General features: G+C 44.0%; 38 protein-coding genes, 2 long non-coding RNA genes, 1 other non-coding gene and 1 pseudogene across 70 annotated transcripts in view; 25 read left to right on the plus strand and 17 right to left on the minus strand.

The window, feature by feature from the left end:
- The window catches only part of arhgap23a (Rho GTPase activating protein 23a), a 59653-nt gene extending 52447 nt beyond the window's left edge, over nt 1-7206 (plus strand). For all 11 annotated transcript variants that reach the window (XM_070981928.1, XM_070981924.1, XM_070981926.1 and 8 more), the window contains 5 exons: nt 1-83; nt 182-223; nt 800-893; nt 3326-3357; nt 3479-7206. The exon at nt 1-83 is cut by the window's left edge and continues 43 nt beyond it. In XM_070981928.1, coding sequence (XP_070838029.1) covers nt 1-83; nt 182-223; nt 800-893; nt 3326-3357; nt 3479-4921 — 1694 coding nt within the window. In that variant the 3' untranslated portion in view covers nt 4922-7206. The remainder of the gene's footprint in view (nt 84-181; nt 224-799; nt 894-3325; nt 3358-3478) is intronic.
- Nucleotides 7207-7764: 558 nt separating this feature from the next.
- Nucleotides 7765-9650, minus strand: hexim1 (HEXIM P-TEFb complex subunit 1). Its single transcript, XM_070981937.1, has one exon. The coding sequence runs from the start codon at nt 9321-9323 to the stop codon at nt 8223-8225; it is 1101 nt and encodes a 366-aa protein (XP_070838038.1). The 5' UTR covers nt 9324-9650; the 3' UTR covers nt 7765-8222.
- A 3399-nt stretch (nt 9651-13049) lies between these two features.
- Nucleotides 13050-32062, plus strand: plcd3a (phospholipase C, delta 3a). Its single transcript, XM_070981757.1, has 15 exons — nt 13050-13437; nt 20541-20705; nt 24459-24687; nt 26159-26288; nt 26744-26969; nt 27595-27796; nt 27897-28041; nt 28235-28387; nt 28478-28630; nt 28728-28878; nt 29026-29142; nt 29395-29573; nt 30078-30213; nt 30523-30672; nt 30758-32062. Exons 1-15 carry the CDS (start codon nt 13365-13367, stop codon nt 30898-30900), a joined length of 2352 nt encoding a protein of 783 aa, XP_070837858.1. The 5' UTR covers nt 13050-13364; the 3' UTR covers nt 30901-32062.
- Nucleotides 32063-33486: 1424 nt separating this feature from the next.
- On the plus strand, nt 33487-41417 carry LOC139343676 (glycylpeptide N-tetradecanoyltransferase 1-like). The gene is made up of 12 exons (XM_070981431.1): nt 33487-33619; nt 35668-35773; nt 36096-36240; nt 36361-36479; nt 37007-37098; nt 37210-37326; nt 37825-37995; nt 38077-38185; nt 38268-38438; nt 38520-38684; nt 38779-38916; nt 39800-41417. The coding sequence occupies exons 1-12, from the start codon at nt 33516-33518 to the stop codon at nt 39818-39820; spliced, it is 1458 nt and encodes a 485-aa protein (XP_070837532.1). The 5' UTR covers nt 33487-33515; the 3' UTR covers nt 39821-41417.
- Nucleotides 41418-41870: 453 nt separating this feature from the next.
- On the plus strand, nt 41871-46490 carry LOC139343732 (all-trans-retinol 13,14-reductase-like). The gene is made up of 9 exons (XM_070981513.1): nt 41871-42056; nt 42397-42579; nt 42781-43022; nt 43565-43706; nt 44072-44210; nt 44364-44473; nt 45445-45614; nt 46068-46227; nt 46316-46490. The coding sequence occupies exons 1-9, from the start codon at nt 41900-41902 to the stop codon at nt 46456-46458; spliced, it is 1446 nt and encodes a 481-aa protein (XP_070837614.1). The 5' UTR covers nt 41871-41899; the 3' UTR covers nt 46459-46490.
- A 283-nt stretch (nt 46491-46773) lies between these two features.
- On the plus strand, nt 46774-54149 carry LOC139343496 (all-trans-retinol 13,14-reductase-like). Its single transcript, XM_070981192.1, has 11 exons — nt 46774-49499; nt 50429-50611; nt 50813-51054; nt 51527-51728; nt 51817-52014; nt 52097-52216; nt 52538-52676; nt 52814-52923; nt 53003-53172; nt 53368-53527; nt 53616-54149. Exons 1-11 carry the CDS (start codon nt 49343-49345, stop codon nt 53762-53764), a joined length of 1830 nt encoding a protein of 609 aa, XP_070837293.1. The 5' UTR covers nt 46774-49342; the 3' UTR covers nt 53765-54149.
- trnas-uga (transfer RNA serine (anticodon UGA)) lies at nt 47792-47873 on the minus strand. The gene has a single exon. It is a non-coding gene; the product is annotated as a tRNA-Ser (tRNA).
- A 437-nt stretch (nt 54150-54586) lies between the features above and the next one.
- cdk21 (cyclin-dependent kinase 21) lies at nt 54587-57992 on the plus strand. The gene is made up of 7 exons (XM_070981193.1): nt 54587-55137; nt 55410-55542; nt 55672-55839; nt 56005-56114; nt 56201-56251; nt 56427-56559; nt 57494-57992. Exons 1-7 carry the CDS (start codon nt 54908-54910, stop codon nt 57569-57571), a joined length of 903 nt encoding a protein of 300 aa, XP_070837294.1. The 5' UTR covers nt 54587-54907; the 3' UTR covers nt 57572-57992.
- A 4050-nt stretch (nt 57993-62042) lies between these two features.
- svilc (supervillin c) lies at nt 62043-78771 on the plus strand. Its single transcript, XM_070981932.1, has 29 exons — nt 62043-62468; nt 64050-64226; nt 64724-64758; nt 65582-65643; nt 66943-67088; nt 67464-67698; nt 67794-68380; nt 68470-68593; nt 69268-69306; nt 70441-70515; nt 70591-70687; nt 70868-71045; nt 71729-71895; nt 71984-72085; nt 72160-72296; nt 72596-72743; nt 72928-73073; nt 73196-73371; nt 74485-74629; nt 74716-75034; nt 75407-75558; nt 75680-75779; nt 75869-76073; nt 76155-76288; nt 76367-76522; nt 76721-76864; nt 76948-77060; nt 78041-78196; nt 78386-78771. The coding sequence occupies exons 1-29, from the start codon at nt 62188-62190 to the stop codon at nt 78473-78475; spliced, it is 4626 nt and encodes a 1541-aa protein (XP_070838033.1). The 5' UTR covers nt 62043-62187; the 3' UTR covers nt 78476-78771.
- tmem98 (transmembrane protein 98) lies at nt 78601-85031 on the minus strand. 5 transcript variants are annotated; one of them, XM_070981942.1, is made up of 7 exons: nt 84910-85031; nt 82544-82782; nt 81741-81872; nt 81619-81652; nt 81426-81541; nt 81271-81330; nt 78601-80849 (listed from the first exon to the last, which is right to left on the minus strand). In XM_070981942.1, exons 2-7 carry the CDS (start codon nt 82672-82674, stop codon nt 80648-80650), a joined length of 675 nt encoding a protein of 224 aa, XP_070838043.1. In that variant the 5' UTR covers nt 82675-82782; nt 84910-85031; the 3' UTR covers nt 78601-80647. The 5 variants fall into 5 exon arrangements, with proteins under 5 accessions (XP_070838043.1, XP_070838039.1, XP_070838042.1 ...); XM_070981938.1 differs by having other exon boundaries at nt 81741-81926; XM_070981941.1 differs by having other exon boundaries at nt 81741-81926; nt 84846-84910.
- A 74587-nt stretch (nt 85032-159618) lies between these two features.
- On the minus strand, nt 159619-174662 carry kcnj19a (potassium inwardly rectifying channel subfamily J member 19a). The gene is made up of 3 exons (XM_070981936.1): nt 173894-174662; nt 164595-164811; nt 159619-160669 (listed from the first exon to the last, which is right to left on the minus strand). Exons 1-3 carry the CDS (start codon nt 174557-174559, stop codon nt 160005-160007), a joined length of 1548 nt encoding a protein of 515 aa, XP_070838037.1. The 5' UTR covers nt 174560-174662; the 3' UTR covers nt 159619-160004.
- asic2 (acid-sensing (proton-gated) ion channel 2) lies at nt 172044-655080 on the minus strand. Of its 3 annotated transcripts, none has more exons than XR_011603130.1 (11): nt 434011-436366; nt 358719-358869; nt 350414-350541; nt 344954-345104; nt 344615-344671; nt 338995-339148; nt 338729-338820; nt 337789-337868; nt 337059-337127; nt 334093-335303; nt 172044-172054 (listed from the first exon to the last, which is right to left on the minus strand). XR_011603130.1 is itself a non-coding variant. In XM_070981934.1 (11 exons), the coding sequence occupies exons 2-11, from the start codon at nt 653967-653969 to the stop codon at nt 335202-335204; spliced, it is 1560 nt and encodes a 519-aa protein (XP_070838035.1). In that variant the 5' UTR covers nt 653970-653998; nt 654781-655080; the 3' UTR covers nt 333212-335201. The 3 variants fall into 3 exon arrangements, 2 of the variants coding, with proteins under 2 accessions (XP_070838035.1, XP_070838034.1); XM_070981934.1 differs by lacking the exons at nt 172044-172054; nt 434011-436366 and adding exons at nt 653394-653998; nt 654781-655080 and having other exon boundaries at nt 333212-335303; XM_070981933.1 differs by lacking the exon at nt 172044-172054 and having other exon boundaries at nt 333213-335303.
- znf281a (zinc finger protein 281a) lies at nt 181319-191606 on the plus strand. The gene is made up of 7 exons (XM_070981712.1): nt 181319-181451; nt 183125-183578; nt 185749-185850; nt 186023-186149; nt 189176-189259; nt 189350-189468; nt 189556-191606. The coding sequence occupies exons 2-7, from the start codon at nt 183174-183176 to the stop codon at nt 191140-191142; spliced, it is 2424 nt and encodes an 807-aa protein (XP_070837813.1). The 5' UTR covers nt 181319-181451; nt 183125-183173; the 3' UTR covers nt 191143-191606.
- Nucleotides 213145-256434, plus strand: LOC139343766 (protein HEG-like). Its single transcript, XM_070981555.1, has 13 exons — nt 213145-213363; nt 213781-213846; nt 252299-252397; nt 252483-252592; nt 252682-252740; nt 252845-252984; nt 253074-253208; nt 253918-253960; nt 254146-254183; nt 254280-254367; nt 255014-255200; nt 255873-256072; nt 256155-256434. The coding sequence occupies exons 1-12, from the start codon at nt 213147-213149 to the stop codon at nt 255996-255998; spliced, it is 1308 nt and encodes a 435-aa protein (XP_070837656.1). The 5' UTR covers nt 213145-213146; the 3' UTR covers nt 255999-256072; nt 256155-256434.
- LOC139343092 (protein HEG-like) lies at nt 213876-224772 on the plus strand. Its single transcript, XM_070980494.1, has 12 exons — nt 213876-213880; nt 213941-213957; nt 214001-214093; nt 214179-214288; nt 214839-214897; nt 215002-215141; nt 215231-215365; nt 215885-215927; nt 216113-216150; nt 216247-216334; nt 216981-217167; nt 224668-224772. The coding sequence occupies exons 1-12, from the start codon at nt 213876-213878 to the stop codon at nt 224770-224772; spliced, it is 1020 nt and encodes a 339-aa protein (XP_070836595.1).
- On the plus strand, nt 232578-252222 carry LOC139343093 (mucin-2-like). Its single transcript, XM_070980495.1, has 9 exons — nt 232578-232759; nt 244058-244165; nt 245435-245542; nt 246890-246997; nt 248346-248894; nt 249801-250595; nt 251205-251214; nt 251364-251549; nt 252078-252222. The coding sequence occupies exons 1-9, from the start codon at nt 232708-232710 to the stop codon at nt 252220-252222; spliced, it is 2061 nt and encodes a 686-aa protein (XP_070836596.1). The 5' UTR covers nt 232578-232707.
- On the plus strand, nt 282176-285714 carry LOC139343733 (protein HEG-like). The gene is made up of 10 exons (XM_070981514.1): nt 282176-282263; nt 282419-282517; nt 282603-282712; nt 282802-282860; nt 282965-283104; nt 283195-283329; nt 284039-284081; nt 284267-284304; nt 284401-284488; nt 285178-285714. The coding sequence occupies exons 1-10, from the start codon at nt 282176-282178 to the stop codon at nt 285533-285535; spliced, it is 1158 nt and encodes a 385-aa protein (XP_070837615.1). The 3' UTR covers nt 285536-285714.
- LOC139343767 (uncharacterized) lies at nt 285985-286779 on the plus strand. Its single transcript, XR_011603110.1, has 3 exons — nt 285985-286087; nt 286179-286426; nt 286509-286779. It is a non-coding gene; the product is annotated as an uncharacterized lncRNA (long non-coding RNA).
- On the plus strand, nt 295032-320148 carry mpp3a (MAGUK p55 scaffold protein 3a). 3 transcript variants are annotated; one of them, XM_070980700.1, is made up of 20 exons: nt 295032-295200; nt 304480-304546; nt 304663-304781; nt 305490-305567; nt 305966-306046; nt 306234-306371; nt 306453-306534; nt 308625-308710; nt 309185-309259; nt 309378-309574; nt 310804-310868; nt 311783-311803; nt 312896-312937; nt 314291-314356; nt 315038-315193; nt 315355-315435; nt 315523-315616; nt 315702-315810; nt 316056-316184; nt 317993-320148. In XM_070980700.1, exons 2-20 carry the CDS (start codon nt 304510-304512, stop codon nt 318170-318172), a joined length of 1836 nt encoding a protein of 611 aa, XP_070836801.1. In that variant the 5' UTR covers nt 295032-295200; nt 304480-304509; the 3' UTR covers nt 318173-320148. The 3 variants fall into 3 exon arrangements, with proteins under 3 accessions (XP_070836801.1, XP_070836802.1, XP_070836803.1); XM_070980701.1 differs by lacking the exon at nt 314291-314356; XM_070980702.1 differs by lacking the exons at nt 312896-312937; nt 314291-314356.
- A 7840-nt stretch (nt 655081-662920) lies between the features above and the next one.
- On the minus strand, nt 662921-671284 carry hrob (homologous recombination factor with OB-fold). Its single transcript, XM_070981433.1, has 10 exons — nt 671068-671284; nt 670813-670863; nt 669615-670613; nt 669295-669378; nt 668301-668435; nt 666897-667005; nt 665551-665636; nt 665324-665446; nt 665037-665244; nt 662921-663281 (listed from the first exon to the last, which is right to left on the minus strand). The coding sequence occupies exons 1-10, from the start codon at nt 671077-671079 to the stop codon at nt 663226-663228; spliced, it is 1863 nt and encodes a 620-aa protein (XP_070837534.1). The 5' UTR covers nt 671080-671284; the 3' UTR covers nt 662921-663225.
- A 3422-nt stretch (nt 671285-674706) lies between these two features.
- asb16 (ankyrin repeat and SOCS box containing 16) lies at nt 674707-677039 on the plus strand. The gene is made up of 6 exons (XM_070981956.1): nt 674707-675043; nt 675122-675389; nt 675777-676185; nt 676307-676390; nt 676663-676773; nt 676854-677039. The coding sequence occupies exons 1-6, from the start codon at nt 674707-674709 to the stop codon at nt 677037-677039; spliced, it is 1395 nt and encodes a 464-aa protein (XP_070838057.1).
- Nucleotides 677040-677750: 711 nt separating this feature from the next.
- tmub2 (transmembrane and ubiquitin-like domain containing 2) lies at nt 677751-681134 on the plus strand. The gene is made up of 3 exons (XM_070980789.1): nt 677751-677853; nt 678758-679374; nt 679921-681134. Exons 2-3 carry the CDS (start codon nt 678773-678775, stop codon nt 680312-680314), a joined length of 996 nt encoding a protein of 331 aa, XP_070836890.1. The 5' UTR covers nt 677751-677853; nt 678758-678772; the 3' UTR covers nt 680315-681134.
- A 20-nt stretch (nt 681135-681154) lies between these two features.
- On the minus strand, nt 681155-688683 carry atxn7l3a (ataxin 7 like 3a). 2 transcript variants are annotated; one of them, XM_070980787.1, is made up of 14 exons: nt 688433-688683; nt 687534-687576; nt 687339-687438; nt 687108-687240; nt 686841-687012; nt 686656-686753; nt 686526-686548; nt 686372-686417; nt 685807-685844; nt 685628-685696; nt 685475-685518; nt 684822-684893; nt 683600-683736; nt 681173-683511 (listed from the first exon to the last, which is right to left on the minus strand). In XM_070980787.1, the coding sequence occupies exons 3-14, from the start codon at nt 687387-687389 to the stop codon at nt 683285-683287; spliced, it is 1110 nt and encodes a 369-aa protein (XP_070836888.1). In that variant the 5' UTR covers nt 687390-687438; nt 687534-687576; nt 688433-688683; the 3' UTR covers nt 681173-683284. The 2 variants fall into 2 exon arrangements, with proteins under 2 accessions (XP_070836889.1, XP_070836888.1); XM_070980788.1 differs by lacking the exon at nt 684822-684893 and having other exon boundaries at nt 681155-683511; nt 688433-688661.
- A 1862-nt stretch (nt 688684-690545) lies between these two features.
- ubtf (upstream binding transcription factor) lies at nt 690546-700848 on the minus strand. Of its 5 annotated transcripts, none has more exons than XM_070981988.1 (21): nt 700182-700848; nt 697708-697766; nt 697229-697401; nt 697057-697140; nt 696799-696954; nt 696641-696705; nt 696407-696533; nt 696201-696311; nt 695969-696102; nt 695738-695879; nt 695621-695662; nt 695383-695493; nt 694873-695028; nt 694612-694758; nt 694196-694306; nt 694012-694100; nt 693728-693917; nt 693596-693643; nt 693438-693491; nt 693233-693355; nt 690546-693141 (listed from the first exon to the last, which is right to left on the minus strand). In XM_070981988.1, exons 2-21 carry the CDS (start codon nt 697742-697744, stop codon nt 693016-693018), a joined length of 2226 nt encoding a protein of 741 aa, XP_070838089.1. In that variant the 5' UTR covers nt 697745-697766; nt 700182-700848; the 3' UTR covers nt 690546-693015. The 5 variants fall into 5 exon arrangements, with proteins under 5 accessions (XP_070838089.1, XP_070838087.1, XP_070838086.1 ...); XM_070981986.1 differs by having other exon boundaries at nt 690546-693144; XM_070981985.1 differs by having other exon boundaries at nt 690546-693147.
- Nucleotides 700849-701385: 537 nt separating this feature from the next.
- slc4a1a (solute carrier family 4 member 1a (Diego blood group)) lies at nt 701386-709715 on the minus strand. Its single transcript, XM_070981991.1, has 21 exons — nt 709605-709715; nt 708608-708679; nt 708325-708380; nt 707161-707273; nt 707027-707073; nt 706758-706923; nt 706538-706673; nt 706385-706454; nt 706230-706272; nt 705952-706136; nt 705654-705861; nt 705111-705314; nt 704871-705019; nt 704588-704782; nt 704224-704469; nt 704029-704118; nt 703698-703864; nt 703366-703607; nt 703100-703269; nt 702565-702738; nt 701386-702467 (listed from the first exon to the last, which is right to left on the minus strand). The coding sequence occupies exons 2-21, from the start codon at nt 708632-708634 to the stop codon at nt 702390-702392; spliced, it is 2766 nt and encodes a 921-aa protein (XP_070838092.1). The 5' UTR covers nt 708635-708679; nt 709605-709715; the 3' UTR covers nt 701386-702389.
- A 3162-nt stretch (nt 709716-712877) lies between these two features.
- LOC139344072 (migration and invasion enhancer 1-like) lies at nt 712878-714592 on the minus strand. The gene is made up of 4 exons (XM_070981997.1): nt 714485-714592; nt 714178-714275; nt 713920-713996; nt 712878-713822 (listed from the first exon to the last, which is right to left on the minus strand). Exons 1-4 carry the CDS (start codon nt 714511-714513, stop codon nt 713739-713741), a joined length of 288 nt encoding a protein of 95 aa, XP_070838098.1. The 5' UTR covers nt 714514-714592; the 3' UTR covers nt 712878-713738.
- A 1279-nt stretch (nt 714593-715871) lies between these two features.
- LOC139344073 (migration and invasion enhancer 1-like) lies at nt 715872-717824 on the minus strand (annotated as a pseudogene).
- Nucleotides 717825-718350: 526 nt separating this feature from the next.
- On the plus strand, nt 718351-722369 carry LOC139344059 (GTPase IMAP family member 8). The gene is made up of 5 exons (XM_070981978.1): nt 718351-718375; nt 718867-719541; nt 719635-720345; nt 720486-721142; nt 721660-722369. Exons 1-5 carry the CDS (start codon nt 718351-718353, stop codon nt 722367-722369), a joined length of 2778 nt encoding a protein of 925 aa, XP_070838079.1.
- A 14515-nt stretch (nt 722370-736884) lies between these two features.
- ngfra (nerve growth factor receptor a (TNFR superfamily, member 16)) lies at nt 736885-766166 on the plus strand. Its single transcript, XM_070981943.1, has 6 exons — nt 736885-737286; nt 740466-740628; nt 747679-748041; nt 755975-756215; nt 757823-758052; nt 762300-766166. The coding sequence occupies exons 1-6, from the start codon at nt 737248-737250 to the stop codon at nt 762350-762352; spliced, it is 1089 nt and encodes a 362-aa protein (XP_070838044.1). The 5' UTR covers nt 736885-737247; the 3' UTR covers nt 762353-766166.
- A 68432-nt stretch (nt 766167-834598) lies between these two features.
- LOC139344158 (neurexophilin-1) lies at nt 834599-853945 on the plus strand. Its single transcript, XM_070982116.1, has 2 exons — nt 834599-835142; nt 849643-853945. Exons 1-2 carry the CDS (start codon nt 835086-835088, stop codon nt 850414-850416), a joined length of 831 nt encoding a protein of 276 aa, XP_070838217.1. The 5' UTR covers nt 834599-835085; the 3' UTR covers nt 850417-853945.
- Nucleotides 853946-889778: 35833 nt separating this feature from the next.
- spop (speckle type BTB/POZ protein) lies at nt 889779-983584 on the minus strand. Of its 2 annotated transcripts, none has more exons than XM_070981151.1 (11): nt 983497-983584; nt 967617-967752; nt 946437-946706; nt 944621-944742; nt 941237-941388; nt 934757-934884; nt 919966-920143; nt 915370-915425; nt 912341-912463; nt 909029-909171; nt 889779-889843 (listed from the first exon to the last, which is right to left on the minus strand). In XM_070981151.1, coding segments are annotated over exons 3-11 (981 nt in total). In that variant the 5' UTR covers nt 946515-946706; nt 967617-967752; nt 983497-983584; the 3' UTR covers nt 889779-889842. The 2 variants fall into 2 exon arrangements, with proteins under 2 accessions (XP_070837252.1, XP_070837251.1); XM_070981150.1 differs by lacking the exon at nt 889779-889843 and adding an exon at nt 903264-906204.
- Nucleotides 983585-1008140: 24556 nt separating this feature from the next.
- ndufa4a (NDUFA4 mitochondrial complex associated a) lies at nt 1008141-1010184 on the minus strand. Its single transcript, XM_070981078.1, has 4 exons — nt 1010042-1010184; nt 1009154-1009242; nt 1008803-1008863; nt 1008141-1008414 (listed from the first exon to the last, which is right to left on the minus strand). Exons 1-4 carry the CDS (start codon nt 1010081-1010083, stop codon nt 1008358-1008360), a joined length of 249 nt encoding a protein of 82 aa, XP_070837179.1. The 5' UTR covers nt 1010084-1010184; the 3' UTR covers nt 1008141-1008357.
- Nucleotides 1010185-1011206: 1022 nt separating this feature from the next.
- On the minus strand, nt 1011207-1017929 carry slc35b1 (solute carrier family 35 member B1). Its single transcript, XM_070982024.1, has 9 exons — nt 1017355-1017929; nt 1016253-1016356; nt 1015930-1016060; nt 1015795-1015825; nt 1014512-1014672; nt 1014281-1014407; nt 1012552-1012658; nt 1012274-1012427; nt 1011207-1012109 (listed from the first exon to the last, which is right to left on the minus strand). Exons 1-9 carry the CDS (start codon nt 1017477-1017479, stop codon nt 1012057-1012059), a joined length of 993 nt encoding a protein of 330 aa, XP_070838125.1. The 5' UTR covers nt 1017480-1017929; the 3' UTR covers nt 1011207-1012056.
- A 1590-nt stretch (nt 1017930-1019519) lies between these two features.
- fam117aa (family with sequence similarity 117 member Aa) lies at nt 1019520-1026391 on the minus strand. Its single transcript, XM_070981751.1, has 8 exons — nt 1025964-1026391; nt 1024564-1024709; nt 1022011-1022106; nt 1021730-1021843; nt 1021314-1021430; nt 1020724-1020949; nt 1020429-1020603; nt 1019520-1019840 (listed from the first exon to the last, which is right to left on the minus strand). Exons 1-8 carry the CDS (start codon nt 1026085-1026087, stop codon nt 1019627-1019629), a joined length of 1212 nt encoding a protein of 403 aa, XP_070837852.1. The 5' UTR covers nt 1026088-1026391; the 3' UTR covers nt 1019520-1019626.
- A 940-nt stretch (nt 1026392-1027331) lies between these two features.
- On the minus strand, nt 1027332-1039437 carry rundc3aa (RUN domain containing 3Aa). Of its 2 annotated transcripts, none has more exons than XM_070980155.1 (11): nt 1039161-1039437; nt 1031081-1031196; nt 1030775-1030908; nt 1030573-1030658; nt 1030255-1030344; nt 1029662-1029742; nt 1029398-1029563; nt 1029137-1029294; nt 1028938-1029051; nt 1028652-1028758; nt 1027332-1028285 (listed from the first exon to the last, which is right to left on the minus strand). In XM_070980155.1, the coding sequence occupies exons 1-11, from the start codon at nt 1039265-1039267 to the stop codon at nt 1028143-1028145; spliced, it is 1302 nt and encodes a 433-aa protein (XP_070836256.1). In that variant the 5' UTR covers nt 1039268-1039437; the 3' UTR covers nt 1027332-1028142. The 2 variants fall into 2 exon arrangements, with proteins under 2 accessions (XP_070836256.1, XP_070836255.1); XM_070980154.1 differs by having other exon boundaries at nt 1031069-1031196; nt 1039161-1039406.
- On the plus strand, nt 1031601-1037518 carry LOC139342881 (uncharacterized). The gene is made up of 2 exons (XR_011603076.1): nt 1031601-1032486; nt 1036005-1037518. It is a non-coding gene; the product is annotated as an uncharacterized lncRNA (long non-coding RNA).
- Nucleotides 1033578-1036836, plus strand: zwi (zwilling). The gene is made up of 2 exons (XM_070980156.1): nt 1033578-1034152; nt 1035123-1036836. The coding sequence occupies exon 1, from the start codon at nt 1033709-1033711 to the stop codon at nt 1033955-1033957; it is 249 nt and encodes an 82-aa protein (XP_070836257.1). The 5' UTR covers nt 1033578-1033708; the 3' UTR covers nt 1033958-1034152; nt 1035123-1036836.
- A 960-nt stretch (nt 1039438-1040397) lies between the features above and the next one.
- Nucleotides 1040398-1043079, plus strand: rnf113a (ring finger protein 113A). The gene is made up of 10 exons (XM_070980223.1): nt 1040398-1040520; nt 1041027-1041106; nt 1041188-1041286; nt 1041492-1041599; nt 1041979-1042088; nt 1042202-1042308; nt 1042406-1042495; nt 1042576-1042669; nt 1042749-1042855; nt 1042940-1043079. Exons 1-10 carry the CDS (start codon nt 1040415-1040417, stop codon nt 1043005-1043007), a joined length of 969 nt encoding a protein of 322 aa, XP_070836324.1. The 5' UTR covers nt 1040398-1040414; the 3' UTR covers nt 1043008-1043079.
- Nucleotides 1043080-1043106: 27 nt separating this feature from the next.
- strada (STE20 related adaptor alpha) lies at nt 1043107-1052058 on the minus strand. 4 transcript variants are annotated; one of them, XM_070980222.1, is made up of 13 exons: nt 1051911-1052049; nt 1050702-1050767; nt 1050154-1050211; nt 1047602-1047630; nt 1046144-1046246; nt 1045923-1046044; nt 1045578-1045686; nt 1045339-1045462; nt 1045006-1045177; nt 1044765-1044869; nt 1044413-1044666; nt 1044281-1044323; nt 1043107-1044115 (listed from the first exon to the last, which is right to left on the minus strand). In XM_070980222.1, the coding sequence occupies exons 2-13, from the start codon at nt 1050711-1050713 to the stop codon at nt 1043960-1043962; spliced, it is 1287 nt and encodes a 428-aa protein (XP_070836323.1). In that variant the 5' UTR covers nt 1050714-1050767; nt 1051911-1052049; the 3' UTR covers nt 1043107-1043959. The 4 variants fall into 4 exon arrangements, with proteins under 4 accessions (XP_070836323.1, XP_070836321.1, XP_070836320.1 ...); XM_070980220.1 differs by lacking the exon at nt 1047602-1047630 and having other exon boundaries at nt 1051911-1052058; XM_070980219.1 differs by lacking the exons at nt 1047602-1047630; nt 1050154-1050211.
- Nucleotides 1052059-1052067: 9 nt separating this feature from the next.
- ddx42 (DEAD (Asp-Glu-Ala-Asp) box helicase 42) lies at nt 1052068-1059065 on the plus strand. 2 transcript variants are annotated; one of them, XM_070980217.1, is made up of 18 exons: nt 1052068-1052151; nt 1053032-1053250; nt 1053356-1053506; nt 1053605-1053666; nt 1054072-1054108; nt 1054504-1054656; nt 1054760-1054864; nt 1055050-1055169; nt 1055278-1055454; nt 1055582-1055710; nt 1055813-1055912; nt 1055995-1056042; nt 1056131-1056228; nt 1056409-1056685; nt 1056844-1057070; nt 1057163-1057273; nt 1057478-1057597; nt 1057764-1059065. In XM_070980217.1, exons 2-18 carry the CDS (start codon nt 1053039-1053041, stop codon nt 1058358-1058360), a joined length of 2724 nt encoding a protein of 907 aa, XP_070836318.1. In that variant the 5' UTR covers nt 1052068-1052151; nt 1053032-1053038; the 3' UTR covers nt 1058361-1059065. The 2 variants fall into 2 exon arrangements, with proteins under 2 accessions (XP_070836318.1, XP_070836319.1); XM_070980218.1 differs by lacking the exon at nt 1054072-1054108.
- Nucleotides 1059066-1060226: 1161 nt separating this feature from the next.
- limd2 (LIM domain containing 2) lies at nt 1060227-1072618 on the plus strand. Its single transcript, XM_070981709.1, has 4 exons — nt 1060227-1060407; nt 1069212-1069256; nt 1069488-1069624; nt 1069712-1072618. The coding sequence occupies exons 1-4, from the start codon at nt 1060405-1060407 to the stop codon at nt 1069869-1069871; spliced, it is 345 nt and encodes a 114-aa protein (XP_070837810.1). The 5' UTR covers nt 1060227-1060404; the 3' UTR covers nt 1069872-1072618.
- A 1165-nt stretch (nt 1072619-1073783) lies between these two features.
- On the plus strand, nt 1073784-1089329 carry map3k3 (mitogen-activated protein kinase kinase kinase 3). Its single transcript, XM_070981995.1, has 17 exons — nt 1073784-1075118; nt 1078512-1078591; nt 1079122-1079243; nt 1080993-1081033; nt 1081422-1081521; nt 1081839-1081952; nt 1082199-1082319; nt 1082965-1083098; nt 1083491-1083564; nt 1083731-1083798; nt 1084111-1084206; nt 1084292-1084453; nt 1084633-1084781; nt 1085745-1085876; nt 1086635-1086764; nt 1086895-1087072; nt 1088030-1089329. Exons 2-17 carry the CDS (start codon nt 1078588-1078590, stop codon nt 1088256-1088258), a joined length of 1854 nt encoding a protein of 617 aa, XP_070838096.1. The 5' UTR covers nt 1073784-1075118; nt 1078512-1078587; the 3' UTR covers nt 1088259-1089329.
- The last annotated feature ends 5102 nt before the right edge of the window (nt 1089330-1094431 follow it).

Consider the following 1094431-nt stretch of genomic DNA (forward strand, 5'->3'; position numbering starts at 1 on the left):
TGCGGACGTCCGAGGACAACATGAAAGACATGGTCACACACATGCCTGACCGCTACAAGATAGTAGAGACGCTCATCCAGCATGTGAGTGATGCCCCGCACGCGCACGCGCACACACACGCACACACACGCACACACACACACAGTAATTACTAATAATTCATGCTTGATGTTTCTTGTAGGGAATCTGGTTTTTCGCTGAAGAGATGGACAAGGATGAAAAGGTGTGTTTCCCATGTTGATGTTTTATCTCAGTGATGATTTATTTAGACCAAAGTAGAAAGAATAAATAAATACATTTGTGTGCTGTGAGGATATATATTAAGTAATCCTCTTTCAGCTAGCTAGCCAGCTAAAAGGTTAGTTAGCCCACACATGATGGCAGAGAAGCTCAAAGACTCTTTGTTGTCATAAATGATGAAGAAAACAGCAAATTTTGATTCATTCATTTCCCTTCGATCGACTAATCATTACAGCTCTGATTGGCTTGAGTCTGTCCCATAACTTCTTGGAGGGACTAAACCCAAGTTTAAAGAAAGGCCTAAAGTTAATCTACCAGCAGTTATCTCTGTCTGTCCTTTGATCGTACAAACGAGTGTTTTATAAACCCTGCGAGGCTGTTTGCAAGCTGACATGTGATCGTATGACTTACGGCTGTGATTGAGAGCACAGATAAAGTCGGCATGCAACAATAACTCCACTTCATCTCTGGAAATGTGAATTCATGAGAGATACATGAAGTTTTCTGGTTTTTAACACATCTGTTTGAACGTTGCCGCTCTTGTGTCTCATCCGTCCAGACGCCGGTGGACACGGAGGACGTGCAGCCCGCCCCCAACATCGACCACCTGCTGTCCAACATCGGCAGGACCGGCCTGCTCGGAGAGGCCTCAGGTGAGCAGGCTCAGCCAATCGCTGCTAGCTCCCACCAAGCCAACCAGTAGCATAAGGGTAGCTCTAACTGGCGACCTAAAAGTTAATGCTGCTTTCCGTTTAAAACTGGAAGTAGGAAATTCCCCTTTAGTGTGTCATCAGTAACGCGTGTGTTCCGGTGAACTGAGGGGGAGTAAAACCAGCTTTTACGCCCAGTGAAAGTATCTATAAGATTCATCAGATCTGTCGCTTGACTGAGATTCCTCCGTGGAAGCTTGTCCCAGTTTACAGCCAGGATTCCCTAATTTCCCACAGAACTGGAACGCAGCATAAGGAATGACTCTTGCAGTGTTTCTGTGTTTGATAGCCTGCCTGTTCTTCTCTCCTCTCCTCTCTGCTGACCTCTATTTTTCCCCCCTCCACGTTGCTCATCTTTCACTTTCTCTGTACGTTTCTGCATTTCCTTCTCTTAGCTGAGCCTGTGGAGCAGCCGCTGCGGTAGGATGGGAACTCCCCTGGCAATATGTGTGTGTGTGCGTGTGTGTGTGCAACCGAGTCAGTGCATCATACTGTGAAAGTGAAATAATGAGTGCGTGGGTGCAAGAGAGAGAGTGAGTGGTGGTGATGGTTTTGTGTCTCCGTGGTCTCCATTACCCTCCCGAAAGTTGGCGTGTCCCTCTCAGTGTCAGACGGGGTCTCTGTGAGGACGCCTCTTCAGTGTTGTCTGACTAATGAATTAATGGATGACTGCTGAAGCTGCTGCATCCGACACTGGAGTGTGAACTGTGCTCTGTCACTGAGAGGCTACTCCCTCACTCTGTGGCCTCTGTCCTGTCAGTGTAGTCCAATCAGAAGGCTCCTAACCCCACTCTTAGCTCCAGAGGGACTCTAGGTGGCGCCCTTTCTGCCCTGCCATTCCAAAGCATCAGTGACATTAGAGAGTTTCATTTTCATCTAGTTTATTTGTGCGCGGCTCTTTATCGGTTCAAACTTTCACCCGTCCTCCTCAGTTTTCGCTGGTGAACTAGCATTAAAGCTAGCTCACTCGAATGGAGAAGAAACCAGAAGTCCCTTTCAAATTAAAATGCCTCTGAGATTTTTGCCTTTTGGCTGCAGATTCTCTGACCTGGTTAGAAATCTGAGCCAGATTTCATATATTTATCCCTTATCTGTCACCAAGTCTCAAGACAGGTCACAGATTTGTCCTAAAATGTTCTGCTAGAAAAGAGGCAAAAGCAGGGATTTCTCACAGTGGAGAAGCTGAAATCAGACTTCTTAAGAAACAGTTTTTGGTGACTGGCTAATGAGATATCTGATTACATTGGTAGACCTGGAGATTTTGCTCTGAAAGCAGGTTTATGTTGAATGGACAGGCTCGGATTGTTATTCCAAATGTCTGATAACATTAATGAGAGAGCAGGATCCTTTTTGATTCAACAGAAACAGCCGCGATATTGCTCTCGCCAAAGCCACCAAACTCCATTCACAGAAACACTGATTTTAGCGTTGTTCAAGTAAAACTCACCAAAACCTTCTTGCCTCATCTTTCAGTGTTTCACTGACTCTGGTTTGGTCAAAATGAACTCTAAATTCACAGAGTTCAATGTGAAAATGTGAGAGAGGAGCGAGAGAGAGGCCGAACATCAGCCAGAATATTTTCACATCGAACTCTGGGATTATTTTCACTGGACATTATGACCGCAGAGATTTAAATGTCAGACTTAACGGATTTTCCTGCTAATAAAACGGTAATTACCAGGTAGCGGAAACCCTTTCTGGAGTTCTTGGAGTTTTGTCAGATCAGATTTGTCCAAAGATGGAGGGTGAAAGTTTGTCCGACCACAGAGCCGCCGCCGCCATCTGATTTACCGCTGCTGTCGGTGCATGAGAAAGACCTCCATCTAGAGCCCCTCCAGAGGCCGCCACCCCACCCGAGCCCCCGGGTTCCTCAGCAGATCTGGACTCAAACACTCAGACCAAAACAGATCCTGCATCGGTGTGTTTGTGCTTGTGAGGGATCGCGTCTCTCTTCATTCTCTCCGCTCAACATTATCTCCACGCCTCCCAACGCTTCTCTCACGGGTTGATGTCATCAGTGTTTTCGGTGATGTCATCGGTGTGTGCCGTGGTTTCCTAATGCACCAAACCCCGCTTCCCCGATCATTGTTCTCCAGCGTGTAAATCCGTGTGAGAGGACACAGAGGAAGACGAGTTCCTTCAAACTTACTAAATTTAATGAGAAGTTTAACTTTCCTGGCGCCAGCTGTGACGTTAAGCTTTAATGTGTGGCTCATCCATACGGAGCAGCACAGCAGCACTTTTCTGGGATTTATTGTGGATTTGTCCTTTAAAAGAGTGAATCAGCTGCCTCTGTGTCCTCCACCATACTGCTCTGGCCTTTTGTTAACTCCGATGGTTCTGACCTGCTGATGTCTTTATTCTCTTTTCCCCAGACTCAACCAACAGTGACTCAGCGAAATCAAAGGTAAGGGCTCCTCGTGCAGTGGTTGGTTGTTCATGCACACAGACCGCCAGCAGCAGCTCAACGCAGAAAGCAAAAAGTGGAATCTAAGACAGTTTCTCAGTAACTTTTTGTCCCGTTTCAGGGGTCGTGGGGGTCAAAGAAAGACCTCTCACCTAAGGACTTCCTGACTCTGTCCATCATGTCAGCTGTAACGGGTCGCAAACGCAGGAAGCGCCACAACGCCCGCCGCGTGGGCAGCAGCACCGACGACGACTCGGAGCATGAGCCGATCAAAGCCGGACATCTGGGAGCGGAAGAGGAGGAGGAGGAGGAGGAGGCAGAGTCCCTCGTAGGAGACACTGCTCCTCGAGCAGAGGGAGAGGAGGATGACGATGAAGAAGAGGAAGAGGATGATGAGGAAGTTGCAGAAAGCGGAGTGAAAGAGGAGGTAGAAGAGGAGGCGGTGGCGGTTGTTCCCAGCCGGCCGCGCTGCAAAGAGGAGGAGGAGGCAGGAGGAAGGCAGGCAGCCATGCTGTTGCAGGAGGAGGAGGTGCGAGCGGAGGTGAAGGGGCCGGTGTGGAGAGCCCCGGAGGATGCTCGCTCCATCGTTTCGGGCTACTCCACCCTCTCCACATTAGGGCGGAGCCTGGGGTCAGAGGGGAGGGGCGACGACGCCGACGACGAGCACAGCGAGCTGGTGAGCGAGACGGACAATGAGAGCGGCTTCGCCTCGCGCTCCCTCACGCAAGAGAGACCCGACAAACACCCGACGACGGCCGTGAGCGCGCAGCCGCCAGCAGCCCCCCGCAGCTTCCTCTACACACACTACAAGCCCCCCGCTCTCTCATCCACAAACGCGCTCGCCCCGCCCACAGCCCTCGCACACACGCCCGACTCTGCGGACAGGAACGAAGGAGGCGCACGCTCCACCACGCCCTCGTCCTCCTCCTTCTCCTCCTCCTCCACCACTCATAAACTGCATTCGCGGCCTTCCTTCAACTCCCACAAGCTGATCCAGTGCGACACGCTGGCCAGGAAGAAGCTGAAGTCGGAGAAGGCCAAGGCTCGCTCCCTGGACCTGCTGGAGCTGTCTGGGGCGGCGGCTCAGGGCAATGGGGCCGGTTCCGGCCCGGACGGCGCTCCCAGAGTCAGGAGGGAGACTTCCAGAACCAACCCCTCTTCAGGCAGCAGCCAGGAGAGCCTGCGCCTCACCCGGCCCAAGCCCGCCCTGCCGCCCAGCGAGGCCGCCTCCTTCACCCCGACCGGCCCGGGCGGCAGGTCCCTGGCAGAGCAGGTCCGCGCCCGCCTGCTGGGCTCGGCCGACGACCTGCGCAGCGTGGGACTGCGGAAACCGCTGTCGCCCGAGACGCGGAGGAAGAGACGGGCATGGCGCAGACACACCGTGGTGGCCTCCCCGACCGAGGCGTCCGACAAAAGACCCCCACTGACTGTCAATGAATTCCCCCTGTCCCCCAACGCTCAAAACCAGGTCAAAACACCAGGACTGCCTCTGGATGTGGACAGACTGGACCAAGGACCAGCTACACGTCAAGCACCCACCTCCAGATTCCACCAGTACCTGTGAGCCCTGCCAGCTGACCCCACCCTCCAGGGGGTCCAGGCTGACCCCCTGCAGGTCAGCCAGGTGCTGCACAGTGCACCAATGAACAGGTCTTTTAAGAGCAGCCCGCGCTTTTCTTTTCCATACGCTCCATTCGCATGGCAGGGGCCATTCCAGCGTTGCCAAAGCTTCTTTTTTCCCCTCTATGTGTGTTTTTATAGAAATAATACAGAAACAGGACCGAGACACAGACAGACCTCATCACGATCAACGTCACAGCCAAGAAGTAGTCACCGAGCATCCTTCCTGTCTTCTCCACCCGCCTGCCTGGCTCACAGAAATTAGATTTAAATCCCTTCAGGTGTCCAGAGGAGGACGCCGACCCCCCCTCTGGCTCCTGAGAGAATGGTGCTTCTTATCAAACTATTGGAAAATTTCTCTGAATCTGCTGCGAAACGTCAGCGGTCACTTTCAGTTTAAAGAGGGATCTCAGCTGATTTTCCATGTCAGTCTTCCTGCTCAGTGACTCCTCAGACCACAGACACTGTAATACTCCCATCTGTGCTCCAAACAGTACGCAGTCACCCACAAACACACAAAACGCCGTCGTCTCTCACTCTGCTTGTTAATAATGTTCATGTGTGTTTGCGCAACAATATTTGTGATCATGTCTGAGTGTGCAGGTTGTGTCGCTTGTGTGGAACAGTTTTGTAACATTTGTACAAAGCCTTGTTAAGTTAACCTTGTAAATATAAATATTATCATATTTGTTTTTACTTTTTTTAGTTCATTTTTTATGGTTTACAAACGTGCGTACAAAGTGCACAGTCATTTCTTTCAAGAAGTTACTTGAAATGTTTCCCTTAATATATTCATTTTTTTGTTTTATATTCAATATATATATATTATATATTTTGTATTAAAGTTAAAAAAAGGACTTTTATTGTGATTTCACCTCTTTGGTGTACCTGTTCAAAGGAGACAAGATGACTAAATCTGTTCTTTCCTCATAGATGGCCTTGTTCTGATTCTCAGCACTGTGCAGAAAACCTTTATCGCTCCACGTCCAGTCTTATACATACGTTTCTCTGGTGGCATCAGCGTGCACGCAAACTATCTGGCGACTACATGTAGCAAGGGAGGAAATGTGATCTGGTAATTATGACATGATATTGGGCAGTTTGCAGGCAGCTCAGCGCCACACTGTGATGGCTGACCTCATTTGTTTTCTTATTTGTCTGGGATTGTCGAACATCACAAGTGTGTTCCCAGGCGGAGGAGAGGCCTGACGGTGTTTTACAGACTGTTCAAATATGGTGCAGCACATAGAAACGGCTCCACCTCCACCTGTGTTGGTGCTGATGTATGTTTTCTAGCATGACGAGGAGTTTTCCGTGAGGTCAGGCTCGAATGAATCCTCCCTGGCTGGGGAAACGGTACATTAGAGGAAATGAACGCAGAATGCCCGCCAACGTGAATCTATTGTTTTCACCTCGCGTCTTGGCCGTGGAATCACGAAATAACACAAACAGGAGGTGCAACTTCCAAAGTCACGTTGTTTTCATCTGACCAAATAACCCAGTGAATAATAATAAGAGTAATAATAATAATAGTAAATGATAAGTTAGTCTTGTCTTACCTCAAGATTTTTTCTACAAGTGCCTGATTTGTGGAATGTGTTTTTGTTCTGCAGTGCCATGGTCAGCTCTCATCTTTCCGTTTCCCTCTGTTGTTTCTGGGTCTCCTCCCTCCTCTCCTGTGGTTGACGGTAAAACTAAGGCACTGACCCAAAGATGTGTACATTAAATACAGGCGGTCTACGTCGAGAGGCTGCAAAAAGAGCACACTTTCAAGCCAAGGACACGTCTATGCACTCTCTTTTCTTGCCTTTAACACAGGCATTAACAGCTGTTATGGGAGGCATAGTGTTCTCTCTGCCTGGTGATCCACAGCGGGTGAATATGGTACACCTGACGAGCCCTACCTGACAACGGCATCAGGTCACCGCAGACAACACTCAGTCTCCTCGTGATGAGCAGCCCGGGACTTCATCAGCAGTCGGTGTGTGTTGTCTGGAGCGTGATCCGCCTCATGTCTCATTATTGTATTTTAAATTTTTCCCTTTTTTTGTACATACTATCTTAATATGTAACATAATGTATTGTGTACATTTGGAATTGCTTTTGAGTATAACTAATATGAAAATGACTGGACTTCAAAAGGTTGTCCGCCTGAAAGTTTCCCCTCATGACTGTGTGCTTTAAAGCAAGGTTATATGGTGTAAATAAACAGAACTATGTTTAAAGAAACGCTCACATCTGCGTTTTTTTTTTTCTTGCAAGCCTCACTTGTTCAGGGAGGACGAAGCTCATGTTTTGCAACTTAAAATAGGAGCTGAATGATGCCCCCTGGAGGCTGCGGATGAGTAAGGTCTCTCCAGGCCAAACGGCACAGATCAGCTCTGCTTTTTAACTTCCAAGAATAGTTTGATATCTCTGCATTATGCCAGAAACATCCAGCACTGGAAATGTGATGAAACTCGTGATCATTCGGCATGAATACAGAGCTTTAGCAAACACCATCTGCACCATCAAATTCGTTTCAGCAGAGGGGAATAAACCCATTTTGCATCCCTTTTTACTAAATGTAACTCAGAGGGTTAACCTCCATAAAGAGCATCTCCACCACTCCCCACCCCCCCTTCGGCTCCGGCTACAGTCCGTGTATTCTCCCCATTCAGAGCCCCCTGATGTCTGTCTGGACCCTCACAAGGACCTGCTTTGTGGCCGTTTGTGCGCCACATACAGTAGTTTCCCCGCAGCCTTTGCGGGCCGCTTCCTGCGTTTTAAAGCACACTTTACAACACATGACGGCAGAATTTCAAAATTTTATTTCAACTCATGTTAACACACAACTGTTAAAATGTTCACTCTGGAATTGACTTCTGCATAACAATGTCTGCAAGCTGGCCCGATCAGCTGTGATTTGTTTTGGGTCTTTGAGGGGTAAATGGAGCTGTTTAAGTCAATGACACCTACGAAGTTGACCCGGGAAACAAACAAGATATCCTCGTGTTGTCAAATACATTTTTCTTTATAAAAAGAATCTTATTTTTGAAATATTTACATTTCCTCTTGAAAAAAATTAACAGGACACCCTTACAGTCCAAATAGAAAAGAAACGTCAAGTATTGCATTGCAATGCGAGGACCTCAGAGTCCAGATGACAAACTGCTTACAGAAAACTGATGACAATTAAGAAAAAATGCAGCAGTCCCATGTTTTTACCTTCCTCAAAGGAGTTTCTCCTACTCGAGCTGTGTCCTTTAATTGGTAGCGACCTGGCCCCTGTCCTTGCTCGGCTGGTTCTGCAGGAGGAGCTCCGTGTTTTGGGCCCTCAGTCTCTCCAGCTCCCTCTCCAGCTCTCCGAGCCGGACCAGGGAGCTCTCCACGGTCAGACCCCCCGGCTCCACGGCGCGCCTCAGCCGGTTGTTCTCCTCCTCCAGCCGGGACATGCACTTCTCCAGCTCCAGGTACTCCTGCACCAGCTCCTGCTTGGTCATATTCTGCAGGCTCTCGACGTGGTACATCTCGTAGGTCTCGGAAAAGTCTCTCTGGAGAAACTCCCCACCTGCGTTCCCGGGCCTCCCGATGCCGTCGCTGCCCCCTCCGCTGCCGTCGTCGTCGTCGTCGTCGTCGTTGTCGAAAAAGTCCTCCTCGCTGCCCGTGTCCTCCATGCGGCCACCGACCCCTGAGGGTCGCCTGACCCCGGTCTCGGTGTTGAGGTCGGGCTCCTCTCGGTCGTGCTCGTCCATCAGGAACTGGGTGGTGTTATAGGGGGCCACTGGGAGCCCTTTGGCGAACATCTCCTCTCTCACCCGGGAAGCCCTGGCCGTCTCCTTCTCCTCCAGAGCTTTCCTTTCCTCCCAGGAAAGTTTGTAATAAGGCTTCCAGTTGCGCTTCTTCCTGGTGGTCCTGCGCCTGTGTCTCTTCTTGCCCAGACGCGCATCTAAGCCCGTGTCGGAGTCGATGAGCGAACTCTCCTCTTGCACCTGGTTTAAAGTCCCCTCCAGCTGCCCGTCTTCGCCGTTTTTCCCCTGTGAGAGATGATTACCGTCTCCCACTGCATGACCATCGGGTTTCGGATGAGGCTGAGCTGCAACAGGGCACTTCGGGAGCTCGTTTCCGGCTGCTGAGGCAGGGCACACCCCCCTCTGTCCGCCTTTCATTTGCCATAACTTGTCTGTGTTGATATCCCCACAGTTCTCCTCCCGCTGCTGCTTCTGGTCTCTCTGTCGCCCCCTGTCGCCGTTCTCCGGTCCACCACGGTCGCTGGCCGAGAGATGCTCCATAGCGTCTCCGCTGATCCCACCTGATGGGCTGCCCGAAGTTTTCAGGTGATGGGTCTGCTCCGCTGGTTCTGTCATCCTGATGATCCGCTCCGATGGCTCCACTTCAGCGCATTTCAGATCATGTTCACGCTCTCAAAACTGAGTTTCAAAGTTCGCTAAAAGACGTTAAACTTAATTTGAACAAAAATATACTTATTCCAAAATGAACTGATATCTCTAAATAAGTTTTGGCGTTTGAAGACAAACTCTCGCAAACTCAAAGGAAACTTCCGAACTGTAAACACTTGTTACTCCTCCAAGGGTTTGTCAGAGCAACTGTCGCTAACTACCATTAACTGTTTCGATGCTGTCAAGGCTGTCGTTCACCCGGAGACGACGTTCCGCCGTCACATCAGTGTCCAGTGTGCTACTCAAGAAGAAGGAGCTCGTCTTTATATAGCAGCTCCGCCCCTAGCCGTGCGCATGCTGCCGCTTGTAAAGCCTGTTGGATTGTGGGACATGAGGTTTTAATTTCACTGAAGCGCTGGAAGAGACCGCCACACCAAACTACATAGTCCACAAATCTACCATAACTGACGAGTCTTTTAACCAATCAAATGGTAGAATATTGGGCGCGATGAAGCCCACACCTCTCTTTGTTGATTGGACAGGATGATAACTTTGCTGTTGCTAAGCTTAAAGTATTTTATGATTGGACAGTCCAATAGTCAATCAAATGTACGTAATCCACACCAAGAAAGCAGTCCGGGGCATTTTTATGGACGATACTATCCACAAATAAGGGGTTACGCTTAAAAGTTCCGAAATACAAGTTAATTTAAGTACGGTTGAATTACATTATATGTCAAGTAGAACACATTAACGTATTTTATACGTCAGACTATAGGGTTTAGTATTATCTGCTGACCATACAGTCTAATGCAGAATTAATAATACAATGAATACCTACCTGTATTTGAAGCAAAATGGAGAAAACCTCTTATGGAAACTAGTCCGTTTTGAATGTTCATGTGAGAAAATCAAGCAAAACAGCTCATTTTCAAAATCCAGTTATTTTCATGTTTATAAATATAAAAAGGCGTCGTTTTAGTGCAAGTTGGGTCATTACACGTTTCAGAGTGAATACTCTGTGAGTTGTGCGGAATGATACGTTGCGGGGCAGGGGCTCGGGGGAACTCTGGAACCAGCGTAAACAAACGACATTTATTGTCAAGTTGCCGCTACGAGCACAGCTCCGAGCCCCTCGTTGTTGAAGGGTGGGTCAGGCGATCGCACACTTGCTCAATAATCATGTTACCAGTGGACGGGGTGGTGTAGATCGGTTTTGAGTGTTTATGCGCAGCCCATGTTCTGATATGCAGTGTTAGTTTTACACTGTTGTGTCGTGTTAACAGCTAAGGATAAGCTAGCTAGCTAACGTTAGCCAAACGTTAGTTAGCAAATGAGCGCTACGTGGTAGTGTCGCTCCCAAACTAAACACTGCATCAGTCTATAAAGTGTGAATTCATACTCATTACAACAAAATAAATGTAAAAGTTAGCGCACGACATTTCATAAGAAAAGGGTTCGACGCACGACCAGTGTCTGAAAAACGCCATACTGTACATAAAGCCAGGCCAGCTAGTGCTAACGCTAACTGATAAACCATGAGCGGTCGATTAGATTCAATCAAAACGTTTCCTTATTATCAGACTTTTGTCGATACAGCTGAAGCGAACACGCAACAAAGAAAAATAACAATACCGCTTGCTACAGAAATTGCTAACGTTAGCCATCTGCTAACTAGGCCAATGTGTTAATACTGGCTCGGTGTAATTGCTGGAACGTTATGTTTCCCGTGAGACTTTCGCTCTAAATAATTCCGATAAATTTCAACATTTACTTTATGGCATTCCGTTGGAACGACATAGACCATGATCTGTAAAAGCACCCAAACGGGTTGAAAAGCAAGTCAGCGTTGGCATAAATCCGCGACATGCAACCCTCGATGAACTAGTTTAGTTTCAGGAAGTAGACAGGCCCTGATCTTGCAAGGCAGCACTGAAGCTTTCCTTTATTTCCCTGATGTTAGCAAGCTTTAGTTGGGTTTTACACGCTAAACTAACAATCTACTCACATATTGTCCACAACTTTTCTTGATGTCTGTTGTCAGTTTGTGTAAAACAGGCTAAACAGTTTAAATGTATTAGTATTTGCTTAAAAATGCATATGACAGCCTTGTTGCATATCTTAATATTGGTTTTGTGTTCCTCTGTTCCTCCTTCTTCACATTCAGAGAGCATTTTGAAAGAGTTTGAAAACTGTTTCCTGCAATGGGTCAATACACTGACTTCATCTTTGCCTGTGCATGTGTCACTATACCATGCAGGCACACGTATAGTTTTCATAAAGCATTTAGCCTCTATCAATGGGAGAATAGGGTTATTCAGTCTGTGACCTCTTATGGTGGCTGACAGGTCTCTGCTAACACTGCTTGTAAAGACTGGGAGTCCAGTGGCTGCAAACAACACAGGCCTACTGTTTCTACTAATAGAAGCAGACAGAGTTTCAGCTCTGGCATATACACTGAGCTGGGAATCCTGTGAGGAAGAGGTAATATGTTCCAGTTAATATGAAACCTAATGACCACTGAGATTGAGAAATCATACCAAAGGTTCCCATATTCACAAACCAAGGAGCGGTGCAGCTACAGAACCAAAGCTGCTCCTGCATAGATCACAGCTTGTGAGGATTAGTAGGCATGACTTAATCTCTCACCCCGTCTAACATGGTTGTTGCTGCAATTGAGAGAAGATGAAAGATAGAAATTGTTATATGGCCTACGCACGGCCTTGAAGTACAAATCCAGGCAATGGCTGATATCCATCTAAGCACAGGAGGGCTGTGTTTTTTTTTAGATTTTCACCAAGACAGCCAGTCCACATTGGTGTTTTGTTTTTGTTTTTTTTGCAAGAGAGAGGCAAACCCTGGATGCATCAGCTGCATTGACTGCCCGAATGAGTGAAAGAAACATATCACTTTAAGCGCCTTCCACCCACCCCGCCAAACCTGCTCGTTTATGTGAGCTGGGCTGTGGATCAAGGAAGATCACATTTTCTGCTCTTCCTGACAGCACCCGTTTGAGACGGCCCAGCTGCCCACCCCCCCTCTGCTCTGTTATAACTCCATTACAAAAGACTTAATGAAGTTTCCAGCCAGAGCTCTGCTGCTGTGGCTTTCCTCTCCATCCACTCACAGATGAACATACAAGTCCAGCTTTTCTCTCTGCACATCCGCATTTAGATTCATCACACACATCTGGCCACTGAGGAGGAATTTGTCTTCAACCAAGCTGATTGTTATTGTTGAGATGTTTGCAGGTTGTTTTGATGACCAGCAGGGGGCGCCGCACTCTAACGGATTGGTCTAAAGACCTGCATAGGGAATATTTTTATGCCTGTTGTCCCTGAGAGAATACTTTTTAATGATATTATAATCCCCCCCCCCCCCCCAGATTTCGCACCAGAACTTTCGAAGGACACGTGTTGTCCTCCTGAAGCTCACCTGGAAAATATGAAAGGATTTCAGTTGTTAGATCAGAGATGCTGTGGCACGCACGGGCAACCATCTGTGCACAGGTAAGTGCGCATAATTACAGTTCAAGTTTTTAATAGTGCATTTTCCCTTCAAAGAGTGTATTCAGAGTCTCATAAACACGCTCTGATCAGATCTAAACGTTTCAAAGATCAGGATGTGTTCAGAAACTTTAAAAGGTGTAAAAGCTTCGGGGACTCGACCACCCCTGGTTCATGTGGCTCCTCTGTTTTGGCTGGGACTGGAGGAAGAGGAGGAGGCGAGTGCGTAAAAGCGCGCGCCTTGTTTGGAGTCATATTACGCACAGGCATGGAGAGCAGCGCCGGGGAGGGACTTTTTAACATGTGGAAAAGGAATAACTGTTGCACTCGGCTGCCTCTCTCTCTCTCTCTCTCTGCTCGGGGGCCTTTCTGGGGCAGCACAACTCTGCGCTTGCGGGGAGACACCTGCGCCCCCAGACTTTCTACTACACACACTTAACGAGCAAGAGCATTAAGTCATAGGCTGCAGTCACTTTCGCAGGAGTTTCCAGAAGTTGTGGTAATGTTAGGAAGCGCCAAGTCACCGGCCAGCAGTCCCAGAGAGGAGAGGACGATGGACCCCAGCAGGAGGATCGGTAAGGACCTCCACACCAGCCAGAAAGTGAGCTGTCTGCTCCAGCCTGAGATGGAAACACCATAATGTCAGTGTGAGGGCTTAAATGTGTGCCTGTGTCGCTTTGTAGTGAAGATATCTCTGGTATTTCTGTCCCGACGCCAGGACATTCTTGAGACCTTATCTGCAATGATTTTAGTCATTCCTATCATGTTCAATTATTCTCAGAACATTTCAGCTGGGTGGCAGAGTGTTAGAGCATCTGCTGTGTTTTATCTTTCCATTTTATATGTTTTGTGTTTTTGACACCTTTGCTGTAATAGTTGCTGAAGTGCTGGTGTTGTGATACTCGCATCCCTTTTAAATAGCTGACAGATTTACTTACTCTCCCTGCTGAATACTGACGTAGTGAAGGAGCATTCAGCACTATATTTACAGTCCGGCTCTGTGCTCGTGACCTAGTTGTCCAATTTTACCCCAAGTTCAAAAATCAAGTCATTTTATTAGAGTAAGACAGCTGCCTAATAGTTTTTATTTAGATTGACAGAGTTACTAAGCAGATAATGACAGCTCACTGACATCAAATGCAGCTGAAACGGAGTGTGTGTGTGTGTGTGTGTGTGTGTGTGTGTGTGTGTGTGTGTGTGTGTGTGTGTGTGTGTGTGTGTGTGTGTGTGTGTGTGTGTGTGTGTGTGAGAGAGAGAGAGAGTGTGTGTGTGCGTGCGCAGCTGAAGTGATCATGTGTTTATGAAGAGCTGAACATGCTCTCAGGCCCACCGGTGTGATTCAGGCTCTTCACCGCGTCCATCCCAGCCTACTCTCTGTCCGTCCAACACTGATACATCACACATGTCCCCCCCGAGCTCGCCGTCACACCTCGCCCCAAAATAGACACCTGCTGTGCAGCGACAGAGCACCTGTCAGAGACCCCGGGCGTCTGGAAACAAGGACCACCACTGATGCTACGCCAGCCATTTGACCCATTTATGCTTGCAGCTGGAGATTTAGTGTAAATCCATTTGTTTTTTCATGTTCTTTGGCAGGTTTAAGGCAGGTTAACAGCATGGTATGAAGAGCTGAACACTGAAGCTGTTTATGAAATATACTGCACTGAGATTTGGGACATTTGTCTGTATTCATAAGTACACATTAAAATACAGTTTGCAGTATTTTCCAAAAATAAAAATAATAGCTGATTCCCTTTTCTGATCCTCTTTAACATGTCACCAGTGTTTATTTTGGCATTCAAATAACCAGAATCCAGCTCCAAATGTTTAATTCCCGACCACTGATTTCCTGATTTGTCATGTTTCCACAGCAGCATGCGTGCAGGCATCCAGGCCGTGGTTTTTTGACACAGCAGGCTGTGCTGAAACTCTGACACTATGCAAACACGTGTTTAAGCATTTCTGATGTCTGGATTATGAAACTGCGTCTCTGTGCCTGAAAATGTAACACACCACCATCAATGCTATATTTGAGTGTAACGCTAATACCCACTAATGAAGCCAGTGAGGTCACCCCCTCCACCCCGACCCCGACCCCTTCCCACCATGTGCCGTCATAAATCAGTCAGGTGGCCGTCAACCCGCCGCGTCTTAGCTGCTTTTTAATGGTTACTGACATCAGCTGGAAAACACCTCCCACTTCTTTAATTTACAGGCCGGAGCGAAGTGAGTTCAGAGGTTTTGAGTCATGCGGTGTCACAGGACTTCTTGTTGGTTCACTTTTCCCACAGATGAAGCTGCAAATGTGGCCTGCGAGCCTGAGATTAGTTGGTTTCAAGCAGTCGTGGATTTGATTTCAGAGACAGGTGTCTGCGGTGTTGTTAAGTCTGGAGCTGTGTGTGACAAACCGTTAGCCTGCATACGTCAGGATTTACACAGGCGACATCCATGACTCGACTTTATGGGTTTGGACTATGAGTTCACAGGTTGCGCCTATGGGCTCGGTGTATTTGCTGTGCAGGCTGTCAGCTTCAGCTGTCATGCACACATAAATCCAGTCCACACTGCAATAACAAGACAGCACAAATTCATATAAAACCACATCCAGCTGCATTTACATCTTCAGACAACAGTAGAAAGAGTCCAAAAATAGAGAAAAGCACTTTAACCCCATTGTTCTGATGGCTTTCAGGGGTAAATACGATGGATTTTCACCGGCTCTGTGTCAAAACACATCGAGCCTTCTCTTTCTCTGAACAGGCCAAACCTTTTCATTCAAAAACAAATGTTGATTTTGCAATTATTTTTATTACTATTAGTAGTAGTGATATCATTTGTACACATGCTGCAGTGGGTCTGTGGGATCTCAAGCAATGAGGAAGCAAAGCCAAATCAGATTTATACACCTTCATGGCTGCACTGATGAATAAATCATTGACAGAATCTGTACTGTCTAATTATAATTCTGTCTTCTTTCCAGCCTGCTGAGACAAATGTTAATTTAAACACGTGAAAATCAAACAAAGACTCCAATTTTTTGCTCATCTGTCCAGCAGAAAATGGGACTGGCTTTCCTCGATCTGAATATCTGAGGAGTCGGCAGCTGGAGGAGGAATCCAAAGATCTTTGGCCTCCAGATAAGCCGGATAGTTTATGATTCAGGGCTCATGTCTTTGTTTGATATATACACGTGTTCTTAAATTTCTTCAAGCAATAGTAAAGAAGCCGAAAGTGAAATTCTGTTATTAGAGATGTAATTACATGAGAAGTATTAAAGGTGTGCTGGCTGATTTGTCGGCACGCTGGTTCCTCTCTGTGTGGTCATCTCTTGCTTATTAATGAGTAAATGAATGATGTGCCACTCATTAGGAAAGACAAAGAGAGTGTGAGAGCTGAACGCTGTTTATTTTCAGCCGAATACAAAGAGGCTGCTTTGCTTTCATGTTTGACTGCGCGCTGTCCAAAAAGCATTGGCAGTAATTCTGCATTACAAAATAACGCTCTGCTTGCTTCTAATGTTTTTTCTTGGGAGTCTGCGCTCAGATCAGATCAGAGTCGCAGCTCTGTTTTTTGCTCAGGCTCTCTTCAGATCATCTTTTAACTTCATTAAAGACTGGACTGAATTGGAGATGCGGAGAGGACGGCCCTGCTTGCAGCCTGACCCGTCTCGTGGGAAAGACTGTGGGACAGAATTTAGAAAATTGAATTGACCCTCCACCCATATCATATCAGCAACACCCCGACTTGCCGATCTTCCTGTAAGTGTAGAATCCCGGCTAGCTGGCTTTCATGACAGTTGTTATGCTGAGAGAAACGTGAACCGTGTCCCAGGAGGAGCTGGTATGTGAGTGAAGAGGACTCAGTCTATCTCTGAGCAGCTGATATGGTTCCTGTCTTTCTGATCCTCATCAGTTTGGAGGCTGCCCCGCTGCTCCCAGCGTCGATCCACCCTCAGGGAAGATATCCCTTATGGGATTGATTTGAGTGTTTATTGTTCTGTCACTGCTGGTCCAGCAGAACGCTGTTTTTCTTCAGCTCTTAGCCAATTGTTCGCACATGGCGCTGCTATTCAACAGTTTTTAGGGATGGGTCGGCCCGCCCACCACTTTGGTGGCCATGAAATTTCCTCGAGCACCACCACGAGGTTCACATTTGTGCTTTTTAGGTCCCAACAAGTGTGTATACACGTTCAAGGGATCCCTTAGCTCTCCATGTAGCATCATCATGAGGGTCAAGCATGTAATCTGTCCAATACTTTAGTTTTTGACCAAATACCTGCAAAACGAAGTAGCAGACTGCAGCCCTCAGGGACAATAAAGATTAACATTGTTATTGTAGGAACAATAGCACGCTGAAGTTAGCAGGTATCTCAAAACACTGTGGTGCAAAGACATGGAGGCGGTGTGGCTAACGCTTCATTTAGCGCCACCGTCAGGTCAAATTTCTACTTACTTTGGTTTTTGACCAAATAAAACTGATCACATTCCCCTCAGCATCGCCTGCCTGTTGTGTTCAGCACTACTTAAATGTTAGCATGCTATTGAGCTAATCTAAGATGCTAAACATGATACAAATCATAGGTTGTCATTGTGTGTTAGCACAGTGACGTTAGCATTTAGCGCCAAGCACTGCTGTGCCCAGGTACAGCTCCACAGAGCAGCTGGCATGATTGCAAACTGGCCTTGTTCTAACTTTCTTTCCTCTCCAACATGGCCTCTTCTGTTGCTTCTCTACTTCTTCTTCTGTGCTTTCATTAGAATAACATCAGCACGGTTGCTAGCCAGTTACCATTGCAGGCCTTTGACCACTTGATGAAGTGGATGTCAACCAGATTTTCAGCAGGAGGTGACGAAAAGAAAACACGATTCAGCTGTGGAGCCTGAAGAGTCATGCCCGTCCCTCCGCTCACGCCCTTGTGAAAAGGCGTTCGGTGTATCAGAATGTGAAGGTGCGTTGTGAACTGTGGATTGGCAAACACTCGCAGACTTGTGCTCGCTTGTTCTGTTGCGGTGAGATATTAAAGCGATGCCGGTTGGACTGCAGGAATGTGTTTAAGGTTGGAGAGCCAGTAATAAAAGGTGAAGCAGTGGGCTGAGACAGAACACAGTTAAGGCTGTTTGGGCAGCTTAGCGTGGTCAGTGACCTGCATTTAATCAGCTCCATGTGCTCTGCTTGTGGGAATGCCTTGCATGTGGTAACAGCTTGGAAAAACAGGCCTGTTATGGATGGAGGGCTGGTGGGGGGATTTCTTTGTATTCGACCCTGATGGGGAAGAATCCTCAGCTCCAGTTTGTTTCTAGGCGGGGAGGGGGGCCCGGAGCAGCCTTTGGGGGCCCTCTGAGGAGCTTCAGCCATTTGGCTCTGACAGTATGAGGACTGTGATTTAAAGAAAAGAGAAAGAATGCCAACTGTGTCTGGACAAATCTTTAGGGCTGAGCAGAAGAGACCAAGCCATGAAGAATAATTTGACAAGAGCGAGAGTTTGTTTAGACGTCTCTTTTGAATAGCCGTGAAAGAGAAAAGAGCTCAGTGAGAGGTCCCATTCATCCCAGCAAAAGAAGCAATGAGGCGTAGCTGCATGTCCTTGAGCTGCTGCACTGTAAAGCTGGAGCTGCTTTATTTTGCCATAATAAGTTGCAAAGCAGTTTGCTGTAACCAGGTTCTTAACATTTTGTTTTGCTCCTGTTTTACAGAATGTTAATTTGCATTAAGCAGAACCTGCAAACCAGTTTTGAGCCTGAACGTCTGAAGATTTTCACACCAGTTGTTCGAAGAAACTGACCAATATTTATCAGTAAATTTGGCCCAAAGAACTTAAAATGTATTCAAATTAAGTGCAAAATAAGAAACAGCTACTTCAATTCATACACAATTTGAAGGACAAAACACCACAAAAGAAACAATTGTAGAAATATTCACAAATAATGAAGTTGATTCTGTGCAGTTTTATATTTGACGCATGCAAAAACATCCACTCACAGCACTGGATCTCCCCCCAGTCGTCTGTGAGTCTGTCATGTTTGAACTTTTGCACTGAGAGTCACTGTTTCAACACTGTCCGCACGTCCTTTCAACTTCAACCCCGCAGTCCAAAACCATCCTTATCTTCAGGCTGGAGCTGCAGCTGACAGATCCGTCCATTATTGATTATTTTGGCCGTTGTTTTTCGTTTGGATTAATCATTTAAATTTGTCAAAAGGGCAGCGGGACGTCTTCAGAGCGCTCCACTTCAACCCCATTTAATCCAAACCAGCTTATGTAAAAATATACTCGTAAATTAAAAAGAATTCTTTCTTGTTCCAGCCGTCGGCTTTGTGATTGATCGTGAAACTTATTTTTACAAGACTGCGCATGCACCAAATGCAACGTAGTAGTTTGCTTTGTGTTTCGCCAATAACACAACTGGACTTTAACTCACCGTGAGCCCTCAGCTTAAAGCTTCTATATTCACCATATTGATCCCTTTCTGCTGCCATCTTTTTTTCCTCCTCTGCCCCGATCCCTTCACAACAAACACTGATCTGCTCTGCGGCTCTGTATTTGTTTTAGCTTCTTGATTACATTTCCACAGCAGGCAGAATGAACCAGGCAAACACTGTGAAACTTTCCATACTGTAACTGCTCTCCTGCTGCCTGTTGGCCTGCTCCTGCCCCCAAGAGAGAAATAAATCTTCAAATTATCATGAGTGATTCATGTCTCAGCGTCTCATCGCTTTGTTTTGAACTTGAAGTATGGTGTTCATTTTTAGAGGAAAGTCTAGACTGGAAGAAAATGCTCAGGGAAACATTATTTTTTAAAACTTAAAGTGTCGTTTCAGGACAATCCTTGAACCTCCTGTATGGCCAGTAAGGTTTGTATATAAAACACAGACTGGTTTAGGGTATAAGCAGAAAAGTGTTGACTGAATTTGTGAGGGTGAGTTGAGAAATACAACAAGGTCAGCTCTGTTTTCAGTGAAAAACCCACTGCTAGCTCTTAGAAATGAAAAACAAAACCAATTTAGGTCAAGAGGCACTTAAACAAGGCGGATAATTCCTGTACTTTGTGGTACTTTTAACAAAATTATACTTTGTGTGCAATTTTTTTAGCCATACGCCCAGCATTGCTCCACGCTGGTGGTCTGAAGTGTTGGATAAAATGTTCATGGTGCCCAGAGGATGAATTTTACTGACTTTTCTACATCATAAAGTCAAGATTTTAATGTCTCCAGATCTTTGGTTAATGACAAAAATACCTGAAAAACTAGTACATTCCCATCAGCCTTACATTGTATTTAGCGCTAGTTAGCAAATGTTAACATGCTAGGTAAACATTTTACTTGCTCAACATCTACATTAGCATTGTCACTGTGAGCATGTTAGCATGCAAAAAATCAGCTACAATATAATGATAATAATAATAGTAATGGGAAATTCATTGTAGAAATCATCTTTTTATGGGATTATCGATATATAGTCGGGGAGAATGGGCGGGTGAACAGACAGGATGAACTTCTGCTGAACCTCGTTAGACTCATTACATTAAACCTGTGTGTTGTCACAATAAAACAGCATGAAACCAAATGAAACTCAACTCGCTGATGGCGCCGTGACTCAGCGTCAAGCCGAATCACCGTTTATTTTTGCATTAAAACTTGCCATTTTGTCTCCTGTGCGTTTGTGTGTGTGTGTGCTCCAGGGCTGGACAACGAGGACGTGCGCGCGATGATGCAGGGCTCCAACATGGTGAAGGTTCGCTCCTCGAGGTGGCAGAAGAGCCGAAACCTGCGGCTGCTGGAGGACGGCCTCACCGTGTGGTGCGAGTCCACCAAGAGCTCCCGCAAAGCCAAAGCCCGGCAGACATGTGGGTACTGCTGAGACTTGGCTTAATGATCAGGGAGAGCAGAGTGTGTGTGTGTGTGTGTGTGTGTGTGTGTGTGTGTGTGTGTGTGTGTGTGTGTGTGTGTGTGTGTGTGTGTGTGTGTGTGTGTGTGTGTGCGTGTGTGTGCGGGCTGGCTTGAGGACACTAATCATCAGGAGGGAGGGTTTAAGGTGGAAAAGAGGCAACGGACCAAGTGGAAAAGGGTTTGGGAGAAAAGGGAGCTCTGACAGGGAGATTGCTCGTGAACAGGAGTTGGTCTTCTCGGGTGAAAAGAGGGGAAACTTAAACAATATCAGATTAGGAAAGAGCTTCGCCCAGAGGGAAACTTCTCTGCAGGGGAGCCGTGCAGAAACAAACCAGCACCCTCCGCCAGCACGGACTGGGATGTGACTCATGCAGCCAGCTTATTGTTCAGGGTTGTTGAACTGTTTTATCTCGGCTCTATCTCATGCCCTCTCATCTACTTTGCCTTGTTAAAGTGTTTGTTTTATTTGGTGAGTGAGGAGACTAATTATGACATTTGCAACCTGGCTAAACAATAATCAGGTGGAATTTATGAACCAATTCTGCGAGACTTATAAAGAGGTGGGTATGGCGTGCTGGCTCGCTTTGCTTGTTGCATGACGTCCAGATCAGTTCACACAACGTGTGAAAGTGCACTCCTTATCTGATTGGACTAGATTAATTGTGGGGATTCAATAATTAATCTCAAAGGCGTAGGATGTGGAGCACAATGAAGTCAGAGGTTGTGCAACAGCGATAAAAAAGTTTTTTACAAGCAATGTTCTTCATTTGCATGAATTGATGAATATTGTTATGTTATTTATCCCAAATAGCAGAGGAGTTTGGGAACTTATGTCCACCAAGAAGATAGGCAGCCTGAGAGGCAAGATCCAGGGCAAAACAGCTACAGGAATATTCCAGACTGCACTGTGGCACAAGTGTGTCCAGGTTAAAATTAAAATGATCTTAATAGATGCGGGAAGTTGAGATTATTTTGTAATTTGGGTGGTCTGACCCTTGAAACATCGACCTGCTGGTGGATTGAGGAGCCTGTATGAAGGTGGATCTACGAGTGAAGATCCTTTGAAGATCCATGTTTATCAGAAGAAGCCTTTTTTTCCTGGCCAGGATTGGGAGTTAGCAGTGACCTTTGCTAGGAAAGAAAAAGGGGAAACAAAGCGAAACAAAAACAGAAGTGAGTTTAATGATTTGTAGCACAGCAGATAACAGGAAACAGAAGCAAAAACGACCTCAGCCTGGCAAGTCCAGTGTTAAATGCAAATTCGCTTGCAATGTTCAGGCTCGCAGTCGTACATTAAAAGGCTTTTCCCACTCCTGCACATTCAAGTCTCAGCCTGCTAGCTTCCTGATTAGCATACAATCTCCAGGAGGTGATTTAGAAGGTGAGAAACAAGATTAGATTTCCCAGATTAAATTTATAACCTCTTTAAATGCCACTTTGTAAAAGTAAATCATCGTTTTGATTGTCAGTGCTTTATCTGGTAACTTGATATTCTCTCTCCTTGAGTATTTAAGGCGTCATGCCTGAGGGAGATAAAAGTTACTCTCGGTAAGGAAGTAATAAGGAAGGAAAGGAGAACTTTATACCCATAATGCATCCATTGTTTTAAACTTCCAGCCATCTATTAATACTGGAGTGTTGTGTCCAGACATGCATGCTTTCTTGTCAGTATGTAGGACACATATCTCCCGATCGCAGCATCTCGGAGTCGATAACAGGAAGACGGAGATTTTACGTCAGTCTGTGGTGTTGATCATAAAAATATTACAAATTCAGAGAAGATGGCGGTTTTTAAAGGACAACATCAGCTCTTTTAACCTCAGCAGAGCAGTTTCAGCTGCCTCGTCTTTTCCATTTTTGTCCAGAAAAGTTATTTAAACAAAAGAGATTCGACCCTGTGGAGAAAGTCAAGGTGTGGGACATTTCTTTAATCTTGAGGTTTCTTTATACTTCGGTTTCTTGGAGCAAATTCTTCTCTCGGAGTGAAAATGTTCTGGGAGCTGCAGTGAAGGTGGAAAGGTGTCAGCTGACGTATATGAGCTCAATCTCTCTGGCCCTCCTTTATTTTCTTCCTCGTTGCTTGACCTTTCGCTCTCCCGCCTCTCCTCTGTGCTGATGTAGGAATGCAGTTTGATGCTAACCCATGCTAGCCTCGCGGAGCGGGTCAGCGGGTGGTGAAGGCCGTCTTGATTGTGCTGCAGCCGTGCCAGAAATAGACGCAGGGTGGTCGAGTTGCAGCGGATAACACTCCTCCCAATGATGACAACAAGTAGTGTGAAGGCAGATACTGATAATGCCACACTGGCAGGCTGCTGAGGACCATATCTGTCTGTGTGTGTGTGTGTGTGTGTGTGTGTGTGTGTGTGTGTGTGTGTGTGTGTGTGTGTGTGTGTGTGTGTGTGTGTGTGTGTGAATCCAGGGTGAAGGCTTGGCTTGGTTCTTCTTTTTCCGAACTCCAGACGCTTCTCCAGGTCCAGTGCGATCTGACGCCTGCAGCCCAGTGCTGTGTCTTCTGCTCAAGAGCACTTGGCATTGAGTACAATGCTTCACACCTCTGCTGGCCCTTTCTAAACCTCACACACACACACACACACACACACACACACACACACACACACACACACACACACATACATGTCACTTTTACCATGTCTCTGGGAGAACCACAAAGGAGGAATGTGGAGTAATTTTGAAGAGGTGGATGGCAGAGGCTTTATGGCCTTCACTGAAAGAATGAGGCTATTGTCAGGGCAGACACTGCTTATTACCCAACTGAGTGATCACCACGCTGCAGGCATCCTGGAGCAGAAATAGACGAGCTCCTGTGCTGAGCAAAGTTGTTGTGTACGGATTAGCTGGTAGCCAGTGTGTTTGTGTTTGGCTGTCTGTCCCGGTGTCGCCCGGACTCACCGGGGCTCTGCAGATGCAAGCTAAACAAATCACGTTAAGTTGTAAATCAGCCTTTTTGGCCTGTTTCTCCTCAGAGGAAATCACAGAGATAAAAACCCCTACTCAAGGGCAAATCTATGTTTGCTTTGTTCAACCAAAGAGGGACTTTTTCTTTGCAAAAGCATAAAAGATAACATCTGTCTGGTGACTGTGAGGACACTGAAACATGAGAAAAAAATTAAAAACTTCATTAAAATGAGTCTTAGCTATGTTGGTGATCCCCCAGCTTTTCATATTGTTAATATTCTTTGCATGAGCTAAGTGACTGATCATTGCAGCTTTGCCTTTCTTTGTGACTAAACGCATGCTAATTAGTGTTAGCATGCTAACAACTTAGATGCCAGACATCATACCTGTTTAACAACTACAGTTAGCATTATCACTGTGAGCATGTTAGCACGGCGATGTGCAGGCGTGGCTGTAGACTTTTTATTCTGGTTTTATTACATATCCCATAAACCAACCCTTCAAATTAGCCGCTGCAGTCAGATAGTGGCTGCTATAAAACACATTAAGAGGGCTTTGCTCTTTGACTGTCAGTGGAGAGAGAGCACAAACCCAAGGTCCAGCATTTTATACACATGCCACACATGTCTGTGTGCTACTAAGAGCCATAAAGTGCATCTTATGTTTTACAATCACGCTGCATTATCTCTCTGTTGGCGCACATGAATCCCTAAAAACACACGACTTTTGACCTTTAGCTGCTTCTCGACAACACAAGCACCCCACGGGTCTGAACTCTTCTTCTCCTCTCCCAGTCGCAGTGACAGAAGTGGAGTGCGTGCGTGAGGGCTGCCAGTCGGAGGCGCTGAGGCGTCTGTCCGGGTCGATGCGAGAGAAACAGTGCTTCACGGTGGTCTTCAGGGGAACCAGGAAGAGCCTGGACCTGGTGTGCCCCTGCGAGGATGAAGCCCAGCGCTGGGTGCGAGGGCTCCGCGCTCTGAAGGAGCACGTGGCCAGCATGACTCAGAAGGAAAAACTGGATCAATATCCTGCCTTATTTCCAGCATGCTTGAATAAATGCAGCGTGGCCGAGGCAGCGCTGCTACGGCGGCTTTCTCATGTGCCGTCCCACATTCTCAGCATAGCTAAGACGAGCAGGAATGACCAGTTAAAAAAGCCCTGCCCGAATACAGTCTGCTCATTTCAATCCCTCATAGTCAGAGGCTCATATGAGTGTAGCTCTCAGGTAGTCTATAACCTCAGCTCTCTGCTTCTTCTTCTGTTTATCACCCCCTCATCCTCTGTTGATACATTTTTAGTTTTGTGAACGTGTAAATCAGCAGGGTAATTATCTTGTTTGTGCTTTCCTGTCATCTATTTATCCTGTTGCTGTAGACTCTCAGTAGCCTGGGTGATCATTATCTTTAATGGCGTGGGCTTCCCGTGTTACAGGCAGGTGACAACGAACTAAAATAAGTCTCCTGTTGCTATCGACTCTTTTATGCAGTTACGCTACAAAGGGACTTAGAATAATTGTGTTCTGCTCGCATGGAAACAAGCGTCAGATCCAAAATAGAGAGCGTGTTAATGTGTCTATCATTTGATTTATTGATGAGAGGTTTTGAGAGGCAGCAGCTGAATTGATCTAACAGGTCGCAGTGTTAAACAGTGCTGGCTTCAGCAGAAGTTGCTGTCTCACACAAAACACTCAGTTGCCAGTTTATTAGGCACACATGCACAGCCCTGCATTAAATCCTGCTCTCATGAAGTCTTTATGTTCAGTTTCTGCTCAGACTGTTTTAGAAAGGTGTAGTTGCGTTAGAATGACAGCTATACATCATTTTGTCCATCCCATTCATATCAGTGAGGGTAGGCTAATACCAGAAACACCTCTCTGTATAACACAACCACTGACTACATCCTCCAGAATTATCATAAAGTTGAACCAACATCTCTCTAAACAGCATCAATAGGTGAATATAACCTTCATGAAGGTGGCATCGACTGCAGGGCCGCTGCATCAGACTGCATTAGCTTTAATAAACTGGCAGCTGAGTGTTTGTGCATAAACGCCTGCAAGTGGAGAGAATAAACTGTGGAAAGCATCTGACCATATCATCTGTGTTTTTTAGCTTCTTAGCGTAGCTCTAAGTGACAGCTGGAGGTCGAAGGGTCCTGAATGAGGACTTTCACATTGAAGCTGCACAATCAAAGGATCACTTCTCGTGTGATTACAGCAGCCAGTAACTCTTTGTGTTTACTTATGGGCGAGTGTGTTGTATTAACATTGTGAACAAAACCCTCTCAAGTGGTCAAGGAAGGAAAGAAAAAGACCTTGGGTGGGTCCAAAGAAAACAACACCCCCCTCCAGAGAAACACTAGGTGCTGAGTGGTTTGATAACAGAACGGAGCTCAGTAAAAACTCCACATCAGGAAGCATAGTCCAGCTAAAGTGTGAGATTTCAGTGTTTCTCTGCACATTATGAATGTATGTTTCATTCCTTAACTGCTAAACTTGGATCCGAGGCTACCTGAAGCGAGCGGATCAGAACCAGGACGGCAAGATGAGCTACGACGAGGTCAAACGGCTGCTCCAGATGATCAACATTGACCTGAGTGAGCATTACGCCCGCTCTTTATTCAAGGTCAGGCTCCTCTTATGTATATTATGTGCGTTTTGCAGCTCCTGGAAAACATCCTCAGTTTACTGTGAGGCCCAGAGTCTGTGGTCCATTACCAAGTCATTTGCAAGCCAACCACCAGCCCCCCACCCCCACCCCTCCACATTTTTATCCCCTCCCACAACAAATCAAGAGCCAGTTATTTCTTTATTGTGGGGGATTACACTGCCTGCTGTGTCACTCAGCTCTCTATTACAGCTGAATTGTTTTTTACGCTCCTTGCCGATGCTTCTTACAGCCCTGACCCTCCTCAGAGAACTATATTTTTAATGTACATTTGCACAGCTGGGTGGAATTATCACAGAGATGCTTTCCCCACGGGGAGTTCGAAGCACTCCCAAAGTAAAAGCATGCATGTTTGATACGTGTCTGTGTTTCTCAGCGTGTGTTTGATTGTTTGTGTTTTGTAAACATCCCAGAGGTGTGACCGATCCGGTGACGGTCGTCTGGATCACATAGAGATTGAGGAGTTCTGCAGGGAGCTGCTGCGACGGCCTGAGCTGGATGCCGTGTTCAGGCACTACTCCAGTAACGGCTGTGTGCTCGCCACCGCTGAGCTGCGAGACTTCCTGGGAGACCAAGGAGAAGACGCTTCATTGAATCATGCTCAGAAACTCATACTCACCTATGAGCTCAATGACTGGGGTGGGTCCCGAAAGCACTCATTAGAGGCTTTAGGATTTGCTTTTCTAAAGACTGTGGTGAAATTATGATGATTCACTTGTGTTTCCTGCAGTGAGAGTGGGTTTGTTTTAAGGAAGAACCGAGCAGTTAGCATGAGCAGTAATAGCCACCATAGCAGAGCTGACAATGACATGTTCAGATACGTTATGTTCATGAGAGTTTCAAGAGAAAGAAAAGGCCTAAAGGGGCTTGTTTCTTCCCTCTACCTACAGCAAATGAAAAAAAAAAACAACAACTATCTGAATTCATATGTAGGATATGACATAAAAAACTAAAACTATGCAACAAAAAGGTGTTTTTTTAAACATGCACTGTGAGACATCGATCGAGTGCAGTGATTTCAACACTGTTTGACTGCCAAGTGAAGAAACAGCTCAATGACAGCTTAAAATTGATGGTGTTACTAGAATTAATAAAAGAAGTCAAGATTGCTCTCCCCCAGACTGTCAAGCTCAGTCCCTGCCAGAGGAGGACACCCTGACCCTGGCTTGTCTCCCGTGTCTTTTGGTGTTAATATATGTTCTTTAAACCTTCACGGCTTTGCTGATGAACCAACTCGATGGAAACACTTTGGCGTCTTTTACAGCTCAGAAGAACCAGTTGATGACGCAGAATGGTTTTACCATGTACATGCTGTCCCTGGAGAACGATGTGTTTAACCCTGACCACGCCAGAGTCCACCAGGACATGAGCCGCCCTCTGTCCCACTACTTCATTTCCTCGTCGCACAACACTTACCTTACCAAGGACCAAGTTACCAGCGCCAGCAGCACTGAGCCGTACATCAGGTATTCAGACCCATCGAGCAGCTACTGAGAGTTTCTTAATCTGCTGTCACCCGCTGAGATTGTCCTGTGGTGGAAGATTAAGCATGTCTCTCCCTGACAGGGCTCTGAATCAGGGCTGCCGCTGTGTGGAGCTGGACTGCTGGGACGGAGATAAAGGTGAACCTGTCATCTACCACGGCCACACTCTCACCTCCAAAGTGCCTTTTAAGGTGGTCATTGAAACCATCGCCCAGTATGCCTTCAAGGTGATCCTCTTCACTGCTAACGAGTAAAAAATGTAAATGGTCAGTGAATAAATCCAGATGCACTTCCTGCACACGTGAGGCAGCCTTGTGGTATTTAAAATTCTACAGCACTGCAGTGTGTTGCAGCTACTATGTGATCTAATTGCATTTTAATGGCTTTGGCGTTCAAGTTTTCCTGTGTCCCTCCCTGCAGGCGTCCCCGTACCCTCTAATCCTGTCCTTGGAGAACCATTGTTCTGTGGAGCAGCAGGTTGTCATGGCCCGCCACCTCCGCACCATCCTGGGCAGCAAGCTTCTCACCAAGCCCCTCAGTTCCCAGCCACTGGAGGACCTGCCTTCTCCTGAGGTACAGCACACACAGCTGCGTCCTTTTTGCAAAGACTCTGCCTGTCTGCTCTTCTAATGAAGTAATTTGTTACAATTACCTTCGTCGCAGGAGCTGAAGGGGCGTATTCTGGTAAAAGGGAAGAAGCATATTCCTTATCTGGGCCAGCTTGGTAAGAATGGCAGCTATGCCAGCTTCTCCTCAAGCTCTGATGATGAATTAGCAAGCAGCACTAAGAACACGCCCAAGAAGGATCCCGCAAAGGTCAGCTCAGGAAGGGCTGTCATTAAACCTGATAATGCTGCCAAAGTGAACTTTGTATGTAATCGACCAATTCTTTTATGTCCCCTGTCCCTCCCAGGTCTGTTCTAAACTGAGCCCCGAACTGTCGGAGCTGGTGGTGTACTGCAGAAGCGTCGCCTTCCGTGGGTTTGAAAATGTACCTGAAAAACTTCCCAACGAAATGTCCTCCTTCTCTGAGAGCGAGGCCCTCAGGCTCATCAAAGACGCCGGTACAACAGCGGAAATGATTGCATCTTGTCACGACAGAGAGAAAGAAAAAGATTTTGTGACATTGCTTTGCTGCAGCTGATTCTACAGAAAATATAATCAGCCTCCTGTGTATCATGGCATGTGGTTTTCTATCTTTTCATTTGCAGGAAAGCTTTTTGTGAGACACAACAGCAGGCAGCTGAGCCGGATCTATCCCTCCGGCCAGCGCCTCCAATCATCCAACTATGATCCTCAGGAAATGTGGAACTGCGGCTGCCAGATGGGTTAGTGCTCCAGACTAGAAGCTAGGATGCTGTTCTGACAGCAGCAAATTAAGGCAATTCATTTGAAAACATTATGTGGTCAGTGAGTGCCAAGGAAATCTTACACTGACTCGCATTTCTGCAAATTGGTGCTGCACCACAACATATTGCACTTGCCGCTTTTACTGATTCATAGACTGTAATTCAGCGTTCGCTGAAACGTTTTCCGTTGGCACGTGTGTGTTACTGACTCTTTTCTCTGTGCTGCTGCAGTGGCTCTGAACTTCCAGACACCCGGGGAGCAGATGGACCTGAACCAGGGTCGCTTCCTCGCCAATGGCCGCTGTGGATACATCCTCAAACCGAGCTTCTTGTGCAGCCTCACGTCCAACTTTAACCCGGAGAACACGGGAGGAGGCCCCGGTCACGTCCCCACCCAGCTGACTATACGGGTGAGCGGTAACATATTGAGTAACAGTGTTACAGCAAATTCTGATTGGTTGACTCAAATCCATCTAAAATGACTCATAATTTGATGACATGTGAGAGCATGTCGTCTCCTGACACTGTTTTTAGACGTTCTTGATTATTTATATCGCTACTCCTCGTATGTGTTTATGCTTTATTTACCTTGTATCGTCTTTTTGCTTCTCCATAGTCTCATTTTATCATTGCTGTTTCTGTTTTTCTGCACATACATCTATTGCATGCCTGTCTTGCCCCCTCTGTTGCTCCTCTGAGATTTCTTCCGATTAAAGCTTTTTCTTTTTAAGTTTCCTGATGTAAAATGAGGTCGTAAAGACAGAGGCCGTCATATTCTGCACAGATTGTGAAGCCCTTTGAGGCACATGTGTGATTTGACTGTACAAATAAAACTGATGTGACTTGATCTGAATAGAATAGATTACCAGTCAGACTTTGATCTGAAAACTGACTGATTTCTTTTTGCTTTTCAGATAATAAGTGCACAGCAGCTGCCAAAAATCAACACAGAGAAGGCTAGCTCCATTGTGGACCCACAAGTGTGGGTGGAAATTCATGGGGTGGCTATTGATAATGCAAGAGACAAAACACAGCGCATTGACAACAATGGTAATTCTGAGACTTCATTATTTGCTGTAAAGCTTTGAAGATAAAGCTTCAACCTTGTTATTAACTGTACGACTATTTCAAACAGAGAGCTAATGCTGTATTTTTAACCCTGTTATTGCTGTAAAATGATGTTAAAGCTGTTTCGTCATTGTCTTATTTTGTAGTGATATAAATGCAGGCGGCTGCACTGAGCAGCACACATCTTTGACATGTTTTTGTTGGAGCCTTTCCTGCCCAACGCCATGATTAGTGTGTTTGAAAGGTGCAGGACTGGATGATGTATTTACAGCTCTTGGGCGCCCCCTACAGGCTTTAACCCACGATGGGACTGCACCCTGAGCTTCCAGCTGCAGGTCCCTGAGCTGGCCCTGGTGCGGTTTGTGGTGGAGGACCACGATCACACTGCCAAGAACGACTTTGTGGGGCAGTTCACCATACCCTTCACAAGCCTACGGACAGGTGCTCATAAAGACCCCCCTGCACATATCACAGAGCAGTCCCCACTGTGCATTTCGTTTGTAATGTCTGTAATGTGTCTTCTCAGGCTATCGACATGTCCATTTATTGAAGGCAGATGGTTCCAGCCTGTCCCCCGCCACACTCTTCATCCACGTCAAAGTGACCCGCAGAGGAGCCCCCATCAAAACCGTGTCCGAGCGTATGGCCGCCGCCAAACGCAAAGCATGACGTGCATCTGAACTAGACCGAAAGCTGCCTTTTCTGACAACAAAGGGCTTTGGAGAAGGAGCTCTGAGTGTGAGGACAGAGAGAGAGAGAGAGACTGCTGCTGCCAGCCAGTCTCCCAATCCAGACCTCAAGTGGTCCAATTTACAATGAGCCACTTCCCAACACAGGAAGAAAGATGTCGTTTATCAGAGATGAAGAAGCACGCTGGCTCTTAGCAAATGAATTGCCTCGGGCTGGATAATGAATCCATGATCCACTGTGGGAGTGTTTGCTCTTGTCAGTGCTGAGTGCTCTGGAAACAGGGCACTGAGGATTGTGGTTCCTGGAACACACTGATGGTAGATTGGTTACAAAATGAATCTTAACGTTGTTAATATGTAGATTATTCCTTAATCTGTTTTTACACTTCAGTATTTGGCTTACACTTAAAGAAAACTTACTTACTTTGTAAGGCTTTGTCATTAGTGGTATGAGTAGGAATCTAAGCAGTGATTAAAAAATGCTAATTATTATTTTATAAATGATTGCTTCAGCATTAATTGTGATGCAAAACAGATGTAATAATGTTTCACAGATCGTTGTGAAGGTTGAACAAAAGGAAACGTTCGTTCAGTTCGTCTTACCTGATCCTCCAGATACTTGGCACTTTTAATTTCTCTCTTGAGAAAGATTTTATTTTCTGAGGCAAATGACAATGCATTTCCACGATTTACCAACAAACTTGACATATAAACAGTGTTAACTAAGAGATAGATGTTTACTTATGTTCTTAAGCATTTCAATTGTATTTGCCTCCGCGTGCAGTCACTCAAATTGTTCTTGTCCTTACATTCAACTCTATAAAACTGTGGTTAAACATTAATTATAACAATCTAAAACAACCAGCAATTACTGTAGGCTGCAGCGACTTGTTTAATGCTCTTATAAGGATGTTCCCTGATAATAAAATGGTGCAGTAATGAAAGGTGCTACACATGGATTACTGTAATTACAGTATATATGATCAGGATGAGCTTTACGAGCATTTGGTGAGTGAAGAATGACTTTGCAGTTTTAAAGCTTTTAGTCTCTGTTGTTTGAATGGCACTTGGTATTAATGTATGCGTGCAAGAGAAAATGCTGTTTTCATAAAAGCACTAATAATACATCGCTGTGTGAGACCTTTTTGTGTTTGTTTTTGCATATGTGATCACGTGAAAGAGAGGCTTCGTATGTGTGTGTGTATTCAGGGGGGTGGGGGTTGCACAGGGATGCAATATGGAGGAATATGTCCACATTTGGTTTGCATTTAACACTTGTTTGCCTTCTGAACAGCTAAACCATTTGCAAGCAGCAGGAGCTCCAGAGAGGTGAGCTGCATGTGGGCCGAGGCCAAAATAATGCAGGAGGCTATTTGTAACAAAGCTGGCACCACTTTGTAATAAAATTAGAGCATGTTGCAGTACACCAAATGTTTTCAGCCAGCTTGCTTTCATCATAGATGAAATGCTCTTTATTTGAAAGTGAATCTGCTTTTGACGGACTTGGATTGAAGCTCGCACTGCTCCCAGCGTGTGTGATATCTTTAGTTTCTAAGTTGTAAATATTGGCTTTATTAAAGGTCAATGAATCATTTACAGATGCATTGGATAGCAGTGGCAAAATGTTAATTAGAGCTCATTTGTGTTGGCTGGTGTTAGTGATCAAACTGTTTTGCAGCAACCAAAAATTTGTTCTTATTTAAGGAGAAGTTCTTCTAGTCTGTATGTTTCTGTCTGTCCTCTGTGCCACAGACCTCCACTGTTACGCAAAAACTATTAAAAACACATCAATAAGCAGAGCTGTTGCACTGGGTGACATGTTCCTTCACTGCAGTGAACATGAGTACTGTGGTTTATTTTGAGTCTGTCCAAAATACACTGTCCTGCTGCTATACATGCTTATCAGTGCATCATATCCACAGATATGATGCACAAATAGTCCCCCCCAAAAGCACAATTTAATCGTTTGACAAACATTTTTCTAAAAACCACAAAGCCCAACTCTAATGAAATCACTGAGACTTAAAAAACGATATATACATACATGTGAACACATGTATGTATGTATGTATGTATGTATGTATGTATGTATGTATGTATGTATGTATGTATGTATGTATGTATGTATGTATGTGTGTGTGTGTGTGTGTGTGTGTATGTATGTATGTATAGGGCTTGCAGGGCTGAGTTCCATCCCATAATGCATTATACATATACGCTTCTAATTACAACTTACAACCACTATAAGTGGCACCACTCTGCTTTTATTATTTATGCATGCACATTTAGTTATTGATAGGAGAAATTATCCTGAGAAGGCTTCATTCAATCACATGGCTCTGATCGCGCCAGTGTGCGTATTAAATTAAAGTTAAATTAAAAACAGCCAAATCTCGAACTTTCTGTCAGGGCGTTAGGAATTTAAGAAGACTAAGGCTTCAAGGCCAAACCAGCAACAATCCATTACGAGCATGTGTTCATTATAAGTTGTTGGAGGCATCCAACAATGATTCCATCACCGCTCTCAGCCAATAGCATCGAGGGAGGTTTAAAGTCGTCGATGGCACGCGGTAGCTTCTCACTTCCTGGTTGAAGATGGCGGATGAGAATGAGACAGCACCGATGCCGGAGAAAGAAGATGTAGAGGACCACGGACACTGTAGCGACTGTGAAAATGAAGAGCACCAGTTTGATGATGGGTAAGAAAGCAGGCTTAGCAGCATAGCGGTGTAAAATCTGCCACGGTGCTGTGTACTTTAGCAAAGCGAGTTCAAGCTAAAGCCTCGGCGAGCGGTCGGGGTAGACAGCCATCGATGGAACTTGTCCCGCCCACTTGCTCTTACCCTATTGGTTAGAAACGGTATTTGCCTGCTCGTTCTTTGATATGATTGGCTTAGAGTGAGTTCTGTTCCTCATGTGGGCGGGCCTTAGGGCTGCTCTCCTTCGGCTCTGAGAGCAAGGCGTAGTATGGGGGTAGAAAAAGCAAAGTGCGCTTGAAAGCAAGTCATGTAACAAAACACCACATTTACTTTCACCTGTACAACTTACAGAAAGAGTCAAATCTTCTCATTAAGTTGACAGTGTGATATTTTATTCGCGCGTCGTTGGTGACTACCTGTAACTGATGCAATTCATGGCAAGCTCAGTTGACATTTAGCGAGATAGCTTGCATGCTAACATAGCTGTCAAACCCCTATTGTCTGTAAGAAGATCTCGATGCAGACAGTCGCCGGATCAAAAGTGAAACAAGCGAAACCTACATGTTGTTGCACATTCAGCATTATAATGATGTGTGCCTGGGCTTTTCATTACCTCATTAATCACAGAAATGTGACAGATCCTAAACCAGCCTAGCTCTGGCTAGCTCTGGCTTCAAAAAGACATTCTTGGAAATGCTGCCTTGCTTGGAAGTGGCCTCTGTTAATGTTTGCCAAGCGGTGGCACACATGAAAAGAGCCAAAGCGGGCTAATATTAAGGCGTGTCCTGCTCATGGCAAGTGCCTTTTACGTATTTGGGAGCAAGTGTGGAGAGAAAATGCTGCGTTAAGGCAGTGGTTCCCAGTCTTCAAAGAAATGAGTGTCTACTTGTGACCTCTCCTGGCAAGTTATGGCCTCAGTGTGGCGATGAGCTGTGAGCAGCTTGTTTTTAGATGCCTGACGTGGTGAAAGCATCCAGCATTTCACAAGGACAATCAAGCATGAACTTGAGGAAAGAACAATCATTATTCTATGTAAGAGAAATATGTTTTTACGCCCATCCCACCGCTGCTGTGAGGGGAAAGTGATGACTCTGAACTGAAGTCAAGCAAACGTGAGTTTCACTGTTGCACTTTTCCAACAACACATATACCTCCCGCACACCGGCCACACGGAAACAAAGAATAGTTCTGGCTGTTAGCTGGTCTCCTCTGCTGAAATAGAAGCCTGTGGAACAAACTATTCAATGTTTTGTTGTGCATTGTCCCAGTCAGCCTCTGACCTCTTGTACATACATATGTACACACGAGTAGATACCACACACTCTTCTTCCAGAGGTCATGTGATTCACCATCTGTGCTGGAGTTACAAATACAGGCCAGTGCTTGGCCTCTCTCCTCCCTCGGACACTAATGAGATTATCCTCTGTAAGTATGCGGTCTCTCTCAGGCCACAAAATGGGATAGCTGGGTGGGGGTGTGTGGTTCCTCGGGTTTTGAATGATAAGACAACGGGGGTTTATGACACGCAGGCTGTCAGAGGGGGGCTGCAGGACAACCTTTGTATTGTGATTTATACTATTGTTTTTCCACTATATCCTGTGTCACCTGATGCAGGTGATGGAGAGAAATGCAGTCCACGTGTTTCTAGTACCTTATATGTGTCCTGCCTGCTTCTTGTGACTCTATGTGGGGTTTTTTGGTCTTGCTAATAGTCCTCAAGCTACACCTGACAGTATGAAGATAAACAGCAGTGTTAGTCTGTCACTGAGACGTCTAGATGAACCCTCTCCAACTGTTTGTTTCATTACTTGCATGAAGTGATGTTGGAAGTAAATAGCAGTGAGAATAAGGTTGACTTAGGCTAACAAGATGGCTCTGTGTAAAGTCTTCAAAGACAGAAGTCTGCATAATGTGCCGTTAATCATCCTGGCTGTTGTGCCCTAAGCACATCCGTGGTAGAGATTCTAAACGAGACATTTTGACAGGATGTGGCTTTTCTCTGGGGTGGTAGGCTAATAGGGATCCCTTCTATTTCTGTCCTGTTTCAGTGACAGGGGTCTGGGTGACGATACCGGTGCCAAGAAGAAGAAAAAGAAGCAGAAAAAGAAGAAGAAATCTGGTGCCACAGAAGCAGCTCAGGACCCCCTTGCCAAGGCATGAATTCCTTCGTTTTCTGAAGTAACACGTAGATCACCTACAACAATAATAATAATAGTAGTCCACAGACCCAACTGTCCATCTTCACTCAGCTTAGTTTTCTGCTGTGTATTGTGCTCATGGCTGAATTGGCTGGAAATGTTGTTGTGGTCTGCGGCAGGTCGAGATTTGTACACTGGTACCTCCCCATCATTCAAAGTCTTATTTACCTTGGCCCTCATAACTCACACCAAAACGGTTTAGATAGAAAAATGTGATTTATTTGAGGGAATTGACTCTTTTTACGTGTTGAATTTAAGTCATTTTTCTTTCCAAACAGGTGAATTCATTGCCAGCTGACAAGCTACAGGAGATCCAAAAGGCCATTGAGCTGTTCTCTGTCGGCCAAGGCCCTGCCAAAACCATGGAGGAGGCAAGCCGGAGGAGTTACCAGTTCTGGGACACGCAGCCTGTGCCCAAGCTTGGTATGACATTTATCAGGCCTTTCGGTTCTCTTCCAACACTTAAAACGACCACAAACAAGTGATTTTCACGTATCGTGGGTTTCTGTTCTTCATGCCAGAAACGGTTTTGTTTTCCTTCAGGGGAGACCGTGACATCGCACGGCTCCATCGAACCCGACAAAGACCACATTCGTGAGGAGCCCTACAGCCTCCCACAGGGCTTCAGCTGGGACACCCTCGACTTGGGGAACCCTGCTGTGGTATAAATACACACACTCATAGCAGGAGTGCACATGAGAAATTCATCTGTCTCAGTGCTCTTTGCCTTATTTTGTTAAAAAGCGAACATGTCCGTCGTTCATGTCATCATCTCTTCACCTGTGTGATTGCTGGTGAATGATTGCAGTTAAGATCTTTATGTTCAAGTTGAAGTTGATTGAATCTTGGATGAGCAGGTCCAGAATGTGGATGATCTGATCCGTGTTGTCAGAAATGCTTGAAAAGTAGAATAATTTCCCAGAATTGCTGCAGAGCTGGTGGGATTGGCCGAGCATTGGCGTGTGTGTTTGGTGAACGTTTAGTGTGCACGTAAACACACAGACTGTAGAAAATGGACCGTATGCTGAAGGATGTTGATCTCTGTGGTAAATGTTGGCCTTTGGCAGCGTTGACAGACTTTGATGTTCTAGTTCAGTCTGTTTTCTGATCATCTTTTTCCCACATTACTCTTCCCGTGTTTGTAAAGGTTGTGAATAATGTCTTATCACGTCACTTTTTGTAAAACCAGCTCAAGGAGCTTTACACGCTTCTCAATGAGAATTATGTCGAAGATGACGACAACATGTTCCGGTTTGACTACTCCCCCGAGTTCCTGCTCTGGTAATTTTCATATTATTCACATTTCGAATAAAACGTTTTATGAAATGTTGGCAGTGGTGATGGAAATACAGTCACGTGTTGTGTTTAATAGCTGACCCTTGTCTTGCTCAGGGCCCTGCGGCCCCCTGGCTGGCTGCCTCAGTGGCATTGTGGAGTGAGAGTTAACTCCAACCAGAAACTGGTGGGCTTCATCAGTGCCATTCCTGCTGCCATCCGCATCTACGACATGTAAGCCAACACAACAGCTCAGCATGAAAATATTTCATTATCCTCCACGCTACATGCAGCGGCCACTTTATTAAGTACACCTGTACATTCTAATGCGTAAAGTCTGCTTTTATGATGCCCTTAATGTTCAGTTTTATGACACTGTCATAAAGGAGTTAGAGTATATTTCCACCATTGAGGTCATAGCAGTGTTGTGCTGCACTGCAGAGGTTTTTCTAATATTCTCCCCCTTCATGCGTGTAAATAAGCAGGACAAAAAATGAGAAACATCTCTCAGTATAATTTAGTCTAACTTTACCTTTAACTATGACCTCAGTAATAAACTTATAATAGAATTTACACATTTCTGACTGTACATCATAAATAAAAAAGTGCTACACGTTATAGGTTAGTGATTTTAATGTGAATAGTATTCAGTACTGTCCTTAATGCTTTCTTTACATTTATTGCAGAGTTTGTTGCACATTCGCGTCATAAACTGTTTCCTTTGATATTTAGAGAAAAGAAAATGGTTGAGATCAATTTCCTCTGCGTCCACAAGAAGCTTCGCTCCAAACGAGTCGCTCCGGTTCTGATCAGAGAAATCACCAGACGGGTCAACCTGCAGGGCATCTTTCAGGCCGTCTACACTGCTGGAGTGGTGCTGCCTAAACCTGTGGGCACGTGCAGGTGGGTCCACTTAATGCATGCACACACCCTTCTCCCTTCGTCTTCTGCTGTGTCAGGCACAAACCGGATTTCTTTGCACAGGTACTGGCATCGCTCTTTGAACCCACGCAAGCTCATCGAGGTGAAGTTCTCCCACCTGAGCAGGAACATGACTATGCAGCGTACCATGAAGTTGTACCGTCTGCCTGAGGTGAGTGCAAACACACAGACTGGACAAACTCTGGCGTCATGGCAGGGCCACACCTTTATTCTTCTCCTCTTGGCTCCTTCAGGCTCCTAAGACTTCAGGTCTGCGGCCGATGACCAAGAAGGACGTGCCGGTGGTGCATCGCCTCCTCCGCGAGTACCTGAGCCAGTTCCACCTGGTGCCTGCCATGAACCAGGAAGAGGTCGAACACTGGCTGCTGCCCCGGGAGAATATTATCGACACTTACCTGGTGGAGGTAAAAGAGAGTTTCTAGCAGAGACTTTTTTTAAACCATCCTTCACAGGCTTTATATAAATGTCTGCTGTTCTCTTGACAGAACGATGGCAAAGTGACTGATTTCCTGAGTTTCTACACGCTGCCCTCTACCATTATGAACCACCCTGTGCACCGTAGCCTAAAAGCAGCGTACTCCTTCTACAACGTGCACACCACCACCCCCCTGCTCGACCTGATGTCCGATGCCCTCATCCTGGCCAAATCGGTGCGTGTTCCTCTTCGAGCCACGTGTGCGCTCGCTGAAATCTTTGCCGTCAGGGAACTAATGAATTTCTCTTCCTTGTCATCCTTTTCTACAGAAAGGGTTTGATGTCTTCAATGCACTGGATCTAATGGAAAACAAGACTTTCTTGGAGAAGCTCAAGTTCGGCATCGGCGACGGGAATCTACAGTATTATCTGTACAATTGGAAGTGTCCCAGCATGGGGTCAGAAAAGGTATATTTTCTGGGACAACTGCTTTTTACAATGCTAATATCATAACCTCAGGATGTCTGCAGGCCGCCACTGAATTTAGTAATGTTAGGAAACATTAAACGCAACAGAGGGATTGTTTCAGAGTGGGCTGTGCTGCAGGAGACCTGTAGCAAACACGGGTACAACAGCTAGCTGCAGCAGCTAGCGTCTCATGATCCCATAAAGGGCAAGTGTCAGATTTTGGTTGGTTAACAGGTGACTTAGGTATTTTTCAACCTGGACCCTGTTTTCCATGTTTTTGAGTCCAGGCGACGACAACAGTTTTTGAAAGTGGTCCAATCAGATTGTCATTCTAACTGTCTGACAACATTACTGAAAGGATTCCTGCACAGACGGACCTTTTTGTTAAAGCGTAAGATCCTTTTTGTTCACCAGAAACAGCCGCTAATTAGCTCTCACTAAAGCCACCAGACTCCATTTACATACAGGAATTTTATCATCCTAAAACAAACTTCATTCAAACTTGACAGAAACAAAATAAAACTCACCAAACATTTTAGTTTCATTGTTTTTTGACCTGAGGAGCATCCCAGTGGGATCAGTACATTGTTCTAATATATATTGGGTTTTTTTGGCATGAAGTATGAGAGCCGGCGTTTCCTTTTTTCATCCGTTCGTCACTTTCAGACAAAAACATGAGAAAATCGAGTTACCTTTTAACCCTTCCGTCGATTTCCTGCCGCTTATCCAGGTCACATTAATTAAATTCATCACATCATCAGGAATTATTCTTATACACTGCTGGAAAAAAGTGACACTAAAAAGGTCTTAAAACCTCTTAAATTTAACATGTGGACCCTGCAGAAACCCGCCTCGCTAACGGCTCCACTTGTTTGTGCCTCAGGTTGGTTTGGTGCTGCAGTGACATCCCTTTACGCCATGAACAAGTGTCACCAACAGGCCAGGAGAGACCGCACCATCGCACTGACCACCTGACAGATGGACTGATGCCTTCCTGCTTCAGGAAAGGAAAACCCACCGCCCATTTTTACTTTTTGACCTTTTGAACTTTGACCTGCACTACCGCTGCCAGGCGGGGAGGCAGGGAGAGCCTTCCTGCTCTCCCTCCTCCCTCGATCACATGGACCTTAAGCCATTGTAGTTACCATCCCAAACAACTGTATTTCATCTGAGAGCTGTCTTGATTGTACCAAACACACATCCACACAAGAACAGTTTGCACAGATCACTGTATACCAAACACTCTCTGTTGGCATACCTATGAAACGTACAATACATGTAAATAATATCAGACATTACTGCGGATTGTTCCTTAACACACACACACACACACACACACACACACACACACACACACACACACACACACACACACAGACTAGAACCTTCTCTTTTATTTTATTCATAAATGTTGAAAGTGCTTTTTGCAGTTAAAAATAAATCTGTCATCCTTCAGTTTTAGAGATAAAAATGAAACTCAAAATAATCAAAAAAATATTTTAAAGAGGAAAAGGTTCAAAAAGGTGAGGTAATAAATACCAAAAGTGGACACCAGATAAGGGCTTCTGTTAAGATTTCTCTTGTCATGCTTGACCCTGTCTTGTTTTTTAGTTTTCTCCTCAAACCGTCTGTTCTGCAGTCATGACGGAGTCGTTTCAACACTGCTTCAAAAAGCTGTTTATGCCACAGCTGGCGTTTGTCCTCTGGAGTCCTTCTCGTCGGTAGTAACATCCATGACCCTCCTCCTCCTCCAGCTTCCTGCACGAACAGAAGAAGCCCCAAAACACAGACTGATAACAATGGACCAGCTCCTCTTAGGAGAGGGGGGTAAACATCAGATTTGTTGTGGACGAGGCTGGACTGCCTCACAGAGGCTGAAGGTGTTTACACAACACGCTCATCAGCAGCGTTCAGATCTGTAATGGCACCAGTTTCAATGTCCACCCTGCTCGAAAAGTCTACGAGCGCTTCGTTTGAAACCAGAACTGTACGTTTGAAGACTTTTTGAATTCGTTGTGCAGACTTTGCATCACACAGGAAGTCTTAAAAATCATCAGAAAATGCGAAACAGGCAAAAGTATACATGCACATTTGCTGTAAAAAGGCACCGTCATGGTTTGTTTTTGTCTCGTTTCAACGAGTATCTGATATGCTTTTATAAGCTTTATGTAGAAAGAGACAACACACACACAGTAGTATTAAGTTACATAATATAAAATGTGAGCATCGCAGGAGGAATTTCACCCCTGATCACGCAGGTGACGTCTGAGGAGTCAGGGTGGATGTTGGAGCTGGGCCCATGAGCAGCAGACTGGACTTCCAGGACTTAATGCAGGGTGGGTGGTGATGATGATGACGGGGGGGTATGCCCCCCCATTTAAAGTGTTTCTTATGTACAATGGTGGTTGTTTTTGCAAACAGATGTAAAAGAACAACAATGGGTCTCATGATGCAGGAAAAGACTGTGAAGATGCAGGTGATTTTTTTTTTTTTTTTTTTTTTGTGAGCAAGAAAATAAAATCTAGAAGTTGATGTGAAGTTATTGCATGTTTTTTGTCAAAGGGGGTTTTCATGTTTACGCAGATTGTCCAGAAATCAAATTAAACTGTCCTCTCAAACTAAAGCCAATGGTTTTTCATGCCAACTCAGGTGCCAACAGGTGCTTCGAGGGATTTAGACATCTCAGAACTTAAATATAAACTTGAATTTTAAATTCTAGAAAACGTGATATAAAATAAACCGACTAACTTGTATTAAAGTAGTTGAGACAGAATGTCGTTCGCAATACGAAACAGTTGGGGCGTGATTTATGGCTTTTCGCGAACTTGACGTTGATTGGTCGAAACTGCTTGAAGCGTACAAAGAAAAGCTCTAATTGGCCAGTGTTATCAACTGTCAGATATGTAGGCGGTACTTTAGCGACTCAAACACGGAAGTGGATGCAGTGAGCGGAGTGGTTGAGATCCACCTGGTCGACTGAAAGATGATCATTGTAGTGATAATTTGCGTCGCTTTAGGCATATTAATATTAAAATATGTCTTCAGCGGCTCCGGGCCCAACTTGTTTGAGACGGACACGCGTGAACCGTTGAAAGAGATGGTTCACGACCGGAAAGAGAGGAAGAAAGTGCTGAAGCAAGGTGAGTTAAATTACCAAGGTTGATGAATATGCTTAGTTTTTAGTTGCAAACCCTGAAGTAGAATCCATGGAAATAATAAAATGTTGAGCTGTCTCACTGTAAGTGAGAACCAAAATACTTTTATTGATGAAATTAATTAATTGATTCAATAACTCAGATGAATGCATAGTGAAAATAGTAGTTATTAGCAGCCCTGTGTCATTGCATGTCTTCATCCATATATGTCTTTAAAATAGATTAAATCTGATATCTGGGGTTGAAGAAGTTATAGCTGTAATTTACAAAACTGGAATTGAGTTTGAAATTCCTCAGGTTTATTCTGTTTGTGCCTCGTCTTTAGGTTTTCTGGCCAGTAAAGTTCCCGAAAACCTGGATGCCATCATCATCGGCAGTGGGGTCGGGGGACTTGGGCTTGCGGTGCTGCTGGCCAAAGTTGGAAAGAAAGTCCTGGTTCTGGAGCAGCACGGTCGGGCCGGAGGATGCAGCCACACGTTCACTGAGAAGAGCTTTGAGTTTGATGTTGGTGAGAAGATGGATATGTCACACCTGACATTCAGAAAGATTAGTCATCTGACGCTTTGTGTGAAGTATTTTTACACAGCACCAGAATTTGGACTTGTAAAAGCTGAGTGTGTCTCAGTTTGGGTGAGGGGGTCATTTTCAGGCTCTTTGTGGTTCAGCCTGATAAGAGTTTTGGTCACATATAACCTGCTTTGTCCCTCAGGAATCCACTACATCGGTGACCTGCTGGACCACAAGCCGTTCCGCTGCATGTTGGACAGCATGACGAATGGGCAGCTGCAGTGGGAGCCTCTGGAGAATCCCTATGACCAAGTAGTGCTGGGACCACCAGAAAACCGCCGCCAGTATCCCATCTACAGTGGCAGGACCCGCTTCCCCGAGGAGCTGAAGAAGTGCTTCCCCGGAGAGGAGAAGGCCATCGATGAGTACCTGAGGCTGGTCAAGGTGGGATCTTTTAATAATCAATGAGACTTTTCTCCCAGCGACCCGTGTCTTCATAAACTGTACTTCAGCACAGAGAGGCTTCATTATTCAGATTTCTATTGGTGTTGGCACAGATGTTGTTCAGGGACTCGAGGGTGGGTAAATCAAAGGTCGGAGATATTGGCCAACATTAGCTGAGACATTGCATCATTTCATTCAGTTATAACAGCGTTTTGCCTTGGCACACACATAAAGAAATGTCACGTTCTTTATGCGTGTGGAGTCGTTTTCCTGCATCTGTTCATTTCTTTCAGCTTTTAAAGTGCTCAGAGAAGTTTGCATGGATAAAACAAAAACAAGCAGAAACATCAAAAAGCCAACCTTTTTGAAATTCACTAAGAAAAGAGAGATAAAAGGTGATGGATTCATTAAAATTCACTTTTCTCTGTTCTTTATTTTCACATGTTTTGGTCTGTAGCGTCTATGTTACTGCCGTCCTCTGTCAGCTGACTTTAGCCATCATCAGTTCTTCTTGTGTGCGTTCCAGCTCCGTCTGAGAGGAGGTTCACTGTGGTTTTATGGCTTCAGGTGTGAGCGTCATGAAGGGCCAAGAGGAAGTACACATCCGTGCCCCGATGGTCATCTCTAATGCCGGCATCTTCAACACCTACCAGCTGCTGCCCAAAGAGCTCCAGACCATGCCAGGTCAGGAAGAAGTCATTTTCTGGTTAATTTTTCTTTACTTGTTCATTAATCAGTCAGTCTAGAAAATGTCCAGGTGATAACCCATCGGCCTAAAACCCAACATGACATGACATAAAAGAGAGAAATGCTGCAAATAATCACACTCGAGAGGCTGCGAATGGAGATTGTTTTTCTTTGACAGATGAGTTAAACAGTGATCACATTGTTACTGATTAATCCTCTGTTGACTGATCAGCTCAGCTCTACAGCAAATAGTGAAGTGTGAGCAACAACGCTGCAAGACAGTAATTTTTTTTTATTATTGAGGGCAAGGACTCAAAGACAAACCAAGTTTTCATGTTGCTGATCTGTTTGATGTGATGCAGCTATCCAGTGGCAGCTGAGTATGATGAAGAACGGCATTGGAGGCCTGAGTGTGTTTGTGGGTCTGAATGGAACCAAGGAGGAGCTCGGCCTGAAAGCCAACAACTACTGGATCTTTGCCGAGAACAATTTCGATGAACTGTACGTCGTCCCGTGTGTTCTGCCATCATAACTGAAACATGCATTGTGAAAAATATACTGCATACTGTAGGATCGAGTCCCGCTGTAAGTCTCCATTTAGAAATAATGCACCTCCTTCAGCTGTTTCTTCTCTGTGTGAATGTTCTGGGGCAGGCTGGAGAAATACTTGAATGCAAAGAGGGAAGAATCGGCTAAAAGTGTCCCTCTGCTGGTGGTCAGCTCTCCCTCAACTAAAGATCCAACGTCAGAGGAAAGATCGCCAGGTACAGGAACATGTGATGTGACACCAAGGTCATGTGTAACAGATGTGGCTTGGACACATACAGAGACCGACACAGGGACTAGTTTTCAGCTTTTAATTTTGTCTGCAGAAGACACAAAACACACAATTTACCCTCAGCAATGCAGAACAGCACCGTGTGAGCTAATTTGTCTATTAACAATATGCATGAATGCAATAAAATTGCATTTAAATATGTAAATAATACAACATACAATTGCTTATTAAATTACTTACAGAGTCATACCAAAGACTTCTGAAAAATATAATGTTTAACATGAATTATATTAACAAAACACCAGAAAACACTAAACACAATATATTCACGAAACAAGCAGTGACACCTGGTGGACAAAGCAAAAAAGCACACATGAAAGTGGAACTAACCAGAAGCAACAGAAAATACAACATAAATCAAACAAAAACATACCTGCAGAAGACACAAAACACACAATTTGCCCTCTGGTCCACTGTCTGCACCTCAGCTCCTAAACAATACATTTTTAACAGTGAATAAGGTGGAAAATCTCCTGTTCTACAAGAAGACACGATTTTGGCAGAACGCTGTATTGCAAGTCGCGCCTAGAGAGTTACATAAAAACACCGTCCAAACTCCTAATAAAACTGCTCAAAACAGCACAAAACGGCCGGATAACATCATATTAACAACAGTTAACACAATTGTAAACAACAAACTAATATCAGAGCGTTTTCACACACAACTTACCCTCAGCAATGCAGAACAGCACTGTGAGGGGCAGAGAGGAGGAGCTACGGAAACCCAAGAGGTACAGGAGCCACGAAGGGCAAAAAAAAAGGGCAGTTTCCACAGGAAAGTTAAAATAACCACAAATAAAAACAACTAATTGAGATAAAATTTATGTGCTTTTTTTAACTCCGTTACACATGCACAAGTTGTAACGACAGTCATAACGACGTGTTGTCCTGTTTTAGGAAAGTCCACCTTGAGTCTCATCAGTTTTGCCAACTACAAGTGGTTTGAGGAGTGGAAGGACGGCAAAGTGACAAACAGACCGGCTGAGTACAAAGAGCTGAAACAGGCATTCATTGACTCTACTCTGGAGGTGGTGATGGGTGTCTTCCCGAAGATAACCAGAGACAAGGTAACGTACCTGAATCTGTCCTACACACAGACTGTGTATGATGGAGCACTGAGAGGCTCAGGGAGGCTGAGTCGCACCTGAACGCCTCAGTTTTAACCATCCTGTAGCTGCTTTTGAATCATTAAGCCTGAAAATCCATGAAGATAAATCGCTGGCTGCTAACAACTGTTGCATCAAGTCATCAGTGAAAGACTCGCCTTCAGGCAGGTAGCCCTGTTGTATCAGTGTTTTCATCCTTTTCTGACATTATTTAGTGGTATTGGATTTATGCTGGTTGCTATTCTTTGCCAGGAAAGATTTTTAATGTCAGGTCGATTTTGGTTCAAGCTGCTGTTTTGTTGCCGAACCTCTGAACACAAATGTGTGTGGTGATACAGATGCAGTGATGCAGTCTGAATCCAGGCTCTCTCTCCTGGTTTACCAAACATGCATGTGCTCTTTGTGTGTGTGTAGGTTGAGTACATTGATGCTGGAACCCCCATCACAAACACACACTATATCAGAACCCCAAAGGGTGAATTCTATGGAGCGGATCACGGCATCGCCCGTTTCAGCCCTGAACTTGGCGCTACATTGAGACCTCAGACTCCACTGAAGAACCTCTATCTGACAGGTTCGTCCGTCCGTGCAGCACAGATGTCTTATAGTTCCTGACAGGACCTCGCTGTGTCTAAACTGCATTTTGTGTCTTTGCGCTGCAGGTCAGGACTTGTTCGTGTGTGGCTTCGCCGGCGCTCTCGCTGGAGCTCTCACCTGCGGCTCGGTCATCCTCAACCGCAACCTCCACCTGGACACCATCGCCTTGGCGAAGAAGTTAATGAATGACAAACTGAAAGGAGAGTAACTGCCTGCAACACTGAGCTGAGTGACGGTTGCATATTGTAGCTAAAGTCAGCTACGGAGTCACGCAGGGTTCTGTGCTTGGACCACTTCTGTTCACCTTTTATATGCCTCCTTTAGGGAACATTATCAGGAAGCGCTCAATTAATTTTCAGTGCTATGCCGATGATACCCAGCTATATTTATCAGTGAAACCAGAAGAAACCAATCAGTTAACTAGACTACAAGTATGTCTTCAGGACATAATGATCTGCAATTTTCTGATGCTCAACTCGGACAAAACTCAAGTTATAGTACTAGGCCCTAAACACCTTAGAAACTCAATTTCTGATGACATAGCAGTTATGGATGGCATTGCGCTGGCCTCTAGCACCACTGTAAAGAATCTGGGAGTTATCTTTGATCAGGACATGTCCTTTCACTCCCATATAAAACAAATTTCAAGGACTGCCTTTTTTCACCTCTGTAACACTGCAACAATCAGGCTCGTGCTGTCTCAAAACGATGCAGAAAAACTTGTCCGTGAATTCGTAACTTCCAGGTTGGATTATTGCAATCGGCGTTACTTCACTGACGCAGTCATACCGACGCTCTACAGTGAAACTAAAACAGAAGTTTTCGACACTTTGATGGAAGCGGGTAGGGTAGCTCTCACATGTGACATTTACAATATATACAATACATACACACTAATTTAAAAATGACGATTACACATGAAAACATAGGAAAAATGTGAGATGTGATCAGGTTATCAGTACAACTTGCTTGTGAGTCGATGTTATTGTGCACTGTTATACAGTCTGATGGCTGTGGGCAGGAATGACCTGCGGTGGTGCTCCTTCCTGCACTGTGGATGTAAGAGTCTTGTGCTGAAGGAGCTGCTCAGGGTCCTCACAGTGTGGTGCAGGGGGTGTCCATGATGGATGTCATCTTGGCTAACATCCTTCTGTCCACCACCTCCTTGATAGAGTCCAATGGGCAGCCCAGGACAGAGCTGGCTCTCTTAACCAGTTTGTTCAGTCTCTTCCTGTCTCTGTCCGTGCTGCCCTCTCCCCAGCACACTATGGCATAAAACACTGCAGAGGCCACCAAAGTATCATAGAAAGTCTGTAGTAGAGCCCTGCACACACCAAAGGACCTCAGTCTCCTCAGCAGGTGTAGGCGACGCTGGCCCTTCCTATGCAGGGCGTTAGTATTGTCTGTCCAGTCCAGTTTATTGTTGAGGTGAACACCCAGGTACTTAAATGAGTCCACCGTGGCAATGTCCGAGCCCTGGATGTGAGGGGAAGGTTTCCTTTGGAAATCAATAACCAGCTAAAGTAAAGTGATCGCCAGTCCGCTGCGAGCAGGGTTCGAACCTGCGCGGGGAGACCCCATTGGATTTCAAGTCCAACGCCTTAACCACTCGGCCATCGCAGCTCGCTAGCTATGCTGCTATAGGATTAGACTGTCGGGGAACCTCCAACGATGCACCAAGCTCCTCTGTTCTCCTCTCCCTCTCCATCTGCACGCTTTCATGTCCTACCACGGCGTGTTACTAACTTAGCTTCTTCCCCGGAGTCTCTGTGCTTTGTCGTCTCGCAGGTTCCCATGGACAGTGGCTGAATCTGGATCGTGGATTGCAGCTGCGTCTCCTACCATGGCCCTGCCTGACATCCACTGCAACTGCTACTACTGTTGTTACATCCACTGTCACTGTTACTGTGACTGCATTTCTGTCTGTCTGTCTGTCTGTCTGTCTGTCTGTCTGTCTGTCTGTCTGTCTGTCTGTCTGTCTGTCTGTCTCTATCCCAGCTGGTCGAGGCAGATGGCCGCCCACCCAGAGCCTGGTTCTGTCTGAGATTTCTGCCTGTTTAAAGGAAGTTTTTCATGAGGGAATTGTTGGGTCTCTCACAACTTCTGTTGTGATTTGGTGCTATGCAAATAAATTGAATTGAACTGAATTAATTAATCAGCGCTGTCAAACCTACAGGAGGCTATGGACTCTCACATCTCATTGAACAAATGAGTGATTATTAATACAACAGTGGGTCTAATTATACAGGAAAAGACTGAAGATGCAGGTGATTTTTTTTCTTTCATGTTCAAGGTCATGTTTACGCAGAAAGTCCAGAATATCAAATTAAACAGTCCTTCAAATCATGGCAGCTACTTGTTGCAGTAAAGCTCTGGCAAAAAAAAAAAAAAAGAACTCAGGGTCCATTTGCTGTCTTTAGTGGACATGAAGTTGTTTTTTTGTTTAGTTTGTCAAACTAAAGTCAATTGTTTTTCATGCCAACTCCAGCAAAAAGGTTTTCTCATGGCATGTGGCAGGTGATACCTTGTGCTTATGGTTCATTGTATTTATTCAAGAAGATTTGGGCTCTGCCTTTTTTTGTTGACAGTGTTACGACAGATTGTCAACTGACAAAGTGTTGAGAACACACATAACCTGAATGGTTCAATGATACTCAACAAACAGGTATTGCTGGCTGTCTTCGTATGAAGTACTGCTACTAAAAGTAATAATAAGAAACGAAATCTTATACAGCACTTTTCAAAAGAAATAAGAAGTTAATATTGAGGTTAAGATATCTAAGGATTTAAATATAGTTGAGCATTTTTAATTCTAGAAAACATGACATAAAATAAACCACAATTTGTATTAAATAGTTGAATGAATTTAACACGTGAGACAATGTTGTTCGCATTACGAAACAGTTGGGGCGTGATTTCCGTCCTTTCTCGAACTTGACGTTGATTGGTCGAAACTGCCCGACGCGTATAAAGAAAAGCTCTAATTGGCCAGTGTTATCAACTGTCAGATATGTAGGCGGTACTTTAGCGGCTCAAACACGGAAGTGGATGCAGTGAGCGGAGTGGTTGAGATCCACCTGGTTGACCAAAAGATGATCAGTGTAGTGATAATTTGCATCGCTTTAGGCATATTAATATTAAAATATGTCTTCAGCGGCTCCGGGCCCAACCCGTTTGAGACGGACACGCGTGAACCGTTGAAAGAGATGGTTCACGACCGGAAAGAGAGGAAGAAAGTGCTGAAGCAAGGTGAGTTATATGACCAAGGTTGATAAATATGCTTATTTTTTATTTGCAAACCCTGAAGTAGAATCCATGGAAATAATAATCTGTTGAGCTGTCTCACTTTAAGTGGATTCCTCCGTCGAAAACAGCCCGTAAAGTAATATCTGTTAGTAAACTCTGGGCAATGTTTGTGTGTAGCACAGAAAGGCTGAGTGAGAAATATGCCTACAGGGGAATTTACACTTTGTACAGTAAAGTTATGTCACGTTTATCTATGGAGTGAAATATTTCTGTTTAAACAGATTCAGTTGTCCTTCACTATTTGATGCATTAATTTTAACTTGTACATACAAATAAAGCGTCAATATTAAAGCAGAGTGTTCCGCGCTCCTGTTCAAAATAATGAAGCTTTACCTCTTCTTTCAGAAGCTGCTTTTCAAAATAAAGTTCTATCCTGCAAGCAGATATTAAAAACATAAACAAAAATCCAAACAAATCAAAAACCCTTGTATTGATGAAATAAATTGATCGATGGAGTCAAAAAAAATCCCCAAATGAATGCATAGTGAAAATAGTAGTTAGTGGCAGTCCTGTCTCATTGCATGTCTTCATCCATATATGTCTTAAAAATAGATTAAATCTGATATCTGGGGTTGAAGAAACTCAAGTTATAGCTGTTCTGTATCACGTTGATGTTTACAGTGGAGCTTGAACTCAGATAATCTAAGATTTTTTTCCAGCCAGTTACTCTTAAATTTAAAAAAATGACAAATTCCCATCAGAAATTCTCTCAGTCCACATTTTTGACTTATAATTTCAGTTTGACCAACAGTCCAAAACGAATTCAGTTCACAGAAACATAAAACAGAGAAAAGCTGTAAATTCTCACATTTACAAAACTGGAATTGAGTTTGAAATTCCTCAGGTTTATTCTGTTTGTGCCTCGTCTTTAGGTTTTCTGGCCAGTAAAGTTCCCGAAAACCTGGACGCCATCATCATCGGCAGTGGGGTCGGGGGACTTGGGCTTGCGGTGCTGCTGGCCAAAGTTGGAAAGAAAGTCCTGGTTCTGGAGCAGCACGATCGGGCCGGAGGATGCTGCCACACGTTCACTGAGAAGGGCTTTGAGTTTGATGTTGGTGAGAAGATGGATATGTCACACCTGACATTCAGAAAGATTAGTCATCTGATGCTTTGTGTGAAGTATTTTTACACAGCACCAGAAATCGGGCTTGTGAAAGCTGAGTGTGTCTCAGTTTGGGTGAGGGGGTCATTTTCAGGCTCTTTGTGGTTCAGCCTGATAAGAGTTTTGGTCACATATAACCTGCTTTGTCCCTCAGGAATCCACTACATCGGTGACCTGCTGGACCACAAGCCGTTCCGCTGCATGTTGGACAGCATGACGAACGGGCAGCTGCAGTGGGAGCCTCTGGAGAATCCCTATGACCAAGTAGTGCTGGGACCACCAGAAAACCGCCGCCAGTATCCCATCTACAGCGGCAGGACCCGCTTCCCCGAGGAGCTGAAGAAGTGCTTCCCCGGAGAGGAGAAGGCCATCGATGAGTACCTGAGGCTGGTCAAGGTGGGATCTTTTAATAATCAATGAGACTTTTCTCCCAGCGACCCGTGTCTTCATAAACTGTACTTCAGCATTATCCACATTTCTATCAGTGTTGTCACAGATGTTGTTCAGGGGCTCGAGGGTGGGTAAATCAAAGGTCGGAGATATTGGCCAACATAAGCTGAGACATTGCACCATTTTATCCATTTGCAACAGCGTTTTGCCTTGACACACAGATAAAGAAATGTCACGTTCTTTATGCGTGTGGAGTCGTTTTACTGCATCTGTTCATTTCTTTCAGCTCTTGTCTTTAAAGACAAATGTTTTGAAATTCAGTAAGAAAAGAGAGATAAAAGGAGATGGATTCATTAAAATTCTTTTTTCTCTGTTCTTTATTTTCACATGTTTTGGTCTGTAGCGTCTATGTTACCGCCGTCCTCTGTCAGCTGATTTTAGCCATCATCAGTTCTTCTTGTGTGCGTTCTCTCTTCAGAAAGTCGGCCGAAGCATTTGGCTCCTCGCTCTGCTGAAGCTCTGCCCCGTCCCCGTGGCCAAGTTCCTGGTCTACACCGGCCTGGCCCAACGTCTGTCTTTCTTCTTCAAGATGGCGTCCCGCAGCCTGACAGAGGTGGTCAACGAGCTGACGGAGAACAAGGACCTGAGGGCCGTCTTCACCTACATCTTCGGCACCTACGGTAGCACCAAGCCGCAGCTCTGCAGGTGCGATCGGTTCATTGCTTCTGGATTCCGCTCTTAGTTTCTGCTTCCTCCTCTCATCTGCAGGTAACATGCCAAAAGATGCCAGTTTTTCCATGCACAGCTTGCTGGTCACTCACTACCTGAACGGCGCCTGGTACCCAAAAGGCGGAGCCAGTGAAATTGCCTACCACATGATCCCCATCATTGAGAAAGCAGGTGGTGCTGTTCTCGTCCGCGCTCCAGTCAACCGCATCTTGTTCAACGACGCCAAGGAAGCTTGCGGTGGGTGTGGTTTCCTCCGTTCTTCTTTAGAAGGCGTGCAGCTCCGTCTGAGAGGAGGTTCACTGTGGTTTTATGGCTTCAGGTGTGAGCGTCATGAAGGGCCAAGAGGAAGTACACATCCGTGCCCCGATGGTCATCTCTAATGCCGGCATCTTCAACACCTACCAGAAGCTGCTGCCCAAAGAGCTCCAGACCATGCCAGGTCAGGAAGAAGTCCTTTTCTGGTTAATTTTTCTTCACTTGTTCATTAATCAGTCAGTCTAGAAAATGTCCAGGTGATAACCCATCGGCCTAAAACCCAACATGACATGACATAAAAGAGAGAAATGCTGCAAATAATCACACTCGAGAGGCTGCGAATGGAGATTGTTTTTCTTTGACAGATGAGTTAAACAGTGATCACATTGTTACTGATTGAAGTGTGAGCAACAACGCTGCAAGACAGTCATTTTTTTATTATTTAGGGAAAAGACTCAAAGATTAAGCAAGTTTTCATGTTGCTGATCTGTTTGATGTGACGCAGCTATCCAGCAGCAGCTGAGTATGATGAAGAACGGCGAAGGAGGCCTGAGTGTGTTTGTGGGTCTGAATGGAACCAAGGAGGAGCTGGGCCTGAAAGCCAACAACTACTGGATCTTTGCTGAGAACAATTTCGATGAACTGTACGTCGTCCCGTGTGTTCTGCCATCATAAAGAAATATACTGCGTAGTGTAGGAATCAAGTCCTGCTGTAAGTCTCCATTTAGAAATAATGCACCTCCTTCAGCTGTTTCTTCTCTGTGTGAATGTTCTGGGGCAGGGTGGAGAAGTACCTGAACGCAAAGAGGGAAGAATCGGCTAAAAGTGTCCCTCTGCTGTTCGTTGGCTCTCCGTCGGCTAAAGATCCAACGTGGGAGGAAAGATCGCCAGGTACAGAAACATGTGATGTGACGCCAAGGTCGTGCACGAGTCGTAACGACAGTCATAACGACGTGTTGTCCTGTTTTAGGAAAGTCCACCTTGAGTCTGGTCAGTTTTGCCAACTACAAGTGGTTTGAGGAGTGGAAGGACGGCAAAGTGACCAACAGAGCGGATGAGTACAAAGAGCTGAAACAGGCATTCATTGACTCTGTCCTGGAGGTGGTGATGGGTGTCTTCCCGAAGATAACCAGAGACAAGGTAACGTACCTGAATCTTTCCTCCGCACAGACTGTGTATGATGGAGCACTGAGAGGCTCAGGGAGGCCGAGTCGCACCTGCTGGTTGCAACTTAACCTCTGAACACAAATGTGTGCAGTGATACAGACGTCTGAATCCAGGCTCTCTCTCCTGGTTTACTAAACATGCCTGTGCTTTTTGTGTATGTGTGTGTAGGTTGAGTACATTGATGCTGGAACCCCCATCACAAACACGCACTATATCGGAGCCCCCAAAGGTGAAATCTACGGCGCGGATCACGGCATCGCCCGTTTCAGCCCTGAACTCAACGCTACAGTGAGACCTCAGACTCCACTGAAGAACCTCTATCTGACAGGTTCGTCCGTCCGTGCAGCACAGACGTCTCATAGTCCCCGACAGGACCTCGCTGTGTCTAAACTGCATTTCGTGTCTTTGCGCTGCAGGTCAGGACGTGTTCGTGTGTGGCTTCGCCGGCGCTCTCGCTGGAGCTCTCACCTGCGGCTCGGTCATCCTCAACCGCAACCTCCACCTGGACACCATCGCCTTGGCGAAGAAAACCAAGTTTATGAATGACAAACTGAAAGGAGAGTAACTGCCTGCAGCACTGAGCTGAGTGACGGTTATATACTGTTATTAATCAGCGCTGTCAAACCTACAAAAACCCTCATCAGGAGGCTACGGACTCTCACAACTCATCAAACAAATGAGTGATTATTCATACTGTAAGTCATAGCACTGAGCTACATCTGTACTTTAAAACTAACTACTACTACTACTACTAATACAAGCTGGATTACTTCAGTTTTGTGAGTAATACCAGCTGAAGGATGTTACAGGACTGAGCCATGAGGCTGCTGAGCTGTCAACCCGCACTTATCAAACACATATGACCTCCGCTGTTCCTGCTTTTATAAACCGTTCACCATGTCGAGATTCACGCCCGGCTTGTGTTCAGTTTTACATTAAAGGCTCCGAACAATGAACTGGTTGCAGTTTGGTCTTTCAGATTGTTCACATTTGTTTTGTGTTAGCTGATGTTTTTACCAAAATTGCACATGCAGCTCAAACATGTTGACAAAATGAGCAATAACAATACATATTGTTTATTCCTAATTAATCTCAATACTTAACACACTTTGCTGCTAATTACACAGTCCTAAGCTCTCAATGAGTAAACAGCCTCTTCATTGTTTACAAATCTAAATGTGTGGCACCACCCTCCTCCCAAACACACTTTAATGTGTGTTTGCTGATTCCCGCTGTTGAAAAGCAGAGCTGGGTCGATTTGCAGCACCTGCAGGTGAACCTCGTGCTCAGGTGACACTGACAGCAGCAGGGGCACGTGCACGCGCCGTGGTCCCAGAAACGGACCGTCTGCGCTCTCTGATTAGCTGCTCGACAAAAGGGGTGTGATTTTCCCATCGGTTTCTGACACCGCCCTACTGGACGCCCACACCGGCTCCGGCAGCTGCGGGCGGGGGGATGGAGGGCCAAGTTTGCTCCCCGGTTTGAGGTAAAGTAAAACCAGCAGCTTCTGCTCCAATCAGAGCGGAATTCAGCCCGTTAGCTGCGTCAAAACGCTGTTATTACAGCTGATAGCTCCCTGCTAGCTAACAGCCTGGTTGACCTAGCTTAACCTTTGGCTTTGAAAAACGCTAAAAACGACATTTTTAGCTGCTGTCACCCTAAAATAATTTTTTATCTGGAAAGGTGAGGTGAATTTATTTTGAGGACCATGGATGTCTGCGGCAAACCTTTGTGCTACGAGCTCCTGGCTAAGGTAGGAGAGGGCTCCTACGGTGCGGTGTATAAAGCCAGAGAGACGGGGGGGAAACAGCGCCTTCTGGCGGTGAAGAAGTTCAGCCTCCGCGGCCTCACGGCGGAGGCCGGGATCCCTGCCGCCATGGTCCGCGAGGTGGCGCTGCTGCGCAAAATGACGTATTTCGACCATCCCAACATAGTCAAGTGAGTCCGTCTGTGAATGTAACTAAGTACATTTACCCAAGAAAAGTACAAATTTGAGCTGCTTGTAATTCTTCTCCACTCATTTCAGATGGAAATATACAAGTTAGTATTAAAATTTTTAGTATTAAAAATTAAAAATGTGTACTAAAATACTCATGAGCAGTTAAAAAAAATACATTGAGAAACTGAGCCATCCTCTCAGGGCAATGGTATTTTTGTCTTGTCTCTATTTAAGTAATATTCTATAAAAGCAGCCTGATTTTAACGTGCAGGCTGTTGGATGCGTCTGCTGTGCTGATGGGCTCCAGCTTGGACCTCACTCTGGTGTTGGAATACATCGACCAGGACTTGTCCACCTACCTGTCCAAGGTTCCTGCTTCTGGACTGAGCCATGGCTCTATTAAGGTACGAACTCATCACCTGACTCATCACCAAGAGTCAGAGTAAAGAGCTGCAGCTTTCCTCTCTGTACAATCATCTGATCTGAAAAATGCAGACGTGGACCCAGTCCTTGCTGCCTCTCTGTCTCTGCAGGATGTGATGCAGCAGCTGCTGCGAGGTCTGGACTTCCTGCACTCAAACATGGTGCTGCACCGTGACCTGAAACCAGAAAACATCCTGGTCAGCAGCTGCGGAGAAGTCAAGATCGCAGACTTTGGACTGGCACGCATGTACACCTTCAATATCGCTCTCACTCCAGGTGTAAGTGAGGCAACACGACGAGCAAAGATCACCGACTGTTGTTCCTGCAGTAACTCTCTCCTTTCTCCCATCTGTAGCTCTGCACTCTGCCTGTTCTTTGGCCTGAGGTGGAAGCTGCTCTTTGGTTCTTTCTGCTTTATCTCTGTCCGCCCTCTCTCCGTTCAGGTGGTGACGCTGTGGTACCGAGCTCCTGAGGTGCTGCTGAACTCTGTCTACATGTCCTCAGTGGACATGTGGAGCGTCGGCTGCATCTTCGCCGAGCTCCTCCTCCTGAGGTAAGGAGAGATGAGTCTGTCTGGAGGCGATGTGTGGCTCTGGAGAGTTTCGTTTTCGAGGTAAAATGTCATTTGTTCTCCTGCAGGCCGCTGTTCCGGGGATACACAGAGGTGCAGCAGCTGCAGAAAATCTTTGAGTGAGTGTTATTTCCTCTGTTTAGTTCAGATGGCTGTAGAAGTAATGCAGTTTCATGGTATATGAAGATTTTCGCTCTTTCTTGCAAATAAAACCTCAAACCTGACGTTATTGTTAAAAATGGCGGCCGCCTGTCGCCGCTGCTCACTTCTTTGCTTCACCTGTGTGTTTGTCAGGGTGATGGGTTTGCCCAGCGAGGAGGACTGGCCCAAAGACAGCCCGATCCCATACTCAGCCAGCTGGGGACCGAAAGGCTCCTGTGACAAGCTGCTGCAGCACGTGGGCCCAGACGAGAACGACCTCCTGTCTGTGAGCGCACCTGTGATTCTGCTTTCACCACATGTCTTCACACCTGCAGTCTCTCACACACACAGAGGCTGACTGACGTCTGAACGAATGAATTTGACCAATTAGATACCGAGTACACGGCTGATAGGATTTGTACTTTCATTGATAAATCTCAAATCAAATTTCAAGAGCGTACAAGCATGCTAGCAGCTCTGAGGCTGCACAGCCACCAGTTTCTCTGAAAGATAATAAACCAGCGATTCCTAAAAAATCCAGAAGGTCGTTTCCATCATCCGGGTTCTTTGAAGGATCTCAGAACAACGGTAAGCATTGTTAAACGACCTTCTGGTTAATTATCTTTTAGAGGAGCCAAAAGCTGCGTCTGAACCTCATGTATAATGTTAAATGCTAGCATCGGTATGCTAACATGCTGATGTTTAGCAGGTATAATGTTTACCATGCACGCCATCTTAGTTAGTCTGTTAGCATGCTAACGTTTGCTAATCAGCGTGAAAAACAAAGGGCAGCTGAGGCTGATGGGATGGACAGATTCAAGTTTTGACCTGATGATGGCACCAAATGAAAATTAAAGGAGACGCGCCCATGTGTTTCATATCAATTCGTCCACCAGCTGTTGAGATATTTCACTAAAAACACAAGTGTCCAACTCCTGATGGCGCTAAAGGTGAAGGCAGCGCATCACCACCGTCGGCAACAATCATCCTTTGGGAACGTCTGTATGAACTTTCAGTGCAATCTGAGATATTTTAGTCTGCAGCAAAGTGTGGAACGAACAGCATCTCTCGGTGAAAAATAGCAAACATAGCTGCAACTTCACAAACCTGAAGATGTGTAGTAGTATGTGCGAGCTCATACAGTTGAACAAGCATCATAGCAGCAGCGCTGAGGTTGTAAACAGTCCTTTCTGAGGTGTGACATCTCTTTATACCTGCAGCAATGTTTGGCCTTCAGACCGAGCGTTCGCATCTCAGCTGCCAAAGCTCTGCTTCATCCTTTCTTCACGAAGCAGTGAGGAGGGGAGAAACTGCAGCCCCACCTGCCTCCTCCTCCTCCTCTCTGCTGTCAGCTCTGCGAACGAGTCCTGTGCCATCGAATCCACCACACACACCATGAGAGACTGCGTTTGAGGGACTCTGATGGCACAAAATCCTAAACAGTAACAGATATGTTGAGAAAATCTGTAAACCTCAGAGTAAAAGTCTCTTGTTCTTGGTAGTACACTGTGTATTCCCACTAAATGTAGTACTTCTTTGTTGTTGTTGTTGAGTGTTTCTGTCAAAGGAAGGGATTGTTGATTGACCATTATGAGCACCTTTAAGTTGTTGAGTTGGTTTCTGTTGTTTCACCGAAGCGTTTTTCGGTTCAGACCCTGGAGGAAATGTTTTGTTTTTGTTATTTTTGTGAAGGAATTTATGATGTCATCACTGGAGCGGATGACACCTGTATTTATGTTTGTACTGACAGATTATACCAGATATTTTTCTACATGTTACACTGTTCATTCAAGAAGCATTTCTATAAATAATTATCCCTCAAAGTCGTCTCTGCCTTTGAATGCAACGCGGTCGATAACATTCAGGTAGATCTGCTGACTCTGCTTTGTGACTGATGTTAATGTATTCTGCTGTGAACAGTTGACACATTAGCAGGCACAGGTTGATAAGCACGGCACAGGCATGTTTTCCTTTTGCAGCTGCACAGTGTGAACAGAAGGGGGCAGTGCTGAGACAGAACGAGCAGCACAGGGGACCAGAGAGCTCAAACCTCAGCTGCAAGTGCTTAACAAAACGAAGCAAAGAGGGAAAGAACGGTCAGTTTATCCAAAGCAAAGCATTTTCCACTCATCTCCTCTGGCTGTGCAGACCGTTGTGGTTGTACGAGGTTTGTTGGACATGAGACATGAAAATGTTGAAGCAGGAAAGGACGAAAGGAAACATTTTAAAAGTCCTTTTCAGATAAATTTGTTATTCCATTTTAATTTCAGTCATGAATTAATCTTGTAAAAACACAACATAATTATTAATTGGCATGTATTTGACTTTATTTACTTAGCTGGATGTTTTATTTTTGTCTTTGAGTTTTCACGCATCAACTTAACACAAATGAAATTATTTTAGGGTAAATCACACAAATCGCACAGCAGGTCATATTTGGCAGCCACATTTTAAATGCATATCCTCTAACACCCAGAGTCCGACCGGTGCTCCAGAGCTGGGACAATAAATAGTCATCAGTTATCTGGTGTCAATTACTTTGTGCCAATTTAAGTTTTTAGGACTAAGCACAACGTAGAATTGAATATGTAAAGATCTGACACGGGGCAACGAGTTTAGGTCTTGGTCTTGTACTTCTGTGGTGCAAATCAACAAATAAATTGGCGATAAATCAAATTACCAAAACGCGCGTGGCGTGAGGTGAAGCTGGTGCTTGTGCTGCTCTTGCTCGGCCGTCAGCAGCTCATGAGACGACAGCTCGTCCAGAGCCGCGTCTCTCGGCTGCTTCCAGGACAGTAGAAGGGGCGTCCCCCGGTTTGTCCGTCTATTTATACCCTCCCCCCTTAATACGGAGCGCGCTCCACAGCTGCGAGTGTGACTACATTTGGAGCGACAGCCCGCAGAGTGAAGGGCCAGTGGGGAGGGACCGCCGGTCTGAGGAAGGGCAGCGGCACCACACATGCCCACTTCGCACGGCGCGCAGTGCATGTAAGTACACATGTGACTGTAATCTACACTAATTGTCTTTAATAACTTATTTAAAGTTGACAATGTAACCATGCGCCAGCTCAGGAGTTCTGAATATTTGATCGCACCTTTACGGTGACGCATCTGGTGTTCGTTTTGTCTGACCTGCGGAAGTACAGGCTGCGCTTTGGACATGGAAGTTTAGCTATTGAGTTATTATCTGAGCCTTGTGTGTAAAAAGTACTATGTAGTATTGTACAAGAATGATTGAAATGCAGTGAGGGTTTGGCTGTTCAGTGTTTTCGGGTGCAAAAACATGTTTTACGCACGAATTACGCATGAATGAAACTACAAGAACCTCTGCTTTTAATATCTTGTGAAATTGTTTTACTCTTATTATTCGTCAACAGACTTAACTGTGTGTTTTAAAAACGTTTGAGTGTGTTATTGTTTGTGTCTGGACATTAAGAAAAGGATTGTGACTTTAAAAGCTCCTCGCATCTCCATCTTTGCCCAATCCGTTGGGTTGACATTTGTTGGACATATTAATCCAAAGTATAAGTGCAATGCAAAAAAGCGCCATCAGAGCAGCTGTTAATGTGCTACACCCCGCTGGGAGCTAACAAGTGGATTATGGTGGTTGCATGAGCAGAAAGCTGTTCTTGCTCTTTGCCCTGCAGCCGCATGCTTTTAATGTGGAGATCAGGCGAAGGCGTAACAGTGACCGCAGCTGCCGATGTCAATTTCACACATCCCTGTCTTACTCCTGGACAATGCACGGCCATGTAAACCCATCCATGCTGCGGTGGCTGCCACTTATACTCACATTCAGTGGAAGTATGAGGGAAAGAGAGCTTGCCCTTGAATTCTGGTGCTCCTTGGGGGGCTTTAGTGCAGGTAGTCCAGCCAGGACAGGTGTAATTGGTCGGAGGCTTATTCTGGGCCAACCTTTTAATCTGGTTTACTGTGCTGCTGCTGGACACTGAGGTCCTCTTCTTATGTAACATGTCTGCACTAGAAAACTAACTTTTACCCTGTGACAATATACCCAACACAGGCCTGTAATGGTGTGCTGAGAGTGAGTTTTGGAGAAATTCATCCGCTAAAATATGTAGAAGATTTGAACTTATATCCGTAGCTCAGCACTTAGTTTGATTCTCCAGACATTTTCCTTTGAATATTACACCGATGTTGAAGTTTCCCTGTCTGAGCAGGTGGAGAACGGGTCCTGTGTGCTCATCCACTGCTTTTTTTCAGAGCTTGTGTCAGCAAGTGTTGCTGGATTAGAAGGCCGTGATCCCTGTTGAGCCTCCACAGTATTCTCCTCTCCATTTGACAATCCTCCTGCTCGTCACATGACTTCTGCGCTTTAAACAAGTGTCAAATCTTACTCCTGTTTGTGCCGGTAAAAGCATAAAGCAGCGTGGTGTCACCGAGGCCCAGGATGTTTGTGACTTGCTCCCTCCGGGTCCGGACAGGGAGGTGAGTTCTCCTGTTCCGGTTGGCTGACCGTTCCTGTTCGAAGCACATGTCCACGTGCGTTGAGGTGCCGACACAGATACACAGAACACCGGTCCTTGAGCTTGTTGTCTCATGTCAGGGATCACTGAATGTTACAGCTGAGCTCATTAAAGCTCCCTGTGGTGTGGTCGTTCTGGCTCGTCACTCTCTTGCTGACAATGTCTGCAAGTGTGGCCTTCAGTTTATCCAATATGACTTTACATCTGTTTATTTGGGGTGTTTCTGAGAGATCACAGGCAGATCTGACCAGTAGTCGTGCAGACTTTGACATTCAGCCTCTATAATGTAATATAATGTGTTTAATCTCCTTAGTCTGTTCACTCCACATGTGTTTCCAGCAGTCTTAGGGGCGCAGCAAACACGATAAAATAAACTTAGAAGTTGCATCTTTGACTTTGTGAGCCCTCCTGCCATCAGCAGCATTCAGCCCTGCAGCAGATCTCTCTGGCGCACTAAGTCCACGGCTCACGTCTCTTTGTTCTGGCTCCATTGTGCCTCCTGCATCAGGAATGCTGACATCCACAGTTTTGGGAAGCGCACGGACACATATGCAAACACACATTTATGTTAGTACATATTTGTGAGCGCACATGGCCGCTCATTTGTGAACCGAGCTGATGGTTAGCTTTAAATGCAAATCGTGTCATATCGGTGCTGTTTCATATGTGCTTTACAGCCTCAGGCTTTGCCAGTGTTGTTTATTCACTTCCAGGTCGACAGGGACTTTTGTAGCTCATGTGTGAATGTTGCCTGGGAACATAATTCACATCACTAAGACTATTTAAACAAATTTGAAAGCATTGCTAGTCAGTTTTGGACACGTACCACACCAAGAGTCAACAGAGAAGAGTAAAACTGGCTTTGCAGCTTGTTAGATAACATTTGAACAAGAAAACAGTGACTCGTTCAGCTTAAGTTACATCCAGGGTTGCAGAAAAGACCAACCAGCTTGCGGACTCAGTGCCATGGAGGCCTGGACCCAGAGCGGAGCTGAGCTGCTGAGGTGTTGAGTTTCAGTGCAAGGGGAGATTCCTGCATGGCACTGCAGGCTGGTACAGGTCATCTTACATGGACTCAAACAAGACACTCAAATGAAGGATGCACTTTTAGAAAAACGGCCTTTCTAGGAAGACGTGCAGGCTGCTGAACAAGTGACGTTTAAGTGAGACGTGTTTTTTGTTTGCTTATTCCTCTTTCAGGAGCGATGTCTCACCCACCAAGGATCAGACTGCTCTGCATCCCCTGACTGGTGGACTCCCAGCAAAGAAAGTCTTTGGTTCCAATGGATTCTGAATTTTACTGGAGGAAAGTTTGGGTCCCGTGTTTTGCCTCAGCTGAAGAGTGGAGAAAGAACAACCCATCTGTTTTCTGGACCTAAATGCTTCGCAATTATTGGAGGAGAATCGACTGAATCCTTCTGAGGGACATGGACGCCATGGAAAACCCAGTCCTGGAGCCCAGATCAGAGCGGATCGCTCGTTATAAAGCTGAGCGGAGGCGAGAACTGGCCGAACGCTACGGCAACATGGAGGAGCTACCGACCAAGTGGGTGAGGAGGGACGGCAAAGAGGTGCACGACCCGGCGACCCAACCCCACAGAGGGGCATTGAACTCAGATGGCCTCTGCGAGAGAGCCAACGGAAGGACGGAAGGGGTTGCAAATGGATTAGAGGCCGACGCTGCTGCAGAGTCCAGCTGCTTGAGAAGGTGAGTCATGTCTGAAGGATGACTCGACTGAGTAATGCAAGAATCACAGTCTTCAACAAGGGCCCATTTTTCATTTTATTCTAAACTTTCCGATGGTGATTTGTGTCTCCTTTCAGCTGGAAACACATTTTTTGTGCACAGACATAAAATCTGTTTGAACTGCTTTTTAAACTGAGCTTTTGCAAAAAGAGGTGCAGCACGGCGCAGGCGTCTATTTTCTCGAGCCTCGATGTTGTGGGGAGTCGGTGTCTGTAGTCTATATGCAAGATGTATGTGGGACACTGAGACATGATAATTAGTATGTAAATTATGCAGTATATGCGTATGGGGAGATTGCTCTCTCCTGCAGAAGCATGAAACAGACTGATCCACTTCCTTTTGTTTAGTCACTGCTACCAAACAGCTTTCTGTTCTATTATTTATAGAGTCGCACCAGACCTGAGTCAAAAGAGCTTAACACTTTATATTAAGCGACACATGTTCGCCATCAGCTATTTATTTATTAGCATGCATATTGGCTCTTTATAGGTCATTGTAAAACACTAATGACCTCCTGATTACTGTTGCCATTGGTAAGTAAGGAAGTTGTTGTGCATGAGCTTAACAACCTAACCCTAACCCCCAGAATAAGTGCTTTATAATGACTAATAAGGAGCCCATGTGCTACTCATGTGCATGCTAATAAGCAGCTAGGTAATGGTGGGTATGTTTATCTTAATATCAAGTGTTACTAAGAGTTCAAACAGGTCTTGGTTTTATATTTGACTACAAGAAGCTGTGAAGAAAATGAGAGTTTTTTTGGCATTTAAAGCAGAAAATGTGACACTTTCCTGAAGTTTTCAATGTAAATCCCACCGTTGAGCAATCCAAGCAGGCCATTCTGCCAGTTTTTAGAACTGGTCTGCTTCTTGCAGCGACCTCTCAGACTTTTCTTGACTGCAGCAGTTGCTCTGTGGCCTTTGTTACTAATTAAAACTGAGAGGTCTAAATCAGTGGGTCTCAGCAGGGAGTTTTAAAGCCAGTCTGATTCTTCTTATGCATTTGGTACTCTCCCGGCCTGACCCTTTTCCCGTCATGTGGTCTGGGAGCTTTTTCTCGGAGCTGGCTTTGTGAAACAGACTGGCAATGTCTTTCCTCTCAGGAAGAAAAGGTGCATCGTTGCACCCTCTCGCAATCGGAGCTGCGCACTTTTTGGCAGCTCTTGATGGAAAGGTTCAACGTTGCACTTTTGTTTCTGCGAGCGTTCCTCCCCACGTTCCCCGCTCCTGCATCCTCACCTCCTTCCCCTCGCTCCCGCCCCCTCCAGGCAGGGTTCCCAGGACTCTGCCAGCATGCTTGGTGGGGAGGGGTGCCCCGTCAATCTTGGACCCGATGCCCCACAGCTCCACACTCGGGTGTCGGTGGGCCATTTGAGAAGTGCCCTTCTGCAGCAGACTGGGAGCAGAGCGCGTCCAGAGAAAGCGTACGGTCACCTGCATGTGTGTGATCCACACTGTGTACCTGTTTGACAATATTTATCTTTGCCTCAACATCTTCTTCCCTTTCCTCCTCCTCCTCCTCCTCTGTTTGTGTGGACAGTAGTTGCCCCGATGCCGGGCGGGCCACATCCTCTCTGGATCTGGCCGTGAAGCCGGGCTCTGAGGGGGGCCGGCGACGCGCCCGCCGCTACCTCCCCAGTGGCTCAGGTGCCGCCCGCAAGACCAGCGAACGCTTCAGGACGCAGCCGATCACAGCCAATGAGATGGAGGAGAGCAGCGGGTAGGGGCTGTGTGCTGTAGCTCTGCAGAGGATGCACCTGGTTTGGTTTTTCCTGCAGAAGAAGCTGCTTGCAGTGATGTTTTTGCAGTGTTTGCTTACTAGTTTTAAAGTAGCCTGTGACATTTGACAGCAGCATGCATAAACCTGCTTACATTTAGTCATTCTGAGCGTGTTCTTCAAGACGAGCCTTTCAAATATGCTCCTCACTAAACTGCAGAAGGCTGAGGTGTGGCAGCACCTTTACATAAAGGCCCAGGGGTGGGGTAGTTTGCATGTGTTCGCCTTCCTCCATGGCCTCCACAGCGCTGCTTCACCGAGCATGCAAACATCATACAGTATCTCGATTGTTTGAGCTGCACGCTGGAGCACAAAGACGCGTATTATAAGCTCAAAGGAGGATCTGAAAGAGGGAACACAGGAGCCGAAGATTCAGGTCCACCTCACCTGTTCATATTTCACCTGGTGACCTCACGCTTTGCCTCTTTTCACTCTTCTAGGCTGTTGGACGCAGAAGAAGAGGAGAACTGTAAAGGTAAATCTGCCCTCCCGCCTGGCAACACAGCGATACAAACACAACAAGAGTAAAGGCAGAATATCTTACATGAGATATTAGAAAATATAGATAATTCTCTCCACACGTTGCATCCAGCTAGCACAGTCAGGTTGTATTTTTAGGCTCACAATGCAGTGGAGCCCCCCCCCCGGTCACTCTTAACATCCCCATAAAAAGATTACAAGTTTACAGATCGACTTCACACCACAACTACGGGAACAAGCCGGCGTGAATCTAGTTTTTATTGCTGTTTGGACTAATTTCAGACGAGCTTTTCACAAAACTGCGTCGTACTTATGTGTAAGCAGCTTTTTACTTTTGACATAGTTTAAACTACTTCATATACAGATTAGTAGTCCACTAATGGTTCCACAATCTGGTTCCTGTAAAGGGTCACAAATTTTGGATATTTTTACTTCTTCTGTGACGTTTAGGGGAAATTGCTCACAGACATCTAAAACATGACTCTGGGAGCCCAAACACTGTTTTAATGTCATCTTTAGTAAGGTATTACTGTATTTTATGAGGTCACAGTGTGTTTTATTTACTATGTTTGATGAATCTGGTAGAGTATTTTCCAGCTGAAAGGAAATAGACATACTTTTTATACTCTAAAACTAGTCGTACTCAGAAGAAATGATGTTCCTCAGGCAGCTTTTGTCTGTTAGTCAGTGTTTGATCGCTAGCACCTGTCTGGACGCGTGAGTGTGTGTGTGCGTCACCTGCCTCGAGTGTGTGACGATCATTTTTATTTGCAAATCTTCATGTCATGATTTATGTGTGTTTTTTTTTGTCCGCACAGCTGATGTCAAAACAGACGACAGAGCCAAGATGAGCGTGGCGGCCAAGATGTCTTTGTTCAAAGTGAGTCTATGTTGGTCTCTGAAACCGGATCTTTATTGCTGTTCCTGACCTGTTATGAGCCGCCTGCTGCCAAAAATGATCCGAAGAATCAGTCTGATGTGATGTGAGACACTCAAGTGCTGTCACATCTGAGTCAGTTTATGCGCTCGTTCACAAAGTGGTGAACGTCGCTCCATCCTCGCTTGTGAATGGCTGAGCCTTTCCAGGAAGCCCCTTTCATACCCAGTCATGACACTATCACCTGTTACCAATGAGCCTCCAAACAGGTGTTTTTGGAGCATTTCACAGTCTTTTGTTGCTCCTGTTGAAACGTTTGAAATACGTTGCTGCATCAGATTCAGAATAAGCAGATTTACAAAACTCAAGGAAGCTGATGAGAGATACTGTAATCTGTAAAGTAAATAAAGCTGTCAGACAAATGTAGTGCAGTAAAGAGCACAGCAGTACTTCGACTTTATGCTTAAGTGCAGTACTTGAAGTACATCCCACCACTGTGAGCATCTGAATAATGAAGCGTGCCAATGTGACGTCCCATATGAGATTCAGATCTGCGTTATGGGCCGGTGATAAGCTGTGGAGAAACATATTGAACAGCTAAAGCGACATCGTCGTCCATCATCAGCTGCTCTGCTTACAGTCTGAGTCAGTGCTGAGCCCGCAGAACACAACCTGATCATGTCGAGGGATATGAATGGTCAAACAGGTGCTGCGTCTGGAGCCGCTCCTCAGTTTGATGCTACAGTCTGTGATTATTAACAGAGGGGCTAATTTTATACTGAGATAAACGCACATTCACCACAGTTTGTCTCTGTGCAGAAGGTGGTTGAGCAGCTACAGCCTGCCGTTCACCTTCTGTGTCACGGAGCGCCAGGTGAAAAGATGGCAGACACTGTATTGCTGTGAACAACCATAGCTGCGGCGTTATAATTAGCCTGCTGCTCTGTGGAGGCGGGCGGGGAGGTAACTGAAGCCGGCACGGCTCTGGTTACGCTGTGACCTGTTGGGCTGGCATTCTATCCCCATAGCCAAGTCGCTCCACCTTCCAGCTAGCTGCTTTATTCCCCAGCTACCCGAGCCGCCTCCCCTCCCGCCATCTGTCCATACAAATAGAACCGGAGCCATCAGGAGAGGGAGTTTTCGCTGCCATTTTCGTGGTCATCCTTATTACTTATTTAGCAGGTGGAGGCTGTTGATTGAAGCTGCTATTTGACCTGAAGGTTGGGGTCCACCTGTTGGAGAAAAAAAAAAAAAAAAAGGAGCCACTGACCCAAATGTAAACATGTTCCCTGCCTCCTGTAGGAGCTGGAGAAGTCGGCGGCCCCCGAGGCCTCGGGCTTCCTGAAGCCTCGCTCAGGCAGCGTCTGCCATGAGCGCAGGGTGCGCCGTGGCAACGACCATCGCTTTCTGACGCAGCCAATCACCTGCGAGGAAATCGTGGCAATCAGGTAGGGAAGCCAAGTGGACGGGTACCGGGAACACATAGAGAAGCATATTTCATTTGGCATTTGGTTGGACAATGAACAGTTTTATGTAAACTAATAAAAAGAAATTTCTGCTTAATAGAACAGTTTGATTAGAAAAGGTTTATTTCCTAAAGCAGCTCGGCTCTTTAGTTATTAGCGGATGTTGCAGGAGTAAATGATGCATGTGTTGGGGACTACTTTCAGAGGCGGATTAATACACATTTGGTGGATTTGGCGGATTAACGCACTTTCAGTTGGACAATAATTAATTAATTTCTAGTTTTGGTCTTATGTCACCAGCCTCTTCCTATAATTCTACATGTGTTTTATATCACGTGTACTCTTGTTTCCCTGCAGCGCCCCAAAACCAGCTCCACTAGTGGAGTCCCAGCCTGTGCAGGCTGAGACAGCCGAGGACGCCGTGGAGGACGAGAGCTGCAAGCTGAGCATGAGTGAGAAGCTGGCGCTCTTCAACAAGCTGTCCCTGCCGGGGAGGCAGGGGGCCGGCCCCGCTGACGGGCCTCCGGAGAGGCGAAGGCAGAAGGGGGCTCGGTACCGCACCCAGCCCATCACTGTGGAGGAGGTCAGCCTGGTGAGAAGAAGACACAGATTGTATTTGTGTCAGGTTTCATAAAATAAAGATGCTCTTCAGTCTGTGTCTCACCTTTGTCCCTGATCTCTGTTCAGCTCCAGAAAGGCCCCGTACAGCTTCCTGCCTTCTCTTTGTGTCCTCATCTGTCCGACAGACAGCAGGCCTCGTCTGTCAACCTAAAACCCAGTGAGGTGCGCCTCTCCCAGCCAAGACCGGACACGGGTCCCGAGCCCGGAGAGCCTGGTGGCCCCGCCCAGCAGGGCCTGCAGCGCCACGACTCTGAACCAGGCTTGAGAGGAATCCTGAAGAAGAGCAGCTCCGGAGGCTCGGCGTGGAGCGGGACGGAGGGCGGTCGGGCGGATGCGGCGCTCAGCCGTGAACAGAATGGCGGAGGTTGCGAAGAAGCGGAGATGCAAGGGAGGACAGAGGGCGCAGAGCGGCGGGGCTTTTCAGCGCCGCCGCGGAGAGAGAGACGTCAGGCCTCAGGCGGAGAGGGAAGCTCGCTGACTGCCACTCCCTGGAGGCAGAGACCTCGAACCCGCAGGGAAACCATCGCCTGCACGCCAATAAGAGCCTGGTCCGAGCAGGACGCTCCTCAGGAGGAGAAGCCCAGCCAGACCGAGCAGCAGGAGCAGCCGGTTTCCACTGAGGAGCACTGCTCAGATACGACAGAGAGAGCTCAGTGAGTATCTGATGGACTGATGCAGGCCTCAAAGGTAAAAAGTTTTTCTAATATGTCCTCTGGTCTGTTCTACGTGATCTGTCCCAAAGGCAACATAACGAGGAGGAGACTGCGAGGACGGATGATGAAACCACGGTGATGGGACACGTTCAGGTCACACTGGTTAACGACACCATCAGACTGCAGGACATGACCGACACCAGCAGGAGTGAGGTAAGAGACGTCTGTGGTGTCCTCAGTAGACCAGATCACAGCTGCTGCTCTGCTGAAGTTTCGTCTCTTCAGTCCTTTGAACGTGTCCTGGTTTCAGACCGTCAGCAGGGAGGGATGAAGTTTAAAGCTCAGCAGAGGGTTGACAGGGGAGCTGTAGGGTCAACACAGCAAGGAGCGTCCATCTTTGACCAGTCATACGGTCTGCAGTGGCCTTTGCTGTTAATTTTTGGGTCCCTGGGTCTTAAAGTAGCTTGAGTCAAATGAGAAATCAGCACAAAATCACAATTTTTTGCTGCTATTTGATCTAAATTCCTCTGGAAAAGCAGCTGTTGACTGCACGTGGAGGTTGTTGGGTTCGGTCTTCCTGCTGTCCTTAAATCCAGAATGAGGAGTGGGCGGTGGTCAGAGCTAATGGTCCTGTGAAAGCAGATATAGCCTCTCTTGGCAGCAGCGCTCTGGATTTGGAAGGTGCTAAATGTCTTGAGATCAGGCTGAAGTTACTGGAGAATATATCCAGACCTGTTGGTGTTAATGCACTGAGGCGAGTTCGACTGTCTCTGAACCGGATGAGGAATGTAAACAGAGCAATTATAAAGTATTTGTGTATTAATTTTAACCTTCTCCTGTTCTGTTAATGTCTGTTTTAACTTCATGCTTATATACTCGTGCTATAGGAGAAGACAGAAAACCTTCACGTGAACCCTCAGTGCTGGGTAAGTCCTCAGCTGATGCCTTGAAGTCCATAGATCCTTCTAAACCTCCACTATGATGACTAATTTTACAAAAGCTTTAGCCCTCGTCTCTCGTCTAATTCCTCCTCTCTCCCAGGAACCTGTCTTTGCCTCCGTCTATTCTAGCAGTACGCCCCAGTATATCATGTGTTTCAATCAGGTAACTGCATGGAGCACGAACCGCAGCTTTTTGGTTTGCAGTGTTTCCGTCCGCGCTGACGGTTGTGTCGCAGCTCCAGGCGGCTGCGACTTCTGCAGACGACGTGTGAAGTTTCACTGGCGCTAACGAGCTAGCTCTCACCTGAGGAGTGTTTTTTTGTGTGTGAAAATGATCCTTTTTCTGAAGTGATGCATCGCAGCTCTCACTTCCACAGTTCCGGTGTTGTTTCTGTTCACGTGTGTGTTCTTATTATCTGCGACTTGAGGTTTCTGAACTTAAATGAAATGACATTCGCTCACACCAAACCTTCCCAATTAGATTTTTAACAACCTGCAACAATGTTGGAGAAACTACAAACAGGAAGAGACACGTTTGAACATTTTTAGATCCTGTTTCTCATGAGGTTAAGTCGCTCAAATGCCAGAAGGATAAATGTGAGCCGCTCATATGACGACGACAACGACACAGTTATTGTCAGTTATTGTATTTATCATTAGCCATGCAAAGCAGCAGTGAGAAATAAGACTGAAAACAAAGTGTTAAAATGTTTTCAACCAATAAAATGAATCTAAATATAATGTAAAGTTTTCCCAGGCGTAAAAATAATGTACTTTTTGAACAGTACATTTTGTGCTATTGTTGTTGCCTTGAAATATACTTAAGTGTACTCAAGTCATCCTTGAGTCCTGCAGAATTAGTATATTCATTTTTAATGCATTTAATGACATCTAGGCAGAAGTTTTTAAAAGTATTTGTCAATCATACAGCAAAAGTGAACTTCTAATGTCTTTTATATATTATATTTCTAATACACTACATTGTACTGCTTTTTGACCCGAGTCCTTTTCTTCCATATCATGGCTTGTACTTGTTGTCTTGCTGCCTGATTTGTTAACCTTGTGAGTGCTCGTGTTTGCTCACCCACTCACCTCCTTCTGCTTCCACTTTCCCCTCAGACAAATCAGTCCTTTGAGGCCCAAGAGGTCTCCTCTCCGACCAAAAACCAGATTCAGCCTCAGTGGAGACACAAGGTGGTGCCTTTCTCTAAATCTTTTACTGTTTTGGTGCTTGCTTACATTAATGTGTCCGTTGATGCGGCTGTGCAGACGAAGGTGGTTGAGGATGAGCTCCAGACGGGCGAAGCCGAGGGAACGAACTCACAACAGGAGGACGAGCCAGAATCCGGACGAATGGCCAAGAGGGGTGAGCTGACCTCCTCTGGTTTACCCACCCTTTCTACTCTTACGTCCTCTGACTCAACAAGAAACAACAAGAAACACTCCACCGAAGCTCCAGCATGCACGTCTGAAGGTTAGAGCGTCACCAGCTCATTTAATAAAACCTTTTCTTGTTCGTGTCTCTCTAAACTGTTCGTTCTGGCAGGTCCACAGAGCTCCCCGCTCTCAGTGGAGACGCCTGTGGATGACTCAAACGCGCCTGACGGAGGTTTCTACAGAGATCAGTGTCCCTCCTCCGCCCGTGCACCGCCACCCTGCGGAGACGTCGCCGCCGCAGAGAGCGAGCAGGACCTGGGCGTCCTCTGCCAGACCAACACGCCCATGTGAGCCTGGTTTTAACACAGATTGTAAGATTATTGGGGTTTCCCATCACTACGTTAATAATAATTCACGTCTCTCTCAGACAAACCGTCCTACGACATATTGAAATATATATGTTGGCCATATTAGATATGCATTTAGGATATTATTCATTCATATAAATGAATTAAAGAGGGATTGATCAGCAGTTTGAAGTGATTACCTTCAGTGGAGGTCCTGCTTATTGTCTGTATGTGAATCAGATAGATGATTAATTGTGTAACAGTAAGTTTTTGCAGTCAGCCCTTTAAAATTCACCAAAATCTGTGTATGACAATTATCAGCTTCTGCTTTTTAAATCGATACAGATGTTGTTTCTGTGCTGATCCATTACCGTATGTTGTGTTAGTCCGTGGCGTGTGGGTGCTGGAACAGAAACCTTGTATGTTTGTATTCACAAGTCATCGTCTCAGAAATGATTGACAGCACAAGATTTCAGTTCTCAGGATGAGATTATGAATATAATAATATATGGACGTAGAATATGATTGTATAACAGTCACTGGAGACATTTTTCTGCACTGATTTCCTGATTATACTTTACATACTTCTACTTAAGTAACATTTTTTTATTTCTGACAGAGTATTTTTTACAGTGTACAGCACTGATGCCTGTGTGAAACCATGTTGTGTGTGCGTGCTGCAGGCTGACCTCGGCAGTAGCGGAGCACAGGCGGTCTGTGCGTCCGTCCCGCCGGACTCAAGGCTCCAGAAACCCCCTGAGGGCTCTGGCTGCCAGAGAGGACGTCAGGCAGGACTTCATGGGAGAGCGAGGCAGCGTCGCTTCAGAGGAGAGGGTCCAAGCAGAGAAGAGTGAGTGGGAACATTTCCTCCTTTTTCACTTCCTGTCTTTATGCTGTGTGTGTTATTGAGCTTCCTTATCGTGTGTTTTTCCCCACAGAGTCCAAGAACTCACATCTCACCACATCAGAAGCCCTCAGCTCTTGCTCAGATGCTGCCTCTCATCCTCCCTTCAGCAGCCTGATGCTCATCCACATCAAAGGTCAGAAAGGATTCGGTTTATCTCACCAGCGTCCCCTTCATGTTCAGGTTTTTAACGAGTGCCTGTGGTGACAGGTAGGCGGCATGTCCAGGTGCGCCTGGCGGAGCCCTCAGCGCGGTGGCTGAACAGCGGAGACTGCTTCCTGCTGGTCACTCCGGAGCACTGCATCCTGTGGAGTGGAGAGTTTGCCAACGAGCAAGAGAGAGCCAAGGTACCACGAGGACGCTGACACACTGTGATGTTTCTGTTTCCCCACTTAATATGTCACTTTACTTTGACAGCGCCTCCTTGTTTTTGGATCCTACATAAATTCTTTGAATGTACCATTTTTGGTAACAGCTGCTTTCAAAGCAAAGTAAAAGCAGTGGCGATATCGCTGAAATACCTGTTTGAGCCACAGAAATCTGATTAGCTGCAGAATTTGGTGCAGCAGGAATGTTTTTATCTGTGTGTTTTCAAGTATTCTGTTATTTCTCAGATATGTCTGAAACTGGTCATTTTCCTCTCCAGGCCTCTGAGCTGGCGTCATCCATCCAGAGTCAGGGGGATCTCGGCTGTCAGGCGTCCCACATCGTCCACCTGGAGGAGGGGCTGAACTGTGATGGCAGCCTGGCCGCAGACTTCTGGAGTCTTCTAGGAGGCCGGACACAATACAGAGGTTCAATGTCATATCCCTCGAAATAGATTGTTTTTATTATGTATTGTGTACAAAAACACAAAAGTAAAGGAGAGATTTTGTACATTTAGCTGATGTTTTCATCTGATGACAACAAGAAGCCAACAGAAAAATAAGATTAAAGTCTGTGTCGGCTGTGCAGCATGTTTCTGTGTCCTCCACACAGGAGCCAGTGCAGAAGAGGAAGATGAGCTGTATGAGGGAGGGGTGGTGGAGTCCAACTGTGTGTACAGGCTGGTGGAGAACAGGCTGGTGCCTCATGAACAGGCCTGGGCCTCCATCCCCAGCGTCTCCCTGCTGGGCTCCTCTGAGGTCTCTCTGGATTCTTGTGTTGCTTGTTGCTGATTTTGTGTTATCTTGAATTTGCTATGAGTCAGTTTTAGTAGCTGATTGTGTGTGTGTGTGTGTGTGTGTGTGTGTGTGTGTGTGTTCAGGCCCTGGTGTTCGATTTCGGCAGTGAGGTGTACCTGTGGCACGGACAGGATGTTTCCCTCAGCAGGAGGACTGTTGCTCTCCAGCTGACTCACCAAGTGTGGGCTGGAGCTTATGACTACAGCAACTGTCGAGTCAATCCGCTGGATCCCACACAGTGTAACCCGGGCACACCACTGTAAGTTCACACTGCAGGCAGTGAAGCTTTCAGTCCATACAAAAGCAACAGCATACCAATATTAGGACACTTTAAAGACACACTGAAGTGCAGCTGTAAGTGTTTACTGCACATACTGAGCTTTGCTTCGCACACAGTAACAGCGAGGGCTGTAATTCCACACCGCACACAGCATCAGGTTCACGGCGCGTGCAGCACAGGTCTGCAGGAGGTCTTCAGTGCACGCTGTAAAACCAAAGCAAATGCCTCGTAATTCCACGCTGCACACGGAGACGCCGCAGCATCTGGCACTGTGTCCACATGACATGCTGTAAAATCCCAGCACGCGCTCGCAAGTCCACTCTGCATGCTGACACGCTGCAGCTGGCGAAAGACGGCTGTTTGGAAATCAAACAAGTAGACAGAAGCCTCAGTTTACTGCAGCACGCTGTGAGAGCCGACTTTAAGGTCTACTCGATGACTACAATTCACTCCACAAACTAATGTACTACATTGCCAAAAGTATGGCTGAACAAACTGAATGGACATCATTCCAAAACAGCATTTATTAATCTGCACTCTTCTGCGAAGGCTCTCTATGAGATTGTGAAACCTGGCTGCAGGGATTTTACAATTTAGCCACAAAAGCTGTTGTGCAATAAGGTCTCAGTCTGTTTCAGTTCATGCCAAAGGTGCTGGATGGGAAAAAAAAACATTTCTTTATGGATCCGGCTTTGTGCACAGTGTTCCCCAACCTGTTGCCACACTGATGTCTAAAAATGTATGCTGTAGTATTAAGATTACTTTTCATTGGAGGGAAGGAATCTAGACCGGGCATTAAAAACCGAACCAAAGCAGACCAGAAATAAACAGAAATTGAAGGCATGTCCACATACTTTTGGCCACATGGTGTATACAGCCATAATTTTATACTAGAATTCACCCTAATGTTTATATACAGCGTACAAAAAATACACATATGAAGAGGCATGTTAATATAATAGTATGATTAGCATGTAAGCATCATTTAAGGGCATTCAATTAATGAGGTTTAAGCTTTTGCTGCATGTCATACTGAAAGGTTTTTCCCTGTAAAGCCTGATTCTGGAATTACGTGTCAAACTGTGTCCTCAGGAGGGGAGAGGGGCGTCCCAGCTGGGCGTTGTTCGGCTGTGTCGCTGAGCACAGCGAGACGGCTCTGTTCAGAGAGAAGTTCCTGGACTGGACTGGTAGGACTGAAGGCAGGGAGGAAGCTGCTCCGGTGAACGAGGAGACGCAGGTTCATCTCACAGTTTAACGTTTACAAGTCACGCAGCAGCACACAATACTCAGAACTAATTTTAGCTCTTTTTCATCTCTTCACAGCCTGTTCCAGTTCAGTCCTCCCAGTCTGCATCTCCACCATCAGACCTCCTGAGTGCCTGTGACGCCAAGGCTCTGGTGGCGGGTCAGTCGCTGGAAGAGGACGGCTTGGTCCACAATGTGCTGGCTGGGGTAGACGTGCAGAGGGGGCACGGAGTCATCACGCTGGAGGGAGGAGGTCAGATGGAGCTGAGGACAGTAGCTGTGGACACCTGGCACGTCCAGGAGTTTGATGACAGTGAGACTACCGTGAAGAGCACCGGACAGCTTTATGAAGGAGACTCCTACGTCCTCCGCTGGACGTACAGCATCAACACTGTTGGTCAGTGATGTTCATCATATAGAAGCCATAGGAGTAAATAGAATTTGATCATTTGAAAGATGTGGAACGCTCCAAAAACACCTGTTTGGAACATTAACAGGTTTATTGGTAACAATCATGATTTGGTATGAAAGGGGCATCCCGGAAAAGCTGTCGTTCACAAGCGAGGAGCGAGGTTCACCTCTGTGAACACATGATTGGATGAAGGAGATTAATACATGGACCTAGGAACACTTTTTAGAATCAGGGTTTCTAATACATGACCTTCACTTTTCTTATTTTTCTTGTATTTTTTGCATCAGCTACAAAAACGCCTTAAATTTACACGTCTTCATGCAGTCCAGTGATGCGCCACGTCTTTCCCTGCTGTAGATAAGATGAACAGAGTTGATGAGTGCAGCGGAGGCGCCGTGGAAAAGGAAAACACAGCGTTGTTCCTGTGGAGAGGCCGTCACTCCAGCGTCAGTGGACGCGACACCGCTGCTTTCCTCTCTATTGGGATGAACGACCATGAAGGGTCACAGGTATGACCTTCAGAGCAGATGCTCACATGCATGACTACAACCTAAAGAGCACCGTCAGAACAGAGCAGCATTGTTGTGGTTGTTGTTTGCAGCCTTTGTGTTTGTTGTGTTGTTTGTGAAGGTGGTGGTCCCTCAGGGGAAGGAGCCCCCCTGTTTCCTGCAGCTTTTCCAGGGAGGCCTGGTAATCCACAAGGGGAAGCGTGAGGAGGCCACTAATGCAGGTCATTTAAGAGGACATTTATGCGCTCCTGTGTCTGTCTTCCTTGTTTTGTGTGTGATTTTTGAGACATTTTCTTGTCTTTTTGAGCAGAGTGGCGTTTGTTCTGTGTGCGAGGAGAGCTCCCAGAGGAGGGCTCTTTATTAGAAGTGGACTGCTGCTGTGCAGGTCTGAGGTCCAGGGGCTCTGTCGTTCTCCTCAACAGCCAGCAGGGGGTGCTGTATCTCTGGACTGGCTGTAAAGCTCAGACCAGCACCAGAGAGGTCAGCAGGAGGGCAGTGGAGCGTCTCACTCAAATGTAAGTTGGATACACGGGGTGGGCTTTCAGAGGACAAGAGGGATGTTTTTAAAATCATTTTCTGGCTTGTGTGTCCATCAGGTGTCCACCGGAGCTGGGTCTCAGTCACACCAGCCCTGTGAAGGTCCAGGTTGTGGAGGAGGGTTCAGAGCCTGCAGACTTCTGGACAGCACTGGGACCAATGGACAGGAAGGCTTACGACTGCATGCTGCAAGGTGGGACGCAACACTTTTCTCCACATTTCTCTCAGCCCTTAAAATCAAAGTAAAAAAATCTTGTCTGTCTTCAATCAGACCCAGGAAAGTATAACTTCACACCTCGCCTCTTCCACCTGAGCGCCGCCTCCGGGAGTTTCCAGGCCAAAGAACTGCAGAGCCCAACGCGGCTGCTCGGGCTCTTGATGGCGATGCCGTTCGTCCAGGAGAGTCTGTACTCTGCACCACAGCCGGGTGAGAGCACCCTCAACACATCTCACACAACACACCAAAATCTATGACACTGGAGCTCATCTCCATTTTAATTACTCATTTGTTAAACTAGATTCAGATGCAGCTTAAAAGAAGATTTTTTTCAGATGCTGGAATTAAATATCGGTGTGATCTATTTCCACTTTATTGTCTCTTGTATCTGTCTCGTCTGTCCTCCAGCCTTGTTCCTGCTTGACAACCGTCTGGAGGTCTACCTTTGGCAGAGGGGTCAGCCCGAGCAGACCGAGAGCTCGGCTTCGGCCTGGAGCCGCTGGCACAACGAGAGGAGGTGCGCCATGCAGACGGCGCTGCAGTACTGCAAAGGTAGGAGGACGCTTCTTGACGGGAACGACTCGGAAATGAGGAGCGGCTGTGCTGAAAAACAATGTGATGATTTGCTTCCCCAGAGATGAACCCCAGACGCCCGCCGCAGGCCTACCTCATCTATGAGGGGTTAGAACCTCTCACCTTCACTAACGTGTTCCCCCGCTGGGAGAGGAGCCCGGGGCCCCACACACAGGTACAAGCACCATGCAGTTATATGATCATCTATGTTACCATGCAGAAACGAGGACACATGCTGTGTAGTGTTGTGGGGGTGACGTGCAGGAAGATTCACAGCTTCACAGAGATGGTTTTACTGACAATTGCAGTCCAGTCGGCCTTTGTTGCTTGTGATTGCTTTCGTGCTGGCAGCCAAAAGTATTTTTAAGATGTATTCATCCGGAGTCATGAGTTTGTCTGCATATATATATTTATCTGGATTTTGACTGGATATAATGTGACAAAAAAGCAATTTCTAGTCCGACCGTTTTCATGATTTCTTCAGCAATCTTTCGCCAATATGAAATAAATTAAAGAGCTAAAAATAGTCAATCATTTTCCCACCACACCACCGCCAGCATTCATCCTGTCCCAGACAACCCCTTTGAAAGAGTCACAAAGTATTATATTCCTCCAGCAGAACTCTCTCCAGGACTTTGAGTTGGGAGTCTGAGCTTGGCTTTCCCAAACTGACCGGCAGTAGTTTCTTGATCTTCCAAAACTTTAAAATTCATCTGTGGCACAAAAACCCAACAAATATTAAATTCATTGAGAGCCTGGAATCTTCTCCTCTTGATTCCAGCCCCCCCCCCGATATCCTGAAGTAGGTGCAAAACAGTCAGTCAGGCAGGTTCACTTGTGCTACTAAATTCAGCTGGAGCTGCATAGAAATCGTGCCTCCAAGGGGAACCAGGTTGATAACAGATTCCATTAATTAGAAGAGATTAATATTTCTTAATTATTTGGCATGAGCATCAGTTATTTAATTAATGAACGGCAACGGGGGGGATTTAATTGTGAAGTAATGAGGTACTTTGCCCCTGACTGCCTGTCCTGAAGCAAATCTACCACACACACACCTCATATTTCCTATTTTCTCATCCAATTATTAATCCACTCTGTTGCTGGCAGTCACAGCCACGTCTGTCTCTTGGGTGTGTTTGATGTGTGTGTCAGGGCGACGCGGGGCGGGTGAAGCTGACCTTGGTGCAGGACGCCCTGGCCCAGCTCATGAAGACCCAGTATCCTCTGGAGGAGTTGCTGCGGAGCCCCTTACCTGAAGGTGTGGACCCCCAGCACCTGGAGGTCTACCTGTCTGATCAAGACTTCCAGGTAACCTGCTGGAACAGCGTGCAGTAATGTGTTTCCACCAACAGGCTGCAGCGTTCACCATATTTTGCAGATAAAAACAGACACTTTATAATGTGGTGATAAATCCGGAGAGAAGTTTAACATTTATATTACTTGAATTGGTTTTTGCATTGTTTCCTCCATAAATAAATCACTACAATTGTGTTTCAGACTATTTTGGAAATGAAGAGAGATGAGTACGCCTCTCTGCCGAGCTGGAAGCAAATCGATCTGAAGAAAAGCAAAGGGCTGCTTTGCTAGACGGCGAAGACAGCTGGAGGCTGACTGACGCTCCTGCAGCAGGGAATTCCTCCTCTACTGAGAAGGGAGGAGGGCAGGGGGACATTTGCACTGCACTGCTGCACAAAGGACTGCTCACAACGTACTAAAAACAGGAAAGAAACTCACCTTTATTTATGTCAAATTAATATGAGTGTGTGACTTTTTATCAGACATGGATTTCTCCGTAGCTATTGTTCAGAGCAAAGACAAAACACATTTTCCTATGAAACTTCATTTTATCTGTACAAATCAGTGAAAGATAAAAAAAAAGAGAAGGTGTGTGGGAGTGAGGGAAGGACATCAGTAACAAACTGTGGGTTATGGATGAGAAAACGAAGGAGTGCTTACAAAAAAAGATCAATGCTAATAAACAATGTAAACAAGAAAAAAAATAAAAGGCTAACCACTTTCTAAATGTTTCCTCCTCGATCGATGCGTGAAAACATCTCTGCATGCTCAGAGCTACAGTTACAGCTGAAGTTTGATTTAACAGATCTAAAAAAACCTGCTGCTTTTCTTCCTGATTGTCACCAAAATCTTAAAACAAGTGTGTTTGACTCCACATACTGATGTGTTCACTGGTCTGCCAGCTAAAGGTTTGTGCCCTGTGTATTGAAGCCCATGTGTTCATTGAGGCTGTGGGTAAGGCCTTATTATTCGCTATTAGCTATGCATGGAAGAGCAGACAGGCAAGCTCCAATAACATCCCTCTGGCCCAAAACAGCACATCAATTCGGCTTCACCTCAATCAACACACTGTTCAAAACATCCTCACAACACGGCAACACATAAAGACAGACTGATCAGTGTGAAAGTGCAATATATCTGATGGAGCAGTAACAGCTAATGGTGATGAGCTTAAAATGTTTGGGTCAACCTTCATATTTCTGTGATATCCTTCATCCTGGCCACGTGGAGATACAAACAGCTTGAATGTGATAGCACAGTTTAGCTTTTTTAAACATTTTGTTCACAGAATTGTCTCGCGCTGACTTCGTCCAGGGGGCAAACAACATGTCTACAGCCATGCTAGCTGCTAAATGCTAACATCAGCATGCTAACATCACAACACAATGATGCTAACGTGCTGATGGACAGCAGGTATAATGTTTACCATCTTAGCTTTGTGTGTTAGCGTGCTAGCACATGCTAATCACACTGAAGACAGAGTACAGGCTGATTGTCGTTAGATAAGCCAAAGTATCGGACAAATTAAACTTTGCTGGTGAAAGTAAAAGTAATTATGATTCGTCCTGTGAGGCGTGTGAATGCTGGAGGAGAGTTGAGGGATCACCAAAGTCATTAGGATTCATCTTCTGGGAACCATGAATGTCCAGAGTTTTGTGCCAATCCATCCTGGAGATGCTGAGATGTTTCAGCGTGGACTGACAAAGACGTGCTGCTAGCATGGTATCCGCTTCTGCAGTGATGACAGCCTCGATTTATCAAGATGCAATGAACTGGAAAACCTTTTACTCTGCTGCTGATGTGGCTCAAACTACCACCGCTGGCCTCTGGAAGCTCACAGTGATTTCTAAGAGTATCTGAGGGATGTTCCAGAAGTCACGCTGACCCCACAGATTGTAAATAAGTCAGGTTTTTCTTCCATTGGTCCCCTGAATTGGAGCCCCTTTGGGTTCACTGGCTAACTGGGTGTTATTTTCCCCTGAATGGATTAGCTGACTAAGCCTCCATGTGACTGTGCGGTGCCGGTGAGATTGGATTTAGGCCCACCGCTGGGTGATGTCGCACTCAAGAAGAAATTTCCAAAGGCCTTTCACTTGCAGGCAGCTTACACCTTAAATACTCTAAAAAGATCTACTGCAGGGTAACGCTCAAAAAACCCCACCTGTGTCTAAATGTGTGACATAGCTGTTGCACTTTTTGGTGCAGATATCATAGAAAAGCGAAAATTAAAATCCTTTGTTCAGTGAAATGAGGGACGGAGCGCTGCATCCACCGCTCAGAAGTGTCAGGACTGGATGATGAGTTTGGGAAGTGTGCCTTTTCAATACCATCTGGCAGAATATGTGCCTGCTAAGCATCAACCGAGTGCAGAATTTAAAAAAAAAAAAAAAAAAAAAAAAAGGCAGCTCAAGGATAAAACGGACGTATTTTCATGTCCTGCTGCTGTTTGTGTGAGTATCTGCTCTAAATGGCCTGTTCTCTCTGTGCGTCGGCTCCAGGCATGCTTCGTTCCGGTTCTGAAGCCAGAGCCGCCTCGCGCAAAACCACCATGTGATCTTCGGCCGCGTGGAGCGACTGGTCGATCCAGTCCATACTGCCGGACATGTGACAGGCGTTGCGGGTGACGAGCACCAGGTGGCTGACGGAAAGCAGCAGAGCAGTGGCCCTAAGGAGGAAGAGGAGGACAAATTAGTTTTTTTAACCAGCTTTTCTTTATTTTGGCTGCTGCCGGATGAAAAGCGCTTATTTCTAAAATTAAGCAAAAACAGGCTTAGAGGGAGTTTGTTGGGCTCGACGGGCGATGAAATAACACAGCACATAAAGGATTGCATAGAATTTAATCTGATTTAAATGCTGACAAACACAAATTTTGAGTTATGTTTTCCTGGTGGCATCAATTTGCTGTGACACTTGAGCTTTTGTATCAGTGTCTCCATCACTCTCTACGCATCAGCTGTTATTACATTACAGAAAATGGAGGCGAGCTGTCGCTCCTCTCCACATCACATTAATAGCTCTTTGCATGAATCTATCAAACTCACTCAAAAAAAGGCCATTTAAAATGAGGGGACAACAAATGTGATCACCTGGCGTCCAGGAGGATGGGATCCAGAGGAGGGTACATGGATCTGACCACGTCGTCCACCCTGCAGGACGGACAGTGAGGACGTGAGGAGACAGGTTAGCCTGAGTCCATCATGTGTTAATGCTGAGTCGTGGTGAGTGGAGCTCTGTGCGTTACCTCGGGCTGATGCGTTTGGCCACGGTGATGATGTCGCTCAGGCTGGCTGGTGCTTTGACCTTTGCCCCTGAACCCATTGTCATGGCAACCAGCTTTTCGGTCAAAGTGTGGCAGATCTGCATGTGGAAGAAACACGTGTCAGTCGATCAGGGAATAAAAATATGGACTAAAAACAGACTTAAGGATCAGTTACCTTTAGGATAGAGATGCAGTGAGAGACGAGTCCACTGTGGGAGGAAAATTCACAGAATTAGATTCAATCAATGACACGAAGAACGTCTTAAACTCTCATGCGATGCCACCAGTGAGACGTACGAGGCGTCCTCTATCCAGTCCTCATTCTCCAAGATGGCCTCAATGTGAGGGTTGGTGATGACCACATCGTCCAGCTCCAGCTCCGACGGCTCACTCTGGGTCTCCATGGCTCCAATCAGATCCACTGTGGGTCTGCAAAACAAATCGGGGAAAGCAGAGGAAGCACGGCCGGATTGCCAAGCAGACCTCCAGGAGCCCGGAAAATCAGAGTTTGATTATATTGAAATTGGCTTTGGTGAAGTGATTCATTTGCACCAGCTTCAGTGGTTGTAGTGGAGGTGATGTGTTGTCTGCTGTACTGATCAATATTTACGCTAATTGATGACCTTTAATTTTGCTACCTGGAACTGACTAAACATGTAGTAACTAATCCAAGTGTAGGCATCAGTAGGATGAAAAGGCAGTGGAAAAACAGCAAACAGATGTTAACTGTTGAGTAAATTAAGTCCAGCTGAGGTTAAAAAGTACAGAAATGGAGAGACCCTGTGGTTCAGGGGTTAAGACACCAATCAGGACCTTTGTTGCAGCTCCTGCCCTCGTTACTTGGCGTCTCTTTGCTATTGCTAATCAATAAAGGCACAAAAAAATTATTTAAAAAGCACAAAAGTGCATAAATGGGTTGTAAAGCTAACCCTGTTCATGCAGCACATAGGCCGTGCAGAGACACCTGTAGCACAGGTAACAGGTGAACTAAGCCTCAAAGAAACCTGCATTAGACATTATGACACATTTTAAAAGCTTAAAGGTGTGAGACTGAAGCAGCATCAAAACAGATTTACAGACATTTGCACTGATTCACTGACTTGGAGTCGAAGTGGTGCAGCAAGTCGTGAGGGTGGCAGTAGCGGTGTCTGCACACCACCACCAGGGCAATGAAGGAGGCCAGGAAAATGGTGGCCAATACCCCAATGGCCACAATCACCACTGTCTCCATGGCGACTCCGGCTCCCACGGCAGCTGCGGGCAGCAACTCGTCTTCGAGAGGAAAGAGTCCAGTCAGGGTCGGCTGATTGTCCGAGCTCAATTATGGACGGGCGCTCATCTGTCCAGGGGAGAATGGCGCTTTCAGTCAGATTGGGTGAAATCAGTCTGGGCAAGAGCGACATTATCGCCACACTTGATTCATTCATTTCTGCAAGAAATTCCCATTTTTGCTGAAACACAGCGCACCTTCGGCCAATGGAGAACACAATCAGCAGTGTTTTGTCTGTTTCTAAATGTGGCACACCCACAGCACACACACAAAACTGATCTTTATCTGAGTACATAAGGAGCTGCAGTGCACTTTGTTTGCACTTCATACAGCACGATACAGAGAATACCTGCTATACAGAGACTTTTTGCCAAACTGGTTCAACCACAACCGGCGACAAACACTACATTAATTCTATCAAGTGGGCACAAAGTCGACAGCTTCAACAACTGGGTGAAGTTGTTGAAGCTGTTTGGATTCACTTTGATTAGCAGCTCCAGCGATTTAAACACACCGAAACCTCAGCAAAGAAATCTCTCAAGAGCTTCGACCGCTTACCTTCTGATGAAGTATTTTCGGATTATCCGCAGTTTAATTTAGGTAACATGTTCCCACATTTAGCGTCTCTCTGGAGTGTAAAGTATACCTGCCCTTCTGCCCGGTCTGGTCACTCATTAACCCGCCCTGCCCCACCTGATCGCTGGCGTGGATGTGTGTGAACTCTCTGGAGGAAAGCTGTCAGACAGCTCTTCAGGACACGATCATTGATTTGTAATTAGGCGTGACATTTGTAAAGCAGAGCCACATTTCTGTCTGTTACAAGCACAAGTGACCACAAAGCAGCTGAACTTTCAACATTACAACAGTGCAAACCTGCATTTTTGCCTGGATGATTATGTGAGATTCAGCCTTGGAATGCTGTAATTCCTTAATCAGATTAATCGGAGTTACACTCGCCGTATCATACAGAGCTTTCTCCTGTCTCTCTCCTGCCCCGAAGCTTTTCTGACTCCTTTTCTTCTCACAGACTCGTCTATCTGAAAAGCCTGAAAAGCCATTTACTGAAGTGAAACACATAGAAAGGATAAACAGGATATTTTAGGGCAAAGAAAAGGTGTTTTTCATCACTAAAAACGCTTCTCCCACATTCCTCAGTGCCATCTGTGATGATTAAGAGCAACAGTGCAGCTGACGTATTCCTCTCCATCAACATTGCTCTTTGGCATTCAAACACAACTTTAGGAAATACTGAAATTGCTTTTAGAGATGACCAATGTCTCCCCTAAAGATGATTTGACTGCAGACGGAGAACAAACTGGTAGTCTTTGTTGTGTACTTAAGTACAGCTTTGAGGTACTTGTATTGAGTGTGTTCATTTGACAGCTTACGTAACTTCTCATACCAAGACTTTACATGCGAAACATGTGATTTGTTTCAAAGAAAATACACGTGTATATATATGCATTTAGATACATAAAGGTGTAGTTTAAATAGAACATAAAAACATCTATGGTGACGCTGCAGCTCAGAGTTTACATGAGAAACTTTTTGCACGATCAATTGCTCTAGAAAAGACTTGTCAATAGCATCTAAAGCAGTGAAAATGGGGTTAATTTAGCTGATAATAGTAGTGGTACATAGTGGTATTAGTATTTTACTGAAGAAAATATGTGAATACTTCTTTAGCCACTGTGAATACTGTAGACAATAGCCTCTGAAAAAGGATAAACAACAACAAAACAAAAAACAAGTGAAAAAAGTCAAAATGACACTACAGCAATCCCTTCTGTTGATTTAATGAAGTATGGGCTTTACATTTCCACCATACCTGTCTCGTGTGTGGGAGACCCCACTAGACCCCCCATTAAAGGGAGGTTTGAGTCTCAATTTGAGGACCATGGAAAACATTACAAAGCCTTGTTCTGTCTGAACAAATGAGCCACGAGGCGAACAAAACAAGACACACAATGAAAATCTTCTATTTGACCACGAGCATCACTTTGCCTCATTTGATCCGGAGCAACACACACAGGCGCGCGCGCTCGCAGGAACGCACATAACAGTAAAGTTTAACATCACAGTCATGAAATATTTCAGTTTTCCTAAAGTCTGCGAGACATTTCTAAAGTTACCTTTAAACTCGCGACATTTTCCACTCGAATGAAGCGAACGAACAACTGATTTCCAGTTACTCACCTAAACATTTTGTGCTTTTAGTCCTTTAAGGAGTCAAAATACTTTTCTCTCCGCCACCAGGCGCGCGGAGACGGCACCAACATCTCCAAATCTGCGGCGTGAACGCGCACGGAAGCAGCCCTCGAGCTCCGTGAACGGCCGCGCTGAAGCTGTGACGGATGATCCGACTTCATCTTCCCTGTGGCGCGCTCTACCCTGGCGTGGGCAGTTTCGTTTCGGCCCACGCGCGTCTACTGGGTACTGTAAAGCGCGCGCTCGCTGTGTGGAAAAGCTACAGACTATCAGACACGGGTCAGCGCAGCTAACGCTAGGTGGCGCACGTTACCCGCTGAAATGCGGTCTTCTGGCCACATAGGAGAGGAGGTGAGGTCAAATCTGTCCGTGTTGAATGTTCCTGTCGTGTATTTCCACATTTTATCTGATATACGCTGATGCTAAATTAGCAGATTAGCGCTAATGCTAAATGTGCCATTTGCGAACCATAATGTTAAATGTAGCCACTCGTTTGAAATGTGCACAGTTAAACTATTTCAACATCTCTGTGTCAGGTTATGGCAGATATTTGGACTTGTTGAATCAAGAAAAGCACAGGTGTCACTAATAGCGTTAATTAATTAATGCGTCACCGCTGCGTTGCGTTCAAGTGTCCCACCAGCAAACATGTCGGGTTCTAACTGAAATGCAGCCGTAACTAGTGTAAATTACCGACCTGTGCTTCCTACTGTGACATGTCGAAAAAGTCAGTTTTCAGTGCTCCAGTTTGAGCCAATAAGTTATGTTCAGAGACACAACTTGTTGTCAAAACCACCGTAGAAACGTTATACATAGTTTTAGCCTTAAACCGCTAACTTTTTATAGCTAATTTCTGTGGATATGGAGTCTCAAAGTTCCTTCTTGACCTTTGGAAACAGCAGTTGAGAAGCTCAGGGTCTGTTTAACTGTTGTAAAAGCTGTACTGAATGGACCTTGAGGTAAGATGTGGCTATATTTCTTTACTTTCAGTACTTCTTCAATAATATGGATTGTTAATGCAAAAGCTAACAAAGAAGCACTTTACAGACACGAGGGATAAATATAAAAAAAAGTGAATGTGATTTGGTTGGCATGCAAGTGGTGATTCATTATATCCTGTCAGCCTGGTGTTAAAACCATGTTCCTTTAACTTTGCAGAGCTTTGAGCTCTCGGTCCACAGATGGATGAGCCCCTGAGAGCTACTTCACTTCACAACATGCAGGATAATTTACAGAATACGGCATTAAAGAGGTATGACTGGCTTTTTCACCCTGCACACACTGTGTCAACTCACTGAACATTAAAGCATGTCGGGGTGTAAATCTGCAACATCCTCTTTGTTGTAATCCACCTCTGTTGCACCACAGTTTGGTGCTTGTTCTCATACATTAATGCCCTACATCCACTATTCCCTGCGTGCTCCACTTTGCAGGAGCGTATCCATACCACCAGTGGAGATAATTACCCCCTCTTCAACTGAATCCAGAATCCAGCATAAAAGCAGTGTACCTTAGCACAGAGACGGCGAAAGCTGGTTAATTTTTGAGCAATCCTGTCAATCACAGCGATGCATCATTAGGTGTGTCTGTGCAGCGCTCTGGTACAGACGCATGTCTTTGAAGTTTTACTCTGCACAGGAGTGGAAGAGCAGACTGGGCTTAGTTTAAAAATATGTGCCTATTCAACAACATCAGTTTGGATTGAGAACAGAAATATAGATTTTCACTTAAACACCTTTTCATCTCAACATCACGAGCACTGTGATAAATTAGATCATAAATAACATTCATTCTTAGATAGTTATCTTTCCCCTTTTTGTAACTGCAGTGCTCCAACATCTATACCTTAAAAGAAACTTTATTGAGTCTCCTCTACTGGTCACCTTTGTACCTCTTACTCTTCATCATCGGCCCACAAGCTTTGCAGTGGTGCTGGCTAACAAGTAGGTGAGTGTTATCCAGAAGCACTATTGAGCAGCAGCAGAGCTAATCAGCTGGTAACAGCCGATTCTCCCTGAGAGCAAACCTGCCGAGCTGTAATTGAACTATTAACTGTCTCTGATGCCGCCGAAGTGGCTGTCAGGACTCCAGGATCTGCACAGGAGTGTCTTACACTGAGTTTGCAGAAAAAACAGTTATCCTTAGTGGACAGGTTGAACTGCCGGAGTATTCAATGATTTTCCTTCAAAATATCAGCTTGTTATTCTTTCTTTGCCGATGAAAATAATGCCGAAATCATGAAAGCTTAAGTTATAGTTGAGCAGAAGTGGACTGACACGCAGGAAGTGATGATTTTACACTTCTGGAAGCAGCAATTGTTTGTTTTGTTTTTTTGTTTGGGTTTTTTGGGGGGTTTTATTTTATAGTGCAGCTGGACAGACAGGAAAGGGGAAGAGAGTGGGGATGACAGAGGGCCGCTGGGAAAGAAACATCAAAACAATACATGTTAAGGACTGAAGCCCTCACTAAAACACTGTATGCACAGGATATAACCAACAGAGAGGCATATTACAGAAATAAATACAAATTCTTGGGGCTGTTGATTGATATTAGCACTTCCTGTTACCATAGATATTAATCAAGACAGAAAATGTAATAATACGAGCCGAAGGGTTTTGCAACATCCAAGAAAAGCCTTTATGTGGTTGTGCTATAGCTGCTTCTTCACGTCACAGACCAGTTAACTAATTGAGAAATTAATTGGCAGATTGATCAATAATAGACATAGTTGCGGTCATAGTTGTAAGCATGAAGCAAGAATCACCACATCCGGTCGTCCCACCAGTGATACGTTACAGTCTTAAACTTTTATTTGTGATGAGGAAGAAGCAGTTTCCTCGTCAGTTGGAAATAGGCTTTCTGAAAGTACCTCTTGAATCATTGATGTTTCCCCATCAAGCAGATGTATACTGCAGGTCTACAGATGCAGCCATCACTCTGCCATCAGCACGTTGGCGAGTTTGCCCACCGTCCATAATTAGAGCCAATGGATTGAATCGTAACAGAAATCTCCTCCACAACTTGTGATGGACAAACTGGTTCGCCAGCTGCTGAGTCCTGCAGTCGACAGGAGGTAGTAAATGATGCATGGTTTCCCTACAGCCTCTTTATTTCATTTCTCATTATCCCTTCTCACAGCTTGTGGGATTCATGACATAGGACACGGGCTGACTTAGTCTATGTGTCTCTGGTTTTGTTCTTATACACTAAACACGCCTGCTCATTACTTAAGTTTGATGATTTTGGAGGCTCATCTCTGGTGCTTTGGACTGTCTGCCTTTAACTGGTCAGTGTGGGAAGAAGTGGGTTTGTTTGCAGCGCATGTGGCCTGTCATGACATCTGTGGTCTTGTGCAGCTCTGCAGGCTCCAGGGTAAGGCCATTAAGTGTGTGAAAGACGGGGTCTTTCTTTGCTGAGGGTGGCCTTTGAGAAACGGTGGATCTGGAGCAGCACTCTGAAGATTTATCTATCGCTCTCGGTGTCTTAATCAGAAACAGTGGGAAACAGTCTTCGCTGTCAGTGCTTGACAACAGTCTTTGTGTTGGATGCCTGTTGGTGACAGAAAGGCAGGCATCTCACTTTTATTTCCCTCAGCCTCCCTGGCAGGTGTGGTCGTTTAAGCGGAAAATCAATCAACTTTGGCAATTTCTTGCTGTGTTGTTTCACATTATTTCCATGGCTAGGATTCTGATTAAATTCGATTCATGCCTTCATAAAAAGCTATATATTAAAGCAATGTTTTCTGGCTGCAGATGTAATCAAGTTTTTTTCTATCTTTTCATACCTTGATTTGACTCTCCCTCATATTTTCCTGCATTAGTTAAGGCTGTACTTCTGAAAAATGAGAACATGTTTGAAAATAAAGATGAATAAAGTGTTGCCATCTCCTCCAACAGTACACTGGAAAATATTACCGGCCAGTCTGCAGGGAGAAGTTGTTGTTGAAGCCCATATACCCCCTATTGTATTCTCTATGCCCGTCTTACATGTTTTGCGGGGGTGGAAATGCTTCCCAGATTAAAAAAAAAAAAAAAGATGTTTTGTTTTCTCTGTTTTATCAGCACTTTGAAGCTGGAGGCAAACCATGACAACACCATCTGTATCAGAAACACAGGAGAAGCACAGAGAGAGAGAAATGTTGTCATAAATGTTGGTAAAGAGGCTTTAGTCCAAAAGAAGGGAGCTAGTTATCATCACCACGACCTGAAGTGGTCAGACAGTGGTTTGATCGCAGCTTGTCGCAGAGATCGAATTACCTGCCGTGCATATGAAGCATCACCTGTTCGCTTTGTGTTTTACATGCACAGCTTTACACCTTTGGGTTTGTCATATGTGGTTTTTCTGCAGTTGCATTAAGACGAATGAGCACACGAGGCTGGAAACAAACACCAGCACGGCTGCCACAGATGGCCGCACTACTATCAATCAATATCTTAATAATATAAAATGATTCAAGTGTAGCGTGGGCTGAGAGGTGTAAGCAGTTAGTGGGATGCTCTTGCTTAAGTTGGTCAAATAGTTTTTATAAATCCAGCTCCATTGTTGTATTTGCAACTGGTTTATTCTTTTAAACTAAGAGCACTGTGACTGATTTTCAAGCTATTGTTGTCATCAGTTCAGTTGAATTTAATTGGAGATTCTGGGTCATACCCTCACCCATGAACTATGGCTCAAGTCAAGTCACATCTATTTATAAAGCCCAATATCCCAAATCACAAATATGCCTCAAGGGGCTTTACAGTCTGTTCAGCATCAACACAATCCTTTCAACGGGGGAAAAATGGAAGACATGTCAGGAAGAGCAACAGGATGTGGATTATTTGGTAATTAGCGTTTTTTTATTAGGAAAAATCAGTTGAAGTCTGACATATTTAAATCGCCCCCGTCATCATGTGTGGTGAAAATAACTCCCTCTAAGCACAATTTGATTTTTATCAGGCGAAATGTGCATTTCCTCATTTCCTTCCATGTAAAAAAAAAAAAAAAAATCTTCATTTTTTTCCATAGGCTAGCTTATGTGATTTCTTTCACTGTTGATAAAGTGTCTGATGAAGCGTGTAAGGAAACTGAATGCCATAGCCTGCCTAGCCACCACTGCATCAAACAGCACATGAGCGACATACATTAAATATGGCCAACCAAGCAAACCTTAGCAGGTACTATTCTTTGGATAGGCTGCCTATCAGTTGCTTTAAGCTCAGTATCTTCCAGGACACGTGGTCAGGCACCATCCGTCTTCCAGGATGGATACATATGCAGCAGATGCCGTCTGCACAGAATAGCCCAACATAAAATTACAATCAGGATGACAAAATAACAGATTGTAAACATGTCCAGCAGCAGAAAAATGAGCACAGCTTCTTTGCATTAAGAGCCATTGAAGGTGGTCTAGGCATCTGATCAGCGAGACTCCTTGACCTCCTTCTGTGGATTTATTCTAGGCCTGTCCAACTGGGAGGAGACCCTGGGACGGACCCAGAGCCGACCGGAGGGGTTATGCATTTATTATGTATGGGCAGGGAACATCTCAGGGTCATCCACAAAGAGCTGGAGCATGTGACTCAGCCGGCTGCCACTGTGACCTGGATCCAGATAGGCATCAGATACTTGACTGGGCTCTATAAATGCTCATATTAAATAAAATTTGGTATAATTCCCCTTAAAATTATGTGTTCTAATCCCAAAAGTGCCTTCCAAGTTCCCCAATATGCCACAGTGAGTCCAGCTATATTTGTTATAATCCCCATATTTGGCTGAGCACCCACATTTTGTCAGTTTTCATAATCCCCCAAATTTGTTAAGGAGCTACTCATGGACCAAACTCCCCAAAGGTTTTCCCAGCTGACATTCTGGGTTTTGCCACTCTAAGGAAATAAGGACTTTCAAATGGTTAAATTGTGTCAAAAATGGTAGCTTGGGAGGCCACAGGGGGAGTTGTGATCCTGTTGTTTCCACAAGGGATTTGCAGCTTTTGATAGAAAATGAATGAGAGGCAGCCGTTCTGCCTCACTCAACACATTTAGTCTGGGTGTACTCCGAGACTGTTTGCCACTAAAAGGATTGGGGAATAGAAACAAAGACGAAGAGGAAGACTGCTGTTTCAATCTGATGATCCATCCAATGACAGTCTTTGTGTGTCCTATTTCCTTGAGAAAACAATGCATTATAAAGCATCCCCTGGGTGCAGAGGGGAGGTTGAGACGCTGATGCCTGATATCTGATGGCCATGGTTGAAAGGGTTTCTCATACGGAGAACATGAATAGATTCAATAGTCTGTTCATTGTGAGCTTCCTGTATCTGCCAACAATACAGAACTGTTTTTTAAGATAATATCTTCAAGAACGTTTGAGCTCATTGTGTAAAGTATGACGAAGACTGAATCATCGGCATGCTTCGAAATGGATGCGGCTGCATAGATCATCTAATGAATACACTTTGACACCCTCTGTACATGCAGAATATTTCCACTCCTAAGTGCCACTTAGGATATCATTTGCTTTTAATGACCCTGTTTTATAAGACCTGCACTGCTCACAAGGTTCTCTGGCCTTTCAACTATTTTAAAAGCCAATTTTCCGTGAAGAGCGACTTCAAAATCTCTTGACTTTCAGAATGAGGCTCAGAAGTCCAAACGCAAAATGAGAGTTTTTCTGAATGTTCCCAGCTTTTACCCCAGGGATCTCCAATCCCTATGGCTCCAAAGGCTTACATGGCCTCCTGTTTTATAAGCAGCTGAGTTGGAATTGCGGGAAGCTCCCTGCAACTGAGAGCAATACAATGGGGCTGGTTGGGGTGGGCTCAGATAAAGGGTGGTGGACTCAGTGGAGTATAGGATGTAGAAATGTCCTTGAGAATCAAAGAATCCAGCAGGCTTTTAGCCAAACAGCTCTGCTTCTTTATTTTCGTCTTGTCCCGGTCTCTTCAGAGAGAAATCCCTTTCTTGGCAGGCAAACAGAGAAAAACAGCAAACATTTTTTTTGTGTCATCGCCTTTGCTGCAGATTACAGGATGGTGCAAACGAGTGTGTGCTAGTGTTTGTGTATCATGTGTACAGTTCATTTAGCAATACAATCCTCTGAGTTGATCTTTAAAACAAGATCCCACACATGGTCCCAATATGTAAAATTAAGCCTGTCATCTCCTATATAATCACTGTTTACTGACCTGAATGATAGAACTGCAGGTTTAATAAGGCTTTTGACACATAAACAAAGCTTATATCTAATTATCCTCCATTCTTGTCACATATGTGTGCTTAAATTTGAGTAAACCTTTTCTACATGTCTATCATGCTTTGGATATGGTTTAATTTTGATGAAAAGTTCAGTAATGCCACTTAAAAACAAACTACGCAGCTGCTGATGGGGAATGCTTGGGCCTCATTTCCTAAACAGATGTGTAGTGGATTTATATTTTATTCTTGCATTTGATCCCACATGATGCTATGAAGGTAATTTTTGGGATCATAAATGCATTGAAGCACCTGTGTAATTACAGTCCTCTGCTCTCCAGTGGAAGAATAAGCTTTACAGCTGCATCACCTGAATACCTGAACAAGCTGAAAGCACAACATTGACACACTATCACCTTACAGTTCCCTAATTACCAGCTAAATCTCTGTTTGATGCTGAGTAGGTAGCGTAGAGCAGGTTTTTGGAGATTTTTCTCCGTAAACAGCTTCCTGTCTGGACTGAAAATGATGCCATGAGAGCAGTGAGAGTGAACCACAACAGTAAAATTTTGAGTTGTACAGCTAACAGTGAGCTGAAACTTTAAAGCTGAAGGGAGGCTGCAGGTTGAGGTGTTGAAGTTCACGTTAGTGTTTCCATCTATTGTCATACAAAATTACCTGGTTTGAAGCGAGTAAACTAGGCTACATAAAGTGTAGTTTTGTCAGGAGTTAGCGCATAAGCTATGCTATGCATAGCTGTAATAAGTAGAGTAGAAGAAGGATGTTGAAAACGAAGATTATGAAGACAAAGGGTGTTATGGGAATATCTGGCAAGCCTGTGACAGCAGAAACAGCCTCGTCTTCTTCTTCATTGAGTTTTGCAGCAGAAACAGCTGATCAGTCATGTGAGTTATCTTTGCTATGTCAGAACTTATTTGGCAAAGGTGTTTCCATCTCCCATTTAGTGCACGTAACTTTTTAGAAAAAGGTAAAAACCACCTCGAGCAAGCACAAAACTTTTTTGTGAAATTGACATTTTACTGTTTCCATCAAGTTTTTTTAAATGTGATAATTCAAAATGCACAAAAAAAACACCTTGATGGAAACACAGCTGTTGTCACACTGTTTTCATATTGTCATTTGATACATTTTTATGATAAAAATGTACATTGTAGCCACTTTAAGGTAATTTCAGACCTGTTTAGTTGCAGCAAATCACAAAAAGCCAGCAAAACATCATCTTCACCCTTTAAATACACAGTTAACCATCCATGAGCTCCACCTCTGCTGACTTCAAATGAGTATGCATGCAGGCAGAAGTGAGGTTTTTATTTCAGCAAAAAAAAGGTCAGCAAATCATGATTCCTTGGTACATTTTACATGTTTCAACTCCTGACATGACAAATGAAAGAGGCATTTTCCTTTCCCTTCTAACTGTATTTCTCCATCCACTGATCATCGCTGATGATGCTGCTTCTATTTTGAATTCCTCCCAACATTTCTAACTTAATGTAATTGAATCAAATTTGACTGAAGGGATTACTCTGCTCTCGATTTCTTATCATGGAGCCGTAGAGCTGGGAAATTGCTTCCTCCTTAGATTCTTTGCCTAATCTTGAAGCAATTTCTTGCTTCCCAAAAGCCGAAGGGAGAGTGAGAAGATGTGAGAGGGCCGACCATTTTATCTTTGTCGCAGGTAAATTGATAGATCCAGTGCCGCTGTGAGGTTACTCCTACAGCAGGGTGGAGTGGATGGCACTCACACAAATGGCTGAAATAGACTGAATTAACACAGAGACTTAACCTGAACTTTTAAAAGATCTCCAGACTGGAGTTTTAATAGCACAGATATTTCTTGAGGGCAGAGTGGAGAGTGATAATAACCACGATGTTTCTGACTGAGTAGTAAAGCCTTGTGAAAGGTCATGGAAAATGTTTATGTAGATTCATTTTCTAATGAGTGTCGGTTTATGAAAATCACAACTATAATGAAGAAACAAATATCCATGCACCATCATCAGATGTAAAAAGGAACCGTCACATGACCTGAGATGTGAAAGTCACATGACTGCTGAAATGTCACTGAGCACTCCTATTAAGAGGAGTTAAGTAGGGCAGTGGGCTTCTTTAGCAGTGCTTATCAGAGGGTTGAACAGCTATGGAAACCCCCTACCCCCCCATATTAAAACAACAATGCTCTCTGTTGCAGCTAACTAGCTCTGTTCTGTCCTCACATGACATTTCACATTCAACTTCACATAACCCGAGGGCCGATATTTGTGGTAAGGTAAAGTAGCTCAAGTGCCTGCTGACGTTTTGGGAATTCATATGTGATACAAGACTAAAACAAGTCGTAGTATTTATGTTGATTTACCTCAAACTACACTTAATTTGTGCTTCATGAGTGGTTTTATCTGTGGAAATGTTTGAATAAGTCAAACTACGGTCTGCCATCTGTGGAGCGAGAAAAGAAAATGCTGATAATGTGTCGACGTGTGTTCTGGTGGCTCAGTTGGCACCGAGTACCCAAAGTGGCCTGGAGCCTTTGTCGCATGGCAACCCCCCCCCCCCCCCCGTTTCTTTCTACCGTCATTGGCCAAATGTGTGTGCGTGAGTGTGTTCCCGTGTGGTGTTACATTGTCATATGATAGTGCTGGTGGACAGTTCAGTCAGCTGTGTGTGTGTGATGAGGATTAATGCTCACAGTGACCTCAAGTGGTTTGTAAAATGATTCAAATCGATGATGGTCCATGACCACGGCGGTGATGCTCTGACTGACTGGTCATCAGACATCCTAATCAGCCGTGTGGGGTCAGTCAGTGCTGCGTAGAGGACATGCTGCCATGATAAACACTCCCTAATCTCTTTAATCAGATTCTATTACCGGACAGACCTGCCTTCATATTTTATGGCTCCGCTCTTTGTCGCCTGCTCAACGGCATCGCGAAGCTTTGGTAGAAGCAAAAGGCCGCTTGACAAGACGCCCGGGTGGAAGCAGTGTGTGTACCAAAACCTCGCTCCGCAGCGCTGATGAAATCCACTCTGTGGTCTATTGATCTGGCCTGCCGTTTGATTGATGCCGTCTTTAAAAATTCATTAGTTTGAGGCATGGGGGAGCTGCAGGGCGGCAGGAGCTCCTGTAGGGCACATTCGTCTATGTTTACAGAACCAGCAGCATTCAGTCAGCAGCCGGGAAGGAGGCCTGACGGGGGCCACCCAGGTCTCAATGAGTCACGCTGTCACTATGGAGCAGATACACAAAAACACGCAGTCCCACAAGGTGAAAGAAGAAGCTAATATTCTGCTCGTTTTTATGGACTTACCTATCTGTGTGGTTATTATTGATCGCCTGGTGTGAAGCGGCTCTTCCCCTTCTGTGGGCTTATAGCGGCTGCGTCTGTGCAGGCTATAACAAGGCCTCTTGCTCTGCACACATCCTTCATCTTAACAAATGTAACGTACATACACTTCATTTAGAGGCTGTGGTTGATCTGTTATCTCCCTGGGTGCTGTTCCATAAATCAGCTGCAGGGGGATTTTGCTGTTAACAATATATTGTGGTCAGAATGTCAGTGTTTGTATTTCACAGTTTTTATACATTAGAATAGGATCTTTTCAAAAAGGCGAAACAGCTTTTTATTTTTTATCTTTATCTTTGTTGTAGCAAAACATTCCTAGCTCTGGGATGTGACGAACCCTCTTCAGCCTGCATCTCTTCAAACATGTTTGAGGCCAGATGAAGTAACATTTGGAGACTGTGGTGTTTGCTGCCAGAGTAGTTTAACGCCCTGCTTTTTCCTCACTGAGTACTTAAGAGATTAGTTAATTGGAAACAGATGGAAGTGCCTTTTTAAACTGAAGGATTGCTCTTTTCATTTTTTGTTTACTGCTGTTACTTTGATTTATAAACCAAAATTAAGACATACCAAGCCAAAACTTTTAGTTTTTAAGTCATAATTATCAGATTATATTCAAAACTTTGACTCCTTTTGAATCAAAATATTGTTCAAGTGCGATATCTAAAGAATTGGTAGAACATAGCACTATAAATGAGGCACTGTGGTGCTACACAGATGGCCCGGCCTCCTAAACATAGCCTCCAGACGTAAGGGAACATGCTTGTTTGGACGCCAGCAAAAATCACATCATCATTTTTAGGTTTTTTTCAGTGAAAATGAAATGAAAAAAGTACCAGTCTACTAAAACTGTGACTCTTACAGTATGTCAAAATATTCACTAAATCATTCAGCCTTATTATAAAATAGTACTTCAACATGTAGTAACAGCTATGAGATAATTCAATATTTTGATATACCGTGAGTATTTTTATATTTGTAATTATGAACATTTCGTCATTTCTTTTTCATTCTTGGCACAAATGGGCTTCCATACTTGTCACCATTTCTACTCATATTCTACATGCTTTTTTAGGATTGATGTTTTTCCACTTTCCTCTCTACAAAACTCAAATTCTCATCTTAGAAGGTCTCTGACCAGCTACTACAGGGGATTCACCCAAATCAATGCATGCATGTGTAGCAGTGGTGACTCAGCAAATGAAGAGTTAATCACCTGAAGAACATCACATGCTGTGGGAAATACCACGACTTGAAAAGCAGGGTCATTAAAACATACCAATTAGGGCTCGTTGTTGATTATAGCTGTGTTCTCCAGTTAGTGCTGACTGGGAGCAGGTCCAGTCACTACTTAATGGTGAACATTGGGTCAGCAGGATACAGGGCTGTTGTAGTGATGACAAGTGAGGTGAGGAGGGTGAATGAGCCTAAACAGCTGTGAGGAAGAAGGGAATGAATGCCAACAGAGAGAATAAGCAGGAGTGAGAAGGAGAATGGGAAGGGAAAGGTTTTTGTCAGCCTAATCATCCTGCTGCTGTAATTGTACTTGCAGCGAGTATCACATTGAAGCCCTACACCCACTCAGCTACTGCTACAGACAAATGCCCACAACGCTCTCACTTCCACATGAAAGCAGAGACTGAACAGAAGGCGATCCCCGCAGTCTGCGCTCGCAGCTCCCCCGCAGTGGATTCTGGGTCAGGTTGTATTCACCAGCAGAGCAGAGGGAAAGCCTCGGCTGCCAGGACATCAAACACTACAGAGCTGCCGGCTTTTTGAAGCAGGGAAATGAGAATTTGCCTCTGCCGGAGCTTGCATCACCCGTGCTCCTCGCCCACTCCGACGATGGAGTGGGGGAAAAGTTCAGACACACCGGTCCACTCCGGCTTTGTCAGAACAGACCAGAGCCCACGCTTTGTTCTCCATTTGTGTGTGGATGCATGAGTGATAGAGTTGCACCTCGGAGGATGTGCAGTTCATTTCCTTTTACGTTGCACTGCTGACATACTATACTGCAGCACGTGTGCTTGTTTAAGTGATGAATATGGCCGCATGTGCGTACATTAGGTGTGAGAAGCAGCCCTGGGCTAACATCATCACAATCCTTATGACTCAGTTGAATAAAATAGCACCTCTGGCTTCAGCGTGTTACACAAGAGGCTTGTGTGAGAACACAGGACAGTAATGACTTCTCTCTTCTGCATATAGAAACATGTATATCGTGCTCCCAAAGGCAACGCAGGCAGCCTCAGGGGGAATGAATTTGTATGGAGTAAATGTATGAATACGGATTAGCTGTTTGTGAAGGGCCAGGATCCGTGGCCATGCTGTCTCAGTTGGAATAATGAGATCTGAGAACGACTCCAGTCTTAACTATAATCTAACTTTATACTGCTGTGGGCCCTGATTCATTTTCCTGTGACTGTAATTAGATATATGACTGGACATTCGCAGGCTTTACACAAACAGTAATAGTCGTAGCTCCTTCCTGTCATATCTTCTTCAAGCCCTTTGCTACTCTTTTGAGTACTGTCATGATGCGCTGTATGAAAACACATTTTCACAGGTGGAAGAACAACTCAAATCGTTGATTTAACATTGAACTTGATGTTTTACTCCACTTGTGTACTTACACAGTTAAAGTTGCAATTACCAAAACGAAGAAATTTCTTTTTCTGCAGTGAAAGCGCCTCATCCACTGTTCACCATAGGGGATGCAGCTGGTAGTTCAGTGGGGGGGCAGACATCTTAAATTGCTCCCAGTACATAACCAGCATTACGTTAGCTTCGCGTTTGTAAGACTACCATAGAGGTTTTGGGAGAAACCTCCACCCAGAGGCTCAATGCTTAAACGCATTTTTGTGCTTTGACAAGTAGAAAAAACCCCACAATACAGTATCTGCAGGGATGTTATGCAGAGACGTCACAGCTCAGTTCATACCACAGTTTAGGAGTCATGGCTCAGTCCGAGCTCGGCAGGAAAAAACCCAAAAACGCGAAGTATAAAAGTATAAAACTTGTGCATTAAGTGTCTCAGCTAGGTCCACCTTCGCTAAAATATTCAGAGCACCCAAACTTGTACTCATTGCACTGAATTAAGCAGTAAAATTACCATGTTCACTGTGTTTCCCACAACATTGACGCACCATCCTTGTCTTACCCACAATCCTGTCCTTGTCACTCAGCAGGTCATCCAGCAACGTTTCATTTGCGCTCCCCGTAGTGCAATCAATGAGCATCAATCTACATATATAGTGAAGTCAGAGTGCACAATCGTACCATGACGGTTCAGGATGCATACACAAACTGTTGTACAGCTGCAGAATCGTGCTTTTCTCCTGAGTACAATACCACAATGTAGAAATACTCTGCTCAAGGTTATACGTCTCTGAAACTGAACCTTCATTCTGTCTCTACGTAACCAGTGACGCAAAAGCATGTGAGCCATGTAAAAAGGATACTCAGACAAGGACAGAGGTTTAATTTCGCTCATTGATTCCCAGAGACGCTGAAGAAGGCTGGAGCGCAAGGACGAGAAGCCTCAGATCTTTTGTTGTAAAGAACAGAAAAAAATGACTTAAATGGCTGTCTGTGGTTGTCCAGCGTTTATATTCAGTCTTTATTCATGTACCTGTTTGTCTGTACTTCTACGGGATATTTAGTAGGATTGTTTTAGCAGTGTCTTTTCTGCAAATTTATCTTTTATTTCCTAAACAAATGCACTGAAGTCTCGCTTGGACTGTTGATTATTCTCTAAAAGCTGAGAACATAGACACTAACATTAATGATGCTTCTCCTCCAGATCCTCAGGTCATCCACGCTAACTCTTTGCTTAACTAGTAGGTGTTAATCAATATCTAAAGGAGGTAGAAACCTTTTGATAATAAAGGTAGAAAAGCTATTGAGGTCTTTTTCTTAAGTAACAGTAGCAGAACTACAGTATATTGCGAGTAAACGTCCTTCATTTGTGAGTAAATGTGTGTCAGGATTAGCAGCTACAGTAAAAATGGCTTCATTCAGAGTTATATTTATCATATATTCTTGCTTTTATTGATTCTGATACACTTGTATAAGCAGCATTTTCATATTTTCGTGATGGACTGGATGGGTGCCTGTTACAGTGATATGACGCCGTCCTTCGCCACAGTGTGTTCTATTTCTTCTAGGTGAAAAACGTGGGATACATTATTGATTTTCTCTTTTTTAAATTTGACAAATCTCAAAACTTAAACCAAGACAGCGTTTTGATTTTCCTCACCGCAGTGCCATGTCAACAAAACACTGCTTACATAACAAAAACAAAATGAAAGAAAACACTTCGCGCTTTGCAAAGTTTAGAATATCTGCATCTGTACGTGTGTCTGTGCGTGTTGTTTTGTTTTCGCATGGATGTGGTTAGACGTCCGCATATCAAACCCCCGAAGTACGGCTCAGACAGGGGTGGGTGGGCTGCAGGAGAGACCTACCCTGATGAATCAAATCTGTTCTGGAGACGTGAGCCTGATGGCTGAACTGAAGCATGACCAAGAGGGCAGGGAAGAAGAGTTGATAAGAGGAGAGAAGAGAGGCAGAAAATTGAGACTTAGACTCCCAGCTCTTCCTCGTCTTCCTCTTCTCTCTCTGTCTCTTTGTGTGCTTTTGCCTCTTTCCAGACAGGAAGCTACCTTTAAGGTGTACACATGGGTAGATTCATCTCTTTATGCCGAGTGGCAGCCGAGGTGAACAGATGGAGCATCACAGGAGGTTACATAACTGTTGCTCTATTGACAATCACCCAAATGTTATGAGTGGAGAAAGGAACTCTAGGAGTGTGTTTTTCGTCCTTTTCAGCACATAATCAGACAGTCAAATATAGACATGGTGTGAACTGTATGTGATTCAGAATATATGCATTAAACACCTCACCAAGTCATTCACAGCAGAGACACTTTCTGGTTCAATCTAACACCTGTCCAGTGATGCTTTCCGTCATTTCTGAAGATGCCACCAGGGCTCATGTGTCTGGGGATGTCGAGGTTCTCCGTTGCCTCTGTTGCTGCTGTGGATGTGGGAGTGGTTGGTGTTTAAAGCTATGGCTTAATTACCACACTGCAGGGCTCCCTGGGCCAGAACGCCTCAATTACCAGAATTACCCGCCTGTGGTGTCACATTAATTTTGAAGCAAACACTTGTCACCATAAAAGATCATTTTTAAAGAAATTATCTTTGTGAAAGATAAAGAGAGTGAGAGGGAGGGTGTGGATGCAAGAGGGGGCCACGTGCCCGAGGCTTTTGCAAACCCATGAGAGTTAAATGTGCCTGAACTTTCTAATGGTGCCGCCGTGCATCGAATTTCCAATCAGGCTGCTGACAAAGAGTCTGGGCTGTCAGTGCTAACAGGTGCGTCCTCTGTGCTTACTGCTTTATTTTCACTTTTATAAATTTTGTACTGGGATGATGCACGCTGATCCACATCTCTGTGGATGTGCCAGTGTTATTCATGTGGACACTTTTCAAATGTTGACACTTTGCCAGATGTTAAATTACCCATTGAAATAACAACACAGCAGATATAATGTAAAATCAGCATTAGGAAAGACGCACACAGCTCATCTAACAACAACAAGAGCTGTGTGCCAGCTGTTCATGTGTGCTATCAAAACCTTTCCTAAAACATTCAGTGACTCTTTGTCTTTGTCTTTGAGTTTGCTGTTACATTCTAAGCTTCTCATGTTTATGCATTAACCTTGGACCTTTGCATTGTTTTCATGCTAATATGGCTTCAGGGCAGAAGGTTGATGTGAGTTATGATTGTCTGGCAAGTTGACAGAAAACAGCTTAGACTGCTATGTGTACCTCATTATGCATGGTGGGCAGGCTGTGTTCAACTTTGGGTCATTTCGGTGAAAATGATGTCAGGTTGATATTCCAAACAGCCGGCACACAGCTCTTTTTTATTCAGGGGAAGGCTAACAGTGTTGTTGAATTGGAGCTAATTTTGGTTTCTGTGCACACAAATGAATTGTTTCTCATACGTATGCATTAACATTTAAAGCACTTGAGATATATATATATTAGTGCTGTCAAAAATAGTGCGTTTACGCGATAATGCAAATCAATTTTAACGGCGTCATTTTTTTAAATCGCGGGACTAATGCTCTTTGTGACCTACTGAACTTGTAGTAGTTGTGTCCACTGCTAGTAATGTAAGATAAACTACAGGATCCGATTGTAAACCTGAAACAAAACAATGGGCACGCCTCACGCACGTGTTTGGTCTTGCCTTCTTGCTAGCTAGAAAAGAGTAGGCTACCAGTTTGTGTGGATGTCAAGCGCGAAACGCCGAAATGGATGCAAACAAGATTCTGAATGGAAAATTTAGCTTCAAAAAGTTGCCAGATGGGTCGACTAAAGACCAAAGTTATCCGTGTGTGTTGTTGGTGTGAACTGAGTTGTCGCCGCAGCACATCCAGTCTGAAATGCCACTTGATGGCCAAACACACGGCGAATGCGAATTCTCCGCCGCCTCCTTGTCAAAACCAGGCAACAATGGATGGCTTTCTACAGAGGCACATGGATGCTATTATGTTCAAAGGAAACTTAAGAAAGGAAAGTTTAAGCCATCGTTTCACTGCACTACAGGCTGAGTCCTAGTTTACAATGATGTGCAACTTTATCTTGGATCACCCTGTTTTGATCCCTTAGAAAGGGCTGTTGAAGGGGCTTTTTTGTGATCAAGTATTAATTATTTTTTTTGTCATCTGTTTATTGACAGTGTTAAATTGTGAGATTTTGCTTCAAACTGCTCAAAGTGAGAATGTTACAGTAGTGTGAAATAAAACACTACTCGTTGCTGTTTTCAATTAAAAAACATTTGCGCAAAGCAAGCCTATCCACTTTTCCACGTTGATAACAGTATTAAAATTATCATTAATGGGACATTTAGAATAGATAAAAATGTGCGATTAATTTGCGATTAATCGCGAGTTAACTACGACATTCATGAGATTAATCGCGATTAAATATTTAATCGATTGACAGCACTAAAATATGTATGTTTATGTATATGTTTGCTCCATACTTGACTGACTGTTCGGTTAATAAGTTGTTTCAACTCTTCAAGCAGCACACAGTCGATTTGTGCAGCGCAAGCAAGTGTGAGAAAGACAAAGGACACAATCTGACAAACAGTCAAGCAATTGAGAACAGACAAGACAAGCCTGCAGTGACGAGGCGCGGTGACAAGTCTAGTAAACTTTCATGATTTTATACAAAAGAATTTGTGTGTTCCACGTCTGTGAAGCTCCTTCTGTGAATGCTGTGTAGCCAGAAATCAGGGTATGTAGCCATGGAGGCAGGAAAGATGTTCAGTGTAAGATGGAGTGTGTCGTATCCTTTATGGTGGCTGTGCAGTGCTGTTGTTTGTGCTGTGCGCTCAGCCGTGATAATTAAAAGACTCCCTCCCCTCGTCCCCCCAGAGTGCCCACTGTTTCCTACGCAAGTGAAAGAACAACTTCTCTGCATTGCCCAACATCCAGAGTCAGGCGTGGGGGAGATGAACAGTGCAAAATCCTGCTGCAAAGAAGTAAAATCCACGTTAATTAAAAAGTGAATTATCATTATTATTATAATACACCCATGTCTGCAGCAGGGGCGCTCCTCTGGTCACTGAGTTTGTGGTAATTTTAGCTCACAAATGCGATTATCTTCAAAATTTACTGTCATGAATTGGAAACTCATGACCGGAAAAGTATGACCTGAAGCAACCTCTCAACAAGCTTTCATTAAACTGCTCATATCGAAGTCTATTTATTTATTATTATGAAGCATTTCTAGCATAATTTAAATTTTAGGAGACTGTCCTTCCCTCGAATTCAGATAAAGTTACAGCTAACAGGCTTGTTTTGGACTTATCTTGGAGGAAAAGTGATAATTTGACTTCTCCACATCTTATTGGAAAAAAAAAAAGAAAAAAAGAAACAGGTTTGAAAGGTTGTTCCCAGTCAGATGCACCACATATTATCCATCTGTTGCAGTTGCATAAATACACGCTGAAGCTGGATATTTTTATGTCATGTTCGAAGTTTTGGGACACAGACAGATACTGTAACTCTCAACTCTAGCACCTCTGTTTGGTTCATTTAAACAGGTTAAACTGATAAATATCAACTAGACATTGACTAGTTTTAACTTTCTGTTATAGATTAGCTGAATTACAATAACAGAAGGTTCTTCCTCCTCATCTTTCACCTTCTCTTCATCAATGAAAAAGTCTAAAATGGCCGTGAACAGATTGAAGAGATGATATTTTAAGAACAAGCACGCTGTGTCCTAACGTTTTGAAAGAGAACACGGGGTTGCATGATGCGATCCAGGATGTTGTTTCTCTTGTGTATTCAGCTTGACTCTAACTGATGTCCTTGTCTATTTTCCACATCTGGGGCCTCGACTGGGGCTGACTCCAAATAAGAATTCATTTATTCATCCTTCCTGGAAACGCAGATGATATTGGACGAAACCTGGCCTTGTGGAAGCTGAATATTATTTACCACACAGGAATCACGACTGTTACTGTGAGCTCCCTCATACAATGCAATGAATTAGTGAGGTGACCATATGGCATGCATTCAGTAAATCTATTCCCTGTTATGGAAATGTGGTCAGTGCTCATTTAAGTGGAACCCGATAGTGTCTTTGGGGAAATAACAGTAGAACAGTAGAATTCATATTAATCTGAGCAGAAATGAACAAATATGAGATTGAGGTTGTTCCTAACTGACTTTAAGACAGTGAAGGTAACAGTAAGTGGCAGGAAGGCAGGCGAGGAAAAAATGTCAGGCTGCAGGATTCCCTTCGGGGGGGGGAGGCTAATCCGGACGTTTATCTCAACGCAGCTTAAACCCATCTGATGTCATTTGCATGAACACACTTTCTCATGTCACTTATCAGACCTCTGACAGCTCCGCACACATGTCGACTGCAGTTTACATCTGCTGCTCAAACACATGTACAAACACATGCCCTGTCATTACATCAAAAGTGCATCCAGCGTCGTCTGTTTTCCACTTATCTGCCTCTCAAAGTCTCACAGCTCGTGCACTTGTTCTTTTTCAGAATAAGCAGGATGAAAAACATTTGAGGCAAACAGCTGCATGTCTGATTTAGTGGTTATATTGTGGTTTGTACATTTATTTTAATGTCAAATAAAGTTGAGTTTAGTTTGAGTTTCAGCCGCATCTCATGGTCTTCCTCAGTGGAAAGAGCTCGCTAGCTGAATGTGTTTCCGTCCAAATAATTCACGAATTTTAGCTGAATTTCAAGACAATCGACAAAAGAAAATGCAAATGAACGATTGTTTCCTTATTTAAGAGTTGGTTCATTGAGATGAGCAGTAGGTGGCGCCAATTCTCCAGTCAGAAGACCTTTATGCCATCGCAGAGGAGGGTGCAAAACGATGGCATAATTAAAGGAGCGTAGGTGAGGAAAAAAATGCAGAAAACATGATGAAATTTTCTGTTGGTTTAATGTATTAATGTGAGGAAGGTTTCAGCAGCTCTGTGTGAAGCGACGGGTAGATGTTTTAATCTGAAACAGCCTCTTCTTCTTCTGTCGGAGAGGAAATGTCCAATCAGTTGTGAGTTAAATGTTCTCCGGAATTTAAAAAAAAAGGTGTTTCTATCTCCCATGAAGTGCTTTAACTCTTTTCTGAAATTTGCCTTTTCCATCAACCTTTTCTAATGCGATGCTTAAAAATGCACATTATTGGAAACCTGGTTAAAAACTTGTGACATCTGACGCTGAAGGCCATCATCTGTCTTCTTCCTCTTCCTTCCGCCTCACCTCCATCAACTGTCAATCGGTGAAATGGTGTGAAATCAATGACTGGACTGTTTATTGGTGTGCACCAATTAGTTCACATGTAGGCCTCATTCAAAGTATGGGTGAAAACTGACAATCTGCTGGCTGGTAGCAAAACCAGTTCACCCATTACAAGCCGTTTCTGGGTTTCATGTATTCTCTGCAGGTCTCAGGGGTGGCCGACATGGAGAGGCAAACACACACATTGATGTGTGTGAAGTGATTTTTTTTCATAATGATTTTTCTGGTTTAATCTTCCCAAAGCAATCAATATGCACCAGCGACCATCGCTTTTTTATATTATTGCAATTTGTCTTCACAACATGCATCCACACCTACTTAATAGAGAAACACATAATGTGGCTCTCATTCCCACAGTGATTTGAACTTTTCACGGTGACTCATGCTTGCCACAATAATGAGCCAGACGCCACATAAGCAGGAAGAGAAAAGTGTGCTGGCCTCTCAGCCGTTCTCTGGCTCGTCCACAGTCGGCTCAGCACGGGTATTTCAGCCCTCCAACTCAATGCTTTTGTCGGTGGGAGCTAACTGTTTGTGACACACACACCTCAAGATGCATACCAGCAGTCATATTAGATGCCAGGACATGAGAAAATTGTTTAAGCACATACCGCTGTGCTGTTCCTTTAATCTGCATCATTTCTGCCCTGCTCATGTTCTGTAAATTTCCGCGGGTCAGCAGCGGTGTCTCTCGGTAAGAGCGTGCATCAAAAACAGCTTGTTGATGTTGTAATGCACGGTTGAGCGGAGGCCCGCGGGAGAGCAGTGTTTCCTCTCTGAGTTTTGGATGAGAGCCTGTGTGACAGGGTCGTTGTGTCTTGATGTCCATAGGTGGCAGAGTTAGAGAGGTAATAAAACGTGGATCAGACCTACCTCCCCCCTTGGAGGGATGAGCGATCTGATTTTGCCGCGGCTTTTTCCTGGAAGATCCATCTCTCCACCGGAGCATCCAGGCGAGAGACCAGAGACTCAGGTGCACAGCAGCCAGTGAAGCAGAGAGCAGCTCTGCCCGTGTGTCACTTTGACAGGATTTCTCTCTTTCTGCCTGTGTTTTCGACTGCATGTGTGGCTGCTTGTGTGTCGTTTTGAGACGTTTTTCCTCAAACTGTATTGTTTACAGCAGAGCGAAGCTGCTTTAAACGCTGCAAACAACAGCACCTGCACCATTTCCTGTCAGCCAGAAGTGTGTTTTTGTTGCTGCGTGCGCTGTATGCTGCTCACACATGTTCATTTTGGCACTGCGTGGTTCACTTGTGAGTAAACTGTCCCTGTGTGTCAGATGGCTCTCAGGGGATTCCTGCTCTGACAGGGGGTTTCTCGTGCAAGCTGAGCCCAGAGACTCATGGGATATGGGGAGTGTTTTTGAAATCTCCCAAGGGTTCATCACATGAAGTTGACTGAGGACAGATCCTAATGGAGGGGGTCATGGATGGAATAAGAAACAAGCTTCCTAGTATACAGTATCTGTGAGTGTCTACAGTATAGCCTCTGTCTACACCTGGCCCTCACATGTGCCAGGGTGATCCAACCACAAGTGGAAAGCGCTACACTCTAATCACTGAAACCACTTGCCGAGGTGGTCCTGGGCACATCTGACCACTTACCTTGTAGTGTTAATGCGTCCTGATGCATCATGGCGAGGAAGTAACAGGAACGTTCCTCATCAATGCAGGACGCGGTGATTGTTCGTAGTTGGAGTACAAGTTTCTTTTTGTCTTGTCTTGCATTCGATTGCAAGTCAGAATTGCCCGTACATATGATTAAGTTCTTGGAACATTTTTGTTTTCTTAGCTAGCTGTCAGTCCGTGTGACACAAATCTGGCGACAGCTATCAGTCTATGCAGCCATGCAGATGGTTTTGGTCTGATTTCTGTCGTCCCCTCAATGCAGTGAAGGTAAATGAGGAACTGTTTCTTCAGCAAAAAGGATAGCTTGAGTGAGAGCTGTACTCGGGGAGGACTGCAGGTTTTTCAGAAGAGCGATGGGTTCCAATAACCAGATCCAAAATACTCAGTGCTGACGATTCGGTTATTAAACCTTTCATCTCTACTCACTCTTTTCTATCAGCACAGATCAATAGAAAACATATAGGTAGCAGGCGTCCCATTTCTTTGTCTCACTGCGGCTGGTTAAAATATCAAACATCACCAGCAGCAGATTCAATCAGCTGTAGCCAATTATGGTAACACTGTATGGCCACCCGTGGACTGCGTGTTTCTGTGGTTCCACAAGAACTGTGTTGTCTGTTCTCGAGCAGTTTAGCCTCCCAGTTAAAGTCTTTTATGTCAACATCAGTTTAATCGCTCTGTGTCAGGATCTTCAGTATTTGGTGTACGTCAGTGTTGATGGACAGAGGGCTAGAGCTCTTGATTTATGTGTGGTTAGAAGTTAGGGTTTAGGTCAGGGGTCAGGGTAGATGAATTTGACAAAATTCTATCAGACCTCATCCCTAATTTGGAGGAACCAGGACGTTGTTTTAGGGAAAGCATGAGGAGATGCAACCAGAAGCATCTGCGTGGCTTTTCCACTGGAGATACTTGAGAAAACATTGTTTGATCATTTCGGGGTGGACTGAACCTTTTAATGAGAACAGGAATTCATTTTAATGACGGAGTTGTGCTTTGTTGCCGGAGAGGAAAGACGGAGTGCTGAGAGCGAGGAATAGTTATTGACGGCTTCTTTTGTCATTATACACGAGTCCTGCGGGACATAAACAGCCACTAAAGAAGTATTGTGGAGTTTGGTGGATGAGTAAAAGTGTGTGTGCTCAGCTGTGCGCCCCCTGGCTGTGCGGGTGATTAAAGGTTATCATTACATTGCTGGCTCAATCTTTCCTTTGTGGCTCATAGTTACATTGACTGCTTAAAGCTTTGCTCCAAGTCAAATTCTCAGATCTGTGCGCCATTTAAATCCTGTGATGATCGCACAAACGCCGCTCAGCTCGTCCAAACCAAACCTGCAGTTTATGAGGAGAGATATTCACCACACTGCAGGACTAACTGGAGCTGGACGTGTGCATACTGTTGGACAGCTTTGTGAACTATAAATACTACACTGACTTGAATCTGGCGAGTGCTTGTGTTTGCCGCCATGACACCTCGGGCCAGGAAGGACAAGGGAGTTGCTCTCGGCGGGACGCTCCTGCAGTTAGTCAAAATGAGATTTGCAAACGTTCCACAGAAAATGCCCATCGCAATCAGAGTTCACTAACTGAGCTGGCAGCGCAGACAAGCATCAGCTTGCTATTTCAGTTTTTACAGCAGTTACCTGATTTGGTTCCAAGAGTCTGAGCCAAGTTTATACAACAGCAGATCTTCACAGGCAGACAATTCACTCACGTCTGTATAAACACACACGGCCCAGCATGAAGCTCCACTCGGTTTGACACCTCTGTACGTTTGTGTCTGTGTTGTCAGTTAGTTCAGAGTTTTACAAGCTCCAGATATATTTCTGTATTTCTCAGCCTCAATGTCTTTGGTTTTTGAGGCATCGAGGAAATGCATCACGGTTACATAACTCCGCTTTGCGTCTCCTCATCAGGAGGCAAATGCATTTCTTCCTTTTAGACCTTATCTGACAAACAGCGTTCATCACGGTGTGACATTTAAAAAACATTAGAACATCAAGCACCAGCCAGCAAACTTAACTGGTAAATAGTTCAAGCATTTCACCACAGTTCTGATAAAGTTGTACTTGAGTATTTCTATTTTGTGTTACTTAATTCTTCTGTTTCACTGAGTTTATGACGTAAGATGCTTTCCTATATGTTAAACTGTCTATAAACTGGTTAATATTTGAGTGTCAACATTTATTCTTGATCTTGATAACAGCAGTTTGACAGTAAATCTTCGCTCAAGGTCCTTTTTCCAACTTTTTCCAGAGCTTTCACCTACACTCATAGTCTTAGGGTTTGCTAAACTCAACCAAATCTCCATTAAAAAGATAATTAAAATGACATTTTTGAGTTGCATCAGTAATAAGCCATTCATACCATTCAGTAGTATTTTCACATTGTTGTATTTCTTCTTTTGCTTCACTAAATGATCTCAGTGCTTCCTCCTTCGCTGATTCCAATAAGCACTTTCAGTGTGAAGCTGCTGATTGTTTTGCTGGCTCACTCCAGACTTTCCAAATTAAAATTAAGCCTCGACACAATAGTGCAATAAACATGCTCGCCCTCTGTCTTATCTCTGAGCCTTGAATGGTAATTCCTTATCTTATCATTGATGGGTGACGATGAATACTGTTCATGGTATAACAGTTAAATGGTATTCATATTTCCTTTGTCATTATTAGCATGAGAATGGATCCTGAGTGCTCCATGTGGCTGCTGCCTCAACACAAAGCTGGGTCTCCTCAGAGATGAACTGTGGCTGTATTCTGAGAAGAGATGGAGGAGGCGAGCCTCTGTGGCAGATGCCGGGCTGCCTCGTACTGCCTCACATGGGACTTAGCACATTGAAGGCCCAGTGGGACTCGACAAACAAACAGAACCTTCTCGATAAACACACAGCACATCCCTCAGCTGCTTGATAGGCAGTGTTTTTGTTGCTGTTTTTTGTGTTTGGGATATTTTAAGATGGATCCCTGTCGTGCCCTCCCGGTGCCACCTGAGGCTGGCTGAGCACCGCCGAGCGCTTCCTGCTGGCTCTCCGGACGCAGCGAGCGGCTGGAGCCTGTGAACGCTGCCTGTTCCGGTCTTTTCCATCCTGCCGTCTCTTCGCTCGCTCCACGGTGAAGCTGCCCTGACCAGCTGGTGGAGCTGGGTAGCTGCAGGCTGCCTTGGACCCTGATCAAGTATTGATGTCTGGCTCTCCATGCTGGCTGACTCACCAAAGAAGAGCTCTATGAGACAGAGATAGAGAGGGGCTGCAGAGAGGATGACGGTTTCAAAGGAGGCTTGCATGAAACAGCTAATTGCACTGTGTGGAGCCAAGATGTGTTCTTACATGCATATTTAAAGAGAAACTTTATCTAACTTTCTAAACCACGTTCAAATCCCTGCTAGGCCCTTACTATTAATTTGCTTCACATTTGACATTCAGCGTATTTACTGTAAACAAGGGATCCATTCTGTGTGGAAGTGGAAGATTTAACTGTAGATGAGGAGCAGCGTGACTGTCTGCGTCTGTGTGCACACTGATGCGTCCGGCCTCATCGGTGGCAGGTGCTTTGGCAAAGAAGTGTGAAAAACTAATCATGGTTGCTGACCTTTCCCAGTCCCATCATGCTGTGCATGGATAATCTCCATGCAGGCTGTCAGTGTGGGTCAGAGGCAGCCAAAGGTCCACAACTCTCTCTGATGGGGTTGAGTCAATTTGCCTCCCTGAACTCAAGACAGTTTACCAGATCTGTGGTCCAATCAGTAAATGCTCATTGGTTTTTACAGCTGGCTGAACACATGAAGCCAATTCTGCTGCCTAATTATGTGTATTTTATGTGTTTAGATTTGAAGTAGATGGTGTGTCTCTCCTGTGTGAGGGGAAGCTGCAAATTCTCTGTGGTTTCACTAAATGAGAGCAGTTAAATGTCTGATGTTGTTTATTTTGTCAAAATATATTTAAACTTCCACTGTATTTTTCCCCAAATTATGTGTTTTCACTTTACTTTTTCTGCATTCTGTGTTTGACGGAGGCAACACTCCTTGTTTACAATGCTGGACCAGAAACGGACGTAACTAACTAGGTGGCCGTCGCACATATTCTTATTCATATTCTGCAATTTGTGGTTAATTTCGTTTTTATTATTAAATTCAGCGAGGAGGAGGGGGTGTCTGAAGGTGTTCACCTACTCCATGAGCACTTCTGGTGGAGTGTACTGGCCCTTTAAGAGTCTGCAGCCATGCTAGCAGCTCACTGAGCCCGCACTGAATGCTAACGCTAACATGCTGATCTTCAGTAGGCATAATCTTCATGTTCAACCTGATGATGGCGCTAGATAAAAAGTCAGACTCACCAAAATGATTAATAATTGTGCCAGGTGTCACGGCAATCCACCTGAGAGTTGTTGACACATTTCAGTTTGGAGCAAAGTGGTGGAACAGCTGACCGAATGACTGACCACCGTTATTGTCCATGCAGTCATGCAGCTAATGTGGCTAAAGATTGACTTTCTTTAACTAACAGATCGTTCACTGTTTGTTTATTTTACATCGAGCGCCACACACAAGCTTACACCTTTGGTTTGGTTTGTGTGATGTGCACTTGATCTCTTTTAATGTGAAATTCACATCTCACATATATCTTGGTTTGTTTTCATTTGCTCCAGCATCAAATGTATCTTATTCAGAAAAGCTGTGAACATTTTCTGCACTTATGGTAGACTTTTAATTTCATGCATATTTCCATCCTGTCTTGTGTCTCATCATGTCGTACTGCTGTTATTTTTTTACATGATGTGATTTAAATAGCATTTTATTTTTCTGCTTTTCACCCCATTCACTCAATTCTTATTTACACCATATATTTCATTTTCTGCTACCATTTGCTGCAGCAACAGCCCAGTTTCCTCAAGGGAATCATTAAATTTTCATTTAAGTGTGCCACATAAAAAAGTCTATTTCTCTGAGACATATGCAAAGTCTTTCACAGTCATCTGAACTAAATGAATAAATTATTTGGGTTTAATGTTTTGCTAGTCATACAAAGGACTCCCAAAGTGTTGGCAACTAATTAGAATAAACTAATTTCAATTATTCATTGTTTATTACTTCAACGCCGCTCTGTTAACAGTCAGTGAACATGGCAGATGATTGTTTTTCTTTAGATATATTGAGTTAGATTAACTGTCAGATTAAATTTACTCCATCTTGAATCGTGCTCGGTGTCGGCCGCCAGTTGTTTTTGTCTTTTGTTGTTTTGTGTTTTGTGTACCCTGTATGTCATCCAGTGCATGCTGGGATATCGTTTAGCCCTTTAACAGACCTCAGGCTTGATTGACGTGTTGAGTGCTGCAATGAATAGTAGTTCTCTGCTTTACTTACGAAAATGACAACTTGAAAGCAAAAGGCAGCCTTTGACAGAGCTGGTGAAGAAACTGTGACCTCAGCAGAGGCCAAAGACCAACAGACGAAACGGACGGAAAGACAGAACGAGTTGCATGCGATGTGCGAGGAATAAGCGATTTTATCATGTTCTCAGCAAAGAGACGATGTTGACAAATGAAGACGAGGCTTAAGAGCTTAACTGCAGCTCCATTGTCCTCAGCGCCATTCAGATTGTTGCATGAATTAAATCTTCTTGCTTTCATTAGCTGGGAGAAAATGGGAGAAAGTTTGTTTGTGGGTGTGTGTGTGTGGGTGGGTGTGTGTATGTGTGTGTGTACGCAGTGCTGAAGCTGAGTTTTGAATTCTCCAGGTGAAGGCAGGCAGGCACTAAAAGCCATGATTAGGCAGAGTTAATATATGCACAATCACTATTTAGCCTCAGCGCACCTTCACCTCCTGAGGTGCTGGTGACACACACACACACACACACACACACACACACACACAAAAAACAGAGGATTCCATTCTGAAACTGGAGTCAAGCTTTAAATAGCAGTCAAGATGTTTTCCCTTCAGTGCACTGGTTATACTGGTTATACGTTCTGTTTTTCTGTGTGACTCATGTTGAAGCTGTGAAAAGACTCCAGACGTTATCCCAACTGATGGCCTCCTTTGATCATATTTAAGTCAGAAATTATAAATTTTCTGCATATTTTGCAAATAGAAGACGTCTTTTTGTTTCACACGATAACCCTTCGAGTGGTTTTGGGGGAATTCCTGCTTTTATTGTGAAACATTTGACGGAAATGAGTTTTATTAGCATGAGTGACGTAGAGTTTCTGACTAAATCAGCTAGTGAAAATCAGAATCAGAATCAGAAAAAGCTTTATTGCCAAGTACGATTTTACACATACGAGGAATTTGCTTTGGTGAGGTTGGTGCATGACACATCTACTGGCAGAAAACAGTATTTCTGGTAAATTAGCAGCAGTTAGCAACAAACAAAGCACCCGAGAGAAAAATGGAGAGAAGTCTGCAGGAATCTGTTTCGGTTGGGCGAGTTAGAATTCCTCTTTCGTGTTTTCAATGCGTAATCAGTCACGTGAATTATGTCCGAAACGTCCAAACTTAATGGGCAAAAGTGTTTCCATTTCCCATTTAGTGCAAAAATCACATGACACGAGTGTAAAAACTTCTGTAAAACAAAACTTTAATAAGAACACCTCGATGGAGAGGTGGCTACTGTGACTGTCGTTAGTGACATTGTGACAGATGTGCAGTAAAAATACCTGTCGTCACACATATATTCAGCTGGCAGCCCCCATTACTTAATTCATATTCCTGCACGCCTGTGTGAGAGAGGTATCCATCTTCTCATTTGACTCTTGGCAAGAAAGCGAATAAGTTTCTCAAAATGTCAACAGGAGCGGATTAGAAACTTGTTTTCTGTCTTCAAACACATTTCACTGTAAGCACCACCTCACTCGATTTTAGCCTCTGCGACTTCATTAACGTCTTCAAAGATCTGATTGGTCTCTCGTTCTCGTGGATGGGAGTGCTTTCTCATCGACGTCTGCGGATGAAACCCCTTCAGTGATGTTTATGTTAATACGCCGAGCGCTGAGTTCCTGCATCTTACAGTCAGTATTCGGATCTCTTTCATGTGGCCCGGTGGCTTAAAATGAATGTGCTTCAATGGGCGTCACATGTGGAGATTTCTCCTCTGCTGAGGATTTCACATGCATGAAGCCTGGTTAATGCTCCGTGTGATGACAGCTGAGAAAAAGTCTGAGCTGAGCTAAGTAGGCTGATGTTTGACATGTCGTGTATTTAAAAAGGACACTTTCCGTTCCCTATACTTCAGGTGGTGAGTCACACTCTGCAAAGTAATCAGAAAAGTTCATTACATTACATCCAGGGTGGAAGATGCAGACGTACTACTTCATCAGGCTGATTCTGGGGAACTCTGAACAAGATTGAACCCTGATAAACTCCCTGCTGAGTGTATATTTTTCCACTACAACACAAATAGTCCTTTCAATAATTAAAGCAGCAGGGTGGAAAGAGAGAGAGAGAAATCAGTGAGAAAGCGTCTGCTGTGGATGAGTGTTAGTGCATGACAACAGAAGCATCACCTCTCCGCTCAGACCGGCTGACCACAGCAGTCAAGAGCTTATTAGCAACATTTATGGGTATTTATAGAGACACTTTACGTAATAGCGGCTTTATAATGTTGTGTCACACAGTTTCCAGGCAGCTCTTAAGTTTTCTGTGCATCTTCCTGTATGTTTAATTTTATACCTACTGGAAATCTCAACAGCAGAAAGATACCAAATGTGGCTAAATGATACACAATGCATGTAGAATATTTTCCATTTGATTTGATGGAAACAGCCATAAAAACATATAGACTTGGGTTTGAATATGTCAGTCAGTATAAATATATATATATGATGCTGTCATTTAGGGTGGAAGGTGATTTTAAAGCTTTTACCTACATTAAGAGTTTTTGGTCACCTGGGGCATCTGAAAACACAGCATTGACATTATCACTATACAAAGTTGATATGGCAAACTTGTTAACAGTTACCTCTTTCCCAACCTTTTACATTTATATATAACTAATTTACAAGAGCAAATAACATAATTAAGGTAATGAGGAAATGTGAATTAAAGTATCTGGGAAGTTGCAAAAATGTTACTAAATGTTCACTGATGACTTAATTTGTTGTAGCTCATCGTCCTAGAAATGGAGTTACATCAGGTTACTATGTCCACCCCAAATATTTGATTTTGCAGCGCAATATCCGCTTGTAGTGACTTTATTATACTTTTTATGACAGTTGTTTAAGAGCACGGTCTTGGTTTAATACATTTAAGCCGCGATTATTCCCTGACTTTAATTGAAGTGCTGGTGTTTGCTAAACCTAACCTAACCTTACTGTGGGCAGAACTATGTAATAACATCTCATAAATAGGAAGCCAGGCTTACCATTTACACATCCAGCAGATGTGGAGCATCATTATTTACTTGACATTGTGTTTATGGCCTAATCCAATTTTTACTCTCCTTTTTGTTCTGTTTTGGTCTCCACCATCTCCTGAGGGAAACATTTGGCTCTTCGGCTGCTAAATGCTGCACTGTGCTCTCCAGTCAGTAGCTGACTTTGTTTTTCTGCTCTCTGGTGCTGAGCTGGTTGTGAGTTTATCAAAGCTTTTCCACTGAAAATGGAGTAGAATAAGAATATTCATTAAAGCTGGTTAAGTGGAAACAAAAGGAGAAAATTGTCTGTGTTAAAGTATTGACTTCAAAGACGTCGCCTCTCTGGGGATTCCCTTCACTCAAATCCAAGAGCACATTATGTAAAGGGATATTACTCGCCTCCTTCTTTCCCCTACATTTCTTTGAATGTTTTCTTCTTTGCACGGCTGGCAGAAAGACTTGAAAGGACTAAAAGAAGAAGTTGAACTTTAGTTGCTGCCCACCCCGCCTGAACTTTGCTGCTCTGATAACACGAAGCTCTGCTTTCGCTTCACCGTGAGCGTCTCCGAATGGTTTCTGTTCCCCTCCATTATCAGATGACCCTGCAGGCTTTGTGTGTTTACGGCCACGTGTGTGTGTTACAATACACACATTTCACGTTCAGATTCGTCACAGGTGGGAACAGTCAGATCTGAGAGTGTGCGGATGAGCTGTAATGTGCCACACATACTGTAATATTTCTGAGCTTTTATCAGTTCGTGTGTTTGTTTTTTATTGACATTTGGAGCAAACAGCTGGATAGATCATTTAAAGGTCAGCTTTACATATTTAACTCTTTTTCCTTTACTTACACTTAAATGATCTTAGCCTGATAATCGCATTGAATTGCTATTTTGTTTCACGTTGTGTCCTCAAACCAATCAGTGAGAGTGACGTTTAGCTTTTCACATTGATCAAAGATGTACGATGTGTCAATCTCAGATTCATGCGTCTGCTTATTTGTAGCATTTCTGTCACCATTTTTCTGGTTTTGGCAAACGTCTGTTGATCCTAATGTTTTGTAGCCTGATTCTAAGCACCCAGAAACACCCAAACCACGGAGACTGGGTCTAAACCAAATGAGAATGATCTCTTTTACCATGTTAATGATATTTTCTATATTGTGCATGTTATAAAATGACGCACTTAATGTGCAGCTGGTTTCTTCTGCAAAACACAGGAAGCTGTGCATGCGGCTAAAGTTAAATCTAAGTTTCCATGATGGCAGACAGGCAGGAAACTGGAAAACACACAAAATGAGAAGCAGAGAAGGACATGGAAAGGCAGCCGTGTCTGGCAGTCATGCTGATGTCACTATAAATAGAATTTAAAAGCTTTTGATGGGTTTATGAAAGTGCCACAGGTATGTGTCGTCCTCCTTTCATCTGCATGAGGGGTTATACCTGCTCAGTGCTTCATCAAGCTGACACCAAAAATTAACTTTATTGAAATTGAAAGAGATGCTTTCTGAAACACACGTGTGTCCTGAATTGGTCTTCAGTAACGCCGTCCACAAAAAGAATCCCTTCGTCTTCCCAGACCATAAACTTACAGTGTATTTCACTGAGTCAGATCTTGCGTTCGTGCCATTCTGCCGTCAATCCAGCAGGCTCTGGTGTGACTCACAGGACCTCAGATGTCAGAGTGAAACCTTGTCAAACAGAAAGCAGAGACGGAGTAAAGGTTTTAATCACGCTGCCTGGAGTTACAACCATGTAAACTACACACACATACGCACACACTGCACAAACACACTTTACTGCAGCCTCAAAAGGTGTCACGATGACGGCGATGCCAAATCAGGCGGTGAATGAGCGACTGTGTGATTTATGAAAGTCAGCAGGGTCCGGCGGCGAGGTGGGTGAGCTCTCCTGCTAAATCCGGACCTCCGTTAACCTGCTCGCCTGCGACTTCATGTCTCCTTGTCAACGGCGTCCCAACGTGCTGTGCAACTCCAGGGCCGATGGGAAGCCCAGGAAGGGCTCTGGATGAGTGACAGAGGGCCATCCCCTGCACGTACCCAACATCCGGCTTGTCTTCCCCCACCTCCCTTTCTCCTTACCCCCCTGGAACCACGTCCAGCTGCTGAATCACAGATGAGAAGCCGCTGATGGGAGTTGACAGCCGGCCTGCCTGCCTGCCTGCCTGTGGATATGCTAAATGTACTGACTTTCACATACTAATGTTGAGGTCAGAGGTCGTATGAGAGCATGCAACACGTGACTGCCGGAGCGAGCAGGGAAGGAGTCTGTGCAAGTGTGAACGAATATGTTCTCTTCGTATACAACACATGCATAATCCATCCCAGTGTCCCCAGGAAAAGTGTTCATTTTGATTCTGCAGCACACAATTTGGGCAGTGGAGGCAAACTAAGTGAATTTACTCAAGTAAATGTACACTACTACCTTTATTATTACTTTGTAGATTAAGATTTTACCAACGTATAAAGAAAACATAAGATTTTATTCATTGTTTTTCAGCAGATTAAACTACCCAAAGCATAAAAACATAATGTTATCTCCACCTTGAGCAGCTTCACATTTAAAATGCTGCTCACACAATAACAGATCAGTGATAATAATCTGGTGTAATGAGGGGGATGTTTTTATGCATAATGATTACTTTTACTTTTCATACTTTAGTACATTTAGCAGATATTCGTACTGGAGTATTTTTAGATGTGGTTTTCTGGTGTAAAGGTAAATCACTGCTGCAGGTGTTTCTTAATCTATGAGTGATTCGTGACCTGATACCTGTATGTTTATTTGTTGTGCAGAATGCTCCCTTGCGTCTTCTTCTATTGTTTATATTGTGTGTGCGACTGGCCAGTGTTTTCCACATACTTTATTCCCCTCTGTGCACATTGCGTGCAAACCTCTGATTGACTTTCCTCTTGATTCCTCCTTGACGTGTCCGTGAAGTGAGTGATGTTGTTGTGCTGTCATTTTGAGTCAGATTCAGGCCCTCTGCAACCAAGAGTCATCATTACTCCCAAAACTGAATTGTGAATATGCGGATGAATGTTTTTCCTCTGGTTTTGGGAACACACTTAGAAACAGTGAGCAGCCTGCAGTGTTTGTTTTGGATGGAGAGCCTTAATGAAAGCTCCTTCAGTATGAGCACAAGTGTGGAGAGATGAGGTAGTTCTTCCAGAACACAGCAGAAAAACACAGTATTTTTACTGTGGAGGAGGACGTTGCATTGCAGCTTTACTACTAGTGGCATGATTTGTCCTTTTAACAGATAACCTTGGTTCAGAAATGCCAAAAACATGTGGGTTCATGAACATTTCTGCCTATATTGATAGTAGGCTAATGTAAATAATATTGTGTATTATTGTCCCGAGGACTGAAGATGGGAAAAAAAGTCTCTGGAGAGGCAGGAAGCTGGGAGGTGGATTGGTGTGAACATGGATGTACATTCTAGGTCTGAAAACTGAAGCCATTGCTGAAGTGACTTAAACCTGCATTATCTCCAGTGGCCAGCAGGGGGCGAATTGACTGATGCATAAAGTAGGATTGTATGAAAGCTTATGAGAAAATAACCTTACTCCTGACTTCCTTACAAGTTTATGATCTCAGTCACTAGTTCCACCCGCTCGCTCAAAGATGGTCACTCAAAAAAAGATGGCCATAGCCATAATGACAAACTTGCTTCAAACTGGTCATCCACAAACCAATGGGCGATATCGCAGCATGCAGTCACTTAATTAAATGTTAGCTGCTTTTGTTAATGATTTAACAACTTTAAATACTTTGTCTTTGAACATTAAAGATGAATTGTTTAATGTCAGAGTTCTGTCCAGCAGTGGGGCTGGCATAGTGCATGATGTCTCGCTCAAAGGCAGGGCGGTAAGATGTTTAACAGGCTAGAAGAAGAACTTGGACCTGGGTGTTTAAACTCTGAAGGAATGGAAGGCGTAGAGAGAGAAGCAGGATGTGTGGACAGGCGGAGGGAAAGGCTTCATGTGGAGAGGAAGATCTGATGCGTGATGTGGGCTGACATGTAGCTTTTATGTGACGCTGCTGCAGTGGCAGCGCCCACCGGTGAGCCTGACACCCTGCTGAACATCAGACGCCTGGTTTAAGGGAGAGAAACTGCCTGGGCCAGTAAATGAGGACGATGAGGGGATGTTAGTCTCATCTTCATCACACAGCTGCCTGTGTTATTAATTAATGTTATGTCATTTTTAAATTTGTAGGAAAGCCGTCAAGTACAGTAAATCTCGCTGACTGTTATCTGTCCATTTGTACCGTGTGATTCAGCAGAGTGCAGCCCAACAGCTGTCTCATGTCTGCAGAATTTCAAAGAATCAAATTACTTAAATTATTCCATATTTAATCTCATCTCTGTACCCTCTCTGGACGACATGCACATGAAACCAGACATATTTGACATCTTTTGGAGCTTTGGGATCTTCAGTAGAATCTCAAGTAAATGAACCAGAGTGTAAGAGGTTCAAATCAGCGGTGGGGTGAGTCAGTCTGGACAAACATTGTTGATATTACCATCTCTACTTCTTGATAATGCGATTATACGTCCCTCTGGTCCCACGCCTTCCCCTTTTCCTGTGCACGAGCATGAATGCCACCTGTTGTTGCTGATTGGCTGGAATCAGCACACAAAGAACATACAGGAGGAGGAGATACTTGCTAAATTTCAAGTTTTTTTCTCCACTCTGACTCACCCCACCTTTAAATGAAAATATGTTCTTGCATCTCTTATCTCATCACTGAAACTCATTCATTAGACCATCCTCAGTGTTTTATCTGCATTTCAGCTTATATGAGCTGAAAAAAGGCGAGTTTACAGGTGAAATGTTCTCTCTGCTCTTTCTTCCATTCAGCATGGACAGAGAGGAATTGAGCTTCCTGGGCAGATCCTTTGTATTGAATCTTTAGTCACAGTTCTTTTTTTTTTGGGACTGCTGTGAGTCAGTTTTGTTTTTGACATTTTCCTTTGAATTGCTGTGGTATCTGGTGACGGCACACAATGTGGAAAAGTCTGAATGAGTTCTTCGCAGCCCTTTTGATTGCTGGCGTTTGTTTTGTTGTGATGACGACAGCCTGGATGATAGCCGGTGTTGGTTGCAATCTAAATTGCATATAAACGCTGTTGAACTTTGAATGGCAGCAAAAATTGGCAGCAGCTCCCCTAAACGCTGCCGCTGTCGGCGCGGCGGAGACAGGAAATGTTAAATGTGGAATCTAAATGTCTCCCTGAAACCGCCACTCCGTCACAGGTTTCTTATTGGTTCCCGACTGTGAGGCAGTGTTGTCTGAGAGGAGCCCTGAAGGTCAGTGTTTCTGTTTCAGTTTGAGTGTGTTTGTGATCTATTTTCAGTCACTTCTGTCCTTTTTCCTGAGTGCACTGCCGATGTCTGTCTGTGCTTTTCCACTAAGAGGATCTCCCGCTGTGATCAATTTGCCAACAACGTTTTTTGAGTCGTTAAAAGGTCAGAGGTGGAAGAAGAAGTCTGAGAACAGAGACGCTTATCCTTTCACCTGCTTCCACAGCACTTATTGATAAGCGTGACTTTACCTGTACTGTTAACGACATTAATTATGGAGTATGGTCATTCAAGCCTTTGATGCCCTACTTTCTCCGCCCTGCACGTGTAAACACACGCTCCCATAAAAAGGCTCATTTGTGGCAGCCCATGTATGTGAACAGATGCTCACTTTCTCCAGCATGTCCACCGACTAGAAAAATCACCCGTCAGAGCAATTTATCTCGGCGCCTTTCAGCCCGACGGCTTGTTGTTGTCGTGTCATAATTAAAAACGACACCTGGCGCAGATTTTTACACACGCTGGTGATCTGGTGTTGGTTGCTCGTCAGCCACCTGTGCTAAATATGGAGACGCGTTAAGCGCTCCGCCTCGGCCTGGCTCAGCCACTAATTTGCATCGGCCTCCAGGTTGCTTTTAGTAGCCTCACAAGGGAGAATCCCATCGGCCTCAGTGACTCTGTTTTAACAAACCGCAGCAGCAACAACGGCAACCAGTCCTGTCTGTCACACAGTGCTAGAGGAAGTATTCAGGTCCTTTACTTAAGTAAAAGTACTACATTACTACATTATGAGTAAAGTCCTGGTAGAGCAGCGGCCTGGGTTCGATTGTGTCCTGTGGCCCTTTGCTGCATGTCCCCTCTCTGTCCCCTCTTTGCTATCTGTCTCTGAGCTCTTCTGTCATAAAATAAAAGCTCAAAAAGCCCCGAAAAACAAAATTATTCTATGGAGGACTTTAACTAATAATCGTTTTCATTATGGATCAATCTGTTGATTATCAATTGATTGTTTGGTTTGTAAAAGAGTCCAAACCTCAAAATGATTAAAAATACATTAAAATTTTAAAAATAATTAAAATAAACATCACCTCTGTGAAGCTGGAACCATGAACTGTTTTTACATGAACAATGACAAATGATAGTTTCTAGTTAATTTAATATTCCAGTTAATTTTCAGCCAATCGACGAATTGATTAATCAACTCATTGTTTCAGCTGTACTTGTATATATGATTGAGAAGTTTAATTTAAAGCATTTTGCATGTCTTTTGTGGATAAAATCTTAAAAATAATTGTAGTGGAGTAAAAAGTGCAATATTTCCCTCTGAAATGTAGTGGAGTAAAAGCATAAAGTGGCATGAAAGTAAAGTAGAAGTACCTCAAATGTGCACAGCTGAGTAAATGTACTTCGTCACAGTCCTCTGCTGCTGTCTCGTGTTCTGCTCTCATAGTAAATCATGTGTCAGGGAAGAGGTGGAGATCTTACCTCCACAGTCAGGGTGTAGGTGACCGGGTGGATCAAAGAGTGGCTGATTCTGTTGGAGAGCAGACTGATGGCCCGGCCTCAGGGTGGAGGTGTGCGTGCGTGGGGGGGGGGCTTCACAACCTCAAACCTACGTTTCACCGTGATGAGAGCGTCACGAACGACCTGTGAGACCGTGTGAGTGATGAGCTACATGGGCTAGTGTTTCTGTGTGGGATGTGTGGCTGCTGGGACTGACTGATAACACGGGGAGGTAGAAGCTCGTTATTTTGCCTTTTTATCACATCAAATCAGAAAAAAGTTTAATTTCGATATGAAAATTATATTTTATCCCATCCCATTTGCACAGTTGTTTTGGGACCTTAATTGAAGAATTATGCTAATTTAAGAATTAATATCTCAGTAATCTGTACACCTGCATCATCCTCACGCACATTTTTCTGGAAATCTTTCTGTTTTTATTCTTATTTATGTCTGTGCAGCACAAACATGCACGTTCAGCCTGCAAACCTCTGATCGGCTCTGCAGTCGGCTGAGCACCGTCAAGCAATGGTGGCTGCAGAGAAGATGGTGGATCAAAGAGGGCCTGATCATTAACTTAACCTCGGTTCTCTTCGCATTCAGGGCTGCAGCCAAGATTTAAAAATACTGAGGGCGACTCCACCTTCTTAAGAAATGTTTCACTAGCCAACAAAAAGTGGAAACTTTTCGTATGGTTTGCACACAGCTGAACTCTGGACTTTCATATGAGATCACACCACCTGGAAAGCTGAGTGTGATGACATCATCAAATTTTAGAGACGTTTGCTAAAGACTTTACGTGCTGGCCAACGTCCACATTAACTGTTGCTGTCCTTGCGTCACCTCCATCCGCTCTGTGTGTGCGTGTGTGTGTATGGGGGGGTGTTACTGAGGTCGTACTGTGAACAGTGCCTGTAGAATGAGGGGATGCGTGCATGCTGCATGGGTGTGGATGATCTTTTTGATGGCCTGGAGCTGGACTGTGATGCGAACAAAGAGAAGAGTTTACGTAAGCGGACAAATCATCACATGAATGAAATCATTCTCCTGCTCTGCCGTCAGTGAACAATCCTGAAAATTGTGTTCATTTTAATCTGCGGAGACGCTTGAATGAGCAGGCTTCATCACATCGGGACAATTTAGATGGGATGAGATAAGATGACAGACACAGAAATCGCAACCTGCTGACATCTGTGGAACTACAACACAAGCCCGTAAAGCGCTTTGTTGACTGCCGTCCTGTTTACAGTGTGCTCTGCAGCACAAATTAATTCATCTGAACTTCATTTTACGTTTGACACTTTTTCATTATCTTCCCTGAGATTAGGATTGAGGGGTCTGCATCTAACTGGGGAAGTTTTTATGAGTTCCAGAGTGACTCTCTTGGCTTGCACAGCTGCTTTAATAACACGTTATCAGCACGTGCTGATGTGGAAACCCATAAAGCACAATGTGACTGTGCGTCTCCCTGTCAGTGTTTCGAAGAATGATGGCGACATATCGACTCACCAGCCACGCCGCCGGCAGCTAGATGGACAGATAGCGTTACATATACGTCATTGAAGTAAAGTCAGAGTGCTGCTCGCTCAGTTTTGAAGCGTTTACAGTCTATAGGTGAATTTAATGGGACGAGGCTGATGTGCCCATTGCACTCATATCAGCACGTACCTGTTCCCACACATTGTTCTGCTTTTTGTCATTCTCCGCTGCTCTCGCTGGTTGCCTGGGAACAGTATCAGATGAACGCGGAGTCTTATCTTGTCACACTCCTAATTTCCTGTGGACCGACTCTCCCCTGTGGCTGCTGTTCCCGTGACGATGGAGATGAAGAAGAAGGGAGGGGGGGTTGACAGCACGGCTCCCGCTAAGACAACAGTGTATCCGCACAGGGTGGAGAGGCCTGTAATGACCGGGTAAACAAATGTGGAACATATGGAGCCCTCCATTGCTGGGGACACCACCTCCTCAACAAATACGTCTCGCATGGAGATTCAGCAGGACAAAGGATGTGTTTTGATGTTTTCATTCAGCAGAAACACATATGACTACTCACGCACAGTCCCGCTCGTCTCATCAGCACAGCTAACGCAGCGGGTGTTTTGTTGTTGTCAGGGATTTTACGATGGGCGAGTGAGGACCGTTTTCCTCCGTCTCACTGGAGCTGCGCGGTATGTGCAGCCCAGTATAAGATAGATAGCACGGGCAATTTTAAATCGAGCCAGAGATGGATGGATAGCAGAGGCTGTTTTCAGAGCAGGAGGAGGCCAGAATGAGTGAACAGTTTGACGATAAAAGCGGAGTAATGGTGTTCCTGCTGTGGTGTCTCCTAGATCAGCAGCTGTGTGTCCAGGGTTTAATCAAATCCATGTAGCTCAGTAGGATGTTCTCCCACTTTCCTGTGAAAATTGAGAAAAAATCCCAGAAAACAGCTTTTTTACTCCACTCCAATAGTTTTGAGTTTTTACGAATTTTGCACATAAAACATGAGTTCAGCTTCTAAGGAGTGTAAATTATGTAAAATTAACTAAATACACAACATCAATAGCTTAATGAATGTTTCTTAATACATACAGTAAGTTTTAATGAATATCTACCATGAATTCTTAAATAAATGTCCGTGCATGTAATGGCTGAGTCTCAAATAATAAATTATTAGCACTAACTCCATCAGTGCAGGAATGAGTCATACCCACCAATCCACTGTTTCTCTTATGTTCTGTTGTTTGGCTGTTGGCTTCCAGCAGCTCAAAGAAGCTTTTCTGTCTCTCTCCTTGTAGGTTTTTAATACCAAATATCTGCAGGGAAGTGTTAATTTTCACTGGCAGTGATTGAAAATGGCTGAGTGAGTGAATGAAAACTGTTGAAAAGGGAAAATGAGAACAGCAGAGCATGACGTGACATGACTTGTTGTACTGATGGAATCGGTGCCTTGGAAACGTACATTATTCTGACAGCAGGTGAACATGAAAGAGTTGAGTTTGCACTCCCAGCATGCATCACCAGCCAATTAAAATAGGAGCAGATCAGAAAGCGTTGTTAATCCTACTTCAATATAATTACATTTACTTTTTAATGCAAAGCAATTTAGAAATAGAGGCCTGTGTGTAATTTAAGCCTGTTTAAAATACAAGCCTCTGTCATGGAGTATTACTACATACATTGAATGGCATCTCTCAATACGCATATACATACGCATGCACACACATATATGCGCATGCATGCTCAAGCATTAGCCCTTAGCATGACCGTCCTTGTGATCTGAAGTCTATCTGTTAAATAGCTTTTATATGCAGAATATATTCCCCTGAAGTGGTCCTGAGTATCATATAAACACTCTACTCTTGTTTTTCTTGAGTGGTGCCTCTTTCTGATTGTTGAGGGCCTGAATAACCCCTCAAAACCTGATTGGCATATTTAGCTTGCAAACGAGCAGGAATCTTAAAAGCTGAGAGAGCGACGGTAATCTCTATCAGCTACATATTTTACCAACTGAACCGGAGCAGCAGTCCAGCATGTCTTTCTGTAATTGTTCTTCCAGCGATCAGATGTCAGGCCTGGAGATGTATGAGCCTGCTGTCTGTGTGCCGAGGCTCTCGCCTGATTAAGATCTGTTACAGCACACAACACAGCAATTCAATTAGTTAAGCCCCATTCCCATGTTACCCAGTGAACTGTACATGAAAGCAGGCCAGCCCATACGCTGCCGAGCGCCGTGTAACAGCGATTAAATATGAACAATCAATCCCTCTTTTTTTTTTTCTTTCCCCTCCTCCTCGTGTAAGATCACATCAAATGACTTGAAATTTAGGAAAACAAGGCAACATCCAGTATGCTAATATCCGTGTGTGTGTGTGTGTGTGTGTGTGTGTGTGTGTGTGTGTGTGTGGTTTTTATTTATGTGAGCACGTCTGTGCCTGCAGAAGCGTGTTAATAGCTCTCTCAGTCAAAATGTAAATAACTGCTGGGTAATGTCCTACCCTCTACGCCGGCTCACCACCTGAATGCTGATATAACAATTACTTACAATCAAGCTTTCATCAGTAAACCAGTTTACAAATTGACGGCAGAGCTTGCGTGGAATTAGCAAACGGCCTGTTTGACTTTGTGCTGACATTGTGCTCCTGCTTTCCGTGCACACTGGCACGGCTGGCAGTGTTTGTGTGTGTGTTTTTATATGTTGCCCGTTTTACAAACCCTGTTGGCTTTTCCCCTTATAGCTCCTGCTGGGATCTTCATCATCAACACATCCCTCAGTGCTGTGTGAGTGTGAGGAAAGATTGGCCCTGGGAGATGTTTTGGAAAACCTCACCTGATTATTATCTCGAGAAAGCTGATCTGTGGTCAAAATGGAACGGTGACTTCATCTTCTGATAGGCTGTAATGTAATTTCTATGGATTAGGATCTCACCACTCAATACTGTACTGCATGCAGCTCATTAGTCATCATTCTGACGTGCATCAGCTCACCAGGTAGTGCTTAAGGCATCCCCATATTTGAACGTCTGCTAGGATTGGGCAATATGACAGCATATCAACGGTTAGCCCTATCCCTCAGTGTCTCTGCTATATGTTTGCGGCAGGTTGCAGCAAATCAGGGATGGATTTCACGTGATTTCGCAATCTCACAAGTGACATACGCGGTGCACATTACAATACAAAACATGACAACACCTCATTAAATAGAAGTTAGCTAATAAGGTTTATTGAAAACAGGATTTCAGTGGGTGAAAGTGTTGCAAACACGGTACAAAATAGTCATCAGTCATCAGAAGAACTAACAATAATTAGCCTGCAAAAATAACAGTTAGGCCTACTGATCGACGTTAGCAGTTTTTCATCATCTTTGGGTGGAAGGCGAGACCTCAGTTGATTAACAGGAAGTGCAGCAGCTGCAATGCAATAAGTTTAACTGGCGAGTATCTCCGGTGTCTGTAACATGTCATCAGGCTGACATCAGTTCAGACTGCATCTTTTATTTTCCAGTAAACATTCTGGGTAATTAGAACAGGATTGAAAGCACAGGACATTTCCATCCAGGGCCTTAAGTGGAGCAGAGTGATTCCACAGACATCCTCTGCCTCTGGAAGCAGCGAGCCCTCGTCCTCCTCCTCCTGCAGCCGATGTGACAGGCCTTTTAATTGTCTCATTCAGATAACATGTCATCGCAGGCCTGAGACCACGCCGTGACATCTGCTAATCATCTGTCACACGCCTGTTCACACATCCGTCCATCCAGTGTGGGGATCTGATTGCCTCTTGGTGGCCTCTGTCTGGCCCCGATTCATTCTCACCTTCTGCCTGTATCCATGTCTCTCATTCACACCCGCTTTTCACACTCCGGTTCTGCTCCTATTTCAATTTCAGCCTCGACACTGAATTTCATCCCTGCTCCGTCTTCACCACGAGTGAGCGGGGCCTCTTTCTGCTTCCCCTCTCTGTCCACCTTCTGCTATGACAGCCTGATCATTCATTGTGCTTCTGTGTCGCTGTTGTGATCAACACAGTGTGACTCTACAGGCTCACAATCAAGCTCCTACGACGATAATTCCTCTTCATTACCTCCACCAAGGAGGTTATGTTTTCTGTTTGCTTGGTTTGTCTGTTTGTCAGCAGATTTATGGAAAAACTGCTGCCTTGATTTTCATGAAACTTGGTGGGAGGGTGTAGCATGGGCCACCGAAGAAACCATTAAATTCTGGAGCTGATTCACAGAATCAAAATCTGCTTTATTGGCAGGGTATTTGAGCACATACAGGGAATTGTAAACACTGCACTCAGTGCGCTTGCATAGAAAACGACAAAAAGAAAGAGTGAACAATACGTTAGGTAGTGCAAAAATATAAAAGAAGAAATAAAGAAAGAGGAATGATGAGGCAATAAACAATACATACATTGAAATTTACAATGTGCAGGGTATGTGAAATATTTCCAGTTTGGAAGTACACAATAAATACACAGCTGAGATGATTTCAGATGGGTGCAACCATAGTCTGACTTAACTCTAGTAGTTTTGGAAATGCATCTGGACATACTGCATGTGGTGGCTGCACTTGCAGATTTCAGACGACTGACCTTGGCAGAGGGCTGCGCTCTCTCCGAATGCCCTTCTAGTTGTAAACTTGATCTTATCTTTATCGCACCAGCCCTCGTTTCTGTTGGCTATGATACCATTGTACTCACTAAGGCAGTGTCTGAGGAGCAGAGGACCATCAGACGGGCAAGTCAGCAGTTCAACCAGGTTATCTGAAGTACTTAATTTACCTGAATGCGGGCGTGATAATCTGTCACTGAAGGTTTTGTTTGAAGCATCTGTAATTGACATTTTTAAAATTACGCTGAGTGTGAAAACAATGCGGCTGTGAGAGGGGTTACTGTAGTGCTGAACCCACAGAGAAGCTCCCCTCCCCCCTTTACTGCTGCTTCGCTCTCACTGCTCTCACGTAGCCTCGTCTTCAGCTGCTGTTGTCAGTGGAGAAGCTCTAAAACCCCACAGTGCACAGCCTGCCAGCACGAAATGGCAGAAGGACACAGTTAGGAAGGAGCTGGTGAATGTAGTGGAGCATTTAGCAGCTAAAGAGTCATATATTTCCCTCAGGAGTTGGTAGAGACCAAAAATGGAGCAAAAACAAAGTGAATACTGGACTCCAAATCAATGATAATGTTGCTTCAGAACAACTGCTTGTGTAAACAAGCAAGAAAGAAGAAATTAGTCACATAAACTATTGCTGAGGACCCAAGCATTCACTATTAATAAATGCTGAATAAACAAGCAAACAGCACTGTGCTCAGCAGCTGAACTTTAGGGCTTCTAAGTTACTGATATTGCAAACTAAGCCTAAAATGGTGTGCTGTAATATTCATTGATGAAGTTTAAAAAACTGAAAGGACACAGGTGTTGCATTCATACGTCTAACAGTGCTGCAGCTCTGCAGGTTGATGATATCGAGAAAGCTGCAAGCATCAATACTGGAGGCTGAGCAATCAGCGTGTTGTGAACAGGCGTTTTTAACGGGCGCTGCTGCAGACTAACAACCCAGACAGTGTGCAGTGAAAATAGCTTAAAGTGCAGATTTAATAGTGCAGATTTAAGGCACAGCTTTGCTTTGTTGTTTATCAGAAATCTGCTGTCAATGTTTAATATTTCTGTTTGTGTGAGTTCAGTTTTTTCTTCTTCCTGCATCAATATATTCATTTGTATCTGCGTGGAGTCTGTATGTTTGTGCGTGCACTGATGCGTGTCGATATGTACTGTAAAGGCTAGTGGATGGATACTGCGATAGTCGTGGGGGGGGGGGGGGTAGTAGCTGTAGTTGTCAGTGCATTGAGCCCAGCAGAGAGATAAAAGGAGAGTCTATGGGAGCTTTACTTAATAACACTGGTGAGACTTAGTGAAGTGGTTGGAAAACGCTGCACTCTCGGCTCATTGCCCCCAGAGTTGCGCTGCTCTTTCCTCGGGGGTGTCCACTCCTCTGCGGTGTATTGCCAAGCTCCATATGGCGCTGTAGCAAAGCAGAATGGATTTATTATTTATTTGCCTTGTCACATAGAAACCAAATGAGGTCGAACAGTTGGATTGCCAAAGACCCAAACGGGGTGGTATATGCTGTAGTAGCTGTAGCCCATAGCTCACGTTTCCCATGAATACAGAGGAGGTGAGTTGGCACTGAGGTGCAGTACCGACCGGTCATATTTCCTCAGGGTCAGGGACGCCGAGTGACTCCTTCCTCTATTCAGATCTCTAATCTTCATTGTGTCGTTTCCCCTCACCTCCATTTATCAGCGAGGCGTCTTCTGTTCTTCCCACCGACACGTCCAGTGATGAATTATGCTGCCCACAGTGGATCATTCTGCATGAATCACTGCTACTGTACTCTAACATGGCACTGAACCTGGGGGGAGTGCAGCCTTGCCAACTTTGCAGGGAGTTTTTGTAACTGTCAGAAACAGAGATCTTTCATCATGGTTTCTCTAATTTTATTTTCTGGGACGGCATGTTTAAATGATATCAATTTTCATAGGCAGACTCTCTCATAGCCTGACTCTCAGGATAATCTGATGATGTACTGGATTCCTGTTACAATGTATTCGTCAGGAAATGTATTATATCAGCATAAACAATGATATAAAATAGCATTTACATGCAGGGTTTTATCCATGGCCCACTCCTATCCAAGTGACATAGCATTTTTTGGGAAGTTCAGTGAAGAAACTAGAATTGATTGTCTGTTTTTGGCACATCCAGTTCATTAAAAAGTTAATTAATGATCCTGTAAATCCATAAAGAAGCTCAGCCATTTGGCCAAATGCAGTTATCTCCAACCTTTATTGGCTTATGGCCCCGTCAGTCAACCAAAGTTTTTTCCTCGTTTCATTTGAATAATCTCTAAAGCCCCGATAGCTAAAGTTATCCAATAATTCAGGCAAAGATGAGAAAAACGAATGTTTCTTTCTGCTTTTTTATCGTTATTTGCCTTGTTTGCTCTCTAATTTATCTTTGAATGCTGTCCTAATATTGCAACCAGAGATCTTAAACTCACGTTTTACATGATCACATCATGCACGCCTGAAAACCTTTGTCAAATTTTCAGTTTACATGCTTTTGTTTGCTGTCTTCCACTGACTAGCTTTGAATGCATACTTACTGAACCTGGTCACAGTATATTTGCGCACCTCTGTTGCTTGCTTTGTCCACATCTTCCCTCCCACTTCCCCTCTGCAGTGTGTTTTTGCAGAAACTGATTCACATTCAATGACAGTTTATGTTTTATTCATCATGTCCCTGATAAGTAACAACACCGCCCAGGCCCTCAGCTAATCACAATCCCGGCGGGGGGAGTTTTTCCATCATTAGCCGCACCTGTAGCTCTCCTCAGCCACAGATGCTAATGTGGCAGTGAGGAGGTTAGCTGCACAACAGCCCCGCCTGCATCTGTGACTCCAGGTTGAAGGATGAGACCTAATCACCGAATCACGTCTGTCACCTTCTCTTTGCTCTTGCGGGAAGCACGGAAGCATCAGGAGTCTCTAATTGCCAATCAGGGATAACTAGAGTGCCGCGGCGAGGGCTCGCTGTGTGTGAGGCTGGAAAGCACTACAAAGCAGACTGGAACCTGGTTCAGACGCACGCAGGAATCCAGGCGTCGCTGAGGAGAATCAAGTCTCCGAGAGGTGTTTTTGTTCTCTGTTTTGTGCTTTCTCTTTGAACACTGTCTGCCGAGACCCTGACAGGGGCAGTTAACTCTCCGCCCCATAACCACCAGACTACATTTGATGTCTTTTTGTACAGCTGCCTCTGAACTATCTTAAGTGTGATGCAACCCTTACAAACAGATTGTAGTGTTTTCTCCCTGCGTGTATGTCTGGGTGTTACATCACTACATTACAGTGAGGACTCCTGAAAACACACACTTTAAGTATGTATTAATATATGTATTTTTTCTTTTTTGACCATTGCTCCTCTTGGTTGGCTTGCACTGATCTGAGAGCTGCTCTTCCTGCTGTCTGTTTGCTGCTACCTGTTATCTCTGGTGTGGCACATTTTGGCTGCTCTGAGTGCTCATGTCTGTTTGTGATCACCAGCCTGCCCTCCTGACTGCTGGCTCCACGTCCACACTTGCTGGTGGCGCTGTTTTCTCTCTGCTGTCGAGCAGATGTCACTCGCTTGTTTCCTGTGAAGCACTTCGTAAAGTTTGAGATAGCCGCTGCTACGGTTTTTATAATTAGACGAAGCGCTATGTCGGACAAGCACCGCAGGACTTTGGATGATCAGCTGTTAACAACTTCACACTTCATGTGTATTTTGTAAAGCAAATTATTTGGAAACGATAGCTGCCGTGTTGGCTGAGTCCCCAGATCTCAGCATTTATGTTGGAAAGCAAAATTATGTCATTAACAGGAATTAAGTGAAACCTGCAATAACAAGACTCCTGTGGAATAAAGACCACATTTGTTTTAAAGAATTAGGCTGTTGTTACTCCAAACCTAAAATGTGTAAACTGTGTTGACAAGTTGATTGTTGATTTTATGCGAACCGTCTTTTGTCATGATGACATATTCTGGCAAAAAGTAGCTGACATCAGCAACGATTGCCCTAAATCCAACTTTGTACTGCATTAGTAACAAGGAGTATGACAATGTGACTGACCTCCCTGGTCAACTAAAGGACTAAATAGAGCAGAGACCTACCTATTTTTCCAAGTTGAAAACAGTTATTATTATTAGCATGGTTGTTAGCCGTCCACTGGCAATCCCATGATGCCTTGGGTTGAGTCTGTCGACCAATCTGAGGCAGACATTGGAATAACATATTTACTGAGGGCTGTTTGTTTATAGACAAACATTTTGCACAGAATATTTCACCAGACTTATTGTTGAAGGAAAGCAACAAACTAAGCTGGTAAAAACAAGCATCCTATCTGGATAACCCCCCCCCCAAAATACAGGAAATACAACAACCTGTCCTCACTTACTGACAGCTCAGGATTTACTCCAACAGTGTCTGTTTGTCAGAGAGCTGAGCACAAACTCCAAACGCTCTCCTAAACAGAAATTAATAAGCACTGTGTCCACAGAAAGCTGCATCAAGTTAGATCTTTTAACTGTTTGGTTTTTTTAACAATCAGCCAATCACAGACTGGAATAGAAACCGTGAGCGTGCTGCATGTATGCACAGTTTGCTGAAGGCCTTTCATTTCCACAAAAAGCAGAGTTCAGCATGATCCACACTGGAGTCACCTGGAAAAGGTATGAAAAGAAACCGTTATGGAAACAAAGGAGATTACAGAAAACAGTGATTTCATGCGAGCTGACTCCTCTCTGTTAATCACATTGTGTTCGCCTCCTGACGCTCCAGATGAAGCTAATATCAGTGAGGGATTAATATCCAGGTCTCCTATTAAACAAGAAATGGTGCTGCCAGTGGCGAGTGGGTGGATGGAGATCGTGGAACAGCTGCCATGTTGATGGTTAACTGTGTTTAGTCTTATTGGGCGCTGGGATTATGGGAATTATGGATATCCACGTACTGCCTGGAAAATCCAATTATGTGCTCATTATCTGTTTTATTAAGGTGCACAAAGAGCTTTTTCCTCTCCACCTTTTGCACACACACACAATATCCCACTCATGCAAATGTTTTATTAGTTTGACACTCGCTTTTAAAGGGAAATACTTTGGTTATTAACCCCAAAGTGTCGGAAATTTTAGATTTGGATGAGCGCTGATGATTTTTAGCCATGGTAGCAGAATCCATGGAGTCGGATGGTCCACCTCAAGTATTTGATACGCTACAAAAATGCCTTGGTACAGATGTTCACGGTCCCCAGAGGATGACTCTCATTGACTTTGACTTCCCATCATCAGATCAAAACTTGTCAGATACTTTGATTTGTAATTGAATACCTGCAAAAGTAATGACGTTCCCATCAGCCTCAGCTGTACTCTATGCGACATTGCAAGCGTTAGCACGGTCACATGCTAAACCAAACTGTCAATTGACTGACATTTAAACTGCTTATAAATGGCCACCATTAACAAACATGTAAGAAATGCTTCTTGTCTAAATCTTTGGGAAAAATAAAGACTCTGTTTGTCTTATTTGTACTGAACCATATATCATACAGTCTGTTGAACTTTGTGTTCACACTGTCCTCAAACAAACGAACTGTATCACTGCTGCATGCGTCTCAGCTTAATGCACCCTCCTGATAAAAGACCCTCTGGACAGTCATTACATGATCTTGACCACTAAAGATCAAAAACTTTTTTCCATCTTACAGTTGTTTTTCAGCCTCACAGAGAACTATTCTTAGTCTTGTTTGTTTTCACCAACTGGCTGATTTCCAGCTGAACTATCATTGCTGTAACTCTTGGCTTCATCATCCACTGTGGCTGCATCTGAGTTTTCTGTTCACATAGTTTCCCATAAGGGCCTCGTGATTAATCAGTTGTTGACCGTCAGTCCTCAAAGCGTCTCTCTCCTCCAATTTAGTCGATATTGAAGTGCTAAGACTAGGTAGTGTCCCTATCAGCAGCAACTTTTAAACGTAATTGAACATAACGGAGCTGTGGTGCTTTACACTTCAAAGCCCTGTGTAGATTGGATGTCACTCAGCTGACAGCCGGCGGCTGAGAACCACTTCAGCCCGACTGTGACAGCGCCGGCGACAGCCGAGCAGCGCCGTCTTTGGCAGGATTTCACACAAATCGCCCAAAAATAAGCAGTGAAAAGCAGATGATTTAATGCATGTCTGTTTTTTTTTATCTTTGAATGTGAATTACAAGCAGAAAGCGAGCAATGACGCCAGCGTGCTGAAAACATACAGCTGTGATATCAATACGTCAAGCCCGTATTATTTACAAGGACCAATAAATTAGGAAGGCTGGGTCACTTTTTCCGCTGTTAATTAAAGCCTATAGCATAATGCTATGGCACGGCTTGCAGTAATTGAGTTAATTACCGCTGCTAGCGTGACTGTTCACATGCCTCCCACACGCTCTCAGAGGGGTTGAGAGGTCGAGCACACCTACACCGCCGTCATGGAGCGCTCCCTGGAGAGGGCTGCTTTGACTCACTGAGGCTCGATGTATTGAATACCTTTTAGTTTAGGATGAAAGAGTCTTCGTGGGTGGGAATAAACCAGCCAGTCTCACAGCTATCACACAGGCCGCAGTGTAACATAATTAAGGCAAAAATGGGATTGATGCCGTCCATGCAAGGAATATTCTGCCTTTCAAAAGTTCTTATGATAGAGCAAAGAAGACAAACAGGATGAGGGAGTCAAACCCTACTTTTCTTTCTAATGCTTTTAGCTCTAAAGTTCCCATATTTTTGCCTTCACCCTCCCTGCCCCCCCCCCTTCCTCTCCTCACCCGGGACTCACAGAGCTCCAGGATTAGATTAGCTATCATTTATAGCAAGCCTGGGAGGCTGTGAAGAGCAGACTCCATCAGATGGAGAGATAATGGTGCTTTATGATAGATCCTGGCTAATGAAATGCCACTGTCTGTAATGAGATCAGTGAAAAGTGAGCTTTTGACCTCATGAAAAGGGCAGACAGCATGTTGAGAATATCTACTGAGGATGTTCTTGACGTCTTAGATTTCTGCCCTCCTGCTCAAGACGTGGTCAGTAAGACAGTAATAGTTTTTTGGGAGGAGCAGAGATGTGAGAAATGTGTCGCGGCTCTACAGTAATGCAGAGCCCGGCCGCACACTCGAGCTGGAGCACAACACGAATCACACATGCAAACAGCACAAACAGTGGAAATGCCAAAATGCTAATGCCAACATTTACCAGAGGCTGCGAGGTGGGGCTGTTCAAACAGTGGGAGGTGTGTAAGGTCAAGAAGGGGATTACTCATTCTCAATGTGCCTCAGAGGTCCACACATCTGCATCAGCAGAAACACACTATCATTCCCAACAGCTGTGTGAAGAGGGCGAAATACTGAGCCTGTAAGGACTCACAACACGGAAACTTTTACAACCCTGATTCCACAAAAGAACAAAACAAACATCCTTGAACGACTGAGCTTTTCCATGATGCCCCTTTCATACCCAATCACGATACTATCACCTGTTACCAATGAGCCTGTTTACCTGTGGAATGTTTTCCACACATCGTTCCCAGTCTTTTGTTGCTCCTGTCCCAACGTGTTTGAAAAGTGTTGCTGCATCACATTCAGAATAAACAGATATTTAATCAAGCTGATGAGGACAAACATTAAATATGTTGTCTTTGTGCTGCTTTCAGTTGAGCAAATGGGGTTGGATCGTAATTGGATTGCTGGGGTTGTAATATCAAATCCAACTCGCTAATTAAAATCAATTTTCCAACAATTATAAAGCTTGAACCCAAAGAAACTAGATTTAGTTTTGTTACACAGACAAACCTGATTATTCAACAAACTGCATACATGATCACAGTATCCAGCTTTTTGAGCTGTGTGCAGGTGTGTCTTTGACCTCTTAACATACTATTAGACTCACGATCGGCTGTTTGAAAGCACTGAAATCAACTGATTCTTTTCTCATATGTAGTCATGCCCCTGTAAATGTGTAGAATGTACATGCACGTGGCCTCAGTGGTTGACATGAACGCAGTTTGGTTTCTGGCTGCCTGGACTTTGCTGGATTTGGCTTCCACATCTGGCCATGAGAACTGGAAAATAAGAGTGACAGTGGGGTCCACTTACTGATGGCAAACCTTGTTTTCCGTTGCAGCGTGTTGGCCATTAGGTTGCTGAGCATCATTATCATTTTTGTTCCATCAGATAATAACATTGCAGATGGGTCATTCAGTGTTTTCAAACCAGGATAAGATGTTCAGAAAGGCAACGTCATTACTATCCAGTTACTGATGGTCCTGCAGCTCTTATTTTTTTGTTCCTCGTCTAAGTAACCCTGACAACAGGAGCCCTTTGAGGAACGGACCCTCAGTCCTGTTTAAGTGCAGTTTGGAGGTACAGAACGTCCCGGCAAACAATTTAACGAGGCCCTTTGGTAAAACAGCAGGTTCAACTTTGCTCTTCCAGTAAGTCTTATTGTGTAATTAGTCACTGATTTTTTTACTCCACCATCCGTTGTTGTCAGCTGAACATGCTGTTGCTATAGCAACCACGATGACGCAGTTGTGTTTTATCTGCAGGTGCTCTTTTGCCATTGAAGCTGCTTTGTGGTCGTAAACCGCTAACCATGCTAGCCATGGTACGAGCAGTCTGAGGCTAACATGTCACTAACACATCACTGTAAGTGACTGCTGATATTCCACGTTTCCATCACGTACTCTCCACAGTTTTAGTCATGGCAGATTTGACTGCAGCTCCTCTAATTACCTCGTCCTGTTGCTCCCTCTTCTTCTTCTGCAGTGTTTTAATGACACTTGATTGGAGTATTTGCACAAACTACGGTACATTTTGATGAACTTCACTGACAGATGAGCACCTACCTGTCCAACAGCGAGGACAGAAAATGTCAAAGATCTTGATAACTAAGCAAATGTTGTCTGTAGATCTACTCGTCCATTGTTGTTGACACTGCTGCAGCCACGTTCTCATTTTTCTTGCTCACTGGTTTTTGCTTGCTTGTGCTTTGTCACTTTGATCATTGTAGAGTGTTGTGTCTCTTGTGGAAGTGAAAAGGTCTCATGTGGACAAAAAAACTGCAGGAATTAGTGTAAAGTGTGCTGTTAAAAATTAGAAATATACAGTTCATTTTCCTATTTTATACAAGTTGACCCATATTTTTTGCTGTAATTATTTTCTCTGCACTATACACAAGCGTATATGCATTTGAAATGTTGCGGTGACCCCTGTCCTCCATTATTGGATCAGTGATCTTCATCTCCTATGAAGCAGCACCATCAACCCATGAATAAGAAACCAGCACAGCCCTCCTGTTACATAATGACTGTTTTCTTGATTACCTTCGCTTTTCTTCTCTTACCTCTTAATATATTCCTCCCCTTCACTCTCTTTTCTTCCTTCATACCTCACAGGTCATCAACCTCGTCCATCCAATCTCATTTCTGTCCACTTTGCCTCTTGCTCTCAGGAAGGCGAAGAGTTGTGTGACAGCAAAACGGCATCTGAGAGCCGCCGCCACCCCCCTCCCTCATCATCCCGGGGAGCTCGCGTTTGAGTCTCCAAAGAGGGGTCAGAGGTTGAGCAAAGTCATCTATAGCTTCAGGAGAATTCAGAGGGGGCTCATACGCCACTGACAAGTTTTCATTTACACCTTCCCTGCTCCCCTCACTCAACTTCATTTTTCATCTCTGCTGTCACTCCCGCGGGAGCAGAGCACACTTGCTTCCCCTTGAAAATATGTGTCTTGCGTCGCAGCTGGAGACCGTTAACAAAGAATAAATTGGTCCCATTCTCCTCTCATACATTCTGTTTATTAAAGCGCCAAACAGTTTTATTATATATACTTTGCCTGTGGCTATTTAATTATGCCATTTACAGCGGCTGCTTGGTTGCTGACTGATATTTTAGACTCCACCTGGCTGTCAATAAGCAATCTCATTCAATAGTAAAAGCAGTCTTCGGGTAAAGTCTGTAACCACATGCACTAAATTAATTTGAAACATCTTTCCAACTTTCACAGTCTGCCTGTCACTGACAAGAAGCTCACCCGCCGGCAGCACAGGGAAGACCTAACTGCCCTGAATCGTCTCTCCTCTCCTTTTAAATTACATTTCTATTATTGTCAAGAAGTCATTTCCGAGGCTAATCTCCTTTTGAAAAGGATAGAGAGGAGTCACAGAGAGCGATATACTTTTTTAGGGTTTTCTTTAATTGAGGAGTCATGGCGGGATTAAATTTTATTTGGTCCAAGGGAGCAGCCGGTCTTAGTGAGCCGACAAAGGAAATTGATTTTGTGCCCCACATCCTTTCCTGCAGCTCCTGGCTGGCGCTCAGATGGCACGGCACTGTGCCATGTTAGGACAAGATGGGATGCAAAATAGCTTCATGCATGTCTTTATCTCAGAGTGTGGAGGGTGGTTCCACCGGCTTGTCGTTTGGAGCCATGAAATAGGAAAGAAGAGCAAGTGGGAATTGTGGGTAGAGAGAGACATCTCACTTTTAATGGATTTGGGTGTAGGAGCAGTTTGTAGGCTAATCTAGCGTCTGCCAGAGGTCAGCACACATTAGGGAAACAAATACAAATGCGTTATCTGTCCCAAAAGTGCATTTAAACGGCTGAGAAAGCTTTGCAGAAAAATGACGGTTTAGGTTGACTTTGCCAGTAGGATATTATGACTTCTGCCGCTTTTATTGCTGCAACCTCTAGTGACTGTAGTAATTATGACGAGAGCGACGGAGGATGTCAGGTGACGCGGTGTAGAAAGCAAGAAAGTGTGTGGAGGAGGTCGGAAGGATGGATGGATGGATGGATGGATGGATGGATGGATGGATGGATGGATGGATGGATGGATGGATGGATGGATGGAACAAACACACCGCTCTCACCCAGGAGGCTGCTGTGAAGCTGGAAGTCAACATTGACCCATTTTAACGTATTTCATTTCCATCACATATGGAACAGTAATCTCCTTTTTTCAGCCCATGATCAGTTAAACTCTGCACACACAGCGAAGCACAAACATCCCAGTAACAAGAAGAAAAACATGTTTAGCAAGTGGCATTTAGAGATCTCTGTCAGGCTGAATACACTTAGCAAAAAGCTCCATAATCACCTCAGCTGCTCTGCAAGTTTTTCCATGTTTGGCTGGCCAGAGGGTTGGCTTTGAATTTCAACTATGTCGTTCCTCTGAGGAAACCCTTTTAGACCCGCTGAGCCTGAGGGAACGCTGGCCTGAGTGGACACCTCTGGGCAGCTTGGCATGCTCGTAATATCATGGCCAGCAGTCACCCGGGGCGTTGCTGACAGGCCAAAATGTGCTAAGCTGACCTTTTGCTTCTCATTAAAGTGCATTTCGTGTGGCCAGATGTGGCAAAGCAGCCTATAGTCTGTCTGTGGAGAGAGGCTGATGTCCTGAAGCCATTGTTCCTGTAGCGGCCCGTCGCATTAGCTCATCTGCCTCGCTGTCACCTCCTTCACATGATGTCCAGTACTTTACAAATGTGTGAAGTCCTGACACCCCGCTAAGTGCTGCATGGGCCGCTGTCCGGGAGGAACGTTAAGTGCCCCCACAACACCGATCCAATGTGTCCTTGAACACAGAGATGAACGGAAAACTGCACACTTCCAACACACACATTCATATACACGTGTTGGCACTTTAGCATCACCGAGGAGATGCTCCGCTTGTCTTTCCCTTTACTTTCCTTCATGTCACTGGAAGCTGTGAATTGGAAAAATGGACCATTTCTCCCTCGAGGCCCCAGAATCCTTCTCCCGGGGAATGACGTGCAAGTATGAGGTGAAAGCTGCACTTTGCAATCGATTTGGATGTCATCGCAAAAAAAGGAAAGAAAGAAATACAGAAAGAGAATGCAAGAAGATGTCCTTCTCATTAAGAATATATGGAAACGGGAAACAAGAGCCAGCGAAGCAGGAAAACACTCGTCAAACAGGCTTTGACACAAACTTATGCAGCAGTCTTTTCAATTCGCCGGGAACGTAGATCAAAAGTGGCCTCTTCATTATTGTTGTGCAATGAAGAAGCTCCTGCAAGGTCCATGAGAGCTAACGTTAATTGCTTTTTTCTATTAACCATGAAAGAACCTCCTGATTGAGTCAGCTCTTGTTGTTGTGAGACGAAGCTTGTGGTAGCCGTGAGTCACTCTGAATGAAAGTCTAGATATTTCTAAAGACTGTCTGTCTGAATGGTGATCATGTTTGGTCATGTATATCCTGAACAATAAAGATGCACCACCACTTGTTGCTGTGAAGATTAAAAATTGCCTTTAAACATGCAAAAAATAGTAGCTGTTTTAAGAAGTTAACAATATATATGACAAACAACATGTGTAACACGAGCCTGAGTTGACGGCTGCTGAGACAAAATTGGCATTAGTCTGTTTTTTACGAGCTGACCAGACTGGAAACCGCCATCTTTTCTTTGCAGACGGTGCTGGAGTGATTGGCTCTTGCAGCTGTGTGTGTGTGATTCAGTAAATCCACCTTATCGTCTTGGATGCAGGAGGGCGCTGTGGGCCTCTGGTCAGCGCTGTCTGATAGGGAAACCATCTCTTGCTTCTGGTCATGCTATTTGTTGGCTCTCGAAGGCGTCGGGAGAGATTGCTTCTAAGAGACTTCGCACATATTACAAAGCTGTCACTGTTGGGAGCGTCGACAGCTGATCGCTCTGTGGGAGTGTGACGCTCAGAGAAGCAGAGGCCGCTAAGATAGCAGTTGTCAGGGAGGTTAAGGGTGGACAGACTTTCCCAGCATATGCTTATATGGATGTTTGCCGCGTCTCCACCCGCCGTTAATGCCGTTCCTGGATGATTGGATTATAATTGCATGAATCTCAGACTGCATCTAAAGTTCAGCCATAGAATCACCAAATTGATGAGATTATCCATCATGTCTGGAGGTGGTCAGAGACACATCTGGCTAATTTAACAAACGCTGCATTTCGTCTCCAAATCACACATTTGCCCCCCCCACCCCCACCGCCGTGCGTTAATGGCCACTGTCATGTGGACTTTTGGACTTTAGATAATAAACGTCCTGTCAGAAAGTGACCTCGCTCAGAGGAGTGGGATGTCGTTAATCTCTGCTGCTTTGAAGGACACTTAAAAGGTCCAATTTAATCGTTTTTGGAAATATTTTATTTTAATTTATTGAATTACATCCATCAGTCAAGCACAGTCATTCATGCTCTTTGTGTTAACCCTCACAGTCCCAGGCCGGATGCTGCTTTTCTGTGCTTCTCGCATTTATGGCTTCAAATATGGCTGCGTTATAACCAGGGCTATTTGAAAATTCAGAACAATTAATAGATTACAGAACTACAGTGGCCCTGAGTGCTCAAAAAAGAAAACGCATGCAAACAGAGAAAACACAAGCAAATTAATCATACACCTTCATGCAAATACACAAAATCCAACCAAATACCACCATGCAGAAGAGTAACACAACTAATCAGTGACATCTGTAGTCAAACGTGTAACTACCTGATTTGATGAAAAAGGGACACAACAACCGAACTTTAAATGCTATAACGTGCTACATGCTCATAAAGACCAGTGCTACTGATGCATTCACTGACTGCACCAAGCAGTTTGGATAAAGCCTTGTTCACGCCGGCGTCACTGGACTGATGAAATTCTAACTGACTCTGGGACAGTTCAGTGTTCTCTATAATATCTAATGGAAATGTGGATCCTCTACACATCTCAGTGAGTCTTCTAGACATCACTATAAAAATGCCACCTTAATTTTCGTGAATTATGTTCCTACAGTGGTGTGCCAGAGTACCCTTTTTGAGACCTTTATTTAACCAAAATACGCCCGGTGGGACGCTTTTGTGCTTTACTTCTGCTTTAATGTCCCACAGAGGAGCCATTCTGCACCCACACTCTGCTCAGCTCAAATAAAGAAATGTCAGCTGCTGTTTTGACAGGTATTATCCGGTGTTTTGCTTTTATATGGCGTGGTATCGTTAGGGCTTGTGAAATGGAAATGTGGCTCTGTTTAATTAAGCAACGAGCGCAGTGTCTGACTCCTGCCTTCACTTCAGATACTTTAATCGGCAGCTGGAAAAGGTTTTTAGATGTTTTACAGCCCGTTTTACTCTAAAAATTAGCCTCTACTTTGATCCTGCGCGCAAAAGAGGAGCCACTTCAAATACATTTCTGTGGAGTGTGGAAGCCATGTTTTTCTGCACCGCATCTGCCTCTTATCTAAGCTTGAAGGAATGTTTGGGGGCTTTTGCTGCAACAACAATTGCTGCTGTTGTTTGGTCTGGACAGGACACTGCGAGTGCTTTCCAGCTTTTTATTCCTACTTGATGATTGTAAATCAATCAGTTCACCCATCACAGGTGCTTGCTCCGCTCTTCTGCTTTGGTGTGGCTGTGACATCTCTGGGCATCTTCGCTAAGAATCACGTTCTTTAGAAGTTTGAAAAGAAAATGGAGCTCAACAAAGACACAACAATTACCTCGGCACAGTGTTTATAGTCGCCCGTGTGCAGCAGAAACACACACACAGGCGCAATTGTTGTGTCAGTCAACTTGAAAATATCAGCGTGCAGTGTTATTTCTCCTTGTCGGCCTCAATCCTGTCCTACAGTCTCACCGTCATATCACTCAAGATCACTTCTCCTTCAGCGACAGTCGGCAGAGTTTAGGAGGGTGGTGGCCTCTCTGTTATTATTAGCGGTAAGGTCAGACTGTGTCAGTTTGTGGCGGCGAATGGCGGGCTGGGACAGTGTGTTCCAGGTTGTCTACAGGCTGCAGAGTGTGACGGGAAGAGCCGAGCAGACAGTAAGCAGAGGACGGGGCATCACTGACTCCTACACAGACACATCAAGGATAACTGGCTACATTAACTCTGTCCATTAGTGCCTGTCCCTCGCAGACAGGAAGTGACTGATCGAGGCAGATGTGTGGGATTTATTTATATCCTAGCTTATTTGGCTGCTTTGTTTGCTGTTTGCTTGTCAGGCATCCTTTCAAATAATGTCCAGGGGATCTATGACAGACAGGGATAAGCAGGGAGTGTGTGTGTGCGCATGTGATTAACATGCGAATGCCTTTCTGCAGCACAACTGAGAGTGAGCCGGGGATGTTTAGGAACAACAGCTACAGAGCGGTTTTCGCTGATTTCCTGCATAAATTTTCTACCAAGTGCAGAGCTGTGATTGCATTAGCAAAGAGAGCATGCAGATAAAGGGATGACGAGGAGAGATTTGGATCCACCACATTAGGAAAAACAAAAAATAATGAATGAAACAGCTTCTAACATAGCGAGGTGAAAATCACTCCACTATTAGCAGGACCGTGAGAAAACAAACATGACGCTGTCGGGTCAGTTAATTACGCCCAGCTCTTTATTCAGACTTTAGCTTTAGAGTAACTATCACAGTCAGACTTATTATGAGACTGGGAGGAAAAAGAAAATATGATACAAACAAAAAAGTAAGTAGTTTTTTTTCCATTTTTTTACTCAAAGTCCAGATTGTGAAAATCATGAATTAGATGCATAAAACTGCAGATTTACAGCTCAAACAGACAGAAATCCATCAGGTTTATGGAGCCCTGCGTGGACATGGTTCGGTTTTCTAAACCTCGATGCACATGCAGGGTCCTCACCTGTTTTCATATCAGTATTCAGCCTGCTTCACCAGTCTTAATCAAAGTAAGGTTTCTAAATGTGTCTAAAGAATGTAATCATCTGCGAACGAAGTGTTTACCGACAAAGTGTCCCTGAGCCCATGTAGTAACATCCTTTATCCAATCATGTGTTCACAAAAGGCGCCTGCTTCTTGTAAACTCAGCATGCGTCCTTATCTTTGTTGGTAATGTTGCCGTCGACCGTGTAAACACCAAAACACGTCCTTACTCTGCTTCTCAGAGGCTTCATTGTCCTGATTATGTGATCAGCACAGCTTTGCTGAACTCACTGATTCGTCAAGCTGAACCTCTGCTGGACTTCGATTTCATCTCCTTCAAACGATCGTTGTGCAGATAAACTGTGAAGTTAGAGTTTGCTCTGGTCAGTATTAGTTTTTCATACCGTGTTCTAACGAAAGTCCACATTTCAAAAGTGACAGCCTTAATGTCTTAGACTGCAAAACATGAAACAAACGGTGACATCTGCCAACAACATGAACAATGTGCTATCAGACTGCAGTTCTGACACTGCCAGAAAGAAGGCCTTGGAGAAACCTGTGAATAGAAACCGAAGCAAACAAAAAACTAGAAGAGACTTTCTGTAAAAGACATCCTGAAACTAAAGCAGATAAATCAGTAACATGCAGCCAAACTACAGACGTCAAAAATAAACTAAAGTCAAGCTGATTGCAGGAGGTTTCCACCTGATCGCTACTGTACGTTTTGGGCTGAAATGTCTTTTCACTATTCAGGACAGAGCCCTGGGGTTCCTCTGAGTGATGGGCAGCCCACAAGACACTGGCTGACTGTGTGTGTGTGTGTGTGTGTGTGTGTGTGTGTGTGTGTGTGTGTGAGATGCTTCCCAGTTGCTGTGCTCCAGTTCAGGAGCTGGAGATATGAAAGGACTGGAGCTTCTCTTGGGTCCACGCAGCACAGTGGAGCCGATAAACAGATCAGATCAGCTCTGACCTAAATACTGGCTCACATCCGTCCCTCCTCCGTTAAGGCAGGACCGTCTTCTCTGACGTGTTTAAGGAGGAGGACAGATTTGAGTTTTTGCCTTCAAATCTTGCAGCGACTCTTTCCAACTCCACCACGAGTGAAGCTTTAACTTTTCCTAAACTTTCTAACAGTTCTACCTTCAGGTGTTGTAGGTTTGATTAGAGGAGACACATGTTAAGATCTTGGTTTTCTCCTTCAACAAAACATCCAACTCTATGTCCTTGATTCCTCTTCAATATTCTACAAACACTGCCAAACACACAGACTTATAAATATATGATGTGTTGATTCAGTGGACATCATCTGCTTGACAAGCGCCTTCAGATGAGTTTTGTTCCAGCGAGGATGTACGATTCTGTACCACTGCATGATATGAAACATTTCACAATCTGCTGCTGTTTCTTCGCTGTATTTCCAGCCATTTATGAGAGAGAACCTGTGCAAATATGACAAGCGTTTGATAACATTACAGCTGTTTCCCTCCTCTCCGCCTGAGGTGTCTCTATCTCCGTCTCTCAGTCTCCCTCTGAAGCCTGTGTGTTGACCATCGAGATGCAATATTCTGACAACTTCCTGTGCAGTTTTGTGCTCAGACTTGAATCAGATGTGTGCTGAAAAGAGAAACTCTCCTTCCCTGCCTCCTTGGACACACAGAGCAGATTATACTCTGCGCTTACGAGTGCGTGACGTTTGAATATTTTTAACGTTAAATAAGGTCAGCTGTGCTTCTTGGAGATTGTGACCTATTTCGTGGAGCCCTCCAGGGCCCCGCTCCTCATACAGATCCAGATTAGAGAGCTGACGGTTTGGCACAAGTCTGTATTTTGTGGTTCTTCAAAGCTGCTTTAAAATTCATCTGTTGGAGCAACAAGTGCAGCTGAACCACACACATTAGTAGGAAACTGACCACATGTGAGCTGATGTGGTTTGTCTGTAGTTTACAGTTTTATATTCACCTAACTACAGCCAGTGTTGTCTAATTAAGCTATCAGAGGGCCATAACGGCAGCATTAAATGTCTAATTGTAGAATACTGTGTTTTGGATCTGATATGGTGTTTTATTTGATTTTGGACTTTGCTGATGGAAAGTGGTTTAGTTGAATCTCCTGTTTGGTTTCTAATGGCAGTGTGGTTTGGTGTAATAGTGTCCAGGTTTAGTATATTTTGGGGCTAATACAGCATTATGTGCAAGAAAAAGTGTTTGATAATAGAACAAAACATAAAATGATGTTTGTGAATCAGTTGCCCCAATGCATACTGGGAGGGCTCCTCACTCCTGCCTCATGTAACTGCAATCAAAGGATAATCACATGATGCTGATGACGATTTCAACGCTCTCCTCTCTCTATTTCAAAATAAGAGCACACTAGCTTCATCCAGGGTTAACAAATCAGTCCTCAAACTGCTTTCAAAGAGCTGAATGAGCCGGATGAGAATAAACAGGATTATTTTACAGAGCTCTTCTTTTGTCGTGCTTACAGCACATTTGACATGTTGGTTCTCTCTGCCCATGTTTTTAATCCAACACTCTTTTCAGCTCTGTTTTTGGTCTCCACCAGCTCCTGAGGGGAAGATCTGGCTCTTTTGCTGCTAAATGCTACACGATGTTCAGTAGCTAGTTGCTGCCTGTGTGTCTCTGCTGTTTGGTCCTGGGCAGGTAGTGAACAGTGGGTTTATCATCACTAAATAAACCCTGAAAAGCTGCCTGCTGTGGCTAAAAACAACTCTATGAGAGCAGTGAGTGTGAAGCGTAACAGTGAAGTCTCAGGATGTAAAACCAAAGAGCTGAAAGATGCTGATGCAGAGCTGGATGGTAACTTTTGTGGGTTCATCACTTCGAGTGACCCCTTCTCACATTACAAACAGTCTGTGCTGCAGATCCATTTTTATTATAAAAATAGATTTTAGCTGCTGCTGTGTGCACATCCAAAAGTGCAGCAGCAATCATCTGCAGGTCTACCTCGGCTTAGGGGTGTGAGTTTGTAACAACCTCCAACATCACCGATAGCTTTCTCCACCACCAAAGGCTCATATGGCCTGAATCCTAGGATGAAAACATGTGCCTCCTCTTCATCCTCCTCCACTTCCTCCATAAGTGGGGGTGATTGGAGGCGAGTGATCTTCAATCCTGCTGTTATCTGGTCACTGTGTTTGCTGTAGGTTGATACCAGATGCGGCAAACGTGTCTGTATGAATGCAGCAAACATCTGATGTAGACGGCTTTCATTAGGGTCCATTTTGCAGCCTCTTGTCCTGCCTCCCTTCGAACTGTAAAAATAAAATCACTGATTTAAGAAAAAAAGGGCATAACTTGGGCCACATAAGCCAATTACAAAAGAAAACTAGTACCAAATACAGTGCGCTGTAGTCATATGTGAGATGGAAATAATAAGCTGTGTGGGACCTCGGTTAGCAAAAAGCTGCTTTTAAATCTCTCCCCGCTCCACCGCCCACTCCCACACATTCATGCCTATACTTTAACTTTCTTCCTTCTTACCGCTGCCTCCTAATATGATCCAAATTGTGAGAGGTGCCTTGATGCCTCTACGCCCTCATTTGTATCTGTCAAACTTTAATGAATGCTTAGGCCATGAATGTTACATGACTGAGAGCGTTAGCACATGCATACTGAACTGTGTCCCAAGCACATGATTAATTATTTTTCATTTCATTGCAGAGCATCCTTTTGTTCTCTGGTGCATGACACTTTAATCTACATAAAGATGCACTGTGGTATGAACTAAACAACGCCTCCATGTTCTAAGAGAAAAGAAACAGATGATATAGCATGTCATCAGCCGGTAGTATATCAACTTAATTGGTATTCACACTTGTGTTCCGAGCAGCTTCCGCCTCCGAAGCGATAAACAAATAATGGTTGATACAGTTGGCACCAGGGGAAGGCGTCTGCACACAGTGTGCTGAGTGTGTTTGACAGGGCTAAATGCAGGAGACCTGTGGTTTTGCCTCTCTCCACACGGACCTGACAGGATCATCTGAAACCCGACTCTGCCTTTGCAGCGAGACGCCTTGTCAGCGACTCGAACGCTGCGTTGGGCTTCTGCTCCCCGAGGAAGTGTTCTGCCAAATTACATTCCTCGAAAAGAGACAATAAATGAATAGTTTGCTTACTTTAATCAGGCTCTGGCTTATACAGTGAAGAGAACAGCACCAGCGGAGGCAAAGCTTGTTATCTGAGGCAAAGTCGCTCTTTGTCAAATCAATCTGATTAAATCTGCCTTCACTCTGATTCGACGGATCTACCCGACGCCCTTTATTCACTAATGAATCTAAGATATTCACAGTGGTGCAATCGTGAGATAGAAAAGGCATAGTTTCCTGCCTAATGTCAAGACCTAGAGACCTTTGGAAATCTGCTCTCCAGTCAGCGCCGAGTATCCTCCAGCGTGCACTCACCAAAGCAGAGAGCGTGTTTGAAGAGTGTATCTGCCGCATCTGTTTTCCTCTGGGAGGAAACAGCGGCTGCTTGGTGTTCGGAAAGCATTATTACTATTTTGGGATTTTTGTGAAGTTGCTCTAAAAACTTTGCTGCGCTCAAGCTTAAATATCAGGTGTAGAGAGGTGAAGGCATGTGCAGCATACCTCCAAAACAAGCAATAACTGGGTTTCCAGCCAAAAAACAAAATGCAAAGGAGTGCTTGTTTCCTGCACTACACACACTGGTTCACTGGGATCAGCAGAAGTAGGTGCCAATTCTCCAGTCTGTTGCAGAAGAAGAGAGCACAAAAACATGACAACAATAGAAAAGATGATGGCCATGTGGCATTTCTATTTGCTCCTCCACTGGGCCAGAGGACAACCGAATAGAAACTGATGAAGCTGAAAGACTTTTACAAACGTTTGAGCCCTCGTCAACCTTTACCTTTATGGCCGGCGAGCCAAAATGTGTATAAATCTTTATTTCAGCTTCAGTCTACGTTTGCATGTCTTCCACAGCAGCGTCTCTGAAGCAGTAAGCGACAAACTGCACCAGCAGCAATTAACCTCTGCACATGTAAGCTGACAGCAGTCATATTCATTCACTATTAATTACTTATCAGGAATTAGAGTCTGTCAACTCATCACAGGCAAAGATTAACACTAATATACGTAAATCCATTCTGACTGCTCTCGAGCTTCCTGCAGAGAAGCGTATTAATCCTGATGGGACTCGCTTCCTCCACAATGTTTCCATTTACGCGATGAAAGTGGTCACTAAATGGTTTGATGAGCACAATAGTCAAACACAGCTTATGTCCTAATTGTCTTCATCACTAAACAAAAGCAAGGCAAGTTCATCTTCTCACCCTCAAAACAATTAAGAGGAATTACAGATAATCATAAACCAGCAAACCAAAAAACGAGATGAAGGCAGAGCAAAGTGTAATTCAGCTTCTGCTGCACTCAAAGCAAAGAAAGTCGCTAAAAGCCTGTTTGAAGTGGAGTTTTGGAAGAATGCAGTGATCAGGTTAACATAATCTCCTCTGACAGGCCTTGACAACCACAACAGAGCTCAATCACACTTTGTGTCGCATCGCTTTCGGTGCCGTTTCCGTTATTTTGACAGGAACATTCAGTTTTTGCATCAGAGGGAACAAGAAAGTCATGTTTCTCCACACAGTCTGCAGCTCAGTGATCCGAAACGAGGGTCAAACATAGCAAAACTCTGTGGAGATCAGCTCTCTCATTGTATATCAGGATGTTTGGGAGTGTGTGCGTCGTCAGACCGAATCGTCTGGAGAGGCATCCGTCTGTCCGTCTGTCTGTCAGACGGCGAATGTTTTCTCGTCTGTGTCAGACACCAAAAATAATCAAGACAACATTTCTGGGCTGAGAGAGGTCAAACGGCATCATCGTGATTCCCGCGTTTATATGTCCTTTTTCCTTCAAACAGGAAGAAAAATACGCTTTTTGGCATTGATGAGGGACTGACAGGAGGGAAAAGAGCTCTGGAAAGATTAAAGCGACTTGGCATTCACTCTGAGTCTTCTTCTCTCTCATTCGCCGCTTGTTTTGCTTTGGGTAGCATGAGGATTTAATCAGGAAGTGTTTGTCCACTAACACCATTTCTTTTCTCATTTATCTCAGACAATAAACCGTGAATGGCAAAGTGAACCTTTGCATCTTTAAACCTTGTTTGTCCCGCAGCATCTTTTTAATGTGGCCTCCTGAAAACTGTGCAGAGATGTCTTATTATGTGCCTCACGAATTAAACATAATGTGTGTGAAAAGAAGAGTTTGACCGATGTGATAACTTCCGTTCTCATCTGGTCACCCTGTCTTGATACTACAAAGCTACGGCCATTAGCCAGTTAGCTTAGCTTACCATAAACGGGGGAAACCGCTAACCTGGCTCTGTCCTCTAAAGCGCACTAATTAAAAAGTTCTCCTTTGTTTAATCCTTTCTCATCACCTTAACCTTCATAAACCCACAACATTTTGTTTTTACACTTCAATTTTAACAAATATGTTAAACAAACAAGATAAAACATGCTAATACGTGAGATATGGAGGTGCAGGATGGTGGATTTTGTTACCTTTGGACAGAACTAGGCTGGCAGCTGTTTCCCCCTGCTTCCAGTCTTTGTGCTAAGCTAAGCTAACTGGCTACTTGTGTTCAGTGAGCTGTATCAGTATTATAACAACTTATTCCTTTAATGGTTTATGCTAAAATTACTGCCAAGAGAAGAAAAAGGGATTTTTGGTGAAATTAAATTCTTAAATCTGCTTAAATCCTGCAAATGAGTCTGAGCTGAACAAAGGTCGGCCTGTGAGAACTGATAAAGCATCTATAGTAAAATCTAATTGCCGCCAGCCTTTTTTTGTACTGTTTCGTTTTATATAATCAAGCCTCATACATAATGCTGCTAATAATAGAGAAATCTAAGAGGGCAAATCCCCCCTGTGGGAATCTGTGCTGTGCTTACAGAGGAAATTGTTTCCCGCCCCCGAACTGTGTCAAACATGCTGCTGAGATGAAAGCCGAGTTAAGAGACAAAGATATAAAAGGTGCACATGAAGGCAGAACAATGCAAAGTACGATGTGCTGCATTTCCCGTCATCCTGCTCGAGTTTACGGCGACACAGATGGTGTTGGTGACAGGAAGTCACAAGGTTTGAGAGGGGGGATAATTAGAGAGTGTCTGACATCACACTGCGTGTCACCAAGATGGCTGACGTTTTACTGACATGTTGCTGACACATCTTGACGGTGGTGTCAAACTTACTGCGTTGTAATGTGCATATAAGAGGAAGCATTACAGCAGGAGCTGACAAAGAGAGTCAGAGAGCGACTCTGCTCGTCTGTCCCCTTTCCGTTTCCTGTCTGTGTCATGGTGGCGATTGGCAGGTTCCTGATCACTGGACTGAAGGCTGAGTCATGATGAGTCATGTCTGAAAGGAGGCCAGAGCTCCACAGAGCTCCTCCTCAGTCGAAGGTCCAAGACTGAAATCTGTGAGTTTGGCTCCAAGTCAGGACTTGAAGCCCATTTTAAACTGTATTATATTCAGTAATGAGCTATTTAATGGTCAAAAGCTTCAAATTTCCCTTGTATATCTTGTAAGCTTTGTGCTCAGATCTGCAGATAAATACAACAAAGCACAAAGAAGTAAGAAAAATCAATGCAGCATGCTCAGTGCATTCAGGGCCGGAGTGTATCTAATGATGGCTTAGCAGTGTTAATTCTCACTTAGCTTCTGACATTTTGGATGCAACGATGAATTTTCATTAACTACTTAGCAGTCATGAGTCTCAGCACAATAACCGCTAAAATACCTTTGCCAAAAACTCAAGCATTTTCAAGCACATTTTGACTTCTAATGAAATCTAATGTGTCTCACAGCTCAAAAAATACCATCTGCTTTGGCGTGAATGACTGAAATCAAGCATGCGTGAGCTGAAAGCACTAACCTGTGTGCGTATATTTTCAGGAGGAGAGGTTGGGTTCATCTGGGGCCTTTTGTTCTTCACATATTTGGACCTTGACACAGTTCCTCTGCTTTTTCCAAAAGGCTTCGAAGTCCCTAATTCCAAACACTGCAGCACATGGCACGCGTCCTGTGGAAGCCTCTTAGAGTCCAAAACACATTGTTTTGTTTGTTGACTCGCTGGCGTCTCACATATCTGTAGCTGGCAGGCGCGATGTGCATCATGGAGATGAGTGGACATTCCTCCAGTGGCAGCGATCACCAAACGCAAAAAAACAAATTATTCAGTCATCATCATCAAAGCTGAGTCTGGAGTAAAGACGAGCTGTAAATCAAGTCTAAAGATGATGTGAGTTGAGCCCAGAGGACAGTCAGAGTGACTGTATTCTGCCACCAGCAGTTGGTGTCAGCAGTTATTAGCAGCCACTCCTGGCTCAGCTCCATCACCGTGAGACTGACAGGACTTGGTGTTCATGAGGATGGGAGTGGGTTTGAGCTCTGTACCGTCTCAGCCTGTCAGTGAGGAGGGCAGAGTGTATTTGGCCTCTTTTGGGCAACTTCTAAATCAGAAAGAGAGTTCCAAACACTGTTTGACAATCTTGTGAGCATTTCATTTCGCTTCTTTGGCGCCATTTTCTGCGTCGTTGAGGAGGAACACAGTTGCTCTCCTGTAAGGGAAAGTCTCCTTGTTGCTTGTTGAGAGTTGCTAATTCTCTGAAGAATTATAGACTCGGTGTGATGAATCAGGTCTCTTTAATACATGCAGCATGGAGGGAAGACTCATGCAGAGTGTTCTCTGCAGATCTCCACAATGTCTTGGCTTTTATACTTTTCAACAAAAGGACAGATGGTTATCACACACACACACCTGGTAATCATAAACCTTCCTTCAAAGACAATGACCATTTGGGGGAGTTCACTCATCCTGTTTCTTTAGGGTTTATACTATACCATAAACTCCTCAGGTACAGTGAATTGTATCTTTACCTTCCCCCTCTATCCTGTGTCCCTCATTGGATGCCCTTTGATGTTCTTTCTCCTCTCAGTGACAGAGGGCCATAAAGAATTTACAATTCATAGACTGACTCCCAGGATTAGTAAGTCATCTAATTCCTACACTCCGCAGAACCTGCGGTCCTGATGCTGCAGAGTCGTTCAGGAGAGACCAGCAAGGTTTAATTAATGTGCCGGTGAGGAATGTCTGAAAATGTCTGGGGCTCCTCTAACAGGCGAGTTGGCAGGCTGACAGACAGGCAGATGTTCAAACAGAGTGCATTCTTCTTTTGTGAGCAGGGGTCTGCTGTGTTTGGCCGCCTTTTAAAGCGGACACGGTGTGATGGAGATTAGGAGCAAGCTGTGCAACCGGCGTTTAGTGGGCCGGTCAGGCAGGCATACGGAGGAAAGATTTTACATATCAAAGCCAAGAAGACAGAGGGAAGAGAGCGAACATCAGGCATGGCGATCTGGACTGCACTCCATACATCATGGCATCAGGGCGGGAGAGGAGAGAGAAGCGAGCCTCTTCATTGGATTTGGTGCAGCATTGAACACACACATGCATTTTCCTTTGCAGACTTCAGCGACTCTGTAGCGAAGTCGTGTTCTTCTCCATGAACTCCAGTTCCAGACTCACTGTCTGCCTGCATCTGTGCTCATGGCTGCTTTGCATCTGAGTAGCCTGCAGCTCACCCCGTGGTGTTACCTCCACAACGTGGCTAAAACTTGGTTTAAAATAGTGCAAATGAATATGACAAGGGACTCCATGCTCAGCAAATGCACCGCACTAACAAAACCAGTTCAAACAGGACGAAACTTCTGATTTAAGCACTTTCACAAAGTTCTGTGAACTCAACTTATTGCAGAGTTTTACGAAACGCACTTTTAGTTCAGGAACTAATGAGATGTTGAGATCTTGACACTGATTTGTTGTCACTTATGTAAACACAAAGTGATTTTTTTTTTTTTTTTTTTTTCAGCAAATCTACATTGTACCAGCGCAGTTTTTTACAGTTTAGAAAAGCATAATGTTTCAAGCCTAAACTGGCTAAAAGAGCCCTATATCATGAAAATGTGCACTTTTACACCTCTGTGCTGCAAGTTCAGCAAACTTTGAGCCTAATTTTACCTAATGTCACTCAATAGGCCAGTATTTGAGACCAGTGCTAGAAACATTCCCACAGTGGTGCTGACAGCACTGTGCTGTTTTAAACTCACCTCACGGCAGACCTCGCTGACACCATTTTCATCGGTTTTAGAGAGTCCTCCTCCTGTCCTGTCTCCTGTCTGAGGTGTTTTCTGCTATAACGACCCTGACACTGATGTCTCCACGGGTTAAAAATACCTGGAACATGAATACTTAATAACAAGACAAGGCGTGGAGAGGCTCATTAGGAGCCTGTCTCCCCACTCTGTCCTCCAACTCAAATCTGACATGCTAATATCAGCTCCAAAGTGACGGAGTTGAAAAGTTTTAAACGACAAAGATCATCAGTCACATCTGTCAGAAAGAAAAAAAAAAAAAGAGCAGAGTGCGTTCATTTCTCAGTCTTTCCCGTCTGATGCATCGATTTGGGGGTGTGTTGATGTATAGCCGATTCGTTTATAATTCACAGCGAGCCACTTCTTTGTCGCACCAACTGTGAATGAATGGCTAATTAGGCCGCTTGTGGTGTCTAAAAGGGAAATGCGCCTGACTGAACCACCTTATTGACACACACACGTGCGTCTGCAGGCTCACAGACACACGCAACAAACAGATGCAGCAGCCGTCAATCAAAGGCAAGCCACGTCTTTCTACGGCTGTCACAACGCCAACATGGGAACCTCATTGCCCTGCAGCGGTGAGGACTAAGCATATAGCTGTGGTGTTCATGCGTGTGTGTGTGAGTGTGTGAGTCCTGTCATTTGCCCATTCTGACTCTTTTACCAAATTCACATCCAGCTTTTAAAACATAAGCACGTGTGTGTGTTTTTGCGTGTGTGGGTCTCGGCCGCGCTGTGTGCAGATGACTTGGACCGCTGCTCTAAACTGCAGATATTAAACGTGTCAAGTGCTGTGATTTATTCCTCCTTATCCCCGAAGAGTGAGCCTGTGGGAATCAGGGGAAAAAAAGATGGCAAATAACATCAGCGCTCATCTTTCTGTGTTGCATTTTAATTTCAGCTTGTCTGCTTTACAGCAGGGACAACCACTGTTGACATGCCTTGAAAATAATGAATGGCTGACTGCATTGATTTTTCCATGCATACATTAACATAATACTCGACCGTGGGTTGTGTGTGTAGAACGTGTAAATATTGGTTCTTTTAAAGCCAGCGTCTCCGGCTGGATAGTGATGGAATGAGTGGTTCATCTTGGAGAAGAAGCGTAGCCCGACCAACCCCCGGGGACATCCCTCTCATTGCTTCCCCTAACGTAACCAGGCCAAAGATCGAAGGACCAATCAATACCCGCCTCACTGCCGCAACCTAACCCATGACCTGCGACGCAATCCAATGCTCAGAGGCTTGGATAATCACTGGGCTCTGCGGAGACAGCTGGTGTCACCAGGGATTGGAAGATGGAGATCCATCTGCAGCTCAGAGAGAAGTTTAGTGGAAACCAACCACAATGACCTCATGTGCCCTCACAAGGAATCAATAGCTATGAGCTCTATTCATCACACAAACGTGCTGTGTCACAGCAGGATGTGCGCTTTGTTTGAGTACTCGCCTCTGGTTGGACACGTCATGGTCAGCTGTGTCACAGATTGGCATGCAGCGGCGTTATGCGGTGTCTTTTCTGGAAGGTTTGGCCTTCCTGTGTGTGCAGATTCAGTTGTGCACCTGTCAGCTTCAGGGGCTGCGTTGTCTGTTGTGTTGCTGCTTGTATACGTGATGTTGGTCAGAAGGGGTGTGTCTGCACATTTAGTGACATTACATTTAGTCACATTCGCCACTTCCTTCCTCTCTGAAGTATCATCTGGTGTTTCCCTTGATCACCAAAAAAAAGACACCACTAACTTCTACAACTACAAACGAGTCCTTTTTAGATATTACATATTACACTTTTAAGCTCAATCAAAGGCTCATTTTTCTGTAAAAAATCCCTGCTGTACCTGACCTGGGATCTGGATTCCAGAGTAAACGTAAGAAGCTTGTTGATTAGTAAGAGTTCAAGCCACCGACATCAGAAAGTCACAATTAGGCATAAATGAAAAGCTCATGCAGCTCAGAGGTGGTGTTTTAGGCATGATCCCACAGTGAACACTTCCCTTCTCTCAAACCTGGAAACATGAGTTATGGCTTTCCTCTACGCTCCGTTTATCTATTTACTCCCTCTTTCCCTCCTTATCTGTTTATTTCTTTTTGGGTCCTTTCTGCTGTTTTACAGCTGCCTTCGCCCAGCTACATTGTGCCTGATAAGCACTTTTTCCTCCCCGGACGAACCGTTTGTCTCACGCTGCCTCTTCTGTGAAATTGTACTTGTCACACGCAGGCGTGCGTCTTGACGAAATACGGTCGCACAAACTCAAACGCACACACATTTTGCCATCAGAGGCTCGGAAAGACGGCGAACGCCACCCCCCCCCACCACCAACCCGCTTTGTTTCCCACTTTTCAATTCCTCACTTCACAGCCTCCTCGCTGAAGGCTGTGAAGTGAGGAAAGCAAGAGAACTTTTTCTGAGACATTATTTGAAATCCATCTTCAGACCCTGAAAAGTCTTTTACTTTTTAATCACACTCTTTCAAAGGACTTTTAATCACACTCTTCCTGCACTGTACTGTATTGTGCTGTGTGTGTGTGCGTGTGTGTGTGTGTGTGAGAGAGAGAGAGAGAGAGAGACAGTGATGTGGGCAGTGAGTGAAAGCCAAGAGAATAAAGAGAGACCCCATCATTACATGCAGACTTTCTGTCGTTCCATTAGAAAGAACAAAATGACCCTCATCACCCTGTCTTCCCTACAGAGACATAATTGGGTTTTCAGGGGAAAATTTCTTAGGACCTAAATTGCATTTGTTCTGTCTCCTCCCTGTGCTGCCCTGCTTGGCCCACCCCTGCAGCGAACAGTCCACGAAGGCTCCACAGGAAATAATTATTCCTGCTGTCACACACTAATGATCATGGCTACTTAACTGCATCCCCGCATGGAGAATAATAATAATTCTGCCGTGATGGGTGTCATCAACTTATATATGAGGCCAATTTCTTTGGATGTAAGCAGGACGAGGTTGTGAAATCATTAGGAAAGTTCAGAATAAGCCATCGGTCATTGGATTGTCTGATTTCTTTTTGTCCTCCGGTGCTACTTGACACATGTGTGGTTAATCACCTCAGTTAAATAATAGAAGGATTTATTCACACGACCAGGAAGGTAATTGTGAGCATGGCTGCATTAAGCTGCCCTGGCACCCTGAGCAAAAATGAGCTATGGGCCACTACTGATACATTAGGGTGCATTATTTATAACTGTAAATAGGATATTGATGCATGTTCCCAACTAAATATTGTGGAAATTAAATTCTTAAAAAAGATGTAAGTACTCTCGTTTCATTGAGATATATACTGAGCGACAGAAGTTATTTTCCAGTAATTCCACCCCCTCCAAAATTTGTGAAAGATCAACCCCAAACTGCAATGTGATGTCACGTTCAGCCACCAACACCTTGACATATGAATACAGCAATCAGCTGTGGACTGTTATGAGGATGAGGAGAGTAGAATTACTTCAACAGTAGAAATCCTACCTGCAGTACTTATAAGGTAGCAGTACAGTGGTGCTGGTACTTGAGTCTAGATTATGACTGACTGGACCTAGTCTGACCAGGTCTCCTTCAGTCTGGGTTAGTTGGTATTAACAATCAACAGATAAAATCACACATTTTGCTTCCCATCATTCTAAAAAAAGACCTTTTTAAACACACTCAATCTTTGCAACTGACATCAGCGACCAGTGATGTCACTTGTGTATCGCCTGAGACAGAAGAAGGATGGTGTAGTGGTGTAGAAGAAATTGATGAAAAACTGACTGAACTGGTGCCACAGAATAAAGTCTGCTACGACTTTACAGTGCAAATGTTCTTGCATATAAACAGTGGAAGCTGCTGGTTGCTCTCCACGCTTGATTTGGTACAAGTACTTACCACAATCGGTGTTCTTGTGGGATTCCCTGTCATTACTGTCTTCCTGTATTTACTCAGTCATAAAGTTTATACTCCTCTCTGGCTGTCAAAGAGTAAAAAAGCTGTGAAAGTTGGGGGAAATAATCTTCATGTGTGCTTTGTCCAGTCTTTGTGAGCTCCAGCTAGTCTTCAGATTTGTCCCAAACTTAAGCTGTTGTTAAGCTAGCAGGTCAAATGGCTCCGACGGACAGTCTTGGCTGTCACTGTGGAGACTCTGGGATAATGAAGCCATGATCACTTCCAATTTCAGAGCTTTCATCTACTTGTATTTTCACGTGTGAGACTGACTTTTTGCGGCGCTATCGAAAGAGGTATCGAGCATCATATTTTTATTGTAGTGAGACAACACAAGCAACCACTGCTGCAGCTTCAACATCAGCTGACAATGACTTCTGTGGGAAAGATGTATCACCTTTTTTGTTTGGTTGCCACCCCCTCCCACACAGAAATGGACTAACCTGAACAAGATTTCACTTTGCTGAATGAGCGAGGTGAAAACTTTGATGTTACCGTCAGCCACATGAAAAGCTGGGAGCTGCTACCACCTGGTTTTAGGGCACAATGGTTGGTTGACAGTGGAATAGAGTGAGAGGAATAGAGATTAGAGGAGAATGAGCTTCAGCTTTATTGATGAATGATAAAAACAATAATCAAACTAAGATGCGCTGAACAGTCGGTCGCTCTCATCAACTGTTTGTGCTTTGCCTGAAATCGTCGCATTCAGTTTCACTATTGACTGTCTCTGTGCTTCATCTGAGGTCGTCTGTCTTGTAATGAGCCTATTTCTATTCACTGTTGTGTTTGGTAAATCACACACAGCATAAGAACAGCGAACACCCATGTGTGCAGTGAGCAAGTGTACAAACACACACAGCAGGCTCTGTACACGGCTAAATTAGAGGTGTACAGAGCAGTTTAGCCTCTGTTAAACTGAGTGGGTGGTCGGAGCTGTACGTTCATAATGAGAGGGGGAAGGTCTATGCAACTGTGCAGTTGAAGCTGGGAAAAAACCCCCTGCCATTGATTTTCCTGTCTTTGTGCTGCTGCGGTGGTGAAATTAAGGCTTAGGTGATCTGAGCACTTAAGATATGCCGATCCAGTGGTGTTGACGAAGCTTTTCGTGAAATTACATCCATACAGTGTTGATATTTTTAAGCCCTGCTTCTCCTGCTCTAATCTCCGTTTGCTCTTTTTAACTGTTACGGGATTGTGCTCCAATTCCTCTGGCTGTTGATACACCTGGATGAAAGGATCAAACTTAGATGAAGCAAAGTTTGTGGTCGTCTGCTTGGACGTATAGAATAGAGAGAAGACCACTTAATCCACTGTTTGTCAGACGTGATGCCTCAGTGAGCCTGTGTGTGGAACGATGGATGGACTGTAATCAGCCTCCATTCTTCGATAAACGCCTTCATATTTCTCTCTCTGCAACAGCGCAACTCATTATCCTCTGTCTCTCTCTCTCTCTCTCTCTCTCTCTCTCTCTCTCTCTCTCTCATATGCACTTTATGCCCAGAGAAAGGATTGCCAAGAGGACAAAATTCATGCATTCGCAACAGCCTTTAAAAAACTGCATTGCATTGAACTCTTGGATTACTCACCTGGAAACACTGTTGCATTAGCAAACAGCTCATCGATGTCTTTTTGATGTGACAACAATAAAAACAAGGGAGAGAAAGATCAAACAGCATTTATTATCATCTTTATAGAATTTCTATTTAGATAAAACTAAGATTGACTATTCATTGCAGTGTTGCATACATTAAACAATGGATTTAGTGTATACATGCACAACTCTTGCAGGATGATTGAGTTCGCGTTAAGCATGAAGTTTGTGGTTTTTCTTGTTTTGTGTGTAACAAAGCCTGCGAATGCCTCTGCAATGAAACACAAAAATCACAGTAATTCCAGTAAAGGTTGTGTCTCAAGAGGAAAACAAATAAATTGTCAGCGAACCTGACAAAGTTAAGTACATCTCTGAATCCATGCGCGCCTCCTCCTGTCTGTCTCTGGTCGGTGGTCAGTGGGAGTCTGTTGTTGTGGGCTGGGACTGTCTGGGTCTCAGCGGTCAGCGTTCATCTTCCGCAGCTTCGCTGGCAAGTTGTCCTCTGGCCTCCCTCCTGCCGACAGCAGAGGGCTGTGCATGGGGACCGGAGCGGGGGACAGTGTAGGTGCTAGGCTGTGCTGGTACAGGTCTCCAGTAGACTGGGTCATGGGTTCGAAGCCCACCTTGAGGGACTTGAGCTGCAGCCGATTCTCCGCCTCAGGTCCCGCCGAGGAGCTGAGGCGTTGGAGCTTTAGGGGCAGGTCTCCCGTGCTGCAGGCCTTCTCCGAGTGCTGGGAGCTGAGCATAAGCACCTTCCTCTGCAGGTCCTCCTTCCCGGAAGAGCTCATCCTCTGCAGCTTGCTCGGCAGTCGACCCCCAGTCCCCCCCTGACGGCCCCTCTCCTCTGATGTGTTGATGCAATCCACAGAAAACACCCGGTCACGCCGGGCACCGTGGCTCTCAGTCAGTGCGGGGGTGGGAGTGGATAGAGGCGAGGGCAGCGAATTCTTCTCTTCGTGCTCCTTGACGCTGTACGGTGGTGTCGGTACCTCGAAGGTGCTGTGGAACTGAGAGTAGTCTACCCTGAAGAAGCCCTCCTCCAGGGACATCACAGGCAGGAAGCGATGACCCCATAAAACCTCGTCCTCGGTATATGATGTCCGTGCCTGGCATGTCATACCTGTAAGAGAGTGACAGCACAGTAATAATACATAAATAAATGAAGTTTAGCTCCAGTGAAACAATTATTGGCTGATAAAGGGGAATGTGAAAGGGCAGCAGTCTCTCCCATTATCTCTTTTTCCGCTCTGGTCTTTCTCATTGCTTTTGAAGTCACTGCTTCATGCCCTTCCTGTGCGATGTACCATCTAGTCCCATTAAGCCACAAACTGGAGATTTAAATAGTGCCAACGACGAATCCACAGGGAAGGTTCCTAAACATTAATGGCTCATGAAAGCAGCTAAACAGAAATTATTATCGACTATTATTACTATTTATGTCTTTCTATATTCTAAGCTTCACCTCTCATGTCCTGAAATGGAATAACAGTATGAGATGACATGAGAGAAGATAAAGGGCATCTTTATGGACCATTTCAGAGAACTTCAGAGCGTTTCGCGTGTTTTGTGCTCTTAATACAGATGAATGAGTGACGCTTGTTATCAGTGTGGCTTGTGGTGTTGATCGTGATAATTGCCAATTTAAAACTGATCAGCGTAATTAGCAGTCAGCCAGCACCCTTCCCACAGCAATACATCAATGGCAGGAGCCGTGGGTCCTGTCTTTATATTAATGTTGTTTATTGTGAATTGTACTGGCCTGAATCACTGCTCAACTATCATCTATTTGCAAACTAACGTTCGGCTCTTTGGCAGCTCTTTTATTAGTTTGCATATTTGCCCAGAATTCAAGGATGGCCTATCGAGAAGCAAAGATTTTCCAGTAACGCTGGTGCCTGTGTGTCTGCTGCATTCAGGATGCTCGCGAACATCACAGATAACACTTTTTCCCATTTGACCTCTGCTCTGGTAAAATAAATTTCTTGACATTTGAATGCTCGCTGGAGGTCCTTCGCGATCGATAAGCACTTAGCACATAGTTTTTTCTGATCCGCTGGCTCTGCTTCAATCCGAGCTTTTCTGTTAAACACTACAGTTAGCTGTGGAGTAGGAGTCTGATCCCGTCCCTCTGAGGGATGATATGAGCAGTGTTATGTCACAGCCTGGTGCTATTCCAGGCTCACTACTCATCTTGATCCACAGAAAACCTTCAGCAGTCCTATATCTACAGAAAGGTCATTTTTATTCTTAATTAGCCCAGAGGCTTGGCTTAAATCACAAAGGTTAGTCTGGGGTAATTTTCCAGCTGTATTCTGCTATCTTACCAGGAGAATGACTGTATTTCTGCTGACTGTAGATACATAACACAGCAGTAATACTTGTGCAGTGGGTTTAGAGCCTGACAGGCATGCCAGTTTTCTTTCATCATTCGGGCGTCATATGGGTATTCAACCAGCTGGTTAATGTTTACTGCATCTTACATAAAAATAAAAGCCCTCGGCAAAACTATGCAAACTCTTGGCAGACAGTGAGCGGGGCGTCCCTGAAGAAGACTTTATGTAAAATTCCTGGCAGTGGCCTTCACTGGCACTGTTCACAGAGTACATTATGATGCTTTCTTCTGAGGCTCTGTTTGAATCTGACCACTGTTACTTAGTCAGACACTGAACACACACACACATGCAGAGAGGTGTGTGTCATCTGCATATCAGTGAAACCTGCAGATGGAGCTGATATTCCAGAGCAAATAAAGTATAAAGGGACTTGCTGAAACCCTGTACGCAATGCTTTACAAAGGTTTGTACTGCTCCGTTCACACATTCTGCTGTTTCTTAGAGTCTTCGCTTGGTACCTAGAAACCAGGTTCTATTGATATTCAGTCTAATTGGGTCCAGGTAGGCATGTCTCATACCCAGGTGGGTCTGAGCAGACTCAGTTCTGATCATGTGGAGGTCTTAATCATGAGAAAAATGTAGTTTTTGAGACATTGTGTTGCTGATCTTTTGGCCTCAGTTGCTCGTTACTTGATGAATCATGCGGCTACCGGTGTTGTGTCTGTTTGTGCTGACTGTAATTTAGTTTGGTGGTAGCTATCCTCGGGTCGGACAAAGGATGACCTTTCCACTAAGGCCTGTTTTTGGAAAATTAGTTTACATACATCAGGTTCTAGTGTGTTTTGCATGGCTCCATTTTGGTGAGTACTTTCTGTTTTCCAGATGAAGAGCATTGATTCAAGACATCCTGAACTCAACAAAGAAATGTTTAACGTGGTTATGTTTCAGCTAGTTTTGTCGCAGTATTGAGTCAATGCGCATGAAACAATAAACAGTGTAACTGTGGAGCTTATGTTTTCTGTAGAGGCTAAATTCTCTATTCTCTTTATCTGTTCAGGCTCATAAATGTTTCAAACCTGACAGAAAAACCTTCAGCTTTGTGGAGTAATACACCTCCAACACAAATCTCTTTCTGCTTTTCGTCTGACGTGTAAAAGCAGAATCAGTGCTGCCTGTTATGACCTGTTTGCACAGAGCTAGTATTACCTGGAGACTTCTAGTAATTTGTCATAATGGTGGAGGTCAGCTGTGATCTTAATCCTGCATAAATCTGCCACGTCCAAACAAAGACTTCATGTGATAATATTAGTCCCATGTGATTCGGCGTCTGTGTGATTTGGGGTCATATTTCTGTTTGAACATATCAGCAGTCAGACGACTAAAGAAGTCTGAAATCATAATATGTTGAACAGCAGTCGGCCTGTGCTGTGAGGCTATATGGATGTTTAAAATGAGCCACAAAAGGTTCAAGTACCGCAACAGAGCTGATCTAAATGTGTATTTATGCTTAGAACAGATGCAGAAATTAGACAAAACAACTCTAAACTATTATATTAATGTGGCTGCAGAAGAAAAGACACTTTGATTCTGAAATGTTGTACAGCCTTGACATCATATCTGAGGGATAATGTTCGCATATTTGAGTTAAAAGAATTGCTTATCACATCTGAATGCGGTGCATGAACCCCAGACGTGGCAGTTCATTCCTAAACCCCATGAGGCCTCCTGGTAATAATTGTCTAGAGCGAACAGGGTTTAAGACGTAAACTAAAACTGACAAGTGTTTTGTCAATTCCGGTCGAAACATAATTGGAATGAGTTGGGGAGACAATCAACTAGCTTGAACAGCTGCATCAGCAGCGGCTGGATGTGAGAGGACGGCTCTAAATGTGTCCGGGTTAATGGGATGTGCATTGTGGCCCACTGAAGGTGACACTTGCAGGGCTTCCCTCCTCTTCTCCTCAGCTCGGAGTGCCCCAGCCCTGCGACAATAAAGTTGCGGTTTCACCCTGATTTAATGGTATTATCAGCAGAGCACAGATCGCGTTGCCTGCATGCCTCTACGCTTCCCTGCTGATCCCTCCCTCCTGCTCTAAGCCTATTCAGCTCTGTGGTTTCTTCTGCAGCGGTGGCAAACTGAGGGCTACGGGGGATGGATAGAAGCAGAGCGAAAAAGAAAAGAGACAGATAGATTTACTTGTATTGGACTTCAGGGAAGAATCACTCTGTTAAATATGCAGCAGAGAGAACAGTGTCGGCGCTGAGAGCGCTCCAGCATGGCTGCCGGTAGTTTACAGTGGAGGCTGTACAACAATGTCTCACAGGCTCAGAATTACCTCTGCTCTCAGCTGTCATCTGAAAAATGGAGTGGAACTTCGACTAAAGCCTCATCTCATTCATCAAAGTGACACGCACATCTATGACCACAGGCCTTTATTATGCATAGGGTGGGCATAAACCAATTCTGCAGTAATAAAATATCCCTCATAATTCAATCAGGGTGTCATTCTTATGTGTTGTTCTCAATTTTTTTTCAGCCCAAAACTGGGAAGGCGGGGAAATGAGATTTTCTCTATGACGAGTGTCTATCTGTTCTGTAGGTTGATAATGATGTGAATTTACATTTAGAGAGGAGTGAAGGAAAGGAGTGATGAGGATGGACTGGAGGCAGATACAAAAAAAAAAGGAAAGAAGTGAAGGTTTAAATCTCACCGGTGGTCTCCACGATGCCTTCAAGGATAACGACGATCTCAAACTGCTCATTCATGAGAGAGCGCTGGGACAGGTCGAAAAAGGGGCTCTTGGGATTGATTTCGTGGCATATGGTGAGAGGGGACACCAGGAAGAGCTGGTCTGCACCGGTCCCGAAACCAACATCCAGTTCACACTGATCCAGAGGCAGGAACTCACCCTCGGGTGTCTGACGAGACTGAAAGACGGACGCGAGAGAGGCAAGTGGACGAAGACAGAGGGAAGGAAGTGAAATAAAGACAGAGAAGAAGACGGAAGACACAGGAAAGAGAGGATTAGATGCATGTTATCACAAAGCAGAGGAAGAGAGATTCTTGATCTGGAACCATTTGTCTTCCTTTCATCTATAAATCTTCAATCCAGCAGTGAAAGAAGTACTTTGATCTTCTTCTTCTTCAGAAACAGTAGTAATAGCACTATTTAAATTCTAAATACGTTACATTATAAGCCCAAGTATTAGCAAAAAAACACAGCTAAAGTATCACAAATAAAAGGACTCTATATTCTTAAATAAACATTTTTAGATTATTAGTATTAATGTAGCGGGTCGAGGTGGAGCTACTTTTAATTACTTTATCTACAGTTAGTACAGTGAGTAAATCTGAGATGAGACCAATTTGTGGGATTTTAAGATGATTAATGGGAGAGGAAATGTATTTCGTACTTCGAAATGTACTTTGTTACTTTCCACCACCACTTGATTTCTCAAATCCCTATTGGTTCCCGGTTTGCAGTGGCCACAGACTTGGCACTTCACATTGATTTGTGGAAAAACGTATGAGACAGCCGCGTTCAGACAGGATTTACCCACAGAGTGTTAACTGGTGCGGAAGCATTTAATTGCCCAGATGATGCTGAAGCACCGCGCCGAGGTCCTGGATGTATTTTCTCCTTTCCTGTCTTATTCTCTCCAATCAATCTGTCCACCTTCCCGTTTGCTTTGCGTCTGTTTTTTATTCTTTTTCCTGCCAATGTCTTAACATCTTCCTCTCACAAAAGAAGCTTTTTTAAAAGCTTTTCTATATTAATTTTACATTATAAAAGCAAGCAAAAAACAGGCTTATGTGTTTCACGACATTTAATGGAAAGAAATTTTCAGATATTAAGCTTTGAAAATCGTCACCTTTTAGAATATACGGAGCAAGGTGGATTTCTTTTTGTGTTTTTAAAGCACATCTTTCTTTTCTACTTAAAATAGCATCACAACTTTCTTTTTAAGCCAGCAATTAACGTTAGAATAACAACAACAAAAATCAGTGTCAACTTGATTTTGTTACAAAGGACTTAATGGCAAAAAGCAAAAAGCCCATTTTTTACACTCTTTTCTTTCACTCTCTCTTTTTTTTTACATTGTTACACCTCCAGCCAATAATTGGGATGCGTCAGCCATCCAGCCATCCACCCCCACACACACACACACACACACACACACACACACACACACACACACACACACACACACACACACACACACACCATCCTCCACCACACACAGCTTCATAATGATCTCCCACACAGATACACACACAGTCCCACCCCCTTCTCTACAACCCTTTCTGCCATTTCTGGATCTTTTGTTCTCTTTCTAAATCCTAAAATAATCGACACATTATTCCCACAAAAGCAGTTTCCTCTTTCAGTCTTTATCTCTGAGTCAGTGTCATCTGGTGATAATAAAACAGAGAAGTGGATCATCTTTGACTCCAGCGCACCGTAACTTCAAAGGCTTCATTTCTTCCATCTGTTGCTACACCTTTCCAGACTCACGTGGAGCCGCAGGCTGCACATAGAACGGCTGCAATCACGCTCGATTTCCCATCGAAACTCTTTTTGTCATAATCTTTGAAACAGGAGGTCCTTCATTTCAGACAGATGAAGACAAAAAAGTCTAATCTGTAGCCAGCAAACTCAGATTTTAGCAACTGCAACTGTTGCTAGCAGCGGTAGCTAGCTAATTAAGCTAATGTTAGCCCTGCTTCCACCTGAACCATTTTGCAATGAGAATTTTTAAAACAGTTGTAGATATGCACTTGATGCTACATAGCGTGCTAAAACAGTGAAGCCACAGCTAGCTACATGTCTCAGGCTAACAGCTAGCGTCCTCATTTCGAAATAAGGGAACAAAATTGATCATGTATTACATTGTAGCGTTCATTAGTGTGAATATTCTAAGTATTATAAGGTAAAATGTAAGATGTAGCTGCTTAGCTTGGCTGCTTTTATTTTCAGATAATGTGTTTTCACTTTTAACGTTAAAAAAGGAGAGGCTTTCTAGGACTAGCTGAGGTGCTAGGTGAGGTGGCAAACATTATCTCGGGTTAGTGTTGGCTGGAGTTGCCGGAAACATCCCTCAGTCTAACGAGCTAAACAGATCTGCTAACATTAGCCTCTAATCACACACAGGACTGGCTTCTACACATTAGATGTGTCAGTCATGAAGGGGACAAACCTGTAAGGCCACAAGCTTGTTAACGATGTGCTCATCGGCCTTGTAATTAACTAGATTAGGTCATTGCTGTAGGTGGTAGGCTAGTTTTCTGGACATGCTAGCAATTGCAGGGTATGTTAGAGTGGACAAACTGTTTAATTGTGTGTTGAGGTTTTGAATCCTTGTGCTCTAATTTCATAAAATGACTTCGATGGGACACTTGTGGCATCGTGCAGGTGTTTCTAACTCGTTTCTGGCCTGTTTATCAAACAGCTTTGCAGAATCAAGGTTAAAAAGATGGGAATTTCTGTCAAGCTTCAAAAGGTGAGCAAACGATTGTCGTCCATCAAGTTGTAAACCAGTCGGATTTCAGTTGTTTTACTGCATCTCTGGTCATCTCTCATCCACCCATCTAAACCACCCCTGTGCTATAGCGTCTGGCTTCATCCTGACCTCCCAGTGACATTGCCTGATATTTTATCCCTGTGAGATGCAAACTGTGAATGAAGTGTGAGTAAACAGGCTTTGCATTGCCAGAAAACATTGTGTTCTATTTATATCTCCTGTGAATATCAATGCCATGCTCTTTTGGATTTATGTCGGAGAACGACTTTCATGTCGGGGGGGCACTGTTCACTTGTCGGATGCTTACGGGCAGCTGAACACTGTTTGGCATCGCTCCTCCATGTGGGTTATCTCATGCTAGCAATGTGAAATTCGACTTTTCGCTTTCTATTGTCACTTAAGATTAAAAAGACGGATGACTATATGCAAACACTGACAGCCAAAGCTCCTTAAACAGGCCCCGTTGGCGCTCTCCTACGCGTCTTCATGCACAAAGATTCTCAGATAGCTGAGCTTGTCTTTTGTCTTTTTCTGTAAATCCGACACTCCGACTAATAGATTTTTCTCCCCGAGCTCTGTCGTATCTAGAGAGGGACTATTTTTGAAAAAGAAAAAAAACAAAAAAAAAAACGGACACACATCTGTTCAAAATTCTTCCCATGACTACTCAACCTGTCAGCTGCTCATTATCATGAGAAAGGCAACGCGGTTTTGTTTTGCGCTCACAAAAGGAGCGTTTCAGTGGTGTGAATGATGCTTATGGATGAAGACAGGTGATAAATAAAATTGATTAGAGCTAGAGTGCCCTGATCTTCCTACTCAACTCCACTCAGCCGGGCCTCCATCAATCAGAAGCCTGAGAGGGGGTTTGAGGAGCTTGTAAGGCAATCAGGTCGACTGGCGAGCCAGCCGGTTCACACCGCCAGAAACCTGCCTGCTTAGAAAGCTTGGGCCATTTCACCCAATCCAGCAACGACTCAGTGAGATGAATTGGTTAAATCGAGTCAGGATTCAAATGAATTGGACAATCCAGTGTTGGACGGACTGCACAGTTTTCTCCTGGTCTCATAAGATGAGAATATGTGCATGTGCACATGTACATTTACTCAAGTATTGTGCTGAAGTACATATTTGGTTCCATTTGCTCCTAGTTTATACTTGTGCTCCAATACTTTCCGCTGTTTGAAAACTGGACAAGCATAAATTAGTGATTTGATTGCACCTCACCGAAGCTACCTGTGAGCCAGGTGAACAGGGATTCTTGCGCTGCTATGATTCACTCTTTTATGACATAATGAACAGAAATGCAGCTTAATGACAACACCTGTGCTGTGTTATTGGCTACACTGACATTTAAAATGAGCGATCGCTGCACGGCTCTGAGGCGACAGAAAGCTTTTCTCTGGATCGTACTGCTGCACAGTTCCTAGAATCCACAAAAAATAAGCATTAAACATTAACACAATAACTGTGAAGGAAAGCTGTGGGCAAACCCATGAAAACTGTTTTTTTCAAGTTTCTGTGTGCATTAATGGCACAGCTGCTCACACACATAATTGAGTCTTCTGCTGCATCTTCTCATCTGCTGGGAAAACATTGTGACCCACCCAAATCTTGGTCGACCAATTACTGTTTCACATTTCCGACTCACAGAAGTCACAACTCACTAAGCTGACAACAAAGACACCAGTTGGTCCATAAGAAGTCCAGGAGAGACAACCTTTTTTTTGGCTAAAATCACGGTGATTTTTGGACGACCCACAGTTCAGTGCTTTGTTATTTCGTCAGTAATTGGATGCAAACTCAAGCCTCTGGCATTCAAGTGAGACAAACTACAAACCCATCCACCAGTTCAGACGCCACACTTCAACTTCCCACCTTGCTACATGAAGGGCATAATATCACAAAAGTTGTCGGCTGCAGAATTGTAACACGAAGGTCATTTTTATGCATAATGGGCTGCGTTTGTAAAGCTCTGAAAGGATTAACTAGATGGTGAAAAACTGCAAGATTTGATGGTGGATCCAGTGAGGAGGCATGTGAAGTCATACTGATTAGGTGACTGTTGAGGCTTAGAGCACATCACAATTACAAATTTAATCCATCAAACCAGGAAAACAGGTATTAGATGTTTGAAAACGCTAAGCCTGAAATGTACTTTGTCTGTCTTCTGTTCTGGTTTTGTTTTCTTCCTTGTAAAGCGTTTAAATCCTCAACTCAGCGACTTTGGCGTCGTTTGGCAGAAATGGTGTCACAATGTTCTTGGCCAAAAATGTGTTTTGTTGTGACTGTACTGCCTCTGACTTCTTCTCAGGCGGGGAAAACACTGTAACAAGGCTCATACATTTTTATTGTCAGGAGCCTGAGGATGTAGTGTTTGCTCAAGAATAATAATGCTGTAGTTTAGTGCTTGTAAATTTATGGCTCAGACATTACAAATAATGCACACTCCGCCTCACACACATCTTCTTTTGAACGCCTCGGGAGGAGAGCTTGTGAGGAAACCCAAGATGAAAATTCTGCCTCTATACGTGTGTGTGCTTGTGCACTTTGGAGCAAACACAAAAACATCCTATACATCTGTGTAGACTTTGAATAATTCAGGAGAGGAGCGTGAGCAGTCCAGAGTCTTAAGGCTTTCTGGCTCTGGGGCTTGCTAATCAATGACTGCAGGGCTTCAAGCCTTTTTCCAGCCCTCCACAACCTGATAGTATAATTGCATCTCTATTCTTATTAGAAAGGGAATGGAAATCAATTCTACTTCTTGTGACTAGTGTATGTAGCCCCTCCTGCAATCCTCTCAGGAGGTATGCTGTCTGGAGGATTTTTCTCCCTTGTATGTCTCTGAAATAGAAGGCGCCACTCATACAATGAAAATATTACGAAAAAAAAATGTGTCTGTAATTCTTTTTATGTCTCCTCTCTCTTACTGCGAGCTTCTTTGCAGCTTTCACCACTTTCCATCACTTTCAATCAATCCCTTCACTCTCACCCTCCTCCTAAACTCCCAGTAACGCCACAGTCATATTTTCAGCCAGGATGTTCCACCACGATGCCCTCTGAGGCTGTCATGGATGCCCTGCAAAGCTGCATTTCAGCTGCTTATGGTGGGACTGTGGATGACAGCTTCCATTGGTCTGTCTCTCCCTTCTTTCTGCTGGCTGCTGTCATCCAGTAATCACCCACGACAGTTCAGCCGAGCTCTGGCACGCCGACTTACTGTCCAAACAAAACAGCACAAACAAGTGGCTCCAATTTAAACCATCTTTGTCAGATTGAACCTGTCGTCTTCGTGGATCATTGAGCCTGACATTTCAGGCCATCTTGGTCCGCTTGTTTGGTCCACACCAGGGTTCGATTGACAGCTTTCACACCAGCCCAAACGAACTGTGCTAACCAAGCACATGCACCGGGGTTCAGTTTAACTGAAGCAGGTTGGTGTGAAAGCACCTGAACCTTGGTCTTGTAGTCATTTTAGTCATTGAACAACAACAGGCTTTGGACAGTGCAGGACAAAGCCTTTGTTAAACAGGAAGTGGTTGCATACTATAATTATTACTTTATGGAAACACACATATGGACGCTTGTTCAGGACCCCTTAGCATCACTTTTTAAGGCAACTTTAGCATCATTTTTCAACATGCTGAGTAGTCCGTTAGCCCTCTATAGACAGCCTGTTGTGTCAAATGACATAGTAAAAAGAGCAAGAAAAGCCCACATATGGAGGAGGTTGGGGTGGTTGTATGGGCCAATCACAGGACTTTAAGTGGGTTGTGTCCTGTGTGAAAGCAAAAGTGAAGGTTGATTGCTTTTGTAAGTGAAGTAACGTAACATACATAACTTTTTCTAATACAAGTAGTTTTGTGGCCTAATTCTCAAAGTTTGCACATGCTTATTACTGTTCTCAAGCCTGACTTGTCAATCAGACATTGCATTTTTATTATTGCTAACTTGACCATGGAGCCATGCACATTGAAAGATGGCATTAAGGTGAGGAGGAACTTGAGAAAGGCTCAACTTCATGCAAATGTCCTTCGATGCAACGAGCTAGAGACGCTCAAGAAACAGAATCACGTTGGGTTTTCTACTCCCGCTCCACTACAGACAAGTACTTGCTGATTGTTGAATCAATGGCCTTCTACTTTGACTAAAACTGTGGTTGCTAAATGCTTAGCTGATAGGGAATGGAGTCAAGACCATCCTTTACTTATACATGCAAAGCTTCTGTACTCACACCTGCAGAGGTGAGTGCTCTGTGGGGTCCCATAAGAGGACCTGGACCATGTTCTCAGAAACTAGTGTTACTTTGTTACAATTTCATACAAATAAAAAACACCAAGGGTTTCAGAGAACCATCAAAAACATTTTCACATCGTGAGGTGCGATCAAAGATGTTTTGAAGTAGATATTGACTTCATATCGGAGAGCTGTTCATTTACTCTGTGTTCGTTGCAGCCTGATGAACAAGTCATCAGGAAAACCCTTTCACAAAGTCCCTCCCTCACACACAAACACACTCAGCGTCTATACAAGTTCCTCTGCCAGGGTTTTATATGACGAGGCATGACTTGAGGAGGGTTGCAGTTCAACAGCACCACCAACATTTCTACACAGGGACTGCACTGAAAGCACCCAGGCTGAAATATCACTGAGCTTTTTATTTCAGGGGTTTCAAAAAATGTACGTGCCATGTGATATCTGACAGTATGTTAAGCCTAAACAATGCCTTTGTTCCTGCACAGTGACTCCCTTATTTTTCTAATTTTTGTCTTCTGTGCTCTGGCAGAGCTGCTGCAAAAATCTCGATTCTTTGAAGCGAAAGAATAAGGTTAGACCACAAAGCCCTGAAGCAAAACTAAAAAACACACTACGGAGCACAGAGTGGATGCTGTATTTCTTGTATTTCGCAGAGAGAGGGATTGTAAAAATCATGTGAGGTTGGGAGAGAGGTCCTGGAATTTATACTGATTGCATTTCTTGCAGACCAGATGGAAAGGGAAAAGGAGAGTGGCTCTACAGGATAAAAAAAATACCTGAGCCTCGGCCCTTTCTTTTCTGCTGCGATCCCTTTTCCTTTCAAAGTAACACAGATCCTGATTAGTTTTCTTGTGGTCAGGGTGCTTTAGAAATCCCAATGAGCTTATTTAAAACAGATTGTTTTTTACTCTGAGTTGTGTTGCTAACCTGCAGGTGTAGACGTGTGATTGTGAGGCTGCTCACTGTCTCCACGCTTGTAACAGTGGACTGGCTCGCCCCCCCCCCCCCCCCCCCCCCCTCCCTGCCTGCATGCATCATTAAGCTGCCCAACGCTGTGCTGGATGTGGCTGTGCAGACGACAACACAGGCATAAACAAGCTCCAAGCACCTCGCTAATGCTGTTTGTCTTCTTTATGGCCCATTTTGTACATTGAACATGGATGTGGCTGAACGGAGCTCTATTATGATAATTAAAAGAGGGGCCAGTCAACTTTGCTGCTGTTTGAGGCAATTTTCTGCACTGTTGCTTGTTTTCGGGTTGTGAGCTTCATTATTCCCCCAAATCCTCTGACTTCTTCATTAGTGGATAGCCAACGTGGCAGAGTTGATTAGGAGGATTCAAAGCCACAACACTCGGACAGTGGAGTCTTTTTACTGAGCTGTCTTCAAACGTTGTGATGCTTTATAACACGTTTTATATCTCAAGCCAGAGAAATAAAATACGCCCTAAAGAAAGAAATAATGCACTTCTTTATGGAGGCCGTAAATAGCTTTTATGTCTGCGTGCTCCCCCTCAGGAGTGCTGTGTTACTGACCCCGGTGATCTGTGGAAGTGTGAGACTCGCTGCGCCTTCCTCAGGGGCCCATCTCTCTGTCAGCTCTGACACACACCTCTCTGTCCAGGTGTCACCAGCTGAAGAGGAGCTGACGCTGGACACGGCGTCGCCTGGCCGCAGCACAAAAAGACCATCAGCCTTTGTGCTCTTATCTCAGGGGTTTGAGATGCACCTGGCCGCCACTCAGCCTCACCATCCTGCAGCTGAAGGATTATGCTAATGCTATCGTAAGCCACTTTTGTTTAACAGAGCATATTGTGTAGTGGGACCTGCTTACATTTAAGCTCTGAATTAGGTTGATTTTAACCAATGATGTGCAACTCTTCCTTTCGCTTGCATGCTCAGGGGAGAGGAAAGTAAAGGGAATAAAGATGCTTCAGGTATCAGCTGTCAGTCAGGAGCGCAGTCGTTGGGCAAAAAAGAAACGGATGTTTTTTGTTTGTTTGTTTTTTTTTTTTTTACTTTTTAGGGTTCAACACTGCTGATAGATGATAGTACAATCTGATGCACCGGCCGGGAGCCTCACACTTCTCAATTATACCCTATGCTTACTTTCACATAACTTTGTTGTTTTGCTTTATTGGTCGTGCATAGTGCTTGACTTCAGCTCCTACACTTCTCGGTTTGTATCTGGGAGTAATTATCATCAGGGAGTCTCCGGCGCTTGAACTTACCTTTATGAGTTTGCACCTGATCTGCGCGGACACCATGTGGCTGTTCCGCAGGTTGCCCACGCGGAACATGAGGCACAGCTTGCCGTCTCGCTGAGAAATCACCGCGTCCTGACTGAACATGAGCGTCTCCGCGCGTTTCTTGGGTTGAGACATTTTTATGAACATGCAGCCGATGAGAAAGGCGTCGACTATGGAGCCCAGCAGCGACTGGAACAAGAAGAGGATGATGCCCTCCGGACACTTCTCGGTAATGTACCGGTAGCCGTAGCCGATCGTGGCCTCAGTCTCGATGAAAAACAGAAAAGCTGAGGGGAAGTTGTAAACATTGGCCACACAGGGGGTGTAGGACGCGTCGTGGCCGTGATTTAGGTCTCCTCTGATATAAGCGATGATCCACCACATAGATGCCATGACCAGCCAAGCGATCGTGTAAGTTAGGATGAAGATGAGCAGGTTCCATCGCCACTTTAGGTCGACCAAAGTGGTGAAGAGGTCAGAGAGGTACCTGCTGGTCTCCCCGCCGAGGTTTCCGTGCTGCACGTTGCAGCGACCGTTCTTGTCCACGAAGCGCTGGCGTTTCTTCTTGACCGGAGCAGAAAAAGTGGTAGCCCGATTTGTGTTAACCACCTGGTAGTCTTCACCAAATTTTCTACGAAGTGCCGCCATTTGAGCTCTCCAGGAGTAAAATATAAATTACTTGTTGTTTAATCCATGTTTTAGATTGTTTGAGCCTGAACACTGGTTACCTGCAGTGCGTAAAATGCGCCATGGCCACTTTAGCGCGCACAATAAATCCTTGGAGTAAAAAGAAAAAACAGAAAAGAAAAATCTGTGTGTGTCAGTGCCTTTAAAGCGCCGATATTATCCGTTTATTTAAAAATATCCACCACTCTTCCAGTGATTTCTACATGACACCAGGAGGTCGCTGACTGTGGCTGTGCGCTCTGCTCACCAGCGGAGCGAAATACGAGGATCCGTCTACCATTCACAGCTTCTGGTGGGCAGCAAAGGATGAAGATGGAAGTGTGAGCGTGTGTTAGGGAGAGAAGCGAGGAGAGGGAGGGAAGGGGGCAGGGAGGGAGGAGGGGGGAGTTACACAAGACTGCGTTTGTGTGAAGAGAGAGAGAGAGAGAGAGATGGACAGTTTGACTTCTGCGCAGTTAATGTGGTCACTTAAATCAGTGGGTGACTTCATTTATACTTTGATTAATTACATTAATAATTTATTCCTTAATTCACCAAAAGTGCTTCCATCGTCTTTACATTGTGGCTGATCCTCTGTAGCATTAACACCAAGAGTCCCACTGAGATCCAATACGGTGAGACTTGAGGGTCTTTGCGCTTCTGGTTATACTGTGCCATCTACTGGAAGCTCGACCTATGTGCATATTTGATCTAATTCTTGGTCTAACAGGGGCAACATGAGGGACATGGACTAATTGAATTGCAGATGGGCTCCAGTGATTTGTCGGGCTTCTGTTAACCTGCACCAAATTGCGAAGGCTTATTAAATTATAAGAATGTTGAGGGAATGAACAGTAACGTAAAAATTATACAGCACTCATTTGAGTTTTAAATGTTTTCCTGAAGTCGTTCCATTTGTATTTCGCTTACTTGCTTTAAATAAATACATTTTTACAACTCACTGTTCAAAAGCGTTGCCCATTTTAAGCCTGACATTAAATATGTGCTTCTCTTCTTTCCTGTGAAGGCTTCTTATTGATTTAGACCTTGGATGACGACTGCAGTGGTGGATTTCCTGGACTTGTATCCTCCCAAAGGACGGTCCTAAATGGGATGGTTCGTCCTTGCCTCCTTGTTTCCCTTGTTTTAATTAGATAGAACACAAAGGTCTGCATTACATGTAAGTACGTACTATTATTAGCTAATGCACAATTACAGCTCACAGTCACACAGGTAGTACAAGTACGCCCTTGTCTCAAGTGGATGTTGTTGATTTGTGTTGAGATTCAGGAGTATTTCTGACTTGAACGAGGTCAGCACTCCTAAAAAAGCAAGATCAAACATCAGTTAATTACATAATTGATTGATAAAGTGCTCTCAAGATGCTCTTTGAAGGTATTTTAAGCGCTTCATCAGTAAGTGATGTAATAACCTGATTTTGGGTCTTGGTTTTCAAGAGTACACTTTTTTTAGTTGCTTTAGTTTTGGGGGAAAGTTCAATAAAGCAACAGGTTTTCACAACTTTGGATGCAATTTTAATGATGATTTAATGAAAGAAATGACAGACTGGAGCTGATGATGAATCGATGACCTAAACAAAGCTACACCAGTTCAGATGTTAAATTAAGTTTTCCTCCAGTCTCTCCTCTCTCAACACATCAGAGGTCGAGATCTGTGAGTGAAGGGGCTTTTTCCCAAATCTAATTTCTTCATGTGTCATAAACTCAGACTTCCAATCAACTCTAAATCTGCTCTGAAGTTTTCCATCAGTATTCTCTCACACAGTGCTAACTTTGTTAAAATGGCATTAAACATGTCTGTGTGAGTAAATCAAACGACTCCAAAGAAGTCAAAACCTACAGTCAGTTGCCAATTTATTAGGCACACCTAGCTGAGACGAATGCAGCCTGATGCAGCAATCCTGCCATAAATCCTACCCACATCATGAAGGTTATAGTGTTCAGTTCAGAGAGGTGCTGACTCAACTTTATGATCACGATGGAGGCTGTGGTGTTAAGCTGTTGGATATACTCGTTGATACATTGTGGACAAAATAATAAAAACACTTTTCATGGCCTTATAGAGTTTAATTTTATGTTATATCGTGTTAAATCTGAGAAAAACTGAATTTTATCAAGACTACAATCATCTTTACAGACATTAACTTACAATCAGACAACAAGCAACTCAAATATTCTCAGTCACCTGAACAAGAGATATCTTCAGCTCATAAAACACTAAACTGAGCTAAATAAAGAGGATGACTACCATAGACGAAGCTTCAGGCACAGAGGATGAGAAAGCAGTGCAAATATCGATGGACCTTTGGTGGGTATTTCCCAAAGATCAGAATCTTCTCGTCATTTGATATTCTCGTGTGTTATTTATCTGCGTCGCCTTTCAGTTGTAGTGAAGCACAGACCTGACATTTCATTCCAGCTGCAGGTGATTAAACTGACATCAAACAACAAAATGCCACTTGCACTGGAACTATCAGACTGATCTAACATTTCTTTTGAAAGGCACAACGAAAGCTGTAAAACAAAATTTGCATGACAGATGCCCGAATGCAGCGAAAGGAAAGGTTTCCATGTTTCACAGGTGCAGCGTTTAGCGGCTGTTCATTACGAAAAAGCCACAAACAGCACGGAGCCCTGCACGACACCAAATTAACCGAACATACTTCTAAGGAAGACGTTTTCATTAAATAAGAGAAAAGACTGTGCAGCAGTGGTTTCATTATCCCGACTCCCACTGCTGTCTGCACGGTTGAAATGAGCTGCTGGGTGCAGCAGTCGACCTGCTCCTGAGCTATTCCATATTGATCAATTACATTATGGTGGCAAAGGTAATTGCCGCCTGGATTGTGTTCAGAGGCTTTTATTTGAGTGAATGAGGAGCTACATTTATGTGCTGCAGGTGGATGTGTAGGTGTGCAAATTGCAGGACTTCGACACCAGAAACTAGAGGTTCAAACCCAGACTCCTGCCTGTGGTAAGCTTTGGGCAACAAATCAAAGTGAGGGGATGGTCGTGGTTTGGTTAAATCCTAATTAACATGTATTGTCTCAAATCTCCGTGAAACTCTCTCTGACCTTAACCAAGTGCTGCCAGTGCCTGAACACAACCACACGGGTTAAACAGTGCTGGAGTCGCTGCAAACAGATGTTATTTTCCAAAAATAAAACATTTTACTGCAACTTTCCAGATATGTAAATGACCATTTCCTGATTTTCTTAATGGAATCTAATATTAATAGAATAAAACTCACATTTTTCAGTAAATATGAAGCTACAGCCAACAGATGATTAGCTTAGCTTAGCACAAAGACTGGAAACAGGGGGAAACAGGTAGCCTGGTTCTTCACTTCCATCATGAACTAACACTTTGTATCTTATTTAAAGCTATAGTGTAAAAACAATAAGTTGTGGTTTTAAAGGGGTTATGTGCCAAACTGTTTCTCAGTGAGATGCAATAACATCTGGGAGTGGAGTGGTTGGCAGATTTAATGCTTAGCTAAGCTAACCAGCAGCTGGCTGCTGCTTCGTATTTACCACATAGACATGAGAGTGGTACCAGTCCTGTCATCTAACTCTTCGTAAGAAAGGGAATAAACATGTTTTCCAAAATGTCAAACCATTTTCTTTTTTGTATACACATTAGCTGTGATAGCATTTCTCCTTTTCTACTAAGTGCTGCATTTAATGAAACATCTTATCCCGGTAAAGTGCAACCACATCTTTAAATTCTGTTATAAAGTCCAGTCTCTGTCGGGGGATGACTGCGACTACAAATACATTTACTTGTGTTTAAAGGAGGCTGTAATGTCATAACTTCCCCACCAACCCGGTCTGAGACTTCATCTATTGAGTGTAATATTGACTTTCTGAATTGGAGCGTATGCCACCAAATATCAGCGATCAATGCACCAAATAAAACCGTCTCAATGTTATTTTATCCCCCACAACGCAAGTCTCAGCACTGCACAGGTTTCTAATGACTGACAAGGGACTTCTGTGTCAATACAGGGGACTCATACGGCTGTGATCCTCCTAACAATTGAGGATTAGAGCGTAGACGGCCAGGATCGCCATCTGTTATGTGTAGGCATCAGGCTTTCCCAGAGAGAGAGGAATCCAAATCGCGGGCAGTCACCAAACCTTGGCTCTCCACCACTCACGGTTTTCATGGGTTACATTATTAGACGAGGAAAAGAGATTTGACATTCACATCCAAATGATTTGTGGTGTGTGTGAGTGTGTGAGTTTGGGATGCGTTCAGTGGAGGAGGGAGAGGGAACAAAGACGTGCTGCCCAAGCTGAATTATTGATGAGGAGTTAGATTTGATAACCATCTGTGTCATACGATACGCAAATTACCACAGATTCCAGGCATGAAAACATTGGCCTGTTTTTCGTGTTGGTATGAGGAGTCCTAATGTCTCTGACCTGAATGTCCCAAATGCTCAGCTGATAGCAGAGACCGATGGAAAGCCGAGCCACATCGTGACATCTTCTGACTTTAGCTGAGAGCGTGACATTGAAGTAACTCTGCACACGCAGGATGTCCTTTCTTTGTGTCTGTTGCTGTATGTAGGTGTTTGTGTTTGCACTCGAGCCTGAAAGGATTTTACTGCCACGGGTTTAACTGACTTGAAAGATGCTGAAAGCTGTTACTGTTGAGGTGACAGGTGATGATCACATGTTTGCCTCCATCAAAGCGTCTTCAGTGGATGTTTTTGTATTAACAATGGATCACATGTCTAACTGTATGTCACACAGGATCCACAGAGAGTCACCACCTGACTGCAGCTCCTGGCTCCATTTTAGCATCTTAGCAGCTATTTTTTGGTTTTGTTTTTAAAACCACAACTCCGCTGTTTAGGCTACTTGCCTAGCAACCAACTGGTGAACATAGAAAGGCATCAAGCAGCTAAAGGGTATTTACCTCAGAAGCCAGTGGAGACCAAAAACAGAGCCCAAAAGAGAGTGAATATTGGATTAACAGTCATCAGATGGCCATAAACACGACTCCATAGGGATGCTAATGTTGCCATGATCTGTAAACAGGTAGCGGTGTGCTAACAAGTTGCTAACATGAATTTCTTTATTTAGGCTACTTTTCTAAGCCATGCATGGCTGTATTTAGGATTTTAGAAACACAGAGGTTTGATCATTATACACAGTGACACACAGTATGTGAAGTGTTTTTAAACCTGGAATGAGCCTATAAAATACCACCATAACTCCGGCAAGACGGTAAAATAAAACCTCAGGGTCTGCAGACTCTGAAGTCTGCAAACAATCAAGATCACAATTTATTTCAAATATAAATACATAATTCATTTGTTGATCAAGTCAGCATTGGTCTTATCCCAGATCCTCCATAAAACTGCTGTATAAGCCAAAACATGACTTAATTAATATCCGTTTCTTGATTAAATTAAAATTGTAAAATGATGAACTTTTCTTTCCACCATATTCTGAAATTCTAATCACTGATTTTCATCTGGACTCGGTTCATCAGGCCATCATACATATTTAAGCACTCCAAGATGAGAGTGATTTCAAAGATTATCACTGTCAGCTGTGTGGGTTGTCATTTTGGATATATGAAAGGAGAGGGACATCAAAAATGCACCCGCTGACCTTTTTTTTTGCATTACTCTACTGTCTGCATTTCAATTATGCTCTGCTTTCCGAATTAATTGGTTCATTAGCAAAGGCGATTAGGAGAGTGGGCGCGAGGCCTGACTCTGATGTGCTTTTAGATGTATACGTAGCCATTCATCAGGCAGATCTGAGAGCTTCACATCGAAATACATCTGTTGTGATCATCTGAATGGCTGGTCTGAGACTCGCTCTGTTATTCTGGTGGTTTGAACAATCAACACGGCTGTTTGAATTTTAGCAATCTTTATCAACTGCTGCCATTCAAGGTAGGTTTTTTCTTCCTCTCATTAGTGACTGAAATAGCATCATCAGCATTATTAGTATTAGCATTGTTTCTTGAAAGTGAACGAACAATAAAAAGGCAGAAGCTGTTTTTCCTAGATAAACATTGCTAAAGCAAACACTAAAAAAGGCAGTGAGGAAAGAAAGCAGTCATTAGTTGCTCTTTGTGTGGCACCGCTATCGCTCTGAAACACTGTCTTCTGGATATGTGTTTTAAGCCGTGCACTCTGGTAGAAAACAGTCATTCGAGTAATGCCCTTCAGATAAAATGTTGTACTTTTGTGTTATTTTGTATTTCCACTTCACTACATTTTTAACTTTCCAGACACATTTTACATACTTTGTACTGCGGCACAGCCTTGACCAGCATTTTGCAAATCCTCTTTGCTTGAAACACAGGAATAGTTTACATATTATTTTTATTTTAAATGTTTCTATTTTATATATTTTTTAATGCTTCTTTTGCAGAACTTGCTTCTTATTTAAATTTTCTTACTGTGTTTATTGTTATGCACCATAACACCAAGGCTAATTCCACTTCCTTTCATATAGATATATATATATAATGAAGAAATCTCTTCTTTCCAGGATTAATGATGGGTTTTTTGTTTTTTCTTTAGAAATGCTATCAAAATTATAGGAATTTTATAAAAACACGATAAATAATACTATTACATAATAATCCATTATTAACAACAATAACAATTAGTAATTATAAACCATATATATGCATATTTTTTCATTAAATTATTGCGTCTCTTGTCGGGACGCGTCCGCCTGCTGGACCCAGAATGCCCTGCGCCGAGGCAAGATGGAAGAACCCAGCAGCTGCGGGAGAACAATGTTTTGGCTGTAGATATTGAAACGGACAGCTGAGGGTGAGCTACGGGAGCCAGAACAGCAGGTCATGGTCCTGTTACGGTAAGGGGGTTAATAAAATCCAACTTTGGAGCCGAGTGCGTCGCCGTAGTTGTGAAACTCCTCGCACGGGACAGACAACAAAGCGCAGCGCACTAACGCTACCTTACCGCTAGCTAGCTGCTAAGCTAGCTGGCTCGGCTAGCCGGACGAGCATCATTGTTCGCTGGAGTTGTGTGGGCCGTTTGTTATGGGTCATGCTTGTGCTGTCGCTCCATCACTCACAGTCCGTTGCAGGAAACGAAGCCAACAACTTGGAGAAAACTGTCGAGAATAAGCACAGATGATGTAAGATGATAAGAAGCCATGTTGGTTGTTTTATTTTCAGGCGCAAAGCAGCGTTCGTCCTTGGATCAGTTCCCCAGCTCGCAGATTTAGTGTCTTGTGTAACGTTAACGCGAGTGTGCGCTGATATCTGCCAATAAATTCTTTAATTTCGCTTTTTTTAAAAATATGTACAAAGTAACTTTGTTCACATGTCGAAAAGGCTCCGACTTACTTCGCGTTTTTAGCGAGTTTTCCCGCTGATATTTGCGGGGTTTCGCGTTCATCGGCGTCGATCTGCCGCTGTTATTGCATGGCCATATTAATTATTGCCTGATCCTGCATCACAAAGAAGGGCCCCGCAAGAGTGGTTAGCCAAATGGTGAGCTAGGTGGCTAATTGCTTAGCGAACAAGGTAGTTTTCACAAAGGTACGCAGACCACGGAGTCCGCTCAGCTCACCGTTTGTGTGCTTCAACACGTTTGAGAAAGCTGAAGTTAGCTGAAGTGGCCGAAGTCTGGTTTCTTTCTGTTTGTCTGAAAGTTGGGCTTTGTGTTAGCTTGAGGAGGTGATTGCTGCTAACGCACCATCAGAGCTGAGGGCATTTGGCAGATAGCACTCATTAGCTGGATGGGTCGCTCACGCGCTGACCAAAGCTTGTCACTGGGATCTTAAAGTAACTTCAATGGAAAAATGAGCGAAAAAAAATGTTAAATTAAGCTTCAAAGAGACACGTTCTCATTATGGGATCAACTCCAAAAAATGTGTTTAGTCACAGCTTTACATATTAACGCCCATTAGCTCCTTCAAATATCATCAGAGCTATCACAAAGCGTGCGGTTGATTTGTTTATGCAGCAGTCACATAATTACAGCAGCAGTGTTTCGCATGCAGCCCGTGTGCACTCTCATTGGCAGATAAGCTCATGCAAATAGGATGACTGGGTCAGACAGGCCCATCAAACAGATTAACACACAGCTTCAATCCTCTCATTCCTCATCTCATGTTGTGTCTAGCATTGCAGCCACAGTGACCCTTTTTGCCCTGTAATATACTGTACACACACACTCGAACACACACACACACTGTAATCAACCAGAGGGAATTTTGTACAGTGTATCTCCAGTGTTTAGCTTGTTTCCACATGTCATTGTGCCAGACTGTAGCCCTTTGTTGACCCACAAACCGTCAGTTTTAATCCGACTAAGCGCCCAGTTGTGAGATCAGAGGCCGTGACACTGATTCCTGAAGACCGAGCTTAACTGGCTCCATAATTGTTGTCTGCTGGCTATTATGTGTGCGACTATAACTAACAATCAATCTGAGATCCTCACGGATCGTTAGTTATAGTTCTTCCTTAAAGGGTTCGTTGTAACTGTGACTCCTGCTGTTTTTTTTTTTCCTCCTCACAGGATGACACTGATTGCCACCCCATAGTTTTCCTGCCCGCCGGCATCCACCATGAGCATCATTCAAGACAAACTAGGCAATGAGTTCCTGCGCTCCAACGGGAGCATGGACTCCAATTTCGGCACTGGCATGATCATGTTCAGCCACCTCCCTCCGGTGACCAGCTTCACCCGGCTGGCCGCCCACTCTGTGATGCAGGAGCTTCCACCGCAAGAAATGATCCTGAAGAAGGAGCGTGACTCCCCTGACTGCAGCATGGGCGCCCAGGGTGGCCGCATGGGGTGCGCGGGGGTGGGAGACTATGCTCACACCATGGGTATCAAGCAGGAGAAGCTGTCAGAGCACGATTATCGCCTGCCGGTTTATCCCGGAGGGCTGGGGAAGAGCACAGAGCTGCTGGAGGTGACAGTCAGCAACAACCAGAGCCTACTGGTGCACGACCTCAACATGGGCAACGTAAGTACAGCTGGTAGGAAATCATCAGGGGGGAGTTTCTGTGCTAGCAAGTGTGCATGCTTCCTTGTTTGGCTCCACAAAGTAAGAAATTTAAAACTATTTCCTGGCATTTAACAGACCAGACAGTCAATTAATCAAGAAAATCTTTTTGCTGCCGTACATCCAGTGAGCCTTCATCTTCTCTGAGCCATGGTCGGGTTCAAGTTACAATCATAATTTAATAAGATTATGTGTTTACAGGCTTTTCCTTTTGTGCATTATCAGAGCGTCCGATAAGCGGTGGCTGCCGGCCAAACAGCGCACTGCTCGTGTAGTGTATTAATAATATAAATATTCATTTTTGAGTCCAATAGAACATGATTTAATTGATTTACAAGCTGAGATTTGCTCTGTGTACATTTTATGACCACTGGCCTGCCCTCCAAAACAATGCAAGCATGACGACAGAGAAACATGCCCCTCTGTGTGTGTCGGTCCCGCCCCCTCATACCCTATACATGTGTGTGTGCGTGCGTGCACCAGAGCAGAGAGCCGTCTTCAGCGTTTGACATATACTAGCAAAATAATTGATGACAGAACACATGAAGGATTTCATTGATCGCACAGATGGGGACATCCCCAGCAACTTGACGATTGAGCAGCAAACATTAAAAAAATCAACTGAAACCTCTTGATTTTCCATATAGGCCACACAGGCGTTTATGGGCTTAATGAATGAATGAACAGACCTTTATTTATGCTGAGCTCGTGGCACCAGAAACATCTCTGAGACGCACACGTTCAAACAGGCAGTGCTGTCAGAGTGGCGGACTTGTGTCGCATGAGGAAAAAGCGCCGATGTCTCAGCCTCGCACTGTAATTTTACAGTTTAAAATGTCCCAGAACACTTATGCAAACAAATGTCCGATGCCCCAAATCATATGTTGCAAAAATAAAATATGTAATAGAACTTCCTGTAGAAATATATATGTGTTTGCCTGCGTCATCCATTCTATCCATCTGTGTGTGTTCATTGTTAAATCGTACCTGTTTGTGGCATTATAATGTGCCTGAGGCCTCCGTATTTGGGCTTTTATGGCCACAAGTTTTCAGGGGGTTAAGTCCTGCAATATTGTGTCTATGACTGTTAAATGGATGATTTTAGGTTAGTTTGTCCCCCCCAAAAACAGCTCTGTTGTGTTGTCGAACAGCTGATGTTTTAAAAGTGTGAGAGGGAGGAGCCGGAGAGGGGACGGATGCCTGGGAGGAGCGTCTGTGAGGCTGGTTATGGCGACATAAATCGACTGGCGGCTCGAGATGCAAACTATAAAAGAGCCCCCCCGGCCCGGCCCAGCCCTCCCTCTGTTTCTCTTTCTGGGTAGAAGGATGAGGTCATTCAGCTCAGTGTGAATGAAAACATCATGGCAAGGACACAGCTGTCTTGTTTGAGCTTGCACTTCATTTCAGACGCCTTTTGTCCTCATTTAAATAGAAATACACACAACCACACACTTCAAACAATAGCCGGGCCTCAGAGGTCACCGAGGCTGTGGATGCACGTTTGCTGAGAAACAGAATGAATGATTGTCTTCACTGTCATTTTTTTTCCATTGTCAACTCAAGGACAACTCCATGTTGAGGATTTTATTTCAACACAGTATGCAGTCTTTAGAGGAAGGTTTCACCCACAAGCACCTAAAAATTGGGCTGATTTGAGAGCAGCAGGTGCACCCAGTCGGCCTCCATATGGCGCAGAGGTGCAGCATTTTGACTGAGGAAGAAAAGGCAGAGCAGGCGGCGGAAAAGTGCGAGAGACACCCTGCAGATTGTTTGTGATGAAGTTTAGTCAAGAGTGATAATCTTGAATGTTCAGTTTAGCATGTGAAGTGTGTGCTTTGTCCGTTTCTTCGCTTAGAGGAGAAGATGAAAGGCTCTCACAGTGAATCACAGGCTGCTTATGCATGAATTTTAGGCTTTGTCATTTCACCCACTAGAACCACATCTTGGACAAAGAGTTTCCAACAGCCAATCACTAGACTTCGTCCAAGTGTTCTGTTTGTTTGCGTCCACGGTGAACATGGACTCGTTTGTGAGAGTGTCAGACTGAAGGCTCTTAACCCTCAATCAAGTAATTTCCTCGTCGTGGCTCGCTCTCACGGCCCGCTCCCTCTCTCTTTTGTCATGCTCACAGCTGCCGAGTCAGTTAGGAAAAGAGCCCAGTGGGAGAAAAGGTCGAAGGTCAAATGGTGACGGACAGGAGGGAAAACCGAGAAAGAAGAGAAACGAGGCAAAGGTTTGTCATACTAATTTTTATAGTAGTAAAAATATATCTAATAGTGTCTAATTCATTCAGTCTTCTGTGCATGAATTTTGCCCATTGTGAAGAAACTGAGCCGCTCCTTTAAGTACGTTCAGATGCTGCTGGCTGAGTCTGACCCGTGTGTTTCTCTGTCGTTGTTCTGCAGCAATCAATGATGCTGGATGCAGATGGAGGCAGCCTGTCGCCGGGCACCAAGCCTCACATCTGCGAGCACTGCACCGCTTCCTTCAGGAGCTCCTATCACCTGCGCAGACATGTCCTCATTCACACAGGTACAGAGGGTGCAAATGTCCACCGCCATGCTCGATTTTATGCTTCTCGATAAGGAGTTTTATGACTCAGAAAAACACGTTTACGACACCTTCATAGCTTCATTACTGCTGGTACAGTTTATCTAGCGCTGTATTCAGGTCTTTTTTTTTTTTCATATTGTTTAGGTTGTTTGGAATAATCCCTGGCCTTCAGCATCTCCACTGGCCTAATACTGGAGAATCAATAACACAGTAGCTTGTCCATGACAGATTCTGGTCCTTGAGGGCAGTTTTGTGCAGTGTGTTGGTCTTTCAAATAGTTTTTGACACACACGGGGTCTCAGATATAAAGAGGCCAGGTGTAGGGTCCTGCATGACGCCTGTACTGCTGTATTTCAGTGCACCATCGAGTGTACGGCCTCTTCATTTGAAAATCTCTCTTGTTTCGTTTGTTTAATGTCATCTTTCCCGTTCCTGTGTCCTGTACAATGATTAGCTGTTAAATGATAACTGGCTTCGTCACAGCTCTGCTAGAGTTCAGTCATTTTAGAAAATTGATTTTAAAAGTGGAAAATCAGCTAGGGGCCGTGCTCTATTGATCACTTTATTTCATTTTTTTTCTTCTCCCACGTTGATGAAACATCTGCCGTGGTGTTGCTTTCGTCAACAAAAATTATGACTGAATATCGTCATCAACGAATCTTTAGAACAAAACAGAAAAGAGACGAAACGCAACGTAAATGCCGGTCAGGTGCTGATAACTGTAATTGAACATATAATGCAATATTGTTGACGAATAAAAACGAGACTAAATGAGGTTTACAAAATAAAAACAAAAATATTTCTCTTCATTTTCGTTGACTAAAACAAGACAAAATGTTAAAACATTATTTAATTATAGTTATCGTCACATGACCAGCATTTACGTTGCGCCTCTTCTTGTTTTCGTCACGATATTTAGTCATAATTTTCATTGATGAAAGCAACGCTAATCTTCCGTACGGCACATTTTAATTTGTGCTCTCAACTTCTTGGCAAACATTAGTGTCACAAATACTATGTAAGAATACTTTTATTAGATTCAATCATGTGGTGAGACAAAGGTTAAATTCAGACTTCTGAGTCAAAGTTTTTCATGCATTAGTGTCTGAAAAATAATGATCTGCATCCACGTAGTCAGTGTAGAGTCAAAGACAGTATATCACACAGGCATGATCACAGTGACATAAGCAGCTGTGAAATACAGTGCAGTCCTTTGCAATAGCAATGCAACACATAGTGCTTTTAGTGAAGAGTGTGTTAAGTGTTTGACTGCGGTCTGAGGAGTCACCATGCAGACAAATCAACACTCAAATGATGCAGTGTTTCCCCCAAAAAAACCCTAAACAACGCGTGGGATGGTGTTTTGGCGCAGTTAGATTAAGTCAGGCGGCACAGCAAGCAGTCTGCAATTCTGCAATTATTATATTTGCATTCAAATTTTTGTTCACCCAGACTGTATTCAAGATCACAAGGAGAGGGTGACTTAGTAAGGTGCATTTATTGCATACAAATGGAACATGCTTGATTCACGTTGGCACTTCAACCACACAGTGTGCATTGTTCTGTGCTGCACTTGATTTTTCTCGGTTTAGAGAAGAACTTCACCAAGGCTTTGTGGTAGGGGTATTTCCTACACATAATTGAGATTCTATCAGTTATAAATAATTTAAGCACTTAACAAACATTAAACATAGAAGTTTTTTATTCATTTTATTATAACAGAGTTACATACATTTGATGATGCCTGGGGAAAAATGACCCCACCAAGTCAGTGGCGGCTCCTGACAAATTTCTCAGGGGGGGCAACTACTGCGATGATGGCTAACGTGACCTGTTCAATGAGTAAAATAATAATAAATGAAAGTCAGATAGCTAACTTAAGTGTTACATTGTATTGTTTAATTTGGTTTTCCTATTCAACCACTAGATGGCAACACCAGGCATGAATTGTACATACTGTACAGTATTTCTGTAAAGCTATATCAAGTTAAATGTCTCAAATACAATAAATTAGGTTCCGCAATAAAACACTTCCAACGTGGCCATCAACAGATACATTGTCATCTACTAGTTTCCCCATGAAATCACTGTTAGCACATTATACTATCATCAAAACTGTAATTAATCAAATCTTAACCTTTTTCTTGTACACATCCGACGGACGAAAAAATGGAGTTTCACGTAGAGAAACAATCGAGTTTTCCTTCACCACAGTCGCCATCCTTCCTTCACATTCTCCGCTAGATATAAGCTAAACAACAAATTGGAGTTGGAAACTACTACAACCAAGGGCCGTATTTATGGTTATTAAGCCATTCGGGATCCCAGCCAGATGTTCTGTGTTAAGCTGTATTTTTTTTTTTTTTTTTTGACTGGGTTACCAGTTGGACTGGGGCGCGGTCACCCGTCAGATCGCGGCCGGCAGTCGGAGCGGGGTCCCCCCTTTGGACAGGTGTCAGCAACAGTAATGGTCCTCGAGCAGCCCCCCTCTCCACTGCAATCTGCCCCCTTTTCTTCCATCTCACCTGCACCTGTCTTTTTTTTTTTTTTAAGTTGCCTCTGCTACTCTCCCTTCATCTATTTTCATTGGCAGAAAAACTTCTTTATGTTAAGTAGTCTGCTGCCACGATATTTTTTCTTTTCTTCGGCAGCACCATAGTTGGCTAGCTACAAACCTTAAACATCCCATAAAATATGCCCGTGCGGTACTCACATCGTTACGAGGCAGGTTGACTCATGTTGCGCTGCACAGAGGTGGCTTATTTTTGGCATATTGATTTTTTTGGGGGGGCCTGGCGGGGGGGGTCTCCTTGGCCTGGTGGTGCGTACAATGCCTGTACAATGGTAGGGAGAACACTGTGATGCATATCCACAAAATCGGTTTTATTATTGCACTGGGTTTCATTACACTGCACAGGTGCTTGTGTTATTTTACAGTAAGTGTACCTCATCACAGAGGTGACGACCGTCTGGAAACTGTAAAAATCTCTGCTGTTTCATTTTAGGTGAAAGACCCTTCAGATGCAATCAGTGCAACATGAGTTTCATCCAGAAGTACCTCCTCCAGCGACACGAGAAAATCCACAGTGGTGAGTGATGAAGACAAGCGATCACATCACCGAACCCAATTCGATGTTGATTCTAAAGTCAGCTGACCCTGACCTGTTTTTGTGTGTCAGGAGAGAAGCCATTCAGCTGTGACCAGTGCAACATGCGTTTCATTCAGAAGTACCACATGGAGAGGCACAAGAGGACGCACAGCGGAGAAAAGCCGTATAGATGTGAGACCTGCCAACAGGTGAGTGAGCTGCTCGGCGCCCTGCAGGCCTGAATGATGTCGAACTCTTCATGATTTGCTTTAAACACGTTTGTTTGTTCCCTTCAGTATTTTTCTAGGACAGACCGACTGCTTAAGCACAAGCGAACCTGTGGAGAAGCCATAAAGAAGGGGCTGGATCCCGGGATGATGGACTTGGGTTGTGTAGACATGGGACACGGCAGCTATGGAATCACTCAGGGAAATGCTGGGAGTACTGGGAGAAAGAGGGGGAAGTCCAAAAATTCTGGAGAGGGAGGGGAGCGCAAGAAGAAGAAGGCGGACGGAGGAGCGCACATTCATGGGGCTGTATCTGGAGGCTACAGCATCCACCAATACTCTGTGGAGAATCAGACGGTATCTTCCTCTACTGAGCCAGGACCCAGCATGCAGCAGGTCCACCACGGCCGAGCTCCAAAGATGGCGTTCAAGAAGGCCAATCGGAAGGGCCTGGACAAAGCGGGTCTGGGACAGGCCAAAGCAGACTCACTGGAGCAGAGCGGGGGCATGGACGACCTCGGCCTCATGCAGGGTAACGGGGCTAAAGGAGGGCACACCAGCAGCAACTACGACGACGCCATGCAGTTCCTCAAGAAAAGACGTTACCTTCACGCAGCAAACAATGCAACCTCGTCAGGGCCGGTGGCGGTCGGGGGAACCAGCGGCGAGTACGATGTCGGCATCGGTCACTTGTCTTCCCAGCAGTCCGTCATTCAGGGCGTCGTTTCGAGCGTGATGGACAGCGACGCGCCTCTGAGTCTTGACAAGTCGGGGATCCCAGACGAGGTGCTGCAGAGCATCCTCGACCACTATGCCCAGAAGCCCGACGGCTCGCACCACGACGTTCACTTTGACATCGGCGACCACCACGTGGGGCTGAACCCCGCCCCGGCCGACGGCCCCGACATCGGCCACAACCCCGACGTCCCCAGCCCGTCTGGAGACAAGACCGTCATGATGCACGAATACTCCCGCTTCCTGCTGCAGGCTTTGGAGCGCACCAGCCACAGTGCCAGCTTCCCTGTGGGCCCCGGGGCTCCCGTCTCAGGACCGTTCACCAGTTCCCACTCGGGAAACCCCCTCTATGCCGACAAGAACATCTACACTACGTCCCCACTGGAGTGTGGGTTCGGCCAGTCGGTGGCCTCGCCTTCGCTGCCCGCCTCCGTGCCAAAGTCTCACTTTGCGATGCTGACGGACTCGTCGCCGCAGCACAGCTTCCACCTGAGCAGCCTGGAGGCCTCCACACACCAGCAGCTCACCCCTTCTCAGGAGCTCACCGAGCAGATGGAGAAGCAGCACTCCTCCACCCCCCCTTCCTCCTATCAGATCAGCCCATCTGACCTGAACGGCCAGAAGGACCACCCGCCGGTCAAGAACGGCGCGGCGGTCTACCCTCTGGCCCCCTCGCAGGATCTGGCCTCTCTGGACTCCTCCAAGCCTTCCTACCACATAGAAAACTTTGCTCAGGCCTTTGGCTCCCAGTTCAAGTCAGACGGCCGCGGCTTGTCTTATGGCACTGACTCCGGCGGGGAGGTGGACCACAGGATACGGACTCCTGTGTCTGAATTCTCAGGGTATAGTAGTTTGTTATCTGATGTCAATGAGCCAGTTAGTACAGGTTCCAAAACTACAACAAGCCAAAGCTACAGATGAGAGCCTGAGAGGGAGAGAACACTCTGTCGTTAAAGTTGTTCTTATTTTCATTTTTTAGTGCTCCTATTTTATTATTATTATTATTATTATTATTGTTATTGTTATTTTTTTAAGTGTCATCTTTCTTTTAATTATACTGATGCTCTGTTTCTGTGCCCACTCCCCACAATAAGCCTGCAAGGCTTCCTGCAAATGCAAAGTATCTGTTGTTTGTTTTGTTTTTTTAAGTTAAATATGTATTTACTGTTTATTCTCGTCCTGTTAGTGACATTAGGTCTGGTCATTAATCATGAACTGAAAGTACTTTTTAAAGCGTAGAGTAGCGCCGGATGTATTTCTCTTCCGATGAGCTGAAGTGTTTTGAGCAATCAACTTTACAATTGTAAAATAATAATGAGAATAACCACGATGGCAGGGAATAGCCCAGATTTGAAATAGCAAAAAAAAAAAGAAAAGAAGAAAAACATCAAAAAATTCTTGTCTGTTACAAGGTTGAAAGTATTACTCAGGAAAAAGTGAAAGAGGAGAAGCCTACGAGGTGCAGTGAGCACTCTTTTCAGAAGTGTAAGTTTGCGACTTCACAGGGGATTTTCTTATGTTTTATTACTTGTTGAATGAGTGTGACATAACAGACTGCTGCCAGCTCACTCGAGCACTGAAAACACTTTCTACTCGGCTATATAGAGATTATGGTACTTTCGTGTCAATGTGAAACTCATGTTTTCTTCAATAAGGGCCATATATATATCTATATATATTTATAAGAATATATATTAATGTAAAATAACAGATTTAATCATTCTGGGGAACTGCCAGTTGAAGTAGAGGAAGAATGAGGGCTGGTTGGGGGGGTAAATGTTGTCCTTGGTATATTTTTGGAGAACAGATGTGATGTTAGGGCTTTTCTGTGGCCAATAGGGGGTGCTGTTGGACAGCGGTAGAATGGCCTTCCCCGTTTCCTGCCCTCCACTTCTTCCTCAGTTCCCCTCGTTTCTTTAAAAGAATCCAATCAGCACTTTGAGCCGTTTTCTTACATTGAGTAAAAAACCCCGACGGGCTTTGCGGCGGAGGCGTGCTGTAGTTTGGGCATATGCAGGTGGGGTTTCTGGGTTTGACATGGTCTGGCTGTATGATGGGGAGCATCTGCTGTTTGGGTTGAATGAGGGGTGGGTGGGTGGGTGGGGAGGAAGGGAAGGGGGGGCGGGTCGATATGTGAAAGTGGGATTTTTCATTAACGTTTTCTCTTTCTCCTTACTTCTAGGAAGGGTTTAGCGGGGTGGGGGGGGGGCTTTTAAAATCCAGTAACATTTAATCGGGATAATGTAAATGTAATTCAAACCCCTAGTTTTAGTTTGACTTGTTACCCAATTTAGCAGCTTTGCTTTCCTCTTGAATTTGATGACAAACGTGTTAGTGATGGAGTATTTCCTCAGCTGTTACCGAGGCGGCCGTGTGCGCCAAAAAAAAAAAAAAAAAGATGGCTGACCAAACATTTGTATGCATTTAGATCTTTCCACGTGTGCTGGCAGTACCGAGCATATATGTCCCGTTAGAGATTGGGTGCCTATTCCTGAGAAGCACGGGTGCGAGATATTGTCTAGTAAATGTTAAATGTACCTTCTTGCTGATTTTTAAATGTATTTATGCTGTACATCTTTTTTTGTAAAGACAACAATAATTGCGCTGTCTTCCGTAGCTACGACGGGCCTTGAGCACCGGGACTGATTTCACTCTGCTGAATGAGTCTTTGAACCCCTTTCACGCCCGACGGCCTGTTGTTTTAAGCAATCATGAAACCTGGCAGAGTGAATGCAATGCTGTAATATCTTAACATGTTGGAGCGGCTGAGGCGTGAACAAGAATTAGCCTCGCATATACCTCATATCACAATAAACCAGGGACAAAGGAGTGAAGGTTTGATGTATGTAGCAGAGATGCTGCTGTATGTATAAAAAGAAAAGATGTCATGTTTCTGTGCGACTATTTTTAAGCATCTGTGTACGTTTGTGTGACCCGTCGAGGCTGAAGGATTTCTGTCGATGCGTCACGCTAGCCGGTGTTCAGCTGCTTCACTTCGACCTCTCCTCCACATCTGATTTGCCATATTGTCTCAATATGCTTGTTTACAAAAAAATGTACAAAACACTAAATCTTACTTTGCTGAATTTTGACCCCCTGTATAAAATTTATTTTACTATAATTTTTTTTTTTTTATCACCGCCAAATTTTGTAGCTGATGATATCTTCCATTTTTATGTTCTTTCGGGTTCTTGTGACGCGGTTCGCAAGACTGTACTTGTCCAATGAATTTAAAACTGATTAGGGAGAAAACAATAAAAAATGCTGTTATCAAGAGCTGCTGCTGTCGTCCTTTATGAGCTGAGGGGTGTTAGACATGTCAAAGGTGTCGAGAGGATGCTGTCAAAGGATGCCTGTTATTTCCTGTTCTGCACAGAAGAGCTTTACTGACTCATTTCGTCCACTAGGTGGTGCTGGTGGCCCTTCTGCTTTGCCGTCACAGTAACTTCAAGAAGTTCAAACAGGACTTCCTTTTTCACAGCAGTTCGGCTTCATCACATTTCTCATTTGTTCACATGGACTTTTCTAATTCAGGCCTGCTGTACTCATAGTTGTGCCTCTAAAAGCAGCTTCTTTCTTTTAATGATGAGGATGTAATTAACCAGATGGTTTACGGTCACTCAAAATCTTATCTCTCCTCGTGAAGCTGTGATCTGCTGCACAAATACCAAGACTTCACCTTCAAACGAGTCATTCAGCTGTTAAAATCAGACTCTCTTCCTTCAAGATTAACTGTTTGAATGACGGTATTTATGTAAACTAAACTTATGTAAACAAACCGTTAAAATTGAGCGAAAGTACGTATGATTTATTTGTTTTTCCATGATCTCCTCTCAACCCAGACTGCAACAAACACTCCAAATTTCAAGTTTTTACTCGAAATACTGAAGGATGAAATGTCCCTTTATGGGATGAGAAAATTCTCCTTCTTCAGCTAAATAAATTCTTTAAAAAAAAAAAAATCTGCGTAGAGTAGCGCCGGGTGTATTTCTCTTCCGATGAGCTGAAGTGTTTTGAGCAATCAACTTTACAATTGTAAAATAATAATGAGAATAACCACGATGGCAGGGGATAGCCCAGATTTGAAATAGCAAAAAACAAACAAACAAACAAAAAAAACCTCTTGTCCGTTACAAGGTTGAAAGTATTACTCAGGAAAAAGTGAAAGAGGAGAAGCCTACGAGGTGCAGTGAGCGACTTCACGGGATTTTCTTATGTTTTTTTACTTGTTGAATGAGTGTGACATAACTAGTGTTGTTTTTGGCGGCCTGCTTTAATTTTAGTCTTAGCCTAGTCTTTGTGTCAAGCTGTCATTTTAGTTTTTATTAGTTTTAGTCACGTTCATACTCTTTTTAGTCTAGTCAAGTTTCAGTCGACTGAGCATTTTAGTCTTTTTTTAGTCAGAATTATCCGTGACTATTTTCGTCTAGTTTTAGTCGACGAAAACTGATGACATTTTAGTCTAGTCAAGTAACGCAATTCTATTTAACCCAGTCAATATAGTATCTAGTAGTATAGACGAAACCAAAATTTTCTGTTAGTCAGACCCATTTCACAATTCAAACAAGGCTGTCTTATTATTATATTGTTACCTTATAGACTCAAGACTGCATCCTTTCCAGACACGAAGACGCTCTGAACATTAACCTACCTGCCGCATCTTCTAAATAACGGCGCGAGAGGGGACTAATGAAGTGACGTCGCGTGCGACCTGATGCGGCCCCTGAAGTGAGACACGGGAAACAGAAACACTGCAAAAATAATAATAACAACGCGACTAAACGAGACGAAATAACGTGAGAACATTTCGTCTCGTTTCGTTTCAGTCAACGAAAATGAAGAGACATTTTAGCAAAGTTTTTCTTTTGTAAACCACATTTAGTCTCGTTTTTATTCGTCAACGATATTGCATATATTTATATTTAATTGTAGTTATCGTCAAATGACCAGCATCTATGTTGCGTCTCGTCTCGTTTTCGTCTCGTGATTAGGGCTCGTTAGTCATAATTTTCGTTGTCGAAAGAAACTACAGACTGCTGCCACAGGCCCGGTTCTACGAGGGTGCATAAGCATGCATTGCACCCTCAGTTTATGTGTCTGCATGCTCAGTTGAAAAGAGGAAAAAAAAACTTAGACAAGTGCGCCCGCGTTAGGGCACGTCACTCATCTGCGTCCAGCGCGCAGTTACCTGCATCAGTAAGACGCTGCTCTCTGCTGCACCGTTAACACACAGTAAACAATGGATATTCGAAAGTGGTTCAAGCACAACTACACCAGCAAGTCAGACAACGGTGGTCGTGAGATAGAGACTCGATCTGAACTTGAACTTCGTGAAGTTAGCTTAGCTGCTGCTGGGGAGCAAGCAGTAGCCTCGTCCGGCTGCTCACTCCTGCCCGACCCAAAGCAGGAGTTTGCTCATCAACAGTTTAAGTTTTCCAAAGAAAACAGTATCAGTGGTGGAGGTCTTGAAACCTCAGAAAGCAAAATCAAAAATACAGTCTTAGATGACCTGATGCCACAAAGGTTAAAACAGGAGAAAAGTTTGTGATTTGCATAAACTGAACTTTTAAGCACCAAACTTTATTGGAACAAATAACAAGGGTCAGCCAACAATCGCATGTTTTCTTCCTAAGATGGTCTCAGAGATTACATAACCACTGAAAATAGAACAGAAAGGTTTTTGGGAGCAGCCCATTTAGCCTGAAATGGTCGAACCCATTAAGAAGTCCACAATAACAACATGAAGACAAGAGATGACATTGTGGAGGTTTAGTATCTTTTATTATGTTACGTATTATGTTTTTCTGAATGAGTTTGTTCTCTTGTGTTCTCATTTTTGGACAATAAGAAAGACAGAAAGAAAAAAACTCTCCTCAGGAATGTTATTGGCACACTTTAAAAAACATTGAAAACCTACCTGTGTATCCTCAAAACAAATGAAAAGACCGCTGCCTCTCTCTGCCAGCCAAATTCTACCTTGTCTAATGATATTTGTTTGAATATCAAACATCTATCACATCATCAGGCTGGATTTAACTCCACAGAACCCAAATTCAGCTCAAAGTGACCTGTTCATGGTTCAGTGCTTGAGGATGTCGTCATACAAATCTACTGAAGTTGGATCGAGACATTGAGGCCACGAAAACTGGGTGATCCTGCCTCAGGTCATTACGATAAGGTAAAAGCAGTGTCACTCATGCAATAAGGTACAACAAGGTAATTAAAAGTGCACTCAGTCATCTGTAAGTATGTGTGTGAGTCTAAGTCAGTTTAAGTGCACACTGAATCAAAGTTCTGGTGAACATCAATCAGACTTTATTTGCTTAGAAGTTTTCACTGTTTCTATGTGGTTCACAGACTGATAACAAATCAGATAAGTCGTTATGACCAAGGTCATAAAGAACGCCATAAACCAATAAAAGAATCTGGATGCTGAGATTTTAAACTACACATGCAGATTTGAGTTTTGAACCATGAGGTTATTACGTCTTTATGACACGTCTTGAGATCTGGCATAGATATTCATGGGGCCCAGAAGATGAATCATTTAATGACTTTGATGATCCCTGAACATTTTATCTTTGGCATCCTGTAAAAACCTACTAGACAGATTGGCACAAAATAAACGCCAAATAGAAGCTGTTGGCAAGGGACAGACAGACTTTTGGTTTCTGAAAAGTCTGGTTTCCATTTAATGCCTTGGCCATCCATCATCTGGATATCCGTTGGTGACACTAGAAGCCCTGAAACGCTGGCTGTTATCCCCAGAGGCTAAACCCATAATAGACAATTAGCCTCTATCACCAAGAGATTGATATTTGTGGCTTAAATGCCACCATCCACTAAAAAAAAAAACCTGCAAAATGAACGATCCCCATTATCCTCAGCTGTACTTTGTGTTAATGCTAATTATCAAATGCTTACACACAAATTAAGATGAACATAATAAATCATATCTGCCAGTGCTAGGCTCTGGGGTAATTGTGAACATTTTAGCATGCTAACCTTAGCATTTAGCTGAGAACTGCTGTAGTTACAGCCCCAGGTACAGAGCCGCTAGCATTAGCATAGCTGTAAACTCTTAGTCTTATTTGATATTTCTAGCCTGTTTATAATATCCTCACACATTCTGAGTCTTATCCAAGCAACATCTCCAGCACTGAAAAATGAAGTCAATGCCGAAGTGCTAAAAACTGCAGTTCATCAAATACCCCCATAGACCCCCATATGAAAATGCCAGACTTTACAGTGGAAATAAATATGTTTGCAGCCAGTTTTGGTCCCTAAAACTAATTTCCCCGTTCATGACAACTGCACGGGGGTGAATCTTTAAATCACTTGTTTAGATTGTTACTATTATTAAGACAGATAGTCACTAGGTTTAAGCAACCAGACTCCATTCAGCCCACTTCAGCTCCACCCAAGCTCCACCTCTTTGTCCATGTTTGAATTGGCTGGAATTTGGTTGGTTTGTACAATATGTGGTCTCATCTGTCTTCTCAGACAACGTAAACTGGCTTTGTTGTGCTGTGATATGTGATATTAATGTCAGTATTGAGGTTGTTCCTTCACCAAAGCATGTAATTATTTCACTCTTTGTGGAAACATCAGCTAAAAACAGTGCAGCAGTTCCTCTTTCTGCGGATGACCAGACAGGTTTATGGTTCAGGTGCTGGTCCATGGGTGGAGGCTGAGCTGCGCAGTAATGATGAGTGACAGGAGATCCGGCCAATCAGAGGAGGGACTAACGCTTTTAATGCTGTCAGAGGCTGCAAGGCCAAGACTGAGCCACCTGTAGCAGCCGCAGAGGAGACGTCCTGGAGGATACAGCACCGTTATCTTCACCTTTATCCTGGCAGCACTCGGAGCTTCCTAACCGGCTGGTCCCTCGGAGTCCATCCGTTTTCTCACACCAAAGACTGGAAACATGAACCTCAGCTTTCTGTCCGCCGTGTTTCTGCTCGGCTCTGCATTCAATGGTGAGCCAAGTTTACGTCCACGCTCTTTAATAATCTGTCAGACTGTTTGGAAATGTGTATTTGTTCTAACATTTTCCTCCGAATTTGACTTGAGCGTCCTAAACACATTTTCACATCACTTTTCACGAGTTAAAGTTCACTTAGTTAAATGTGTGCTCTTAAAGATGAGGTGACCTGCAGTATCAGTATTAGTATTAGTAGCAAAAGGTACCAAAATATCCAAAGTACGATGTGTGATGCAGGAAAATGTGTACTTGTAACTACCACATGTACTTTTTGGTAGTTTCATCTGATCACCAATCAAAGGTCATTATATGTATTTAAAGTCTGGCTCAGTCAGAAAACGACATTTCTCATGTACATAAGGGATATTTTGTATTTTTGGCCTCTTTTCTGCCCTTTTTACCCTTATTTTAGTAAGTTTTAGGCTACATCTCGAACCTTATCCCTCATTATTATATCCTGTGCATTTCAGTAGGGCTTCTTGCAAATAATATACCCATAACATAGAAATTAATGTCCAAAATTATAATATATAAGTATTTTCAGTGGCAAAAATCTCATTCTTATACATGTATGTGCTCAATGCATGTAAGTGGATTGCAAACATAGAGGGCATCAGTAAAAAGGACATTAAATATCAAACCAAATAATATAAACAAGGAATAATGAAATATGAACAGACAATACTGATATTGCACATTGTTATGAGCATTGCACATTGATATGAATATGAACAATCAGTACTGACATTGCATATTGAATGATAGTACTCCTGACTGGAGTATTGATAGTGAATAGGTTCCTATATTGCACAGAGGAATTGATATATTGCACCTGAAGTTGAAATTCACCTGAGCAATTATGTTCACAGTATGAATGAGCACAGTTAATGAGTATTGGAGTGCAGTCATATTGAAAGTCTTGTGACAGTGTGGTCTGCTGGGAGCACTGCTGGGTGGAGAGCCTGACTGCTGCAGGAAGGAAGGACCTGCGATAGCGTTCCTTCACACACTTTGGGTGAAGCAGCCGGTCGCTGAAGGAGCTCTCCAGTGCTGTTAAAGTGTCCTGCAGGGGGTGGGAGTCATTCTCAGTCATGGATGACAGCTTAGCCATCATCCTCCTCTCTCCTACCACCTCCACTGAGTCGAGGAGGCACCCCAGGACAGAGCTGGCCTTCTTGATCAGTTTGTCAAGTCTCTTCCTGTCAGCTGTCGAGATGCTGCTCCCCCAGCAGACCACTCCATAAAAGATGGCTGATGCCACCACAGTGTCATAAAAGGTCTTCAGGAGTGCCCCCTGCACTCCAAATGACCTCACTCTCCTGAGCAGATATAGTCTGCTCTGGCCTTTCTTGTAAAGTGTGGCTGTGTTGTAAGTCCAGTCCAGTTTATTGTTCAGATGAACACCCAGGTACTTATAAGATGTCACCATCTCAATGTCCGTTCCCTGGATGTTCACCAGTGTCAGGGGGCAGAGTGTTTGTCTGCGGAAATCCACCACCAGTTCTTTGGTTTTTCCTGCGTTGATCTGGGGGCAGTTCCACTGGCACCAGTCCACGAAGTCCGGCATCAGTTCTCTGTACTCTCTGTCATCTCCATCTGTGATGAGGCCGACGACTGCAGAGTCGTCAGAGAACTTCTGCAGGTGACAGGTGGGTGTATTGTATGAGAAGTCTGCAGTGTAGAGGGTGAAGAGGAACGGAGCCAGGACCGTTCCCTGCGGGGCCCCCGTGCTGCAGACGACCGTGTCGGACACGCAGTCCCAGGTCCGCACGTACTGTGGACAGTTGGTGAGATAGTCCAGAATCCAGTGTGTGAGGTGATGGTTCACCCCGGTGTGCTTCAGCTTGTTCCTCAGAAGTGCAGGCTGAATGATATCAAAAGCACTGGAGAAATCAAAAAACATGTTTCTCACCGTACTCCCAGGTTTCTCCAGGTGAGAGAAAGCTCGGTGTTGGAGGAAGATGACGGCGTCGTCCACCCCAATGCTCGGGGTGTTTATGATCTGCTGTCCTGTGATTAGTGATGGAAAATCATGTGTAGGTAGATTACAGTTATATTTGAATAAAGTGATGATTGTGACATTTTTTGAGGGGTTATCAACAACATTATATCCAGTGCTTTAAGTGGAAAAAAATAAGTGCCAGTACTCCCCTTATTCAACTGTTGTCAGGTAAATTAGGCGGTGGGTAACAGAAGATCATTCAGTGATGTATTTAAATACTAGGACATGATACTGATTTTCAAAAAGAAATTTGTGTTTATTGAGTATACAACTTTGCAGATAAAGTCTGTTTGTTCACTTGGATATTGGCCCAAGGCAGGTCTTCAGGGGGGTGGCCCTCAAGTAGCATACAGGCTGATGCACAAGTGAACTGGCACCTACAATTTCCTGTGGACACACACGAGAGAAATACGTAGATAGAAGATGGAGACAGACAGTACATGGAGAAAATTGGAGAAGTAAGCTATGCAGTTGACAAGAAAATCAATTAGGCTAAATGACATACTGTTTGTTTCTATCATAACAAAACAGTAGACAATGACTGTTTAATATTTTAGACCTAAATATTTGATTGTAGTGTAACTTAGCTGAGCAAATTCACAAATTTAGGAGGACCAACAACATGACATTATTGATGAATAAGATCTCCATATACTTACACAAATGCAACCAAATCCTGGACAGGAGCTGGCTGCTCGTCACTTGCAAGATTAACACTAACGTCTGTCGTCCTGTGTCATCTTCACTGGGTCCATCACCAGTCCGGGCTCTCTTTTGGCCCTTTTGGAACCACGCCAACATTTGCGGGTTCAACTGGTTTCAACTCGCGCTAATGTTTGCATTCTTCTTCTTCTTCTGTGTAATGTTTGCATTCAACGTCCACGAGATTCTTCACGTCCTTTTTCTGGCACACTCGACTTGCGAGACCTCCTTACAAGTGAACGTCTCGCGAGGGGCAGGCGTGTGGCGCGTACCAGTGCACACTGGGTAATGTAGTATAGCCATAGGAGTATGAGTATCACAAAGCGCAAGAGAAAAATACAACAAGAGAGGGTATTATGGGCTCATGTGAAGTCCTGGTACACCGTAAAAAGTCCCGGTACGCTAGAGGCTAAAATTGAGAAGTACTGGTACTCTGTACCGGTGCGTACCGGCCCACTTAAAGCACTGATTATATCTATGGAAATACAACTTATCAGACTTTGTCAGGCACAAGAGGGAGACGGAGGCAAATCTGATGTTTCAAACTAGTAAAGTGTAGTTTCGAGGACAGGGAAAACACATTTTTTCTGAGGAATACAATTAAAGGAAACAACTTGTGCTACTTATTGAAGTTTCTGAAGAAAAATACACCTTTTCCTTCTCTTTACACATTCATGAATACTCTTAACCTCTGACTCACCGCTCCGTCAGTGTGACTCAAAGCTCTCTGGGGGTGGAGACTTTGGCTAAACAACAGCCGGCCCCCTGAAGCGCAGCACACTCCACACATAGGTGGACTCCCTCCACAGTGTGGTGAAGCTGCCTGGAGGAATTTTGATGAGCTTTTTTGATGTACAGACCTGCTAAGCTTAGCTGCAGTTAAATCCATTGGTCACCCTTTGCATTGTTTTGGACCGGTCTGAAGTGCATCTCTGTGATTTAAGGTTCCCATAGAGTCATGTGCTGGAGCCTCGCTGCAGGCCTGCGGGCTGTTTGTGTGATTCCCCTCCTGTCATGTGTCGACTTCTATAGAACAGACTCAGATGGAGCTCGAGGAAGACTGGGAGGTGATGGAGGCTCCAGTTTGGGGCGTGACTGAGTGTGTCTGAAGTAGCAGTAAAGAGGTCCAGATGAAAAGACCTCCTGAGGGTCATGATCCTCCTCCTCTGAGCCTGGCGCCACGTTTTCTTGTGCCCTCTATAAGAAATCTCTGCTATGGTTTCCTCTGCAAGGCCACATACAGTTAATCATTTACAATGTCATCGTCAGGAGTGAACACACGGTTATGGGAATGAACCCACCCATGTCGGGCCGCGTCTAACCACTTTTTTCATATTATAGTAGATAAATTGAGAAATTGCTTAATTGACGAAAGGTTAATAGAAGAAACAGCAATGTCCTCAATTAGCTTTTGTCTGACTAACAGTCATATATTCAATTTACTGCTACATATAAAACAATGAAAAGTTGTAAATCGGCACATTTGAGTGGCTGCAGCCAGAGCTCATTTGGTATTTTTGCTTAAATTAAAAGCATTTTCTGTCAATCAACTGATCGATTATTTGGCCAATAATCTTGCAGCTCTGGCCTCATGCACATTTTCAGCCTTTATTTGCAGCCATGCTATCAGTGGGCCTGAGATTTTGTGTGTGTGCATTGGGCGACACGTGTGCGTCAGGCCTCACATTTGTTTGTAATAGAAAGAGCCTCAATCCCAGCCGACATAAAGTTTATGTGAGATGTAGGAGAGCAAAGTCTTCGCAGGATGAGCTTGTTTTAGGTTTATTTTATCACTCATCTCTTAATGATAAACACTGTTTTTGTCTGCATTGAATGATAAAAGTACATGTCACTGACTTTTGGCTGACTCGATTGTGTGATTGGTTACTGATTATAAAGGGAAAAGTGTTTAATTGTTTCATTTGCAGTCAGTTGTTAGCAGAGTAAAACATGATTAAAATATGGAAGTGATTCAACAGGTATGAAAAATAAACTTGGGTTCAAAAGAGCAGCAGTTTCAGGGAGATTCCTCTGGAAAACATCAACTTCTTATGAACGAACTACAGTGAACTTGATCAAAAATAACTAAAAGAACAGAACTTCGTTTTGTCTATAAATACTAACAAATTACATGGTTATTTCCAAGAAACATCCTAGAAAATTATTAAGAATTTGTAGACTCATAAAAACCATGTTAGCAAAACACAATAATACTCTTTAAAACACAATAAAACGAATCAGAGAATCCCACAAAGCAGTGAGGAAAATAAAGGTTTAGAAACGCAGCAACCAGCTTTGATTATTGGTTATAAAACTATGTGAGCGTTAACTGCTTTTTACTTCTACTCTACAGGGAAAACACTGTACTTTTTACTGCATTTATTAAAAAGGTATGCTTAGCAGATTGCAGGTAGTTTTGCAGGGTTTTATACACAAAACTGTGGGGTTTTTTTTAGTCTGTAGGATTAGTTTATAAAATATGATGTATTTCTACACAATAGAGGATATAAAGTTGTAAAAATAGGGTCCAGCCTACATTCATATCAAGAAGATTAACATGATTACCTTTGTAAAGGAAGATTTTTAGCTAGGTGTGTCCAATGAAGTGGCGAGTGAAGGGCTGCACCTTGTTATTTCATGGATTTATTGATTGCATGTTATCTAGTGTCTTGTTTTGTGCGCCCAACAATCCAAAACCGAAAGATATTTACTTGATTATCATATAAGGCAAAGAAAAGCAACAAATGTTTTAGACACTGGAACTGCTTTTGTTTGAAAATGACTTTCTAACTACTAATCAATTAGCAAAAAGGTTGTCAGGTAATTTGCCGAGTAGTCATGTGATAGTTTCAGCTCTAGCTCAGTGTGCAGTGTATGTCCACAGTGAAAAACGTATAAGCATCAACACTAATATTTGGATATTGACATATCGCTGGAGACGTCAGTGTATCTCTGATTAGACTGTTGACACGAGGCTCTCAGCAGGATGACGGACTCTCAGTCCTGTGAGGTTGCCCCTGGTGACCCGGCGTCAGCTGTGTGGCTTTGATGTGGCAGCCCTCAGGCCTGGTTTTCACTCAGCAGTGAATGCTGAAGGAAACGGGCCTGTGTGTATCCGCTGGTGTGCTGTGGGTTTTTGTAACGCAGGGATGGGCACCTTTAAATAACAGGAGGTCATAAACCAGTCTGCAAGAAAGGTTCACTCCCATTGGCTGGCAAGGGGACCCAAAGTGTGACCAGTAATTAGCTGTGAGCTGCAGTCCAGCATGCCTCCAGCATTTTTGTCTTTAATCAGCTTGTTTCAGATGTCACACTGCATGATTTCTGAAACACACACACACACACACACACACACACACACACACACACACACACACACACACACCTTCATTTGTGCTAATAGGTTTTTACATTATTGAAACATGATTTATAACATACCTATTACCATGTGAAAAACAAAAAGGGAGAGGAAAAGAAAAACATAGAGAATAACAGAAATAAACAGAATAATAATGATAATAAAAATAAACAAGAAATAAATGAACAAAAACAAATACAGGACGTTACATGACAAGACTAAATGGATAAACCTTAACAAGACACAAGACAAGACTAGGCAGACAGGACAAATATGGACAAACGGGACATGATTGGACAGACGGAACAAATTTAAACAGAGAGGACAAAGTTGGACGGACAGGACGAGACTTAACAGGCAGGATAATGCAAACAGGTAGAGTTTAAAATATTGAAGCTGCATATTGTAAAAACATGGGGTTCGTTATCAGGTGTAGTAAGACACAATAATGATTGAGATCATCAATCAGAAGAGACATTTGAAAATAAAATAAAATTCAACCAGTACAAAGAAGGGACGTTGCATGGGCAAAAGTAAACACATTAATGGACACAAGTAAAGAAATACAACAAGGATGACTCTTAACATATCAATACACATTTTGGATTATGAATTCTGGTGTGTGGTACACATATTTAACAGGAGCAGGGACATAGAGGAATCATTTTTGGAGGTAGTGCAAAAAGGGGGACCAGGTTTTCTCAAAGGATGGGATTGTTTTTTATGGAGGCTGTTAATTTTTCCAGATTAGAATGGTCAGTCAGTAAATTAAGCCAGTGGGTTATGGATATTTTAGTTTGGTCTTTCCAGTTTAATAGTATGACCTTTTTTTGCAATGGTTAATGATATTAGTATGAATGTTCCAAGGGGGTTTGGAATGGTTAAAGTGGAGATATCACCAAGTAGTGCAGTAATGGGGCAGATAGGGATGCTGAGGCTGAGGATCTCCGACAGCCTGCTCATGACCTCCGACCAAAAGTTCTGGATGTGTGGGGCAGGTCCTGAGTGCATGAAAGTAGTTGTCAGTGGTGGTTGGACAGTGGGAGCATGTGTTAGTTTTGCTGAAGCCCATTCTGAAGAGTTTGTGAGTGGTGATATGTGCTCTGTGGAGGACTTGATACTGGATCAGTTGGAGTTTGGAGTTAACAGACATAGAGAAGGTGTTATTGCATATGGTTTGCCAGTTGATATCTGTAGGGATGTTGCTGATGTCTGTGGTCCATTTATCTGTGGGGATTGATGTTGTTTGGTCTATGGTGGTCAGTATTTTAGAAATCTGGGATAGGGTCTTTTTGGGTTTTAGAGAATGTAGTTCACAGTAAAGGGGAGGAGTAAGGTCATTACAGATTGTGGTGTTGATCTTTTTACGACAGTGAGCCGGTATGTCATATTTCTCTTGGATTTGGTCAAAGGTCATGAGCAGGCCGTCACTGAGAAGGTGTACCAGGCTGGCTGCTCCTCTCTCTTATCAGAGTCACAGAAGTATGAACTCACAAAAGCAGACGGCAGACTGATACAGTTCATAAGGTTTCATCCAGGCAAAGGTCGGTACATGGGCAGGCAATCCAATAAGGCAGAGGTATCCAAAACAGCAGGCAGAAGAATGGTCAATGAACAAAGAGAGGACCGAAACACACACTAGGAATACAGATATAAAGTACGCTGGAACTCTCACATGAAGGCAAAGAAGGTCTGGCACAGGAGGAAGGGAAGACACAGACTAAATAAACTAGGCGGGAGGTAGCACAGGTGAAGCACATCAGGGTGGAGCAGACAATCACAACGGTGGGAAAAAGAACAAAGGGAGAAAGCAAATGTAGAGACAACACAGGGGAAAACGAGACTATCAAAATAAAACAGGAAACAAAAGAAAACAGAGACATGACAGATTCTGACATCTCTTTCCAGATGGGGAAAATGAACGGTTTGTGATTGATTTGAAACATAGGGTTATGCCAGAGAGGTGTATGGATGCATGGTGAGAAGATGTAATTGAGAAATTGGTTGGATTTCCACCATGCAGAAAGAACTGTGTTGATTGCAGTGTTATTTTTGTAGCAACTATGAGTGCTGATGGATTTATCTACAAATGGGAGGGTATGAATTTCCAGGTCTTGAGTTAAACTGTTTTCTATATCTAATCGAGGTGGATTGCTATTGTTTGTCCAGTGTTTGATGTACTGTAGTTGGTGTGAGAGGAAATAATGAAAAAAAATGTGGAGCTCCAGGTTTTCCATATTGTTTGGGTTTTTGGATGGTGGATAGTTTTATTCGTGGCTTTTGATTTTTCCAGTAGTGACTGCGGTGTTGAGAGAGGAAAACCAGCCCGGGGTTGGGGTGACAGGGATCATAGTAAAAAGGTAATTGATTAGTGGGAGAATTTTCATTTTGACTGTGGAGATTTGGCCGATTATGGACATGGGTAATTTGTTCCATCTTTCTAGGCTGTCTTTTATTTCTTGCAACAAGGGGATATGATTGAGCTTGAATAATTCATTTAAATTTGATAATATATGGATTCCAAGGTATGTGATAGAGTTAGTGATTGTTATTTGTTTCAGAAGGCGATCCTCAGACTCAGCACCCCACTGTTGTGTGTTTATGGGCAGAATCTCAGATTTTGACCAGTTGATGGAGTAGCCAGCTACTTTACTATAACTATTGATCAGATTATAGACTGATGGAAGTGAGGATGAGGGGTTAGTGATATACAGTAGTGGAGATAATGGGCATCCTTGTCGAGTACCTCTGAGGAGTTGAAACGGTTTTGATATTAGTCCATTGGTTATGACAGATGCAATGGGTGAGTTGTAAAGTTTTAATCCAATTAATGAAATATCGTGGGAACCCAAAATGTTTAAGGGAGGCGAAGAGAAAGGACCAGTCTACCCTGTCAAACGCCTTCTCAGCATCAAGGGTTACTGCAATGAATGGTGGACTGTTTGAGGAGGCTGTGTTTTTATGGAGATTGATGAGGTTGAATAGTCTTCTTGTGTTTTCTGAGGAATGTCTCCCTTTAATGATGCCGGTTGGATCAATGTGTATAAGGGATGAGATTTCTGATTCAAGTCTGATAGATAATGCTTTACTGATAATTTTTGAGTCTGAGTTGATCTGTGATATGGGGCGGTAGTTGGTGCATTGAGTGGGGTCTTTATTTGGTTTGAGGATCAGTGTGATATAGGCAGTGTTCATATGATGAGGTATGGTAAAGTTTTGGTGGATTTCAGCAACTACTTTAAAGAACAGAGGTGAGAGGAGGGCCTCAGGCTCTTCCTGATTGTCGGGTCACAACCTGTCAGTTCGTCTCCTGCTCTCTGTGCCATCTTTAAAAATCAGCTCCAATCAGTCATAGTTCGCAAACCAACAAGCAGGCGTTCTTATTAGAGTTGGTGGGCAAAGCCGGACCTTCTTATCCGCATCCTCCTGAGTGTGTGCTCGCAGGCCGACCTTAGACCCACTTGACACCCTGCCTGACCCAGTCATCCCTTTTGTGTCTGCAGGGGATTATCCGGTTTTGGGTTAAATCCTCAGAGACAAGGCTCCCTGTTAGACGTGCAAGGCAGAGTGTGCTCTTTCTTCTCATTCTTCTCTATGACGATTTCCCTTTTGTCCATCACTTCCTTATATCCAAAAATGGACAGTGTTTTTATGATGGGGCCATAACCTTCTTCTGGTAACTTCATTTTAGTTCTATATGATTTGTAGATAAATACAGTACCAGACATACCTCAGCAGGTCGGGAACCTTTGTTCAGTTGGACATTTTCAAGGTCTCAGCTTCAACATCTTTACATAATCAGACAATAATCTTTGTACATGGCAGCCACATGTTAAAAACCCTCATTACAAGGTCAGCTCAGTTGTGTGGACTTTGTGTACTTGACATCAAAGCTAATCTCATATCAACATTTCTTATCACGGCAATCTAGATAGCTTTGGAAATGTCATCACACCCCTAGAAAACCCTTTCATATTTTGTTTTCCATTGTTTTCCAGGTGAGACTGTGTGAAGAATGATTGTGTAATATCGCCAAACAATAGCCATAGTAACTAATAAAATAATTTATGTATCAGTTGGTTTTTATGAGTCTGTAAACGCTGATCGAGTCGATAAGCTCAATTAACAGAAAAAAAAACAATGAAATGTGTTCATACAAAGCCATTTATTGTGCTAGTCCTGCCAGATCATGTTGCAATGTCCAGATAATGATAATAATAATGGTGAATAGGTAATGAAAGTGCAGGTACAGTGCACAAAGAGACATTATTGATCATTGATAAGTAACTTACTGTTTGGTAGATAGTTCACTAGCAAGCTAAAACATGAATCTACAGCCATGGCTTTTTGAGGCTGTACTAAGGCTTAGTGGTGCTTTGAGCTAAAGACTAACATCAGCATGCTAACATGACAAATGACAGTGCTATTTAGCGGGTATGTTTATTATTTTAGTGTGTTAGCGGGCTAATATTTGTTAATTAGCACTCAACAAAAGTACAACTGAGATTGTTGAGTTTACCATTAGTTCTGCAGGTATTTGGTCTTGAACAATACTCAACAAATTAAAATTCTGAACCGATGACAGTGCTCGATGTAAAATCAGTGGCTAGCTGCACAACTAATGTGTGTCCCTGTGGTGGGTCGATCTGGCAGATGACATCCCAGACAATAATGATTGTGTAATACCTCCAAACAATAGCCTTTATTTCACTCTGCATGCTCTACTTGTAATGGACTGCTGCAAAGACATCTAATGTTCAAACTGTAATAATGCTCTTATGTCAAGGTCCAGTGTAACACTTGTAGGTTAACAAATCAGGGTTGCAACTTCTGACAGTTGGGTGAGCAACACTGAAAACCTTTCATGCAGTTTGATAAAATTATCAATCTTATCGAGTTGAGAAGCTTGATTAACAGAACAACCAATAAAATGTGTTCACGCAAAGTCAATTACTGTGCTAGTTCTGCCAGATTGTGATCATGATAATGGTGAATAGTTCTGCAGGTATTTGGTCATAAACATTATACAACAAATAAAAATTCTGACCCGATGATGGTGCTCGATATAAAATCAGCTAGCTGCACATCTGATGTGTGTGGTGGGTCAATCTGGCAGACAACATCCCTCATTGCAGGTAAATAGTGATGTGCAGGCCTGCATGCAAGAAACAGACGTTGCACCATGTTGATCTTAAATATGTAGTTATGGCAACAGCAGCATACAGTGCGATAATGATGAAAAGTACTTTCTATTCAGTCAGTTACTTAAGAAGAATCTGATTATACAAATCATTTGATTCTCAGTAAATCCAACCTGAGACTCAGGGCCACCTTCCCTTTGTGAGAATGACTGTGCTCCGCGCTCTGCAGTTTGACCGCCTTGTGAATACACAGATGTTGCTGTCGGCCACTGCAAAACCATTCATGAGTCTCTCGGGATTTGGAGCTTTCAAAGTCATACAAAGTGTATGTACTCAGTTCAAAAAGGGGATAGCTTATAATGTTCGGGTATGTGAGTGGAGTTCATGCATCTGGCTCTGTAATCAAGTTTGGATCTATGTTGTTTATCACGCTTAGTTTGTCCAAATGCTGGTGCTTGACATGCCTTTGGTTCAGTCAGTTTCTCCCAGTCTGGTCCTTTTGCTCTGTCTCTTCACTTCTCAATCAGACTTGATTGATTAACTAACTTTTTAGCCAATCAAAGCACAGGATAAGCAGGTAACCCCCATAACAGGCATAGCCTCATGAGATGCCTCACATACCCACAAACAGTGGATGTCTCAAAGTAGCCTGTAACCCCATGAAATACATGCTGAGTGCCTTAATGCTTGCATGCTAACATTTGCAGCATCTTGGATAATTGGCTGATTGTGTGTTGACAAACCTCCACTGCCACTACTAATGTAGTGAAGCAACACACACAGACACGACTAACCTGCCGGGTGGAGTGTAAACTGAAACTGCCCAGATTCTATAAAGCAACAGGAGTCTGAAAAATGTGATTATGTTGATGATTTTAAAAGAATGTCAGGTATGCGGGAATGAGGTGCACAGAGAAATGTTTAACCTCCAACTCAGTTATACATGGAAACACACACAAGTCCTTGAAGTGGATATTCTGCTGAAATGTAGCACAGATAATGTAACAGGGCTAATCAAGACAGGGTTGACTGGATCTTAAAGAGGTTTTTAATTAATCTTGATCTCCAGTCACCTTATTACCTTTAACACTTAATGTGGGCGAGCCCATCACAAATTGAAATACGTGTGTTTTATAGCAATGATCTCATGCTACACTGCTCCACACAAGGATCTAGCTCTGCTTAACTTACCTTTACTTGTCGTGGCTACCGAGTGATAAAGACATTAGATCACACAGTGCCTTTACATCATACATTTAAACTCTCTTAACACTTTAATGAGATGTTGACAGGAAAAGAACAGTGATCAGCTGATTATTTTTCTGCTTTTCTTTTGCACACAGAATGTACAACAGAACGTGCAACTACGAAACTATCATCAGGCATTGGTACAAGTGGTTCCAACAATCAAGCGGGAACCACGACCACCAGCGAAACCACAAATATACCAACCACACAGACAAACACCGACACAACCACAAGTACAGCAACCACAAAAACACCAGCTGCACCGACAACCACCAAGGCAACCTCACATACACCAGCTGCACCAACAACCACCAGCACAACCACAAATGCACCAGCCGAACCAACAGCCACCGACACAACCACAAATACACCAGCCGAACCAACAGCCACCGACTCAACCACAAATACACCAACCAAACCAACAACCACCAAACTGACAACCACCGATGTAACCACAAATACACCAACCGAACCAACAACCATCGACGCAACCACAGATACACCAGCCGCACAGACAACCACCGACGCAACCCCAAATACACCAGCTGCGCCAACAACCACGGACGCAACCACAAATACACCAGCCGCACCGACAACCACCAAGGCAACCTCACATACACCAGCCGCACAGACAACCACCGATGCAACCACAAATGCACCAGCCGCACCGACAACCACCGACGCAACCACAGATACACCAGCTGCACCGACAACTGCTGGTGTAACCATGAATACACCGACTGCACCAACAACCACCGACCCAACCACAAATACACCAGCTGCAACGACAACCACAGACGCAACCACAGATACACCAGCTGCACCAACAACCATCGACGCAACCACAGATACACCAGCTGCATCGACAACCACCAAGTCAACCACAATTACACCAGCCGCACCGACAACCACCGACCCAACCACAAATACACCAGCTGCAACGACAACCACAGACGCAACCACAGATACACCAGCTGCACCAACAACCACCGGCGCAACCACAAATACACCAGCCGACCCGACATCCACCGGTGCAACCACAAATACACCAACCAAACTGACAACCACTGACACAACCACAAATACACCGACTGCACCAACAACCACCAGTGCAACCACAAATGCACCAGCCGCACCGACAACCACCGACGCAACCACAGATACACCAGCTGCACCGACAACTGCTGGTGTAACCATGAATACACCGACTGCACCAACAACCACCGACCCAACCACAAATACACCAGCTGCACCAACAACCATCGACGCAACCACAGATACACCAGCTGCATCGACAACCACCAAGTCAACCACAATTACACCAGCCGCACCGACAACCACCGACCCAACCACAAATACACCAGCTGCAACGACAACCACAGACGCAACCACAGATACACCAGCTGCACCAACAACCACCGGCGCAACCACAAATACACCAGCCGACCCGACATCCACCGGTGCAACCACAAATACACCAACCAAACTGACAACCACTGACACAACCACAAATACACCGACTGCACCAACAACCACCAGTGCAACCACAAATACACCAGCTGCACCGACAACCACTGACACAACCACAAATACACCAGCTGCGCCGACAACCACCAGTGACACAACTACAACTACATCGACCGCACAGACAACCACCAACGCAAGCACAAATACACCAACCTCACAGACAACCACAGATGCAACCACAAATACACCAACCTCACACACAACCACAGATGAAACCACAAATACACCAACCTCACACACAACCACCAATGAAACTGAAAGTACATCGACCGTTTACACCAGCAGCAGTCCAGCAAGTACAAGTCCACCTGTCCTGACTACATCTACACTAACAGCATCTACTAACACCTCGCCTGAGACTGTGTCCACCACCACAGCATCCTCCACCATCACTGCAGTTACAACACTCACAACTGAACCCACACCCTCCTCTCCTAGCTCCATCTCCACCTCCAGCTCTCTCCCTACAAACACCTCCCCAGGCAGTAGCACCGTAACCTCCACTTTAGATACCACCACCCCTAGTCCCTCAACAACCACCTCAGGAGGTAGGACTAATAGCATGATGTGTGTTGATGTTTGTTCTTCAAAAATAATATGCAACATGCAGGTGGGAGGGAATTCAGTGAGGACTCAAAGCTGCACTGGGTAATTTTACAAGTGTGCATGTTCTTCAGGTCTCTGAATGCAGATTTCTGACATCTTCACAAGTCTACAGTCATGCCCTCTGAGGCTGTACTGAGGCACAGTGCTGCTTTGAGTCCTTGCTACTGATATTTCCACTTACCTCACTAAATTCCAAGTCGAAATCAATCGAAATCTACTTCGAATGAATGTGCATGTCGCTTGATTGTGTTTATATCTTATGCTGCTGACAAGTGGCCAAAAAAATCACATTTCACTTTTTCACATTTATGCTGACGACCTACGTTTTTGTTTTTGGAAAAATGAACCTCTACAACTATGAAACCATCAACCACTCCTGCAACCACAGTCACCACCAGCAGCTCAACTGACTCTCCATCACCTCCACTCAGTACCACAACCGCCACACCTCCTCCAAGTACACCGACCACACATCCAACCACCGACACAACCGCAAGTACACCAACCGCACGCCCAACCACCGACACAACCAGAAGTACTCCGACCACTGGTCCCTCAACAACAACCTCACAAGGTAACAGCATTATGAGTGATGATGTTTGTCCTGACACAATAATATGCTATGACATGCAGGTGAGAGGGAATTCAGTGAGGACTGTAAGTTAAAGCTGCACTGGGTAATTTGACTAGTGTGCAGGTTGCACAGGCCAAAAAATAAATGATCAATAATCCCAATTATTACTTTATCTCTCTTTAAATATTCCAGACCATATGAAAACCTTGCTGGTCGTTAATATGCAGCAAATGTATAGATTTTCATTGGCATAATTACAGATTGATCATTTTGAGTCTTGCAACTTTAGCACGAAAATGTGCAGCATGCATATAATCATAGTGACACTGTTGGACACTGATGATGGCTGTGTTCTCTGTTTAGATGTCCTTTGATTGATTTTTATCTGTGTTTTGATGTTCCTTTGCCACGTTGCAGAAACCACCACTACCAACCCACCTGTTACAACAGCGCCACCCACCATCGTCACCATCCCGTTCATAGGTTCGTACCTTTCTCCAAAGTGTTGGAGTATGCGGTTGCCCATGAAATTGTCATTGTAGAAATTATTGGTTGGAATTAAATCCTCTCACACAAGGACCCACACTGCTAGAGGTAATTGTTTTGTGTCTTTCATTTTTCTTCCATCTGTCATCAGTGTGTCCAGCGTGCCCAGCTGACAGCGTTTGTCTTCAAGGCGTTTGCCAGTGTCGCTCTGGTACCTACCTGCAGGATGGCCACTGTGTACCCGGTAAGAACATAAGATGAAACTGTTACAACAGAGTGGTGTTGGTTAGACTTTTGCCTTATTTTCTCCTCTTATCTTCTTGACTCAGCTCAAGTGTTCCCAGGTGAGCTTCATCTCCCCAACCGGGAGTTTGAAGTGGAGATGAGTGACAGGACCTCAGGAATATTCCGGAAAACGGCACATGAAATCTCAGCAGCGGTGGGTTGTGAGCTCACAAAGCACATTGAAACGTTAAAATAAATGCTCCTCTCTAAGGCTACGTTCCCACCAAACGCGATGAAAGAAGATCGCGCCGCAAGATTACATACAAAGTCAATGCAAAGACGCGATGTGAAGCGTCATTTTGCCGGGCGATGCGATGGCCGCGATTGCGCGGCGCGATGGACGCGTTGGCCGAGAAAATCGCTCTTATCGCGTCGCCCCATCGCGCCATCGCTTCATCGCTCGAGTTGGAATTATTGAACTTTTGCGGCGGATTCGCGTGAAGACGCGCCGCGACAGCCTATCAGCGTTGAGATCGTCATCGACGTGCTGACGTACGGACGTAGCGACGAGAGAATGAAATGGCGGAAGAAATGTTGTTGTTGGGCGGGCTTGTCGCGCGACGCGATGACGTCGCAAGGGGTTTTTGTACCAGCATTAAAACTGGAGCGTCTGGCGCGACGCGATTTCATTTGAGGCGCGATTTGAGGCGTTTGGTGGGAACGTAGCCTAAGACATTAAACTCTATGATTATTCTGTGTCATAGCTCTATGAAGCTCTCAAAGATGTGCCTGGGTACCAGAGGTCTGAGGTTGTCCGACTTGAGTGAGTGTTTTCTCTTTCTCTGCTGCAGAAAAATATCCCACATGTCACAAAAGTTAGATTTTTCTTTCTTTGCAACTATTTGGTGCTTTTGTATAATTCTCTAGTGAAGGAAGTGTGAGAGCAACCGTAAACAACATCTTTGAAAACACCAATACCAGTGAAGATGCTGTTAGAGACTTAATTGAAACGGCTATAAACAAGTCCTCTGACACAGGTGGAGTGTTGACGAATGCTAATTTTACAAGTAAGTTCTGCTTTTGACTTTTAATTTTGTTTTTTTCTCTTATTCTCAAGTTTTTCTCATATTCCAGTTTTATATCCTCTCTGTCTTAGCTGAAAACCTGTGTGATGTGGAGCCATTACCTTGTGACTCCATCTCTACAAAATGTGCTCATGAAAATGGCTGGGCTCGTTGTTCCTGCAAAACTGGCTACATCAACAGCTTCTACTCAAACACCAGCTGCCTCGGTAAGTACGACTATTTAATAATCTTTAATCTTTAATAACCTCCTTTACCAAGAAGCAGAGCAGACCACACTCCAGGAGTCAATGTGGAGACGAGGTCAAGAGCTGTGGCCTTTTCTCCATGCCGACCCTTGGCGCCGACTTCATTTATCTCTGTAATTTATTTCTTTTTAACGGGGTTGTTTCCCTGGACACACGTGGAGGAATAACAACTTTCTCTCTGGAGAGTCGTGACCAAGGAGATCAGCTATGAGAAGAGCCGATAAATAATAACTTTCATACAAGTGCTGCATACAGTTCCTTTCCCAGGAAAACAACATAATGTGCACTTATGTGCTGGTTTGTAATGGTCATCATGGAGCCTCCGTATGAAGAGGCTCTCATTGTGCTCATGTTTTCATTACATGTGCAACCAGGCGAACCGTCCATCCACCGTGATGGAGTCTGAAACTGTAGCCTGTTCTTCTTATGTCAGTCTCTGTGAAAAACACTGTATGATTAAATGATTGTTTCCCTTTGCAGGGTGTCCAAGTGGACAGGAGCCAGATGGAGACAAGTGCAAGTCGTGAGTGCACACATTTTAATTTTGTTAACAGGCTCAGTTTTGTATGTGGGGTGTAGCGTGTGTGGTGCACATGATGTGAAGTTGGCTCCCCCGTGTGGATTCAGAGTTAAACTCCATTAACATGCGACAGGACAGTCCTGAAATCTTAATTCCATCATGTTTAACTGCTCTGTTTTGTCCTGCAGGTGTAAATTTGGATATGGTGGCTTCAACTGTAACGATTGTGAGTAACAGCAGTATTTCAAAGGCAAAAAACGATGCTGCAGCAGTGATGTGCTGACCCATAAAGGTCTAAATATGTCTCTGTGTGTGTTTACAGCGTCTCTGCTGGCAGTGGTGGTCGTCTCCTGTGTACTGGGAGGAATTCTTCTCATCCTGGTCCTGGCTGTGATCAGTTACCATGGCTGGTAAGGTCCTCACAACTTTACCAACATTAACACTGACTTGCTTTGAGTCATTCTGTATAAATCCAACTCATACAGCAGCTCTCTGGAAGAAATGCATGTTTGCATTTGAGCCACATTAGCCCGGTAAATATCACTCTGGCTGTTTGCAGGTCAGAAGATGTAAAATTTAGGTAAAATTTTCATTGAAAAGTGATTTTTGAAGTGTTGTTTCAGTATCTTAATGCCTATATTTCAATGTGTATTTGTAGCCTGAATGTCTAAAAAGCTCACTTTTCAATCAAATGAATACTTCAGAGCGTTAAAGGATGAGGCTGGCGGTATTCAGTATTGTTCTTATTGTCATCAATCTTTCCAGCATCTCTACTCTTTCTGTGGCAGTTCATAGTGAATAATAATAATGATGTGATGACGCTAGCTTAGCTGCATTGTTGTCCAAAAACACAGAAATATACACATGAAAACATTTTTCACTGGGTTTCATTTCAGTTTTGAATAGTTTTGGGAGATCAATGGAGCTCTATGATCCAGAGGAATGAGCTATATCAGACTTTGGGTACAAGCGCAGAACTTCTTTGTAAGATCAATTCATTGTTGGATTTGAAAAGGAAAATAGAAAAATGTTGTATTCGTGTTGTCTGTACATCAGGAGGAGATACTCCAAGAGAAAGCCAGACGACAGCAGTAGTCCATACTTCTTAGGTGAGTCCTGGCCCGCTGGCATCATCCCCATCCCCCGTGCCACCACTAACTCGAATTCAGCTCGTTCGATGGGGATGAGAAAAGCGGCCTACACCGATGTCCTGGGGGACAGAACACAACAAACCAACAGAGCAGTGAGTTACCACATGTTCTCCCGTCGTCTCTGTTGCCTAAATTACTTCCCACTAATCCTCAGACTCAGTCATGCGTATGTAACCATGCGCAGCTGCACTTTTCTGTAGCCGGCTGGTTCAAACTCGGACTCTGCGTTGTGTTGTGTTGAATGATGGACAGGATATTCGTTTACAGTTCATGTTGCCGTTTATTCTGAACAGGAACAGGATATGTACTGGTCAGTTGGCTCACAAGGCAGCTTACACGCAGCATGCTCGGTCACGTCTCTCATTAACTAGCAGTGTTTTCACAATACAAAATCACATATAAAATAGAATAACAATGAATTGTGTACCTGAACAGGAACAGGATATGTACTGGTCAGTTGGCTCACAAGGCAGCTTACACGCAGCATGCTACAAAAGGGATAGCGCGTGTTAGCACAAAGGCTAACCAGCTAACTCAGAAAGTGCATTATGCTGTTAACCGTACATTTCTGTACGCAACAGTGCCGCGACTCACTCATAACTCTTCACAATAACATCTCCATGAGTCAACGTGCACCTATGCTTATACAGGACAGTAAACAGACAGTAATACACATAATTTGTACGGAGTGCTGCGCTCCACAACTCACCTCGGTCACGTCTCTCATTAACTGGCAGTGTTTTCAAGTAGCAGAGAGCATTTGTCAACTGCCTGAGAGGGGGCGACATTGAGCCATCTAACCACCTGAATACAACATTATCCTCATACAGCCATTACAGCAAGTGGAAACAAACACTATATACAAACTCTGTTACACGTAGTGTCGACCGTCCACTAAATCAGTTTGTTCAATGTTGCCCCGCCATCTTGCATCCAGATCGCATCTGCTGATTAACCTTAAACCCACCCAGTAAGCGTGTATGTGACCATTCGCAGGTGAAAAATCTTGACACTTCAACCAGCAAATCAACAAATCCGTGCTCACCGTGCAGATGACCATCCAGTGTGATTTCAGATCACAGATTAAATGCCTTAATGACATGTTTTCAATCCAATGCCCACCAGTATGTTGAACTCAGTCATGCTAGCATGTAGCTCCCTCCCATGCTCCTGCTTTGCCTGACTCCCAGTGTGTTGCTTTAGGGGTTTCATCTGAAGCAGAAAGGATGGAAAAAGGTAAAGCATGGCTTTGCTTTTAGCTTTTGATTTTCCTCGATTCCCCTTCTGATTGTGTAGGCCGGCCACATGAGAATCGTGGTGACAGTGTTTTCGGGTGATGGGAAGCTGGATTGTTGTGGAAAGCCGTCTGCTTTCATCTTCATGTTAAATCTAGTGTGTGACAGTTGGAAGAAGCTCAGCCAATGCTAGTTTAGGAGTGACTATGATTAATTTTCAATACACATTGGTGACTGTGGTTACTTGTGTGTGTGTGCTTGCCTTTTGTGGGTGTTTATGTGTGAAGTCCCCACATCTGAGAGACACTAATACACTGCTTCCACTGACATTTCAGATGGGATCATATGATCTCAGCACGGAGGGAATGAGGACCTTCAAATGTAAAAATACATCCCGCTACTCCTACCTGGTTCAAGGCCACGAGAACCCGTACTACTTAGGAGATGAGAAGTCAAACTGAAAGCATCGGGCCGCCGGGGGATGGAATCCATGCAGGAAGGAGGGACATGGGATCAAAAAGAAGTTACCCATTTGAGGGTCCAGGTCTACAGGCACATTTCCTGAGCAGGACCAGGTTATTTCAACACGTTTGAACTTGCATGGATTAAATCACAAAGACAAACAGAAACCAAAGAGATTCATTCATACGAGCAAAAACATTTGACCAATTTGTTTAAAGTGAGGTTGTGTGCATCATGTCTGTTCTCTGCAAAGAACTAAATGGTGCTAATTATAACCAGTAGATGTCACCATTGCTCAGTATAATTATCCTCCTGTTTTTGTAAGTATGTTTGACTTTTTTGTGCTTTAAAGAAATCATTGTAGTCTTTAAAATGAAGCGTCTTACATTGCTAATTGCACTGAAGTGTGAAGTTTACCACCAGTTTTCCTCTCAAATCAAAATTGAATGTGGGTTTTCAGGGACAGCAAAATATTTTTCTTATGGGTGTGATTATTTAAAAAAATATATAAATAAATAAATCTTGAATGACCAAAGGGGCTGGATCCCTGGTTTGAGGTTTTTCAAAAGGGATTTGTATTGTAGCTGAGTACTCTTTGTGTGTTGAAGCTGCACTTGCAGAATGTGCCTCTTTAATGGTCTGTTTGACAAATATGAAACATGCAGAGCTGGTGATAAAGCCTGCCTCTGGATGTGCCAATTGCCTATTGAATGCATTTCTTTTGAAAGCTCTTACATATATATGTATCCTTAATCTCTGAGACAGTGCACTATTTTATAAGTGTGTAAAGGTTTTCTAAATAATGGATCTTTGGGCAGAGTGTGTACATGTGCATGTGAGTGCAATGGAAATAAATTAATTTACACACTGTTCTTGTTTCTCATCATTGGTGGGTCTATCAGTATAACTGCGCTACATAAGTACTTCAACAGCTTTATTGCCCCATGATTCAGACTTTTTTGCATGTGTGAGTCTTTTACATCCACTTTGTGTCACTAATCATCGTCTTTTTAGAGTAGGATATCTGAAGAGTTAAAGGTGACCACTGATGCTCCACAGACAGTTCTGCTGGACTAATATGGCTGCCAAACAGAGCTGCCAGAGAAAAAGCGCCCTGAAGCTGCAGTAAAAATAAGGATTCGAGAGAGCTCATCTACTCAACCGGTTAGTTTCAGGTTGTCTTTAACATGGGAGATATGGCCAGAACTTTGGTTTAAAACATTCAACAAATGCACTAACACTACCATTGTGTTGCACAGATAGCTCCTGAAGTTAGCATGCTAGCCCATCTGTTGCCCACTGCTAACTGAGCTCACGAGCTAATGGCAGCTAGTAGCTACAGCATTAGATAGCTACAGCAAAGGGTGCAGCTAGCAGCAGTTAGCGGTTACGCTGGTGAGACGCCGCCCCCTATTTGTTTGGATCAACCTTCGATAGGTCGCTGATTCTTACACATTGCACCTTTAGGAGCTCAAAAATAGACTTAAAGATGATTTTGAGTAGTTTTTTTGTAATGTCTGACAGACAGTTTGACCTGCCTGGCGTCTAATTTACCTCAAACATGACTAATGTCACCATGTGGGATAACAGACTGAACATGTTTTTGTCTGTGAATGACTTTGAAATAAAACAAAATGAAAGTATTAGTTCCTGTATAGCCTGTAGGACACTTGATGTGCCTTATGGTCATTTTTGTATTTTGTCACCTTTAGTGAATGAGCCCAGTTTGTGGCAAAGGGAACAATGTATATTAGTGGGGTCTTTGGGACCCCAAACAGGAAGGAGGTAAAGCCAGTGCTGAGGATTAAAGGTTTCCTGTGGAGTTTTTAACCTCTAGCTGAGCTGTGGAGCTGATTTCTTCGACTGGACAGGCACACAAGGACGAGGTTTCACAGTGCACAGCCCCACCAATGGTGTCACACTATTACACTGACCAACAGGTGGCGCTGACCTGCCGAGATACACCTGCAAATGCAGAGAAGAAGACTGCAGCCAGATGACATGGATGACCACAGTGGTGAATTTGAAGTACTTCAGTCTTAAATGAGCTTTTTAAATGTTTAATGAGGATTGAAATACATAACAGCAGATTAGTGAGAACTCAAGGACGCGCTGTTTGAGTGAGTAACACTGAATATAAACATAAATACAAGCATAACTCGAAGTCCACAAGGCCCCTTTTCATTTCAGTCAATCTGTCCTGTGACTCTTCTTGAATTCAGTGTGTCTGGAAATCATCGCAGAGTTCAACATTCATTTGCTGTATTGCTTTAGCAAACACCACCGCTCTCATTCAAACTGAATAATGGCACTGGTGCAGTTCATTATGCAGATCACAGCAGCAGCAGCAGAAGGATTTTGGGCCTACGTGAACGGCCACATGAATCACACTGTTAATGAGATTATTCTTAGAGGTGGGGTTGATGTTGCATTTTACACAGAAATACTGCACCTCCCTGCCTGCTCTGCAGCACTTTGTCACGCTGAGTGATGAAGTGTTTGAAGGCCTTGGAAGTTTTAAGTTGGTGTTTGTGTAAAACTTGCCGGTGCGCTGCTGTGGCATTAGACTCCAGGAGGCTGCTCCTTACAGGCTCTTAAAAGTTGGGATTTGGTTTGCTGGGAGGCTAAATCTGGCTTTGCCAGGCCTTAATCTTGGGCAGTGGGTCACTGGAGCACACTGTGACTGGCATACAGGGGTACAAATCAAATACACATGTGGTGTGTTCATTTGTGTTTGCATGTACAGAGTAAATGTGTGTGTTCACTGTGTTTCATCCTGATCTGTAGCTCAAATCAGTGGCTGGAATTTAATACTCGTCTGTCTGTGAGTGAAATAACACAAATTAAAGAGTCACAGAGAGAGAGGACATGGTGTTTGACTTAAGTACATTCAGAGAATCTGGCTCAAGCTGCAGCGTGTGAGCTTTTTCACTCCTCTGCATGAATTAAAGTGGTGAAGTGGTGAAGCTAAGGTGTTGTGATGAAGATCATCACATTTCTCTTTACTGTATTTGTCTGTGCAGGAATGCATTGCATTTTCCCCGTTACCTGGTGTGCTGCAGCACATCCCATCAGCCCACAGGCTCAGCTGACCGATTGATGGACCACTTAGCAGCCGTGAGCTACACACATCCCCATCATTTGACCTGCCGGAGCTGTGGGACTGGCCACGCAATCCAATAAGCATCGAACTGCTGAGACAAGCGAGCTGGAACACGGACTCGAGGAGCTCCCTCCTCCCTGAGAGGCTCGGGATCGGAGGAGGTGCAGATCACACACACTTATGGTGAGTGTTCAATCAGCTCCTCAATGAGCTGCTAATTCTGAGGTTTGTGTCTCTTTGTTGTTGCTTTGTGTCTGTGGTCATTTTGTGTCTCATGCTAGTTGTTCTGAGTATTTTTGTGGTCATTTTACACCTCATTGTGGTCGTTTTCGTGTCTTTTTGTTGTCATTTTCATCTCTTTGAGGTCATCTTTGGATGTCTTTATCATCATCATTGCATCTCCTGGTCGTTTTTGCATCTTTTGTGGTCATTTTGTGTCTCTTTGTAGTCGGTTTTGTATCTTGTGATCATTATTGCATTTCTGTGATAATTTTTGTGTCTCTTTGTAGTGATTTTTGCATCTTTTTGGTAATTTTGCATCTTTTTTTGGGTCGTTTTTGTGTAGTCATTTTGTATCTGTAGTAGTTTTGCATCTGTTTGTAGTGACTGACTTTCCAACGAGACGTATTAAATTCCTTCATATAGAGGTTCTGATGCTGACAAGCCAGCTGCTTATCACCTTCTTACTCTGGCGGGGGGTGACACCAAGGCTGGCCAATCAGATTCCGTAATGGGGGTCATGCCACCTATATGGCCCCATCCTTGCTTGGTGGGATTACCTGATTTAAACGAAGGAACAAACTAAATGTTCCCAGAAATCTGAACTCTTCAAGCTTGTTTGTGATCCCTCACTTCCCTCTATCAGAGTGGATCTGTAACCTGATTGGCTACAACCTGATTTGTTATCCTCCTATCTCCCGTCATTATCTCAGACTGTGGGGGGGGGGGAGCAGTCGGAGGCCTTGGAGGAGTCTGAGTGCCAGCAGATAATGCAGTGAAGGCCAGACAGACAATCATATCGATGCCTCTTGGAGGCTGAGAGAATGGTGAGAAAGTCGTGGCGCCAGGTGGACATTAGTCTAAGAGGACATTAAGCAAACAGCAACGATCACATGAAAGGGAGAACAGTAAATATGATTGCAGTTAATATCATGCAGAGAGGTGATACCTTCTCCTCTCTCTCTTAATCCTCCCTGCTTTCAGGTCGATCTGACCCATAAAAATCCACAAACATGGGGTGAACATGAGTGTTTCTACATGTCTGGTCACATCAGCAGCCTCAGTTATTTTTATTGTCCCTCTGTTCATTGTCATCCTCCACCCACTTTCCTACTTATCACATCCATTTATTTATTTATTCTATATGTATTTTTAAATATGATTTTGTTTTCCTTGTGTTTTTAAACACTTTGCCTCATGTGAAGGACTTTAAAATGCTTCTATGCTTGAATGATGCATTAATAAAGCAACTCGCCCTGCTGAGTGCCATCTGACACATCGCAGAATCTTCAGTTTTGGCTCAGGCTGTTAACCTGCATGCTGATATTTAATTTAGTTTTTTTTTATCAGTCCTGTAAACATTAATGTTGGACAGCGCCTGTATTTTTGGTGCACCAGCTGGCTTTTGTTCCTTCATGAGAAAATGAATTGTTTTTTAGCATAAAGTCAGCGTATTTCAGCCATTGCTGCTTTGTTTTGTTTGCAGGATGAATAAGAGACGAGAAGTCAGAAGGACGGTCATGAAACAAAGTTAATGAGGCAGACATATTTCGCTACGGGCCATGTCTGGCTCTGCTGTGCTTTTAATACAGTGTTTCTCAATTCCGGTCCTCGGGCCCCCCTGCCCTGCATGTTTTAGATGTTTCCTGCTCCAACACACCTGATTCAAATGAGTGTCTCGTTATCAGGCCACTGCAGAGCTTGAGGACGAGCCGATAGTTTGAATCAGGTGTGGTGGAGGAGGGAAACATCTAAAACATGCACAGAGAGTCTACCATGTGCTTTATTATCTGAAGTCAGTTCTGTCCATGCGGTCCCCCTGGAGGACACACACAGACCCAGTTTGTGACCAATTTGTGGGGTCAGGCGCCAGCTTGGACCTCCTGCTCCACCCCTCACCGTGGACTCTCCTGCTCCCCAGAGGAGGAGGTTAGCAGATGCCTCTGAATCAATTTGGCTGAAGACCCGTAACGACCTCTGTTGTAATTAATGGGGATGTTTGGATACTCGCTCCGTCCAGCTGGCATCCAGAGAGCACCGCTGTAACAAGTCAGGACTTTTTTCATAATAAGCTTATTTTACATGAACAATATATATTAATCAACATTTCAAATAATGTGAAAATGACACGAACAAAGGAAAATAATAAGAAAATATATGTGTTTGTCACAGTCTGCAGTATAAATGACCAGTGAAACCTCAGTAAAAATTCCATGTTTAAACAAAAATCAAGAAAAATGATTCAAGATAAAAAATATTTATACACATTTTCTTTAGCTACAGATGTTCAACCCTCTACATATAAGAAATAACTAAAACTGTCAGATTGCCCACAAAGCTGCTGCCGGATCAGTTTTGGACCCTGACTTTCTTCTTGCCCCTTTGCTTTGGCATCATATTGAAGAATAACACGTTGATTGCCTTTGAGTTCACATTAATTGAACGAAATCTCGTGTGTCTGCACGCTCAGGCCTGTGTGTGCACTTATCCTGAAATCCTTGGTCCACAAAGACAGACTGCAAACACCCACAGTTATCATGTGTTGCGTTCAACATGTCATGTGTTTCATTCAGAGGTACCACATGGAGAGGCACAAGAGGACGCACAGCGGAGAAAAGCCGTACAGATGTGAGACCTGCCAACAGGTTAGTGAGCTGCTCGGCGCCCTGCAGGCCTGAATGATGTCGAACTCTTCATGATTTGCTTTAAACACGTTTGTTTGTTCCCTTCAGTATTGTAACATGTTGGAGCGGTTGAGGCGTGAACAAGAATTAGCCTCGCATATACCTCATATCACAATAAACCAGGGACAAAGGAGTGAAGGTTTGATGTATGTAGCAGAGATGCTGCTGTATGTATAAAAAGAAAAGATGTCATGTTTCTGTGCGACTATTTTTCAGCATCTGTGTACGTTTGTGTGACCCGTCGAGGCTGAAGGGTTTCTGTCGATGCGTCACGCTAGCCGGTGTTCAGCTGCTTCACTTCGACCTCTCCTCCACATCTGATTTGCCATATTGTCTCAATATGCTCGTTTGCAAAAAAAATGTACAAAACACTAAATCTTACTTTGCTGAATTTTGACCCCCTGTATAAAATTTATTTTACTATAATTCTTTCCCTTTTTTATTTTTTTTAAGTCACCGCCAAATTTTGTAGCTGATGATATCTTCCATTTTTATGTTCTTTCGGGTTCTTGTGACGTGGTTCGCAAGACTGTACTTGTCCAATGAATTTAAAACTGATTAGGGAGAAAACAATAAAAAATGCTGTTATCAAGAGCTGCTGCTGTCGTCCTTTATGAGCTGAGGGGTGTTAGACATGTCAAAGGTGTCGAGAGGATGCTGTCAAAGGATGCCTGTTATTTCCTGTTCTGCACAGAAGAGCTTTACTGACTCATTTCGTCCACTAGGTGGTGCTGGTGGGCCTTTTGCTTTGCTGTCACAGTAACTTCAAGAAGTTCAAACAGGACTTCCTTTTTCACAGCAGTTCGGCTTCATCACATTTCTCATTTGTTCACATGGACTTTTCTAATTCAGGCCTGCTGTACTCATAGTTGTGCCTCTAAAAGCAGCTTCTCTCGTTTAACGATGAGGACTTAATGAACCAGATGGTTTACGGTCACTCCTGTAAAATCTTATCTCTCCTCATGAAGCTGTAATCTGCAGCATGAATACCAAGACTTCACCTTCAAAAGGGTCATTCAGCTTTTAAATGAGACTTGTTTCCTTGAAATTAACCGAGTGAATGACGGTACTTTTGTAAACTAAATGTATGTAAACAAGCTGTTGAAAATGAGGGAAAGCACGTATGATTCATTTGTTTTTCCATGATCTCCTCTCAACCCAGACTGCGACAAACTCTCCAAATTTCAAGTTTTTATTGAAATACTGAAGGATGAAATGTCCCTTTATGGGTTGAGAAAATTCTCCTTTCTCAGCTAAATAAACTCTTTAAAAAACCTGTGGGATCAGCTGGAAAATGCGTTGTCACAAAGCTGTAAACTGGGCTGTTTTGACTCTGGAGATACGTGCTTCTCACAGGACGGCCATGCTATAAACACATGATAATCTTACAGAATATGATGCATTGCTCTAGTGAACTTTAACTAGATTTTAATGATAATACTGACATTCTTAAGTAAAGTTTTGAATACAGAACTTTTTACTTGCACAATGCGGTACTGAATACTTCTTCACCACTGAGACGACGATATACCCAATTTATTCAATATTAAATGCAAGCATATGAATGAAAAACATAAGTAATAGCATAGAAATACAGCGTACCTATACATATAATGGTGTACTGTATTTAATAGTCATGTGATGCTTTTGAGTCAACTAATCAAAAAATAAAAGTTTGACTTTACACATTAAATTCATCAGTATTTCTATGGAAGTCCAGAGAAGCCTTTGAATAAACTTTGAACTTTAACTTTGCCACGCATGATTTCATTTTCAGTAACCATTAACGGAATAAAAAGACTTCCTTATATTAGAAAGAGAAGTGAACAGAATAAAACCTGCCTTTGACGTGACCTTCACTTGCTTGCGTGATCCAGCTTCCAGCACATCATCATGAGCTGCTACTGATGAGCAGAACCTGATGCTTCAGGCAACCTGTACAATGAAAAGCTTGTAGAATCAAGGTTTTAGCGAACAGTGTGAGGACATTTTGGCAGTGTTAGGGGTCAGACTTGGCTTTTAGGGTCACGGTCGCATTAGTTTTAGGTGATTTTGGCTGAACCCTTGTTAATTAGTGGTCTCTCTGGCCGTTGCCGTCTGCTCTCTCGTTGCTCCTGTCGAGGTCACAGGTGTGTTGACAGAGTGGATGTGACGTCCATGATGTTCTCATCTTCAGAGCTGAAAAGAGGCTACTGATTGTGTTGTGTACACAGGGAGATACTGAGCAGGAAATAATAACAATAAAGTTTTAATGATGCTGCAACATGAGCTGCTGGTAGGATGAGTCAAATAAAGAGGACAAATATCAACACAACCTCTGTTGTGATATTCAGTACATATGAATCACACTGACCACCTGACCTTCCTGCCATGAGCTTCACACTGAGGTTTTAAGTGAAACATCTCAACAGCTATTGGATGGACTGCCATGAAACCTGGTTCAGGTTCAGTCAACTCTTCACTTATCATGTAGCGCCACCATCAGGTCAAAATTTGAGCTTTTCTAGTCAGTTTGTGGCTAAATACCCACAAAACTGAAGACATTCCCATCAGCCTCAGCTGTACTTTGGGTTTACTGCTAATTAGCAAATGTTAGTATGTTAACGCACGCTATATGGTGAACATTACACTTCCTCAACATCAGCCTGTTAGCATTTTGCTAGTGCTTTAGTACAGCCTCACAGAGCTGTTAGCATGGCTATAAAGGCGCAGGCTTGTTTATTTGTATATCATTCATGTAATGGGATAAAAAAAACATGTTTGCCACATACAGAAACAGTTAAAAATGGACTTTAATCTTTAAACTTGCTCTTTGCTCCAAATAAGCATCATCTCCTCAACCATATTTGCCTCAAGGAACAGATGAGGATGGAGTGATCCATCAACAACAGAAAATAAAAGGTAATCTAAACAATGACCTTGTGCAATATTAAGAGCGGCAACCCTTCTCCCAGAATCCAGTCCTGAAATAAGACTCACTTGTGCCAACACTGTAAGGCCTCTGGAATTAATTCTGAAAACTCGTGGTATTGAAAAATGTCACAATGTCACCGACTATTTGCATGAGATAAGGGTGAGGTCAGCCAGGTGTGTGTGTTAATTCACATTTGTCTGTAAAGTCGTGTCCCAGTGCAGAGCTGTAAAAGCTGCGTCATGGCAACATGGAAAACACGAAAAGAATTTGCCTGCCTCATATGAATTTATTGACAAGCTGAAAGGCCGGGATAAGAAATTAACCAGTCATGTTAATTTTCTCAGATAAGGTCCAAACCTTATTTAAACAGACGCACAATGCGTTGTAATATTCACTTTCGTGTCAGTACTGTAGTTAATAAAAGTGTTTTGCTCCTCATATTCATGTCGATTGTGAATCAAAATATATCATGAAACATGAGATTTTTCACTAATCAAAAATCTAATTTATTGCGGTCTGTCCGGATGACGAAATTAGGAGTTTTATTATTGTGATAATAAGAAAGATTTTCATTCAAGCTCTCCAGACGGCTGCTTATATTATCATGTTTGAAGTGTGTGTCCCAAACACTACACACTGCCTCAATCGCTCGTACTGAAGCAGTGACACAAGAAAACAAACAAAACACTTCCTTGACAACGAGTCAGGATTTTATCTGGTGAGCTGGCTTCATTCGACAATGACCACAGGACCAAAATGTCTGATGCCACAGAGGTTTTATTCGAGCCTTTGATAACCATCATTTGATCTTGTTGTTTGTGTTTATTCAATACCTGCGTTGCCCACAGACAAATGTAAAAACAGTGTCACTCATGCAATAAAAAGGGGCATACTCCCAATTTCCAAAGAAATGAAACTTCATTGACAAACAGCCATAGACTGTTAAGCTCATGATGTGTTTTGGTTGAGAGGAAGTGTAGCACAGCAAGAATAAAACAAAAGTGTAAAGGTCGGTCACAACTGCCCTGTTTATAAACCTATTATGGCTGTGCCTAATTTCCTTGAGGCAATACTTGTTTCTGTGAGGAAGAAATAGTGAGTAACCAGGATCTCTGATCGCAGCTTTTTGTGTCATTAAACACTGGCACAGGGTTGGAGTGCTTGTGAAAGAGCTCTGGTAACGTGTTCTCTGGAGGAGGAGAATGATATTTAAGCTACTGATTAACTTAAATGTACAAATGTGTCAAATCAGCTTTCTTCTCCTCCAACCTCCCTTTTCTCTGACATACAATTGCAGGATTTAGAGTTTAAATTATTTACTCTGGTTCATCCCCTGAAGTGGGACTTGACCAGATAAGATAAGATATAACTTTATTGATCCGACGCTGGGGAAATTAAGATGTTACAGATAGCATTAAAAGGAGAAGGCAAATGAACAGCTTGTTAATACTGACGTTAACCACCACCTGATGGACATGACCTCAGGGTTAGGTTTAGGTTAAAACGCAGTGCTCTTGGGGGAGCGCGAGGGTTAGAGCGTTTCATCTGGTCTGAATCGGTTGATGAGTTTGTGAACTTGGTTTTCTACTTCATTCAGTTTCTTATGTTTTAGTTTTTTATGCCATGTGACAACATTCACTTCACTCATTGGTCAGATGTGTCTGGGGTGGGAGCAGTAATGTAAGCACAGGAAGAGGGTCTTGAAGGCCAAATACAATGATCTGCATTGCACTCGTCCAGTGCTAGCAACTGTTGAATTTGCTCATCCACATCTCACAATGCAAAGCACGCCTGGTGATGGGAGCTGTTTCCCTCAAACTTGCAGAATTCGCCCAGCAGCTGGAACGGATTGAGGCTGGATCACGTTCCCACCACAAATGAACTGCTCCAGAGTTTGTTAGGAACCAGACCCTCAGGATCTCGGTCTGGTTGTTTGGTTTGTACCCAGGTTTGATTGACAGCTATCACACCAGCCCCAAAGAACTGAAGTCACCAAATGACCAATGACCAAAACATGTTTTCATGTGTCACTGTTTTCACAGTTTCCACTGTTTCTAGATGACTATCAGGATTCGCATCAAGATCTGTGGATTATCTTAGATAACGACATTGTCGACGCCTTTGTTTCTAAGAATACAAATGCTACTTATTTAGTTATAATGTTCGAGTGGAGAGGCCTTCATAAGGATAGATTCCACTGAGTTTAAGTTTTCCACAGTATCAGTGGTGGAGGTCTTGAAACCTCAGAAAGTAAAATCAAAAACACAGTCTTTAGATGACCTGACGCCACAAAAGTTAAAACAGGAAAAAAAGTTTGTGATTTGGATAAACTGAACTTTTAAGCACCAAACTTTATTGGAACAAATGACGAGGGTCAGTCAACAATCGCATGTTTTCTTCCTAAAATGGTCTCAGAGGTTACATAACCACTGAAAATAGAACAGAAAGGCTTTCGGGAGCAGCCCATTTAGCCTGAAATGGTTGAATCCATTAAGAAGTCCACAATAACAACATGAAGACAAGAGATGACATTGTGGAGGTTTAGTATCTTTTATTATGTTACGTATTATGTTTTTCTGAATGAGTTTGTTCTCTTGTGTTCTCATTTTTGGACAATAAGAAAGACAGAAAGAAAAAACTCTCCTCAGGAATGTTAGTGGCACACTTTAAAAAACATTGAAAACCTACCTGTGTATCCTCAGAACAAATGAAAAGACCACTGCCTCTCTCTGCCAGCCAAATTCTACCTTGTCTAATGATATTTGTTTGAATATCAAACATCTATCACATCATCAGGCTGGATTTAACTCCACAGAACCCAAATTCAGCTCAAAGTCAGCGTGACCTGTTCATGGTTCAGTGCTTGAGGATGTCGTCATACAAATCTACTGAAGTTAGATCGAGACTCTGAGGCCACAAAAACTGGTTGATCCTGCCTAAGGTCATTACGATAAGGTAAAAGCAGTGTCACTCATGCAATAAGGTACAACAAGGTAATTAAAAGTGCACTCAATCATCTATAAATCAATATTACAGTAATTGTACTGTGGCATTCAGGGAATTCAGGGTAATACTGCGATGGTAAATATGAAATGTATCAAATTGTGTTTTATGTGAACTTAAGTTTTACTTCAAAAGGTAAAAGTAAGTCTACAGTTTAAGTTCACACTGAATCAAAAGAACACCATAAACCAATAAAAGAATCTGGATGCTGAGATTTTAAACTACAAGTGCAGATTTGAGTTTTATAATGAGTTTTAAATAACTGTAACTGAGTCATATTCTTTCCAGTACGACCACAAAGTACAGCATCACGATAGTCAGGTGATAAAAGCATTCATTCTTGGCAATAAGATGATAAAATGTAGCCCCTGTAATTATTTTTCTAGTGTGAGGTTAAAACTGAGATCTGAATCAAAGTACGTAGTTGGCTCTCAGGAACAATGATTGAACCTTCAGTTTTTTCTTAACTGAGCTGCTATCCAGAGCTGGATATCTAAAATATAGCTAAATAGAGCATCTGTTGGTCCTGAGTCGTCAGGAGACATGACAATGTAAAGATGTGTGTCGTCAGCGTAGCTAGAAATTTAGTCCATTGTCAGACTTATTGATATAATGAAAATGCTAACATCTGTCAGATATGAGTGGACACAGAGAAGATGAATCATTTCAGTTTAGTGCAGGTTTAGTTCATGCTGATGTGGCTCTCAGGATGAAGGTCGGTGTCTGGTCCAGGAACCATGAGGTTATTAGGTCTTTATGACACTCCTTGACAGCTAAAGGATGTGTCTGGCACAGATATTCATGATGCCCAGAGGATGCATCATATGAATGCAGAAGCTGTTGGCAAGGGACAGACAGACTTTTGGTTTCTGAAAAGTCTGGTTTCCATTTAATGCCTTGGCCATCCATCATCTGGATATCCGTTGCTGACTAGAAGCCCTGAAACACTGGCTGTTATCCCCAGAGACTAAATCAATAATAGACAATTAGCCTAGCATTACCAAGAGATTGATATTTGTGGCTTAAATGCCACCATCCACTCAAAAAAACCCTGCAAAATGAACGATCCCCATTATCCTCAGCTGTACTTTGTGTTTAATGCTAATTATCAAATGCTTACACACAAATTAAGATAAACATAAGAAATCATATCTGCCAGTGCTAGGCTCTGGGGTAATTGTGAACATGTTAGCATGCTAACCTTAGCATTTAGCTGAGAACTGCTGCAGTTACAGCCCCAGGTACAGAGCCGCTAGCATTAGCATAGCTGTAAACTCTTAGTCTTATTTGATATTTCTAGCCTGTTTATAATATCCTCACACATTCTGAGTCTTATCCAAGCAACATCTCCAGCACTGAAAAATGAAGTCAACGCCGAAGTGCTAAAAACTGCAGTTCATCAAATACCCCCATAGACCCCCATATGAAAATGCCAGACTTTACAGTGGAAATAAATATGTTTGCAGCCAATTTTGGTCCCTAAAACTAATTTCCCCATTCATGACAACTGCACGGGGGTGAATCTTTAAATCACTTGTTTTAGATTTTGGTTGGTTTGTACAATATGTGGTCTCATCTGTCTTTTCAGAGAACGTAAACTGGCTTTGTTGTGCTGTGATATGTGATATTAATGTCAGTATTGAGGTTGTTCCTTCACCAAAGCATGTAATTACTTCACTCTTTGTGGAAACATCAGCTAAAAACAGTGCAGCAGTTCCTCTTTCTGCGGATGACCGGGCAGGTTTATGGTTCAGGTGCTGGTCCACGGGTGGAGGCTGAGCTGCGCAGTAATGATGAGTGACAGGAGATCCGGCCAATCAGAGGAGGGACTAAAGCTTTTAATGCTGTCAGAGGCTGCAACGCCCAGACGGAGCCACCTGTAGCAGCCGCAGAGGAGACGTCCTGGAGGATACAGCACCGTTATCTTCACCTTTATCCTGGCAGCACTCGGAGCTTCCTAACCGGCTGGTCCCCCGGAGACCATCCGTTTTCTCACACCGAAGACTGGAAACATGAACCTCAGCTTTCTGTCCGCCGTGTTTCTGCTCGGCGCTGCCCTCAATGGTGAGCCAAGTTTACGTCCACGCTCTTTAATAATCTGTCAGACTGTTTGGAAATGTGTATTTGGTCTAACATTTTCCTCCGAATTTGACTTGAGCGTCCTAAACACATTTTCACATCACTTTTCACGAGTTAAAGTTCACTTAGTTAAATGTGTGCTCTTAAAGATGAGGTGACCTGCAGTATCAGTATTAGTATCAGTATTAGTATTAGTAGCAAAAGGTACCAAAATATCCAAAGTACGATGTGTGATGCAGGAAAATGTGTACTTGTAAATACCACATGTACTTTTTGGTAGTTTCATCTGATCACCAATCAAAGGTCATCATATATATTTAAAGTCCGGCTCAGTCAGAAAACGACATTTCTCATGTACATAAGGGATATTTTGTATTTCTGGCCTCTTTTCTGCCCTTTTTACCCTTATTTTAGTAAGTTTTAGGCTACATCTCGTACCTTATCCCTCATTATTATATCCTGTGCATTTCAGTAGGGCTTCTTGCAAATAATATACCCATAACATAGAAATTAATGTCCAAAATTATAATATATAAGTATTTTCAGTGGCAAAAATCTCATTCTAATACATGTATGTGCTCAATGCATGTTTATGATCTGCTGTCCTGTGATTAGTGATGGAAAATCATGTGTAGGCAGATTACAGTTATGTTTGAATAAAGTGATGATTGTGACATTTTTTTAGGGGTTATCATCAACATTATATCTATGGAAATACAACATATCAAGCAAATCTGATGTTTCAAACTAGTAAAGTGTAGTTTCGAGCTGAGGACATAGAAAATTTAATAATAATTGTCACATTTTAATACAATACAATTAAATGGAAACAACTTAGAGAAAAGAAAGAAAGAAAGAAAGAAAGAAAGAAAAATACACCTTTTCCTCCTCTTTTGCCTTTTTTTTCTACACGTTCATGAATAGTCTTAACCTCTGACTCACTGCTCCGTCAGTGTGACTCAAAGTTCTCTGGGGGTGGATGGATGCCTGCGAGGAGGCTTTGGCCAAACAACAGCCGGCCCCCTGAAGCGCAGCACACTCCACACACAGCGTTTACTCTGTGTGTGCATAGGTGGACTCCCTCCACAGCGTGGTGAAGCTGCCTGGAGGAATTTTGATGAGCTCTCCACTGTACAGACCTGCTAAGCTTAGCTGCAGTCAAATCCATTGGTCACCCTTTGCATTGTTTTGAACCGGTCTGAAGTGCATCTCTGTGATTTAAGGTTCCCATAGAGTCATGTGCTGGAGCCTCGCTGCAGGCCTGCGGGCTGTTTGTGTGATTCCCCTCCTGTCATGTGTCGACTTCTATAGAACAGACTCAGATGGAGCTCGAGGAAGACTGGGAGGTGATGGAGGCTCCAGTTTGGGGCGTGACTGAGTGTGTCTGAAGTAGCAGTAAAGAGGTCCAGATGAAAAGACCTCCTGAGGGTCATGATCCTCCTCCTCTGAGTCTGGCGCCACGTTTTCTTGTGCCCTCTATAAGAAATCTCTGCTACGGTTTCCTCTGCAAGGCCACATACAGTTAATCATTTACAATGTCATCGTCAGGAGTGAACACACGGTTATGGGAATGAACCCACCCATGTTGGGTTGTGTCTAACCACTTTTTTCATATTATAGTAGAAAAATTGATTAAATTGCTTAATTGACGAAATGTTAATAGAGGAAACAGCAATGTCCTCAATTAGCTTTTGTCTGACTAACAGTCATATATTCAATTTACTGCTACATATAAAACAATGAAAAGTTGCAAATCGGCACATTTGAGTGGCTGCAGCCAGAGCTCATTTGGTATTTTTGTGTAAATTAAAATCATTTTCTGTCAATCAACTGATCGATTATTCGGCCAATAATCTTGCAGCTCTGGCCTCATGCACATTTTCAGCCTTTATTTGCAGCCATGCTGTCAGTGGGAGAAGTACACAAAGTGCTCATGTTAGCCAGCTCAGTTCCTCCTCCTCTGTTTCCATAATCGATGTTCCTCATTGGACGCTCTTTCAGCTGCTGGTGTTGTTTTCCCGTCCCTTGGTCGCTGCGTCCCTGCTGTATCCTGTTGGATTAGACCTGCTCCGGGGCAGTAAATCTCACTCTGTAATTGGAAAGCATGTGCTGGCGGAGCTTTAATTGGATATGATATGTGCAGAGGCCCTGCGACTGAGCCCTGCTCCAGGGAGCCATCTGTTGCCTCAGAGTTACAGTATAAGAGCTCTGTTTGCTCAATGCAGACCACTCTTTTCTGCTATCCTCTTATTGAAGACGTCACTTAAGCTGGAGCCCGTATGAGAAAAGGAGCCACAGTATGACATAACCACCTCGAATAAATGTCGAAACTCAACATCCGATGGGCTTCTTGTTTGCTGTGCCGCTCAGTGTGTCCCTGTGTAATGGCGATGCTGGCCTGAGATTTTGTGTGTGTGCTTTGGGCAACACGTGTCCGTCAGGCCTCACGTTTGTTTGTAACAGGAAGAGCCTCAATCCCAGCCGAAATAAAGTTTATGTGAGATGTAGGAGAGCAAAGTCTTCGCAGGATGAGCTTGTTTTAGGTTTATTTTATCACTCATCTGTTAATGATACACACTGTTTTTGTCTGCATTGAGTGATAAAAGTACATGTCACTGACTTTTGGCTGACTCGATTGTGTGATTGGTCACTGATTATAAAGGAAAAAGTGTTTCATTGTTTCATTTGCGGTAAGTTGTTAGCAGAGTAAAACATGATTAAAATATGGAAGTGATTCAACAGGTATGAAAAATAAACTTGGGTTCAAAAGAGCAGCAGTTTCAGGGAGATTCCTCTGGAAAACATCAACTTCTTATGAACGAACTACAGCGAACTTGATCAAAAATAACTAAAAGAACAGAACTTCGTTTTGTCTATAAATACTAACAAATTACATGGTTATTTCCAAGAAACATCCTAGAAAATTGTTAAGAATTTGCAGACTCAGAAAAACCATGTTAGCAAAACACAATAATACTCTTTAAAACACAATAAAACGAATCAGAGAATCCCACAAAGCAATGAGGAAAATAAAGGTTTAGAAACGCAGCAACCAGCTTTAATTATTGGTTATAAAACTATGTGAGCGTTAACTGCTTTTTACTTCTACTCTACAGGGAAAACACTGTACTTTTTACTGCATTTATTAAAAAGGTATGGTTAGCAGATTGCAGGTAGTTTTGCAGGGTTTTATACACAAAACAGTCTGTAGGATTAGTTTATAAAATATGATGTATTTCTACACAATAGAGGATATAAAGTTGTAAAAATAGGGTCCAGCCTACATTCATATCAAGAAGATTAACATGATTACCTTTGTAAAGGAAGATTTTTAGCTAGGTGTGTCTAATGAAGTGGCGAGTGAAGGGCTGCACCTTGTTATTTTATGGATTTATTGATTGCATGTTATCTAGTGTCTTGTTTTGTGCGCCCAACAATCCAAAACCGAAAGATATTTACTTGATTATCATATAAGGCAAAGAAAAGCAACAAATGTTTTAGACACTGGAACTGCTTTTGTTTGAAAATGACTTTCTAACTACTAATCAATTAGCAAAAAGGTTGTCAGGTAATTTGCCGAGTAGTCATGTGATGGTTTCAGCTCTAGCTCAGTGTGCAGTGTATGTCCACAGTGAAAAACGTATAAGCATCAACACTAATATTTGGATATTGACATATCGCTGGAGGCGTCAGTGTATCTCTGATTAGACTGTTGACACGAGGCTCTCAGCAGGATGACGGACTCTCAGTCCTGTGAGGTTGCCCCTGGTGACCCGGCGTCAGCTGTGTGGCTTTGATGTGGCAGCCCTCAGGCCTGGTTTTCACTCAGCAGTGAATGCTGAAGGAAACGGGCCTGTGTGTATCCGCTGGTGTGCTGTGGGTTTTTGTAACGCAGGGATGGGCACCTTTAAATAACAGGAGGTCATAAACCAGTCTGCAAGAAAGGTTCACTCCCATTGGCTGGCAAAGGGACACACACACACACACACACACACACACACACACACACACACACACACGCATCACTGTCGGTCAGCTCTCCATATGACTCCTCAGCCTCCTAATGAGATGCTGCCTTTTGGCCTCAGGCTCTTCCTGATTGTTGGGTCACAACCTGTCAGTTCGTCTCCTGCTCTCTGTGTCGTCTTTAAAAATCAGCTCCATCCTTCTCGCTGTGCTGCTGGATGTGATAAAGAAGTATTTCAGGAACGTTCTTTCCCCCAACCCCAACAATAAACTGAAAATATTTCAGGAGACCTGTATGGGCTGCTCGGGATTTGTTCTGGTGTGTAATTAATACAGACAAAGAGTGGCAGTGTGGACAGGAAGTGGATGATGTGAGCTGCTGGAACTGGATCTGACAGTTCAAGAGCAGGTACTTCACAGGAGTGCTGTTGTGCCGCATGAATAAAAGTCTCCTGAAGTGCAGCACAAACATCAGTGCTTACGTTTGGCTCCGTCTCTCTTTGTTTCTGCTACTGTTAGTGATATGAAGTGAGATGCAGCTGGAGACAGACGCCTCCTCAGCAAAAGATACAGTTCCACACTGCACCTATTTGACTTCTGTGTTACTAGCAGTCGTTCTTATTAGAGTTGGTGGGCAAAGCCGGACCTTCTTATCCGCATCCTCCTGAGTGTGTGCTCGCAGGCCGACCTTAGACCCACTTGACACCCTGCCTGACCCAGTCATCCCTTTTGTCTGCAGGGGATTATCCGGTTTTGGGTTAAATCCTCAGAGACAAGGCTCCCTGTTAGACGTGCAAGGCAGAGTGTACTCTTAATTACTCCACTATTTCAACTATATTACACTGACTGACTGTCTGCAACTTTACCAACACAGGACACCTAGAAAACTCACAAAAACAAGCATCAGGCTGTTAACATGTAATTTAAGAAACGCTGTGCATGAGGTGAAGTGAGGGAAGTTTTTCAGTCTTCGATCAGAGTGACATCGGTTGTCATTGAAACTTGCTGACATTTCCATTTAAATAGAAATAGAGAAGCAGCACTGAGCTTTGAAGCAATCATCAGTATGAAAAGGACAGTGGAAGGAGAACAACTGTTTGTCCATGATGGGCTGTACTCATTCTTCTCTATGACAATTTCCCTTTTGTCCATCACTTCCTTATATCCAAAAATGCACAGTGTTTTTATGATGGGGCCATAACCTTCTTCTGGTAACTCTCCTTTAGTTTTATATGATTTGTAGACAAATGCAGTATCAGAAATACCTCAGCAGGTCGGGAACCTTTGTTCAGTTGGACATTTTCAAGGTCTCAGCTTCAACATCTTTACATAATCAGACAATAATCTTTGTACATGGCAGCCACATGTTAAAAACCCTCATTACAAGGTCAGCTCAGTCATGTGGACTTTGTGTACTTGACATCAAAGCTAATCTCATATCAACATTTCTTATCACGGCTTTGGAAATGTCATCATACCCCCAGAAAAACCTTTCATATTTTGTTTTCCATTGTTTTTCAGGTGAGACTGTGTGAAGAATGATTGTGTAATACCATAAAAGCCTTTATTTCACTGTGTGCTCTACTTGTAATGGACTTAGCTGGAGCAGCAGGTGGTGATTGATTAGGATGACAGTAGTTTACAGATTCATAGCTTTACAGGCGTAAAAAGACATCTAATGTTCAATCTGTAATAATGCTCTTATGTCAAGGCCCAGTGTAACACTCATAGGTTAACAAATCAGGGTTGCAACTTCTGACAGTCAGGTGGGTGAGATTCTGCTTTTTATTTTTGTTCTGTACATGAATGGCTGTGTATCGCTCATGTTGTAGGGACATAAATGTGTTCACACACAGTTATATTGTGGGGACTCATCATCCTACCTGCCTTATGGGGACAAAACACAAGTCCCTGTAATGTAAATCATTAAATTTTGGGATGAAGTCATGGGGGTCAAGGTTAGGTTTAGAGTAAGTCTCAAGGAAATGAATGTATGCAACAGTGGTGGAAACGTGTGTGTGTGTGTGTGTGTGTGTGTGTGTGTGTGTGTGTGTGTGTATTACTCATGTCGTAGGGACATAAATGTGTTCGCATAGTCACATTGTGGGGACTCGCTATCCTACCTGCCGTATGGGGACAAAACAGAAGTCCCTATCATGTAAATCATTAAATTTTAGGATGAAGACTGGAGGATAAGATTAGGGTTAGGTAAGGTAAAAACACAACATCCTATTGGATGTTACGATAGGCACGGGCTCAGGGGAAAGGGGAAGACACAGTCTTATTAAAAGGATGTTTGAAATAAAACCACTGGTGCTTAAAAGATGGTGCTCCCAAGAAAAAAAAGGAGACAATAAGTTTAAAAACCATGTATGATATCTCGGTTGATAAAATCATTAAAAGAATATCTGCAAGAAAAATTAAATAGAAAAAGAAAAGAAAAGGAAAGAAAACAATGAAAGTTAGGGTGGGACTGCTGTACTAGTTTTTGGGGGTCCAAAGCGCAGGTGGGGTCGCAAATATAAATTAAAACCATTTTTTCTTTAATAAACACCTACCTTAGTTTTTAAAAGATGATCTTCCCCTGGGGTTATAGAAAGAGTATGTTAAAATGACTGCTTGTTGTCAAGGACCAGTAAATAAATCAATAATTTAGTAATAGTTTATAAGTTGATTATATACTATAGGTTAAAATACTGGATTGATTAAAGTATAGGCGCAATGATAAAACACACATGTATTAAAAGTGATAAATATATATAGAGGAAAATTGTTAAAATCAAAAGCTGCACGCACACATAAATATATCGAATATAGAATATAAATAATAAATAAATAGATTAGTTAAAAAGTGTTTTGGAAAAAGGGGCGGGGTAAGTGCTAAAATAAGTGCTATAGATGATGTTTTAAAGCACAATAATAAAATTAAAGGCGCTCTGCAAAATTCAATCAATCCAGTATATGGATATAGCTCAAATGTGTTTTGTCCCGATCCTCTTCATTATTGGACAGAGAGGGAGGGGTAAGAACAGTTGTTCTTCCATTCCATTAAAAAAGAAGATGGAGGATGGATTCCCATTAAAATTTCTCATTGAGTCCTGTTGACTGGATTGTTTGCAGCCGGTGGATCCGTCTCCTCTCCACGCCCGTCTCTGTACCGTGGACCACCGTTGATTGCTCTCCAGGCCCACACTCTGGAGGTTGTGCGGGCCGTGGAGTTTAAAATGAGTGTATAAAACGTTTGTACTGTTCCCACTGTTCATCCTAAAAATATGTTGTTTTAATCTTAAAATTAGTTGGTTGCCGGTCTCTCCCACAGTTTGTTATGGTTAGCGTAAGTCTCCAGGAAATGAATGGAAATGTATGTAATGTTCGCAGCAGTAAAGGAAACGTGTGTGTATGCGTGTCTGCCATTAGAGGTTACTGAGAAAATGATAAGTAATAAACTAATTAATGTATCAGTTCGTTTTTATGATTCTGTAAATACTTTCCATGCAGTATGATAAGATTATCAAGACAATCGAGTTATAAGCTCAATTATAACTCGACATAACAACCAATAAAACGAGTTCACACACAGTCATTTACTGTGCCAGTCCTGCCAGATCATGCTGATTGTCCAGATAATAACAATGATGATAATGGTGAATAGTTCTGCAGGTATTTGGTCATAAACATTATACAACAAATTAAAATTCTGACCCGATGATGGTGCTCGATGTAAAATCAGTCAGTCATCTGATGTGCATCCCTGTGGTTGGTTGATCTGGCAGACAGCATCCGTCATTGCAAGTAAATAGTGATTTGCAGGCCTGCATGCAAGAAACAGATGTTGCACCATGTTGATGTTAAATATGTAGTTATGGCAACAGCGGCACACAGTACAATAATGATAACAAATACTTTCTATTCAGTCAGTTACTTACGAAGAATCTGATTATACAAATCATTTGACTCTCAGTAAATCCAACCTGAGACTCAGGGCCACCTTCCCTTTGTGAGAATGACTGTGCTCCGCGCTCTGCAGTTTGACCGCCTTGTAAATACACAGATGTTGCAGCCAGCCACTGCAAAACCATTCATGAGTCTCTCAGGATTTGGAGCTTTCAAAGTCATACAAAGTGTACTCAGTTCAAAAAGGGGATAGCTTATAATGTTCGGGTATGTGAGTGGAGTTCATGCATCTGGCTCTGTAATCAAGTTTGGATCTATGTTGTTTATCGTGCTTAGTTTGTCCAAACGCTGGTGCTTGACATACCTTTGGTTCAGTCAGTTTCTCCCAGTCTGGTCCGTTCGCTCTGTCTCTTCACTTCTCAATCAGACTTGATTGAGTAACTAACTTTTTAGCCAATCAAAGCACAGGATAAACAGGTAACCCCCACAACAAGCATAGCCTCATGAGATGCCTCGCATATCCACAAACAGTGGATGTCTCAGTCCTGAACAGGTATATTTTCAAAGTAGCCTGTAACCCCATGAAATACATGCTGAGTGCCTTAATGCTTACTGCTGTAGGTAGTGTGCTAGTTAGCCAAACATGCTAACATTCGCAGCCTCTTGGATAATTGGCTGATTTTGTGTTGATGAAAATTTTTAGGACCTCCACTGCCGCTAATGTAGTGAAGCAACACACACATCAGACTGATCTGCAGGGTGGAGTGTAAACTGAAACTGCCCAGTTTCTCTAAAGCAACAGGAGTCTGAAAAATGTGATTATTTTTGATACGAGCAGATAAAACTTTGGCCTTTGAGGTTTTAATAGAAAGTCAGGTATGCGGGAATGAGGTGCACAGAGAAATGTTTAACCTCCAACTCAGTTATACATGGAAACACACACAAGTCCTTGAAGTGGATATTCTGCTGAAATGTAACACAGATAATGTAACAGGGCTAATCAAGACAGGGTTGACTGGATCTGATGTAAGAGGTTTTTCATTAATCTCCAGTCATCCGTTAAGATTGCCTTTGAGACTTAATGTGGACGAGCCCGTCACAAATTGATGCGTGTGTTTTACAGCAATGATCTCACACTACACTGCTCCACACATGGATTTAGCTCTGCTAAACTTACCTTTACTTGTTGGCTTTATGACCATTAAAAACATCATGTGAGACTATAAACATCTTTCCCACCTTTTGTCACTTCCTCATTGAACATTGTTGATTGCTTAATGTCTTTGTCCACTCCCATGATACATGCTTTTTAAGGTGAGTGTGTGTGCATATCAGGTACATCGTATCCAGAGAAGCCTGCTGTCACAGGGTGTGTGCAGTCTGTGGTTTTTCAACCAACTCCAAGTGGGTCGTGGTTACCAAGTGACAAAGACATTAGGTCACACAGTGCCTTGTACACAGAAAATAATCAAATCACCCTCAGGATCTGATATTAGTCCTGGTTTTCTCACCACTTCCTGATGCTTTTGAGATGACTTACAGGGGAAAACTGTAAGGAGTATATGTGCTCTCTGGCTGCTGAAAAGGGGCTTTGAATGTAATGATTCAATGCATGCAGATGAGGAGCTGAGGTAAACAGGCTAAGCCATTATCGAAGCCTTCCTGCAGTTTGTACCACTCCTCAAGCTGCCCTCTGGCTTCCTCTGTCCCCCCATAAACTCAAAGCCAAAAGTGGGAGCAGGTTAAATGGAAACAGGCGTCACAACAGCACGCTGAGCGAACAGGAGGCAGTTCTTTCCTCTGAGACGCTCAAATGAAGTTAGCGGCTCTTGTGTTGGGCACATCTCTGTGTTGTGAACAGCCTTCATTTGTGGTCATTCTTATCTGCTGAAATGTGCTCACTGCTCCTCCAACTGCGTCTCCAACTTCACCCCCGTCCACCACAGAGCACATCCCAGCTTCAGTAACAACTACAACTACAGAATATGGCACAGCAGACTCTACAACTATGAAACCATCCACCACCCATGTAGAGACAATCACAGAGTCCAGAACAACTACAGGAGCAGTCAGCAACCCTGTTACGGTGGACACCACCAGCAGCCCAAATGGCTCCCCATCAGCTCCAACCAGTGGTGCAACCACCACACCTGCTCCAACTCTTTCTACAAGTACAACAATCATACACACCAACAGCAGCCCAGCAAGTACAAGTACAGTAACTCAAGAAACCTCTACAGCTGTAGTAACTACAACTACACTAACAACATCTACTAACACCTCACCTGAGACCACCACCACATTCTCATCCTCCACCACAATCACAACGCTAACAGCTGGACCCACACCCTCTTCACCTACCTCCATCTCCACCTCCAGCTCTCTCCCTACAAACACCTCCCCAGGCAGTTGCACCATAGCCTCCACTTTAGTTACCACCACCCCTAGTCCCTCAACAACCACCTCAGGAGGTACGACTGACGGCATGATGAGTGTTGATGTTTATTCTGAAATAGTATACAGCAACATGCAGGTGAGAGGGAATTCAGTGACTCAAAGTTAAAGCATTTTACAAGTTTGCACACGTGTCAGGTCACTAAAATCACTAAAGTCAGAAAATTTCAAATGCATACTTTAAACTCTCTTAACACCTTAATGAGATGTGGCCACGAAAGAAAAGGTGATGAGCTGATTATTTGTCTGCTTTTCTTTTGACTGCAGGAGTGACAACCACCACTAGTCCCTCAACAACCACCTCAGGAGGTAGGACTAACAGCATGATGTGTGTTGATGTTTGTTCTTCAAAAATAATATGCAACATACAGGTAGGAGGGAATTCAGTGATGACTCAAAGCTGCACTGGGTAATTTTACAAGTGTGTACGTTCTTCAGGTCTCTGAATGCAGATTTGTGACATTTTCACAAGTCTACAGTCATGCCCTCTGAGGCTGTACTGAGGCCCAGTGCTGCTTTGAGTCCTTGCTACTGATATTTCCACTTACCTCACTAAATTCCAAGTTGAAATCAATCGAAATCTACTTCGAATGAATGTGCATGTCACTTGATTGTATTTATATCTTATGCTGCTGACAAGTGGCCAAAAAAATCACATTTCACTTTTTCACATTTATGCTGACGACCTACGTTTTTGTTTTTGGAAAAATGAGACGCTGGCAATGAACACTGGTGTAGTCATGTGTTGCTGTCAGCACATGTATCTGGACATTTGTCTGGTCTTTATTACTCTCTCGCATGTCTTATCTGATAACACCACGGGGGAACACCAGAGTCAGAACATTTGAAATGCTTCTGTTTCTGGTCAATCGCATCTTGCATTTAAAATATTTGTACACCTTAATGAGATGTGCCCAGGAAAGAAAAGGTGATGAGCTGATTATTTGTCTGCTTTTCTTTTGACTGTAGGAGTGACAACAGCAGCCACCACACATAGTGTCACCAGTGATGGAGGAACGAGCACTGAGACACCAACCACTGCTCCAGTTTCTGACACGACTGTAACTTCAACCTCAGGTTCAAGCAGCAACAACACAACCAGCAGTTTTACACCGTCACCAGCATCCACCTCAGAGCAGTTCACAACCTCAGTATCAACTGCAACTACAGAATTTACAACTATGAAACCATCAACCACTCCTACAACCACAGTCACCACCAGCAGCTCAACTGACTCTCCATCACCTTCACCCAGTACCACAACTGCCACACCTCCTCCAAGTACACTGACCACACACCCAACCACCGACACAACTACAAGTACATTAACAACACAGACGACCACAGATGCAACCACAAATACACCAACCTCACACACAACCACCAATGAAACTGAAAGTACATCGACCGCTTACACCAGCAGCAGTCCAGCAAGTACAAGTCCACCTGTCCTGACTACATCTACACTAACAGCATCTACTAACACCTCGCCTGAGACTGTGTCCACCACCACAGTATCCTCCACCATCACTGCAGTTACAACACTCACAACTGAACCCACACCCTCCTCTCCTAGCTCCATCTCCACCTCCAGCTCTCTCCCTACAAACACCTCCCCAGGCAGTAGCACTGTAGCCTCCACTTTAGATACCACCCCCCCTAGTCCCTCAACAACCACCTCAGGAGGTATGACTAATAGCATGATGTGTGTTGATGTTTGTTCTAGAAAAATAATATGCAACATGCAGGTGGGAGGGAATTCAGTGAGGACTCAAAGCTGCACTGGGTAATTTTACAAGTGTGCACATTCGTCAGGTCTCTGAATGCAGATTTCTGACATCTTCACAAGTCTACAGTCATGCCCTCTGAGGCTGTACTGAGGCACAGTGCTGCTTTGAGTCCTTGCTACTGATATTTCCACTTACCTCACTAAATTCCAAGTTGAAATCAATCGAAATCTACTTCGAATGAATGTGCATGTCACTTGATTGTATTTATATCTTATGCTGCTGACAAGTGGCCAAAAAAATCACATTTCACTTTTTCACATTTATGCTGACGACCTACGTTTTTGTTTTTGGAAAAATGAGACGCTGGCAATGAACACTGGTGTAGTCATGTGTTGCTGTCAGCACATGTATCTGGACATTTGTCTGGTCTTTATTACTCTCTCGCATGTCTTATCTGATAACACCACGGGGGAACACCAGAGTCAGAACATTTGAAATGCTTCTGTTTCTGGTCAATCGCATCTTGCATTTAAAATATTTGTACACCTTAATGAGATGTGCCCAGGAAAGAAAAGGTGATGAGCTGATTATTTGTCTGCTTTTCTTTTGACTGTAGGAGTGACAACAGCAGCCACCACACATAGTGTCACCAGTGATGGAGGAACGAGCACTGAGACACCAACCACTGCTCCAGTTTCTGACACGACTGTAACTTCAACCTCAGGTTCAAGCAGCAACAACACAACCAGCAGTTTTACACCGTCACCAGCATCCACCTCAGAGCAGTTCACAACCTCAGTATCAACTGCAACTACAGAATTTACAACTATGAAACCATCAACCACTCCTACAACCACAGTCACCACCAGCAGCTCAACTGACTCTCCATCACCTTCACCCAGTACCACAACTGCCACACCTCCTCCAAGTACACCGACCACACACCCAACCACCGACACAACTACAAGTACATCGACCACACAGACAACCACCAATGCAACCAAAAATACACCAACCTCACAGACAACCACCAATGCAACCACAAATACACCAACCTCACACACAACCACAGATGCAACCACAAATACACCAACCTCACACACAACCACCAATGAAACTGAAAGTACATCGACCGCTTACACCAGCAGCAGTCCAGCAAGTACAAGTCCACCTGTCCTGACTACATCTACACTAACAGCATCTACTAACACCTCGCCTGAGACTGTGTCCACCACCACAGTATCCTCCACCATCACTGCAGTTACAACACTCACAACTGAACCCACACCCTCCTCTCCTAGCTCCATCTCCACCTCCAGCTCTCTCCCTACAAACACCTCCCCAGGCAGTAGCACTGTAGCCTCCACTTTAGATACCACCCCCCCTAGTCCCTCAACAACCACCTCAGGAGGTATGACTAATAGCATGATGTGTGTTGATGTTTGTTCTAGAAAAATAATATGCAACATGCAGGTGGGAGGGAATTCAGTGAGGACTCAAAGCTGCACTGGGTAATTTTACAAGTGTGCACATTCGTCAGGTCTCTGAATGCAGATTTCTGACATCTTCACAAGTCTACAGTCATGCCCTCTGAGGCTGTACTGAGGCACAGTGCTGCTTTGAGTCCTTGCTACTGATATTTCCACTTACCTCACTAAATTCCAAGTTGAAATCAATCGAAATCTACTTCGAATGAATGTGCATGTCACTTGATTGTATTTATATCTTATGCTGCTGACAAGTGGCCAAAAAAATCACATTTCACTTTTTCACATTTATGCTGACGACCTACGTTTTTGTTTTTGGAAAAATGAGACGCTGGCAATGAACACTGGTGTAGTCATGTGTTGCTGTCAGCACATGTATCTGGACATTTGTCTGGTCTTTATTACTCTCTCGCATGTCTTATCTGATAACACCACGGGGGAACACCAGAGTCAGAACATTTGAAATGCTTCTGTTTCTGGTCAATCGCATCTTGCATTTAAAATATTTGTACACCTTAATGAGATGTGCCCAGGAAAGAAAAGGTGATGAGCTGATTATTTGTCTGCTTTTCTTTTGACTGTAGGAGTGACAACAGCAGCCACCACACATAGTGTCACCAGTGATGGAGGAACGAGCACTGAGACACCAACCACTGCTCCAGTTTCTGACACGACTGTAACTTCAACCTCAGGTTCAAGCAGCAACAACACAACCAGCAGTTTTACACCGTCACCAGCATCCACCTCAGAGCAGTTCACAACCTCAGTATCAACTGCAACTACAGAATTTACAACTATGAAACCATCAACCACTCCTACAACCACAGTCACCACCAGCAGCTCAACTGACTCTCCATCACCTTCACCCAGTACCACAACTGCCACACCTCCTCCAAGTACACCGACCACACACCCAACCACCGACACAACTACAAGTACATCGACCACACAGACAACCACCAATGCAACCAAAAATACACCAACCTCACAGACAACCACCAATGCAACCACAAATACACCAACCTCACACACAACCACAGATGCAACCACAAATACACCAACCTCACACACAACCACCAATGAAACTGAAGGTACATCGACCGCTTATACCAGCAGCAGTCCAGCAAGTACAAGTCCACCTGTCCTGACTACATCTACACTAACAGCATCTACTAACACCTCGCCTGAGACTGTGTCCACCACCACAGCACCCTCCACCATCACTGCAGTTACAACACTCACAACTGAACCCACACCCTCCTCTCCTACCTCCATCTCCACCTCCAGCTCTCTCCCTACAAACACCTCCCCAGGCAGTAGCACTGTAGCCTCCACTTTAGATACCACCCCCCCTAGTCCCTCAACAACCACCTCAGGAGGTACGACAAACAGCATGATGTTTGTTGATGTTTGTTCTTCAAAAATAATATGCAACATGCAGGTGGGAGGGAATTCAGTGATGACTCAAAGCTGCACTGGGTAATTTTACAAGCGTGCACGTTCTTCAGGTCTCTGAATGCAGATTTCTGACATCTTCACAAGTCTACAGTCATGCCCTCTGAGGCTGTACTGAGCCACACTGCTGCTTTGAGTCCTTGCTACTGATATTTCCACTTACCTCACTAAATTCCAAGTTGAAATCAATCGAAATCTACTTCGAATGAATGTGCATGTTACTTGATTGTGTTTATATCTTATGCTGCTGACAAGTGGCCAAAAAAATCACATTTCACTTTTTCACATTTATGCCGATGACATATGTTTTTGTTTTTTGGAAAAATGAGACACTGGCAATGAACACTGGTGCAGTCATGTGTTGCTGTCAGCACATGTATCTGGACATTTGTCTGGTCTTTATTACTCTCTCGCATGTCTTATCTGATAACACCACAGGGGAACACCAGAGTCAGAACATTTGAAATGCTTCTGTTTCTGGTCAATCGCATCTTGCATTTAAAATATTTGTACACCTTAATGAGATGTGGCCAGGAAAGAAAAGGTGATGAGCTGATTATTTGTCTGCTTTTCTTTTGACTGTAGGAGTGACAACAGCAGCCACCACACATAGTGTCACCAGTGATGGAGGAATGAGCACTGAGACACCAACCACTGCTCCAGTTTCTGACACGACTGTAACTTCAACCTCAGGTTCAAGCAGCAACAACACAACCAGCAGTTTTACACCGTCACCAGCATCCACCTCAGAGCAGTTCACAACCTCAGTATCAACTGCAACTACAGAATTTACAACTATGAAACCATCAACCACTCCTACAACCACAGTCACCACCAGCAGCTCAACTGACTCTCCATCACCTTCACCCAGTACCACAACTGCCACACCTCCTCCAAGTACACCGACCACACACCCAACCACCGACACAACTACAAGTACATCGACCACACAGACAACCACCAATGCAACCAAAAATACACCAACCTCACAGACAACCACCAATGCAACCACAAATACACCAACCTCACACACAACCACAGATGCAACCACAAATACACCAACCTCACACACAACCACCAATGAAACTGAAGGTACATCGACCGCTTACACCAGCAGCAGTCCAGCAAGTACAAGTCCACCTGTCCTGACTACATCTACACTAACAGCATCTACTAACACCTCGCCTGAGACTGTGTCCACCACCACAGCACCCTCCACCATCACTGCAGTTACAACACTCACAACTGAACCCACACCCTCCTCTCCTACCTCCATCTCCACCTCCAGCTCTCTCCCTACAAACACCTCCCCAGGCAGTAGCACTGTAGCCTCCACTTTAGATACCACCCCCCCTAGTCCCTCAACAACCACCTCAGGAGGTACGACTAATAGCATGATGTGTGTTGATGTTTGTTCTTGAAAAATAATATGCAACATGCAGGTGAGAGGGAATTCAGTGATGACTCAAAGCTGTACTGGGTAATTTTACAAGTGTGCATGTTCTTCAGGTCTCTGAATGCAGATTTGTGACATCTTCACAAGTCTACAGTCATGCCCTCTGAGGCTGTACTGAGGCACAGTGCTGCTTTGAGTCCTTGCTACTGATATTTCCACTTACCTCACTAAATTCCAAGTTGAAATCAATCGAAATCTACTTCGAATGAATGTGCATGTCGCTTGATTGTGTTTTTATCTTATGCTGCTGACAAGTGGCCAAAAAAATCACATTTCACTTTTTCACATTTATGCTGATGACATATGTTTATGTTTTTGGAAAAATGAGACACTGGCAATGAACACTGGTGCAGTCATGTGTTGCTGTCAGCACATGTATCTGGACATTTGTCTCGTCTTTATTACTCTCTCGCATGTCTTATCTGATAACACCACAGGGGAACACCAGAGTCAGAACATTTGAAATGCTTCTGTTTCTGGTCAATCGCATCTTGTGTTTAAAATATTTTTACACCTTAATGAGATGTGGCCAGGAAAGGAAAGGTGATGAGCTGATTATTTGTCTGCTTTTCTTTTGACTGTAGGAGTGACAACAGCAGCCACCACACATAGTGTCACCAGTGATGGAGGAACGAGCACTGAGACACCAACCACTGGCCCAGTTTCTGACACGACTGTAACTTCAACCTCAAGTTCAAGCAGCAACAACACAACCAGCAGTTTTACACCCTCACCACCGTCCACCACAGAGCAGTTCACAACCTCAGTATCAGCTACAACTACAGAATCTCCAGCTATGAAACCATCAACCACTCCTACAACCACAGTCACCACCAGCAGCTCAACTGACTCTCCATCACCTTCACCCAGTACCACAACTGCCACACCTCCTCCAAGTACACCGACCACACACCCAACCACCGACACAACTACAAGTACATCGACCGCACAGACAATCACCAACGCAACCACAAATACATCAACCTCACACACAACCACAGATGCAACCACAAATACACCAACCTCACAGACGACCACAGATGCAACCACAAATACACCAACCTCACACACAACCACCCATGAAACTGAAGGTACATCGACCGCTTACACCAGCAGCAGTCCAGCAAGTACAAGTCCACCTGTCCTGACTACATCTACACTAACAGCATCTACTAACACCTCGCCTGAGACTGTGTCCACCACCACAGCACCCTCCACCATCACTGCAGTTACAACACTCACAACTGAACCCACACCCTCCTCTCCTACCTCCATCTCCACCTCCAGCTCTCTCCCAACAAACACCTCCCCAGGCAGTAGCACTGTAACCTCCACTTTAGATACCACCCCCCCTAGTCCCTCAACAACCACCTCAGGAGGTACGAATAATAGCATGATGTGTGTTGATGTTTGTTCTTCAAAAATAATATGCAACATGCAGGTGGGAGGGAATTCAGTGATGACTCAAAGCTGCACTGGGTAATTTTACAAGCGTGCACGTTCTTCAGGTCTCTGAATGCAGATTTCTGACATCTTCACAAGTCTACAGTCATGCCCTCTGAGGCTGTACTGAGGCACAGTGCTGCTTTGAGTCCTTGCTACTGATATTTCCACTTACCTCACTAAATTCCAAGTTGCATTCAATCGAAATCTACTTCGAATGAATGTGCATGTCGCTTGATTGTGTTTATATCTTATGCTGCTGACAAGTGGCCAAAAAAATCACATTTCACTTTTTCACATTTATGCTGATGACCTACGTTTTTGTTTTTGGAAAAATGAGACGCTGGCAATGAACACTGGTGTAGTCATGTGTTGCTGTCAGCACATGTATCTGGACATTTGTCTCGTCTTTATTACTCTCTCGCATGTCTTATCTGATAACACCACAGGGGAACACCAGAGTCAGAACATTTGAAATGCTTCTGTTTCTGGTCAATCGCATCTTGCGTTTAAAATATTTGTACACCTTAATGAGATGTGGCCAGGAAAGGAAAGGTGATGAGCTGATTATTTGTCTGCTTTTCTTTTGACTGTAGGAGAGACAACAGCAGCCACCACACATAGTGTCACCAGTGATGGAGGAACGAGCACTGAGACACCAACCACTGGTCCAGTTTCTGACACGACTGTAACTTCAACCTCAGGTCCAAACAGCAACAGCACAACCAGCAGTTTTACACCCTCACCACCGTCCACCACAGAGCAGTTCACAACCTCAGCATCAACTGCAACTGCAGAATCTACAACTATGAAACCATCAACCACTCCCAGTACACAGACCACACATCCAACCCCCGACACAACTACAAGTACACCGACCACACACCCAGGTGAGAGGGAATTCAGTGAGGACTCGAAGTTAAAGCTGTACTGCATAATTTGACCAGTTTGCAGGTTGCACAGGCCAAAAAATAAATGATCAATAATCACAATTATTACTTTATCTTCAGATTCACATTATTCTCACAGCCAGGTGAGATGCTTGTGAATGCAGTCCTTTCTGGTGGTTGATTTTGAAAAATAGATGCTAGAAATAAATGAAGAAAGTGTTTTTTTTAAATTGTACCAGTTATTAAAATATTACACAGTGATACATTTGGCAACAATAGGTCAATAAGTGGAAAACGCTGCAGACAATATGAAAGCCTTGCTGGTCGTTAATATGCAGCAAATGTATAGATTTTCATTGGCATAATTACAGATTGATCATGTTGACTCTTCCAACTTTAGCATGAAAATGTGCAGCATGCATATAATCATAGTGACACTGTTGGACACTGATGATGGCTGTGTTCTCTGTTTAAATGTCCTTTGATTGATTTTTATCTGTGTTTTGATGTTCTTTTGCCACGTTGCAGAAACCACCACTACCAACCCACCTGTTACAACAGCGCCACCCACAACCGTCACCATCCCGTTCATAGGTTCGTACCTTTCTCCAAAGTGTTGGAGTGTGCGGTTGCCCATGAAATTGTCATTGTAGAAATTATTGGTTGGAATTAAATCCTGCTCACACAAGGACCCACACTGCTAGTGGTACTTGTTTTGTGTCTTTCATTTTTCTTCCATCTGTCATCAGAGTGTCCTGCTGTCCCGTGCCCAGCTGACAGCGTTTGTCTTGAAGGCGTTTGCCAGTGTCGCTCTGGTACCTTCCTGCAGAATGGCCGCTGTGTACCCGGTAAGAACATAAGGTGAAACAGTTACAACAGAGTGGTGTTGGTCAGACTTTTGCCTTATTTTCTCCTCTCGTCTTCTTCACTCAGCTCAAGTGTTCCCAGGTGAGCTTCATCTCCCCAACTGGGAGTTTAAAGATGACATGAAGAACAGGTCCTCAAAAATATTCCAGGACACAGCAAAAAATATCTCAGCAGCGGTGGGTTGTGAGCTCACAAAGCACGTTGAAATGTTAAAATAAATGCTCCTCTCTAAGACATTAAACTCCATGATTATTCTGTGTCATAGCTCTATGAAGCTCTCAAAGATGTGCCTGGGTACCAGAGGTCTGAGGTTGTTCGCCTTGAGTGAGTATTTTATCTTTCTCTGCTGCAGAAAAATATCCCACATGTCACAAAAGTTAGATTTTTCTTTCTTTGTAACTATTTGGTGCTTTTGTATAATTCTCTAGAGAAGGAAGTGTGAGAGCAACCGTAAACAACATCTTTGAAAACACCAATACCAGTGAAGATGCTGTTAGAGACTTAATTGAAAAGGCTATAAACAAGTCCTCTGACACAGGTGGAGTGTTGTCTGGTGCTGATTTTACACGTAAGTTCTGCTTTTGGCTTTTAATTTTGTTTTTTTCTCATATTCTCAAGTTTTTCTCATATTCCAGTTTTATATCCTCTCTGTCTTAGCTGAAAACCTGTGTGATGTGGAGCCATTACCTTGTGACTCCATCTCTGCAAAATGTACTCATGAAAATGGCCGGGCTCGTTGTTCCTGTAAAACTGGCTACATCAACAGCTTCTACTCAAACACCAGCTGCCTCGGTAAGTACGACTGTTTAACAATCTTTACCTCCTTTACCAAGAAGCAGAGCAGACCACACTCCAGGAGTCAATGTTGTGTCTTTTACAGTCAAAAATGTGTAATCTTGGAAAAGTCCTGCTGCCATAACACTATAAACCACTAAAGTCTCATGTGTGGAGCAAAAGAGCTGATGACCCAAGTTTTCCCAGCTGATCTACAGTTGAGAGAGCTTTAACAAAACCTCCTTATCCTCAGTGAAAAACTTGGTGTGTGAGAACGAGGGGGAGAAGCAACAGGGAGCGAGACTCAGAGACGAGGTCAAGAGCTGTGGCCTATTCTCCATGCCGACCCTTGGCACCGACTTCATTTATCTCTGTAATTTATTTCTTTTTAACGGGGTTGTTTCCCTGGAAACACGTGGGGGAATCACAACTTTCTCTCTCTCTGGAGAGTCGTGACCAAGGAGATCAGCTATAAGAAGAGCTGATAAATAAGTGCTGCATACCGTTCCTTTGTAACATAATGTGCACTTATGTGCTGGTTTGTAATGGTCATCATGGAGCCTCCGTATGAAGAGGCTCTCATTGTGCTCATGTTTTCATTACATGTGCAACCAGACGAACCGTACGACTCCATCCACCGTGATGGAGTCTGAAATTGTAGCCTCTTATTCTTATTTCAGTCTTTGTGAAAAACACTGTATGATTAAATGATTGTTTCCCTTTGCAGGGTGTCCAAGTGGACAGGAGCCAGACGGAGACAAGTGCAAGTCGTGAGTGCACACATTTTAATTTTGTTAACAGGCTCAGTTTTGTATGTGGGGTGTAGCGTGTGTGGTGCGCATGATGTGAAGTTGGCTCCCCCGTGTGGATTCAGAGTTAAACTCCATGAACATGCGACAGGACAGCCCTGAAATCCTAATTCCATCATGTTTAACTGCTCTGTTTTGTCCTGCAGGTGTAAATTTGGATATGGTGGCTTCAACTGTAATGATTGTGAGTAACAGCAGTATTTCAAAGGCAAAAAACGATGCTGCAGCAGTGATGTGCTGACCCATGAAGGTCTAAATATGTCTCTGTGTGTGTTTACAGCGTCTCTGCTGGCAGTGGTGGTCGTCTCCTGTGTACTGGGAGGAATTCTTCTCATCCTGGTCCTGGCTGTGATCAGTTACCATGGCTGGTAAGGTCCTCACAACTTTACCAACATTAACACTGACTTGCTTTGAGTCATTCTGTATAAATCCAACTCATACAGCAGCTCTCTGGAAGAAATGCATGTTTGCATTTGAGCCACATTAGCCCGGTAAATATCACTCTGGCTGTTTGCAGGTCAGAAGATGTAAAATTTAGGTAAAATTTTCATTGAAAAGTGATTTTTGAAGTGTTGTTTCAGTATCTTAATGCCTATATTTCAATGTGTATTTGTAGCCTGAATGTCTAAAAAGCTCACTTTTCAATCAAATGAATACTTCAGAGCGTTAAAGGATGAGGCTGGCGGTATTCAGTATTTTTCTTATTGTCATCAATCTTTCCAGCATCTCTACTCTTTCTGTGGCAGTTCATAGTGAATAATAATAATGATGTGATGACGCTAGCTTAGCTGCATTGTTGTCCAAAAACACAGAAATATAGACGTGAAAACATTTTTCACTGGGTTTCATTTCAGTTTTGAATAGTTTTGGGAGATCAATGGAGCTCTATGATCCAGAGGAATGAGCTATATCAGACTTTGGGTACAAGCGCAGAACTTCTTTGTAAGATCAATTCATTGTTGGATTTGAAAAGGAAAATAGAAAAATGTTGTATTCGTGTTGTCTGTACATCAGGAGGAGATACTCCAAGAGAAAGCCAGACGACAGCAGCAGTCCATACTCCATAGGTGAGTCCTGGCCCGCTGGTGTCGTCCCCATCCCCCGTGCCACCACTAAATGGAATTCATCTCGTTCGATGGAGATGAGAGAAGCGGCCTACACCGATGTCCTGGGGGACAGAACGCAACAAACCAACAGCGCAGTGAGTTACCACATGTTCTCCCGTCGTCTCTGTCACTTAAATAACTTCCCACTAATCCTCAGACTCAGTCATGCGTCGTGTCGACCGTCCACTAAATCAGTTTGTTCAATGTTGCCCCGCCATCTTGCATCCAGATTGCATCTGCTGATTAACCTTAAACCCACCCAGTAAGCGTGTATGTGACCATTCGCAGGTGAAAAATCTTGACACTTCAACCAGCAAATCAACAAATCCGTGCTCACCGTGCAGATGACCATCTAGTGTGATTCAGATCACAGATTAATTGCCTTAATGACATGTTTTCAATCCAATGCCCACCAGTATGTTGAACCCAGTCATGCTAGCATGTAGCTCCCTCCCATGCTCCTGCTTTGCCTGACTCCCAGTGTGTTGCTTTAGGGGTTTCATCTGAAGCAGAAAGGATGGAAAAAGGTAAAGCATGGCTTTGCTTTTAGCTTTTGATTTTCCTCGATTCCCCTTCTGATTGTGTAGACCGGCCACATGAGAATCGTGGTGACAGTGTTTTCAGGTGATGGGAAGCTGGATTGTTGTGGAAAGCCGTCTGCTTTCATCTTCATGTTAAATCGAGTGTTTGACAGTTGGAAGAAGATCAGCCAATGCTAGTCCCCACATCTGAGAGACACTAATACACTGCTTCCACTGACATTTCAGACGGGATCATATGATCTCAGCACGGAGGGAATGAGGACCTTCAAAGGTAAAAATACATCCCGCTACTCCTACCTGGTTCAAGGCCACGAGAACCCGTACTACTTAGGAGATGAGAAGACAAACTGAAAGCATCGGGCCGCCGGGGGATGGAATCCATGCAGGAAGGAGGGACATGGGATCAAAAAGAAGTTACCCATTTGGTCTACAGGCACATTTCCTGAGCAGGACCAGGTTATTTCAACACGTTTGAACTTGCATGGATTAAATCACAAAGACAAACAGAAACCAAAGAGATTCATTCATACGAGCAAAAACATTTGAGCAATTTGTTTAAAGTGAGGTTGTGTGCATCATGTCTGTTCTTTGCGAAGAACTAAATGGTGCTAATTATAACCAGTAGATGTCACCATTGCTCAGTATAATTATCCTCCTGTTTTTGTAAGTATGTTTGACTTTTTTGTGCTTTAAAGAAATCATTGTAGTCTTTAAAATGAAGCGTCTTACATTGCTAATTGCACTGAGGTGTGAAGTTTACCACCAGTTTACCTCTCAAATCAAAGGTAAATTGAATGTGGGTTTTCAGGGACAGCGAAATATTTTTCTTACGGGCGTGATTATTTAAATAAATAAACAAACAAATAAACAAATAAATTAATTAATTAATAAATCTTGAATGACCAAAGGGGCTGGATCCCTGGTTTGAGGTTTTTCAAAAGGGATTTGTATTGTAGCTGAGTACTCTTTGTGTGTTGAAGCTGCACTTGCAGAATGTGCCTCTTTAATGGTCTGTTTGACAAATATGAAACATGCAGAGCTGGTGATAAAGCCTGCCTCTGGATGTGCCAATTGCCTATTGAATGCATTTCTTTTGAAAGCTCTTACATATATATGTATCCTTAATCTCTGAGACAGTGCACTATTTTATAAGTGTGTAAAGGTTTTCTAAATAATGGATCTTTGGGCAGAGTGTGTGCGTGTGCATGTGAGTGCAATGGAAATAAATTAATTTACACACTGTTCTTGTTTCTCATCATTGGTGGGTCTATCAGTATAACTGCGCTACATAAGTACTTCAACAGCTTTATCGCCCCATGATTCAGACTTTTTTGCATGTGTGAGTCTTTTACATCCACTTTGTGTCACTAATCATCGTCTTTTTAGAGTAGGATATCTGAAGAGTTAAAAGTGACCACTGATGCTCCACAGACAGTTCTGCTGGACTAATATGGCTGCCAAACAGAGCTGCCAGAGAAAAAGCGCCCTGAAGCTGCAGTAAAAATAAGGATTCAAGAGAGCTCATCTACTCAACCGGTTAGTTTCAGGTTGTCTTTAACATGGGAGATATGGCCAGAACTTTGGTTTAAAACATTCAACAAATGCACTAACACTACCATTGTGTTACAGAGATAGCTCCTGAAGTTAGCATGCTAGCCCATTTGTTGCCCACTGCTAACTGAGCTCACGAGCTAATGGCAGCTAGTAGCTACAGCATTAGATAGCTATAGATTCTTACACAAAATAGATGACTTTGAGTAGTTTTTTTCTTAGGGTCTGACAGATGGTTTGACCTACCTGGCATCTAATTTACCTCAAACATGATTAATGTCACCATGGGGGATAACAGACTGAATGTGTTTTTGTCTATGAATAATTTTGAAAAAAAGAAAAAGGAAAAAAGTATAGCCTGTCTAGCCTATAGGACACTTGATGTGCCCTTATGATCATTTTTAGATTTTGTCACCTTTCGTGAATGAGCCCAGTTTGTGGCAAAGGGAACAATGAATAATCTGTAACAGTGGGGTCTTTTGGACCCCAAACAGGAGCGTGGCGTTATTACGGCATGGTTTTCATTTCGGCGTCCACACAAGCAGGTTACAGTGTCCACACTGCCGCCATGAGCAGCGTGAGAGTCGCGCGAGTCCTGCGTGGCTGCTGCGGCGCATGAACTAGAGATTCCAAGGCTCGCCGCAGTCAAATCAGTATTGTGAATATTTCACAGCCATTACAATGTCTGTATCTGCACATGTGACACACATGACGAGATATTTCACAATATGAGAGGTACAGAAGTACTCCATCATCTCTATTCCTTTCCCTCTCTCCCACTCTCTCCTCCTGTAGCTCAGTCCCTGTTCCAGCGCATGTAAAGTAAAATTACATCATCATTTTTGTTGTCGATAATTATCAAACTCAAACTCCATGTAAACAGATGGAGCCGGCAGTTGCTGCGCTGCTGCAGACACGCAGACGAGACGCAGGATATGTGAACAAGAACATGCGCGAGAGACGCAGCAGCTCAGCAACGTCATGCACAAGCTCTAGGCGTGCTGTGTATGAACTGCCACTCGTGTTTAGCTTAGTCCGTAAAAATGCTCCACCTAGCTTGCACTCTGTTGACAAATGACTGATGACGTAGTGGACGGTTGATGACGATTTTACCCAAAATACACTTGGAGACAATATCGGCGATCCACTTGTAAATTTGTATGTAATGAAGTTAAATGTGAGAGTGAAAATAAAGCCAGTCATGCAGCACGTCAATTTATTCATATTTTACACCTAACTACATCACTAAAGTCAGTCTTGTAAAGATTTACCAACCATGACTCATCCTGACTGGTCAACATATATAAGCCCACACATATTTCAGCAAAGGCATTAATGTCAATGGAAAGATTTTATTTTCTCTGTTGGGAATAATAATTTAATTTATTGTCTGTGCTAATCTCCTCCTTGAACTGCAGCCTTAGCGTGGTGGAGGAGTTAGAGTATCCGAATAATTCTAGAGGCTATGTTGTCCGGGGCGTAATGCCTCTGATAGCGTTTTCCAAGGCAAACAGTTTCTAGATGACGGGTCAGACTAAGAATAGTTCAAAAAGCCCCTATGAAAGATATCAAATTAAGGAAGCGTACGTCGCCCAGATTGGCGTCACCGGGGCCCCGCCCTGGAACCAGGCCTGGGGTTGGGGCTCGCAGGCGAGCGCCTGGTGGCCGGGTCACTGTGGGGGAAAGAGCCTGAGCTAGTGCGGGAGGTTGAGCGGTACCGGCTAGAGATAGTCGGGCTCACCTCCACGCACAGTCTGGGCTCTGGAACCCAACTCCTTGAGAGAGGCTGGACTCTCTTCTACTCTGGAGTTGCCCGCGGTGAGAGGCAGCGAGCTGGTGTGGGCTTGCTTATAGCCCCCCAGCTCAGCCGCCATGTGTTGGAGTTCTCCCCGCTGAGCGAGAGGGTCGCTTCCCTGCGCCTTCGGGTTGGGGATAGGTCTCTCACTATTGTTTCGGCTTACGGGCCGAACAGTAGCGTAGAGTACCCGGCCTTCTTGGAGTCCCCGGGAGGGGTACTGGAAAGTGCTCCAACCGGGGACTCCATTGTTCTGCTGGGAGACTTCAATGCTCACATGGGCAGCGACAGTGACACCTGGAGGGGTGTGATTGGGAGGAACGGCCTCCCCGATCTGAACCCGAGTGGTGTTCTGTTATTGGATTTCTGTGCTAGTCACAGTTTGTCCATAACGAACACCATGTTCAAGCATAAGGGTGTCCATCAGTGCACGTGGCACCAGGACACCCTAGGCCGGAGGTCAATGATCGACTTTGTAGTCGTATCATCAGACCTTCGGCGGTATGTCTTGGACACTCGGGTAAAGAGAGGGGCTGAGCTGTCAACTGATCACCACCTGATGGCGAGTTGGATTTGCTGGCAGGGGAAGAAGCAGGACAGACTTGGCAGACCCAAACGTACCATGAGGGTCTGTTGGGAACATCTGGCGGAACCCGCTGTCAGGGAAGTTTTCAACTCCCACCTCCGGGAGAGCTTCAACCAGATCCCAAGGGAGGTTGGAGACATTGAGTCCGAATGGACCATGTTCTCCACTTCCATTGTCGATGCAGCCGTCTGTAGCTGTGGCCGTAAAGTCGGCGGTGCCTGTCATGGCGGCAACCCCCGAACCCGGTGGTGGACACCGGAAGTAAGGGATGCCGTCAAGCTGAAGAAGGAGTCTCATCGGGCCTGGTTGGCTCATAGGACTCCTGAGGCAGCTGATGGGTACCGGCAGGCCAAGCGTGCGGCAGCTCGGGCGGTTGTAGAAGCAAAAACTCGGGTCTGGGAGGAGTTCGGGGAGGCCATGGAGGAGGACTACCGGTCGGCCTCGAGGAAATTCTGGCAAACCGTTCGGTGCCTCAGGAGGGGGAAGCAGCTTTCTGTCAACACTGTTTACAGTGGAGGTGGGGAGCTGTTGACCTCGACTGGGGATATTGTCGGGCGGTGGAAGGAATACTTCGAGGATCTCCTCAATCCCTCTGTCATGTCTTCCGTAGCGGAAGCAGAGACTGGGGACTTGGAGGTCGATTCATTCATCACCGGGGCTGAAGTCACTGAGGCAGTTCGCAAGCTCCTCGGTGGCAAAGCGCCGGGGGTGGATGAGATCCGCCCTGAGTACCTCAAGTCTCTGGATGTTGTAGGACTGTCTTGGTTGACACGCCTCTGCAGCATTGCGTGGCAGATGGGGACAGTGCCTCTGGACTGGCAGACTGGGGTGGTGGTCCCTCTTTTTAAAAAGGGGGACCGGAGGGTGTGTTCCAACTATCGGGGGATCACACTCCTCAGCCTCCCTGTCTATTCCAGGGTACTGGAGAGGAGAATCCGGCCGATAGTCGAACCCCGGATTCAAGAGGAACAATGCGGTTTTCGTCCTGGCCGTGGAACACTGGACCAGCTCTATACCCTCCACAGGGTGCTTGAGGGTTCGTGGGAGTTTGCCCAACCAGTCCACATGTGCTTCATGGACTTGGAGAAGGCATTCGACCGTGTCCCTCGCGTCATTCTGTGGGAGGTGCTCCAGGAGTATGGGGTTGGAGGCTCTCTGTTGAGGGCTGTACAGTCCCTGTACAACCGGAGCAGGAGCTTGGTCCGCATTGCCGGCAGTAAGTCAGACCTGTTCCCGGTGCATGTTGGACTCCGGCAGGGCTGCCCTTTGTCACCGGTTCTGTTCATCATTTTTATGGACAGGATTTCTAGGCGCAGCCAGGGGCCGGAGGGGGTTCGGTTCGGGGGCCGGCAGATTTTGTCTCTGCTTTTCGCGGATGATGTTGTCTTGTTGGCTACCTCGAGCCAGGACCTTCAGCATGCGCGGGGGCGGTTCGCAGCCGAGTGTGAAGCAGCTGGGATGAGAGTCAGCACCTCCAAGTCCGAGGCCATGGTTCTCGACCGGAAAAAGGTGGCTTGCTCCCTTCAGGTTGGGGGAGAATTCCTGCCTCAAGTGGAGGAGTTTAAGTATCTTGGGATCCTGTTCTCGAGTGAGGGAAGGATGGAACGTGAGATTGACAGGCGGATCGGTGCAGCGGCTGCAGTAATGCGGTCGCTGTATCGGTCTGTCGTGGTAAAGAAGGAGCTGAGCCGAAAGGCGAAGCTCTCAATTTACCGGTCAATCTACGTTCCTACCCTCACCTATGGTCATGAACTTTGGGTCATGACCGAAAGAACGAGGTCCCGGATACAAACGGCTGAAATGAGTTTCCTCCGCAGGGTGGTGGGGCGCTCCCTTAGAGATAGGGTGAGGAGCTCTGTCACCCGAGAGGAGCTCAGAGTAGAGTCGCTGCTCCTCCGCATCGAGAGGAGTCAGCTGAGGTGGCTCAGGCATCTCTATCGGATGCCCCCTGGACGCCTCCCTAGGGAGGTGTTCCAGGCATGTCCCACCGGGAGGAGGCCCCGGGGAAGACCCAGGACACGCTGACTATGTCACTCGGCTGGCCTGGGAACGCCTCGGGATCCCCCCGGAAGTGCTGGAGGAAGTGTCCGGGGAGAGGGAAGTCTGGGCGTCCCTGCTCAGACTGCTCCCCCCGCAACCCGGCCCCGGATAAGCGGAAGACAATGGATGGATGGATGGATGGTCCGCGCTAATCTAGGTTGAGGGCGCGTCGCCCTCCTAGATTCCTTGGAATCTCTGATCCTGGCACTGGTCAATAGGTGGCGCTGACCTGCTGAGATACACCTGCAAATGCAGAGAAGAAGACTGCAAGCTTGACAACATGGATAACCACGGTGGTGAAATTGAAGTACTTCAGTCTTAGATGAGCTTTTTAAATGTTAAATGAGGATTGAAATACACAACAGCAGATTAGTGAGACCTCAAGGACGCGCTGTTTGAGTGAGTAACACTGAATATAAACATAACAAATACAAACATAACTCGAAGTCCACAAGGCCCCTTTTCATTTCAGTCAATCTGTCCTGTGACTCTTCTTGAATTCAGTATGTCTGGAAATCAACGCAGAGTTCAACATTTATTTGCTGTATTGCTTTAGCAAACACCACCGCTCTCATTCAAACTGAATAATGGCACTGGTGCAGTTCATTATGCAGATCACAGCAGCAGCAGAAGGATTTTGGGCCTATGTGAACGGCCACATGAATCCTTATGTTAATGAGATTATTCTTAGAGGTGGGGTTGATGTTGCATTTTACACAGAAATACTGCACCTCCCTGCCTGCTCTGCAGCACTTTGTCATGCTGAGTGATGAAGTGTTTGAAGGCCTTGGAAGTTTTAAGTTGGTGTTTGTGTAAAACTTGCCGGCAGTGCGCTGCTGTGGCATTAGACTCCAGGAGGCTGCTCCTTACAGGCTCTTTAAAGTTGGGATTTGGTTTGCTGGGAGGCTAAATCTGGCTTTGCCAGGCCTTAATCTTGGGCACTGGGTCACTGGAGCACACTGTGACTGGCATACAGGGGTACAAATCAGATACACATGTGGTGTGTTCATTTTTTGTTTGCATGTACAGAGTAAATGTGTGTGTTCACTGTGTTTCATCCTGATCTGTAGCTTAAATCAGTGGCTGGAATTTAACACTCGTCTGTCTGTGAATGAAATAACACAAATTAAAGAGTCACAGAGAGAGAGGACGTGGTGTTTGACTTAACCTTCACACAGCAAACAATGCAACCTCATCAGGGCTGGTGGCGGTCGGGGGAACCAGCGGCGAGTACGATGTCGGCATTGTTCACTTGTCTTCCCAGCAGTCCGTCATTCAGGGCGTCGTTTCCAGCATGATGGACCTCTGAGTCTCGACAAGTCGGGAATACTAGACAAGGTGCTGCAGAGCATCCTTCACCACTATGCCCAGAAGCCTGACGGCTTGCACCACGACGTTCACTTTGACATTGGCGACCACCACGTGGGGCTGAACCCCGCCCCGGCCGATGGCCCCGACATCGGCCACAACCCCTGACGTCCCCAGCCCGTCTGGAGACAAGACCGTCATGATGCACGACTCCTCCTGCTTCCTGCTGCAGGCTTTGGAGTGCACCAGCCACAGTGCCAGCTTCTCTGTGGGCCCCGGGGCTCCTGTCTCAGGACCGTTCACCAGTTCCCATTCGCGAAACCCCCTCTATGCCGACAAGAACATGTACACTCCCCACTGGAGTGTGGGTTCGGCCAGTCGGTGGCCTCACCTTCGCTACCCGCCTCCGTGCCAAAGTCAAAAAACCCTGAACAGACGAGACGCGTGGGATGATCTATTGGTGCAGTTGGATTAAGTCAGGTGACACAGCAAGCAGTCTGCAATTCTGCAATTATTATAATTGCATTCAAATTTTTTTTCACCCAGGCTGTATTAAAGATCACAAGGAGAGGGTGACTTAATAAGGTGCATTTATTGCATACAAATGGAACATGCTTGATTACACATTGGCACTTCAACCACACAATGTGCATTGTTCTGTGCTGCACTTGATTTTTCTCGGTTTAGAGAAGAACTTCACCAAGGCATTGCGGTAGGGGAATTTCCTACACATAATTGTGATTCTATCAGTTAGAAATAATTAAAGCATTTAACAAACATTAAACATAGAAGTTTTTTATTTGTTTTCATTATAACAGAGTTATATACATTTGACATTGCCTGGAGAAAAATGACCCCATAGTGGTTCTAGTGGAAAACCAGCTTATGTCTGTGTTATTTTCATCATTATTGCTTACCATAAAAAAAAGAAGCTCAATCAGAACAAAAATAAAGTCATTCCAGATCCCAGCCTAGTTGGTCACCCGTGGTGGTGGGGTCAATCAGAGCGCGGTCACGAGTTTTTTTTTTTTTTTTTTTCAGGGAAAACGATCATTTTTAAAAACTCTGATCAAAGTGGAGATTTCTGAAATGAGCGTTTTAGATTCCGAAACGTCACATCATGCGACTGAAAACTTAACGTCATCATGTGAGCAACCTATGTTTACACTCGTGCCCGTTGGTTTGGCATAGTTATGATGCGTTCGACGGCGTGTTTCTCCGGGTTCCTGTAAACGACAACATTTTTGAAAACGATGTAGTGTGCACGATGTTATTTTTGAAAACGGAGGGGCTGAAATATCCTTTTTCCAAAATACCCTGCTACGTGTAAACGTAGGGTAAGTTGTCTGTCGCCCGCGATATTTTTTCTTTTCTTCGGCGGAGCTGTAGTTGGCTAGCTACAAACCTTAAACATCCCATAAAATATGCCCGCGCTCTCAGCAGCAGTACTCGCATCATTACTAGGCAACGAAGCAGGTTGACTCACGTTGCGCTGCACAGAGGCGCTCCTAAATGTAAATGATTATTGATTATTGATTTATGAATAAATGGATAGGTGGCTTATTTTTGGCATACTGATTTTTTTTTTTGGCCTGGTGGCCCGCCAGGCCTGTACAATGGTAGGTGTTAGGCTGTTCAGCCACCAGATAGTCAGACCCAGAGATGCAGACCCGCAGACAGGATTTACGTAAATCAAAACGTCGTTTATTAAACAAACGGGAAACAAAAAACGCACTCAACAGGTGGATGAATAACAAACGAAAGACGCACTCAAAAGTGGAAAGTTATTCTTATTAAAATTTTTTAGTGCTCCTTTTTTATTATTATTATTATTATTATTATTATTATTATTATTATTATTATTATTGCTATTTTTTTTAAGTGTCATCTTTCTTTTAATTATACTGATGCTCTGTTTCTGTGCCTGCCTGCAAGGTTTCCTGCAAATGCAAAGTATTGGTTGTTTGTTTTGTTTTTTTAAGTTAAATATGTATTTACTGTTTATTCTCATCCTGTTAAGGTTTGATGTATGTAGCAGAGATGCTGCTGTATGTATAAAAAGAAAAGATGTCATATTTCTGTGCGACTATTTTTAAGCATCTGTGTACGTGACGTTTGTGTGACCCGTCGAGGCTGAAGGATTTCTGTCGATGCGTCATGCTAGCCAGTGTTCAGCTGCTTCACTTCGACCTCTCCTCCAAATCTGATTTGCCATATTGTCTCAATATGCTTGTTTACAAAAAAAATGTACAAAACACTAAATCTTACTTTGCTGAATTTTGACCCCCTGTATAAAATTTATTTTACTTTAATTCTTTCCCAATTTTTTTTTTTTTTTTAATCACCGCCAAATTTTGTAGCTGATGATATCTTCCATTTTTATCTTCTTTCGGGTTCTTGTGACAGGGTTTACAAGACTGTACTTTTCCAATGAATTTAAAACTGATTAGGGAGAAAACAATAAAAAATGCTGTTATCAAGAACTGCTGCTGTCGTCCTTTATGAGCTGAGGGGTGTTAGACATGTCAAAGGTGTCGAGAGGATGCTGTCAAAGGATGCCTGTTATTTCCTGTTCTGCACAGAAGAGCTTTACTGACTCATTTCCACCACTAGGTGGTGCTGGTGGCCCTTTTGCTTTGCCGTCACAGTAACTACAAGAAGTTCAAACAGGACAACAGTTCGGCTTCATCACATTTCTCATTTGTTCACATGGACTTTTCAAATTCAGGCCTGCTGTACTCATAGTTGTGCCTCTAAAAGCAGCTTCTCTCGTTTAACGATGAGGACTTAATGAACCAGATGGTTTACGGTCACTCCTGTAAAATCTTATCTCTCCTCATGAAGCTGTAATCTGCAGCACGAATACCAAGACTTCACCTTCAAATGAGTCATTCAGCTGTTAAAATCAGACTTATTTCCTTGAAATTAACTGTGTGAATGACGGTACTTTTGTAAACTAAATGTATGTAAACAAACCATTGAAAATGAGGGAAAGCACGTATGATTCATTTGTTTTTCCATGATCTCCTCTCAACCCAGACTGCGACAAACTCTCCAAATTTCAAGTATTTAGTCGAAATACTGAAGGGTGAAATGTGCCTTCATGGGATGAGAAAATTCTCCTTCCTCAGCTAAATAAACTCTTTAAAAAACCCGTGGGATCAGCTGGAAAATGTGTTGTCACAAAGCTGAAAACTGGGCTGTTTTGACTCTGGAGATACGTGCTTCTCACAGGACGACCATGCTATAAACACATGATAATCTTACAGAATATGATGCATTGCTGTGGATTAAAGTACCCAATAGTACATTAAAATGAGCTCAGCCTTAAATATACGGTGGCAAAATGCAATACTAATAGTGAAACACAGGGACATGATTTTAGCAGAATTTGTACTTTTAGTACTTTAACTAGATTTTACTGATAATACTTACATACTTAAGTAAAGTTTTGAATACAGAACTTGTAGTGAAGTATTTTCATGATGTGGCACTGAATACTTCTTCACCACTGTGACGACGATATACCCAATTTATTCGACATTAAATGCAAACACATGAATGAAAAAGAAGTAATAGCATAGAAATACAGTGTACCTATACATATAATGGTGTGCTGTATTTATAGAGTCATGTGATGTCCCAGTGCAGAGCGGTAAAAGCTGCGTCATGGCAACATTGAAAACACGAAAAAAATTAGTCTGCCTCATATGAATTTACTGACGAGCTGAAAGGCCGGGATGAGAAATTAACCAGTCATGTTAATTTTCTCAGATAAGGTCCAAACCTTATTTAAACAGACGCACAATGTGTCTGTTTGATCGCCGGTCAAGTTCTGTAATATTCACTTACAAAGTACTTCATGTCTTGTCATTACTGTAGTTAATAAAAGTGTTTTGCTGCTCATATTCATGTAGATTGTGAATCATAATATGTCTTGAAACATGAGATTTTTCACTAATCAAATATCTAATTTGTTGCTGTCTGTCCCAATGACGATATTAGGAATTTTATTGTTGTGATAATAAGAAAGATTTTCATTCAAGCTCTCCAAACGGCTGCTTATACTATCATTGCTCGTACTGTAGCAGCGACACAAGAAAACAAACAAAACACTTCCTTGACAACGAGTCAGGATTTTATCTGGTGAGCTGGCTTCATTCGACGATGACCACAGGACCAAAATGTCTGATGCCACAGAGGTTTTATTCGAGCCTTTGATAACCATCATTTGATCTTGTTCAATTCAATACCTGCGTTGCCCACAGACAAATGTAAAAACAGTGTCACTCGTGCAATAAAAAGGGGCATACTCCCAATTTCCAAAGAGACAAAACTTCATTGACAAACAGTCATAGACTGTTAAGCTCATGACGTGTTTTGATAGAGAGGAAATGTAGCACAACAAACAAAAGTGTAAAGGTCGGTCATAACTGCCCTGTTTATTAACCTATTATGGCTGTGCCTAATTTCCTTGAGGCAGTACTTGTTTCTGTGAGGAAGAAATAGTTAGTAACCAGGATCTCTGATCGCAGCTTTTTGTGTCATTAAACACTGGCACAGGGTTGGAGTGCTTGTGAAAGAGCTCTGGTAACGTGTTCTCTGGAGGAGGAGAATGATATTTAAGCTATTGATTAACTTAAACGTACAAATGTGTCAAATCAGCTTTCTTCTCCTCCAACCTCCCTTTTCTCTGACATACAATTGCAGGATTTAGAGTTTAAATTATTTACTCTGGTTCATCCCCTGAAGTGGGACTTGACCAGATAAGATAAGATATAACTTTATTGATTCAACGCTGGGGAAATTAAGATGTTACAGACAGCATTAAAAGGAGAAGGCAAATGAACAGCTTGTTAATACTGACGTTAACCACCACCTGATGGACTTGACCGCAGGGTTAGGTTTGGGTTAGAGCGTTTCATCTGCCCCTTCATCTGGTTTTAGTTCTGACTTTAGGGACAATTGAAAGGTCCCTGATCTGAATCAAAGGTTTGTAGTTGGCTCTCTGAGCTTCAGGAACAATGATTGAACCTTCAGTTTTTTCTTAACTCTGCTGCTTTCCAGAGCTGGACATCTAAAATACAGCTAAATGGAGCATCTGTTGGTCCATCAGGAGACATGACAACATAAAGTTGTGTGTCGTCAGCGTAGCTTGAAATTTAGTCCATTGGCAGACTTATTGATATTATGAAGATGCTAACATCTGTCAGATATGAGTGGACACACAGAAGATGAATTATTATTTCAGTTCAGTGCAGGTTTAGTTCATGCTGACATGGCTCTCAGGATGAAGGTCGGTGTCTGGTCCAGGAACCATGAGGTTATTAGGTCTTTATGACACTTCTTGACAGCTAAACAATGTGTCTGGCACAGATGTTCATGATGCCCAGAGGATGCATCATTTAATGACTTTGATGATCCCTGAACATTTCATCTTTCGCATCTCCTAAACACCTACTAGACAGATTGGCACAAAATAAATGTACACATTCATGACTCCAAACAGATAAATGTATATGAATGCAGAAGCTGTTGGCAAGGGACAGCGTTTTGGTTTCTGAAAAATCTGGTTTCCATTTAATGCCTTGGCCATCCATCATCTGGATAACCATTGGTGACACTAGAAGCCCTGAAACACTGGCTGTTATCCCCAGAGGCTAAACCCATAATAGACAATTAGCCTCTATCACCAAGAGGTTGATATTTGTGGCTTAAATGCCACCATCCACTCAAAAAAAACCCTGCAAAACAAACGATCCCCATTATCCTCAGCTGTACTTTGTGTTAATGCTAATTATCAAAAGCTTACACACAAATTAAGATGAACATAATAAATCATATCTGCCAGTGGTAATTGTGAACATTTAGCTGAGAACTGCTACATAGCCACTAGCATTAGCATAGCTGTAAACTCTTAGTCTTATTTGATATTTCTAGCCTGTTTATAATATCCTCACACATTCTGAGTCTTATCCAAGCAACATCTCCAGCACTGAAAAATGAAGTCAACACTGAAGTGCTAAAAACTGCAGTTCATCAAATGCCCCCATAGACCCCCATATGAAAATGCCAGACTTTACAGTGGAAATAAATATGTTTGCAGCCAGTTTTGGTCCCTAAAACTAATTTCCCCGTTCATGACAACTGCACGGGGGTGAATCTTTAAATCACTTGTTTAGATTGTTACTATTATTAAGACAGATAGTCACTAGGTTTAAGCAACCAGACTCCATTCAGCCCACTTCAGCTCCACCCAAGCCCCACCTCTTTGTCCATGTTTGAATTAGCTGGAGTTTAGTTAGTTTGTGCAGTTTGTGGTCTCATCTGTCTTTTCAGAGAACGTAAACTGGCTTTGTTGTGCTGTGATATGTGATATTAATGTCAGTATTGAGGTTGTTCCTTCACCAAAGCACGTAATTACTTCACTCTGTTGAAACATCAGCTAAAAACAGTGCAGCAGTTCCTCTTTCTGCGGATGACCACACAGGTTTATGGTTCAGGTGCTGGTCCACGGGTGGAGGCTGAGCTGCGCAGTAATGATGAGTGACAGGAGATCCGGCCAATCAGAGGAGGGACTAAAGCTTTTAATGCTGTCAGAGGCGGCAACGCCCAGACTGAGCCACCTGTAGCAGCCGCAGAGGAGACGTCCTGGAGGATACAGCACCGTTATCTTCACCTTTATCCTGGCAGCACTCGGAGCTTCCTAACCGGCTGGTCCCTCGGAGACCATCCGTTTTCTCACACCGAAGACTGGAAACATGAACCTCAGCTTTCTGTCCGCCGTGTTTCTGCTCGGCGCTGCCCTCAATGGTGAGCCAAGTTTACGTCCACGCTCTTTAATAATCTGTCAGACTGTTTGGAAATGTGTATTTGTTCTAACATTTTCCTCCGAATTTGACTTGAGCGTCCTAAACACATTTTCACATCACTTTTCACGAGTTAAAGTTCACTTAGTTAAATGTGTGCTCTTAAAGATGAGGTGACCTGCAGTATCAGTATCAGTATTAGTATTAGTATTAGTATTAGTATTAGAATTAGTTGCAAAAGGTACCAAAATATCCAAATATCCAAAATATCCAAGTACAATTTCTGATGCAGAAAAATGTGTACTTTTACTACTTTACTACTACTTACTTATATTTTGGGATATTTTGTATTTTTGGCCTCTTTTCTGCCATTTTTACCCTTATTTTAGTAAGTTTTAGGCTACGTCTCAAACCCTATCCCTCATTATTATATCCTGTGCATTTCAGTAGGGCTTCTTGCAAATAATATACCCATAACATAGAAATTAATATCTGAAATTATAATATATATGTATTTGTGTGTGTGTGTATATATATATATATATATATATATATATATATATATATATATTTGCTCAATGCATGTTTATGATCTGCTGTCCTGTGATTAGTGATGGAAAATCATGTGTAGGCAGATTACAGTTATGTTTGAATAAAGTGATGATTGTGACATTTTTTTGAGGAGTTATCAGCAACATTATATCTATGGAAATACAACATATCAGACTTTGTCAGGCACAAGAGGGAGACGGAGGCAAATCTGATGTTTCAAACTAGCTAAGTGTAGTTTTGAGCCGAGGACATAGAAAATTTAATAATAATTGTCACATTTTTTCTGAGGAATACAATTAAAGGGAACAACTTGTGCTACTTCTTGAAGTTTCTGAAGAAAAATACACCTTTTCCTTCTTTACTTTCCTTCTACTGTACAGACCTGCTAAGCTTAGCTGCAGTTAAATCCATTGGTCACCCTTTGCATTGTTTTGAACCGGTCTGAAGTGCATCTCTGTGATTTAAGGTTCCCATAGAGTCATGTGCTGGAGCCTCGCTGCAGGCCTGCGGGCTGTTTGTGTGATTCCCCTCCTGTCATGTGTCGACTTCTATAGAACAGACTCAGATGGAGCTCGAGGAAGACTGGGAGGTGATGGAGGCTCCAGTTTGGGGCGTGACTGAGTGTGTCTGAAGTAGCAGTAAAGAGGTCCAGATGAAAAGACCTCCTGAGGGTCATGATCCTCCTCCTCTGAGCCTGGCGCCACGTTTTCTTGTGCCCTCTATAAGAAATCTCTGCTACGGTTTCCTCTGCAAGGCCACATACAGTTAATCATTTACAATGTCATCGTCAGGAGTGAACACACGGTTATGGGAATGAACCCACCCATGTCGGGCCGCGTCTAACCACTTTTTTCATATTATAGTAGAAAAATTGATAAATTGCTTAATAGACAAAAGGTTAATAGAGGAAACAGCAATGTCCTCAATTAGCTTTTGTCTGACTAACAGTCATATATTCAATTTACTGCTACATATAAAACAATGAAAAGTTGTAAATCGGCACATTTGAGTGGCTGCAGCCAGAGCTCATTTGGTATTTTTGCTTAAATTAAAAGCATTTTCTGTCAATCAACTGATCGATTATTTGGCCAATAATCTTGCAGCTCTGGCCTCATGCACATTTTCAGCCTTTATTTGCAGCCATGCTATCAGTGGGCCTGAGATTTTGTGTGTGTGCATTGGGCGACACGTGTGCGTCAGGCCTCACGTTTGTTTGTAACAGGAAGAGCCTCAATCCCAGCCGACATAAAGTTTATGTGAGATGTAGGAGAGCAAAGTCTTCGCAGGACGAGCTTGTTTTAGGTTTATTTTATCACTCATCTGTTAATGATAAACACTGTTTTTGTCTGCATTGAGTGATAAAAGTACATGTCACTGACTTTTGGCTGACTCGATTGTGTGATTGGTTACTGATTATAAAGGAAGAAGTGTTTCATTGTTTCATTTGCGGTAAGTTGTTAGCAGAGTAAAACGTGATTAAAATATGGATTCAACAGGTATGAAAAATAAACTTGGGTTCAAAAGAGCAGCAGTTTCAGGGAGATTCCTCTGGAAAACATCAACTTCTTATGAACGAACTACAGCGAACTTGATCAAAAATAACTAAAAGAACAGAACTACATTTTGTCTATAAATACTAACAAATTACATAGTTATTTCCAGGAAACATCCTAGAAAATTATTAAGAATTTGCAGACTCATAAAAACCACGTTAGCAAAACACAATAAATCCCACAAAGCAATGAGGAAAATAAAGGTTTAGAAACGCAGCAACCAGCTTTGATTATTGGTTATAAAACTATGTGAGCGTTAACTGCTTTTTACTTCTACTCTACAGGGAAAACACTGTACTTTTTACTGCATTTATTAAAAAGGTATGCTTAGCAGATTGCAGGTAGTTTTGCAGGGTTTTATACACAAAACAGTCTGTAGGATTAGTTTATAAAATATGATGTATTTCTACACAATAGAGGATATAAAGTTGTAAAAATAGGGTCCAGCCTACATTCATATCAAGAAGATTAACATGATTACGTTTGTAAAGGAAGAATTTATTGGGATACCTTTGTATTAGACAGCTTAATTTTTAGCTAGGTGTGCCTAATAAAGTGGGGGGTGAAGGGCTGCACCTTGTTATTTTAAGGATTCATTGATTGCATGTTATCTAGTGTCTTGTTTTGCGCAACCAACAATCCAAAACCGAATATTTACTCGATTATCATATAAGACAATGAAAAACAACAAATGTTTTAGACACTGGAACTGCTTTTGTTTGAAAATGACTTTCTAACTACTAATCAATTAGCAAAAAGGTTGTCAGGTAATTTACCAAGTAGTCATGTGATGGTTTCAGCTCTAGCTCAGTGTGCAGTGTATGTCCACAGTGAAACACTTGCAGTATATTTTGACTAATATTGGAACACTGAAATATTTCCCAGCCCTTCACCTCCAGCGTTTGAGGTGACTCGGAGTTGCCCCTGTGAGGTCGCCCCTGGTGACCCAGCGTAATTAGCTGTGAGCTGCAGTCCAGCATGCCTCCAGCATTTTTGTCTTTAATCAGCTTGTTTCAGATGTCACACTGCACACGCGCGCGCGCACACACACACACACACACACACACACACACACACACACACACACACACATCACATCACTGTCGGTCAGCTCTCCACATATGACTCCTCAGCCTCCTAATGAGATGCTGCCTTTTGGCCTCAGGCTCTTCCTGATTGTTGGGTCACAACCTGTCAGTTCGTCTCCTGCTCTCTGTGCCGTCTTTAAAAATCAGCTCCGTCCTTCTCGCAGTGCTGCTGGATGTGATAAAGAAGTATTTCAGGAACGTTCTTTCCCCCAACCCCAACAATAAACTGAAAATATTTCAGGAGAGCTGTATGGGCTGCTCGGGATTTGTTCTGGTGTGTAATTAATACAGACAAAGAATTACTATTAAGAATTATTATTAAGTGCAGCACAAACATCAGTGCTTACGTTTGGCTCCGTCTCTCTTTGTTTCTGCTACTGTTAGTGATATGAAGTGAGATGCAGCTGGAGACAGACGCCTCCTCAGCAAAAGATACAGTCCCACACTGCACCTATTTGACTTCTGTGTTACTAGCAGTCGTTCTTATTCGAGTTGGTGGGCAAAGCCGGACCTTCTTATCCGCATCCTCCTGAGTGTGTGCTCGCAGGCCGACCTTAGACCCACTTGACACCCTGCCTGACCCAGTCATCCCTTTTGTCTGCAGGGGATTATCCGGTTTTGGGTTAAATCCTCAGAGACAAGGCTCCCTGTTAGACGTGCAAGGCAGAGTGTGCTCTTAATTACTCCACTATTTCAACTATATTACACTGACTGACTGTCTGCAACTTTACCAACACAGGACACCTAGAAAACTCACAAAAACAAGCATCAGACTGTTAACATGTAATTTAAGAAACGCTGTGCATGAGGTGAAGTGGGGGAAGTTTTTCAGTCTTCGATCAGAGTGACATCGGTTGTCATTGAAACTTGCTGTCATTTCCATTTAAATAGAAATAGAGAAGCAGCACTGAGCTTTGAAGCAATCATCAGTATGAAAAGGACAGTGGAAGGAGAACAACTGTTTGTCCATGATGGGCTGTACTCATTCTTCTCTATGACAATTTCCCTTTTGTCCATCACTTCCTTATATCCAAAAATGCACAGTGTTTTTATGATGGGGCCATAACCTTCTTCTGGTAACTCTCTTTTAGTTTTATATGATTTGTAGACAAATGCAGTATCAGAAATACCTCAGCAGGTCGGGAACCTTTGTTCAGTTGGACATTTTCAAGGTCTCAGCTTCAACATCTTTACATAATCAGACAATAATCTTTGTACATGGCAGCCACATGTTAAAAACCCTCATTACAAGGTCAGCTCAGTCATGTGGACTTTGTGTACTTGACATCAAAGCTAATCTCATATCAACATTTCGTATCACAACAATCTAGATAGCTTTGGAAATGTCATCAAAAAATGTCACCCAAAAAAACCTTTCATATTTTGTTTTCCATTGTTTTCCAGGTGACACTGTGTGAAGAATGATTGTGTAATACCATAAAAGCCTTTATTTCACTGTGTGCTCTACTTGTAATGGACTTAGCTGGAGCAGCAGGTGGTGATTGATTAGGATGACAGTAGTTTACAGATTCATAGCTTTACAGGCGTAAAAAGACATCTAATGTTCAATCTGTAATAATGCTCTTATGTCAAGGCCCAGTGTAACACTCATAGGTTAACAAATCAGGGTTGCAACTTCTGACAATCAGATGGGTGAGATTCTGCTTTTTATTTTTGTTCTGTACATGAATGGCTGTGTATCGCTCATGTTGTAGGGACATAAATGTGTTCACACACAGTTACATTGTGGGGACTCATCATCCTACCTGCCTTATGGGGACAAAACATAAGTCCATATAATGCATATCATTACATTTTAGGATGAAGACGAGGGGGTTAAGATTAGGGTTGGGTTTAAGGTACGTCTTCTGGAAATGAATGTAAATGTAATGTTCGCAACAGTAATGGAAACGTGTGTACATGTGTCTGCCGTTATTGAGATCGGTTATTGAGAAAACAGTAACTAATAAACTAATTTTTGTATCAGTTGGTTTTTATGAGTCTGTAAATGCTGAACACTTTTATTGCAGTTTGATTAGATCATCAAGCTTATTGAGGTGATAAGCTTGATTAACAGTAAAACCAATAAAATGTGTTCACGCAAAGTCATTTACTGTGCTAGTCCTGCCAGATCGTGTTGCAATGTCCAGATAATGATAATAATAATGGTGAATAGGTAATGAAAGTGCAGATGCAGTGCCACACGTCAGTTGACCTTTTAACGTCTCGGTGAAGCCATTCAGTGGCGCAAGGAGACATTAAGTAACTTACTGTTTGGTAGATAGTTCACTAGCAAGCTAAAACATGAATCTACAGCCATGGCTTTTTGAGGCTGTACTAAGGCTTAGTGGTGCTTTGAGCTAAAGACTAACATCAGCATGCTAACATGTAGCAAATGACAGTGCTATTTAGCGGGTATGTTTATCATCTTGGTGTGTTAGCAGGCTAATATTTGTTAATTAGCACTCAACAAAAGTACAGCTGAGATTGTTGAGTTTACCATTAGTTCTGCAGGTATTTGGTCTTGAACAATACTCAACAAATTAAAATTCTGACCCGATGACGGTGCTCGATGTAGGTTAACAAATCAGGGTTGCAACTTCTGACAGTTGGGTGAGCAACACTGAAAACCTTTCATGCAGTTTGATAAGATTATCAATCTTATCGAGTTGAGAAGCTTGATTAACAGAATAACCAATAAAATGAGTTCATACAAAGTAAATTACTGTGCTAGTCCTGCCAGATTGTGATCATGATAATGGTGAATAGTTCTGCAGGTATTTGGTCATAAACATTATACAACAAATCAAAATTCTGACCCGATGATGGTGCTCGATATAAAATCAGCTAGCTGCACATCTGATGTGTGTGGTGGGTCGATCTGGCAGACAACATCCCTCATTGCAGGTAAGTAGTGATGTGCAGGCCTGTATGCAAGAAACAGACGTTGCACCATGTTGATGTTAAATATGTAGTTATGGCAACAGCGGCACACAGTACAATAATGATAACAAATACTTTCTATTCAGTCAGTTACTTACGAAGAATCTGATTATACAAATCATTTGACTCTCAGTAAATCCAACCTGAGACTCAGGGCCACCTTCCCTTTGTGAGAATGACTGTGCTCCGCGCTCTGCAGTTTGACCGCCTTGTGAATACACAGATGTTGCAGCCAGCCACTGCAAAACCATTCATGAGTCTCTCGGGATTTGTAGCTTTCAAAGTCATACAAAGTGTACTCAGTTCAAAAAGGGGATAGCTTATAATGTTCGGGTATGTGAGTGGAGTTCATGCATCTGGCTCTGTAATCAAGTTTGGATCTATGTTGTTTATCACGCTTAGTTTGTCCAAATGCTGGTGCTTGACATACCTTTGGTTCAGTCAGTTTCTCCCAGTCTGGTCCGTTCGCTCTGTCTCTTCACTTCTCAATCAGACTTGATTGATTAACTAACTTTTTAGACAATCAAAGCACAGGATAAGCAGGTAACCCCCATAACAGGCATAGCCTCATGAGACGCCTCACATATCCACAAACAGTGGATGTCTCAAAGTAGCCTGTAACCCCATGAAATACATGTTGAGTGCCTTAATGCTATTGCTGTAGGTAGTGAGCTAGTTAGCCAACCATGCTAACATTTGCAGCCTCTTGGATATTTGGCTGATTGTGTGTTGATGAAAATTTTTAGGACCTCCACTGCCACTACTAATGTAGTGAAGCAACACACACACCAGACTGATCTGCAGGGTGGAGTGTAAACTGAAACTGCCCAGTTTCTATAAAGCAACAGGAGTCTGAAAAATGTGATTATTTTTGATACGAGCAGATAAAACTTTGGCCCTTGAGATTTTAAAAGAATGTCAGGTATGCAGGAATGAGGTGCACAGAGAAATGTTTAACCTCCAACTCAGTTATACATGGAAACACACACAAGTCCTTGAAGTGGATATTCTGCTGAAATGTAACACAGATAATGTAACAGTGCTGATCAAGACAGGGTTGACTAGATCTGATGTAAGAGGTTTTTCATAAATCTCCAGTCATCCGTTAAGATTGCCTTTGAGACTTAATGTGGACGAGCCCGTCACAAATTGATGCGTGTGTTTTACAGCAATGATCTCACACTATGCTGCTCCACACATGGATCTAGCTCTGACCATTAAAAACATCATGTGAGACTATAAACATCTTTCCCACCTTTTGTCACTTCCTCATTGAACATTGTTGATTGCTTAATGTCTTTGTCCACTCCCATGATACATGCTTTTTAAGGTGAGTGTGTGTGCATATCAGGTACATCGTATCCAGAGAAGCCTGCTGTCACAGGGTGTGTGCAGTCTGTGGTTTTTCAACCAACTCCAAGTGGGTCGTGGTTACCAAGTGACAAAGACATTAGGTCACACAGTGCCTTGTACACAGAAAATAATCAAATCACCCTCAGGATCTGATATTAGTCCTGGTTTTCTCACCACTTCCTGATGCTTTTGAGATGACTTACAGGGGAAAACTGTAAGGAGTATATGTGCTCTCTGGCTGCTGAAAAGGGGCTTTGAATGTAATGATTCAATGCATGCAGATGAGGAGCTGAGGTAAACAGGCTAAGCCATTATCGAAGCCTTCCTGCAGTTTGTACCACTCCTCAAGCTGCCCTCTGGCTTCCTCTGTCCCCCCATAAACTCAAAGCCAAAAGTGGGAGCAATGTGGGATAAATGGAAACAGGCGTCACAACAGCACGCTGAGCGAACAGGAGGCAGTTCTTTCCTCTGAGATGCTCAAATGAAGTTAGCGGCTCTTGTGTTGGGCACATCTCTGTGTTGTGAACAGCCTTCATTTGTGGTCATTCTGATCTGCTGAGATGTGCTCACTGCTCCTCCAACTGCGTCTCCAACTTCACCCCCGTCCACCACAGAGCACATCCCAGCTTCAGTAACAACAACAACTACAGAAAATGGCCCAGCAGACTCTACAACTATGAAACCATCCACCACCCATGTAGAGACAATCACAGAGTCCAGAACAACTACAGGAGCAGTCAGCAGCCCCGTTACTGCGGACACCACCAGCAGCCCAAATGGCTCCCCGTCAGCTCCAACCAGTGGTGCAACCACCACACCTGCTCCAACTCTTTCTACAAGTACAACAATCATATAAACCAACAGCAGCCCAACAAGTACAAGTACAGTAACTCAAGAAACCTCTACAGCTGTAGTAACTACAACTACACTAACAACATCTACTAACACCTCACCTGAGACCACCACCACACCCTCATCCTCCACCACAATCACAATGCTAACAACTGGACCCACACCCTCCTCTCCTACCTCCATCTCCACCTCCAGCTCTCTCCTGGCGGCAACCTCCCCAGGCAGTAGCACCGTAGCCCCCACTTTAGATACCACCACCCCTAGTCCCTCAACAACCACCTCAGGAGGTAGGACTGACAGCATGATGAGTGTTGATGTTTGCTCTGAAATAGCATACAGCAACATGCAGGTGAGAGGGAATTCAGTGACTCAAAGCATTTTACAAGTGTGCACACGTGTCAGGTCACTAAAATCACCAGCCAGAAAATTTCAAATGCGTCTGTTTCTGGTCATTTACATCATAAATTTAAACTCTCTTAACACCTTAATGAAATGTGGCCACGAAAGAAAAGGTGATGAGCTGATTATTTGTCTGCTTTTCTTTTGACTGTAGGAGTGACAACAGAAGCCACCACAGCCACCACCAGTGATGGAGGAACGAGCACTGAGACACCAACCACTGGTCCAGTTTCTGACACGACTGTAACTTCAACCTCAGGTTCAAGCAGCGACAGCACAACCAGCAGTTTTACACCCTCACCACCATCCACCACAGAGCAGTTCACAACCTCAGCATCAACTGCAACTACAGAATCTACAACTATGAAACCATCAACCACTCCTACAACCACAGTCACCACCAGCAGCTCAACTGACTCTCCATCACCTTCATCCAGTACCACAACTGCCACACCTCCTCCAAGTACACCGACCACAGACCCAACCACCGACACAACTACAAGTACATCGACCGCACAGACAACCACAGATGAAACTGAAAATACATCGACCGCTTACACCAGCAGCAGTCCAGCAAGTACAAGTCCACCTGTCGTGATTACATCTACACTAACAGCATCTACTAACACCTCGCCTGAGACTGTGTCCACCAGCACAGCATCCTCCACCATCACTGCAGTTACAACACTCACAACTGAACCCACACCCCCCTCTCCTACCTCCATCTCCACCTCCAGCTCTCTCCCTACAAACACCTCCCCAGGCAGTAGCACTGTAGCCTCCACTTTAGATACCACCAGCCCTAGTCCCTCAACAACCACCTCAGGAGGTACGAATAACAGCATGATGTGTGTTGATGTTTGTTCTTCAAAAATAATATGCAACATGCAGGTGGGAGGGAATTCAGTGAGGACTCAAAGCTGCACTGGGTAATTTTACAAGTGTGCATGTTCTTCAGGTCTCTGAATGCAGATTTTTGACATCTTCACAAGTCTACAGTCATGCCCTCTGAGGCTGTACTGAGGCACAGTGCTGCTTCGAGTCCTTGCTTCTGATATTTCCACTTACCTCTCTAAATTCCAAGTCGCATTCAATCGAAATCTACTTCGAATGAATGTGCATGTCGCTTAATTGTGTTTATATCTTATGCTGCTGACAAGTGGCCAAAAAAATCACATTTTACTTTTTCACATTTATGCTGATGACCTACGTTTTTGTTTTTGGAAAAATGAGACGCTGGCAATGAACACTGGTGCAGTCTTGTGTTGCTGTCAGCACATGTATCTGGACATTTGTCTCGTCTTTATTACTCTCTTGCATGTCTTATCTGATAACACCACGGGGGAACACCAGAGTCAGAACATTTGAAATGCTTCTGTTTCTGGTCAATCGCATCTTGCATTTAAAATATTTTTACACCTTAATGAGATGTGGCCAGGAAAGGAAAGGTGATGAGCTGATTATTTGTCTGCTTTTCTTTTGACTGTAGGAGTGACAACAGCAGCCACCACACATAGTGTCACCAGTGATGGAGGAACGAGCACTGAGACACCAACCACTGGTCCAGTTTCTGACACGACTGTAACTTCAACCTCAGGTTCAAGCAGCGACAGCACAACCAGCACTTTTACACCCTCACCAGCATCCACCACAGAACAGTTCACAACCTCAGTATCAACTGCAACTACAGAATCTACAACTATGAAACCATCAACCACTCCTACAACCACAGTCACCACCAGCAGCTCAACTGACTCTCCATCACCTTCACCCAGTACCACAACTGCCACACCTCCTCCAAGTACACCGACCACACACCCAACCACCGACACAACTACAAGTACATCGACCGCACAGACAACCACAGATGAAACTGAAAATACATCGACCGCTTACACCAGCAGCAGTCCAGCAAGTACAAGTCCACCTGTCCTGACTACATCTACACTAACAGCATCTACTAACACCTCGCCTGAGACTGTGTCCACCAGCACAGCGTCCTCCACCATCACTGCAGTTACAACACTCACAACTGAACCCACACCCCCCTCTCCTACCTCCATCTCCACCTCCAGCTCTCTCCCTACAAACACCTCCCCAGGCAGTAGCACTGTAGCCTCCACTTTAGATACCACCACCCCTAGTCCCTCAACAACCACCCCAGAAGGTAGGACTAACAGCATGATGTGTGTTGATGTTTGTTCTTCAAAAATAATATGCAACATGCAGGTGAGAGGGAATTCAGTGAGGACTCAAAGCTACACTGGGTAATTTTACAAGTGTGGACGTTCTTCAGGTCTCTGAATGCAGATTTGTGACATCTTCACAAGTCTACAGTCATGCCCTCTGAGGCTGTACTGAGCCACACTGCTGCTTTGAGTCCTTGCTACTGATATTCCCACTTACCTCACTAAATTCCAAGTTGAAATCAATCGAAATCTACTTCGAATGAATGTGCATGTCGCTTGATTGTGTTTATATCTTATGCTGCTGACAAGTGGCCAAAAAAATCACATTTCACTTTTTCACATTTATGCTGATGACCTACGTTTTTGTTTTTGGAAAACGCTGGCAATGAACACTGGTGCAGTCATGTGTTGCTGTCAGCACATGTATCTGGACATTTGTCTGGTCTTTATTGCTCTCTCGCATGTCTTATCTGATAACACCACAGGGGAACACCAGAGTCAGAACATTTGAAATGCTTATGTTTCTGGTCAATCGCATCTTGCGTTTAAAATATTTTTACACCTTAATGAGATGTGGCCAGGAAAGAAAAGGTGATGAGCTGATTATTTGTCTGCTTTTCTTTTGACTGTAGGAGTGACAACAGCAGCCACCACACATAGTGTCACCAGTGATGGAGGAACGAGCACTGAGACACCAACCACTGGTCCAGTTTCTGACACGACTGTAACTTCAACCTCAGGTTCAAGCAGCGACAGCACAACCAGCACTTTTACACCCTCACCACCGTCCACCACAGAGCAGTTCACAACCTCAGTATCAACTGCAACTACAGAATCTACAACTATGAAACCATCAACCACTCCTACAACCACAGTCACCACCAGCAGCTCAACTGACTCTCCATCACCTTCACCCAGTACCACAACTGCCACACCTCCTCCAAGTACACCGACCACACAACCAACCACCGACACAACTACAAGTACACCGACCACACACCCAGGTGAGAGGGAATTCAGTGAGGACTGTAAGTTAAAGCTGCACTGGGTTATTTGACCAGTTTGCAGGTTGCACAGGCCAAAAAATAAATGATCAATAATCCCAATTTTTACTTTATCTTCAGATTCACATTATTCTCACAGGCAGGTGAGATGCTTGTGAATGCAGTCCTTTCTGGTGGTTGATTTTGAAAAATAGATGCTAGAAATAAATGAAGAAAGTGTTTTTTTTAAATTGTACCAGTTATTAAAATACTACACAGTGATACATTTGACAACAATAGGTCAATAAGTGGAAAACGCTGCAGACAATATGAAAGCCTTGCTGGTCGTTAATATGCAGCAAATGTATAGATTTTCATTGGCATAATTACAGATTGATCATTTTGACTCTTGCAACTTTAGCACGAAAATGTGCAGCATGCATATAATCATAGTGACACTGTTGGACACTGATGATGGCTGTGTTCTCTGTTTAAATGTCCTTTGATTGATTTTTATCTGTGTTTTGATGTTCCTTTGCCACGTTGCAGAAACCACCACTACCAACCCACCTGTTACAACAGCGCCACCCACCATCGTCACCATCCCGTTCATAGGTTCGTACCTTTCTCCAAAGTGTTGGAGTGTGCGGTTGCCCATGAAATTGTCATTGTAGAAATTATTGGTTGGAATTAAATCCTGCTCACACAAAGACCCACACTGCTAGTGGTAATTGTTTTGTGTCTTTCATTTTTCTTCCATCTGTCATCAGAGTGTCCTGCTGTCCCGTGCCCAGCTGACAGCATTTGTCTTGAAGGCGTTTGCCAGTGTCGCTCTGGTACCTTCCTGCAGGATGGCCACTGTGTACCTGGTAAGAACATAAGATGAAACAGTTACAACAGGTTGGTGTTGGTCAGACTTTTGCCTTATTTTCTCCTCTCGTCTTCTTCACTCAGCTCAAGTGTTCCCAGGTGAGCTTCATTTCACCAACCGGGAGTTTAAAGTGGAGATGAGTGACAGGACCTCAGAAATATTTCGGAAAACGGCACATGAAATCTCAGCAGCGGTGGGTTGTGAGCTCACAAAGCACATTGAAACGTTAAAATAAATGCTCCTCTCTAAGACATTAAACTCCATGATTATTCTGTGTCATAGCTCTATGAAGCTCTCAAAGATGTGCCTGGGTACCAGAGGTCTGAGGTTGTCCGACTTGAGTGAGTGTTTTCTCTTTCTCTGCTGCAGAAAAATATCCCACATGTCACAAAAGTTAGATTTTTCTTTCTTTGTAACTATTTGGTGCTTTTGTATAATTCTCTAGAGAAGGAAGTGTGAGAGCAACCGTAAACAACATCTTTGAAAACACCAATACCAGTGAAGATGATGTTAAAGACTTAATTGAAACGGCTATAAACAAGTCCTCTGACACAGGTGGAGTGTTGTCTGGTGCTAGTTTTACACGTAAGTTCTGCTTTTGGCTTTTAATTTTGTCTTTTTTCTCATATTCTCAAGTTTTTCTCATATTCCAGTTTTATATCCTCTCTGTCTTAGCTGAAAACCTGTGTGATGTGGAGCCATTACCTTGTGACTCCATCTCTGCAAAATGTACTCATGAAAATGGCCGGGCTCGTTGTTCCTGCAAAACTGGCTACATCCCCACCATGTACTCAAACACCATCTGCCGCGGTAAGTACGACTGTTTAACAATCTTTACCTCCTTTACCAAGAAGCAGAGCAGACCACACTCCAGGTGTCAATGTTATGTCTTTTACAGTCAAAAATGTGTAATCTTGGAAAAGTCCTGCTGCCATAACACTATAAACCACTAAAGTCTCATGTATGGAGCAAAAGAGCTGATGACCCAAGTTTTCCCAGCTGATCTACAGTTGAGAGAGCTTTAACAAAACCTCCTTATCCTCAGTGAAAAACTTGGTGTGTGAGAACGAGGGGGAGAAGCAACAGGGAGCGAGACTCAGAGACGAGGTCAAGAGCTGTGGCCTTTTCTCCGTGCCGACCCTTGGCACCGACTTCATTTATCTCTGTAATTTATTTCTTTTTAACGGGGTTGTTTCCCTGGAAACACGTGGAGGAATCACAACTTTCTCTCTCTCTGGAGAGTCGTGACCAAGGAGATCAGCTATAAGAAGAGCTGATAAATAAGTGCTGCATACCGTTCCTTTGTAACATAATGTGCACTTATGTGCTGGTTTGTAATGGTCATCATGGAGCCTCCGTATGAAGAGGCTCTCATTGTGCTCATGTTTTCATGACATGTGCAACCAGGCGAACCGTAAGTCTCCATCCACCGTGATGGAGTCTGAAACTGTAGCCTCTTATTCTTATTTCAGTCTCTGTGAAAAACACTGTGTGTTTAAATGATTGTTTCCCTTTGCAGGGTGTCCAAGTGGACAGGAGCCAGATGGAGACAAGTGCAAGTCGTGAGTGCACACATTTTAATTTTGTTAACAGGCTCAGGTTTGTATGTGGGGTGTTGCGTGTGTGGTGCACATGATGTGAAGTTGGCTCCCCCGTGTGGATTCAGAGTTAAACTCCATTAACATGCGACAGGACAGCCCTGAAATCTTAATTCCATCATGTTTAACTGCTCTGTTTTGTCCTGCAGGTGTAAATTTGGATATGGTGGCTTCAACTGTAACGATTGTGAGTAACAGCAGTATTTCAAAGGCAAAAAACGATGCTGCAGCAGTGATGTGCTGACCCATGAAGGTCTAAATATGTTTCTGTGTGTGTTTACAGCGTCTCTGCTGGCAGTGGTGGTCGTCTCCTGTGTACTGGGAGGAATTCTTCTCATCCTGGTCCTGGCTGTGATCAGTTACCATGGCTGGTAAGGTCCTCACAACTTTACCAACATTAACACTGACTTGCTTTGAGTCATTCTGTATAAATCCAACTCATACAGCAGCTCTCTGGAAGAAATGCATGTTTGCATTTGAGCCACATTAGCCCGGTAAATATCACTCTGGCTGTTTGCAGGTCAGAAGATGTAAAATTTAAGTAAAATTTTCATTGAAAAGTGATTTTTGAAGTGTTGTTTCAGTATCTTAATGCCTATATTTCAATGTGTATTTGTAGCCTGAATGTCTAAAAAGCTCAATTTTCAACCAAATGAATTCTTCAGGGCGTTAAAGGATGAGGCTGGCGGTATTCAGTATTTTTCTTAATATTTGTCATCAAATTCCATGAAAAGGCCAAAACCGACAATGTGTGAATGTGTTTTTCAGTACTTTCCAGCATCTCTGTTCTTTCTGTGGCAGTTCATAGTGAATAATAATCTGATGATGCTAGCTTAGCTGCGTTGTCCAAAATCAAAGAAATATACACATGAAAACATTTTTCACTGGGTTTCATTTCAGTTTTGAATAGTTTTGGGAGATCAATGGAGCTCTATGATCCAGAGGAATGAGCTATATCAGACTTTGGGTACAAGCGCAGAACTTCTTTGTAAGATCAATTCATTGTTGGATTTGAAAAGGAAAATAGAAAAATGTTGTATCCCTGTTGTCTGTACATCAGGAGGAGATACTCCAAGAGAAAGCCAGACGACAGCAGCAGTCCATACTCCATAGGTGAGTCCTGGCCCGCTGGTGTCAACCCCATCTCCCGTGCCACCACTAAATGGAATTCAACTCGTTCGATGGAGATGAGAGAAGCGGCCTACACCGATGTCCTGGGGGACAGAACGCAACAAACCAACAGCGCAGTGAGTTACCACATGTTCTCCCGTCGTCTCTGTCGCCTAAATTACTTCCCACTAATCCTCAGACTCAGTCATGCGTCGTGTCGACCGTCCACTAAATCAGTTTGTTCAATGTTGCCCCGCCATCTTGCATCCAGATCGCATCTGCTGATTAACCTTAAACCCACCCAGTAAGCGTGTATGTGACCATTCGCAGGTGAAAAATCTTGACACTTCAACCAGCAAATCAACAAATCCGTGCTCACCGTGCAGATGACCATCTAGTGTGATTTCAGATCACAGATTAAATGCCTTAATGACATGTTTTCAATCCAATGCCCACCAGTATGTTGAACCCAGTCATGCTAGCATGTAGCCCCCCCCATGCTCCTGCTTTGCCTGACTCCCAGTGTGTTGCTTTAGGGGTTTCATCTGAAGCAGAAAGGATGGAAAAAGGTAAAGCATGGCTTTGCTTTTAGCTTTTGATTTTCCTCGATTCCCCTTCTGATTGTGTAGGCCGGCCACATGAGAATCGTGGTGACAGTGTTTTCGGGTGATGGGAAGCTGGATTGTTGTGGAAAGCCGTCTGCTTTCATCTTCATGTTAAATCGAGTGTTTGACAGTTGGAAGAAGATCAGCCAATGCTAGTTTAGGAGTGACTATGATTAATTTTCAGTACACATTGGTGACTGTGGTTACTTGTGTGTGTGTGTGTGTGTGTGTGTGTGTGTGTGTGTGTGTGTGTGTGTGTGTGTGTGTGTGTGTGTGTGTGTGTGTGTGTGTGTGTGTGTGTGTGTTTGTGTGTGTGCTTGCCTTTTGTGGGTGTTTATGTGTGAAGTCCCCACATCTGAGAGACACTAATACACTGCTTCCACTGACATTTCAGACGGGATCATATGATCTCAGCACGGAGGGAATGAGGACCTCCAAAGGTAAAAATACATCCCGCTACTCCTACCTGGTTCAAGGCCACGAGAACCCGTACTACTTAGGAGATGAGAAGTCAAACTGAAAGCATCGGGCCACCGGGGGATGGAAGCCATGCAGGAAGGAGGGACATGGGATCAAAAAGAAGTTACCCATTTGGTCTACAGGCACATTTCCTGAGCAGGACCAGGTTATTTCAACACGTTTGAACTTGCATGGATTAAATCACAAAGACAAACAGAAACCAAAGAGATTCATTCATACGAGCAAAAACATTTGAGCAATTTGTTTAAAGTGAGGTTGTGTGCATCATGTCTGTTCTTTGCGAAGAACTAAATGGTGCTAATTATAACCAGTAGATGTCACCATTGCTCAGTATAATTATCCTCCTGTTTTTGTAAGTATGTTTGACTTTTTTGTGCTTTAAAGAAATCATTGTAGTCTTTAAAATGAAGCGTCTTACATTGCTAATTGCACTGAAGTGTGAAGTTTACCACCAGTTTTCCTCTCAAATCAAAATTGAGTGTGGGTTTTCAGGGACAGCGAAATATTTTTCTTATGGGTGTGATTATTTAAAAAAATATATAAATTAATTAATCTTGAATGACCAAAGGGGCTGGATCCCTGGTTTGAGGTTTTTCAAAAGGGATTTGTATTGTAGCTGAGTACTCTTTGTGTGTTGAAGCTGCACTTGCAGAATGTGCCTCTTTAATGGTCTGTTTGACAAATATGAAACATGCAGAGCTGGTGATAAAGCCTGCCTCTGGATGTGCCAATTGCCTATTGAATGCATTTCTTTTGAAAGCTCTTACATATATATGTATCCTTAATCTCTGAGACAGTGCACTATTTTATAAGTGTGTAAAGGTTTTCTAAATAATGGATCTTTGGGCAGAGTGTGTGTGTGTGCATGTGAGTGCAATGGAAATAAATTAATTTACACACTGTTCTTGTTTCTCATCATTGGTGGGTCTATCAGTATAACTGCGCTACATAAGTACTTCAACAGCTTTATTGCCCCATGATTCAGACTTTTTTGCATGTGTGAGTCTTTTACATCCACTTTGTGTCACTAATCATCGTCTTTTTAGAGTAGGATATCTGAAGAGTTAAAGGTGACCACTGATGCTCCACAGACAGTTCTGCTGGACTAATATGGCTGCCAAACAGAGCTGCCAGAGAAAAAGCGCCCTGAAGCTGCAGTAAAAATAAGGATTCGAGAGAGCTCATCTACTCAACCGGTTAGTTTCAGGTTGTCTTTAACATGGGAGATATGGCCAGAACTTTGGTTTAAAACATTCAACAAATGCACTAACACTAGAGATAGCTCCTGAAGTTAGCATGCTAGCCCATTTGTTGCCCACTGCTAACTGAGCTCACGAGCTAATGGCAGCTAGTAGCTATAGCATTAGATAGCTACAGCAAAGGGTGCAGCTAGCAGCAGTTAGCGGCTACGCTGGTGAGACGCCGCCCCCTATTTGTTTGGATCAACCTTCGACAGGTCGCTGATTCTTCCACAAAATGAACTTAAAGATGATTTTGAGTTTTTTTGTAATGTCTGACAGACAGTTTGACCTGCCTGGCGTCTAATTTACCTCAAACATGACTAATATCACCATGTGGGATAACAGACTGAACATGTTTTTGTCTGTGAATGACTTTGAAATAAAAAAAAAAAATGAAAGTATTAGTTCCTGTATAGCCTGTAGGACACTTATGGTCATTTTTGTATTTTGTCACCTTTAGTGAATGAGCCCAGTTTGTGGCAAAGGGAACAATGTATATTAGTGGGGTCTTTGGGACCCCAAACAGGAAGGAAGTAAAGTCAGTGCTGAGGATTAAAGGTCTCCTGTGGAGTTTTTAACCTCTAGCTGAGCTATGGAGCTGATTTCTTCGACTGGACAGGCACACAAGGACGAGGTTTCACAGTGCACAGCCCCACCAATGGTGTCACACTATTACACTGACCAACAGGTGGCGCTGACCTGCCGAGATACACCTGCAAATGCAGAGAAGAAGACTGCAAGCCAGATGACATGGATGACCACAGTGGTGAATTTGAAGTACTTCAGTCTTAAATGAGCTTTTTAAATGTTTAATGAGGATTGAAATACATAACAGCAGATTAGTGAGACCTTAAGGACGTGCTGTTTGAGTGAGTAACACTGAATATAAACATAAATACAAGCATAACTCGAAGTCCACAAGGCCCCTTTTCATTTCAGTCAATCTGTCCTGTGACTCTTCTTGAATTCAGTGTGTCTGGAAATCATCGCAGAGTTCAACATTCATTTGCTGTATTGCTTTAGCAAACACCACGCTCTCATTCAAACTGAATAATGGCACTGGTGCAGTTCATTCTGCAGATCACAGCAGCAGCAGAAGGATTTTGGGCCTACATGAACGGCCACATGAATCACAGTGTTAATGAGATTATTCTTAGAGGTGGGGTTGATGTTGCATTTTACACAGAAATACTGCACCTCCCTGCCTGCTCTGCAGCACTTTGTCACGCTGAGTGATGAAGTGTTTGAAGGCCTTGGAAGTTTTAAGTTGGTGTTTGTGTAAAACTTGCCGGTGCGCTGCTGTGGCATTAGACTCCAGGAGGCTGCTCCTTACAGGCTCTTAAAAGTTGGGATTTGGTTTACTGGGAGGCTAAATCTGGCTTTGCCAGGCCTTAATCTTGGGCACTGGGTCACTGGAGCACACTGTGACTGGCATACAGGGGTACAAATCAAACACACATGTGGTGTGTTCATTTGTGTTTGCATGTACAGAGTAAATGTGTGTGTTCACTGTGTTTCATCCTGATCTGTAGCTCAAATCAGTGGCTGGAATTTAATACTCGTCTGTCTGTGAGTGAAATAACACAAATTAAAGAGTCACAGAGAGAGAGGACATGGTGTTTGACTTAAGTACATTCAGAGAATCTGGCTCAAGCTGCAGCGTGTGAGCTTTTTCACTCCTCTGCATGAATTAAAGTGGTGAAGCTGAGGCGTTGTGATGAAGATCATCACATTTCCGTTTATGGTATTTGAATAAATCACTTTGTGCCTTCAAAGATTTCTTGTTGTCTCAGTTTGGCTTGAAGCCTGCAGCTGCTGTGACGTTCTTCTGGCTTTTTCTTTCTTCTTCTGGATATTGATGCATTTGGTCAAAAGTATTGGGACAGATGGACTGACGCTCACTCATGTTCAATCAAACATTGTGACATGGAGCAGCTGAACATGTTGGATTAGGCCACTGGACCCATCTCATTTCATGTCGTAGGGTGATGGAGGTGTGTGCATTTTGGCTTTGGTGTACAAAATAGGAATATATTTTGAAAACCTTTTCTACCTTTATTGTTCCTCAGTGCGATACAGGCAAAATTTGTAAGCCTGACACTCTCTTAAAAGTTAGTGTGTAACATGAACCTGGTGGTAAAAACAAAGCAGCATTTCCAAAGTCCTTAGACATCAAATATATAAACAGAATTCCCCATTAACTTGAGCTACTCTGTCAACTTGATTTTTTCATTTGTAATGAACTCCCCTCTCTGTCAGCCAAGGCGGCGGTTCCAGTCTGTGCAGGAATGCATTGCATTTTCCCCGTTACCTGGTGTGCTGCAGCACATCCCATCAGCCCACAGGCTCAGCTGACTGATCGATGGACCACTTAGCAGCCGTGAGCTACACACATCCCCGTCATTTGACCTGCCGGAGCTGTGGGACTGGCCACGCAATCCAATAAGCATCGAACTGCTGAGACAAGCGAGCTGGACCACGGACTTGAGGAACTACCTCCTCCCTGAGAGGCTCGGGATCGGAGGAGGTGCAGATCACACACACTTATGGTGAGTGTTCAATCAGCTCCTCAATGACCTGCTAATTCCGGCTCTCATGGTAATACAGAAAGTGTCCACTGAAGACCACAACCCCAGACGGGAACCTCAAAATTCAAAATTAAAAGTAAAATACCTAAATTTTATACAACTTTTGGGCAGCAACACAGTGGGAAAAAGTCACAGTTGGTATATTTTGATGGTCTCTGGGGTCTCCTACCAGGAAAACCTCCAAAAGAATTCATCCAGGAGGCATCTGGAGCAGTTTTTCTTGTTGACATGCTGGGGATTTGGAGATACAGTATATTCTGAAATTACTCTTAAAGATGAATGAGCTGCTTATGATCAGTAAATCTGTCTAATCCTCCCTGGGAGCACCTGAGTTAACAACTACTCATGGCATGAAATTTAATGACGACAGTTTATTTGCAAGTTGATAAACGTAACAGAAATCCTGTTTGAGAATATTCCACCGGCGTGCTGCTTAGTTCTGGGACATCACGACCAAACAGCAGACAGACTGCAGCATATGAAGCAGTCTGAGGCGAAGCTCAGAGGCTTATTAACTGCAGCAGATGGAGACGATAGTTTGCAAACACTTAGGTTTACAATCAACCATCGCCAACAAAACAATCTAATAAATTCCTGCCAAAAGGCCCACAAAGGAAGCCGAAGCCACCTGCTCGGCCACTTTACTGCTGTGAATGAGTGGAAATACGCCTTCCTCCTCCTCCTCCTCAGCTTTCGCTCCCTCCCGTCTTCACACAGAAGGCTGTAATTCACTTCTGCTGATGCCGCTCTGCAGCAGCCACATAGCATTATGAAACATTTCCCAGCAGCCTTATAGAGCTTAAATAACACCTGCCAAGAAAAAAAACCTCCACAGTCCTCGTCAGCCTCAGAGCTGCTTGATAGAGTTCTACATAATGAAGGGGAAAGTCAGTGAAACTTTGCTTTCCAGTTTACATTTGCCAAAAAACTGTTTATTCAACTGTTTAGACGTAAAACCTTCATATATAAATAAAGGAAGTCAGTGACTGAACATTTGAAGAGGATTTTATTAGAGAGGAGGAGAATAAATGTGTTCGTGGTGACTTTAGCAATAGTTCAGTTGTTTGTTCATTGAACCAAATGAATGCCAAATACGAAACTTAAATTATCCTCATATGAAGTATCAGTGAATAGCTGCTATTTGTGATTGCAGACTTACAGCCTTTGGCAGAGTGTGAGGTTTGTGTCTCTTTGTTGTTGCTTTGTGTCTGTGGTCATTTTGTGTCTCATGCTAGTTGTATTTTTGTGGTCATTTTACACCTCATTGTGGTCGTTTTCGTGTCTTTTTGTTGTCATTTTCATCTCTTTGAGGTCATCTTTGGATGTCTTTATCATCATCATTGCATCTCCTGGTCGTTTTTGCATCTTTTGTGGTCATTTTGTGTCTCTTTGTAATCGGTTTTGTATCTTGTGACTATTATTGCATTTCTGTGATAATTTTTGTGTCTCTTTGTAGTCATTTTTGCATCTTTTTGGTAATTTTGCATTTTTTTTGGTCGTTTTTGTGTAGTCATTTTGTATCTGTAGTAGTTTTGAATCTGTTTGTAGTGACTGACTTTCCAACAAGACGTATTAAATTCCTTCATATAGAGGTTCTGATGCTGACAAGCCAGCTGCTTATCACCTTCTCACTCTGGCAGGGGGTGACACCAAGGTTGGCCAATCAGATTCCGTAATGGGGGTCATGCCACCTATATGGCCCCATCCTTGCTTGGTGGGATTACCTGATTTAAACGAAGGAACAAACTAAATGTTCCCAGAAATCTGAACTCTTCAAGCTTGTTTGTGATCCCTCACTTCCCTCTATCAGAGTGGATCTGTAACCTGATTGGCTACAACCTGATTTGTTATCCTCCTATCTCCCGTCATTATCTCAGACTGTGGGGGGGGGGAGCAGTCGGAGGCCTTGGAGGAGTCTGAGTGCCAGCAGATAATGCAGTGAAGGCCAGACAGACAATCATATCGATGCCTCTTGGAGGCTGAGAGAATGGTGAGAAAGTCGTGGCGCCAGGTGGACATTAGTCTAAGAGGACATTAAGCAAACAGCAACGATCACATGAAAGGGAGAACAGTAAATATGATTGCAGTTAATATCATGCAGAGAGGTGATACCTTCTCCTCTCTCTCTTAATCCTCCCTGCTTTCAGGTCGATCGGACCCATAAAAATCCACAAACATGGGGTGAACATGAGTGTTTCTACATGTCTGGTCACATCAGCAGCCTCAGTTATTTTTATTGTCCCTCTGTTCATTGTCATCCTCCACCCTTTGACTTTCCTACCTGTCACATCCATCTGCTTACTTGTGTCTCATTCTCCAATCACCTCCATCAGGATACACAACAGCCCCTTTTCTCTTCAGTGGAACCTGAATCTGAGTCTATGCTTGAATACACCTTTAACTCGCCCATTTCCTGTTAATCTCAGGATTCTTGGCTTCTTCTGTTTGGACCTAGAATCTTCAGTTTTGGCTCAGGCTGCTAATATTCATGACCGGCTCCTCCCTTCATACCGGACTCATATCTGGTCACTTCAGTGACTTTCCACGTTGTTCGTGTTGCTGTCTGTAATCTGCTAGAGTCAAGTCTCTTTAAACCAAAATGAACTAACCTGCATGCTGATATTTAATTTAGTTTTTTTTATCAGTCCTGTAAGCATTAATGTTGGACAGCGCCTGTATTTTTGGTGCACCAGCTGGCTTTTGTTCCTTCATGAGAAAATGAATTGTTTTTAGCATAAAGTCAGCGTATTTCAGCCATTGCTGCTTTGTTTTGTTTGCAGGATGAATAAGAGACGAGAAGTCAAAAGGACGGTCATGAAACAAAGTTAATGAGGCAGACATATTTCGCTACGGGCCATGTCTGGCTCTGCTGTGCTTTTAATAGGACGTAAATACATGGCTTCATCATTCTGTGATGCAGCAACGTTTTGTAGCACAACACATCTGCACTCAGGTCAAAACAATGGCTCACAGAGAGTCCATTATTATCCTTATATCTGAAGTCAGTTCTGTCCATGCGGTCCCCCTGGAGGACACGCACAGACCCAGTTTGTGACCAATTTGTGGGGTCAGGCGCCAGCTTGGACCTCCTGCTCCACCCCTCACCGTGGACTCTCCTGCTCCCCAGAGGAGGAGGTTAGCAGATGCCTCTGAATCAATTTGGCTGAAGACCCGTAACGACCTCTGTTGTAATTAATGGGGATGTTTGGATACTCGCTCCGTCCAGCTGGCATCCAGAGAGCACCGCTGTAACAAGTCAGGACTTTTTTCATAATAAGCTTATTTTACATGAGCAATATATATTAATGAACATTTCAAATAATGTGAAAATGACACAAAGAAAGGAAAATAATAAGAAAATCTATGTATTTATTGTCATAGTCTGCAGTATAAATGACCAGTGAAATCTCCAGCTGGTAATCATTAATATGAAAATCAAGAAAAATTATTCACGATTAAAAACATTTAATTTCTACACATTTTCTTTAGCTATAGACGTGTAACCGTTACATATGAGAAATAAATAAAACTGTCAGATTGCCCACAAAGCTGCTACCGGATCAGTTTTGGACCCTGACTTTCTTGTTGCCCCTTTGCTTTGGCATCATATTGAAGAATAACACGTGGATTGCCTTTGAGTTCGCCTCAATTGAGCAGAAATCTTGTGTGTCTGCACGCTCAGGCCTGTGTGTGCAGTTCACTTCTTTGTATCCTGAAGTCCTTGGCAGTCTGGACAAGGAGGGGGGAACCAGGCACAAAGACAGACTGGAAACACCCACAATTATCATGTGAATGCAGGGGTGAGGTGGAGGGTTTGGTGGGTGTGTGTTCAGGGGGGTAACCCCACCATTAAGATGCTGTGTGTCTGCTGCATGAGCTACATGCAGGCAGACAAAGAGCGAGCAGCCACTCCTGAGCTGGAGGTGGACTACCATAACCTCAGCTCAGTCCTGCCAGGCTCAGGGAGGGGGAGGGGGACTCTATCAGAGGCAGCCTATCGGATCCAATTAGCCAAAACAAGATGTGAGAGTGGATTCAGGCCAAAATGAATGAGAAAATAGAATATGCAGCTCTAAACAGGAGACCCAGTTTGTGGCCTTATTATCATTTGAGTTGCAGAGCTAACAATTTTTTTGAAAGAGAAATCCCTGCAGATCTTTGAAAGGACAGAAATGTTGATTTGCATGAACAAAATGTAATTTTTATCAGGTTTATATATTTATTTTTTCATATTAAAGCAGTATCAATAGATTTTTTTTGGCCACTTGGGGGCAGCAGAACAAGCTTTAAACAACACTGATCTTTTATCACCTTGCAAATTTGATTTAGCTAAGATGCTAGCACATAGTTGCATATTTACACATCATGTAAACATGGAAAATTATCAGCATGCATTTGCAAAAGAGTGCAAGAGAATTACTTTTCGTAACTGTTTTTGTCTCCACCAGCTCTGCAGAAGCAACATCTATCTCTTTAGCAGCTAAAGCAGCTAGCAGCAGGACTGTTGTATTAGACTGAATTAGTTTAAACCACAGGCATAAATTATGAATATATTTTCATTCATAGTATTACATTTATGTTTTTGTTTTGTCATACTAACCCGACATGGAGGTATGTTGTCGGATCTGGCTACTGTCTTTGTTGGAAAGTCTTATTGTGCAGTAGACAGACTATTCTTCTTCTTATTATTATTATTGTTATCATTATTATTATTATTATGTGCACAAACTGGGGCCGCAGCATCTCACAGGCAGGAAAATACAAACCTCCTACAGCACTCTTCATCCACTGATGCTGTGGCCAGAGGGAGCATCAGAGATGTAAAGGGAGGAGGCTGGTTAGGGGAGGGGCTGAGAGAGGCAGAGAGAGAGGAGAGGGGAAGAGGCGGACACTCAGCGGCAGCAGGTTTGTGAGAGCAGCTGCCAGAGGAGGAGGAGGAGGAGGAGGACGAAGGAAGGAGGAGGAGGAGGAGGAATCAGAGCGAGAGAAACAGTGTGGCTGCAGTCAGGAGGGACACAAACACTGAGAGGGAGAGGAGGAGATACAGAGAGAGGAGAAGGTGAGAAGGGAGATCCGCTCTTTTCTGTCCACGTTTGTGTGTTTTTAGAGCCTTTCTGCTTTCAGAGTGCGACGTGTTGTGTTCACAGCAGAGCATCCAGTGTCTGTTTTCCTTTTCTTCCTCCGCCTGCCAGCTGACGGCGTGCTGTATGTGGAGAGAGCAGAGCAGTGTAGCACTGCAGAGTGATGCAGAGAGATGGAGGAGAGAGAAAGAGGGAGGGAGGGAGGGATGGAGGGCCGGTATTATGCTCTACAGACACGAGGAAGCAAGAATAGGGAGGAAGAGGAGGGGAAATGGGGAGAAATAAACATCTGCCTGGGCTTTGCTGTGTAGCAGTGAGGGGTTGGGTGTTTGGGGATTGAGGAGGGGGTGTAGCGTTTGAGTGACAGTGTGCAGGAGTGTGTCAGCTGTCAACATCAGTAGTTTCCCTCCATGTTGGAGATGATATAAGTTTCTATCTGACCACACCCTCTGCTCGCCCATATGAGAAGAGATTATATGACGGCTGGTTTTGTGGTTGCGTCGGTGTGAGGGTGTGAGTCTGGGTGTGTGTGTGCGAGTGTGTGTGAAAGGCATGTTGGATGCTGGCCAAACATGCTTAGTGTTGCCTCCCATTACTGTCAGGGCAGTGGATTAGCTGTGTGTGAGCGTTCATTCTCGAGGCAGGCGAGGAGTCGAGCCAAGGCGTTCAATCATGTCCTGACCGAGATGCTGTCACTGTCAGGATGTCTGCATAGATATATACTGTCTGCCGGCGTGTGTGTTTATTTGCCTGTGTTGTGTCAGTATGCGAAGAACACGTGAAAAATGCCGTAGTGCAAAAGGCTGCAGTGCTAAACACTCATCCAGCCTTCTGCTCCTGGCATTGCTCAAATTCCTCACTTCCATCATTTGGTGACTGATACAGAAATAACATCCTCCACCATATTGCAGAAGGATGTAGCTCAGAATGAGGGTGAATGGTCCTGAAGGAGGGACAGGAGCAGGGTTGACTCCCGTCATCTGGCAGACTGAAACAGTCAACCCTCTGAAAGGCTTTCTGTTTAGAACAGCTTGACCGAGCATTTGTTGTTGTAGCGTCTCCATGCCAAGGCATTTTCACAGCGCTGTGGACAATACATTTTCATTAAGAGCCGTTATGTTTGAGAGGGTGTTCCTCGTGCTCCCTATACCCTCACAGGCATCACGGTAACCACTCCAGATGGAACATTTTGTGTGTAAACATCTTTAGACATACATGGAGAGATGAGACATATTCTAGCAGAACATAAACAAGAGAGACTGTCCCCGCAGAACGAACAGCAGCATCAGTCGTTATAGCAAGTGGCTCAAAAGAACATATGTTTATATGTGACAGAGCCCTATAGAGGCCAGGAGAAAAGAGGAAGTGAGGCAAAGGTATTATAGAGCGAAACATTGGAGTAACATGGGAAGCTGCTGTTGGATGGACGTTCTCTCACAGTTGTTCTCTAACCTTAACTTCATGTTATACATCTGAAGATTCTCATTCACCAGTTCATGGTACTTCTAAGCATCTCATCCAAAAGGCTTCTTCAGTTCTAGAACTGAAGTCCTCATTTCTAGAACTGAAGAAGCCTTTTGGATGAGAGGCGAAACGTCTTCTAGAACCACAAGCAAGCAAACTATGATCATCCCCAAAACTTAATCGAGTTGTTTTTGTGCCTAAACTCACCAAACCTTAACCATTGCGTTGCTGCATCATAAATGGATTCAACAGTGATTACATCAGATCAGAAAATGCTGTGTCGTTGAGTCATATTTTGTTGTTTAATTTTGAGGACGTGTTGAATCAGTGGGAAGCAGCTCTACAGCACGATGATCTACGTGTTCCTAATGGAAGCACAGCGTGGAAGGAATCAGTGTTGAGAATGATCTTGACTTCCACTTTAGTTTCCAGTTGACAGAACAAAGGTGTATCTAAAAAGAGATAAACACACTTAATGGTTGTCTGTGTTTGGTTTACGTTCAAAAGGTTCTCAGACCTGAATCACAAAGTTGGTTGATTGTCAGTGTCTTTGCAAAATTTGTGTTTTTTGGCCTGCCACCACTGTGGTTAAGGTCTGGTTAAGGTTGGTAAACTAAAACAGCTTTGTCAAGGTTAGAAGAGGATTACCTGTAACTTTGAGGAGGGTACATAAGTGAACTTGACCCTCTTTTTGGTTTATGCATCCCAACCTCTTCCCCAAAAGGTCATCAATACTTCTCTCTTGGTTCCTAAACACAAACATCTCAGTAAATTTGCTGTTTATCTGGTCAGGAAAGTCATTCTTTGCATGACTACAAGAGGTCGTTCGTCTAGAAACTGTTTATGCAAACACTTTAATTGTTTGAATAGTCTTTGTAGTGAGACCTTTTTTATGTCTGTGCTGACTGTATCACCCAAAAAAATAAAAGCAGTAGCAGAACCAGATGTTATTTTGCGCTATTAAGGACACAAAAGTGGATGTTTTTTAGGTTGTTTGGTCAAGCTTTTGTTCCTTAAAATGTATGCATAAACTGTTAATCCATTAATTGCAGTTGTCTATTTCAGTCATGTTCCTATTACAGAACATTTCTCGCTATATTCTGACATTGTGTTGAATATAAAATGAATCAATTCATAAAGAAATAACCTACAGATTAATCAGTGATGGAAAGCCTCATGCCCTCTGCAATGTCTTCAGAAGCTCTTAATGGCTAAGGTCTTAGAGGATGAGGGACTCTGGGAGACCCGATGAAACTCTTGGCACTGTGTTGACCGCCGCGAGGGCCAGCCGATGCCACGCTGATCCTGCTGACGTCACACCATCTCCAGGGCTCGTGACTGAAAGCAGGAGAATAAAGCGCTTCTGCAGGAGCTTGTGTGACAAAGAAAAAGATGAATCAGGGATAAAAAGCCTGAATAGAGCATGAGGGGGAAAGAAAAGGGAGAGTAGGAACAGAGAGACAGGATGTCTGAGTATGTTGGTCGTGTATTCGTGTGAGTTGAGTGCATATTTGAGTCCAAACTATACTTACCTATTTCTGAATGAGTGCATCAGGTGTGGATGAGCAACACAGAGAACTCCATTCAGTGTTATTTTGGTTTACATATCCCTTATTTAACACAGGATCATGATATTAATGCAGTGACAGAGGTCGTAACAGCTGATCCGTCTGCCTTTTAGCTAAATGTGTCTACATGAGCGTTATATGACGAAGGCTGTTATCTGGTCAGCTGACTAATGAGCTTTTTCTGTGACCTCACTGGGGCTCCATCATGTTTGTGTGATCTGCAGCTAAGCTCTTAACTAGATTTGAACTGAAAATGTCATTTTTACTGGGACGAGTTGCAAAAAGTGTGATGTCCGAGGCTATTTCTGGATCAGTGACGTTGGGCGATTTGATGCTTGTAGTAGTGTTTTTGCAGTGATGTGAGACAGATAGCAGGGTCATGGTGCTTTCTGGAGGCTACACGACCTGATTCCTGCTGGTTTTCTAAAAGCTACAGGTCGTGTGAGAGAAAGAGCGTATAAATATTACAAATTTTCACCGTACACCTCAGTGAACGTTTCTTTAAAGCAGACGGCGGAGGCTTTTCATTTACTGTTAACAAAAACATTGCTAATGAGGCTACAGTACTTGACTTAATAGTCATTATCTATCAATAGAGTCACATTAATACTTACCAACATTTAAAATCTAAAATCACACTTGGCAACCATGACCTCAGCACTGATACGTACTGTGTAAGAGACAAGTACAAATTTAGCATTGTTCTCCCATAACACACGTCATCGTTACACATCAAATGCTCATCTATGTAGAAGACATTTTGCCTCTTGGGGCAATAGCCAATGTTTGGGGGCTTTTTGGTGTGCCCAGTGGATATCCAGGTGATGTATAATAGATATCTGGGTCAACGTTTTCTCCTCTGTGTGCTGTCATTGTTTATAGTCTGATTAGAAATTTGACTTTCAAACTAGACAAGTCAACGTTTCAGGTAATCTCTACAGACAAATATCTGCATAGGAATGCAGATACATTTTAAATTAGAATTGCCAAACCTTGGCCTTTGACCTTTGGCCACCAAAATCTAATCAGTTCATCCTTGAGGTCAAGTGAATGTATGTGCAGAATTTGACGAAATTCCCTCAAGGCGTTCCTGAGATATCATGTTCATAAGAATTGGACAGACAGACAGACAGACAGACAGACAGACAGATGGACGACACAAAAACGTAAATTTGCATTGCCGACCAATTGCAAACCATCTTGACACTGCTGATCTTCATGGAAACAGATGACCAGAGAGTCCAAAATGAAGTAAAACGTCATTCCAGCTGTGTTGTACCAGCTAATTTTAGATAACCCTGCTCTGCCAGACTAAAACCTACGAAGCAGCTCATACAGGCGTGCACAAACAAACAACACTACCTCAGTCCGTCCCGCTCATCGTTTGATCCTACCCCCCCCAATGAGTGCCACTTAACGTCGCTCCCACAACGACTCTCTCTGATGACCTCACCACGTCAGTGTAAGAGCAGCTCAGCGGATGATGTCATTCTTCCAGTTGTTCAGCTGCTGCAGAGGGAGATGTAACGCAACACACACGTTTGATTGTTTAAAAGCTGCAATTTCTAAACGCATCCACATCCAGTTAATTATTCAAGAGAACACAATTTGGCTGCAGATTTTATCTAATCTAACATTAATGAACTTATTTTTCTCTCTTCAGTGGCTTTTGTTTTGTTCAGGCTGATTTTCACAGCATCGGTGGTGGAAATAGCAAAGGAGCTGATGATGTAAAGAATGAAGACAGTGATGAAGAGAGTCTTCATCAAAGGGAGGCATGTTACATGTTGGAAGCCTTTGAAGCAGACCACAGGGCCCTAGCTAAAAAAAAATTAGCATTTCTGGAAATACTATGTGTGTGAAGTCAAACCCAGATTCAGATTCTATGGTCCTCATAAGTCCAGTCAGACACCTCGTCCTCATAGTCAGGCATTCGTATGTCTCAACCCTTTAATTCCACTTTAATTCTGAATAGACAGATTTATTCCTAAAATTACGAGAAAGCTGCTTGGTCTCAGCTGTCTCCTGAAAAAGCAAAAGCTGGGTCACTGTTTCGTGTAAAATGTCCTCATAAACCACCTAAATCAGATGTTTGAATATCCAGTCAATGCATATTTGAGTTCTTGAATTATAGATTAGAGATAGAGAATCATTGTGTGTGTGTGTGTGTGTGTGTGTGTGTGTGTGTGTGTGTGTGTGTGTGTGTGTGTGTGTGTGTGTGTGTGTGTAATGTGATGCTGTGTACATTAAAGCATATTACTGGATTCATTCAGTTAAGCAAGACGCTACAACTTCTTTTAGCCTATATCTTTTAAAATGTTGGTAAATTGGCACCATTAGGTAAAACTCACATGAATTAAAATCAGCTACAGCTCACATACCCATCCATCCTTTCCAAGTCTCCTTCTCATCCAGCTTACATGCATGAACACCTTGGCTTGTTGAGCCAAGTGACCAAACACTCAGCGGGAAAAGTGCTCTGCTAATGTGAGTTTGCAGCCCAGATAGCTTATTAGCTTTGAGCTGCAGCACATTAAACAGCTTGTAAATGTACCTGCAGTGTCACTTTATAATTTCAATTGAAATGAATAAATCCACTCACACCATGTCTTTATTATAAATCTGCTCTTTGTACATTACAGAGGTGGACAGTAAGTCTTTATTTGCCCGTTCAATCAGTCACAAGATGAATGGGAGGAAACTTTTACCAGGTTTCTGTGCTGAAGGTTGTTGGTGGCATCAGTGAAATGAACCATCAGTGAAAAGTGAATATTGATGTACAGATTAAAGCTCGACGTCATTCCCAGAGACCCCGTATGGACAATGTTTTTCCCGTCCTCTCTGAGTTAAATTTAATGAGGTTATATGGAGAAAATCCCCGCTGACATGCTGGAGAATAAAGCGATTTTCTCTTGTGTGTTGATCCCACTGATTCTCCTGACAGAACAAAAAGAAGAAGAAGAAGAAGTGCTGCCTCCCTCCTTCATCCTCGCCTCATCCCTCTTTATGGCTCTGTAATAACCCCTCTGTTCATTATTCATGAGCTCATTGCCGTCTCTGTCTGTCTCAGCTAATCATCCGTATTATGTACCATCAAAGCACAAGGATACTTTTAGAAATGCTTTAGGAGGATGAGAAAATTGCAAGCTTGCAATACAGAAACATTAAACTTCAGGCTGACATGCTGTTCAGCGTTTCTCATAAACAAGCTTACAGAAAAAGTGCAGTCTGTATTATAGTCTGTATTAAATTCTCCTAACTGATGGCAGTAAAAACTCAAAACACAAATTTAAAAGCTGAAGCACGATTGGTCATTCCAGCATTACATATGTGCAAAGTGGCGTCAAAATACTGATGAGTTCAAGTCTGTTTTATTTCAATTAACAACAGCACAAATAAGGGTCAAACTGATGTTAATTTTCAGATTTAGCAGTTTGTTCATGTTGCATTCAGGGACCCTTCACTTGCTGCACTACGTATGGATGCTGAAGTTTTTATGGTAGCGAGACTAAGAATACAATTCTATATCACAGATAACTTAAATCCCATTTTATGTCATGATATGGTTCAGTGTTGGATGTACATTGAATGGACAATCCAGGATGTGTGAATGGATCATAAAAATGTGCATAATGAGAGTCCACAGGCATGCTGCAGGCTACACAGGGGTGTTTTTTTGAGCTAAATGCTAATGCAGCATGCTAACATGCTGGTGTTCACTAATGTTTATCATGTTTACCCACTTAGTTTGGTGTGTTAGCATGCTAATAATTGTTTATCAGTGCTAAAAAGATGTGTGCAGACACTGGACTTTAATGTGACATGAGATTTTAAGATGATGTACTGGTGTTATGAGCATCTTAATGCTGTAACTTTTTGCCTTAAAGCTGCCATGTTTGAAGAACTCCTGCCTTCCTGCCACTCATCTTGATGGACTGTTGATAATAATATCTTCTCCATCCTGCATTTCTAATCCCACACCTGCTATGCCTCACCTGTCCTCTAGAGGCCAATGCAGAGTTTGTTTCTCCTCTGTACCACCTGACCAAATCATCTCCCTGCACAGCTGCTGCACATTAGCTCCTCGGTTAAGTGGATGTTCTGTCAGTTGTTTCCAGTATTCATCTGCCCTCGCCGTCTGGTCTTGACGTTGCTGACTGTAAACCTGCCTGTTGACCAAGTAAAAACTGCTCTCACACATCTGTTTCTCTGGTTTGCATATTACTCTGTAGCTTGCGATATCAGTGGCTAGCATGCTATTCTTCAGCGTTACACTGGTGGGTTTTATCCTCTTCTATGTCTTCAGATAGTCTTAATTATTGTGTTTCTGAAAGGCTTGCTGGCTTCACTGTCTCTTTTTCTAGCAAACTGTTTGAAATATTAATGCAGGAACGTCTAAAATCAAAATTACAAAATGACTAAAACACCAACCACTCACTGAATTACTACAAAAGAGCATGTATAAATAATAGCTGCTATAAACTCTACAGTCTCTGCGTAAGGCAGTACTCCACAAAATGATGCATCATCATGGCAGGCCTCCATGAGGTGGTGGACGCTGTCACACTAACAGCCCTGTGCTGAATACATCCGTTATAATGCTTATGTTTATTTAACACATGCAGAGCCGTCAGGGGAAGCTCTTGGGCCTCTGCCTCTTTTCTAAACAGTCATATTTCACCAGAGTAAATACGGTTGATGATGTACGATTACATAAAGCAGCGTGGAGGTGTCACATCTTTAAAAAACGATCTTAAACGAGCCCTTTATCAAATCAAATAGAGAGTTTCAGAATAAAAGATAGCATTTATTGTCACTTATCTAAAAATGTTAATACTCTTTATTGGGCTGTTGCGGCTTTGTGACGTTTTCTGCTCTTGTCGTCGGACCAAAGTGATATGATGGAGTCTGTGGTTTATGTTATTGATTCGTGTTTCCAGTGGGAGGAAGTATGGAGAATATAGAGTGGAGTGACAGGGATATTGATCGGTAGGGGCTGCAATAGGCCGGCAGTCTGTGCAGAGCTTCAGCCGACTGTATGTTTGAGTCACTCAGGGATCTGCCATCATATGAATATAGATATGCAGAAAGCTACTGCAGATACTCTCTTAGCATGTTATTTAGCCCATTACTGAGGCTTAGAATGATCTTCTTCAATCATAATACAAGGACATTTAAATTCCTTTCAGTACAAATCAAGTGCTTTACATTATTACCATTAATATGTATTCTTAGCTGTGCTAGCAGCGTGGCTCTAGGATTAGTAATATCTCAACAACTATGGGATGGATTGCAATAAAACTTTGTAAAGATATTCATGTTTCTCAAAGAGTCCTAACGACTTTCATGATCCTGTGACTTTTTCCTTGGGCGCCATCATCAGGTCAAAAATTCTTCAGCTTTCTGTTGAGTTTTACGCTAATTAGCAGACGTTAGCATGTTAAACTAAAATGCCGGACATGGTAAACAATGTTAGCATTGCTAGCATGCTAGTTCACTTGACCTACTGGACTTGCACTGGAGATGTATGGGAACAGTGGACATAGTTTTTACACTTAAACACAACATGCTACATAGTTATTTCCGTTTATACATGAATTATTCCCGTCCAACAGAAAACGGACGTGAATGTTTTACATGAAGCTTCATGGGGTACAACACAACTCACGCTGTATGCTATACAGTCGCGTGTGAGATGGAAAACATCCTACAGATTAATAAGCTGTCAGTCAGAGTTGTGTGGCTCAGTGTTTTATTCATTTCTTACCGGTTTGTGCCAGGTTATCCCACTCTCTTCCTCTTATCTTACACACAAAGCTTGTAGGAGGGTGTGGTGAGAGTCGGTGTGATTAATAGTTCCAGCAGTGACTGTTTATCTAACTAGTACAGCTCTATAATACAAGTAGACCTACGTGTACACACCTATGCATTCGCAGATGAAGTAATCGCACTGCAAAATGGGAAATGCAGCCTGGACTTATGGAATGAAGCCTACATGGAGATGATTTATGGCCATAATTACAGCACATGGGTCTCCAGATGCCTTTATATCAGCTGTGCGTGCTCACACAAACACAAAAACACCATTACCCTCCTCTTTTTATGCTATTTGCGAGGAGTGCAAATCTTTTTTTATCCTCCCAGACAGAGAAATCTCTCAGAAAGCAACAGTCAGCATCTGTATGGAGATTATAATTAATCTCCTCCTCCTCCTCCTCCTCCCAGGTTCGCCCCCACCCCTCACCTCACCGACCCATGAAAGAAGCCATGCCGGTCCTCACAGCAGGAGCAGGTGAGACGAGTTGGCACAGACGCTTAACACATACTGTCCACACTGCTTGAAACGTGCTGTGCTCCATCTGTTCATGTTAACATACACGAGGGTCTTCTCACTCCCCTCCTCTGCAGGGCTACACGAAACGTTGGCCCTGCTGACCTCTCAGCTGCGTCCTGATGCCAATCACAAAGAGGACATGGTCTTCCTCAAAGATGTCTTCAGTGAGAGGAGCCTGGGATACCTCATGAAGGTGAGGTTGTTGCTCCATGAGTGACATCATTATTTAGACGTCGTTTTATATGCAGCCATGAGTCTTTTAATGTGTGTATGCAGCTTTAGAAAATGCACACGAAACTGTTAACTTAAGTCATGTTAGACATTAAAGGAGATGACGGAGAACGTGCAGGCCATTTTGGGTGAAGTGATTTGATTACCTTGACCAAGGAAATACATTTGTGTGCCCTTTATTTATTTCTTTTTTGTTCATTTGCTGTCTACGCTCATGGCAGTTATACGTAAAGACTGTGTATTAGCAGGGATGCACACTTTTTCTGTACATATACAATATGAGTTTTTAAGCAGAAGAATTTCAGATCTGCTATAAAGCTGCTCTATGGAGCATTTTTTAATGTGTGTGTTCCCACTTTGTCTCTTGTGCGAGGGTGCTCATGCACACATGCTGTATGTGCACGCTATCCATTGATCTATAGATCAGCAAGAAATGTAGCAATGCACCAACAAAGGCAGGGAAGAAGAGATGACGTAAAAACAGGCGTAAACAATGCAGGAGTCAAAGGATGAACTGGTTCTGAGGGAGTGAAATGCATTCATCGGTTAGACCTCAAGGATTCACAAGAAAACTCCAGAGGGCACCTTTAACCTTCAGCTTTTTCCAAACAGTGATGAAAGTGTGTGTAATGTAATATTATGCATTAAACTGCATGTGTTTGTGTTACAGATTCATGAGAAGTTGAGACAGTACGAGAGACAGAGTCCAACGCCCGTCCTCCACAGTGCCTCTTCTCTGGCAGAGGATGTAAGTTCATCACACACATACACACTCAAACACACACACATAATCCTCCCACGCACACACCCTAAATTACTTTTCCACTTGGGCACAGCAGTCAGTCACAATGAGTTAGCTCCCGCACAGAAGCAACGCAGGTATCAAAAGTGAATTTTAATGTTCTCAAAGTGCTGAATCATTCCGATGCCCATCTAATGAAACTCCATATCCTGCTGCTCTCTCACTCGCACCAGTCATCAGTGGGGCAACTGCTGACCTCAGCTGCTTGCTACTTAGCTTCCCCCTTGTGCCCGTCTGTGTATCTGTCTGCATTTATTCTACGGTGAACCGCAGCGTGCATTACCGACACACACGGGTTCATACCAGGTCAGGGCTCACGGTTCATGTGTGTGCTGTGGTCGCAGGTGGCGGAGGAGCTGCAGAGCGGACCGATGAGCACCGAGGAGAAGGAGCTGCTGCACCTGCTGACGTCACCGCATCTCAAGGTAGACACACAGGAGGAGATGCAGCACAGGTGTACGTTCATGCGGCCTGTGTTGCCTGTCAGATGTTTTATTTGCCCTGACATCAGACTGTAACTTCATCTGCGAGGCTTTTACAGATGCAGGCAGACGTCAGGCAGCTCAGCGTCAGCACTGTAATCAGCAGTGCGTCTGTTTTCTGTCCCATCAGGCCGTTCTCTCTGTGCACGACACCGTGGCTCAGAAGAACTTTGATCCCGTGCTGCCGCCGCTGCCGGACGACTTCGAGGACGAGCTGGAGGAAGAGTCGGTGAAGATTGTCAGGCTGGTGAAGAACAAGGAGCCTCTGGTGAGTTGTGATGGAGGAGAACAGGGAGCGAGACCTTTGCTCTTATTTGTTAATGATCATATTCTTCTGTCTGTGCTCCAGGGAGCCACCATCAGGCGGGATGACGCCACCGGGGCGGTGATCGTGGCTCGGATCATGAGAGGAGGTGCAGCTGACCGAAGTGGTAAATTATTATTCCTCTTTTTGACACTCTGGGCTCTCTGTACCTCAGCCTGAGGGCTGGAACACAGACACCACAAAATGAACTAACCTAAAAACTGTTTGATTGAACTGCTCACATTCAGGGCTGCAGACGTGTTTTTAGAAAATCCTGAGGCTGAGCTGACCCTTCGTGAACCTCCATCATCTCTCTCTTGCACAGGAAGTGTGGTGCTGGAGTGGAACACAGTGAAAAAAACCTCTAAATCATCTTGGATAAAATGCATTTCAAGACTTATCTTAAAGTGCCCGTGGATGCACTGTTCAAGTATGAGGAACTGATAAATTTCACAGATAAACAACCACATGGTGTTATTATTATCCCAGCTGAACTGAGCAGAGGAGATAAAAACAACATCAGCGTAATGGTGGAGAAAAGAAACCTCGTATGTCTTCACTTAAAGTCGAAGACAGCGTGCGTGCATGTTGTCATTAGAGTCTAAGATCAAAAAGCAGTATAATTAAGTGTATTAACAGTATAATTTAGGTACACTTTTACTTTTTGTGCTTAATTTAAAGAATGCTTGACTTAAACTTTTCTAAATAGATGCCATTAAGTTCTACTTAAACGTATTAAAAATAAATATACTAATACTGCAATACTTTAAGTGGTATTTCAAAGTACTTATAAAAAGTGTACTTTATTATAAGTGTTTTATAAATTGCACTTAAGTGTACTTTTAATAGTAATAAAGTGTTCTTATGAAAAGAATTCTTCTAGTAATGCGGTATTAGCATGCTCAATTAAAGTGTACTTTAATTTTACTTCATTTGAAGTAAATTAAAGAATATTTCCAACACACTGGAGATATAATACAATTGTACTGCAGGTGTGTTTTGAATGCTCATGAATTCTCACTTTCACTGGTGTACTTCAGTACTTTAGCAGCTATTTACACTTCAAGTGTACTCAAATATTACTCAAGTGGTACTCAAGCACTACTTGAGTACACTTAAGTACACTTGAAGGAGACAAACAGTGTACTTTCTGCAAAAAGTATAATTGAAGTATAATATTTGTTCCGCTGAAGTATCACATGCTCTCCGCATAATTCTACTGGAGTCAGTTTATTTAAGTCAGTTGATTCGATCAGTTTGTGCTGCTTATGCACGTGCAGCCTGTGATCAGGTGTCAAGAGTAGATGTTGATCTGTATTTGGGGCCAATAGCAGAATGTTAAAATACGAGGTTTTGGGGCATTTTTGCGATTAAGTTAAAGAAATGGGACAGACTCATGGATGACATGCAAAAAAAGTTCCCCCACATGGACGACAGCCAGGACGTTGCAGTAATGTAGCACAGCCCTCAGGACGCCGCAGGAGGCTCCTGAGCTTCACAGCAGTGAAACAGTTTTCACACCAAAAAGTATGTGTATACAGTACACACTAACAAATCAAAACCTGATACTCTGATGGCAGTGAGATCAAAGCCACAGCGAGAGCGAGATGCAGCACGAGGAGATAAATGATGGGATGATGTGCTTGATGCTGAAACCTAACGCTCCCACGAGTCCCCAGAGAACCAATCACACAGCACATAGACTCCGATCCTTTCATGGGCGTTACCATGGAAATATCTGCCACATGCAGGTGTGTCTATGCGTTCTTGGCATTGGAAACATGCATGCTGGGAGAGTAAACCGATCAGCGCTCACACCCATTAATCATTTATGTCTTCCCCCGTTTTCTTGCTGTGTCAAGTGATGGAAACCGCTGCCGTTGGCGAGGAGTCTGAAGCTGTGGAGAGATTTCAGGATGAGCCTCAGGTCTCTTTATATGTCTGCTGAACGCATGCGTATAGATGCACACGGCGTGTCTGCGATGTGTCGTCCTGTCCTGAGGGAATATTGATCTGACTTCTCTCAGCTTTTGATTTCATTGTTGTGGCTGCAGTTAAATAGATCAGAGCTGAGGAGCGGCGGCCCTTATCTGACAATGATACTGATGCTAAGATACGACTGATAAACCCCAAACACCCAGGAAGCTGAATGAAGCCTCTTTGTGCTGCCATTGATGCACTCAGTCTGCGTCCTCATGAGGTCTCTCCTCCTCGCAGGTCTGGTCCACGTCGGAGATGAACTCAGGGAGGTGAACGGAGTCTCTGTGATCCACAAGAGGCCTGATGAGATCAGTCAGCTGCTGGTGAGACTGTCAGCTTTAATTTCTGCTTTAATTTCAGTGTGTAAAGAAATGCTGGTACAGATCAGCAATACAGAAGTGCTCAAAAAGACGATTTAAGACTGGGTACAGGAATTTATTGACCAATTCATAATGAAATGTTTTTGCAATTTAGCCTATTAATTTGCGCTTTTAAGCAATTTTATGTCCAAAATACTTGTGCAATGAATGTAAATAAAGGTTAGCAGGATAGAAGCCCTTTCATATCCTGTTATGTATTTGTATGCAGTGTATTTTATGCCATCACCATTAACACTTAATGCTAATGTCTTACATCAGATCTATACTTTCTGTTATGAGGTGATATTTTCAGCTGTCCCTTAAAAGTGGGATCCACCTTAAATCCTCTTCAGGGTGCCTTTAAGTATATTTGTCTTTAATCCGAGGCTGCAGTCACAATCTTGTCTCCTCTGCGTCCTCTGTCTATTTGTGATCTAGTCCCAGTCCCAGGGCTCCATCACTCTAAAGATAATCCCTGCCATTAAAGAAGAGGACCGCCTGAAGGAGAGCAAGGTGAGACGAAGCCCGAGTGACTGAGCGAGCGAGCTGAAACTGAGAGGAAACACTCGTCTGGTTTTTTATCTGTGGCATTTAACATGTCGAAATATTGTGCTTTTTGTCTTGATTTCAGGTGTACATGAGAGCCTTGTTTGACTACATCCCATTGGAGGACAAGGCGACGCCCTGCCAAGAGGCGGGACTTCCCTTTAAGCGGGGCGACATCCTCCAGGTCGTGACCCAAGACGACCCCACGTGGTGGCAGGCCAAGCGCGTGGGAGACAGCAACCTGCGGGCCGGACTCGTCCCGTCCAAACAGTTCCAGGAGAGGTGAGGAGCACGCAGCAGGAGGCGAGGGTCACATGATGCGTCTGCAGGCTTTAAATGAACAACCTGTGTGGAAAGTCATCAGCAGCAGGCGTGTGCGGCTCGCCCACTCAGCGCTGACATTTATTTTATCCAGCCATTTGTAATCTGTCAAATCCGCATTCATGTGTTCCACTTTGAGGGGTCAACTATGATTAGATGGAGCATCAAAGCAGCGTGGAAAAAAATAAATCGAAACACAGCCTTGAATAGGCGCATGCTGATAGTGTTAGTGTCATAATCTGTCAGTAAGATGATCTCAGCGGGCTGCGAGATCTCTGCCAAACACTGCAGCGTCTGTTGGATTAATGACCACAGCTTAAACGCAGAGAAAGACACAGGTCAGAGGGCGTCCAAGCTCTGAAGAGCTTCAGTATGGTGTTTTTTTTTTTAAAATAAAAGTTTAAGATGAAAGAACACATTTCTGCTGATGCTGAGCTTCCGGTTGAAACAATGATGAATGAGAAAAATGTCTTTAAATGCAAGAAAATAGCATGAGCTCACATACTCTCTCTCTCTGTTTGAACGAACTTTTGATATTTCTTGTTAAAAATTAAAGCGATCACAAAGACGTGCAAAAGAAGGACAGAGAAAATAACAAAGAGACACAAGCCAACCACAAAGAGATAAAAAAAACTAGCACAAAAAGACATAAAATGACCAAACAGAGGAGGAAAACAACCACAAAGAAAACAACAGAGACACAAAATTACCTCAAAGGGACAAAAAATGACCAAAAAGTGAAGGTAAACAACGACAAAGAGACACAAAGTTGACACAGAGATACACAAAACTACCACAAAGAGACACAAAATGACCATGAAGATTCCCAAATGACCAGAAGGAGATGACACAGATGCACAAAAGTAGAATGAAGAGGCATATAGCAACCAAAAACGGATGTAAAACAACCACAAAGAGATGCAAAATGACTGAAATTGAAGGCAAAAGAACCACAGAGACATAAAATGACCACAGAGACATCCCGTCTCATGTAGCTTTGGGTGTCCTCCTCATGTGTAGCAGAGGCCTTTGACATGTTGGAGCTCAGCGGCTCGTTGTCTTGTGACCTGTTGATAAGTCTTGTTTGTTCCTCTCTCACCTCTCGGACACTTCCTGCTCACCTTTTGCTTGCTGTGTTTTTCTGACCCGATGATTCCTGCCTCCGTCTTTCTTTGGGCCCTGTCCTCCAGGCGACTGGCCTACAGGATGAAAATGGGCACGCTCCCGAATCCAAAATCCCCCAAAAAGCCTGTCTGTAAGTTTCTGCTCTCCAGATTCCACTGCATCTGTTTCATAATGACCGTTTACTACCTGCAGCTCGTCTCGCTCTCAGCTCTCAGCTCTCCTCTCTCCGCTGATGTCCTCACTCACTCTCATTATGGGACAATAATATCTCCGCTGGATAAATGCAGCAATGTTTTCATTGACATTTATTGACCTTTCTGGCTGGTAATTGGCATTCTCAGAGGCATTAGCATTCGTTGTCCGTCCTCTCCATGCTGCTTCGTAGACATGTTTTAAAGGGGATGAGAGGGAGACGGAGGGGCACAGGGATGGAGGGAGGGATCACAGATATGAATTAATCTCTTTCATGTTTGGTCCATCTGGCCAGCGAGCACTTCAGCTTAAGAAGATCCAGACAGCTTTACGAGCTGCGCCCACTGAGAAACAAAGCCTCAGCAATACATTACAATCTCACTTTCTCACTTGATACTATGGAGGAGGTGTGTAAACAGACAGGTGAGTGGGTAATGTGAGCCGTTGCTCTTCGTGGCGAGTAAGCTTCACGCGATCCGATTAGGCCCGAGCCACGGGGAGACAACATGGGCTTAGCAATATGGCAGCTAGCCCTGCTACGCCACGCAGCGGCGAGCCTGCGGGGACTCTTCTGTCTCAGCCTCCCTCCACGCTCCTCCAGCTCTCTGATTAATTCCCCTAAATCCCAGCAGGGGCTTTTTAAATGTGGACCCCCCCCCCCCCCCCGCCCTCATCTCATCTGTGATGTCACTGATGACGAACCAAAAAAAATTCAAATTCTACAAATCCTTCTTTCATAAATTTGCAAATCTCTGTCTTTTATCTGCCATATTCAGCAGAATGATTTGTCCTTTATGTCTCTAACGCTGATGTCTTTACGCTCTGTCTTTCCTTGTTGCCTTCGATTATCAGATGACCAAGGATGTGATAAAGGTGGGATTCATCTCCAACACACACACACACACACACACACACACACACACACACACACACACACACACACACACACACACACTCACACATACACACACACACACACACACACACACAAACAAAACACATGCCTGAAAATGTTCATGGAGGCCTCAAAGCCTCAGTGTATGTGTGTGTGTGTGTGTGTGTGTGTGTGCGTGTGTGTGCGTGTGTGTGTGTGTGTGTGTGTGTGTGTGTGTGTGTGTGTGTGTGTGTGTGTTTTAGTGGGGTGTGCATTTGGGATTTCTACTGCTTCCAGCTTAATTCCTCCCCTCCTGCTGTTAGTGCACCAGACCAGAATAGAGATTCTTTGCCTCGTGTGTGTGTGTGTGTGTATGTGTGTGTGTGTGTGTGTGTTGTACCAGGTGATGTGCAGGCAGAACAGCATCCCCGGAGACTTTAGCTCGACCAGGCAGAGGTTGTTAAAGATAACAATAGCTCCTCTTTTCTTTTGCGTCATCCTCAGTCCCTCTTATGTTTTGCTGCAGTTTCAGCTGCTGTTTTAATGTTGTTTTTTCTTGTTTCTGTGCTCTCAGAGCTTTTTTCTCCCCCCCACCCCTCATTTGTGCATTTTCTAAAACCAGCGCACATAGTCACACATTGGATCTGAAGAGAGGGCAGAATTTAGACAGGCTGAGCAAGAATCAACGTGTTTCTTTGGCTGTGGATTTGTAGGTTTGTGTGTGTGACGCACTTTGTACCTCAGCTGTGCTTCTTTGGGGAGTTCAGGCTTGTTTACACATGTGCGGGGGTCACGAGACTCTGCTCACAGCTGGCTCCTCTCCAGGTGAGGGAGAGCCAGCTTCCTCTTCTCTTCTCTCATCTTTCGTCTCATAATGTCACCTCTCTCCATCAAGCCTTCGTTAGTGGCCTTCATTACCTCTTGGCTGCCCCTCCTCTCTCGCCTCCTGCTGTCTGCCTGCCTGTCGTCTGCCCTCTCCAGCGCCCATGGCCCGTCCCCCTCTTTAACTCCTCCATCTCCCCTACTCCTTAACTCTTCCAGGTCTCTTACCCTGTGCTTACCCCCTCTTTTCCCTGCTTGCCTCCCTACAGAGGACTGTGACTGTGAGGGCTATTTCAATGGACAGTACATAGGTGAGAGCGTGCACACCTTTCTCCTTCTCCCTATCTGCTCTTTGCCTGCCGCAGCCTGGCTGTTCGCTGGTTCCCCGGGTGCTTTTGGGGTGGGGGTCAAATTGACTGCTCGTAGGTTTGACCTGTCTGGGGCCGGGGGTTGAGAGATAAGAGGATGGGGATGATAGGGTTAAAGACAGGTGGACGATGGACGAGGGTTCCCGATTTATTTGGGCAAAGGGAAGACGTGTGCAGATTTGTATCAAACGTGAATGTAAAGTAAAAAAACGTGTTGGAAGTATTGTCTTCTGCAGGTGCTGCTAACAGATCTGCCTCTTTAGAGACTCTGTTGCATAATTAGAGTTAATAAGTAGTTCAAAGTGTCAGATGTCAGAAAAGAAACAAACATGGACTTGTTTTACTTATGAAACAGAGCTGCTGATTCTGACCCTATAATTTATTTTATCCTCACATCGTTAACGTTGTGAAACAGTCACAGTTTGCTTAGATTAATGCACCAAAACTGCTCGGTTAGGTTTAGGAAAGAAAAGGTTGATAAGTTCATCACTGTTACGAAAGTCCATCCACCCCATCTCCTCCAAATGTGGACTTTCTTGCTCTTTACACTACGTCACCTCACTTCTTCTTTTGCTCCCATCATATCTACTACAGCCACTAGAGGTCGCTGCCTAACAATAAACGTGAATATGAGTCTTAATATATTTGTACCTATATTTCTCTAAAGAGGATGCTTCTTTCCAGGAAACTTTCCTGTAAATTATTACAAATTACAAACAAACCCGTAAAATAAAATAACACCATATATTACCACAGTAAGGGCGACTGTTGCACTTGTGAGCTTGAACGAATTCAAATTGGGGCGGAGGGAATACGTGATTCCCCTTTATCCTCAACCCCTCTCAAGCCTTCCAGTGACCCTTCCCTCCCTCACCCCTCTTCAGCCCAACCTGACCCCCATTTACTCCCACATCCTGTGAGCTGCTGGAATGACAAAAGGAGTGATCTAAACACAGCTTATCAGCACCTTGTTAAAACACTATCTGTGCTTCCTGTCATGCATTCTGCTTTGAGCTCTCCATCCCTCCGTCAGCCCCCTCCACCTTGCAGTGTTTGGATCCTCCTAAACTTCCCTCCCTTCCTCCCGCCCACCCTGCATTTAACGAACTGCCCCTGCTGCCGCGCTGTGGCCAGTGCACTGCTTCCCCCTTCCCCAAAACACTCTCCCTGCAACCCCCGTGAGGGCCCTGCTGCGTTGGACGCATTGCACACTCAACCACCAGGCACGTTTGCTGCTCGTTCACCCTGTGTGGAGGTGTGAGGCTGGGTTGTGTGATGCTCTAACGCCAGTTATAGTCTCTCCTAAGTGTAAAGCAGTGGCGCCCTCCTGTGGCCAGGTGTTTTCCTGGGAATTTTATTCAGGTACAGTGCCCGGCTCATTCCCTCAGGTACACACCACTGACGGGGTATACAGACAGTCCTGGCCATGGGAGACCCTGATTTGCAGTCACTCTGGTACTGACGAGGTGTTTCTCAGGGCCAGGCTGTCCTGTCTGTCCTGCCTCAGCACTGTAGCCTCGTTCAGAGCAGCATGCCTTGTTTGGACCTTAATGTTGGAAAATGATGTGTGTTTTGGGTCACTGAGATCTGTTTTGAACTGCTGAAAGAGTCTTCATCACCGCTAAGATTGAATCCAAAGAATGTTTTGCTTAAAACAGAGTCTGCTTCAGTCTCAGGCTTTCAGAGTTCCACCTGATGTGTTGACTGTCAGCTGCATGTAATCCAGTTTTCAGTTGAAGCATGATCGGCTCTAACTTCAGCTAATATCTCACAAGTATTTACACATCAGATAAGAGTGAGCTATTTTCATCCATGTGCACTATACAAAGGTTTTTAATGCATGATTATCTATGAGTTGGTCTTGAATTTATTGCTCTCTGCACTTTTCTAGAAACTGTCTTTAAATGCACAGAGGTTGTGTCTGCATCATGGAAGTTATGTACTCATGTTAAGTAGTGTTGCGTAAATAACTTCCGCAACAATCTGACCCAAGACCTGTGTTTTTTCTGCTCCCTCTTCCTCCCATCTCTGACCTCGCTGCAGCTGGCTTACGGAGGAGTTTCCGTCTGAGCCGCAAAGACAGGCAAGGATCCTCCGGAGAGGGCTCCGACCCTGGAGAACCCGACTTCCTGACTTACGAGGAGGTGACCCGCTACCAGCAGAAGCCTCATGAGAGACCCCGTCTGGTGGTCCTGATTGGTGAGACTGAGCTACTGAAAGGCTCAAATCTTCTCCTGTGGTGACAGTGACACCTAGTGGATCAAACTATGTGTTGCAACATGCCGATGACCCATTTCTTGCAGCTTCTTCAACAGGATGATGCATGTGAGGTTAACCATCTTCATTTTATTCTCACAAAGGCTCTCTTGGGGCACGGATCAATGAACTCAAACAGCGGGTGATTGCTGAAAACCCTCATCGCTTTGCAGTGGCTGTACCACGTGAGTCACATTTATACACACTGTGCTCATCGATGAACCTTCATTCCCCTTCATGAACAGGTAAATTCCTCCTTTGTGTTGCCACAGATACGACCAGGCCCAAGAAGCCTCATGAGAAGGAGGGTGTGGAGTACCACTTTGTCACCAAACAGCAGTTTGATGCAGATGCTTTAAACAACAAGTACGTTTACACTGATGCTGCATTGCTTTTGTGGAAACGTTCATGATTTGCTCCCTGCTGAAGGTAAAGTTTTGTTTTCTTAAAGGTTCATAGAGCACGGGGAGTACAAGGAGAACCAGTACGGCACGAGTATAGAGGCTATTCGCTCTGTACAGGCCAAGAATAAGATGTGTGTGGTGGACGTGCAGCCTGAGGTAGGGGTCATGTAACGACCACTGAGCATATGTGGTTTAATGTGCATCCAGATTTATCACAATACTCTGTTAACATGTCACGAGTTAGAGATCCTGCAGGCAGCAGCAGTTTGCATGAGGACGGCAGTCGCATCAGATCTGCTCACTGTGTGGAGCCTCTGATGCATCGCTGCTGACTCTCTCCTATCATGTCTGAGTTTTGACCTCTGTTTGCTCTGTTGTATGTAAACCCTCCACCGCTCCAGGCCCTGAAGAGGCTGCGGACAGCCGAGTTCAAGCCCTATGTAATATTTGTCAAACCTCGAGTTCCCGAGAGCAGACGTCGCCGCAGCGCTGCCACCTCACCAGGAGGGGGAGAGCATGGCCGCATCACAGTGAGTTCACAGTTTTATCTTGGTACTAATAAGACACTTTATTGGGTATCAATGGAAGGCATACTGTGTAAAAAAAAAAAAAAAGACACATTAAATATATTAGAAAATGTAAAAATGTAAGAATTATGTAAAAATATGCACACTGTACATCAATATAAATCAACAATAAATAATTAAAAAAAACATATATAAATGTAAACCATGTATACTATGCTACAATAAATAGCAACTGTCCACATGGAAATGCAACATTCTGCATCAAGTAACAGGAATACTATTACTCCTACTATTACTACAACTATACTATGCTAATACTATAATATCAATAATAATATATAGTAAATTGTAATAATATTAGTAGTAGAAGAATAATGTAGCGTAACATGCAGATGATGATAATTGTGTTCCAATTCAGTGGTTTTTAAGGCTTCTTTAAACTTGAAGTACATGCATTTTTTACAGCTCTAAATACTGGATAATACTTTATGTACCAGTATAAAACGGAAAGGTGAAATCCGGCAATCTGATTGGCTGTTAACTGTGATATAATGAGCGTATACCACAGCTACTATTCTAAAAAGCCTTATCACAGCATTACATGTTTACGTTACAGGGCTGATTGTCAGAGAAGCAACAATGTATCCATGACAACAAACTGTTACAGTAGGCAGCAAAAAGTTGCTGCGGTGTTTTGACAACGTTAACAAATAGACTAAATTAGTCGAATTCACATGTTTAAGGTTAACTTTCACCTCCAGATAGGGTTAACAATGGTACAGTTGATTGAGCAGTGACTTTCTCCTGAAAAAAAACAGGCGAGGAATAGACGACATGCAGAGCTAACTTACGGAGAGGTGGGACTATTTTTTTTTTCACAGCGGGGCTATTTTATTAGATAATATGCATTTATGTTTAATTAAAACAAAAACTACATGAAAATTATTGTGTATTCCTCTTTCATATTGCCATTATTGGTAACCGTTCGTAAAGGCAATACATCACGACAGGCCGTGATATATGCTCATTATACCACAGCTAAGGGGCGTTCTTCGGTCCGACGCGTAGCGTGATGTATTGCTTAAGTATATGACAGGAGAAATGGAAAAAGTAAACATTAGAAGCGACGCACAAACGTTACCGTTTTGGTTACTAACCCCTGGATATGTTGTTAAAAAGCATTTAATGTGTGTGTTAATGTCAAAGTGTTTAATGTCACAGCCGGTTAGCTCGTCACCGTTTGTCGGCCAGCTTCACCAAATTTAAAACGTACAAGCTTGAGACGGCAAGCTTGTTGATTTATTTATCAAACGTCTGTTGAAAAATTCCTGCGACGTGTGCAGGAGCATGCCAGAGGCAAGTCGCAAATTTATCTGCAATTTGTAAGCAACAGTTCATTTCAGTTTAATTTAGCACTTTATTAATTCAGCTTGGGGAAATTCAATTTTTACTCACTCTGGTGTTAGTTTATTCAACACACACACACACACACACACACACACACACACACACACACACACACACACACACACACACACACACACACGGCCTGCAGACATGCATTAGTGCAGAGCTGTCAGAGTGATGGGGCTGCTACACAGTCGACACTTCATGCGGTTCAGGTGTTTGGTGCCAATTTTTCAAGGAGAAACCAAAAGCTGTGACGCTAAACAGTCTGACCTGTGGAGGATTCAGCCTTCAGGTCCTCTGCAGGACTCTTGTTTATGGGATGCATCCTTCAGAGGTTTAAACCTGCCAGTATTTACGTTTCTCTGTCTGTATAAATCATTTCATTTTGCTCTCTGCAACAGGACGAAGACCTCCAGGAGATGCGTCAGTCTGCCATTCAGATTGATCAGCAGTATGGACACCTGGTGGACCGCGTCCTGATCAAGGAGGACTCGGCCAGTGCCTGTGCAGAACTGCGAGGTATCCTGGAGAGGCTGGAGCGAGAGTCTTTCTGGGTGCCTGTCAGCTGGGTGCGGACCTAAACTCAAACCCCTCCAGAAGAACTTTACAACCCACCCACCCCAAATCCTGCACCAGTCCTCTCCCAATGAGCTGATCCCCTTCCACCCCAGAAGGCCTGCTGGCCGGCCTGGGAATCTGCCGGACTCCCTCCATGTGACTGATGCAAGGCTGATCAGACAGCCGTAAACCGAGGCACCAAAGGGAGAGGATGATGTCAGAGGAATACCTCATCGCCTGGGGTGTTGCAGCAGATCGGCGGCTCTCGGCCGTTTAAATGCCCAAAAAATGGGAGTCTTACTGTCACTTCCTCGAGTCGTATTTATTCAGGTTTGGTTTTAATTTATTTATTGACTTCAAAGACGAGGGACAGATGAGGGTTTGTAGTTAAAGAAGAGTTTCTTTCCTCATGCTGAGGATGTGGTTTCAGGTTTGGGATCCCGCTCAGAGGATCGCTCAGTCAGTCAGCTTTATTGTGACTCTTGTTGGAGTACCTTTAGGAGCATGTTTTTTGTTTTTTAAGTTTTAAAGTTTTATTCAACTCAATGCCAATCGCAGAATGCTTCCTGTTAATTGTGACTGCTCATGCATCCTGTACAGTGTAAGAACCAATCGTAGAGCCAACAGGAGTGATTGTTACAAGTGAATGCCATTTTTGCTAAAACCATCATTTCCACACTGACACAAACAAAATTATATCCAAATGGAATGTGAGAATTTTATTTTCTACAACGCTGTTTGTTTTTAGGAAACGCATGACAACTGATTATTTAATCTCAGATGTACATATTGTAAATGTTACTCCTCGTGTGCCAACGAAAGATCTCGTAGCACTTCAATGCAACCTGTTTACCGTCGATCCCGGGAACCCACATCCGTTTGTGTGTAGAATAACGCCGTGCACGAAGTTTGTGTGGATGGATGTCACCATGTGTTTACATACACTGACCTGAGCTGCTTCTCTGACGTGCAGGAATGGGTTTTGTACAGTTTCCTCGCACATATCATAAGAGACGAGTCCTAGATGTCTGTTTTCTTTGATAATCAGGGTTTTGTTTTATTGATGTCTCGTCAGACTGGAGATACAATATCCAAAGATTTTACAGTGGAATTCAAACAGCTGGTGAATAAATCGATCAATAGGAAGTTAATTTTGCTACTATCATTTATTTATTAAGCAAAAGAGCCAATCGTTCCTTGGCTACAGCTTCTCAATGGTGATGGTAAAGAGACAGTGTTGGAGTTAGTTGGACAAAACAAGCAATTAGCAGACATGACCTTAAGAAGACTGTAACAGACATTTCTCACATTTTACAAAGAAAATAATTCATTTTTCAAACTTAGGCCTGACATTGAGATAATATACAGTATAAATTTGATATCATTCTGGCTTTCACATTGGAAAATATTCATTTCAGGTTAAAAGAGTAATTTCTTTTTAGAGACACTGACGTGTGCAGTGAAAGAGTTCTTGGTCATTGTAATTGCTCCGTGTCTCTCAAATGGCTGTGAAAAACATCCCTTTCAAACTGTCTTAATGAAAGTGATTAGGATCCGACAGCAGGGCTGCAGAGGTCCAGGTCAGCATATGGTCAGCATATTAGATTCACCTGAACTTGAGTCATTTTTCCACAGAACAGAAGGATTTTGTCCTCCGTCACACAGACTAAAATCAATTTAGGAATATGGAGAGGAGAAATTATCACAGCGACCAAGAGCTCCTTCAAATCAGCATGTAAGTATTAAATCAAGATAGACTGGAAAAGATGTGAAACTATCCTTTAATGACAACATTTAGGATAAACTGTCACTCCTACGCCGGCATTTTCTTGAGTGTGTGTTGAAAATTAAGCAGCTTCCAGATCCCTTGTTCTTTTTTTTTTTTAACAAACATGCAACGTTCTCTTGATCTCTTCATGTTCTGTATGAACCAAGGAACCCTGAATGTTGAGTTTGTACCGTGACATGTAAAAAGTGCCATAATAAAGCTAGCTGAATGAAACGCTTGGTATTTCATTAGCACGATGCTTTTAAAAACACTGCTCGGTCAGTGCTCGCTCGCCCTGTGAAAGCCTGCAGTTTGCAGTAACGTCGTGATGTCAAAATGTTTAATGTGTGTGTTTACCTCTGGGCTGTGGCGCAGTCCATTTAAGCACTCCACACATCACGGCTCTGTTCTATCAGCGATGTTGTCCAGGTGGTTCACTGGGGAGAGATTGTTGTCAGCGTGAGAGATAAGGCAAAAACAAATTGAAGCTCTGGAAGATTTAAATACACTTCAGAGGAACCGAAGAGCCTCAAGTTCAAACGATTTCATTACTTCGCTTCGGAGGTGGAAGAAACTAGTTATCAGTCGCCGCTTAAGACGTCATATAAAGTAATTCTAACAGAACAAATATATAACAAATAGTAATATTAGATACTAGTAATATGAATTACTACTGATGCATTAACTCGTAAAGCAGCATTTTAATATTGTGCAACTGGTTGAAATCGAGCTAATTTTAACTCTTTTATATACCATCAGGTCGATTTATTGAACAACATATATACTTTTTATAAATATAGCTGGAACAATAAGATGATTGCCTGAACATTCAGGGCTTATGTATGAGCTGATATTCAGGTTTTAGATTAATTAATTAATGATTCATTAAAAATTGTTAGTTGCAGGGCTAATTTCTAAGAACATATTATTGTTATTTTGCATAAAAAGTCTTAATCTGTAAAGCACCATAGATTTCAAATTAATGCAGAGAGGTAAAAGGACGATATGTAGTATAGTGTGGTATAGTACAAGTAGAATGAAAATGAAAACACTCAATAGAAAGTATTTGCCTGTATTATTACTGCTGCATTTACAACAATGACTGAGTGTCAATGAATTTGGGAGCAGATTTGTTTAAAATTTTTTAATATAAATCTAAATATTATATTAGACTTAATATTAGAAAATGGTAATAAACATTATCTGTGTCTATAGCTGGTGTCCATGATTAAAACTGCTCCCCGCGGAGTTTAAAAACTTATTTCATTTTTATGACTTTTCTGCAGTAAACACCTTTTTGGACTTTGCACTAATTCCTCATTACAGTCTCCAGTCTCTGTAATTGAAAAAGATAGGAAGCCCTTTATTCTGTCTTTGTCGTGCAGGTTTTGCAGTAAGTTTTGTGTGGGTTCATCATCGACTCTCTCTCATATGCAATTACCTCTGCGAGCATCCTGTGACTCCTGAGACTGATGCTGACAGAGGCAATTAAACTGGGTAACAATCATTGTAATTAGTGGAGCTGCTCCACGGAGAAAATGGAACCATGTCAGTGTGAAGGTGTGCTGAGGCTGCACATAGATCCACTGACGTTCATTATGAGCAAACAAAATATGCTGTGACTCACAAGCTCAGCGGTTAATATGGAGGCCACATACTCTGTATACCTGCCAAGTAGAAAGAACCATTTGCTTTGAATGAGAGCATCTGTCAGGGTGATTGCAGAGGCTGCCACAAACATTGATCCTGTTTAAAAATAATTATGCCGGTTTAAATGTATACAGAAAGATTTGTTCTGCTTCTCCAGTTTCATCACAATTTCCCAAGAATCAGCTAAAGACGCTTCAAGGTGGTGCTGGAGTCACGATAAACTACTGCATTAGTCATTTGTATGATTCATTTCAATTTCAAGCGTTTCTCCCGTCCGATATCAGTGACTTTCTATTTCATTTCAAAGGAAAAGTTGACATTTTGGGAAGCACAGCTATTTGCTTTCTTTCCAAGATAGTCAGAATATCAGGATGTGTTTTGCTTCTAGCTTAGCATGAAGCTTTAGACAGGAGGAAACAGCTTCCCTGAGTTTTAAGTGAGAAAGTACATCAACCAGAACCTCTAAACTTCTTAAGGTAGCTTCATGTCTTTAACCTTTATATAAGCAGGAATGTAACAAGGCTAAACATCTACAGCCATGCTAGATGCTCATGCTAGCAGCTCTGTGAGGCAGCACTGAAACAGAGTGCTCCTTTAACTTCAATGCTAACATCCTCACAATAACAATGTTAGCGTGCTGGTGTTAGCATTGAGGTCAAAGGAGCACTGTGTCATGTTTAAAAGTACATCTAGCAGCACGTTGAAATGTCTTAAGTTGCCTTCATGTCTTTAACCTGTTCATAAGCAGGAATGTAACCAGGCTAAACTTCTTCAGCCATGCTAGCAGCTTTTTGAGGCTGCACTGAAACACGGTGCTCCTTTGACCTCAGTGCTAGCATGCTGGTGTTAGCACTGAGGTCAAGGGAGCACTGTATCATCTATAAAAGTACATCTACCAGTACCTCTAAACTTCTTAAGTTAGCTTCATGTCTTTAACCTTTACATCAGCAGGAATTTAACAAGGCTAAACATCTACAGCCATGCTAGATGCTCATGCTAGCAGCTCTGTGAGGCTGCACTGAGACACAGTGCTCCTTTGAGCTCAATGCTAACATCAGCATGCTAACATCCTCACAATAACAATGCTAGCATGCTTGTGTTAGCAGGCATGTTTGCCATATTTATACCATCTCATTAGCATGTAAACGTAACACAAAGTATGAATGTATAAAGTAACTGCAGGAATTCACAGAGCCGTGCTGCTAGCATGATTAAAAACCAACAATTTGTGGTTTTCGTGTGCTGAAACTGATTAACAAAGGCCAGTTGCAGCTGCCTCAGGTCTTGCTGTCACAGTGAGTCTAATACCGTGGTGCTTGTGCAGAGTCCAAAACCTGTAGTCACTAACTATATCTGGCAAGCTGCACGATAGCCGGAGACACTGCACAGACAACCTGGCCAAATGGAAACACTCAATAGCTCCAACACATTTACTGTTAAACAAACAAGATGACACAGTGTAAATGAGACATCTTTAGAGATTTCAGTCTGCAGATTTTGACAGAGTCTTTGAGCTAAGACAGCCTACATGTGTCCACCACACATCATCAAATCTGTCAGAGAGAAGGAAAATCTCTCTTAATTTCCTCTCGTTTGAGCCTTTGTGTGATTTACATTCTAATGGCCTTTTCGCTCAATAAAATTAAAGTGGAAATGAATCTGCTTTAAGGTTCATAATCATTTCCTGTGTCAAATCTACATCCACAGTTGTATTTCTACTGAGGCTTTAGCTTAAAGAAGTTAATGCAGAGCAATTATGTGTCAGCTCAACAGGAAAGACTGCTTAACCTCCACTTTGGTTTATTCGTCGTTAGCAAAAAGAAAATCACTGAGAGCATCTATTAAATTACATGGAGCAGTTCAAATGGGCTTAAGATTTCCTCAAGGACAAAAGAAAACAATACCAGAGAGGACAAATCCAAAAACTAGTCGAGGCAGAGAGGAACCATGCAGAGAATTGTAATTAGGGGTATTTTTATTTTTACTTTATGATTCATGATATTTTCTAATAGCTTCAGATGGGGTTTCACTTCTCTCCATTTGCTCATAATGAGGCTTTTTAGAAGAGGTTTTTTTTAACATTGTAAGGCCAATTAACTGAGAGAAGAACATAATCAAATGGAGGTTTAAGACATCAGAAAACTTCATGCATAATGGAGTGAAGTAGTCGTGTGTTTTGAGGCACGGGTGGCAGAAAATAATTAAAAAAAGACAAACATGAACTCATTTGGGGCTTGAAGGCGGCTATAATGATGGTGATATATTGAGCTATGATTGAATCTGAATTCAATTACAGGTATATGGTTTGGCCATGAGCCAGACTTGATGTAATTCAGGTTTAGCCCCGGCTGAATGTAGTGGAACCTGGAGGACGGCTCTCGTCTGAGGGCTTTTTCTGGAGATGGATGAGATGACCTTCAGACTTAAGAGGGTGAACTTCACGCTCATTTTCCTGTTTGAATTACGGACTCACAAATCACTCGGAAGTGTGTTAACTAAAGCAAGGGATTAGAGGAAATAAATAACCTAAACAGAGAGTGAATTAGAAAAGGCTGACGTCTCTGAGGGACTGCAGGAAGGTCTGAGGCGATTCTATGAACGTCTGCACACAGGGTCATGTTGTTTGAGCTGTTTGTTGTATTTCAAAGCTAACTGAATTAAAAGAGTTTATACATTTCCTGAAACCTTATCTTACATGTTATGTTTTCCTTTGTGGGGATGTTTGATTTGTTGTTTGCAACCGGAGATAATTTGTCATAAATCAAGCCATTACCCATCTGCTTCTCCTGTGTGTGTGTGTGTGTGTGTGTGTGTGTGTGTGTGTGTGTGTGTGTTCTCTGATCGGATGACGACAGGTGTTGTCAATGAGACGATTAGTCAGCTGCAGCGTGAGTCACTTCGTCCAGGGACTCGCTGTCATTTGTAGGAACCACCGGAGCTGCTGCCAGACGCTGTCATTATATTAAAAGCTTCATAATCTATAGAACAAATGAGCAAATAAAGTAATAAAACGACACGTGCAACCAGCTGACCAGGTCTTTAAAGCCTTTCAGTACAAAAAGAGAAAAGACGTTATCATCAACTGGGCCAAATGTAACATACGAAAGGAAGGGGCTTCAACTTCCTGGAAGCCCTGAGATATTATATTAGCCAAAATATGGCCAAAAGTATGTGGACAGCTACATACTTTTTGTATGAGGATTTTTGTATAGTTTTGTCTAAGCAGTTATAATTAAGTAAAATCATTAAGTAATCAATCAATCACATTATTTTTCTTTTTGTACAGTGAAACTGTAACTGTTGTAACTGATTAAGATGTTGAAAATATTGAAGAGTTGTTCATTTTTGCATGTAAAAATGGCAAGATGGACAGTTTAACTAGTGTTACTTGTCGAGTGAGATGGATGAGAGGATTACTCTATATTTTTAAATGGTCTTTCATGCTTTCAGGTTGTAGAAAGCTTTTTTACATCAGATGTTTTGTATAAAGGGTTTGCAAAAACAGTAATGTTTTGCACATGGAGAACAAAATGCTGTACAATGGTTCAACCAGACCGACAACTGAGAGGGCAGAAAGATACAAAGATACCTCTGAGCAACATTTAAATAGTAAAGACTCAGCAGGAATGGAACGACAGTGAAATCTGAGCATCAAAATCTGTGCAGATTTGAACAGTAACAGTTTGATGTGCACAATACTACCTGTTACAAGCTGGGATTAACGGGACTAAAGCTATTCTTCAAACTTCAGGACGTAAAATAGAAGGTCGGGCTGAGGTTAGCTTTCTTGGGATTGGATCACAGAATATCAGAAGAACATACAACAGACTGACAAATCTCAGTTTAAACTGACTCAATCTAACCAGAGGGCCCAAAGATAAACAGGTTCCCAGAGCGTTTAGAGCCCTGCTGCGCCGTCGTGGTTCAATACTGAGATCATTTACTTTTGTCTAGACTGGAAAACAAGTCAAAATCAAAGGGTATTTAGGGAGGAAATGGCAACACTGTGGGGACTAAAAGGAAGTTTTAATCATTTAATTATTCTTCTTTTGGGGCCCAAACTACTGTAGTTCAAATGTAGGTCACATGTTTGGAGTCTGAATTATACTGTTTACTTTATCTGTGTATTATCTATCTATCTATCTATCTATCTATCTATCTATCTATCTATCTATCTATCTATCTATCTATCTATCTATCTATCTATCTATCTATCTATCTATCTATCTATCTATCTATCTATCTATCTATCTATCTATTTTTTATCAACATACTAGGTGTGTATCATTCACCCTTCCGGTAAAAGACCAACTCCTGTCTTCAACTCTCATCTACAGCTGTGCATGAACAAGCAAACCCCCCTCAGAACAGCTCCTAAATCTAAATCTAAAGAGGCGTGGACCAGGCCAAAGATGCTCAACAGTCACGTATGGAGGACATGTTTGGGTGTGTGCCATGTATTATAATAGAAAATCTTGTCCTGATTTTAAAGATTTACATGGCTTCTTCATGATGCCATCAGAGGATAGAAGAGATGTTGTATTATAGGTCATATCGAGTGAGCTGCTGTATCACCACAAGATGGCACAAGCAGAGCACGAGGCAGAGGAGAGCGGCCCAGTTATTTTTGGCAGGAGATGGTGTTGAAGATGTTTTCACCCTAAACTTGTTTTGTGATGATCGTGTTAACATCCTAATTCTAACTGCCTTCAGGCACCGAGAGCCATGTCACACTCAACTTTGTTTACTCACTTGTGCTGTGAGATATGAGATGAAATAAAAAGCTGGTAAATACATATTTCTCAGGGGTGATTCTGATAAAGGCCACATGTTATTGAATCAGAACTCAACATCTGGTCATGATACCACGCAGCAGCGGTCGGCTTCTCCGCTATCAGGCGATCTAATCTAATCTGTGCTGCCTCTTAGGTGCGATACAGCATGAGGCCTCACACTAATCTCCCCAGATGACTTTTTTCATAATGTAACTTGGAGCAAGTAGATTCCTCAGTGATGGATGAGCCCGAGAACAAATGATTGCAATTGTGGAGGCTCCTCCGCAAAGGTTTCCCCCATGTCCTCGGTTTCATTGCTTTGGCCCTGATCTCCTCCCGCAGGTAGTGTTATCTATCACTGTTTGGCACAACACATTTCACTGAGGAGCACACACACCGTAACACACACCCAGACATGAACACACATGCACTCGCGCTCATTTCCCAACCTGTTCCACCATAATGACTGTGATTGCTTTGGGATTTGCGGCCTCTTTTATTATTCATTTGTCAATTTCAATTTAAGTAAAAATTAGAATTTCGCTTGAGTTTTCCATTTGCACTGGCGAGATTAGATTCTCGGGAAAGTTGTCTAATAATGTGCAACTTCTACAACCTGTGGCATCACTGGATGCACGATGCGTGAGGATCTGTCTGTTCTTCTGTTGAGGTTTCCTTCAGTTAAGTTACATCTCAAAGGGTTTTCATCAATTATTATCGACGTAAAAACGTCACAGGCACATTTTTTCTTACAAACCCAGGGCCACAAAAGTTGGTACGCTGCGTAAGACATAAATAAAACAGAGTCTGATCATTTGCTATTCCATTTTTATGTATAATCAATAGATATATATACAGAACCTGAGTAAATGAGTGGAGAAACATAACATATGCAGATGCTTCCCCATAAGTGCACTACATGGTACAATTATACAGTTAACCTTCATGTACAAAGCATGTATAAATGCTAAGCAGGCCCAGCTTATTCAGATTTTCTATTAATATACAAGAGGGAATGATCTAAGTGACTTTGAAAGAGGGTTCATGGTTGGGGCAGCGATGGCAGGAGCTTCAGTCACAGAGACTGCTCAGCTGACTCATGTTTTAGTAGGAAAAGGGCCTAAAGTGACATCTGCATGTAGGTCTACGGGAAAAACATCAGTAAACAAGGTCGGAAATGACGTTAGACAGCTCATTTGATGGCCGCGATGCTTGTGTCTTGGTTCTACACGTAAGGACAAACATGAGCAGCAGGTCTTCAGGGTGTCAGAGCAGGACGCGATCAGTCAGAGGGGGATATTATGGTAGGTTTGCGGCGCATTAATCCTTCATTACAAGATGAGTGCACATTAGAGAGTTCAGTAGACACTGGTCTACAGAGATGTGGGAAAGAGGCGATGGTCAGATGAGTCATCCTTCATTATTTTCTCTACAAGTGGGCGAGTGCATGTGTGGCATACACCAAGAGAGCAGTGGATCTGAATGCTGCAGATCCAGTGGCTCTGTTATGCAGTGGGGGGGCATTAGCGATGCTAATCATATGCTACAGCCTTCACCGTCAAGGGATCTCAACACAATTGAACGCCTATGGGAGATTTAAGACCAACGCGTCTCCACCACCGTCACCAAAACACCAAATGAGGGAATATCTTTTGGATGTGTCCATGACTCCTGTACAGTTCTAGAAACCTGGAGAGTTTTTGTACCTTTTTGGAGTCGAGGTTGTTGTAACAGTTTAAGTTTTCAGATTCGTTTTTTTTAAGCCACAACTACTATTTGCTACTGGAGATGTCAGTCTGTCAGTTGTTCCACTTTTTGGTTCAGACTGAAATATCTCAACAGTTGTTCTATCTGTTGATATATTAACACTTCAAGTTTAAATGAAAGAATTATGAAATTTAGTACATTCATGGTCCCTGGAGAACTTTGGTGATACCTCAACGTTTCATCTAGCGCCACCATCAGGTCAAGATTTTGTCTGATACTTTTCTTCATCACCAACCATCTAATGACAGTTAGCAAATGTCAGCATGCTAACACTCAAAAGCAGATGAACATGCTAAACATTACTCCTGCTAAATATCAGATTGTTAGCATTGTTATTGTGACCATGTTAGCATGCTAACATTAGCGTTTAGCTCAAAGCAACACTGTGCCTGTGCAATTTGTTTCTGATGTGCACGAGTTGTCTGCAGCTACAGCAAAGAGACGTTTCCCCTCTCAACTTCTCAGAGGCTTTCAGTGAATTAACTGTCAACTAAAAATAGACATAAATTTGTGTAGTAGGTGTCCGTCTTCATTTCTTTCGTGGCAAAGTCGGCCATAATACCATGACACGTTCGTCGACTCAGCTTGATTTTAAATCCGTCTCTGGGGTTCACCACAAACGCCACAAGTTTCTTAATCTGACCGACCAGATTTTATAAAACACGTTTGGAGTTCAAGCTGAAATCTGAAGGTACGCTTCTATTGTGCACACGAACACGGCCCAACGCACACGTCGCTTTATGACTCCACTTTCAAAGTCTTCCTGTAAATCTCTTTAAGGGAATTTGTACGGGGCTTTAGCTCATCAGGCTGTGACGACTTGAGAGGCATGTGGGATGTTGCAGCCTTGTTTCAGTAATTATCACGGCACGCACAGACTCCCCGACATGTCTGCAAAACTGTCCTGAAGGATCTCGGGAACATTAACACTCGGCAGCCGGTCAGGTGGATGCATGTGTCGTTTCATTAGCCAAATGGATTATTAGCCAAGTTAACTATTTGGAATGCCACTGATTTCCCACGGGCTCGTTAGGAGCACAAGGAAAAAGCGCCCTGATGAGTCTGTGGCTTGTGATTAAACTAATAATCAACTTGCTTAAGCAATAAACGGAGTCAACAGGTAATTAAATGTGATTTAGCCCCAGGTAATAGCCACTGAGTGTGTACGTTGTATTTGCATTGGTGAGTATTTTTAGGGACCTGTTGTGAGAACAAACATAAGCGTAAACTATTTCATAATTCCAGTCAGCAAATAGACTCTTTCAGTGCCAACACAGATCATACTCAGTCAGGTAAAGTCAACAGCTCTCCACATTTGTTGTCTGTTTTGAGTTAGAAATTCAATTATTTCGTCAATTTAGCTTCCGTGTCACCAAATGTGCGCTGGCGTTAATGAGAGATCTCAAGGTTAGAGGCACAGTCCTCAATGACTGGACTGAAGGCTTCCAGGTATCAGGTTGGAGATTGTACAGAGGATGGAGAATTAAACGGAATACACACTGTTCCCGCTTTGTCAATGTTCAGCAGAACTGGTGAAAAAGAGAAAATGAATCCTTGGTTTCAATCCTCCATCGTGTCCTCGCACCTAAACCACAGATACGTTCTGTACTTTCGTCTCTCCAGTAGCCGTCTTACTGTCAGTTTAAGACCGTCTCTTTGTTCAAACTCTAATTATCTCTCATTTTCTCTTTAATCTGCTCACTCTGCACAAAGCTGCCTTTCTCTCTCTGACACGAACGAAGAGCACAAGCGTGTAAAGGCTGATTAACTGTGAACGCCAAGTAGATCAAATCAAACCGACTCCAAATTCAGCTTCATCCTGTGTTCTTCCGCTGGCGAGAACAGTCTGAATTCATGAAATACTTCAGATATTCTGATGCTAAACCAGGATCCTGAGCTGCCTTTAAATAGACGATCTTGATTTTTGAGGATCCAAATCCTGAATATGCAGCTGCACCATCCATCCTCGAGTTACGTTGAGCAGGTGCTCAAATAGGCCACACATACAAGAATTTGGCAAACTATCACATGCAAACTGTGCTGAATGTGGAAAAAAACTAGATTCTGTACATCTGTTTTTTGATCCAAGTATTTCCTGGAACAATTTTAGTGAAGACTGGATGAAACTGTGATGATAGAAAACATCTAAAATGGGCAAAACTCAAAACTGTTCAGGCAGAAATGAATGGAGTGAAGGTGTACTAAGACATTAATGTGCAGAGAAAGAGAAATTTAATGAGCATCTCCTTCACCCTCAGCCAAACTTTTCAAGTGCTTTCATTTAAATCAGTTAAATACTTTTTAAAAGAAATCTGCAAATAAATAAATAAATGTCCTGATCTGAAAAGAAAACCTCCTTAACAGAGGAAACAATGATCTGCTGAACATATGTGATAAAAAATTGTGCATTAGAGCTAAAATAACAAATCAGTCAAGAACAGAAAACTATTTTGACAATCATTTATGTCATTTATGTGAATCTTCTGTCATATTAAACCACTTATGTGTGGGTTTTGGACAAAAAAAGATTTCTGAATATGTCAACTTGAGAGAGTTTTTCTGATATTTTATTGACCAAACGATTGAATTAATGCTTGGAGAAAATAAATGGGATTATTTAAAATAAGAGTTAAAGCAGCTGCAGCCCTACTTTGCACTGGTTTTTATTTCATACATCAAAACGTACAGTACTGTAATGAAGTAAGATAAAATGCATGTTAACAGACTTACGGATCTCCTGGGCTGCCAGGCCGCCAGGTGAAGGTCTACATCCGTCGCTGCTGGGACACCTGGACGCTTCAGGTTGAGCTGCTTGAATGTTCTCGCTTCAGTGGACACAAGTCACAACAATGATGAAGCTCTTTTGATTAATTTTCTGTTTCTGTGAGAAGTGCAGGGGAGTAAAATGCAAAGAGATCCTTGGTTATGCCTCCCTCAGCATTTACTGTAGCTTCAGGGCTGAGTCTTTTTAATTTGTCACACACCGGCTCTTCATCTTCATCACACAGAGACTAAACGACTTGTGAAACAAGGACAAAGAAGGACGAAAGAGCAGATAAATCCATCTCTGCTTCTGAAGGCCGCATTGTACAAGATGTAGTTTTCTAGCTCTTCAAAAGAGCTACAAGACGCACCAGCTCTGCTTTTTCACAAAGCTTTAACGTCTGTGGCTGCAAACGCAATTGATCCTTTAAGGGAAAAAGTGGATTTCTAAAGTTGGCAAAGGGACACACAGTTAAAGAGCTTTATGGATCCATAACGCCTGCTCATGGAGAAGCAACCCTTACAAGCCATCAACAGTCCCTCTGTTAATGAAGCGAAAGGATACAAGCACTCTAAATGACTTCTGCAAAGCGACTAAAGCAGAGCTGCTTTTAACTCTCCCTCCAAAAAAAGTGAACAAAATAAACAGAAAATGGAAAGAGCATCCAGACAGACTCTTGTGGTACTGGCTGGACTTTGACGTGAGTTACGCACCCCAGCTCCCCTTTTGTCTTCGGCTGAGCACAACGTATCTCTCCTCTTGCTTTAGCACATGAAACTGATTCATGAAACACTTGAACGCACTGAAGTATTTATTCTTATTGTTTCTGCAATGCTCTTTTAAGTACTTGTGCTGCCTCTGCTGTGTGTGAGTCCCCAGTCTACCGAGGCAACTGGTGCGCTTACAACAAGCTGCTGATGCACTATGAGTGACCTGCAGGCAATTTCCGCTGCCTAAATATCTGCTAATTGAACTGAGACTGAACCGAGGCTGAAACCCAGCCTGCAGCAGCTCCTAGATAAGAGTCTCTGGCAATGTTTAGAATATTAATATAAAGAAACCTAAACCGGAGATCATTTTCTCCAATGGTTTTCTCAGACAAAGCAACTGCTGCTGCGCTCTGATGTTAAACTAAACCCCAAGTCCCCATGAGGAAAATCCCTCAGCCACACGGTATTGTTCATACATTGACTACAATCAAAAAGCCTTATTAGACTGAATTAATGTGTAGCCAGGAGAAAGGACAGACATAACACTCTCTGAGCTCCGGAGCTCACTGCTACTGCTGTTGGATTTTCTTAGCAGTAGCAATGCTTAATAAAACCCGACCGTCAGGCTAAATCAGGTTTCAAGCGGATTTTTCCGCTGCTGTGGCGTGACTCCTCCATTGTCCAACTGCTGTAATCATCTGAGGCTGAATGGGGGAACATTTCAGCCGCTATTAGGAGCATGCAGCACGGACGTCAAAGGGAAATTGCACCTTGCCAAGCTACTGTGCATTTGATCCAGCATGGCTTGCTGCTCTCTGGTTCTTTCTGCAGGAGCTGTCAGCGCCGGCTCCAGTCCCACTTCTAAAAGTTGAGGACGTCCCTGAGTAAGTTCACAGTTCACTGTCCAAGACTCCCGAGAAATGACACGTTAACTGAGGGCGACTGCGAGGCTGCACACTCCCCGGTTCCTCTGTTTACCACCGCATTTCATTAGATTAAATGTGGGCTTATTTATTTGTATCTCTCGCTGCACCGTAACTGCATGTTCAAACTTTGCTTATTTAGATCTTCCATTTTATTTGATTTCATTCTAATTCTATTTACCCACACTAGAGGCACGACTGCAGGAAGGCAAAGTCTGTCAGTCCAACTCGTTCAGGCGGAAATATCTCAACAAATATATTGGATGGACTGTGTGGATTTTGTACAGACATTCATGGTCCCCTGAGGATGAATCCTGCTGACTCTGGTCAGGTGATCTGACTTTTCCTCTAGCGCCACCAGCAGGCTGACATTCCCATCACCCTTAGCAGTATTAGCAACTGGTGCTAATTAGCAAACATTAGCATGCTGACACACTACACTGAGATTTTGAACATGATAAACTTTTTACCTGCTACACATCAGCATGTTAGCATTTTCATGTTAGCATGCTGATGTTAGCATTTAGCTCAAGTCCAGCCTCACAGAACTGCTTGCATGGACTTGTTGTGGTGCCTCATGTTTCTTTTATATCATGATTTATAATTTATGTAAAGCAGTTATAATGACCTTCTTGCTGTAAGACTAACTAATCTAACTAAACTTGCCAACTCGCTCAGCCTCGCCACAACAGGACGCCACCACTGCAAAACAACTTTTTAATTTAATTGTTTCACATTAAAAACACACACTGTATGCTGCATCACAAAATGAGAAAACGCTGTCCTGCGACAACAATTGAAGCCAAAGTAGAGAGAAGAAACAGCCAGTGTCGTTGCCACCGGGAGCGGCGAGGCGCGCTCGTCTTGCGCCCCCCGCAGGTCAGCTGAGGATTGTGTTCGTCTGAAGCCACGACATGAGTACACAGAGACAGCAGGTTGAGCCACAGATGGGAAATCATAATTCAAACAGTCTCACGAAGCACTTGAATTCATTCCGACCTGTAATGTACATTATCATGATGACAGAGACCATGCTGGGATGACCGTCACCTCGAATGCCCACATGGTCTCACGCAAGCTTTTGGTGTAAAGCCACATATATGTAACTGTTGCTTCTGAAGGTTCAGCTGAACCTGTATTGGAAAGGATGCCTGGTGCGCATAGCAGAGTGTGTCCTTCATTTTTAGCATGACATTCAATTACCCCGAAATGCTACTGCCTGTTACATAACATCCTCACCTCCCAGGAGCTGCAGATTGAGTAACGTTATGAATAAATGTGATAAATATGTGGACCTGGAGTCCATGCTGTACCAAAATTCTTTTAAATTAGATCTGCTCCAGGCATGTCTGCGTGGTACCCGTTTTTATGAGAAAAAAACACAGATATTTACACCACAACACAGCAGAACCTGAATCCTAAAAAAAATCTTGGCTGAACCTTCCTCATGGTGCTTCTGTAATTACTTTTATAATCATGAACATTTTTCAAAACTGTCCAGACTGGGGATAATTTTTTTTTTTTCTCGGGACAAAGGACAAAATGATGCCATCCTTAATAAAGTGGTAAAATGTCTGGAATATCACCCTCACGTTCTCTTAATGACATAATGGTTTGACAACACCTGCAGCGTATTCACTTGCTGCGGTGTTTTGTGCACGGCTTGCTGTCTGGCAGGCAAATAAATTCAGATGGTACCTCAGTTCGCTGGGCGCTGTAGTGAGGTGCAGCAGCCAGAAGCCAGTCATTTGTTCCCATAAATTAACAGTAAGAGTATGACATCCCTTTAAAGATGTCTGTGGAGAACAGCTTAGCGCCCCGGGAATCACGTAGCAAACATGCCTTTTAGTAAACTGATTAAACTGAAACTGACAGGTGAAAAAAATATGCAAAACGTGGGCCGCAAAATGTTTGGATTTCACTCTGTTGTCAGTAAACAAAGCAAAATGTTCAGGTGTTGTTTTCCCCCTCACTAATGCTCATACATCACAAACCTCTTCCCCTTCAAGACAGGTGACTAAGAAATGACAAATCGCTCAGCAGAGTAGGTTTTCTAAGGATTGGTCACATCTGAACTATGATTTTAAACAACCATATGTTCAATCTGTACATTCGAAGTTGGATATCTCCCCCGGGCTCCTGTCACAGGCCTGTCCTGCAGATAGAGAGACAAATGGCACACATGTACAGTAAAGCAACACTGCAGTCCAGCATCAGCAAAGAGAGCAAGATAGGTCGACGCATGCAGTTTGGGCAGTTCAAAACCAATTTTGTACAGTTTGTTTGGCAGTGACCGACGTACGAATGTGTTTGTTACATAGATATGCTGCACAGGGATGAGCCCCCTTCATGGGTAGCTGCCCCACCCAGTCTCTGATTTTCTATGTGCAGGTTTGTGGAGACACAGACCCCGCTGCAGGTCTGGCACAGTGGAGGCCACCCTCCCTCTACAGTACAGTGCAGGGTGACGGAGGGGGCCGATAAGTCCGGCCGACAGCTCCTTAATCCCCATTAGTGCCTCAGACAGGGCGGTGTGACAGAGCGCAGCCCTGTCCTTAGACCAGGCCCTGTTTTTGTCCTCGTCTCCTCCCCTCCCCTGTTACGGTCCTGCAGGGCGCCCTAACAGAGGATGTAGCGCCACCCGGAGAAGGCCGCCTCTGGACGTGTGTGGCTCTGAGGGGAAGGGGGGAGGGCCTCAGCAGGCAATCTCCTCCAGGGTGCCCAGCGTTGTCTGCAGGGGGACTGTCACAGTGTGGCTGATGGACTCCGAGTGGTTTGCCACCGGGTCACAGGAACTCTGTGGAAAAAGATTGACAGGGTCTTAGTGCTGGTTCAGACTGAAGACTGGCAACACAAACTTCAAATGGGCATCTTTGTAAAATAAGTGGAGCAGACTGCCGTGCTACCTCGGCTGAAGAGTTAGTTGTATGTGAACTAGCCAGCAACATGCTATCGCTAACCGCTCACAATACTGTGGTTGTTAACAGGACAATAAGTTTTATTCAAGTCTTGCATCTTTAACCATCAACTCTGATAAAATGATCCAGTAACTTCCTGTTTTAAGACTCTCTGCCTCTCTGAGCTCAGTGGTTTGCAGTTTGTCCACAACTTAAATGTTTAAAAATGTAAATATTCATTAAAGTTGAACTCAATATGAAACCTTGATGCAAACGAATCGTCTGATGTCAAAGATTTAGTTCAGGTGAATTAATCTTGGTCCTTTGGAAGGAAACAGCTCGTTAGTGTTCGTGTTCAGGCTGACAGCAGTCAAAATATGCATCAAAGAACGAGGTCCGTTTTCAGCAGGGTGCTGCCACCGAACTGCCAGCTGCTTTGTTCAAGCTTCACCATCAGTGGCTTATTTACTGCTGCTGGCCACGAGCTCACTGAAAACATTGCAGTAATATTCTGCTGTGCACACTGACCATTCAAACCTGACACATCTCACTGATTGCTCTGCAGATACTGTCATGGAAATGTTTGCAGCCGCCGCTCCCTCCTCCACCGTGACCTTCTCCTTTGACTGAATCTTTGGGTGCTGATGATTTAACGAAGATTTGATGTGCATTCGTGTGTTTGTTCAGGATTATTTGCTCCTAGCAGAGTCTTTGTTGCTGATTCTTTGAGTGCTCTCTCAAAGAGCAGAGCTTTTTCTTCTTAATTGGCACGCTGCTGTCGGTCTTCAGGTGCATTCACACGCACAGCTTGTTTGCTTTGGTCCGATTCAGGGGCTAACGAACCAAGAGGAGGAGAACTTGTTGAACAGGTAACTTGTTGATTAGACATTTTGGTGATTGACATCGTGCATCATCAGGACCCTCATTGGCAAATTTCGGTGACTGACAGAAGTTAGGGTGCAGCACACATTTTTGTTGACTGGTGTCACAAAGAAATAACTGATTAGAAGCATTATTAGTGTCATTTCACTGGAAATCGACCGCATGTTATGAATAATGAGTAACGGGCAGAGACGAGACGAAAAAGAGGCGTCGAGCACAGCAGTGATTCAGGGTTTATTACTGAGGAATCACTGTCACACATTTTTTAATGGACTTCATGAACTGACAGAAGTGGGATACAAGCACAGCAGTTTTCACAGCTTTTGACCTATTAAGGTTCACCAGCTGAAATTGTTACGGCTACCAAACGATTTGCATGAATATATACATAAATGCAGATCAATTATAGGAGTGCTTACTGGACAGATTTCACGATCAGTGGATGGATGTATTAGCAGTTCAGCTTTTGAAATTGTGCTAAAATCACATTGGTGCCATCACAGAATTCGGGTGGGTGGTCCATTTGGTTTCACACCACAAACAAACTGCTGCAGGGCTCTATGGGAGTGGGAGCGCGACTGCTATGTTCATGTTTGCTCGAACAAACAGATGTTTGGGAGGGAAACTCTGGAAACGCCCGCTCCAAGCAGGACGTGGGTGAATACACCTCAGGTTTGCTGGGGAGGTCTTGATATGCACTGACTCAACGCGCTCCACTTACACACTTCACTCTGAAGAAGACTGACAAGTGAAAGTTTAAAGGCCGCTCTTACCACATCCTCTCCATGGCTCTCCTCCTCATCCTCTCTGCTCAGTAAATCCAGCAGTCTGTCTTTCACCACCTGCCGATCAGGAAATAAAAGTCAGGGAGAGACTTCATTCCGTCTGTTTGAGGAGATCTCCATGAGCTCTTCTTGTAATTATTGTGTGCAGAGGAACATTTAACTTCAAAGTGGAAAGTAATTAAGTTGCAACAAACTACACCATCACAATTACTTCAGCATGAAACCTGTTAAAAGTTAGAACTGCTTATGTCAGCGACACGAGGGTTTCTTATCACCGTTACTGCATTATGGCCATTAACAAGAAAAAAGAAATCTCTTGAAAATGACTTTTTCTGTGTATTTCCAAAAGCCTAGGGGAGGCCAACACTATTATGTGCTTGTCAGAACTGCGTGCAGCTGAAGGCAGCGTGAGGAGCTCTAAAGATGGGCTCAGAGTACAGCAGAGGTAATGGAAAAGCATCACACATTCTCTCATCTCAGCCAGCTCTGAAGTAAATCCAGCTCTTATCTGCTTTGTGTATCAGTGACATAGTTCCTGTTGTCAGCTTCCATGGTCAGCGCTCTAACTCCTCACCGAAAAACCCCACACAAAAGCTATTTAAGTTTATCGCGCTGACAAAAACTGTGAAAGGCTGAGGAGGAGTGATGTGTGGGTGTAATTAGATGTTTCGGTTGGTATACAGGAGCAGAAGCGTGAAAACAGCGGCTTCAGACTGACCTCATAAGCATAGTCAAAGAGCTCCAGGATGGTGAGGATGCTGGCTCCAATGAACAGACCCATCTGACCGCCGATATCGCCTGCAGAGAGGACAGGAAGAACGGGAGGGAGATAAGCAAGGGTTCATGTCGTGCATGTCAGCGTGCAAGATCAATAAAGCACAGGTAAGTGGGTTAAACTGTCAGTTTATGACAATTTGAACTTGCTTGCTAGTGGTTAGCGGCTGCAGCACAGACACAATAAGACACTCTGATGTGTCCTGATGTCTGACAGCAGCTCGACAGAGTTCTGCAGAGGCTGGACCTCAGTCCCTAGAGGACCGTTTGTGTGTTTTAGAGGCCAACGTAGGTTCGGTTGGCTGCAATGTGCAACCGCACCACTAGATGCCACTAAATCCCTCACACCGGACCTTTAACCTCTGACTCAACTCAAGCCAAATTTGAGACCTGAACATGAACCGAGGTGATATTTCTGCATGGGCTACTACAACACCTCGGCTACTCTCTGTCTGTTTCTCTTTTCATTGGACATTTTGTGGAAAGTGAGAGATTTCCTCCTAAGATGGGTTTGAAAATAACGTCCCGGCAGATTCAAAAAGACCGCTTGTCTCAATTAATTTCTCAGTATTAAAACAAGTGACAGCAGCAACCCTCCTTATGTTCAGTTAAAGCTTGTGAAGAGGCTAATTGCTGCTCATTTCATTTATTGATCTGTCTCTGAGGAACTGGCAAAATTGTCAAAATCTATGCTCTTGCCACTAAAGTCACAACACAGCGCCAACGTTTCGTTGATGTCTCGTCACATACTGCAGTGTCATCATCAGTTTGTTGACCGCCTAATTATCTCATCTAAATCTGCTGCTGTGAGTCAGACTGGGCCGCCGCTGTGACTGTAGACCGGATCCAGGACCGGAAAATCAGATTAACAGAGTGAAACCTACCCAGCAAACCTGCCACCTCGTAGGCTTTCTTTTGCTCAATGGTCTCGTAGTTCAAAGCCTCAAAGAACACGTCCAGCACCAAGATGTTGTCTCTGTGAAAGGCAAAACAGGTCATTTGTCCACTCGTGAAACGTGCAGGCTGCTTGCTTTTAACTCACGTGTATATCTTTGTGAATTAGAGCAATAAGCACATCAGATCCACTCACAGTCTCTTGCATCACCTGCTGCTGGTCAGAACAGAGGAACAAGAAGCTCTGGCCACTTACGTGATGTACTTCTCTGACTTATTGAACTTCTTCTGCAGGTAGCGGGCCGAGGTCTTGCTGGGGATTTTGACCATGGACAGCTCTTTGTTGTAGCGGGTCATGTTGCACGGTGTCCTGCACATGCAGCTGCTGCTCTCCACAGCCGACAGTTTGGCTTCACGCAGGAGGGGTGATGGAGGGGGGAGGCGTAAAATCGGGGGTCAAATGGAAAAGACGCGGGAGGATGGGTGAGGACGATGAAGACAAGGGAAAGATGCTCGTTTAGACACAAAGTGAGGCTTTTCTTTACATTTCGTCCACGCTGAAGGCAGAAAATATCCCTGAATGCATTTCCAGATATATTTTCCTGTTGTTTTGTTTAAAGTTCCTGATGTGGTCATGAATATTCTGCCGATCGTTTGCAAGTTTGGCTGAGACCTTCACCCCTGCGAGAAGTCATACTGAACTGGCAAACTTAAATCTTCCCTTTTATTTGGAGAAACTTCTGTGCAGACTGAATAATGATGAAATTCAATACAAAGGGCAGGAGGGGAGTCATCTGCACAAATCAATCCCTTCATTATTCTCTTACCTTATGAGAAAATGACTCACTGCTGAGAGGGCACGCATTGCAGTATATGTATTTAAAAGTTTGATATGAGGAACGGTTAAATTAGATAAAATAAGGTGTAAAGTTAACACTGCAGGAAGTGACAGGCATTACACATCACTGAAACCTTCTACACACATTTTAGTCTCAAAAGAATTTATAAACTATTTTCATACATTGATAGAACTTTTTTTTCTTCAAGCTTTTCAAGCAAAAATACCAAATGTTGACTGCAGCTCAGCGTTTGATGTTGCTGCTTTTCTATCATTTGACTTCAAACATGCAAAAACAAACACTCTGAAGACATCAGAGTAGAATCTGGGAAAGTTCACGGCATTTTTATTCCATTTAGTGACATTTTAGAGACTAAATGTGCATTTGATGGAGCTGAAATAACAATTAAAACATGTTGTGATGATTGCTTCCCTAATAGAAATACTTATCAGGGCGTAAAATGATTAAACAGTTCAACCATTTTAAAAATATATATTTTCCCCATTGAGGCTAAAACGTCACTAATCAAAAGTAACATTAAGTTGCGCTTGGTGCAGATAGCTAATGACTTTAGTCGCCACGTCTTTGCCAGCTGTGCGCCTCTGCTTTCTGCCTGCTGACAAACATTAAAGCTCGCTGTGCTCAAACTAAAGCGCCGGCCTGAAGCTTCTGCAGCTTTGTGCTCAGAGCGCCGGCTTGTATATCTTCAGAGCGCCACGGGAAAACACATCTAGCTTCTCTTTCCTTAATCTGACTAAAAACTTGAATCTGCTCAAACCAGCTCCTTTGTTTTCTTTTGTTTTTTATGTTTTTGTTTAGCTTTATTGGACAGAACAGCTGCACAGAGGAACGAGAGGACGCAGCCTCGCTGCAGAACACGAGGCGAAGGCTCTACCAGCTGAGCTCCTTCCCCTTTGTTTGCTGCTTTGAGCCACTTACCTTGAAAAACAAGGTTAGAAGGAATTGTTAGACTGCAGTAAAACTGCATGCACAACTCTAAATGACCTCTCACAGGTGAGCCACAGACGAGGCCCAGTCACCCTCGCTGACCTTTGATCAGTGCACCTGTAAATACATTAAGGACCTCACTGGTCCCTGCTGCTATTGCTAACTGCCGTTTTTGTGTGTTTTTGTGAAGATTGTTTGTGTGCTGATTGGTGTGATGATTGTGTTACTGCCGCCTGCTCGACAAATGGCTCCTCTGAATAATAAAGACTACCTCGACCTTGAAAAACAGAGGTCACGAACGCTGCACCCTCACACACGGCGTTCAAACGACACAGACGACTGCGCACAGGGCCCCGTTCATTCTGCGTCTGCAGTCGAGAGGATGTTTACTCCATAAAAGCCTAACGAGAGCATAAGTCAACGTCATTATCAAAGTCACAGAGGAGAGAAAGCTCCGAACGTGAAGAGGCACCGAAGCAGCCGCCGTGAAGCAGCCTTTACCTCAGCAGAGACAAAGTCCTGATGCAGAAGTGCCAGCCTCGATTCACGGCTCCGCTTTGTCACTTTGACTGAGAGAAAGAAAAACAAGACAAAACAAAACAAACCTAAAATGCGCTGGATGATTTCGTGTTGAGCCCGCAGCCTCTGAGATAACACCAACTCTCTGGCGGTGACGGTAATGTTAAGCGACACGAGCTTGTCACATGCGGCTCCGTCAGAAGCCTCTCCGGCGACGAGGCGGCTCACGCTCTTCACAAATCACTTTCTTAAGCTGAGGACTGAATTTCTGAAGTTGCAAAGTTCAAACAGATCTCATTTATTCTCACCAGAGATTACCGAGTCCTTTCTCACTCCCAAAAAACTTCTCTCTCTGGACTTCTCTCAAATCTCCCCGGCACATCCACCTCTCACTCCCTGCACGGGAAGCAGAGGAGAAGCTGTCGGCTTATTTCTCACGGAGACGGCTCTCGGTGGCAGAACCCACCGATCACAGAGTGCGAGGCGGCTATCCCCCACGGAGCGCTAATAGCCGGCGAGGCCACACAGTCACGTAATTGCAAGGGGAAATTCAATATGGCTTCTCAGTGGTCTCTTATTTTTATTCAAATGAGACGTTATTGGATACACAGGAGCAAGGCCTGGCGCATTCAAATGATTGATTTCTTTCTCTAAGCCTCTCACCTTTGTCCACCGCCCTCACTCCTTTAAATGCAGAAGACCACATCTCCATAATACATTCCTCCCCGATAACTTAACGCAGACGTAGCTGTTAGTACCACCTGTTGAAAAGCCTTTCTGACAGGAAGTCAGCTGATAAAACCACTTGTTCAAAACAGCTCTGGCAGGTTGAATCTTCTGTTCAGCAGCTGAAACATTGCGTAAATATAAGACATATTAGTCTCCTCAAAGGCTTGATTAGCAGCTTATTCGCAGACAGCACATGCAGCCGCCTCTTATCAAAAAAAAAAAAAAAAAAAAAAAAATTCACTGCCGTCTCCAAAACTTGAGTGACACAGTTACAGAGAGAGAAAAACCCAATCAAACTTTGCTGTGTGAAATGGTGGGTGCAGCAAATTGGCACTGAGTTTAAAATGAGAATTCATTTGCATTCAATGATCCAAGTTGAGTGAATCCGTGTGTTTGCGCGTGTGTGTGTGTGTGTTGGGAATGTGAAAGCCTGACTGTTCCAGAAATGAAGCCAATTACAGGAAAGAGAGAGCTGCCTGGAGTAAGCAGCGGAGTCTTTTACGCTGCTGCTGCATCACACGGACTAACGTGTGGTTTCCAGTTCATGCAAATGACACGTTGGTGAGCTACGCTGGATGCTCTCACGGTGTGGGAGCCTGCAGCCTCCATGCTGATTGTCTGAAAGTTTTGTTGCCTTCAGCTATGTTTTTTTTTTTTTTTGCAGCGTTCTGACTCTAGGAATAATTTTCCTCGGGGTGGAAGCTGAGCAGAGAGTCTGGTGTGGGAGGAGAGCGAGTTTGATGTTGCTATAACTGACCAGCAGCTCAGGTTGAGAAGGTCACACATCACTGAGTCCGAATCAACGCACAACCCCGATTCCACAAAAGCTGCGAGGCCGCGTAAAATGGAAATAAAAACAGAATTCAGTCATTTGCAAACAAACTTTCTAACAGTTTTCCAAAGTGTCCGTGTTTTAATCTACTTTATCCAATCATGTGTTCACAAAGTGGGATGCCCCTTTCATACCCAATCATGATCCTCTCACCTGTTACCAATGAGCCTGTTTACCTGTGGAAGGTTCCAAACAGGTGTTTCTGGAGGGTTTCACATCTTTCCCAGTCTGTAGTTGCTCCTGTCCCAATGTGTTGAAACTCTTACCTCATGGGACAGTTTTGGTTTTATTTCATTTTTTAAGTTTTTAGATGTTTTGATTTTCTGATTTCTGCCTGATTACAACAGAGGTGACTGAATTTCTTAACACAGATTTTGTGTCCCTACCAGGACACCACGTGCATGAATCCACTTTCATAAAAAAGAGAGGACAGAGGACAGTCAGGTCCAGCCCAAAGACGCTCGAGCTGTTCGGGTTCAGGTTTCATTTGTTCATGTCATCACAGCAACACTAGCTGGATTTGTCGCTCATGATGGTGCCTGAATTAGATTCTCCGCTGTGTTTACAGTCCTGTGATTCACAGTGATGGCGGGATACTCACATACTTACAGCCCTGGAGTCACATCCAGGTAACTTCTCACATTACTTCACCTTGTCTCATTACTGAACATGAGACGACGGCTGAGCAGTCACTGTGTTTATGTTCAACGGTCCACAGTGATGGCAGTGAACGGAAGGTCTGCAGGGTAATGGCTTTGTTAGATGGGCGTTACTGAAGGAGAAGAAGACTCCTGGAAGTCTATCTTCAGCTTGTTTAATGTTTCCTTCTTGTAGTGTGTATTTACATTATTGAGGAGGAAAACACCCAAAACCAGAATTTTCTCCGGCAGTTATGATGATGTACCACGTGATCAGACCCTGCTTTACTGTCCTTGTTACTCTACTCTTGTCCTTTTTTTTTTTGCTCGAATGTCTTTGTGCAAAGTTCATCATCATTTTCAAATGCATGCTGGGATAGGCTCCAGCCTGCCGTCTGATCCTTAACACGATAATCAAATACAGGAAATGAGTGAGGAAAAAAAATCTTTACGATCCTGCTGCTTAGGAAGGCTCAAACCTTTAAACACTCGAAAGAATTCAGTTTAGATAAAATCACAAAATAACCTTCTCATCTGACTTTCATGAGTCTCCCTCTGGTGTGCGGCTTCAGCAAACGGTAAAATATTACAGAGACATTGGGGCGGATTCATAAAAAACAAAGAAAATCAGATCAATACCTTAAAACATCTGGATGAGCCAACAGTTAATAAAACTGACAAAGTTAATATAAAATCTTGAATTTGAAGGGCTGGATAAAGGCTGCCAAAAACCTCTAACTGGCTGTGTAGTTTAGCTCGATGCAGGAAATATGAGCCATTATCTATCTGACCATCCATCCATTAAATTGAACTCTAACACTGCAGTCCCTGTCTGCTCTGATGTTGGTTACAGACTTGATGAGCCCTTCGCACACAAGGGGAAAATATTGAGATGAATCCTGTCCTCTTGATAAATCAAAAAGTTCCGACCCGACACATTCACTCTCCACCATGAAGGGCTGTGGTCTAATTAGCAGACCAGTTGCCTGCAGAGTTATTTGAAAATGATATGCTGAGTTATTCCTTGACAGTGCAATTTCTTTTTTAAATGAGGTCCAATGATGGACAGAGAGGACATACAGTATGACGGTGGACAGCGCCCGTTCCTGAAGTACATTTTTTTCCTGTTTCAGTGCTTCGGCATTTGTGATGAAACACTGCAGCTGCTCTTCAGCTGACACTTAAAATTCTCTCTGGTGTCGCTCATCTTTAAAGCAGGTTTAACATTAAAGCTCTGTATCAACAGGGAAAACGCTAATCCTCATCCTAGCAAAGGAAAATTATGATATGTAAACCAGAAAATACAGTCTGTGCGTGCGTGTGTGTCATCTTGACTGCTGTTCATGGGGTTGTGTGCCTGTGCAGACTTACCAAGGGCGGGCTCGGCGCAGTCTTTGTACTGCTCAGGTGTGCAGTACGAAGCATCACCTGGGAACAGTTTGAACGACACACTTCAGAGGAGGAATTCAGACAATGGCAGACAGAGTCCACAAACAAACTACAAACAGTTGGGTGAATGTAGAAACAACGTGTGAGGCCTTTTGCAGACACATAATCCTGGGGTTTTATTAAATGCCAAGACCTAATCCAGTATCGACTTGTATCAATATGAGGCCTCTCATCACAGTTTAATCTCACATAAAATACTGAAACCTTGCTGAAAACTTCTGTTAACGACCTCATGTTAATGCTCCACCCAAACAAGCTTACCAGGCATGTGCACCATCCTGCAGTTGCAGTTCTCCACGATGTAGCGTGTTTCACAGTCAATCCTGCAGGCGGTTACGCTGTAGACCTGGAAAAAACCCGACTCCAGAGCCTTCCACTCGCACTCTCCCCACGGGGGAGGCAGGTAGGTCAGCTGCAGGTGAGATAGGAGGCGGGGGGTTAGTCTGGAGGGTTTCCTCTTGAACACACAGCAGGGTTTCTGCAGTGTTCGCTGAATTCAATTTAAGACTTCTTAACACCTTATTAATACTACATAGAATGCAGTTTAATCCTGTTTTCATGGTCACACCAGTCAAAGATAGATAGAAAACTAACATGGCCTTACAATAATTATCACGTCTTTTATAGCACGTCTAAGCTGTATTAATTGATATCAAACAGTGCGCTCTATGCACAATCCACTGTCGCACCAATCACACTTAATTAGACGTACTGTATGTCTCCCAACAGCCCACAACCACATACAGTAAAATAAAACAAACATAGAACTAATGTTACTGTGCGCAGCAAGCAAGGAGAAACTATTTTAAGGACTTTTTAATAACTCTGAGGAATGTTCAAGACATCCTTCACACACACATACAGAGAAAATCCATGTATTAAGCCTGAAATGTGGGCAGCAGCTTTCCAAAAATGTGTCCTTGAAACCCGGCCAGTACAGAGAAGCAGAAGAGCCGCACAACAAACCAGGTGGTGCGGAAAACAATTCAACAGATAGCCAGACTCTGTCGGAGAAATCCCACAACACCCGGCGATGGGAGCACAAAAACTCCAAATGTTCTCCTCCTGCTCCTGTGGCTCTGAGAACTGGGACAGCAGATGAGAAACGAGGGACACCGAGCCGAGCAGTGTGGAGGCCCATCTGCTCCACGGCACATGCAGCGCACTCCAGCCACGCTCTCGGTATCCATCACCCACCACCCTCTGTTCCCCGGTTCCCCTCATTGTCATCACAATGCATCCCGAGCGAGGCCGCTTCCTCTGCCAAGAGAGCAATTTTTTTTGGATGAGGCAAAACACAACATCCTGCCAGGTGAAATTTGGCCACAGTTTGCTTGTTAGTACTGACAGAATTTGAAACCCTGCTCCTCCTATCAGGTGATGTTGTCTCGCTGCTTCCAGGGAGTTTTATGCTTTAGGTCTACAGATGCAATCGCTTCACTAACACTTAGCACAATAAATTCAAACGCAATCCAAACAGCAATCTAGCATGCTGAATATTTCAACATCCAGAAGCCTCTGGCCATTTCTGGGCTACAGTGTCTTTTGTGATAATTAAACATGCCCTCCCTGATGCCACCAGCAAGCGCAAGCAATGAACACCGACATCCAGACGCTGTAAATTTTATCAAGGGACTTAAGAAAGGTGCTTCTCAGCAATCCTTAACCTTTAAAGTCACCTTCATACCTCAGCTAATCTTCACATCTGGCCTCATTAGAGTCAGCTGGGGCTGATTTGAGATCTGATTATTTCTCTGTAATCAGATAATCCAAGGTGCTCAATATCACTTTTCACTGCGTTGAGACCTGCTGACCTGATTACAGTCTATCTAATAAGAGCCAAGCCCTGTTCCCCACTCTGTGTTATTAATCAATGTTCCTCTGTTGTACCGGAGCAATGCTTTAATTAGGCTTTACAATTTGGTCAGCAAGGGACATTGTTAAAAAAGTTGGATATGAGAACAGGTCGGGTATAATGAGGTCATTGTATTAGCACTGGATGGGTGAGTGGAAAAGGAAACAGTGGAGTTTGAGCTGGACCCAACATCAACACATTTCTTAAAGGGCCCTCTGCTGCCAACAGCAGAGGAGCGAAAGCAAAATACAAAGACCCTCAGCTTGAATCAAGATGCAGCAAAGGAGTAATGGAGACTTTTTTTTTATTCCTTCGGAAGAACGACTTTCTCAACCAGGGGACCAAAATGCCCTTTCAGCTCAGTCAAAAACCAACAGAGGGACAATTTCTGTGTTTGGAGAGCTTAAATGTAAAATTGCCTGCTCACATGAGACGACTCATCCTGTGTACTTTGTGCCTTCAACTCACTTGATTGAGAGGCTTTCATCTAGGCCCATCATTATTATCCAAAATGAGTTCATTTAAACCCTTTGTCAAAGTCATTTTCACAGGCAGACTGGCTGGCATCCTTATAATCATCTTTTTTTTTTTTTATAACATGCTCCACCAACCCCATCATCCTAAATCTTCGCTCCAGACACTCTACCCAATCACCATTTTCGTGATGATTTTAGGACACGTTTGAAAGTGCCCTCCGGGTTTGTGCAGAACATGAAGCTTGAAGAGACAGGTGGGAACTTCTCGCAGCAGGAGGGTTTTTCCCAGAATTCTGGTACAAAGTGCAGTTCTGCATTAATTAGCTGGAGCTAAATTTGCTCAGTTTCCCACTGTGCCGGCTTGTGGTGAGGGGCAGTGTTTTCACAGCAGGCAGGCAGGCCTGTCTTTGCACTTCCAGCCACAGAAGTGGGCTGACAGATGAGGATAGAGAAACCACAGAGGCTCATTACCCAGGAGATCTAACCATCTCTGGATAGATCTCTTCACCTTCCTCTCTACCGCCGAGGTGACCCTCTGCATCGCAGCACCACACCGAGCTGTGATGTCACGCTGCAAGGTTCCGACTGAAGTAAGAGAGAAAAGTTTCTAAAAATCATTACTTTTTTATCATCCTCAAATTTCATTTACTCTCCTTCAGTGCAGAACGTGTTTACACGCACTGTAAACCTGGTTACTCCGACTCCCTCATCTAGAAACCACTGTGCTTGATTTTATCTATATCAGTGATGACAGACGAGCATGAGCTCTACAAACAGTCAATGTTTAGCTGAGGGAACTGACTTATTCAGTTTTAGTTGAACTTCAGATGGAATTTTAAGTATGATAATAAAATCTCTGCAAGTAATGATCCGTCCTTTACTTCTTGTGCCTTTTCTGAAGCATAGTCTGAAGTCGTCATTCACACACTTGCATAAAATTGATTAGAAACCCAATAATGTATTTACGAAGCCAACAAATCTCCAGTAGAGATTCAGCTCTCCCCTGACCTGATGATGGAAAACTGGTTCCTCCTTCACACGATGTGGCCGACTGGGAGGCTAAAATCACTACTTTTATATTACCAACAGATCACAATGGATCATGTGAGATTATTTTGACTTCTAGCTAATTATTTTGGTCTTACAGGCCACAACTTTATTGTTTTGGTTGACTTTCAAAGGTTTGCTGTTGGCTGCAGCTGATTTCAGTGACAAAGCTCTGAAAACCATCTGCCCAACACCAAACAGCAGCCACATAAAGTTAAAAACTAGCTGGTGAGCATAGCAGAGCATTCAGTGGCTGAAGAGGCAGATATTTTGCAGAATATTTCACTCACATTTCACACTCTGCATCTGCTGGATGAGTGAACTGGCAACTGTTTGCTGAAGAGATCCCAATATCAATTTTAAAAGTTGATGATATGTCAGAGTTGTTTTCACAGCTTGTTTCTCGGTGCCCCCAAGTGGCCCAAAAATCAGTTTTTGCAGGTTTAATTGCATACCAAAGACTCACTGACAGCCGGAGTCTGCCAAAAGAAAAGACAATTCATTGGTAGGTATGCCAGAGACACAGCACCATTTCAAAAATGAGAGGAGAATGAATTTATCTTGACAGAAATCTGTCTGCTCAACTCCCACTGTTGAGCCAGACAGTACATTTTTAAAAGCTTTATGCAGAAAAAAAGAAATAGAAATAGATAGAAAAACTGACAATAAGAGATATGAAACCCCCCTCAAGTCCTCTTGACACTCTTCCCACATCTTCGTTTAAACATGCTATTTATTCCATTGGTTCTTGTGTGCTTTCTATAATCAATAAGTCACTGACATCTGGTCATGCCCCAGTTTACTTCCATCAAGAGCAGAAAAAAAAAAGCCAAAAACCCAAAACAAATCTTGACCCTTCATTGCCCCTGAACTACAGGCCTTTTATAGCTAAGGTCAAAGAAAAAGTTGTTGCTAAGCAGCTAACAGTTGTCTGGATGAGCACAGCTGTATTCAACAGAATCAGCTTTTCTCAGTCACAAATTAGTTGTTGCTGCAGGCTGATGCCAGAGAAAGGTCTTTGGATTGGTAATCTTTGTACTTGTCAGACAGGACTTTCTTGATCAATGTTTATAATTATGCCTCATTAACTGAATCTCTGTTTTTGGTGTTCCCCAGGGTTCTTTCCTGGGCCCAATACTGTTTGCATTGTACAGGCTTCCTCTCCGGCAGATAATCAGTCAATTTAAAGGTATCTTCTACCGTTGCTATGCAGATGATTTCCAATCCCACATTTCGCCTCAAAATGTTTCTGAACTGTCTGCTCTACTGAATTGCCTCAACTTAAAAAGACTTGAAGGCAGAATTTTCAAGAGCTTAACATTGGCAAAGCTGAATTTCTTATTCTGCCCCAGCTGGCGTTGTCCTGAAGGACAAATTTAAGCCCATTGTGCCCAAAGCTGAGAATCTTTTTCTTCCCCTCTTCACTACCGCAATTCCCTTTTCACCTGTCTTAACAAGACATCCCTGAACTGCTTAAAAGTGGTCCACAATGCTGCTGCCACTCTTCTAAGTCCTACACAAGGTTTCATGTAACACAAATCCTGCACTCTTTGCAGTGGCTTCTCATCAAATTCATATTCATTGTTTAGAGCGTTGCACCTGCCTACGTTAAAGAGCTACTGCAGCTATAGAATTGAATTGAATTGAATTGAAATTCGTTGTGGCTTGTGTTTCTAGCTTGACGACTGCATTTAATGTCTGTTGCTCTGTCTCATTTTTTGCTTTCGTATTGTGTGCTCCTGAGAGGTGCTATATAAATAAACTATAAACTGTACAAACCTACGTACACTCTCAATAACCGTGGTAATTTCTAACTGACACAGCTAACAGGAGTCACAATAGAAGAGGTAAAAAACAACCTTGTGAAGTGGTAGCCCCTGGTGACACAGAAAGGGTTATTTATACATCAAATACCTTCGGCTGTATATCGTATGTGTGAGACCTGCAGCCTTTAACACTGGCCTTGTGTGATGGAACAAAGCTTCAGTATGATTGAGTGGGCCTGAGTTCCAGTGAAGCACCTTTCTTCCAGCAAGGTCAAAGCCACTGGAAGTTATCATTTGCTAGTCAACAATTACCAAGAGACCACAAAGGCCAGCTGAGGGTCCAGAGGGTGCTGGTACACACATGCGGCCACAGCCTCATTAACACACTCACACACATGCATGCACTCTATCGCATCATGTCTGTTCTGGCAAGTTATTCATCACCGAATTTTTTTCCTTTTTTATCTCTGAACGATACGCTCAGCATGCAGATTAGCTTAAATGGAAAACAGCACAAAGAAGACAAATGATAAAAAAAGCTATTAACTGTGTATAAGTGGAAGGAAGGGACACCTACCCTCTGCTCCTGTGTGGCTACAAAGGTCTGGAAGCCGGGGGCCACGCCGAAGCCCAGCTCGTGAACAAAAGGGGGCTCCGCCTGGCTGTGGATCTGCACCCGCACACCTGCCTCGAAGGCTGTATCCTCTGGAAGGGAAAGCAGATGGACGAACCCAGTTAGCGGACTTATTCAGTTGATAAGCAAACAGAAAGGTGAAAAAAAAAAAAAAAAAAAAGGAGAAAAAGCTCAAATGCCTTTGGCTTTTTGACTGATTCAGGGAATAGAAGAGCAAAAAAAAAAGCAGCAGCTAGCACTCAACAGATGCTGCTGCAGGCTTTTAAGATGGTCTTCATTATAATGTAGGCTCGGAGAGACGTGCTGTCCCATTTGTCTTAACATCAAACGCAGGTAGTGAAGGAGGAGCATAGACAGGAGGCATAAAAAAGAAGGACCCCCATCATGCCATTCAGAACACGCACACGCACACGCACACGCACACGCACACACACACACACACACACACACACACACACACACACGGGCATGTATGAGGAGAGCCATAACATTTATGAGGAAAGAGAGCAGTCTTTGTAGAAATCGATAAAGTTCTCTCTCCACGTCTTCACATTCAGTGGTGTGCTCCTGGACATTCAATCAAGGCTTTCCTGCTGCCGGCCGATCGGCCCGACACCTCGAGCTGCTCTGCGACCAAGACATCGAAGCCTTTCAGCGCGACCGGCGTCACAAACACACACGCAGAGCAGCAGCGTCGCCCCACGGTGACACACTCATCGATCAAGCATCTGCAGTGACTGATACTGCGACAGCTTGGATGCATTCACACTAAGGAACAGATGAAGGGATCAAACATGCTTTTTTTGGCTGCATGTGTACGTGACAGTATAGTAAGTGTGTGTAAAAGACTATGAAAGAAACGCGGGCTGTGCACACATCTGAATGTGTGTGTGTGTGTAAAAAATGATGTCCTGTATGTAATGGAGGTCTTGCACCGCAGGTTTTTATGTCCTTTATGTCTCATCCTAGACTGTCCAGCTCTGTGACTTGTCCTTTTCAGTGTGCTCGTTGGACCATTAAGAAGCTATTAGCTTTCTGTGTATTTAGCACAAACAAAGCTACATACAGGGAAAGGCAACTGCAGCACAACAATCTGAGCGAGAAACTAATTAAACAATTAATCTGCTGCTGTTACCGCCTCCACTCTTCTGGAACCTGGCTGCAGAGATTTGCTCCCCTTCAGCCAAAAGAGCATCAGTGATGCTGGGTGATAAGGTGTCCACATACTTTTGGCCATATAGTGTTATCTAGTCCTCTGAGCCCAAATCAGGCAACATTTCATTGAATGTTTTGAGTTTAAATTCAGGGCATAAACCAGCATAAATGAGCAGTTTGGCCCAGCTTTAGCAAAGCAGACTAAACCAGTTCGAATAGTGCAAACAAAGATAAAGCTGAAATTTAATCACACTCGCTCACACAATGAATTAAACCAGTCATTTCTTTACGGAGCTGGCTTTGAACACGGGGTCATCGTTATGTTGAACAAAACAAAGCCCTCCGCAAACTGCTGCCACAAATCTGAAAGCACATTATTGTCTAAAATATATTTATATGAGGCAGCATTAAATGTTTCCTTAATTAGAACCAAGGATCCAGAACAAACCATGAAAAACTGATCTCGGCCATCAAAGAGCATAAAAACCTCATTTGCCACTGGGTGACTGACTTCCACTGATCTGAATTCGTCATGTATTTTAGTTGTTAATGTTAATGTGGCATGTAAAAGAAAACACATCAGACCTAACTACAACCGGTCTTCATCATAGTTGTTGGACTAATGCTCCATTAGCAACCAGAGCACAGCTACATCTTAAATAATCAGCCACTGCCATCCAAAAAACAATCCAAAACACATAAAGCAGCCGTAGCGTTGCGCTGGGTGACATATTCCTTCATTACAATGAGCAGTAAACGGCGTAAACAAGGAACTGCGTCCCTTAGCCCACGCACTGACGTCTGCACGGCATGAAAATATCGACACTAACTACGTCAGCTGTTCATTGAGATAAAGGAATATGTCACCCAGTGCAACTGTATGGCTCTTTAGTGTGTTTGTAATCGTGCTTGCACAACAACTTTTACGTACATGCTGTCAGGCCGCCGTGGCATATACGGTAGAAGCTTATAGACGCTGTTGGTTTTGGTGTTGAAAACAATAAGAAGATCAAATAAATTGAACTTATTCCTTTAAAAACAGGCCTCTCTCTGTCGTTACATTTACAGTTTAACCAGTTAGTGACAGCAGTACGGTCACTGTTTCAGCTGCCGGCTCCCTGTTGTATCTGCTGTTTGTTCAGCTGTTGTGTGTGCCTGCTGCAACATAAACATCCACATGCTAATGAACTGGGTGGATATATACTGGACTGGATCCCTGCAGTGAATACTGGGTAATCACAGGGGTGCTGATCAGTACTGGAGATCTTCATGGATCCGCTTAACTACCAGTAACCAAGACTAACCGGGCCCCGAGTTGGCCCTTCGGTCTGTGCGTCGATATTTGAGTGGATCTGAAAAGGTGTGGTGTCTTTGGGTGACTTAGCATTCAGGAGGGGGCACGCTGGAATCAGACTATGTCATCCGAGGTGGCGTTCAACCCTGCTGGAGGGCAAACGTGTTAACAACTTGAAGGTGGCGGCCGTAGAGGGGGTCGAGGCATGATAACCACTGAAATATGTTCAGACAGTCGTTCCTGGAAGAGCTTGAGAAAGAAGTTTATTTCTCACCTGGACAATCGCAGTGTGAAGCCAAAGTCGGATTATCAGTTTTGGTTAGAAACAGAAATCTGCCGGGACTTTCAGATGCTGTTTGATCATCCAGAAAGTCCTTCAGTTGGAGCACGCTGACCCTCTAAGAGGTGCATTTGCTACTCGACCTGCTCGTTATTTCACGTTGTCTCACGCTGCTGCCGGTGTTAGTGTCGCCTGTCTGTCTGGAAGAGGCTCTGAGCGTCCTCAGATCTTTCACAGACTGAGCTTCATCCTTTGAAAATGAGTTTCTGCATGTCAGGAGGTTTTTTATGGGCCTCTCTTGGACGAGGTCCAAAATTCTGAACCCATGAAGCTCTTTGCGAGGACAAAAGAGACACTGGGTGTCAAAAAGAAATAAATGGGTGAAATTTGCACCAGCACTATGACTAACAATTCTATTCCAGATGACTCGATTAATCTTCTGGTCCACAAAATGTCTGAAAATGGCAAAAGTTAGCAGTCACACTTTCCTAAAGCCCAAGGTGACGTCTTCAAATGTCTTATTTCGTCTGACAGTAAGTCCAAAATCCAGAGATATTCAGCATTATCCCATCAGAAACACCTCAGCTGTCAAACGTTTGGTCCTTTTGCATGAAATCGGACTCCATCTTCTTATTAATAGTCTAATTGTTTCAGCTCTAAATCCCATCCAGATTTAGCACATTACATTCGCCTGTTATACTTGAGGCAGATGACCAAACAGATGCTGATGCAAACGTGTTCCGCCTGCAGATCAAACAGTGGCGACACAAACACAGAGAGCACTGAATAAACTGGTGGATAAATCCTCTGCAGTTGTAAAAAAGACAGTAATCCCTGACTGAGAGTGGAATTTGGATATTTGTATTTGCATCTGCATGTCTGAAGAAACAATGAGAAAGTGTGTTTGTGCGTGAGAGATCAGAGCAAACAGGCCTCGCTGTGCTTGTTTGTGCTCCAGTTGGTTCAGCTCTCCATATCAAAACATGATCAAGAGGATCACGGCTAACGATGTTGGCTGTGTATGACCACGGCTCCAGCAGAATCAAAGATAGCTCCGTAGGTTTGTACTTACTATGTATTTCATCACCGCTATCACACTCATTTGGCTTCAAATGATTCAAAGTAAGGGAGGCCCGGCTAAATTAAGATGCTATCTGCTGCTGCGGTCGGAGCTCAGGCCTCGCTGCTTTGTGTGACAGTGAATAAATTCAGGTGGTGTTCTGATTTCAGCTCCGTTCTCTTTCAGCATTTCAAGTGATTCTCGCTGTGGGAAAACACGAGAGGGAGAGACTGGATCGACTGCGTTAACTGAGGAAACTGTGCATGCGTGAGTGCTGCACATAAAGACGGACTGACACACGGGGTTTGGTTCGTTCTTGACCTTTGAAATCTTGCACGAAGTCTGTTTAGAGGCTGTTTTGGAGCTTTTGTCCACATCACATCATCTCCATCAGCCCATGAGTTTCCCAGTTGTCACAGAAATACAAATGTTCAAATTTCCATGTTATCTGAGCACGTTAAGGACTTCTCATGGTATTCATTCCCTCATTACTCTGCTTCTCCACACTTTCCGTTCTTTGACCAGTAGGATACACAGTTCCACTTAAAAGTTGTTCAGATATTGTCTTGATTAGGCCCATTTTTTATGCAGAAAGATACACAAATCTCAGCTGAAGCTACAACAGAAAAACTGTTGCCATGCTGTTATTATTCTAATAATAATAATAATAATAATAATAATAATAATAATAATAATAATATTTTTCACACATTTCTCCCATATTTTACCCTTCTCCCCATCCTGTCCTGTTTCCTGGAGATGTGCCATATTTTTAACCTTTTTAAAAAACAAAAACAAAATAACTTCCCCTCTAACACAAGGTGGCAGTATGCAGACCATTAGTTATAACAGAGTGACAAGAAGTCATTCCCTCAATGGCACCTGCAGGGAAAACCAGAAGAAGAAGAAGAAGAGAAAGCATGAACATGAGAGCGATGGAGCACCTGCCAACAAAAAGGAAGGAGGCTGACCTGAATTTGATGAAGAGCCACGTCGGTCAAAGTCATGCTTTTTGTAAAATATGTGAGTCAGACTTTAATGGATCACACAGAGGAAAAAGCGACAAATCTGCCAAGCATAAGCTCACTGAAGAGATGCAAAACATGCTCCAGCAATGTGCCCTGTAAGGTTTTCATTTATATAACGCAGAGATGTTCACAGCATTTCACCTTCATCCTGGCATCACCTCACTGTCGTCACTTAATGTGTTTAGGATTCACTCACATGGAAATTTCCCTTAGTTTCAAATCCCAGTGTTGACAGGCCTGCTGAAAACGAAAACGTCCTCGAAACAGCAGCAGATGAGAGACAGCTAGCGTCGCTCGTCACGCGGCAGTCGGAGTTCACCAACATCAGCACCAATTAAAAATGCATCACTTTAGGATGATGCTTAAATATTAAACAGTTGCTCCTCGCAGCCATTTGTCCTCGCCGATGTGGGAAAGTGTCTGCTGCGCTGAGAGAAGAACGGCTTTAAATCTCAAAAAAGCAAAAGCAATAGTTAGCCACACACACACACACACACACACACACACACACACACACACACACACACACACACACACACACACACCGGAGAGCATCACAGTGACCAAACACAGCGAAGGAAGGAACACAAGCAGAAAACATAAAAGGATCAAGGACTTTCGACTTTCGCATTTAGTCTAACCTGTTGTTGAACAAACAACCTTCTGCTCCTTTCAGGTGCTTCTCAGAGTGCTTTTTACCATCGCTTTGATTTAATACAGCAGACACAAAGAGACACACAGACGCACGGCCAGAGTTTAGCGCTGCACTCAAACGCTCGCCGGGCTCTACTCGCCTTTTTGCCACATAAAATGAGAGTTACGACCTGCCGTGATGGACGGTGCCTTGATGGAAGACAGAAGGAAACGTCCAACTCAGACTGGCGATGAGACGCAAGGCAAAGTGAGACATTAAAAAACTCCATGTAACACTGAGCGCACGCATTTCAGAGGGGTCAATAACTCAACAGCTCTTTGGACGTCTTTGGCTTTGTGCATCCGTCCATCAGCCATTGATTCTGTTAAAAATAGACATAGTGGGTGAGCACAATGGAGCTGGTTGCTGGGGAACTCCAACATGTCTGATTTCCAAGTTTAGCTTCTGTACTTGATTGAAAACGAAACCCTGTGAAGTGTATGACGAAAAAAAAAAGAAAAAAAAAGTTAGTGTGCATATAGGAAGAAGTTGAACGTCATCCCACGTCCACAGGCTGTGATGTGTTTGAAGGGCTTTTCTCCAGACGGCAAACATTTTGTAGCTGTGCTGCTGAAGGGAAGCATGTGGCGCCGCGGAGTGTGGAAACACACCACTTTGATCGAGGCGGCTTGACGAATTTGATGTCGGAGAGGCCTGTTCCCCGCTGATACTTTAGATGACTTCTCAAAACAGGTCAGTGTGTAGAAGGAGCTGAATCACCCCCCCACCCCCACCCAAAAAACATGAAAGCTTCCACTGTACACTGTGCAGAAAATAATTTGTACATAACAGGAACTGCTGGTCTGCATGCATTTGCTGTACCTTTAATGAAGGTCAGACTGTAAACGAGAAGCTTGTGTTTAGGGTTGAGGACCCGGGGTCACACTGTGCAGCCCGCCTCCCTCTCAGCTGGCCTCCACGTTACAAAAACTGACGGCACAAACACAACTCGCCAGATTTAGAGTCTTAAACGCCACGATTGATTTCCTTGTGCCTGTTGTGTTTATATTTATGGTCCACTTGAAAAAATATGTTCTGGACTTTGACAGTATGGATGGAAGTCGCACAGAGACACATCGAATCGATTCATTATTTCCACCGCTGAGCAATTTGCAGCGCAGAGAGGACAAAGCTGGGTATCCAGGCAACAGGCCATCTGTTTTCTCCCACCACTCCAACTTATATACGTCTCCATTTTTCATGCCATAAAACATGCTGGTGTTTCTTAGCGTTTGTCCATCACGATGAATTGCGGAGGAGGACCATGGCTGCCTGCAGCTCCCTGGACAGAGTGCCGCGCTAATAGAACCCCAGCCACCGACTGCCGGCCTGTGGATGATGGACAGTAAGAAAAGGCATGTGAGCGGAGACAATGTGGGGGTTGGACGGAAGAAGAGGTAATTGGTGGGAAGAGTCCCTGTGCAGTGTGCGCCCATCACGTCTGCACAGTGAAGGGACCTGGCTCAGCCGAGGAGACCCGGCGCTCCCCGCTGAGGCTGACTCAGCTAATCTGGGCTAATTAACCCACGCAGGGATAAACAAGGGCGCTGGAAACTGGAGCCTGCTCCACGTGCTCTCGGGGTGGTGGCTGGAGTACTGCCTGTACAAACAAAAGTAAAACCAAGAGGAGCTGAGGGACCTGCTGTCCATATGAAAACATTAGGAGGATTGATAGGAGACTTTTCATGATGGATCTTCTTTAAGTTGAGCCCAGAGTAAATAATGTCCATCTGTTGGGCTGCTCGTAGCTTGGCTAGCTGCTCTGGGAACTCCCGTCTACCCTTCCACCGGTTCAGACGTGAGCTGGCCATTGAATCAGCCTCGATGTGGAAGCACTCGGGCAGCAGGCCTCCCTCTGACACCGACACTGAGCCACTCACAAGGTCTCTAACTCGCACATCAGTCTGGAGGATAAGCCACAATACTTTATAATGAAGACCATCAAAGAGGCTCCAGGGCTCGTCTTGAAATATTGGATATGCATTATGATCACTGAGATGTCGACGTGCTCTAAGGAAAATGATCATCCCTGACAGTCAGAGCTCGAGCTTCAGCGACTGACAGTGACTTGAGTCCAAAAAAAAGTGGGGACGCTGCGTGAAACGTAAATAAAACAGCTTGACGTGCAGAATCTACAGCGTAAAAATCAGACTTTTAACAACTAGGTGGCAAAATCCTTCAGTAAGAAGGACCTGACCAGGAGGAGCAGCGATAAAAACGAACACTTTGAACAACAACTGTGAACCACAGCATAAGGTTCACCTCACGCACGTTTAATATTGAAGAAGATATCTGCAGCTGTTTGAGGGCCACTGCATAAAAGCTGATGAAGACCATTTCAGACATCTTCTGATCCTAAACTTTGCTGGAGCATTATTTGATTTAAAATTTAATCAGTTTCTGGGTGTGAAGCTGTCCCTGAAGTGATTTCATCAGGAGGACACTGAATCAGTTCTGTGTTAATTACGGCTAAATTAAATAAAGTGAATGAAAAAATACTCGTGGCCCAAAGGCTCAGCGCGAGAGACAATTGGGGAAATAAAATTTTAAATACTTTATTTGATTTCCAGCATGGTCTCAGATTCACTTTGAGGCTGTGATATTAAGGCATTTGTTCAGTTTGGATGGATTTCAACCTGAAACTTTTTTGGCTCCTTCTGGAGTAAAAGGTTTGGAAGAAGGTGGCGTGATTTGGGATGAGGCAGGACGGGTGAGGTGAGGAGGTGGTCGTGCCTACCCGTGTCCCCCCACACCGGCAGGTACTCGTCCTGCTGGATGTCCAGCATGATCTCCAGGCCGTTTCCCGTCCCTCCCTTCATGGTGGTGCGGAGCGTCTTCCCCTCCTCGGCGGCGTTGAACATGTAGCACTTCCCGTACCTGGTGAACACCTGAGGGGAGACACAGAGAGGGAAGGGCTGATTAGTGGGGACTCGTTAACCCTGACACACACACACACACACACACACACACACACACACACACACACACACACACACACACACACACACACACACACACACACACACGATGATGAGCTACAATGTTTTCTCATGTTATCAGAGTTTGATGGAACACTTTCAGAGAAAACAGCCAAACATGGTCCACCTGTTATTAAGCGTATGGCACCGTCACTCCATGCTAAAGCCACGAATCATTTCTGAGGTTACTATTCTGAAATGCATACGATTGGCACCGTACATGTTCTAGGACTGTTTTTGTGGGGGGGGGGGTGTCAGACATTTGAAATTGCTCGGTGTGTTTCCTCTCTCGATGCCGACATGGTCCAAAAACATCGTACTAGTGATGACAAAAAGCTTGCTAATGGTATAAGACCAAATAAAAAAGCTCATTTTCGTGGATTCCATTTTCAATCTTTTTGTTTATCATTGCAGATTTGAGTTTTTACTGCCGCAGCTCCCATCATGCTTTGGGTGATATAAACCAGTGTAATGTTGCTGTGCACTGTGGATGGATGGATTTCCTCTGATACTGAAGAAAATGTCTTAATGTGATTCAGAGGCAAGCTCTTAAAAATAAAGCCTTTTTATAAGATTTCTGAGCCGACACTCCTATCTTGTCTTATCTCATATCAGTGGACAGACCCACTTGCAGCAGTTGTCAGAGTGTGTGTGCTCTTGTTTGACTGATGGACTCCAAAAAGAAGTTGGTCGACTTTTGACCCGAGTTACATGAGTTGAGGTCAGCGGGTTGAAGTCATTCATGTGTGATCACACTGATGGTGGTGGCTTTGTCCTTTTTCTGCCGGAAAAATGGCTGATGTCTTTAATGATTTCCCACTGTACACACACACAGACACGCACACACACACGCACAGCCCTGATGGCCACAGGTGTTATTGTTACAGGTGTCTCTGTGAACACAAGGTCTGGCAATAAGCGCAGGCTGCCAGAAAGGCACTCTGTGTCATTCTCACACTATTTACCTTTCTTTCTGTTGGAGCGTTTGATTTGTGCACAGCTCCTATGAGCTAAAGCCAAGCAACAGGTAAAATCCCGTGTATTCACTGAAAAGCAGCGAGCATCCTGCCATCACCAGCCACATATTAAACAGGGCTTCAGCAAACATTATAGAAACTCTTCATTCTTTCTGTCCTATGTGTGTGTGTCTCTGTACAACCATCACTTCACCATGAGCCACCAAACGGCTTTGAGCCATTTATGAATAATAGATAGACATGAGAAGTGTGTGTGTGTGTGTGTGTGTGTGTGTGTGTGTGTGTGTGTGTGTGTGTGTAACACAAGCAAACATGTAAATGCGGCTGTAGTTGTGAGGTCTCCACTCATGAATAGTAATCACCATAACAACCACCCACTTTAGTCCTGCAACGACCGACTGAAAAAACCCCGAGCGGCGATGCCCTCTGGATCTTTATCAGCAAAATTAAAACAACAACATCGATATGATGCTCTCGTGTAACTTCCAGATTCCAATCTAGAAGTTCGATTCTTTGGTTTGTGCCGCAGTGTTGTGATTTCGTTTGTCCTTTACACCACTTATACCTGGTATTCACATAAAATCTGTATCGGCCTATTTCATCTGACAGAGGAAAAATGTGTCGATGCAAACGTAAAAATGCAAATGTGTGTGACCGCAACCAGGCTGAAAAGCCTCCGAACTCCTCCTCATCCTGCTATCTGAAGCTGCGTGACAAAAAGCTGCAGACGAGCTCTTCTTCTGCAAAATAAACATAAGCAGAGCCCACAGAGCAGCGATTCCCACAGTCAGGTTAGCCCGGTTAGCTGAGGAGCAGTCGATCATGTGGCCTTTGCCAAGCCTGCCAGTGTTGGTTAAAAAGTCAGCCAGCTCCACAGAGATTCAAGAGAATGAAAGTTAATATCAGCCGTATCACAAAGGCATGAGATCGTTTTTTCCTCCAGTTCCCAGAATGACTTTCAACAACCTTTAACAACCGTGCAGCATTCATGTGAGAGTTAATGTAATTCCCACTTTCTGACTTGGAAATGCGCTTTGAGTCAACATCAAGTCATTATTGTGACTTGAGTCAGTCAGTCAGATTTTTCTGGAAGCTTTGATGTATCCGGATAAACAATACAGCCGAGCATGAAATGGGAAACTAACGTGAATGTCAGCCAACATCTGTTACTCAACGCAATTAAATGCAAATTTAGTGTTGGAAACATGGATATATTTTCCATCAATACCTTCCATCCTACATGACTCTGACACAGCTGCAGACGTGCTGGACGCAGCTGTTTGTAGACAGAAACAAATGATGACTGTAGTAATCATAATCATGTGTTAATAAAGACGCACTCTCTGGGTTTTCCTGACTATTATAAGCCGCAGAAACACAGCAAGATGTTGTGGGCTCCACGTAAGCATCGAACTGAATGACTTCTAACAGATCTGATGCTTGCAGATGCCACCAGCAGAGCTCTTTGGAAAGTTTTGTCTGCAAGCTTTTTGGGTGTTGTTTATTCTTCATCAGCTGTAGCTTTTCAAACTTTTGTAGACAAGCATATGACCCGCCCGTCATATGCCTGCACCTTTAAACCGAGCGCCGACTCCAGTCAACAAAAATGGGATTTGTGTCTCTTACTCAAAAAATACCATCTCATTTTTTTTGTCTGCACTGCATTGTGGTCTATCAAGGCTACTGTCAGTGTTGATTATTATTTTTTATTATTTCTTCTTCCTTGAATGTTCAGGACTGGCTTCTGAGGTGAGAAATAAACACTTTGAGATTTTAGGGATTGAAACCAGACCTGATGTTTACCCCGAATATTTCATGTCGCTGAAAAAGCCAACAACATGTGAATGCACCGCCAATAGCTTCTCTCACTACCGGCTTGGATGGATTTTTCATTTCATGCTCCTCCTCCTTTATTGACACTGGCCCTCTCATGGATGGTTTACTGACATGACTGATCGACAAGCTGATGCCGTACCGCCACAGGGGTGGAGTGGATGGGAAGAATATGAAGTACCACATTACAGGTTCATTCACCTATGCTAAACAGAGGCGCTCCCGACAGATATGTATCCGCACAAAATAAATGACATGCTAGGAGTGTCGGAGCGTAGTGAAGAGGGCAGCAGATAAATATTCATGACACCATCACTCCTTGTTTGCAGGTAAAAGATGTGGCAGGTTTTTTTTTCTCGAGAGACAGCACAGAGGTCTCATAGGTGGTGGTCCAGAGCTCATTTGTCATGGCCTGGTGGTGCAACCACAACCTTTCTGCACAGGAGCCAGTTTGATTAGCAGGAGCAGAGCGGTGACGTGGACCTCACGCAGGGACCTTCGCTCCTTCAGAATAAACCCTAACACAGATTGAAGTGTCCCATTTAACCCTCGCTGAGTAATTGGTTGAAAACTGTAGCATTAAGTGTAATTACCCAACAGCCATTTGCTCTTCCATTATATATTTGTGCATATGACGAAAGCACAGATTGGACTCCATATTCTCGACAAAGCAATTGGCTCCCAAGTGCCTACTCTCAACATCTCTCTCGCCCCTGGCTTTCTTATAATATATTATATTCCCTATACTATAGGGAAGAATAGCTTTCAGGAGGCCGCTGCTCGCCCCTCTTTCACATCTTTTGTCAAGACTGATGAGGTTTGACAGACAGAACAAGGGCTGGGTCAACATCCCATTAGACCCCAGCCAAACACAAAGGCTCCTCCTCAGCCACTGGATGACAAAGACACTAGCAAAACCTTGACAGTGGGGTTCTGTTATTCTGAAAATCCTCACCGCTGACCCTGCCTCCGTCTCTCCTTCTCTCTCTGGCTTCCCGCCTGATCTGCCGCCTCAGGTAGAGCTGTCAGATGGGGGAAGTTAATGAGTTCTCAAACCTGTCCAGAAATGTAGAATAGCGCAGGAAACACTGCTGTGCCTGAAAAATGTATAGTGGCGGAGAAGACTTATCAATTCTCATTTAACAAGAAAATTGCACCAGTGAAAAGGCAAATAGGTAATATCTATCAAAAATAACTATCTCTGTCTGCGTTAGGAAGTTTGTCCCAGTTGTCAATGAGGGAGAAGACTGCAGCAAACAGGGCCATGATAACCTGTGCTCAGCTGGCAGATCAATGCCAGTGAGCCAATACTGCTGCTATTTCATTATTTGTTGCTCTGGTCTAATATAAGGTGTAATCTCTTGTTTTGTTAAAGCTGCGCTAATCGATATTTTCATGTAAACAACTGCTCAAATTCCTGCGTGTAATGCCAAAGGTCTCGCTTGTAGTGGCAATGAAGTGGTCAGTGAACTTCTATTATGAATCTTTATAGGATTGTGAGGCGGGAAAAGGTCAAATGCAGAAAAGGCAGTCTAAAACAGGCAGAGGAATCCAACAGGGAGCATGGAAGAACCATAAGCAGAAGAGGTCCAGGTAAACTCCCAAAGCGAAAATCCCAAATCACTGCAACTAAACACTGAGAAACAGCTGGAACGGAAGACAAACAAGACCAACCGGCAAGGAGTGAGAGAAAAACACTGACTTCAATAGACGGCTAATGAGGGAAAGGTGAAGCTAATGAACACTCACAAAGGTGGGAAAACACAGACAGGAAGTGAAACACAACAAGAGGAGAGTGATATCACAACTGAAACCTAAAGCCACGGCAGGAATCCCTCTCAGCTATGGAAACGCTACGCTGTCTCAGGTTTGACAGCCGACAGCTTTACTGTTTCGTTTTACAGTATGTTTCCTGCCAGGAAGTCAGACAACGTTAGCGACCAGCTAGTTAGCACAGTGAAGCATTTAGCAGCTAAAGAGCCAGATGTTTCCCTCAGAAGCTGGTGGAGAACAAAACAGAGTGAATAGAAGAGTGTATACTGGAATGAAGACATATGACTGCAGATAAATGCTAATGTTTCTCCAGGCCTGCTGCTTACAGGTTAGCTTAAATCTATAATGTCATCATCGATCAATGTTGTGTTTTCAGCTTGTTCTCCTGCCACCACATGGCCAAGAGAAAGACAGAGCAAATGAATGCTGCTTTAACTTTTCATGCTGCGTGACAACAAGAATAAGAGAGTTTCAGTTCTGATTAGGACTCCTTTGTGCTGCTCGTGTGCGTCTCGTTGTTAACTCTGAACGTCGTCTTGTATACGATGTCACACAAGTCAAACTCACTTGCTGCCAGTATCACATTCGCTTCCCCCTTTCCAAGCCAGAGGTCTGAGAGCCGACCTGCGAGTGAGAGCAGACGTAGCTGTGCTGCCAATTAAAATGCCTTTTGACCAGCAAAACACGTCTCATTAGTATTCGCAGCTGTGAGTGCGAATGTCTGGAAGCGCGGAGCTGCAAATATGGCATGACCTCGCTCGCTCGCTGTGTATCGCCTCCCTGTATATTCCTGTCATGATGAAAGGTCAGTTGTTAGCTGCAACCACCCACAAATCAGATTATTAAACATGCTCCGGGGTAATGCAAAGAACTGGAAATATATGTATGCACGAATGCAGAAAAGTGCCAGGGTTGGTAAGCGCCTGTATCTCCTCTAAGCCCTCCGTGCTGGACTCTGGGAGACCCCTGCCACTCTGAATTGCTTTCTTGCATAGAATCCTATTTTGTTATCAGTGTTTTCCAAATGGCTCGCTGACACGACGCCAAACGACCGGCAGCTTACTGCTCCTGAAAGGGGATGCTATCTTTTCTTTACTTTGTGCTCCCATTCCCACTCGTCCTTTATTTATCTCCTTCTGTCCATGTAGCGTTCAAGCCATCAAAATACCCTGAAGTGCGCCACCATATTAAATCCAACTTTTAACGCCACTGACACAGCCAGGCCATATCTGCCACACTGGCCCTGTTCAAACAACTTTTTCATTATTTGCGCTGATTCAGTGATGCAGACGGAGCATTTTCTGTTTAAATCGATAAACAGAAAGAATGAGTACATCGCGTTTGTAATATTACAGCCCGTTTGAGATTGGACGCGGCTTCTTGTTCGTCATGTGCTGCACGCTGACTTTGCTATTACTTTCTGTCAGCTGTGTTGTTCATGCTCCATTATAAAACGCATTCCTTCCCACAAAACTACAGGAAATGTTCCTGAGATCTGTTTTCTTCTTCTGCAGGATGAACATTCAACTGTCACCGCTCTGGTATTTTTCCATTACAGAATAAGCAGGTAATAAGACACTTCTCTGGCTCATCCCATTTGCTTTGCTGGCAAGCGGGACATAAAGCGAAAAGCACAGAGGAGTAAATTGAAATGTTAAATGTAACAGTCAGCCGGCGACTTTTATCACTTCTCATGAAGTGGCTCCAAGTTTCAAGGTTACGCTGCTTCCACATGAGCTGTCTGTCGTGATCTGCTGTTATTGTTTGACAAATCAATATCCATTATGTGTGAGTTTAGCAGGCGTTTTATGATAAAACCAAGCAGAAATGGAGCTGGAGGGCGAGGAGACCCCTTTTATCCTCAAAGCTCATTGAGAGGAAAGAGCGGAGTAGAGTTTATGAAAAAGGTCTTTGAGTTGCAAGGTGTGCACTTTCTCCGCTGCCGAGAAGTGGCTGTACTGCTACGGGGATAAATAATGCAGAGGGCTGCTGCGTTAGCGACAGGCCTGGCACCGAGTAGAAGAAAGAAGAGGTTTAAGCACACACACACGTACACAGCGGCCTCACTCATCATTATGGCTTTATGCACGGCACTCCACTACCTGCATGCCGATCCAGCTCCCCATACGACTTAAACACCCTCACATCCCGAACATACTTCATGTCACATTAAACAAATTCAGCTGTTTATGTGTTGGGAGCTTTATGGAACGTATTTAGCATTGCACCCAAATGTAAATTTACCATGCCAGTCCATAATATTTTATTTTACAAGACAGCACATGCAGCGATAGGACACAAAGGATTGCAGTCGCTGCTGCCAGCTCGGTATTTATGCTCTCTGAGAGGAGGAGAAAAGAGGGCGAAGAGAGAGCAGGAGAGATAAAAATGAGAGGAGGGTAATTCAGAGAGAGAGAAACTGATCGGGAATCAAAAGACAAACACTCCTCGAGAGTGAAGGGGTGAATTAAACCCCTGTGGCTGAACTCTGTCCAGGGTTAATGCCTTCTGCGTGGATTGTGCGTTGAAGTATGATTCAGCGTTTATGAGAGCGCGGTCGTGGAGACGGAGAGGCTTTCACCGCTGCTCTCTGAGGGGAAGCTGCTCTGTTCGCCTTTGTTTTCCACTACTACTCATTTCCTCTTTTGTCCTTTGAATATCATTTGTAGTAAGTGCAGCCTAAACTGAATATCCACAAAGTTTGCAGGTTGTATTTCATGTCAGACCCATTATGAGGATATAGGTAGAAGACAAGAGAGTGTGCAGCAGAAGCCGGGGGGGTCAGGACAGGATCGAAGCAGAGCGCTGCAGTGCAATACATCATCATGCACTGAGGCTCCTGCCTGGCCAATATGTAAAGGCCACACTATCAGCTTCAATGGTGCCTTAAAGGAACAAGTCAGCATTTTTGGAAATGCTTTTATTTGCCCTTTTCCCATGAAAGTGACACGAGAACTTTCATAAAAAAAAAAAAAAAAAAAAAAAAATCTCAGGTCTGTGCAGAGCTGGAGAGACGATGTGGTCCATCTATCTCAGGCTGGAGGTGTGAAAATATGTCCACCAGCAGCTACAAAAGTGCCTTTTAGTGTTGTATATCAGGGTGTGTATAGAAAATAACTGGAGGGTCAGCACTAAGGCCACACATGAGGACAGGTCATTAGTAGAGATGCACCAAACCACTAGAATTACTGCCTTGTGGTTGAATGAATCTGCCACCTGGTCAAGTCACCAGTTGAGGACACAGTGACCTTTGACCTTAAACCATCCAGTCCATCCATTCCTTGCCATTACTCTGTTGGCAGGCCGTTGTGACTTCATGAATGTTAGCGGACAGAAACACTGAATTTTAAATTTTAATTGAATATGGATTAGTCAGCTCATGGCTGATACTTGATCCCGGGATACTGAATCACTGATCCATAGTTATTATCCACCAGTAAGACACACCAGGGAGCTGCCAAGAGGACAGCAGTGGACATGGAGAGCTGCATCACAGTCAGTCATTCGATTTGTTGCTATGGACTCTATGTTGTACACCTTTTTCACAGTGGCACAATGGTACCAAACCTGGCAACCTCAAAAAGACTCCGGGACGCTGGAAACAGTTCAAACTCAAAATGCCTACTAATTCTGTTTAGATGAGCATAAAACACATGAGATGAAACTCACTAATTAGGCAACTATAGAGGCACTGGTAGGGGCATTTTTCCACAGTGATATTAACCTTCTCATGTCACTCTGGGTAAGAAAGCCCAGAAAGAAAAAACACATATTTCTCTGAATGCTGAACAATGTTTTAAAGCTAGAAGTCACCTCCAGCTTAAAAATCTTTCCTTTCACTAAAAAAGGTGTTAATCTTCTCTCTTTTCAGAATTCTACTACACACCAGCTCGAACACAGAGAAGGTGCATTAAAACGTATTTATCTCACGACTCTGCACTGTACTTCATTCCTTTCGCTACTGGTGTGTTTCCTGAAGGTCCTGAGGTTCAGATGGCGCCTCAGAAATAAATCAAATAAAAAAAAACCCTTTACTTTTGGTCGAGCATTTTGCACTCTTTGAATGATAACCGTACTGCTCTCCTTCCATTCAACCAGTCTTTCTTCTTGCAGGTGCAGACAACTTTTAATATTAAAATCGCATGTTCTCTCTCGCTCTACATCTCCTCCGGCATGCCAGTCATGTCGCTGCGCAAAGGTGTCCAGATATGGCAATGGACTACCAGCTGCCACCCCAAACTCATCAATCACATCACACACCCACTCATTATTTTTAATAAGTCATCTCTCGCTGATGGCCGGTGGGGCTCTAGCTCACCTGTCACAGTCTGGATGTCTCTGCCAGAGCTGATGCAAGGCTGAGTAATGGACAAAGGGTGGGGGACCTGTGGCAGCTCTTAATCACAGACAGGAGACCATGTGATTAGATGACATGTCTTTCTGACACTGGTACGTGGAGTGGATGTCGGCGGTGTGAGGCTGCTAAAATGTGCTTCGTGCACTGCCGAGCCAAGATTACAGCCATTGTCATCCATAGCAACCTTTCCAAAAGGCCTTCGTGAAGGACAGAGACCTTCTGACATTTCAGGACTGTCAAGAAGAATCATCTAAGACGAGTTTGTTGCTCAGAGTGAAGGACTGCTCATCTGGTTTGCGTGACTTTTCTCCACATCAGCTCAAATCTTCAACAAGCACCACTGATACGTACAACCGAGTAAGACAGTGGAGCTCCTTCAACCCTGATGTGATCAATACAGCAGCAAAGCCTCCTTATCCATTAATATTCAGTGATGCTTGCAGCGGAGTTTTCGGATGGAGAGGATTGAAAACAAAGCGCCCGTTAACGTGTTCGTTGTGGTAACAACAATGGCTCCGCTCACATGCGCTCTACCACCGGAGATACGATGATCTGTCCAAGTGGAGATCAGCTTTGTACATCCAGTGCCAATGTTCAGCACTGGTATGGGATGTCTACAGCGCCCCAGTGCGAAGTGAAATGGTGCAGAGGTTAGAGTGGTAGAAGTACAAGTCAGACTTTCATAGTGAGGTTTGGCCTAAAATCAGTGTGTTTTCTACCCACATGAGCAGAGAGGGTCTATAGATGGTGATGCTGGTCAGCCGGTTTACCAGATTGGGTGGCTTGCCATGAATTCATGCTGAAATGTAATCCCTGACTTTTTATCTATCACCATCTTTCTATTCACCAAATCTTAAATTTATCCAATACTTTGGTTTCTTGGTTTACTGCTAATTAGGTAACGCTAACATGCTTAAAATGATAAACTAAGATGATGCTAAAAAACTGCATGTTAACTTTGTCTTGATGAGCATGTCAGTATCCAGATGTGTGCGTATAGCTCAGACTCAAGTATGGCACTGTGTGTGTGTGTGTGTGTGTGTGGAAATCAGTACAGGAGAACGCTCCATACCCGAGTTTGTCCCCAAACCAATAAGTCTGCCCGTGACAAGCATCACCCTCGCAGAATGCCAAAGGCAGCAGTGTTTAAAGCCAAGCTCGAGTCATGTTTGGATTTATTTGTTCATTGCATTTCCCGTTGAAATTCAGGTGAGAACGTGTAACTTCCTCTGGAAACATTATTTTCGTCCTATCTTATCTTATTCTTGGTGGAACAGAGATACAGCAGACACACACACACACAAGCACAATTGAATGAAAGTGTGAAAGAGAGTCAAGCTTTTATAGAAGAATCCTCAGCAGCCTCTCTGTGAACACATAGCTCACAGTATCTTGACAAGATGCTGTTTTTTTTATCGGAGAATAAAAAATAAAATAACAGTGGGGCAAACGAGGATAAAAAAAGTCTTTGGTGGGGAGTTAACTCTTCCTGTGGACATACATTTTCCTCCTTGTGGAAGTGCCTCTAATGAATTTGTGATTTTGGCTCAGTTTCCCTGAAAATGAGGGAGAATAACCCTCAGATAATAAAGCAATGTAATGTACTGACCTGACAGCAGCTTACAGCCATGCTGGAGCAGCATTTCATGTCTGCTGTGCAGCAGAGCCACTGGTCCGTGAAATAACACAGACAGAAATGAAATAACCGCTGATCACTGAGGTCACTAATGATTTTAGAGCCACAAATTTTAAAGAGTACGTATGTATGACAGCGTTCAAGGCGGAGGAGGCAAAGGATGCTGTGTTTTTACACGTATCACCAAATTTATGTTTGTTTTTTGTTTATTGCCAGTCGAGAGAAGAATGCAGGGAGATAACAAATCTTAGCGGGAGAAATCAGTTTTCAACAACTTCATTTCTTTTCTTTTCTTTTTGTTTTAGTCTTACTGAGCAAACAGGAAGACGAAGGTAAAACTGCGTAGGAGTGGGAGGATTCCCAGAGGATCATGTTTAATGCCTGCTATTGTGCGAAACTATAATTACCACAACATTAGCAAAAATAATAATCAACTGCACGCCAACACCATTTATTTGTGAGTGAGCAACTGAGCAATTGGGCGTTTCTCACACAAAACCTTCATCAGCATGTGAATAAACATAAATACAAAGCCGCCTGGAGCCAAGAGGGATGCTGAGAAGAGTTTCCTGTTAGATCCAACACACACTGAGGTCTGTTTGATTTCATTAATAATATCCAGGATTCCACTCCGACTCTGGGACTGTAAAACAATGCCGGCAAGGTATTTTTCCATCATCAGAAAATTCTAAATAAAGCACCTGAGGTACCTTGCATGCCGCAGAGTTAATGACATCTTTGGGTTCATTTCGTGATGAATGCAAACAGCAGATTTTTGCCGTAACAGCACAGCCTGACTCCCAGCTACATGTCCCTGGAAATGAGCTCCACAAATATACAGCAGACCCACACATTTTATAAAACACCATGGAAACAGTAAGTACCTGCTCCGAACGCGCATGGCTTGACTGTGAATCTCTTATGTCCCACTTTGGAAGACAAACAGCTCGACTCAGACGACTTGTACAGTGCTTTAATTCACAGCCATGCCCAGGAACAACGTCTCAAAGAGCAGCGTGCTCCATTATGATGAAACTTGATGTTGTGCCTCAAGTGGAGCTGGAGAGGACTAAGTCAGAAAAGCTGTCCTTAGACATGCTCTGTGAGAAAAACACGACTTTTTGTTCAGTATTGATTGGCAGTGGAGAGGCAATGATGCAGGAATGGTTCGTTTCAATGCACCCAAGCTGACATGACCTGTTTTCTAAAAGTATTCCACTTATGATCTTTTCAATGAACCAAACAGGTCTGGTGTTGTGCTCATTGACAGCTCTGTAGCTGTCCTGAACAGCCACAGTAGACGGTGGAATGAAAAGCCGGCCCTCATAGAGAGAGGGCAGACATTGTTTAAATATGGGGGATAATGGTGCACATTTTCTCTTGCAGGACATTTACGGCGTCGCACTCGGTTGTACTCATGGAAGTCCAAAGAAATGAAAAAAGAGAGCTAAACAGAGAAGTTGCCTGCCGTCTCACCTCCACACAGGTGGCCATTTACAGCGGGAAACAGCTGAAACTGTCAACTGTCAGTCTTCCACACAAGGAGTCGGAGAAGAATCTGTCAGATTTTTTGGCCCAACAAGATAACAAAGGAAGATCTATTGACCAGATGCCAACGAGACAGCGTGGACAGACTTGTAACAAAGCGGCGCTGGAACTGGATTGGGCATTGAAGAGAACAAGACAGCACCCCAAGAGCAGCCCTTCGCTGGACACCTGAAGGAAGAAGAAAGAGAGGATGACCCAAGAACACCTGGCGTCGCACAGCGGAGGACGGAAAGAAATCTATGAGCCCGACATGGGAAGGTGTCCAGAAAACAGCCCAGAATCGACCAGAGTGAAGAACCCTACTCAACAGGAGGCAAAATGGGCAGTAAGTAAGTAAGTAAGCTTGCGATGAGATCACACCCACAGCAACGTCCGTCAACACGGTGACGTTCAGACCAATGAGGACTCAGCAGTCATTACTTCATTATTACATGAGTACTTGGTACTAGAGGGTCAAAACACACCATTCTTCACTACACACCTGCAGAGTTCCCTGACTGCATCTTGCACGTTGTGACATTAGACATGGTCTGATGCAGCTTCCCCACCAACGTAACATCGGAAAGGTGGTGAAGAGGAGAAGGTTTGTGAAGCTATTCAACTGTCTGACCAGCAATCGTGGTGGAGTATACTGGCCTCTTCAAGTTAAGTAAAGCCAAAGTAAAACCTCTGCAGAGCTCCAGCTCTACAGATTTTCATACTTAAAACACAGATTTTCAGTGTTTCATTTTAAGGCTTCTGTCTGCTGCTAAGCCTGGACAAGTTCTATTACATCTTAATAATCTAGTCCCCTTCAAAATTTTAAAGCCATGTCAAAAGTCCACGTAACTGAGAAATGCAACCATCTCATTTGAGCTGGATTTGGTCTCTTCCTTGTGTTTCCTGTCTGCTGTGTTTCATTCCTGTTTAAAGCATAACTGTTGTGCTGTCTCGGCCAGGTCTCCCTCCGAAAAGAGATTTCAATCTGAAGGGATTTCCTGGTAACATAAAGAATAAATTGAAAAAATATATATATCCTGCTTTCACTGTCACAGAGAACTCTTTGATATTCATACAGAAGATCAAAGGAGAAGGACACTCAGAAGCTCTGTGAGGTTGGAGCTCGTACTAATCCCTGCACTCATAAAAGTGGAGATCTGTGTGGAGCATAAAGCAGCCCATACTGTGTTGGGCAGGCGGGGCTGAACAGGAAGAGCATGTGATTTGCATAGTAGCGAAATGAAATAACAATATGGCAATGGGTCCCCTCTGCAGTAGTACAGATAATATTACATCAGCAGTGAGATGACAAGTGACACGGACAGCTAAATGTAATTGGGGAGCCATCTGCAGAAATGAATATAGCTGATCTTGCATTTCCAATATGTCAAAACCGTGCAATGTCTCCCTCTATTACAATCCAGCGTCTATTCCAAGTTCTCACAATGGAAGCTTTGGCTCTCTGCAAACTTCATGGATGGAGCGGAGAGAGAAAAAAATCAGATAATGTCTGCATTGTTGCATTCAGCTGCATGAAATTGGATAAAGTGATGGGAAATAGATGAACAGTAACACTGGGAATCACTGCGAACAGATATGCCAAATACATAAAAAGGCATTTCCCTTAGTTTGTCATTTTCATATGAGGGGACGGAGAGTGGGTGGAGGGACACACTGATGTGAAATCAGACTGAATCATTGCCAGCAGTCCCAATGTGCTGTGTGTGCAGGGATCCAGCCACATACAGACACAAGCAGGCTGGCAGTAAGAGGCTCAAATTCCCTAAAAAAATCATCCAATCAACAGATTATCAGTCATCTCCTGAAGCACTGTTGAAAATGCATTCCTTGTGTGTGTGTGTGTGTGTGTGTGTGTGTGTGTGTGTGTGTGTGTGGTAAGTGGATGGGCAGAGTGTGAGAAACGGTTTCAGAAGCATCTAATGAGTAGATTAAGATTGATGTCGTTCTGATTAAGAACTGGGAAAAAGCACTTAAAGATCCGTCTCACTGCTGAATCCTGATACTCTCTTCTATGACGACTACTACTACTACTACTACTACTACTACTACTACTACTACTACTACTACTACAGCTACTACTACTACAGCTACTACTACTACTACTACTACTACTACTACAACAGCTACTACTACTACTACTACAGCTACTACAGCTACTACTTTCCTTTCTACTCCATTATTCACCTTGATGTTGCCTTCTTGTTAGCCAGCGTACAGTTAGCATACTGGCATCCATCTTAAACCACTTTACCAGCACAATACGTTGTCCTTGAGGTGCGTCAATGCTCGATAAAGCAGCAGTTTCATCACATTTGCTGCCTGCGAGCACACCGAGGCTGCCTCCTCTGTCTGCACGTGTCCACCAGACTACATTCACAAAAGCTCCAATTTTACCGACGTTGCTGGTCTACCGCCGCCTCACTCGGTTAGCTTGTGCCATTGTGTGACTTTTTTGACCAAAGCGGAGCCTCAGAACAGGCAGAACCTTTTGGTGTTGCAGTGCAACCCCTGAAATCCCCGGAGCTCTGCACGCTGCTCCCGTTGGCCAGTGGTCTATTTGTCACGTCGTTGGAGTGTAAAAGGCTTCTGAACGAAAGAAGAACACGTTAAATGTTTTTTGATTCAACTTGCAACTGCTGCACTCCCCTCTACCTTGCTGGTTACACATGCTTCAGTGCACTTCGATACTGCAGAGCTGGTGCTTTCAGGAGCGCCTCCCGAAAGACTTTGTTATTTATGACTTATAGATTATGGAAGCCTGAACACGCCAAATGAGTTTTCTGCTGCAGTTCTGTCTTTTGCAGGTTTCCCTCAAGGAGATTCAGACATTAAACTAAAGGTTTGTTCTGAGGAATTACATCCAGGTCAAAAGTCCTGCTTGCATTCCCACCTGGTTCTTATATATGTGTCTGCGTTGTAAAGCACTTATTCTATTGAGCGTTGATCTGAAGGTCTGAAACCAGGCTGAGCTCCACTCACTGAGGGAGACATTCGAATAGATTATTGACCACTGCAACATGAAGCAGACACATCTGGGCCAAGCTGAAATCTACTGTCTCAGTCCACTCCAGTGTGATTTATTTGGCTCTGCTGCTCAAACAACAGTTAAAACCACACAGATTATGATGGCTATGTTCTTAAGCCTGCCTGGACCTTCACAGCTCCACCCTGGAACAGGGTTTGGTCTTTAGAGCCTTTGGTACGCCTGATCTGTCATGTAGTTACATCAGGGGTACATCAGTATATCCACACCTCTCCCATGACATTATCAGCTGTTGGACAAAAAATAGGACAAGCTCTCGCATTCCACGTTTTATGAAACAAAAAAAAAAGAAAAAAATCCTATTAGTCCCAGAAAATGTCAACAACAGGGCAAGCACTCCCCTGTCTTCCACCTCCCACACAGAGGAAATGGACAAATGTCAGGCCTTCAATCACCAGCTGCTGGCCTTTCCAAAGCTGAGGAGCCAGAAACACTCGTTTCACCTCCAGAGAGACGATGAAAGGGACTGAACGGAGACGATCACAGGGACAAACAGTGCGTCACCTTCACCGAATGAAGCCGTCACCACACAACATTACCTCACTCAAATCAAGGACAAACACTGCATTTGGATGAAATCTCTCTGATTACCTCCCGCCCTCACACACACATTGATTGCGCTCTTTTCTTCCTGCTGGCTGAACTTGAGTCAATGGCTGAGTCCAAGCCGCCGCCGCAGCAGAGAGTCATAAGGCTTCTCCCCAAAAGACACGCGAGCGCTCAGAGGTGGAGAGCGCGTCCATCTGTTTGTGTGCGCGTCCATCTGCTCCACAGATTCACCCTTTCCATCCGCATTACCATCCACGCCGCCTCCTCCGATGTCGATGGGCAGCTGGGTTTTATCCTATGCATGCTGTACATTGTCCTGAAGTGAAACTGTAAATAACCTGCTACAGGGAAGGAGTGTGAGATCTGATCGAGGGTTTTCAGTCTTATTAAATGTGGATGAGCTGATATTCCTGCTAGAAACTGTCACGACTGACTGAGTATTCATTGTTAAATGAGACTAGAATTACAGTTTGGGCTGCAACTAATGGCTGTTTTCATACCAAACGCATGGATATTATTTTCAAGACATCAATAAATGGCCAGAAAATAGTGAAAAAATGTTTAGAATAATTTCTTGAAATTGCTTTTTTTGCCCAGCCATCGGTTCTTGTGTTATTGACAGAAGCTCAAAGAGCTTCTGTCAATAACAGTCTGTCTGCACTGACTGGCATGAATACACAGTGCTAATAAACTCAAGATGCTTCTGTATTCTCACTCTGTACTACGCTATGTATTAATACAGCATGGTTATGTGGGGACTGATCATTTTCCATAAATACAGTATAATAGAACATAATATATATCAATATAAGGTATTATTATTATTTACTTCTTATTTATCTTTAAATTTTTCCTCCATCTGTACTTCCTGTCATTGTTTCTCCTCCCTGGGGATCCATAAAGCCTTATCTCATCTTATCTCATCTTAATTGTAAAGGTAAAAGAACGAATCTAGTGAAAGGGGTCAATCAATACCTCGGATGAGGGTCTATAAATAACACAAAACAACAAGAGTCGATGTATAAACCAAATGATGTTTGTTGAAACCGCAGCAGTCGTTCGGCTCTTCGTATCTCCAGCGGCAGCATTTTCAAACGTTACATCATGAGTGAATTTGGAGGCGCCGGCCTGCGTTTCAAATAACCCAGATATTTCTGACGTGCACCGCGAATCGGCCGCGGCTGCGTTTGTCATCGGCATGGGGTAACGCTCAACACACCCTCCCTCCGGTGAGAATTTATTATCAGTAGCAGGTGTGCCAGCGGGATTCCTCACACCAACATTCATTATGTCTGCAAAGCTCACGCAAAGCAAGAAAAATGGCCGCCCATAGGAAATAACCAAACGCGTCCCCACAGGGAAGAATGACAGTAAATAAATAAATAAGCTGACAGCTCGTGGCTGATATTGACATGTATATTGTCGCCTCATGCATGTGGACACGGCGACGCCTCAGCTTGATGAATAATGATCTTTATTGGAAGTGAGGTGATTAATGAGCTTCCCATTACTGACACACACACACACACACAGCATGCAGCGCCACTGTGGCGACAAAGACTCAGCCTCGCGTGTCCCTACGTGGACGCAACAAGTCCAGTCGATTTTGTCTCGCACAGAGCAGGACTTCTGTAATAAATACACTGAAATGAGGCGATAAGGCCGCTGGAAAAAACAGTCTCACAAACAGTCTCGTGAGTGAAACGAATTAGAATTGCTCGTTTCCCTCAAAGCGCCAGCACGAGCCGGCTATGCGGCGAGCTCCACAGATAATGTGAACTCATTATTCTCTCTTTTCTTGTATACGTGTGCTATCTATATTTTTTCAATTTGTTTCTCTCCGTCTGTCCCACGGTCTTATCGCTACTCGTTACAATAGCACTTATTTACAGAGCAAACCTGTGCTGTCACGCACACACACACGCACGCATGCACACACGCACACACACACACACGGTCATTTTATCTCTTGCATGTTGCCTCATACTAACACCAATTACCTGACTGTACGAGCGAGGACAGGAGGGCGGGTGTTGGAGGTGCTCACAGACACGGTGTCCCTCTTTTATTAAATGACCGTTGTTTACTGCACTGAACATCTATCACACATATTCTAACGAGCTCACGAACCGTAATGAGACATTTTTAAACTCAGAGCAAAAACCTGTGAATAGATCATCTGAACCTTTATGAAGAGAGACAGGAGGATACTAATGAGAGCAGAAGCTACGTAGGATATGAGCCTCTACCTCCTTTAGGTTTAAAGGTATAACAATATTAAAATTGAGCTTGTTTGCTTTCCGTAGGTGATGTGTGTGTTTTCCTCTCCGTTGGAGGAATAAATCAGCTTTAGGATCTGACAACACGATGGTGAAAATGGAAAACATCTGATGCTCCTCTGTAGCTCTGCCTCTCTGCTCCAGGCCAGAAACTCCAGGCTACATTAGGTGTTATTTGAAGCATTGCATTGTGGTTAATGTAGGCGTCAGGGAAGAAGAAAACATATCTCTGCAGAAATTTTGACCCTTTGATGCTCTTAACTGTCCATCATTTATTTTAAACATGCAGTGTGTGATAGAGCGGCGAGCTAGCTTCTCTGCTGACTTCCTCCTTTAATCTCTCATGTATCATCTGGATTTTCTTGTATTTTCCCAAAAATTCTGGCAACTAGAGCTGATAAAGTGACGCCATTGACAGGCAGCCAAATGAAATGCACCATCACCTTCCTTGAAGTTACTCTCGTCGTCTCGCTGTTTTTAGCCATTTTAAAGTGGAAATGTTGCACATTATGACTTGAGTAATGCAGCAGTGTGATGATAAATCGCTGGAGGAACACATGCAGTCATTTCATCTAAATAATCTAATGTTCAGCAGTCTGTGAATGACAGGTGTTCCTGGAAACAAATAATGAATATTACAGCGAGGATTAATAATGTAACTGTAAAAATGTCTATCTCCTTGAAAACACCTTGTATCCGCCACCGTCAGCCTCCTGGGTGGAGCTTCATTAATAAGGAAAAAGTCAGGTGGCTGCATTGGCCTCCCCCTGTGTCGTCACGCTCAGCTCTCCCTCTCATTCTGCTGTAATCACCCACAGAGAGAGAGCTTGATGAGGCATTTTAGGCCGAGCTAGAGAGCCGGCATGTCCCACGGCGAGGGAGGTACACTGAAAGCCTTTTCACAGCCTTTTCAGAGGCTCTCCTCCGGCCGCGTTTATGCATAAAGGAAAGCACTTCTCGCTGAATGTTCATCTTTATCTGATGCGGACCTGCAGGAAGTTGTGCCGCAGTCAGATACTGAAGTGAGAAGAACCACTGATCCACTTCGCACCTCCTTTGCTTGTAAGCCATTAGGGAGTGTCCTTCAGTTCATCCAGCCGCTGTCTCTCCACAGGGACCCACACTAACAGCCTGTTTTCAGCCTCTGAGACACGTAAAAGAAACCTCTTCGGCCACCTTGTACGTTTTATGGGAAATGGGTCTTACAGGCAGGTGCTAACCACCCCCCCCCATCCCCAAAATTGTGTGGCACAAAGCAGACTTTGAAGCCGTTCTGCAGCTCCCATCAGCATACACGTGTTGTTCTCAATCATAACCACTGATTTGCATAATTTTATGTCGCACATATGGAGGCGTTTCACATTTCTGCCCTGTCAAATCCCATGAGACAGATGCAGGTTTCAATACCTGACGTGCACATTTCTAATTCTTTCATTCATCCTTGAAAAGAAATTGAAAGTCAGTCTTTTCACACTTTTCCTGCAATAGACGATTTATTTACCTCAAGGGGCTTTAGGACCCCTGCAGCAACAACACCCTCTGGCCTTAAACCATTGATCCACACATGGAAAAAAAACCCAGGCAAACCCTCAACACAACATGGGAGACACCCCAGGAAGAGCAACAGAGGAGGGATCCCTCCCCCAGGACGGACAAACATGGAGTCTGAAAAGAACAGATTCACAACAGAAAATCACAGAATTAGAACTCTGATGATAAAATGGAGATAACTCATCGTTCGTATGCTGAATGTTTGAGCACTTATGCAATATAACAATAATAACCTCAGTGGTATAAAAGCTGATGATAATATTAAAGCGTGTGGGAGACATGTCTCTCGCATGTATTTGCTGTAATAATACTTGCAACAGGTGGTGAAACCAATAGGTGACAGCCTCGTTTCTGCACAGCAGGTAAATATTTTCCCTGGTGAACGTGACAGATCTGTGCGAGGCGCTTTAAAATCCACCCACAATTAACTCCGAGCTCGCCATTTCGTATTTCCTCAGACGAAGATGTGCTTTCGCCTCGGCACGGCCACCTTCCTCCTCAGAGCATGGGAAAAGCAAATCTGTCTCCCAGAGAGCAGCGAAGGTGCGCTGCTCCCAGAAAAAGATCGACTCGCCGAGGTTTGATCTCCGGCTTCTCATCTTTTTGTTATCTTTTAATATAAAGCATCACAGAGCAGACAGGCTGGTAAACATGAGCATGCTCAGTTAAAAAAAACTTAAAGGTGTGGAGACTTTCGCCCGAAGCTTGAAGCTGCTCTGAGGAGATATTTCATTTTATGACTTATTTAAGTAAAAGTAGTGATACTGCAGTGTAGAAATACTCTGCCACAAGTAAAAGTCCTGCATTCAATCAAGTAAGATCACAAAAGTATGAGCATCGAAATATACTTAAAGTATTGTGTTAATGATACGAAGGTGGAAAACAGCGTTGCAGTATTCAATTTATAATGTGTCCTTCTGAAATGCAGTGCAGTAGAAGTATAAAGTAATGGAATTACTCAAAATTATACTGAGTTACTTTCCATCAGGGTTCATCCGTGTCTGCAGAGACAGTCATGACTAAACTGCTGCTGTCGTTGTCTCCTTAGTGTCTTCCACTGAATGTGTTTCTGTGCACATTCGTATCCCAGTTCTACGTCTTATCCTGGTTTTGATCTCCAAAGCTGGTCATTCATTTCCCTGTTTGCATGATCAGAACAGTATCCACGTCTCTGTGATCCGTCATCACAGTCCCAGAACCAGCACAGGAGGCTTTTACAGGCCTCAGTATGCTGGTTTCTGTCGGGGCACTTAAGATGTTTTCACTGACAAAAAATGACCATGATCCTCCAAACAGGATCCTACTGCACAGTCCACCTTAACTGTCATTGGACAGTGTGTTTCTATAAGTTACAGTTAAATTTAACTCAATTTATCTTTGCCGAGCTCTACTGCGTGAACGTGAGCCTCTTCTTTCCAACAGTCTCCGGCTTCTCTGACTCTGTGGCTATTAAGTGACTCCTGATGTTATTACATTAGATTGATCCCCCTCATCTGCTTGTCGCAATTCCAGTTTGGACCGGAGTTTTAATAATCCTGCCGTAACATCCTGGACTCATGGTCCCGTTACGCACTCTTTGGTTTAATCAAGTCTCACTTTGGCTTCATCTGTCTCAGCCTTAATTACCAGCTGCAGCAGCGTGGCTGCTATTGTTTTCACCTTGTGAGTCTGTCTATTGTAGCAGGAACGAACACAGAAGTGGTTTTGAGGACTTTGCCGGGTGTGCCAGCTGCAGTCGTGAAACAGTGCAGGGGTGCACTTTAGATCGAAATCAAAGCCTGGAGTTGGGTTTTCTGATATTATGGCCATCTTTTGTCATTGCCAAGCTCTTCCTGTTCCGTTTCCAGCTGGTTTCTGTGGAGTTTTAACAGTTTCAAAAGGCCTTTCTGGTTGCTGGGAAATTGTCCTGTTAATGCCACACTTGTAGATTTATAAGTGCAGGAACAATCTTGCAGATTGTCAAGCTTGTGATCCTGCAGCAGGATTTCGACTATCCAGACAACTTTCACTGCAACGGCAGATAAGTACCTACACTGAGAAATAAATTGCTGTATTAAGTAGTATTAGTGGAAGATGATGGCAAGGTGGTTGACGGAGAGTTCTATATTTAAACTGCAATTTCAACAGCTCAACCACCAACCAGTAAACGCAAGCAGGGGGGCACTCGCTCAATCAATCCACCATTGATTTGTTCCGCTGGAAAGGAAGTACTCTGTGCTTTTAAGACGAGGAGAAAAACAGCTTCCATCAGAGCACAAACAGAAGAATGACTGAAACGAGGCCTTTTAGAGAACACAGAGTTCAGAATTGCCATGCGATGATGGTCACTAGCTCCGGACTGGATTTCGGCTGCTGGTCGGGGTAAACACAGGTGGACAGACAGTAGGAGCTGGCAGGAAATAGAGGGAGAAGGACAGCGTCACGGTAAATAATGAGCTCGGGGAGCTTTTCACATCCCCAATCCTTCCTGCGTTTAGAGAGGTCAGTCACCCGCTGGGCTGCAGGATAATTGGCTTTTAATTAACGTCTGATCAGACACACATGCAGCCACGCCGACGCACACACAAACACCGCTGCCACCGCTGAATGCTGGGGGATGGGTGATGACAGGTGATCACCAAACGTCCTTGGCCGTCAGCTATTATGCATCTGAAGGGGTTTTCACTCCAAAGTTTGGCTTCCAGCTGCACACACAGCAAGGCCTGATCTTTAATCTTCACAGAAAACACGCTACCTTGCACTTTTTCTTCTCCTAACGACCATGCAGTGTTCCAGGAGTTGGGGATCACTAATGTCTGACCTGTGCGCCTCATCGCTCAGTAACAGGCGTCACGTCTCCTTGGACTGTGAATGGAATGAAAATGAGGGTTTTGTGGGCAGAAGGGCAAAATCCACCATCTGTTCTTCATAATATAATGCTTTGAAAATTTGAAAAGAAAAGCATCAGAGTACTTTATAATGCAGTTTACAATGGGTCTTCATATTAAAAGAGAACTGACCTCTACAGTTATAATTCCTTCTTTGGGTTTTTCAAAGCCTCAGCCTGTAAAAGGCCAGACTCTTTGGAGGCTGTACGGCAGAGCTCACTGACTCACACTCCACAGCATTTTCACAATCCTTGAAACTTTTCTGTTGTCAGTTCGGAGAGGTCAGGCGCTCATATTCTCTTCTGAGAACGAGCCAAAGTGCATCTTTTACTGTCTGATTTTAGGTTTTTGTTTTTTTTGCTCGATGCCAAACGGGCAGCCTCAGTGTAATCTTTAAAAGCAGATATGGCCTCTCTCATCTGCAGTGGATGTTTACAGAATGATGGCCTAGACAAGTGGCTTTCAAGGCCCCTGTGGACGCTGCCATAACAGTCAACTCGCCGGCCCATAAATGTCAATGATTTGAATTGTTAGGCGAGGAGCGCCTGAGTTGAACCTGATTCAGTCGATCCGACAACAAAGAATAACAGCGCAATGAAGGACAATGAAGGTCCACCAACCTTTAACAAAAGTCCACCATGTTTGGCAAACTCCGCTGATTTGAACTCAACTCGTTGCTTTTCCCTGAACCTCCTGCTGATAACGTGTCGTGTTGAGCTTGAATCTGTTGGTTTAATTTGGAGGGCTTGTACGAGGAAGGAGGAAAAACAGAAGGCATCTGCGCCAAGCTGGGATCATTTTGGATTTAGTATGAGCAGAAGACTAAAACATGAACATTAAAAAGACATTTTTCTCACTTAAACCTGCTGCTTCCCTCCACCACTCACTCCTCCGCTCCGTTGCTCCTTCTTGTCACTCTGCCATCTCCACCTCACCCTTTCATCTCCCCATCCTCCCCTCTCATTTCTAACTGAGGTAGTCTGAACAGCGGGAGGTCTGCATAATGACGTTAGATGTGAGACTGGTTGCGGCTTTCTGATCGCACACATGCGTTTAGCGGTGGATCAACAGCACCTCCGAGCTCAATGACCTGTCACGCCCACCGAAGCCCGAGTGTGGCTTCAGTCGGACAAGGGGGAGGGGGGGAGGGAGGGAGAGAAATGGAGACGAGGTAACGAGAGTGAAATACAGCGCAGAGGCGAAGATAAACATCCTTTGAAATTAGGGACACAATCCGCCCTGCAGAAGACATAACGAGGCTCACACTAAAACCGGCCGCGTGTGAAAACACTCCCATCACAAAACAAGACGTTCAGGGAAATAAGAGGAGAGTTCGAGCTGCTGTCTGTGTCTCCGGCAGAACGAAATGAGGGCTCGACGGCGCACGCAGGAAGATGATATCATCCATTCTCTGTCTCTGCCAGGTATCTGCGTGGGCGTAGATGAATCGTCTGAGTCTGATGCGGTCTGATTGTACCCTCATATGAGGTGAATGTCAATAGGCATAGCGGTCTTGCAGCGTGAGCGGTGCACCTTGGGCAGCAGTGTCATTGACATTTAACTCTGACAGGGATAAAACCCCTCTCCGCGGCGATTGATGACACAGGCCAGCCGTGATGACTCAGCCCGCTCTACTTCGCCGTGCCGAGAAATCAGACAGGTCTCCTTCCGTGATTGGGCTCATTGTGCAGCGGTCACATCCAGTGACAGGACGGTGAGGAGGCGCAGCGGCAGATGTAAGACAACATACGGCTCCGGATTAATATCTGCTGCGCCACCGAGCTACTATGACCCTGAATTAATGAATGTGCGGAACACAGACTGCAGCTTCCCAGAACTGAGCGTCCACAAATATCCCGCTTGATTATCTTGTAATGTGAAAAACAACTGTCCCACAGGACGGATCCTCTCCTGCTGGACCACTCTGATAACATGACAGGTCAAGATCAGACACGTCACTTTTCACCGTGACTGAGGTCACCCGAAGCTTCGTCCCCTCTAGAGACATCTCTCATCTGCATCAGTCCGTCCACAGTTCCTGAGTTCAAAAGTGGGATGAGTTATTTTGGGCGTCGTCCTGTTCATGTTCTGCACAGACAAGGTTAGCTGACAGCTGGAGCATGAAACTCTCCCAGTTGAATAATCTGTTCAGCATGAAAAACATGAGCTGCTGTGTGAGAAGATGTCTGGCTTCCTGATAAGACAGACGGTGTCCATAAAAACGGAAGGACAGAGGTAAGAAATGTGGTCGACTGGTCTTCAGATTCTGTTGCATGCAGCATTCACTGCAAACGGATGCGTTCAGGAAGAAAACTGGCAATTATGAAGCAATATTTTGGCCCAGATTGCAATGACGAAGCTTTATGTGTTTGCTAAAGCTCTAATTTGTGCATCTGACAAGCTTCTCCTCCACAGAGACGGCTTGAAGCTCCCGAGCATCGCACTACAGAGCAAACTGGAAAACACACAACTTTAAAGTCGAAATGACTCAAACCGCTGGCCACAACATGAGCCTGTGAAATGGCTTCATTATCCAGGAGACGCTGGTGTTTTGAGGGACATGGAGGACGTGATGGACAAGCAGCTCCTCCTGTTGTTATTGGAGTGTTTCTGCACTGGGCTTTGTCTGTCAGGCTGCATGCTGTCCAACCCTCTGACTGTCACTATGATTAAAAGGTACACTATGCAGGATTGTTGGTCAGTAAACACAACACTGACACTCTGACCCCCCTCCATCAGATGCACACGCCACCTGCATGTGTATCCTGTTAATGACACTGTGTGCATATGAAGGAACAGCTATGCTAATATTTGGATTACTGGCCCTAAGTAGCCAGTGAGCTTAGCTGCCGTCCGTCTACCACACTAATGGGCATGTCATGAATCTTAATGTCATGGTAATAACATAACTCCAACGCCGCGTAATCTGCTGAGTTACAGACAGCGATCAACAAGCCAACAGCAACATTAGCTATCTGTTTATGGGTCCGAACAGGAGGATTTAGAGGAGCTTCAGACACATATTACCACGTCGGCCCTGACTTTACCTGAGCGCTGTTATTAGCTGGAGGCTGCACACACAGTGGCCAAGAGCTGCAGCCCAGAAAGGTCCCGGACACAGAAAAATAAGAAGAAAATAAGAAAATAGAGGCAGAGAGAAGAGCCACTGCAGATAAATCCAGCACCACACACTCCTGCTGGGTCATGAGGGAGAATTGAGGGGGAGATTTTGTATGAGTTCATTCCTTATTTTTTTAGGAAAAATCCTGCACAGTTTCCCTTTAAGCCTGATGACATTCTGTAGGTGAGATTTGGAGGAAAAACCTCATCTAAGTGCTTTAATTGCATATATTTTCCTTTAAGAGATTAGAAACAGTATGAAGCATGAATACTAGTGTCACTCTTACACAAACTTAGCCGACCTGCACAGGAACCCTGGAGCGACTGCAGACTCAGCAGAGAAACACACACCTTTTCTCAATCTCCACATTAATGTGCAAAAGCAATTTTCTGGTATCAAACCGTCTGCTGCTCCACGAGGTGAGCTGGGGATTGAGACGGGGGACGAGACGAAGTGACACGGGAATCTAAAAGTCCTTTTTTTTTCCCTAGAGGAGGTGAAGCATCTAGGTGTGAGGTCCTTTAAGGAGGAAGTGAAAATCCTCCAGGGTAGCTGTCAAGGTGTGCGACAAAGCCCGAGCAAACTCTGCTGAGCTATTGCAGACTGGAAATGTGCAATATTCAAAGTGCAACATGAAAAACACGGGCAAATGCAGGGTAAACACAGGTGTGAAGAAAGTCCCTCTGAATCGCCGCCAGCTATAAAATGGCAGCCTCATATCTTTCAGATCGCCGCCACGGCTCCCGGTGGAATGAATCCTTTGAATGGCCCATTAAATCATTAAAACAACCTCCCGTTCAGAGACCCCTGCTGCATAAGTTATTAACCACACGCTATCTCACGCATTACAAACCCTCTCTCACAGGAGCACTCGAAAGCCATAACAAAAGAAATCAGAAAAGATAAAAGCGCTGCAAAGTTAACAAACACGCTAAAAATTTTACATGAAATTCCAAATTCACGTTCAGTCATACTTGCAGCATTTCTTTGAATGGCTGATAATGAAGCTGTCTTTTGATTTCACAGGAACAGAAGTCAGACGGCGGGCAGCGGCGACAGACGACACATCTGCATTTGTTTTTATGTTACTGGAGGCGTGAACGCTGGTGTTACAGGACGCGTCAGCGCTCTTCCTGTGATGACTTTTTTCCAGGAAAAATGCTTTTTTAATATACTACAGGTCGCACAGAAGGCAGCATTTCTGTGTCTTTACAGGATCAACCTGAGGCCTGCGCTCCTGTGTGTGTTTTCTACACGCAGATGGACGGTCAAAGCCGAAGCTGCTGAATTTTGTGGTCTCGCTTTGTCCTCCAGCCTCACATCTGGTCATTTTATCCCCGAGCTCATTGCTTTTCTCTTTAGTTTGAGTGCTAACGCTTTACAGTGGCAGTGGGGACTGTACATACTTTTTCCTATCACTACAGAAGCCTCAATAAATGTGGTAATTCCTCATATAAAATCCAAACAGAACACAGATTTCTAGAAGTGAAGTGCCACAACACTGCATTGCTATTTTTAGCAGATCTTTGGTGGTTTTGTGCCGTTTGATCATTTGCAAGTCATAAGTTGTATATTTTGCAGAAGCTACCGGCTGATTCTTATTCTCCGAGCAGCTTTTCCGTGTTTGTCACATGCTCCTCCTCCGCCACCACTTCCCTCCTCACGCTTCCTGTCAGCACGGCTGTGAAAAACCATGCAGAGATAAAATATAAATAAAATATATCCCTTCCCTCCTCAAACGTCTCTGGGTGTGTGCGCCTATTCCTCCGGTGTCTGGGTGTCCGGGCCCATCCTGTACCTACAGCTCAGCCTGCCTTATTGCATAGTCAAGCAGTCACAAATTGTTCTTCAAATTATGGGTGACAGCAGACTGTTGGCTGGGGGCCACGCAGCGGCCTGAAGGGAGCCTGAGCTTTACATGCTTCGAACATTAGGATACACGAGGGCCAAGAATGCAGCGGCCATAAAGAGAGCTGAATCATTCAGTGGATTCAGATCGGGCTCTGGGATCACAAAGCTCGCACGGCGTCTCTAAAAGCCCCGACGAGACGTGAAAACAGGATCACGAAATGTCTGTTTCGTGAATTTTCCTGCGAAGTGAAGCGATCCACTTTAATTGAAAAAAAAAAGGCAATTAATGCGACGTGATTTTTCTCTTTCTCGTTTTGATAAAACTTGCTGTTTTTAGAAAGACTGACATGTTTTTTAAGTGTTTATGTCAATATCGTGGAGAGAGAACTCAGCATGTCAGCAGCTGTTGACTTCCAAATGCAGAGTGTGATCAAAACATCAAATTAGCCCTTTTATGTGATCTGCGGTGTTTATTATTCCACGTGCTTCCATGCTAAACCCGCAGGGTTCGACTGACAGCTTGAACTGCAGCTCTGAGGACACGGCGTCAGGCAGCTCAGGCCTTCCTGTAACGACAAAACTCTTAGCTTGATACCCCCGCTGCTCGGGGCGACTGTCAGCGCTGTCACCCGCCCCTCCGCTGTCCTCTTCGCTACCTGCTGCATCTCTTATCTCTTTGTTTTGAAGGATTTAAATAAGAAGGTTTGTTGCGTTTCGGAGCTCAGTCAGATTTTGGCGTTTGAGAAAGCAAAACAGTTTTGAATGAGAAAGAGCAGACGACGAGAAGCCGTGAAAGCCGAGAGCAGCTCAGTGTCGGCGTTAAATCAGCAGGCACACACACAGACATGTGCATGCTTCATCCCGGGGTTTGTGTATGAAGCGGTTTGGTCTGCTGGTCGAGAGGGTGCAACTTAGGAAAGCACAAGCCAACCAAGGGAAACACGTACAAGACTTCTACTTTTAAAACAAACATGGAAGCATTGCACGAGTGCATGTAGTCATTAACATCTCAACAGAAGACTGACGCTACAGAAGGTGCACAGCCAGCATCGCGCATCAGATGTTAGCTAAATCCTAGCCGATCATTCTCAAGAGGTCAGCCTACCCATCAGGTTTCAGCATCAACTGAAGATTTCTGTTGTGTTGTTTTGAGCTTTGCTTGCACAGTGAGAATCAGCTCATTGTTAGTCTGCACGGCCCACAGCTTTACTGTTTTGGGTCACTCCCACTGCTCTCATAAGGTCGTTTTTCTGAGAAAAACCTGAAAAGCAGACATTTAGTGGCCAGCTGGTGAACACAGTGGAGCGATTGGCAGCTAAAGGGCCACATATTTGCCCCAGGCAGTGGTAGAGACCAAAAACAGAGCTAAAAGAGGGTGACTGTTGGACTTACATTCACCAGGTGTCCAGAAACACTGCTCCAGATGAATAATAATGCTGGTTTACGGTTTAAGTTGCTGAAACCAGACATCTTTTATTCTACCAAGAAAAGTCTTTTACAATCTCGACATCAGCCCCTCCAGGGTCTTGTGAATTGAAACATGTTTTGCACCTTTTTCTGCCCAGAATGAACGTGTGCAGTGGCTTTTCCACTAGTGAGCTTGTTCAGCTGTAAGAAATTGCAACTGCTGAAAGAAGTCCAGTTCCAGTAAGAGCTGGAATCTCTCTGGACATTAGGAACGCTCTGCTGGAGCGCGTTTCTGTCAGCAGCCACTGGCCTGTGCATGTAGCTAGCCATGAAGTTGAGGTTTTTTTTCCCGGTTATTAAGCCTACATGGTAACCTTAATGCTTCTTACCACCATGTAAACCAAATGTTAGCTTTCAGCGATCAGATCAGGTGGAGAGACTTGACCTTGAAAGCTACCAGCATCAAGGACGAGAAGACAACGTCTAGTCAGAAACCAAAACATTTGTTTGTGGGGAGAGACGGAGGCTTGGGTTTTATTTGGCTGATTTGTCGTCTTTTAGTTTGACCGTTTCTTTGCAGTAAAAACTGGAGGAAGAGGGACAACAGCCTTCATCGGTGCCACCTGGCATTGAAGCCACATGTTTCTTGGACCAGGTGAAGCTTGGCACAGAAGAGTAAATTCTCAGCCGCAGCACTGACTGAACGTCTTAACACAGTCTGACCTTGCTTCCTGATACGTCGTGCAACAAGCTCACCTTCACCCACCTCCATGTTGATTCTGCTCTTCATCCTTCATTTTTATCTGCTCCTGCTCTCCTCGCTCCCGCCTTATCTTGCCTTTACTCCCCTCCCACATCTGCCTGTCCCTCCATCTCATCTCAATATTTGCTCCAACAACTGGAGAAAAGCTCGCAGCGTGAGCGACGGCGTGTTGATACAAGCTGGTGTCATTTAAATGAAAGGAGAAATGTGCATGACAAGCGGTTAATGATGTCTCAGCGGTGAGGGAGGAGGGCGTGAAGACTGAGGTGATGGAAAAGTGATGAGAAGTCACATCAATACCTGAGTGAATTCTGAATGAGAAACTCTGGCAGAGAGATGTAGGAAAGTATAGCTAAATATAGACGCAAGGATGAGAGGAATCCTGTAAAAATGAGTCAAATTAGGAGTATGTGAGAGAGAAGAAAGACAAAGGGAGATTAAAAGGGCGAGAGAGTCCCAGTGCATAAATAAATGCTTGACTTTCAGCATGAAACAGTGTTTCGACCATGCAATCCAGCCCTCATTACGAACATATTTGATTTTCTCTGAAGTGCAAAGTCATTGGCTGACCTGCTCCTTTACCACATAGAGCCACTTTAACCTCTGCGATCTGCATGAGGCTTAAACATTAAGGGTGATGCTGAGTCGACTGTCTGTGGTGTGAAGGCACGGTGAGGCTGCAGACACGGTGATGGGTCTATAACAGCTCTGTGCTGCCGCTGAACAGGCCCAATCCACCCATCCCGTCGAATCTGGCTAACAGCTGATGAAAATAAAGGAATGCAGATATGGAAGGACGGGAACAAAACTTTTTCCCACCGTTGTCTCTCTGACAGCCTCTTTGTGTTTCACTGAATAAGGCTCGCAGTCAGTAATTGAGACGAGCCAAAAATGCTCATTACTTCCACACTAACTGAAGGCAGACTGAAATGAAATGCACAACGTTTCGCTTCAGCGACAGTGTTTCTCCGACAAAACAGAGCTATTCTTTCAGGGGGAAGCATTTTATACTTTTGGGTATCATGTCAGGCTGGGAGTCAGTGGAAAGAAGGGATATAAAAACTATATATTTTGATAGCTTGGCTCGAGAAACACAAACACATCTTTCTACAAAAGTGTAATTTCATTTCACAAAAGAAGCCAAATGTTGTCTCGACACAAGCGTGAACAGAGTGAACTTCATTAGGCACGATGATGATTTAAACCAGGAGCTGTTAATGGATAAAAGCACAGAAGTTCAGCACCGAGCGAGTCTCATGAGGACAACTAGCTCCATGCACGCTGTTGGTTATGTATTTTAAGGCTGCGAGTATCATCACTGTTGAATAGCTGATTTATGAAATGTCAAAAAGCTCAAAGTGACGTCAACAAGAGGCTTATTTCGTCTGACCAACAGTCCCCAAAACATTCATATTACTGTCATAAATCACAGAGAATAGACAGATAATGTTTGAAAAATGACTAAAATGATTTACTGATGATTCACTAATCGACTAATCCACGCAGCTCTAATGTATCTGTACATACACTGATGAATGGAAATGTTTTATTAAACTGCATGTGGAGGGAAATCGGAACAAGCCCAGGTTTCTTTTTCAGCACTGTATCCAGTCTGTCAGCGCTCTGACATGAGCCTCACTAATGATAAAACCCTTAAATATTAAAGACTAAATTCATCACCTCTTTCCCTCCACTGGTGCCGGTTTCTCCTCGACCACAGGAGCCTTGGAAACAGCTCGAAAACATCATGCATGTGTCAACCTTCACCAGCTAACAACGATTTCTTCGTCCACACTTGGACGAAACCTGTGTCTTAGAGTCCATCCCAACCAGCTGCTTAAAGAAGTTTTTCCCTTAATTGGCACTTCTTTACTCGATGTGATCAACAGGCTATGTAGCACAGCCCTTTAGAGCAGCTGTGATTAAACCTCTGCTTAAAAAGCCTAATCTTGATCCAGTGGGTTTTAGCCAAATATAGACTTAAAGTTCCCTTTTCTCTCTAAAATCCTTGAGGAAGCAGCCGCCAATCAGCTGCGTGACTTTTTACATAACAATGGCAGCACAGAGACAGCGCTGGTCCAAGTTAGACGACCTTCAGGTGCTTCAGACAAAGGACTCGACCTGATCTGCGCATCACGATCTTGATCTTTAGTCATGTATCAGATGGTGGATCAGACGGTCAATAACATTAGGGGATTGATAAAACTCGATCAAATGAAAGCTCTTTTTTATCTGCTGATCAATCAATCACATGTACTAACGCTCTGTCGTCGGAGTGGACCAGACAGGACGAGATGCAGGGCGGGGACAGCAGGTTTTCACTGGTTTTGAGTGGCGTGTGTGACATTCACAGACTGTGGGTGCACCTTTAGCTTAGGTAAAAAAAAAGACACAATTTCTGTTTTTGCTTGCCAACTTGAGGGCAGACGAAGCACGGGGACAGAAAAGGACAAAAACTGCATCCATTTGCTGGACTTGTATTGTTGAATGTGATTTGAATCCGTGTGATTCATGACCGGTAGAGTCCCACAGGTGATTAACTAGAACGAGCCCTCGAAGGTCAGAGTGAGAAAGTGTCTGTTAAACCATTAGATGGATCATTAATCAGCGTACATTCAGGGTGTCACAGCAGTGTGCATTACAGCACAGGGCCTAACAGCTCAGCCACCGGGGTAAACATGGTATATGTCAAGGAATCCTTATGTCGCTTCCCTTTATTACTATAATGTGATCTGATGCAAACCGCTGCCTCATCAAACTGTATTTCACACTGATCTGTTAGCACGCATACCAACAGGTGGATAACTGATGAACTCTGATCAAAATATTCAAAAAGATGTAACAAATAAAACAGAAGAGGCACCACAATTCAATAAAGAGGTGAGTCCTATCTGTCCAGTGTTGTAATACAATACGTGCATCAAAGCAGATGCTGATAGGCGCAAAAGTTTTGGTGCAATACAGTAAAAGCCAGTGGTGAAACTGCTGCCCTGATGTTCTCCCTCCTCCCCCTCTCCCCTCACCCCTCTCACAGCCTGTTGAAAGGTCCTTTCTTTGCCTTGCTCATGGTGGGAACTGTTGGGTCCCAAGGACGGTCTAGACCTGCTCTATGTGAAAAGTGCCCTGAGATAGCCTCTGCTATGATTTGCTGCTATAGAAAATGAAATTGACTAAAAATATGTAAGCGCTGACCTCTCTGAACCTGCTGAAATACAGCCGGAGGCCACTTTGGAAACAAATGCGCACAGGAGGAAAGCACAAGTTCAGATTTTATTACTTGGCCAATTAAGTGCAGGAGGCCGACAGCTTAAAAACTAATCGCACATGTCAACATTTAGACTGCGGAGTCACTCAAACACCACACAGCTCTGCTGCTTCAGTATCACTGCACTGATTGGCTGCACTCACTGGATCACGTCTGTTTGGCCTCTTTTTTCTATGAAAACGAGGTTCTTCCCAAAAACTTAAACTACAGTAAAGTCGTTTTTGGACTAAAACTTAAACCAAGTCTGAGCCATAGTCATTAAACAGTCATAACTCATTTCTGCATGAATGACTTTTAATGGCTTTGGATGACATTCAGCTGCAGATGAGGCCGACACGCGGGTCGTCTGACAAAGGACATATTGGGTTTATCCTTTAGTTTGGAGGATTTATTGCTGAAAAACAATTAAATGTACTTTTTATTTCCATTATAATTCTGAAAAATACGACTGCCACATTGTGAAATGCCATTCTTTCACTGCAGACGTCGGCTTTTCTCCCTTCACCTGGGCATGTTGGCACTGTGAGCTGACACGTTTGGGGTTTGTTGTGCTGCTTGTCTGCTGTTACACTTACAAACACGTCTCTCAAGTGTCCTTCTTTTACCTTCCTCACATCTCCAATATAAAAGTGCAGCTGCATTCAAACAGTCAAACCTTTTTTAGCACTTATTCTCTCCCAGCCTTTCATCTTCCCTTTATCTGTCCAATTTAATTAGAAGTCTGTCGACTCTCGTGCTCCTTTCTGCCTCGCCTCTTTCATCTCTTGTCCAACGCAGATCAATTCTTCATGGCGCACATCCCCCCGGTCCCTGTTGATGCTGTCAGGCACAGAGGACCAGTGAGCCACCGCAAAGTTCACACGTCCCAAAACACCACGAGACCTTGGAAAAACTCAAGTGATCGATGAGTCGCCAGCTTTTTGTGTTCTATAAACTCTCTCATGTTTTCTTTTTTTCTTGCTTTTAACCTTTGACCCTGTTAAGACAGGCTGTGCTCAAAGTCACCATGTTGCCTTTGGCTTGTTGCCTCACTGGTGAATACGGAGCTGCTCTCTGCAGAGGAAGCATAAGGCTCTAATCCTCTGACATAGAGGTGGAGGATCAGTCAGAGGGCGAGGGACCGGATCAGGGGGACAACCGGTGAGGGTGACGGATGAAGACAGAGAAAGGAGCGACGAGCGGGAGATTAATGGACGGAGGAAAATTCAAATCATGAACGCACCATGTGCATAATGTGAATGTGGCTCGCACACTGTCCCCTCGCCCCCGGCCTGAGCTAATTGAATCCATTTGTTGGATTTGTATTGTTGAATGTGTTAAATTTGAATCCGTGTGATTCATGACCGGTAGAGTCCCACAGGTGATTAACCAGAACGAGCCCTCGCAGGTCAGAGTGAGAAAGTGTCTGTTAAACCATTAGATGGATAATTAATCAGGGTACATTCAGGGTATCACAGCAGCGTGCATCACAGCACAGGGTCTAACAGCTCAGCCACGGGGGGAACGCCGTATAATTGCATAATCCTTACGTCCTTCCCTGAATTACTGTAATGTGATTTGATGCAAACCGCTGCGTTTCATCATACCGCGTGTCAGAAATCAACTTGCGGATGGATGCTCGGAGTAGAGAGCTTTGTGCACGCAGAGCTCGCAATTAAATGCCTCGTTCCTGGGCGAGATTACATGATAAACAGCCCACTCTGTTCCGTCCAGCACCCACGGCGAGCGAAGCAAAGCGTGGCTATCTATCCATCGATTGTCTCTATCTGAGCCGGAGCCAGCCGCTGAGCCGGGCTCCAGCTGGAGGGGCCTCTGCTGAAGCTTCACAGCGGGAGCAGAGAGCGCAGGCAACAGCAGCAGCAAGCAAAGGAGTGAGTGACCCTGAGAGGCGTGGGGTGTGTGTGTGTGTGTGTGTGTGTGTGTGTGTGTGTGTGTGAGGGAGGGAGGAGAGCTGGCTGCTATTAGTCCTGCTGGATTAGCATCTGACACCCAGCACCTTCAGATCCTCAGTCAAAAAACCAAAACAAAAATGGAGGCCTCCAGCTGAAGCAGGAATGGCCGTGACACGTGGTCCAGCCGTCACCGCCATCAACACACAAACACACACACAAACACACACACACACATACAGGGGAATGGAAAGGGATGACAGGACAACCCGAGGGCCCAGAGAGCCATCCACTTCCACTGTGACAGCAGAGTGTGTGTGTGTGTGTGTGTGTGTGTGTGTGTGTGTGTGTGTGTGTGTGTGTGTGCACGTGTGTTGAGGTGTGTGCTTTTGTCAGCCGGAGAGGAGCTCAGCTGCCCAGAACACAGGATGAAAAACTAATGATGTCTCAGTCAGACTAAGCCTTAATCCCCGATGACATTTCTGAGTGGAATTGTTTCTGTAGTCCATCTTTAATGAAAGTGTTGAAGGGGAGGACCTTTTTTTTTCCTGCTGGGGTCCAATTACAACCACGAGGACGCAGCAAGCGAGGCGCCAGCAAAGGTCGGACCTCATCTGTGACATTCACAGGTTCGCCGTCACTGACCGAAGCGGCGAGGCTCAGCTCGGCCGAGGGTAAACGGAGAATGATCTGGAGCATTTACAGTAAATTAGAGCATGACCAAAGGGCTTGATCAATACCTCTGTGAGACTCTTTACAAACACATGAGTGTGATAGAAGCAGCAGTGCATCCATTATCAATGTCTTGTATGTGCGTATAGATATGCATTTTTATATCCTGTCTAGTCTTGGTCTAGTGGTGCATCCACAGAATACCTCCATATTATACTGCACATGCAGTGTTATTAAGGTATTTGGTAAAAAGTACTGCATTATGGCATTTGACTGAGTCAAATGCCATAATGCATAATACAGTCCTTTAAAGTAGCTGTGATAAAACCGCTACTGAAAAAGCCTACTCTTGATCCAGGGGTTTTAGCCAACTATAGACCGATATCCAACCTTCCCTTTCTCTCAAAAACTCTTGAGAAAGCAGTTGCCAATCAGCTGTGCGACTTTCTAAACAATAATAGTTTATTCGAGGATTTCCAGTCAGGATTTAGAGTGCATCATAGCACAGAGACAGCACTGGTTAAAGTTACAAATGACCTTCTAATTGCATCTGATAAAGGATTTGTCTCTGTACTAGTCTTACTGGATCTTAGTGCTGCATTTGACACCATTGACCATGGCATCCTATTGCAGACACTGGAACATTTCATTGGCATTAAGGGAACTGCGCTAAGCTGGTTTAAATCCTACTTGTCAGATCGCTCTCAGTTTGTACGCGTTAATGACGACTCCTCTGTGCTCACTAAAGTCAGCTATGGAGTTCCGCAGGGTTCTGTGCTTGGACCAATTCTATTCACCTTATATATGCTTCCTTTAGGTAAGATTATCAGGAAGCACTCAATAAATTTTCATTGCTATGCAGATGATACCCAGCTATATTTATCAATGAAACCGGAAGAAACCAGTCAGTTAACTAGACTACAAGCATGTCTTCATGACATAAAGACCTGGATGACCTGCAATTTTCTGATGCTAAACTCGGACAAAACTGAAGTTATAGTAGTAGGCCCTAAACATCTTAGAAAGTCACTTTCTGATGACATAGCAGTTATGGATGGCATTGCGCTGGCCTCCAGCACCACTGTAAAGAATCTGGGAGTTATCTTTGACCAAGACATGTCCTTTCACTCCCATGTAAAACAAATTTCAAGGACTGCCTTTTTTCACCTACGTAATATCGCAAAAATCAGGCATATTTTATCTCAAAATGATGCAGAAAAACTAGTCCATGCATTCGTAACTTCCAGGCTGGATTATTGCAATTCTTTACTATCAGGCTGCCCAAATTCGTTGCTGAATATTCTCCAGTTGCTCCAGAACGCTGCAGCACGTGTTCTGACAAAAACCAGGAAGCGAGATCATATTTCTCCAATACTCGCCACTTTGCACTGGCTCCCTGTAAAGTTTAGAATAGAGTTTAAAATTCTCCTCCTTACTTACAAAGCCATAAATGGCCAGGCACCTTCTTATCTTAAAGAGCTCATAGTACCTTATTGCCCTACTCGAACACTGCGTTCCCAGAATGCAGGTCTACTTACGGTTCCTAAAGTCTCAAAAAGCAGAACAGGAGTCAGAGCATTTAGCTATCAAGCTCCTCTCCTGTGGAACCATCTTCCAGTCTTTGTCCGGGAGGCAGACACTGTCTCTACATTTAAGAGTAGGCTTAAAACTTTCCTTTTTGATAAAGCTTATAGTTAGGGCTGGCTCAGGCTTGTCCTGGACCAGCCCCTAGTTATGCTGCTATAGGATTAGACTGTCGGGGGACATCCAAAGATACACCGAGCTCCTCCGTCCTTCTGTCCCTCTCCATCCGCACGCTCTCATGTCCTACCACGGCGTGTTACTAACTTAGCTCCTTCCCCGGAGTCTCTGTGCTTTGTCGTCTTGCAGGTTCCCATGGACAGTGGCTGAATCTGGATTGTGGATTTCAGCTGCATCTCCTGCCTTGGCCCTGCCTGACATCCACTGCAACTGCTACTGCTGTTATTACATCCACTGTCACTGTTACTGTGACTGCATGTCTGTCTCTCTGTCTCTGTCTCTCTGACTGCTTTTCTGTCTGTCTGTCTGTCTGTCTGTCTGTCTGTCTGTCTGTCTGTCTGTCTGTCTGTCTGTCTGTCTGTCTGTCTGTCTGTCTGTCTGTCTGTCTGTCTGTCTCACTCTCCCTCTCTTGCTCTTCCTCTCTCACCCAACCGGTCGAGGCAGATGGCCGCCCACCCAGAGTCTGGTTCTGCTCGAGGTTTCTGCCTGTTAAAAGGAAGTTTTTCCTCGCCACTGTCGCCAAGTGCTTGCTCATGGGGGAATTGTTGGTTTCTTTGTAGATAAAAGAGCTTGGTCTGTACCAGCTCTATATGGAAAGTGTCCCGAGACAACTTCTGTTGTGATTTGGCGCTATACAAATAAAATTGAATTGAATTGAATTGAATTGAAAAATTGAATTGAATTGACTGTAGATTGTTTATTCAGAGGTACAACTGAGAGAGCACCGCCTGAAATGTCAGTAAGGATCAGAGGAACAAGTACTTCAACTACTTCGCTTGAGCAAAAGTAGTAATACCACACAGTAAAAATAAAAAAATCTACTAAAGTTCAAAGTGTGAAATTATGAAGCTTCAAAGTGCCAAAAGATCATAATTTCTTCTCCTGTTGCACCTGTGAGGGCAGGTTGAGCCTCTATTCTATAAAAATGCATCATATTTAAGAGGCTGATCACGTTTTGTACATAAAATCAAAGTACTACAGCAGTTAAATAAATGCTGTGGAGTAAAAAGCAACACAGCTTTTTAAGATATCCTTGATAATTACTGCAATGTAGAGGAAGTGCAGCCGAGCCTGCATAATGTTTAACGTGATGTTTAATGCTTTTAAAATGTGAAGTGAGTCACCCTGACACACATAATCACCGGTTGCTGTTATCAGTCGCTCCAGTTTGTCAATTTCAGAGCTTCTGTCTGACCTCACTGCGAGTGCTTCTAAAAAAAGAAATCCACCATTTCAGAAATATAACATTTGATAAAATGACTGCTGGCAGAAAAGCAAAGTACTTTTTTGGGTCGCTAATGAATTATGAGTCTTCTGAAGACCTTTTCACACACAAAAAGCTCTGTTTTTCAGGACAGAACCATCTGTGTTTTTAAATATTGATTCCAGAAGCCAGATTTCCTCCTGCGTGCTTGTGAAGAAATTTGGACTGAAACTCTCACATTAAGAGCTTCAAACCCGCAGAATCGTCTTTGAACCTCTGAGACTAAAGATTGTAGCTTCTGGGCTACTTTATTTCTCCTTCCTCTTCTAACTTCGCTGCACTAAATGTGACTGCTGGACTCCTCTACTATATTATGAACATCCAGCCCCCTGATAAAGAGGTTTGCGTCACACAGCTTCAGCGTGTAGCACACCTACACACTAACACGGGAGCCCTTACCAGTAATGGCATCTATAAATATCTCTAACCCTTCGCTTGATTGCAAATTCAAGACAGAAACTAATGAAATGCACCTTCGTCAACAGAAGTCAAGAAGCAAAAACCTGCTGCAAAACCCAGAAAAGCTTTTATTGCTCAACACTGAGAGAGCATTCAGTGCAGACGGCAGCATCTCTCAAAGAGCTTTGACTTCCTCTTAATGCATAAATGAGAAAATATCTGGCAGAGCTAATTACTCATTTTATTGTGCATGAACTTGAGTCAGAATTTAATGGAAGAAATGACTTTGATTGTTATTAAAGTGGCATGAAGAGGGCAGAAAGGGGCCCCACTCACAACTCAATAATTTAACTCCTAACCTGCATACTTATGACTACTGCCCTCCCTGGACCAACATTAATTATTTGTGGTACTCTGTGACCGCTGGTATTACTGCCAGTGTCCTCTCAGTGGAAAAAAGAGCATTTTTCCCAACAGAAAACAAGCCAGCACACAGCCTGAAACAGTAGTAAAAATGCTGGCGGAGGCAGAAGAAGAAGAAAATCATGATCTCCGGTGTTTCGTTAACGACTGCTCATTTGGCCAAACTTGGCTTTGAGAAGGTTTTTGTCTTCTCACACTGTGAGCCGAACGAGACGCAGAGCTGAAGAGGGAGAAGAGGCGAGGCAAAGACACCGCGTCAGGTGAGGGGACAGGCGCACGCCGGCGTGCTCACAAAACAGGAAGTTAGTTTATCTTGGCCTGCCGATTTGGTCCACCAATCAGCACAGTCAGCAGCCGGAGCTGCAGCAGCTTAAGGAGGTAATTAATACACATTATAACCCTTCATGTAATCGCTGCATTTTGTGTCAAACTGTACTCCTGTGAGTCGTAACTCAGTTATCTTTGAATCCACATGTTTTTAGATTCAGTGCAACTTTCCAAGGACATAATTATCTCCAATGTGCATTGTGAGCTTTGTGAGTTTGTGTGTTAAAAACATTAATCATGTTTTTAACTTTTCTTCAATACCAAAGCTCTCCACTGACCACGGCTACACTGCAAACAGCAGCTGCTAACAGCTAATTCGGCATCTTTTGATCTCCATATTGTATTAGCAAAACATACATGCAAGCAGGCTTCTCATGTTTAGGATGGTCTGACGCTGACGGTGGATAATTTCATCTATAACTTATGAATGTTTATCCCATAAATTACTCGCCGAAAGCCCCGAACGACACTGCAAGTCAGCGTATGTTCTGGGAAAAGATTATTTGTGAGTGAGAGAAGCTGGAACTCCATCGCTAGTGGTTTTGGTATTCGAGCAAGGTCAGCAGAGCACTGAATGTTTTCCACTCAAACAATCTCTCCCAGTTAAAAGTTCATTCATCACATATCAATAATTTACGCCTATCAACTTCCTGCTTCTGCACTGGGGGCTCGAGAAATTAGATCAGGCTGCTTATGAGAAACAAGGTGTGGGAAAAGTAGGCTGAAGCAATCACCGCGTCACGTCTTCTGCTGCTCGCTTCATTTTCAGGTTGTAAACAATTAACTGGAAAATGTTTCTCAGCCAACAATAAGTGCAAATCTGTGTCGAGTCAAGAAGTTATTTTGGCCTTTTTTAGCAAATGCTGAAAGCAGCGCGATAAGGAATAAAATGCTATCGAACCCCAACAATCACGTGTCAGTGCTGCTAATACCCCGTATTAAAACCTGTTCAACCCAAGGCTGAAACTTTCACACAAATACTTAAAGTGTGTGTGAGACGGGGGAAAATTAGAGGCGTTCAGCCGAATAGTGATGTTGCCTAGATTATCGATCTGTGTTGATGCTGTATACATGAGGCAAAGAGATGCCGTCCTGATCTTCTTCTTCTGTTTTTTTTTTTGTGCAGGAGGTTGAAAGACTGCAGAGGAAAAATCATCAGAGGAAAACGAGAGCTTCATGATTCTCGCTGGCAGGCAAAGAGAAAAAGAATGAAGGTTTGAGCTTCTGCCTCATTCACAGAGCGCACAGGGAGGTCTGCACACAGGTTTCACATCGTCCTCTGCACTAAAAATCCTTTCCAGGTAAAATCACGCTGGACCTGCATGTGTGAGAAAATGCCTTCACTCCATAATTTCTAAACTCATTAGCGACTAAGAGGCTGAGGCGCATCAATGCAATCCAGCCTCCGATAGAACCAGCGGAACAGCAAACATGCAAAGTTCTCATCTGCTTGGTGAAACGAGGTCCTGGAAGATGAGGAGGAGAGGCGAGGAGAGCGAAGCAGCTTCATCCTGACACGACCTGCTGCACGCTGGAGTCTGCCACAGCAGCCTGCAGCGACTCAGCATTCAGCCGCTGTTTTCTCATCAACTTGTTTTCTTTCTCCTTTTGTGCTCCGGTTCATCCTTTTTATTTGGAAGCTGTCAATAGCTCAGCTCTCGTCCTGAATCACCCGTCAAAACGCAGCGATTGTTGACACACCGAGACGAGCTCAGAGACGCGTTGGCTGATGCCGACAGACGCACAGATGACACGATCAAAACAACGCAATCGTTACTGCTGGACCTTTTCATTTAACTGCACTCTCTGCTCCTGTTACCTCTCCGCTCTCTCAGCTGGTTAATTAGCTACACCTAAAACTAATTAGACTTTATTACTAATTATAATCTTCATGAATAAAGTTCAGGATTCATTGTAGAGAAGTGATAATTCCACGTCATTAGTATTTTGGAGGATGTAATCTGAGACGGGTTTCTGGTATTTAGCCTGTCCTCATTGATATAAATGCTGTGGACAAAATAATGGAAACATCTGTCAACATACCTTAATACAATTATAACCATGATGAAGGTGGGATTTATTGTAGGACTGTCGTATTAAACTGAAGACCAGAATCAGGGATGACTGGACCCGATCCAACAAGACCAATTAAGCTGAAACACTTCATTTATATGATTGACAGGAAATGAATCAGTAACTGTTGACAAGAATCAATTGTTTATGTGACGTCTAGCTTCTAAAATGTGAGAGTGAGTAAATTCTGTTCAATGGAGCATCTTTGCATGTTGGATCAGATAAAAAAAAGACATCTGAAGACCTTGGCGTCAAAGATCGATGGGTATGTTGCTCTATTTCCTGACACTGTATAGTAAAGCATATAGTACTGCACACACTGGAGACTCTATCCAGCCTGATTAGACTGAATATAATTTGAGCCCAGTCCCACGTCTGGCTACGATCAGGGGAACCAGAAGGACCCATTAGAGCTCCACAGTGCAGATTCTGGCCCTGAATTCGGCCTCTCGGGCACTTCTTTTTCTTCTGCTTATTGAATTTCACCTTACTTTAACCTTCTCACTGAAGCATTAGCATTTTGACTGGTGGAGTATGTTGGGGGATGGAGCGCGGCCCTGCTGTAATTTCTGCTTGAGAGGCTGAAGGCATGTGGAGACGTGGACTTTGAACCAGCGTCTGATGGCTACATCTCAGGCAGATTTGAACCAGCTGCCGCCGTCTTGTAAAATTAATTGTTTCAACCAGGAGCGAGGCCGTAGCACCCTTCTCTCGATCTCTGAACATTTCCCTCTTGCTGTTATTGAGAAGTCATTTGGGAAATGTGTGGGTTCACCGCTGCAGCTTTCAGCTTGACCTTCTCATGACATTACAGAAGTTCAATTCACAACAAGCTACGATGACAAGTTTCTTTGTTACACAGTTCATGCCGTAGCAGCTTTCCTCCCACTTCATTTCATTTCTTTGTTCGACTCAAACTCCGAGAGGTTGAGACTCTGCAAACAAACTCTGTTGACTAACAACAGTTTTCTCAAGTGTTCCTGAGCCCACGTAGTAATCTCCTTCATCCAGTGTTCACAAAGTGGTGAACCTCGCTCCACCATGACTCTACCACCTGTTACCAATGAGCCTGTTTACCTTTTGTCTTTTGTTGCTCCTGTCCCAACTTGTCTGAAGAATCAGCAGATATTTACAAAAATCAGTGAAGCCGATGAGCTCAAACATTAAATATATTGACTTTGGACTGTTTTCAATTGAGTTTATGTCAGAAAGGATTCGCAAATGATCACATTCTGTCTTATTTACAGTTTAAATAGCATCCCAACTTTTTGGGATCCGGGTTGTATTAACAAAATCAATAACTTGTAATGTCTTAGTTTTAGTCTTAGTTTTACATTTTGCCATTTCCTACATTACTGTTACTGCAAAGCTGCCTCAAATCAATACACTCATTACGGAGGAGCTCATGTCAACATTTAAATGAATTAGCAGCTGTGCTTGTGGTTTATTAAACATCCAAATTTCTCCATGCCAGTTTTGGAAACTACAACCAAAGACACAGCACGACGTCCCCCAACCTGGGTTTGACATTCCTGTGCTCGTACGCGAAGATGAAATGGGTGACAGACGCTGTGGTTTGAAGGTAACTGGCCATGGACTTTGGTAGTAGAAATGTGGAGGTGTGGAGGAGGAGTCGAGGAGAATCTCCTGACACGGAGGAGGCCGTGCGAAATCTGTAGAGCTTTGATTAGGAGGGACTGACTTTTCCTCTAAGTGGAGATTAAAAATGAGAGAAAATATGGGCATTGCAAGTGAAGGAGGAGACAGAAGTAAACTTTAAAGTTAAATCAGAGTCTCCACAGCTCAGACGGGGATAAGAGAGAGCGCTGGCTCCAGGAAATAAGTCCAGCAGCAGCAGCAGGAGATGGATTCAGACTGGAGCTGCAGCAGTGGGACACACACGGTCTAATATTTACTTTGTGTTCAGGTCCAGAGGAGCTGAGACAACCCAGCTCTTCTCCGCATGTCCACATGAGACACAACCAAACCGGCCGCTCGTTACAGTTATAAACTCACCCAACAAGTCCCACTAAGCACAGAGATGACATGAAGTTTAAACCAACAAACCTGTAAATGCACTGTTGTCTCATTATTCAGAGTAAAGTGGTGTGTGATGATCTTGGTGTGTTTTCGGTAAGATGATAAACGACATTACGCCGCAGCACCGTTGCATGTTCGGGTATTTTTGTCTTTGTAGGACGGGGACAAAAAGTGAGACTCGCTGAGCGTTAGCTTGTAACATTTTAATGAAACCAGTGAAGACGTGCGAGCTCTGACAGGAGTTCAGCGGCTTGTGGCTGATGTGAGAACCGTATCAATCTTTAATTCAATTACCTCATGCAGTTTTAACCACGACAGATCTTTCAGAGCGATCGCTCATTTCTGGTGCTCTCTGAGGCCGGCTGAGGGTAAAGGAAGCCTCAGAATCTTAGTTTTGTGCTTGCTGTTTGCTTGTGCACCATCAGTTTGATTCCCATTGTTTTTCATCATTTTGTGTGCGCGCACAAAAGACGATATAAAGAGCAACTGCTTCAAAAAACCAGAGGAGCCACAAGCAACGCGCTGCAAGAGTGAGGAGCGAGAATAAATGTTTGAAGCTGTTTCCATAATAAAACAGGATATAATTGTAATGCATTAAGGAGACGTGTATTTATGAGAGTATGAGTAGGAAAATCAAGGCTGTAGCTTTCATTTTAAGAAGACTTAAGCTCATAATCCAAACATGGCCCAGCGCACCCATTCGCCCAGAGACATGTTCGACTGTTCGCCGCTTTCATCGTATTTCTTCATTTAAGTTGAGTGATATTTTCTTTTAATCATATTTCCCTTCCACGGTGGTCCACACAAAAAAAGTCTCTACACCGGAAACTAAAAGGCTTCATCTTATTCTCACTGAACTTTCTTCAGTCACATTTAAAGATAACGATCACAAAACCTCTCCTTCAGTTTCTTTGTGTCCTCCTCCTGGTTGTTAAAACCCTTAAATTTGCAGAACTAAATAGACCAATCATGAACTCAAACGTCACTACAGACCTCCTCCACTCAAAAATCTACGTTTCTTCTTGCTCCTACAGTTGAATGTTTGAGCTTCCTGTGCAGAGTTTGACTGACGCTTCCATGTGCTCACGAAAATCTGCTTTTACAGAGGCGGGCCAACGAGCAGGATGTGTGACATCACCAATAGTTTGGAGGCCAATCCTGGTCCAGTATTCATCTTAGACACGTGTGATGTGGAAACTTGAAGCCTCCGACGCTCAAACACTGACGATGAACTTTTTAATGAGGGAGATGGAGTAGATGTAATTTTAAAGACTTTAATAGAAGAGAATTTTTTGTGGAAAAACCACGTGAGAAAGTTTTCTGGAGGGGATCTTTAATTATTTGGCAGAAGGACTGAGGCAGGACTCACTCATGATGCTGATGTCCTGTTTCTGAAAATGGACGTTTTACGGAATTACAAAAATTGTGGTTAGCCGCCACAGTGCACACGCGCTAACGCCGGGTGAAACACGCTGGTCCGTTAAAACTCCAGGCCCGTTTGATGCTTCACCTGGGTCTTCGATTTGCATAATCCCTGCCTGAAGAGTGAGGGCGATAAGCTTTTAGGTCGAAGTTGCGAGCTTGTGGCAGTCAGCAGTTTTGTCCCAGAGGCATACCGTTGGTGTTCTGTGGGCAAACATAAAAGCCCAGACAGGCCTGATAATGGCTTAACAGGCCTGCTGGGGGACAGCCTTTGCACGCACACTCGCTTAAACAAGAGAGGAAGAAAAACAGCGACGACAATCTGAGCCAAAGAGCATAAAAAGTCAAGATTACCCTGCCTAGTTTCAGAGTGCTGATTCGTCAGTCTGGGAGTATTCAGGCTTATCGGCATTCCCGTTCACTTGGAGTTCTGCCGACACAAACAACCGCCTCCAAGAGGACGTGAAACTTTTAAGGAGATGAGATTGTAAAGCCTCGAGTCTCACGCAGGCAGTCCCAACCGGGCCGGACTCTTAAGACAGTTTCTCCATCAAAAAATCTGCGTCTCCATTTCTCTTGCGCTGGTCCTCTGCCTGATAAAACATGGTGGACTGAAGTCTCTCCCCTTCTGGTCTCTGGATGACTTCAGGCAGCTTATCCTCCTCTGGCCTGTCCAGGAGCAGCAGCCCCTGACCTCTGCTGTCAACCGAGAGCTGTGCTGCCAACTGAGGAGGCGGGTAATAAAGTCGACAGAGTACAGAGACTCTCATGCATACTGGAACACGCCAGGAATGTCCAATGCACGCCAGGCGGACACATTCTCAGCCGAGACCAAGCAAAGCCAACGAGCAAACACACAGACTTTTTTTTATCATGTTGGCATGTTTGTCATCCATCAGCTTAAAGCTGTTTACTGTCAGCGTGAACAGTGAAACAAAACACAAACATAAATTAACCAATGAGCTTTATCCATTCTGACACTTCACTCCGTCTCATCATTTTCAAATATTCATATTTCTGCAACATCTGTGTTTATCCACAATGTGGCCAAAAGTGTGTGGACACCCCTGTAATTAATGGGCTCAGCTGTCTCGGTGGTCACACCCGTTGCTAACAGCGATAGAACAGCGAGCATGATCTCTAATGACAAACTCATAATGACACGACTTTCCATTCTGAAGAGCTCAGTGACACTGTCATAGGATGCCATCTTTCCACTGAGGCCATTTATCAAATTCCTGCCCTGGTTTTGCCCCTGTCAACTGTACGGCTTCTTGTTGTGATGTGGAAATAACTAGGAGCAACAACAGCTCAACCATGAAGGCATGGAATGGGATTGCCAAGTCCTGAAGCACAAAGTGTGTAAAAATAATTTGTCCTTAGTTGCAACGCTCGCTGGCAAGTTTCAAAGTGCCTCAAGAAGCAACATCAGCACAAAAACTGCTCCTCGGGAGCCTCATGACATCAGTTTAAATGACCAAGCAGCAGCCAGACAAGCCCAAGATCACCATGAGCGTTGCCAAGCGTCACCAGTGGACAGTGGAGCGGCAAAAACGTGTTTTTTGGACTTAGGAATCAAAATTCAGTATCTGGCTGTTCGAAGGACAAATATGGGTCTGGACAGGCGAGAGCTTCCTTTAATGGACGAGGAATAATGTTTGTAACGGTTTGGGCTGAAGCTCTTGGTCAAAATTAAGGAAAAACTTAATGGTACAGCAGAATTCTTCACATTTTGTGTCAGCATTTTGAGAAACGGCCTGTTTTGCTTCTTTCCTTCAGTAACGGCAATTTAAACACAGGTCAGCTGACGTTTCAACATGGCTAACCCCAGACTGGCCTTATGTTTTTAAGAGTATCTTTGCTAAAGCAACGCCTGTTCACTCCGGCTTGTTGTAGGTATTACTGTCCTATTCAAACCTGCGCAGAGTTTGATGCTGAGCTTCCACTTTCTTTAACTGTGTGATTTCATATTTCACCGTTGTTCAGGAGCATCCTCGTCTTCTTTTCCTCTTTCAATTGTCAGTCTGGTTGAACTACTGTAGACTGCAGCGTTTTGTTCTCCATGCACAAAGCATCTGCCCTTCACATAGAAAAACATCTTTGTACAGAGGAATTTCTACAACCTAAAAGCATGAAAGACCACAAACAGTGACCAGAAAAGCTGTGACACTGTGCAAAACATGGATAAAACAGAATATGAAAACCTGCTGATCCCTTTTGACACATCGTCAACTGAAAACAGCACAAAGACAATACAGCTCATCAGCTTCATTGAGTTTTGTAAATATCTGCTTATTCTTAATTTGAATTTCTGAACACGTTGGGAGCAACTTAAGACTGAGAAAGATGTGGAACGCTCCAAAAACACCTGTTTGGATCATTCCACAGGTAAACAGGCTCATTGGTAACAGGTGAGAGCTCATGGGCTCAGGAACACAGTTTGTTTGCAAATGACTGCGTTCTGTTTTAGTCCCAGCGTTTCTGGAATCGGGGTTATCATCCAAATCAAGATTTCAATCATATTTCCCAGCCCAACATGCAATATGAATGCACATTTCCTGCGTTTTTTGCTTTGCCATAATCCGGCGTACTGAGGCCCCAGAGAGTTTCCCTTCAGAAACAGCAGATGAAGGGGAGAAGAATGAGTTGCTCCTGACATGGAAAAAAAGAGATAAGGAGGTCCTCAGAGAAAATAGATGGTTCAAATTACACAGACAGGCAGGTCTATTAATATGGGGGAAGAGTATTTCTTTTGACGCCGTGTCCCCATCTAACATGCTCTATCTATCTGATGCAGCAAGTCGAATCCACGCGCAAACACACGTGCAGAATACAAAGACGTGTCTGGAGATCGGCGGCTGCCGTGTGTGGATACATGTCGGGGTGTACTGTAAACACACAGCACATCACCGTGTGAAGCCAGGAGGCCTTTGATGTTTCTGCTGCAGTGGTGCGCAATATGACCTCAATCCACATCCTTCATTGTAACTGAGGTGAATACTGGCGTGTTCATTATCCCCCCGCCTCCCCCTCTTCTATCCAAAACTACTCACACAGCCCGAGTGTAAAGATGCACACGGCGTGAATGTACGTGTCAGCGCCCGCACGCTCGTGAAACACGCGCACGTGCACACGCGCCGGGATATAAAAAAGTTGAGATGCACCCGGGAGTCTTCAAAGTAAGCCCACAGCTCAGCGTCTAGCCAGGAGTTATTTTTCCTGCCATTCTCTTCTCTTCACATCAAAAGCTTTCAATCGGATGACAAGCAGTGTCAAGGCAGTTCCAACTTGGTTGACTATCAGCTCTTTTAGTCAAAGGATCTCTTTTTCACTCATTGCCCCCTTTTTTCTTCTTTACTTATAGACTCCACTTTGAAAGCATGACAGCTGCAGAAAAGGAGAGAAAAAAAAACAAATCACTCATCCTCACAGATTCGTAGCTGCGGCGCCCACGATAAGGTGAACCGGACTATGATTTATTTCATATTTGCCAGCTGTCATCGCTGTCATTGACATGCTCATCCTTCTTTCCACATCACCTGGTTTAATACACAGAAAAGTCATTCAAACAGATGCACACTGCACAGGCTCAGGGTTTCTACTCCACCCGCTGACGGATTGACTGATCTTTTTTTTTTTACAAACATCTGCTTCGATCTGCTTGAATAATAAAAGGCTAAACAGAAAACATCGCGCTGCAGGGTATGAATGTATAAAATGTCAGGAAAACAGGGAGAAAATAAAGCGTGAGTGAGTGAAGGGGACGGTGGGAGGTGGGGGGGCGGAAGGCGAAGCAGTCAGTAAGGGAAGAGATGATAATGATGAGCCCTGAGACCGGCGACTATTTTAAGACTTCCTAAAAGTGAAACAACAGCTTCAGCGGACTGGAATATGATTGGTTTTACATGAGCACATCCAGTGTTCAATTCACCGGTCTGCTGAACACTGGACGACTCCTGCAGTGCCGGCATTCAGGCAATTCTAGATGACGGTTGGGCTGCGGATAATGATAGTTTTCCTGATTGATTAATGCGGTTATGATTAAAATGTTTTCTTAAGCCTATAAAATATCAGAAAATGATGAAAAAAACAGCCCGTCCTCACCAGAAAAACAGTTGTTTGCATCATCTGTGTAAGGGGTGGCTGTGGCTCAGGAGGCAGAGCGGTCGTCTGCCAATCATGAGGTCGGTGGTTCGACCCCTGGCCTCGGCAGTCCACATGGCGACGTATCCTTGGGCAAGATACTGAACCCCAAAACTGGCCCCAACACTGCGCCATTGGTGTGTGAACTCATATGTACGTTGCTTTGGATAAAAGCATCTGCAAATGACTAGTTGTGACTGTAAGTAGGTTATTATGGTCAATGGTAATCAACCTGTTCAGTCGGTCAGGTGTTTTTTCCTAACCAACAGTCCAAAACCCAAAGATATTTGGTTTCAAGCACATAAGATAAACACAGTAGAGCTACTGTAACTCCTCACATTAGAAATGCTGGCATCAACTTAAATTCAGGCTGACAGTACATGGCCAAAAGTGTGTGGACACCCAAACATGATATTTGCTGAGCTTGTCATTCCATTAGCATGTTGCTATGATATCTTTATGCACTGAGGTCATATTGAAACAGGTCTTCCTCAGACTGATGGAAAATTTGGAAGCACACAAATTTCTAAAATATCATTGTAAGCTGCAACTATGTGGTAAAAACCATTAAAAACAGCAGCAGAATCAAAGTGCTCGCAAGCATGAAGGTGTCCACATACCGTTGGCCACATAGTGCAGACAAATCAGTCAGATTTGGACAGATGGATACGTACAGTGTATGGATATGACAGCAGGCTCTGCAGTCTCATGAAGGCATGCTCTGCACATCGAAAATCTCTGGCCTTGTTTCTCCAGTGGACGTCACACTTTATATAATGTGTTCTGACAGGAGCATCACACCCTCTGGATTCACACAGTATACGCACAAAGAGCTCCCAATATATCTACGTATATATGCACACACACACACAGACACACACACACATACGTGCACGCCATCAGCAGCAGATCCAGCAATCAGAAAGCTGCAGCCCACCAGGGAAGTACGAGCTGAGTGACGACAGACCGAGAATGACAAACAGGCTATGAAACAGCATTATCAAATATAAAAGGAGAGGAGATCTGTTCCAGATCCTTCACTGCCACATTCAACAGAGGCTCTTGAATTTAAAGCAGCGAGCTGAGACGGAGGGTTTTGCAGCAATGCAGAATGTGTAAGTGGGGTTGTTTGGTCGAGACGCCTGGGTCCATGTTGGTTAAAGCTAGAAATAAACACAATGTGACTTTGCTGTTTGCTCACTCGCGTCTCTCGGAGCTCTCAGGGAAGTGTGCCACTGACATCGCATGCAGCAACTGTAACTCGCAGCGGGAGACGAGGGAGTTGAAGGCTGTGGTTTTCGATTGCCTGCTCTGCTGTCTGCTCTCTGTCATCTGAAAATGATATTTTAAAGTTGTGTTTTCAGGGAGGAAGTCTTCGTTACTTTAGCTGTCAGGGTCCAGGGCAGAGCGAAGACCCTGCCAGACCTGCTGAAACCTGACAAAGGGACACCACTCTGACGGAAATACTGAGCTAATCACAACAGAGCTACTTCTGAGAGACTGGAGGAGAGGTTATGTTTAGAAAGAATTCTCCACATCATTACACTTCATTATTATGGATTTCAGCTGCCAGCCTTGTGAGTCATGTTTGTCTTGTATTGTATTATACAAGAGAATGGTAATAGCTCTCATTGGAATAAATTGAAATTGAATAAACTGAAAATGCTTGGCACTTTCATATTTTATTATAACAATGAGAAAAATAGAACGAGGGAATCAGAGATATAATCATGTTAGAGCTGTTCATAGTTTTCCATTTTTCAACAGTAAATGAAATATATGATATAATAGTGGGAACAGTGTCGAGTCAGAGCTTGGGGCTCTGGGGGGGCGTTTCCTATGGCGTCAGCTGAGAAAGATCAGCTGACAACTATCATCATATACAAATGACGAGAAATGTCTGTATACTGTATAATCTACAAACACTGATATAAGTCCAAGCCTTAGCTATCGACCAATAGCTATTTAAACTCTCTGTCACCATTTGGGGGGATCCATTTGTTCAGACTTAGCTTGATAAGTGGAAGCTACTTAGCCTAGCTTGCTAACATTAGCAATTAGGTCAGCTATCATTTCTTCCGGGTCGCTGCTCCTGCGGCTGACCAGTCAGCTCACAGTGCAGTTGTTTTTGCATTTATAGTTCTGTTTTGCTTTTACTGTCTTATTTAATGCAAATAACTGCCTGTGTGTCTGTTTTTTAATTGCCCCTAGGGGACAAATAAAGTTTTATTGAATTGAATTGAATTGAATTACCACTGCTGTTACTAGACATTACTCTCTGCTCATGTTTTGAGCTCCACTGTGCTAGTACGTTATTGGCGGCGACCTCTGGTGGCCATAGTAATCATGACAGGAGCAATGAAGGAAGGCAGGTAATGTAGTTTGAAGAGCAAGAAAGTCCGCATATAGACAAGGTGGGGTGAACGGACGGGCCAAGCATCCACAGGACTTTCACCCAGAGGATCACTGACCACGTGTCCCGTGTGAACCGCATGTCATTGTTGACTAACTTACGTACCGTACTTACGTGATGTAGCAGTAACATTTTAACCCAAACCATGATCTATGCTTCATCACCAAGCGATTTTGCTGCCTAAACCCAAGCAAACTGCAATGTTTCACGACGTTAATCATGTGACGACGAAGATCTGGTGCGCCTATGGCTGGTACTGTCAAACTGTCAAAGGGAGTCACTGGCGATTGACTGTAAATTGATTGTAAACTCCATGTGGTGACTGTGTTGCCTTATACAAAGCAGGGGGTCTAGTCTTAGCTGTGCTAATGCTTCCAGGTGTGCTGATGGCCAATGATTAGATTGTGGAAAAACGTAGACGAGTGCTGGAATCACAGATGGGACGAAGCAGCACCCAACACTGCTGCGCTCCTCACTGGTTTACCGCCTTTGAATGCGGAGAGTGAATTCAACTTAGGAGCATAAAAGTCAACAGGTTAAACACAAGCCATACAGAGGAAAGTCCGCCTGATTTAAATGTCACATAAACAAAGCAGCTCTCTTCTTACTTTAACAGTCAGGTGTGAATGAAACTCCTATAAAACCTGCATGTGCAGCTTTTCTGGGCTGTTGCGTAAAACATCAATAAATCACCAACATGGCAGTATGAGTAATAAACTCATCAGCAACGGCTTCTTATTTACTGGGGAGTCTTATTTCCATCCCATAATTAAAGTTTTATGCTCTGTGTGTGTGGCTGTAGCAGTGAGCTGCACAGTCTCAGCTAACATTTACAGGCTAGCTGAGTGCAAAGGTCTTCTCATGGTTTTATACCCAAATGGACACGACAGCAGCAGCCATGAGGCGCTGTGAGTCCACATGGGTCCACGCCTGAATGTGCTGCACACTGATGTGAGGTTAGTGGTTCATCATCTGTGCTGCTTTTTCCTCCAAGATCTCAACCGCTTTTTCCAGTGTTGGTGTAGTGCAGGTCAGGTGAGTCAGATGTGCACGTGTGTGTGTGCTAGTGCCAAGAACAGCAGGACATGGTTTGCAGTGCACAGGTCAGTGGTGTGTTCAGGCCTTTCTGACTGGGCCACTGACAAGGCCAAGGGCGGCAGGATGGTATCAATTTACCATTTCTCCTTCACTACCACCTTAATTTTATTTCTCTTAAACTCATTGAGCTAAAAGGATTAAAAGATCAATAGTCCTTTCAATCACAACACAACAGAGTGGCACCATACAAATATAATATAAAGCTTCCATAATTTATTGTTTAACTACTCTAAAAGAAAGTGAATCTCCAAAAGAAGACCACAAAGGACAACAAGACAAATTTGAAAATACTTGTCAGACAGCTGGTTCAAACTAAGGTCTCGCTGGGCAGATAGCCAGTCGTGCTTTAGGATGATGGGGTAGCACTTTGGGGGGGCAATGAGATTCCAGGCTCCCTTTGTGGACACACCACTGGCAGTGGGCAAGCTGAGGGGGGAATTAATCTGAGTGACGGGGGTGTCGGTGAGCTGTGGTCTGTAGCCTGAGAAGCAGCCAGACGTTCCAGTCAGAAGCCTCTGGAGAGGAGGACTGTCTGCTCGGCTAGCTGACGCCGACACACACCGCGGCCCGTTTGGCTGCCACACCAGAGCTCGATCCCCTTGGTGAATGATACTGACAGCTGAGGCTTAGCTGCGACTGAAAACAACCGATAAGCCGTTTTTATAAGCTAATTGGCTTCTGTAGTTGTTGCTCGAGCTCAGAATCCTTGAACATGATAGAGTGTTGAGATATATAGATGTAAACAAGCATCCAAGCAGCTGAAATTAACTGTTGGCGTGTTAAGGTCTAGTGATGGAACTGAAAGCTGATTCGAGGGGGGCTGCAGGGGAAAATACAGTGGGGAGGTTTCTGGACTGGACTTTGCTGTGGGCTACGAACTACAACACGCTCAGGCAGTTTTCCTTTTCAACCAAAACTCTGCAGCAGTGGGCTCCAGAAGTACGGCGCCAAGAGTTTGGAAAGGCAGCCGACGACAGCTGCATTCACACGTCCGTCCCACGTTTCTCACATTTTCACACTCGTGCCTTTTCTTTGCTCGGCTTCATTGTATTTATCACTCTGTTGACTTTATCTTGCACTTTTGCAAACGCAGCACTTGTTTTATCGTCTCTTTTCCACAGATTTGTTAATTAGGACACGATAACCTTGAGTAACATTTGAGATGCTACCAGCAGCGCCATGCGTCTCCTAAATCAGGTCTTTTAAAAAGCAAGCAGAGAGCACAAGAGGACAAAGGGCCGAAAAACGTAATGTCATGGCTCAACGGTTCTGTCTTCCCACTGGGCTGGAACTGAGCACCAAGAGTCCTGCTGTGATGGGAACAAAGGTCAGTGCCTGGCAGGTCAGGACTGGGTGGCCGGTCAGGAAAGAAAGGGCCAAAGAGGGAGAAACTTTTTATGGCAGCACTTGACACAGCACCTGTAGCTGGAGCTGCAGCTTTATCACACACCAAACAGATCATCAAAAATGAAAAAGGCGTTGGGTTGAATGGCTTTATAATGCATACGAGTCAAAATTACCGCTGTGTGAAGGTCTTGGGGGTTTCCCAGATAATCCGGGAAAATCCAGAAATAATAAACAAGACTGACAGCCAGAGCAGAAATATCACGCCTGATTTGATGCAGCCGGGTAAAAATAACAGCAGCATGAAAGTGATAAAAACGCTGTGAAGTTTTTAAAATGAGCTTTGGATATATGAAAAGAAGTTTTTCAGCTGCAGAGATAAAGATGAAAACTTCCAAAGCCACTTAACTTTTCCGAGGCAGAGAAATAAATCATACGTTGCACCTTGTCCCCGAGGATCTGCACTAAAGGAAGGAGTCTATGTACCATTATTATGATATAATAACTCGAATTTATGACTGATGGTGTGATTAGCACCTCGGTTGCGTATGATGTGTGATAAACACCATTATGGAATTAAAGAACAAACCCACAGCACAGCTACATCTGCATGTAATTTATATAATTTAAATGATTGTGTTTCATATAATTGTGAACCCAGCAACTTTGATAATGGGCAGGTCTTGGTAGGTTTGCCTGTATCAAATTAAAGTTAATGAATATTTCCTCATTGAATGAATGTAGCTTGTTTCATCTAATCAATGTAATTTGTTAGGAAAGCTTCGCACGACCCAGGCAGTTCGATTATTGCGGCACATGAATGCAAGTCATGCCTGTTACTGAGGAACAAGGGCAGAAGCCGATCATTATGACAGTTATAGATCTGTAGGGTCTGTTTACGAGAACATCTGCAGGACGGCGTGCGTGCTGTGAGGATGTGTTGCGCTCCCTTGCGCTTTGGGCCAGCGTCCATGCTGATGTTTATTAGCTTGCAAAGCCGGACATGATACGCGCTGCAAATTACCACAGCCCCCCCCACCCCCCGTCGGACACAATGCTGCATGCATAACAACTGTTGAATGGGTGCTTCTTATTGACTCAACCTTGAAGCGGCCTCATGTGCTTCCTGTAAATAAAGACAGAAATGTGTCTGATATTCTGAGCATGTCCCACCGAGCGGTCCGAGCAGAAATCGGTCTGCATGTTTATTCGAGGACCCTCAGGAGTTCCTGCGTTCCCAAGTGAATTATGATACACGACGCATGGTAAGATTCTTCAAATGGACGACGGCGATAAAAAGGCGGGAAGAACCACGAGCACACAGACTCTCTGCTGTGTGGTTAAAGGTGGATTTAATCTCCGGTGAGATTCCTGCATCTTATTTAGAAGATTTTAAGCAAGATTTACAGTCCCTGCTGTGTTCGAGCCAATCCTAACACGGGCTTAATTAGAAGCGTGTTTGGGGGACGGCTGAACAGGAAGTCTGCTGCTAGGTGACTTGTCACCTCCCAGGACGACACACTGGGAAAGGATCGTGAAGCAGCAGCATAATGGCTGCCATTTCCCCGGGTGAATAAACGCAGCTATCTGGGCCATTCAGCTTCTTACTGCTTCCTTGTGGCTGAGAGGCAGCACAGGTCCACTGAACAGATGAGTTAAAGCTCTGCATCTGCAACAGCAGATATAACTTACAGCAGTAATCAACATGGAGAGGGGGGTTGTTTACCGTGATAAACGTCTCACCACATGCACACGGTCACCGTGACTTCCATGTGTCTTGTTAATGAGGGTGGTGAGACAAGAAGACGGGCCTCCGCTAAGAGTTAAGGAGATGGATTTCCAGCCTGTCTGCATTTATGGTTGTAGAAAAAATAACAATCTCCCAAAATGATCACCGAGCACGCACGTCACCACCAACGCTGCAGGTACAGATACAGAGATCGCTTCAAGCACGCTCAACATCTATTTCTGTCTCACGCTCTTTCCCAATTTAGCTCATTTCTGAATGGTTCAAAATGTGTCATCAAATCCAGCAATATGCACCGTCTCAGCCTCTTACAGTTATGCAACACGCCTGTTGCTAGAGGGAGTTATTGAAGACATTAGATCAAATGTTTAATTATGGATATCTGATGAGGGTGAATTTGTACACGCCCCCACCACTGCACCAACTAACTGGTGTGTGACAAAGTGCCACATACACATGTACAGTCTGTGCACACCCGTGGGAGCGCACACAGTCAGACCAAGGCGGTGCATTAATCATTTTATAATCACGGCCTCATTTTTAAAACTGATTAAATTCATAAACACTGATCGATGTGCTTTTGCATAAAAGCAGCCCTCTTGCTTACCCACAGTGACTCGTGATGCTGTGACATTTCAATGTGGGCACAGAGGCGACAGGCAGACCAGACGTCAGAGAGAAGGAGCTAAACGTTGGAGAAACAAACATTAACTTCATGCTCACAGATGAAACAAAGATCATGACACTAATGTGGGGGACTGAAGAAAAGAAGGGCTCGTTTGGAGGGTTTATAGTCACTATGGAGTGGCTGTGGTTCAGGAGGTGGAGCGGTCGTCCACTTTTTCTATGAACAGGAGACAGTTTGAAGGGTCCTGGCCCTCCTCCATCGTGCTGGACAGTTCAACTCTTGGAGACCAGAACAAAAATGCTGAACGTGCAGCGCTGAGCTCAGAACAGACGCCCAGCGCTTCGTCACCCTGCTGGCCTTGGTAGCAAAGTCCACGGCGCTGCCTGCCATTGCAAACAATACCAAAAAAACACTGGCCTCAGAAAAAAAAAGCTCTGATGGACAGAGTCCTTCACGCAGCTTTGGTTAAAGATTCCAAGTTTTAGACCTCTAGCAGCACCGTGGAGCTGCTTTTCTGCGAGCGCGTCTCTGCTTTGTTTATCTCCTGCACGAGAGAGAAACGACGCACATCAACGCCGTCAAATGATTCCACTGATCCACAGGTGGCGGTAACATGTCAGCAAACGCTGCAATGTGCCAACAAATGCAGGGAAGAAGAAGCCTGAAGCCTCTTCCTCAAAATGTTACTCAGTCTGACAGTCACCCAGCAGAAACCAGAGCAGGTTTATTCAAATAAATCTGTGAACTGCGATTAAGCGCACTCGCCTATTATGTATGTATTTATTCACATTTGAGTATAAAAATATATTTGTATGTGTAAATGTACACACTGATTCTTTTACTGTCTAAAGCTCCATTAGGATGCTATTAATATTACAGAGGGAGGTCGGTAATAACACATTCGACCCTATTCTCAGTAATTAGACTTATAATTCCTGATGGCATTTTACAGGTTTTGCATACAAAGATAAATTATGGTGTGACCTTCAGCAGCAGTGGGCTCATCATCGTATTTTATTTAATATTATTATAAATATAGTATTATTAAATTACACATTTAAACACGTCGAGGTCACTGCACATAAAACATCGTCCAGCCACACCGCAGCAGTGCAATTAATGAGCGGGGGGGGCGTGAGTCGACTAACACATCTGAGCAGCACTAACTCATTACATGACACACAGTGTATGCAGAGCTCTGTATTCTATGTGCAAAAGTTTCCATTTCCCATAGTCAGACTGAAACCAAGCTGAATTATTCACCACAGCGCTCTCCCAGCCACATCACAAAGCATTCCTAATAAATGGGCTAGGTCCTCATACACTCATGCACCGCTCAGCCAGTCTAAGTCTTTAGGAGGTGAGCACCTTGTCCACGACTGACATCTGCAAATTTATTAGCATGACTGAATGAATGAAAGAGTATTTAACCATTCAGTTCAAAATTCTCTTTCTCTAACGGCATCTAACAGATTGGAAAATGTTCGGGTGCTGTGCCCCTGAGTTTAAAACACAGAACGGAGCAGAAGCATTGAGCTTTCAGAAGTTCAACCGGCAAGAAAATCTGATCGGCCAAATTACGCAGTTCAAGGCGAGGGCAAGTGATGATGCCAGAGGAAACAGGCTAATCAGTGAACAATGAAACAAACAGCATAGTAGCAACCCTATGAGACCATCATACTTATCAAAAACCAGAATCCAAAATTGTCGAATAGATAAAATATGGAGAATAAAAACATGTATCCATAGAGGCGCAAACTTTGTCAAGTTTGCCTGAGGGTGGAATCCGAAAGAGTTGTTAGCTGAATGAGAAAGTAAAAATCCTTAATCCTCTGTGCAGAAGCCACTTCAGCACTCGAATGATCAAGATCACCTGGTTCAATCGTCATAGTGACTTTATCAGATGAATATTTGCTCTGCTTCTCCTTCACTTCGACCTGTTAGTCTGACGACTTGAGCTCCGTCAGATGGGATGAAACTTTTAACCTCGAGTTGGCAGGATTAACTTCTTATTCTGACCATTTACGCATATCAATGAGAGCAGGCTAACAGCTCAAAAGCACCATAAACTTCATCCAAAATGATCAAACAGTTGAATCAGCACCAACAACAAAACCTTCATGAAGGGAGGATTTATTACAGGACTGTGCTGCATTAGATTTAGCTAGGTGTACCTAATAAACTGGCAACTGAGTGTAGCCTGCCCCATGAAACAAGATCTAAACAAAAACAAGACATAACATGTTAATTAGTGAGCTTTGGAGGTGCTGCTTGGTGGATTTTGTCACCTTTCGACAGCTAAGTCCCACTTGTTCACAGTATTTGTTCTCGGCTAAGCAAATCGACCGCTGGCTGTCGCCTCATAATTAAGGCACAGACATGAGAGAGCGATCTGCCAGAAAGCAAAACTAAGCAGATTTTAGGCATATTTCCCAAAATGTGAAGCTATTCCTTTAAGGTTAGGGACACATTGTGGTTACGGTCAGTAAAAAGGCTTTAACTGCAGGTTTGCTTTGGGAGGTGAACTCCGACCTCCTGCATGAAAGCCGTGCTGCACGACCACCGACCTCGACATCGCTTCCCTCCTCGCTGCATGAGGGCAAGCTGCGACCTGTGCTGGCACTGAACACTGAGCGGGGCAGAATCATCCAGCATGGATGTAATGCTGATGGATAGCGCGCTGCTGAAGAGACGGGCGGCATTGTGCACAAATGGAAAAACACATCAATGCATCCGGCCGTCCACCCACACATCCCTCTGCACCTCCCCCGTCCCCACACCCACACAAGCTGGACCAGCTCAGCCACGAGGGGGGAGAGAGATTTGACAGTTTTCTCTCTGATCACTCTGATGTGGTCCTGAGAGGCTCAGTTGAGGATAGCAGCTTAGTGCACCGATACTGCCCAGTATTACAGCTCCACATGCCTGCTGGGAGGTCAAAGAGATGCCCTGCCCCACAGCTCCACAGCTCGGCAGGCGTGGAAGGAAGGCCGGGGGACACGGTGGTGTTTGGACACGACTGACAAAACTGCACCATCATACATTCACGGCTCAGGAGCACGCAGACCATTTGTGATGCTAACTCAAGCTGACAGACAGAGGCAAAGAGACAGAGGTGCCATATGAGAAAGAAAATCAGAACTCAGATATGAGGGCAAAGGTGTGAGGAGTCAGCCATAACAGGGCAGGAACACCAATAGAAAACACATGCTGCTACCTGCCTGGCTGCAGAAAATAAGTGCTTTCTGTTCCTGGAAGCTTTGAGAAGAATGTGATAGATAACAGATGACACCTTCAATTAGAGCATCTGCTTTGATCAGGTCGTTAAGGATGGGAGGGGAAGCAGCTAACAGTTGGTACAGCTTTCTGACATCCCCTTTAATTGTTCACTCATTTAAGGTATTTTTCATCGGCTTCATTAGCGACTGGATCGAAGTGTCGTTTATTCCCTGCTAATTGTCGGGCAGAAAATTATTTTTAATACAGCCCACATCACTGTTGGCACAATGAGACACAAATTAATCTGAATTCAACTTGTCAGCAGCTGATGGATGAACAAACACACACAACACGAATAGACGAGTGCATACTTTTGTGTTTAATTAGCGTTTTCTTGCCGCCCTTTGGAGGAGTTTCCCCTCTCAAATTTTAAAAGCAGATGTACTTCACAATAACGTCTCGCTGCCAGACTCATCAAACCAACAGCTGTCTTATCGGGGGTGAAAAGGAAGCAGAAAAAAGTAGCTAGTAATGTAATTTTTAATGAAATACTTTGTAAAAATACAGACGTTTCTGAAATATAAACGTCGCAATTCACGTATTTTCATAAAATATTCTGCTCATGGACACAAAAAGAGGAAAAGTGTGAGAGGACAAACTTTTCTCTGCTTTGAGGTGTGAAACAAATGACAGGATATATTAACTCCAACGCCATTATTAACACATCATATGCGAAGTCTTTCGTTAAATTATCTTCTGTTATGCAGTCAGACAGTATCAGCTCTCGCTGCATGAGTATAATCAGTGTAAAATGCAATCACGACCTCAACAAATGATGGAATGTCAAAGCCGCTTTGAGCTGTCGTCTGCGAAAGGAGCTGTGAAATCAAGCCAATGTGTGATCGCTCCGTTTTATTATCTGCAGTTCAGAATTTATGCAGATGTCCCTTTTAATCCTTTGACCAGGAACGTTTATTCCAAAGACGGAGAAAGAAAAATGTGTGGGAAGGAGTGATCCGGCATTCAGTGAACCTCCCCTGCACTGCTTACCGTGTCTATGAGAGGAGCCGATCACCACCATCACGTCACTGCTGGTAGATGGGAGGCGTGCAGCTGAATATTTCGGGAGAAAATGGCCGTTCTCAGGAGGACAGCAGTCATACACAAACAGCCTGAACCACCACGGGCAGGTGCATCACTCATCACGGCGCTGTGTGCTTCTGCTGGCAACATGATGGGGTCCAGCAAAGTGGAGCAGACAAAACGAACCCGGTGAGGTTTTCACGCTGCCCGCTGCCGATGGTACAGTGGCAGAGGGGGATTTCATTTTGCATGCTTGACTTTGAAAAGGAGGATCTTTCCTCCGGTCATCAATGATTACAGAGGGACTTTGATATGGCTCGGTTAAGCCGGCAGAAGCTTCGTCCTGTCCTGCGCCCTCCCTCCAGGACTCATCTCGCCGTAGTCCGCCTGACTTCCGCTCTGGGCCATTCTCTGCTCGCGTCTGCTCAAAGCCTTTAAGAAGCTGTCATCATCAGTGAGGACGGCCCCAGCATGTCCTTTTCCTGTCCTCCGTCCAAGCAAGTCCCCTCGGGGCCAGAAGCACCTGTCCTTCAGAGGAACAGCTAGACCTGCTGTCAAGACCGCCGTTCTAACTGCAAATCTCAAGGCCTCAGGGGAAATGAGGAGGGAACAAGGATGAAGGGTGAGTGAAGAAAGGGGGTCCTGGAGCTCAGGGTCCCTGTGCTGCAGGAACCGAGGCACACTAGTGATTACTAATCACTCCAGGGGGGTTTACATTGGCCTTTGACGATGGCCCACACGGGAATGGAGTAGCTTTTTCAGTTAAGTGACACTTTAGAAACAGCAGGTGAGCATTCATGACATTTTGTGATAAATATCAGCTCGAGGCATAAACCAGTCCAAATACAGCATGTTCAAAAGTACTTCACGCAGAGTACAGTGATCTGTACAGTACACACGACGCAGTGAGCAGCTGACAGGGACGTGTGGGTTACAGCCACCAGTTTCAAAGTGTGATTTCAAGCCTTAAATATTCTTTGTTGAACTGACGGAGAATCATCAGCTGAATGTGCAGCTCCACGCAGATTTACAGAGCTTTACAGCAGCTTTCAGCTCGCAGTTCAGCCGTCTGGCTCCAGCTTCTCTGTCGCGGTTCTCTCTCACCGCTGTCGTGGCAGCAGGCAGCTGTTTTCAGCCAAAAGGCACTGAAAACAGACTGTACGGTACCTGCTCAGCATCAAACTGCACAGTTAGTGCGACTAGCTGGTGAACACAGTGGAGCGTTTGTCAGCTAAAGAGCCACATGCTTCCCTTGTTCAGTGGCCTGAAACAGGACCACCGCTGAGGGATGATGTTGCTCCGTAACTGCTGGATGTGGAAACTGTTTGCTAACAAGTTCACCACTTCAACTTTAATAGGTCAATATTATCTATGTCAACGATGTGTCACCTGACTCTACTGTCCAGGTGTAGTAGCAGTCAATGTACGGTGGCTGGGGTGTGCCAATCCAGACAGCAGATGTGATAGAAATTGATTTTGTGTCGGTGGGTTTAAATAGGAAACAAAAGGCAGGGGCTGCTGTTTCGCTCGTGTAATCTACATTTAACGTAGTTAGGAGGTTTACTGAAGTCTCAAATGATTCAGAGACATAAAGCTTTTTACTCATGATGTATAAACCATATGCTTTAGTCACCTGACTGGTTCTCTGTCCAGTTGCTCAGCCTGCATGTATGTTTTATAGACTGTCTACAATCAAATCTTAGGCATTTACAGCGATATGGATGCACAGAGCAGCCCTGTTAATACCTGTTCATAATCTGGTTCTGTGTTAGCAGATAACTCGTGAGCCATGGTGTGCTCTACTTCTGCTGCTCCTCAAATACAGTATTAAATCTTCAAAGAAAAAAAATGTCTGAATGCCATCTGTTGAGGACGGTAATTTGCCACCCTGGCAGTGGATAGAGCTCATGTGAAGGGTACATTTCTTTGAGTGCTGCCAACATATGGAACGTGTAACGCAGGAGGGAACGATCACAGTCAGACAACACAGAGATGTTGTCATGAATGTCATCAACGCTCTGCTGCTCCCTGCAAATCAATCACACATTCTCGTGCATCTCTGGATTTAACATTACGTGAATGTACCTGTGCTTCTGTGTCACACTGGGTTCAGCATTCAGCATGAATGTATTCATAACTAACGGTGGGCCTGACTGTATGGTGTGTATGTGACTGGAAAAAAGAGTGAGAGCTCCACGAACACTTTCATCTGGCCAAGTCTGACACCAATCTCTGCCAGTCTAGCAAGCTTCCCCCGCCTTATTTCTGTGCATACACTACCTACTTTTACCTGCTTGGTTGTTTTTCTTGCACACTGTGCTCTTCTATATTTACACGGTGTGCATAAATCTTCCTCAGAGACGTGTGCAGACGGGAAGCTTGCACAATGCAGGTTTAATTCAGAGTCCGTGTTACTTTCATTGTTTATAATGAGAGGACGTGCTAATTTCTCTATCCTGAGAAGGAAAACCTCAAACTGTGGAACATGCTTTTTTCTTTGAAAGAGTAGATTGCCTCAATTTTCTGGTTGTTTCTTTGTAGTAGCATCCCACACATGTCCTGACCCACAAAAATAGTGCTTGGCGCAGCAGGGGCCGTGCTAATAGGAGCCCATCTTTCCTTTTGCCCATGAAAGACAGACCGTGGGGGTTTGAGTAATGAGCCGGTGCCACCTGTGCCCACGACATTGTGGACTATAATGCTGATGAGCTTCGTCACTCAACCTCGCCACATCTCCATCCATCTCGGAAATGGTCTTCGCTTGAACTTAGCATCTCCCATTTCAGCCGTTTGAATCAAAAGCTTTGCCCGGACGGCGTAAAGAAAGCAACATTTTGGTCCAGAGAGTCCAGGGTCTCATTTGCTGAGGAGGGGAGCGTGGGAGCACGTTCGCAGCACTGCAGTGCTCAAGCTTTTAGTCTGCGGTGGGGAACATGCACGTTTGAGGAAGGAACGGAAAAAGGCTTTCTAATTGCTGTACTTAGGGAGCAGCAATTAACTTTGAGAGACTGCTGTGACTGGAAATTTCAGCATTAAACACTAAATGCACCAAATTATTATTCATACAGACAGATGTAAATTTGCATGAATTAAGAGGTTTTCTTACGTGCGTGTACACACTCCGACACCTTAAGTACAAACCGAGCTGCTATCAATGGATGACTCACGTTTTTACAACCTGGGACTTGTTTTCTTACTTTTGGCCGTGATGGAATTACTCGATATTACTTCCAGTGTCGTCTTATGCAAATACTCAAAGTTGAATGAATTTCCTCCATGACAAGAAGGGATATTCATCAATAAAGCGGCAGTATTCTCCATTTCTTCTTACTGTCAACAAATCCCATGAAAGCACCAACACCAACAAGGAATTATTCATACTGCCTGTGTAGGCTATCCAAAGCCTGATTTAGCTTATTCCTCTGTAGTCAAAGGCCTCTATTGGTGTCACACACACACACACACACACACACACACACACACACACACACACACACACACACACACACACACACACACACACACACACACACACACACACACACACACACACACACACACACACACACACACACACACACACACACACTGTACTTTATTTTGAGTCAGTCCCACATACACCCTTCTGCTGCCAGAAATACTCACCAGAGCACCAAATGTGTGTTAATCTGCCACTGAAAACAGTCCAGAAGACACAGACTGTTTCTCCAGTTTGAGTTCCAGTTCAGTAGTTCAGTTTTAAGAAACGGCTGAGCCTTTTATAAAAATTAAAAAAACAAAGATTCACACCTTCAGTAGGAACAAAGACTTTCATGGATTTTGGTGAGAACAACAATATTTTCTTATCTCTGCTGCAACACGCACTTCAATAATCACCTCAGACGTTGGCTGCGTCAGCACTAATCTTGGCAGGACTGTGTTCATATGCACCTTTTAGTGCAGATGATATCATAAAATTGCAGTTTTGTCTGATTGGCTGAATGCTCCCATTCTAGCATTACACCGTCGGGAAGATAAGGCCAAAAATGACAAGTTGGATTTATGGTTAAAAAAAAAAAAAAACTGCAGCTGGCAACACCTGAAAACACAGAGATAAAGACACTTCACATTTTTTCAGTTGCTTTGTTTATACTAGAAAAAGGGCTTTCATTCTAATTTTGTTGTAGCTGAACACTCGGCATTGTTTTATCTCTGCTCTTTTGCATATCCATACACCAACTGCAGTATTAAAATCCCCAGACTGACGAAGCCCAATAGTTCTACCACATAACATCCAAATTCTATAACAACATCCCTCAGACAGACAGAACAAACACAGCAATAAGAAAATGTGGAATACCGATTTATATATACTGTTTATTCTAAGTTGAATACGGAGTGCAGTAATTAAGTCTGTTTGACATTTTGGGGAATATCCTATCCGCCACACTGTAGGTTTAAACAATGGAAATTATTCACGGTATATATTTCTACATACAGCAGCATGTGGATGAGAAGGTAAAGCTGATTTAAAGCGCTGTCATGTAGACTGGATGGATTGCCGTGAATTGCTTCTTGTGTTTCCATTATTCATAAAGGTATTCACGTCTGAAGGAGAGGCGCAAACAACGCAGAGACATTCAGCGCGTTACATTATTGACGGAGCCTCCAGATCTCACAGAGGTTTCTCTCTTTGATACTGCTCAGGTTAAATCTGGCAAGCTGCTGTGTTCCTTGCCTCTTGATGCCCACCTCCTTTTCCAGGTTGTTTACCTTTTTCCCTTTCGACTTACAAAACCACCTCCAACAACCCCCCCCCCCCCCAGAATAAGACAGACTCCTCAGTCTTGAAGTGAGGGATAAAATATTTAAGGTTTGCTGAAATCCTAAATCCTAAAGCGGGAAGGGAAACGCATTCTGATTCGTTTAAGTGGCTCTGAACTTACGGTGCTGTAACACACACTTACAGCTGTCCTCACTTCACAACACACACTGTGTGACACTGCATTTCTCAAGCAGCCGATGGATCCAAATGGCCGAGTGAAAATCAATCCTGAGCTACCGACATGTGGAAAAGCTATAAAATATGGATTAAATCAGGAGTCAATACAGTCCAGCTCAACACGACTGATGTACCGACAGGTCAGGAAGGGAAGCACCACGAGCACTTGAGTCAGAAGATTGACGGTGGACGAGGGAAATGTGTGCGAGTGATGCCAAAACAGTGGATCAGGTTTCATCAGAGATGCATAACCTTAAAACGGACTCTCGGGAGAATTCGCTGGTATCCCTCTGTTGATTCCTCCTTCAAAGTCTTGCGAGATTAAAGCGAGAACAAACATCCACTCGCCGTTTCAAGTCGGCTCACATTTGCCTCTGCTGTGGTCCTTCGCTTTAAACCCTCATTTCAACAGGTTTGGATCTACAGTAACAGTTTGAGGCTGGAGGCGCACATGCTCAAACGCACACCTGCAGCCTTGTGCCGCTCAGTCCTGATCAACCCGACTGAAGGAGAAGGGGATTAGGCGCTTGCTTAAAGGCACAATAGCAGCGGCATAATGGCTGCAATCTTGTTTCACTCACCTTGAGAGTCCTTCTTGATTTGGACTTGGAAAAGAAAACTAGTGCCGTGTAAAGGAAGTGCTATCTGTTTTCGACAGATAGCCCCAGAAAAAGTAGAAATTCTGCCAGCAAGCACATTTCCTGGTTGAAATAGTGGCGGCATTGCATGCAAGAATCTGATAAAAGCAAGAACAATAAGATGAAATGGCTGTTTCACTTTGCTGCACATAGCTGAGGTGGCTGACACCAGCGCCAGTTATGATCCAAAAGTCTTTGATCAAATCAGATGCATGGCAGTAATGCACACCAGGGAACCAAGCGTGATGAGCAGGGTGCAGCTACAGTAGGTGAGATTCAAACAGCATGGTTAATATCTGTAACACGGCTGAATCTGCGGTTTTCGCTCAAGGCCTGGGAACTTTTGCCTTCTGATGCCGAGCTGCAGTTTGACCTGAACATCCTCAGAGCTCAGCTAATCCCTAAGGACTTCAACCTACGCACCACCACACTATATAATGCCTGACACACTGAAGCCCTGGGAAGGTCAAAGCGTGCTACCGCAGGGGACGGCCATGCTATGACAATCTCAAATTCTGTGTAGAATCAGAAGTCTAGAAAGTGTGTGGGATGTAATGAATGAGAAAGATGTCCTTGGCCTGTCTCCAACATGTTCCAATGTAAGTCTTTTGTATGTGTCTTTCACTAATTGTGCAATTAACCGTTTATGCAAGGCGAAGATTGTGTGTAATTTACTGAAAAAAGCAAGAGAAGAAGTGTGAAGCTCAGAATGCCGCTGGGACTCCAGAGAGTGAGAGATCATGTGCTGCAGGAGTCAGCTTCGCCATTTTCTTCAGACTCCAATTGCATCTTGTGTCACTGTGTGTGTGTGTGTGTGTGTGTGTGTGTGTGTGTGTGTGTGTGTGTGTGTGTGTGTGTGTGTGTGTGTGTGTGTGTGTGTGTGTGTGTGTTTATGGCTGTGGGCTGATGGCTGCCCTGTCACATGATAAGGGACACCTATGAGGAGGGCCAGACAGAGCCAGTATCACACGCTGAGAAGCCCATATTAGTGTCAGCGCCGTGCCTGCTGGTGATTGATCCTCCAAACAAGTCCTGTGGACACGGCCAGCTCTGTTCCCCGTCCCTGTGCCTGGCTTCAAGCACTAACGGGTTGTTTATGTGAAGGTGCAGTGCAGCTTCGCACATGCAGGACCTTCAGGTACATTTTATCATCATTTCAACAAAAGCACAGGTTCATAAAGACGTCAGCTTTGCCCACTCATGCCCATATAAACAGAAAGGCTCAAATAAACAGGCGTGTGATAACTGCATTGTAAAAAAAAAAGAGAAAACAAGTGACTTTCTGCCTTAAAATCTTAGTTCTGCCAACATAAAATTCATAGAGTTAACCGAGGTTTGACTAATGGAAATAATTCAGCATTAAACAGCTGTTTAATGAAGTTGAAGCATGGTAGTTAGACGTGATTCACAGTTGAGTTTTTTGGCATGTGCAGCAGTTACAAGCCTGATCTTGCATGCACAGAGCAGCTTGATCACTGCACATTCTGCTGTACCGTCAGAAACTACCTTCACACCAGTCAGTACTGATCAATATGATGCGTGTGGCTTCAGTGAACGATAAAGAAAGAGTAAGGCGCAGCTGCTGAAGCGAAAATCTGATCATCATGTTTCCTTTACAGACATAAAAAGATTCAAAAAAAAAAAAAATGTAGAAAATGTTAACATACAGCCCACTCTACCATCCATCCCATGTGATGTGAACACTGCATTAGCCCAAACACAATGCATGCTGGGATGCATGCTAATAAGCTAACAATCCAAACTACTGAATGTGAATTCATGAGCTAAGGTGGATATTTAATCAACTCATTACTTTAAGTTACAGCTGAACTCGCGATAATATCTGAAGTGGTTCTGAATATGCTAATTAGACATTATAAATTCACCTGACTTGAAGCTGACAAACTCATCTATGGCAATTAAACAGAGTTAACAAGTTGATTTAATTAAAGTTGAAAGAGCGGGTGGTGAGTAAGCTGGAAGAATCATCTGCACAGTTTAACAGTTGCACTGGAGCAATGTAATGCAATCAAATACAACAGCAGAGCAATAAATCTTACCTTTGTAAAGCTCACAATGGCTGCGTTTTAGTTGACTATGTGTCAGAGAGGGGTTGATGCAACTCCAGGGAAATTCTTGTTTTCTTGTTGTAATATTTTCTGTATTGCATTATGCTAAAGGCTGTTACTTATATTATGTCCATTATCATTTACATACCTGCCCCCTCAGAGGCAGAGACGGTACTGAAGGTGGGTGTTCGTTGGCCAAAGGTCCTCGCAGTGAATATAGATTGGAATCGTGGGCGCTGTAGTATGCATATCTTTAGTACAGGATGTGTTTGTGTGCGTATGATGGAGATGAGCCGCGAGGGAAACACTGAATGGTGAGACAAAAGGTCAAACAAAGCATACACAGTCGTTTTTCACAAAATGCAATCACTGCTTCAGTCATCGCTTTGTCGAACACGACAACACACGTTTTTCCTTACACAGTGTGAGAGCTCACCTGCAGGAACCCTTGCATGCTCCTCATAAGGTGCAAGAGGAGGTTGGATGCAGCCTCAGCTGTATTATGGTATTCAGGGAAGAGAACAGCTTCCATTAGCTTTCTATTTCAAACACTAACCTTTAACAAGTCCTGTGGTTTATGCATCGACGTGACCTCATGAATACTAACCGTGTATAATCTTTTGATCTGCATTCAAGGCTTGCTTTACAGCGGGAGATTAAGGTGACTGTTCACTGTGGCCCATGGCTGGCTGTCAAACAATTATCGAATGCTGGCTGCATCCAGTGGCTGTGGCATATCAATGACCAGTGTGGTGGCCATTCATATTAAGACACAGCACTGTTATGGTTTTTAATGTAAGCTGCAAGTTGGAGCTCATGAAACCACTAAAGCCATTTGTTTTGAGGGGGGATGGGGTTGGATTGGGGGTGCAGAGCATGGTAAGTGCAGGGGCACCTGTGTTAATGAGATCGCTGCAGTCAGAGCTGCTTCCACCTGACTCCCACTCTTGTTTATTTCAATCCAGATCAATAGCTTACAGTCTTGCTTTACAGAATCCTACTAAAAAGGTCAATGACGAACGAGAGGAGAGGAGACCTGCATTAATACCTGAATGTGCTTAAAACTCAATCACCAGCCCCTCCAGGCTCAGCAGTGACTGACCAGGCTTTGAGGAGGGCTTCACGAGGCCCTCTGCCAATAAGCCTCTGTCACTCTCCACACTGTATTCGTATGGTTAATGTGGAAAGTAAGAGGCGGGGAGTCAACAGGTGCCTCCGATCCGTCCGTATTCCCAACGCGCAGACAATAAAACCGCAAATAATTAGAGCTGAAGAGTAAAAATAGAAGGTAGCTGAAAATAAATCAGTGCAACGTGTATGTCTGCTGACTGAACAATGCAAGTAACAATCTATGATGTACCTGCAGCTTCCTGTTTCAGCTCTGAGACATATTCCATAAACACGTCCTACAGAGTAAAGCCACTCTCACATTTTCTGTCAAAACACCACCAATTCTTAAGGAAGCAGATGTGACGGAGCAGCTAAACATTCATGCTACTCACTGCCGCTGTTAACCTTAAACAGTGCTGTGTGCGGAAAAGGGCGTGTAATTCATGGGGAAAAAAGCTGAAGCTAATGCTTAAAGGATTACAGGTAAACATGACAGAAGATTTCGTGATTGTGAATTCAACAGCAGAGAAAAAGGATTTGTTTCATAATCTGCGCACTTACCTGTGAGCAACTTTTCCTTTTCATTTATTAAACTCTCTCAGTTAAATGTCAAACTCTGCACAGATTAACACCATTAAACCTGCTGATTCTTTGGTAACTTGCAGGCAGCAGAAACAAGCTGTAAACATGATGTATTATCACCATTTAAGCTGATATGACAAATACACAGAGTTGTGTATTTACACATCCGGCCGACAGAGCAACATTGAAATTCCCTGGGACTCATTCTACTGGCTTCCTGATAAATCTAAGTCCAATATTCACTCTCCTTTTCACTCTCGGGGGAAATATCTGTCTCTTTAGCTCACCAGGTAGTGGATGGTGAGGCGAACAGTAAAGCTGCAGGCCATAAAACCAAAAAAAAAATGAGCTGAAAGATGCTAAATTATTTCAGAAACTCTCAGTCCTGCTGTGTGTTTAGCTCCGTTAGCTGTTAGCTCTGTTAGCTTTATCAACTTTGTTATCTGTTAGCTCCATTGGCTCTGTTAGCAGGACTATCAGCTATCAGCTAACTAGCCCTCCTCCTACCGGTTTCAACACGGATTTGGTGTTCACAAGGGAATAAACACGGTGATTGACCTGTCAAAAGTGAGTCTTTTCAGATTTTAATGCATCATATTTTTGCAGGTCTCTCGCTGAGAAGCCAGCTAGTGATAGTGAGTATGCAAACAACACAAGAAGACATGCTCGGCTGTCGTCAGTCGGCTCAGTTTGTCAAACATACATACATACAAATATGCTTTTTGTCCTGGAGGCATCTCGGAAGATCTCCGATCATCCCAAACACATTTTCATATTTGGGACGCCGTTCGTCTCGAGCCCTGAGCTTTAATAAAAGCCCAAGCATTAATAACACTGAATCTGACACGCAGCATTATCCCCATATAATTCACAATTCGAAAACACATACGAGCAAACCTGCCGAAGCCAAACACTTTAAGACTGGAGTGCAGCATTACTGTGGCTCTGCCGTTATGAGATTTCTCTGGAGAGAGAGTTGATAGATTACAGTGGCCGGGCACAAAGATCCACCTTTTTCATCCCCTTCCTGGAGCGTGATTAGGGGCTGCTTTCCACCTTTGAGCGCTGTTTAATTTGTCATCTAGCCCTGGATGGAGCTTGGGAAAGGTGGAGATGTGTATCTGCTCCACAGAGAGAGGCTTAGCTAGCTGAGGTTTGATAAGGTATCACTTACATTTTATTGGGGATGGTTGGATCGCTTTAGGCCAGTTCTGTTATATCCTGCTGTGAAGTTGCGACTAGCTGTGGGCTGGCTGAGAGTATTGGAGATGTGGGAACAACACAGACTGCCATAAACTACAACTCGGAGCTAATAGATTTATTGATCAGCCAGCCTTCTACTGGTTCCAATTTGCTGTGATACAGTAGATTCAGCATATGAAATCCTGCTAGTGCAAGAGCTTGGCCAGAATTATGGGACGCATTTGTATTCCCAACCAGATGCTTTCTCCCCATACCACCTCTCACTTCCAACCTCTGGCTGCACCTTTCTCCTCCTCCCCCCCAAACCACCCTCTACACGGCAGTTCAAAGCATCCTCTGTACTCTTAAGCCTGTAAAACCCAACCTCTGTATCACCGGCTTTCTCACTTATTCTCCGAGACATTCATGTATGCAGGTTTACGGATTTGTACACACACAAGACAAGGTCTCTTTATTTACCCACAAGTCTTGGCGTGTGTTCCTCCGTTTAATCTTGTTGTTGCATCCTTTTTGGTCCTGGAGTGACAGCGCTCTAAATGTAGTGATAATGAATAGGCCTCGGGGAGTCTTTGCTGACTTGCAGCAGCAGGCTAATGAGATTAGCAAAACCACATTGGGGCCGTTAACGGCATGAGGCCCCCTACAAGGTAGAACAAGATGAGGAAGCAGGCAGGACTGGGCATCGATGAGACTCTGATTTACAAAGTAAAGCTGACGATATCCAACACACTGCCCGCACAAAAACCAAAATATTCTGAATGTACCAGTACAGAAGCACACTTCAGGTTCAGCTATTATCACACATATTATTGCTGGATTGAGTAGTAACTATGAAGTGCTATAAGGTTTGCACCATAGCTTGATTTGATCCATTCTTACAAAATGTCCAGACATACTGAATGCCAGACAATCCTTCATCATGCTGCTGCTGCTGCACTCCAATTCACTCAAAGAGCTCTCGATGGGAGTAGTCACTGTGGTAGCGAACCCACAATCTCGAATGCATTACCTTGACATAAAACCTGACCTGTCAACACTGAGGCAACAAAGAAAGCACATTAACAGACCTATACAACCTCTCCAATGCTGCGCTGAACATCCAAATTCAATAAAGACGGAATATGTTTCTCAGCACTAAAATTAATATGGTTGCTTCAAAACATTGTTGATGGCCACAATGCTGAGGACAGAGTTCAGGCACTTCATTTGCATGGCAGTGGTCTGAGGCACCCTGCACTGTTTCTGACAGAGGGTAAAGAGTCTGAATAAAGTGGACAAAAAGAGCAGCACCACCCACCAGGGCTGAATGAACTGATGAAAACATCCAGTTTTTATCAACTCAAGCACAGCTGCTGACTGCTGCTTGTAGAAGACTAATAAAAAAACACGAGCGTGTGATTTTATATACTGCGTTTCAGTGAAAGGAACCCAGTGCTTCAGCGATGTGATCATGCTGCCTTCAAATGGTGACCATGAGTTCGTCTGGGGAGTCCACTGCCTGATCTGCTTGACCTTCCAGAGGTTATCTGCATTAGAAAACTCTTATTTGACAAAAGGCAGCAGCGAGTTCATCTCCACGCCGTTCAGTTTCTTGAAACGGTAAATGATTTTCTGTTTTGTGCAGTTCAATGCCATGAAGCAAACGAGAACGGGCAAACAGAGAATAGCGGAGGACAAAGGAGACAGCAGGCCCTGCTGTTTTCAATGCCACAACCTCTGAACTTGACTGTCTTTTCCATTACGAAGTCTGAATAAAATGCTTGTGATCATTAGAACGGACTTCCTTCACAGCCCCGTATGAAGACTCTTCCAGCCAGACATCATACAAGTCATCTTAACAGATTTAGACTAATTAAAGTTGGATTGATGGTGGCTGATATGACATCTGTAGTTTTTCGCAGGTGCATTTTAATAATGTTTTCATTAGTGTATAATCAGCTATAAGAGTCTTTGTGCTTTCACTACCTAAGGATGACGCCTTTATATCGACAGAGGGAGTGGGTCCTCTCCCACCTATTCCATGTGGGAGCCTAGAATGGACAAATCAAACAGCTTTGCGGCCACCGTAGTTTCTTCTACACACATGGGGTATTCAGCTGGTTGCAATCTGCAAACTCAACATTAGATGTCTCTAAATCCTACACTGGTCCTTAAGGGATCTTTAGACCGCTGGGGGCAGTAAACTGGACCCGAGCAGGGGTGCAACAGAAAAAGAAAAACTCACATCTAGTTAAAGCTAATCCGAACAGTTTATCGTGTCAGGTTGAAAGAAAGACGAACATAGACAGCCAGCGATGTTATCTGACAAGGAAATACTAAACTCATGATCCAATGTCGTATTAGCATCAGAGATATCGTTAGTTTTAGTCCACGCATTCTTTCTTGATAAAACCTGGCGCCTACAACACCCACAATGCAACTCGACAGTTTGATCAGCAATTTGGGTGTTTTATGCTTGTAGTGGCTAATGTAGCCTTGAGCCACTAGCATTACTAGCCTCCGACATCCCCAGATTTGATTTTCTTTTTTTTTTTTTTTCTTTTTTTTTTTTTTTAATTTTTCCGTTTGCGCTGCTCCCTCTGAGGCCACAAAGGCTTTAGCAACTTTGTGACAAATCCAGAAGCACTCTGAACACCTGTAAACACTTTGATGTGTAAAATCTGTGGAGTACATCACACGCTGTTATGTCTTCATACTATGGACTCCACCACTAACAATGACGACAACAACTAGCAAGGCAAAGGCAGTGAATGGCAATTATGTTGGCTATAAACAGTGTCAAAGCAGGGTTTGATGAACACTTTCATAATCATAACTTGAAAGTGCAACAAGAGAGGGCAGCAAACTCCACAGCAGCACAAACACAGACAAGCGACAAAGCAACCAGCATGCACAACCTTTCCAAACAGGTATTTATCTGCTGTCTCTCATTTCTCAGTCACTGACACGGAGGCCACAGACCAAAGCACGGAAAGAACACAAATGAAATAACACAAAAGAAAAAGTTTCATAGACAGTTTGAGCGTCTGCATTACCGCAGAGAAAACATCTGCCACGGTTCAGGCAAGCTGGGGGAGTGGAGGGAAGAGCGGGCACACAAATCCTCAAACCCACAACCACCCACACAGAAAAGAAGCCAGATATGAGAATGATGAGACCCAGAGGCAGTAAACGCCTCTGAGGGGGCTGAACAGTATTGGAAACGGAACTTTTTGATTTGTAGCTTCGCTTCATGTAACCTATTTGATCCATGTTATTATTAGACCATGGTTTTTACTCTGCAAAAGCTTCATACATCTGTTTCCTTTGTTGTATAAGCATCCATTTAACAAGAGCTGCGGTGCTGATTTAGTAATTGCCCTGTGCAGCAACGCATTTGCTAATCTTTTTGTGTGATGACTAAGGAAGCTTTAACAGTCAGCTATAACAAGAAGTTACGACAGCTTGTATACAGTGTTTTTACAGGCTAATAACTTAGCCATTAAAGCAGGTAAGTCACAGGAGAATCTCCTCTGGGAGATAATGAAATGGAGCAATATGTTGTGTCAGCATGATGCAATGCATTTGCAACTTTAAAACTGCAGCTAATGTTGAGATAACTGACAGTAAAGGCAGCATGCAAGGATGAGGAGATACCGGAGTGTTTTTCATGCAGAGTCAGCAGAAAGCTTCCAGAAAACACGACAGAAGAAGCTCGACTTACAGAGGAGAAGTTGTGAGCGCCGCATGGCTCTCCTCTGTACTTGCATGAGAGGAGCATGTCGTCCAGCTGGTGGCTCAGCCTATCCATAAACTCCAGGTTGGTTCCCTCAAAGTTTCTGGGTGGCAGAAAGAGCCTGAAGTCCGACAGCTTCCTGAACCAGGCCTGACGGTCCTCTTGAAGCAAGTCCAGAACCATGGGCCTCACTGTCCGGTTGGCCAGCAGCAGGCCCAACCAGTGGCCGGCGAAGTACAGGTCGCTCTTGGTGAGCTTGTAGAGGCGGATAGGGTTGTTGTTGCAGATAGTGACCGCGGGGAAGGCCAGTTCTTTGGCCCACTCGGTGTGGACCCGTGTGTATGTGGGGAAGGAAAGCCAGTGGAGGAGGCGGTTAGAGGACCAGGATAAAAGCAGCCCCAGGGAGGTGCAGAGGGCCAGTAACCAGAAGGCCCTGCGGCCCACAGAGCCACCAGGGACGCAAACGTGCCTGAGGCCGTGCAGGCGTGTCCTTGACAGCAGAGTGGAAGTGACCCGAGCCAGAGTTGTCTTTGTAGGACGTCGCTGACGACCTTTTCTGATCATGGCCGGGGACCCCCGCCGGAGACAGCGCCCCTCCAGGGCCATAGCTGCCCACAGCGCTCCTACAGCCGCGGGAAAGGCTTCATTTCCCAGCCAGGCCTCAGGGGCTGGGGCCCACATGTAGCTCCAGGATAAATCCACTACTGTAATCCACACCTAGATATGTGTTTGGCCTTATGAATACTAATGACCCACGAGCTCTTAACTGTAAATCTACTGTATGCACACGCAGAGGCACCCTCGAGGAAGTCTTTGTGTTTTGAAGTCGTCTTCTTCTGGTGGTGCAGGAGCTCTAATGTACTCAGCAGCAGCTACTTGTTGGTCATCTCTCCCAGTCTCTCTATCCGAGAGTGGTGCAATCATCCAACTCAGCAGGGGAAGAAAAAAAAATCAGCTAGGCAAATGTGCTCCAAGCAAGGTGGCTTCTACATGAGTGATTCCAGCATCCACCGCAGTTAGTGTGACAGTGAACAAGAGAGGATGAGACAGAGAGAGCAAACGCAAGAGGAAGAGGGAGGGCAAGAGAGAGGGAGAGAGGAGGATAGAATACAAAATACCAAGGGCTAAGCAGAGAGGACAAAAAACCAAATGAAAGAAGGGAAGGTAATTAAAATAATGAGAGGAACTGGTTGGTGTGGCGCAGTCTGTTAGAGTGGAGCTTGCCTTGTTCCAGCGCTGTGCTTTCTCTTCTTCTGAGTTACGGGTGTGTGGTTTTTTTTTGGCTTCACTGATTTGCAGAGGCGTTCGGCAGCCAGAGGCAGCAATCAGTTCCTTGTCACTATTAAGTACGAGCGTTAATTTAATTCAGAAAAGTCTCACACGCTCATTTGTTCTCTGTCCCACTTTGCGATCTCACTTTTAGTGCCTTGACTTCTTCGTGATGTCCCCGGTCTGCTCCTCGCCTCTCCCCCCACTTGGCTTTAACCAGTGTTATCAGGTCCTGCGGGTAACCGCGGGGTAGCTCCGTCCTGTAGCGGACCAGCTCTTCGGCACCGCGGCGAGAAACATGCTACAACACACTTTCACATGGAGAAGGAGGCACTCATGCGCACACACGGACATACACTCCCAGCAGTTTCCTGCGGGGAACCAGACCAGAGATAATTTGTTCTGTCACACTCTGATCTCAACATCTCTCCCTCTTTTCTCTGCCTCCTGTTATTCTCTCTTCTTCTTCTTCCTCCCAGGTTTTTCCTCCTCCACTCAAAGACAGCATCTCTAATTTCAATATTCCTCTCATGTCTCCGCTCCTTCTAAAAATACTCTCTCCAAATCACATCCATCAACTTGCCCTCTCGCTCCTCCTCCTCCTCATCGCTCTCGTGTCAGTCAAGCCCCGCGAGCTCGACCTCCTGTCAGTCTCCCTCTCTTCCTCCGCTTCTTTTTCTTCTTCTTTTCCACTTTGTGCATGCACTCCCTCACTTCTCTCCCACGTCAGGGAGGGCTTCTCTGTGCGCTTTCCTCCCTCCGTGTCCTTGTCGGCTTCATCCAGCTTGCTCCCTGTCCCCGCTGCGAATGACTTCTCTCCCCTCACTGATCTCTCTATGCTTCTGCCTCCTCCCTCCCTCGTGGTCTGTCGCGCTTTGCTCCCGGGCTTTGCTCCATTTTTCAGGCAGCTTGTCCTCCCGTTGCACCTCCTCTGCTCCTCCTGCGCCACAGCTCTGTCCACGCAGCCGGTGAGCCCGTCACTGATGAGAGCGCCTGTCTCTCTCTGTGCTAACTCGCACTGTCCTTCGCCCCCCTCTGTTTGTCTGCCGCTGCTGCCGAGCCACACGGCTACGGCGCAATTAGAGAGCGCCGTTTGCATGAATGTGAGGGTTTGTGCAGCAGATGAGAAGACGGCAGCTACAGAGCCCAGATTTTAATCACTGAAATGGAGGTTTTAAAGTAAATGAAAGGGTCTCAAACCCTCTCTTAATGCTGCTCTTTTTAAAAATGTGTTTTTACTGCATTTAAACTTTAGCACTTTCATACAACTTCAGTCTTATTCAACTTGATGAAAAGTCAAATTTGACTTGATGTGATTTTCTGAGTTTCGGGCAACAAAAAATCTTCGTCTTGTTTTTGTTTGTGAGGTATTAGCATTTTTTTCCCCTGCTGTTTTAAATTGCTTCTAATTGTCTTCTAAGTGTTTTGAAGCTTGTCGGCATCCTTGATGTGAACAGTTGCCATGGTTACAGGTGTTAATTCTCATCTATGGTAAGGTTCAGATTTATCTAAAAGCAAAAAGTCCAAAACTGCCTTTTGTTTGGGTCTAGTTTTATTTAAGATAAGGTACTCGACAAACATTTAGTTTTCAATGACTAACTAATACCATTTTTGCCATATATACCGTTTTCTAAGAACATTGAAAAATTATTTTTGAGAAATCACAGAGCAACCTAATTTTTAATTCTGGACTTTAGCCTGTTTGTGTCATTTTTGACTTAGCGAGGCCAGTATCAGCGACTGACTGAAACACTGATGCAGTTACATAGTTTGCCCACCAGGGAGCGCTGACAATGTGTTTTTTTTACAGTTACAATTTTTTTAAAACCGCATTGAAGGACTCACTATAAATCTTTCTTATCTTGTCTTTTTGTATCATCTCTTGAACATATGTCACTGGCACACAGGACGACCCTGACTGCTGTGATAGATGTTGTTGTTACAGCCAACATTCATTTTTAATTTACCTTTAATAAACATATTTGGAAAGATTACACACAGGAAAGCAGGCAACTAACTGGATAACTGCCACCAACACGTGAGCTACAGTTTCTCATCTTATATTTTCCATGAAACCTGGATCAGAGCAGTACTTCACTCTCATAGCATGTCCTCACTGACTCCATATAAACACATCAAAGACCCCACACGGGAGCGGCTCTTAAAAAAACCTGTGCAGGGATGATATCCATTCACCTTAATTCTCAATTAAACCCACTTTTTATCTAATTTTTCATGACTTCAGTGCCGAAGCTTTAGCTCGTATTGTGTCTGCCAATATCACATCACAGAGTCAAATTAAATAAGCTTCATCAAGACAAGTAAACAGAAAGCTCCTGAGCCAACTCGGCGTCCCTGCTCTTGGTCACTTGACGCTGTCATGCGTGGTTTCATAAAATTCAGGGTTTAACTCACTGGCATTAATCAGCGCTCTTCAGTCAATTACAGCAGAGATCCTTTTCTCTGCGTGTGATGAAGAAGGGTGTTTTTATTTCATCTTCATTCTGTAAATTTCTTAATTGAGCTTGCCTAAGCTGCTCTCTGCAGAGAGAGAAGATAGAAACCTTAACCCACAATGTAGCTCTGTTTTTAGATTTTGTCACAGCCATGTGCAGCAGCTCTGAGTCACCACAACAATCAGAGATGTTTTGCGGTTGTATGTCATCAGTCACCAAGGCTAACCAAATTACTATAATACAGTTTTCTAACAACACAGAACAAGACGAATACGTGCAGGCTTGACATTATTTTGACTTGAACCCGTGCTGCTTTTCATTGTTTGGCTGGATGTTCGGCAACACTGCCTGACAACTCCCCGTGATCCAATCTTTGAATACGCGATGAAAAGACATTTTTAACTTGGGAGCTCAGAGCCCACACACGAGCCTAAAGAAACCTTTCACACTGTCAAAAGACATTAGCGCAGCAACTCCAAACGCGCACACAATGAAAAATGGCGTTCCCAAACAGCAGAACCAGGACTACTAAAATGTCTAAAGAGTAAAGCAAATCCATGTATAATGCATAACCGGTCAAAATACAAAGAACGGGAATGCAGAAATGTCAAATGTATGCGCGAACACTTATTTCCTCCAACACCTACTGTATGCTACAGTGGCGCACGCACACGCTAACACACACAAACGCAGCCTACAGCTAGAGTGAGAGGCAGCCTTCCAGAGCCTGGATCCACGGGCTGAATAATTAGCTTGGAGCCATAAAGAGGGTTTCTCAGTCCAGCTATGCAGTCAGTGTAAAGAACAGCTCAAAGGCTCAACATATCCAATTTGCAATTCTAAAACATAAGGGAAATCACTGATTAATTAGGGATATGTGGTAGCCAACCCATGCGTCACATACAATTACACAGCACTCGGTTGGCTGCAAAGCCATGCCTTTCCTATAAAATGTTCTCGTACTGCTTTATCAACGACATCGTCTCAGATCAAAGGACACATAGTGGTGATCTGGTTGTTAGAGAGCAGCCTGTAAATACAAACACAATTAAACATTCATAAGTTCATGTTAATGAGGCCGGGAAGGTTTCGGAGAACGCCTGATGAAAATGGCTCGATGGCACGACAGTGGCTCTGCGACGCTGGACTCACAGGGGAGGCAGCAGTCGGAGATGATTCATGAGGAATCAAACTTCACGCTGCCCTCGTCTGTGAAAGCGCAGGTGAGGCCCTGACACTCGCAAGTAGATGGAAGACGAGCGGGGTGAATAAAACAGTGTCCGCCATCTTGCGGCAGGCAGCGATTCATCAAAACCCCGGTTTGATTTAAAGTGACAGTGATGGCAGGTGAAGCAATCAATGGCTGTTCTCTGCCTTATGAGTTTCCTATTCTGACTGCAGGAGCATTTGTCAGGTGGGGGGAAAAAGGCTTAAACTGGGGGGGGGGTGGGGGGTGGGGGGGGTGGCTTCACCTTCCGCCTTCTCCCTGTGCTTATTGGTTTTTTAATGAACACAAAAAGGATAAATCCCTGGGTAGCCACAGATTAAGTGAAAAGATTGATGGTCTCGTGGCTGCTGCTCATTTAATCGTCGTTACATCTTATAGTTGTTGTCAGGGTTCGTGGAATCATCTAGACATGGTTTCCTTTGTGATGAGGCAGTGGAGGTTTCGCGGGGGCCCGTCTGTCATTTTGAGTCACTGTGACTGTTGCACTGTGGTGATCAACGCTGGCTCTACTGCAATCATTAGCACCTGTCCTCTGGGTGGGTTTATGAAGGCAGATATACACCAATCAGCTGCAACATTAAAACCACTGACAGGTGAAGGGGATAACATGGATCATCTCGTTACTATGCGATGCTCCACTGGGAACCTGTTATTTCAACAGGTACCACGTACACCCCCTCATGGCCATGGCATTCCCTGATGGCAGTGGCAGCAGGATGATGGGCAACGGCACATCATAAAAACCATTCAGGGATGGCTGACGGTGAGGCTCAAGGTGCCGACCTGGCCACAAAAATCCCCACGTCTAACTCCAATCAAGCATCCACAGGATGCACCGGAACAAGTCCAATCCAAGGAGACCCCGCATCACAACCCACGACACCCAAACGAATTGCTATTAACGTCCTGGTGCCGACACCAGAGGAGACCCCAGAGTCCCTGAGTCCACGCCTCGATGGGTCAGAGCTGCTTTCTGGGCATGAGGGGGACAAAACAAAACATTAGTTTGTGGCTGATCAGCGCACAGTGCAGACTCAGCAGACGGAGATGCAGGGTGCTGCTACGTTTATCCCTGAAGAAAACACGTTGCCTCCGTCAGACATGGACCCCTTTTACGATAACACAACAGCACTTTAGCAAGTCCACCTCGTGCCTGAATAAGCACCCTGGTCACTTCGATTTAAAAGACCTTAAAAGTCAAGGTCTGATCGGATCATTTCCATATCACTTTAAAGCTGCACGAGTCTGAATTGGATGCTGTCAGACGGATGCCAAGGCTGCAGCAGCACAATGTCAGACATGCAGGGAGAGGAATCATGTAAAGAGCAGGATGGAGATAAAACAGACATCTTTTACTGGCCGCTAAGATAACTGAAACACGCTTCAGTCATTCTCGCTCGTGCAGATTCAGTTTGATACACTTAAACACCGTGAAAGAGCCAATTTTAAGGCTGTTACTACGAGCTTCACCTCGACATTACACACAGCCTGATCAATTCATAATATAACAATATTGTATTTCTGAGTCAATGCAGCTTTAAGTACAATATAAAGATGAAAAAAAGTGATTTTTTTCCCAAATAAAATCCATGTGTGTTGAGCTCCTCAGTAAAAGTTAGAAATACACATTTTTTAGAGAGAATAAGCACAAAATACAAAACAGCCTTTGCAACAAGTTCAGGAATCCATCCAGAGAAATAATTCTGCTTTTTGGAAAGACTAATTCATATTTAGCCTTTACTATCCTCTGATACAAAGCAAATTTAGACTTGTTTCCATGAGCTGTCAGTGTGCTGTTCACTGACTGTCAGGGAGTTCACATTTTTCTCACCTCTCTTATCTGTAGAGTACGCCACCTGCAGATTTAAACGGGGGAAAATGACAACCGCAGATCAGACATTACAGAAGCTGCTCTCTGTACTCGCCTGTGTACTTGTTTTGATTGTAAAGTTTTTAATACTGTGACTCACAGAGAGAACAGGGAGCAGCCGCTGAGCTCTTTCTACCTGTAGACGGCAGCGCTGTCGGTTCTACCGGGGCAGGAGGTGACACGACTCAAAGGAAATTACCAAAAAAAAAGTCTCTGCAGGTAAAACCGAACTTTTAACCGTGACGGAGACACTCAGCTGAGCTGTGATTCAGCCTCAGGCGGGAAGGGAACAATCCTAGACTGAGGGAAGATGAAACCACAGGGGGCACGTGGTGTGTGTCGGACAGAGCCCTTTCATTTCATTGCATTTTAATAACAGCAGTGAATGGAGGTTTGTCCAGTATGTACAACAGCTGAGCCGAGCAGCTCTCTGAACACAGCTCCACGTGCAGGTGTCAACGTTGGATTAATTCACGTTAAAATCCGTGAAGCTTTAACGGTGACTGTGGGGATTCGGGGTCGAGAGAGGGATTTAACTAAGAAGCTGAAGCAGATCCTACAAATTAAACACAAATTAAAACAGAAACAGATTTTTACTGTCGGCCTTTTTCCTAATTCATTAGTTTTCCTAAATAATAAAAAGCAGATCCACTTTGTTTTCAGTCAGTCAGTCAAGGTTAAAGTGAGCTGACTGCAGGCCTGCTGGCTGGAGGGCGCCTGCAGGCCACACAAAGCTGCAGCTGCTGATACTGCGACAGCACCGCAGGAAACGCTGCCCAATCGCCTATTGACAAGTTCTTAATTAATATGTGATTAACATCCATATCTGTGGTCAGAAGACACCCAAAACAGCAGTGCTCATCCACAGCTTGCCTGCTCACTTGCTCCCGCCCTGGTTGGCTATGGTCGAATCACACATCAGCTGCTGCACGTCAGGGCTGATGGTGTCTGCCTGCAACATTTAGCAGAAGGTTATCGAAGCGGAATATTTTGTTCTTTCTGAATCTTTTAAGGACAATGAATCCAAAATGCTACAAAAATACTAGTCTGAGTCTTATCCATGATTAAAAGAGTACTCCACAGACATTTCCCATAATTCATAGTTAGAATTTAATCTAATGAAGCCTTGAGCCTCAGACATGAGGAGCGGGCTGCAGAGGTCTGGTAAGATCACTTCTTTCTTTGACTTCCTCAACTGATGTCGAGTGTTTGGTTTGTCCTTCCTGGGCTGCTGTAGATACATGGCAGTGCATCAGGGCAGACTCTGTAGATATAAAGTTCAGTATGTCTATTATATTCCATTTCTTCCAATAGATCCCCATCACTGAATTAGCTGTAGAGATACCGCTAATAATATGGGGTTACACATGCTGCAGGGCCTGGTCAGATAAAGGTGCATCCCCATAGTTCTTCATCATATTCAATGGTTGATTAAGCACATGTTCATGCTGCTCCACTATTATTTATTTATTTTTTTTAATCAATCCGCCACCAGCGTTTTGATTTAAGGACATTGGGAGCAGCTGCTCTGGATCAGGCGTTACACCAGGAGCAGAAGGCTTTTACAGTTTGAGTAACAACTAATGACAACTGAAAGGTGAGGGTGCTTCAATGTGTGTGTGTGTGTGTGTGTGTGTGTGTGTGTGTGTGTGTGTGTGTGTGTGTGTGTGTGAGAGAGCGAACACCTGGTACTCGCAGGGCTGATTACAGGGTTAAAGTGTGTGCTTAAATAAGTGTGCCTTTGTTATGACAAAAATTGATAGGCTGTTTATCCAGCTGGATTCCCATCCCTATGATTATAACATTAGCTCTGGTTAAACTAACAATCTCCCCCAGCTGACACTACCTCAACACTGTCTGACAGTTTGGCAGCATCCCAGCTGCTCTCTGCACACACACTGCTGCCCTTTACGGCTCCCCTCGGCCAGGAAGCGCAGGAAGATGTACATCCTTTGAATTAATCCGAAGAATAAAGGAAAGGTTTTGGAAGTGTAACGTCAGCAGCTAATACGCAGTTTTACCGGATTAATTGCTGCAGTGCATTTGTGCAAAATCAATATGCGTTCTGCTTTGTCTCAGCTTCAAAAGAGACAAAAATGTTGATTTGAATGTGCTTCAATTATTCAACAAAAAGGCATCACTGTGAACGATTGGTCTTTGAAAACGTTTTGAAAGCTAAAGAAATGCAGTGTAACCGGATACTATCAGACTGCTGAAGGTTGCGTGTTGGAAAACTGATTATTCACCAGCATATTAGGCTCTTTTTTGATCTAATAGGATCTTTTGCAAGACAGATACTTGACTTTTTCCAGCAGCCACTTGCTTTTACTTTGCTTCCCTGCCATACTGTGCTCGGCTGTTAGTATACAGTGTACCCACACGGCTACAGCTCGGTTGCTGAAAATATATATTTTTTTTAGTTGTTGGGTTTGTTGGCAGGTTTGACAGCACATACTCAGTGTGTGCAGCCAAAAAAAAGAGAAACAATGAGCTGAAAGAGGCCAAATGTGGCAGAGACTGACAGAAAATTTATCTGGAACTATTTTCATTTTTATGACCTTTTAAATGCACAAATACAAAAATGTACCAATTTCAAGCCTCTCAATGATGATGCAGTCCTTTCCTTTGTGTTATATGACAGTAGAATGAAATGTAATTGGATTTGGGGTTTTTGGTTGGACAAAAGAAGTAATTTTAAGGCCATCACTTCAGAACTCGGAAAAATGCGAGAAACATTTTCCACCATTTTTAATAATCACCAATTTGCAGCAATTTATTTAAATGAACTTTCATGCGTAAGTGTTGTGTGGAGGTTGGCAGAGCTTCTCATTTCTTTACAGTATCTTTATGAAAGTCTCAAAGTTGCTGCTCTCATAAAACGAATCTGCATGCATGCAGTCAGTGGACGGAGCCACAGATGACGTCCCTTTCCAGACATTTTAAAACGTATAAATCTCGTCGTTTTCAGTCTGTGACTCCCCTGAAGGGATCCGATCATTTTAACTGTCAAATAAATCACATCTGTTTGCACTAAGTAAACTGACAACCAATGACACGACTGTGGATGAGAAAGCATAAAATAAGCTGCAAACTTTCTCTTCATTGCTTATTTCTTTGGGGTGCAACTTAGTGGATTCGCGAGCTTACGGCTGCAGCATGTCAGCTTTAACAAGCATCAGAACTCCAACCGCGTTCAAAGCTTCCTGTGAGTGTTAGACTGTGACTCAGTACTTACAGTATCAGCCCTGTACCAACTTTAACAGTTGGTAAGGGGCAGCATGTTGATCGTGTTGGCTCGGACGGCTGACTGCTCATGTGAGACGCCACTCCAGTGTCGACGCCGTGAAGATCTCAGCTTTTGCTGCATCCGGAGATTGTCAGGGAGGCCATTTTGTGCGGACGGAGGAAGAGGACGCTGCATGGATGTGGAGGATTCTGTCCAGACTGGCAGGAAATCAACAACTACATCACAACCAACTCATTTTTTTTAATTTGTACGTTTTCCTGAACATATGCCTGTTTTGTTGTTACATACAATCAGCACCCAGGTGCTAATGTGCCACTGCCTCTAATGATATGTACTCACAGGTCTTCCTGCAGTGGACTTGGCTGCTTTCTGTTATCATTTCTCTTATTAAGGCATTTGTCCTGGGGTTTCCAAGGTAACAGCAGCTCCAGCTGGACCGATACGCATGGGTGGGAATAATGAGAAACCTTAACCGTCCTATGATTTACACTTTACTTTACAGAGAATCAAAGTCAATTATATGTAAAATGGACCTGTCCCGAACTACTTTCTAAATAATAAGCGAAAGGATGGAGAAAATCTCGGCGAGGGAATACAAAGCCCAGACTGGCACAACAGTTGCAGCTAATGATGCTATTAGTGCTTCGGAGCAGCACAATCAATCAGAGAAGTGATTAGCATGAGCATGTACAGAGAGCTGGGCCATTAGTCTGATGTGCTGTGTATAACCTTCAAGAAGCGCCGCGTCGACGCCTGCGCGCTGAGACGCACTTCACCACAGTGGATTATGAGTGAATACACAGCAATGGCCCTGATAACAATGTGCAACACAGCATAATCGTGCTGTGTGGTCTGTGGCGTTCAGGGAAGTCTGTTTAGAAAGGAGCTAAACATCCACACTCAGTCAAAGAGCGGATAAAGTAAAGCACGCAGGTAAATCTGCTTTGGGTCAGGTGTGTTGTACATATTCATCTGACCTGGGCAGTAAAAGCAGTCGTCACTGTCTTCAGATGCACGATGGATTAAAGTGTTCCCTCTCTCTGCTGCAGAGCAAAGAAACTTCAGAGTTAAAAAAACAGCAACACAATGAGCCGACGCTAAGCCAGGCCAGACGAGGGTGCTGAGGTGAAGCAAGTGAGCCTCCGCTACAGCCAGGAAGCTGAAAATTCATCAGGCCTCCAAAATAACACATTTTCTAACAAGCTCTTTGACATTACCTGGATTTAATGTAAAGTCTCCGAAGGGAGCAGTGTCAGGCAGAGGCAGCAGAAGCGGCTGACATTTTGAAATCTGAGGGTAAATGTCAATGAAAAGACTTCATTTTCATCAAGCGCGGAATTCAATATATTTCAGAATATGCAAAGGGATCATAAAACATTGATTACTTCGTTCCTGATACAATTTTAATGAAGCAGGAATTATGAGACTCAAAGAGTTGAAATAAGCCAAAGTCATTTGGCCATTTGACGGATTTCATGTGAATTCTGACTTCATCCTTCAACCGTTCACATTTCTGGCTGCAGTCTACTTTTAGAGCCACAGGTGTATCCACTGAGACAAAACAGACAGACAGAGAGGAGGACAGAATACGAAACCGCCATTGTATTTCAGACCCACTTCAACACAAGCACACAAAAGAATGTGCCTGAATGCAAAAATGACTAGTGGCAAAAACCTTGGCTAAGCAAAAATCCTTGACTGAGGGGAAAAAAGCGTTCAAAGGGACAACTGAAGGATGCTCATTTGACAAGAAACGACCTGAGCTGCTTAGTTTCTTACTCATCGGTCATTCCCTCTATCATTTCGCAGCTCGGTCAATAAAGAGTGTCACTAGGTTCTCTAACATCTTACAGCTCCATTCCTCTTAAAGGTGGGGTGAGTCATTTTCTTCTTCTTCTGCTTCTTCTTCTTCTGCTTCTTCTTCTTCTTCACAATGCAACCTGTTGCTGATTGGCTGAAATAGTGTTATGCGCTTCCCATTAACAGAGCTGTGCACAAAAACCTGTGCACACACACATCAGACAGCAGAGCGCGAGGAGATATTCGCTGAATTTCACCTGCACATTGTTCAATATAAGACTTAGATTTTTACATTTATCACACCCTCATTTACATGAAAAAGCTGCGTAACGGGAAAAAGATTATTGTTCTGCAGATCCCAAAGATTTTCACTTCTTCATGACTGAAGGACAACAGCAATGCCACAGCCAAAGAAGAAGAATTATGTGCACTTACAAAATTACAATTTGGTGAGAAAAATGATTGTTATGGAAGTGCCAAAATTCGGTTTTGTCATTTCTGTAATCTCCCATGGATGATTCGCACAAGATTAAAATCAGTATCAACGTCTGCACTTGAGACAAACCGCTCAATTCTCAACGGTATCAGTCACATGTGATTGGGGATTTTAGCACACAGCAGTCACACTTAAAGTAGTTGTGAGGACCCTTCGCCACTCTTCAGCGCTGTGAATTTGCTGTATTAGGTCCAATTTTCAGTAAAGAAATAACATCCTCTTTGTCTTTTCTTTTCCATCACTTACTAACCAGGAGGAAATTGCCTCAGAAGAAGCTTTTTGAATCAATATGCACAGCACCACCACCACCATCGGCGGTGGCGGCGGCGCAGCTGGATTTGGAAATCCTTTCTGCACTCTGTCAACACCATCAGCCACACTGCCCTCAGCAAGCCTGCACGCATGAGTTCAAGGACTTTGATCTTGAACCGAAAATTAATTTTCAAATATGAATAAAATCAGAATGGTGTGATGGTAAAGCTAGACAGGCAGGCGAATCAACATTTTCCCTTCAAACCACACTAACACCCACAACAGAATTTCTCCTCAAACCTCGACCAGCCTCCATCTTTAAAGTAAAAAGATACGTCATCAGTATTTTCTGTGTTGGACTAGGACACAGTACTTATGCCCCGACAACATCTGCCCGCTGCAGAAGAACCTTGCAGCTTCCTAACGTCCAGCCTGGGCTGCAGAGATAGCACACATCATTAAATCTCCTCACACTTATGATGAGTGGGTCCTTCTGAAGGAGCAGCAGGGGGGAGAACGGGAGGAGAACTGTGGAAGCCGTTCAATGGGAGGCCTGGGTCCAGCTGTTACCCCCAGGAAATGCTGACCGTCTCCACTTTTAGCCGGGTACAGGAAGAAGATCGCCGTGGCACAGCACTCTGAGTGTTCCCATGAATTAAAGATGAGCTCAAGTTATTCTTCTGGCTTGAACTGACTGGAACAGATTTCCAATTAGCATTTTATTTGAAAGCTCATAACCATCACGCCCTTTCATTTGCAGCGTCATATGTCACACTGTATGGCCAGGTGTCAGGGTCACTCTGGACTGTCAATCGCCCCGGAGTGGGACGCTCCCCCCCGCCGGCTCTCCTGACTTAAAAACGAAATATGTGAAAGAGAGCTGAGAGAAGGTGTCGCCACTCTCCTGGTCACTAATGTGTTACCAATGCTGCTGTTTGAACAGTGGATGTCTTCAAAATCCACTGAATTGCACCGCTGTGGACTGGCCACCATCATTCTGGACAAACTGTCTTAATTCAATCCCGATGATCCAGACACATGCAGAGCGCCGTCATGACAGGTGTCGCTGCCACGCTCTAACAGAGTGAGCGCATCGCTACACCTTGGTTATTTACTTCCTCTGCTCCTCTCGACCCCGTCACAAAAGTGATGGAGTTACTGTATTTTAAAGAGGAAACGGAGGCCTACTCAAGAATGATTGAGATGCTGCACAAGGACGTAGTTCCCCCAGAGCATGAAGACAGATTCTCCTGCACTTGAAGAAAGAACAAGTTTAGGAGTCCACAGCCATGTTAGCAGCGCTGTGCTGAGGTTGTACTGAGGTACAACTGTGCTTTGAGCAAAATCCAAGCATCATCATTTTTAGCAGGTATACTGTTCACCTACACCAAGGGATGCCAAGGGATCATCAAAGTCATTGAAGTTCATCCTCAGGGGAGGAGGATGACATGAACGTCTGAAAAAGTTTCAAAGGCAAACCATCCAATGGTTACAGAGAAATTCAATTGAAAACCACAAATTTCAACTTATTTGTGGCATTACAGGAAAATTTAGGGGATCACCAAAACCTGAATATTTGCACAGAATTTCATGGCAATCCATCCAAAAGTCACTGACGTATTCCTGTCTTTACCAAAGCGGTGGACAGACTGACTGGCAGACTGACAGTTCATCCTGAGAGCAATTCTGCTAGCATGGCTAAAAACTGGATATCCAACTCATTCTAGGTAAGCAGAAGAGGTAACAGGGCACAAATCGATTTGGATGCTGACTTAAAAGTAGCTGGAGCTGGTCCAGCGGGGCAACTGCTCGGGGCAAGTCATGGGACGTTCCATCACCCTTTGCTTTTCTGCAAGTAGCCTATGACTGCAGCACATCACCTGGAGGCTACTTGGGCCCCAGCAGTAAGCTTAGCAGAGGGAAAGTAAGAAGTGCTAACCTAACCTAGAAACTGCCCTTTACACATCAAGACCTCTCTCAGGTCTCAGGGCCGCTCAGCTGAATGCCTTTCATCTTCATCCAACAGGGGAAAAATGGAAGAAAACCTGAAAGAAGTATGTGGCTGTGCTCCGTTTTTGTTATTCTCACAGCGAAGGCACCCTGCAAACCTGTGAGCTGGCAAGCTCTCGCAGCATATTTCACGCAGACTATGGCAGTCTTGTTGCTTGAGCAAGAAAAACAGCAACTCTAGGGTGACCAATTATGAATTCGGACTTACTATAAGTCACAATGTCAGTGTCACAAGAGGAGCAAGCGTTAAGCTTAATGAGATGATACACGGCCACCTTCTATGGGGGTGAACGGGCTCCTGAGCATGTACTGTATATGTAAAGAAACGTACATGTTGTTCCTCAGTGATTTCCTGTGTTTGCCGCGGCAGCCTTTTTCTCTTGCACGTGCAGCAGATGGAGTCTGAATTAAAGGTCAGATATGGTGGCACAGGGCAAAGCAGTAATGAGGTTTGCTGAGGGTTACCTGCATTACACGTACACCACTGCTTGGCATTTTTAAGGTGAAAGCAGAAACTGCGTATATGTGGTTGTGAGAGGAAAAATGTCACCTGTGTGTTGCTTACCTTCCACTTCTCGTGACCTTTTACCTAAACTATTTGTGATCTGCAGTATGTCATTACAGCACGGCTCGGGCAGAGCCGACTGATCCCAGATACCAGCGTGAAAGGAAAGTCGTATCGCAGCTGGAAACTGATTAGTGGAGATGTTTCATACAGCAATCAGAGGATGATCGTGGCATCAATACCTTTATTGAAATAAACTGGAGGCTGAAGGTACATTGGTGCATGTATTAACAACTAAAATGCCACGTAGAAGGTCAGCGCTGTGTAAAGCAGATTATTATGATCTTAAAGAAAAAAAAGTGTTTGTTCTGTGGAATTGGTTGATAGTAATGATTGCTCACAGAAACATTTGGTGATTTATATATAAATGTGTCTCCTAATATTCATTCTCCACCACCAGTGCTGTGAGGGAACATATTACAACAGAATCGCCTTCCACTAATACACAGCTATCAAGACTCCAGTAACATTATTGCAATTAGCATTTGACACACTGCCTATTAAGTATTTAGCAGCTACCAGTCACATCAGGCCTTTGATGGCATTGACCAGAGGTGACACAAGCTCATAAATGCTGTCAGTCAATACAGCTGGGGTCAGGAGACGTACCACCTCACTAATGGTTCACAGTCAAGCAGCTCAAAAATGACAGTTACCAACATAAACCACCATGTTCTGAAAACACACACACACACACACACACACACACACACACACACACACACACACACACACACACACACACACACACACACACACACACACACACACACACACACACACACACACACACACACACACACACACCCTCTGGTCTGCCTCCTTTGCAAAGATAGGTGCTTACGGTCGGAAAAATAGACTTGAAGCGTAAATACACACTTCAGGTCATGGTTACGCCCGTCAGACACAGCTGAGGTGCACTGAGAGCTTATCTGTTGTGTGAGGAGGAACTCAAAAATAGTGTAATCATTTTGACTCTGCAGAATTAGTAGTGTCGCTGCTAAAATTTCATACGATCATTAAATGCCATTACCCTCGGAGATTAGCTTCTCCACGTGCTGAGCGAACAGGCCTCGCAGTGAACGACGCGCTAACATGCTAACAGATGTGGTGGTTTTAGCTGGGTTGGACCTGAGAGCACTAAGTTAAAACAGGTCAGTGATGCTGTTTCGACCTCGTTGTTCTCCATGAAGTTTGCCCAACTGATGTGAGGCAGCACCTTTTAAAAAATAGCTTTTTGATTAAAACATTGCTCGTCAGTAAACGGTCAAATGGTAACTTGAGAGGCAGTTTGGCCTTGTGTGTTCTGATTAATTCGGCATGCAGTGAACACACCAGATCTAATTTAGATTTCATGAGGACTCCTGGTGTTCCTCATCACTGCTTTGGAAGAAGGAAATAATGGGAGTAACAGACGACCCAGTTTTATCAGTGACATGTTTTCTTTTTGAATAATTGCTGTGAGTGGATCTAATTTATGTGAAAAGTGGTTCATGTGGATTTCAAAAACTAACTGTACATGAAAGCATTTCTCAATCCCTAGATCAATAATAAATCACAAATACACATATTTATCAATTTTCATCCAAAACATGAAATAAAGCTTTACTGATCAAACGGTATTTGGATGTTGTTTCACTTACATAGAAAATGTTGAACCTGCATTTACAAACTGCTCGTCATTTGTGAACCTCACTGCAGTTATGTTTTCAGACTCAACGGCCCGACTTCATTCACAAATGCATTTTTTTTTATTTTAAAGAGAATTATCTTCAATTCGAGGGCGTGATTTAACACTTCCTGAGACCCATGAGATGCATGTTCCTGCGGTTTACTTCCTGTTCTCTATGGCAAATCTGCATCCACTGCAGTAGCTGCTAGTACAAACTGAACCATGATTAAAAAATATAAATAATGACTTTGTGAGCACAGAAAGAACTACAACTCCCATGAACATTTACAAGCATGACAGCACAGGTCATTGTAAATTTCACCAAAGCGTCCTGATGTTAAGAACCCAGAGGTCTGGGGGCTTATGGGAAATGCTGTTCCTTAAAGGCTGCAAAAATCTGGCCTTGCCAAGCGAGTCACATGACACAAGGTTTTTGTTGTTTTGTTGTTCCCTGTTTTTAGGCAACAAAAAAAGAGATCTTCAACAGCTATGAAAAATACTCCAAGGAGTGAGCAATGATGAAATAATGATCTCTGAGGAGGGATGTACCTCAGGGTATCATTTAAGTAACGACATCCTTCAACAGGTTTTAGGCTTTCCAGCTCTCTAGAACGATCTTTAACAGTCGGCATGCTCCAATCTGGAAACATGACTGAAGACATCTCATCAGCATCTAAACAACACAAATTAGGCACAGGGCTTTAAGAGGAAGCTGCTTCAGCTGCTGTTTGCTTCATGGCAGGATGCAAATGACAAACAGCTCTGCAGGTTAGCGCCGCTGATGATGTTGTCTTTGCAGCAGAGCACTGACGGACAGCGATGCACTTGATTTCACAGACATCTGCAGGATTTGCTGATTTGTATGCGTGCAGATAACATATATTGTACGTGGACTCTGTGTGTTGAAAGATGGAAAACTAATTTCCTCTTTCTCTAAGATATGAATTGAGAAATGCATCAAGAAATGAAATGATTAGCATTAGGCAAGCTGCTGTTCTTGTCGGCTAATGACGTCTATATTTAACTGTCTGAACATTAAAATCAGAGAATTCAGTCTTTGTGAGCCATACTGTTGTGATACATGTCCATTTCATCAGATAGGTGGATGTTTTAAAACCAAAAACATCACTTTATAATAAAAACCATGATAATGCCTCATTCAGACAGACATACAGATGATTCTTGGTGTCTCTTGGCTCCAGGATTGTTTTACTGAAAGAAAATAAAAATAAAAACTCATTTTCCTCAACTCCGATGATGGCTTTCTTTTTATCTACAGTATCTATTGATTTGTTTTCCTCCCTTCTTTCCATAGAATAACATCCCTCCCAGGAAAGCAGCATCCACAACCAAGAAACTGAGCAGAAACATAATACACGGCCCCAGAATTGACTGCTGTAATCATTTAATCCACACTTATTGTTTACAGTGGAGACGCTGCCAGGCTTGGCCACAGCTGATGCTGACTTATCAGGAAGAAACCTCATCAATAAATGACCTTGATGTCAGCTCCATATTAAAAATGTACTCAACGGACTATAAACTCTTCAGATAAGAGATGAGCCGAGGGAAAGGGGGGACTGAGGGAGGGCCGCTGCCACTGTTTGTCATGCAGCCGAGAATCCTTCGCGACACTCCTGGAAATGGCAAAACATAAAACAAAAATGACCAAAGAACTGGAAGCTCCACTTGGGCTCTTTCATCAGCGTCCAACAGACCACATGCTAAAAAAAAAAGCCCCCTGAAAGTCAGTCCGAGCGCACACGGTGGGATTTCTGAAGGATTATCTTCTGCATGTAACTTTAGCTTAATGTGTTTTTCAGCTGCTTTAATTACAGACCAAAAAATAATTGAGTCAAACACAGAACAGGATGAGGTGAAGTACGGCACGATGTAAATGAACACGGGCTGTAAGTTAATCAGGCTCACTCTTTGCCAGCTTGCTGAGGCCTCGCCGAGCTCAAGTGTGGGTGTGTTTGTCTGCACCCTCAGGGAGTCCTCACCAAACTCATCAGCACACAGAGCACAAAAACATCCCCCAAAATCTACAGCGCCGGTGATCAAAACAAGGCACGCAAACAAAATACCACTTTATTGCTTTTACAGCTCCATAAATTCTTTCTTATGGTCTTCTCCGCTCTCTGCTTTGGACCGCAGTGACCCTCACATCTGCTGCACTTCTCTCAGTTCACCCGGACCAAACAAAACCGAAGGACACAGAGTGCAAACCAAGCAAGCAAAGCACGCCGTAAGAGGAAAAGTCCAGGCAGTTTGTGCTGTTTACTGAAACCTCCATTTCCAGATAATACACCAATAAAACTGGTTCTTCTGCAGAATACACACGCACTAAATCACATTCGTCTAATGATTCAGAGCAACACAACTCTTTCTCTGTTAACACGGGTTGAGGCTACCTGTTTCCACCCACAATGATTTGCTGTTATCAGAAGGCATTCACAGTGAGAACATGCATTACATGGAGGCTCATAATTGCATTTCTCAGAACACAATACCATAAATCACAGCTTCTCAAAGACCAGACCTTGGTCCACATCTGGACTGAACGCTCAATCTGTATGCAGCCAATAACTCAACAGACTGTCAACTGGCAGCCCGCAGGTCCTCGTCCGTCCCACAGAATATTGATGAATTAGAAAATCAGCCCACCTAACGCTACCAGTGGAAGAAGCCCAGTCCGTCCTGAGTGTGACCATTGATTAGATTGACAAACCCTGGCAATGAGCCAAAAAGTCTGCAATTCAATGTTTATTCGTTCTACAGCAACAGATTATTCTCCAACTCCGCCCTCTCTCCTCCGTGGACCCTCCATCGAACGACTCAGCTCCCGGCTGGCTTCCTGGAGCCGACAGCAGCACACCTGTCCAGACTATGGGAGGTAACCCTGGAGCCTTCGCTGAGCCTGTCTGTTAGACATGAAAGCAGTTATCTGGGTTTATTCAGGTCAACTGTTGTTTGTTCCCTGAGGTTTTTGTTGAGATTAGGACTCATTCATCGGTTGTTGAACTGTGGGTTTTGCCTGCCTGCTTGGCAGATATCTGACAGCATTTTCCAGTTATCATTTAGGATTGTCCATGTTTTTATGAGTCTGTTCACACTGATAAAAAATAGATATATCTGTTTTGAATCTTCAAGCCCGGCACCCACAGTGTCTGCACAGAAAAATGCTGGCTCTTGGACACATATAGTTGAGGACTCTGCCATACTTACAATATGTGACGAAGTGTAATTTTGTGTTTTGAAATAAATTTTCTGTTGATCAACAAATTGCTGGTCACATTGAATAGACAGTGTAGCTGAACATCAAGAGTTCAGAATCCAGAACGTGTCTCATTTTCTCTACTAAAGCTACAAAGTCTATTTTGCTCCAAGATTAAAACACAGTTGATGATGACGGGTGTGCTTGAGTTTGCATTAGGTTCATTTATGAGGAGTCTGAGGAAGAGCTCGGTACTCAAAAGTTCCACAGCATTACAGGAGCCACTTCGTCCATTGTTTCAACTCTGCTTGATGTGTGTTTGATCCAGCACCCATCCTACTGGGCTTAAATATACCACCAAAGTAACTTAGAGCAATACTTTCTTTAGGGAGCACTAGATTCTTAAATATAATCGTACATTTGTGGGGTTTTTAAATTAAAACCATTACTTTGCAGATGCACAGAGATCAGGAGGAACAAAGTGAGCTCAGCAAGAAAACAAAAAGAATATTTCAAAAATGATAAATGTATGCTCTTTCAACTTCAAAAGACACCATTTTTTTCTTTTTAAATATCCACCAAACATGACGTGCTCTAATTTCATTTAGAAATTCCCTGAGAGATGATCGCTATCCTCAAAAACTTTCAGGCTGACTACATTCAGCTGGCACGCAGTCTGACATGCAGCTGCCAGAAATAACACAGATAATGTGTGTTAAAAAGGATCCCAGCACAACTTTTCCCAAGTCTGACAAATGGAAACGTTGAATAGAGTAACTGTGAATGGAGGGCTGGGGGGAAACAGAGCCCGCAAAGCCACAGTTTAAAACCTGCTGCATCATCTTTTAGTCGCACTCCATCCTCATATTTTTAATGATCTCTAAAGGCCACATCATTTTGATAACCTGACTCCGGTGACCTTCTCTAATGGTCACAATACATTAAGGAACAGCCAGACAAAACGCTTCCTCTGCTGTGAGCGCCACATGACTGCAGCCGTCTGCTTCCTGGGAGGATGGAGGTTATCTTCTCTTTGATCTTCTGAAAGCTGTTTTCTTTAATGGTGTCGTCATTGTCCGACCCGGACCTCCGCTTCCCTCGGAGGAAACACATCCCTCTTAGATCTCATGTTTTCCCTTTCAGATCTGATGTCACTTTTCATCTCGAGATGACACATGCGGAGATGTCTTCAGTGCACTTTTGGCAGAGGGGGCACCGGCTAATGTGGGCCCGCCAGTGGCTGCAAAGAGAGTCCTAATGAGTGGGCCTGTAAGTCACCGAGACACTCTGGTCCTCATTAACTCTGCTTTTGTTAGCCTCGGCTTCTCATTAGCGCCCTTCATTATCATAGAATAGGCTTGGAGGGAGACTCAGCATTTGACGCAGTGACCCCTGTAAGCATACAGCCCAGATCACTTTAGAGGAACAATGTGAATCTTATGGGATGTCATCGGACACGGGCTGAAATGTAGACTTCATAGCCTCTTTTGATTTTCATGTCTCTGGATGGGGATCTATTATCAATACCAAACAATGTCAGCTGGAGAGCCCAGTGAACTGCTGGCCAGACAACAAAAAGACTGCACGCTGGTTAATGCGGACGCTAACAGCAGAATACGATCCACCTGCTCCCCTCTTACTCGTCATGGTGTCTGTGTTTCAAAAGGTAATCTGAGCTCATTTCCTGGTTTCAAAAGGATGCATCCATTCTGAGGACATTGACACCTGCTGGATGAAAGCAACACGGCCGGTTGACTGACCGAAGCACATTTTCTGCTCATATTCAACTGTTACTGGACTTTTGAGGCCAATGTCAATATTGATATTAGAGATTTTCTTGTAAAGACACAAAGATGCCATAACTAAAAATTTAAAAAAAAAAAAAAAAAAAAAAAAACACCTGCTGAATGTATTTTTTTCCCATAAAATATTCGCAAAGCTGCAAAAATGCTTGTGCATTAGCGTTCAGGCTTCTTCTTCCCTGCCTTTGTTGGCACTCTGCTGTGTTTCTTGGCGCACTGCTGCCCCCTGTGGATCAGAGTAATACTGTGAAAAAGTGATGCATCTGCTGATCGGGTGATCTTAATCAATGAAACACACTGACAGGATCAATCAGGATCTAATGCTGAACAAATGATTTGTTCGATGCTTTTCACACTTTTGATAAGGATCCTTTAAATTTGGTGGTTAATTGGACAAACACCTTGTCAACAGTGATGTCTACTGTTTCCAAATGATCACATACTTTTTTTTTTTTGTTCCTTATCGGTGAATTTATCAGCTGATAACAGATCACCTGTGTTCAGCCAGGCTGACTCACTGGCCAGGCTTCAGTGTGGATAAAAGGGACGACAGAGGGAATAATCCCACTTTTTTTTTTTTCCTTTTGCTTTGTGCTTTTACAGAGTTTTGCAGGAAAAGTTGAGCGTTCCTGGAACACAATTTGAGAAACACATAAACAAACATGGTTGTGTTTCTATCACTGCATGTGTCCCTCAGGCGTAGCAAACATATTGAGTTCATTTCCGACCTCATAAAACATTTGCAAAGCCCATTGTTATGTTCTGAAACTTGATTCGCTTACATTGCTTGGGGTCCTCTGCTTCTCCTCTTTCATTGGTGCAATCGTACGCTTTACAGTGTATCAACAACAGCAAACGCTGATATGGATATTTAAATAAAAACTGATGTTAGATAGCTTTTCCACCATTATTTACTTCCTTTTTATTATCATACGGCTGTTCTCATCCCTTTCTTCTGATAGACTTTCCTTTTTCAGTTCATGAATTTTCCAAAATCTTATCTTAGATGTCCTGAACTAACAACAGAATTCACAACTAATCTGATTTACTGCAGTACAATACCAGGATCTGTCTGAATATTGTTTACTGCTGCGTCATTCTTTGTATATACTGTTTATTTTTCACTGCTTAACGTTTTCTTCAGTCTTCTGTTTGTTGTCCTTGATGAGCTGAAAGTCTTTCCATTTAAATGGCAGTTAGATTCCTTGTATGTGCACAAGATTCTGATCCTCATGTTTTTCATTTGAATCATGCATTTAATTAAGTTACTATGTTTTATTAAGTTCTTATTTTATCCTGGTTTTGGAGGACAGAGACGGACACCCTGTTCTAAAGGGCTTGTTGGATGAAATTGGTTGAAAATTTAAAACAAAGTCTTAAATTTAGCTGAACTTTGCAGCCTCTTGCTTGTATTTCATGCTCACCAATCAGACTAGTCCTTCCATCTACTGTGCCTGTGTACTTCTCTCACATGAAAGTGTAACGTAAATGATGGTCTTTGTCGATGTCATGTACTGCACAGGGACTCATTCAGAGCGTCCCTCACAGAGCTGAATGAAGCTTGTGTCCAGCGCGGCGTCATCTTTTCAGCTGAGCATTTCTGCTCCAGTTCAGCGCGATTCATCTCCTCTGGGAAAATGAAACAGGCTCCACTGATATTCATTCGTGTCCACGTTACTTTGCATATTAAAGCGACAGGTGTTGGATGTTCAACTCTAATTATAAGCAGTAATTATGGTCCTTTTATGGAAAAAGCCACGTGGCAGTTCACATATAGAGTGGTAGTGTCAAAGCTAATCATTGCTCTTCTTATGGCTCCCGACAGATCTTACTAATCTTTCTAGTCCTGGGAGGATTTGTGCGTCTGTGCTAAAGATTAGAGCTTTAATGGTAATAGAGAATCGGTAAAAGAGAGGAGCACAAAGGGGATTTTTCCATTTTGGGGCCAAGGTAATGACTTAATTAAAGTGAGAGTAGAAGTAAAGCTGTGAGGGAGGATGTGTCCAGAAGCACCAAAGCCCACCTGAATTGACTTCCACTTCTGACTTGGCAAAGTAGGATTTTCTGCAAGACCACAAGCTTAAAGTGGAAACTGACGTAAGGCGAAGAAATAGAGACGTCTTGTAAGTACCCTGCAAAACATATTTTACCACCAAACCTCCCCGGAGGGAAAGCAGGTCGTCAGAGGAAGGGACTCCATCAGGAGAAAAGTGACAATGGTGCACAATTAATGGGACAAAAGAAGAGAATACAGCACAGTCTTCCTGTACACACACAACACACACACACACACACACACACACACACACACACACACACACACACACACACACACACACACACACACACACACACACACACACACACACACACACACACTGCATGCACACCCCCGCTGAAAGAGCTTAGCCATACCTTTCTTGCATTTCAAGTCAATACTGTGAGATTAATAGTGGGAGAGAAATGGTTTAGTCATCACAGTGAGGTGGCCTCGTTTTCGGCGCAGAATGCCGATTTATTTTCACGCGCAGCGGTTCGGCGGCTTTGATCTCATCGTTACAGGCAGAAGACTCGAGACTCTGCATTTAATCATTTCTTTAATGAAAAAGGAGGAAATTTGATAGGATGTGTCAGCCACCCCCAAGGGGGAACTCAGCTGATTGAGGGAGTGTAATCCATGGCTACATTTACGTGTGAATAGAGAGCACGGCGGCGTGGGTGGCAGCTCGTGCTCTACCTTGTGGAAATTACAGCTTCACAAAGAGAAGGTGAAATTGCAATATCATCTACAGAAAGGAAAATCTGGCTGCTGCCATGGGTGTGTGATATTAAAAGAGCAGACATGTTTGTGCGTTTGTAAAGAGATGTTTGTCTCTTAAACATTATTTACACTTCTATACGGCCGACGTGGGACCGAAGACTCAGAGGGGCGAGATTAAAAAGGCTAATTATTTATTTAAAAGAAGTAATGTTAGCGAGGAGGGCTCAGCAATTAGACTAGAGATTTGTGGAGAAGAGTTCAAAGGGCGTTCACAGACTGACTGACAGAGGCTGAACTCAAACAGCTTCTGCAAAACATTTTTGTATAAACAAATTCTCAACCATTTTTATACGAATTAACTGCAGTCTTCTTCCTGCTCCAACATTTCATGCATTTTTAGCAATTTTCCAACAAAAAAACGGTACTTAGACCCTTTAATTAAAAGTGGAAAGGCTAATATTTAGTGTAACATATTAAATTACAAGTAGAAGTCCTGCACTGTATGTGCTCAAAGTCAAAATTCAAAAAGCATGATCATGTTTTTTAGGCAACATCTTAATCTGCAAAGAAATATAGCTGTCAAATAAATGAAAAGTACTATTGCTGCCTCTGAAATATACAGAGGTGGAGTAGAAGTACAAGACGGACTAACATGGAGGTCAAATACAACACTAATATACAAGTACAGTATATAAAAACTGCAAAAGTAAATATCCTTCAATGATTTCCACCACTGAGGCACTTAACATGAAAGCAGTGACTGCTGGGTATAAAGAGAAAACCTGCAAACTTGGTCATTCAGTGGTTATTTTCCCTGCTTTGGCTGTTTATTCACAAACTGTTACAGCTTTCAAATAAGCGACGGAAACATCGCTGAGCACAAGCAGCGTGGACGCTGCTGGAGGATTCACATGTTGCCGTCATGCTGCTTGCTTTGTGCAGCCAGTGTGGACTTAACTTAAGCGTCAGCACAAGACTGAACCATATGCTCCTGCAATCTGTTACTGGCCCACAGTAAACAGCACACCAAGTTCTGGAAAAGCTGCTGCCCAGCAAGAGTTTTCTAAAGCTATAATATTAAAATCTGACAGTTATACAAGGAGGCACTGCTGCTGCTCACAGTCTCTTACAAGCTTGAGCATTTAGAGGCTTTGCAGAAACCATTTTAAGATTCAAGCAAACAAAAGGTCTAAAAAAAATCAGTGAATTGCTGCAATGAAGAGACCTGAATAGAAAACTCTACCTGGGCCTTGAATGCGTGAGGCAATACCACCGTGCTGGTGTTTTAAAGCTAGCAGTCGAAACCGGGTCACTCCGAGGCGTTCTGCATTCATGTGCCAGTCAAAGAGAAAAAAGAAAGCATGAATGACAGAAGATGGGATCCACAGAGAGAGACATGAGAACAAGAAAATACAGGAATGCTTTTAAATCACAGCCTCAGCTCCGGTTTAATATTTACACTCTTTCCCTTCCCATCACACTAATTGATACGGCCCAACATATTCTCATCTTGTCTGGAACGTCAAGGTTTTCAGCTCCGCACAACAACAATTACAGTCCACAAACACACAACCTCCCTTTTGTCAGCGCTCGAGACGTATCTGCGAACATGAAAGAGCCTGTGCGTCGCTGTGGGGGCTTTCAGGAGCGGAACTTCACCTTCAGCGCTTCAGACGAGAAGATGTTTCATAACCATGGCGGTGAAAAATAAAGACATTTTCAAATCTGAAAATAAAAAAGAGGGAACAAATAAAAGAAAAGAGAGGATCCACATCGGAGGCTACGTGAGGAAGCCTGCCAAGTTTGAAATGTGCCGCATTTCTGAGGAGCTGCATGTCCGAGCAGATAAAACTGAAAACACCTCTCCTCAACCTGGACCATTGTTTGAGAAACACACTGGGAAAAACAGTAAGTGACACAATTCAACGGTTCAAATAGTTCATTGTGAACAGACAGACGATACAAATGCTTGAACAGCACTTGAGTGGCTGTTGTGTCTCTGACAGAAATGAATGAGGGGAGTCTCACAGTGGACGTCTGGAGACAAACTGCGAACTGAAAGCCAGCTGGCCGACAGCCACCGGGCCTCCTGCTGGGACGGGCGAACTGCTTACCAAGACTGTTGTCCAAATCAATCAATTCAAGGGAAAAAGGCAGACGTCCAGTTTGCAAAAATGGAGGCAGCATTCCAATCAGTTGAAAGCTGAATGATATTATCTTTCTCTGGCGATGTTGCTTCGGACTTTGGATGGTTTCACCTCTTCAGGCCTCTCACACGTCTGAGAGGTGACGAGCAAGCAGACACGCTTCATTTTTAAGTCGGAGCCTGATGATATTTTACATTTTTCTTGGCAGCAAACCCCACATAAAGACCAAACCCCCTCCCAAAAAAATCACCTGGTTCTGTTCTTACATTCTGTTCTTACAAGTATTGTCTGTGTAGTCGAAGCCTGCTTCATCTCATTCCTCTGTGCCGCAGAGCGCCGCATTAGAAACACATCAATGAGCCACTGATATGTTCCTCTGACGACATGAAAATGAGCAGTGTAGGTTCTTTTGTGTCAGACCCACATACACCGCCAAGCAGCTGTAAACGCTCGCTGGAGCATGTGCATTAATCCGCCACTGAAATCAGTCCCAGAAAAAGGCACTATTTAGTCCTGTTTGAGTAACATTTGCTATAAAACTAAAGCACCCAGCTGAAAATCTTTTTTTTAGATGAAACTCTACACCGTACACGTGACCTGAAAAAGTCTTCCGAAGGAACCACGGAGCTTTGGGCTGAGTTTCAAGTTTCTACAACCAAGTCCAGCTGCCCTTGATCCAACCGTCCTTGGATAGAGTCTGCATTGATACACAGTGGGAGTGTAAGGCCTGCAGTGAAATCAGGGAGAATCAGAGAGCAGGAAAGGGACGAAAATGCATTTTGTCTCGGAGGTCTGAATCTTCTCTACATCGTTAACCACACTAGTGAATTAATGAGGAAAGCAGCAGCTCATGGGGGGGGGGGGGGGGGGGCCTCCCACTGTGAACCTGTGAAGTGTGAGCATGTGCACGAGCACCCACGCCCACGCCATCCCTCGTCAGATCATGAGGAACTTTCCCCCATTAGAGGCTCTGGGAGCGCAGGAGCAGGCGACTGAAGCGAGGCGAGCATCACGTTCCGCTCGTGGCTGGAGGCCTGACCGTGCGGTGGGAGGCACACTGGGAGGCTGCGGTACGTTGCACCGGAAGACAAATAGCAGCGAGACGCTTGGGCGGCTCTGCATGTGTGTGGCCAGGCTCGTATAACCGCAACAGATGGCGAGGTCGGCACAGCTTACAGACTTTCTCCTGAAGCTTTAGTGTGACCTACTGCTCATCCCTGATCACTTAGAGGGAGCATATGAGCCCGAATGTAAAAAAAACAAAGCATAAACGGCATTTATAAAATCAATTTTAAATGTAATTTTTAAAAAGCAGGCCAGAGAGTGCTTTTTGAAAGACATGGAGGGACCAAAATAACCCCCAAATGGAGCCTATAATTCAGTACAGACCTTAATGTATTCAATTCAGACAAATGTACCTCATATTAATTCCATCAGCATTGCCTTTTTTTCAGCCCCTTCCCCTCCATTAAGTTGTTTTACTCTCCTTTGTGAATGATGCAAACTCCTTTTTCTTCCCGCAGGAGCTGCAGCTTTAGCAGCCTCCTCTGCTGGAAGTACAATCTTACGGGCCTGATGTGAGGCATTACTGGAAATAATTGCTTGTTGTCTGTGTGGTGGTTTGCATTTTTTGCTTTTATTACAGCCAAAAAAGTAAGCCTCTCATTTCATCAGGCATTGTCTTCACCTGAGAGACTTAGAGGCCTGGAGGGAAAGTCATGAAAATGCATAGCGGCGAGCAGGAAAGAGCTAAAGAGCTAATTACTGTAACAACTGTTGGGACTGCCAGTCAGAGTGGCACTTTTCTGCTCAGTTGGATCCATTTTCAAGTGCAGGGCTCGGGGGCGCCCACACTCGCTGCGCCCGGAGATGATAATGGAGCAACATATGCGTACATTTAAAATGTTTTTAGAGAAATCACTGCCATTACGCCTCGACAGCTGCGGTGATGATTTCCAAATCAGGCACAGCTTTGAGCAAAGTCGCAAATTACAACGCTAACTTGACAATGACAAGAAGGCATTATCACCTAACTTTGACGAAGAGATGAGCTTTTCTGTCCAGTCTGCTGTCGCCCGCTTTACACATGCATTAAGCTATTGAGCAGAATATACCAGTTTAGGGAATAACATGGCATAAAGTCAGCAGAGCACTGCTCAGTGTCTGCTTTCCGCTCTGTATAAGTGACCTGGCTTCATGTTTTAGTGATTCAACTCATGGCCACTTCAATGCATCCCCACTGACAGGTGCATCTTTCCCTACCTGAGCAAAGGGGTGTTCACAGACAGTAAGTGAAGTATTATGAATTTCAAATGTTTTCTTATACACAAAGAATAAAAAACAGGCAGGTGTCAGGAGCAGCTGCTGCAAATGAACGAAGAAACTTCATCTGAAGAGAAACTGTCACGGCACCGAAAGCAACAGTTTGGTTAATTTCTGATGGAGAGTCAGATGAGAAAACTGATTTCACTCGAATGTTTGTCTGTTAAATGTGAAGCTACACCCACAGCATGTTAGCTCAGCTTAGCATAAAGACCGGAACTGTAAATTAGGGTCTGACTTTCCAAACCGAGAGGATTTTTGTACAAACTGGTGAGTTTTGTAAAAGGGAATCTAAATAATAATTTGGCGCTGGAAGTTGTTGCTGAGAGCCTGCAGTTGTTCTTGGAGTGCCACAGTTGTGCATTTAATTAATGAAACATTTTATGAGGTGATCCAGCTGGCAGAGGAGTCCCTGCTCTCCTCCCCTGGAGTCCTTTGTTCCCACTCTGCAGAGAGATGACATTGTCTGCAGCTGATGGATGAGTCTCCTCTCTCTTCATTAAGAGGCTCGGCTCCTCCAGCACCTACTTGAATCACTGGGGTTACCTCGCTTCAGGATGTCTCTGCTAACAGCTCTGAGGTGAAAGCATGTTTTTTTCAATATTGTCTTTTGCAGGGTATGACCAGGATTAGCGTGGCTCCAGGCTTTGAGCTTGGCTCCCTAAAATTTACATTACTAAAGCTAATTAGGCCTGAGCATTGCTTTGATAATTTCAGTCTGCCGATGTACTGTGATGTACTCTCATTTGTTGAGTTGCTCTCTGACTTCAAACCCGATAAGATGCCTCTTTTAACGCACCCACATGTGCAGAACCATCCGGCAGAGGGCGCTACACATTCAGACCCCGAACTGTGTGATTCAATCAGTGGAAAGACAAAACACAAAACTACACAGTTAACATGTTCTCAGCCCAGATTTCAGAATCAGGCCCGAGTCGTACAACCTGGACCGCGACACACAGCTCAAGCACAAAACCTCACTGTGGTCACTCTCAGTACATATAGCTCAAAGAAGCCATCAAGAGGGAACTAAACATCTACATTTCCAGAATGACAAAATCCTAAAGTCGCTGAAGACGCCTAAAACTATTCTTGCTGATATAAATTTGTTGTCATCACCAACACACACAAGACTCCATTTTAGGTTGGCACAGTGTATGCAACAGCACATTGTCCATGACTTGCCAATCTAAAACCCAATTAATACAATGCCAGGTCCTCCACAGAGTGAAGGACTCACACGGGATTCTCAAAGATGGTTATTTTCATGGCTTCTGGCTCAGCACATCGCTTTAATCTCTCTGCTCATGAGCACGAGATCCTGGATCTCTGACCTTGGCATGCCCCCGCGTCCAATCATCTCACTCCCGCACTGCACATAACACGAGGCTTTAAGAAACTTATTTTAACAGTATTAACAGCGGGTCAATTGCAACAGAAGATACAGATGAAAATATATCATCCATCCATCGGGAGCTGAGCTCAACAACCCCGATCACCCGCCTAAACCTCAACATAAAACTTTAACACGTTATAAAACAGTTGTCTGTCTTCTACTGTACAAAGAGTGACAGCCGTGGCACAAAGTGTGCATAGATAACAGCTTGTAGACTAAGTATTAATATTCGACGTGCTTTAGAGGAGTGTTGTGTGGAAGGTGTTAACACAGGGGAGCTGGCCCTGCCAGATATGAGCTTATTGACTGTCACCGTGGTGGATCTGAAGGACAGATAACACTCGCTAAGCCCCGAGATGGCTGCTGCCACCGGGACGAAGGTGGGAGCCCTCTATCAATCTAACCAGCCCTGTCCAACAGTGTCAGCTCCGTGTCTGAGAGCTCTGACTCTCACGTCTTTCCGCTGGCACCGTGAGACCCTTCTGACAGCGAACAGCATCAGAAATTAACGTTTTGGCTCACCTGCCAAGGGCTGGTACACTGAAAAAAAAAGCAAACCTGTCAAGAAAGAATAATAAGAAATGTGCTTTTAAGACGTATAGTTCACCCGCTGGGTTTCCTGTGCCATTTTCTGTACGCGATCAAATACTTTCAACAAAGAAGAAAAAACCCAAATCAACTCATTCAAGCATGTAATGAATCATGAAGCTCTTTTTGAAAAGGAAATAACATTAAATTTGAACTAATGCTTGCTCCTCGCTGTCACAGAATAAAAGGAAAAATGTTTACCCTTCTTGCTGATTTCCGTGCTTTGCCTTCGCTGGCTTTGAGCGACACTATATACAATCAAATCATTCAAATGGGAGCTAATTCGACTCTCATCACCACCGCCCAGCGTTCGGCTGTGATTATGATCGACCTCGAGGGATCTTTCCACCTCCACAAGCACCGTGTGTCATTAAGGCTGCGTTTCCATTTGCATCACCTTTGCATGCCACAACTGAAGGAAAAGGCTTAAAAGATGAACTCTGTGTCTTTAATGTCCAATCAGATAAAACAATATCAGCCAAACAACGTGCCCACTTTGACAGACATGTATGATAATTTGTCATTTATGTTGTGGAGTGTAAAACAAACTCGAACAGACCTCAGCAGGCCAAAATGTGTCTGTCTTCTTCCACCTTGTCTGACATCATCTTGACATGCTTAACACTGAACAATCATCATTTTGCGGCTCAGGATGCAGAGCGGTCGTCCACTCAGCCGTCCAGCAGTGATGTGAATGGTTAACGCTCGTAATGAGCAGGTGGCCTGGCTACCTTTGCATGAACGTGTGTGTGAGTGGGTGAATGCAGTCCTGTGTTGCAAAAGCACTTTGAGTGGTTGTTGGACTAGAGAAGGGCCATATAAATACAGTCCATTTACCATCATTATGTATCAGTATGCTCTGTAATGAAGAGGAAGAGCAGTCACATTCGGCTATTTTCCCATTTGTTGTGAGTTTGTGGACCAATGGCTGAGGCCATTTTACATTAATTTTAAACTTACTTCTTTAAACATTTTGTTGAGGGTTTTGGATAAAAACTGTTGCCAGATAATAAAGAAGGGATTCTATTCATTTTATTTTGTCTTTTATTTATTCTCGTTTTGTCCAAATTTTGTTTTCGGTCTGTGTTGTGAGGTTAAACTGTCACGTCATCAGACTGTCAGGTATGTTATGTGTATCCCTGGTCTGTGTTAAAGAGTGTAAGCTGTGGCTGATTCAGGTTTGACATGTGGCCTGACAGGTGTGTGAAGATGAATCAGAACATATGTGGAAACCAGTGAAGTCAGAGATTCAGCTGCGCTGATACACGACCGCAGATCCGACTCAAACTCGGCGTGAAATTGTGGGAAAAATAAATTGATACGGCTGTCAGGTAACTCTCTCTATCTCTGTCTACAGTCCTGTGCCTCTAGCCTGTGTGTGTTACTCTGTGTGTGTGTGTGTGACCCATTACGTTCTGCACACACCTGCTTCGAGCCATCCACGACATTCCCACGCTGGAAAAAGGCTGGATGGCTGCGTACAACGCTGCCTGACATTTACATTCTTTAAAATGTGCATCCTAAAGTATGGCGGTGGCCTGCTGAGCTCACAGCTAATTTACCGACATGCACACAAATACTCCAGTAGGATATTCAGAATTAAGATGCAATGTGAAGATATTATCCAGGGTTGAGGAGCATTCTTTGGACATGCATGCGGTGCATTTGGAATATGTGTCCTAAATGGGGATTTTACTGAGTCCTACCACAGCGACCCACGGCCTCTTGTCTGATAATGGTCAGCTTTCAACACGGTCAACAAACCAACTAGTTTGCAAGGCTGGTGTAGAGATGCATGCACAAAAGAAAAGCCCACATTTCTGGTTGGAAGGAGTAAATCCAAATTACAGCTTAACTGAATCAAGTCATTGGTTAAGTTATTTATAATCTGAGAAAAAGAGATACACAACCCTGCAGTCAGCCATTACTCCCATTACGTGCAGGTAAACACCAGTCCCTCCCTCCAGTCATCCTTCGGCCTTACTGCTTTATTTACTCGTGTTAGACGACAATCACATCATGCCATTTGAACCTATAATCTGTGCTGTGCATTTTCAGCTCAGAGAAGGCTTGAATGTTGGGTAATTTAGCTTCTCTGTTACACACACACACACACACACACACACACACACACACACACACACACACACACACACACACACACACACACACACACACACACACACACACACACACACACACACACACACACACACACACACACACACACACACACACACACACACACACACACACACACACACACACACAGATAACATCTTGGTTTTTAATCACAGACCAAAGCGAGACATTAAACAGTCAGTGAAAGGCGATGGGTGATAAAACTACACATTCACTGCGCACCAAATGGTCGCAGTCAAACCCAATTAATTTCCGGAATGTGCTGTATAGTTTGCATTACTGCTCATTTAGTGGGTGGGGAGCAACCAAGACAAGTGAGGCACACAGGAGTAATATTGTCTTCCTAAGTCGCTGTATTAAATGGGGGTGGTCTGGTATCTGTGTCACAGAGAACTCCAGCTGACAGCACAGTGGCAACAGAAGACGACTATTGAGATAATGGTGCAATTAATAATCAGCTATCACGCCACTGCAATTAAAATACTGAGCTTCATCAACAGCAGTAAACAGTAAAGTTATCAACGCTGAATGAAAAATAATGTGCTGCCACACATAACAAGGTGGTGATATCATGGAAGGGAGATAGTGGCGCATTAGCCGAGAGAAAGCTTTCTGGATAACAACCTCGTTTTTAAAGACTCGCATCATAAAAAGAAAACACACATGAAGGAATGTCTATGACTTCCAATGCAATCAAACCATAAATAATGTATAAGAACACAACTGAAATAAATGAAAGAAGTGCATGAATACAGTGAATGATGGATGAGCCAGCGTAGGAGGTGTGTATGGACAGTGAGTAAACAGATCAGAAATGGAGGCAAGCATTCCATACATTTTCAACATTTTATGACCGACGGTTCCTCTGAGCAGAAAATGTCAGATCAACAACCTCAGAACAGGTTATAGAAAACAGGCAGAGCATGCAGCAGCACGGCAAAACATTCTGAGTGGAAACCTGGAAAAAAGAGAGCTGTCCAAGGTTCTGATGAAAGTATGAGACCAGAGAGCTGTCCAAGGTTCTGATTCAGAGGAAACAAGAACCTGAGAGCTGTCCAAGGTTCTGATTCAGAGGAAACTATCAGACAAGAGAACTGTCCAGTAAGGTGTAAAGGTAAGGTGCTACCTCACCTTACCTTTAAGACTATGCATAGAAAAACAGGGTTAACGTGCTCCGTTGTTAATTCAGACCTCCTTTCTATTGGAGTGCAATCCAAACATTCAGCGGCCCTTCCTGTTGTTGCATTTTCTTGTCTATTATAACAGACCAAAAGGAAAACTGAACCAGAGGCTCAAATTCTGTGGTATAAATATTTACCTTATGAAATAAAGCAGCCCATTATTTTCCACATGCAGTTACACACAGCCGCCTAAAACAAGAAAGCAGAGGCACAGAAATAAATAAATAAATCAACTGAGTGGCTGGTGGACAAAAAGGTTAATTTGTAATCCTGCACAGCACTCAGAGAGCTGGATTAATTTCCTCAGAGCACATTTAGTTGAAACTAGAATTACTGCCCCGTGGTTGTTTCCATCCTCGTCTGTCAAGACTCGTATTCCTTACTGCATGTGTGGAGACTTTAATGAAAGGCGCTGCTTTGCCTTAACACTTCATTGACATGTATGATTCCTGTGAGAAACACGCTGTCTTCACTTCAAGTCTATTTTTACAGAGGAGCACAGAGGACAGACGGAGAGCTTCATCATGACAATCACCTGAAGCTCAATATCAGCACAACCAATCAGCTTGTGGTGGACTGCAACGTTTCAAATATACATGTTGCTGCAAAGAAGCACAACCTGAAAATATAATGCCGCTTGCATGGAGGCATAACAATTAAATATCTGCAGAAAACTGATTGGACAAATGTTTCTGAGGAGAGGTGAGTGAGGAAATGACTACACAAATATGTTTTACACTCATTTCACACATGCTGCTCACAGCCTCTGTCATGCATGTAGTTGTAAATTTGTAAATATAAGCAAACTAGAACCGTTTCCTATTTTTCCCGTTCAGTTCAAAAATCGACCACACGTCCTGCAACGATTGTATAAAATAATTTCTGAGAGGGGTGGAAATGCTTTAGCCACCATTTTTAAGGATTGATTTTTTTCATTGTGCTGTTGATGACAGTGTCAGCCTCTAGACTGACAATTCCCTGATATCATGTAATTGGCAAGAGTGTTTTGATGCAGGGGATGTGCCAAAGGGCTGCTCCACAGCTGTTATGATGCCAAGAGCATTTATGAGAGGCTCTGAAGAGGTGTCAGAGATCGCATTTTCAAGCACAGACATCATGATGAAGTGGCCACATGATCACTGTATTAGTGGAGATTAACCCTTTTGTGCCCAGGCTGAAAACTGGGTTTTTATACTAACACCATTTATCAACCTCTCAAAGAAAAGTTATTTGATGAGGAAAGTTTCATTCAAGATTTATGATGGATAATAGATACGTGTAGAATTTTTACATTTGCATTTCATCAAAACTCTGAAGATGTCTAATGGGATCGCTGTGGTCTGTTGTGAATGGACACTGGCCTGGACTGAATTACTGTCCCAGTCTGCCCCTGCACCGGACCCCCCTTTACAAATGGAAAGGAGATAATGTCGTCCCAGGATTCCTTGCAACATTTAATGCGACATACCATTCAGCTGTTCACGACAACAAACAAACAACAAGTCACATAACACATCAACAGCCTGCAACAGCCATAACGTCCTCAAACAGTTGTGTTGTTGCTTTCAGCTGTCACATGCACAGGCTATTAATCAGATCACAATCAACATATCAACCAGAACACAGAAAAAGAAAAAGAAAATGTTTTTGGCAAGATGATGTTTAGAATTCAACAGGGTGGAAACTTAAGAACGATGTGCAGCGGTGGATTTGTAGGCCTGACAGGTTATGCTTACCCTGCAGAACCGTTCACACTCCAGCAGACCGTAAATTCCAATACCAGCATGCTGTATTTTAAAGCAGCCACAGCAATGGCACAGTCAACAAAAGGCAACTAACGCGTGAGAACCGCAAGGAGATGAAGAGGGAAAGACAGCGCCTGCATGCACAACCCACAGTTCATCATAGCTGATAATGCTGCAGCGCGGTGAGGGTACAGACACGTCGTAGAGGAGGTGAATGAAGCCTGAACGTGGATCCATCTGCCTCTTTGTCACTGTTAACACAGACTCAGTCTGCAGTGCAGTTCATACACTTCACTGATAAACCAGAGGAATGCAGAGTAACATCAGGCTTCAGGATCAAAGAAAGGTTTTATGTCACATCAACACCTCTGTCCAATGTCTCACTCTCCCTCCCTCTCTGCTGCGAGCCTGCAGCTCACCTTTTTATGGCTTATAATTGCCTGATTTTAGGGGGTGCTGCAGCCCCCGCAGCATCCCTGCTCCTCACACCCATAACTACATTCTTTTTCTAAATTCATACTCCAACCTTGGTAATGAAGTAATATTTTTCACCGGGTTGTCCACGTTTATACAGCCTGCATGAAACAAGAAAGCTGCACAGTCACTCACCTCACAGGTGTCTCTGCATGTGTTAGCGTGGGGTGTTTATATGAGCTGTTTTTCTGAGCGTGTCTTGTTTGCGTTTGGCGCATCAGCGTGCAGTTTGGTTCAGCAAAGGAGTGTCCGTTAAAATAGCAATGCTAACATTACACGTGAGGTTAGCCGAGTTGCACCACTGGTAAGCGGTGCGAGGCTTTGGTGCTCTAAGCGCTGACGGTAAATAAGTTGTAAATGCTGTTGACAGCTACTGTGTGCAGTGTTGTTCTCTGGTATCAGGAGAGTTAAACATGCTGATCTGAGCAGAACCTTATCACTCATCACTGTACATGTACAGGACATGTATTTGGTTACTTTGAGTTAATTTCTTTGTGTAAACGTTACACTGTAAAATGTGACGATTTGTTTGAACCGTGCTGTGAAAGGCTCACATTTTGTGTTTACTTGTTAGCTTTCACTGTGCTGGAAGAGATGCCAGAAGAATAAATAAACTGCACCTGTTAGAGACCCTGCTATTATTCTTGATGTCAAGGGCTGCGATACACAGGTGGGGTTAGGGCTTCGGGTTAGATGCACTTTTAGTAGTTTTACTTTGGAACATTGTGGTTTCACCCAAGTCGATAACATCTGCCATCTGATAATTATGTTGCAGAGTGTAAGTGCAGATTCTCCTCTCCGTCTTTTCCCAAGCCCTCATGAACTATCCTTCACATCTTTCCTTGACCTCCTCAAGGTCAAAGCAACGTGGTTTGGAAAGATAGGGTGAAATTTTTTGGACGATTTGTCTCCAGGGCTATCGGTATGTAATTTGACAGTGAGACAGGTTTGCATGCCAGGCTCAGTACACTGAGCGAGACATGGGCGTTCTGACTGGATAACAGTAAACTGGAGAATGGAGGGACTAAAAGGACTGTGTGACACTGACTGAGGAAGGTCTTTGTGCTATAGCGATGTCATTCTGACCACACTCCATGCATATTCACAAAAATGTGGAGGTTTACCGACACCCTCCAAATACTTCAAACTCCATTTTCTCCCCGAGTAGATGAGATTGAGCTGAATCTTTCCGCGGCGCTCCTCTGGTGCTACTTTCTTCTTTGAGTGAGTCGCCTGTGATCTGAGATTTGTCACTCAAAAGAAAGCAGGATTGCAGCTGTCATCCACACTTGTCAGGAACAACATGTTCCCATCCGCCTTCAGAGGAGTCAAGGTGCTGGGGAACTTTACATTCATTCGCTGCTGAGCTGAGCGCACACTGTATCAGCAGCTCTGCCCTTATAGCTGCTGACTGTGCATCAGACCAACTTTAACTTATTTTTCAACTCACTTGTCAAAACTAAACTCTCAGTTGAAGACTAGCACTTAAAGTCTTCTTCTATTGTTGTGGTTGTTTATGTGTCCTGTGGTGACTCAGAAGCCTCCAAACAGCTTCTCTTTGAAGCTGTATTAAGGGAGGTTTACAAGGAGCACAGAGCAGACACATTTGAAATCCTTCCTCACCTTTACGGCCTGAAATGCTCTGTTTGTCAACGCAGCGCCACAGCTACCCTACTTTCTGATCCCTGGGGGTCGGCTGCTTGCGTGTCTGCCAACATGCTTCAGTGATTACCTGTCTGCCAACCAGACTTACAGCCTGTCGACTGGATTTAATTACTTCTTCCTGTCGCCATTTTTCAATATCTGCCAGCAATCTGCTTCACTTCATAATGCTTTCATACATTCTAATTTACTTCTAATCAGCATAGGCTCTCTGAAAGCCACGCTCCTCGTGTGAGCAGGTTTGTGTAGCCGCATAAAATAGAAGAATATCTCATCTACTAATACACTAACAAGAAAGTCATTACAATGTGGCAGGCAGCAGGAAGAAACTGGCCGCACAGCTCCAGCCTCTATTGACTACACTCAGCCCACAAGGCCAAGACGGGGCAAGGCAGCAGCGGAGCCAGGCCAGGTTTCATTTCACACATCACTGACCAATTCACAGCGACACAAAACAAAAGATAACCACGCCAAGCGCGGCAGAGGTCGGTGAGCCTCTGCACTCTCGGCCCGTGGCCTTAAAATATAGAACTGCATGTGGAAGCAGCAACAGCGAACAGCAATACTGAGACAGCAGAGGGAGCAGAGCGAATGCAGCAGTGGATGTCTACATCTCTGATCGAGGCAAGCATGAAATGTTCACCTGAGTGAACAGAGGCAAACCATTTAGGCTATAAATGCTGAGGGATTGCCAAAAATATTTGATAACTCTGTGTTTAGCTGCGATGCCGGGCTGTGCTAGAGCAACTTTTTTGGACATTTAAGCTGCAGCTTTAAGCTCCGCTTCAGTTTAAAGAATGAGAAAAAAAAACAGGAGTGATGAGAAAAGGTGCTCTATGATCTATATCCTACCCAATCAATGTGAATCTAATGAAATACTTTATATATTAGATGGTGTACTGACTGGTACTTTTTACGTCATAACTTGTTATTTTAATATATTCTGGAGATCCAACTTCTTTATGAGCCTTTTACCAAAAATATCTAATGCATGCACATATGCAGCCGTGCAGGAACTCAAAGGAAATTGTTGCACGCGGCCATTCTACTAAAAAAATTATATGACATAAATTAAATATAATACATTTAATGACCTCATCAGCTTCATTGATTTTTGTTAATATGCACTTAATCTGAATTTGATGCAGCAACACGTTGGGACAGGAGCAACAAAAACACCTGTTTGGAACATGAAAGACATTGTGACATGAACAAAAGCTCCAGCACAGCTACAAAAAGACCTTCACCTGACACGGTTTGTCAACTGCTGGTTCCAAGGTCAGGAATGTGAACCTGGCTCAGCAGAGGCCAGATGAACAAAGTACTGCAGACTCAACACAGCAGCAAAATGACTGCAGCTGGATGTGTAGCTGCACTGACTGATGTGGAATAATCAGAGCCACTCAAACTCATCAGATCACACCTGACAGCTGCCTCAGAGATGGAGGACAGAATGAATGGGAAGAGCTGAGGTGTGTAAATCAAAGAGGCTGGTCTGAATGAGACGGAAATATGTCTATTACGTTCCTTTGATTGGCAAAAGTACCGAACCCACCTCCTTCTAGATGATTCAGATCTTTGAGATTTGTTTGTGATGAATCCCTTTGAACCTCACAAACACAGGCGCACAAATGAGCACGCACACACACCCGGCTGGATGTGAGCAGTGCAGGAACATGGGGGGGCAGGTCCATGCCTCCAGGACCCTAATGCTGTTCAACACAAAGCCGAACGGGTCGTATTAGCATGCTGCGCTCACTCAGCGGCACTCAGCTCAACTTTGATGGAGAAATGACACTTTGTTGTGCCATCCTTTGGGAACGGATAGGAGCCAAAGTCGTTAACACTGGCTCCCCTTTTCAAAGCTTTTGCTGGCAGACGCTCACCCCGTCTTCAGACGAGCATCGAGACACCACTGATGTATCTGACACCAGCTATCTAACCACGCTGAGATCCGGTCTAATCCTCAAAGCACTTCAAAGCTGAGGATGAGCGTGTGGTCCTCACTGCGCTCGGCTGTGCTCTCTGTCTATAAATCTCATTTGCACTGCTTCTGAAGCAACAAACCCTCAAGTTAAACATTTGTCTCATGTGACTCGGTTTCAAAAACCTGTTGTTATTTGGCTTTGATGTTTGATTAACTGGGAAAAGCTACAGATGTGTGTTGAGAGTTGAGATGGTTTCACTCACTATCCATCAGGACGCCCCTGTCATCAGTGCACCATTTGGAATCAGCCTGTGATGAGAGCTGGAAGGTGTTCGCTCATGTTGCCAGGCCACTGTCAATCAAATCCATCTTATATTTCCTTTGCTTCAACACACCTCCTGCTGTTTGCACTGCACAACATGTGTTGGCTGTCCAAAACACATGGCGTGTATCCAGATGAGCAGCTAAACACCTTTCCCTCATCAGGAAAATAATCTTAAAAAATTAGCAGCTAAATTGTGACAAAGAGGCGAATAAAAAGGAAACATGAAGTGCCTTAACCTTCATGATACACCACAAAACCATAGTGTGGCTGTTAACACAAACATGTCACCCACTTAGCCGATGCTCAGAGGTTGATTGAGTAGAAACATATGGGAGAGTGACAGCAGCTCGGCCACCCGTGCGAAGGAAAACCGACTTTATGCACAAGTCATTAGATTTGCAGTGCGGAGCTGGAGTCCAACACACATGTCCTTCTTTAACTGTTCAGTAAGTCTTCCTCTTTTCTCTAATGGAATATTTTGAACAGTTCATTGGTGCAAATCTCCTCTCTGTGGTGGTCTTTGTCTAGCTATCAAGCATTTAACTTCATCTAAATTACACAGTGCCTTCAGTTGCCTGGATCATGCACATAGTGTCAGTGTGATCAGCCATTCGTAGAACTATCAGGATAAAAATTCTTCGAATGAACACATTTTGACTCAAACCAGAAGAAACTGTGTCAACCTGGCAAGCTGCCAAAACTCTTCCACAGGAACGGGAGGTGGGGGAGGCGAATTGGGAGGAAAAAATGAGAATGCAGGATAAAAAGCCTGAGCTCTCTGCTCTGGTTGTGCCTGAGCGAATCAACAAAACAGCCCTAAATCATGAATAAATTACATAAAATACATTGGGAAATTTGTCTTGATTCACTTGAGTTCGATTCTGCATCTTCTTTGCAATTCATTCTCTTTCCATTGTATTGAGATTTGGCCGGGCTCTGGCTGCGCGGCGTGATTGATACCCGGCCCTGCAGCAGTGAATGAACCCATGTTAAGTAACAGCCACGTCTCAGCCGGGCATACATGTGTGCCGTGCAGCAGCTTTGACATCTGGCAAGAAAAAACTTCCAGCTAACGCAACGCAGTGCCATGGTTTGGGTATTCACGCCGGCTAACATGATGGCCACTGACCTGACAGAGGATGAAAGCCTTGGGGCTGGAGTCAAGTAAACACCCTCGCTTGCCCTCATTATGTAGAGTTGTCAGGGTAGACTTCAGCTCACTAATATAGTACTGCAGAGGAAGCAGGGAGCAAACTATTTGTCCTCAGATCTGACCCCTCGTTTCTCCACAGACAGTCTAATTAATTTAGAGTTAAGAATTAATTAAAATGTTCACCTGTCTGTGTAGGGAACTGTTACATACTGCACTGACAATGCCGAAATAAAAGCTCTCAGCAGAATGTCAAAGCCCAAAGTTGATCTTCTGAAAGATTTAAAGATACAAGATCTAATGTAGCTCTGACTGGAGGGCTAATTAAAATCTTAATACCTATGAGACGGAAAAGCCCCAGTTAAAATTAAAATAACATTAGCCTCTGGGTCATATGTATATCCTTTTCTAGTCTCACCCGTGGTATGAAAGTAATGAACATTATCCAACAAATGTTAAAAATAAAAACTGCATCAGTTTAGCTTCCAGGTAGAGTGATACAGCCTACATTTGGGAACAAAACAGACTGGTGGGAGGCTAAATGTTTCTTAAATCTTGACTGTAAATGATGTCAGAATATCAGGTGATCGACACCTGTTATCTCCATCTGCTGACAAAGGCAATGAGATGCGGCTGAAAAAGCTCCAGGGTAGACTTTGAATGAGCTCCTTCACCATATTCCTCAATAACTATTCATTACTGAAGAAATGGCCACTTGGGAACACTTTGTCCCATCATCACTGCTCTTACTGTCCTCTCTTGCTGTTGTCATGGTCACAGGTTGTCATTTTTGATTGGCTGCCAAGCATCAAGAGGGCGGGTCTTATCTAGTACGGGTCTGCCAGAGAACAGACAGGTCGTGGCTGTCCAAGGAGGGTGGAGGAGGGTGCATCCAAAGGACTCCTTCAGTTCTAACTGAGTAGTGGGGAGTCCCAGGTATTTAACCCCCCGTGGGGTCCTTATCAAGGTCTCTGATACCACCTGGGTCGTGGAGCTCTTGGCTGTTGTAGCAGCAGTCTTTAGAGTCGTTTTAGTCATCTGTGGCCAACTGAACCCTCTAACCCTGTTCAGTTTTCGTCTGTGTCTACATGAACTGAAACCAATGCTGAGATGGGGGGGCTTGACAACCTTGACAATCAAGGCATCCAGCATATGTTGCTGCCTGTTAATGGCTGGTGTGGCCATTAGGCTCAGAGGTAATCAAATCCCCCAGACCTACATGTAAACACAGGTCGATATAAACTGAGGGCTGCAAGTTAATATTATTTCCATCACAGCCTTCAAGCTGACATCTTCATGCTGCTTTTCTCCCTTGAAACAGTCCCACGGCCAAAGAACCGCCAACCTTCTGATAAGTGGACGACCTCCTGAGCCACAGCCGCAAACTGGCAAAACAAAGAAATTTAAAGGCGGCAAAGAGAGAACAGCACAGTCACTATCAAGATAACGCACTGGACAAACATTTGAGAGAGGAGTCATTGATTTGCATGATGATATTTATAGTAAAAAGTAAACATTTATTACTTTTGAGGACAGATCTGATCTCGTTTGCATCCAAGAAAGCAAGAAACTTCCCCCTCAAGTGTCTGCCCACATGCCAAGCCTTCTTCAAAGCGCCAAGCACGAAGGACATAAATTTTCTCCAAAGGCTCACTTTCGCTCATTGTGAAAGGACTGAAAGGTTACAGAAGCTTGACGCACACTGTGCTTACACATCGCACTAATTTCCAAATGTACTCAGCAGTGTTTTGCTGCCAGTCGCACGCTGGCAGGCCGCTGCGGCACAGCGGATCACCTGTCGATTCTATAAACAACCTAAATTTGTGATTGCATCACAATCCAGGCAAGAAATGTAACCAAGCAATTAGATGTGCTTTTATACATTCATGTTTTTAGGAGACGGAAATATCGCCGAGTCAGTGGAAGGGTTTTTTTTCCTTCCCCAGAGGAGTGAGTTATGATTAGAGCTGGCAAAAGTTTGCGGGATTTGTCTGCTCACAGCGTGTGAACATGCAGGCAGGGGCTATCTGTCTCGTCATAGCTCTTTTTTTGTGACCGTCAGACCTCCCCTCATCTAACATCATTTTATGAGCACAACCCTGCCTGCACAGATCTGCAGGGCAGCTTTCAGCAACACTTCCATTTAGTGGAAGTTCGATTTCATCTCCAGTGTACTGGAGTTTCAGTCATGGATGGTTTTTTCATTAGATCTATGGAGCTTTATGCTGATTGATAGAGCGTAAACCGTACAAACCACGGATCATCTCCCCGCGGCAGATTTATGGGGTGCTGCACTGGGACAGGGCAGATATACCATACAGTATATAACAGGTTGGCTTTATCTTGGGCAGTAAATTACTGGGGAGGTGGCAGTAAATATGTGGTGGGAGTTGATTTGTGACTATAAATGTGACTGCATGTGCGTCACAGCACAAAAACTGTTTTTGTCATAGTAATCAGTGGTATGATCTTGGCCTTTAACACAGCTCAGTGCCTGTGTGGCCTTTTTCTATGTGTATTAACTGGGCGGCTCAGTAGTTCAGTGGTTTGGGTCATGTGTTCAGCGGTTTGCTCTCTCTGTTGCTTCATGCTGACTTTCTTCTGTTTCAGTACCTTCACTGTTCACTTTGTGCAATTATGTTTATCAAACGGGACTTTCATCTTTGAATTAAGCCTCGCTGTGTCTTTTCGTGCTCCAGTGCACTTTTGTCTGATTTATTTGTTGTGTGGTTTCCATCCAAGCTATGCAGTAATTTTCTTTTGAGCCAGTGGGCCCTGTGGGCTTTTTGTAGGCATGGCAGCAGCCTTGTTTTTTTTGTTTGTTTGTTTGTTTTTTTTTCCTCTTCAGCTGTGTGTTCGTATGTTGGAGTGTAAAGCTGATCTTCACAAAGTGCACCATTAAATTTTAGGGTGGGTGACTTGATGTCATTGCTAATGCTGCAGTGAAGATTGACAGTTTTCCATCACGTTCAGGTGTTCAGTTCATGGGATCTTGAAGTTTAGGACAATGGTGAGACTAAAGTAAGGATAAAGGCTTTGCCTGGCTGTGTTTGATGGTTAAGGCAACAAGTCGTCTGAATGAAATGTCCATGACAGCTTGGTTAGGTATAGAGAAAGACCATGGTTTAACCTTAACTACTCTGTTAAGGTTAGGGGGACGTCCATCATCATGTTTGCATTAATGACTACCTGGTTAATGTCAGGGATGACCACAGTCTTGGTTTAAAGAAGCCAATGATGACTGTCAGTAGGAGATATTGTCAGAGACAGAGTTTGTGGCTCTATAACTAACACTACTTCATCAGTCTGTGAGAGGTAACGTAAGTGAGGAAAATAAGGTTCTCCATGTGCTCTGAGTCATTCCTGTTCCACACATGACAAGGGGCCTGTGGTCCCCACTTCTGCATAAGTGGGTCCTTTGTTCCAAAGATCCTGTGCCCCCAGGGTTTTGACCTGAAGACAACAGGAGGTCAGGGCTCCAGAGGGGAACCGTTGAGCTGCATTTTACAACCATTTTTGGAGAAAATGCACCGAACTTGAAGCACTTGAACAGTCAACTTGCAAATATAATTGCTGTTCATTTGTTTTTTTAAAATCATCGTCGTATATCATGTGAAACATCAAGAGCAGCGTTTCCGCTGGTAATGTTCTGCCATGGTGGGCTGCCACGGCAATATAAAAAAATCACATGAGAGAACAAAAACAAAACACGCCACAATTAATCATCTCAGCCGCGTCCTCGGTACAATTGTGTTTGCTGCTGCTGCGTTTGCTACTCTACCCATGAGACCCGACCCACCCCGAGAAGAGGAAGAGGGAGCGAGACAGCGCCTGAACCCGGCGAGCCACTCTGCAGTCATACACCTAACTGATAAAGCAGAGGATTGTAGAGCAGAAAGTTTCTGTATCATGTGTGTGCTCACTCCCTCCCTCCAGAAATACAGGGCATTTAAACTGTGACAAACCTCCATATTTTAGAGCAAGCTATAGTTCTCAGATCAAGAGCCAAAGCACACATCCTATTGTACAAATTACCCTCGAGTGTCACAGTACGCCGGCAGTAATCACAGCTTATGTGCTCTCTCCAGGGGTCCATCTGACCTTGATGTCACCCCAGTGGTTTTGCGTGTGATGCAGTCAGCGTTATAAGGAAATGGATAAAAAACAGAGACCATAGTTTCAACACTACTTTTAAACTTTCTCTAGCTGATGGTTTATATAATATCTGATCTTAGGAGGTGATGGAGAAGAAAGTCATGGAGAAGGACTTTCTATTAAAGCACAACTTTTTCCTTTAAAATAACACAGCACTTTTCTACCAATTGTCTATTTATGACCAAAACATTCATCAGAAGTGCTGCTCCAAAATTTGGAGCTGGTGCACCTAAAATTTTCAGTAGGGAGCACCGGTGCTACAACTGCAAAGTTATTCTGGATCCCTGTGTGTGTTCACAGAATACTGAACTGGGGATCACGGGACCCCGGGAACATAAACATTCCTGTCTGCTCATGCGTGCGTGTGTTTGCGTTAGCACGACAATTAGTTTACAATTACGGTAAACAGCTAAGTTTGGTGTAATGGCTTCATTCAAATCATCTCGCCAGCCAAATTAGAAATCTCGAAGTAGGCAGAGCAAAAACAATATACCCTGGTGGAACATAACAGCAAACAGCCTGAACAGCGTTGATTGGTGTTGTCTGCACACATGGTTGACAACGGATTGGACAGATGGCATATACAGTGCAAATGCCTGGGGCACTGGTTTCAAGTATGGGGTTAATAGCGCAGCAGGGACAAACACTGCAAAGTGAAAAACAGTTAGCAGCAGTAACAGTACATTTATTCATTATACTGGGTCACTGCCAGAGTTTTACTCGCATCGTTTGTTAACCTGTCGTTGGATTTTTCCTGTTTCCTTTCTGTACAGCTTTTTCCTTGTTGTTTTTCTTGTTCATCTAAGCTGTCTATCATTTTGGCCAGGACACGCTGCCCTCGTCTCAGGAGACTATCATGATAAAAGAAAGAGTAAATGCTAAAATGAAAATGAATGAAAAGGGCAGTTCAATAGATGTGAATGAATGTGGGGTTGAAAATGAGGAATTCCAGCTGATGATCAGTTGTTTTCGCTGCAGAAATTACTTGAACCTACACCATAAAGCCTGTTTTACAGCAGTGTTATTCCGTCTTTCACCCAATGCATGCTGGGAAAGGCTCCAGTCCTCCCCTGACCCAGAGCATAAATAAGCAGCTATAAAAAAATAAATGCACATTAGAGTCAACTTTTCCCGTAGAAACTCCTGCGACGCATTCATGTGTCTCTGTGACAGATTTCCTCGTTCCATATCAACCCACGGGTACTTAGTGTTCACAGGATTACAAGTTGTAAACACAAAATCAGCTTGGGAGTTATTTAAAGAGGCTTGTATCCCGACTTGAGATAAAAAAGAAGCAGTGGGATTTATCAGCGAGATTGTGCAGGTTGACATTCAGACTTCGGCTGTGGTGAGCTGAGCAGCTCCTCATGCAAGGCAGAGTTTCCCTCAGAGATTCTCCATGTAAAACACTTGCTGCAGTTCTTACAGGAAATGGCTTCGACATCAGCAGCAAATTTGGAAAGGACTTCATTTTAGACACTACTTACCCTGCCTGAACCAAAACTACAGGCAGCTAACCTCTTAGACCTCAACTCATGTTCAAATTACAGTGAAGCACTCAAAGGGAAATGGCACCAGTCCTTTTTATTCTTGTTCTCGTGGTAGAATGTATCAGGCTGTGGCTCTACAGACAATAAGATCAATTAATTGTTGGTTTGCTTGGTTTTTCCATGGGATTTGTTGCTAATGAGAAAAACACACACTGCTCACAATAACAGCAGTATAATTTTTTTTGATTAACAAAACTTGTTGACATGATAACATCATACCGTGGCTGAAAGCGAAGGTAACATTGCCACTGGCTCCACAGTGGAGGAGTTGGTTCCAAAAGCGGGAGCTGTTTCAGTAGCGTGAAAGCAGTTTGCTTACAAAAGTTCAGATGTCCAACAAACCACAGCAAGAAAGAAGTCCAAGAAGAAGACGGCAACAACAAAAGGGAGAAATACAACAAACGTGCTTCACCACCTCAAGCAGAAGCACCGACTGAGCGCGAGGAATCCTGTGAGGGTTGTGGGTTCTAAACCAAAAATATTCTTCAGTATTTCATATCATCAAAAATATCATTATCATAGAAATACCCTGAAATATCATGATTTTTCTTCAGGGCCATATCTCCCACCTCAAGTTCACAAGAATTGGATAGATTACAACAAAGCCAACGGCGTTTCAGTGTGCTGGTCTTCCTTTGCAACAGCTTTTAACGAGAACACTAAAAAGTCTTTTTCTGGAGGTCTACAGGTCCAGCCAGGACCATTCTGAGGATGAGGAGGTGAACTACAATTGATGACTTTGCGAAACATAAAAGCAGAAAGCGGTGACTTCGGCAAAACCCTGAGGACACACTGGGGTGATACCTTCAGATGGACCACGAGCACGCTTCACACAATTCACACGAGGCTTTCCAAATGACTCATACACACAAGTACACACACAGCACAACCTCAGGGCTTCATAAATTAGATTGATTAAATCCGAGTGTGGCAGTATGTGTGTTACACATTGACGTGTAGCGCAACCATGCCTCAGATGGACGGCTAATGGAAAGCCCCTTCATGACACAGTCATCACTTCTGGCCGGCGCCTCACAGGCTCTGGAGCACAAAGTGTTCTGGACGTTTTGAGGCGAAAGCAAACATGGGGAAAAATAAACTCTCCAAAATAGCACACTAACGCACAATGAGTAACAACATTTTCAAAGAGCCATCAAAGCCCATCAGCGTCAAGTCCATGCATGACTGGCCTCCCCCTACTGGTGTTGTGGAGCTTCCAGTCTAAAAGGCTAACAGTGACTGACAACACCCCCTGATTATTTCATCATTGAGTAAGGTGTGCTGAATATAGCACCGACTTCAAAAGCAGCAGCCTTTCAGCAAGTCAGGAGACAAGTTTTCCACTTGTAGCCGAATCTGCCAATGCGGTCTATTCTGCTTTGAGATAAAAACGCATCCAGTTTGTTTAGTCAGCGCACAAAAAAAAGGTCAAAACAAAACTTATTAATCACTTGTTTCACTGTTGCATAAACAAAATGAAATTACCATGCTCTAGCTGTCAAGCTGCGCTGGTGTCTGCAGAGCTGCACGTTGGTTTTAATGAATTAACGAGCCAAGAAAGAAGATTTTCCATTCCGACAGCTCAGAAGTGACTCATGTTTAATTGATGAGTGACTCAGTTGTTCAGAGTCTGATGTTGGGGACCGGTGGGTTTTACACTCGGGAGGTTTGATCTCATGGCGACTGCACAAGGACCCATGTCGGGATTATAACTAGTTTATTATTGCTTATTATTTTCCCTGATAATATCACTTTCTTGCATCAGAAAGAGAGCAGTGCTCCGAATCTTTCACTGTCCTCCTCCCTGTTGCCTAACCAGCTTTCAAACATGATCACGCCTACTTTTACACCATCTCCCCGGTTTAAAGTAGCACATGTAACTTCAGGATAAACACCAGCTGTCCACCTCAGTAAAGATGTCAAGAAAGACTGTTGGTGCGCTGTTTTCAAATCAATTTTGCCGCATTCTCACAAGCGTCCGCAACTGGGGACTGGAATGCACCACAAAAGCAATACAAGATGTAGCTGTGCTTTCATCAAGAGCCATTTTTGAGCAACAGAAAACAGAAGAGAAAATGTGAGTGAGGAAATAGACATTTGACATGTATTTGAAGTGCTCGGTGTTGTAGTTTTCTGAATATGCTTAACCTGTGCTTACTCCTCTCTCTAGACAACATGAAAGGCGATAGATGCAGCTCCAATCTGCATCCTCGGTTCATACATTCCCATTTACCTGAAAGGCACATAAACACGGGCATTGATGGGGGAGATTCTCTATGTTTTGCAGATACAGAAAACTGCAATTACCATATAGATTAGTGTAATGTCTTTGTTGTGTTTTTTGAAGCTTTGCAACAGCACCACTGGTAGATGTCACTGCACTCGGGGAGCTGATTTAAAGACTGAATTTCACTAAGAGACAACTACTTCGGTGTCAGATACGACAAAAACAGGTTAAGGAGACGTGCCGTGAGCCCGCGTGTATCCAGCTAACCAGGAGATGTTGTTAATGAAGTGCAGACGATGGAACATTGCTGGCAGTGAGCAACACTAATCAAAGCCCAGCGCTGAGCTTCTTTTGGGTCACAAACCTGCCACATGCCCTGTGAGAACACACCAGTTTCATTACTAACTGCAGTCTCCCAGGCATGCTTGGCAACTGCAATATCTTAATTATGAAGTTTCAAATTTCCCATTGAGGGAGCTTCATCTGTTTTCCCCGTCTACATTTCTCTGTGGCGAACCTGTGCTCACAGAGCCGCTAACTGGGCTTCGTGTCTGACAATGGGGAGACATTCTGCATGTGAAAAACATCATTCTAATGGCTATGCATTTTGATTTCATTTCACCAATGTAGCAAATGGGATTTGTTTTTCGCTGGATGCTGATCTGACTTATAGTAATTTACTCAGACAAGCAGCCAGCTGTTAAAAAAAAAGAAAGAAAAATCTTCAGGAAAAAATATCCTGGCCTCGGAAAACAAGCACTGCCTGCCAACGCGGCAACTTGCTGGGGGCTGTTTCACTTCTCCCAGTCCAGCCAAAACCATACTTAATTCATTTAAAATAAGACTGCTGTTACTGCTGCATAACTCCATCAAATATGCAATATAATTTGATATAGTGTTTAAGGACGACTTAGGTCATCAGACTGCAATCAACAACCAAGTATTTTTAGGGATCTACAGCAGAGTTTGAACACACAGAGAGGCTGATTTCACTGCAACAAGGAAGCCCAGAGGCTGTGCAGAGGTGTGATGATCCCTCCGATTAGTCGCTACTTTCACCGTCAACCCTGCACCACTGCAGGTAACAGAGCAGCTGAGGCTAACACATCACTCCAACAGTCTATACTGTGCAGGTTACATAATACAACAGGGTGTCAGGGATGACCGGGTGCTGGGCTTCCACCATGCATTCATGTTCTCTGCTATTTTAATGTCTTTAGCTGCTGCAGATGGTTGCTCTAAGTTGCACTAATTCCTCTAAGTATGTAACGCTTGTTTGACTTTGATTACACATTCTGCAGCCAGTGCGCAAATTGAAATACACATAAAGGAGTCTAATGTGATTACAGCAACAATGACAGTGTTAATTCATACTCGCTTAAGACTCTCGTGGTTTGAACCAACATCTGTAATTAGCGGCTACTTTTAGGCTAAATAATGATTTTCTTTAATCAAGTGGCGATACAGTTCATTAAATCTGTAAAACCGTGTGAAGGCAGACGGACATCTGCAGCGTCTAATTTGAAAGATGCGTTGTTAAGTTGAAACGCGTCATGTGATCATGCAATGTGATTACCCAGATTACATCGTGCGCAGACAGCAGCAGGCTGCAGCAAGTCCACATCTTTCTGCTTTTGTGCACTAAGTGCCCATAATTGGTGGGCTGTGATTTGGTATTTTTCAGTGTGTCCCATACAAAGCAAATCCACTCATTTCACATCTTCATTCAAAGATAAAAGCTGATCAGGCTGCAACAAGCAAACTCCATGATTTGTCTGCTTTTTTTTCCTCCCCAAACTTGCCCAGAAACAATCTTATTTTTCATTTCAATGGGGAGAAGGCCATAGTGCAGCCAACAACATCATGTTTTCATGATGTTGTTGGCTGCACTATGGCTTGTGTATGTATAACTTATGTTTCAGTCCTGTATTCTGGTATGTTACTACATACCAAGACAAGACACCTTCTGAAAAATGACTGCTATTTCTGGATTTGCTAAAGGAAGAAAAACAGTATTTGTGACCTTCTCCAGCGTTGTAAACTACAGATGTATAAGGTTTCCACAGATTTTTGTCCTCACTGAGTTGTAGCCTCATGATAATTACATATCAATACATTCGTATTGATCATCACTGTAAAAAAACCTCTGACTTCTCCAGAGCAATCCATCATTTCTGCTGTAGGTCGATATAAATGTGCTTGCAGTCCAAACAGGCAGGTGGTGCAGAGGAAGAACTGTTGCCCTCCTCCACACCAGCCTGGGCTCGATACCTTTAACTCTCACTTTCACCTCTCAACCTCTCTAAGTGTTAGTTTCTGAACTTCTCTTTATCTGCTGATCGTTTGTCCTGAGTAGGTTTTTGTTATTTCAAACCTGAAGGGATGGTTATTAAAAAAACGCAGTGTTTGTGTGGATTACAGACCAATTAGTCAAGCTGTCTCCATGCAGAACCCACCCTGAGCTGGTTAAAGAGGGATAAACAGTTTGTTTCACCTTATTGTCTTGATTTAGTCGTACTGCAGCTCCAGTCTGTGGAACAAGCTGCGCCCACTATATTCAATTCAATTCAATTCAATTTTATTTGTATAGCGCCAAATCACAACAGAAGTTGTCTCAGGACACTTTCCATATAGAGCTGGTACAGACCAAGCTCTTTTATCTACAAAGAAACCAACAATTGATTAATATATCAATATTGACTTTTGGACGTACTTAAATGTCTTCTCCTTAATGGGCTTCTGTAATGACTGTGTGATTAGTTTTTCCTTTACTCATTGATTTCATTTTGATCTCCGCTCGGGTATCCGCATGATTTTTGTTCTCTGATGATCTTGTTTTCTTTTGCCTTGTTTAAAATGTGTTATAGAAATAAATTTTACTCAATTTGACTTAATTGTTACACCCTGCTGTCAGTCCTCTTTCTGCTGGGCTCAGCTGGGAGTTAATCAATTTGTTGACTCCACCACAACACTGAGAGGAACCTCACATTAAACAGATCACTGAGCAACTATCAGAGCATGAACCACTGTGCACACATCCTGCAGAGAGGACCATCACATCTTCAAGCACCTTGAAAGGAAATGTGCTTGTGCGTATAATGAATGAGATTTTTCTCATGAAAAATACACTATTAAAGATTTCATGATCAATACTACTCAATGCTAAGATGAGGGCATAAGATATTTGAGGGCTTGTTCATCCAGTGCTGGACAAATCAGGATTAATAGCTCCTGTTGCTCTCATTAAGGAGTCATTTCACCTTTTGACCTTTTAACAACATAACACAGGGGAAACAAGAAAAATCCACAGGAGCTTTCCCCTGTGAGGTTCAATGTGAATCAAATTGACGGTGGTTTTGTGACTCAGGCATCATGAAACTGGCTTACCTACAACGTATACGTATCAGGCTCCAACATCATCTGATCACACTTATACTTACGGCGATCTCTATCGACCAGCTGATCTGAGCTAAAGAAAAAACACAGGTGAGTTTAATGCACGCTTCCGCTGCAGTAAAGAAGCCAACCCTCTGCTGTCTCTCATTTTATCTCCGCTAACTCATTTACAATGCTGATAAAGCCGCTCGCACAGCTTCAGCTGTATTTATGCTGATTCTGTTAGACAACGTCTGGATTGTACAATAATAAAATAATGCTTTGCAACAACAAGCTGTAAATAACTGCTGTGGGAGTGATTCTGAGACGCCTGATCGATTCTGTCCAGGCCATCAATTTTCATTTTTAACACAGGATTTAAGTGTGTGTGTGCCTGGACTTTCCCGCCACCTGTGAGGGTCCTGTCGTTCCATTAGTGGAACGACGGGATGGCAGAGAAGTTCAAAGAGAAGCTATCGGTGAATGTCAGTGTCCATCAAACAAGAGGAAAGGTGGATCCCCACTATGAAAGCACAGAAGGTCTAAGATAAAGTCAAGTCTGCAGTTATGTCCCAGAAAAATACAGGCTAAAGGTGTGAATCCTCAGCACAACCAGAGACAAAGACTGCACTCATGAGGTTTCCTCCTAACCTTTTTGCATCATTAAAAGCAGCCATCCCAGTTTTCAGTCCATCACACTGGAGCGACCACACAACCAATGTGATGAATGCAAACACAGTCAACACACAGAATTACAGCACACTGTCAGTAATAGAAACAAGCTTTCCCTCTGCATTAGGCCTGCACATTTCAACAGCTTGTCTTGTTATTTCATGGTAAACTGGAGATTGCTCAGAGCAGCACAGATTGAGGATGCAGAAACATATAACAACGCTATATCTGTGCTTCAACGTTTCTATTTTATTGGCTACCTGCTGGAGCGTTTACCTGTGTGTAAGCTCAGCATCACTCATGCTGTGCAGCAGCAAAAAAGCACAGTAACAATGTTAGGTTTGACACTTTTAAGGGCTGCTACTGTAATGATGGTTAGAGGTGCTGCTAGGTGGATTTTGACAGAGTCAAGCCAGCCGTTGCTCCATTTTTCCAGGCTAAGTTAACTAACTGCTAGCTGTAGCTTCATAATTACAGTGCAGACTGGCATAGAGCTCTCTAACGCACGGCCAAAATGCTAATAAGCACATTTCCCAAACCGTTTCTTCAGTATAGTTTTTGCTCATTATTTGTGGTTTCTTACCTTTTGGCGGTGCTCAGTGACAAGGCTGAAGGTCGGTAAGGCGTTTAGGAATCATCTTATGGGGACCATGAACGTCTGTGCTGAGATATCAAAGTGCTGAACCGACAGATGGACTGAGAAGTTTAGACCAGGGACACGGTGCATGACTCGCATCCATTAGCTTGTAAAGAGGCAGGACAACAAATGTGAATAACCTTACGGACCATTTAAATTCCTAAATGATCTGCCAAACTTTCAAACCTTTCATGAACTTGCAGAGTGGTTGTGTGAGGAGCTGCTTCTGCGAGATGAAGTGTTTCAGCTTTTTAGTTTTTCAACCCCCGTCTGCATGTTCTATTAAAGCATACAAATAAAGGATCACTTCAGAATATGTGTTGTCACTTCACTGATGGACGACCTTTTGTTATCATGAACCAGACTTTTTTTTTTCCCTCCAGCTTTACTTTATCACAGCAGCACTGCCTGTAAAGCCCGTTCATTCAAACCACCCGATGCTCATGAAGATGTTGTGGAAGTGATGTGAAGGATTGTTTACAAATTACAGAAACACTCGAATATGTGCTGTCTGAGCGAACACTTTGGAAGGGTTGTCACTTTATTAGAGTGCAGCCAAGATAAGTGGGGAAAAAGGGAAAACAGTGTGGAATACAAATTGGGCTGTAGCATGGACTAAACGTTCCCCAGCAGCAGAGACACAGCCTGATTTTATGTTTGAAATGCCTCCTCTTAACGATATGAAAAGATTCAATCTAATCTCAATGTCGAAATACCTATTCTGCCTCCCAATCCGCTGAAAACAACACGAAAAGAAGCTACATGTACCTACGTGAATGCATATAGATGTGACCACTTTCAGCCTGAAGTGCAGGCAAAGCCACATAATCATGTTCATTTGTTGGTAAAGCAAACGTTTAAAACTCAGAGGCAATGTCTGTCACTGCTTTCACACATCTTTACACAAATAAAATATTCAGAACACTCAAATCTTTTGCCCTGGTGCACATACATCTTCATTTTCACTACGTGAAGAACACATCAGAGGATTAAAGTCATGATGTCACCCACCTTTTATATGCCCCCTCATTTAGCTAAATGCTGCCCTGTGCAGTAAAGTGAGACCACAGGCTTTCCAGACCATAAAACTGGTACCAACAAGACCCGACGTGCTCCATCTGCCCGTCAGCTGAGACCACTCGACTACAGGAGGCCCGCATGTGGCTTTCATCCAGCTGGATGAATGGAAACAACAGGACATTAAATATACATATGCACGCCTTCCCGAATGGGATCTGTTTCTCTCGCTGGAAGTGACTGACAAACATCACAAGACAAAATCTCTGTTAATTTCAAGCTTGTGAGAAGCTTTTGAACTATGCTGATGGGACATTATGAGCTTTATTAGCAACATGAAACAAGTCCTGTCACTCCTATTATCACTCTTTGTCTCCCATGTGGTGGAAAATCGTGCTCCAAGTTTGGATCTGCAGGCTTTGGGGGATGTAAACAAGACGCACAATGTTGCACTGGAGTCAGTGAGTTAGCTTTATGCTATAACTTTTTCTTCTTTTTTCTTTTTGGGCTATATTTGTTTACATTTTAGCTAATTGGCACCATTAAATGTGAAAGGCAAATGATCTATCAGCAGCTCCTTTTTGCAATGCATCCATGGACCTATAGACAGCTATCACTGTTTTTCTTTGATGCTGATACAATGATATCTTCACAAACAGTAGGACACAATCAATCTGAAATTGTGTGCATCATGTCTGCGTGTTAAGGTCTGACAGAGTTATGACTCAGAGAAGATGCACAATTTGCGAAGCACGTTGTGGCGCTGAGGGTTTTAAAACACATTAATTGCTTCCGTGAGCCGTGTCTCATGGCCGCTGCTGCAGCTTCAACAGCCGACTGTGTTGGTGAGAGAGAAAAAGCAACAGGCCAAATACAATAACTTCAGAAATCACCCGTCTACCTGACCTCACGCAGCATGTTTGCCTGATGCCCTACAGTCACGTCTCTCCCTCCTGTCAGATTGAAAAACTCTGCTACACGTGATAAAAACTGCCTGAATGAATCTGCTGTTCACAGGCTGCTGCCATGTGAAATATGCTGCTCGCTGAGTCTTTATCTGTGGCCTTTAGTGTCCATGCAGTGTTTCCAAGAAACACAGCTGGATGAGCATTCAAACGCCTCTACACTTTCACACAGGCAGTGTCCTGCATTCATTGCACACCTGTGGCAGCCATGTTTAGTCCTTCAGTCATCTGGGACAGAGCATGACGGTGGGAGGGTTTGCACTGAAAATGTCTCCTCTGGCTGCATCACAAAATGCACATTTCCCCAGCCCCCGAAAGGCTCATGTTTACTGACTTTCACAATCATTATGCAACAACAGTCGAGTTGTGTTTATTAATTCACTTCAGGACTGCGAGCAAGTGGACTGCAAATGACTGTGTTAGATCACACAATATAAATCTGTCAAGCGTTATTGGACAGGAAATTACTTTGCTCAACTTGCTCTATGTTGTCTTCACTGTCAACAATCTGTCCTGGCATCTGAAACATGTCGAAGAAAACACAGTGACACTTTATATTACAGCCAACATATTCACCATTCACTAGGTGCTTGTTCGCATGCATACTGTATCAGCAGCATATTGACTCTTTATTAGTCCTTCTACAGCGCTTATTAATGCCTTTTTCTGGAGGTTAGGGTTATTAAGTTTTACGGTTGGATGATTAAGATCATAATTCACGCACAAGCACTTCCTTACTTAGTATCAATAAGCAGCAATCAGGAGGTTATAGAGGAAAAACGCTTAGTTAATGGCCTGGTAGTTGTAGAATATGATCATGCAGAATACAGTTTTAATAAGTGATTAAGCATGACTAATAAAGAGTCAATATGTTACGAATATATAAACTGAAAACCGCACGTACTGTAGACCAAGCTGATCAGTTAAACTTTTTGTGGTCCACACATCAGCTCCAGCAGAACTTCCCAAAGTCTCTGAATGTTGCATGGGCAACACTTCCTCCAGTGTTCTGTAGCTACAGGAAAACAGCTTCATCTCTCACCCGGCTCACACAGTACAGACAATTCAACAACAACAACAACAACAAATGATGCAAACATGTCTATTAAAAGACACAGTGTTTGCAGGTTCAGCTGCAGTTTTTCAGCTGGAAAATCTCCTTAAAACCTCCTTAAAAGTATTTTACAGCCATTAAAACAACTGCATTATGACACAGCCTGACAAAACAAAGCACCACTGTATAATATCATAAAACAATCATCCCACCATTGTGGTTTCTATCGGGTATTTGTGCCAATGTACCCTGTACCGCTCAAAAACAAACAGCACCTCCCAAACAACAGTGCTAATAGTCTATGAGTTGTGTTTTCATCTGTCTGATTTTAGCTGCAATGCGTAGCTTTCCACCACTGCAAACTCGAGCAGAGATGAAAGGCCATATTTGCTTCATCTTGTTGTTGGTAACTCTAATGAAAATGGTTTCGACACAGTCAACTGAAAAAGGTGCGAAGGGACAAACCCAATCAACAGCAGAGTATGAGAGGCACTTCAGACTGCGACTGTAAATGGACCATGGCCACACTGAAGCACACAGGACACTAACTGAAGGCAAGTCAGCATATGTTTAGGAAACATATGGTGCACACATTAAGGTGAGTTTGAAACAATGCTGATTCAGAGCGACATCAGATCGACTTCTGCTGAAGCTGTCAGACTTTTAACATGAAGGAAGGAGTGCCCACTCTATCAGACAGCCAGTGGACCAGTGTTATTGGGATTTAGCACCGCGATGGCTCTCTGACCTGATGGCAATTATCAGCAGGTGACACAGAAAAGAGGCAGAACTGAGACAGAATGAGAAAGAGGCAGAAGAAAAGGACCCAGACACTGCAGATGCATCTGGTCTGCGCTGTCTGCCTTCTGATAAGAGCTTGCTAATGGCATTACGGCTCCCTCTTATTACCTACTCAACAAGACAAATGTCAGGGCTGATGACCAATCACTGACAAGCAAAACAGCCACAGGTCATCATTGCCTTCACACAAGAAATAACAGTTATTAGCAGTTGGAAAAGAATAGCTTGGGTTGGTTTGGTTTACTCTGCAGTTGGCTAGCTGTGCCTCAGAAAACACAAAGATATCAACATGCTAATACGCTCAGAATAGCAGCACGCTTTCATTTCGCTGTCATTTCTGACCACCAATATGATTAATGCGTCAAGCATGGTCATAAATATTCATTCAAAACCAACCAACTTTGATCAAGATTTCATTTTGGGGCTAGGTACCATTGTGAGAGCAGGGGTGAGAATTGAAAAGAAATGTCTTGTTTATTCCAAAATGTCACTTCAATTCCAATTTCCTTAAACGTTAGTTAATTAAAAATACATACAGCAAAATAAGAGACAAAGGAGCCAATCATCATCGGGAAGGCCGTTGAACTCAGCAATGTGGTTTTGATCTCAAACAAGCACAAATGTTGAGCAAAATCATTTGTTTTGGGATGAAAATGGCTCGACAATCAGGGCCGAAGCTCAGATTATAGAGGTGTAAGTGCCAGCCCACAGCTCTACCCAGAGGCAGACAGTCAGGACCAGACGCCATCTGACTTTCATTACATTTTCCTTCTTATACATTTATATATCCGATGCATTCGTGCCAACCAGGGATCTGCCAATAACAGAAGATAAACCAAAGATAAACACTTCAGGGGAATCAAACCCTCATACATACCGAACAGACCGTGTCCTCAGCACCGCCGCCTTGATATCAAATATTTCACTTTCAGCTCGCAATATGCATGTAAAAAAGGTAATAATGGACAAGGAGCAATAAGTATGTAATAAGAAGCAGCGTTATGAATTTCCACCATGAATCGACCTGATCTGAACTGATATATCTTTGTTCAAGAGGAAACGTCTCCAGTTCTTCAGGCTCTGCTCAAAGTGGGACTCGTCCCATAAACCTTCAGTGATGTTCAGATCTGCGTTTTGAGGCTGCGGATTCAGTCTGGCTTAATCTTGCTGTTCATAAACAACCCCTAATTTGTTTACCGCTGTGTGAGGGGGGCATCGTCATCTTGGAATGTGGGAACATCAAAAGGGAGGAATGTTTGTACCTGAGGTGCAATTCTTTCTGTCTGGAAAATGGATGTTACATCACCGTGCAGAGCAGCCACTGCATGAAACCATGAGACTCTGCATGCTGCAGACCCTCCACCATGTGAGACACTGCTTCTAAACAGATAATGGGGATTAAAGGAATACTTCTTAATATTAATCTATCCAGAAACAGATGAAGACAACCCGTCCTTCTATGCTACCTCTTTGTAATGCTCAGGATTTTAGCTGCTTATAGCAGATTAATGTGTATTTGCCTCAAACACACTCGGTTTGTGAATGTCAGCCCACTGTTATATTTGTACAGCATAATGATCCCACATTCAGAGGATAATGATATGGAGTTTTCATTCTAATTGTTCCATGCTGGCAGATGGTACTTGGGGACAATATATTTGGTGTTTAGAAACTATGCTCCCACCACTGTCCCATTAATTTTGTCTGTCGGATATTTGTGGACTTTTCTGTCTGTTTCTTTAGCTGCATCACATTATTATGGTGTTGACTGAGCCAGCACAACAGCAACTCAGCTTAACCCCAAGAGCTGGCCTCTTTGGAGCTTTGTTAACTGTAGAAAGGTCTAGCAGCAGTGTATTGGGCACATTGGGGAATTCTGATCTGATGATGATGGCGTGGGATCACCAGAGTTATTATAATTCATCCCTTATTCCACAGAAATCTTTCCAATAGTAACCCTAAGACTGACACAGCCATGCTGCTAATATGACTAAAGATGAAAACAAAACAATAAACCTGAGATGATTATTAGACGTCTGTCAGCGCAGACACACGCTGCTGAATGACTTTCACTTTATCTGATGTGAATCACCGGCGTAGCTGCTTCTGTAATTGCGATTTAATCATCCAAAAAGTCAAGTATTTACTCCCACAGAGCCGCTTGAGCCCCGTTCTAGCCTGTATGCATCGATGTTGAGGTGCACTTTATGACATTAATATTAATAACCTCTTGCGCAGAGTGAGTACAGTCATCACAAATTCATCAAGGGGACCTAACAAACCGAGCTTTTGTTCCCTCCAGCCTTTTGGTGCTGACATTTCCTGTCTGAGGGAAAGATAAACCAGGTCAGCTCACAGCGATTCCCTGAAAATACTGGACGCCGATGGGATGTGGAAAGACGCTCTGTATCTAATGGGCAGAGGGAGGGAGCAGCATTTGTACCAGTCTCTGAACTCGCTCCAGCAAACAAACCAGGAGACATTTCCAACCAATGAAAAGTGATCTGTCCTTGGATGTGGGCTTCAGTGGTTGAACCAGCTCACACTGCCGCAGATAACGGTTTGAGACCATTGAACGGAGCTTGACTAAGGGTGTCACTTAAAGCATTTAGTGTTTTTAGAAGGTAAAAAGAAAAATATGCGACACGCTGATGTGCACTTAAAGAACAGTGCATGCAACATAATAGAAGAAGAAATCCTCCTGCTGCGGAATACGTTCAGACAAGCACACAAACAAGAGAAGAGTCAAAAGCTCCTACTCAGCCTTTTGTTTGCCACTTTTTAACGTTAGGAGCCGAATCCAAGACGTCAATCTGTGCCAGTCCGTTCCCTGTTGAGAGGCCTGTTGATAATTTTACTCTGATAAAAAGGGTGCTGTCTCTCTTCTTTTTTGGTTGCAGTCCACATTTCAGTGACTCAGTAGAGTGTAATCAATGTTGAGTGCACACCGATTGATTACATTTTAAAGCTAAAGGTCGAGCTGATGGAGACTTTGGTGACTTTTGGGTGTATTGTAAAAATTTAAAAGCTGGTTAGTGACTATTTTTATGTTCATTATTTACTTTAAGAGGAGACGCACAAGGAACAATGTGCTGTTTGTGAAGCTCGGTCAGGCCAAAATGCAACATGTGGCTCGACAGTCAGAGTGCTCTTATCCAGAATCAGGTCGAAACAGTATCTGGATCCCTAGTTTATCCATCTTTATGCAGTGTCCAAACAGTGGGGCACTTTTTACTTCATTGCAAATAAAGCTCAAATTCCCACAATGCTGCGTGGTTCATTTATGTTTGTCTGACCTCCAGTTCACAGAGCCAGGCCCATAATAAAGGCCAACTTCACCAAATTCAGTATTTGTCCAGTATAATTCCATCAGTACAGCAGATCATCCTCCCAAAACAATGTCGCCACGAAAGAAACTTGCCCTCCAGAATTTTCCATTTAAAATCTGGCAGTTTTGTTGACAGCAGCTTAACATTCATCAGGAGTACGGCAATGAATAAAATGCCTGGAATTAATTGAGCGTGAAAACAATATTTCTGTTTAAAAAAAGGAGAAAGTGGACAGCAGAGAGGTGAGGAACTCCTGCTGCTGATGGTGAATCAGGTGGCAGAAATGAAGGCCCAGCGTGAGACACCAGCTTTTTATGGGAAGCTATGCGTAAACACTTGACGCGTGAGTCACGGCAATTACGTAAACCAAGCTGATTCAAGTCATGAAGTTACAGATTTAGTAATAAGACTCAGGGAGGTGCATTCATTTCATCCTGTGATCTGGACTAATTGACTTTATTTTCCGATAGCCCTGCCTTTGTGTTTCAGTTCATAAGACCAGGCTGGCTATTTTCTGAGACCAGTTGTGTCAGGGCTCTCCCCAGAGAACGAAATAATGGCACACCGACCCTGTACCACACTTCAATGCTGGTCGCAGCCATTCAAAAAACCTGATTCAATTTTGGACTTTTGTCGCCTTTTAAAGCATCAGATAGTAGTCTGTGCATGCTGACGACATGCAGGCACTTTAAACCTGAAAGCCGTCAGGACCGTATCTAGCTCTCAAAATGCGGTGGCATGTGTGACACAGTGAGGAAATCTGGCTGAAAAGAAGGCAGACCGGACATGAGGGAGGTGCAGATTCACAACAGATCACAAACACAAAGAGCAGATTTCATTTTCGCTTCATCGTATGTTCACTTTGCAGTTTGGAGTCATTTCAGGGGAGGAAAAAATCCTTTTTCCATTCAGAAATATTGGACATGAGCAGCCTACAATTAGCTGGAGATGTATGAGGAATAATTCATGGTGCGCGCAGGAAGCAGTGCCGATGTCAGAATAAAGTTAGAGTGAAGTTTGATTTTCATCACTGGGGCTTTTTTTTCATGAGTTTGACAGCATCAGATACTGTCAGAGGATGGTTTGCTTATTTTACTGGAGTCTGCTCCCCTGAAACATCCTGCGACTGGAAAAGCTCATGGGATCACACAGCTCAACCACACGATACAGGATACAACACGCACCTCATTAAATCACTGTTTGACCTTCATTTCTGATATGAAATCTTCTTTTGCTTCTGTCGACGCTGCAGGAGCCACAAAGTCATTAAACTCAATCATATCGTTTTAATTAGATAAGCGACTTGTTTGGCGACATGATTATATTTTTAATAATTTCAAGCACTCACGTCCTCCAAAGGGCAAAGGGTGAAGGGCTCTCTGCCTTGTCGCGCTGCCACAGATCATGCAGTCAGCTCAAAGCTTTTGTTCCTTACAGTTCTTACTTCACTGCAAGCAGAATAACCTTGAATAATGTTTTCAGTAAATTTAAATCTGCTCCGTTCAGTGAATTCTACAAGTTGTCATAAGAAATGTTAAAGTACAAAATTTTTCCTATGTTTTCAAGTCATTACAAACTGCTTTTTATCGCATTTAGAAGAATAATTATTTGTGTACACAACCCAGGACAGCTCATTCCCACCAAGCAGCTCTGTGATGCTGCAGAACTGTGCTTTGAGCTGAGCTCCACATCAGCATTGTAACACACCAGCAGTGATAAAGCTAGCAATGCTAACATTTGCTAAATAGCACTTAAGAAGATAAAAAGAAAGGAAAGTAAAGGGGGGGGGGGTATATTTGGTAATAACCCAAAGAGGACTAACAGACATGTTGAGCCGATAGTGGCGCCTGATGAAAGGTCAGCGGATCAAAGCTCTTCCAGTTCATCCTCTGGAGACTGTGAACATATGTATTAAATGTCACTTTAATGTCTGTGACAGCTGTTGAAATATTTTGATAAACATCAAAAATGTCAGGACATCACCAAAGTCATGAGTCCAGCGTGTGGGAAATAAAAATGTCCGTGCCTCATTTGGTGCCAGTCAATCAAGCAGATGTGGAGATACTTCACTGAAGAGGTGAAAACTTTGACCGGCTGCTGGCAGAATATGAAAAGTCTGAGGATCACCAAAGTCATTATAATTTATCCTCCAGAGGACTTCAATATCTGTGGCGCATGATATTTGAATCTATCCTCTATTTGACAACTTATGTCACTCTGAATTACAAATGTCAACCCCATGATGGCTGCAGGGGAAACGGCACCAACCAACACTAGCGGGAGTCTTGCTCTGGAGACCCTAAACATCTCGACACAATTCATGAATAAATAGTTATTTCACATAGGGACCAGAGATGTGAGCTGAGCTGATCAATATTTCCATCCCACCCCATTAAAATGCAGATGCAGCCGACCATATGAACCCGTTTTGAGTTGAGTTTAGAGGCTGGAAACTGTGATCCTGTAAATAATAATTTGCCTTTCAAACACTTTCAGACAGTGACACTACGTTGGCTTATAGGAAACTTGAATCTGGGTCACACAGGTAATAACCTGTGTGTGTGAATGTCAACAGCAATTCAATCTCATGCATCAGTTTGTGAATGCTGCCGTGGCTGACACAAACGCACAAACGTGTGTGAACTGTGAAATGATTTGGATGTTTACGAAGAAAAATCAAGGCAAATAATGTGGGTAACACAACGATTTTCACTCAGGCGCCAGTGGATGGTTCATCACTCATGGAAATCGCCTCCTGCTCCCGATGTGCAGCCAGCTCATCAAACACTCGAGCTTGCGATGAGTTCTCACTTCAGAAACAGACATCGCACCTCGTCTGCCGCTCTTTCCTCCCTTTCTCCTCTCTCGCTCGCTCCAACTAAAAATGTACCAAATGCCACAAATGACTCCTACCAAGAGAGAGGGAGGCTGGAAAGTCGACAACCCAAACACTAATGAAAAACAAATCCCCCCTGAATCCCATCTGAAAGGAATTGCTGCCAAATACGCATCATTCATTTCTGACTACAAATCCCCTTTTGGCATTTCACCATCCCATTGTTTCCAGCCATACCTGTGCATGTTTCCTCCCTCAAACGCAACCTCAAATCCTGCTGTTACGCCAAAATTAGAGTGGGACGTTACCAGTGCGACAAGAGATTTCTGGATATTTAAATTTAAAGGTTTTAAAAAGTAATCTGGCTCTTTTTCACCATCTGTCAAAGTTGGAAATGCTAATTTTTTGAGTCAGCTCAGATAGTATTTGATAAGCAGACCTTTAGAGAGCTGCTTTAATATCATTCTTCCAGCCCTGCAGTCACTGGGGGCGAGGGTTGAAACAGACTTTGAATGTGACAGTCATACTAAGTAGCAGGTAAAAGCCGTAGGGTCGAGCAGGTGCAGCTATTGGAAACATGCATCATAATAACAGACCCTCTGTGCTCCTGCAGCGCTGTGACAATCACACCAGGAGAGACGAAGTAAGAAAAGACTGAACCACAGATCAGCCAATCGACTGGATTGTGTCTTTTTAAGTAATCCCTGCCAGCAGAATCTAAAACCAGCTACTGTGAGTCTGAGTCCAGCAGCTTAGGGTGTAATTTTGGAGAGCCGGTCAAGTAAGTGAGCAGTTAAGTAATTGTTGTGCCGTGTTAAATGAGTGTGCTGTATTCAGGCTGAATAATTCAGAGGTTTCTGGCTTGACGCTGTTCTCTTTGAAAGCCTGGAAACGCAGAGGTACATCCAGAAAAGACAGGTACGATTAATCTCCAACAGCAGTTATTCACCTGAACTGCTCAGAGGCTTTCATTTCAGACAGCCTCACAGTGTATTAGACACTGGCTTAATTCCTATTCTCTGTTTCGTATGTATGTTATATTTTAGTGGGAGAAAGGCATCCGTTTTTGAGCTGCTTGCCTATAAATGTGCTGTTGTCTTCTTGCTGCTAATGGAAGCTCGACACTAGAGTCACACACCTGAACCATTACAGTGCAACCCCCTCGACCTTCTTTATCAGCAACTGGCCCTTTGTTGTTTGTTCAGGCTACAACCCCTGAAACTGAATGAACTCAGTGTACATGTAGCAGTGACTTAACAAGGCGAGCCAACACGTAAAGCAGACGGCCATTAATTCCAAAGAGTCCATTAAAAATATTTGGGTAATACACAACTTCACACTGGATCTTTCGTTGACGCAGCTTTATGAAATATTGATGAATAAGATTAAGAGATAGAATAAAATAATACGAATTTAGCAGTACAGCAGTGTGATTTGGGATTACCCATTTGGGAGGAGTAAATGGTGAGAATCCTCATTATCCATCGCCTCCCTTTCCATCTCTGCTCCCTGCCAGCATTGTTCAAAAGCATCCTCCCTTTGAAAATTGGGTTTCTGCTTCCTTTTGAAGAGACGAAGACACATTCCACCACCGAGATTCCTTTTGAAAAGGGCTGTCTCATATGATGTAGCCATTGTACAAGTTCAGCTTTTTCTTACTTCATACTTGTTGGACTGCTGGTGTAACTTTTGCTCTCTTCCTCTAGAAAATCTGAAGGAGAAGCTTTCCTCTTTTTCAGTTGAGATGTTACAGGAGATGGTCTGTGAGTGACAAACTGACATTTTTGTAGCGTGCACACCAGGTTGATTCTGGTTCTAATCTGAGGTCAATGAAGGTGACAAATACATAGAGTAAAAATCATTCTTGGTTTGCTTGCATCCCTTTTCTGTCTGGCCAGTATGGAGCAGATGAAATGAAAGGAGGACTTGGATTCACCTCATCAGCGTATGCACGCTGACACACTTATACAAACACTGCCACCACATTTGCAAATGTGTCGATGTTGAGTAAACAGAGAGGCGTCTGTCTATGAATAATGCACGAAGAGACGGCGGATATGCACGGCATGCTAGACCTACATGCCTTTATTTTTAAAAGCGAAGGGGACTAGGCATTATTCATGATTAAGTCTGTTAGGGACCGCGTTGTCTGTGACTTTGCTTCTGGGCAAAACTTGAGGCAACTAATCCCTTGAATACAATTACTCATGTCCTGTGATTAACGTAGAGCTTTCATGGCGTGCAACTGTTTATCACTCCTCGGGAAGCCGAAGCAACAACTTGGAAATGAGCTTCATTCTCGTCCCACACAGCTTTAAGCAAGGAAGAAAACATTTGCAGCGACAACATTACCTCACGTTCTGCGGCTCCTCATCATCTGGGTTTAATAATATTTGGTCTCACGGCATGTGCAGTGTTGTATATGGTTGTACAGTACCACAGGGTAACTAGACACTGGACCTTATAAGAAAAAAAACTGCTATGAAAAATGTTCTGAAGTAAACTTGACGCACAAGTACTCCAACTATTCCTGCAGCAAAATAATGTGGTTCACAACCTAACCTCGCCCACACATTATTCTTCTTTTAGCATTTGAATATTTACACAATATTATACTTGCCAGTGAACAAAGTGTAATATTTTCTCAAACACATCACAGGCACTTAGGTTTCCTGTCAAGATGTGCACTCAAGTGACGTGTGAAGTAATTCATCAAGTACAGAACACTTTAGGAAACTGCCACTGCGCTGACAGGCTTAGTGTCATTGCTGTGCTGACTAAAGGGAAGTCAAATGAAGATGAAATTCATATTAATTTACTACAAAAGATCACAGCAGCTAATATAAATCTTACATCAGACTTACTTACCACTTAGACTTTATTGCTTAATGTCCTGGAGTCTTCTGCCATTCAGTCAGAAATCTAAGTTCATGCTAATTAGCTAATGTTATTTTGTTAATTACACGGTTGACATGTTTAGATTTTATGGCCACAGAGGGAGGAATCAAGCACTGATGACGATCTAATGTGTTGTTTTCTTTTATTCTCTCTTCAGGGAGATGAGTGTTTTTCACTCTGTTTGACATGCATGTCAACAAACGCTCCGACGACAAGAGTCGACAAGTGATTGTGAATTGCTACCAAGTGAGAGCAAAGAACAATTCCCTTGTCTAAATTCTGCGTCGTCAATCAAGCCGTCGAGCCCTAGAAGACTTGGCCTTCACCAAATGGCCGAAAAATAACAAAAGTAGCTGTTAAGAACTCCTTGCTGGAGGTGCCCATTTTCCACAATCACTGAAAGGTCGGACATTTTTACAACCGCAACTGAGGAACCCGAGCGTGGCTTCAGGACTGTATCGAGGAATACATGAAGAATGTATGCGAGTCTGAGTGGTGGGAAAATTCACAAAGAACTGCATTCACCATGCAGGAACCAAGAGTGCTTCTAATTTACATAAGACATTATGGAACTGGCTCCAACAACAAGAGACTGACTAAAGTAAATCAGCATTTAGTTGGTCAATGTTTACAGACATTTTTTCCACCGTAAAAGGTCAATGGTTACAAATGAAGTTTAACTCATTTAATTCTATGAATTCTTGGTCTGACAGGAAAGATAATGTCGACACTGATTTTTTAGCCACCCTGTCAGCGTGGCTGCTGTCCACACTGAAATATCTCAATGACCCTTGGATGGAAATTTTGTGCAGGTACTCATGTTCTCTGCAGGATGCAAAAGCAGTAGCGTTTCATAACTGGAGGACAAAACGCTGCATGCATCAATTCTCTCATGTCGTGCAACGATGTGGGGACATCAAGTATCTGTGTTAAAATAATAATGACAGCTGATTCCAGACCTGCATAGATTGTATAAACCATTAAATCTCTGAAGGGTCACTGCGAAGCTCAGTGACATGGTTCCAGTCGCCTCCATCTTCAGCATGTATTTGTTTTTATTTGGTAAATTGGGAACATTAAAAGTATGCCAAATTAGCTATTAGCACTCACTTGTAGCAGTGTGCCCATAGATGTACAGACAACTATCACTGGATTACACTGATACTGAAGGAAACTTAAAATGTGACGATTCTCAGGCAAGTTCTGTATTGTCTTTTCCTCTCTGATTTCCAACTGGATTCATTTGTAATAGACATCAGAGATGATGATATCCTCAGCAGTGTAAGTCACACTGAATATTATAAATGTGTTTCATGTACGTGTTTAGATTTAGTTTACTTGAGACTCTGATTAACGAGTACAACTCTGACTGAAATTCACCTCACGCAGTACGTTTGCCTCACGTCTCTCCCACCGCGGCTCCCCTTCAACTTCCCCATTCCCCCCGGAGGCTTTTGGCTTTCCCTCCTGGCTTTCCCGTGTAGATTTTCTGTCTGCTACAGACCATTTCCTGTAATTTTCAATGCAATTTTTTTTAGAATAACTGCATCATAGCACATGCCTTCCACTACTGTCACGTTTTGGCCTTGTAATGATTTCTCTTTCACAATCGTCCGATGCAGCCTCAGAAAAAGAAGACCTCTATCTGGTGCCCTGGAGGGAACAAAGCGTTTTCTTTTGCAGCTTCTTTCTGCCGCCGCATAAGCAGGACAGATTTCACTTACAAATTTCATCCACTTCAGTCACACTACACAAAAGTCAAGGCTCTCAGCATGATAGCTCCTTCACATAGCTTATCCTCTTTATCTCTTTTAGCTCTGGAATTCTTTATGTATGAATCACTAAACGGCATTTTCACAAGCTGTGTGAATTTTGTGCGCCATTTAACAGACAATCCGAGGCAGAGCTATCGAAACAAAACCACCTTTGAAAGGCTTGGCTATTGTTTTGAGACGCACGTGTTTTCAGAGTCAGAAATGGTTCAGATGAAGTTTAAAGTTGTATTTCTATGCGGTAATGGAGCCAGCAAAGCAGCTTTTTGGAGAACAAAGAAATCAGCTGTGCACATGCACAGTGCTATCAGCCAGCGAGGAATTATTCATTTGCGATTTTTGGACGGAGATAATTCTCTAATTTGATTGTGTTTTTTCATGGATCATTGTCTTTTCATCAGAAAGAAGAAAAAAGTGGCCATGGATTAAGACAGCATTTCCTCCTGAAATCTCGACTGGCAGAGCCGTAACCCCTCTGGTGCGCAGTAGTAGAGAAAATGTGCTGCTGCTTGTCTGGGCACAGATGACGAAGCCCATACAAATGAAAATGTGCATGTAATTTAACACACTAGTGGAGACACTTCTCGCCGCTGCAGACATGCTCTGCATGATAGCAACATCTCTGTTAACTTCACATTTCTCTTGAGCGTGAACTTTGCACGAGATATTATGCTTTCTCTCGTTTTCTCGGTGGTTCACCGACACTGAAACGCATCTGACAGCTGGCATAATTGAAAACCACCTTACAGAGCCACTAATGACAGTGTTTCTCTCCAGAGTGTTTAGACACATGTAGGTGATGTATTGTCTTTCGCTGGTTACTTGCAAATTGTTTACTGGAGCGATTCAGATGCTTTAAAATGATGAGACTTTCCATCAGATTAATGGATTCTGTGTATACACACAACACTGGTGAATTCAGCTTCCAGCGTGTCTTTCAATGAATAAGGCATTGCTCTCAACCTCTACTTTCATTTCATTTTCTATGTATACTGTCAGTAAAAAATAAATACAACAATTAACTCCTAAAAAACAGAAATAATTTATTTTACACATTCTGGTTACTGTAGTTTCATTCAGTTTTCATTTCACACTACAATGTGCAGGACCCTCCTCGAGCAGAACACAGTTAATGTGGAAAGACTCACACACCACACTTACTCTGTATAAAAGGCCGTCACTGAAAGTCCAGAGCAGCTTCTTTGTTTACTGGAACAAAGACTCCTCGACTCTGAGCTGACTTCAACCCCTGAATCTTCATCTCACGGCTCTGAAGCAGCAGCACCATCTGTTTCCCTGTTGTGCTGTCCCCGCTAAACAAAGGGTCACACAAGTAGTACCTTTCTTTGTGCTAACTGGCTGAATGTGATTATAATTGGCTGTCAAAACCAAACGTGAATCTAAATTTATGCGTGCTTTTAGCAGCTGCTCCATCGACGGCCACTAATAATTTTATCTGATTCATTTATGTGCTGCACACTTTTTCTGCCAAGTCTGGTTTCACCTTCACTTGCTGTTCACCGTCTCATCACGTACACTTAGTGTGTTGCTGTTTCTCTGTTTAGTCATTCGTTGTCAGCCTTCCTCATGTTCCCTAGAAATTAAAGTTATGTACTAATAATTTGCTTTGCCAATTACATGACCAACGCAATCGCTGCCAGGAATCTGTTTGCAGGCAAGTGGAGCAGGATGATGGGCATACAAGGAGTTCGCGGATCACAATCAATATTAAGTAGTTGGAAAGGGAAAATAAAAGCTTGTTGAGCTAACAAGCCTGCTAACGTTCAGTTAGCTCATTAGCTTAGCTTGGTCAATAGCGAAACACACGGTTTATTCAAAAGAGGTATGTCAGTGTTTTCCACAGAACGACAGTGTAACTGTGGGGTGGGCGGCTGTGGCTCAGGAGGTAGAGTGGTCGTCTGCCAATCAGGAGGTCGGTGGTTTTTAGTAGTAGTAGTATCGATCACTGGCAGTTTCGTTCTCTTAGGTAGATAAGAAGGAAAAACAAAAAAGCCTGGAAAAGTAAAGTCTATGTGAGGGAAACACTGTATTCGTACGATCGACTCGGTCTCGTAACTGACAGCAAACCATTTGTACGACCAGCAGGTTTCACTCCAGCAGAGGAGCTTAAATAAAAGTGTAAGCTACAAAAGCCTCCTCTATTTTTGGCTCTCCATCCCGTACAGGGTCAGCACCGTCTGACCGACTGTCGAACCATCTGGAATGAATCGATTTCGCTGTGAAATTACGCCGTTTTTGATCCGGATGTGTCTGGGCCCTGAGACGAAAATAAAACTGCCCAGTTTGTCATAAGTATATCCATGCTCCCCTCGTGTGGCGTGAACGTACCTCTCACACACTTTGCAATCATGTAAATGACAGCCAATATACCCACTGACTACCTCATTTTACTTGGCTAACAACCTCCATGATTTCTCGGATCAGCTCGGGTCTCTATCAGCCTGGATTTACGCTGATGCATCATCCTGTTTCTGTCTCTGTAAAAATACCTTGGCTAGACAATAATCTTAATTTCAAGCACCACATTAACACACTGTTAAACTGAGAACAATACTCAGCCTTCTGTGCAGTAATGGGAATATTCATCCCATCCCATGTTTGGTTGGTTTGTTTTGGATTATGGGGATGTTACACCTCCCCATATACTGCCTCTACTTTGACATCACTGGCTGCTCTCTGCCAATTAGCCTGAAGGTTTTTCAGTGCGAACCAAAAGGTCAGCGGGCCATCTCTGGCTGTGAGGCAGCACCAGCATTAGTTTTTATCCACTAACAAAGCTTTAATCCAGATGCTTCCACCCTACATTTCATCCCTTTTGACTCTGAACTCACATAATCTTTGTACTCGTTCACAGAATAGCGCTGCACACTCCATTACTCAGACCTGAATGAGGAAAAATGTAATTCTCTTACAGTGCTGTTGGGTTGGGTGGCTGTTCTCAGGCCTTATTTCAGATCCTGTTTTCATTGATTATCAATGTTTTTAGCCAGACTGTAACTTCATATTTTTATTACTCGTGAATCTAATTCCTTTTAAACTTCATTGTATCCATTTCTTCTATTTCATTATTTACTCCATGGCATGTTTAATATCCTGTATTTTCAGCTATCGATCATTGGTTTACCAGCTCCTCTAAAACTCACTGGGAGAAGTCCAGGACCAGTACAACACTATCACGATACCTGGGTGCCGATTCGATCTGCATTGCAATTCAATATTACCATTTACTGTGATATTTGTTTGCATTTTTAACAAAAGGTCATGGGGAAAAGTTGAATCATACATCTCCAGAGAATGTATATCATGAGTTATATTTCCAAAAACAACGCACAATATCTCCACCTAATTTTGAATTTTGACACTTTCGGGTTGCTACAGCTGGTCAATGTGTAGTGTTTCAGCTGCAGTGCAGCAGATTGAATTCGCAATCTGAAGTCAGCAGCTATCAATTCGTTTCCACACAGCAGAGGACATATGTGCCTGGACGTATGAGAGCACATGTTGTTTTATGTTAAGCATGTGAAGTGAAATAGATCATTTGTGAAGATAATATTATTGCAGTCACAATGCTGAATTCTATTATTAGCGCACTAACAGCAATCCCCATTCCGTGCTAGCATCAAGCTAACAGCCTAAGTGCTGTTTCATACATAAATAAAGAACAATTCAGGAATTACTATACTTAAGTCACAATGCATTCCTTGTGTTTGATTAGTACACAGAAACCTAAAAGCAACATTTGGTCATTTTAGATGGATTTGCATGCAGTAACTGTAAAGTCAAGGTGAGGTGCAGATTTATTGAAGAGAGCAAAATACTGGAGCTGCTCTACGTGGCATTTCAAGAATCTTTGCATGTTTGCACAAAGTAGTCCCACTCACGTTAATGACAGAGTAAACAAATGAAAGTCATTAAAAAGTGCCGTGCGGGTGAACATGTTTTTGAGCATGGATGTCATCTCAATGAGGCTGCATGAACTCAACAGGATTAGTACTCTACTACTTATATCAGATTTAATGCTCATTCTGCTGAACAAGACAAAGTAAACCATAAAAGTGTAAAATGGTCTTTTTGCAGAGACACTCTTGACTGGAACCTGAGGTACTGTAAAATGTTATTACACATATTCCCTCACCTTCACAGAGGCAGGACAAATAACTAAATATTACACTCATATAACCGGGACACACATGCCCCAGGACGTGGAACACATGCCGTGTTTCACACATCCGTGCAGACGGGAATATCACCTTGGGTGCAATGTACCAACAAGCCTGAGAACAACAACAACTCATATGACAGCTTGGGAATTACATCCTGTGGATAAATATATGTCATGTCTTCTCCTCATCACTGCAATCTCCTTTGCGTTTTCTCCTGCCCACCCAGTCAACACCCAGGAAGCACTGGAAAAGCACGGATGGATGAATATATTAAATCAGGTCTGAACACACTGCATGCGATCACATACACACTAACATACAAAACGGTCTTGGCAGAAACTGTAGAACAGGTGCGTCGCCCAGGGGCAGCACTTCCTTCTAAACCCTCAGTGTGATTGTTGTGCTTCTGCTGCCAAAACATCAACCTGGGTTAACCTGGAAAACAAAAGTTAACATTTTTACTTTCAGTACTGGTTTACGTAGTAGCACGACCACTGGATTAAACTGAGGATCGTCCATATTGGATTTCTTCCAAGAAATCGCCGAGCTGATGTGACAGACCATCTCAATCAAAGCTACATTTCATAAAAATGTATTAAGTATAAGATGATATGAGCAAAGGTGATCTTTGTTTGAGCTGAGGTGACCCACAGCCCTACAACACATAAATCCTTTCCATATTCCACATTTGACTTCTATTTAAGGTATCTAAAAAGTATAATTTTGGAGTCAGTGCTACAACACACGGCGGCAACCACAGCAGACAGACACCCAGGAAGTCCAAACTTCTCTTTCAGGAACCGAAAGCTCGTCAATGAATCACTCGTTTTTAAAATGTGGACACATTTAGAACTGCTTCCCAAGACCTAACGGCATCAATCAGTCTTAGGACATCTGATCATTATGGAGAAGCAGAAAGACGTGGCTGCAGGTAGGTCTGTCAAATCTACTATATTTAGACTGCTGCCCCCACAGCCCAGAGCAGGAAACCAGTGGATGATGAATTAACACTGGCAAATATTTGTAGATCTTTAACAAGCAGTATTTAGTTTATCGAGTACGTAACCTTCACTGGCCTCTACAAATATGTGTTCCCTCCAAGCATCAACAAACATGGCCATAGTTCTATTCCTGGGGCTCCTCATCTATCCATTCTAATAATGTCATCAGTGCAACATGCATCCCCGCAGGGCCGAGTCGCTCGCTGATACTCCTCCGCTCCCCATCAGCCTCAATCATCACTCTCTCCGCGGGGGTTCCACTACAAGCCACACTTTACCAAACAACTTCTCTCAAATGGCACGTTGGCACCCAAAGGCGGAGCCGCGATGCTTTTAGTGGAAGTGGAAAGCGTATAATGCCTCTGGCCAGCTGTGGGCAGGGCTACTGCTGGAACACAGGGCCAATCTAATCATAGCATTTAGTTCAAACACCAACTCACAAGACTCTTGAGAGACAGGATGGCAAAGGCTGGAGTATTAGATGCATTTGTTCTCCCTCTCGCGCTCCTCTCCCCTCATTCTGGGCTGTCCCCTGTGGCTCTCTTAATCTACTGGAGAGAATGCAAGAAATTGGCAGAGCCCCGATACCTCAGCATGGATGGAGAAAGAGTGGGATGTAAAGTCAGGTTCGGAAATTAAAGAGTGGGAGGACAGGAGAGAGAGGACAACTCATCTCGGGTCACTGCGGGAGTATGTATTGAATGGCTGCAATCCCAATGTGTGTCACTTCATTAGAGAGCTGATGGCTTCTGGAAGCAGCTGAGCTGGAAATGAACCACCAGTGGTCCACGAGGAGCTGGGTTTTTACGAAACACTCTCCATGATCCTGACCTGTGTAACACACCACCCAGCACGCAGAGTTTAAATTACGTGCAAACTTTCCTCTGTGTGGTCTCAATGTATGCCTCGCATACTGTGCAATCAGGTAAATAACAGCCAGGCCACTGTGCACACTAATTCAGGAATAATTGTTTTTCTGGCTTCCTCCTCCTCCTCCTATGTGAGGACATATTCAACACTCCGCAGGCTAAAAGATTGCCTTCTTTACTTTTACTCTGCCAACTCTAAGAATCTCCATGATTTCTTGCATTTATTTGCCACAAAACCACAGGGAGCAGGGAACAATGGACTGGACGTTTATCTGAGAGAAACAATTCATTGATTTTTGTGCACATTGGCCGAGTTGGAGAACAGTGTGATACCTGTTTATTTGTGTTTTTGTGTGTGCATCTTAGCGAGTGAGAAAAGGAGGAAGAACAATACGAGTTTGTGTATTTAAGTGGGGGTATGTGCATGTTTTAGTGTCCTTGTTTGCATTTAAATTAGCAAAACTAATAAAACAGCTCTGCTATTGCTAGAATCATTTCAGAATCAGCAAACATCACAGCTCATGGTTGCACCTCCTCCCAGGATCCCAAACTCCCCAGTCAAAGGGCTGACGATCTGGACTCACTCCAGACTTCAGGACAAATCTGTACCAGTAAACCAACAGACTCTCCATGACGCCTGAACACACATGGCCGGATGCTGCCTTCCTTTCCAAAATTCCTCTTTTTTCCTTCTAAGAGAACAGCGTGGAGCTGCCAGTTGCAGCCAATTGCTAGCAAATGATTCAGCACATTATTTGGTTCTAGCTCCTTTGGTCATGGCAGATAAGGGAGAGTTTGAGGGTGCAGGAAGGTATTTCATCAGTTTCAGAAGGAGCACAGACAAAGCCTTAATTATTGGAGTGATTAATCTTATTAAGGTGATCTGATTGTTCCGCACACTGTAACGTACCAGCAGATCACTGGCCAGACAGATTCTGCTGGCAAAGCAAATGGATTTCCCATGAAAATGAAATTTGAGTCTGAAACCGCCACATCACTCGTGTGTTGGATCTTATCAGAGGAAGGGAAGGGAAACAATAATTGAGACACAGACAGGCCTAAAATTGCTCATTACTATCTCTTTCGCCTCAGACTGAAGCTGACGTAACCAAGGTCTCACCTGATGCAAGTGAAAAAAACTGGGTTAGGGTTAAGAATGGTCAATGGTAATTTTCTACTTGTCAACTTGTTACCAAGGAAATAAACACTAGCACACGAGCTAGCTTCAACCAATGAGATCAGCAAACCATATGATGCAGAAAGACTGGAGTGGAGAGAGGAACAAAAACATCTTTTCCAAGAAGAAAAGCCTTCAGTGAAGAAATACTCTCCAGTTCTGATAAAACTGATGCTACAGAAGCATCTATGTGATCGTGTGCGATCACTTGATCTCGCAAATCCAGATGAAAGGATCACATATAAAGAATTTGATTAAAGATGACAAGATTCAACGAAAGCTTCTTAGCTAGATTCGATAAAATGCCATTGGAACCTTCAAACCCATTCAGATGCAAGCAGTGTTGAGCCATTGTTCCTGGCTTCAAATTTCCAAGTTCAACTCTCTGCAGAATGAAGAATTATTTATACCCACTGTAGGCTGCACAGCTGATGCTTCTATCACATTCTGTATTATGTGCCCGAGATCAACATTTTCTTCTATTTCACCACTTCAATTTATCGCGCTGTTATTTTTTTTCACATTTCAAGCATTTGTAATGTGAAAAAAAGTGTGTTTTGCAGACAGCGGGACAAAGCATATCTAAATGCTTTGCAGCCTATAGTGAATCACAGCCCTCAGACGGTGACAGAGAAAGAGAAAGGGAGCAAAGGAGCACATAAGAGTCGTCTGTTTATCTTCGGTTGAGTCTTGAGAAAACAGATAAAAATGTGGGAGATTCTATGAAACCGCAAATTTCAAGAGCAGCTCGACATCCAGCAGATAGTCTGTAACACACGAGCAGCCACCTTAATAAAGATAAGAGATTTCTCCCACAGCAGTGCAGAGCAACAGCAGTTTTTCATCTTTACCTGGATCCCCATTAGGTGCTGCTAACATGACCGCACATCTTTCTGGGGTACACACACAAGATGAACAATTTGTACGACAAGAAAGCAAACACAAGGACACGAGGTGAAGACGGGAAAAACAAACTTCTTCTCAGAACTATGGACGAAAAACTTGCCAAAGCACCAGAGGTACTGTGTGGTGCAGCGTATTCATTAATAGCAAAGTCAAGCTGACTGTCTGTGTAACTTGGAACTGAATTTGAACAATTATGAAAATCTAGGGCAGGTTAGAGAATAGCTTTGAGAACTGTCACATCATCTGTTCTGCAGATCACCTCAGGGATCATCTACTCTTTTTTCTCCTCTTTGCAATAATAAAACCCTCTTACCGATGACAGCCTGCAGAAATGAGGACTAATTCAAAGTACTGGAATTACTTTGTTTGAAGAGATGTTTTGGAAGAAGCTGACTTTGCAGTGTACTTAAATGTGCACACCACCAAAATGTCTGGCTATCAGTCTACCTCATCGAGCACTGAGCTGCTGTGAGTGACTTTCCCCCAGCAGCTCCTAACCTCTCCGAGGTCTTTCTTCAGCTTATGCAATGTGAAAACTTGTGATGTACTTCAGAAGTGTGTCCCTTTTTCTTATTCGGTAGGTATGGAAGGGGTGGACAAAGCAAAACCACAGAACCAAGGGTCAGAGTGGCCATTCCTGAGGTGGCATAATAACAAACAAACTGTGTTCACACAGGAAAATGGCCAGTTTGAGACAAAAACAAGGTTAGCTCTGGTCCCCAAGGCATGCCAAGGCCAAACTAAATCTTTACACAGCTTCTGTCAGTGCTCCCCAGGGCACGATCAATACCACAACATCACCTCATGGGTTGTATTTTTATGTTTGTCCATATGGCTGCATTTGTACTTCACATCACGTTTTCTTTCTTTACTTCTTTTCAAAGTCTGACCATCTACACCCCAATCCGATGAGCCCCACTTTTTTTTAGCCTATATCTGTTTACATTTTGGCCAAATGGCACCATTACAAGTGTGCTGAATTCGCTATGAGCAGTTCTTGTTTGCAAAGGTTACAAAGACGGATGTACAGAACGATCACTGGATGACTTTGATACTGAAGAAGACTTCAAAACACAGTTATAAGGAACTTTGTTGTCTGTGATTTCTAAGCAGATTTCTTCATGTTGAACACTGAAGATTTTGTCCTATTTTCAGGAAGATTAGGTCACACTGAATCTAAAAATATATTTATCTATCACACCTGTCTGTTCAGACAAGACTGCGAGGAGAACGATCTTTAATCAAATTGAAGCAATTGGCATCAAGCCTCTCAAAGTGCGTTAATTAGCTCCATGAGCTGTGCGTCACAGCCGCCGCCGCCGCAACTCCAACTGCTGACCATGTTGGTAAGCTGCCAAATCAAACTAACCAACTTCGTGCTGTTTGTTCAAACATCGGCATGCACCTGTCCCTTTCACATCACACAGTATCTTTGCATCACTTCCCTCTGCCCCCCTCCGTGACGCATGCCTCACAGTTGGAAAGCTGTGGTTTGAGGTGTACAGACTGGATTGTCTCCTTCTCCCCGGCTCCAAAGCTGGCATGAAGCAGTGCATTCAGTATAAAAGCTCAATAGATTTGGTGCCTTTTAACACCTTGCTAAAAGGTAGCTTTGGTCTAATTTATATTTTTCAATAGCAGTATAACATACCTGAGATGCCCTGCAGATAGCAAACAATAGTCTGGTATTTTATTTTCAGCCGGCTGTTTGTTTCACCGGCTGGCAGCTTTTATCAGCTTCTTTTCACATTAATTCAGGAGCTAAAGCAAAGGATCGAATCAGTCGAGAGTGCTAGAGTGGATCAAAGTTGGCTCCTCTGGAACGCCACCACTTTATTATTTTGATATTTCACTAAAAGCTAATGTGATGTGATGAAATGATCAAGCTCATTGTGTTACATCCTTTCTGACGAGGCCTTCGCATTGAGCTCGGTAATAGTCAAACTCAAACGACAGCAAAACAGCTGGCAGATAATTCATCGCTATTGGACTCTGCCAGTAAAACCTTTAAGCGTATTAATATTTCAAACTTAATTAGGATTGCACTTTTTAAACCTGTCCGTCTGTTGAGGTCTCATAAATCAAGCTGCTGTATCTTACAGTAATGACCACCAGTGCGGTTTCCTGCTCAGTGTGAGATCCGTTGTTCTGTCGGTACACTGGTTCTCTGACGCTTCCTCATTTCATTTAAAAGTGCATTAATGTTATGTGTTTTTGAAGTATTCAGAGAGCTTTACTTTACTTTTTCTCTTCAGAAATGCATCTTTTGACTCGTAACAATGTAACAAGAAATTACCATTTTTTGTTTTTCCGTTTGAAAATAAGAACCCTTGATATTTTCAGTGCCTTACTTTGCTGAGTAAACTTGTTTTTCCACGAAAACCCAGCGAGGCCACGCTCCTCCAGTGCATCACTGTTTAATGTTCTCTTAATACAAACAGCTGTCCAAAAACTTTGCAGCTTCCTTCAGCTGGTCCTGGAGGAACTGCAGAAAACCCACCAACCTGACGCCGACCTTAAATTACCTTTACAACAAAGAATGAGAGTGCAGCCCTCGCTCTGACTGATATCTGCGCTGAATTGCTCGAAGCAATGACCACATCACCTCAAACTCCCACAGCACCTCCCACAGGAAGCCCTGAGGTACACGGTATGTGGGCCTGTTCCAAATCCACAAATCAGATGAGGAGAGGATTAGCAAAACTTGGACTGAACAATGTGAAGAAAGCACATAAAGAAAGATTTAGTTATTGGATATTGTGAAGGCTGTGTGGCTGCAGTTTATAGAAAGTGCACTTCTTAAGTCAGAAGTTTACTTATTGGACTTTGAAACAGCTTTTAAACCTCCATGTTAAGCAACAACATTTGCAGAAAGTGTATCTACATAAGTAATCTAAATTATTTTTCATTAGCTTTCTTTGTGGCTTGTGCAGGGAACCGTTTATGCGTTGGGGAGACTCATGACAGTATTTCTAAAATCCTGATTACCAGAGCTCTGATCACAGCCAGCTCTGTGGACAAAAACATGATCCCGGTGAAGGTATTCAGTCCAATATTTGCTTCTTAAAAACACACATAAATAAGCACTTCTAATAAGAATATCACCGCGGCAGGTTTAGGTAACATCTGCTCAGAGCTGAAATACAACAAACAAACTTTCTCCAGAGTATTGTGGAAAATTGAGCCAACAGGAAACAGTATTACTTAATTTTTTTCTTCCTTTTGGTCTCTTGGGGCCAGCAGAAGAAGCTGTAAACATCAGACTGACGTTTCATCATCTCTGAATAGCTGTTTACGCATGCAGCAGATTCTGAATGAAATCAGTATTCATTAGTTGTGCTTCTGACCACCTCATGAATGTAAGTCTAATATTCACTCTCATTTTGGCTCTGTGTTCGTCTCCATTAACTCCTGAGAAATATATCTGGCTCTTAGCTGCTAAAACCTGCAACATGCTCACCAGCTGGGCGCCAGCCTCTTCCGTTTGGTGGTGGGCAGGTATTGCAAAGTGGATTCATTAGATTTAGAGTGAAGCAAAACAGGAAAGAAAATCCAAACCAATGGGCTGAAAGACACGTTGTAAGGCTGAGGCTACTTCAACATTATACACAGACATCTGATCGGTTGATCAGTGCAGCTTTACGCCATACTGCCCAACATTAATACTATAAAATACATAGCAGTGAAAACAATTCTCAGTGAGAATCCCTGTGAGAGAAGATTGCATTATGAACATGTTTTGCCGACTGACTACAGAGTATTGTACAAAAAAGAGTCCGCTTAACAAACTGCGTGATGCACATAATGCTGTATAATGATTACAACCTTCAACCACTTTGTCTGGAGCATTTTTGGAATATTTTCTTTCCTTTTTTTTCTGCAGACATATCGCTTCTCCGGCGGTTGGCTCCATTAGAGTAAATGACCTTTAGCAAGGTGTTGAGAAGCACTGGCACAAGTACTCATTGTTATAATTATCTCTGACTGTGAACACGAACACTGATTAGACTCAACAACACAGCCTGGAACTCTGTGGAGGGTTTTGTGCGAATTAGCAACCTTGAAGCCCTCTAACTTCCTGCCTGGAACACGTTGAATATTACTGAGAGAGACTATTTTTAATGCCAGAACTCTGCCTCGGCCCTGGCATAAAATAAGTTCTCCTGAAGCCAATTTAGGCTGCTGTCAGAATATTTTTTCTTCTTTTAGGGACTTTGCACAAGTACACCCTGTTATTACTGGATGGGCTAAAGTCAGAAAGATACTTAAAACCCTACCCCAGAAAAGAACCACAAGTCAAGAGCAGGTCAGCGTTTGAGGTGAAATCAAGGCCCTTGAACCAGTTTCAGTTAAGAAAAGGTGTCTGTTGTCTGCTATGTGAGCTGGAAAACAAGGACAATCACTTCAAATATTTCTGTCTCTCCTGTGCTGGTGTTACCCGTCATCATGTAGGCAGCCGCATGTTGAATCGGCGCCACAATAATGTCTCCATTGTGATGCAGCCATACCTGCCGGCTGCCAGCAAACAACTACTTGACAATGAAGAAACAAGCAGCGCTGATTTGATCACCTTGCTTTGCTTCAACCACGCTGCTCGACTAATCAGTCACCAGCGTGGTTGAAGAGTGCGACCAATTATTTTTTACGCTGTTAACCCGTCAAGACCCTGTCAGGTCTTGTTATCCTGCTGCCGCGCTTCCAACAACACGTCTCGTGTTCCTCGTACCTGACAATCACTGTCAGAGCCGGTTTCAGGAGCGTAGCCGCGGCACGGCCGGTGTCAGCTCGCACCGGAAGCACAGAGGCAACTGACAGGTGTTAATAGGTGGATATCTACACTGACAGGTCCACACACGCACACACACACAAAACTGCTAACACTCCCACAACCACATGTGTACCATGGTTGACTTTGAACCAAATTCACCCCTAAGCTGTGACAATGAGAGGGATCACAAGGGAGGATTGACAAAAGCAAATGTTTGCTCTCCGTCTCCCGAATAAAGAGCTGCTTAATCTGATGAAACCCTAAGACATACAGAAGCACGCACACACACACACAAACACACGAAAACACACACAGACAATCTCCCTCCTCTCCTCCAGCAGCTACTCTTTCACTCTTGACTAGGCTATACCATCTAGTGGAGCACTCCGGTAGAGCAAGAGCTGAGCAGAGGAGCTCAGTGCTGCTCAGGATGAGATCTGAGTATCGATCAGAAACATCACGCTGACAATAAGCTGGGACTGTGTATCAGGGTGGAGAGCTTCTCCGCACACAGTGCCCTCTTAGCAGAGAGGTTAAGGTGGGCGGAAAGGCTGTGGGAGATGTCCGACTGTGGACCTGCCACTGTGAACATGATGGAGTCCAATAATGGGCTGCAAGCAAATCTCTGCGGGGTTTGACTGAGACGAAATGCTAGACTGTGAAAGCACCAACACAAGAGCAGGGGAGTAAACACAAAGCATTAATGTGACATCAATACCTACTCAGCAAATGTTAAAGCCACAGAGAGGCAGCCTGACAGTGAGACGTGTGCCAGCAAAACGCCACCAGGGGGAGCAGTGATCAGACGCTGTCCGTCCTGTCGAGAGGTTTAAGTGGAAATGAAAGGCCATGCTACACAGATTTATCTATCCAAGGGAAACGAGGCAGATGCTGAGTGCACGCGCAAAGGAAAGGTGTGAGGCTTCAGACGAGTCGGAGGAAACCAGCAGCTGCCTCAACAGTGAAATACACTTTAAAGGATTGTTTCTCCCTGCAAAGACAGCCGCAGTCCAACAGTCAGACTTATTGTTCTATTTGCGTCGCCGCCTCTGAGGTGTGCAGTGCATTAATGCACCCCGGTCACATGGCAGCGTCTGGTACGCAAACGTGCAAGCAGTGTTTGTCCTGAGGCGTGTGCGGTTTTCAATACATCAGAGTATGATGTAATTTGTGAAATCAAGCCGAAGCCTAAACCTGCAGGAACATCAGTAACAATCCCCTTCGCCGTCAGTCTGCAGGGGAGGCTGTTCACTTCATATTCCTCCTGACCTGCTCCCTCTCACTCACACATTTATCACTTTTATATCAATCTTCCCTTTTCACCTCTGTATCAGCGAGCAGATTACATGTCTCACAAAGGTCTGTCCTTTTGCAGCAGCCACAATTTGTAACAGCTGCCTGGCTGGCAGACCACGAGAATCAAACATCCAAGCTCGGGAGGTCATGGTGGGATTACTATGCTTTTTCATTTTCTCGTTTTCTGTCTCTCACAGAAGATGACATGATTATGCCTTGTTGTCATACAAGATTACATTTCATTTATCTTCACATTTCCTGAAATTCATTGCTAAAACATGTCAAATCTCTTTCATGTCTTGATACATGAATAAACCAGTGATTTCTCCTCAGTCGGTACAGCTTTTCTCTACAAGCTTGTTCCACTGACTGAGTCCTGAGGTCCAGTCCAGTCTGGCCTGGTCTGGTTTGGTCTGGTCCAGTGACAAATCTCTGCCCCACCTCAACTGTGAGAGGACACTCTAGTGCTGGAGGAGCATCCCACAGAGCTCCACAGCCAGGGGAGGCAAGCTGTGAGTAATACTTAGAAACAGAACACTTACCTGAGACAGCCAGCCAAAAAGAGGCAGAGGGGAGGAGGTGCAGCCCAGAGGAGAGCCAGGATCAGGGGGGTGCAGATGGCGAAGGTGACCCGACAGCATTGATGGCATTCAAGGAAAGAGACAGAAAGAAAGAGACATTTTTAGAATGTGCAACAGCCAAAAAAACAGGTAACAAGTAGATTTTAAATCAACAATAAGATGGTCTCAACCTTTAGTGCTGTATATTAAATACTTGGGAAAGAAGCATTCTCCTTTATCCAATCATGTGTTCATCCTCGCTTGTGAATGACTGAGCCTATCACCTGTTACCAATGAGCCTGTTTACCTGTGGAATGTTCCAAACAGGTGTTTTTGGAGCGTTCCACATCTTTTTCAGTCTGAAAAGTGTTGCTGCATCAAATTCAGAATAAGCAGATATTAACAAAAAACAAGGAAGCTGATGAGGTCAAACATTAAATTTATCATCTTTGGACTGTTTTTAATTGAGAATATGTCAAGAAGCATGTTTTATTTCTCTTTTAAACAGCGCCCCAATGTTTTTTAAATCAGTTTTGGAAATTAAATGTCTTTGGGTTTTAAACTGCAACATAAAATAAGACATTGAGAGACATAACCTTGGTCTCTGGTGTATTTTAACAAGCACTTTGATGATGTTTTATAGATTCAATTTGCTGATTTAATAATAAAATAATGGTTAGCTGAAGCATTCCACTAACCCTGGACTGAAACCTTGAAGATGTGTTCTTGTGTCACTAATGAGCACAAATGAATCAAACACAAACCTCCTATGCTGCAGATTGCTGGAGTCACCAACACTACATTCTTCTGCGACTCGGTGACAGCTTTTCAACACAAAACCTCCCTTTTCAACTGAAAAATGGGCTGCAATTTGTTGGTGCTCATATGCAACTCGCACTTCTCTGCCTCCTTATGTGTAACTCAAGCTAAACGTGCGAGTGACGTCTCCACTACCGTCGTGGTTTCAGGTTTTGCTGTGTGTTGGTTCTAAAGCTTTATGATGTTTTAACTGTCAACATGAGATGAGTTATTCTGCATTTTTAACCATCAAATAATTGTAATGCATGTTCAAAGAAGAATTCAGTAACCGTATTTGCTTGTTTGACGACTAACAACACCTGAAGTGTAGAAACAGTGAACAGTGTAGAGCAAACACCAATATCACACATTTAACATGAAACTTGTACATACATGCACTGCACAGGTGCATCATTTTGACCATATGCAAAAGCCAAAGGAGTGAAACCAAGTGGAACCCAGAAAATCTGCACTGCCTCAAATAAAGCTGAAGTTTATCAGTTAATGATATGTTTTATATATGCAGCCAGGATGAAATTCAACAAACAGGCACTGGGGAAGTGGCCTGCATTGTGACTTTGTTCACTCGTGGTTTGCTCTCACACATGAAGCACTACTCAGGAGGAATGTTTTAAGCCACTGCAGCTTTTGTTAACCTCCAAAATTAACACACCTGAGCTCTCTCACAGTTTCTGTCATTCATGCCAACAATATAACAGTGCGCTTAATGGATTCTTAAATTATTATCATTGTGAAACCACAATACAGGCCCTGAACTGACTTACATTTATAGAATCGCAGTTAATGGAGAAAGACCTGGAGTTGAAGAGTCAGTGCTTTCAATTTAGGCAAGACAGACGCAGCCCTGAATACAAAGAATAGAAAACGAAGCTCGGGAGAGGGAGAAGATGTAAAACAGCAGGTGACAAAAGTGGTTAAGTGTGAACTACTCAAATAATATTTTTTCAAAACCAACCAGCTTCCACCTGCAGGAATTTGAATGAAAATGACAGAACAAGACGGAATGAAACGGCTTGAGACAAAAGAACATATTCAATCCCAGAAACGCTCAAATGAAATTATGTAATGAGCAAACAATTTACCACAAAATTAACACCAATTAGGATTGTAGGAGAGTCTACGTCCATGCTAGCAGCTCTGAGAGGTGACACTGAGACACAGGGGGTGCTTTGAGTGAAATGCTAACACCGGCATGCTAACATGATGATGATGTTGAGCTTAGCGTGTCAGCTAGCCCACATTTGCTATTTAGCACTGCACACAAAGTACATCTGAGGATGATGGACATGTCAGATTTGCAGGAATTGTCTGGACTAACGAGGTGGACTGACCAACAGACAGGCAGGCAGGCAGGCAGGCGCTGTCACCCCTGGAGCCATGCTGCTAGCGTAGCTAAAAAAAGTGCTTGAAAATAATATCTGCTGGTAGATGTTAGTCAAATTAGTAACATCAGCCTGAATAAACCTCTCGTTAAATATACGGCCTTCGCTGTGCGATTTGGCATCTCTGCTCTTTCACATTTAAGCTTATATTTTCTGAAAATATTCTTCTTTCGTCTGACATTAGCAGTAGCGGCATTAATTTCAGGCAAAGTGGCCTCTTTCTGCTACAATGCAGGAAATTAAATTTGAGTACAAATAGGTTCTCCACACATGTCGGGCCACACCAGCAGCAGAAAGCGTTGAGGAAAGGTTACGCAGGCCCTGAAGTGGTGAGTCTGGGTGACGGTGCCTCAGCACCTTGTTGCTGCACAATGGGCCATTTGAAGGAGGACAGCTGAAATGGATCTGCTTTGAAATCTCTGTTGTGAGCCTGCAGAGTATATGATTTAACAAGATAATCAGGTTGTGTTGTTCCCAAGGTAACAGTCCCCCTTTTCCCCCTCCTGCAGGGTGAGTGTCTGCGCCATTTGGCAAAGCAGACTCAGCTGGGGATCGTGAGAAGATGAACCGACCGTACAGAATACTCGTCCAACCAGAGACAGACAGGTAAGGGTCCAGGTAGTCCTTTAAATGGGAGCAGGACTTCGCAAGGGCGTCTGATTTACCCGGACAGTCCGCCGGGCACGGCTGAGTGGCGCTCCAGCTGTTTGTTCCATCGTTTGCAAGGCTTCAAACCTCACTGAGAGCGTTTCAGAGGCAGAACAGTTCATTTGCTTACTTGCTCAGATTTAGTTGATTTTGTCACTTTTCCTTGACGTTCATGCTTCTACCACAGGCTACGGTGTTTTCTGTCGATATACAATTCTCTACGCCGCTCCCGTCTGACTCCCAGCCTGGCTCGATCTGCTCTGTGCAGCTTGACGTGGCTCCTGTCAAAAATTGACAAGGTGCACATTCTCCGCAGAGCCGACGGCCGCTTCTGAAACACACTGTGGCAACCCTGGTGAAATTACAAGCGTTGTCTGGAAGGTCCGCGATCAGCTCCGGCTGCTGCAGTGAACTCTGGACAGTCAAAGCAAAATGATACCTGATCAATAGCGATTAACAAAATTAAGTGATGCTGAGAGCATGACAGGTGACAAAACTCTGTCCAAATGCAAAATCAAACAGTGTATCTCTCACATGCCTGCTCTGCAGCATCAGTGTAAAGAGGCAGAGTGATTACAGATGAGAGGGATTGTCTCTGCTTGTCTCTTTTTTTAATTGCCTTCCCAACTTTAATAGGAACCATCTATCACTCTCTGCAGCCAAGAGGCAGCCTGCGGAAACTCTCACGCCTCTGAGGGTATTAAATACTTCTCACAGCACAACATCCATCCACTGTTCAAATCCACCCATCCCTCAACCACACACACACACACACACACCCACACACACACACACACACACGTCTGGCCTGACTGCTGTCACACACTCTGAGGATCATCTCCTGCATTTCAACCGCTCAAGCCTTCAGACGTGAGCGAAGGGATGTTAAAGGCTGACTTTCACTTCTCCAGAGGTCGATGAGGTTTTCTATTCCAGCCACCGTCACACTGCGACCAATCTATCACACACTGCACCTAATTTCTCTGAAACAATACAGTGTTTTATCACGTGTATTAAACATATAACATTAAACAACCTCTGCAGTAAAAGGAACAGAACACATCTGATGTGTGACTATAAACCCTGCTGCCCAGCTTTATTGTTCAAAAGGATCATTTTTCTATAACAGTAGACAGTTAGATGGTTGTGGTTTACGAGCTTTATTTTCACAAATAATGCTCCTACACGAAGGTCTGTTATTTCTAAAAATGGTTTTCAGAAGATTAACGCACTCATGGAGAAAGAGGGTCTTGAAAACTGCCATTGTGAACTCCACCTGTGCCTTGAGATTCACTCATATCAAACATCTGCACTGGTGAAGCCACAAAGACCACGAGCTTGGCATTTTTTAACCAAATACTTGCTTGAGTCAGCATTTTTTTTGGTATTCTTTGTCAATATTTTCTAAAAATGCTTACAAGTGACAGAGCTGGAGCAATTAATCTGCAAATACTGGCTTACTGTAGATACTTTATATATGAATATTGGCACATCTTATGTACACAGTCATGCAAATAGTAGTACATATGTGTCTTGTTTAAATCTTTCTGTTGTGTTTCTGTTGACTTAAACTTGAAGTTTGCTTACTTTCACTGGTGAATACAGTGGTGCATTCAGCAGCTAAAGAGCCAGATACTTCTTAGGAGTTCAAAGAAACCAAAAACTGAGCTAAAAGAAGGTGAATGCTTGATTTACATTCATCAGGTGGACACAAACATGGCAAATAACCGTTTGCTGACAAATTCACTCAAATTCACAATATGTCAGTGTTGTGTTTAAGGGACGACCCTCGGCCTAGGTTCTGTGTTTTCTGATTTTGTCACCAGACAGTGTGTGACGGAGCGGCTCCGTCACTAACGTTGGGCAGCGCACTCACACACATACGCACACACATACGCACACACATACGCACACACATACGCACACACATACGCACACACATAGGCACGCAAACGCTTTCATTCACACGTCCCTGTTCACTTTCCCCGTCTTTTCAATAAGTAATTAAAAATACCCCATAGCCATTTCCCTTTTCTCCTCCGTTTCTGTAGCACGGCCAAGGGTGCACACTTGGTAGTTCTACCTCTGTTCATACATATATTTCCACACATATTCATACCACCATTTTATCACCTACCATGTGGAGATGTGCTGCGTGTCCATCCTGCTCTCTCACACTGTCGTTAGTTTGGTTGGCCAAACAGGGGCGTAACTGACAGCTACATTAAATAGTCTGTCTTCGCGCGTTTTATGATCATGTGACCTACGTTATTATTTGTTTTGTTTGTTCAGTTGAATTTCGTGATGAATAACTAGGGATGGTTAAAGGGGAACATTTGTGAACATAAATACTATTTTTTGCTCTATTTATAGTGGAAGTTGGGAGACTAAATATATGAATAGGGTTAAGGAAAATGTTGAATATGGTTTTTTTATGTGTATACCGAGCCTAGTGGGAGGGGCAACTGGTTTAAAAGGAGGCTGCTCAGCCCTAGATGGAGAGTCTTGACTGGGTTACAGAGGAGGTAACAGTGTTCGATCTCGAGACTGTGAGAACCCCGTGACACAGTGTTTAATCAGGTGGTGGATGAATAAAATTTCAACAATTCAATGAGGAAATACTAAGAAATGTAATGAATACTAATGAATTTGATGTAACACAGCCTTATCTTATATCAAACAGCTTCAACATGCAGCACATCGACAGAGGCTACTCTCACATTCGGGCTTCGCTCCTCCTTGTTTACAATGCTCGACCAGAGAGGCACTGTGGAAAAAAGCAGGGAAAACCCGGGTTTCACAAATTCTGCAATTCCATCCATGTTTTCTGCATCGCTGAAAGCATCATTTTCCACACTGCCTGCTGATATGATACTCCTCTGGAATTTAAAATAAAGCTCTGTGAGTCTGAACAAAGCTTGGCTGCACAGCGTGAGTTTCTAATGATGGGCCGACTGGTCAGAGGGGTTTGACAGGTTAATAAACATATCTGAGCAGTCATTTCCATGTCATAGTATTAGAATATAGCAATAACATGTCAGTACACCTACATATTGTTTGAGCTCTTATGTGACAGAATCAATATGAAAAATGTGGATGCCCCTAATTAATGAAATGAATAGCTGCTCTGCTAATGTAAAAACCTGATGGGTGGAGTTTTCCAGTCCCCATCAGAGCCGGGTAAACATGTGTGGCGCCATGTTTACCCGTCCCGCTGTGGGTTTGTGTCTGTCCCTGAGCTCTCTCTGCATTTATCCTGAGGGGAAATGATCTGAAGTCATGCAGCACTGTCACCAGTGAGAGTTAATACCTATTCACCTGCACCTGTGTTGAACAAATCCCTCTGTACATGCCCGGACCATTAAGGTGAATCAAAGAAATGTGCGCAGAACAACAGCAGCTTGTCACAACAGGCTGAGCAATGAGGCTCCAACAGGCTATCAAAGCAAGAACAAAGAACAAGCAACGGGGCTGTGAAAGCCCCAATTTATTAAACAAGAAGCTGCACAATACAGGTGAATAGAATACCTACAAGCCAGAACATCCTGACAGCATTGGACTGAGGGATGGCCGCATTTTTAACAACGTTTGGGATGTTCGACAAGCACCTAAACTTCAGCCAAACCTCTCTTCAGTCAAGGAGACGATAGTAGAAATATCTATTGGACAAGAAATGTACTTATTATTTATTATACAATATGTTCTGTGGATAAAACACATTTCAAGCTATTTCAAACCAATCATGTGAAAGTCTTTAAGGAACAAACTTCACAAATGAGGCACAGCGGGGTTGGTTGAGCTAGCTAACCATCAAATCAGTACCTCTGATATAAAAATCAAAGGTATCAGTTATGCATGCATCCATTCAAAGCAATGTAATTTAATACAGCAACCAGCAGAATGTAAACGTCCACAGATGAACCACTTACATCCACAAACCTATGAGTCAGACTTATGAATGTTGCCCACAGTCAGATGATAATCTGGATTTTACATTTTTTGGATGTGCAGTTGTAAACTAGGGTTAGATGCTCTCTCTAAAACCAGTTCATCATGCTGAATACTCTTCCTGTTCTTAATTCGGAGTCTGAATGAAAACAATGAAATGGAAAATGAGGCCTGAAGCACTTTAAGCTGAGCAGACATTGTCGTGTGAATGATTGCCACGCACATGAGCTGCTTTTGAGGCTTTTCATTTTCCACAGACACAAACTAAGCTCTGTTTACATGACAGGACCTGCCACACATGACAAGACAGAGGCTTTAATGCTCCCTGAAGGACGACTGGCATCAATCTAACTCACTTCAATGTCAAGTAGCCCTTTGACAAGCCCAGCTGCCGCCCACCTCACCTCCTGCTGCAAAGCCAAATTCATTCAGCAGCACAAACGGCCTGGAGGTTAACTTCAACCCAAACAGGAAGGGAAGCCTGACTGAGGTGTATATTTACTCTGAACATCAGCCGTGATGACACACAAACATTTTAAATCAAACTGATGGCAGACGTCCACTTTTGAGGGGCAAAAGCAATGAACGGTGCAGCACATAAACCACAGTCAGACTGACTGAAGTGTCAAAGAGACACGAAATGGACTTTCAATCTGTGTCGGAACAATATCATTTAGTAATCCCTTTCCAGAGGTGCACTTAGGGTGACAGTCATTTACTGAGAAGACGACTGACAGTGTGACATCTCTAATCACACAGCTTATCGCCAACAAGCATTGAGGCAACATCACAATATCAACATCCAGCTACCTAACACACACACACACACACAATACGTCATTACAATAATAAAACAGCTTTTTTTCCTTCATTGAGATTTCCGAAACCTCCACTCCACTGATCCCATGGATCCAGAGGAAAAGGTTTAAGTGAAAACAGTTCCACTTTTCCTTCCTCCTGCTTGCTATTCAAGAGTCTTCCCTTAAACACATTCGCTTGGAATTACACTGTATAATCCATTATGAGGAAAGCTTCTCCTCCGCCTGTGTGAAAGGCAAAGCTCTACATTCTTTAATTAACTGACAGAAAAGCAGACAATAGCTGAGTGAAGCTGGTTTAAAAAAAAAAAAAAAAAGTTAGTGCAGAGGCAAGGACACATTCAGAGTCCTTCAGAAGTCACATCAACACGTGATGTACATTCTGCCTCCCTGAAGCTCCAAAGGCAGGTTTGATCGCATGTACACAGTCAAGGCCACAGTGGAAAACATGCCGTGTTGTGTGTTTGTATTTTATCTGTTTGGGTTAACACAAGACAAAGCTTTAGGCAAAGTCGAATGAGTGAGCTTCACAAAATCGACTGTTTGTGAGAGAAGCTGAAGAGAAAAAATGCTTTTAAAGCTGCTGACAGTTCATTTACACTGTGGAGAAATCTGTAATTCATGAAAAACATCATGACATTGGGACATCATACAGATGAGTTCGACGGATTTTGAACTGAGTAGGCAGAGGTTTAAATTCCAAGACTGTGGAAGGTGCACTCAAACCTCCACCTTTTTCTCTGTGGTGGTGGTACAAAGCAAACTGGTGCTGCTAATTAAGAGAATTGATTGACTGATTGATTGATTGCCTTGCTGCCAAATTGTCCCAGTGGCTCACCTGGAAAGTGTGCCTCATGCACTGATCCGGGGGAAAAAAACAAAAAAACAAAACACGTTTTGAAGAATGAAACTCTGCTGCTATGTTTTGGTGTCTCACACACACACACACACACACACACACACACACACACACACACACACACACACACACACACACACACACACACACACACACACACACACACACACACACACACACACACACACACACACACACACACACACACACACACACAGAGGAAGAGGAGGTCCACCGAGAGAAGCAGCACGCTAGCAAAACCTCATCACTTCAACAAACTGTCAGCAGTGCGAACACGCAACACGCAGGTTTGTTGAAGACGTCGTGGCTGCAAGCACACAGTCAGATGTTGTTTCTGGTCATGAACATCATGAACAAGAAGCAGATTTTAGGTGCAATCATCTCCAAACGTGCTTGAGGTTCTGCCTGAACAGGACTTGAACGTAAAGGTCACTCTAACGACTCTGAACTGCCACCTCTATAATTAAGCTCTGGTTAAGTTCAGGCTATCAGAGCTAATTGTTTGAGGTCAGGGAAGGACTGTGGCCACGGTGTGCTCGTATAAGATCACGTTTATTGTTTGATGTGCTAACACAGATCTCTGCTCTCAGTCCAGCACTCGGCACAGCCATCTGTGGCACTGACAGTGAAAACAAAGTAGGCCGATTTTCTGTTTGTACAAATGATAAATGCTGTCATTTTTCTCTCGAGAGGACGGTCTGCTGTCTTTATGGCTCTTACGTGATGACAGAGGCAATTTTGAAAAAAAAAAAGAAAGAAAGAAAGAAAGAACAGCTCTGTATTGAGCGAGAAGCACAAATTATTTCCCCTTGAGGCCCTACAGTAGTGAACCCTGATGATGTTGCTGACTCTCACCCAGAGTAGTAGATCAGTGTGTGGTGGTGTTAAGAGGATCCTCTCACCTCTGAACACACACACACACACACACACACACACACACACACACACACACACACACACACACACACACACAGCAGCAGTACATAGCAAGTTGTGAGCCTCTTTAATCTGCTACTGCATCCTCTCTGGACCACTCCGTCAGCACAGGAGGAGGAAAAGAGCAGGATTACGACTCAGAGCCTTTCAATTTATTAGAGCCCCGCTGACTCCTGATACTCGAGCGTTCCAGTTCACCCTGATGCAAATCAACTCCCGATGAGACAAGAAGCGGGAGTGGGCCGCTGGGAAAGAGGAGCTGATGGTGCACGGCACTCAGAAAGCAGTAGGAATGACATGAGTGTGTGATGCAGAGAGGACCGATGTAAGAGGAAGGTCCATTAAGAGAAAGAACAAAAGGAGAGAGCAGTGAGATTGAGATAATAAAAGAGGAATGGCCGAGCAGACAGGTTAGTTTATATTTATATTATATTGTGTGCATTATTGAGACATAGCTACAGTTGTTAGCAGATGCTGTTTCATCATCTCTAGCAGGCGCCATTAAGGCCAGGATGATTTTCAGGCCATTAGAATGTCACAGCATTGCTTTATAGCTCGCTTCGCAGCTGCTTTCTGCTTAATTTATTTCCGTCTGTGCTCACTTTCTCCGACACACTGTGGAGACAAAGTTCTGCAGAGCGCAAAACACCCTAAGCCGCTCGGCTGAATTATGATGTTTGCATGAGATGACTCTGATCCATCAGCACGGGCGAACTTCCCTCCATCAGTCCACAGCGGAGTCAACCTGTGAGCGCTCATTAAAGCGTCCTCGTCACAGCAGGAAATGAATGTTTATCTAAAAAGCTCCTCACACTCAGCAGCACAGTACATGAAAAGGATTAGGAAAAGACTAGTTTCAGATTTAAACATAATCACAGCTGAGGTTTGTTTTTCCTGTATCAAATATCCCAGCGGCCTTCCCAGCACACCTGGTCCTGCAGCTTTTTGATGTGTAGCAGAGAACAAACTTCAGCACTTCCTGATGCCATCCTGGGCACCTGAAGTGACACGTTGAATGTTTTTAACAAATCCCACAAATTACTCGGTTATTTGCACACACTTGATTCTGCATATGTCCCAACTCAAAATTCAGAAAAGAGCTCTCAGCAAACCATTTCTAACTATGTACTGTACCTCCTCTGAGTCGTCCTTAAACGGACAGCCAAACTACACGTTATTCACAGAGACTTTCTGGCTCATCTATTGACTGTAAGAGCCAAAGCTAAGGCAGTAACAGTGCTGAATGAGGGGAGCTTTAATTTAACAATAAACTGAAAAATGATGGCTCTAAACGTATGTCCTTTTTAGAAAATCTAAGGGTCTTTTTTTTTTTTACCCGAAAGGAAGCTGAGATGTTATTCACACAGCAGAGAGACGATGGATGATTCATAAGCAAGACTCGAGCTGTAATTAAATTTAGGTGATGAATGCACTTTGATTTAGGAAATAAAACAGGATTATAAATGTTTGCTTTGCTTTTGCTGCAGTTAAAAAACACCTGACGCACTAAATCTTCAGATTTAGAGCTTCGTGCACATTGACTTTTTTTATTGTAAATTAAGACCTTTCCTGTGGATCTTTGAAAAAAGCTTCAGCCAATGCAGCCAACTGCTATTTTTTTTGATGTGGTAAGAGTTTTCTCTGCTGTACACAAGCTTAATTTACAGCAGGTTATAAAAAAAACTAAGATGGCAGATGATACTTTGGCTCAGTACAAATCATGTTGGTCATTACACAGTCGAGACAATGCTCTCCGTGCAGTGACTGCAGCACACGCTACTAAAACTGCCGGGTTACACTGCACGCCTGCCACCAAGGCAATGGAGAATAAGTTTTAATTAGACCAAAAGGATATTTAGGGGGCATTGATTTTTGTTGTTTCATTCTTAGAAGCTCCTATTTCTTCAACCCTTGTTAGCATTCAAACTAAAACCTTCTGACTGCATATTTTTTCACAATCATTAAGGTGAACGTCCGGGTGGTGGTGTATAGACACGACACAGCTGGATTCACAAGATCACAAGAGAATCCATCTTGACAGGCTTCAAGTTATGCACCTCCTCCTTTCAGCCTCCTGTGAGGAACTACTGGCAGCGATGGTCGTGGTTTAGCTGTGAAGACAACCAGAAGTGCCTGCTCATATGAAAACAACAATGGCTGCTCCTGAAGAGGTTAGCATAGATGGTGCCACGGTGTCACATCAGCCAGCTCCTACTCTGCTGCCACTCTCTCTCTCTCTCATCTGCACACCTGCTCAGCCAGCGCACGCCTGAGACTAATCACTACCTGTGCCATACTTAAGTGGCTCCCTCACACTCACTCTTCGCCAGATTGTTCTTAGCCCTTACACAAGACTCTCCGGAGTACACTTTGAAACAGATTCCCCGGTTTCAACCCAGCCTGCCTTTGACCTCGTCCGCCCTCCTGTTCCCCCGTAAAGACGCCTGCTCACCCTGACAGCGAGTTTCATCTTGCCTCCTCTGGAACACAGTATCTGTGAGACTCACGTGCTTCTCCGTTCAGTCGGCGCTGCATTTGGATCCTGGTATCTCCATTACACGCGGGAGAGTATTTCTTCTTTTAAAGAAGAGCAAAGAACAGCACTGATGGAAATGATTTTGGCATTTATCCCCACTGCCTACAGCTAAGCCACACGGTTCATCGATCTGACGGTGATAGACAGATGCTTATCCAATCACCTGCAAAGTATTTTTCAAAAATGCCTTCCCTTTACGTTTCCAAGGACGACCTCTCACATGATTCTGTGAAACTATCTGGCACGTCAGCTCTCAGGTTACCATCAACATTTCACAACACTGACAGTCATGAATGCATCTACTGGAGAAAAGAGAATGTGTCTTTGAAGATTCAAGGGCATCGCCTCATGGCTGCTAACATCAAAAAGTCAAGTGAAGAAGCTCCAGATCTGGACTTGTGTCTGGCAGAAAGCAACAACCTTGAAAGACTTCATAGAACACCAAAGGAAAAGAGACAGAGTTGCTTGACAGTGTGAATGCATTGATGAGGACTCTTGAGAGGCCATGTCAGCCTGCAGAAAACCAATGACACTTATCCATCTGCCTGTCTGTGAGCGGAGGGGTGTTAACACTGACACGCTAACTCAGCGCTCTAATATCAGATCATGTGCGCCTTTTGAACACGCAGCAGTGAAACACCAAGAGAAATCAGACCAAGTCCAGAGCTGGCCTGGATGAAAAGCAGTGAGGGACAGATGGAGTTAGTGCTGTAGCCTAATCACATCAGTTACAGTGCATCAGCAAGCTGAGTTGTTGTACTTTAATGTCTCATCACAGTCTCTGCTCACAGGCTCAAAAGAGCATCTGAGGCAAGCAAACACCCCGTCTGAGGAAAAAAGGTGCATATAATAAAGAATGAAATGACCACAAATGGCTCGACTGTAAGTGTGGCCTTAAAGGCATAATCTGAATTCAATTTAAAGCTGCTGTTAAATGACCAAATTTCCCAAGCAGCCTCTATTGAATTAGCATTAAGCATTACAATGCAAGCCCTTAAATAATGTTCTAATCATGAGCGCAGAGAGACACTCATCACTAAATCAACTGCAACTTTAAAGCAATGTCCAAGAGATCAGAGGCAGATTCAGTTTAGTGAACACTCTTCTTTAAGTTAAAGGGGTACATTTCACAACATGAAGTTCAGTTTCTTCATCACAGGGCTTGTTTAGTATGTCCAATAACTTGGCTAATGACCAAATATCTGCAAACCTGCTAAGTGTGTGTGTGTGTGTGTGTGTGTGTGTGTGTGTGTGTGTGTGTGCGTGTGCGTGTGCGTGTGCGTGTGCGTGAGTACAGCCTCCCACAGCCATCAGCATGGCTGTAGCCTCTTATTTAAACCTCTCACTCACAAGCTTGACACCTTTGTGACACAGCAACACTAAGTCACAACAGAGCAATCACCTGTCTTCTTCGTTCTGCAGAGATGTTGCGCCTGTAATGGCAGAAAACATTGTGCTCTTTCTCTCTATGAAACAGAATCCTTTATTTCCTCTGCATTGTACAGCGTGCCAGAAAGCGACGCTGGCTGTAATCTGCAAACATGCTGAAGGTAAACCTCTGCCCTCGCTCAGCTGATGGGAGCATCAGATAGCACTATCTTGGACAATAAATGTTTTTTGCTTTGGAGGCTTCATCCCCTAATCCCTGGAATACGATTGGTTCTGGTTCTTCCATGCTCGTTATTTAATGGCACTTTTTAAAACTCTGGTTTTGGAGCTTTTTTCAGCTTCAGTCGTTCGGGGTTTAGGGTGTCAAATAAACAGTCTGTTTCAGGAAGCCCTCTCTTGCCCCACTGTGTCCTGTAACAACAAACTAGTGGCGTCAGCACAAACTTGTTTAGGTGCGAAGTCAAAACCATAAATCACACCTCTCCGGCTGTTGATGTTGTTCTTTGCTTTGTTTTTGTGGTGTTGTGGGTGTAGGAAAGCAATTCTGGGCAAACTCAATCAAACTCAGAAGCTCTCCAATTATTTTCTCCAACGCGCTCTTTCTCTCTCCTTCACTAAATGTAAGTCTGAGCGCTGGTGGCCTAGTGGAAACAGAATACACACCACTGTTCAATAAAGAGAAAATCATTTTGAGAGCTTTTATCTAATCCTCACATGCTCACAGGCAAAGCTGAAAAAGAAATAAAGAAAGTGAAGAAGACAGAAAACGGGCAGCAGCGGCAACCAGTTGACTCGGGCTGGGACGATATGCTCGCCTCCTGATTCGATACCATCACGATTCTTGGCTGCCGATTCGATGTGTACTGTGATTCTCAAGTAAGGAAAGTTAAGGAAATACAGAATGTGCCTGTGAGTGTGTTGATTTGTGTTAAGCATGTGAAGGAAAATAGATTGTTAAGATAATATCATCGAACTCTGGAGGGTTTTGTTGCAGAGGACGTTTCAGAAAGAGCACACGCACTCTTTCCATCTAGGGCTGGGCGATATGGCTGAAAACTCTATTGTCATATAAGTGTTTTATATCGGTGGATATCGATAATTATTGATATTGTTTATGACCTATACATTCAATTTAAACATTTTTATTTTAAATTTAACCTTCCTCTGATTATAATCCCCTCAGCTATCGAGGCAGAAAGGAAAGGAAATGTCGACACAACCGTGGAAAACACTCAAATAATAGATGTAAGTGTGTTTTATTGCAAGTCTGTAAAAAAAAAAAAAGCACGTGTAAGAGATGTTTATAACCTGGCTTCTCCACAGTGCTCAGTGAAGCATGTCTTTAGCTTTATGATATGCCGCTGCCTCTGTTATGTCTTTGTGCCTTTTAGATGATTTGTCATCAGGCACTGAAGCAGATACCTCTGCATGGTGGTCTGCTGCTTGTGCGGTGGTGCTGCGGTTGGCGGATGTTGGCAAATACGGCTGCGCTCCAAAGAGTGAGCGCGGCTAAGGTGGTCAAATAAGTTTGTGGTATTACCAGTCTTGGTGGGGACGACGGTCTTGCTTAAGTTACAGACCACATTGGTCTGACTACGGTCCGACTTATAAAATCCAAAAAACTGCCATACTGGCGAGCTGACTTTCCCTGTTTTATCGACAATTTCTTTGCTTGCTGCAGCGCTTTCTATTTCTCATCTCACTCCTCGCAAAGCATCAAACACGAGACAACGAGATGGCGCAACCGAACTTGATAATGTTACATGATTGGCGTGTTAGCGTGTCTCTCTCACTGATCAGCGATTATTCCCTACGTTGCTCAGTTACCTGAGAGCGAGTGCCTTTGTTCATGCAACCAACCTCGCTTCACAACTTCAGGTTTCTTCCGACAAAGAAAAAAAAATTATCGAATGTTTTATATTTTATATTGATATTGATGACGTGTCTATCGTGAGACATATCGCTTTCGTTTTATCACCCAGCCCTATTTCTATCCTGTTATAACACACACCTTTTCTAGACACACAGCAAATACTGCCCATGGCCCGTCACTATGGTTTGTCTGCAGAGCTCTACCAGGCTCACCGGCAACTGCTAAGGAAAAAACAGGGACACACTGTCACCAGCAGTCAGGTGTTCCTCTGCCTCGTGAGGCCGTACAGACACGCATTTATAGACTTGTGCAAACTGATATGTATACTTCCTGTCACATCACTGAGCTGGAAGCGCAGTTTTTCTTGCCTGCGCTGTTTGCAAACCTCCAGGAACAGCAGCGGGGACTCTGGAACCACTACTCCGGCACTGCTGGCTATCAACACTGACAGAACAAAGGTCCATGACAGCCACCAAATCACTGATGCCTTAGCACTCAACCACAACAGATGCATTGTGTTATTGTGAAGAATGGAAAGTGCATGTTTTTTTTTCCCCTCAGTTGCCTTTTATAAATGTAATGCATTTGGCGGTTGAAGCTCAAATTCTCACCCCCTGTAGCTCTCTCTACGTGATGCTCATTGATACGACATCGGGCCTATGAGACAGAATACAGTGGATTCATTAGTCAAGGTGTTGGTTACTGGCAGAGTTTGTGATGGCAGAATCTGAGGCTGAATTGTGCACAAGCCTGTGTCTGTGGTTTGTCCCTGTCCATGGCATAACTGCGTGAAATTTTACACCCAGGGGTGTGTTAATGTAAGCGGGCTTGTGAACCTCACATTTGCATGCCTTGAGCTAAACATCTCCCCTTGTGTTTAACACGGAATGACACCGTAAGTGTCGCAGAGCGGGTACTGCATGTGTGTGTGTGTGTGTGCTTTTCAGAGGTGTTGCAGTAAGAAATTAAACCGTGACAACCAGCACGTTAATGGGAAAGACTACATTTCAGAGCACACTCACTGAAAAGTCAAACAACCCCAGCGCTAGTTAAAAAAAAAAAAAAAAAGAAGGAGAAAATCTGTGGCACTGCCACCGCATGGCACCACTCTCACTCTGATAGGTGTGATTTATCCAGAGGCCATAGGGTCAAAACAACAGGAGAGGGTGAAAATGAGAAAATACGTACACAACATGAAGCCTCCTATAGTACATTTCCAGGGTATGAATGCCTGTTATTTCACTCTGGTCTGCTCTGTTTCCAACCTACAGCCTGAGTTTCCCATGCAGTAATCTGACAAAAATCAGAAACACACCACACTTACACCATGTATTAAAAATGCCATCTGTATCCGGACACGTTATCTGAATAATAAACGATCCGATGTCGCCCTTGCATTTACACCTGCTATTTCAATGCGTTCTGTTCATCCTCATTGAGATCCGATCTCTGGTGGTGAGTCAGCTGTAGGCTCGGTGTCAACACAGCAGGTGTAAGCTTGCCAGGGATGCTATTACCATACTATCTATTTCTACTTCGTCTCTGTCGAGGAAAGGGTCCTTTTAAACGTTTTTCTGTTCGGAGTAAACAGAAAAGAAGACTGGCCCTGTTTGTATCAATACCATTTGAGGCTACTGTAAGCGTTATATATACACATATAGATGGATATATTTCCATACATGAACAGACGCAGAAGCTACAGCTGAAAGTTGGAGATCGGAAGAAACAAAGAGTTATGTGGACGTTAGTGTATGTTCTGCTTCACTGGTAAACATCATGGGATTTACTTAAAATCCTGTTAAAGCCACGAGCAAATGCTCATTTATTTTAGAACATGGTTCGTAAAACCCATGAACACACTGCAGTGTTCAGCTTAATGAGAGACTGTGCTCAGTTTCAGAGCAGCAGCAAGCTCGATCTGATGTCAGGACTTTAGGTGTCTGTAGGGAGGACCTTTCAGGCTCTGTAACACTGCACTAAGGAGTCCATGTTCCTGTGTAAGAAACAGAGGCATGCACAGTTAGCAGCTGTTCCTGTTCCTCCAGCATCCACACAGCCATTCAGAACACCTGGCGGCATGAAGCAAAGCTTTCCTGCTCCACAGGTCACGTTCACTGAGCAGAAGTACAGCACGAGACGTGGAGAAGGATCTCTTTTACCGATTACAAACAAAACATTGAAATCATTGAAATAATAGTGAGTCAGACTGTTTCTACTGGTCATTCAATAAATCTGCTTTGTTGCACCAATATACAGTCTGCTGCCCTTTTCTTCGTAGACACAGTGAAATGTCCACACACTGACCTCATCAGACAAGCAGCTTTGACAGAAATATCTTTGTGACTGCAAGAAAATCAGATTTTTAGAACAATATATCATGTGAGGCAAAGGAAATCAGAACAAACAAACACAAGGTTACAATAGTTTGCGTTTCCGCTGCGTCAGTGATGTTTAAAATATCACCCAAAATACCTTAAAACTGGCGGTTAAAAACTCATGTCATTACTTTTTGTGCTCTGGAAGAAACCTAGAATACTAGTCTTCCTCTCGGTCCATCAGAGCCAGCCTCCGCCAGCTGCTGGACTTTGCTTTATGCTGCATGAAGATTGAAGAAAGATGACAAAGAAAGGTATTTCAGGAAGAAAAAGGGGACCGGTCATGTTGGCCAGCACCATCTGGGATCTCTGGTCTGGAAATGACAGCAGGATGTGAAACACACAGACAAATAGCAGAGGCTCACAATCAGTACTGTGTGCTCCAGGGTACATCCAGTCGGCTAATGCGCCATTTAGGACACACAGAGCAGCGGGCGCTGAATTACCAGACTGGAGCTCGGCTGCCGGTGTATCATATATTTCTGTCAGAGTTTCCAAGGCTGAATTTCTCACAAATTCATACACAGAACAGTCAGAAGGCAAAGAATAAGGATACAGAGAGGAAAATGACACAAATAACTGATCTGAGAAAACTGACATGACATGCGTCAGCTCATCAATGAATATCGCTCAGGTATTTATTGCTCACCATCACGTTATGACAGTCTGAAATTTACTGACTAACTAACCAGTTAATTGTGTCGTTTCCACACTTGCTTGAACTCTGTAAAGACTAACACTGAACTCATGTCTTGCATTATTTGCTTTGTCAGTCCATATTACCTGCACAAATTTGAGTCCTGCAGTGCTTTTACAGTCCAATGTTGTCCCACACAGCCAATGAACAGCCAGCTGCACAGACGTTAGCTGTAAGCTACTAATAACCCATAACTCAGCAGCAATTCCAGTTGTTTCCGTTGCTTTCATCACTCTCCTGTATTTCTGACTCAATAAATTGCACTGATAAAGCAGTTTCATTTCAAGTGGATACAATTTTGCTTCAGTTCATGCCGCTCAGGTCAAACCCATGTCTGTGTGCATCATTCATTGACTAAATTTTGCTTCCTGTTGAGTCTGAACACACCTTAATTCTGCAAGGCGATTACTATATTAAGGACAGTCTGAACCTTTGAGCTTGAAGTTTGAAAGTCAGGGGTGGAGAAGCTTCTTCCTATTTCAATTTTTATAACATCCTCCGAGGGCAACACTAAATTACTGAACACATGCGTCACACTAAACTCTAATGCGACGGCTGGAACTGCTTCTCTTTGCGAGGCTGATGTCAGATGCTTGTGATGATGATGCTCCTCACAGCTGGTTTTCCAGGTTTGGGTAGGTCAGTCTTGAGTCAGTTTTGAAGAAAAGAGCTGCTCACAGCAATAGGTTGTCCCAAACACAGATAAAAACTTCAGTGCATGTCTCCTCAGAAAGGGAAAATCCTCAGGATGTACAGACAGTATATAGAAGTCCAGCTGAGGGAGGTCGTTGCACCAACTCTGACCTCATCGTTTCTTCGGACCTGAACGAGCTCTTGACAACACTGACTGCCAGCTTTTTTTTTAAATCAACTACTCTTATAATATCCAGTGGTAATACTTGATTAAGATAAAAGATAGAAAGCAGTTCAGTGGTCTGAGAATCATCAGGTTGAGTCATGTCCTTGCGTCGTTACTTGGCATTTCCTCTTTATCCCTCCATGTTTCCCATCACTGTTCACTGGCTAAAAGGGGAAACTTGTCATAAAAATAATACAAATTCCAACGCTGATTACAAGCATGAGATAACAGGAGGATGTCTGAGGTTGATCATAGTCGTACACATGTTCAGTACCCTTACTTTTAACTTTACCTAACCCTAACCCTACACTGTCCAGTGTGGCAGCGAAAGTACTTCCTTCAGAGGCACAGTGTGTCATTAATGTACTTCCTCATGAAAAACTAAATTTGTAGGATATAAGTTTAAAAAAGACACTGATGAGCTGTACAGCTCATCAGATGCATCTTCAGAGCACATGACTGCAGCTCTTGCTGACCCTGGTTTGAACTGCCACCATGCCAGCTAAACACAGCACCCGCGAGGTCTGAATTATGTGACTCACTAAGTTAAGCAATCAACAATCAACACTGCTTGATGCATCCTCATCTCTGTTTTGGGAGTCCAGAGATAACGTAAACAAATGAATGTGTCAAAGTATAATTCTGACTGCAGCTCTGTGAACAACCTCTCTAATCTTTACAGCACAAAGGTTTTGTTGCCTCACAGTTCAGATGAATATTTTTCCCTGTACGCAGGTTTCTTTTTTCCACAGCGAAAGGGATGATCTGGTCTTCACTGCAAATAGAACAAGGCTGATGGATTCTTTTCATCAGCTTTCAACACAGAGTTTATGGCGTTCTGACTGCGTGAGGTGGACACCATCACACCTGCAAATTTCAAAAACCTGGAAGCTGTTGACAAAAAAATACAGCTGAGAAACACTGAACAATGGAGCAGCCGATGGCCGCTCCTTTCCAACTCTCTCATCACAGGTCAGTCAGTTAGTCGTCATTACAAGGAGGCCTGGAACCTGCCCAGGTACTCAGGCAGTTTGGAGGGCTGCCGTCACTCCGGGACAGCAGAGTCTGGCAGGGCTACATTCACTCCACCCACCCACAGTGCTCCTCCCGGGCGGAGCGACGGCACGCCGGGATCAGCCTGCAGTCTGCTGACTTGTTGGCAGGGATCAGTGGAAAACCCAGTCACTCCCTGCTGTCCCATCATGCATCAGTAGCTGTCAAAGAGGAATCCGGGGACACACCGAACCCCTGCATTGCTACTGAACAGTTTGGTACCATAATATGGCAACCACCTAAAATAAACTAATCTTGGTGACTCTACACTTCAGACATGTTTAGCTTAATGGTTTTTGTTAACTGTGTGTGCTCTCTGCTATCATGTGCACCACCTGTACGGTCCACATCACCGCATAAACATCATGATAAATCATTTTCTGACCTCAGTCAACAGCTTTGGTCTTTATTGCAATACTGTGTTCTGTCATCTATGTTTTTGGGAAAACAAATATGTCAGAGACTTCCATAACGACATCCCACTGTCATTCCATGAATCACTGTGTTGAGCAGAATCAACCACAAATGAATTACTCATTATTTATTGCTCACACAGATCATATTCTCAGCATCTGTCTCATTTCCCCCACACATCATATAAGAATATATTTTAAGCACGAAGAAGATGATCAAAAACAAGCTTTCACGCGCATTACTGCATTTATGCATTTCTATTGCATTTGCAGAAATCTAGCATTTGCTATTGTTTTACTGTCAGCCTGGTTTCAAAAAGCTTCATGAAATAGCTCTGTGCGCACTTTGCAGTAATGATAAAACATCTAGATTAGTAAACTAAGCATTCTGGGTTTAAACAATAGGGGTTACATGCCAGAATGTTCAAAGTCAGACAGCAGCATGCTCTCTCAGCACTTAAAGCCTGGTGTTAGACACTGCAGGTTTCCTAATGTGTGTTTCAGTAATGAGGCAAGAAAAGAGGAAATTTCCCCTACAGAAGGCCGGCAGAGACTGAGAGTGTTTCATCCATTTAAACCACGGCATCACTCTTACGGTGGGATTTATTTATTCATTTGCACACCTTTGGAATACACACATTTGCATGATGGTACAGTAATGTGTACAGTATGATGCATGCATCACTGCAAATTCAAATTCCCAAACAGTCACATGGCTCACACGGCTGTGACATATGTGCTCAGACACACAGAAGAACAGATAAACACACTCACACAGAGCCAAAGCCCAAAGCTACGCAGTTCCATCTGCTTCAGATTCTGTCGCGCTCTGACTCTTTCCCTCTACACTGACCAGTGTCCCCAAACAGTGGCCATTAGCTTCACCTTTCCAGCTTCATTACTGGGATGAAGAGTATGGGAATATTGCACAGGAATATGCAGGCCATGAGTGAATTACCACCTCTGGCCGCTGCTACAGTAAGCATGAATCTCACAATCAAAAATAGAATGAGAGACCCTCTGAGTACAATTACATCCCCTGAAAAGGCAATTAATGACAAAAGCGCTGAAAGCTGAACAGGCTATGAGTCATGAAATCAATGAAGTGCAGAACAGAGAGAGCTCAACTTTTACAGTGAAAATTGCTGGGCAACTTTTAATGTTGCCAGTAAAATAGGACAGTGACAGCAAATCACATTTTATCGTGCCTTTCTTTGTGATGCGGCAGCACGTTGGAAAAAAAGGAAGAGGCAGAGGTTATCTGAGAAATGTATCTGCTTCATAGCAATGGACGTAAAACTTCTAACAAAATTTTTTAATTTTCAACAAAGCGCCTACACCACACACACACATCAATTCAAATTTAATACAACTACTTATACATATTTTGTGTAGGCCCACTTTTTACTGGATATGGACATGAAGTGTGGGCTGTCAGTAGTTTTGATGGTATAAACTTTTCAGGCTTGCCTTGGACTGGCCCCTAGTTATTCTGCTATAGGCTCAGGCCGCCGGCGGACTTCCCATGATACACTGAGCTCCTCTCCCCTCATCTCCATCTGTACACACTCATGTCCCATTAACCCATACTACTAAGTTGGCTTCGCCACCGGAGTCCTTGTGCTGTCTCATCTCGCAGGTTCCCCTGGATTGTGGATCATGGTTGTGGGTACTGTCGCCCTGCTTTACACCCACTGAACTGTCACTGTTATTAGTCTTAAATGTATTATTATCACATACATATACTATCACATATAATATATATATACACATACAATTTTACTATTATCACAGCTGCTACTATAATTAATATTGTCATTGAAGTGCATCTCACTCTCTCTGTCTCACCCTCTCTGTCTCTCTCTTAACCCCACCAGTCATGACAGATGGCTGCCCACCCAGAGTCTGGTCCTGCTGCAGGTTTCCGCCTTAAAAACAGATGTTTTTCCTGACAGCTATCACCCAGTTTTTGCTAGAATGGGGATTGATGGGTCTCTGTACATTGAAGACTGGACCTTGTCGTGAGAGAACTTTTCTTGTGATTTGGTGGTAACAGCGTAACTGCAGCAGCTGAGCGTGGTGCGGTCGGTGCAGGTTAATTTCATATTACCTTCCCCACTCCCAGGTTACACCGAACACCTCAAGTAAAAACTGTATCTGTAATCACGTGTCATTTAAAACAGTCCGTCACAGAGGTGGACTGGTCCAGGCTGTATTTTTAGCAGCACAGATGCTTCTGAATGATCAAAGAAATATTACAGGAATACTGCAGCAGCACTGTGTCTGAGAGAAAATGACAGATCCAAGACAAAACTGACAGAAGAGCAGAAAAAATGCAATTACAAGTCGGTCTGTCTGCTACTTCAGCAGCAGGGACAGTGCCATGGATTTATCAATACACAGCACAGTCAGACTACTGATATCTCAGAGTCATGGTCGGAGCCATTGATCGTAACCTGCACAAACCTCAGTCAGACAAAGGATCAATGAGTCGGGCTGACTAACATATTAAACTAAACAAGCTCTCCGCCCCTGCACTCCATCTGCTACCAGAGGACGGAGAGGAGGTTAACAACGGGGATGCATTGTGGTCATTTTGCTAACAAGGGGGGTGACATTCCCCCCCTCGTTTCGCCTTGTGGCTATAACCTCACAGATGAGCCCACAAAATCCACCTCTAATTACCTGTTAAACAAAGAGACAGTACACCTGGTTATTCGTGTGATTGTGTTATAAAGCAAACTGTGCATTGGGTTTTTATGTCAAAGCACAGTATCTGTGACGTCCTGTCACCTTGGTCCATTTTCCATCCTTAGAAATCACCACTTATTTACAGGCTAAGATAAATAAAATAGCACCCAGTCACCACAAACAAGCTAAAAACAATAAGTAATATGAACAGACAGAGGAGGAAGGTGAAGAGGTGAGACAGATTCATGAACAAGTGAAAGGAAATGAGGTCTGCACAAAGAGAAAAGACTTACGCTGAGGACGAACGAAACGAAACGCAAATTTGTATGTGAATATGTCTGCATTTCTGTGCAAAATATAAGGAAGCTGCTATCTGCAGCGCGCTGTTTGTGCTCAGTGGGAACTTGGATGCAGGGCCCAAGAGCAAAGTTTTGCCCCAGGCCTCTAAACAGGTTAATTCAGCCATGAACACGGAGAGCTGAGGAAGTTTCATTAATAAGCAAATGTCTTCTGGCAAACAAGATCACCACCAGCAGCACTTCTTTCATTTAGACAGACAGTGGATGGACTGAGTTGTTTTCTTTTCCACTCCACTATGTGGAGGAGCTCTTATGTAATGGAGTAAAAACTTTTCGAAACAACTTAAACAACACACCAAGAAAAACAATGCCTGGAAACAAATCACTGGGGAAATGAACTACTTCTTTGTGCACCAGTATAGCAGCAACAACAGAAAATAACTCCCCAAATGGGACCAAGTGCGTAAATTACATGGCTTAAATGCAAGCACAGCCAAAACCTATTGAGGGAGGCGAGAGAGAGCCCGTTACTGTTGAATATGTGGGTGTGACCGGAGCTTTAGCCACAGCGCTTCTAGTTTTCAAATTGATTTTAAAACTTTACTGCTTACTTTAAGGCCTTAAATTGTCTTGGTACTAAATACATTGCTGAACTGGTGACATTGTATGTGCCCTCTGGACCATTAAGATCTGTGGCTGGAGCCCTGCTGGGTACTCCCAGGTCTTGGTTTAAGACTCAGGCTGATCAGCCTTTTCTATGAGAGCCTCCACGCTATGGAGCTCCCTGCCTACCAAACTCAGACACACTGAGGTTTCATCTGAAAACATTTCTTTGTGTGAAAACTTTTGGAAATGTTTGATATGTTTTATTTATGCTGTTTTCATATCTGTTTATTTGATCTTATTCACTCCATTTTGTTGTCTTTACTTCTCCTCTGCTGTTGTCATTGGCCTTTTTAGCATTTTATCTGCCTTATGTTGTTTTATTGTCTTATTTTGTAAAGCACTTTGTAACACTGTTAAGAAAAGTGCTGCATAAATAAAGTTTATCATTATCATCATTATTCTATACCTTAACCATTTTCACATTTTACCTCCACATCAGTGTCGGCTGGTTAACGTTTCCTCTTTTGTAACTGCCACCTGCTGTCTCAGCGTATATGTAGACTTTTAAAGGCGGTATTTTACTTCAAGCTGCTGTGAAATCTGTAAACAATAGCGACAGTTTATGTAACAAAGTCTTCTTCTTCACTGACTCACCTTAGGGCCCTTCTTTCCTTTTTTACGTTGGAGATCTGTAAAGCTTTGCAAGCTATTCATCCAAAAAAGTTGTGTGCACCTGACAACTTAGGTCGTTACCTTTCAAAGCTTGCAGCTGATTTTATTGCTGAGCCTAATGCTGATCATTTTTAAAGAGAGACTCTTGATTAATTCCATCTCCCCAAAAGCAGCTTATGTTCTCCCCTTATTGAAAGGTGGGGACCCTTCAGACTTAAACAATTACTGCCGGATATCCAAACTTTCTGCCCTCATCATTAAATTAATCAAAGTCAGTGCCCTATGTAAAAAGAAAGAAGCAGCATTACTGTTGTAGCATGAAAGCAGAGAGCCCTCTCCAGTGTTATTACTAGAACAGAAGCCATTCGTGCATTTTACACGAAGACACTGACATTAAAGCCTTCGTTAAAACTGTATGGAGCTGGTGGACACAGAAATTCAGAGAGGGCAGAAACAGATGTTAATGGAACATAGATAGTGCCTTTAAAAAGACAATCTGGTGTATTTCTCTACTGTGAAAAAGCATTGTGGTGTACAGTGCTTATCAAAAGCAGCTTGGCATACGCTCCATCCTGACTGCACAGAGCGGGTTCTGCAAAAATGCTGAGAAAACCATAGACATACTTTTGAATGCATGATTTTGAAGAGGTTTCACAAAGTCTCTCTGCTTTGGCCAATGCCGATTGGATATACTTCTCTAAGAGAAGAGCACACGTTTGCCTTTAAGGCATGTATTTGTTTACATTTTGGCAAACGCACCATTGAAAGTATACTGACTTAGTTATTAGCACTTCCTGTTTGCATGTACCCATGGATGCAGACAACTATCACTGGGTTACTTCAGATACTGAAGAAAACATTTTCAGACAAGTCCTGATTCATCTTTTTTCTATGATTTCTTGAGGGATATATGGACGTTAATTTGAAGGATGACATGATGATATCTTCAGGAAATGCAACACTGAATGAAATCAGATTGTGTTTCATGTCTGTATGTTAAGATCTGACTCATTTTGAGAGCTATGAATTCATCTCACACAGTCTCTTAGCCTCATGTCTCTCCCTCTGTGCCTCCGCTTCAACACTCCCACGGCCCCCCGGAGGCTTTTGACTCTCTCTTTATTCTTTGTCCTGTGGCGCGTCCATGCCTATTACAGACATTATCCTGTGATGGACTCTCCCTGCCTGTCAATGGTCACTCATGTTGTTTCCCTCTGCACTCTGCTGTGAAACACTGTCTGTCTGCTGTTGTAGCTGCATGTCACGTCTCTCAGACGTGATGCAGGTGAACAAAATCATAGCGCTGAAATTACAGCCAGAGGAGAGCATTTTAAAAGAGTGCAGCTGAGTCTTTCTGTCAGCTGCTTTTTGTGTTTTTATTGTGGGGCGACACTCCCTGTCCACCTTATTAAGTAGACCCATACAATCTAATGCAGTCCAATACAACAGCTCTGCTGCTAATGAGTCCATATATTCCATATAACCCCACTTCCAAAAATGTTGGGAGGTACAACATAGCAAAATTAAACAGAATTTGATAATTTGCTCATCTTGTTTAGGTGGGACAGGAGCAACAAAAGACTGGGAAAGATGTGGAACGCTCCAAAAACACCTGTTTGGAACATTTGGCAGGTAAACAAGCTCATTGGTAACAGGTGACAGTATCATGATTAAGTATGAAAGGGGCATACTCAGTCGTTCAAGGATAGAGCGAGATTCACCACTTTGTGAACACATGATTGGATAAAGCTACTTACATTACTACCTGGGCTCATGAACACTTAGGAAAACTGTTTACTGAGGGTAAACTGTTTGTTTGCAAATGATTGCATTCTGTTTTTATTAACAGATTTTAGTTTACAGAGTCGTAACTGCTCTAAATCAGGGTTGCACAGTCATGATAGTCAGTCATGTTGTCCATGTGCTGAGATTTCTCTGTGGTCTGGGTTATGCTGGGAAAAAAAGAGCCTTATAGATTCCAATATTCGAACACAAAATGCACAGGAAACAGGAATTATGCCACTGCTGTGTAACAACAGTGTTTGCTTTCACAGATATACACTTATTTGCTTTCTTTCTTTGAGTTAGTTAAGAAGATCGATACCGCTCTGTGCGTTGAATATAGAGGTAGAGACAGGATTCAGTTAGCTTAGCTTAGCAGGGAGGCGAAAAGGTCTATCTGTCCTCCCTGCTCCTCTGTGCAGCATCTCCACTGCCTGAGTGACAACCTCACTACATGATCCATTACATGATTCAGAGGAGTCCCCGTGTCTCCCTGATGGTTTGGTGGTGAGTACGATGATGTTCATGGGTAAGTCGCAAAAGGTCACAACTGCCTCATCAGGTCTGTCCCCTGAAGCTGTCCATGGTCCTGGAGCATTGTATATCTACTAAAAACACGAGGAATGTGCTTAATTTTGCACCTGACTTAAATAAATGAACTTCTTTTTAATCAACAGTGAGCACATCTGCAGCCACGCTGGTGTGAATTAAGTGTAATAAAGCGCCCTTCGCTGAGTATAAAGCATCTCTCCTGCTCACATTACTTCTGCAGCTGTGGCTGGCAATAAAAAAAACCTCTGCGAGAGACTAAGTGTTTCTCACGATTAGCTTATTCTTTTTAGAGGGGTTTTAAAGCCTCGAGGCCACGTAAATCATACTCTTACTACACTGTCCAAGGTTTGTGGCCTGGATTTGCAAATGTCTATTTTACAGGAATTATTTTATTCACAGGTAGGCATGGTGGCAAAGACTTTCTGACTGATGATGATAATAATGAACAATGAACAATGACTGCATCAATGCATAAAAGCCTTGTTTTCAAGGCTTGAAGTGAACAGACAAGACTCCTTCTCCCTGCTCTGCATTCAGAGGATCTACAGAGCTAAAACAAAAACAGAGAGACCAAAAAACAGGTTTCTTTCCTGGCCTACGTCGTAAGAGACAGTAACAAAGGCTGGAAACTTTTTCCCCCACTGTCTCCCAACTGCTCATTATCATTTCAAAACAATCCCAAAGAAGGAAAGACACAGAGGAAGATAAAATAGCAGAGATCATTCTGTTGAAATGCATGAACATCTGTGTTTATGTAGCTGGAGTATCATCATGTTGCCGTTCACCATAAGGATCAATATTCTGCTCATTCTATCTGAATGTCATGTCACACTGGGATTACTTTCCAGCAGGGCTCATCAGCTGCTCTGCTCACAAACTGTCTAATCCTTTCTGTGTGATTACTGGATCTCAAATTAAAGCAGGTATCAGTCCACGTCAGGAAAATGCAGACATTTTACAGATGCACAAGAATAATAAACAGCTGTGTCCTCTTCAGGGCAGAACTTATGATATTTATCTGAAAACAGGACAGATGTCTGGAAATGATTCAGTTCTTTACTCTTGTGTGTTGAATTCATGTAAAGGGGATTCTTTCGTCTGCTGATCTTCTATGTGTTAATCATAATAATCAAACGTAAGTAGCACTACAACAGTATTAATAATCCTAAACATGGAGTCATGGAAGACAACCATTTTTTCAAAAGGAGGCACGCACGCACACACACACACACACACACACACACACACACACACACACACACACACACACACACACACACACACACACACACACACACACACACACACACACACACACACACACACACACACACACACACACACACACACACTACAGCTTGATTACCCATGGGAAACAGGTGCTGTGTCACACTGGAATGATGCTTTCACAGATAAAAACAAATCACGCCATTCTTCCACATCTCATTTAAAGATCAAATGACTGAAACAATGAAATAAGCGTATCTGTGTTACATTCCAATTATGATTCCTGTACTGTCTCGGCTTCCTCCCACGCTCTGTGTGGCCACTCCGTGTTTGTTTAATGCCTGAACGATTAATATGGATAAATCCATAAATCCACCGTGGTAATAAGGTCAGATTTGTTTAATGCTTATTTTTGTAATTTGCTTGTTTACATTTGGCATCATCTGTGCTTGAATCAGGCTGGTGTGGAGTTCTGACAAATTATATTTGTCTACTGTACTGTTGCAATCAGTCCTGACCTTTTTTTGTAAATATTATATTTGTATCCATTGTATTATATTAGACAATGGCATTAGGGAGATAACGCTATCCGCTAACAGGCACTACTGGTGCAGTTATTATGAATGTCGGGTGTAAAGTTCCCTGCTCAAACAAGCCAAGAAAGAATTAAAAATGTGCTTGACCTTCAATTTGTGGTCGAGTTCAGTTGAAGAACACTGACAAACTCATGATGTAGCGACTACTCACAGGGCTGCCTGATGAACCACTGTAGCAGGCAAGCTAACGGCTAAAATGCCAACCGGCAACACTTTAGGGAGGGAGGGGGTCAGTCACAACACAGCTTGTTCGTTTGCTAACGAGGATGTGTGGATGAGCCCCGCTGTGCCAGTTTCTGGTGTGACTGGTGCTTCATCCAGCAGCTTTTCAGCTGAACTTGACCACATTTTGAACCTCACACAGTATATTTTGCCTGATTTCAGATGCATGCTGACCATGATCTTACAGTCCGCTGGTTGGTGAGGACACCAAGCTCATGCAGATTATTCAAGAGATGTATTTGTATCCTGTCTCACAACTGGCTAAAAACCATGTCTCTTTTGTGGAGTAGTTCAGACTAAAGTTTAGAAAGGTTACTTAAAAGTGAGTGTAACATGGCTAACGAGCTAAGCTAAATTCCTCTATTGTGGAAACTCTCTGCTCCCTCAAACCTCAACATGGTCAAGATTTGCTATTGGTCCACAGGGCAAGTTCATCAACTCGATGGCAGAGACTTAATTGTGACCGAGTCACTAAAAGTCATTGATTTTGCAGCCAAATTTTGCAGTTTTAGCTGTTGAGGTCAGGCCCTGTGAGGTAAGATTTCAGCTCATGCCTCCAAAATCCTCCATGAATGATCAAAACAGAGCCCGTCAGGTATGGAGGGGAAAGATTTCATCATTTGTGCAAATGAATTACTGGGAGTATTTCTTATTCTAATTAAACAAAACAGCATATTAGCAATGTGTATCCTCAAATGAATCATTCTTACTCATGAGTCACGCTCTGAAATGCTACAGTATTTGTGCATATTGTGGAGTTCTTGAAATTCAAGGCCTGGGTGTCAAAAATAAATTCTGCAAAAGGAATTATCGTGACACAAATTATTGAACGGCTTGCTAGAAAACACAACAGAGATTCAGGCTGTGTATCAGAACAAACAAAGTCTCTGTGACTCTTGTGGATTAGATCACAGTTCTTTGTCTATCTAGGACAGTTTCTGTCAACGTCAGTGTCACCATTAATCCTGCCCCTGAAAAATCACAACCACCTCACATCTGAAGTGTTTTTTTGTCCACCAATAGGACGTCTGCATCTGCCTTCTTGGAATGTTCCACCGGAGACTCCGACCAATCCCATCATCCTCAGAGGGCCCCATGTCTCTGTAGCCCTGCTGGATCACATTAACATCACGCTCATTGAAGCTGACAGGGCAGCAGAGCCGGGAGAAAACCAGCAGAGAGCGGAGGGATTTTAAAAAGTGTGAGGACCCTGACGCACCTTCAGTCCCGTGGTGGACACAAAGATAGATGCATCCAGCAGTGCTGACATTTCTACCAGTGCTCCTCCACTTAATTCTTCTGCCTCGACTGTCATTTCTTTTAAATCTGCTCAAAGCTAAAAATGCCTGCTGTGCTTCTTTGTGGTTTAGTGTTCGCGTTGCGAGGTCTGTCAGCCTGTCAGTGGCCAAAAATACCAGCATGTACTTCAAAAGTTCACAGACATCCTCTCTTCCCGGTCTCTACGATACATGCTTCTGGGCCCGGCTCTGCAGCACGGTTACAACCAGAAACCAGAGAAGAGGATGGCTGTGTGGGCCCGGAGAGCAGCCTCACAGCACGTCTTGGATCGTGCTTCCAGGGGGACATCTGCTTTAAACGGTGTGAAAAACCCATCAAGTTTCCATTAACCTCACAGCCCTTCTGTTTGCACTGGGGTGAGGTGGAGGAGACAGAGAGGGCACCAAAGATCAAACACAAAGCACTTTGAAGATGATCGAAACTGCTGGAGTGCTATTAGTAAGATTATTGTCATTATAAGACAATTAGCAGGAAACATGAGGACTCAGTGGTCTGCACAGCATGCCATGTCAGCACGGTGTGTGTGTGTGTGTGTGTGTGTGTATCATCGTACAATTATGACTGCATAATAACAGAATGGCCAATAAGGCGCTTAGTATTCAGTCCGTATTTACAGGGGTTTTTTTTTGCCTTTTCATTCATTGTTCATCACCTGGATATGAACATGTCTAAAATCTCAAATGCAAACAACTTTTACTTTATGCAAATGAAAACCTTTATTGGCCTTTGTTCTCCGCTGCCATCCTATGAATAAACATCACAAAAAGTTTCCTTCTGTAAATTCAGTTTAATCCAGAAGAGAAAAGTTTAATTTAGCAAAATGTTATAATGTTAATCTATCATTTTAATTTAATAAAATGAATGCAGCAACAGCAATGGCATTTGTTTCATTTATTGATTTATAAAAATAAGGAATTATATGGTATGTTTTTAAAACTGCGTTTCAGATTTCTGAAAAATAAGATGTTTTAGTAAAAATAACTGTATCTTTAAAGTAAAAACACCCACCAATGGCTCTGTGTCCCCCTCCAGGATCTACACAACACCACCAAACAACATCGTAACCAAACTGTCAGCACATTCAGACGCTTTAACAGGGGTTAAAAGTATGGAAAGTGAGTTCTGGATTTGCCACCTTTAAATTAAGACGTCTACACACTGATAACGTTTGATAATGTGTTCCTTCTTAACCCACAGTTTGCCCTGAGCGCGTTGTGCACCTAGAGCCACGGAAAACACGCCATCAGTCGCTCTGCACACTGCACACTTGACTGCACTTTGAGTTCAGTGTCTTGATTCATGAAAACAGACCCCAGAGGAAAGATACAATGTCAGATATTATCTTAGACTCTTTATATAAATTGTTGTTGATATTCTGGGGGGAGAATATATATATAATGCATTTTGTTTTGTTCACAGCTTTCGAAACCTCCCTCTGTTCCTCTGTCAGAGGTTCTTTCTCTGTTGCAGGAGTAAAATGTGTTTGCAAATGTCAGGCGCAGCAGACTTCCTGCTGAAAAAGGAGTTCATGGCAACATTGTGGAAATCAGAGCTACAGCATGTTTTCCTGCGCCACATTTTTATTTTTATCCAGTGTCATTCTGCCATTTTCAAAAGAAGCTGGCGGGCATCAAATGTAGTCCTCAGTCACAATCTTGTACAAATTGCATTCACAGTCTCTCTCTGTTTAGTGTCAGTTTGTTCTTCAACACAGAGCAAATAACTTCCACTCTCTCTCATCTTCTTTGGCTCTATATGGTAATGAAGTGCAGTGCAACATACTCTGTGGCTGTGGGAGGCTGTCACAGCTCATGCAGATTCTAAGCTCATTTTAACAACGTCTTTCCACCACCACTGCTAAATTCTTATTCAGTGCAGCCACTTAAAAGAGCAACATAAATGTGGTTGCCGGTGTGTCAGCACTGCCTCTCACATGTGTCACCTGATTGTAAATTTCACCTCACACTACATCAGCAGTCTACAAAGCAATAACAGAAGTGTGTGAGGCAAGGACACATATTTCAGACCATAAAGAGCAGCACCGCTTCGACCTTTAGCTAACAGATAAAGTGCACCATTTCTTCTGGAATCAGCTTCCAACTGAGCACTGTCACCTCACCGTTATAAAACAAGCAGGCATGAAGGCAGCCAGTTATTCTCAGTTCAATCAAACAGGAAGCACGGTGTGTGTTGGTGTGTGCTGGGATGAGAATAAGGACAGCCACGCTGAGTCAAATAAAGTATTTATGTCCAATGTCATCTCTGCAAGGTTCTGAACTCGGCACATTTGCATAACAAGCACACTGTGTTGTCAGAATGTGAGTACAATAACAAAAATTAGTCAAGATCACATACGATTCTTTTTGATGTTTCACATAAAATGCATTCCCTCTTATCTCTGAGGCTGGTATGATGTGTTCTGTAATTGAGTTGAGTAGTTTAGGATAATTATGCATGCCTGTCACATCTTTGGATACACTCAAAAATACATGAAAACTGAAATCAAAAGTTCTTGCTAGGTTATGTGTTTATCGCTTCATTGTGTCTGTCTGAGCTTAAATTGGATTGCGAGAAATGTGCTGTGTGATTGACAGCTTGTGTTAATACGGGAGAAGCAATGGAGAGATGGCAGTCAAGTCCTGGGCATGGAGCTTTTTTCTTAAGGTAATGAATTTCATCAGAGGACATTGAAGCTCCAGACAGGCCCAATCACAGGGATTTTCGTTAATTTTCACTGTTGCTCAGAGAGACAAATGGAGGGGAAAGTGGCAGGAGGAAATAAGGCAGAGAGATGCAGACAGATGCATCCAGAGACAGTAATGACTGCTGTTAACTGTGTGCCAAAGAGACTGCCAAGAGGGATTTCACTGGCCTTCATTATTACTAGAAAATTAGTTTCAGCTTTTGGAGCACAGCTCCAGTGGTTATCATGGTGGGATGAGCTTGAAAATGTTTTTATTTTCTTTGTGCATAAATATGTTTCTGGGCCGTCCACTGAAATTTTCAGGTTGGTGCGATTATCAAAGTAAATATGAATCTGCATGAAGCAAACAAGTGCTGCACAGCGACTACACCTCTTATTTCTTCCAGTGAAGATCCTGACAACAAACAAAAGCAAAACATAGATTTCCAGAGGCTAAAGAAAATCCTGCATACCTTCATACTCACTGACAGATTCACTGAATGCTTTACTGCACGCTCTCAAGAGAGCTGCACCCTTAATCACATTGCTACCGAGATGAAGACGTTTTAATCTTATGCCCCAGCGTCCCATAATAACTAACTGAAAACAAGACGTTTCATTATGGGAGAAACGAGAGTCTATTAAGGATCTACAGACAGGCCAGATGGTGGACAGATTCACAGACAGATGTAGGATATACTCTGGATCAACAGACAGGCAGAAGGTTCATCAGAGGAGAAAACCAATGAGGCCGATATTAAAGGTGAGGGGAAAAAATGGACAGAAGCACATGATGAAGTACTGCTTCAGCCAAGAGTAATGTCCATACTGTGTTTCACTTCATGCTGAGCAGAATAGCACCTTTAGTTTAAGCTAATTACCTCCCTCCTGATTTTACTGAGGTAACACCTGTAAAACAGGCTGCCTGAGGAGAACAAGAACAAGGCAATGAGCAAAAGCTACATAATTCATTACTTATGAAAAGGACACACAGTCAGTATATAGCTGAGGGGAAATTTGTTTCTAAAAGTGCCGCCATGCTTTTTATATATGACCCACTGATATGGTCATCCAGCCAGGAGTAGAGAGAGTTCATGTTGATGTTTGAGTGGAAAACAGTATTGTTAATTTACAGGGTACAGCCTATTTGATACAACATCTCTCTTACGTGCCACAACCATAATGAGACAAATGATGATGAACTTGTTTGGCTTGTAGAGGCAAATTTTCCTGAAGCACTGTTATGTCCATTTCATGTTTCGGGCTTGAGTGAAAAGAAACAAACAAGAAAAAAACTTGCACAAAAACATTTACAGTTGATACAAACAGAATCATGATGTGAAACCGTTTATTAACCATGTAAAAACAGAGGAGGACGCTGCTTTCACAGAACCATCATAGGAAGAAAAGCCAAAGTCCAGAGAGGAAGCTGATCCTTTTGCAGCCTGTATCTTATGTCTCTTACCCTCCTGCATTCTCTCCTCTCATGCACCTTCTTTGCTGTCAGTTGAGATATGAGCTGCTCTCATCAGCTGGTCGCATCTATCCAATAACACAGCGACACACCTTCATTGTGAGCCTATCGTCTTGCTGCTGTCGTTTCAAATATGACTCTCTTCCTCTGCCTTCGTTCTTTCACGTTGCTGTTGTTAAGTGCGACGCTCCATCTCCCCATCACTGCCCAGTTTCTTCCGCTTCATTATGTCATCAGACTACTTCCAGCAGGATATTCAGCCACCACCTTCTCCAGTGTCTGGACTCCATGGGGGGATTCATCTGGCTGCTGCTGAGGACGATGTCCCTCGATTAGAAAATCTCCATGAAGAGTCTTTAAAGACCTTCTGAAAAGGCTGAATTATCACATATCAACAGTCATAATAATCACTTCAAGTTTTCTTGAAGCTCTGAATGGCTGATTACGAACACATATTGGAAAGAGTATTTCCACGCTGGGTTAAAAATCTCATAATGTGCAGTCAAGTTTAGAGATGAGTTGTCAAGTTTGATTTTTCCTAAAACTGTGCATTGATTAATCAGTCAAAGAGGAATGTGGAGGCTATTTTGTAGCATGTGCTGACTGTTCTCGGGGTCAGCGGGTAACAAAACTCAGCAGCTGAATAAACAAGCAGCCTGTTAGTATACCTGGTTGTTATGGTAATGTTGTTTAACACCCCATTAATGCAGAGAGTCCTCCATCATCCTCCTGGGAGTGGCGACGTGAAGAGTGACACTCAAAGACAACAGGGCCAGCGCACTGACTGACACTCCATACTAAGTGTTAATGAGCAGGCTTCAATGAAGACCACCACAGGCACTGAGAGAGCACCAGAAAACAAAAACACTCCCACAGAGCTTTCATGTTGTACTGTATCATATGTGGCCATACTGCTCAAGGAGACACATTAATAAAATCAATTCAAGAGCGCTGCAGCCAAGCAGCCACAAGACAGGCAGCAATGCAATCCCTGCTGGCGTTTACGCACCATCAGTGTACTAGAAGTATTTGTTTGGTAAAATAAGTGTTGGACAACGTTGTGGAAAGGATCCCTGCAGAGAGACCTTTCAGTTAAAAGAGTGAGATCCTTTTTTATTTCACCAGAAAAAGCCGCTACATCGCTCTCGCCAAGGTCACCAGACTCCCTTCACAGAAACATTAATTTTATCATCAGGAAACACACTTGGTTTGTCTGTCACTGTTCCACTGATAACTTGGGACATATTTTTACCCGCAATCATGACCACAACGATTTAAGCATGTTGGACTTCAACCACAAAAAAACGGTAATTAACTCTGGTTGTCTGACGCCATGACAGTGCTGCTTTTCTCCAACAAGCCAACATTAATTTCTACAATCTGTCGTTTTTTGAATTGCTATGATTAAAAAAAGAAGCTTTCCACTTGTGGCTGCACTAGCCACAGTGTCAAAATAACACTGAACGAACACTTGTTTTTTTAGTTGGAAGAAGAAAACACTATTTATCAAAGCAAGACCAACCAGAGCACATGGATCAGTCCAATAAATCCCCTCAAGAACTATTGCATACACAACACAGAGAAAAGAGCTTAACATGGTGGCAGCAGATGACATAACAGTGAGTGAGGGGAAATATTTATTTTTTAATAAAACAGTAGGAAAGGTCATATTCTGACATTTTTTGCATGGTGTGAGTGTAGTGCAGGTGGCACCAGACAGAGCTCTTATTAAACCATCAAAGTGCAGGATATTTTGTTGAGAGAGCGAGGTCTCAGTCTGCACGCTCCGCAGCACTCAGTGGGAAAACAACCATTGCAATAATTCACACAGATTCATCTAAAAAAGAAAAAGGTCAGGACCTTGAATAGTACAGCGCGGATGGTTCACGAGCCCTAAAGAAAAATGAATAGCTGGGAAAAACAAGAAAGGTTTCACCCTGGAATCAAACACATTGTTGATGTATGAGCAGATGGTAATTTCGATCATCACAGAGAGTCTATAATTAAGAGGCTTTAGAAAGACTTTGGTGCATAAAAACGAGCCACGGTGTCAACCCTGCTCAAAAGAATTCATCTCCTTCAGCGCAGTACCCAAGCATGCAGGGCTTCACCCATCCTCTGTACGTTTGCCCCATAATATGATAAGAAAAGCTACTGCATGGCAGGGTCAGATGGCTGGGTTAGATGTACACAAAGAATTAATTAAATAACTGTTAACACCTAGCCTTCTCATTTCTTTACTACGCACTTGAGCCGGCACCTTTGCCAGCGAGAGGTTTCTTCTCAGCTGCTAACTCACAACAAAAAAAACAAACTGCAAAATCCTCCCACACGGCAGCACTGTCAGAGAGAAAATGAATCGAGTCTTTTCCTGCTGCATTCAGGGGCCATGAGAGCTGGATTTACACTCAGGCATTAGGAGTGCAGACGCCTTGATAGGCTGGAGGCGCCAGATAGGGGAGTGTGCTGCTGATTCCACAGTGTGACTGATGTCCTGCAGTCGCTCAGATCCGCCCCGATCCCCCAGAGTCTCATCTCAACACGCTCCGCCTGCTGAGAGCAAGTGTCGCACAGGGAGCGCTCGGGAAGCCGGCCTCACAACGGTGCGTATCATAGCTCTGCCACGTTTGCAGTCCACCAGGGGGTGAAAACTGGACTTCCCACGACAAATCCCCACTGAAACAGGCGTGTTTCTGGGTGGATGTGTGTTTGTGTGTGCGTAATGTGGGGTTGGTTTAAAATGAGATAACCGAGGATCCAAAGTCTGAGAGGTTTAACATCATCTGCCAGACTCAGCAGACAGAGGAGGAGAAAAGATGAGCAGAGAAACAGGCAGTTTGTGTTGAGAGCGAGTTTCATCAAGGCTTGGAAAAAAGTTAAAATTAACTTTTCGCCAATTAGCTGCTGCAAGAATTTGGGCAAATTAAAGTGTACTATAAATATGGCTGTGTACCACACACCACTTAAACTGGAACCTGTTTCTAATTAATCATAACCATAGTAATGACACACTCCGAGGGAGTCAGTATTGATTATGCTTGGACAGATTGATACAGTACAAACATGCATACGATCGATATAAAAAATGCATTTGTCCAGTGATAGATCAAGTTGTGTACAGAGGCACATAAACCCGTACTCTTTGCTTTTCACATGCTGCTGTGTGCAATCACGTAATCAGTTTAGAGAATTATTATTTACCATAAAAAACTGCCGTCATGTGATTATCTAATGAACAAAGAACACTGAGGTAAAGAGAAGTGCTTGGTGTTTGGCTCATCATATGGTGGTCATAAAAATGTACTCAGAAGTGGTTTATTCATGACTCATTCTCCCTATGAATCATGACACGAGTCTCCTCAACATCTTACTACATTAGCTGACAATAAAAAACTTAAAATGGATTAATTTTAACAAACCTCACGGGCATTAACTCTAAGAGCATAACTGTAACAGGCAACCTAATGGCTTTCCTTCAACTCCTTAGCCACACAGACTGAACTGAAGCAATCAGTTCAACCTCAGATTTTAGCTGAGAAGTTTGACTGAAGATACACTCGATAAACGCCAGTTACAACAAAATGTGCTTAAATCATGAAACACAATTCAGAAAAATGAAAACAGAAAAGACCAAACTGAATCTGGAATAAAAATTCCTGCTTGACTCAGTGATTGGCAGTCAAACTTTGAAAAGCAAAAATATTTCAGTAGGTTGAGAAATGGTGCATGACTTTACATCAGATGTTTTGCCAAAGACTTCCAACAGAGCTGTGGAGGACTGACGCTATCTAGTTGGTGGAAATTAGGAGGTCTGTGTGGGGACTGCAGAGTGGAGATACTCAGCATCAAAGTGCTGATATCCCAGCCAACACTGGCTATGCAGTGGAATCTATACTCACAGTTCAATAAGGTCTGATCTTTTTTATTTAAAAAAAAAAGAAAGAAAGAAACCCACTGAATCAATAACAAGTCACATTTTTAGAGGCCCAAACTGAGGTAAAAACTTGAGTTTAATTTAGGCTTGGCAGCTGAACATTGAACCACGCGTGTTTCATGTCATATTCCGACCTGTTGGTTTGTAGATGTGGGTTAGCAGCAGTTACACTGTGTGACTTCTGCCCTAAACTAATTATCCTTTTAAGGCAGAATGTCATTCATCACCAACGCTCTGTATAGGTATAATAGGAGATTTCACAGCGCGATCTACGACCATCGCTTTGGATCAACAAGGAAATGATTGACACCGAGTTAAAGTCACCATTGCCACAAATCACACAGTGTATGAGGTCCTTTAAACTGAAAAGCCAAACATAAACACAGCTGTGAGTTTATTACGTACAGCTAGAGAAAGCAAATGCAGTCTAATCCAACAGTCCTGCAATAAATCCTTCAGTCATGAAGGTTATAATGTTCAGTACGTGTTGAAACTGTTCGAGAGGGTGATGCACTGAACTGCATTATACTGACTTACATCTGTCACTGCTGCATAACAGCATTGTTTGTGACTCTAAAAATACAGTAGACACATTTTATTCTTCTTAAAGCTCTGCTCTGCTCTATGCACAGCCGGCAGGGTGGTGGAGTTAAGTTCTGTACTGACGTTGCGTCATCACTTTCTACTTAGTGTTTCCATGGCATACACATGTAGCCAGGTTTGAAATGTCATGTTTTCTGTCGAGAGAGAGTCCAGTGAAACAGGTGCTAAATACTGCTGAAATGCCAGGGATGCTTTAAATGCCAAAAGGTAAGGTAAGGTAAGGTAAGGTAAGGTAAGCAAAAGTACGACTGATTGATGCCAGAGCACTTTTAGAACATTAATATCTGAAACTTTTCCAAACCAGACCCAGGCAGCAGCAGCTGATTAGTGCTGTGTCCTTCATCAAAGCAGCAGATACAGGAAGGTAGTCACTCTGAAGGATAGATTAATTTGTGCCTGTGCTTATCACTGCAGCTAAGTTGGGTCATTACAGTTAAAGAGGCTGCATGATGCTTCTGGGCTTTTTCCCTTTCCTTCAGTGTTAGATAGTGTTTTTGTGTGTGTAACATCTGCAGAGTTATAAAGCCCAAGGTCCATGCAGAAGGGAGTCACTGTGTGCAATAGAGACACTGTCTGAAAGACGGTGCCAGGAGTCCAACCTTGTCCTCCGTTACTTGTCTAAGTCGCTATGTAACACAGCACCACCTCCAGCTCGGTGACCATCCTCCGCCTGGGTGTGGAGCTGCAGTTAGTTAGTATTTTGATTCATGGTTTACACTCTAATAATGTGTGTTTGTATTGATAACTGATGGCAGTTGATCTGGCTAATTATCAGCTAACTGTACTCAGTTTCTCACAGCAGTGTGCAGTCAATGGTTGCCCGTTGTGTGTTTTTAAACTACTTCCCTAAACACGATGTGCTTGACGGTGTTATTAATGACTTCTGATGAAACTTGAAAGCTCAGCATTCTCATTGCCCTTTTTCAGCTTCCCTTTTATCCGTCAGTGAAGATCCCCATTCCTTTTCTGAGTACTAAAAGTTATTCTCCCAGAAACCGTTAATATTTCTCTGTATGATATGTCGTCTCCTTTCTGTCACCTCCTGTGTGTCTGCAGTGTATCGAGTGATGGGAAGAGACTAGTCTTGAGAAGTTCCTCATCAGTGTATTTAATGTTTAACGGGTAAAAAAGTGTTTAAATCATTTTCCTGACTGCTCTTATGATCTCAGACTCAAATGCTAACAGTTGCATGTGCGTTGAAACTTATTCAGATTAATCTTGATCACCCTTTGCTCATTTCTAGACTTCGTTTTATCAATAAAATACAACTTAAAGCAATACAATGAGTGGTTCATATAAAACAACTGACTCCTAATCGTTAACAGTATACTTTTGTGTTTGTGATATGTAATTATCACTTAGGGAGCTTCAGACAGAGAGAAAAGCAGCAATGAACAGAAGGAGAAAAACTGTTTTCTGAACATTAAATCGTTGAAACTCTGTCTCTGTAGACACCTAAAATAAAAGTATGACCTTGAAAACAAGCCTAATATGGCCTCTTTAAAATACACACTCTGTTTGTGGATGCAGTACATGCTTAGCTTTGAGTATTTGTGGACTTTTCCAGATTAAACTGCCATCTTCTCAAGCCATTGTACTGTATTGATTACAAGGTCAAGAGCAGGGCTCCAACCAACCGTTACTTTCATTATTAATAGATGTACTGATTATAGTTTTGATTGTTCACGACACTGCACAAAAGTGGAAAGAAAATATGAAAGATGCCCTGTGAGTCCAAAGAGAGACCAAAACCCAGAGACTGAATTTATTACAATGGTATAAAACAGAGAAGAGCAGCAGATACTCACATTTGAAACGCAGAGACCAGAAGGTTTTCACTGCATTTGTTTGGCAGACGTATCAAACATACACACATCAGGGGCAATCGTGGGGTTTGGTCCTGCTCAAACACCCTTCGACATGTGGACTGCAGGGACGGAAAGTTTTGCTGGAGAAACTACTGAAAGAATTAATTGATTATCAAAGTTCAGACATGAAACTCTTCCACAGGTGGTTTGGCTGCAGTTCTGTTTCATATCCTGCATGTAAGTGGCTTTAGCTGTCCATGGATTTGTGGATACAGCAAATATCTGCTCTAATTAAATATCCACTGAACTGAAGTCAGCCCATGCTTAGAAACAGAGAGGTTTAAAAAAGAAAGAGAGATTATCATAACACATGCATGAATTCTGCGAGCCATTAATGAGACAGGCTGAAGAACTACTAATGACCCTGACAGCTAGTGCAATTATCAGCAGATTAATTTGCTATTAAAATTTCCAATGCTCTGTTTGCATGCATATGCATGCATATATGCACTAATGAGAGATCATGGCTCCTCTCACTACTCCATTATTAATCATCATGTGACAAAGATGAGTAGCAGTGCCATGCTGGGGTGGATAGCTGTGCTTTATAATGATCAGTCAAATGTGTCACTGGGACTCTCAGTAATAGCGCTAGCCGCCAGCTGGGGTTCACAAAAATGTGGCAGCAGCCGGCAAAATGACACACTCACTCACAGCCTGCTGCCTGTGGTATTTTTTTCAATATCCCATTTACTGGAGTTGTATAACCATTTGATGCAATAATCTTCTCTGTTCTGATCTGAGTCATACACCCTGTCAAAACTTGAAACACCTCTCAGAGAAGTTGTCAGCAGTCACTTTCCTGCCACAACCGGGGACCTGAGCTTACCCGTAAAGGTCTGGGCCGCCTGCCTGTGCTACACAAGCTGGAGGCTTTTTATGCCAGTTATTATTTTCACTGTCATTTAACATGAAAACAATACAAAAGTTTACTTTCTAATAAAGAGCTAATATACAACTAATATGCATGATAACAAGCAACAAGAAAATATTAAATTTGTCTACCAAAATGCTACCAAACACTCTTGACCACTGCTGCACTGGTTTTAATCTGCCATTAGTTTTACCTCTACGAAACAGCTAATTCATGTCAATTATGTCCTTAATTACAGACTTTTAAGTGTTGTTACTTATATTCTCCAGAGTCCATATTTACGTTTAGATCTTATTAAAATCAAATTAGGCTAACTGCTATATAACATGTCTTACAGAAAGCCATGAACACATTAGCCCTGATTGCAATCAAGGGAAATCAAGCAGGAAGCACAACAGCAAACCTACAGAATATAGATACATAAAACCTGTGAATCAAGTTCATATGTCAACAAACTGCTGTTGTAAGAAACCGAAGTCTTACTGTATGCACACCCTGTCACTCGCAGTTAGTCAGGAGGGAACACAAACAACATGGATAGGAACCAAGTGAATCAAATTGAAAAATGTTTTTCAGCATCATAAAGCTTGCAGCCAGCAGCTGATGAAAAAATAAGACATGTCACAAAAGCACTGAGAAAAGTGAAAAAATGTTGTGAACATCAAATGAAATAGGGGAGAATGAAAAGAAAATGAAAATGTGACAGAAGACTGGGGAGAAATCTCATCCACCACCTGCAGTGAGACTGAGTCAGAATCTGGATGAGCTGCACTGCTCTGGGTACTAGAATGGAGAGATTTCTGAGTAAAAGTGCATGAAATGTCAGGGGATTAGTTGGATTCATCATCTGAAGACCATGCATTTTGTTACCAAACTACACCACAATCCTTCCTGTGGTCCAACAAAAAAAAATCATCTCTACAGCCAAATAACTGACATGGAAAAGACGATGGTCAACAACGATTGGCAATGAAAATGTAGACAGACACTCTTGGTTCTCAGAGGATGAATCCTGAAGACTTTTCCTCTAATGCCATCAAGAGGTTTACGTTTTTCGATTTTAATTGAATATATATTGATTGTTGTGAAATGTGCTACATGTATATAAATAAGGTCCTGAAAGTATAAACCCTGATGACTTTGGTTACCTCCTCAATTTTTGGAATGCCGTGGAGGTCAAAGTTCATCCAGTGAAATGTATGTGCATCGACTCGGGCTGGAGGAAAATCTGGAACAGATGTTCATTATCCCAAGAGGATGAGTCGTAATGTCTACGGAGAAAGTCTAATTTTCAGCTTGCACCACAATCACATTTACATTTTTGGTTTAGAGTTAAATGTGGTGAAAGTTTGATGGATCGCCATGAAACAGGCAATTGTAACAACTTTGGTAATGACATCATCGCATCTGCAAAGGATCCACATTAAACTATGGACCTTGTGGAGTATATCCTTTGTCTTTTTTTTTTTTTCCCTTTTTTTTGGGGGGGGGGGGGGGGGGGGGGTGTCACGTCAACAAGTTAGCAGCATATCAATTGAGGCAGGTATCTGTCACCAGCATGGCTTTTGAACAACACCACAACAAACGTGCATCCACAGAAACTAACTCCCACGTCTGCAAATGCAAATCTGTCACTTTGCACTCCCTGGGTGACATCAAACAGGCACATGGTGCCAAAGGGAGGCGCTCTCATCAAAGCAGTGACCTTTCAGCACTCTGTACCCCCACCTTTACCTACACCCGCCTCGCATACGCTGACTCAAACACATACACGCAGGCCCTGACATTCATGCACACACCACAAGTGTGGAAACACACACGACGCTTCATGTGGGCGACATATGAATAGGACGGGAAATCATGAGATAATTATCCTCCCGACATGGCCGGCGAAAAGCCAATTACAGCTTGAGGGTGTAGAAAAGCAGTCAGGGATGTTCATGTGTTGCACCCTCAGAGAGGAGATGCACTGCTGGAGGAGTGTAGCTGCTGTGTCCCATCACAGCAGGACATGGACAAATGCAGGAGAGTCAACTTTCTGAAGTGGAGAAGCATGAAAAGAACCTCTAATTGGCCTCCATCAGCTCCATATTTGGCCCACCTGTTTAGGACAAACACAGCAGTAGGATCTCTATTCACCTCACTCTCTGCTGCACTCAATGCACATTGTGACGGACTGCCAGGCAGCAGCAGGAGGCAGATCACACTGCTTCACCCTGTCAGGAGGTGCAGCAGTTTTCACCAAACTTTTCACTGTGTCAGTCATCACTTCCCCCATCCGTCAACCCCTCTGCTTCTCCCTTTGATGCAGAAAAATCCACTAACATTTCCTTTTTAGCTATTGTCTCCCTCACCAGAGAGACGTTTCTGTGCACCTTTCCGTTTATAAATGGATTTAAAAGAGCAAAACAGTAGTCAGAGAAGCAGTAAATACAGGAGGAACATGAAGTAGAGTGGAGGTGGAGGGGGAAGCAGACAGATGAGAGGATCCAAAGAAAACCAGTTAACAAGAGGTATCACACACTTACAAGCTGACACATAGAGTATACAGCCTAGGGTCATGGCTTTTGTTCTGCTGTTGTGCTGGTTTTCAAACACGACAACCACAAAGTGATACTAATGAGTCACTGGAACATTTAAGCCTTTGATCACTGGTACAGACTCCATTTCTAATTATATTTCCATCTTTGAAGCAAACAGAGATTATAGGCGACATTTCAAAAGACTTGAGGATAATCTATTTCCTGATTATTCTCTCCTCACGCTGCCGCGGCGTGTGATCTCGCACCGTTTGTACAATCACGAATGTGAAGGTTAAATGTAAACATGCTACCGATGCACTTCTGCCATCTACGTTTACGCCATCCACATAATCAACTGAACACACAAAGAGACCCCGAAGCTGGAGACCCTGGGCCTAATGTCATGTAAACAATACAGGCGTCTCCAATGCTGCTGAGCTCAACCTAGGTTTTATTGCTCATGCTGCTGGTTGGGCAGCCGCCACACGACAAATATGTGTTGTTTTAACCTGATTGTAGTCTTGCAGGTGGGATGCATGGCTTGTTCTTGTGCACTACATTGTTATATGGTTCCTACACACTTGAAAGGTACCCTGTGGATACTTATTCTTTGAGTCCTGTTAGAGGAAGCCTGAGAATTAAGAATATCATTGTCAATGACTGCTTCACTGTAACTGTAATTGTAAGTGCCTCCTTGTGATAAAGTGTCAAGAAACGCAGCCATACACCAAAAGAGGCAGTGAATAAGAAGATTGCTCGTGAGTAAACATACAGTACACGTAACAAAAGCAGATTTCAAAATGATCGTGAAAACCAGCTTTGCATATGTTTTACAAGGAAAGAAATGCATTCAACAGGTTTATTGAAAGTCAAGGATTCACATATTCTGGTGACTGTCACTTAATGTAAACATTGATATTACAGAAAAACTCAACAGGGGACCTTTAATACAGAGTTATTTCTTTAAACGAGTTAAAAAGATACAGGGCTGCATTTGGTTAAAGAGAACGTTAACATTGTGCTGTACGCTGTTAAAGGTGTAAGTGTTACAGTTTTTATTTCCTGAAGGTGTATTTTGCCTCTCTGGACCAGGAATGTGCAAACATCCTGAGGGATGACAGTGCATCTGGTTTTGTGGCTGCCGGTTGCAGTGCTCTCATTCAATAGTGGACCAATTTCAAAAATTCTTGTCCTCATTAGTCACTTGGACACATAAACAATAAATAGGGGTCCATGATGAGATAATATTTGACTGGAATTTCTCCTCTTTGTCTGGGAAACTGAAATCTTCCAGAACATGACTGAGTGGGAGATGCAGTCCAACGTGCTCCTCAGCGCAACAGTGAGTTACTACTTGATGCTTAAATGACATCCCTACTCTGAATAATTTCAGACAACTAAACTGTAGCTTGCTTTAAGTACAGTTGAGTATGGCTGTAAACTGCATTATGTGATTATAGAAGCCCTGAATCACTTGTGTGCAGGTAATAATGTGTATTGTAATGATAGCCTACAGTGTAATACTGCCAGTAGTACAAAGTGTAATGTTAACAGCTATGAATGTATCCAGAGGTGAAAAACCGCTCAACTTATGGATGTTTATGTGCTGAAATCACTGTAATGGTCTGAAATGGAGTTTGACACACCCAGGGAAATGTTGATTACTTTATTTGACGTTAATATGAAGATGTAGTCTGGAAGACGAACGCAGCAATCTGTGTCTTCACTGTTGATGAACTTTAACTGTGTTTTTCAGCTGTCGGACCAGCTGTGGGATCTGAAACATTTCTCCCCAACTATTGTGAGTAACCCACAGCCTGTGAATATTAAGACTACTATTTAAGCAAATATGCGCAGCATGCACTGAATTGCTGCAATAACAAGCTGTTCATTTCTTGCCTTGAGTTTGATTGGCAGCAGCAACAATAATCAGTGATTCCCTCTCATCTTTAGCCCTGGTCTCACCATAAGGGGCACTGTGGTTGGCGTGAGCTCACATCAGGATGCAGTTCACAAGCAAAGGGTTAGAATAGTATTGGTAGAATAACATTTCTATGAGGAAGGCATGCAACCTCAGTGAGCATGTTAAATATTTCATTGCTCAGTGCTTGATCAAGTCAAGTCTAATCTGTACTTGTCGTGTCTCCCAGTGGAGCTTGGTAAAAACACTGCAGAAACAGTCTAAATTGATGTAAATGAAAAAGACTCAGAGAGTGATTTAGAAATGACTGGAAGATTTGATTTTTATCTACTGCAGCAAATCCCTGCTAAAAGGTCAGCTTAATTAATGTGGAGAACTACAGTGTTTCTAAAAATGATGCTAATATTTTCTGCAATGTTGAAGTTAAGTTAATTTATTTTCCTTGGAAGCACTTCAGCCCTTTAACCCCCCCAAATAGCAATATTTTATTTTAATTACAGTTTTTCTCCATTATTTTTTGTGCTCGGTTAGAAAACGCAGGCCTATTTTGAGAATAGGTGACACCAAAACTGTGTCCCAGTTTTCACATAACAGCAAATGCATGTGCCAAAGGTGCTGAACTCAAGTATAATTTCTAAACTCACATTCAGGTGTCTAAAAAAGAATACTGTTACAAAAAAACTCAAACAAACAGCCTTATTTTTCTACACAGGCATTTAGCGGTGATGAACAGACCAGACTGAATGAAATATTTTGCTTGTTTTCTTTCACTTATCTGGTGTCATTTACACAAGGCCACATCACACAAACTAAAAAAACCCCGCTGCTCAGATGCCTCAGATAAAATGCTTTGTGACAAAAACAACCTTGGCATGGTGAAACTCTTTTTCATCAAAAAAGAGAAGCCGGTGAAATGTGAGTCTCGCAGGGTGTTCGCATGCTCAGGCACGCGATATCGTGTTCGTTTTGATTCGTGAAATGGGTCAGAATCGACATGCAAGGAAAAGGGTCCGTGTGACTTCATGCTAACAGTGAATGAGCAGACACCACAGCACCACCAACATGTTTCTCTTTATTGGGCACCAGAGGGAGAAAGCTGTAAGCAGACGACCCTCAGGTGAAACTGAGACCTGCTGTATAGAGTCAAGAAAACGCCATAACAAAAAAAAATAAAAAAACTACTGAATAACGAAATGAAAATATATAGTATATAACACTACACTAAAAACCTGCCTGAAATCCATATGGTTTGAACTAATGAAGTTGTCTTTCTCGTATCCTGTGACATTACCAAATAGGACAGTTGTCCAATTAATCAATTATCCTCCGTAATTTGGATTTTGGTGACTTTTTATCTACATTTTTTAAACCCCTCAAAGATTCTTAAGATTTAAAACTGCACAACTTAAAATGACCCAACTGATGTTTCTAAGACGAGAACTGAAACCAGAGATTCAGATATTAGAGAACACTGCAGTGTCTCCCCTGTAATTATTGAGGCCTGGCAAAACACCAGGCCAACAGAAGCCCCCATCAGGCCAAAAAAAACGGATTCCAATGCCAGACATAATAATATGCAGTCATTCGGAAATCAATGATTTGCATTTATGGGGCATCTGTGCAGCACCATGTGGGAAACTCCTTACAACATGACTGTCAGTCTACACTCATTCTGCAGCGGCATCAGCACCACAGTCATTAATATCCTCTGTTATCATGTCACTGAGGGCAGGATTAGCACCTCCACACACAAAGAGCAGAGGAGACACAGGTGAAGTGAAGATAGCGTTGTCTGTAGCGGTTACAAACAAGCTGAAACAGTGATTGACATGCTAACGTGCTGACAGATTCAGAGTTTTTTGCTGAGCTAGACCAGAGAATATTCGACTGAAACAGATTGGAGATGCTGTTCTGCCCTTGCTGTTCTCCATGAAGTTTGTGCATTTTATGTGAGCGCTGTGCCAGACTCCATTAAAGAAAACGACTTTTGAAGGCTCCAGTGCTTGTCAGCAACTGGTGATATGGTAACTTAGGAGGCAATTTGGCCTCATGTGCTCTGGGCAGTTTGGCATCCAGTTTCTAAAGTTAGCTTAATGAAAACTCAACTCTTGGCATTCGCTCCTGGTGTTGTTGACCACTGCTCAGGACAAAGGGAATAACAGGCGAACCAGCTTTAAAAGGGTCATATTTTCTTTTTCAATAAGTGGTGTGCTGTGGACCTAATTTAAAATTTGGACCTAATTTGAAATCTAATTGACGATTTTGAAAAGCAACTGATAAATATTTAAAGAAACTTTAAAGTGTTAAATTTGAGAGCAGAATTCGGTGCGGTGGTCGGCAGAAGAATGAATGTTTAATTGGGTTAACTGGGTTCGGCACCCCTGTGCTCCTCCACCGTCACCCCAAAGCTGTCAATCTTGGGGAAACACTGCATATCATACATGGGGTATATACAGGAATTATTAATAATTTCAGAAGGATTCAGATTTTTCTCAGTAGAAGTGGCAGTAGAACGCACAGCTACTCCAACTGTGAGGAAATCAACGCATTTTACTGCGAACAGAGAGGACAAAATGCTTTTTAGAAGCAGAATTAAGTAAAGATATTGTAATGAGAATAGTTGGCAGGGAAACTTGGACAGGGTGACTTCCAAAAGATTGAGTGACTTACGCTTCATATCCTGCAGAAAGGCTGGGGAATAGGAACTTTATTGTTCCAGGAGCCATAAATGCACCAAGTGATGGAGCTCCACAATCAATCGGGAATTACAAATGAATTCATCTTAGTGTAGGTGGCAAAGCTCAAGTTATGACTCATAAAAGTGGAGGAGATTTTCTTCTATGACACTGAGAGAGCAATTCCAGGTAGAGTCATTCGGCTCTGCACAATATGTTATCAGTCAAAACATTAATCTCTCAAATGAGCTGGAATTAGCATTTGAATTAGCCAAGAAGTAATGACTGATGGAGAAGAAAGGAACAGATGGAGGGGGAGGATTTAGAGGAACCAGATAGGATCTTAGGGGAAAAAAAGAAAATGATGAAAAAATGCAGCAAAGATCTGAAAATTAAAGCGATTAAAGCAAGTGCTACTGCTTCCTAGTTACAGTGTGTAATTAATTCTAAACACACATTTACATGTGAATGTCCCGTGCATGTTTCAGACCTGAAGTGTGTTTTGTGGCTTTACTAGCTTGTAATCCTATCTGTTTGTACGTGCAGACAAGATTCTTCATGCTCTTCACCCGTTACTCAGAGAAAGAGGTGAAATCTTTTGTTTTCATTCACAAAGTCCAATGTCATCCACCGAGAGCAAGGAAAAAAAAAAAACTACTGCTGACTTTCATCTGCCATCATTCTGTCTGTCTTTGCTGCACTCTCTCTGTCATCTTCATCCTCCTGTCGGTTTGAAGAAAAAACTTTCAGCAATGCTGATTCTCTCCAGTCTCTCGCTATCAGACAGGCTGAAAAACAACAACTGAAGAAAGTGTGTCTATGCAGTGTGTCCCTCCCCTCGCTGTCTGTATGTGGCAGAATTGTTAAATGGTTTCTAAAATTATATGGAAATGCACAGATTTTAGTCAAATAACATTAAGAAAGACCACATATGCAGAATGTAAAGTAAATTACAGTGTTTGGCAGGTACTTTTCCATTTCATCACTTTGTCGATAGAGATGCTCAGCATCCCATCCCGAGAAACTGTCCGTGAGTGAGGGCGTTTTCTCTTCAATTACAGGCTCCTACACTAATTTCTCTATATGTTCAATTGCTCATGATTGCCATGATTGGACATGTGAGAGGGCATTTATTGCCTCATAACTGCCAGGGTGATCTGTGCCCACGTCTGATCTTAAAAGGGATTTACGGTATGATTCATGGTTATTTGGGAATCCACTCAGAGCACTTTCCATGATTGTTTTGACACCTGCGAAAGGCACTGGGCCTTTAACAGTAACTGTTCTCGCTTCTGGTTCGTGTTATACTCGTAAAAATGTATTCTTCTGTAATGAAAGGAAGCCAAGTACATGTAAAGTGGCTGTTTAAAACGTGCATTTCAACAGTGACCATATTAATCTTATTCGGTCCACTGCTTTTCTGAAAGTAATCATCTGGTTTTGGCTACCAACATGAAACCATGTAACAAGTAAGTATGGAACGGATTACATCTGGCACATCGTAAAATCTGTCAATTTAAGACCTTTGTTCGTTGTTGATGATGCAGGGGCAAAAAAAACTTTTTTACTGCCCCATGCAGGAAATAATCATAATACTGAACACTGTACCCAAGGGGAGTTGACAGGGTTATTGAGCAATAGCAATGACTCAACAATTACTTCACAGAGTAGCTTTCAAAACTCAATTTCTGCCCCATATTCTGTTTAGGAACAAAAATGTGTCTCTACTGCAGCAACTTTTAAAAGCTCAGTGTAAGGGAACAGTGCTACAAGCGACTGGCTTCAAAAGACATTTTGTTCTGAAGCCAGCTAAGCAAGTCATGGGCCAACAGCAGCTCGAAGGACTGCAGCCTTAATTTTCCCGGTTCCAGACTCCCTGCCTTATCTGGTAAAGAGACTGATTAGAGGTCTAGAGGCCAAAAAAAATTGTCTTTGTTGCCACTGCTGGGAATTTTAAAGGGAATTGATAGAGTTCTTCTGTGAGGTACAGAGAGAGCTGATGAGCACAGTATACAGCACACAGAGGAGATAATGCTGAAAACAAAGCCTCACTGTAAAGGCAGCACACTGGCAACTCAAATCGAAACATTAATTGTAAATTTCTAACATTTTACAACATAATTGTGAGGTACTGAAACAGACAAACCACATAGTGCTGATTGAATGTTTGATGAACTGCTGGAAGTGACAGTGAACACGGTTCTGGACTTCAATATTACGACGTGGAGATTGAACTGAACTCAACTGTCCAGGTATGAAATTGTCAGCTTCCACCCTTCACTGAGAACATCCTACAGAGAGTGTCTGAAGGTTAAAAAAGCAAAACGTAGCCAGGATCCTATCCATCCAGTGCGTGATGGGTTTTTGTGCCATTTCTGTCTGTCTGTCTGTGGATACACTAAACAGGAAAGTAATCATAACTAGGAAAAGAAAACTTAAAACAGATGAGGACAAATGACCAATACTACCTATAGAATGTACTTTAGACTGTATAGGTGGTATATTCTTAAGAAAGGGACACACATCCTGACTATGAAGCCAGAGATGACAAATATGATATGGGCATACCAACTTATCAGACCGAGCTGACTTCTGCTCGTCTTTCTCACAAAAAAATATTTTGAACATGTTTGATATTTCTGACAAGAATCCAGGCATTGTGGATATTTACTCGTTGAGAATATGACTTTCATACACTGTGAGTATACTCATTGGTATGAATAAAAAATATGAGTTGTTAGGCCTTAGAAACCTAAATTATAAGCATTTAAAGTGAAAAAATGAAATGTCCTGTCAACAAAGCACAATGATAACTTTGAATCTTAATCTGTGATCCAATAGAAAGTGACACAGTTCTGCTTGTGTTCATTAGTGGGGGAATGCAGGAAAACCAGCAGGAGCTCAGTCGGTCGGGAACCGAAGGATGGCCACTTCAAGTCCAGTAATGAAGTTATTTAGAAACATTGTTGACTTATTTGCATATACTTCCCAACATGCACTGAATTCAGGTTAAAATGCTCCAGACATCCGAGGCTGTACTGTGTTACTGTGTCTGTGATCAAACTTAAAACAGTACAAGTCATGACAAACCAAGGGAGATTTACATTTTCTGTGTGTAGGTTTCAGATAATCTTTCAGATCAGTTTCCATCTTTAGACCGATGACCAGCAGTGCATTGAACGCTCTAGTTCTTTGGCTGTTTTTCTCCTTTTTCTTTTTAATGTTATGAATAAACATTTTCAATATTACAGAACATCCCCTCCACCCAAAACTCCACTTAACATTCATGTACCGTACCAACAGTGCAGCAAAGCTTAATGTTAATGCTGTAGTAAGCTACGTATGGCAGCATGCTGTAAGTTTTAGCGAAATATGACATTTAATGATATGGTTGGCTACAACCTCACCCCAAGGGAAAACTGAGGGGAGATAGAGATAGATAGAGATAGAACCAAGCAGTGCAGGAGATAATTCAGCTCCAGCATCTCTCATTTACCACACACACACACACACACACACACACACACACACACACACACACACACACACACACACACACACACACACACACACACACACACACACACACACACACACACACACACACACACACACACACACACACACACTAATCAAAAGAGGCATCTTTATTGAATCCGAGTGGCCAGTTTAGCAGCCATCTGTCATGGCCTACAGTCAATGCAGTCACTCTCCCACTTTGAGATGTGTGTGATTGTCACAATAATAAAGGTGAGCAAATTAAGCGGGCTAGGTTTGATCTCTGTTCCTCACCATTTCCCTTTAGACTTTTCTGACTGATAAGAGCTCACAGCAGGCAGCCTGTGAACCCAACAAATGTCCTCATTCAGTGGGACAAAAAGGCAGGAGTGTGTGATGTGAGTAAGTGGTGATAAACACAAGCCTATATTAAAATCGTATTGGTTATTTCTCGTGAATGTGGCAGACACTAGATAAGATTTAAATGAAACTGACATTGATAAAAAGATTTTTCTGCTTCCCAATACCAGTGTAGCATTCTGCAAAAGTACCACCTATAAAGTGTGTGTTTTTCAGGCCTAGAATGATCATTATTCTAATTTGTGGTCATCCTGGTTATTTTTCAATCAGCTCAATTTCACGATGTCTCATCTAAAGTGCTCTTCAGTGTGACAACATACGAGTCAGTAATCAGAGGCATCCGTCAACCTCAGGGACTGAACACTGAAATAAATCTCACAGGATTAAACTGAACAATCACATCACGATGAAGAGCCAAGTGCAAAAACAGTTTAAATCACAGCAAACAATCCTGGAATTTAAGCTGCTAACCCCCCCTGGCAGATACGGCATTGTTCTCAGCTCAATAAAGATATCAGGGCGTCCCTCACTCCAGAAAAACTCACTACCGGTCGTTCACTTTTGTACTGTGAAAACATTCAACACCCAACACACCTGAGGCAAAAACCAGTTTCAATTACAATTTACATCACAAGTAAATGCTATAAACACATGTCTAAGCCGTATTTACACACTGTCATTCACAGAGTATGCACTGCCACCCTGCTGGACAGCGAGTGTGTTATAGACACTGTATGGACTGTAGTACTGTACTTTATCGCCCTCCCCAAACGTCTCATGACTTTTTCCCTTTTCTTTATTGCTAGAAACAGTTTAATCTGAGGTATTTTCTCATGTAAACTTTGTTATTGCTCTCCACCACATGGTAATATGAGTGCTCAGCACACCATAATAGAAACCCCCTTTATTTAACCACATAAAAAATTGAACCTCTCATAACCTCTTTTGCAAGAGAGATCTGGCCAAGGAGGCGGCATGAAAATAAGCACATAGCAAACAATGGACAAAAAACTGCCACAAGAGACAAAAGACCATAAATAATATCCAAAATGCAAATTTGTACTCATAATGAGAAAGAAAAATAGCCAACAGTATCATCAGCATAAAAGTGACACAATACATTTGAAAAGTTGTCACAAACATCAAATCAAATTACAGCTCTTGCAAAAGATGAATGGCTCTTGTACAGAAGCCTGAGGGACGCCCTTTGATAGGAGAGAAGGGAAATTGTACAACAAATCCATCTATTGTTGCAGTGGTGCTACAACAAAGTTCTAAATCCTTCTCATAACTATAAATCAATTCTTAAAACCTGAGGCAACTACAGCAGCAGCAACGCAGCATCCAGTCATCCCACGCACAGGCCTGCAGGTTGCAGAAGAGAAAAGGGAATCTTTCAAAATGCGTTCAGATCGTCAAAAACTTGTGCAATTCTCTTATGGATCAGAGCCAACAGAAAACTCCACTTCTGACTTAAACAGCTGTAAGTAAAGAGTTTTCAGCCTGTGTCAAACTCACATGTGCTCACTCAGCAAATGAGCTGTGAGGGTGAGTCCTTTTCCATCTTAGTGAGGCCATGAACTTATCCCATAGCGTTATCCTTCAGTGGCGTTAATGAGCTCTCGATCACACTAACTCCATCTTGACAGTCCCGTCGGACACAAACCTCATAAACACACAGACGCGTGATGGCAAGAGAGAGGAGAAGTTTTTTGAGTTTGCGGCAAAGAATGTTCAGATTTTTCAGAAGTTGCAGAGAAATAGTGGCATCTTTATAAGAAAATGCCCGGTGGTGTCAAAGTAATGAACGAAGTCATTGGTATGGATGCATCCATACACATACAGAAAATATATACAACTAAAGGCCTTTTCTGGAACATATGCTTCACTTCAGCTGTGCTGTAGTGTTACACAAGTAGAAGACGGTTTTATCTGATACTGAACATGTGGTGTTCAGTATCTTGAGCAAGGACACTTCGGCATGTGGACTGCAGAGGCCAGGGATTGAACCGCTGACCTCCTGATCGGTTGACGACTGCTCTACCTCCTGAGCCACAGCCACCACAAGTTCTACTTTCAATGTTTTAAGAGAAATCCGCAACTTGCAACTCATACATACTGTATCACCAATTCATTTTGAGACTTTTCTTTGTATTCACTCTTGGAGCCTGTTTGGTCTGTCTGCACTGTTTGTACGTAGTGTGCTGAATAGTCTCTTTCATGGCTAAGATAACAAATATGTTGACAAATCAATTTCTCTGGACAAAAGCATCCATAAACAGATATTCTTAGATTACATTAAGGAGTGATTGATTCAAGATATCACAATAAAAAGACAATTAAGTGACATCTTGGAGTTGAAGGATTTTGAGGGAAATATCTCTCAAGCTGCCTAATCAATACTTCTCATATGGACAATGGATGAAATGACCTTGTGTAATATGAAATCATAACTTCACTGTTTTGGTTCATTCTCACAGCTCTCATCAACCTGTTTTCACTGAAAAAGCTCTGATAGTCTGACTGTGCTTGACCTGTCATGCATTAAATAACAACTAGTTGAACTGAGTGGTGCATTTTGTAGGTAAGGAGGCATCTATTTCCCTCAGGAGTTGGTAAGACCAAAAACAGAGCTAAGAGGAGGCTGTATACTGGACTTACTTTCATCAGGTAGACGGGAACACGGCTCCAAATGAATGTTAATGTTGCACCACGTCTGCTTTATCATATCTCTATTTTTATCAGCTTTATGAGGAGACAATATGCAGATGTTGTTTTTCCAGCTTGTTCTGCTGCTGGAGGAAATCTGTTACCGCAGCTTTACACAAAATTTAAATATAATAAAAATAACTGCACAGTAGAACTGTGTCACTTAAACAAATGGTTATAACTTCTAAAGGACTAAAGAACTGTACTGTGGTGTTATTGTTAATTTTGTACAAATAAGTAACTTTTCCCAACTGGACTCTTTTGACAAATTTACAGAGTAAGACCTATTTCCCAGCCGACAACAAACATGTCTTGGAGCTGCACTGTAGTCTGATCACGGAAAGTCAATAAAAAATGGTTTGTCGAGAAAGATCCTCCTGTTCTTTGATTCTCCAGTTCTGACATCAAAAACTTGACATTTACTGTTGATGTTTTGGATCAATAAATGCTGCTCTGCTGCTGCATTTTAACTGCTGGAAATATCTTGAAGTGGAACAGTGGCTATGTTTGGCCCATTACATTCAGCAATACGAAAATACACCCAGACGACGACAACAACACAGGCTCAGAAATGTCAGATACATTGCTATTAACTGTTTCACAGCAGCATTTAGGTTTTACAGGGTGTGTTTTCCAATTTCCACAGCTAAATCTCTCCTCCACCAGATCAGTAATAACAGTAATAATGATTATGATGGATAGTCAGAATATTCTCCTGTTCTGCCATCTTTGTTGCTTCCCCTCTGACCTCACCCAGCCTAACAAAGATCCATGTCAGAGACACCAAAAAAGGAAATGTCCAGAATTATTAACTAAAATCATCTATCACAAGGTCTGAGGCCTTGATCTCTAACACACACACACACACACACACACACACACACACACACACACACACACACACACACACACACACACACACACACACACACACACACACACACACACACACACACACACACACACACACACACACACACACACACACACACACACACACACACACACACCCCTCTGATCCACTCACTGTCCTTCTCCACACCCTGGATCAACAACAGGCCACAGGGAGAAAACAAGAGCAGCACAGCGGCTGAACTGCAAAACAAGAAAAATGAAACTCTGTCACAGTGAAGCGCACACAAAGCCTGGACACGGATTTACAGAGCAGCAACAAACAAAGAACAAACCCCCCCCCCCCCCCCAAAACAAATAAATGCTATGATTGCTGTCTCTTTCGGTTCTTGTCCACTGGCAAAAAGGCCAGTATGAATATTCTCTTTAGACTAAGCTGATACATAACGTGTATTTATGCGTGAAAAGGTGGCTTGAGAGTCATTGAGTTTGACATTTGCTAAATTCGTCCTCTGAGTCATGTCATCCTGAGCACTACAACCCGTACTGTGTTAATTAAATTATTCTGATGGGAAATAATATAAGTCCTGAAGCCTCAGTGAAGATACTAATAGTAACAACAACTAATAACAGCTTTGCATTGGTCAAAACGGTTTTCTATTACTCTCACTTCATTTTCATACAGTCAAAGCAAAGCAAACACACTGGTTGTGTTGAACAGGAGGTCTCAGGATACAATATTATTTGTTAATTAAGTGATTAAACCAATTAATGAAAGTACCTTGGAGGAACATTTTAACTGATCCTGCATTCTGCTTCATTTTCTATTATTCTGTCAGTGTAAAAATGATGCTGTGGTACCAAACATGACACTCAGCCGGCCTGAATAAACATTAAACATACTGGACTCTTTCTGCTCACTCGCTGTACAAACAGAAGAGGCAGATTCCACAAACTAACGCCCTCCAGTGGTTTCACGTCTCACCTCGCTGAAGCGATGTACAGTGAGTGTCCGAACACCCAGACATCACTGTGGGTTGCGTTTGCAGGGGCGACATGTCCGACTACACCTCCACAAGATTTAAACCCAGAGAGGGAAGCCTGCTGTTGGGTTACTCTTTCAAACTTTCAAATGTAAGATATTCTTTAAATACAACACATTCTACTACAGAATCAATAATGTGTCACATACATTAGTTCATATTAGGAGTGCACTGGGAATCAGTCTTACATTGCATGTGCTTTTATTATTTTAGTGACTTCACTCCTGAGGGAGACTGAACAGTTCATTTGGCTCTCCTGCCAAGCCTACTGCGCATCTGCTGTATTTTGACTGCTAGCCTTCGTACTATACTACAAGGTAGTAAGATAATTTCAACCTCAGTTAAACCAAGTGTGCAGACAGTTTAACCAACCTGAAGAGATCTGACAGCAGCACCAAAGATGGAGACGAATCTGTAAGTAAACCTCACTGTAAACAAAGATGTGCTCTGAATGAAGAGCCCCACTGAGTGCATTTTAACAGCGGATGACAGGCTGCATGACAAATACACATGCAACGTCTGCTCTGCTCTCCTAAACATAAGGCCTGTTAATGTAGCAAAGATGGCATATCATTACTTCCTCTTTCCTTCCCTACAGCACAGCCTGCCATGTCCCCCCGACTGTCACCAACGCCTCTCAGCCCCCACAACCTCCCATCTGCTCACCGGTTCACTCGGGGACAAACAGACAGAGGAGCAACCAGGGAGGAGATTCAAACACCCAGCAAATATGCTCTGCATTCATGGCAACAGAGCCTGAACTGCTACAGGACTAAACACTGCATTTGTACCATCTGATGAACTGACTTGTTTACTGCTTAACACTGTGCAAGTTAAACAGACGCAGCACGTTATCTAATCTGATGGGATAAAAATGTCTGTCATCGCAGGGCTGACAGTTTTCCAGGTATTTAAAACAGGGCCGAAACTGCTAAATATATTCCATTTTAAACAGCCACAAACTTCATGGTCTGCATCAAACTCCAAACATCCATGCTAAATCAAAAATCTTTCTTTCAGTCTGTGATGTGCTGTGCTGCCGTTTACTTATTTTTGGGTCAACTTTCATTTCTCGTCTCTTCGGTCTACTTTCACAGTTGTCACACTGCAGTTAAATAGAGGTGTCACTGCTCACTAGAGAGCTCAATCCTGTAACAGTCACACTTACATCACGTGGGGAGGAAATGTGAGTGCAAAATGTGCTGTCCAATCTCCACAATCATAAGATTCAGGTGACCTGCATTACAATACTGGTATATCTTAATATAATACATTTTCTGGAAATGTAATAGAGAGTAAATTGATAGAAAATGAGAATGTGCTTTCATCTGATCCACTGATGCAAGTCCTGTAAACAAAATACCGTCCTGCCCAATGATGTCCAACATTGTCCACTATGGCCAAATACAACCAAACATATAAGGGTAGCCCCAATCAAGTTTGTTCTGGCCTTAATCCCAATCTGAGTCCTTCACTACTAGGAATCTGCTGATACTGAATCAGATCCAATATTTATATTTACCTAAAGTTGTTTCCGGATCCATATTCTTCATATGTTTATATGACATCTATTGTAGGTCTGTCCAGGCTGGAAGAGAGTTTCCCCTTCTCTCCCCTCTAAATGGAGTTTGTCCTAATCTTAAGAAAGATACTAAGGACAGAGGTTGTTGTATGTTGTACAGATTGTAAAGCCCCTTGAGGCAAACTTGTAATTTGTCATATTAGGCAATATAAATATAATTAATGTGACTTGACTCTAACTCTGCCAGACCTTATTTTTCACAAGCTACTTGATGAAAATATTGGAAGTGCTGATTCAAAACTCTAAAGTTTATGATCTTAAATTATTAATATGATTTGAATAAAAGTTGAATGCAACCCCTGAAACTGAGCTGACGTGATGCACTACAGAGAAGACGTCTCACTCTCTTGGATTTGTTGGAACTAGAGAAGCACTCGGTACACGGAGTGAGGGTTCGTCCCTCACCAACAATCTTTGGCCGGGTACAGACAGGCTGCAGACAGCACATTAACCAGACAACAGACGAGTTTCATGTTGGCCTGTCACCAAGTTACTCACACAAATGAACGTTCATTAGCAACAGCTGATGTGACCCATTGCTGGCGGTGTTTGTGAAACCGTTAGAGAGACTGTCAGTGCCAGTTGGAAATAAGGGGCTGCTACTGGGATGTTTTGGACATTACTCTTTGGTGTCAGAAGTTGGATATTAACTCTTAGAAGAGAGCAGTGCTGCAACACTGGCAGGAAAGAAAAGCTCAGAATTTAATTAACTTTTTTTGGGGTGTTACCAATCCATTAAAATAGGCACAGATTGGCCCGGATGCCAATCCTTCTGATCTCTGTAAGATATTATAAAGCTTCCTCCGTGTTAACAGAATGGCAAAATGCCGTTGAAAGTTTAGATGGTCATACGACCAAACTCTTCAGCAGTTTGGAGTGTTGCAAGCTCAAAATACATGAAATGACGTAACTGTGGTCCATAAACTAGACTTATGCAACAGGGAAGTAAGTACAGTTCAAATGAGCTGCAAAGACCAAAGTTTTGCGACAGGGGGCAAAGTGGTTAAGATGATCCACTGACAGATTGAGCAAGGAGGAGGAAGCCAAGGAGGGGGATGAAGAGAGGAAAGGTTTAAGTGACGTCAAGAGAGAGAGGAGAAGAAGAAGGAGTCTCTTATGGATGAAGAGGAAATGAGGGACACACAGAAAGAGACGTACTGTAGGAAGACAGACTGAGAGATGGAAAAGAGGGGGGTTGTGAGCATTGCAGTGCCAGCTGATGATGGATTTGCGCACGCTCTAGTCCGTTGGTAATGGGAGCGTGTGAGCTGATAGAGCATGACTCAGTGCTGAAGGGTCATACTGAGGCCACGCGTGAACAACGCGGCACCTGGAGCTGAAGAACGACTCCAATACAGACCGAAATTCATCACATCACCACGTCGATGCTCGACTTCAACTGAAGCCACATAGTGTCAGTGTGATCATATATGTCGGATTTATTATTTCATACCTACGTGTGGAGATGCAAAGTGCAGATGTCTCCTTTTCAGGCAGCTAAGAGAAAAAAAATCTGCTTTTCTTATGTTTGAGTAAAATGAAACAGACTGCTCTAACAAAAGATCAATCAGGCTGCAGCAGATTCAATTAAAAAAACATTAGAATCATGTTGGTAATAAACCCATCTGATGATCAAACAATAACCAGACAAGTGAGGAGTGGGCAGAGCACAGGGAGATTAAAAGAAGACGACTGGAGGAAGACTGAAGAGGATGATGGCACAGAAATGAAAGATGCGACTGACGAACGGGCAGCAGCTTTGTTTCATGGAGGAAGACCTGACTCCTCTCTTTGTTGGCCACTATGCTTGCTAGGTCAGTTAAAAATAGTACAAGTCTCACAATTGAGGCTAATCTTTGCAGATGGAATGTGTGCAGCGCGGCGGCGGTAGCAGCAGGGATGAATGTCGTCTCAGGCCGTTGCAGCAGAGCGTGTAAACCCCTCCTACACAATTACATACACTTTCCCAGACATGCCAAACCGTCTTCCTTTGAATCGCTCTGTCTTGATTTCTCAGTCAATCATTTTGCATTTTGATTCATATCTCAGTATGCTCATGCAGGGGTAAATGGAGTTGCTTAGCAACTTCACACACAGCCACTTTGCTGCATGCCTTTCTACTCCAGAGATACGCTCCCTCTGTTTATCCACCTTTCTTTGCTCTCCAGCCAAACACATACATAATATTTAATACTGAATAGCAACTTCATTCAGTTGTTTTTGGGGTCTCAATACAGACAGATATGTCCAAAATCTGCTAAGGATAAATACAGACATAACCCCAAGTTTCTAATGTGTGTTATGTACTTGTGTGTCCATGCACTGAAGACCACTGCTATGAATGAAGCACTGTATGTGCTGAAATAGAGAGGCATCAACAGTTCCACACAGAACTCGGAGGTGAACTAACCATCCTCTTACTGTCAACTAGTGTTGCTTCCATCAATGAAAATTATGACTAAATGTCATCAACGAACCTTTATCACATGACAAAAACGGGACAAGACGCGACGTAAATGCTGGTCATGTGACGATAACTATAATTAAATATATAATGGAATATTGTTAACGAATAAAAAAGAGACTAAATGTGGTTTATGAAATAAAAACTCTGCTACAATGTCTCTTCATTTTCGTTGACTGAAATAAGACGAAGCGCTGACACTCAAAAAGTAGGCTACTGAGGTTTGATATTCAGCCCGACAGTCCATCCATCTGTGACTTTAAGTGGAAAGTCAACTTTTCAGCTTTTCCCTCTCTAGTGCTTCCTAATGGTATTATTGTTGTTACCGCTGTCGCAAAGACAACAGGATCACTTTGTTCCCATAAGAGCCCAGAAACTACCAAAAACATAGGACACGCTTTTTGTTTCCAAGTTTCAGTGAAGAAACCATTAATACCACTTTGGAAATATGAAAGAAGAAAGTGCACTGAAGAGGTACAGCAAAAATGTCATATATAATTTTATATGCAGTAATAACATAGTTTGAGTATTGCTTCACACAAGTAAGTACAATAAGTACAGTAATAAGTACAGCAGGAGTTGGGAGTAGAAGAAAACATAAGGAGAAGAAACTGAATTTATTCATTCATTGAGTGTATAATGGAGACATGAAAGCAGACAGAAATGGAGCCTGCATGACTGTATCGCCAGTCAGCCTTTATTTTCCCGGGGGATCGCGCTCAGTGGCAGACAAAATTGCATTGTGAAAGCGAGGATTACAGGGAGCCAGTCTAAATGCAGATGGTGTCATTATTCTATAGCCATTACATTGTTCAATCAACATTTACTTCATAATAACTAGTCAAAGCCAGAAACTCCCAGTTTAAGCTAAAATGGCTTTCATTACAAAGGCATTTGTTTGCCCCCCGAATAACAGCAAGTCATCCCTTAAATGATCTTGCAGAAACTGTGAATGCATCATTCTCCTGTTGCTTCCACAATGCTGTGCTTAACTGACGTGTGTGCGCTTGGTATAAAGCTGTTGGTAATAGAAGGCACAACACCTTAAAAAACCTTTGCATTTTTGGTGGAATTCTAAACGAAGGCAGCAGCCAATAATATAACAGGGTCCCGTCTTCGAGTCGGACCAGCGGGGAAAAGCCTTGTTTAAGGAAAGACAATCCTTTGGGTTAATATACTGACTTTCATCAATGTTATCAAAATTACCACTAATGTCAGGCGACCTATTGTTTCATGGTTAGCATAATAAACACATCACTACAGAAGGGGTCTCCCAGGTTAGAGTCTGATATTCTATTGACCCCTCAGTCAAAAACAAAAATTTGGAGAATTTTTTTGAAACTTTGCAGGATGTGTCGGAGATTCGTTGTCCATCAATCCCTCTCCTCTCTCACAACGTTTCATTCTCTCGATGTAACAGAAGGAATAACAGTGCTACTACAATTTCCTGAGCCTTGGTCCTCCTCTGGGAGCCTCTGAGCATGAAATCCCCTGAATCCTGATGGAAAAAAAAAAATCTTTTATGTCATGCTATGGAACCATTCACACACATGGGAAGCCTGTTGAACCTCCTATAAATTCATCAAGCTGCGCTCCCTCATTGAGGAACCTGAGGGGACCATATTGACACTATGAAGTCTGTACATTTACAGTATGCTAATGATGTGGACAGCGGGTGACAGCGTATCACCACTCAGCAGCAGTATAATGATAAGAGTGCGCTTATCTGCAAAGCTGTGGCAGTAATTATGAGCTATTGGTAGGTATGTCAGAGATTTAGACTGACGATGACTCTCCCCGAAGGCTGCGCACCAGAATGTTTGAGCTAATTTCTAATTAGCAACCTCGACTGACTGCAAAATAACAGGCGATTTGGCCCGGTGTCTGTCCTCATAATGAATTCAATTACCAATGAACGCAGAGAGGAATTAAAACCACATACAGCCAACCCTCTGCTGCAGCCGAGTCCCCAAGGAAGGTTGAGTAGCGAGATTACTGCATTAAAGAAGGCTTAGCCACACAAAATGCCGACATATCCACACCAGCTATCACAGTTTTAAATATCTTAATGATTTTACAGTGATGATATCTCTGATGGTGTTTGTGATTAGCTCCTTCATTGTTGCTTTGACAGTTTCAGTATTTGACCGTATTGTCTCTTTTCTTAGTCATTTACTTGATGGGCTTAATTACCATGTGTCTCTTGAGGGGACTGTGATTTTCTTGAGATTTCTCTACAAATGAAATGAAAAGACAAGTGTTAGTGTGTGTGCTTGATCTTATACGCTGGCATGTATATCTAAAGGTGTTAAGTGCAGTGTTTTGACATCAATGAAAGATTACCACGTTAATTTTGTGACATCAGTATAATTATTACATGCAAACGCGAGTGCTGCCAAGCAGACTGGCAGCCTCTCCACTGCATGTTAGATGATGTGACACTGGTTTGGATTTGGCAGCGAGTGTGCTGAAGAGCTTAATGGCACCAAACAAAGCCGAAACTTTCTCACAGTGTCAGATGGTGGATAGCTGACGGGAAGGGAAAAAAACAACAACTCAGTCCCAACATGTTTCCTCTTCGGCAAAGTCAAAGAGAAAACTGTTAACTGATGAAGCTATAAAGCAGAAACATCCTCTTTTTGGGAAACCCTATTAATCACAGCTCAGATTTCAATTTCATACAGTAATTACAGTACAATTATTTCTACTGATAAGGATACTTGCTAAGACCTCTCAGCAAATAGGACAAAAAATCTGAAAAATGAAAGTGACCTTGCCCTGAAATATTATAAATAAATCCTTGCTGCATACACAAAAAAAAAACATGTGCACACAACGACAAAAAGATACCCAACAGTTGTAAGCCAGTTCAGAGTTGTTGAACTAGGAAGCTGGTCTTTAAACTCCGATAATTTATTGCTTCTTTTCCCAATAAGTTTAACCATGTTTGTTCGTCTGACTGCTTATGTTTCATCTACTGTTGAACTTTTTAGGGATGGTACCATTTTCTGATTTGACCAATTTATTTGGGAAGAACAGCGTTATTATTACCTCCAGAATTGAGCTGCATGAAACTGAAATGTCCCTTTAAGAAACATTTAAACTGACAACACTACTGCCAGAAAACTTGTTTTGCTTGCATTGTTTGCCAAGGTTGTCAGAGTTAATGTCCTGATTAAACTTTTTAAACTCTAGTTTTCCATTTAAATTTGCCCTTAAGCAAGTGCAGAATTAGATAAACCATTTTCTCCACACTGTATGACAGTAATATTCTTTATCCTGTGCCAAAGTCGTCTCCATCTGTTGAGAAGACTGAGGCATGTGCAGGACACTGTTAAGAACATTTCTTGACACTGTGGTGGCATCTGCAGTTTTCCATGCAGTGGTCTGCTGGGGCTGTGGGAGCTGAGAGGGACCGAAAAAGACCGCACAAACTGGTCAGAAGGGCTGGCTCTGTCCTGGACTGCCCTCTGGACACCACCGAGGAGGTGGGTGAGAGGACGATGTTATTCAAGCTGACATCAAGCATGGACAACCCCTCTCACCCCCTGCATGAGACGGTGGGGGACTTAAGCAACTCCTTCAGGGACCGACTGCTGCATCCACTGTGCAAGAAGGAAGGCCACTGCAGGTCCTTCATTACAACGCTGTCAGACCTTTTCAAACGTACTGTTTGCACTATTCTGTTATTAATGTCATCATATGCTAATATCGTTACATCGGTGCAACTTATCCTGTGCAACATATAAAGAACGTATCCATTTCTTTTTAGACTCTTTGTACATAATGCACACAGACGTCTAGAGTTGATTTTTGTTTTTTATCGTTTTATCCATCTGTGATTTTATGTTGCATCTTTTTCTACTGCCATTTTTTGCTCCGCTTGATCTGTTTTTTACCTCTGCTTTTTAATCTGCTGCTGTAATAATTGATTTTCCCCAGCATGGGATGAATAAAGTCTTACCTTATCTTATCTAAATTGCTTATTCCAACAACTTAGTGACGCAACATGCAGCTGGTATCTCATAAAATATTCAAGCCTAAGTACTTCTCACTGAATAACTATATAAATACTCTATCTTCTGCATCATTTTATATCAATTTCTTTGTTTTCTCTTGATATATTTGGTATATCTGGGAGTCTTTACATTTCGACTAGAATTTTAACTGACCTTTGTAAGTTTCACCAAAGCTGGGCAGCATCATTGAATGGTTCTAAATGTGGGTTTGGCAGGTTTAAAGTGGTTGATTTTGACGCAAATGAGATCTGAAGTGCAATTTACTTTACATACATGCATCTGTGTGTAAGTATATAATGTTTATGACTTAAACACTTCACGGATTAGTAAAATCATATTGACGACAATTTTGATAAGGGATTAATGGAATAATCTATTCAGTAAAATATCAAATATGTGATGTGAACATAAACAACAAAATTATAATTAACAAAAACAAATGTATAATTTCCCTCCTTCACTTCATTTCTTGTCTTTGCAAATCAACTCTCTTTGAATATGTATGGATGGATATATATTTAATTGTTTGTCAGACAACCTTTGGCTCTGGAAGCTCGTGTTTTGAACGTAACATTCATTATGTTTTATATTCAGCTGAAATGACTTGTCAGTTCAACTGTAATATAATATGGCTCATAACTATACCTGTAATATGACAAACCTCAGCACGCAGGTCAGAGGTCAGAGGATAATGAACATCAAGTCGAGCAGAAAAACAGTCCTCATAATCACCACTGGCCAAAATCTTTTATTCGTTTTTTATATGCAAAATGACTAAAGCACCCAACTGCAGGTGAGTCCAATCAGAGGGCGAACAGAGGCCACAATAAAATAATTTAAAAATAAATAACCATAAAATCAACAAAGATGGGGAGGAAAAAACACATTAAAAAACATGTTGATGCATGGTGCATTGTAACTGGAAAAAAAAAAATGTTGCTTCAGAGCGAATTCCTTCACTTTTCTCAATTTTATGCAAATCTTTCACTATATAAATGTTTTTCAGCCTGATGGCTGAGAAAAAAACAGCAATCATCACTCCATGCCCCGTGGGCACAAGTGTGTAATGAGGACAGATCTACAGCAATAACACAAAAATCTGTGCCTGAGCTCACACAGAGAGCCCTACATGCAGGTTTTCAGCTGCATTTTTTGGTATGTTTGTATTCATCTTCCATTTCTCTCTGTGCCAAATGAGGCCATGCAATGTGTGTGTGGCAGGGAGGAAAGGAGGGAGAGTGAAGGGGGAGACGCAGGAGGCGGGAGGATGCTAGGAGAGAACACGGTTTGTCCTCAAAGGGAGCGACGATCTGAATTTCAGATTCACTGTAAAGAGGGGGAAGCATTTGATGGGTTGTTGTCCTTGTCATTTGTCGTTTTCCTGAAGCCTTGTTGTACAACCAAGGTCAAAGAAATTTGACTCATCCTCAACCTGGTTAAAATTCCTCACTGTGCTCCTGTTTACCCAATGCCTTTCAGCAAAGCAAACAGAGAGTGGCATCATGGGAACAGTAGTATTTGTGGCTTTTCAGAGCTGCAGGTGAATGGAGCTGAGAGAAAGAGGATAAAAGGGAGGAAGAAAAGAAGAGATGGAGGTGGACAAAATTGTGCTCCCCAACACAAAATCCCACGGGACAGCAGCCCAGGAGAGGACAGGGAAATTGAGAAAACGCCCCTGTGCCACCCACTGCTGCTTCAGGCTGAGATAAACGAAGGAGGGAGGAGGAGGAGGAGGAGGACAAAGATGAAGGTTGGAGCAAGATGAAAGATGAAAGCCACACCTCACAGGAAGCCGTACTATCAGATTAGAAGGTGATGGAAACATGGAAGATAATCAATAACTGATTGATTATGTATGATTATGTACAGTATGAGCTTGGGTCTGCTCTGTGTTGGTCCATTGGAACAAAGTGGTAGAAGCTATGCATCTAATGTTAGCAGCAGAGCATGCCCTGTGCCAGAGCAGCTTAAATTTGAGCCTGAGGCACTGCAGCTCCACTGGTTTTCTGTCCAACCAGCTAGCTGAATACGCTCTGGGTCTGAATCACTCGCCGTAGAGAGCAAAAGGACGAGGACAAGCAAGGCTGAAGACCTGGAGGCTCAGACTGGAGGCTAAGAGACTCCTATATGTGATAAGCTGAGAACAACAGCCTCCTGGACACATCAAGCAGTTTTGTTAGGATTTCACCGGGCCACCGACTGACACTCCAAACATAAAGACTGGGATGAATTGAAGGCTGTATTCTGAAAACTACACAGCTCACAAGCACCAAGATACAGCACGTCAGTCAACGCTTCACTGACAGAGAGAGGCAGAGTTTCTCTACTGTGAGGTCTTTGGTGACAAAACAGCCCAGAATGTTGATGCCTTTGGAGGCTCCGCCAAGTGACGATAAGCTCCACAAAGCCTGGGATAAACAAGGTTACATCACAGATGCATTCAACAAGCGCTGGTGGGGATTTCATGAGTAAACCCCAGCTGAATGATTGAACATTTCATGCCACGACTTGAGGCTCATAAATGACACTTTCAATTAACACATCCAAGCCGTTCCTTAGTTCAAAACTCCAGGGGGTGACATACAGGTGTGATGCTGTTTGATCTGACATCATCGACAGCACGACGAGCACGAGCAAGAGGAGCCAGAGAAATATTCCAACACAAATACGCCACAAATGCTCGTCATAACTAAACAACTTCCAATATAAACAACAAAACGTCGTTTATCACTGCCTTCCCAAGCAACTCACAAGCTTTTTCTCAACACATTGTTTGCCAGTGTCTTCCAAAACACATGACTGTCACAACGATAATTCATATGACTGTTCATCGGTTTTTGCTACCTTAATGTTTAAGGTTTGCTCAGCTGTAGGCAACTAAAATGACTTGGTTAAGGTTAGGGAAAGATGATGGTCATGTTTAAAAGAAACCATCAATGTTGTTTGTTTGACCAAATGACCAATGCTGACATGTTCTGGGGAGGCCAGTCTCAAGAAAGGCCAAGTTTTTACTATTAGAAGTGAAGTATCTTAACTATTAACAATGCCGTGCTGCCGTGTGCACTGCACTGTCAGTTTCATTAAATAAAGCACATCACAGCATTGGTAGTAAGCATTCCAGTTTGTCCACCAGTGGCTATCACGAGCAGCGTGGGTACATCCATCATCTATCCATACCATTAACTGATGCGATACTCTAAAATGTACATAAAGATATGCTGATGGCTGTTAGAGACATCATCAAGACCTGGTTGAAGAATTATGAATTAAGGACATATGCCAGATGGTGTGTTTTGACTTTCTAGCATAACTGGCGGACAAAGGACATTCACCTGCCAGGTAAAGGTGCCTAAAAAACTACACCATCTATGGCCAAACAATGTCAAGTGTGTTGCCAGACATTCTCACGTCAGACCACATACACACTCCAACAGCTGAATGTTCCTCAAACAACTTTATGTCCCACTTCATTTTGGAGCTCAGAGGTCTGCATATATCTCCAGAGCTGATGACAGAAGCTGTAAATGACTCCCTGCCTCTGACCACATGTCCAATTTCCCCAATTTGCTCTCTAAAATAAATCTGTGGAGTGATGGTTATTTTCTGTGGTTACATTAGAACCACCTGTCAATCACAGCCAAGAAAAAACTGAAAAAAACAAAAGCAATGCACAGGCATGAGAAAATAGAGTGTATACGGTTATGACTTCATTTTACCACTTTCTTTGCTAATGGTACTAAATATTTTATGAAGTTTGTAAAATATTTAAGGTAAAAACTAACAAAGAATTAAGGAATCATAATTATCTCCCAATATTCTAACAGCCAAAAAAGGACCTGTTTAAATGCACAAAATGAGCAGAAAACAGAACTCAAATCATACTGGCACGTTCTGCAGGATTGAAGTCTTCAGTGGGCCCGACTGTAGATTTCACATACTAATTTGCAGTATTGATTCAGCCAGAATTATAAAGAAACAGTCACCAGGCAATGCTGCAGCAGCTTGCTGAATAAACTTCAACTCATTTCCTGCAGGAAGAAACTCCACAGAGATATGTGCAACACCTTATCCTGCTGAAAATCCTTTGCAAAGATATCCACATAGTGTTATCTTCCTAAAAAATGTAACATGTCAGTTTGATATCACAGCAGAATGACACCCAAAACCACCCATACATTACAGCTAAAATTAATTAGCTCATTAGTTCTCTTTCATTGGCAGCAGGCTACAGAGTTTGGAAAAATGAAAGAAAACAATCACAGACTGTGACCAAGAAGCTTTAAATCTTCACTGTCTTGAGCATAATGGTGTCCGACAGAGAAAGACAGATATAAATGAGAGTGGGAGTGACAGAGATTGTAGCTGGAAAGAGTGAAAGGGGGAGAGAGAGAAAAAAAACTATTTGACTGTAACTCAAGTAGTGCAGCAGTCATTACTCACAACTAATTTCAAAAGTTATGTTATTACTTTTCTTATTACCCCCTTGGAGCAATAATTTGTCACACTGCTTGTTAAATTACTTGCACTTGAAATCCAAAAACTGCTACTTTCTTCCTCTGATACCTTCACTCCTGTGAGTGATCACGGCAGCCAAACAATGAAGTTTCCTTTCTTCATTAATTTTCCTCAATAGAATAAATTCAGAGGGAACATTCAGCTCAGGTGTTATTATAATGAAAAGTGTTTGGGGTTGAGTATTAATTTAAGCATACACACAAAGACATTAAAACAAACACACAAAAACCAGCTTATCTGCCAGTTTTCTCGAGAGTTTAATCAATCACTTCATGGTTAACAAATGACTTGCAGACTTTTGATGTCAAACATCTAAATTGTTGAGTTGAATTGTCAGTCACTTAAAATGATATTTTAAAAAAAACAGCAGTTGAGATGTAACCGATTAGTTCTTTGGAAATGTACATTTTGCTAAATTAATTAATGTGTGCCTTTACAGTGCACCCCTGTCAGTGTTTTTTTTTTCTGTCTTTTAATAGCAACCAAATATATCTGTCAATGCTGAGAATTAATGGGGTGGAAAAAACCGGTGCCAGTGGCAGCCAGTGGCAGCCAAAGAGTAAGAACATGGAAAATGCCACGTTTCTAAATTGGAACCTAATTGCATTTTCATATTTTTAGATGCTGTAATATGCACCTAAGACCACAAATTACACACTTACAAGGCAGCCACAAAAAAACCTTTCCAAGCCATTTAACAATAGTGTAACGGAAACTGAAAGAGCAATTTGTTCCATTACTTTGACAGGTCTCTTTGATCATGCATAGTTCTCCCTTCATGCTCCAACGTAATTGTCACCTCCTTGTGTTCAGATGAAATTAGGATTTCGTCAGTACTTTAATGGGCCCATCCATGCAGGCACTAAATGAGAAGAAGTATGGGAGGGCTCCTGTGGATTCCAGCTGTGCCTGCAGTAGCACAAAACTGGGCTAAAGTCGCTCTAAATCCTCTCCATCCCAGATGCCTAAGGGTTTAAAACTGCAATACCAGCAGCAGAAGGAGCAGCATCCCCAAGGTGCCTGACGCCCGCAGTCAGCAGCAAACAACTGCGATTAAGAATCCAGCAAATCAACTTTTATGATATCAAAGCAGAACACTTATTGATATATCACACCTGCAGAGAGGACCTCATCTTTATTAATGGATGCAGAAATCAATCTGGTCAATGACGGGGGGGGGGGGTTCGTCCACATATGATTTTTATACAAGGTTAGAAGTCTGGAGTGATTGGTGATAAAATATTCATTCAATTAATTAATGTCACTTCTCCTGATCGGGCCAGGAGGAGTCTGAGGCAGACCAGGCTCAGACAGAAAATCATATTTATTTCTGACTCAGACATATTCTTATAACCACATTTACACTAGCTGTAGACATTACTAGAGAAAAGGACACACACACACACACACACACACACACACACACACACACACACACACACACACACACACACACACACACACACACACACACACACACACACACACACAGATAGCAAATTCATTTCTGTACTAATTTGGTGCTGATTCAACTCCATGTTAATTTTGAAACGATAGTTGGGGTGTCACAAACCCTTCTGCTTCAAGTACAAATAGTTTGGAAGACACAGCCAGGAGAGATCACATGATTAATGGCCATAAAAAGGAATATTTCATTGAACATGTCTGCAAAATGTTCACTGTCATCGCAACATATTCATACTGAACAATTTCCAAAAATATTTCCAACATAGTTCTTCTGTACAATATCCATCCTGACAGATACTGCATGATTTTTCATACATATGTTCTCGACTGAATACTGACAGTCAACCATGACGTCCAAACTGTTTCAATATGTAAACAAACCACAATCTTTCCCTCACCAAACCTAAACCTGACAACAAGTGAGAAGCAATTCCTGTTCTCTGGTGCAAAAAGTCTGGGCTCAGTATCCCCACCTACCCAAGAAAAATGTATTATGAGATGGAATGTCACCCTGGTTTGGAGTTTCACAAATTAAGTTTTCAGAAAACCATTTGTTTTCATTTTGTGAAAGTGAATTGGCAGTGGCAGTGCAAAGTTTGGCATCCGCCAGCACATGCCTTGCATCATTCCCTGTAAGTACAACACAGTGATGTAAAAAACAATAGATGACATTAATTAGTATATAGCACCTACTGTATACAGCCTGTTCACTGTGTATTTGGTGACATGCTGTAGATGGAACTGCAAAGCAATGATCTAGGATGGGACTAAAAATACACATATATTAATAAGATTTCACTGCATTTCACTGTACTAGCGTTCACAGTGTTACTGTTCCACCTCGTCAGTCACACTGGGTTCCAAGTGGTTCCTTTACCAGCTGAAATATGAGGTCAACACATGGCTATGACCATTTCTAAATCAAACTGATGACAGAGCAATAAGGGTAGAAGAGGGAAAGACTGACAGGCCAAAAAGGGAGGAGGAGAAAGGCGGCGATGGAATAAATAAAAGATGAGTGGGAGACGGGTGAGGAGGAAACATGCAGAAACAGAAGGAGGCACAGGAATAGCTAAATAACTTTGGGGACAGCGAGAATAGGGAGTGTGAAAAATGACTGATAGGGTGGAGGCCGAGGCGAGTGCATGTTGACTCCATAGACTAAGACAGACTGAAAAGTCCAAACTGCCATGAGTGATTATATACTTCAAAGCTTTCCTAATCTCATGAAGTCACACATGAATGTTGGTGCCGTCTAATGACACAACTAATGATGGAGAGATGTGCAGGAAAACACCTCTCATCTACGGACATAAACATCCAGATATACTGTATGAATGCATAACCATGCATTTATTACCAGCTAGAGCAGACTGTCCACCTCCTGGCTCTCATATTCAATGCACTTTTTTGTTAATAAATTCCTTGTGTCAGCTCATTTCCTCCATGGCTGCCCACCTCTCCAGGAAATACTTCGTGCCAGCTTTAATTTGTACTTCCTGCCACTCACAGGAAGTTCATTTATCTTGAAGCGGGAGAGGAAGACAGCATGCGTGATAAGACTCTGGCTATGGGGCCAGTGGAGGAGCGTTTGAGGGGAGAAAAGAGGAGGCAAATAAAACCTCTTAAAAACTGTCGCCATGGAGACAAAACATCTTGGACATGCTGAGATGCAGCCGATCCACTATACCGCTTCCCAGAGAGGCAGTAAAAACAAAAGCCTGCTTACTGAGCAGGCACTAACCATTAACACCCTGTGCTGAATTACACACAGAGAAGAAGAAGAAGAAGAGGTGTCACCCGGAGCTGCACAGAGCCACACTGAGATGACAGCAGTGAAATAAAAATGTCATCTCTTCTCCATCTCCAAAAATAATGTTGTAAACAGTCACTGGTCCAGAGAGACACCTAATCTCAACACAGCAAACTGCAACACAACTCACACCTGAGCAGCTCCGGTGTCCTCGCCTCCACTGCACAGCTCACTTCAGTATTCATCAAGTGTAAGTAAGTGTGCATTCAGTCAAGCCAAGCATGGATTAAGTCAGGCCAAGGGGTAGGAGGAATATGTTCATGTTTTCAGCAAGCCTGTGAAAAGAAAACACCTGTAGACAGCTACTCAAAGACATCATGGAGTAGGTGGCGTGAAAAAGGTTGGCTATTTTAGATACAGGGGTCAATATGATACCTGAGGTTCAATACGGACAACAAACCTATGTTTTTCAAGACCTTACTTTAAATAATATAGATGTACTCTCTGAAGTATGACTGTAGAAATGCAGTGGAAAAAAAATAGAAATAAAAACAAATCTGGCGGGTCATCAAGCTCAAAACTGGCAATTTTTTGAGGCAATACTAGTGAGCAGTACGACTATTACCAGGGCAGAAACTAAACCTTTTTAATCATCTTTCATTCATGTTCTAATAAATCATGACATCAATAAGGTCAGAAACTATTAACTACAGCAACTCAGAACTCAAGGTGGTATCTTGAGAACCAAAAAAAAGAAAGAAATTCTTTACAATAATTAATACAGGAAATGTTTCACAATTTTGCAACATTAAATTTTTGACATAAACTCAGACTTTTTGGTTATTTAAAGCTAATAATTAACTGACATATCATTTCAGCAACTTCTTCAATGTCAATTCCACCTCTCACCTTTCTAGACTCATATTCATATTGTGCAGTCACACATGAAACAAATCCTCCGTAGAGGAGCCCTACAGCATAAGACTTGTAGTTCTTTTGTAAGAATATATGCCAGTTGAAAAGCACCACATTCAGTGTTTTCTGAGGGTTGTTGAAGGTCATGTAGGAAGTCAATATGTATTCTATTAAGTCAATGAGGCAGGTTGAGGGAAAGTGCTAAACAAATGCACTGCCTTTTAAAAAGCATTTTTGAGCACACAGACATTCTTCACTGACAGCATTAATTTGTGTGTCTCCATCGATTTTCTGTCACTCAGCTTTTCGGTACATAGGACGACACGACCTCAACCTGAATTCTTAAGTGTGCTGCTATACACACTATTAGCACTACACATTTTTGTGCCACATGAAAACTGTCGCCACCAGCAGAAACTGTGAAGAATTACAACAAACTTGTACACTTGAATTGGAACTAACACACCAGCACACAAAGTGCAAACCCTCATCGTGGAGCCTCTTATGTAATAAGATTTGAATATTTCAGAGCAACTGCTTTTTTCCTCACAGTTTCCGTGTCCAGATGCTGTCGAAGTCCCAGCCACATGGTATCACCCCGTTCTCCCACCGCCTTCCCCTCTGTCCATGTTTTCTAACCATGGAAAGACCTGCTCGTAAAACCCCACAGCCTGATGGCTTTTTCATTTCCAGCACTGTGAATGATTTAACATATGCCCAGTCATGTCCTGGAGCAGGGAGGAAGAAGAGAGGAAAATGCAAGTTTCATTACATTTGTGCTGGGCTGTAGGCAAGTAATTACACTCCAGTAACAGCAGATTTTACTTTGACCCTTGGACGGCCACGTTGAATGACCACAGCTCTGAAGCTAGTCAGCAAAAAAAAAACCTTTTTGTGGAGGACCTCGGTGCCAGAATAGGTGAGTCTTTCACTGAAAGTATATCTTAAAGACCTCTATTGTAAAGAAAGTACAAGTCAATTCAGTGTGATAGTAGAGGAAGCAGCAGAGAAACTCAAATAGTGCTGCTGTCTGAGGGGAAGATAGGGAGATGTTTCCAGGTCAATGTGAGGTCAAACTTCTCAGGAAGGTACATCGGTTCAGATTTTTCCCACAGGATGCAATGCTAACAGGCAGAGAGCCGCTGGCTGGCTGTACCGCACTGTGTCGAATAGTGCTGAAAGGGTAAAAGTCACAACTCATGTCCAGGCAGCCATGTCGAGAAATCATATAACAGAGAGGATATGAAATCAAAAGTAGAAAGTCATTCAGGTCCACAGGTATAGAGCTGCCATTGCCTACCTCTCCCTCAAGATTCCACATGACATTTAAGCAAGCTATCATTTCGATGTGATTATATAGCAGATACATAAAGCAGAAAGGAAAGGTTTATAATTAAAGCTGAAGTATGAAGAAACAAACATCCCCTTGTTCCAGCCTCACATTTGTGAGGATTTGCTGCTTCATCAACTTGGCCTTTAGGAAAGTGTAAAAACATTTTCCACTACTTTCTGACATTTTATAGAAACAATTAATTGATTTAATTGCAGAATTCATTCACAGAATAAACTTGAGGTGTCGCAAGAGGGGTTACAAGTTGGCAAAGAACAAAAAAATGTTTTTTCTCCCCAATAAAATTTTGATTATTTTTGAGAACATTGAACTTTTAAAAAAAATATATATTGGATAGTTCCAAACAAGCAATCTGAAGGGGTAAAATGACTCTTTGCTTACTAAAAGAAATATGTAACCTTTTACGAGAGGTTGTGAGTAGACTTCCTAATGGTTTCATGCATTGCTGCAATTCATGCAGCACCTTGAAGCAAACTGTAGACCCTTCTTCATCTGTACCCACACTCAAACACGTGACTTTCCCATGAGTCACTTTCATGTGTCCAAAGATGGCAAATGACTCTACTGCTGTTTTATGTGGACACCTGAGGCGACTGCATTGACTGGTTGGTATTCTGTGAGAACAGAGAGAATAATTCTATAAATCAAAATTAACGAAACAAAACAAAGGCGATTAGTAATATTGGTCTTGCATTAATTGGCATCTCTCAGCACTTTTATCTTCTTCTTCTGGGGCTGGGGCTGTATTGGGGCTGCAATGGGAACTTGGAGAGCTTTGATTATATTTTGTCTGCAAAGTCAGGAGAAAAGCTAGCAGAGGAGAGCAGGCTCAAATGAATCAAAAGAGCATGACAACATTTGGTGGGGAACATTTTGTTTTTCAAAAGGCTCAATACAAACCTCCTGGGGCTACACTGCATTACTAAATCTGGTCAGTAAATTTAAACACAGACTTTAACCCCCAATCGACGGGGATTAGTGGTCCAGAGAGAGCTGGCTAATGAAATATTTGACAAGCCTCACAGTTACTAAACTCATCGCTCCTGGTGGCATTTTAGCCAGTGACAAATTACAGGAGGTAGGTGTTAATTGGCATGGGTATTATAAGGGGAAATTATTTGACCCACGTCACCAGCAGCCCCAGATCTGAGATGAACTTTAAAATACAAGATAGCTGTCTGGGCTGGACGTGGACATCTGAGTATTAAAAATAGTAGGTATTCGGGGCTGTAATTTTTATGGGGGAAAGGGTAAGGGAAAACTTCCTACGCATACACTTTGGATAGGTTTTGAATCACTGATCAGCAAATGTGATATTAAAATCATCCATCATCTCCAGAATAAGGCCTGTCAAAACAGGAATTTGCTTATTCGATTAAAATGTACCAGATAACAAACAGGGGGGTGGTGTAGGGGGAAGTGGCAAAAAAAAAATCACAGTAGGTGTCCTCACAGTAATAATCTGTAATAATAATCGAATGGGGTTTTTTTTGTACATGGGGATACTTCACATGCTATTATCACTGATTGGAAAGGAACACAAAATGAACACTTAGTCCACCACCGACCAATTGACCACACAGTCCACGCCTTTTAGCCACCTACCAATATTTTGTTTTAGGCTTTGAAGATGAAATAAAAGAACATAATCCACACAGTAAGAATAACAAGTGTCACTGTAACATATCTACCATGGACATCCTTTGACCAACTTCAAAGAGGCTTTGTAGAGTCAGCACTTCATGCCTGTGCATGCAATTGTACAACAATTTGTCAGGTGCTTATTCATAGATTCATGAGTTTTCTTATTTAAAGGTATTTTTTGATTGCAACATTACACTCAACATTATTTGTGATGTATGCTTGTCAATACACCACTTATGTAAATATTTTTAAAAATACGTATTATATTTCACTTCCCTACCCAGTTAGTGTTGGTTCAGCTAACCTGCAGAGCAGTCACCCCACACCGAACCTCTCCATCAGCTTACATTTGTGTCATGTTTTACCAGTAAGACTCACGTTTTTATCGTCTTTATTCATTGTACATGATGTGAAAACATCAGATTTCCACAGTCAGAGAGGGTACATGCTGGTGATAGTTCGGTTGGAAAGTCCCAGTGCACTGCAAAGCATCTCCTGGCGGGCTGCTGACAGCACCGTCAGCCCAAGAGTCAATGACACCAGACAGGAATAAAGGAGATCGTACCGGCGTCTGGTTCACAGTAGTTTAGCCGACTTCGCTGACAATCAGCACCAGAGCTGAGAGCGTCAAAGCAGCAAACAGACACAGGTTGTGCTATCCTGCCCCGTGCCATTCAGTATTGCTTTGGTATCTTTTCCATTACCTTTCTCTGCTTCCATCACAATTTGTCTTGTGGTTCGGTCATTTTGAGACAAAGTTCAGTTTGTCAAGTTTACAGCCTGGAATACAACCTGTAAGTGCCTCGACTGACAAAATGCGACTCAGGGTCTTCTGGACTCATGTCGAATCATTGCCTTTTAGGGGACAGCCTTAGCCCTCACCACCCTTTTCCCAGTAATTAGTGTAATTTAGTTACTTTTGAAAGATTCAAAAGAACATCAGTATTAAAAAAACTTTGCTACTTATCATGACTCTCCTTGATCAGTGTGAAGCTGAATTATTCAAAAACTAAATCCCACACAGTTTTGACTCAAAATTTCTTTAGAATTATTCTGTTTTGATTTTATTGCACAAATAGAGGCAAGAAGTTAATGAGGATGAGTGACTCAGGGACGAGTTATCTACCTTTCCTATGGTAAGGGAGGATTTGTAGGCTGTAACGATTGAGCACAACCATGAACGGTATGATTAAAATCTGCTCTGAGGCAAGAAATATTTAAAATTGGAAAAACAGTAAACAATAATATGCAGATATCTTACTTATTTCATTAGCAAGTCCAACTCTGACACAGAGAGAAAACATTTTCTTGTGTGAGGTGAGGCGCAGTACAGGAGTGAAGGAAAACATATTGGAGTTATGCAGATGTAGTGAGCAGAGGTCAGATGGCTGGTGAGAGACTAATTATGGCAGAGTGATTTGGACTAATAGGATCTGAGCCTCTGCACTGAGGTCAACTCCTCTGAGGACAGAATGATGATCAGTTCAGAGACCAGACGATACATCTCCCAGCAGGCAAACCCCCGCCTCTAATAATACCATTACGCAAATGCTTCTCATTTTGCGTCCCTCAGTCATCCTTCACTTTCATCACAACTCTTGTTCTGCTTCTCCAAGCCTAGTCCTTTCCTTCCCTCTCTCATTCTTCCTTTCTCTCATTCTCCTCTTTGTGTTGCCTCTCACGCCAGTGGCTGTTGAATTATTGATGGGATGTTGAGCTGGTGAGATTTCTCCTGCTGCCGACTTGTTTGTTGGTCTGGGTTTGTGTTGCTTTCCCTTTCTGTTGTCACACTGGGTCTGTGTGTGAAAATGTGTGTGCGCGGGTGTAAGTATGCATTTGTGTTTGGCTAATCAAATCTGCTGGTGCACCACCACAAGACGATGTAATCAGCGAGTGTGCTCGTTCTAGACCGTCACTCCATTTTTAGGAGCAGAAACATATGCAAAACATGCACAGGAATGTACGCTCTCTGTGAGCTCACAATCACGTCCATGTGTATGTGAGTCATGCAAGTCATCACGGAGAAGGAAGAGGACAACAGCATTAATATAAAAATTTGTTTTCCTGTATCATATCATTGAGCGTTTGCTGAAGGATTAGGATTTGAGCCAGAGCACGCCATAACAATAATGAGCCCCCTTGAAACATCAGATATCACGTCACAACAATGTCCCTGTACCCAATTCTTCCCTCATAAAATCAAGGCCAGGCTCAAAGCTGTTAGCAGGCTTTTCATTTTTAGATTTTATATGGTCTATAAACATTTTTGTTTGTCAGTTAGTTAAACTGCAAAAGGAAACTGTTGGCTGTTATCTTGTAGATGTGCATTACAAATTAGAATGGGCAAAAAATAAAAATATATATATAACAGGCCTGCAGCAGTCAAAAACAGCCTCCAGGTAAAAATACAAACATTGAGTTTAGCTTGATGTAAGTACTGTGGGCAATGACTGACCGACATGTTTACACTTAGCGCTCATCATGAATGCACTTGTTACTGAGATCTTTCAGTACTACAAACCCATATACTTGACTCCACTTGACTTGTTTTGGCCGCTGCTGACACCAGCTATTGTACTGATTCAAACATCTGCTGTATGTACAGGAATGCTGAAGATGAATCAACCGGATCCGTAATGTACCTGAGTCACAGTGTACTCCTGCACCTCGCCTACCCAGCCTGTGGATACGACTCCTGGATGCCTGCTGTACTTTTTGTACAGAAAAAAACATTAATCGGGACCTACAGATATTCAGAGCTGAGCAGCAGCTTGTTCTGAAACAATGACATAAGCTAATGTGACATTAGCAGCTCAGCATCCAAAGACTAGACTGAGACCTGTCATCAGGATCAAATGACATAATATCTGAAATCTTCAGCTGTAATTGTAAGATGTGAGAAGAGTGACTGGTTTAAAAACCATTACTTTCATGACCAAAGGCATTTTCAATATTGTAAATGGGAAACACAGCATACTTGTCATCATGAAAATAGGTGAGATTGTGATGTTCGTGCCAACTCCTGCAATATCTGCTGCCTTCCCCTCAACATACAGCTCTGCTCGCTCACTGGAGCGGCTCCAGTCCCTTGCTACACTCACCCGGCCTGTCTGTGTCACAGTAGCCTTCAGTGCTGATGGGCTATTACTCATGACGTATAACTGACATACATATACACGGACACACAGACACAAACGTATATGTGGCCATGTATTCCTCACATTGAGGGGACATAAATCTGTTTACACAGTCACATTGTGAGGACTTGACACTCCATGAAATGAATGTAAGTCTAATGTGTCCATAAATTATGGAAGCATGACACCTGTGTGTGTGCGCACACATATAAATATGTTTAATTTAAAACCAGAATGCGATCATTGGTAAATGAAGTGTTTACCAATAATAGTTATATGAATTGTTCCTGAGCCAATGTAGTAACACGAGTGTTACTTACTTAGTTACTCCGTAGCATTAAATGGGTGTACAAGCAGAGCTGGGCCGATTTGACCCTCTCTGAGTCAATCCTGGCTCAAACATCAGCTGCTAATTTACAGAGCTGCATGACAGTCCTGGCTCAGTCAGATCCCAGTGGCCACACAGACAGGCCTCAGGAAAGTCCAAAGTCCCTGGGAGACACTATATTTAACTAGGCTGCGAAAATCAGTTCTAATGTTGTTTCCATGGTTGCATTACAACACGGTGCATTTCCCTCACTTAGAAAAACCCTCTGTGATGAAATAATGCCTTTCCCTGGATAATTATAACGCCACATAATGCAGAATATACAGTAGCCACATCTTGCCATCAAAGCACTTCGAGGATTTAATGAAGAGTTTATGCCAAAAGTACTCATTGGTACTCAAAGAACACCCACACGAAGCAAGTTAATGTATTCAGTTAGCCGAGCAGCCCTCGAACACGGGAGATTTCCTTCTAGTGTCTTGTTTCACAACCAATCAGCGAACCTACCTGTGCTGAGACAAACGAGAGCTCTCACTGCACTGAGACTCCACGGTTGTTTTTACAGCTAAGGCACATGACATGAATATGCAAAAAATTTTGGTCTAAGCTACTTAAAAAACAAAAAAAGTATATTCAGAGAAGAGTCATTTTTTTTCAACGATGCTTCAGGGAACTTCAGCTTGAAAGAGACCTTGAAACATGACGAAGCTCCAGGGAGCCGTTCTCCCTTCAGCAACCACCAACAAATTAATTACTCTACGCTCTCTCAATGAGGAGGACGAATGCAGAGACTTTAGTAGCTTTGAGAAGATGGGCCTTATCTCAGGCTGCTGAAAAGAGTTATTAATGTGAAGTGTGAGAATCCATATTGAGCTGCTTGAAGCCATTTACACACCGACTCTTCTCAAACCCCTTTCAGACAAGAACAAAGAGCCATATGTTGCTGGTTTCCAGGCCTGTTTCAAACAGCTTCAGGAAGACATTTTCAGCCTGTATCCTGACTTCATTTGTCCCTTAGCAATGCAAGTGTCAACAACAGAAGTTTTGTGTTTTTAATATGTTTCTTCCAGATGCCACATCATGTCATTTTGCCACAAATCATAGGCTGCAGTAGACGAGGTGCACACGGGGATATAGCTCTGTATTACAGCTTTCCTTTACTGGTATTCCTTTAACATTTTACACCATGCTTTGGGGTTTGTGTGCAATGAGAGTGAATGAGATCCGGACTAGAGCTAGACCGATACGTCAGATGATATAAGTTTATTACAGATGCATACACTGTATGTAAGCTGATAAGTTGCAAGAAAACTGCAGTGCAGAAATGTCAAACATTATATTTGAGACAATTCAGGAACAAACTGATTTTTCAAGTGTAAAATGTCCTGCTCTATATGTGTCTTGGGTCATAATTCAAAGCATCTCAATCATGATTGCATATGCATTTGTTTACAAAAAGCACTTTCAGACGATATATTATTATTGGTACTTTTTCAAACCCCAACAGCTCTGCTGACAAGGCTCACTGCTGTGCACTGGCTTTATATCACTGATTAAAACTGCCGGCTGTATTTTTTTGTACACTCATCAGTTTACTTGCAGTTCACTCACAACACTGCACAATGTGGTGTTTGTGGCACCTGGTTTAAGGTTCTAGGTTCAAGGTTATCTTTATTGTGCCACAAGGGGAAATTTGTTGTGCAGCAAGGGTTCACACAATGAAAGAATCCAAAATGACAACATTGACAACAACATCAACAATAAATCACGTAACTACAGAGGAAAGGAAATTCACACCCAGGGCAAATATGTTTAAGTGTGCCAGATGGAATTGAGCCAGCGTGCTAATTGGTCTGAAGCATATCAAGAGCACTTGGATGAAAGAGACGTGGAGTCTTTTATTCCTCTCAACAGGTGTCCTAAAATGGCAGCATGGGGGCATCAGATCAAACTCCCTCTCGAGTGGGTGGTCCTGGCAGTCCAATATAGCATCAGCAATCCTGAGGACCTGCCTGTCCTCCTTACTGAGGTCTTATAGGCAATTTTAATCAAGGCTATTCTTATTGGACAAATTTAGGTTTCTGTATCAAGCAATAATACAGAAGGTGAAAACAGATTCAATGAAAGGTCTGTAGAAAAGGGCCATGTTCTCAGTAGAAAGGTGAAAAGGGTTCAATTTTCTCAGGAAAAGTAAATTGTGATGGACCTTTTTCGAGGCAGCATCAGCACGGGATCTGAAGCATAATTTGTTATCAAGAACAATATACAAATATTTGTAGCTCTCAGCTGGATCAATATCAACAGCTTTTGTAACAGCTGGTAGTGGGCTTGGCGGTGTTCCTAACAAACAAACATTTAAAGAATGTGAGATGAATCGGGAACATATCAGACATGTTTACCTGCTCAGAACATTTCCAGTGGTCTTTGTTTTGTCTTAGTTTCTTTAGAATTTCAGTGGAAGGCAACAGAAGCTATACATATGAAAGAAATGCAGACAACTAAAGAAGAAATAACCCAAAAGAGGCTTCTCTATGTATGTATGTTTTGTGATTTTTTTCTGACTGTTGCCCTGTATGGTAACATGTCACGCTATATTAGAACTGATAATCAATTTTCCTGATCATTTTCTCCAATCAAGTATCTGTTCTTATAATCTAGAAAATGTCAGGGAAATAGTGAAAAATCACACTCACAATACGTGACTAACTGCTTTAGAACGACTACCAGCTCTCAAGGCCAACACATTTCTTAAGGTTGGCTGTAAACATCAGGTTCATCAGCTGTAATGCAGAAGGGATCAGACCCTCCGTGGTGATCTCTGCCGATGCTGCTTTTACATGGACACCCTCACATATATAACAGATACTCAAACGCATGGTGATCACTGTGGTCCATAAAAAAAGCAAACACCTGTCTTCACATATGCGATAAATGTTCTGCTCGCCAGTGTCTGAAAAGCAAATCTCCTCTTTTCTTCGCTTGTGAGTGCTTATGGGAAGACGGAGAGCAAAGTCAACAGAGATTCCTTTTGGATAATTTCAGTGGGTGGCACTAAACCATCATTAGCCGCATTAGAGAGACTTGTGTCTTGTGTTCGCTTGCACTGGTTTTACCATTAAGCTGATTATACGATTTTGGAGACACGTTTATTAATGCCAATAATGCTGTTTGGATTAGGAAGGAATCCAAATCATCTGTTCCATTCTGCTCTGTTTGCTATTCTGGGACAGAGACAGAACATGATAGCCGACTCTCTCCGTCTGGCTGACTTACGTATCAGAAGACTGAGGTATTCCACACACATCTCACTCTTCATCTCACCTGTTGCTCGTCACAGCCCTGCTCTTTTCGGAAATAGCCAACAGAAAACCACTCGAGTCCACTCTACATTCACAAAGAGTGGGTTACGTGAATAAAATGCTTTATAAATCTGTTTTTTTCAAATAGGAAGGAAATATAATGTGATGCTCTTTTGACCCTGCAGGAAAATGCTTATTTTTATCTTGCTTTCTGCTACAGATAGGTCAGAGGCCAGGGTCAGCTTCAGTGCTGCAGGGGCTGCTTGGACTTGTTCAAAAACATCGGCTAGAGCAGATGTTTGTCCTCAGATTCTTTTGTCCAACATAATGTAATGAATCTAAAGGACTTTACTGAGTAATCTGTCTACATTAAATTAATTCTGCAGAAGCGTTTATGCAATGACAATATAGCCATCAAATTTCAAAGGCTACAGTCTATAAAATGTAAGGTTTTCAGCCAAATGGAGTCCTCATCTTTTCTGGGCTGTACTCAAACAACAAACTGAGACCCAATGGAAATGATGAATCAAAAACATGTCAGATTCAATTGACTTATGATACTCACAATCCACACACACACACACACACACACACACACACACACACACACACACACACACACACACACACACACACACACACACACACACACACACACACACACACACACACACACACACACACACACACACACACACACAAAAGTGATCTGAACTTCTTCTCAGCACCTGTCTCAATAATGCATTGCAGCCTCAGGGCATGCATTTGGAAATTTATAGTGCAGGATCATCCAAGGGTGAAGAGCCTAACTACTGGGACTGTCAACAAACATCAGTTGATTATTTGGTGGTTTTTTGAGCAGTGAGAGCTCAGACATTCAACTCTAATTATTGGTACAGGCAAAAGGTACGAAGGCAACCTCCAACCAGCTGAGCTGACGTCACTAGCGCGTTTCTGAGCTGTGTGACCTGTGTGCCACACCTGGGAACAAACACAAACAGCACTTAGATATGTGCTTTTTTCTGCAAGCTGTGAACATGCGGGAAAAACGGAAAAGGTGAAAAGAGGCAGGGTGTTGCATCAGCACCGACACTTGAGGAAACTATTTTGGAACCTATTTTTCCAATTTCCTGTAAATATGTATTCAGCCACTCATGTTGGATATTGCCTCTCTGTCGTTCTGTAAAAAACTACCTCAGAAAATCTCTCCTTCCTCCTCTAAACCTAGGCTTTCAAGGCCAGCACGGGTTATGAATCACAAAACACCTGCAGGCATTTGTACACAGAAACACACACACACACACACACACACACACACACACACACACACACACACACACACACACACACACACACACACACACACACACACACACACACACACACACACACACACACACACACACAAAATAAAACTCACTCAATCTTCTGCTTACACACAAGCTACCACACTCACCTTTCAGGCTAATAATTCCTCTAACCCTAAGAAGGTGTCCCTTCTCACACGCCCCAGTCTAATATGCCACTTCAATTTGTGAGACCGAACCCCATTTACCTGCTCTTTTATTGAGTTTACAGCAGCTACGTCGCTCTGAAGCTTGGCTGGACTTTGCAAAGACTGGCCAAGAAATTTTAGAGGTAGTCTGTCATGAATGTTATCACTGGAAAAGTAGACAATATGAACTGGTGGATCGTATGTTTATTTATCATTGAACTAGATTCAATCGATTTCAGTTTGATTCTTGAAGATTCAAACAAATCGGATAAACACCAATCAGGGATGGCATTGATCGATTAACCACCGAGAATTGTATGTAATGGACAAATAGAAAACATTTCATCATTTTGAAGGGTGGAGGAATTACTACATGGATTTCCAGATTATTTCCAAACAATCTAACGAGTGTTGTGCGCATATGTATTCTTTGCTGTGAAACCCCCAAGATCAGCTGCAACCAGCTGCCTTCAGAAATAACATAATTATTTAAATAGAGTCCACCTGTGTGTAGTTTACTCTCAATAGAAAAAAATCTCTAACAAACTAAGGTCTTTATTCATAGATATTCAAAACTTGGGATATTTTATTATAACCAAACTGGAAAATGCAAATAGAAAGAATGCGACACACCAGCAAGTTTATAAAGTGAAGGCCGTCCACCTCAATTGATGGACCAGGCAAGGAGAGCTTTAACCAAGAGGCTGATGGTAACTCTGAAGGAGCTTCCAGCTGACCTGATCGAGCAAGAAGAAAAGCAAAAGAATGGTTTAAAGCAAAGGATGTTAATGTCTTAGAATGGCCAAGTCAAAGCCTAGACTGCAATCTGAGAGAAAATCAGTGGCAAGACTTGAAAATTGCTGTTCACACACGGTCACCTTCCAATCTGTGCTTGAGATATTTTGCCAAGAAGAATGGTTCAAAGCACTATAAATGTTGTGTTAATCAAATGGTAACCAGCCTAATAAAGTCAATTTGAAGTTCGGGTTGCAACTCTGCAAAATGTGGAAAAGTCCAAGGAGGGTGAATACTTATGCAAGACACTGGAGTTGGATGTGGTTAGTGATGACAATAATGTACTGTGCTCCAGCAGCTAATCCAGTAGCACAATACACACAAGCACAGCAGTGATCAGCAGCTAGCAGGCCGAGTAGCCAGTTCAGACTGAAAGTTACATTTGTGATAGCTATTTGGCTTGTGTTTTTTATGATTGTGACATTTAACAGAGCACAGTAGACATGCATAATACAGTAGATGCAGTAAATGTATCATTACTTCCACCCTTGCAATCACAACAGGCACCCACTCCAGACTGGCAGGGCACCAGTTTAACTCATAACTAACTCAAAGTGCATTTAATGCTGAAAGCGCCTAATTTATTGGAGTGCATATTTCACTCAGGAAGAGTGCATAAAATGGTGCCGTAACTATGTCACGCTTGAAAATAATGGCTCCTTTGAATACTTTAAATCAGGAGGTGAGTTACACTCAGCCTGACTCAGTTACCCACAGTCTCTCTATCAACAAAGGTCAAGTAATAAGACAGAGTTAATCTGTTCCCCATAATTAAACTTAAAAACTATTTTAAATTTCCCTTATCACATACAGACTACATGATGCAAGCTAGCACATAGCACTGAAATACAAAAGGTATTAAAGAAACAGGCAGAATACATACTAACTACATGATTCGATTCCATTAAATTTATCAGATTGAGATTATACACTACAAGAGTTTGGTGGCTGACAACATGAAGTAAAAGAGACAGAGCAGAGTTCCTTTATAGGGGTGATGTCTTTTAAAGCAGACTCGGCTGAATCAGATTTCACAGCTTCTCACACAGCATATCTTTAGATATTGCTTTTCACCAGAAAACTATAAATCAAAAGGAACAAGCAAAGGACAGAAACTGACTGTGAATAAAAAAGGCACATGCTGCCCTTAGCTGAACTGGCTGCTTAAGCCAAACTTCACAGACCAAAGTACTGATAAATTTGAGTGGGGAAAAAAAAAAAATGTCAACACAGCAGTGAAAAACACTGTCAAATACAGTCTGATCAAAAAAAAAAAAAGCTCAAATTAGAAACAGTGTCAAATCACGATTGTATGCAAGAACAGTAGAGGGCTTTTTATGAACTAACCTAAATGACCTAAATAACATTATACATTTTCACAAACCAAGGCCAAAAAAATGCCTCAGATCATTTAGGCCTCCAGTAACAGATCCAGGCAAGTAAGCAGCCATGAGCCACAGTATGGCTGCCCTCTAAAAGTCCACCATTCAAGTCATCAGTCCAGAAGACTCCGGAGTTGAAACCCATTTTGTCAGCTGAATCACTGCAGTTTTTCTTTTCAGCTGCGTCCCTCTAAACAGAGAAATGCAGGAGCAACAGCATGGCGGCCAATAAATTTTACAAACCGAGTCTTGTCTCAAAATGATCAAACCACAAGACTAACTGTGATGGAGGGCAGCGCATGGAGTGAATAATGTAGTTCTCATATTCACAGGTAAGGTGCATTGAGGAGAAGATATCAGTAGTAATGTTTACCTCACGAGGCAGCTGGATTTGTGAGCCACGATTCTGTCTTGCCAGGCTTCAAGTATCCAATGAGGAACTACTGGCAACTGTGGCTGTGGTTTAGGCGTCATGTGGCAACAAGAGGGGACTGCTCATTCTGTATCAGAACCGTAGAGTACTTCTTTTAAAGAACAGTACTGAAGTTCTTTTTGGTTTTGTTTTTATTGAAAACATGTTTTCACTCCTTTCCCGAGTACTAACTGGCTTCAGCAGGAGTTGGAATTAAGTCTTATGGTTCACTGATCTGATAGGATTAAGTTAGCTCTTGACAGACAGTGATAGACAGTTGGCTCATCCAATCCCCTGCCAAGCCCTTTTTGAAAGTGCCTACCATTTTCCAAACACTTTGCGAGGATGGTTTGTTAGAACCACCTGGGAAGTCATTAGGTTGTAATAATGTTGTTTACAAAACAGAAATTATTTATATGACAAGAAAAGGAATTAGCAATAGTTCACATGACAGGGTTTCAGACAGTTGGCCAGTTTGAAGATGGTGAGTTCTGGGGAATTGGAATGAGGATTTTTCAATACTCTCTGACATTTTATGAACCAAACAATCAATGAATGAAGATAGCCACTTATCCATCACGTGAATTTGTTGCTTTACCCATAATCAATCTTTTAAATATCAACCACTCACCCACCTTGAGAGGAGGCTGCAACTGTGTGTGCTGTAACTACTGTATGATTGCTGGGAATGTATGAGCAGGAAGATGGACAATGCAAAGGTTAAAAAACTTGGGTTCGTTTGAGTTTACATGTATGTTTGGATACTTTTAAGACCATGAAAACTAGCTGAACTGAAGCCATAAGACACTGATTTTGCAACAGTATGTCTGCTTACTTCAGGGTTTGACATCATTGTCCGCCACAAACAATAAATAGGCTTGTCACAAATGTAAGTTAATTAATTAGTCTATTGAGAGAAAATTAATCAACTCCTTTTTTGATGATCAATTAATTGTCTACACAATTTATTCTGCAAAAATCTGTCATATTCATCATACAGTCATACATTTATTAACTGTTGACCAGAAAAAACTAGCAATTTGAGGATGTCACCTGTACTCTGTTTTTTGATGACCACTATATGGTCAAAATATGAGACACTCAATGCAGTCGCAGAAAACCGGATTCCAAAACTACTTGTCACAAACTGCTCCTTAGATCCCTTTTCCAACCACATAGCTGTCAGCCTGGGCTCCAGCCACATTTTCACATGTACTGTCCGTTGCTTCACAGACCTGCCGTTCTCCACCTTTCCACCAGACGCCCTTGGACTGTCCCTCCTTCAGTTTCCACTTCTCATTAGTCTTGCAGTTACTTGGCCAACTCCACCATCCCCTCATCTCCACCTCATTCTCAAATCAACCTTCTTCCCTTGAACCTTGCTCCTTTGTCCCTTGTCAGATCATTAAGTTCATTTTTATGTGCTTCATGCTCTTGTTTTCTCGCCCCGCTTTGCTGTTTATCTGTGTATCTGAGAGCTGTGTTGTGGAACCTGGTCTCTGTTTACCTGTCTGTTTTGGATCTTGCTTTATGAGTTATTGGACTGTAAATTCTCTTCCTGGCCGGTTGGATTTTTTTGGCTGTGTTGGACTGTTTCGAGCATTGCCTGCCTCACTATTCATGAAACCTTTGTACGCTTGGTTTTGATTATTAAATATTTGAACTGCATCAAGCTCTACCAGGTTCTGCCTCGGTTGTCTGCATTTGTGTCCATCCTCTGCTACCTTGCCACTGCATGGGTGGTGGGTGCATTAATCTAGATGCATTAAATAGCCTCCACATTTTTGGGTCAGGGCTCTCTGCAGCCCAGTCTAGTTCTTATACACCCAACGGAGAACCATTTCTGTCCAGACCTCAGTTTGTGCACAGGGGTGTTGTCATGTTGAATCAGGAAAAGGTTTCTCCCAAACTGTTTCACAAAGCTGTCTTAAACAGTTGTTCCTGAACTTTTTTCTAATGCACTTTCCTTCAGGGGCCAGGGCCGAAGAAAAAATATGAGAAATAATATACAGACTTGATTTATTAAAATTATCCTTGGATTGTGCCCAATGAGGTCCTTTAATCCATTCATGCAAAAAACAAAAGCACATTTTTCTTCTTCCACACATGGCCACCCCTCCCTCTTACACACACGTTTTTTTCTCCATCTCACTCACTCACTCACTCACTCACTCACTCACTCACTCACTCACTCACTCACTCACTCACTCACGCACGCACGCACGCACGCACGCGCGCGCGCGCGCGCGCGCACACACACACACACACACACACACACACACACACACACACACACACACACTGTAGAATCTGTCTGCTCGTCTCCTCCTGTCCTCATTAGTAGGCAAGGCCCCCGTTCTTGTTTGCACACTCCACTGTTCTGACTAAATGAGAAAATTAATGAGCTGGGGTAAGCTGGAGGGAACACTACAACCTTCAATGTCTCCCCCCCACCTCACCCCCAGCTCCTCAGTCCATCCCTGTTTTACTCTCTCACCTTCTTGCTCCACCTCATGTACTTGTCTCCCACATCCTTGTTTAATTTCACGCCGCTGCTGATACCTGTCTTGGCTGTGTAGATGGGCCTTTAGTAAACAAAGACGGTGTTGTAAGATTTGACCCATGTCGCATATCACTCACTCTACACTCAATAAAGACAAAGGAGAGGCAATACCCAATGATCACAAAGAAATGTGGTGCATCTGCAGAACTGATCCTCAATTATAAAGTGCTTTTAATAAAACAGTAAAAGAAGCCTAAAGGCAAGAAGTGCACAAAAAGTAGAATTCCTCGAATGCAACTTTGTAAAAAGGCTGATTTACATAAATACAATGACACAACGCGGGCGCACAGGAGCTGAATCACCCAAATACCTACACATTGTTTACACACTTATGAATAAAAGAAATAACGGATAAAAATAGGTAGCCACCTACGTCGCAGAGCAGATTAATAATGGATCCGTCTCGTTTAAGCAGATGCTTTGAAAACACATGGACACAAGCGCACAAGCACGCAGACAGACAGTGGCACAAACATTTGTAAGCGAGCTCAAGGGATGTGGGTGACTGATCGAGTGGATAAAGTCCTGTTTGTACTGTCTGCTGCCTCAGCTGAACTAGATCTTTGATTCATTACCTGCCCAGAGTGTGACTGAGAAAAACACTGCATCTTTCAAGATGAGAGCTGTTCTTCTTTTCTGTCCTCCTGTATATTTCTCTGCCTCAGTGGAATACAAAGAGCATGCTGATGCAGTGAATTCAGATCAAGTTCAGATATCAGTTGACTGCTAAATCCCACTCCCCTGATGTACCATTAAATTCAGCGTGCACATATGTAGTTTATTTGTGCTTTATTGATTTTTGCTCGCCATTTTTTAATGTTTATTTCGTTTCATGATAAAATCATTTAAGTTTGAGGACAAACGAATGAGAAACTCATCTCAGGCAAACTTCCTTAAATCCAACAAATACCAAGACAGGGTAAGACAACTTTAGCCTAAACTCTGATATAGTGATTAGTAGCACGCATGAGCATAGAACCTGAAGAAGGCTTTTTTCTAACATACCCAGTAACACTATATAATAATGTAGTCAGCTAAAACAGATGCTAACTGTCGGCTCAGGAAGCAACAGAAACGGTAGGTTGTAAAGTACTTAACCAGGCATGCTTTCAGATAACATTAGCACAAACAAACAAACACTGTTTAATACATTCATTGCACATTCGCTCTTGCATCTCTGGTTTAGGAAAGACAAAGGAGATACAATCCTGTACGTTTTAAATTCAGAGTACTGCTCTTACTAGAGGACCATGCATCCATGTGAGAAATGAACATCTTGAGAAGCCTGCCCTGCCTAGTTACAGCTGCTGAGCCAAGATTGCCAAATCATCTTTGCAATCGATCTGTCAATAAAGTACAAATAAAGAACAGAAGAAGACATTTTTCATCACTCTTGCAGTCCAAATGATGCCCCAAATCCCTCCCACCTCACTCAGGTGAAAACTCAAGTCTGGTTTCTTCTTTGGTTTTGTTGTTGGTGGTGGTAGTGGGGGCTTTTTGTCTTATGGGGGGCGTGGGGGTCTAAGGCTTTGAACCCTCTGCTGCCCTGTGGTTATCCATATATGAGATTGCATAAATAAGAGCAAAAAGGAAAAGGCCAGAAGCAGTACTGCTACAAAGCTCCAGTGGTATTATTTTATGTTGGTTTTAATAGCTGAATGGGTCTTGGGGGGCACTGCACTGACACCAGTGAGCACACCCAGGGTTTTTAATCAGCCTTTAAAATAAATAAACCATGATAGCATCCCCTGCTCTGTCTTTCAATACGAGGCAAAATGGTCTACGGTAATCAGATCAATTGATATATTAGCAAAGATAAGGGGGGGGGGGGGGGGGGGGGGGGGGGGGGGGGGGGGGGGAGATAATAGTAGAGTGGGGTAGAGAGATATTTATTACAGATGAGATGAATGGGGGGGGGGGGGGTCATGGCACCAAAGCAAACTCAAATAAACAACATGACATCGACCACTTGGCTTCCACATGATGATTCCTTTGCTCTGTAGCAGTAACTCATTAACAGCGGAACCGGAATCCATATTCCAGCTCTGTGTTAAGACATGGCTTCAGGGAGGGTACTTGAGGATGCTCGCAGTCTGTAAATAATAGATGCAGTTTAGGGAGTTAGTGTCTGACACACACACAGTGGATGTGTCGGGAAGTGAACGGAGGAAAAATGAAAAGGTGGTTTGATCAATCATGGAGGGCTGAAAAACATTCTCCGTGTGGGGGGCTGTTTCGTACCCTTCCTTGAAACTGCTTTTATTTTCAAAAGACTGAACATGAAAAGCATCTCACACTTGTTTATCCAAAACCCTCACGAGGCAATGTCATTTGAAACAACAGAGGGCTGAAATTATTGGAAAACACCCTCAAGATCGGATCAAAGCTGAAAGACAAAGTCTTCAAATCTCTCCCCGGGAGATGGAGATAGAGACGAGAGAGTCGCTTTCTTTTGTTTAAATGAACAGTTCTTGAATGATAATTCAAATCCCAAATGAATTCAATGTAATTGTGAGCGAAAGAGAAAGATGCTGCCTTCAATTGGCTCAATAACAACATCACTAGAGTTTTCACATTGTGAGCCAGTCATGGTACTGCCATTACGTCATTTATGTTGGTATATTTATTAGATTTCACAGGCTTCAATAAAACACTGTTTTACTGTGATACTAACTAACTAGCCTTTGTATCTGATAACTTGTCACACCAGCAGATTAGAGATTTGCAGCAAAACAAAACAGAAACTAGTGCTTTTAACTTTCTAAGCATGATTTACCTGTCTGCACCTTTTGCTGTGATTTACTGCTGGATATGAACATCACTCTCAACCACTCTCTGTCCGTGTTTACTGATGTTAAGCTTTCCAAGACTACTACTAGTTGACTACAAGATGTCAAATTCTGCCTACTTACATCCCTAAGACATTCTGAGGATATTTCCTGGTTCAGAGTCATTTTCAGACACATTAGTGCAGATATTTGCAGCAATTGAAATAGTTTTCATTTGCCTGAACAAACCAAACTGGTGGGGCAGAAGCTGTAGGGAAGGTTCAGGGAAAGGGTATCACATTAGTGGATGACAGGGTAATTCCCATCACAAGGGTTGAGGGATGCCAGACTCTCCTGCTCACTGCAGTCAACCTGCAGGCCTGGATCGATTCTCAGAGAGAGGCAAGTAAAGAGGAGAATGAGATGGGGAAGCCATCCAGTCGGCCCCTATATCCCTCACTCTATCAATACCATTTGTCACCTGTCATGGCCTTGCCTCCACCAACCCTCTGTCTTGTCCTCACCACGTTATTCATTCTGACGTTCCTGTAATGGCGGACAAACCTGGCTGCAGCATCTGCTTCTCAAACTTAAGACAAATCACCTGAGAGAGTCTGACTGATGGATGGTTTCCTGAAAATTGTGAAGAGCGGGATGTCCCAAACCTCAACAACAGCTCTGCGCCAATTTATCATAATCATCATAAATATTAAGAGGCATTGTGTTAACAAAAAATGGGGAAAAGGCAACCAGAACAAGAGTATTTCAGTTTGGATTCAACCTGAAGCCAAAGAACACATCTCCATGACTTTCTGCCAACACTTCTGCAATCTAACCCTACAGGACCTTCATCTGATTAAAAGTGAATATGTGAAGTACCATGAAAAATAGTCACCTCCCAGTGAACATGGCTTATATGCTCATACCAGTGTAATACCGTTCTGTATTCTGCTCATTTAAGCAGAATGCATAGTTAATGTGCAGGCATATCAGTTATATTTATACAGCGATGAGAGCAGTACAGACAATAAGCCTGAATTCCAGCATTTCAAAGACGGCTTCAGACATGTCATCTGATTTATCAAAGCAAGAGGAGACACAGAAGGCCTGGAATGATGAAATGGCTGAGGAGTGTCAATGAAGGTGGGATGAGACATAGAGTAATGAAACACTTAAGGACAGAGGTATTGTTGTAAAAATATTGAAAGAGAAGACAAATTATCAAGAGATATACCAGGACAAATGCCTTGCACACACCTATCATGCATGACTTCAGTTTGCTGTTTGCTTTAGTTGGACCAGCTCTCTGTGGGAGATGTTGAGACAAAATCTTTGTGACTTTCAACGTATTTTTTTAAACTTTAGCCGGAACAACGTTCTTGTACAGCAGATTTTTGACTGTAATGTCTTAACTGCCTCGACTTGACTGATCGAGATTGGACAAACTGCTAAAAATAAGGAACATGTCAGTATTTTAATGCTAAAAAGGTGTGAAATTAGAGGCATATGGTCCCTCAGTCACTAAGAAAACTCACAGTCAGAGAGCTCCTACAGGTTTTCCTTATTGCTTCAGTTTTTTGGAAAAAATACAACAATAATGAACATATTTTGCAAGCAGGTGACTTAATAAGAAACCAATGAGCTGAACAAAAATTTAAAAACATTCCAATGACACCGGCCATGCTGATAGAAATGCCGTTTGTGAGTCACTTGAAATATCTCCGCCATCTCTCAGAGTTATTAATCATCACAAAAATAGCTCTTCAAACCCTAGTTTGCTCAAGAGTTCACCAAGTGTACATTAAATGACAACAAACTTTATTTGTATGGCACTTTTCATACAGGACTTGCAGCTCAAAGTGCTTTACAACAAAGAAATCACATACATCAAGTGAGTGCTTCACATTGCAAAGACACTGGCACTGACATCGCTGGTCATGAACACTGGTCAAAGGGCAATTTTTGGACATGGTGGGGGAGGTTCTGGACTCCATGCAGTTTGCCTCATGCCTCAGTCGAATGACTCAACATCCAAACACCTAGAACGTCCTGGCACACATTGCCAGACTTTTACGTTTGGATTTGTCATCAGTGTTAAATTCTATCCAGTCACACGCTTTTTCTCAGAAATGCAGCCTGCTCCATCAAGATGAACGGGAGTTTTTGACATTAAATTTGCAGAACATGATAAATAACTTGGAACAGTCTGAAATTTGATGCAAATTCAGATGTAGTCTGTAGCAGTGTTTCTATCAATGTATTGTTGTGCACATTTTGAGGTATCACATTAGAAAAGGTTGATGGAAACAGTGAAAATTGGAAAAAATTTGCTCAATTGCACAAAAAGTGTTTTTAGGTTTGCTCAAGTCATATGTAATTTAGCATTCCAGAGATTTTTTACATTGAAATATTGTAGTATTCTGTTTATTGCATGCACAGGAAACATTTCTGTACTTCTTGTTTTTGTAATTTCGGTTTTGTATTTGTGTTGTTTTCTATCTTGTCTCCCTGACTGCAAGTCAAGTTTCCCATCTGGAATAATAAAATGACTGAACTGAACTGGTATTAAACTTCAACTTAAATTAAATTGCCTTGTTTTTGTCTGCCGCAGCATACATATTTGCTCTGTAACTCACTTGTCTTGTGTTTGTCTTGTGTCCTTTCAGGAAAAATAAGAAGCCAAAAGGGGGAAATTGATATTATATATTTTTGGTTTCATGGTGGCACCCCTAGTTTTGCATTAATTCCACAGAAAACCATTCTGTATCCATCTACACAGATGGAGACCTTATTTCCATAAAGCCAATCAAATCTAAAGCAGTACAAAAGCGTTCTATCATCAGCAGAACAGACGGTCACACTGAGGCAGACGGCAACCTGCTACACAACAGCCTGTGTTAGCTTTCCTGCTGAAGTTAGCTTCTAATCCAACAGGCACTGCTGCATGATCAACCTGATGGTCTTACTTTTCTGTCAACTATCATCAGGAGCAGGGAGAGGTGTCAGGAGAAAAAAGCTGATAAATACCAGGTGCGCCAGCTGATTGCTCAGGCTGAACATCAACACGTTAACACGCAGCGCTGTCAACATCATGTAAACAGCTGCAAAAGGAAAGCTTTTAACTGCTGATGGCTAACTCTCATTTAAGAAGTAGCATCTCTCAATATTGAACCTCATCCTTTATTTCTGTGTTTTTGAATATTGTCCAGAGATGATTCTTTTCATGAGTTGAATTGTGAATATATGTTGTATTGTATTTTTTAAGGTTAAACTTAACCTTTCATATTGTCATAAACATACTGTCTGGAGTGTAAAGGTTTAGTTCGTTGGAGTTGCCCAACCTGGGGAGAATTTTCCCTTCTGGGGATAATAAACTGTATCTCATGTGAGACATTTAATCTAACCTGTATTCTATATAAATCTCCACTGAATTAGTTCAAGCACCAAAAATAGCAGCTTATTACAAAAAGAGAGCTGTAGCCAAAAATAAATTAACACAAATCTGACCATGTTATAACACCAAATGAAGAGCAGACAGGGAGCTGTGTGGTCATTAACTGCTAATGCACTATGACGATTACTTTCTTCTGACATTTATCTCGTGGTAGCTTGTATTTTTTATATGCAATCTTTGTCTTAAATGTCACTCCACATTCTTTTCTTTAGGAGCCTGTTTAATGGCTTAAATGTTCGGTGTGTGGGGTTTAGGAGGATTGATTGCCAGAAATGGATTATAATATTCATAATTGTGTTTTCATGAGCGAATTATCACTTGAAAATAACTTTTCCACAGAGTCTGCCATATTGCACTGCCATTTTGCCAACACCTGACAACTCATACACCAGCTCTAGAGAGGGCCTTTGGCATTTTTAGCAGCCACTGTACAGGACAGTGTGATGAGGAGTATTGACTTGGCTATCATCTGCAATCTCACAACGACATGCCACTAAATCCTCCATACTGATCCTTTAACATATTTCTTTGGCAAAGTTTTCTTAAACATGTCCAAATCGTTTTCCACATCAGGGTTCAATTGCGGTCTTATGGTACATTTATTAGTTATTGCATTAAGAGTATCTCTATACCTTGATTTATTTTCTGAACCAGTTCTCCCTCTGAAAGGTGAGCTCATCTTCACTCACAGAAAGCACCTAGAAGGCCGTCTCTGTCACTGATTGCAGGATGAACTGCTGCCTCGGTAAATCAGGTGGTAATTTCAGGCAGATTGAGAACACAAATTGAATTAGCGCAGCGCAAATTTGCTCCACAAATTCAGGTACATAAATCTGGCTCTTAGTAAAGCCTTATAATTTTCGGCATAGGTGCGTTCACTACTGCATTTATATCAGTCAGCAATGCATTTGCTAGCAAATTTGTTTAAATATGTAGATTACTATTTAATTAGTATATTGACACTGAATTCATGCTGTAAATGTTTGCCCTTACTACTCACTACACTAACAGTATGAGATTGAGAGGAAAACTTTTGGATCAACACACTCATACAAAGGCAGATATTAGCAGCAATGCAACTTGAAAGTAGTCATATTTAATTTATAATATTTTTAGTTTAAAGGAAATTTCTAATATTTCAGCAGGGTAAAAGGCAAAAAAGTGCTTCCATCATGTACGTTTATGTGACTACTTTCAAGAGAAGTGACAAGATTACATAATTACCCAAGCGTAAGTAACTCAGATAACTCAAACCATTTCACGCCGCTTCACATCTAAGATCAGAAGATGTTTGTTTTTTAATTAGTGGCTTATAAATCAGCCACAACGCTGATAGAGAGGGAAGTGACATGGAAGAGGCCCATGCCTGTCTACAGCTGAAGAAGCAGATGCCTAACGTGTAGGTGTCAATGTATTCAAAACATGTCTTTGGTTGAGCCTTTATCCCATCTTATCTCTGTTAATATGGCAAATTTTCAACCTCTGTCAAGTGTAAACACACGATATTTAAATTTTTTCTACTTTGTTTTTTTACGTTTTCATTTTTGAATTGAACTGTACATAAAAACAACAACAACTTCCTTCTTTACTATCAGTAAGCAGTAACTAAGATTTATTGAGGGAAAACTTAGTTAATGGCCTTGTAGTTGTAGAATGCGATCAAGCAGAGTAAGGCATTAATAAGTGCTTTACAGTGCTTTACAATCAGAGTCAAAATGCTCATTCAATATATGTTTCCTAATAGGAAACTAGTTACGGGTGAATGTGTGTACCTTAATATAAAAAGTAACCTTTAGTATAGTTTGAAATTCTGTTTTCGGAGCCTGTTACAACAGAGAGGTTTTGAAGTTGATTACATGATGGTTAATCTGATTACAGCTGTAGATGACAACATGATTTACAGCTCAATCTGCAAATTGGATTACCCAGTTTGACACGTTCCTCAAAAGACTTTAGAATCAACGGAATCAAAAGAAATTGAGGGCAGATCACGTTACACAGCTGGAGTAATAAGGTATTTTATTATTCCAATTTTTAGCAGGCCCTTGGGGCCCAATCATACGGACGCCATTTTGGAGGCACGCTGCACTGCCTTTTTGTTGAAAGCTATTTACAATTATGTAGTGCAGTGCGCGTTTTTATTGTTGCTAGGCAACTACTGACTCACGCTTCTGATTTTGCTGAGACGTAAACAAAGATCTGGACCTTTTATTTTATGATATCAACTTTCATTTACTTTATGATATCCATGGTTAGATAGATCAATCCATCGATGATATAGACACAGACATATATTCATAGATATATAAATATATGCTGTACTGATTGAGGGTGAGTGGCTGCTCCCAAATAATACACTGACACAGGGAAATGGAGATTCATTCTCCTTCTCTGCCCTCCTTTCTTTCGCTCAATTTATCCAGATAGACAATGAGGGAAAAAATACGTCAGCCGCTTTTCTGCCCTGAGTTTAAGTTTTTTCAGCTCAAGGCGTTCAGAGCACCACAGAGGTGCCCAGGGCGTCTAAAACACGAGGTGCCCAGGGCACATATGTAACCAGAGAAAGATGCCTCTCTCTGCAAAAACTGTGCTCTGTCTGATCAGGCCCATAAGCAGCTATCTGTAATAGATTATGCTGTTAACAGACCTGACCACACTGAGGTACAATAACTCAAACCAAACACATTATAGATGCACTGTCCACACACTCTCCTCTGTTTCCTGTTGTTTTCTCTCTCCATCTTCCGCTGTTTCAGGCCTCCAGCCCACCAGAGCTGAGAGTGATTGGATCAGACATCAGCATGCCTGTTTCTCACAGCACAGTCGCACCAAAAAACAAAAAGACACATTGCACGGATAATCATATATGCAGCTGTGCACATGCACAAGCTGGGAAAATGCGTACGTACCACACACATACACACACCACTGCATAATGAAAAAGGCATAAATATCCAGTAGATTTATAAGCTTTTTAGCCACTTGGCATGACCCCTGGGTAAATCAGCATTTCACATTTAAAGGGGAGTATCATCCAATTTAAAAATTCTCCATTTCACTCGTATATCCAAAGATAGCCCAGTCAGTGATGGTGAGCATCAAAGTACAGAACAGAAACCGTCACAGTATGAAAACCCCAGAGGTTCTCATTTAACACTAAATTAGAGACGGACTTTGGGGTGTCATGTTATGTTTGAGTGTGCAGTAACATGTCAGTGATAATAGAAATACAGCAGAATCACCGATCCTGCATCTGTGTCATTCCTTATTCTGTGTGATGATGGCTGGAATTCCCTTGTTTGTTCATTTACTATTTGCTACATAATAAACACTCAGTGGGTCACCCCATAGTGTGCGGACTTTTCATGAATCATCACTTTGCTTCATCACTAATAAGTACGTTTTTGCTTTCTTTGCATTTCAGCTCGACTTTTAGTTCATCCTTCTCCTGATAGCGTTTTTAGTCACAGAAGCTCTCGATGGCATAACATACTCAGCCTTCAGACACTGAACTAGCTCTATGAATCCCTCCCCCACTGCCACTCTGACTGGCAGCATATGGGTCTCAATCATTTGGCATGATCAGACCAGAATGTATCACACTGTGTGTGTTATGCAAATTAACCGATAGGCCGACAAGCATAGCCAGTCAAAAACATTCTCAGTGATTAATCATTGAATCTTTAGTCTGGACCACAGAGAAAAAAATGACACTCTTCCTTCTAGTTCTGTTACATTTTTTGTTTCTACTGGCTTTTTACAAAGCTCTGGAAACAAAGTCATGTAGACTGACAAGTACCTCATTGATTGGACAATTTGTGGTGACTGCCAACTTGCATAATCAGTGATATAAGGATCAAACTCTGGATACTAACAGCAGCTCAAGTAGCACTTTAATGCATCTTATATGTTAATCTACTCTCACAAAAAAGAAGCAATTATTAGGCAAGACTGCATCATTTGTTTTTTTTAAATGAAGCTAAAATCCAAAATCTCCTGACATGAAAAGCTATGGTTGGCCTGCCTTACACCACAAACAAACCACACAGGAGTCTGTTTGAACTGAGACTCATCTTTCAAGACTGTCTCTGTCCAGGAGTTTATTCCACACAAGAGTTCGACTGACAGCGTTCACACCAGCCCAAGCAAACCAAAATGTCAAACATGTCTTAGATGTGCAAAGCTTCAACAGAGGCAGCAGAGAGACAGATTAAGGGATATGAATAAGTAGTAGGAAGGGTGTTAATTTGTCCCCAGAAGCTGTAACATTGATCAGTGATGTAAGCTACTAGCTTAGCAGTTGAGATGCACTGATTACAAATTTTTAAAAGTCTGACCAACACACCTTGTCATCCACTGGAGTAGCATCCCAGTCTCTGCTTTGCTCTGAGTGTGTGTGCGTGAAGTAGACCCTCCAAGGCCCACCCACGCGGAAACACACCGCCAGGCAGCCAAAGAGAGGAGACAAAGCTCTCAGGAAGCGCAAGTTTTCATAATGAAAACAAGCTGAATTCCGGTCACCAGCCGATCAATCTGAGCATCTCTACTTGGTATTACAAGGTGATGGAAGAGGTAGATGTAAGTGCAGAGTAGTAGACCTGCAGTTCTTTGGTGTGATAATACTAATTTTGTGTGAGGCATAAGGACAGAATTAATGGATTTTACAGAAAACTTTTGTTGTAATCGACAATGGGGTCAGAATCAATTGATAGATAAGATAAGTGACTGCACACATTATTTAATAACTTCAAAAAAGTGGATTTGGTGTCTAACTTGTTTTGCACCTAAACTACAGAGATTAGATGGGAGGATAAGAGGTCAAAAAATGAATGTACTGGATATATTGCAGAATACAAGGACTTCCACAGTCTTAACAAGTTTTTGGTGAAGACATAGGCATGAGACAAACAGAGTGGGTGAGAAAAAGCAAGATAAGTCAGTCATTTCCTTTTGGGTCTGTGCTCAGATGTTTTCATTATTTCTTTCACCGTATCTTAACTGACATTTTCGATCAATGCAGTTTCACACAGCTGCTTTCAGTGTTTCACTCTGACAGCACAAGTGTTAGAAAATATGGAAATTTGTGTTTTATAAAACTTTCAGCCAGTACACAAGCTCTCAGACAATATATCTTCTCATCTGTCTCCTTTTTTTGTTTTTTTCACTGAAGTGAGAAAAAGAAATACCTTTCAGGAAATTAGCTCTCTTCTACCTGCAGTAATGTGCCGGTGAATAAGCAGTTTTATTTCTGCATGTTATGTATTATGCATTGCACAATTTTCTATAGAAGTGGTGCTGTGGCGGCAGCCTTTCCCAAACACATATAGTGCTTGAAAAAATGTAAACACTGAGTCATTACCCCATGACCAGTCAAACAAAAGGTGCAACTGGAACACTATTATTTACATTGCCTGATCTAAATATGCAAATTTCAGCAGTAACTAATAAGTGCTGCATACCGTAATTTGCATACCGATACTTGAGAGTCACAAATAATCCAAGGTCTACAAAATAACAAATGCTTCTACACATAAGACTGCCACAGAGTTGACAAGGTTGTCGTCGTTATTCTACTTCCTTTTTATTTCATCCCTGTGGTGGAAACTTTTGGTCAAAGCATATAAACAATTTCACAACACACAGCTGCCAAAACATTGTTCCGACACATCACTTTCCACAAAAGAGGCCTCACATTCAGACATCTTATCCTGGAAATGCAGTTTTAATTTTATTGGAGTATCAATAATTTAGGCTTTGAGGGCTTTTTTTTCCCCCATTCTCAGCCTCACTGTCACGCTAAAATGAGATTCTGCTATTGTACTGCATCTTGCACCAAAACAGCCTGCGTTATGCACAACTTTAATTGCTATAACGGCATCACTGATTAAAAGCTATGGGTGGATGCTTGCGCACACCTCCAAGTCACCATTTAGAAGTGTGATTAATTCACTCAGAGGGGCCAATATTCAATTCTATGACCAGAAGACACCAAGAGTAAACAAAGAGGTGAAGGGAGAGAGAGTGAAGTGAATAGAAAATAAATAAAACGAAGAATAAAACAAAATAGGACATACACATGGCTTATTGCTCAGTATCACATTCAGTGGGGACAGAGAGAGTAGCCGCTGGTATCTCTTCAGTCTGCTCATTATTATCTTGCTGCTGCCTCTATCTGTATTATTCATCCGTCTACTCAGGCTCTACGCTGTCTCAGACCCTGGGTGGGTGCTGTGCCGCGGGTGCTAATTGGCAAACAGTCTGATCGTAATCCCGTCTCTGATCCGCCTTTTCCGTCACTGAGTCAGTGCTGCTGCCCAAAGCTGATGAGATAACCATTTAAGCGACTCATGCGACCAGGTTCGATCCGTGCTCGCATCGCTGTGTCTCAACAGGTCAGCGAACGTTTATTCACATTTCCGCTGATTTTCACGGATGAGGCAGTGTCGGGATGAAACAGCGACAGTGAGCTGAGCCGCCTGCTGTGTGTTGGATGGGTTACATGGTGAGAGGCTGTGCCTGTTTAAACACCGTAGCACTGGTCTACTGGACCACAACATCACTGGGAACACCAGACAGGCTCAATCTTACCGAGAAGCAGAAATAACAAGCACACCATGGCAAGCATAAGGCTGGTGTTATTCTATATTTTTCTTACTCTTAACAAATCTCATGAAAACAAGACCTTCTGAAACCTTTAACCTGTCGGAGGCACTCAACCCTGAGCCTATTTGTTGCTATGGAAAATGTACATCTTGAAAACCAGGTGACACGTGCATGCTTCTTTTTGCATTTTTCTATTAGATAGTATAGTGTTGTGAGGCAGACAGGAAATGTGGGGAGAGAGGGAGATGACATGCAACAAAGGTCCACGGCTAGATTCAAAGCAGACTCACTGCTGTTACTTAGAATGCACTGGACCTCTAGGCCACCATGACACCCCTCCTCCTGAAGTTCGATTTTTAAAAAAAGGCATGAAGACAACACACATGACAGGTCATAAGACCTCTACCTATGGTTTTCTATATAAGCCAACACACCATCAGTGTGAAAAAGTCAGTCCATTGTGATATTTCCAGGTGCTGTTACATATCAAATCTCCAGGAAAGCAGCATATTTATCAAATTCAGTCCCTGGATTGGCGCATCGTGGCTACTGCACTACCTCCACTACCTCTAAAAATTAAGATGAACAGTTTGTGGTACAAGCATCAGTTGATGTGGATCGAATGATTTGACCCTCCCAGACACAGTCATTGTGTATTCCACATAATGATTAGAAAACTTTAAAATTTCCTAAAACAGCAGGGCTCTGCAGTTTTTAGCAAACGCTACTCCAACAGGAATAATAAGTGCATTTGATGGAGATTATTTTCAGCCACATATTAGATGTTCTAGTGTCTCTGGTGAGTATTTCTGGCAACTGGATGATATGTTTGGTATTGACCTAAAACAAAAGTAAGCTAGTATCCATGTTCATGATAATGAAGAAAAGTGTCGCCCACAATTGTGTGGTTAACTCATCTTTGGACAAGAATGGAGCTCTATCGCACAGTGAAATTCATTCAATTAATAATTCATTGGTGGTTTGGTGTTTTCATTAGTTGTCAAGAGACAAAATATAGAATATTTGCCTTTTCCTTTGCAGAGCGCTAACAGAGAATTATTGCCGAGCAGCAGTTTGTTGACACATTTACAGCTGTTCTGCAAGCAGCTGCACTTCCAACCGGCATCAAAAGTTTTCACATTATTATTTCACATTCACCACAACACTGGGGAATAGGATATTTGCTCTTTTCAAAAAACACAACAGTAAACTCCACTAGCGCTCACATAAATTGCCACCTACTGGGACTGCAAAGAGAACATGGCGACACAAGTTAAATGTTCCCAAAATTTTGCCTTCCAGCTGAGGAGTGATAATAAACAGGAATGAAGATATAATCTGTTGATTCTGACTGTTGTGAGAAGACAAAATGGTGAAGAAACAACTGATTTCCATGATGAAGAAAACACAGATGGAATCGCAGAATTTGATAATAAAACGGAGTCAACTGTTGAATGTGGAATATGGTGGAAATTGCCTAAATGTGGATGCAATTTAGAAAAAACTGGGTTTTCCCTACCATTGTACCACTCACACACGCAAATGCACACGCCAAAGAAGCCCTCTGAGAGGGAGAAACAGAGCATTGCCTCCGTCAGACCCAAAGTGTTTTTTGTTTTTTTTTTTTTACATTTTTTCTAATGACAAAATGTGCATAAATGGTAAAACAGAAAATTCAGAAAATTTTAAATGGAGGACATCAAATTTGGGAAAAACTAAAACAGAATGTAGAAAAAATCTGAATTAAAATTGGCAGCAACTCAGCTCCTCTTGCGTGCTGTGAACACTGAGGAGACGAGAGAACATCACAAGGAGGAGGATGTGATCTCGAGCACCAAAAGTTAATTTCAATCAGCTCTGTTTTTTGGCACTTTTGATGCAGATTTCCAGAAATAGGCATGTGGTCTGCACTCAAAGATCAGGACAGAGTTATTAATCTTTTAAAGAGAAGACAAGAGGGACAGACTGCTTTTGGTAATAGGCCATCATCACTTGTCATGTAGTTTTCCCTGGAAGATTGCTTTGGGGAAGGCAAGTTATTTTCGACATTACATCAGTGACCTAGATACAGTAAACACCTCAGGAACCGTCACTGTGTTAAAGTATGGACATTGCTGTTTTAACTTGTTATACAGCATCGTTGACTTGTAAGGGACAAGGTTACAATCAACAGGACAATTAACTTCTTCCCCCAAACTTTGATTGCGATTGTCCAAGCTATGCAACCATAACTTGGCACAGTGTGCCTATCAAGCATTCGGATTCCCCACATGTTGAAGTGGTGTGCATGGAGCTGTGATAAAAGGTATTCAACATTTAAAGAGCTTGGAGGGCGATGCCTTTTTTAGTGTTTCAAAAACCCAAAGCACAGAAACAAAGAGTAAGACGTTGAATGGAAACTATGTGTTTATCTGCTCTAAGGTTCAGTCCTTAGCATGTTTGGCAAACTAGACTAGCACTACCTACAGCAGTAAACAAGTGTTACTTAAAAGGCTAAAGAGCAAATCATGAACCAACAACATGGGTTTGTGGGGTTACAGGTTAGGTTCAATAATGCCCCATTGTGTAGTGTTTCCCCACTGTGTGCAATGAGAGTTTAGGATAACATTGATGGCTCTGTCCCACTCCTAATTGGGGAAGTTTACACTCCAGCAACCTCAGTCAACTCATCACTTAGTCTTCATCCTAACCTTTTCTCCTGTGAGGAGTATGGAAGGTAATCAGCCAAACAGGGTGATGTTGGAGCTAGAAATATGAATCTGAGCTTACATTTTCCCTTCTCATACTCAGAGCAATAACTGGCTCTACACTGCAAGCTATGCTAATGATGAGTTCAGTAAAGCCACCACACAGAAGCAGCAGCACAGGGATGTGTTTGGATAAATATCCATTTTTATGTGAGGGATATACAATCCCATTATTCTGATAGAGAACAGGTATGACCTAGGACAAATCTGAAAGCTAAATCTCATGTGACCTGAACCTTTCTTTACATGTGAAGACATCACTGGATCTTTCACATGTAATCTCACACAATATTTCAGGTCTTGAGGGATTCGGGTCTGTCATGTCATGGCCGCAGCAGTGTCCTCAGCAATTCCCCTTGTGTTTTGAAGTCTTCTCCTCCTCCCCTGCGTCTCCTGTTTTCCCCTGTCTGTCGTGTGGGCGTGGTGTCCCTCCTGTCTCCAGCCTCTGCTCCACTTGCACGTCTGCCACCAATCAGCTCATCTCCTCTCTCAGCCTACAAATCTGCCATTCATCCATCACCTCTCCAGTACATCAACCCGGGCTCTTCTCCAATTCCTCGCCAGATCATTGCTTCAAGGGGTGTGAAAGTTTGGAATATCACGGTTCAACTGCAATTCTTGGGTGTCCAATTCGATTCAGAATTGATTCAAAACGATTCTCAATTTAAAATTAATTCTCAATGGAATGAATAGAAAAGAGGGTCTTCTTTCAGTCTCTTGCTCCTGTATACTGCATGTCTGGTGTCCTTAGTTCAAAGAAATACATTCTGAAACATAACTTTCAATTAAGACAAATGATCCACAGCTTTTTCATTTTAAAATGTTAAAAGCATTAATATGTAAATTAATTTGAAAGTATCTTACAGTCTCCTACCTGCATGTGAATAACAAAATGAAGATGAGTGCTCTGATGACTGTGTTATCAACGTTATATGTCAGCAGGTTGTCTGCTGTACTGTTAGCTCCAGGGAAAGCCATCATCATACAAGAGTTGTTGATGTGAAACAGACAAGCAGTTATTTTCTTCACCTCAGTTGGTTTAAGTTGTTTAATGCCACAGTGTGTTGGTCAGTCAGTCTTATTTGTTATCGATGGCGTAGGAAATTCACAATGGTATCATCATGAAATCGAAAAAAAAAAATGCTGTCAACTTCTGTCATTTTGAAGATGAATTACAAGATAATCCTAGCGTGCACATGCTGCAGACTGCCTGGATGCTGCACTGCCCTCTCGAAGTTCTTCCTCTTTCGTTCCATCAACATCACACTATTAATCAATATTCTCAAAAATGATTTTTGACATTTGTTTATAGACTCCAAATTACAGGAGATACTAATCAAGACTCTTTCATGAATCAGTGTTTTCACCCACCCCAATTACTTGTGCATCTCTGCTTATTTTTGTGTTTAATTCCTAGTCTTTTCCTTGTGCTCGGGATCATTCCTCACCTGCCGGCCTGTCTGTCTGCTCACTTGCCTGCTATCTGCTTGCCTCCTAATCCCTGTGACATTCCTGTCTGCCCAAACCATTCCCTATCACACCTCCGCCATTTTCTCCCAATAAACTTTCTTAAGCCTCGTCTTATCTCCCGTGTCGGTATCCTGTGCTTTGGTCCACCCTGCAACACTGTAACCATCAGAAGTTTCTACATGACTTCTAGATCGAATTTGTGGTTCTTCTTAATATCAAATGTCAATCTGGGTTTCATGTTTTGTTAATTTTCATTTGTTTCTAGAGTGAAATATCGTCTCATACTGGTGTAATGTCTTTGTGAAGGACAAGCTTTGTTATGGGACCACAAGAATAATTCATCACATATTCTCTCTGCTGTCACTGAAGACTAACCAGTGATCCTTCATGTGCATTGATCTGAGTGGAAACATACACACACAAACACACACATACAAAAACTCACATATATGATGAGACTGCCAAAGCTGTTTTCCTTGCAACACACAAAAAAATCACTGTGACATTCATGCCGTGACATTCCAGATAACAAGTGAGCCACAGGAACTAAACAAAAAACTGATCTAGAAACTTTCTTACATCAGAGGCTGAAAGTCACTTTTCTTCTGTAGACAAACAATGTATGACTATGGAAATGTGCCAAGAAGATACCTTGTGAGTCTAGTGCATGAAAAAACTCATACAGGCCATCTTGGCTATAAAAGACTACCTTGGTAATATACTACAGCAAAATAAATGTATCAATGCCAAGTTCCAGTAATTTGCAGTCTGAGACCAGTTATATGCCCCAACAAAACATGCAGAATTCAATTTGTCTCAAATTTCGATTTACCACATACATCAAAAGCTGTTGAAAGACCCCATTAGCCCAGAGGAAGTGGTGGCTGCAATAAGCGAGCTTTGAAACAATAAGGCCCCTGAGCCTGATGGCCTAGCAGCAGAGTTTTATAAAGAATTCAGACTGTTTAATGGAGCCAATGTTTGTTGTGTTGGCTCAGTGTTTTGAAGAGGGTGTACTTCAAAGCTCAAGTCTTCTATTTCTTTGATTCACAAAAAGAACAGACCAGCAGATGAGTGCTCTACTTTCCAACCAATTTTGTTATGAATTCTGGAGAGGAAAATATGGGTGCAGCATCTCAAGGATGTGTCACCAAGGTTAGTGTCTGCAGACCAGACTGGTTTTATACAAGGACATAATTCATTCACTAATATAAGGTGGTTACAAAATACAATATAATATCATACTAAGGTTAAAGACAAATATTTTTTGTATCATTGGATGCAGACAAGGCTTTTGATGTCCTTGTTAACTTTGGACTTCCTTCAGTACAGCTACTTGCAGAGGCATACAGTACATATCCTGACATTGGGGACATTCAAATAACACAAAATATTATTGCATGCTGATGACGTAGTATTCTGCCAATGTAATCCTGCCACCGACCTACTTGTCTAATCACATCAAGCATACGACGGAAAAAAAAGACGTAACCAAGTGAACATGACCTGAAGCTCCTTACTTAATTAAAAAAAAAGGACATAACGACATAACGGTAGGTAGACTATAGCAAGTACAACAGAGGAAAAACTGCTGAATTCCACTGTTTGGCTCTGGAGATGAAACTGTTCACAACTTCAGCAAGGCATATTTCATGATGACCCACCGCTACACTACGTTATACCTGCCACAACCGCTTTATTGCTGCGGCCAGATGCACAATAATAATATAGGCCCTTTCGGTTACCGTTACTTCGTGGGAATAATAAATCTCCTAACGTGTCTCAGCCCGTGGGGCGGCTCCTGGTTTATGAATAAACAACACCAGAGGTGATTCTAGCCTATAAGTTTAACAGTACCACACGCTAGCGTGTCTTTGTTTGCAGTCGCCTCTCCCTCAGCGCTCGTGCTCTCACTACACTATGTTGTAACTTTCCTTCGAGGCTCAAGACTAGAACTGTCCCACCTATAGCTTCTGCTGGAGAAGGGCAGATTAGCTGCTCCTAACAATAAACTGTACAAACTCTCATGTCTCTGCAGATATATACAAGACCTGGGGAATTATGAATGGTGGTGGTGAGTTAGCAAAAAATGTTGCATATAAAATAGCCTTGCTTATTGTGACTTCACCAAAATGCAGGCAATGGTTTGTGTGAAGATCAGATAACTCTCCATGTTGATATCTGTGTATTTCTTTGTATGTCACTGTAGATTAGAGAAACAGGCAGTGCCTATGTGAACAGAAAGCAGGCCAGAGATGTTCAGGAAATACATGGCTGGCGTCGAGAGGAACACCCTCAGAGCAGAGATAGAAGCAGCCAGTTTACTCTCCATCATGTCAAATTGGTCAGCTAACACAGATGTGACCAGAGGAGGAGATCTTAAATGTCTGTGTAAGAGAAGCATGGTGGAGCTGTGCTTTGCATCAATACAGGCAGTAAAGAGGGCAGACGGAAAGAGCATCAACAATGCCATAACTGACCTGATGTGGGGAGTCTGGAGACGGCAGGTGGCAGGCCAAGCTGTTTGCATGAGCAACTAATGGTGAGTCAGTGATGATGGGGGAGGGGAGAGGTGTGGTCAGCAAGCTAAGGGCCAAGTGCAACAATCATGTCCTGGGAATCCACTGCATGACCCACCACCTGGAGCTTCAGTAAAGAGGGCGTGAATGCTGCGCAGAGGATCAAAGCACAACACTTCTTCAAAATGTACACTTTTTGTACAATGGCCTGGCTCTGTAAATGGGAAACAAAGTGACTCGGACCAAGGTATAAGACCTATTCCAGACCATCAGCAACAAGTGGTGTTTGTGCTCATGCACAGGACACAGGGAAGGGGAGGGGAGGGAAGGGGAGCCAGAGGGACAGTAAATCTGGCATGCTAACGTGTGATCGGATTGTGACGAAGGAGAGGTGGTATGATGATATCAACAATCTTCCTCCAAAATGACTCACGCCACCTTTTACTGTCTTAGGTTTAGCTCAACCCTTAGTTCCAAATAAATCAAGACTCGTCTGCTATCCCAACACGGGAGAAGAAAATAACCTATCATATAAAAAATACAACACACCAGGCGGCCACTGATACTTCCAATGCACTGAAGACAAATTCATAAAAAACTGTGGTGATTCAGACATTTGCCCTGGTTTTGACGTGAATAAGACTATTTCAGAGCTCAATATAAAATCTTCTATCCATAGAATTAAGAGTGCTGCAATTAGGGCTCAACAATTAATCAAAGTATTATCAAAATCACAGTATGGCCAAATGCAATATTCACATTGCAAGAGCTGCAATTTTGTGATAAAGGTAAAATGTAGCACCACACAGCACTATAAATTAAGCACTGTGGTGCTACAGAGATGCCCAGCCTACAAATCATATTCTCCAGGCGTAAGAACACATGCTTGTTTGGTACAGACCCCAACAAGAATCACATCATCATTTTAATTTATTCTTTTTTTTGTGTGTGTGAACATTAAATACAAAAAACTACCATTCCCACTAAAATTGGAAATCATATCATAATCGCAGCATCTGTAACCACAATATTAATTATTTTGCATATTGTTTAGCCCTAGCTTCATTGTAACTGTGCTATTCTGTAATTCTATTTTGCTGCAGTTTTGGGGTGGTTTCGGTGCAGTAAAAATGTAGTGAGACTGCACCTATATTGGCTGTATTTGATGCCAGCCAATTTTTAAAGGCTGCAAGGAAGAGCAGTTTTGCTGTTGCTGTCTTATCACAACCTGGTCTGACAGACAAATATCTGCAGCTATAAAAACTACAAAAACCTGTACTGTATTGGAAAAATATAATTAGCTAATGTCAAAACTGCAGCAACTTCCGTTCCCTACAGGAGGCACAGATTGGACTGTAAGTTTACAACAGTTGCATGACAGTGGCTGGGTTGTGGTTTCAAGTGTATTAATTCCACATGCTCCTTGTGTTCTTGTAAAATAAAAACAAAAACAAATAAAACCACAGAGCTTTAAAAGGCTAGACATTTGTACATACATAGCAGACACAAAAATTACAAAGCTCTTTCACCACAGACATTAAAGTCTTGGCTCATTGTGCCAGCCACTTAATTTGATATAATAAAATTTCAGTTTTTCTCCCAGGGGGACCAGCAGTTAAAAGCATTCCTGTGTACTCGTCCTTGAGACCAACCAGTGGCGTCATGGCTTTTAACTCTGGCTGCCCTCTCCACATGCCTGTTACTGCACTGGCCGCAGCATTCAATTATCCTGCAGGACAAGCCACTAGCACAGCATTTACCCCCTGGATACTGACCACCTATACACTCTCTGTCGTTGTCAGGCAAACAAAGGCTGCTTACTGCGACTTCTCACAATCCCCATACTCACTTCGTTCTGGCCTGATGGTGCTGCAGTGGGTGCAGTTTGAAAGAGTAAATCTACAGCATTTCTTGTGCATGTGTGAGAAAAGGGTCAGGAGATAAGCTCAGTAGAAAACCCAACATGTGATCTGATGATGGTGCTAAAGGATACATTATAGGATCACCATAATTAGTGGGTTTCATCAGGGCTTTCCCTGCTTTTATTGGCACAATTCAATAATTATGGCAATCTTGCCATCATCAAACAACCTGTATCCAGATTTCATGCAGCATTTTTTCCTATTTCTTCCCATAAAGTGACTGATTCAGTTTGAGACGTTATACAAACATTTCTAAATAAATTTGAAAATAATATCACCTTTAACCAGCTGGCAGTTAATGATGTCCCTGGCACCTTTCCATGTACACTGAATGTTGGACTGCATCCATAAAAGCCAAGATCGAAAACTGCAATCACACCAACAATCTGCAGGGTTACCCCAAAAGACATTAGTCAGCAAGGCCTAGATTAGCACACACAGAATGTCCTTACTAACTGAAACGACATGTCAAAAAGGGAAAGCAGTCTACAGATCTACCATGTGATTACATTGTATTAAAAAATATTTCCAAATCTGTCAGAATGTCAGGAGAAAATAATTCCTGAGTTAGTTATGAAAATATTCTGGCTCTATACGCCGTTTTCCCTGCTGCTTCTCTGATGTCCGCCCTGTCTCGCTCCTCTCCTGATTCTGTGAATTGAAACTTTATTTCAACCAATCCAGAGTTATTGATGATTGCTGGACCAGTGAAAAGTGTGTTTTACAGTGATAAAATGACTGGAGTCTGGCGGCTTTGACAAGAACAATAAAACAACTGTTAAACACAACATATTTTACTCTTTAACAAAAAGGTGTCTCTGTAGGGATCCTTTTCATAATATTGTCAGACACTCATTTCAAAAATCAGCCTGTCAATGGCAAAATCAAACACTTTTTGTGGACATACATTGAGAGTGTGCAACACAACTTCAAACGTTGTTGTCTCCATTAGCCCCTTGGACATAAAAACATGGATAAATAGGGCCCTTAATCAGTGAACAGAATTCCTCCCATTTGACTGGGACACTGACGTCTTCTACGCAACATCACTCTCATTGTACAGGTTTTCCCTCTTATGGACATAATGCTCAAAAATAGATATTCGAATGGTTTGAACCAATGTTTTGTACAAATGGAATATTCAGATGTCATTTTTTGCCAGCCCTACAATTCCGTAACATCTATCATTTGAACCCGTCTGCTTGGCCAGTGCACTTATCTTTCAAACTCCACATACTGGTCTCAAAGTCTCAAAGCTCAAGCTGAGAAAATCCTGGTAACGGCATGAAGTTTATTTTCTCAGTCTTGACAAAGCTCCTCCAGAACCACAGGCTGAGTATGCTCCCTCTCACGAGCTGACTTTCATGTGCAAAAATCAGCTGAGTTATTCTTAAAAATATAATAAGAACATCAAGCACAGATACTGCTCATAGGGTAAACAAACTCACCAACCAGTGCTGAAATGTATCAACCACTTGCTGGTAGCTGATGTTAACTTTTTTTAAAGATGTTTCGAGACTGTAAAAAAGAGACTCTATCCTCGGGTGTAATATGGAGTAGATACAGGAGAAAACTACAAAATATAAGTACAAAAAAAAATCCTCCATCACACCCTGCTTAACCAATCCTCTCACTCCCTGAGCTCATACCTCTGTTCTCACAGCTCATAACTACCTATTGTGCTAATCTACACAGCCAGCTACAGTTTTAGATAAAGATAAATGATGGTGCATGTGGGTTTCACCTCCATATATGCAAACAAAAGTGCACGTGCACACGCATGCAAGCAAGTACATGGCTCTCGAAAATGTATTTTCATAACTTAAGCATGCATCACATTCCCCTCTGTATCATGCTCAGAGACAAACTAACTTACAGTCAGACCTGCATGTTTCTTAAGTGAAAATAATTAACTTCTCTCAATCTCCGCTAAAAATAGGAGGCGCACAGTTATGCAATCTGATGTGATAATTGTCATCGTTTTGCCTAAAGTAAGGTGTATGGGCGTATTGGCAGAGGGGGAGAGGTGGAAGGAGAAGCTGACAGGTTTATCACCACCGCCTGAGTCACTCAGAACAGCCCTATGAGCAACAGCAGGGAGCTCTTACAGACATTTTTCTAGTCCCCCCAAGCCCCATCTCACTCACATTGCATTTGGTCACTTGTATATTGTAGCAGCCTCTATCTGGTGCTCTGCCGTCCTCTCTTCCTCTCCAACCCTCCTCATCTCTTCCCCTGTTATGTGACTGCAGCTATTCCCTCCATGTTGATAGCCTCACCCCGTCTCACTGTGATCCCTACTGTAATTTCACTTTATCACTCTTTCCATCTCTCCTTCACACACTCACAGTCTGGGTGTCAGAGTCACACTGTCATCCTTAATGACAGTCTCTGATGCTTTTTGTCACCCAACAGACCAAAAGAGCAGGCATGAACATATCCGACACTGTGAAAAACATATTTTTAATATCCAGGCTCTGTAATTGTTTGAATGTACATGTCTTTCATTTTATCTCTCTGTTGACTAAAGCTGGTTGATTCTTTGACTGAGGACTAGAATCTATTTGGGGTGAGCAATGAAGGCACTTAGGGAATAATTATTATTGCTATTTGCATGACAATGCCATAGCCTTCAGCATTCCCTTCACATACAACAGTCTAAGATGAGATTAATTCTGGGTTTCAGTTCTATTGATTGTCTCTGATAATGACAAACCATCCAAAGAAAGGATATCAATCAAGCATACTCTCTTCTGTCTGGTGGGTCTGTCTAATTCACAACAAAAAAGGCACAAACTAAACGAAAATTGAAACAGTTATAATTGCTTTCACCTATACTCTTCAAAAAGATGTTTTTCTCATTAAAATCCTTATGTCAACATGTCAAAAGGCTAAGGACAGAACAGTACAGTATGAGAAGATAGTTTACAATTTACAATCCACACAGTTTCTTGCAAGGTAACTGTCCCTTGATATATATACCGATTTATTAGGCCATTGAAAGCCACGCTGCATATCAATGAGCATGACTGGTTTCTAGCAACACTGAATCTGCAGGATTTTTGTGATAACTTACCTTCTTTTGTCAACTATTCAAATGAATGGGTTAGCCAAATAATGGATCATCTGCAAGGCTGCCAAAAGTTATTGAGAGGCTAGCTTGGCCTGAAAAACAGACCGCCTCAGCTCATTAAAACATTTGAAAATAGCATTAATTTTCAATGCAAACAAACAAACATCGCACATCAAGAAATCAATATCTAGAATTACATGAACTGTGACAGAAGATTCTACTCATATCGTTGTAGACAAGACTCCTCTCTCCTTTATGTCAGGCCGGATCAGCCTGGGTACAGCCAATGAATGGATGGAAATAAATAAGTATAGTTCATGGATGGATGGCTGATACAAGCAGGTATAGCTAATGGATGTATGTATGGCTGGATATTAGCAGGTACAGCTAATCGATGGATGGCTGGATGCTGGGTGGGTATACCTAATGGACGGATGGATAGATATAAGCAGGTATTGCTAATGGATGGATGGCTGGATATAAGTGGGTATAGCTAATGGATGGATGACGGACATAAGCAGTTATAGCGAATGGATGGATGCTGGATCTATACTTATTAAGGAGATAACAGACAGTCACATGTACATTTACTGTGCTGTACTAACACAGAACTAAAAACTTTTTTTTTTTTTCCTCAGTCGGCCTGCAGCACTGTATTTGTAGTGGTATCAAATATTCATTTATATTTATGCACACAGAGCAGGGTTTGGGGCTCTCTGTTAGTGAATAGATTTGATTATGGTAAGAGTATTAATGGCTCAGAATGACTGTGGTGCAGCCAAAGAGCAAAGAAGAGCCCATGTCTGGAGGCAGAAAGTTGTTAGTACAATGGTGTAAATGTAAAGCAGGGGGAAGCTAATACCCACTCCAGCTTTATCAATGCTCTAAACCTTGAGGCTGCAAGATATGACTACCTGTGCTGCTACCTGACTCCAGCAACCCCTGACCTCAAGCCTCTGTGAGAGCTGCTACCACAGCTTTAGGGCTAGCAGGTGGAGAACCATGCTAGGAGGGGTTAAAAACTATGCTATGAGGATTTAAAAACATCAGTAAATTGAGGCAGGATGACAAGAAAAAGTACAGTAAGGGCCAAAAGAGAGAGGTGAGTACAGTGGAGGAAGGTGGAGATAGGGGCAGAATACGATCAGTTATTCAATCTAGAGCTGATATTACCATGTTTGGCATATCTTATGTGTTTCTAGATATTTCTAACAATACTGTCACACCAGGTGGTGTAATTTTACATGCAGTGAATTATTTTTTAAGAAATATTTTGGTTTTGTTAATGCATTGAGTAATTGACAATGAAACTAATAATTGGATGAAGCCATATTTCACAGTGTGTGTCTGTGTGTGTGTGTTCAACAATGTAGACAAAGCAATCGATTGATTATAAAAGATTAAAAAAAATATATGTGTTTTACATTTCACAAAGAACTACAAATACTGTGGAGCCAAAAAGAGCTGTGACAGCCACCATGGCTAATCAGAACAAGAAAAAAAATGCCACCCACATACACCCAAACCTAATCAACAGATAATTCAAGGAAAATCACACAACTGCCCACACAGCATGACTGACAGTTCATTTATGGGAGGTGCAGTGCAAAAACATCAGAGCACTAACAGCTAGGCCTAGTCACCAGATTTCTGGAGTAAGCACAGCAATTAAAAAATGGGGAAATGCCATGTTTGAGGTCTTTTTATGTATACTTCTTGGGCAAAGACAAAAAAAATATCTGAAAGCATTTGACTCGCAGTCAGTTTATTGGGTTTTTTTCACTTTCTACTTTTTCAACTGTTTTAAAGTTTTTAGTATTGCATAGTTATTTCAGTTTTCAGATCTGCACATGCCTGGAATCTATTGTCATTGTTTTACATTTATTCTGTCTGAAAAAGGTTCTAGTCAAGAGGATTGTTCTTCTGCCTCGTTTCACAGTGTTGAAACAGAATATGGATCAGAATATGGAATGACATGCGACATTTAGAGACAGACAACTTCTTCTACGCTTTTTGCATGTCATGGTGCAACAAATATATTTTTCTCTTATCTCAGCAGGTAAGTCAGTCAGTTAATCAAATCAAAGGTGAGATACACACATGGCAAGCAAAAAATAAAAAATAGAAAACGCTGCAGAAATGGACATGAAACAATCTCAAAGTGGACATTTTGAATGCTTCAACATGGTCACTTTATCCCCTACAGGACTCATATGGTAACAAATCAGAGATTATTTATTGACTAAAAACATGAGCATAGGGACTGCTGCTGGGATGGCTGCTTATCTTAATGCCTGTTTCAGACAATATTACGGTTTATTTGGTTGGTTATTTGAATCAAAACAAAAAAAAACAGACATATGACAGGTTACATGGTAGGATAGACCAGCAAATATAAAATGACAGGATAGTGAAACATCAGACTGTGTCTCAGTATGACGAGAAACGTCCTTCACTAGTGACCTTGTAGAGAGACAGCAAGAGAGCTGAGTCAGCAGCTCATGTATTTATCACCTCCAACGTAGAGGACCTGCTATTCATTCAGAGCACCAACGCACGGTTAATATAAAGGCCATCTGGATGGTGAGCATTTTACACCAGGTCAGTGAAAAGGCCCATAAACTGCAGGTTCTGGCATGGTTTTAATTGAGTGAAAATACTAAGAGGGAGCACAGGAAAATCAATATGTACATGTGAGAAAGAAGCAAAGAAGAGGAGAGCAAGACAGACATAGAGAGGACACAAACACACAAAAAAATTTACTTTTAAATTAAAATGAAATGTTGATTGCGTTATCCCCTGCAATTAAGTTGCAATCATCATCCATCAAATTCCACACCCATTTGTCATTTTGCTCAAGAAAATGAAAAGCCAATTTTCAGCTGATTAATCCACTGCTGTGGATTATTTGTTTTGTAATAGGGCATAACAACAAAACATTAAACGACAGACAAAAGATTTGCATCCAAAACATAATGCAACATACAACAGACAGGGAAAGGAAAAAGGATTTAAGTGATAGGAAGCAAGTTACAACACTTAAATCAGGCGTTTGCCAAAGGTCAAGAAGGAAGATATTTTCACTCATGACTTCATTCCTATATTGATGAATTTCTGCTATTTCTGAGTCTAACTGCAAAACAGAAATGACATCACTTCAGCTTTCCCACATTGTCAACGATCTTTTCATTCATAATTTCTATTTTGCGAATTGAGCCAATCATCGGTCATTAAATATTACAATGATCCTGTCGTTCTGTTGTTCGGACCTCCGTTTGTGCAACTCAAGACCTCCCAATCAGCACAAAGTGAGAGTGAGAGTTTCAAATCTTCATCTATGCCTCGATTTCACCACCGGTGTCTCCACTATGAAGGGATCCAAAGTCTTGGTTACACATTGCTTTGCACCACCTCTATACCAACTGATCTCTCCATACTGAAATGAAGTGATATAGTCAGAGAAAAAAGGAATTGAGCCTGAGTTAGTTTAATAGTAACTCTGATGGTGATCCTGCAGATAAGATGAAATGCGAGCAGCAGTTAATATTAGGCTTGCAGGAAGATTTCTTGGCAGCTGTTAGTGCCATAATGTGTAAATGTCTAGACGTCTTATTCAGGCTGATAGTGAATGCATCTGTGAGTGACAGGGATATTAAGATAAAGAAAAGATAATCAGTGATTTCTTGCCAAAAATGTTTTGCCTGTGTATAGTGCCAGATGGTATAGATGTAGTTGTTGCAGGTATCCAAATGTAAAACTCGATTAATCTGTTAATCTCATTTCAAACATCTTAGACCCACTGAATAATTTGAGTTACGTTCTACTTTCTATTTCTATTCTATTTTCTATTCTATTTCTCATTTTTGGGAAAAATATTAATCCCTACTGGGGATGTTACTAATCAGTTTGAATAGTAGTGGAGGAGGTTGCTATTAGTATTGTTAAGTCTGTCTGGACATGAACTGATGACTGCCGAGATCACTTCCAATTTTATTTGGACAATAGATGCTCAAGAGAGTTGTCAAAGAGGAATCGGTTGTCAGCATTTGGACTATAAATGAGGCTGTTGATCTACATATTTGTCATTATGTAAGCGTTCTTCAGAGCCTACTGGAAACTGCAGAGACAGACATGCCATCTTTCAAAAGTCCAGATGATAGGAAACTGCTCCAAAACAACTTGAGATTTTATTATTCTCAACCAGTACTGCACAATCAAACAGACAGTGCACCTACAAGGCTCTGCTGAAATGAACCAGACAGCTTTCAGACAGCTTTGAGCCAAATGAGACTGATGGTCAAACCACTAAACAGTACTGCACTGAGTCAGAGACTCACTGTTGTAATTGCAGGTTGCCTAAGTCAGTCCATCATGTAGCTTAATTATCTTTTCCTCTTGTTTTGGATTTATGAGTAAATACCCTATAACACTGCAGTGTAGTTTAATGAGCTTTAGCTACAAGTGCACCAAGAGTCTTGTTTGGAGAAGACATCAGAGACCTCATGTAAATGTAGCCTCAAGGTGTAACTGATGTGCGGAGTCTACTTTCTGAAATATGAAGTTTTAACACGGGCAGTTCAGAGAATACAGAACTGCATACAGCTCATAGAAAACACAGTGAAAACTTGGATTTTATTGCACATTATGAGTGCTGGAAGGTCCACAAGAGCCACTTTTATTATTCTCACAATCCTCATGGTCAGTATAAATGACAACCAGTAATATGTTCAAAGCCGCAGTCTCAACGGGAAGGAATCAATTCTCACTTTTAATGAGATTTTTTTACGAAAATAATCCCCTGCTCTTTTGACAGCGAGGCCTTGTTAACTGTTTTCCAAATTATCCATTTTTTGCTTCTCTGTTTTTTGTCGCTTTACAGTTCTATGAACAATCAGGCCTGTGAAAACTGCACAAATGTCCGACTGTTCGCCTTTCATTTCCAGCAGTTAGAGTATAACCTAAAGTAGGTTTTCCTGAATAAACAGTTACTCTCACTAAAGTTTGTACATTCCTTAATGATGACTATGTCAGTAAAAAGTCATGTGTAACTAACAGCACAACAAAACAAACAATAGTAACAAACTATGAAAAATGTGCTGTGCTCATGTATATTCAGACTACTACTACTACTACTACTACTACTACTACTACTACTTCACTACAACATCTGCACAACTCTTCGCAACTTTTTCTAATGTCTCTGAACTGACACTTTAAAAACAGCATCAAACATTACCATTAAATTTAATGTGAAAGTTGCTTGAGTTGCTGTTTACTACATACAAACACACACACAAACACATGCAGACATGCTCTCCAGCCAAAAATCCAAATTGTCAGCAGGATCATTTTGCTAATTATAAATATGTTACCTCCAATAAAATATGGTATTGGATCTCTGCTTTAATTAGCAGAAATGGTGTGTTTATTTCTTAACAAAAGACAGTTAGTGCTGTAATTATTTAGTTGCTGATACAGGTTGCTAAAAGTAATAACCTATTCAACTAAACAAGTTGGATTTTAAACAAGTAACTTAAAACTGGTGAATGAAACATATGGTAGAAGCCAAATTTAAACTATAATGTAAATATGCTCTCAAGTATACATTGTAGTTGAAAATAGATGACGTCACTGTAGTGCAGTGTCATTCTATCAACATGTGTTAAAAGTCAAAATGTCATTGTCTTCAGCAGTTGTTGGAAAAATTAGGATTGCAGACAAAAGAATTCCAAAGCTTGCCAATGTTTCATGCCAAATGGGAAAAATATTGCATTGCATTCTGTGGCCATGTTCAACTTGTCTCTGCTGAGATAAAATGCTTTCCCTGTACAGATCAGAGATTACTTCCAATCATCTCAAACATGCATCTGCAAAGATTTATGGTCAGAAGCAGACCCAAGATGAAAAATATTATCAGAAAGAGAATATAATGTCCTACATTTACTCATGTCCGTACACTATAAAAGCATAAAAATTAGCAGCACTCTCTTTTCTCTCTCTCTTTCTTACCATACACTACGTCCTCTGTGGTGAGCCATCGGACGGTTTGACAGAGAATTGGTGCAAATTAGTTTCTCATTAGACCTGATGAGCTTTACTGAGACTGACTGAGGCTTATGACCCATGAGACACGGGGGGGGACATGGCTGACTCCCACCATACAAACACAGGAAAGCTCACACTTGACACGAGCAAACACAATTTGGGACTGTGTGTTTACAGTTGTGTGATCCTTGTCAAGGAAAGCTATAATAATTGCATTGTATGTAGGCAATGTGTGCGGGTATGTTCATTCAAGTACTGCAAATATTTCCAAGAGGAACACGTTACTGCAAACTGCTGCTGATGCAGCGACAAGTGACCCCAAATATCTGGTCAGATCAGATCACTCCTGGTTCATGTGTATTTTTGGCTTTGTAGAAAAACATGTATTTCCATAAATTCTGAATGTGAGGATTTCTGCTTTTCCCCATTTTCTATCATTATTAACTTAAGACTTTCTTATCAGGCATTACAGCCAAAAGCAGTGCTGTGTTTAGGAAAAAAAAAAAAAAAAAAAAACACAAGCGGCTGTGATGGTGTGGGTGGGTGTGTTGCTACAGGTTCCAGTGAGAAAATTAAATACGGTCCAGGAAGAGCAGTTTCAGTGACTCATCCATGAGTTTGAAAGCTTATTGGATGCCAAATCACCGCACAGTGGCCAGGACTGCAGCCAGCACTGAAGAAATACAGAAGTATGTACAGATTTTGTTTATTTGACTAGTTTCAAAGCCCTCTCCAGACTTTAAGGAACACAATTCTGGTGGAGTAATACTGAAATGTTTCTACATTTATTTTTGTTGCCACAAAGTTGTCAGATGTGAATGTAAAAATACTGGAGTCAAGTATAAAACACCTAAATGTGGACAATGTTTTCAATGTAAAGTGCAAAACAATACATGAGGACGCCGCAATTTGTACAGGATCACTAACGTGGGTCTAAACAAGGCCTCAGATGATTCTTACTCTTCTTAGCAGAGCAACTATTTTGATAATAAATTGTTTCAGTCACTTTTAAAACAAAAAAAATAAAAAAATATTTGGTTTCAGCTTATTAAATGTTAAGATGCGCGGCTTTTGTTTGACAGATGATGATGATAGTGATATTAATAACTTGTTTATTTAACCTTATCTTAATTACTTGAAATGCAATTGACAGTTTGATTCATACTGAAAATAGTTAGTTAGTTAGTTAGTTAGTTTCAGCCTTCCTTATGTCAACGCACTTTGTAGTATACCATTGCAGTGCTTACACTGCAATCTAAATGTCCATACACTCACACACTGTAGCTCGCTCTTTCTCCTTTTGTCACACAAGCAACCACACAAACTTTCACCACCTCGCCATATTCTCCACTCATCCTGCCCTTATCGTGCAGTCAGCCAGGCGTGAGACGGCACCACTCTGGGTGTCAGCGGCCTGCTTCCAGCCTGCTGTAACATTAACGCACATATCCAAAGTGAGCTAACCCTGCTCTACTCCTCCACCACCACCCACCCGTCTCCCCACCTGCCAGTTGTCCCCACGCTGAGTACACATCCATGTAGATCCCAGATCAAACACTGCCTCTGCAGCTCGCTTGATGTCAGCGCATATTCATAACAAGTCAAGCCGCTACAACCGCTGACCTTCCCGCCTAACAGCTGATGCTGACAATGAGCTGGCACATTCACATCACAGGGATGCACTCATCACACCAGGAACACCAGCTAGTATCACCACCAGCGGTACAGGAAGTGTTGTTGTAGAATGACATGATAGAGACGGTTACTAATGGTGCTAGTAGCCCTACGGTGCCGCATGTGGTATCTCAGGATGGAGTTTGGATCCAGATCCGTGGACATCCAAGAAACCGCTCTTTGAATAATGAATGGGGAGGGAAAGTGAGGCGGCAACTGCCAAAGCAGAGCAGAGTGTGAATGCTGAGAACAGACAGAGACGGAGGTAAAAAGATAACATTTGCAGAACGAAGGCTGTTCTGGCAGGTATTTTTATGCTGGTTTACTGATGCAGCTCATTTGAATGTTTTCTGTAAAATACAGAACCTTTATTTGAAAAAAGTCTTGTAGTTAGGACGCATAGCTCTGAGGATATCAGGTCAGAAGAGTCAGTGATCTATTGATTCTCTTCTTAAAAAGTACTTTTATTGGTAAATTTTTCCTGATTTTACTTGTTTTTTACTGACTGCCCTTTTTCCAGTTTTATTTGTTTTATTGACTTTATTTGTTTTTTCTGTTTACTGCTCTACCGAAATTGTTTTTATGATCAGCTTGTTATGAAGTTGCTGTTTTGCGTGAAGCACTTTGTAACATGGGTTTAGAAAACTGCTCTATAAATAAAGATTATTATTATCACTACGATTATTAGGAAAGGAACAGACTGGGTAAAATATTCATCCAAATGAGCTCTCAAAGGATGCTCCAAGCACACACTGGCCTATTACATGGAAGGTCAGAAGTTCTGATTTATGCAACACAGCGTATGAAACAACATCTGAGATTAGTCTGTTATCGAAGGCTTTCATGTTTATCGCCAGGATGTTCAGGAAATACAAGAGCATTTCACAGGCAGATGCTTTGAATTCAGTGTCACCACCACCCGAACTATGTCCCCACTAAGTGCGGAAATGAGGACATGCTGTGTGCTGCTTGTGCTAACAACTTGTGTCCTCATACTGCTGTGTTGTTTATCTCTGGTATCCCCATGGTAACAAGGTTTATGTACCTGGTGCAGACTGTTCACCTGGACGTGAACTTATAGCAGAAAGGAGAAAAGAGAAGAGGACGGAGGAGACAGCAGAGTAACAGTAACACAAACTCTATTCATTCAGCTGTTTCTAATTACACAAACAAACATTAGCTATAATGTTGTTCATGCAGGCTTTGCTTTATTTCCTTCACAGTGCAGCTGCCAAACCAAAGAGGAAAGCAGTGAAGGCAGCTGGAAGTGAGACATTACCGGGTCTCAGCAGAACACAATTTCAATATTTAAAAGAGAAGTAAACATCAAGTTTTGGGGTCGGTCTCTCACAACACCGAGAGTAAGAGGCAGAGTGAAAAGCAGATACAGTATTTTATACTAATTTCTGACAGACACGCCAGAATGCAGCACAGCCACAAGATTTGAAATCTGGGCATTATTAGATGTACAAGCTGGCTACATTTGCACCCCCACATGCACACTTTTGGTTGATAGTGACAACTTTACTTTTCCTCTCTGTGGCTTGACAAAAAGCCGTGGATATGTAGTGTAACTAAAGTAGAAGTAGACGAGAAGAACTACAAAAAAGGATGAACTCCAAAAAAGGAATTACGACACGTTATTCAAGTAGCAAGTATTCAAGTAGCCATGATGGGGTGTTGAATACATTTAAAGTTGTCTGTTAAATGAAAAATGATTCCTTTGGCTTTTTTCGGTTTGTATAGCAAAAAAATGTTCTGAAACAGTAGCCTAATTCAATCACCATCACACACAGAGCAGCATTAACATTCATTTGCATTTGTGTTTACGGCCACCTGGCTATACTTTTATCTGTTTTTGGTCTCCTGAGTTTGTGGGTGATAAGACAAAAAAGCCAAAAGATCCTAAAATGCTTTGTAGAACTGGGAACTGCAGAGCTGGTTGATAACTGGCCAAGTTCATGCAAAAAATTTAACAGTGCAGCTTTAAATCATAAATTTAAAAAGACTACACAGGAGAATCATCTTCCTTTGTGAAAATATAGTTATGTCTTAATGATTGGGAAGCAACAATACTCATAATAAGATGCACTGGTGGTGGATCGATGGAGGGTATGTATGCAAGATGCCCTAATCTATATTTGCTCATGCATCTTTGGCTAACATTAACTAGCAACCCAAATGGCCAAAGATGACTGTACATGATCAAGTCAGCTGACTGCAGAGTTCAATAACATCAGAGTGCATTTATTATGCCTTACATTTGTTATTCTTCTGCAATGACTTTCACAGCCCAACATACAGTGAAAAGAAAGTCTCAAATAAAGAAACAGCCGAGACAGAGAATCAATCCAACTTTGGCCTCGTGGGGCCAATGTCTGTGATTTCAAGTCATGCTGTCCTGCACACAAGTGTCATTTTGACAAAAAGAGCGCACATTGTCCTGACACCGATTTGAGATCCTTTCCAGGAGGACGACAGCAGTTGTACCTGGAGAGAGGGAGGGCCGGCGCTGGCAGGTGGAGCTACTGAGGGGATATTTTGACATTTAAAGTGTTAGTCTTGTATTTCAACAGAGGTCGCATTGTGAGGTGGAAAATAATGCATCCGCACTGCAAATTACAGCATCTCTTCAAATAGTCTCAGCATTTTTCAACAAGAAAGCCTTGTAGAAAAGTAATCTCTAAACTGTTTCAATAATGCAAAGCATCCTAACATTTTGTGGCCTGTAAAATCTGACTAACTGACTTAATTAAAAAATGGTTTGTGAGCTTGTATATCTGATTACAGCAGAAGTATATGCAAGAGTATGACTTCACTAATTGCTCATGAAGATGACAAACTCAACATATCCAGGTATCCATTTAAGCAGTGGTCACTTTCCATTAAAGCTGCTAAATATCTTTACCACAGCAAACGGAGCTGTGAGGCCCAGAGCACACAGCTCTCAAGTGAGTCTGAATGCTGGGATCAAACAAGCTCCTGGGCAGCTTACAGAGATTAAACAGAGGAAGACAGGCGGACAAAAGGGGAGTCTAAACAAGTCTGCCATCCTTAATAAGGAGGGCATATGATTTTTCAGCAGTAGCCAGCCAGGTATGAGCATCTAACACTCAGGTCAGATGCTATGTGGTAAATTATGGAGAAGGAAAGAAGACTGAGACATGAAAGGTAATAGAAAAAACAGAGCAAGACACAGAGTGTAGGAGGCAAAGCATCACTGCAGACAGCATGAAGTCTAATGTTTGACCACGATGTTGGTAAAATCCACAGAGCTGTCTGCAAACTACAATGGAATTATTTATGTAGCTATGATTTATACAGCAGACAGGCCGATTGAATTTTATTATCCAGAAATATTTTCATTTTTATAAACATTCAACATTATAACTGATGTTTTTTCATCAATACACCTCACCAACAATTCTGAGAAATATGTTATTTGCTCCTTCACGCTGTTACAGTCAGTTCAGTGCACCTGCAGAGCAGCTGACCCACACCTAAGTCCGATAACAGCTGCACAAGCCTCATGTTTCATCTGTAGGACTCAGGCCTTAAAGCCCTTGTTCATACTGATGTGAAAATATCAGTTTTTCACACTGTCAAAAAAAACAAAAAGCAGGTATCCTGGTTATCCTAGCACACCACAGAGCTTCTCTCCTGTATGGCTGCTGACAACACTGTCAGTTGTGCTAGTGTTCGGTTCAAAAGTAGCTTTGAAGACTTCACTGTATTCAACACCAGAGCACCAAGCACCGGAGCAACTGCCCTCCGTTTCCATCAATCTTCTCTACTTCCACCACAGTTAGTTTTGTAGTTTGTTCATTTTGAGAAAAAGGGAAATAGATATGGCAAACTTGTTAAACAGTTGTTTACTTACACATTCAGCAGTTCCAAAGCAGCATCATCATTCATTTGAAGTCCTGTTTCTGAACAAATATAAATCTAATATTCATTCTCTTTGAGTTCTGTTTTTGGTCTCTATCAACTTATGCAGGAAATATCTGGCACTTAAGCTGCGAAATGTTCCTCCATGTTCACCAGCTAATTGCTAACTGTGTCAGTCTGCTGTTAAGTGTTGAGCAAGTAGTGCACAGTAGTGTCAGCAATAAGTTCGAAACAACCAGCAATTGCCAATATATTCACATAGGTGAGAGATGTGTGCGGGAGCCAAGCTTGCTACTTTATTTATTAGTCTAATAAACAAACAAAATAAAACCACAAAATGTCAAGAAAGTAAATATTCTTACAGATAAGAGTAAGCACATAGATAAGAGCAACTCACTGTAGTCTCATCATGTCGCAGGATGTTGCTCTGTGGTTGACTTTACTGTCTGCAGAGGTAGGTAAACAAAAAGCGGCTTTCCTCAGCAGACCAATAGAGCATAACATTATCATCATCGTGCAAGGCATGATGTTTCTTGGAAGCTAACTACTGGGGCAGATTTCACTCTGCAGCATCCAAACAGATGAAGACAATTCAAGTTAACTAGCCGGTTGACCTTTGATTATTCTGAAATCAACTGGTAGCTAGTGCATCAAGCCGCTGCAGCACACACACACACACACACACACACACACACAGAGAGAGAGAGACAGAGAGAGAGAGAGAGAGAGAGAGAGAGAGAGAGAGAGAGAGAGAGAGAGAGAGAGAGAGAGAGAGAGAGAGAGAGACAGAGACAGAGAGAGAGAGAGAGACAGAGACAGAGAAAAGATTGACTGCATGTGACAGTCACACATTACAACACAAACCCACACACACATGAAAATATAAACATACCCTCCAGCACACTAAAACACACTCCTGAAATAACACACACCCATTCCATCTCCTCCTTCTCTGGTGGTCGTGATGAAGTAGGTCTCCAGACAGGCTGCTGAGGTAATGGGCCGTACGTGTCTCCTCTCTTCCAGCTTCCTCTTCATTCTTTGATGGTGTGAATGCAAGCCAACATCCAGACCCAAAGCATGACTTCGTGTCCTGACTTCGCCTCTCCTCAGCCGCTTTCTGTCTCTGTCACAAACCTCTCGTTTCATGTCTTGCTTAAAAGACCACCAGGCGATTAACTAGGCCAGGAAAGATAACACACATATGAGTGAATTACAAGATCGGGATATGAGCTGATCTAGGCATTTTTGATGGATTGGTATTGACTACAGAAAGCCCTCTTCATTTCCAAACCACTGTTCAGTCTCACTGTGCTTCGTTAACTGCACAGGGAAGCAAGTATACAAAATAATGTTATGCATTCCAGCAGAGGGGTCGTTTTATGTCTATTTCTGCGGCACTTCAAGGTTAACCACACCTGTCAGGTGTTGCTCTTGGTTGAAACTGCATTTGAACTTTAATATTTTGTTCATGCTAGGAATAAAAGAAGTCTGTCGACGTGTTGCTCAGTTTATCCTGCTACAACTTTCTCCATGTCTCCATAAATACTACAGGACAACTATGTTATCTGACTCACTAACTGTAAGCTTATTGGAACTAGTATTAAAAAAATTAAAAGCTCCTAATCAGGAATGGGAGCAACACTCGTGATCAGAATATGCAAACATTAATGGTTTGTAAGAGTGCCATTTTACAACGTACAGGAAGGCACAATAGAAGCAATCATGGCCAGTTATAAGCACAGAATGGCTCATTGTAAATAAATCAAAGGTACTCAAATTACGTAATCTACCAAATCACACTTCAGAGCCACCTAGGCTGCTACAGAAATTAAGAACATCATGCATGAAATATGTTTGGTATTAGCTGATTAATCAGCTGCTGACTTTTTCATGCCCCAAATCATTACTGACCTTTAAAAATCTACTGTCGTTTGACCTCAAGTATATTTTATATACTGCACATCATCATCATTAAAAATAATTCATAGGTCAAAAACAAGCTAATTTAGTCAATACAATGCAGGACCCACTTTCACAGAAGCCATAATGTTGACTGCTACATCTACACCAGCTTAGAAGAGGAGATCTACATTAACTGGCTCATTGTTTTGCTGTTTAGTCCCTCCACTTCCTGGAAGCTCAGTTCATGGCAAAAGAAAAGCTTTTCTACATTGTGTACACTGTTGGCTCACCATGAGTCCAGTGTGCAAGACCATGCCATGCCTCTATGGTGGTAATTAATTTGTGTAACCTTTTCATGATTAAAGCTTGGAAAAACAGACTTTAAAACGGACAAAATCAATTACCCTGTTTCAACATGTCAACCAAATTAATAATTTTATTAATCACCAAGCTGATCATTTCCAGTACAGCCCAAAATCTGTATAAGTCATCTGAGGGTGAGGAGAACCCTTCAGGGAAAATTACTGCTCCTTTAAGCCTCACCACAACACACTCTATATCATCAGCCAACCATAATCCACCACTGCAGACAGCTGCAGTGTCTACCACATAAGCACTATCCACACTGAGCTGTCTGTCTGTGGCTGTACTCCAGTTTTTCTTCCAAGCTGGTTAAATAGCACAGGTTGCCGCTGCCTCTCTGGGGTGTTTTAGAGAGGCGGGCTTGTGGGATGTAGCGGTGCTTTCCATGCCCTTTAAGACACTCAGACATCATGCCTGCCGGGAATGTAAAATACCACGGTAATGCCACATTAGTGATTAATACAGTACATCCACTAAAACCTAATGTGATGCACTGGGCTTTCAAATGTTGAGAAATAAATCTGAAAGTGATAAAATGCAGTTTGTGAGATGGAGCGGCCAGAGGAGGGGGGAGGACAGAGTAGAGAGCACACGATTCTCCCCAATGGGTGACTGACAGTAGTCTTGTGCTGCTCTGCTGGCAAGAGCGAGGAGAGTCTAGCCACACAATAATCATCAACTGAAGTGCTAAGGCCACAGGTTGTGTGTAATGGCTAATTGTTGTTGCTGTAAACAGCCAGAACCATTACATCTGCAGTACCGTTCCAACAAGGCTCTGGTCAGAGGAATGGACAAGTGGCTAATTAGTGTCTGTGTGATACAGAGCTGAGTCTGGCTGCTATCAGGTTTCACATTAAGGCTGAGAGTGTGATAGTGTCCTCCCCGGCCCGCAGTGCCCGAGGTTTTTATATATACTGTACATAACTGAAGCATGCAGCGAGTGTAGGTCAGGCACACTGAGCTGATTCACTCTGGCAGACACTGATGTGGCTTGTCAGTGTGATCAATCAGCATTTAATCATGGTAGTAATCACACAAAGCAAAACAAACAGAAGCAAGCCCACTGACTCAAGTATGCAGGACACATGAAGTGATAAGGCACCCGGATCCTGATATATCTCATCTCATGATCAATTTAGTTAATGGATGATGATGGATGACTACCTAAACGATCGTCACACTCATTAAACATACGATATTTGGCCTTTGGTCTTTCAAAGTCTATTTATTTTCCATTTTAGCAAATTTTGTCTTTATTTCAGGCGAGGTGGCTCATCCCCTCTATTGAACTCTGTGGCAGATAACATTTCGGTAACATTAATAAAAACATTAATTTGGGATGGGCATTTCAAGCAAAAAGTATTCGATATTCACTGGGAACTATTTCACCATTCTTTGACACCCTCCAGCCCAACACACACGCAGACAGAGAGCGCTTCACTCTCAAATGTAGTTGTGATATGCTGGCAGCTAGCTTTAGCTGTCTTGTCAAAGTTGGGAGTGCATTTGTTTTGACTAATTCTGTCTGGCTCATAACGAGTAACTAGCCAAACCAAGCAAAGGATGGTAGGGAGATGTTGTGGTGCTCTTTGTAAACATGATTTTTAGTTCCTCTGCAGCAGTGAACACACAGCCTACTACCACTACTAGCCTGCAACCTAAATTTATTTGTACCCTTTTACCCTGTCTTTTATAACTCAATCTCTGCAGCATGTACAGGCTCCGATAACATGCAGGTACTCTTGGCTCTCACCACACGACAGAGGTCTACTTCCCACAACACCTGATGAACTATGTCACACTCACACAGGTCAAAAACGAGGGAAAAATATTCTTTAAGAGGACGGTCACATTAAATATTTACATTTTTATAATTTTATTATTCAAATGCTCAAAAATCATGGCCCATATCTAATCCATACATGATATTGCGAATGTAGGGCTGGGTTTCTTTTCTTAGATGAAATATAGGGTTTAATTGAAACCCTATCTTTGTTGGACAAACTATGTAATGTTGTCACTGCTTCTAAACTACCTACAACGTATCATTGGCATTTCTGTAGTTCAAATTGTTTTTAACAGTTTGCTTGGGATCAATAATTCAAACATGAGAATTTGGTAAAATGATAACACAGTATGATCGTGTCATCATGACCTGATTCAAGTCACACATTTTTCCTTTCAGCACAAGTGTTTGTAAAGATTTTTCACTGATTCACAGTCACGCTTTCCTAACTGGCTGTACTCTGACCAGTCAGCATCCTTGCAGAGAGGCTGGACTGAAAGAATCTCTAAACAGAGAGAAGCAGGCTTTTGTATTGTTCACAAGCTCTGCTTGTAGGGGAAGATGCTGCATTTGGCTTGAGATCTGCCCTCTTTTTGGCATCCTTGAAAAAACAAATACACCAAAGAGCTTATTTAGGAAGAATCATGTCAGCTGGGTTGCAGACATGCTCACATATGAATGTAAATTAACAGGATGACCAGTCTGCTCATTTGAAAAAAATGCTAAAAATTATCTGAGGTGGCACATAATACATGCATATAGGTGGAAATGTGCACACTGATGCTGTTTCCTTTTTATGCAGCGCTCTGCTCCAGTTCCATCAGTCACATCACACTGACTCCTGTGTCCCCACAATCCTCCCCACGGTCATTCATCATCATGTCCGTCAAACGCTGACTCGGGTCCCAGGAGTGTCATGGTAATGTTGTCCCTCTGTGTGTGTGTGTGTGTGTGTGTGTGTGTGTGTGTGTGTGTGTGTGTGTGTGTGTGTGTGTGTGTGTGTGTGTATACTCACTCATGTATTCATGTATTTTGGTGTGTTTGTGTATGCGTCTGTGTGCATTCCCACATGTGTTTTTCTTTTTTCTTTCTGTTATTTTTTTCCCTTTCCTTTCAGTAGGCGCCAGATATATGAAGGTGTGTCGCTGCAGTGACAGACAGAGAAGAGACAGAGCGAATCGAATGAGAGGAGTGGGGAGAAGTCAGGAGGAGCTCAGCAGCAGCAACAGGCAGAGGGCAAAGAGGATGACAGTGCCTTCTAGTAGCCTCTCTGTCAACATGATTATGTTTGAACCCAGCTTGAGGTCAAAGGCGTGTCACACAGCATGCAAGACGGTTACTAAGGGGAGTCAAAGAGAAACTCAATGGGCATGGTAAGGCAGTGACAGGGCCAAGCTAGCTTTGCATTAACTCCATGAAGATTCAACAGAAGGAATTTCTGAAAATCACATGTTCTCCTGGTACACAAGCAGGAAACTGCTCACTGTTATCTTTGCTGCAGCTCACTGCCATGCATGCAATGAATCAAAGCTTCAGGGGAAGCATCCATCTGAAGGCATGAATAGAAAATCGCTACAGCCAGCATGTGAGCTACTATTGTTGTTTTTCCAATTAGCGTCTCTGCATTGAGTATCTCTCAAGATGAAACATGAAGATATCAATCCAACAGCAACTGGCACATAACTAGAAAGTTTAATGTCTGAGATTACACACAGCTGAGGCACAATAAAGCTGCTGATGTGCTCTGTTAATGGCAACAGAGTTTACTCTATAAAATTTAGAGCTCACCACAGCAGATCAGATCCGAGAGGCTGCTCCACAGCGTTGTTTGCGTTGTGCGTGCATCACAGGTCAGTTTTGAGCCCGACAAATGACAAGAACATCTCGTTAACACGAATCTGTATCAACTGCAATCTGTGGCCAAGCTTTAAATAGAAAGGCAGGCTGCCCATTTAACGACCCTGTGCCAGAAGACATACTGTATGTAACGCTGTGTTGTAGAAATCTGAATTCACTGGCAGCCTATTGGCAGAAACTTAAAGCTTGTCAGAGTTATGAATCTGTTACAGGGCACATTAAGTCTACATTATATTTAGTTATGGTTAAGGCTTGGTTGCATTGCTATAACCGGTTCTATTTGGGATCCAGCTCCCATTCTGCAAAGTACCTGGGTTCATTAAGATCTGACACTAGACATGATTTGGTCAAACAACAGAAAAAATAATCATCAACTACATACTTTGGTAATCATTCCACTCATTTAACAAGCAAAAATTGTGGATAATGTTCACCAGGTTGCAGCTTCTGAAATGACAGGATTTAATGCTAGAATTTCCCCAAATTTCAAAAATGTATACTACATGGAACTCGTTTGGATGTTTTTACATGTAAGGCCCTATGAAAGCCACACGAGTATAAAACTTCTCACTATCTCTAAAAACAACTACAAGTAGTTTTTCAGACAAACTTTTTTCATTTGTCCATAATGGTCAATTGCTGGGACATGCATCTCCTGCTGTATTGATCATCTCTCTTGTAAAAACATGCATCCCTGAGTCATTTATTTTCACTTGTACAAAACTGTACGATCTGTTGATGAGAATGTGTAATTGTTACACTGCAACTCTGCACAACCCTGCAGATACATTGGATATATATTTTTTGTACATGATGTGTGACTTTCAATGGAAATAAGCAAAATGGGGGCATGATTTTAAATTGCACATTAGACTACAAATACAGAGTAAAACGGCAATGTGCAATCAATTCACATCACACACAAACAAGCACACAAACCCTCACCACACACAAACAAGCAGCTCTGGCTACATCAACACTAATCTGTTTTAAAACGAAAACGACCTCCATCCAGATGAGCATCTAGCCGAGAATCTCACACACATGGACTGAAAAGCTGTATCACACTGACTGTGGTAATTTCATCACACAAATGAATTGTTTCATAGCACATGCAACATGTATGTTGCACTGTACAACCTTGAGCATACTGATAGTTTTAGCTTATTAACTTGACAGTTCTGAATAAGGAAATCCAGTATTTGAACTGAAGCGACTCATGAAAAATAAGGTGTGAATGCTGCTCATTTCATTTTCAGGTTGTAGCTACAGGTCCTGAACCATATGTAGGTTTTCACTTAAAGATTATTTATAACTTTTGTTACTTATAAATGTTGAAAGCTGAACCAATTTAGATTCAGTTAAACATGGATTCAATGGATTACTGGATTCAATAAAATACCATCAAAATCCAACCCTACTCCTAGATAAATCATTATTATGAGGCAATGCTGTGAAGTCTTCTCAAAATAAATCCGCACTTAAACTGAATTACCAGGCAATAACAATGCAACACCAACAAAACTAATGCAGACTCTGGAGCTCCATGTGATGGATTAAACAACTCAAGAGTCTGCCAACAGTCTTTAACAGTAGAACAGCAGAATAAATACATCCAAAAAGTCTGCAGAAATGTTATGGATATATGAGTTGTGGAAGTGGACTGGATTGCTGGATCTTTAAAATGCCACCAACAAAATCTTTCACTTTTCCTAGACATCCTACAACATCTAAAATGGCTTTTAACATCTGGTTTGTCATTGAAGCAAGACAGACAGGATTTTAATTCCCATGTTTTCTCAACAGAAAAACTAGGTTGTGCCATTAAAGCTTCAATGTTCCATTTTTCTAGCATCCACATACTGAAATCAGTGCACTCGTCACCTACTCACTGATGGACCTAATTAACAATCAGTCTGAGGGAGTTTAAGTATGCAACAAGTGGGTGTTCAGAATAATGTTTTTGTGTCAAAACCCACTTGTGCCAAGACTTGCTCGCTTTGATCTACCAAAAAGTTAAATATCTGCTGAAACACAAAGGCCTCAAGTAGTCCGCATTTCAGTTTTGTCAGCGCAACAAAATACACATTTTGACATTGACCAACGCCATGTAGCTCTGGTCTATGTCAGGTTTTACAAGCACAATATTGACTTCAAACAAGCAAAACACCAGGGCGCGACACTCAACAGCAAACCAGATTAGAGACAAATGAACAGCAGCAACCATCCAAATAATGGCACGTTTTGGCTGTCTTTTTCTGCTTCATCAGACAATCCAGGAGGGACACAAACATCCTTCGAATGTTTTCATTTGTTGTAAAAAAGAACGAAAACTCCTTGGCTGGAGAAATAAAGAAACTGGCAGAGGGATATGGGGGAATTTTCTTTTCACTATGGCCCGAGACAAAACAATTACTTGCCGTTAGTGATTGAAATGATGTAGACCTGTTACAGTAACATATGTGCCAGTAAGCACAACGATATTATGTGAAGGCTGAGGACAACAACAAAGCAGTAGCAGAGAATTTTTTTGCAGAACAAAGCATAAGCACTCAACTTGTGCAGCTGAAGTCCCAAGGAGAGAAACTCAGCAAGAGACCCCCAGCATAGCAGCGTGGGAGGGAAAGAGCAACTCCACTACCAGCATACATCAGATCATTTTACTGCCAAATCCATCCATCTCTGGCAACTCTCAAGACTGAGAACACACAAACTGAACACCTCACAAGCAGAGTCCTCTGAGAGCTGGGAGGCTACAGAGGAGGCTCTGACTCCAAGTGATCCTAGACCAGAGCTGACATTTAAAAAAAAAAAAAAAGACATGAGTGGACTCACGGTTTTGAAGTCACTGTGGCTGCACTCCTGGCCTTGGTAGCGGCAGTAAAGCATCATCTCTTTGAGGTCATGGCCGACCCTCTCGATGAACTCCTTCATGCTGAACGCCTTGGGCCTGTAGGCGGTGAAGTTGGCTTTTTCCTGCAGGAAAGCCAGCACATCAGGCTCGGCCAGGTGCGGCTGCGGGATTGCCAGGTGCACATCAAGCAGGGCCAGCAACTCTCCAGCATGGTACAGATCGTTGCGAGTGAGGCGGCTGAAGCGGTAAGCATTGAGGTTACAAATGGTCACAGCAGGGAAGACCAGGCTGCTTGACACGACGGCATCCACGCTGGTCACATGAGGGTAGGAGAGGAAATAGGCTAGGCGCTCGGCACTCTCCAGGGCTAACAGTCCCAGGCAGGCCAGCAAAGCCACAGCCCAGAGCAAGCGGCGTGCACTGGGCTGACCATAAGGGAAGATGAAGCGCAGGCCGTGTAGCGTGCTGGTGTGAGCAAAGGCCTGCCAGGAGGTGGGGTGCAGGCTGGAGCTCTCTTGGCTCCCCTGACTGCCACAGCTCTCCTTTAGATCCATCATCTGCCCTCCAACCCACAGTGCACTCACACCTGCACAGACAGAGAGGGAACGTCAATAAAAGGCTCAGATTCACAGCCTATAATCATACTGAGCGTACTGGTGAAGCAAGAGAGCAGCCAGAGAGAGAAAGAGAGAAGGAAGAAGGAGGAAAATCAAGGCACAAAAGACAAAGCGGCAATAGTAGGAGACCTGATAGATATCTGATAGAAAACATGAAAAACACAGAAAAACAGTAAAGACAAGCAACACCTGATGAAGAAGAGGAAGTATACATAAGGAGGCAAAGATCTTCACAACCCAAATAACTACTACGGAGAGTAAGAGACAGAGGAGAAAGATGCTCCCTCAGGGCATCCCTTTCCTCCACCTCCACTCTCAATGACTCCCTTGAGCTGAGAGTTACTGTGGCTGCCAGCCTGCCTGTGGCTCCTATCACACTCCCCAACACACACACACCCCTGACCAAAATCTCACACTGCCCCCCCCCCCCCCCCCCCCCCCCCCCCCCCATGACTCCACTCCATCCTCTGTCACCCTCTGTGACTACTCGATTTCATTGACAAAAATCCCAGAGGTAAGTCCTCTGTGACACCCGGAGCGAGAGGTGAGAATCACTTAAACCGCAAGCCAATCAAAGCTGTGTATTTAACGTCCCGACTCATCTCCATTCAAACACACACATACACACACGATAAACTCTCTCATGCATGAGTGTGCGCATGTTGGCACACACACACACACGTGCGTGCACATACAAGTCCAGGCTTCTCAGGATCTCCCGTGCCCCCCAACTAATGACAAGCCTAAGCACCTCTCTCGTGCAGCCTAGTGAGAAGACATCCAGCCGGCGCGAGTGTGTGTGAGTCTGAGAGCGCACGTGTGTGTTTGTATGTGTGTGAAAGAGAGAGAGAGAGAGACACACACACACACACAGAGAGGCAGAGGAGAGAGAGAGAGAGCCGCTGATGATCAGAGCCGCTGGTTAGTCTCGCATGCCAGTCCAAACTCCTCCTGTTTTCCTTTGGCCAGATACATCCGCTTTCCCTCCTCTTCCCAGCTCATCTGTGGCGGCGGCGAACAACAGCGGAGCCGGGAGAGACGGGAGACGCACACACCAACACACATGCTCTCACAGAGAGAGAGAGAGAGAGAGAGAGGAGAGAGAGAGAGAGAGAGAGAGAGAGAGAGAGAGAGAGAGAGAGAGAGAGAGGAGGCAAGACGACACTCTCCTCCCTTGCTCTATGCACAGTAAAGTCTCTTACTGTTTCCTCCCTCCTCCCTCCTCCCTATCCTCCTCCTCCTCCTCCTCCTCCTCCTCCTCCTCCTCCTCTTCCAACACCGCCACCTTCGCTCTCATTTGTCTCTCAGCTTTTCATATTTCCACATCTCATTGCCACAAACAGAGTGATGGATGGATGAAAAACGGGAGGCTGTCGGAGAGACACACAGCAGAGGGGGAAACAGTGGTGGCTTCTCAGTCGGGGAAGGGGATTTATGTCATGGGAAGTGAAGCAGAAGTGGAGACGGAGGAGGTTGAAGGGAGGGATGAAGACAAAAATAAGATAGGAAAACTAAAAAAAGAGCAAGCAAGCGAAGAAGTGTGGTCACACGGCACACGGCAATGTCACAAGGAGGAAAGTAATTCAGACACATAACGTCACATGCGCAGGAGAGGTATACAGATGTAAAGGGAATAATAAGTATACTGAGTGTGTTTGTCATGTGTAATAAAACACTGTGAATCCATATCTGTAATTTGGAGCATTTAATCTCTGTGAGTCGCTATGTGTTCATCCATCATGAGAGAAAGAAAACTGCCAGCATGTGAAGAGATACGAGGCGACAGGAGGAGGAAGGCAGCGAGGGGAAAATAAAAGATGAGTGTGACAGTGTTAAAAGGTGGTAAAACGGAAGAGAAAACAGCTTCAGCGTGTATTTGGACTGAATGGAAATAGGCAGTTTGTCAACATGACCTGTGAATCACTTTCAGGTGAAAGAAAAGTTAAAACCTTGATAAATTGTACTAAGGCAGGGAGACATAAACTGAATTTTTGGGCTGAATTTAAAAAAATAACACAAAATAATAGGTAGCAGATGAGGTTTGTTTAACAAACACATATCATAAACAAATATATTTCATAAGGATTTCTTAAATAATGATTTCTTAAAACTGTGACCAAGCAGTCAAAAAAAAGCAATAGCAGCAAATGCAAAATACATGTATTACTATAAAACTTAAATCCTAAAAATAACAACATGGATTGGGATGTACTGTGGCTAACCATGTATTATGAATGTTAAATTAAGTTTATATGAGCATAGTTATTAACATAAACAGCAGGAAAGTCTTTCTAACCATTATTAACGTCAACAAATTGTATTCCAAACAAAAAAATGCATTTTTAAAACTTGACCTATGGCATTACTGTGCTGTGATCTTTATGCTACTAATTTTCTTATTTGACCCTGATCCAGCATATCTGAAATACGGTAAAACCAGGCTCAATGGAGAAACGCACCACGCACATCATCATACAGTCAGCAGCTCAGAGCATGGTGCACACTGTGCTTACTCTAACATATTGAGATTAACTATGATTATGTTGAGAAAGGTCATGTGGATCATTATCCTCATCAGCAACTCTAATTGACAACGCACCAACTCCCACTTCTGTAAAAGCCTCGTCACATGTAATGCCGACATACACATTACAGTCATTAATCTGGTATTTGTAAATACAGCAACAAGCACACAGTCTGACACCAACTGTCAGTTGGTGAAGGCCGGCAGCACAGAACTCAGTTCAAAAATTCATGTTCATGTTTAGTAAAATCTGAACTTGCTGGGAATCTAATTTTCTAAAATCATTAGGCAATTACTGAATACCTATAATTAAGGGATTAAAACGTAATTTGCAGCCCACATGAAACAGCCAGTCATTAAAGTGAATCTAAAAACTCATTATCTAAATTTGAGGAGTGCAGTTTAATGAAGTCACGTTATATGGGCTGCCATCCATTTCCACCATGTAAACTGGCTAATAATAATACTGAACTGAATTAAGATGAAACATAACTAGATTTACTTTACTGTATTTAAATGTAAATTGGGTCACTGGTACTATACTTTAGTATTTTCATTTTACGCATATATATATATATAGGCAAAAATTGCACATTTGTCAGCTTTAGTTACTAGTTACTTTTCAGATTACCATTTCATACCCTTCCTGTCCAGTGAAGGCCATGTACCATGTGCCATCACCAAAGTCTGAAACTTATTTTTTCTGATAAACTGGGTTTCACTAGTATTTTCACAGTGTGGTATTTCCATTTGTATCTACACAAGGAGCTATGTTTCTTCCTCAACTGGATTTAACAGTAGTAATCAACAGTTACAAATTACAATTAGTCAAGTACAAGCTTTTACATTACTTAATGTTAGCTAGCTTTTCCTTCCTGAGTACCTGGTTTCACACGCCACATTAGCTATCTTTATGCTAATTGTTAGGTCGCTAGCAAGGTAACGTTGTCACACCAAAACTTAGTGATCTAAACTCGTTTATCCTGTATTCAACAAAGTTTTAACGATCATGTTTCACGCGGGTACAAGTTAATTTCTACGCCACACTCGTCGAAACAATAACAGTAGTTCGTCGGTTTGGCTAGTTTAGCTAGTTTAGCTCATTTGGTGTATGCTAGCTTGTATACGTTAGCTCACCTGTTGACGTTGCGGAGCTCCCGGTTCCGCCACACGTTGGTGCCTGAGTTACTTGTTTGAATCCTCCTCCTCTCATCGTCGTCCAGATAAATTAGTCCTTTCGCCATGTAACGTTTCTATCCTTTTAATGGTGCGTTGGAAAGCGGTCTTGAGTTATACACAGACAGTCCTGTACGACCTTTTCCCCGCGCGCACACACGGTCACCCGCCGCTGAGTTCCCCAAAGTCGTAAACCAAAAATGGCGGCAATGAGACGTTGTTTGATTGGAGGAGATGAATCATGTGATCGCAGCAAATAATATTAATACGGACTGAATTATGGTATGGTGAATGCTGAGCAGTGAATACCACATATAACTTCTATTTACCATATTTGACTGCACAATATTCACAGTTTGGAAAATGGTTTAACAGTTTTATTTAGTGTAGCGTCTAACTTATTTTCTATTTGTTCGAGGCTTCAGCTGAATGTAACAGCCTTTTGTAAAAATCTGAAAACATCTCCAAACAATGCTGTTGAATTAACTTTGAGTTTTTTTACTTGTAGGCTGTTCATCTTATCATCTGTTCAACACTGTAATGCAAAAACAGGTTTGTGTGCAGCCACAAAGTCAATAGGCCTGACACAGCCTCATAACTTTCCCAAAAAGATCATTTTGCTTCCAAGAATATCACAACTACACTTAACCTGTTTTGGAAGTCCAGCATCAATAATTTATTATTAATCACTGTCATTATTATTAGTACTACTAGTAGCCTTTACTGTCTTATACGCAGGACAAGGGGCCATGTGTTTCATGTTCATCTTGGGGCATCTGCTCATCATTTCGCACTTTGACACAACTCTAATTAAAAGTAAAGAATAACAAAGGAGTATTTCCTCTTTATGTTTCTGTCAAACACACACTCATTTACACACACGCACACTGTCAGTCGATCACACAGCCTTTCTCCCAAATGAAATTTGCTGTGGTCTCAGACAGCTGCAGGGTTTGCTGGTTTCTTAACAACTTAATTAAGCAAATCTCCCTTTTTCCACCGAGGTAATGAGCGTAGTTTTACAGGGATTAAACAGTCTCCAGAGTTGAAAATAAGGCTTTGTGCTTTAGCAATCTTATCTGTCTTTATCCATCCAGGCAATTTTCCATCCACTGGATTATTAAAGGCAGGAACCTTGTTAGCTTTACCATATTCTTCTTTTAATTTGCAAGGTATTAATGCTAAAACGCTTAATGCAACATTATGAAATATGAGCAAAGGCATAAATGTGTCTGCTTGACTTGGATTAACATTGACAGTATAATCGTTCATAAGCTGTCAGAGCAAATGCATACATGCAGATGAGTGACAAATTAAAGAAACCTCCCCCAAAAAAGTGCTTTATCAAGCCCACCATGGGCAACCAGTCACAGTCTTGGCTTCCAAAGTCTGTTGAACTTTACAGGAGGTATGAACGCTGTTCCTGCACAAGACATTTCCTCATGTGATGTTTTTGATGATGATGATCTCGAACATGTTGTATGGAAATCTCCCATAGTCAGCTGAAAACAGCCAATTATTCACATAATTTTAATACTCCTCAAACAGGTCAGTGACCCTCCTGCCTCGTGTGGATCCATCTGCATTTTGTTTTCTCCAACAGCACACACACACACTTCTTTTAATTTGTCATCCATCTGTGTATAAGGTGTACACTGTAAATATAAACACTGTATATGTACAGCTGAGAATATGTTCAGAAAACTACTACTCAGCTCCTTGAAATTTTTGTTCTGTTGAGATGCTGCTGTTTGAAAGGTCAGGGCTGGATTATCGACCTCACCTTTTAAAGCCAACATGGACAAGATGTCCTAAAAGTGCATTTGACCATAGACACACAGTTGACAAAACAATATCACCTCAAAGTCCGCTTTGTAACTGTTCTGGACCTTTTTATAATATCACATGATCTTTATTAGCAGATGGAGTTCACCATTGTGGAATTATAGATGTTGAAATTTACAATTCTTCAAACTTTAATCGCCTTATTTTCCACTTTGTCTTATAAGTTGAAATCTTAAGTTGAATCTTGATTTTGTATTTTTCAGAAACATGAATTTGATAAGGTCAAAAGTTACAGATCATGAAGTTCATGAAGATCATGAACTGCCTTTTTTAAATCCAAGAATGACCTTTGAATATCAACATTTAAGCCTACATAGACGTCATTTAAGTGCCCAGAAAATCTATAAAATCTAAAATTCAGTGACCATGGAAACTCTGTCTGCTGGTGAGGATCATGTAATATGACTGAAAGCTCCAGAACAGCTACTAAACTGCCCCGAGAGGAAATTGCGTAGTTTATGAGTTTATTGTTTTCATGAAATGAAAGGATTAAACTTCCACTTCTGGACCCGTTTCTCGGATTTTCTTTGGCCAGAACTTAATGATGTTACTCTACTTCCTGTTTTAGTCCAGTATTTATAGTGTAAACACATTGGATAGCTTGTTTTGATGAATATTCGGTTTTTCTTTCTTACTTGTTTGTATCAAACTAAAAGCATGGATAACAGATTTTTCCTCCCATTGTGAGTCATCAACCACTTCAGCAGAGTCTGAACTTAAAAAAGACGGGTGTTGGATACTTCAGGCCCCTCTATCCAAATCTCAGAGAGTTATCAGTACTTTACATCAGAGATGAGAAAGTTCTATTTTCTCTTGGGACTCTGAACCCAAGCAAACCACAGATAAGAATCTTTTTTATTATCTTTTTTGGATCAGTCCGCACTTTTTATACCACATGTATGACGAGACTGCAAGAGTAATTACACTTGCAGACTATCTTAACGGATTATGAAAAATAATAAGCTCTTACCACGAGATAATTAGGATGTGTAAGTACCAGAGTAGCTGAGACTGGGCACGGCTGATTACTACCTCTGGCGAGGGGCGACTGACGTTGAAGGGCAAAATTATTCCAGAGTGTGAGCAATAGCTGCAGACTTGCTGGAACCAAGCCCCTCTTTTGTGGTCTTAATTGGTAGATGTGCAGATAAGGGAAGGAGGAACCCCCTCTACACACACACACACACACACACCACACACACGCACACACACAAAGACAGTTTCAAAGAGCCTTGTTCTGGTCAAATTAAGTTTCACTCCAATTAAGAATGTTATCATCAGGGCTCTTAACTGGGAGTCGGATGTCCTTACGCTCTCATAAGCTCATGAACTTGACTAATGATGTCCACCAGGACTTGAACTGCCGACAAGGGTGTCAAATGCTACCCCCTGCTGGTATTAAGACTACTGTAACATATACTTTGTACTAATGTACTGCAGTGGTTCCCAACTTTTCTGGCTCATCACCCACTAAAACAAAGCTGTTTCCTTGTAAGCCCTCATCACGGGTAATGGCCTGAGTGAGAACAAGAGTTGTGAGCAGCTTAATTAAAGAGGGATTTTTGGAGGATTTTAAGAGGCCCGAAGTATCAGTATTTCTCATGAAAAAAGAAGCAGAATATATGTTTTCTTCCCTGTATTCCTTTAATTATCTAGTGCAGCAGCTCCTAACCAGGGGTCACAACACTACTCTGAGATGTAATGAGATGTTGAACAGAACCGGGTAGCAGAAAAAACATTTCCGCTATAATAATACTAAGTCTTTCAGAATGTCATCCAATCTCTATTTTTTTCCTGGATACTTTTACCTCTCGGTTTCTAAACAGCTTGCAATGAGGGGATACATGTAGACTTAGCATGCATCGTATTTATATATATATTTTGTTTGTTTGTTTTTTGGTTCAATGCGCCCCATGCCATCGGACGTGGAATGAATAAATGGCTGAGATTACAGTAGACTTTCATTTTTACATTTGAGGGAGTTAACATCAATACTGACTTCACGTATCTCAGCTCTGCTCTCAACATACAGATGTAAACACCCATAAATTGAGGCCGGTCCTACATGTCAAAAATCAAATCTTACATGCAGATAGTTTTGGTTTTCTCAGGATTTGAGATTTCTGCCACACCATGAGGCTTTGTGCTGCTTCAAACACAAAAACAACACTGAAAAACTCCAACAGCAACATATCTTTCTAGAAACAGTGTCCCAGTTACTCTGGATAATCCACTGTTGACGCTTCTCATTCATCTGCAGTGTAAAGTGGCTTCACTGAAGACTGTTCACAGTGAGAGGAGTGGATTATCCAGAGCACTGTTTTTGGAAAGACATGCTGCTGCTGAATTGTTTTAATGTCTCTTCCCAGTGCTCAGAACATCAGAAATGACGTTAAAAGACTCAAAACCTGGACAACTAAAACCAAACCTGTCTGTGAGGCAAGATGCCACGAGCAGTGAGGCGTGAAGAGGGAAGCAGTGGGATAACATCAAGGCTACAAATCCCTCACAGTTCAGTCAAATGTAAACTGAAGGTCAGCACTTTATCCGCATCGTCATTGTGCAGCATAATTTGAGGTCAAATTTGCAGCAGTAAAAAGCCAAACTGAAAATGTGTCACAGCCTGAATATTTACCAACTGAGTTGTAAAACTGTACTGATTTCAGACAAACTAAGAGCAAAAAGCATTTGGGATGATTGGAAATGCACCCAATTTCATCACCCCCTTCTCTTTCTTTTGAGCATAAACCAGGCAATTTAAGCAACTGCATTCTACACAAAATGACAAAGAGGCAGATTAACCTGAATCTCTAACAGGCGAGTCTGGATCTGGGGCTCAGATCCTGTTGGGAAAGCCTCCAAAAGAGCCTGTTAGTCACAGTGCGACTCCACCCTGATGCTGTGGCTCTCTGCAAACAGGGCTGAGTAAACACTTTTCGGTCAGGGAAACCACACGGGACGCTGAAACCACATCCCTGCAATCCCTGCCCTGAAAAACCCTCAGATAGACCTCTTAATGCATGGTAAACAAGCCCGGGTCACAGTTTATCCACTCCACTCTGCAGCCCGGAGGAGCGGACACGACTGAAAATGGAGAGAAAAGACATGAACAGACGGGAAAACGCTGCAGACAAAGAAGCCTCACCTCCCTTTCATTTAGCATAATTAGCAAATTAGTGTGTGCAGATTAGTCCCCCACTTCAAGGTCAATGAAGCAAAGTGCAACAATGGATGAGAATGATGGAAAATTGAGGAGATCACAACCTTAATGCGCGCACACACACAGACTAATTAGCCTTCACGAGAATATACGACATGAATCTGAAACCAAACAGAGCTGATTTTTAGAGCCGTGTAATTAATAAGCATGTGTCAGCTTCTTATAACCCATCAATCAGCAGTTATGCATGGCAATGACACAGAAACGAAATATTAACTCAAGGCTTTTCTCTGTGGTATTAATGAACACAGTTGACTTACTCGGAAAAAACATTACAACATATACACATTTTCAGTCCTTCAGTGGTCAGAGCAGTCTGTTTCGAAGAGGTGATGTCAGGACAGGATAACATCTTCCCTGTTGGTCAGTCGTGAAATGACTCCAGTGAGTGGAGACGGCCTGTGCAGAAGGTCTGCTGATGTAACGTTACATCAAAGGCTGTAGGCGTCCTCAGGTAACTCTCCCAGGAGCTCATCCAGCTCATCATCTGCACAACATACACAGAAACATGAAGCAATGTGTGACTCACGTCCAATTCAACGAACACGGGAGGAAACGGAGAAATCATAACACATGTGGAATTAGTGCTGTTTTCATGGAAATGTGATTCACTTGAGAGCAAAACTTTGACATCTTTATCTGAATTCTACAGATTATGAAGACAGAATTTGCTGTTTATCAGAGTGCTGAGTGATGGGAAATGTTAAGAGTTAAAGGACCAGTGTGAAGGGTGTAGTGGCATTTACAGGTGAGGTTGTACACTGCAACCCTTCGCCTCACATCACCCTGCATCTCCAAGTGTCAAGGAGATCCTATGGTGGCCTTGAAACTCGAAAAACATGAAAGGCCGTCCTTAGAGCCAGTGTTTGCTTTGACCATTCTGGGCTAAAGCTAGAAACATGGAGGACTCACTTGATCTGACTCTCAGGTAGACTCTTATTTTCATAGTCAAGCTGTCAGTCGGGCTGTATGAGCCTGTATTATGTGCAGCTCTGGTTATAACGGTGTGAGAGCAGCAGCAGGCTGGGCAGGAGGGGCGGCAAGAGGTCGGTGTCTTTACCGGGTAAACTACGACTCACAGTCGGCTGTATGAGCAAGAAAAACAGACACATCCAGAGCTACACATAATACAGCCAGTTTGTTTGACTCAAACTAACTCATAATGTCCTTCAGAATAAAGTTTTCCCATTACTCAGCATTCTGACAAACAATAACTCTGAGATCCATAAAACGGAACTGTCTGCTAAGGACTTTTTGGGCATTCATGCCTTTATTAGATAGCAGACATGGGCTGTCTGTTGGCAGTTTAATGCTGTTTTGTGTGTAGAACAAGGTGCTGTACACAGTGTCATTTATGCAAACGATCGACTTTGCAAATCACCACAAACTCCAACAGAATTACGACACAGTCCACCCAGATGGCAGAGAGACAGAGGCGTCATGTTCAAGCCATTAGTCACCTGTTCAGAAAACCAATCAGCGAATGTGGAAGTTCTGTTTGGGTAAACTCTGCCGTGAAAAACAAACTCATTTCTTTTAGTTTTAGGATGTATGCAGCCATGTTTTCTGCCCCAAGGCCGCAGCGGTCGACACGTTAGCCCACAATCCCATGACGAGAATTTGGTCCTTTGCTTCAGAGGTGCAGATCTATAAGGTCCTCCCTTATTATTTCTGATACTTACTACGATTACTTCAGATCTGTTGTTGGCGCGAGATGAAACTAAATGATTGACAAGCCACTCAGTAATAGCGGTTGGATTATCTGACTCTGGACCCATCTCTGACTGACCGGCTGATAGAGAGACATTATCGTCCCTGGAGCCATTTCACTGCTGAACTTGGCTTGACTTTATGTTCCATATCATTATTGGATGAATATGTACGAGCTGGCTGCTGATCAGACTAAAGCGACCACTTTCAAATTCAAATGCAGGCGCTGCTCTGTTGCATTCTGAATCATTGTGTGCATCTTTTTTTTTGACGTATTACTGACAAAGAAGAACCAGACTAATCACAATGAAAACACTGGCTAGTCGCAGCTCCAGTGAAGAACAATACAACGAGCAGCAGATTGGGTTTTGGATTAGCGAGTCAAATGTCAATATCTCAAGACGTTACCAGATAATGTTGCTGTTTTATTCAGCCACATTGAATTTTACAGGAGTGTGACACTTAGCAAACCCAAGATGTGACTGGAATTAATCTCTCTCATCACCATGTCATTACATACGAAGCGCCCCACCTGAATCCCAGCCTGAGTCCTGCGGTGCTGGGTTCCAAGCCGGCTCTTGGGCTCCTCTGCTGGACCCAGCTTTAGTGTCTCTTGAGGCTTGGGAGTCTTTCTCCCCCTGCTGCCCCTCGTCGTCGTCCTCGTCAAACGCCAGGTGCATCTGAGACACGGGCTCCCGGAGGACCCTTGAAGATGGAGCGGGTGACGGGGACATGGGCTCCTGGATAGAAAAAGAAAAAAGACATTTTAACGTTTGTTGAAATGGAAATGTGCTCTTCTTGTTTTCAGCTGCTGCTCACCAGGATGAGCGGGGGGAGCTGAGAGGAGAACAGACTGACTCCATTGGGGGCGTAGATCCTCAGCAGGTTGTTGGGCGTCACATTCAGGTAATGGTTTCGATGGGAGGGGGAAAACACACCCACCTGTCCACAGCGGGAGCAGAGATGGAGAACAAACAGCGTAAATAGGTTTGAAACTACACATTTAGCTTCAGCTAAAAAGCTAAACGACTCGCAGTGAGTCTCACTTGTTTGAGCAGCAGCACAGCTCCGACCTTCAGCTCCTCCGCTCGGTCCTCGAGGAGGCGACGATGCACCGTTCCCTGAATCTCCCCTACAGTCCAAAAAAATATGAGCAGAACAAAGAGAGTCTTTAACAGAGTGTCTTTCAAAAACGATGAACTGCTGCTAATCCACGGTGGCACTCTAATTTATAATCCGCTGACCTTTTTAATGCCAATTTCACTGAAACTATTGACTCCATTTCCTGCTCACCTACATAATAATACAGGTTAATGAGAGGGAAACATGAAATAGCATTAAAATATACTTTTATTCAACCTCTAGAAACTAAATATCATTAAATAAGTTACATCTAAGCAAATTAACCTTAGCCACCTCAGTTTTAGCTGCAGATCCAGCACTGTCACTGAAGGTCAAGACTTGGTTTTAAGGTAGAGGGTTGGGGGGGGGGGGGGGGGGGTTTGGGTTAGGTGCAAGGAAAAGCATGATGCCAGCGAGAGTCCTCACAAGTGCAGACAATAAAATAGCAGAAAGGAGTGAAAAATGTCCACAACCTCGCCAAAGCACAGGGCGACACCTTCACATTGTTCACTGTCTGACAAACAGTGAAAAGGCAGAACGACATCTTGAGAAGCAGGAAACAAAACATGTTCTGTGTTTGCACTTGAGAAATGACTCAAGCCATTAAGCAGGTGATTCATTTTCAGCCGATCGATCACCAGTTTTTTTTTTTTTTTCAGCACGAGCGTTCAGTCGCCAGCAGCCTGACAGCAGCTTCTGCCTGCCGGAGAAAAAAAGCTTCAAATCTTCCAGCAGGTGGGAGGCACATCACTGACAGAAGCGTCCCTCGTGGCGTCAGGAGCACTTAACGCCCTCCCACCGCTCATGCCAATCTACGGCAATTGAATCACCAATAAGCACTTAAGTCCGGCGTTGAGCACAACATCCACTCCTGAGTGTTAATAATCAGAGCACCTCATGTGGCTGCTCTCTGGGGGCCATGGCAACTGCCTCAGCTTAGAGGTGGATCCGACAAAAGGGTGAAGGCTTAAGAGAGAGCAGGAGGAGGGAAAGCTGGAAAGGCAGAACATGCGACAAATAGACTGACTCTATATTATATACACAGGTGTTTCTGTGTGCGTAATCAAGTATCAAGCATGTGCTGAGGCTGAACTCTGCTCTCATTCCACGTAGAGCCGAGTTGAGTCCGTGACGTGCAAAATGTGCAGCACAAAGCTCCCCACCGCCTCTTTTATTCACCATCGTTCAACAGGCGCTTTTACTGTGTATTTGGAGCCTGGAGTGTTTCCACCAGGTTCAAGGTACTACAGCGTGCGAGTGCCTCTGCTACCTGTTGGGTCTTTAAACACAGCCTTGGCGTCAGCGTGTGTGTGGATGATGCTCTTCAGGAGCACGGCCATGTTGGGCACTTTGTTTCTTGTCAGCTGTTTCAGTGCAGCCTGCAGTGATGAGGGGAAACAAACATCACATTACTGTTATTTCATCAGAATTCAGGTAAATTTGCATCAGTTTCCACCCACATTACTGTGGTGTGTGTACACACGTTTGGAGCTGTGATAGACAAGATAAATTTGAGAAATGTTAATTAATTAATTAATTAATTAATTAATTAGACTGATTATAAAAGAATCCCTAAACAGTTTACTCAAGCATCGCTTTGTGCCTAATACTGGAAATAGCTGAAGTCCCGTCACTCCCAATAACTGTTTTAAACACATTTGCATGTTTCTATGCTAACCATGAAATCAGTCCTCGATAACAATAATGCTGTTTGGCTTCTTGAGACGCGTACGTGTTTTATCATTTGTGTAAGATAGTTCGCTCAAATGACAGTTTTACATCTGTTTACATGATTACTTCAAGCGATCATGTCGAATTTGAACATTTCATTTTCTGGCACCATCTGGTGGTGGCATTGAGAACCACACTGACACACAGCACACTGCTGCACATCACTTTAAGAGGCTGTTTAGTCAGTTAGTTAAATTATCTCCACCTCATAAGAAAAGTGACTCTGCTCACGTTCGGTTTTCAGTCCGCACAAACACCAGCGCTGCACTGGGTTTGGATGACTTACTGCTGGCAGCGCATAATCAGCAGTGAGCAGCAGCTACTCATCCACTGTTTTCTGCTGCATTAGAGGGAACAAGTTATTATTCAGTCAACAGATGTGAGGAGGGCTGTGCGTTAATTTGTTTATTCATGCAAATAGGGATTTGGGGAAGCTGTGGCTCATGTAAACAACCTAACCTGAATGAGCTCAGCCAGCATCTTGCCAGTGACTATGTGTGTTAACAGCCACGACAGAAACAAACATGCTTCAGCGCTCACTGCGACTGACACTCAAAAACACTGGTAAGTTATTCCACAGGGGCTGACCCACAGAGAGCAGAACAGGAAGCAGAGTCTCCATTAGAGTGATTGATGAGTGATTGTACTGTTCATAATTACAAAACACCTCTGGTACAGCTCCTGCATTTGTCCTGATTATGCCAAAAGACCTCCAGCAGTGGCACACAGTCTGATATGATGGAGGAGAAATAATAAAAGAAACACCTCGACCTGAATAAAAACTTACTTGCTGCAATGCTTGAATCGAGTGGAATTCAGAACTGCAGTTCAACGTGTAATCCTGTAACCTCAAACTGGGAAACCTTTTGAGTACCATCTTTTTTCAGTGTATTGATGTTTGTAACTGAACAACGGAGCGTGTGAAACGGCCGTGGGAGATCACCTTTCGAAGAACCATGACAACACTGTAGGAGTGCAGGAAGCACGAGGGGTTCCTGTCATCCAGTCCCATCTCTGCCTTCATCGCTGCCCAGGCGCCGCCACTGAAGTCGTCTTCCTCGGTCTGTGAGCTGGAACCCTTTAAATCAAGTGAAACAGTTTATGCACTCACAAATCTGCAGTTGTTGTGCTGATGGCATCCTCGACTTATAATAAACAGCTTTAAATGACATCACGCTGCACACGCAGGCTCGTGTTTTTACGATCTATTTTTTATCCTCTTTACAGTGCTCAGATGGTCAGTGTGGCTCTGCTGCAATCAGTGTGAACATTCATTTCACAACACGAGCTGAAACATCTTTAATGTCCCGTTTTGAAGGTGCGGAAATGTTAAAAAAAAAAAAAGAGAGAAGCTCTCTGGATTATTTGGAAAATCAAAACCCGCCTTCAAGCCATGTCACAGATATCATAGCAGGAAGTAATGACTGAATTGTTAAACCCACTGATTTCTCCATGTGCTGCTGTTGAGAGGCCTAAACAAACATCACGAGATAATGAAGTCTCGTCAGCTGCAGACACGAAAAATACTAGTTATGGCTCCTCCTGTTCCACAAACAAAGAACAAGGAAATGTGCTCATGCCATGTGTTTGGTCACTTATTGAATCTATTACCTAAACAACTGGACAAACACAACAGCTCTGTTAACACACATCGATCTAGTTTCTTAGCTCACTCGTTTGATTCAGTGTTGCAGAGACGTGGAGTCTGTCCCAGGATGCACTGGGTGCGAGGCAGAGGAGGCCATCGTGCCACCATTAGAGGAGGCGTATCTGCTCCAAATGGACTCAGAATGCAGCAATAATCGATAATGACAGTAATCGTTAGTCGCAGCTCTACATTACAACAGTGTTTTGGTTCCCATTTTTTCACATGGTGCTAAAAAGCATTCCAAAAACAAGCCTTCCTGTGTTTTGTGCTGTCTCTATGTGCTTATTACCTGGCTTGGCAGTCGGGCCACAACACCATGAGCAGGAGTCACAGGAACAGAAACCACGATTTGGTCCAGGCTCTGACCCTGCAGCTGAGAGAGAAGAATTAAATCATCACATGGCACCACGGTGGAAAAACACACAAAACCGTTAGATTTCCTCGACAGTCACTGACACGACCTCAGAGCTGCAAGGTTAAAGGAGACTATGAGGGTGAAATGATATGTGACGTGACTGCTCTGGAGTCAAACACCCACACAGATCCAGCCAGATGTATGAATTTCAGGTGTGTGGCAGAGGAAGAGCACCAGAGCTGGATGAGACTAACCTGCTGTGGCAGGAGTCCAGCTGGGCCGGGGAAGCGCCGGGTCCTGGGCCGGTGAGGCTCAGAGCGAGGCCTCTTCTTGGGAAGCTTATTGGAGGCAGATACCAGCTGGACCAGGCGGTTGGTGAGGACCGGTGTGTGAAGGGGATGAGGGCTCAGAGTGGTGGAGCCCACAGATGAGGAGGGAGAGGGTGCTGGGGAGACTGTCTCAAAGAGGCTACGAGACTGGGGGGAGGGACCTGGAGTTGCCCGTGGTCTCTGTGGATACTGGGGCCTGTTGAGAGTCCTGGAAATGGGGCTGGGGGCAGGGGAAGTCGCAGTGAGGCCAGGGAAAACACTAGGGCTCTGTGGAGGGGCTGACAGGAAAGCAGGACGGGGATTTTGAGATCGCAGGGGAGTGGAGACAGCCCGAGGAGACGGATTATGACTGGATGAGCCAGAAACCTGGCGAGCAGTACTGAGCTCTCTCAAGCTCCCATCGGGTCGTGTCTGAACCCCTCCACAGGTCAGGGGGCGCAGCAGTTTGGCTGATGATGCGGGATCAGCCGGGGGCGCAGGTGGGGTTGGAGCAGGAGGTTGAAGCAGCTGCCCCATCTGGCGGTCACACTCATCCAGGTCTGCCAGGTCAACATCCCAATCATCAAAATCATCCGGAGCCGCGCAGGACTTCAGCGGCCCCTCCGTGTCAGCACGACTCTGTTGTGATGCCAAATTAGGCGCAGAGTTATTCAGTGCGGGGGGGCAGGGGGAGCGAGGCCGAGCCGGGGAGGGGCACCGCCTGAAACCCAGAGCAACAGTTTGTCCAGCAGCAGTGTGCGTGCTGCTCCTTGATGCTGTGCCATTACACAGGGCAGCTGATCTCTCGCCAGTTTGCCGGAGGCAATTTTTCTCCGGCTCTCTGTGAGCAACAGAGGAGGCCCGCAGAGTGCAAGATGACACAGCAGCTGCCACATCGGCCGGTCCAGACGCTGAACGGACAGCCCAGTCTGTCCCCAGCAGGTCCTGGGAAAGACACACACACACACACACACACACACACACACACACACACACACACACACACACACACACACACACACACACACACAGTGTGAGAAAAGGGGGACAGAAGGAGGATCATTATGTTACAGAAAGCGAGCAGCCCGCACTGACAGTTTGATAACAGTTGAAATCAGGTGTGTTGCATTCTGCAGGGAATCACCTCATCATCAAAGTCCTCGCCAATGCTGAACAGGCCACTTAATCTGCAGGTCTGTAACAGAGGTAACAACACACTGACGAAATGTCTTCTCAGCAAGGAAAGCAATAAACGTCCACATTTAGCAGATGAATATGGCCTAATAAACCACAGCGTGTCATTAACTACATTTTTACCAGTGTGCATCAAGCGTCTTGTTAGCGTGAGCTAGCTTAATTAGCTCAAATTGTTTTTAGTTTGCTCGACTGGTTCACTTACCATGGCAGTCATGAGTTATCGCGATGTTTGATCCGATTTAGGCGCATCAACCTTATTGGGACATCGAATGCCATTTAATAACAACGTATACATTTAATTTGTTGTTTTTATGATAGCTCTAGCTTGACAAACAAACGCTGTTAGCCAGCGAGCTAAACAGAACTCTCGGTGGACAGACTTTTCTGCTGCTTGGTACCGCGCCGCCTTGTTCAAACACGACGTAATGACGAAATGACGTAAAGACGTAAAAACATATTTCAACGAAGAGTGTTGAAGCAAAGCGAGAGCATTCACTCCCGCTCACGTCCGTACCAGCATTCTAAGTAGCTTCCTGTTTCTTGGAGTTTTAGCTTAACTAAGCTTAATTAGACCTTATCTACGGTTTCTTTTTCCTGTATTCTTATGTTGATTTATTAAATATTGTAACACCAACAAGTGGCACATACATGGAATTTATAGTTCAAGTGAGGCATAAGGGGCTCAATAAAAGAGGCTATAACTTGGGACAGCGTGGGCTAAGAATACAAACGAAAACTCTACAAGAAATAAAAAAGGAGAACCAAGACAGTCAACCGACCGCTTCTTGAGCACTGGGTTTATTCAAATTGTGACCAAGATAGCAGAAACCAAAATCCACATTTCAAATAGTAAACCACACGAATAAAATGTGCCTCCACGAACCATATCAGCATCAAAAGTGAATGTGCTCCCAGCACAGCAGCCACACCTGTGACAGGAGGCCACTGCCAGCTGAGGCCCAAGAAACTAAGAGGCAGACCGTGAGCCCGCGAACTCTAAACTATTTATACTCAAACCCAGAATGATCAACATGACAAACAATAATATAAATAAGCCTAAAACTACCTGTGCTAAAATAATACTATATAAACTACAGCCAAATATGTAGCACGGTAAACACTGATAATAAGGAGTACTGATAATAAATTGACACCTTACATCCCTGTGCCTTAAAGAGGAAAATATCTATTTCAGCTTCCCAACCTTCATGTAGGGCTGTTGGCATTGGCTGTTACCTTGAGGTTGGTGTGGTCTTGTCCCTTTTTTTGTTATACTGTACAGAACACACAGTTGTGGGGGACTCTGTCACTGCAATGTGGTCTCTATTAGGAATGGCTCCTTCATCTGTCATGATTAAGACATTTTCTCATCCATCAGAGACAGCGAAGGACAGTGAAGTCTATATCCATAATTCTGTGAGAGCTTTATGCTGTTAAATGACCAATAACAGTCTTTGGTTGGACATAACATCTTTGCTATGTGCCACATTCACAAGACCTGCAGTAGTCCTATGGTTTGGACTGGTCTTGGTGGTCGTGGATACCATGTCAACTGAGGAGGACGTCCCTCTGCAGCTTTTGTGGTGGCAAAAACTGATTTCAAGCAGGTCCCCCCTTCTGGTGACTCCAACTTCAACTAATCAGTCCCAGTGCTTCACTAACCTCATGTTTTCTCCCTCTCTTTATTTGGTTGTCGCTGTCTGTATCAAAAGACATCAGGGGAGCAAGATCCAGCTCCCCATGGAGTCACTGTTATTTGCTGGGATACACAGCTTTGAGATGTCAGTGAAGGTTGCTTTTGTGCTGTACATAATGTGGCTCAAGAGTCACGTCTCCTCTGAGCTCCCATCTTGTCATTCAAAGCATCTGCATTTGTATTTTCTCGGCCTGGTTTGTGTCGGATTCCTCGGCCCGCCTTTGTTCAACCGCTCCCCGCTTGGCTGTTTGCCACCCTATCTGCAGACTCCACAATGACGAGCTGTTGAATGAAGCAGCACTTGTTCAACTTGGCCTTCAAGTTCTCTCTCTGCAAACGCTGCAACACCAGGGCCAGTCTCTGCAAACAGAGATCTTCAAAAATCATCTCATCATCCAAAAGCAACAACTGAAAACTCTGATCTCCAAATATCATCATCCAGTTACTTCAGTACATCAGACCTGCTGAGTAGGCTGCCTCGGTTAACCTTGGCATTTGATCTCCAACAACATTTATATCATGTTATTTCATTCTGCAAGAGCAGACTACATGTGAAAAATAATATTTATGTCAACACGTATTTTTCTATTACACATAAACAGGTCAGACTGTGCAGGGAAAAGTGAAATTCAATTTTCCATTTTGTCCCTGTGGTGCATAGTGCATGCCTCACCCTGTATCTGTGCACCTTTTGCCCATATTTAGCATTTCCTCTTAACCAGTCCCTTCATGTATATACTGTGTGATTATCATACAGGGACATATATATGATAAAGGAGGCGGCCAGTGGCTGCTTGGACTTTTGCACGTGTTTCTTTTCGTTGTAATCTGTGGGGCCTGTTCACAGGCGCCTGGAAACGATTGGATGAAGCGCCGCGGACCTTTGGACCACCTTCCACCTGCCCAGCCCGACCGAGCGCTGCCGCGAGCGCAGTGACCGCCCCGGAAAGAGGGGGACAAGAGCCGGGATAAGAGACTTAAGGCTGCTGCACCACCCAGCCTACTCCTGGCTACGATAAAATGGATGAAATAAGACTACGGCAAATCAAAGACTGCTGTGACATCTTTACAGAAAGCTGGATCCATCACAGCCTTCCGGATCAAGCTGCAGACGGGCGGACCGGGTTCCTTCGAGCCGACAGGACTCCAGACTCCGGCTAAGACTCCGGTAAGACGAGAGGACTCGTGACATCATGACCACACGGAAATGATACATGTTGGTTTTTAATGTGAACAGTCCGACCGTGTGTAAAATGAACATTCATACCTTCATACACTAAAACTGGAAAGCATTTACTTATTGCATTTCATTTGTTTTTAATCAGGGAACAACTTTTTGGACAGCTTGTCTTAAAGGCTGTCCTTTAGTTTTGGTGTCCAGTTTTTTTTTCCCCTGGTCTTATTTTAGTTAAATTTCAGTTTGAAGTTCACGGTCCAGGTCTGGAGGCGAAGTTTGACTTCTTAAATGCTTAAAAACATCAGTATGAAGCATAAATCAAGGGTGTCCTCTCAATGCTGTCTCACCTGTATTACCTGTAAACCAGATGGAGGCTGTTCATGGAGCTTGTCCTGATCAGCTTACTTAAAGTTTCACAGAACCAAACTCCGATAACCTACAACACATTCTCAAAGCTGTGAGGTCCTCTTTGTTCTGGATAGGGACATCTTGACATTTCTTGGTTCTTTGGTTCAGATGGCTGTTTTTCGGGACACAAACACCGGATCAATGCTGCCGCTTGGTGGCCATTTTTAGTAATGCAAGTGTCAGCTTGCATTCTGGTCTATTAATAACTAGTGCTGAAGCTGTATTTGAGCAACAGTCTTGCGAGCTGTGTCCTCAACATTTGGATTCTCCTTGTAATATTTACAGTATTTTGTTTCAGTAAAGCTGATTTAAATTAAGAGAGTTTTTACTTGACGGCAGCTTTGACCCCTGTGACCCCCCAGTGAAGGGTGAGTAAAAGCTGTTGGCTGACATTTCTCTGAACAGCCCGGTGCTTCAGACCCTGTGGCTTTAGGGACTTTTCTGCTTGGACTTCTGGCTCAGATCAAACAGGGAAATTGTCGAGTGTCTAACCTGTCGTCTTTGTACGTCGTCTCTAATGTTAATCTTTGATCTTTGCGGTGGGTTGTCTTTAAGGTGCCATGTCAAAGGACACCTTTCCGTTCAGCTCTACCTCACTGCGTTCTCTGAGACTGGAGCAGGAGTTTCAGGAGTGGGAGGATGCTCGGCGAGCTTTGGCTCAAAGGAGAGCCATGACCAGGGCCCCGCTGCCCCGGGCCCCCAGGCCTCCTCCCAGGCAGCAGCGCCTCCAGGAGGTCCGGGCCCCTCCGTCCCAGGTCCGGTGCAGGGACACGGCCATCCACAACACCTTCATGTGTGGGGATATGAAAGGAGTGTACGCCGTGCTGAAGGACCCTGGGATGGTCAACGCCCTGATGGAGACAGTGCATGAGGAGATGGTGTGGACTCCAGAGATGGGTATGAGTTCAAGGCCTCTTTCTGATGATCTTATATAAATGCGAATAATGCTCGGCAGCCTTTCTGTTCCTCCGCCAGGCATGTGGACGCTGAGCTCCAAGGTGAAGCAAACTTCAGCGTTACGTCTGGCCGCCAGCAGAGGACACGCAGGATGTGTGGAGGAGCTGCTGTTTCGTGGGGCTGAGGTGAACGCTGACCCCGGAGGAAACGCCGCCCTCCACGATGCCTGCATAGGCGGCCATGCTGTTTGCGTCCAGCTGCTGCTTTCTCACGGAGCAGAGCCTGATCTGCCAGCTGCAGACGGCAGCGCTCCTCTTCACCTCTGCACATCTGCCCAGTCATTCCAGTGAGTGCTAAAGGAGCTGACAACTAACCACTTCTACTATATATTACCAATATATATTATCAATAATAGGTTCTCTACTAGCCCCAGTTTCATCACTGGGACAACATTCATCTTTAAAAGTAATATCCTCCTGTTATAGTAATAAAAGTTGTATTATAAAAACCTAATTTTCTTATAATAAGACAAACGGCTTGCCAAGAATGTGAGGAAATTATATTTTTTCGACACTTTGAGAGAAATCACTTCAAAAAATCACCAAAACAACTGAAGCAGCAGCAGCAGCTTGGCTTTATTTTATTTAAACTAACGTTAAAGAGAGAAGACTTGGGATGAACTGATGCTGATGCTGGCACACGGTGGGATGAGAATATGTGCCTTTTGTTCCAGGTGTGCCCAGTTGCTGTTGGAGGGAGGCGCCGAGGTCAACGTGAGGATGAGGGAGTCCAGGCTGACACCTCTGCACGTGGCTGCACGGCGAGGCCTGGACGAGCACGTGGAGCTCCTCCTCAGCCACGGAGCAGATGTGCTGGCCACAAATCGAGAAGGCGAGACCCCTCTGAACGCTGCGTGCTCCGGCGCTGAGAGGCCCTCTGAGGCCGGCCGCTATTTACGTGTGGTTCAAAAGCTGCTGGATGCAGGAGCTGATCCCAGAACTGCAGGCAGGAAGCAGCACACCCCCCTGCACAATGCCTGTGCAAACTGCAGCCCCCGGATTGTCAACCTTCTCCTGCAGCATGGAGCTAAGGCAGATGTTGCCAACTGTGCAGGATACACACCAATGGACTGTCTGTTACAGGTAGGACTGGGTGGATGTTAAGGCAAAGATCTGACATTTACAAACTAGAACATACTGATCAAGCAGAGATTTTTTTTTTTTTACCGCAGTGGCATAAACACATTTCTGCTTGTTCCTTAAGGTGGTTGAAGATTATCCGGACCAGCAACCGGAAGAAATAGCACGGTGGCTTCTGAACCATGGAGCAAAGCCTGTTTCCCCGAAGGTTAGATAAAGCAACCGCACTGACAGAATGTGATACCACACATGAAAAATGAGCTGGTTTCTAATGCACACCAGGTAAACAGGTGAGCAAATGGTTAAAGAATACAAATAAAAGGTAAAACAAGAAAAAAAACTACTAGTGAGGGGAGGTATAATGGAAAAAAGGCTCGCTTTGACTGGTTTCTTTAACATCCTCTCCTGTATTCAGTCCGCTTTTCAAGGAAATTCTTTAAAAAGTTGGACAGATTTGACACTTTGCTGTCCTCTCAGCAGACGCTGAAGCAGTGTGTCCTCTCTGCTGCCACTCTGGAGGTGATGCTGAACTCGTATACCTCCATCCCGCCCTGTGACTGGATGGACTCTCTATCCGCTCAGATTCATGAGGTGAGCTGTCAGCGGCGTTAAATCCTCTCTTGGTTACGGTCCAGTGCTTCAGTGTTTTTGTTTGTCCCTGTCCGCTTCAGGATCACCGGGCTTTCTTCGACTTGGTGCGTCAGCGGAGCGGTCAGCCTCGCTCTCTGCAGCATCTCTGTCGATGTGCTTTACGCCTGCGGCTCGGAGCCCGATGTTACTCAGCAGTCAGTAAACTGGACATTCCCAGCTCTGTGAGGGATTACCTGCTGCTGTGTAATGATGGGACCCTCCACTGACTTCACATTGTATTTATATTTTTAACAATATGGTGCCTTTACTAACTAACATTCTTAACATGAAATACTTTTAGTGGGATTCTTTTGTTTGGTAATTTGTACTTTCTTTAAGAATATACAAATAAACAACTTTTCCTGTTCCTGTTATTATTTATTACTTTAAATTTATTTATCCTTAATTTATATTGCATTTCAGAGTTGATACTATTATTTTAATAAAAAAATAGCATTATTGATGCATGAAAGTACAATAAAAACTAATGGTTATAACTTATAGTTATTATATGCATAGACTCGAACACAATGCACACAAATGGAAAAACATGTTGAACTCAGAACAACAGTGATAGTAATATTAGCTGAATGCATCTCGCTTCTACTTTAAGTCAGGATTCATATTAAATTTCAGATCACACATGAAATCAGTGAAATCATGAGATCAGTGTGCAAATACATGCTAATGTATGCTTGACACTTTTAATACTTCTTGCTGTAAGTGTATATTTTCAGTGTTTTTACATCGATGTGGCTTCACAAACTGAAAAGATGTGAATACTTCTTCAGCCACTGCTTCAAATCTCTAAATCGCCAGCCCACCACAGAATGATTGCACTCCATCTCTAGCTGTTACTGTAAGAGCCAGAGGGGCTGCAGGCGTGACCCGTTTCCAAAACACGCGCCCCCGTTGACCCGCAATGACGCGGTGACGTCACGCCGTCACGTCGCCTCTGTGTTTATTATGTGGTTGTTAACAGCAGCTACTAACTAGCGTTGAGCGTCGTCTTCAAACATGCTCTGATTTTCCAGCTGGCAGGTAAGCTCGTACGATATCCACGCAGGTAAAGCGCACGGACGTCCACGCGGCCCCCGCCTTCGCTCTGAAAACTGTCGGCGACAAAACAAATCGAGCGGCGAGAGGCGTAAAACAGTCGAAGGTCGTTTTTCAGCTAGCAAAGCAGGCTAGCCTGCAAGCTAACTTAGCTCGCTAACAGCAGCGTAAACTAAGTTACAGTAGAAGTTCGCGACGCAGAAGATGAGGTTGAATAACAGCTGATACTTTGTTTTAAAGGGCTGAATGTCGAGTACAATGAGAAAAGTCTGTTTCACTGTGAACAGCTGGCTGTTTGGATGTAGCTTCACCGCTATAAGGCTCAGCTGTTGGCCAGCCCTGAAAGCTGCTGCGGATCGATATGTTGAGTAACTTTCATCCTGCATAACAGCAAAGACTTCCTCGTGATAATACCTCGTAAAGCGATTACTGTTTATCTGCAGCAATCCTATTTATAATCTAACATCTATATGCAGCACGGAGCTTTGAAACGCTCTTTATAGTGTGCTTGTATGTGAAGACACCCGAGGGTTGTGCAACCTCACGGATGTCTTGTTAAAGTAGCTTTGTCCTGATGTGCAGGGGCTCAGTTTACTGAATCTACATACATTTTTTTTTGGTATAACAGTTTTATTGTGCGATTATAAAGGTTTATAAGCAAGTTATTACGAAATAGCAATGTTTTGTGCAGCCATCATAAAGCCTATTTGTGGGCTGTGTGGATAAATCTAATGTCTTCTCTCATATGTTTATGTAATAAACAATGAATGTCAACTATTGTAATAATCCTCATGTTATGTGATGGTTAAATGAAAATCTTTAGGTTTTTGGTGTCGATAAACTTCACTTGACTTCCAGCTTCTGTCTGCCGTGTTCTTACTGACTTCAGGCTCGGAGGACAGAGATGGCAGTGTGTGCACTGACCATGTTGGATGGGATGGAGGATGAGGTGACAGCGGCAGGTGGCGCGTTGCTTCTGGCCCTGGCCCTCGTCCTGGCTTGGCTCTCGACCCACGTGGCCGACCGGGGAGACCACATACTGGGCACGATCCTCACCGTGGGCGCTCATGCCTCTCTGATCGGACTGGGAGGCCACGACAGCTACAGTGGAGGGCCTCCCAGCGCTGACGCCCCTGAACAGCAGACTCCTCCGCCTTCGCAGGAGAACAAGCCGGATGACGGCGAGCCGGGAACTGAGAGAGGAGAGGGTGAGGGGACAGGGGAGGGAGCTGAGGGGGTCAGGACAGATCTGCTGCTGGACATACAGAGCAAACAACCACAGGCTGGAAGGCTGCACACTTCAGATGAGGAGGATGATGATGAGGAGGAGGATGACGATGATGAGCTGGAGGAGGAAGATAAAAAGATTATAAACCATATCCCACTGTTGTCCAGCACTATTTCCCCCACCACTACCACCTGCATCTCTGTCCGCCTGAAGTTTTTAAATGACACGGAGGAGGTGGCTGTTGTAGAGCCGCAGGATACAGTGGGAGGACTGAAAAGGTCGGTAAAACCTCCCCAAACCTACAGACTTCAAACATAGATCGTTAAATGAGTCATTTTATATTTTGGGAAATACGCCTCGGTGCTTTCAGAGAGTTGGATGCGAAGGCCGATGCCACTCTCACGTCTGTGCGCTGAACATAAAGCAGCCATCAGACAGTTAGCTTAGCTGAACACATGGACTGGAAACAGCTAACCTGGCTCTGCTGATTAACATGTCTTGTTCTTCTTGAAGTTTTTAAAAAGGTAACCAGCGGAGAATGCAGGTCCAAGAGAGAGACCCCTGCCATTTTAACACTTCGGATTTTATCAAATTGGCATCAGAGGTGATAAAATCCACCTACCAGTGTTGAAACTTTTTGGGCAGAGCCGGGCTAGCTGTTCCCCCTGCCTCCAGTCTTTTGCTAGGCTAAGCTAACCAGCTAACAGAGTGGTATCATTGTTCCCATCTGACTTTCTGCAAGAAAGAGTGTTCCCCTAAATGCTGCACGACTCCTTTAATACATCATCTAACAGCTTTTCTTTCTCGTCTCTCTTCCTCTCCAGTAAATACTTCTCAGGTCGGGAGCATCAAATAAAACTTATCTACCAAGGCCAGCTGCTCCAGGATCCCAAGAGGACTCTGTTATCCTTAAACATCACACACAACAGCGTGATCCACTGCCACGTCTCCCAGACCCTGCACGAGGCTGCTGCAGAGGAAGGGGCTCAGCCTGGGGCCGGAGCAGGAGTCAGGTCTGGGGTCTCTGGAGGATTCAGGGCTGCTGGCGTGGCCATCAGCACTGGCAGCCTGGTGGTGCCTGTGTTTGTGGTGATACTGGCTGTGGTTTGGTACTTCCGCATCAACTACAGGCAGTTTTTCACCGCGCCTGCGACCATTTCCCTGGTGGGAGTCACTGTGTTCTTCAGCTTTCTGATATTTGGGATGCACAGCCGCTGAAAGGCAGAGAGAGAGAGCACGTGCCTACAGCTGAATTTCGTGAGGTAAAATAAAAATAACTCCAGCAGTGGGCGGCGCCTGGAAACTCAGACTAATCAAAAAAGGGGCTTGGCGCAGAGGCCACAGGTGATTGGATCCTGCAGAGCGTGAAGGAGTGCGTAGGTGGCGAGGTGAGCCTGTCCGTGCATGAAGCAGGATAAAAAAAAAAAAAAACCAGACGAGTGATTGTTAACGTGAGGTAAATAATAATCTGCTGTGAGTGAAGTTCAGCTGAAACAGTTTAGCTTCTCCTCAAACATGACTTAGTGGTTCACACCATATTTAATCACACTCTCTCTCTCGTCTGCTCTCGTGTTGTTGCTAAAGATTTACTTTCCCGTGCGGCATTGTTTTCGAAGCCATTGTTTCTGTGTTAAAAAGAACTAAAATTTACAGATAGATGCAAGAATCTAAGATCTTTTGGAAGCAGTCACTGTTGTGCTGTGTGTGCCAGTTTAAATCTTCACCATCATTTTGTGTTATCTGAATGATTCACGCTCCGTGTAAGCAAACCTGGACCGTGCAGCTGCCTCAGCGCTAGGCTAAACGTTTCTTACTCTGTCGCTCAAAAACTGTTGCTTTGTAGAAATAGGCTAATTTAAATAATCACTAGACACGACAATAGACACTTTTTTGAGAGGATAATGTAAATATATTGTGTATTTTCTGTAAATAAAATGATAGAACGAATCCGATGAACCTGCATCTGGCACTTAAAGATTTGGAGGGGGGCTGGACTGCTCTGGCTTCAGTGATGTCTCAAATTAAAGCATTTCAAACCAAACCTGTTTCTGTGTGTTTGCAGTCTACACAGCTGAGCCTCTGGGTGGGGTTTGTGTTTATTTATATACAAACACCAGAAAAATCTACCACATTACGTTCATACACAACAGTCATTCCCACAGGCACAGATTTGTGCTCGTGTACTGGAAAGTCACGACATCGCCTTCTTTGTTATTGCACTCGTACTGCACAGAAACACGGAGCCACAAGAGAACGTCAGCTGTTAGCTTCATCCACGAATGGCGGCCAAAGAATCTAATATCGAGCAAACAACCGTTCGTTTGTCGTTAGTGCACATCACAAGACTTTACTGAAAAAGATTCAAAGGGCACGTTCAAAGTTACTACAGACCTGAACAGAAAGGTGGAAATATGAATCGTACTGGAAGTTAAATCAAGGTTTGACAGATCGCCACATTCATGACATTTGAGACATACAACTAAATGCACTCAACTTTAGGGACTGTATGGAAATAACTGGGGTGGGGAGGGGGCTGAATCTTTCTATTCCTTTCTTCATTCTTGGAGAAAAAAGGAATACCCCTACTCCAAAACCTGGGAATAAAATACTGACAAACACAAAAATATGGTGACTATTCGAGTCATTAAATATGGCTCCACAGCTTCTTTAAAACTGCTTTTCTCCACCGTTTACCCCGAATAATTTTCATACAGTGCCAAAGTTTTACAGTGAAAACATCATCTCTGCACTTCAGACTCTACAATGATATCTGCCACAGTGAAGAGTTGGATTTATGAAGCCAGTTTATAAGAAAAATGCTTCTCTAAGACATCGACTGTGAAAAGTATGAGTCTTACAACTTTAACACGACACACTGCTGGCTGCAGACTGACCAGTCATAATTATGAATAACAAACCGCAGCGCTGATCCGCTGAACGTACGATGTGATCTGTGAGCAGAGACCGAGTTAAAACACAGGTTTCGTAATGAGGAAAGAAAGTTAGGTTGCATTCATGATTACTTTTCCATCTCGCACATCATGTTCTGTACATGTGCCCCAGAAGCCTACTGGCCCATCCAACATCAAAATCTGCATTTGCACACAGATAATACACACACAGCATCACTGCGTAGGCACTGACAAATAAAACCTTAAATATATCGTTGATGTAAACAAAAGAAAGTTAAATATTTAAAATGGCACGCATACTTTCACAGAAATGTCACATTCAAGGATGCATAGTCTTATGAAAATAGATGATTACGCACACACACGCTCTATCTGCTCACACACGCTCACACACACACACACACACACACACACACTACACGACAAAGTGACGTTCACACTGAATGTCAGCATCCAGGGGCACTCACACACACAACTGTGCAATACAATGCTCGAATTAAAAAGCCACTGATGAGCGCTCCAGTATACGCGAGTCAAGTGTCCACATGTCTGCTCAAAACAGATCCAAGAACTCAGAGTCTAGAAAGGGGGACGGGTCACAGGACCACCAACACTGACAGAGTACCTGCAGGTGTCACAGAGCCCAATTTAAGACTTCTCTGAGCTTTGGAAAGTTTGGGGCCAAGAAAAAGTCTTTTCTGGAAATTAGGAGAGCTAAATGGAGTGCAGCCCTCAGTAATATCAACTCCACCTGTGACTTTCCTGCTCTGTCATGAAAAAGGGATTAAAAGAGATGGACTGATTTAAGACAAATCCTACAGCTGCTTAAAGTAGATGATCAAAAGCACGTGAACACCCAAGTGCTTTGTCGTCTGGAGCTGTTTTCTTGGTAACATGATGCCATTTCTTGATAATAATGTGCTTCCAGCTTGGTTTTTGAAGAGCCTGACTGGCCTGTGCAGAGCCCTGAACCAAACCCCATCCAGCACCTTAGAGATGACCTGGAACACCGACTGCGAGCCAGACCTTATCACCAAACATCGGTGGCTGAACCTGCAGGTACTCTGATTGGACTCTGTGACCAATCACAGTTTTTAGAACGCTTTGTTCGTAATTCAGAAGGACAAATATCCATTAAATGCCTGATTTGTTGAGGCTGAATCAGTAAGAACTACTAAGTCAAGTCTGATCCCGTCCTGTTGAGGCCTGGAAACGCAGCTATGAAAGGAAGGACGTCACAGAGGAGGCCAGAGCTGCTCTGACAGGAAGGTTTACTCTAGTTTAAGTCATCATAGATGCTGGAAATAGAAGGTGCTGAGAGTTTGGGCCTCTTTTTTTTGGTCGATAAGCTGATATTACTCTGAGAGCTGCTGCTGCTGCTGCCGCCGCCTCCGGTCAGACTTCCTCCTCCTCCTCCTCCTCCTCCTCCTCCTCCTCCACTGCTCAAACCAACAGACGTCCTCTTCTTCTTCTTGGGCCTTCTTGAATCTGAATGGTTGGTGCCTGTGTGAGGGACAGAAAACGCATTTATCGACCGTCTTCACCGTTCATCACAACATGACCTTCAGTGTTCGCCGTGTTGCTTCCTCACTGGCTTTGGACGAGGCGGAGTCAGTGGGTGAAATATCGGGGGAGTCCTCCCACTGCAGGCGGCTCATCAGGGTCTGTCCGTCTGGAATGTCAAAGCTGTCGTTCTCCACAGCAGCGTCTGCATCAGGCAGCGACGGCCTATTACAGGAAACCCAGACGGAGAATAAGCTGAGAACGAGCACGCAGGAATTAAAACGTCTACGGATTTCTAATATTACAGGCACAGAGTCAATGATCTCTGCCGGTGACGAGCTGAGGGGTCTTACAGACTGTCTGACATACGTATAACTACCATTTTTCAATAAAAGCTCCTCACAAAAGTCTGTTCTCTCCTTCAGCCAATGCCACCACTGTGTGGACACTGGGTTCAGGATATCATCCTTTACATTCAGCAAGAAAATATTTGGTACTTCCTTATTTATCTGTTTAGTTTTGGCTTTTTTTATTCTTCAGTCCTTTTGGATTAGCAATTGTTTCATGCAACAGTATTTCTCCAGTGCAATCCAACATATGACGTTAATAGTTTTCTCATAATACTGCCAATAGTAGCTGGCTGTAACGACTTAATTTCCTCAGTGGGATCAATATAGTCTTAACTTATTTATGGTCTTACTGTATATATATATATATATATTTGTTTCATATGTTCTGTGTGTTCAACTAAATATGTTACAAATACACAAGAAAACATTCATGATGCTGCTGATAAGCTGGTCAGTAACCGTGTTTTGGTAATCTTTAGTACACTTTCAACCCAAATTTCAACCATGTGATAATCTGAATTTCTGAATGAACATGTCAGCCTCTCTAAAGCGTGACCTGTGATGTGGGCTTTGTGGTTGAAAGTTACATGTGCAGGTGGCATAAAACTGCCTTCATGAATTATGCAGGCAGCACCACAGAGTTTGGTGAATCACCCGTCACATGATGGTTAGTACATGTGCTCCTGCACTGAGACCCAGTATGGTCCAGGGAAAACACTGGTGGTAATGGCTGACCTTCTTTAAGGGTCAAAGGCCACAGAGCACTCAGCCCCCCTTCAGCTGCAGAGTTCACACCTCTGTTAGAGGACAGACTCAACACTGACCAGCAGCGCTGCTCTGCTCCTCTCTGGCAGCAAACACCTGCACCACGAGGGTCACAACACTCATTCAGACATGACGCTGGTTAAATACAGCTGTGCACGAGAGGGGGGGGTAAGGAAGGGGACAGGGCACACTCACGCGGACGGCCCCAGGAGGAACACCCTGACGGCCCTCCTCTGTTCGTCCGTGTGCTGGGGACATCTCTGAGACCTGGTGGGACACAAGGTGGCATTACACATCCCTAACTGACGGCCGCCCACAGCACACAGCTCCACGCATCGCCCTGCATGCACACGGCCACAGTGGGACGGACTGCTGCGGACACAACCAGTGACCAATCAGGGGGAAGAGCAGCAATGAGGTGTTAAAGGGATTAAATGTTAAGATTGGTCACTGACTGGGTCCTCCACGATCTGATCGAAAACGTCTCTGTGTAATTGTTGTTGCAGAGATCTTTGCAGAATTTGGGCTTTCAATCACAACAATGAGTTGCCACCTGTGTACCCGAGTTAGTCCCGACACACATGATCACTTTCATGAGTACACGGATGAAGCTGATCATGTTTCCAGAATCAGCTTCACACAATTTTTATGATGTTTCACAGCAGGGCTGAACTGAGGGACACGAAGACACTGACCTCAGAATTTGGATTAAATAACAAAGCGACACCATCACAAGGTCAGGTGTGACAGGCCTGAAAGTCTTCTGCATCATCCAGACATTAGCGCCACAGAAAGGGCAAGTTTCATCAGCAGTCTGTCTATGAGCCAGTGGATTGTTCAGTAATTACCTGGTACACATCTTCTTGGTGTGCTCAGAGATCACTCCGCATTGCTGTGGAAACAAACACGACTTTAAAGATCAACATCTATCCAATCCAAACAAGTCAGAGCAGCAACACAGTGAGAACGCTGACATGATGGGGCACATTTATGTTGCTCACCGTCGTTAAAAGGGATCTGACTTCATCAGGGCCTAACGTTTCATAACTGATGCCAGTATTATAGTTGTACTGAAAAGAAAGACAGACCAGGAGACATCATCAATACTCTGCACTGTACAACAGAAGACAGACAACTCTGTGATCTTACAGGCAGAAAGAACAAAAGGAGGATTTGTCACCTTGTAAGTCTCCGAACTGACGCTGCTCACAAGCTCACCTGGAGGAAAAAAACAGACCTGTTGTTCCACTTCATATATACCACTTTTTATCCTCTTATTTGCATGATCTTAACGTCGCAGTTAGATTCATCAAATCATGAAAACTGGACTATAAAACGTCGGGCAGATGGCTGCACATCACGACCAACAAGGTTTCCAACCACTCCACCTTATATACCTGGAAACCAGCTTGCAGCTCATCAGATATCTTTCGCTCCTCCTTTACTAACAGAACTCTCCTGCTGCATAAAACCCTCCTAAAACCACAAACTGGTTTAAGGTTCATGTCAAACTTAAACCTTTAACTCAACAGCACAGGAGCACTGAATTGTTTAACTCGTATAACCTCTGCACACTACACTGTGGTTGACATTAGACAGCAGGTGTCCATATTCTACTTCCTGTTCCTGATCCTCCAGCCACCTGGCACCAAAGCAGCAGTTTCAGCCCAGAATCAGTTAAAACACAGACACCACATTCAGAAACACCACCAATACACTAGAAACCAAATGCCAGACAGACTCACCATTTTTATGTTTTATAGATTTGGATCTTCTTGGGGAATTCTGGTTCTGCACAGAGAAAATCACTCAGATTAGATTCACCTTCTTACATGCTTTAAAAAAAGAAAATGTACTCTAACATCATCTGTAAGAGGTAAATCAAGTGAGAAGATGTACCTTATCTGACTTTCTCTTCTTGGCTGTAACATGGAAATAAGAAGTTTGTTCATTATGTGGAAGCTACCTGGATGCAGAGTGCTCAGGCGGCACAGAGTAAATGAAAGTTAAAGCATTTTCAATCGCTCACCTTTCTTCTCTGCCCCGTACGACCAGTCGTTATCATTGAGGTCATCATTATCTTCCTGATCACTCTCTGATTTGCTCATGTTATTATTGCTGGCAAGCCTGTTAAAAGGTACAAAATAAACAATCTAATCAGCTGTTCGTGCCCGTTCTGGATCCGAACAACCTGACTGACCTTTACTGACCGACCTGCGGCTGGCGATGCGGCTGCTGTTGCGCCCCATGCCGAGGCATTTCTCCAAGTGCGGGGCGAAGCGAGAAGCTGCGATCAATCGTTTGCAGTTCGGACACTCGCACTCTTTGTTTTTCCACTGATTGTACACCTGGCCAAATATGTCCACTCCTGGCTGATCCACAATTTCTGGATGAATCACAAAGAAAATACTGTAAGGAAACACACCAAAGACAGATGAGAGGCCCAGCGGACCAAAGCAAACCGAAAGCCGCGGCACCAACCGAACTCCTTCATGCTCTCTTGGTCCGTTTCATCCAGGAAGAAATAGCCCTGCTTCACAGCACGATGTACCTCAAAACACAGGCCCAAACAGGCGTCTTCCACCAGCTCAGAGTAGATGTCATGGACCAAGGCCTGCAAGACAAAACACGGTAAGATCATTCAAAAACAAACTGGAACTGGACGCCACTCAAAACAGATGAAAGCAGTAACAATCACACATCTTCACTCACCTCCAGCTTGGTGTTGTCTGGGCCTGACAGGGGCATATCCTCCATTTTCATTTGAAAATCTGTATGGGAAATCTTGATCGCAAGGTAATGAGATGCTGATCTGCAAATTTTCAACAGACAGAAAATAAACTTAGCCTTCATGAAAAAACAAACAATGGTCCAGTTTATGAATCAAACTGATTGTCAAAAACCTACTTTTAAAACAGTTTCCGACACTTGTTGCAGATTTGTCTTCATTCTGTTGTCCAGAACAAAACATAGAAGTTAATTAATGTCACTGCTTTTCTTTGAGTAAACATTTAAAGCTATCTTCACTGTTGATTGAGCGGTTGATTATTTTCCCAGGTAATCAATTAGTTTAGTCTATAAAATGTCAGAAAATGTCGATCAATGTTTCCCATCGGCCAAGATGACATCCTTTATTGCCTTTTTTTATCCACTACCCAAAAATATTCAGTTTACTGAGATACAGGAGTGAAGAACAAGACGATATTCACATCTAAGGAGGTGGAATCAGTGAGTTTCGACTTTTTAAAATATTACCAAACCGATTCATTAATTAACAACACAACTGCTGATTAATTTCTGATAACTAATCGATTAATCGTTGCACCCCCTATTTGAGCACACACACGTCAACCCTCAGTCAGGACATACTAGTCGTGATTAACATTTTATCAGACGCATCATCATATTTGTTAAATCATTGCGACGCAACCGGCGATTTCCATTCTTCCATGCTTCATCTTACTGCGTCAGGTGAGGTTAGCAGAGACACGATGAGTTTTTATTTACACCACAAACACTGAAAGAACAGCTTCGTTTTAACCATGAAACACTGATGCAACAAACATTGTCGACGGCTAGCTAACGTTAATAGGAAAAGAAGAACCGAGCGACAGGATTGACTAACAGTTGTTAGCAAACTGTTCAACGTCGACCGTCATTACTTTTAACTGTGAGCATTTGTTAGCTAGCGCTGCTGCTCTGCTAGCTAGCTGAAGAAAACGCGTTTGTGGCACACTGACGCTAAATACTCGATTATTTTGTAGTCACGTTGTCTGTTCAATTTTACGAAAACAGTTTCCTCTTACCCTGCCATACCAAAACTCAGCCTGAGCCAGGCAGTTTCTGTGAGGGAGACAACAACATCACCGTGTCAGTCCACAGAAAATGCGCTAACGAGAAGTCCGTCAGACATTCATCCTTTCATCGCCGGTGAAACTAAATCCTCGGTTAAAGCGTTTGTTGTCGCAGGTGTCGGTTAAGAAAACGATACAAACCCGCTTGACACCGAGAACCAGGCGTACCAAACGAGCCCACGTACAACCCAACAGAAAAATACAACTGACTTCCGGGTTTAACCTCAAAAATAAAAGCCTTGCCTCTGAGGATGAGCGGACAAAGCTGAGGTGAGACGGACAAACAATGCAAATCATTACCAGAGGTGGCAGAAGCACTCAGGTTTTTACAAAAGTGGCAATAGCACTGTAACAATACTGCCAAGTACAAGTTTTACAAGTACAAGTAAAAGTCTTACATTAAAGATAAGCAGCCTATTATCAGCAAAGCCTATTTAAAATATCAGAAGTAAAAGTACTTGTTGGACATAATGTTCCCAGTTTGCAAAATATAATTCATCGTAATGAAGTAAACTCCTAAACTGCCAGCTACAACATTCAATCACCAGTCTTAAAGTATCAGTAATATTATGATGGGTTATTGTTGCTCACAGGGGCTATTTTTCTGCACAACAAGTATTTTTTGCCTCAGAGATTTTGAATTCAGACAGGATTTGCAGTTGTCCGTCTTCTATTAAAAATGTATGTTCTGTCTCCTACATAAGTGGAAAAATAAATACAAACATCCCTCAAGATGATTCAGTCCAATACAACTGCGTACTGCTGTTGAATCGTATTGATGTAATATCATTTTATGTTGATGTTCATGTAATTTCCCACCCATTGTCATCATACTCACATATTTAAATGTCACCAAAAGCATCCTACACACGTGCTTCTCAGATGTCTCTGCTAGCCTTACTCCATCTATATTTAGCCAATAAAAGCTGTGGTTGCTAGGAGACCTTGTGTGACGTAGCTCGGGCCCTGTTGATTTTATTTTGAAGGTACACTCAGTATGCTTCCGGTGTTGCAGACGAACTTGACGCAGGCCTGGGACTTTTACCGTCCACTTTAAGGCGTCAGCAGATGAACATGAGATTATATCTGTGATCTTACCATCTGTGATCATTTGGTTGTGCCTGAGCGGTTGAATGAGGTCATCGTTAGAAATAATGCGCACTGTATGGCCAAAAGTATATGGACACCTAAACCTTACATCCTATTTGATTGTAACCCGTCAAACCAAAACCACGTGTGTTACTCTGCTGCTGTGACAGCTTCTGCTCCTCTGTGAAGCCTTTCCACCAGATTTTGGTACCTGGCTGCTGGGATTTGCTCCCAGTCAGCAACAGGAGCGTCAGTGAGGTCCAGGTGTGATGTTGGTTCAGGTCTGGCTCACAGCTGGTGTCCCAGTTCATCCCAAACGGGCCTGAGTGAGCTTGAGTCAAGTTCTTCGGTTCCACACTGGGAAAAACACTTTTTATGGAGCTTCCTTTATGTGGCTTTATGTGTGGCAGCGCTGACATGTTGAGACATAAAGGGCACTCCCCAAACTGTCAAGGCTGGATTACCATCAGGGATAAACAGGAAACTGTCCCAGGGACCCCAGAACTTCAGCTCCTGTATGAACACATGGTTTTGCTTTGGTGTTTGAACATTGTGAGTTTGCAACACAATAAGGGTCCTGCTTTCTTTCCTAATATTGAGGCCTAGACTTGAGCAGGGTCCTGCTGCTAAAAAGTAGTTTTAAAACCAGAAGATGAACAAGATGAACATCAGAGTTAAAAACGTTTCCTAAACCAAATTATGTTTACTTTCCCCACTTTTCCCTGAAGTGAAATTGTTCAAAATACACAATTTGAGAAGGAATAACTGGTCATGCCTCATAAATGTGTATGGGAACTCATAAAAGTTTGAGAACTGGTGCCTTAATGTGTTAAATGAATTTGTGAAACAGCAAATCTGGAACTCCTGAGTGCTCTGACGAAGACAAACTGTAAACGCTGCAAAGGTTGAGCTCATGCGCTCATATTTTGGCCATGTCTGCTTGTATGAGGTTACAGATGACACACACTTCTACCTGTTAAAGATCATTTTTTATTTGCCCAAAGACTTGAACTACAAGGACATAAGAACACCCTCAGCTATAGAAAACATCAAATTTTGTCAAATGATCAGCAGTACAAACTTGTAAAGCTTTGCTGTCTTAGATATCTCTATAAACCAACAAAAGGGAGAGAAGAAACAACTAAAACAGGTGAATTAAACCAAAAACTCTCCCCCGTGAGTGAAAAACTCACTGGCCTCAGAAGTCACAGATGAGGGTTTGCAAACTTAAAGCACTAACAAAACAATAAGCGCTCAATACAAAAACAGTATTTACAGAAAAATTACAAGTTTTTAACCCCAATTCCTCTGGCAACTCAGTTCCACAAATCCCTTTTACAAACGCCCATTGATCAATATCAGCAATAGCTTTCTTATTCCCTCCCGAAATGATTCAAATAGTCCACGCTGGTTTTGTTTCAGACAGTGATGAGATTCACAATGATCGAAATCAGTCCATTACTAATAGATAATTAATAGTTGCCACGTCCTCATCTGTCTGTGGACCCAAAATGACAGTCATGGAAGTCTTGTCATTTGTCCATTTTCAGGTAACCAATGACACGACAGCGCTGAGCAGAAAAATACTAAAGACCTTTGGAGGAAAAAAAAAAAAAAAAAAGATTTAACAATATCTACATTCATGGTGTTGGTAAGATGTCCCCACACAGGCACAAACATGCATGCTGCAGTCACATCATGGTATGCAACAAAACAATAAAAACAGCACACATTAAAGCAAAGAAACACACTCACACCCTCATATATACACAGTTCTGTGCATGCATGCATGCACACAAACTCACACAGAGGGACAGATTTACGTTAAGTGCACACTTTTTTGGGATAAGCATCAGACTAAAATCCATACGGACTGTAGTCAATACCATTAAAATTTCAAAACGAACTTGGAAAAGAAAAAGAAAAAAAGATGAAAACCATTCAGCTCGACATCTACAAATGAATCCAGATGGATCAGAACACAACAATTAAAACAAACCTATCGACAATTCAAATAAACCACAAATGAAACGTAAAACAACGGTTCAGAGAAGAAACATGCACCAACAGTGTGACGTATTCTTTAAAAAAACTCAGTCACATTGAGCTCTAAATGCGGAAAACAAGCGTAATCCCTTCAATGACAAACTGCTCTGGTCACACAACAAACACTGTTTATTACTGTCAGGCCAGAACAAACTGCTGAGTCACACAGAATTGCTTCAGACTGATGGATTTCTGTGTACAAAACGTTTGATAAATGACAGACGAAAGGCAATGGATCCTACAAAAAGTCTTCCCCTCCTTTTTTCTTTTTGTTTCACAGCTCTGAAGAACACAGCAGTGGATGTTATCAGGATTCTGTTTGACACAAATCATCGCACCGGTCCAAATTGAGTCCTAATATAAAACAAAAATGTCTGATGACAGGGGGAAGTGACGGGAGCAGGAGGATGTTTCTCTAAGTCACTCTCCTAAAGAACATGTTATGAAGATAAAGGAATATTCTGAGTAAACTGCAACAAGTCACCTGAAAGGAGAAGACTCTGAAGGCACAGAGTCGTCTGCACACAACAGTTGGCTCAACGTAAAGAACACCATGCAGCCGTGAGCCGAGAGAGGATCTGAGGCAGGAAGCCGCTGCTCGCTCACCGTCCGCACACACCTCCGCCGGGCAGTTTCACAAAAAGAAACGGGAGGGGTGAACACTTCCTGTAGGAATGGTTGTCTTTTAATGAGAAGATGGTGAGTAACAAGTTGTGAAGTTTTCCAGCAACAAAAAGACATTCATAATGGCTTGTTTTTAATTTCCTGAAAAAATACCACCTCTTTAAGAACCAAATGATAAAATCTACATCAGAAATTGAGAGTAGAGAACGACACGACAATGTTCTGGAAAAATAAAATAAAAAAAAATAATGGAAACATTCTGAAGAGTGCAATTTTTCAGTACCCTGAACCCCAACCCCGACCCCCTCCCTAAAGTGATCCACCATTCTATGTTCTTTGGCTCTGTGAAGCCACCTGTCTTCAGCTAATTACCAGAACAATAAAATAAACATTGCAGAGTTAATAATTATCCTCGTCATTAAAACTCTAACCTTAAACCAGTGAACCTGTGAGTCGAGATTGAAACCAGCGGCAGAAACGTTCACGACATCACCAAACCAGTGGGATGCTGTTTTTGGCGTAACGTCATTGGCCCGTGCTGTCGGACGACCATCACACCGGGGAGGGAAAGAAACTGATTTGGACATAAGGGCAGGGTACCTCCATGAGAAGATCACCAATGCAGCAACACAAAATGGGTGAGTGTGAGGTGGATGAGGCAATGCAGTGGCTCCCCCTGGTGGTGGGAGGAGAGCAGGGTTGGCACAGTGGCAGAGCTCCCTTGACTCTTGGCTCAGCTCAGCGCTGCTCAGTTCGTCCAGCGACGTCGGCCCGTTTCAGTCCGAATCAGAGTCCGACGACCCCTGTGAGTTCGATTCGCTGCTGCTGTCCTCCGACTTGTTCTCCTTGTCTTCCGCCTCGTCTTCATCGTCATCGTCATCGTCGTCTTCATCGTCATCCCCCTCCTTCTTCAAACGAACGATAAAGAAAACATATTCAGCACAATTGACTTCTGCTTCCTGCTGTCACTGTGGAAACAGCAACGCAACTCACGTCTTCATCATCGTCGTCGTCGTCATCCTCGCTGGATGAGTCCGCCTCAGAGGAAGCCTTCTCCTGCTCGTCGTCATCTTCGTCCTCGTCGTCATCCTCCTCCTCCTCCTCCTCCTCTGTGTCCTGTGGGGAGAGATGTTTTCGGGTGTGACTGACAGCATCGCTACACGACACAAGAGAAAGACGAACGCGAGTGGGCACTCACAGATTTCTTGGACTTCGCCTTGGGGCCTCCCGGTTTCGCCGTGGTTCTTCTTTTCTGAAACGTCAAACAGTTCAACAGTTTTAAACGAGCCGACGTGAGATTTCTATCCAGTCTGTGACAGCGCAGTGCCGATCAGAGCACTGAAATAACTGACTTACTTGTGAATTATATTCTTTGTAGGTGTTTCTCTCCTGTGAAGACAAGCTCTGTGGAAACGAGGAAGTGTATGTTAGAGAAGTGCCCAAGAAGTCCCTACAAACCCCCTCAAACAACCAACAGCCACTTCTTACAGCGAGCCACTGTTCCAGCTGGACTTTGTACTGTCTCTGCTTCTCCTCGGCGATCTTTTTGTAGCGGTCTTTGTCCTTCAGCGGTAACCTCTGCCAGCGGCTTCCGATCTCGGTCATCCGCTCTTTCATCGGGAGGTGGTTCAGCTCTCCGTTGGACAGCATCTCCTGAGAGAACTTCTGATATCCGTTTCTAGAGAGACCAAAGCGTGAAAAAAATCAAGCTAGGGGTCAAATAGAATCCACACACACACAACAGGAGGAAGAGTTGGATGGGATAAACGTACGATGGCGGTTTCTTGGGTTCACCCTCAAACTTCATCTTCTTCCCTGAGGCAATGGCGGCAGCAGGTGAGCGCATCTCGCACAGCTCCCTCTGTTGAGGACAGTTAGGTCAGCTGTTAGTGCTTTCTGCTCAGCGTACAGATGCTGTGGACTTCTACTGGACAACGTCAGTGAATTTCCACTAACCTCGTATCTTTTCTGGTCCTCTGCTGCCTTTTTGATCCACATAATTTTCTCTTTTTTCTCCATGGTGCACCAGGTTGCCTCCATAGCTTTTTGTGCCTTTGGCCGGTCACTCTGCCAAGCAAAGATTCACATACAATCAGTAATTAAGCGCATCTGTTTCAGCCTTCTGGCTTGCTCGCTCTCCAAATCTGAGCAACAGCCTATATTTTATGTTGGCTAAAAACAACCATCTATATGTGCTGAGCGGAGCACTTTGTACAGATTGCTGACTTAACATCCGAACACAAGGCGAGCCAGCCAGACTGACCCGATCACAACACATTGAGACCCAGCATGAATCCCCATCTGGACAACATGTCCGAATACAGACTGCGTTCTAATACCTCGTGTAAACGGGGTCTAGGAGTCATGCATACCTTAAATCTGGCCAGGTAGTCTCCGATGACACTCTGCTGCCAGATGTCCTGCGCATTCTTAGGTGGGTCCGGCAGGCGACTACGATCCTCCTTCTCCTTCTTCTCAGACTCAGCCTTCAGGACTGTTTCCAGGCGTTTATACTTCTCCTAAATGACAGTAAGACCATGAGAAAAATAAATCAGCATGTTTGGCTCCAGTGATCCGCTCACTGTCCTCACACTTCTTCTACTGTATAATACTACACTGCATTGCTGGATTACCTTCTTCTTGTCCGGCAGCTCATTCCACATGCGGGCCAGGAGTCTCGTGAGCTCGCTGTCAGAGAGGTCCGGACGCTCCTGCTGCAGTTTAGGACGCTTCTCCTCAGAGAAGATGAACATGGCTGAAATTGGCCTTTTGGGTTTCTCTGGATTGGCCTGCAAGTTACAGAACAATGGGATATAATGGGTGGCTGTGGCTCAGGAGGTTGAGCGGTCGTCTGCCAGTCAGGAGGTCGGTGGTTCGATCCCTGGCCTCCGCAGGCCACATGCTGAAGTATCATTGGGCAAGATACTGAACCCCAAAACTGCCCCTGATGCTGCGCCATCAGTGTGTGAATTCATTTGTGCGTCGCTTTGGATAAAAGCATCTGCCAAATGACTAACTGTAACTATAATATCAGAGAAGGACACTATTACATCTAAGTAACTATTAAATGCCAAGAAAATATTTTAATGTTTTAAAATACAATACGATATGCAGTGCTGGAAATCAGTTTGTTTGTTTGTTACCTTTGCTTTAGAGTTCTTCTTTTTGGAGGCAGGACTGCTGGCTCCACTGCCCCTCTTAAAACCTATCTTCTCCTCGGATAAGACCCGCTGCTGCTCCTCCTCTGACAAACTCTGCAGATCCAACGGCAGAGGAAAATACACTTCAGAGAGTCGAGCACACAAATGAGGAGTGACGGCTGTGACGTGCAAACTATGAGCACAACAGAAACATAGCAGGAACCAGACAAATGAGACTCACACTGACGAATCTGTTCATCTCAATTTCATACTCCTTCTTCCTCTGAAAAGACAAAGATGACTTTTTAGACAACGTTTTTTTTTCTTTGACTGTGTGACTTGCTGGTTCTGAGCTCACCTGTTCACAGCGTTTCTGGTAGCCGTCCTTCTCGGCCTGTTTCAGCAGCTTCCACCGCTGGCTGCACATCACCATACGCTCTGTGCTGGGCACATCCTTCATGTTTGACATCAACTCCGCACAGAACATCGAGTAACCGTTTCTGAAAGCGTATAGACACCATACATTACACTTCATTAACTCGCTTACGGGTCAGCGGCCCACAACCAGCAGCATGCATCTGTGACTCACGGAGGAGGTTTGTCGGGTCGGCCGTCAGATTTGTCTTTCAGGTGCCTCTCGGCCTTGGTCAGGGTGGACTTCACGATATCGTCTTGGGTCATGTTCAGCTCCGGGTGCTGCTGGATGTACTCTCGCATTGTCTCCTAGAACACGGCAAACAAAAACACAGGTGACATTGAGGAAAGGTGGAAGGTAAGTCATCATCGCCCTCCATAGTTGTACCACAACAGCCCAGTCTCACCTCGTACTGCTTCCTCTGCTCCAGAGACTTGCTGATCCACTTGAGTCTCTTCTTATCAGACAGCTGCGTCCACTGTTTGCCAAGACTGTCCTTGATGTCTTTGGTGGTCGCCTGGTGTCAAACAAAGAAAATGAGCATCCGTGGCGCCACAGTTACAGTTTAAGAGGCTGCATTTTGTTTGTTGTGTTGTCGATGCTTAATCTTACGTCTGGGTGTGTCTTGAGGAAGGCCTTCTTTTCGTGGTTGTACCACAGCTGTTGGGGTGTCTTGGGCTTCTCTGGTACATTTGAACCTTTCTTGGTCATGCTCTCCACAAGATCCGGGTGTTCTTCCCTGCATTTACACACAATGAACCAACATTTAAGCACAACTATAACCCTTAAATTTGCTGCACATGCAGGCCTAATATCCCCAATGTTTATGACACGTGCTCATCTCACCTGAACTTCATCATGCTTTGCACAAAAGATTCTTTGTCTCTTAGGAAGTCGTCCACATATTTTTTCTGCAGGCGTGAAAAGAAAGCAATATTTTTGTTAGAAACTGTATCAAACAGCTCGAGCCAAGCTTATTAATGTGGCCTCTGTTCTTGACTGACCTTCTTCTTGTCAGGCAGCTCCCTGTACTTCTTGGAGAGGATTTTAGTCAGGTCCAGGTTGCTCATCTCAGGGTGCAGCTTTGCATACTTGGCCCTCTTTTCCATGAAGAAGCGGAAGTATGGAGTCAAAGGCTTCTTGGGGAAATCTGGGTGTTTCTGTGCATCGGGGGGAAAAGGGGAGCAAAGACGCTTGAGACTCAGGCTCCACTCAGACGGCGAGTTTTTCATTAGCTGTGTGAAATACGGACTGTAACTCACTTTTATCTTCTTGCCCTTGTAAGGGTTTTTGATGTAGTCCTGGGCATCGACTATCAGCTCTGTGAGGGTCCGAAATTTACGAATCTGGGCGGACAAAGAACACATAGATTCAGCAGAGCACAAAACAGACGACAAACAACAATCAATATGAACATCACTAAAAACGCCTCACCTCTTTGGAGACTTCCTGCCACTTCTGCTTGCACATCTCTGCTGTGTAGGAATTGAAAGCCACCTTCTGCCAGTCGAGGTGGGACTCCGACGTTTTGTATTTAGTCAGGTCTTTCTGAGGCAGGGCCACTTTCATGGCCTCCAGCAGTTTTAATAGGTCATCCTGTGCCCACACTGCGAGAAGACGAAACAGATAAACGGTCTGTCACTGTCAGCCAAGTTACAACACCAGCTCTAACATCACTTTGTATGCCTGATATGATCCTTCCCCTGAGATAAAATCACAGTCTGGTATGTTTTTAATCTCAGGGTGTCATCGCTGTGAAGTACTGCAATGAGATGTACCACGATCGAGTTAATGTGCAAAGTTTTAACAATAGCTGATGAACGGTGGTTGTGGGAGTGTTGAAAATGATAATTAAGTTATTTCCATGAATAGATTGTGTTACACGTGTAAACAAAGCTGGTATGAAATCTCACCTTGGACTTGGGCTGTTGCCTCCATTTCTCCATTCATTTGTGGGTGTACTGTCTTGTATCTACAAAAGCAACAAAAATCAAGTTATCAAACATCTTTTTCCCAGTAATATTAACTCTAAAAACACCGAAATGCATAAATATGTATATTCATACTTTGCCCTTACTTCCAGAACAGTTGTTTTTAAACCGCCGAGTTTTTAATGATAATGTTATTTTAATGTGTAAATTATTCACATGATCGACGATGATTTCTAAAAAAAAAAAAAGAAAAAAGAAAAGTGTGTTGGTTTAAAACAGTTTCAAAGTGGTGTCATTTAAATTTGCCTCGACATAATGGTTTATGTTCATTACACCGCCCCTTAAACGTTTACGCTACATGGTGAGACATAGGCTATTGCTTGTGACGGCTTCAAATCTCAAATAACACTGCGGAGGGTTCAACTAGCACAACTAGCTTCGACAACAGGAGTCTCCGTCGAGCAAAATTCTGCCAGCCGGAATTTGGCGTATTAGTCCCGTCATGATTCCACAACCTAAGTATCGTGGACACGCAGGAGCGACCATTTTCTCGCCCGGTCCGCTCGGTAATGGAGGATTTTCTGTCGGAATGGAGGTTGGGGAGGATACGCGGAAGGAGGAAGCGAATGGACGTGGACGGACAGGCAGCTGTAGGCGACCAGCTGACCACGGACGGGGGATCTGCTTTCGGTCTCCGACAAGGGGGAATGGTGGCTTGGAAGTACTGCAGCCAAATGCGCCACTCGGCAGAGGCGCCTCATCACCGATGGACGCGGATCTAGCTCCGCCGTGCAACCCTATAATCTTCCCCTCCAACGGTTACTCAAGCTGGGGCGAGGAAATCGATAGAATAATCGCTTGTGGCTAATAAATGTGTTCCAAGAGTACGTAAAGACCGCTTTATTCACGTTTATGGCGTTAAATGGTGCGATTTCAGAGCAAAACCCCGTGCATTCTTCAGCGAGGCGTAGCCGAGCTGTGATCCAATGATGGCGGCTGCTCGTTGTTCAACGTGTCCTTGGTGGCCCCCAGCTCACTGTGGTGTCCACGGTGTGACCTAGCTGCATTAAAACCACCATTACCGACATTTAAGGAACTGAAGAGGCGCCTTATCATATACTCTGAGCCGTTAGGGCATCAAATATACCTCGAATTTCATCATAATATACATATTACTACAGCATATGGATGGTGAAAAATCGGGAGCTGAGGCTTTACATGGCCAAGGGCAACTTGGCACGACGAATAAAAATTAAATTGGACTTAACATAGACTGGCTAATATTTGTCGCCATACATTTTAGAAATGCTAACATTTAAAAATAAAAAACTTTAAGCTTACATTAAGAATCCCCCGTTTCCAGGAGGGTAACTGAGACTTAACGGTACTGTTTACAACAAATCATTCAAAGCAGTAACGGCGGTAATTTTAGCTACCGTTAAACGCTATAGTTTCGACAAGCCGTGCCAAGTTCCCGGTAAAAGACATTTTTACAAACTGAAACAATGTTCGAGATAAATTCGTGGTGGTGGGCTGGAAGGACTTGCGGAGGCGCAGGAAGAAAGAAGAAAATGGAAAATATGCTTAACGGCCAAACGTTACAGCCACGACCGTACTTTAAGAGTTCATTTTAACGGTGGCTGCTAGCAGTTTCGGCTACGGGATTTCGCGGTTAAGCTGAACCGAAATTGTTCGTTTAAGCTCTAAGGAAACACGTTTAGAGCCGAGGCAGAGCGGCTTTGACTGGCGCGACAAACAGCTCCAGGTCCGCCATGCTTCAGCTCTGCTCTACAAGGAAACCTACCGTGACAAGGTCCAATGGCGCACTGCAATCACAGAAAACGGGGCTTAAAACTAAAGCCAGGGCGTTGCAGACTCCCTTCCCTCGGTCCAAAAGCGTACAAGCGAGATCGAGAAGGCGGGTACTCGGTGCTCGGTCGTCGGTGGTTCTGGGATAGTCGGTGAGAGAGAGAGGGGGAGAGAGAGGGCGAGTCTCTGCACGGTGAGATATTAAACCGAGATCCCTGATGGCTAACCGAGAGAGGCGGCTGGCTGTTCCGACAACAGCCGCATGGAGGTCTCGGCGCGGAAACCGCTGCTAATTCCCCCACGCAAATACCCAGGTTGCAGCACGAGCAGTCGAGTTTCGATGAGGGGAATTAGCGTAAAACAGTCGCTTGGTGTAATTTGGAGCAAATACCACATTTACCTACGGGTCTCATCAAGTTTCTTCCCCGCTGTAGAGGACAAGAAATTCGGCTATGGCCGACCTCGTCTGTACCCTGCCACAGCGGTCGGTTTATTTCGCTGCTACAACGCGGCTACCGACCGAGGCGCTTTTAGAAAACTAAAGCAACATTAAAGGTCGATTTTGTGGGGTTTAGATGGTTATTCTGGTTTGTTTATCGTGTTCTTTCGCCGTATTATGAAACCGAGCGGCTGTTTGGTTGGCTTACCTGTCTCTCGGCGTGAGCCTCGGCGTCGTTGTGGAGGAAGAAGGGGAGGGTTGAACGATAGCCAGCACTGCGCCGTCGGTCCTGGGCTCCAGTCCCCGCAGAGATGGTCCTTCCCCCCCGCCTCCATCTCACTCGCCGTCTCCCTCCAGTCAACGCACAGCAGCTCCTCTCTCTCCATCCAACCATTTCACTACGCCGAGACATCCACATTTTTCCGACCCCGCACCGTCGTTTCTGAACCCAACCGACGGCGATTAGTTTTACTCCGCAGGCCGACCCTGTCAGATACTGAGCCGAAGTTTGCACCACGAATATTTGATCAGGTATCTGAAGGTTTCATGGAAGCCAAAGTTATTCTTATCTACTTTAAGTGCAACCATGTTATCCCCGTAACTTAATACAATTAACATAAAAATCTTTTGTTTTTTAAAAGTTTATCACTTGCCCATATCAATATCAAATTTAAACTTTAGAGAGAACTATCTAAGATGTCTTCAAAGTAGCCTCCATGCATTTTCACATTGCTCGATTCCCCATTTAGCAAATTGTACGAGGCTGTTTGACAGCTTCATTTCGGCCCAGCATGTTTTTTCTCTTCAACTCCACCTTGTGTGTTTGTGGGCGGAACCCCCGGCCGTCCAATCAGTCCGTCCGGTTCGAGGAAAACAAATGACTTTCAGGCAGTCGGCCTTGTTAAACTGTGCTGCGTTCGCTTGCTGTTGGAAAATTTGGTATCAGAGCGTAAGAGAAGCCGTAGACATCGACGATGGTGTGTTCAAGTGTTCAAATAAACACTACGACATAATGAAGTAAATAATAACACAAACAAATTTGTAGGCCTAAAACCAGAGTTTGATGTGGTCATTTTTATTATTTTAATCAATGAGTTTGTAATTTCTAAATGTCCTTTTGTTTTTTTGACTCTTTCTTTTAAATTTCAATACATCTATTTGACTGCCCCTGTTTTGATTGCAAGTTGAAGACTTTTCATCAAACAAGCTTCAAGAAATTATAATGGTAATCAGAATAGCAGAATAAAATATGATTTTATAACATTGAGCTGAGTTTTCAAAAGTATTAGATTACAGTATGTCATAATTTCCATTATGTGGTATATTGTGTCTGTAGATAAAATTGTTTCAGCTGTGAGTGATGTTAAATATATTGTATTATCAATGCATTAATAAAAAAAAAAAGACACCTTTAAAGGCTGTTTTTGTTTTTAATAAAATGAAAATCCAAAGCATGTACAGTGTTTCATCACACAAACACATGATAGGCAACATGAAAAGGCATCATAAGATACATTTACAAATACATTTTTCCTGATTATATCATCAGTACAACAATCAGCTCAAACAAATATCTCATCCACTATCAACCCATTACTGCTCATCCCATTTTATAATGATGAAAGTAATTACACGCTTAAATTAAGAGATAAGTGCATTACACTTCATTCTATACACATTCTAAACAGGTCATCTGAACAGGAAAGACCAAACTGTTCAGCAAACCATACACAATATTTCAAATGACACACAATTTAAAACCTATTTTTAGACTAAACAGGAAAGGCTACTGTATGGTGCAAAGGCAGATGTGATAATCCCACAAAAATCTGTTCATTTGTGCATATCTAAAACACTGAGTATATAAAATTTGCTTAATTCAAATAGTGGAATAGTGCTTAGGTGGAATCATGGTCTTATAATCAGCAGAGTCACTCTAAAGTTATAGTGTAGTGATGCACTAAATGAAAAACAATATTCGTAAATGGATTTATCTCACATTTGAAGTGAAGTACTTCCTATTTAAAGAAATAAAATGTTCCTCCTGCATTATGAAATAACTAAGCAACCTGATAAGAAAGTAAAGGGAAGCATTTTTAATAACTTCAAACTAATGTGACATGAAAAAATTAAATATGAGTATGAAATGTGGAAAATGAGGGAGCTGGGGACATGTTCTATATCTTGATGACATTATGGACTTCATTCCTGCTTCTCTGCTGTGTTTCATGGCCACAAACAGATTCAGCTGCATGAATAATGGATGCATTCTACAAACGAGAGGTATTTTCCTTTAAAGATAACAGAGTAATTCATATATATGTTTACAAAGGCATATTTTTAAAGACATCTGATTACTGGCAGTCAAGAATTGAGTTCATTTGTAAGTTTGTGAGTGAAACGAGTGATGTGGTGTTCATGGCAGTGGGGACTCATCGTACACATCCTTCCCAGGCTCCTCCTCAAACGTCACTTTGGCATCATCTGCGTCCAGCTGCAGCACAAACGCATCCAGTTACATATCAAATAACACGATAACGTGTGCCTTAACTTGGCTGTGTAACATGTAACAGACACAGAGAGCTACTTACACATTTCATCTCCATGACAGAGAAGAGCCTGCCAGTCATGAGCATGCGCAGAGGGATGGTGAGAATGAGAACAAAAGGCAGAGCCAGAGAGAAGGGACTCATCTTCACTATCCACAGGATAGCCAGGCACACGAGCTGGATCAGAGTGAAGAGATGCATCCGCAATGTCGACACCTGCACAAATGACAACAGACGAGAGCGTTAGCAGGGCAACACAGAGTAAAAGACTAATATGAAAATGAACAGAATGCTAATTTACATTAGAATGATTTACAGGGAGATTATCATGGGCTAAAGGACACTAAACTATAAGGGGAAATAGGAGACATAAGCCCAGGAGTTCAAGGGGCCAGGGGGCCCCTTGGACTGGTGGGCTTATACTTCCTTGTTGGAAAGTCAGTCAGATGACTCTAAAGAGATGCAAAATGGCCAAAAAAGACTGCAATGACTTATCTCCAAACATAAGGGTGTTTCACATGAAAATATATTGATGATTAGAGTGAATTTCTGAACTGTATTTGAGGAGGCTACATACCCTGGTGGCGTAGGCGTCAGAGGGATGGTATTTCTTTGGTGTAATCAACAGAAGCATCCTGTCCCACATCTGGATTCCACTCAGAGAGGTGATACCCATGTAGAGGAAGATGCCAAACAAGGCTGTCATTGGAATCATCTTCAGAATAGGTTCCATGTAAATGGAAACACCTGGAAGTCACAGAAAGTGAATGATTATTAAAGTTAAAAGGTAAATTATTGTGACCCGGCTGTGTCTGCAGCAGAACTGTAGATGGCAGCACCTACCAACCATGATGGCCACAAGAATGCCACTGATCCTCTGCTCAATCACCTTCTCGATCTCTGGTTTCGGACCCTTGGACATGACGGTGAGAGCATTGGCGTGGGTGACAGATCGCACGGTGGCAGCACTCAGCCAGGGCACCCCGAAAATAGAGGAGATGCCCCCCATGGTGACCAGGATGAGCAGATCCCAATGGAAACCGGATCCTTTCACCATCTTCCTTTCAGGTTTGCTCACAATCAGTCTGGCAATTCACAGAGAGCATTGAAAGTCTTATCTTAGCTTCACAAGTGGTATTGAAGACGAATGTATCATTATTTATAGTGTCACTCACGTAGTAATCTGGGACTCCAGGAAGATGAGGATGAAGACGAGCAGTGCTGGTACACAGCATGCGCCCATCATCCAGATGGGGAAAGGCTTCTTTTCTCCCATGGGGTTGATGAACCAGCCTCTGACTGCTGGGTTGGTCACCTCAACACCTTTTGGCACAACCAGTTTCTGCAAGGGGGCAGGATGATATTCAGTCAGCTCATGTTTAACCAAAAAAAATCACAGAATGACAAAAGCTTTTCAAAAACTTTGAGACAGACATGCCAATAAATTCTAAGATTTAGGATTAGTACTGTCAGAAATGACTTAATTCACCATGACGTAACACTCACCTGAGTGTAAGCATCCTCAATGCTGATATCCACAGCAATCATGAAGAAAATAGCAATGGGGACACCGAAATCTCCAATCAAACGACGCAGCTAGAGACAAAGAGAGCAGAGGATCCCTGATGGTCAAAATCACACAATCTGCTTAATAGCTTTCTCAATAGTGCACATTGTCCAGACACAGAGAGTTGATCTTACCCAGCCGGGGAGGAAATGACCATTCTTGAAATGGCGGAGGAAGTACGCAATGAAGAAGCAGCCAAACATCAGGCACATGGACAGCAGGGCAGTGTTGGGGTAGGCCCTTTCAATCTCCAGCTCGTGAATGCTTACATTGCCATCCGTATGGTACTCAATGTGCTCCTTGATGACCGGGTGGAAGGGGTTGTCAAGTGTGCTGTTCAGGTGTTCATAGTTCAGAATCAGAGGGTGGGTTTTGAAGATCTGAGATGGGAAGCCACAGAGAGCAAAATAAGGGACAGCAAATGATGTGTTTACAGCAGTGGCTAAAGGGAAATGATATCTGAGATGAGAAGTGGATGATGAGATGAGGTGAGGAAACCTTGATGAGCTTATTGAAGGTCTCATAGATGAAGATGAGAGAGATGAGGATGGAGAAGATTTCCTGAGTGAAGCGGGAGATGAATCTGACCAGGAAGCTGCCTTCCACGGCCACGATGATGATCACGATCACTACCAGCCACATCCCCACCCAGATACGGCCTACAATGTACTCGATGCCCTGGGACTTGCAGAACTAGTGTGGAAAGAATGAAGTAAATGAAGTAAAAGTAGCTTGATAAAGACTTATTTAGGAGTTTTGACACGTGACCACTTGTACGTACAGCGTAAAAAGCTTCCTCAAACACCAGCAGTGGGCCGGAGAAGCCGATGACAAGGACAGGCTGGGCGGCGATGAGACAGAAGATGACGCCCTGGATGCTGGTGGAGATCATAAGCTCTGACACACCCATCATTTTTTCTGTTTTGTCAGCTAAAGATAGACAACAGAAAGAATTAACAATAATATCAAAGGCCAATAAACCCCTGCAAAACATATCTCTCTGTCTGGAACTCTGTTTTACCCAGAAGCCCTCCAAAAGTGATGGCCGGAGACAAGGCAGCGAAGTAGATGAAGATGACGGCAGCGAGGACCTGAGGGTTCGCAGCATCTATGTAGTCGCTGATGTAGTGACGGTAACGGCGCTTCAGGTCCTTCACCATCCCACCGAAAGGGTAGCCTGTACGGGCCAGAGGGTCCTCCCGAGGCTTCTCTGGAGGTTTGTCAACTGGACAAGCAAACAAATAAAAGTCACATTAATATTATTTACACTGAACCTGCCCCTTTTTCTATTGCTGTTAAAATAAGGTTGTTTTATAAGCCTTTTTGTTCCTCCAGCACAGGCTACATCTGTCTGTTTTGTTTGTTTCCATGTATAGATTTCATTTGAAGGTGCTATATAATGTTAGAGCTGATGTTCTCAAGGCAAAAGCAAAGATGACCTTGCTGCTTGCCCCTCCCACCTCTGTGGCTCAGTATATGTTCTTGGAAACAATGGGGAAAACAGGGTTAGTCTAGCTGTTAGTCTTGGCTGCTGTGCACTGTAAGTATGTCACTGCATGCTGACCTTTGACGCTGTCGCCATAGGCAAGACAGGGGTCAGTGGGACGCAATCTGTCACGCAGCATCCTCCTCTGGAAGTTAATGACTGGTGCAAGCATTGCCTGATCCTGGATCTCAGTGGGAGGGATCACAACGCTGCAGTCCATGAAGTCAGCGATGGCGTTGGTCAGATCTTTGTCAGTTTGGGCCAAGAAGGCCTCCATACAGAACACCTGTGAGAACAGAAAGATTTGACTCACCTGTACAAAAGCTACTTTTCATTGGTGGGGTTGTGTGTGATGTCTTCTTCTCTTCTCTCTCACCCAGTCAGCCATGAGGGCACCCATGGCTCGGCCACTTTGCCTGTAGTCTACTCCGCTCTCGCTGGGACCCACCAGCACAAAGACAAAACGGACGGGGACGGGACTCTCCAGGGCGGACTCCATCACCACAGAGTCACGCAACCTCACAAAAGCCACCGCTGGTTTCTGCAGGAAATCCAGGACCCCTATCGAGAACACCCTCGTTTAGCCATATCCGCCCCAGAACTACATACAAAAACATGGAGACACATAACTGCATCAGATGTACATGAACATACCTGAGAGGACCACGGAGGCCTCCACGTTGTCAGTGCTGTCTCTCTGCAAAAAACAACAGCAGTGCACTAAATGTAAGCTCTGATATGTTAAGACATGATAATAATGAAAGGATGAAAATCGATTAAAAAAAGTATAAAAAACCCAAAATGTATACCGTCTTGGTAACAGAAAAAGTCTGCATCTCAATGTCTCCAGAGGGAGCAACCACTGGGCCCTCAGACTGACTGGAAGGACAGACAAAATGAGCACGTTGCACACTTTTTTATGGCATTGTCTTCTTGCAAGAGGAAAGGGAGAAACGAGTTACCTGCGTCTCAGGAGGAGAGCTCTCAGCAGGCCATCCCGATCACTGGCGCGAATCTCATCCTTGTTCAGCAGCTCATCAGCCACCTTCTCAGCCACAGCAGACAGGCTGCTGGCATTCAGGTCGAGAACGACGGCACCTGAGCGCATTTGGGTTGTTTTTAATTGGACGTATTCATCAAACATGCACTAAATTTCCGCTTCATTTGAGGTTGTAAGGGCACCTGTGCTCATGATCTTGCGGAGCTGGATCAGGCTCTTAAAGCTGAGATAGGAGACATGAGAGGGACCCCATTTTCCTGTGGCGGGGTTGAAGTTCTCCTCGTAGCCCACCCAGCGGCCAGTCTCCTGCCAGCAGCTGCCCTGGAGCTCATTCAGCTCCACATAGGCCTGTGATAAAGCAGTGTGGGTCGTTAATAAGCATACCAGCAGTTAATGTTGGTTTATATTAATGAACTTTTATATCTGACATGAGTGAAAAACGTCCACTAACTTGGGCGTCCCCTCTTGTGGTGGCGTTGGTGTTCACATTCAGATAAGCTGGGAAATAAACACAGAAAAGTGATTTATGCACAAATGTTAAAAGTCAAATCACCATCAGCTGCATGGCCTGCGAGGGGAACCTACCGTCTGAATTGCTGGGGATGATGATGGCCTCAGAAGGTGGCTCGTTCTCCTCCTCCTCCTCCTCCTGCCTCCTCCTCTCCATGTCATAGATGCCGTTCTGGTCCGGCAGAGACCTGGTGATGTGGAGAAACAGAAACATTAGGGATGAACATGAGTGCTCCACAGCAACACCTCCTGATGTCTCACCAGAGACCAGAATTTTTTTTTTACGACTGTGACATGATTCAATTCAGAAGGGAGATCAAATTTGGGATTTCTGTGAAAATGTACATAATTGTGTCTATTAGTTAAATTACTTTGAATTCTGTGATTGACTTTTAGCAACTGGCTTAAAATCCATCCAGGAAAGAGCCTCAGTTTAGGCCAATCAAATTCTCCATAACTGGGAAATTCTGCCATTCCTCCTTTGGCCACAAGAGGGCACGATTGCGCAACCTATTTCTGACCATGGGCAGCTTGAACCAGGGATTTTGTGCCCTGCGTTTAGACTATCAGGTTGCTTGTTTACGTCTCAAGGCAGAAATATTATTATCTTATTATGATATGATACTTTGTATAAAGAAATACCATCTTTAAGAAAAACTTACTGACACACTGAGACAGGAGCAACCAGCTGAGGGCTTTTCTTAACTCCAACTCTAACTGGAAAACTGCATTAATTTAGTTTTTTGGGCACTTGGGGGAAGTGTAAACAAGTTGTTGACATAACATTAACAGTTAGATAGTTACATACTCAGCAGATATGGTGCAGCTCTGGTTTGGTCTCCACCGACTCCAGGGGGAAACATCTGGCGTCTTTAGCTGCTACACATACCTATATGATCATGACCTAGTCTGCTGTTTTACTGTTATACAGTGGTGTTTACTAGAGCTTTTTCACTTGAAACAGCTGCCTGCTGCAGCCAAAAGAGGCTGAAATGCTCTGAGCTGGAGGGAAGTGCACACTCTGTCATAAGACCCATAAAACTACAGTTTAGAGCAGCTTAACTATACTGAACTTGTTTGTGTGGGTGGGAGCACTGCCTGACATGCTCAGCTCAGGGCAGGACAGAGCCCTGACCTTTTGTCTTATCAGATGCAGAATTTCAGCACACATTTACAGCTCTTATACACACTGGTGGTAGGAACACAAGTGCAGAGGCCTGAATGAGAGAAAGGACTCACAGTCTCACTGGAGAGGGGAAGGCTGAGTCATTGTCTTCATACGACATGTCACTGCCCTAAACAAGAGAAGAGTTGAAAAATGTTTAATAGAAGATATCGAGCACATCAACAGATCCAGACCAAAGCTCCAGGATCCCTTTGTTTTGTTTCAAGTTCTTGAAATGTTACCTGAGCACACAAGTGTGGAGCTTCACTATTACAGTCTGTTTTATGGCAAAATAAATGGACTGAATCTGAACGCTGAAGATGTTACACTTGAAATATCAAAGGAAAAAAGACAAACCTCCTCAAAACTGAAGTTGTTTTCCATTTATGCTTTTTAGATGTTGAGTCTTTGAACACTTTTATGCATCCCCTAAAACAGAAAAAGAGTTCAGTTCACTTTTTTTTTTTCAGGTGATTTGTGAGCACAGAATCTGGAATAAATACAGATTATTTCTGCTGGAAAAGTGAGCCTGGCAGGGTGTTGTTGCTCTCCAGGAAAATGTTTCTGAGCCACTTAAGGCAGCATCGATGTCGATATCGCCATCTACCATCACACAGCTGCTCTGAGCCTGCCTGCAGAGCCACGACTCAGCCCGATAGTCAATTAGCAGTTGAGAATGTGAACTACGTTATAGTTTTAAAAGAAGACGTACAGAGTCTTATCTCTGGGTTACACCCTCCTTCAACCAGACTCCTCTGTTCTCTTCAGGAACAGTATTTAGACTGAAATACAACAACAATATATTTCTCATGATGTGAGACTCAATTTCACCAAAAACTGAACAAGCCTGTCACTTTTTTTTTTTTTTTTTGTAAAATTACAATTGGAAATATTTCTCACATAAAACATAGTTTTTTGCACTTCCACTTCACAGTTGCAGTTGTTATGTTTGTAAGAAACAAATCTACAGCTGTGGCTGCTACATCACAGAACACATTACCGTGTAGCAGTTACAGTTTTTAACTCAGTAACGACAAGAATAGGCAGATATTTAAAAAAAAAAGACAACAAAAGCAGGTGAAATACTGCCTGAAGATAAATATCCCACATGATGTTTGAATTCTTTACAGAAAATAACATTTTCATTGTAAATGTTAAAATTATTTTCCTGGAAAATTATTTCAGCTCAAGACTTCAGTCTGAACTCCTTCTGTTACCGAACAAACATGGCAGAGACGTTAAAGGTCAGAATATGCTTGAATCCTGTCAGGGCCCATCCTGTTTGACCTCTACCTCTCGTCCAGTTGTGTCATTATGTGTGTCTGACCCCTGTCAGGGGAGGCCACACCCTTACCTGCATGCAGGTCCTCCCACCTGGTCTCTGGCACTGGGAACAGGACGATCTCTGTTCTGTCAGCCCGGACGAGCACCGGCGATAAAGTGAGCCAGGACAAACGAAAAGGGCGACAAGAGACGAGCGGGAACACCCATATGAAACTACGTCGACCCGAAGAAGCGCTGTACCCCACAACCGCTGTGGTTGCTCAGCAACCTGGCGGGGGGGTGGGGGAGATAAGGCCTGTGTGACAGAGAAGCAGCCCTATCGGCTGCAGACACCTTGAGACAGGGATATCCCAACCCTAGTCTGCCCACTCCGCCCTCCCGGCACGAACCAGGTTTGAGTTTTGGGGCAGTGAGATGAACCTGAAGCTGGACCAGCAGGCCTAACCTCATCCTGCCTGGGGGCCATATGGGGGTAAAGAGGGTAGGAAAGGGAGCAACATACAGCATCAAGAGGAGAGCATCTTAGTACGTCATCATGTTTACTTTCTGGGGATTCCCTCATGATGGGGTGGGGGGTTGGGGGGGTTGTTCCTCTGCCCTTGATTATCTTGAGAAAAGAGATGAGTTAATACATTGCTTTTTTCATTCCAGCCCTCCAGCTCACCTGGCTTGTCTCATATGTGATTCCTCAGAGTTACCAGGGTCTTTTCTGTGCATGGCTGACACACAGACCTTAATTCACCCCTTTGTTTCCTGCTTCCTGTCATGTTCTGTTGCCACATGCTGATATAAAAAGTCTTCAGCTTGACCCTTAATTAAAACAAGCAAATGCGACCATATCACACCAGTTTCAGCTGCACTTCATCGGCTTCCTGTCACACCAGTTAAAAAGAAGCCGGCTGGCCTGTTGTGCCACCTCCCTCTGGAATAACATCCCTGATGATATCAGTCTTTAAATGTCTTTAAATCAACCTAAAAACTCCGCTTTCTGCCCTCGTGCTCATTATGTGAACATTATCCTCACGGTGGGTTGGTCTCACTCTTAATGAGCTGGTTAACTTCATTACTTATGGCGTCATGTTTATCCCGCTGATGAGACGTGAACAAACAATCTGCATCTGTCTGATAACCAGTGAATCTTTCTAGCTGTCTGTCTGTTTTTGTTTCTGGTTCAAGCTGCCAAGCTGTCATTCTCTCTCTCTCTTTCATCTCCATCTCTCTCCAGTTTTCCCCTCCTCCTCCTCCTCCTCCTCCTCCTCTGTGCTGGACCATCAGCTGTCCAGGAATCTCTCTCTCCTGGTGCTGCATGGATGAAACAATCAGTCTTATGCACGCAGACATGTGCCTGTTTGTAAAATAAATAAATGTAAAAATTATATTTTAAAAAATTAGCATGCTAGCATTCCCTGATTAACACTGAACACAAAGTACAGCTGAGGCTGGTCTTACTAGTTTTGCAGGTCACAAACCGAAGTGTAGGGCTAATTTTTACCAATCCATCCAAAAATTGTTGAGATGCTTTGATGGAAAAACATCAACCTCATGGTTCACATTCACCACACAGTGAAAATACAGACGCAGACCCTACAGTGAGGGACGGCGGGCCCCCAGCTAAAGACACTGTGGCACAGGCCTGTTATCACCAGCGTGGAAGCTATCTGCTGTGTCCATGTGTCTCCACATAAAGTAGACACTCCCAGCCTTCATATAGCCATTTTCACCCAGACAGACCGTTTCACAATCTTTCGTCTTAACACAATATTTGAGGAGTTTTGTGGAACATGAAGCACACAATGGCTCTACAGACTGCACGATTTGGACAATGCGTAAAAGAGCAAACCATATGATGAACAGGAGGCCGTAGAATAATCGAGTTTTACAGGACGGGACTCAAAGCAGCGACAGCCATGTGGGTGAAAAGTGATTTGGACTTTTTAACCTGCATCTGAGGAAGCTGGAAACTCATTCACTGCAAGTTTCCAGGTTTTATTGCCTGAATACAAAATATGCAGACATATTTAGCACTTCTCGTAGGACACATCTCAATCATCACTGGAAATCATCTGCGTGTAGTACTGATTGTAGTACAAATACGTCCATATCTGGAAGGTCCACACTGAACACTTTTTATAGGCGCTGTACATTTACAAACCTCTAATTAAAAATGAACTGAGGCAGAACAGATGGTCTCTATCAGCATGAGAACAAGCAGGCTGATGCGAGTTATCACTGAGAGCCAGAGGCAGCGGCAGACCCACCTAGTCAGAGTGTAGGACTCGAAACTACACAACCTGCCGACAAGCAGCAAATACACTGTGGCTCGTTATGACTTCCCCTCAACAAAAATGGAAAGTACAGTCAACCAGTGTAACAGTTACTGAAGTGAGAGAGCTAGTAAATAGTAATACAGTCAAATTTAGAATAATTGATTCTCATTTTCTTTGTTCATAAATCTCATTTTTGTGCTCAATGGCCACTGAAGCCCCCTGGAGACGCAATGATTTATATTTGTAGCATGCAGTTAGAACCTGCATGTGTCTTCTAAACTGCAACGGCATTTCATGAACAACAGTACATTAAAATTTCCCATCATTTACTGTATAAGAATCAGTTTGCATCAGAGCAAATTGTGGAAACACCCTCCAGGGTTGTAGCAGTATTTCATTTGAATTTTCTGTTTGACTCCAGCACGATGGTATCTTCTTTCTGAGTGAGGGGATGCCAGAGGTCTGACAAAGACTAGAGACGGCAGCCCGTGCAGAATGTGGCGCCCCTTAGTGGAACCAGTGTTTCAGAGACACTGCATGACGAAATGATCTGTCTTCTGCTCCGCTTCACACACGACCTGCAGGACAAATGTTTGTGAAAATCATGATTTCCCTCCATCGATCCTGTTTTCAAATACTGCCTCAGCCAAGCATGATTTGATTGCACAGTGGCAGATATAAGATTTGGTAAAAAGGGTTAAAAGCTCATAAGTATCATCTGAAAGTCATTTCTGCTCAGGTGCAGAAAGGAATAAAAACAGCACCGTCGTAAACATCCAGTGTTCTTCAAACCAAGCAACTGTAGCCATGCAGGCTGTTAACACAACATAGACTATTGCAGTAAATAATTGGTAGTTGCCGGCCAACGAGAGCGTCATCCTCTTAATAACCACTGGATGCCTCCCATAGGAGCAGGTCTACGTTTAGGCTGCACTGCACCACCAAACCCAGTTAGGGATTCTGAGAAAACAACTGCGTGCTGTTTAAACATTGTCAGATCTCTGACATGCAAAACTAGAAGAGAAGCCTAATTATAGAGCAAACTCTCTCACAATAAGACATCAAGACAGCAGCACTTAAACAACCATCACGTTTATTCAAAGTGTACAGTTCTGACATCTGAGGAAACAATAAGAGACGAGTTGTGGAAAACGAGCCGACATCTAATTAGCGTGAGCCGACAGACCAGTGGGTGGTGGTCTTCAGAAGCACTTGTGATGATCGCTCTGGTGCTGACCAGTTTAAATTACAGAGGAGCTCATCCTTTAAAGGAAACCTGACAGCAGAACAACAGATTCAGATCAGACGTTCGGACACAGCAGCAGCAGTAAAACCATCTTAATGTTTGACGCTGCTCCAATTTGATATGGAACAAGACAGAAAAGCCAAGTTTTGCATTCACCAGGCACAAATTAGAGGACACTGCTTGTCAGTTTTCTGCAACTACTTTGCTCTTCCCGTGCATCCACAGAAAACTGTTAAGTGCATATGAGATAAATAAACAAAGCCTGGAAAAACAACAAAACAAGGTTCAGGCAGTTAGAGGACGCCAGGCAATTAGGCTGTAGAAAAATAAAAAGTGAGCTCTCTCCTACGTTTCTGCGACATCTTCTCCCCATCTCAGCTCCACTAAGGAAGGAGCTCCAGGACTGGATTTATCAGAGCGTAACCTTTAACCTTTTAGGCTACAGTCATCATTAACAGCCTGGAGCACCGCAGTGAGAGCAGAGAGGGGAGCCAGAAGGCAGAGCAGAGTTTGGTGATCTGCATCTACGAGAGCAGCTCGTGGCCATTGTGCATCTCTGTTGGGTTTGTATGAAGCGAGGTTTCATCCCGGCCCACTGCAGCAGGGTTGGGATCCAGATGTGGCCTCGGCAGCACACAGCTGCACTGGTCTGTCAGGATACTGCCGGTGTTGAAGCAGGACAGACTGAGGTTTACATGATGACGCATGGCGCACGGCTTCTGGTGATCTTCTGCGCAGGTTTCCCATCGTGAGCGTCCTGGATCGCGTTCAGGACCTGCAGCAGGAAACAGAAGCATAAATCAGAGGCTGTTATTGTTGAGATTTACAGTTATTGAGCAGTTAAATGTGTGTTCAGCCTGTATGTTACTCACATCATCGTCATATGGGAAGCCACTGGTCTCTAGCTTGGAGAAGATCAGCTGCCCGTTGATTTCAATCTCAAAGCTGCCTGCAGACGGAAAACAAAGCAGGATCACCTTCACGCTCTGGAGAGTGAACTGTGCCTTAAGTATATCTTAACACGCCGTCACATTAGTGATAAAGATCGGAACAGAAAGAGCATGTAGCGGTCACAGGTCTGTGAGCGCTACATGCTCTCCCGGAGGAAATTTTAGGCTAATGTTTCTTACCCGATCTTCCCACGAAGCCTGACACATCCGCCTCGGGAAACTCACCCTTCACCACCTGGGCGAGCTCCTTATAGCGGGGTTCGTATCCTCATCCGCCACTACAGGGAAAAAAACACACTGACTTTAAGCATCGTTAGCAGATACATGCTAATGCTACCGGCAGTCCTGCACAGTCACTAATCTTAGCTTAGCTCTGAGCTAATAATGCTAATCTATGCAGCGGTCGTCTTTAGACCCTGAATTATGGGACGAGCCCAGACACAAACAGAAGCAAAATGAAAATGAATGTAATGAAATATGTAAGTACCAGTATTCGACTTTAATTGTCACCCCCATCGCTGTTGTTGTTGCCCCGGCTGTATCAGAGGGACAGAGCTCTATGTGGTTTGGTGCGTTCACTGCTGTTACAGCAGCGCCGCCGGCGGGGCGGTTCCGAAACGTAAAAACAGCGGAAGCCAGTCAGACCGGAACCTGCAGTGAGGGAATTATTTACAATATAAAAGTTTTACTATCGGTATTCTGAGTAAATTATGCTGAAAATTCAAGGAAGGTTTCAGTGTAATTATTATTATTTGGCAATCGCTAGTAGTAAAAATTACATTTCAATAAATAATTACAACCGAAAGCATATTTGAATTAATTTAGAAGTGATTTACATTTTCAACTTTATTTTAAGAGTAAAAAGAATGTTTGCCTTTACTATCTTATTTTGAAATGTGGTACCGGAAGCGTCGTCTGTTATCGTCTTATTGTAGCTTTACGCACATTAACATAGTTATGAAACACTGACTAGGCCACATACCTGTGGTGGGAGAAGTATTGAGATCCTTTGCTTAACTAGAAGCCTCAATGCCAAATGGTAGAAATACTCAAAGGAGGTTGAGGAAATGCACTAAATCACAGCACTGTACCGAGCCTGAACTGGAGGAAAATTTTAGTTATTTTACTTTACATCTTGATATTGTTGATCTTCATGTACCTCAGTTAAATGCCTGACAATAAGCTCTGTGAGGAGACGGACGATCTGCACGTGAATGAAAGACCCCTGTGGCTGAAACCTTTTCAGCAACAGGAAAGAGCTCATCAGGGGAGGCCAGATTACTGGAGTCACACCTAAACTCACAGGGGAACTCCATTTGTTTATAGAGTGCCTGCCGGCCCCCTTTACTGCTTTTTGCCATTACAATAGGAGCTTATCTTAAGATGGGCATCATGTAACTCAAGTAACATTTAAGTGTAAATTGCATTTTCTAGAATTTTTAAGAGCTCAATACGTCCCCGGCCCTAAACAGCCCCTAAGGTCCCTGGATCACAGCATGTCGGTAAAAGGATCTCAGGCATGTAACTGGAACTGTTGAGTGTTGTTTGAATCACACTTGTCATGCAGGCTGCTGACATAACAAAGACTCACCCTGTCACCCAGGATGCCTCCCATAGCATCAGCTCTGTGTCAGAGGTGATAAATGAACAGAATGAACTCACAAAATGTGAGCAGGTGAGCTCGACAGCATCACCAAACCCAGTTATGAATCCTTAGAAAACAGATTTGTCTGACAGTCAAATCTCAGTCTTGTAAAACTGGAAAAGCCGGCGTATAAAAGAGCAATTATAAAACCTCACTGCATAATGACTCTCCCTGCACTCTGGTGCACACAGTCTGTTCATAATAAGAAACAACACTATGACATCATGATAAAGTCACAACAGCACTTAAGTAACCCTTATCTTTATTCAGTTTTAACATCTGGAGAAACAACACAAGAAGATTTCTGCAGGTGGTAACATTATCTGACCATCTGAAGAGTTTATCATTTCAAAGAAACCCGACAGCAAAGCACCAGCAATAATAAAAATAATAACATTTATGCCTAAAACTACTCCAGTCTAACACAGAAGAGCTAAATATTGAATTCACCAACCACAAATTAGATGACACTGCTTTTCAGCGTGCACCACCTTTACAGTAACTAATCTCTGAAAACATGCTTTTAAAAGTCAGCACAGAGCAGTGCAGCGGCACAACCACGAGGTTGCATTTATGCTTTAAAATGATGCATTGAAAGAAAAGTGTTAAGTGCAAATAAACCATACGGCAGTTACAGAAAACCCAGCAATGAGGCAGTAGGAGAAGAAAAAGTGAGCTCAATGCTTCTGCGACATCTTCTCCCCATCTCAGCTCCACTAAGGAAGGAGCTCCAGGACTGGATTCATCAGAGCGTAACCTTTAACCTTTTAGGCTACAGTCATCACTAACAGCCTGGAGCACCGCAATGAGAACAGAGAGGGGAGCCAGAAGGCAGAGCATCGTGCATCTCTGTTGGGTTTGTATGAAGCGAGGTCTATCCCGGCCCACTGCAACAGGGTTGGGATCCAGATGTGGCCTCGGCAGCACACAGCTGCACTGGTCTGTCAGGACGCTGCCGGTGTTGAAGCAGGACAGACTGAGGTTTGCATGACAATTTATCGACGACTTTTGGTGATCTTCTGCACAGGTTTCCCATCGTGAGCGCTCTGGATCGCGTCCAAGACCTGCAGCAGGAAACAGAAGCATAAATCAGAGGCTGTTATTGTTGAGATTTACAGTTAATGAGCAGTTAAATGTGTGTTCAGCCTGTATGTTACTCACATCATCGTCATGTGGGAAGCCACCGGTCTCTAGCTTGGAGAAGACCAGCTGCCCGTTGATTTCAATCTCAAAGCTGCCTGCAGACGGAAAACAAAGCAGGATCACCTTCACGCTCTGAGGAGTGAACTTTAATCATGTCATAACACATGGCATCACATTAACGATGAAGATCAGACAAAACAAGCCGCCTGTCACATTTCAGTGAACACTACATGATGAAACTTTAAACTAAAATGACTTACTTGTTCTTCCCACGAAGCCAGACACATCCGCATCGGGAAACTCACCCTTCACAACCCGGGCGAGCTCCTCATAGCGGGGTCTGTACCCTCATCTGCCACTACAAGGAAAAACACATAACGATAAACTATTATGTACTTTACACACCATTATCAGCAGGCATTAATTAGTTATCATTTAACGGGGATGTTGTGCCAAAATTGATTGTTTGCCAATAACTGACTCTAGTTTATGGGTGTGCAGCTGCTTTTATTTCAATCAGCCAGTCCTAACCTGCACACACACACATACCTTTATGTGGTTAACTGCGTAACTGTGGTAATAGCAGAGCAATGTCTGAATGAAACGTTTCTTGTAACCAAATAATCAGGATTGTGGCCATAGAAGTGTTTGCAGTGTAATCAGACATCACATTTACATGATTATAGGCAACAATATACTACTGTTTACAGTTTACACATGATCAATAACTGCCTGTTAGTCCGCAGAAAGCATTTTAAATGCTGCTACAGTCACTTAGCTTAGCTTAAATAGCTAACAATGCTCATCTACTTCAGGTCCGTTTTAAAGTAATTTATGATTTATGGGTCGGACCCACACGCTAACAGGTTTACTTAAACCTTACACAGAATGAAAATGAGTATAATAAAAGCTCAACATACCAGTATTCGACTTTAATTTTCACCCCCATTGTCGTTGTTGTTGTTGTTGTGCAGGTTGCGTTCACGGGACGGAGCTCGGTGCGGTTCGGTGCGTTCGCTGCTGTTATGTCAGCGCCGCCGAGCGGGGCGGAGTTTAAACCCAGTGGAAACAGCTGACACGAGGCGGAACCAGCAGGAGTGGAGTTAAAGGGCCAAACTTTGGTGATTTTAAAAGTTGAGACTTGAGAGTAACTCATTCACATTACCACTGGATCTTTGATTTAAGTAAAAGTACTAACACCAGGCTGTAAAATACTCATCAGGGCTACATAAAGAATGATAATTATGATGAAAATGATTGTGCTGAAATTGAAATTGAATGAAAAAAGAGAAATACTCAAGTAATGTACAGTTAGTGTCTGTCCTGTCTGTTTGTGTAATGATAAATTGTGAGTGGACTGTCGACCTGCAGCTGAGAGGTGTGGTTCTTCTTCTCTGCTGCATGTGCCGCTGATTACTCATTGATCGCAACCTTCAGCCTCATAAACACATAAAACACAAACTTCTGCCTGTGCAGATTTTCCACAAAGAACACGGAAAACACAGACGTGACCTGCGAATGAAGGGTGTGTGTTTTAAAATCTACCTGCTTATAGATGATGTGAGATGGCAACCAGCAAGCTGTCAGCGCGTAAGTTTTGCAAATATTCAGATTTCAGAAGCTTAAACAAGTGAATTTTTGAGGGATTTTTGCTCATAAAACACAAAGACAGGCAAACCAACATAGATAGAGAGACAAAAACAGATGATCAGAATCGTTGCTGCTTAATTTTCTGTCAAATGTATTTAATTTACTGTCATAAATGACAAAGAAAACCAGCAAATATTCCAATATAAGAAGCTGAAATCAGGGAAGTTTTGGCATTTTTGCTTCAATCAGTGTTGCTGCTTCATTTTATGTAAATTGACTAAAGGATTAATTAGCTAATTGTTTCAGTATTATACTTGCACGGTATGAAAGCCTTTGGTGTTTTCCTCCTGAAATGAGAATTTGTCCATTTGAACCAGAGCGATTTCTTCTGTGTGAGTCGACTCATTGCTCTCTAGGAAACCCTGCACAGTCTGCCTTCAAGCTTCTTTTCCCTCTTTTCCTCTCTGTGTTCATCTCTTGGTCTTTGTCAGGGGGCGGCTGGTGTACGTCACAGTTAAAGATTATCCTTCTTGGTGGCAGAAACTCTGGAAAGAGCTCAGTGGGGAACTTCATCCTGGGCAAAGAGGAGTTTGACACCAAAGAGAGGACCTCGTGCTCTCGGAGGCTGGGTGTGGTGGCCGGACGGTGGCTCACGGTGGTGGACACTCCCGGCTGGTGGTGCGACTTCAGCGCTCAGGACACATCCGAGCTGGTGAAGAGGGAGATTATAAGCAGCGTCTCTCTGTGCTCACCAGGCCCACATGTATTTCTGATTACGGTCAAGGCCAGCTCGGCCTTCTCAGAGAAGCGTCGCAGGGCCGTGGAGGAGCACGTGACCCTGCTGGGTGGGGGGGTGTGGAGTCACTGCATGGTGGTCTTCACCTCCGCTGATGACAGGCCTAAACACACAGAAGAAGAGGGGGGAAAGGCCTTCCGCTGGCTCACCGACAAGTGCAGCCAGAGGTGTCACACTATTATCTGGAGCGACGATACTGAGGTCACAAAGCTGCTGGAGAAAATCCAGAAACTCGTGACAGAAAATGGAAACAGAGTGTTTAAGATGCAGGAGAAGCTTTTACAGGTGACTGAAGAGGAGAAGAGAGGAGTGGAGGAGAGGGCTCAGCAGAGGTTAACAAGAACCAGGAAACACAGATGGCTCATGAGAGGTGAGTTCATGATAATCTGAGATGTTTTTGCTCAGTGTTTTCAAAATATTCTGAATAAATAACTAAAAACAAGCTCCATATTTCCACTTTCAGAGTGGCTGCGGCCCATTACTGATATCCGGATTGTGCTGGTGGGAGCAAAGGGTTCTGGGAAAACTTCCACGCTGAACACAATCCTGGGCAGAGAGAGCGCCGAGCGGCCGAGGAGAACGGCCCGGTGCCGGGTGGGAACAGGTGTGGTGTTTGGGAGACGTGTGACGGTGGTGGACACGCCTGGCTGGTGGATGAACTACTTTTGTGACGAGAGTCCCGCGTTCGACCGCAGGGAGCTGCTGATCAGTCTGTCTCTCTGTCCTCCGGGGCCTCACGTCTTCCTGCTGGTGATCCGTGTGGACCGCGCCTTCACTGACACCTACAGGAGAGCGGCGCAGGAGCACCTCCAGCTGATCACTGAGCACATCTGGAGCCGTGTCATCGTGCTCTTCAGTTTTGGGGACTGGCTGGGCGGCACGACTGCTGAGCGGTGCATCGAGAGCGAGGGGGGGCCTCTGCGGTGGCTCGTTGACAGGTGCGGCAACAGGTATCATGTCCTGAACAATAAAACTAAAGGGGATGGGTTTCAAGTCAGAGAACTGATTGGGAAGATTGAGGAAATGTTGGCTGGCTGCAGCGGCGGCCGGCATTATGAGATCGAGAGGAAAGCGATGGAACAGATGGAGGACGAGATGAGAAGAGAGGGGGAGAGAGCCAAGGAGAGACTGATGAAGAGGGAGAAGCAAAGACAGATGGCCAGGTCTCAGCTGGGTGAGTCAGATGCATTTAAAAGTGATAAACAATGTCAGCATGTTCTTGTTTTATTTATTTAATAAAAACTGTAATTCAGCTGATTTCTGGACACAATTCAACCACGAGGAGTTTGTTTCTGACAGATTTCTTTCCAACAGAGAAGCTCAGTCCTCTTCCAGAGCTGAGAATAGTGCTCGTTGGCAGCAGGAAAACAGGCAAGAGCTCCTGTGGAAACACCATCCTGAGCAGCGAGAGCTTCCCCACAGAAGCACAAACCACCTCCTGCTCCGAAAAGCCAGCCGAAATCAGCGGGAGGACGGTGGCAGTGCTGGACACACCAGGCGGCTTCTCCGTGACCTCTGACCTCCTCGGGCCATCCTGCGCTCTCCTCCTGGTTGTCAATGTGAGCTCCTCGTTCAAAGACACCCACAGGGAGGCCCTGGAGAAACAGCTGGAGGCAGGGGGAGGCCAGACGTGGAGCAGAGCCGCGGTCCTGTTCAGCCACGGCGACTGGCTGGCCGACACCAGCATCGAGCAGCGCATTGAGAGCGAAGGAGGGCCGCTGCAGAGGCTGGTGGAGAAGTGTGGGGGCAGATATCACGTGCTGAACAACAAACAGCGCGGGGAGCGAGCGCAGGTTACCGAGCTGATCGAGCTGACCGAGGAGATGCTGGTTGGAGAAAGGCTGGCTGTTCTTCATGGAGGCGTGTGGGGAAGTGTTTCTTCAGCAGGAGGGCAGCAGACAGACGCAGCGACGCTGTGCAACAGAGATTCAAAGGTGCTTACGAGCTGCAGACGCCAGCTGTCTAATGACTGTAAGTAAACTTTGTTCACTGACGCTTTTTCCAAACGTGTTTAGTCACTTCAGGGTCAGAGAGTTCTGGATGAGCAGTGGTTCCCAACCTGAGTGAGAGGGCAGATCTGAAGGGTTTGTGGGACAGAACTAGAATTATTTTTTCAGATATTTCACTAATCTTTGCTTTTATGAATCACTGGATAATCTTAATTCCTCTGGTCTCTAAAATTTACTGAAACGACCACTTATTGGTTTACTGAGATATAAGCAACCATCCACAATGAGTCCCAAGTTTCTTCATTTCAGAGCCATTTTTAGCTCTGAAAACAAGAGACAAATTATTTCACTGGTGTTTTGAGGGAAATCTGATGGCGATACATCAGCCAATATTCCCTTTTTACTAAAACACAACATCTAACAAACATTTGTGGCATCAAATTTGGATTTAAAGACTTCTGACAAAAATATGTACAAAGGCACGTATGTATGTTGTTTATTTATTGTTTATAAAACATCACACGTTATTCCCTCTACAGTGGCTGAATCAGTCGGCTCCACTGCTCAGACCTCACTGAACTGCTCAGATGGTGGAGGACAGATAGTGGCAGTGCCAGCAGGAAGAACAGGAGGACGGACTGGACTCACCATCCTGGACAGAGACAGCTTCATGTCCTCTTTAGCCTCTGTGCTCTCTGGTAGACAGAGGCTGAGGTGGACTATAAATCTGCCTGCCTGGTTCTCTGCTCATGATCTTCACCTGAGCCAGGTGCCTCTGCTCTCACCCAGACATCCAACAAACCTTCTGGCTTTACCTCAAACACAAAGCAGGACGCTGGAAAATGTCATCAGTGTGAATAACCTCTGCCATCCTGCACTGAGAGAGCAGACCCCCAGGAGGCCCAGCGAGCCTGGAGGTCTGCAGGCCCTGATCGACCAGTGGGACCACAGCACCCTGGAGGAGCTGGAGGCCTTCATTGACTCGTACTTCGAGGTGCTTTGGGAGCAAACCATGGGGTCGCGTCAGACCGCTGAACCTGACCGTCCCACCGCAGAGCAGGAGGCTGTCGCTCAGGCGGCTGCACGGGAGGAGGTGCTCTTATCCATCGACAGGAAGCTTTCAAGGCTAGACCTCCTTGAGGACATCAGGAGGGATCTGGCAGAGCTGAGGATGAGTCTGGAACACCGCTGGAAGGTTATAGAAGAACTCAGAGAAAAAAGTAAACAGGATGATAATAATACATGTTGATAAAGAGTAATTGAACATGGAGTCAATTATCTTCATGTGCTCTAAATTAAATCCTGTGTTTTTCTCAGTAGTTTATGTCAGGAAGTAAAAACACAATCTTGTTATGGTATTTCACCACAAGGGGGAGCTGTTGTATAGGAGTAGGTTAATCAGATCATGTGGCCACTGAAACGCCACACTTCTGCAGAGAAGAAAGAAGTTCTCAGCTCATTTCCATTTAAAGTGAAAGCAGCAATACCACAGTGTAGAAATACTCCGAAACAAGCAAACGTCACGCATGCAAAATTTAAGTACAACACTGTGAGCACCAAAATATACTTAAAACACCAAGAATGTACAATATAATAATGGAAGAATGGAAACTGACTTTGCAAATAAACAAACACATTTTCTCCATTACAAACAATGAACGCTACAGTATGTGGCCAAAAGTTTGTGGACACCCGAACGTTACATTTCTAGTCTGTTGGCAGATTTCTTCTGTTGTTTGTGTGTTGAACCAAATGTCAGATACTCTTTGAGCCTGTACCGTGTGCTGGTCTTGTTTTGGACTCCATCATATGAAAATGTGTTTCTAATATTTTGGCCACTTCATTTACACGTAGTGGAGAAGCAACATAATGCACTGCAACTCCACAAAGAGTCTTAACTCAGGTTTTTGCACACTGTAAACAGCTAGTATAATGAAGAGACCTTCAGTATATGGCCATAAGTATGTGGACACCTGAACACGGCACCCATATGTGATTGTGGGCAGAATGATGGCTGTTCATCCGCTTCTATAACACTTTCAGGTTTTATGCTTTCCTGGCTACAGGGATTTGCTCCTGTTCAGCCACAAGAGCATCAGTGTAATAAAGTCTTTTTTTCCTCCTTGTTTTCTTCCTCCACACCTCATGCAAGCTACACAAAACTCTGCAAACTCCTGAACAGCAGAGAGTCAAACACATGAAGCTCCACAGCGCAGGCAGATTGTGTGTGACATCACCTTTCGTGACGCCTTGTTATTGAGGTTTAACTTTTTCAAGCCGTTATCTCTCTCTGCAGACGTGCAAAGTTACCTGACGCAACTTTAATAAAACGGAAAGGAACACAATGATGTTTCCGAGGAGAGATACAGCTGAAAATTAGAAAAATTATGCTTTCATATTTCAGATATTTCACTGTTTCATATGCATACATACATCCACTACATCAAAATTCTTTATTGAACAGGCCACCTGCCTCCTGGAGTTATCATTCATTTTCATTTGGTGGGATTTAAAAAACAGCCTCGACAGCAGGGGACTTCCACAGTGTTAATTCTGCCTGAGCCCTTTTAGCCTCAGTAATCTGGAGTAGTATGTGTCTCACTTGAGCGTCCTTTGATTCTGAGGAAAAAAGTCTGAATTGAAGCTCTTCAGATCCTCTGTTTTCTCAACACAGAACATCGACAGCCCGTTTTTAACCGCTGTCAGAGCGGTTAGCTGGAAAATGGGAGAAGCACATGTGGGCTGAGATGAACACAGTTAATTTCAACCTTTCGAGGCTTTCGTGTTTGTGAAGGTGAGGCACTTATCAGAGAAACAGACAGACATGCCTTCCTTCCACTGTCAGTTATAACTTCTCCCGGTTACACTCTGTCTGTTCTCCACACCTGTTTCACTTCTTCTGGGGGCAAACAGATGGAATAATTTAACAAAATATATGTCCTCTTCTGCCCCAATACAGAGATTTTCTCCTAATCTTGTGCGCTGAGCATTAATCTACGTGGCCAAAAGTATTTGGACACACCTTGCATGCTCGCAGCATGAGGTTAAAAGGTGAAAATGCTGCTATTCCTGAAATGGTTTCTGACACCAGAAAACCACTTTTTGAGATGCTATGGATTCAGGATTAGACTCTCTTTCTCACTATGTGACTGTCACAGCTGTATTTTGAGATGAAAACCTTGAAGTCCAGTGTATTTCTCCTCTTGCTGTACAAGCGAGGTTCTCTTATCATCTGCAGTGCTGTTGCCTGATCACCCAAAAACTCCCAAAATGTCGAGACGACTGATAAAAGACAAGAGAAATCTCAACTGTGGGGATGCAGGAGAGGGACGGAGACGTATTGACGATGGTCTTACAGGAAACATAATAGTAAAAGGGTGATTTGTAGCCAATCACGGCCTATTTATCTCTGCCAGTCCTCATCTCAGGGCTTTCTCTCTCTGCATTACACTTGTTTGGGTGTCATTACTCCTTCAGCCCTTCTCCCTGCTGTCTTATCATCTATCTTCCTCTGTTGTGAACATGTCCTCATTTTCTCTCCCCTCTGTCTCCCCTCATGTCTTCTCTCTCTGCCATCCCATCCTCTCTGTCGTCCTCCCCTCTCTCAAATCAAGTCAGCCCCCCTCCTCTGAGCCCTGCAGCCCGGGAGGGAGCACAGGAGAAAAGGATCTCCTCTCTCTCCCTCTCCATCGTCGAGGCTGTTTGGGAGACAATTTTGAGCCCACATCCATCTCCATTAGCGGGACAGCGCAGCGACCGGCACGACCCCCCATCCGCCGCCTTGTATCACGTTTCACTGCTTGCTATTTTTCCAGGTGGAAAACAAAAGGCAGGCGGAGAGATGGGCAGAGGCTGGGAACGAGGATGCAGAGGGAGGTAGAGAGGGATGATTTAGACCTGGTGCAAAGGAATCATCCATCCTCCACTTCCCTCCATGCTCCGATACGATGACGTCCCCGGGGGGTGATGTCTGGGACGTGGTGCGGTGTAGACCTCAGCGGGAGGACTGAACTTTTCTACCCTTTCCAGCCCATAAAGACAGTCTGCATCATGTCCTCACAGTTATACAGATTTTACAGAGTCTTTAGGCTTAAACAGACAGCACAGAATCAGGTGACCAGGCCAGGTGACGGCTCTGTGATGCAAATTATTACTGAGGCTGAAGCTAAATTTAGGTCAAAGCTGCGATAAACAGCAGAGAGAAAGGCTTCGGTGATGCTGCAGGGACTGTGTACATTCTGTGATCATTCTTCTAACAAATAAAACAATCTGTATGCCAACGGCTCTGTCTGTCCAACCAGAGCGTCATCGTCAAGTGTTTTGGGTCAAATCTCAAGCAGTTTGCAAAAACATGGTTTTTCGTTTAACAGAGGTGTTTCCAGGTCTTGAGGGGTCAAGTCTAGGCCAAGTCTCAAGTCCCTGAGGGCAAGTCCAGGACTCACTAGTCTTCGTAAGCAAATTGCAAGTCTTTCAGTTGTGTGAATGCTGACCTTCACAGTGAAACTGTATTTGAAAGCTGTGTTAAGAGTGTTTTCTGCTTTCAACATAAGGATCTAATAAATAAATTCAAACTAAGTGCTTGTCGGATCATCCAAGACCATTTTGATATTGGAATTCGTGACTATGTCCGATCTTTATTTGAACTTTCTGAAAACAACAGTGAAGCCCGCTTAACGCACAGCTTGTCCAGGGTTTGAACTCCTCTCTCGAGCTTTTGTTCCTAATTTTTCAAGTTCTTCATTTACTTTTCATGTGTGTTCAACACCATAAAGGGTGACCACTCAGAGCAGGTATAAACATTTTCATGCTTGGATGACGCTCTCTGCCATCTGGATGGTTTGAGGCAGTCAAACCTCAAGTCTAGAGCTTCTGTATATGTAAACTCTGGATCCTACCTTGCCCTGGAGGATAGACAGATGGATGTAAATCACAGCAGCCATGTTTTAGTGACGTAAGTCCGACTTGAACTAAAGTCTCAATTCTGCAGCTCTGATTCCAAACTATTATCAATCAAGGCAACACAAGGCATTAATGTGGGAGCCTCCGGTCTCGTTGAGCCCCCATTACAACGTCACTTTTAGTCTGTTGGGAACAATTTCAGTGGAATGGCTGAGGAATAGTCTGAATAAGTCCGGGCTTCAAGTGCGGAGGTGATGGAGGAACGTCTGCCAGAAGTAAATGAGCTACATTTGGCTTTGCTGCCACCTGGCCCCGACCAGAACAGCCACACACACACGCACACACACTCTCACGCTCTTCCATCTTCCCAAATCCACGTCTGTCACTGATCCCCGTCAGGATATGCCGGGTCAGGGAAACCCTCAAGGGCAAAGTTCAGGAAACAATTAAGGGAAATAACGGCACACCAGTGCGGCGAATTCCAGTTCCATTTTGAATATGTGTCTGTTTCTCAGAAGGTCTCACTCGTTAAATCATTAACCCCACGACTGGAGACCACAAAAGAGGAAAAGCAACGCGGCTGTATGTGAAAAATTTAGACTCCATCTGCTTTGCAAGTGGCTATTACAAGAGCTATTACAGCGAGGGATGAGAGGAGAGCCCCTGCAAATCAATGGAGGCTTACTGGGTTTGTGGTTTGACCCTGAAGTCGGTTTCACCTTCAGACATTTAGCTCCCAGCGACAGCCGACGAGGCTGAGTGCTGTCACAGCATTTTATCGCTGCGATATGTCAGAAGCACTTAAATAACATACATATCATAAAGAATCCAAACATCTGCACCAGAAAGAATTAAACTCGAATCAGCTTGAAAAAATGAAATGTTCGATGTTGACTCATTGAGTTTAATCAAAAAAAAAGTTTCAACCCTGAACATGAATTAGAAAGTTAATCTTAACAGTAAAGTATGAATGCATGAATGAAAGTACGGCAACAGGGTTTGAACTCACATTGATCTCATTTAATGATTTTTGAGCTTTTCAGAGTGTTTTCCAACACAGAGACTCTGCTAAAGGGGATCAGTAGCCATGCTAGCATCGCAAAAGCCCAGGAATATTAATCTCAACAACTATTTGATGGATTTTTATGAAGTTGTTCAGACAATCATGGTCTCCAGAGGATGGAAAAGACCTTTGGTGATCCCCTGCTCTTCCTCTGCAGCGCCACCAGCAGGTCAACATTTGTTTATGTGTAAGCCGTCGATGGACTCTCTCAGATTTTCCTCTCATCTTTGCTCTTTTTTTGTGAAATACTGCACATTTTTACTTCTTCATACCCCCAAATGTATTGAAATGAAACAGTCTCAGGAGGTAAAATCACTTTCTGGTTGAACTGCATTCAAACATAACTCAACCAAGAACCGCAAATCTCTCAGTGAGACACGGAGCCATAAATCGCTTCATTTTAATGGTCACAAGCCAGAAAGTTTGAGAACTGGTTCTTGAGGCTGTGCATGTATTTTTCTGCTGTGCTACATTAACATGCTAATCAAGGTTATTTTATACACGGCAGGGTCCATGAATTTAGTCTGCCGTTGATGCAATCTTTAACATTATATCTGGATGGCCGACTTTAATCTGCTACATGATACTGCAGCCGCCGGAAGCTGAGCTCTGCGCCTTGAATGACAACAACACGAAGGGATGTAAAGAGCTTATTGGGATGCATGTTGTGCAAAGAGACGTGTGATGGCGCTGGCTGGAAAACAAGATAAAGCAAAAAAACAAGAAAAGCAGGTGAGTGAATACAGATTTTATGTTTAGGGCTGAGATTTATGGCACGCAGACGCACACCATACGCTGACTCACGTATAAGCAGACCCACGCGGCAAAGGTTTGTGTTGTGAGGAGGATTTCCAGGACATTAGCAGCCAGTCATGTACGCCGGTTGAGTGAACGCGACCGACCCGCAGAAGGTCATGGCCTTTGATCGCCGCCAGCAAGACGAAAAGCACAGAGGGACGGAAGCACAACCTGACTACACACCTAACAGACAGTATACACAAATGCACACATTATTGTAAAATCTTGTCAAGATGCACGCATGGATTAAAGCCGCCATTTCTCGATGATAGTATTGAGCTGTTTGTGGAAGTCCAGAGCTCGGTGTGATCACCTTCTGGAAGGAAAGGATGCTTGGAGGAAGGAAGAGGAGGAGGATCAGGTTATCTATGATTGCTATTCAATACCGTCCAACCAGCTAATCGTATTACTCCCCTCTCTGTGCCCCCCTGTCAATACTCATCCTCAGGTTGCTCTCAGTCGACGGCTTGCTTTTTACCTCTCTCTGCTCTTAACACCTCTTTTCATTTGTTTCGATTCCTCTCATGGCCTCTCTCTCTTTCTCGCCTCCTTTCTCCAGGTGCTTTAGACGTCAAAGCGACGGTGGCCTGTGAGATCCCAGGATGCTCATACAGGCCAAAGGAAGCCTAAAACAACAACATCCTGCCTTTGCTGCAGACATTAAACTCCTTTGATCCCAGGATGTTGTGCCCGCTTGAGACAAAATGTGTGCAAGGAAAGTGAAATGTAAATGCCTCCGCCTGCAGGGGTATTATGCAGATGTCCTATTTCTTCTATTTGAGGAAACAGCTCCAATATAAATGCAATTCTCGAATTTGAATATATCTGAATCGCAATTTGAGCCGAGGAATCGCAGCATTTATCCACCGAGGTGCCTGACGCGCTCAAAGAGCAGGGAATGTCCCCAGAGACGCCAGGGTGGGTTTAAAATCACACAACGCCATCAATATTCCATCACCATCACCTTGAGTGATGCAGCTCATCCATTTGGCTGATTATAGTGGTTAGCTGAAGCGTTACCATGAAGAGGATGGAGAACGGAGGAAAGACAGCAGATAAGAACTACTTCTCTCGATTACAGCGGATAAATGGTCTTATCTGAGGCAGTGCTTCACCTCACTCCAGGGAGACGAGTGGGTGACGGAGAAAGAAACTGTTCTGAATCCCAAACCCGCTTCATTAACTGATCTTTATTGTCATTTTCAAGAAGAACAAAATGATCAAGGCAATAATGCACACAATTAGATGATAAAATGTGACGATTAAAGTTAAAGCGGCCCTGTGGGATGATAGAAACAATGATCAAAAGGCAGCCCAACAATTAAAGCATCATCTGGACCCCGGAGCAGAATCAGAGCAGAGATCTAAAGTCCAACTTCTGCCAAACTGATCGAGCTTGTGTGATGTAGGTTATCTTATCCACGGCGAGATAAAAAGTCGTCTCTTTTAGCCACTGGGAAATTCTGCGCAACGTTCCCCTCAAAACCTTTTAGATGATTTTCTCATTAGATTTAATTATCAGCGGAGGACCGCAGATGATCTGTGAATGCGATCCTTTCTGCTTACTGTAAAAGGGAATCTGTATTCAGCTGCAGCGCACAGAGAAATGCTTATGTGGCCCCCGACTTCAACCGTTCAGTGTTAAATGGGCAGCTCACCTGTATTGTGAAAATACATATTTCTCCATTTATCCTCCTGATAATTATGGATATGACGGCTATTATGAAGCCTCCTACAGATACAATTATCTAAAGCCTTTATCATGCTGCAACCCAGTATCATGCCAAAGAGCATCACTGACCATCTCTCACCCACCTCGTCACATATGGATGGTCAGGCTTCACTTATTAAGTACTCTGCAGTCAAGTTAGCACTAATAAATATGTAATGTCTGGTTAGCAACACTTTCATAATAAAGCTTGCTGTGAACAATAGCAGACGGTTGGTAACCCTGTGAAATGGTCACTTTGGTAGGTTAAGGCATCAAAACTACTTGGTTAGGAAAAACAGATCATGGTTTGGCTTTAAATAAGTATATTAGTTATGTACGTTAACAATCAACCTTCACATAGGACACAAACCTCGGCCTCCTGGAGTGAAACATCACTGTTGACAGTTTTCATTTGGGCCTATTTCTTTTGCAGAAAGTAGCTCCAACTGAAATTAGGGTGAACTGATACACTAAGGGTTATTTTCCTGCTATTTATTTCCACTGTAAGTCCAATTGTGCTAATTATTCATCTGAAATAAATGTATTTTTCTTATTAGTGTCAAACAAAGAGACTGCTTTCTAAATTCCCGACGCTGCCGCGGAAACATCTGAAAAATATTCGTACCAAGAAAAATAATTTCAAAACTAAACATGAGATGAAATGAGTTGTTAAGCGTGACATTTTGCAGTGAGTGTGTCAGTAAAACGATCTGTTTACAAGTTTCCTGAGCGTCACCTGTGTAAATACAACCTGTGTGTGCTGCACCTTTCAGCTTCTGGTTCCCAGGTACATGAGGGTCGTCTGTTCTGAGGGGTCACATGTTTTACAACCTGCCCCTTTCATGCTGCTGCCTCTCCACGCCGTGACAGCAGGGGATCCAAAGGTGAGCCTGGAAGTGAGCACGCTCCGACCGCCGGCCGCGTGGAGACTGAAGGAAGGAGAGCACGGGCGACTTCTTTACGGCTGTCCGGGAATGTGACGGTGCACCTGCTCAAAGATGTGTCTGTCTGGTTTTGTCTGGTTTCAGTCTGGACTCAGATGCTTTACTGCTTTGCTGTTGCATGCGGTTGAGTTCAGAACACAAGCCTCTGGAGCCTGCAGAGAATCCACCCACTCATGTCAGGAAATATCGGCTTTCTAACAAGATACAGCCATCCTGCACATGTGCATCAGGGTCATAAGTACCACTCTGATGGAGGTGCTTTAGTGTTATGAAAGTATAATACTTTAAAATTGCACTGAGTGGGAAAATTAAGGAGAAAATCAGGAACCAACTGCCGCTAAATGAATGTCCACTTATTCCGGTGGCCAGGACACTCATTACAGTCTTATTATAATTATTGTTTTAGGAGTTTTAATCTCGCCTCACACCAGATCTCTGGAAGTATTTTTTTCTGAGGGGGTTCAGAAAGTTTTATAGAGAAAAAAAAAACACATTTCACACTGAAAAAGTTGGCTGAAAAATGAGCGGTTTGCTCCAAAACACCCTCTGGTCTCATGCTGAAATAACAGATAACCTCTGGAGATCTGGTGAGCAGTTGTGCTGGAATAAATCAACTGTAGTCTACATTATTGTTCAAATTGGAAAAATAACTCCCAATAAAAACATTCAGCAGAAAACACATCAGTATAGATATATGCTGCGTGTCATCAAAGCAAGATTTTTAATGAGTTTATGCAGCCCCAAAGCACTAATTTTACTGTGTCAAGCTGGAAAATCAACCATGGTTTTATAGCGGTCACATGTGCCGGGAGGGGATTTATGCATGCTCCTGGGGATGAATGAGACAAGGCATTAAGGCGAAGAGTCTGCAGCAGGTCTGTGAGTACTTAAGCACATCTGTACTGTGAGCTCAGTGCTGATGTCAGCATGCTAACATGCTCAAACAATAGTGTGTTACTTTACCAGCATTGTCATTTTAACAGGTATAATGGTGGGTGGCACGGTGGAACACTGTCGCCTCACACTAGAAGGTTCGATTCCCGCTGTGGGTGCTGGGGGCGTGTCCTCCACCATGCCTTCGGTGCCTGCTGCTCGAGGAAAAAGGGCCTTTCTGTGTGGAGTTTGCATGTTCTTCCTGTGTTCACCTGGGGTATCCCCCACAAAATATACCCCCACTATAAACATGCAAGAAGATCACCACCTGACCAATGGTGACGAAGAGAGTTGGGTCGCCGGGCGCCGCTGTCGGCTGGCAGCCCACCGCTCCCAGTCTGCCGCGGAGAAAGGACGGACCAAGGATGGGTTAAAGGCGGAGAAAATAATTTCACTGGAAGCATGGCGTGTTCAACTAACCTGTGTGATGTGATAATAAAAAGTATGTTTCTTCTTCTTCTTCTTCTTCTTCTTCTTCTTCTTCTTCTTCTTCTTCTAATGTTGACCATGTTAGCTATCTTAGTTTAGCGTGTTAGCATGCATGAAATTTTGGTGATAATAATGGCGCGACAGGAAAAGTGAAGGGATCACTAAAGTTAATGCAACGTCTGTATCAAATTTTATCGCATTTCCTCCAAAACTTGTCAAAACAAGTACTCAAAATGACACATTTCAACCTCATGGTGGCACTACAGGAAGAGTCACCAAAGTCAGGAGGACCCCTCCTCTACACCGACACAGCAAGAGCTAAAACAGCAATCATCACATACAGGCACGTTTATATTGATGAGATGATGCTGATCCTGAGCTGATCATTACATACTGATTAAGAGAATTTAACATGTTCTGCTGGAGTCTGTAATTCAGCAGCTACTTGGTGCTTTTTGTTTGTTTCTTAGCATCCTGTGTCTGCGATTTGTGTCCTTTATGTAAACTGTTATGCTGTTAATTCTGCTCAAGCTCTCTGGTGTTTTCCTCCAACTTGGCATCCCGCATGAGCGAGTCTGGTTGGCTGCGGGTCCCGCTCCTTCACTGTGGGATGTGCACTGGAAGTATACGGCTGAAAACAACGCTTTGAACATCCAAGAACAACAGATGAGAGGGAAAGTGCATGATGAAAAGTCCTGAATGTTGACTCCGGCTTTGATTTTGTGCAGAGTAGTGTTTCCAATAAATTGCTCTTGAACTCAGAGAGAAAAATCAGGCTTTGTAAAAATGCAGAGTAAACATGAGTCATTGAAGCACATTACCCCGGGGGGACAGTTTCTTTCTCAAACACAGAAACACACCCTCCATATGAAAATAACACAAGCAGAAATTAGGGCTCAGCCTGCTCAGCGGATCCAAACGCAGTGGAAGTCTTTAATCACTCGCATACTGTAATTAGCAGCCGAGTTAATTTATGCTCAACTAATTCACTTAGCACTGCTCACAGCGAAGAGCGAAAAAAGCTCCGTAATGTGTCTCAGAACATGTAACGCAGCCTTTTGTGTAAGTGCTGGCAGGCTAAATATAACAGCAGGAAATGTTGGTCATTGTAGGGAAGCCACAGGAAGGAGAAACCACGAGCAGTGGCCAAATATTCAAAAGCATTGATTACAGCTTGAGCCTGTCTGGGTCCAAACCCCCCCCCCCCCCCAAAAAAAACAGGAATTCAGAGAAGAAAAGAGTCACAATGCTTTTGCATCTGTGTCTGTTTTACATGAATATATGAGGACATTGTTGTAAGAAAAGCTCTTTGGTTCTGGCAATAACGCTGCAACAAAGCCGGTTAAACGACCCTGATGGGATCAGCTGCTGAAAAATCCATTTTTATTCTTCTCTTTGAACCTCTGATATTTGAGCCTGACATTCTGGACGCGGGCAATCTTTCAGAGTTAAAGTTAACCAAGGAGAAAAAAGCCCAACCGTGAATATGACAGCGTAAAGACAGCCTGCCAGGAGTAAAGTGTACGTTCCAATACAGCTCTGGCTCAATTCCAGCTTTCAGCGAGTACTTTTTGTCGTTTATATTTGCGGACGATTTGTGAAGGGTGAATTCAACTCCTCCTCTGTCTTAAACGGCAACTATAACTCTTGTTTTCAGATGTAACCAGTCACAGGTGACGTCCTCTCCCCTGCTTGGCAGACTATTCAAACACATATGGTGTCTACCCTCTTGACTCAATACGCTTCTCCCAGCAGTTCCCTCAATGCATGCTAGGCTGTAACTTTATTCAGTGGTCCTCCACTTATATCATCCCCAATCTGTCACCGCAACTGCACAAACATAAGAAATCACTGCGCTGTTGTAACATCATGCCAGGGTCACACTGTGTTTACGCTGCAGGAGAAGCCTCTTGTCTTGATTCCACTTATGTGCGTCTAAACAGTACAACATCTGTATTTTATGTACCCAGACAAGCATTAAAGAGGAGAAATACATTCCTCCAGTTCGGATCCTCATCTGGCTTCCTTTAGATCTCAAGCCATGTTTTTAATAAAGCGGTGTTACCCTATTTGTCTTACTCCCACAATCAGGATGTGAACGATCAGGAAGTGATCGATTATGTGGATCATCTACACTCTGGCCAAAAAAAATCCTTCAACCGCGTTCAAGGTCGAGCAGACTGTCCGATCGGGATGAATACACGACTCTCAGCTTTGATTTGAGGCACCTAAAGGGGAGGGAAAGCATGTGAACTGAAAATCAGAGGGTATGTGCATAGAAAGGTCTGTGATTCCTCTTCACCAAACATGGATGAGAACACGTTCAAAGCCCCTTAAAGCTGAAAGTCATTACACTTTTTGAGCTGCCTAAACAATGTGCCTCTGTCCAACACACAACTGCAGGAGGTTCAGCGTCTAACACAACAATGTATTTGAGTGGAAAAACAATGCATTCGCAGGTTGTTAAGAATCTGAATCATAAGCAGAAAAAACATCAACGAGAGATGGAAATGTGTCTTGAGTGTGACTCACAAGTACGCAAAGCACACAACAGAAGAGACGCAGCCGATTCAAGAGAAATATAGTAAATATGAAACAGCAAAATACACATTTACAGCCTCCAAAGTATGGTAGTGAAACGTAATTTAAATGTAAGATGATCGTCACATGCAGCCACGACTAAGAGCTGTAATAAAATTCAGCTCCACACACTAAAAGAAAGTGTCCCGGGGAATTTCATGTGTTGCTGCCCTTGAGTTCCTCACCTTAACGACTTCCCCCGGGTGGCAAGTTGTCTTCATCTAGATTATGTTTTATTAGTGACCTTGCAGACTGACATGACATTTCCTTTCGCTGACCAGTCACATGGTTGGAAACGTGATACGTAGAGAGAAAAATACATGTATCCCACCGAAGGCCCTGTCAGCACATATCCATATATCCATAACACTACTAATAGAGCTCACATTCAGAGGACATTTTTCTATTTCTGGCTGTTGGATGGATACATTTCAGCCTAGAGGTGTAGTACATCTCTGCAACACTGCTGTTCGACAACAAGATGATATTAATTATTAGCATTTATTTGCCGGATGAGTCTGAGATTCGGTGGCTTTGCTCAGACTGTGGTGGACTGACGTGAGTACAATATCAGAGAAGGCTATTGATGGAGAGGAGTGCTGTCAGAGTCATCAGAATGGGGGTTAGTCATTGGTGCTGCAGGGGTGATCTCAAAGGAGGATGTAGGAAGTGGGAAAATTGATGTGTCCTAAGATCAATACTGGAGAGCATTCGGATCTCAACAGTGTAACTAAATCACCCTGTGGCTGCTGCTGCTGCTGCTGCTTCTTCGGGGGCAGCGGCCTCTGCGTCCCCTGGGCTGATGATCGGTGTGCAGGAGGTGGAAGTGGCAGCGGTTGCGCAGGGAGGAGATCCTGGAAAAGGCCTCACGCAGATAAAGCCGTCCATTTTTTGGTAACTACTCATCGTCGCATCGCCTTGGATCAATATCCATCAACACTGGCTTTTCCTTAAGTGTAAAGGCTGAGTACCTCAACGAGCATCAAACACAATTACAATGCTTGGACGTGCATTAGTGGTTTTGGAGTGGTCGCACCAAATTTAGTATCATCTTAAGAAAATAAATAAATAAACAAAGAATAAGCAGACAGTGCTTAATGGATGCATGTCATCCAAAACCTCAACAGGCTGAGCAGGTTTCCAGAAAACTACAGTACAATACTAGACAAAAATAGAATATTATTTAATCATTTTTCTTGCTGTGGGATAATATTTCTTTAATCTCACTTCTGAGCACCATTTACAGTACAGTCATAGGTCGGATCTTTAAATTGCAGTGTTTTAATGGATCTACATACAAAGTGTGGCAGGATGACACAGTAACACGCTGAAAATGAAGCCTTTTCACACACTGAAGTGGCTCCTCTTTGGAGAAGAACAACGTCATCCTTCATTTTTAAGCTCAAAATCACCAGACACAACCTAAGCCAGCTGCAGCTGATCTGAGCTCAGCACAGTCGCCCTCTTGTGGTGCGTGATGATAACGCACCCTGTGATTGACCGATGGGAATACTCTTGGATGTGGATGTTGCGCAGAAATTGGCGAAGACACGCATGCTTTTGTTCTGCGCAGACATAAAGTCATAAAGTTCATTTAAACAGTCAGATTTTGTGCAACAGATTGATCAGATATGGAGCGTAGGAGGGTAGACATAAAAATAGAAACACCTGCTGCCCCTGCAGTCATTGAGGTTTCTTTAGTTGCTTGTGTGTTGACCCAGTTCTCAGTTCTGTTGTGGAGTGCATTTTATGGAAAGGTGTTTCCAATATTTCGCCTGCCTTATTTGCATATGTGGAGGGGAAAACAATATTAGAAACACATGCCAAGATAATGCAATCCATCCTTAGTAGTGCTAAGACTTTTAGCGCAGCAATAATTCATTTAGATTAGGTGACAGACATGTGCAGCATACGGCCAAAAGTATGTGGACGCTTGTAATTCCAGTAATCTGCAGCTGTAGCCGCCTGCACTTTTCTGGTTTCAGGCTTTCCGCCAGATTTTGGAATCTGGCTGCAGGGATTTGCTCTATTTAGCCACAAGAGCATTAGTGAAGTCAGCCTCGGATGTTAGGCGATAAGACCCAGCGCGCAGGCGACGTCTCAGTTCATCCCGAAGGTGCTGGATCGGGTTGAGGTCAGGGATCCGTGCAGCCCAGTTCAGCTGATCCCCAGCAAACAATGGAGGCTGTCTTTACGCGTTAAAGAGGGAGGGTGTGTGATGCTGCTGGATGAGTCGGACATTAATGTTGAACAATTAATGTAAATCATGTTTCTGTCACTTTGAAATCAGACCTCACGTGAGATTAAAAGCAGGAGAGAGAGAGAGAGAGAGAGAGAGAGAGAGAGAGAGAGAGAGAGAGAGAGAGAGGAGCAGGTTGTATAGACTCACTGCAGTTCTATCAGGGGTAATAAACTGGAGGGTGGACGTGCCCCCTCTCTTCTCTCCTCTCGCCTCCTCCGCAGTGCACTTGCAGCTGAGCAGCACTCCGGACAGGACGGTCTCCTCCTCCTCCTCCTCCTCTCTCTGTGTGTTGGTGAGGTGGTGTATGGTGGTGGTGCCGCGGAGGGGGTGCACCGACAGTCGCATCTGACTCCAGCCCAGAGGTCCCGGACAGACGCGTGATGGTGCGGACTCATTGATAAAATCCGCGCCGCTGGAATTAAAATGAGCACTCCTGCTGAGCGGCTCTCCTCCTCCTCCATCTCCTCCTGATAGCGTTGCCTTCTCTGCACAAGATCTGTTTTATGTGAGTCCAGCAGGCGACACAGGATGACTACTACCTTATCGCTGGTGATTTTGTGCGCTTTGGTAAGTAGTCTCTATTATAACTATTGCGTGTTGCTGCACTAATACTGCTTTATTACTCCGTGCATGAGTTTGTAGGGACCTTTCGTACTTTGTGATATTATTTTCTAAAATATCCCTTCACTAATGCTTCTGTGTGGTGCTTATAATGTCCCAGTTGGAGCTTAGATTGTGTGAAGGGAACCTATGATATTGCTAACTAATAATCCTGCAGAGTCTTCTGGAGTGAGTTTCTCTTGACTTCAGAGCTCTTCATGGCATTTATAATCCCTTTTGTGATGCCTGTTATATTTCTGTGTTATTTTGGACAGGGTTTAAATGTGTACTGTACCAGTGCTGTGATGTTTCCCTCTAAAATTCCCCATTAAAGGACCAATATGCTATTTGTCCTGTGAAACATGCAGGCTCCGCATGCAACACCAACTGGTCTGCATGTGCTATTACGGCCAGGTTATATTATATCCCCTCCAGCTCCACACATACTGTACACATGCCCCTACATGCACACTCATGCACACTCATGCACACACACCCACTTCCCTCTTGGTTTTCATCCAGGGAGGAAAAGTTAGACAGCCCTGCTGTGATTAGTTTCTGGAAAATTGAGATTTCTGCTTCACATTGGGCTGCATCCAGACACCCAGGAGCAGGCTGCTGACAGGCGCCTTGACCCAGACTTTGATGAGTAGAAGTAATTTATGTCTAATTTTTAGTTAATTTAACATAAGGAGAGATAAAGATGCTCCAGCTTATGGAAATTAAATGGATTCATTAAATTCACATCCAGCACGAGCTGCAAATTGTTTGGCTGATTCCAACACAAAACAAGTCTGATAATGTGGAGGCGCTGATTATGGAGGACGGTGGCGATAAAGCACAGAGCAGAGGGCACATCCTCCCAGCGCCCTGGTATGTCCACAGCAGCTGCTCTAATTGGGCAGCTCAGTCATCATGTGAACAGCCCTGGATGTGAGGGGACACTCTGTTATGACAGCTGGTTTAAAGGGCGGTGACGGTCGGGTGCACTTTGGTAGAATTAAATTTAGAAATAAACTCTCAAATTGAGCATGAAATTGGGGAGAACACAAACCAAGCATATCGCAGCTGGGTCATTGTATGCTTTTTCGTGAGTGTATGTGCGTGTGCATGCATGTTTCTGCTGCTGGTGAACAAATTTCCTGCTGATTTTGCCATTAATCTGTGTTTGAGATAAGTGATATTCCAGAGAGATGTCACAGGAAAGGGAGCTGGCGCAGCAGTCACGGACATCAATCCTTCCTTTGCAGATACAAGAGGGAATCCTCTTGAGGTTCTGGGCTGCACACAGAGTTCGTTTTAACAGATAAAACTGTGACGTTATTCGAGTGTATTATCAGTGTTAAAAACGGAGGTTTGTGCAGAAATGTTGCAGTAACTGGTTGTAAAGTCAGGAGAGATGAAACGCTCCTCGAGAGCAGAAAGTGGAATCACAGAAAGGGGGAAATCTTGAGCAAGAGGATCGAGAGTGAGAGAGAGCGCGAGCTGCTGGCTGCTCAGTACATCTGTTTCTGAATGAAAGCAGGGCCAGCAGAGAGAGGAGGGACGGACGAGAGAGAAAGACAGGAAAGATTGAATTGATGCCTCAGCAAATGTGAATTAAGTGGAAATGAGCTTCTGCTAGTTACATAATAAGAGCCACGGGACATGAAAGTGTTTCAACATAATCATTTTCTTTGTCCTGAAACGTCAGGATATGAATTCCTTTTATTTAACGTTGTTGAAGACACACCAGCGGAACAAGCCTCAGTTCTGTTGCCAGAAGAGCTGCGTGGCGTTTATATCAGAGAGGACCGAGAGAATACAACAAGAGAAGCAGGGAGAGAGAGAAGGTGGCAACTGGAGTAGATTATACAGATTAGTGAGGATGAGGGATAATTAAATTATGAATAAAAGAAATTTAAACCAAATCATGTATGGAGATATTCATGTGTCAAGAGAAACATGGGGCAAATGGATGTGTATTTACAGTAAAATGTGCTGCAGGTATTTAAAGCTGGAGTGCAGGATATTTACTTATACCAATGGCTAATTATGCCTGTCACCATCAGGTAAATCTGTCAGTATCTTGCAGTATATTAGAGTCTTTAAATCAAGTGTCTGTGGCGACTTTCCCACGCCGGTGCACCCGTAGTGATGTGATTTACATCAACCAGAAAACACTGGTCTGTCAGAGCTGAAGAGGAGAGCAACCATAGTGACAGAGCAGCTAACAGTATGGTGGAGCCTATGGCGTCAAAAGCACGTCGGCAGTGTGCGTGTGTGTAATTACTCTCACTGCCAGAGGGGGGAGTTCTACACTGCAGGTATTTAAGGCGAAGCTAAAATCTTAGAGTTGCATTATCTAATGTTAAAACAGCTTCATCACCTCAGCAGTGGCCATGAAGGTTTGCTTTGCATGTGCACTGTTGTTAAAAAAATTAAAGTTAAAATACATCGACGCAATGTCCTCCTAAGTGACAAAAAGTGTTTGTTTCTCTGTCTTTGTGAGGACCAATTTGAGTGTTAGACCTTGAGGACATGTCTGGAAAGTGAGGAACGGTCCCCACTTGGTTATAGTGCAGTTTAATGATGACGTTTTTCTTTTAGCGTTTAGGGTTATAGTAACATTTAGACTAACAGATGAATGTAGGTAAGGAGTTCGGTGGGAGGGAGCGCTCTCTTTTCTTTTGAAAGTCCTCACACAGAGAGGGCAACAAGCGTGTGTGTGCGTGTGTGTGTGTGTGTGTGTGTGTGTGTGTGGTGCGGATTGGAAACCAGGGTTGATGTTTGCAGCTACTCTCACCTTTAGACAGTAATTAGGGCGGGCATGTGTATAATGTCGTGCACACATGATTTTATGGTAAGTGCCTCGGCCGGAGCATGTCATAAGTTTACTATTAGAGCTGATGGGCCTTCAGGAGAGCTATTAAGGCAGTTTTGATGACTGCCATGTTCAAAGTGTGTCTAATATAAGTGCAGACAACATGATTTATGATGAATCCTGACCGCGGTTGGATTTAAGGAACAGGTTGGACACCTGGCAGCAATTTTCATCAATTTGTTTTCTGTGTGTGTTTAAAGTCACACTGACCCCTCGCTGTGTGTTTGTATATGCGTAAGTTTGCTCTGCTCTCATGTACTGTACCGCTGTCCCGGTGTGCCAGGTGGCGTTAGCGTTGGCGTCAAAGACGGAGCGGGCGGTGCTGCTCCCCTGTGACTCCGGCCAGTACACCACCAGTGGAGAATGCTGCCAGGAGTGCCCACCTGGAGAGGGAGTGGTGAAGCAATGTGGCGCCACGCAGACGGTCTGTGCCCAGTGTTTGGACAGTGAGTAGAGATTTTACATTGTTTGCATGGAATTTGTACATGAGCATGCACTGAACTGATCAAAACTCCCATTCAAAATGGTTCAAGTTAAGACATTCGGCTATATCCAATCAAATCAAACATTAGCACCAATTTCTAATAAAGCTTCATACAGACATCTGCTTATTCTGAATCTGATGCAGCAACACGTTTCAAAGACTGGGAAAGATGTGGAACGCTCCAGAAACACCTGTTTGGATCATTCCACAGGTAAACAGGCTCATTGGTAACAGGTGATAGCATCATGATTGGGTATGAAAGGGGCATCCTGGAAAGGCGCAGTGAGGATGGAGCGAGTTCATCTCTTTGTGAACACATGATTGGATAAAGGGTATTACTACATGGGTTCAGGAACACTTTGGAAAACCATTGTCAGTAAACACAGTCAATTTGCAAATGATTGCATTCTGCTTTATTTATGTTTTACTCAGCGTCCCAACTTTTTTGGAGTCAGGGTTGCATAAACAGCAGCGGGTTGCCAGGTTATGAAACATGCCTTGAGATCACCTCGACAAAACGCCTGTGAAGAGTTTGGACAACAATCCACGTTTGACATTTTGTTAACATTCCAACTACAGACTTGATTAAATATTGTACACACCCTTAATTAATGATTTATTATGATTTATTACTGCAGACATGACGGTTTATTAAAAACCCACAAACATTTATACCAAAATAGGAAGATTGAACAGAAACGAGCCAAAGGGATTTTCCCTGAAAGCTGTTTTTATGAATGACTTATAATTGACCAAAATTAACCATGGCAACTTAATTTAGTCAAATCTTAGACAACAACAACTTTGTTTATTTGGAAATAAGTAAAATCATCTCATTTCAACGACAGCAGCGTCTTTCCACAAGCATAACACCTGCCAACAACCTTCACTGGCAACAATTTTCATCTTTTACAATGTGTTTCCAATCTGCCCTCACTCGGGTCAAAATATGTTTTTTATTTCATTCATTTGGGTGAAGTGACCCTTTAACGCAGCGGAGAAGTAACCTTTAACGCCAAAAATGCTAAACTTTGACTTTACAGAAACTCTCAGTTCCTGTCAAATGTAAAAGGATTAAACCCAATCTGGAGACAATCAAATACAGTATAAACACATGCAACAGACGCGCAGCTGCAAAGCTACACATCATCATCGCGATTATACACACTCACACCAATCAATGCAAAGTTTCTGCACTTAAATCCTCTGTATTTACACATCCACTTCTTTTTCTGTGCCTTTAATGGTGTTTTGTGACCTGAGCTCCAAACAAAAAGAACGTTCAAGCCAAAACAAACTGCTATTGTCCAATTTTCTCATTTGTATGAAATGTCTGTTTTGGCTTTATCGAGTGTCCTCAGAAATAAGGCGGGAATTCTTATGTTTGATGCTTGTAAGTGGGTCCAAATGTGTTACGGCTCGGCTCAGGCTGTGAACCATTAGCACTCGCTCTACAGGCTAGAGCTGGGAGAGGTGCCAACACCCAACATCATGGAGGAGAAGAAGAAGAAGAAGAAGAAGAAGAAGAAGAAGAAGAAGAAGAAGAAGAAGAAGAAGGAAGAAGAAGAAGAAGAAGAGCCAATGCTGCAAGCAAATGTGTTCTTCTTAGCTCAGGGGTCTTTCTGCATCACATTCCTGAAGCCCTTTTTAGGTCACAAGCATCGCTGCATCGTTGAAGAGGAGCTGAAGAACTGGGACCAGACACATACTTCTTATGGAGTGCGATCTCCGTTGAACATTGATTGATTGCATTAATCCTTTCAGACAACACATGTAAACACTCGCAAATGACGCATGTAAACAAGAACCGGATGTCATTTTGAGGGAAATTATAAAATTCTCGAGGAATGCTTGCAGACTGGCAGGAATGCTTTCCATCCAAGGAAAACTGATACTCTGATTATCCTTGAACTTGTGAACTTCTTTGCACAACAGATGCTAATCTCTGTTTTGTGTTACGTTATTAAGAATCTCCAGTCTGGATGCTTTCGCCCCTTTGAAGATTTTATTCTTCGCCTCAAGGAACTCAAGAGCTGCAGCAGTGGGTACAGGGACAGCGAGCCCATTCTCTACATCCAGAGCGCGACAGTGCCACAGGGTTAAAAAAAACCCTGTGAGTCAACCAGCTCCGTTCAACAATGTTAGAAAAGGTAGTGGCGTGAAATTGACAAAAATGGGTCTGTGTGTGAAATAAAAGAGAAATAAAGTGGACTTCTCATGCTTTTGCATCAGTGTTGTTAAAAATCCAGTCACACCGGTGGATGAAGAGTGAGCGAGCAGCGTAATTAATAGTCATCATCAAACATTGCTAGGCTGGAGCAGGAAATTGGCTGAGTGGAGTCGAGGTGCCTGGAGTCTTTAGAGAAACATGTCGCAGCTCCTCAAGCGTCTGGACTTTATCTTTGCTTTGACGTCATGAAGAATTAGTCTGGCACGTCATATTCCTTTTCACGTTGCCGTCGTCATCAGCGGCAGACGATGCGTACATGGTAAACCGCAGCTTCCTATAATGTGGGCTGGCCCTCAGGACTGCAGCTCTGATGAGCACTTTTCCCCTCATCCCCCACCCCTCCACACCAGAGAATCCCACTAACTCTTGTCGTGCCTCCTCTTTTCTCCATTCTGTACTCCCTTTTCTCATCCAGCACCCCCCTCCTCCTCCCCCCTCCTCCCCGTTGCTATGACTCATCGTCTGTATTAGCGGATAAAATGGTATTAGAGAGCCAGGCACCAAAGGGCACGATCTGCTCATTCATCATGCATACTGTTACATCAGTGCATCTTTACTCATTTGATCCAGCTAATTAAACCATATTGAAAAGCCTATTGTGCCTCTAACAGTGAACAATTATCTTGCTCTGCAGTACAGGAACGGTATTCACTGCTGATAAACACTCAACAATTAAGCTCAAATACCCCGGAGGTTGCTCTTAATTTCCGGTGCGAATGCACTTTCATTGGTTTCAATATTGTTTTTGTTTCTGCAGATACAATCTTAATGTACCTGAGGCCCACAGGAGCACATACACGAAAATAAGGCTGGGTGGGATTTATGTGGAAGATGGAAGCTGAAACACTGACCTCACCTCAAAAACTAAAAGCTATAAATACATTTTCTAAAGTGCAGAAATGAATAATTGAAGAGTAAAATTTCAACACATCCATTTCCTGTTTCATGGTAAATATGGGTGAATCTTTATTTACCACGAATCCCCTTAATTCCCCACTTCCTGTCAGTGTAACCCTCCCTCTCCTTCATGGCCTCCCGATCCCGACTTGGGACAAGTGCCAGCGTCAGCAGCGCTGAAATATTTATCAGGCTCCTCCACTTTTCTCTGCTGTCATGGGAGACAAGACAACCGGACCTGCCTCACTTAGTGAACCATTCAGGAAAAACTTGCCCCACAAACTGATTGAAGATCTGAGAGAAAAAAAGGCAGAGCCTCGCAAGTCAATGCAGCGTTTAAGAAGAGCCCTGCTGGCTGACTGGACCGGGGATCACTGGGGATTTAGAGGAGAAAGGAAAGTACAATCACAGCCTCGTCTGGTGAAGGCTGACACACCGAGAATCGTTTCCAACGTTGGATCTTGAGGGATGAGGAAAGGGGAAAGGGTGATTTTCTGTGGCAGTGGAGGAGGCTTTCTCCATACATGGCAACCCAACAAGGCAAAAAGCAAAAACGCAGCACAGGATACAAGAGAAAGTGTTGATTGTTAAATTACAACTTCCCTCGTTTGGTCTCTTAATAATAGCTTTGTTAATATCCTAAAACACCTGTTTCAAATTAGGAAGGAAGCTAAGTGGACCAATAAAGCGGGGCGATAATTACACACAAAAATGCTGCACACTGAAAGAGAGAAATAAAGCCGTCACGCAGCTTTTCAAACGTTGGTAATATATCCACAGTCAGCAAAAGGTCAGGAAGAAAATGGTGTCCCCGCTGAAACGTGGACGCTGACACGCTGTGGAGTGGGAGAAACCATCTTCACTAAAAGCTTACACCTAAAGTGCTGATTGTGGAGATCATCGGGCAGTTTCAAGGCCCTCCAGAGCTACATTATTGATGACACTAATGGGGCAGAAGCGCATCAGCGTTTTGAGGGGGGTCTTCACGGGCTGAAGTGGCACCTTTTAAGTGCGTCATCCCCCCGGTACACAGCCACATCTCCCTTTACCAACATCCATTTTTACTGCCGAGCTGTAAACTGACGGCTGAGACCTGAGACTGATCATCGCTCAATTGGGGACAATTAGAAAAAGGATCATATTTTATTTAAGAAGACACTCTCCACCTGATTCTTGATGGCCTTTTACCTTCTTTTTTTAGCTCCCAGATGAAAGCGCCGACACATAAATTAGACACGCACAAACCACACACACTCCCCCGCTTTGCCTGTTGAACCCTCGGTGCATATGGTCGCGTTTAGACGTGTTTACGCACAAGGACTGGAAAGGGGCTCATGCATGCAGACTAAAATTAGCAAGGAAGCCTGTGCGCTGTGGGATAATTGAAATGAATGAGGAGAGCTTTACCGGTTGAGCCTGACTGCAAAGAAAACAAAGGCTTCAAGCTCACAAATTCAACCTCTGTGGTCTGTTATACATCCAGGTCTGGATCGTTCAATCAGTGTCTCACTCTTCCATCGCTTCTGCCTCCGGACAGTAATAAGAGCGCAGAGTGACGACGGACAGAGAAAAGGAAAAACACTGAATCTATTGGCGCTTGTCTGGATCCAAGGAGGAAACTGAACTCACTTACATCCCCGTTTCCCCTGACCCTTCCCCTTCCAGTCGTACATCAGCACTTCCTCAACACTTTGATCCATAAATCATGTGTTTTAGTCTCAGGTTGGACTCACTGGACCACCCTCAAAGCCTGCTTCAAACAAACAGTCAGAGACTCATTCGAGCAAATCGAGCGGCCTCTCCTGCTTTCTGCACACTCCCTACCTGTCTCTAAATCATTACCTCCGTCTGCTCCACTCAGGCCGCCTGTATAATATGACAGCCCTCGTCTACAGCTTCTTAGCTGTGCTGCTGTTTACAAGGTGTCTCGAGCTTCGGTCTGTGCCAGTATTTACATGCCAGAACCGCTTACAGTGCAAAGCAAGTGCTGGGACATTGCTGAAGTTCTTTTTACACTGACAACATGCTGTTGCTCAACACGACACCCACTGAGCAGCTCTGATGGAAAACACACGCGCTCAGGCACATGCATATGCAGATAAGAGCTGTGCCAAAGTTGCATTGTTTACAGTTACAGCAAATCCCAATGATTTATTTCACCGTGAGACAGAGTGTTCAAGCAGTGAGCAGAGTTTAAAGCAGTGTTAACTGGCTGCATGCTTCATTGAGTGAAAGAAAGAATGAAACAGGCAGACGGGCGTTCGTTTCAGAGTTTACAGAGCTGCTTCTGCGTGCATTCTTGTCTCGTAATCTCATTTTGTGAGGTGTTTGGGCTGGATGGGTAGATGCTAAACTTCCTGCCTTACAATGTTTTCTGTATGGGAGAAAAACGTCCCACATCGTGTCATTTCTGTCTGATCTTTCAAGGTGACTGCTCTCATGTTAATCGTGCCACAAAAACAGTAAAATGGGATTTGGAGAACAGTGAAGCTGCCTCTGAGCCGTCCTCCACTCCCATCTCATTCAACCAGTAAAACACACTCGTACGACACACACTCACAGACCCCCTCTCTCTCACCGTATGCATAATTCAGCAGGCATCCAATTATATCTGAAAATAATTCTATATGAACATGCAATATTAATAGATTACTTTGTGCCACTGGGAAGTCTCAGTGTAAGGAATAAGCTCATTTGAGGTCATCACTTCCTCAGTGATGAACTCTTCCAAAACCCTCCTGATACAGATGTTCCTGGAGAGCAAATCTGAAATGTTTGAAGTAATTGAAAACCAGCAGGCAATTAGTCAGCACAGATTTTACCTCATTCTGTTCAACAGTACTCTCCACAACTCGACTGTGGTCTATCTCGTTTGCTCACAATTAAAAGTTAAGAACAGAAGTGCAGAACAACATTTGTCCAGCTGAGCAGTCCAAACTCTGTGAAGGTTTGACGTAAACCAGAGCGAACACTTTTTAGCCACGCTAGCACTGCAAAGCTCTGGGGATGGTTACTTTGGAGTCTAGATCACTGAAAGCTTCGTGTTGTCACTGTGAGGTGGGTATCCAGTGAAGACTCCAAGAGGTCTATCGCCCCATAGTCTGACACATAACCTGTCATAAAACCAGTACATGTCATTTCCATACTCTGGATTTTGTCACCGTTGGACAGAGACAGGCTAGCTGTTTCCCTCTGTTTCCAGTCTTTATGCTAAGCTAAGCTAAGCTAAGCTTGTGCAAGCTGAAGCTTCATATTTGGCATGGCTTCAACAACACTCGATGCAGGAACAAAATATGTTGCATCAATTTCATATAAACACTGAATTAATCATGTGTATGTGAGTTATATTCATGTGCAGATGAGTCACATCACAACGTGAAGGAAAAATGAACACAAATTTTATTCACGCACCTGACAAATGACTTGTTAAATCTCCCGAAAGCTTTTAAATGTACCCAGGGGATTTCTTGATGACTTTTAAACAGGTTTTCACCATCTCTGCATCAGTGAGAGCATGTCGATGCATCTGCACTTCACTCCGTGTGTATAACTGAGATTAAAGTAGTTTACTCAGCGCAGCACAAACACATTGGGATCGATATCGTAATGAGCACAGCAGGCTTTTGACTCGCTCCCCAACAAGAGCACCTTTCTTGTCCCGGAGCACAAATCACTAAGAGCCCAGTGGATCAATGCGTCCTCCCTTCTAATGAATGTGCAGTAAACATGATTAATGTCATTAGACTCACTGTTTATCCTCCTGTTTATCTCCTTGTATTTCCTGCTCTCTTTATCTTCTAACCTCCTTCACTCTTTGCCCCATCTCTCCTTTCCTCCCTCTCACTTTTCTGTCTCTCGTCCTTCGACCTGTCCTTTCATCTGCAGGTGAGACCTTCTCAGAGAACTACAGTCACACCGAGCAGTGCAGTCCTTGCACCGAGTGTACCGGCTTGATGCGGATGGACACGCCTTGCACCGACTCCAACGACGCCATCTGCGTCTGCAACTACAACTACTTCTTCGACAAGATATCGGGCCAGTGCGAGCCGTGTACGGTGTGCCCGGCAGGCCAGGGTGTGTATGCGCACTGCGAACACAATCACGACACGGTGTGTGAGGAGTGTTTGGACGATACCTTCTCTGACCGGGAAAGCTCCCTCGACCCCTGCCTGCCCTGCACCATCTGTGATGAGGAAACTGAGATACAGCTGGCTGTGTGCACGCCGACCAGTGACTCCGTCTGTCATAGTAAGTCTGCCACACGCTCAGGTCGCTTTCACACCTTTCGTTCAGGTAACTCGATACAGACCAAAGAAAAGAAAGACCATTTTATGTTCACACTGACTCATTACAAACAAACAGCTCTTCTAACTGACATCATCTTGCTGCATCAGCATCACATGAAGAATCATCATGTAGGGGAACTTTATACTAGAACTGAAAAAATTGCTATTTTAACAATGATTTGCCGTATTTTCCCAAATACCAGAAATTCTCCATAGTTCCAGCTTCGAAATTCTGAAGATTCTGTGCTTTTCCTTAACAAATATGATTGGTAAACCAAATATACTTGGTTTTTAACTTTTAATTAGGCAAAAAAATTGGGAAAATGCACCAGAGTTTGACTGAACTGCACCAAACAAGTTAGATGTGAAAGCACCATTAAAGAGAGACAAATTACAGCCCACATACTGCACACTGGTTGCCAGGAATTTCAAAGCTGTGTTGAAGCCATCATATATGTCTCACTCACAGTCAGAGGTCGTCGCTGGTCAGCTTTTCAAATGGCAGGAAGTTGAAAGCTTTAGCATTAAAAGGTCAAAGACTGCTGCAGTGTCAACACAGCAACAATGAATAATCTGCTCTCCCACAAAGCAGAGGGCAGCGTGCGAGGAGCAGAGTCAAGCTCGTTGTTTGAGGAAGTTTCTAACCAAGGAAGCTGTAAATTCTCTCAGGCTGGATGAGGCATGAAATCGAAATCATCAGGGGGCTACAAGGCTCAAATCTGGGAGGGAAGAAGTCTTAGGCGGCATTATTGTCAGTTTCCTTCATAAAAGTCTGCTTTCTTTCTTTAAACCAACATCAGAGAAGTGACGACTATAAAATAAGGCTTGATATCTTCAGTAGTCACAAAAAACAGCCTTTTTCCAGCAACCTAACCCTGACTTCAGAAGAAGTTTGTCTTCATGGTCTGTTCCTGGGAACTGCTCTTTTTCTTCCATGTTTTTTTTTTTTTCATACCAACTTTGACCAAAGAGGCACTTACGCTGTGGAATGATTAAATGCTTCTAAGAGAGCGCTTCGTAGCAGAGCACTTGCTAATGCAGGGCCTTTTATTGATCTCCTGTGTGCATTATAATTTTTAAATGAACAGTTTTATGAAGGCTTTTGATATGTATGTAGGGATTTAGCCTTGAGCTGCAATATTTCTCACTGGAAGGCTGACGTGGTCAGGATTTGACAGCCTCAGACGCTGGCAGGTATTTGGACCTACCAAGTTAATGAACCTCAAAAATCAACACCCTGTTGTAGTACAGCGGATGTGGTAGCACCGCACAGAGGGTACAAATTCCTCTTTTAATAGACTCTAATAGCACTGGCGGGCGGTGGAGAAATGGACTGGGGAAAGATAAGAAGAGGAAAGGTAGATGGGGTGGAAGAAGGGCTCATAACATAGACGATGACTTACTACCTTTCCCTTCACGTCTGTCAAACACCATCAAATGCGCCACATTTAGATTATTTTATCATCAATAAATCATCATCACCACCACAGTAGTTCTGAACACAAACAAGAGAATATAATATCTCAGCTGCTATTGGATTGTCATGAAACTTTGTTCAGACAGTCATGGTCCACAGATGATGAATCCCTCTGACTATGGCGAGTTAAAAGTCTCAACAGCTACTGGATGGATTAGCATGAAGTCAATCAATGTCACCCTCAGAATGAACTGTGAAAACTTTGCTGATCCCAACTTGTCATCTGGCACCATCACAAGATAAAAAAAAAAAGAATTTGTTGAATACTTTATGCTTTATGAACTAGCATCCCCATCAGCAGCTTTACTATGTGGTTTGTATCAACCAGCGTGTTAGCATGCTAACACACTCTACTACACTCTACACCTCTGTAACCATTATTAGCATTAGCATGTTACTATTGTCTCTTTGAGTGTTTCAGCATGCTGATATTAGCGTTTGGTGCTCATAGCCCTGCTGTGCCTATTTACAGCCTCAAAGCTGCACAGCGTGGTCTGAGTATTGTTTGCAATTTTACATGATTGAGTGGAGCGGAAAGACGATGCAACAGCACAAATCAAATATTTGTTTTCTTTCTTCTCACTGCAGAGCATGGACAAATGTTTATTGCTAGAGTCAGTGTCCACATCTGTGCCAGCTCAAGCTAAGATTAGATTTCAAGCTTGTTGATTGTGGTTAATCACACAGAATAGAAGCAAAGACATGAGGAATAAAAAAAAACATCCCTGCAGTGTTAACATTTCCTCAATCATGCAACAACGTCCTGAAAACAAGGGTGTAACCAAATCCCACAGGTTTTCCAGACTCCACATATATCTAACTCAGACTTACACTGCGCAGCAATGTAATCTGTTCCTCAGCAAGGAAGAAGACCCATGAGGCTTTAATGTGACAGAAGTGACAGCAAAACAAACTGCACCCTATGCCCCCTGAAACACCCAGAACGTCTACTGTATTCTAGACATATCTGGTGTGCAGAAGGCCACAATACAGCCTTTTGCTGCCCGTTTTGCGCCCACCCATGCAGCTGGTGTCACCTCTGACCCGCCTTGTCCTGAGTAGTAGCTATGTAGCAGCAGCAACGGCGGTGACTAGAGACGGCATGATAAGTGACCTTGTGGGACGTCTGTTTGAAAGGAGAGCCCTGTCATGTAGGCTGTAGTCACATGTGTTGGTGATGATGTTTCCAGGCCCTCCATGGTGGTCTATGGTGGCTCTGCATGCAGATATGTTTTCTGCAGCAAAGATCATCCAGTCATCATCCAGTCTGCGTATTGTTTATGTGAGGAAATTATTTTTTAATTCCTATCCTGCTGTCTTTCTCCCCTTCTGCACGTGGTAAAAAAAGATATGATTGGGGTGTATTCAATTCCCCAAGACCCCAGTTCATATCCAGCTGTCACCAAGTGTCAATTACACGATACAATGACAGAGACAGCAAGAGAGAGAGGGGAAGAAATAGAGATGGAAACAGACAGACAGAGCTGCAGCATATGCGCTGTGCTGGTATTCTATGCTGAGGAGTCGATATGAGTCCTGGGATTACTTCTGCTCATGCTCAGGTTTCGCTGAATGACCTCTATGAGCACCCACACTCGACTGCAGGACACACACACACACACACACACACACACACACACACACACACACACACGCAGCATAGTCCTCTCCAGCTTCAGACACACAAACACTCTTTATGAGCATCCAAAATCAATACCGCTGATCGCAGGCTAACACGGCACACGCACGCTCTTCCCCCTGCCAAGTGCGCTTTAACTTCTACATTTTTCATTAAACTCCGGACACCGCACATGTGTGAATCCCTTTGATATGAAATTGAAAACACATCCTGCATCTTTTATTGACAGTCTCTGTCCGCTTGGCTCCGGCAGAGTTTTTCCAAAAGGTGCTGTTCAATCTCCGGTCAAAAAGATTTGCATTAAAAGCGAAGTGTCGAGCGTCTGTTCGAGTGTTTGTCCTCCGGAGCAAGAGAGCGAAAGATTAAAAACACAGATAAAAGCCGGCTTCTTTTCTCTTTATTACCCTGCTCATCGCTCTCTCTCCTTCCTCCCCCCTCTCCATTTGCTCTTTCTATCTCTTCCCACAGCGGCCCTCGAGTGGCTGGGCTAGCAGAGTGGTGGAAGGTGGCCAGTGTGCATTCAGTTCCTTCACCGCTGCAGTATAATTACTCCTGCTAATCAGAGCACTTTACAGCAGCTTCTCTGTTCATCTGCACCCCCTCCCCAGTCGCTCCTAACACTCTGCCTCTCTGTCTGCCCTCCCCTCCGCTCCCCCTATTAACCCTCCCTAACAGAAGACAGAGAGCTCACTTGAATAATTTGTAGTACGTGAGTGTTTGATGGATGTGTGCGCGCCAGGCGACAAACACAGAGGAAGCTTGAGATAGAGGCTGAGCTGGGACAGAGGGAGAGTGTTTGGCGGCTGATAAAGAGGTCATTGTACATGTGCTGCGCCTGATAGTTGCTCATCTCCACCCTGACCTGGCAGAAGCCGAGACATCAACCTCCGCGCAAGACCCTGGGGTTAACTTCACCATAAAGACCTCAATGGCTCATAAAAATTAAATCTTTTTTTCTCCCCCTCTCGTCCACACCCCGCCAATAAACACATCTCCCTGCACACACAGCCCAATGCTCATAAAGTCCTGGGCCAGTTTTATTTTGTTTCATGAGTGTTTTAAACCCACTGAAGCCAAAATGAAATTGTTAAAGCTCCACCGCCGCCTTTAAGCTCCCATTCTGGTATGCAGCCTCTGGAGCCCCACGTTTATCCTTTGGTCTACAGCCAGACGTGTTTTCTGCATCAGCCCAGAGAAATCGAGAGAAAGAGGGGGAGTTACAATAAAGAGGTAGTGTACTGTAGTTAAGCTGTTCCCGCTCTCTGTGTTGAGTCAGTGCTATGTGAAGCAGAATCTCAGGAGAGCTGTCATTTTGGCTCAGAATGAGAAAGACAATTTACAGCGAGTCCAGAGGTGCGACTGATGCATGTGTACATCTGCATGGAGACAACATTCATTGCAGCAAAGACAGGCACTTACAGTAGTGCAGGATGACTGATAGCCCAGTTGGCTGAAGCAGAGGCCGTAAAGACTGCAACTTCTCTGACAAACTGTATATAAGGCCGGACCGTATGCACACTTTCACTCACTTTCGCACCTCCCATTCACAATTTATTCTATTTGCGCGCTCATGTTGCATTGCTAATACCATTAGCCAGCCCTGCATTAGCTGGATGATGTATGGTGGAGCTGAGGAAACCTGACTACATCCCAGGAAAGGTCAAGAAATGCCTGTAATACAGACAGCCATGCTCCACAGCTCTGAGCGCTGCCTCCTTTTAGACAGATCAGAATCAATAGCCCTGCTTTAAATAGATCTCTGCATTATTTCTGTGTTTCTAAGTATGGCACGCACATGTGCCGTATTTTTCTGTCCGTGAGAGATATTTTTTACCATATCAGTAAACCAATCCGCCCCATGGGAGGCAGGCATGCCCCGTCATCAGCATGCAGAAAGACAGACCAACGTGGACTCTATAACGACCAACAGAGGTTTTTCTAATATGTCCACATAAGTTGCCCATCAAGGTCCCTTCTGACTATTAGAGTGAGTAACTGTGTGTAAATTATGCAACAAATCAATGTGGAGAAACTTGACTATCAGCCATGTCAGTGAAAAGAGGATATATGTGTGGACAGTCCTTGGCTGTGATGGTCCACTGAACTTTTTTTCCCTTCATCTGACCACATTATTCCAGTTGGTCAACAAAACAGTTAAATAATGGGACACTAATTCTCTGTCGGTCTTAGCAGGTGAACAAAAATGAGGTGACAGCTCTTATATGTTATTAAAATGCCTTTATTGGCTGCAGTTTAGGGTTTATTCATCAAGGTTTTGAGATATCTACCTCCAAGATTCATGTTGTCGCTCCAGTAAAGTGGAGGTGAATAGAAACTGTGCTGCTTAAAAGCATCAAAAGTGACATTTAAAACAGTAACATGTCTTTGCAAAAACAGCATCCCCAAATACCCAGTATCACTGTCAACAGGAGTCTATTCATAGAGACTATTTCTTTGGCTTGAAGTAGTGCCAACGAACACTGTGACAGACAGTGAGGACTGCGGATTATCCAGAGTAACCGTGACATAGTTTCTGGAAAGACACACTGCTGCTGAATTATTAAAATGTAATTTTTCAGTGCTGTCAGCAGCAGAAATGAAATTTCATTCACCTCCAGTGAATTTGGGTGGACGCAACATTTTAAGAGGTGGATCTTTCAAAGCCTGGGCAAATAAAATGAAAGTGAAATTTGCATTTCTATAGATATCAGAGGAGTTAAATGAGAAATTTTTCTTTCAGAGAACTGACCGTTTGAGTCATGACTAACTTATGAAGTCAGGTAGTTTTCGAACTACTGCACAGTAAATGTAAAACAGGCTATTTGTACGACCATATTTGTAAAAAATGTATTAATTCTCAGTGAGTCAAGTTACTGAGAAGTGAGCTGCATCAACAATGACGAGTCAAAGCTGAATCGAGTTACAATACGCGGCAACCAGTAAGCAATCTGAGTCACCCACTGTAATCACCGTATTGGGTTCAGCCATCAAAAACAGAACAATTGTAAAGTAGGACGACCCCTAAAGTTTTCACGTCCCAGTCTGTGGCCTTGAAGGAAGCCTCAGGGGTCTCCACAGGGTTAATCCTGTGAGCGCCAGTACGAAGCTAATGAGGAGCAGCCTGAGGTTCTGCTGGGAATAAGAGGCTCAGATCTGAACCAGGCTGCACATTCTCCATCCCCACCAGGCTGCTGAGCTCAGAGGAGTTTCGGTTTTGGCTGGACAGGCCCTCTCCTCAGCCTGCTGTACCGCGCCCTGAGGGATGAAATAATCTGCATGACAACTCTGAGCTTTTCCGCCATCTGACAGAATCACCGCAGTGTTACTTACAGAGCTTTTCCAAACAGAAGCGTAATATGACAGGTCCGTTGGAGGATTTGATGGGTAAACTGCGTTGTCAGGACAAGTCATGCCCATCAGAGTGGCCATGGTGCTGCTGCAGCATGGGGAATTACACTGAATCATTAATGGGGCTCACAAAGAAAGAGGAAATAGGACAATTTATGAAAATGACTCTTCTCTCCAGGCTCTGCAATGATAGAAACCAGATCCATCCAGTAGCACAGAGCCTTCCTGCCTCTCTGGCCTCAGAAAAGGCTAAACTTCAGAGCAATGACCTCCCTAAAGCTCCGGACTTTGTTCTGCACAGATCCATATGGCCTTAATGTCATGCGATGTGTCGAGATCACATAGATGGGGACGTGTTGAAAAGGGACCTGGTGTGCAGGACCAGGCCTTGCGTGGGGTGGGCTGGTGGGTGACAGATATTTTGCCCCCCTCATCGAGGAACATTCCTTTTCTTTCTGCACAGCGCAACTCACCCAGAACCCATCTGTCTATCAGAAACAGCTGCCGCATGTGTGCAGTGTATCAGACATCTGGTCGGGGGCTTGGTGACTACATCCCAGCAAACAAGCTCTCACAGATAAGATATGAAAGTGTCTTGTCATGATAGGAGTGCTTGGTCTGTTGGTCCAGCACTTAACTTCAGGCTGAAATCGCTCAACAACCACTGGAAGAAGTGAAATTGGGTACATATATTAATGTAATGTATATGTATATATATATCCCTTGACTTTTCCTCTAGTGTGAGCATGAGGATGACATTTGCGGTTTTGAGTGCCATGTTTGAACAAGTATTCATGAATTGCCATAAAATTTGGTACAGATGTTCATGTTCCTAAGAATGAGTTATATCTTTGGTGATCCCTTAACTTCCCTTATCATCAGGTCTGATTCCAATTTGTCTAATATTTTGTTTTATGACAAAGTTTTTGTAAAACTAATGAAAGCCTAAGCTCTACTTTGTGTTTAGAGCTAATGTTAGCATGCTAACACACTCAAAAATGGTGAACATAGGCTAAAATAGGATTAAACTTCCTTGGGGATTAAAACAAGTTAAAACAAGTCCATTTTATCATCCAGTGCATTTTTCTGAAAGGTGCCACTCTGCATAATGGGTACTTTTACTATTTTGATGCTAACACTTTAATTGAAAGGCAGAATGACTGATAATATTCCCTCTCAATCATCACTTATGATGCTCTAGAAGTGTGATCTGCAGAGACCCTACCCTTTGCCTGTATTTTGCTGTGTTCAGGGATGTTTCTGGACTTCAGCCTTTGGGCAGTGGGTATGTAGCCCCCAGCCAATAACAGTAAGCCGGGTGTAAAAGCAGGAATCAATGACAATAGTAATAGCCCCACAGAGGTGCTAGCATGGGTGAATATTCTTTGTTTTGTTTCTTTTCTTACCGATCCTCCTCTCTCTCCCATGCAGATCCTCTCCTCCCAACATATTACACTCCCACCTCCGATATGAGTCTGTCCACCCCCTCCTTCACCAATTACTTCCCCCCTGATGGCTCCAATAGCCCGATGCCAGGAGGAGAGACGACCACGTCCAGCGCCGGCTCTCCTCACTTCCTCGGCCATGGGCTCAACGAAAACCTCATTCCCATCTACTGCTCCATCCTGGCTGCCGTGGTGGTGGGCCTGGTGGCTTACATTGTTTTTAAGAGGTCAGTTGGTAGAAAAGAAGGAGATGAAAAGCTGCTTTGTGGTTCAGTCGGCCTACATTAGCACAACTGAGTTTTGCGCCTCAGCCACAGTATAATCTAGGACAAAGAGGTTGATGGAAATGATAGTGTGGTGGGTGGTGTTGGATGGTGCCCCAGGCTAAAATGGCAGCGAGGTTGCTGCAATATTCAGGTCTGCCATGGTTGAAGAAGTTTTGACCCAATTCTAGACAATCACTCAAATGTACAATAAGTTTTAACTAAAAAAAATAAGTCACTTAATGCATTACAGAGTCCACACAACCACACATGCAAGCACTCACACAGACAGATACAAGGACTAAGGCACATTTGAAGCAAGTAAACAAGCTCATTAGAGGCTGTGATTGTTTGAGAAGTGCCGACCAGAAGAAATTCAAGTGCCAGATCTGTCGGCAGTCACGCTCACATCTGGCTGGAGCTCCTCAAGTCCGTATCATCACGCACGAACAGACTGTAGATGATGTGGCTTCCTTCAGCACCCAGTATTTTATAAGCAAACACTTCGAGGTGTTAACTGTGCCACTCAGTAACTCATGAATATTTTAGTCATTGATTCGTGAGTCATTCATCTTCTTAAGAACAGCTTTTTCATTCTTTTTGAACATATTCTGAGCATATTATTATAGTTTCAGATTCTGCTCTCAGACAGCTGTGCGGCACATGATTTACCATTGAAATACATAGAGATTTCAACATTTTAAGGGTCGTATCATCTGAAATATTCCAACAAAAGCACAAGTTACAACTTAAATCTTACCTCTAACCCTTAGTAAGTGTAAAGTCCTCCTTGAAATAGTGATTGGCTCACTGCATCATTCTGAAAGGTGGGAAAACTTGGAGGTTGCTCCTGTAACAGCACACAAAATAACACATGGCATTACAACATGTTATTGAGCTAGTAAAGCTACATGAGCTACACCTTTCTGTTGTTGTTTCTTGGTTAACATTAGCTATGTTAAGCAGTTAGCTTCTTCACTATTATGAGAGACAACACTGAAATAAACACTGCATTCAGAATAGTGCCTTTCACTGACTGACCACAGCTAACATTTTGGTTAGCCTGGACTTCATGTCAGAGCTGTTAAGATTAGCCTTACATTTCCATGATACAACCAAACATCAACATGACTTTAGTATCAAACTAGTTTCATGTATTATTTTGTGTGGACTTTGAACCCAAACCTAAGACAGAACATACGTGTATGTGGTGCAACGGGCCACTGGTCACTGTAGCTATTAAGCTACTTAGCCGGATAGTCTAACGATTGGAAATGCTAAAAAATAGTAGCCAAAGGATCAAAGGATCAAAAGAAGTCAAAGCTTCATAAAAGCAGACATGATTTAGTTTAGAAAAGTGGTTGTTTGCCCACTGAGATCTTTCTTACCACCACACTATCTCTGAATATCTGACAGCAATCATTTAAAATGTGGTTATCGCTTAAATCTATTGCTTTATAACGTTAGCTTGAAACTGCTGTGAAATCCGAATATCTAAAACTCAGATAGCAGTATAACTGTATTATATTGAGCGGATCGTTATCTTCCTCTGACATGCCACTTCTCCACAGGTGGAATAGCTGCAAGCAGAACAAGCAGGCAGCTAATAACCATGCGGCTACAAACAACCAGATGGTGACGCCGGAGGGAGAGAAGCTGCACAGCGACAGCGGCATCTCGGTGGACAGTCAGAGTCTGCAGGAGCAGCAGCAGCAGCAGCAGCAGCAGCAGCAGCAGCAGCAGCAGGCCCAGGCTGAAGTCCAGGCTCAGCCCTCACGCTCACACACACAGGAGCAGATAGGTAAGCCAAAAAACTCACTTTTTATTTTGCCGATAAACAGAAGCATGTGAATATTTTCATGGTGCAACCAGGGTATTAGTTAGGGCTTGGCCACATTACAACTGCAGATTTTTGTATAATCATTGCATCCATCTTCAATTTGAGTATTTTATATGGAACAGGTGTACAGGTGTACCTATTGATACAGGAAAAACATTTTAAGCATCAGTTATGACACCCTAAGGTTTGTCAACCTTTGTCAGCATTTAATATCTGTTAAAAATAAAATTATCTGACAGCTGGCCCTAACCCACGACTTTATATTCATCACAGAAAGTCCAACTGAACACAAGGCACTCATCCAAGTCCGAATATATTCCTGCTTCACACCACGGCACTAGCTGCCAAAGAAAGTCATCATCGATTACATCAAGATACTCTGCTGAGATCTTGTGAACACGTATGGTGGTTTTCCAGCGTTGTGCAAACCTTTTCCGCAGAGCACAGACACATCTCAGGGGATTGAGATCAAAAACAATATATCATCTGTGAGCAGGACGGACACCTAGCTGCCAGCAGCAGATAGATGAGGCCAAGTCTCGAATGCACTCCTGATGCATTAGACTCCAGGAATGTAGAGATTATGATTGTGAGGCTCTGCAGTAGCGTGAATGTGAGAGTGAACATTCAACCTTTGCTTGTGTGGTTTATGTGTTAGTTTGACTTTACGGCTCCTAAACACAAATGCTGAGGTGCACCATTAAAATGAGGCTAAAGTATTCACTGCCGACAGATACAGTTTGACACAGTTTCTATCTTAGTGCACAGAACATGACTTATGATGTATAAGGAAAGCATGTAACTGCATATGTTTGATCTATAATTACCTCTTACTCCGTATCTATGTTTGTGTCTCTTTGACTCAGGAAGTATTTTGGGTGCATGTCTGCAGGCCACGTAGACTTGCAAGACAGAGAAAATCTAAACGTTTTTGTGAGATTAACTCAGTGGATCATGTCTGGCTTGGAGGGATAAAAACAACATTATGCACTTTACTGATCTATTATAAAGCAATTTACCATGAGCTTGATTTACTTCTTTCAGTGCAGTGCAGTTCACTGAGAGAGAAACAGTGTTTAGTTGTGTTTTTACTGTTCTATAAGTACTAGATGAAGATTATCATTTGCCCAATTTCCCAATTTCTTGTAATTAATCATATATTTGTATTCAAATTCTAATTGAAAAATAAAATTGTCCAAAAATCCCATGATAACAACAAATGCATCGTGCATGATGTCGATGTTCCTGAAGACCTACCTGCTGTCTCAATCCAATTCAAATCTTTTCGTAATCAATGCATGTGATGAGGGGATTTCACTCACCAACAGTGAGGTGCATAGGAGGGAATCTGCACTGCTAAAGGAAGATAACCTTTAAGCATCTTGGAGAACAGAGGGAAGTGCTGCAGGGATGAGATGTGACTTCCCTCAATGCTCAAATCGTACTTACGGTACAGAGATGAAACCAGCGTTCCCACTCGATCTATACTCATAAACCTGAGAGGCTTTTTACCAGAAGAAGAAGTCTCAAGTTCAGTCATGATCTTGTTATTCGTTTAGTCATTCGTGCTTCCCTCTCTGAGGATGTTTCCTTCCTAGTCTTATTGTGAATTATTGTAGAGCCTAAAAATGGTTATACATGGATAACAATGTGCTAACAAGCCAAACAGCTGATAAAGCCCCCTTCGAACAATCCCCACCACTGTGTCTTTTCTGGGATACCCATTACATTCTAATGAGGCTTGGGAAAAGCTTATTTTGTTTTGTGTTTCGTTTGAGTCCCCCTTTCCATTCTTCCACTGAACAAATGTAAAGCCTGCTTGCGTGTCGAAGAAAAGAAGGAATTTCTTTTGGAGGAACGGCCCGGGATTGGCTCATTGAGGAGATGACTGCCCCGTTAACCCCGTCGCCTCTTTAACTGATTGGCTCATTAGCAGGTGTTATGAGATGGGACGCAGGCCCGGTCTCACTGCCTTTCAAAATCCGATCCAGCGTCAGCGTTTAGCACCTGCTAATTGGCATTAGCACCGTCTCTGGGTGCGGAAGGCATTAAAAAGGCAGAAAATTCCCTCAGGCTGGGGGTCGGTGGTCTATCCGCAACCAACTGGGTCTGTTAAAATACACGAGAGGCTGAGAATATGCACCATAAATCCACAATAGTCGCAGGGGGTTTCCTGTTGCCAATGAACCATATTTTACTGGCAGCTAAAATAATGGGAACACCTCCAGTCAAAACAAGTCAAATAAGCCTTTAAAAAGAGAAAGAAAGCAGTGAAATTGGCCCATGTTTTGACTGACAACATTCAGAGAGGGTATTCCTTGCATGAGTCACTGGCGAGGGGTGAGAGCTCCGACATGAAGGGTGCTCGGCCTCATTTCTGTCAACTCATCTCCATGAAAAAGCACCTCTCCCTGCCTCCACAACCTCCTTTGCTGCCTGCTCTCCCCTCTGAGTCGTGCATATTGAATGTGTTTAAAATTTAAACAAAACTCTAAGCCCTCACGTCACCCACCCACTCATCCCTGTCCTGCGTTTGACCTCACAGTCTACACAAAATGGAGTCAAGGCAAATGTCAGTCAAAAAAAAGGTAAAACTGTGCAGCAGCAGCAGCAGCAGCCATACAGTCCAGAATATAAGACACAGATTCATATTCATCAGAATAAAATGTAAAATCAGTACATGGCAGCTGCTAGCATCTCCACTCTTGTAGCAGGCAGCATGTTAGCATGCTATTTTGAACACAGCGTCAATGCAGAGTCAGACTGATGCATGGAAGTACGTGACATCGCAATTTACCTGCTGAGTCCGTTCCACAGAGAAAAGACAAGTTTTCAGGGCTTTTAAGAGTTAAAGTTATCATTCATAATGCCTCTGAAAAAGATGCAACATGGCCACGAGTGAAGGGGCATTTCCATGGAATTTGGTCTTTAAATGCAAAAGTAATTAAACGAGTTGCACAATGAACCACTGCCCTCAGGGAGAGACAAGTAAAGCACCAATAAGACAAACAAGTAATATGTTTTTCAAATTAGTAAAACAATCCCGGTGTCTCTAAAGTTTTCCCCGGGTGCTCTCGTGATTACCACGACGCCATCTGAAAGTCAATCCCAATCAGCGCATTCGAAGGCTTTATTGTGACTCAGGGTCCAATCAGGACTGCCTGAGCGTGCTGATTAAAAAGAGAAAGAAGAAGAAAGAGAGAGCTTTGCTGCGATTTGGAGTTCACATTCACAGGGCAGATTGAGCTGGTTCAGTGAAAGACAGCTTGTATTGATTCTTGGGAATAAGGTCGGACTCTTTAAAACATCAGAACTCCACGTGGCCGTTATTCCCGACGCTGCCCTTAAAATGAGCTGCACCGAGGCAGAAAGTGCTGGCCGCTGCGCTACAGATGGCTTTGCGCTGGCCAGCGTCAGTGTCTCTCTGCTCTTTGTCACTGATGATGTCTGTGGAGTGTCTGTTTAAACAGGAAGGAAGAGAGTGAGGCGCTATGGACCGCGGCCATCAGAGGACAGAATCAGGGTGGGCAGGAACAGTGAGCAGAGAGGCTGGCATAGCAACCCAAGCGTATTTAATAACAGAAAAAGATGTACAAAAGATGGATGTTAGGAAGGAAAAAGGGATGAGAACAGCGGTAGCGTATGGCGTTATAAGTCGACAAAAGTAGCCCCCTCTTCTGAAGCTTTAAAATAAACCCTCTTGTACTACACTTCCCTGGCACATGGATGCATTTATAAAGGCCAGAATACACCCACCAGACTCGGGGGTCCTCTCAGAAACGCCTCTGCATTCCCGAAGCGTTACCATGGCTTTCCCCAATTGACAGCAGGTTAAGAGGTTTGTGGGAAAAGAGAGCATTTGTCTCCCATCCTCATCCGGCTAATGACTCCAGTTTGAACAGGTTCAGATGAGTGAGTGACACCACAGGGCCCCCTGCAGGGAAAAGTGTGATTATCAGGGCTTTCTCCATGCAGAGGGACTTAAGGTGTGTGGGTATGTTGGTGGATATGAAGTTATAAACTAATGAATCAGAAACTAATCTAGGTGCACTTGGTGAGATGACTTACTAAAGAAAAGCAGCTCAGTGGGAAACACGAGAAAACTGAATGCAAGTGAGAATCTGCATCACTGTGTGAACCACCGCTCATCTAAATATCGCCCGTCTTCCTCCGACGCTGACATATTTCTCTCCACTTTCTCTCCGCAGTGGTGAGGGTGGACGGCGGCCCCCAGCCTGACACGCCTCCCCCTGAAGTCTGAGGAAGAGGAGGAAGAAGAGAAGGCGACATGGCTGAAAACAGGGAGAAGAGAGTGAGGATTTGAACGGTGGACCAAAAAAGAAAGCGGCGGGCGGGGGGGGGGGGCCCACGTGGGAATGTAAAACTGACTCTGATTCATTCTGTATGCGACGTGGCCACAGAGCACAGACTTGACTTGTATGGACCCCCCAGCACCTTTGGGCCACAGTTTGACTCTTCATCCCTGCACATAGAGCCCGACTCTACCGATCAGCGTGCCTGGACACGACCTCGACGGCAATATCAACCACGATCTGGACTAATGTCACTGCAGATACATAATCATAGATATATGCCAGTGCATCTCGTATTAACTGACTATTCCAGTATCTAATATTGACAAAATTCTCACTAACTGCCAATTTAGTAACCTTCCTAAGCTTTCCATTCTCCCTCTAATTCCGCAATCACTAGCCATGAAACGTACGTGCCTGAAAGGTAACTAGGCAGAGAGGTTCTCCATTATCTCCCCTTTCTTTTCCCTGTGCATCAAAGACACTTTTCTCCTCTCACATCTTCCTCTGTGGCATCCCATCCTCAGATAATCCTCTTCTTTCTCCGTAGGATTCGCTCCATTACACCCCCACCGTCATCAGCTGTACAAAAAGCAGCGGGGGAGCCGTGAGTCACTCCCAACTTCATCTGAAGTTTCTTTTATCTTATCACCGCAGAAGCATTTCATGGCATGTTGTCTTGTGAGATGTTTGCGTCATTGTTTGAGATTGGCTGCGCTGACTGATGCAGGTGACTCATATTTGGGAAGAAAGGTCAATTGCCATGTGGTCCAGGCGGTAATGAACTATTTTTCTACCTGCACTCTCTCACCCCTCGCTCACATAGACCCCTTCACAGGGATTGTGTTTCAGTAATTTCATGCTCATAATGTAACGCACCCCAAATGTTTGCCTCCTGTTTGTGGTGCATTACTTTCATTTTGTGGCTTCGGTTACATGGCTGATTCAGCAGGATGCCTCCACGGTCCATGGAGCCCGGATGTGCGACACGGGAAAACCATCTCTGGACCGTGGGGCTCTGCTGACTCACTGCGATGAGTTGACATGTCTGAGGGGAAGCAAAGGTGACCAAAAAAGGAGCTGTGACGCCATCAGCCACCCAGTAGACAGAGCTTCACTGCACAGATGCTTAAATGAATTTTGGTACAGAAAAAACAGAGAAAAGGAATCCCATCTGTCAGTGTCATTACACTTACTGAGTGGAAAAATGGGACACCCCTCGAAGGCAAACTGTTTTCACTGTCCTCCGCTCAGTGACACCACCACCCTCCACACGCTCGCTCGTACAGTCTTGCATACAGCTCTGTCTGCGTGATAGAGCCTGATAAGCAGGGTTGAGGCGCTAATGCACGGGTGGTGGCGGCACTCGCGTCAACACGGGGCCCATTAGGGAGACGTCCTGACAGGCAGGTAGTAATTACCTTAGGGTTTCAGCTTCATTTACCCTCTGCTCTGCTCGGCTCAGCCACTTCTCATCGGGATTAATGCTGCGGACGACAGAGGGGCGACACGGCTCCCTTTGAAGCCTCAACATGACATTACAGATCCCTTATCCGAGTCCGAGGCCACTGACATTTACTATATTGCCATGGTGATATAAAAGCACTTAGCAGTGAGGCTGGGTGGCACCTTTTATCACACAGGACCACTTTTATGTTCCCCCCCTGCTGCTTGCAGTAACTGTAAAAGCAGTTGACATAGATATCTTGTGAAAGAAGAGTACTGGAGCTGAGCTTTGACTGCAGTGCTTTAGCATTCATTCCTACAGGGGTACTTTCTCAGGGTCCCTCTTGTTGTTGTGTGACTAAAAAAAAATCATCAAGAGATCTGCAGAGGATTTCTGTAAACAACCTGTAGATGTATGAGTAGGTAAGTAGACAGCTAGAGATATAAAACAGCTGAAAAATGTAGAGAGATATGGGGCGACATGCAGACTAGCTAACACGATTCAGACACAGATGGATTTAAAGTCATAAAGTAAGTAATAAAGTTTGACATTTTCATGCCAAGACTTAGATGAGAAGATTGATACCACTCTCAAATCTCTACAGTAGATATAAAGATAGTGGCAGCAGATGGTTAGCTTATCTTAGCATAAAGACGGGAAATTAAGGGAACAGGCCTGGCCAAAATCTGCCTACCAGGCCCTCTAATTAAAACTTTATGCCTGATTTGTTTGGTGCATAGTAGCATCAATCTTGTCATGTAGCTCTTGCTTTAAAGTAGAAATGAGATGTGTTTGCTTGTGAGCAGAGTTTAGTGAGCAATAGCTGGATAAGAAATGTCAGGCAGACAGAGAGAGTGAGTCATTGTATCCTGTGCGATGCTGCATGGATGGGTCACATGGTCACCAACATCTCAAGACAATTAAACTTTCTGCTCTTTTCACTTGTGATTCATCCTGTATCACTGCAGCGTTATGAATGGAAACAAACCAAATGCTGCTGTATTTCTGCTCGCAGCCCCTCAGTGGATGTGGGCGTGCAGTGCACACACACACACACACACACACACACACACACACACACACACACACACACACACACACACACACACACACACACACACACACAGTGTATGATTCACTCCTCCATTGAGAGAGCCAGCATGATTCATCCTGATACTTGCTGTGGCAGTGACATTAAAGCAGACGCTGCTACAGTATGATTGACCAGAGTGTTGATTTAAAGAAAGAAAAAGCATCCCGCTTGATTCTGTCTCCCCCTGAGGCCCAATCAGCCCTCCAGCAGTGCACTCATCTACCCTGAACCGACTTATTCTCTTTCTCTAGCAGCTTGTGAAATGAGACACACAATGTAAGAATGTACAACCCAAATAAAAACAGAAATATGCAAGACCCATTCAAGGAAAAGGTTTAAATTTGCCCTCATTCTGTTGTCGTAATTGTTTTTGTCTTTACATTTTCTTGTTGGTTTATATTATGAATAGTATTACACTTTTGGAATCAGTATTTTTTCTAACTGATATGTTATTTTGTAGCACTTATTAGATGTAAAATGAATGCACTCAAAGAGTGTACCACAGTTCAAGTGCCTGTGTACAGTGTCAGGTGTCTTTAAGTTCAGACGTTTGACTATATTTTTGGCAGTTTTTCCCACTTATGTTATGATTTTATGTGCATTTCTTTGATATTTTGAGAGCTAATGAAGGTTTTTGGTGAACAGAAGTCAAAGCTAAAGATGAACCTTGGAGACTCAAGCAAACTGTATAAAACCTGGCGCCAATATAGAGAGACTTACAGTACAAATAGGTTGCCAGTGAACACATACTGTATGTTAACATGCTATAAATACTGGCAACTAATATGGTCATGTAGCATTACAAAACATATACATGTCACCTAAGACTTCTACTCTAAGACTCGCATATGCTAGTTGTCAATAGAAATCAGCTCTACTGTACAGAGGTCTGCATGTACAGTAAGTTTCATCATTTACCTCCATTTCAGGGGCGGCAGGACATGTAATATGCTGTTACATGAAATCTGTGGGGGGGTTCACTGTGATATTATTACAATTACATGATACGAATAGATCAGGACCTGCTCCCGAAAAAGCTGAATGTCACCTGTACTTACCTACTAATGTAAAATGCATTGTGTAAATGTGAATTTCTTAGAGTTGATACAAGATACAAAAAGACACCGTAAAATGGAAAAAAAAAAACAAAAAACAAAAATAAAAACAAAAATGTGTGCAAATGAAGTGGACATCTATAATACAATAAACAGAGATGTCATTGCATCATGTGTCCGGTTTGTCTTTGGAGCTAAACTGAGGCTGGCTGTGTTTGCATGTGCAGACAAATCTGATGTCAGTTGTTCATTCTGGGAAATATACTTAATTTTCTTGCTGAGACTCAGTGAGAAGATCGATACTCACACATATTTTGAGTAAATATGAAGCAACAGCTGCCAGCTGGTTATCTTAGCATAAAGTAGAAAAGGCGGGAAACAGCTAGCCTTGCCTACAAGTACTTTTGAAGTTGGCTAATTTACACATTGTATCTCCTTTTTAAAATCTCTTATCATTCCTCGAAAATGAGCCTAAAACACCTACGAAGACATACTCAAAGTAAACTGAAATCTGTCCTTGAACCATTTGGAGTACATGTGTTTTTTTGGTCTCTTTTGAAAGGCTTTTGAAACTCTGACGTTTTATTCCCAGGAGTCAGACTCACTGAAAGTGCTAATAGCATTGAGTAATAGAAGTTCTTCACTAAAGCAAAAGCTTTTTATAGTCGGCTGAATACATAGAGTGAAGCATTACCCTAGGCCGAGTGAGTAAAGAAAGTGATAGCAGTAGCACAGAATATGAATATGTCCAGATGTTCACCAAGAAAAGGCCATTTATTATATTTATCTGGATAAATATCTTCTTATTCAGGAAATCAATATTCCCATTTCGGGTATATATACTCACATTTAGGATATATCTCGCCTTTACATTGAGGCCGTTTACTATATTTAGCATTCAAACTCTGTGTACTATCACTCATTTGTACTGAATTCCTTGATTTTATTGGAAACTACACACTGAAGCTGCCATCCTTGTTTTAATTGGAATTCCACTGGCTTTACGAAGCGCCACTCATCCGCACAATCGCTTGCAAACTGCCTGGATCTTTACACAAAAGAAACCGTTGTGTTTTTTTTTTAATCCCCACAATAAGAGACAACAATTTGCTGTTTTACAGACGTTACGTGTCAGTGACTTCCTGGAGTCTCCGCTTGTTGCTTGGCAACTTAAAGGTGATGACAAGAGGTGTTGTTTTTACACTTTGGTTTGTGTGAAGATTAAATGAGCAGGATGGTTTCTGAGAATCATTTCCTTATGTTTGGACAGAACCAGGCAAGCTGTTCCGACTGTCTTCTGTCTTTATGCTAATCTAAGATAAGTGGATTCGATCTTCTAGTCTAACTCCCAGCAAGAAAGCAAATTAACATTTTTCCCAAAATGTTAAACAATTCCTTTGATTCAATATCGGATTCAGGATCGACACATGAAGACAGAGGGTTGGAGAAACTTTAGTGAGCTCCTGCTCTTACAGAGAAATATTTTAAATTATTCAAGTTATTCCTAAAGTTGACTGTACAGACCTCAACATCTCCTGAGGAAATGTCCACAATATGTTACACAGACATGATGTTACAGGTTTATGAAAAGCACTTTTAGTATTCTTTTCCCCTCTTTACAAAACACCCAAGAGCATTTATGAAAATGACCTCAAGCAAATGAAAATAAAATGCTGAAACCAGAAAGTATGGAGTGGCGAACCAGCAGCCAAACCGCAGTCAAAAGCGGGACCATATGTGTGTCCATTGGACCTGGAGTGTGGTTCCCTGCAGTCTTATCACCACTGAAATATTCTGCGATCTGATGGGGTTTTCCCCCGCTACGTGTCATAGATGAGTCCTCAGTGAGAAATCGTCCACAGAAACACAAAGGACAAGAGGAAAGTCGCCACAGTGCAGATGTCATGTAGTTGGTGCAGTTGTGGGGAAAAACGCCGAAGCTTCAAGGACTTGACAAACAAAACAGGCGGTGCGACGTGTTTCTCTACAGCTTTTTCCCTCCATGCCTGGATCCTATAAGAGGCCCTGAATGCAGCAAACCAGCCTGAGATGGGGTTGACAGATAGACTGCAGAATTTTAATTTGATCAGCAGGGAGCACTTATGTGGAGACACTAATCAAACTAAGTTTTTTTTCCTCTGTCAAGATTAATCAAGACTGCAAGTCAGCTGAAATGGCAGAAAAAAGAAGTTTTAAGATAAAAGAGAGCAGACATGCCCATTGTAGGAGAAGCAAAGACATATTATATTCTCGGGGCGATAAAACTCAAATGCGATGACGTCACCGACTCGAGTCATAAAGAAACGCACACAGTCACCTTCAGCTATTAGGAGATGAGTGTCTGCTGCTGTGGCCTTCCTTTGTTAACAGACACTTTTATTAGCAGCTTAAAATCAATTAAATTAGTAAGAGTTACACCAACTAACCAAAATATTGGATTTACAGCCTCCCTCATAACCTGCTGCACTGAAATAACCATAACTTCTCACTCCCAGCGCGTCACATGTGGACGCCTGGTCAGGACCCCTTTTTAAGGCACAGGGTAACCCTTTACTGTCATTTCTCAGTGTCTGACTTTTATAGACAGCCCATTCTCCCTCTCAATGCATCAAATGACGTAGTTTAAAGAGCCAGAAACGCCTGTATTTGGAGGATGGTGGGTGTTTGGATGGGTCAAGCACAGGACCTCCACCTTGAAGACGGGGTTTCATGTCCTGTGATGAAAAGGGTATCTTAAAAGGGTCTTTCAAAGTGAGACATTTTTAAAGGCGTGCTGCCCTGGAAATCCTTTGAGTGTCAAACACTCAGTATGTCTGAATGAAGCTCTGAAGGGTTTTTGGCTGCCCCTTCATAGAGGACGACAGCTGTACTCAGCTTACATCAAAGCCAAAAAAAGAGTTTTCCCTCCATAAAAACAACATCATTGATCATTGTTCAAAAGCCTCAAATCACGATGTTTACGTTCACCTGACAAGGTATTTCTCTGGCTGTGCAGAGACGGAAAAACCTCTCAGGTGTTAATGAATTATCTGACATGAGAGGCTGAGATACTCCCTGTCCAGTATAACCCACTGTATTCTGCAAACTTTTACACTTAATGGACACGAAAATGTGCAAAATAAATGATATTACAACCATCCTGTCAGAATATCTTTGAGTAAATCTAGTCTGCATGTCATCTCTTAATTCAATTATTCAATTTAAAAAAAAGTCAGAATTTTGTCTTTTGTGGGCATCAAAAAAGGACAGTAATAAAATAAATACAATAAAATATCTCAGCTCTAATTTCTGCTTTTGAATTCTTTTCAGATTTGTGGATTTCTGACTTTCCTCAGTGTGCCCACAGTAAAAAAAGTGGAATACGTTTAGTCATTTCGTGATTTCTGGGTGGATTTAGTGTTTATGGCAGATATTTATCTTTATCCGGTTCACCGGTGTTGAAAGAGGATGGAAATGGCTGGACTCCAAATGCAGGACAGACAGTGAGGATTTGAATAACAAATAACAAAACGGTTTATCGGTACAAAAAAGGTGTATTGATCCAGGAAGGAGCAGGCAGGTGAGTGGGTCTGCAGGTTCTCAGGTGGTGTACTGGAGCCATGCAGATTCGGCAGGTCGATAACACACTTAACAACTCGGCAAGGCAAGCCAAGTCGCGTGTGAACAAAGCACAGAGAGCTACGTGGCCGAGACGTGTTACCGAGCAAGCGAGTGCAAGAATCTGACAACGACTTGTGAGGAGGTCCGGGTTTTTGTTCTGTGGCCGGTGATTCCTGGATTGGCTGCAGCTGTGGTGGCTGATTGGCACGAGGGGCAGGTGTAGGTGAGACACGATGACACATGCACACACACACACACACACACACACACACACACACACACACACACACACACACACACACACACACACACACACACACACACACACACACACACAGGGAGAAGAATAACATGAGACAAAGGGACAGGGGGAAAACACAAGGACAGAGAGGAGGCAGAGACTTCCTGACACTAAAGATTAGAATTTTCAGTTTGTAGTTCATCAAACTGAAGTAATAATCGAATGATACACGAACCAATCTTTCACTTGAACCACCAACATTAAATCATAAATAATAAAGAAAATGCATTTTTCAGCACAAACGGAAACGTTGTGTGTTCTTTCAGTCTGATTTGGGGCTCTGAATTTTCTGTACAGTACACTGAAATCTTTCCCTCTCATGAATAACCCTAATTAAGTCTGCGGTTGACCTTAACACGTCCGTCCCTCAACTGAATTGTTCTTCAAAACAATTCCGTCCTCTGAGAGCAAATATAAATCCAGTACAATCTAAAAAATCAATGTAGGCTTGTTTTAACTATGGCTTTGATCTTTCATAACCAAGTATTTTTGTGCCTAAACCAAACTTTAACCACAGTGGTGGAAGTCAAACCCAAAATTTTTATAACATGTGTTTTGCAAGGCAATTACAACTGGCTCGTTTTGTTGTTTAGTTGTTGCAAGAAAACAACGTGCAGTGCAAGCGAGGTTGTGCATTATGCTGTAAAAGTGGTTTGAGAAATATCTATACTCGTTTTCATACATATTAACAACTTTTAACTCTGGCTGTCATCTACTTCCGCTGTAAAAGCTGTGGCTTCAGACTGACTGGTGCCATAAATTTGCATATTTTTGTTACATATTCCTTCAACAGCAAACTTCACTCCAGGTCAAATATTACAGCTGCATGTCATCAACTTCATGTTATCTGGTCGTATAGTATCTGAATTCATATGGGCTGTTAGCTCATATCTTATTCTGACTTTTCCCCTTTAAAATAACTGAAGTGACAACAGGGAGGAGGGAGAAATAGCTACGTCCCCTGAGACAGGAAGCGCTGGGATTTATGGGAAATGTGGCTCTGATTTTTAAAACATAAAACACTACATGTCGCACCTCGAGCTCAGCGTTCCACAGCACATCCAGAGCAGGTTGGAGGGAAAACAAAACGCTTGCAAAGCTGACACACATCTGCACTGACATATCTTGGACCACGGCAAGATCATCTGCACACAATCTGAGCTGACGTCCTCAAGGAGGATATTTTTGGAAAATGGCGCCTTTCCACCGTGGAGGAAGGAGGGAATTTCTTTCAGTCTGTTCCAAAAGGTCGAACTCCTTGTTGTGAAACACCTGACAAATAAATATACACGGCACAGAGGAATAAACCACCGCTCAAACACACACACAGCTGCAGAGTAAACTGGAAACATGAGAGCATTTCCACCAAGATGTCGATCATGTTTTAGTGTATGCATTTCTGTTTTACCAGTGTTTTCATACAGGTCTCTGCAGGGTGAGAAATCAGTGCTGGAGAGCTGCCTGGATGCCAGCTCCGGATCATGTGTGGAGCACATGAGGAAACCATCCGGCACAGCAGCAGTTAACACACAAGCGAATCAATCAGTCCACCTCTGGCCTCTCCCATCTGCCTGCATCCCACGCAGAAAGACGGGGACCACCCTGCCCCGACTCACTCAGCTCAGCTTCCAGTATAAAGACAGAAGAGCAGGAGCCAAAAAAGATAGAACTGGAGCTGGAAAATGAGAGGCAATAGACTGGAGAGTGATGGCGGCCAGCTGTATGAGCCCTATCCTGTAACACCTCACTGTGGTGGATAACCAGCCCACCAAGTCAAACACGCCCCACCACAAACCCTCATCAGTCAGGCGTCTTTTAATTTATCACGGTGCACTTGTTGCTGTGGGACCGCGAAAGCACGACAGCTGGAAACAAAGCGAAAAAGAAGACCGAGTGTTTCGTCCTTGTCGAGACATACGACCCTCCGGGTATCACACGGCACCACGTATATCTTATTCTCTGCACAAATCCATGAATCAAAACCATATGTATACAGACCCCTTCAACTATTTACACCTTTGCAATAGAAAAGGTAAACACAGTCAGCTTCATTATATAAACTTATTCTCTTTTGATGACAGCTAATCAATGAGACACATTACTTGTTAAATAAACTTTGGCTTTAGTTATTTCTTTTGTTTAGGGCTGTATTTTTAGATCCATTAAAAAACCTCAAGTATGCCTCCGCTCAGCGCTGGTGCAGTAACTCGACTGGATTTTCATGCATGGATCTGGTTTGCTTATTTCCCGCCCTGCTGTAAAGTAGTGCGGACAACATAGTTGACTAATGAAACGTTAGAGTGAGACTCAGCGGGTTTCGGTTTGCCTACATCTATAACTTGACTGTCGCTTCGCATCAGGATGGAGATGAATTATTTGAGGGCAGTTTTTTCTTTTCTCCGTTCAGCCTCTGAGAGAGGAAGCGGGACTGTCGCCGTGATGCGTGCACCCTCCGCTTTACATTTCATTTTTTTTTAAATGCACGCATTGTTCGGCAGTAAACAAGGCAGAGAGCGACAGAATTTCAATGAGGAAATAAAGTCACATTTGCAGGGAATGCAGTGTGTGCCATGTGAGAAATAACCAAAAGCACTTTGCAGCACAGGCTACCTTTCTTTCTGAATGGTGCCCCAGGTCACACATTTCAAAGAATGCTTCATTATGATATCATTTAATGATATAAGTTTTTGCCAAGAAGCTAGCGACAATCTGTTCGACTACGTGTGGACAGATGAATCGAACTGGACATAAAGAAGCTGGTGCAGCTGTGGCTCAGGAGGTAGACCAGGGTGTCCATTAATCGCAAGGTCTGAATGTGTTATTGAGACTCTGAACTCCAAATGTCTCCTGATGAGAAGGCCAGCAGCTTTATTCGCCAAGGTAGGTGCAGTCCATTTATGCAGAGGACTCTTAACTCTTGGGCTGGTTGCCCGACCAGGCTTTGTGTGTCTACAACACACGATACGACACAGATAACTGGAACAGTCACAGAATGAAAGAGGGAAATTTGTTATGTACAAATAGTGAGAAGGCCCCCTTCAGTGGGGCTGTTCCTGACTTGGGTTTATTGCATTAGTCCTGGACTCATTTCATTGATCCTACTGTTGCAATCACATTTTGCATTTTGTAATTCTATGAACTGTCTCAACACTGTGTTCATTGTTTTCTTTTTCCATTCAGACGGTTGCTGTTGTGAGCCTGTAAAGCTCATTGAGACATTGTATATAATATTGAGCAATACAAATAAACTTGAGCTGACTTCCTGTATATACCCCACAGATGACACAGCTCCCCCATCAGCCCTTCTTTGTTCTGGAGTAGCATTCACTCAAACCACAATAGCAGAGCTGCACCACATGTTTATCTGTGACACCCACAGGAGGCAAAATGGAGCATTAAACCGCTACTTCCATAAAGATCTGTGAACCACTTATTGCCAACAATAAAATTTGTGCATTTTTTTTTTCCTCGAGCTTCTCAGACAAAAGTTTGTGCCACGTCGAAGCACCTGGTTTTATGTGCTCAGAACTTTAATAGAAAGCAGACACAAACCATCAGACTGAACGTACAAACTGTGTTTATTTTTGCGAGATGCACCTTCTCCTCTGTTTGATTACAGGACAAGGCACAATGTTTCCTCTCTAATCATCCTGCCTTTTCGCCCTGCTGGGACTTTGTATATGACAAACAGATAAACAGCTCACACACATGCCCGTGCAAACATATATTTAAGCACTTGCATGGACAAATTAAGCCTTTCTCCTGCACACAGGCGGCCGTTCGGACCACATTTGGCAGCGTGGCTGATGGGCGACGATGAGTAAGCTACCTTGGGGTCCTGAGGCTGATCAGAGACATCACACCGTGTTTTTTTTTTTTTTGTGCATTCCTGACAATAAATAGAAAAACACAGCAGGGTAAAGTGATCTCACATCATTACACTGAACTGAGCTTCATCAAACATTGTTGATATCAATTACATGAAGTGGAACAGCGAAAGCGGCGTAACTCATGTTTTCCAAACTCCTCTTATCAATCAAGCACAGACTGGAGGGCAAACAGAATCCGACTTTCAAGTGAAGCGAATTTAACAATCAGGTTTTCTTAATCACTTCGCCGTTCTCACCTCTCTTTCTGTTCCTGCACTGACCCTGAGCTGCTGCTGCTGCTGCTGCTGCTGCTGATGCAGTTGCAGTGCCCAGATGCTTTCAGCTCTATGCCACATGAATACTGAATATCCAGTGCATGCATAAAAAGAGGATAGATGGGCTCCCCTGTGTGTTTATTCAGTAGGTGTGTAAAAGAGGATGTGTGGGCGAGTCAGAACCTGGAGTGTATCTGATGAATAAGGACTTGTAAATATGCAGGAGTGCACGATAAGAGAGCGAGGAGGAGATGCTTTCGGAGATAGGAAAGATAGCCAGCGAGGAGTTGGGCTGCTTTGGAGCCTCCTCCTCCTCCTCCTCCTCGGGGCCGGAGATGCTGGGTACCCAGAGCACGTCTCGCTGTGTGTGTGTCAGTAAGCACACGGCTCGATCTGCTCCACAGCACACCTCGGTCCTGCGAATGGACCCGGAAATCGGTTTTATGATAACACATTATCTCCTGCATGTGTTAGGGCGGAGACTATTACACTGAGACAATAAAGTAAGGCTGTCTCACGATGGAAGGAGTCATTTCCATTTCTCTCCGCTCCTCTCTGAATAAACTCTATTTGGGGAAGTCATCATTTATAAAGCAGAGAATAGCAGATGGCCCACAGCGACTTGTCTCCTCAACTAATTTCTAATACCTGAGAAGTCACAAAAGTCAAGGAAAGTACAGTGAAAAATCCAGGATTTTAGGAGGCCAACTTGTATAAAATGTGACATTGTTGGATAATAAAAAGGAACCAATATGCCTGATGTACAAACCTATTCCAGTTCTAACATCCTTCACATGCTTTCCTGTTTCCTCTTGGCTCTCTGTTTCTCAGTAAAGACGAAGATGAGGCCGTGAAATGCTTCATCAACAAGACTTCGGGGTTCCTTCAGGCAATGCAGGCAATTCAATGCTTATTTGATTCCTGATTTATCCCTCACAACTTCTCTCATCCTAACCTAACCAAATACTTGAAAATAGTGAGTGCAAATTAGCACATGTTAGCATGCTAAATGCAGAATCAAGAGTGTAAGAATGCTAACTTTAGCATTTAGCTCAAAGCACCGCTGGGCAACCTCACAGAAATGCCAACATGCACTGGCCTACAGAGGATTTAATTTCTTCCCTCTGCAGGGTTAACAGAAATCCAATTTTCTACGTGTGATTTGACCCATTAACACAGCTGTCTGACTGAAAGTTCGTGTGCTGCTTGGACTGGCAGTAACGCAGCAGGACGCAGCAGGCTCATATCGCAGGCATGGAGGAGAGCGGAGAAAGCCGTCTATAGACACACCATGACACGTACCTGTTGGTAAACAAGGAAAGTGTAGAGGAGAACACAGAGTGACAGAACAGCTGACAGCAGTCTTCTCTTTTCTCTCTGTGGCTTCGTATGAAAGTGCTTCTGTCTCTAATACTTCATCAGGGAAACTCGCACTTATGGCCAAAACCCATTTCTCAGACAATACAGGGAATTACCTCAACACCAGAGCAAACTAAGACTGAAGCCAAGAACAGAGCACAAAACAAATATGACAGTGAAAAGTTAGATGGGGAGAGGGGCCCTCTGAACTGATTCTGTAACTGTATATCAAGGACCCTGCTGTATTGAGGTTTTATGCCTGTGAGAGAGGTTTAGTTACACACTCTCACAAAGTAAAAGCTTTAAGGCTAGATGATGAAATATGACATTAGCCTAAGATGTGAGTAAACATCATGGTTTGATATAAGTATTTAAAACGTTGATTTAAAACCTTATCACTTTTTTGACATATGGGGGCGGAGAATGGGCTGGGGTCCTGACCCAGGGACTGAGAAGAGGTTTAATAGGAACATCATGGTAAATTACTTGAGAACACACTTCCACACAATATGCCAGTTTTGCAGTCCTTAATGATTATCTGTTAACCATCCCTTTTCTCTGACATCAGCAGTTTTTTAGAAGAAATAAGTCTAAATACTTGCAGTTTTCTCAGCTGTCATAACATGAGTGGCCTTTATCGTGATTAATCACTTCTGCTCAGCGGTTCATTTTTAAGCATCTGCCATAAAACCTTTGAATTACAAGTCGTTTGAGGAACTGGACTTGGATTTCTGTAATGCCTTTATTTTGAAGTTTTATAAAATGTGCACAGCTCTGAAGCTTATGAATGACATGTGAACAGTCCACATGTGGATTTTTGATCTGCAAATATAAAATCCAGACCTGAACTGTGCATGGTACCAATACTTGTGGCTGTGTTGATTAACCGGCAGAGAGCAGCCCCTCCTGCTGCCATTCAGCGAACCAAGAATGCACGAAAAAAGACGTAAAACCGGAAAAAAACAAGGATTACGTGACTGCAGAGCCAATATGTCAGAAATGAAGAAAGTGTGTTGCTCTTAAACGTGCACACAGGAATGAATATCATGCAATTAAAAAAGTTTTTGCCAAATCTGCTTTATTAAACACAACCTAAACATATATTGAGTGACGTTTTACTGTATGTTTCATGCGTACTATTGCACTTATATTGATTAGCAGGAAAGCACTTGGGTAGAAAGCTGACTTAATTGATCTGGAGTTGTTGTGACTTCTTGCCATCACTTAGGTCACGTACGAGAGCTCATTACCTGTCATTACGAGCTGACTTTCAGGAAAAACAAAAATCCCAGACATGCATTTCAGCTGACCATTCAGAGAACATCTAAGAGATCTGACACGTCTAATGGATAATTACTCCTCCTGTGAAAAACCACACATCAACCGCAGTGGCTTTTATTGTTCCGAAAAGCCATGCTGAAACAATGCTGGATTTCACAACACACTTGGCACGTCGACATATTGCCATAAAAAAAGCTTTATTTTCCCACTAGAATCCTCTGCTGACCGATCCCTGATTGCTGACTCTTCTAAATGAGATAAAGTGGTGATTAAAACGGATCCATTACGGGTCGGAGAAAGCAGATAATACAAAGATGAGATAAAAACTGTCTCAAGACTTTGTGGAAATTTTTTGTACTTAAAGGAAAACACCTCCGTATTCATCACCCTTGTGTCTTTGCAGGAAATGAGGGGCTTCACCCAGTGGACACCCACATGCTGCAGAGGAACCCCAGAGCACTGGTGTCATCAATCAGAGCTTTATAGCTTCATCAACACCTTGAGGATGTGGGTGTGCCGAGAAGCGATGGGACCGCACAGCTCCGGCCTCTCCCTCACCAAAACCTACTCAGTCAAACTCAGTCCCCTTCTTGCTCTTGACTGTATTTATCACCTGTTGCTTGCCAAAAAGAATTAAGTGCCTTGTCTGTTCGCCACATGCTGAGGCTCGAGGTTTTCAGAGATCAGGTAACAACAAGCGGCGATGGCGGCTGAGCACCGAACGATTGAAGGTATCCAGTAAAAGAAGACAATACAGGGCGTGAGTGCGTGAGTCTGAAGAGTTGACACAAAGTGTGTCGTGTTAACTCCCAGATGAAGTCATCAATCAGCGCCACAGTGCGCGGGGGTCTGACAGCTGTTAATTCAGAGGAGGGATGAAAGAGAATGTGACTGAGCTGAGAGTGAAACTGAGCAGAAGGCAGAAGAGATTTTTTTCTTTTCAGAGTCTCTTTATTTTTCTTGTGTTCGCTCTTCTTCTTCAGCCCCATCTGTCCCACTTTCTCTTTCCTGCGCTGCCGCCTCTCACAGCATCACACCGAAGCCTTTCCTTCTGAGGGCTTATCAACACATCTGTCTGGACAAGTTAGTCTTCCCATCCATTTTTACACCATGTTTTCCTAAAGTGTCACTGGATCCCCGAACAGCTCTACTAGCTCTCTGTTTCCCTTTCGGCCCCGCGGGGTAAAAAAACCAGAGTGTGAAACTGAAGACCGCCGACTGACCACCGCCTCACATTAACCTGCAGAAATCAGACAAGGCTTGTGGGAACTAATGAAGCAGGGACAAGGTGCGGCAGATTTCACTCTAGCATACTGGCTTTGCATGAACAGGTTGATCTATAAATGGGGTCCGATGAACATCTGTTGAGTCACAGCTCCTTGTTAAAGTTTGTCGCTCATTGTGGACTCTCTTAAACATAAACTCTCCTTACAGATGGAAAGCTAATGGTTTCCAAATGGTATGACGCCATCACATTTATTTCTAACTGTACTGGTAAACTGTGAAGCACTGGTGAACTTATCGACGAGGTTTCGTTTGGTGACATGTTCATAATGCTGGAAAAAAATATGGCACCACAGTCGGTGTCTGTGCTTTCCTTGGAAAAGCTGCTTTCCATCCAGAAACCGCTCCTCAGACATTGGATGAATACATTACTTCGATATTGACACGGTGATGCTAAACGTCATCTGAGAGTGACTTTGAGTAGACCCACTGTTTTTCTACCCGAAAGGAAAACAGAACTTGCGAGCTAAGAGGGTCCATCCAGCAAATCAGAACCTAAGGAGCGCTAACTGACAGCCAGCCAGTCATTTTCTACTGAGCTGAGGGATTGGGCAAATTTGCAGATGCAGCTGCGGTTGTCGTTAGTCAGCCCACGTGGATCCACTCACCGTCTTTATGGAAGCGCTCCTACTAAATTGTATTATATTAGACTTCAGCGTTCCTCCCCTGCTTTCCTCGGCTGACAATGAACAGCCAGCAGAGTTTCTTCGGCTTTCAGGACACAAGCTTCAACTTCTTGTCTTTGATGACGGCAGGGGAGCAGAGCTACCGGACAAACCCTGTTTCTGTCCCTAATTAATGGATGTGAGAGGCTGTAGGGACGAGCCAGAATCTCTCCTTTGTAACAGTAAATATGCTGAAATACCCAGAGGTCCTGTTCACAGCCCAACACATATACAGTTAAGCTGCGCTTACAGAGTCATTAAAACTGCATTATTGCACTAAGTGCTGTGAGGAGAGTAACTAAATGAGCACTTGTTAGCTTTATGGCACTGGTGTTATTGGCATGGAGTCTGAAACCTGCAACAACATCACGCGCCTCAGAAATTTATTTCAAACAAGGCTGTTGAGGTCGTATTGATCCACCTCTGAGTGAAATCCTGCAGTATGAGCAGCGGTAAAGTAAATGCAGTATATTCAAATTTGGATTAATGAGTGACAGATTTTTAAGAGCAGAGAGCTGGAGGTGAGAATAGAATTAAAATGATGACAGTAAAAGGATCAAATAATCAAATAATGACAGTAAGATGTGCAGACAGGCCTGAATTCCGTTTTGGTTAAACTGCTTTAAAAACTCATTTCATGTGTAGATTTCAGTCTCTACACTCTGTGATTCTGGGTTGTAGACGTAGAGCAGAGCTTCTGGCACATCTTTCCATCTCAAGTCTCAAACAGCCACAGACAGATTACTGACAGCTAACAACAGGTGTTTTTTACAGTGTGATTCAAAACAGATGGACTAGACAGCTGAAGTCAGGGTGGGCAAAGGCCAAAATAACAAACAAATACAACCAAACAAAACAAAGAAACCAAATTACAACAATTTTTCACCATAACTGAAATAAACAGGGGGAAAAGAGATCAACAGAAGCGGCAGCGCCCCCCCCCAAACCACAACGCACCCAGCTGCAGCAGAGATAAATGTGGCCTGTTGGGAATATAGGGAGATAAATTCTGCACCACACAACTCTGCCGCCACTAACTAATCATCCACTACATCAGGAAGGAGCCAATCACCTGCAGGTACGCAGTCGACCAATCACCTTTGTGAAATTTCCCTCTCCTGCACACACATTTTTGCACACGTCCCCTCTGACTCGCACACACCTGCCTGACGTCATGTCATACCTGTCCTGCATGGAGAGGGAACACAGTCTTAAAAGGACAAAACTCAAACAAACTACTCAAAAAAAACGACTTTATTGTGGGACCAGCTTTTTCAGCTTATGGCTGTCATGAGGGATTTTGGGCTGTCCAACATGAAATTGTGAGAAAAATGTGCTAAAATCTTTGGTCTTCAATCTGATACCAGTCCAATTTAGAGCTTTGGAGACCATAAAACAAAATGTTGAAATGTTGAAAGCGACAGAAAGTGCGATGCAACACTGCAAGCGCCATTTTGATTTGAAAAGAAATGCTTTGTTATTTAGCTTCATTTTCCCATGAGCATACTGCAGGCTCATCTCAGTCCGACACACCTCCAAACTGTGACTGACAGAGATGGCGAGCAAGCATTTTATTTGACTCGTCTTGCACGGCGTGACGTGCAGTGAACCCTCAAAGGCGGTATTTCACGGTGTGTCAGGGACTTTTAAACATGAACGAGGAAAGGCTTTTTTCCAGCAGCCTGAAAAGCTGCTCACCTCATGCAGCAAACCATTTAAACATAATTTGTATTCAGTCCAAACTACAATAACATTACGGGCCACAAGCAACATAATGCACCACTAATGCACAACATCATGATAACAGTAAAATGTTACAGTCTGGCTTTAAATGTGTCTGCGTGGAGATGGGTGGCTTAATGAGCTAAAGAGTCAGATTGTGCGGTGAGGTCTGAGGTAGGGCCAGATTTGACAATGAGGCTCACAGAGAGGCTCCTCAACATGAAAAATGAAGTGACTCATCTGTGAGTGCATCTGCTGAAAGAAGCGAGTTAATGCATCACAGACAGCCGGGGGAAGATCAAAAATAAAGACCTGAGTTCTTCCTCGCAGGGCAGTCCAGCAGAGTGGACATGCTCATCATAAATGCCACCCTTAAGATATCACTCAAACACATCAGATAGCTCGCCATCTCTAAAGTGAGCTTGGATAAGAATGCAAAAAGGGCATTAATGGGTTCGGATGAAAGCGTCGGCGCAGAGCTCTCTATTTCTGTCTATAATGAGTTGAAAGATGGCAAAGCTAAGAGCGGCAGTTATGTGAAGTGTACTTTGTTTGGCGTCGCTCAGCTGTTTATACTGCTGTGGGTCTATAATTAGGATGGTGCAGGCATTTGATTTGAAAAAGGAAAAGGTCACAGAGGATTTAGAGTAATAAACTTTAACCGTCCAAAAGCCAAAGTCAGAGCTAACAAACGATGACGTGCAGGATCGTTCACTGTCGTGGGACCATTGTGCGGCTCTGTGGCGTTTCTGGCGTGCTGTCATGCCGGCTGATGTTTTCTGCAGCTCACAGACAGCAGATGCTCTCCCCTGCATGGTGCCTTTGATACGTGGCGAGCTCATATTCACCTTCACCTCCATCCACTGACGCTGTCCATCGCCTCGTGTCAACCTGCGAAACAAACATCACCCTGGTCTGGAGGGAGCTGATGTGTTTTAAAAGTGGATCTGCATGGTTAGAATAAGCATGGTGATGCGATAGATCGCTGGGAAATGCTTTAAATACTTAGAGCTCAAAGATAGATATTAGGCTCCATCAGAAAAATCATAAAACTGAACAATAGGTCCAACTCAGTCCTCCTCACTGAGATATTTGGAATCCGGCTCAGTGGAAATTGTGGTGAAGGGTATAAAAGTGAGGAGGGAAACTTTCTCCATTCCACTCTCTTAAATCTACTGTCAGTTAAGTTTTTACACCAATTTAAAGTGTTTATGTTAATGAGAGCAATCTTCCAAGTCAAATTTCTTGCATGTGTCAACTCACTACTCTCACTAAATCCAAAGGTAATTTCCATCCAGAGAATACTTCTTTCTCCAAGAGCATCTGGAGCTGCAAGCAAGTTTATCAGGCTGCAAAAAAAGGTACAAAAATCTGAACCTCCTGGATGAAGTTCTACTGGAAAAACTTTGGCAGCATTTGATGAGTTGATTTCTTGGTTTTGGAGCATTTAAATCAAACAGTTATTTCTTGCAGCATTTGGCACACCAGCTCTTACAGTTCTACCAAATGCTAATGAGCCGGCCTGGGAAAGGTACAAGTGGCGATCTAGCAGCACAAATACCCGCTTCATCCAGAGTACCACCGGACAACTTTTAAGAGGAAGCAGAGCTTTGATTCGTCTATTGTGTCTCTTGAATCCATTCGAAGAGCAGGTGTCTGAAAAGGTTAAATTTCACAGATTCAAGGTCAGCATTTTGCACATGGTGTTGTTAAAGGTCAGGACCTTCTGATTTCACACCCCTGTGGAGGTCTTTAATCCAGCATTAATGCGTTCAGAATGAAACGTGAAAATGGGCTTTTTGTCGTCTGTAATTGTTTCATTATTGTCTTAGTTCAGCACCATATTAAACGCAATAAAATCTCCTGACTCTTCTCTTCAAAGGTACGACACTCTCGACCTGCCTGGATGCAATTTCAATGAAATAGTTTCCGGACCGTAAACTTGAAATCTGGCTGAAAACATTTGCGGCGTTACATTATCGTGAGGTCCCATCAAAGCTATCGGCTAACCACAGGCCTTTCAACTGGTTTGGAGGTAGATTCTTTTACTGCGGATCAGGGAACAGTTTGCGATCCCACAAACAGATGCACCGAGAAGTATTTACTGTAAGAGCCTAATTGAAAGAACAGAGACGCTGCGTGTCATCTTTACCTACTTCCTCTTTTTATGTCTCTTCCTCTTCGTCCTTTTCTTTCTTTGTCTTCTTGGCTTTTTCCCAGCCACACCTGTTCCTTGTCCTTCAATGCCTCCCAGTCTCTTCTCTGTGCTGCAGGAGTGAGGCAACTGCAACTCGTAAGGAGACTCCTTATTATCTAAAAATGGCCTCCAGCTCATCAAAGGCAAGTGGTTTAGGAGGGATCTGTTCTGAGTGTCTTGACAAAAGCTGTAAAGTAGTGAGCGTGTGTACAAGTAAACAGAACATATGGGAAACACACTACATCTCCTCATGTTAGCATGTTAGCATGCTAACCCTGTGAAGTTTGCACATATTGCAGCTGAGGCTGATGGCACTTGTGTTTGGAGATCAAAAGTATTGCAAATGTTAAAATTGCAACCTGTTAATGATGCTAAATGAAATGCATGCACTAAATGTCATGTCAGCCTCATGGTGGTGCTAGTTTCAGTCTTGACCAAGGTGTTGGACTGAAATTGTCATCCACTACTGTGGACACTATTTTTTTTCTCCGCTCTATCAAAATGAGTCCAGTCCGCACTAATACATGCAGGAAAGTACCACACTAGGTAAACATACCAGAATACAGATGTGTCTGAACACACACAGACTGAAGGTCGTGCCCCTGTGAAAGTGATTTAACATGAAATTAGCAGACAGAACGTCAGTCTCTGCTGTGTTGTGACAGTTGAAGCAGCAGTGGGTGTCTGGATCGACTGACATGTGAACAAACCTCCAGGAAGTCACAGCAGGTGTTTGAGCTCCAGTCGGAGAAACCAAACCACGTCAGGTGTGGGCACAGACGGGCCCAGAATTACCTCGGCTTTTATTCCTGAAGGGCCAGCTCCTCTTATACCAACCTGTGAGGTCTCTCCCAGGTCCTGCTCCCACTGCTCGTATTTTGCAGCTGTCCAAATTGATTACACAATAGTTTTAAATGAGCTCCAGCTGTCAGGAGAAACAGGAACTAAGATTTTTGAAGGTACGTACGTGGATCAGTTTGTCACAGTCAGTTTCTTTTTTTGTTGCTCTTCTTTTATCTTCATTTTCAGTCCCTGCTTTCCTCTTATTCTGTTTTTTCACACTTGCACCATTTTTTACCGCAGTGTTGCCTTTCATTTTGCTTCATTAGAATAAAAAGCACACACCAACTTCAGTTGATGAACATCAGCAACAATTAAATCCCCCTCCTGTCTCACTAAACTGGAAAATATACTGTACCTCACTGGGCCTGCAGAGCAGAGGCCAGTACACATGACGTTGGTGTGGTTTGTTTGCGAGGCGGCGCGGAGGCTGGAGGTTATTTTCTCAGCTCAGACATGCTCTCAGCCTGGCAGAGGAGGAAATGCAGTGGTGTGGAATAGAAAGCTTTTTAAAAGCCAGTGAATAAAAGCTTTGACATCCCCTCTGCCCTGCGTCCCCGCCACCGTACCCATCTTCTGTTTCCTCCAGCCGCCCTCACGCCACTGTTTCTAGCAGAGCACGATGAGACGCAGCGAACACAATTAAGCCCGATGTAATGAAATCACACTGTGCTCTGGTTAATGGAGATGTTGGTGAACGGGGTCAGTGAGTGTACTCTGTGAGAGTGTGTGTGTGTGTGTGCGGAGAGAATCGAGGCAGCTGCTGTCAGGCGTTTCTTTTATGATTTTCAAATGGACGACCAGCCTCACCTCTCTCTTTAAAATAGAGTCAGCAAATTAAAGATTGAGGTTAAAGATATACTACTAAGGAAGTGTACAAGCTCTTATAACCCCCCCCCCAACTTAGATATGATCTTATCTCATCAATATCAAGTTTTTATTTGACAGAGATATTACAGTGGATTAGAGTGTCCTCATTCCACATTTTCTTGATTAACCTCATAAAAAGTAGTGGCGTGTTTAGTCTGGCTGACGGACAAAGTGAAATGTTATATCTCAGTCTCGCGTGCTGCCAAGAACAGCAGCTGACAAATTGCTTTGAATATGTTATTGCACACGTTCTTAATAAAAGTAAAAATCCTTTTTCCACTGCACTTTGAATAATAAATGTAGTTTTAACATCAGTGCCAAGTTGCCCACTAAAAAGCTCATTACACTGAACGTAACAACACTTCATTACGCTCTGCGCGACCTTATCCAACAACACCTCTCTGCAGATTCCGATAGATTAAATACTCACTGACATTTAATTCCTGGATCACATCGTGGCGAGCTGGTGACCCCTGATTGGTGCAGAATGACTTGGTCTGGCGTCTCATTATACACTGCACTGTAGATGTCAAGCCCTCGCGCACAGGACCGAGCAGCGCTCCGATTCTGAAATCAAACTTCTCTCTTGACCTTGGATATTCAAGCGGCTCTTAAACGGATGATTCTGAGCAGTAAATCAACCAGATAATGAAAAAGGTCCATACAAGCAGCAGCAGAAGCACAAGACCAGATTAATGGATCTAATGAGGTGGATATAGCACAGCAGCACTGGGTGGGTGGCTGTTTGGGGGTATGAATTACATTCAGTCATTCAGCATGTTCCAATCTCTGTGGAAATACAAGCGTTCCCGTGTCACACCCTTCATGATAAAATAACGTGTTATCTAGAAGCCAGATGTCCACATGCTATTGTTGTTATTAGAAACTAAGAGTAGAAGGGTTTTTTAAGGCCTTGACAACACATATACTGATATTTTCCTCTGTGTCTGGGCCTCTGGTTCACATGCAAACAGCATTTTAAGTCCCTCAGATGTAGATTTCACCTTCTAAAGTGCAGCTTTTTCAAAACAAGGACGTCATCACCTCAGCATGTTCATGCCCATTGTTCCTTTGTGCAGTGAGGATGCGTCTGAAACAGCAGATCTGAAACAAGTGGATGGATGGACGCATTATTTCACATTTTCTGCTGCTAATTTTCAGGAAATTCAATTAAAGTTTTCTCCAGATTTGGATGGAAACTGGGCTGCTGTCGGAGTACTGCCCTTCATGCCCGGAAGAAACAAAGAATCACCAGTGAAAGATCAACTTTAAATCCCAACAGGAAGTGCAACACCGTCATTTTAAAATGTTGCCATACGTTAGCCTCAGAGAGCTAGCATCTTGGTTAGCAGCAAAGTGATTATGGAAAACCAAATTAACAAATCAACAAACACAAAAGAGTTTTTTGTAAACGTAACCAAACAGTAAGTCTGCAGGCGTTTATCAGCTGTTGCATTTGGTAAACAAGTTGGAAATAGGAGAGCAGACGTCTTGTGTTTATATATGGCTTTGTCTTAAATGTCTTAAACTGGTGGTGAGAGATTTACAGACCAGTGGAATATGCCGTTAAGAGACTCCTGCTAAGGTGCTGTTTACTGAGGAGGTGCTGCTGTTTGTGGTCTGGCTTTGAAGTGTCATGTGGATGCGTGACACCCTGCAGTGTTTTGCACTGGTTATACTTTATGTTGTTGTTTATTTGAAAACAGAGTACATGTGCGTGCTGGTGATGCATTGAGCACACCGTTCACGTCTCTATCCCCTCTTTCCTTTCCGACCCCTCCCTCCTCACCCGCTCAGGCTGCAGTAGTAATGGGCACGCCGTGGGTTACCAGGTCCTCTGGGGTATTAATCAGCTAACTGAGCTGCCATGGAGGTGGGTGAGGCTCCTTACACTGATGCACAGGCTTCTTAATCAAAACTTCCTGCACAAATTGCCCTGTGTTTGAAAGACTGATTAAATTACTGCTTTGATCTCTTGAAGCCCGTTTGGCTCCTCCTGCCACATCACGCATGAATGTATATGTGCAAACAGCCACGAGTACCAGAAGGTACATGTAAAAAATTAACCATCAAGCTGAGAGCTTAGAGATTCATGATTCAGGAGCATTAAGGTGGCATGAAATTCAACTTAATGCAGCATTTTCATCTGCGCACTGAAACTCTCACCCAGGTGCTTCATGCAGACATCCATCTAACAGCTCCTCTGCAGCCCACGCTGGCTCCAGACCAGCATCATTACTGCCGTCTTTATGTTTAAAACCTCACATATGGCTTGATCCAGAAATGATTTGTGCGTCTGCAGTTTCACACATCAGAGAAAATGATTCAGGGAGATTTTCAACAAGGCTCACCTGGGGATTTGAACCCCGTGCCCTGTGATCACATGACGCCTGAGAAGCTGTAGGAGCGATGGAGGAGAAGGTAATCATGGTAGTCTGACAGCGGTGGCATTGCAGTGGAGCATTTGTTGCTGTGTGCTGCTCTGTGTGGATCAAATGCTAATTTTGCATTTCAACTATTTTTCTGGGGGAACACCAAATAACATAAGGTAAGCTGAAAATAATGGAAAAAAACTAAATTAACTTTATCTGCTTTACTTGTAGCCTCCACTCATAACATGGCACCTAAACAGACTCACACAGACTACAAAATGTATTTGCAAATGTCGGACCAGCTCCTGTGTGTGCTGTTGAAACTCATCTGTAGTCCATTAAAGAGCCCGTTCAGGACGAGCGCTTCACGGAGAGGTTTTCTGTCAGAGCTTGTTTGCTGTAAACCGACTGCAGTTATACAGATTTTTAAAAAGTACAGCGAGTACATTTCAGATGTCAACAACCAAGACAGTGGCCACACTTCCGACAAGCAAATGACGCAGATAAAAAGGGTCAAAACCAAATTATGGGTGAATTCAATCTCTCCTGCAGAAGCACTTTGTACTGCAGGAATCCAGGAAGCACAACACTTAACCAGAGGAGAGAGTGAGTGAAAGGGTGGGAAAAAAGTGGCTGATGGAGAGGTAATTTAAGAGGAATATAAGAGGGAACGCAGTGCAGGAGGCATGAAGAGCACTCTGGAGAAGATGGTATAGAGAGGAGAGAGGACTCTCTTTCTCTGTGGAGGACTGTCTGGATGAATCATGGGGTGGACCAAATGCTGTCCAGTTTAAACTAATGGGGAGGGAATTTATGGTAACACTTAAAGAATGAGATCAATAGGAGCAGGGCTTCCAGCAGTTAGGAGAAGGAGGAGAGCGCCGGCCCAACAGAGGGTCAATATCATCCAAACAGGATCAGTTACAGCAGGCAGAGGAAGAAACAGAGGTCAGTGCACCTGTGACACGTTTAAACAGTCTCTCAAAGTAAAAACACAAGCAGTATTTTTAACGATATTCACTTAAACCGGCAGGATTTGCAGTTTTTGTGCGTGTATGTGCAGGATTTTGCCCTAATTTCACTTGTTAAAGTGATTCTGGGAGTAATTATTTCTATGCAGATTCATTCAAATATCAGTTATTTCTCTTTGCAAGTTATGTTTCTGATCTGAGATGTTAGCGCTGCTGGGATGATGTTCACTGCTACGTACTGCACAGCAAGTTGGAAGGAGGTGGCCTGGGTAGAAAGTGGGTGTGCAAAGCTCAGGAATTCGACACTGGAGACCTGAGTCCTGTGTGCGGTTGGATTTAGGCAACAAAAGGACTTTGGTTAAAGTTCGGGAAAGATCCCGATCCTCAGATTCTAGTTAAATGTTAAAAATGTGAACACATGCTTTTAGTCACTGTAGACTTTTTAATATTTAACCAAAACCACGACTGTTCCATAACATTTACAGAGGTCTGTGAGAGCCCGCTGGAGCATATAAGCACAATTTCTAGGAAACAGGGCTGCCGGTTCCACCAGGATCAGTTTTGTGATCATTCTAGTTAAAAATGATTGATTAAGCTGCAGCTTTTTACCGTAATAAAGCTTGGAAAAGCGGTTCAGCATCAGATTGTTTTTGTGCAGAAACTGCAATGATTGATGAAGCATTTATTTGCCTAAAAATTACGGGGTTAAAAAAAGCAGCGGTGGAATACAGCATTGCAACTGCAGGATCAAAACGTCCTGGAGGGAAAATGCAGATGTTGTTTAATTCTGAAAAACTGCAGATAATGTCCAATGAAGTAAAAGTACTTCTTTGTACAATATCTACAAATGGCAACTCTGGTGTGGTTATTAACTGCGAAGTTGGACCTCAACCATCATTCTCTCACTAACTAAAGGGAACACTGCTCCCTAAATCTGCTTCCTGTCAGATTCACACCTTCGCCCCCCACAGGAGACCCCTCCTCTCTGAATCTGATTTTCCTCTGACCCTGAACGGTGTTTAAACGGTGCTACAAGACGCTCGCTCGTCTTTGAGGGGGCTGCAGGCTGAGTCCTGCTTTACCTCCATTAAAAACAGTTGCACAGGATGGAGCCGTTGCCTCTCCACAGTGGAATATTTTCTTTTTCTTTTCAGTAATTATCCAAGGTGTTTCTTTTGATATTCACAGTGAAATGCCTTTTCGTTTACGCTTGGCTTCAGCTAATACTGCATTTACTCAGCCGGTGGGTGGATGCTTTTTGAAGACATCAGATTGTGACATTTAAGCAGCGGGGTAAAAGCTTTGGACATGAATGAGCGGTCCTGGTTTTTATTTTCCTCTCTGCTCTTTCCCACGTTGTTTTTCTCTCTTCTTCCTTTTCTCTTCAGTCGCTCGACCAAAATACTGAACTTACTGACACGATGGCTCAAATCCCAATTGAACATGTTGCAGTGATCACAACGCTGCATCCAAAATAAACTACAGTCTTCTGAGGTTTGAAGTTATCGCACAAACTTTGCTCTGTTTCTTTGTTTTGACTCGACTCTCGTGCCTTTTTAGTCGGCCAGTGTCAGACTTGTTGAACCTGAACATTTTATGGGTTTACTGTGGGAAAATTAGATATGATCCAAGCAAGGCAGATGTTAAGGAAGTTAAGGGAGACAAGGGCCGAGATTTCAGAAATCTTAAATGGACCACCAGCCAAGGTGGTAGCTAAGGATTCTGGGTCCCAGACAGAATATTGCTCTGCCCCTCCCCCCTTAAAACACCCCTGCTTTTAGCTAAGATAATCCTCCTGGAATTTTTGTGGGCAATCTCCGGCTGTGGGCACCAAGGATCATGACCACCTTCCTGCCACTGCCACCAGCCTGTGTGTGTGTGAGCATGACAGAACATGAACCTTTTTTGAGTTCAGCAGAAAAATAGCCATTTAAAAGCCAATTTAAAGAAGTATTAAAACCTTGTTAAACCCATTTTTACTGTCATCTTAGAATTTCCAGGAAGAATTTAACCATTTGAGGTCATTTTCCTTTGATTTTGTTTAAAATGATTGAAAGCTATTTTCTGTATCGCTCCTTTGATACCTATACATCTCTTTGAATTTATAAGCAATATACTGCACACATGGAAAATGTCAGTGTCTTGCCACCACTGTGCACTTATTGCACACTGTGGTCTGGAAATGTGTTAGAGAAAGAATCACTGACATGAGACAAAAGGTGTGAAGCACTAAAGATGTGAACAATATGGCTGTTTATCTCCTCGGGTTTCAGGACCGGCTCCAGATATTTGCACCTAACGGGTCACATGAAAAGAAAAGAGCCGAGGACGTTATTGTGGTGCAGCATGATTGGTTCAGTACATTCTGATTTAGCGTCTCAATATATAATTTTAATAATAAGTTCCACTTTCAAAGGTGGGGAAGGCCTTTAAGTCTGCTTCTGATCTAGAAAGGAACACTTTAATTCATGAGGTAGTTTGATGGGAGGTCAATGCTTTCCATGCATAGACACAGTAAAAAGTCCAATAAAGTGAAGTCCAATATTACCGTATCCTGTATAGGCTGGGGCTGCAGATCCGGGCTGTACATCGAGGTTGGAAAGGGGACGACATGTGCTGTGTATCAGAGAGGAGTTACCTGTCTGTCTCTCTGAAGTCTGGCATGTGTTTGGCTTCGGTTTGGAGACCGGGACCTGCTGTCGGTGTGATGGAGAGTTTGGAGCTCTGGGGGAGGAGATGGTGATGACAGCGTTTAATCTCTCTGTGGCACAGGCCTGCTGTCCACCTCACTGCCTCTCTGGCTTAAAAAAAAAGGAACTCTTGACCCTGAAGCCGAGCAGGAAGACGACCACGCTTGGGACTCAGGAAGCTGAGAAGAGGGGAGTGAAGTACATGCATGTGGGGGTGAAAGCGTTGAAGTGGATGTCTGGATGGACACCAAGGTTATGTTCTCATGAGCTATGTCTTGAGAAAAATCCCCCTGCACTACCTTGACTGTTACTGTACCCTATTACACGCTCACTAAATCTAACTCCTGGTTTCTCTCTGCTATCCTGTACAACACCATGCCCAGCTGGAAGTATGGCATGCCTGCTTCATTTTAAAGATCCAAACCTCTTATTACAAGGGTTTGGGCCAGCCAGGGGCCACTCTGGGAAAGCTGTTAGGAGGTGTGCGTGAGCTGAGCCAGCCTCACTGTGGTTACAGTAGTCCAGGGCTCGGTCTAATGGCTGGAGTGGCCTGTCTCTGCACTGTAATGAAGGCAGGAGTTACTTAATCTTCAGCCTGACTTTATAAGGTGTCCTTTCAACCCCATTGGAGTGGGGATAAGTGTAACACAAGAGACAAATCCTTATAAAGATCTGCCGTTGGACTGAGCACACCGTGCAGGAGCAGAGCTAACAGCCCGGTGACGTGCAACACTCGACTCAGCTTGTAAGGTCAGACCGTTTGTGCCTCCATTATGAAAACTACCTGTTTTATTGTTCCACGAGATGTTGCATTCCATGGCAACAGTGATTGGGCTGTAAATCCACTGATGATGGGTGGAGCGGTGCGGCACAGAGGGCTGGAGAAGGGTAGCAGGAGGAGGGGAGGCGGGGGCTGCAATTAGAGAAGTGAAAGACCACCAGAGCGGCTGCTGCCCACCTCAGCTGCCACACATTTAAAGAATTTGGAAGAAATAGCAGCAGTGGCAGTGAGTGAGAGTGAGAGAGGCAGATTGCAATTTGAGCTGTATAAATATTGTTGCGGTGGCAGAGCCGCTCTGGAGAAAGAAGTCATCTAACTGGCTGATGTAAACCTCAGTGGGTGGGGACAAGGCGACTGTTAGGAGGGTGGATAAGCCATAGCAAAAAAAAAAAACAAAACAAAACATGGTAATCACATACAGAACAATAGGCACTTAAGAAATGAGTCTTTGTTCACTGTCATGTAGGTTTTACTGTTTGTAAAAGTCACTTACAGCAATAAAGTCTTAATTTCAGCCTCTGCTTCTTCATAATAAGTCAATAAAAATACAGTTATTGCCCACATTCACAACAATACCATCAGTTCAACTCATGGAAAGGGAGCAAACTCTGCTGCAAAGTTTTTTTTTTTTTTTTTTTTTTTACCAGATAAATGGATGGAAGGATTGATAAATAATATAAAATAACATGAAGACTGAAAGAAAAGCTGAAAATAGAGCCTAAAGGTAGAACTATAATCTTTAACTGTGGTACGTACTGAACATACTCCCTACAGTGATTGTGCCCTGTAATATACTGTGCATTAGCAGTGCAAATCAGCAGATAATGTTACACCCTGTACCGGAGGTAAGGCACAGGATTATCCGTGGACAAAGCAATAACATTTAGTGTAAATTGAATAAACTCAAACTCAGAGGTCAGTGCCATGCCACGACACAAATGTAAGCTGGAGTTAGAGAGCATGATAACTACAAGGAACAGAAGATTGATGATAATAACAGCGGTATGTACTGCAGAGAAATCTCAACCACACAGCATCTGCACGAGGTTACAGGGTTCAGCGTTATTGTCCTTACGCGGCACACGATGAAATGCGCTCAGAAAATGAATGTGAGATTAGAAAATGAAATTAGAATAGAGCAAAGCAGAATAAGATATAAATGCATGTCAATTACAGCAGCACAAGAAGCTATATTTATGAGTTAAAAACATTCATGTGTATGTGTCAGTACAGTACATATAAAAAGGTAGTGGAAGAAAAAGGGTAGTGAAAAGCTGAAAAGAAACAAAGACGACAAGAGCATGCTGTACGTGCAGTGTCTAGTATGTACTGTATATAACACGAGGAACAAGTAGAGTGATGATATTGCACGATGCTGCGACTTAAACATGAATACTTATGACCCAGGTGTGATACAGTGACGCTGTAGCATTTAAAATCCCCAAATTTCCAGCTAAGCATGTTAGACAAACTGCTCACAAAGGGGATTTATTTGCTGCCCTTGAACTTCATTCAGAAGACAGTTTACATTCACCGGCCACAGAGCAGGGAGACAGACAGCGTGTCCCTGCAGCAAAACCTGAAAACCACACATGGAGTCACAGTAAATGCTCCTCTGGCCGATTGAGACAAACACTGAGAGTCGTCCAGGAGCCGTGTTAACCTGTCGTTTCCTGCCTTGATGGAAGAAGGAGGAAAGGATTCTGTGCATCGTGACGGAGAAGTTGCCTTTAACGACGCTTGTACTGCTTATTCAGCTAATGAGTGTGTTTGCTTTTGACGGAAACTCTACCTTCACGCGGCTTCTTCTCCCTCAAAGTTGCTGTTGACCTTTCGCCTTCAGGAGAGCAGGAATCTAAAACGATTAATATGTTTACTTAAAGCACAGACCGCTGATTGATACCTTGATTGATTGAGTTGGGGGCCAATTACATGAATCAAAAGATCAGCGCTTTCCAAACAGTGTAAACAAGCCATTACCTCTGAGCCTTTCCTTCCTTATAGAGCTCAAGAGCAAATTCAGGTAGAGCTCCCGTCCACGTTTGCAGTCCACATCCTGCTGGGTTTCCATTGGTCTAAAATCTACCTCTGGTCCACATGCAACCCCCTTAATGACCCGAGGTGACCTTTCTAATGGGCACGGGTGCTGAAGAATCTTCGAGGTTCTCCATCATGGCAGAGAAAATAAAGAGGAAGGAAGTGACAACTTGGAGAAGGCTGATGCTTCCCATATGTCAGTGTTACCGGGTTTCTAATCATGGTGCAGCCTGGAAACATGTAAGACAAACTTTAAATACACCAATCAATGGTTTTATTCCCATGACGGCAATTAATACACAATGATGATGAGCGGCGGAGATGCTCAGATGAGATGTAAGACATACATTAGCTCTCTGTTAGCAGAAGGCACGTATTCACACATTCAGCCCTTACAGCTGCAATGCTTTTAGGGCACGAGTGTTTAGATTTCATGCATGTGGAGGAGTGTGAAGTCATGTGTCTGCTCACACTCAACACACTGAGTGGAAGAAGTCGCCACAGCAACACGTCAAATTAGAGAGATGTCGTCAAACAGACCCAGCAGCAGCCCTCTGAGTGACAGGGGTTAACCATGCATGCAGATATCATCAAAGGAGGAACGCAACATCACCATTAGCCTCGTCGGCTTTCCACCAATTTCTCTCGTGTCAGAAGAACCAGTTGTGGTGAGAGCGTCTTCGCAGCATCAATCCCCTCCCCAGTGAGCCAGAACAAGAAAATTCCCTTTTAATAAGGAACCGCTCGGAGGACATGATCTAGACAATTTATAAGAAAAGAAGAAATGCAACATCCCCGACATGAGGGCTTAATAGAAATGGACTCAATTAGTTTTACATGTATTATTGCCGCATGGCTTCACCGACCATATGGTGAGTGTAGGAGAAGTCATTCTTCACTGTCAATAAGCTTACAGGCTTTTTTCCTGTATTTGTAGCCCACGTAGCCATCGCAAATCAATTACAAGTGTTATGAGGCTGAACACATGTTGCATGGCTTAAACACTGTACTTATCTCTCTAGCTGTACAACAGGATATCAAGCGTGGTTCACTGTATTGCTCTGGGACATCAGCACCAGGCACCTGTCGAGTTAATGTCCACTGGGCTGCATTACTGCTCTCAGAGCGGGTGATAACAGAGTTTCCCTCCGGACACAGAGGCCATCAAACCTCACCTGTCTGCTGGCTGAGAGAGAAAGCCCTTTTAGACTGGACCTCAGGCTGTCAGTGTGGATTATACCGCCAGTGTGTCTGCGATGGGACGAGGGACAGGCCCCCGCCAACCTCATAAAGCCCAGTTAATGGCTCCCCGACCAGACCTGGTTTCTGATCGTCCCCCGACAGCCTGAAAACATCCGCACTGATCCACCGGAGTCTCGCTGCGCAAATACTGCTATTAATAATACATTTTATTTAAATCACAATCAGATGAGACTCGGGGAACGCAGTATTCAAACAAGACATTCAGAATCAAAGATGGTAAAACTGCAAGTGAGTCAAGCTCAGTTCAAGCTCCACTTACTTGTTTTGTAAATGCTGTTTCCAAGATCAAGGACGACTTTAGGCCAGCAGAGTCCCCAGTCTTCTTACCTCTCCAGCATCCTGGCGAGCAGACCAAAACTCTAAGCTAAAAAACACATCAGGCTTCAGGACTGATTCTCAGACAGACGGCAGCACCAGAAAATAAGATAAGATAAGATAAGATAAGATAAGATAAGATAAGATAAGATAAGACTTCATTGATCCCACCCCGGGGATGGGAAATTAAGACATTACAGCCAGCAAGTGTTGCAAAAAGCAAAAAACGGAGGCACAGAAGGGAAATTGTTGATGGGCTTAAGCAAACAGAATCGTTTATTAGCTCAGGCAGATTTCTGAATTCATACAGACGTTATCTGATCTACAGCTGCTTCACTCGTGCTTCACCATCTGTGGCTCATTTGTCGGCTGCTTATCTGCCCGCTGACTGCCAGCATCTAATGGTATTAATACAGATATGATAGAAATACATTCAAAAATGTACCGCGCTACTAATTTAGTATGATAAAAGTACAAATGTATTGGCATCAACCTATACTCGAGATACCAGCAAAGTACTTACAGATTGGCCCATCCATCCATTTTCTATACCACCTATCCCTTTCGGGGTTGCGGGGGGGCTGGAGCCTATCCCAGCTCATCGGGCGAGAGGCGGGGTACACCCTGAACCGGTCGCCAGTCGATCGCAGGGCAACACACAAGACAGACAGCCATTCACGCTCGCACTCACACTGAAGGACAATTTAGAGTCACCAATTAACCTAATGAGCATGTTTATGGTCTGAACCCACGCCTGACCCGGGAATCGAACCGGAGACCTTCTTGCTGTGTGCCGCCCTCAGAAGATTCAACACATAATAATTACATTATTGTTTTAGAATTATGGATGTATCATTGTAATATTTTACCTCCACGGATCAATAAAGTTTTATCTATAATAACACATCATCATTTATTTGTTCATTATATTTTGTGTTATTAATCTGAATCTGCAAAGTAACCAGTTAAGTTGTCAGATAACTGGAAAGGACTAAAAAGGACAATATTTCCCTTGAAATGTAGTTCAGAAGAAGTATAAGCATAAAATAGAAATACTCAAGCTAAGTACAAGTACTTCAAAAATGCACTTTCCACCACTGTTTGCAGAAATGGTGAGTTCCTTGACGTAAGTGTCTCTGATTGAAACATCTTCATGGAGCTCAAACTGCCGATGGGCATCATGTGAACCGACACTGGGATGTAAAAGCAAAGTTCATGAAACGGGTGAGCGAGCGAGCGAGCGAGCGAGCAAGCGAGCGAGCTGCCAGCATGACATAAAGATGTCGTCACTGGCACGCGCATGGCGTAACAACTGAGAGGGTCTCATTTTATGGCAGAAAATCAGCAATAAATAAGTTGTGACTTCTGCTGCGTCTGTTTGTGAGTTATGTTCTGTAGCCGCAGCGATCTGAGGGAGACCTCGACGGGGTCGGCGCTCTCAGAGGAGCCCAGAAAACGAGCTTCATGACAGCAGTGGGAGAGGCAGGTCCACACCTGGACACCATCCAGGATCTCCCTCGTCTCTCTCGCTGACTGTAAAGAAAGGCCGCCTGTGAACTGAACTGTGCATGTGCAAGTCCGTGACTTCACTGTGGGCGTCTGCCTCAGCTTCATGACTGATGGTCTGCGAGGGCGAACCCTCGATGAACCGCTCGAACTGGCCCCCACTCGTGTTAACGTCGGCGAAGCTTGATATCAACACTGTCAAACAGCTTTGTGTTTGTGTTTGTTGTTGAAACCAGAGGTGATGCTTAGCCTGTAGGATGTTTATTTCATCGATGCTGTGGGTATCCCGCCGCAAAGCATACTTGTTTATGGAATTTGGACAGCGGTGGCATTGACGGCACTGACAGAGCGAATCACAGAACAGTCTCATTTGCACACAAAGAGAGACAAATGGACACACATACGCTCCGCTGTTGTTGCTGTTTCTCATTAGCAGTCTGTGTGCATCGCAGTTGTCTCATCTCTGTTAAATGGGAATAGAAAAAAACTTGAAAGAAACACAATTGGCCTGGGACAATTTAATCAATGTTTGTAAATGTGGACAAATCTCTCCCGGAGCTCGACACTGTCATGGTTTACAGCCTGGAAAAGCTCCACTGACAATAAATCGGAGATCCACTGTGTTGACTCACAGGATGTTTTTCGAGGTTTTGTACCCAAATGCAGCTTAATTAAACAGCAGAGCCGCCGATTACAGACCAAACTGTGTACGTCCCACATTCCTGAAAATCACTGTGGGCTCCGTCAAGACTCCCTTCTGTTCTGGGCACATCTGTGATATCAGTTGACATGTACGAAAACCTCTTTTCTGGGATTAATGGGGACACTCTTCTCTTGGGGTCAAAGGTCAGGGGCAGCTGTGGAGCCCCTGAGATTCACTCACTCTTATTAAATGGATGGATGTGCAGATTCACTCAGTGATTAGTCTGTGCCGTCCATAAACGCTGATGAAGAGACGCTAATGGGAGCCTTTCTGGTGTCCCCTCTGCACATTTTAGCTTGTGGGGGCTGGATGAGAGGGAAAAATATGCATGTGGCATAAAAATTCAATTACAGGCTCTCAAGTGGATGATTTAGAGTGAAATGTGCTTAATAAATATCAGCTAACATATTATAATAATGACTCAAACACATACGTCATATAGCCCCTTGAGGAGGGGACGATAGATTTGGGATTAAAGCACAGCATGCTGGAGATGTTTTGTTGTGGATGTCTGCATGTTTAAATGTACTTTGGAGCAACTTTTTTTAATAAGTTAGTCCCCGTCTTTTTTTAATTAGTGGATTCATACCATTGATCCATCTATGAAATGAGACAGTTTGCTTTCAAAGGTCGGGAAGAAGAGGACTGTTAGCAAGAAAAGAAGAAGAAATGTTTAAGAAGGAGGAAGCGCACTGAACATGTTTGGAGAGTTGCACTGAATCTAAACTCCTCAGGGCGTCTTTAATTTTGATGAGCTACGCTGCACTGGTTGAGACTGAGTCGTCATCATGGGTCGATGCTTGCTGCTTCGTTTTGCGCCCTGTTCATTTCTCTAACCATTAGGCCACCTTTACACTTTACAGACGCCTTCACGCCGGCTTTGATTTGATGTTTTCGTTCCAACGTGCGTCTGAATCTGATCTGAACAGGTGTCGGGCCTGTTTTCTGCATGAAGGCCTCCACTCGTCTGGTTTCCTCTCTGGACTTTCATCCGGTTTTACTTTAAGTTCTTGGGACGGCTCCATGTGCATGTTCAGTCCATTAACACCTCCCGCGCCCTCACCACCATCACCATCTCCTGTCCCATAACTCCCAGTTAAGAGACGGCCTCGAGCTGCAGTCACTATAGAAACCTAGAGCACCACTCTATCAGTTAACTCGCTCTGAAAACACGCTTTACAGCTCTTGACTGAACTTTTATAGACTGTCACATGGTCGGGGTCAGTTTTTCACTGGGGTCAGAGTAACTAAGGTCCTCCAAACTGTGTCTCATATATTCGTCCCAGATGATGAAGATGAATGACGGCTTATTCATCCCACAGGTTTCCCTTAAGTGAAGCCCTAAAGCTCTCCAACATGTTTTCCATTCCTACAATGCTGTGACAATGTTTCCTCATAGAGAAGGATAAAGTTTCATTTCCTACTAAATTCACCACCGCCATGCAAAATTGATGAAGTTAAACTGTGAAATATTATTGAAGTTACGTCTTTAGTCTCCTCCCAACGCAGTAATGTCATTATTGAGAATGGGCTCATTTGTATTTTTGAATTCTAATGTTATGAATTATGAAGCTACACTTCCTAAAGCGGTTAAGATTCAGATTAGACAGAGAAACTCGACCCTGCGCTGAGCGTGTGAATTGGTTTAGATGGATGAGTTTATTCAACAATAATAAAATTTAGATTCCAAACTGCATTAATCCTGTACAAACACGCGGATAGATTTGCCACGGTGCAGCATCACACAGGAATGATCTAACCTTTTGTCATTGATTTATCCTAAATATATACGTTAATGCAAATTGATTGAACTCAACAAATTACTTTTCTAAAGGAACATGGTCTTTCACACACATTAAAGGTGTCTCTTTTCACAATAAAAGCAAACAATTCAAAGTAAATGTAAATCAAATCTGACTGTAAGTTTGTGATCTAAGTTGGTTTTTTACATTTTCAAAACTCACCTTGGTCAGATGTGTAATTCGGTAAACTGTGCTGTAAGGGTCGCTTACATCACAGACAGCTGTTATCTCATTGGCTGAGCACTGAAAGGTCATAGACAAACACGTCAAAGTTGGAAATTGTCACAAGCTGAATCTGTTCTGTGTGAGAACGCTGCGGTTACTGTTTGGTTAGGTTGCGACACAAAGAGACTCGGTCAGCTCTAAGGTTTGCATTAAAGTGACCACTTTAGGGACGGTGTCGTCATGGTTTCCATAATAAACATGTGGTCAGCGTTAGAGAACAATCGAGGTCCTGCTTTTAAAAGAAACGTTGACTGGCAGCTCGAAGCGGGAAATGAAAGTCTGATGTTTTATTTGTCCCTCCCGTTCACCCCGACCTCATCCCTCTGTGGACGTTTTGGCCCTGTAACGCCGTCACCTGACTTCCTGCAGATGTCATTTTGAGGCGCTGGCTGTTGTCCGTCTCAGGAGGATGGTCTCCACTGAACTCTGAGCACAGCAGTGAGGCTCTCAAGGTAGCTCTGCATCATGATTCGGTGTCGTAGTTTTGAGCTACATAAATAAAACCTCTTTCTGCACACTTTATTGCGTTATGTATTGAAATTACTTCGCAGAGGCCGCAACTGCAAATTCAAGTCCTCTTATATAAATCTCCGCGAGCTTTGGGCACCTGATTCTTCCTTGAATCTCTTCAGCCCGCTTGGATTTGTAGCATCTGTGGCCTCCCATCAGGTCTGAATACTTTCTTAAGCACCTGTAAGCTTGAACAGATTTACAGGTCGTGTGAAAGGGGATAAAAAATACAGTAATATATAACAACCCATAGTAATCCCAGTAAACTGGATAAAAAAGGAAAAACATCCACAAGATATACACAAGCAAAGGTGAGCAGGCTGAGCTACAGTATGTATGCCTACATGACAATGAGAGTTAAAAAACTGGTTAATTCACAGTCTGTGCAGAGCAGTTATGTCTGAGGACACTGTACTTTCAGGGGGCTCTGTCTTGGCTGAAATAACTGCTGTCATTAAGACAGAGAGGCTCCTTCTCTGTGGATCCTTGAAAATAATAAGAAACAGGATGGATCTCCAGGACTACTGTTCTGTACAGTATGTATACTCGATTCATCACACACGCAAAACAACACGCACGGAAAGTACACGCCAGCCTTCTCACAGTGTCTCCTGGGTTCGTGCATCACTACAGACAACTTTTACCACCCAGACAGCAGCTTTCTGCTGGTGGGGGAGCGAGGAGGGAGGAGGAGGGGGGGGATGAAGAAGGGAGCGCATTCATCTTCTCTTCAAATGGAGATGTTATAACAAAGAGAGTAGCACAGTCACCCCAGGGATTTTAGGCGTTTGGACGGAGAAAAGTGGATTGTACATTAAAAAAGAGGCACACACGTCTCCTCTGTGTGCAGCCTCATGCTTTCTGCGTGCTGCATACATGTGAGCTAATCACACTGCTGCAGTTTCCAGATGCCTCTGCTGAAACGCGCTGCTTTCAAGATGCAGCACAACATAATTGGATGTGACTGCATATGAGGGAAATTGAGATGGATTGGGACTCGGATCGATATCTGTAAGTGACCGGCTGTGTCGCGATGGACCCGCACTCTCATTCTCTTCTTCGTCCAGCTCTCATTTTCACCACAACATCATAAAGCCACTGCTGGGTGTCTATATAGGCTCATTAGTGGCTGATGGGGAGGGAGGCTTCGGCGGGTGATAGGAGGTGGAGGGGCAGAGGCCATTACAGGAACCACCTGCCCTCTGCCCATCACATCACTCTGCCCAGTACACACTATATACCAACCTCAATACCATCCACTTAAAAGCCTTCTCACTCTCTATATCAGAAATCCACTTTTATAAGATTAAAGTGAGGGAGGCGGACCAGACAGCAGCATAGAGGAGATAGATGATGAGGGATGAGGGGGAGGATGTGGGGTTTGGGGTGGTTGAGTTCAGAGGAAGCGGAGAGGGGGGTCGAAGCGACACAGTCCGACCAGTCTCGAGCAGAAAAACCAGAGTGGTGAGTAACACAGTGGCCTTCGGTGGGCAGCGCTGTCATCTGCAACGAGGGTGTGGGCCGCTGCAGAGAGGAGGAATGACGGAGAAAACAAGAGACAGAGGGGTGATTCAACAGCCGTAAATGAAATCTTTATGAGGGGAGTGACGCGCCGTGGAAGCTGCGAAAGATGTGTGATGTCCGTCCACGGTTTTGTACCAAGAGAGATGAAACCGCCCGAGGGGTCCTCGGCTCAGAGGGGCATGTGAGACCCTGTGTGTGCCGTGAGTGGAATGGCGCAGATCTTGATTGAAGCATGTGGTCCACACATTTCTGAGCTGAGCTGAAACAGTCATTAAACCAGAAGAAGAGAGGGCTGGTAAACAGTAAGCATCCCAAGGCTTATTTATTCAGATGTCACATGACCAAAAAAAGTGACTGCCAATCATTTCTGTAAACAAATCCAAACCTGAGCTTTGCTGATACAGGGTGTAAATTGAGAAAATTAACCGTGACAGCTTGATCAAACACAACAGAAAGCCAATACATAACTGTAACATCATATGGTCGACATGTGATTTGAATAAACAAAACAGCCGACGCCAGGTGAAGAGGTAAGAAAGCTGAGATTGAATCAACATGTTTCTGCCGTTTGTATTCCCGCCAGGCCGCGACTGCAATTCGGAATTGGGGATTTAAGGGCTCCGACTTTCCATCTGCTCAGTGGACTTTCTCATCGGTCAGCACAGTATCCCACAGTCCAGCTTCTGAGAGAGCGAGAAAAAACTGTTCCCACCCATTTTCCAACCATTCCTCATGGGAAAAGATCAATGCCACCTCAGTGTTGTTCTTAATCCCCTACGAGAACACTGTTTAGATGGAAACTAAGATGTGGTTTCACTAACTAATGAGTAGCACACACAGGCTAACCCTGAGATGCGCAGTAAATATACAACAAGCCTTTAGTGTCTCATCCTCAAACACTATCTGTGCTTCAGCATCTGAGTGGGTTTAACATGTTGGAAGAAGAGATTCAGAACAGCTGCAGATGTTCCACAAGCCTCTTTAAGGACGACGAGTCCTCTGTGGGAAAGAAGTGGAAGCTACTCAGAAGCAGTGAGCGAAGGATATATGCTGTATATCACATTTTGCAGATCCATGTGGAGGTTAAGTTTGTTATTTTCACATAAAAAAACAAGCATCTGGATATATTTTATATTTATTTTGCACACACGTCCCCCCCCCCACTTCATTGCACTCATACTTTGCAGTGCCATGCTGTTTTAGCTGTATTTCATCAATATCTATGCCTTCACACACACTGACTGCATGTTATGCTGAATTTGTGCTTGTGTTATAAATAAATAGTAGTATTTGCTGTTTTTCCTCAATTGTTATTTGCATTGCTTCATGCATTTACAATTTGTGTGACACATGCTGTTGTTATGATCCAACTGGAGAAGATTAAGGAGAATACTATTCAAAATAGTTGAATTCAAAGTCACACAGCTAAAGCTTTCCCTCATCTAACATGTAGAAACTTCCATCTCTGCACTAAAAACCACATCACCTTCAGACAAAAGGCATCATTCTCACATTAAAATGCTCATGCGTCACATTCATTCTCATCACCCAAGTCACCATTATGATATTGTGGAATTACATCATCCTATATATATATATATATATATATATATATATATAATATGCAATCATACAAATTAAGTGGGTGCGGTAACACACCAAGAGCTTTCTTGTCATTGGCAGCTGGGTTTGGAGCTGCAGGTCGACCATCACTGGACAAAGAGCTCGCTGCTATTTAGACGTCAATCTTGTATCTCTGTTTTGTGGTTATGACATCAAACACTTATTGGATACAATAGTAAATGTATGGAGTTGGCAGGGTTGCGAGGAAGATGAAGAACTCTTTTCTATCATGGTCCCTGTGATTTAGGCTGATTAGTGTAATTTAGGATGTAAGAATACATCCTTTCTAGGCTCAGACAGTGTACAGCAGCGACCAGTGTCCTGACATTAAACAGGTGATGAGGGTCTTGTGCTCGTGTCCTTTCATGCTCGACCACAGGACCACAGGCGGGGGAGCTGAGAGGCAACAATAACATAAGAGCTCAGAGATAAAGCAGCCTAATTTTCACGGCTGCTCGGGCTGGCTGTGATGGACAGTGCCAAGGTGCAGGCAGTGCCAGTGCCACACTGTGATGAATGGGTCCTGCGGTGCGTCGTGACTCACTCCGCCTCGGGCGGGCACCGTGCCCACCCCCACTCCTCCACTCTTGGGTGCTTTTCCTCCCGTTCCTCCTCTCCTGCAGCAGATGAGTCAGAGAGGCTGTTACAGTAGAAGATGGCTGAGTAAGGAGAGGGAATTAATAAAATAAAAGAAAGAGAAGCCTGCCATTAGGGACCCTCCCCGGCACGCACTGATGGCACACTTGATTTAATTTAGGGTTTTTAATCTAAGAAGGGGAACTATGCTTTATGTCTCCTTTTCTCTTCTTGGCAGGCGATGTTTTTGAGCTTTCCAGGGAGTTCTAATTGTTTTAAGCGCTTCCTGGGCAGGTGTCAGCCGTGACGGCCTCGCTTTGGAGGAGAGAGGAAGGGTAGTGGGCACAGGCTCGTCGTCCGTGCTCAGGAGAACGGGCCGAATATGTGTCAGGAAGCGTTAGAAACCATGTGAGATGTGAAACATGGCGGGAGGGCTTGGACGCTGCAATATCTAACACCTGACAGCTATTCAAAACAGAGCTGCATCAGCCAGGCTGTCTGTTATATTCACGACTCTCCGCACACAGCCACACGTCCGCCTGGCTCACACACAGACATCAAAGAGTGTTACCAAGTTGGGGTTTGCTTCGTGACCTTCATCGTCGTTGTATCCGTCATTACCGAACAGGTGTTAGATCACGAGCCGTGGAGGCTGCGGGGTCGCGATGAGGAATTTCTCATTTTGCTGGTGTTGACTGAATGACAGAGCTGTCCTCTCTCTGACATGCCGAGGATCCGCCACAAAAGGAAGGTAGGCAGTTCCAGTGTTTCTAATAATATCCATGTTGTTACTGGTGATATCTATCAATGACAAGAGTGGAATTCACAAGTGATTATATTCAGATGCACCACTCATCACGGCCATTTTACAAGAGTTTAAAAAAGGGAATAAAGCATAGAGGACAGTGGAGAAGCTAAATCACCACTGCAAACGCTGCCAACGGGGTGGGTCATATTAAGTTGCATACCAATCAGCAGTCTTTAAACCTCATATATACAATGATTCATCAGTTTATCAGGAACAGCTGTGGACTCTAATACAATGCAGAACAATACTGAAAGACGGTTCTCATGTTTTGTACAGGAAGTGCATAAGAGGGAAATATGTTAAAAACATGTAAACATGTGTTTATTGTGTAAAGATGTTATTGCAGGGCTGTCTTACATTGTTAAGGTAACAAACACCCTCAAAGTGTATGTTTTCATATCCCCGTTAATTAGTTTCAACTCAAAACTGCTGTTCCTCCCCACTGATGCAGTGTTTGTCTCATAGCCCATATCTCATGTGTAATTATTTTTCATGTCTCATCTCACATATCTTTTATCTTGACCCTCATGTCTCATCTCTCATATCAGCATGTACATCTTGCCTCCCAAGTCTTATCTCTCTCTCCTCATCTCACATCTGTCATATCTTATCTTCCAGGTCTCATACTGTATGTCATATGTCATCCGTCTCATACCTTGTCCCTGGTGCCTTATCTGTCATGTCTCATCTCATATCTCTGGTCTCATATCTTATCATTTGTATATCATTAATATATTATCTCTCATCTCATATCTTGTCTCTCAAGCTTCATATTTGTCTGTCTCATCTCAAGTTTCTAATCTCTCAAATCTTGTCGTTCATGTATCATTTATTGTATCTCTCAAGTCTCATCTTAAATCTCTCATGTCTCATCTCTTATGTCTCGTATCTTATCATTTGTATATCATTAATATCTTATCTCTCATCTCATATCTCTGGTCTCATATCTTATCATTTGTATATCATTAATATCTTATCTCTCATCTCATATCTTGTCTCTCGAGTTTCATCTTTGTCTGTCTCATCTCATATTTCTCATCTATTAAATCTTATCGTTCATGTATCATTTGTCGTATCTCGTGTCTCATCTCATATGTCTAATGTCTCATATCTTATCGTTTATATATCATTAATCATTTCTTATCTCCCATCTCATATCTTGTAGCTTGAACTTGATATCTCATCTCATATCTCTCATGTCTCATCTCATCTTATGTCCCATACCAAACAGTATTATCAATGTTTCATCACACTTGTCACATCTACTCTCTCCTGTCTCGTCACATAATTTATCATCTGACATTATGTGATTCAAAACCAAAGAATTACAGTCAGTCATTAACATCCCACTCATGACTTTTTTTCTCTAAATGTTTCCTTTAAAGAAATCCAGTCGTCTTAACTGCCCTGTAATTCCCTAATTTTCACCCTATATTTCACTCAGAGGGGCAGCGGAAAGTCTCAGTGAAGTTGACAGGCAGACATGGATAAAGTTAGATTTCTCCTTTTAAAGAATCCAGGCAAGACTCACTTAAGTTGCTGTAATGAGCAATCCATTACCTCTGGTCAGCTCATTAGAGTAGAGCTAACTGTGACGTGGGCCCGAGCTTTCATCTGGCTGTTTGTTTAGAGTGTAGTCAGTGTCTGGGGAGCTGGAGTGTTACTGCATGGTGAGCAGTGGTGGTAATTGAGTGCGTGTTCATGCGTGTGTGTTCTTGCACACATGTGCACGACTGATGCAGTGAATTACTCCATGTGCAATAAAGAGAATGACAAAGTGTGCGTCTCTGACTGTGTTTATTTTCCAAGATGTTTGATCCATCATGTTCAATTGAAAGCTGCAAACCAGCAACCCTCCGTCCCCCAACACGTAGAAAAATAAACCTTGAAAAACAAGAAAATCTTTCCACTTCCTTCAGGGCCTTCACATTCTCCATTGACCCATGTCAGAGCGGGCCGGGCTCGATTCGAACCTTTTCCTCCCTCCACAGCAGCTACAGCTACTAAATCACAACCCCTGCCCTTGACAGCGTGCGATGGTGCTGAAAACATCTTTCCCAGCTTGTGATTGTGACAGATTAGCCAGCACATAAGTCATGCCACTAAAGAAACTTAGTTGTCGGGGCACACAATGGAGGCATAAGAAAAATGTGTGGTGAAAAGACGGCGTGTGTGTCTGAAGCTGAACCGAAACTCCTAATGAAATGAGCCTGTTTTTCAGTGTCAGATGAAATCACAGAGTCGCTATAAATTACCTCCAAAAACTCAACCTAATCTCTAAAATGACTACCTCCACCCCAGCCTTTATGGATCTGGGTAATTTCTGATGCAGAGAGTAATCATAAAAATGACATATGCATCCAGGGGAAAGGTCAGCATTACATCATCATCGCCGTGAAGGGATTCATTGGCTTTTAGGCCCGTTTCCATAAATACTGCCACGGTGACAGACCTGCAGTGTGGCATCCTGTGTTGCGTTGAGATTTGGGGACTGTGAGTCAATATTAGCGCCTCATTTGACACGTGAGAGAATTGCTGTAAAGTTACTGAAACCTAATAAATAACAATAATAGGTTGGAAATCATCCTGCTTGTGTGAAAGCACGCTTGAGACCAACCCGTCTTTCACGTACTGGAACTGTTTCCTGTTAGTCCGGTGGTCGATTTAAAGCTGAGTTAAGTTTGTATGTAAGAGACGGAGAGATGGAGGGACAGATAGTGCTTGTATGTGTGTGTGCTCTTGCAAACATTCCTGCAGATATTAGTGAAACTCTAGTGACACTATCATTAGAGTGAGTGGGAGCGGCGGGGGTGCTGATTGCCTAAACTGATGCAGAGAATTGAAGCAGGCTGTTTCTTGGAGGATCAATTCATCCCCTCCCAGTCCCCGACCGGGCATGGAACACATGGAACCGATAAAAACCTGAGAGTCATACGCTATTGCTGAGCAGAATACGTGGACTACATGCAGGGAGACGCAGAGAGATCACAGGGGAGGGAAAGAAGTCCATTACAGTGCATTGAAAATAGTAGGATTGTCTTTTGCTGACATCTCACAGCAACAATTGAGTCTATTCTCCTTATCTACCACAGGAGAGAAGATGAAGGACCCTGTGTGGGGTCACTGAAAGCATGACAGCTTCCATTAGGTCAGCCAGTAATGTATCACCATTTAAACAGAATCAGCCAATGAAATGTTAACCCTGAAGAGGGAGGCCGAATTTATGAGGATAAAAAAAAATCTCAGTAGCCGAATGAGTGGTGCTACAATAAAACTAAAAGTAACCGCAATGTACTCAGAGCATTATATTAGATTTTGCAAGCAAAACACGCATCTAATAAAAATTCTGTTCGGGAATTCAGCGTATCACTCCACAGAAAAGCTGCCATGCGTTTTCCCGCTTGCCTCTCAGCCTTGCAACCGTGGCAGATCGTATAAATATAAAATCCTTTCATTGCTCCATATGGCAAACAGTTCAACCGAAGTGTGTTTGCAGAGCCTAATCAGGCTGCTGTATAGTTTATCTTATGCTGCTTACACAGAGCTTGCTTCTGTCACAAATAGTGTTCTAATGTTGTCGGTGCCAGAGCACGCAGACATGAAGTTTATTTGACAGGGAGTTGCCGGTACCACCCGTCCGACAAGACAGAGGCATCAATCAAAGCCACCTCCCACGCTCATTTACGACAAAGCGCTCAACTTTTCTGGAACTGCATTCACATGTGGAGCAGCAGAAGGTGGAGATTGGAGCGCAGCTACAACACTTTATGCATGACTGATGTAAATCTGCTCCCTGGTGCAGAGGGGACGACTGGTCCCATCTGACAGCTGGTACTTAACACAGGTATCGTCTCTCAAACGTCGAGCTCAGATCAAACGCAGAGGAGGTGAGTGCCTCCCTGCCATGACAACGTATTATACAGCCGACAAAAGGACCACACTTAACTCAGTCCTGTGGGCTTTAAGGAAACAATGGCCGGGGGTCACAGAGAGCCCAGCCATCATTCCTACAGTGAAAAGGTCGCTAAAGAGACGACATTAAAAGATGACTGATGAAATTAGGAAGTTTCCTGGTATTTATCCACGCAAATACAATGGAGGTAAATGTTTAAGAATGACACCTAAAAGCAACTTGTCTTACAATGACCTGGATACTCCGTCATCATTATGGTATTAATAAAGACTCTGAGCATCACAAAAGCAATTCCATTCACCGCCACTGTACTGTGAAGCTTTTAATGCTACATTATACCATTATGGACATTGTGTACTTGTTGAGGCTTCTATCAAACTTTGCTAGCTATTGCATGTTTGCTAGGAAAGTAGCCTTGTGGATGCTCGTCCTCATGGATGATGGAGGCCTCTCAGTGTCACTAATAAAAACCTTTGGAGAATCGCTACTGCCTTTTTTTTTCCAGTTTTTGAAAGTTGTGCCCAGTTTTCAAGCCTGCAGGACGTTTGTATGTGTGCTGGTCAGGAATATTGTTTGTACAATGAAAGAAGAGATAATGTACAGTCGGCTCACTGAGATGATTTCATGATTATCTGAGAAACGGGGCAGCAGAGGAGTGAGGATGATAAGTTGGTACATGCTTTAATCCATTGCCCAGCTGCTGGTTGGCTGCTATAGCAAGAGCAGATCTCGATCGATGGCAGCACCCTGGATTGAATTACAAATTGAGTTTAGCGGGGCTGCTTTTTCCCTCTTTATTTCTGCAGTGTCCCCCAGCGAGGCTCCACAGCAGGCTATTTACGGTGCCCTCTTCCTGGGTAAGTTAATAACGGGAGCCCAGCCTGGACGCGGCTCGACACACAGACCCGCCCTGAGTCATTTGGGCTGGAATTGCTCCGACACACCCAATCAATCATGAAGTGGGAAGGGGTCATCCCCAGAGCAGCCCCACCCCTGCACCTCATGGCCTCTCACACCGGTCAATACCAGGCATTATTCTGATCATAATTGCATTAGATTTTTCACAGAGCGCAGCAGAACGCCGTCCCTCCGGACCGAGTTACTGGCAGGAGCTTTAATATGCTCTTGTTGATTCATGTATTTGGCTAAATTGCCTTATTGACCATGCTCATTGACTTTTTATTAATGGATTCAGTCTGTTGCTCTTATAGTCAAACGCACAGACTCTCAACAATCAAAATGTCCAGTGATTATGAAAATGAGGAATGTGAAAGTGACCCTCAGGGGGCTTTTAAATAAGCTGAAGTTCAATAAGACTCACCGACTCAGCCTGCAGGTGACCCAGCACAAGCTGCTCCAGGATGTGGAGTAAACAAACCATACATCAACGTCACAACATGAACCCAGGCACAAGTGTTTTGTGGTACATCTCTGTTGTTTTCTGGAGACAATCAAGCACGTATGCACAGATATCCAGACTATGTTGGCGTAGCACACTGTAGGTTTCAGTCATTTGAGGCTCAGACGGTGGTGATGTTGGCGGCGGATGTGAGAGAAATAAAATGCTTACTGTCATATTGCCAGGATTGTTGGGTGTAATAATGAAATTGTGGTTCATTGCACACTCTGAACCTGATGTTAAAGCAGTTTTTCTGCAAACCTGTGCTCATAACTGGATGGTAGGAGGTTTGGCTAATAGCTATGTGATGTGTATTTAGGCAATGCGTGGGTGAGGAGTCCGTGGTGTATGCTGTGTGGCTCACTGGGGGCTGCATACTGCAGCTGTTTATGGGCTCCACCGCAGGAGTCTAATGAGGGAGATGCAGTCAAGATAATTACACGAAAGGTCGTGTTTCCCCACCATCAGAGTAAAAGGTATAGAGAGAGGGAGCGGCGGTGGGAGTGGAGGTCAGGCATGAGTTGGTGGTGTTTGGCAGACAAGTGTGAAAAATGTCAGTCGAAGGAGCCAATTTAACAACCTTTCTTCACAAAGCCTGAACCTCAGCAGACCCACGGGCTGCATGAGTTCACCCAGTTGCACCCTTCTCTTCCTTTGCTCTGCCAACACCCACGCTGAACCAGACAGGCCTGGAAATCACATGACAGGGTCCTCGCTCCCTCAGAGGACGTCTGGGGGCTGAAACCACACCAGCCCACCACAGAGCGGTGGTGAGCCCTGCTCTGATCACAAACCTAAAGTGATGAAAAGGCACAATGACAGCGTGAGAGCGAGATGCAGCATGAAGGGATCGGTTTGTCTGAGAAATCCGGGCTGCGATCGCTCTGTATTCCAAACACAGAAGGGGGTTTTCTCACTGTGACGAACGAGCGCTGAGCGATCCATGCGAGGGCTGCGGTTCTACTCTGTAGATTACAGGACTGCACATGAGTTACTGTAAGGAAAACACAGAAACCTCCAGGGGTCGTGCACTTTGTCAGAGCTGTTTTTTTCTTTTTTTTTACTGTGGAAGTCATCAAGAGACTTTTCTTTGACACATTTCAGGCTTTCATTTAAAACATAAATACAGCTGAAGGTCTCAGGTGTGTTAAACATCTACTAGACGATCGCAGAATTTGCTCTGCCTGCCTCTGTGTGCTTTAAATAAAAGGTTCAGCTTCACATGGCTCTCATAGTTAAATAGCATTCCCAGGTAAAAAGTAGTATAAGTTAGTATATTACAAATAGAATTTAAGTATAGAAAAGTCATTACAAAGTACACTTTTACTGTTTGTGCTTAATTTAAAGTGTGTTTGATGAATACTTTTGAAAAGTGTACTATTTATTTAAAATGATAATTCTGCAGTACTTAAAGTTTTATTTCAAAGTACAAAGCAAAATTGTACCTAGGTGTACTTTTAAAAACTGGACAGAATTACAAATTGATTGTCACTGGTGTATTTCAGTAATTTAGCATACTATTTACACTTCAGGTATACTCAAGTATTACTCAAGTGGTACTCAAGGACCACTTGCAGTACACTTGAAGACGACAAAAATAGCACCTGGGTTGTGCTCATCAAGTTAATTGCGGTTGTTTGGGGAAACAGCAACATCAGTAAATCAGACAAACCTCCGGGTTAGACAACCTGTGAAACTGTGTTGTAAACATCCATCACACTTACAGACCAACTTCCTGATTCACCTTTGATCCGTCATTGCATGCAGTGTTTTCCCGCTCAATGGGCGGTTTATTAGCAACATTTCAGGTGTGCTTCCTTTCGTGTCTTACTTCTGGGTGCAGCGGGTTAGATTATTTGGAAAAACTGTTGGCTTATTTACAACCAGTCTGGCAGTTTGACGGCTTCTGTTTGTTGCAGACTTTGTTGTAGTGCTGTTGTCAGATTGCAGAAATTATTTTGGCGAGTCGATGACTAATAGGAGTGATTGCCAAAACTACAAAATAAAACCCACGAAACAATTAACAGTTTAAAACGTGGAGCACTTTTTGACTCTTGTTTTGAAAAGTTCTTTGAGCATTTGATCAAACGGATCAAACGAGGCGTGCCTGTGCTTTTTTATGCGCGCCTGGCCCAGTCAAACAAAGTTTTGGCTGCAGGAGCTGCGTTGTGAACATCCAGCTATAAATCTTTCAACCTGAGCTGTGAATTTTCAAACATCTGCCAAAATCTCCTCCTCACGTCCAGAAAAACTCATATGTCATCACCGTCGATGCACGCTGGGACTGTTTCATGGCGGTGAGGTCTGAGGAGGACTGTGAATCGAGGGGGTGGAGGGATGACGAGACAATCTGCAAGCAATGGAGGAAGACCTGCAGTCTCCTCAGTTCAACCTCAAACATAAAGACCGGTCAAAGGTCAAATGTGGACACATTATAAGAACAACGCTGAGTTCTCTTAAATCAATAAGCCAATCTCCTATCACATACTTTGATGTTTATCTTAGAAACTCACCATGGAAACCAATAACACACTGCTCTGCGTAATTGCATGAGAAAACCCAGGAAGGTCTGCTGATGGCAGATTATTGAGACGGGGGGTGGGGTGGGGGGGGAGCTTCGGAGGTGATAGGGGAGGTGGAGGCAGACAAATTGAGCAGCAATTACAGTAATTATCATTAGAGATTTTTGTGTTTCATCTGACTAAGAATGACAAACCCTTGTTATTACACAGACTGGGACCAGGTGAAATGGACACGTCTGTCCTCCCACCAGGGAAAAAGGAAGAGAGACAGTTTTATTCAACGACATCATCCTAACATCCCCTGTGCTGCCAGAGAGACTCAGAAAGTGAGAATTCTGCCAATGAAGACGTGAAAATTCGTGATCCAGGGCTACAATCGCCATGTGTGCTGTGAGTGGAGATCATGGCAGACTCAGGGATGAGTCACCGCCTGCAATCACAGACAGGGAGGGAAGGAAGGAGCGAGGAGAGAGCTGCAGACAGAGGCTGGGGTTCCCACCTTTCTATTTTCATGCAAATGATGGTGCAAAGCAGCAGGCAAGCTGAATGGGACCAGCAAATGAGAAGTAACATTTTGTAAACATGCAAAATGTAAATGAGGCTGAGGATGTTTTGTTGTTAAAGAAACGCAGAGTGAATGCTCCGCACGATGAAGGCTGAGCACAATCAGTCCGACACATTGTTTTGTCGATGGAAATCAGTTCAAAATGGGCTTCAGAGCGCAAGCGCTGACGTGCTGTCTGTAAAACAGAAGTTCACAGTGACCTGCAGAATTACATACACTCGTCCGCTGTGCTTAAAATGATCATGGCCATTATATGGAATCATGCAGCAGCTATGTAGGAGTTACAAGAAAAGGATGCTTGACTCACACAGGTTGCATCATGATGATGATCGTACCTGGAGACCAGAAATAAAACTAATTGGTGACACTGGAACCAGCTGCTTGTCAGTCACGTTGTTGCCATGACAACATCCAAATGTTGCATCCAACTTGGTGAATATGGTTTTTATTCAGATGATATTTTACAGGAATACACTGAACATAAGTGTGTGATTTCTAAGATATTATTATGTTTAAAGGGTGAGTTCGCAATAATGCTTTCCATAGTGAGGTGCCCATATGAGCAGTAATGCTGCCAAATTAAGGGGGTATTTAGCAAAGTTGTACTGTTTTATACAGTTTCCCTGCTGAGCTGCAGTGCAGGGACGGCAGCAGCACAAGGAGGGAATTTTGCGCTGAAAAGACGATAAAGTTGATCTGGCTAATTCAGACGTCTGAAGTCTCATATTGGCCTCATTTACATTTTTAAACAGCGAGGACTGTGGATTTTGTCCTCCATCACTCACACTGAATTCAATTCAGGGATCTTCAGAGGCCAGTGTGAACAGCAGGTGTCAGTGTTCATAAGTGTTTTTTGCTTTAAGACAAACTTGAAAGGTTATGAAAGGTTATGAAATTAAAGGACTGAGGCAAACAAACATTCAGTGTTATTCAGCAAAACACATTGTGTGAATCCCTGATGTGTTGAATGCATTGTCTTCCAGAATTGTTTCGATCCACGCTTAGTAGCACTCAGGCTTCTTCCTTCCTTTTTGGCACATTGCAGCAAATCTTGGTGCATTTCAGCCACCTGCTGATTGGTGGAATGGTGCGACGCCATTGGCAGGGCTGTGTACCTTGTCACCTGCGTGCATGAGATGAAGAAAACAGGGATCCATCCATGATAAAACAGCTCTGTAGTGCTACTCGAGGTGGCAGAACCGCACACAGACTTTAAAGTTAACAATGTTTTCTCTTGAGGTACAGCTCAGTGTAGTAAACACAGCCTCTCACAATGGGGCCTGCAGTGATATAATTGGGCTTCATATGTTACATTAAACACATGAGGGGAGTGCTGGCACACCTTAACAAGGTCACGTTCCAACAAACCCCCCCCCGCCCCCCGCCACCAACACATTCACACTGGAGCAAGTTCTGCTTTGAATCGATGCAGTGTGATATTACAGAAGGACAGTACATTGATATTTTAATATGATATGATGGGTTTGTTGACATTTTATTCTTTAATAGAAGTCGACCTGGCTGCTATATGATGTAGGAGACTGTAACAGCATCGAGACATCAGGAAGGATTTGAATTTCAACATCTAATCAAATCACGGCGTTATACTTTTGGCATATTTGGGATTGATGTTGTTGCCTGAGACACAATTTTAGAGAATGTTCAATCACAGAATTAAAAGAACTGAAATGACTAATATAATGAAACTGCAGCTGACCAAATCATTAAGTCTAAATTGAGTATGCAGTTCATAATTTGCATGCATACGGTGTCTGCACACATAGAACACATTAGCCCTAAATGGATTTATAGGTAGCATGTCACCCTACACCACATACTGTACAACTGTGTCTCCTGATGTGATTATAAAGCCACGACGACGTCCAGCACTCAGTGAGCAGGGTACTTCATGCATGAACATGTGTATGGCACACTCCACTGGCTTGCTGTAGCCCAGATGGATCTTTCTAATTACCACAGATTAACACAGAGATGAAACACCAGCCGAACCTCAGGAGACAGCCGCCCAGCACTGCCAACTGCGCAGACCTGGTAGCTCCGGTCGAGTGAATCTGCAGGCCGGGGTGTAATGTTTCTGCCTCGAGCAGAAGTGATCTGAATTGCGGTCGTGCCCTTCAAAACCACCAGTGACAACCGTTTACATACCAACCAAATCAGCCGCCATATCAAGCGCACATGTAGAAAACTGGATGGCCGGTGTTGTGACAACCAGCAGATGTATTGTGTAGGAAATGGCAGCAGGTAACGATGCAAGACGATGGATTTAAGTTGAACTAGAAGGCAGGATTTGACTTTCATGAACTGCCTCTGTGTGTTTGACCTAAGTTTTTTTTTTAACTCCACTCATGGAGGGAAAGATAAGTCAACCTGCACATTTTCCAACAAAAGCTGCTTCGCATTCACACAAAAACACACATTCAGAGCTTCTCAGTGCAGCCACAGACTTCAGTTTAGCAGCTCCACTGGAGCAGGTGAGGGTTTGCAGGTGTTGGCAGTCTTGAGGTGATTAGCTGGTTCTGATCACACAAACGCTTCACGGGTGGATTTCAGAAGCAAAATTGTCTCCATGCACAATATCTTTTTTCCAAACTGTGTGGTTTGGTGCATCCGTCCAAAAACTGGGGAAAAAAACACAGAAGAAAGTTTAATTCGTCAGTTATGTTGAGATGTGTTTACAGTCCACTGAGACCCCGTTTACACTTAGGGAAAACGCATATGTTTTCATGCGGTTTGGCCTCTCGTTTACACGCAAACAGAGTTTTTTTCATTTTTAAAAACTCCGGCCAAAGTGGATATTTCTGAAAACTCTGGCTATTTGTCGGCGTGTAAACTGGGTTAAACAGCGTTTTAGGTTCCGAAACGTCACAACATGCGACTGAATACTTAATGTCATGTGAGCGACCTATGTTTACACTCGCGCCCATAGGTTTGGCATAGTTATGATGCACTCAACGGCGTATTTATCCGGGTTCATGTAAACGACAACATTTTTGAAAACGATGTTGTGTGCACGATGTTATTTTTGAAAACGGAGGGGCCAAAATATCCGTTTTCCAAAATACCCTGCTACATGTAAACTTAGGCTAAAACTGCACCTTCTTTTGCACTTTGCTCCACAAACATGTGCTTGAAATGTGAGCTTGGTACCAAAAACAGCTGCAGTCAGACAGGATACCTCTTTCCCAAATGTGGGACTTCATTACATGATGCACAGGCAAGCTACAAAACTCTACAGTTGCCTCAAACATTATGTAACATTTCCAAAAAGATTATGGGATGTATTGCTTCAACACCTGCTGCAGACTGCATCGTATTTCACATTTCTATGCACACATTAACATAAACCCTCCATTTCTGTTTTCTTTGAATCCCAGTCCACTTTTCTGGACCGTGCTGGAGCTCAAAAACAGCTTCCAGTCTGATTGTTCACACACATGTGAAAACAATCCCAAAACACTTTTCTCAAGGGCTGAACAAGCTCTGTTACTCACTGATGTTTCCCCACCTACCCTTTGTGCATGGATTCAGACCTGAAGCGTGTGGTCACAAGCCCACAATTAAAATAAATAAAGTTCTCTAATGCATAATGCAGCAAAGCACTCACTTGATTAGTATTACACTTCAGTATGACTGGCTCAGTATGCATTAAAACAGTCCCTTTTGCATAATTAATGAGGCACTTGGTTCCAAGTACCAATTACGAGTGGTACAATGGCAGAGTCCAATTGAACACTGCAGCCATCTGCTCCAGAGCTCGGCTGCCTAACCAGGAGAGAGGCATAAATAAAGCTGGAGCAGCCGGCCCACATGCAGACCCAGACCAGCTGTGTCTTTGTCAATATGGAGCAATGAACAGGATGTTTCTGACTCGGATGCAGAGACAGGAGGGAAGAGGAGGAAGAAGAGGAGGAAAACACTTTGGGAGGTTGAGTTCCAGTGAGGACGTGGATGAGGAAGTTACTCAGAAAAAAGAAAAAGTTTCTCCCGCTTGGAACAATCAGAATAGAAAATGGCTAAACATTTTGGCATGATGCATTATTCCTGCCAAAACTGAACAGGCGATTCATTTGACAGACGAGAAGACAACAAACAAAGCTTCCTTCTTGAAACAGAAATGTCGATCTGAAAATTGAAAATGATCTGCTAGTAGATGCATAATTTCCCCTGGTTTTCTCAACATCCAATCAGAGGAAAGCACATTCATACTGTACAATCACAACGACAAGCACACGATGGAATAACAAGCAATCCTCAGAGCCACAGAGGGACCAGAACAGATGAGCTGATCACAGATCGCAGATGAGGAGACGAGCCTGACAAAACACAGGCTGAAGCCATGGCGCTCCACCATGGCAGAATAAGAAAGGAGGTGAGAAAGTGGGCAAAAATAAAAGCGCAGGGTCTGTTGGGATAGATCAGTGCGTGTAGTTGGGGTTGGCTGTAGGAATGTTTGACAGTAAATCACTTCCTGCGAGGAAAAGTGAAAGCATAAGGAGATCGGAGGAGAGAGGAGACAGCTGGGAGGGCTGGGCCAAGCAAATCAGAAACATCTTCTGATTATTTCACCCGACAAATGTGCAAGGTATGTGGTAAAGCCAGCAAAGCAGCAGTCTGTATACAGAAACATGATGAGGAGACGGTACAGTAGTTTAAATGGAGATAATCAGCAGTCATTAGCAGTCATCTTCCATCGAGCAGCTGCCTGAGTCATAACACTGCTAATCCAGCCAGAGGCCTGACAGCAGTGTGTTTCAATCAGCGCAGGGACCCAGAAATTAAACAACAGAACGCAGAAGAATTTATTATTTTGCAGCAGATTTGGTCCGATTACAAGCTGAGCTCCATGCTGAGGGCGACCACAGTAAACAGACCCGCAGACAATTACAGCCATCCCACGCAGAACTCTCGAGTATTGTGCAGCATCAGGTATTTAGTCCCAAAGTGAGCTTATTATATGGATTACAGAGAAGAAACTACGCTGAGATGATTTTTCACAAAGACAAACAGCCACACAATAGATGGTGCTGCCAGCCGAGGGTTTTCTTTTCTTTTCTTTCTTATTTTTTTTTCCGTTTTGTTGAGTCTTGGATGGCCGCCTAGCTCAGTTTAAACAGAAACAGAAGGCCGTAATGGAAACTGGCTGCTTTCTCCTAAACAAAGGCATGAAATGAAAATAGTCTAATGTCTTTTATTTCCACTCTGGTTTTTTTTATCATTTGTGATGAATTGCTGACAGAAAATGTTTCGCTCTCTGCTGTGAAAAATTGTGTGTGTGCTCATCTGCCTTCATGCATGTGAATTTTCATCTGTGCACGTGTGTATTGGCTTGGATGACGGCGTTATTGGCGTGATGCGTACATGTGGAAGATGGAGAGGACCATTAGGTGCTCTAATGAGCATCCTAAACCTATTGTCTTGGCTCGATCATCGTTCACTCTGATAGCCCTCAACAGCAGAACCTCGTGAGCCTTTAAAAACAGATTAATAAAAATAATTTTCTCCTCCCTCTGACAGAAGCCTGGAAGGCATTACAGCAGGCAGACCCCAGATGATCTCCAGGAGCAGGATTAGCAGCATTAACCAGACAAATTGGGGCCTCTGCACCTTCACAATGCCAAGAGAAAAACTCCCTGACGTTCATAAACAAATCTCCCCGGGTTGTTAATTTAACTGCTATCCAACTTCTGCGGCCACCCGTGATCAGCGTGCCCTTAACCCCCCCTTCCCTATCGGCTACCCGGCTCAGCACGCTGGAGTCAAGGTCAAGTTAACCTATTTCAGCAGATGGAAAAACAAATAGGTGAGCATAAGTGTATGGAACCAAAGCGGGTGTGAAAATAAACGACAACAACAGACATGACACGCCTCGACAGAACAGTGCTGCGTTTGTGGCTAAATTGCACTCTCACGGCCTTATTTGCTTTATCAGTCCCAGTTTAAAAAAAAAGCCCTCACAGATGTGCCATTGATAAATCCGAAGCTCAGGGCCATTCTCATTTACATTTGCATTAAAACGTCCGTGCGAGCAGATTGAGAGATTGTGTTACACCAGGTATCAACGACCGCAGCTGATGCCACATCTCTGGGACTCGCCGCTGTGGGTTTGTGGCGCCGGAGAAGCAGGAGGTCGTTTCAGAAAGGCTGGATCACAGTCACCTCTGCGATAATCCATCACGGGACGGGGCAGTGAGGCTTGCCAGAGCAGGGCAGAGGCCTCGACCCAAACAACAGCAGATAAGAAAGGAGAGGAAGACTCACTGGTGATGAATCACCTCTGTGAAAATGTTCACCTGTAATAAAAGGAGGTGCTGCTCTCTGGTGTGTAAATAAAACTTTCTCTCTGTCTAACATCCCTCCGTTCTTTCAGCTCATCTGTCAAATACAGACTGTTTGTGTTAATAGTGAATTTCAGTGGTTGGTCAATGTAAACAGAGGATCTGCTGGGACCTGGTCGGTCCTTCCTGGTGTTCACTTTTTGTATATCTCATCACTTATTCCAGTGTGTACCTCATATCTGATGCCAATATAGTCTTATAGCAGAGGTAAAAAGATGCATGTGTGCAGAATAATAATTGTAAGTTGGAAGATTTTTGGACTGATTCAGATTTAAGCAAACCCACGTGCAGAGAGCAGACTTCACATGTAATTTCTTGCTTCGAAGAATGACATTTTTTTTTCCCCCCTGTAGTTCAAGTAAATGCAAAAACAAGAAAATCAGAATCAGAATAAGGAACTGAACTGGCCACAGAGAAAAATGCCTACATACTGAAATAACTCTCTTAACGAGGGCCCAGTTCATACGTTCATGAGTATTTTTTTAAAACATAGTTTTTTCTGTGTTTTGGCTTTTGGAAAACTCCCTCTGGGGTGAAGATATTCAGAAACTGTTTGCAATGTTGACTCCTTGAACCATTTGGAGTAAATGCATGATTTTGATCTCTTTTGAAAGGTAACACTTTGAACTTTTATCCCCAGCAGTCGGAATCAGTCTAAGTGCTGCTGGCATTGAGTAAATGAAATTTGAACACACTGAAGGAGAAAGTTTTCTGTCTGAATATTTTTGCAAATAGAGGCCTGCAGATGAATATACCTGAGGCTCATTAGTTGAACAAGACAAGCACTAAAACAAACAAAAAAAAACAGCACGAAGCCTTACCCTGGTCCAAGTTCAGTAAGAACTGATAGCAATACCACAGGAACTAAATATTTTCTCTAGTGGTAAATCCAGGCATCCTCCATTAAAAGACAATTTATATTTATAGACATAAATGTCTATATTTATATTCATGAAATCCATATTTTGGCTATCTATATTCATAGGTTTGGACTAAATATTTTACTGCAGTGGATTGTCTGGACCTTTGCCGATGAAGACTGTTTTTGTAGATGTAATCAGAAAGTTAAATCAATGTTACCTCAGTCTCAACAAACGGTTGTTTGTCTGCTGTTGGTGTTTATTGTGTCTCCTGTTGTGATTGCATCTTGAAATGGTTTGCATCAGTCGATTCACAAGAATCTAAGCTTTCTAATGGTGTATAATGTGAGTATAAACATTGATGTAAATGTGGCGTTTGTTTCAATAGACCGGAAGAAAAGTAAACAACAATAAATTTGGGTGGGCCATCAGAATGATAAGGGCTTTTTGAGAATGAATGCCACTTTTTCCATTAGATGACATCGATGTGCGTCACCTTGCCAGGCATTTGCATCGACTGCAAGAAGTCAACAGGAAGACAGTGACTGCACAAGAGATTGTAAAACTTAATTTAAATGCATTGTTACACAATGGTGCCAACAAAAATAAAGCAACAAGAGTCTATATACACTTTTGAGTATTTCTAGTAGCTGTGATGTTGAACCTGACAGCTGTCATAGACCTTCAGTATACTGATGAATCTCATCTTAAAAAAATAACTTAACTGAAAGGGAAGCATGTCGTTTGTGCCTGAAAAAAATGTAAAAACATTACTGAGAATCCATCAAATGAAAGCTGGAATGTAAATTTAGGTTTGATCTTAAACACAATAGTGTGGCTGGATTTGAAGGGTATGAGCACACAGCAGAGTGGAAAAAAACAGACCTTTCTCTGCATTTCAAGTATAAAAGCAACAGATCTAACCAGCTATCGGGCAGGCTGACAGACAGAGTCAAACGAGCAGAGAATAAAGTCATCATAATGTGAGAGATTCAAGGTCGTGACAGAGGGTGGTGTTCTGGGGTCCGTGTGACGCATCTCCTGCCAAACCCGGAGAGTTATGTTGAGATAAGGCTGGTCTGTGGCAGCAAAGCGGCCTCGTGCCCCGAATGCAATCACACAAAGATTCTGAAGCCACTTTATATTCTCTAAACATATCCAGACTGTAGTTGATTTTTGCTATGAGGAATAATCAATCATACTTGTGAGTCACCGTCAGCATCATAAGCACCTAATGAGTCTCCGGCTGACAAAGTGCCTCGACAACAACTTCTTCTCCCGCCGAACAGTTAGTCATGTAAAACTATTTCATTAGTCACCATTTTGAACCGGATAATCAGCAGTGGCTGCCTTTAGACACACACACTCTCTCACACATATAAAAGGCCTAAAATGAGTTGTAATGTCAAAGGGATATGGCTCTGCTGCTCCATCAGCGGCGCTTCTGAACGCAAGAAGAATTCATATCCAGGGACTGACATATACTGTATGGTGCAAGAAGCATTTCATATCCTGTCATGTTGCTCAGCAGGTAATCCACCTGTAATCTAGTGCTGAGAGCCATGAGGAGGGCATCTCTGCAGGAGCTGGAGGCGGTCGTCATGCTCCACTTTATCCTTTCAAACCTGACATGGCGTGGAATGCAGCTGTTCCCAACGTGAGAGGCATGGCCGCTCTTCTGACTACAAAAATGCGATAAATAGGGTGAATTATGATTATGAAAAGCTGGTAATATTGAAGAATAATATCTGCTCTTTGCTGTATTGATTCCATGTCCTCAGTGGCTGTGTGAGCGCTGTGTTTACCCAGGAATGATCTGAGCACAGTTCAAGGGCAAAGATTTTGGAGTTTAACCCTTGAATGCATCGCTGTTTCTTTAAACATCCTTATGTCGCTCGGGTCTGCAGCGGCCGGCTCATATACGACAGATTAAGCCACATGTGATAATCAGTGATTGAGGGGATTCTGTTTCTGGACAAACCAGAAGACTTTTATCCTGCAAATAAAAAATCTCTTGCAGCCTTCTAATTTTTTGGAGAAAGGCATGCCACAAAAACAATACTTTTCATATTCTTTAAAAATTGAGTGCTTAATTGAATAAAGAGAATGAATTCAATGTGGTGTAACATAGTCCTGGGCTGCTAGCAACATGTGGTATGCATTTAAGGGTTAAAATAGCTGCCAGATATACACATGGTCAAAATTAGCACTCTGTGTGTGTGTGTGTGTGTGTGTGTGTGTGTGTGTGTGTGTGTGTGTGTGTGTGTGTGTGTGTGTGTGTGTGTGTGTGTGTGTGTTTGAGAAAGAGAGCCAGAGGAGGATAAAGACGTGATGTTGAGACAGATGAAGGACATAATGATGACACTGATGCTGATAATGGCAGGAAATGGCAAAAAGTTCTGGTCATCAGATTATTTTTGCTCTTGATTTCTCTTTTATCTCTGTGGTTTTATCAAAGTGCGGCGGGAAACGTAAGGAATCTGCGGAGAGCGAATACACACATACGTCTGCGCTTAAAAAAAACACACACACAAGGGCTGAGAATGGGTGAGGATTGTTCCAGGGTGACGCGCTGACAGTAAAATCAACATGATGTGTAAAACTGTGCTGAGGAACTTTGCATGTCAGCAGCTGCAGGTGGCAGCGACATGAAACTCTGGAACAACTGTCTGAACTTTCCCAGAACTCATGTGATGTTATGTCAGTAATGTGCCAATGGCATGCTGATGTATGTTTTCCATGATGGATTTAAGAGGTAAAACACACGGGAGACCTTTCTCTGGACCGCTGCTCCACTTTTATGTTTTCATTCTTCACTTCTTGATTTCCTGCCATCAAAAATATGAAAACCAAAACTTAATGTTACAGAAGGAACCTATATTGTGGCTAAAGTCAGAGCGATACTCTGCCTATAGAGTTTGAAGGGTGGTGTTGTAGTTTTTGTACTTCAAAACCAGAAATACATGAGAAAAAGTGTGAGCCATAGATTAAACAGTGTATCTGGTCTAACCTAACATACAAACGTTAGCATATCCAGCCAACTAGCTTACTGCCTGCAGAAGTAACAATCTGTTACAACCAAGGCCAAGGAATATTTCATGCTACATTATTATATTTTCAAGAAAAGGTCTAGTTTTCCCCCAATTTTCATGCAATGTAAATAGAAACACAGGTTAAAGATGCTGCCATTAAGCATATGTCCAGCCTTGCTATAAGCAGCCAAACAGGGTTATGCTAAAATGAAAGAAATTAGCTTTATAATCCGAAGACTAATTAGCACAATTCTGCAATGCAAGAAGAATGCTGCTCATTTATTCTTCTGCCTCTCAGCTGCTGAGGATGCTGCAGCTTTAGCCTCAGTCGTTTATGTGGGCGACAGTGTTTTGTACTGGACCATCAAATGCACATTTTGGACCATTTTACAAGATTCTAAAACAAGTCAGCTAAGCATTAAAAAGTCAGCCATAGGCTTTTTAACCAGCTCACGGTATTAGCTTAATTAGCTGATTAGCTGCAGCTAATAGAATCTGCTCATGCCAGCTGGCATTTAGACACCCGATAGAAACAAAAAGCTTGTTTTTGTCTGAAATCAATGTTTAAAAGAAATTCAGACCTTTGCTAGCGAAGCTTTCAAAAGTTTGTGTTAGGCTCTCATGAAGCGCAGAGATAACTACAAAGAAAAGAGCACTGCTGGACAGGACACTGGACATGGCTGCCATAAACTGGGAACCAGCTAGGAAATCACAGAAGAGATCAGGACAATCTGGCAACAGGTAGACCTGAGAGCCACCCTTAAATACCCAGCACCAATCAGCCTGATGAGCCCCAGGTGTGCTGCCGATTAGGCGGAGTCAGATGAGTGCAGTGACACACCCAGCTTCAGACAGACAAATAACAACAAGGGAAAAGGGAAACAACAGGGCAAGACAAATAGTGGATCCTGACAGTTTGGGCATGTAGAGATTTTAAAGATTGTTTTTTCCTAAGTGAGATGATTGTGTGCTGAACCCTGGATAACAACATAACTCGTCCCACCGTTGGTCAGTAGCCAGCATCGTGTTGTGGCCGAGAAGTCATACAAGCAGATGGAGGACGTGTCCTCTCATCCACCCACAACTCTGCAGGAGTCAGTGCACAGCATGCTAGGACAAAACTTAAAAGCATGACTCTTTGAAAGGCTCTGTAAATTGTCTCTCTCTCTGTCAGCTCTAACTTACTAATTTCCAGTTCTTCTCCCCAGCCTTGTTCTGTTTGGCTGCTTTGACTGCAGAATAAATAAATACACTTCAGCGCTATCGGTTTTCCATTCTGCACAGCTCCCCCAGACGACAGAAACACGTCAAACCGTGCAAATAAATAGCTCCCCTGTAACCCAAATAGTGTAATTGCTCAGATCCTGCACCCCTGCCTGCTCTCTTCCTGAACATAAGAAGCAGCCCAGAAACTCCCGCTGCCCCCGCCTGGGCCTTCAGGGCAGGAGACGCCGTCTGCCTCGAGCACTTTAACACCTCCACCTCTACCTCCACTCACTCAACCACCCTTTTCCCATTTCTTGGGCAAGACAGGGGGTCCAGTTCACCCATACAGCCCATCAACTTCATGTCAAACACTGTGCAACATCGGTTCAAATGAAATTTTAATGATCCCCACGGGGAATTAGAGGGTCATTCCAGGAGCAGTTAATAGGATACAGCAAAAACAAAAGACATGGAGCATATATAACAGCAGAGCAGTGAGTGGGATTTGACATACATAACCAGCAATTTGAGGGTGGGAAACAAGTTACTGTAAATAAGACTGCACATATATGATGTGCTAATTGGCAGCAAGCATTGCACACACATTCAGAAACTAGAAACTTTGCGGCAGACCAAATAATACACACGTACAGTGCATGTAAGTAAAAGAACAACCAATCCAACTCAGCGAAAACGATTACAGCTTATGCACATGATCATTTATTCATGCAGAGTTTACATCAGGATTACATTTGTGAGCATGTCGGCTGCATACTGGTGTAAGTGCGTGTAAGTCAGAGTGGAAGCAGAAACAGTTCAGCACTCAGGCCTTTAACCTCGACCTCTCTTTAACTCTGACCTGCTCCTGAACCCAAAACTCACACCTTCTCCCCCAAGTCGCTGCTTTTACCTCTGAGTGCAACAGTAAACAGAGAGATGTTTCCCCCCTCAGCGATATTCAATAGCTTCGGTGGAGATAAACTGTGGGGCTTGGTAGTTGTATGGAACCAGACTCAGACCTCCTCTACATGACCCCGAGGCCACAGACAGGCAGATCTGCTCCACTGGACTCCTGTCAGAGAGTGGGATCATTTACCTGCATAAGGAAGAGTGTGTGTGTGTGTGTGTGTGTGTGTGTGTGTGCGTGCGTGCGTGCGTGTGTGTGTGTTTGTGAAACAGTGTGAGAATCAAGATGCTCTCCAGTTCAAGCTAAGGAAATGAAAAGTGTTTTCAAATGTTTTCTCAACCTGGGTGAGTTTAAGGACCTCGCTAATCACAACCACACGTCCAAAAAACGACTTTGACACCCCCCCATCACACACACACACAAATGTAAAGGCTTACAAACTGGATTACAGTATAGCATGTACTGTGTAGTTTAGCGGTGCAAAACTATCTCATCCACAAATCTGGTTTTGATAAATAATTGTCAAAATTGGCTAACTTGAATTTCCTGGCTGGTGCCAGTGTAATGCAATACGACCTTCTGTACGGTTACGGACCAGCAGCTGAACGTAGCTACATGCATTTCCTCCGCCATGAGTCAAACATAAAGAAATCCCCGGATCCCAGTCGTACCGGCATCTAATCCGGCCTCTTCCCTGCCTCTTATGAATATTTAGGCTGTGCAGCGTGTTCAGATCAGTCTTACGCCATTATCGCCGGGGGCATGTCCGAGACGTGTAATTGTTTTCATCCCCGTTCGTGGTGTTTATGTTACAGAGCTTTTCCAGCAAAATAAATGTTTTTTAGATGTGTAAACACAGCAGCTAATGGCAACAAGGGTGGATCAGCACTGATACTGTGATATAACACAAGGTAGGAATACGGGAGCAGAAATATTTGGATTTTGGCTGAATTGTGCTCACTCTATTGGCCAGTGGACACCACAGTGGACTCTTGGAAACGTCTTTTATAGGATTAACTAATGCGTTTGCTGAGGTCACAGTCTGTGCTGCAGACAGCCTGCAGCACTTCCATGTTCCTCTGTACATCAGCATGAATTTCCTGGCTCTCTGCAGGCGCTTCATGCTTTACAAACCAACACTAGAGCATTACGGACTGTTTATGAAAGACAACTGCTTGTTTTTTCTGTTACTGTACATTACCGTTTGTGCTCCAACTCCAGTGCTGAGGTCCTGTTTTACTCCAGTATTTCCATTTTCTTAAAACATTAATTATTTGTTACATATCAGTGTGGGTCTTAAACTTTTTACCCTGCACTCGAGCGCATATCTTGCTCTTTAGTTAAGTGTCTTTTGTAAATCTCAAGTGTTTTATGCCTTTTTTCGTATTAAACTTTCATTTTGCTGTCTGGGCAAATCTTGCAAACTGGGATCATGAAGCCAGGCTGGAATCAGAGCACTCTTATCTGGCCACTGTTCCTTCAAGAGTCATATTCATTTAGCTTTCAATGCATGTGAAAACAACGTGATGAACCGACAGACAATTATCAGCTTTACGGAGCTTTACAGTGAGTTTCAGCTCATTGTTTTTCCGTCCAGCTGCAATTTTACTGTTTTGATTCACCCTCACTGCTCTCGTAGCGCCGTTTTCAGCCACAGTGTCGATCTGTTTTCAGAGAAAAAGCTCTAAAACTCCACCATACACCACCTGCTTAGCATCAGACAGCAGGCAGTCACAGTTAGCAACTAGCGGGTGAACATAGCGCAGCATTTAGCAGGTAAAAAGTCACTATTGGACTGACATTGATTAGATGGCGTGAAACGTGACTCTAAATGATAACGTTTTTCCATACCTGCTGGATGTGTAGAGAAGCAGCTGTTTGCTAACAAGCTTGCAAGGTCAATTTAGACGGTGATGCTATGTCAGTGTTGTGTTCAGGTTAAAGTAAAGGACTTGAAAGCTTCCATCAGTTTACATTAAAACCCTGAAAATCTTCATATTTCAACATGCATTTTCTGAAAAACAAGCCGTTCAGAAGGAATCCCATTTTCTGTCATTTTTGCAGCGTGCTCATACAAATCGAGCTTGTCTTTTTGGCAGATGGGTGTCCTGCACTATTCGCTCCACGTCTCCAACCAGCCCAGCACCGCCCCCACCTTGCCCCCTTTAGTGGCACACCCTCCTCTAAAAGCTTTTTTAATTATGGCAGCCATTAAAGCAAGGCTGGCTCTGGGCTCTGACTGATGTTAGTGTATGCACCACTGCTCCTCTGCGCCAGCCACATGCTTACGACCACACACGCAGACATGTATGTACAGTACATACAAACGCGCACACATACGACATGCACACATGTATATAAATGCACTTGTGGACGCAAAATGCTTTGACCAGACAACCAAACTGGCTCCACTGGCATTAAATCTGTCTGATCATCTTTTTTTTAAGTCTGCAGAAGTGATGGTGTCGTGCCCTCATCTACTCAAGTGAGAGGGGAAAGACAAGCAAGACAAGAGCAAGAGAGAGAGATGAAGAGGAAGGCAGAAGAGGGAAAAGGGCAGGAGGGAGAGGAGCTTTAAAACACTGCTTCCATGCGTCTCCCAGAAGAGGAGGTGTGTGTGTCTCCTGCTGGATTGTTCACATAAAAAAAGCAAAAAAAAAGCACTGTGCTGAAAAATAAATGCGGGGCTAAAGATAGAAAGGGCAGCACGGCCAACTGGATGACTCATCCATCGAAAACAAATAGGCACACCTTCACTTATCGATCCCCTATCATAAACAAAAAAGAAAATAGTGACATCATGCGCTTGATGAGACGCACTGCTGTTTCCTGAACGTAAAGGGGGGAACTTAAAGGGAGCTGCAGTGCCTCGGAGCCAGGTGCCTAAAATAAAATGTGTGTGTTTAAGACGTTCAAGTGCAAGTGTAAGTGCTCCCAGGCTGCTTCTACCTGTGTGAGTGTGTCTGTGTTTATGGGATCCCAAGGCTGTCTGGCCTGCATAAGACACTAATCCAATTGTCACCGTTCTAAGAGACGTATTTGACCCCAGGGCTTCACGGGGTCACGCTCGCTTCCTGTTTGGACCAATGGGGAGCCTCCATCAGGGGTCTGACAGGCTGCTACAGCCACTCTCAGGTTACGCTGCCTGGGTCTGGGAGCCACAGTGCTCCCATGGGTAGTTCTGGGGGGTGTCCATATGTGATGTGTAGAGGGTCACACAGCCACAGAGTTGCAATCCTACCCACTTCAAAGGGTCCCTGTCCTCCGTATCCCCGAGGGCACCCTGCTGTTCTCCCTCTGTGGCACCCCCAGCCGGCTGGCCCACCTCACAATGGCGGGTGACGCAGGCCCCCGCTCATAGGCCTTGAAGTCGGACACCTTCCCAGCAGCCCCTCCTGATGACCTTCCCTGTGTGTCTGACGCTGAGCATCCCAGCTGATCTATCCCACTTTGATCCACCCTGAAAAACAGCGTAACCCGAGGACGCCACATCAGGACCACAAGTCTTCCTCTGATATGACCGTATAGACCATATGGAACAACCTGCTGCGGCTGCACTGTCTTTAAAGGGAAGCTCTTATACTACATATAGGTTGAGACATATTGAAGGCCTGCTTCTCCATTATCAGGGTGGAGGATAAAAGAGAAGACGATACAATGACCACGACAAAGCCTCACCTGTTCTCTGGGTTATAATTACGCATGTGGGAGTGTCTGGTGGTGGAGGAGCCTTTAAAAATGCGGGATGAAAGATTTCCATTATGTAGTGACTTTTAAAGACAACCTGTGGACCTTTTTGTGTGTTTGTGTCCCCCTCGTCTTTGCATTTCCTTACGTTATGAAATGTGGTCGGTATGCTGTAGTCAAAGTTAAAGAACTTTCCTTGTTGAAAAAAGGATTGTTTTACTTTTAATATTCTCATACAAGATGAAAAGCAGCTTCCACAGAACAAGATATTCCATCACTGTAAATTATAGCCTTCGTTTAATTACGTCAAAGTGTGTTTTATTGCTATTTTACGGTGTCCGGTGGCAGCACTGCAGAGTGACTGAGGAAAATGTAGATGAACGTGGAAGTTAATGTGCCATAACTCTAAATATTGCTCATATTTTCCTTTAATCTCACACTTTCCACTTGACGGATATGTCAAGGAGGCCAAACCACCAAAAGGCAGCTTCATGAGGGGAACGCTGGAGTTTGACCTTGTGACACAACTTCTGTTTTCTCCATTGGTTAACCGATAGCGGCGGCCATCACTCATGCTGATTAAGCACACCCCAGTGTTAATAGAGCCTCCATGGAAAGGCTTCTGACATAAGTACAGATGTATTTAGGCTGCGCCCCTGAGGCACTGCGCGGTGATACATGGCTCCAGTAACGGTCCAGGAAATGTTTACGAGCTGACCAACTGGCTTGTTTAAGGTCAAAGGTTACATAAAAAGCCAGATTGGCTTAAACTGTGTCATTCGATAGACACTGGAGGGAGTTTGAACGGACCCCGTCACAGTGGGAAATCCTAAATTGGCTCTCTGATACTAAAAATAAATATCTCAGGGAGCCCAGAGGGAGGTTAAACAGTGTAGGCAGAGGGGAGGCTGAAATCCATTGGTGTTGAGGCTGAGTCACTCTCACCCCCCGATGCTGTCAAACCCAAACAAACAGCAATGCAGCACTGAGTCACTAACAGCTTTAGACACGGCCGGACCCAAACACGAGCCGCGGACAGGTCGGCGGGCAGAGACTCACGACTGATCAGAGGCACATGAGCGGATGACGACCTGCTGAAAGTGTGAAAACAGCTCAGGGTTTATTACGGAGATCAGGTGTCATCCAGTGTCAGCGCAGCTCTGCCGCACTGTCTCCTGTAATTAAAACCTCCCCGCTGTTTCTGATTTTCTTTCATAACATTTAAAGACAGCCGCCACTGTGCAGTTGGAAGTCGCAGCTATAGCAGCGTTGCTTGGTTACTTGTGCCACAGCCTGATTTTTAGCCTCGATGACAAAGCATTTTTGACATTTTCTGATGGGCTGAAGAGTTTTATTAGCCTGAGAGGTTCCAGGAATTTTCTCAGCCCACAGAGAAACATGGAAACCAGAACACTTTCTCTCCTGTCAGTCTCTCCTTTCCAAGAAATCTCATTTATCTTAACAATCTGAAAACAACACGGAGGAATGAAATGGATTTTGGAGTAATAAGCTGATCAGCTCTGACACTGGCGAGTAGACCTGTGAACACACACCAGAAAACAGTCACACTGTCACAGCTCCTTGCATTCACAAACTCCAACTTAATCAAATCTGAATGAGGATCCTCCTGGAGCCAGCAGGTCCTTGGATGCGGCTCTTTTAATAATATTGCTATCTTGTCCTTCTGTCTTCCAAACCGCCTCCCTGACACCATGACGTCCAGGATGCTCCAGGAGATTTAAGTGAGTGCCCATCTGCTGGCTTTACTTCGCCACCACCAGCTCCTAGACTCCCGGGGGATCCGGTCCTGTCTCCTGTCTACGCTTTATGAGGATACTTCACATCAGTAGGGTCTAATTAATGTGCTGCTAATCTTAAAATATATCTTACACATTTTTCAAGTCTGAATTGAACTTGGCGAGCCTCAGCTGTGTTCAGGCTCAGCTCTGCCTTGAGCTGAATGCAACCTTCATATGTTAATATGCCCACTAACTTCATGTTAGCAGCTGTTGGCTGTTACAGTGCTTTAAATGCTGATGTTCAATGTGAAACCTTGACCTCGGTGACATTAGATGAAGAGCAGAGGACAGAATCCTCTGGGGACCATGAATGTTTGTACCTCATCTCATGACAGCGCATGCACTTATTGTGAAGGTTTTTCACTCTGAGTCAACAGGCTTTCCCTGCAGCGACGAGCATGGCTAAAAAGATTTGGAGGAACGTTTGGATGGAACCAGCCTCTGTCTGAGGCTCCTTGTCAAAGTCTGGAAGTAATCCACTCCTCTTCGCGAGGTAAAAAAGAAGGAAAATTATAAAGCTGACAAGTCCCAGAAGTGTATCCCTTCCCTCCTGGAGCTCAATTAATCCTCTGTGGTACATTTAAAGTTTACATCAGATCTCAAGGCAAAGCTAGAAGGCAAACACTCAACTTCTGATTTTTTTTAGTGGAAACAAGAGAGAGAAGGAATCAAAATACAGAAGCCATATTCAAAACTTCACCATCAAACAGGTCGTAAGAAAAAAAAATGGCTATCATGGGAAAGTAATGGAAAACTATAGACTGTGTTTCTCAAGGAAGGAGGAGGGAGGAAATGAAACATAAAGAAAGGGGGGATCTGTGCGGGATTAATGGATCCTGAGTGTGTAGACCTCCCCAGAGCTGGAGATTTGATTGTCCTCCATCCATCCAGACCTCTTTTCATCCCTCAATCCACATTTAAACCTCCCTTCATCCCTCGATCCCTGATGCTTCTCGTGCCAGCCTCTGTCATCACTCCTACCTCCCTGCTGACCTGCTCTCTTATTGTGCTCTGTGCTCAAAAAAGACATCGATTAGCCGAGAATGATGGCTGACTGCTCTGTCACAGAGCAGCTCTCGGAGATGCAATCAGTCCATTGTTAGCTTGACCTGCCTTGTGTTTTTATATTTCTGGAGGTTAAAGGTTAAGGTGGAGAAGGGGAGTGGTGGGAAAAAGCTGGGACACAGAAAGAGAGAGTCACCGCTGGTGTTAATCTGACATTTCTTTACAGGGAATTTCTCCCCGTCTGCTGTAAGGTCTGCGCTTTCAACATGCAGCCCATCAGATTAAGTCACACTGAAACAAGATAGAAACTCAAATATGTTCCAGACTTGAATCTTGATACTATCTGCATGTCCTAAACCAGGAATACCAGCCAGAAATAGACAGATTTCTTCCCTTTCAGCTAATGTGCTCCTCACAGTAGCGGAAACAGATGCAGCGAACACTGACACGACACCCTGTTCATCTTGTCAGACATCAGTCTCTCATGTTTGATGGATGGTTATTGATACCCATGCAGGATGGGTCTCTGTGTAGGCAGAGGTGTTTGTGACTGGAAGGGGTTTCCTTTGATTACAGCACCCCCTAGTGGCTACTCACTCACATCTGGATACATGTAATGCTTGCAATAACACATCTGTTTCACATATGAATTGGCACTGTGAGATCATTTTGCAAATATAAATATAATCTAATTAAGAATTCATAAAAGTTTAATTGCTTGGCAGCTTAAAAAAACACATTTCTTTACTTAACACTGGTGATATCCACATATTTTTGGCTTTATCTGATTAGGTTTACATTTAATTCTCATTTCGGCCGCCACCCCATGATAACAAAGGCGAATGAAACTCTGCTAATCCTGCTTAAAGCATTCAAACAGTCCACTTCAACAGCACTGCTTTGTACAGCAGAGACCTCGTTCAATGTTCCTCTCAGGCCTGTAAACACTGAATCTTCACAGACGGTGATGAGTGGTGGCACAGCACTTTTTTGATACGTTTTCTGAAGTGACAAGTTTGAGGTTGATAAAACATGTTGGTATAGGTTTATACTTGCAAGGAAAATGTCCTCTGTGTGACTCCGTCCATGTTTTTGTGAAACTCAGTGGCATGCGTATGCAATGTGGTTAATTCACTTGGAGAAAGTCTGCAGATATGTGGATGAAAGTGTGTCAAGTGCTCAAAAAGTCAACCTTAGAGCCTTTAATTCATTGAATTAATGACTTCATTGTGGGGAAGTCTTGAGCCCTCATGAACTGAGAGGCCAGATTACTAACATAGCTAAGAAAACTATTGACACTAGTCTCTGTGGATGCTCCTTAAATGTTAAATTATGTTTAATATAAACATGCAATGCTGTGAGCACCACAAACAAAAAATAATCCACTTCATTTTTTCCTTTGTAATCTCAGTCTGCACAGTTAAATACAGCAGCACTTGAAGTGACAGAACTTCTTTATTTGGTGAATTCACCCTTTAAATGACCTCCATCACCCCTGAGTGCCACCAAACTTCAAGCTTTACCTCCGTCTTGCGGGTGCAGAAGAGACAGCGGCCACTAGAGGGCAGCCAACGCTCATCTATAAACCCCGCAGTCCGGGTCTGTGACATCTCACCAGGCTGTCTGTTGCCTGCAGCTCTTCATTCAAACTGAATTATACTGTGAAATAGGATTACGTGTCAAGCAATGCAATGATTGAGCACAATTGTTGGAGTTTGGCAGGAGAGCGGAATAAAAAGAAAATATACAAACACGCATTCCTATTTGTCATGCTGATGTGAGTTGTCTGTGAAACAACATTAAGATAAGTCGATCCTGGGTGTCAAATGATGGGTATCTGAGCATCCACACTGCTTTTTTTTATTTTTTTCAAGTGAGTAAAAAATAGCAGCCGCTTGTCTGACTGTTCCCCAGAGAGTATACAGACTGAGTTATGGCCCCATAATTATGTGCAGGAGTGAAAGTGTGTGTATGAATGAACGTGCTCCGTTTTAAAAGGCGTTTTATTATGTTTGCTGTTTCTTCAGATTGTGGGCCGGGGAGCGGATCTCCCTTTATAGGTTGCTGTTTCCTCTCCCAGAGAGCTCCCTGATACCCTGGGCAACTGAAGAGGCTGGCTGGAATTATACAGAGACACGTTTATCGTCTGAAATAATCTAATAAAAAAGAAAGAGAGAGAGAGATCAAGCAACCTCCTAAGTCGATGAGCTCATTCCCATCTTTCATCAGCATCTCCTGCATCATAATGAGTGGTGAATTTGTATGTGTGCACAGTCAGATGGGTGGAAGACAGCGTGAAGACTTCCCAGCACCCAAACTCTTTGATGTCTCAGTCACACTGGACTGACTTGGCCTCTCCTTCCTCTGCTGACCCCTCAGTTCTGACCTTGCTCCTTCAGGGGTCGGGTCCCTCAGCATTAGGCCCGTCGAGCCAATTAACCCCAGCGCTGAGATCAATTAACCCTTTTAGCAGATTACATCACATGCATTATTAGCAGGTGGGGGAAACCCACCAGATGAAACAGTTTAAAGTAGTTTGATCCAAGACAAAATGAGGCTGATAGAAAAGGTTCTGACCTGGTGACAGAAAGATACAGACCAGGTTTTCCTCTGTGCTGCCTGTCAGACAGACGAGAGCTGCAGAGAAGGGTGGAAAGAATAGATGGACAGAGAGAAAAGCTCATCTATGAGTCTAATTAAGCAGAAATGGAGCCGTCAGGAGCCAGGGGACCTGCATAGCGATATCTTGCATTTCAGTCCATTAACCTGCTCCTAATGAACTGTGTGTTACTGGGGAAAGTCTTCATTAATCACACCACACTGGAGTGACGGTCACTGGTTCATCGGTGCTCACAGGGCCAGTCAGCTCTCCGCAGCAGGGCTCCGGATCACTGGCCGGCCTGTTGGGGAGGTCACACTGTAACATGTGTGGTTGACAAATTCCTGTCACTGCAAACCTCAGCTTTAGCATCCTCGGTTACCATATGACGCCAGAGCTTTTTGTTGTGACAAGCACAGTGTCTTTCCCAATCAATGATTTCCACCCACCTGCAGCGATGATTGTGTTTAATGACAGGCTTGGTGATGAAAAAATGCCTAAAATGTTGTCAGTGGATCAGTGAGGCAGGCTGCTGATGTCAGAAACGCTGGTATGGGATTGGAAAATAGACACAGGGACATTCACACAAGTGGAACAGATGTTTATTGTTGTACAGCCACTGATTATTTGTTTTAATTGTTTTTTTATTTGTGCGCAGAATGAATTGAGTGGATGGCTGGAAGAGAGACGCTGGATAGGTGGAGGGAGATGTAGATAAGGGAGGGGGTGAAAGAGAGAGAAAGGGGGGAGAGAGAAAAGAGATTTCGTGGAGAGAGAGGCACACACAGAGAGGGAGAGAGAGTAGAAACTGTTAAAACGTGCGTTCGCTCTTGCTCATCTCAGCATCGCTCAGTTTCTGCAGGAGGCTGCAGCTCAGGATCTCCACTGGCACCGATGACCAGATATGATCTGCCCACTTCCCAGTCAAGCCATGTCACTCTGAGCTGGGATCTCTCTATTTGTTTGCATGGATGATAACAGCTTGCCGCATTTTCATGGATTTCAACTAATTTGACTCAAAAACGGGATTGGAGAGAAACAGAAAAGGCAAAAAAAGGAGGACTCAAGTGTTTCCCAGCGGTTTCTTTTTAGGTTTGTGGAAGCTGCAGTTCAGCCTGTCTTGGACATGGGACCGTGCGTCAGCCGAGAGGGATCCCGCGCCAGAGGAAGAGCATCTTCCTGAAGGAGGAAAAGCCCGTGTGCGGGAGTTTTTAATTTTTGTTTTTTTGCGAACGGGGAGGGGGAGCTGTGGGTTTTACGCGCCGGAATGATGCGTCCCAACCGCGGCTTCATCCTGCTCCTCCTCAACGGAACCGCTTGTTTGGTAAGAAAAGAATGGGAGTGGGGGAAAAGTCACAGCGTCGTCTTTGTGCTCTTTGATCCAAATTAGCTTTTGTTATCAATGCCCATCACCTTGTACCTGCGTCACAAGGTACGGTAAGGTGCCTGCTCCCCATTTGCACCAAAACTTCCAAACTCGCCGATGTACGTATAGGCAGCAATCGCGTGGAGAAACGCGTGGAAACGGTTACCAGTAGTTGAGATGATGCTGGTCAAAATGATAAATCAGCAGACGAGCAAGTCACTTGTGTTTCTCGCAGAGATGATTCTCACCTGCTCTGCCCGCCGCTTCCAAACGCGTCCGTGCTGTTGTCTGCGTTACTGTGGAGCTCATTTTGGATTATCAAGTCAATAACGTTCACTCTGACCCTGCTCGGCTCAGGCACGGCGGGTGCACTGTCACTGTTCCCAGCGCAGCGCACCGGGTTGCCGCTGTGCTCTGCTCCGCGCGTATTTGGAGCCACATCAGAACCATAAACGTGTCTTTCATTCTGCATTAGTGAATCACTTGAAAGCCTGTGACGGCGCGAGAAAGTAAGCATTAATTACACGAAAAGTGTCACTTCTCGTGACGGGCAGGTGTAACCGAGCAGAGGCGAAACAAACTGCAGGAGCTTGTTAGAAAATAATCTCCAAGCTTTCACCAGTTTAATATGTGTGTGCGATGATTGAGCTTCAGCAGAGCTTGTCTGCCACCAAACTGCACTCAGAATTGTATGTGAACTGAAGAAAGTGGGTTTACCCTGCAGTGGCTAATACATCTGTCTTAAAATAAAGAATTTAGACCAGGCACAACATCTTTATCACGTTTCTTTTTATTTTTCATATTCATTTGTTACAAGCTGTTGGATGCAAAGGCTGCAGGGTGAGGGCCATGTGGTCTTAGTGTTGGAGATTAATCCCTTAGACAGAGGAGGGGGCACATTTTCCTGTCAAAGATCTACAGAAAGATGCTTTTTTGAGAACTGACACCTTGATTAAATCACGCATTTGAGTGAAACCTCGTCAAAATAAACATTGAGATAATAGCTAATTAATGAGCGCTAATGCATTTGATCTGAGTGAACCGTCACACCTTCCTGAGGACCCCCACTGACCGGTAACACCGGATGTGTGAGCTGATTCTGTAGTCTTAACGAATACTTCCAGCATTACGTAACCTTACAATCAAATTTGGATCAACCCACTCGTCTTTCATGTACGCTTGCAGATTTATTAAAAAGCAGCCTTTAATGAGAAATCAGCTCTTGATACACATGAGAAAACTTGAACATCCTTCTGTTCGGAAACCCCCCGGCTGAGTATCACTGGGCCCAGGAAATGAGCAAGCTCTGAAAACTCACAAAAAAAAAAAAAAAAAAGAGTACAGTGGAAATATTCAAGTGAGGCTGAGTGCTTGTTTGACGCCCCCATTAGCGTCGACATCCCTTCAAAGATGACCTTGTGGCTCTCATATTAAGGTATTATTCAGGTGCTCAGAGTAAAGTAATGGCCCTTTTGGTGGTGTGAGGTTTCGCAGAAAGTGGTTGTGAGAGACTAAACACACACAGATTTATTTAGCCGAGACGGAGCTGTTTTCACAGATCTGAGGAAGAGGAGACCACACGCTGACTTAAAATATGGGGGAAGAGCGCCTTTTCAGCCGTTGTATAACTAGATACAAGAGTGTGGGATAATAGGCTTAGCGCTCACTCTTGTGTTGTTCTGGTTCTGGGAGCATTTTGTGAGCTGCAGGGCTGCAGCCTATTGTAACCCGAAAGGTCTGTGGCTAATGATAGTGAAATTAATTGGGGCTTTTTGTCCCTCTGCAGACCATGTATCTATGAAAAACGTACATGACATCCCTCAGCAGGAGATCTTGGGTAATTCATTAGCCCTGTGACATTGATAAATTATGGAGCAATTAATAAATTAAGTAACTTTTTATTATGCAACAGAGCCGTGATTAATAATCGTATAAGCCTACTATGCATTAAAATTCGATTTGGATGATTTTCTGTTGTAATAGCGCTGCAGTTCTCACAGAGGGTTTAGGTCTCGAGGGGCCTTTTCCAAATGACTGCTTATATAGACGACTATTAACACAAGGTGCCACTGTGGTTGTTGTTCGTGTAATGAATGATGTGTTTCAAATGTTAATTATTCTCTGTATTTGAATGGAGGGTTATGAATAATAGAAACCATCTCAGTTGTGTAATTGACTGGTTGAGAAATTGTGTTTATTTTTGGCGGCGGTTTGAGTTATTTTTCATCTGTGATGCTCAGCAAGCTGGCTGGATTCGTTTCAGAGAGCTAAGTGGCTAATATGCATATATCAAGAGAATAATGTTTAGGAGGAGAGTTTGAGATTTACTGTCTTTTTGCTTTCTTTGTGATCAGCGCTCAGTTGCTGCTGAAGCAGAACCAGGATGTGAGGTGGGGCTGCAACGACTAATCTGCGTTTTATTTTCTATTCTTGGTTCATCACTTGGTTTATAAAATGTCAGAAAATAGAGATTTTCAAATAGCTTTTTTTTGGTCTGACCAACAAAAAAAACAAATATATTGAGATTCCTCATCAAATATTTGGCATTTCTGCTGATTGATTATCAAAATAGATGATCAAAATGAACTTTCCGTCAACTGACGAATCGTCTCAGTTCTTATGTGAATGTCAGTCTTTGTAAGGGGACGATAAATCACGTCACAGATGCAGCAGATGTGAATTGCGTTCGCGCTGTATGCAGAGGAAACACAGGTGCTACAGAAGATGCGTTGACACATTGAAAATAGATCGGGCAGGTACAGAGCGGTGTAACGAAAAAGCAAATGAGAGGAGGTGCAGATAAAGTAGATGAAAAGCTAAAAAAAGAGACCAGTTAAACATCTGCCTCTCAGGGGTTCCTACACCTCATTGACAGTCGCCACAGATTCTTCCTTTTGCGCAAAAAACATCCAAGAAAACACACTTAATCCACACGTGATTACAGCTGCAGCAGTGTGGCTGAGCAGCACAGCACAGGACCGACAGCCTGAATCCTCAGAGCAGCCGGTGAAATCTGGGAGGGCGGAGGTGAACGACAAGCGCTTCCCACCTTCAGCCATCTGAATGAACGCCAACAGAGGAATGCGGTGCACAGGACAGGGCATTGAAGCGAACTGCTTCAGTGAGCTGCAGGCTCTCTCGTACCCGGCAATTACTCCAAAATCACTCCACTTTTCTTATGAGAGCGTTTTTGCTCTGCCTGGCTAAGGAGTTTCTTCAAATAGGTAAACATGATGATAGTTTTACTCCACAAGCAGACATAAATGTTTGCGCTTAATACACATGCACACCCACAAAAGAGCTTATTTATTAAGGTATTCTGACCTTGCACACACTGTAACCTTCATGTGGTGAAGTTCTCTGGGGATGCGCGAGCTCGGCCCTGCATACGTGCTCACTGATGCTCTTTCACACAAGAATTTTCTGGAAGGGATGAGCCTCAGGTAGCCTCTCTGCGGCCATGAGAGACAGGGTGGCTTTATACTCCCTCTGATTGCTTTCAGTGCAGACGCAGACACTGGCCATCATGCTTGATAGCTGAATTTCACCTCTGCAGCTCTGCAAAGAATGTCACTTTTTTTGCAGATTGAATTTCAGTGAGGACACTCATACCTATTCCAAGGTTTGTCTGCCACACTCTTTTCTGTGCATGTAGGTAATTTGAAAATACAAAGGAAGCATGTCACTTGTATGACTCTGCATTGGCGAGCGAGGATCTGCTGTTAGAGTATGTTTTCCATTTCTAAACTTTTCCCATCACCTCCATTTGACTTTGCCATCAGCAAGGAAACACTTACTTATTTAACACGGCTCGTCAATTAAAAACAAATTACGTTCTTACAGTGAAAGCTTCACAGAGCTGAAATCCCTTTCATGACAAAGAGGAATTGTGATTAGGCTGTACAGAGAGCAGCACAGCAATGGCACATTTGAATGATAGCACAGCAGTACAACAACCGAGACAACAAAAGGCATAAAAATCCAAGCAAAACTCCCTGTACTTTGCCTGGAACGCCACAAGACAGCATGGTGCAACAATACACAAACACACACCTGAATGTGTGTGTGTAAGATTGCAATGCAGAGGCTGTCTGGTGCTAATTCTAACCACATCAGACTCCTCTCTGCGTTTTGGCCTGTCACAAAGTCTTAGATTCACGTTTCTCAGATACCTGTCGTCCTCGCAGGGGTCACTGACCTTGTCCACCCAGATTCATCCCCGGATAAGCAGAAATACCACCTTAATCCCGAGAAAACAAACAGAAAAAAACTCACTGTCTCGTACAGCGTATATTGCATGCAGACACAAATGTGAGACAGCGGCAGCAGAGTGAATACTAATTTCATTTTTTATTTTTTGGGCTGTCTCGCTCCCTCGAGTCTTCCTCTTTGCCATCATTGTTGCAATCTGCATGTCAGAGCTCATAAGCCTCTACTCTCCACCTCACATCCCACACAGACGCAGGAAACACAAAACTCATTCATGATTGTCAAATTTCTATCATAAGGGAGGGTTTGGCTGCAAAGCCACAGTGGAAGCAGACACAGAGGTTTATTGTGCTCACGAAATCTGTCCTTTATTTTCCCCCTGTGGCTGCATAAAGACACATAACAGGGCGATTTGAGGGGGACAATTATCAGGTCATGGCATCTTCATCAGCAGCGGCAGCACATTAATGTGCACTTCCCTCGTTGGCCATTTATTTAGGGAAAGCAGCAACTGTTTAAATGGCATAAAACCTGGGACATGAGCTAAATCAAATATCTAAATTAAGTTGAATTCAATATTAAGAAAACTCATTTTGTTTTATTTGGTAAACCAAGAGTATAATTGCTTTAATAGATAGTGAGTTTGAGACACTTTAACAGGGTTCCTTGGAGAAATTATACATAACAAGTTTAACTGGAAAGATATTAATGTGACTTTGTGTGAAACTGCAAAAGAAAATAAGATACCTGCTGAATCAACGCAGACCAGAAACAACTGCAAGACATTTCCTGTCGTTTTATCTGGTGTATGACACAACGATGCACGCTGATGGAGCAGCAACGTTTCAGACATCTGAAGCTTCAGCTGAAACACCAAACTTACTCAAGCTTCTCAAACGTGAGGACTAACAGTACAACAGGATAACAGTGGAATCAAAATCTTTAAGTTTTGGACTGCGACAAGTGAATTTAATTGACTGTTAAACGTTTTATGGATGAAGCAGAATTACTCAGTTAATTGAGAAAACAATCGATGGATTAATGGATATTTAGAACAGTTGTCAGATGCAGCTCTGCCCCTTTTATTTTTTATTTTTTACTTCCATTTCCACTGTTTTCTGAACGCAGATTGTTCAGTTTATACATTATTATTTCAGTTTCTGAGCTTCAGCCTGCATTTTCATGAAGAACCTGGAGTTCATTTGCCTCTAATTTTTCTAAACTTTTGAAGAAAATGTTAAGCTATTCCTCACTGCAGGTACCATTTCAACAGACCTGGTTTGCACACGTGCCTGTTGTCTGTCATCCTTAAATTTGATATGTGCTCTTGAAGGGAAGCCACATAGGAACGGGCCTCTGGTGCAACCAGTCAGTGATTTGTTCATTTTTAATGGGGGGGGGGTGGCCCAGTGGGAGCACCGCCCACCCCTACATCACCAATCAACACACACACCCGTGTGTGCTGCAGGACGCCTTAGCTAACATTTCTGATTCTGCAGTTTTATCCAGTTATCTTCCTCGTCTCCGTACTCCACTTTGTCCTTTATAACTGTGTATTGAAGTAAGGCGTAATTACACTTTTAAGTTTCATGCAGCGGACTGAGTTTATTCAGAAAAGCTGTCCTCGTGTTTCTCACAGTACACTACATGCAGGCCCATTTTCAGTTTCATGACCCCTTAGATTTTTCTTTACCATCTAAATTCCTTGAAGCACACACAATGAACGGCATGCAAAATAAAAAAGAGAACATTATAGCCCGATACAGCCAGCAGAAGCTCGTTAATGGGAGAAAAAAACTCCAACATCACTGAAAATAAACAGGAGATATTTGCACCCTGAAATAACCAGCAAAGGGAGTGTAAATCCATGAATATAGAACAAGTTTGTGTTCCCTGTAAAACATCTACAGTAAAAATTCTATCTGCAGTCGCGACTCCTCTAAAATACTTTGTCACAGAGGTGGTTCGGTCTGGGTGTATTCTTAACAGCACACATGCCTCTGAATGATCACAGAAATATTATAGGAATATTACTGGAATACAACAGGAGGCCTTTATGATCCACATACTCACACTCGTCACTTTGATCGTGAAGGTGACGCTATAGAGTATATACGCTACAGTGCATCACAGTATGCACACTATACAGCTCAAAGAATATTATAGATCCCAGAAAACACTGACGGAATAAAGAAAAAAAAGTCGTCTGCTGCTTCAGCACCACGGCCAGCGCCATGGATTTATCAATACACACCACAATTAAACTACTGATATTTCAGAGTCATGGTCGGAGGCATTGATCGTAACCTGCACAGACCAGACGAAGTCAGACGAAGGATGAAGGAGTCAGAGCAACTGAAGGCAGGCGAACAAGCATTTTGGTCTGATTTTGCTCCAACTTTTCATGTTAGTCTCTGTTTTTGTATAATAATAATAAGCAAAAGGAAAAAGAGGCGTATAAACATGGAGCGGCCGCGTTGAGCAGCACTGCCTGTGTTACAGTGGACCACCTCTGTGGTTTCCTGCCTCGTGTAAAACAGTTTGAGTTATGCACAACCACAGCGAGAATGACCCAAGAGGTGCACCTCTTCCCCCCTGACCACTCGCTGAGGAAGACAGCAGGGGACCCCCCCCCCTCCTCCCCCGTCCTTCCACCTCACCCCCCACCCCCCTCCTCCACCCCAGCTCCCAGCAGTCGCACAGACAGAGAGAGACAGACAGAGAGAAAGCGTGCTCCCTGACACTCTGACAGCCCTTCATGGTGAAGCGCTGAGCTGTCCTGAAACAGAATACGATGTCTGCTCAAAACCAGCACAGCTTCTCGTTGTGGCATTGCTCTCTGGGAGACTGCAGGGGAGACAGAGCAAATCCTGGAAGAATATCTGTAGCTTTGTCTGCTGGGTTGGATAGTGAAGGGTGGATTACACTGCACAGCTTAAAGAAAAATGACTCGTAGCCTTGGGTAGAATGAGTGGGTATAACTCCCAGAGGATCCAGATAAAGATGCGCTTGACTTTCACATGGAGGAATAACTAAGGATGGGAAAATCCATAACAGACGTTTTAATTTCAGAGAGCGTCTGCGGGAACTGACAATAGCAAAAGTTGTTTTACTGCATAGTGAAAATGTTATGGAGAGTGTCAATATAGAATGAAATTTTCAGCGTTTCAAGATCTGTAGGTATACAAACAATATTAGCAAAGGCGATGTGGGACCAGGGGACGTGGGCTTATTTGAAGGGGGAACTCCAGGCTGTCAGTTCAGTTTAACGCTGAAGGAAACCAAAGCTTTTCCGATGCTGCAGGCTCGGAGGTTCATGCTGACCTCATCGTGGTGTGAATGAAGCTGCTGGACGCCGCGCCAGAATGAGACCGCTCGAGCAAAAGCCCATTTATATTCTCAATTCTCTCACAATCTGTAAACAGTCTGTTCTGCGTCAATGAACATCTAGTGTGCAGTTCACCGGCGTGCTGCCCGGTGACGGTACAGTGATTTTCAGGGTCAGAGCGGTGCACATGTCCAGACAGGGCCCGCTGAGGGTCTTTATGGGTGTTTCCAATTAAAGCAGTGCACAGCCACAGGGATCAGGGAATTTGGCTGAACTTGAAAGGAGCGTTTCAAGTGTAATAAATGGGTAATAGGAACATTTTTTTGCAGAGTACAGTGATTTCTGAATTGAATTGAGAGTGTATCGCTGCAGAACATGGGACAGCGATGACTTGCAATTATTTCAACCTTTATTTCTCCAGGAGATGTCAGTGTGAGCAGTCATGCACTAGTCAAGCACAGCCACACCACACTTCACAGTGGTCCTGTTAAGGGTGTTGTCTTGTTGCCAAAGATCCGCTGACCTAAAGCACAAAGTATTTTTTTGTTTTTTGCCTCTGTAGTCTGGTTCTACTTGCTTTGCATTCGTGGTTAAAGGAAACCAGCAGAGAGGACCACATTATGTGGCATCAAAGTCAGATTCTTTGTATGTCAAACCATCCACCACGACTTCCTCCCAAAGCCTTTTTGATAACAGAATATCTACCAGACGGCTGGAGGTCACCTAACACGTAGGCTGTTTTATGAGTTGAACAATGTCGTTTCTCTGGTGTCATTCTGAGGCGGACTGCAGTTCACACCTGTTATCAGGATTCCTGTCGAAGTCGGCACTTGTCATCGGATTTCACTCCCTCACGTTTGGTTGTGTGTCTTAAAGGAAAAAGTTCGACTTCTGCTCGAGGAGCTGTGTCAGTCCGGTACCTCGCTGTTGTCCGAGCTCTGTGGTGTGTGCAAATTAACTGTGTTTTGAAGGTTTGCAGTTTGCATGCAGCCTGTGAGTCTAGACAGAGCTGCGAAGCAATCAGGGATGCACTCGTGTGCACGATGCAAATGTGAACACATCTGGCCCACCTCTAAATGTCGCTGACATGATGGAGTCCCAATGCATTCTGGGTGCAACCACATCTGTGTTTAAAGTCCACTAATGAGCCGATCCTGAGATTCATTGCATTTTAGTGCCGCTGAGAGTGTGAATGGAGCCCATTCGCACAGTTACACACATTGCCAGCTGGGTGCTGCACAAACCATTGTCTTCTGATTTAACCACTTAGCACCTTTGCTGAAGCAATTCAGCTGCCTTGCTTAAGAGCATATTAATGAACAAGAAAGCATAATTCATTTGTTTTTTGGTCGGGAATTGACACTGGCAAGTGTTTGTGCTTTCAAGCTGCTGGACGTGCTCAACAACCAACCGACAGACTGGCACACGAAGTGAGGCAACAGCCCTCGACAAGAAAGCGTCTAGTCGAAGCTTTTTATACCTGAACCTCCATCAGACAGTTGTAAAGTCCTTCCAGTTTTTACCAGACAGGTGTGAATACTGTAGCAGCACTTTAATCAGCACCTTCCCATCAGCCCATGCTCAGCTCCCCACGCTCTCCGGGGAGACACTGGGGAGAAACCGTCCCCTGCCGTCCCTCTACACCCTCCTTGCACTGCCAACTTGTCAATATCTTATAATGTAAAAATGTGATAGCCAATTCAGAGACCGACTTCACTCTGAGCATACAAAATGAGCCCGAGTCCACCGGGACCACACAAGTGAACCTGCCCAAAGTGAGCCGGAAAAGCAGGCAGAGGATGCAGAAAGAAAGAATAGATGGGGAAAAGAGTTAAGAATAAAAAGATTCAGTGTAGTGAGTTTGTTCACCCGCTGCAGATCTGAGCTCCAGTGACCCCCAAGAAGCCAGAGTAAATTATTCATTACGAGTCAAATGGCTTGTTTCTTGTGAAATTACCTTTCTCTCCCTCACCTCCTCTTGGATCTACACTAGCCAGAAGAATAATTAGTTATAAGGGCGCAGCCATTTTCAGACTTTAATCATGTAACAGAGAAGTCTCCTGCAGTGAGCATATTAGATCTGGAGACGGGGAGAGGAGACAGAAAAAAAAAAGAATAAAGCATTGACGAACACTTAAGAAATCTGAGCTGCCTGGGTCTTTAATTAAAAATTGATGTCATATTAGAGATGAAGATTTCGAGTGAACAGCCAGAGGAAAATGGAGTGCTTATTGAACTTGTCAGCTCCCCAGGACAAGCACATGCTTTCAGCCCCGCTGGGTGGCTCAACAGGCAGATTATCTGTATCAGTCAATCAACCAATTAATCAATTTCACTTTAGATCATGCACGCATTAAGAAACCCATGAGACACATCATGCCAAAGACATGCATACATACACCTTAGGAAGCATTTCTTTGATGATTTGCAGGTCAGTGCTCTTAACATTGAAATGAAGCAAGTCCTAAATATACTGTACGAAAAATCTGGTCACCAACACTGATGCTGGTGAGAGTGAAGCAAAACAGTGAAGACGGGGGCAAAATAATCAAAACAATGAGCTGGAAGCCATTAAAATGCTCCGTCAAGCTGAGAGGAAAGTCAGGTGACCGAGTTCATCACCCCCATTTCACATTAAGCATCGTCATTTTATCCAGTGTTAGTGTAAAAATGTTGAGTATCATGAATGAATTCTAATGAATTCATTATTTAGTCTACTTAATTTCAGTTTCTTTATGCCCAAGGTGACATTTCACCATTGCTTATTTTGTCCAAGAAATATATTTGATTTTACAATGATACAACACAACAAACGCTCAGACAGGAGAAGCTGGAACCTGTCCGGCATTGTGGCAATTGATCAATAATTAAAATACCTTTTGGTGGCTCAATTATTATCATTTGAGCTCTAATCCCCCATTTCTGACATGAAAACATGTGCAGTTCTTTGGAGGATATCTGCAACCCTTCTGAATGTGTAAACCCAAGTATGGGCCTAATTTTGGAACATTATCCCACTTGTCCAGCTGACACACTGGTCGCTCACCAGTCCGCTGCTTCCGTGAGAGTTGCGGCACAGATTTCAGTTAAGTGGCTCCCTGATCTCTGTGCAATATTATGGCAACAGTGTGCTTCTGTCACCGAGGGAGAGGGGTTAAAACGGTGTACCTGTCACTGTAACAGGCTGATTATTGCCTGTGGAGCTGGCAGGCTTGTGAGGATCGCTCCCCTCCCCACACTCCCTGCTGGGAGAGAGGCCTGGGGCCTGTGCTCACTGAGGCTGAATGACTCACAATTACCACAGCGACAGAGCCTGCAGCCACCTCCCATCCTCTCCAGCCGTTTCACTGACTCACTTAGCGCACATGACAAATGACAAAATCACCTCGAACCTCCGCCCCCTCACTAAGACCCGATTGCCCGTCGCCCACACTTTGCCTACAGTACTTAAAGCCGGGATGCATCTTGCCAAGCGTCATGAAACAAAACAAACTTGGTCTCAAAGTAACTTGTTCTGGCCTTTCAAAGCAACATATTATTGTGTTGCACTGTGTAGATGGTTTAATGTGCACATTTTAGTGTGACCTAGCGTAACCTTTGACATGAACACTGCAGCCCTGGAAATACTCTGCTGATATTTTGAAACTCATCAGAACACTTCTTTCATGTTACAACGCTGGCCGCTGAACAAATAGATATTATTTGTGGTGCATCATCAAAGGATGACTTCTTGGACTGTGTTTTAAATATGAAAGCATGTGAGTGGCACGAATACCCAAAGCAGACATGATGAGTGCTCAGCTGCTAACAAAAAAGCTTCATGTTGTGCATGCTAAAACGCGAAAATATTCCAGTAAAATGAGGCAATGCATTAATCTTTTGGCGTAGCGAGGACAACAGTGAACTCCAGGGTTTCTCTCCACCATTTCAACTTGCTTACATTGCACAAGTCAAAGCTGGGAGCGCGCTGATAGTTAAATCTTACACCTCATATACTCTCCTAGTTAAATGCAGAGTGGCGAGAGAGTTGTAGCAGTGTGCAGTTTTTCAGAATGGAGTGGAAAAGAAGTGATTGTTATAGTATTTAATGATGAGAAATATGCTATGTGCTGCTGTATAATGCGTTACCTCTCTGACCTTAGAAAGGCATTGTTCACCACATCTCCTACTGCGCATATTCAAGCAACCGGCACACAAAAAGCTCTGCTACAGGCCACTTATGAGAGCATTTACCTGCAAAAATTAAACCACAACTGCATTTTAAGGCATCATGGTGTTTTGGACAATCACACAGTATGTGTCCTCCCGCTGCACTGATCATTGCAGCTCTGGCTCAGTTTTCCCGTCTTTTCTTTAGAGCCATATTAAGCTTATTTTAACATTTGTCTTTGACAATGATGCTGCGCACTGAATCTGACACCTCCAGCAGTGCCAGACACTTAAATCTTCTGTTCAACAATAGCACGATGCTCACTTCATCTCTCCTCCTGCAGCCTGGCCTCTCAGGCTCTCTAATGAAGACTGTGCAAGAGGGGGGGGGGGATGCCTTGCTCAATATGTAAGCTACAGCAAAGCACACTGCAATATGTTTTTGCTCAGATATGAACGCTGGCGCCATCTGAGAGTCGCTCTAGACGAGCGGCGGCGCTGGCAAAATGATCAGGATCTTTAAAGCAAGGGGCAGCTACACAAAAATCAAGTGAAATATTTTTCAAGAACCCTTTTTGTAGGACACTGCAGGGGCTCTTAAGTGCTATCTGGGGAGGCAGGCAGAGTGCTACCCTCTGTGCCCAGCAGCCACCAGCTCATTGAAGAAGAGAAATCAAACACAAACGAGCCCTTCAATAGGATCCGTGGGGAATGGTGTATTTGTCATCAAAGTCGTCCTGCCCGGCCTCCACTCCCCCTCTGAAAAAACTAAGATACATTTGAAAAGATAAAAATCAATATGTCTTCAGCTCCTCCGAATTTTTTTTCATTATTAATGAGTTTGGGATTCTCGAAGAAGCTATCAGAACTATCTGATTGGAGAGGAAGGAGTCCTTGTCAAGGCTGTTAGCGGCCCCTGTGGGGAGGCTGAAGGATCTGAGCGGCAGTGTAGCGTAGCAGCAGACAGGTAACTAGAGGAGAGGGCGTCTGGCCTCTAACACCCCCGTGGTAATAGGGCCAGATTAAGGGAAAAGTGGAGTCCTCTCATCTGAGTCCAAACACCAGACCACAACCACATCAGCGGGAATCCTCGCAAGGCAGTTGAAATGCGATACACGTTGTTATGAAAGGAAATACATGTTTTTAGAGAGACAGAAAATCAATATCGCTGACTGACTGCGGTGCAAGTGAACAAATCTGAGCGAGCTTGAAAAACCTGCATAAAATGGAATAAGAATGAGTCAGACTTAATAATCCTGACTAAGCCTGTATAAGGAAGCCCTGGCAGTCAAGACAGTAGATGGATCAGAGCACAGACAGGAATACATGCATTATGCATCATGGTAAAATCTCTCCGGGTAGAGCGCGCGCACACATACACAAACCCATCCCGTCATTTGCATCGCTTATTGTTAAACGTTTACCACAACTCAAAACTCACAAGACACATGTGTGTGTGTGTGTGTGTGTGTGTGTGTGTGTGTGTGTGTGTGTGTGTGTGTGTGTGTGTGTGTATGTTCTCCACTGTCAGACCAAAGGACATAATAATGCTGGATACTTCTATGGCACATTAGACAGAAGCTACCTGTTAATAGATCATTACCGTTGAATAATTACCCATTACTTTGCTCTCACATTCACACACTCCTCACAAAGCTACTGCTGAGCACAGCAGCACTATCTTATCTCCCTCAGTCCTCTTCCCCTCCCCTCGGTTGATGTTAACATCTGACAGCTTTGTGTGTGTGCCGATACAGATTTTTTCCTTTAATTAAAACACTGGGAGTCTTAATTGGACATTACACTTTATTCTCCGTCCCCCCCCCCCCCCCCCCGCTTGCCCACCTCTTCTTCCTCAAACACTTTGATCCTCCGACCAAATCTTTGGAGGCAATAATAGTTTCGCCTGTACCCAGGCTCGCACTGCAGTGCTTAAGAAGCAAAAAGCTCACTTTAAAACAGGAAACACAGCTTAGTCCACTTTTAGCTGGAGTTTCTTTCTTTAAGGTTTTATATAAGAACAATTCCTCTCCAGTTAGATGATCTTCAAGTACCCTTTTCTGACTTTGTTCCGGTGAAAATGAGATGCTTTGAGAGGGAAACATTAAGATAACACCCTGAATGATGCTTTAGCAAGGTAGAAATTAGCACTTTATAACTGTTATCATGAATCCTCTCTCCTTTCGGCGCATCCTGACACTTTATAAGCGCATAAATCAACCTCCAACTGTTGTCAGAGAAGCAGCTCTAGAAGGCATTTCTTAATGGCATAGCTTTATTGTTTTACAGGATTATAGCCTTTGTGGAAAATTGTCCACCCTCACAAATATTGATTAAACTGCCAAAGACCACAGGAGTAACACGCTTTAGGTGAATTCAGTTTTGTGCGTGGATTTCGTGTTGTGAATGCGGTCGTTGATCCCTCTGGCCTCGCCGGCAGCTCCAGGGAGGCATATGAGCCCATTACCGGTGAGTTTAGGGAATTACACTGGCTGTGTGAAAACTAGACATAAAGAAGTATTTTCTCTCACAGCAGAGGTAAACAAAAGAATGTAATAATAGCAATACCTGCGAAAATTTCAACCATTTATTTATATATATAACATTGATAGAATGTCACGGTTACTACCACTAGAGGTATGAACTGTAAATTAAGTATTGATTAAACCTTTAATTTGTTTTCTGTCCACGTTTCTTTCTACCTTGCTAATAACTGCCTTCTTTCTTTCTCTATTTTCTTCTTCGATCCCCACCTCCACCTCCTCTCTCCAGGTGGCCCTGGGTCAAGAAGACGACTCCTCCAGCCCCAAGAGCTCTTCAGACGACTCCTCCAAGACGGTGGGCCTCCTGAGCGGGCAGGCTCCCCTCTCGCCTCTGAGCCGCTGGATGCTCCACAGTAAGAGCAGAGCTGCTAATGCCACCTCTCTGGAGCTGCCCTACCGCTCCCCGGTCCCTTTCTCCAAGCAGGAGTTTTCTAAACAGGAGTTCTGGGAGATGTTGGGCAGCGACCTGCTCAAACCCGACGCCTCCAGCTCCAGGGTCAAACGCCGGCCCATCGTTAAGACCGGCAAGTTCAAGAAGATGTTTGGCTGGGGAGACTTCTATTCCAACATCAAGACGGTTAGGCTTAATCTGCTGATCACCGGCAAGATTGTGGACCATGGTAACGGCACGTTCAGCGTCTACTTCCGCCACAACTCCACGGGCCAGGGCAACATCTCGGTCAGCCTGGTGCCACCTGTCAAGGCCGTGGAGTTTGACCTGGAGCGCCAGAGCGTGGTCTACCCCAAGGACTCAAAGATCTTCAACTGCCGCGTGGACTATGAGAAGGTGGATCGCAGCAAGCGCACCTCACTGTGCAACTACGACCCATCCAAGACCTGCTTCCAGGAGCAGATTCAGAGCCACGTGTCCTGGATTTGCTCCAAGCCTTTCAAGGTCATCTGCATCTACATTTCCTTCTACAGTACGGACTACCGCCTGGTCCAGAAGGTTTGCCCGGACTACAACTACCATAACGAGATGCCCTACCTGCCTTCGGGCTAGAGGACTTGTAGGGGGGAGGAGAGGTGGGAGGGGAGAGGAAAAGGGGGGTGAGTAGGAGTGACTGCGACACATGAGGAGGAAACGAGGGCTGTGAATAGTCCTGAATGCCACTGTGGCTGCAACACACCTTAAAAAAAGCCCTCTCTGTAGCCTGACTACTGTAAGATGTAAAAACATATATGCAAAACAGAAACTACAGTATGCAGATAATGAGGCATTCATTAACTGGACTGGTAGTGAAAATCAAATACCGCCAACACGCACATTCTTACCTCAATCCAGTTTCTAAATGCCAACTTTTCGCCAGCTATTTTCTCTCTTCCATTAAGTCATTTGTGAATGTTGTCTGAATGTCCTTTTAATCACCCTTTACATTACGGCTCTTTTGCAAAGTCGCACGGCGGCATTTTCGGTGAAAGCGCGCTTTCGGGTGCCGGGATACGATTCACTGGAGGGTTGTATACAGAGTCAGACTTTATTACAAACATCATGTGGTGTTTAAAATCCTGCACTGTAAAGGCAAAAATGATAATGATTTAAAACAGCAGAGGGAACACAAAGCGTTGTTTTTCCTCACAAAGAGCTAATGAATGTAAAGTGTAACTAACCGCAGACTCATTCAGGTTACACTCTTTTTAAAGGGCATCCCAGAAAAGTTCTGTCTTACTCATCCTCTCACCCCCCCCCGTCCACCTCCTCATATGCAAGCATCCCACCACAGCATTGTCACCGTGCGTTTACTTTTGCAGCCTGCCAAGTCTAATCACACTATATCTCTCAGTTATGTCACCTCCATTTCAATGAAAGAGGAAAAGGAGGGAGAGAGGGGGTGAAAAAAACAATACAATTTGCAAGAAAAAGCAATTGCTCAACAAAGATTTAGGGCCAGGGCTTAAGACAAGTTCAGTGCGAGGGAAATAACTAGATTCTGCATAGAGATAGAATTGGCCCTCCACACTTAACAGAGAGAGGTGGAGGAGTGAAAGAGGGAGAGATTCAGTGAGCTGTTTTAATTAAAGTGGAGAAGGAGAATATGCAGCTCCTTCTATTGTCCCCTCTGTATGAAAAGATTACATTTTGTTGCCGTCAGGATTCCTGATTTCACGCCTTGATAACTTTGACTGTGAGAGGGAGATTGCTCTCTCCCGACAAATACTGTGTTCACTAAAGTCGGCCCGTTATCTTGAATAAATGAAAATATTATCATAATAATTACATATAATTTAATCTCCTTTAGAACTAATTAAGGTTTCAACGAGAGGGCAAAATGTATTCCTAAAAATCAAGTCAGCGGGTAGGAGGATAAGAGGACGTTCGTGGAGACGGTTGTGCTTTTGCGCGGAGCCGGCAGCCACAGCTCAGCCCAGAGTTAACTGCTCTCATTAAGATAAATGGCCACTGGCTGGCCCATCTCATGTTTCTCTCACAAACAATATCAGCGCACAGTCGTGCACAATGGAGCTATGAATTAGGTGGCCTGACATTTCGTGTGCGGAGAGGTTACCCCCATCCTGCTTATGAGGACACAATGACTCTTCAGTTCATTAACGCTGAACAGTCACAAGACAGGTGTGAAGAGCCATGAAACGGTGATATCAGATAACCGGTTTGATGCTAATGTGCTGTGATGTCAGGGATATAAGCACAGATCTGTGCATGAGCACGCTTGGCTGGAAGCGTGAAGTGACGTCCCAGGTCCCAGCTCCTGTGTGTGTGTGTGTGCAGCACAAGGCTGGACGTCAACGCGTCGCCTTGCCTGCTCTGCGTGAGAGGGAAAGCACCGTCACAGGACTAAAGATAGAAACAAAGACCTGTAAATCTGCACATCAAAGCTCTGAGTTTTTAATTTACTCTTAAAGAGGGGGGTAGCTCCTCTCCATATGCTACCAAATCAACTTGTGGCCCAGAGCAAATGGAGGCAGCGCACAGGCGAGTCTGCAGGCGACAGACAGCTCCACCACCCGCAGTAATGATGAAGGCTGTTCATCTGGCGAAGCCTCCTCTTGCGTGCGATTGTTTTATTGAAACAGATATTTCATATATGCGCCGGCTTGGCTGCTTGCTTCCCACACGTATCTGCCTGGCTCTTACTGTAAGTGTCTCACCATCAAGAATCCTCACAGAGGGGCTTTTCCCAAAGAGGCGACCATTAATCAGAGCACCAACTACCAGAAAGTCTGATTTGTGCCACAGCACAGTAGCTGTTTATGCAGTATTCATTTGAAAACATACATAAAGAGTCCCAGCGGAAGATGTAATATAAATGTAGGTTTGGCAGCAACTGAAACCAAAAGCCTGATAGTGTGGAGGTCCTTTCTCTGGACTGCTGGACGAGACACAAAGCTTCATGTGTGTAAAATGCATCTCAACCAGCATGAATGAACCACTGCCTCTTGCTCCGTTCATCCATTTCCTCTTCCTCCAGCGCTCTCTGGCCCTTTTCCCTCCAGACGCCTGCATGTTGCTCAGTCATCATGTCTTCACGCTGTCGTCCTCTCCCCGTGTGTGACCCGGCTCACTGGCCTAAGCCTCCACACCCTCTCCACCTCCCTTACCCTGGCGCTGAACCCCGCTGTGGGTAGTTCCTCATTGCTGCCCTGCCCGCCCTCCTGCGCACGGCGCTGAGCTGAGCTGGCTAATCTCTGTGATCTTAATGCCGAGCCAACTGAACATCAGCAGTGAGAACTCCCCTCTCTCCTTCTCTATCTATCTATTTCTCTCTGTATCTATATCCCATCAAACAAATGCGTGTGCACACAGAGTCTTAAGATGTGCCGGTTTAGGTATTTTCCTCTCTCCTGTTCAAAGCATCTTACATAAGCCCCTGGATTGTGAGGACACGAAATCTCCTCGAGAGCATGCCAACGGAGTGCCCGACACAGATACGCCCCAGTGACCTCAATACTCCTCTCCCCCCTCCTGCAGAGATGCTGGATACTCGCACATGTTTGAATCAAAGCTGGGCAACATGAGCCCACAGCACTGAACTCATGTAGAAAAACACGGACACATCTCGGGCAACCTGCCGAGAAGAGGCCCCTCACTCTGCTCCTGACCGATCCTCTCAGATTTACAGCAATACTCTCGCCGAGACTCCACCCTCTCCGCCTCCGAGTGAAAGACAGGCTGCTGGACTAAGTTTAAGAGACAGTCACGTTGCTGTGCGATGGACGGTGTTGTTACTGCAGCAGCCTTACTGTTGACCCATCCAGTGCCAACAGACGTGTGGATATTTGGCCTTAGAGACTGCAAGACAACACTGGTCCACTCAGCAAAGAATAGTAACAGAACCCGACTGTCAAAATCATAAATATACATATATATATAAAAGCTAAGAGTCCTCAGATCTGAATAAAGTTGTATTTAAATGTGGGTCATGCAGTGGAGGTTGTCTGTTTTATCTTTTTGTTCCTCATGGTTTTGTTTCTCTGTGTCATGTGGATGATATACTGTATGGATGATACGATGGCATTTACTGTGGTTTTCAACATTCTAAAAATCAATAAAGTACACGGAAGTACTTAAACCACTTCAGCTGTAGAGAGACAGACTCCAGTCTTATATCTGATTGTGCTTCATGTGTAGGAAGAGTGTGTCAACAATGCTGAAGTCTCTATTTTCTCATATTTGCATACCCATACTGTGTGCCAGCAGCAAAGAGAAGATGTGACAAAAATTTTTGCTGAGGGCTCTTGCAGATATACATGCAGAGAGAGAAACAGAAGGAGAATAAGGAGCAGGGAGGAAGCTGGCATAGAGAGAGAGAGAGGAAGGAAATGTTTCAACTGGAATGATGCATGAACACAACTCGATCCCTAATTAGCTTCCCCCCCCCCCCCCCCACACACACACACACACACTCTCTCACTCTTGGTTTCTTTGTTGTTCATCCTTGCACTCCCCGTTCATTTTAAGATGTAATTGACATTAAATTCATTCTACTTCTTAATTAAATCCCAGACAACTGTTAACGAGGGGATGGGTTCAAACATTCAGCTCACAACATCCCTTTAAACAAGATCGATTAAGGCATGGCTGGCGGCAAAGCCAGGCCCTCCAACCCCCCCTTCACGCCCCCTTGTTCCCATAAAAGTGCTGCCTGCCTCAGGATAACCTTGCCGGAGATGATGAAAGGGAGGCAAATAAGTCAACATGGAGACAGAAGAATAGAAATCTAATTTGGAAGAAAGCAGGATTGAGGTTAATGTGAAATCTGTGAGAGCAGAATGCCGGGCGAGCGTGCACACGGACACATTGCAGCACGTGCACGGACGCACATGGAGGGTGCAAACTGCAGGCAACAATCATCGATAATGGACATAAGGGTTTACAAGAAGTACAGAGACTTTTTGTTGTCGAGGAAGAGAAAACATTTCAAGAGTGTGAGCTTCTCAGGGAGGAAAGGGCATTTCAGCATGAGTAATGGGAAGCTGGACGATAGTCAATTGAGAAAATAACTAGTCATGGCATGAGGAGGCGGGAGAAGGCGTGCAAAGCTTAAAATGATAAATAGACATTCAGAAAAATAACCTTGAGGTATGAAAACGTGTGTCTGGAAAAGCTAGACAAAATGTGTAAGTAGAGACAAGGAGAGTGTGCGAAGACAGGAGGGACAAAGCTGAGTCCTGTTCAGCACGTTGTGATGAATAACGAGGCTATCAGGTTTGCAGTTTTATCCTGTAGAGTGATAATTATGTGTCATTTGCCTCCATGGCATGTTACACCACAAAGTGTAGTATTGCTCTGGCAGAAGATATTGCACTCTGCAACATCATCCGCTCGCTAACAGTGTTGACAAAGTCGAAGCTTCAACCACGCCGCTCTCATTTCTTCACACTTTGAAATCATCAACGAGGATTAAACTAGTGTACCAGTTTGATGACACACAGAACCGGAGCGATACCGAGGTCTTATTAAAAACCTGATTTCATCAGTCATCTGTAACTAATATGATACAGGTCCCTCCCTGACGACAGCCGCATTAAAACAGCCCGTAAACCCCGCAATGAGGATCATCTCCTCGGCATAATTCTGCTTTTTAATCTATTTTTGTAGATTATTTTTTCATTTAATGGTCTAACGTATCACCACATCTCCGCTTATATTGAATAGGTGTGTGAGGTCAACTGCTAACCCATCTGAAAATTTCATTAGTCTGGGGTTTCAGAAGATTTTGGTGTCTCATTATGGTGTAAATGTGGTTTCTGAGGCTTTCTTACCCTGAGAAGAATGAAATCCTGAGGATATTTTAATATGAGGTGAAAGCGCGCCATCATGAGCCATTCATGTGTGTAATTCAAAAAAAGACCATCTTGTATGTTTTGTATGACAAAAACCACATCGGCCATTAAGTGTGTGTAATCTGCTCCCACATCATGTTTGACACAGGAGTGCAGATCTTATAGAAACAGATTAGGGCTTTCGTTACCTGGAAACCGTCTCCATCCAGATGCGATTTATTATCATGGCTGCCCTCGCTGCGCCCGCTGAATTCAAATACCCTTGATGTTCTTTGTTATTCTGGATTGCGTGTCGGGGTGGTCATGGTCACGCTCTTACTACGAGCACAAATGTGTAAAAGCAAATGTACACATGCGCTCGCTGCCCACACACACGCACACACCTTAAGTGGTTTCATGCTCCAGCATCCTAATAGTCCCTCTGCCCCGCCACGCCAATCACGGAGGCCGGAGTACAGTGGACAGGCAGGTGGGCCCAGTCTCAGACGGGGACAGCCTCTACCTTCAATTCACTGGACACGCGACACATGTGCTCGACGAAGGCAACGAGAGAGGCTGGAAAATTATAGAGCAGCCGAGGGGTTGAGGAAACAGCGGGGGGCGGTGGAGGCTGCGAGCGCTTGTTGCAAAAGGAAGCACAGATGGCCTAGGGCTACGACGTGGTGGGAAGAGGAGAGAATAACTGAATAAACTAATTAGGAGGGCAGAATTTCACACACACCTCCATCAAGTCAGCTCTCTCTACCTCCACTTGAGAAATATGTTTTATCTATAACGCTTTTTTACACGGAGAAAACAAGACTTTGAGATGGAAATGCTAAAATCAAAGCTCGGGGTTTTACGTCTCGCTGCATGTTGTAACACAATAACCGGGGAAGCGGAGTTCGGATTGCGGTGGGTGACGGCAAATAGTTTCACACGTCGATGCCAATGTGGAAATTCAAGCTGGGCATCTGTGTCATGCAATGAGGCAGCATTAGCTGGAGGCCATGATGAAGACATTAGGGCTGTGATCTCTGTATTAGCCCGAAAAGAGGACATTTCCACTTAACTCAGGAAGCGATGGAGAGGAGGGGTAATTTAAATTCAGTGACAAGGCTTTAAATACCAGCCAGGGATCACAGTTGTGCCCTTTGGCAAAGTAATTATTCACTCCGTTAGAAGACGATCAGGTGTGGATGTGTGGTCGAGCGCGCGCATGCCTTTGGCGAGGAGCGCGGCGGCATCTGTGTGTGTGTGTTTGAGTGAACCGGGAGGCAGTGAGGGAGGTGTGAAATGTTACAGTTTCTCCTCTTTTCATGTAACTGAGAAGTGTTTATGCCAAACTCCTCAGAGGAGAGAGAGGGTGTTCAGCTGAGGGCTCATATCAGGTGATAAACGTGAGAATGAAGAGCGAGGAAGACATAAAACAAGAGCTGGTAAAGGTTAGCTTTCCACCTCTCCATCACTGTCTCGCGCCAGCTTGTTCTCTCCTCCATTTTTTCCCCCTTTATAACCTTCAGCCAGAGGCGGCGTGATCTCCGGAGGAGGAGCTCTCTCCTGCTGAGGCCAGGACGAGGCTCAGCCCAGGGGCTGATGGGATGAGACTCTCATTGGGAAACTGTCCTTCAAAAGTGCAGCCTGATGGATTTTTTTGGCCCTGGTTTAGCTTCTATCTTTCCCAACACATCCTCAGTGCTTTCCTCCTGGCAACAGTCTATCTCCCTCAAGCTCCCTCTATTGCCCCTAAGTTAACAAGTAGCACAAACACACACACACACACACACACACACACACACACACACACACACACACACACACACACACACACACACACACGGCATTTCTGCAGGTTTCTGCTGACAGTCCAGTCCTTAGCACTGCAGGGCTGTTGCTTGATAAGTCAAAGACAGAGTTGGGGGCCCTGATGCCTCTCATTATCTTTGGGGCTGTTCACAGGGAGCGAACCCCCTCCACACACACACACACACACACACACACACACACTGAGCAATCCTCCCTCTGCAGGCTTGTCACGGGAGTGTGTTGTGCTCACATCGTTATCAGCACTCCTGCACGAGTTCATCACAAACCCAACGATGTGCAGGCTCAGCTGCAGACAACACACCCCTCAATCAGTCTTCATTTGCCTCCTCTTCCTTGTCATATTTCACCACTTTGCCTCTTATCTGGGGATGAGGAAACAGGGATCTCTCATGTGAGAAGCTTTATTTTGCTCCTTCTTTCCTATTAGTGAACAGATTTTTTTTATTTCTTGAAATCTCACAAAGGGCTGATAGTGAAACATGCCTGAGCTGCAGGCGGTGAAGAAACAGTCGCCTAAAAGCAGCGTATCCCCCTTCAGGCGCTCACTGCAAATGGCACATGTGTGAATACTGCAAAAGCAAAGCTCCCCTCAAATAAAGCTAAAACGCAAGTCGATGGACAAACAATTGGTTCACCTCAGGACTTGTCCTCCAAAGACATAGCAACAAAAGCTATCAGAGTTTCTCCATATGAAATGGAAAAGTCTGGCCACGGCTCCTCTGTAAAATGTCTGAATAAACTTCCTGCTGCAAAGACCTGCTTTTATTGCTCTGAATGAAGTGAAATCGATGGCCGGGCTTTCCCGTTTACAACTCAGTAAAAAGAGAAAGCTTCGATGGAGAACAGGATCATTGCAGGGAGGTAATTGGACGACTGGACTTTAATGTGACCTCTCAATGACAATGAACAGTCACGCGGGGAGTTGCAGTCTGACATTTTAGCCGATTATGAGAGGATCACAGCCTGGTGTTGATTAATTGTTTTACATATGCTGTTGGAAGGTGCGGTACCTCAACATTTCACTGAAATACAGAACGTCAGAAGGCACAAAGAGGCTGCAGCCAAATGTGTGCAGACGTACCAATCAATACCTCAACATGTATGTTAGTATTTTATATATTTACAGCTGGAGTTTGTCCCTATTCCCAAAGAGTGCTCTACAATGCGCCGACACGCTGCTCAGTTAAATGATAGATATCTCCACTCAGCAAATATTTTCCTGCTCATTACCTGCAGAATAATGTCAGCTTTGCCGCGTGCACCTTCTTAGATCAAATCCTACTGTAACTCAGGATTAAAACTCCAACCCACATCAGCACAACGCTCCTAAAATCGTCTGAATGTCTCCTTCGACCGCACATGGCTTCACTCGCTGTTCTGCCCTGAGCTCCACAGATTACCTGAGCAGGAGCTTTCTGTACAAGTCTTGACGTTAGCTTTGAAACGCCGCCACTGGGGAACAACAGCACACCAGGGAGCTGATGCCATTTGCCTTGCTGTGCTGTAATGTGTCGACCTTCACCTTAAAGATTTTAGCATACTACCATAGCTTCTGTTTTGGCTTTTAAATAATTGGATTATCGAGGTTGCATGGGCCAGGGGATTCTAATTCATCGCTGGATGCCTCCTGCGTTATGATGATTAATGGCTGAATCTGCGGAGCCCTCATATTGGCTTCAGGTTGTCTTTTCGGACACATACATATAACACTGCCTCAGATATTTTCTACGGTGAGATTTTCAATCCAGGGTCCGTTTTTGAAGATCTAAATCATGGTCAGGGCCCCTCCTGCGCACGCACACACACACTTACACACAGGAGCTGCTAGGGTAAGGCAATTCGTTTCACACTGAGGGATTTCTTTCTGCATCAAACAAGTCAGGCAATTGGAATTATGACCAGGGTCAACGCTCCACAAGAAACAGCAAGTCTCCTCCCTCCTGCTAAATTCTCTTTGCGCGCACCCCCCGCCTCACTGCTGTCCTTGACTCCTCTTGACCCTTCCTCCTTGGGGTGAATTGACTTATTCAGCAGTCCAGCTATCACCCTGCAGCCATAACATTCAAAGCTGACCTTACCGCCTCTCGCAAACATGGGTAGCCTGGTTTATTGATGGAGGCTCTTTAACATGGCTCCTTTGTCTCCGCCTGGGGCATGAGGGAATAAATCAACTTTAGCAATGTCTTCTTAATCCCCCTCCTACATCTCGACAGCACTGCAGGAGCTGATAGGTACCTGGGGTCAGGGGCAAAGGGCCCCCACAGTCACTATATGTACACGCAGTGACATGTCACTGCTGGAAACCGCCACACAATCTGATCTATGGCTCTCACGGATGTCGGACTGGGGTGGAAGGTGGTCCTCCCTCCTTTGACTCCATCCGTCGCCATTGTCATGTCGCTTATGGGTCACGTCTGATGCACATAAATACAATCACATATGCACAAATCCCTACATGAAGATATCTGAGCGCAAAGAAAGACACAAACAGAAACACTTGCAGATGACTGATAAGTCGGTGGTGGTGTGTGGGTGGAGATTTGGGGGGGAGAGGAGGGCGATTGAGGGAGGGGTGTGTGGGTGATGTGGAGGAGGGCGGCATAGGACGAGGGCGGGGAAGTGGATGTTTTATGAGGCCCTTAACATTTACTTCCCCAGCGTTTCAATCCACCGTGTCTATTAAGGACGGCTGCTCCTCCTACGTGTTCCCCATCCATCAAAGACCGAGAGACACGAGGCCCCACACTGACGGACAGCTCGATATGATGGAGGGAGAGAGAGTCGGGATGAGGCAGGGGAGGGAGAGAAAGTGAGAACGCCGAGAAATGAAGGAGGAGAGCGAGGGAAAAAAGGGTCACAAGAGTGGAGTGCAGCTGAAAATACAGTCGAAGCCGGAGAATGGGCAGGAAAAAAGCGCTTTCAGGTACAAACAAAATGGTCGAAGAAGAGTACCGTGCAAAGAGCTGAAGCAGCATTTTGTCTCAGAATATGCTTTGTTCAAGGTGGCGCACCGTCCCTTTGCAGGCGTAGTCTGGAAAGCAACACAATTTTGTGACTCTGCACAATAAACTGAACGCACACTGCCTGCCGAACAACATTCTGCGAGGAGCGGGGAAGTCAAAACAAGCCATAAATAAAAAGAGACCAGCAGTAAATAGATGAGGTCTCCGTTCCCCGTGAAAGAGTGTGTGAGGTGTGTGTGGGTCACCGAGGTGTCCAGCTCTGTTCAGGCTTTAGTTATACGTGTAGCCCCGGCAGGTCACTGCTATTAATTACAAACTTACCCAGCTACTCTTCCATTAATCTAAATTTAGAGTCTAGACTTAGCTGCCGCTTGATGCTGCCACTACAGAGCGCTGCGCCAACCAACCAATCACATAATAGATTTTCTGCCCTCTGGCCGACCGAAGACAAGGTCCACTATCTGCAAACTAATCATAGCCACAGTCTGACACTCTCAACCTGCTGGCAGCCAAGGTCGGCAGACCACTGACCAGCACAACACAGACTTGAAGCAAGAATCCCTGCAAATCCCAGTGGGAGACAGTGTGAGCTGAGCATTCTGCCCACCTGAAACGCATAAAATCAGGCTTGTTAATGAATACATGGAGCTAATGATCATTGCTGTGATGAACAGCTGGTTTGCATTGCTGTTCATCTGCCTTCGGCCTTTTATCTTAATTAACGGCACACATATGTGCAGCGATGTTCCCACTCTGAGGCGGCCCTGACCGGCGCTCCTCGGCAACATGCGTAGGTCAGACGAGGAGACGTAGGGAATTTACTTTACAACAGATCAACACGGAGCGAAGAGGGTAAATGAGACAGAGATGGAGAGAGGAGGGAAGAGGAGGAGAGCAAGCTGCTGAAGGAGATAGAAAGAGAAAGAGAGAGAGAGAGAGAGGGGGGAGGAAGAGGAGGATGGGATGGAGGGTGGAGGGGCGGTTATACCATCCTGTAACCTTGTGTTCCCCCGGCCATACTGCCCCTGGGCTGCGGTACCCCCCTCCAGCAATTAATCATCTGATAGTGAGCTTACTCAACCGACAACCAGCTCCCCCACATCCTAATTAAGCCAGGAGAGGAGAGGAGAGGAGAGGAGAGGAGAGGAGAGGAGAGGAGAGGAGAGGAGAGGAGAGGAGAGGAGAGGCAAAAACAAAACTGCTACTAAAAGACACTAGATACAGGAAAGGATGGACACTGACAATGCAGAAAAAGAGCAGTGTGTGTGTGAAGAACAGTAAACTGGAAACCAGGAGCAAATGTAGCAGAAGGAGAAGGGAAGAAGTCGCTGCTATGGACTGGTAGCGAACAGAATGAAAAGCCTGTGCCAGCCTGCGTCGAGGACCATCTATCTGCCAGACTGGTGAAGCAGGCACCATGCTGGTGCCAAGGTTATTCTACAAAGCTCAAAGACTGTGTGTGTCGGCGTGTGCGTGACTGAGCCTATGTGTGTGTGTGTGAGACAAAATAAATGAGTGAGGGGAAGAGTGTGTGTGTGCTCGTGTTTAATTTGGGTTTAGTATGTGTGAGCAAGTACTGCATGAAGTGTATGTTGTATGAGTACATGTGTGTTACAGCTTGTTTGTAATTAGAGCTAGGAAGTGTGTGTGTGTGTGTGTGTGTGTGTGTGTGTGTGTGTGTGTGTGTGTGTGTGTGTGTGTGTGTGTGTGTGTGTGTGTGTGCATGACTTGTTTTCATTCCGCAGAAGCCTTTTCATCTTTGGTCCAGGATACAGGGAGACTTAATGTCCTTGCTCTTCTTCTTCCTGGCTGAGACACACTTGCGTTCTCCCGGCCACCTGCCAGCCAATTAGCTGAGCGGGCAGAAGCAGCTGCCCGGTAGCAGGTGGACGTCCATCCCAACATCCCTACCGCTTGCTAATGCTAATGGCTCTGATCTCAGGGAGCGCTGGACTGGACCGCCGGGGGAGGGAGGTCAACTGTGGATTGAATTCACTGAGGCTGAGCTGAACTGAGGCACACTAGAAGCCTCTGATGGGGTTTTTAAGTGACATGTATGCACTGTAATTCTGGTGCTTTGTGTAGTTTTATATTGTCAACGATGCTGGAAAAGTTTTGTTATGTGGCTGGATACTGCAAAGTATCTGTTAGCTAACTTACGACAATATTGCCCTTGTTATTGCCACTAGGGGGCCCTTGTGAGCTATGGGTCCCCTACCCGCCAAACTTCAGCTCCTCAAACGACCCCATTGACCTCCATGTAGGTGTAAATGCAGATGGAGGTCAGGAGGTAAAACCCACAATTAGATGAAATTATGAGAGAAAGGTATAAACAGAAAATCAGAACACATGTTGGATGTGACTCTTACGTTACGAAGAAGAGCGATTTGCTTTGCTAGGTTGACCAAACGCAAAGGTCCAGTGAAACGCCACTAAAGTTCAATAGATAATGTTTCACCATTTCCATTATTACGCAACTCGGCTCCCACTGACCTTTTTGTGTGACCGTAAACGATGCAAAAACCAGGTATTTTGAGTATTTGTTATAATGCTTCCTATGCCTCCTGCCCTCCATCTGCAGTTCGAGCCACAACAAAAGAGTGGCATTTCATGACATCTGCACAAGGATGAATTTTTGTGTAACTCACACATTTCAATTTTCTTAAGGCTTAAAGTTATGCATGATTATGGGCACGGCTGCTTTGAGTGACAGCGAGCTACTTTATTTCAATCAAGCCTGATTTGGCCCGCCTTTAGGCCTGTCACTGCAAGACAGAGCCTGAAGAAAGGGTTTAGATGTAGGAGTCACCTTAAGGCCATAGCCAGCTCAATTTTACCAAAGAAGTTTGCAATAAATCTGATTATCTGAAAATTGATTTGGCCATTGGGGCCCCTGAAGGTCTGTGGCCCCGGGGTCATCCTCTTTGCCAAGCTGGTAAATCAGGCTTGTAATAAAAGAACTATCAGACACATTTACAAGGGTTTTAACTAGTGCTCCCTGGTGCTTCTTGCTCGCTCACAAGATTGGTAGCAAAGTGTTGTCAGCACGCGATGCTTTCCATTAAAAGGAGCAAACAGACATCCAAACATTACACTGGACTTCCTCTTGTAGCTGCACCTTTTCACCTGCCTGTCTGCACTGAGTACTGTTGATGCACACAACAGTGATGCTCTTGTAGAAAGTGTTTATATTTGCGCTGCTGTGTACCCTTTGCTGCTGATGTACGGTGTGCATGGACAAGCACACTCAATATTTTTTCGTCTGTAATTGTTTGAGTTAACTTTCTATTTTTTTTCTATTTATGTATTCATCCTAAACAAATAACTGCTGTCAGTGGCAGAAAGGTTAATTGCATCACTTTCTGTGCAGCTAATGATTGGGTTATCCTTCAGAAAGACGTGACACCACATGCAGAGAAAATGTGCAACCTTTCATGAGCTGGGTAAAAGTTGTTATATCAGTCCAGACAGGCGGTAACAAAAAAAGTGGGTTATTACTTGTGAATAATGTGCTGCAGACATGCAAATACTTCATTCAGAGTTTACAGCCACTTTTTTTCTACATCTCCGAGTCACTGATACAGATAAAAACCACCACATTGTCCCTGAGTCTGACTATCTGCTGCTCAGCCTTGTACTCTCCATCGATCCCTCCCTGCCCTCCATCACTCTGCAGGCTGAATAATTAGCTCAGTCCACAGGTGGTGGTGCTGGGGGTGGTGGGGGAGGGGGAGTGATGAGGCGGCTTTTTTGATCAGACCCGAAATAGGCTCGCTCCTCTACCCCTCGTAAAATGCCTCGACCCTTTTTCACTTTTATAGATGGGGGAGTAATATATGGCTTTATTTACGAGGACAGGCCCTGACAGATTTAATATTTTAATTCGGTTTTATGACCTCAACATAGGGCCGCGCAGGACTCTTTATGAGCCACCGGCATGAATGGACAGTGCGGCGGGGACCACCGGGCGGGGACGGGAGGGCAGGAAGTGACAGATGCGGCCATTCTTCATGTATCTCTGCCTAAATACCGAGCATATCTCTACTGGCTCTAACCTCTGCCCACACTGCTCCTCCCCTGCATGTCTCTATCATCCCTCTACAGTCCTCCGCCCATCTCCCCTCCACCCATAACTCCAATGAGAAGACATGGCCATGGAGCAGACAGTGCAAGTCTAATAGAGGGGAGATTGATGGTTGAAAGGATTCAGGGCTGGTAGTGAGGGGAGATTCATGCTTGAGACAACTCAGAGCTATTGGTTTAGAGATTGATGAATCAGAAGACACAGCCCTAAACTTTCCAGGCTTCTCACAGCATCAGCGATACTCTGCCAATACTTTCCGAGTTCAGAGTTCAGACCGTTAACAGCTGATATCGAAGCGAGGCATTGGAGAGTTGATTGATGAATGTGATGATTCACAGTCTTCTGTGTAGATTGGTGGTCATTTCAAAAGCAGGAGTCAAATAGTTTTTCACAATGGAAAAAAAAAAAAATCCCACACCCATCCAGTACCATGAAAAGTTTGATTACTTTTAATGGAAATCAATAGGGTTTCAGCACTCGCTCTGCCAGAGAATTTTTAATCAAGAGAAATTCATTATTTCACCGTAGCGCGCACACACGCACACACACGCGCTGCTATCATCTGTCTTAAGAAAAAGGACCAATAATAACCGAGATAGCCTCTAACACAGGCAAGAATTTCTGTCCCAGCGTTATTGCCACTTAAAGCGTTTATCGTTTGACACAATATTAGCTGTCCTCAAAGGTTGATTTAGTAAAACTTCCAAAAGAGAAACTTTGAGAAAAAAAATCGAGGTCTTCAAAGCGCCATATCCGGCGGGACTCAGAGCAGTTCCCATGGGAACTGGCAAATGAGCGTCTAACCAGCATAGCGCCGGGAGAACACAGTGATTATCGATCTGTCTGGGGAGCGAACAGCTCAACCAATCAATGGCTCTTTGAGTCCCTCATGGATCGTGTGATAGAGGAGGAACAGTGTGCATGTGTGCAGAGAGGGGGCGGCGTCGAAGTGGCAGAGCCAGAGTGATTTCTGTCCGACACAAATCACCGGCTTAATTGATGGGCTTAAAATTGGTTTAAAAGGCCCCCACCCCCCCACGCCACCTCCTCCCTGGCTGGCGTCAAAGCAGAGCGGCGCTTACAGGTATTAGTGTCATTATCCCCCTTGGAGATGGAGGTGAGGAGCGGGTCAGGGGCTGAGCAGGCCGGGACGGCTGCAATCAAAACACTTCACTGCTGGTGAGGTGCAGGTCGCACATTTCAGCCACTCTGGCTGCTTCGCCCTGCATGAGCACGTCTGACTGCTGCTGCAGAGGCATTGTTGAGTATTGATTCAGTCAACCAAAACACAGATATCTAATTGATTAGAGAGGTGATTGAGTGTTTCAGCACAAATATTAAGCTGCTTTTTTCATATTTTGTAATATTTCCTAGCCTAAACAATTACAGACAAATACTAATTTAGCTCAACTTGGGTATTTTTTTTAGTTTTGGCTGCTGTTCCTGTCAGTAATAATACAATCACTCTTGATTTATTGCTGAGAATGTGACAGCTTTGCTAAAACTTGTTAAGGATCATGAATCAGGAGTTTGCATCTTGAGTTCTGTTTGTCGGTCGGTAGGAGAGTTTGGTTAAGTTATGTAAAATCACAGTTGAATTTTAATAAGCTTGTGTTGTGTCGTTTTGTAAGAAAACAAATCAAATACGTCAGTGATTATTTCTGGAAAAATTGCCACACACATTAAAAACTTAATTTCTGTATATATATATATATATATATTGATTTAAAAAAGTATGTGGTTTACATTATTTTTCTTTAAAAATGTGTTCGTGCTTCAAGTTGGTAGTTTATAACCATAATCTGAAGGAGACAGTTGTTTTTCATACATTGCTATCATTATTTTTCCAGGTTTTTGGGTGTTTTTGTGGTTCTGGCCATGTTGTCTGTAATAAAAGTTTTGTACTCAATCAAATTAATCGAACTCTGGGAACAGAAACATTGCAGTAAAGAAGTCAGACAGGGAAAGAACCATTGACATACAATCATAAAAAAAGGTTATCCAAACTTATTTGGACGAGTAAATGAAGACAAATGGTAAAATTACATCCCACACATCCATCACAGTTAACAGATCAAGTGTTTTCTCCGTCTATGACCTGCTGTACACTGTCGTTTCTGTAGCGATGCTCCCACATCTCAGCGCTCACTTTGGTAGGTGCAATGTTAGAATCAATAGAAGAAATCAATAGAAAATAGAATAAGACAAGACCTATGTTTTCCTTGAATTGATTAATAAAAAAAAATCTATGAACTGATTGATTTTACAAGCTTTGTTCTGACAGTGTGTGTTCAGTCTGTGGAGAGTTCAGCTCAGTGAGGAGCTGATGTTCCTTCTTCTACACCCAACAAGCCACACACTGATCAAACTGATGGCCGAGGATGGTCCCCCCCCCCCCCACAGCAGGCTAAATAATTAACAGACCTTTAATTAAACCCATAAGCGAGCAAATGACCCCCAGCCCCCAGGAGAGCCGCAGGGGGTGGAGGGGGGGTGGAAGCGGGAGGTTAAGATTATAGCAACAAACAAGGAGAAAGTGGCCTGATGAGCAACGATGGCCAGCTCATTTACTTTGACATTTGAGCGGAGGCCTCGCTGCAGGAAGTGACTGTAAGGAGGCAGATATAGAGCGTGTGACTCACAGGGCTGACTGACACTCTGAGGTCCATCCATCCGAGCCCAGGTGAATGAGAGGAGAGAGGCCGATCGATGAGGCAACGGGTTTGATAGAGTGTTTGTGAGTGGCTGTATTTCCAGCTATTGAGCTCTCTGCGTTTCTAATAAGGGGAAAGATTTATAATGGCAGCTAACTAATGACGGAGCACCTGACTGGTGGGCTGACGCTCCAGACAACCACAATGTGATAACCAGCATAGCAAGCCTCGCTTTGGAAAATTAAGGCCGCATGTAACCCGCAAGTAAAGCAAAATGTCAAGCGATCAGCCAATCAAGCACTGCTAAACACTGGTTTCTATGAGTATATTTCACTAGATTGGTATTTCAACCATTCTACCTTTTTAAAACAGTATATTAACAGTTTACAAATGGTGTAAGACATAACAGCTGGAAGGACAGTTTGTCAACAATTACAGCTTCTCCTGTGAAGACGTGTTTTTTACTATATTAATCATCTATTTATGCAGCAGTCTCCACTCGTGGGTGCCAAAAAGAGGAGTTATAGTCACTGATTGGCATTAATAATATGATGAAACACTGCTTACAACCAGTTGTAAGATGGATTTGACAGATTTGCAGATTTACTCATCATCCAAAATAAAATGCATGAGTAGATCCTCCGATTGTCCAATTAACTCTCCATTTCCTACATGTCCGTTTAGCTTCGGTACAGTCAGATGTCTCTGCTCCCATTCCAGCAAATATTACAAGACGTGGAGCATAAGATCTAAAAACGCCATCATCTTCATCAGCCTAATACTGCAGAAATGGGAGTGAGATCATCTTTCTCATTGGTTACAGTGGCAGCGCTCTCATTCAGTCGAATTAAATCTCCAGAAGCGTGTCACGCCACACACACTCTCACACACATTTCAATCTTCTCACATGCCTGCACACTCACAGGTTCTTTCTTTTGCTTCCCAGTGGCACAAGCACTCAGAGATCCAATCAATCACACCTTTGCTCACACACGAATACACACACAGGGTGAAAGGCGCTTTGGTGGACTCGCTCCGAGTTCACTACCGGACCAGTGATATCCACTGTCTCACCCATCAACCCTGCGGCACTCAGCAGAACAGATCACTCTCTTTCTCTCCGCTGAAGCAACTGTCGACCCTGACGCATGCGCCTCGTTTTAAATGGTGGTAAAGAGGAAATTAATCTCTCCCCGGGCTGCCGTGGCAGGATATTAATCTAGCAGCTTCACTCATCTTCTCATCTCTTCTCTCTTTGCCTGATAATCCCCTGCTCATCAACAACATATGCAAACCACAGGTGGACAAAAAAGGGTAATTGATTAGGATGTGAAACTGCCCTCACGCCTCCTCTCTCCTCGTCCTTTTTTCCTTTTGTCAACCCAGCTGCCGGCGGCTGCAGGTGCGCCATTTGTCTGTCAATCCTCCACCAGGTATAACAAGGTATTGATGTGACTTTGTATGTTGATGTCGAAGGGGAAATCAGGTTAGCATTGACTGTGGTGAGTTCCAACCAGCAGTTTAGCATCGTTTTCCCCAAAAAGCTCTGTGATTATGGCTGTAATCAGACTAAATGACATTCATAATTAATTACTGTGTGCAAGCCCCTTTCATTACCCCACTCTACTCGCTTAGTGATCACCACGGACATCTAAAACAACTACAAGACAAAACAAACATGTTCCCTAAGATTCGGGCCGTCTCCCTGCGGGCCAGTCAGTAACAAATACGTCACCTTGTTTTGATCTGTAATTATAGCTCCCCTCCTGGGCCGATCAATATCATTTTGAAAGTGCCACTACACAGCAGTGGGGAAATGTAGCAGTGAGTCAGATGTTACAAAACCTAAAAAAAAATTAGAATAATAATAAACAAGCAAATGACGGTTCAATTTGCAGTTTATGAAAATGCAGAGTGGTGAGGTGCATCATTTCTCTACATTTCAATGAAATCCGCTCAGGGCCGTTCCACATGTCACACGCTACGAATAAATGGCTGTAATTGTGAGAGACAAAATTATCACTTTATGAATAGTGTTCCTATCGTTCCTAAGTGCATCTTCACACAGTATCTGCCCCCCGGGTATAGTAATAGCTGCTTTTTTTCCAGCGCAGCTCTCAGCTGAGGAGCCTCCAGTCAGAGCCGATAAAGTAACATGATTCTTATCTGGGCATTAACCCCTGTGCTGCTCCCAGACTTTACACCCGCCTGATGTAGCAGGGCGAGGCTGCCGTGTGGACCCTCGGGGAGACAAATGGGGCTGATAAAGCTAAGCTCATTATCTGTTACTGACACGTCGGTCAGGGGTCAGGCCTAATCTGAGCCCAGAGGAGCCCGGCCGCTTGGCCACTGCGCGACCTGGCTCTGTTACAGCCCTTAATCTGATCCGAGGTTAATGTGCTGCCTCTCTATGACAAAAGCAGAGGGGAGAAATCTCCTCGCCTCACCGGGAGAGAAATAAGCGCCCTCTCACTCTCCCCGGAGATCCAACACTTAGCCCACACGACTGAGCCACGACTCAGAAGAAAAGGAGCACGACGCAAAATAAATATCATTAACCCACAATTAAAATCCTGTTCTGTGTCCTGACATCCTTTATTGTTCTCATATCTCTGTCCAATTACAACATGCTGGAGTAATTACGGCTGCATTAAAAAGTAATGAAGTTATATGAGCAGGGCTGCTTCCACAGGGCAGTCTGACAGAAGGTAGAGAGAGGAAGGAAACGGCAGAAGCTGGTGAAGGGCCGCTCATCTCTGCCCATGAGGTGAGACGTCAGCCAGATGACTCGGAAACAACTCGGCTGATTCTCCCTCGTGGCAAACTGCAATCAATCGCTGTGCCTCCCAGGTAGCCATTATTTCTCAGCTTTTTAACTGGTCAACACGCTCTCGTAGCCATGGAGACAGGGTCTTGCCCAGTGGGCACGAAATACAAATGGCTGCCTGGTCTTTGTGGTGCGTGTTAGAGTCAGAAACACACTCGTGAACTGGTCAAGGCTACAGCAGCGGAATTAACAGTGCATTTATGTGTGTTTCGTCCGCTCTGTGATTGTGAGAGTCTCACATTTGTGTGTGCGTGTCAGAGAGAGAGCACACGCGTAAACACACCTGTTTTCATGTTTGAGAGTGGCCGATGAATTGCCTGAGTGAGGCTGTTAAGCGAGGGTCAGAGATGAGAGCAAGGCAATTTGAGTTTGGAAATGAGCGATGTCCTTTCTCATTTGGGCCCCACGGAGGCCTCAGCCTCTTAGACGCCACCTCCTCTTATATGTCAGCACACCCATCGCGCTTCAGCCGCCCTCTGTTGTGTTTGTGTCTCCGTACATTGAAGAAAGAGAGAGAAAAAGAGCGGCGAAACAACTGAGAGCCAGCAGATGAAAAAGACAACTAGGCAGGAGGAAGAAAGGGAGGGAGCAAGGAGCGAGGGGAGGGAGAGGATCGGGGTGCTGGGATAGATCGAGCCTGCGCTGGAGCTGCTCCACACATGAGTGGAGATCTGACACTGACGCAGCACTGGTCCCGCTGGTCTGAGAGCTGCACAGAGACCTGTGGCTCTGAGGTAAACCCTCATATTCCCATGGATGAAGGGAGGGAGGGAAGACAGATTTCTGGGAGGAGACTGACGAGAGGAATGTAAAGGATAGAAAGATAAAAGTGATGGTCGTTTCTTTGCTTTGTTGTAATATATTATACATGCTGTATGCTTATAAAGTGCAGAGACAGAGAAGATGGAAAGCAGAGCAATGGTTGAGAGAGGTCAAAGGTCAAATTAAACCAAGAGCAGGTGCTTTGTGGCTGCTTTAACAAACTGAACTGGCTAACTGAAATGAGAAAATGCATTGTTCATAGTTATAGTGTTTCTTAGCCTCACACACATGAGTCATAATTCCTCAGTTTACTTGAACGCACCCCTGTCATTTTGAGGCCTTTGTGTGTCCAAATTGTTGTTACACAGATCAATTATGTACAAGCGGTGACAATGGTTTTCAAGCAAGAATAAAAGGGCGAGCAATTAAACATAAAGATGTCACTAATTAATTATAAATGCACAAAACGCCTCACATCTGCTGGTGCAATTTTGATGGACGAGGCAAAGTTGATTTTCAGCATGGGCACAGTTTCCACAGGTGTGTCCAACAGAGAGCTTAAGTTTTCCAATTCTACTCAAATACAGGCTACATTTGGATGTATATGTTTATTTACAGATTCGTGTGCATTCACTGAATAGCTGCGTTATTGCATTATGGAAATTCACCACGCTGCCTCGGTAGCCTTTGTTTAACGGCTTGCATGTAAATGTGCATAAGCTGTGGGTCCATATTTCCCCAGTGCAACTGTAACCAGCGTCCATTTTTTTCCACTTGTTGCCAATCAAACTCTACTCTGACCTTTTGAATTGGCGTTCATTAATCGAATTATTCAGGTGTACTTTCTGTTTGTCCTTTCTGAGCTACTGTAGAACATGGCGGTGCATCACGTCGGACTCCATTTCTGCACATACCCCATAAATCCTGCACACTGGCCCTTTAAAGTTTCATTTAAATATATGTAATTGTAGAGTTCTTCGTGTCATCATAAACCTTTCATTAATATCTCTACCAGCACCAAAAGTGTTGACATCCCAGTATTGTCTTGCAGGTACATGCCTCGTCATCATATATTGGTAATTTCACTTCCTGCTTTGTTTTATTTCCAGCGACACATCAGCATTAAAGCCTCGCTGCTGTCTGAGGAACAGCATCGAGCTTGAAACGCGTTGAGCAGCTGCCAGTCCGAGCCGTCAGCGTCATGGGCTCTAATTGAAGCTATTACACTTCACAGTTTCCTGCGCTTAGCAGCTTCAACATTTATGTGAAATGACTGACTTCAAAAATGTATTTACAGGCCAAAAACAACCACGTGAGGCGCTAAATTTGTATTGAATCTGATGTTTTTATGCCCATGTGTCCATTTTTGTTGCTTTTGGAGGTCTGCTGGCTCCAGGGTCCTTCATGGAGGAACTGAAACTACATTACTGAAGTATAAATGAGGGAATGTCAGCTAGACCTGTCATGGTTGTCTGGCACCATCTTTTATTACTGAAGATTGTTTGGGATGGAGCAGAAACAATACCTGGCTAACAACACAGCACAGTACAATGCAATGAGAGACCTGAAATAATGGCAGCGCACATGATGACTGGGATTGGCAACAAGGGTCAACAACAATGGATTCTTTGATAAGCATCAATCAAGCTGCCAGCCCTCTTGGGGCTTTGATCGAGTGGTTGTGTGTTGTTGTTGAGAGGCTGGCTGGGAACGGAGGTTGGTGGGGAACTGATAATGGGCTTCAGCGAATCGCAAGAGATGAACCCCCATTGCGAGATGGAAGAGAGGAAGGAAGGAGGATGGAGGAGAGAGATGGAGGAGAGAGCAGCAGGGCGAATGAGTAAGAGAGGAGGAAAAAGGAAGGATGGAGAGGGCTGGATGAGGAGGGAGGGTAGATTGGGCCCTGGCCGACTCCTCCGCCGCCCATATTCCCCCACTGGATGACCAGCACACAGACAGCCAGGCACCATGACGGACACTCTCCTCCTCTAATGAGTCCCAGTCACAGCTGAACACACCGCTGTGCTTTACAGCACCAACAGAGAGGCCTGCCACCATGAAAAACCGACTGTCTGCTACAACTGCAAACACCACAACAAATACACAGAGTCAAATGGGGTCCTCCCGTGGTATATCTCCAGTATAATTATGTTTGTTCATGTCTTTGAAGGTGCGTAAGGGCTGTTTTTCCAGCCTCGTGCCATCTCAGGCGACCAGGACACCTGCGGCGTGTTCGCAGCACGCACTCACTCTGCCTTGCTTTCGCCTCTTTGCCACCTGTTCTGTCTTCTTCCCGAGTGGAGCCAGCCAAGTGCCTACGCCATGTAGCAGCATATCACATAGGCAGACTCCTTTGGCTCCAGGGAGGGAACAAAAAAAAAAAAAAAAGCTTGTATCGTGGAGCGTTCACTCACATTTCACATTGACTAAATCCATTCAGTAATCTCCTTATGCGTGTGACATGGCAGTATCAGAGGAGGTTGTTGAGGTAACTGTCAGGGAATTTGACGCGAGTTCCCTTGTCACAGTCGCTTTGGCTCGCTCCCGTCACTCAGCCCTTCGCGCCCTGAGGGCCGGCTGACAAGAGCAGCATTGGCAGGCGGAGGAACGGCGGCGAGGATGTCCTGGAGGGCACTTATTCCAAATACAGTGTGGATACAACCTGCCAGTTCACATTGGAAAGGCGTCCGTGCACATTCTGCTCCGGCTTGTGGAAAAAGTCTTTGATCAAATAAGTGGCATTGATTTGGTGGAGCCCGAGTCTTTGTTGCTGTATGTATATTGATTTTGTCCATCTTTGACATGTCAGGCAGGGGGTGAGCAGTAATGTGAAAAATGACGCCCCTCTCTGTCAGAGAGCCAATGAGGCAAGGCCAAAACACAGCAGGGAACCCTGCCATTAAAGCAGTGCCCTCTGCCCAGCCACATTACACTCTATTATTTTTAAACTGGGGGCTCTTCATGCAATTGGCACTTACAAAAAACATGGCAGCAACTGCAACTCCCATTTTTCTCAGCACCCTTTGTAGCTCAGGCCCAAAACACACAAACACACCCGCACACACCACGAGCCATCTGAGTGTACGAGTGTAATCTAGTCCTCGCCCTGAGTCTCCTGTGGGTGTCTGTGGTTTGCTGTGCCAGTGAAATGAAAGCAGGCCTCTCTAATAACAGCGAATTTAATACCAGCACTAGTCCCTTAATGAGAGTGCCCTGTGTTTGCTCTAGGCTCATATCCGCAGCACCAGTGGGAGAGGAGGCGAGGAAGGGAGGAAGGAGGGAAATGTAGTTAAAGTCTCCCATTAGCATCACCTCCAGGGCATGCGTGTGCGCTCTCCGGGCGGCGGTCTCTGTGTGGAGCGTGGGGTGGCACGAGGGGCCACGAGATGCCCGTCCTTGCCTCTGCACAGCTGGAGCTCCTCGGATGGCCGTGTGCGCCGCCATTAATAACACGCAGAAATTACTATGGCGTTTATTAGAAAACAGCACGACACTGGAGATCGGATGAGAAACAATCTGGTACAATGCAGAAGAGGAGCCCTCGGAACGGACGGGGATGATAAATGATGTAAAACAGGGAAATAGAAGATAAATCCAATGTTCCTCCATATCATCTGATGGAGGGTGAGTACCTAAGAATAAAAGATCAAAGAGGGAAGGGTGTGGGAGTGTGAAATCATTTTGAGAGTGTGTGCGCATATTTGGTGGGTGTGTATAATATTACATTACATGCAAACATGAGAGAGGAAAAAAAAAGAAAGAGCTGGAAGATGAAAGCGTCACATCCAGTCAGGTGCAGGAACATTTCCACGATGGTCAAACCAGCGATCCTTTAGCAAATTAGCATGTCGGCGATATCAAGGAACAAAACTAAAGAAAAACAAAGCATTGCAATCATCTGTGCTTTAATAGTCCTGGTGAGGTCCCCTGAGTGTTTACTAAACAGAGTGATTGCGGTGGAGATTTGAATATTTAATAACAGGAAGAGATTGGAGAGGAGCAGCGTCTGGGGAGAACAACAATCCGTTTGGACTCACTGGGCAAATGAGGGAAACTAGGCTGAGCTCATTGAATTTGTCCCTGTGGTATTAATGAATTTTAAATGAATTTTATGGAATAGCCATAAATACACTTCGAAAACAGCGAGCGGGGAGCGCTGCCTCACATGGAGACAGAATATCTGTCTCTTTAGAATGAAGGTGCCCTGAAACCACAGCGTTGGGTATTAGGGAGCAGACAGACAGATGTGAGGCTTATCAGGATTGGAAAACTCTCTGAGGTAGATTTTTGGTGGAGACATTTATTCTCCGCCAGCCACGGCAGGAAATGCCTCTCCTCTGGGACACACGCTTTCAACTCAATATATTTCTCAATCCATCATATTGCGCACTTACAGGGATCAAACACACCTACACATGTAGATTGGGTTTTACAAAACATCCCAAAACTTAACGTGTCGTCGCACGAGCTCTGAGTTCAAAGTTTATCTCTGAACTCTTTCTTTCTGATCAGCGACAGACTCGGCACACCTATTAAACATCAAACAGCACCGCCAGCGTACGTTTGAGCAACTGGAAGAGCAGCATGTGTCAGCGCGGGGATGTGTGTGTTACCATAGAAACAGTTTAAATATTTTTTAATTGCATGCAACTGCAATCCAGCAGACACACAAATCAACACGAGAGAGGCCAAACACCTTCATTTTGAATGTTCAGATTAAAACTTTTAATAAGTCACTTCAGAATGAAAACACATCAGCGTTTACACACACCTGATACACGTACACAACTAACAAACACACACACACACACAGCACACTACAGCCAATGGTTTGACAGCTGTCTATGCAGCCAGTGTTTCCTGATATGACCCACAGCTCTGTGCTCCATCAGCACCACCAGTCATGTTAGAAATATGCCCAGTTTCATCGACTTTAACTTTGATTTAAAATAAAGTGCTGCTCTATTTTTCATCGATAGATAAAGTGATTCTGCAAAAATCAAGCTACTCGCTTGCTAACATGTTTTCATGGTTTCTCAGTCACATCAGTTGCTGTTAAGGTGTTGCAGCTGATTTAGATTGGTGGCAGGTGTGTCCTGTGCAGGCTGGTAGTTGAGTCATTAAATAATAAGTACACCAGTTTGCACCCAGAAGTACTTTTTACGTAAGTAAAAGTAGCAACACTACTGCGTAGAAATGAAGTCATGCATTTAAAACTTAGAGAAGTAGAAATGTATGAGTCTGAAAATACACTTAAAGTACCAAAAGTAAGTAAAGCTCTCATTATGCAGAATAATTATTTCAGCATATTTTATATTATCAGATTATAATTGTTGATACGTTAACATGTACATCACTTTCATGCTGCTGCGTGGTAAAGCTGGGGCTAATTTTAATGACCTAATATACTACGTGGTAGCTTGTGATTGTTTCCCCCTGGGGATCAATAAAGTCTTATCTTGACCTATAAAAATTGGTTAATTATATTTTGTATTAATAATCTGAGAGTGCAAAGTAACTAGGAACTATAGTTATCAATAACTTTGGTGGCAGAGCTGGCCCGATGCAGTAAGTGCCGGCACCGGCACTAAAAAGCCCCAAGAATGGTTGAAATGTCCCTCAAAGACACAGAACATGTCAAGCCAATTACAGAGGGGCCCCATGTCAGTGGACAGGTGATGTTAATGCATGGATTTGATTGGCAGACGTGCTGCAGCAATTAAATATGTGTCGAATTTACAGGAGGGGACAAATGAAGAATTTGACGTAGACAGCGTTGATCAAGTTGATTGATTGTCTCAACAGCTCACAAAACTCCTTAATTTTAAGGATTTTTTAAGGGAGGCTGGTATTTATACAAGAAGGAATATGCAGAGTGTTTAATGATTGTGTGTGCTGCTTCTATACTGCCTGTGTGTGTGTGTGTGTGTGTGTGTGTGTGTGTGTGTGTGTGTGTGTGTGTGTGTGTGTGTGTTTTGTGTATTATTGTAATGAAAGGATTAAACCCGCTTTAGAGATTGCAGGAATGTTGTTGCTTCATTGTTGTCCTCATTAAACAAATAATAGTTTTACATGGTTGCAGTTATATACTGTATAGTTACAATATATAGTTTGTAGTATTATTTCATAGTTCTCGGCTCCAGGCAAAGTAAGGAGCGCCCCCAAAAGAAAATCTTGCCTCGGGCCCCCTGTTGTCTCGAGCTGAGCCTGTGTGGAGTGAAAAGTGCAATATTTCCCTCTGAAATGGAGTAGAGGTAGGAAATGGAAGCACTCAAGTATAGTACATCAGAATTGTACTTAAGTACAGTACTTGAGTAAAGTACTTCCACCACTGCACCTGGGGTACAAGTACCCACATTTAGGAATCAATGTGTTGGACTCACCAAGTCTTTTGGCCCCTCTAAGGTTCAGTGAAACAGCCAAATACTCTGAGGTTTAAATAACACACATTCCAATAACACGCAGCTAATTGCAACAGCAAATACACCGAAATGTTGGCTTCATGCAAAACACACATGGCCATATGCAGACGCACACACACAGAGTGAGACGGTTTCTTGCAAGCCCGGTCCAGGTCTATTAGGCAGGCATCAGGCATTCGCTGTGGGCCAGGTCTGGCTGGGCTCCCAGGTTAGAGGACGTCTCCTCCTGGCCCTCTCTTACCATCTGCTCCGTCCAGAAGGCCTGCACCACTGGGGGGAGGAGGAGGGAGCTGGCCCACCAGATACAGCCCAGAGGAGAGTGGAGGGAGGGGAGGGGTATGCCGAGGAGCAGGGAGGGGTTGGGCGGTGGTGCGCCGGGGCTGATGGAGGAGCAGAAAGGGCTGGAGGTGTTCAAAGGGCTGAGCGAGAGGGGTGGAGGTGGTTGGTGGCGGGACAAGGATGGGGGGACAGGCGGGGCAGGGCAGGGCTCAGGTGCTCCGGGGGGAGTTACAGGGTCGTCTGTTACCTGTCCACCTCTGACCAAAGCCATCTGCTGCTGGGAGAGGGAGAGGAGGCGGGGGGGCAGGGAGCAGACGCTTGGAAAGAAATGTCGAGAAGATGAAAAAGAAGGTGCTGATGTGAGATCCAAATGTGTGCTCCGCAGTTTGGTTCTAATTAGCATTTCGCATTGTGCTCAGGCATGTCCGTTTTTCTAACAAGGCAAGGTAATTGAGAAAGAGAGAGGTAATTGAGAACGGGGGGAAATAATATTAATGATGGATTGAGAGGGAGAAGGAGCGAGCGAGAGAAAGAGAAAGAAATGGTTCTTTTCTGCGTGGATATGAGAGTTTAATTGGACACTGTGCCTTCGACTGGGCGGATGCAGGGCTGCTGCTGCTGCTGCTGCTGCTGCTGCTGCTGCTGCTGCTGCTGCTGCTGCTGCTGCTGCTGCTGCTGCTGCTGCTGCTGCTGACGCAGGGAGTTTTGGAAAAATCGGGTTTGAAACAAGAGGGAAATTTCCTCTCTGAAATGAGAGATGGAGCGATATGGGAGAGCTAACACAGGACAAAGAAACAGGTCAGGCACTTCATCTGAACATTACTTTCTCCTCTCTGCCAAATCCCATTCCAAATGAAAAATGCCACAGAGTTGGCAATAGGAGTTTATCACAGCGATGCATACGGGCCTCTGATCTCTCATCCACTGGCATTATAATTGACACTTCAGGAAAATGCAGCCAGGATGCCCAAGGATATAGAGAACGTATATCCCTGCTTGTCTGTTACAGCTGTGTCCTTTTGTCCTGCTCGACTGTGGCTCCCTCCGAGCCAAACACAAGGAAACAGACGAAAAGGACTGCTGAAGGTGAGTGGAAGAGATTGAGGCGCTGGGACTTAAGGATGGACAGAGCTTAAGCAGTGGATTTACACAGAGGGCAGCCTGCCCATCAAACGCTGGTCGAGCTGAAACTTAGAAACGTTTTAGCCGCTGTCCCTGGCCAACGAGATCACGGTTTCCTCACAAAAAAAGAGCTCTTATTGTTTGTTGCTGGTGGCTTAACACTTTCCATGTATTGTGTGCTCAAGTATTTTCATTTCACAAAGAGTTCAACAGACATTTTAAAGAAAATTACGCTGCAAATCAACAATTGATTGTCAAAGGTTAAAAAAATAAAGTAATATCAACCAGTGAAAATCTCAAAAATAAACACAGCACGGCCGCGTGATGCTTAATAACTTCAGAACAGCGGAGGCAATCTAAATTACTTTCATCTCCACCAGCAATTCAAAATGCGAGCGCAGAATCGTTGTATACAATTTATCACATCGCGGCTGCAGACATCATCAAAATTTGTGGGAGAGCTGGAAGCTGTCGGGGGTGTGCGCTGCACCTCCGGCCCTGACGGAGAGGAGAATGACAGGACTTTCACTCACCAAACACATCACCGCAGGCACCGTTTCCACACATTTCTGTAAAAAATGAGCGGATATTGATGATGCGCTTTGAGAGAAGCAAAGAGAGTTGCCCATCATGTCGTCCATCACAGTGTGATTGTGGGCAAAAATCCCAGAATATGTGAATCTACACACTTCCTCACAGTAATTATCACGCAAACCAATGTTGCTTTTTCATCTTTAGTGATGATTGAAACACACATAACATGGATTCAGACCGGAGCCTCGTCTTTGAAGTTTCTCTGGTTGCTGTTCCACACTCTCGTTCTTGGTGGTTGTCCCTGGAAATATTGATGCATTTTCACTTCCTGGCAGCAGCATCAGGGGTTTGTTTGAATTACACAAGAAACCTCTCGAATTACTGCTTTAAGTGGCTGTAAACTAAATTTAATGTGACTTGTTTGCTAGAGAAAATTGCTTCAAAAGTTGGATCTCTTCAGAGATCCACAGAGGCTTATGGATGGGCTCAAACTTCTTCTCAGTGAAGAGTCTCAACACTTTGGAGCTTTTTCTTGAAATACTGATGCAGCTTGGCATCCTGACATTTCTTATTTCTTCATCATTTACAGTTTAATGTCTGATATGAAAATAAGATTTTGTTGCTTGTATCAATTACTGGTGACGAAGTCGTGCAGAATGAGGGTGGGGGTTGTACATAGGAGGTGTAGTCATGCTGCTGCTCACCTGTAGAGGTCAATAAAGGTCATATTGAGTCATCAACTGAATAAAATCATTTCTTTTAATACTGAACAGAGCAGTTTTATGAGTCCATTTTTGGCAATCAGTGCTTAAAGTGGTGCGCCAGTGATTTAGTGTTGCACTTTCATAAAGTTGGGGGACTCATAAGAGACAGATTTGAGAAAGAATCGTCAAAATTGAAGCAGCAGAGGCCGAGACATCCTGAGTTTTTAATGCTTATTATGAGTCCAGCTCCAAAAACACTGGATCCTACAATTCCCATAATTCAGTAGTTTTAATTAGACCCTTTGCCTTCTGAATGGAGGCAAACACTCGTTTACAGCTGTTTTCACTTCTTGTGGTAAGTAAACTGAACTTTATGTGTAAAACTGGTGAACGTGCCCTTTAATTATACTATAAAAGAGCAGATAGTGTGATGTCATCAAGTAACGAATCCTGCTTCATAGACAGTAAAAGATGAGACAGCCGTGGAGATTTTACTGCAGTATGGGAACCATATTAGCTGGAAACCTTACAACGCTTTGATTATTAATATTCTCTCTGACTTCCTGTTAAGTGACTGCTGTGTAAAGAAAAAAAGTGAATTGTCCCTTTAAACATGGTGCTGATGTAAACATTGTTTTTCAGGCTGCTTTCCCAAAGACACAGAAGTTGAGTCAACTTCCTGATAGATGGCGCCGACAGATGAGGGGCCACCAGCCTCCCAGCCGGCGGCCAGTGGCGTTGCCAGGCTTGGCCGGTGATATCCAGTTTTTAGCATCTCTCCCCCGCCGTGCCACAATTAGCAGTCATTAGCAGCTCTGGGGAACGTGGGGTGGGTGAGGGGTTGGGAAGCGTCGGGGCTGGGGACAGACTCCAACAGCATGGCAAGAGCTTACAGTGCTAATCAGGTATGCTTCTCCATCCCTTGACTCCACTCATGCACGCCTCCACAGCAAACACAGTCCCTTTGATGTGTGTATGTGGTCATTACTGTGCACGAAGCAGCAGGCAGCGAAAAACAAAAGGGACATACACACACTGTCTGTCATGTAAAGATTGAAGCCGATGAGATGGAGTACTTAACACAGTCTAGAAATCCCAGAGGATCAATACTTAGCCGGAGTTATTACTCAGTGTATTACATTTATATTGGCACCGCGGCTCTGCAAAGCCACCCGCGATGAACCACGTGAAATTGATGTCAAAGGTGACTCTGCGAGAAAGGAGCATAAAAGATAATGTGGAAGCAAAACCAAATAAGAGCAGAATCCAGACGGCAGGTTAGCATCATAAGCACGCCGGAGCAAACCTGGATGGCCATTCACACTGATATAGACTCGCTGAATGGCCGTATACGGCGAAGTAAGCCTCTGAAAAATGACACTGATGCATAGAGGGAAGCTCCAGAAGGGGAGTGACTTCTCTTTTCCATGGCAGGAGACTGACAGCTTGTCCTCTACCACGGCCCTCCCCGGCTCTCTGAGCGGCGGGACGGCACCATCTCACCCCCACCCCCCCTGCTGTGATTTGTGCGTCCACTTCTACAGCTGCTATATTGTCAGGGCTAAGCGAGATGTGGCATGTGGAGCCCCGGCTGTGTGTATTTCTGTGCGTGTGTGTGGTTGTGTAGCTATCTATGAAAGGAAGACATTAATTTGCTGTATCATTTCATGCTGGGACAGTCACCCCCACCCTCCACACACACACACACACACACACGCACACACACTTCTCGTGCTCTGAAGCTATAGCTCTATAGCTGGCCTGTCTGCCATAATAAACAGCTCATGTTGGAAGAACTGAATTTAAACCAGGGCCATATCGCATATTTCTGTACATGAGAGGAGGGGGGCTGAGAGAGAAACACATCAATAAAGATGACACCGTTTAAGAGGCAGACAACCTTTACAAAAGAGCGCCGGGTTTAATGGGCTGGCCGCGTGGCTCATAAACCACGACCGCATCCGACTGCAACGGAGACCGAGAGCCAGCTTTGCTCAAGGCTGCTGCAGAGAAATGTTGCTGCTCTGGACGCAGCGTCGGGTATTTCTGCATGAGTCAGCCAGTCAGTCACAACTGCAAGAAATCACACAGTCTGGGCCCAAGAAGTGCGGAGCGATCGGCCACGATGAGGAGGCGACGTGCATGGAGCCAGCAGCCACAGCTGATAACCACAACAGCACAGTGATAGAGTAGCACTCGCTTCCCAGGGCCAAGCGTCTGCATCACGACAGCCGTTTTCCGTGTTTCATTACTTGCTTTCTGCTGTTGTGCTTACAAGCACGTCACCTACTGATGAGCAATCAGAAGGACGCTGCTAATGAAGTCAAGCTCTGCAGTTAAGCACAATTTTCAGTTTACTTAGATGCAACATTATATGTTTACCTCACTACATTTCTATTGGCCAGTAAAACCAATCAGATTTTCATATATTGTCTCTTTTAAAGGTGCAGAATTAGCTGTAAATAGATTAACTGACCACAGGTGAATCCAGTATATCAGAGGACATTATCATTGGAAACCACAGCATCATAACTGGTTGCAGCTTGTAACGCCAGCTTCATTAATCACTAATTAATTAGAGAATAAGCAGGGAGATTATGGACTTCCTCGGCCATCTTGGCCAGGGTGAGCTTTTATGAAACACACACCTTTGAAAGTAAACTCTGCTCAGGAATCTCACAAATGAACCATCAGTGTGTAATAATCGAACAGGAGACAGTGACAGGGTAGCAGACACAAAGCCACTGGAATATCTACAAGCATATCGTATCATTTAGATGTAAATGTATGCAAATACATGCAAAACCAGACACTGACCTCAACTCGCCAGACACAAGAGCAGTAAATATCCAAATTTCCAAGTTTCAACCATCTTCTATTTTGCCAGCTGCCAAAAACACTCAACATTTTTTCTCATTAATATGCAAATGTAGGGAATCAGATTTGTGTATTGGATTGAATTAATCCCTGCCACCCCTTCTGCTTGTGCTGTAATCACAAATTACAGACAGGCGTCTGACGGTAGGCTAAAGCCTCGAATCCTGTCAGAGGGTCTTTTACCTCGGGGGAGAAATCCCAATCAACACAACTGGTCAGACACAAAGATACGGCTGCAGCATAGTAATGTGGCATATCCGCTGTCAGTTTCCAAGGGATATTAATTCTCCCTTTTCTCTTTTCCTTATCTCTCTGTTCTTGGAGCGTCAGTGTGGAGCCGCTACAGTAGGCCCGTGCCGTGGCCAGTTTCCTGACATGTTAATCAGCGGGCAATTTGTTCACATTTAACAAGGGAGATGTTTGAGGAGATAAAATGCCTCCATCCTCTCTGTGCAATTCCTCAAGATTTGGAGTTAATGAGGAGGGTGCATGTGATAAAAAAAACTGAGATCAGAGGGATGCCACTGCTATTCATCTTCCTTTAAATGGATCCTATAAACACCAGAACAAAAGCTAAATATTTAGGCAGGGGTAGCTTAATCAAATCAGTATGAATGGTCAAAAACAAGCCTGCGTCCTGTATACCCCCCCCCCCCTTTCATAGCTGTGATATTGTACTGTTACTGTTGAGCGCGTGCATTTCCAGTTGCAAACCTGTTTACGTGTGCAGTACTGCCTTAATCCTAATTTAATTGAACATGTGTAATGTGTCTCCTCAGCAGTCTCTGCCAGACCCAGATGGTTGCGCGATGAAATAATAAAATGACACCAACATACACCTGTAAGATGAGCGTCAGGTGAGCTGGGCGCACCGCTGAGACGTTCATAAGCAGAGCCGCGCTGAGGAGCGAAGGCGCGACGTCCGCTGTGGACGGCATCGGTGGTTACACCTGCGCGCGAGGGGACGCAGCGCGCGGGGAAGTGCGAGCGGCCTCGTTCAGATGACAAAGGGGGGGGCAGACGATGGGCGTAGCGGCATTATTTCAACTCCCCTCTGACAGTGCTCTAATTTAATGAGGCGCACTGAGCGCTCGGCTGAGTCTCTGTCTCACTTTGTCTGGAGCAAGGTCAACGTGCAAACACAAGGGCGCGCGGAGGAAAACAGCAGCGAAACAAAGCCAGGCCTTGTAAAGAAGAAAAAAAAGAAAAGGCCAGATTACAAACCACCAGCAGTGCAAACAGGAAAGTCCACGCCGGCAGCCCAGAATATAGCAATAATTAAACCGTAATAGCAGACATGTTGTAAACACTGTTTGCTGTGCGGAGGGCGGTGACGTACTGATGAGGGGACCCGGCCAGATTATTAAACGGTGTCGCGCGCCTCCCCTGATGCCCTAAAGTGCGACACTGCAAACATCGCTATCACAGCCGACAGCCAAGCAACAACAACAACAACAACAATCTCTTCCAAACACACACACACACACACGCACACACACACAGACTTAGAGAGGCTGTAACTCCAGCCTCTTGGCTTCACCGCGTCCTTCCTCCCTCCATCTGTCTGTCACCGCAGACAGGCGCGCCATCCCAGGCAGCAGTCGCCTGGCAACATGGCTCAGCCTCTGAACATATTTCCCAGTCCGGGTAAGATATACACTTTCAGCTACTGTGTTATTTCATTAGAACAGAGCATGTGGGTTTGTGTTTCTGCATCTCTGTCTCCAGCCACCTGCTTTTATTGGAGCCTGCCCCCGGAGTGTTTGCCGGGGGAATATTAAAAAGAGACTGCCGTTGAAGGGGATATTATAACATAATTAGCAGGGGTTCCGGCCTGGCACACCGCGCGAAAACAGATGGCCTGCTAATTCTATTAGCAGGGCAGAGATGGCCGCGTAGCTTTTAACACTGGTGGAGCGTTGTGACCTTCAAGCCCCTGGAAGTGGCCCGGTGCACAGACCCCCAAACTATTACAAGAGACTTTCGCTGACCCCGGATACTTCCTATTAGACTTGTTATGAATTGGTGCAACCTGTGGCTCCAGTTTCCATGTTTCCTCTTAAATATATGCAGGTGCAGATAAGAAAAACACCTTTAATTGTGTTTCACAATGAGTGTGATTAAGTAGCAGAAGTCACAATAACCAGCCCTGATTGGCTGAAGAGGCCTTTTTTCTGGTCACAGCAGGAGAAACACAGGTGTTATTAATAAAAATAACGATGGCTCTGCTCTGTTATCTATCAGTGTGACACTGAGCCAGCATGCACAGTACCAGGAATACCAAGAAACTGAAGCAGCTAAATGGAATTCGGCCCTCATTAATTTTATTATTCACACCTGTGCTTTTCTTGCTGTGACATGCCAAAATATCTTCTGCGTAAAAAGCCGCTGTAACTCAAATTAGCTGATAAATGGGGGCTCTCCACCTTCCTCACAGGAGACTCTTTGACTTGTCATAGCAAGCAAAACACAGGTGTAACCCGCAACGTTAATCACGGCTCTGCTGCGTTACTGAATGCATCGCAGCCATAAATATTATTAATCTTTCACACCAGAAAGAATCAAATTCACACACGCTTCAGGAGTGGGTGGTGCAATGATGTAGTAACTACTTGCATGGCGCGAGGCGGCAGTTGTAGTTGTGGCTTTGCTGGAGAGCTACACTGGTGTTGCTTGTCATTCAGCAGATCACGCGAGAGCTTCTTCAGCCGAGTCCACTGATGGTGCAACTTCTCTTGAGTGAATTGATTTTGGTTGCAGTGATTAATGCGGGTGTGACCAAGGCCTTTAGAAGCAAACCAGAACAAAAGCTGGATTTATGGCAGGCTGGTTTTGATTTATAGTTCGACCCCTGGATTTGTCCCATTCACGGCAGCACCGCCGCACTGTATCGTGCTTTCGTTATATTCCCGACCGTAACTGTGTTTACATTCTTTCATTTACACCAGGATACGTGCAAGAGTGTGAAGGTCCGGCTCGGTCCATTACTGTCTGTGCAGATGTTTGTTACTAAAATAAAGACGATAACTCTCAGCTTCAGAAACTTGTATGAAAACACAAGAGGCCCATCCTGACCAATCACAGGTCTTGTGCTCCATGTGGCCGCCTGAGCCTTGGCGTGCAATTTTAGGAGGTGCACACGCCAATGATGCGAAAGTATTTTTGATCATATGCTGCAGATGTATAAATGGTGGAAAACTGAAATGATTAACATAAAAGGGAAGCTGTAATCAACTATTTGGCATCAAAATGTGCAGCAGAATTAAAGATAATGCCACCGTCATTCCTGACTCTCCATACATCTCATCCTCTCTCTGTTCAGTTTACTGTAACATCCCTGCTTTGGCCACAGACGCATCAACAACACTGCAGCCGCACTGCAAACGTTATCGGAGCATAAAGCGCTCCAGATATTAAATTCTGGAATATTAAAAATGTCATCTTTTATGTTTTTATCACAAAGCCCGCGCTCATGTTTGAGGATTTTTATCAGGACCGCGTGATTTTGATGAGGCTGAGCCCGGTCGAAGCAGTTCGGCTGATATTGAAAGTATTGAATCGGTGCAGTTTCACAGGAGCTGTAGGTCTGGAGCAGCTGAATGCAGCAGCTTGACTGACCACATCCAGACCTCCGCTCTGCCCCGCATACTGAGGAAGCCTCAGCCTCTGACTGTCATTCTCACACCCACTCACTTTTCATCTCTACCTCAGCCCGACGTTCTCCCTCCCAGGTTCCAATATGCCGTCCTTCATCCTTCATTTCTCAGAAGATTCCATTTACCTTCTCTATATATTTCACTGACACATTTTCCAGCCCTCTTTGCTCTTTCTTTCTGCACCCCCCCCCCCATCCCTTTGCTGTCCCTCTCCTCTAAAGCAATCATCCTTCTTCCTTTCTCTCTTTATTTACATGACACCCAGGTTCTCTCAGAGGCAGGTGCGGATGGCAAAAGGCAGGCTTTTACAAAATGGTTCAGGTTTAATATCTTCCCCTTGCTTTTCATCACAACCCAAGAGCTTCATAGCAGAACTAACAGTCCTCTCGTAATCGCATTGTCCTTCTGTAAATATCATGGGCCCAGTCTCATCTTTATTTTATTACCACCTCTATCACTAAGGACCCCCAGTGTGGACCAATATCGTTTAGGCTTGAGGGCCAGCCAACGCTCGTCTCATATCATCCACCCCTGCCCTGCACGAAATACAGCAAATGAAACACAAAGGATTTCCTCCATACGGCATAAAATCTAAAGTGATTGTTAAGTTTACATTTAGTCCATTATTATAGACTGAAATCAGAACTCTCAATCAACCTAATGATCTCAGAAAAAAATATTTGGACTGAAGGATTTGGTACAAAGCTTTCATCAATCAAGTTGACAGGAAAGTGTAAAACACACTGTATAACAGGTTTAAACCAAAGTTGGTCCAGTGTTTCGACATTTTCGGTCATTTGAGATTTGGCTTGTGCCTCAGTGGGTTTTATGATTAAAAGAAATATATTCATAATGGAATAAAACCCTTACAGAAGAGGTAAATGCAGCTCAGACTTCTGCTAAATGTACAAAGAACTGCAGAAACACTAACAATCTTCACGCTTTTTCATCTTTCTATGCTAGAACGCACAATTTTTTGGCTGAATTGGCTACACGGACCGGGTGCCTGTGGCTCAGCAGGTAGAACGACTCATCTATTAATGACAAGGTTGGCAGCTCGATTCCCAACATATCAAAGTATTCTTGAGCAAGTCACTGAACCGTGATCCCTCCAGATGGTTGGGTCAGTGCCTTGCAAGGCAGCTTGTTGCCACTGGTGCATGGATGGGTAAATGAGAGGGTAATTGTGAAGTATTTTGGATAAAAGTGTCTAAATCTAAACATAACAATTGTCCCAAATCTTACGATCACAGCTTGGCTGATAAATCAGGCAGTAGTTTATTGCAGATAATCCGAGTTGGCATTGTAGTAGCTGTAAGAAAGTACTTTATTTTTCAACATGTCATCAACCAAAGTGTGCACAGCCTGCACTGTTTACAAGACACTACACAACAAATAACATAATGAGAGCGCAAGAACAAATAGAGTGCACCTCAAATCATGTCAAACAATGTAAACCCAAATATGAACACAGTCCTTCTCCTTTAACATTACAGCGGTAAAGCAGCCTGCGTCTGTCACACATCAAACATAATGCTGGTCAGCATTAACACAAACCGAGCTGAGACTGGAAGCAGGCACTGAAGTCTACAGTCAGCAGACATGAAAAGAAACAGGACGTTCTCCAGACATGTTAAGGAAACACTTACATCTAAGATTGTGATCAAATTGGCAGCAGATCAAAATGTTTGAACCTCTCACAGATCACACAGGTGACGCTTTCTCTCCTCTGAAACTGAGTGGAAGTGTCCGGTTTCCACTGCCAGTCATTTTCAAATAGTCTTGTTTTATTTGACTAACACTACATATATATAATATATAACTGTATGCAGCACTTCACATGGCTCCTATCCATGAAACCACTGCAAGTTTGGAGCTGTTTTACAAACAGACAGAAAACAGCTCATAGCTCTGTTCTGAACTGCACCACCTTTTGTTTGCACGTAATAACATCGAACCTGTGCATCGTAATCTAAAATAGGACAGACACAAAATTTATACAACTGTGTATAAGTTTTATCACCTTTGTTCATCCTCAGCCTCCATTTACTGCACCAGCAGAACACAACATTTAACACACTCTGAAATCATTTCCAGTCTCCACAAAGATCACTGCATCATCTGCGTATAGAAGAACACCAGCCATGAAGAGCTGCTTGCTTAATTTCCAGCACTAGATCATCTATATGTTTTACACCAAATCAAATTGTTCTGTAGTCGATAATCTGCACACAAAGAACATTTCAGGCATTATATAATTTACCATCTATACCATATATTAGTCATTTGAAACTGAGAAAGTCATTATTTATGCAGTCAAAACCTTTCTGAAGCAGGTGAAAGCAGACGTTCCTTCTTCTATTCTAGCATGAAAACAGACCAAAATATCCGGCCTATGAATACATACTCCTGACTCAAATACTTTAGTGATTTTAACCTGTAGTGGAGCGAGCAGGAGGGCAGAGGGTGTGGCTGCCCGGGGCCCACGGCCCCTGATCTGCCTGAATGAACATGCATTTTTGTTGTTCAGTTGAATATTTTAAATGTGTGTCTTCGCTGTGGTGAAAAGTAAAAAGCCAGACTCTTCTGCAGAGCAGACACTGCCAAGGGGCTCTCGTTTTATGCAGCACACAGCACCAGAGGGGGCACTGTAGTCTGTCTGTATTGTCGTTGATGCCACCCCCTTAGTACCCCCTTAATAGGGCTCCGGCCACTCTGAGTTGATTTGGCTGCCGGGGGTTTTTACAGCTCGCAGCCTGTCTGCTGTAATTTGGTTTCCCTCGCTGTTTTTCATAACAATAAAGTGGAAGCAGAGGAAGAATCTTGTGGCCTCATGTGCTCCGCTCACAAACTTCTCCTCAACAGCTCAACCCTCCATGTTTGCAAAGTGTGCTGCTGCCGCCCACCAGCCAAGCAACTGGAAATGTTAGCGAGGAGCACGAAGATAGCTCTGCGCAGGTAGCTGGAAACCAACCTTGATATGATTTTTGGATATTGGACATTTTGCACATTTCATGTAGGTTTCACTACAGACTCAAGCTGCTGGATGAAAACCTGGAAAGTTGTTCCACATTCATTATTTGTGAGGCAATTGGCTTGTTAGCTCTATGGCATTTTCAAAAAGAGCGTTGCTTGTTGCTGCTTGTGTTGTTTGCTATCATGTCTGCTTTTGTATCGTAGGCCACACTTTGCTTGTGCGCTTTGTTGTGTGTTTATTATGTAGCTTGGTTGTGTGGCTCTGTGGCGCTTTGACTTTATGGGCATCCAACATCACTGAAGGTCAAACTGTATATTCATTTGCTTTCTACCCTCTGTTGTCTGTCCGGCCAGACTTACTTTTTATCCTTTATCTGAATGAGGTTTGAGCATGATGCACCATGCCGTCAAACATGATTCTGAAACAGCTCACTGTAATCCACATTTGTTTCCTCTTGGATCCTTGCATCTCCATACGGCTTCCAGGCTGTATAAGGGCGCACTGTAGGTCCTCGCCCCCTCTGCAATGACAGATTATAAAAACTAAAAATGACAATCTTACTTCAGCATTAAATACAGAGAAAAACAGTCCATGTTCAAGGTGCATGAGACGTATAAAGCTACAAAGACACATCAACGTTCCAAAACTAGTTCAATCTGCTGAGACAAATTCAAAATGGGTGTAAAGAGTTATTAAAAAATATTAATAACTTATTAATATAAATATTTGATGCGGCGTGCACAGTAAAAGTTTCAGAGATTTATCATTTTTTACAGGGATCGGCGTCCCACTGCTGCAGGAATATCCCCCTGATGGAGTCTAGACTGAGAGAAAGAGCGAAGAAAAAGACCTCTGGCTCGCAGAGGTTGAGCTGAAATCTGATTGAAGAGAAAGGTGTGAGAGCCCTCAGTCAGCTGATTGAGTTGGAAGTGGAAAAGGGAAAATCTAAATATAAAGCAGCAGGCCTGAAGGATCTTCATCCTTCATTGCATTCATTCAGTTTTCTGGTACACACTCCTGGAAATCCAATCATAGCAGAGCTGGCCACAGCGATGCAGGATCAGTGTTGGGAAGGTTACTTGTGAAATGTTACAGGATTTTCTACACAGACATTTCTTCTCACGAGTATGTCTGAATTACCGGCCGCGACAGTATGCCTGATAACTGTTTCACCTTTGGTCGGACCGTCAACATGCCGGCTCCCATTGAAAGCTCGGACCGATATTCACAATGCTCATACAACGCACATGCACACACAAGCGTTACTTCACACTCTGCCTGAACTTCCTCAGAGGCTGAACAGATGTTTTGTCCAGCAGAGATCTGAGCTGCATCTTTCCCTCATCGCTGAGGGGAAAACGGAGGAGAGAATAGTGCAGAGAAAGCCCATCAGACTCCATGTCAGCTGTTCTAAATAGCCCATCGACAGCAGCCCCTCAAATATCTAAAACACTCTGTGAACAATAATCTTTATTTCTGAAAGGCGGACGTGCATCACGATTGCATGAAAAGTGTCTGTGAAGTTCCCTTTGTGAAGTCCTACATTATAATCCAGCAGCACAGCCTCTCCCCACTGTTTCTGGTTTATAGTGTGCATCGTGTCGTCAGCTGTTTATTAATGGATTCCCACTGGAGCAGCACATTCAACTCACAACTCACTGATTGCTGCAGCACAGGAGTGATTCAACCTACTTACTGCGCGGCCAGTTTATGAAAGCTTTCACAGCGCTGTTCACTCGTTTCTGGGGAAAATCCTCACTGTACAGCATGTGCACAGGCAATCATGTATGTTATGTTTGGAATAAGCAGAAGAGGAGATGATGAGTTCGCATGACTCAACGGACGAAAAAAGGAACTTTAGCCATGAATGCAAAAATTATAAGTCATAGTGGTTTCCAACGTTAATCGATGGTGAAATATTATTTTAGACTCCAGACAGCCTGCAATTACACACTCCAAATTAGCAGCAATGGAGCATTGCTACATATTGTACAAGGCATCATGCTAATAGTCATTAGCTGGAGCGACAGCACAGTGATAATTATTATTCCCATCATTGCACACGCACCTTTGTGCAGCCACTGTAATTCATTCATTTATTTATTCACTCCGGATTTCATGATAATGTGGCTCATTAACACAACGCACATCACCCCGCGTCACATTTTTCAGGATCATTCTCAAGATTACTAGCCGTGGACGCGTTGTAAATTCAGAGGAAAGCTTCCACAAACACACACCTGCAAAGAAGAAAAGTCTTAATTCAAATGAGGGAGAGTCTTCAGGAGTGCTTGAGGGAAAAAAGGGCTTTGTTTTGCTGTCATATTCTGCTGCTCCATCATAATGATGCCACACGCTGTTTATTGTGAAGGATGCTGAATACTGTTTTTGATATGAAGTTGATTGTCTGGGTGTTTACAGTAAACTGGCCCGGAAAGAAAAACACACACATGCATCTGATTTATTTTCATATGAAACCATCATAAACAGAAACCACCCACACACGCCACTCTTGAGTGATATGGCTGCTTGTTCTTTGTCATTTAATTGTTTTAATTTTCTGTTAATTATTTTCCAGAGATGGAAAATTAAGTATCAGCGTTGAGGTCAGATGTTGGCAGTTATGAGGAGATTTACAATCAGAATTAAATGACTGACTGCTCTAGTGCTGAGATGTAAAAGGGAGTTATTGGCCCGTTGCGGCAGATATTTGTATTTTCCCAGCTGAGAAATAACTGGACCCCCAGGAGGACCTGAGAGACTTGCAAAGCCTCACAAGTCAAGATAATTTTCAAGTGCAGTGGGGGGAAATTGGCAGATTGAAGAAGAATAAGTAAGAGGCAAAAATCCTTTGCATTTTAATGAAAACTTTGGATTGAACGTAAATAAAGAAAGGAATACAGCAGTACATAAACAAAACAAGGAAAAAAGCGTCAGCTTTGGGGCTTTTGATGGAATTCTTAACCAGGCGGGAGACTGTGTGTGTGCGCGTGTGTGCGCGTGTGTGTGTGTGTGTGTGTGAGAGAGACCGCGACACACTCGTGACGAGGAGGACTGACACACGAACTCACCTCGCTCAGGTGTGAGGAGAATGTGTGATGACTTCAGCTTGGACGCCTCAGCTCACCTGAGCGATCGGGGGCCCGGGTGGAGGAGGGCAAACGGCCGTCTGAAGAATTCATGAGGTCCTGAAAAGAAACGTCTCACAGGCAGCGACTGTTTCACAGAGTCAGCTGGACCGAGGTGTTTTAAATCTAATGAAGGGTAATAGCCAAAGTGATGGACCAACATCCCACACAGTGACCTTTCAGGTATGCAGGGGTCTGTTTGTGAGGCTGTGTGTGTGTGTGTGTGTGTGTGTGTGTGTGTGTGTGTGTGTGTGTGTGTGTGTGTGTGTGTGTGTGTGTGCGTGTGTGTGCGTGTGTGTGTGTGTGTGTGTGGCGGGAACAGCTTGCCTGATAAAAGTGGATAGAGCAAAGCTTCTTGAAGGACGAGTGACCTCATACATCATGCTGGCATTCCTCTGCACAGTGGTGAAATGAGGGATTTTCTATCCCACTCCCTCCCACATGTACACACACACACACACATGGTTTTCATCACTTTTGGGGACATCACATAGACTTATATTCATTTCCTGGAGACTTACCTTGACCATACCGCTAATTACATAATACTTATGAGGACCATGACACGTTCCCTACCCCCAAACACTCCTCCAACCCCTCATAATTTGCCTAAACTCAACCCTTACTTTGACCTAAGTCTAACCTCGAAAAGCTTAAAGCTGCACAAATCATATTTATTTCAACAATGTGTTGAATGACCTTGGGGTAGTGTGTATGGGAAAAGGGCCACTAGTAGCTACAGAGAATTATCACCCAATGCTGCACCTTCCCTCAACTCTGCAGAGTATTTTAGCACCTAGCAGCTCGTTATTAGCTTGGTTTCCAGCTGCAGTCGGCAGCTGTTTTGGAAGTGGTGCACCCACTATTCACTACCTGTCCAGCCTCAAATGGCAGACAGACACAGTTGGCGACTGGCTGGTGAACAGACTGAAGCGTTTAGCTGCTAAAGAGTGAGATGTTTCTCTCTGGAGTCTGTGAAACTGAACTAAAAGGACTTTATTGGACTAAAATTTGCAACCTGAAACATGACGGCTGATGTTGTTATGTGTCTGCTGGATGTGTAAATTGGCTACTGGTTGCTAACACGTCACCTTTGTAAGGCGACAATATGTCAGCGCTGAATTGACAGCTTGTTTGGCTGCTAAAAAAAATCAGTTAAAGCTGCTTTTCCAAGTTTTCTGTCTGCACTAATTGTCCTGATATCTCTTGGTATATGTAAAATACCAATCAAAAGACAGGCAACCAACTAACCCCTCCCTGCCTTGATGTCATCAGCTTGTGATCTAAGAGTCAAAGGGGATGGAGTTTCGATCACTCTGGAAATATACCATCCTCAGATAGTCCATCCACTGATCAGATGAAGATGCTTTATCTGCCATTTTACTGTGCCAGTAACACTAAACATGTCTCTAAAGGCGAGGAAGGACCAGAAAGTCTCCACTGTCCGGGGCTGTCACTCAAAACACATAAGTACACACACATCCTGAAACCTCAGGGGGTCAAGCTACTGTGTGTTTTCATGACACTGCCAGCCCAGAGCGAGCGCTACACCTGAGCAGACATACAGGCGATGTGTTAAGGCTTTAACCTTGGAATGCTTTCTGGACTCAAATGAGCAGGTGCCACAGGAGGAGTGAATGAAAGAAAGTCTATTTATTATGCAAAAAGGTCATAAACTGAAAGCACATAAGAAAAACTAACACACAGGAAGGATCAGGACAATCTGGCAACCACTGGAGGAGAAAGCCAGGCTAAATACTGTTGGTCTAATGAGTCTGATGCACAACAGGTGTGCAGGTGATTAGGCAGGTGAGGGCAGGGAGTGGAGAAAACCACTCCCAGACAGACAAATAACACGACGGGGAAGAGGAAAAAGATGCGAGGGCAGATCCTAACACACAGACAAATCCTCTGCCGAAGCTCTGTGTAATACTAGTGTGCAGTACAGCTATCTGTCAGTAATCTGGAGATGTAGCAGGAAGCTCAGCAGTACCACATCTGAGCAAAAACTTGCTGATTAGCACTAGAATTATCCTATTAACAGAAATGATTTCACAAGCTTCAGCATACAAATGAGTCACTTACAAAAGTTACATCTGATACCAGTGCGAAAGTTATTAAATCATTTAATCGTGAGATTAAAGCAGGCTAATTTGACAAACCAGCACTAATCAAAAATGACAATAGGACAGCCTCGAGGCTTGAGAGCGGATTGCAGACTGTCGTTTATTTATATATTTTTAATAAGACTGGCTAAAGGGACAGACGGGAGTCAGTGAGGAAATGAGATAAACCAAACAGCTGAAACTGCAATGAGGAAGATATTGGAAGGACATAACACATAATGAAATGTGGGTTTTGTTTTGTTTTTTTTAGGGGAGAAGGAAAGGAGAGCGTAGAAAAGTGTGTGCACACGTGAGTTGGGGTGGCCACGTCAGGTCGGAGTGAAGACGAGCAGAATAAAGGCGCAGTTGCTGCCTGCTGAAGCAGACACACATGCTCAAAATAATGTGAGACCCAGACATGATAACACTGGAAGCAGTGGACTGTGATTAATCAGTGACAGCTAACCACTAATTACAACCCCCAATCAATTACCTCAACGCTCATTATCTAGTCAACACACCACCTGGAGAGCACTAATGCGCTTTACTTGCTGTGGGCAGAATCAGCATATACACTTGTCTTTTGAAAGCACTGACACTGAATTGAAAGCGAGAGAACTGTGTAGTGAGTGTGGTCTGCAGCTAATTCTTTGCATTTGGAAAAAATCAAGTGAGTAATCCTCTATATGCATTAAGGCATTGTGTCTTTAGAAAGGAAGGTGAATATGCAAACGTGTGTGGTAAGAAGGAAAATCTGCGCTGTGGCCAGAAGCCTCCAGCCTTCACTTTACATTTCGAGCGAGACTAAAGATTAAAGCTCTTCTCCCAGCAGCTCTCTAACAGAGCACAACCCAATTACACCTCGCCGGACCTACACCACAAACCAAGGGGGAAGAAAGACTGACTCGGAGAAAAGAAAAGACGGAGACAAGAGGGGATGCAGATGAGGGGAGGCTGGAGGGGGGAAGACGGCTGTGGATGGGGGAAGGACGCTGAAGGAGAGGCGAGGGTAGAGCAGAGCTGGAGGGATGAGCGCAACACAAAGGAAGGTGTTAAGAACAGCGAGCGAGGGGAGGAATTGGATTGAAAATATCAGAGGTGAGAGGAAAGCAATGTCAGACACCTCCACGGGGGATTAAACTCCGAACGGCTGAAAGAGTTAACCGTTTGAAATTTAAGGAAGATCAAACAAAACGTGGATCGTGCTACGTGTCGTCAGGAAGCCGACGGTTTGCTCATGTTTCACGGCCCGAATCGCAGAGACAAACGAGCTAATGTTAGCACAGTTTTCAGCCATGCAGGTTCTGGAGATGGCAATGGCTTTGATGGTCCCTCGACGTTTTCTGTAGCGCCACCATGTGGTTGACATTTGTGTTTTTTAGTGAAACGTCTCAACAGCTCCTGCATGGATTGCCATAAAATTTGGCACAGGCATGGTCTCCCCTGTAATTTGCCTTTACAATTGTTTTAAGTTGGTTTGTATGGTTAATGTTTGCATCAACATGTTAGCATTGTCACTGTGAGCATGTTAGCATGCCCATGTTAGCATTTAGCATTTGTGCATTCGAATGGTCTGACAGGACTGGCAGGCTGGAGATTCTTAGTCTTATTAGGAGACATCTTGTATTTCAATGCTTTTGTATTTGATTGTTTCTTCACTCTGTAGATATTTGGTGCAATAAACCAACTGTTATTTCCAACACTGCAGCCAGGGGACAACACTTAAACGAGCGAATCGGGTTTAAGTTTTGCTTGAATGGTAATAGCTCTTGTCTTTTGATTGCATTGCTTTAACTCCTTCTCGCGGCTACGACCGCCTCGCTGAATAAAACAGGCATCCTGTTCTCTCTGAATGGCAAGAAGGATTCTGTAAAGTGAGAGAAATCACTAATTTAAGAGGACGTTAACAAGGCAGTGAAGGAAAGCAGTTCAGGTGCTAAAACAGATCAAAACATGATGGCACAGAATAGCTCTGATTGTAGATACGGTGAATATTTGATAATGACCAAACCAAACAGCAGAGTCTCCTGTGCCAGTATTATCCTGCAGCATGTTGCAGGCTGACTTGTCAAATGTAATTTTACAAATAACCCGAGCCTTGTGGAGATTAATCATACAACACAAACACAGATATCTGGGAATCCTCATCAACGAATGACAGAAATGCCCTCCTCGCTTCCTATGAGCCTCCCAAAATGTTCAGAGAAATGAGACAGTTGGTGTTTGTTCCTATCAAAGAGTCTGATGTTAAAAGCTGGAGTCTGAAACCCAAACAGGCAGAGATGGAGACACGTAGAAGAGGTGAAGCAGGGGAGAGATTAAAAGTGCATGTCTGTGTCTCTCTCAGCTTTGCTTCCTTCTGCTAGCAGACACTCGTTACACAGAGCCAGCTGAGTTTATCAGGTCTGCTGTGGGTGACTGATGATGTGGCTTTTTGGAAGCTGATACCGATTCATCCCAAAAGTTGCAAGCTTGCTTGTGAATTTTGTTCTTGGCAGGATGGAACATAATCTGGACACACACTTAGACCCGGGGACACTGAAGATTTTTTTTATGCTTCCAGATACTTGAGTGCTCAGGTTAGTTTCTTCAGATTTTGGGAGTATCTGTGAGCGTAGACGATCTGCAGCGACAAGATTTTAATCCTGTTATTTGGTTCCCATATGCCCATAAATGCTCGGTATGTCATAATCCTGCAGCACCTTCAAATAAACAGATTTCTCATTTGATAAGGTCCTTATAATGTAGGTTTGCAGCTGCCTGCTGTGGCTAAAATTGGGGTTGACCAGAGTAGAATATGTGAGCTTGGAAGCGAAGACACAAAAGCCTTCAAATGATCGAAGGGAAACTGCAGTGTTAAACGACTCTCTGTGGGTTTGTCACCATGTGTGACCCTTTTAACGCTGCACTTCTTACAAATCTGATCCATTCTTAATATACCTAGGCTCTAGAGTCCATTAGATCCGTAAACCAAACTATCGGATGAAGTAAAATGTTGAGCCAATGATGGCAGTCGATGAAAACGCGCGGAGCCTCTGAAGCACAAAGGTCAACCTCGTGGTGGTGTCAGAGGAAAAGTCAGAGGGTCGCCAAAGCAAGCAGCACTCCTCCTCTGGGAGCCGCGGATATTTGTTCCAGATTTCATGGCAATTCATCTGATATCTGTTGAGATATTTCAGTCCAAAGCGATGGATGAGCGGACACACTGACATCACCGTCCCTTGAGCCTCGCCAACAGCAAATACTAATTGGCGCAAGTGTGAAAATATCCAAGACTCTCCACTAAATCTAAGTATAATACTCCTTTTTATATCAAACATTTTGAATTAATCAAACTGCAGCACTGGAATCAGTTTAAGGCAGACAAACAGCGGCGTATCGATCCTCCGGAAGCAGCAGGGTCACGTTGTTTGGCGTCTGATATGCTGCCGCTGTATGAGCATGAGCGTAAATGAAGATCTCCTCCCTCCGTCCCATTGGCAGTCGAGGTAAAAGGCTAAATAAACAAGACCTGGCTGTGGGGGTCGTCCGGCCGTGACCTTTCGGCCCATTTGCTTTGGGAGCGCAGGAGTGCAGCCTCAGCTAGCCGCCCCCCCCCGAAACTCCAGAGGGCGAGTTTTAATCAGCGCCGAGCCGATGGCCGAGGCAGTGCATCATGCTTAACGAGGCTAAGAGAGGGCTTTCATTTACCCATGCGCAGGTAACAAATGGACCACAGTGCTCATAAGACAACCCTATTTCCCCCTTTCCTGTGATGCCCTTCAGTGTGCCGTCCTCTGCTTGTCCAGCCCTCATCCTGCCTCACAGAGTATCTCATTTATAAGGTTTACACTCTGTTAGCTTTTTCTTCTCACGGCTTCACTTGCACTCTGTTGTTTTAACCCTTCAGACGCTGGTTTTATTTCGTGCACAGCAATTTCAGCTTCTGCCCCTGCAAACATTTATCTGGACAAAGGCTCTATCAATTGGCTATATATCTGTCTCACATTGGTTTTCCAGTTTATTTGGTACACCTTTACAATCTGTTGCAATCCAATACAGCTGCCCTGCAAAAAAAAAGCCGACCTCCGACATAAAATCTTTGTTGACACTTCGTCTGAGAGGATTTGATTCAACTCTGTGGCAATATTTGAGTCCGTCCAACAGTTGGTGGTGCTGCTGGATTGTATTGTCCTGAAAGGATGTCTCGTCCAAACCCACGTTCTCTCTTCAGGTCTCATCCAGTCCAGAGCTGAAAGTGTGTTTCCTGTCTTCTGACTGTGACTGTCAGCTGTCTCCTGGTTTCTTCAGATGACCTCAGTGATTAGTGACATGGCATCAGCCTGTGTGTTTAATATTTTGGCTCTTTTGTCCAAGCTGACACATCTCAAATGACATTCATGGTCTGGAGAGGATGAAGCACTGACTTGTGTCTCAACAGCGATTGGACGGATTCCCATAAAATGTGGAGCAGATACTCACGGTGCCCAGAGTGAATCCTAACTTTTCGTCTCTCGCTGCAGCAGGTCTGGCCTCAGCCGTCCTCTGCGTTATGTGTTCATCGGCAAAATCCGACAGCGTTCCTCAGGTTTCTCTGTTTTCACCTGAGCGTGCTATTTGTGTTTGTTTTTTAGATCTACAGTAGATCTCCACGTATTTCCACGTTCCACAGCCCTAGCACAGCCGTTAGCATCGCTGTAGACTCGCAGTTCATTTGACTGCTGTCCTTAACCAAGTGGAGCCTCAGGGACATTAAGGCTCCACTCTCGCCTCGCCTAATGCATGCTGGGATGGTGCCATTTATTTTCCATTCAACTCTCCTTCCCATTATATATCTCCAGACCTATTTGGACAGAATTAATACCCCAGAGGGAGGTGAAATATTTCCTCTGCCACTGAGCAACTAAGATAATAATTCCAGATGGAATTCCAGGCTACAGGAAGATGTTTCGTGGGAAAATCACATGACCCCGATCACAAGCGACTGCATCCACTGATCAGAAACAGATCCCAATAAACAAATAAAGCTTTAGACAACAACAGTGAGACCAAAAAAAAAAAAAAAAAGTCGACTTGCTCTTGTGGCCTTGGCCCTTTTCACATCATCCAGCCTCCCTCTTTATTTTCTGCCCCTCCCAGCTGCCGTACATCTCCCCCTCTCTTTCCTGATGAGTTCAACTCCATCACTCCTCGGCTCCACAGGTCTCATTACAGCCAGGCCAGTGGGGAACATTCTAATAAACAGATGAAGATGACACTCCTACAGCCTGCGCAGACACACACACACACAAACACACACAACCTTGAGAGAGATTACACCGGGGACGAGCGCAAAATAAAAACCTTTCACTTGATTATTTCAGGCAAAATAAATCACGGCCGTCAGACACACGCTCGCAACCTCAGAGCGAGAAAAATAGCGATACAATAACATCCACCATGAGAGCGCGAGCAAACACGCGGCCGCAGATAACAACGCACCTTGTTAAGGAAAAAAATGGACACGCTGACACACATGCACGTTCAAGCACGCGCTCCAATAATGAAGCGCACACACCTATGCACCTCTGCTGCGCTGCGCACAATAAGTCTTGCTTCATTAAAGCCAAATCTCATCCACTATCAGTTTACAACCACAGAAGTCATTTGAACCACCGGGGAAATACAATTCCATTCTGTTTCGGGGTTATCTTAATATATGAGCTTGTCTTCGCCACATTGGTTTGCGGTTATGAGCTGGGCAAACACCCACAGCTCCGCAATACTGTACCGGCACATTGGCGAGACGGACCGGAGCTCACAAAGCAATTAGCAGCTCATATATACAGTATGTGCGCATAATTGTGTTCATGTGTGCGTATGACTCAACTCCCCTGTCTGATTCTCTAATTCCAACATCCGACGTTATTAGAAAACAGTTTGTTGTGGATGGCAGTGTGTTTGTTTGTGCATGCTTCCTAATCCTCACAACAGTGCGGAAGAGTCGCCTTAAATGGAGACGTTCACGAGCAGATACGGAATCACAGCAAAACCACCGACCGCCGCCGCCGCAGCGTCAGAGTAAATAGTTTTATGAGATTTAAGTCACTCGGACACAGCGGAGAAGGAGAAACAAGACAAATGGAGTACAAAGAAGACAAATCTCTCAACGCTGTCAATGTCTGAGGTGCTCCGGCCATCCATCCTCCATCGCTCCTTCATTCACTATCTGTCTGGCCCGATCCCACCTGTATGACACCCAATCACTCTTCATCCCTCCATCCATCCATTATCCCTGTCACTTCATCCTTCCATTTCTCTGCCCCAAGGCCCGAGCTCCCATCGCCTGTCACGGATGATGCCGTCTGAGTGGATTACTTGGAATATCATGAGGGATATATGGTCAAACATGTCCTCACAAAGGTTGTGAGGTGCGCTCGTTAATGCGGCCGCTCAGGCGGCTTCACGCGACTCTTTTAATGAAGCGTGGTTTATTAAGGGTTTATAAGATGAACAAATGGCTTTATTAATGTCCCCAGTTTAGTTATTAATACTTTATAGCTGGATGGCTTGTTAAAATGACTACATCATTGATGGTGAGTGAGTTTTATTACTGTTAATGAGATTACAGATGAAAGTCTTTAGTACAGGCAGTAATCTATCAAGTCTGGGTTTATTGTGTTAATTGTGTTTTGTTGAAGGGTACACGCCAGCTAAATGAATTTTCACAGCCAAAGAATCCAGAAATTGTCCTATTTAATGTCTCGTTATTGATCTTTCTGATTAATACGTTCATTATTAATAAAAATTAAAATATTGCAATTTATGATGACTCTTAAACTGTTGTGATATCAATACGTCCTCATACCTAAATTTAAAGCCGCTGTAATCGATATTTTTTATACTAAAATACATCATGTGATCGTGTGTGGCCGTCAATGGTGGAACCGTGGCAACACTGTCGCCTCACAGCTAGAAGGTCCCAGGTTCGATTCCCACTGTGGGCACCAGGGACGTGTCCTCCACCATGCCTTCGGTGCCTGCTGCTCAAGGAAAGGGGTCTTTCTGTGTGGAGCCTATATGTTCTCCCTGTGTTCACCTGAGGTATCCTCCATAAAAAAACACTAAAAACAGGCATGAAGATCACCACCTGACCAACGGTGACAAAGGAACTGGGTCCTCGGGCGCTGGTCGGATGGCAGCCCACCGCTCCTGGTCTGCCGCGGAGGACAAATTTCACCAACTGCATGGCGTGCGCGTGTATGTGTTGTGTGACAAATAAAGGGGATTGTCCCTCTGATTCTTCTTCATGTGTTTTAGTGTCTTTCAGCATTTTTTCTGTTTTACAGGCTGTGACTTTACAGTTTTGATTCGCAGTGTTTTCATTAACCTTGTTTCAAGCTACAGTTTTCAGTGAAAAGGCAGTGACAAACCCACTTTATAAGATCATAATAAGTCACTGATGTTTTTTCGGTTTGTTGTGCTGCCACCAACTCGCCAAACAAATGTACTGAATGCAGGTTTAATAAATAGATTTGGATTTTTCCAGTGGAAACAGATGGAAGCGTGTTGGAAAGCGTCGCTTCGGTCTTGAGAAAAAGTGGTAATACTGTCCATTAAAGTCTCCCTGACAATTAAAGAAGCTCCTTAAAGACAGTAAATGACTGATCGATAGACCCCATAACAACGAACCCTCACAACATAACACCAGTGTTTCTTTAAGATTTAAGAGAGAGCCAAAAGTTAAATTTCAAGCCCCTGAACTCAAAACCCCTGGGAAATCTGACCTCCCACCCAACACTCCACTTCCCTTTCTCCTAACTGCTCCCTCCTCCTCCTCCTCCTCCTCCTCCTCCTCCTCCTCCTCCTCCTCCTGCTGGGCAGAGCGGACCAGCAGGCATCAATCTCGGCGCAGCTCTTCCTCCCCTTCAGCGATGGCGGGCTAACACAGACGCAGAGCTTGTCACAGGCTCTCACAGCACTGACCTGCCACGCCTCGCCCTCCTTCCTCCCATAAAAGGAGGAGTGAGTGATGGGGCGGCGAGTTGGAGGCACACGAGGAAGAGCGAGGAGGAGGGAGGGAGTGACAGACTCATACAGCATGCATAACAACTGAGTACGCCTCTCCACATGCATCGCTCCATCTATCTCCCCGTGACTGTCTCATCTAAGGCCAATGGAGACACACACACACACACACACACACACACACACACACACACACACACACACACACACACACACACACACACACACATCTTTGCAAAGACACAGAAGGTTGGCTGCAAGCTGCTACACAAGCTGACTATCAAAGCTGGGAAAAAAATCACACCCTGATGCCTCAAATTCCAGCTCATATGAAGAAGGTCACGCTGGCGGTTCAGACTCAAGCGAACAAAGCCTCTTCCTATCTCAGGGACATTTCCTAAAAAAAGCACATTGTGCTGACATGCATGCCCACTCATAGAGCACCATATGCCTGCCATGTTCACACTCTTTCAGTCCAACACGCAGGCACACACACACACACAATCACACACATTGACCTTTATAGGGAAACTCTCAAACTCAGAAATATTGGCAGGAAGGTTATCAGGCATTATGAAGTGTAAGCTATCAAACCTCCTCCTTTCTCGGCTCGGTGAGGACATGCTGGAAGTGTTTCAGCCGTGGAGGTTATTGAAACAGCCAGTAAATGGTCGGCCTTGCTGATGTGTATTCACTCAATGGTCACCTTTTTTTTTTTATTATGGGCACCTGTACAATCCTACGCAACCCAGCGCACTTATTCGTCCGTAACATTCATCTTAATGGAGCCCCTAATGTGCAATTGTTGGTGACATTGTCAAAAAATCCCGAGTTAGATTATATGTTTGGAAATGATGTTAAAGGTGCGCTGGACTGCATTACATCGAGAGGTGCTTCTAGTGTTTTTGTCCTTCCCATTGAGCACATTACTGTGACCTCTGTGCTAAAACGTGATTGGGTTAAGGCCTGTATGACAAACAAAATGAACGTTAAAGGCGTCCTAAAAGGAGACTTCATGGCAGAGGAGCTGTATTGGATTGCACTGCGTGTTCAGGTTCACCTCTCGGGGTACACCGATGAATCCAGAACCCAGGACTCGCACTGACTGTATGGCCGTCGTGACATTAGAGGGACTCTGAAGAGGAAAGTGGAACCGGCTCCCTCAGGACGCCGCTTCAGACACGAGCCACCAGAAACGTCTACGAGACGTCATTTGTTAGCAATGAAATAGTTCATTTATTAATACGGTTGACTGTGCAGAGCCACTGTCTTACCTCAGCCCTCACACTGTGAATCTGTCATCTGCTTTATGTTTGTTGACTCTGGCACTTTGTATTTTTCATAAAAGGTCTATTGAACCAAGCTCGGCTCAGTCGCTCTGAGCTCTCCCACAAAGTCAAATTTAATGATTCTGAGCAAATGTATGATAATCTTATGTGTAATGTTGCTCGTATTTATCATGTTGTGATACATCTCAGTATTCACAAATATGCTTCTTGGTAATCTGGGTGTGTGTGATACTGATTTGTGTCATATAGCTGAGCGGCGTGATGGTACAATATTTAAGGGAGCACTAAAGAATGCAACTTTATTGTCCATCAAGATGGATAATTGTCTTTGGTCCATCTGGCAGTTCATTAAATCTGACACGCAGCACATCACAGCACGCTGACAGCGAGAATAAAACACAAAGTTAAGCAGACAGAGAATGAACTAAGTTTAGTCCTTGAGAGCCGAGCGGGTCAGACTCTGCGGTCCTGTTGCTGCTTTCACCGTCGCACCTTGGAAATGTGACGCTCCTCCTCAAATATAAACGATGGAATTGAATCATCAGTGCTGCCATGAAGCTACAGTACACTCTGTGCCACTAATAATGGCCTTCCTGCCATTTGATCAACGCTGGGACAGAGCCAGAGCGTCCCCAGTGGTCGCTGGCCAGGGCTGAATGTTTGATGAGGAGCGATTTGCGGGGCTCAGGGATGAGCCTCCTTAAAGCCCGTTGGGCCTCGACTTCGGTCAACACAGAGAAATCCCTGTTAAAATGCCGTCCGAGAGAAAGGCCCGACTCTCTCTGAAGTGATTACAGCCTATCTGTTCTCTGCTCAAGGCCGCGGAGACCGAATCAAACGGGCCCGTGGACGCGAGCGAGAGCCGAGTCCACGCAGGACGCAGCTGGGAATGAGAGATGAGCGGCACGTTCGCTGCGGACTGAACTTTGATCAGGACGGGATTCAGCCTGAAACTGATGCGGTGACGGGCTGAAAGAGGCTGTGCATTAATGAGTCAGATGTGGCTGAAAAGAGACACAGACATGCCGGACAAAATTCAAAACATCTGGATTTTATAGGATCAGAATATTGTTTCAGTCACGGGGAATGTTCTGAGGTAACAGCTGAGCAAAAAGGCTTTTTTCACATTTTCATTAATCTCCTGCGTCGTGTTTCTGCTGGATTTAATCTCCACGTCCTCAGGCTGCGGATCACCTGAGCCGCCCTGACGTGGCTGCTCACACTGAATCGGGAATGGAGCCGGATCGTGTCCACTGACAGTTCTGCCGAAGTTTATTCAAACAGGACGACTGCGTCCTCCACAGTGTTGACAAAAAGATAGAAAGCCGGCGAAGTGTTTGTGCTTTTCCGCTGTGAATGGAAAGTAAGGAGAAAAAAAGAGACGCGTGGAGCTGCAGTCAATGGTCTGTCTGCTCTGCAGCCACGCTCACAGCGGTGCATCTACAGTCTCAGGTACGACATGTCAAACACGCTAAAACAAGCAGCCGTGTGAGAAATCTGACTGTGGATCTGCTCAAACTGCAGACCACGACTTCTGACAGACATCCAAACAACCGTCTGACAGTCAGACCGTCGATTGTTCAGGTAGTCAGCACGGTGACCCCCTGAAAGCACCACCATCACAGCCGCTCAGCAGAAACACAGCCCGACTCGAGAATTAGCTAAAATCTGCACAGTGTTTGCCGGTTAAGGCACAACGTGTTCACATTTGCCTTCTTTTATTCAAACTGTTTGTGCTCTCCAGAGAAAACACTCCTGACAAACACTGTGGGGACAACAGTCTTCCACTTCCTGGTTGGCTGATCTTCTGCACTTGTCTTTTTTTATAGCCACAGTTCGGGCTTTAACACCGCACCATGCCGCCAAATTATATTTACAGGGAGTCAGCAGTGAGTCGGTGACTGACTCACAGATCACAGCTCCATCTTTCCAACGTCGCAGACGAAGGATATGTGGGATACAGGCGGCTTTCAGCTTCCGTCCACGAGTATCCAGGGTCACATCTTATGGAATTCGCCTCGTCCTCATCTACAGAGATGTGTCGTTGCTCCTCTGTGGCGTCAGTCCTGTAATTCTTTGCTCTCCTGGTTTCCTCGTCTCGCCGGGGCTTCAGTCGTGGGTGTCTCTGGATGCTGCAGGACAGAGAGGAGGACTGGGAGTGAGGAGCAGTGAGGCTGCCGGTACAGGAGGACACAGCAGGGTTAGGACAGCGGAGTCTCTCCCGACCGCTACGACTGTTTGAGCCGTTTCCTCGGGGGGCCCAGGAAGGGGCACTGAGCCGAGGCCAGGGAGTGGTAGGCCTCCGCTACCAGGTGAGGGTGAGAGATCACCATGGACTTCCAGGCCGATGTCTCCATCACATCAGCGGCGTGACTGAGAGAAAAGAGGGCAAAGACAGGAGATGCAAAGTGGTGGAAAGTGGGAAAAAAGTTAACTAAATGGACAAGAACATAAAATAAGTGCACAAATTAACAAGCTCCTCAAGAGTTTGGGATTATCTGACTCCATCTGTGTGGAGTGCAGCTCTGAGGCATTAAGGATTTGTCATACCAGCTGGCAGAGCTGTTATTTACTTTATATTTTTAAATATTTAACCCCAGAGGTCATTCTGAGAGAAATAACATCACACAAATAAAAGGCAATGTTCAAGGATCATAAATATGTGGGCATGTGACAAGAAAGTCTGCTGAGTCACCGTTTTGTCATCATATCACATCATATTCTGCAGCGCTGCTTCCAAAGCGTTTGACCCCCTCACAGACGCGGCGCACTCGAACGCCTCGTCACGCGCCACATGCAGCTTCCTTCAGCTGAAGGAAAACGCCGTTCCCGTCGCACTTTGTCTCATTTCAATAGATCTTAGAGTCCAGAGGAGGTAAAGCTCTGCAGCGTTTCACACGATTTGAGAAAAAGGTGTGAGAACAGAATAATTTTATGTGGCAGGATTTTTTTTAGAATCTCTTCTGTATTGTTACTTCACAGCCCCACAGGAGAACCACGCGTTAGAGAAACAGAAAAATATACCCAAATTTACTTTCAAGCCTTTTTTTTTCTAATTTTGCTTTGTTTACCTGCATAAACCGCTGTATTTCAGCTCACTGCATGAGGACTGACCATAAAAAAGCCAGCTCACTCAAACACTGGGCTTAAAGACAGCTTTGAGATACTTCTACTTTACTCGATTATTTCCATTTCGTGCTACTTTATACACTTCAACTTCAGTACATTTGAGAGAGAAAGAACAGGACGGATAATTAAGGAGAAACGACGCACGTTAATTACTGGTTCCCAAGTTTGTCTTTTCTTATCTTTGCCATTAAAACTTCAGATTCGGGAAATCGTCACACTCTTAAAATCAAAAAGTATTTTTCGAGACATTCTGAACTCTTCGGATCCCCTGCGGTTGTGTGAATTCAGAGGCTCGGCGATAATGAACTAACAGGGGCCAGAAAGCCAAAACTGCTCTGGATAAATCTTGTAATTAATTGCTGATGAGTCTTACTTGCGGTCATCATCGCCACAGATGTGTTTCCACCAGCAAACCCTGTGGCTGTCTTCAACCTCCTGACACCCTCGGGGTGCCGGGCTGCACTATCACGCACACCGCTGCGTGGCCTTTAATGACATTTTTCATGTTTCATTGTGTGTAAATAAACAGCATGTGCGTGCGTGTGTGTGTGCGCTCACATGTGTTTGTCGTCTACTCGTGATGTGTGTGTGTGTGCGTGCGTGTGTGTGTGTGGTCATATGCTGTCCACACAGCAGCTCCAGACCTCCAGCCAACCTCTGACCCTGTCCTCTGCGGAGGAGGTGAACCCCTGCTTACAGTAATGGCCGGTGTGCTGAGACTGAGGAAACAGGCTGGCGAAAGGGCAGGAGGGGGGCAGCCACAGCAGGAGGGGAAGGAGGAGGAGGAGGAGGAGGAGGAGGAGGAGGAGGGACGGGCAGCAGCGATCAAAAAAAGAGATAAATAAAAATAAAAAAACAGGGAGGTTAGGGAGAGTAATGAAAGTCTGCAGAGAGGGACAGGAGGCGACCGAGGGAGGGCGAGGAGCCGCGATGCGAAGGTAAATTAAAAAGAGGCCAAACTATGACCTCCAGTCAGCGGTAATCATAAGGCATACCCCTGCTATTACCAACAAAAAAGCACTTCTGCCTTAAAGGACCCTTCATATTACTCACATGGTGTTTGCACTGTGATTTATTCCACGAATTTACTCGAGCCCAGAGATTCATGTTCAGCTGAAACAAGAGGGGAAAGTCTTTCTTTAAACAAAGTGGATAAAGAGTGTTTGGGTGGCTTTACTCTCCCTGGAGAGGATAAATAAATGAGACAGAGGGAGGATAAAGAGGACTCCTATTGTCTCCACTGAATGACTTTAAGCTGCTTGTAAAGACTGGTCTGGAAAGAGGTCGAGGTGTTACCGGTGGGGGGGGGATTATTGGTTCCTCCGCGTCGCTTGTTTTCTATATTCGTCCTCTAAATTGATTTTTGTTTTGCTGCTCTTGTGCCGTCCATTGTGTCCGCTGGAGGAGGGTTGATAACGCTTTGCTGGCCAGGAGTCCCCTGTGGCCAATTTTCCCACCACCACAACAACGCTGTCGCAAATTAAACTGTCATAACGCCCATAACCACAATTAATGACTGGGATTAGGGGCAGAAATCTGCATTACTGAACACCTTTAGGAGCACACGAGCTCTTAAGCACAGGAGGGGGGAGAAAGGGGAGAAGAGATAGGGGTGAATGAAAGAGGGAGGGAGACGGAAAGGTGTCCGGCTGAGAGACGGAGGGTCGAGGAAACAGAGGGGAGGTGATGAATGTGGGCAGTGACGGAGAAAACACTTCCTCTTTCAGCTGGGCCGCCAAACACTGGATCAATCACTTCTCCTTGGACATAAATAGCGCTCATTGATGCTAATAGGCCCCATCCTACCTAAACAGGCTGCCTGCAACATGATTAACATCAGCAGCTGAGCTTTATTGCTAAATGGCCCGATGCGATACAGCAGCGAAACGGTCTGATCCGGGGATTAAATTAAATTTCCTCGGAAGACAAAAATCGCTCCCTCTGAAAATTAATGACTCCCTTTGACGAAAAGCGAAGCGTGCGCGTGCGAAGCGAGAGAAATCAGTGTTTGCACAAGTGCGGAAGCAGTTCTGGAGATGAGCGATCTCGGCGCGGGCGCCTAACTCACTAGTTGATGAAGTCCACCGCCTGCGTCTTGAGCTGGTCGGCGCTGTGCAGGTCGGCGAGGATGAGGACCTCTGCGGCGTTCTCCACGCTCAGACCCGTGCACAGAGCGTCCTCGCACATCACCTTCAGCCTCTCCAGAGCGTACTGCCGATGACGGAGAGAGCGGGAGAGGGGGGAGAAACAGCAGGTGAAGGAAATGACTTAAGCAGCGCTGCCACCAACAACTACTGTCGCACTGTGTGATGACACAGTAATGCAGAATTACCTCACCACAGCGGCGACGACGACGCTGAGGCTGAAAAACAAAAAAAACATGGCCGAGAGAAGTGAAAGCGACAGTAATGCAGACTGAGGGGGAGTGACGGATCGCTGGAGAGGTAAGAAATTATTTCCACTGAGTTTGATTACAAAATTAACAGGAACAAAAATCTCCTCAGACTTCAGGAGGAGCCGGAGTCTGCAGGGAATTCTGCACCGCCTCGACTTTCCTGTTCAGCGAGGTGTTTAAAAACACTAATAATGTAAAGGAGTTAATTTAAATTAACTCCCACTAAATAAGAGCTGTTCTAGGATGCCTGAGACATATTTCTCAAAACAAAGCGTTCTTCGCCACCAGACCTGAAAGACTTATTAGACAGAAGAGGCTAATCTGGAAGTGCAATTTGTTCCCGTCATTCAAGCTTGAAGGCTACAAGTGAGGTGAAGAAACATCGATGTTTTTCTAACGACAACGTCAGGATTTGATTTAAAAAGTCCTCCGAAAATTAGGATTTTTGGTCGTTCTTTGAAAGTCTTTTGAAATGCTAACATCAACATGCTAACATGCTCACAATGACATGCTAATGTTTGCTAATTAGCAAACACAAAGTACAGCTGAGGGTGATCATTAGTGTTTCAGTCGTTTGGTCATAAAACAAAATGTTGGACAAATTAAAAGTCACTGGGTTACAGCGTCTGGGCGCCACCGGCATCTGGACGTAACTGTGTCCAATACTCCACCAGATATTTCACTAAAAAACAAAAATGTCAACCTCATGGTGGCACCAGAAGAAAAGTCAGGGGTGGGCTTCATCCTCTTGGACCATTAATGTCTGTACGAAATGTCAAGGCGATCCATCCGACTGTTATTAAGATATTTTAGTCTGAAGTCGAGAGGTGGACCACCCGATGGATGGACGATTGTGGCTACAATCAAAGTCCAAAAAGCCTCCTTAATGTACACTGAGTACTACTTTGACTGTAATTGGCTGCTCCAGTTAAAACACACCTGGATGTTCCTGCTGTGTCATTAAAATGTGGAAAAAATGAAAAGTCAAGGCCCACACGGAGCAGCGTGACGCTCCACTCTGACCACTCCTGCACAATTATTCGAAAATGCCCATCGAAGGCTACTCAAAGTAAACTGACAGCTGCTCGTGAACCGTTTGGAGTACACACATGGTTTTGGTCTCTTTTGAAATGTAACAATCTGAACTTTCATCCCCAGCAGTCAGAATCACTGTAGGTGTGACGGGCGTTGAGTAACAGAAGCTTGAAGTCACATTGTTTTCCAAAGAGGGGCCTGCAGATGAATATACGTGGGACTTATTAGCTGGGAAGCATAACGGGACCACAGCATGAAGCCTTACCCCCGTCCAAGTTCAATAAAAATCCACAGCATGTTGCAGGTTCGACCGATACGTCGAGGCATTCTACCACTAATGCCATTTACAGTATTTATTAAGTAAATATCTCTATTGAAGCTGGGCGGTATCCAAACTTCCCCACATTGTCCCAGGGTTTACGGTATTACCGTGACTAATTAAAAATCACCTTGCAGGGCGGCGTGAGATGCCACAGTTCAGATGGTCAATGTTCATGCTAGGAAGCACCAGTCCTAACTTGTAGCATACCAGAATGACGGAGAGAAACTCAGTTAAAAGCCTCCACCGAGCATTGCCACCCTGCATAATTCATACCCCAAGAAATTATATGCACATGTAACGAAAACATGAAAATTTGCGCACGTCAAAGGTACCGCATCTGCTTATTTCACCACTTCATGCAAACCTCAAAGTCCAGTATCATATGAGAGCAGAGAGTCTGATGATCACGAAGATGTCTGCCTCCTCACTGTGCGACAAATACTCGGTGAGCTAGCAGCCAAAACGTAGCAGAAAAAACTTTGCTAAATCATAAAGTATGTTTTACGTTTGCTGTTTTTGGTCAAAAGAAAACACGCTGCTAATGTCTCCTATGACTCTGCGTTAGTTTGAGATCAACCACGAACGTCCTGCTTGTTTACATAAAGAGGAGGGGGTTTCTAGAGTGGAGGGAGCGCTCTTCATGCAATAACCTATCTCTGGGCTTACTTCCTTCTGGATCGTCATTGGTGTTTCTATGGTGAATGTGGGCGGGTCGCTGAGCTGTTGACCAGCGTAACCACAGAGTTAGTTTGACCGCTCCGTCTCATGAACGTGCAGAGCGCTCACAGAGGACTCTGCTGAGCAGCCCGAAGTGTTATTTTACTGTTTTATTTACATTTCAACCTTTTCTGAGAGCTAAGAACAATAGCAAGCAGAAAAAGTGTTTTCAACAGGAGTTTCTCCGGATGCTTGGACGAGATAACGGTACTCTGCTCAGATGAGCGCCTGAACATACCTGTGTTAAAACACCTGTAAACACCTCTCTCCCTATATTTCCATTAATCCATTTACTGTGTTCATCATTTCAAACCCTGTGTAACATCCCGATGTGCGCTGGATTCCACGTTTTGGCTGCAAAGTTCCCTGAAGCACATCCTCGTTTTCAGAATTTCAGCGGCAACATGAAGCGCGTCTGCCAGCTGATCTGAAATGATGCAACGGCTTTCTGTGGATCCTTAAAGTGTTTTTGGACTAAATATTTCAGTGGGCTGAATCTTCTTGACCTTTGCAAACGTAACACTTTCTTGTCGGGGTGTTTCCGATCGCTGCATTGGTGAGTTGGCTGAGTTGATTGCACCAGAGGTCGTGATTGTGTCTTGAAATAATTTGCATAAATCCAATCACGGGAATCTCAGCTTTCCAGCGATGTGTCGCACGAGTACACATGTACACGTAGCCGTTGTGTACACAGACAAACAATGAGGAACAGGAATCCTTGTGAGTGTGCAGGCAGGAAGCCTCCTACAAGACTGCGTTTGAATGTGGTTGTACAAGTGCGTTTGTTCAGGGGCTGAGGAGCATTTGGTGGTTCTCAGGTGTATTTTTGAGGACATTATTATGCACACCGGCGTGTGTGTATATGTACATAGTAACAGGTGCACGCATATCCACACACCCACTCTCTGTACCTTGTCAGCTGCAGCCAGCAGGTCATCAGCCATCTTGTCCAGGTTGGGGGCCTTGCCTGTGTAGATGAAGCACATCATCTCTTTGAAGACATCTGGCTCCACGTCATTTATCTCCACACGGTTCTGAACAGGAGGAGAGGACAGGAGAGGAGAATACACACAGGGTTTAGCAGAATAAAAGGCGAGAGAAGAAAAAGACAGATGCTTTGACAATCCTTCAAAACCGCACGCGGCAGCGGAGTGTTTTTCATTTCATGTGAATATCCCGAAACCTACCTGGATTAAACTCGCTCACCTTGCTTAGCACACACACAGGGACAGTCAGCCATGCAGCCGTACAAAACAAGTTCCAAGTGCCACACAAGACCAAAAAAAAAAACTTCTGAACAGTCTGAACACGTTCCAGCAAAACTACATTCAACCGCTTTTATTTAATTCTTTTCAGCTGATTCCTGAAAATTAATCCTGAGCGTTCATTCCTTGACAGCGCCTGCAGCCAGTAAAGTAGGCTTTATCACTCGCTGGCACAGTGACGGTAACCTGAACCTCTCCCTCCGCACTGAGAGGCAGAACAAAGCAGTAAACCAATTATAACGGCGCTTTATCGTCACAACGGTGACCGGCGGCGTTTTAGCGGGGTCAGACCGGGTGTACCAACAGCTTAGTGCGTGTGTGTCAACTCTGACCACTCAACAGCAACACAAACACGGCGAGGAATAATGGAAGGAGCGTCTGAAAGCAGCTTTCAGCACGCAGCCCGCTATCGTACCGTTTCACAGGAACACGGATGACACGTCAGCACGCATGCAGCTCCAGCAGGTCCACAAAATCACCCGATAGTATGCACATTGAATTAATATGCACGCGTTGCTTCTATCACAGCTTCAGACTCGGCCTCACTTTCACTGTTTCAACACAATCCAGCTCCAATAATGACGCCGTTGAATATACGAGACACGAAAACTCCAGCAAAGTGCGTTAATGGAATAAAAAACCACACAACCACCCTGGAGGGAGACCTATCAGGACTTCCTTCAGCAGTGCGAAGGCGAGCGTGTCATAAATAGACGGCGTTCCTGTAGTTACAGCGTGTGAAGCTGCCCTCTATTCACAGAGCAGTCCTCTATTAGAGTGTTTCTTTATGAGCTCATTTGTCTCTCCTCTATAGAGTGCTGCAGAGGAGTGTTAAGCCATCTATCTGTTTTCTCTGAATCGTATGGGGACGTGGCCCACCGTCTCTCCCTCCTTCTGATGAAGACGCCCACTTAAACAGCAATTAAGATGCATTTCCTGGCTCTGAGCTCTATAATTTCCCCATTCGAGCCGTGCAGGCATCAATATTCCGCTGACATGATGCCTAAATCACCGAGGTTCAATCTCACCACCTCCTATCAGATGAACACAACCAACTGTGGCACGAGGGCTCGGTGCATCACACACATGCGCACACACACACATGGAAATATACACACATAAAAACACAAATATCACAGCGGACGGATAAAAAAAGCACACGCTGCATGCTGTGTTGAAAGACTCGCATCTGCAACGAGCCACAAATGTACACGAGAATGAAATAAAGTGTTTAACACATCAATAATATCAACTGCAGTCATGGCAACGTGCACAGGTTGTACAACGCTGAAGCCAAAAATACAATACTTTACAGACAAACCGTGTTTACTGACAACAGTTTTCCGAAGAATCTCCTTCATCGGGTCGTGTGTTCACAAAGTGGTGAACCTCGCTCCAGGATGCCCCTTTCAAACCCAATCATGACGCTCTCACCTGTTAGCAATGAGCCTGTTCACCTGTGGAACGATCCAAACAGGTGTTTCTGGAGCGTTCAGTGTTGCTGCGTCAGATTCAGAATAAGCTCATATTTACAAAAATCAATGAAGCCGATGAGCTCGAACATTAAATATATTGTTTTTCTGTATTGTTCATCTGTCTTCAGATTGCATGTCTATAAATGACCATGAAAAACAAGGCGTTTAATGAAACCTGCATATTGTTCTACACGCTTCTCTGTTACAGGGAAAGTCAACCTTAGCATGGAGACATATATTTTTATATTTCAGATTACTTTCACTAAAATTTCAATTCTCAAGGATTTTGCTTGCTGCAAAATTCACATAATTTCAAGCCACTGTGTGTCAAATAGAGTCCACCTGGTAAATCTGCCAGGAAGATATTATCAGACAGAACTCACTTATCACAGAAATGTCTGTGCTGTCACGTGATAGTGGCACAATATTTGGTTGTAGGAGTTTGGTGATTGACTGTAGTCGGAGGGCTACTTGTTGAACTACTGTGCCGGTGAGCTAACAGGCTAACCAGCTGGGAAGCTGCTAGCCAGTCGTAACTTTTACATCATTTGACAGGACGATAAGATCCACTGTGTGCCAATCATTCTGTGGAGCGCTTTACACCCCGGCAGAGGGGGGTCAGCTAATTAGCGCTGTCACAACAGCTTGCTATTGGTGAACGGCACCAATTCGAGCGTCAAAGTTCGCCAACGTTGGACTGATTTAGTTCGCTCTTTCCACCGGACTGAACTGATTTCACTACAAAGTTCTGTCGCTTGGACCTTAACGTACGGAAAAGACAAATACGTGAACTGTTGCCATTACATGGTATGTCCACCAGAAGGCACTGACAAGTTTATTTTTCTGTCAACCTGCAGACCAATACCCTCCTCTCACCTCAGTTAAAAAATAAATAAGTAAAAGCGCCACAGACTGCACACATGTTCACTGGCGCTGACTCATTTTGTCGACAAACAACAGCTTGTGCCTTCAGATTCATTTCGAAGGCGATATCGTCACATAGAAACCCGACATGCACCGGCTTTAAAAGACACCAGATAACAGAGATGCAGTCAACAAGACACGAAGGGACACGTGCAGACACGGCGGGACGTTTTGAGAGGTGAGCGCTCCCTGACGCAACACAGAGAAACATTAGACTTTAGACATCCGACTCGCCACCGAGGGAGCGGGAACAACGGAGTCAAGTCCTCGACTCACCTTCTTACTCTCCTCCATCTCGTGCTCAAACATGGCACTGAACACCGGCGAGCGAGCTGAGACGGACAGAGACAAAAGACAGAGAGAGAGGGAGAGAGGGAGGTTACTGTGTGTAATGTTGATGCATGGTGAGGTTTCTGATATCCGTTAACAGCCTGCCACAGGGCCAGAGAGGAGCGAGCGGGATGATTGACAGCGGCGGCGGCGGCAGCAGAAGCATCGTGTGGAAGAAGACGACTGCAGCTCATGACGACCTGTGAGGTGCGTTTAGCTGGGATTTCATGCTGATCGACTGACTTGACTGGAGCTTATTTGATCCATTATGCTTTAATTGAGGTCTGTCTTCCTGTTCTGATAGCATGGTCACCTGCTGCTGCTCATGATAGACTATTCTGTCATGCTAGCATAGAGCGGATTCTCTTAGGAATAAGGTTTGGAGACACAGGAAGCGAAATTTTAGATGTTATTAGCTGGTCTTTAGCTGGAGTTTTAGTCTTTTTAGGGTGAACTGTTCCTTTAACCCTCTCACTGGTTCACACAGAGGCAAAAAATAGCAGGCAAAGACAGTAAATCAGTCAATCCAGCATGCTGTGAATGATTAACGTCATCCAAAAAATACACACGTTTAAGTGATTTTTAACCATCCTGAATATCCAGAATCGTCTCTTGCTGCAGGAGGACACTGTCCACCAGTTTCTAAATCCTCTTGAGGCAAGGGCAGTTGAGACTATGCTTCCACTTAGAGAAAATGAGCAGTAAAGTGGAGACAAAGCGCAAAAAGAGCTGCTCATTAAGTCCCAAAGTGCCTCAAAGTAAAAAGAAAACAGTGTTTGCAATGCAAATGATGTTTTTATAATCCAATCTTCACCCGCATTTCATATTATTGATTTTCTGAAATCAGATTTAGCCACACTTTTTCACAGACAAATTCAGTTTAAATACCCAAATCTGGTGACTGAAAAGAGACAGCGCTCGGGTACGTGGATGATTTCAGCGTTTACCTTTTCGTCACTGAACAGGTGAGCGATGACAGCACCGACCGGCCATGCTAGCTGTCTGATCCAAGCACGACGCTGCTGGATGATAATTCTTAAAATAATCACCGCTTCCCGTCTCTGTACTTCTGCTTGAGGCAACGACTCAGCGTATTTCATCTGTCATCATCCCGGTCGTGACAGCCGAGTTAGTCCTGGCTGAGGCTGAGCTCAACCTCGCAGATGGAGCTCTGTCAGAGAGGCCGTTCACCACGAATCACACATCAACCACTGTCTTCTGACACGGTTCACTTTCTTTAACACTCCACATTACTGCTCACTAATGAATGCTTAATTAACTAGTGATTAAACTTTAACAAATGTTTGAACACATTATTAAGTACGTGTCAAAGTCAGTGATGTGCTAATTAACATAAGCACTTAATAATGACTTATTAACCGCAGAGCTAGCTACTCATTTAATTATTATTTGGAAACACGGTGTCATCCATCAACTGCGCACCAGCTAATAAGTCTAACGCTGATAATAGCAGTAAAATAAGCCAACAAGTGGATTCAAAGTTAACAACGAGGTCAGCGCCTGCTGCTTCAGTCGTACCTAAAATCATCAGCTAAATAAATAACTCGGCAGCTCTCGGGTCCCGCGGCGTTCGCCTCTCAGACGTGTGTCTCAGATAAACTGGCTCAGGGTCAGAATAACTTCAAAAAGGTCACGCTACAAACAAAATGTCAAAAAGTTCAACCTCTGGGGGTCCATCCCCTCAACTTTCATTTTAAGGAGCACAAGAAAAACTTAAGTTTTCAGGTAAATCACCTGTCAGGATGTTTTTAGGGAGGAAAGATCCACATTCCTGCTGTCCTGCTGGTCCGATTATGACAGGAGTCAGCGGTCGGACTCGTCTGAGGGACGAGGGAAACAGACTTGAAAGTAATAACTCTCATATACCTCTGCTTTCTCTCAGGAGGATTGTTGTGTTTACAGGGGAAGCTGGCCAGACAAGCTGAGGTGTTCAAACCTCCCCAACGACGAGGATTTTGCTTTCAGGTGATATAAATCTACATGACAGAGAGCTAAAGACAGCTGGACTTCTGCTTCTTTGCCGCTACCTCCGCTCGTAGCTACGGCACGCCAAAGCATTTGCAAGAGAGAGTCGTATTTCAGAGACAGGGACATGATGTCGGTGCCAACCCTCTTTTTTGTTCACATATCAGGTGAAGTCATCAGGAGACAAAATCCTCAAAGAGTCAGCGTAGTCATTAATTAATGACTGCTGCATCCTGGAGCAATGAAAGCAAAGTGAGCAGAGAGCTGCCAGGTAGGACTGTGGAGACAAAGCTACAGTAAGGCTGTCTGGTGCAGCTCAGCACTGGTGAGCTCATACTGCAGCAACAAAGGGAAGGGGCGGGCGAGGGAGAGAGAGGCAGAGAGAGAGAGAGAAGTGAAAGGAGGGAGAGAGAGAGAGACAGAGCAAGAGAACAGTAGACAGAAATGGGGAGTAAAGGGAAGTGAGTAAATTTGACAGGGGAGAAGGAGATAAAGAAGGAAAGACTGACAGGAGGACAAATAACGAGGGGACGCGGGGACACGGGAAACAGAGGGACGGTGAAAGGAGGAGGGAGAAAGAGACAAGAGAGAGGATGAAAAGGGGGAACATGAAAGTGAAAGGAGGAAAGATGCAGAAAGGAAAAGAAAGGGAAGGTACGAGACGGAGAGAGCGAGCGGTGTAAAGATCACATGGCCAGCGTGGAGCCAATTTGAGCTGCTCTCCCTCCTTCGTTTGATCCCTCTCTGTCCGTCTCCACGGCGATTAACGGACGGGAGAGTTGTCACGGGAACGGCCAAGAGGGGGAATAACGAGGAGGAGGGACGTCATCTGGACCAAGCGGAGAGAGAGAGAGAGAGAGAGAGAGAGAGAGAGGGGGAGAGAGAGAGGAAGACCCCAAACCACAGCAGCACATAATTAAAATGGCTCCTCACACACACATTTCAACAAATCCAATAATGAACAGCCTCTCTTTGCCCCCGCTGAGACACACAGTTCACCAGTTTCCTCAAACTTTACACGAGCTGATGCTGCCTGTCATCAAAGTGCCAATATCTGCCACAAGTCGTTCGCCACGCACCCTGCGTGTGCATGCGCGCCTGTGCGTGCGCACGTGGTCAACACGGACTCTACGAAGGCCAACGCAGACGCCGGCAGGTGCTCAAGGTGCCTGCAGCTCACACTTTGTGGGGATTTTCAATGTATTCAAATTTAAGCATCCCTGTGGCAGGCAAACTTATTCATTAAAAATAAAAATCTGATGAAGTATTTCCCCTGGTATTCAGTTCTTGTCGCGGTGGAAAAGCGTCTGAAACTGAATTTAGATCGAGTTTAAAACTCTCAAATGAAACCCGGAGTGATGATAAACTCCGCCGCACGCTGGATATTAGTTTGGAAGCGGCCTGCTCTTAAAACTTTTACCCGACTGCTTGATTAGTCAACAGAAAATTAATCATATTTTGATAACCCGTTAATTTAGGTCATTCATCAAGCAGAAATGCCGAACACTCGCTGCTTCTCGCTCCTCCAGTATGAAGATTTACTGCCTTTCTCTGCTTTGTAGAACTGTAATTTCCGTATGTGGGCTTCAGAGTGTTGGTCAGAAAATAACCTCAACACTTCACCTTGGACTCTATTATGAACGCAGCATACAAAGGCACAATGCTCCCTCTGGGTCTATGTATAGACATGGACCAGATATACAAAATACATACTGCATGAACGCCAGCGTTCATGTGTGAGTACGACATAAAGAGTCCACTTATCAATCAGTTTGAAACTCACCAAACATGACAACAGAACTGTATCATGTATTCATATTTATAGTGCATTATGCTACTACTACTATGAAAGTATCATTATTATTAGCATGATCATTGTTGCTACGTATTGTTATTATTGTAGTTTTGTTATTGCATTGCACTTACTGTGGCAGAAAACACACATTTTACATATTTACATGTTTCAGATTGTTCATTATTTCTGGTCCGTTTACACTGTTGTACAGTGTTGATGTTTTTACATATTCTTTAAGGTATTTCTTAGTTATTTTTTCTGTTTTATTACTGATCGACGACGGCAGCGACTGCCGCTGACCCACTTTCCCCTCAGGGATCAATAAAGCAATCTGACTGGGATTCTGGTGTGTTCTGCAGCACAGTGCTGTGTCCTATCACGGCATCGTGGAGAAATGTGACCACACAGTGTTTATCTTTACATGCACGCTTACTTGCAACCATTATTCCAAATTTAGCCTTTAGACGTGTGCACAGTGCCTGGACACCATGCGAGGCTGCATGTAAGCGGGAATATGAGGGGAAAATTACATTCGCCGTGTCAACAGCTTGGTCAAAAACATTGTGTGTTTTGTGCATGTAAACATCGTCAGTGATTTGATGTACTTCACCTCATCGCTGGTCATTTCTTCTCACATCAGAAAATCGAACAAAACGCTGCCCGGCGGAAGCTTCCGAGAAGTTTCGCCGCCTGAATAAATGAAGCGTTGTGTGTCTTTATCTGCCGCCTTTATCAGGTGATGACTTCAAGGATATTCTCACCTGCCAGGATGGCTTTGTGCGCCTGGAACTTCTGTCCGGCGACGCACAGGGAGCAGTCGGTGAACCTGGAGTTGTCCCACAGATCTCCGAGCTCCTCGGCCAGCCTGCAGTCGGGGACCTTCACCATGTTCATTGTGTTCTGGCCTGAGATGTTCACAGAGTCCTGCACCACGCTCACCTGAAAACACACACAGCGTGCGCAGCAGGTGAGGAAAACATCACTTTTTTTTAACTTCTTCAGCTGCAGTTCGAGTGTCTTCTTTTAGATGTGTTAATGAGTTAATTTTATGGTGAACTGTTCCTTTAACTGGTTCACACAGAGGCAAATAAATAGCGTGCAATGTTCATAAAAAGACAATTAGTCAGTCAATCAAACATGCTGTGAGTGATTAATGTGGGTTCTCTGCCTCTGTAATCAATACATCAGCCGCTCAATATGGAGGCTATTCAAAGACAACCTATTCTTCCTTCTTCATCCAATCAGATTGGCTACGCTCTCAAACAAGGCAGAAAATCTGCATTGAAGTCAAATTGGGTGTGTGTGTGCATGTGTGTGTGTGTGTGTGAGTGCGTGTGTGTGTGTGTGAGTTGTCTGTATGTCTTCCCTGCTGACTTCACCACCTGTTACAGACAATGTCAACCAGACTCATTCATCTCTCAACAGGACTCTGGCTGCAAACGCACACACACGAGCAGACTCAGGAGCGCACGCACACACGCACATGCACACACGCACATGCACACGCACACACGCAAATTACTAAGTAATTTCTGACAGCCTGGATTGACTGACTTGCAGATTTTTACCTGCTTGCGGTGTCATCTAATCAAACCGAACAAGTTAGCGACCCACTGCCTCGCTAAGAACGTCGGTCAGTCAGTCAGTCAGTCAGTCAGTCAGTCAGTCAGTCAGCATGACCTACTGACTGTCTTCATGATAAAACAGTCCAAAGTAAACATGTTTCACTAATTTACTGAAGTGTGCAGGGTTCCATCTACTTCCTGGATGGACGAACAAACAAAAATAAAAGGTGTGAAACAAACAAGCTATAATTTCTGCTGCCCAGGCGCGTCGGTGAGATAAAAGCATTCAGCCGACTTGTATGTTGTTGTATAAATTAAGTCAGGCTTAGCGATCATTGACAGTGTTTAAAGTAAAAAAAACAAACCAATCCAGTCTCTTCTGATTGGGCCTGACAACCTCCAATCTTAAACTAACACTCATGACAAAGTGACTCTTCTCTTCTTTTCCGAGGAGCCATTTCAGAGCTGAATTAATGAACGCGTTCTCGCCGTCCAGCTGATCGCTCGCTGAACTCATTAGATCGCTTTCTTTAAAAGCGCCGCTCGCTTTGTGGCACACTTCACAGCACGCTTTCTGTTGTCTTAAAACTCCCCAGAAAGGAGTTAAGTTCCAAAACAATCCCCGTCAACCACCTGCTGAGGCTCATGGGTACTGTAGTATTTAGAGCTGCATATTTTTGACGATGTTGAAATAAAGCTGAATATTTGATGACCCCGTCCTCCCGTCTTTTTAAAGCGTTGAGGAATATTAAGGCGATCATTAAAAGGAAGTAAGAAGCCGTAACATCAGCCGGCGTTACGGTGGCGCAAGACAGTTCAGGCAATGCGAGGTTGCAATGTAATATAGTATAGTAATAGTATGTAATTTTCAGCACTGTTTATTACATTCTGCACAATTATGACTGTCCGGTGTGCGATAACACCAGATAAGGACAAATAAAAACAGCTGTTTTCATTGCTGAGAGCCCTAAACGCGTTCAGAATACTGTTTTCAAGAAAAACTCCACACAAAGTGACCTTGCTGCTGAAGCTTGAGCCAGTGAGGCTGACAAGCCCACAAAAACACAGCCAAGTTCCCTCCTCATCCATCCATCCATCCATCCGCCCGCCTATTCGTCCAACGCCACATCCATCCACCTATTCAGCTCGCACAAAAAAAAAATGAGCCAAGAAAAGGAGGAGAAGCGCATACAATAGAGAAGTGCGTGGCGAGCAGGAAATTGAATGTCAAGGAGCCTTGTTTGCTCCTGATGGAGGTTTGAGGGTTAGCCTGAAGGGGACAGAGAGACAGAGAGAAAGATAGACAGAGCGAAAGATAATAAAACAGAAGGAGAGAGTCAGAAAAAAGGAGGAGAGACGGAAAGGTGCAGGGATAATACAAGGCAGAGAGAATACAGATGCAGAGATACGCAGCGACAGAAGGACAGATAATAGAGAGGCCATCACACCCAAAGGGGGGTGGAGTGTGCGCGAGCTATTGGTGGGATCTACAGCTGGAGATGGCCTCTCGTAAGCAGCAGCTCATTTCTGGCACCGAAATGCCAGAGACACAGTGAGAAGAAAATGTGACTTTTGTGAAGGGAGGAGAGCACTCGAAGTATTCCTCAGTGTGTGAGGATATGACTGTGTGTGTGAGTGTGTGTGAGTGTGGGGCAGTCTGGTTTTCACAGCTGGCTCTGTTAATCACACTCGAGGGGGATGCAGGTCTGACTGACGTGCATCCATCTCCACACACTCACAGAGGAATGCTAGCACACATTCACACGTCGCACAGACACCGGCATTCATAAAAACACTGATTAGCAATACGGAAAAAGGGAGAAAGGGAGCCGCCGAGGAGGAGGGCGGAGGGACGAAGGACGACGAGACTGAGAGAAAACAGAGGAGAGAGACAGACGGACGGACAAAGAGACAGAGGGCAGAGGACAGCAGTTCAGTGAGCTCAAGTTGGAATGAAAAATGGCTTTAGGAGAGGAGGCAGATGAGGAGGAGGAGGGCGCTGCGTCCTGAGTACACAGTGAAAAAATAAACAAGTGCTGAACAGCGAATTGGAAGGGAAGCCAGCGAGCCTGGTCAATGCGTGTCGGTATAAATAGCCCAATTAGCATGGCGGAGCCGTCGCTGGGCTCTCAGAGGCAGCGTGGCAGAGCCGGTCTAATTACTGGCTAACTTGACCAATTATTCCACTGTTTAACCAGGCAGAAACTAAATCGCAGCACCTGGTTATTTAGACACACTGGCTGCCCTGACAGTCTTCACGCCATTAGCTGTCATCTTCAGTCACTGTCAACCTCCTCCCCTTTCTCCTTGCATTTTCCTCCTCCAAATGCTCCTTCTCATGCTGGACGAGTGGACGGGGATGAAGCCGCATTTATATCTGCGTTACAGGTTCACAAATAAACGCCAAATTCATAACGTTAATTTCCTTTAAAATTTCAAATTTAATAGCTTATATGATGTCTATAACGGTCTGCAGCCATGTTAGCAGCTTTGAGAGACTGCAGAGTGTTAACATACCATGATCACCATGTGAGTTTAGCATGTTAGCATGCTAACATTTGCTAATTAGCACTATACACAGAATACAACTGAGGCTGATCCGAATGTCATTAATTTTACGGGTGTTTGGCACTGACTGTGCATAAAGACATGACAGTTTCTCAAATGTGCAGTGACAACTTCTTGATCGCCCCCTGGTGTCTGGTTGCAGTATTGGTCGTAAATCCTCTCCATGTTAGCGGATGGGACAAGGGCCAACATAAAACTTAATCATTGGGACAAGTGCTAACCGTGGCTAATGTCAGCTATCATAGCTAACGATATGTTCTACATGAAAAACAATAACAAACAGAAACACACTTATTTGGGGTTTGGGAGTTCCATGTTAGCCTGTTAAAGCTACAGGCGCCGGTGTGTGGCATTGTTTGTATTGTGTATAGAAAATGTCATGTTGTTCTTGTCCTCTTAGGTCTTTCCGAGCACCCGTATTGTAACTGCATGAATAAGCACAGATACAAATCCAGATGGCAGCTGGTTTGACTTAGCCTGACATTAGCTAAGGTAATCTATGATATCTGACATTAGCTAAGGTTAGCTATGATATCTGATAGCTAAGTTAGCGCTTGTTCCAGCCAACTATATGAACCACACTCTCCTCGACCCTCCCCTCAAACGCCCCCTCCTCAACGCCAAACAGTGACAGAAAGTTGAGACTGAAAACCAGAGACACAGTGATGAAGAAGAAATAGTCTTGAAAAACACATCAAAATCCCCCCCCCCCCCAAAGAAAAACCCAACATCTGTTTTTCACTTTCCAACATTTTTCAACGGCAAAACTTTGTTTTCACGTTCAGTGCCAGACCAACTTTTTTTTCCAAGTGTTTCAATGACAATGTCTCCTTTTTCGATGCCAAATTGTATTTTCAGTGCCAAAACTTAAAGTCACTGTTCCGGCCCTGTAGTCACTGAAGTCATTAAGAAACATCCACTGCCGGCCACAAATATCCTCGAGCAAACTTCATGTTGCACTGACCAGTCAACCGACTGAATGACTCATTTATTTCCCAGCGGTGCTGATGATGATGATGACAAAGATGATGATGACAGAAACACAGTCTGTGTAAAACCTTAAGTAAAGAACAACAGTAATGAAGAATCATTGCAGCTACATCGCCACAATCATCATTTGTTTTGTTAATTAAGTTCCCAAGATAAGTACTTACTAAAGCGCTCGCCTCCCAGTTAGTTCCACAGACATCAAGATGGATCTGTCGTAAGCTCCCTCTCAAACCTCCAGGCAACGCAGAGTTAATATTGAGTTTCGGTACCCAGATGATTTATTCATAATGCATCAATCTTTTTCTGCCTGTTTATGTGTTTGTTTATGGATTTACAGTGTTTTGCCACGCGTGAAATAGTTTGAAAAAGGGAAAAAAAAACATCAAATCAAATAAAATTCATTAAGTTATGGAACACTTGTTTCATTTCTGCGTTCGGTCCTGCACGTTCTCAAACACGTAAACACAGGCAGGGATCAGGGACGCCCTCGTACACTCACCTGATCACACACGCACGCACGCACGCACGCACGCACGCACGCGCACACACACACACACACACACACACACACACACACACACACACACACACACACACACACACACACACACACACACACGCTCTCATCTGACACCACGTGCTGCAGCTGTGTGACTTTAAAAGGAAAATCTCAGTGCTTCTCTTTTCGGGGGTAATTTATTTCTCGCTTCCTCTCGTTGTTAAATTAGCAATAGATCATTTGCATGAAGGTTATTTGAATTCGAACACTTCGTAGTTTCTCTGGCCTGATTTGGGGCAGCCTCCCTTGTAATATGAGGCACACTGCTGCTGACTTTTTGGGTAACGATATGAGTGCACATCTCCTCTAGCAACTGTCAGGATATGTCAGTCCCACACGTCAGTTTCTCCTAAACCGCCTTTCCACACTTTCCCACGACTGATAACGCATTCGACATGAGATCAGACGCCATTAGGGTTCAATTCTACCTCCAGAAAACTGTATTTATCATGTGCTGTGTGTTAGTTACGCCTGATGTGGACATAATTACCTGTTTGACTGAGGGAACAGTGGACGGCTTCAGCCTTCGCCCGCTGACAGACGAGTACAGCGTCTCACGATCTGACCAGAATCTGTGGTTTTGAATGGAAATCCTGTGCAGCTGTGCTGGCCGAGTCAGGGTCCGACAGCATGGAAATGGTTTATAATTGGAGCGATAACAGTCCAGTGTAATTACATGTTTCAATAATAAAAACTGATACCAAGATTGGCTTAATACATTCAGGTCCATTGTGAACCAGCTGCAGCCCAGTGTCACTATTTCATTTGTGTTATTTTAACTCCAGCCTCTGTTTCTCATTAGCTCTGTGCTGCTTTGATGGAATTACTACTCGTCTTCCTCTCAGCTTTCGGATCTGCCGTCTTGTGGGTTATACTTTCTTGTTGACAGGTTATCACTAGACTATTTTACTCCAAGCTTTTTATTTCGGGCAGAGTAAATCAATGCAACAACATCACACTTGCTTGCAGAGGTGAAGATCTGCGCTCTGAGCACTGGATGCACATGAAAAGGACTCCCGAACACCGGCAGCCATACAAAACCAATTGATTGACAGTGATCCAAATCTGATTACCCGGGGCAGCTGTGAGATATACCGTTGAGCTCTGTGGAGGTGATTATTGAAGCATTAACGAACGAAAATTGAATTGTTCACACAAGTTAAACAAAATGTTTTCTATCTTTCACAATATTAACTTTATCATATCTGCACTGCACTTCAAATCAAACACCACATTAGTCTGCGCGATGCTGCTGCTGCTGCTTGGGAGGAAGTGCATTAAAAAAAATCACTGAAAAGTTATTAAGAGTTGATTACTGGAAGGTATCAGCAGAGGCTGTGCAGTCATATATCATGGATTCATCATGTGATAGTTAAACATCTAAGGGAAATTTGATTTCAGCTTAATTTGAATCTAATGTTGAGGGAACTAATGCACTTCACTACACGCTGAATATGTAAAACTTAACAAGGTGAGTTTGGTTCGCTGGCAGCTGAGACAAAGGATAAAGTGCATACGTACACACAAACACTTTTCAACTACACTGGCTTAATAGATCTGTGATCTTTAAACTCGTCGTCTGAACCCCCCGAGCATGAAACTCATCACCAGCTCTTTATAATGCATGACTGGCCCTCCGCTCTGCAGCCAGCCAGAGTAAACAGGCTCCATGTCACCACAGCTCCCCCTCCCCCTGTCTCATTCACCCGCTCCACCCACTTTTGGATGTTACAGCACAGGAAAATCAAAAAGCACTCGGAGCAATGACAGGATATTTCAGCGTGGAGGCCGACTCTGATACAGGAATCAGACTTAGCCGCCCTCCGGCAGCTGCAACAGGTGACTGAACTGATTAAAACTGAGAGGAACGGCAGAATCTCATTTGCTCCCGACGCCATTAAACAAACATAGCCCCAAATCCCAACGCTATTAAATTAAAGTCAAAAATAAACACTGCGCTCGATCTCCTCACAAGACAACAGCTAGAACTTCACCTTCTGTGATTACAGGCTATTCGTTGCATCCAAGTTAGCTCTAATTGTCTTCCAAGCACCTTATCCAGCCTGTAAGGAGTTAACCGAAGCTTTTACAGCAGCTGTAGTGGAAACACACTCGTTAGGAGGCCTTTTCTTTGGAGCACAATAAGTGGTGTGTTTTTATTGTTGGAGGGGAGGGCAGGGACAAACATCAAGCAGGCAAAGAAATGAGCGTCACAAGGAAGCCTGAAAGCAGGCAGCAAACAACTGCAAACAAATACAGTTCTTCTGTATTCCTGCAGTATCAAACTGCACCTGCTGTCCCCACCAGTAACCAGAAACTGGTCTGCTAGACTGGCTGTTTGCAGGACCCAGCTGTGTCCATTCCAGCGCAGACGGGCAGGCCATCCTACCGCTGACACAGAGGTGTTTGGGTGAATCCACACAGACGAAGGAATTTTTCATGCATGGTGTGAAGTCACGCCGCTGAGCGAGCACTGCGGCCCGGTTCACAGCCGAGCGTGTTACCCCTCGTTCTCACACGTACACAGGGTTTCCACACACACTCGGCGTCGCCACTGGCGGCGAGCTTTTGCCTCTGCGTGCCGTCTGTGAACGCCGGCCATTTGGGTCTCTTTTTAAGTAGTTTTGTTTTCTCTGCTGGAAGATCACAGACGCCAAAAGTGATAGCTTTGAGACTCCGAGGCCCGATCTTGAGCGCTTGAAGGAAATGTTTGGACAAAGGAAAATAAATAAAAATGCAGACAAAAGTTGTCTGTTTGTTCAATTTTCTGCTGTCTTTACTCTGGGAGAAGCAAAGGGCTTTTGATGGGATATAAAAGACCTGTTGATGTGGTTTTGGTGCAAAAGTGCTGCAAAGGCAGTATCAATTAAAGGAGCTGTTGTGGCTAAAAGATGGGTGCAAACAAGCGATGGCAGTAGAAACGTCGCGGCGAGAGAAGGATGGAGCTTGCACTCTGTTTGCTCATTCTCCTCCTGTGTCTCGCCTTCAGTCAGCATTTATATTTCCTCTTCTTTCATTAGATCTTCAGTCCTTTTCAAGTCATCTCACCTTGTTCACTTTTCCTCTTCTCAGAGATCTATATAAATACATTTTAGCTCATTTCCCATGAATGAATGATTGTTTTTGTCTTCCAATTTCGCCTGCACAAACCCAAATCTCCACGTGCATCCTTTCTCCTTCCCGCCGCTGCTTCTTTATCCTGCCGAGAGCTGCTGTTGTGTGTGTGTGTGCGTGTGCTGCTCAGTGTGCAGGGAGGGAGCAGCTGGAGCATCTGCAGTCGTCTCCTCTGACAGCAGCACGGCATATGGCGGGGCCCTGTGAAGGATGGGTGCTGTCACCCGGCAAAGTGCTTACCCACCGACAAGAGAGGCGAGCCGCACTAACACCATGAGGAAGAGGAGGAAACAGCTGAACATCAGCACCCCACTCATTTATTCTCCCAACACCACCTCGCTCCAGGAGGGACGCGGCGGAGGAGCCTTTAAGAAAAGACCTCCAACTGGGTGGCGGTGGCCAAGACGCCAGCTGAAGTGCGTTTCAGTAAATCACATCAAAGGTTGTCGATGCGCACAAGATAAACCAATCACGAGGAAAGCACTGGCTCACCTCCAGGCTCCACACAGAGGCACCGATCCTCACGTATGCACTCATTACCCTTTTGTGTGTCACACAGAGGTGCATACGCCTGCATGGTTATCATACAGGACATTAATAATAACTAAACATGCAAAGCAGCGATGCACAGACTGGATCTGATGTCACCAAAGCCCGCATGCACGCATAAATCATCCACCCACCCGGACGATTTATTTCCTCTGATTTAGACGCCGGCGCCCGTGTGGACGTGTTGGTCCACCTCTACCTGTCCCTGCAGGCTGTATTTCCTTTAAATGACGTTAAGCAGCACAAAGTCACTTCCAGGTGATTTCTTTATGGTGTGTTGCATTGATGCGCGAGAGGCTGCTCTCAGTGATACGTTTCCGTGCTTGCAGCATTGTCACTGCAGCAAACTGTGCGACATTTAAGCAGCAAACCCACGAACTAGACAGCACAGAGAAAGCTGAATTAAACTTTCAGTTTCTGGAGTAAATATTTTTAGTCCCGACAGAGCTCAGGATTTGTCAGGAGGACGGCTGCTTTACTCCAAACAATTTCCCCGTATGAACCTGGACTGGGGGTGTGATCTTTTGGGTGTGGAGAGGAACACAACATTAATTAACATTAGATCCTGACTGATCCTGCTGCCGTGTCGGGAGATTTAAATAATCACTGAAGTTACGCTGCTGTGCCTCACGCGTAAATGCACATCTCGTCTCTCTTAATGGGGACACACACGTATCATTTCTGCTGCATGGGGCTTGCTCCAGATATTTAATAAACTCAAGATATAGTTTATTTCACCCACGCCATTAATCAGAATATTAATTTTTATGATGTATCTGTGGATCACCTGCAGTCACAACGATCCACACATGCAAAGGCACAGCTTACCGCCTCATATGTGACCAGTAGGAGGCAAAAACATTTAAGCTCTGGAGTTCAAAATTTCCATCTTGGGTGTAATTTTATCTTAAAATCAGAGTGAAAGGCAAAAACACATTTTCCAAGCTCTAATCTTGTGTCCTCTTGGTATATACGAAATGTCATTTTTGAGTATTTTTATATCGAAATCCCTCTTTTTTCTCTTCCTGTTAAATGTTCCATTATTTTTGATGATTCATCGTTAACTCGGGGGTGTAGACATAAATGGATCCAATCAGATTTGATTAGGGATGACTAACTAAACCCCCCCCTTCATGCAAAAGCTGCACATGATGCTAGTTGACCCTCAGCGCGTGGGTCATAGTAGCTAGCAGTGATATCACTCAAATACTTCACATTACTACAATACCACACATTTCAGTCCCATGGAAGTGGTTCCAAAATTATTTCACAGATCATACTCAGTGTGTCTATGCAGAGGGCCACAAATCTGAATTTCTTAAGATAACTAAAGGTGTCCCCCAGGGATCCATTTTGGGGCCTATTTTGTTTTCTATCTTTATAAATGATCTGGGTAAAGACATTCAAGCAAAAATACATTTATATGCTGATGATACAGTTATTTACACCCATGCTCCCTCCATAGCAGGGGCAGTGCAAGAACTTCAGGCTGCATTTCAGTCATTACAAACTTCATCGCTGAGTTTAAAATTGGTTTTAAACACTCGGAAAACAAAGTTTATGGTCTTCACAAAAGCTTGGTCACATTTGCCTGGTGATTTTGGCATTTTCACATCTGAAGGTAAATCCATTGAAAGGGTCCCCTAATACAAGTACTTGGGTATATGGATAGATGACAAGTTTTCATTTAATGTACATATTACAGCTTAAAGATTGGCTTTTATTTTAGAAAGTCTTGTTTTACTTTCAGTGCTATGAGAAAACTTGTGGAAGCTACTTTTTTGTCTGTGATGTTACTTTTCAATGTACCCTGGGTTTTTCACTGATTTGGGGAAAACTGCATTTTCCTACTATGCCCCATGGGCTTGGAATAATCTGCAGAAAGATCTTGGATTAGAAACACTCATATCAATTAATAAATTTAAGGGCATCATGAAGAATGTGGTTACGGAGACATGTGCTTGTTTTTCTTGAGAAGTCCACTATGTTTTAATAATTGTTTTTGTTGTTTTATTGTGGAAGATGGAGCAGATGGAGGTGCTGACATGGATGTTAATACTGAGGGAAATGCAGCCAAACGCACTCAAAACTAAGCAAACTTCAGCTGATTTTCTTCATCAGACACTGTTTTCATCAACAACAGCCTCACTGCTTCATTCTGGCTTCTCATCTTCAGTTTTTAGTCATAGACAAGCCTAAATGTAATGTTTCTAAAGTTTCTTTTCCCACTAAAACCGTCCTCGTGGCTCTTTTAAAATCCACGTTTGCGTCTCCTTTTCAGAGGAGGAGAATCTTCCCTGCGAAACTGACAAATAGCATGGCTTCAGTAAATCCAGAAGGATACATAATCAGCCTGGATGAAGATGTCTGCATGCTCACTTAAAGACATGTGCAATGAGAAGGGCTGCGCACCTTACAGACAGGCTTAATCAGTACAACACGTTTTGGGGGCACAATGCGTTACATCTCTAACCCGTCTTTGGTCAGCTCTTGTTGTTTTTAAATGTGCTATAAAAATAAAACTCTACTTGACGTCTGTGTGTCGTCTCTCTTCATCTACCCCATCTCACTTCATTTATGTGTAAATAAGACAGCAGATAATACGCTGTAGCTCTCAATTTCTCAAGTGTTGTAACCTGAATGGAAGAACAACAAAATCAATGGGATTTTTAATAAAACATCAGTCTAAAAATAACATGTCGGTGTAAAAAAAAAAAAAAAAAAATGAGGAAGCACTTCTTGGACCTGACGGCGATGTGACCCAGAACAGGTGCTCCTGATGCACAGGCAGGCAATCGATGAATCCCCAACACAGTCGAGGCACTCTGCCTCATTAAGGTACTTAAGTTAAAAAGCCTTTTTATTTATTATAGTGGCTACAAGACTAAGAACAAGTCCAATGCGTATCGACTGCATGCCGGCCTTCATCGGCGTCAATGACACTCGAGCTTTGGGGAACTCATTCACCTTTTCTGTGGACATCAGAGCATCAGTCGCCAGCCTGTAAATGGCTAAAGCTGAGTAACAATTCATAGAGCACAGTGTGCCTGCATGCTGGAAACAGAGAAAAGCAGGCTTTGCCACAGACGTCTGCGGTGTATTTCACAGAGGAGGAGATCTCCTCTGTGAAATACACCAAATGTGTCCGGCAGCAGGAGCTCTCTGACTCCTCCTGGCTCACTAAAGGTGGACCGCTGTGCTCCTCCACTTCTCAGCAGCCAATTTAACATGACTGACAGATATGTTTCACCGCAAACTTCTCCCTTCCAAAACAAGCCCTTCTTTTCCCTTTAGTCAGTCAAAACAGACTTCCAGAGTAGTAACCCTCGCAGTGTCAGTCAACACGACTCTGCCTGCAGGCAAATCACGACAGCAGCGGTTGTTGAGATTTTCCGGGAGCCACAGGACCCCACGTGAGCGTCTGGTACTGCTGGAAAAACTTTCAGAGCATCTGCATTATCTATAGCATGAAGAGCCAGACGGCCACGGCCTGACCTCAGAGCAAGAGGTTACCTGAGGCGCTGGCAGGGAAAGCGTGAGAGGGTTTAAATGGATGAAAGAAGGTAAAAACATGCCTCATCCATATGAAAATATTCTCTCTCAGACTAAATCTAACCCAAACCATCTTTTTGTGTTTCATCCTGTGTCATCTTTATTTTCCCTCTCTGTCTGTTCTCCACCTCCCGCGGCGTGAAGCCACCCAGTGTGCCCACTTTTCCCGAGAAGGCCTTTCCTTCAATCTCCTCTCACTGTGCGTCCTCCCCCCTCCTTCATCTCCCTCTGTCCCCTCGTGCTCTCTTTTGACAGTCAACGCAGCACCTTTAATGGGAGCTATCTCCTCATTAAATACCTGCATGTGTCTGCAGCGCTTTGGCGGGGATGGAGGAGGAGAGATAAAGACAAAGAGAGAGGCGAAAAGAGAGAGAGCAGCAGCTGGTGTTGTTCAGGCCCTCTCCGACATGACACATAGCCAGATTCCCTTTGCTAAATTTGAATTACTAATGTCTCCGGAGGCAAAGGAACCAAGCGCAGGGACCAAGGGTCAGGAAGAGAGGTTGAGGCAGTATCCCCCTCCTACAGTGATCTGGCTTCTCCTCATAGCCTTTCACCTCTTTGACATTCTACTACACAGAGTAAGAGAGGAAGAGAGGCAGGAGACGGAGGAGGGCAAAGAGGGACGAAGAAAAAGTAGGGCTGAGCAGAAAGGAGGAGGCAGGGAAAGGGACACGGGGTGAGGTGAAGGTAGAGTGAGGGGGGAAAAGTAAGAAACTGTGGTGGGAGGCAGCCAGACATGAAAGGAAAAGGGAAAAGAGGAGGAGGAGATTGGGTTTGAATGATAGATAAGATGGAGGGGAAAAAGAGGAAGTGGAGGGGATGAGAGAGGAGAGAAGAGGGAGAGAGCTGGGCTCTGGGGCGATGGGGCTCTCTCAGATGCCGGACGAGACCATCTGGACGAAAGCGGAGCCAGGTCTCTGACGGTAAACACTGGGCTTCAGTTTCACATGGAAAAAGACCAGGGAAAGAGATTCAAACACCCGTTCAGCACTTTCTTACCGCCATCCACCCAAAACCAGCCTCCGCCAAGCGTCCTGCCCACGTGTTGGTGGAAAACGCTACCAGACTTCACCGTTGGCAATCTCATCATTTACTGCACGCAGCAGCCCACTTCCAGACTGCCTTTTCTTCTCCAGCACACACACATATGTTTGATTTTAACGCTGCTGCCCATCAATACATCAACTGTCCGACTCGCTTTCAGAACACGAACTCTCGGCTCATCTGGGGCTGCTCTGCCGAATCTGTCCAGAGGTTAAAAGAACGGTACATCTTTAGCAGAAAACTTCCATAGAACCACTTTCAAATCTTAAAAAACACAGAAAATGTTCCCTCCCTTTATTATTTATCCTCTTTCCACTCTCATTTAATCTTTTTCTGCTGTAAACACTTTTTATATTAAGTACATTGATTTTTCCTTGCGTGCAGAATGTGCTGTATAAATCAGGCTTGCCTTGCTTTGCCTTGCCTGTTCATCAGCAGCGCTGGCTAATTACCACAGTACAACACAAATGTACGGGGGAGGAAGTGGCCACCGAGGACTTGAACCAGCAACCCCGCCTCCTCCCCCTTCAGGAGAGTGGATGAATTCAGAGAGAGAGGACTCTTCAAGGTAACTAATCCCTCTTTCCTGCAGCTCATTCTCTCATCCTCAAAATTACGTCCCAGTGAGACACGCCTGCACAAACACACACAATATATGCACAAGATACTCCTCCAGACGCACACACACACAACTCTACCCCCCATCCCACATGGCTCTGGAGAAGCAGCACTGCCCCTCCTACCCCTCTGTCAATAAGCCCAGTTTGGAAACACTTTAAACAGACTTGCACATCGCTCCGCTACAAAAAGGGAAAACTTCAAGACATGCTCTCCTCCATACCCACAGGGTTAATTAGAATTGTTTTAAACAGCCACTGCCATGCTTTTTAAACATTTATGGGTGCATGCATTACAACTAATGCATTAACATATCCAGAAAGTTTAACCTCTTCTCCGCTCCCTGGCTCCATTATGAGGAGCTGAGGGCAGCGGTGGAGAGAGAGGACAGTTGACCTCTGCTGCCCCCTGTGTTACAGCTGAAAAACAACAAGGGAATTTTCAATGAGGAGCAGCAGCCAGCTTTGGATCAGAGGAATCAGAGCCAAGGCGCCATGCCGGCTGAATGACAATCAGCTTGTATGTTAGTGATGAGAGAGAGATCTAAACCCAGAGGCTATGTAGTACCAATAAAAACATACATTATTCACTAACAGGGACATACAATGAGAGGTAGCGGTGAATAAAAAGATGAGACAAGAATTACAGCTGCGATCACTCCGAGGCAAAGCCACCAATACAAACAACACTCTTAGATATTTCAACAGTATTCATTATTTTTAGATTCTATTAAAATTAGATATTTTGGGGTAATCCAAGTAGTTCTGCTAAGGTACACACCATTCAGCATCAGTGTGATCCGCCATCACAATTTCAGTTTCACAGGCTAATCATGGGAGTCTGTGTTTGTCTGCAATATTGAAATGTCTCACTTGATGAATAATAATTTGGATCTAGTAATATAATCAGGATTATCATTTTTGAATGAGCAGCCTGTGCCCCTAATTTCGTTTCTTTCTGAAGACGGCGAGCGTGTTGGACTCACAGTACCTCACAGAAAAGTGTCAGTTTGTCCTCAGGCAGCAGACCGTTGGCCTCGTCCAGCAGGAAGTCCCTCCTTATGAACTTCTTGAAGCCCCAGTCCTTCCCCTGGACAAACCGGTACGCCCTCTGGCTCTCTGGCAAAGGAAAAGCACACGCACGAACAAGGAGAAACAAGATTATTTGGAGACTTTCACGACGTGATTAAGCTCCGCGTGTGTGAATGTGTGTGCGAAAGAGAAAGTTTGTTATGAGTCACGGCCATAAGCGGCGGAGGAACAATGGCAAAAGAGGCTGGGTGCAGGAAGCAATGCCTGCAGGGAGCTTTTAACACTTCAGAAGAAAACAGAATCTCTCCCTCTTTCACTCTCCGTATCCTCTCGCCGCCACATAAAGACTAGTGGTAAACATGAGACAGAACTGCTGTGCCTCTTTGGCCAAGAAGTGAGAAATTGCAGGGATCAAAGCAGTCCAATTATCATGTGTTTATGGAGTGCCAATTATCTCTGACAGTGGCAGGAAGGATTCTGTAACACTCAGTCGCACTACAAAGACACAGGATAGGTGCTGGAGTTCTTGTGTGTACAATAGTCACACTGTGGGGGCGGAAACAGCTATCTACAGTCACCTAACAGTCACAAATGCTCACATACAAGGTCAAAAGATAATGACTACGGACTATGACTGCGGCAGAGATCACAGCAAATTAAAGCTAATTGGCAACAGAAAGAAAGCAAGACGCTAACACATAAATTCTGCAAGCAAGTGGAGCTCCGTTGGAGGGATGTAACACCACATCGTTGGAGAAATTACATCATTCGCCATTTTGTTAATGAGAAGAAAACGCCTCCTCGGGCGCTGCTCTGGGATTTCTGAACGTGCTCAGCTGAGCCGAGCTCCAACGCCAGACCCCTTCTGTGAACAGAAACATCTCTGCACACATGGTGGAGGTAATAATTTAAAGCTAGTGTGTCTGTTACTGTGCATCCCGTCCTGTGAGGGATTGAATGGTGTTCAGGAAAATGCACCCCAAGCTGCAAAAGAACCACTAAAAGCCATTCATGTCTTTTTATTTCTATGGCTGATGTCGTCAGCAAGATCCTCCCAAGGATGCTCATGATGGGAAAACAAGGCAGGAGCAAATTCACTAAAATCACCAGAGGACGTTGTCTGAAGCTCATTTTCCACACTGACAATGTGTAGAAGCAAAGCGTCCCCAGCCGACGAACGGCGTCTCAACTCCACGTATGTAAAAGAGCATTTGTGCATGAATTAAATCAGAGAGCACACATGCAAACCCAACAGGGAGCTCAGCACCAGCTCGACATCAGTATTAAGCGGATAGTGAGGCGCCTGGCAGGATGTGATTTGCAAGAGACATCAGATTTCAACTTGTGCATGAGGATTATTTTAATGTAAATGTCATATCCCCAGAGGTATGAAACACCACGAGGTGAAATATAAAACTACCTGAGCCTTTTAAAATGAGAAATAAGAACAATGTGCGACTGAAAAAAAAGGCATCAAAATGAAAACCGCCTGCTTGAGCGGCCTGAACTGTCACCAGAAGACACAACACACATGCTTTAAATCCAGCCGAGCTGATTTATCCGGTACCTTTTAAGGCCGACACAACATGCATCCATCTACATTCAATCCATGCGTTAGTGCTGGCTGAGTCCTCTTTAGACCCGGTTAAAGGGTTAAAGCTCCTGCTAAGAGTCGACTGAAACAGGCTTTGAGCTGCACAGTCACCACATACCAAGAGGTTATCACCTCTCACCTTCACACATCTGCAGTGTGCGCAAACTACATGTGTTCAGCCCCGGCAGTTCAAACAGATCTTCTCTTCAGGCTGCTCTTGTGCAGAGAAACCAACAGGAGATCTGCTGACAGAGCACAGTGGGAAGCATTAAGATGAAGTGTCAATGCTGCTGTAAGATCCTGTGTCAAATCCCCCGTTTGGATCTGAGGGAGCAGGCAGCCAGAGAGGGGATTGGCGGAGGAGTGCAGTGCATATGCAGTTATTCCCACCACTGCTCATGCAGGGGGTCCTCCACTGTAATCCCCTGCCTCTAGAGACTGCGTACGCTGACAGAAATCACCATGCAAACACACACACGCGAGCATGAGCACGCATGTAAGCCGGTGCACAGAAATCACAAATCTATGCTATACTTTATTCATTGTTCTGCTGCTGTGTAACAGAGTCAGTGTGAGTGTTTCCAAAAAACACACTGAGATCTCTCAACCAAAGAGGAGCAGGTTTAAAAAGACAGTCAAACTTCTGTGGACTTAGCACACTGTACTGTTTGTGGCTGGTAGACACAAAGCAACAGACTGAGTACCTCGATCCCTCTCGAGTCCAAAGAAGCTCTGACTTTCACCCACTCTTTCATGTCCTGTAAACATGTTTGATAAGACCAAGCGTGAGAGACGCAGATGAAGTCCCAAGGCGCAGAATCTCCTTGCAAAGTTGTGTTATTTGGGTATGAAACAAGACGAGCAGTGATGAGTGAGGACTTCCCCAGTGGCGGTATCTAAAGCTGAAGTCCGATGTGAGCAGATTGGCTGGCAGAAGAGTGGTGGGTGGGTGGGGGTGGGGGGGCAAGCCAAGAGGAAGAGGTGAGGAAAGGTGAGAGGGAATGCTGAAAGAAGCTCCGGAGGTGTGACTTCTTCAGTGCTTACCCGTGAAAGTGAAGTGTGTGTGTGTGCGTGTGTGTGTGAATGTGCACATGCATACAGGCACCGATGATGAGGGTGTGTGTGTGTGTGTGTGTGTGTGTGTGTGCTGAGCTCAGCTAATGTCATGCTGCCATCTCTAGTGGGGCATCAGAAACCTGCACTGGCCGAGAATCAACTGCAGGTCAGATTGCTGGCGCTCACTCTCTCAGCGAGCTGGCCAAGGTGGCGGGAGTGCAGCCGCTCTGCCTGAATGCCAAGCAGAGCTGGACAGTGGTGGTGGGGGAAGCGTCCAATGAGAAAAGCATGAGCGATGATGAAGACTGGTAGGAAAAAGAGCAGCAACAAGCGTGGATAGGAGGCCGTGTTGCAGTGAGGACTTAACGAACTGAGGGAAATCACGACGTAGACGTGTTTAAGCGCCACATGAAGGACGCAGATGATTCTCAGGTTTTCACCATGCCGCCGTGCACTTTGATAGCGCCCCGGCACTGCCGAGCAAAGTTTCTCACCCTGCCAAGAAGGCGGTGAGGAAGGTGAGAAAAATGAGGTCTGAGCTGGAGACAGGGAGAAGAAGAGGAGAGCGCGAGCGGCGGCGCGGCGTTCAAAAGAGCGGCGCCATCCATATTCAGGCAGAGGGCTCGGGGGCACGGTCGGCACACAGAACGGAGAAGGTCGCCAGAAGACAAGCCGGCATGTGGAAAAATAACAGCCGACATAGCAGCCAGAGCAAACATCTCTCTTCCTGTCTGTCACTCTCCCAGACTTTGATTTCGCACGTTCAATTTCAGCAAAATCCCGACGCGAACCAGCACTCACGACCACCAGCAGGACCGCGCTCACATCCATTTCCCAAACTCTCACGAGCTATTGATGCAAAAGCGCAATTAGCATAGCCATTAGCGGGCCAGACCCCGGTCTATGCCAGCGTGTATTTATCTCAAGGATAACAGAGTTTAAAAATCTATTTTTAAACTTTAATTCGTCCACACACTGATTCCACGTCGGCAGTCAGACGCTCATATAAACGTGATACAAAGAGATGAAAATCTAATCTCTGTTGAAGATTGAGCTCTATGAGCTGGTGTCAGCACAAGCATGTTTATTGACGTTCTCTCTACCAACGTCAATACCATCTGATTATGTAAAGACTGACCAATAGCTTCTGCTCTATTAGCCGCGCTCGCTCACCCACACAGAATGCCTGATCACCTCCATCAGTTACTGAGGGCAACAGACTCTGACAAGCTCACACCCAGAGCCTCAATTAACCGCAACCAGAAAGCAACACTGAATCTCCTGCTTCAAAATACAGAAGCAGCCCACACCAAAACCTGCTGTAACTAGACTCTCCGGCCAACTCACACACACATAAGCTCGCTTAGCCTTTGGCTACAGCACAACAAAACCATTGTCTGTAGGGGAGACTTAACAAGGAGACTATTTGAATACAAAACAGCTTGCGGCAGAGGATGAGAACTTTCCATCTCGCCTCTCCGAGCTGTCAGAGTAGGAGTCTGCAGGGGGGCAGATGTTTTCTCTGGCAAAAGGAGGAGGAAAGGAGGGGAGTGGAGGGTGTCAAGAGACAAGTTACAACCCACCCGGCAGCCTCAGAGGAGAGAGCCGGCACATTAAGCCAGGGAGAGAAATGATGCGGCCAAGCCGAGAGTACGGGAGTACGGCGTGGGGAGGGGGGTGGGCTGCCGCTGCTGCCTGAATCTATCTCCATTAGCAAGCACGGACCATCAGAGGATCCAGACACAGGCTCACACTCTCTAGCGGGGGGCTCAAGGGCTGACTGATGCAGATGTGGTGTTTCATCAGATAATGCCAGGCTTTGCAGTCAAAATGCCATCGCAGCGCAGCCTATCGTCTCCTTCAAGTACTGCGATGCACACGCTCGTCAAGCCGTACGCCCGCCCAGAGTCTGGGCGCAATTAAGCAATGAGTGCGCGGCCGACGCTTTCGCATTAGTGGCACAGAGCGGTTTGTGAGTGAGAGTTTGCCTCATCTGTAAGCGACACCTCAAACAGAGACCTCAGCTCCTCAGCTGTTCAGCTCAGCTCTGAGGATTTCCATCAGCTCGGTTCTGACACGTGCTGTCGATGGCAGCGTTATTCCCCTCTATTCCAACACGCTCTCATCCACTCACTCGTCCGCCGAACCACTCCTGTTTAAAGCGCTCACACTTTAATATGCATTGTATTAAAAATTGTCCCCACAGGGACAAAAGTGCATCAGCAGTGACCTGCCACATAAACAGTCCACAGCCACCCCGTTTTCTTAATTAAGACACTTTGTTTTTATTTGGCCTTTTTTTCCTTGAGGCTTGGATTAAATTGGATTCTAAATGATCCAGAACCGATAGAGCAATCTTTACTGCCATATTCTTAGACAGAGTGCTCACTAAGCTGTCACAAATATGCTGGCAGTTGGGTAATTTTCTCCAGTGACAGGGCGAGCGAAGTGGAGGGCCCAGGTCTTCCCAGGGGGACTGTGGGAAGATTGGAGGGGGCATATGGCAAGAACGGGATGGGGCGTGCACCATAGAGCACGCCATTTATAGCCGAAAGCCCCTTGAGACACAAAAAGAGAGGAGGAGAGGAAAATGAGATCTTCTTCACTTCACTCGGTGCTCCCCACGTTCAGGCTTCTCTGAGGTCGTTTAAGGGAGCGGCGCTCACCAAATGGCCGAGCATTGAAGGCAAACACCTCGACGGCCTGTTTATTACTCATATCGCAGTCAAATCCTCTCCACGATGCAACGCAGCCAGCAGCATACAGTAAAACAGCCACGAGAGAACGCTTTAAGGACAATAACTGCGGGGAGGTTCAGCTTTCACGAGCACGTCGCTGAGAGTTAAGAGGGCGTCTTCCGACATTACAGGGCAGAAGAAGAATTAACGGATGAAAGAGAAAGTGACATCGAGAGCGTGAAAGAGAGGAGAGAGAGGTCCGAGGGAGCAAATGAGGGACTGGAAGCAGGAACTACGAGGGGGTGGAGGTGTCAAGTTCGCACGGGGGAATGTTTCTCAGCAGGAAAAATGATTTCCCTTTTACACAACCTGCACCGCAGGGGGTTGTACACAGTTACACTGCTTACGCCTCAGATTCAAACACACTTCCGCCTCCCCACCTCCTCTCTGCTGCCTCCCACGCCCCATCTTCCCTCCTCTGCGCTTCCTGCGCACTGCGCTGCAGGCTGCTGGCGGAGAGGGAGGCAGCCAGAACGCCTGATAACCAGGAAGCGGTCACATCTGGCCCGCACTAATTCAATTCCACACAAGTTTGCTTTTCCTCCCCATAACATAACCTAATTAAAAAAAAAGCAGGAATTGCAGGCGCATTCATTTCCAATTCATCAACAGGGAGAGAGGCGGACGAGCACTTCTAAAAAGGTTGGGTCTTTTTTAATTAAAATCAAAATTGCCCTACGCTACTTTGAATTATATATTTACTCGAAATGAATCCAACCAGCAGTGATTACAGGAGCCCATATGGCTATCAATACCTCAAATTATTAGACACTCTTGGAGTATTAGACACACTCCCCACCTCTTGTATTTACGCATTCAGGCGCCCTAAAGACACAGGTGTTGCAGGAGTTTTTAATTTTCAACCTATCACACTTTGAGATATCCTCACTTTTCTGCTGAACACAGACTTCTGTGCACTTTGGGCCAAAACAGTTTCTCGCTTATTAACGCCAACTTATTTCCAACGACAAGTTAAGGAAATTAGAGGAGCGGCGGGCGGCTGAAATGAAGACGAGGACGTGCGCGTGCTCGTGGTTAAGGTCGCACTCACCCATGGCTTTGGTCTCTTCTCCTTTGGCACTGAGGATGGAAAACTTAAACTTGGCGCGCACCTCACTCTTTGGGCAGCTGACTAAGAGCAAGTAGAGGGACAGGTAGTCTTTACTCTCCTCATCCAGACCTTTAGGGTTCACACGCAAACACCTGGAGGCAGGAGGAGGAAGAAGCACAGTGATCAGGCAGATAATCTGAAGTGTTGGGGAAGTGTTGTTCACACATAATAACATAGATAGTAGAATAGTATAGATGATTCTGCAATACACACTACTGTATATCTGTATGTGGCATAAATATAAGATGTAAGTGGGAGAGCAGCCTTTTTTATGTTTTTACAAAGCTAGAATCAAAGCTGCCCTCTATTCTGTGCATAATGAAAAGCTTTTAGAGTTTTATAGACAGCTGAGATGAAACACAGCGGACCAAAGAGTCTGAGCCTCTTTAACACAGAAGCATAAATACATAATGTCGATATTTCAATGTCAAACAGCAATAAAGTGGCAAAAGGAGCATTTTGGAGCTCAGGTGTGCAGAGGAAAGGAAGGAGACGCCGCTAACGAAGCAAAGCAGCTGTGTCAGTGTTGCATCACTGAGACCAAAACTGGAGCACAAAATCGATGATGGACCCGCCTCGACCAGCTTCGGACCAGCGATGCCGCTTCCTAACTGACAATCCTGAATTTCAAATGAGAGGAGATATTCCTGAATGTACTGCAGGTGCAACGTTCCAGGCAAACTTTATGTTTACATAGAGTTTCACCGCAGAAGCACAGCTTTGCACGTTGCATGTCTAACATACGCTTTGTTTGTGGCACAGTTTGCTTTCAAAGGGCCAAAAACTGCAGTTCCTCAAACAGCCACTTGAGGCAGGCTCCAAAAGCACGTCAGTTTCAAAATGAAAAAGCACAACTTTACATCAGAAATAAACATGTTTACAGTTTGATCCACTCTAAAGCCAATTTCCCAGTGCTGTGGGAGGTGATTTATAAATAATATTAAGGCTTAAAGTCATGAAAAATAAGGGCATGAGCACACAGAGTGGCAGCTAGCCGCTAAGTTTCAACAGCCAGGCTTCATTCAGCTCCACCTCTTTTCCCATTTTGGGATAAGCCGTCAGTTTGGCGGGGCTTCACGATGGCTCATCACTGCCTATTCTTGTCGTAGAGTTTCAGACCTGTGACGTGACACACGATACTTTGGACATACGGTCTTAACATGCACATCTGGGAGGCTGTAATCTGCAAACACTTCATGAAACACAGCGGCAATCTTTACATGCTGGAGCTCCCCCAACTCAACACTGACAACAAAAATCAATATCTATACATATATTCTGTAATGTATTATTCATTTGGTGGGTAATTGCCCAATAACTCCAACACTTGGCTACTCAAATGACCCCTATTAAAAAAACTATTGGAAGATAAAAGAAGAAAACCAGCAGTGACTGAATTGAGTCCTCGTGCAGCATTTACGCTGCAGAACGTCCAATCAAAGTCGTTTTTTCCCGTATTTCACACAACCCGCTCGAAATCATGACATGTTTGCATTAATTACAGCCTAAAACAAACAGCATAAATCTTTTCATTACTGTTACTGTGGCCTTCTGCTGTAATGCCTGATGGTGCGGGGCTGACCCGCGGTTCACTTTGGATCTTATTTCTCTAACAAGCACCTGTGAGAGCATCGGAGAAACAAGCAATAACGCTACTGACAGTGAGGTACGATGCAGAGGGCTCGCAGAGAAGAGCCTGAAGTCTTCACCCAGATTATATGAAAGAGCTGGTCGGCAGTGCTGGTTAGGCACTTACAGTGGACTAATGGCATCATGTCCAAAAACAACTCAGATCGATGCAGTATTTGAGGAACAGAGAAATTCTCTTAAACTGCTGATCTCCATTCGTTTCAAACTGAAGCAGGTTGTTAAGTCCCACATCCACTTCTGAGTGTTATTTTACTAAAAACTCTTCACTTTCATGTTTGTGTATGAGACACAGAATCCGTTTTCCTGCTCTCTGGAAGCGCCATTTTATTTCAACACTATTCAATATCCTCATCCGTATCCCAGGTCTTTCAGTAGACCTTGAGTTTAGCCAACAGCATACCAAATAAAATCAGGATAGCTGCGTATGCGGGGGCAGAAGTTGTACTGCTTCTACTAAATCTGTGCTTTAACAACTGGCTGAAGCCTCCTTTCCAGTGCGCTGGAATAATAATTTAATGGGAGGTTGAGCCGTGTGGCAGCAGACCCTCAGGTAGGCTTTTTCTAAAAACCTTACAGAGGGCCTGCTGTCAGCAAAGCCTTTGTTTCTCATGCAGAATACGTCAAACATCTCTGCCCAGTTAACTAACTATACAGACGTTTCCCCGCTGTTATGCTTCAGTGTATGTTAAGCACATGTGCATTACTGATCACGGCTTTCTCTCTCACTCTGAGGCCACGACAATGTGAGAAAGTGAAGGCTAGATTCACATATGAAAAGGTGCTGAACACATAAGCAAATATCAGTACAGACCAGATGAAGGCACACGAGATACCAGTGGGTTTAAGATCCTGAAAAAAACGTTCTACTAGTGCTGTGCGACATTACGATATATGTCGTAGTGCGACAGAAAAATGTCTACCGTATGATATAATCCTCTATTGTATATATCGTAATTTTAACGTGTGGGCTGTGGTTAGCTCGGCTAATGTAACTGCAGCAACGCTACTGCTTTGCGGTAGCCGTTTACGTCACCTGCAAGAACTCCGTTACGGCACTGCTAACGTTTTCAGCCACGCGTGCGAGAGCCAGCGGGAGCATGGACATAAACAACATAGCAGAGATGGATAGCACAGTGGACGCTGAACCAACAGAACCCAAAGAGGAATTGGTGCCGAAAAGAGGGAACAGGAACTCCATTGTTTGGCATTGGTTTGGAAAAGGCAGACACCGACCAAAAAAGGGTAATCTGCAAAACATGCCGCCAACAAGTCGTCACTAGCGACTCGAACACGTCTAATCTTTTCTATCACTTAAAGACACGGCATGAAGAACAGAACAGTTGTCTAGTAACAAAACAAAAAGTAGAAGCAAAAAGAGGGACTCTGGCACTAAAAAGATTTTTTAATGTTTTTTTAATTGTCTTGTCCGTTTATATATAAAATATGTGTTTTAGAAATAAAAGTTACAGTTAAGATCAGAGGAATTATATATATATAATTTTAAGTAAAAGTACTATATCGGGATAATTATCGTTATCAGGATAGAAATTTTTGTCCATATCGCACAGCACTATGTTCTACCTCTCAAAGATGCAACAAGTGAATAATCATTGAGAGAGGAGAGAAATGTCCATTTTGGGCGTCTGAGAGCTCCAACGACCAGCTTTCACCAACCATTTGAGTTTGTCGTTGGCTCCTGAGGAGAAAGCGGAGCTTTTGATGACCTCCCCCATCTCCTCACGACAGAAGCTGAAGTTGTTGATGGTCCACATGTAGGAGAACTTCACCACTTTGATCTGCACAGAAAGCACACAGGAAGGGCTGAAACCACATCTCTTTATTTATATATTTATCTACTCTGTGCGGGTAAGTGGTGTTTGGTCAGCCTGGACTTCAAAACCGCACATCAAAACTGCCTTTCATCTTAATAAACACTGACAACAAACGGAGGGAAAGAAGAAAGGATATTGTACAAGTGGCAACAGAAAAAACAGAACAATTTTGCAAAGACAGAGAGGAGATGAGAAAACAGACATCATCAGTCATATACTTTATCTGGCTTGGCTCTTAACAGGAAAGCGACGTCTGAACTGGCAAAGCCTCGGCTGCAATGACTGAAACTGACTCGATTTCACAGCACATGTAACCTTTAAACAAAGAAAATCATACCAGCTTTTTGTGGGAAGCAAATTAGGAAAACCGAGTTAGTGGAAAAATCCAGACACCATTCATCCCATTGGAGCGCTGAGCAAAGTGAACTCACTGTCAGATGCGACTCCCACGTCCACGAAGCGAAAGTGGACGCCAAAAAGCCTGATTTAAAAATACAAACTCCATAATGCAGTTAGCTCCTTTTAACATTATGCAAAAACTAATTAGTTATGTCTTCCACGCAGCAACATGTTCCAGCCTCACGCTGAGGAAAACAAAGAACACATCCTCCTGTTGAAAATCGCTTTCAGACACACTGTGAGGCAGATAGCATGACTTAGCTTTGCACTCTGCCTCGTCGTTGAACTCATGATAGCCGCTTTAAAAAAGCATCGACATCAATGCAGCAGAGCCGCAGATATCTTCTTTTTCATTCCACGCGTTTGTCACACATTACCCACAATGCAACCCCACGACTGACAGCTCAGTTGGAGATTCAGGTGTGTTAGCGGCTAATGTACCCTTGAGCTGCTAGCCTCAAGCGAAGGTGAGAAGCAGGATAAAGAGGTCCGGTCGGCTTGTTTCTTTCTAACTCCACACCTTCAGACGCTTTTCATCTCAAACTTGTATTCTTCGGACACAGCCGGTGCTGACATCACTTTCACACAGCTCCCTCTGGGGCCACAGAGGGCTTTGTGAGACCAGTTCTTCCACATATGTCGCCGTGAACAGACTTTGATGTGTAAACCAGCAGAGTTCTGCTTTATTTCCCAACAAAGAGAGTATCAGGTCTTGTACTCACCAGTAATGAAAGACACGAACACAGAACATGCACACACACGCCATGCTTGGTGAAATTCTTCCACTTTTGACCCATCCCGGTTGTCCTTCCTCCGCGGCAGACAAGGAGCGGTGGGCTGCCAGCCGACCGGCACCCGGTGGTGATTGGTCAGGTGGTGATCTTCACGCATGTTTTTAGTGGGGGTTATTTAAGGAGGAAACCCTGGGTGAGCACAGGGAGAACATGCAAACTTCACACAGAAAGGCCTTTTTCCTCGAGCAGGCACTGAAGGCATGGTGGAGGACACGTCACCAGCGCCCACAGCAGGATTCGAACTGGGACCTTCTAGCTGTGAGGCAACAGTATTACCACTTGTTCCACCGTGCCACCAACGTAGCAATTGTGTGCTTGATCAACAACAAAACAAGCAATTTGTGGATGTGAAATTGAAATCGCGTGAAGTCTTGCCCTCAAGGCAACACACACACACACACACACACACACACACACACACACACACACACACACACACACACACACACACACGTTCCTCCTCACCTGAGTGTAACACCAGCTCTCAGCCACGGGGCCGCTGGACATGTCCGCCGGGGGAGGGGGGCTTTGGACTCTGGACATCGCCAGCCTTGATGCAGAGAGGACCTGAACGTCCAGGTGTGGGGCGAGGCAGTGTGGGGGTGTGGGGTCGGAGAGGGAAGGGCCAATAATCAGTCAAGCCGGCCGCCTCTTAAGCAGCAGCTGCTGCACGTGGAGCTGCAGTTTGCATCCAGTACAACAGGACGTCCAGTCTCCAAAATAGCTGCGGGCACCCTGCAGGGACACAGAAACCCGGCCATTAAAATAACTCTGACGTTAAAGCGGTGAAGCACTATGAAAAGCTGTGACCTTGCATGAGTGTGTCTGAGCGCGTCACGCAATCCCTAATTGAAAGGTTCGTCTAATTGAGTGTCATTTCCTAGTCGGCAGACGGTAAAGACTCTGACTTCATTTGTTTTAAAGGAGGCTTCAGCATTCAAAGCACAGCAGCAGCGGGCCGTGCTTCACTGGGGGAAGCCTTCCTTTGTCTGCGCGTGGGTTCGTCTTTGTTTTACTCTGAGAGCAGCAAAGCGCCGTGCCAGCCATCCGACTCCAGCCAGGCTGCACCCATCCACCGCGTCTATGTGAAGTGCAAGACTAAAGACTTTCATCTCAAGCTGCCAGCTCCCACAAACACACACACACACAAGGTCACAGCGTACTTTTGAAAAGCCAGCGCTGACTAAGAAAGGTCAAAGCTGTATTTTATACAAAGCTGCATCCAGGGTTTGTTTTTTTATTATTCTGAAATGCTGCGGTGGAGATTTACGCTGCAATTACCTCTCACTTTCTATCCGTGGCAAAGGGAAACTTCCTCATTATTTTTGTCTAATTTCTGGTCCTTTGCTACACTACAAGTCTCGTGGGAGTGAAAATCTTGTTGAAAAAACTCAAAAGGAGCGTGACTGTTTGGTGTCAGAGCTTCATCTCTCTGCTGCCTAAACCTCTCGTTTCCGCCGCTTCTCAACTTCTCCTCCACAGAATTCATGCCTAAGCCGTGGCGAGGTCTCGGGACCTGGCTTTTCTCACTCAACCTGCACGTCCCCGCCGATCTCCTGCCAAAGAAACCCTTTCACTGCGCTGCTTAATTAGTGGCTGATTGAAAGAGAAGTTCAGGACCTGAGAAAACTTGCCAGAAACTGAGTATCAGACCGAGAACGCAGAGCGAGAAACGAGAGTCCGGGCGAAAAGTGAGAGAGACCTGCGAGTGGATTGGAGACAGGAGAGGCGACCTCGACGGCTCCAGACCCAGGCACGGCTTAATTAATGTTTAGAGATAACGCAGAGATGTGATCTTCCTCAATCCACTGCCCCCCTTTTCTTCTTTTGTGCTATTTGTATCTGATGAAAAACACTGGTGGCATTTTCGCTCTGTAAAACAATAAAATATTAATCACAAAAGTTGGGAGAACAAGGCTGCACTGATTTGCAATTTAAATTACCTGAGACTTCCTGGCAATTAATTATAGTACATATGAGTGAGTGAGGACTTTCCACACACGTGTTTCTGTGTTCCTTACCAAGCCGTTTTCCTGCCGCTATCCTGTCCCTTACAGAGCGCCATGAATGCCAAGTAATCACAGGGAATCAATTTAAGAAAACATGACAACACTGGCAGCACAGCTAACAGCCTCGCAGCTTTCTAAACACACCCAGATGACACTTAACCAGAATAAAGCTAAGGATGTTTTTTTTTCTTCAGCCTTTTCATGACAAACATCAAGAGCCGAGCGGCAGGAGGAAAGCAGCAATAACGACTCAGCGATGGAGGAGATGTGTGCTAATCATAGGACTCCCTCAGAAGAAATGTCTGCAGACAGTTCATTTGTCATGGGAATCAGATGATGATAGGGCGAACGGGAAGAATGACTAATAGGTGATAATACACACGGCACGGGGAAAATAAATAATGTCACATTACAGTGCATACCGGGCACAAAGACTGCGCTCCTCCAAAGGCAATTAAAAGACAAAGTAAGGAGGTAATGGAGGTCCCGTGCTTCAGATAAGGGACTGTTTGCTGCTGCTGCTACGTGGGCTCCATCAGCACCTCGTAGGCTGGATAAAAAGCAGTGAAATAAGGACAAGGGTAAGGGCGCTTCGACAGAGCGACAGAGAAAAGGAGCAAACTAGTTCAGATTGTGCACAGTATCCGTGTTAATCTCCACAAATGCTGCCAACTGAAGAACCAGACAAAAGCTTATCGTGCTGCAGACACACATACAAAGGCCCTGCAGTGAAAACGACACTGCGAAGCCCATAATGTTCACGTCTTGTTGGGATTCAGCACCACCATTTCTGAGGGCTGTTGCTGTATTCAGTCTACACAACAACTGAACGTCGTGAGCTTCACAAAGATTTCTGCGATGCCGTGCTCAGATCATGAAAAATAATAAAAAATTAGATGCTACATGCAGTAAGCCAAAAGCTTTGCTAAAAAGAAATGTCTTAAGACCTTTTTTAAAACAGTCAGTGGGTTGTGGTGCCCTCAAGGTGTCAGGGAGGCCCTATCTCCCATGGTCTTGAGTCTGGTTCTGGGTATGTGGAGGAGGTTTGAGTGACTAGAGCGGAGGGAGCATGTTGTGTTTTGTGGGTTGATAAGTTCTTTGAGGTGGGGGGGTGGAGGGGCAAGTCCATGGATGCATTGGCATGTGAGGAGGGGAGCTTCAAAGGTGTGCTGGAAGTCCATTTTTACACCAAGATTTGTGACTATTTATGAAAGGGGGATGTCGGATCCAGAACAGGTGATGCTGGTTATGGATGAAGATTTGGTCTGGTGAGGGGTGCCAACCAGAATGGCTTCGGTTTTGGAACTGCTGAGTTGGAGGAAGCTGTGCTCCATCCATACCTTTATCTCCTCCAGACAGGTGGTGAGTTTCGATGGGGATGACTGTGAAGGTGGGGTTGCAGCTGTGGCATTTACATAGAGCTGTGTGTCATCGGCATAGCAGTGGAATGAAATGTTGTGACGGCTGATGATTTGTCCAAGGGGAGTGAGGTAGAGGATGAAGAGGATGGGGCCAAGGACTGACCCCTGGGGGACACCGCATAAACAGCAATTAAATTATAATTTTTCAATTAATTCTATTCTAGAAACATCTGGTCGGCCAAATCAAACCTCACAGCGGGCCAACTTTGACCCCCGAGCCCTGCTTTGGGCAGCTCTGGTCTAAACAGTCAAAAACACAGATTTTATTATGACATGAAAGAGAGAAAAGCAGCAAATCATTAAACTTCAGAAGCTGGAAAATCAGAATTTTCTGCTTGGAAAATGACTTAAATGATTAGTCGACTATCAAAATTGTCTCGTTTTCTGGTGATTGATTAATCAACTAATCCTTTCAGCCCTAATATGCAAAACAGAGAAATAACATTAAGAGGAACACAATCTTATCTTTCATAAAACACAGTTACTCTGATGAAGTTTCCTTGTGCTGAGGGTCTCGCTCACAGCTGCTTCGGCTGAACTGAAACCCAGAAACACATCTGTATGACGGTGTGTGTCTGTGTGTGGTCTGTTTACAAGTCTGTGAGCGAGCAGGGAGGGAGGGAGGGAGGATGGGCCACCTCCACCCCACATCCTCGCTCCACGCCTGCTTTGAGAGAGGGGAGCCAGATGAGGAGAGTGAGACCTGGAGCCCATTTATATTCATTACAGAGAGACAGTCTGCTCTCACTCTGCCAGTCCAGCCTCCATCTCTCTGTCACACAGCCCAACACGCCAGGGAGGAGAGTCTGACAAACCAACAGACAGACAGATTCAACTTCCTCTGTATAAACAAGAGCTAAGCGAGGTGATGCCGCATCCGCCTCGCCCATCAGCCTGAGAGCCGCCAGCTGCCCAGATACTGACCGGACCGTCGCGGCCGCCCTCCACGGCGAGTCCATACATCAAACTCAGCACATGGCGTAATAATGCTGCGATATTAACTCCCGTCTGTAAATTTTACACGTTGATAATTTATATTTCTGCGCATATGTTACCTCCATCTGCAAATCTGATAATGTGAACAGCTTACAATGCATATTTACACTCGAGGACACACTTCCGTTCATTTGTTTTTCCATCTGTGCTCGTGACAATCAGGATAGCTGCCGATGTGCGTGTCGCCTGCACAGCCACCTCAACCTGCGAGACGGCCTCTGAGGGCGACGGGCGACGCCTTTTTAAGCAGCTTGTTGAGCTGGTGAACTCCTCTTCCCCTTATCTTAATGATTCTACTTATCTTAAGTGATGTAAAGTTGACACTGTAAGTGAGGTTGAATCTTAAAAGACCAAACGTCCACAGATAAGGGACCTGTAGCCACTTTTAGCGTAACCTCAGCTGCAGTATATTAACATGAATGTTAACTACTGGATGTTAATATGCTGATGTTTAGCATTTAGCATGTTAGCATGTTAGTATGTGTCTAAATATTATGCTGACATGTCAAAGCAGAAGAAACAGCATGAATAATAAGATAAAGTGTGGCTGGTTGGTTTCAGACTCCTGAGCATGCTGGTTACACTTTTATGGCTTAAAATCGCTCTTCTGAAAACTGCTGAGTCATCATTTTTGTCGAGATGTTTCACTCAAACTTGCTCGAACAGACATTAGCACCGAGCCGTTGAACAAGTGCGACTTAAGCTCGCCATTTCGTTCACATTACGAGCACCAGGATGAACAAGGAGGACAACTCTTTCCTACTTCAGCATAAAACTGAGAGACTAATGAAACTGAAAGCAAATTCAAATTACAATTATAATATTTTTACAGATTAATATTTCTGAACAGTGCTGGTAAGCAGAGTTTTTGGGCGTCCAGCAGCCTGTTGGTTAAGACGCACAGTATAACACAACACTGATCCCAGTTCAGTTCCCCTCCTCCCTCCAGGGCAAATGCAGGCACTGGTTGGTCCTGAAAAGTTAATTCATATTAAATTAAACTTTGTTGATGCCATTATTCATTCTAGAGGCACATCACCTTTCTCCCGTTAAGATGCACACACGCTAAAGCTGCTGCTGGTGATGATGATAAGCTCTATATATGCAGCATATCGATGCATTTTAATCAGAAATACTTAAGTTTATCCCAAAAATCCTTCAGTGTGGCCATATGGCAGGGACTTCAGGCGACCGGGCCTGCTGTGAAATAGGAGGTGAAGAGTGACAGAAGAGAGAGACGGAAAGCCTTCTGGAGTTCATTACAGCTATTGCTGAGATGCTCAGAAAGAGAAAATAAATGTATTATAAAAGAGAAAAAACAAAAACACATACATGGGAGCACACGCACACACACACACACACACACACACACACACAGAGTCTCCCTCTAAATTCCCTTCAACTTGCAAAATGAAAGGGAAACATCAAATACACAGAACCACCCACCAGCCTCTCCCTCCGGGCACCGCTTCCCGCTGGGAGGGGAAGAAAATGGGTGGCGCGGTGCTGGGACACCACCACCAGGTGGACAGGGGGTGGAGCTGTGTGATTTTGCTGCTGCAGAAAAGGCTGCGATCGCAGCAGGGATCCCGAAGTGTTTGGAGGGTCACCTTGTGCGACAATAGGCGGCGAGCAGAGCGGCGAGGTGCAGAGACAGGCTGCAGAGCTCGGAGGGGCGGACTACAAAGACTGAAAACATGCCAAAAAGCCGAGGCTAACTGACAAAGTGCTGCAGCTCTGAGCGTATGCATGACGCATTTCTGAGCGTAAATCAAATGCCACATGCTAGCTCACTTTTCCGCAGCCCGTGCTTTTTTAACAACCCCCGCCTCCGCCGTCCCTCCAGCCCGGGTGAGAGATCTGACAGAGGGTTAATGAAGCCTGTTCATTTTAAGGTCAGATTCCATTAAAAGTGGAGGAAAGCGTGCAGGGAGGATGTGCCGGTGCATCTGGGGGATCAGCAAGACTGATCAAGTGAAGTAGCTGACTCCCATTTGGAAAAATCCAACGCAGCTGGCTGGAGGAGCACTTCCTGTCAGATAAGCACACACACACAGGGATCGTATGACGGAAGCGATTCCAAGTCTGCGTTACGAGGGATTTTGGCAGCAGACAAGCAGACCGCCACGAGAGAGGAAAGCAGCGCCGAGGTGCCTCTGACATAATTGGCAAGAAAATGTGAACTGTGCTCGGCAGGTGAGGCTGCTAAGCAAAAAAGGCAGCGAGTTTCCTCTCAGGTGTGTGTGTGTGAACAGGGCTGGAGCATGTATGAAAACATATCTGCTGTAAAACTCTGTCTGTCAGCGCTGCCCGAGGCCCTGCTGATAGCCCTGACACTCACTCAGAGAGAGAAAAAGAGGGTGAAAACAGGGATAAGAGGCGAACGGGAACAGAGGGCACACATGCATGACAGGGCCGAGGGCCAGCTCGGCGGCCGGCCGGGGAGACGCTGGAGTGTGTCGGATCCAGGGCCGCGGGAGGTGTGATGGATTAAGAGGCGCCGGCGAAAACACGGAACCGTGGAGCGAACCAACATCACCATCCCTCTCCATATCACTGACGCCCCCCGCCCCCCCGTCTCCTTATTCCTCCCCCTTTTAAACCTTTTTTCACCTTAAATCCCCATTTACTCTGCCTCTCTCAAAACCAGTCAGGACTGCTATGAAACCAGTCAGTCGAGCCAGTGGCACACGTGCTCCTCACGGCTTCAGTCCGTTTTGATCACGTCCGACTTTGGAAGATGTAAAATCGAGGAAGGTGCTAATTTGTGCTGCTAAGATAACAAAAACACCAGGAGAAGTCTCACATCAGGAAAGTGAGACAAATTAATAACGATAATATCCCAGCTACACTGGGAACACCCATCACCACTATGAATGATAATACCAATTAACTTAATTTTGATGTCACCTTTAGAGATAAGTGGTCTTTACTTTGATTTTTTTGGACTACATAACAAGAGATCACCTCTCAGTGCTTTGACATGAGACTGACAGCAGCCCTCAAAAGCCTAAATTCACTCATTCATTCAACCTTTTTTCCAGAGATCATCGAGGGGTTTGCAATGACATCGAGTCAATTACAAAAACAAAAAAAATTTAAAACAGAGACATGCCAACAGAGAAAAGCAATACCATTATAAAAATCATTTAAAAAAGCCATTACGACTTTCCCATTAAGGAAAATCGAGATAATTAAGACGTGGAATAAAATACAGTTATGTTGAAAGCCCCAAACGTTTGAGATTAGGATGAATAATTTGAGAGAATAAAATGAAAGAAGCTACTGAAGCGAGTACAGTCATGCCAGAAAACAAGCATGGGGCTACACCTAGGGATGGACCGATCTGATACTGGTGTCGGTATCGGTCCCGATATTGAAGAAAATTCTAGATAGGGTATCGGTGACAATGGACCCGATACATAGGGGCCGATCTGTTCAGTCTAACTGTGAGCGATGCCGTTGCAGGTGGGAGGCAGATTGTTGCACACTTTATATTCCTTTTATATTCCTAATTGCACTAACTGAACCAGTTACACTTCTTGTATTTTTTTTTTTTACATGTCGTTTGACCAAGCTAGAGAAGCTACCAGACTGTTGTACTGGTGCACAGGAAAGAAATGTTTAAGTCAAGTCTGATGCACAAAAGAATGATCCCAGTCTTTTCCACACAATGAGACGTACCATTTGTTAGGTAATTCAGCGCTGTTTTTCTGGATCGGTATCGGCTGATTACTAAACCTTAGATATCGGTATCGGTATCGGAGGTGAAAAAAGAGGATCGTGCATCCCTAGCTACACCTTTTATAAACATGGTCAACAAGCCTCCGCCTTCATCGCTGCATCATCACTGACATCATCAAGGCTCCACGGCGGCTAAAAGCAGTCTGAGCCGAAAGTAACGCCAAGCCTGAGAAAGAGAGAGAAGAGGAGAGCGCTTGGCCTCTGCCCTCATCCTTTCCTCTCTCTCTCTCTCTCCAGCTCTCCATCCTTTCTGATCTTCACCAAATCTCTGCTCTGCTGTGGCGTTGTCGTCCAGCTGCTGTGTGACTCAGTAAAAGGTCCGATCCTAAATGTGAACGCAAACAAAGCACAAAGTCACGTCCATTCACCTGAACGACAGTCAAAATGTTGAATTCTCATATTTTTGAGTGAATGTCTGACGAATATGGTCCGATGTACTTCATTACACACAAATACCTTTAAATCACATTACACATGCAAACCTGTCCAAATATTTAGCACGCTCAGCTCGAAACATATGACACACAATCCTCTAAAAGTGCTGCACAGCTGCTGGACGACATACAGCGGTAACATTTCTGCACGTGCTTTACGAGCACAACGCTCGGAGACGGCCGCATGTGCGCATGAACACGCCCCCCTCCTGCGAAGGATCCAGCTAAGTCGCACATCTAAAGCCCTCCAGTCTGCGCTCCTGCAATTTGTGCTTCCACACCACACCAATGTGATCAATTAGCCCTGTGCGCTCACAGCACAACACTTCTGTGACAAGACGCTTCTACACGAGCACAGACACACACACGCAACAGAGCGCGCCAAATCCACTGTGAACATTTGAGACTTGAAAAACTAAAAATTACATACTCTGAGGCACACATCAAACCACATTGGGCCCGTGTAGCCAAGATAACAACAGAAAAGTGCTTTCTAAATGACAAAATGATCCTGGCTGCAGTCCGCGGCTCTCTGTCTTCCTCTCCAGCACCCAGTGAAACACAGCTAAGTCTGTCTAACCATCCAAATAAAAATACTCTGACAACACACGTCTTCACGTCTGTGAACAAAGCTGATGGAGGACAATGTCCGCGCGGCGTTTGCGCGCGCTCGCGGAGGTAACGCGCCTTCATCCACTCTGCTGCTGGATGTGCTCTTACACATTAGCCTGCCTGTTTATTTTCCGCCCTGCAGAGGCTCTCCACGTGAAGCTTCATTGTCGCGAACAGAGCCGGGCCTGAATCAAAAGGGAGGAGTGAGTGAAGCGAAGGCGAGGGAGCTGCTTTGTTACTGCACTCAGTGCAATGATGCCGTTAATAATTAAAATGCAAATAGAACGACAGGGAGTCTCTCCTCACCTTGTTTTCACTTCACTCCAGCGTTCCCGGGGGAGGCCCGTCGCGGCCCGGGATCAATGCATCTACGCCAGTGAATCAATGTTCATATGAAGCACGGGAATCAATGCCAGATTGAGGCTATAGAAAATCTGAGCGTGTACAAGTGACTGCTCAGCTGAGAGAAAACCTGAGATGCACGGACAGACACGCGCAGCCTGTGGCCATGAAACATTTTTCTGCTTTGCTATGATGATGTGTGGGGGGATCTTTGAAAGCTCACATCCCTAAACTGAAGGCTAAAAGCAATTATTTCAGCAACAAGAAAACACGGGCCTGGCTGACGCATCCGCCATCGGCCCGTCTCTGTTTTGACTATAGCTTATCACGATAGGTGGCTCAAACATCCCCTAAGCTTCAATTTCAACAAACAACAAAGACAAACGGCGTGGAATGAATCATTTGGGGGAGTTTTATTTCAAAAGTGTGCCTGACAGAGAAAACAGGGGGGAAGTGGAGAGGAGGCCTTTTTTAGAGGTTGTCCTTCAGCGTGACTTTGTCATGTAACACATTTCCAGCTCAATTATCTGCATCCAGTGGATTTCAAACACATTTAGCGAGGACCAGAGAGCTTGGTAATTAGCAGGAGCCCCGGCTCATAAGGGGGGCCAAAAACAAAGCCTGTCTTTAGCTCTATCTTTATCCCCTGCGCTTGTCTAATCTCTTCTGATCCTTCTCTTTTCACACTGGGTGCTGGACATCATGTATGCGCTCAGTCAATACCTTCATATGCCAACAGGTTGTCAGCTTTTATAGACCAAAGCGTGATGCGAAAGGAGATCGGTAAGAATAGCCCTGGAAGATAAGTGAACCTGAAGGGGGGTTGTTAATGAGGATGCCGCATGCCACATCATTTATTTAGATATCAGTTATCTCTGAGAGACTGTGCAGAAAGCGGCAAGAAAGAAATCCCAGCAGGCACAGAGATATAGCGTCTATAGTCAAACGAAGGGTCGGAGGGCAGACGTCAGCGGCGGTCTGTAAATCCAGCCTGGTGTTTTTCAGCTTTCTAAAGAAACCAGCGCTCAGAGGATGTCAGGACATGATTGCACTTCCAAATCTAAAAAGGTTAAGACCACGTCAGACTTTGGTCACCAGCCTCCTCCCTCATGTTGTTTTCCGTTTTAATTACGCTTAAAAACCCTGTCAGCTTGCCTGAGCGCAGGAATATTGCCTTCGGTAAAATTGCTTTCGGTCTATCCACAGATACATATAAAGGCTCATTTCAGCAAGGGACAATTTCACCCCCTCCTCCCCCCTCCTCGCTATGGTGCTTTATTCAGAATCGCTCCCTATTTGCTACCAAGTGCGGTACACTTAAAATCAGCCTTTTATTTGAGAGCTTGAATTCTATGTCTAACATTTATGTACTATAAGCCATAAAGGAAATCCCTCAGTGCAACATGAAATAATCCAACAGTGTGCAAAATAATGATACATTATTAGAGTCTGAAATCTCATAATAGAGTAACCAATGAGTGTTTATTGTGTTTCATATGTAGACAGGAGCGGATGAGTAAATAAGGGAGCGGTTTGAGGTTTTACTCCCTCGTTTTCTCTCCACTTCCTCCTCGCCACTCCCTCCCGTCTTTGCAACAATTATAATGATGAACTGTGCTGGTAGCAGTACAAGTCAGTGAATTTGTGAGATGTCATCTTAAACAGAGGTAGAATGAGTCATGTGGGCAAGAGGAGGAAAAAAAAGAAGAGAGCGAGTGGAGCGGTGTGGATTTCCATTAAAATCCACAGTTTAGGGAGGGAGAAGCAAAGAAAGACATAACAAAAGATTTCCCTGATGCATCGTCAAGTACTGAAGGCGTGATTGACAGCGAGGTGTCGGTAGGTAGCTGTCTGGTTTCCTGCTTTAAGAGACCATCAATGAACTGAATATCAATGAAAAGTAAACATCTTGTAGATGAGCCCCCACTGTTGGTCTTCCCATTAGCATAAGGTACTTCAAACCAGTGGATCCACAAACGCAGACTGAAGAGGAGCCAATTAAGATCAACCATTCACTTAACTTGTCACACTGTCACATCGCTGCGCTGAAATATGAGGATCAAGGCCAATCTGACGCCAACGGGGGCTTGAGGAGGGCGTTTTCTGGCATGTTTCCACACAACAGCCCAGCTTCACCTCAGGGGACAATATTCCTGCTTTCTTACCAGATGTCACATCTAATCTGTTGCTCGCTGGAGAGGCTTACATTTGAGACCATTCAGCAGTAAGCGCTGAGGCGCAGGGTCATGGCCAGCAGTGCTCCCGGGTCACCCTTTGTTCGGACTGTTCCCAGGAAAAATGAAACAGAATCAGTCATTTCAGCAATTGTACCAAAACAGCGTTGTGTTTGAATTCAAGGTCCTCCAGCCCTGTGCAGGAATAATGAGCATCAGGCACAAAGGGGGAAGTAAAGTGGCGTTAATGTGGAGCAACAAAGGTCACGGAGGGAGGTCGAGGTGGACGGACGGTTCAACAAGTCAGACTTTACTCTTTGTTTGCCGACAGTCAAGGCTGCATGACCCTGATGTTACCGAACCTTAATTAAGGAAAAAAACCTTGATTTGCAGCGGTTGTGAATCAGATCACAAAACACCTCTGAAGAAACATGGTCTCCATTAGAAGTAAAAAAATATGTATATCACGCACGCAAGCACCAAAAAATCAAACAAAGTGATGCTTGAAATGCTGCAAATGCAAAATGCAATTAGGTGTGTTTCCATCAGCTCCGCTCAGGTGAATAAATCGGCTTCCTGCACACTAAGAACAAAGGTGCAAAGTCCTCAGAAACACATAAAAACAAGGCGAGACGTTACTCTCCCTCGCCGCCTAATGATGTGAGACCGTCTTTCATTACATCCAGAGACACGCATGAGCAGTAATGTAATTCACCACCTAAAGATTACACAGCCACAGGTATTTCATATTCAACTTAGCGAGAGGACGCACACGTCTCATTACATATCACTTAACTTGTCAGCTGAGACGGACGTTTTATCACAACTATCCGGCTTTTCTCATTCGCTGCAGATGCAGAAGCCGCATCAATTCACTTATACTGTCCGGAAACATTTCCGCCGAGTCTCTCAGACAGCTGAGGAGATTTGGAAACAGGTGCAATTGCTGCTCTCTGTCTTATTGCTTTGCTGCTCTTTTCAGTGAAAGGGAGGGAGAGGACGGGTAGCTGCGCTAATAAGTTCAGTTCTATCCATCGGTTGCACTCGGTACGACAAGGGTTACTCCTTTGTGTGCCCCGACGTCACTCTGCCTCCCAATTACCACATTTACACACACACGCACATTCATTTATATTCAGGGAGAATTTTAAATGCCCTCCATTAAATTCATAAAAGATGGATCGTGTTTTAAAGCCAAAAGTGATCTCCTCACCTTTTATACATTGTTATCTATACATTAAAAGAGCACCTGCATTATACAGCGAGGGCTGGAAATGAGCCGTCTCACTCTGAGGAGCCAGACCAATAAAAAAAAAAGAGGAAATGCCAGTAATGCTAAGTAGAGAAAAATATTGCTGGTCAGATGAGGCATTAAGAGTACGCCTGAAAAAAAAAAAAAAAAAAGGAAACACATCAGCAAAACTCAAGCCATAATGGTTGAATTTCATTAATATTTCCATCACAAATAAATCAGATGAATGAGCACGAGCCTGTAGTTTCTCACATTATTCGCTAATTATGCATAAAAAGTAAAAATATATCCCATTCCTGTGGCGTATGGTATGCTAATGAGGCTTCAGTGACACTACTATACATTTTTCATGCTATAGCTTCATGTAACTTCCCTTACAGGCTATTAAAAATGCTAAAAGTTTCAATATTTAGATATAATCTTCAGGTGACATTTTCAATATTCGCTCCCTGAAGAAGCCCAGTGGAAACAGCGGTGGGCGTCGAGTGCCTGCAGTCGTACGTCTCTGTTTGGCTGCTGGCGCCTAAATGTCACCCTCCATCCTTGCAGCACTGAAGTGGAAAAGGCTGCAAAGTTTCAGCCGTGAGACGACCGCGAACGTGTCGTATCATCTGCATTAATCAGCCGGTGGTCTGATTCCAGATCAGTTCATTACCTGCACGCGGGGGCTGACAGAGAAGCCAGCATGGAGGAACCAAACCTGAACTCCCACAACACTATTAAGATAACACCCACAAAATAACAGCCGGTGTCAGTAAAGGTGAGGACACCCTGTATGTCATCCTCTAAATCCAAGCTTTCCTAATTCATGTTAAGGTTACGCACGCTCCCCTCAATATTCTTTGCGGCGCTGAGCCTTTTGGAGGGTCATCAGATGGAGCCTGGCGCTGTAGTCGGTTCTGAGAGCAGGAAATGCCAGGCAGATACAGCTGCGCGGCGGCCACAAACACACACACACACACGCACAGTGACATTTCAGATCTCAGCGCTGAATCTGGGACCGTAACCAACAGTTATGCTCCGAATCCAAGCCTTCCTCATTCATCTTCCTCTCTCTCGCTATCTCTGAGAGCACTCCTGCCACTGGCCAACTTTCAGCCCTAAAACTCATCCTCTCAGTCTCTTCTACCTGAAATTATTCATGCTAACTATTTCACACCTTTCTTCTTCTGTCAAAACGGCCCAGATGAATCTGTCCCATTTGGTGGAGACCCCCCCCCAACCCCCCCCGAGCTGATCGCTCCCTAATGGAGGCACTATCTCTGAACAGCCAATCAGAAGGAGGCTTTCCCTGCTCCAGCAGATGCCAAAACGATGATTGATGGACGGAGGCAGATAAACAGATAAACCACGCTGAATACATAAAAACATCAAAAGTACATGAAAATAAAAGAGGCCTGTAATAAAGGAGGAGAGGAAGAAGAACGACGAAGGTGGAGGAAGCTGCTTTCTTCTCTCGCTAACACAAACAGGTTCTGTCCACAGAACAACACGACCAACGAGGAAGAGAGTAAGAAGAAAGAGCCGGGAATGATCTGACAGACAGACAGTGAGAAAGCGAAGAAGACGAGGAAGACAAACGTCAAAACAATTCAGACTTTGGATGAGCCAGATGGGCTGAGGTGCCTTCAGAGAATCTCACTGCAAAAGATTTCATGTAAATCACTTTCTGATTTATTTCCTGTTGCTGATATTCACTCCCGCAGAGCTGCAGCGTATTTCAAATGAAGGAACGTGAAGACCTGCAGGTGTGGACGTCCTGGTGTGGTCATCTGATGCCTTAGAGCTTCAGAGACGCCATGAAGAGACACGAGCAGAAGGAGGAAGGTTCAACATTCAGCGTCGTCATCAAACCGAGTTCGGACGAACTGCAGATGTGCACAAATATATTCTTTGTTAGTTATTTTGCGGGCGTTTCTCCACTCGCTTTAGCTTTAACTGTTTAAACGCGACAAACGCTCAATAAGTCTGTCTGCGTATCCTTAAAAAGCGACGACGGGACAGAAGATATCTGCTCTATCTGTTTCCACTTAACGCTGAGAAAGTCGGCATTTCACGGAAAAGTTTCGCCTGCTGCGGAGAGAAGAAGAAAACGCTCTGACAAAGCCAATCTCCTACATTTGAGCTGAAGTACTTTGTGCTTTAAGTGAACTCAGGTAAAGGCTGCGCTGATTAGTAATTAATCACATACGACAACAGCAGAACATCGAGATCTGTGCCAAACGTTAGAGCAAGGTTAAAGGTCTGAACGGACTCTGCTGGTGACTGAACACATGCTGGCATTTCAGTGAAATGTTACGCACCCTTTACAGTAAAGTCTGCCACAAATACGTGATCTTTCAGAGTTTGGATGAACATTTAAACTTGATCAGCATAAAAGCAAACAATCAGACAAGCCACACTGAGCCGGCTAATTTGCATCCAAGCGGTCCACCCAGTGTCCCCGAGTGACCACAATTTACTGCACGACTAACAGCTAACGGCGGCCGTCTGCGGCGCCACAAGACAAACGAGAGAGGCACAAAAATAAAGGCGAGAAGCAAGATGAGGGGAGGGGAGCAAACAAGTAAGCAAGAAAAATGTGAAATGAAGACACAGCAGAGAGACAGCCAGAGCGAGTCAAGAGTCGAGACATGTGCGGCCCATCCAAAGGAGGAAGAACATAAATAAAACGCCATCATTAACCAGCTCTGCCACGCTCAACAAGGAGCTCGGAGAAGACGAGGGAGGAGGAAGAAGAGGGGGGAGCCGCAGGGTTGCCGCGGCAACTGAAATTAGAACCTGGGATAACGAGAGAGATGAGGATGTGTGGGACGACCCAGGTGAGACAGACGGAGACGGGAGGAGAGAGACAGAAGAGGAAGACGATTCGTCGCCTTTGTCCCTGCGAGCGCCGCATTTACAACAATGTGATAAAAAAAGGCCTGAACGCCTTTTCTGTTAAATGTTTGAAGGAGGCGAAGCTGTGTGGAAACCGCGGCCAACATTAGATATTTACAAAATAACTCAACTTCCACTTTCAGTTATTAATTAACTGAATTTTGTTTGCACAGTCCCAAATCACAGCGCGTCTCCAAGGCTTTCTCAGCGCCCACACAACGAACACAAACGAAAACGACTCCTTCCAGCTTCACATCCTCGCTGAAAGTGAGGAAAAACTCCTAAGAAAACCGGAAGAAACCTCTGACTGAGCCACGCAGCGCGTCAGCAAACAGCAAACACAATCCACAAACAACGATTTTTACAGCCGTCTCACCACAGCCGACAGCAGTTATCAAGCACCTTTCTCAGCCGGCTTGGAGGCTGCCAAGAGACGATAATGCCAATTGGAAGCTGGCAGTTTGTAAGGTCTGAACGTTAAGACCTAAAATGTCAATATTGGTCCCACGGGAAGGAATAATTAAGGCATAAAGATCTAAAAGGCTTGTCACATATGGCCGGCCAGCTGTCACATCTGTCCGTTCATATTCATGTCGGTAACAACGAGGCCGACGCTGAAGCAGCAGCAGGATGTAGCGGCTGAGAATTAAATGTCAGCTGAGCGAGCTACGACTAAAGGCTCGCGCAGAGGACGAGGAGAAGCCTGGCATTTAAAACAACACACAGGCTCCACTTCTCATTTCAGACGCTCGCTCCCAAGTGGGCTGTCTCCAAAAGATCTATTCCCTGCGGTTCTCCCTCGCACGTCCCCGGTGTTCAGCGTTATGGGAGGCAGCACTGCAGAACCAACAGAGGAGCACAGCGTTGAGGAGGAGAGCGTTAAACTCTGCAGAGCTCCTGCAGGATGCACGACAGACAGCGGCGCCTTTGAAGGGCGAAAGGCCGCCGCAGCGACAGTCCCTCACCTGCAGGACGTGAAGGTGCGCGCCATCAACCAACATCTGCACCACAGCGTGAGGAGGTAACGCTGACAGTATTTTCAAGATAAAGGTCAGCAGTGCACTGCCATTACTCATGAGGCAAACGACTAGAAGTCTGTCATGAAAGCTACGTTAGCTTTAATGACAGCACTGGGTCAAATCACTGCTAACCACGGGGGATCGTCAATGAATTACGTTTCAGTGACACAAAGGACACGTTACTTTCAATGCCTGAGTTGCAAATATAAAAAAAAAATAGTGCTGTCAATCAATTAAAATATTTAATCGCGATTAATCTCATGAATGTCATAGTTAACTCGCGATTAATCGCAAATTAATCGCACATTTTCATCGTTTCTAAATGTCCCATTAATTATCATTTTAATACTCTTATCAACATGGAAAAGTGGATAGGCTCACTTTGAATGAATCAAATCTCGCACAATTTAATGCTGTCATTAAACAGATGACAAAAAAATAAATACTTGGTTACAAAAAAGCCCCTTCAACAAGCCTTTCTAAGGGATCAAAACAGGGTGATACGAGATAAAGTTACAAAGCGCACATCATTGTAAACTAGGACTCAGGCTATAGTGCAGTTAAACCATGGCATAAACTTTCCTTTCTTAAGTTTCCTTTGAACATAATAGCATCCATATGCCTCTGTGGAAAGCCATCCAATGTCGCCTGGTTTTGACAAGGAGGCGGCGGAGAATTCGCATTCGCCGTGTGTTTGGCCATCAAGTGGTATTTCAGACTGGATGTGCTGCGGTCATAACTCAGTTCACACCAACAACACACAGATAACTTTGGTCTTGTCAGTCGACCCATCTGGCAACTTTTTGAAGCGAAACTTTCCATTCAGAATCTTGTTCGCATCCATTTTGCCGTTTCACGCTTGACATCCACACAAACCAGTAGCCTACTCTTTACAGCTAGCGAGCAGGCAAGAGCAAACACGTGCGTGGGGCGTGCCCGTTGTTTTGTTTCCGGTTTACAATCGGATCCTGTAGTTTTTCTTAGGTTACTAGCAGTGGCCACAGCTTATAAAAAACTACAAGTTCACTAGGTCACAAAGAGCGTTAATCTGCACGATAAAAAAAATGGCGCCGTTAAAGTTGATTTGCATTAACACGTTAATAACGCAATATTTTTGACAGCACTAAAAAAAACACTAAATTGTTCTAATGTAGCACCTGTTTTGATTGCGAACGTGTAATTATTTAACTTGAAAATGATGCCAGTGAATCCAAATCAATACCAAACTGGACAAATCAAATGCGCCCCCCCTAACTTCTACTTCACGTCTGCTGGTCACTCTGAAAAACCCTTTATCATTCCTGTCTTAACTTTTTCCCATCAGCCTCTGTGCTCTTTTATTCATCATAAAAAAACAGAGCCAGGAGGGCGAAATGTGCAAAGAAAGATTGCACAAGCTGTTTTTCCTCTGCCAAAGTAAACACTGTCATTTGTCACAATCTTTGTTTTTCATCTTTTTGCTCCATCTTGATATAAAATTTAAATCCCTATGGACACTTTCATCTAGCAAATCATCATATATCTTCATTTAAGCGCATAAATCCATGAAAAATCCTGCCCATATACACTATGTTTACATTTTTAAGAGGCAAAGCATGGGAATAATGTCCTCTCACTGCAGTAAATAGCAGCAGTAGTGAATAAGACTTGGCCTCTTTTCAACATGACTACAATCCAAACCTTGATCATGTTGTTTGAGTTGCATGAAGACTTTAACTGCACAGCTGCCAAATTGCAAACCCCAACATAATCTGTTTTGGGGACAGTCATATGTGGAAGGTACTGACAAACTAAACATCATGTCCTTTAAGTAAGAGCACTTGCTTTAATCATGCGCTCTGGCCAAAGAAAGAGAGAATTTCTCTGCAGGGATAATGAAGCTATCACTTTTCCGGCCTTTGCAAACCACAGTCAGCTTGTTTTGGTCCATTTCGGGGGACAAGTAGCTGCTCTGTTGCATTTGTGCATCGGCTCCTTTTGTGATAACCACACACAATTTCCAATTCAGCCGTGAACTATCAACAAAAGCCATGCGGGAGGCAAATTAGTCAAAACAAATCCGATTGCAGTGCGTGTCTCTTCCGCTCAGCTTCGTGGACTCTTTGTTTTCCCTGAGCTTGAACGCTTCTCGTCTGCTCTTTGCAGAGTTTAGAAATGTATTGAAAAAGCATTGCGCCGCATCTTGAGTGCAGGTTTGCCCCTGGTTCATTCTGTTCTGCTCGGCTCTTCAAGTGTGAGTAAGCGCTGGCGATCAGGTGACAACATCGCTTGCGTTTCCGGGTCACTGCTTGCAGATGAAGGTCGAACTAAAACAGACTTGCTGTTCGCTTGAAGTCCACGTTACTGTTGGACTTTAACAGCCTTCCCTCTCACCTGTCTAAAGGAAAGAAACTAAAAAGTCAAGTTTCTTCAGAACCGACCGATGCGAATGCGCCCTGGACTGCAACAGGGACGGATCCAATGAGGTGTGCTGGGTGTAAGCCCCCCCCCCCAGGATCCCTGCTGAGTCCTGAGGATTTAAATGTGTTGGGGGGGGGGGGGTGTGGCAGGCAGCTGGTAGCCGTGACTGACAGGTCAGGTGAGCGCCGTGGTCCGCTCAGGCGTGCAGATCCAGCTCCTCTGACTGATCTGAAGTGGCTTCAATTAACTGGAGCAGCCAAGTGTGAGGGGGGGACCGAGGGGGGACGGGCCCCAGACAAGGCTCCTGACAGATTTGGGGGGGGGGGAGATGAGCGGGGCTCTCTGACAGGTCCTCGAATGCCCCACCAACTCCAACCTTTCTCCATCTCCTCTTTGCTAATTACTAAGCATCCATATGGAGACACTTGTCACTGTGATCACAGCAAATTGGCTGTAAGTGCAGGGTCAGCACAGGACCGTCTTTCACCCATATCTACAGACGTACGCGCAGGAGACACACATCCAGTCCTGCACCAAAACAAAAACAGCAGCTTTCATCATTTTCAATACCGAAACTGTTTGCGTTTCCTGAGAGAACAGAAATTAAGTCACAGTCAGGAAATCCAATATCACAGCCACTGGCTCACGTACATCTGCAAAACCAGAGATTCTGAAGAAGAGGAAGAAGAGCTTTATTAATCCCTAAGGGGGGAATTCAATTTTTGCACTCCATTATACAGTTTACACACATTTAGGCGCAAAAACATACACATGCACACCCAGGATCCACAGACATGGAATGGAGGGAGCGAGGCAATGACGGGGCTGCCATATGTTCGGCACTCTGAGCAGGCAGGGGCTCAGTGCCTTGCTCAAGTGCACCCAGGAGGTGAACTGGCACCTCACCGGCTACCAGTCCATACTCCATACTGTGGTCCGTGCTGGACGTGAACCGGCCACCCTCCAGTTCCCACAGACTGAGCTACTGCCGCCCACATTCTGCACACCGCTCCTAATCCAGAAAGGAGGTGATTAAAATATCCCAACATTTCTCAACAAATCCTACACACAGATTTAATTTTCATGGAGAGACGCGGCGGCGCTGATGTTGCGAGACACCGCCAAGTGCAATGCTGGTTTCACTTTGAATATGTGAAGGTGAACCACGCTCCAAACATGTAGGAACATGGACAATCGTCCTGAATCTCTTCTCTACATTTAAGCCAAGAAGAGAGATTCTTCACTCCGTTAAGCGGGCGAACGTGCACACAGCGGCAGGCCAATGTGTCGCATCAATAATGCACTATAATTTACTATTTTCTCCTCTCAGCAGACATAAAACTGTGTGTCTTCTGGCCTCTAACGGAATAGAGTGTGCTTTTTTACTCCCGCTGTCTTGCTGTCTTGCTGTTCTTGCTAGTTTTACATTACCTAATTAACATGGAAAAGTTTTCGGGGGAGGCGTGAAGCACACAGGCCCACATAATTTCCCCTGAAGGATATATTTTATTGTTCTTTTTTTTCGGCCTCTCATGTTAGCACATCCTCCGTGCCTCCACCCTCATTTCCCCTCCTACAACCTGATCTCCTTCCTCTTTTCTCACTCTTAAGTCTTTTATTAGAGCTGGATGCAATTTCCACTTTTAAATGACGGCTGAATACTACCTGAAACTTTTCCCAGCTGCCATTTATATGATCAAGTGTGTGCTGCATCCTCTGTTCTCACACTACTTGGTATTCCTCCACTGGTAGCCTTTAGATCTTCTGTCACCTTCATTCTTTTTGAAGGTTTGTGTTTTCTGTTCCAACCATCTACCTTATTTCTCATTCTGGACCATCAATTTCCTCTTACCCACTATTTGGTTGAACGCTAGCCATCTGAGAATTGGTGTGCGCGTCTCAAAAAGCAAAACAAAATGTAGTTTGCTTGAGAGAAACTACTGAACTACAACTTTGTAACTCGCTCTATGCGTCTGCACCTGCAGAAGTACAGAAGACGGCTTTAACGCAGACCTCTCACAGTACTGGTTTGTATGCCTGAGCTGACAAATCGTGCAGAGCACATGGCACCAGGGAGGCTGCAATATTTATGAAATGCACTAATTACAAGTTATTTTAAAGCACTTCATTTAATGGTCCTACGTCAGTTTAAGGCCTTGAGTTTTGATAATATGCTTTAACATTTTTAAGACTTTTCCAGGACTGACAGACAGCCATAACTTTAAGTCAAATGTGCAGTCAAAAGTGTCTCCAACACCCCCCCCCACCCACCGTTCCACAGTATACTTGCCATTTCCTAATATTGGTACAGACCAACACCCCCGCTTCCCTCCCCCAGATCCTCACCCCATTTGGTACTCACCTAGATCAAAGTCCCTCGCACATCTGTTCCGCTTGCCGCCGCCATGACTCGCCAGCTGGACTCTGTCCGTCAGGTCTCTCTGTCTGTAGGTGTGTCAGCGCTGCATGTCTGTCCAGAGCCGGAGCTTCTTGGCAAGCTGCAGACGCAAACAGCGGAAAGAATCAACAAGACTGTAGTCGTGAGAGCAAGCGTGGGCGTGAGCCGGCGCCTTATCATATTCTTGCAAGAGACTCCTTGTCAAGTTGACTGTTTGTGTGCACATCTGTTATGTAGGAGACTTGAATGCAGAGCATTTCGGAGATGGAGCGTGTGCGCGCTTGCGTGTGTGTGTGTCCGTGACAAGACGTGACGAAGACGCATGTTGCATGTAGACCGTGGTGAGGTTCACACGGCAAGGCGGAACAAAGTGGGACAGGGACATAATTACAGCCAGCATTAAAGCACTAATCCAAACACAAACTGTATCTGGACTGTATCCAAACAACCAGCCAAGCCACAGGTGCAAACACAGCCATGAAGGAAGGAACGCCATCTCGTTTCAGCAAATCAAAAGGCGGCGCTTATAGCAAGAAGACTCAAAGCAGGCTTAACGCTTCCTGAATGCTTCTCTGGGTGTATTTACAATTGTCCATAAATATGGATAAAAATCTTTGTGGATACACTTCAGACGTACACGCTGCATGTTAATGCGATGTATAAAGGGCCCACCGAGACCCCGGCGACAGCGCAACCATCCGACAGTTCAGACCCACAGTGGCGTCGAGGTGTGCTGAGGTGTCTCATTAAAAACATCCAAGTCTAATTCTCTTTCAAATACCACCTCTACGTAAATAAACACGACAGAGGACGCTTACTCACACCCCACACGCCTGCCAACTGCAGATGAACAGGATTTCATAGAGCTGAGTTCGGCTGCCCGTTATTCTGGAGGGGGGGGGGTTGGATTGTGACAAAAAGCCTAAACAGCAACAGTGATGCTCAAAACACGTCCAATCCATAAAGATCCCTGACATTTAAGACATTTAGACTGAAAACAGCACCCGGGTTTGAGTCCATCTTCTTTTATAACCAGCTCGTAAAGGACAAAGATGCATTTTAAAACACGAATGAGGGACTTGAACCTCGCCCCATCCTCGCTGAGCCTTTCCAGGATGCCCCGTTCATGCCCAACCATGGTGCTCTCACCTGTCACCAATGGCGCTCCACGTCTTTCCCAGTCTGTGAAACGTGTTGCTGCATCAAATTCAGAATATATTTACAAAAATCAATGAAGTTGATGAGTTAAAGCATTAAATATGTTGCTTTAAATTGAGAATATGTCAAAAAGGATTTTAATAAATGATCACATTCTGTTTTATTTATCTTTTTCACAGCATTTTTAGAATCAGGGTTGTACATAAATTCTCACACTAACTAAAACAGCAAACACTAACTTACATTAGGCCCAACACACTGAACATAACAACACAATAGACTAAAGCTGTTGGTATTCAGGACCAGCATCCTAGCTGCCTGTGGGCTTTTACCTCAGGGAGAGCGATGATGTACAGGAATGAATGAAATATCTTAAGATCCACATGTTTACAGATACATAGCAAGGAAATGTCAATCAGATGCAAAAGACACACGTTGAACCCTGAAAGAAATGTCAGAAAGGGAGCGCGGCTCTGCCATGTGTGCGCCTGCCCCTCACCTTCGGATCAATAGCTCACCTGAAGCGAATACCAGATCGTTCTCACTCACAGGGCAGACTCCGGACTCGACAACAAAACAGAGGCGGCTCGGATCAACAGGCCACATTTAAAAAGCCTTTTAAATACCAGCCTAGTTTAATAAAACATTAAGAAATAATCAGTAGCTGCAGCCCCAGTCAGAGGGCAGCTCTAAACGAAGATCAAGAACACATTCCCATCCCGAATCACCAGTAAGCATCTAAGGGAAGACTGTTTTTGAAGTGCCTTAACTCATATTTATAGACTAAAAATATATATGGAGCTTTTGACTTAAAGCTTATTTTTTTGCCTTTAAGGCCGATAAATTTGCTTTTTCAGTTGGATTTTGGTTGGATGTTTAGCAGCTGGAGAGACCAAAGCTGAAAGGACAGTGAAGGAGGACAGAAGCAGAGCCCCGTTAATGCTAATGTCGCTAACACTTTGTTCTCCATATCAGCTTATTATGTGGCTACACGTAAGCGTTGTGTTCACAGCTTGTTTCTGCTGCCCCCAAGTGGACAGAAAAATTAGTTACTGCAGGTTTAAAGTACGAGCCATCGCTTCTTTTTGCTATCCCGATGCTCAACTTTAAAACTGCCGCCTTCCTTTCAGACTGCTCCGCTTTTGGGACAAAAGTGACGGTCGTTTTTATACTTTCTGCGTCCGCTGTTCACACAGGTCAGACGTGTGGTAATGGGTTGTGGCCACAGGAAATGAGGTATGACCTGAGGCTTGTAGCAACCCCATTAACAGTTTGGATAAGCAGGACGGGACCCGGACTTGATGCCCTTCCTGTCTTCTCTGTCCTGCTTTGTTTGCCCACCTGTGACTCTGGCAGTCTCAAGTGGTCAGTTAAGACAAGGACGGATGACAATAGACAATCCAACCGGTCAGACCACCAAGGCCTGACTGGTTGACCCCGGCGGTGTCTGAGCATCATGAGACAGCACGGCCTGTCTGGGGGGGGGGGGATGGAGCTGCCAGACAGGGAGGTGGGAAACAAAAATACAAGAGCAGGGAAAATAGAAAGCAAAAAAATGAAGCACCGACAAGACACAGAGGGGGGAGAGGCAGGATGAAAGATAGGTCGATGTACAACAGGCTGATGAAATAAAGCGAGGAAGACGGAGAGAGAACAACAGCTCAAACAATAGTCAAGAAACAGAGGAACAAAAAACGGAGACACACTAAAGGGATGGAAGACAAATTAAGCAGAGGGCAGAGAGGGACAAGAAGAGACGGGGGTAGCCCAAAGAATAAAAAAAAAATGTCAGACTCGATTCTTCCCTGAAAGGAGAGGAGAATTAAGAAGGAGGAAGAAAGGCTCGCTCCTCTTCGTCTCACCGCTCCTAAAACCTGCACAGACTTAAAAAGACCAATATGTAGAAAGGAACAAAACGCCAGGGGGGTTACATCAAGCGGTTCACTACATTCAAAAGAGCCACAGAGGAAGAATAACTGACACAATTAAGAGCATAACTGTCATCACAGCCAATCAAGCCAGCGCCACCCACACACTGAGGGCACTGAGCAATACGCCCGTCCTGAAGGGGGGCGAGGGGCTGCTAACTCCCCCCAGAAACCCGAGACACATGCACCAAATCGCTCCATCGCAACATGTTCCTGCCTCCTTTGCATTCTGGGAGAAGAGCTGACATTTAAATATAATCCTGCTGACATGCAAACTAAGTGCGGCCAATTCCGTAACGCACACGTGCATCAGGAGGAAGAGCGATGTGCGAGCGCGAAGCCCATCGCTGGCGGATGCGTACCCTCACTCAATAAAACACAAACTAAATTTAATGAGCTCTCCGGCTCCTCCACAGTGACATTTCCTCTTCCGTTCCTCCATCTTTTTACAACTATCAGTCACCTTACCTCCATCTCCCCCCCCTCCCTCGCCACCCCCTGCCCTGCCTCCGCCTCCCTCGCTCAGTCTGAATTCACTTCTCCACCTCCGTCTTTTTCTCTCTCCATCCAAAACAACAGCCATTCCAGAAAAGCGGCCCATCAATCTTCTTCAATGAGACCGGAGTGCGAGAGAGTGCCAAGGCTACAGCAGATTACTATCTCTCCTTACCCCCACTCAACACTGGATAGCATACAGCAGGAGAGGATGGGGGGGCGGAGAGGCAGGGAGGGCCGGGAGCGAGTCAAAGAAACAATCTCAGATAGCAGGCGGACACATTAGATCTTAAAAGCCTCAAACCCCTGTCAACAGCGGGGGCTCGTCAAGCAAAGAGGCACAGCGGCTGAATTTAAAAACTCTAATCCTAACTGGCAACTCCAAACCGAACCCTTGATTTCGCCTCACGGAGGGCTAATGGAAAGACATGAGCTGCGCGGCAGCTTTCATCTCCTGCAAACAGCTGGCTTTGGCAGAGGATTCGCCGGCCCTCATGATCAATTTCTGCATTGTCAGTTTACTAAATTTTCAATTCAGTTCAATGATTGTCCTGATGTGTCCAAGAAACAGCCGACGGTTTTCAGCTTCGTAAATAACTTAAACAATGTACTGACTTCCTGTGAGGGCTGGTTGCAGCATTTCATCTTAACTCAAACTCAAGGGACGACCGTATGTTCACCTTGTGCTGTTTGAGAAAGAAGAAACTCTATTTTTAGCCGCAGCTGAATTAACAACCTGCAGCTCCGACCTGCTGATTACATGTAAATTGAACTAACAGGTACAGCTTTGTTACTTCACACACCTCCAGTTTCACAGGACACTATTCCCAAACGCTGCCACGGATTCAGAACTGTTATTTTCACGGGCTTCATCGTACCGGCATCATACTTCTGCATGTTTAAGATTAATAAATCACCAAAATTACACCATTTATCAAAGACAGAAAGTGTAAAAACAGAGGAAATTCAAATTTCGAGCTGTCACTGAAGCTTAAAATAGTGATATTTCAGCACTTTATTCTGCATTTCTCATTTAAAATTCCACCAAAAACCACAAACCAGATCCTGTTTTAGCTTCCACAGAACGAGCTCAGAGGGTCTTCTTCCACCGCCATGTTTCTACAGCAGCCTGGAGCGTACAAACCGAACGCCGGCTCCAGAGAGGAAAAGTCGACTGAAGCGCAGACGGTGTTTACACAAAGCAGAGAGGAGAGGTCGTGAAAATGTATGCACAGAACGTGAAGCCCCACCTTCTTCTTCTACTGTCGCTAACACCTGGAAAAAGCTTGTATGCATAATAATGAAAGACATTCAACCGGCCTTTTTTTTTTTTCTTTGTTTGTTTGTGATTTATGGCTCTGTAACCGTGTTGTGCTGCACCACAAAAGACATTTTTGAGTTCCCCTACTTCAATGATTGTGCTGTTTTCATAGAGGTGCAGGTTTTATGCTGCAGTGAAAAATGAGCCCACGGTGAGTAAAAACGCCCAGAAACTGCTCACAGATCAGAGGACTGATCTTCTGAAACTGAAGCCGGCGGCCTCTCCCGGACTGGTCACCACTCTGTTGGCTTTGCTGGTGTACAAAACACTCCGTCTGCTCGTGGTGAAGTTTATCTTTTCCTCACAAATTTGACCGAGAACTTCTTTCAATGTGCCATACATAACATAAATATCAGACAGGCTGTACCATCAGTTAGCCAACATTAAAAGACTCGAATCAGGACACAGGCCAAAAAACTGGATAACAATTCCCTTGTAACAAAATGAACGTTAAATAGCTACAGCTGGTATAATCTGCATGTTTGACATTTTAACTGCAGAAGCAACCATCAGCGCTGGCTTAAAACGAGGAGCTTCAGAGGGTTTGCTGAGAGGTCCGACCGCTCCAGCAGCAGCAGCACGAGGTGACGAGCACGATGGAGCTTGGAAATCCAAGCCGAGCAGATAGATGTCTGTGCACCTGTGAACGTGTGAGTTACAGAAAGTGTTATAACCCACATCTGCAGCCTCGCAGTATCCAAAGACAGCAAAGTGTGCAAGCGCCGACGCTCACAAAGGTGGAAAAACCAGAGCCGTGACCTTGCAGCCGAGAGGGGTTTTTAACGAGCCGCCTCGCCGCCCCTGCGTGTTACAGTGGCAAAAATCCACACACACGTATGTACACACACACAGTGCAACACCAGCAAATCCAAGGCCAGGTGTGTACTGGGGAAAGACGTGATACAGGGGGAGGAGCGGAGGAGAGACTCCGCATAGAAAACTCTCCTTTTAGCAGCAAAGGCTCTGTGATCTCTTATTACTTAAACAATATGGTCGTCTCAAGTAATGTACCACCATGTTCAATCCAAGGACACAACAAGACCACCGAGCCGGCTCTGACAGCTACATCCACAATTGAACATGATGGGGCTAATCGCTATGCAGCTTCCTCACCGAGGAGTACTTACATGGGGGACTTTTGTCAGGCATAATAAACTCTCCTTGCGTTGTCACAACACTGTTGAGGAGGAAGGTTAAACTTGGAGCTGTCTGCATCGCTGTCCCTCCACAGCAGCGGTGCTCTGACTGGGGATCAGCGCAGCGTGGCTCCTGCGGGGCCTCTGGGCCGCACAGCGACGAAGAGGAGGGGGCTCAGGCCGGCGCTAAAGACTTTGACATGAACATAATCGCCGATAATTGATTCGGCTGGTGGGGAAGGTGTAACATTAAAGGATAAAAACGGCAGCCGTAGTGGAGGCACGGCGCCGGGGCTTAATGCGAGCTGATGGGGCCGACGCCGCCTGTCACACGCCGTCTAATCACACGAGACGTGAAGATTCTGAGGACACATATCAGCAAATCAGCAGCAGCCCCGGACCCGCTCAGCCCCCTCAAAGGGGCTTTGATCAGCGACGGGCCAGGGAAAGCGAGGGGGCACGCGGGCCAAGGACGGCGGAGAGAAGACACGCATCCTTCGCTGCCGCAGGACGGCCCTGAGACATCACATGACGGGACGGAGTGTATCAATGAGCAGCAAGCGAGGATCAAACGGCATCACAGCTCGCTGAGCTGCACGCAGACGGTAACCTTGTCCAGTCCAGTGACTGCAATAAACAGTTCATTTTACTTACATCTGACTTTTCTTTCATTTGCAACTGAACATAAAGCTGAAACGATGACAGAGAGTGAATCAGCAGATATTCTGATGACCAATTAACTGATTTACGAACTGGTTCGACTTCTCAAATGTCAGGATTGACGGATTTTCTCTTTCACATCAGAGAATTTTGAACATCTCCAGGTTTTGGACCGTTGGTGGGACAAAACACAGCATCTGAAAACACACCTTCAAGCTTAAGGTGATTAATATGGACATTTCTCACTGTTCTCTGATGTTTTATTCAGAAACTCGTCTGCACATTAATCAGTAATGACGGAGATCCAGCAAACATAAAACTGCTGCTCCTACAGAGCAAAGCATGGGTTGATTTTAGCATCTTTAGCTTCTCTGGAGGTGATTTTCACTCCCAAGTAATCAGTTATTTTCTTCATTAGCTGTGTATACACATATAGCTGCATGTACATACTGTGCACTTAAATAAATGCAGCCTGTACACGTCCATAAGTTAATTTATTTGTTATCAGCTGTATATTTGCGTCTCACTTGCAGTAATCAAAACAGAGCATAACAGTCAGCTGGCGTTGCAGCTGCACTTTAGCTAATGTTATTCTCGTTAGCTTATAATAAAATGACTACTTTAATAACCTGCCAGGCTGACCTGAAATACCGTTTTTTTCAGGTTAACCCGTTCAACCTGAGACTTGAGCAGAGCCCTGTTCCTTAACGCGAAGCAGCGATTCCAGTCAACCTCACAGCCGTGTTATTAACGTGTAATGGAGACACATGAGGTAAGTGTAGTGGCGGTGACTGGGTGTGCCTATCTGCTGAGTGAGCTGATGAAGACGGAGGGCTCCCTGCAGCCTTACAGTCAGAGCGCTGATAAATTGGCCAGCCTCCACCCCTTTCTACAACTGCAGAAAGGATGCGTGTTCGCGAGAATCAGCGCAGACGCCTGCTAGACTGGAGCTGACAATATTAAGTGGCAGCGTGACTGTGTTCATGAACACGGGGAGGCCAAGAGCACCGAGGAGCAGGAAGGCCTCTATTATGTCACCGAACAGCAGACATAAGAAACGAGCCAGTCGGACTATCTGTCCTCCTCCACAGCACCAACAGACTCACCTTTCCCAAATTAAAGGTTGCTGAGTACAAACAGCATGAGACAGACAGGCAAACACACACTTCCACCTTGTGCCGCAGACATAAACACACATCACCTCATGTCGAAAATGGCTGGTAGGAGATCAAAGACTTTACAGATGTTTAACAGAGCCATAGGAGCTCCTTCAGAGGTACACTGCAGGGTCGGATATCTTACAGAGGAGCGAGGGAGGAAAGAGGGAGGCTGAGAGGAGAAAAAAAAGGGAGTAATGGCAAATAAGAGGGGGAAAGGGGAGCAGCAAAAGCCGCAGGCGGACGACAGCGGGGAGAGGAGAGGAAGACTGGGATGACGAGCAAGTGAGAAAATGCAAATGAGAGGCTGCCGAGCAAAGTGGAAAGAGAGGAGAGAGAACGTGAGAGATTACTGTAGGGACTGCTGGAAGAGAGTCTGAAGAGCAGAACAAAGCTGACAATGAAGAAAGTGTGACGGGGGGTAGAGAGCACGGGAGGAAGTGGCAACGCATGAGACACGGCGAGCGCGCATCACGCAGCCTTTTGCTGCTAAAACGGGCCGCGTGCGTTCGCAAATGTCCTTCAAAACGCGGCGCTGGCGGCTGAAGACATCACAGCACAATATGTTCCGAGAAAGAAGACGCAGGAGAGACAGAGAATGGGAAGAGAGGGAGCAAGAAGTAGGGAAAGGTATAATAAAAGGAAAGAAATGATCCCAGGAGAGGCGTCCAATGGCGTGTGTTTATCACAAGCCAGAAGCACAGGGAGGAAGAGGAGGAGGAGGAGGAGTGCAGGCAGCGGACTGAGAGGTAGCTCCTCTGCTGTCTCGCACTCCCTGGCTGTCCTCCACCGGCAGCTGGAGGCTAAACTTAAGCTCCGCCACCAGGGAGAGCGGGAAGGCCTCGGGAAGGGGTCATCCACAATCACCAACCACAGCAACACTCAGGGACGCACATTTGCATCATTAGCAGAGGAGCGCGGCGTCCCCTGATGTCTGCGCGCCGCACAACAAACCCCTCAGAAATGTGACCGCCACGGGCCCCGTGCACGCAAACACCCTCTGCACAATCGCCACACAGCGATGTCAGCCTCCTCCTCATGAATATTCATCCACCTCATTAACACTCGAGTGGGGAGACGCAGCATATTGCACGAGTCTCCCGTCACTTGGAGAGAGAAGAAGAGTTGAGGGGAGGAAGAGACGGGGCACGCGGCGACAAAGAGGAAGAGAGACCGAGTAAGAGGCCTTCTTTTCATAGCCAGCAAACTTTCTTTTCTTGTATCTCAAGAGTGAAGGGGGGGGAAATGTCCTATATTGTTCCAGGAGCTGATGCCCTCCTGTCGCTTTTCCTTATGAAGCCAGACTGGGGCAGCGTCAGCAGCAGGGACAGCACAGCGGGAGCACGGGGTGGGAATTACAGACCATTTTACCCCGCAAATCCTCGAGCAATAAACGCTTTAAAACAGCTGCAATTTCTCTGCTAATGTCTGGCTGTTCGCAATAACTGCTAACCTGTGGGGGATGTGTGTGAGTACACCTCAGCGCGAGCAGCTCTCCGTCCTTGTTGAGGAACAAAACACACCAGCACACACAAAGCCGGCCGTCTCGCGCTCAGACGCCGATTCTGTCGGTCCACTCAGACTCTTTCTCTCGCTTGCCAGCAGAAACACATGCGAGCAGACGCCGCCACACATAGAGGGAGGATTATTTTCTCTTTATGTTGTAATGCCAGTGAATCTCTTAACAGGAACTGCCAACAGGGGAAATCTCCCATCCTGCAGCTGTGTCCTCTGAGAGGCTCTGGAAACTGTAGAGACAGCAGACTGCATTTCCTTGACTTTCTCTCTGTGGCTTTGGTGACAGAAGCAGGCGGCCACTCAGGGAGGAAGAGATGAGGCGAAGTCGGCCCGTGCCAAAAAATCTGCCCCACCGGCGCGACTCAAATCCTCTAAAGGGCACGGACAAAACCCGCGGTACCGTAATTGGACCACGTCTCTGGAAATCAATACTGCTGCTTACATCAGGGGCCTCCACTAAAGCTATTTCATATTCCAGCTTCGACACACGCTTTCTGACAAAAAAAGAACTTCAATTTCAGAACGGTATGAACTATTGATTTCACAGCCACAATTCTTACGCTCCCTCCGCCTCCTCATGTCCTCTTTCTTTTCCCGTCCCCTGTTGACACACAACTCCTTCCCAGCGGCAGGAGTGCCTTCTGTTGGGGGTGAGGAGGGTGGAGTGGTCCTTACCTGTGAACTTGATCGTTTTAGGCCGTTCAAATGCCTTACAAGAGGCTCCTCGTGGCTTTATTTCAGTTGGTTTGGGTCAAGGTCCTTCTCCAAGACCTTCACCCATTAGTAACACGAGTTTGTCACATATTCGTCAAATATTGTGTTTTTCTCTGCTCCACAGAGGCCACAGCTCATGTGTTAATCCCCTTTATCCAATCATGTGTTCAAAGTGGTGAACCTCGCTCCATCCTCGCTGAGCCTTTCCAGGACGCCCCTCTCATGCCCAGTATGACACCACCACCTGTTACCAATGAGCCGGTTTACCTGTGGAACGATCCAAACAGGTGTTTTTGTTGCTCCTGTTCACCTTGTTTGAAACCGTGTTGCTGTATTAAATTCAGAATAAGCAGATATTTTGCAAAACTCAATGAAGCTGATGAGATCAAACATTATTGTTTTTGGACAGTTTTCAATTAAGTTTATGTTAAAAAGGACGAGCAAGATTGTTTTATTTAAGTTTTACGAAGCTTTTTTACAATCAGGTGCAGACGCATTTAAATTTTCACTGTTCTTTAAATTGATCTTTATTTCAGTTTGTTTTCAGCTAACTCTGAAAGAAGAGCTGCATTTCTTGAAAGGTGCAACAAGTTTAAAGTTATTATCTTCATTATTAAACTATCTGCAGGTCCCTCAAAACCTCTGGCCAAAGAAATAGCGACCAACGCCTGTCTCAAGTCCAAAAGCTCAAAGGAACATATTCAAATAGCAAGGTGGCACGGTGGGACAGTGGCAACACTGTTGCCTCACAGCTAGAAGGTCCTGGGTTCGAATCCCATTTGACTGGTGTGTTCACCGATGCATGGCATGTTGTGTGGTGATTAATTAAGTATGGATCTTAAATCTTAAACATCGACACCTCAGAAGCCAGAACCAGTAAATTTTGTTCATTGTTGCTTTGATGAAATTTAATCGACTTTCAATCAATCGACTAAAAAATTAATTACCAACTCAGGTCTGCAGAAATCTAACACAGATTGAAGGAAATGTTTCATATGATCATGAAAAATGACTTGTGTGAGTGACTGAACTCTGTTTGAGCCACATCAAGATGTTTTTACTGTTGTTGACCTCATTTAACATCTAACCTCTGTTTCCTGGACTCACTGTGGTTTTCCTCGACCCTTTGTCTCTTCACTTTTGGGTTCAATGCATTTTTCCCGCTGCCTTCAACATTAAACCAAAAAATGATATCCTTCTCAAATGCCAAATCAGGCCAAATTTCAGCCATGACAGAGCTGGAACTGGCAATCAAACCATTAGAACGGGTCACCGTTTTCCAGGCTTAAATGCCAGAAAATATCAGCAAAATTGGATCTGACTTTTGGGCAGTGACACTTTTAACCAAGTGTGTTGTCATTAATTCACATTCAGACGGCTTCCCTGGGTCACGAGTTGTGCTCAGCAGCCTGGCAGAGACCAGGGACCTGACCAGTTCAAATCACAGGTCCAAACTCAGCACGCATGCATGATTTAAATGCATCTAAATGGCAGATGGCGAGAGAGCCGGCTCGCGTCTGGCTCCACGGCAGAGGCAGCGATGTGGGAGGAGCGGCGGATGAGGCTGCGTGTTAGAGTGAGGAATGGCCTGGCTTGTCTTTAAGATTACTTTTCCTCTTAAAACATTCACTTCATCTGTGTCACTCCTGCTCCCAAGTTGTTATTGGAAAACAGGAAAGGTGGAAAACCATTCAACGGCGGCACTGTCTGCATCAGTCACACGCTGACACACACATACACACAGAAAATACATTTCATCCTCCATATCCGACACAGCCAATAGCACTGGCAGGCATTTGCGACCCCAATCCATATTTCAATTTCCCTCCTCTCATGCAAACTAATTCAATACTTGTTGCCTTCCCTCACAAGCGATCGGCAATGTGAGAAATGAGCTTCTTCTCATGCTGCATCTATAAAAGGCCCAATCAGAGGCATTTCTGAGTGGGCCTCTGCCTATATCAATTATGTCTTAGTAGGCCTGCACACAGGCAGATTCTTGGAAGAAGCGTGAGAGGATGGAATATCAGGGCTTTGCACACAAAAAGCAGAACGATTTTCTGCACCAGAATGCGCTCAACCCACAGTAGCTAAATTTATAACTCATATTTGACATCACAGGCTGTCGGTGTTTACGTCAAGAGCTTAACTCCTCGTGTTTTCAAGCCAGTTAGATAAGCTAACGGTGGGATGTCGGCCCAATGCGCGGTTCAGATATAACACACAGATTTGACCCTTAAAGTCAGCTTAAAACAAAAATGGCACGTCCAGCTTTTTTTTTTTTTTCTACCAGGTCCAATTTGTGAACTTGTGAAAGTCCCTCACAAAGCCAGAAGCAGAAATTGCAGAGCCGCCAGCCAACGCTTTCTGGAAACGATCCATCGCCACAGCTCAGGAGACAGACCGGCCAGAGCGACAAGCCCAAGTCTGAGGCAATTTACATATATTCTCTTAATCAAGCTCATTAGTGGGAAAGAAAAACTCAAACTCCGTTTATTTAGAGATCCAACAATGGATTTCCACTGGCTTTTCTTCTCACTAACTCGTATCTGATGCGCTAAACGCTGTCGTGCTTTACGCCGAGACAACCTAGAAAAGGCTCACACATCTTGACATCTTCTCCTGCAGCGCCATCAACAAAGCAATTCCCCCGAAGCACGCAGCCAAATAAGAATGTGAGAGCAAACAAATGAAGTACACGGCTAGCCGGGCGCAGCGGAGTCAGACGGGGAAGTGGTGCAGTGCAGGCTCGTTTTGTTCTAAAGGGATGCTCGCTACAGCGGGCAGATCCCGAGGTTGTATCCTCCACTTCACTGTCAACGCGCTCTGCGTTGATGCTGCTGAAACAGGAGGGATGAGTAACAACACCTGCTCCAGCTCAGGAGCCTGGCAGCACTTTCCCTCACAACTCTTTGGCCACGGAAAGGGAGAGGCGAGCAGGTAATAGCGACAAATTTAGGGGCTTAAACAGCGACAGCTTTACGATGCCTGAGCGGCCTCCACGACTCCATTCCTGTCAGATTCTATTAGCCTGCTCTCCGCCGTGTGTTTCGATTGGCTCCTGGCCTATTCCCAGCAGTTACAGAAGCACCTCCCGTAAATAAACCAAATAGCTGCATCTTGTAGTGTATGAAGAGGCGGGTGGGGGGGCTCCGGGCAGCTGGGCACTTGTGTGTAAAGAACATCTGACAGAGTGGTTGAATAGTTTAATATACAGCAGCGAGCTGAACGGAAGCAGTCGACTAGAGGGAGAGCTCGACACACATCAGCGTGAGACTTTAAATTTGACTAGTGTTTAAGAAGAATACGAGCAGCCGGGCGAGAAAAGCACTTCTAAATCAAGACAAGTGGTCTCATTCCACTCCACACACACGCAATCCTATAAACAAAAGAAAAAGTGTGTCTATCTGCCAGCTGCCAGGTGGAAGTCTAAGGAAAGGCCACCTGTCTAATAACTGCTTTTTGATGCGTACAGCTCAGCAGTATGAAACTGAGCATCTGGCCTGTCCCCTCCAAACTGATCTTATTAACAGCATGCGGATCTGTCTTCCCCTTATATAGAGTTTATTTGGGTGGTTCGCCCAAATAGCCTTTTCCCTTCCAAAAAACATGATTTTGTATTTATTAATTCCACCAATCGGGGCTTGTGAACGCACGGCGGCTTTGCCACCGACTCTCAACTGCCAGATGTCCGCTGGATACTTTCATAAGGAGCACACAGCGTCTCCCTCAGAATAAGAAGTCCTTCTTTGTTGCCCACTAAAAACCGAGAGCGGTTCGAACTGTTTTAAAACCAACTCGCTCGCTCGCTCTCTGGAAGCCAAATACCTCAAGAGTGAAACTAAATGGAATCATAAATTCGAGCAACAATTATTGAAATGCAACGCTCGACATGCTGTGGCTGAATTAGTTTTTTTACGGCTTTGAGGTGGCCTTTGAAAAACATTTCGGTGCCCGGATGAAAATGCTGGACCGTGGCTCAGGAGGAGAGGCGGGGGGGGGGGTCTGCTCGCACAGCGGAATGGCAATCAGTGGCTTTTAGAGGAAGAAACAAGCTAAAATAGGCTACAGAAGAACAAACAGTATTTCATATCTAATAATCAACTGCACTGTAATCATACACTGTAAATGGCAAATAGTCATAACTCCTTATGCGCCTTTTATAGTTTCAGGCGCCTCCACTGATGTGACGTATGTTCAGCTGCTGGAACAGCCATGAAAGCATGCTGGTGTGCATTCTGCAAAATGCGACCAGGTGCAACAGGATATCCTCGTATTACATTTGACTTTCTTGCTATTAGGATATGCTAAATCTAAATCTTCTGGCATGCTAAACAGTGTCTGACGTGTCACAGCAGCAAAGCACAGGTGTAATTACTAACGTAGCATCCACAGTAAGTAAGTAAGTCATTAACTTCTACATGGAGAGGCCCTCTTTACCACCAGCCAGCTAAAGGATCTGAGAGGAAAAGCAAAATGAGCCACTGAGTCATCTTTGAGACTCGAACATTTACACCCGTGGACCGTTAGGAATCAAAGACGGCTTCCATTCAGAGCATCTCTGGACTCCCACACGCCTCCCTCACATGCACACAATTCCAGCAGAGCGGAGCAGAAAACGCTGTGGGACAAAACAACACGCAGCGAGATGACGTAGGTACGGACAAACACAACAACGACACAGCCCGCCCCTCCATGACGGATCAACAAACAGGTGCACGGATTAGTTTTTACCTGCCTGTGCAAATGACCTGCTTCAATAAACACTGTGATATTGAGCCTCTCGTTCCATCAAATCGCAGTTTTTATTTTTCTTGTTACGTGCTTCTATTTGTGGATTGATTTGTTGTAATTATTTCCACCACTTCATTCATTCATTCATTCATTCATTCATTCATTCGATAAGCCTGAAGGTGTCATGGACTCTGTTTGTACTGCCACAACAATCCCTGGCATTATGTTACCTTCAAATAAAAATAATAAGCATCAGGGTGAAGCATGCAGGTTTTAAATCATGTTATTGGATTTCTTGATTTGTTTGGTGAAAAGTGGTGTTTTACTCCACAGAGCCCTTGCAGTAAGCATGTTATATATGTTCAGCACAGTGAAACTAATCAAAATAAGTTTTAAAAACTGCCAACTATGGATGAAACACATGAATAAAACACCACCACCCACTTTCTCTGTGGCTCAGCACCACTTTTATATTGACTGGCTCGTTTTCAGCCGTCTTGCAGGGGGTGATGCTCGGACCTCACCCTGCATTGCAGCAGCCTTTCTGCTGGACTCTGGACTCTCTGCTTCTTTGTACAGTCGCAGGTTGCAGCCTGCAGCCGTCCTGCACTGCGCAGGGAGATGCAACAGAGGGGGGGAAACCGCGCTCACTATTTGGCAGGATACACGCGTTGAGCCGGAGGATACAGCATCCCATGTTTTCTTTTCGGTGGCTCATTATTTTGCATGTCCCTGTTCTCAAATAATTTTCGCTGTGACATAAAAATCCGGCCAGCAGACCTCGGTATGACACAGGAGATGATGAAAAGCAGCCGAAAACTCATCTCCACCTGCTCGACATCACAAATAACAAACCTGAGCCGAGACTGAACTGCTAACATTAGCCAGCTAGCGGCTAATATGTTAGCCCTGTAAAAGTGCTTCCAGCGGGAAATTACGCCCAAACGTACGTTAAACGGGGAAAACAGCATAAGGTGCAATCGTTACCTGTGGGAAGAACCAATTAAATAGCTTAAAACTCACCTTTGTTTCGCTGTTCCACGAAAGGGATGAAGGATTTTTAACAGGAGCCGTCACTGCACTTCCGGGTTAGACTGTGACGTGTACAGACGCCCAATAAGCGGTTGGCCATGCTGGGATTGTTTTGGTTTTGGACACTGGGTGTTACACTGGAAAATTAATATATCTCTTAATTTAACTGCATTTTCATTTAACTCTTGAATCAGTGGTGTACAAACTGTAATTAGTTTAATTTGATTTGCAATATTAGTCTTATTAAAGCGTATTAAAGGCATGGTAGGATAAAACTTTATGGATCCCAAGTAGGAAAATTAAACATAACAAGAAATAGATCAGACAGCTGTGGAAAGAGTATGATTTCTCTAAGTAAAAGAGGGTATGTTTAATTAGAAAACTGTACTTAAGGTATCAAATGTGAAAGTATTCATCACACCACAGAATGGCAGAATTAGACTTATTTTAAGGATTTATTTTTATTATTTATGCATTTTTGTGTGAGATACATTTTATTGTTGCAGCTGACGGGGTTTACTTTTCATGTTGTACCTGTTCATATTCATATTGCTTAAATGTAGTGGAGTTATGTACCTCAATGAACCTCTGAAAACACTCAAGTAAAGTACAAATACTGAGTAAATGTACAAGTTATATTTCACCACTGCCAAAGATGTAAATAAAACCTATATGCTATATTGCATAACACCAAACCTGCTAAAGTGTGCATACATGTAACATACATGCAAATGTTTAAACAGAACAACTGGTCATTGGCACACAGGACACAGGGCACTGACATTCAGGTGAGCAGCACCTTGGCCTCATCAGGAAACTCATTTTTGACTAATACACCACGGATTTCCATAAATGATGCCAGCAGTCATCAGTAAAACCATGAGATTGTCTGTTGCCCCCCTCCAAAATCACCGGGCCTCCCACGCTTGACCTGTCAGACTTCAGCAGCATGACACAGATCACCCCCTCAAAGCTCGCTTTACGTTACTTTAGTCAGGCCACAGATACGAGACCGTCAAACGGAGGAAGGTTGTTCTGTAGTAACCCTCAACAACACTGTAAAGATGTGGGTATTTTTATTCAAATGTGTATGCAAATATATGTGGGGACACAGCACATGTAAAAGGATTAATTCATACATACTTGTGTGTATCTGTGTGTTTTTAATGTGGTACGTGAACATGGCAATAATGAAGACAATGAAGACGATCTATCTGTGTGAAACTATGTGCATATTAAGATGTCTCGGCTAAAATGGAGCCAGACGTCAATGCTGAGGACATATCTAGAGTGAAACTACGTCACTCTTTATTGCAGCATATTGTACCCGTCATCCTTTTGGAGCCTGGTGCTTGATTTATAGTACATCTTCAGGCTCACACAGATAGATTTGATTTGTTTGTCACCAGTAATTGTTTCACATTATTCCCAGAATTACGGTCAATATGAGCATAGATTTCTGATCTTTTCCTGGCAAACCCTATTAAATGCAGGAACTTTGCCATACATGGGGTTTAAGAAAGTGGGTCATCACACCAGGATACGCAAGCAAGATGTGAGGATACAGGAGATAATGCAACAAGCAATTAAAAACGTACAGAGAATAATGCAAAATATGAATTACAGTGCAGTGCCTTTGTAAAGATTTGCAGCTTTACTGGTTTGATGATATGACATGAAAAGATGTGCTGTAATATGATTATGATCTTGATGCCAGCATTTAAATTGGCTATGAAAAGAATGGTGCTCAGCTTTGAGTGCGCTGCAGATGTAAGTAGGCAGCGCTGCAGATATTAAGTCACCACATGTGGGTAGCTGCCCATGTAGGGTATCTTGGCAATTTCACAATGTTATAAGAATATCATAATGTGATTTTCTCTTTTGAAGATTTAAATCACATTCATCCAACTTCAACAAAAGCACCCGGGACACACCGCGAATGTGCTGTGATGCTCATCCAAAAGGTTGTCTGGTGGGATATTTAGTTTAAGGCAAAGCAAATTAGAAAGATTAAAAAAAAAAAACGAAGAGGAAACTGGCAATTGAATAAAGGGAAGAATAAGAGAAAAGTTGTTATAACACCTGGATTGTTTTCTTCTCACGAATGTTTGATCTCTAGAAGAACACAGTGCAGCGGGGACGATGTTCATAAGATCTTTCCACAGGTGGAATTTGCTCCTTTGTTGGACGTATATATATCTGTGTTGACGTTCTGTATTGCCACGCCAGGACTGGGAATAATAATCCAGACTTTTTTTTTTCCAGCTTGTTGTTGCTCGATGTACACTGCATCCCTACACGCTTCGTAATGTGAATTTTTCCCAGCTGGTGGGACGTATCAGTACATGAAATTGTATTACTGTGTGACAATCCCGGCTTACTCCACAGGTCTGGCACCATGTTCAGCCGTGGCTCAGCTCTGGAGTTTAATGCAATTATAAATAAATAAGCATGTGGTCGGGAAGAAGACAGGGCCCTATGGGGACAAGCTGAGAGAAAATAGAGGAAGTTTAATTAAAGCTGCAAACCACACTCCCACACAGAGACACACAGTAATATAGGCAAACCAATACATAGCACTTATATGTTTGAGTGTGTGTGTGTGTGTGCACTTCACTTGCCTTTATTTATGTCTGGATGCTTGTGTGTGCCTATAGCTACAACTACACAAGAGAAGAAACTGTGCGAGTGTGCGTGAAGATCTGAATCCGCTTTGGCTTTTGTGCCTGCATCCATGTGCGCACGTGTCGAACCAATAGAAGAGGAGGGAAATGTGTGTGTACAGTAATCCCATGTTGTATTCAGGTAAGTTCCCTAGATTTCCTCCTCACACAGGAGTTGATGTGTTACCTTCCTGCTGACAGAGACGGAGGTCTTTTGTCTCTTCTAGTATTTCACCTCCAGTAACACAACTGTCACACTCTCCACACAGCCGCGGTGAAATGACTCGGTGTACGCAGCCATGTTTTTGTGACTTTATTTTCTGCAAAATGATTGAACTGCCAGTCTCCTCATAATTACCTAAGGGGTGCAGGCAAAGGCACAGCCAGTAAAAGGCTGATGAGGGAGTATTGAATTTGCACTTCAATTAGAGTGCTTATAAAGTGTGGATTACACAAGGACTCCAGGGCCACAGTTCTCACTCAATTACCACAGCGCACTATGGGAGGAGGGACGGCAGGCGGGAGGGGTGGACAGCGAAGGCATCGGGGTAAAGGAGCAAGGTGGCGGGAAAAGACATGAGGAGAAAAAATTTATGTTGAACGTTGGTGCAGCCCGAGCCAAGTCTCTGCCCTGCATCCATGCAAAGGCAAGGGCAGAGAAAAGGATTAAATGAGGAGAAACAACCGGAGGGAGAGCCATCCACGTGTGACCCAGGTCTCCCTCTCCCGGTTACTTAGCTTCCCGGTGCTGCACAGAGTCGCACCACACTGATCTGAGAAGCCTGCATTCATTTGCTATTCATTTCCATTTCCTGTGTAGTTTAAACAAGTCTCCTTCAAGTTGAAGGGGGTGTACAGAAGAATCTGTTCAAAGGGAGCAATAAAAAAACAACCTCAACAATGTGTCTGAGTCCCTGAGTTAATTCTCAAATGGATTATTGAGCCAATGAGTGAAAATCACCGGCCATTTAGAGTGGATTTGTCTGCGAGGCAGCGATAAACGACAGCTCGCTTTTCTCCGGCTTAGCTCCTCAGTTCTGAGAAGGAGATGCTTGAAGGACATGCTTTTAGAGTAAACAAGCTAATGGCAGTGAAGAGCAAAAAAAAGGGAAATTTTCAATTTGATTGCTTGGCTGTACTTAGAAAGATAATGTGAGACGATATGATTGTGTATAATTAATTGTTATAGAGACTCGTGAAGGGTTCTTGGCGCTTAATCACTGGTTGGGATGTTTGCACAGTGAGATTTTAAAGATTTCAAAGTGAAATCTGTCTCGCTCTGAAATCACTTCTGCAGTATAAAACATTAGGGAGCCGCACAAACAGAATGACTGTACGTATGGGGAGGTTACCTGAATTTGATTTGACAGTCTTATAAGATGTACGCACAGTTATGAGAAGGTGACGCTCGTCATAATTGGATACGTGGATGAACAAATAAAGGACAACCTAATAGCTCACTGCAAAAAAAAGGGATTTTATATCTGCACGTACCTTTAATCTCCCAGACTCCAGCAATTTTCTGTCTGTTTAGATCATCTCCCTCCTTTCTACCTTTCCCTCCCTCACTCGCTCTCTCATTGCTACTGTCAACAAAGAATGTGCAGGCTTCCCACAGGCCCTAAAGGAATCTCTCACACTGCACTCACATAATCACTTCAGACCCGGCTGTTTAGGCCGACATCTCCGCTGGGACTTACCAGCCGCTCGCTGCAGGCCAAATCAGACCGCTGAGTAAAGAAAATAAAAAAAATAAAAAATCAACTGCAACAGTGAAACAAAGAAGTGCAAGTCAGACAGAGGAGCGTGACCAGTCTGAGGACATCAACGATGCGTCTTTTGGTGGCTGAATGTCATACTCTCCTCCTGCAGTAATGGGATGATTTGGTGCCCTCCTGTATGAAAATGATAGGCTTTAAGAAGCCGCCTTTGAGCGCGCAGTACACGCCCACATGTTGTGTGCTGAGTTATGAGTGTGTACGGCAGGTCAAGCACGAGTGTGTCACTGCCACAGGACCAGTTTGAATTCCATCATCCTTTCCACACACCGAATGGGACCCAGAGCTTCATCTGCTTATGTCAAAGAAGCTGCATTTAATGACATGTTTAATGACTCCTTACATCTGCAAATGGGCTTCATTTGAAATCTCCAGCTCTGTCAGAAAGAAGCCTTTTCTCCACCAATTAGAGGCATCCTCTGGAAGACAGACTCGCGTTCTAAACGAGGAGCGCTTTTTCAAAGATAGAGAAAGAAAAGCTGTTGGTGCTCGGTCCCTCGCTAATGTCAGGCTCGAACAGGCTGGAAATACATTAAACTATCAAGGTGGGGAAATATTTTTAACAATGGCAGGCAGCGACTGAAGCCTCTTGGGAGTTTGCAGCTTATGAAAAAGAGAGTTAACTGCATCTGCTGGATTTGAGTCAAGCTCTCACCGCTGTGTTTTATGGATGTGGTACCTTTTCACTTTTAATCGTTTTCAATGTATTTGCACGACTTTTGCTGACTTTACTGACACGACTTTACCCGCTTCTGTTTTGTTAGGACCAGCAGTGCACGTGTTCGTGGCGTTTTCACGTAAACGCTTCACTGAAAAGTTGCTCACTTGCAGATGTGTTGCTCTGAATTAGGTGAATTGTTATGTTGAAAGTAGCACATCCTTGCTCGCAGCGCAGTTTGCCTCAGTGAACCAAATTATTAATATCTTAATTAACAAGCACAATATGAAAAGTGCGAGACGCACAACAGAAATGAAAGATGCTTGTTTTCTCTTGCAGGCTGTCAGAGACTGAGCTCAATTTGACTGACTCAGAAAGCTAATTCCCCTCCAGCACTGAAATAGAAACATTTGCATAGTAAAGAAGCTGAAACGTTTTCGGGGTGAAATGTGTGAAACAATACGTGCCGACACACAACTGCACATGAAGGGACAAAGTCTTGAAGCTCTTTTAATATGAAAGCGCAGAAACAAAGTTCGAAGATATTTCTGTGTTTCACTTTAGAGAACTCCACACGTTAAAGTCGAACGTCTGAACGACTGCTCCAGCTGTTTGAAAGTGTTCCTCTGTGAAGCTGGAGGACTCGTCAGGACAGATTAAAGGAAGGATGTTCAGAGCTGAAGCAGCAAAGGTGGAGATATCCTGACATTTACAGGCACACACACATATACACACTTGGAATTTCCCCTCGTGGGACTAAGAAAGGAATATTGAATTGAATTGAATTGAATTGAATTGAATTGAATTGAATTGAATTGAATTGAATTGAATTAATTGAATTGAATTGAATTGAATTGAATTGAATTGAATTGAATTGAATTGAATTGAATTGAATTGAATTGAACTGAACTGAACTGAATTGAATAGGTGCAACAGGCTGCCAGTCACAGTGAATGGGACCTCCAAAAACCTCGCCTGAGGAACTTCAGCTTAATGCAAATTTGTCCGTGAGCAACAGCCTGGACCCAGAGATGGGCAGTGTTTTAACTAAATGTGTTTAAAATACCTGTTTTATTGTGGTCGTTGTCGACGAAATGTGCGACAAAATGTTTAGAGCTTGTATTTGTGGGTTTAAAATAGTTATAATATAATATAATACATAATGTTATATGCCATTTTATTCTCTAAAACAACAGATTTTTAAGATTTAAGATTAGGCCTAATCACAGACTCCCACCCCTGAGATGCATTCTGATTGGCTGCTTCTAAATTGGCATCATTTCGCTGTGGGGGGGTTTAAAGTCAGACAACATGTGACATCACTTTGTTTAGAATGGATTTTTCTGTTTTCAGATTAGAAATCACTTTTGTATTTAAATTGAACAGATTTCTTTTTTGATACATTTAATGAGCAAGTAGATGTACTTTGTAACAGTACTTTTTGAAGTATTTATGCCTGTTTCTGCCTGAACCAACCAATCAGGTCTGTTTTGATTCCCAGCCGTTAGCAGCTCAAGTATTGTAAAACCGCTGAAGACAAATTGATCAAGATGCCAGGAGTCGAAAAACACATTGCTGAGGACATGAACTCCGTTATGATGTGCGAGCATTGTGGCAGCATATGAGTGATTTTGTAAATCAAATATTAAGCTAAACTCGCCCTCAAGTTTCAAGCTTGCAGAAAGCCAGAGGCGGCCTGATGCTTTGAGTCTGTGTGTGTGAACGGCTGCCTCGTTCTTTGCGTGAATGATGCCCAAAAAAAACCTTTGATCCTACACTTCCCATAATGCACCATCGCAGAGTCTTTCGTTTGACCCTTCCTGTCTGCTAAATGCCGACACCTTTCAGACTCCGCTCTCTGCTGACATTGCTTTTTACTTTGGAAAGCTCCCTCCGGAGCCAAGAAGGGCTTACATAACTGTCACTTAAAGACGCCTCTTTAGATGATGCTGGTGTAGAATATTCTATTAACCAAATACATCAACCAGATACATTCAAATACTTAACAGCAGGATCATTTTTTATTATGGCAGTGCATATCTGACACTGTTTTGGGCTAGAAATTCTAACACAAAGAGAAATCATTAAGATCAGTGTGAAATGTGATGAAGGCATTTATTCCAAAGAGGCCCTCATCTGCGCCTTTCAAACTGCAGTCTTTAACTTGAAGTGAAGCACTTTCTGAGACAGAAAGGACCCTGGCTGTCTTTCAAGGCTTTGACACGCTTGGCTCCGTCTCAAACACGTAGCACTATTACTCTGTTTCTAATTCAGAAGATAAACAAGGACGTGAGAGAAAATGCCAAGAAGTCACAGCATGAAGTACAAACTCTGTCAACAGACGCCCCACTTGTCGTTTAACCACGTCACCCCCGTCTTGTTGGTGCATCTGCAGAGGGCTCCACCTGTTGGATAAGAAATCTTCTGCTCGCTGACCAGCAGCCGAAGCACAGCAGAGCCGTGCAAAAGCAGGCTTATCTGTTTTCCCGACACAGCCGGGGCGTAATGACCTCGCGCTACAGGTCGAAACATTTTCTGTCCTCTATCCCCCAAATGAGGCTGCCTCTGCTCATTAGGGAACCAGCGTTTTAAAAACACAGAAAAACAACCAGTGCCGTGGCCATTAAAGATGACATCGACTTTTTAATTAAGTCTCATAAAGGGCCTATCAGCGTGAGGGAGGTAATGTACGACGGCGTAAAGCCAATCCCATCCCATTTCTGTGTTCTTTGAGGCTTTAACAGATCTGTTCTCATTTCACGCTATTGGAGAAGGTCTGGGACTGCAACACTGAACATCTCAGCGCTCTCTGCCGTAATTTCTCATCATGTTCCATAATCCAATTCCACCATTTCATATGACCTTTTTTTCTTGCGAGCCCAACCAACCTGGCAAGGAGAGCTTGTTTGTATAGCAGGTTTAAAACACAGCGACTTGAAATTCTTTACATGTAAGGCATAAACAGACTTTAAAGTGGCTTTAATCAATATGTCGGATCATGTGACTGCTTGTATGTAAGAGAGGCTCGCTCACGGTGAGAAACTCATGGAGAGTTTCACCTGATTCTTCCTCTCAGGTTTATGATGCTTAACAGGGTCTTTTTTACTCACTGTTTGCAGCTTTACGTTAGCATGCAGGTTAGTTAGCATGCAAAAAGCAGCATATAGGCCATTGACAGTTTTATGGAAGTTGCTTTTTTCTATGTTTTATGAGATAATAATGATGAAGAGATGGAAATGAGTGGACAGTTGTGTCTGATATCAGGCAGTACACAGCAAAAATGAGTGTGTGCAGGTAGGTGAAAACAATGCCTGCACACATACCGCTGAGGAAATGAACTGCATTAAACTTCATTTAAACAAGTCTGATGCAGCATGGAGTGAAATACATTTAATGGCCGTTGACCCTGTCACAAACACATGTGGTCTGTTTTTCCTGTCTGGATTTAAATGAATTTAAAGTTGGATCAGGCCTCAAATCTTCAGATATCTGTTTCAGAGATGTGGGATATCCAAACTCTAAGCTGCTTCCCAGCCCCAGACGGGGGGGGCGGGGGGGGGGGGGTCTGTGACACAGACGCAGGTCACAGGTGTGTATTTCAGCTCTAAATCTTTCAGCGCTTTACAAACAAGAACCACTAATAGTATTTTTGTCCTTCGAGTCCTTTGACATACAGGCAGCCTGTGCAGAGTGCACTGATCTGAGAACTGCAGTATTGTGCTTTGCTTTCTTAGTCTGAGTAAGTACCCTTCTTCCCGCAGCTGCTGCTTTTCTGGAGAGACTTGTGAAGAGACCGTTACACTTGTCTAGCCAACTGAAAATAAAAATGTAAATAAACTTTTCTGTGTCTTGGCCACAAATCCTTGAATTCAGTTCGAGTCCATTACCACGGCAAGCCTTGTTTTTTTAAGTCTCTTTGGTTTTACAGCGTGGCACAGCTGATAAGTCTTATCTTTTTGCAAAAAGTGTCCAGCATTTGTGTGTGTTTGTGCCAGAGGAACATGAGTTAGAGGCAAAAAAGAGATCAGGACAAAAATGCATGACCTGGATTGACTACTCCAGGCTGCCAGACCACCAAACGGACTTTGAATCCCTCCTCTGGTTCCCTCTGTACAGGAACCATCCAGAAGGGAGGTGATATTGGAGAACCTTCACTCACCTCACACATGGGGCGGGTCACAGTGACCTGAAACCTCCACAGATAAACTTCTGGACAGCACTGTGGCTACCAGGGTGCAGCAACAAGACCGACCTCCTTATCTGCAGTTGGCACAAGATACCATATCTAAAGCTACACCCAGACAACTTTAGAAAGTCCAACTTTCTACACGGGGAAAGTGTTGTGGAAAGCAAACCCAAGACTCAAACTGGGTTGGCTTCAATGTGAAATTTACAAGATGCAATTATCTGATATCATGTCAGCCTGGAAACATACTCATCTAAGTATTCAGTGATTCTAACTTTTAACGTGATTATAATCCCGAGGATTACCTCGTGTTTCATAAGCAGGAACTTGTGACAGAAATGAGTTTTGTTGGTGTGATTTTGTCAATGTGTTAACACTTGCTACCCAAACCTCCATGATCAGGTTTGTGTCTGACCTACTTGCCCGTCCTTTTAGACGTTAGCATGAAAACGCCAAAATACAACAAAATAAGCTAAATCTCTATAAAGCAACATTTGTAACGTTGGATGCTTTCAGCTTTCAGAGTCTTTCAGCTCAAGATTTTCAGACCAAATCAGGGCTGAATCCTGAATGCTTACTAGACTTATAGTTTAGCAGGAAGAGGACCCCAATGGGAGGCCCGTGTTGCTCCGTGTCTGCTGAATCTATGGGTAACGTTAGCAAGAGTTTTCCTCACACTAGCTATAAGGCCCTTATGTGTCCATGCAGTCGGGTTATTTTTGTCTACTTTCTGCAGTGTTAATGAGCTGAAACAGTCTTCTACAGAGAATTTATGGCACAAATCTGGATTGTGCATTGTGGACTGATTTGCAGGACATAACGATTGATGGTATAAACTCTCCATCTTCGCTATGACTTTTGACCTCTGCAGCTCATTAACAGTGATTTTTTTCTTTACAGGATGTAAATAGATTTACAGTGCTTTGATGAGCGCAAGCTGATGAGCTCTTTTAACCTTAAAAGCATAAAAAGTAAGTCAAGCTGGTGTTTTGATCCCATATGTTTGGAGGGAGAGTATGGAGCTTCGTTTCTTCCTGAACACATCGTGTTGCTCCACTAATCAAAGACCTTAAGTCCAGTCCAGGACATTATCCTCAACCAATTGCATAAAGGCAGGAGGAAGAAGGTAATGAGGTTGGCAATATAAATCAGTGCACAAGAAACTCTATTATTGGTAAAGTAATGGGGACTGACGTTGTTTGTAAGCTTCAGCTGTTTGCTTAATTGCAGATTTACGAGCAACATTGGCTCTCATTTACATATGTAAATTCTAAGCAGGCCAACAGAGCTGTTCTTGGCAATGCTTCTGTTTGCCTGCAGGAGGAAAAAAGGGGCTGCGTGGCGAGAGAGAGAGGGAGCGAGATAAACAAACAGATGGAAACTAAAATAGAAAACGGAGATGGAAGGGATCGTTTAAGAAGTGATGAGCAGGAGCCGAGGCAGAGCTCTGGGGTGAAGTGGCTGTCTAGCAGAGGTGGTGGATGGATGACGAGGAGGGCTTTGTCAACACGAGAAGCTCAGCACTTCACCTGAGCACACGGCAACTGTCTCCACTTCCCTACAAATGGCTGCAGTCGGGACAAGTAAACAAAAGGACACGTCTGTCTCTCTGTAAGGTTAAACCAGAGAGTGCCCCTACAGGTTGTCTGACAGTTGCCAGAGTCCTTAGGGCAAATTCCCCGCTAAGTTCAAGGATTCTCACACTCACACTGATGTGACCAGATGTGCACAGATGTTCCCGTGCCTGAGACTGTGATCTGCTGGCATTAGTGGCACTGTGTGTTACTAATTCATATAGACAGCTGGGGACAGTAGGTGCAGGTCCCCAGTGCTTCACCCGCTTCCAGACAGGAAGCTGTCAGCTAATATAGCAAGTGTGACAAGTGTGTGCATGCAGTACGTGTGTGTATAAGAGAAAGTAGGGCTCGGTAATAACACAACTGAGGAACTTCTCACAGTCTACAAATGAGAGAAGAGAGAATTTTGCAGCCAGACACACTTTGATCCTCATCGTTCCAGTGAGATGTTAGCGAACAGCGGGAGCAAGCCAGCATGGGAACATGCAGAAAGAAGAGAGTTCAAAGTTCAAACGCACTCATCTGAGAGACAAAAATTAGCTTTGTTTAAAGGAATGTTTTGGCAACGACGTCACCGAAATAAATACTCATCTTTTCTCAACTCTTCATTCTCTATCCCCCAATTACGAGCAGCAATCTCTATGCCTGATTATATCAATCAGCGACAGAGATGATATAACATAAAAGTGATTCAACCTATTCCCAGTTCATGAATATACATTAACTCTTCCAATCATCGAGTGTCTGGTTAGGGGGAAAACTCTGGTGTGCACAGATTTATGCATTTTACATTCACCGTACAGTTTGACTGAGAAGCATCTGAAGGAGAAATAGGTGGCTATCATTAGCAGTGACCACTCACTGACCGCAGCGTCTGACTAATAAGTCAACAAGTCTTGCATGTTTCAATTTTAATTGCGAGGATATGCATTTAAATAAACTAAGCACAGTAAACAAGAGGGGCTGGAACCATATTCAGGCCAGAGACGGACGCCATCGGAGCCCTTTCTGAAATAATCATGGTGTCTCTTGAAGCAGCATCGTGATGTGCTGCGGATTGGAGGAACAAAAGCCAGTTACTGATATACAATTAATGCGACTGGGCAGCAGAGCAGGCTGGAGTCTCTGGTCAGTCCCTCTCGCTCTTTCCCTCTTTCACGCACGCACACACACACGAAAGGCAGGAGAAATATCGATGAAATTCGTCGCCACGTATTCTCACTTTGCTCTCTGGCTGTTGACAGACTCCTCCTCTCTGCCGCTGCTGATCTTCAGGCTGTCCTAATTCACAGATCCTCCTGAGGAACCATCAAAGTGATAACTACTGTATTCCACCTCTTTCTTCTGCTTCGCCCGTTCGTTTCACCCCTCTGTGTGCACGCACTCACTTTTACACATTTGGTGCAAGGAATGCCCGTCGTAGTGGAGGCTGAGTAGCGGTCCAGACATTAATCCTACTCCCAGATGGTGAAGCTTAAAGTGTGTGTTTGTGGATGTGTTTGTTTGCATAGTTTTTTTTTTTGTTTTTTTTTTTTTGTTAAATCTCACCCCCTCTTGTTTTCAACGTAACTGAAGCATTTGAGTTTGGACCTCTGTGTGGGGAAAATTACCCATGAGCTGATTACACAAGATTGTGATGTGTTTAAATCTGAAGCAAAGGAGCTTCTCTGCATGCACACACTGCAGAGTACTGCTACATACATACAGTTCATATATATATATAAAGTTGTGTAACACCTTTTGTGGCTGCAGATGGAGCTGCACAAAATCTGACTAACACCTTGTTTGGGACTACAGGTGCTTGGAGTTAGAAAGAGGGGATCACACCAGACCTCCATGGCTTGTGGCTTGATGCAACATCAGCTCTACTAGCATAACACCCACACAAATCTCAGACTGACCTGCGGGCGGTCAAGCTGTATCGTGGGTAATGAACGCATGGAGTACAAAAAGACAAAATCTCTGCTCCTGGCTTTTCATTTAAACTGTCCGTTGTGAGGGCAACAGTGTTATAGGAGTGCAAAGTGATGGAGTTAAGGCTCAAGCTAAAGCATGTTTTCTCCCATCTGCTTTCAGTCGAAATGAAGACAGATACGATTGAGCACCGTGGACAGCTCCAGCCTGGAATCTGTCAAATGTCAGCATACAAAGAGAATTAGGATTATCTTCTTTTTTTTTTTTGGATTGTGCATTTTATTGGGTCACTGTTAGTCCACAATGAGCATGTTAGGTCTCTGCAGACAAATGTTGGTCTTTGAACAGCTACAAAAACACATTCCCTCTCCGAATCAATAATCCAATATGCTCAGTCAGAGATAACAGATGATCAGAAGATAGGTACTACGTGGTGCCAAGAGGCGCCTCCATCACGCCTGGCTCACACATTTCAAGTTAAGAGAGGGCCCGCCAAGAAGCATCTCAAGAGTCTGTCAATCACCTCCAGTAATGATAATACCGGAGACAAATGAAGGCAATAACTAGCAATGGGATTAGACCTCTTATAAAAGTGTGAACGAGGGAGATTTGGGACATTTGTCTCCTCCACTACAGTGCAAATATGGCTGTGCAGCGCGGTGACAGCAACTGTGCAGCTGTTTTTAATGGGCCAGATTTAGTGACAGTACATGGTACCTTTTGAGCGTATATGCCCATTGAACGTGTCTTTAGCGAACTTGAACCAGACTGAAAATGTTCAGTTTTCAGCTTTTGAGATCGAGGTTAACAGTCTTTTGATCAACCTTTGGAATAAAATTTTGATTATATCTCATTTACTGTCTGCGCTGTGTCTGTCCAACAAATCAATCAAAATATCAGAATACATGCAGTTTGATTTTTATGCACCTTATTTAAAAGCTCAACATAAATGTTTTACATAACAATTCACCTTTTTACCTAAACTAAAGTCACAGGAGTTGATTTTAGGAAGAAAAATCTCCCTCCTGCTCGTCAGCTTCATGCAATTTGTTCTTCCTGTGCTTGCTGTTAGCGGCAGGAGAAATCAGACGCTTCAGAGCACCTATAATAGTTCCATGTGCTCACTGAGGTGTGTTATCACACCTTGAAATACATATTTCCACCTCATTTAAGTTGAGATGTGAAAACCTGCCACATATCATTTATTACTGCGCTGAACATTATCTGAGGCTTTTGCAAACCTTATGCTTAATTGTGAGAGTGAACGAAATAATCAGAATGTTTTTGAGCCATTAATTTCAGCCAGATACATTATATACACATTATATACAATTGTATTACTCTTTTTCTTTTACTTGCTCTTTGGCACAGACTTTTCATTTTTCTTATCTAAGTAGAAATCTGGTTTCTAAGTCTTCTTACACTAAACTGCAATGAAAAGCACAATAAGCAGTGAGGAATTTATGACTAAATCCGATTTATGAGCACTGCATATTTTAATACATACCTTCTGGACCCTCTGGGCAGGCTTTGAGTCATCATGGAAAGAAAGCGTCTTATTGCAGCTTAATGCATTTTGTAAAAGAAGGTATCAAGGCTTTGTCAACAAATAACCTGGGTCATCAAACAGAAACCAACTGCACATCTATTAAGGCTAATCATCGGGAATAGATGGACATTGGGGTCCATGGAAGGCTGAGATTAAACCCAGCAGGCAGCAGAGACAAACAGTACGTGGCGCTGGAGCTAATATGCAGATGAAAACAAAACAGAAGCAGCATTATTTTTCGCCCTGATCGCTCGCTCGTCTCTTTACGTGACCGCTGATGTTTTCAGGTGATGAATTTGCATTTGGACAGGGAACTTGTTTATAAGACTGGCACAAGCGACAAAGCACACAATGTCTATGTCTTGACTTCAAATAAAAAAGTTGAGCATGTATTAGTTTTTTTTTTGTTAATTTCCATTTTCTTTGTGGAGGCAAGTTTGCATTTTGCGTGATGTTATGAAAACAATATACGGGACCTCATTTGCATGTTATTTGGGGTAAGCCCTCCACCAACTGCTGTTTCCTTTAAAACTCATTCAAAGATTACAGGAAATATGGAGCGAGCTTTTAAATTGGATTCCTCTTCTTTTGAAGGGAATAAAACTCAAAGGATGATATGTACCAGCAAAGTGGTGGTAAAGACCATAAACAAAACAAACCTTCAGAAGAACACAGTCAAGAGGAAAATGTAATGTGGACTGTCAGTTCAGCAATAATAAGGCAGAGTTCAGCTAAAAGCACACGTACGCTGTGGTGAAGATCCTGTTTCATGTTTTAAATGGTATGCACGGTGTGTTGTGAGCAGAGTAACCAATAAAATTCAGCTGGGTTAATCTCCTGTTTCACTCTGGACCTTTAAACCGCACATAAGTCAATACTGTCGGCCTGTTTGTGGCAGAGAAAAAAAGGATGCGGTTGTTAAACGTGCTGAGATGCAGTTATGTTTCCCCGCCGCACCTGAACTGTGTCATATTTGCACATTAGCTCATAAACTGGCGGCCCTCTCTAATGTGAGGTATCAAACAGCCCCAGCAAACACTGCTGTGATTGAAATTATAGATCTACAAACCGCATTTTGCCCTTTTGGTTTTATTGTTTGTCTGCACTTTAAGAGAACGTTAAATCTGACTTGAATCTGATTAAATGTTACAGTGTGGGTATAATTGCGTTACGGGACAGACGAAAAGCTCTCCAGTAGGCTAAAGTGCCTGCAGTTGCTGCTCGCTCGACTTCAGATGGGAGCCAGTAGGCCTAATTGGCTACATGCAGCCTAATCAGACTTGCTGGATCGTCTTGCTTAACATTTTATCCCCATCCTTGTATCAATTTTCGACTAAATTAGCCTGGTCCACCAGAGATGTAGCAGAATTAGGCAGGGGGAGAGGAGGGGCTGCTATCACAGTATGGCAGTATTCTGCCACAGTGACGGCTGCCAGCGTGCTTGATGTCAGTCAGAGGCGAAAGACTTCATCCTGAGGCCAGTGTGTGTCCGCTGTTTCTGCTGAAAATGTGTCAGAGCTGAACTCTGAGCCCACTTTATCCATACAGTGGTATATTCAGAGAGGTTATACTGCCCCCTGTAGGCCAGGTTCATTGTGCCGTACATTCCTGGGCCGGGACTAGAGATCTGGGGGCCCTGGGTGACATTATGCTTTGTGGACCCCTCTCCACATTGCACAGACTTATGGCTCTGTGACGCTGCAGTGAAGTAAGCAATGACATTTAAAGTTGCCATGTCAGCAAAAACAAAAGCGGGTAAATAAGGGCCGCTGAGGAAACACCCTGAATTATCTTTAAAATCATCTTTCGCAGTAATTAAACAAGGTCAAGAGACGCTTTGACGGAGCTGATTTAACAAAAACAGTGCGGAGCTTTTCTAAATCATTCGTCTTAAAACAAAGTTTGATCAGTGTTTCCAATATTTTATCTGCTAATTTGTAGCAGGTTTCCAGTTTTTAAACGAGAATACGCACATCATGACAAAAACTAGTTTTCAGAATTTTTAATTAGCATTTCCACCCCACTCAAGAATCAATTATAAAAAAATGATCCCCAACTGTGAATAAAGGGATAAAATTAGCATAGAAGTTTTGCAAAATATGGAAAAGCTACAGTCAGTGCATGAAAACAGACTCAGAAACATGTCTGTGGAGGGCCCTGATGGTCTCAGGCTGTGAGACCTTTGTCACATGTAATTCTCCATCTTTGTTAAAGCAAAAATAAACAAACTGCTGGTCAGAGTCATACAAAACATTCAGTGTACGACCATTTCTAACTTTATTTGCAGCCCTTTTTTCACAATTCACATCTCAGTTGTCTGGAAGCAGAAAAATCTTCTCCTAATTTGTCTTTCGTTTCCATCCCTCTGCAGGCCCCCCACGCTTCATTTTGGCTGTCATTGATTTAGTGTGGAAGCGTAGACAGCAGCTGTAGTAGAACAATACAGGCCGCAGAGTGAAATCTTTGATCAGAATCGTGCTGGAGTGTACTGAAACTTCAGTCCTCCTCATTTTGCTGGGCTGTGAGGAAAGGAACCGATGCTGCGAGCTGTCAGAGCGGTGATGACGAGGAGGAAGGCGAGTTGCCTTGGCTGTGGGCAGATGCTGGTGGCAGTGCCAGCTGGTGGGGGGTGGGCCCACCTGTCTCTGGCTCTCCCCGTCTCCCTCTTCTTTACTGTGGAGAAAGCGACAGATGGAGTCCGAAGGTTCTGCTCCGGTCCCAGCGGTGCTTCTTCGGTCTGTCCAGCTCTCCTCCCTCACCGGCCTGAAGGCACCGTGCCAGCGGAACACGGGGACGGCGCCCGGCCCCCGGCCCTCCACCGCCACAAGGGTCAATTGCTTACACAGAGAGGTCGCCCCATCGCCTCTGTCTCCCACAAACACTCTGCTACCTCCCTGTGGATGTGAGCAACAACTGCATCTTCACTTTGAAGTCCTGGCTGAACGGAGGCATTTCTTTACCCAGACGAAACAAGCCTCTCTGAGCGATGCCAGCTTTGAAATGATCAGGACCGGAGATTTCAGGAAAGTTTTTAAATGACACGGAGAGCAAGTGAGAGATGTGCCAAATTAAATATGTTATACGTGTTGAAGCTGTATCGTCCCTAAGGAGTGCTTCGGACGTACGCTGATGCGTGTGTGACAGCATGATGAGGAGAGAATCGTGATGCATGGTGGAGGTCAAAGGGCGGTGTCAAAACCCCAAAGTACTGAAGTCCATCACAGGTGGCTTTGTGACCTTTATGTCTCCAGTGTTGTGATAAATCAATGCATGAGGTCTCCGAGGACGCGCAGAGAGCTCATTAGGGATCTTTTAAGGAGCGAGCCACCCACACCAGTTGTTCTGCTGGACCTCCTATTAACTTCCTGCTCATTTATTTGTAACAACACACACAGCCCTCGTTAAGAGGAGCTGGGCTAAATACAAGAGAAAGGGGGAAATTCTGAATCCTTACAAAAGCTCATTCCGACCTTAGCCGTTCCCTCTTATCTCCCTCTTCATTAATAAATTCTCCCTGCTTGGGTTTTACCACAATCAGCCTTGATACTTGTGGGTGTCTGTTTCATTAACAGTAGAGCTGAATTATGACTAAGATCCTCTCTCCAAAAGCAGCATAACTGGCCTGTTTCTCCTACCAGCAGCCCACGCTGCTCCCAGAGGTCCCATTAGAGCACATTAATGGATTCTCTGCCATTCAGGAAGAAAGTTATGGTTGTAGCTAAAGCTTCCTCCAGCGATTAAGAAATCAGACAAAATCCCAAGGTGTGTTGTAGTTATCGATATTTAAATAACAGTTCTTAGATCTGCCGTTTTTACTGTAAAGGTGTAGCAGTGACCTCCTTCAGATGTGTGCAGCTCTAAAGAGCGGACGATTCAAAGAGGACCCGGAGGCCAAAGGGAGAGCCAGGATTCCTCAACAGCTCTCTGATGAGCTGCAGGGTTTCGTGGGAGGTCGGCCTTTATTCACAGCAGGGCACAGACTGAGGCTTTTAGGTTTCTGTTAAAGCCTTGTGGTATTGTAATGCCTGGATTTAATAGAAATTATCTGGAGATTTTCTCACTGCGTGAGAAGTGAAACGAGTTTTCCACCGGCCCAAAGAACTCAGCGCTGAAAATATGAAGACTGAGGGATGTGTTAAGGCAGCCAGTCAAACGGTTTGGTATTATCTGGACCGACAAAGCTTCTCAATTATCACCAAACATGAAATGAATCTAAAGAGACCAATTTTCGCCAAATAATCAAGCCATTATCATTCATGACTCAGTCACAGTGGAAATTACCAAGTCTCTGCTTGTGCCCAGCAGTGGAGAAAAAAAAAGAACAGACGTGAGGAAACAAAGGGACGATAATGGAGCTCGAACCAGTTTGTGGTTCCGCCGGGACCAGCGTTCATGTGCATCACTGGGGTTTGGCGAGATATGGGCGCTGTGCCATACCTGAGCCTGATTGAGTGCAAATTAAATCTTGTTTTATCATTTGAATGGAAGTCAAAGAATGAGCAGAAATGGCAAACAATCTATTTGGAAGCGTTATCTGCACAGAAAATCACACAGAGAGCGTTCAGGGAGCATGTTTCCTCTGAGCTTTGATGGGTTACATCTCACACCGTATGATGGCTGTATTCATGACCGCCTACGACATACGACCGACAAACGCAGTACGTACTACATATCGAGTGTGCTATGCTCGAGCGCTTTGCATTGTGGGACACAGCACAAATCAGTACAGTATCCAGGTACTTTTAGTGTACTGCAGATTTAGCTTTTGTTTGCTGGTATAAAGTATTAGCTTCAGACATGCTGCTTGGTGAATTGTGACACCTTTCACCTTTCTATAACTGAATTCTGAGCCATATCCTGGTTTTGACCTTATTCTGCATATAATGTTTACATGGAAGATGAGACGCCTGCTTATTCATATGCATGTATGCACAATTCCAATACCCACATTTCTCATCATCTATGTGCGTTTGTGTCTTGACTCTTCATCATCTCAGCCTCTATACTCTGTATCAACAACAAAGGTTCAGAAACCTGGATCAGGCGTTTGCGTGCCTCAGTATCCTGGTTTTTATTGGAGTCGGCTCTTTGCTGTAGAGGTTTTCTGAAACCAGGACGTGATGTTTACATATGCAAAACATGATGGCGACGTTCCAAAAACCTTATCGTAACCAGAACCCAAGTGTGCACGTGAACACACTCATTCAGGTTGAAAGACCTTTTCTGGAGGCCGACGGGACACACTGGTGTCGTGGCTACTAGCTCGTCCGAAGAGGTTGTTTCCGTGCATGGATGCTGTTTGGATAATTGGTGGTGTGGTTGGTGCTGTGTGGATATGCTGCTTGGATAGTTGGTGGTGTGGTTGGTGGTGTGTGGAAATGCTGTTTGGATAGCATGTGGATGGAGTCTGGTTGCTGGTGTCAGCGTGGCTCTAATCAGCTGTTGGCAGGCGGATGAGCGGGCGGTCTCTCCCCGCGGCGGCACCCCGGGTCGAAAGCCGGTTTGAAGTTTAATGATGCCAGCTGCCAGCTCCACCAGGCTGTGAGCGCTAACGAGCTGGCACTGGTGGCGGACTGGGCCGCGGCGGCAGCACCTGGAAATGTAGCACACGTTTCAGAGGGGCGGGGCTCCGCCGGGGCTGTTGAGGGGCCTGCTGGAGACCCAGGACGGCACCGAGAGGCCCGCATCTCTTTGAAGAGCGCCCCAATTTCCATATTTCATTACGCACTGCTGACTGACAAGGCCCAGCCAGATGTTCTATTTTCAGCTATTTAAATTTTGACCTGCTTTCCTAGCATGGATGCAAAAAGAAAAAAAAAACAGATTTCATCAAAACACAGATGCCAAAGATGGTGGGAACTTGGATCTGGCATGTCTGCTATTTATTCCCACCATTCTTTATGTCTCTCCATCCCAGTAAAGCATTGAGAACATAATGACACATTAAGTGCTGCTCTTTAACTTACTTAACTGTTTCATGTCAGACATTTGGTGGACAATCTGTCCTGAAGCATTCACTGTCTTGCTCAAGGACACTTTGACAAGACACAGTGGTTGTTTCAGGGATCAAACCTGAGACCTTGTATTTATGAGACAATCTCTAACCATCCGGCCAACCCAGCGCTGAATTGGCTCCAAAGTGAGTGATGCATGCTCTGAAACACCACATAAAGCACGCTGCACATCCTCTCTGTCCCTGAGATATCGGGATGATTAATATCTGTGGTATTCCTGTTGAAACGGCTGTTAAATTGCTGCGTCCTTACTCAATCCCTCATGCAAAAATACATCGACAACCCTGACCTTTGTGTGCATCTGCTGCAAATGGCTCTTTGTCATCCGCAGTGAGCGAGCTCAAGGATCAACGAGGTTTTTGCTGGAGTGAAACTTCAACGACGCGCTCGCTCCCTCTCTGAGCCGACTGCTCGTGTGAGTCCACGTCCGGGCTTCATGAAAGGACACGGGAAAAAGTCTTGAAAGGAGGAGAGAGGAGGGATAAAAACAAAGCAGGGGCGACACACAGCAAGAATGAGTGGAGAGCAGCTCTGAGTCGAACAACAAATGGCAAAAAATGAGAGGCACCCTCTCTGCGAGAATCAGAGGGAGAAAGGCTTTCACTCATTACTCAACACAGCTCGCAGCAGGGGAGGGAAAGCAGTTTACTCCTTCAGTAATGCATCTGTAAGTGTTTATGCCTGCGTGTGAGCCCGACTGAGTGAAAACAGAGAGGTAATTGAGAGGTAATGAAGGTTGGGTGTTTGTTTCCTCCTGGGTTCAGAATACTGGTTTGTCTCTGCTCACCATCAGTCGATGCAAAATATCTGTAAAATATGCATTTTGTGGCCACTGCAGACCTGCGTTTGATTGAGGCAGCACACGTTAAAGATGTTTAGAGAGCAAAAAGAAAGAAAGATGCAGTGGTGTAATCTTGTAGTATTTATTGATAAGACGAGCTGTAAAGTGGAGGAGATAACACTAACAGCCCAGACTATTTGATAACAAGGCAACTTTGGTGTCGGCAGAAATCTTCTAAACTCTCTTCTTATGAATGAGGCATTAATTAAAATGAAAATTTTGATTATGTCGATGAAAATTGAACTTTGCAGTTGTATGTTATTAAAAAAAGACAATATTTGGAACCCCGACTGCCAAAACTTTGGAGCTTCCAATTGGTTGATTACAAACAAATATAAACAGTCATGACTTCAAATCTAGACATGAAGATTTAGTGTTTTTGTCATCTTATTTCCAGCTGAATTTTCAGCTCAAGTGTTCTTGATAAACCCACCATGCACTACCTGCCCAGACAGACAGACAGACTGTTAGCGACCAGCTAGTTAGCATTTAGCCGCTAAAGAGCCGGACATTACCTTTGTATGTTGGTCCAGAGGAAAACAGAGAAAAAGAAGAAAATGAATGTTGGACTTAGATTCACCTGATGACCAGAAACACACGTCCAAATAAATAATAATGTTGCTTTGTTTCTGCTGCGTAAATAGACAACTATATGCTAGCTGCTTACACAGCTAGCAGCTAGCACATTGAGCTAGTTTGCATTTGCAGCTTGTTGAGATAAAGCTCGACTGATTCATGCTCAAAGCAGCAAAACTTAAGTATGTATGAAGTCAGTAATATCACTTCTGCAGGAGAAGAAAGCTGCCAAATTAAAAAAAAAGAAGCTGCAGACTCTTTTCTCAGCAGTGAATGTTTCATAATATAAAAGCAGTAATTTCCGCCAGCTAAATGTCATCTGTATTTCTGCATAATCTTCACAGCTGAACTGATAAAATTCCCAAGATAAAAATACTTGAAAAGATAAGACAGGACTCGAGCTGCTGCTACAGACTGCACGCGGCCGATGTTGTGCAAGCTTCGCGTACATTTCATGTTTGTTACAGAGAACAGAAAATCACAGCTGAGTTTGAATGCATAATATGGGCATTCAAACTCAATCACACGGCTTTTTTCATGCAAACAACATTTCTAAGCAACATCTGTGCATGTATGTGGGTGCGTGACAACACACGTATATAAAGTTTTTTAATCTCTCCTCTCATGCACACTTTCAAACTCGGTGACGGTGCTTCAGTGAGGGCTTTGCATGAGTGGTGCAGGATCCTCTGCACTGTTTCTGGACCGCCTGACCTTTGGAATGACCTTTAGAAGACAATCTGCAGCAGCAGCAATCGGCTTGCGCCTCGCCTCACATTATTTTCCCTCATTATTTTTTCAATGTTACCTTTGCAGTGTGGCAGAAAGGGGCCGGATTCAACAGAGGGGTCAGGGGTCAGGAGGACGGGGCTAAAGATGCAGGTCAGATTGCCTCTACAGTTGTGTTCAGCCAGTGTCCTCAGAGAATTCACCACCATGGAGCCATCTGAACTCTGACCTCTGTGGCTGTCTGTCATAGACTGACCCTCAGGGTTGACTGCTAGCTGGTTTGGCGATTATGACTGCTCCTCCACCAGTCATGGACTGGACAGTGGCTTTAATGTCATGTATGCCACCATTCATGTTGATGTACAGTATGTTTTATAAGATAAGATTTTTTAGCCATGCAAGCTGTGAAATCCTTCAACAATGACTATATATGTTAGACAGACTGACAAATAACTTCTTACAGACATTCGTGGTTCCCAGAGGATGCACATGCAGCCTCAGTAAACTTATACCTGTTAAACATGCTGATGTAAGCATTTTCATTCAACACTGCGCTTACAACAGAGCCCAGCATGGCTGTCAGATGCTGAGCCTGTCAAATAGTCATGACAACAAAAAGTCATCATTCATTTTAATTGCTTTTATTCTTCAGATTTAAAAATAATGTTTTACAAAACAAGGTTTAGAAAGTGCCCTGAGTTGCGGAGGGATTTTGAAACTCTTGTATGTCGAGCTTTGAGTGACATTTGTTTCCAACGCAGATGTTTCTTTTTGCAATTTTACTCCGTATTTATATCATCAGTATAACGGTTGCTTCTGATTTTAATGCAATAAATGAATAAATAAAACCTGAAGCTCACTTATTGCTGAGATGGAAGATGGAATCATTTTCTATTTGATTGAAATATTTCATCATACACAGACAGAAAGCTTAAGGCTCCTAACCCCACAACAGCAGCATGAAATAAGGTAGAAAAAGGTTATCTTGATCTGAGACTGATTCATTTTGTGTTATTTTTTTCCCCTCAACCATTCAGCCACTGGCGTTCGCTGTCAAGCCACACAGCATGTCACTTGCTTTCATTTTGCTCCCATTAAGCTGGAAATCACAGGTTACATCAACAAATAAATGAGCTCAGGAAAATAAAGGCATTTTCATGTTATTTCCTGTTTCAAGAACTATTGAAGTGATTGCAGCTATTTTGGACCCGAGTGCCTCGAGTCAACAAGGTGAGCACGCTGGAAGGATTCAGATGTTCCAAAGCGAAGTGCTGTTACGTGCTGTGCCAAAGTTAATTTTCATTTCCCCAGGTGAAAAAAAATAAATTAAAAAAAGAGAGGTACGTGCGTGGAGCGCTCCAGCCCTGGAGAGGCTGGATGAAGATTTAGACGTGGGCTTCTATTCAAATACGAAGGTCTCCTTGACATTTTCTGCACTGCGTTGGCTGCTCATCCTTGTCGCACTTCCCCGAGTTGCATATGGGACAACGCGACCTGTTGACATTTACAAACTCATCTGGCTGAGCGATGGTGTTCTATAAGGAGAAACACCTCCACATGTCCCACTGCAGCCCTGTTCCAAGGCTCTGCGCACACACGAACATTAACGGTTTAAACAAACAAAAGTCAACCTTTGCAGGGAGCGAGCCATGTCGTTTCGCTCTTCCCTTTAAAAGTACAGCATCCTCTGAAAGCTTGGCAACTTATGCAGCAGAGGCTCTGGGCAGCTGGTAGGTCTCAAACAGGTCTAAATACTGAAGAGGTTTCATCACGACATCGTCTGGACTGCCACAGCTGCCACGAGAGGGAGCCCACTGCTCAAATGTGACCAGGTTAAAGTCTGCCCCCGCCATACCGATAAGACCCTGGAAAGCAGCCAAGAATAGTGTGCCACATAGTTCACCAGCAGCTGGGTTAAGGCAGGATGGAGGTGACATGAGGTGAAAGCAAAGCCCATATAGTAACAGCAGAGCATGACATAACTGTAAACAGAGCGTGGAAACTGGTCTGGGTGGTAATGCATGCGAGTGTATGTAATATATGTCAAAGTGACAGTACAAATCAAACGTGATGCAAAAATCAAGGACACAGAAAGCAAAGCGCTCATAAACTGAATTTCAATGAAAGAATGAAACAGGTTCTTTTCTCTGTATGGAGGAGAAAAGACTCCTTCACTTTATTGACAACCACTTATAATGAGAAATAAGAGACAAGGTTTCAGCACGCCAATGGGATGCGATGAGGAAACTTAAATATGAATCATTGTGCGGGTTTAGCCTCTGCATCCCTCAGTTTCCTGGTGGAAGTTCAAAATGCTGCTGTGCGGATCAGCTCATCTTTGTGCTTTTGGTCCAGCAGATGTGATCTTTAGAAATCGGGGCCCTCCTTCTTCAGCTTGCTGTAGTCCATGTTAACTGTGAAGAACTGAGAACACAAACAAACCTTTGCTAAAGAACGAGCACATTTCACAAAAAAGGGACTTCAGGTGATTTAAAGTTTAGATATTAGGCTGTGCTGAGCTGATTTATGAAATCTTTATGAATTCATTAGCCTTCTTGTCTTTGGGAAGCTGACTTTTGATCGAGTGTGAGCAGTTAATGACTTTATCAGATTTGTTACTACAAGTCAGCGTTAACCAGATTATGTCATTTGATTAATCCCACTGAAGGTATAATCCATGGCTAAGCAACAAGGCTGGCAGAGGTCCATACTATGATCCCTGAATGCAACCACCTACACTCTTCGGCACACAAAATCAAGCCTGCAACACAGCACGAGTACTAAGATTTCTTCAGAGGTGACTGAGGCACACCTTGTACTGATCAGTTGGGGCCATCTTGTTCCAGGGCTCTGGGTTGTTCTTGCGATCCCAGCTGCAGGAGAGAAAACAGGTTCACTTTATGAAAGATTCATCAAAAGAGACTGTATCTTGACTTAGTCATTCATAACCTGGTAGCAAAAGATTTCCTCGTGTTCCAAAATCAAAGCTGCCAAACTGTCAGTTTCTTAAGCTTTTCTTCTCACATCGAAGCCTCACTAGACACAAATTACACACACTCCCTCCCCTCCCTGACCACTTGCCATTTTGGAAAAGAGCAAAAGTAAAACAGCGGTAGAATAAAAGGCAGAAAAAGGCTCTCTGTGTCGCGACTGGAGGACTCACCAGACATCAGGGTTTCTCAAGCCCAGACGTGCGAGGTACAACATAGACATGGCTGCTCCTCCGCCGATGAAGATGAAAAGAGGGATCAGCTGTAAGTGACAGACAGGAAGGCAAGAAACTTTCATCAGCTTAAATGTGACCTGTCACAGCTCTGTGGAGCACTTAATCATCACACACACAAACTGCTGACACCCTGTGTGCACTGTAAACACTGGCCTGCACAGCAGCTTTAAAAATGACCACCGCCTGTAAAAAGTAACTACCGCAATATTAAACATCACCTCTGTTCAATCTGCCTCTGAGTTTGTTTTTACAGCTGTCATGTGCTGAGATGGGCCAGTTTAGAGCAACGACTTGTTATATTTCCAGCTTCCTGTCAGTCACTGCTTTCGTCTAAGTTAACTTACTCAAGTCAAATGACAAGTTGTACGGAACTAACATGTGTGGCTTGGAAAGACTGAAGCTGTAGTATAAGTTAACATCTCGAAGTGCTACTTGCTAACGCTGCCAAGCCAGCTAACTTGCTAACTAGTTGCTATTTTCAGCACTCAGACCCTCATCTTGGCTAATAACCAGTTGGTGTTGTCCTCTGGTTGAAACCGTGACCTCATTTGACTCCGGAGTATCAAATGCCAAAAGTCTTTTCGAAAACGGAATTGGGAAAATGTGTGTTATTCCATGAATGTTACAAAATAAAATAAAGAGTGGAGCACAGCGTCATTTCTTCCTCAAAGTCACTGCGGTCAGTCAGAGTACTAGCTTGCCATAGCTAGCACCGCTAACTAGTTCAGCTAAGCTAAGTTAGCCACAAAAATTCACAGATCGTCAAAGTTTAGAAAAGGACCTTTTAATAACGGCATTCATTGAATACGACCGAGATATACTTACAGCCGGGTGGTTTACAAGCTGTTTGCGTACTGTTGCGAGCATTTTGGAAGTTGTGAGGCTGATTTAGCTCAATTTGTATAGAAATAAACGGTTTACGAACAGTCTTGCCAAAGCGACGCGCAGTTTAATCTGGCGGAAGAAAGGCCGAGGAAACACACTTAGGATGCTAAAGCAGTGCCTGACCAGCAGCGGCGAAAACATACGATTATTAATTATTATGTGTACTATGTCGGGTATTTATGAGATGCTGCACGCAATAAAAACCGAGTATTGTTTATGGTTTCATCAATATGCTGCTTTGTCACTTCAACCTTTATTTCTACACCGTATTTTATTCTGGCAAAACTGAAGCGGTTGTAATTTCGCCTTAATCATCGGTTTTCAACCCCAAAACAAAAATAATCCGTACATCAACGCTGAACCTTCATGACACAGAGTAATTATCATTAACGATTTGATATTACACTGATATACAGTAAATGTATATAATATACACGGTAATGTAATGTGTGTGCGTTGAATCCTGTTTCACAAAAAGTCAATGTGGCTATGTGTATGATCATTTTATCACGTTGTAATGTTAACTGTTTTACGTTTGATTCTGTCCAGATAATAAAATTCCAACATTCAATGCAAAGTAAACAAAGTTCGATTTAATTAACTAATGTCAGAGACATAATGGAGATACCTCTGAGACACAGTTTACTGCTGCTGTGTCCTGTATCAGTGTGGAGGTGAACTTCCTGTACCAGGATGTTACAGCGGGGGGCGCTGTTTCCCCATTCAGATGTGAATTTTTCAAGGAAATCAATTAGATTCAATGCTCAGGTTTAAGGAGCCATCCCTGAAATTATAATCATTATTCCACCCACTTTTTGTCAGTTTCAGGTGGTTAATATTTATGAGTCTGGTGTTTCTTATTCTGTTGATGACACAGGTGCTGAGTCCCTGAAACTGTACTAAATACACTGTGCTTAAGTTTTCCTACTATCAAAATACGTTTAAATATTGTTATGTGAAGCAGCTAAAAGAGAAATGGGTATTTAAAAGCAATCAAAACATTGTAGAAGCTACATGTTGCTGTTTTTCTGATCAAAAATACATTTTCTCAATATAAAAAGTCAAAATGTCTTAAGAGTTTAAGGGATGAATGGTAAAACACAAAGTTGGTCATGTGCTTTTTAATTTAAAAAACAAGTTGGCTGGCAGATACATATGTTGCTGTGGTAGTGATTGCCGCTTGTGACATTAATGAGTAGTGCTGAGCAGCAGGTGTTGGCCAATTCGAGGCATTTCCAACAAGCAGCATCCAATCAGCGATGAGTATCACAACTGATTGATGTGAACCAATCAAGAGAAGTCTGCGTAATAAAAAGAAAATCACCAAGACATATCACAACTTCCCTTTTATGGCATGTTATTTTCAACTTGTAGAAAATAAAAGTAAAAACAATTCAATAGTAAGATCGGACATGACATAACAGGCTACACAGAACCCTTTTAAATGACTTGATACTTGGCTAATTGTTTGCCAAGAAATAAACTACATATGTGATAATTACACATCCTCAAGCAACAAGTTGTAAACCAAGTCTTATTTGGTGGTAAGTTCATGAGAAAAATGCTGGAAACTTTACGTCTTCGGCCTTGTTTGGTTCAATATCCTTCCAAGGGAGGTGAGCTGGTTTGAGAAAAATGAGAATTACAGTATTTTCCACCGTGTCTTTCAGCCAGTCCAACCTCCTCCATAAGAGTGTGATGTTAAGGGCTCATCACAGTTCATTCACGACTTGATCCCAAGTAAAACACTTCTCTTCAATATCTCAACCGTACACAACAGAAGCTGGAGTTGAAAACTACAAGAACTCTCTTTTAGACACAGAAAATCTGAACCGTACTTTAAAAAAACCACAGGCACATACAGCACGCCTGTACAGGATGTCTTGTGAAAATAAGATACTGGCTATCGTGTTTCCATTCGATGTGCAATGTTTCTGTCTCTCTCTGCTGATGTTTCAGTGTGTCGTCTTCTTGGGGCTTTTGCCAAATTTTGCATCAAGTCCGAGACCTAAAGAGAGAAATCAACATAAATTATTCTACCGATTTAACCAACAGCTATACTCTCAATGCATTATTTGCCAAGTGATTTGTGTTGGAGGCTGAAGGGGGGGTACATGCAGACAGTGATAGTAAAAGAGGGCAGCCAAGTGTTAAACCAGAATTAGCTCTCACCTAGAAACACCAGGACGGTGCCAACCCACTGCATCGTAGCCATGACATTGCCGAACAGAATAACGGAGCCCAGGATGGTGAAGAACTTCCTCGTGGTGGTGACGATGGAGCAGGTCAGAGGCCCAAAATACACCACCGTCATGAAGATGAAAGTCTGGTAAAATAATCCAAAAGACACATCAAGGAACGTAATGTGGGTAAACACTGTCAGGACGCTCTCATCTCCAGGCATTCATTGCACACAGGCCACATCAGGTCCTGTTGGTCTGTCCACCCACCTGGCCTAAAGCACTGGTCAGTCCAAACAGAAGAATGTTGTAGATGACGCTCGGGTGGCGCTCAGTGAAACTGAGGAACTCCCACACCTCCCTCGTCCACAACACCGCTGAGAGCAGAGAAGATGAAAGCGTCGATAAAAAAGGAAAACAGCATCAGCGTCATTTCAAAAACAACCCAGTAATTGAACATAATGTCAGATATTTCTGCACATCAGGGCCTGATCCTCGGCACTGATGTGCAGAGAAAATCAGATCGCAGAGTTGATAGTGCGGACATACGGCGCCATCAAGTGGCGTAACGCAGTAGCAGCAGTTAGATGAGGCCTTGGTGTGGGGGTGTCGTGGAATCGTGGGAGTGAAGGTATAAGAATACCTTTGCATCTTGGGAAATATCAGCACTTCAAAGCTGTCGAAGGCAGATTTCTTACAGAGGGAGCAGGGGTGTCTTTGGGTATGTGCAGTGCTCACAAGCTAAAACTGAGGACCTGTGAAGGGATTCCACTGCAGCCTGACTCACTTTGGCACAAACAAATCTGGCTTTTTTTAATATAAAACAGCCCATGAATGCAGGACGTGCAGGAGAGATTGGCACTGAATAAGAGACAGCACGCACTCCAATTAGTTTGTTACAAGAATGACAACAATCTCTCCGTCCTCATGCTGACTTTGACCTTTTGATCTTTATCTCGCAGCCCATTAGTGCCTGGCCTCAGAAAGCCCCTTGTTATATTGCATTTGTTTTATGCGCCTTTCTCTTCAGCATATTACAGCAGCCTCCTCACAGAAGCGAGGGCTTCGCAGTGCAGGATTCCTTATCTATGAAGATAACACCGAACACTTCGCCTTCACTGAATTAATGAGTTTTTGGCTCCTGAGAGGAAACTGCTCACCTTTTATTAATGAGCCTCTAACAGATGTGTTATTGGTTTTTGTTTGGTCTTTTTACTTATTCTGATTGTTATTGGCTTCTGCATGGCAGCAGCTATTCGTCCTGGGATCTATGAAATAATTTCTGTTGATACAATTGAGCACGACTAACAAAGACAGAGCTTTTGAAGAATACAGATCATTACACTGACAGCAATGATAAAATTCAGCTGTTGATGCTAAAACACCTTAAAGAGATGAGACATAAAGCTGCAGTCAGAGAGCAGCATGCAAACAAAATCTGACTTCAAGACACTTTAACTGATCTGGACCTTCAGTTCAGAGCATTTTAGACCCTTTCAGACTGTTTAAGGAGCAAACACGAGACTGCAAAATGAGATGTTTAATGTCCAAACCCGCAGTAAACCCACGTATCCTGTGTAATGTGGCACTGGTTACCATGTCAAAGTATGACAATTACAAGTTTTAGCTCAAGAACAAACAATTATGTGCCATTGAGTGCCAGGATACACAAACACTGCACCAATCTGCTGCAAAATGTTTCTAACATTACAGTGCTGCATTACAACATGTATTCAAACTGGCCTTCAGCGTTCTTTGAGAGGAAGTTTTGCCACAGGACATTCAGCGCATCAGTATTTCTGTTTCATTCTGCCACATTTTGGCAGCACAGAACCAAATCAAGGTGATTTTGCTCATTAGCTTCTCCTCTCTGGCTGTAGGTGTGCCAATCAGTGAAACTGCCTGGTAGTTTGATTGGAAAGAAACCCTCCATGGTCCTGGCACTTCAACACACATGTTCAGTTCGACGAGCATTTGGCAGAGAGCGCAGCTGACTCACCTAGTCCCAGAACCAGGATGGACCACAGGTTGATGTTCAGCATCATGTAGTTGGCGCTGGTCTGGAAGCGATTCCTCATGTGGTCCTGGGCCACGCCGGTCAAACCGTCCAATGTCAGAGAGACCAGCTGTAGCACAGCCAAGCACACGACCAAGCCATGAAGTGTCACACAGATAGATCAGCAACATATGGCAAAAAGATGGGATGGAACATAAAGCTTTATCAACTCACCAACAGCAGCTCTCCAAACCCAAAAACATGGTCATCTGCAGCAGCTGAGCTCTTGTTGGGTTTGTAGAGGAACAGAGCGACACCGCTCACAATGAGCAGCACACACAGGTACTTGGCCAGTGGATATCTCTTCCTCAGGATGGTCACACCGAGGATCATCACTGCAACAATCACAACAGTATGATGGATGGATTTCCGCCATGACACCATGGCTAGGGTGTGATTTAATCCTGCCCTGTATACAATGTCAGGCCCTCACGCCTCAGAGTGGAAAGCATGGATGGTGAAAGAGTGATAGAGTGTTTGAGTGTAACAAGAGATAACAACGGAGACATAACTTTCATGGACAAACAGGACATACTGTAACCTGCCGTGTATGCTCTCAACACCACACACTCCACTGCATCTCACTTCTTTGTCAAGTACCACGTGCACATGGGAAATGTACACTGTGTACACTTTGGTTAATATGTACATCAGCACCTTAGATTATGACACGTGGCAGATTCTGAGTTAGTCGATACTGGCACACGATCAGAGCTGAGAGCAAGAGCAACCAGCTTTAGACATCTGTTGACGACCCAACCCAAAAATAAAACAGAACGTGGTCATTTGCTAATCCTTTTTGACACACACACAATTGAAAACAGTGCGAAGACCATATGTTTAATGTTTGAGCTCATCAGCTTCATTGAGTTTTGTAAATATCTGCTGATTCTGAATTAGATGCAGCAAGACGTGTCAAACAAGTTTGGACAGGAGCAACAAAAGTGAAAGATGTGGAACGCTCCAAAAACACCTGTTTGGGACATTCCACAGGTAAACAGGCTCATTGGTAACAGGTGAGTGTCATGATTGGGTGTGAAAGGGGCTTCATGTGGAGGAGCGAGGTTCACCGCTTTGTGAACGTGACTGGATAAAGGAGATTGCTGCATGGGCTCAGGGACACAGTTTGTTTGCAAATAAGTGGATTCTGCCTTTATTTCCATTTTACACAGCCTGAGAACTTTTGGGGAATTAGGGTGTAGTGTATCTGTCTGACAGACCTGTTGAACTGGTTCGTTGGACTTACCATTTGTGGTGAACATGACTTGCATTTTTCTGCACTTAGTGACTACTTGAGTGTTTTATTCACTCGGTGTTCTTTTAGATTTTGTAGTATATAGTATACAACTATGAAGGAAGTAACTAATATTATTTCTTTTGTACGTGATGTGAGGGTATCCCAGTGATATGTAGGCAGAAAGCAGAAGGCTAACTAAACGTGATATTATCAGATTTACCTGGTATGGGCTTGCAGGATTTCCCCAACACCTATCACATGAAAAACACAGCTTTAGGATACAAAGGCAGCAAGCATTGATGATCCACATGAGTCATGTTAACTAACCCCGCCCCATGTAAGAGCACAGACTCACCTGTGTGGGATAGTTGACATACTGCAGGGCGGAGTTACTGGACACCATGGCTCCAAGGTAAGAGAGGGAACACAGACCGTACAGCCAGCTCTTGGTGTGATCCGGCTTGGAGCCCTCAAAGAACTGGATCACTGGTGACAAAGAGGAAGAGGCATCAACAAACCATAATATAAGAGAATAACAACATTTTTGTTATCGAAATGCGACTGAATGTACAGTGTACACTGTCAGCATGACGGTCAGGCTGAGAAGTTAAAATCCCGTCCTGTGAGGTTGCTTCTTTGGATTAACCACTTGTATTAATTTGCACAGCACATACTCACAGATCTTAGCAAACACAGCACTGACGATGCACTGGGTTAAGACCAACGTCCGGGCAAATCTGAACTTCTCCTTTTTGTCTCCCTGACCATATTCGCCTCGAGTGCTGGAAAAGCCAGAGAAACGACAGTGAAATTACTGCAAAGGATCACAGACAATGATTCAGACACTGTAGGAGCTTACAAAGGCCCCCCTGACAGGAACAAGCTATGAAAAGACCATAGTGTATTAAATTACAGCTGACAGGGAGGGGTGGTCCTGGTGACATTTTGTTAGGGGACCAAGAATTTCTAGGAGCTGGTGTCAATCGACAACAGTCACCAACATCTCATCAGAGACAGTAACATGGATGGATAACAATGTGTAAAGAAAGCCAGTCATTTAGTTCTGTGAAAGAGCTGCTTGGGTGAGACGCTGGTTTCGAGTCATCATTTTGAAACCAGATAGGTTCTCCTTCCACTCCTGTGACTTCGGCAACAACATACCAGCAGTGTCATGCCTCAGTATGTGATATGCCATCGAGACTGAGCTCAACTTGCTTCATTTACTCTGTCTAGAGAAGCACAAATAACCATTATGACCTGCTGATTTCTTTTACAGTTTCATGTTAGATGGATATATCAAAGTATGAAAAGTTCATGTTTGTTGCAGGAACATAAGGAAAGCATTACCCCATCTATGGGTTAGGGGTTAGTGAACTGGAAAGGGCAACCCTCTACCTCTATACATGGGTATAAGTTCCAGTGTTACGCTTTTTCTACTAAGAACAGAAAATCACGCCAAACTCCATTCAAAAATATGACGTTTTAATGTCAGATCCGCCCTGCGCATTGGTAGAGGCGACTTGAATACCCCGCACGCGATTGCATAACGACTAGATTGAGCACACTAGCATTGTATGTACTTTTTTTACTTTATTGTAAAGTACATAACTTTATAGCGTTGTCAAATTAACACAAAGCTCATACTGATTCGGGAACTGTCGACACGCAAGGCAACATTAAACGGGAAGATTTTTGAATGGACTCTGGCACAGAAGAGGACGCCATCTGTACCGGGTGTTCAAGCTAAACTAAGCTGTTAAATGACCGTTGAGTTACTTACATGGTCTCTTGTAAAATTCCGTAGTAAAAGTAACACACGAAGACTCCAAGGAAACAAACAATGAACCGTATCCGCATGTTGTCCCACAGCGAGGCGGGCTTGCTAGCTCCCTTTCCCGCAGCCATGCTGTCGTCCACCAGCCCAGGTATGGAAACCGACACCGGTCCGCTCCCCGCGCCCCTCACACCAACGTCCCGCTCCACTATCGCCGATGTCACGAGCCCGGATATGGTGCTCGCTGTTTCACGTGAGCTGTAGTTTCTGTGGTGACGTTAGCTGAAGGCTTTGCTGATAATGTCAATGCACAGTTACTCTTTAATTTGACAAAGCTTGCTAGCAAGTTAAGCTACCCTGAACTGTCTGGGGCTGCAGTCAGACAGATATCATGTAATTTGTTTATTGTGTCTCATTCTGGTGTATCTTCTGCCTCCGACAGTCTCAGGTTTCTTCCCCCGGACAGCTGTAAAAGCATCAGGTAATGCAGGCAGGTGCGGTGTCAAGCGAGTACAGTCTGTTTTCATAGACATTAAAGCCTATTTTTAGATTGGGGGAAAAGCGGTCGCGTCAGGAAAATTAGTTTTGTGAAAGGACCTCATTGGTACAAACTACCACGCCTGAACTATTAGATGTAGTTTAATAAATTAAATCGTAAACACATATGCGTGATGGTGTGTTCAGTGGGACCGCGTAGATTCGAAGTAAAAAAAAATAACAACAAATGTTAAATGACTTGATGTAATTAGCTTCTTTTGGCTGTTTTTTCATGCGGCAGCTTTAAAGGCAGCTATTACAAAATATGAGGTCCTTCCTTGAAAATGTCGCGTGCCTTTTTGTCGTCCTAGGATGTGGATTTCATTCATTGGTCCATGTAAGGCAATAGAGGTCCTCTCTCGACCAATCACAAAGCCAATTTGGGAGAAAAGAGGCGGTACTTCGATTTAAACCACAAATCCACGTGTCAAAATGCAAGGCACAACAACAAGAGCAAAACCACAGGAATGATAAGTACTAGGATGTATTTGAACGCCCAGAAAATCTGGTTATTTTATTTACTTCACAATAGCAACGGCACACAAAACAAATCTGAGTGTCATGACCCCAAAAAGTATGAAAATGTTGTATAATCAGGTCTGAGAAAACACAGGGCGGACAAAGAGTACCTATTTTTCATCCACTACTATAGGGCATGTTTTTATTATTATTATTATTATTATTATTATTTATTTGTTTAAATCAGTGTTGCATAGGATCATGCTGACAAGGACAGCATTTTATCCATTTGAGCATTAACTCAAGCAGAGGGAATCAACCTCTTCAATAACAAATTGAATTAATGCTTTCTGGCTAGAACGACGCCGTCCAAAGAGGCTCAGCTCAAGATAAAAAAACCCCTCAAAATCTAAAAAAGTTGACCAAATTGCAATTGTTTGGTTAGAACAATGCCTGCTGTAGACAAATAAAGCTAATAAATCATCCATTCCTGCTTATATATCACCAAAGAATAAACAGAAAGTGAATAAAAAAAACAGCATCATCTGCCTCAAACTCCTTACAAAGATACAAAAATATATCTCTTCCTAGAAATACATCCGTAGAAAAGTAGGCCACCATAAACTAAAGGCCAAAAATATTTCTCTTCAACCGACGGATTTTAAGAAACGTGAGGAATAAACCCATCAAGTACTTTTCATTAACGAAGTGTCTCAAATTAAAGTTCATCTACGCTTAACAATGCTTTACTAGGATATGAATCAATAGTAAATAATAGTGAGGAAGTAAAGCTCAAGTGTTCTAAGTGCTTGGGTTTTTGACTCTGAATTCACTTATTCTGACATTAAAATGAAAACATCCCGAGCAAACTGCAGTCTCTGAACCACTGACGCATAACTACAACAATAATCAGTTTATAAAAAAAAAGAAAGAAAGAAAATGTGAAAAACTCAGTCATCCATTTCAGCATTTTCCAACATTTCCACCTCTTCAGTCCTGTAGTCTCACCCACAGCCCACACGGGAGAATACGCTGTTGATGAGGCAAACATCAGCTGCGCCCCAGCATCCTGCAGGTGGAAATAACCAGTAAACCAGTTAATCTCGAGTGTGATGAAATGTTTAAAGTCGCTTATTTCGATCACAGCGATCGCAGCATGTCGCAGCAGCGATGAGCAACCACAGGTATCTGTTGGCACCCTGCGTATAAAACACATCCAGCTCCTGCAGGTCCAGGCAGTGCAGAGCGGTTTAGTCCTCAGAGGCTCCGCTCACATATCCACCTACTGCATACCCAGGTGCCTGGTAGGAGAGGCCTGACCTGGGCAGCCGGTGACCGGAGAGACTGACAGGCCGCGGAAGAGGAGGTCCATGGAGGGCAGGAGGGGCTTCAGAAGACTGACGGGGCAGAAAGCAGAGCCTCCGTGGGGGGTGAAGTTGACTTTATTGGGGTCAGGGCAGGATGGCTGGAGGAGGGGCTCGTCCTGACAGGCAGACCTGTGGGTAAAGAGAAGGAGAGAGAAGTTGGCATGTACTCCAGGGTGCTGGATCATAAAGAGAATGTATGCAGCATGCACATTTATAACATCATAATAACAATTAAGCAAGTAACTAACAACATTTTCATAAATTTAAATCCTTTTATGGGAATTTCAACTGACGCTCTGACGAGAGACGTGTGCACAAATGTTATTTTATCATCAAATAATCTATATCATAAATTTAATTAATCAGTTAACTTATTGGTCAATAAAATATTAAAAAAATATGATCTTCAAACGTCTTGTTTTCTGCAACCAACAGTTCAAAACCCCAAATGATTGAACTGAGAATTACACAGCAAATCCCAGTGAATGTTCACTGTTTTCACTTGATAAAGGATTCAAATATCATCACCATCACAGTTGCAGATCAATTTTTCACAATACCAGCCCAAGCTGGAAAAACGTGCTGTAACAGTTGCTTTATAACTGGTGAGATCTGTGTGACGCTTTGGTTTGATCTGATCTTCATTCAGAGCTTTACTGATTTGCTCTGTTGACACCTGAGGAATCCTGATATGATTATACGATCCACTTCACTTACAGCGTCTCATCGCACACTCGCACTCGCTCGCAGCCTTCTGGAGGCTCGCGCTGGAAGGAGCAGGTTTTGTTGGGCCGAGGAGCGGAGGAGCAGGGCTGCAGCAGAGGAGGATCCAGTGCGAAGGAAGGGAGCGACGTGGACGGAGAGGGACACAGGGCCTCGCAGTCCACCGGCTCTGCACGGGAGGACGGAAATATCCACGCTTTTGTTAAAAACACCTTCAACAAATACAGAAGAATGGGTATATCTGTTAGCAGAGTGTTTAAAAAGCACAGAAACTGTGAAGCTGTCTCACCCGGCTCTCCCATGGCACAGGGAGACTGTGATGGAGACGAAAGAGATGGATTCAGCGGACAAGGGGAATCCGAAGGCGACAGCAGCGATGGATCTAGAGGACAGGGGGACTGAGACGGGGAGAGGAGGGAAGGATCCAGGGGGCCCGGGGAGGGCTCGCTCTGAGAGCCGCTGCTGCATCTCTGGGCAGGGACAGGGGCCCTGTGGCCATCTGGGATATCCAAAATCTGGAGCATTCAGGAGGAAACAAGCGATCATTAGACAGTTTTTCTTAAAGCAAAGATCATCTTGGTTAGACCAGACAGCGATTATCACAGCTCTGATGACGTGACGATCGATTGCTCTGACAGTGCTTGAGGGGAGTTTCAGCAGGGCCCTGAAGTATTTCTGTTTATCCCCAGATGCTAAAAAAGTATCAAAGCTGTGCTCGAACAGAAATCATTTTGTTACTGTGAAAAAATAAAACCCACTGTAAAACATTTGCTCTTTTCAGTGAAATTCAACCACACATTCAAACACTCGCTGTTGACAGGAGACTTCTGTTGGATTTGGTCTGCCTCACTGGTTTCAAGCGCTAGTCAGCGGCCTCACCTCGTGCTGATCATCAGCTTTCTCAGACACAAACACCTCCTCCAGCTCCAGGTTCAGGCCTTCGACGCTGCGTCGCAGCCGTGGGGCGAGTCTGTTGAGCGGCATCAGGGGCATCGTCTGCAGAGAGAGTCAGCCATGAGCAAAGCGGAGAGAGCGTGTTCGACTGCGCTATTAGAGACTGAAGACGTCTGCCTCGGCGCAGTATGATACGCCGGTTTCAAATTGACTGTCTGTGACAGCATGTCAGCGCCGCAGCAGCAGATGACAGCAGGTCCTAAGAAAAGCACCAGTGTTTTTTATATCCCTGTTACTAAGCTGGTCCTGGCCTGCCTGCGGGACAGATCAGCGGTGCTCATGAAACCTTTGCTCTGTGTCTTTACTACATGCAATCAAGAGACAAAAGGGCGGCGGGTTACCTGAGTGATGCCTGCTGCATGACCCGCTGGCAGGGGGTGGTGGGGGAGCTCGTATCCTGCGGAGGGGGGGCCGTGGCGGGAGCGCTTCTGCAGCTGGTGCCTCAGCTTGGCCACCTGAGGGCAGAGTGGAGAGCAAAAAAGGGAGAGGTTATTAGCTTTTTCCCTCAGGGGCTGTTAATGTTTCACGCCATCAGCGGGGGGGTGCCGGGCAAAGGGTGTGAGTGCGAGTGAGAAACACCACTAATTAATTAACCGCCATAGAGATGAACTGATGCACTTGCCTCCCTCAGATGCTCTGCGCTGCCCCACGACGCTGAGCGCTTGTGCCCGCCGCCGCTCCTCCTCCCTCGGGTCTCCTCAGCCCAGGAACTCGGAGTCTTTGAAGAAGAAACGATCACAGTGAGGCGACTACAGAGTCCAGCGTCTGTCTATCAAACCTTCAGGCACTGTGGTTGAAAATCACTTTTTTTTGGCGTTAATTCTGCTTGACAGCAGGCCTGACCTTTGGGAGGCCTCTTACATTTTCTGTTAAAGCCAGTAAACTCAATCAATCAGCACAACGACACAGAAGTGCAGCCCTACAGCTGTCTTGCACACCTGCCTCACAGCAGCTGAACAGAGGAAGGCGACGAAAAACCACCGTGAGCTGCAAAACAGCCGCGCTTCCACACGCATGGGAAAACATCCAAACCACATCACTGTAGAGACTATAAATACAGTGCAAGTATCAGCATTCAACACCTCAGTGCACTTACACACACCGTCACACATACTGTAACCCTGTTATTCACAGAGTCACGTACTGTAGAGGGAAAACAACTGAGACAAACAGCCAACAGGGAGACTTTTGGTGCACTTCTTCTTTTGTCTATCTCAACTCCAGAACATCCTTCTTTCACGCACACGACTGTACCGATTTCTTCACGTTGACTCTTGATCTTCTGCCAGAGGGAGCCTGGTTGACGGCTCTGGGCTGCTGGTTGGGAGCAGGCGGCTGGAAGTTCATCACCGCAAAGTGAAACCCGGGTCGAGCTGACCCGCAGGATCGGACGCTCACGGCTCTGCGACGCTGCTTCACGCGCTCGGAGACAACCTGATCCACTCGCCGGTGTCCCTGCCATTCATCAGGCAGCGAACATCACGCACCGTCATTCAGCTCTCCCTGCCTGCAGTGTGGTCATGTCATGCTTTTCTGTCAAATGCAGCCTGTTCTTTAGGCGTCGGCCTCACAGGTCACAGAAATCCTACTGGTGCCATGACTGCCTGCAAGGAAAAGCCGACACCATCTCCTGCCCTCGACTCGCATGCAGTCCATCGCCTGACTAAATAAGTCAAAATGCGCTATGAGTCAGTCATACAGTGACATTGGTGTAGAGTTACAGCTGCCAACACCCCCCCCAATCATCCAAAACATGAAGAGGGGGATCATGGGACACAAACCTATAAAAAGACTCAAAGGTAGCAGACCATTTGGTCCACATAGCTAGTGTTTCCAGCTTGGACGACTCGTTAACGTGGACTTCATTCCTGTTTGGGCCACAATGACAGAAACGGGGCAACTAATGATTATTTCCAGAATGTGATTAATCAGTCTGCAAAATGTCAAATAAATAATGAAAAAAACCAAGACAATTTTCTCAATTGCTTGTTTTGTCTGATCAACGGTCTCAAACTCAATGACACTAAAAATGGAATTCAATAAAACAGAGAAAAGCAGCAGATCCTCACGTTCGACAGGCTGGAAGCAGAAGATTTGGCCTTTCTGCTTGAGAAATGCCTCGCACACTCACTTGGCTGCTGTTTCAGTTTTATCCTATTTGATCCACTGATTGATTGACTAATTATTTCAGCGTTAAACAGGAACTTACATTATATATAATTATAGATCGTTACAACATATCACACACGGTGCAATCTGCTGACCCTGAAGTAAATCATATCATCTGTAGCTCACATCTGCATCATTAAAGCATCATCAGAGAAGGCCTTTTTTTGGATAATGACAGAGGCAGACAGGAAACAGGGTGGAGAAAAGGGTTTCATATGCAACAAAGGTTGCATACGTCTGTATACATTAACAGGCATGTTGTGTTTTCTTTGTGACCCCGTCCTCTAATAATCTTAAGCTCCATGAATATGAATCCACATCAGCGAATTCTTTGCACAACGTGCAGGAAGCTTGAGAAACAGCATACCTAATGAGGAATGAAACAGCAGCCAACAATCAGTTATAGCATCTGAAGTAAAGCAGAGGAACTATGGCAGGAGGAGGTGCTGGGTGGGGCGGTGGTGCGCCTGTGAGTGTGTGTGTGGCTGGGGAGAGTGCTGGGGGATGGGGTGCCTGTATAATGAGGTCAGGAGGGGTCTGCTCCTCACAATGGAGGCGAAGGGGGTTCGCTCGGGCTTTAACTGTGTCAGGAGCGAAGACGAAGCTGCAGAGCTTGGTGATGTTAGCTGGGGCTTTGTGCACTAGTTAGGAGCAGATACAGTCGAGGGGGGAGCGAGGGAAGAACAGCAGAGTTTAAAGAAGAACAAAAACAACTATTTCCAGTTGGCTGCCTTCTACCCGCAGCGTCGAACTGGAACCACCAGACACCTGCAGAGCCAACATCAGATATCTCGTCCTCTATAGAAATCCTTAACATACAAGAAAAGCAGAGCAAACGTTTGGTCTGCTGCCTTTATGCAACATGAAGCAACAGGTTTTATGGGCAAAGTGCTCTTTCCCCAGCACGCATAACGTTTATTCATCTGTCCCCAGCTTGGTTTGATTACAGTAATTACACCGAGGTATCACAGCTAATGTGGCAGCGTCATGATGTATTAATATTCACCTGCGTGGCTTTGTCATTGACGCAGGTAACAGCCGTGCCCTCCGCCTCTTTGGGCCACTGTCCCTGCAGATAGGGTCCCACGATGGCGTCCAGGGAAAGAGTTCGGCGGATCGTGGGCTTGGGCGGGCGGGCCGCGGTCCTGTCAGCTTGTGCGAACAGAAATAAGAGGCATGAAGTCAGCAAGCATGTCGAGGTTGTGCAAGCCTTAACTCAGCACTTGTCAAAACAACGTCTGCCTTGGAGAAGTTATAAAAACGAATGCCTGTGTGATCATGTTTAGCTAGTAACACTGCATGTGACATATATGTGTATAAAAACCCCCTTTAGGAGGCTAAACAGTATTTTAACACCAGTGGTAGTTGTTTAGAAAATTGCTCCCAGGCTTCCTCCTCACCAATAAGCATGCAGCGTGCAGGGCCGTGTGTGTGCATGTTGGCAGCTCTTTGTAATCTCTGGCAGGTGTGGACCATGCCTTTGACCTGGAGCAAAGCCATCCAGCTACACAACACTGGCAACAGTCACCACAGGCCACCAGTATATCCACCACCACCCCCGAACACACACACACTCACACACACACACACACACACACAGTACGGTGTCATCAGCCCGAGTCTCAGGGTAGACAGGATGTATAAATAAACACCTCTACACGCAGATGTGACTTTGATGGACACGGTTACAGAACATCGGCCTCAAAGTAAAACAAAGAAGCCTTAAAAGCTGCTGCTGCTGCTGCGTTAGCATGAAGCACGCAGCCCAGATCCCACAGGTCAGGGTGCAAAGGGCCGGCGGAGAGTCCAAATAACATTATGAGAACAGTGTTATGTTTCAGGGTTAGCAGCCCTCAGTGTTGACTTAACGTTCTCATTGCATGCTGGAATTGCACTTTGTGGAGCACAAATCAGGTAAAAAGTTGGAGGCAGTCAAGCAGAAGCAGCCTGATCCCTGACACGTCTTCCCTTTCAGCAACCTCTCAGTCATCACGCACAAGTTAAGAAGTGTTCAGAGGTGCTATTGATTATTCGCATTGCTGATTAATATTCTGATTATTTTCTTAATCAAAGAGTTCACAGAGAAAGGCAGCAGATTCCCACACTGGAAGAGCCTGAACAGGCAAATGTTTGGTCTTTTTTCTTGAAAATGAGGATCAAAACAGCTGCTGGTTCATTTTCTGTCCACTGACTTGGATCTACTTTCTTTTGTGACACAGTAAAGAGATGTGATCAGTTCTGCTGCGCTGGAATCCACTAGATTTACATCATAAACAGCCCTCAGCATGGGAAACAGGCCCTTTAAGTCAGATCATGGTGATAAGGTGACACCAAATAAACTTTTTCAGCTCTGGACCACATGGACGTGGACGCAGGTTTCACCCCCCTCCTCCTCTGTGTATTTACCCGTCTTGACCTCCCTGCACAGGAGAGCTGAGCCCCTCTGGAGCTGGAATGGGACTGTGGCTCTGAGGGGCTGCAGGCTGGGGTTGCTGCACCCCCGAGGTGCTGCTCCACTTCTGGCCGACATCCCCCCCGCCCCCCCACTCCGCTCCCACAGCCGAGCCCCGCTGAAGAAAACGCACTTTTCTCCGTCCCGTCGTTCGCTGCAGCTCTGCGTCTTTCTGGCTTTCCTTCAGTCCACATTCACTTCTTCCACACTGATGATCCAAACCTCTGGTCGGGGCCTCTTGCTGGACTTTCCTTTGTGATGATGACCATGGTTTTTGAGGCTTCACGGCTCGCGCTCGGGGTGACGGAGCGCAGAGGAGCGTCGGTCGTCTGTATTTTACGCACAGTCCGTCATGTTGCGGTTTGAGGAGGACGCAGCGCAACTCCGCTTGTTCCTGCAAAGTGACAACACAACAGCTCGACTCAACCTGTGCAACTATCTCGTGTAGTATATCGCTCCAAGTCGGGGCGATCTGGTTGGTTGCTGCAGAATACTACTGAGCACTTATTGGCCGTCGCATCCATCTGTCTCCTGAAGGGAAACCCCTCCCAAAACTTAAAGTTCCCATCCACTTTGTTGAGATTTTTCTCCTCCACTATGCGGGGCATGGCCTTTCCCCTCCTCCCCTTCAAACCCACTTCCAGACCCGGGTCTATTCACAGTGTGTGTGTGGTCTCCAAAGTGTGGTTCAGGGACCCCTAAAGGTCACTACAGGGGCTCAGAGGAGCCAAATTTCACCGTTATTTTTGCCGTTCCCCCTTTCCTCAAGGTGTATTTAGGCACTTCAAGCATGTTATAACCCACCACAACCTTTTCATTCAATAAAAGATATTAAAATAACGTTTAGCTTGATATTATTGTCAGTACAATCGTGCTAATAAATGATTTATTCAACTAAATAACTGCATTCACAATGATTGAGGTACCCTGAGAACACCGCTTTAAGCCATGTACCAAGGGTCAGGGGTCTTTCTGTACTGTTTACTCCACATTTTGCTTAGTTTTACTATTATCACTTCAAACGTACCATGAAAAAGTACAACCTGGATTCCAAAAAAGTTGGGACTCTCATTACTCCACATTATTGTCATCAGCTGCATGTTTTCTCTGTAACACCCTGACACTGTCAGGAGTTATTGAGCATTCTGGGTACTCATTCATCATGTCACGCCTTTATACTGTTACACCACAAGATGGCACCAGATCACACGTGCCTCCCGTTCACCTCCTGTTTGGAGCCATTTTTTCAAAACCACTGCTTTTGGGCATTGCATTTCTGTGTCTCCATTCAGCATTCTGATCGACACAAGCAGACACACGTGATGGAAAAAGGCAGTTTATTGCAACGCAAATCAAACAAAAATAACCAAACGTATGCATGTAAAACGAACATACTGCTGTGCTGGATAAAATGGGATAAATGAACACGTGGTAGCTTAAGATTAGATAGATTTCATAAATAGCTGCACAGAATTAAACAAACTGAAACAGTGTTTGATTACTCAAGCGGGAATGATTTGCATGTTCGGGGGCGGCACACCCCGGAAACCATTCAGTCACGCATAAAACACACTGCTCAGAGCTAAGTCACTGTAAGGACAGTCTGTCAAAAGCTGATACGAATAATCTCTTCAAATGATCCTCACATCTCTCTCTGCAAGTGGCTGCATCCAAAGAGCTGCAAGTGTTGCAAGTTACATTTTGACAGGAAAACTGAGTAAAACAGGCCCAAGGTGCACAAACACACAGACGACGTCATGGGGAGGAATACTGATACTCAAATAAGGAGCAGGATACATTTGAAGGAAATAAATGGATGCATTGGGAAAGGTTGGAGTTTGCAGAGCATGGTCGCAGTTGAAGAGATTCACAGATAGTACAAAGTGGCTGTGGGAGAGTGAGAGAGGAGTCGAGCGGATAAGGCGAAGGAGAAGGGTTTTATGACTTCACGCTCATGAGTACAAAAATCCAGAGATGGTGTCATGACTTTCCTGTTGCATTATCATGGAGCTGTTGATGGTCTGGGCGGATGGCGGGAGCGGGGTTTAGGTCAGATTTGTGGGCACGGTCAACGCAGCATCACCAGGCAGACAGGCTGGGGGTTAAATCTCTGTTGCTGTTGGTCTGGAGCTCCTAGCTGGGAGAGAGCGCAGGGCTGGGTTCGGTGCTGATGTTGACCAAACACTCGCTGGACTTGAGGCTGGCCAGAGACTTGGAGCTCGGTAAAGAGGCCAGAGAACCACACAGGCCCAGCATGGAGGGAGTGTTGTCTTTTCCTGCGGGGACAAAAACAGAGAAAAGGGCAGAAGAAAACTGAGCGTCTGAACATGCATAGTTCAAGCTGCCCACACGAAGCAGCATAAGCAGGCATCAAGCCGGCCTTTGTATAAGTGTGAGTGTCCACGTGCATGGGTGGCTGCCTCTGAGAGGCTTTTATGCAGCAGTGGAAGGAGCACAAATACATTCCTACTCAAGCAGAAATGTTGCTATTTCACAACTGTGTTATCTGTAGAGTATGGAAAGAAAAATGGCTGACGTCTCCAAAAGAGCAACAAGGTGACAGGAAGCTAACGACCACTGGACGGTTAAACGCTGCAGGCAGTTCGCTGTGGTGCAGGAGAACGAATGAAACGTATTCTTACCTGCTGAAGTCCAGGCAGCGTCTCCGTTCTGTCTCCCATCCGTCTTCTGGGAGTCTGAGTTCAGACTGACTTCAGCAGAAAGTTGCTCCAAACTGTGGAAACTCCTCCTGGACGGACAAAAGCATCATCACGTTTACCTGAAGCGATGTTTGGTGCGCTGATCGCACCTGTAAGCACCTGCTGATTCACGCTGTGCGTGTCAGTTACATATATTTAGAAAGACGGAAAATCAATGAATACAGACGATTAGAAATACGCTGGAAACACGCTGCTAATGGCAGCTCACCTGCGGAAAAGCTTGACATCACCCTGGTTGTTTGTGATGGTGGACCACTGGTTGACCAGCGGGATGGAGAGATCTTTAGCCAGATGGGAGGAATCACAGGGCATGAGGGCAGAGCTGGACGAAGAGAACACATCATTCAGAAGCAGGTACATCCAAAGTTTGTGTGTGTGTGTGTGCGTGCGCTCTTGTGCTTTCTCACAGTTGTGCCTGCAGCTCCAGCACGACGGCCTCCAGCTCCTTCTTCTCCTGTTGGCTCTGGACTGTCAGCTCCTCCACCTTGGCTCTCAGACACTTGTTCTCCGTCTCCACGTTCTTCAGCTGCGACTCCCGCAGGCGCACCAGCTCCTCCAGGTAACCCTGCATCATGACGGTGAGGAGGTTTATGTGCAGCAGCAGCAGCAGCAGCAGCAGCAGCAACAAGGACTTCAACATCAGCCTGTTAGCAGCTGTCGTGCGTCACCTTCTGGGCGTAGACGATCTTAAACCTCTGCTCCATCTTGCGACACTTGTTGCTCCAGCTCTCCTCGTCAGTCACCAGAGGGATGTAGGGATGCTCGGGGACGCTCTCCTCGCTGTTGCTGCTGTCCACGCTGCGGCGGTCCTCCTCATCGCTCAGGTAGTCGTAGCTGCAGGGCAGAGGGGACACGGTGTTGCAGCGGCACACACGCACACAGATGACGTGATGCTAAAAGCTGAGCGACGGGTTCGGCTGGGTCAGTCTCACCTCTGAGTGAACTTCAGGTAGGGCGTGTAGTCGATCACCGCTGGAGATTTCCCATCCAGAGTCTCCCCCTTCAAGCAAAAACTGCAGAAACAAACAAACTTGCATTGCAGGAAGATCAGTTTATTAAAATGTAGCATGAAAGCTGTAAAAATGTTTCTTCAGCTTCATGTGTTTACAGTGCATGCAGTACAGTGTACTACATATGGACTAAACACTCAAAAAATGGCCACTTTTGTACTTGATATGTGTCAGACATACTTTCATCTACATAACTGATACAGAAATACATTAAACATGAGAAAGCACATATACATCTTATCACCATGTATTATTCATGAATACGTGCTCTCGACTAATACCTTCACAGAGTTGGGACCCAACATGAGGATTCATAAGTCAGATATATTCATATGTGTTTGTTTTATTACAAGAAATAAGTCTGAAGTACCAAATGATTCGGTCTAATCAGTCTGAAGATCCACTCAATATTCATATATAATGCATGCAGGATCCTTAAAATAGCTTGCAAACATATATCACTGGGGTGTACGAGTGTGTGTGTGCTTATATATTAAAACATTCTGTGTGTTCACCTGAAGTCGATGGCACTCAGTCCAATCAGCATGCCGGTCAGGACTGTGGCCTCCTCTCTCAGCATGATGGCTCCATCATCATAGAACCTCCTGTCAGGTGAAGAGCTGGTTATCATCACTTAATGACAGATTTGACATGTTTGATGTCCCGCAGCTGCGTGTGCTTTCCTCAGGGGCAAACAAAGTGGTGTCTTTTACTTTCACGTGAAAAGCTGAGTGATTAATACGAGCAGACGAGGCCACAGTGAAGGTGCAGCAGAGGTAACTCAGGATGCAAAGCGTTGCTAAAACGAACAAAAGCAGAAATTTCAGGCTGACCTGGTTGTTCTCGTGTCCCGCAGAGCAGTGGACACGTATTCAGACAGACGCTTCTCCATCAGCGCCACTCGAATCCACGCACGCCCCTGTGGGACCAGGTAAGAAGTGAGTGGGAACAGAGGGCCTCCTCTTCTGCTCTCTCATGCAACATCCCACACACACACTCATCGCCACACACATCTCTGCAGAGAAACACCCTTGCCTTTGCTCTTGACGTGCTGATGTTCTCGATGTTCTCGATGCTGGCGATGCAGTTGTTCTGCACCTTGCTGCACGCCAGCCGGATATACTCCCAGAAGCTGCGCTGTCCATCTGAGCTGAACCAGCTTCCTGAGCCTGGTCCAATGAAAGCACAGCAATAACACACCTCTGCTGCGACAACAGCACACACTGCGAGCATGCAACCCCAGCAACTCTGCAGCTAACTGTGTTTTTACTGCCTCCAATCGAAGTCGCATTAGCTGACCTGTCCACCTTCTGCTGCGCTGTGTGTTACCTGCAGTGTTACCTTTGAAGCGGTGGCTGAGGATGTGCTCCAAAATGGCGGCAAAGTTGATAAACTCCTCGGATGAGTCATCTATGGGCTCTGCTGTGTACTTTTCGAGGAGAGTCTTGACAGAGAATCTGAAACAGAAGCACACAGAGAAAGAGGAATCAGAAAAGCACGAGCCGGTGCAATGGAAAAAAAAAATCCTCCTCTCTACTTTGCATACATGCAGGGTTTGAACCTTCAGCTGGTTGTGTGCTGCACAAGCCGCTGAAAAGCAGCCGTGTACTGTACCCCAGCAGACAAACGTGCTACTGTATTTGAACCCTGCAACAATAGCAGAGCGCAGGATTTTTTTTTTTTTTTTTTTGGGAACCACGCCATCTTATCACACTGAGGTCACCCCAATTGTCTTGTGTACTGCACAATGTACCCCTTCAGCGCTTTGGCAGTGTTATCATGAAAACAATACAATTAACCCCCTGTCTTTTCAGCCTTTGTGCACGCTGTGCTTCCAGGTCCCTTTGGGTCTCGTCTCTCTGAGGGACCGGCCAGCATCAAAGAATGATCAAATAATTCCCTCCCCCTCATCTATACATGGTGGTCTGATCTATTTAGGGCAGCCGCTGTCGGAGCTTCAGTTTGGCTTTTGACCTCGCACGCTCACCGTGCTGCACCCGCTGGCAGCGATGCAGCTTGCATGTTAGGATCCGGCATCCAGGCACGGGCTCGGGCTGACTGCCTCTGCTTCGATGGGCAACACTAGCATCACCGAGGGCAAGACTGCCCTGGCGGTGGGAAGCACCTCCATAGCCAGGGGAAAAACTACCGTCTCCTTGGGCAACTCCTCCATCTTCAGGGGAGTGACCACCACCTCCATGGGAGACTCCACCATCCAGAGGCAAAAGACGACTGTGGCTCTGGGACGGGCCAGCTTCAGCCGGGGAACCACGACCACCTCCTTCCGCAAAGCCTTGATGTCCAAGCGCAGGAACACCTAAATGGAAAAGACCGCTGGAGCAAGGGCTAAGACACCCAAAGAAGCCAAGCAGTCCAAAAAAGACTCTAACAATGAGTGGAAAACCACATTCTCGTCAAGCAAGACCTCCTTCACCAAAGGCAGGGTTTCGATCCTGAGGACTAAGTACGCCATCTCCTGGGGTAGAACCTCCATCTCCTGGAGCAGAACCACCGTGACTCTGGGCAGCATCAGCTTAGCGGTGGGCAAGACCTCTGTGACACGAGGGGAGACCACGAGCTCGCTCACCACTGTGACCTTCACCCATGGGACCAAGTCTGTGTCTGTGGTCAAAACCACCCTCATCAGGGGCAAAGAAACACACAGCAACATCTACTGGGATTTTCACACATGACTCCTGCACACACTTAAAACCCCCAGGATATTTCTATCTGGTCAGTTTTAGCAGGTCAGTAGTACTAAGAGTCAATAAAAAAACAGCTGCTATGTTTGAAATCAATGTGTGTGAGGAATTACAGGTGAACGTGGCATCGACTGTCACCTGTTCGGAGTAAGAGAGTGCGATGTGAGCTGCAGATCTAATGAGTGTGTAATCAAAAGCCATGCTGAGCGCGTTATGCAAATGCGGCAGCGATGAGATGATGGTTTATGGTGTGTTTCCTTGGCAGGGAGGGAAAGTGCGAAACAGCCATGTGGGATGTATGCAGAGACACAAGAGAGTGTGTGTTTTCACCCGCACGGTTCTCCTCTATATTGTGCATGTACAGTCGTCAACATGTCCACATCTTTGCTGTCAATGTGGTGTTCTTGTGATAAGAGTGGTTGATGCTCTGAAAGTCTGCCTGCATTTCCATCCCTGCACTGCCAGGAAACGCGGTTTTGAAGGAGCAAACTGTAAAAGCTGGTTGATGTAACAATGCTTATAAAAGTAACATGTCTGAACTCTGCTTGGCTTGATTGTTTTGTAAATAGATTGAGTTTTTCTGTGAGGTATTCTACGATTTAAGTGACATAAGTGGTAGAAATTAAAGAGTGAAATAAGTTCAGCAAGGACACAAATGGGCTCTAAAACACCAACTGAAGGAACCACACCCATATTTGACATGGAGGGACACAAACGCAGATGAGGTACAATCAAAGCCTGAACATGTGGAGAGCGTGAACGCATTCGTCTTTCCTCGCTTCGAATGCGACACAGTGCCACTCTCTGCACATATGGCGCATACAGTCGCACACAGAGGCTTGTCTTACAATCAGAGGCTATAGGGAACAATGGCTCAGAAGAAAGTGATGTCACCGCAGATTACCCCCTTTGCACAATGTGTCCTTCAACCGTCTGGTGTCGTCGTGGAGATAAGACAATCGCTCCTCTGTCCCGTTCCCCCCAGATAGGCTGTGGCCACCTACGGCTGCCTCTGTCCATTCACAGGGACACATGGGTGGTATGTGGCCTTCCAGAGCCCACGTCGGTCAGCTCAACGAAGGCATTATGCGACACGGGGGTCGCGCTATCCACGCTTAGCATTCTGGTCTGCTCTGGACTGCAGCTGATGTTACTATTATCCCCGAAGGGCAGAGCAGGTTGTACTGCATGAGCGTGCGATGCTTTGCGTCGAGTGAGCCCCGAACTCCGCCGTCGAATCTGGGTCAGGAAGACGAGCTTCTCCTCAATGGGCAACACCAGCTTCACCGAGGGGAAGACGGCCTTAACCCTGGGCAACACCACCATAAAGAGGGGAAAGAGCAAGCTTGCCATGGGGAGCTCCTCCATCACCAGGGGCAGGAGCACGACATCTCTGGGCTCCTCCACCATCACCAGCGGGAAGACCAAGATCTCCCTGGGGAGCGCCTCCTTCAGCAGGGGATCCACCACCACCTCTTTTCGAAAAGCCATCTTCCCCAAACGCAAGACGCTTTAGATGAGAGGGGGCCTCTTCGCGGGGCGGGGGGAATGGCGCAAAATGTCACAAGAAAACAGCACCGTCACAGAGAATATATGGACACCACTACCGCATCTGCACAGGGTCTGTTCCAACCGAGAGCGGAAACTGGATTAAATCTACTTTTGGACCTTTGACTTGTTGTTGGTTGTGCCGGATTTATCGAGGAAACAGGTCAGTGGCCTCTCAGTTCTGCCTCATAACGTCCCCTGCAAATACCAAGTAGCTCAGTCAGGTGTAGTGGAGCCCCAGGATGCTCGGCAGGGTTCATGCTGGATGTGCTCGCTCCATCATGATCCACAAACTGGGTTTTACCCAAATCCACTTGGCAGATGACGCTGATCCCGTAGATGTTTGCTTGTAAGCACAAATATTTGGGGAGAGAGTTACAACTCCACAAAGGGATCTGCTTTAGAGCACAGGTGCTGCTTTGACGTGTACCGTCAGTAAGGGGATTGTTAGACCAGAACTGTTCTATTCTGTCTAAAACGTAAGATAAAGAGTGCATAATAAAATGTAAAGGCGTTCAGTGACAGTGACAAATCAAGCTAATTCCTCATTATGCACAGCGTGCCCCCGGTGGTTCCCAGGGCCCAGTATGGGAACCACTCATTATTGGCTAAGCTACCTGTTTGTTGACGTTACAGCAGGCATAATCATAGTGAAGGAAAGTCTGCCTCGCCGGCCTCTCTGAGGAAGCGCCGGCGTTATCTCTAAAGGAACACGACGGCAGATGATTGCACATTAACTGAAGTGCTTTGATCTGAAGGGGGATTGCTGGCGTGCCTCAGATGCAAATGGATGGAGTGGAGTAGCAACATGCTCTTGGTACGATTTGACACTGAAAAACAACTGCAGGGCCTTCTCACAAGCTTCTTTTGTGCCCCCTCTCACTCAGCCTGGATCGCTGCCAAGCCCACTCCCAGCTCTCTTTAAATGCCCTCTTGTTCTCCCTTCTCACCCCTCTACTGTACTTACACAAGCGTGTTTGACCCAGGACAACCGAAAGCACATTTATCAGCGGCGACGCCTCACCGAAACACACAAAGCTTCACATTAACTCTCTCAGCTTTCATTTTCCCCGTAAACATTTCCCTGACTCCTTTCTCTTTCTCTCCCTTCCTCTTTCTGTCTCTCTCTTCAGTCTTGGCAAAGCCAGCAGGATCAGATGACACAGGCGGACTCCTCACTGGCCGCAGCATTGTGTAACACCAGCCAGGCTGTGTTTATCATCCTGGACTGCTGGGGGAGACGTCCTGTCCTGTCCTGTCCTGTCCTGTACTGGATCGGCACAAAAGGCCAAGAGAAAGAATGCCGCGTGCTTTGAGGAGTGTTAAGACGAGACTGATTATTAGGGCCAAATCAAAAAAGACTAAAAGACGTAAAATGCAGCAACAGCTGGGCGTGTCTTCCTCTCGCCGGCCCCCTCTGTGAATAAGAGTCCAGGTTAAGTGTTTCATGGTCAGAGGAGGTGTAGAGGGATTCATGTGCAAGATGGACAGAGAGGGTGTTGGGCTGAGAGGCGCTGAGAGCGAAAATCAGATGTTTGAACCTGACGGGGGGGGTGAAATGAAATGAGGCTGTCACAGAGAAACGCTGGTGAGAGAGGAGGCCGATCCGCCCAAATGTTTAGTCAAGACAGAGAGTTCTGCTGTAATTTCACATACTTGATGGTGTTGGGGGGGAAAAAATCATAAATCAGGGGAAATGCAACATATTCCAGCATGTGGCTTGAAAGATTTGCCAACATTTCTTAAAAAAGAGGTGGAAAGTGGCGCCCCTCGTTCAGAGAGTAATAAAAGCTCAAAGAGTCGCCCACTTGCAGAAGCATGTCCACGAGATTCAGCACAGGACATTTTATTCTCCAGAGCCACGCCCCACAGGAGCTCCGACCTCAGCCGGGAAGCACCGCGTCGCCGCCCGCCCTCCTTTCACTCCCTGTTCCTCTTGTTTACAGGAAGCAGCTGCAGGGATAGCACCTCACATCAGACCTGCTGAGTCTCACTCATCTTATCTGTTTTCTTAGGTTCACCCCAGCAGCAGCGCTCCTCCAGGCACGGACGCCGCCGCCGGAGCCCTTAGCCAGACTAGAGCGACAAAACAGCAGATTTCAAACTGGTCAGCAGACCGCCTTGTGCCGCTGACCCTCAACGTTTCGTTAAATTCAACTCAGATGCATAAAGTTAAACTGGATCTCCATGAAAATCCCACCGGCTGCAGAAAGCCTGCCGTGTTAAGATAAGACCTGTTGCTAGTGGCAACAGCACAGAGATCCACGGTGACACTGCCGCCACTGTGGACGTGATGAATATCACCGAGTCCCTCCGAAGCCATTAAGACAAAGTTCATTTAGCTTCTCCGATGCTGCAGGTTACAGAGGCTGCAGCTAGAATCAGGCTGATTTTACAAGCTCTCTCCTCATTTTGCAGAAGCACCTTTTTCACTTTTCTTATTTTCTATTTGCATGCAGAAAAATGCTCCCTGTGCAGATGAAAGTGTTTGATCAGGTCTTCCTCTGTTAGACACAAATGTCTCTTGCTGTGCACATGTGTGTCGGATTCAAACGGGCTCCTCAAGGCACCGAAACACTGAGCAGACATTAGACAAGTTTCCGTGCCTGGTACTGGTGACCCACATTAGGCCACATCACGTAAATACACTTTCAAAAAGGACTGAGATGCCAGTTTGTCTTTGTAAGGATGCCCCAGTAGCAGACCCAGACCTGAACAGAAGCAGCCCCCCTTTCTCTGAAGTCCCACAAAAAGACATAACTTCACCAGGCGGATTGTTGGGAATTGAACTTGTTAATCTCTGTGTGTGCTGATTGTATTTAAACGTGTATGATGTGACAGCGAGGGTCAGACTTTCTATCTACACACACGTGTTAGGGGGAAAATAAAGGCTTGGCTTGGTGTACTAATCTAGCACTAACGTCGGCTTAGCTCCTGTAGCCAGGCAGCAGTTCAAGCTGTGGACGTAGCTGCGTCTCGGCAGCGCGACAGAGCCTGGATCCTGTCCCCTGCACCAACACGACGCCCAGCCTGCTTCAACGCGCCGCCAGAGGCCCGCTGCCGATCCAGGATCACAAACAACCTTCGACTACTTGAATCAACTCTGACCAGAACGGCATCAATAAGAAAAACAAAGAACAGGTCAGAAGCATCAGGAATGAGGAGACGCAGCTCCAACAGGCCACAGACTCCAGCTGAACCTAATCAATGTCACGTTAGACTGTGTAGTAAGCGTTACTGACGGAAAGCTGTTTGAGATTTATTTCTGTATCGTCCTGCGTGTTTGTCATTAAAACGCTTACATGATTAAAACGGTCTTAGCACGGTCGGGTCGGACTGAAAACAACAGTCTTTTTGTGTCCTCGCTAATCTTTCTGTGTGCTGTAAGTCCACTGTGAGAACTTCTCTTTCTTTGCAGACACGCTGTGTGTGACGTTGTGTGTTTTTGCTTCACTCTACGTGTCTCTAAAATGCAGACGGGGCCTTGGACAGAAAGGTACTGGAATAAAAAGGCTTGATTGTGTGGCTATTCGACAGTCTGGACATTGTCTTTTTTTAGTTTTTTGGGGACGATTTGCGTCGTTTTAAAGAAACCAAAGACAGACAAAGAGTCACTTTGGCAGCACGCCTGCACACTCTGCACAAATAATTAGCTCCCTGTCAGCAGCATCATTTATGACCTCAGTCAATTTGCAATCCAAGTCGCACAGTAATGCTTTAATAGATTTAACGAGAGCATGATGAAAGTAAAGCAAAGCTGAGATCTTCCTACAAGCCTCTGGCGATATCGCAGAGTATAAAAACACTATAAAGCAGGATAAACCACGATAGAGTAGCTGCATCTTTGCAGCAGAGACCATGAGTGGATCAACAGAAACATAATCAGCAGCTATTTCTAAAGACAGAAATTCTCTTATTGCAGCTTTTTAAGTGTAATCTGCTGCTTTTCACAGTCTTCTACGGCATTAATTTGAATACATTTGGGCCCCCTCAGGCTCTGTGAAGATCAATATTCTTCAGTATTTTTCTCACATTTTACAGAGAGTTAATTGATTCATTGATGTGAAAATAAATGTCAAATAAGACGCATTTTAAGCCGGAGTCTTGCAGAGATGTGAGTGTTCGATGCAGAGACATTAATAATGGATGTGTATTTTCTGGAATACCATTCATGACTGCAGTTTATTTGCAGTTCGTTAACTCTGCAAATAATATCTGAGGGACACATCACGCCTCCCCCGTATTGCTGATAAGAATATATATTTCCTGTTGAGGAGCATTATTGGACTAAAACACCACAAAACAGGAAAACACAGATGCTCAGCAGACAACCTGGATGTCAGTCATGTCCATAAGGAGCCTCATTTCTCATCCAATAACATCTAACACGAAATCCAAGAGATGCAGTTCAGCCCAGCAGCCCGACATTTTGCAAAACTGGAATCTTATGGAGTAAATTAAGGCTCCGCTCAGCTCTGACGAGGTCTGATGCATTTGAGTTTACAGCCCTGACCTCTCCTCACACTGCACAAGACAGCCATGTAAGGACTGCACATCAGCGCTCGCTGTTCTGAGCAGGCTGAGGGACACTGATGGGGGAGGAGTCCTTCAGCGCTTCAGATGCCCTTGTCCCACACAGGCACTCAACCTGGCTGTGATGGAGAAGGAAACCTGCCGGTGGTCGTTGTGCTAAGACGGTCTCATTTTTATCCTCTGAAGCTGCATTTATGAGTATAGGTGGGATCAATCAGGTGTCTCAACCTGTTAGAAATCAGAGACTTTTAGAGGCATCCAACGTAAATGTCACACCAGAGATTTGATCTTCGGACGTTTGAGCGAAGTGCATCCAGGAAGACAAAGGTCACTATTTGAGAAGAATCTGTGAAAATTACAGGTAGTTTTTTTCTACCAAGGCGGGTGTGATGGCAGGGGTATGTGAAGGTGAAAACGCACCTGCCTCCTCTCCACCCCTCGCCTTTCTACAAATCTGTGCATTATTCTGTATCACTTTCCACCTCTTTTGAATCCTGCTGCCATTGTTTCATCCCTGAATTAGCCTATTAAATAAACATCCTCCATGGTGGTCATCTTATTGATGTGATGAACTGAGCAGCTTGCAGGGACTGGCACTTGCACATAATACAGCCTGTCGACGGTGTCGTGATGTGTACCTGCAAACCGTGATGAGGTTTTTTCGCTCCACGCCGACGCTCCGAGCAGACGCCTTTTTCGATGTCAGACCCATAGCCATTGCTGTCTGAATGCAGCCCGACTCCATCCAGCGGCGGCCCCGGGGCCTCTTCGGGATCCGTGCCCAGGCCAGGACCCCTCCCTCCCCTCCTGTGTCCTACAAACACCCGCTGTCCTCTGCGGGGAGCCACGGATGCTTCTGCTGGAGGAGGACAGGAAAGCGGCGAGCAGCGTTAGTTAAGTTAGCGATGATTAAATGCACAAGTTCCGGTTAGCTGTTTCGAAGTAAAATCACCTTCACGTTCTATGCGCTGATTGTAGAATAATGATACTTTTATTTCCACTTTTATTTCCGGTTTTGTTCGGCGTACGTCATGCGTTTGGCACAGCTGAGAGACCAGTGGAAATGATGCCTTCACGTGTTTTTTTGCACTCGTACTAAATTATCTTCAAGATGTCAATACAAAACACCATCTATAACCTTGTTAATTTTCAGTTCTTTTCCAACGTAATTCATTTTTATGCACGCGTGGTTTTGCTTCGACCTGCTGTTGATGACCGTATGATATTTTTTGATTGTTGTGAAAATATATTCAAAATTGAAGAACAACAAATAAAGTTCTACATTGCAGACTTCTCTTCATTTGATGTGGATATTTTTAATACATCCCCAACAATCGTTGCGACAGAAAAACACAAAAAGCAGTCACTCTTCTGATTAAAGTGAGGCACACTTGTGCTGATGTTTGGTCAGATCTTTATTAATTTGTGATTAAAGATCATTGGTCATTATTTAGTTGGCCTGTATGTGTAGATTTTTGTCTGATACCCCAGCAGACTTCAATCATTTTTAAAAGATAAATGGATACTCATTGATTGATTGATTTCTTATTCCCCAAGGAAAATGAACTTAATCAAACGTAAACAACATTGACAGGAAAAACAATACAACATTAAACGCTACACCACAGTCCCTGATGGACCCCGCAGTCTATTTATGGACACAATGCAATTGTCATATTTCCGTGAGTGGTGAAGGCGTCATATACCATGTTTGTCTCCTTCGAGAAAAGGTGCGTTTATTTGTTTATTGTAATATTGTTAATATTTAGAAATGTTTTTGGTTTAAAGTAATTTCATTACGGACAGTACCGATATCCAAGCTCGGATATGAAAGACTCCGAGACACTAGAGGGCGCTGTGGGGCCAGCGGGTATTTATATACTAAAGGGAAGATGGCGGACTCTGAGGAGCCAAAAGCGGGCCCTTGCACTTTCTTGTTCAAAAAATCTACCAAGAAATTCTCAGGACGAAAGAGAAAAGGGAGCGACAGCGACAAAGGTAGTAATTACGTACTTAGCTAATGTTTCCAGTGTTTTTCGTGATGGAAATCGTCTGTGCTGGTGACGCTGTGGTTCTGTCAACGGTCCTGAAATGTGATGCACAAGTTAGCTCACAGTTACTGGCAAGTGTTTGTGTTTTATTTTCTTCCTGACTTTAATAATGACACTGACATTTACCTGTAAAGAGCCAAACGCTTTACGAACGACGGAAAGATGAAAGCGACTGTAAACTGTGGACGCGTTGCGAAAATGTTCGTTACTATTAAACGGCTAAACAGCTCACTGGTTCGTGCTGCCTTCCATCTCCCTCGTAATTTGGAGTGGTGCGACACTAAAGAGATGTCGCCTGACAGCTTAATAATACAGACATTAGCAGATCTGGTGTCTGTCATCACCGCCTGTGGGCTCGAATGGTAGCTGTTTAACGTTAGTGCTTTCAGTATTGATGGAGAAACGCTCTCCTACTTTAACACAACACATTAGATGTCCTCTTTTTTTTTCCAGATGCCAACAGTGATGAGGACCAGAGCTGTGTGGTCAGAAGACAAAAGAGAGACAGTCGAGTCAACCCCATGATTCAAAAGGTACCATAACAATAATATTTTAGGATCAGTCATGTTGAGTTTAATGGTTAAGTAAGCCTGACCCTCGTTTTGTCTCTGTAGACCAGAAAAGTGGAGAGAGACGCTGTATCTTCCAGTGAGAGCGAAGGTGAAAAGGAGGACAAGAAGATCACTGTTGCCTACAAGTCCACACGGTCAGCAGTAAGTCGACTTTCATTTTTAGTGGCAGGCACCTTAAAGTGCAGTGGTTTAAGTCTCCTGCTGTGAAGGTGATCATGAGCAAAGCCCTCAGCTGCTCAGTAGCTGTAAAATGTTCTCCATCAGCATCCACATGTCTCTGGGCTCTGATGATTCAGTTCTTTGTGTCTTCTGGCTTTGCTGTTCTCTCAATCTCGCCCCAAACAAGAAACCAGAGGGACCCGAGGACATGGGTGCAACTGCCACATATGAGCTGGACACGGAGAGAGACAAGGACGCTCAGGCCATCTTTGAGAGGAGTCAGAAAATCCAAGAAGTAGGAGATTCTTCTAATTCTTCATGTCACATTTTTGCAAAAAGCTACAGTGTATTTAAATGTCAATTTATAAAGTCTTTTTCCACATATTTTGATATGTTTTCGTGAAGTATGCAGTTAGGGCTGCAACTGATTATTGTCATCATCGATCAATCATTTTGTCTATAAAACGTCAAAATTGTAAAAATAAAAATGCTTCACAAAAAGCCCAACCCAAAGACTCTTCATGTATCATCATAAATGTGAAAGAAAAGCAGCACACCCTTTCATTCAAGAAGCTGAAACCAGCAAATGTTTGACATTTTTTACGATAAATCAATCACCAGAAAAGATGGCATCTCACTTTCTTTGATAATTAATGGACTAACTTACTCAACAGGAGCTGACGGGTAAAGAGGACGATAAAATCTACCGCGGCATCAACAACTACCAGAAGTTCATCAAGCCAAAAGATACGACGATGGGCAATGCCTCCTCTGGCATGGTCAGGTGAGGACAAATGAGAGACATCTTCATCACGTTTTCATAAGAACACCTGTGAGTGTTCACATGTTATCGATTGTTGCTGATGTAAACACTTTTTTCTTAAACCTTTTAAACAGAAAAGGACCAATCCGGGCCCCCGAACACCTGAGAGCCACAGTCAGGTGGGACTACCAGCCGGACATCTGCAAAGACTATAAGGAGACTGGTTTCTGTGGATTTGGAGGTGGGTGTGAGACTGGTACCATTAAAATATCAGTCGTTTGTTGAATAAGCTCAACTTTCTAACACCTGGACCACTCGCTCTTCTCTCCTGCCTTCAGACAGCTGCAAGTTCCTTCATGACCGATCAGACTACAAGCACGGCTGGCAGATCGAGAGGGAACTGGAAGAGGGCAGATACGGAGCCAACGGTGAGTTCAGGGGGAGGATTTCACGCCAGTTTCACGTGCCTGCGCCAGCATTTCCTGAACAATACTGTGCTTTCATCTAGACGACGAGAACTACGAGGTGAGCAGCGACGAGGAGGATTTGCCCTTCAAGTGCTTCATCTGCAGGGAGTCCTTCAAGAATCCCATTGTCACAAAGTAAGCGGCCTTCACCTTCGCTGTGCAGAGCTTTGTTTATTAGCAGCTGCCGTGTGTTCACCACTCACATGTCTCCCAGGTGTAAACACTATTTTTGTGAGGCCTGCGCTCTTCAGCACTACCGCAAGTCCAAGCGTTGCTATGTGTGCAACACTCAAACCAACGGTGTCTTCAACCCTGCGAAAGGTAAGCAGCTTAAGACCCTTTGAGAATGATTAATTAGAATTATTCCCTTCAATCATGTTTTCTTACATTTCCTCTTTATTCCAGAGGTGATGGCCAAGATGGAGAAACATCAAGCTGCAACAGACCAGCCGCCATCAGATGCGGAAGATTAGCAGCATCTCAGCCTTCGCAGCCCTCCCTTTACGTGTTTGTCTGTGTAAATTTGTAATAAAATGTCTTTTTTTCAAAGATAAGCGTCTCTCTGTGTGGCACCATCGAGGTAAAACATCAAAGTGAACAATATTTATTGTTAAAAGTCACGTTTGACATTTGCAACACTTTGCTTTGCCCTCACTTTCGAATGTACAAGCAGACAAAACAAGCACCAATGTAACATTCACATAAGTAACATCACACCCAGAGTAAGCTCGAGGAAACACACTTCTAAGCTCTGAGGGTGAAACTAAACAGGTGTTAATGCTTAACCTCTGCAACAAAAGTGACGTGTGAAGCACGAGGTGTCGTGTACGCCGTAACACAGGCAGAGAGCTGAGAAACGTGGATGCATGCTGTTTGTTAAGTTGACCCTTGGGACAAAAGTTGAGACCTCCCATCTGGTGTAGAGAGGGCTGAGTGAGCTGTGAGGACCGGTGGTCCCACTGAGCAGATGGGCCACGCCAAGCGGCCATGTTCAAATAAGAGGTAGAGTGTCCCCTGTGAATATTCAGTAGCAGCTTCCCACTGATTCATCTCAGCTGCATCTAGATCCACAAACCGTCCTCTGAAACCTTAGCATGAGGACGGAGGAGCCCGGTCGCGTTCGGCTCCAGGGGGCTCGTCATGTGAATACGATCTGTAAACAGGTGTGAGTGTGTGAAGTAAAGAGAGAGAGGCCATCAGTGCAGTGCAAGAGTCTGTGCATACCTAGAGAACCGAAGCGTGCGAGAGACGTCAAAAAGAGGCAAGATGGCTGCTGGCTTTTAACCTCTGTCTGAGAACAGCAACTCTTTTTAGTTTGACATGTGAATTATGTACAAGGGGACCGTTACAAAAACAAATGTCCCGAACGCTCAAAGAGTGTCCCGTCAGACTCCTACAAGTGTCTCCCCACCGAGTCCTCCGCTGTCAGAAGTCCCAGTCGTCCACTTCCAGGTGGCTGAGGCCCGACTCCAGACTGGCCAGTCCAGAGGGAGAGTCCTGCGCCTGGGAGCTCTCGTAGCTGGTGATGGGCGACACGGGCCGCAGCAGCTCAGGCAGCGCCTCTGAGGGCCGGCGTTTGATCTGAGAGGGCGAAAAATAACGTGGAGGACAGTAAGTAAAGCGTATGGTGGAGATACGGACATGTTTTTAGCTAATAAGATGAAATGTTAGGTTTTTTTGTAAAGTAAGAGGTAAAAGGGAACAGTCACACATAATAAAACAGTAACAATCTGGCATCTTACACACCTGTTTAAAGAAGGGATGGCCTACGAGAGTGGTGGCAGACGGTCTGAAGGAGAGCAAAGGGAAAACAATTCATGTCTTCAAAGTTCAAACATGTTCTACGCAGTATTCAAACATACAGGGAGAGAGGCCGACCTCTTCTCTGGGTCCCGCTGTAGACACAGCTCGACAAAGGCGTGGAAGAGTGGGGAGAACGTCCGGTTGTAGGGGTGTCCCGCTGATGAAGAGGACGGCTCTCCGTTGGAGTGCCGAACACCTCCGGCTCCTGGACCCTCGCAGATCCCAGAGTCGGCGCCGGAGCGAGACGGTTTGAGTGACAGCTCCTCTGGTGGGATGGTGGTGGTGTCCAGCAAACACGGCACCGTCCCATTCAGCTTCTCCAGCAGCATCTGTGGACACGAAGGGGATATGGAGAGTGTTGCGTTCACCTTTGATTTCAGGGGAACAGCTTCATGATGCGACCCTTTGATCAGTGTCAACCTCTCACCTGTGTAGCTGGCATGTCTTTGAAGGGCACATGTCCATTGGCCAGCTCACAGGCTGTGATGCCCAGGCTGTAGATGTCTGACCGAGAGTCGTAGCCCTGCAGGTTCTGAGAAAATAAATCCACATTTACTATCAATTTTCACCATTTCTCATCCAGCTCCCTGTAAATTAGCTGATAAATCAGGCACAGTATCATCACAGTGTCATATAACGCTTGTTTGTGGAGGAATGCAGGACTGTACCTGCTGCAGCACCTCAGGGCTGAGCCAGGGCAGCACCTTGACGCTGTACTGAGGGAAGTCGTGAACAACTCTGGCCCTCTGGCCGTGACGGATCAGACTGAAGATGCTCCGTAGACCTGACATGCAGACCTGTCCGTCTGCTGAGATCAACACGTGGCTGGCCTTCACACTCCTGCACATAAACAAACACAGTTCAGACCCTGAATGTCGCACTGACCTGTATTAACAAGTGAGGTTAGATTGGCATGTTAGTCCTGGTCAGCCTGCATCAAACTATAGTTAACCAGAGAAAGAGACACATAAAGTCAAACCCAGTGCAGACGTGAGTCTTACCGGTGCACATATCCCATGTGGTGGATGTATTCTAGAGCTTTGAGCATGCCCAGCAAAATGTACGCGATGGTCAGCTCACTCATACCGTCAGTGAAATGTGTGCAGATCAGATCTCTGGCTGAGCCTGAAAGACCATCACACACACAGATAATCCTGATGAGGAAGCTGTCCTCTATTAGTACAGGCTGCTTTTAAACTGGTAACATACTATAATAAAACAGATTAACTGTATTTCTTACCGTAAGCCATGAAGGGGGTGATGACCCACAGCTCATTTTCAGCTATAAAGACGCTCTTGTAGGGTAAAATACTGGGGTGGTGAAACAGCTTTGACACATGTAGTTCGCCCTGGAAGGTAGAGAAAAAGAAATGACTTCTTATTCTGTCAAGAAGAAACAGGCAGACAAGACGACTCTGACTCTAATTAGAGATATGAAGGTGAGCAGTAAAGACAGGAAAGTTAATCAGAACACAAGCGTTACGTAAGTGTTCCCAATGAAGCAGCGAGATGAAAGAAGGAATTTAACGACTAACGAGAGAGAGGCAAAGACTACAGAGGAGCCGAGTCAGGTGCTAATGCAGACCTGCAGGTAGGTAACCATGTCATTAGTGCACGACTCCAAGTCAATCCGCCGGATGGCTACGTGCTCCCCAGTGGGTCTGTATCGAGCCAAGTTCACTGTCATCAAGTCGTCCAAGCCCCGACCTGGAAAACACGCTTCATTTTTATAACTGCTCATGTCACCGTTACGCAAGTATCGTCCAGTCCTTGGCTTTTGAATACTCGTGTTGTGCCTCTACATACCAATAACAGTGAGTAGCTCATAGGAGCTGCTGTCAGGGAGGAAGCTGCCCATGGTGTCCCGCCGTGGGAGGGAGCTCAGACTCTCCTGGCTGTCCTCATGGGCCTGGAGGCAGATGGGAGGAAACAGAGCGGATGAAGGCGGCTTGTGACACTGACTTCACGTCCTACAGAGCAGGACTGTGTTAAAGAGTGTGTGAGTGACTACTGGAGGGAGGGTCATATGTGTGAGAGCTGTTAGAAGACCACCAAAGGACGGGGGGGGGAGGGGGTTAGCAAGACCCCTGGCACTAGCTAAAGAAAATAACAAGAAATCCACGTCACGTAAACTGCATTTGTTGTTTTTATGGCCCGAGAAATTTAAACTGTATCAGTATTTGTGAAACCATAAGAATTGCTTATTGATCAGTTAACTACTGCTTCTCTAAAAACAGCACTGTAAACAGAATATCCAATACAGAGTCCAGCCTACACACAGGCCTTGCCTTCCTCTGTCTGTCAGATTTGTGCATCACAAAAATACGTGGAGAAAAATGAATATTCTTGGCAGTGAGGACTCCTGAATTCCATCAATTTATCGCCACTCAAATGATGGAAATGGACAGACTGCGGGAGAAAGCCGTGGAGGCAAATGAAGGCAAGCTGTGTGAATGTTTGGACTGTTTTCATGGTGACGCACATTCAAAATGAGAGGAGTGCACTTCCTTGAGCGGATTTGTATCCTCCTGGAGAGAAGTGACTTCAAGATCCAGATCAGAGGTGCACACACGCCTCTGAGAGTCGTTCCATGTTTGGTCTGATCTCCGAACGTGAAGCTTCACAGACTGTACATTAAAACTGACATGGCGGCAAAGTCAGACATGCTACAGCAGCCCTCAGTTAAGGTCTGTACGTGTCGATCTAATCACACAGGCTGCTGTACAGATGTGATCAGATCTAGCAGAGGTGGCCATGCATTGCTGAAGCTGATCACAGGGAGCTCCGTCCATCTACAGCGGGGACACACAGTGAGCGACATCTCGGTGCGACACCGTCAGTTCACCATCGACAGCAGGCCGTCGGCACAGACAAGCAGTGTCAAAACGCAAACACACACCAACAGTTTGACTTTTAGTGAGGTGACACCAAAACCCACAACGAAGCAGCTACCTGGAGCCGACATGTTAGCAGCACACTGAGGACTCGGACAGGACTGTTCGCTCTGTTTTAGAGGACAAAAGCTTGACTGACACGCTACCTTTTCCCCGCCTTCCCCAACAGAAGCCCTGGTGAATGAGGTGAGGTCTCCTAAGCTATGAGCGTGGGCAGCGCGTGTCATGAACTACACACTCATGCATAAGTGCAAAAGCCTCGGGGGGTTCGTGGTTTCCTCTAATAGAAATCTGTGCGCACACACACACACGCATGCACGCACAAGGCAAATGGGGGATGATAATGCAGTGACAGGAGTACCACACTTACTTTCCTGTGAGAGAGTCCCTGAGCTTGCTCTGGGGTAGAAAAACCACATCAATGACATAAAGACATGTACACACACACAAAACAAGAGAAGGATCTGTGTTTAGAGCAGCTCTGGAACTGGGAAGTGCAGCGTCTGGCAGTGGGAGTCTGATAGATGGCCTTAGCTGGCTTGCACATCAATAAAAGGATTTGTCTGAACCAGCAGTCTTTCAGGTGACCACAGACAAACTGCGCATCATTATCAATACAGACTGTCTTCATGTTAAATTGTGGGAATATGATTAAAGTGAAATGCAGAAATTACCCCAGTAAAGTGCTTATATCTGCACAAAACACTGAATATTTCCTTACCAAAGCAAATGAAAAATTTAAAAACCATCTACCTAAAGCCTGCAGGTTCTTCCCAGATGTCATGTAAGGCAATGGGAACGCAGCGCAGCCAAAACAGAAATGATACACCTGAACAAACATGCAACATGAAGTGATGATCTGCCCGCGAGAAAATGAAAATGAGGCGAAGCTTGCAAAGAAGGAAAGCATAATCCCACCGCAGAACCTTTCCATAATACACAAAAGCCTCAACAATGAGCCAAAAATGACAGTGTTTATTAATGAACTTTAAAGGATAAACGAACAACTGACACACACACTGGAACCAGCCAGGGTTGACAAATGCAGCCTCTGGCTTGTAAGACATTTTGGAAAGAAATCAGCAGACAGTCGTTCAAAAGTTCCAGCCTGTTAAAAAATACTGATGATAAATAGTAAAAGCACAAACCATCCAGGCCTTAAGGCCATTTTCTTAACAAGTACGATTTTGTGAAGAAGTACTTTCTCAGGGCTCAAATTTGCAAAGTGTTGACCAAGTTCGACATAACTGTTTGTTTACTTCTGTGAAAACTGAACCGATCGAATCAGCTGTGCAGCAGAAGGTGGGTGGTTCAGTTCACAGAATGCTGGGAAAAGCTACGTGGCAGAAAGTGAATGAGAACATAATTCAAGAACTGTGAGAATGAAAAAGACATTTCACCTCAAACCCTCCTAGAGAGGCGACGCTGAAGCCCACAGCTAAAACAGGAAGTATCCCAGTTTCAGCTCTGATGTCAGCCATTTTCTGTTTTTCTTTTCTACAACGTGTGAGCACACCGTAAGTGCAGCTCTGGTGGTCCTTGGCTCCATCACACAATTAAACATAGAGGTGTAGATCTGTTCTGAGCTGCCAACTACACCAATCTCCAATATAACTATACCCCAACACATCTCTAAACCACTGTCAACATCACATTTATTTTCTACTGTGACAAACATATTCTGCACACACTGCAGGAAGAAAAATGAAAAGCTACCGGCCCTGAAATGAGTGACAGTCTTGGCCTCTAATAACCTGCCAGCTTTGCACTATTTCAACACATAATGAGTCATCTGACATGTGTGAATGAGTTGGAAGTGCAGGATTGAGATAAACTCAGTGTGAGTGGGCAAGTCTGACATCCTGGTGAAAACAAAAACAGATCAAACTCTCTGCAGTCTGATTAGCTGAAACCGTGGCTCCTGCAGCCAGCTGATAACACTACGCTTCCTTCACTCACTAATTAAATTAACCGAATGCTGCGTAATGTGAAACGATCTGTAGGACTTGAAAAGCTGTGAACCCTGCAAGACCAGGAACTTCCTCATCACAACTGGCAAAAGTTTCTGCTGGCTTTAAGTTGCAGTCATGAATAATAAAGTTGGCAAATGTTCTTCATCAAGAGAATTCAATTAAATGACTTGTTCTGTGCTTATTTTAAATAGTTTGTGTTCATAAAATGAGTTGTATTGTTGTGGCGTACATGTAGCTGTTGATTTGGATTATCCTTGGACGGCTAGAAATCTAAAATTTCACGACACTATGTCGGAAATGCACCAGCCCAGCTTCTGTTTGTAAGTACCACTGTTTTTCCAGCTATCAGCTCATATTAATTTCATCATAGCGTGAGTGCAGCAATAAAGCTTGAAAACTAGCGCATGCTGCCTCAAGCTCAACTATCTTAAAGCTCGACACCGCGCCGATTTCTATACTTTGTTATATCTATATCTGACATGCCAGAAGCTCTGACTGAATTCAAAGCAAATGTGATCGAATTTAGGTATAAAGGCAAAAGAAAATACTTAACAGCCAAAAACAAGTGTGCCACCTTTTTACGCGCAAGATAAACACATTCACAAGTAGCATTAAATCAAACGGCACAGACGTTTTACATGACAAGCCCACATGAGACATTGCTTAAAGAGGGATTTTGTTTGTACCATCCTCTGATAAATTACTGTAGCAAACAGAAACAACGAGACACTTAAGTAGAGTACAGATGACTGATTGACTGGATGGAAAACTTTCAGAACTGTAATTCAAGGATAACACCTGAGAAGCAGAGCAAGCAGCCACTAAGAGCAAAGCTTCAACTCCAACAGAATGCTGTTTTCTGTTTGCAATGATGAGGGACCTAACGTGTAAGCAGTGCTTCAGGAATACTGAACCCTTTTGTTGTATCTTGGTTCGCCTCGGGTCTCACCTCCAAATAACTCCAAATCTCGCAGGCTCTCCACACTCAATTTCTCAGATACCCAGCGCTGACAGACACAGAGGGTTAATGACAGACATGGAAGAAAGGGAGAAAATGCAAGCGAGAATAAGAAAATGCTCCACAGGTCACAAACACACTTAAAGCAGCTGAATAAAGATGATTCAAGATGACTTTGCAGCTGTAGTACTTTTGGCACTTGTGTAGAAGAGACAGACAATTTACAGAAAGCCAATTTCATGCAGCCTTTTTGTGTCTGCAAGCAGTGCTGGGTGACTCGGCAAACTGGTCTTTGTAAGAACTTTATAAATATAACTGCATTATTGTCCTGTCATGATAAAAATAGTTACTTGCTGCTTGCATTGAAAGCTGTCACAGATGTGATCAAAGGCCGATTCTCTTACAGGGTTTAAGACTTTTTCTGGACCAAAGAAAATGATTTGAGCTCTGGAAATATAATCCTAAATCTTGCATTAGATTTCATTGGCCTTGTGAATGTCTTTATGTCTAAAAACAGGAGGTACCTGGCAAACACTTACAAGAAAAGACATGGATCCTCTTTCTTGTGTTACATATGAAAAGCTGAAAACACGGGCAGGAGGTACCTGTGAAGACACATGAAAAACGTTGAGGAAGAGAACGTCTCTGCTTGTCTCCTCCTGCTGGGGACAAAAGTCAGTTGCGGTTGTCTATCATGCTCCTTATTTGATTTGATTTAACTTTATTATCAGTATATTTTTCTGAAATTTGACTTGCAGGCCGAGGTGTACACTGTTTCACATACATAACAAGCACAACATTTAACCAAACAACAAAACAAATAGTACAAACATATATTACACCAGGCACTATGAATAAGTAGCTGCAGTATAATCAATTTAATGACTTGCTTTCACATTCAATAGTTTGAGGCCGACTCAGCCCAACTTAACCCAAACTCTCACGACCTGTTCAGTCAAGCCTGTTGGACTCTAAATCTTCTGTCTGGTGGCGAAAGCTGATTTGTACTCTGGTGTACTGTTACCTGCCAGAGGCAACATTCTTTTAGTATAGACAGTTTGAAAACTTGACATAATCTTTGATCATATAAGTAGTCAGTCTATCATGCACTGATTCTGAATTATAGAGTGTAATAATAATAATAATAATAATAATAATAACTGAATCTGTGAGTTTGCTCCAAATGTCCTTGCTGTCCTCAGAAAGTAAATAGATTGCTGTACTTTACTGCAGATTATAATCTATACGTGTACTCCAAAAAAAAAGCAGCACATTAGCGCACATCTGTAGAAAAAACATCATACTTTGAAAGCATAGTAGCGTGTCTTCCCTAATGCATAGTATGCATGCAAGTTGTTACTTGCAGAAGAGTTTATTAAATGTAATGTAAGTCTAGAGCCAGAGGACCTCTCAGTGGTTATTGCTGGCTGAAGTGATGATACTTTCCATACTGATATTAAAGGTTCAAACCAAGCAATATTCATGCTTGAATAATGTTACGACGCAAACACAGAAATGCTGATTTCTAACGATAGGAAACGGAGTATTCTGATCATTTGAAGAAAAAACAAATGACTAATTTATCGCACATTCGTCACAAGAACAACTCAATTCTTGCTAGTGACTTGCTAATGTTGCCATGATGGAGGGCGCAGGCTAGCAACAGTAAATTACTGTTAGCTAAAGCAGCTAGCTTGACTAATTTTAGCAACAAGAAATTGCGTTACGTTAATGTTTTATTAACTTACCGATATGTTGTTTGGAACAGCAAGGCCTTGTTGGCGTAATATTATATTTTTGGATAACTTCTTTAGCGAACCATCTTCTCCAGCGGATGTTTTGGCAGCTCTCTCTAGTACGCTGTCTCGATTTGGCGTCGTGTCGCGCGACAATGACGACACACCCACAGTGAAACTCAGCGCGGGCAGATGACGTAACCAGCGCTCAGTGTACTGACTACAGTGGAGCGTTTACGGGCATCATAAACAGGTAAATGTACCCCTTTAGCTACTGTTGCATAATTACCGACGCAGTAAGTCAACGAACAATGTTATCGTAGACTGCACGGGGTCGGGACAGGCACCCTAACTAAACCACATTTACGGGAAAGTGTCGACCAGCCTCACAACACACCCCCCACCTCGGCCTCGTTTTGCGGCCTTAAGCTAATGCTAACGTTATGTATAGCAAACGTTATACAGCTCGTGACCAGTGTTATGCCGTTATCAATTTCTTTAATGCAAACTAACCGCCCGAGCTAGCAGCTAAATCGCGTTGCTTTGATTAAATTGTTTAATCGTTGCATTTAGCAAGTGGCTAACTAACTTTCAGTTGGCATGTTTAACGTGACGTCTGCTCCTCAGACTGATAAACCTCCTGCAGAACACAACTTTAATCATGCCTGATAAATGCACCGTGCTTCTGAGGACACGTATCTGTCTTATGCACAGCTAGTATTTATTGTAATATACCTTTTATGTTTGTGTGGCTAATGTTACTGCAGGGGAGGAAGTCGCCGTCAATAAAAGCCAAACTGTGTGTCTACGACAGGTAATTCTGTTCTGTTCAACGAAACCATGACTTCACCCGCAAAATGAATGGCAGTCATTTATTACTTGGCCTTTTGAATAATAATCGGTCTTGTGTCAAGTGAAACAGCAACCAAAATACGCCTCCTGTAAGTTGTTTTCTAAATGGCAGGCTGAAGAACTTGCTGTGATTCAGACAAGTGCTGAGTCACATTTTATTGGGGGGACCTTCAAGAAAGAACCAAGGACAAGCAAACGCCACATTTTTCAAACACGGTTTGCTGTAATAACGGATAACATGTTAAGACTTAAAACGCTTGTTTCCTCTCTTGTTTCCACAGCACAGCCATGAACTGGAACAAAGGTGGTCCGGGTGTGAAGCGAGGGTTTGGGTTCGGAGGATTCGCCCTCGCAGGGAAAAAAGAGGAACCTCAGCTCACTGATAAATCTCACACATCATTTGGAGCCACGGGGTCAGGTGGGGGATATGGGAAGAACCAGCAGCTCCCCTCATTCTACAAAATAGGCACCAAAAGAGCTAACTTTGACGAGGAAAATGCGTGAGTATTACATCTGTCCCGTACACATACGAGTTCAGCCACCTGACAAAACAGTATACGATCTGATTTGTGTTGTAAAACTGCGGCTTTATCATTTTTAACAAGGTACTTTGAAGACGATGAAGAGGAGTCCAGCAGCAATGTGGATCTGCCGTACATCCCGGCGGAGAACTCTCCCACACGGCAGCAGATGAAGTCAGGCGGGGGCTCAGACAGTGAAGATGACCCACTGGATGCCTTCATGGCAGAGGTTGAGGTGAGAGGAGACTTACAGTCAGGCAGAAACAAACCGTATTTTGCTTCCAAATGCTTAACCTGCTCTTCCTCCTAATGTTTTTTATCTTTCTCCTTCAGAACCAAGCAGCTAAAGACATGAGGAAACTAGAGGAGAAGGAAAAGGAGAAAAAGTCAGCCAAGTAAGTGAAGAGTGAAAAGATTTTCATCACTTCTTTATGTAGGTGTTTAAATTAGATTTTGAACAGAAGGAAAAAGAATTGCCCACAAATGAATTACTATTATGTCAGTGAAAGTGTAAGCCCGCTAATGTGGGATAATCATACTGTTAATTTGTGTTGATCTCCTGTATAATTCACCGCTTTTACAAATGTATTCACTACCAATAGCCATTTAGCTTTATGCACCAATTACAACCTTAGTTTCTCTGATTATTGGCACAAAACGTTGCACATCCAGCAATGTTTTTACTGCCTTAATAGATATCATCAGGTAAGCAGGCTGGTTTTAGTCAGTGGGATGTGGGCTGTCTTGGGTGTATGAACGAGCCGCAGGGAAGTTTTTTTTTTCTCCGCTTGTCATTTCAGGGGTATTCGTGATGACATTGAAGAAGAAGATGAACAAGTGAGTGAGCCCTCCAAAGTTCTTCATCCACTACACCATTGATCAGAGAGGTCTCCAGACCAAACATTCCCTAAATCTGTCCTCTCTAATCTTACCAAGCCCCCTGCCTTCACTCTATCTGGCCGTGCAGGTTGCATTTAGGATCATTAAAGACGGAGTTGTTTTTCTTCTGTAGATTATTCTTCTTGTTTAGAACGTGTGAAAAAAGAGCATGTTTGATTGTCTTTTATGTCAGCAGGCGACAGATTAGTTGATATCAGATTGTGAGCAGTCATTCTTACGTCTGTTATGAAGCTGAATGTCTCGTCGGGTGTTTGTCAGTTACTGCTGCCTTGATGCTGTGGCGAGCGGCAGACCGGCTCTGTGTTTCACATGGCGTGCTGTGCTCTCTGCAGGAAGCCTACTTCCGCTACATGGCAGAGAATCCCACAGCCGGGCTGACCCTAGAAGAGGAGGAGGAAAACGTAGATTATGACAGTGACGGGAACCCGATCGCCCCTGCCACCAAGAAAATCATCTTGCCACTCCCTCCCATTGACCACTCTGAGGTGCAGTTGACGATACTGAGTACTAAACTACGGATCAGCATTTTATTCGTTTAACATGTGTAATATGAGTGATTTTGCAATTGTTTTGTCTTTTTTTCTATAGATTGATTACCCACCCTTTGAGAAAAACTTCTACAATGAGCACGAGGAGCTCAGCAACCTGACTGGAACTCAGGTGTTGGAGTTAAGGCAGAAACTGAACTTGAGGGTAAGTCTGGGAGTCGTGCACAGCTGAAACGATGCCCATGCAGTAGGTATTACATAGATTCTGTCGTTTTTGTTTTGAATCCAATTTTCAGCCATATTTGTAACTGCTGGCTGAGGGGGAAAAAATCCTTGAAGACAATGTGTCTTGAATGTTGTTTGATCTCTTCTTTTTTGTGTTCTTCTCAGGTGTCTGGTGCTGCCCCTCCAAAGCCGTCTACTAGTTTTGCGCACTTCAGCTTTGATGAGCAGCTAATGCACCAAATCCGCAAGTCTGAGTACACTCAGCCCACGCCCATCCAGTGCCAGGTACAGAGCAAGTTTATCTTAAGGTTGCAGCATAATTGAATAGTAACTTTTTTAATTTATTTAGCTAATGAGTCCATGTTTTGTTGTTTTCTTCAATCTGGGTTTTAGGGTGTTCCCATAGCTCTGTCTGGACGTGATATGATTGGTATTGCAAAAACTGGCAGTGGCAAAACTGCAGCTTTTATCTGGCCGATGCTGGTTCACATCATGGACCAAAAGGAGCTGGAGGCAGGAGAAGGGCCAATCGCGGTCATTGTGTGTCCCACCAGAGAGCTTTGTCAGCAGGTAAGATTTGGGAAGGAACTGGGGTCGGGCTTGGTGAATGTGCAGAGGATATTTGGTTCAGTGTTAACTAAAAATACATCGTTAAGCGAGTTGGTTCACTAATGTGTGTCGCTTTAAATGTTTGCAGATCCACGCAGAGTGTAAGCGCTTTGGAAAAGCCTACTCATTGCGTTCTGTGGCGGTTTACGGAGGAGGCAGCATGTGGGAGCAGGCCAAAGCTCTGCAGGAGGGAGCAGAGATTGTGGTGTGCACTCCGGTAAGAGAAGAGACAACCAGGTTTTGTCTCTGACCTGCCTTCTCAGGCACACTCCACTGCTGCAACAAATGCTGGATTTCCTGTGGATGTGTGTTTGCACAGGGCCGTCTGATTGACCACGTGAAAAAGAAGGCCACGTCCCTGCAGAGAGTGACGTACCTGGTGTTTGATGAGGCAGATCGCATGTTTGATATGGGCTTTGGTGGGTTTGCATTATCAGTGCTGGAGCAAAGATGCTGCAAAGCTGTTTGTGCACTGCAGCTTATTTCTCCTTTCCCTTTCAGAATATCAGGTGAGATCCATCGCCAGTCATGTCCGCCCGGACAGGCAGAGTGAGTGGCTTCTTTTAGTAATAAGATGTTCAGAAATAGCAAAGCTCATAGTGTTTTTTTAACGTTCTTGATATGATTTCCTCCGCAGCCCTTCTGTTTAGCGCTACGTTCCGAAAGAAGATTGAGAGGCTTGCCAGAGACATCCTGGTAGATCCTATTCGTGTGGTGCAGGGAGACATCGGAGAGGTGCGCAGCATCACACGTTAAAACACATTAAAGAAAAGCTTTTTTCAAACAGTTAATTTCACTTTCAAAGTAATGTTTCACCTGAAGAATGTGGCAGTCAAAATTTTAAATGTATTTAATGTTTAAATAAATAAATACACGCATGCAGACCATGTTTTAATTGTCGTCCTTTCCGACCAGGCCAATGAGGACGTGACCCAGGTGGTGGAGCTGCTGCCCAGCGGGACGGATAAGTGGGGCTGGCTGACCCGCCGGCTGGTCGAGTTCACCTCCACCGGCTCAGTCCTGATCTTCGTCACCAAGAAGGCAAACTGTGAGGAGCTGGCTACTAACCTGACGCAGGAGGGCTACAGCCTGGGCCTCCTGCACGGAGACATGGACCAGAGCGAGAGGAACAAGGTCATCAGCGACTTCAAGAAAAAGAATCTGCCTGTTCTGGTGGCCACTGACGTCGCTGGTGAGTACAAGACGAGGTTGATGGAAATGGGAGCTTTTGTTTGAGCGTTCACAGTTTAGTGGACTGTAAAAGAGCTGAATAACAAAACTATAGTTTCAGCGTATAAAATTACATCTTTTAACATTCTCCTGCTTCCTGTTTCATCCCTCACCCCCCAGCTCGCGGTCTGGACATCCCATCCATTCGCACCGTGGTGAATTACGACGTGGCACGAGACATCGACACACACACGCACAGGATTGGTCGAACCGGTCGTGCTGGAGAGAAAGGCGTGGCTTACACTCACCTCACCAACAAAGACACCACGTTCGCCGGTGACCTCGTGAGAAATCTAGAGGGAGCTAATCAAGGCGTGTCCAAAGAACTGATGGATTTAGCCATGCAGGTGAGAGAAATAAGTCAAATGATATATATATTAAAAAAAAATACAGTTAACAAGTTAAGTTAACTTTGCTCTGCTGTTTTTTTTTTCCCCAGAATCCCTGGTTCAGGAAATCCAGGTTCAAGGGTGGAAAAGGAAAGAAGCTGAATATTGGTGGAGGTGGTCTGGGTTACAGAGAGAGACCAGGCCTGGGAGCTGACAGCTCTGTGAGTTACTAATTACTACACTATCAGCTGTTTTTGTAATGTGGGTATAATCACAGTAATCACTGTAAAAAATAAACATATGAACAAATGTTAACTCTCAGATGACCTCTGTAAACTCTGACCCTCTGACAGCATGAAAAGCTCTGTGATGGCCAAGACGTTGCTTTGTGATGTGATGTGTGTTAACTGTCTGTTGCTTTGCAGGAACGCAGCAGCAGCAGCAGCAGCAGCTTGTTGTCTTCCACTAGTAGCTACGAAGGCTACAGCAAACCAACCACGGGGGCAATGGGCGATCGCATGTCTGCCATGAAACAAGCCTTCCAGGTAGAACTGTCCCCCTCCTGTCTGTCTATTAATTATTATGTCACAGTTATTGATATGATTTTTTTAACATAATCACTTGTGTCTTGGGGCACAAAATCCTTAAATTGCAGTCTCAAAGTAAGGATTTCTTTTAATCTTTTCTTCTCAACGTCTCCTTCTCTTCCAGGCTCAGTACAAGAGTCACTTTGTGGCTGCATCCAGCGGCCCTCCAAAGCTCAGCGCCAAGTCCAGCAGCTCGTCAGGCTGGACCAGCGCCGGCAGCCTGAGCTCCGTGCCAACAGAGTCCGCCAACGGCTCGGAGCGGTCCCAGAGCATCAGCTTGTCCATGTCCGGCTTCGCCAGCGCCGGCTCCCTGAGCTCAGTGCCCGCCAGTCAGACCAGTTCACAGCACAGCTACCCTCCGCCTGCTCCTCCCTCACAGCGAGACAGCTCACGGGACAGACACGGGGAGGACCGGGGGCGCCACGGAGACAGCTACCACCGCCACAGCGACAGGAGTGATCGGCACAGTGGAGAAGATCGCTACGGAGACCGGGACCGCCATGGAGACAGAGATCGGGACCGCCACGGGGACCGAGACCGCCACAGCAGCAGCCGCCACGGCGATAGTCGCAACGGAGACGGGAGCAGGAGGGACAGAGATGATCGGAGGAGTGAGAGGGACGGGGGAGACAGGGGGAGTGGGGAGGGGAGGGACAGAGGAGATGATAGCTTTGCTGTCCCTGAACCACCGAAACGTAGAAAGAGCAGATGGGACAACTAAAGAAAAACACATGAGTAGAATAATACGTGCAAGCAACTGCTCCATGATGAGCGTGTCTCTTGTGTAGGCAGGTAGCAGAGCATATCAGAGGCTGACACAAGCACAGGACCAGAGGGGGGGTTTGTGGACTTTGAATTGAAGTGTCCTGTCAGGTTGGTTAGGAACTCTTGATTTGGACAGAGCTCTACAGTGTGTGTCAGACAGATGAACACGAGCAGCCCAGAGACAGCCACTGTACATATACCATCAAGACTGTTGTTACTATTAATCTTTAGGGCCGAGCAGTAGAGCCGTGATGAATCCTGCTGTCAGTAAACAATCCAGAGTTAGGTTGTGTTGGTTGTTGTCTTGTTTCCTCTCACTGAGCTCCAAACATGCTTTCGTGCTTGCAAAGCTGACGCTTTATTTTGGATCTCTGCCAAGTGTGTTTGTGTGTTTGCATTTTGGTAATCTACAAAGCTAACTCTTAGAGCCGTTTCATTGTGAAGGCACTGTGGTGACTCCCAGCCATGCCACAAACGTGTGTATAGCTCTTTTTGTGTCTTGTATTGAAGTTTTAGTGCCTTTCCTTGGCATTTAGTCTCTCTATGCTTTTGAAATGTTTTTCAAGATGCATTTGTTTGTATGAGAGGAATTTCAAGTGTTCATTCACGTGTGGAAAACGTTAAGTTTTGATTAAAAAGGACTCATTTGGCATCTACTTTTGTATCTGCTCTCTATGACAGTCAGACTGTCACCCACATCTGCACAACTGTTGCGCTCTGTTCAGACCTAAAATCTATAGTAATAATGTTTTTCTCACATCGGATACATCTGCAATACTCCTGTTGTCCATCTGTCAAATTTGACCTGTTGTCAAATGTTTTTGTATCAGAAATGAGTGTCTTTAGAATTACATTGATGGTTCCATACTACGCTCTTTGCAAATAAACTTAATGATCACGACTGTTGCTCTTAGACTGTTTTTTCTAGATTTTCTTGATTAAGTCAAATAGAATATGAGTAAATATTGACTTAATTAACGGTTACATGACAGTTAGCATGAAAGGTTGCAGTTTCACACTGTGACCACTGGGGGGTACTAAAAACTGCTGCTTGGTATGAACATGATCATTTATTAATAGGTTTGTGTTCAAGTAAACTACAAGTGCCTCAGAAATGTGCTTATATTGTACACTACTAGGTCACATTCTACTGCTGCTTGAGCGTTTCCATTTTCTGCTACTTTATATTTCAGATACAGTAAACAGTAACTTTGCAAATTGAGATTTTACACACAAAACGTGGCAACAATTGAATGTATAGTAATATAACTCGGTCAGGGGCCTGTACATGCATGTTTGAGGTGAGCTTTTGTGGCGTTTCTTAGCATACATTTTTGACGTTTTCATTTTATGTTTAATATGTTTTCTGTTCAACTCTGATGTTTGCTCATACTGCATTTTGCTGCTAATAGTTTTGAGCTTTGATTTAAGTGAGATCTAACATGGCTTTTACTTGTAATCAAGTATTTTTACAATGGTCTACGGCCATTTTTAGACTAAGTTGATGATAAAGCAGTGTTTACACACAATTATGGCATAAACATGGAAAAGCACGGAAACCAAACTGTTTATGTTCAAAAACACAAAACAATTCAGGACGCGTATACATTTAAATAATGGACCCATACCACAAAGAGTATGATTATCATCAATGCCACTTTTAAAAATCTTTAAATAAAGCAATGGAGTGTGGGGCAACATTTATGCGTTTGACAGTGACATCCTTGTTCCAATCGTAGTGGTGATTTGTCCGACAACCAGTGAATACATCATGAGCAGATGAGGGCCAATAGCGCGCGACATCCTGCCGAAGGGAAAAAACACTCCGCTGAAAACCGAGACGTGAAGCGAAGCGGAGGTTAGAATCTCAGCCGGCGCCGGGGCCAGCGAATACAACAAAGCCTCCCTCGAGAGTGAATGAGAGCGCAGATATCAGCCTCCAGCCACTGAGTGAACGGACTCTGCGTTATCAGCCAGCGTGTCGCAGACAAAAAGCGCAGATGGTGAGTGCTTTTTCTCGTCCGTTTGCACCGTGTGTGTCTGCAGCCTCCCCTCCCTCCGCTGCTCGCCTCCCCGCTTCTCTTTTTTTGTGAGATGAGGTGAGGTGATGATGTCCGTCCACCGGCTAAAGGTTTAGTAGCTAACCCGGAGCCGGTGGGTCGTATACGCCTCAACATCGATGTTGGATGGAAATGCGTTATTTAATCCAAGAAACATTAGAGGAAGCGTTGTTTTAGATTAGAAGGGTATTTAAAAGCCCGCCGTTGTGATGCTCTTAATGCTAGCAATACACCGCTGTTTCAACGTCTGTTAGTTAGCTAGCTTGCTGGCTAATTATCATTAACCAACGAGGTGATTTAAACCCACTGAATCAGAGCGTTACAGTCAAAGCAATTTACCCAAGCTAATCTGAAAAGCCCTATTTCTATCAGACAGTACATTTGATTTTTCCTCCCTATCAGCCGATTTGCATGTTGATTTGTGGTTTTGTATTACATGGCTCGATTTTATGTTTTTATTCATTTGAACAGCAGTTTCCAGCCACAGCAGGTGAATGTGTTCTTTTGTCAATACATGCTATGAATGGCCTTATGAAGGCTGAGTTACATAAAGGTGTGTATTAACGCAAGCATGTACAGACGGCGAAGTAGTCTGAAATAGGGATTTCCAAGTGATTTGACCCCATAGGTGAACAAACAAGCACAATTAGTCAAGTAAGCACAGAAATAAAAGCAGAAAATCCGTTGTAAGCTCGTTGAACATAATTTAGTGATTAGTGTTGTGGTTATGATGGAGGTGGGAGGTTAAAAGACCCTCTGATCATAAGGTTCTGGTTTTACTATTGACTTCATTGAGCGTGTTTACATTCACATTAGTATCCTGGCATTGAGTCTCATTCTGCTTTTAATCTCATTTGAGATGTGACATGACATAGAGTGATCAGAAACCTTAATGTGGTCTTTACACGCCACACTATTCGGCTCGTGCAGGTTTGAACCCAGGAGAAGATGTTAACATGTGCAACCCAACCGAGACCCTCCAAAGACCAGATCATAAAGCAGAGCTAAATGGTACTTTTAAATGGGGAGTAAATAGAATCTACTCATTAACATACAGGTGTCCCCAGACCTCGTTTGGGGAACAGAAATGTCCACTGCAGCTTGAACTCAGACAGCTGCTGACATTGCTTAAAAGGATGAGTGACTGAGCTAAACCTGCAGAAATCAGCATTAGATTAAAGGTCGTTGCCAGGTGGAAAAAACATGTTTCACTCTCGATACAAATTTCCTGCCCGTGTTTGTGTTGTCGAGTAGTTTACAAACTGCTCTGTGGTCTGGAAGAACCACATTTTATCCATCCAGGGCACCACATTTACAACGGTCTGTCATTATAGCCTTGGCATATGGCGACAAGGCTTAAGCAAGTACAGTATATGGTCATTTTCATTTCCTGCCACTGTCAGTGGGCTGCCCAGCTGTAATTTCAGCTAGAGTTGATGGCACAGATTGACACCCTGCTCCGCCGGCTGATTTACGTCAGTGGTCTGATGGATTTTAGAGGCTGTTGTTGCAATTTGACTTGATGCTCCAAAAAATAAAGAAATAATGTGGATTTGGATAAAGCTGCAGTCGGGACTAATAGCATTTATTGTGTTTGACCATATGCTCCTCTGTCAAACAATTACCATTAATGGCACAAAAACCTGATTTGGGCATGTCAGAAGTGCCATATGTTTGGGAGGGGGGGTGTTTTCCTGCTGTCAGATGTGCAGAACAGTAGTAAATGGGTCGCCAGTGTGTCCAGGCGAATGTGCTGCAGGCAAAAACAGCCACAGTAATACTTCTAACTGGCTGCATACCTGTCCCTTTCTCAGCCATTCACACTGATTCTCTTGTGTTACAGTTAGGGTTTCAGAATGAGAAGCATAGTGAGGGTGCTTGGTGAACAAAGGAAGGCCTTTGTCAGGCCTGGAGAAGGTGTGGATGTTTCCCAGTGTGATTTAATGCTTTTAAGGGATTGAAGCAGAGTGCTAATTTTGTGTTTGTATGGTTTTGTGACGTGTGCTGTGCAAACCAGCAAGCCAAATCAGCTGTGTGAAGAAGAGGTTATTATTTTCCACTCAGCAGAAAAATGTCTAATTGCCCATTTGGCTCCCCAGAAACCATTCAGCTGTTGATTAAAAAAAAAAGGCATGATTTTTCTTTTATTTTGACTCTTTTCTTCTCCTCTGACAAGCACTAATCTGCCTTTAGACTGTGAACCTGCATGGAAGCTTTCTGGCTCAGACGTTGAAGGCAAAGACTTAGCACATTCCTTTCACTTTGATTTGTTTAATTAATTTCATTTTCCAGACGTGGGTCAGTGCGGTCGACTGAAAATCAGATCTCTGACAGATGATTTGTATTAAAGGGTTCAGCTGGACAAAACTGTGTCACTAACATGTGAGAAGCCAGTAATTATTGTCCTGTTACGGCTCTATTTATTTGCATAGTGTGTATGATTTTTGCTGTCTTTCCTGTCGTCCACACTCCAAACAAACAGCAGCTCTCTGCCACTTCAATCTTTGCGTGAAGAGTCTCAATATTAATTGTCCAACAACAGCAATGCCCTCACATTGCTCTGCATCTCTGTGGCTGTCAACAACTCTACATTTAGAGTTTCCCACAGTATCATCAGTCAACAGTAGATGTCTTTTGAAGTCTGCACAGCGCTGTGGGAGTCTACTCCTAACTGAAACGGCCTTTATTTAATCTTAGGCAATAACTACTTGGATGCCTCATTGTGGGGAAAAAGTCTATACATTCATTCCCCTTTTTCTTGGCCTTCACTGCCCTCAGGCTGCAGTTAAGGAGCCCTCAGATGGAAATTTTCTGGGATCTCAGAGCAGATATTTGCATGTGAGATTTTTCTGAAGACGGGATGGGGCCTGTTGTCCTGAATTCCTGTCCTGGAGGAGAATTTGGTTGTGAAATGTTCCCTTTCTCTCGAGTGTCTGATAGCATCTGATCATTCGCAGCACTTGAGGCTGTTTTCTTCTGGAGCATCAGCGAGCGGCAGAAGAAACAGCCTCTCGCTATGTCAAGTCAACACAGGCTCCGGGTCTTCAGCGCATTCTTTTACAGGCGGCGACTGGTTTTATGGTTTTCTTCTCTGTATTTTAAGAAGAAAACATAAACAGACAAGCTGCTGCAGCATACCAGCACCGACCATTAGGTTTTATGAACATCACAGATTTGAAAACAGTTTGGTTTGGGTTAAAAATGAGGGATGTAATATATTTATTCTTTAAGAGCAGACAGTGCTTTTGGCTTTCTAACTTTACTACCAGTGTCTGATTTTATGAATTGAAAACAGTGCAGAGCCATGTTTTAGCGTTTAGACAGGTCTGATGATCAGACGACGTGGGGCGCTTTAATTGTGCCTTCGGGCAGCGTCTTTTAAAGCAGGAACAAAAGGAAACACTGAGGGCTTTTTCAGCATAGTTAGACAGTCACTGCAGTGCAGAACTCAAGGTCCTGCGAGCAAAAGTTGCTGACGGCTAATTACGAGTGAAAAATCAGTATCACTTTCTCTATCTGAAGAGCAGCCTGGCTCTCACAGTGATTTGTGCATGGAAAAATGTCAGTGTTTGGTTTCCCTCACTTTTGAAAGGCTGTGATTCTCCCTTGAATCAACAAGACAGCAAAGAAAAAGGAGTTTTTCACCCTCTTTAAATCACGATAGACCTGCAGTGATTAGCCGATTCATCAGTGGGACAGCAGAAAGATAAGCAGCGACTGTTTTGATAAATCGATTCGAGCAAAAATGTCAAACATTCCCTAGTTTCCTCTGTTCTGTATCATCTAAAATTGAATATCAATGAGTTTTGTACTGTTGAGCAGACAAAACATCAGACATTTCACGTCCACATTTGAATATTTGCAGCTCTAATTCCTCCCACCGTCATCAAGTTAAGCTGTTTTTAAGTGCTTGTAATTGGCTGTGGATTTGGATGAATCCTAAGACTTGGACCTTAACAGCCTCCCCAGACAGGAAGTGAAAGAACAAGTGTCTGCCAGTTGACGAAAGAAGACATTTGATGCTCCAGGCCCTTCGACACAGAAAACCGCACCATCACCTTCTCGTTGACTACAGGAAGCTCTAAAAGGGAAGAGAAGTCGCGGCTGACCAGATGTGATTACTCTGCAGACCAGTGTGGTGAACGTCGTGCTGTTTCATCCTGCTCTCATCGGTTCCCCGGGCCAGTCAAGTGTCAAAACCTCATGCTCAGCAAATGCTTACTTTCCCATCCAAGTTTTTTAGTAAGCCCAAGCATCTCGTCTGCATAACTTGTTTGGTCTCCTCATGTTCAGGCTGATGGATGATGGGTCTCAAGGGGAGCCTTTATAATCTTCCCTGCAGCAGCTGCTTTAGTTGTTGGATCAGTGCCATGGCTTGCAGGCCCAGAAAGTGCAACATACAGATGCTAACCACCAAAAATACTGGACTTAAGACTCATGGTTTGTGTTGCTAGTGATTGGTTTAAAGTCAGGCTGCTTGAAAGCTGATAGATGGTCTTATTACCACGGTTTCATTGTGCTTGAAGGATGAGGTTCTTCACATTTGTTCTGTAGCTTTCCACTCCGCTGTCCCAAATGGTTAAACAACGATCACATTTCTAAAAATAAGGGATGACAGAGAGTGGGAGCCTTGTCTTGAATTAATGACACAAGACGTTTGTTAGCATAGCGCCTGCCTTCCCTTCTAGGGGCCTGTTGCTGGGAATCGCGCACCACAGTGTGTGTTCAGTGATGATCAAGTGTGAAGCAGCGGCCTTTATCTGATTGTGTTTGTCCATCAGCACTCGAAAGAGAAAAAGAGCAGATAATTCTTCCCATTTGAACTCTTTATGAACATGTTGACCTTTGACCTCTGGAGTATTCTTTAGAACTGTGGTAACTCTCCTAAATGGCCGTGCTTTACGTCAGCAGATGGCTCTCGTAAACACTGAGATTCAGATAAGAGGGGTCTGGTTTGTAGTTTTGGCCCCAGTTTGACTTCCACAGCAGCGAAGGACTTCCACGCATTATTTTGAGGTTGCATGCTTTCCAAACTGCAGCCACAAGTCCTTCCTATTCCATCTTTTCCGGATTTTGAAAGAATAAGGCCAGACTTGAGGGGTCATTTAACTCTGCTATCAGTCGGGCGGTCTGTGGCCTCAGGGAGAATAGGCAATGGGATTTGTGACAGTAATGGTTTCATTGTTTGTTTGTTCAGAGGATCCTTAGAACAAAAGGTTGAACCCAAACCCTGAAAATGAACAGTAGCCCTTCACTGATTATACTTTCAAGGAGTAATTAAAAATACACTTAGTTGCTTTTTGATGATGGTTAGATGAGAGGATTGATACCACGCTCATGTCTGTATGCTAAATGTGTAGCTACCGCCAGCAGCTGGTTAGCTTAGCATGCAAGCTGGAACGTGGGAAATGGCTAACGTGGCTGTGTCGAAGGGTTACAAAAAAAATCCACCTGCCGCACCTCTAAGCTCACTATTTATTAAGCTCTGTCTGGTTTTTTTAACCCGTATCTAGTCGTTATACTAAGATAAGCTAACCTGCTGCTAGCTGCAATTTCGTATTTCCCATAACAACATGAGAGTGGTATTGATCTTAGCTTTTCTAAAGCTCAGCAAGAAAGTGAATAAACGTATTTCAAACTGTTCCTTTCAACAAATTCAAAGGGAAAAGGGGAACCTGGCGCGATCGTACCGAATGCTTGTTGCAACACGAACACAGAAACAGACGTGGGCAGGCGTGCAGGTGTGATTAAAGTTGAAGCAAGGACACAGCTTGTGAAGGTTTGATGCCGTGAGGTAAGAATTGAGCCTCTGTTGCAAGAAGGTTGCGCCGCTTGTGTGAAAGTGGTCTTTGTTTGGTAAGATACAAGTTCTCCAGCTGGCTCGAGCTGCTCACACACTGGTAGTGTTGGGCATAGCAGAGCTAATTAATTACAGCGCAAACCTACTGAATTTATGTTCACATTGAACATCTTGTTCTGTGCTCCTGAAGGCCCGATAGTTACTGCCTCTCCGTGTATTTGGTGTGTTTTATTAGCTCGAGCTAATGTGATCTGCTTCTGAGCAGAGATCATAACTCATAACAAAGTTCACTCTGCAGCTGAAGCGTCCGTGCAGTACAAGTGGTCGTTAGCAGCCATTTATTGGGATGAACGTCAGTTAGGACTTTAGCTGCTGCTGTCCCTGTTGGGACTCGGCGAGACAGAGGAAGCCACATGTGTCATAGCAACTTCCTGCCACGTTCGAGCTGTTTGGTTGCAATTGAGATTCTCATGTACATATAAGGCAAAAGAAGACAAGATGGCACAAGCCAATCTGAAGGCTTCCAGGATGCCTTTTTGTGTGTGTGTGTGTGTGTGTGTGTGTGTGTGTGTGTGTGTGTGTGTGTGTGTGTGTGTGTGTGTGTGTGTGTGTGTGTGTGTGTGTGTGTGTGTGTGTGTGTGTGTGTGTGTGTGTGTGTGTGTGTGTGTGTGTGTGTGTGTGTGTGTGTGTGTTTGGAATGCATGCCCACCCCCTAACATGGTAACTAATCTTGCTGTGTTGTTTTTACCCAAAAAATGGCATTCAGATCAGTTTTCCTTTTTTGGCTACATTAATTTCATGACTTCACGTGCAGAGTCGAAGCCCTCACTGACCTCATTATCCTGCTGTTACAGCCTCCCACTGAACTAAGCCTCCTCTGCAGATGTGCTGTGAGAATTTAACACATTCGAATTCTAATTTTCACTAGTGTTGAATAATTTTGAGAAGATCAAAGTCGTGTTGGCTCGGCAGTTGCACTGATACAACAGGAAGTGGTGAAGCATGCAGCCTGCTAGATAACCAGCAACATGTGAGCTGAGTGCTAGCTAGCAGCGAAGTATTAGCCCATCTCAAGAGGATTCGGGGATGAAGAGGAGACGGCAGGCAGTTGGGATGTGATTGCATCTACAGGAAGCTGCATGTCCTCACTGTTAATGAGCCAATCGTTTCAAAAGCATGTCATCCGGTTCTCATAAGTGCAGACAACACCCTTGCTGTTCCGCCCTCTCAGTTGTTTTGTGGTGCATTAAGGCTAAAAGGTCAAAAATAGTATGCAAATTACAAAACAGAGGCAACATTCATGCTGTTTAGATTCAAAGAGAGCCACTCTGATCATTCCAGATAAAGTCACAAGTGATGTATAGATAAGGAGAGGCAACACAGACAGCACCGTGAGAGAATATAAACCTGTCAGCTGTCAGAGATAACGTCACATTGTGTGTTTTAACCACAACTTCAACATCTCTGGATGTGTTAAGTTGAGAGTGAAGAGAGCTGAATACACATCAGAAAGTTTGTGCTGGCAGTGATGTCTTTTGGAGTTTGGATGACTGAACGCTGAGCTCCAATGATTTTATTACCCATATTTTCAACATAAATGATGTTTTGTTTATGGCAATGCTGGATTTTTTTTCTTTCAAGTACCTTGAAGAGATGTTTAATTTGCTGTACTAGCCAAAACAGACATCTATATCCCATCTGTATAGTCCATATTTCATCAGTTTCTCTTTAAATTTTATAAATATAAATATGGATGCACGAACATGCTGTCGTTTCCATCCCTGTGGCTGACTCTTTAATTGTGATCTTGCTTTCAAAGCAGAACATTTTGTGATTCAAAGAGTAATAGACCTGCAAAAGTGAAGATCAGCGGTTTTCCTCTGATGCCAAAGATCTTCACAGCCCCTGAACCCCCACCTCCACCACTTCCTCCAGCCCCAGCCAAACGGCCTTACATAACAGGGTTTTAGTAAAATCTGCAGTGGACTTCTCCCTGCCTGAACAGAGGCCGCCCTTCTTCCCTGCACGCTGGCTTTTCCGTGCCAGTTACTGTGGACATGCCTGAATGTCCCTGTGTGTGTTTATCATCTGCTCGGACTACCTGGCCGCCCTGCTTAAAGATGTGGCCGTGCTTGTTGCTGCTGGAGACCAGTTGCAATCCTCGAGAGGGCAGACGCACTCATTACTACTGCGTAACTTCCTCGAGCTCAAGATCATGCGAGCTTTTCTCCTTCTTAACCTCCTGAGCGCCCAGGGAGAAGTCTTTCAATTCCTTGTGTCATCAGGAACCACACTGTAATTACCTGACTAAAACACCAACACCCGCCGTGCGCAGGGAAAGTGTCGACCTATGTTATGAATAGCAGTCAGAGAATTAAAGCGTAAACCTGTGATTAGCCATAAAACCTATGATAAACCTGTGATTGTAGAGCTGAGTGAGAGGAATGCTTCATTACACAACTGCAAGAAGTCATTTTGAACATGAAGTGAGCAGAGTAGGTGTCAGTCCTGTTACTTCAGGGAGAGATCTCCTACCGTTTGTAAGATGTGTTACCCTGTGACGCTGCTTTACTGGAGGGCTGCTTCTCTGAGCTGTTCTGCTATGTGGAGGACAGCCCCATGCAGAGCGTCCCACAGCTCAGCTCACATGACCAGACAGAAGGCACCTGATCCTCTCCCAGGGGTGCGAAGAGACAGATGGAGCAAATAGAAAGAGGGGGAGAGATCAGATTGACAATGCTAACAGCGGTAAAGGTAATAAGAGGACAGGGAAAAATACACCTTTTCTTCCGTCCATGTGAAGTTCTCGTGTTGCTTCCAGTCTTAAGAGGACAGATATCAGCTGTTGATTTCACCTAATGCTGCACTTGAGAGCTGAACAGGAGTGTTTACACACATTTGAATGCATTTGATTAAAGGATACGTTTGCTTTTCTCTGCTTGCACAGGACACCAGGAGCACCACTGAGGAGAAGCCTGTCCAGCGATCTAAGGTAAACACGGGCTGTCTTTGTCTTTTCTCTCTCATCCCCCCGCCTGTGCTCTTCTGTTTGCATTGCTCGCGTCCCACTTCTTTTCACTTGCTTCAGACTTTGATCTCAGAAGATGGTGAAATAAGTCTTTCCTGCATTTCGTGTCTTAAAAAAATGACGGCTTGCGTCCTGCTAAGAACGGAGGCCTCGATCGCTGTCTGGGACTAAATCAGTATATATGTATGTGCTCAGTCTTTCAGCTTTAAAACCCAAAAGGAAGTGTGTGCATCATGTGACAAGACGGTCTACCCGATGGAGAGATTGGTTGCCAACAACCTGGTCTTCCATTCAGCGTGCTTCTGCTGCAAACACTGCAACACCAAACTCAGGTGACTATATGTCGTTTGCTGTTTTCCTGTGTGTTTACTTCACCCCTTGGGTTGTTACTCACGGTGTCATCTCTCCCCTCGCGGCAGCCTTGGCACCTTCGCAGCTCTTCAAGGTGAATTTTACTGCAAACCCCACTTTAAGCAGCTGTTCAAAAGCAAAGGCAACTACGACGAGGGCTTCGGACGCAAGCAGCACAAAGAGCTCTGGTCCTCCAAGGAGACAGATAATGCAACGAAGACGGCATAATCATGTCTGCCTGCGTCCCATCCCAGCCCCGCCTCTTCCTTCTCCTCCTCCTAACACCTCCAGTACATCACGATGAACACATGCCTCTCATGCCGGGGCTCTGTTGAATCACCCACGCGCTCAATCGCTTTTGAAATTCCATCAGATACATGCACAAACAGCTAGACATGACTGGCCAGTCATAATCATACCACTTAAATTAATTTGGGGGGGGGGGGTACACTTTAGGTTCGATTTTATTGATATCTGTGTTTTCTTAATTGTATTTTCCTCTTTGGAATTGGTAGTTGATTGTGACCAAAAGCCTTCTCCAGTATGAGGCGTGTAATAATAAATTCACTTTTATTTTGCTTTTTTTTTTTCATTCTTTTTAATGATTTGCACCCTTTCTTTTTTTGAATAAGTAACTGTATGCTCAGGCAAACATATCAGAGGGGTTAACAGAGCATCCATGTTTCGCAGTAGAGCATACACTCAGGTCAACTTACACCCAAGTTCCACACATTTTCAACAAAACACAAATGAGAATAATAGTCCTCGGTATTGTGACTTTGCTGTCAGTTTGTCAGGTTTCATATATTTGAGGAACAAACAGGGTACAGAGTACTGTAAAATAACCGCACACATCAGCAACAGCTCACCTCTCGTCTTTTCGTTTTTGTGTTTACTATCGTCGCTTCATCCCGTGGTTTGTCGTCACTTGAGCGACCTCTTGGAGTCTTATCCTTGCATGTTGGGATGAGTGGGTCTTAATAGCCTTATCTTAATGACTGTATCGATCGTTTGTGTCGTGAATGATTTCGTTTGTTTCATCGATGCGTAGGAAATCACTTTTTAAGGTTCTCAGAAGCACTTGAGTTTGGATTCGATTGATGTCACGGCAGAAGTGGATCCTCTCTGAGCTTTTATGGTTGAAATTTAAATGGATTGTGTTTTGTATACTCTCTGTACATAGAGCCGTAGTTTGTGACTAGTGAACATTCCCCAGCACACTGTACTCTCGTCTTGCACACAAGCACTCGCACGGTCACCGGTCAGGGTGTTGATAATCACAGGGGAACTGAGGCCTCGTTCGGCAGCATCTCTCACGCCGTCGTGTGAAGCGTTTTGATGATGTTGATGGACGGAGCTGAAGCCTTGCAGGAAATCACGCTGTTTTGTTCCTTTGTCAATTTACACTTGGTCGTTAGCGTCTCGTGGTGATTTCCCCCCCTGACGTATTTGAGCGTGTTCATATAACTGGACAGTTTTTATCAGGACGTGGACAGATCCAATCCAGTCACAGCTTCTTGAACATCCATTGTTATTTGTCCCCCCCCCCCCAGTCCCATCCAGTAGGTGTGGACAGGTTTCCCTTTTAGATAAATGCCTTCCTGTTCTCATCTCCTGTCTTATTAGCTAAATGCATCTTAGCACCTGGACCTATTTCTTAATATTGAATTTACTGTAGGTGTCCGATGGAGGGTTTGTCACAGTATTGGTCCCCTGATGTGCTCCTGCATGCTGCATGCTAAACCCAGTGCAGAGCACCCCCTGCTGGGGAAAGTGTGAGAGGAAGAAAAACTAAGTGGCCCTGAACTCAACGTAGCCTTTCTTCAAAGCTTTGGAATACGTTGCCTCGGTCTGCGGTGCAGCTGCTGCACTCCAGCCACTTTTTATCTTATTTAATTACAACACCTAAGAGAAATTAACCCGGTTAGACCAGATTTCCACCTCTTGTACCTCATTCTGCGCAAAGAATGAGTGTAAAGCCATTCAAATATGTTACTTTAGAAAAGGTCTGAACACCGCTGAGACTTGACTGACACTTGAATGACACAAAGTCCTGTTGTGACTGAAGGTTTACTGTGAATCTGAGCGTGCTGTGCAAACTAAAAAGCTGAACTCAAACAAATGGATATTTGCCACTTTTTTCAAAAGAGAAGCCTTAGAAATAAATAGCTGACCTTTATTGATTTTGTGAGCTTTGAGTGCACAGATCTTTAGAAATCTCCTGATCATGCCTTTTCAGAAACAGACCTGCTCACTCTAGAACCCCACACTTAAACACAAGATTACTGAACTCAACCAGCAGACATGTTTCCTATCTAACCACTTTTTATCCACAAATGTACAATAATTCTAATTCTACTGTGTGTGACAATGTATATTTTATATTTTCCTTTTTTTTTTTTTAATTTGATAATGGTCCTCTGGATCCCTGAGAATGCTTTAAAATCAAGAGTATTGTATCTAAAAATGCTGTATTTGTCACTCTCCGTTAGCAGTGCGCCAAGGTACAACTGCAAAATCTGTGATTTGCAACTTCTAGGGATAACAGAGCAGACAAGGTACACTTTACACTGGTGCCAAGTGGCTCAGGTGAATGATTGCAGTGTAACGTTTTAAACCTGTGAGTCATTTCATTTTTGTGCTGCACTTGACGTGGACTTACTTTTCAATGCTGTCGTCATCGAGACATTTTAAATGTATGCATCTTTGAAAATGTATTCTGTATTACAGACTTGACCTGTGGATTGAGGTGGCCTTACAGCAAAAGAACGCTCGGACTGTGCTCGCAGTCTCTCTCCTCTACTCTCCCGTCTCTCTATTGCTTAGCAGTGGTTTGGAAATGTAACATTCGAAAATGTAAGCGCCCCCTTTCTACGCCATTATAGTACACAATCATTTTGTGCATTTTCTTTTCTTGTTTTTATTTTTATTTTTTACATGCTTTTGGAGAAAAAATAAAATGCTGGTGTTGATTTAATGCAGTGATTTCTTTGTGTTGATTGATGCGAGGAGCTAAATCCTGGAATTCCCTGGATGATAATGACTAATGATAACACCTGTTACCTCAGTGATATCCGAATTTCTAGCCGTTGTGTGTGCATTATTATCAGCTTTGTTATCTCAATGATACAGCGAGAGCACACGAGAGCATGTTAAGTGTTAGAAATGGAGGAAGAAATACTTTCTCCAAACATTCTCCAATGGATAATACTCTGTTGCAAAATTACTCCTACATTCAAACATTTTTCTTAAACGAACACAAGTATTAGCTGTATTAAAGTACCCAACATTATAAACAATTGTTAAAACCCACCAGCTGAACATTAAATGCTACATACACATTAATGCATGAATAATTATGATATGTAGTATAACACTGAGTTTTTTTCTGAATTATGAGTACTTCTGATATTTAAGCTTCAGTACATTTATGCACATTTTGCTAATACTTTGGACCTTTACTTCAGTGACAATATGACATTTTCTGATAGATCAAACTCCCCAACAACAGCTGAAAGGGTGAGCTGATTAACTGACTGACAGAAAATCAGTAGGCATCTATTTTGATAACTGATAAAATGGCTCCAACTTGACACATATGGGGATCTGCTGGCAAACAATCAATCAATTAATGGAGAAAATAATCAGCAGATTAGTCCATATTGAAAATAATTATTAGCTGGAGTCTTATACAAAATTGTTCAAAATGAACTCCACCTCAGCCAACTACAACAGTGAGTGTGCTTGTGTGATAACAATCTTATTATATAATATGTAATACATATTCACAGGGGACACTGTTCTGTTTTTGGTACTTTTAACACATTAAGTACACTTTCCGATGATACTTTGTAACACTTTCAATGCAGGACTTTTACTTGTAACAGAGTATTTTTAGGACATGGTATTATACTTTAACTGAAGTAAGAGATCTGGATTTTTCCTCCACCACCCCTCATGACTTCAATTAAGGCTGCGTTTAGATGCAGCGGTAAAACGGCAATGAAGTTCTAAGATTCCGATTTTCCTATTTTTATGAAGGCAGCATACCGTTGATCTACGTCACAGCTGGTCCGCCCCATTAATACTAATTTTGTGCGCGCTCCCGCAGAAAGACCTCGACCGAGTAACAGCGCGTCCCCGCAGCTGCACGGCGCTAATTTAGATAGTTTAGTTATCAGAAATCCCCCCGAGAGCAAATCCGTGCGGATACGTGTGGACGACGGACCGTCAAGCGTTCGGAAAACATGGATACGAGCTTGGAGGACAGTTTCCACGACTTGTTGGAAGCGTAAAAGCGGGTTCCGGTGGCGATATTTTTTCTGTCAGGAAGTTTGACGTATTCGGTTGAAGATTACTTCTTACTTTGTTTTGGTTTGGGGAAAGTTGTGGACCGCTGTCGGCTAACGTTACAGGACGCGCACGGCGACTGAGTGACTGTCGTTGGGGAAAAAACTGCGTTTCTTCACATGAAAGTCGGTTTGGAGCTCAGATGAACACTTCAGGAACCGCACTTTAGTCCGAAAGTTTGATTTCGCAGATCTGCGAAGTGTAAACATCGATGGAGTTTAGCCAACTCGGCTTCGCTTGACACAACAAATCGAGTTTATGTGTTTAATTGACGTTTGCAGGTAGTCATTTTTCTGCCAGCGTCATTTCAGTCTGAACTGAATCATGAATCAAATTCCTTTGCACTTTTTCTATAGGCCACATAAAGGCCTGTATGTGCTCTAACATGGTTAAATCTATATTCAGGTTACCATGTGATGCAGTTATATGCAATTTAATCATAAGAGCAAAGACACCTCCAGTCGAGACTGTTTTGAGTTCCAACCTGGCAACACACTGAAGGGAAATCTGCAAACTTAGCAGGAAGAGGAGCCATCAAAATCACGGAACTCGTACGGTCTTTTCCTCTGGCGAGCTGATGCTCTCAAATGGATTTCATACGGGCCACACGGTTGTTGTTGCACCTCCTCTGGTAGCTTTTGTTCCGATGTGACGCCGTTATGGGACACGGATCTCCGTCCCGCGAGCCGGAACGCGTCGACATGGAGCGCGACCTCTGAAAATGTTTTGGAAATTTCATTTTTCCAAAGATCCGAGGCTGCAGCGGCGCAGAAGTTTGTGTTTGGGCCCCAGCTGGAGCTGTCTGATGTAGGTTTTCCATCGGAACATTTTCTCCGTGAAGCTCCGCTGTCTCATGTGACCGACGCTGCTTTTACAACCTGGAGCGTCTCCATTAGTGTGTGCGTGCATTTTCCGTTGAAGAAGAGCCCCTGTTACCTGGGGGGGTCAGCCCCGCGATGGCGCCCCCGCACTCGCACGCGCGCACCGGTGTGTCGGTGTGACAGGGCACCGATGGACTCGAGCCACGGCTGGACCTACTGCGTCATCACCGCCTCGAGACACCGGTGAGCGGCTGCACGCGGGAGAAGCCAGGTCTTGTCCAGACCGAGGTCGTCAAGGCGACAGGTGAGTGTTGTGGGTGGTGCACGTGACAGGGATATCAGGTAAGGAGTGAATTGTGCTGCGTTCAGGGCATGTGGGAGAGATGGTCACTACAAACAAAACCAGATACAAAAAAGTACGTCAAATGGTTGATGATCAAACAAATTTCCCAACATCAAATTCTGTAATTCAGGTGGGAAAATGCTGAATCCTTTGCTTGTTTTTGTTGGCCTCAAAGTGGTCAAACATAAATAGATTGAGAGTCGAAAAATAGCAGCTGAATTCACAGAACAGTGTCCTCTCTGCATCCACTCTGCTCCTCTGCCCCGTGTAATCAAATTTTCTGAGTTTATGTGTATGTTGTTTTTTTTTTATGCTCGTATGGGTAAATAATTAAGTAGGAGTTTAATCCATTAAAGAGCTATTCTGAGTTTTAGGTAACATTGCAGAACAGTGAATGAGACGAGCAGCACTCCGTCCTCATTGGAAGGAGGTGAAACCTGCTTATTTCAGAGCAGCAAAGAGGAGATATGAGATGGCAATTCATTTGAGACCATGCCTCCAACTAATCAGAGATCTGTTTGTGGTCTATGGTTTGAGTTTGTTGCTGTAAAATGAAACATTCACAAAGTGCAGGGCTTTACTTGTTGAGTGTGAAAATATTTATTTGAATAACTGGAGTCTGTAGAAAACTTGGTCCAAATACATGACCGGTATAATCATGCATACATTTGAAGAATTTGTCTGGACGATGAAAAGGCAGCTCGTCTGTGTTTAACTGCTGTGTTTACACACATTACTGAAGTAAACAAGCACCAGAAAATATTAATAACTGGTTTGCCAAGTTAAAATCTGTTCCTACGAGTCATTAAATTATAGCTTTTACAGTTTTCCCATGTTACATGAATGCAGCATCAAGCATTTGGTGTCCAGATTTTAATTGAAGCAAACCTGTGAACTGCTGAATGATTGTTGTGTGTTGATAAAACAACAGAGAAGCAAAGGACACAAATAAATGTGATTGTTGTCATCAAATCATCAAAAATAGAGTTTATCCATATTAGGTCAGGTGGTGTCATTACCAATGGCTCAGAGCGTTACCTCAGCACTACGCATTCCTGTTGGATCTGACCTTTAAATAGATCATCTGTAATGATTGCCTGCCCCTGTAGTTCAGAGGCATGAAGTAAAGGTAAGGGCTGACATAATGGAGTGTGACATCAGCCCTTCGTGTGAGACCGTCACAGGTTTTAATAGCCACCCTTATCTCGATGAAAAGATCTCTTTGTGCTCAAAAAACCTATAAAAGCGTGTGCAGGTATGGACCACAGACGGCCCTCCTCCTCTTTTATCTTTACCAACTTTCCATTGACCTTTGCTTGCTGTTATCTGAAGATGTGGAGTGAGCAGCGTTGCCAAAACTCAGATTGTGAAAGCACCTTGAGATGTGAACGCATGTCTTAAAACGCCACAAAGAGCGTCTGAAACTTCAGCCGAGGCAGGCGCTGTCGGCCTGTCGAGGTTGCAGATATTCAAATGTGGTGGGTTTCTCTGAACCCAGAAACACATGTGCACCTGAAACAGGAGAGACAGCAGGCCCGGGGATTCAGCACCGAGTCCAGATGCATCACCGGCCAGAGACGGAGTGAGAGAGCTGTGGCTGGGAAAAACAGCCTCAGACTAAACACCTCTCAAAGCAGACGGAGAGGAGAGGGGGGAGGAAAATCCATGTAAATCCTGCTAGTCCTGGAAATGTGATACAAGGAAAATAAAGCGGGCACAGCTGACTGGACTGGTAGAGCGCAGCCTCCTTCGCCATTGAATTCCCTGCATTCCGCCTGGGAGGTAATTAAAATCAGGAGAGACAAGAGGGGAGCTGGGGGAGCGGGCACAGGGCTGAGCTGTTGTGTTGTTGACTACAAGGACCCCTTTTTGTGTCCTGGTCCAGCACCTCGATTCTCTCCGGGGGAGATAATGGAGTGTCCTCATGTGGTCGTATCCATGCAGCTGGTCGCGGAGCTGCACAGCTCATAAACTCCCTGTTATTTAGTAGCGGATAAAATGGCATAAGCGTGAAGTTTGAAGGGTTGAAGGACAAAAGTCTTTGGCACCTAGTCCGCTGGCAGGGGAACATGAGAGCGGCGGAAGCTTGAAAACAACGTGGCAACGCTCCGCCGACCACAGACGGACATGCCCGGCATTCCTGTGGGTGATTATTACCCAGAAATCCACAGAGTCAGTGAGTTGCCTCAGGTGCCGATGCTGCCCATTTCATATACGGAAATAGTTTTGCGCATGGAGTTTTCCTCTCAGACAGACGTCTGACTGTGCAGATGGACCCTCAGAAAGACAGTCGCAGCCTCTCCTGTCTGACTGTCCATCCTGGTCTCACATGCTGCCAAGTCAACTCGTCATTACTTCCACAGGCACCAACCGCAGAGCACACGTACATGGTTGACTTGCTGCAGTGTTCATGTGCAAGGTGAAGCACATGTTTGCTGTGGTGAACATGGACTCTGCTGTAATCGTGAAAACTAAACTTGTGTTTCAGGACCAAAAAGTCTCGAGAACACGAGAGTCCTCTTTTGTTCTCCTTTGTTGAATCAGTTTAAATTCAGCGGTTTATTGGTCTAAATCTGAGGAAAACCCTCTCCATTGAAGGAAATGCCTCAGTTTATAACGCTGTTGACGCCTTGAACGGGCCAGATAATGTTGCCCTGTTAACATCAACAATGGAGCTGCAGCACAGTCGAGTTCGGGCTTTGCAGCTCGTGCAATCAGAGGAGTTTCAAGCTGGTGGATATTTAGAGTGGCAGAAAACTCCCCATAAAAAACATTCTTCCCATACGAGCTGCGCCAGAGCGATCGCTGCCAGTGCAGCTTGAATTTCAGCCGTTTCCAATTGTCATTCTTTCTCATGGGCAGAAACACACAACACACATTCTCCAATGCGCCGCACACTTTCTCATTCAGAGAGGTCTGCAGGCCTGCGCGCTGCAGGAGGAGGTGACTGTTTTTACATGCATGAAGAAGGGTTTGTGCTGTAAGTGAAAGTGAGCTTCTCTGTTTATTATCACATTAAAACTCTCCGCCGTGTAATTTAATTACCTGGGTTCCACACGGCGCGGCTGCAGTACAGCCACTCTGTCATCCCAGCCTTCAGGTCTCATGCTGTGATTCCCTTCTTCTTACGGCCTCCTCATCCCAGTAATGTTCACCGCCGAGGTGTTTTATGGGCTGAGGTACTTGCATGCTGACACGTTCTGTGAGATTGACTGATAACCCTGCCATATGTCACCTCGTGTCCAACTCCATGACTCACATTCTTCTGCTTTGTGTCCATGCGAAGACACTGCCATGCTCAGTTATTACACAGCTTTTCTTCTCACTAATTAATTTCTGTTCTGATCACGGCAGGCTGTGGGTGGGTTGGCACAGAGGAGGCAAGTTTCTGAAGACTGGCTCGTAGACCACGCACACAAGCGTCGCCACAATGAGTAAGTCTTCTAAATCCTGATGTTAGACAGACGTTTAGAGCGCGGCTCCCTCACAGCAGGAGATAAAAGCAGACATGCACTCACACCAAACACCATCCCCGAGGCCAGAGCCTGTGCGAGCTGCTGTCCCAGACGCTGTCGGGTGAAGGATTGGTTTTTGGAGATGGGGGTCTGGTTCTCTCCGCTTCCCCGGGGCTGTGTGATGTCTGTCCAAGCTACACAAGGAGAATATTTTCTCTTCGTGAGCTAGTTCAGCCAAGGCAGAGCTTAGCCTGAGATCAAACATGGGAATAGGCATATCAAAAACACTGCAGTCCTTCCCTGCCTCTCATACCCCGTCACAGGATCGTCTCCATATGGCTGCGGTTAAAGATGACTGACTAATTGTCTGCACACACCTTTCAGTGCAGAAATGAGTGCAAGAGGCTCATATCTCACACACACACACACACACACACTCACACACGCTGTCCATTTTCCAATCCACACTCTGATTGTGTATTTTCCCGCCAACCCATTATCCTCTTCAGATGAGAGGCAGGCTCTCCACTCCATAATGAAGGACCTGGTCGCCCTCCAGATGACGCGGCGCCAGCCTGTGTTGTCGTATGACAGCGGCAAACACAAGACGCCGGCCCAGGCCAACAGACAGGTGAGGCGAAGCTGCACCATCATACGCAAGCTCGTGTAAAAATGTCGTCAGAAAACCAGGATTTCAACCCGGGAATAATGGAAAAGGTGCTGAGTGACAGACTAAGCCTTAGACTTCACAGCGAGCTGTAGCTTCAGCATCCTGACCCCACACGTAAACATAAGCTTTATCAAAGTTTTCTTAAGGTGTAATACATCTGAGGCGGTTTCAGTTCTGAAGAGGCTTTGTAGCATTTAATGAGTCCCTGAAACCAGAAGCTCCAGGTTCAACCCCACAAACTGTATGATGACTAATATAATGATAACAATGAGCTTTAGCTATAGAACAATATCTTATGTGTTACGCTACTTATGATCAAAAACTAGGGAGTTGATAACTAAACTCTGCTAACAGGAATCATCAAGCAGGCCAGCTCATATTAGTAGCTGGTCCAGTGCTGCTCGGTCACTCTTTGCATCTGTCATGAGGCTGCTGAGCCAGTTTCCCAGCTCCACTTCTGGTGCCCATACCGGCACTGCTCCATGCCAGCAGTCCTCACTCTGGGCCTGAAAACCTCCTCCTCCCGGTGGTCCAAAGCCCCTGAGCTAGCAGCATAAACACCGACAATCCCTCACAGCTCTGAACTCTCAGTCCAGCACGGCTAACTGAATCGACCAGCGAACAACAGCAGCAGTTAGTGGTTTCTTTAGCAACAAGTAGAGCTATCTGTCCATCAGGAAACACTGTACAGGAGGCAGAGCAGCCAGAGGACATCAGAGGGAAAACCAGAAAACATTTTCACCATTAAACAGGATCCAGTTTCAACATAGCTGGTGGTGTGTGACTGAAGCCTTCTCGCTGGAGATCAGAGCTGCCCACCCAAGTCACATCCAAGAGAGGGAAGACAGAGGCGCCATTCCTCGTTCACAAGGCAGCGTGCCACCAGAATGATCTGAAGCCGTTATTTTAAAGTGAAATAGATGCTTAATGTTGCTTTAAGGTGAGGATGAACCGTGACAAACCTCGTGTGCAGAGACGATCTTCTGTCCACAGCGTGAGTCTTCAGCTTCAGCTGCGTCACTGAAGGGGAAACTCAACACAAAGGGGAGATTTGCTCTGAAATTCAGCAGACATTTAGTATAAATGACACTGAATTTATGAGTCAGGAAGGCCCCACAAATGGTGTTTCTTTCATAAAGAGCAGTCTGACTGGGTGTCACCCATGCAGGTATACTCCTGTGTGTGTGTGTGTGTGTGAGCCCACACAGTTAGCTAATTTAGCATAATGACAGATGGATTCCCCAGATAGCCACCCACAACTGTGCTACCGCTGCGTCTGAAATGCCTTAAATCCAGCTATTTTCAACCTCTTCCCTAAAAATATATTCTACACGTGTGGAAGAGCAGCCAGCAGCCCACCCACCCTCGCTCTCCACCACAGCTACAGCCACAGAGAGTAGTAAAAGCAGACGACTCGAGTGCAGGGTGGTGTTTACTTAACGCCGGATATTTTCCCCCTGGGACACGCAGTTTCCACCATTTTCCCACCTCGGTAACTTAGTTTGGACATGAGTGGAAGTGGGTTTTCACAAATGATGTAGCAATGGAGGAAGCACAGAATGGAATTACATCTTTAAGTCTTTTCTTAAGACGTTTAATGTTGCTGCTGGGCTGAATTCGGCCATATGTGGCGCAGTAATTCAGTTATGAGTGCAGCCTTTCTTATTACGCTCTGATCGCCTCATTTGTTGACTTTCTGTTTTCTGGCAGGACGACGTCAGGATCAAGTTTGAGTTCTCAGGAGAGAGGAGGTGAGTTTTTGCCATGCATATATATGTACACACCAAGCGAGAGAGAGAGAGCATAAACTCCCGCAGAGACATAAACACAGTCGCTCAGGCACGCTGTTCGTGTCACATGTTCCAGCTCATGAGAAAAAGCAAAAGTCAAACACACCTCAGCACTTAATTCAGACTGGTATGTGAGCTGGAGAATGGAAGGGGAAAGGACTGTGGTTAGCCTGTGGCTGCCAGCTCAAACCACAAATATGCAAGGTGCACTTAGAGGAATCTGCACACGCTGGAAACAGCAGCTCCAACGTGTGCATGTAAGTCAAGAGAAGCTTCCTCAGCAGCCGGTACAAATCTCTCATAATCTGTCTGTCTGTGTGATTTCTTGTCTTTTTTTTGTGATGTGGAGGATCCTGATGTTTGGACGACCCGTGCAGTTCGAGGAAATCCAGCAGAAAGTTAAGACCGTCTTTGGCCAGCAGCTCGACCTGCATTATATGAACAATGAGGTAAAGTGGACAGTCCCGTCCATCCCACACAGGGACTGTTTGGTCTGTGTGCTTTAAACTAGATTAAACGTTGCATCCGTAATCGAAGCAGCTGTGTGTGTGCGTGTGTCTGTGTGTGTGTAGATGTGAAATGATTCATTTTTTTTTGGTGTGTAGATAATGAAACGCACACATGTTTAAATGTTTCCAAAAGCTTTTGTATACGTGTGAGTCTTGATACCTGTTTGCCCATAGATAATGTTGATTTTGTGTGTGTGTGTGTGTGTGTGTGTGTGTGTGTGTGTGTGTGTGTGTGTGTTTGTCTTGTGTATTGGCAGTTGTCCATCCCCCTGCGAGGTCAGGATGACCTGGACAAGGCGATTGATCTGCTGGACCGAAGCTCCAACATGAAGAGCATCCGAATCCTGCTGCTCACTCAGGAGCACAGCAATGTGAGACACACACACACACACACACACACACACACACACACACACACACACACACACACACGCAGCGTACCATTGCACCACTGCCATTTGTTCACCTTAGAGCCATGTTGTGAAAAATCAGATTTCCCCTTTGCATTAACCGGCTTGCTGACTTGCAGGGACTCTTCATCGTGTGTTGAAACCTTGTGCTTTTCTCCCCCTCCTCCCCTCCTCCCCTCCTCCCCTCCTCCCCTCCTCAAACTGCAGGCCCACTCCCCGTCCCATCATGCACCATGCAAGCAAGTGAGGATCAAGTCCTCCCAGTCCACCGGAGACGTTAGCACGGTGTACCAACCCGCCGAGCCCAGGGGGCGCCACCTGTCAACTGGTACACACAACCCCGATTCCACTGTGACGCTTTGCAACACATAAATAAAACTAAATGCGTCTCAAAGTGTGACTTCAGCCAGCTGTCGTGTCTCCGTGCCGTGTCGATTTCCCTGTCCGTCGCTTTCTCTCTCGCTCTCTCCGGCTGCTCTTTCTTTGGCTTCCCCTTTTAGCAATGGGTCCTCTTCCTTTTCCTGTTCACCATCACTCGACGATGCCTGCTGGACAGCAGCCAATCAGATTGCAGAATGCTATTAGTGTGGTGGACCAGTGGCCTGGTTTAGGATTTTTCTCCCCCTGCAGCAGGGGGGTGAAGTGGCTGCAGGAGGGCTTGAGAGCCAGACAGCACCAGGCCATAAATATTAAAAGCAGCTCTCAGCCGTCGCTCCTTTTAGCCAGAAATCAGTCAGTGCTTTCATTTGTTGTTTTCTGTATTTTGTGGAACAGGAGGGACAGCAGCTTTTTTCGAGTGTGGTCTCCACGACTGCATGTTCGCTGTTGGAAAATAAACAGTAAATCTCAGCGTAGATGAACAGAGTCCATTAGTTTAAACAATTCTGTTTTCCAGCAATATCATGTAACCAGGCGATGTCCTCAAAGCTCAGTGTTTCATGTATCTAATATTTCCTTTGCTGTCTCATCCCAGGTTCTCAGAACACGGGGCGTAGCTCGCCGCCTCCTGGCTACGTGCCTGAACGCCAGCAGAGGATCGCCCGCCAAGGTTCATACACCAGCATAAACAGCGAGGGGGAGTTCATCCCCGAGACCAGCGATCAGTGTGTGAGTCACCGCCTCACTGTTAATGGGGAAAATCCACCTTAAAATAGAAATCATACGGTGCGTTCATGATCTGAGACTTTTGAGATCTGAGCACATAAACAGCTCTTCCTCAAAGCTTTTTCTCCTTCCTGAAGCCGTTCTGCTCTTTGATGGAAGTTTTATTGACGCTGTGAAAGTATCAAAGCTGATTTTCAGGGTGTTGAAGTAAAGGTTCAGTAAACGGCCCAACAAAGAAATCTGTGATGCCACATTTACGTTGCCAGCGTAGAGAAAATGAAACATTGAGTTTCCATCTTCCCGGAGTTTTTTAACCTAAATTCTGTTTTAGGATGGATTTTCCTTTCTGACACGTTTGCACACACACCCCTGATTTTCCACCGTGCCCTTTGCAGGTGCTGGATCCCTGGAGCAGCGCTGAAAACTCTGTCTCTGGAAGCTGTCAGTCTCTGGACAGCAACTCAGACAGGTGAGAGGCAAAGCTCACCTGCGCTTCTCCAAATTAACACTGATAGTTCATACTGCTCATCACATTTTATTATTTTTCCATTGCTTTTTGATAATTGGTGTATGCAAAACTGTAACCTGCTCTGTGTTGACACCCATAAACCATCTTTCGCTCTCGTCCCTCGCAGCCCCTCGCTGAGGAAGTCTCGCATGCACAGAGCCAAGAGTTACCCTGATAATCGTCAGGAGTGCTCAGGTGAGAGCAGCTGGGAGAGAGCCTCTTCCGGCCTTTACCTTTCCCAGTGACCGTGGGAAGCACTGTGTTGAAGCAGCACACGCTCATCTCACGTTATACATTAGGGTCTACATTCCTGACCTGCACGCTGTGAGAGATGCATTAAAGTTCATGTGTACAGGAAACCAAACACACAGCCATAAACATAAACACTGGTCCAGGCCCAGACCTTTCAGAAGCTCCGGGTACAACATAAAGAAAACATGTCTTTAGAGTAGCTCCCATGAACGTTGTGTTGAGTCCTGCTGACCTTTGACCTTTGTGCCTTTTCAGACAGGGAGAATCACGTGTATGACAGGGTAGCAGGGAAAGGAGGCACCTATCCTCGCAGGTACCACGTCTCCCTGCACCATAAGGACCACAGTGAAGGTAAGACTCGCCGTTTCATCCCGTAATCCCTCCTCTTCATCACATGATGTTAAGCTCAGCCGGCCTCTTTCCTGCTCTCCTGCAGGCCGCCGAACGTTTCCTCGGATCCGTCGCCCCCAGGGGAACCTGTTCACTCTGGTGCCCTCGCGGCGCTCGCTCAACGGCAGCGAGGAGAGCCTGGGCAGCTGGCAGCTGGTGGACGCTCAGGGCAGGCTCCGTCCTCAGGATCGCTCCGTCGCGCATAAGTGTGAGTGCTGAGCTACAGGAACTGGAAGGAAAAAACGTTTAGATATACACTGCAGGGTTAGCAGAGCTTATTTCTTCAATCAAAGCTGCTGAACATCTTTAAGTAGTATGAAAAATCCTGTTTCGCCTCTTTTCTCTTTTACGTAAAACACAAATGAGCGGCTGAGTTTTGTTCTTCAGCTCCCAGTGCTCCGATGACGTGGCGGCGGGGGAAGCTCCTGGGCCAGGGAGCGTTCGGTCGGGTCTACCTGTGCTACGATGTGGATACTGGGCGGGAGCTGGCTGCCAAGCAAGTCCAGTTTGATCCCGAGAGTCCCGAGACCAGCAAGGTGAGACCCCAGCCGGGAGAGTCCAGCTCGTCAGGCCTCGCAGAGGCAGAACGCTTGGTGCTCGTGCCTTCCTCTCCTCTCTCTGTGGCGGTGTTGGGAACATTTCCGCTGTGGTTTGTGACGTGCTCCGTCTCGTCACTGCTTCAGCTTTGATGACACTGCTTGTAATTGCACAAAAGCCTTTTACGGCCTTTTGTAAAATATGAGAGTGTAAAAGAGCGACCTCGCAAGTTGTGCGTGTTAATCTGCTCAGGCCATCACGCTGGAATGCAGGCGGTTAATTATTAATGAATCTGCTCTTCAGCCACAAAAGCTTTATTTAACCCGGACACAGAAATAAAATAATCAATCTGCAGGAAGGAAATTCAAGAACTGAAGAAGTGGAATGTATTGAAGAGGTCCCCCCCCTCCCCTCCCCTCTTCCCCGTTTTAATGTCTTTTCCTGTCTTCCACAAACATGCACTGTCACTTCCTGCGTCTGAAAGGAGCCGAGTGTTGGTGGCTGATGGGTCAGCGCTGCCTTGGCCTCCCTTCACCCCTGCACAGCCCCGCCTCCAGCTCGTAGCAGATGTGAATCAGTTGTTGTTTCTATTAAACCGGATTCTGTGTTTGGACTTTGGGATTACTTTGTGTGTCTCTGACTTCCCTCCCCCCTCTCCCCCTCTCCCCCCTCTCCCCCCTCTCTCTGATGTAAACACAGGAACTTCTTTTGGGGATCTGTGCTATTGACTTTCGTTTACTCTCTGCTTTAGGTTTCACTTTTGGCAGCCACACATCTCACTTTGCATCCCTGTGTTTGGCTCAGCTGTTTGTCATCGCTTGTAATGGATATGACAGAGCCTGCGGGTCCCAGAAATGCTTTTTTTTTTTTTTACACGCAAACAGTAAATCAACATGTTTTTCATTATGTTTAATAGCCGAGCGATCGTGTGAATCTTCATTTCTTCTCGTTTCTCTGTGCAGGAGGTCAGCGCTTTGGAGTGCGAGATCCAGTTGCTGAAGAATCTGCATCACGAGCGCATAGTTCAGTATTACGGCTGTCTGAGGGACCACAACGAGAAGACCCTCACTATTTTCATGGAGTACATGCCGGGGGTGAGTCTCGTCACAGCGTCACACAGAAACCTCGAAATCAGTTCCATAAGCTCAGTCTTTGTGTCAGCCAGCCAACGAAGAGCATGAACTCAAGAGGAGGAACGGAGGAGGCTCTTTGTCTCTATTCCCACCAGAAATGATGTCCCAGCTCTGTAAAGTGAAATACTTACAGCTCTTTTCAGCTGCAGGAACTCATCCAGGAACCTTTTTAGGAACTCAGGAACTCCATTTTGACCTCAGTAACCGTCGTGGTGCAGCCGACTTCCTTCCTGGTCCAAAAAAACTAGCGCGATGGAGAGACAGCGGAAGATGAAATGATGCACGAGAGCAGAAAAAGAACGTTTTGCAGTCCGCTAGTTTTTTCCAAGATCCTCGGGTCCACAAATAACTAATTGTAGATCAGATCAGCGCCACATTTCTGGCATTTCCACCTCTGCGTTCCTTCTTTCCAGCATCAATTCAGTTATGGTACAGATCTGCTTAATAACATGCAAACAGAGATATTGGTTTTTAAACCTTTCTTATCAGCTGATTGCTGCAGTTCTTATGAAATGCAAACAGAAATATGTTTAGTTTTGCAGTTTAGTTCCTGGAACTTCCTGGAACGCATCTCAGACATCTTTCTGGTGCCAGACTTTAGCTTTGCTCCCGTGCTCCCCTCGCTCCTGGCTCAGGCCATCAGTGACGGGGCGGGTTGGTGGTCTTAAACCCTGGATGTGCTCATGGGCTGTGTTGTTGCACTGGTTTCTTCCTCTCAGGGCTCAGTCAAAGACCAGCTGAAGGCCTACGGGGCGCTGACAGAAAACGTGACCCGGAAGTACACGAGACAGATCCTGGAGGGCATGTCGTACCTGCACAGCAACATGATCGTACACCGGGACATCAAAGGTACATCAGAGGCTTGAGTCTTACATCGCTCTGACTCTAGATCAGTGTTTAGACAGTGTCTTAACTCATATGTGGACGGTGATTGGTGGGATCAAATATTTACCTGCTCCTTATCAAATCTGGCTCTCAGGTGCCAACATCCTGCGGGATTCAGCGGGCAACGTGAAGCTCGGAGATTTCGGCGCCAGCAAGAGGCTGCAGACCATCTGCATGTCTGGCACCGGCATCCGCTCGGTGACCGGCACCCCCTACTGGATGAGCCCGGAGGTGATCAGTGGAGAGGGCTACGGCAGGAAGGCCGACGTGTGGTAAGACCAGGAGATGCTCAGCAGTGCGCTTTAAAGCCAGGTCCCAGTTTATCGAGGAGGACAGTCACGATGGAAATCACTGTCAGTCCAGAAGGTTTCTGAATTGAAATTACTGTCAGGAGCATCCAGAATTTGAATGGTTTTGCGTTCTTTAGCTGACTTTAAAGTTGTTTTATGATAGGACATCTCAGTAGTGTGAAAATATGTGTTGACAAGTAGTTAAACATGCTTATAATCACCTCATAGAGGCTGAAGAGCAGCTTTTAACTAGTGCAGGTAGTCTTATAATCTGGTGTCACAGCTGCTAATACTGCTGGAGTGAAACACTTGTGTGACTGACAAACACGCACACACACGCAAAACCAGTTTTTTCCTTTGAAGTACGACGATAATGCGACGCAACTGACATCCGCTTTTTACCAGCTGCTTTACAGAACACCTCCCACAGACGTGTGCTGACTGGGTAGAACACCTTCATTCAACAAGATCGTATTGATTAGGACCCAGAGTCAGCGGGGGCTGCGATGAGAAAGAGGGAACATAGCAGTGTCTTTAGAGACAGGCTGTCTGCTGTCAAAGGGAAAAGTTTTTAATAAAGCCAGGAGCCTTCAGCCAGTTCATACCACACTCCCACACACAGAGCAGAAAACATTCCCTCATGAACCCTGATTGGGTGGTGACTACCAAGCGAGTGATTTGATTGGCCGATGGCCAGTCAGACAGGTCGTAACAGAGGTTGGTATGTTCCAGGTTCTCAGCCCTGGCTGGAGGGGGAGTAAAGCTCCCAGGAGGGCTCGTACCCCCAACAGGTAGAGGAGGCCCTCTGCAGCCGGCGAGCACGAACGTTTACACTCCAAACATTCCTTCAAAGCTTTCGCGTCACGCAGCCGAGACGTACTATGTGGTGTGTGTTTCAGCTTGTTTTGTGGCCCTGAAGCTCCTGCGTTTCTTTCACAGGAGCCTTGGCTGCACGGTGGTGGAGATGCTGACAGAAAAGCCTCCATGGGCTGAATACGAGGCCATGGCGGCCATATTCAAGATCGCCACCCAGCCCACCAACCCGCTGCTGCCCTCGCACGTCTCCGACCAGGCGCGGGACTTCACCAGCTGCATTTTCGTGGAGGCCAAACACAGGCCCAGCGCTGAGGAGCTGCTCAGACATCCTTTCTCCCAGATTCTGTGCTGAAACCTGCCTGGTTTCTGAACTTTTGACAGCAGTCGCCTCAGCAGCGTCTGTAGCTCCGTTAGAACACGTCCACGGCAGAAGTCTGGACTAGAAACCCACCGAGCGTCTGCCACCATTCAGAGGCTTCAAGAAGACTTGGCCTCCTCTCACACCAGTCCAGCAGTCGACAATGCCTCGAAAACCAACGCCAGCAGATGCCCTTACAAGAGTCACCACCAGGGGGAGACGAAACACAGATTAAGCCTCTGGTGGGCTGCCCATCCTTCTCGCATACAAACACACATACTGTATGCACACACTCCAAATGAAGTCAGCATCATTCAAGTCACACACCAGCAGTGTCTTCATTAAACGTCCCCTCTGTGTCTGTGTGTTTGGCGTTTAGCTGAGCACCATTTTAAAGCTATAGCAGGCCTAAAGCTCATGTTCGTGCAGCAGATGTTGAACACCACTGGTGCACAACAGGGTGCACTGGACAGCACTCCTTTCTCCACCCTATCTCCGTCTGGTTTTAAGCTAAGAAAACTCCACCCTTGAACTCCAGCTCTGGTCAAAGCTGACTGCATGCTTGTGTAGACACAGATGAAGCGATGTCACACAGAGAAGCTACGCTGGAGTTTCATAGAAGAAGTGTCGAGCTGTTGAAAACATCAATATTAAGCAATCCCAGACACTAGTTAGCAATCATAGATTAATAAGAGCCAAACACACACTCCTCATGCCCTGAACAGACCATGATGCATTGCACTTGCCCCAGTTTGTGACGGTTAAAGTTACAGCACCTTTTGCTCTGAAAAGCCCAACTGCACAACAACAAAGAGGCTTCTCAGGTTGAAAAATGAGAAAATTGCTTCACTTTGTATGAATTGTGCAAAGATATATGTCATTTTATGTCATTTCTAGCTGCCATCTCTGTTTGGATGTGGAAACAGAGCCACAACTGGAGTTTTGAGGACTCTGGAAATACCTTCAGGGCAGCAGGAAGTCGACCTGTGTCAGCCGAGTCTTCATGTCATGCATGAGGAGCAAAAACTGGGATTTGCAGCTGCAATACCTGATTTAAGTCAGAGATATGACTTAATATTTGTCCCTTTCTGTCCTCCTCCCTTTAAAATGGTCAGAGTCAGTGCACATCAGTAGAGTCTCGGCCTCGTGACGATGTCCTGTAACTGTAAGAGGAGCTGAAGGTGGACTTTTCCTGTCAGATTTGTCTTTTTAAATCGACTCGTGCCTCTCTCGTTTGACCTTTCGCCTCAGTGTGACTCATCCGTCTACCTGCCATCCTCGTCCTGTAGGGTCACAGGTGCTCTCAGCCAACAAAGTGCCAAACGGGCAGATAGAAAGGAGGCTGTGGTGAGCGAGAGCAGCGAAGCAGATGATGATTTTTGCGGTATTAACAGCATTAATTTGGTGATGCTCACGTGTGTCGGACCCAAACATCCCAGACTGAGACGCTCAAAGATCAGTTGGAAATCAGATGCACTTTTATGTAAAATGAATGTTGTCGGGGTTTGTTCTCTTTAACAAATTAGATTTTTTTTTTTTTTTACTTCAAATGTGAAATTACTTTCATTTTTATTTATATCCCCACGTCCATTCCAGTTAGATTTTGTAAGCAAATATATATGTATAAATATATTTTTTATATTTAGACTGTGTCAAATCTGGAGATACTTTCAGGACTTTGTGTCCTGAAAAGTGAATCTTTGAAAGCAGCTGGTTTTGCAGACTTTACCTAGATTTGGGGTTTATAAATGAAAATCGGGTGGAAATCGACCTCTGGCTGCCCGGTTCTCGTTCCAGCTCACACACACTTCCCGCACACCCTCAGCCGCACCTGACAGCGTCACCTTGCATCACACGTCAGTGAGCTCTCATGAGTGAAACCTTTAAAGGTTTAACTTGCAGAAGTAAACGTTTTCTGTGTGATCTCTGCGTCACTCACGTGTAACTGAAGGGTGTGTGTGGGCCAAAGACGAGCCGGATCGGAGCCAGCGCTGGATTTCAGAGTCCGCTTTCCAACCCAGACGACGACGACTTTGTTTATCCAGGGTTCAGACGACGAGTCCAGTATTGAATGGGCAGAGGGCTGCCTGAACGCTAATATGGGGCTGCTACAGGCTAACGGCAGCTAAAATATGCTCAGTGTTGATAATAATGCGCTTTTAATGAAAAAGACAGAAGAACCCTGTGGTAAGCAAATGAATTCAGACTAGTTGTTTAGAGATCTATATATGTAAATGTATGATTATGTATCATGACAGGACTTGCGGTGCAAAGTCTGATGTATCAAAGCTATTTTACAGCCAGAGAAGAGTAGTGTGTCTAATGACCGTGTTTATATATGTATATATGTCATGCCCTCGCTCCAAAACAAATAAACCGTTTGTAAAAATCGTGTGGCTTGTCCAGATCAGCGTCCACCGGATGAAAGGACGCGGGAGACTGAGCTCATTGTTGGCACGAGGAGCTGCTTGATTGATGCACTCCTTTTTCCTCTCGCGCCTCCGTTTTGTTTCTTCCTCTATTTTTGCTCTTTCGCTCATCTCGGGGGAAAACAGGAGGCAGACACAGGAAGGAGAGATTTCTACAGCCGTGTCTGGCTGCGAGATGGAAAAACAGATTGTGTTGAACAAAGGGCCCTTTTCTTGAACTGGTTAGGCACAGGGATGCATTGCTTTTGACAGGTTTGGCTTTTTATTGCCTTTGTGAATCCATTTGTTCTCGTTTGTCTGCCTCTTCTTCGCAATGCACAAGGTTCAACACTGATAACACGCTTACAGTGGATAATAAGATCCTGGAGTGAAAACAGAGAGGTCATTTTTGTAGGATGTCTTCTGCACTGGTCGTGGATCCTCTCAGTTTTCTAATGTCCCTTATGCTGAGCCAGAATAGACCGAGCTGGTGGCTGTTTAACATTCATGGCCTTTGTCAATGTCTTTGTCTTCCTCTGCGTCCCTCTTGCTCTGTCAGTGAGCAGGATTTCAACACACTGGGTGTCTGTTAAACATGAAGTATCAGATACCTCAGAGTGGACTGTGCTCGCGGCTTCGTTCCATGAATGGTGACGTCAAGCTGTTACTGGGCTCACCGCTTTGGTCCAGTCTGAAATACCTCCAACAGCGTTGGATGGGCTGCCATTAAGTTTGGCGCAGAGATTCACGGCCCCCACACGACATATCCCGCTGAGTTTGGTGATCCTGCGACTTTTCCTCCAGCGATGTCGACCACATTTGTGGTTCAGAGTGAAATTTCTCAGCAAATATTGGACGGGCTGCCATGAAATGTGCTTCACACACTCATCTTCTCCTCAGGATACTTCAATTTTTCCTCTAGCGTCATCATCAGGTCCAAAATGTAATTTGATTTCTCCAAAACGTACAACATCCCCATCAGCCTCAGCTGTACTTTAAGACACGCAAATTAGCAAATGTTAGCATGCCAACACGCTAAGCTAAGAGGGTGAGCAATGCTAAACATCTGAATGTTAGCATACTCATTTTGAGCATGTTAGCATGCTGATGTTAGCATGTAGCCTAGCTGTGGACTGATGATGCTCAGTCACATGACAGACCTGAAGCCTGTCAGTGTGTGCGTGAACATGGAAACTGGAACATGGTTTGAACACCAGTTTACAGCCTGACTTTGTATGTGGGTGTTGTGCTCGCTGTGCGACGTGTTTGTGTGGTATGCAGTTCTCTCTGTGTGGTACATTTGGGCCCCCAGCATTCCTGCTGACAGGCAGACTGGAGCTTCGGGCCTGAACCGGCTCTCCGCCGGCCCTCTTTGTGGCTGCGCTCTGTTTGGGCCCAGTGGTGCTGAGTCATATCGCCGGCCTGTCTGTCCCAGTTAAGCCCCCCTGATTTTCATCACGGCTCATTCCCATGAGGCCTCGCTGGTTCAGTATCACCCAAGCACTTAGCTGTGCTGTTTTTTACCTGTCGTGTCTCAGGATTCACAAATGCACCAGAGACGTCCAGAAGGTGTGTCTTATCAGCCAAGACCACCAGGTAGACTGATGTAAGCTGTGACAGTGAGGTAATGGTGTAATACTAGGAACTAGTAACTAGCATACTTCTCTTGTAATGGATTGTTTTTACATTGTGGTATTTCTACATGTAGTTCAGAATATTTCTCCCAACTCTGGACACTGGACAGAGTTAAGAGGGATAATTTCATGGAAGGGCTGTGCACACACTGAAGGGAATCAAATTAGATTTAGATTTAAGTGAAGCTTGATTACCTCAAATTAATTTAATCAGCAAGAACATGAATCAACTCAACCAGTGACCTGGAGTAAGAAAGCAGTTAATTTAGGACTAAATGAACTTAAACGAACTGACATGAGGAACCTGCTTGATGATTTGACGACTTTCCAAGATCCTTTTTCTCCCTTTCAAAGGACAGAGGGGATCGTTTCGCTGAAAGAGGACAGCTCTCGCTCCAAATGCTGATCAATTAAACATTTTTGTCTCAGTTTTGTTCCTTTCTCTGCTTCCATTAGTTTGGTCTGTTTTATAATTACATGCTTTTTGTGATCAGTTCCACTTCGTTTGGTGGCCTCTGCCGTGAGCACATACTGTCACTGATGAGGCGAGCACCGGTGATTCATCCTGTTTCATTTAGTGCAGGAATTAGAGAAGCAGCAAATCACAGTTGAAGGTGTGTCTCAGTAAGTCAGTGTTTGAATCAAGAGTGACTATTCATGATGAAGGCCTGCTCCTCGTTAAATTAACTCCCTGTCTGAGAAACAGGGCCTTGATGTAGTGATGAGGGTGGAGCTGAGACAGCCGTATTTCCAGCTTGTTAGTCAGGATTCAGTTTGGTATGCGGCCAGGTACATTCAGCCATCAGGGAGGTTGAGGGATGGCAGTGGGGAGGTTCACACTGGGGATTGTGGGTGTAAAATGCCAGAGCACAAAGCGGGCGTTGAGTATTGCGCAGTCAAACTTAGCTGGCAGCCATGTTTCCCTGGCCTGAGATCAGTCTGAGTCCAGCAGCATTAAGATTCTGCCCCGCACTCCTTTTTCCTTGTAAGTCCTGCAAATGAAATGTTCTCCTCATGTCGACACATGAATCAGCTGTTTGACTTGGCCCTTTGGTGACTCCAGCAGCGGGGGGGGGGGAGAGGCAGAGGTCTGCACCACCCCTTTCCTCCCTCCCTCCCTGGGGATGTTTAATCTTCGGGACATAATACCTCAGAGACCAGATCTGAGGCAACGGCCGTGATTGTCTAAAAAATCCAGAGGGCCGAAACAATCGCTGTCACCATAATGATGCAACCAAGGCATCAATCCTTAGCGATGGAACCTTTTAAATCAACAAATCTCTGCCAGACGTACAGTGCGCCATCTCATTTAACCACGATTAACTGAGACCAATTGGAATTCAAGACAGTGTGTTGTTGTTTTCCCTCCTAATAGCAACAACTCAGCGGCCAGCTAGTAGAGTCGTACACGGCTTTATTCACTGTCTCCCAGTACCGACTGGTTTCCACTCCCTGTGATTTTACGACCCAGTAACAAAGAGGTCCTTTATGTCCCACCGCGGTTGTGGTTTTACTACCTGTAAGAACAGCGTAGTTAAACGGCTACGCCACTGTTTCCACAAGTTTTATCTCCTTAACAAAGCAGGAATTCAACTTTTCAAATGAAAGCTGTACAATTTTAGATTTTTTATGTATTTTTCCTGCTGGTTCCCACTACCAGGAGGCCACTGGTTTCCATTCATTTCTGATGTAAAGCATGTTGAGCCAAAAAATTAAGCAGTTAAAATAGTGAAAATCAATGAAAGAGTAAAATAAGTTAGGCAAAGTGAAGTTTGTTGGAGAGTAAAGGTAAAGTATAAAGCTCATATTTCTAGTTATTACTTAACTTCCAGTATTATTTATTGATGCTTTCAGGTAGATTTCTCACTTGTCTGAAACCTCAAACTGCTTTAAAAGACTTTCCAGTATTTGCAGTAAATAAGCTGGTAAAAATGACATAATTATCGTGACGGTGTTTTATGTCAAAGGACTGTAGCACCTTATTCCTTCTTGTCTTTGGGGATGTCCACTTGTAGAAGGAGAAGACGCAGTCGGTGACGATCTCATCTCCACAAATTGCCTCCTCTTCAGACAGAAGTCAGAAAAACATCAGCTGAAGTGGTCTGACATCGGCGGGCCGGCGGTT

This window comes from Chaetodon trifascialis, chromosome 15, assembly GCF_039877785.1.
Source record: "Chaetodon trifascialis isolate fChaTrf1 chromosome 15, fChaTrf1.hap1, whole genome shotgun sequence".
Taxonomy (NCBI): domain Eukaryota; kingdom Metazoa; phylum Chordata; class Actinopteri; order Chaetodontiformes; family Chaetodontidae; genus Chaetodon; species Chaetodon trifascialis.

Bases quoted from the DNA above. Each gene is read 5' to 3' on its own strand.
- rnf113a (XM_070980223.1), top strand. From the start codon at position 1,040,415: ATGGCGGACTCTGAGGAGCCAAAAGCGGGCCCTTGCACTTTCTTGTTC. The intron at 1,041,600-1,041,978 runs GTAGGAGATTCT...CTTACTCAACAG, and splicing joins GGAGTCAGAAAATCCAAGAA to GAGCTGACGGGTAAAGAGGA. The intron at 1,042,496-1,042,575 runs GTGAGTTCAGGG...GCTTTCATCTAG, and splicing joins GGGCAGATACGGAGCCAACG to ACGACGAGAACTACGAGGTG.
- LOC139343092 (XM_070980494.1), top strand. The intron at 215,366-215,884 runs GTAAGTACGACT...TTCCCTTTGCAG, and splicing joins CTCAAACACCAGCTGCCTCG to GGTGTCCAAGTGGACAGGAG. The intron at 216,335-216,980 runs GTAAGGTCCTCA...TCTGTACATCAG, and splicing joins GTGATCAGTTACCATGGCTG to GAGGAGATACTCCAAGAGAA.
- strada (XM_070980222.1), bottom strand. The intron at 1,047,631-1,050,153 runs GTGAGACCCGAG...TTTCTACCCCAG, and splicing joins AGATTTGGAGTTATTTGGAG to AGCAAGCTCAGGGACTCTCT. The intron at 1,044,324-1,044,412 runs GTCGGCCTCTCT...GCTCTCCTTCAG, and splicing joins CAGCGGGACCCAGAGAAGAG to ACCGTCTGCCACCACTCTCG.
- map3k3 (XM_070981995.1), top strand. The intron at 1,079,244-1,080,992 runs GTGAGGCGAAGC...GTTTTCTGGCAG, and splicing joins CGGCCCAGGCCAACAGACAG to GACGACGTCAGGATCAAGTT. The intron at 1,083,799-1,084,110 runs GTGAGAGCAGCT...GTGCCTTTTCAG, and splicing joins TAATCGTCAGGAGTGCTCAG to ACAGGGAGAATCACGTGTAT.
- spop (XM_070981150.1), bottom strand. From the start codon at position 946,514: ATGTCCAGAGTCCAAAGCCCCCCTCCCCCGGCGGACATGTCCAGCGGC. The intron at 920,144-934,756 runs GTACTGTGAGTC...GTGTGTTTTCAG, and splicing joins AACTGACACTTTTCTGTGAG to GTGAGCGTGGTGCAGGACTC. The intron at 909,172-912,340 runs GTACAGAGAGTG...CGTCATCGGCAG, and splicing joins TGCTGGCTGCAGCTGACAAG to TACGCTCTGGAGAGGCTGAA.
- LOC139344059 (XM_070981978.1), top strand. From the start codon at position 718,351: ATGGCAACCAGCAAGCTGTCAGCGC. The intron at 720,346-720,485 runs GTGAGTCAGATG...TCTTTCCAACAG, and splicing joins GATGGCCAGGTCTCAGCTGG to AGAAGCTCAGTCCTCTTCCA. The intron at 721,143-721,659 runs GTAAGTAAACTT...TTCCCTCTACAG, and splicing joins ACGCCAGCTGTCTAATGACT to TGGCTGAATCAGTCGGCTCC.
- fam117aa (XM_070981751.1), bottom strand. From the start codon at position 1,026,087: ATGTCGGCCAGAAGTGGAGCAGCACCTCGGGGGTGCAGCAACCCCAGC. The intron at 1,021,431-1,021,729 runs GTAACCCGCCGC...CTCTCTCTGCAG, and splicing joins ATGCAGCAGGCATCACTCAG to ACGATGCCCCTGATGCCGCT. The intron at 1,019,841-1,020,428 runs GTAAGTGAAGTG...CTTTACCCACAG, and splicing joins CGAGTGTGCGATGAGACGCT to GTCTGCCTGTCAGGACGAGC.
- hexim1 (XM_070981937.1), bottom strand. From the start codon at position 9,323: ATGACAGAACCAGCGGAGCAGACCCATCACCTGAAAACTTCGGGCAGC.
- tmub2 (XM_070980789.1), top strand. From the start codon at position 678,773: ATGGCAGTGTGTGCACTGACCATGTTGGATGGGATGGAGGATGAGGTG. The intron at 679,375-679,920 runs GTCGGTAAAACC...CTTCCTCTCCAG, and splicing joins ACAGTGGGAGGACTGAAAAG to TAAATACTTCTCAGGTCGGG.
- ubtf (XM_070981985.1), bottom strand. From the start codon at position 697,744: ATGAATGGAGAAATGGAGGCAACAGCCCAAGTCCAAG. The intron at 696,955-697,056 runs GTGAGTTACAGT...CCCGATGCACAG, and splicing joins ACAAGGGCAAGAAGATAAAA to AAACACCCAGATTTCCCCAA. The intron at 694,307-694,611 runs GTATGCATGACT...TTTGCTTGGCAG, and splicing joins ACTACCTGGCCAGATTTAAG to AGTGACCGGCCAAAGGCACA.
- slc4a1a (XM_070981991.1), bottom strand. From the start codon at position 708,634: ATGGAAAACAACTTCAGTTTTGAGGAG. The intron at 706,924-707,026 runs GTTAGTGGACGT...GCTTTATCACAG, and splicing joins CCACAAGAGGGGACGCCCAA to GCCTATGTGGAGCTGAATGA. The intron at 703,608-703,697 runs GTGAGTGACACT...GTGAATTGCCAG, and splicing joins CTGGAGTCCCAGATTACTAC to ACTGATTGTGAGCAAACCTG.
- LOC139343733 (XM_070981514.1), top strand. From the start codon at position 282,176: ATGTTCCTTTGCCACGTTGCAGAAACCACCACTACCAACCCACCTGTT. The intron at 282,861-282,964 runs GTGAGTGTTTTC...ATAATTCTCTAG, and splicing joins TCTGAGGTTGTCCGACTTGA to AGAAGGAAGTGTGAGAGCAA. The intron at 284,489-285,177 runs GTAAGGTCCTCA...TCTGTACATCAG, and splicing joins GTGATCAGTTACCATGGCTG to GAGGAGATACTCCAAGAGAA.
- LOC139344158 (XM_070982116.1), top strand. From the start codon at position 835,086: ATGATGCGTCCCAACCGCGGCTTCATCCTGCTCCTCCTCAACGGAACC. The intron at 835,143-849,642 runs GTAAGAAAAGAA...TCCTCTCTCCAG, and splicing joins TCAACGGAACCGCTTGTTTG to GTGGCCCTGGGTCAAGAAGA.
- tmem98 (XM_070981938.1), bottom strand. From the start codon at position 82,674: ATGGAGACAGTGGTGATTGTGGCCATTGGGGTATTGGCCACCATTTTC. The intron at 81,927-82,543 runs GTCAGTGAATCA...GGGCTCCTGGAG, and splicing joins CTGCACCACTTCGACTCCAA to GTCTGCTTGGCAATCCGGCC. The intron at 81,542-81,618 runs GTAACTGATCCT...TTCCACATGCAG, and splicing joins ACTGCATCTCTATCCTAAAG to ATCTGCCACACTTTGACCGA.
- LOC139343732 (XM_070981513.1), top strand. From the start codon at position 41,900: ATGATCATTGTAGTGATAATTTGCGTCGCTTTAGGCATATTAATATTA. The intron at 42,580-42,780 runs GTGAGAAGATGG...TTTGTCCCTCAG, and splicing joins GAGCTTTGAGTTTGATGTTG to GAATCCACTACATCGGTGAC. The intron at 43,023-43,564 runs GTGGGATCTTTT...GTCTGAGAGGAG, and splicing joins AGTACCTGAGGCTGGTCAAG to GTTCACTGTGGTTTTATGGC.
- kcnj19a (XM_070981936.1), bottom strand. From the start codon at position 174,559: ATGGCGGCACTTCGTAGAAAATTTGGTGAAGACTACCAGGTGGTTAAC. The intron at 164,812-173,893 runs GTAAGTTCAAGC...TCCGTCTTTCAG, and splicing joins TCAGGTGCAAACTCATAAAG to TCTCGTCAGACACCCGAGGG. The intron at 160,670-164,594 runs GTGAGATTTAAA...ACTCTCTTACAG, and splicing joins AGGCATCGTGGAGACCACCG to GTATGACATGCCAGGCACGG.
- atxn7l3a (XM_070980787.1), bottom strand. From the start codon at position 687,389: ATGAAAATGGAGGATATGCCCCTGTCAGGCCCAGACAACACCAAGCTG. The intron at 686,754-686,840 runs GTCGGTCAGTAA...ACCTTTTAACAG, and splicing joins AGCCGCATCGCCAGCCGCAG to GCTTGCCAGCAATAATAACA. The intron at 685,519-685,627 runs GTGAGCAACATA...TTGTTTCCACAG, and splicing joins TCAGATCCCTTTTAACGACG to CAATGCGGAGTGATCTCTGA.
- plcd3a (XM_070981757.1), top strand. From the start codon at position 13,365: ATGTTAGGAAGCGCCAAGTCACCGGCCAGCAGTCCCAGAGAGGAGAGG. The intron at 20,706-24,458 runs GTGGGTACTGCT...CTCCTCTCCCAG, and splicing joins AGCCAAAGCCCGGCAGACAT to TCGCAGTGACAGAAGTGGAG. The intron at 27,797-27,896 runs GTATTCAGACCC...TCTCCCTGACAG, and splicing joins AGCACTGAGCCGTACATCAG to GGCTCTGAATCAGGGCTGCC.
- svilc (XM_070981932.1), top strand. From the start codon at position 62,188: ATGGACGCCATGGAAAACCCAGTCCTGGAGCCCAGATCAGAGCGGATC. The intron at 62,469-64,049 runs GTGAGTCATGTC...TGTGGACAGTAG, and splicing joins GAGTCCAGCTGCTTGAGAAG to TTGCCCCGATGCCGGGCGGG. The intron at 65,644-66,942 runs GTGAGTCTATGT...TGCCTCCTGTAG, and splicing joins CCAAGATGTCTTTGTTCAAA to GAGCTGGAGAAGTCGGCGGC.
- LOC139343676 (XM_070981431.1), top strand. From the start codon at position 33,516: ATGGCGGATGAGAATGAGACAGCACCGATGCCGGAGAAAGAAGATGTA. The intron at 37,996-38,076 runs GTGGGTCCACTT...TTCTTTGCACAG, and splicing joins AAACCTGTGGGCACGTGCAG to GTACTGGCATCGCTCTTTGA. The intron at 38,439-38,519 runs GTAAAAGAGAGT...TTCTCTTGACAG, and splicing joins TCGACACTTACCTGGTGGAG to AACGATGGCAAAGTGACTGA.
- LOC139343496 (XM_070981192.1), top strand. From the start codon at position 49,343: ATGATCAGTGTAGTGATAATTTGCATCGCTTTAGGCATATTAATATTA. The intron at 51,729-51,816 runs GTAGCACCAAGC...TCTCATCTGCAG, and splicing joins CTACATCTTCGGCACCTACG to GTAACATGCCAAAAGATGCC. The intron at 52,217-52,537 runs GTCAGGAAGAAG...GATGTGACGCAG, and splicing joins AGAGCTCCAGACCATGCCAG to CTATCCAGCAGCAGCTGAGT.
- rundc3aa (XM_070980154.1), bottom strand. From the start codon at position 1,039,267: ATGGAGTCGGGCTGCATTCAGACAGCAATGGCTATGGGTCTGACATCG. The intron at 1,030,909-1,031,068 runs GTAACACACAGC...TCATTGGACCAG, and splicing joins CTTCAAAGGTAACACTGCAG to GCTCAGGAAGCTGGTTCAGC. The intron at 1,028,286-1,028,651 runs GTAAGAATACGT...TTGTCCCCGCAG, and splicing joins CGCTGCCTGGACTTCAGCAG to GAAAAGACAACACTCCCTCC.
- ddx42 (XM_070980217.1), top strand. From the start codon at position 1,053,039: ATGAACTGGAACAAAGGTGGTCCGGGTGTGAAGCGAGGGTTTGGGTTC. The intron at 1,053,507-1,053,604 runs GTGAGAGGAGAC...TTTCTCCTTCAG, and splicing joins CCTTCATGGCAGAGGTTGAG to AACCAAGCAGCTAAAGACAT. The intron at 1,055,455-1,055,581 runs GTAAGATTTGGG...AAATGTTTGCAG, and splicing joins CCAGAGAGCTTTGTCAGCAG to ATCCACGCAGAGTGTAAGCG.
- LOC139343766 (XM_070981555.1), top strand. From the start codon at position 213,147: ATGAAACCATCAACCACTCCTGCAACCACAGTCACCACCAGCAGCTCA. The intron at 252,593-252,681 runs GTGGGTTGTGAG...TCTGTGTCATAG, and splicing joins CAAAAAATATCTCAGCAGCG to CTCTATGAAGCTCTCAAAGA. The intron at 255,201-255,872 runs GTGAGTTACCAC...CTGACATTTCAG, and splicing joins CGCAACAAACCAACAGCGCA to ACGGGATCATATGATCTCAG.
- LOC139343093 (XM_070980495.1), top strand. From the start codon at position 232,708: ATGAACCTCAGCTTTCTGTCCGCCGTGTTTCTGCTCGGCGCTGCCCTC. The intron at 245,543-246,889 runs GTTCAAGCAGCA...TTTTGACTGTAG, and splicing joins GACTGTAACTTCAACCTCAG to GAGTGACAACAGCAGCCACC. The intron at 248,895-249,800 runs GTCCACCTGTCC...TTTTGACTGTAG, and splicing joins CAGCAGTCCAGCAAGTACAA to GAGTGACAACAGCAGCCACC.
- slc35b1 (XM_070982024.1), bottom strand. From the start codon at position 1,017,479: ATGGCTGCGGGAAAGGGAGCTAGCAAGCCCGCCTCGCTGTGGGACAAC. The intron at 1,014,408-1,014,511 runs GTGAGTTGATAA...GCTGTGCTACAG, and splicing joins GGTTTGGAGAGCTGCTGTTG to CTGGTCTCTCTGACATTGGA. The intron at 1,012,110-1,012,273 runs GTGAGAGCTAAT...TTCTCTCTTTAG, and splicing joins CACCGTCCTGGTGTTTCTAG to GTCTCGGACTTGATGCAAAA.
- zwi (XM_070980156.1), top strand. From the start codon at position 1,033,709: ATGGGCAACACCAGCTTCACCGAGGGGAAGACGGCCTTAACCCTGGGC.
- asic2 (XM_070981933.1), bottom strand. From the start codon at position 434,703: ATGTGGGCCCCAGCCCCTGAGGCCTGGCTGGGAAATGAAGCCTTTCCC. The intron at 338,821-338,994 runs GTAAGTGGCCAG...TGCCTTTCACAG, and splicing joins AAGTCAGAGAAGTACATCAC to AGACAACATCTTGGTGCTGG. The intron at 335,304-337,058 runs GTAAGAGCGGCC...CTTTTTCCACAG, and splicing joins AGAGCCATGGAGAGGATGTG to AGTTCCTGTGACCCGGTGGC.
- hrob (XM_070981433.1), bottom strand. The intron at 669,379-669,614 runs GTTAGTCTCATC...CTTCTCTCTCAG, and splicing joins CTGGACTCCTGCCACAGCAG to CTGCAGGGTCAGAGCCTGGA. The intron at 667,006-668,300 runs GTGATCTCCCAC...TCATCACTGCAG, and splicing joins TTGTCATGGTTCTTCGAAAG to GCTGCACTGAAACAGCTGAC.
- asb16 (XM_070981956.1), top strand. From the start codon at position 674,707: ATGTCAAAGGACACCTTTCCGTTCAGCTCTACCTCACTGCGTTCTCTG. The intron at 675,390-675,776 runs GTGAGTGCTAAA...CTTTTGTTCCAG, and splicing joins ACATCTGCCCAGTCATTCCA to GTGTGCCCAGTTGCTGTTGG. The intron at 676,774-676,853 runs GTGAGCTGTCAG...TGTCCGCTTCAG, and splicing joins TATCCGCTCAGATTCATGAG to GATCACCGGGCTTTCTTCGA.
- mpp3a (XM_070980700.1), top strand. From the start codon at position 304,510: ATGAAAGAAGCCATGCCGGTCCTCACAGCAGGAGCAG. The intron at 306,047-306,233 runs GTAGACACACAG...CTGTCCCATCAG, and splicing joins TGACGTCACCGCATCTCAAG to GCCGTTCTCTCTGTGCACGA. The intron at 309,575-310,803 runs GTGAGGAGCACG...CCTGTCCTCCAG, and splicing joins TCCAAACAGTTCCAGGAGAG to GCGACTGGCCTACAGGATGA.
- ngfra (XM_070981943.1), top strand. From the start codon at position 737,248: ATGACTACTACCTTATCGCTGGTGATTTTGTGCGCTTTG. The intron at 737,287-740,465 runs GTAAGTAGTCTC...CCGGTGTGCCAG, and splicing joins TGGTGATTTTGTGCGCTTTG to GTGGCGTTAGCGTTGGCGTC. The intron at 740,629-747,678 runs GTGAGTAGAGAT...TTTCATCTGCAG, and splicing joins CTGTGCCCAGTGTTTGGACA to GTGAGACCTTCTCAGAGAAC.
- znf281a (XM_070981712.1), top strand. From the start codon at position 183,174: ATGAGCATCATTCAAGACAAACTAGGCAATGAGTTCCTGCGCTCCAAC. The intron at 185,851-186,022 runs GTTTGTCATACT...GTTGTTCTGCAG, and splicing joins AGAAGAGAAACGAGGCAAAG to CAATCAATGATGCTGGATGC. The intron at 189,469-189,555 runs GTGAGTGAGCTG...TGTTCCCTTCAG, and splicing joins GATGTGAGACCTGCCAACAG to TATTTTTCTAGGACAGACCG.
- limd2 (XM_070981709.1), top strand. The intron at 1,069,257-1,069,487 runs GTAAACACGGGC...GTATGTGCTCAG, and splicing joins AGCCTGTCCAGCGATCTAAG to TCTTTCAGCTTTAAAACCCA. The intron at 1,069,625-1,069,711 runs GTGACTATATGT...CCCTCGCGGCAG, and splicing joins CACTGCAACACCAAACTCAG to CCTTGGCACCTTCGCAGCTC.
- cdk21 (XM_070981193.1), top strand. From the start codon at position 54,908: ATGGATGTCTGCGGCAAACCTTTGTGCTACGAGCTCCTGGCTAAGGTA. The intron at 55,543-55,671 runs GTACGAACTCAT...CTGTCTCTGCAG, and splicing joins TGAGCCATGGCTCTATTAAG to GATGTGATGCAGCAGCTGCT. The intron at 55,840-56,004 runs GTAAGTGAGGCA...CTCTCCGTTCAG, and splicing joins ATATCGCTCTCACTCCAGGT to GTGGTGACGCTGTGGTACCG.
- ndufa4a (XM_070981078.1), bottom strand. From the start codon at position 1,010,083: ATGCTCGCAACAGTACGCAAACAGCTTGTAAACCACCCGGCT. The intron at 1,009,243-1,010,041 runs GTAAGTATATCT...TGTCACTTACAG, and splicing joins AGCTTGTAAACCACCCGGCT to CTGATCCCTCTTTTCATCTT. The intron at 1,008,864-1,009,153 runs GTGAGTCCTCCA...TCTCTCCTGCAG, and splicing joins TTGAGAAACCCTGATGTCTG to CTGGGATCGCAAGAACAACC.